At 49.5% G+C, this 965,521-nt stretch overlaps 12 protein-coding genes and 4 long non-coding RNA genes across 26 annotated transcripts in view; 8 read left to right on the plus strand and 8 right to left on the minus strand.

Moving 5' to 3' along the window:
• Window positions 1–42,738: 42,738 nt before the first annotated feature.
• On the minus strand, window positions 42,739–44,915 carry DDIT4 (DNA damage inducible transcript 4). Its single transcript, XM_082424603.1, has 3 exons — window positions 44,756–44,915; window positions 44,376–44,631; window positions 42,739–44,102 (listed from the first exon to the last, which is right to left on the minus strand). Exons 2-3 carry the CDS (start codon window positions 44,569–44,571, stop codon window positions 43,609–43,611), a joined length of 690 nt encoding a protein of 229 aa, XP_082280729.1. The 5' UTR covers window positions 44,572–44,631; window positions 44,756–44,915; the 3' UTR covers window positions 42,739–43,608.
• An 11,159-nt stretch (window positions 44,916–56,074) lies between these two features.
• LOC309642722 lies at window positions 56,075–70,252 on the plus strand. Its single transcript, XR_014253336.1, has 3 exons — window positions 56,075–59,123; window positions 59,251–59,354; window positions 61,153–70,252. It is a non-coding gene; the product is annotated as an uncharacterized lncRNA (long non-coding RNA).
• Window positions 70,253–70,390: 138 nt separating this feature from the next.
• On the minus strand, window positions 70,391–80,490 carry ANAPC16 (anaphase promoting complex subunit 16). The gene is made up of 4 exons (XM_082424633.1): window positions 80,367–80,490; window positions 77,066–77,234; window positions 71,947–72,021; window positions 70,391–71,220 (listed from the first exon to the last, which is right to left on the minus strand). The coding sequence occupies exons 2-4, from the start codon at window positions 77,205–77,207 to the stop codon at window positions 71,105–71,107; spliced, it is 333 nt and encodes a 110-aa protein (XP_082280759.1). The 5' UTR covers window positions 77,208–77,234; window positions 80,367–80,490; the 3' UTR covers window positions 70,391–71,104.
• Window positions 80,192–176,606, plus strand: ASCC1 (activating signal cointegrator 1 complex subunit 1). 3 transcript variants are annotated; one of them, XM_082424549.1, is made up of 11 exons: window positions 80,192–80,298; window positions 81,942–82,076; window positions 83,244–83,343; window positions 87,224–87,321; window positions 92,257–92,435; window positions 125,815–125,951; window positions 132,472–132,591; window positions 143,547–143,671; window positions 149,593–149,678; window positions 174,581–174,740; window positions 175,824–176,606. In XM_082424549.1, exons 2-10 carry the CDS (start codon window positions 81,965–81,967, stop codon window positions 174,695–174,697), a joined length of 1,074 nt encoding a protein of 357 aa, XP_082280675.1. In that variant the 5' UTR covers window positions 80,192–80,298; window positions 81,942–81,964; the 3' UTR covers window positions 174,698–174,740; window positions 175,824–176,606. The 3 variants fall into 3 exon arrangements, with proteins under 3 accessions (XP_082280675.1, XP_082280676.1, XP_082280677.1); XM_082424550.1 differs by lacking the exon at window positions 80,192–80,298 and adding an exon at window positions 80,482–80,615; XM_082424551.1 differs by lacking the exon at window positions 80,192–80,298 and adding an exon at window positions 80,490–80,615 and having other exon boundaries at window positions 81,932–82,076.
• A 7,388-nt stretch (window positions 176,607–183,994) lies between these two features.
• SPOCK2 (SPARC (osteonectin), cwcv and kazal like domains proteoglycan 2) lies at window positions 183,995–209,442 on the plus strand. The gene is made up of 10 exons (XM_082424639.1): window positions 183,995–184,575; window positions 197,278–197,323; window positions 197,582–197,696; window positions 199,200–199,314; window positions 200,945–201,059; window positions 201,479–201,598; window positions 202,096–202,314; window positions 203,823–203,885; window positions 205,372–205,509; window positions 205,605–209,442. The coding sequence occupies exons 1-10, from the start codon at window positions 184,387–184,389 to the stop codon at window positions 205,745–205,747; spliced, it is 1,263 nt and encodes a 420-aa protein (XP_082280765.1). The 5' UTR covers window positions 183,995–184,386; the 3' UTR covers window positions 205,748–209,442.
• Window positions 209,443–234,119: 24,677 nt separating this feature from the next.
• LOC309642724 lies at window positions 234,120–250,790 on the minus strand. Its single transcript, XR_014253339.1, has 3 exons — window positions 249,948–250,790; window positions 249,110–249,184; window positions 234,120–238,763 (listed from the first exon to the last, which is right to left on the minus strand). It is a non-coding gene; the product is annotated as an uncharacterized lncRNA (long non-coding RNA).
• A 145-nt stretch (window positions 250,791–250,935) lies between these two features.
• CHST3 (carbohydrate sulfotransferase 3) lies at window positions 250,936–292,025 on the minus strand. The gene is made up of 3 exons (XM_082424546.1): window positions 291,886–292,025; window positions 258,470–258,691; window positions 250,936–257,076 (listed from the first exon to the last, which is right to left on the minus strand). Exons 2-3 carry the CDS (start codon window positions 258,625–258,627, stop codon window positions 255,783–255,785), a joined length of 1,452 nt encoding a protein of 483 aa, XP_082280672.1. The 5' UTR covers window positions 258,628–258,691; window positions 291,886–292,025; the 3' UTR covers window positions 250,936–255,782.
• On the plus strand, window positions 289,651–300,630 carry LOC309642723. Of its 2 annotated transcripts, none has more exons than XR_014253337.1 (2): window positions 289,651–291,610; window positions 292,868–300,630. It is a non-coding gene; the product is annotated as an uncharacterized lncRNA (long non-coding RNA). The 2 variants fall into 2 exon arrangements; XR_014253338.1 differs by having other exon boundaries at window positions 292,881–300,630.
• A 48,188-nt stretch (window positions 300,631–348,818) lies between these two features.
• Window positions 348,819–382,200, plus strand: PSAP (prosaposin). 2 transcript variants are annotated; one of them, XM_082424528.1, is made up of 14 exons: window positions 348,819–348,976; window positions 366,522–366,655; window positions 368,482–368,556; window positions 369,143–369,268; window positions 370,232–370,432; window positions 370,837–370,980; window positions 373,160–373,216; window positions 376,924–377,055; window positions 378,322–378,420; window positions 378,759–378,945; window positions 379,031–379,188; window positions 379,536–379,616; window positions 379,915–380,022; window positions 381,075–382,200. In XM_082424528.1, the coding sequence occupies exons 1-14, from the start codon at window positions 348,937–348,939 to the stop codon at window positions 381,108–381,110; spliced, it is 1,578 nt and encodes a 525-aa protein (XP_082280654.1). In that variant the 5' UTR covers window positions 348,819–348,936; the 3' UTR covers window positions 381,111–382,200. The 2 variants fall into 2 exon arrangements, with proteins under 2 accessions (XP_082280654.1, XP_082280655.1); XM_082424529.1 differs by having other exon boundaries at window positions 378,325–378,420.
• On the minus strand, window positions 350,231–350,836 carry LOC309642698 (large ribosomal subunit protein eL21). Its single transcript, XM_082424618.1, has one exon. It carries the CDS (start codon window positions 350,774–350,776, stop codon window positions 350,294–350,296), a length of 483 nt encoding a protein of 160 aa, XP_082280744.1. The 5' UTR covers window positions 350,777–350,836; the 3' UTR covers window positions 350,231–350,293.
• Window positions 382,022–834,337, minus strand: CDH23 (cadherin related 23). Its single transcript, XM_082424358.1, has 68 exons — window positions 832,370–834,337; window positions 782,568–782,639; window positions 776,214–776,291; window positions 717,397–717,539; window positions 716,651–716,698; window positions 716,446–716,538; window positions 661,484–661,678; window positions 657,726–657,854; window positions 649,086–649,164; window positions 612,103–612,215; window positions 610,213–610,401; window positions 585,978–586,127; window positions 585,342–585,500; window positions 546,846–546,910; window positions 508,816–509,053; window positions 507,157–507,262; window positions 505,427–505,554; window positions 500,687–500,759; window positions 498,673–498,789; window positions 494,878–494,990; window positions 493,337–493,444; window positions 486,979–487,168; window positions 486,527–486,672; window positions 483,886–484,105; window positions 481,973–482,125; window positions 479,808–479,921; window positions 477,862–478,010; window positions 468,541–468,601; window positions 467,423–467,571; window positions 463,053–463,188; window positions 461,116–461,504; window positions 460,152–460,253; window positions 455,868–456,017; window positions 454,635–454,763; window positions 453,578–453,706; window positions 452,204–452,431; window positions 416,074–416,295; window positions 415,662–415,781; window positions 414,825–415,005; window positions 409,418–409,551; window positions 408,641–408,850; window positions 407,979–408,086; window positions 406,473–406,575; window positions 405,029–405,154; window positions 404,119–404,322; window positions 402,147–402,605; window positions 398,725–398,841; window positions 397,245–397,469; window positions 396,509–396,678; window positions 396,148–396,285; window positions 395,041–395,160; window positions 393,344–393,521; window positions 392,968–393,179; window positions 390,778–390,969; window positions 390,472–390,585; window positions 389,582–389,711; window positions 389,229–389,480; window positions 388,988–389,149; window positions 387,413–387,669; window positions 386,967–387,064; window positions 386,427–386,547; window positions 386,265–386,344; window positions 386,079–386,119; window positions 385,864–385,924; window positions 385,232–385,361; window positions 384,907–385,029; window positions 384,378–384,482; window positions 382,022–383,559 (listed from the first exon to the last, which is right to left on the minus strand). The coding sequence occupies exons 1-68, from the start codon at window positions 832,407–832,409 to the stop codon at window positions 383,233–383,235; spliced, it is 10,101 nt and encodes a 3,366-aa protein (XP_082280484.1). The 5' UTR covers window positions 832,410–834,337; the 3' UTR covers window positions 382,022–383,232.
• On the plus strand, window positions 419,691–445,711 carry VSIR (V-set immunoregulatory receptor). The gene is made up of 7 exons (XM_082424577.1): window positions 419,691–419,966; window positions 430,709–431,134; window positions 431,842–431,898; window positions 438,012–438,119; window positions 441,359–441,386; window positions 442,654–442,850; window positions 443,034–445,711. The coding sequence occupies exons 1-7, from the start codon at window positions 419,885–419,887 to the stop codon at window positions 443,069–443,071; spliced, it is 936 nt and encodes a 311-aa protein (XP_082280703.1). The 5' UTR covers window positions 419,691–419,884; the 3' UTR covers window positions 443,072–445,711.
• LOC309642706 (uncharacterized protein C10orf105) lies at window positions 468,610–477,065 on the plus strand. Of its 4 annotated transcripts, XM_082424626.1 has the most exons (3): window positions 471,239–471,468; window positions 472,975–473,128; window positions 474,253–477,065. In XM_082424626.1, the coding sequence occupies exon 3, from the start codon at window positions 474,258–474,260 to the stop codon at window positions 474,627–474,629; it is 372 nt and encodes a 123-aa protein (XP_082280752.1). In that variant the 5' UTR covers window positions 471,239–471,468; window positions 472,975–473,128; window positions 474,253–474,257; the 3' UTR covers window positions 474,630–477,065. The 4 variants fall into 4 exon arrangements, with proteins under 4 accessions (XP_082280754.1, XP_082280752.1, XP_082280751.1 ...); XM_082424628.1 differs by lacking the exons at window positions 471,239–471,468; window positions 472,975–473,128 and adding an exon at window positions 468,610–468,987; XM_082424625.1 differs by having other exon boundaries at window positions 472,975–477,065.
• On the plus strand, window positions 820,131–834,418 carry LOC309642727. The gene is made up of 3 exons (XR_014253344.1): window positions 820,131–820,353; window positions 829,721–829,831; window positions 834,329–834,418. It is a non-coding gene; the product is annotated as an uncharacterized lncRNA (long non-coding RNA).
• Window positions 834,419–849,346: 14,928 nt separating this feature from the next.
• On the minus strand, window positions 849,347–891,232 carry SLC29A3 (solute carrier family 29 member 3). Of its 2 annotated transcripts, XR_014253205.1 has the most exons (7): window positions 891,124–891,232; window positions 887,644–887,942; window positions 867,007–867,089; window positions 859,836–860,062; window positions 855,757–855,919; window positions 850,735–851,745; window positions 849,347–849,764 (listed from the first exon to the last, which is right to left on the minus strand). XR_014253205.1 is itself a non-coding variant. In XM_082424000.1 (6 exons), coding segments are annotated over exons 1-6 (1,425 nt in total). In that variant the 5' UTR covers window positions 891,125–891,232; the 3' UTR covers window positions 849,347–851,093. The 2 variants fall into 2 exon arrangements, 1 of the variants encoding a protein (XP_082280126.1); XM_082424000.1 differs by having other exon boundaries at window positions 849,347–851,745.
• A 15,415-nt stretch (window positions 891,233–906,647) lies between these two features.
• UNC5B (unc-5 netrin receptor B) overlaps window positions 906,648–965,521 on the minus strand; it is an 86,419-nt gene continuing 27,545 nt past the window's right edge. The window contains exons 2-17 of one of the 3 annotated variants that reach the window (XM_082424441.1): window positions 929,108–929,332; window positions 924,487–924,630; window positions 923,921–924,024; window positions 922,407–922,587; window positions 921,484–921,651; window positions 920,530–920,694; window positions 920,285–920,317; window positions 918,172–918,366; window positions 917,439–917,828; window positions 916,721–916,808; window positions 915,688–915,856; window positions 915,295–915,528; window positions 913,061–913,210; window positions 912,335–912,499; window positions 911,132–911,313; window positions 906,648–910,258 (exon numbers count right to left, since the gene is read on the minus strand). In XM_082424441.1, the coding sequence (XP_082280567.1) occupies window positions 910,093–910,258; window positions 911,132–911,313; window positions 912,335–912,499; window positions 913,061–913,210; window positions 915,295–915,528; window positions 915,688–915,856; window positions 916,721–916,808; window positions 917,439–917,828; window positions 918,172–918,366; window positions 920,285–920,317; window positions 920,530–920,694; window positions 921,484–921,651; window positions 922,407–922,587; window positions 923,921–924,024; window positions 924,487–924,630; window positions 929,108–929,332 (2,759 nt within the window). In that variant the 3' untranslated portion in view covers window positions 906,648–910,092. The remainder of the gene's footprint in view (window positions 910,259–911,131; window positions 911,314–912,334; window positions 912,500–913,060; window positions 913,211–915,294; window positions 915,529–915,687; window positions 915,857–916,720; window positions 916,809–917,438; window positions 917,829–918,171; window positions 918,367–920,284; window positions 920,318–920,529; window positions 920,695–921,483; window positions 921,652–922,406; window positions 922,588–923,920; window positions 924,025–924,486; window positions 924,631–929,107; window positions 929,333–965,521) is intronic. The other 2 variants (XM_082424440.1, XM_082424442.1) reach the window with 2 other exon arrangements.

Here is a 965,521-nt window from a genome sequence, read left to right on the forward strand (position 1 = left end):
CTGGCTGTTGAGGGCAGGCGCACAGACAGATTTGGGTAAATAGACTGTTGACAACAGTGTCGGCTCTGGAGCAGCTCAGAATCCTTACCAAAGGTCACACCATGTGATTTGAGCAAGTCTGCCCATTTCCCAGAGCAGGAAACTGAGGCCTGAGGTAGGGAAGGTGATGCCCAAGGGTCTCCATGAAGCTGTGCATATCTTTGGGGTCTATGCGGCAGAGCAATCATTCTGAAAACATTTGCTGTCCTCGAGGGGATCAAACCCACTCGTGCCAAGTAGAGTGGCAGGAGTCCTGAGTTCAGAAGGGTGGGAAAGGGGGGAAAGACCACACTAAGGAAATGGACTTAATCTGAGGGGCTGGAGCCGGGGCCGGGCTGCCCTTATGAGCCATGCACTCTCTCTCCCGGCAATGACAAAGGTGTCCACCCTGCTATGCAGGGCGGCTTCCCTGAGCTGGAGTCACACCCCAGAGGCAGTGTGGTGGATCAGTTGGGTGTCAGTGTGGACCCCACAGCCCAGCTGCCTCCTGGGCTGATCCACGTACTGGCTGGGTGGCCTTGGGTGTGTCACTTAAGCTCCCTCTGTCTCAGTGGCCTCATCTTCAAAATGCAGGTAATAAAACCACCTACCTCATTGGGTTATTTTGAGGAGTAAAAGTTATCACATATACACACTTTAAAAAAATCAGTCCGGTACATAGGAAGCTCCATTTAAGTGTTGTTATTCATTCTCAGTCAAAGATTAACTGAGCACTAACTGGGTGTCAAATCCCACTCCAGACACCGAAACCACAAAGGCGGCTGAGATTCGGGCTGCCCTGGAGGAACTACCGGCCGGGTAGGTGAACCGGCGTTCAGCAGACCCCAGTGGGCAGAGGACTGTGACGGCAGCAAACCTGGGAGCGTGGAGGTGCGAGCGGCTCTGGCTGGGGACTCTCGGTAAAGAAACTGGCATCTATGAAGGAGGTGAGAGTTTGGGCAGAGCCTCGGGTGGGGTGAGTACTCTGGCTAGAGGGGACAGTGTGGGCAAAGTCCTGAAGCTGGGTAAGTACAGGAGGGACTGCATTCAGGGAACAATGCATATGCCAGGTCCCCAATCTGTGATTGTCATCTCACCAGTCACACCCAGTGGCCTTGGGCAGAGAAAGAACTTCACTGGGAATGAATGAACAAGAGACCCTGAGCCTCCCAAATCCTGGCTGTCCCCTGTCCACTCTGTTCAGCATTCAGCAAGCGTGTCTGAGCCTTTCTTGGTGCTGGGCCCTGCCCTCAGGGAGACAGCCCTGTAAGGCCAGCCATGCGGGAGGCGAGCAGGGGAGTAGGCACAGAGGTTGGCAAAGCTGGAGGCCTAGGCCGTGGCATTCACACTGTCACCCCTGTCACCCCTGACCCTCATGGAGGGATGTTTCACCAGGAACAGAGCCCAGGCTTCCTGTTACTTCCAATAGCCCCACAGCTGTTTGGGCAGGAAATAAAGGTCCAGGGCCCAGACAGGACAAGGGGTGCGAGGGGCATCTCTAGGACTCCCAGGGCCAAACAGCCCTCCCAGAGCCCAGGAGTTGGGGCTTTGCTTGGGAGAAGAGTGGGGAGTCTGACTGCCACACCTTGTTTACCCCATTCTCCCCTTTCCCTTCATTAATTTAGTCTAAACGAAGTCCCAGGGAGGGCCTGGCTGCCTTCTGTAGCTCTGACTCGGGCTGGAGTTTTCCTTGGGGAGGACGGGGTACAGTTCTCCGGTGGAGCTGGTACTCGTACAGCCAAGAGGTCAGGCTTAGGGCCTTCAGGGACTCCGGTCAGCGCTCCCACTACCTTAACTGGATGGGTTGTTGCCATTTTTCTGATGGACACAGTGAAGGGGCCCAAGAGACTGGCACCCAAACAGTGCAGGAGGATGCTGACGATCTCTTTACAAATGAGGGAAGTGGAGGCCGGGAGGATGGAGTGAGGTCCTTTTCCTGTCTCCAGGTGACCTGCAGGCCCTCACACTCTGACTTCGCTGCCCGATGCAGCCTGCTCCACCCACCCTCCCCTGACACGCCGCCCAGCTCCTTCTGCCCGGAGCCTTCCTGTGGCTCTGCCACTGTCCTCCGGGAGGCCTGCCTGTGTTCCCGCAGCCTGGGCCTGCCCTGCCCTCTCACTGAAGGTGCTCGTGCAGTTCTTGGAAGAAGGCTTCACAGCCTGAAGAGGCAAGGGCCTGTCTGGGGCCTGTCCACTTGTTCAGTGCTGCAGCCCTGGGGCCTGCACACAGTGGGGCCTCCATGAACACTGCTGAGGAAGAAAGGGGCACCCCCCAGCACTGAGACACCTTTCGTGGCTGTCCTTCCGCAGCTTTCTCCACCTCGCATACCCTGCCCAGCGTCACCCTGTAGGTAGCTTTGTAGCCATAAACCCACATGCAGGACCAGGGACACTTCTGCCAAACTTCACAGGGCTCCAGTGAGGACCAGCATCCAGCTGGGTAGATAGCATATGTGAACCAGGCTCCTGTGAGATAAGCACTGAGTGAGGCCTCTCCCTTTTCCCCACCTCATGGGGGAAGCAGAGTCCTGCTGAAAATGCCCACCACTTCTCCTCTCCCTGAGGGGGGGATGGCTGTACCAGGGGCTAGTATGAGAATCATAAACAGTGCTCATCCTCGAGGGGACCTCTGACCGCTGTCCAAAGTGTTCCCCACCCCTAATGGGTGGAAGAGGATGTGTTCTCCAGTGCTCAGGCCGGTGCCAGTTGGCACCACCCACGCCTGGACACAGACCCAGTTCTGTCCCTGGGCTGCCCCAGTGCTGCCCTGGCCACAGGCCTCAGGGTCACCGCTGGCAGGCTTTGCTACCTGCTGGTCACCAACCCAGGGCCCCGGGTGCTGAGGATGGCATCCTGGGCCCCGTGTGTCAGACAGCCTCCCACAGTGCCACACGGGTAGCAACTGTTTCCATGGCGTTCAGGCTGTGAGCCCCAGGCTCACACAGCATGGGGGTGGTGGTTCTTGGGGCCATTTCTCTTGGGACTGCAAGGGGCCTCAGTCTCCTTCTGGTCCCTTCTCAGCACTGAAGCACTGGGCTCAGAGTCGAGAGATCACGTTTCAAGCCTCGGCTGTAAAGGACATTTGTATCATATTTCATTTGTATCATTTAAAAATTTTTGTTACAATTAGCATCATTCCACAGACCTCACCTATTGAGTCCTTAATGTCAGCCTCTGTCACCTGTGGAACCTATGGGCTGCTAGCCTGACTGGGGTGGGCTTTGTACAAACAGGGCCTCACCCCGGGGCCCCAGGACTTGAGCCTGGGGTTCACGCAGCGGGGCGGGATTCAGGCCGTGGGATAGAGTTGTGTGACCCACATCTGTTTGTATTATTAGCTCAGGAGCTGGCAGGCCGGGGCGGTAACACAATTCGAGGAACTGTTGACTCCGCTCTGGCCCCTCCCCATGCCTGCTGTCGTGAGAGCCAGAGAAGACAGCGTGAGGACTGCACGTCCCTGCAGGGCACTGCTGATGTCAGCGTTGGCGGGGGCCTCCCCAGGGGCCTTGGGTGACCCCGGGTCAGCTGCCTGGCCTCTGGCATCCTCCTGTACCCGTTCGTGCAGTCCCAGCTTCTGCGGTCCTGGCGTCCCCTCCTCCTCCTGCCCTCCCTCCCCTCCCCACCCCTCTCTGACTTCAGCAGGGAAGGTGATGGGGTGGGGTGGGGGTAACCCTCCCTGTTCCGTAAGCTGGGAAGAATGACTGCCCCAGACCCCCAGGATGAGGAAGAAAGTTTTCCCTCTTTCCTGCCTTCCTCATACATTCCTACCTCCTCTTTCTGTCATTGGTGCCTGCAGGTGCCAGCATCCCGGGGATAAGCTAAGGAAAGCCTGGGCCTTGGCCAGGTGCCCCAGACTGTGGCTCCAGGAAAGGACCTGGCTTCCTGGCTAGGTGCCCAGCTCTGCACCCCAGGTAGGGGGATCTTGAGACGATCTCCCAAGATCTGTGTCCCATGGGATTCTCAGGCCTGTCCTGCAGGCTGTCGGGGGGCACATGAGATGAGGTCATGGAAGTCCTTCACAAGCCCAGAAGTGCCCCACAAGGTTAGCTGTGGCGTAGGTTTTGGTCCTGTAACTTCCCTGAGACAGGACCAGGGGCCTGTGGGCCCACTGAACTCTGTAACAAAGGCTGAGACAGACCTCAGTGTCAGCACGAACCAGGAGTTTGAGAATTTAGTAGGCGGTGCCAAATGCTGGGCTTGGGGTCTAATTCTGGGCTACCTAGAGAGGGAAACAAGGACACCTTTGCCATCGAGGCACAAATAATAAGAGTGTTAGAAACGGCAGGCACCCCAAAGAAGGGTCTCATACTGTGTCCCCCTGAGCCCTTGGGCCCCCGGGGGTGCGAGGGTGAAGGTGAGAGGGGGCCAGCAGCCCTGCCCTGCTGTTTAGTGTTTCAATCACCCACTAAACAACAAACGCTTAGTGCAGTTGGAACTTTGATTGGAGAAGAGTTTCTACTACAAAAATACATATTGAAAAACCAGAGACCTCATCTAACCCCACAATTTCACCAATGAGGAAACTGAGGCCCAGAAAAGATAAGTGGTTTGCCTCAGGCTGCCCAGCTCAGTTGTGTCAGAGCTGCTGCCTAGGCCACTCACTCCTGGTCTGTGGAAAAGAGCCAACACCCCAAGGATGAGGAGGACAATGGCAAAGCGGGGTCCCCCCATCAAGGTCTGGGCCTCAGCCACAGCTCCTTTAATATGACCCCTGAGGCAAGGCCTCAGGGCCAGGAGCCGTGTTGACCAGATGCTGATCTGGGCTGGAGAGGAGGGCAAAGGCCCACTTCCCCGACCAGCTGAGAGCTCTGTGGGCTGTCAGCCCCAGCAAGTCCTCTCCAACTAACCAACTACCCCAGCCCCAGCTTTCCAGCCTGCCACCCACTGCCCCAGGCATTCTCTCAGAGTCCTTACTGCAAGTAGCTGGGGCAGGCAGACAGGTGCCCCACTCCCCCATTTTACAGTAGACTGAGGCACCTGGCGGCAAGTGGGCCCGGAACCGAGCCTCCCCGGTGCCAACCCTGTGCTCTCGTCATTACTTCCTGCTCTTCCCAGTGTCTTTCCCCAGCACCCCTCCTCCCCCAACACCGGCTCTGCTCACCCTTGCACTCAGCCCTGTGCTGACTGGCCCAACCTTCCCCTTGTTGGCTTTAGCAAGGAGAGGCACCCCGACCAAGGTGCTGCCCAGGTCTCTCAGCCCGTGCAGAGCTCCCGGCCTTTCGCACAGCCCAGGCGCAGTCCCTCCCCTCGGAGGTGGACTTCTGTTCACCATCCCCTGACTGCAGAGAGGGCTCGGGCCAGGAACTTGGTCCTCCAGCCATGACTGGGTGGGACTAGGCCAGGACATCCAAACAAGCTCCCAACACCTGCCCTTTCCCCAAGATACAGACCATAACTCAGTGCCAGGGCAACCAACAGTCTCAGCTTACCCAGGACTCTCCTGCTTGGCACTGAAAGTCCCAGGAGATTCCTCATACCTGAGCAAGCTGGGACAACTGGTCACCCTACTCAGCACACACATACCCAGGGTCTTCATGCCTTCCCCGTCCCCCACTGAGCGGGGTTTTTCTTCATTCTATACCCCTGGTCTCCACTGAGGCTAATGAGTGGGACCATGGTCAGTCCACTCAGACTGGGCTGGGGCCTAGCACAGGCCCAGAGTCTGCTAAGGTGAGCAGAGGGTCCACAACCTATTGGAGGTGTCCTGCCCCAGGCCCTGTGAGAGAAATAGCAGAGGGAGCCCACGAAAAGCCTGGTGGGATCCTGGGCCTTGATCCCAGCCCAGCTTTATCCTCAGGCTGGGGGGCAGGGCACTCTGGGGTGACCCCGGGCAGGGCAGCCCTAGAGCTGGAGCCAGGCAGGGCCTGCCTGGGGCTCACTGAGGTGGCCTCTACCTGTCTAGGCTTGAGGTGAGTCATTTCCTCCCCCAGCTGGTATGAGGCTGGGAGGGGGAGGGAGGGGATGCCATCTAAAAATAGCAGGGCTCAGCCTTAGACATAACCAAAGAGCTTCTCCTGGGGCAGGGGAGGAGGAGCTGAAACCAGCTATGGCCCCAGCCAGATGCCTGCACTGGGCCGAGGAGGAGGATGGCCCTGAGACCCCCGCCCCCACCCCTTCCCAGGCTCAGCTAGGGCGCTGAGGTGGGGAGGAAGCATCTGAAAGGCTGAGACACAAGGAGTGTCGGGGTGGGGTAGGAACTTGAGGAGAAGAGAGGCTTCAAGCAGACAGGGCCTGGGAAGGGCCGGGGGTTCTGTGACTCGGCAGGCTTGGCCCTGGCTGGGGCTGGCAGAGACAGCAGCAACTGGATCACCAGCCTGGGTTTCCCTCCACATCATCACCACAGGACCACGTTCACACCCCACCCCTACCCACAACAGAGACGCACTCGGAGACACACAGACACAGCTGGCCTGTGTGAGTCACTTCCCTCCTAAGAGGACTCGTCCCCCGGCTAAGCGGGACTCAACTTCTCTGGTCAGCAGCATAGACTGAGGACCCACTGTGTGCTTGAGCCACACCCTGGGAGACAAGGTAGCAATAATCATGACTGTCCCTGGCCTTGGGGACACCTTAAGAGGCCCACTCAGGAAGGGGCAGGACAACACACAGAGCAGAAACACAACAGGCAGGGAGGGCCCTGTGTGGTGGGACAATCTGGAGTCAGGTTTAAATCCTGGCGCTGCCATTTTCTAGCAGACAAGTTATTCGACCTCTCCCTGCCTCGGTTTTCTCATCTGTAAAATGGGTGTCATATAAGGCCTCCGTCACATGTCAAATACAGTATTGTCTATAAAGTCCCCCAGCAAACAGACCTCTTTCCATTAAAGCTCATGGCATGAGGCTATCAACTTAAAAAAAAGACACTACAGATTTCAGTACACATTTCTAACCCAAAGACCCAAGATGATAATATTCCACCTGTGATAGGTTAAGGTGAGGAGCAGTGAAGTAAAAAAAACTGCATTTTACAACAATAGCAATGGCCACTGTTATGAACGCTTCATATTTACCTCATTATCTCTTATCCTCACAACAGCCTCATACAGCAGGCATTACTGTCCCCATTTTATGTGTGGAAAAGTGGAGGCCCAAAGACAGTAAGTAACTTGTTCCATCCACATCATACAGGTAGCAAATGGTAGAGACCAGGTTTGGACCCACTCTTTTTTTTTTTGGCTGTGCCATGTGGCTTGTGCGATCTTAGTTCCCGACCAGGAAGTGAACCCAAGCCCTTGGCAGTGAGAGTGCAGAGTCCTAACCGCTGGACTGCCAGGGAATTCCCTGGACCCACTCTGCGTCCAAATTTCTTGTGCCTCATGGGGTGTAAGTGGGGGTCTGTTACGTCTAGAGTTGGCTGAAGGTACATTGATCTCTGACTTTTGGGGGAGGGGGCCCTTGGACACTAGCCTGGGGTGACTAGACTATGCCAAGCCTTTGGGGGCTGCCTTCTTCTGTCTTACCTCCCTTACCCTGAGCCCTCACCTAGAAACACAGAGTGTACTCTGCCCTCTCTCGGGGTTACCACTTTCACTCCTTACAGTAGCCCAGCAAGGGAAATGCCACGACTCCCACTTGACAGAAAGGGCAGACAGATCAAAGGGATCATGAACCTTTGGTGGTCACAGAGCTGGGGGTGGCAGAGTCTAGACCTAGTGCTCTCCCCTTGAACTCCTAGGCTGAGGCTCTGTCCCCGAACCCCAGCTGTCTGATGTTGGGGAGGGGCAGGAATTCCTCTGCTCTCCCAGGCTCCTTACACCTTCCCCAAACCATCCCTGTTCCCGCTTGCTGGACTGCACGTAAAACCCAAACCTTGCATCAGTCAGTGGCCCCTGGCTCCAGTAAGAGCCTTTTTCTGTGTCTGTGGGCTTTCCCCACCCTTGTCTGAGTCATCCTCTGCTAGTTCCAGGAGACTGGAGAGAGGAGGCCTCTTATCCGGACAGTACAGATGGAGAGACTGAGGCAGGAAGTGACTTACTGCAATGAGTCAGGGGCCAGAGCTGGCAACAGTCCAGGCTGGGAGGCCACAGGTGTAGCTGGCAGGGCCTGAGGTGCCACATACTCGAAAAAGAGTTTTTGATGCCGTGTAGTAGGCACAAATATCAAGAGATTTGTGTTGTAGGCCCTGGGCGAGGAGAGGAGGGGTGATATGGCAGAAAAGATGAACATGATATAGGAAAGAAAACAAAAACAAAACCCAGAAGCCCAGTCTTGCCCGTTACAGACACTCTGAGCTCAGCTGGGCGTGTAGCTCAATTTTCTCCTCTATAAAAATCATCATGGTTATCATTTATTGGGTGAGTCCTAATGATCGCTGCGGCTTAACACTTTATAGACACTGTCTTATTTAATTCCTACTACAATCCAGTGAGGTTGTACTATCATCAGCCCCATTCGACAGATGACTTATCTGAAGCTCAGAGAGGTTAAGCAACTTCCCCAAAGCCACAGCGCTTGTTCCAGCAAGCATAGGACAACAAATCTAGGGGCTGACTTAGAATAGCTCTCCAAATCCAGTGGGGCAGATGGGCCCCCGCGCGTGCGGCGCCCACGGGGAGCTGCCCAGGCGTGTGGGCGGGTTCGCACCAGGAACTCGCGTGTCTGTCAGCACAGTGCGGCGGTGGAGGGACCAGCGCGGAGGAGAACACCAACAGCCCGGGGATAATGAGCCAGGGCTTCCGGGAGGCAGGGGGGATTCGAGCAAGCCTGCCCGGGCCGTGCGCCCGCGCGTGCCCACGCGTGTGCTCAGGGCGCTGGGCCGAGCCAGTGCCGGCGGCGGCGTAGCGGGCTTCCAGCGCGGCACCCCACCTGGAGCCCAGCACAGGTGGCCGAGAGAGCAGGGAGCCGGGAGGGGGTTAAGTGCTGCTGGCGGCTGCCGCCAGCGCCCTCCCCTCCGCCCCAGTCCCCGCCCCGCACGGGCCCAGCCGCACGTTGCCGGCGATTGCCTCATCAGGCCGCTGCAGCTCGCGGCCTCCCGCACGTGGCGCACGCTGCACACCCAGCGCACCGGGCTGCCCCCGGCCTTGTCCCTCCCCCCCCTCCCCCGGCCCAGACCACCGCCAGACTGAGTCCCCAGCGGCCCATTCACCTGGCAGGTGCCGGAGCCTCGTCCCAGACACCTTTGATGGCTGCCCTTTGCTCCGTCTGGTCCGAGCGGACAAATGAGGGAAATTGAGTAAGCCAGTTTAGCAAGGCCGGAAACTCCTGGCCACTTTGTTACGCATGATTTTATAACAACTTTTCAGGGCGGGAGGGGGTGGCGCAGGGAGAATTTCTAGAGTGAAGATGATGGGGAACTCATGCAGGCCTCGGGGGCTGTGAGTATCCTCCAGGCTGGCCTTACTGGCCTGTACCTCCCAGGCCAGGCACAGTGCTTGACACTCGTGGGTGCTCCACAAATTCTCTTTAAAGTGCATTTTCTCACCCTCCTCCTGCTTTTGAGTGGCTGCCAGAAAGAACGCCCAGGTGAGAGACGGTGGGGTTTAGGGCTGGAGCCGAAGGCCGGCAATTGGGGCCTTAGTTTCTGCCTTTGGCATGGGTTTGCTGTTTCACTTGGGCAAATGCCTTGATCTCTCTGGGCCACATTTCTCAGGGGGACTCAGTAATAAGGTAACATGCCTGGCCCTAAAGCTCAGGACAGGCTTTGAACTCCTAGCAAGCAGGAAAAGGAACCTTCCATTTGAAGCAGAGATTTCCTCTCGAACATTAATATTCTCCTGGGTCTTTCTAGGCAGGAGCCCTCAGTATTCTGTGTCTAGACTCAGTGACATGAGTGGCTCTGTTGCTTAGAGAATCAAGTCCAAATTCGTTGGCTTGGTATTCAAGGCTTTCTCTCGTGAATTTCACCCAGCCTATCTAGCCTCACTGCAACTACACCCCTACACTGTAGCCTTAGGAGGAATCTCAGACTTCCCCAAACATACCACACACACATACAGCTGTGCCCTTGCTCACGTTGTTCCCTCCGCCCAGACTGCTCTTCCCTACACTCCTCGAATGATTGGCTCCTTCTCATATAGATCTCCGTTGAAATGTCCCCACCCCAGAGAGGTCTTTCTCAAGTGCCCAGTGAAGCAGGGGCCCTGTTATTCCCTCTAGAGCTACCTGTTTCTTCCCTCCTTAACTCTTACCGCGTCTTGGGATTAGAAGTTTATCTCTCCACTGGACTGAAAGGTCTGTGAGGGAGAGACCATGTCCATTTTCTTTCTTTCTTTTTTTTTTAAATTTATTAATTAATTTATTTACTTTTGGCTGCCTTGGGTCTTCGTTGCTGCGTGTGGGCTTTCTCTAGTTGCGGCGAGGGGGGCTACTCTTTGTTGCGGTGCGCGGGCTTCTCACTGCGGTGGCTTCTCTTGTTGCAGAGCACGGGCTCTAGAGCGCGGGGGCTTCAGTAGATGTGGCGCGTGGGCTCAGTAGTTGTGGCTTGTGGGCTCTAGAGCACAGGCTCAGTAGTTGTGGCACATGGGCTTAGTTGCCCCGCGGCATGTGGGATCTTCCCGGGCCAGGGCTCGAACCCGTGTCCCCTGCATTGGCAGGCAGATTCTTAACCACGGCACCACCGGGGAAGTCCACCATGTCCATTTTCTTCATCTCCATATACCCAGCACTGATCAAGGTGCCTGGCACATAGTAAGAGGTTAATAAATATTTATGGAAAGGAAGAAAGGATGGATGATTGATTAGCAAAAACATTGGGAACAGCCTAAATGTCCATCAGTAGGGGACTGCTGTTGCAAATGATGGTACAGCCATACGGTGGATACTACGCAGCCATTAGATCAATATATACCCACATGGAAGAGTGTTCCTGATGCCTTGAGAAGTGAAGAAAGGAAGTCAGTCCCTTTCTAATTAAAAATATCAGGAGTCAGAGCATGTATATAGATAAAGGCATAGATATGTTTGTAAACATAAGAAAATGTCAAGACGGCATACATCAACCTAAGTACCACTGAGGAGCAGGATATAGACATTGTCACAGTTTATTATGTATCTAGAGCCTTGCTTAGACATCATCTCCTCCGAGAGTCCTCTCTTATCCTTCCTTTGTGTTGGAGGGGCTGCCTCGGAGCACGCAGCCAGGTGCTCCGAGGCAAGGCCTGACGCTTCCTCCTCGGCGTTCAGTCCAGAGGCCATGAGTGTGTGCGGGCAGCTGGGACGGGGGACAGCAGCTCCTCTGCGTGCGTGCGTTTGTCCACGCGTGCAGGTGAAAGCAGAGCTGGTGAGGACAATGACCATAGCAGGACTGACACCAGGCAGCGCATCTCGACCTGCCAGGTGACATCACTGCAGGTGGCCTTGGGCTATCAGAAGAGCCAAAATGTGACAGGAAGCCTGGCCTTCATGCAGGGGGGGCCCAGCCGGCTCAGTTCCAGATTTGGAACAGTCAGCCTCGGCTGTGGGAGGTGCACAGGGCAGCTTCTCACTGCCCGCCGGGTGCCTCGGAGTCGAGAAGTGTCAGATGCAGCTTGATGAGAGCAAAAGCCCTTCTGCGGCCTGCCCACTTGTCCCTGTCTGTCCCACAGTGGCTCCCACGAGGCCTGGAACAACACAGTTCAGACCAACTGGGCCAGGGGAGAGGAAGGAAGAGTGGCAAAGGGCTCAGGGTCAGATGTCTGAGTTTCTGTTCCCACGGGTGCCTCTCATTATGCTTGTCAGGAAGCGGAAAAGAGTGCAGACCTTCGCCTTCACTTTGTTTCGCATCTCAACCCAGTCTCTCTTCCCCTGCCTGTCTCAGAAAAGGTTCCCCACCTGGAAAATCACGGGGTGGTGAGGGGTGGACCCTCCATCTGGAGTCACCTAGTTTCCAGCGGTTTCAGGTCCGCACCTACCAGCCAGCCGTGTGACCCTGGACGACTGGCTTTGCCCCTCTGTGCCTTGGTTTCCCTAGTAAACTAGGTAACACATGGCAAGTGTTTAGAAGTGGGCCTCATACATGTAGGTGTAGCTGTTATCTACATGTGTTTGCTATTATCTGTCTGGCTGGGGTAATAACAGTACCTACTTCACTGAGCTGTTGTGAGGATTAAATTAGATAATGCGTGTCAGGTGCTTGGTATGTTAAGCGTTTACTTGTTTTACCAAAGATAACAAGATGGGAGTACAGATCTTGGTCCTGGAGATGCAGCGGGCGGGGGGTGGGGATTAGCGTGGTGGCTGCTAGTGACTTCCTGGGAACTGCGTGCAGGCCCTTCAGTGGCCCAGGCAGCCATGTTGGTTCGTGGTGTTACCAGGCTGGGTGTTGCTGAGTTGTCCGGTTAGTCAACTGCCCGCTCCCTCAAACCCATTTAAACCAGCTCCATCTGGCCTAGCTTTCCCAACACACCATCCTGGCAGCTTTCACGGGCCCAGAGCACTGGGCAAAGTGTCAGGCCTGCTGCAAAATATGTTGGAACTTTATCTGACCCCTGGCTCCCATCCCATCCAGAAATACATTGGCTGGAACTTGCAGGCAAGCTGGAGCAAGCCTGGGGGCTGGAGGAGAAGGCAGTTCTGAATCACAAACCAGATATTCCCCCCACACCCTCCATCCTTGTTGGCCCCCCTTTTTATTTGCACGGTTCTATGGATTAATGCTGTTCCTAGTTATGAAGCAGTTTTTAAAACTGAAGGCTTAATCCTGAGCCCTGGATTTGCAGAGAAGGGAAAGAAAGAAGACCGTGCCCCCCAAACTCAGGGAAGTTCACTGCAGAATTTTCCTCTTTTCCTTCTTTCAGTGTTGCTTTGCAGCAGCCTTTTGGGAGGCCAGGATGACCCTCTGGGCCGCCATCTGGAACTCCCCAGAAAAAGCCTGTGACAATGGCAGCACTGGCAACCACGCCAGACTGGCACCCAGCCAGCAGTGGAGGAGGCAGTGCTCAGTCTGGGAGTCTCCACCCCGGTCAAGGTCGGTCGTGCTACCCTCCCCACCCAGCTTCCTTTGGCGACTCCCCCCAGGGAGGTCCCATGCAAGTGTAGCAGGTCCCCAGACCAAACAGGTCTTCCTGCAGGTACTCCTCAAAAGGCCACTGTCTTAGAATAGAAGGAATTCCAGGAGTGCCCCACCCCAAGCATGCATTTGAGCTTTCATAGAGCTAGCTTGCTAGCCAAAGGAAACGAGAAAAAGAAACATTAATGTGTGGGGCCTGAAGGATTCTAGATGTTAAGTTAATTTTCAGCTCCAAAATTTCCCATTACACAAGTCATACTGTCAAGACCCTAAGCCTCACAGATTTGGAGTTCATTAGATTCAGAATTTTTGAAAAATCAGCCTGGTCAAATTAGAGTACCGACTGGATATGAGATGATATTATGGAACAACTGGTTTTCTCAGATGTGAGAATCACCGTGTGATTATATAGAACAGCTTATTCCTAGGAAATTCATGCTGAAATATTTGGAGCTGAAACATCATGATGCCAGCAACTTCGTTTCAAGTGGTTCACCAAAAAAACTTGATGCAGATAAAGCAAATGTGGCAAAAGGGTTAACAATCATTGCATCTAGGTGGAGGGTATGTAGGTGTTTATTGTGCCATTCTTGCAACTTTTCTATTTGTTTGAAGAATTTCTCCATAAAAAAAGGGAAACAGGGGGCTTCCCTGGTGGCGCAGTGGTTGAGAATCTGCCTGCCAATGCAGGGGACACGGGTTCGAGCCCTGGTCTGGGAAGATCCCACATGCCGCAGAGCAACTAGGCCCGTGAGCCACAACAACTGAGCCTGCGCATCTGGAGCCTGTGCTCCGCAGCAAGAGAGGCCACAATAGTGAGAGGCCCATGCACCGCGATGAAGACTGGCTCCCGCTTGCCACAACTAGGGAAAGCCTTAGCACAGAAACGAAGACCCAACATAGCAATCAATCAATCAATCAATCAGTCAATCTTAAAAAAAAGGGAAACATTTAAATAAAATAAGCTATTCACATGCAAAACAAGACAATACAGAACTCAGCCTGCTCTAGCTGAATTTCACCTCTTCTCTGAGGATAGAAGTAGTAAAAACAAGATGGTGTCCAGGATTGCAGAGTTGAGCCAACCAAAGAGAACCAATTATTTTTAAAGAGTTTATTAAGTACTTGTCTGGAAACAGTACTGGTCGTTAAAAATCCTTTTAGTTCATGGCCAGAGAAGGACTCATTTTGGAAAATGGGAGAGTCCAGCCCTTTTAGCTTATTGGCACCAGATTTAACACAAGTCAAGAAACATCTTTTTTTTTTTAATGTATATTTATCTATCTGGTTGCGCTGGGTGTTAGTTGTGGCACACGGGCTCCTAGCTGCGGCATGCATGCGGGATCTAGTTCCCTGACCAGGGATGGACCCCCGGGCTCCCTGCATTGGGAGTGCGGAGTCTTATCCAGTACGCCACCAGGGAAGTCCCTCAAGAAACACATCTTGAAGACTTACTATGAGCATAGCCCTGATATGTCACCAAAGGTGTTTTTCCCCTGCCTATAATCTGGTATTGAGTACAAGGTAGCCGCACTTTCTCATTGTGGTTGTCGTGGGCTGAACGGTGTCCCCCACAAAACTCCTGTGTTGAAGTCTTAACCCTCAGTACCTCAGAATGTGACCTTATTCAAGAAGAGGGTAATTGCAGATGTCTTTAGTTGAGATGAGGTCAATAGGGTGGACTCTATCCAGTCAGACTGGTGTCCTTATAAAAAGGGGAAATTTGGGCGCACGGAGAGAGCCACATATACACAGGAAGAACACCATGTGAAGATAAAGGCAGAGATTGGAGTGCTGCTTCTACAAGCCAAGGAAAGCCAAAGATTGCCAGCAAACCATCAGAAGCTAGGAGTAAGGCACGGAATAGATTCTTCTTCACAGCCTTCAGAGGGAATCAATGCTATTGATACCTTTAGACTTCTAGCCTCCAGAACTGTGAGACAATACATTTCTGTAATTGGCCACCCGGTTTGTGGTAATTTGTGGTAGGCTGTTATGGCAGCCCTAACCAACCAACGCAGTGGTAAAATGAACATGTCATAAAATTTGCTGTATTAACCATTTTAAAAGTGTGCAGTTCAGTGAATTAAGGGTATTCACATTATTGGGCCGCCATTTTTTTATTTTTTATTTTTAGCTAGGGAAAAACCCAAGACTGTGGGAAAGTTGGAAGCCCAAGTTCCATATCTGCTTCTGCTTAGCTGAGTGACCTGTTTCATCATGTGTGCAGTGAAGAGACAGGCGGATGACTTCCTGCTCTGATGCTATCATTGCCCATGTGGAGAAATTATAATAGAAATAATAGCTCACAGCTTATTGAGCAATTATTGTGTTCCAGGACCATGCTAAGGGCTTTACAAGGATTATCTCTCTTAGTAATCACAATAACTTAATCAGGGAGGTATCATTAGTCCCATTTTACAGATGGGGAAATTGAGCCTCAAAAAGATTAAGTGCTCGATTTTGGCAGCCCTGGGATTTGAATGAAGCTCATAACCACTGTGCATACTGCCTTCTAGCTCTTTTGGCTACACTAGCCTAGGAGGAAATTAAAAGCATAAGGTACTGATCAGATTGAAACATAGTTTATGTTTATGCCAAATCAGCCAACTTTGCACACACTGTCACACACCAACCCAGCTCTCTCATGTCCCCGTGTTCTTCGGGAGGGACTCTGAAGAGTCCAAGAATTCTAAATTCAAACTTGACTTTCGAGGTCATTCTGAAAGTTTATATATGGAGGTAGGAAAATAAAACATTTTATTTGACAGCTTCTTAGCTTGACTTGTACATTTTGGATAGCTAGACATGTGGTATATGGGTTTCCATTTGTGCTCTTTCCAGTGCCCCGAAGGATAGAGACAGCCCCGTTACCATGGTTCCCCTGAGCCAACAGATCTCCAGTGGCCTCCCAGTGGCAGCCGGAGCTTGCGACTCTCTCAGAGTCAAAGGGAGAAGCCATAACCTCTGAGCATGGACCAGGCCAGGATCTGCCCTCCAGCAGTTTCACCTGTTTCCATCAAGGGGCAGGAAGGTACGTTGCTACAGCGTGGGGCGAAGCCCAGCTCACCCACAGGGCCTGACTCGATGCTCCACCGCTGCAGAGCCTGCTTCTGCGTGACGCACACCCACCTTCTCAGCCCAGGTCTGCCTCGGTTCTCTAATCACATTTGTTTTCTATATCCCTCTAAAAAAACACCTCTCTGTTTCCCAGAATAGAAAAGGCTAGAGCAGTTTCGCTGGCCAAGGAGAAGGAAAGACAAGGTTGAAGAGACAAGACAGAAAGGGTCCTGGAGAAGACAACAGGGTGGAGGGGAACACAGGGAGAGGGCCGGGGGCCCTCAGCCTCCGGGGGCAAGCGAGAGAGCAGGAGAAGATGAGTAAGCTGGAGGGCTCGGCGTGGCAGACTGGGCCTGCTGGGAAGAGCAGCTGTGCCTGATGGAAGGAGCGGGTGGGGGGAGGTGGGCAGCTTAGCGAGGCCCCCGCGGCGGCCTCTTGGGTGGACTGCAGCCCCACCGCAGAGCCCAAATGGAAACACTGACTCCAGCTTGAGGGTTGACTGAGGAGATGAGAGGAGGTGGAGAGTGGCTAAAAAGCCCAAGTTTGGCTGTCGCCCCGTTCAAAGCCCTTTCTTCCACAACACCCTGCAGCTGTGACCACATTGATGGGCTTCCAAAGCACGATGGTAACCTGTTCCCCGTGCCCCTCACGGCAGGCCAGGCAGTTGTTAAACCCATTTCGCCAGCGAGGATATGAGAAGTGGACAGGTGATGTGCCTCACTCAAGGTCACATGGCCAGGAAGGTGTGAACATAAGGTGAGGCCAGCAGCCGGACGTGGGAAAGGAAAACCAACGGCCAGATTCAAGAGAGGATACACAGCACTCATCATCACCACCCTCAGAGCTCCCACTCACTGAGCACTTCCTGGTTGCCTGTGCTCTCGCCCAACCCCCTGAGCCTATGGGAAAAGGCCTATAAGGTAATTATAATCCCCATTCTACAGATGAGGTGTCTGATGTCCAGCGAGGTTAAGTCCATTGTCCAAGGTCACACAGCTGCAAGTGATGAGATTGACAGCCCAGGTCAGAGGGCAGAGTGTGTGCTGGCCTGGTCCACAAGTGTGAGCCTCTGCTATGAGTACACATGAGAAAAACCCACAGAGAACACATGTGCGAGACAGAGGGCCTGATTCCAAGCAGCGGGGAACAGCTGTGTTGGCAGGAGGGGGTGAGAATGTGTGTGTGAGCACAGCTTTGACAGCAGCCAACAGCGCGTGGGAGTGTGTTGACAGCAGGGTGTGGGATGGCAGCGCCATCGCCATGTGTGTTTCTGCTGGCAGCGGAATGTTCTGGTCTGTGTTGATAAACAACAGTTTGGGCAGGCGCGAGGCTGGAGCAGGGACAGAAGAGAAGCACTGGGGGTGGGTAAAGGCGGGAGGGAGGGGGCGTGCCCGGGGTGATGGTGACCCAAGCCTGCAGCTCCCAGAACGAGGGTCCGCAGGGTGGCGGCTGTCGTTTCGTCGGTTGACCTCATTGGGTGCGCTGGGTGTGGATCCCTCTGCAAACCACCTGATGCCCATAAACATGAAAAACAGGAGCGGGGGACACACTGTGAGGAAAAGAGTGTGCTTCCTGGGTTGGTAGTTGCACCGATGGAGGTTTAATCAACAGCTGAGGCCAGTGCAAACATATCACGATTTCTGTGGCTAGGCAAATTCCTCAAAAGTCAGCTTCTTGGAAAAGGGGGCACCCCCGAGACCATCCCGGGTCATGACTGTAATCGGAGCCCCTGCATCTCACCCTCGCCTCCTGGCAGACACAGGTGTAGGCCTGCAAGCAAGGGCATCTCAACCTGGGAGTCACTGCGTGAGAGACTTCCCAGGGCTCGGCCCCGACCCCATCACTGCCCCGGCAGGTCCTCCCGTCAGAATGCCCCCTCTGCTTGCTCCGTCTCCATTAGCTGAACTGTGTGCTACCTCCAAGAGCCTAGGTATTCCTCACCTCCTCCTGGATGCCTTGCAAACCATCCGGAGGGCCTTAGAACTGCCTCTTTCAGAACCCCAACTGCTCTTGTTGCCAGGGCCTCTCACACAGGCCTCACCATGTGGATGTTGCCTAAACATCTGCTCTGTACAGGGCACTGAACTGGGCAAAAACAGGGGGCTATGAAGACCCCTGAAGCCCCAGTAGCCGCCCTCAGGAATCTTACAGCTCAGGTGGAGTGCACAGAGGGAAAAAACAGGAATGAGGGTGTGAAAGGCTGAGTGAGGGCTCACAGTAAATGTGGTGGGAGATCAACAAAGAGAGCCAGCACTCCTGATCTGGAAGGGGGTGCAGTTAACACACAGGGGTGAGGGGGTAGCCCTGCCCAGGTTGTTTCAGCTCCTCAAGTTCAGGGATCTTCTGAAGCCAACACATGGTATCTGCTGAATCAATGCCTGGGGTTCCATGATTGAAAGCATCCCAACCACCCTCTGAAATCGTTGTTTGGGAACTGGAGGCTCCCCCACAGCCGCCTGCCCTCCGCAGGGTTGGAGGAAGGAAGCTCTGGCCTGGCCATGTGAGTGGAGGAGGCTGACGCCGCTCTTCCCTGGTCTGCTGGCTGCCGCCTTCCTGCCAAGGGCCTGTTATTCCCCAGGGTTGGTTATCTGTACCCGACTTGCTGCCACGTCCTGGCCCTTCTTGTCCTCCAAAGTTCCCAGCTCCTGATCACCCCAGAGGCCAGGGCAGAGAGAAACAACTTACACTGAGGCTCCTGATGGATAATCACAGACACATTCGCCCTCCTTGTCTCAGACTGTTCTCTTGTAGAAGTTCAGCAAAACCATGCCCCTCAGTTCTCCTCATGCAGCCCTGTCAAGAGACAGATCTGCTTTCCTCCGTACACCCAAATGGAGTTATTCTTGGCTTTAATTTTTTAACAGGACCAACCTTACCAAACACAGCGGCTGGCTGCATCTGTGTTTCCACTTGAGCAATGTCAGAAGGGCCCTTACCCCCAGACATCTTCCCCACTGGCCCATGGAGGTTTCTGAAGTTGCATTATTAGTCCGATATTCAGGAGACCTTATAAAACTATGATTCGTGTGTACTTAAAAATGGTTAAAATGATAAATTTTATGTTATGTGTATTGTACCATGAAAAAAATTTTTGGAAGGATGTGCTCTAAACTGTCAACCGCATTATTTTCTAGATGATAGAAATTTGGGTAATTTTGGGACTTCCCTGGTGGTCCAGTGGGTAAGACTCCACACTCCTGATGCAGGGGGCCTGGGTTCGATCCCTGGTCGGGGAACTAGATCCCACGTGCATGCCGCAACTAAGAAGCCCGCATGCCACAACTAAGACCTGGCATAGCCTAAATAAATAAATATTTTTTTAAAATGAACCTATGGCATTTAAAAAAAAAATTGGGTAATTTTACATTCATTTTTATACTTTTCTATATTATTTGATATTTTTAAACAACTGGGCATATCCTATTTGTCTAATTAGAAAGGAAGATAGGGCTTCCCTGGTGGCGCAGTGGTTAAGAATCCGCCTGCCAATGCAGGGGACACGGGTTCGAGCCCTAGTCCGGGAAGAGCCCACATGCCACGGAGCAACTAAGCCCATGCGCCACAACTACGGAGCCTGCGCTCTAGAGCCTGTGAGCCACAACTACTGAGCCCATGTGCCACAACTACTGAAGCACACGCGCCGTGCTCCACAACAAGAGAAGCCACCGCAATGAGAAGCCCGTGCACCACAACTAGAGAAAAGCCTGTGTGCAGCAACAGACCCAGTGCAGCCAAAAATAAAATAAATAATTTTTTTTTAAAGAAAGGAAGATAATACCCTCTTTGTTTTGAGAAATAAATACTATGACTTTCAAAAAAAAAAAATACAATTCATCCCCTGGAGAGGCAACACCTTAAGTTAGTATGTGTCTAACTTTTCAGATCAGGGAGTTTTGAAAAGGATCCACTAGAGAGGATTGAAGAAATGCAGGTTCCCTGGCTCAGGTGGCCAAGCAGCCCCAGTGGTTCTGAGAACAGCCAGGCCTTCAACTCCCAGCCTTGGAGATGTGTCCTGGGAGCTGCCAGAGCAGTGGGAAGGGAAGGGGGCAAGCTAATGCCCTGCCACCCTGACCTGCTGTTGCTGACACTCCCTCACAAGGCAGGGCCAAGACAAGGTGTTCCCAGTTCCTTTAAGTGGGAGCCTCCACATGCCTTTCCTTGTTCAATAGATGCTTTGGGGAAACATGCACCCAATCTCTGGGCCTGGATGAGGCCTGGAGAGGTCATGCAGTCCATCCTCCTGCCTCTAGGCAGGACTGGCATGATCCCAGCTGGGCAAGCCTTTGTCTTGTTTTGAGGACTTGGGAAGCTGGGCATTCCAGACCCTTCCTTGGTCAGTCATTCTCATGTCTAAACATTTCTAGCCAGGAAGTCCTTCATCATGTCTAATCCAAACTCTCTACTCCATGAGTTGCCATCCTGTGGCTCTTGTAGTTCTGGTTGGAGACAGAAAAATGCCTCTTGCTTCCCTGCCTTCTCCAGGTCACTAGACCCTTGAATCAGGACCAAAATCCTAACTGGCTGTGTGACCCTAAGCAAGTCACTACTACTCTTTGAGCTTCAGTTTCATCACCTGTAAAATGGGGCCAATGACGTCCATAGTGCAGGAACTGAGAGATTGAATGAGACTACAGATGCAAATGCATGGAAGAGGCATACAACTTGCTGTTAACGTGAGGCTATAATTATTATTTATAATAATAACCACCCATCCTGGCTGAACCATTGTACAAAATCATTTCCACTGTGGTGGTACACAGGGTAATTTTAGGTGATACAAGAACAAGTATTTTAAATTAAAATTTAATGTGTGTTAGAAAAAAATGAAACTGGCACATCAAATCCAGGATTTCACAAATATTATTGCTTAGAACAAGGGCAAGTTAAAACAACAATAACAACAACAACTGAACACTGTTTTAAAGAAAAACTATTAAGTAAATAATACTCTGGGTAACACAAGGTTAGGGCAGAAATCATAAAGGTGGTTTGAGAAATGCTGGCTGAGTGGAGACAGCAAAGTGGGGAAAGGAGGCTGGTTCTTGAGAGTGGGCAAGAGTGGCAGAGTCCGGGGAGGGCTGAGAAGGGATGTCCCAGAGGACAGGAGGAGACACCTGTTGAGCGGATGTTGAGCATCCTGCCCACAGATGCAGCCCTTTCTGGGTTCTGGAACAGTCTGTCTACCCCAGAGCTGGGCTGTTACCAACTCCAGCAAGGCTGGTGGGCAGGCAGGGTTAGGATTTCCTGCCCGTATTCATGGTCCCCAAGGCTCAGTGCCCCCTCTGCCTCCAGCTCTCCCCTCCAGGGGGAATTGGACAACTCAAACCCCACCCTTGAATCCCTCCTGCAACATCGCCCATCCATGGTTTGCAAGCCTGCGGTGTGGAACCCAGCCAGTGACTGGGAAACCACAACTTCCCAAACGGACCCCCCTCTTCCACGCTCAATGTGGGGTTCGGCAAAGAGGCCCTGGCAAAAAGGTTCCTCTGAGACCCACTGTGTGCCAGGTCCCTCTCTGGGCACCAGGGACACAGAGTGAAAGAGGCCCCTGCCTTCCGGGAACTCATAGCCAAGCCAGGAAGACCCGCCTCTCACAGCCATTTCAGCTGTGATGGAGCTGGGTCTAAGACTCAGAGGTTTTGGAGGAAACAGTCCCCTCTGCCTGGGGGTCCTCAGCCTCCCAGCACCAGACATTCTATTGGAAGAGGACACCACCTCCCTTTGCCCCAGGGAAGAGGCTCCAGGCCCCTCATTTATCTTCCATCTCCCAGGCCCAGGACTGAGCATTGTAATGCTTCCTCTTGACCTGGGGTTTTTCAAGCCCCGGGGGTCTGTATATAGATGGGTTCTCTGGAGCTTGAGAGCTCTCTATGAGACAATAAAATGTTTGTGTTTTCATTTTGGAATAATCTAAAAAAAATCAATATAAACATTCTATATCATCTGGATGCCTGGCTTACAGCCGATTATGTGAGCACAAAATTTTGGTATCTACCTTTGCACTGACGTTTATGGAAAGCAGTCTTTTTTCTTTTTAAAGTAGAAGCTACATACAGAAAAATATACAAAGCTGAAGTATAGAGCTGGATGAATTTTCACAAAGAGAACACATCTGTGAAACCAACACTCAGATCAAGAAACACAATATTATTACTGTCCCCTGGACACCCTCCTTAAGACCTTCCACGCTCCCCAGAGGTAACCACTATCCTGACTTCTTTGAACTTGATATAAGTGGGTCATATAGAATGACTCTTTGGTCCCTGGCCTCTTTCTCTCAACCTGATACCCATGAATTTCATCCACGTTGTTGGCGTATAGCCGTAGTTGACAGTGGTTAGCTTCTAATCCAGCGTTTCTCAAAGTGGGATTTTCAGAAGTGGTTCTGGAGGGTCTATGACTCTACCATTTGGAGAAAAGCAAATGTGGGTAACTGCTGGTTCAGAAGGGTATTGAAACAGCCAACTGCAGGGCACACAGTCCTGTCCTGGGCATTCACTCCACAACCTAGGTCCTGCCTCAGTCCTCCTGACTTGGCGGTTTCCCCATGCATCAGGCTCGCCCAGGCCTCTAGGTCTTTGAAGATGTTGTTCCTTCTGCCTGGGACTCCCTTCCCTTGCTCATCTGCCTGGCAAAGGCCTACATGTCTTGTGGCCTCTGAAAGGCTGCCTCCTCTGTGAGGTCTCCCCTGGCTTTGCTGAGCAGGCTCGGGCACCCCTTCTCTTGTGAGCCTCTGTGTTCTGTCCAGGTTGTCCCTGCAGCATTTATTCACACTGTGCGGTCCTTGCAGATCTGTCTCCCTGTTAGACTGTGGGCTTCTTCTTCTTCTTTTTCTTTTTAATTGAAGTATAGTTGATTTACAATGTTGTGTTAGTTTCTGATATACAACAAAGTGATTCAGTTATTCATACATATACATATTCTTTTCCACTATGGTTTATTATAGGATATTAAATACAGTTCCCTGTGCTATACAGTAGGATCTTGTTGTTTATCTATTTTATATATAGTAGTTTGTATCTGCTAATCCCAAACTCCTAATTTATCCCTCCCCACCCTTTCCCCTTTGGTAACTGTAAGTTTGTTAGTTCTACGTCTGTGAGTCTGTTTTTGTTTTGTAAATAAGTTCACTTGTATCATTTTTTTAGATTCCACATTTAAGTGATATCATATGATTTTGTCTTTCTCTTTCTGATTTACTTCACTTAGTATGATAATCTCTAGGTCCATCCATGTTGCTGCAAATGGCATTATTTCATTCTTTTTAATGGCTGAGCAGTATTCCATTGTGTCTATATACCACATCTTTAACCATTCATCTGTCAATGGACGCTTAGGTTGCTTCCTTGTCTTGGCTATTGTAAATAGTGCTGCAGTGAACATTAGGGTGCATGTCTTTTCAAATTAGAGTTTTCTCCAGATATATGTCCAGGAGTGGGACTGCTAGATCATATGGTAACTCTATTTTTAGGGTTTTTAAAAAATTTATTTATTTTATTTATTTATTTTTGGCTGCGTTGGGTTCGTTGCTGCGTGCGGGCTTTCTCTAGTTGTGACTAGTGGGGCTACTCTTCGTTGCAGTGTGCGGTCTTCTCATTGTGGTGGCTTCTCGTTGTGGAGCACGGGCTCTAGCCGCGTGGGCTTCAGTAGTTGTGGCTCGTGGGCTTCAGTAGTTGTGGTTCACGGGCTCTAGAGCGCAGGCTCAGTAGTTGTGGTGCACGGGCTTAGTTGCTGCTCCGCGGCATGTGGGATCCTCCCAGACCAGGGCTCGAACCCCAGTCCCCTGAATTGGCAGGAGGATTCTTAACCACTGCACCACCATGGAACCCCTATTTTTAGTTTTTTAAGGAACCTCCATACTATTTTCCATGGTGGCTTCACTAATTTACATCCTAGACTGTGGGCTTCTTGAGAAAGGGAGTGTGGAGTGATGCTGGATTCACTCTCAGAGTGACCAAGGAGGCACTTACTGCACCCCCCACCCCCAGAGCTATCAGAGGCAGGGGCGGGGTTCTCTGTGCTGTTTCACCTGCCTTGTTAAATATGCGGTTCAGGTGGCCCCAGCATCCCTGTATCATGAGCAAGGGTGGACAGCATCAGAACTGTGGCATGGGGCTTCCTTGGACAAGCTACCACGCCAGGCAATTAAAGGCCTGGAGAGCCCTGCTTGGACCCAACGCCAGGCCCTAGGGCCCAAGGGTGAGATACTTTACCAGGCAGGCATCAGTTTTCTCATCCGTAAAATGGGGACAATGAACCTGGTCACCTTCCTCTTTCCTGGGTAGAGTATGAGGTTAATGAATGCCCAAGGCTGGACGTGACTGTACTGAAGACGGAGTGCAAGCTGCCCGGAGGCAAGGTAATGGCCTCGGTGACCCTTGGTTCTCTCTTCCTGCCTGAAGGTCTGTGAGACCCACAGTTCGGCTGTGGCTGCTCACCTTGGTCCCCCACCCTGTCCTGGGTGAGTCTCGGCTTGGAAGCCTTAAACTGCATGCTAAGCACCTACTCCACTCATTTCTACCTAAATTTGCCCAGCCCTGTGCCCTGCCCCTGCAGTGCTGTGGCCACTCCAGTACAGTACGTTGGGTTTCCTTGTCCCTTCTAACAGAACCCTACGCATAGTGCCCCTTCTCCAGGCAGCCTTCTCTTATCAGTGTTGTTCACGTGGGGCTCATCTACACTGTTAGCATTTGTGAAGGGTTTGGGCCCTAACTGTCCCTCTACTTTGACATCCCCCCATCCTGAGGTAGAACTGAGGCCGCAGACTGTGACCTGGCTGGTCCCTGGAAGAGTGGGCTCCGCAGGATGGGGATAGAAAGATACAGTTCCCTGTTGCCGTGACAACTAAAAGCACCCCCGTGAGCCTTTTCATTGGCCACTGAGGTTGAGATCCCTCCTCCGCCATCAGAAGGCACCAACCCGGGGCAGACTGGGTGAGACCCCACTGGGGCATTAGAGGGGGTGACAGGTTTCGCTTCCCATCCGGCAGGAAGACCCACGGGCACATGATCCCACTTCTCATGGACATCCTGGCTACAGTGGAGCTGTGTCCAGGAGTCGGTCAGGCCTGGGGGTGGGGAGCATCTCGCTGGCCTTTTCCTCTGGCGGGGCTGGCTAGACGTGGAGCTGGGTAAATGGACCGGGGAGGAAACAGTTTTTCTTAGCAGCAGTTCAGGCCTGGGAGGTCTGGCTCCTTGGGGCTGCGGCTGGGAGGTCCCCAAGGGCTGCCAGGAGGAGGCGGGGAGCGGCGGGGAGGCTGAGGAGGAAAAGTATTAGGGAAGGGGGTGGGGAGGATCTCACTAGTAAAAGAGGCAGAAGTTACTGGAGGTAAAGGTCTGGACTTGGAGTCACAAAAGACCCGGGTTCGAATCCTCTCTGTCCTCGCCAGCACACAGGTGCCTCCCTCTCTCTGTTTGCGGGGAGGGTTCGAACACTCATGACTTTGTGCCGATCCTTGTGCTGAACACCCTAGGACTTTTCCCTCCGTTATGCCCTCAAAACGACCCTGAAGTAGGTGGGTGCCATTTTACAGGTGAGGAAACTGAGGCTCAAGGAGGCTACGTGAGAAAAGCCCAAGGTGAGCTCAATTCCCAGACGTGAGAATGATCTGGCCGGGTTGGCGGTTATCTGGAGGGAAGTAGGAGGTGCCGTTCCCACCCCCACCCCCAGGCATCCTGGTCTGTCCGGAAGGAAGGGTAGTGCCAAGCCTTGAGGCTTGCGTGGTTTCCTCTAGCAAAACTGCGTCAGGCTCTCTCTGGGGGGTAAACCGCCTGTAACTGGTGACAGTGCCTTCACTGCTTGAGATCAGAAAGGGGAAACCGAGCCTTCTCCAGAAAGTTCCCTGTGCAGGAGTCGGCGGGTTAAAGATAGAGCCGCCCTCAGGGAGGAAGGGAGAGAGTGTTTATAACTCCTTTTTGCCCTTTCAAAACCACCTAGAATTGCTAATGGAAGCCCTCATTTAACAACAGCGGACCCACTTAATTTAGCCTAGTTGGGATTGAGACCTCGCCCCACCATTGGACCACACTGATGTACTCCAAGGGAGGGACTGAGCCAGTAGAGTGGGCGCTGGATTTAGCATTGGATTGGACGTAATCTCTGAGCCTCACATCCTTCACCTGTAAAATGGGCTTGATTAGATCGTGAGGACTAGGAAAATTAATCACGACACCCACTAGAGTCTTTCTTGGTGGCACCTGTGATCTGCGTGGACAAGGCAGATCACTCCCTGCAGAGTGTCCCCCACACCACCACCACCCCCAGAGTTTCCTGGGACCCCTCAGAGTTACAGGAAGAGGCTTTTTCCCAGACGCCCTTGCAGTTCACCTCCTGGGGCCAGATTCATTAACAAACACAGAGCACCTAAAAGTTGACGTTTTTTGAATGTCTAACATATGTCAGGCTCTATGTGAAGTGTTGGACCCTGACCAATCCTTTTAATCATCCTAGAACAACCCTTCCTTTCTCCTGAAAAATGCTATTATCATCATCCCCTTTTTGTAGATGAGGAAACTGAAATTTATAAAGAGGTTAAGAAAGTTCACCATGGAAATTTCAGACTCTTTCTGATGCAAATGACAGAAAGCCTGACTCAAACTGGTTTATGCCAAAGAAGAGAATTTACTGGCTCAGGGAAACTGAAGGAGGCTCTAAAACATCATAATGACTGAATCCTTGCACTCTGCCGTGAGTGGTCTTCTGCAGCTCCAGGTTCATAACATCCCAAATTCCAGGTCAGTAGAAAAGGGTCTCTTCTTAGTAATTGCGACACAGGTCCCAGGAATTACTCTAATTAGACAGTTGGTGGTCACATGACCACACAGATAAAAGGCCCTGCCCAGGAAGATTTAGTGCTGATTGGTGGGTCTGGTCACAGGCCCCATGGCTGCAGCCTCACCTGTTCCAATGAGCTGAAAAGGAAGGCGGGAGGAATGTTTCTCCAAAGAAGGACCGGAAGAGATGGGAGATGGATGCCAGCTTCCAGCTCTACCTGTGTCCTCCACGCTGAGGTCAAAATGTCACACAGTTGAAAAGAGGTAGAGCCTGGATTGAGCCCTGGCAGTCTGACTCCAGAACGCATGGCCCTTCTACTATAGGTGCCAGCCTGGTACTGAGGTCCTAGTAGAGAAAACATAGATGTGGAAGATGAGGCGCCCCACCCCTTCCTCACTGGTCCCAGGTCAGTCCTCATCACATCTGGTGCCCATCCCCACCTCTGGCCCTGGCTCCTGTTGTTCCCTAGAGGGTTCCTGGAGCCTTTCCGGTAGCTGGGCCTGGGCTGTTGCCCACCATGCTGCCAAAGCCACTCCATATTTAGCTGGAGTTATGCACTGTCCTGGGGTCTGGTTGCTTCCTGTTTCTCCAAGCAGAGGGGAGGTTCCTTGGGGACTGAGGCTGTGTTCTCCCTTCCCCTGTGTGTGGTCCTCCTCTGGGACCTGGCAGGATTTGTGCGGCAGGCAGCAACTGTGATTGTGAGGGACCCTAGGAAGGCCCTTGTCTACCCCCTATATTCCTCCTTTACTTTTTTTTTTTTAATGTATTTATTTATTTTTGGCTGCGTTGGGACTTTGTTGCTGCGCGCGGGCTTTCTCTAGTTGCGGTGAGCGGGGGTTACTCTTCGTTGCGGTGTGTGGGCTTCTCACTGCAGTGGCTTCTCTTGTTGCAGAGCACGGGCTCTAGGCACCCGAGCTTCAGGAGTTGTGGCTCACGGGCTCTGGAGCCCAGGCTCAGTAGTTGTGGCGCACGGGCTTAGCTGCTCCGCAGCATGTGGGATCTTCCTGGACCAGGGCTCGAACCCGTGTCCCCTGAATTGGCATGCGGATTCTTAACCACTGCGCCACCAGGGAAGCCCCCTCCTTTACTTTTAAAAATTCTATCATTAGATGGGATTTCACTCCTTTAATTCCTGTTAAGATTCAGATTCCTCTGAGAGAGGGGGCATAGTCTTGTTACTCATTCACACTGTAATGAGGAATAATTCACAGAATCCTTCCTGAGAGCAGGCTTTGTTATCATGGCCACCATTTATTGAGCGCCTGCCACGCGCTCTCCACTGATCTAAGAGCTTCTCGTACATTATCTCATTTAAATCTCACAACTCTGAAGTGAGTACTGTAATTTTCCTTGTTTTACAGATAAGGAAACTGAGGCCCAGAGAGGTTAAGCATCTTGCCCAAGGTTTGCAATCAGTGGAGCAGGAATTTGAATGTAGGACGTCTGGTTCCAGAGCCCACACTGCCTATCACTCCACCAAGTTAATCCCTAACACTCTTCAGTTTACAAATGTATTCAGTGTATTCATAGACATCTTTTGGACCTTCCTACAATTCGGTGAGGTAGTTGGTACGATCATCCTCATTTTACAGAGGAGAACACTGAGGAGGCTAAGTTCAGTCAACTGGCAACAGGATTTAGACCCAGCACTCCCATCTCAGCTCAGCTCTCCTCCCTGGACCACACGCAGCTGCACACAGTGATAGGAGCCTCGAGGCAGCTCCTGGGTGGGCGAGGGAGGATGCAGTGGGCACGGAAACTGGGAGAGCCCAGAACGGAGCTGCTCCTTCCTCTCTTCTCCCCCTCCTCCTCCCTCCATCTCTTCGTTCTCTCCTTCCTTCCACTCATTCATTCATCTACCTGGGCACCTACTAAAGGTAAAGGCTGTGGCTAAGGATGGCCAAAACAAGTGTCCCTCGTGCTGTCACAGGGCTGACAGTCTAAAAAACAAACAAACAAAAACACTTGCTATATCTTAACTGTTAATGATGAGCTGGGCCCTGTGCTGAGTACTGGACGTGCGTCACGCTCAGAGCCCTCTTTTTCAGGTAGGAGACTGAAACTTAGGAAGGGTCCCAGCATCTCACCATTAGGCTGAGTTGCCTCCGTCTTGGGGTGTAGTGAGGATCCAGTGAATATTTTTGGAGTGATGAACACACACACACACAGCCCGGGCTTTGTGACCCCAGCACCCAGCACCAGAGGCAGCCCTGTGTGCTGTCTCCAGCACCCTCCCTACCGCCAGGAGCCAGGCCCCATCCCGTACAGGAAGGTGATGGGGAAAGGCCATCTCCCAAAGCAGGGACAGGATGGGGCCAGGGGTGGGGGTATGGGTGGGGCAGGAAGGGCTCACCAGTCCTCCCTGGGCAGGCTTTTAGCATGGCTTCCTTGTGCCTCAGTTTCCTCTTCTGTAGGGTGACTTGCTCACAGCTGTGTCTGAAGCGTGACCCACCAGAAACTTCCTAGAGCTGGCTGGACGCTTCATCCTCCCCGCTTTCTGACCTGGTTCTCCCAGGCCCTTCGTGGGGATTATGTTTCCTACTTTACAGATGTGGAGACAAGGCTCGGAGAGGCTGACCCACAGCCACATAACGAGCGTTAGAAATGCGATGAGAACCCACCAAGGTCTTGAGTCTATTGCCCCAGCAAGTATCTCCTAAGAACTCAGTGGGGTATCAGAGTCTGAGCTGTGCCCAGGACATATAGCAGTGAGCAAGACACACTTGTCCTACCTCCAGGGGCACCAGTCCCAGTAGGGGGTGACAGACAAGGGAGGAAATGTTGAAAATGTTGGCAGGACAAAGTGACAAGAGCCAAGAGAGACCTTTGGTGAGCAGAGGACAGAGGTCGGCTCAGGGCTGTCTCAGCTCCCGCACTTGGGAGGACCCAGCAGAGCAAAGGTTTGGGGGCTGGGGAGTTGAACTGGGGAAGGCTGGGGTCCGGGACCAGTATTCCTGGCTCAAGTGGGGTGCTGACTGGGAGAGGGAGTTGGAGCTGCCTCACCCTCAAAAATACCCAGACCAAGGCCACTTTCGGCCTCTGCCTGCTGCCTCTCAGGCCATGCTCTGCCTGCCAGGAGTTTCCATCCATCAGTTTCCTTGTCTTGGGTGGTTTCCAGCCCCACCTGCTTTCCTGGAGGCCAGTTCACCCATCACTCCTGCCAGGCATGTACCAGGGTCACTCTGAGTAACTCCAGGGACCCAGGGTGACCTCACCTGCTCCTGATTCAGTTTGACTCACCCACCCCATTTCTGGAAGGTGGCTCTTGGCCATTCTTATGTCATGCTTCAGCACCCAGGGCCTGTGGGAGTGGCATATCCTCCTCCCCACTCCCAACGGTTAACCGGGTCTGTGTCACAGAGGGGAAGTGCGGGAGCCCTGAGGAGGGAACCCTCATACACCCAGATTAACTCACTCTGTCTACAGCTCACTTTGGACGTCTCCTTTCCAGTGATCGCGAACATTCTCCAGTCTACTTTCCTGCTTTTATCAGGAAAAGGACATTATCTAGGAAGACTAGCTGTTGTTAATTGACTACTTACTATGAGCTGGGCACTCTGTAGGTATCATCAGAGTCTCAAGCATTTCATTATTGGTCTTCATTTTCTAGATGTGGAAGCCAGAGCTCAGAGAGGGGACTTGACTTGTTTGAGGTCACACTGCAAAGAATTGGCTGAGCTGGGATTGGAACTCAGGTGTATTTGGCTCCAGAGTTGTTTAGCCAGGGCCCCACTCCTGACCACGCCCTCCAGCTGGGAGGTCTGGGAGGGCAGAGGGAGATCATTCCATCCCCAGCCTGAGCCTGCCCAGATCCAGGCTCACACCCCCCGCAGGACCCCTTCGTAGTGGTGCTGGAAGGGATAGAAGCTCTGAGAGGAGCCACCATTTGCTCCACCCAGGGGTCTTAGGGCCATCACTTTCTTGGTGGGCAGAAGCCCAGACCTACGTAGCGCCCATAGGAGGGGATCCCCTTGTGAGTGGGCCAGACCTGTGCTACTTGGTGGGATTCGTGACTGGTCATCCCGCCTCATTTTTAGGTGGGCCCAGGTCTGCCACCTCAGCTCCCCACACGTTCCCTTCCACAGCTGCTCCCCACGCTGCTCCAAATCCCTCCCCCGGGCCTCTCGCACCCAACCTGCCTTCACACCAGGTGAGGCTGCACAGCCCACAGTGGCCACTAGTCACAAGTGGCTGTTGAGCACTTGAAATGTGACTAGTGCAGCCAAGGAACTGAGTTATCATGTTATTTAATTTTAATCAGTTTACATTTAAGCTTAAAAAGTGATACTCCATGCAGTGCTTAGAAAACATTTAAGTATGTTTGGAACAACTTGAACATGAGGACCTACTTTTTCAGCTGCAAATTTTTTAAAAAAAAATTTTTATTTATTTATTTATTTTTGGCTGTGTTGCGTCTTCATTGTTGTGCGCGGGCTTTCTCTAGTTGCGGTGAGGGGGGGCTACTCTCCGTTGCGGTGCGCGGGCTTCTCATTGCGGTGGCCTCTCTCATTGCAGAGCACGGGCCCCAGGCGCACGGGTTTCAGTAGTTGTGACTCACAGGTTCAGTAGTTGTGGTGAACTGCAAATTTTATGAACTCTAAGTACAGATTGTTTTCTTTTAAAATTTTATTTATTTATTTATTTATTTATTTATTTATTTATTTATTTATTTTTGGCTGTGTTGGGTCTTCGTTTCTGTGCGAGGGCTTTCTCTAGTTGCGGCGAGCAGGGGCCACTCTTCATCGCGGTGCGCGGGCCTCTCATTGTCACGGCCTCTCTTGTTGCGGAGCACAGGCTCCAGACGCGCAGGCTCAGTAGTTGTGGCTCACGGGCTTAGTTGCTCCGCGGCATGTGGGATCTTCCCAGACCAGGGCTCGAACCCGTGTTCCCTGCCTTGGCAGGCAGATTCTCAACCACTGCGCCACCAGGGAAGCCCCAGATCGTTTTCTGATAAAAATTTAGCAAGTGTTTTACATGTAAACTAGCAACCGGATCTTGAAGACTTAGTAAAATAAAATGTAAAAATATCTCATTAATATTTTTATATTGATTATGTGTTGAAATGATAGTATTTTAATATATCAGATTAAAATTTTAAATATTATTAAATATTTAAACTATTATTAAAATTACTTTTGCCTAATTATTTTTGTAATGTAGCTATTAGAAAAATTTTCAGTTACTTAAATGTGGCTCATATTTCTATCAGATAGTGCTAGTCGAGAGGATCAACGTGTGGGTTCAAATTTTGGCTCTGCGTGTCCTTGAGCAACGTAACCAGTCTCCCTGGACCTCAATTTCCTCACCTTTAAGACAGAGCTAATAGTAGTACCTCCCTCATAGAACTGTTCAGAGGAATAAATGAGATAATGTTTGTAAAGCGCTTAGCACAGTGCCTGGCATATAGTAGTGCTCAGGAAGAAAACGACAATATTATTATAGGCTTCCTTTTATCATGGCACCCAGTTGCAGTTCAGTTAAACTCAGCAGTATTTATGGAGGGCCTGCTATGTGCCTGGCTCTGAGGAGTCGATGAAGAACAAAGCCAGATCGCAGCCTCTGCTCTCATGGAACTCCCATCCCCCAGGAGGGAGGTGGCCACTGAAGGAAACAGGGAAAGTGCAGGTGGTGAGTGCTGGGGAGAAGATGAAGCACGGAGATGTTGCTACAGGCTGCTGTAGCGGGAGTGGCGAGGGAAGGTTTCCCTGTGGAGCGTGACCGACATGGAGCCAACCACGTGACGCTGTGAGGGAAGGGTGTTTCCGGCAGAGGGAACAGCTAGTGCAAAGGCCACAGCGAAGCCCCTGTGACTGCAATCTGTCTCCTGTATTGCACCATCTGCTTCACCAAACTTTCCGCTTCTCTCATCCAACTCTCTCCTGGCCACTGCACTGTCCCTGTGTTCATGGCAACCTTTGTAAAGCTGGTCCACGTTATTCCCCATCTCATCTGCTCTGCTCGCTCCTGTCTGCCCCGGAAAACCTCCTCCCTCCTCTGGCCCTCCAGCTCAGTTCCCCTCTTCTAGGAAGTTTCCCCTGGTGGTTCCTGTCCCCACTGGTCTCTCTCTGGGATTCTTCTAAGACTGAACACTTTGTTTTACACCATCCCAGTTCCCACCCTGCCTCTTCATCTTTCTGGGGCAGTCATGCCTTCCCCACAAACTTGCCCCTTTTCCCAGGGCTGGAACCAGAATCAGGTCTTACACTCTTCCTAGCACTCAGCCAAGCCGTTCATTAACACCTATGGATTGCCAGATCCTGGGAGAGGCATGTCTGCCTGGGCAGAGTGGAAAATCCCTGGCTGGGGAAAGGGCCGTGGAAATTTCTTCTTAACGTTCTCCTTCCAGACTTGGACTTGCCCCAGAAAGCAGTCAAGCATTTGCCCAGTGCCCTGCAGGGTGGCCTCTGTTCTTCCTCCTGCCCCCACCCCCAACCCACCCCAGGCTTGAACCCAGGGAGCAGTGACAGGGTGGGGCTGGGGAGAGTCAGCAGCTGGCAGCTGAGCTCTGCTGTAAAGAATCGCTCTTGATGTCATCCAGTCCCACCCCCTCAGTTCAAAGATAAAGGAACAAGGTCAATGGCAAAATCACCCTAGACTGCGGGTCTCTCCTCTCCAGTTCAAGCTCATTCCATTGCCCCATGTTCCTCGGTTTCCTCGTCTGTAAAATGGGAATAATAGTAACAGTACCTCCTTCATAAGACTGGTGATATGTGAAGTGAGTTAAAGATGTAAAGATAAATATAAGCCCTAGGTCTGCCCTTCCTCTAGCCCCTTGGTGGAGTGTGCAGTTCCCATTCTTCCAGCTGCCAACTTCTGGGGGGACTTAAAAGAGGGTTTGAAGTTATCACCAGGGTCCGGCAGGTTCCAAGGAGGATTGCCCGGTGTTGTCTGTACACTGTGTCCACAACACATCTGGCTCATATTTGTCCTGCTGCTTTTTAAATGTCCGTAGATGCAATTTTGGTGAGTAAAATATGTATTCACTTAACATTGTTACTGAAGTCACAGGTTTGTAATATATTTGCTCAATCAGTGATAGCAAAAGTCAAAATTTTCGGAGGCTGAGAATTGGTTAGGGGCCACTGGGGCAGGTTCTCCAGTCCTCAGCCCTTCTCTCCTGGGAACCCAAGCCGCTCTCCTGTCCTCTGAGATGTGCCAGCCCAAATCAGCTCTACTATTCTGTCGCCAGCCCTCAGATTACCCCCTCCCCTCCCCTCCGAGGGAATGGGAATGTGGGTTGGGGGGAGGCCTAGGTGAGAGAATGAGAAAAGCTGCCTTCACATGCTCAGGGCTGAACTCTCATCCTTCCTCCTCTGGGAACCTGTCCTCACTCTGTCTCCGAATTCCTAGAACGTATAGGATACTGCAGATTCATCGCCCTCATTCGGCTCTTTACAGCTTACTACCTGTAGGCGTGGGTGCGGTGGACTTGACTGTTGGGGTAATTTGGACCTGGGCTGAGATGTGGAGAGGCATAAAAGTGCTTAGAAGTGTTGTGCACTGTTGGTGGGAATTTAAAATGGTGCAGATGGTATAGAAAACAGTATAGTGGTTCCTCAAAAAGTTAGAACTAGAATTATCATATGATCCAGCAATTCCACTTCTGAGTATATACCCCAAAGAAGTGAAAGCAGGGTCTGAAAGAGATTTGTACACCCGTGTTCATAGCAGCATCATTCACAATAGCCAAAAGATGGAAGCAACCCAAATGTCCATTGATGGATGAAAGGATAAGCAAAATGTGGTATATCCATACAGTGGAATGTTATTCAGCTTTAAAAAGGAAGGAAATTCTGACATTTGCTACAATATAATTGAACCTTGAAGACCTTGTGTTGAGTGAAGTAAGCCAGGCACAGTAAAACAAGTACTGTATGATTCCACTTATGTGTTGTATCTAGAGACATCAAATTCATAGAGACACAAAGTAGAATGGTGATTGCCAGGGGCTGGATGGTGGGGGTGGGGTGGGGGTGGGGGGTGGGGGATGGGGTATTGTTATTTAATGGATATAAAATTTCCATTTTGCAAGATGAAAAAGTTCTGGAGCTTGGTTGCACAGCAATGTGAATATATTTAACACTACTGAACTGTACACTTAAAAATGGTTAAGATGGTAAATTTTATGTTATGTGTATTTTACCACAATTTAAAAAAAAAGTGTTTGGGGCTTCCCTGGTGGTGCAGTGGTTGAGAGTCTGCCTGCCAATGCGGGGGACAGGGGTTCGAGCCCTGGTCTGGGAGGATCCCACATGCCGCGGAGCGGCTGGGCCCGTGAGCCACAACTGCTGAGCCTGCGCGTCTGGAGCCTGTGCTCCGCAACAAGAGAGGCCGCGATAGTGAGAGGCCCGCGCACCGCGATGAAGAGTGGCCCCCACTTGCCGCAACTGGAGAAAGTCCTCGCACAGAAACGAAGAGCCAACACAGCCATAAATAATAAATTAAAAAAAAATTATTAAAAAAAAAAAAAAAGTGTTTGGAAGTGGCTCCAATGGGCCTCTCCAGGAGATGGTGGATTTGAGATGTCACGGTCCTTTCCATCCTTCTTTTCTTCCATACATGTGCATTGAGAATTCTCTATGAGCCAGGCACTGTTCTAGGCACACAAAAAATGTAGGCTGACGTTCTGTTGGCGGAGACAGACAATAAATAAAACTTGAACCAAAATGCTCATGGCTTCTCTTTGCTTTCCTTTACTTAGTGAAAAATTTACCGTATTTACACTAAATGGGACCCTAATTATGGAGCTATAATTTATGTTTTAAAACTTCTAGAGCTCATTTTTTGTACTTTTTCATGTGTGTTAAAGTTTTTTTAATTGAGGTATAATTTGCATACAGTAAAATGTGCCCTTTTATTAGGTGTTCAATTCTATGGGTTTGAAAAACATGTACTTAAAAAACATTTTTATTGATATAATTTACATACCATAAATTTCACCTATTAAATTATATTAATTTAATTATATTAATTATTATATTACTAATTATATAACAGTTATTATATTAACAGTTTTTAGTATATTCACAGAGTTCTGCAACTCTGTGAATATACTAATTTAGAATATTATCATCACCCCAAAAAGAAACTCTATACCTATTAGCATTCATCCCCAACTCCCCCCAGTCCCCCAGGCCTAAGCAACTAATCTTTCTATTTCTATGATTTGCTTATTCTGGACATTTCATATACATGGAATCATACAATATGTGGTCTTTTGTGATTTGCTTCTTTCACTTAGCATAACGTTTTTGAGGCCCATCAAATGTGGTAGCATGGATTATTCATTTCTTTTTATTGACAAATGATATTCTGTTAGATAGATATATCATGTTTTGTTTATCCATTCATCTGTTGATGGACATTTGGGTTGTTTCCACTTCGATATTATGAATAATGCTGCTATGAAAATTCATATATAAGTTTTTGTGTGGACATATGTTTTCATTTCTCTTGGGTATATACTGAGAAGTGGAATTGCTGGGTCATATGGTAACTGCATGTTTAACATTATGAGGAACTACCAAACCACTTTCCAAAATGGCTCTACCATTTTACAATCCCTCCAGCAATGTATGAGGGTGCTAGTTTTTCCACATCCTTGCCAATACTTGTTCTTATCCACCTCTTTGATTATAGCCACTCTGGTAGTATGAAATGGTATCCCACTGTAGCGCTGATTTACATTTCCCTACGGACCAGTAATGTTAAACATCTTTTCATAAATGCTTATAGGGCATTTGTATATCTTTAAAAATTTTTTTTCCGTAAGTTTTTTTTTTTTTTTTTGCTGCATTGGGTCTTTGTCACTGCGAGTGGGCTTTCTCTAGTTGTGGTGAGCCGGGGCTACTCTTTGTTGCAGTGCCTGGGCTTCTCATTGCGGTGGCTTCTCTTGTTGCGGAGCATGGGCTCTAGGGTGCGTGGGCTTCAGTAGTTGTGGTGTGTGGGCTCAGTAGTTGTGGCTCACAGGCTTAGTTGCTCAGAGGCATGTGGGATCTTCCCAGACCAGGGATTGAACCCCTGTCCCCTGCATTGGCAGGCAGATTCTTAACCACTGTGCCACCAGGGAAGTCCCTGTATATCTTCTTCGAAGAAATGTCTATTCAAATCTTTTGCTCATTTTTTTTTTTTTCTTTTTTTTTTTTTTTTTTTTTTTTTTTTAACTTTTGGGTTTATTTATTTATTTATGGCTGTGTTGGGTCTTTGTTTCTGTGCGAGGGCTTTCTCTAGTTGCGGCAAGCAGAGGCCACTCTTCATCGCAGTGCGCGGGCCTCTCATTATCGTGGCCTCTCTTGTTGCAGAGCACAGGCTCCAGACGCGCAGGCTCAGTAATTGTGGCTCAGGGGCCTAGTTGCTCCGCGGCATGTGGGATCTTCCCGGACCAGGGCTCGAACCCATGTCCCCTGCATTGGCAGGCAGACTCTCAACCACTGCGCCACCAGGGAAGCCCCTTTTGCTCATTTTTTAATTAAGTTGCAGGAGTTCTTTATATATGCTAGGTGAAAATCACTTATCTTATATATGATTTGCAAAATACTTTCTCCCTGTCTGTGGGCTGTCTTCTTACTTTCTTGATTATGTCCTTTGGAGCACAAATGTTTTAAAATTTTGTGAAGTCCAACTTGTTGATCTTCTTTTAAACTTGTATTTTTGGTGTCATATCTAAGAAATCATTGTCTAATCCAAGATCATGAATATTTACTCCTATATTTTCTTCTAAGAGTTTTTATAGTTTAGTTCTTCCATTTACGACTGTGATCCACTTTAATTTTTGTGTATATATACTTTAAAAAAATTCTGGTATTAAGGTATAATTTACATTCAATAAAATTCACCATTTTAAGTATACAGTTTAATTAGTTTTATCTTATATACTTTTAATCCTTCTGTATTGGGACTTCCCTGGTGGTCCTGTGGTAAAGAATCCGCCTTCCAATGCAGAGGACATAGGTTCGAGGAACTAAGATCCCACATGCCGCCAGGCAACTAAGCCCACGTGCCACAACTACTGAGCTTGTGCACCTCAACTAGAGCCTGCCAGCCGCAAACTACAGAGCCCACGCGCTCTGGAACCCACGCACCACAACTGCAGAGCCCAGGCGCCCTGGAGCCTGTGCGCCACAACTAGAGAAGAGAAAACCTGCACGTCACAGCTAGAGGGAAGCCCGCACACCACAACGAAAGATCCCACATGCCTCAATGAAGATCCTGCGTGCTGCAACTAAGACCCGATGCAGCCAAAAATAAATAAAATAAAAATTTAAAAATCCTTCTATATTTTTAGATTTTTTTTTCCTGGGAAGTTAGGGATAGGGAAAATTGAGTGTGTGCCCATTTTCTCTTTTTTCTTATGCCCCACAGTTTTGCTTGTAAATGTATGTGTGTGATTATGTGGGAGTGTGTGTGAAAGAGAAAGAGAAAGAATTTTGATTTTGACATCAGCTTCTTATGGGTTCCCACTTACTTTGGCTTTCTCTAGCAGCTCCATGGACCCATTTAATTATATATAGGTTGAATGAATGAATGCAGTAATCAAGTGACGGTCTATCAGAGTCTGCCCTCAGAGCCATCAGTACCGCATGGCCACAGATGTTTCCATGCAGCTGCCCATTGTTGGGACTGAGATGGAGACTCCCCAGCTGGGCCCCTGCGTGGACGTGTCTGGGTTTAATGGGCTGTTTTCTAATTTGTGATTCCTTCATAAAGAGCCCCCTTTTCAGGATAATTACCGAGTCCTGTAATAATCTATTACTTAGGACTGGTTTCTGTTCCTCATGTTTCCTCAGCCTTCCACTGGGCTGCGCCCGCAACACTGGCCACCTCCAGCAGTGAAAGCAGGATGAGGCTGACCAGGACACCTTAACTGAGGAACCAGGAGAGCTCAGTGGATTGAGTGAAAGGCCCAGGAGGTAGGAGACCACACTTCCCATCTTAGCCCTGCAGCCCTGCTCACTGAGCCACTCTGAGCCTTCAAATTTCCTTCTGAAACATGAGGTAGAATTAAAGGAACCTTATCTAGGGTGCTTAATATACACTGGGCTTAGGAAAATACCGCTTAGAAGTGAAGCAGTCTGAGCACATTAGCTCACAGTGATGTTTTTTACCAGAATTTATTAAGGTTACATATTGACGTGACTGTTGTTAAGATGATGACTTTTGAACGTTAGAGGAAAGGCGGACCAGAGGTGAGGCAGTCAAAGGTGGTCCCTATCACAGGGTGCCTGCTCCACCGCAGCCCAGGCCCCCCATCTCTTGCCCAGCCACTGGCTTCCTCTGCCAGTGGTGACACTCCAGTTATACCTTTATATATTGAATGCATCATTTCCTCACTATTATCCCCATTTTACAGAAGAGAAACTGAAGGTGACTTGCTCAAGGTCATTGGCTAAGAAATGTCTGAGCCAGGATTTGAATCCAGATTTCACTAACTCTACTGCTTGGTGGTCTTACGCATTAAGACACCACTTCCCTTCTAGGACCTCTATATTCCTCTAAACTAGGTGGCAGGCAGAGTAAAACAATGAAGTGTTTCTACCCTGCCCTCCTCTCTCCTTAGCCTAGAGTCTGAGGCTGCTGGGGGAATCCTGTGTTGTCTGAGCCCAGGGAGAGGGAGATGATCAAGCAGTCTGACAACCAGGCTTGAAGGGAACCCAGGAGTGGGATACAAAACAAGTGCATACAATGAGATTGGAGAACTGCTGAATTTTCTTTTCTTTTTTTTTATAAATTTATTTATTTAGTTAGTTAGTTATTTTTGGCTGTGTTGGGTCTTCGTTTCTGTGCGAGGGCTTTCTCTAGTTGCGGCAAGCGGGGGCCACTCTTCATCACGGTGCGCGGGCCTTTCACTGTCGCGGCCTCTCTTGTTGTGGAGCACAGGCTCCAGATGTGCAGGCTCAGTAGTTGTGGCTCACGGGCTTAGTTGCTCCGCGGCATGTGGGATCTTACCAGACCAGGGCTCGAACCCATGTCCCCTGCATTGGCAGGCAGATTCTCAACCACTGCGCCACCAGGGAAGCCCAACTGCTGAATTTTCTACACTGCAATTGTGAAGGATGAGGCTGGGTGAGGCAGAGGGGAGTCATAAAAGGGCTGGAACTTGCTCTGGGCCTTAACGGAAGGGCAGGGTTTTCAGGCAAGCGAGAGGGATCACATCCCTGGTGGAGGGCACTGGAATGAGCAGAGTCTGGGGGTAGAGGAGGGGACAGGCCAGGGGAGTGGTAGAGAGTGGTAGAGGCTGTCCGCCTGGGTAGGGTGAATAGGGCCTGATACCAAAGGTCTTCAAAGGCATACAGTGGAATCTGATAATAGGGAGCTATGGTAGGTTCTCCAGTAGTATTCTGCTGGGGTGGGAAATAGAACTAAGGGAGGGAATCCTATACAAAGGGAGGGAATCAATACAAATTTTATAGGCTAAATAGAACAATTTCTGAAAGCATTTTCCAAAATTGGATTTTATGTGGAAGTCTCATACGCTTTATTAGCTTTCAGTCTTAGCAACAAGGGAGCCTGTTCCATCTTCTCTTCAAGAACCCAATACCTAGGACAAAGCTCCCTGCCACATCTTAGGAGACCTAAGAGCCCTAACCTGGGGTCTTTCTGTCCTATCTGGGGGGATTTTCAAGCCCTGTGAGGATGAGGAAAGGCAGTCTGGCCTCAGAAAAGGGCATCTTAGCTGAGACTTCTTGGGAACCCAAGTTTTCCTCCAGCCTCAATCTGACCATCTAAGAGAAGGAGCTTAGGAGCAGAAGCAAGAAGAACTACAGTTCTGAAGCCCATGGAACGAAAACCACAATCACAGAAAGATAGGCAAAATGAAAAGGCAGAGGACTATGTCCCAGTTGAAGGAACAAGATAAAACACCAGAAAAACAACTAAATGAAGTGGAGATAGGCAACCTTCCAGAAAAAGAATTCAGAATAATGATAGTGAAGATGATCCAGGACCTCAGAAAAAGAATGGAGGATCGAGAAGATGCAAGAAATGTTTAACAAAGACCTAGAAGAATTAAAGAACAAACAGAGATGAACAGTACAATAAATGAAATGAAAAATACACTAGAAGGAATCAATAGCAGAATAACTGAGGCAGAAGAACAGATAAGTGACCTGGAAGACAGAATGGTGGAAATCACTGCCATGGGACAGAATAAAGAAAAAAGAATGAAAAGAAATGAAGACAGCCTAAGAGACCTCTGGGACAACATTAAATGCACCAACATTCGCATTATAGGGGTCCCAGAAGGAGAAGAGAGAGAGAAAGGACCTGAGAAAATATTTGAAGAGATTATAGTCGAAAACTTCCCTAACATGGGAAAGGAAATAGCCACCCAAGTCCAGGAAGCACAGAGAGTCCCAGGCAGGATGAACCCAAGGGGAAACACACCAAGACACATAGTAATCAAATTGACAAAAATTAAAGACAAATTATTAAGAGAATGAGCTGAGGGTGCTTGCTGCTTCCCAGTCTAGGAGAGGGTTAATACTTACCTCCGCATCTAGCTCTTGCCTCCAAACACCAATGAGACTCTCTGTTCTGGAGCCAGACACGGCTTTTTGTTTTCCTCTTTGAGGGTCAGGGAAGCACAGCCATGAGCATTGGCCCTGATCTCAATTCCCAGGAAAGTGCCCCCAGATACCACCCAAGTGCTGAGCCTACTTCACTCTCAGCTCCACCCTGAGGGGCTGAGAGCAGGCAAGGTCAGCCATGGTCAGAAGAAGACCGTCATTCAAGGGCTTGGGCCTCTGTTTACTAACCTGTAAAACTTCACTAACCCCTGCCCCACCCACCCCTCCCAGGGTAGCTATTAGGAGGATGTGCTAAGAAGTAAGGGCTCTTAAAACTACTCTGGGCACCCTCTTCCTTGTTATTACCATTTTCAAATCTAGTTCTAAACGGTTCATTCATTTTGGGGAATAAGTCATTCCATTCTACAAAAGAGATGCGAGTCTTCTAAACCATCCCAAAGTTCAAGACCCTGTGTCAGGATCCTGGATGAAAATGCAGATTCCTGGGGCCCTGCCCCAGACACATGTGGTCAGCATCTCCTCCAAGGCAGGGAGATCTGTGTTTAATTCAGGCCCCAAGAGATTTGAGTATACAATCAAGTGGAAGAACTACTGTTTTACAGTTGGGCAAACAAGGCCTGTCTGAGACCAGGAAGAGAAACAAGGGAGATAACAACTCTCCAGAGGCTGGTGTGGGAGGACTGGCCGAGAGTCACTGGGAGGGAGGAGTGGGAAGGGCCTTGGCCTTCATCTGGCCCAATCCCAATTTCACCGATAATGAAATTGGGGCCCAGAGGGTGCAATGAGTCCAGGTCACCGAGAACATTCATGAAGACAGGCCTGTAGTCCCCTGGCTCTTGAAGCCCTCACCACACCTCCTACATATGTTGTGTATTTTGCTCCTGCCTGGCAGGTCATGCCCCTCTCTGAGCCCTAGGTTCCTTGTCTAGTCAGAGGCTTGAACCCAGTTAAGTCTTTTTCAAACTCCATTTCTTAGTGCTCCTGCTCCCTAGCCTTTTCATATCCAGAGATAAAATGTGTAATTTTCACTGCAGAACAAATAGAACTGTGCCTTTTTTCACAAGGAAAAAAGCCTCTTGCAGTCCTTTAAGTGCCTGTAAGGACCTTGGGCTCAGGAGTCCTTTGTACCAGGCCCTTCTAACCCAGGGCAGCCAGGTGAGCTCTTTCTACTGAGACTGTGGCTCTGAGAGGTCTGACTCACTCCCTATCTTCCAGGGCTTTCCAGTGCTTTCCCTTGGTAGCCTCAGCCAGCAGAGCCAAGGGAGCCTGCGTTCTTGACACAGATGGCACTCAGTCTACATACCTCCATTACCAAGCTGGCAGGCAGCCCCAGAAAGGGACAGAGAAACACACAGCTGCACCAGAGTGTGATGAAACCCACCTTTTCCAGCACCCATCCCCCTCCCTTTTATTTCATGGCACTGATGAGAGACAACCGTTTTAACAAACATGTTTTTTTTTTTATTAGAAAAGTAAAAAATATTGCATAGGTCTTAATACTTGAACATCAAGTGTATTCATGAACAGCGAGTATCTTCATGTAAACAGTTCTAGATGGAAGACCCAGATGGTACTCCTCTGGGGGAGGGGTTCCAGCCCCCACCCCAATCAGCCCCATCCCCTCACAGTTCAACCCTTCACTACACATCCGGGGATGGGCCACACGCAGCTCCCAGGTGTATTTTTTCTTCAAGTGTCAAAGATCCCCAAGTGATCCCAACACCCACCCCTTCTCCTCCTCTTACATTCATGCGTCTGTAAGATAGCTGCCTAGAACAGGTCAGTAGTGAAGCTCCAATCAAAAAAAAAAAAAAAAGATACAAAAACAACAAAGAACAAACATTTGGTCCCTTCAGACCATGAGATACACAAACCACCTCGATGACCTCCCCCCTCCCACCAGAGCCGGCTGCCGTGAGCACACATCCCTTGCAGATGCCAGTGCAGCCCAGCTGCTCTCATGGCTCTGTCACACCACTGTTGTCTTAACTGTCAGTAACAATAAAAATAATAAGGTACATGCTACATACACATCCAGCCAGAAGCCTTGTTGGCCCCTAAGCCTTTGTTTCATGCTACAGGACTGAGGGGCGGCGTGTGAGCCCAAGTGGGAGCCACCTGTCCACACCTCAGTGAGCTTCCTAGGGAAACACCGTGTTCCCCTCACCTTGACCTTCCTCCCCGCAAGTGGCTGTTGTCAGTTTTCTAATGACAGACATCAGTCCCTCAGCTTCTGACTGCCAATGTCCACCCCAAAAGTTCAACTGTCTCTGTCATGGGGTCAGTATCGCCCCCCCCAGGCCCAAGTTCAACACTCCTCAATGAGCAGCTGCTCTGAGCTGTACAGCTTCTTCTTGATTACTCGGAAGCCCGTGCTCAGCGTCAGGGACTGGCTGAAGCCAGGGACGAAGGGAGAGTTGGCAGAGCTAAACAACCCCTGGATCTTGGGCCAGAGGCGTGAGTCCAGGCGCAGCACGAGGGTCAGCTGGAAGGTGGGCACAAGGCTAGGGTCGAGAGCCAGTTGACCCACGCTGTGGCAGCTCTTGCCCTGCTCTACGCAGACGTCTAGCAGCGCCCCCCGCAGGCCGCACGGCTCGCTGTAGGCCAGGCGCAGTAGTTCTTTGCCCACCTGGCTCACCAGCTGGCCGGGCATCAGCAGGCGCGCGGGGCGCCGCGAGCCCAGCCGTGCCTGGGCCAGGCTCTCCTGCAGCAGCTGCATCAGGCTGGCACACAGGTGCTCATCCTCGGGATCGCTGAGCAGCTCGAAGTCGGGCAGGGACACCCCATCCAGGTATGAAGAATCTGCAAGGGAAAGCACGTAGAGGAGGGAGTTAGAGCAGCTCCGAACGGGGAGGTGTTGTTTCGGTAAGAAACCAGCACTCCTTCCCACTCTGTGCCTCAGTTTCCGCCCCACTCTCGTACCCTATACTTCAATCCCCCTCCTCTGCCCGCCTCCTTCCACAATCCGGATTCTGATGGGATAGGAAGCCAAGGTGGCTTTTGACTCCTTCCAGCGCGGTGCTTTCTCACCTCCCCCGCCCCTCTATTCGCGTCCGGCTCCCGCACACGGCTTACCTTCCTCCGGCCCGAAGCCACTGTTGCTGCTGTCCAGGGACTCGCAGTCCGAGCTCTCCAGGCTCGCGCAGCGGCCGAGTGTCTCTTCTCGGGCCGCCGACCCCCAGGCTGAGCGTGGCGGCTGATCTGGGTTGGGAGTTCGGGACAAGGACGAGGACGACGAGGACGACGAGAAGCGATCCCAAAGGCTAGGCATGGTGAGGACGGACGCCAGGACTATTGCAGATGAGCTCAGGGTGCTGGAGCGCAGAAGACGCTGTAAGACAAGAGCGGCGCGGGCCCGGCGTCAGTCTGGGGGCTGCTCCAGACTGAGAGCGCTAGGACCCCCACGGCTGAGGCTTCTCCGCGCAGCGATCAGCACACACCGAAGGGACACTCACCAGCTACTGCGGTCAGCTAGAACTGCTGGGACAAGTGCGTAATGCCGCTTGAATGAGTGCGCGAACTGGTGCCAACCCCCGAGCTCTGCCCGGACCTGTCCCTTCTCCCAACCCGCACCTCCCCCTCGGCCTGCCGCGGTCCCTAGCACCAGAGCAGAGAGACCTATAAGGACTAGCGCGGAGAGGCCACACCCCTTCCGCGCCGCGGCCCAATCCAGACCCGGGAGTGTGGCCCACCTCGACCAATGGACTCTGGGCGCACGTTCGCAACGTTCTCTCCTGCCCGGTGACAGCCGCCTGGCCCCGCCCCCCTTGGGCCCCAGAAAGCACCCGGCCAAACCCGCGAGCCGCGGCCACGCCCCCTTTCTGGAAAGGGATCCGCGGCTGCTGCAGCTGCCAAGGTCCCCGAGGGCGCTCGCGGCAGGGGAGGATCTAGGAAAGACTTGTTTATTATAGGGTCGTATTGCTGGGGGAGGGGGTAGGCCGCGGCCGCGCGGGGGAAGAGGCAGGGGAACTTGAGGGGGGCAACAAGCAGGGAAAACGGTTGCCCCCAGCGTCTGAGAGCCTGCGAGCTCTGGGCACAACTGGGCGCACAAGTGGATGCCAGTGGGACTGCGGCGCGGGGAGCAGACGTTAATCCACCGTCCCTCGTGCACGTACCCCACGCTAACCCTGCCTTACGAAGGGTCGGGTTATGGGGGTGGGGTCCAAAGACTGGGCAGCTCCGGGCACCGTGCTCCCTCTTCCCGGCGGCCCCACCTGCCCGCCCGCTTGTTACTCTACAGCCCCAGGGGATGGATTAATTCGGGGGGGAGCTCCGCTCCCAGCCTCCAGCTGCCTCCAAGGAGGGGGTTCGGGAAACGTGGTTAAAAGAGTATTGATGGGCCCCGGTTCCTAGCACTTGGTTCTGGAGCTGGGAGCTGGGACCCATGTCAGAGGGACACACTGACCCACCCGCCGGCCGTAAGGACGGACAGAGGTGCGGCTATGCCTCCCCCGCCCGCTGCGGCCGAGAGGCCCCGGGCGTCCGCCGGGTCCTAGCGCCCCTCTCCGCCAAAACGCTTTGTGTAAAAGAGCCGGAGAGTTGCATCAGGACCGAAGACCTAGATCTCCGGAAAAGCCCCGGAATGAAATCGCTATCCCCTGTTTCGTCATTCAGGAGGGGGCCACAGAAAGTGTGACCCGACGGCGGTGCTCGAAGTCTGACAGAGATTGCTGACGGTGGGAAGGGGTTCGGACGGATTCGACCTTTATTTATTTAAAGATATATCAATCTGGGTCACAGGATCCTGATGGAAGAGAGAACCAAACTTACATCAGACGCTCCCGTCCCTGGGCGGGCCAGAGCCTAACCAGATCAGACTGGCGGGCGTCGCCTCGGGGCAGACTTGCGCGTGACCGAAGACACTTGCCGCCGGAAGAGTCCGGGCCGCTGCCATCCACACCCCCTCCCATTAAAAAAAAAAAAAAAAAAAAGGCTGACCCGTGGGCCTTCCGGGCAAACCAAGACTTAGAACAGTAAACGACCAGAATCAAGCCCTGCACCCCATCCCCTTTTTCCAGATGGGAAAACCATCTCTGGAGACAAATTTATGGATAAAAAATAAATTAGACGACTCAGATTAGGAGATATCTTAAAGACTGCTGCAGAATAGAATAGTCTGTTAGCTGCTGGGGCTTTCAAGGCCTGAACACTGGCCCTTTCTTCCTATCCTCCAAGCTCTAGTCACTTGCTGGGAACCTTAAAGACACCAGGTCTTGGCAATTAGGTGAAGTGCTTGGAGGACTGAGGGTGGATGACATCCTCTTGAAATCAACCCTTTACTGAGGTGGGAAGGAAAGAGTTGGGGTGACCTGTATGGGTGTGTCTTTCTGTCAGGACTGAAGATCAGGGAATTAATCCATCAAGACCATTCACTCCTCCCAGGCTGACTGGGCTGGGGACATCTGAGACAGCAGGATATAGACTTAGGGTGTTTTTCTTCTCTCTCTCTCCACTGACCCCGCATGAAAAAAAAATTCAGAAAAATGTGGAACACTAATCTAAGAAAAATAGACGTTTTTAAATAGAGGTTTCAGAAGCAAAAGAATCCAGTGCCATTTTGGAAAGGTCAGTTCACTAGGAATCATTCATTCATTCAATAAGTAGCCATCACAGAAGCAGTGTGCTAAGCAGCTTTTTTCATTCACTGTCTCATTTTGTTAATAAAACAGCTTTTTATAATGGGGAAGGGCTATGTTAATAGGCACTGGGTAATTTTGTTTCTTTTCAAAAGAAATCCATTAATGTTGTTGTCTCATCATTTTCAAAAAAGGACAGGCAGTCTTAACCCTGGAGGTTTTTCCCAGAGGAGACAGTGGGCTATAGGGTAAACAACCACCTCCTAGGAGGCCTGGCTGCAGAGGGATGAGGGTGGAGGGCTAAATGGCTTCCCCTCTGAAACTCTTCACCCCTATGAAGGAGGGGGGCAAAGCCCCATACCATTGTCTGTCAGGAGAACCTTTGGATATAGAAGGGGAGTTTCCTAACTGTTAGCCCCTCTGAGGAGCTAGGGTGGAGGGTCATGGTTCATCCTGTGAGGTGAAGGGCAGGATCCCTTCCTCATGGCTGGGGCTGGAAAGACATGGTTACCACCTCACACACCTGTCTCTGCATTGAAGATGGGATGGGGGGTCCCAAAAGTGGTACTTGCAAGGAGGAGGCAGCTCCATCTCCTAGCCTCTGAGCCAGGCCTCTTCAAATCCTTCAAAGATCCTATGAACCCTGCATTTGCTTCTCTCCCCGTCAGGCTTAGGCTGGCTGCAGGTCAGGCTTGCCTGGACATGTTCCCGCCAGCAGCCTTGGAGACCCAGCTGTGGCATCCCTTCCTCCAGGAAGCCTTCCCCAGTGCCCAACCCAATACACCATCCCTTAGGTGCCCCTCCTCAGGTCATCCTCACACCCCATGCACATCTCTGTTAATAACTGTTTCCACTTTAGTCTTCTCACCGGACTATGAGCTTCCTGAGGGTGGAGTTCTATTCTTCTTAACTTCCAGTGGCTAGCACATGGTAGAGTCTCAGTGAATATTCCTTGGATGAATAAATGAATGAATGGATAAAGCAAGAAGGTGGATTTTCCCAGAACTGCAGACCTACATCTGGATTCTCAGGATCTGGGTGGCCTTTGGGGTGAGCCTTCAGAAGAACTCCATGCTACCTTTCTATCCCCTTTCTGACAAGTGCTGCCAAGAGTGTTGGATGTATCTGAATATCTCCCTTCTTCCTCAGCTCAGGTCAGGAAGTGGGCTTCTAAGGCAACCTAATTCTTCCAGTTGGAGTATAGTCGGCAACCCCAGGAAGTTGGGGATAGAGGTGCATTGTGCAGAGAGCTGACTTGTGGGAAATCTTTTAAAGCAATTAGTACTTTCCCTTCAAATGCCTTAAAATACTCAAAATTTTTTTAATTGAGATGAAATTCACATGTAAAATTAAACTTTTTAAAGTGAACAAGTCAGTGGCATTTAGTACATCCACAATGTTGTGCAACCACCACCTCTATCTATTCCAAAACATCTTTATCATCCCAAAGGAGACCCTGAACTCACCAAGCAGTCACTCTCCTCAAAATACTTTTGAAGTTTATATTCCCTTGTTGGTGGGAGTTGGGATGCCCCTTTGCACAACTCCAGAGGGCACTATTACCATTCGAGTCTGTGCATTTACATGTGTCTTCTGGGGAAAGCACTCCTAACAGAGACACAATGTGCAACATGGAATCTGCATCAAGATGACCCTGATGGGGAGATGGCTGAACTCCCAGCAGGAGTGGGCTAGTGTCATGTCCCCAGTGACTCAGGCCTCTGGAGTTGGTAACCAGGCCCCATGTCCCAGTCTCTGTGGCCAGAGCCATGCCTGTGCAGAAGCTCTGCCTCTTCCCAGGCTCTGCTGTCTTCCCGTAGGACCCACAGCAGCCTGCAATTTCAAGTCAGTGAGCACACACTCCAGGCCACTTGCCCCTCCCTGTTCTGGCGGTTTCTGTCCTGTGCACCGGTTCCCAGGACCTCAGTCTGGCAAGTTGCCCCAGTCGGGTTTGGGGAGTTAAACCAGATCTTGGGGTGGGGGTGTGTTTCTGGGAACCCCAGAATTCAGGATGGGAACCCCTGAAGGCCAGCCAGCATGCCTGCGCGGCTCTGCTTGGGGTGCCTCCACAGCCTTTTGGAAACGTGTCATTGAGGGGAGTGGAGGCGGCAGGAGGAGCCCGGGTGGTGGGGAGAGGGTGGAGTGGTGGTGGCACGTGGGGACAATGAAGCCAGCAAAAGTGTTCCCAGGACTCCTGTGGCTTTTTTACTTGAAAAACAACAAACAACTTGGTCAAAATAGCAAGATTATAAGTGCACCTGGTTTACTAGGAAGGCTGTGAAAAGCTGTTGACAGCTGAGGGCTTTAGAAGGATTTTGACTGTGTTATTGGAGGGAGAATTAAAAATTCAGTGGGGAATCTTTTTGCAAGTGAAGCTACTTTTTGAAATGGATATACTAACAATACATTGTACTGTGCAGCCTTTCAAAGAAGCTTTTGAATTATATTATCTACTTACACCCGAAGGAATGAATATAATGCCATTCTACAGAAAAGCAAATTGAGGTCCAGAGTGAGTGCCCTGTAATCCTACCATCAACTAGTGGCTTTCTAGCCTGATTGATAATTAGAATCTTCTGTGGAGCTTGAAACCCACCTCCCCAATCCCTATTCTGATTTGGTAGGTCTGGATGGGTCCCTTTTGTACAAAGCTCTCTGGGCGGTACTGATGCTCATCTTTAGTTGGGATGTCTGCAGACTGACCTGTCAGGAAGAAAGGTAGGCCTTGGAAGGAACGCTGGATTGGCTTCCCAGCCTCTCTGTGGGTTGGGGGTGGGTTCGGGGCGGGTGAGATGGCACACAGCTGTGGAGACTAGGCCCACATGTGGTAATGGTGAGCTCACAGCCAGCCAGTTCTAATGGGCTCCTAGGTTTCACAAGAAGTCATTTCCTCTGGGGACAGGGCAAAGGGCAAAAGGAACGCCACCAAGGGCTGGCTTGTTAAACCACCATGACAAAGGTGGAGCTAGGAGGGTAGCCTGAGTATCCTGCCAGAGCTCAGGTTACCCCTGCAGTGGTGAAAGGCATGACGGCCTGCCAGACCGCCACTGCTCCCCCACCTCATCTCCCCCGCAGCCAGAGTTGTCCTAGGGATCCAGATTCCAGGGCACTGTCTCTCTTTTCTCACTAACACACTGGACTGCCTCTCAGGAAGGAACCCCATCTGCGGGGTCAGCTTTTGGCCAGCTTCTCAGAATCCCTCTTCCATCCTAGCTTCTGAACTCTTATGAGGGAAGAAAACAGTGAAGTGGAGGGAGGCTGAGGTAACACCCCTCTCCAGTTAGTACCCAAAGCCTAGGCTAACTGGCTTTCCGAGGCAAGCCCAGGCCCCGTGAGGGGACAGGAGTCAGCTGACCTGAGTTCAGGCTATTTGGCTATTTGGCTGCTAAAGATGAACAGGGTTCCGAGCTGTGGCCTGAAGCAGCACCTAGGAAGTGTAATGTGTCTTTGAAATCCAGTATTTTCATTACAAATTATTATTTTATTTTATTATTTTTATTACAAATAATGCAATCTTGCATTCTATTTTATATTTTATCCGTGTGTGGGAATTTCTGTTAATTTCAGTAGCAAACTTTAAAATGACTTAATACTTCAATTACTTAATCTTCCCTGTCCCCAAAAAACCCTTTTTAACAAAAAGATACACTGTGTTTATCCTGTGGCTTCAGACACTGTTGGGATTTTCATACCCCAGTTTTGAAAACCCAGAACTAGAGAATCTCAAAGGCCTATTCAACCTCCACAAAGATCATAACAAAGAAAAAAAGATTTAAGTTCTATGGAGCCCCTTTTCTAAAACTCCCAGGGTGGAGGGCAGCCCATAGGGTGGTGGACCATCTGGAGGAGGCCTGCCAGAGAAGGTAGAAACAGACGTCCCAGTTCCAGCCCTTTCAGCGTTCTTGCTTTTTGAGGGTTTCCAATTGCCATATATCAAAGGAGGGGAGGCAGGGTCAGGATGAGCTTTGTTCATCAAGGCGGGGGTGGAGGGATGACAAGGATAATCAGAAGCTGCTACAGTGGGGACAGCCTGAATCCAGGCTTACATTTGCATAGCGTAGATGAGACAGGCCTCATCAGTGCCATTTTACAGGTAAGAAAACAGGTTCGGATAGGTGCAGGGACTTGCCTAAGGTCACATAGCCAGTCAGCAGGCTGGAGCCGTGACTCTAGATCTAGGCTGATTTCCTTGATTCCAAGCCCCTGTCACTTAGTTGTGAGCCAGAGGAACTGTATGGCTGGGAAGGGGGGCAGTACACGTTGGGGAGCGGTGGTGTAGAACAGGTGGAGTGAGCACCTGGAGTCGATATGGAGCTATTGACAAAAATCTTTCTCTGCTGGTTTGGCTCTTTGTTTTTATCTGATGAGGCTCTTCCTTCCCCTGCAGAATTCAGCAGGGCCCAGCAGTGCTGACTCAATGGCAAAGCTCACCGTCGCCATGGGGTCCCCTTCAGCTAGACAACCGCAAGCGCAGAAGTGACACTGATTCTGTCACATCCTCCCTCCAGGTATCCTCCCTGAGAGCTCAGGAGGGCTCATCTGGGAAGTGGTGAGCCAAAAGAGGAGCCTCTCCCCGCCCCCAGCTGTTCCGTTTGTAACCCACAAAGGACAGACTTTGGCGTAGGAATCCAGAAGCTACGGCTGAATCTTTTTGTATTTAAAAATCACACGCAGAGAAACACACAAAAAAATCTAGATTTCTGGATTCTGCTCTGGGAAGAGGAGCACACAAGAGCTGAATTGACTTCCCCGCTGTGGCTGGTCTGCAGTGGGGCCAGCCGGGATGGAGGAAGGGAAGACCCCCTGCTCCCTCTCCTCTCCCCTCCCGCCCCCCACCCTCGGCCGAGGTGCGCCTTCAGGGGAGCCGGGCAGGGGAGGTGGCAGATGCTGAGCAGCTGACTGGGGAGGGCGGGGGTCTGTCTCCACGGACCCCCTGGTGTGTGTTGGGACGAGCGGGGACGTGACTTGGAGAACGTGCGTCTTGGGGACGAGGTGGGGGAAGGAGGGAAAGTGAGACAGGGGAGAAGGGCGGGGCTAGCGTTGACCCCGCCCACTCCTGGGAGGAAGGAGACTCCTCCCACCGTCCTAGAGGAAGGCCGCCGGGCTGCGGAGATGCTGAGCTCAGCACTATTGTCGTTGGGCTGCTGGGTGGGGGGGCAGGGCGAGCGGCCGGCGCCTTTCTGGGGAGGGCAGAAGAGCGGGGAGAAGGGGAGGGAGGAGAGGCTGAGGAGGCCCTCACAACCCTGAGGCAGTAACTCTCCTCGGGCCGGGTCCGCTAACAAAGCCGTCTCTGTTGGGGTGGGGGAGGCGTCCTGGGTGCAAGCAGAACCTTATGGGGGTGGGCGGGGGAGTGTCTGTGAGTCACCACCCTACACCCTGACTTAGGCCCAAGAACCCACGTCAGAGAGGCAGAGCCCTTGTGCCCTCTGACCCCAGGATTTGTTTGGTGGAGGGAGTGCCGGGAGCAGTGCCTGCTCCTATCTATAGGGCTGCAGGTCCGAACTGCCCGGGCAGCCTCCGGGGACTTTTATTTAAGGCAGCCTTATGAAAAAGCAGGGAAGATTAGCTTGGGAGGGGAAGGAAGAAAACACTTTGGACCTACTTGGCACAAATGGTTACCCAGGCCAAATGGATGGGTGGCTATTTTTGAGCTGACCTACATACCTATTTGCCTCTTTATCTTTTTATTATCGCACATGGTTATTATGGGAGCTTTTCTTTAGCACTCGGTGCAGCTGCTGCATTTGCTGAGGGCTGCACAATGAGGCGTGTTGCCTCATTCTCCCAGGAAGTTTTAAGAGTCTCTGGCCCAGGGAAGAAGGACATCAATAGACCTTCAGAAGCTTCACCAAGTTCTTTTCCCAAGGAATGGGATCTGAACCTGGATGCACCATGTCCAGAGCTTGTTAGCCTTGGAGGCCAGGAATGATATTCGGATTTGGCAACAATGTCCCTGGGTTTTGCCCAGGCTGGCCTAAATGGGCCTCATTGCTTGCCAAAGTTGACCTGTGGTCCTGCAGCCCCATACTATGGCAGGTGAGGCTTCGCTTCACAGATGGGGAAACTGAGGCAGAGATGAATTGTGGACAGAACTGGTTTGGGATTTCCTGCTTTGATTGTGGAAGTAACTCTGTTATCTTAAGTAGAAACAGGGAGAGCCTGGAACTTTCTATTTTACTTTTGTTCAGCTTCACTAAGGCCTCCCTCTCAAACCTTTGAATAGCTCCCCACTGCCTTTAGAGCAAGTCTGGCTCCTTACCTTGGCCTCACAAACCCCCAGGGCTGGCCCTTGACTATCTCTAGCTGCATCTCCCTCCCAAAGCCAGGAGGGGAAAATCACAGATGGTTCTAATTACCTCTGAAACGCTCTTAAATTTTCCATAAAGTACAGTATGCCTGGCTTTGTGTATACAACTTTGCACAGTAATATGTACGTAGATGTGCAAAATATATACAGCCATGTACAGTGGATCATAAAGAGAACATCAACAAAGTGTAAGCATATAATTTACAGTATTTTTAATCACTCTAAAGAGAAACAGACACATAGACGTGGAAGTGAGACTGGCAGAGGTGACAGCAGATTTCTGTCTCCTCCCATCTGGTGCCCTCTCTAGGGCATGAAATCCTTGGCCCCTGGGAAGGAGAATGGGGGCTGCTTGCCCTCCTTAAAATGCTCTTTTTGGCTTGGATTTTTCTTTTCAGGCTGGTATAATTGACTTTGTCCAGGTGCCCTGTGCCCCGTGGGATGCTTTTCCTCTGTGGTCTCAAGTGTCTTCCCTTCCAGCTTGCTCCCATCTTCACACAGATTACTTTTCCCAGATGCCCTTCTAGCTCCTTCTGACTCACACTCCAAGCTTGTCGCAGCTCAGGGCCCTCCAGGAGCCCCTTTTGAGCACACTTGGGAAGCTCCATGTTCCCTGGCCGGGGAGTGCAGGGCCAGGGAGTCCAGTCCAGAACTGCTTGCCTTTGAAGCCAGCGCTCAGTTCCCAGAGCTGTGGATGAGTCGCTCTCTTCTCACTTGATGTATATTGAAATTATCCTATCCTGGGTCTGATGCTCCATCAGTTTGTAAACTCCTTCAGAGGTCACCTAGTTTATTTATTTATTTATTTATTTATTTATTTATTTATTTATTTATTTATTTATTTATGGCTGTGTTGGGTCTTCGTTTCTGTGCGAGGGCTTTCTCCAGTTGCGGCGAGCGGGGGCCACTCTTCATCGCGGTGCGCGGGCCTCTCACTATCGCGGCCTCTCTTGTTGCGGAGCACAGGCTCCAGACGTGCAGGCTCAGTAGTTGTGGCTCACGGGCCTAGTTGCTCCGCGGCATGTGGGATCTTCCCAGACCAGGGCTGGAACCCGTGTCCCCTGCATCGGCAGGCAGACTCTCAACCACTGCGCCACCAGGGAAGCCCGGTCACCTAGTTTAAATCTTTAAACACCCACCACCACAACTACCCCCAACACACACACACCCCTAACCTCTATATGTTAGATACATATGGTATACGCTCAACAAGCATTTGGCCCAGAATCGAATGGAAGTAGAGCTCGCCTGTGACTCAAGGTCAATGTGATGTCAGTGAGAAGTCTCCCTTGACCCCTATCAGGCAGTGGGGAACTCTACTTCCCCTGAACTCTGATAGCGTGTATTATTGTCACAGAAAGTTAAAACTGAAAGGGGTATTTCCCTTCTTGTCAGATGAGAAGGTTAAAGGGGAAGTGGCCTGGAATGGGAACCAGATCCCATCGTCTGCTGGCTTCACTGGCCCTCTCTCTTGGTGGCCCCATCCCTTCTCCTCTGTTGTTTCCTTTCAAAGCACTCATCCCACATGTAATTATCCATGTGTTTATCTGTGTGGATGTATAATGCCTGTCTTTCCCACTAAACTGTAAGCTTGCCAAGGTCTGTATCTGTTTCATCCCAGAGCTCCAGTGCCCTGCACAAAGCCAGGTCCCCAGAGTTCCCAACACATATATATGAAAAAGAAAATGAGTGTCCATGTGGCCTGAGAAGCTCCTTCTACTTCCCCAGGGCAGCACTGAGATTGGCTCAAAAACTGCGGAGTTGACAGGCCTAGTGCTCCTTGTCAGGACCTCCAAGGCAAACACCCTGTCCTGAGCTTAAGACCTAGGAGGGGAGATAAGACACCGTGTGAATAACCCTAACGCAAGGAAGACAGCTGAGCTGGGAATGATAGTCAGACTTGGTGTTGCAATCAAGCAGTGGTGTGGAAGGCAGATCAGAGGTTTGAGACCTGAGGCCAGGAACCAGTTAGATAGTGATGGAAAAAAACTGAAAAAAAAACCCACCTTGAGTGTCTGTGGCAGGATAACAGTTAAATAAACTATAGTACATCCAAATCATGGAGTATTATGTGGGTGTTAAAAAGAGTGAGGTCAGTTTTGGAAAAATGCCCAATACGTTGTTAGGCAAAAAGAACAAGTTGCAGAACAATTTGTAACCTCTAATCTCATTTTGAAAGAAAAACAGAGGACACTCCCCTGCAGACACACACTTACATGTGCAGAGAAAACATCTAGAAGGGTACTGGAAAAACTGCCCCCAGAGGTTATCTCTGAGGGATGGAGGGGTGGGAGAGGCTTTTAGTTTTTCACTTTATACCTTTTTTTTTTTCAGGTTAAAAAGTAAGGCTACCTTTATTTTGCTTTGTAGAAACACTGGAAATTGGATTTTTTTAAAAAATTAATTTTATTTATTTATTTATTTGGCTGTGTTGGGTCTTTGTTGCTGTGCACGGGCTTTCTCTAACTGTGTGGCGAGCGGGGGCTACTCTTCGTTGTGGTGCACGGGCTTCTCATTGTGGTGGCTTCTCTTCTTGTGGAGCACGGGCTCTAGGCATGCGGGCTTCAGTAGTTGTGGCTCGCGGGCTTCAGAGCACAGGCTAAGTAGTTGTGGCGCACGGGCTTAGTTGCTCCGCGGCAGGTGGGATCTTCCCAGACCAGGGCTCGAACCCATGTCCCCTGCATTGGCAGGCGGATTCTCAACCACTGCACCACCAGGGAAGCCCTGGAAATTGGATTTTTACCATGAGCTCATATTACTTTCACAAGAGGTTTTTGTTTTTTGGCTATTGCAGGATTGCGGATGGGGTTGGGGGTTGGCTAAAGAGGTGGGGTGGGGCTGCAGCAGTGGAGACCCAGTGAGAAGTACTGCAGCTCCTGGACAGATGGGGGAAGGGTCTGGGAAGGCTCTGTGGTTCCAAATGGGGAGAAGTGAGGATGGCTGTGGAAATGGAACGTGGGAAGCACAGGGCAGTGTAGGGGAGGCTCATTCAAGATGACTGACCTCCACAGTGCCTGTGACCCTGGGTAGGGGACAAGGAGCCCAAGACCAGGAAACCTTAACTTTTGGGAACAAGGGCAAGGAAAGGAAGGAGGTCGACCTTTAGGACCCTACGGATTCCTTGGCTGTTTCACCATCCTTCGGGTACAGACCGTTCTGGCTGCAGCTTGGAAACAAACAGAGCAAGGAGGGGCCAAAGCCAAAGGCGGCAGGAGCAGTCTGCCTTTCACAGGGCACGGTGGTGCCGCCTGGGTCTCTGCCCTCCTGCTGCTTGTTCTTGTGGTCTCACGTCCAGGCTTGGGTGAAAGGCCCGGGCTTCTGGCCTCTTCTGGAGGCGAAGCCCCTGACTAGGATCAGGAGGAGCAAAGGAAACCAGAACAATGCTGTTCATGGAGAGACTGGGAGAGAGGGAGCTGAGTTGGGGCAGGAGAAGTTTCTTGGCTCAGAGAAGCCAATACAAGCCTGGAGAAGGTCAAAGATGAGGAATGTTCTGTGATTTCTAAGACAGCAGCTCATTTATCTCAGAAACACTTGCTCTGAGCCTGAGTCCAGTGGTAATGCTGCCACCATGCAAGCTGGGTAAACCCTCCTCAGAGGGGCTGTGTTTGGAGTCTTATCTCCAGGTCTCCCTCCTAAAGTGCCTGTGAAAGGCAGGAGGGAGATGTCTGCCCTGGGCCATGGGGCACTTTCATGGGGGTCTATTCAGTCAGCACTCCAACCTCCTCAAGGAGGTATTCTTTTACAAAGCAGGAAACTGAGGCTGGGGAGGATGGTGCCTTGCCCATGACCGCATGGTTAGGAAGTGTTAAAACTGGGATTTGAACCTGGGTGTGCCTATGTCCCACTTATAATTTGGTTGCTTGGAGCTCAGAACACATTTTCCCAACAAAATAATGCTGTAAGTAGTGGTTTGGTTGCCATAATGGCCTAGCTCACCCAGGGTATAGCCGGAATTAATTCTATGTTTCACTGCGGTTGTGGATGAATCAGGCTTCTGCGGGCTAGCCTGGAAACCCACAGAAGAGGGAAAATGCATTTCAGGGTGTGCCCGGCTGGGAACTCTTGCCCTTACCATAGCGCCTGATTCAGGACAAGTAGGGAATGTGGTGGCTCAGGGAGCGCTTGTCCATTTCCAGAGCTCTTCCAGCAAGTCCTGGTGAGTTCTAGCTGTTCACCGGAGGGGGCAGAGCCCTTGGCAGGTTTGGGGTTTCTAAGCCAGGGAGTGTTACGTGAGAATGTGCACTGATTTTCAGACTCTGACCATCTTAGGCTTTTCTCTTTCTTCCTTACACTGCCTCTCAGCTTCCTGCAGTCATCTTCCATCTTCTTCCCCTAGGATGGAGCCCTAAAGGCAAGACCTAGGGTTTATTTTCACAACTAAATCTGATGTCTGCCTATGAAGTAGGTGGGTGATAATGACTGCACAGGGTTAGGAGTGAATGGAGATCAAAGCAGCTGTTGAGAGAAGCAAGGATCCATCAGAGCTTTTAGAGTGACTTCAGGGAGAGCGTCATTCATTCAACAAACATTTGCTGTGGGTGTGCTGGGCACTGTCCTCCTCCCTTTCATGGCACTTCTGTTGCCAAAAGAATCCTGGGAATGACTGATTGTGGGTCTCAAACCCAGAATCTTAGCATTGGAAGAAGTCTTTTCCCAGATGGAAACTGCAGTCATTCATTAGTTCAGGAAGGTCTAAATGTCAGGCTAACTACTGAGAATACATAAAGCCTGAAATTGAGGGCCAGAGGGAGGTCGGAAGTGACTTGCCCAGTATCTCAGTCCAGGGTCCCAATGCCTGGACTAGTACCTGCCCCTTCTGGCCACACCCATGGCCTTCCTGCCTCAAGGTGTATCCCAGTCAGCTTTTACGATTCCTCTGGTTTGGAGTCTAGGGCCTAGGGGAAGCCCACAGAGAAGTAGTAGGATTCCTTTTTTATGGACAATAATAATGCCTGGGTTCTCCCCTGGAGTGAGAACTAGATTTCCCACTGGTGGGGTTCGGAAGACATAGAAGACTTTTCTCAGTTCTATCGGTGAGCCACCTGATCTCTAAATTCCAGGTCTTCACAAGCACTGTTACCTTTGCTTGAAGCTCACTTTCCCAGGCTCCTCTGTCTGGCTAATTCCTAACTTCCCTTTGGGTCTCAGTTTGAAGAGCTCTCCCTCGAGGACCTTCCTGGGCCCCCAGTGTTCTTAGGTCTCCCTGCTCGGTGCTCACCCACAGCACTCTGGACTCCACCTAGGATAACCCTGGATCCTTGGGATTGTTCTTGCTTATTGAATGCCTTTCTTTGCACTAGACTGTGATCTCTAGGAGGGGTAGACACCATGGCTGCCTTTCCTTTGTTTGTACATTTGTTTTTAGCAATTGTGTGCCCTTTATCAATCATTGCTTACTTAGTACACAGTAGGTGCTCAATGTGCAGTTGGGAAAGACTGTGATCCATGGCTACAGGCAAGGCCTTCCGGTGAGTGACTTCCACTCAGGTCGTTCAACAACCGTTTATCAAGGACCAGCATACCCACAGGATGCAAAGATGACTTGGAAAAAGAGGCTCACCATCTAGTAGAGGAATTGATGATCCAGAAGCCAGTTTAAAAACTGCAAAAATCTCTTCTAACCAGAGAGTTCAACCCCCTTCCTGAGTCCCTTTCCCTCTCTCCTGGCCCATTGATTCTTGGCTACTTGGGCTGGGGCCCAGCGTCTGCCTCTGAGTTTCAGGACCCTACCCAGGCCCAGAACAATCCGGGCCTAGTGTGGGGCTGCACATAGGCTTCTGGTGGCAGGTCCAGGGAGCTGAGGCACAGGGCAGACAGAGCACTGGGCTCTCCAGTTTCCTCTGGTCAGCCCTACACCACATGCCAGAGCTTTTAGCTGTTTTGGAGAATTCGTTAAGAAATCACCTTACTGTCAAATTCATCTGGAGAGAAACTTTGAAGGTAAAGGCTTACATTCATTTCAAGGGTTTGAAGTGCTGGTCTTTAAATAGTTATCCCTAAAGTGTCAGGAGATCTGGGTCCAAAAACCTTGAATTACTGACCTTGGTTGTTCCTCCCAATTTCCCAGAGCCTCAGTTTTGTCACCTGAAGGAGGTTTTGTCATGAGGAACATGAGATGCTATTACGTGACAGTGCCAAGCAAGTCGAAGATGCTTCAGGATGAATGGGAAGGTAAGTGCCCACAGTCTGGTCACTGGAGGCTCACCCAGTAGGGAGGGCACAATGGAAGTGGCCTCCTGGGGTCCTTCAGTGGGCTTTACGAGGTGCAGGTGACCTAAGGCTGAGGCTAGTGAAAGGCAGCACTAGGACCCAGGGGCCGAGTCTGGAGCCGGCTCAGCCGGGTAAGTTCACAGCCAGAACACAATGTTCTCAGTGTACCCACAGGAAACCCTGAAGAGGAGAACTGCACATGGCCTTCTGCTGGGTGTGTTCTGGTCCTAGCCTTTTATTCTTTTTCCTAACCTCAGTCCCCACTTTCACATCCTGTAACCTGCAGAGCTGCCCGCCCCACCCTGGTGGGCTGGTCCCAGGCCCCAGGAGAGCAATCAATGCAGGAAGCCCAAAGCCTGGCTGGCCTTCACCATTTTCAAATAAGAACGTTTGCCTCTAACCTTGGTTTCCTGAATCAGCCCTTTGTGATGGAAACTTTTCACAGTGCGGAAGGCAGACACAGGGGACAAAGCTGAGTTTCTAACCGAGGTGAGGGTCTTGGCTCACATGCAGGGAAACAGCTGATGCCTCTGAACCACCTCCACCCTTCCTCCCTGAAGTCCAGGCCCCACCTGGGACGGGGTGAGGGCCTCCACGGCTGCTGCATAAATCAAAAGGAACTGGGAGCTGCCTGGGGAACCAGGGCCAAGTTTGGAGCAGAACATCCTATGATGTGGTTCCTAGTTTTTATTTCCACGAATGCTATAATATGTTGTCCCACCAAGCTATTTTTATTGAATGAAAAAATTTTTAAAAAGCAAACCTCTGCAAAACCAACAGCCTTCCGTTACAGGGAAGGACAAGGTGAACTTTTCACTTCCTTCCCCGCAGCCTATCAACTCATCTGCGGTTTGGTGTCACCCACACTTCCATACTATATTCAATCTCAATTTTTGCCTCCTCGTTTTTGAAGCTGCGAGAGCAAGGCTCTTAAACCCATGTTGCTCCTGCACGTTGCATGAGACCTGCAAAAGAGTTTTCTTAGTGAGTTCTCACAGCTGATTGCAGAATGGCCAGGTATGGAGGCCAGATGCCAGCCCGGAGGCAGGCACAAGCCCAGAGAGAGTGAACAGTCGGGGAGAGTCTGTGAGCAGCCAGCAGCACCCAGCCGTACTCTGGCTCCCTGCGCTACTGGGGGCTACAAGTAAGGAGCAAAGCTCTTCTTTTATAACACACCACATATCTGCCTCCTTAATGAGGGGCCTGGCCATTGAAAATAAACCCCAGTGCTTATATTAAGCTCCATTAATAGGGCTCCTTCCACTCTGGCATTTCAGAGTCTTTTCCCAAATATTGGTTTGTAAGAGAGTTTTAGTGTGTCCTCACCCCATGCCTATAAAGAGATTCGACTGGGTGCTTCCCATACTTATCCAAGCTCAGGGGTTCCTTTCTTGGAGAAGGAGCTTCCCAAAGCTGGCAGTGCTGCTACTGCACACTGGGAAATCTGCACAGAACTTGCAGCCCCCAAAGACCTGGGTTCTAGTCTCAGTTTTTCCAATTTGCTGTGTGACCCTGTGCAAGTCACTTTCCTACTCAAGGCTTCAAAACCCTCATTTATAAAAGTAGAGGATTTGGTTAGACATCATTGCTGTTACAGGTGGAATTGTGTCCCTCCTCAAAATTTACATGTTGAAATCTTAACCTCAGTACCTTAGAATGTGATCTTATTTGGGGATAGAACTCAATAGAGGTAGTTGAGTTAAAGTGAGGTTCAGTAGGGTGAACCCTAATCTAATATGACTGGTATCTTTATAAAAAGGGGAAATTTGGACACGGACACATGCATAGAGTGATGATGATGTAAAGAGACATTGGGAGAAGATGGTCATCTACAAGCCAAGGAGAGAGGCCTGGAACAGATCCCTTCCTGCACAGCCTCCAGCAGGAACCAACCACGGTGACATCTTGATCTTGGACTTCTAGACCTCAGAACTGTGAGACTATTAAGTTTCTGTTTAAGTTGCTCAGTCTGTGTACTTTGTTATGGCCGCCCTAGTAGGCTCTTATGGCAGCCCTAGCTCAAATGAATACAGTTGCTAAGGCCCTTCAGCTCTTAGTCTATGGGATTCTTTCCTGCCATTCCTTGGTGGCTTCTTCTGCCCCACATGGCCTTTCTGTCACCCTCTCCCAGTGAGTAAATGACATCATGTGTGTGAAGTGCTTGGCACAATGCCCCACATATAGTTACTCCTCACTATATATTAACCATGATGAGTCCCCAGTGCCTGGGTATGACTTGTACCTACCCTGAGAGCCTCTGTGCCAAAATGAGAGGTGTGGGTGCTGAGCCCAGGCCCTCATGGTCACTCATGCCTTCATTACTGAAGCCTTTCCCATCCCCCTTGGCAGCTTTTAAATTGAAGAGTATTAAATTGGCACCTTCCAGGAGCCTAACTCTTTTTCATGGAAAGTTCATTTTGGCCACAGAGCCAGCAGGACTCAAAAGAGACTGCAGAGGCTCAGAATGGGAGATGGTTTCTCTGTCCTTGGACTCAGTGATCCCCGGGGTCATGAAGAGCTGCAGAACTCTGAAGCTAAGGCCCTGCTTTCCTATTTGCCTAATAAGGATGCCCCTTGGCTGCAGCATAGTGGATAAGGCTTAACTACCGGCGCGGCCAGAGCTTATGCTCCCAGACAGCAAGGCGCTGCCCTCCTCCTTGGTCCTCCATCCCCCCTTCTGCTTCTTTTCTAGCTCTTGGAATGAATACTCCACTGTACTGAGAGATGGCATGGGGATGATGTCCTGCTTTCTTCCTGGCTCGATGTCCTGCTTTCTTTGTGGCTCCTAAGTCCATAGGTCTCTGGAGGCCATAGCACCTGGTCCTCCAGCTGCAATCTCAGGCTGGCTGGGAGAGTCTGATTTTCCTTTTCATGATCAGGAGTGCTTTCAAAAAGCACTCTAGCCTTGAGCATTGAAGCGGGATTACAGAATGAGCCTTGAGTCTTCTCTGGGCAGTGACACTGATCCAGGATAGAAAGTCCTAGGTTATCCTCTAGGCACTATGTTGGAGAGCTAAGTTGCCCTGACTTCACAGAAGATTCCAGATTTACTATATTTTGGAGACTCTGCAGAAAGTTACGTGGGTAGAGTCTGACTTCAACAGCCCTCAAACATGACCTTTGGGTTTGCTAAACAGATGAAATGCCCATGCTTGTGTGGTTTATCTTCAAATATATGCCTGGAGATTTCTGAGAACAAGGAGGGGGAGAGAGGGTGTGGGATTTTACTTCAGGCCTTCAGGGCCAGGGAAGGAAGGAGGAGAAACCATTTGGGGGGAAAAACATCTCTCCGCAATGTCCATATACTTTATATTTGATCCCTTCAAGCTGCCTCTTATCCTGGTTTGGCTCAGAGCCCAGAAGGGAGGCTCCTTCAATAATTCTGAGCTTAGAACATCTGCCTTTCCCTAAAAATAAGTAAATAAATACAAATCTGTAAATACTTACTTTCCAGCCAGAGCAAAAATACTGTGAACAGTACTGCCTAGTGGCCTGTAAAGATCACCCCTGATGCGTTATACCAGCCTAAGGGTCTAATCCTTCCAGGTCTTGAGGAGCCTGCTTCCTAAGTTACTTATTGTAAAAGTCAGGAGTGTTGGCCTTTTTCTTAGGTGTACCCTGTCCGTGTCAGAGAAATGCTCTTTTGATGGAAAGTAGAGCACGGTGAATGAGGCTCAAAACAATCTGGTTCTTGCTTCCTTCTCCTGAGAGGTTGCACCCTTCCCCTGTTTACATGCTCAGCTCCAGCCACACCAAATGACTTGGAGTTCCATGAATGCGGCCCTGCCTATGCACGTGCTATTCCCTGTACTTGGAATGGTTCTCTGGCTTATTCCCCTCTAACCCCAATTGAGCAGTCATGCTCAGGCCCAGGCTCACCTTCTCTAGGAAAGTTTCCTTGTTATTTCCCTTTCTTTCCCACCTCCAAGACTTCTTGGCTTCCACAGCACCCCATATAGACCAGAGTCATGGAGTTATGGTGCTGTATAGATTCCATATGTCTGTTTACTTGTCTGCTTTTTCATTGGTCCAAGTGGTTTCCAAACCTGGCTGTAGGAGAGTCACACGAGACCCCCAGTCATAGACCTATTGGACCCCAGGAATGAGGCCAGGGAGTATTTTTATTAAGCTTGGTTCTGAGGCACAGCTAGGTTTGGGAACTATTGCTCCATCTTTGTATTTCTATTGCCTACGTATTACCAGAGACATAGTAGGCCCTCAAGAAATGTCTGACCCTTCTAATTTCTCTCTGGTAACCTCTTCTTGTTTTCACTTCCTTCCTTTGCTAGCCCTAGACCAACAATTTGCTTACCCCCTTGCCCTTACTGGGTAAAACTGTAACCACCAACTATTCATTTTTTCCATTCCTACTGCCAGGCTGCTAGGAGCTGCTGGTATACTTCCCCAACGATTGGTGCCATTGCAAATTCAGGGACTCAAACTGGAAATGGCCCCTGAATGTGCTTGGCAATCCTCTGACCCTGGTCAGCTCCCTCCCATTCTTCACAGGGACCATTCCCAAGCCCACTGTTCCTGCTTCCCCCTCCCCCTGCCGCAGGCCATACACCAATTTGCCGCCTCCATCACAGAGAACGTAGAAGCCATCTGATGGGAACTCCCTTAACTTCCTGCCACCTCACCTACACATTTACCCGCATCAGCACCATCCTTTTGCCCTCCTTCCCTCTAAGGGTAATCACTCCACCTGGGCTCTGGATCCCATCCCTTCCACTTCCTCAGGGACCTTACACCCTCAATTATACCCTCTTTCTCTTTGACCCCTCCCCAGAACAAACGTCTTGACTATGTGTCCTCCTTTAACCATCACCCTCTTTGTCCCCCATTTTTGCCTCTGCTTCCCACTGAACTTCTTAAAGATGTTGCCTAGATTTGGCCCCATATTTTCCCCTTCCACTCACTCTCCCAGCCACAGCAGTCTGGCTCTGCCCCCACTGTACCACTAAGGTGCCTGCTCTTGAGACAAGGTCACCAACAAGTTCCTTGGTAAAATCCGAAGGCCTTCTCCACCCGTCAGTTAATTGCTTGGCTATACCAGATACTGGTATTTGCAGCAGGCTCCTTTTTTTTTTTTTAATAAATTTATTTATTTATGGCTGCATCAGGTCCTCTTTGCTGCACGCGGGCCTTCTCCAGTTGCAGCGAGTGGGGGCCACTCCTCGCTGCGATGCATAGGCCGCTCATTGCAGTGGCCTCTCCTGTTGTGGAGCACGGGCTTTAGGTGCGTGGACTTCAGTAGTTGTGGCTCGTGGGCTCCAGAGCGCAGGCTCAGCAGTTGTGGCTCATGGGCCCAGCTGCTCCATAGCATGTGGGATCCTCCTGGACCAGGGCCCGAACCCGTGTCCCCTGCACTGGCAGGCAGATTCTTAACCACTGCGCCACCAGGGAAGTCCAGCAGCCTCCTTCTTAAAACATCCTTTCTCCTGGTTTCCCTGATACCACATTCCTCATTTTCTGGCTGTCTCTGGTGACTTCCTGCCAGTTGCTTTCCTGGGCTCCTCCCTCTCCTCTTCCTGTCCCTTAGATCAGGGGTCCCCAACCCCTGGGCCACCGTACCGGTCCGTGGCCTGTTAGGACAACAGCAGGAGACGAGTGGCGGGTGAGCGAAGCTTCATCTGCTGCTCCCCATCACTCGCATTACCGCCTGAATGATCCCCCCCCACCACCGGCCATCCTTGGAAAAATTGTCTTCCACGAAACCGGTCCTTGGTGCCGAAAAGGTTGGGGACCGCTGCCTTAGATGCCAGGGTTCCAATTCTCTTCTCACTCCGTGGGCTGTCTCCCTGGGCAATACCATCCATGCCCACCTTTGGTTGCATGTCTCTAGGTGGGTGAGTCCCAGATCTAACTCTAGCCCAGCTCACTCTCCTGAACTATATGTAGACCATTGAGTCACCTGCCTACCGACATCTCCTTGACCCTGCTCCTCTCCCTGTACTCTTGTCTCCGTGACTAGAATCCAGTCCGTCGGCTACTGACACAAGAAACCCGGGTGTCCTCCCTGAGTTCTCCGAGTTTGACCAGTCACCAAGTCCTATATATGCTACTTCTTGAGTGACTCGCAGGTAAAATCTATCATCTTGTCCTTATACTCTATGAATCAGCCATAACAAAGCACCTACAGCCCCAAAGAAGCACGATGTCCTTCCTCACTCTTGAGCCTTTGCATATTTTGTTCCTTCCATCTAGAAAGTCCTTCCTTCCCACCCCACCTACTTGTTCTTCAGGTCTCAGCCTAAACACCATCCTCCTAGGATGTCTTCTCTGACCCCTGCTCAGCTGGATTAGCTGTCTCTGATTTTATAGCATTTCATGCTTTCTGTTATCAGACAGTTTTTTACACTGCAAATTACTCTTTTGTCTTTCTTAATATATTTATAAACTTGAGGCTGATGACTGTGTTTTGTTTGACAGCATATTCTCAGCATTTAGCAGACGCTAAACACATAGTAAGTGCTCAATAAATGTCTGTTAAATGAGTAAAAGACATTTGGAAATAAACATCCTCTCTGTTGTTGCTGGTAATAAACTATATTGTTTCATTACCTTCCCTAAAGAGCTAATATTATAAAAATGAAGTAAGCGGATTCTGGATAAACAGTTCCTCTAGGGAGACTTGACAGGCTGCAGAAATTAAAGTACCTGGAGAGGTGGAGACCAGCTCATGAATGCTGACATGTGGAACTACCATCAGGCCCATGTGCAGGAGCCTATGAGAAGGGCAGCGGGCCACCAGCATTATTTGCCCAGGCTCCTCCTATGGCTGTTTTGGACACAGTTTCCATTTGTTCCATAGCTTCCACCTGTCAGTACAGCATTACAGAGAACCCTGGGCTGAGCTCTGGCTTATTGTCTTGGCTCTGCCCACCACTTATCTCAATTACGTTAGGCTTTTCTCCACTGTGGATGCTGCACTGTAAATAGCTAGCACAGCTTCTGAAACAGGGTAAACATGCAACAGATTCATACATTCATTCACTCAGTAAATACCTGTAGCACACCTACTATGTGCCAGGTAGTGTTCTAGGTACTGAATATACAGCAATGAATGACACAGACAAGGTCCCAACGTCCTATTTGTCAACCAGGGGGGATGAACTAGATGATCTCTAAGGTCTCTTCTATTCAGCTCTAAAATTCTCAGACTCCCTCTTTGACCAGATGCAAATTAACAAGGCAGGCTAGTGGCAAAGCATCCTGCTCCCGCCTCCTTCTCCCATTCTTCTTCACCCTTGGTGCCATCTGCATCCCAAACTCAGCTCTGGGAAACAGGAGAAGATCTGGTATCATCTGTACTCTGCCTGCAACCCAAAACTTTCCCATGTATCTGTTAGTTAAGCCTTTTCTCTCTTTTGTGGAAAGGATCTGTCTTGGTTGGAACTTTGGGCAATTACAAGGAGGCCAGGCAAGATATTTTAGGCAAAGTTAGGTGCTTTGGCAAAAGGAGAGGGAGAGGCAGAATGGCCTTCTCCTCCAAGTGTAATATCTCTTGGGTTTGCCTGAAAGGGAACCACATCCTTGGGCAGGTTCCTCCTCTTTGTTGTGGATGATAGGCATCTCCTGGTCCTATCTCCTTTCTTCTACCTTTGGTTTGGCCTTAAGGTCCAAAGTTTCTACCACTTCAGTGTCTGGTGTTCTGATCGGGAACAAGAGATTCAAGGCCTCCCAACCATTTGGGGGAAGGGAAGCCACAGGCTGCAAGCAAATGGACAGAGCAGAGGGGTCCTAGGGTCAGGAACGTGATTTAGAGTTCCAGACCACTGTCATTCCAGGTCAGTATCAGCCATGCGATGGCACTAATAACTAACACATTAAAGCTTATCAGTGAAAACTCAGGACTTTAATGCTGATCCTGGATAAAGTCAGAAAGTAAGATTTTTGACTACATAAAAGTAAAACCAGCTTTATTTATTTTTTAAAAAATATTAATTTATTTATTTGGCTGTGCTGGGTCTTAGTTGCGGCATGCGGGATCTTTAGTTGCAGCATGCAGGATCTAGTTCCCTGACCAGGGATCGAACCCAGGCCCCCCACATTGGGAGTGTGGAGTCTTAACCACTGGACCACCAGGGAAGTCCCAAAACCAGCTTTATTTAAGTTTACTATTTATGTCTCATTACCATGAGACAAAACACTTATATGGAATTATGTATCAAACCAACATGAACAATTCTTTATTAACAGCAAGTTCTGCCTTCAGATTTTCTAGTATATGATGAACTAGAAGGCACAGAGACAAAGATTTGAAAGGCCTATATTATTAACTATAATTTGGATAATTATCTTGGTACCTTACCTTCTCTGTACTGGTTTCTTCAACTGTAAACTACCTGCCTCATTTATCTCACTGCGTTGATGAGTGACTGAAGACACGACATATGAGAAAATGCTTTGGAAGCTGCAAAGTGTTTTGTGCACTGAGGCACCGTTACCGTCCGCTTTCTTAGGATGGCTGTCTGTGCAGTCCTGGTTGTTAGCTGCCATCTGCCCTCTTGCCTTCCTCCTTGCTCACTTAGGTAGGTACCCCTTAAGCATCTAACTACATTTCATCATACTGAATCTTAAAAGGTTATGTAGATACTAACATATAGCTAATTCCTATCAGTTTTTTTGTTTTATAAATTTATTTTTATTTTTGGCTGTGTTTTGTCTTCGTTGCTCCGTGCGGGCTTTCTCTACTTGCGGCGAGCGGGAGCTACTCTTTGTTGTGGTGCGCGGGCTTCTCATTGCGGTGGCTTCTTGTTGCAGAGCACGGGCTCTAGGTGCATGGGCTTCAGTAGTTGTGGCTCGCAGGCTGTAGAGCGCAGGCTCAGTAGTTGTGGCACATGGGCTTAGTTGCTCTGCATGTGGGATCTTCCCGGACCAGGGCTTGAACCCGTGTCCCCTGCATTGGCAGGCAGATTCTGTGCCACCAGGGAAGCCCCTAATTCCTATCAGTTCTTAAAGGAAGAGGCCTTCATTGTACTTAAGACTCTTTATCACCAAGCACTGGGAGGAAGAAGGGAGGGTAGTGACAAGGCTTATTTCCTCCAGGTAGTTAATTCATTTTATCATTAAAAAGAAAAAAGAAGGTTTTAGGATTTTCCTTTGTACAAGGCCCTGGGTTGGGCTCAATGGGATGCCGCATGATACAACTAAAATAATCTTAGCTTTGGAGTCTGGCAGACTTTGAGTTCAAATCCAGACTCGGCCATTTACTTAGCTATGCAGCCTTGGCATGTAGTAATGCCTGCTTTGTGCTTCAAGTTCCTCTTCTGTATTAGGGGGTGTTACACATCTTACAGCATTACTGAAAGGATTATGATTAATGCCTGTGAGTGGCTGGCACACAATGAGTGCAGAGGGGATGAAAGATGAGCAACAACAGGTCCATTTTCAAGCCCAAAACATGGTAATAGGAGTTGTGGATGAGACATAATGACCAACAGAAAGGTGCAGAGAGGGAGGGGCCATCCTCAAATAGTGAGGGTCTCGTTCCTGGCAGCACTCAAGTACAAGCTGAATCATCACTGGGAAAGGTGCTTCAGAAAGTATTTCTGCTCAACTCTAGGATCTCTTCAATTTCTAAGGTCATAAAAGGAAATGTCCAACTTAAAGAGAAAAAAAATTTTTTTTTAAATGAACTATGCTAATGTAATTGTATATCTGGGAGAAATTAAGGAAAGCTATGAAGCTATAAAATCCCCAAACAATATAAATTTATTTTATTTATTATTTTTGTTTATTTATTTATTAGTTTTGGCTGTGTTTGTTGGGTGTTCGTTGCTGTGCACGGGCTTTCTCTAGTTGCCGCGAGCAGGGGCTACTCTTCGTTGTGGTGCGTGGGCTTCTCACTGCGGTGGCTTCTCTTGTTGCAGAGCACGGGCTCTAGAGTGCACGGGCTTCAGTATATGTGGCGTGTGGGCTCAGTAGTTGTGGCTCGCGGGCTCTAGAGCACAGGCTCAGTAGTTGTGGCACACGGGCTTAGTTGCTCCGCAGCATGTGGGATCTTCCCGGACCAGGGCTTGAACCTGTGTCCCCTGCATTGGCAGGCGGATTCTTAACCACTACGCCACCAGGGAAGCCCGAGAAAAAAATTCTGTAAGTTCAAATACCAAAGGGTAACGACGAGGTAATACAGCGTCTGTGCTGTACAGTTACATAAATCAAATGAGAGAAAGTTAGTGATTGCTTGTGAACTGTCACTGAAAATATGATTTAAAGGTTTATTGCAGACTAGGTATTTTAAATTTTTCCTTTGGTAATCATAAAGATGGTTGATGCCAAAAAGGACAATGTTAGGAAACTCAATGGCTTTCAAATATGGAACTAGTTTAGGTTAAGGAGTATTAATATGGAAGTAGGTGAGTTTGAGGACTGGTAATTTTTGTGTTCTGATGTGCTTCAGAGACAAGGTTAGTGGGCTGAATTGTCAATCAACTGCAATCTATTCCAAGTTCCAAGATTTTCTTCTGTCTGGGCTACGTGGCCATGAGCAGGTCTTTAACTTCCCTGTGCTCAGATTCCTTTTCGACTCAATGAGGTCACCACCTGCCTGTTATATACTATGTGTTAAAACATTCTGAACTCCTGAGATTAAGGCCATTTGCTACTGGGATCTTATTTATTCATAATTAACCAACTCTAAGCAGGTCAGGTACAAGTTACTAATGAGGAGAAAGGCAAATGCTGTCTGAGGCAAAATTTGCATACAATTTAATAAATGATTCTCCTAACTGTGCAGTGTGGACCCTGGGGTCCCATGAGGGAAAACAAAAGACACCTCTTAGCTTTCCAGGTTTTTCCTTTTCATGGTAAAAAACCTACTCAGATATTGATGATAAATTCATATACTTCTAAAAACACAAATATCCCTGAGAGAAAGCAAATCTACCATTTGCTTAGGAGAAATGGTTTTTAGATTCCCTTCTTATAAAAAGTAATTTGACCTCTTTCCCCTATCCCAAATCCCTGAGGCTTTGAAAGGATAAAGAAACCAATTTGGAGCTCTGTCAAAGGATTTATTTGCTACAGAATTGCCTGAGCCCACCAACAAGATGAACTCAGGATTTCTGTGTTTAAAAGGATTTTGCTCACTGCTTTATTTTTACCAGAACTTCAACATTCAAAAAGCAATTCTTTTTGCCAGCATTTGGCATGCCTAGAGGAGGTTAGAAAAAGAGAATCTATAGAATTAGATGTCTAAAAATAGAAAAAAAATCCCAAACATTAAAAAATTCCTAATTTGGACAGGTCCTGAGTTGAAATCACATTCATCTGCAAAAAGAACGGTTTTAGGTCAGAAATGCTGTATTTTATAACTCCAGATCCCGACCTCGGACTTGACTGGTGAGGATTCTAGGAACTGCATGAATTGACAGGAGGGATGCCATTCTGTTGGCCAATTCTGGCATGTGTCCTGGCTTGTGAAGTTTTATAAATCTCTCTTAAACCCAAACCTCCTGGTTCTGTGATGCCAATTGCCTAAATCTGATTCTCAGTACTTTTTTAAACAAATAAACAAATAATGTCCTTGTAAGATCACACATTTAAGTATTTGTTGCTTGTGGATAGATACAGAGAAACCAAGTATGGCTGTGAATGAACAATTCAGTGATGGAGCTGTGAATCTCTGGATGGCTATGTAAGCTGTAAGAAAAGTTCCTCACTGGACCTGCACTTGCTGTGCCCCAGAGGTGACTGTCCAGGCAAGGTCAGCCTGAAGAGGGTGTGAACCCCAGCAGCTGCTCGATGGGTTTATATCGCCACTCATCTGCCTCCAGCTCTTCTACCAGACCAGCTAGTTTTTCCATCCGAGCAACTTGCTGATCTGTAAAGAATCAAGGAGATAATACATAATATACCAACCACCAACATGATTACTGATTTAAAAATAATTTCTAGAAGGATTTCCCCCTCAAGATTCTAGTAATGGGGTCTTACCCTATGTTGGTTAGAAGACTTATCTTAAAAAAAAAGAAAAAGTAGTACTTATCCTCCATTCCATTTGTGTGCTAAATTTGTGATTTGTATACTAAAAACCTAGGGTTACAGGCAATTGCAGCTTTCCCCCCCGACATTATGCTCTCTATGGAGAAATGGTCTGGTTTGGTGGGGAGAACAGAGTTCCCTGATGCATAAATGAAGACCTGGTGAGGGATGATGGAACAGAAAAGGTGCTACCAGGATCTTAAGAGTCCAGTTAGACCAAGAGGTATTATATAAATACCCAAAGGTGCAGATAATGATGGTAACCAATGGAGGACAACAGTAAAAGAAGGTTTCAGAAAGGAGAGGAAAAAGCAATACAAGCGGAGTAGGAAGCATTAACTCCCCTAGAAAACTAACCCCTCTGACTTCAACTTTAAGCCTCAATGTGGACATTATGTCTGGATTAAGACCATACAATGTTCTTGTCTGCAGGTAATTTGGAAAGTCCACTTAAATAGCCTTGCTGAGTTTTTGTTACATAGCACTCTGACCTTTCTAAGTCCCCCTCTCCCACCCCCCAATAAATTTGTTCTCACAGTTAAGTACACAACACTCATGTGCTTACCATGTTTCACCTGTTTAAGCGTAGACGCCACTTGATAGCTGAAAACGGATTCACAGAGGAATCTCTCAGAGCCATCTACAAAGAGAAGAGGAAAAGTTTTAATCTGCTCTAATCCATTTTAATCTAATGGTGCCTGATAAACCTAGTAAACATGTCCATTCTTTTCCCTGCTTTTACATTCGGGGTCTAGTTTTTAGTGTGTACAAAGAGGACTTCTGTTTCACTTAGAATTAACACTGTTGTGTTATAAAAGCTACTTCTTCTATACCTAGAATATTAAAATAGTCCCTCCACTTGTTAAAGAGTTTAAAAATAGTGTTAAAAAAACAAAAACAAGAAACCCCAGTTTGATGTCCTGGTCAACATTTCCCCCATCCTAACCTGACAATTTCTTAATGTTTTCCTATTGTGTATGTCAAGCAAACACTGACAGCTTACATATTTGGCCATGTGGCTCCCGTGCTTTCAAAATACAAAGGTACACCAAAACTCTTAAGCAGTTTCATTCTAAAAAGTAAAGCTGAGGAAAAATAGCTATTGTTGATATTTTATATTTCAAATTACATCACTATGGCCATCACAAAACACTGCTGGGAAGCTTCATTCTGTAAACGCCAACTGTAACCTTGATTTTCCAACTGAATCAAAACACTGCAATTTGCATGGCCATAAGGATATGGTGCAACTTCAGAACCTAGCATTGTACTGGTGCCAAGAACTGGCTACAAGAAGGTAGCTAACTCAGTCAGCCCAGTACTTGAAAGATGATTGTGAAACATAAGCTAGTTCATGTTTTTCCTTGTCAGGCAAGGGCTGATACAGCAAAACATACCCCCAAAGACAAAGAACTCATGTAGGAAAATGTGACTTTTAAAGCGGTAGCCGAAACCATTCGGTGAAGGGATCTTATTGCAAAAATCCTAAAACAAATGGAGGGAGGGGACACAGCTGTCTTTTTTTAGGCGGTAGTTCATGCCAGCACTACTGGGTGTCACGCACTCACTCATCAATCATGGGTTGGTGCGTCAGCCAGGTATTAAGTGACAAGGAGATAGGACTAACACATCCTGGCTTCATGCTGAGTTTCACGCAAGGCAGACCTTATTTCAGAAGCTCATGGTAAAAACATAAGAAAAACTATAGATACTGTGTATCCAAATAGCTTGAATATACAACCAAGAGGGCTTCTAATATTATCTTCACAACTGATGCAAAAATAATATATATAATTATTGCCATACATATGTATGAAAATATATTATGCATTGATATATACATATTGTATAATATTTCAAAATATAATTTCTTTCATATAGTGATGTAGACTTTGGGGAGAGTGTTATTATTTAAATCCAATCTCTTTTCTAAATACTGTGCTACACGGGATATGATCCTATTCCCTCATCCCACCCCTATTCCTCTGGCTGAATGTAAGTCATTTGTGAGCATATCATCTAAATTGAGCAAAAAACTTTTTATTTTCAGTTAACTAAATATTATACTGGCTGTCCAGTTTAAAGATCTAGGTAAGCTAATGATATTACTGAGTTTTTTAGATAAGGGCAATGGCCAGAAAATAACTATGAATCCCACTATAGGAAGAGGGACTGTGTGAACATTTGACACTAATGATGCAATTTATTATGCCTCTTTTGTGTAAATATGCCAGCATTCATACCCTTGTTTAAAGGATCAAATTATAATTTGTTTTATTTTAGGAAGAGCAAAGCATAGAGAATTAGAGCTCACTTCTCAGGTGGTTTGATCCTGAACTTTAGGATCTCACACAAGGCAGCGGGGATTCTGGCTGTTAGGACCAGGCCAAGATTTGTTTGGAAGCTCTTGCAAGTGCTACCTCCCACTTACATTTAATCACAGGTGTTATTAGGATAAATGCTTAAATTATAACATTTGCATATTTCCCTTGGTAATGAACTTCAAAGCAAAAGGATGTAAGCTAATCTTTCAAAAAGGCACCTGCATATCACTTTTCCACTCTATATGTCTATGGAACACACTTTTGCTGATTTGCAGCTCTGTATTAACCACAAAGTCTACTGCTTCTTAGCCACATCCTATTAGATGTGATATCTGCAGCAATCTAAAGACTGGAATTTCTCCAGAGGAGTCAGCCTGGGGCAATCTGTCTTCCATTTAGAAATTGTAAATCAAACCCTTTGTAACACACCAAGTAGCAATACATCAGCTTTCCTCTTAAGGGACAAGTAAAGGTTATAAATGGTGAAAAGTTCAGTAAATTGTCCAAATCTAACACCATTGCCAACTCCAATAAATAGGATGCTAACAAATTCATTTAAAAGAATATTACCTCACAGCAGGAAAACAGGCAATGGCAGATAATTTATGCTTCAGTGGCCTACAATGTCACTAAAATTCAGCCCCTTTTGGGCTGGAAGGCAGTCTCTAATTTGCTTACTAATAACTGGGTGAGGACAATCCTAGCCAAGGGCAGGGGAATGCTGAAAAGTCCTGTACAGTATACTGCTTATGTGAGATGTCTGTTATCAGAGAGCAGGTACACAAAAAAGTTAATTCACAAGGTTAAGTACAGGTTATTTGGGTTTATCATCCTAGACTTAGGAGGATGCAAGATCAGATTAACCTGTTAAGATTAGAGACAGCATTCAACCTTGATTCCTAATTGCTTTTGTTCCTTACTCTGAAGAGGCAACTATTCCTTCTCTATTTTCATACAGGCATATCCCAGAGACATTGTGGGCTCAGTTCCAGACAACTGCAATAAAGCAAGTCACACTAATTTTTTGGTTTCCCATTGCATAGAAAAGTTATGTTTATACCATACTGTAGTCTATTAAGTGTGCAACAGCATTATGTCTAAAAAAACAATGTACGTACCTTAATTAAAAAACACTTTATTGCTAAAAAATGCTAACCATCATTGAGCCCTCAGTGAATTGTAATCTTTCTGCTGATGGGGGGTTTGAAATATTGTGAGAATTACCAAAATGTGACACAGAGACACGAAGTAAGTGCTGTTGAAAAAATGGCACCAACAGACTTGTTCAAGGCAAGGTTGCCACAAACCTTCAATTTGTAAAAAAAAAAAAAAACACTTTCTGCGAAGCCCAACAAAACAAGCTTTGCCTGTATTCGATTAAACTACCGCAAGAAAAATGGTCAGGTTCATGTGTGTTAGATTACTTGCATAATAGTATCACCTATAAACATGGTAGATGATGCTTCCAAACTAGCATCCTTATTAACTCACATTTAAGGGTACTCTTTTCAATTTAACATTCTTCATTTGACCAGGATAGTTCAAGGACTACCATCTCTAAGTTTTCATAGTCTGTCCTTAAATGTAAGCAGCTTTAAAATGTAGGTGAAACTTTAAACCCGAGGAAGAGAATCAAAACTGTGCACTGTGAATTTAAACTTAATTTAAATTCATTCTACAATAGAAAGGCAACACAGTCCCCCATGAAGCATAATGGGATGGAATAGAAGTGGATAGAACTATAACTTGTTAGAATATCAACATTTAGAGTAATTTTAGAAGCCTTTCTTCTTTAGTGTTTCCAAGTAATCTGGTGTACACTGACAAAGAATGCTGATAGCTTTGAGACCAAGGAGGTACCTCCTGTATTAAATTCCTCCTGTAGCTAGAATTTAAATGACTTCAATCTTAGGGTCCATTGTTAAATGATGATTCCTCTTCTCCTGCTACAAAACTCATTAAGCAATTTAAGTTCCTCCAACTTCTGGTTTGTTTTGTGGGAAGCTTCCTTAATACCAGGTCTCTGCTGCATATAACTGAAGTCATAATTTATTTTTAGCGCCAAATATGGTAAACAAGGCACCAAATATTCGCTACCTCCAGACTCAGTGATGCTAGCTTGAGTATTCAGTTAACACAACTGAAGAAAACAAAAGGGCAAAGACAGAAGTACACACACCTCAGATGTATCACTGACTGACTGTCTACTAATCATGACTTGAACCAATTCTAAAAAGCCTTATGGTTCCAGCCTTCCCATGTTTTCCTGTCACAAATGATTCTTCTGTTTGTCCTGGCTTAATCCAAACCTCTGCTTTTTATTATACCTGATATAAATGAATAAAGATTACCCCAAAAAGCCAACTCAACTACAGTTTGTACCTTTCTCAGACATTTCCAGATTTTTAAATATACTTAGTGAAATTTGCAATATTTAAAGCAAAAAAGATCAATATATAATTAAGCACAGATGTGCTAGAATCAAGTAGATTTTGAATCCTTGATAGGTTCTTTGCTAATTTTTTTCAAGGTATGATGAATAGTTTAACAGTTAAGGACCATTTTCATGAGAATCCCCTGGATGTTGGTCAAAATGGAGATTCCTGTGCTGTAACCTACACTAACTTGGAATCTCTAAGGTGAGCCAGAAAGGTACACTTTAAATAAGCTCTTCTGGTGATTTTTATGCTCCCTATTAAGAATTTATTGGTCCAGATCCTAAAATGACATGAATCTGATAAATTCTAGGTACCAATGCTGTTTCATGCTTACAGCCTGTACCCCGATCTTGGCCAGCCAGTTTGCAAATGTGTGCTGAATAAGATGGGGGATGATTTGATGCAAATCCAGCTCCAGTGCTAGAAAAACCACACAGCACTGTCCTGCAGTGGGCCAGGAGAGTCATCTTCACATACAAGAGTAGTAAATTGGTTTTTATTTCCTCTCAGAATCTCTTAATCTATCTGTTGATGAATTATATTAGAAAAAAATATATCAAACCTACCAACCATAGGGAAGCAGACTGGTGCCAAGATAAAGCAAACTGGAGCAGGAGCTCAACAGAATTCCTGGTTCCAGTGCTGACTTTGTCCTTTCACATGGTCAAATTACTTTATCTTTGCTGGGTCTAAATAACTCTAGATGACCTCCTTGATTTCCAAAGTCTTTTTCAGCTCCAAAATTCTGATTCTAGAGAAAGATTTATGTTTTAAAGATATTATTTTGAAATGGGGACAAGAAATGAAATATGGAGCTGAAATCAGGGCAAACTTGTCTCTAATCCACTTAATAGCTTCTTTACAATTAATATTCATAGCAGGTCTGAATCCAATTATTCAGCAAAAAGCAGCATGAGATCACCTTCTAACATCTCTCCAGCTCCTTTGGGGTAGGTGAAAAGGGCTTTCCGTGGTGGGGCAAGGTCTGAGACACTGAAACCAGATCCAGTGACAGAACTTCCACTGACCCCACCGGCTGAGGAGGATGATGAAGAGGCAGCCATTTCCTCTCTAGTAGAATTCTCACTGCACTACAGAGAAAGAAAAACAGCAATTGGCAAGTTTATGGAAGTGAGATTGACAACATTTCATTCTAGCTGCCATGAAAGCCAGCATACAGTTAAGTCAAGAATTAGCTCCAATTTTTTCTGCCCTCTGTACTCCACGATCTTTTATTGATGCCTCAGGCCAAAATGTCACTCAGGATTTTAAGTGAAAATATATTTATTCTTAGTTTTTCTACTCGAAACACTACTTCCTACCATTAGCAAACTGTTTGTCACTTGGGATTGACTGTGGGTGATTTATAGCTTATGAAGTGGTGATACGGCAGTGCCAAGGTAGCAATTTAACTGAGGAAATGAATTATATGAGGCTAAAACAGCCATGCCTCATAGGGTAGTTTGTCTTGGACACATCCTGACCCAGCCACACCAAGAAATTCACTTATAAAATTTTCCAAATAAAATTCCAGAATAACAGTGTGTTCTGTTCCCAAGGAAGGGGAATTGGTTAGGAAATACATATTGGCCCTTTCATTAAAAAAAACCAAAAAACAAAAAAACCCCACAACTTTTTCATTCAAATGTAATACCCAAATTGATCACTTGGTGGCGTCCCAAAACTGGAACAAAATATTAATAGTACAGGAATGATCTTAGAATTCAAGGCCTATTAGGAATTAGAGGAATGGTGAGTGTTTAATATTATGTCACATCAAAAAATCAAAAAGTCCAAATGTAAATGAGAAAAATCTGTACCGAATACACGACTCCTTAAAAAAGTTCAAAACAGAAGCTTATACTACACATTTACAAAAGATTCTAAAAAGTTTATGTTTTCTAAAAAGAATACTGTAGTCTTCCTGCAAACTCAGAACTACTATCATTCAATACAAAAAACAGGGCTTCCCTGGTGGCACAGTGGTTCAGAATCCACCTGCCAATGCAGGGTACATGGGTTTGAGCCCTGGTCCAGGAAGATACCACATGCCACGGAGTAAGTAAGCCCATGCACCACAACTACTGAGCCTGCGCTCTAGAGCCCTTGAGCCACAACTACTGAGCCCGTGTGCCACAACTACTGAAGCCCACGTGCCTAGAGTCCATGCTCCACAACAAGAGAAGCCACCATGATGAGAAGCCCGCTCGACGCAACTAGAGAAAGCCCGCGTGCAGCAACGAAGACCCAGCGCTGCCAAAAATAAAATAAATAAATTTATTAAAAAACAGGTACAGGAATTAGAAGATATAAAAAAAAAAATAAACAAAACAGCCAGGGTTGAAAAGTGGAGTGCAGAATTAGCACTAATTTTAACATAAATAAGCAGTTTTCTGCTGAGGTGGAAAGATACACCTAAGTAATTTCTAGCTTTAAAGATTTAGGTTAAATTTTGCATGCTACCAGCAGGTGGTAACAGGAGTTAAAGTGAAACCAACAATAAACACTAGTTTGTAACTTCCCTATGAAGGCAGGCATTCTGATCACCAGAACCAAACATTATGCTTGGCCTATACTAAGTAGCTGCTGATTTAAATAAATGTTTGCGAAATGAGTTAAACATTTCACAGGAATCACAAGATTCCTTAAAGGTCATCTAATCCGATTCCCCCATTTTACAGATGACAAAACAAAACGGAGGTGTAGGGACTTTAGCTTATTTGCCGTGCCATTTTTTAAGCAATCGCTTCACTGGCATGTCATGTGCTATGTGAGAGGTAAAACAGCATAGTGGTTAAGAGCTCAGACTCTGAAGCCTCTTGGCCTAGGTTCATGTCCTGGTTTTTTTACTTAACTTGCTGTTATGACTTTGGACAAATCACTTAACCTCTCTGCTTCTCAGTTGCCTCATCTCTAAAATGGGGATAATGATAGTACCTACACCAGAGGTGTCAGGAAGGTTAATATAACTAAAGCATTTGGAACAGTTATAGGCAGAGTAAATACTTAATATTAGCTACCCAAAATCACTGATGGATATTTAGTCCTGAATCTTTTTTTTTCCTCTGCAGATCCCAGTTTTTCATACTTATGTTTCAACACACTTACTCATGGGAAAAGTCCTAATTCTTCGCATTTGACATAGAGTGTCAATGTCAAATGACTCCTAGAGGAGAAAGGGCCTGCTCAGGAGGAGGGAAAATGCACTCGACACTTTCATTTTAAGGTTCGAGATCTTAGGAAGAACCCCTTTCTTAGGAAAAGGGGAAAGAGTTGTCTTTCTACCCTCAAAGCCTAGTACAGAACCTGGATCACAATGTTTCCTGAATGAATGATGAACAAATAACAGAACACAGAGCTAGCAGCTCAGCAAAGGTTATGCAGGGGATAGAGAAGCTTGGTGTCATGAGGGTTGGTCCATTACCGTTTTCTTTTTCTTCCTTATTCTGCAGATCTATTCACACAACTGTTTCTCTCATTAGGCTGCCAAGCCTAAGGTAGGTGCTCAGTAAAATTCTGTTGAATGTTTAAATACTGATGATTAAGTATTTGACCTTATCAAGGAAGTCGGAACTATTGGCAGTAGAGATCCTTATAGTAGAGCAATGCTATTTGGGGAGACACAGCATGGTTGTGTTCACAGTGATAAGATGATCAACACATTTACTTCATGTATGATAGGGATGACCTCGTATTCATAAACTACTTTCCTTCCTAGCAGATACAAGCTTATGTTCTTAAAAAGAATCCTTCCTTTTGAAAAAGTCTCCGTATCAAAAAGACGTTGAAGGAAGTACCCTGGTACAATGGCAAATTATTACAAGCAAATCATTAAACTCCATCATTAAGAAATCATTCCAAAGAGCTGGATTACCATTCAAAAAGATGCTGCAGCTAAAAACAGGTCGGGTGGAAAGAAAGGGGTAGAAGAGCGGAGGGGGCAGAATGCCAACGGTTCCCAAGCTAACGCCAAGCCTCACCCCCCCACCCCGGTCCCCAGCGGTCGACATCGGCGCCGCCCCACTGCGCAGGCGCCACCCCTCGGTCCGCATGCGCACTAGTCTGGTGCGGCCTGAGGAAATTTCCTCTTAACACGCCCTCTGCGGCAGGCTCCTGTTTCTCCACCTACTTTCTCCATTTTACTAGTCACTGCAGGTAGGATCCTAGGGATCAACTCCCTTTCCACCAAGCTCCCGAGGGTCCCTGAGCCCTCGACCACTTACCTCCGCGGCTTTGGCACGTTCCTCTACAGCCCCGCCCCCAAGGCCAGCCGGAGCGGCCGCGTTTACTGCGACGAGGGCGGCGGCGTGCTCGAGGCCGCGGCGTGCGCGTGCCCGTGCAATGGTGGGCGTGGTCGGGGCGGAGAGGCGCTGGGAACGCGTTCTCGAAGAGGCCTTCCGGGTCCTTCGTCTGCTGTGTCTACGGAGGTTTTCCTACTGCAGTGGAGCCACTTTCTCTTCGCTTGCTTTGACGTACTCGTTTTATTTTTGCTCGTTTTTATGATTCAGGGTTTCATCTTCCCCCACGACATTGCAGGCCTTCTGCTTTCCTCTCTGTCTCTCTTTCTCTCTCCAAACCACCGCGAAGCAGGGTGAAATTGGTTATTTTCCCATCATTCCTAATGAGCAGTCTCGTAGCCCAGGGCCGTATAGGAAAGGCAGATGAAGGGTTTCCTGTCTCTGAGACAACCCTATCTCCCCCCTAGAGCTCAGTCTGAGGCCCGACCTTAACATTAAAGTCTGTGTTTGTGGAGAGTTTTTGTGTGTGGGTGAGAAGTCCTGGGAAATTGGGCACTAGGGTATATTGTCATTAAACTATTGCTAATTATGCCCCCTCTTCCGACATTCAAGTCTGTTTACCTTTTATATTGTTATTTCTCACAACACGAAATCTCCTCTTGGTTCTGTAAGCAAATTACCAATTAAATTACCAATTAAAGTGACTTACTTGCTGAGGTTGGATTGAGCATTAGTGTATTTAGTAAGGATTTTTTTTGGGGGGGGGGCACTCTTTTAAGTTATTTTGGGCTTCAAGACCATCTAACATACGTGGTAGGAACACCGGTTAAACATAACCACAGCTAACCCGTAAGGAACCTTTGCTTCGTAAATTACTGATTCATCAAATGGTGACTGGAAACTTGGCTTCTCTGTGAGTGATGTACAGTTTTTGAGCAGTGACCTACGGAAATCGGATTCCTCCCCTCAGCAATGTGTTGGTTTGGAGAACCATGTTGGTTAAGTCATATTTTAACTTTGTTTTGATAGGCAACTGGATCTAGTTGTTGGGTATATATTTCTAGCACCTCTAAAAGAATTTAGGGTTTTTTTTGTCCTCCCCTTGAGGATAAGTGTATTAAATATCCCTAATTCTCTTAAAGGTCGTGCTGGATAGTGAGGGTAAGACACTTTGCAAATGTTTAGATAAGCACAGAAGGTTGCATTTTACTCTCTTTAGGTTAAAGTAATGAAGAGATCTCTATTCTCTCTTTCAAAGTCATGGATGGGCTCAGTATCTTTTAATCATTTTTGGGGGGAATGCTGAATAGCTTACAAATTACTGTGTAGAGTGTGCCAGGAGTGGAGTAGTGTAGTGGAAAATGCAGCAATTGATTTAAAACAGCTTCTAGATAGGGGAAATCTAGTGGAAACAATGCTGCTTTTGCTTAGGATGTACTGTGAACTGATGCCCAATTATGCCCTTTTAGGCCTACATAAAGATCCACATAATAGAGGTGGGGTTTTATTTATGATTAAAACAAAAGGTAAGGTGATCGTTTATTTTTCAGTATTTCACAGGACTGTTGTTTGGAGAAAGTATCATGGAAGTTCTGCGTCCACAGCTTATAAGAATTGGTGGACGGGTTTACAGGAAGAATCCCATCCAAGAGCAGACTTATCAACATGAAGACGAAGATGATGACTGTTATCAAGGTAATCCTGGTTGATCTTTGGTCAGATTAGAAGTAAAATGTTCTCCGTGTTGTAGAAGCAATTCTTTGTGTCAGTGTATTTCTGTGTGAGCCCTGAAATTTGAGATGTTTGGCCTCTCATAGCTCCCTTTGTGTTGATGTCCGAGGGGACAGATGAGTGAGTTTGATGAGGTGCTCTCAGTTCATACATCAGGTTGTGTCTCATCTTTGTGCAAAGGCTTAAGTGTAATATGGGGTAATTTTAGTTAACTATTAATATTAACCATTAATAACCTGTGGCACAATGAAGTTCTTTTATCTGTAAAGCTATGAAGTAATTTCTATAAATTATTGAAATAAATGAACATGTGCCCAGTGTTAGCTGTTATTATTATTGTTGTGTTGTAATTTTTCTTTTCTTCTTTGCAGTCATATACAGGCAGTTTCAAATACACAACCAGCATTATTACTATTTAAAATAGGGATGATTTTTAAGAAGTAAACTAAACCGTTGAGATGGGCAGTATTTTCAGGCTGATTAACTTGGACTTGGGTTTAACGCACAAATAGGGCCTTTCAGGTTCTCTGCTTCCTTTTCCTTTTGGTTTGTAAGTTTTTCCATTAGGCCCTGAGCCTTGGGGAATAGTCTTCCCCTTGGTCCTCCCCACTGTTTCCCTTTTGCCTTGGGGCCTTGAGCTCCTTTATTTCACCCTCCTCCTTTCTCTTTGTCTTGGCTGTATGGAGTAAGTTCTCCAGTATCACTCCTACCTCATTCACTGAAGTGATTTTTGTGTTTTAATACTAAAACCCACTGAGTTGTACATTTTAAGAGAATGAATTTTATGTTACATGAAACACATCTCCAAAAGAAAAAACAGTATAAAAAATTTTATTGTGTCTTAGCTTTCTGGGAGAAAACAGTTAAATAGTGGTATGTAAATACTCCTTTTCTACAGTTCCAAGATTGGAAGATTTAAAATAGTCATGTGTTTTTTATTCTTTATTTTTCTTCTAAGAGCAGGTCAGAAGGAATGTCAAAGCAGTGTTCTGTAGTGTAAAGTGTATGGCTGTTTTTTGTGTGTGTGTATTGCTTTTTTTAAACCTCGAGAGTGGTTGGACAGCTGGGGAGAAAGCAGACTGTTGTCCATAGAGCAGCAGCTCTGAGCGAGATGTTACCATTTCTGTACAGGTCTCGTGGAGTGTGCAGAAGAGTCCTGTGAAGCCTATGAGGTGGTGCAGACCCCGCAAGGTTTCCGGTGTACTGTGAAGGCCCCCAGCCTGCTCTACAAGTGAGTGAGCCCCCGGCAGCTTCATGGGAAGGCATTTCTAGGAAACATAGCAGGAAGTGGATTCTTCTCTTTTCCACACTTACTGCAATGCTTGATTACTAGTGATAAAATGGTTTAGTGTTTAATGTCCTAGAATTTCTAATGACTGATTGTAGATCAGTTTCATCATTTCACATGTGTCACCAAGTCCTGTTGATTTTGCTTCTTAAATATCTTTTGAATCCACTTATCTCTTTCTTTACAGCCACCCTGCTGCCTCATCTGTGAATTACTTCAAGTAGCCTACTTACTGGTCTCTCCACATTGATTCTTGCTCTCTCTTCCAATCAGTTCTTCACATTGAGGGTGGAATGATCTTTTTAAAAGGCAAACCTGATTATTTTACTACCTTTGCTTGAAATCCATTAACATCCTTCCTCTGAAGACGGAATTCTCTTCCATTAGAGCAGTGGCCAAAATCTTGAACATGAGTTAGCTAGCCTTGATTTTTCAGTCTCATTTCACACCACTGTTTCCCTGGCTTTGCACTTAAGCTTAACTGGTTTTCTTCAGTTCTTCACATGTGCTGTGTTCCTTCCTGCCTTTGAGCCTTGGCATATGCTGTTCCCTTTGCCTTTTAATCTCTCCTGTTCCTTAGCTAGTTTTTTTCTCCTTCCTTAGGGAAGCTTGCTTTGACACCGACATCCCCACCGCCACATTGATTACCCTACTATATGTTTTCATAATACCATCTACTTTTCCTTTGTAGCATTTCTCAGTCTTATGTTTGTATTTATTAGTGTGCTATTTGATATTTTTCCCATTAGATGGGAAGCTTCTTGAAGGTAGGAATGTGTTCTGTTATTCTCCAATGCTTGTCAAATACTGATGTGCTTTTTCCAGAGTTATCGTTATATGTAAATTGCTTGGGAAGCTTTGCCATCACTTCAGTCTGTGCTTGCTTGCTTGCGTGATGGACCACATTCTGTCTCTTATTAACCACTAATGCGGTTAGCTTATGTGGCTGACTGGCTTCTTTTGGGCTTGTGCCTCTGGAGATAGGCTGGTCTGGGAAGTCATAGATTTTTTTTCTGTGTTGTACCAGATGAATAAAGTCTGTCCTTGATCCTCTGTGAGAGGAGACCTACAAATATGGAATCATATACCTTTAAGCTCCAAGAGGCAAGTAGTTTCATTTTTGTCAACCTTGAGAATCTCCTGAAACACCTATTAAGGATGAAATTCTTATGGAATGTGGCTGAATGTGAAACCAAATGTTAATCCTGACAGCTCACTTTCCTCTCAGGTTCCAATGACATTTTCTTCTAAGAAACATGATTTTAGAAAGTTGTGGCTCAGGTTCCTGATAAAATCAATGCAACATGTCTTCCTTAATGTATATATTTGCTACTGCTAAGCTGTGTAAAGATTCCTTAAATATCTGATTCTAACTTGATGACCTTTTGAATTCTATATATTCTAAGTACTCATTTTGTTCCAGATGACTTGCAATTTAGATTAGGTATTGGTTCTGCTAAATCCTAATTAATAGACAATATTTACTAGGAAGACTCCTTCCTCCCTCCCTCCCTTCCTGTCTTATTGAGAAATAATTGTCATACAAGGAAGATTTCTTTCTTATGAATCATTTATGTAAGGTTATTTGGATCAAGGAAGAGATTACTTGACCAAACTAATTTATAATCAAAGCCTAATGGTGATACACGTGTCCACGGACTGGATCTAATACTGTGGTTCTCAACTTCAGGTGCACATTTGAAGCTCCTGGGGAGCTTTAAAAATTCCTGATGCCTAGGTGCACCCCAGACTAGTTGAGTCCGAATCTCTGGGAGCTGAACCCAGGCATCATTAGTTTTTGTAGCCTCCCAGGTGATTCCAGTGTGTAGCCAAGATTGAGAACCACTTGATCTGGCAAGAATTTCCACTTACATATTCAATAAAGGAGTCACCCTTTCATTGCATATCTGTTTTATTGTAGTGAGTGTTTTAGACTTTCCATGTAAACCTCTTTTGGGTCTGGTACTCTTAACTGGAAGGATGCCATCATGGGCTTAATGAGGATGGCATGGGCTGTACTGAGCTATGTGTCAGTCACTAGGAAGCCCTTTTATATATGATCACATTTAATCCTTAAAACAACCTTATGTTACTTAGGTATTATTCACTCCATTTTTATAAGTGAGGAAATAGGCTTAGAGTGGTTAAATGACTTGCCCAAGGTTTGATTCTAAAGCGTCTTTAACCTCAACCACTTCCCTAAGGTGCCTGGACTATTAATAACACTTTGAGCCAACTACTTTATGGTAAGTTTGTCCACTAGCCATGTGCTAACAAACAGGAGCCTGGTTGAAAGCTCCCCTTGTTGATAAGGCCTGGAAAGACAAAGGCCTGACGGAGTTGGTGCTGCACAATCCCTAGCCCAACACAGAGAAAAACCACGTGGAAATTGTGGAGTTCTCGTCCTCTTTTAAACATCTTGTTTTATAAAAAACTGGCTTACTACAGTAGATCTCAATGGAAATAACCGGGCTTGGTTATCCCTTGTAAAAAACAAATGCAGAGTTTTAGACATAGTCACCCGTGCTGTTGGATACTGTAATTGAAATCATAGAAGCTGAAATACTGTTGATGAGGAAGTTTTATCTCTTAACTTTATGGTCCTGTGATGGTCTCTTAGTGCTTTATAGACTCTGAAACTTTTCTCCTGGGATCCGGTAGTCTCATTTGCTTTAACACATCTAATTACTATGGGTTTCAGAAGATAACCTTGGATTGTCAGAATTATTTATGCTAGGAGGCCTAGGCAAGTAATGCAAACGAGCCAGCAGATGATTGAGGTGCAGTCAGTGAAAGACAGTAGGGAGGGACAAGATTTGTGATGAGCTCATGTTCCATTTTTAGGAACGAGCTCATGTTCCAGCCTATTTTTGCCATGAGTAGTCAGATCTCCCAATTTTTCAAAAGAAGTTAGAAATCTATATTTTTAGGTAAAATTTCCCAATTTTTAGGTGAAATCTCCCAAGCAAAACGTGCCTATGTGTTTGAATTCAACCTGAGGGTTACCTCTTTACTCTGTGTGCTTGAATCTGTCCTGACTGGTGAACCCTGCTCTTTGTTAAGCTCTTTACCTTTATTTAATTAATCAAGAATAATTCCCTTAGGATGAACTCATAATGTAGTTAATTTGCTCTCTAAGAGAACAAGATTTTCCCCCTTCAAACTGTAGACCCATTCAAGTGCCCTGTGAGACTGTGCCAGCTTTCCTTTCACTGAAGTGCAGACCCAGATTTTGAATATAGTTTTTTTTGTTTTATTTATTTATTTATTTATTTTTGGCTGCGTTAGGTCTTTGTTGATGCGCGCGGGCTTTCTAGTTGTGGCGAGCGGGGGCTACTTTTCATTGCGGTGGCTTCTCTTGTTGCGGAGCATGGGCTCTAGGCACGTGGGCTTCAGTAGTTGTGGCTCGCGGGCTATAGAGCTCAGGCTCAGTAGTTGTGGCACACGGGCTTAATTGCTCCGCGGCATGTGGGATCTTCCCGGACCAGGGCTCGAACCCGTGTCCCCTGCATTGGCAGACGGATTCTTAACCACTGCGCCACCAGGGAAGTCCCTGAATATAGTTTTGAGAAGCAAGCAGGCATTGAGCATAGTTATTCTTTCTATGTGGTTGAATTGGCTGTAGGATATCATTTTGCCAATGAGTGTAATGCAGTATGTTCTGTAAAGCTGTATGACTTGTTATTTCCCCTACAGATACTGAGTTTTTACTGAAGCACTTTTCTGTGAGGGAGTGTCTCTGGCCACATATGATTTAAACATGATGGAGTTCTTTATTCTTGCACATTTTGATTTATGTTTATTAATTTCCTTTATATTATAGGCATATAGTTGGAAAGAGAGGCGACACTAGGAAGAAACTAGAAGTGGAGACCAAAACTTCCATAAGCATTCCTAAGCCTGGACAAGAAGGAGAAATTGGTGAGACCCAATATATATGTTATATTTGGAATCATTTGTGTGTGTGTATGGAATAATGTGACCCAACTGAGGTGTTTGGTGACTATATTCTTTATGTGGTTCTGTAGCTGTTGGCCTTTTTATATCAGCGTCAGTCTCCCAAATGAAGAAAGATGTAGTCATACAACCTTATCCTGATTGAGTACCTGGGCCTTAATTTTATACTTCACCACGCACTGATGGAATAAAGCTTCCAGATTTTGTTGTGGACGAGGAGATTTCTTTCATGCTTCAGTAGCTTGAAATGAAGTTGTGAATTATTTCAAGTTAGAATTAGAGAAAACCAGTGAGATCAGCAAATTTGAAATAAAGTTCAGCCCTTTACATATTGTTCTCGTTTTTATCTTGCTTTGTAGACTAGGAAGGAAATTGTAAGAGTAATAATTAAAACAACAACCTGATTCAAATAACTGGTCAGGTGAGGAAAAATAGTTTAGCAATAGAAATCACGTCAGAAAGTGTCTGTACTAAAGCAACAGTGTGAACCAAGGGCATAGGCTTGTGTTGTAAAGTGGCTTTGAGTGAGAGGCACTGGAGGGACAGAATTTTAAAAAACTCATCCTAAAGCAGTAGGACTTCTTCAATGTCGAATAAGTGCAGCAGCCTCCAATAATCCATTTTCCATAAACACTCATAGGTTGTATTAAGTTTTAGGAGAAAAAAATAATAAGTACTCTTTTCATTTTGTGCTGTGTAAGAATAATCACTGTGGCAGATAAGTAGCAGTTGACTTTAGGGCAGCGCTGTCCAGGAGAGCTTTCTGTGGTTGTGAAAATGTTGTGTATCTGCACTGTCCAGTGCAGGAGCCACTAGCCACATGGGACCGTGATTACTTGAAATGTGGCTAGTGTGACTGAGGCACTGAATTTTAAATACTACTTCATTCTAATTCATTTAACTTTTAATTTAACTAGCTGCGTGTGGGCTCCTGTTTTGGATAGTGAAGTGCTAGAATTTTCCAACCCCCTGAAGTTACCAACCCCTTGGTAACTTGAGCAAACTTTAGCTTTAGGACTTTAATGACATTTTTGAAGGACTCTCACTGAAATAAATATTTAGAATTACAGTTAAAAAAACTTGGGTCTTTCCTTAAGTGTTAAAGTTCGGGTTACAAATATTGAAGTAATTTTATTAATTGCATTAAAGCTTATTTCCTGATTTAAAAATTAATACATGGTTTCAAAAACAAAAACTTGTAGAAATTATATATAAAGTATAAAGGGAAGTCTCTTGTGTTACGAACCTCAGCCATAATTGCTGTTAATAGTTGAATCTGTTCCCCATTTTTTCTATGCATATAGCAACAGATGGATAATAATTTTTATTTTTGTAAAAATTATTACATGCTGTAAATGTAGAGATGTTAGCCATTTTAAGATACTGGAGGCATTCCAAAACTTATCCAGAAAAGGTTAGACAGATTGTTAAGATTCCATTTTGACTTAGAAACCACAAATATTTAAGTGTGAAAAATAAGTGTGTCTAATCATTAAAAGTAAGAGTTTAGTGGAACTAATTTAACTGAAAAACAAGACAATAAACTGGCTTATGGGTCTTGTAGAGAAGTAAAGTATATAGAAAAATCAAATTTATTGCTTACAGTAAATAGGGTTGTTATGTGAAATCAAGACTGCAGGTGCATTGGTGTGGTATATGCTGTAATTAGTTATTTTCTTTTTCCTCTCCTAAATTAGAGAAACTAGAGAAGCAAATGATCTAGTAGGTTTTAATTTTTCCTCTAGATAAGGATCTGGTCTAATCTGTTTTGAAGTCTCAGGCAATGAGATGTAAGAAGATGCTTTTAAAATGTTATTGTCATTGTAGTTAGGCAATTGGTTTTTTTAAAGTTTCAATGCCTTTACTTGTTTTCCTCTGTATCCCTTATTGTAGTCTTTAGACCCATGCCATGTGAATTCTGGTCTTCTCAGATATAATATTCTAATGTTTTAGAATATTTCTAACCACATCATATTTGCTCTTTAGTAATTGTTTGCTCAACTTTGAATCTTTTTCTGGAAATCAGCCTGAGCACCTTTGAAGTGCCCTTTTCAGTTTTCTATGTTAAAAAACTGAAAATGTCTTATTGGTCTTATTCTCTACTGAACTACCTTCTTAATGGAAAATAATAGATTTAGCATATTGTACTAAATTTTTACAGAAATAAAACATAAACATGAATTTTAAGCTTCCATCCCCTCCATCCCTTTTCCTTTTATTTTCTCACCATATTTTCTGTCTCTTGCAGAAATAATTATAATTTCTACTTTCCTTTAATTTTGTCCCGGTTTACCATTAAATCCTCCTTTGTCAGTATTTGTATAGCACATTATTTGAATGCCTGCTAGGATACTTCCCTTCACTGGGCATCTGAGTCTTTTGGATTCTCAAAGTATCCTATTTGAAAATATAAATAATGTCATTAGAAAATATCCTATCTCAGCTTCTTACATTTTTTGGTTATTACTTATGTCAATTTTTTACTTAGGCAAACAGTTTTTAGGCTTTCTGTTAATTAATTCATTCATAATTTACTTCTTTTCTTAGAAATTTCCATCTTGTTTCTCTACAACAAAATGGGTATGATAATTTCATTCTTATTAAGAAATAGATAGGTTGTTCTTTAGAAAATTTCAAATGCTTTAATGGGAAGTATTAAAGAAATAATTCCATTTGTTTGTCCTAACTTCTACAGTTGCTTGGAAGGAACAAGCTTTGTGGTCTTGAAAGTACATAGCACATTTTGCTACTATTAGAGTTAATACTTCAGTATTTTATATTCAGAAGTCTGTCCTTTCCTCTTTAATAAATAGTCTGTTAAAATGCCAGTTTTGTTCATTGTTCCTATCTTCTGCACCTTTCCTTAGTTTCTGTTTTGGACCAAGCACTGCCAGTTCTGGAACCTAGAAGATTAATCTCTGCTTAAACAGAGGTTGTGTAATCCCTAAATGATTGTTTTTCTTTGCAGACAGTGGTGTTAAGGCTTTGTGGCTTTTCCCCCTATTTTCGTTTACATATATATAAAGACAGCCCAGACCAAAGAAGACCAAATTACACCAAGGCGTGGAAATTTGATATTCATACCTCAATACAGATATAGATAAAACTTTTACTTTAACCTTATATTTTCATACAGTTAGGGTAGGATTGTATATACTGTAGTAGACTCTCTTCTGCTCTTTTTTTTTTTTTTTTTTTTAAATTTATTTATTTATTTATTTATTTTTGGCTGTGTTGGGTCTTCGTTTCTGTGCGAGGGCTTTCTCCAGTTGTGGCGAGTTGGGGCCACTCTTCATCGCGGTGCGCGGGCCTCTCACTGTCGCGGCCTCTCGTTGCGGAGCACAGCTCCAGACGCGCAGGCTCAGTAGTTGTGGCGCACGGGCTTAGTTGCTCCGTGGCATGTGGGATCTTCCCGGACCAGGGCTCGAACCCGTGTCCCCTGCATCGGCAGGCGGACTCTCAACCACTGCGCCACCAGGGAAGCCCTCTCTTCTGCTCTTCTACTATAGTGAATCACTAAAAATTCTGCCACAGTATTTTTAAAAATTGAGGTAAAATTTACATGACAGCTCCACTCTTTTTGTTCTTAATTTTTTATTGTTATTTGAATTTCTGTGTGATATATTGTTCTTTTTTTAAATGGTAGAATATACACAACATAAAATTTACCATTTAGACCACTTTAAAGTGTTGAATTCAGTGGCATTTAGTATATTTACAGTGTTGTGCAACCTTCACCACTGTCTAGTTCCAGAACATTTTATCACCCAAAAAGGAAACCCCATACCCATTAAGCAATCACTCACCATTCCTCACTACTCCCCAGCTCTTGGCTACCACTAATCTGCTTTCTGACTCTCTGAATTTGCCTGTTAGGTATTTCCTATATGTGGAAACATACAATATGTGGCCTTTGTGTCTGGCATCTTGAACTTAGCATAATATTTTCAGGATTGATCCATGTTTTTGCATGTATCAATACTTCACTCCTTTCTTTTGGCTGAGTAGTATTTCAGTGTATGGAAATACCACATTTTATTTATTCATTTATTGGCTAATGAACGTTTGTGTTTTTCCACCTTTTGGCTCTTGTGAATAGAGCTACTATGAACATTGGTACAGGTTTTAAAAATTTATTTATTTATTTATTTATTTTTGGCTGCATTGGGTCTTTGTTGCTGTGCATGGGCTTTCTCTAGTTACAGCGAGCGGAGGCTACTCTTCATTGAGGTGTGCGGGCTTCTCATTGCGGTGGCTTCTCTTGTTGCAGAGCACGGTCTCTAAGTGCACGGGCTTCGGTAGTTGCGGCATGCAGGCTCAGTAGTTGTGGTTCAAGGGCTCTAGAGCACAAACTTAGTAGTTGTGGCACACAGGCTTAGTTGCTCTGTGGCATGTGGGATCTTCCCAAACCAGGGCTCGAACCCGTGTCCCCTGCACTGGCAGACAGATTCTTAACTGCTGTGCCACCAGGGAAGTCCCTGTACAGGTTTTTTCTTTGAACACCTGTTTTTACTTCCTTTGAGTTTCTATCTAGGAGTGAATTCCTGGGTCACATGGTATTTTTCTGTGTACCTTTTCAAAGAACTGCCAAACTTTTCCATAGCAGCTGTACCATTTTACATTCATACCAGCAAGGTATGAGGGACTGCTTGTAGCTTTTGAACTCATTTTTCTACTTCATCAGATGGTCTTAAGGTTATTCTGTTTTTAAACCTCATTCTGCTTAGACTGAATTCATTAACAGCTTTCTTACCCTTGGTACTGTCCCCTGTTCAGAATTATATACACATTCATGACAATTTTATTCCCCAGAGATGACAGTTTCGAGAGGTCACCTATTTTACAACCATTTGATGGACCTTGAGATTTTAATCTTTTCTTTTTTGTTTTTGCTTACAGTAATCACTGGCCAGCATCGAAGTGGTGTAATTTCAGCCCGAACTCGGATTGATGTTCTTTTGCTCACTTTTAGAAGAAAGCAGCCCTTCACTCACTTTCTAGCCTTTTTCCTCAATGAAGCTGAGGTTCAGGAGCGATTTCTGAAGTTCCAGGAGGAAGTACTGGAGAAGTGCTCCATGGTAAGCAGCAAACAGAACAAAACAAAAAGTTAAAGAAAAAATATAAAGAAGAGTACAAAAATGACTCATAATTCAAACAGTAGAAAGATACAAGTCTCTTCTCCCACTGAAAAAGGGAACCATTTCTAATGGTTTCTTTTAATTCTGAACTGCAAAAAATATATAGACATATCAGCACGTAAGTTTTTATGTTACAGAAATATCCTTTAAAGGATGCTAAAGACACAAAAGGATCATCCTAATATCCACACTATTCTGCACTTTGTGGGTGTATAGATTTCTGTAGCCACCTACCACAATCAGGATACAGAACAGCTCTACTCCCCCAAAAAACTTCCTCATGTTGTCTCTTACAGTCACCTCTTCCTCACCCCATACTTTGGCAATCACTGATCTCTTCTTGGTTGCTATAGTGTTGTCTTCCTGAGAATGTAATATAAGTGGAATCATACAGTATGTAACCTTTTGAGATTGGTTTTGGCTTTCAGATTCATCCGAGTTGTGGTATGTTTCACTAGTTTGTCCCCTTTCATTAATTTGTTTCCAGTTTTTGGCAGTTATGAATAGAACTACTATAAACATCTGTGTACAGGTTTTTATGTGAACGTAGTTTTCATTTCTTTAAAGTAAATATCCAGGAGTGGGATTGCTGGGATATATGGTAGGTATATGTTTAACTTCATAAGAAACTACCAAACTATTTCTGAGTGCCTGTACTATGCATTCCCATCAACAGCATAAGAGAATTCCAATTGTTCTGTATCCTTGCCAGCATTTGGTGGTGTTGGCATTTTCATTTTAGCTATTCTAATAAGTGTGTAGTGATATGTTATTGTGGTTTTTTTTTTTTTTTTGGCTGCGTTGGGTCTTTGTTGCTGTGTGCGGGCTTTCTCTAGTTGCGGCGAGCGGGGGCTACTCTTCGTTGCAGTGTGCAGGCTTCTCATTGTGGTGGCTTCTCTTGTTGCAGAGCACAGGCTCTAGGCGTGCGGGCTTCAGTAGTTGCAGCACTTGGGCTCAGTAGTTGAGGCTCGCAGGCTCTAGAGCGCAGGCTCGGTAGTTGTGGTGCACAGGCTTAGTTGCTCCGTGGCATGTGGGATCTTCCCAGACCAGGGATCAATCCCGTGTCCCTTGCATTGGCAGGCAGATTCTTAACCACTGTGCCACCAGGGAAGTCCCTCTTATTGTGGTTTTAATTTGCATTTCTCTAATGGCTAATGATGTTGAACATCTTTTTAATGTGCTTTTTTGCCATTCTTATATCTGCTTTGGTGAGGTATTCTTATCTTTCACACAACTTAAAATTGTTTCCTTACTGTTGAGTTTTGAGAGTTCTTTTATATATATTCTGGATACAAGTCCTTTCAAGGGTATGTGATTTCCAGATATTTTTCCCAGGCTGTAGCTTATCTCTTCATTCTCTTATCAGTGACTTTTACAGAGCGAAAGTTTTAAATTTTGATGAAGTCCAATTTATTAATTTTTCTTTTATGGATTGAACTTTTGATGTCATGTCTAAGAACTTTTTGCCTAACCCCAAGTCACAAAGGTTTTCCCTTAGAATTTTTATGGTTTTGCTTTTTTATGTTTAGATCTGTGACCTAGTTAAGTTTGTATAAGTTGTAAAGTTTAGGTTGGGGTTCATTTTTTTGCATATGGATGTCCATGCTGTGTTTTCTTTTTATTTATTTATTTATTTAAAATTTACTTATTTTATTTATTTTTATTTTTGGCTGCATTGGGTCTTCGTTGCTGCGCTCAGGCCTTCTCTAGTTGCTGCGAGCGGGACCTGCTCTTCGTTGCGGTGCGCAGGCTTCTTGTGGAGCATGGGCTCTAGGCTCTCGGGCTTCAGTAGTTGTGGCACGCAGGCTTAGTAGTTGTGGCTCGCGGGCTCTAGAGCACAGGCTCAGTAGTTGTGGCACACGGGCTTAGTTGCTTCGCAGCATGTGGGATCCTCCCAGACCAGGGATCGAACCCATGTCCCATGCATTGGCAGGCAGAGTCTTAACTACTGCGCTACCAGAGGAGTCCCAAAAAGTTATTTAAAAAAAAAAATCCATGTGGGATATTCCCGGGCCAGGGCTCAAACCTGTGTTCCCTGTATTGGCAGGCGGATTTTAAACCACTGCGCCACCAGGGAAGCCCCATGCTGTGTTTTCTTAATCTTGTAATAAAGAGAGGAATAAAAGCATGTGGAATAAAATAGAACTGTGGTTAGTATTTTTTTTTTTTTTGGTTCTTGAGACAGATGGACCTACATCTGATTCTGGGTTCCTCAATCTGTGTAGACTTGAGCAAGTGAACCTCTCCAAATTTTTACAGCCTGCTTTGGAGAGTTGCAGGAAGGATTAAATGAGATAACATAGAGTACTCAGCATGGTGCTTGATACAGAATAAGCATTTAATAAATGGTGACTGCTACTCCTGATATTTTTATGACTGGTTAGGTTAAAATTGTTAGTATTACTTGGAGTATTCAGAGTAGGTGAGCGCTATATTTGATAGCTGTGGGCAAGGTCAGTGAAAATGTTTTTGGTGAAAATTTTTACAAGATCCTTTCTTCCTTCTCTTTTTCCCTTCTCTTGTCTGTCCTGTCCACATTGCTCAAGCTGGGTCTTAGGTGTTAGAATATAGTGAGATACAGGTATGCACATATAGAAGTATTAGAATCCAAGTACTTTTATGGGACAGGGGGTGACAGTTGATCAACTTAATTATTTAAGAAGTAGGCTATGATGGTGAGAAGATTCAGACTGGGCAAATATGAGTAGACAGTATGGAATTGTATAATCTATTTTTAGGTGACTTCTGTGGCATTTATGTGCTTGAACAAAGGTACATTTATAAGTTCAATACTCAAATACTATATATATGTGTATGCATACATATATATGATTAGTAAACCATCAGAATATTACTAATTGTCATTAGTAAACCATCAGTATCTTTTTTCCTCTTAACATTTCATAGCAAGATGATTTCATTCTCAGTGGGAGTGGAGGGTGGGGTAGGAGAAGATCAATAACGCTGAAGTTATAAAGATGCAGATGTAGAGAATGGACTTGAGGACATGGGGAGGGGGAAAGGTAAGCTGGGTCGAAGTGAGAGAGTGACATGGACTTATATACACTACCAAATGTAAAATAGATAGCTAGTGGGAAGCAGCCGCATAGGACAGGGGGTGCTCTGTGACCACCTAGAGGGGTGCGCTAGGGAGGGTGGGAGGGAGACGCCAGAGGGAGGGGACATGATGATATATGTATACATACAGCTGATTCGCTTTGTTATACAGTAGCAACTAACACAACGATGTAAAGCAAGTATACTCCAATAAAGATGTTAAAAAAAAAGCAGAAGTTTCAGTATGGTCTGGTAAATTTTGTGGGGGTGGTGTTGGTAAGTTCTGGAGTTGTTTTGCCTTGTAAATACCACTTATTGAAGCTCAGTGATTATTTATTTTTTGGAGTATTACAAATACCTGATATTCAACAAGCAGATTGTAATAAATTAGCCTTTTTCTTTCTCTGTGTGTGTGTATATGTGTGAACAGTTTCTCACTTTTCTTTTGGATCCTGACAGGGGATGACAGGGAACAAATATTGGAATGATTACTTTAACTCAGCTGGAATGAGGTTGGCCACTATGAATGTCATGCTGGCCTTAATCAGTCCAAAGTACTTCCTTCCTGCTTTCAGGGAGACTCCATACTGACATTGTCTTCTTCCTGCTTTTAAATCAAGCCCTGCCAACAGCAGGGAAGTAAGCACAGCATAAAAGAGTTAATAAGGGACCATTATCTACTTATTATATGGAAGAAAGTTTTTACTGAATTTCATTCTGATGTTAGAACGACAGATGACTGTAAAACCATGTAGGCATTTTCCACTGGTACTCTGCTTTTTTTTTTTTAAATATGAATTTATTTATTTATTTATTATTTATTTTTGGCTGCATTGGGTCTTTGTTGCTGTACGCGGGCTTTCTCTAGTTGCGGCGAGCGGGGGCTACTCTTCGTTGCAGTGCATGGGTTTCTCATTGCGGTGCTTCCCTTGTTGCAGAGCATGGGGTCTAGGCACGTGGGCTTCAGTAGTTGTGGCACGCAGGCTCAGTAGTTGTGGTTAGCAGGCTGTAGCGTGCAGGCTTAGTAGCTGTGGCACATGGGCTTAGTTGCTCCAGGGCATGTGGGGTCTTCCCTGGGCGAGGGCTTGAACCCATATGCAGGCGGATTCTCAACCACTGCGCCACCAGGGAAGTCCCTGGTACTCTGCTTTTATTTTTCCAACTTAGGAGAGTTCCTTTGTAGTAACTTTGAAGAATGTATGCCTGTTCATTGAGATAGCAGTTGTTTCCTGAAAGACTGTGTGGCCCTCAGTCTTGTTTTGATTTCTCTGACACTCATTTGACATCTCTGATGAGAGTTTCTTCATCTCTAAAATAGGAGTGGTCTCAACATTCTCTTACTTATAAGAAAAAGATGACACCTCTTGGTATAAAGTTGGCTCATACATTTTTGAATTTACATATGTATGTATTATATACATTTATTAAAATTAAGTTACACACACTGTTTTGTAACTACCTTTTTGATTTTTTTTGGCCACGCCACGCAGCTTGTGGGATCTCAGTTCCCTGACCGGGATTGAGCCCGGGCCCCAGCAGTGAGAGCCTGGAATCCTAACCACTAAGCCACTAGGCACCTCCCTAGTTTTTCGATTTAACAACATGTTTCAGGTCAATGTAAGTAAATCTAATTGCTGCTTCCAGTTGCTATGAAATATCCTAGTCTATGAATGTACCCTAACTAATTAATACCCTATTGATGGACCATTGAAAGAAATTATTTCTATTAAATAATGCTATAAAGAACATTTTTGTAAATGCATCTTTGTGATCTTGGCTGATGGTTTCTTTGGGGTACATTTTGGGATAAGTTCTTAGAACTGGAATACATGGGTTAAGGGAATGTAAACTTAAAAAGTTTTGATAGTTTTTTCCATTTCATTTTAAAAATCTGCCTTTTTGAGTTACAACTTACAAACAATATAATGCACCCATTTTAAGAGTATGCTTTGATGAATTTTGACAGACATATACAGCAGTGCAACAACCATCAAAAACAAGATGTAGAACATTTCCATCACCCCAAAAAGTTCCCTTACACTACTTCTTTGCAGCCACTTCCGCTTCCTGCCATCTCATCTCCTACTAGTGATTCCAGGCAACCACTTATCTGCTGTCTGTTACTATTGGATTTCCCTTTGTTAGAATTTCATATGTATGGAATTATGCAGTATATAGTCTTTTTTTTTTTTTTAATTCTTTGGTCACACTGTGCAGCATGTAGGATCTTAGTTCCCCGACCAGGGATCGAACTCATGTGCCCTGCATTGGAAGCACAGAGTCTTAACCACTGGACCACCAGGGAAGTCCCCAGTATACAGTGTTTTGTGTGGCTTTTTTTTGTTGTTCAGCATAACATTTTTGAGCGTCATTCATGTTGGTGTGTGTTACAGTAGTTCATTTCTTTTTATTGCTAAGTATATTCCTTTGCATGAATGTACCAAAATTTGTTTATCCATTCAACTATTTGGGTGGTTTCTAGTCTTTGGCTCTTATAAATGAAGCTGTTTTAATCATTTGTACAAAAATCTTTGTGTTAAGTACATGTTTTTGTTCCTCTTGGGCAAGTACTTAGGAGTATAATTGTTGGATCAAGTGCAGATATATGTTTAATTTTATAGAAAACTTAGAACTATTCCCAGAGTGGTGGTGCCTCTTCCTACCACAAATGATATATGAGAGTTTAGGTTGTTCCACATTCTTGCCAACATTTGGTGGTGTCTTTTTTATTTTTTTTAATTGAAGTATAGTTGATTTACAATGTTTTGTTAGTTTCTGGTGTACAGCAAAGTGATTCATTTATACATACATATACATATTCTTTTTCATATTCTTTTCCATTATGGTTTATTACAGGATATTGAATATAGTTCCCTGTGCTATACAGTAGGACCTTTTTGTTTATTTATTTTGTATATAGTAGTTTGTATATGCTAATCCCAAACTCCTAATTTATTTCTCCCCAATCACCTTTTCCCTTTGGTAATCATAAATTTGTTTTCTGTGTCTGTGAGTTTGTTTTATAAATAAGTTCATTTGTATCACATTTTAGATTCCATATGTAAGTGATATCATATGATATTTGTCTTTCTCTTTCTGACTTACTTCACTTAGTATGGCTAGGACCTCCAATATAGTGTTGAATAGAAGTGGTGAGAGGGGACATTCTTTCCTTGTTCTTGATCATCATAGGCGGAAAGTATTCAATCTTTTATCATTAAGTTTAATGTAAGCTGTAGGTTTTTTACAGATGCCCTTTATCTGGTTGAGGAAATTCCATTCTGTTCCTAGTTTGCTGAGAATTAAAAAACATTGCAACTGGATATTAAACTTTGTTAATCTTTTTTTAATATTTATGAGATTTATATAGTTTTCCTTCATAGTGTAAATATGCTTTATTACATAATTGATTTTGTAATGTTAAAACTAACCTTGCTCCTTAGATAACCTCACTTGGTCTTTTTTTTTAAAAATATTTATTTATTTATTTATTTTCGGCTGCTTCAGGTCTTAGTTGCGGCATGTGGGATCTTTTGTTGCGGTGCGCAGGCTTCTCTAGTTGTGGCACTCAGACTTCTTTCTAGTTGGTGGGAGGGCTCAGTAGTTGCAACATGAGGGCCTTAGTTCCCTGATGAGGGATCAAACCCATGTCCCCTGCATTGGAAGGCGGATTCTCAACCACTGGACCACCAGGGAAGTCCCTCACTTGGTCTTAATGTATTATCATTTTTATATATTGCTGGATTTGATTTACTAGAACTTAATTATTAAGGAGTTTTATATCTATGTTCATGAGAAGTATTGGTTTTAGTTTTCTTGTGATGTCTTCATCTTTTTTTTTCTTGTGTGTGTGTGTTAGCTTTAGGTGTACAGCAGAGTGATTCAAGGTGTACAGTTATGTGTGTATGCTTTTTCAGATTCTTTTCTATTATTGGTTATTACAAGACATTGAATATAGTTCCCTGTACTATACAGTAGGTCCTTGTTGTTTATTTCATACAGAGTAGTGTGTATATGTGAATCCCAAACTGCTAATTTATCACACACACTCCCCACCCTACCCCTTGCTATCCCCTCTGGTAAACATGTATGTTTTCTATGTCTGAGTCTATTTCTGTTTTGTAAATAAGTTCATTTATATCATTTTCTTAGTCTTCATCTGGTTTTGATATCAGGGTAATACTGACCATATGATTCAAAACCAAATGAGTAAAGTGAGTTGGGAAGGGTTCCCTTCTTATTTTCTGAGTTTGTGTAAGTTTGTGTAGGTATCATTTTTCCTTAAATGTTTAATGGAATTCACCAGTGAAGCCATCTAGATCTTTAGTTTTCTGAGAAGTTTTTAAATTAAATTTATTTAGTCGTTAGAACTATCCAGGTTATTTACTTCTTGAGTGTGTGTTTGTAGTTTGTATCTTTGAATTTGTCCATTTCATCTAAAGTTTTTGAATTTTATTAGAATAAAGGTGTTCATAATATTTTATTATCCTTTTCATGTCTGTAAGCCCTGAAGTGATATTCCCTCTTTCACTGATGATATTGGTAATTTGTGTCTACTCTCTTTTATTCCTGATCTGTCTGGCTAGAGGTTTAACAATTGTATTGGTCTTTAAAAAAAAAAAAAAAGCTTTTGGTTCCATTGATTTTTCTCTATTGTTTGTCCATTTTCTGTTTCATTGATTTCTGCTTTTGTCTTTATTGTTGCATTTCTTATGCTTAGCTTTGGGTTTCATTTGCTCTTCGTTTTTTGGCTTCTTAATGTAGAAACTTAAATCATTGATTTGAGACCTTTCTTAGTATTTTAGTGTTTTAAGTATTTTAAGTAAACATTTTTGAGATAATTGTCGATTCACATGTGGTTTTAAGTCTTGTGATTTCTTATTTCACCCATGTTATTTAGAAGTTTGTTGTTTAGCTTTCTACTTTTGGGGATTTTTTTTGTCACTGTTACAGATATCTTTCTATTACTGATTTCTAACTTAATTCTCTTGGTCAGATAACATATTCTGTATGATTCCAATTCTTTTAAATGAATCTGTACCTGTTTTCTGTTACAGAATATTATCTATCTTGGTAAATGTTCTGTGTACATTTAAAAGGATGTACATTCTGATGTTTTTTGGTTGATCTATAAATGTTATATGTGCTGTCTGAGTGTTACTGATCATTGTCATCTATATCCATATTGATTTTCTGTCTACTTGTTCTGTTAATTACTGAGAGAGGACTGTTGAAATCTCACACTGTAATTGTGGATTCATCTATTCCTGCTTTCAGTTCATCTATTCCTCCTTTCAATTCGGTCATTTTTTTTCATATCTTCTTGGCAAATCAGTTCCTTTATAATTATGAAATATCCCTCTTTATCCCTGACAATATTTCTTGTTCTGAGGTCTACTTTTTTAGATATTAATGTAGCCATTCCAGCTTTCTTTCGATTAGTATTTTTCATTGTATATATATTTTTATTCTTTTAGCATATTTGTATCTTTGTATTCTAAATACGTTTCTTAAAGACAGCATATAGTTGAATTTTTAAAAATCTGGCCTGTCATCTCTTCCTTTTAACTGGAATGACTAGATTGTTTACTTTTTTTTTTTTAATTTATTTATTTATTTTTGGCTGTGTTGGGTCTCCGTTTCCGTGCGAGGGCTTTCTCTAGTTGCGGCAAGCGGGGGCCACTCTTCATTGCGGTGCGCGCGCCTCTCACTGCCGTGGCCCCTCTTGTTGCGGGGCACAGGCTCCAGACGCGCAGGCTCAGTAGCTGTGGCTCACGGGCCTAGTCGCTCTGCGGCATGTGGGATCTTCCCAGACCAGGGCTCGAACCCGTGTCCCCTGCACCGGCAGGCAGATTCTCAACCACTGCGCCACCAGGGAAGCCCTAGATTGTTTACTTTTAATGTAACTATAGATATAGGTGGGGTTAAATCTACCATTTTGTGATTTTTTTTGTCCTATCTTTCCTTTGTTTTTTCCTACCATTTTTTAGATTTAAGGTTTTTTGAAATTTCATTTTCTTGACACTATTGGCTTCTTAGCTACACCTGTTTTATTTTTTAAGTAAATGCTCTTAGGTTTACAATATGTATTTAATCCATCACCTTCAAATAATATTACACCACTTTACATATAATTTAAGAACCTCACAATGTATCATCTATTTCCTCCCTCCTGTCCTTTGTTTAATTGTCATTAATCTTGCTTCTATATATAAACAGCTTTCTGTAAGATTTCTTACAGTTCAAGTTTGCTGATGCTGGATACACTTTCTCTCAGCTTTTGTCTGAAAAAAATTTTTAAATCATCTTCTTTTTTGAAAGATAATTTTTACTGGTTATAGGATTCTAAGTTGATAGTTTTTTCTTTCAACACCATAAAGACATTATTCTGTTGTCTTCTGGCTTGTACAGTTTCTGATAAGAAATCTATTGTAATTCTTTGTTCTTCTGTGTGTAATATGTTTGGCTACCTTTTTTATTGGAAATGTTTTCAAATTTATAAAAAGTGTTAAAAAATAATATGAGGAATACTCATATGCAGTAGTGCTGTATGATCTAATAATGTCCTTTATAATATTTCCAATACAAGTTCCAGGGTAAGGTCAGGAATTGCATTTAATTTTTATGTTCCTTTAACTGCTTTTATGTGGAATATTTCATAGCCATTCTGACTTTTATGTTATTGACATATTTGAAGAATGCATCCCTTCCAACCTTTTTTAAACAACAGAGCATTCTTTTTTGAGTTGTCTTATGTTTCCTCATGTCTAAGTTGATATTATGTTTTCTCAGTTAGAGTACTGCATAGGTGATGTTGTGTCCTTCTGAGGATATCACACCTGGGGACATAACAGCATTCATCTGTTTTTCGTAAGTGATGTTACATCTAGTCAAGATATTGCCCAAATTGCTCCTAAGTGGAATAACTGTATTTTATATCTTCCTTGCAACTAATAAGCAGTCTGCAGGGAGATACTCTAAGATCATGCAAATATAGTTGTGTCTTGGTATCTGTAGGTGATGGTTCCAGGATCCCCTGTGGACACCAAAATCCTCAGATGGTCAACTCACATATACAATGGCATAGTATTTGCATATAACCTATGCACATCCTCTTGTATACTTTAAATCATCTCTAGCTTACTTATAGTATCTAGTACAGTGTAAATGCTATGAAAATAGTTGCCAGCGTGTGGCTGATTCAAGTTTTGCTTTTTGGAACCTCTGGAATTAAAAAAAAAAATTCGATCGGGATCGGTTAAATCTGCAGATGCAGAACCTGTGGATACAGAGGGCCGACTGTATCCTGCTTCTCATCAGCATTTTCCCCAGGCTTAGCATCCACTGGTGATTCTTACCTGATTTTTAAAAAATTAATTAATTAATTAATTTATTTATTTATTTTTGGCTGCATTGGGTCTTCGTTGCTGCACATGGGCTTTTCTCTAGTTGCGGTGAACGGGGGCTACTCTTCGTTGTGGTGCGCGGGCTTCTCATTGTGGTGACTTCTCTTGTTGTGGAACATGGGCTCTAGGCTCATGGGCTTCAGTAGTTGTGGCACGCAGGCTCAGTAGTGGTGCCTTGCGGGCTCTAGAGCACAGGCTCAGTAGTTGTGTCACACAGGCTTAGCTGCTCTGTGGCATGTGGAATCTTCCTGGACCAGGGCTCGAACCTGTGTCTCCTGCATTGGCAGGCGGATTCTCAACCACTGTGCCACCAGGGAAGCTCCTTACCTGATCTTTACCATGATGGTTGCAAAATGTTTCTAGCCCTTGCTCTACATTTAGTATTCAGCTTTCTACATTCTGTTGTAAGCAGGGAACCTTCCTTCTCCCCTTACTTTTATTTTTTAATTAAAAAAATCTATTTTTATTTTTTATAAATTTATTTTATTTATTTTATTTTTGGCTGCGTTGGGTCTTTGTTGCTGCGCACGGTCTTTCTCTAGTTGCAGCGAGCAGAGGCTACTCTTCCTTGCGGTTCACAGGCTTCTTCTCACTGAAGTGGCTTCTCTTGTTGCAGAGCACGGGCTCTAGAGCGCAGGCTCAGTAGTCACGGCACACGGGCTTAGTTGCTCCGCGGCATGTGGGATCTTCCCGGACTAGGGCTCTAACCTATGTCCTCTGCATTGGCAGGTGGATTCTTAACCACTGTGCCACCAGGGAAGCCCCTCCCCTTACTTTTAAATTTATTTGTTATTGGTGTGATTTCATAAATTATATTTTTTTCTCAAGGGCTTATAATTTACTGTTGTGCTTAATTATTTTGATGCTTAAATTGTCTCAGATTTATCTCAGGGTCCTCTCAAACCTTTTCTGGGGATGCATCTTCCTTGGCCTGTATTTGTGCTTTTGTTCCAGTTCTCCTATGCGTGTGTGTGTACACACACACACACACACACACACACACACACATACAGACACACACACACACACACACACACACACACACGGCTGCTTTTAAATGTCTTGATTTCTCTAAGGTCTCACCCCAGTGCTTCATCTTAGAGCTTTAGTTGTTCTGTTGTATTCCTCTGCCTGTAATCTCTTGTCCCCAAGTGCCTGAAGATCTTCTGTCTCCTGTAGTTCCTTCTCTCCCTCTGCAGGCAATTAACATTTCTTATAGTGGCCTCCAACCTGATAACTAGATTATGCCACTGTTCCAAACTTCACTCCAAGTTAGGCAAGACAGAAACCAGTTCCTCAGGCAGCCTCCTAACAAGCCAGAACATTGCAAACCACTTTCACTCTTCCTTCTGCCCTGATGGAGGAGCAGAAGTTGTGTGGCTTCCTTCTGACCTGTTGTAATGTCCTAGGGAAGGGGTGTAGGGCCAAGGATAGATAGAAAACATGAAATTTCCTACCATTTTGAGTGCAGCTTTCCTTTGGTTAGGCATTTGCTTGGTTGTTGCTGGTTTTTAACTGGTTTCTGGAGTTTTCCCAAAGCTGCTTTGGTCTGTATGTTATTGTTTATTTGGTGTTTCTGTCAGGGAATGAGGGCCTGGATCTTCTTAGTGTGCCATCTTGCTAATGTTGCTCCAAGGGTGGATAATTTTAAGGCATTATTTTCTCAAATATCTTTTCTCTTCCCTTTTCCTCGTCTCTGTAACTCTAATTTCACCTGTATTAGACCAACTGATGTTGGTGTACAGATTACTGAAGCTCTGTTCATTTGCTTTCCAGACTTTTTTTTTCCTCTCTCTGCTTCAGTTTGGATAGTTTTTGTAGCTGCATATTCCAATTCACTGTTTTTTTCTGAAGTGTCTAATCTGTTGTTAATCCCATCAAATGGAATTTTCATTTTTGCACTTATTTCTTTAATCTCTTGAAGCTCCATTTGTTTCTTTTTGATATTGTCCTTTTCCCTCTTCAGTATCTTCACATTTTCCTTAAAATAGTTAAGCTTATAAATAATAGCTATTTAAAGTCATTATCTGCTAATACATTAGCATAATATTATAGCATTCTAGATGTATATCTATTGATAGATTTTTTTTCCATGTAATGTCTGAAACATTTATGTTAACATATTTCCATACAAATAACCCAAAGAAAGTTTAGTATTAGTTTTTTTTTAAATTTAATTTAATTTTTTTATACAGCAGGTTCTTATTAGTCATCAATTTTATACACATTAGTGTACACATGTCAATCCCAATCGCCCAATTCAGCACACCACCATCCCCACCCCCCCGCGGCTTTCCCCCCTTGGTGTCCATACATTTGTTCTCTACATCCGTGTCTCAACTCTTGCCCTGCAGACCGGTTCATCTGTACCATTTTTCTAGGTTCCACATACATGCGTTTATGTATGATATTTGTTTTTCTCTTTCTGACTTACTTTACTCTGTATGACAGTCTCTAGATCCATCCACGTCTCAACAAATGACTCAATTTTGTTCCTTTTTATGGCTAAGTAATATTCCATTGTATATATGTACCACAACTTCTTTATCCATTCGTCTGTCGATGGACATTTAGGTTGCTTCCATGACCTGGCTATTGTAGATAGTGCTGCAGTGAACATTGGGGTACATGTGTCTTTTTGAATTATGGTTTTCTCTGGGTATATGCCCAGTAGTGGGATTGCTGGATCATATGGTAATTCTATTTTTAGTTTTTTAAGGAACTTCCATACTGTTCTCCATAGTGGCTGTATCAATTTACATTCCCACCAACAGTGCAAGAGGGTTCCCTTTTTTCCACACCCTTTCCAGCATTTATTGTTTGTAGATATTTTGATGATGGCCATTCTGACTGGTGTGAGGTGATACCTTATTGTAGTTTTGATTTGCATTTCTTTAATAATTAGTGATGTTGAGCAGCTTTTCATGTGCTTCTTGGCCATCTGTATGTCTTCATTGGAGAAATGTCTATTTAGGTCTTCTGCCCATTTTTGGATTGGGTTGTTTGTTTCTTTAATATTGAGCTGCATGAGCTGTTTATATATTTTGGAGATTAATCCTTTGTCCGTTGATTCATTTGCAAATATTTTCTACCATTCTGAGGGTTGTCTTTTCATCTTGTTTATGGTTTCCTTTGCTGTGCAGAAGTTTTTCAGTTTCATTAGGTCCCATTTGTTTATTTTGTTTTTATTTTCCATTACTCTAGGAGGTGGATCAAAAAAGATCTTGCTGGGATTTATGTCAAAGAGTGTTCTTCCTATGTTTTCCTCTAAGAGTTTTATAGTGTCTGGTCTTACATTTAGGTCTCTAATCCATTTTGAGTTTATTTTTGTGTATGGTGTTAGGGAGTGTTCTAATTTCATTCTTTTACATGTAGCTGTCCAGTTTTCCCAGCACCATTTATTGAAGAGACTGTCTTTTCTCCATTGTATATCTTTGCCTCCTTTGTCATAGATTAGTTGACCAGAGGTGCATGGGTTTATCTCTGGGCTTTCTATCTTGTTACATTGACCTGTGTTTCTGTTTTTGTGCCAGAACCATATTGTCTTGATTACTGTAGCTTTGTAGTATAGTCTGAAGTCAGGGAGTCTGATTCCTCCAGCTCCCTCAAGACTGCTTTGGCTATTCGGGGTCTTTTGTGTCTCCATACAAATTTTAAGATTTTTTGTTCTAGTTCCGTAAAAAATGCCATTGGTAATTTGTTAGGGATTGCATTGAATCTGTAGACTGCCTTGGGTAGTATAGTCATTTTCACAATACTTATTCTTCCAATCCAAGAACATGGTATATCTCTCCATCTGTTGGTATCATCTTTAATTTCTTTCATCAGTGTCTTATAGTTTTCTGCCTACAGGTCTTTTGTCTCCCTAGGTAGGTTTATTCCTAGGTATTTTATTCTTTTTGTTACAGTGGTAAATGGGAGTGTTTCCTTAATTTCTCTTTCAGAGTTTTCATCATTAGTGTATAAGAATGCAAGAGATTTCTGTGCATTAATTTTGTATCCTGCAACTTTACCAGATTCATTGATTAGCTCTAGTAGTTTTCTGGTGGCATTTTAGGATTCTCTGTGTATCTGCATAGAGATATGTATGGTGGCATTTTTAGGATTCTCTATGTATCTCATGTCATCTTCAAACAGTGACAGTTTTACTTCTTCTTTTCCAATTTGTATTCCTTTTATTTCTTTTTCTTCTCTGATTGCTGTGGCTAGGACTTCCAAAATTATGTTGAGTAATAGTGGTGAGAGTGGACATCCTTGTCTTGTTCCTGATCTTAGAGGAAATGCTTTCAGTTTTTCACCATTGAGAATGATGTTTGTTGTGGGTTTGTCGTATATGGCCTTTATTATGTTGAGGTAGTTTCCCTCTATGCCCACTTTCTGGAGAGTTTTTATCATAAATCGGTGTTGAATTTTGTCAAAAGCTTTTTCTGCATCTATTGAGATGATCATATGGTTTTTCTCTTCAATTTGTTAATATGGTGTATCACATTGATTGATTTGCGTATATTGAAGAATCCCTGCATCTCTGGGATAAATCCCACTTAATCATGGTGTATGATCCTTTTAATGTGTTGTTGGATTCTGTTTGCTAGTATTTTGTTGAGGATTTTTGCATCGATATTCATCAGTGATATTGGTCTGTAATTTTCTTTTTTTGTAGTATCTTTGTCTGGTTTTGGTATCAGGGTAATGGTGGCCTCATAGAATGAGTTTCGGAGTGTTCCTTCCTCTGCAATTTTTTGGAAGAGTTTGAGAAGGATGGGTGTTAGCTCTTCTCTAAATGTTTGATAGAATTCACCTGTGAAGCCATCTGGTCCTGGACTTTTGTTAGTTGGAAGATTTTTAATCACAGTCTCAATTTCATTACTTGTGATTGGTCTGTTCATATTTTCTATTTCTTCCTGGTTCAGTCTTGTAAGGTTATACCTTTCTAAGAATTTGTCCATTTCTTCCAGGTTGTCCATTTTATTGGCATAGAGTTGCTTGTAGTAGTCTCTTAGGATGCTTTGTATTTCTGCGGTGTCTGTTGTAACTTCTCCTTTTTCATTTCTAATTTTATTGATTTGAGTCCTCTCCCTCTTTTTCTTGATGAGTCTGGCTAATGGTTTATCAATTTTGTTTATCTTCTCAAAGAACCAGCTTTTACTTTTATTGATCTTTGCTATTGTTTTCTTTGTTTCTATTTCATTTATTTCTGCTCTGATCTTGATGATTTCTTTCCTTCTGCTAACTTTGGGTTTTGTTTGTTCTTCTTTCTCTAGTTCCTTTAGGTGTAAGGTTAGATTGTTTATTTGAGATTTTTCTTGTTTCTTGAGGTAGGCTTGTATAGCTATAAACTTCCCTCTTAGAACTGCTTTTGCTGCATCCCATAGATTTTGGATCATTGTGTTTTTGTTTTTGTTTTTTTTTTAAGGAATTCCTTTATTTTTATTATTTATTTATTCATTTATTTTTGGCTGTGTTGGGTCTTCGTTTCTGTGCAAGGGCTTTCTCTAGTTGTGGCAAGCGGGGGCCACTCTTCATCGCGGTGCGCAGGCCTCTCACTATCGTGGCCTCTCTTGTTGCGGAGCACAAGCTCCAGACGCGCAGGCTCAGTAGTTGTGGCTCACAGGCCTAGTTGCTCCGCGGCATGTGGGATCTTCCCAGACCAGGGCTCGAACCCTTGTCCCCTGCATTGGCAGGCAGATTCTCAACCACTGCGCCACCAGGGAAGCCCCTGATCATTGTGTTTTCATTGTCATTTGTCTCTAGGTATTTTTTGATTTCCTCTTTGATTTCTTCAGTGATCTCTTGGTTATTTAGTAACATATTGTTTAGCCTCCATGTGTTTATGTTTTTTACGTTTTTTTCCCTGTAATTCATTTCTAATCTCATAGCGCTATTGTCAGAGAAGATGATTGATAATGATTTCAGTTTTCTTAAATTTACTGAGGCTTCATTTGTGACCCAAGATGTGATCTATCCTGAGAATGTTCTGTGTGCACTTGAGAAGAAAGTGTAATCTGCTGTTTTTGGATGGAATGTCCTATGAATATCAATTAAATCTATCTGGTTTATTGTGTCATTTAAAGCTTCTGTTTCCTTATTTATTTTCATTTTGGATGATCTGTCCATTGGTGTAAGTGAGGTGTTAAATTCCCCCACTATTATTGTGTTACTGTCGATTTCCTCTTTTAGAGCTGTTAGCAGTTGCCTTATGTATTGAGTTGCTCCTATGTTGGGTGCATATATATTTATAATTGTTATATCTTCTTCTTGGATTGATCCCTTGATCATTATGTAGTGTCCTTCCTTGTCTCTTGTAACATTCTTTATTTTAAAGTCTATTTTATCTGATATGAGTATTGCTACTCCAGATTTCTTTTGATTTCCATTTGCATGGAATATCTTTTTCCATCCCCTCACTTTCAGTCTGTATGTGTCCCTAGGTCTGAAGTGGGTCTCTTGTAGACAACATATATATGGGTCTTGTTTTTATATCCATTCAGCAAGCCTGTGTCTTTTGGTTGGGGCATTTAATCCATTTACGTTTAAGGTAATTATCGATATGTATGTTCCTATGACCATTTTCTTAATTGTTTTGGGTTTCTTTTTGTAGGTCCTTTTCTTCTTTTGTGTTTCCCACTTAGAGAAGTTCCTTTAGCTTTTGTTGTAGAGCTAGTTTGGTGGTGCTGAATTCTCTTAGCTTTTGCTTCTCTGTAAAGCTTTTGATTTCTCCATTGAATATGAATGAGATCCTTGCCAGGTAGAGTAATCTTGGTTGTAGGTTTTTCCCTTTCATCACTTTAAGTATATCATGCCACTCCCTTCTGGCTTGCAGAGTTTCTGCTGAGAAATCAGCTGTTAACCTTATGGGAGTTCCCTTGTATGTTATTTTTCGTTTTTCCCTTGCTGCTTTCAATAATTTTTCTTTGTCTTTACTTTTTGCCAATTTGATTACCATGTGTCTCGGCATGTTTCTTCTTGGGTTTATCCTGCATGGGACTCGCTGCACTTCCTGGAGTTGGGTGGCTATTTCTTTTCCCATGTTAGGGAGGTTTTCGACTATAATCTCTTCAAATATTTTCTCTGGTCCTTTCCCTTTCTCTTCTCCTTCTGGGACCCTTATAATGCAAATGTTGTTGGATTTAATGTTGTCCCAGAGGTCTCTTAGGCTGTCTTCATTTCTTTTCATTCTTTTTTCTTTATTCTGTTCCACAGCACTGAATTCCACCATTCTGTCTTCCAGGTCACTTATCCATTCTTCTGCCTCAGTTATTCTGCTATTGATTCCTTCTAGTGTAGTTTTCATTTCAGTTATTGTATTGTTCATCTCTGTGTGTTTGTTCTTTAATTCTTCTAGGTCTTTGTTAATCATTTCTTGCATCTTCTCGATCTTTGCCTCCATTCTTTTTCTGAGGTCCTGGATCATCTTCACTATCATTATTCTGAATTCTTTTTCTGGAAGGTTGCCTATCTCCACTTCATTTAGTTGTTTTTCTGGGGTTTTATCTTGTTCCTTCATCTGGTACATAGCCCTCTGCCTTTTCATCTTGTCTGTCTTTCTGTGTATGTGGTTTTTGTTTCACAGGCTGCAGGATTGTAGTTCTTCTTGCTTCTGCTGTCTGCCCTCTATTGATGGATTTTTTACCTGCTTATGGGTCACATTTTTCTGCTTCTTGTGTATCTGTTAATTTTTTATTGGGTGTTGAACATTGTGAATTTACTCTGTTGAGAGCACATTTTATTTTTTCTCTTTAGAGATTCTGAAACTTGGTTCTGGAAGATAGCTACTTGTGGATCAGCGTAATCATTCCAAAGCTTGTGTTTAAGCCTTTTAAGGGCAGATCTGGAGTATTCCTTTCTCTAGGGCTAGTTTAGCTTCACTCCTAAGGTGTGTCCCTCCTGGAATCTCTATTCAGTGTTCTGTGTATTCAAGAGTGGTGTCTCCACTCTGGCTGGTGGAAACTTGGATGTTACCATGCTGTTTGAGCTTTGGGTATTGTTAGGCATACAGCTCCCCAGTAGTTGTTTTTCATCTGGTCTTGTGAATTTCACCCTGTGCATGTGCAGATTGTCCTTCAGCTGAAGTCTCAAAGAGAGTTTTATGCAGATTTCTGGAGTCTTTTTATGTTTTTTTTTTTTTTTTTTTTGGCTTCCTCCTCTTCAGTGCTTGGTCCTACAGATTTTATTTGCCTTTGCATTCCCAAATTCCAGAATTGAATTGAATTGTCCCCTTAGTTCATTGGGATCATTGGGCTCTGTTTGGGTTCCCCACTCTGTACCCCTGTGTGGAAATAGTCTCCATTCAGAAAGCCAAGATGGGGCTCAGTCTGTCTAGCACCATCTGTTATCCAGTGTCTGAAAACATTTGTTTTATGTATTTTATCTAGTTTTCTAGTTATTGATGGCAGGAGGCAAGTCCTGTAGGAGTTAATTCTTCATGGGCAAAAGGAGACATTCTTATACATTTTAAAATTAGGATATAATTCATATAACATAGGTGCACAGTTCGGTGGTTTTTAGTGTATTCACTACATTATGCAACCATTGCCACCATCTAATTCTAGAATATTTCCATCACCCCGTAAAAGATAGCTCATACTCATTAAGCTATCACTTCCCATTGCCCCCTTTTCCCAGCCCCTAACAACCACTAATCTACTTTCTGTCTCTCTGGATTTGCCGATTCTGAATATTCCATATAAGTGGAATCACACAATATGTGGCCTTTTGTCTCTGGGCGTCTTTCACTTACAATGTTTTTAAGGTTTATCCATGTTTTATCATGTAACGCTACTTCATTTTCTTTTTATGGCCAAGTAATATTCCATCATATGGCTCTACCACATTTTGTTTATGCATTCATCACTTGATGAATGTTTGGGTTGTTTCTACTTCTGGGCTTTTATGAATAATGCTGCTATTCATACATGTTTTCTTATAATAATTTGTAATATTATAAACAAGGCTGAGTTTACCATTATTTTTATTTACTTAATTGACCTTGATCTGATAAAAAATAGCTCTTGCGTTGTGCTAGACAGTGTTCTGAGTGCCTCCTATGCTTATTTTGTTTAATCTTCAGTCCATCCCTATGAGGTAGATACTGATTTTCCATTTTACTGATTAAGAAAGTGAAGTTTAGAGAGGATAATTTTCCCAAGGTACCACAGGGTACCACAGCTAGTGGGTGCCACCATGCTAAGTCAGATAGATGATACAAAGTTGTGTAGGACCTAGTAATGGCTGTAATTTATACAGTCTAATAGAACAAATACTGAAATTAGTCCTGGGAGTCACTGTGGGAAATTATTTGAAGAGAAAAAAAAAACAGACTGTTTAGGGACTTCCCTGGTGGTCCAGTGGTTAAGACTTGGCGCTGCCAGTGCAGGGGGCACAGGTTCAATGCCTGGTCGAGGAATTAGGATCCCACATGCTGCATGGCATGGCCAAAAAAAACCCCCAAAAAACAACCCTACCAAATAAAACTGTTTGAATTGAAGATCTTTTGATGGTTGCTTGTCTGTTAACCACTTGTACCAATCTTTCAGCAGGTATTTTCCTTGGGACTAGCCTTGAGTAGAATTGGATAGTAATTTGTACAGTATTTGAGTATTCAAAAAAGAGCAGCAGAGCCTTTCCAGTTGTGCTTGGGTTTTTCAACTCCAAATCATATTCTGTTCCCTAATAGTTAAAAAAAGATATCACGTGGATCTGATATTATTTAAGAAGGACTTTCGTTCATTAGGGATATCCATCTTCACTCCTGTATTAGGACTGAAGAAGGTGAGATTCTTTATCTTTTAAAAATTCATTAATATTATTCATTTTTCTTTCTTTGAGAAGGTAAATTTATCCTCCTTTGCAGCTTATGTCAAAAGAAGTCCTTTTGGGATCTCTGAGGTGAAAAGTTATATTGGGAAAGGAATTTATTAGATTACATTTGTACCCTACTCTATTAGTTTTCTTTTGCTGTGTAATAAATTACCACAATCTTAGCAGCTTAAAACAACACGCATTTATCATCTCACAGTATTGTAGTAGTTCTGTAGATTAGAAGACCTGGTGGACTCGAGGGGGTTCTCTGCTTAGGGTCTCACAAGGCCAAAATCAAGGTATTGGCCAGACCGGTCTCTTATCTGGAAGCCCTGGAGGAGAATCCACTTCCAAGTTCATTCACATTGTTGGCAGAATTCAGTTCCTTGTGGCTGTAGGTCTGAAGTCCCTGTTTCCTTGACATGTGGCCCTTCTCAGTTCTGTCAAATCCTGCTAGTGCTTTGAGTCTCTGACCTCGCCACCAGCCAGAGAAAACTCTGCTTTTTTTTTTTTTAATTTTTATTTATTTATTTATTTATTTATTTTTGGCTGTGTTGAGTCTTCGTTTCTGTGCGAGGGCTTTCTCTAGTTGCGGCAAGTGGGGGCCAGTCTTCATTGCGGTGCGCGGGCCTCTCACTGTCGCAGCCTCTCTTGTTGCGGAGCACAAGCTCCAGACGCGCAGGCTCAGTAGTTGTGGCTCACGGGCCGAGTTGCTCCGTGGCATGTGGGATCTTCCCAGACCAGGGCTCGAACCCGTGTCCCCTGCATTGGCAGGCAGATTCTCAACCACTGCGCCACCAGGGAAGCCCCAAAACTCTGCTTTTTGAAGAGCTCATGTGTATAGGTCAGGCTACTGGGATAATCTGCCTGTATTAAGGTCAGCTGTGCCATATAACTTAGTATAATCGCAGCCGTGATATCACATTCACAGGTTCCACCCACAGTCAAAGGAGAGGGGATTATATGAGGTTAAGGGTGTTTGAGGGTCATTCTTAGAATTCTGCCTACCGTAGCTATTAATGTTCATTTTAAAACATTGTTGTGAGGGTCACATTTTTGATACAGCTGACTTTTCTACTCCCGGCTCTCATCCTATCCTTCCCTCACCCTTGAACTCTTTTCTTCCTTTAAAATAGTGGGCCCCTTTTCTCCCTTTATTTGGTAGCATGCTTGTCCTTGACCTCATCCTTGACTCTCTAAGGAAACCCTGGATTTACCTTTTAGAATAACATTTCCTGAAATCACTTTTCTTTATGCTGATCAATTATATAAGAAATGTTTGACTACAGACATCATCATCATCATCCTTGTGCTTCACCTCTCTAAGACTGAGTATTCAATGTAGGATTTAGCTGCTCACAGACACCAGCAAGGTGTTTTTCATCTATGTGATCTGCAGATGAACTGCACCTTATTTTTTCACTCTTTCCTCTCTTGCATTAAGATTCAAAGATGTCTCACTGTCTGCAAGTTCAAGAAGTATGTTAAAACCCTGTATATCTCTCAGTCTATCTATAGCTAGTAATGCTAATATAATTCCGTTTTATCTCACAGCAGGGTCCAGTAGAAAAGCACATCAGTAATGAAAAATAGTAATTCAAAGCTGTGTTTGGTGGAGCATTCTGAAGGCTTGTAGATCTGTCTGAAGCAACAGGGGATTTCTCAGGCTGCCTGGAGAACCTGAACAGGTTATAGAACAAAAACTACATCATTCTGCTCATACTGTGGTGTGAAGGCTGACACTGGTCAGAAATGGCTAATGGATTTGGGGTCCATCCCCTCTCCCCAAGTTAGGGTTATTTTCTTCCATTTAGTAGTATTCACTGAAGAAGAAAATTTATATATAAAAGCTTTAGTGGATAATTTAGGATTTTTCATGTGTAAGGGGAGTTGTAGGATTTGTAATTATCTTGTGAACTAATTTAGAATGAAGACGGATACAGGCATACCTTGGAGATATTGCGCATTTGGTTCCAGACCACTGCAATAAAGTGAATACTGCAATAAAGTGAGACATATGAATTTTTTGGTTTCCCAGTGCATATGAAAGTTATTTTTACACCTTACTATAGTCTATTAAGTGTGCAGTAGTATTGTGTCTAAAAAATGTATATACCTTAATTAAAAATAATGCTGTTGGAAAAATGGCGGCAATAGACTTGCTCCACTCAGAGTTGCCACAAAACTTCAATTTGTAAAAAACATAATATCTGCGAAGCACAGTAAAGTGAAGCACAATTAAACAAGGTGTGCCTGTAGTTGTTTTTGGTTGTAATAAAAGTTGTGAACTCCTGAGTTCTAATGTTAGGTGAGAAAGTAAGAAAAGGAGATGTTACAAGATTCATATAGTGTACCATTTGGATGGAGATGATTGTTGTGAATAAATGTTTATCTTTTATTCATTCATTCACTGTTTTTTAAATGTCTACCATTGTCCAGGCTATATATTTTGTGCTAACAATGGACTCTTACCCTATGGATCCCATACTCTACTGGGGGGAAATAGTGTTCTTATAGAAATAGTTACAGTACTGTGAGTTAAGTGCTATTAGAAGGAGTGCAGTGGGTGCACAGAGGAGAGATTCTCCAGTGGTTGGAAAAGGCTTATTAAGGGAGATGACACTTGAATTGAGTCTTGAAAGAAGAACAAGAGTTCTGGCAAAGGGGGATGAGCATTCTGGTCAGAGGAACTGGCACTTGCAAGGTATGGAGGTGTTCTAGTCTGCTGTGTTCAGGGAAGAGTTAGGAGTTTGTTAAGTCTGCAACCTGGAAAGTGAGTAGGGTAGGGAAGAGGTAGGAGTCAAGAGTGGAAAGGTGAATTGTATCCAGGTTGTGAAAGGTCATGTGTGGATTAAGGATTTTGAATGTATCTTATAGTCAGGAACCGGCAAAGATTTTAAGTAGGGACTAATGTGATTAACTTAGCATTGTAGAAAAATGCCTCTGAAGGCAGTGTGGAGGATGGATTGAGAGTTAAGGAGTGGGGTACGAGAGGCAGCTACCAGTTAGAGACTATTGATACCGTCTATTAAAAAAAAGACTAAGGGCTTCCCTGGTGGTGCAGTGGTTAAGAATCCGCCTGCCAGTGCAGGGGACGTGGGTTCGATCTCTGGTCTGGGAAGATCCCACATGCCGCGGAGCAACTAAGCCCGTGCACCACAACTACTGAGCCTGCGCTTCTAGAGCCCGTGAGCCACAACTACTGAGACCACATGCTGCAACTACTGAAGCCTGCGCTCCTAGAGCCCATGCTCCTCAACAAGAGAAGCCACCTCAGTGAGAAGCCCGTGCACTGCAACAAAGAGTAGCCCCCGCTCGCCACAACTAGAGAAAGCCCGCGCACGGCAACAAAGACCCAATGCAGCCAAAAATAAATAAAAATAAAATAAATTAAAAAAAAAAAAAGACGAAGGCCTGTGGCATATTCAGGAGGGGATATGTTCCAGAGGTATTTTAGAGGTCTCTCTAAAGTGGGGATAATAATGGTACCTACCTTTAGTGTTGATATGAAGAGTAAATGAGTTAATAAATTCAAGGTGTTTAGAGCAGAGCATGGTGCATAGTTAGTGCTGTGTTTGCTCTTGTTGTAATAATAGCACGGATTACCGTATAGGAGATGAGGGTAAGTGTAGCATCAAGAAGGAGCTGAGGGTCTGACTTGAATAGGAGGTGTACCATTAACTCATCACTAATGTTTAAGTGATCATTGTCTGTCTTTGGGAATAAATGTAGGTTGGTAGATGGATTGCCAGCTAGTGCTTACAAGTAACTTATGGAGGAATAGTTAAGTTTTTAGAAAAGTATATTTAACTATTCATTGTGCTTATCAGCATAAGAGAGATGTATCCTTTAGTTAAGGGGAGATGCATCCTTTAGTTAAGGGGAGATGCTTTTTGCTCCTTTTCAGGTGGGTAAGGATATTTAGACCATGCGTGAGAACATTCATTTTTTCTGGTCACTGTAAAAGCTGATCCTTGAATATTTGTCCTTTGTTTTTAAGAACCTCTCCACTTTCCTGTAATTATGTCTGGATAGAATTTATAAGATAGAAGAGTCAAAACCCTGTTTTCTGAAGCTTATTCAGCATAACAGTTATTTGATTAATAACATACAGAGACTCTCAAATCAAGTCAGCATTTGTGAACAGTCTTAAAGAATAGAAATGACTCAGCAGAGCCTAATTAGCTCTTGAGGGTGCTCTAAAAGGAAGAGTAAAGATGGCATTTGTTTAGAGTGTGGCCTAGTCATATAAAAAGCAAGAAGGGGGAAAGCCTGTATTTATTCCATACTACTATGTGCCAGAGGCTTCAGAACAACCCTGAGAAGGAAATGTCTGTTTTAGAGATGATGAAATTGAGTTTCAGAGCAGTGAGTAACTCACCTCAAGTAATACTATGGATAGGTAGCAGAAATAGAATTTGAAACCAGGCCTATCTGGTTGCAAAGCCAAATGCTCTTTTCACCGGTCTTATATGAATAACTTTCCTATGTGAATGAGGTATATATCACCCACCCAGGAGTGATTGTCTGGGATTTGGCCATAAAAAAGAAAGAAAATATAATGAGCCTAGGGGAAGGCTTCCATACTTATTTCCTCTTTTTCTTTGCATAGAATATCAGGAAGTGAATTGGTAGACCCCTCACAAATACCTGTTTTGTACTTATTTACAGGTTTTGTGAAAGCATGTAAAAAATCTATAGGACCTTTGAGTTAGAGGTGAACTGGGCCATCTCCCTCATCTTACAGAGAAGAAACCGAGGTCTAAAGAAGTGAGATGGTTTGCCTGATCATAGCTGGTTTATAGCAGAGTTGGAATTAGAACCCTAAACTCTGTATTCCAGGTTAGAAGCCTTTTGGAGCTAAATCCCAAACCTTTGTTATGCCTGGAATTCCTGGAAGATGATATATGTGAATATAATTTGAGGATTATTTTTTTCGTTTCTGGCTCTCAGCACGTACTGTCAAGGCTGAGTGCTGTAAATTATATATGTTCTGGGTGCTACACATTTGGATCAGATTCATAGGCATTTTTTTCTTAACTCTCATGTAATGGAGCATTACCTTTGGGATCTGAGTCTGAAGAGAGACTTCACTTCTGCCAGCTGATAGCTCTGGCAGATGTACCTATATTATATCCCAACTGTGTGGACAGAATGCTTTGAGTTCTTACTGGGGCTTTAAGGAAAAAAAAGTGGGCTAATCCATACTTCTCTCTACTGGCCTTTTCCCCAAGCATGACATTTTTAGATTTCACTATTCCTTGTTAATTGTTCATTCTGATAGCACTGCCAGCAGTTCTGCCCCCGTGGACCCCGAGAGCTGGATTAAAAGTGATATCAGTGAAGGCGCTGTGATCATGTGGTGACTGCTGATAAATCATGGAGCTGCAGTTTGAATGAGAGGGTTAAGGTCTTGCACCTGGGACTGCTGAGTTAGAACTCGACTTTGAACTCTGAACTGGGGCTTAGGCCTGCACATAAGCTTTCTGTGGAGGTAGCTTTTGCATGCATTTTTTTCCTTAGATGAGGTCTTATTTAACAAATAAAGAAACTGAGACTCATAGATGTGACTTAGCCATAAAGAACCGAAACCCCAGTCTAGATAGAACCACCCTAGGGAATTCCTGTTACTTCACCCTTTGCTTCTGCTTGCTGGGTGGAAGGTCACCACCGTTAGAATTTTCAGGCGCCAGCCTGGGTGGCCAACCTAACGAAGTAAAATAGTTCAGGCTCCGAGTAATGGTGAACTTGGAGCAGGGCCCAGTGTAATTAAACCCCTGGAGAAAAGAATTTGTTGTTGGCCTGTATTCATTTCAGTGAAGAAGCTTGTGGGTAGAAATATGATATATTCCAAGCAAAGAAAAATAGTGGCTCTAGAGATCTATGCCATTGCCTTGAAGATTGTTTGGTTCCACATTAAATTTAGATAGTTCAGTAAGAGAAAAGCTTTTCTTGGTAGATGGCATTCCTAGGCAGGGTAAAATTTAGGGTGTTTCTCCATTTATTAAAAGACTGTCCAATAGGGTTTCATATGCATTGTATAATCTACAATACAGTTAAAGCCTGTTTGAACTCTTATGACTCAGAATTCCCCCAAAGACTTCAGTTTATGTTGCCTTTAGGTATCCCGTGGGTTCCTTTCCTTGCTCTTTTGTGTTCTCTCTGTTTTGTTTCCCAGTATTTACTATTTTTGTGGCCAGGGAACTCAAGTTGACTGAAGTGGTAGGCTCCCAAAGAAAAAGGTAAGGGAAGAAAAGTTCTAGAGCTTCTTTTTTCTAGATAGTAAGACAATAAATTTATGTTGGTTTAAACCACTAAGTTTGTGGTAATTTGTTACAGTAACAGTAGGATACTAATAATTTTAAACTCACAGAAAAGTTATAGGACTAAGGATAGTACTCTACTCAGATTCACTTGTTAATATTTTACTTTGTTTTTCATTCTCTCTTTCTCTTTTTTCATTCTTTCTGAACTACTTTAAGGTGCATTGCATATGTCATGACCCTTTACCCCTAACACCTCAATATATATTTCCTGAGAGTTGGAATTTTTTTTACATAATAACCATGTGCATTTTCCCATGTTTGAGTCATTTTTATTTTTGTGAAGTGTCTCTTTATGTCTTTTGTCTATTGCTCAGTAGCATTTTTAGTCATTTTCCTTTGATTTTTAAAAGTTCTTTATATATTAGAGATATTAACCCTTTATCTGTGATATATGTTGCAAATATTTTCTTCTGGTGTATTGTTTGTCTTTTAACTTTGCTTATATTTTTTGCCATGTAAAAGTTTTCTCTTTTTAAGTAATCAAATTTATTGGTCTTATTGCATCTGGATTTCTAGTCTTAGTTTGACAGCCTTTTTCTACATTCAGGTTAAAGAGGAATTTACCCATGTTGTTTTCTTGTATAGTTTGTTTTTTTACATTTCAGTCTTTAATTTGGAGTTTATTCTTGTGTGTGGTGTAATGAATGATTATAATTTTATTCTTTTTCCAAATGGCTGTCCAGTTGCCCCAGTATCATTTATTAACAAAAATCATATTTGCCTCAGTGGTTTGAGATAACAGCTTTGCCATCCACAAAGATTTCTGTATCTACATGGTGTTTTTAACATTATATGTTGAAAGACCTTTGGGAAGTCATCAAATATGAAAGGTCAAATAAGAGTTGATCAGAGGTCAAGTAAACTATTCCATGAGGATAGCTCTCAACAGGTTGAGTTATAGGTGAAAACTTGTTTCAGGATTGCTAAGATGCTCTTAAAAAGAAAAGGCATATACATTTTTATATTTAACAGCTTTATTGAGGTACAGTTTACATACCAAAAAACCCACCCATTTCAAGTGTACAATTCAATCATTTTTAGTAAATTTATGGAGTTGTGCAATCATAACCATAATCTAAATGTATTTCTAGAACATTTCTGTCACTCCAGAAATGTCCCTTATGCCGATTTGCAGACCCAGCCCTAACCCCAGGCAACCATCTGTCTCAGTCTGTACAGATCTGCCTCTTCTGAATATTTCACATAAATGGAATCATATAATATGTAGTTTTTGCATCTGGCTTCTTTTACTTAGTTATTGTTTTTGTAGTTTATTCATATTATTACATGTGTATGTTGCCCAGTAGTATTTCGTTGTATGACTGTACTAAATTTTGTTTATCCCTTCACCAGTTGATAGACATTTGGATTACTTCCACTTTTTGGTTCTTATAAATAATACTGCTGTGACATTCACTTACAAGTTTTTATGTGGACCTACATCTTCATTTCTCTTGAGTAGAGTCCTAGGAATGAAACGTCAGGGTTGTACTGAAAATTCATGTTTAACTTTTTGAGGAACTGCCAAACTGTTTTCCAAAGGGGCTGCACCATTTTACATTCCTCCCAGCAATGTATTCAGCAGTTCAGTTTCTCCATATCCTCACCAGTGCTTGTTATTGTCTGTCTTTTTGATTATAGTCATTCTAGTGAGTGTGAAGTGATGCCTCATTTTGGTGTTGATTTGCATTTCCTAAAAGACTAGTGATGTTCAGCATCTTTTCATATGTTTATTAGCCATTAGTATATCTTCTTTGGTGAAATGTCTATTCAGATACTCTGCTTATTTTTAAATTGGATTGTGTATCATTTTATTATTGAATTTTTAAAAATTTAAAAATATTTAAATTTATCAGATATATGATTTGCAAATATTTTTCTCCCAAATAATTTTTTCTCTGTGGCTTGTCTTCTCACTTTCCTAATGTATCTTTTTTTTTTTTTATAAATTTATTTCTTTTATTTATTTATTTTTGGCTTTGTTGCGTTTTCCTTGTGGTGCACGGGCGTCTCATTGTGGTGGCTTCTCTTGTTGCAGAGCACAGCCTCTGGGCGAGCGGGCTCAGTAATTGTGGCCTGCCGGCTCAGTAATTTTGGCACCTGGGCTCTAGAGCGCAGGCTCAGTAGTTGTGGAGCACCGGCCCAGTTGCTCGCGGCATGTGGGATCTTCCCGGACCAGGACTTGAACCCGTGTCCCCTGCACCGGCAGGTGAATTCCCAACCACTGCTCCACCAGGGAAGCCCCCTAATGTATCTTTTGAAGCACAAGTTTTTAACTTTGATCAAGTTCAGTTAATCCTTTTTTTCTTCTTCATGGGTTATGCTTATGCTTTTGATGCTCGTATCTCAGAAAAGACAAGGATTAAAACTACTTTTCATGGAATTATGAGATTTGCCTTATTTTCAGGACTAGTCTGGTGATCAGACTATTGTGTGAGTTTTGTTGAAATGTATAATGCCTTGCCTCTGGGTGATGGCCTCATTGTTCCAGAGTCCTTTGGGCAACTATTACTAGAGAGGCAGAATAATATTGATCAAAAGTGTAGGCTTTGGGACCTGACTACCTGGGTTTGAATTTTAACTTCATCCCTTCCTAACAGTGTTACTTTGGGAAAGTGGCTTTATTTCTCTGTGCCTCAGTTTCCTCATCTGTAAAATGGGGATAATACTATTGGGTTGGCCAAAAAGTTCATTTGGTTTTTTCCATAAGATCTTATGGAAAAACTTTTTGGCCAACCCAATACTTTGCTCATAGGGTGTTTGTGTATAAAAAGTTCATAAGAAATGCCTGGGGCAGAGTAAGGCTCAAGAAATATTAGCTTGTATTATTAGGGGAGCAATTCTCAACTGTAGTTTGGGATGGGGTTGTGCATATTGGAATCATTTGGGGGGCTTTGCATGCCTTTCTAAAGTGACAGATTCTGCCATGGGTTACAGCAGCTGGGGTGATAAGCATTGCACTTAGCCTTCCTTGACACACTTAAAGTTGATTGTTCCTTAAAATCACTTTCATTAAATGAGGAAGTTTGGGTTGATGTGTAGAATTATAAAACTCTTCATCAGCTGTAAAAATAGCTCAAGCTCCATTAAAACTCAGAAAATGAATAATCTATTAATTCCTCTTGCCAAGGCAAAAATCAGGCAGTCTTAGGCAAACCATGAGCAGGATATAAGCTATCTGCATTTGATAAATACATTTTTCTGCCTTTGGGGTGGTTTATTAGTCCAGGGATCAGATTATGGGATAAGAACTTGCAATTCAGAGATAGAAGAATTCCTGCTTTGCTCCTGTTAGAGGATAAGATTCACAACTTTTTTTTTTCTTGTCTTCATTTGCAAAATGAGTTTAATGAAATTTGAGACCTAATTATCTTCAAAAGGGATTCATGATCTGATATGGGACTACTATCAGAATATATAAAGAATCCTTATAACTCAACAATAAAAAGACAGAAAATGGGCACAGGATTTATAGACATTTCTCCAAAGGAGAGGTACAAATGTCCAACAGGGACATGAAAAGATGTTCAGCATCATTGGTCAATAGTGAGAAGCAAACAAAACCACAATGTGATAACACTTTACACCTACTAGGATGACTATAGTAAAATTTAAAAAGGAAAATATTAAGTGTTGGTGAAAGAGTAGAGAAATAGGAACCCTCGTACATTGCTGCTTGGAATGTAAAATGGTTCAGTTCCTGTGGAAAACAGTTTGGTGGTTCCTCAGTAAGTTAAACATAGAGTCATCATAGGACCCAGCAATTCCACTCCTTAGTATATATCCAAAAGAGTTGAAAACATATGTCAACATGGAAACTTGTACACAAATGTTTTTTGTTTTTTGTTTTTTAATCTATTTATTTATTTATTTATTTATTTATTTATGGCTGTGTTGGGTCTTCGTTTCTGTGCGAGGGCTTTCTTTAGTTGCGGCGAGCGGGGGACACTCTTCATCGTGGTGCGCAGGCCTCTGACTATCGCGGCCTCTCTTGTTGCGGAGCACAGGCTCCAGACACGCAGGCTCAGTAGTTGTGGCTCACGGGCCCAGTTGCTCCGCAGCATGTGGGATCTTCCCAGACCAGGGCTCCAACCCGTGTCCCCTGCATTGGCAGGCAGATTCTCAACCACTGCGCCACCAGGGAAGCCCTACACAAATGTTTTTTAAAGCTGCATTATTAATAATAGCCAAAAGATGGAATCATTCCAAATGACCATCAAGGGATAAATGGATAAACAAACTATGTTATATGCATACAGTGGAATATTATTGAGCCATGAAAAAGGATGAAGTACTGATATATGCTGCAACTTGAATGAAGTTTGAAAACATGCTAAGTGAAAGAAGCCAGACACAAAGGTCATATATGGTATGATTCGTTTTATTTGCCATATCCATTATAGGCAAATCTGAAGAGACAGAAAGCAAACTAGAGGTTACCAGGGGATGAGCAATGGGAAATAGAGAGTGATTATTTAATAAGGATGAAGTGTTTTTATGGGGTGCTGAAAAAGTTTTCAAACTAAAGAGAGATGGTGGTTGTACAACATTGTGAATACACTAAATACCATTAAATTTTGTACACTCTAAAATGGTTAATTGTGTACTAAGTGAATTTCTTGTCAGTTTAAAAGTGGGGGAGACAGAAGTTTTAAAGTGCAAGGAATGATTATGCTAGAAAAGGATGACCATATTTGATGTGGCAACTCCAGTGTCTGGATACCTCTCCAAATTCATTTTTTACTCATCTTTGCTTGGGACAGTTTATTCTTTTTTTAATAAGTTAGTTTCTTTCTTTCTTTCTTTTTCTTTTTTTCTGTCTTTCTTTTTCTTTCTTTCTTTCTTTCTCTCTCTCTCTCTTTCTGCATTGCTGCACGCGGGCTTTCTCTAGTTGTGGCGAGAGGGGGCTACTCTTCGTTGAGGTGCTCTGGCTTCTCATTGTGGTGGCTTCTCATTGTGGAGCACAGGTTCTAGGCGCGCGGGCTCTAGAGGGCAGGCTAAGTAGTTGTGGCGCATGGGCTTAGTTGCTCCGCGGCATGTGGGATCTTCCCGGACCAGGGCTCGAACCCGTGTACCCTGCATTGGCAGGCGGATTCTCAACCACTGCGCCACCAGGGAAGCCTGGGACAGTTCTGAACACAAAATATTTTACCTGAAAATACTGCAGTGTCTGCTAAGATAGGAACTGTTTTTTATAAAGAGTATATTATCTTTGGGGAAGCCCATAAGAGGCCCAGTTGCTCTGGAACTAATAAAGCTGATGAGGAACTAAAGCTATTCTTAGAACCTATAATTAGGTAGCATTCTGTTTTTCCTGGGCATAACATTTTGTCAGGCTACCAGTTCATTTTTTAAAAAAATATTTCTTTATTGAAGTGAAATTCGCCTAACATAAAATTAACCATTTTAAAATGAATGATTCAGTGGCCTTTTGTGCATTAGCAGTGTTGTGTAACTACCAACTCTGTATCATTCCAGATGTTTTCATCACCCCAAAGGGGAATCCCATACCCATGAAGCACATACTTGCCAGCACTTGTTTTCCACTTTTTTGATTATAGGCAGCCTGATCGGTGTGCAATGGTACCTCATTGTGGCTTTGATTTGCATTTCTCTTAATGACTGAAGAAGTTGAACATCTTCATGTGCTTGTTGGCCATTTGTATTTCTTCTTTGGAGAAATATCTACTCAAGTCCTTTTTCTTTTTCTTTTTTTAAAAAAATTAATTAATTTATTTATTTTTGGCTGCGTTGGGTCTTCATTGATGGGTCTACGTTGCTGTGTGCAACCTTTCTCTAGTTGTGGCGAGCGGGGGCTTCTCTTTGTTGTGGTGCGTGGGCTTCTCATTGTGGTAGCTTCTCTTGTTTCGGAGCTCGGGCTCTAGGCGTGCAGGCTTCAGTAGTTGCGGCATGTGGGCTCAGTAGTTGTGGCTCGCGGGCTCTAGAGCACAGGCTCAGTAGTTGTGGCGCATGGGCTTAGTTGCTCCGCAGCATGTGGGATCTTCCCGGACCAGGGCTCGAACCCGTGTCCCCTGCATTGGCAGGCAGATTCTTAACCACTGTGCCACCAGAGAAATCCCTTTTTCTTTTTTTAAATTGAGTTGTCTTTTAGTTGTTGAGCTTTGTAAGTGTTCTTTATATATTATAGATACTATATGACCCTTGTCAGATATATGGTTTGCAAATATTTTTCCCATTCTGTAGGTTGTCTTTTTCACTTGATTTTTTTTTTTTAACTTTTTACTTTATATTGGAGTATAGTTGATTAACAGTGTTGTGATAGTGTCTTTTTCACTTTCTTGGTAGTCCTTTGATACACAAAAGTTTTAAAGTTTGAAGTCTAATTTATCTGATTTTTCTTTTGTTGCCATACTATTGGTGTCATATCTAAGAATCCATTGCCAAATCCAAGGTCATGGAGATTTTCCTCTCTTTGTCTTCTAAGAGTTTTATGATTTTATGGTTTTAGCTCTTATATCATTGATCCATTTTGACATAGGTTTTGTATATAGTATATGGTATGGGTTCAAATCATTCTCTTGCATGTAGATATTCAGTTGTCCCAAAATCATTTGTTGAAGAGACTCTTCTTTCCCCATTAAATTGTCCTGGCAGCCTGGTTGAAAATCAGTTGGTCATGGATGTGTGGGTTTATTTCTCTGCACTCAATTCTGTTCCTACCATGTACTTTTGTATGGGCTGAGTTTCTTGTTTTTCTCCCTTTGATAATAGGATCACGGGGTTGATAGCAGCATTTTCCAGAATCCTAAAAAGCTTCACCTAACTATTGGGATGTTGGTGCTTTTGAGTGAGCAAGAGATCCAGCAGACATGTGAGATGCTACAGCAGTGTAAAGAGGAATTCATTGAGTGAGTAATCCACAGGAGTGGGGAAGGGTGGTCACCCTGTACTGGCTTCTTTCTGGTATCACAGACTTGTTTTTGGACTAGGGAGCTGGGTGACATGGGAATAAAATTTGTTGACTCACCCATTTGTAACACTTAACATTGGATTATTGTCTAAAAGGTTTAAAATGGATTTAAAGCATATATTTACAGATTTGTGTGGAAAGGCTCTACCTTAAATTTTACCAGTTCAGTTGGCAAATTTTGTTCTTTAACAAGGACATCCCATTCTTTTCTCAAAAAGGAAATTCCCTTCATTATCTATAGAAGAGTGTAGGCTACCATATTAGTTTTCTGTGCTGCTGTAACACATTAGTACAACCTTGGTGGCTTAAAACAACACAAATTTATAATCTTACAGTTCTGTGGGGCAGAAATCTGATAGGGGTTTCACTGGGCTAAAATCAAGTTACTGGCAGGGTTGTGTTCCTTTCTGGAGGCTCTAGGGAAGAATCTATTTCCTTGTCTTTAAAGTCCTGATTTAGAGGCCACCCACAGTACTTGGCTAGTAGCCTCCTTCCTCCATCTTCAAAACTAACAATGTTGCATCTGTTTGACCCTCAATCTGTTACATCTCTCTCTCTGGCCACAGCAGGGACAGGTTCTCTGCTTTTAAGGATGTGTGTGATTTAATTGAGCCCACCCAGATAATCCAGAGTAATCTCCCCACCTTAAACTCTTTAGCCTTAATCACATCTGCAAAACCCTCTTTGTCCTGTAAGGTAGTATATTTAAAAATTCCGAAGAGTAGAACATGGGCATCTTTGGAGGGCCGTTATTGTGCTTACCATAGTAACTCAGACATTATAACATGATTCCCTAGGAGAGTCTTCATTGTATTTCAGAAATGCAGTCTTTAATTTTCTTTTTTTTAATAAAGGTAATTTTGTTTGAGTCAGTAAGGATACCAAAAACTGTCCAAGCAGTCGGTTTTGGCTCAGGGAAAACATTGCTGTTCTGACGGCAGAGTTGTTATTCTTTTTACTGTAAGATTTTAATTTGCATATACATCTGACCTAACAGCTCTGTTTCAAAGGATCATCTCTTCTGAGCCCCCCTTCCTTTGCTCCTTTTACTTCAGATTGAAGCAAAACAAGAGGAACTTGAAAATTAACTCACTTGAATAGTTTTATTTTTATTCAATTGTAAAATACAGGTCCTATGCTATTCTGACATGGCCTTGTAGAAGTGGGTTACCTGGTTCATTGGGTAAAACAAGGTAAAAGGATTTAAATTTTTTCTCGATCTATGTTGTATATGAAACTGTAATACAAAGACTTATTTGTGGGCCAGTTCTCTTTTTTCCATTAATTGTTTTGAAGACAAAATATTTTTCTTGAGCAAAATCGTAAGCTGATCGTGTTTGCAGCTGCCTATTCTTTCTGAATTTCAAACAGCAAAGAATGCTTCTTTGTCTTGTTCTTTGCATAGTGATGGGCAACTGTTTTCTCTGTCTTACCTAAAATTCAAAATAATTTGGTGTTTGTAATTAGATATTTACAGTTTTCCTTGCATAAAATAAAATTTTATGCTTTACCTTACAAAGCAGAGCAATTTTACCTTGTTTAAAAATCACTTCTGGTACTTTAACTTCCCAGATTACTTTTTGCTAAACAAAACTGAAAGCAGCTGCATTTTTTGGCTGCCATTAGTATAATCCTGCTAACAAAAAAATTAAAGGCGGATAAAATATTTGTTTAGAGAAGTATTTCGTTTTTTACCTTATGAAAATCAGGTCACAGGATTTTAATCACTGAAGACTTATCCTGAGCTATGTGAGGATTTAGTTGAGTTCCTCCCTTTTATGTCTCTTGGTGTCTTTTGTGACTAAATGCCAAATCTGAACCCTTTAAACGTGTCAGAGTTGGTGTGCATAGGGAATGAAGAGCAGCCTTAATAGTTCCTAAGAATTTTTGACATGACAGGATGAAAACAGTAATTGTAGTTTTTCAAATTCAGCAAAGCTTTTGAAATAGGACACGTTACCCTGCCAAAAATCTGCAATGCAGGCAAAAATTTTTTAAAGTTGCTCTTTTCAAAAAGCTGGAAAGGTTTGAAACCAGCAAGTAAAGCAGGCCTCTCCAGCCTTCTTCTCTCACCTTCCCTCTGTTATACACACTTGTTTTAAAAGTATATAGTGCAAAATTAATCTACCTGATTGGCTAGGGGGGTGAGAATCAGAATTGGTTGTTTGTATTGTCCAGAAGTGCCTTGTTTTCCTAAAAGGAAGAAAAGCCTCCTAAAAAAAAAAAAAGATACTTATAATAAAGCCCTGGTGTAAAATGTATTACCTAACCTCTTTGTCTTCCTTATTCTTCATCTTCCATCTCAGTCTTTGTACTTGGTATGCTTAGAAAAAAATGTCAATAAATAATTGCATTTCTAACCTGAACCTTTTATGATGTAAAGATTGCAAATTAAAATATAAAGGTGGAAAACATTGGAAATGAATAGTCTACTATATAACATGCTGTAGCTTAATTTAATGGCTTTTTAAATTGAGGTATTAAATGTGGCTATATTGGTGTTTAATTAAAATTGTGGTGATACACAGATATTTTAAAGAAATGGGTGGTTGAATATTCGTTTTAAATTTGGGGGTGGTATTTGAGTTTAAGGGATGTCACCTGACCAGAAATAGAACTTTGATTTCGTTTCTTATGCTAAAGGCTCATGTAGCTGTGTAGATTTCAAATGAATTATTCATGATGTTCAGTACGTGCTGAAGCACTAAATGTGTCCCTTGTGACTTTTCTTTGTGATATGTCGAACACAAACAGTGCCATGTCTCTGAGTATATAGTCTGACAAAGGTGCAGCTCTTCTTTAGCTCCCGTAACACTCTACTCATACCTAAGTGTTCCCAGTAGGCCTGAAGTAAAACCAAATAAGAAGTTAAAAAGGAACAAGAATGAGGAGAGAAGAAGAGGAAAAATACCCATGGACAAATGTCCCTAATTATTGCCTCAGATGTCTCTCCATTGAAGAGTGTGCTCAGTGGTATCCCAGGTGGCATAGTTTGGTCACCAAGACAAAGAGCATTTATCAGGCAAACCATTGGATTCTCTCCTGCTCTTTAATTCTCCCTCTTGATGAATCCTAGGGATAGGTTGGAAGAGTTTGTTTCTACTTGTAAGGCAGACTTTGAATCTGTTTCATTGTTTTGTTTTTGGTGCTGCATCTAATTCCAGTGGTTTGAGGTAGTTTAGAGTGAGGACATATATACAAAAGAAATGTTAAAGTCAGACAGATTAGAAACCATAAAGATGGAATGGGAAGAAAATTCTGTCTAAAAACCAAGGTGAGATAATAATTGTACTAGAAGTTTAACATTTAGTGGTGTTTTCAAGCATCAGTATACTTGAACTATGGGAATTCCTGACAGTCCAGTGGTTAGGACTCGGCACTTTCACTGCCGGGGCCCTAGGTTTGATCCCTGGTGGGGGAACTAAGATCCTGCAAGCTGGGCAGTGTGGCCCAAAACACACACACACACACACACACACACACACACACTCACTTGAACTAAATTCCAGAAAGGAAAACACCAATTATTATAGTTCTTATCTGATAAAAAGGAACATAATTTTTCAGGAGAGAATCCTTTTCTGGTTCTCAACCCAAGAAAAAGTTGTATAAATCTTAACATAAAGAACCCAGACGATGATGAGCCGTGTCTTCAACAGGAGTTTGGCAGAAGATATAAAAACATTGTTCACGTTGCTCTTTCTTGTATTGACCCCTGGAAATTGAGGGTGTAACATTAAATATAACCCAGTAAAAACATTTTAGTGGGAAACTAAACCAGTGGTATGGTGTTTTCTGGTGATCTAACTATGCAAGGTTAGAGCTGAAAAATCATAGAGGAATGTACATTTAGTATTAATTTTTTTTTTCCCAAAAGTTTTGTTGACTGCCCTTTGATAGGATTTAATGGCAGTCTTTCATATTGAATTCTTTGGCTATAACTAGAAATGGAGATACACTGTATTGGCTGGCTATCTATCTATCTATTTATTTATTTATTTCTGCATTGGGTCTTCGTTGCTGTGCGCGGGCTTTCTTTAGTTACGGCAAGCGGGGGCTGTTTTTGGTTGCAGTGCACGGGCTTCTCATTGCGGTGGCCTCTCTTGTTGCAGAGCACAGGCTCTAGGCGCACGGGCTTCAGTAGTTGTGGCACATGGGCTGAGTAGTTGTGGCACATGGGCTTAGTTGCTCCGCGGCATGTGGGATCTTCCCGGACCAGGGCTCGAACCCGTGTCGCCTGCATTGGCAGGGGGATTCTTAACCACTGCACCACCAGGGAAGTTTGTATTGCTGATTGAAGCTAAAGACTTCAATCAGATAATAATTCAGAGCTTGATTTGTGTTTTGGAATATCCCACTTATTGGAGGTGGTTATAGGGATACTTATGATCGAGGTCGTAATTTTTCTCATTCAAGTACCTGTCTAAAATAGTTGAGTTATTTAGTTTCTTAAAAAATTCTGGTCTTGTGCAATAATAATGGCCTTGGTGTTTTAAGGGAATCTTTACCATTAGGATTCCTAGGCTATAAAAGGATCTCCCTGGGCCTCAATTAAATATCAAGAAAACTTTTTTGTTTTGCCTTATTTGGAATTATTTTTTGATTAATCCTAACAGTCTGTTGTCTTTGAGCCAGTACCACATTTTATTCAATGACAATATAGGCGTGTGTCCACGTTCTCAAAATTGTTCAGGACATCTTCTCCCTTTATAGTGGTACATCCAATCAATGTTTATCAGAGATTTATGGAGTACCCATTTTATATAAGGCACTGTCCCAGGTGCTGGGGATATAGGAGTAGAAAAGATGGATAGGGTCCCTGGCCTCATGGGGCTTGGAGAAGGCTGTTTGGTGAGCTGATTTTTAGCTGGGTTTCAGGTTGGCACAGCAAGGCCTTTACTAGTTGAAGCATAAGTCTGTTTAAGGGGCCTGGGAAGAAAGCAGGATGGTGGGTCTTACTTAACATAAAAGAAATACATGTTAGCTTTAGAAAAGCCAAAATTTGCAGATAAACAGGAATTCCCTGGCTGTCCAATCATTAGGACTCCATGCTTTCACTGCCAAGGGCACGGTTTCGGTCCCTTGTTGGGGAACTAAGATCCCGCAAGGCGAGCAGTGCGTCCAAAAAAAAAAAAAATTGCAGATAAACAAGATGTAACTTGTAATATTACCTGAAGATAATTACTATTAACACTTTGGGGCATGTACTCCCACGCTTTTTTGTTCGCATATATGTATTTTTTTTCTTTGAGGTGTAATTTACTTACAGTAAAATGCACAGATGTTAAGTGTAGTTGATGAATTTTGATAAATGTGTACACCCATGTAACTTCACCCAAATCAAAATGTAGAACATTGCCATCACCCTAGGAAGTTCCTTCATGCTCTTTTCCAGTAAATTCACTTCTCCTAAAAGTAACTGCTGTTCTGATTTCTGTTACCACAGATTAAATGTGCTTGTTCTCTAATGTCATATAAATAGAATCATTCAGTATATATACTTTTGCGTTTGGCTTCTTTTGCATATATGTGCAGTATATACACTTTCTGTGTTTGGCTTCTTTTGCATATATTTTTTATTTTAACTTTTTAACGAATAATACTTTACATGGTTCAAAAATTTTAAAGTACAAAGGATATGCAGTGAAGAGTTTCCTTCCTACTGTTATCCCACCAAGCACCCTGATCTCCTCTCTAAAGGCAACAGATTTTAGCAGTTTCTTTGTACTATATCCTTTCAGAGATTTTATGTATGTACAAGCATATAAATATGTATATATATTAAATTTTTTATCCCCATCTTTTGCACGAATAATGGAATTGATTAAATATTTCATCAGGAGTTGCAAAATGGTGATATTCTAATTCCGTCATTACCTCTACATTTATCAGTTGGAATTCTTCTGAAAGAACTTTCCTTTATTGGCTGTGGTTGGATATGTACCTGAATTTATAATTATTTCCTTGGGTTTGGCTCCTAGAAATAGAATTGCTTGGGCAAAGTTTTTCTATTCTTGAAGGCTTTTTATAAATATTGCCATATTGCTCTTAAAGATGTGATACCAGTTTACACCTTCACTGTTGTTATATGAGTGAAATACTGTCTGCAATTTGTAGAAATAATAAGGTAAAACTGGAGAGATGGGCAACGTAGTAAATGTCTTCGTCAATCAGAACTGTCATCACTAGGCCTTTTCTGAGACATTTCTTAGACATGCTAATAAACTGGTATTGGAATAGATATAGTGTGACTTTGGAAATACTTGTGGTTCTAGTTTGTGTTCATTAAACATGTATCAGTTTTGAAATTAGAAGGACGGTTAAATCATGTTAGTTAAAAAAAACCGCAACAACTTCATTTTTGTAATATTTGACTATGTATATTAACCATATTTCAAAATATAATAGCCTTCTTAACTTAAACAGTTATAAAAAATCTAATGTTTTTTCCTTTGCAGTGACATTTCCGGGGGCAAACCCCTGGAAGTAGAGGTGGCAGGGATAGAATACATGAATGATGATCCTGGCATGGTGGATGTTCTTTACGCCAAAGTCCGTATGAAAGATGGCTCCAACAGGTATGCTTCTGGAATACTTCTTTGTTTTAATTGAGAGGTGCCTAGAAGAATCCCTGGGAGTTCAGGTAGTTTTGATTCCTTTTCTTTGAGGTCTTATTATTGTAAGGAGTGTGTAAATTCTTTCTTTTTCTGAAATAGTAAGTTAATATCTTGCAAGAGGAATTTGTTGTAGGAAAAAGTATCAGACTTTTAGTTTGATAATTATTGAATTACTTGGATGGTAGATATTGATAGTAGCGATCTAGTTTTTATGGAACTCAGTGCTTCCTTCATGTTTTCCAGGATAATAGGAGGCAGGAAGGATGGCATATTAGGATGGTAGTTTCAAAAGTGACATAATGCAGATCTAGTGAATACCAAGGCAAAATAGGGATGATAACTATACAAACGTCATAGGATTATTAGGGTTAAATTAATATACATAAAATGCTTAGATCAGTGCTTGGCACATACTAACATCATCAGAACATACATTAAAAATGTTTGCTATTTTTAATTTTTTTTATTACCACACCTCGATCCCTACTGGGAATTCTCAGTCTGCAACGCAGGCTATTTCTGAGGCTAGCCTAGGCATCCAGAGCCCTTTGCAATATTAGTACCATTTATTAGTCTGTGCAAGGCCTTTGGTGAGCAGAGGAGCCCAACTTGAACTGGAAGTTTGTTTTTGTGTGGTCTTTTCTTTAGGGCAGGGTAGAAAAGAACTCACACTGAACAAAAAACCCTCTAGGGAAAAATCTGTGTCTCTAGGCAGGCCCCCAAATTGATTTGCTTTCCTAGAGGATCTCTTGGAAGGTTTCTCTTATCTCAATTTGAATTGATGATCTCAGTTATCTTCTATCTCAATTCCAATGGAAGTGAATTTTGAGTGTAAGGGAGGAAGAAAATGGTATAGAATCAGTTTTTGTGTGTGTGATGTATGTCAATTATATCTCAATAAAACTGGAGAAAAAAAGTGTCTTAATATCATTACTGGGAATTCCCTGGTGGTCCAGTGGTTAGGACTCCACGCTTTCACTGCCATGGGCCCATGTTCAATCCCTGGTCGAGGAACTAAGATCCTGCAAGCCATTTGGTGCAGCCTAAAAAACAGACCAACAAAAAAACAAGTTTTGTAAAGTCCCCTCCCCAAATCGCAGTGTCTAAGGGACTTGTACACCTCTTATTTAATTCAATATTAAAACTATTTGAACGCCTCCTTTGTGCAAGGTATTTTGAAAGACCATGTAAATTGATACAGAAATGAGTAAGACATGGCCCTATTTTTAAGGCACATTCAGTCATTTGTGTTTCTTTATGTGAAGAGACACTGCTCAATGCAGAGGCATGGAGGAGAGGCCATGTTATAATAAAAACACAGTCAACTTTCTTTGTATGATTTCATATATTTTAGATGAAAGATTCCCTTAAAATGCTTGACCGTGAAGTGCCTGACCTTTAAAAGAATGGAACCACTTAGATCAAATTTTTCCTCTGGAAACAGAGCTGGGACAGTGTAGCTACACTTATTGATAGATCCTTGGATTTTGTAAAACCTGACTGTGTAGGGAATTTGCATTCAAATTACTTAGTAGTCAGCTGTTGCTAAGACTTAAGCATTGAACACAGTGGCTATTCTGTTCTGTTTCTTACTGTCACAGGCCTCCACCCTTGCCCCTTTAGAAGAATAGCTTCCTCACATTATACTGAGAACATGAAGCCAAGTCAGCTTCCTTCCTTTTTCCCTCACAGTCCACCTGTTTTCATCACACCCACCCCACTCAATTTCACTCTCTTTCTGAAGAATTGCATAAGTTTTCTCTGATGAGGCTAATCCCTTTACTTATTCTGGGACCCCATTCCTTCTTATCTCCTCAAAGACCTGACACCATCAATTATTCCACCCTGCAGGGCATTTCCAGTGCCCTTTTCCCTCAGGCACTTTTCAGATGCCCAGGATGTGAGATGCAGTAGACCCTAGGGCTTCTTTCTTATGGAGGAGGCAGATGTTGGTAACTAGAATACACTAGGTTGAGGGCTGTGATTGAGATTCTAGTGGTACATAAATGAGCAGCAAAACTCTGCCCATGTGTGGGCAAATTTTGTAAAGGAGGGCTTCAGAAAGGAGGTTTCTTTACTGAATAAGGAGTTTGCAGGCTGAGGGAGTAGCATGTTAGGAAGAGGGAATAAATACTAAGTACAGATCTAGAGGCAGTGTTATATGCCATGTAAAAGGAATGTTGATTTTCATTGGTCATTTGTTTATTCAACAAAACTTTATCAAATGCCCACTGTGTGCCAGACACTGTGCTAGCTGTGAATATAGAATGGTCAGTAAAGGGACTTCCCTGGTGGTCCAGTGGTTAAGACTCTGCGCTTCTACTGCAGGGGCTCAGGTTCGATCCCTGGTTGGGGAACTAAGATCCCACATACCTCTCTGCATGGCCAAAGGAAAAAAAAGCAAGAATGGTCAGTAAAGCCAGACACAGTTATTACCCCCATGTAATTTACAGACTAATGGAGAAAACAGATGTTAACAACACGTATATATATCATTGCAAAGTGTGATAAAGGTGAAGCAGGGGGAAAATGGTGCTCTTTTAAAGACAGAAAATATGGCAGTTTAGACTGTGGGAGGGCAGGGTAAGGAAAGCCTCTTTGAGGAATTGATAACTGACTTGAGGTCTGGAGGAGTGGGATTTTTCAGGCAAAGGGGTGGTGGGAAATTCTAGGCAAAAGAAAATGCAGAGCAAAAGCCATGTGGCAGGAAAAAGCCTAGCAAATTCCACGTATGGATGAGACATAATGAAGGAGAGGTAGGGTCACATGAGATGTCCATGTGAAGAGATTAGAGGGGCTTGGATTGAGGCAGTAGCAAAGACAAGAGAAAAAAAGAATAAATACAAGCAGAATAAATAAAGAGAAATCCATATCAGGATAAATCAGGATGGAAGTGCAGAACACTAAAGACAAAGAATATAAAAGAAGTCACCTACAAAGGATTGACAGTTATCCGGACAGTGGACTTGTCAATATCAACAACAGAAGCCAAAAGACAGCGGACTGTTTTCTAGAGAAAATAACTGTCAAGCTGGAATTGTTTACCCAGAAAAAAAAAAAATCTTTAAAGAACAAAAGTGAAATAAAAACTTTTTGTGTCCAGATGCTGTCTTTCCTTCTTGTTATCCTTCTTTTTCTCAAATAGACTCTAAGATTCTTGGAGGCAGGGGGTTTGTCTTATTCACTATAGAGTATTATGTGATAAAAACAGATTACAGAACAATTTGTAAATATACATTTACTTTTTTCCCCTCAAAAGTGGGAAGAGAGAGTAAGAGAGAAATAAACCAGTTAGTCTGAATATATAAGCATCTTATCAGTGGTTATTTTTGGATAAGTAATTTTTTTCTTTTAGCTTATCTGTAAGATTTTTTAAAAATATAAACAATGTTCATAAAGCAGGCAAGTGTTACAGTTGTTCAGGGACACTTGGTATACTTTGTCATACCAAGGTCAGTAGTAATCAGTATGTGCATGTAAGTGGTAGAATTATGGTTTGACCTAGCTGTGTTTGACTGTAAAGCCTATGCTCATAGTGGGGCAAAAAAAGGAGATTAAGAATAATTGGAGACAGACCACTCTTTTGAGAAGTTGGGTGAAAGGAAGATGAGAGAGATGTAGTTAGATTCTACAACGTGCAGCTCAGCATCCCTGTAGCATCTTCCAGTTTGCCATCTTCCTTTCATAGCTGAGCTTCTTCTTTTTATATTGTTTTCTCTCATAAAATTAAAGCCTTCCAGATGGGTAAAGTGAAACTTAAATGGCTCCCTTTCCCCTGCTCTGACTCCCCCTGTGTTCCTCCCCAATAGGTTGTAAGCAGAGCAGACACTGCGGAGAGTCGCTGTCCATGCGTACTGTTTTACACAAACTGGATCACATTATTCATGTTGTTCTATAGCTTGTTCTTTTCATAAAACATAACCTAGACATTACTCTTATGTCAGTGTCTATAGATCCTATGATCTACTACTACATCAGCCTTTCTAAGCCATAGCTTATATACAGTAGGACTTCCCCTTGCTTAAAAATCTCCCATCATTTCACATCATCCTTTGAATTAGTTCATATTCCTCAGTCTAGCAGTCAGTATCTTCCAGGATGAAACCAACTTAATATTTTAACTTGATCTTCCACTTATCTTGGACTTGCCCCAAGCCCTAGCCAGCTTCACTGCTTGTTGATGATCCTTTGTGTCTTTGTTAATGTTGTTTCTTGTGACTAAAATTTCTTTCATGTTACTCCTCATCTCTTTTTGTCCAAATGCTGTCATTCCCTTCTTGCTATCTTTCCTTCTTTTTTCTCAAGTAGACTTTAAGATTCTTGGGGGCAGGGAGTGTCTCATTCAGCATTATATATCCAGTAGCTTTTATAATTCATGACTCATAGTCGATGTTCAGTGAATGTTTGTTTACTTAAGTCATTTATTTTTTCAGCTGATTTACAAAGATGAATTGAGTACAGTTAGCTTCCTGTCCTGAGCCCATCCTCCTGGTAACCTATTCTAGTCTCAACCCAGCTGTGACGTCTTCCACATTTAAATTACCAAAGCACCTTGTATTGCTTGTGTCATTACCAAAGTCCTCTTTATAGTTATTTTAATAGATTGTAAGCTCCTTAATGACAAGAGCTATGTTTGCTTAGTTTTTAATTCTTTTAGTGACTACCGTGGTGCCTGTATACAGTAAGAACTCAAGAAGTGTTAATTGGATAGAGCTGAATTAAATTGGGGGAAAAAAAGCCCAAACGAAAGCCTGGAATTTGCACTTTCTAGGGAGTCAGTGATCATTCTGCAGTACAACTCCACATCCATAAAGATGGCTCTGGAATGCTTGAGCTTTGTAGCACTTATAGGCCTTTAAACTAAGAGCTCAGATTCAAGGCACTGATAATTGGCTTCTGTTTTCAAACACAAAGCACTATCTAAATGATAAAGCTGCGTAAGAGTAATTTATTATTTTTCTCATAGCAACCCTATATTATTTTTAATTCACTTATGAGGATGCAAAGGTATAGAGAAGCTTTGTGACTCATTCTTAGTCAACCAGGAAAGGATCAGTGAAGTAAGAATTGAAAGACTATAATGTTAGAAATATACTGACATATTGTCAAATGTAGTATCCATGACAGCAGCCTGAAATTTAGTGATTGTTTATAAGCACCCTTAAGTTGTCTTAATAGAACTCCAAAGATTTGTCATTTATGAATTCATGCATACATACCTGCAACAGCTATTCATTGAGCACTGATGATATGTCAATTAGGTATTAACTTGGGTGCCAGGGTAAGGCAGTGAATAACATAAAGAGCTGGCTTCGTGGAAGTGCACAATAAATTGATAGCAGAGCAGAGCTGGCTGCCAGGAGACTTAGATTCCCGTCCCTCTGCCCTGACTGAGCAACTCAACCTGTCTGTGCTTCGTTTCCTCTTGTGTAAAGTGAGCAGGTTAGACTAGAACATTTTAAAGGACTTTAATCTCTTCAAAGTTCTGAGGCAGAAATCTTAATTTGCCAGAAAGACAAAGCTGGAAACTGGACTCTTTCATTTAGTCAATTTAATTTCCTTCTTCTAGTATTACATGCTCCCTGTTTCTCTACAGCTGAGCTCCCTGTCCACTTCTTTTTCTTACTTTTATTTTTAATTAATTAATTAATTAATTAATTAATTAATTTATTGCTGCGTTGGGTCTTCATTGCTGTGCGCGGGCTTTCTCTAGTTGCGGAGAGCAGGGGCCACTCTTTGTTGTGGTGTGCGGGCTTCTCATTGCCATGGCTTCTCTTGTTGCGGAGCATGGGCTCTAGGTTCATGGGCTTCAGTAGTTGTGGCTCATGGGCTCTAGAGCGCAGGCTCAGTAGTTGTGGCTCACGGGCTTAGTTGCTCCGCAGCATGTGGGATCTTCCCGGACCAGGGCTCAAACCCGTGTCCCCTGCATTGGCAGGCGGATTCTTAACCACTGCGCCACCAGGGAAGTCCGCACTTCTTTTTCTTTAACAGGAGAGAGGGAACAGTGAGGCATCATTCTGTTGTGATTTGAAATTGAGGTGCATTTTGCAGTGCTTGGTTATGTTTAGACCTAAGTTATGTTGTAATATTTTAAAATATTTTAAACTTTATGAGATGGTGTTAGTTAATCAGAAACTTTAGACCCAATAATGTAGGTCTTGGCTTGGAGATCCACATGCACAATTAAGTAAGTTAAACTGCAAAATCAGAGTTACGTGCATTGTGAATGTATTTTATTTTCCCCTTAGGAATGTAGGAACAAAATAGTTTTCTTGAATCAGTCCTCTTTCTCCATCCTTACTAATGTCTTATTGGGTAGCCCTTCTCATTGCTGGTTTAAATACTTGAGAAAAATATTTTATATCATGGGAAAATATTCAGGGTATATTAAGTGAAATAAGCAGGTTATAGAAAAATGTTCTGTCTTTTTAAAATTGATGTTTATCTATCTGTAGCAAAAGACTTAAAAATTATTTAACCGAAAATTAAGTGCTTATCTGTGGATGGTAAGGTTGTTTTCCTTTTTGTTGTTTTCTGCATTTTCCATTTTTTCTATAACAAACATGTATTATTTTTGTAATCAGAAAAAAATTAAGATAACTATGCAGGGAAGCACAGCATCTCTCTTAACTGGCTTTCAGGCCTTTAGTTTTCCCCTGCATATCTTGCTTCTTACAACCCCGTCTTGCTTTCCTAGGTCTACCAAATAAGACTACAGCCCTGCCTGGCACACAGGAGCCTTCACAGTCTGGCTTCAGCCTGCCTCCACTTCATCGCTGCCCTTCCCTCTCCACAGAATTTCTCATGAACCTGGAGTGTGGTGTATTCTTTGATAGTCACTCTTTCAGTTGTTCAGGACAAAATTTCTTTTAGAATCACCTTCAACTCCTGACTGCAGTATATTATAAAAGCCACCGCCCTCCTCACCACCCCCACTGCTGCTACGCCCACCAGCTGGGGTGTTGCCACAGCCTCTCAGCTGCCTTCCTGCTTCCATTCTTGCCTCCACCACTGTGTGTCATCCACAGGGCAGCCAGAGGTTTCCTTTTAAAATGTCAGTTGGATCATGTCATTGTTCTGCTGAAAACCCTCCAGAAGCTCGCCACCTCACTCAGTAGAAGACAGAGTTATTACAGGGGCCTAAGAGCCTTATGTAAGCCCCTGTGACCTGGTCCTCCCTCCTCTCCCACCTCATCACCTCTCCCCACAGTTTCATTCCATACACTGGGTTCTTACTGTTCTTCCGCCATGCCACAAGTATGCTGCTTCAGATGACTGTATTTGCTGTTCCCTTTCTCTGGAATGCTGTTCCCTTAGGTCTCTGCTCAAGTGTCACTTTATCAGGGAAGCATTACCTGATCACCATGTCTAAAATAGTACACTTACCCTCAATCCCTTTCTCCTCCCTCTCTTCCATTTTGTTTTCTTCATGGTGCTTAGCACCACCTGATGTCGTATATGTATATTTGTTTACTATCTGTCTCCTTCCACCAGAATGTAAGCTGCTCAAGAGCAGGGACGTGTTCTGCTCATCCTTTGTATGATTCCCATTCCCACACCAGCCCTTCCTGTCTCCTTTGAGATCTTGTTCTGTTGATCCCCTCTGTTTCCTAAGGTTTCATCTTCCTTCTCTGTTGGATAGTTTCTTGTTGTCAGTAAGCGTTTTCAACTCTTTCTCCTCATTGAAAATAAACACAAACAACCTGCCCTCAATTCTGTATCTAATTACCGAGGCAATTAGTTTCTTCCCTTCTTTGCAAGTTTCTTGAGTTTATGTGCATGTATCCCCTCCCCGTCTGTCTGGCCTCTCCCTTGGTCCTCTGCAATGAGGCTTCCATCACCAGTGTGCCAGTGAAACTGCTCTGGCAAAGGTCTCTAATAATGTTCTCATTGTAAGAAATAAGTAAGCATTTTTTGCTCCTTTTCGTACTTTACTTTTTATAGCATTGTACTATACTGATTATTCCTCTTTTTGCACCCCTTGTAATTCTCTTTTCAGCCTTCCTGAAGTTTTCCTTTTCTTGTTCCTCATCCTTATCGATTGTCCCTACTGGTTCCTTCTCTGCCCCTTACATAGGAGTGTCCCATAAAGGCTCTGTCCTTAGCTCTCTTCTTGCTTGCTCTGATTCCCCCTCACCCTGTGACTGCATCTATCCCATGCTTTTAACTACTTTTTTTGCACTGATAACTCCCAGATCTGTGTCTTTTGCCCAGATTTTTCTCTTGAGCTTCAGGCTTGTTATTTCCATCTCTCTCCTGGACATGTCCCATTTGAAATCCGGTGCCACACATGAAAAAGTATACACACTATTAACCCTCTCCACCACTCCCCACCTTGGTCAGTGACCCATCTGCTCATTTAAGGTGAACTCGTGGGAGTAGCTCTCAGCTGCTTCCTCTGCTATAACACTGTCGTATCTGAGGGCCCCAACTTCTCTCTCACAGGCTCTTTTGAATCCATTCCCTTGTCTCGGGTCTCACTGCCCCTGTCATAGTTTAGATCTTCATCCCTTTCTACTTTATAGCCTGGTCCTTAAAATTTGTCCTCTGAAACCAGACTGCATGGGTTCTCATTTTGGATCTATCACTTATTAGTTGTGTGACTTTAGTCAAGTTTTATAACTTCTCTGTGCCTCAGTTTCCTCATTGGTAAGGTAGGGATAATAATTTATTGTGAGGATTAAATGATTTAACAGATATAAGGTGCTTAGAATAGTGCGTGACACATCGTGTTTGTTATTATTTCTACTATTAGTACTGTCAGTACCACCTAGGTGACCTCGGTACCGCTCGTCTCTTCCCCTTCTAAAGCATCTCCCACTGTGCCACAGAGTCAGCTTCACAAATGGGTAGCTGACCACATCATTCCCTTTTAAAAGATTTCCGTGGCTTCCCATGGTCTGACCATTATAGTCCCAGCCCTGTGTTCTATTTCTGGAGGTCAATGGTGAGGGTATGGGTATTTATTTTATTATTATTAATTATAGCTTACTTGGTACTTCCCTGGCGGTCCAGTGGTTAGGACTCCATGCTTCCACTACAGGGGGCACGGGATCGATTCCTGGTCAGGGAACGAAGATCCCACATGCCATGTGGCCAAAAAATAAAAAAATAAAAGAATTATAGCTTACTCATGTTTAAATATTCTTTGGTTAGTAGACAAAATAAAAATAATTAAGATAGAGAAGTTAGAATTATAACAAGATTAATTTGGAACTTTGGAGCCTGAAAAACATGGAAGGGAAAAGAATCCTTTGTGCTTCTCACTCAGTCTCTAGGGGAAGATAACTCCCTCTTGCTGCAGCGTATGAGTGCAAGCGGAAAAGGGTTGTTTTGCCCATGTCTAAATGGGTGAAAGATAACTGGGGGGTAGGGGTACCAGAGGCTGCTCTATCTGTGTGGAGACAGGCATTGAGCAACTCAGCTGCTGCAACCAGAGAGACTGCCCTGTGGCCTCAGGAAAACTCCCACAAATGGGCCATGCAAGGTGGGCTTGGCGCACATCTCACATAAAACAGACCCATCCAGCCCTGCTCAAGGAGAAGCTGCTCACTGGGCTACAGTGTTTTACCACAAGCCATGGCCCAAGAAGCAGTGGAAGATTCACCAACTCTACAGATATCTCAGGGCCACTTGCATCTGGGAAAAGAAGTGGTATGTGGCACAAAGAGTATTACTAGTATGTACATCTAAAATGTAAAATCTAAAAAATGTGAAATCTCTTGTTCATTAGTACACTGGCGAGGAATGAAAGATTTTGAGCTGGGGAAGTCAATTAGCATGCAGCACAAATCTCAGAAAAAGCCAAGGGCAAGGTTGAAAGGAGCAGGCTGCTCCCTGCACTCACCAGGTGCACTGCTCTGTCATTTGCTGCAGACCTCCACATCAGCACCCATGTTCAGCGAGAACTTCAGGCTCAGGTTGGACATTTGGTCACACTATGTAAAAGCCACAGGCTGAACTTCACCATCAGATGAGTGAGTGGTCACGGAAGATGGCTGCTTCCTGAGGCCTAGGGCCAAGATCTGCTCCACCACATGCTCGATGGGATAATGACCCCCCTCTCAGTGGCGCAACTGGCAAAGTTCTTCAGAATTGAAGGGGAGATAAAGAGTTTTTCAGACAAACAAAAACTGAAGGAGTTCATTGCCACTAGACCAGCCTTACAAGAAATGTTAAAGAGCGTTCTTTAAGCTGTTGATCAAAACACCTGAACAGAGTGAAAACTTCCTGTGCAAGAATTGTTTCTGGTGGAGGTATTGGAATGAACAGCCATCATCAAGATAGTACTCACCCACTGTAGAACCCTTAGTGCTTAGAGCCAGCTGGAGTCCATTTGGAGGCATCGGTTATGTGGCCTGTGGATTTTCCTATAGTTGTCTTCATTGGTACTACACTTCTACCTCATTGAACACTGATGTAGTGGCCAGGGCTGCTGGGATTTTCACAGTGCATGCTCCTTCCCAATGAGCAAATGTCTTAGAGTCATGCCAGACCTCATTTGATCCTGGCAGAAACACATCAACCACAGTAGCTTTTGGTTCTGTGACTGGATGAACCAATAAAGCACTTTCTTTTAGACAGCTCTCTGCTGAGTCTGGCTTCTTGTGCAAGATTTCCAAGATCATAAACTTCCATCTTCCTTCAAGGCCATGCTTAAACCTCCTGTGAAAACCTGGCCCCTCCAAGTATAGTCACTGCCTTACACTCATCATGATGTGCAGTTGTTTCCAGGTGTCTTGTCCACACAAAGCTGTGTGCTTCATGATGGTGGGGACTGCAGCCTTATTTACTTCTTCTTGTTTTGAGGGCCTTGTACGGTGATTGCTGAGAGTAGATGCTTCATAAATGTGAATTAGTAATCAGGGTTCAGGAGTTTACTAAGATTTCTGTACTTCTTTCTTCAATTTCTCCAGGCTGCAGGAATTGGTTGATCGAGTACTGGAACGTTTTCAGGCATCTGGACTAATAGTGAAAGAGTGGAATAGTGTGAAACTCCATGCTACAGTCATGAATACTCTATTCAGGAAAGACCCCAATGGTAAGTGCTTCATAGAACCACAGCACAGTTTGTGATCAACAAGGCCTAATGATGTCCCTGGGGTTTGAAGAGAATGGGCTATCAAAGAATCTCTGCTACATCTTCTGTTTTAGATCCATTAGCTTGTTTTGATGAGCGCAGTGGAAGGGGGCAGGGACATATCTAGCATGGGACTGTAACATTCCAAATCTTTTATTTCTGTCGCACATAGGGTTGCCGGATATAGCAAATAAAAATACAGGATGCCCAAGTAAATTTCAGGTGAAAAATGAATAATTGTTTTAGTGTAGGTATGTCCCATGAAATACATGGCAGCTTTTTTTTTTTTTTTTTTTTTTATAAAACAAGAAAGAAGATTAACTAGTAAAGGTAAATGTTAGAGCAGTGATTCTCAACTAGAGGCAGTTTTGCCCCCAGAGGACATTTGGATTGTCTGGAGACATTTTTGGTTGTCACAGTTAGGGGGCTGGGAGTGAGTTGCTACTGGCATCTAATGGGTAGAGGTCAGGGGTGCTGCTTAACCCTCTACAATTCACAGGACAACCCCTCATAACAAAGAATTATTCAGCCCCAAATGTCAGTAGCACGAAGGTAGAAAAACCTTGTGTTATAGTAATGATTTTTTCCCTCATGAATCTAAACCTTCATATAAAAATGCCTGTTTTAACCCTTTATTTGGCATAATAATCTACATTTTAATAAGGATTATTTATCTTCCCATCCTCACCCACCAAGTGAAAGCTGTCTAGCACACATATCAGCATCTATCTGATCAGGAGCTACAAATTCAAGTTATGTGCAGCTTCTTCTTCAAAGCCCTGTTGTTTAAAATATACCAGCACCAAAACTCCATATTCAGGTTTTATTACATTTGTTAGGACCCTGACCTTGGTTTTAGAAAGTCTACGTTGGAAGAGGACTCCATCAGGACTCCATCATAACCCATGAACTATTTATAGATTTATAGTTTAGGACAGTTTTTGTGTCCCTTTTTACCAAAGTGCATCTTTTATTTTATTTTATTTATTTATTTATTTATTTTTTATAAATTTATTGATTTATTTTATTTATTTTTGGCTGTGTTGGGTCTTCATTTCTGTGCGAGGGCTTTCTCTAGTTGCGATGAGCGGGGGCCACTCTACATCGCGGTGCGTGGGCCTCTCACTGTCGCGGCCTCTCTTGTTGCGGAGCACAGGCTCCAGACGCGCAGGCTCAGCAGTTGTGGCTCACGGGCCCAGTTGCTTCGCGGCATGTGGGATCCTCCCAGACCAGGGCCCGAACCTGTGTCCCCTGCACCGTCAGGCAGACTCTCAACCACTGCGCCACCAGGGAAGCCCCAAAGTACATCTTTTAATTTCTTCAGATACATACCAGAGATCTCAACTGTAAGTTGTTTGGTTTGGTTAGCGCCATTGTTGGACTAAGAGATATGTAGCTAATCCAATTTTTGGTTCTAGTGTTAACTGTTCTATGATGCTACATTGTATTTTCTTTAAGGCTTTTCTAAATAAATCAGTGTTTTACCTTTCAGAGCACTGAGATCCAAAAACGTTCAAGTGACTTCAGTCAAAGCCTATGGACTCTGGGTAGTTAATAGAATCCGAAGCGCTCTACTTATTCTTGTTCTGATGGAATATATTTCTTTCATTTGGATAGTGGTATTGCAGAAGAACATTTGGAATTCCAGAAAAATTTTTTTTTCTGGAATATTTGATATAAATTATAATGTAAGTTATCTAATGGGAACATTTAAAGGAGTTTGTGGTATTTATTTTGTTCTGGACAGTTTTTCTAGTTTATTTATTTTTGGCTGCATTGGGTCTTCTTTGCTGCATGCAGGCTTTCTCTAGTTGTGCCGAGCGGGGGCTACTCTTCGTTGCGGTGCACGGGCTCCTTGTTGCCGTGGCTTCTCTTGTTGCGGAGCTCAGGCTCCAGGCACACGGGCTTCAGTAGTCGTGCCACGCGGGCTCAGTAGTTGTGGCACACGGGCTTAGTTGCTCCGCGGCATGTGGGGTCTTCCCGGACCAGGACTCGAACCCGTGTCCCCTGCGTTGGCAGGCGGATTCTTAACCACTGCCACCAGGGGAGCCCTGGACAGTTAGTTTTAATCTTGGAAAACAGTTAGATCCCCTGAGGTGTGGTGTACATTTTAACATCATCACGTAAAGGCAGAGGTTCAGAACTCTAAAGTACGCTCTAGGAACTTCCCTGGTGGTCCAGCAGTTAAGACTCTGTGCTCCCAATGCAAGGGGCCCGGGTTCGATCCCTGGTCAGGGAACTAGATCCTTCATGCATGCCGCAACTAAGATCCCGTGTGCTGCAACTAAGACCCGGCACAGCCAAGTAAATTAATTAATTAATTAATGAAAAAAAAAATAAGGTACACTCTAATTCAGGGGTCCCCAACCCCCAGGGCACACAGCAGGAGGTGAGTGGCGGGCAAGCAGGGGAAGCTTCATCTACCGCTCCCCATTGGTCTCATTACTGCCTGAACCATTCCCCCCACCCTGGTCTGTGGAAAAATTGTCTTCCATGAAACCAGTCCCTGGTGCCAAAGAGGTTGGGGATCGCTGCTCTAATTCATTGGTTCAGAAGTTACATTGTATCTAGCACCATCCAATAGGACTTTCTGTGATGATAGAAATATTCCATATCTGTGAAATCCAGTATGGTAGCCACTATCCACATGTGGTTATTGAGTACTTGAAGATGGCTGGCTAGTGAGACTGAGAAAGTGAACTTTTAATTTTAATTAATTTAAATTTAAATAGGGACTTCCCTGGAGGTCCAGTGGTTAAGACTTCGAGCTCCCAATGCAGGGGGCACAGGTTCGATCCCTGTCAGGGAACTAAGATACTGTATGCCGCATGGCATGGCCAAAAAAAAAAAAAGAAATTTAAATAATAACATGTGGCTAGTGGCTACTGTTTTTGGACAGTGCAGTATTTTATTAGACATCTAATACTATCAATAATACATTCTGCATCTGTCCTAGTCCTTAAAACTTAGTTCAGAACTCTTACAACTATACCATACCCCATTATTAACTAACATCTTAACATAAAAGAGTTGAATTATATAGGAATCTGTATCTTTTAAATTGTGTGGATCCAGATGTATATTCAGTTGGCACCAGAGCTTCATGTAAGAAAATGTTCTGTGTTCACAGTCTAGTTATCCTTTCCTATTGACATATATTTTAAATATAACGGCTTTAGTGAGATATAATTCATATACTGTATAATTCACCTATTTAAAGTATATAATTCAATAATGTTTAGTATAGTGAGTAATGTAACCATTACCACAATAAATTTTAGAACATTTTCATCACCCCAAAAAGTAACTCCATAGTTATTGGCAGTGACTCCCCATTTTCCCCTTACTCTTCAGTCCTAGGCACCACCAGTCTACTTTCTGTCCAATGAATTTGCCTTTTTTGCATATTTCATATAAATAGAATCATGCAATGTGTGATCTTCTGTGACTGACTTCTTTCACTTAGCATAATGTTTATAAGGTTCATCCATGTTATAGCATGTATCAAATGTCATTCCTTTTTATTACCAAATAATAATCCATTGTATGGACATACACATTTTATTTATCCATTCATCAGTTGATGGACATTTCTGTTGTTTCCACTTTTTGGCTATTATGAATAATGCTGCTGTGAACATTGATGTATGTGTTTTTGTGTGGGCATATGTTTTCATTTCTATTAGGTATATACTTAAGTGTGAAATTGCTGCATTATGATATCACTATGTTTAATTTTTTGAGGAACTGCCAGACTGTTTTCCAAAGTGGCTGCACCATTTTACATTCCCACAAGCAGTACAGTAGTTCCCCCTTATCCGCGGGAGATACGTTCCAAGATCCCCAGTGGATGCCTGAAACTACGTACCACATTCTGTATTTTTCCTATGCATACATAGCTATGATAAAGTTTAATTTATAAATTAGGTGCGGTAAGAGATTAACAACTAATAATAAAATAGAAGAATTAAACGATATACTGTAATAAAAAGTATGTGAGTGCTGTCTGTCTCTCTCAGAATTTTTTATTGTACAAATTTAGTGCCTTTTCCATTTTCACTAAGCACTTACCATGCACTGTGACCGTAACTTGCAGTTTCTGAGGTGTGACGGCAAAACTAGTACGAATCTCTTTTTCCTTCTTCCTAATTTCACGGATAGAAGATTCTTAATGTAGATATTAGCAAACCTCAGCATATGATTTTTTTCTTTCCTTATTAAGTCAAGAACTTTCACCATTTCACTTAAAGGAAGCGCTTTATGGCTTTTCTTTGGCATATCCGAATTGCTCGCATCACTATTCTTGCCCTTTGGGGCCATTATTAAGTAAAATAAGGGTGACTTGAATACAAGCACTGCAATACGTTGACAGTCAATCTGATAACAGAGGGTGGGATACGCTGGACAAAGGGATGACACTTTCTGGGTGGGACAGATCACGCTACTCAGAATGGTGCACAATTCAAAACTTAGGAATTGTTTATTTCTGGAATTTTCCATTTAATATTTTCGGACCTCGGTTGACCATGGGTAACTGAAACCATGGAAAGCGAAACCATGAATAAGGAGGGACAACAGTATATGAGGGTCTCAATTTCTCTACATCTTTATCTGCACTTGTTATTATCTGTCTTTTTTATTATTGCCATCATTTTGGGTGTGAAGTGGTATCTCATTGTGACTTTGATTTACATTCCCCTTATGGCTAGTGCTACTTATAGATTTTGCACCTGTCATTAAACATTTTAATCTTCAGATTTCATTACTGCTTTTTTATTGACATTTACTTAGTATGAATTTACTTTAAAGTTTCACATCTCCTTTTAACAAGGAACCTATTTTTAAGTTGTGAAATTTGCATGGGATTGGGATCTTGGATTAAGAGAATAGTTCTCACTAGAAAAATAGTCCTGTAGTTACCCAGGTGTAATTCCAGTGGGCTAGCTAAAATATATTATGTTCATGGAGTTAGCACTTTGGATGTGTTTTATCAATTCTGACGTGGTAATCTCCATACTTATATACAATAAAAGAATGTACTCAAAAGTAGAAATACAAATATTTTTGAGTGTCTGTTGATGGGCAGGAAAGGGTTGATATTTCAGAAAATATTCTGATAGTTAAATAATTCTTAAAGATGCTTTGAATTTTATATACCCTGGATTCTTCTCTGTCTTATGTTTTTCTCTTGAAAAGGCTATAGAATACATTGTTTTGCTTTTTCTTGCCAGTTATCCCTTTCCTTTGATATCCTTTTTCTGCTGCTTTTGAAGGACATCTTTTCGGATAAGCAAGCTAAATTAATGCAAGGAGTTAGAACACAGCTTTGATGAGGCTAAGGTCATAGATTTGCAGATTTCTGTGTAGAATGTCAGGATACCTTTGATTGTAACTGAAGAGGTTTTTCTCATTCGGGGTGAGTCCTTAAATCAATCCAAAGCATAGTTGCCGGCATTTTTGACTAGTTAATGTGTGAACTGTATATTTTTATGTATTTAAAAATGCATGTAGCTTATACAAAATCTTGGGGTTTTAGACTACAAGGAACCTTTGGAAATCACCTAGTCTTAACCTCTAACTTTGTAAATGAGGAACTGAGGTCCATAGAGGAGACATAAACTGCCTAAGAATATAGTTAGTTATGTAGTTTATGTACAGTGAGTACTTGGACAGTGTTCAATGAATAAATATATATCAGTTGATGACAGAGCTGAGACTAGATGCTGGGTCTCTTGACTCATAGCCTGATGTATTTCCCTCCATATTATGTCACTTTCCAGGTAGTACATGAAGATCTTGCTAGTTGTCCCTGTAGAAGTCCAAGAGAAAACAGATGCATAACCCAAGCTTCTCTTCTAACATTGTCTTTGGAATATTTACAGCTGAAGGCAGGTACAACCTCTACACAACGGATGGCAAATGTATCTTCAAGGAAAGAGAATCATTTGATGGCCGAAACATTTTGAAGGTCAGTATGAAGCAGAGTGAATTGGAAACCTTTGGCATGTGTCCTAAAATAAGGGAGGACAATAAGTGGTTCTCCTTTTAACAGTAAAGTATATTTTTCTCATATTTCCCATGAGGATTATTGATTGAAAGGACTGTTAAAATTTTTTTTCATTGTCCTAAAAGAGAAATCTTTTTTGACTTGTTAAAAGGCTGTTGGTATCTCTGAGAGTACTTGAAACTGATGATTTAAGAAACAAGTATAGTGACTATTTGGATCCATAGGAATAAGTTGATTTTAACCTTGTGAGTCTTGCTCTGTATTTTACCTCTGGAGGACTGAGTGTGCATTTTTTTAAGTGAAAAAGAATAGTTTGTCTTGTTCTAGTAGATTTTTCTCTTCACCCACAAAGTCGCTCTCCAAAGTTCCTGTATAATCTATTTTTACTCAGGAACAGCCCATGTGCTAAAGACTTGGTGGTCCATTTCTGACTGTTGAGGATTTGCTTCTGAGCGTTAAATTAACCTATGAAATTTAAATAAAAAGGGTTCTTTAGGATTGCATTTATCTTTCTCCCACAGACCACATTCTGTAGCATCCACAGTTTATACCCTCTCTATCAGGTTAACATACCATTGTGCCTCTGCGCAAAGAGAAACATAAGTTGATACCAAAGGAGAGGTTTTTAAATTTTTTTCTAGATTTTTTTTTTTTTTTAAATGACTACATTTATTTATTTATTTTTTGGCTGTGTTGGGTCTTCGTTTCTGTGCGAGGGCTTTCTCTAGTTGTGGCAAGCGGGGGCCACTCTTCATCGCGGTGCGCGGGCCTCTCACTATCGCGGCCTCTCTTCGTTGCGGAGCACAGGCTGCAGACGCGCAGGCTCAGTAGCTGTGGCTCACGGGCCCAGTTGCTCCGCGGCATGTGGGATCTTCCCAGACCAGGGCTCGAACCCGTGTCCCCTGCATTGGCAGGCAGATTCTCAACCACTGCGCCACCAGGGAAGCCCAAGAGAGGTTTTTGATTCTTCATTTTACTTGTTCTATAATGATGTAGGTCATACATTTTCAAGGCCATGGGTGTTTTTTGGAGCTGGGAGGGAGAGTATGTATATAATAACTTCAGAATAAGCTCTAGCTTTAAAAATGTTTTTTCTTTTTCCTTCCTTCCTCCATTCCCTTATCTTATCACTTGACAGTTTTCTTGCCAAATGCCTAATATGACCTCATTGCGTATAATTAATGACTTCACTCTTCAGCAGCTGCAAGCTTCTCACTGCAGAGCCCAACAGGGCAATGACAGCATTCACTTAGGCAGGCATTCCTGCCTTGTGGGGAAGGGGCTTTGCAGCGCATTGTTGATTCCTTCTTTTACTTGATACCTTTTCTCTCTTTGAGTAAGTTTCTTGTCTTCAAAGTAGCTATTGTAGCTTCTGTTTGAGTGGCAAGCTGCTAATGAATTCAGTTGCAGTTTACTTATTTTCCCAGGCTACAGCTTCATTGTATGAATCTTTCTCCTCCTCTAGCTCATTTCCTGGGGCTTTTTAAATAATAGCATTAATTACTTTGCTTTTTTGTTATTGTTAATTTGATTAAGAAAAAAACTAGACGAATGGGGAAAGAAATCTGTTGGAATGACTCAAGCCAACTTGGTTCCTTTGAAATTAGAATTAAAGCCCAAAAGGTATGTTGATGCAAGTGGAGTGTGAGGTGCTTTGACATCTATAAGAGGGAGGTAACAGCAGGGAGCCTGAGAAGTTGCTGTATGAACAGTATGGATCGCTCATTTAATATTTAATTTCTCTCATTCTGGAAAGTCAGTTTTCCATTTAAAGATGCTCGGCTTGGAAATCTTCCTAACCCACCCCAGTGATGACACAGCTGTAGCTCCCTCTAGTGTTGACGAAAACTTGCTATAGTAGTTGTACCTTTACTGTTAATGCCTAATCGGAGTTTTACAGCTGGGCCCAGCTAGGTACTTGGAAACTATTTAATCCAGTTCCTCATTTTACTCTCTAAGGGTGTGAGATCCAATATGGTTAAAGTGTTTTGCCAAAGGTTAACGCTAGATAGTAGCAGAGTCTGAATTAGAACAAAAAGATTCAAAGCTCACAAGTTAGCAATGTTCCTCCTGTCTTCCATAAAGATGCTCAGTGTTTAGGTAGAGATCAGTAGATATTTGAAACTGGGCCTATCTGAATTGTGAAAATATCTGACTAGACATAAATGTTGGGGCAATGGGTGTGCCAGTTAGTCTAAAACTGGCTAATTAAGAATTAGACTTTTGAGTTGAATATAATACGAACACCAACAGAAATACTTATTGACTGTATACCATCTGTCAGACTATGTGCCCTGTAGATAAAAGTCATTATGACACAGTCCTTACCTTCCAGGAGCTTCCTGTCTTTGAGAGATACAGCCGGTTAATAGGTAATTACAGTATAAAATGATGGGGGCAAATTATGAGGTGGAGGGGAAGTACCTTTGAACACAGGTAGTTGTAACAAAGTATCTTTTAATAGAATTTCCAATATATTACGTTTTTTAATATAAACTTATTTATTTATTTTTGGCTGCATTGGGTTTCATTGTGGTGCACGGGCTTCTCATTGCAGTGGCTTCTCTTGTTGTAGAGCACAGGCTCTAGGTGTGTGGGCTTCAGTAGTTGTGACACGTGGGCTCTAGAGCACAGCCTCAGTAGTCGTGGCGCACAGGCTTAGTTGCTCCGCAGCATGTGGGATCTTCCCGGACCAGGGCTCAAACCCGTGTCCCCTGCATTGGCAGGCGGATTCTTAACCACTGTGCCACCAGGGAAGTCCCCCCAGTATATTACTTTTTAATCATTAGTTCCAGAAAATATAATCTTTCACTTACATTTAATCAAAGGAATTAACTTTTCTTTGAGAATAAAGATAAAATGTGGCATCCAACAACTAGCCCCCAGACACACAAGCGGTAATAACTGTATTTATGAAGTAGCTATAGCAGCCCACTTTTTGGAATTACAAGGCAAGTCTTTCTCAACTAGAACATTAGAACCCATGGACCCTGAATCTCTTGCAAAAAAAAAAAAAAGATTTAAAAAACTGATGGATTATACATAGTTTTTGTACCAGATATAATTATTATGTTTAGAAAGGGAAAAAAATCACTTTCATTAACAAGGTAGGAGCCGACTTGGAATAAACAGAAAGGTTAACTGCATTGGTTGTTAAGGATCCCAAGCATATGTGTACAGCATATTAACAGCTACATAGGTCAAGGATCAGGAATGCTGGTGATGGGAAGCAGCCTTGGAAAAAAATCAACTTCATCTGCTATTCAAAGAGAAACAAAACGAGAATGCAAGTCATTGCTCATTGCTGTAAGAATTTAATGAGTAACAGCCAATTGCTATTCTACTCCATGAAGAGAATTGGTCCTTTTGGCTTGGTGTAGTATTATGTGTTTTGGATGCCTTAATAAGAAAAAAAAAAACTCCAACTCTTGGAGGTAGAAGCCACATTTTTCTTTTGTATAGCTCTTTTGAGAGTTGTTGCAGCTGTTACAGACTAGTATCTGGTTATTCCTAGTTAAAATAAGAATTTTCTTACCCTAAGAAAGAATTTGAAAGAAGAACTGACAACTAAAGAATCATTCCATGTGTTTTTCAAACCAGAAAAGGAATATATTTAGTAATAGCATTTTTTTATGGAAGACTGACAGATAGCTCTGAAAGGAGGATATACAAGTGAAGAAGACCTAGGCCAAATTAATAGGATAGTGTCCTGTCAGAGGGTTTCCATTTCTCATCTAAGAGATAGGAGCAAAGATGTAGTTTGTCTATAATGCAGTGATAAACTTGTAAATGGAGAAATCGTGCTGATCTAAAGACGTAATGCAGGAAATAACTGCTCCCTCGCTAGCTAAAAGTAGAATGGTCATTAACTGCCAGTTTCTGGAGAGAGAAGTGGTCTTAATGGCGGTCTGTTTGGGGGACTTATGAAATGGCCTTATGCAATCGAATCAGTATTCCAAGACTGTGCTCTCAGCAGATTGAATAGGGGTACAGTAGTAACTGTTTAAAAGCATAGCTTCTAACTGCAAAGTGAAGAGGAGACATTAGAGCCCTAGGTTGTACTCACCAGAGATGATTTGTTACAAATAAAGGCACAATAATATATTTGGGAAGGAATAGACAGTACTATAGGTCCAAAATCAAAGGGCATTGTGAAAGTACCATTTCTTTAGATACTTAAAAATCCTGGAACAAAGTGATGCTGGGAAAACTGGACAGCTTCATGTAAAAGAATGAAATTAGAACACTTCCTAACACCATACACAAAAATAAACTCAAAATGGATTAAAGACCTAAATGTAAAGCCAGACACTATAAAACTCTTAGAAGAAAACATAGGAAGAACCCTCTGACATAAATCACAGCAAGATCCTTTTTGACCCAACTCCTAGAGAAATGGAAATAAAAACAAAAATAAACAAATGGGACATAATGAAACTTAAAAGCTTTTGTACAGCAAAGGAAACCATAAATAAGACAAAAAGACAACCCTCAGAATGGGAGAAAATATTTGCAAATGAAGCAACTGACAAAGGATTAATCTCCAAAATTTATAAGCAGCTCATGCAGCTCAATATCAAAAAAACAAACAATCCAATCCAAAGATGGGCAGAAGACCTAAATAGACATTTCTCCAAAGAAGATATACAGATTGCCAACAAACACATGAAAGGATGCTCAACATCACTAATCATTAGAGAAATGCAAATCAAAACTACGATGAGGTATCACCTCACACCAGTCAGAATGGCCATCATCAAAAAATCTACAAACAATAAATGCTGGAGAGGGTGTGGAGAAAAGAGAACCCTCTTGCACTGTTGGTGGGAATGTAAATTGATACAGCCACTATGGAGAACAGTATGGAATTTCCTTAAAAAACTAAAAATAGAACTACCATACGACCCAGCAATCCCATTACTGGGCATATACCCTGAGAAAACCATAATTCAAAAAGAGTCATGTACTACAGTGTTCATTGTGGCTCTATTTACAATAGCCAGGACATGGAAGCAACCTAAGTGTCCATCAACAGATTAATGGATAAAGAAGATGTGGCACATATATACAATGGAATATTACTCAGCCATAAAAAAGGAATGAAATTGAGTTATTTGTAGTGAGGTGGATGGACCTAGAGTCTGTCATACAGATTGAAGTAAGTCAGAAAGAGAAAAACAAATACCATATGCTAACACATATATATGGAATCTAAAAAAAAAAAAAGGTTCTGAGGAACCTAGGGGCAGGACAGGAATAAAGACGCAGACATAGAGAATGGACTTGAGGACACAGGGAGGGGGAAGGGTAAGCTGGGACGAAGTGAGAGAGTGGCATGGACATATATACACTACCAAATGTAAAATAGATAGCTAGTGGAAAGCAGTTGCATAGCACCAGGAGATCAGCTCTGTGCTTTGTGACCACCTAGAGGGGTGGGATAAGGAGGGTGGGAGGGAGACGCAAGAGGGAGGGAATATGGGGATATATGTATATGTATAGCTGATTCACTTTGTTATACAGTAGAAATTAACACAACATTGTAAAGCAATTATACTCCAATAAAGATGCTTAAAAAAAAAAAATCCTGGAACATATAAACCAAGTAAAAAAAGAGATGAATTTTTTTTTCTTTTTATATATAAGAATACTTAAATTTAGAGAAAGAGGGAATTGGCAGTATTTAACTATATTAATATTTAATAGTACTTTGTCTGAAAATATGTTTTAAATCTAGCTAGGTACATTGAGACTTTTCTTGAAAGATGTAAATGAGAGTAACTCAAGTATTTCATTCATTTTTGCTTTTGCTCCATCGCTGCCTCTTAAAGTTCTTTAAAAGGACAGTTAGAATGAATGCATTTAAATGAGAGCTTTATTTAGTTTTCTTTACTTAGAGAAGTTTCTATAAAGGAAGCTGTTTAAAAATACATACTATTTATTCTCTTTGGTAAAAGTTCATAAAACGTATATGTACTTTTAAGCAAATAATCATAAAGTGAACACTGTAACTACTACCAAGGTCAAAAAGCAGAATGTGCCTCACATGTCCTTCCCTGGCCAACTCTGTGGTCTATTTGTCCTAAGGTAACAAAGGCACAATTAAGTTCTTAAATACTCTTAGTGAAGAGGCTTGTTTTCAATGATTACTTGTTTCAGAGTATTAGAAGAATATTGAAAAGATGAATTCATTTTTATTTTTTCAAGGGAAGAGAGATTAGATTGAGAACTTGGTAGTAATTTTGTTTAAAAAGATATTAATGACTACAGAGGAAGACTAGCATTTAGAAAGTATGTTATTTCTAAGGAAGAAAATACTGTGTTTTTTATTATCCAATTCAGTATTAAGCCACATTACCTACTGTTCTTGAAAATTACTTCTTAGTCACATGGCTCTTCTTTAGAATTTTTTTTTTCAAAACTCACCTTTCGCAGAAAGCCTTTCCTTGAAAATCTATTACTAAATGTTCCATTGCACTATTATATCAGTATGAATAACAGCAAATTGAATGTAGAAAAAAGTTGCTATGTCTCATTACCACCGTAGCTATGGTGTCATTTTTACTACCTGATATTTCTATGACTTGAAATTTTTTTTTTTTCTGGCCGCACTGCACGGCTTGCGGGATCTTAGTTCCCTGATCAGGGGATCGAACCTGGGCCCCGGCAGTGAAAGTGCCGAGTCCCAACCACTGGACTGCCAGGGAATTCCCGAAATTTTAATTTAAGTAAAATCACTAAGCAGGTGTCACTTTCTCTTTAAGCTATTTATGCTTATACACTGTTGACATTTATTAACTTCATTTGGGCATACTAATATTTTGTAAGAGCTTTTATCCACAGCATTGGAAGCAATCACATCATTCTTGACAATCATTTAAAATAGGCAGCTTGTTAGAGGAGCAAATGTACAACTTTCTGGAGAATTTACTTGGAAAATAAAAGCAAGATGTTGTGGAAAAGGCTTCTGTAAGAAGAGAGTTCATAGAAATAACATATATACTCACATATGTATATATTAATTAAGGATTGGAAAATAAAGCTAAGGAAATCTCTGGCAAAGTGGAGAGATAGAAAATAGGGAAAAGTCTGACAAAGAGGATCCTCAGGCAGTGCAAAAATTAACTGTTAGGGTTCTGAAAGCAGAAAACAGACCTTGGAGTCTTGAACTTGGATGAAAGAGCCTCTGGACTGGTAGTGTTCCCAGGTACTTGGCAATAGTAAAGAAAAAATCCTTTCTGGAAAAAGTTCTATCACCCTCTGCCTAAAAATATTCTTCTAAGGAACTTTTGCCCCCAAAACAGCCAATACACAAAAATAACTAGGCATATGAGGAAACCACTCACCATAAGCAAACAGACATCCAGAACTCATAAAGACATGAAATACTAGAATTATCAGACTTAGGCTAAAAACAACTTTTTTATCAGGTAATTGGGAACTATTGCAAAGAAAAAGTGATGTAGCAGTTTTGAAAAGAACCAAGTAGAAATGCTAGAACTGTAAAAAGGCAATAACTGAACTTAAAAGCTCAATGGATGGATTTAGCAGCAAATTAGCAAATTAGATAGAGCTGCAGAGGGAAGTAGTGAAGTGGAAATTGTCAGAAGAAATTATCCAACATGTTGCATGGGCAGAGGGGAAAGGTAAAAATTACAGATGAGAGGAAAAGAGACATATAGGATAGAGTGAGAAGATCTAATATACATTTAATTGGAGTCCCAGAAGGAGAGGAGAGAGAGAATGGGCCAGAGCTGATGAAAGACATCAACCTACAGATTAAAGAAGCCAAATGAATTCCAAACAGTTTTGTTGAGTGAGCCTATATTGCACTTTTCTTTCCTACAACTTGTGACTGAATCATGGACAACATTAACTAAACTACTTAGGCCCCAGCACTTTTTAAAATGAATGTCCAAAGTTTGTTGGCAGTATCCACATTACAAAGAACAAAAACCAGGAAATCAGTGAAAGAATGCTTTTCTTAAAGTAGGTTATGAAGAAAAAAGAAAGAAGGGTAAAAGGTATCCAGGAATTCTCTTTACTATTTTTGTAACTTTTCTGAAAGACTGAAACTACATCAATGTAAAAAATTATAAAAAAAAAAAAAAAAAAAGAAGATGGAAAGACAGACATGCTCTTGGGAGGGGAATAGGACACTAACCATTTGTTACGGTTGTGGGTTTTTTTTTTTTTAATAACCATCTTCCAGAAAAGTTTGTTGAAGTCTTGCCTATGTTCTGTTCCAGCATTTAGGATAGATGTAACTTCTGTTAATTCCTGATCTTACTACAAAATTTGGCCCATTTGATTTCAAGGGGTATAAGAATTTAATGTAAGGAACAACTTCCTGATTAGGATGTTTCATATTGAGCAAGCTACTAATAAGGTAGCTGCATCTTTCACTAGAATGTTTTTTGTTTTGTTTTATTTAAGAAAATAGAGTCCATTTCTCTTTAAAGCCATTCTTCCCACCAACATCCTTTTCAAACTATTCCATTTAATTCCATGAAACCTATCTGTCAGCTCTGTCATTACACTGAAACCGCACTGTAAAAAGGCACCAGTAGCCCCCTTTTGTCCAGAGCCTTAACCTACTTTAATTTTTTCCCAGTAACCACATTGAGAGTTGTAAGCCCTTTTCTCTTTCAAATGTTGTCTTCTCTTGGCTTCAGTGGCAGTTGGCTCTCCTGGTTTTTTTCCTTTTTCTGGTTCTACTTTTTTTTTTTTTTTAATTCACTGCCTTGTATGACTACTTCCTAAAGTTTTGTCCTTATCTTTCTGTTTTTCTTTTACTGCAATCTTGTTCTATCCAAATCCTACTCATTCTTCAAAGTCCAATACAGGTGTTACCTCCTCCATAATGGTAAGGACCATCCCAGTCTATGGCATGCTTCCACCTCTTAATGCCTTCCCTCCTCTCCTTACTTTGTGCAGACACCATTCACGTGCCTCTCAGCGCTTAGCAATGTCTCTTGTGCCTGGCAAGCATTTGGGAAGCTTTTTCTGGATTGGCTAAAACTGTTTTCCGTAGAAATCAGAAATCTATAAATTTCTATAGAATCTTCCTTTGGCAGAAGAAAATAAAAAGATTTTGTTTGACAAAGGGGATATTTTTTGCCCCTTACTTGAAATTGTAACTCTCAGAGCAGGGTCCTGCAAGCTGTGGTCTAAGGACCAAATTTGGCCTATCCCCTGTTTTGTTGTATGGACCTCAAACTATGAATGGTGTTTATATTTTTTTAATGGTTGAAAAAAAGTAAAAGAAGAATAATTTATAACATGTAAAAATTATATGAAATTCAAATATCAGGGTCTCTTAATAAAATTTTATTGGAACACAGCTGTCCTCATTTGTTTATGCACTGATTGCTTTTGCGCCACAGTGCCAAAGTTAAGTAGTTGTGATGAACAATGTATGACCACCTGACCCTTTATGGAAAAAGTTTGCTGACCACTGTCTTAAAGGTTACTGTTTAGTTCAATTTTTTTTTATTTCACCCAGTGCCCTTTCTGCTTTATGATTAGATATGATGCTTGTATTTAATAGACCTTCAAGATATATTATTTATGTCATAAATATTTAGTTAACGGCAGTCAGTCCTATTGAATTTTCATTTACTTAACTCTTTTCTAGCAAATGTTTCTTTTTAAAAATTAGTTTACTAAATTCAAGAAAAGAGAGCCCCAAGTCAAATATACCTGTAACTCATACTCACAATCCTCCATTAATAAATGAAGTTCATTTTTCAGTTAAATTTGATTGCAACTTTATTACTTCACATCAGCAAGGTTCAGCTGATAGGAATAATAATGAGCTTGAATTTACACTTAAATTCCTTTTATTTCAAAATACATCCAAAAATAATTTTGTGTTTCTCTGTGGTGTGCACTAATTAACTTTAAACATGAACAGTGATTTCTTTTGCATTTTCATTTATGCCTTATTACAGAAGGTATTAATAAAAAGTATTGAATGAAAACTAAAGACCAGTGAACTTGTAAGTAAACCTGTGTTAATTTTAAAATTAGCATGAATAGGGCTTCCCTGGTGGCACAGTGGTTAAGAATACGCCTGCCAATGCAGGGGACACGGGTTCAAGCCCTGGTCCTGGAAGATCCCACATGCAGTGGAGCAGCTAAGCCCATGCGCCACAACTACTGAGCCTGTGCTCTAGAGCCTGCGAGCCACAACTACTGAGCCCACGTGCCACAGCTACTGAAGCCCACGTGCCTGGAGCCCGTGCTCTGCTACAAGAGAAGCCGCAGCAATGAGAAGCCCGTGCACCGCAACGAAGAGTAGCCCCCGCTTGCCGCAACTAGAGAAAGCCTGCGCGCAGCAGCGAAGACCCAATGCAACCAAAGATAAATAAAAATAAATAAATTTTAAAATAAATAAATAAATAAATAAAATTAGCATGAGTAGCAGAAAAATGTGGCATTTAGAAAGGAACCTGTGACAAGACATCTTGCCAAAATACGGCCACTCTTGCTTTGCTCTGTTAGTGATAAAATATGGCTCTGCCTCCATTCTTTTTTTTTTTTTTTCCCATGGGTTTAGAATGCAAGTTTTATTTTTGAATCCCCATTGAAATAAATATGTTACTCTTTGAAAAATATTTAGTTATATGCCACTAAAATTATCCCTAGAGCCCCCAGTAATAGTCATGCCCCATTCTGGAAAACACTACCATAGGGAATTACTGGAGGTACCCTGGGGAGGTAGGATGAGACCACTGTTTGTTGAGCAAGGGTCGTCTGTGTCCCAAGTAAGCTGCTTGCTGCTGTTCATAATTCTCTGAACCCCAGACCTACCAGCATATTGGATCTTATCTTTCCTGGCTGGCAACACTTTGGTGGCTCCCTATTCTCTTCTAGATAGAAGAGTAAATACCTTAACATAACCTACAAGGTCCTTGGGGATGCTGGGATATTCCTACCATTGCCCCATCAGGCTGGTGAAGAGAGGGGGACAGGAAACAGGGAGGATCTCCTGGAGGAAGAGACATTTGAGCTGAAGTCTAACCAATTTATGGGAGAGAACTAGGTGATGGTGGTGAAGAGCTTTTTTAGGTAGAAGGAACAGCATGTGCAAATTTCCTGAGGCAGAAAGGAACAATGTGCATGTGAGCACCTGAAAGAGGCACTAGAGGAAGAGTCAGGGAGAGGAGTTTTGCAGGGGCCAGACCCTGCCTGCAGTCCCTGGAGGCATCACAAGCATTGTGATCTTAATGCTGTGCCTTACGAGGAGCCATTTAGAGCTTCAAGAACCGTGACTTCAGTTACTTGAATAACAAATACTTTTTGAACAGCTACTCCCAAGTGGAGCACTGGGGATTTTAATAGAACAAGACTCTCATGGTCCCTGCCATCAGGAAACTTATATTCTTTTAAAAACAAAAGTTATACATATGCATGGTTTAAAGAAATAACAAGTATTATAAGGTTTTCTATGAAAACAGAAGGCAGTCCACTACCTTTTCCCCCTTTTCCACTTTCGCAGTCTGCCTCCATTCTTGATGATTACAAAACAAAACTTGAGCAAATGGGAGATGCAGGAAGTCATTAGGGGCTTTTCATATTTTGCTAGTAATAGAAATAATGTATTATATGTTAAAAGTCTGAAAGACTTCTGACAGGTGATTGAGCAATTTCTTAGAGCATCAGATATATAAGGAAAAGTACAGTTTGAAATGCTTCAGTTTGGTTTGGTACTATCTTGTTTTAGATTATTGGGTTGGAGGCAGGGGGAAGATTCACATCCAAGCAGTATTTCACCAAAACTTATCCTCTGAATTTGTTTTATGTATCACTTTGCCTGGAAAGTGAAATCTTAAAACACTGATGAGAGCAGCTAAAGACATGACTGTCAGTGAGGCACAACCATTGTTAAAATGAAACTGGAAAATGAGCAGTTGGCTGATTTTTGACAGAGCCAACATCTGTTCTAGAAAGATGCACCCTCCCTGGTCTGCTGCTGTCTGTTCATACAAGATGTTTTTTTTTTTCTCCCTTCACTCTCTTTTGAATTTATGTTTATTGGTTATTCATCTTTGCAGTGGTACTGGGATACTTCATGCCTTGTCTTGGCTCAGGCAGGGAATGATGGGTTTGGAAAGTCTAACCTGCACAAAGACAAGAAATAGGCAAAGACAATAAGAATGAAAAAGAATTATGAGATTAAAATTACTTTTCTTAAAATCTTTTCTGGTTTTTATCAGGATGAAAAATATTTTATTGAATACCTGCTAAAGATAAAACACTAAGCTACGTGCTTGGTACATTTGGGGGGGATGGGGATAAATATTCGATTGTTTGGTCCCTCTGATCCCATTCCTATGAACTCTTTTGACAAGGTGCCTGTTGTTATTGTGGGGAATATTTATTTCTTTTATATATTCATTTGTAGGGGTCTAGTATATCATTTTGGGTGTAGTTCACAAGTGAAGGGAGTTGGGTTATGGTTCACTTGGGTCTATTTTATTTTTTTTAAGTTGTGGTAAAATATACGTAACATAAGTCAGTGTCATTAATAAGCAGGTTCACATTGTTGTATAACCATCACCACCATCCATCTCCAGAACTTTTTCACCATCCCAAATTGAAACTGTGTACCCATTAAACAATAACTCTTCATTCTCCCCTCCCCTCTGCCCTTGGCAACCATAATTCTACTTTCTGTCTCTATGAATTTGGCTCTATAGGTACCACATGTAAGTGGAATTATACAGTATTTACCTTGATTCTGGCTTATTTCAGTTACATAATGTTTCCAAGTTTCATACACATTGTAGCATGTATCAGGATTTAGTTTCTTTTTGAGACTGAATAATATTCCATTGTATGTATACATTCCATTGTGGTTTTTTAGCTACAGTGTAAACACACCAGTAACCAAATATAAATCTGCACCTAGAGATGGTGACAGGGCACTGTCTTCCTTGAGACAGCCTATTGTTTAGAGACCAGACCAAATGAAACCATATTAGATTAGGTGGCTTGGTGCCAGCAGTGTCTAAGTGTTATTCCAAATGTTAGAGGACATTGTGGAAAGAGAAGGGAAGTGAGAGTGAAGTTCACGATGAAGCTGTGACGATTTCTTAAGAAATCATGTCTTCTTTCCCATATCTCAATGGTGAAACAGTTTTAGAACTAATGCTCTTAGATGAACATTATTATTACAAAATAAAAGTAGAAAAACAAGATGTTAAGTCAACCAGAATTCCAGTTCAAAGTTTGCGCTCTCAGTTGTAGGTTAAAACATCGATACCAGTTTGTTAAATTGGAGAGGTTTTGCAACTCCCGAGGTGTGTGTGGGGATGATAACCCTACCCCTCTTCCAAGGCCTTTTGTCTGACCTTTAGCCCACACCTTTGCAGAGGGGGAGGAGGCCATCTGGACTGGATTACAGACAAGTAAGTGTGTGTCATAATAGATAATGTTCCAGTGGTGCTACTGAAGGCAGGTTTCCTATGGTCCTGACAGAGGACGAAATAAATATTTCACGTTTTGTTGTCTAATAAGATAAGATGACTTAGTTGAAAATCTAAGATAACATGTGGCAACCTCTCTCTCACCTTCCAAGGAAGCATTTCAAACAGCTATTTTTCGGACAGCTCTTATTTATACGTATATGTGCTCTTGCTGGTGCCTGATGTTGCCGAGGGACATCTGATTTGCTCTTTAACTTTTCTTGTTGCTGTTCTCCTGTTGGAAAAGTTGGAGTGGAGGTGGCTGTACCTGATGACCTTTCCTCTTTTCTCACTGTTCTTTTTCTGAATTTGTCACTTGCCACACTAGTCAGCCTCTTGGTGCCCCGCCTCCCTAAAGCCATTTGCCTAGAGACCCCCAGGCTGAGCAGAAATCATCTCTGCTGCTTTCTGCTGACGTGCACTTCCTTTCTCATATATAATACAAAGATCAAACACTTACCTCCTGTTGCTATTGTTTGAGGGACAATTATGAGTAATCCCTGAGGGAAGATGACCAAACTGAAAGTAAGAGTGGTAACAGATTTGAATGAGCATTATGCAGCCTCCTTCTAAGGGAAAGAATTTATCTGCAGAAACGTTACCTAGATTAGTTCTGAAAGGGCATCTGCCCTTAGGGCTGGTGGTCACAGGCTTAGGGCATTGAAGAGACCCTGCTAGCCAGCAGCCACCTGGGGCAGTTTTTCCCTGGTGAAGCAGTAATATCCATGCCTGAAGGCAGGGCTTTCTCTGGAAGAAATTTTGCAGCAAACTCAACTCCCAGCGGCCCATCTCTGATGCTAATTCTTACCTGCTGCTGTGGAAACCAGCAGAGCGTGCTGCTGTGTGCTGAGATGAGGTCTGGGTTCTTCAGCCGTGTCAGCACAGCCTCTTCTCTCCTGCCTCCTACCTCCACCCACATTTTTTTATTGCTTCTTTTTAAAACTGAAAAGACTCTGCAGGGAGGGTAAGTCCTTTGGCATTTTGAGTATTGAGGTGCTCAGCAGAACTGCCTGGCATCCTGTTTGTATATAGCAGTTTTAATTCACTCTCTAATAGGTCATTTGGCCTTACCAGCAGAGTCTTAAACTTGATAATCCTCACGTCAGCAGTGAGGCTCAGGCCAAACATCCAAAAGTGCAACCCTGCGTAATTATTTGCAGGAAGTTTTAAAGCCTTCATTCCCTGGCTGTTTGGCTTCTGCCTGGCGCCTCTTCAGGTCAGGCCTATAACATTCCTCGTGCTCTCTGCAGCTGAGAGAGGCAGGTGGTTTGGGCGAGCAGAATCAAAGAGGGAAGTTCACGTTTCCATTCTGTGTGAGCAGCTTGATAACGTTCCTATTGCCACTGCTGTCAGTGGAGATGAGACTTGGGCTCTGGTGACATGCAAGCTTTTTGGTACTGTTTTAATGGAGATGCCCAAAGCAGGAGTGATGTGCGGATAGGTTGAAAAATCGTAGCTGATCCACTGGTTACATTCTTCTTGCTGCTTTCCTTTTAGAGGTAATTGATGATAAGAATTACTCCTCCCACAGACTGGCCTTGACTTGGTCCCTCGATCTGAGGTGCCTCTGGCCTTTTGGAAGCACATTATGTCCTATTTTTATTGGCTATTATTAGCTATCATTATTGGCTCTCACCACTGATCACTGCAGTTTGAGGTTTCAGATTAGATGTGGTGTCTCAGGCGGAGTTAGGGCTGTATTTGGAGATGACTGTAGAATAGTAACCACCTAACAATCACATTGTCTTTTATTCTGAAGTAGATGTTTCTATTCCATTCTTTAAAAATATTATAGCCCCGTGAAACCAGTTGATGACTGCAGAGACTGTAAGCTATCAGAGTTTCTTCTAGACCTTTTCTTTTTTTCTTTTAAGGAAGCTGCTTTTTGTCCTGTAATGATGCATTGGACGTTATAGTTGGTGAGTGACAATAATAGAGCTCAAAATTCCATCTGATAATTTATCTTCCTGTAACTGCAGAATATCCTTGTAAGGTATTGTCCCTGTTTAAAGATGGAGAAATTGAGGGAGAGAGTAGCTATGTGGTTATTGGAAAGAAAGCATTGAAGTCTAGTTTGCCCTAAGAACTGTTTTGATCTCTCTCTTCAATAGAAAAGAAGTTTCTACCTTTGGTTTCCAGGTGAAGTTGGGTATGTTTGTGTATGTGTAGAGGGACATGGCTTACCTTAGTGTGAATAGGCTCCATTGTGTTCTTTTGTGATGATTTAGAAAGAATCAGTGTGAGTGCAGCCTGTATGAATATTTTTCAAGTAGATGGAAGGTGTTTTTGACCTGATGTGTTGGATCACCATTTTCCTTCTTGTCTCTTCACATCTCTCGTATTTGCTCTCTTCAAGAGTAATCTTGCACGTAGCCAGAAGAAAAATGCAAGGTACGGGAAGACTTGAGAATTTGAATTGCCTGGTACCTTGGCAGAAACTCAGAATCATTTTTTTAGGTTTGGGGAATTTTAACAAACAAAACTTACCTGTGGGAAAAGAAAAAACTTACTTGTGATCCTAATTCTAAGTGACATTGGCAATATGACATATGAAGAGCTGTGATAGTTTTCAAATCTATTACATTTTTAGTCTGTTGTCCATATCTTTCTGTTTACTACCTAAAGTCTTATCATTCTTGTACCTGGAGGTACAATTTCGTGAAGAATGCTTCTGAAATATACCATTATTTGTTCTGTTGTTTTTCAATTAGAATCTTCCAAGGACTGTGATTATAGTTTTTTCACATTACTTGTTTGTCTTTCTTGGCCACAAAACCAAGTGGACGCTTCCTTTGCTGTCTGATTGCATATGCATAGCCCAAGGATGGGACTTCTTCCCCACTTGGCATTCTTTGGTACAGATTTGTTATTCAGATTGTGAGACAAATGCACACTGCCATGTGGACATGGCCTTCTACTGGCCTGTGTTCTAGGCCTGGTCCCAGGAACTCTTAAATTTATATCACAATGTTAGTGGTCCTAGCCTGTCTCTGTTTCTTATCTTTTAAATGGGGATAATAATGCTGAGCTCTGGTTTATGTCACAGTGATTTTTTGAAGGGTTAATGAGCTGGGCTTTGTGAGATACTTTTTAGATCCTTAGATGAAAGGTGTTATTTAGCCTCAGCAAGGCTTCCTGTGGGAGTGCCTTCCAAAGAGCTCAAAGTGCTTGTCAGACTGTCTTCTATTCATCCGCATACCATCCCTGGTAGGGAGGTAGGTGGGGGAGCATTATTATTAAGTACAAAATAGTGTTATTACTGATACTTTTATCTGTAAACAGGAGGTAATTGTGAGAAATAGAAGTTGGTAAAACAGATTATAGAAGAAAAACACTGGGAAAACTTCAGAGTAGCGTGCGTTTGCCATTCCTGTTTACTTTAGGTTTCAGAAGTCTAATTGCCATACATGAAAACAATAGAAATCATCCCTTCTTGGGGGAGAAACAGGACCCGTTGCATCCTTCTAAATCCTTGCATTAATTGAACACCAGTACTTATTTTCATTTGTACCAGATTATGTACGAAGGGTTAGTTTAACTTGCACATACCAGGAATGACTATAAATTTCATAGGACTTAACATTTTTTTAAAATTGTATAAGGACTTCCCTGGTGGTGCAGTGGTTAAGAATCTGCCTACCGATGCAGGGTATATGGGTTCGATCCCTGGTCCGGGAAGATCCAACATGCTACGGAGCAACTAAGCGCGTGCGCCACAGCTACTGAGCCTGCGCTCTATAGCCCGTGAGCCACAACTACTGAAGCCCACGCGCCTAGAGCCCGTGCTCCGCAAGAAGAGAAGCCACCGCAATGAGAAGCCCGTGCACCACAACGAAGAGTAGCCCCTGCTCACTGCAACTAGAGAAAGCCTGCGCACGGCAATGAAGACCCAGCGCAGCCAAAAATAAATAAATTAAAAAAAAAACTATAGTTGATTTATAATATATTAGTTTCAGGTGTACAGCAGTGATTCAGTATTTTTATAGATTATGCTCCATTTAAAGTTATTTTAGGACTTCCCTGGTGGTCCAGTGGTTGAGACTCCGTGCTTACACTGCAGGGGGTGTGGGTTTGATCCCTGGTGGGGGAACTAAGATCCCGCATGCCACATGGTACGGCCAAAAAAAAAAAAAAGTTATTTCAAAGTAATGGCTGTAATTCCCTATGCTGTACAGTATATCCTTGTTGCTTATCTATTTCATACATAGTATTTTGTGTCTCTTAATCTCATACCCCTATCTTGCCCCTCCCCCCTTCCCTCTCCTCACTGGTGTCCACTAGTTTGTTTTCTATATCTGTGAGTCTGTTTCTGTTTTGCTATATACATTCATTTCTTATTTTTTAGATTTTACATATAAGTAATAACATATAGTATTTGTCTTTTTCTGTCTGACTTATTTAACTAAGCATAATACTCTCTAGGTCCATCCACATTGTTGCAAATGACAGAATTTCATTCTTTTTTTATGGCACAGTAATATTCCTGTATATACCACACACACACACACACACACACACACACAAATATATGTATATACCACATCTTCTTTATTCATTCATCTGCTGATGGGTACTGAGTTTGCTTCCATATCTTGGATGTAATAGTGCTGCTATGAACATTAAGGTATGTGTATCTTTCTGAATTAGTGTTTTTAAATTTTGGGGGGATATATACCCAGGAGTGGAATGGCTGGATCATATGGTAACTCTATTTTAGTTTTATAGGGAACCTCCATACTGTTTTCCATAGTGGCTGTACCAGTTTACCAGGGGGGTTCCCTTGTAGGGGGGGGTTCCCTTGTAGGGGGGGGGTCCCTTGTAGGGGGGTTCCCTTTTCTCCACATCCTCACCAACATTTGTTATTTGTAGACTTTTTGATGATAGCCATTCTGACAAGTGTGAGGTGTTATCTCGTTGTTTTGATTTGCGTTTGCCTGATAATTAACGTTGTTGAACATCTTTTCATGTGCCTTTTAGCCATCTGTATGTCTTTGGAAAAGTATCTATTCAGGTCTTCTGCCCATTTTTTAATTGGGTTGTTTTTTTGTTATTGAATTGTATGAGCTGTTTGTATATTTTGGCTATTAACCCCTTGTCAGCCATATCATTTGCAAATATTTTCTCCCATTCATTAGGTTGTCTTTTCATTTTGTCACTGGTTTCCTTTGCTGTGCAGAAGCTCTTTAATTAGATCCCATTCGTTCGTTTTTGCTTTTATTTCTTTTGCCAGGACTTACATATTTTGAATCTCCATTTTAGACTTCAAAACTGAATTTCCTCTTTTTGAAGTCAAATCAGATAGCAAATAGTTCACTGAGGCCACCCAGCACAAGAAATAGATTTTCTTAAAGGAGAGATCTTTGAAGAGAGTAACCACTACTTTGTCTAAGATTGAAGAAAGAGAGAGAGCCTCATTTGGGAAGCCCAATGGACAGGGATCCCCAACATGTCTGTCATTATGCTGTTGAGGATTGGCCATTCATTCAGTTTTGTAACTTGAGGTCACAGATATTAGGAGGTTCCTCTTTACTCTCCTCCCCACCTCTCGCTGAGATTTTGAGGCTCATCTTTGCAGCCTAGTCACATGTGGAATTATTTCTGGTCTTTGTTGGTTGTGTCATAGAGCCTGAGAGGAAGGAGTAGAAGGTCTGAAATGAATGCAAGGGAAGATGACCACAGTTAGCCCTTAAATCTTGCTATTTGTTTTCTTTCAGTGTATACCACTACACTACCAGAAATCAATAATTTCTTCTGTGTTCTCCCTAGGAAACAAACATGTACAAACTAAAAATGGTAGGCTTCACAGATCATGTGAGCAAGGGACAGCAGGATGGTTAGATCTTTGTCTTGAGATTCTGTCAGGGAAGCTTTGGTTTTGACCAAAAACCTTTCATCTTGGTGGTCCACATTTGTCTCTTTACTTGGTAATAGGAAAACTTTGTTTAATTTTCTGAAGATAACTGTGAGTAGTCAATAAAGGATAGCAGCTGTATGCTTAACAGTTTTCAAATGTCATACTTACACTTACTTGGGTTTTAAATTTTCTTAAATTGTCCAAATCAGTACTTATTACTTACAAGTGATATCACAAATATTGGCAGTCTTAAATTCTATGTTTATTTTCTTATCAAATATTTGTAGTTTTGTGCAGCTGTTCATTGTTTTGTTCCTTTACGACAGGCTTTAAAAAATGCTGGCTTCCAACACAACAGGGCTCTGTGTGTGCGTCAGAGAGAAATGTTTTCAGAAAGAAAAAGGTTTAGGTTTCAAAATCCCCAAGGAATTGTTATAGAACAACAGTGAGGGGAAAAAACTCAATATGATTTAAATACTTTGCCATGATTCTTTTTTAATTTAAATATTTCCTGTTAGGTCTTTTATTTTCTAAACAATAGACCACTTTGCTCTTCTTGAACTACTTTAGCCTATAAAGAGCAACCACGTTTCTTTTTTCTTTTTTTAAACTTGTAGTTTAAGCTTTTTCCTCTTCTCCATGCAGGTACCTAATTAAATGGAGCCATTTAGTTGATTTGTGCTTATTTTCATCCAGAATTCAATTAAAATTCTTCTAGCTGAACTAGAGCCATCTGATTCTTAAATGAGGTCCAGGATAAGAGATGGCAACGAAAGTAGGAATAACAAGGAAAAAATATGTTCATTTCAGTCGTTGGGAGTTTTGTGAGTCAAGCTTGATCTCTGTGGTTTAACAGGGCCAGGTTTTAAGGGGCGTCACCCACAAGGAGAGGCTGTAGAGTACAGAGGTTAAAGAGTTCAGACTTAGAGTTAGGCTACCTGGGTTTGAATCTTTTTTTCTTTTTTTAATTGAAGTATAGTTGATGTACAGTCTTGTGTTAGTTTCCGGTGTACAACAAAGTGATTCAGTTACACATACATATATATCTTTTTTTTTTCAGATTCTTTTCTCATGTAGGTTATCACACAATATCGAGTGTAGTTCCCTGTGCTATACAGTAGGTCCTTGTTGGCTATCTATTTTGTGTATAATAGTGTATATATGTTAATCCCAAACTCCTAATTTATCCCTCCCCCCCCCTTTCCCCTTTGGTAACCATAAATTTGTTTTCTATGTCTGTGGGTCTGTTTCTGTTTTGTATATAAGTTCTGGGTTTGAATCTTAATTTCCTTTTTTTTTTTTTCTTTTCCAGCTTTATGAATGTCAATTTTCCACTGTTTACTTGCTGTGTATTCTTGGGCAAGTTACTTTAGCCTTTTAAATTTCAGGTTCAACCCTAAAATGGGGGTTAATAATAGTATCTGCTTCTTGGGGTTGTGAGGAGGCAGTCAGATCATCACATACAGCACGAAGTATAATGCCTGGCATGCATGCTTGCTCAGTAAACTTTAGCTCTTATGATATTTACTTCATTAGTGTTGTTGTCAACATATATATTTGTTGTTCACCTTGATTTTTTAATATATAACAATATTGGCATTAGGTAACTTTGTTTTAAAAATCTGTTATGATATATTTGAGTTTATAAAAATTTAAATTGACATGGTAAAAATCACCATAAGTAAAGTGAAAAGACAAATGACAAATTGAGGGAAAATATATTTGCAGTTCATCACACAAAGAGTTCATTTCCCTAATACATAGAGAACTACTACTCAATTAAAAAAATAGACAGTTGTAAAGTTTTTATGGTGATGTGCTTCCACTTAACTGTGCTACGATTTCATGTCTTTAATATATATTCTCAGAGCATACCAGGCAAACCCTTGGTTGGAGAAGGGCTTGAGACACACAGCTAAAGACACAGAATGAGTGTGTAAACAGATCTGAATTTTTTTTGTTTTTCCCCATAAAATAGCTCCCGCTCAAATGTTCTGTCGCTATCAGTGGTACCCTCACATATCCCTTTACCCTGTCATCCATGACTTTTCTCATCTTCTTTTTGTATCTCCTTCCTCTCATCCAGAAAATCACAGAGTCTGTTCTGTGTTTCATTCATAGTATTTCACATCTGCTCCAATCTTTCCAGGCCCACTACTACTATTTTTAGTCAGTAGGCACTCAGTATCTCACAGTTTATAACTGCTACCCTGGTCTCCTTTTCTTTCTTCTCTTGTTCCTTTCTCCAGTCAGCACAGTCAATATGCCACACCCAGATTAATTTCCCTTGGTTTTCATCTTGGGCCACCAGCTTACTCAGAAGCCTTCAGGTTCCCCACCGTCTAGAATGAAGTCTAACTTCTGAACCTGACCCTCAGGGCCCCCCTTAATCTGATTTTCCTTCCTTATGTCTCTAGCCTTAGTCTTCTCACTGCTTCTTTTTAGGAACCCTCCATTACATCTAACCTGGTCTACTTGACCGTCCATACCCATTTCTGCCTTCATTCTGCCCTCCCTCCTCCTCTTCACTAAGTCTTAGACTTGCTACAAGGCCCAGTTCAGTTTCTGACTCTTCCAGATGGCTTTTCTAGATGCCCCAGCCCTCTACATCCATTGTTTTCTTACCTCCCGCTGCATTTATTAATTGCCTATACCTCTCCTCCCACACTTAACCTTTGCCACCTATACTGTTTTAGGTAAACTTTAATTGAATACATAATACAGTAACTTTTCACAAGGTGAACACACCCATGTCATCAACATGCCTCTCTTCTGAGACATACCCCATCTCCCTAACCAGATGGCAGTTGCCTGGGGGACAACACCACATCATATGCCTCTTTACATGAAAATGCACAATATCAGGTCCTCTGTGACATTCTAGATCAGAAATTTGAGCTAAGACTAGGCTTTGACAAATAAGAAACACATGGAAATTTAAAGGAATATGTGAAATTTCCATTACTAATAACTATAAATTCTTTCTTCACAAGTAGTTATAGTTGAGGTTGCATTAGAGGTAATACCATTGGGTAAGTCTTGTTCAAGGATTCCTAGGTGGTGATCTATAAATGAGATTTTTATATCCATCTAAACAAGGCCATGTTATAGTTTTCTCTTTTCCTACGTGAAGTACACAGACATCTCCAACATTCGATTTTGTTGTCATTTTATCCAACAGATGCTTATTGATCATATGCATAGATACAGTCACAGCATATAGTGGGATTCAGCTTTGAAGAACATAAAAGATCTTTCTTCTGTAGAGCTTATATTTTAACGAGTCACCAGAAATAATTGGCAGAACTAAAAGAGAAGCTTAAGACTAAAGATAAAACAATGACTAAACAATAAAATAACTATGAAAAATTGTTACTAAATCGTCATAAACAGAGAGAGAGAACAAGAACATGGGGACAAGAAAGGCTAAAATGAAGCTTGGCCTTGCACTAGGGACTTTGGATAAGAAATCCATTTGATTATGATGTTATCAAAAGGTGTGGAAGAAGATGGCAGCCTGTGAAGGTAGAATAAGGACAGGTTAGGAAGAGCGGAGAGATGTTGTAAACATCATAGGAAATATTTACTTTTCAGTAGTGCTTTACAGTTTACAAGGAAGGTACTTCGACTTGTTCATCTTATTGAGTCTTTACCCATTATGATCTTGTACCATGGGTGGTGTCGTTTGTCCACAGCCACCGAGCTCACACGTGCCTGTCGTAAGTTTAGACTGACTTCAGTCTTTCCACCTGCTGCTCTTGCCTTAGAGGAGCATGAGAATTTGTGTTCAGTCTTCTCTTAATTTGTGTGATTACTGCATTGAAATCACATCCCAGCTAACTTCATTATCACCGTATTTACTCTTTGCTTCAAACTTAAAGCATGAGAAATCTCCCTGGCAAATCATGCCGTCTGGAGGTTATAAGTATTTAAAAGGCAAAGTGAAGTCAGAGGTAAGTACTTTCCAGCTCCTAGCTGTGGTGTCTCCATCACTTGGAAGCATAGGTACAAAGAGAAGAACCATGGACTGCTAATCCCTAAAAACTAACTTGTTGAAAGTATTATGAGTTCCCTTTTAGTTTTGTTTTGCCTTGTCTTTTATTGCCCCTTTGGTTATGTCTTCTTTGTACCTGGAAGGCTTCAGTTTGTAAAGCTGTAAATCTGTCAGTCTTGTTGGCGTGGCTTTCACTTCAAATTAACGTTCAGCAAAGGGATTAGCCGATAAACATTTCGGGCTGTATTTCTTTGCACAAAAGGGTGGATATGGTTTGAACAGGCTGCTGAAGCCAGGAAGAGAAGTTAATTGGGTAAATCAATGCAGGCAAGAGCTGATCACCTTTCTGAAAGACAAGACAATGAAGCACACAACCTCTAAATAGATCTTTGGGGTCAAGTTGATGTCATGTTGAAGAATCAGTATTTACTGGGCTTTATAAAGTTAGACTTTAAATGAACTCCGGGCATTTTGCTAGGCCATTAATTGCAGGAAGAGGAAAGGTGACAGTGGCTGAAGTCCATGGCTATAGAGATACTATAAAAATAAGTGAAGAGACAAGACAGTCACTTGCTAATGTGCAAAGGTCTCAGCTTTAGGTTCTACTCAAGCATTGTTGGTTCACGTACTGAAAGGCTTTCTCAGGATCGTGCTGACATTTTAAGAAAGAGCAACTCTTTCATCCTAACAGAAGAAGGTCAGACCTTTACTCTTTGACACTCCTTATCTAAGCAGTGTGGCTTAATTTTCCTCGAATGAATTCTGATGTCATTTTGCATTCTGCCTTGTAACTGTACTAATTACAAGAGCAGGTCTTTCTCAGAGTGTGGCTCATCCCTCCCTCTGACAAAGTTGAAAGCTTTTTAAATAAAGAATTGTAGTAAAGAGCATTTACTTTAGGATGCTGGCTTGAATCCAAAGTCTAATGAAAGGTTTTTGATAAATATTATCATTTGTACTTGTTATATCATTCAATAGAAGTGTTCCTCTGGCTGTTTTGTGTGCGAAAGTGTTCTGTACTCCTCGCTGGGTTATCAGAATTATTTGTAGGGCAGGAACCTTATCTTCTGTTTATTTTAGTCAGTGTTTCTAATAAATGTTGTTGACGAGGTGGGGGAATATATTATATCAAATTTTATCCTGGCTGTAACAAAACTAACATCCTGCATGGTCAGTAACTGAAAGTCATAGAAGCAGCTTTGTTAGGCCCTATGGATCAGGGTATGGCCCTAGGATGTTTGTTACGAGTTCCTGGTCTATCTGCTCAATAGATACATTTTGGAGTTGACTTCTCAGAGCTCTTTCTCTAGTGCATTTTGTCCGAGGAGGCTTTTCAATTAATCAACGAAGAGCTGCTGTTCTTTTCTCACTCCTGCTCCTATCCCTCCTCTCCAGGATCATTTTTCAGAATAAATACTGAAAAGAAAGCACAGGAGGTTTGTCGGGATTGTTGTGGTGTTTTTACAAGAGAATCTGATGTTCAATGTTTTCATCTATGATTTTCTTTGGATATTCACTCTGAGTTTTTATTCTTCCTTTTCAGCTATTTGAGAACTTCTGCTTTGGTACCCTAAAGCTCAATTCAATTCACATCTCTCAGAGGTTCACAGTAGACAGCTTTGGAAACTATGCCTCCTGTGGACAAGTTGACTTCTCCTGAGGTGGATCTTGGGAAACACTGGAAATTAAACATCCTCACAAAGGTGCTGAGGGAAAGTATCATCATTTTAATTGCCAAGGAGGGATGTGGAAATTTGGGTGATAACTTTCCTGGGTGGTTCCCCAAGGATACCATGGTGTCTAATGGTGGTCCACAGTCATCGCACTGTCGGCGAGATGGTTGTGAGCACAGGGAGAACATACGCCTGTAACCCTTAGCTTGTTCATCTTTCACAGGGTCTACCTCTCTTTCCAAAGCTCTTCTCTGAAAATGTACCTCTGAAGCCCAGTGGAGCTCAGATTTGCATTATTTCTTATATACCTACTGATTTTGCCTCAACCATTAAACTCTTATATTAATACTTTAAAAGAGAATTAGAGATGTGTGATCTTATTAATCTCTCCACCTAGATAATATCTACAGATTCTAGAAGGTTTGTATTTTTTCCTTCCCCTTGTACTCTTTTAATCAATACCTGGAATTTGTTTTTTATTGTGGTAAAAAACACATAACCTAAAATTTACCATCTTAAGCCATTTTCAAATATACAGTTTGGTAGTGTTAGGTATATTCATACTGTTGTGAAATATCTCTAGAACTTCTTCATCTTGCAAATCTGAAACTCTGTACCCATTTAAGCAACTCTTCTTCCCCCCCACCCCCCCAGGCCCCTGGCAACCACCATTCCACTTTCTCTTTCTATGGATTTGAATACTTGAGATACCTCATATAAGTGGAATCATACAGTATTGGTCTTTTTGTGACTGGCTTATTCTACTTAGCATAATGTCCTCAAGGTTCATCCATTTTGTAGCATGTGTCAGGACTTCCTTCCTTTTTAAGGCTGAGTAATATTCCATCGATGTATATACACTCATCCCTCGGTTTCCCTTGGTTTCAGTACCTCCCTTGGTATCTGTGGATTCTCAAGTCCCTTACATAAAATGGCATAATATTTGCATATAACCTATGCATACCCTCCTGTGTACTTTAAATCATCTCTAAGTTATTTATAATACCAAATACAATGTAAATGCCATGTAAATATTTGCCGGCACACAATAAATTCAAGTTTTCCTTTCTGTAACTTTCTGTAATTTTTTTTCTGAATATTTTTGGTCTGCAGTTGGTTGACTCCACGGATGTGGAACCCATGGATGTGGAGGGCCGACTGAACCACATTTTGTTCATCCAGTCTTCCGTCGATGGACACTTGGGTTCCTTCCACCTCTTGGCTATTGTGAATAATGCCCTATGAACATGGGTGTACAAATATCTGAGACCCTGCTTTCAATTCCTTTACTACTTGGAATTTAAACTTTAGCAAAATAACTGGTGAAGTTTTTACCTTTTACTTTGATCTGTCCTTTTTCTTCTGAAGTTGGTACCTTTTATATTTCTTAGATTCCTGTTCCTTCACCCTACCCTAACCCTCGCCTTCCCATGCCACTGATGGAGCTGCAGTATTGTACCTCTTTTCTGTTTACTTCTCAGGGCAGCAGCAATCAAAACAATGGTGATATATCAGCAGGACTATGCAGAGTTCCCTGGGAGAGTGTCAGCCACAGGAGGCACTCACTCCTTCCTTGCTGCAGACCAGCAAAGGGAGGGAGCTCCCAGCACAGGTTTGCCCCACGCATCAGTCCTGCCACACTCTCTGCTGGGGAGCTCCAGCCTCACTGTTTCCTCTCATCTCTACCCCCTCACAGCCTTTCTCCCTCCATGGCCTCTCTCTTTCCTTCATTCCTTAGTCTTAATCTTGATTCTTACTTTCTATTTGAGAAGTATGATTCTGAATCCCGTGTGTTAATAAAGGCCACGACATGGTAAGGGCTGTATATAACACTCAGAGATTTGTTATCAATGTGACTGCACAGATCATTTGTGAATAAATGAATTTCTAAAGTAACTGTGTTTTTCTTTTAGTATTATTATATACTTTCAGTTTGGCCCCCTTAGTCAGTGTGTGTTGGGATACATTGCTGCCATCACTTATTCACTAGCATAGCATATTTTTCATCCAGGAGTTACGTATTGGTGCCTGCAGGGTTGCTTTTTCCCCAGAAAGCTTTCTACTGGTAATATTCATTTTTTTATTTAAGTTGAGCTTTTACCTCACTCACCTCTGATTGTTAAATGGCATATGGGAATGAGTGCTCCCAGAGGTAGTACTGAATAGCAGAGTCGACTGAAATTCAGTGCCTGCATCTCTTCTTGGTCCCGTTTCTGTCTTACTGATTTCTTTCTGACAGCTGCCGTTGGGCAACCTTGACCAGGAAGTAAAGATGTCTTCTTTTGAGTATCAGAGGTATGACTTATGTTTTTAGGAAAAAAATTTTTATCTTTGGAGAATGTAACTTTATATATCAAATGCTAAATTCTTAACAGAATTAGAAATTCTGTTATTTAGTATTTAGAGGTAACTTTGCGTTTAAGGACTTATCATACTGTTAAGTAATTTTTCACAAGTTATTTGTCTTTTTCACTCTCATTCTCTCATGCTTGTAAAGTGGAGTTTTCCAGCAGCTATGTGATATGGTGACATCATCACTCTGATGGTTAATAGAGTGTGTGCTTATGTATTTTTGTTTGTTTTGTAAGTTTGTAGGTATTGGTAGAATTAGAAAAAAAAAATTTTGTGTTTTAAGTTTTCTTTCTAGAAGCCAATAGACAAAGTTTTGAGACAATGTAGCTCTAAAGAAAGTACACTTTAAACTACTGTTGTAGAAGGGGGAGTAGCAGGTAGTTTTGATGTAGAACTTTTCGAAAAGAGCAACAGTGTTAGCAAATAATTTTTGATGGAGCTAAAAGAATTTTTCAAGATTCCAGGTCCCCTTTCACCAAACTGTAATGGGGTCAAGGATGGAGGATTTACTTCTGTGCTTATAATCCAGTCTCCCTTAGTATTACCACTTTGCAGTTCATTCTGCACTGAAATAGAGTTAAATTGCACCTAACATCCCTCCAGTTGGCTTTTGAGGCACTGAATTCACCTTCAACTCCTCTAAGAGGAGAAGGGGAAAAAAATCTCTCACCATGATTATTACACAAGATCTGTGTTATTATATAAGGAACTTTGTTATGGAGAATAATATTGGTGTTTTTTTGAAGGGGCACAATGAGTTACCCCCAAATGAACTCCATACCCTTGGTAGAAACATGATAAATGTTTCTTATAATGGTTATTTACTTATTTTTGGCTGTGTGGGTCTTCATTGCTGCACGTAGGCTTTTCTCTAGTTGCGGCGAGCGGGAGCTACTCTTCGTTGCGGTGCACGGGCTTCTCATTGCGGTGGCTTCTCTTGTTGCGGAGCATGGGCTCTAGGCACGCGGGCTTCAGTAGTTGCAGCACGCGACGCAGTGGTTGTGGCACACAGGCCCCAGAGCGTGTGGGCTTCAGTAGTTGCAGTGCGTTGGCTCAGTAGTTGCGGTGTGCAGGCTTCAGTAGTTGTGGGGCATGGGCTCAGTAGTTGCAGCTCGTGGGCTCTAGAGCGCAGGCTCAGTAGTTGTGGTGCACGTGCGTAGTTGCCCCATGTCATGTGGGATCTTCCCGGACCAGGGTTTGAACCCATGTCCCCTGCATTGGCGGATTCTTAACCACTGGACCACCAGGGAAGTCCTATAATGGTTATTTTTTAAGTGAACTTCAGAGTTTACTAAATTGGACACTGATGAGAATCCAGCTTCATAATGACACGAAGCTTGGTTCAGGTTTGCTCTTGCACTGTGTGCTTTTCCTGGTGCCAAAGAGAACCTGATGGTACCAGAGGGGTATTGAGTTAAGGAACACCTCTCAGATTCTGTCTTGATGCTTACAGGGAGACGGATAGCAAAACCCAAGGATGCTATAGGTGAGAAAAGGGACTGCTGTTGTGGTTGTTTATCAGTGACTTTTTTGTTGTTATTAATAAAATGATCTCTCAAACAAAGGTAAATTAAGATTACTGTGTGAAAAATCATCAAGCTATCTACTTTGTCTTATGCTTTTTCCAGTGTTATGCTTCAATTTAAATATTTGTTTAAAAAATAAATTTCCTCATCCAGAGGTTACTACTTCCTATGCATTTAAGCACATGTATCATGTTGCTAACTAATTTTTCACAAATGATAACAACTAATATTAGCAGAATGCTCACATTTGTCATTTATTTGTGAATAATGTGTATTTATTCATTAAATCTTTACAAGCCCACTTAAGTTGGTTTTATCATTAACCTCATTTTAGAAATTGAAGTTTAACAAGGTTAAGAAATTTGCCTGAGGTCATAAAGCTTGTATCTGTGGTTCTTAAAATGTGGTCTTTTTACCCCTCAGAGTCCCTGAGATCCTTTGGAGAGGTGGGAAGGTCTTACTATTTTCATAAAAATATTAAGGCATAATTAGCCTTTTTCACTCTGATTCTCTCCTGAGTGTACAGTGGAGTTTTCCAGAGGCTATGTGATATGGTAACATCATCACACTGATGGTTAATAGAATATATGTTTGTATATTTTTGTGTTTTCTAGAATTTTGTAAGTTGGTAGGTTTAGGTTATAGAATCATGTTTTTAGAGGTAAACTCACTTTGCTCTCAGTACTTCTGCTGTGCTTTTACTAGCTACTTCCCATTATAGCTACTATTATGGGCTGAATTGTGTCCCCTGAGAATTCATGTGTTGAAGCCCTCACCCCCTAGTACCTCAGAACGTGACTGTTTGGAGATAAGGCCTTTAAAGAGGTGATTAAGTTAAAATAAGGCTGAGGCTGTTAGGGTGGGCCCTAAGCCAGTCTGACTGATGTCCTTATAAGTAGAGGAAATTTGGACACACAAAGAAACATTGGACCCCTGACTACTGAGATCAGCTCCCTGGGTCTGTCTCCAAAAAAGTTTGGTTGATGATATTGCCTAGTAACTGGTGATTGGAAGGGTCCGAGAACGACAGTGAAACTGACCAATTCAGAACAGACAGGGCCAGACTGAGGAAGTTCCTTCTGCCTCTGCCCTGATCATCAAAGCCCTAAAGGAATCGCCAAGAGACAGAAAGAAGCAGAACATTAAGCACAGTGGACATACAATTTTTGATGAGATTGTCAACATTGCCCAACAGATGTGGCACTTATTTTTAGCTCAAGAACTATCTTGAACCATTAAAGAGATCCCAGGGACTGCCCAGTCTGTGGACTGCAGTGTTGATGGCTGCCACCCTCATGACATCATGGATGACATCAACAGTGGTGCAGTGGAATGCCCAGCTAGTTAAGGACAGCAAAGGAAAATATTTCAATAAAGGATCATTTGACAACCAAAAAAGAAAGAAAGAAAAACATCAGATATGTGCATGCACAGAGGAAAGACCATGTATGACAGCAAGAAGGCAGCCATCTGCAAGCCAGGAGGAGACAGGAGAAACCAAGTCTACCAACACCTTTTTTTTCTTTTTTTTTTTGGCTTTGTTTTGCTCCTTGTGGGATCTTAGTTCCCCAACCAGGGATTGAACCCAGGCCCTCGGCAGTGAAAGCAGGGAGTCTTAACCACTGAACCACCAGGGAATTCCCAAGTCTGCCAACACTTTAATCTTGGACTTCTAGCCTCCAGAATTTATTGAGAAAATAAATGCTGTTGTTTAAGCCACCCAGTCTGTGGTATTTTGTTATGGCAGCCCTAACAAACTAATACACTTGCTATAATGCAGAAGGTAATCTACCTTTCTTCTGAGCCAGACATTAAAGAGATTTGCCAAAGTGTAAAACAGTAACAATACTACTACTCTTATTAATTTGGTGTGTGGGGGGGTGGGGAATATAATTTTTTTCATAAAATATGTTATTTTGTTAATATGGGTTAGGTATTATTATTTTTAAATACACTTTTTTTTAATTAAGTTTTTTTAATCACTAAATTTTTATTGATAGACTTTACAACAATAATCCCTTATTTAGATAACCACATTTATACTCCCAATAAATTCCACACCACTGTCAGTTCTTCCCCATGTCCAAATAAAAACAAAATTCCTTGAAGCTCTCATCAATTTCACAGGACATTGCTGAAACAAATGCTAGAGCCAGAATAGTTATAAAAATTAACTGTATATTTAATTAATTGTGCCCAAGTTAGTAAGTTGTCTGCTTAAAATGCAGCTTTAGTTTAAAAATAGACTATTCTTGCTTGTCAGTAATGCAGGCTCAGAAAGATGGATTTTCTTGTGTAGGCAAAACATTTTACCATAGCTAGCTAGCTGGCTGGGGTCTGCTGGCCAACTGAGCCCTGGGCTTCTGATCAAGCAGGAAGGCCTCCTGTTCCAAAGACCTAATCACTTGATGCTAACAAAGCAAAAAAAAAAAAGTAGGCAAACTTGCAAACCCTTGAGAATCAGAATTACAGTAGATATTAGAGTCTACCAAGATATTAAAGAAACCCTGGGTTTCAATTCAGATTTACTGATTCCAACAAAGTTGTTTTCAAGTTTGTAGGTGGTTCATCATTTCACTCTCTTGACCATTTCACTGCTTGTTTGCAAACTCTTTTGAGGCAAAGATTGAAATCACTGTACTTTTTACAAACTGTTGACAGTTCTTGTAAAACCTTTTTCTCCCAAGACAAATTCTAAAATCTATTGGCTAAAGGGATATTTGCGTGTTATCAATGATCTATCAAATCCTGACCTCAGGATCATCTTCTGCAACAAGCCTCCCTTCATTATTTGGGAGAGAAATTTCCATTTAAGCATGTATCTTCCTTTAATTAAGTTTTTTTAAAAAGATTTTTTAGAGCAGTTTTAGGTTCACAGAAAAATTGAGAGGCAGGCTTAGTTTTATTTTCAAGTACAGTATATCAATGTCTATACTGTATATCTCGCATAAACAAATACAAAAGTTCTTTGGGATCCTCAGTAATCTTTCAGTGTACAGGACTCCTGAGACCAGAAAGTTTGAGAACCGCTGCACTATACTGTCACTTCCTACCAAATGGGATCAAGTGATACATGGTTTTCTATAATGAGCTTTTCTTACCCAGTAATATGTAGTGGATCACATTAGTTGTCAGTAGATACAGATCTACATTATTTTTAATGTCTGTACCATAGCCTGTTGTATGTATTATAATTTAACTAGTTGATCCCTAACTAATGGACCTTGATTTGCTTTCCAGGTTTGGCTATTATAAACAATTCTGGATTGGACATCTTTGTGCGTTTGTCTTTTTATGTCTGTGAGGTCATCTAGAAATGAGATTAAATGGTTTTAAGATGTGGTTAAATTTAAGTTTCTTATTTGGAAACTGTGGTTCCTTCCTCCATTTTGTATTGCTAAATATTAAATACAAACAGAAGAAAAGCATGAAACATATGTACCATTTATCAGATACACCCAGGAGCTTTGGGGCCCCTTTCATTTGAAAAGGCTGACCTGCCAGTAAGTCCCTCAAAATTTAGGAAAACCTTTTCTTCTTTATAAACAGTAGTTATTGTCCATTTTCTACAGCTCTTTTCTCCCTCATCTGGAAATTTGGATTTTCCCTCCTAAATAGCTTTACTATTGGATTAACTAACAGTCCTGGACTGTTATTGATTTGCTTTAAGCCCAGGGCTAATATTGACCCAGCTTGAAGGTGCTACAGAAGGCGGGTCCCATTGGAGGAGTGTGGGAAACATTTTGACCTTCAGGGGTCTGGAAGGAGCTATTGTCTTAGAGATGGGCATCTTGTTAGTGCCTTTCCAAACTCTTTATTGGGCAACTGTAGTAATTTCAGAAGACCAGGGACTTCATAAGATAGTATTAGAATGGGAGAGCTATGACATCTAGGATCTGCCTCCTCAGTGTCTTGGAGACATGTAATTAGGTTTGCTAAAAGACGAGGATTGAAATGGAAAAAGTTGGCAAATGTTAGTACGTATTCAGAACTATGGGACATCATAGCCACCTCTTCCCAACCTGAGGGAAGAAGACCTAACATTTCAAAAATGTTCACTATGCCCAGGCACTTAGTATGTAATTTTGCATGGGTTTCACAGCAATCTTCTGAGATGGGTGGTATCATCATTAATTTATAGATAGAAGATAGATTAGGTATTTTGCCCAAGAACCCAGCTCGTAAGAGGGATTCCATCCCCAGTCTATATGACAATAGATTGCTCTTCCATTATACACTGTGGCTGTGTACAACTGGGCAAGGCAAGCCAGCTTTATTTACTGTGAGATGAAGACATCAATGGCCAGGGCCTCGTTGCAGCACCGCCTCTAAATCTGACTGCAAAGAAAAAGAAAACATGGAAAGGGAGCTGTTGTTTTCTGTTTTCCCAAGGGACCCCAACCCAAGCCATTGATGCATTCAGAATTCCCAGGCAAGCCAGACTCAGGGTGACTATGAACCTTTCAACCTGTGTTTCTTTCCTGCTGATTAAGATCATGTTATTCATTGCCTTTGATTTTTTATTTTTTTTAACATCACAGCAGCCAAGTTTTTTGTTTGTTTTTTTTTTTTAAATAAAAACACAATCTAGGGCTTGGGTCCCAAAAGTTTAATATGTTTTGTCCTGTCAGATTATCTGTTTCCTCTTCAATTTATTTGTGATGTAAACCTCACCCCATTTCTGCTCTGATCCTGGGACTGTGCCCAGAAATGTGTATGTCAACACATTTCTAAAGGCAATGATAAGGATCATAATTTTAACAAAAACTTAAACACCTCAAACAAACCCAGCCTCCCCACACCCCTTTCCCCAGTGGCTTATTAAAATCAACTGAAGTCAAAACCATAGCAAATGTGCCTTTTTCAAATTTACCTCAAGGCAGATGAAATGGCCAGACATTTGCCTTTTAGGGTTGCCCTAAGAAGAGCTAACAAAAAGGGTGACAGCCCTTAAACAGTTGCTTAGGGAGGAGGACATCTGCCTCTGTTTTACCAGCTATTCAGTGCTCAGGCCTTGCCTTGAAAAGAGCATGTGGGGCTGGGCAGCAATAGTTCTCAGGCAGCCAGTTGTTATATGGCTTTTGTCTTAACGAAGCCACCCATTACTGTAGAGCCATAACTCGAAGGAAGCCAGCTGTCAGGGCTATGGCGCAGGCCCCTCTGGGTGGGAGGCAAGGGGAGAGAAAGAGTGTCTGTGGCCAAATTCCCTTTTAGACACCTGAGCCTGGCTATGTAACCAGAGAGTTTCGTCTTTTCCTCACTCCCATCTTCCCTGAGGAGACCCGGCACCCTTCTTGCTCTCCAGCCTTGGAGAGACAGCAGGGACATTTCCAGATCTGGATTCCAAGGTTTGCAACTCCCTAAGTGCTGGGCTGGGCTGGGCTGGGCTGGGCTCTGCGGCGGCGGCGGCTGGCTGGCGTTTGGCGCTCTGATCTAGCGCTTCCCTTTGAAATCTACCCCCTCCTTTTTTTTTTTTTTTTTTTTAAACCAGGTATGATGATGTCAAACGTGATGCTGATGCTACAGTTACAGACACGGCCCCTGCTGGCGCAGCCTCTCTGATTCTCTCTTCCTCTCCACGTCCGGCGCTGGGCTTTTTTCAGACAAGTGCATCTCCTAACCAGGTCACATTTCAGCTGCGACCCACTATCCGTCTGTCACCGGAGTCAGACCGCAGGAGGAGGGCTGAGGAAGACGACGGCGTTTGCTCCCCCAACTGCGGGGTGGGAAGAAGGACATTAAAATACTGCAGAAGTCAAGGCCCCCACTCCCCCACCCCAGGTCGAATTCAGACCACGATGCGCGCTCCGGGCTGCGGGCGGCTGGCGCTGCCGCTGCTGCTCGTCACAGTAGCTGCCCTGGCCGAAGGCGACGCCAGAAGGCTCCAGGAGGGCGAGACCCCCGGCAATTTCATGGAGGACGAGCAATGGCTGTCGTCCATCTCGCAGTACAGCGGCAAGATCAAGCACTGGAACCGCTTCCGAGACGTGAGTCTGCGGGGCCGAGAGGGCCGAGGGCTGGGGATGGGGGTTTGGGGAGGGAGCTTTGGAGCAGAGACCCTGGGGCCGGGAGTGGCGGCTGCACGTCGCAGCCACAGGCTCCCGCAGCCCAGCCAGTTAATTGCACCAAGAGTAAACAACGAGCACCCACCGGGCTGCTGAGACCCCTCCTCATGTACTCCCCAGTCCGGAAGCTGGCGGGCTTGGGACCCCCAGTCCCACACCCGCCCAGCGCGAGGAGTTGCTCTGGGGGCGTGCGTAAGCCACGAGGTCTCCCCTTCAGGCTGGGTGCGGAGAGGGGTGCGGGTTGCAGTGGGGCGGGGGGAAGGGGGCGGAGGGGAGTAGGGAGGGAGGGGCGGGGACCCTGGCTTTGCCTGGGCCTCCGACCTGCTCCTCTCTTTTTTTTGGTGAGCCATCCCCAGGTGTCCCCCAGCTGGGTGGATGCTGCAGGTTCCACATACGGGCCACTGCAGAAGGGGCTGGTCTGGGTGGGGCCGGCGGGGACGGTAGCATCGTCTTGCGCTTGCCTTCTATTCTCATCTTGGGCTTTGGGGAAGGGAGAGACAGAAGGGGACAGGGCCCTTGGTTGGCGCTTTGAGTTGGGGTCGGGGGGCGCTCTTAGCAATCCTCCTAAGGCGAGATGGTGAAAGGCGTGTCCGTGATGGGGGGGCTGGTGAAGGCAGTGAAAATACCGGAGGCCACCTCTGGGTGGCCCCCAGAGCCAGGTCTGGGGTCCCCATGCTGAGGGACGCGAGCACTTATGGAGTCTGGTTTTCCAGGACCAACCTTTCATGGGGGAGCGCGGCCCAGAAGTTGGGGAGCTCCAACCTGGAGGGAAGACTCCCTAGCCCAGTGGACTTGAAAAGCAGAGGGGAGAGCCCAGTAGCTGGGTATGGGAGCCCTTCGGGGACGCCCGATGGAACCCAGGCTTAACCTTGTGCCGGACTTTGCGGGGTAGGGGGTGGGGAGGCGGCTGCGGAGGAGCGGGCGTCGCTGCAGCACTTTGTTTACGGGCACCTGTAGATCAGAGGGGAAACTGAAGGCTGCCGTGTTCGCAGAAGGGGAAGTAGGAGTGAGGAGGGGAGGGCAGAGGGCGTGGCTGGGACCCAGAGAAGGGTCGGGGCGGGGGTGTGAGGTGCAGGATGGGCCCGGATGCTCCGGAGGAGAGGAACGATGGTACCTACCCCGCGATCTGGTGATTTCCAACACCCTGTCCCCAGAAAATCTCTCCTACGACCCCAATTCTTGCTCCTCATTCCCCAGATTCTCTCATCAGACCCACCTAGTATAACACAGGCCACACCGTGACCTTTCTCATCTTAAATTGTGTGCATCCAGAAGTTCCTTAGCAATGTGTTTTAAACACACATGCTTCATATGATATCCAACCAAATGATGGAAACTGGCAGAAATATGCATCTTTTTGTTACCCTGAAACAAGTGACTGTTTATCTCCAAAGTCAAACGGGTAGGTCCCAAATTCATTAGGACTCGCATGCTGCCTGGTCCTCAGGGCTGAGTGGCCTGGGCCCGAGTGGGCGGTTTGCCCCACCCCACGGCTGGTCCGGTGACAGGAGCCTGGAGCTCCAGCAAGACCTTTTCCACGTCCCCTGCAGGCCCAGCACAGATTAGCTGCAGTCTCCTGCCGCTGCCTGGGAAGCAGCCCGGCCACAGCAGAGAGAGGGTGGCAGCAGGCTGGCCCATCCTGAATCCATGTGTCCCTTGTCCAGGCCTCCTTCTGACTCGTTGGCAGTTTGATCTTCCAAAATGGGCCTAGTGAAGGTCAGAGGGAAAAGAAATGCTTAATCAGAACAGTACAGGTTTAAAAATAAAAGGTTCCTACCCACCTCCCTTCCTCCACTGACTTCCAATAGCCAGCTCTGTGGGTGAGGATAGATGACTGACTGCATGACCCCCTGGCACAGGGCTGCCCGCCTGTCTCCCTGTACTGATGCCAATCACTTCCCCCTTCCTCCCATGCTCATCAGAAGAAAGCCACCAGAATGAAATTTTGCAGGACCTGCCCCCATAGGATTCATGGAAAACTTCAAAGCATGTGTTGGTTTGCGTGGCCTCAGGCATTTATAAGGTAGATTTCCTCTAAAACCCCATTTAAGGTAGCCCTGGCTATAGGAGAACGGGGTCAGGGAGAGAAGGAAGACAAGGAAGGCTGGGCAGGAGGACCTGGCTATAGGGATCCTTTGGCAGCTTCTGCAGAAATGCAGGAGGCTGCTAGCTCAGAGCCACTGCATTGCATAACTCTAGGGGTGCCATAGTGTGAATGGTGCCCCCTGGAGTTGTGCAGTGCACAGACCGTGCACAGGGACTCTGCCAGGACTGCATACAGTTCTCATTCCTCCCCTGTTAGCAGAGGCCCCACTTCCCACCCTAAGGACTGAAGGCCCTCTAGTTGGACACAGTAACATCAGCTTTATGTACATTTCATCAGGCAAGCTTTCTTGAAAATATGCTCCTTCGCTTCTCAAAAGAGAGGTAGGAGTTTCTTTTGAACCTCTGAGGCATTGCCAGATGGAGTCAGAACCTTGTTGATAATCAGTCACAAAATGGTGCAGGGCCCCCACTCTGCCTCAGTGGAAGGGAGGCAAGCAAGCAGGGGGAGTGGAATATTCTTGGGGAATAGGATCAAGGAGTCGATAGTGTGGGTGAGGGAAATGTCTCCATTTAATGGTTGGACTGAATTGAGGGGGGAGATTGAGGGAATCATGTCTAAGTGGTCAGGAGAACGAAGAAGAGAAGGAAAGCGTGGGCCGTTGCTCCAGTGTGGAATTGGTCTGAGCTGGTTAGTGGGGAGTTCAGCTTAGCATTCTTCCTCTGAGCGCTAGGATTATTAGGGGGGTCGGGTGTTGTGAAGGATTTACTGGCAGAGTAATCCTCCCCTCCAGTGGGCGCGGGGCTCTCACATGTGTCAGGATAGATCTCTGCCCTGCTGCCGGGAGGAGGGAATTTCAAGTCAGAGGAGATGGGGATCTAGCTGTGCCCTGCTCTGTGCAGGCCTGGGCTTTTCAGAGCCCTACTCCCTAGTGCTACTATCTCCGAATTCACTCCCTGCAGAAGTGGGTGGATTTTACCGCAGTCTTTGGAACAGAGCATCCAGAGCCTGGTAGATAGAGATGGACACTTGAGAGGAGACAGGCCCATTACGCAGCATTCTTCCTGCATTCTTCCTGGCAGCTTCCAAGAGCTGGCTGGACAGCACTGACCGTTCTTTTTCTTCTTGGCTCTTCTCTGCTTTGTACTCCACTTGCATTACATTTTAATGATATTTATGAGTGTCCAGCACAGTGCTGGGCACCCGGGAGGCACGCAGTTAGCACGTGTTGAATCACTGGTTGCAGGGAGTGCTTACATCTGCCAGTCCCTGCAGTCAGCGCTTCATCCCTGTGGCCTCTTTTGCCCTCCAACAACCTGTGAGATAGTTACCGTTACCTTATAGTCCACCCTACATAGGACACAGAGGCACAGAGAAGCTGAGTAACTTATCCACGGTCAAATAGCTAGTAAGCAGCAGAGCTGGGATTTGAACCCAGGTCCTCTAACTCAACTTTGCTTTTTAGAGAACTCTAAGCCTAACCCTTAGTGGAGATGGAAAAGAAGAGTCTACCCTGGCTTGTGCCCTATGGGCTCAAGGATGCCTGGGCAGGAGGAGCACCTCCTAGGAAGGGGGGGGGGGCAAGGCTCTCAGTGTCTTTGGCAGCCTGCCACCAGCCTGGCCTAGCGACCCTCCAGAGCAGCTCTCTACCCAGGAGAGGCTTGAGGCCTGGGTTCAGGTTCTGACTCTGCCACTGCCTGGCGACATTATGTCAGGTACATCACATAACCTCTCTGAACTTCAGTTTCAGTCTAGGAGACTGAAACGGACACGTAAACATGAAGACATCTTGTCAGAGGGCTGGGGGGGCATCCATTTCAGGCAATATAGAAAGAAACTCCAACCCCACAGAAAAACCACCAGATGGATCAGTGTTTCTGGGGCTAGCCCACACCATGCCTCATGAGAATGACACCGATGTATGTTTACTAATTCACTCATTCACTGCAGATCTGAGCACCTCCTCTAGGCCTGTGTTCACCATGAACCTGGGGTCTGGCCCAGGGAAACATCGCCTGCTGGCTACTTAGGATTCTTATGTTTTTATGAACACCAAGTAGGCCAGTAGCAAGTTTCAGCCACAAAGGGGCTCCCTTGTTACCACCCCTCCCCTCTCCCCATCCCATACTACTGAACCAGTGCAAGTGTGGGAATGAGCTGCACAGGTGTTCGTGGATAAGTGTGGGTGTGTGAGAAGAACCCCAAACTGGGTCAGGATGGATTCCATCATTGGGATTTGGGGATAGGAGGCTGGGTCCTGCCCTGGCCTCCTCCTCCTCCACCTCCACTTTGGTTTCAAATCCTGTCCCACACTGGAGGGGCTGGCATCGCCCAGAGCAGTGTAGTGCAGTGAGAGACTCTTGAACACCCAGCGGGGCTCCAGGCCTTGGGAAGAGAGGGAGAGAAGAGCACTCTTTGCCTAGAGAGGCCATCTCAGTCTCCTCTCAACTTCCAGGCAGTCTGCAGAGGATGGTCAGCCAACACCACCCCCTCCATTCTCCAGAAGGTCAGAGGGCTGTCTGGAGGAGTGGAAGAGCTCTATCCTACCCTGAGCCCCAAAGGCCCTGGGAGGGTACTCAGCTTGTCTTCCTCCCTGGGGGAACCACTTCCAGTTTCCGGCCCTTGATTTTTCCCTTGGTTTAACGGGCAGCCCTTGTCATTCTGTGACTCTGGAAGATGGCGCTAGAGCCCGTCCACGGCCCTCCACCTGCACACATACCCCACCCCCCCTAACCCCCCACCACCCCCTTGCCACAAGCTGAGCATCAGGACTTTGGGTTTAGGAAAAGGATTTTCTTTTTGCTCCTGAGGAGGTATCTGTGGCCAGGTCAGGGTTGAGTATGTATTAACCAGAGACCAAGAAACCTGAGAAATGAGGCCTAATGGCATCCTGGGGCAAACACCAGGCTGAGGATGGCCATACCGCCACTGTGTAGGTTCCCTTGTAAGTGTAATGTGGGTCTTCTTAGGGCTATAGACAGGGAAAATGTGTCTAACCTTGGCGGGCAGACCCAGGCCCAGCTGCAAGCTGTAGGGTGATGTGATTCCTGAAATGTCGCAGCCTCTGACCCCCTGAGGGCTCAGCCAGTGTTCAGTTGTACGTGTAGCCCCTCCTTGGGGTTGCTGCAGCATTTATTGGTCATAAACACATTTGGCACATGTTGGTGCTGCTTTGCATCATCACTTACGCTGTGGGCTTGTATCTCAAGAGTCCTCCTGCTGGTGTTTATCACATTCCTCCCAAGGCAGGTCCCTGAGGGTGGGGTCTGGGGATAGACTGCTTTGTGACCTTACCACCCCGTCCTCAGAGCACTGCATGGGGTTTTTGTGCACACAGTAGGTGCTCAGTATGAGTATATGCACCGTGGAATAGGAGAGCCAGGAAGGGTCTCAACTAACCTGTCCTCGGCCCCTCCCTCTTTTCCCCAGGGAGCAGCACTGTGGATTCAGGTGGTAGAGGGCAAAGGGAGAGCTGGGGCTCTGGGCTGAGCCATGCTGACTATTGGGGGTGATCTCTTCCTCTTTCTGGACCCTGAAGGGTTGGGATAGTCACAACTAGAACCCCGGCACGCTGACTCCAATGACTCATTTGTAGGATAAGGGAGTAAATGCTGCCGTGAAGGAACATTATCCCGCAGGCCTCCCTGTTCTCCCCTGTGTCTGTGGGCCTGGACCTGGCTGCAGCCAGCCTTCCCCTTTCTCCTGGGAAGGAGGGGGCTCAAAATTTCCCCCCGCCTCAATGGGCCCACCGAGCAGGTGACCCATCCATCAGACCTGTGGGTGAGTGAGCACAGGGCTTCCTCAGGTGGAGACCAGGTTCCCTGAGGCAGGGCATCCTGCCCCTGTGGCTCTCTTCCCTGACATCTGAGAAGAGGTCAAGGCTGCACACAGCAGGAAGGACAAGCCAGGCCAGGCCAGTGTCTTACTCCTGCTTGGACGCAAGCTGCTGGCTCCTTCCCTGATCCCTTGCTCCCTTGCACAGGTTAGAGGACGTGGAAGAGTCTGAACTTGTTCAGGCTCCTTTTCCCCTCTTCTCAAAGTTCTCAGTTTAGGAGAGTGGGGGAGCAGAACTGCGGGGCCTCAGCAGCATTAAGCACTGAGCACTGAGCCTCCACGTTTTACAGATAAAGGAACCGAGCACACCCAAGCCCATGTGCTCTTTCACAACCCCATGTCTGTGTTTTCTCAGTTCCAGTGTCTGGCCCTCCTCAGAGATCCCTGGGATTTAAATCCTGCCCCCCACTCATGTTCCAGAAAGGAAACAGAGGTCCTGAGACAGCTCAGAACAGGATTCCAGGCCCACACTCCCCTATACCTCTCTCTTGTTCTCTGCCCTCTATGGACCCCTGGAGCCACTGCCTGAACCAGAAACCCAAGGACTGGGGCCGAGATGCCCCTAGAGCAGTGGAGAGCTCAGGCCCCGCGGAATGTGGGGATGGGGGGTCAGCGCGGGCATACCTGAGGCCAGGTGGAGCTCCTGGCATGCCGGCAGTGATAAGCACATTTTTGTCCTCCAAGGAAATTCCTCCGAGCAGAGAGGAGGTGGGAGGCGGGGAGTCTGCCAGATGCCTGACTCCGTCTGTTTGTCCAGGCACAACAGCCTCTGCCGCTCCCTCTGAGAGAGGGGCAAATATTTAATGACTGCCCCCCTCCCAGCCTCCTCCATGTGGAGGGTGCCGCCTCCTCAAGATGCCTTCCGCCTGGGCCTGTGACAGGGGTGTCAGGCCTCAGCTGAGAAGGAGCCAGGCGGGCCCCACTTCACCCCTGCTTGTTCCTTTCTGGGTCCCTCCCTCTGTGCTCCCCGGCTCTTTGCAGGGTGAGGTAGGAGGGGCCCCCAACTACAACTTCCCCACTCCTGGGCCTTCTCAGTGGACTGGGTTCCATCAGAGGTTCCCTCGCCTGAGGAATGAGGCCAAAATAATGCCGGCTACGGGGCCTTTCAGAGGTTGAGAGAGGCCTGTCCCACTTCCATTTTTAGAGGTTCTCGATCTATTAAAAAATGAAGAAATGCCATAATAGGGTTACAGAAGTTGTGGTTTCTTTAAAGTCTCATGATGCACATCTTTCGGTCCTGTCGGTGTGCCTCTGGCTGTAGCGCCTCAATTGGAGATGTCAGAAGTCTGCGTTTGAGGCTCCTTGTGACTGTGAGACCCAGAAATGCCTCTCGTCCACCTTGTCCCCCAGACTCCCACCGTATGTGCCGAAGAACCCAGCTTCAGTGCTCCTGTTTCGTGAGTTTTGCAAGTATAGAGCTTCACAGTTTACAGAGTGCTCTCACAGCCGTTATCGCCCTGGGTCCCTCCGCAGCTCAGGGAGGAAGGCAAGGGAGTCACCCTTACTTTATAGGCGAGGGAAGGGGCTCCAGCGAGGGCAAGGCTCTCTAGGCCGCAGTCTTGTTGGCAGTCAGAGACCAGGCCAGGCCAGTACCCAGTGCCCTGATTCCACGCCAGGGCGAGGGTGGGGGGTGTCTGTCTCTCCATCACACTGTGCTGCAAAGAGGCACGTGGAGATTTGCCCAGGTGGTTTTTAGCCCTGGGGCGCTGCTCTTCTTTTGCTTGATTCACTGCTGTGTCCCATCCTCCCCACCAGATGGAGAGGCTGGGGGAGATTGGGTTAATTCAAGCTGTGAAGTGAGCGGGTGATTTGGGTGCTAATTAAAATGACAGGAAGTAAACAGCGCTTGGAAACACCCAGCATGTGCCCCCTAAGCCCGACTAGGCTTGCGCACTCACTGCCGTTTCTCCCCCAGCTTGGCACAGTGGGCCCTGTCTCCATGGCAACCGGGCTGAGCTGCTGAGATCAAAGCAGGAGATGGGTTAGCTCCAAACCAGCCAAACCAGGGGCGTGTGAAGAGGGTTCTGGAAATGCCTGGAGAAGGGGGCCCCCAGGTGTCTTCCCCCACCACTGCCAGTCTCTCTACTCTGCTACAAGACTCCCTGCCTAGGGGTTGGAGCAGAGCTGGTGTGGTGGGAGAAACCACCCATGGGCTGGGATTGGGCCTCCTGGGTCCAGTCCTGGCCTGGGACTTTCTTTATCTGTGAAAATTTATGGAGCAATACAGAGTCCTGGTTATAGGGGCACAGATTCTGGAATCCCAGTTCTGGGGGTACCAATACTCTCCTGCTGTGCTCTTGATGTGTGATCCTGTATAAGTCACTTAACCTCTCCAAACCTCAATTTTATCACCTGAGAAATAGGATGATAATAGTGATTTTCTCTTAAATTCTCATGAAGAGTAAAATGAGCCAATGAGTGCAAAGCGCGTAGCGCAATGCCTGTCACACAGTAATTGCTCAGAAGACGTTAGCTATTATTAGGGTATTTTACTCTTGCTAGGTGCTGGGCATAGAAAGGTGAACTTTACATGGTCTCTGCCCTCAAGGAACTGGCCACCTAAATAGGGCAGAAGCAGTGGCGTTGCTTGGTGTAACCAGAGCAGTAATAAACTTCTACTAGGTGCAGTCCACCTGAAGGAAAACTAGATACGGGGCGAGGTTAGGGAAATGAAGTGTGAAAGCCAGGTTTTGAAAGATAAATGGAAGTTCGGGGGCTGGATGCAAACATACATTCCAGAGGGGGAAGAAGGCTGTGCCGAGGCCTGGCCAGAGTGAAACATCCACTGGAAGGACATGGGGACAGGAAGAGACTCAGAGAAGATGGACTTTCTTCTGTAGGTGACAGGGAACCCTGGGAGGGTTTTTAAATATAATATTTATTGTGGTTTTTTTTCCCCCTTCATTACAAAAGTAATACATGTTCATTGTAGAAATTTTAGAAACTTGGAAAAAGGCAGAAAGATGCCCAAATTCTCTATTCCTCTCCCCCAGAGGAAACCACTGTTAACATTTTGATATGAATCCTTTTTACCTAATCATCTTTAAACATTTTTTTTCAAAATGAGAGCAAGCTGTATATTTAGCGAAGGGCTTTAAGGCGGAAGAAACATGATCAGAATTATCTTCTAGACAGATTCCTGTGGCTGCAGCGGTGTGGAAGGTGGGCGGGGTCAGGGAGAGCCCAGAGGAGATGCTGCAGTAAGTGAGGCCGGGGTTGCTAGGGTGGGACCAGTGGGCATGGTGAGGGGAAGGCAGGCTGGAGAGAGAGCAGGAGGTGGAGTGGACAGGACTTGCTCCTCTCACTGAGACCCCTTGGGGGCAACTCTCCTCACACCCCACTGCTCTCTTGCTCTCCCAGTGGTGGCTGCTCTCTTCTCTATTAGCAGGGGCCCCTCATGTGGCCTCTCCCTGACCATTTCCTGTCCCTCCACCATTTTTTCCACCTGAAGTCTCTGGTCTCTTCTGCTATAACAGCTTTTATTTGTTGAGTATTTTGTGGACACCAGGCACCCTTCAGATACCATCTCCTTTAATCTCTGAGTGGTCCAGGCGATAGGTGCTGAGCTCCTACAGGCCAGGGTGCTTACCCAAGGTACGCTGGTAAGGGAGCGTGGGCTTCTGTGTGACTCCAGGGCCCTCTCTCCTCCTCATCCCCCTCTTTGGCTGGCTGCTCCCATTCTCCTGGAAGTGAGGGTCCTGGGATCCAGAACCACTTAGGCCTCCCCCAACCTCATCCACCACAGCAGAGACAAGGAGCTTAGCTAGAACCCAGGGCAACCCTTGTATACAAAAGGGGCTCAATCCCTGTATCCTGAATCAGGGGGAGTCTTAGCCTCACTTGGGTTGGGGTAGGTGGAGATGGCTCCCCACCAGGGCTCTCACAAAGCAGCTGGATGGTGAAATAGCCCTTTCTTAGAACTCTCTCTTCCCCCAGCCCACTCCCCCCTGGATTTCTAATCAGAAATTCTTGGTATTGACCTTTGAGAACCTTCTTTGTTCTGAGTCCCAAAGGCTTCTGCTCACAGCCTGGTTGGAGGTTAAGGCATCAGGTTAGGTCCAGAGTGAGGGAGGGAATGAGCAGGCATCGAGGCCCTCGGCTAACACCCCTCCCTGCTCCAGTTCAGGTGTGGGTCGGTTCTGGGGCACACAGACCTTGTTGGTGTGCACACAACCTCATGCCCACTCCCCTTCCAGAGGATGATGGAGCAGATGGGAAGACCCCAACTCCATGAAGGCCAGTCCCTACTTTTGCCCCAACTTGTAACCCTGGCCTCAACTACTTGGCCATGCTCAGCCTCATTTCCCATCTGTGGTGAGTGGACACCAGGGGAGGGACCCCTCCAGCCTGATGAGTTCCTGGAGAAGAAGGGCTGGGTCTGGGCTAGCTTCCTTTGGCCCTGGCATAAAGGGAAATTATGCCGCAGTTCCCAGTCGGCTGCCTGGCGGTCTTCTTAGAAGCTTGCCCAGGGGCTCAAGAGGGTTCCAGCCACGTCCTGTGGAATTGGGTGGGTGCCTGAGCCAGGAGCCTGGGCTGGTCTGTCAGTGTCCAGGGGGCCTCCCAGGCCAGGTTCTCCAGAAGCCCCTCCTGTGGCTTTCCTCCTGCTGCTCCTGGGTCCAAGGACTGCAGGACACTTGGCTGCTTGGACACATATGTGGGTTGTTACTTAGTTTCTAGATAAAAATCAACTGGCATTGGGTGAACTGTCTTGAAGTGTCCTTTCCTACAAACACCCAGCACACACTGTTGCTTCAGGTGTGTGCATGGGTACAGATGCTCACAGACGAGGACATGCATGCCTGCACACACAGGTGCTTTGGGACACATGCCCATGAGTGTGCACGTGTGAAGACCCAAATGAATGCACACACGTGTGCGTGTGCAGAAGCACACACTCAGGTTTGCACCTGACCCCAGCGTGCTCTACCTGGGTCTGATGCCAACCGCTTGATCGGCATGGCCCCTCTCTGGCCTTTGCCCAGGAGGCTGTGTTGATAAGGGCTCTTGCCCCTGCCTGTTCCTGATGCTTGTCAACTTCCACAGGACACATCAGAGGCCTCAGAGCCCTTGGGCTTTCAAGGCCCTGTGGGTGCCCTCTGGTGCAGGACCCCCATGCCCTCTTCCCCAGGCCTGACAGGAGTCTGGTCCCTTCCCACCCCTACCCCAGAGTGTGGCCTCTGCCCTCATCCTTGCATAGTTTTGATCCTTGGGTGGGACTCAGGACGAGGAGGCAGCTACACGTGGCTTCTCCTGCCCCCTGTCCTCCAGCACCCGGAACCCCATGCAGAGGAGGCCGGCAGCTGGCTCCTTGGCACTGCCAGCCTCCAGTCCTGAGAAGCCCTCTCCTGCCTGCCTGGCAGAGCTGCTACCGGGAGCACCTTGGGAGCTGTTCACTGGTTTTCAGCTGCTGCCTCCGCCCCACAGGGGAAAGTGGGGAAACCAGAAGGAGCTGGGGTTTTATACCAGTGAGCTAGGCTGGGTGGGAGCTGCTCTGCCTCTGGCCACTGTGGGGTCCACAGGCCCAGGGGAGAGACTTGTGGCCGGAGGAGGGTGAGGAGAGAGCTCCCGTGTGCCCTGGGTGCCTGACAGTGTGCGGTATCCAGAAGAGAGGTCTGTGCTGGGCGTTGGGTGACCTGGGTTCTGAGATGGTGGGACCTGGGTCAGGTCATTTCTTGTCTCTGGACTTCCCGGCCTCCGCTGCACATAGAAGGGGCTGGGACAGATGACCTCAGAGGGCCTTTTCAGGATCTTCTGAGTCTGAGGATTTGCAGCTGGACGATGGTAACTGAGGAAGCTGTTGGGAGGGGCCATGGTCCCCCTTTCTCTCAGTGCACCATCTGAGTTCTGCACGCAAGTCAGACCTTGACTGAAAAACAGGTGTCAGGGGAGGGGACTGCCTAGGGAGGGAGGGACCCTGGTAGAAGGAGAGAGGGTGTTTCTGGAACAGCCAGGGCATAGGCATGAGAATCACTTCCCAGGCAGTATGGGCCCCTCAGACATCTGTCCTGATGTCAGGGCTGGTTCCTTTGGGACCAGCTTCAGGGCCTGAAGTAGAGGGATGGGGCCTCACCCTTAAAGCCATGGGCCTCACCTCTACTGCTCCTAAGGCCAGCCCCGAGTGGACCCAGGCCTTAAGCTCTCTTTTGTAAAGACATAGAAGTACTATCCTCCAGTTGGAGGCCATAGAGGTCAGAGGACGGTAGCAGTCAAAGACCATTGCCCAGCATCCACAGTCACGTGATGAGGCCTGGGGAGCCCTGACCACATGGTCTGAGGGTAGGCCTCACCCTAAAATCCTCATCTCTCCCTCTCTCCTCCTGCTCCGGTTCCCGTGGCCTGCTGCTGCTTCCCGATCCCCAGGAGGTGGAGGTGAGTACTGCCTGGGGCTCCACTGCATATGTATCTGCAGCTACACACCCCACTCTCTTCTCTTCTCCCTTGCACACTTACCCCAATTTCTCCTCCCCTGCGTCATCCAGTGTGGGATGGGGGTTGTGGAATAAGGAACTTAGGGGAGAGTCCGGAAGAGATTCTGGACATGGGTTTAGGGGGATAGAGGTCTGGGGGAGGCAGCTGTCAGGGCCTGGGTGGACAGGGGTCATCTGGGAAACCACGAGGATGGTGGCAGTTGGCATGCGGAAGCAGTGGCCCAGCCTTCTCCTCTGTTGGCCCTGGAGTTGAACTTCGGCTCTAGGATGTAAATCTTAGCCCTTCCCTTCTCCCTCACCCCCTCTGTCCTTCCCTAGGACGACTACATCAAGAGCTGGGAGGACAATCAGCAAGGAGATGAAGGTAACATGCCCCTCCCACGTTGGGGAAGGTGACTGACACCCGTGAGGACTTGAGACCAGAGGGCAAGTCCTGATCATGGCTTTGGACGCTCCTTGGGGAGCCAGACCAAATGGGGATGGAACTTCCAAGCCGAGGAGCTCTGGTTATCAAGGGCTGATAGAGAGAGGGGCTTCCCAGCTCAGAAGTGGGGCTAGGGGCTCCTGGGCTCTCTAACACTGAGTCCCAGGTGACCTGTGTCCTAACTCTGTATACCTGCAGCCCTGGATACCACCAAGGACCCCTGCCAGAAGGTGAAGTGCAGCCGTCACAAAGTGTGCATTGCCCAGGGCTACCAGCGGGCAATGTGCATCAGCCGCAAGAAGCTGGAACACAGGTGAGGGCTTTGGGGAGGTGGGAGGCCTGGAGGGGGTTTGCTTAAAGAGCAAGGGGTTAACTAATACATAGGAGAGGATCAGTTATCTTTTGCTTCGGAACAAACTACTCCAAAGCTTAGTGGCTTAAAACAACAAATGTGTGTTATCTCACACAGTTTCTGAGGGTCAGGAATCAGATGTGGTTCTATTGGATGGTTCTGGCTTAGGGACTGTCAGGAGGTTACAGTCAAGATGCTGGCTGAGGCTGCATCATCTGAAGGCAACACTCAGGCTGGAGGATCCACTTCCAAGCTCACTCACTTGGCTGTTGGCCCTAGTCAAGGGGACCTCTCCATAGGGATGCTTGAGTGTCCTCACAGCATGGCAGCTGGCTTCCTGTAAGGCAAGTCATTCAAGGGAGAGAGAGCAAGGAGGAAGCCACATTTATGACCTAGCCTTAGAAGTCACACATTGTTACTTCTGCCACCTCTATTTGTTAGGAGCGAGTCTTAAGTACTGCCACACTCTAGGGGAGGGGAATTAGGTTCCATGTTTTGAAGGGAGGAGTGTCAAAGAATCTCTGGACATATTTCAAAACCACCACACTGTATGAGATCAGACACCAAACTGTGGGACCCAGGGAAAAGCACATTTCCTCTCTGGGCCTCGGTGTCCATATCCGTAAGACAAATGGGTTGGCCCAGATAGTTTGAGGTTCCTTCCAGCTCTGACATGGAACAACTTCATGAAATATTTAAGGTTGTAGCTTCTGCGGCTTGCAGAGGAGGGAAGGAGTGAGGGGCATTTGAGGCCTTAGCTCCAGCCCAAGGAGAAGACCCTGCCTGACTCCAAGACCCCCTGGAGAAGATTCCATTTCCCTCCCCTTTCTCCTTAATCATAGAATCAGAGACCAGAGACTTGGAGTTGCAATCTTAGATGCCTGTAGGGGCCTGGCAGGTAATGTAAATGCATGAAGAGAGCTTGGTGACAGACCACTCTGGTGAGCCCAGGCCTTGTGGAAATGCAAGACCAGGACTCCCATATCTTCCATTTTAACTAGGCCAGAAATCCAGTTTTTTTTATGTGAACTCTTCCATTTTGCAAATGTTCATGAATAACCCAATTAAAAACAAAAACCCTTGGTAGTCAAACAGAATGATCCTACATTCCAGATGTGACCCATGGGCCATCAGTTTGCAACCTTTGATTTGGTCTTACCCCTTACGCAAGTGTGAGTCCCTTTTACATCTTACACTTGGACCTGGAGTTGCAACCTGAGGGACCTGCTGGAAAGGGGAAGCTGAGGGTCTGTACCCTGCCCTGTTGGTTCCACCTTTATGAGCTAGAAGAGGGTCTGGCTGGGGGTGATGGGAGGGTGGGCAGGGGCAGGGAGGCAGCTGCATCTACTGTAGATCACCAAGAGCAACTTCTTTTTGGAAACAGTCTCCTGAACCCTCCCTTGCCCTGTCCGTCTCTCATTTTTGCTTCCATCCCTGTGCCCTCCCATTCCGCTGCTCCTGTAGGATCAAGCAGCCTGCCCTGAAACTCCATGGAAACAAAGACACCATGTGTAAGCCTTGTCACATGGCCCACCTCGCCTCCGTCTGCGGCTCTGATGGCCACACTTACAGCTCAGTGGTGAGGAGCCCTGGCCCCAGGTGGGGTGGGGGTGGGGTGCACTGGAGTCTGCAGGGAGCAGAGAGGACAGCTCAGCTGGGCCTTCTGTGGGGCTCCCAGTGCTGCTGTGGGGCCGGATGCACTTGTCAGCGCATTCAGCGTGGCCGACCACAGCAGGGGCACCAAGCCCAGGAGTCTGAGCCAGACCCTGCCCCTGACCTGGGCAGGTGCAGGTGGGGGCTGGGGCCTGGAGGAGGCCGGTAACTGCAAGTCAGAGTAAGTGAGGGAAGGGCCTCATGAAACTATGGAGGGCAATGGAAGGAAGGAGCTCCGTCATCCAGGTGCTGGGGGTTGAAATCTTCCCATGGGTGGATATCCACGTGGACAGGATGGTTCACCAGCAAGCACCAGGCATTCTGGGGCAGGAGGAAGTAACCTCCGTGAGATGACAGTGTGGGAGGGAATGGTGGTTGGGTGAATGAATTCCAGCTTGATGGGATTTTTGTGAGGGTTAAATGAGACAGGATTTGTGAAAGCATTTTATAAACTTTAAAGTACCATAGAAATGCGGGTGCTAATTGTGAATGCTTCTGCTGGCTGTGAGGAGTTGCTTGGTGTTTGGAGGGCATGGACTGTTAGCTGGAGTTGGGTTCTGGGGCTTAGGAACCCTTTTGGGGTGAGATGCAGATTTAAGAGTCACCCATTGTGGGTGATGATTGAAGTTGGGGAGGGGATGAGGTCACCCAGGGAGAATAAGGCAGAGAGAGAGAATAAGCAAAGGGGCAGAAGCTGCATGGAGGAGGGGTACAGAGGACGTAGGCGGAGCTGGTAGAGAGAGGAGAGCGCTGAGTCACACCACCTGAGGGCAAAGCGGGGTTTGGGCAGGAGGCTGTGGTCTGAGGGTCCCAGCGCTGCCCTGTGGGGAGGTGGAGGTCATCGGGAGGTCTGGCTTCCAGCCCAGCCCCGTGGCCTTGGCTGAGTCACTGGGCTTCTCTGAGCTTCCGTGTTCTCTGCTGAGCACGAGAAACACAATTCCTCCCTCACAGAGCTGTCGGGGGCCAGGTGAGATCACGCTGTAAAATGCTACGAGGACCCGCTTCTCATGAGCGGTCATCCCATGGGGAGAAACCAGACACGACCAGGGGAAAACACTTGAAGGGCGAGGAATGGATGAACCCCTCTCGAAACTGTAAAGGCCAGGGAATTAGCAGGTGTTCAATAGCCAGTAGCTGTTTGTTATCAAGAGAGCCCATGGAGGTGACTGTGGGAAGGCCATGAGGGAGGGGCCCACAGCCGGTTACCTAGGGGCCAAGGGACTGTGGGGAGGAAGAGGAGAGGCCAAGAGGGCAAGGAGGGGTGGGTGAGTGGGGGTGAGGGGATGGGGGTTTCCTGGGAAGGACAAATGTGCAGAGAGGCAGGCTGGTGCGGAGTGGGGCTCCTGGGAGCCTTTGATTCCCCCCCTTCCTGGGCCTGCTGCCCCTGACCACTGTACACCTGTGGCCTCCAGGGGGATTAGGAGGGCCGCTCCAGGCTGTCCGTGGGTCTGTCCCTCCCATCTCCAAGGGGGAAGGCCGATGTGGCTGCCATGGTTGGCTGGAGGGTGCCCCTAGCAGTGCCCCCGTCACCCAGCCCGACCTTTCTTTTCGTGCAGTGTAAGCTGGAGCAGCAGGCATGCCTGAGCAGCAAGCAGCTGACGGTGAGATGCGACGGCCCCTGCCCCTGCCCCACAGAGCAGGCCGCCACCTCCTCCACAGATGGCAAACCAGGTAATGAGTGCTGGGCCACAGCCAGGCTAGGGCTGGGGGCAGCTCACTGCCAGGGCCCCGGGGCGCCTCCTTCAGGGCTCTGGGATGGCAAGAGAGGTTTGCAGTGGGCAGGGAGAAGTAGCAAAGACAGGGACAGGCCTGAGGGACCTGTGGGTCTGGAGGTCTGCTTTACACGGAGCAGGAGGGCTCCGGCCTCATCACAGGGAGACTGCGCTGTGTGTTTTTAGTGCTAGAGAGTGAGGCGGAGGAGGAAGGTGGGAGAGGAGGAGAGAGAGCCTCTGATTTCTAACTCCCCTTCCCTCTGGCATCCCACTGCCCAGCCGCCAGGCCTGTAGGGCAGCACCCCCAGCTGAGACCATGCTTGCTGCTTCACCCCACCTTCACCCTCCACCCCCTTCTCCCTGTTCTGCCGACTGCAGAGACCTGCACGGGCCAGGACCTGGCTGACTTGGGGGATCGGCTGCGGGACTGGTTCCAGCTCCTTCATGAGAACTCCAAGCAGAACGGCTCAGCCGGCAGTGGGGCCCGCCCGGCCAGGGGTACAGGAACTGGTGGCTCTGCAGGGGAGGAGGTGGGAGATGGGGAGACGGGGGCACGCTGGGCCACCTGGCTGCACTGGGGAGCACCCACTTTTGCTCCCTCCTGCCAGACCCTGAGCCCCTAAAAGAACCTAAACCTCAGAACAAGGGGAGGGAGGCTGGATCAGACAGGAGGGATTTGGGATGGCTAACAGGAAGAACTTCTTAAAATGGGTGGGAGGAAGCTAAACCCTGAAATGGGTAGCCAAGGGAAGGTAAGCAGTTATTTTCCCTGAAGGGCTTTCAAAACAGGGTTTTGACTGGTTTGGGTGCAGTCCTATGCAGAGGCAGAGGGATGGGCCTTCAGCCATTCTTGAATTTCTCAACGCCATGGTTGGATTCTGAGCTGTCCTGACCCTGAACAGAGGGCTGGGGCTGACAGAGAGGTGGAGGGATGGATGGACAGATGGATGGAGCGATTTACCTTGAGCAGGTCTGAACCATGGCCTTCTCCCCAGGGCTGGACAAGAGCCTGGGGGCCAGCTGCAAGGACTCCATCGGCTGGATGTTCTCCAAGCTGGACACCAGTGCCGACCTCTTCCTGGACCAGACAGAGCTGGCTGCCGTCAACCTGGACAAGTACGAGGTCTGCATCCGCCCCTTCTTCAACTCCTGCGACACCTACAAGGATGGCCGTGTTTCTACCGCCGAGTGGTGCTTCTGCTTCTGGAGGGAGAGTGAGTGTGGCCCCTCCCCGGCCCCGGGCCCCGGGCCCCGGGCCCCCGGCCCTGCTGTCCGGGCTCTGCGCCTTGCTCCAGGCTGTCTTTGGGAGTCGGGGTGGCTCCCTCTTGGCTACCTCCCCATGCCCAGAACTTTTCCTGCTCCCCCACTTCCTGCACTCTCTCAGCACCTCATCTCTTGGAGCCCAGGGAAGCCAGCACTTGAACTCCTTTCCGTGGCAGCCTCCAAGGTGGATTTTGTGGGTCCTGAAGCTTATGCACTTTCGGAGGCCTGCTTTAAGGAAGAGTATTAAAAACTACAAATGTAAAATTTCTAGGGCCCCTTGGAGGGCTTGGAAGGGGCTGAGGGTTCCGGAAGCTGAAGCTAAGTTGGCTTCTCAGTGATTCCACCTTTAGGCCCATCTCACAGTACTTGCCCCAAATACGTGATTATGCGTGTGATCATTAGCCTTAGAGATATAACGTCATTTGTCAGCTTTATATCTCCTGAGCCAGAGCGGGACATGTGCTTAGAGATCATCTAGGCCAAGTGATAACCATCATCGATGGTTAAACTGAGGTTCCGAGGGGTCAGCTGACCAGCCAGAGGTGGGGTAGCCCGTGCTCTGCCTCTGGTGTTTGGCCTGGTCCCCACTGTGGTCGTGTGATGGGAATATACAGCAGCTGTGGCCCGAGGCTGGGGCTTCCTCTAGGGTTCCGCCATAAGCTGGTTTGGACACTGGGCAGGCAACTGAATCTTTCCAAGTTCAGTTTCTTCGTCCGAATGGGGAGATAACAATACCTCAGAGACTGTTGTGAAGATGAAGTGAGAAAATCTGGGTGCAGAGCACCATGTAAATCACAAATCCCTCTGCCAGTGTGGGGTATTTTGACCAGTTTTACTGCCCGTAACTGCCCAGCCTTCCTGTGCTCTCTGCACAGCTCCAGCACTTTTACTTCCCAGGCCTTTGGAGCTCGTGCTGTGCATTCTGTGCAGTATCCTTCTTGGGCAGGAGGCTGGGAGCTGATCTCATTTTACAGCCAGCCACGCCCCCGCTGGGAAGGGCTAGGGGACTTCTCAAGGTCACAGACAAGTTAGATTTGGCTGCCAGTTATTTTCAGCCTTCCATCTAATGTTCCCTCCAGTCTTATGTTGCCCCCGGGCCCTCTCACCCTGGGGAATCTGTGCATTCACCTCCTCTTCTGAATCCTGTTTACTCATCCCATGAGTCGCCAATACCCTCAGAGAGCCCTGGGCTTCTTGGGGGGGCCTCAGCACATCCCACAGCCATGGAACAGCCTCTCCCAGTTGGAGCCTGGGTGTTCTTATCTGGCAGAGCCCCTGTGCCAGTTTTGGAGCCCTTAGATGGATCAGTGCATCCCACTGTGGGGCAGCCCTGTGTCAGAGCCTGGGTATTTTCATCTTGCAGAGCCCTCTGACTGGGTTTCTAAGCCTTGAGGGGGCTCAGTGAGTCCCATCAGCACCGTGGGACAGCCCCCATCAGAGGCTGATTCTCTCCCTGCAGAGCCCCCCTGCCTGGCAGAGCTGGAGCGTATCCAGATCCAGGAGGCTGCCAAGAAGAAGCCAGGTGAGGGGGCTGGGCTGGGCTCAGAGGAGGAGTCGGGTGCCCCGGGGTCCCTCTGAGGCCCAGAGGCTCTAGCCCCTGGGTATCATGGAAGACGCTGAGTTCAGAGGAGGCCCTGGCTTAGGAAGACAGGAGAGGGAAACCCCCTCCTGTCTTTATCCTCGAGGTGGGGAAAGGTCTCCCAACCAGCCCCTCAGTAAGTGTGTTTTAAGCACTAATTTTGTGTCCATTCCTGCCGGGGCTGGAGGTAGGGATACAGAAGGTTCCTAGAACCCTCTGTTCAATTTACTTCAGCCAGGGTGTGTGCAAAGCTCGAGGGAGGCCCCGCCATAGCAGATGCTCGTGTTCTCAGCAAACATTTGAGTGCCAGCCCTGGAGAGACAAGCGCAAACCCAGCCTAGGTCAGAACTGATGGGCAAGACAGTAGTGGTCCCTGGCCTCATAAAGCACACAGGCTACTTGGGGAAACACAACCCACAAGGTGACACACCAGAAAGACAGAGCGACCGGTTGTGGCTCCTGTATGTATGGTGCTGAGGGAGAGCTCAGTGGACAGAAGTCAGCCTGGGGTCAGCGAAGGCCTCTCTGGGGAGCTGGTGTTCAAGAGGAGACCTGAGGGATGAGAACGAGGTAGCCAGGAGCAGAGCTGAGGGCAGGAAAACGTTCTTGGGACACAGAAAGGACCCGTGTGGCTGAGCGTGGTGGTTGAGGGGACAGAGATCCGAGGGGCAGATCCCATGGGGCCTTATAGCTCCTGGTGCAGCTTGGCCTTTAACTGGGCAGTGAGACCAACTCATATGAAACCAAACACTGGAACCTCCCTGCAAAGCCGTATTGACTGAGAACCCAGTGGCCTTTGGGGGCAGGCACTAGTGCCACTTCTGCCAGGAAGCCAGGATCTTCCTTCTGGAAGCAATCCTCTCTGGTCTGCATTCCCCGAGCATGTGCGCTGGGCCTTAGGGCACATGTCCTGGGGTGCCTGGTGTTAACATTTCTATGTATCTCACCCCTACTAAGTGGGCAAAGTCTATCACCGGGTCCCCGGAGTGGGGATGTCAGCCGGTGTCTGTTAAGTGAACAGAGGAGCAGCCTGAGGGCAGGTCAGAATCAGAGGGCTGGGAGGAGAGGCTGGCGTTGCCGGCAGGAGACAGCCAGGCAGAGGGGCAGCTGTAGGATCGAGGGCGTCTGGCACAACGAGGTCAGACTGGCCATCCTGCAGGACTTGGGAACTGTGGAGGCAGATGGGAGCCATTGCAGGGGCTGAGCAGGTGGTTTAGAAAGGCAGGTTTTCTTGTTCCTGGCCAGTCAAGCTGGAATAAATGCTGGCGTCCAACCCTGGACGTCTGAGCTTGTTGGGTGGTCAGTACCTGGGCTGGCGGGGATCTGGTGGGGTCTGGGCCCCTGTGAGCCCAAGGTCCCAGGGCCGCCTCTGGGAAGAGCCCTCACCCCAAGGCCCCTGCTCTAACCCTGCGGGGCGTGCCCCATTCAGGAGTCTTCATCCCGAGCTGTGACGAGGATGGCTACTACCGGAAGATGCAGTGCGACCAGAGCGGCGGTGACTGCTGGTGTGTGGACCAGCTGGGCCTGGAGCTGACTGGCACCCGCATGCACGGGAGCCCTGACTGCGGTAAGGGCCGGACGGCAGCCAGAGGCCCAGCTCGGTGTGGCAAGGTTTCCTGCTAGCAGGATGCTAACGTGCCCCTTGGCTTGTTCCCCTCACAGACGACATCGTGGGCTTCTCAGGGGACTTTGGGAGCGGTGTCGGCTGGGAGGACGAGGAGGAGAAGGAGACAGAGGAAGCAGGCGAGGAGGCGGAGGAGGAGGGCGAGGCGGGCGAGGCGGATGACGGAGGCTACATCTGGTAGATGGCCTGCGGGGAGCTGGGGCAGGCCAGGGTGCTGACGGCCGGGGAGACAGGCCAGCAGAGACCTGGACAGAAGCAGGCAGATTGCGAACAGATCCAGAAAATACAGTCTGAAGCTACCCTGGCTCCAACGGGGAGGACCAGAAGTGTGAGTGTGCATGGCACGTGTGTGGCATGTATGGCCGGGATGTGTGAATGTGTGTGTGTGTGTGTGTGTGTGTGTGTGGCATGCACTGAAAAACGTGTCCTTGGTCCACACTGCTACTGGCAGAGTGAGTCACCCAAAGGCCCCTTCGGCCTCCTTGTAGTTGTTTTCTTCCCATTTTAGTTTTAAAATACACACATACACACACTGCAAGGTCAAAACTGATTAAATGAGATGCCCCCTTGCCAGTCCCCCAGCCCCATCCAGGCCCACCCTGACACCCTGGGATTCCTTGTCCTGATTTGCTACCCTCACCTCAATCAGTCCTCCGTCCTCCTGCCCCTGCCCTTCTCTCTTTCCCTTCTGGAGTCAAGCCCTGGCCTGTGGGATGAGGCCTAGGGACCATCCCTGGGGGCAGAGGGGAGGGAGGGCAGGGAGCTGTCTGCTGGCCAGTTTGGCTGTGACGCACCCACCAGACTCAGATGAGAGAGGCTGGGACACCCGCCTCAGTGAGCGCTTTCCCTTTGCTGGACTCTCCTCCTAACCCAAGCCAGTGTGACCAGAGGTGGCAGAGAAAGAGCTGGGGGCAGAAGCTGAGAGCTGAGGGAGGAAAAGGCCTTGGCAAGCTGCTGGGGAGGGGAGGGGTGGACCATGTGAGGAAGAGAAGGGGCCAGCTTGACAGGGAGAGTATGCCTTTGCAGATCCAGGTAGAGCTCTTAGGAGTGGAGACGGGGCACCCCTGAATGCCAGGCCCTGGGACAGCTCAGGCCCCTTTCTGTGGCTGTCAGGTGGGGGCCTGGTCTGGGCTGTTCTGTAGGGGCAGTGGGTGGTGGTTATGCAGGTGAGCTCCCCCTAGCCCTGAGGGAGGACCACACCTTCCCCTGTCTCCATTGCTGGGGTCCCCCACTCCAGGAACCTGAGGATCAGGCCGCAGGTGAAGAGCCTGGGTCTTGCCCAGGGGTGTGTGTATGCACCCACGTCCTCCCTGACCCCTTAATAAATGCTCCCCTCCCATCCAGACCAACAGAAAGCATTGTCCCTGAGACCCTGTGAAGGAGGAGCAGTGGAAAGCTGCAAACTTCTGCCCTCAGAGACCAGGATGTTTCCCCATCTCTCCTTCTCAAGAGAGAGGCACCCCTGGGCCATTTCCAGCCCCACTCCTCTCAGGCCCCGGGCTTGCCCTCCATCCCCTCTGAGGGTCCCCTAGGGCTGCTCTAGTGGAGGGCCTTTCAAGCTCTGAGGTGTTCAGGGTTGTGAAAAGTCAGAGGGGACAGGTCCAGGGCAACCAGAATCTGAGGCCGTGCCTCACTGTTCCCCCAAATCTCCTTACCGTGTGGGAGCCAGCATGGATGAGAAAGTGCCCCATGTTTTTTTTTTTTCCTTACTCTATCCCGTTCTCTCCCTATTGAAGCAAATTTTTTAACACCTTTGGTGAAGAATTTCTTGCCTGGATTTGGGCCTCTGATGCCCTTTGGTGTGTGGTGAGTGCAGTGTGTGTGTGTGTGTGTGTGTGTGTTTGTGTGTGTTTGTGCACGCGCGCGCGAGCCTAGGGACCACCCCTGGGGGCCTGGCATATGAGGAGGAGCGCCCTGTGTGCTGGGTGGTGGCAGGGTGTGGGGTCCACGTGGTAAGGTTCCCTGGGCAAGCCTCCCAGCCTGGCTGCCCGGATTCTTTCCTTCCACCCTGGAATCCACATCTTACAAGCCCTCCCTAGGGGGAAATAATGAAACTCCAGTTAGCGCCGTGAACCGCTTCTCATTCCACAGCACAGTTCTGAGTGTTAAGGTGTCACGCTGTTCCCGGTCCCCCTCGCCTGTCTCGCCCTCTCCCCTTCCTGTCCGTGCAGTCCTTCCTCTGGTCCCCGCTCAGTTCAGGGAAACTCCGGTTCACGTCAGCCCTCTGCCGTCTGAGCACAGCTCCTCTCAGAGCTACTTGAAACTTCTTGCTCTCGCTAGGACTGGAGTCTGTCTGTCTCTCCCCTCTGCCCTGGCTCAGACTTCTGGAACCGTCTCCTGGGCGTGGCTGTTGAGGATGCTGGGGCGTTCTGGGGTGGAGAGGGGGCAGAGAGGGAGGGGTGCCCCTCTCCTCTTACTGTTGCCCTCCCCTCCTGAGGGCGCATGCCCTCTCTGGGTCTTCTGGTTGTGCACGTTTTTATGACCTTGTAAATATGTTGTAGAGAGAAAGCAAAAGGCGCTGAACTAGACCCTGGTGGGACTCAGAGGTCCAGCATTGCCCTGTCTCTGAAACCCCTACACTGCTTTTCACCCCACTCTCTGGGACCGAGACACCCGCCCCCTGCAAAGTTAGCCCAAGCAGCTTGTGCCCAGTGGGCTGAAGACCTCCAAGTCACTTCTTGTCAGACAAGGTGCAGGTTTCCTTGTGAGCAAGGTTGCAGGGTGGTCCTTCCTCAGCTCCTTGGATGTGTGCCCTTGACCAAGCTGTCTGCCACCTGGCCCCTCCCTTGTCCCTCTTCTCGGTGTCCTCTCTCTGTCCTGTCCCCACTCCCCTGGCTTAGGCAGGCAGCGGGATTCGGGCTGTGTTGGAAAGAGCTCAACCAAATTTTCAGAGAAGTTTCTTGCCTGGCCCTGGAGCTGCCCTTGGCCACCCCTGGCCTCCTTACCCACTGGCGCTGGGAGAGACGGGCATGTCTAAGATGGGGCAGGTTGGAGTTGGAGCGAACAAATGTGCCTTGAGAGACCACTCAGAGAGGGTTCAGGGCGATGGGGAAGGAGGTGTGGGAGCTCAGGAAGGAGGAGGAGGGAGGTGAAGCTGATGAGAGTGTGAGGGGGTGTGACTGCCCCCCGTTGTCCCCCTGGGGCTGTGACCACATGTGGCCAGTGGTCACACTTCTGTCCTCACGCCAGCCTGCCTGGTTTTAGTGGGCAGGCCACCCGCTCACCTCTCATGAGCTCCATCTGCTTTCAGCTTCACCTGCGTGGGTGGGGGTCCATTGGGATCAACATGGGAACCCTCCATTTCACCAAAGCCTCCCCCGCAGCCCTTGGGGAGAATGAATGGCTAATCAACCAACCCCCGGCATCATCGTGAGGCTGTGGGCTGGCAGGGGTCAAAGGGAAGAGACAGCGGGGGTGCCAAAGGAGACTGGAGACATCCGAGGAAGTCCCAAGCAGAGCAAATTGCTTTATAGCCTGAAGCCTACTTAAACTGTGTTATGTGCAATAACTGAGCTTAGAGTTAAGAATTGTGTTCAAGTGCTTGGATTTCCGTCTATATATTTAAGTGCTGAAATCGTATCTCTCAGTAATTTTAGATGTCTTAAAAAAAAAATCGAAAAACAAAGTGTTAGACTGTGTCTGTGCATTGATGGGCACTCAAGCGTCCCGTGGGTCACCCCACCCTCTTCCTCTCCCCTGTGCCCCGCCTCCCCTCACATTCACCCCTGCCCCCCGCCTCCACTTGGGTACCCCGCCTCGTGTTGTCTTTATCTGCCTATTAACTCAGCCTAAGGAAACAAGTACACTCCACACATGCATAAAGGAAATCAAATGTTATTTTTAAGAAAACGGAAAATAAAAACTTTATAAACACCACCTACTGGCACTACTCTGATTATTCTCCCCCTTGGTGTCATTTTTCACAAAACAAGGTCCCAGGGTTCACGCTTGTGGTCAGCACGCTTCCCTTATTCACCTTCATATGTTAGGCCTTCGAGAGGGTGGGGCTGCGAGGAGGGGCCTGATTTACTGAGAGGAGGACCAGAAGCAACTTAGAAACACTTTTGGTATTATTGCAAATGTATATGCAATGTATATTTGTAGATAGGCCAATAAATACATCTGTATCACAAAACAGAGATCAAACTCTGTGTCCTGCTTTTTTTATTCAGCCTATTATGAACCTTTCTCTATGTCATTAAAATTATTTGAAGACATGACTTGAAAAAAAATTGATTGAAATATAGTTGATTTACAATGTTGTGTTAGTTTCAGGTGTACAGCAAAGTAATTCAGTTACCTATATAGATTCTCTTCCATTATAGGTTATTACAAGATATTGAGTATTGTTGCCTGTGCTATACAGTAGGTCCTTGTTACTTATCTATTTTATATATAGTATTGTATATATTTTAATCCCAAACTCCTAATTTATCCCTCTCCCCCACCCCGACATAACTTTAATAGTTGCAGAGTATTCCTCAATATGGATGTACTCTAATGAATTTAACCATTTCCCTATTTTTGGATATTTCTATTGTTTCCAATTTCTTGATACTCTCAACTCTAGCCCTAGAATTTGCTAACCGTGACCTTGGTCAAGTCATCTGCAGATGAGGAGAAGAAGTCATCTCACAAGAATCACGTAGAAGTGCTTTCTCAACATTGAAAACCCTGCATAAATGTCTAGTTATGCCTCCCATGCCAGCCCAGAGCCAGGGCAGACTCTGCCTGTCTGGCTAGAATGGATACTAAGGAAGGGTAGCTACCTCCTGGGTGGTGAGAGGCTGTGCGGGCTGGTTTTCTGCCCTTTGATGTTTTTCACTGTCACCTGCAAGGTCAGACTTGGAGGCTCAGGAGTCTTCCTGGAAGGAAGTGTGAGGATGGATGTGACTCGCCCAGGAGCTTCTCCCAGCACGCCGGATGCAGGAGAAAGTAGGTTGGAGATGCAGATGGAGATCCCTAGAAACTGGTGCACTCTCTGGGCTTGTGGGAACCTGTGGTTTTGGAAATAGAGGAGCCATGGGGGAGGTGTGGGGTCCTTGAGGTTGGATTGGTCAGTGGAAGCATCTTATGCCAGCCCATGAGGTAGGCACTATTATTAATGCCCATTTTTCAGATGAGGAAACTGAGTCTCAGGTTTGGTAACTTGACCAAGGATATGCAGCTAGTGTGGGGCAAAGCCTGAATTCTGTTTCCTAATTAACATCCCACACAAAGCAGGCTGCCATCAGTGCCCAGTGACTGCTCCTTGCATGGCCCACAGGTCCTCAGAGGAGGATGATCACCTGCACAGGGGTAAGTCAGGAAGGCTTCCTGGAGGAATGGGACATCAGCTAGGCCCCCTACATGGGTAAGAATCATCTAGTGGCTCGACCCTGGCCACACATCAGAATCATCTGGGGGAGTCCAGGCCCCCAGGTCCCACCCGCAGAGATTCTGATTTCATTGTTCTGGGTTGGGGCCATCACTAGGTGCTGCTGATGTGCAGCCAGATGTGTGTATCCAGGTTAAGCAGATAGAAGCAGGGTGTGTCCCTTAGGTGAGGGCAGGATGTGCAAGAGGCCAGGGCAGGAATAAGCTTGTGAGGAGCCAGGACTGGGCCCTCATCTCTGGGTGGGGACGGTGTGAGGCCTGCAGGCCAGTTCAAGGGCAGGAGCCAGGAGGTCCAGTGGTCCCGACAGGAGGACTTCCATTTTATTGTTTCATCTAACATCTTATCAGTCACCAAGCCAGGCCTGGGTACTGGATCATCGAGGAGCCTGCAGCCTGCTGAGGGCGCCTGCATCCACCCCTTGGGAAGCGTCCGCGTGAGTATCCTCAGCGTGCAGGGAAATATTGGCATTTGCACTTCACGATCAGCATTTGTTCCAGCCATGGGGAGTTAGAGGCCAGTCAGGGCCCAGGCTTCTGGAACAATTCATCCATTGTCACCATATCCCGGCCACCTGGGTTTCCAGGGCCATCGACAAAGAGCATCGCCCAGGACAGGCCCAAGTGCTGATGGCAGTAAGTGAGCTGCCTGGGATGCCCCGCTGCCACTGCTCCTCCTGGATGTGATCCCTCAGCCTTGGTCCTCCCCTCCTTCCCTGTACTGTGGGAGCCACCTTGTTCTGGCGCCTCGTTTTTCCTCGGGATTTAGCCTCCTGGAGACAAGGACTGTATATTTACTGCTCTTAGGTGAACAGCCAGGACCTGAGAACAAATCTACAAACAAAAACACACGTAAACCCATACAGAACCAGCCTCCCCACGCCTGCCCTGTGGGCCCCGTGCCTTTGGCTGGTCTCACACCTTTTGTGGGGGGGGTGGGTTCGGAGAGGGGGTGGGTTTGCCCAAGAACAAATAAGACAACAAACACAAAACAACAGCAACAAAAACCCCACTAACTTAAAAAAAATTATTTTAAAATTATTTTTGAGCAACAAAGGTGAGGGAAAGGAGGAAAACACAAATGTTTCTACATTCGCATCAGCGTCCTACGTGCTTTTTACAGTATGTTGTTTAATCTTCCCAACAAACCCAAGAGACTAGTATTGTTACCCACCCACCCCCATTTATACAGGAAACAACTAAGCCTCCAGGGGAGTGACATTGGTTCACTCCTGTGGCCGCGATGTCACCCCAGCCTGGCCGACTCCAGTGTCAGCCTCCACGTTCCGCTGCCACTGCTCTGTGATTCCCACAGTGAGACAGTAAATAACGCAGAGATCCCGCGTCTTCGGAAACAAGTCATGGGCGAACATGGATGGGAGCTTGAGTGCCGGTGAAGAGCACGGAAGAAGTGAGGACACCTGGGATTCTCCTGGTCCTGGCTCCAAACTTGGGTCAGCACCTCTCCACGAGCCTTAGTTTCCCCAGCTGTGAGATGAAGGGGTTGGGCTAGACTGCCCAGTTTTGTGATTCTGTGCCAGCGTGAAAAGGCAGGAATCCTGACAGGCTCAAAATTTTCTTGCTCTCCCTCTCACATTCCACACTTCCTCTAATTAACCCCAAGGGCTCACAGATTTGCAAAGCAAAATTAACTATGCTTTAAAAAGAACGCTGGAGAAGGGCTGTGAGCCATGGCAGCCATCTTTCTGAAGGCTCAAAGGACTGAGTTCTTCTGTTCGTGACATTTGGAGGTGGGTAAGGCTGGGGCCACCCTTTGGAGCAGGGTGTTTCCTACAGTTGGGGGAACAGGAAGGGAAAGGCAAGCACTGTCCCCTTCAGCCTGTGCACACTGCCACCTGACAGTGAGGAGGCCGAGGAGGTCCCGTGGCTGACACAGTTCCCCAGCCCGTGGCCAGGGCAGGCGGTGATCTCAGGCCCAGCCTGGCCAGAGCCTTCTCGTGCATGATTTCATCTAAGCCTTACAACAGCCCTCATCATCTTATGGATGAGGACACCGTCACACAACTGTCTGTGCCAAGTCCTCTCACTAGTCCCCCTTTATAGATGCTGAGGCTGAGGCACAGGAGGCAAAGGGCACAAGGCTGAGTGAGTGATGAAGGGCATCCGTAGACTGTTGGGTATCGGGGGCTCCTGGGGGCTGTGACAGTTAGCCGGGCTAAGTTAGGAGGAGAGCAGAAACATGCTAAGTGAGGTGGAAGGAAACATGGATGCAGATGGCTTCCTTCACAGAGGGCTTCCTCTGCACCAGGCCCGGTGCCGTGGGAACAGCCACGTGGGCCATCTTCTTCACTCCTCACAGAATCCAAAGAGCGTGGGGAGCTCTGGGGGCCACTGGTATCCAGAGAGATGACACGGGGTGTGGAGTAGGATGGGAGGAGGCCTCCCCGGCCCCCAGGGGAGGAGGGCCTGGCATGTAGCCTGCAGGGCCTATGTCCAGGCAACAGATCCCAAAGCCCATGGGAGCCCTAGCAGGTCCTCAAACACAGGTGGGGTCAGAGGCTGCAGGATGACCCTATGTCCACTCTCCCCTTGTATAGCAACAGAACCCCCTATTTCTAGCTGGGCATCTGGCTGCCCAGGCAAAGGCCACACCTCCCAGCCTCCCTTGCAGCTCCACATGGTCAGGTGACTCCCTGCTGGAAAGTTGGATGAGAGTAGAAGTGACAGATGCCACTTCCTGGTGGTGGCCTTCAGGAGAAGCAGCCATGCCCCCCGCCCCCCCAACTCCTTCTGTCCCTTCCCACTTCCAGGAACACAGATACAGCAGCTCCATCTTGAGGTGACGTAACCAGGGGAAGGAGCCTGGGCCCCACTCACCCCGGAGTCACTGTTCCAGCCAGTGGAGAGAAACGTAGGTGTTTATTTTGTCTAAATCATTGTTATTTTCAGTCTCTGATACAAGAGCCAAATCTATATCTGAATTCTGATGGTCTCGAACTCTTTTCCCCTGACCACAGAAAGAGGTAGATTTTACGCTGGGATGTGTGTGTGTAACCAGAGCAAGGCTTCATGAAGCAATACCAACCCTTCCCACACACTCTGCATTCTAATATTTTAACTCTGTTTAGTTTTTTAAAACATGCTTACTGTTGTGCTCACTAAATTGTCATGACCTGAAGTCTGAAAAACACCATCCGGACTATCACCCAGGCTGACACTTCTCCCCCCAGGCCACCAGCTTTCCCACTTTTCTATGACCATCCACCACCTCTCACTATCTGCCTCATACCACTCTTTTTTCCCTCTTTCAGTCATTTATTCAAAAAACATCTATGGAATATCCACTCTGGGCCAGAAACCACTCCAGTGGTCATACTGGTAAAAGTAGCAGGGAGCTGAGAGAGGGAGAGATGAATCAGTGATCAGGGGAGGCTTCCTGGTGGAGGTGGCATTTACACTGGACCTTGAAGGGCAGAGATAAATGTGGATGAGCAATGCCCTGGCCCCAGCTCCACTGCAGCCTCAGTTTTAGCCTCTCCCAGCCTCCCAGTCATGAGGCTCTAGCCACACTGTTCTTCCTTCCCTGCCTGAAAAGAACCCAAATCTTTCCCACGTTAGGGCCCCCACATTCTGTTTCCTCCAGCTGGAATGCTCTTCCTCTGCCTCCCCTTCTATCGCCCAGCTTCTACCCACTGCTGAATCCCCAGCAGTGATCACCAGAGCTAGCGCCTGTCTCTAGACAGGTGGTGATCAATAAATATCTGTTGAATGAATAAATTCTAACTTAGCCCTGTTCATCTATTGCTTGGGCAACTGCAGCAGCCTCTACCCTGGTCTTATAGCCCCCTCCTTTCTAGCACTGTTGGTCCATCTTGGTCACAACTGCCATGGAGACAGGGTGATTTGCTTCCTCTACATAATACCTTCAGTGGCTCCCTATTACCCACAGAGTGAAAGTCAAATTCCTTTTGACTGGCTTTGTAGAAGCCTGGTGATATGGATACCACACTCCTTTTGTTCCTCCTCATCTTCATCTTCCTCTCCACCTCCCGTGCCTCAGAACCTTAGTTTAGTCTGTACTTCCTGCCTGAAAATTTTCTCCATTCTCCTTCTTTACCTGGTGAACTCCTACACATCCTTCAAAACCCAACTCAAATATCATGTCTCCTTCTCACCTCCTCAGGCAGAGAGGACCAAGCTGCTTCTGTTCCTCATTGGCCTTGTGTAGGCCTATATTCTGTCCTAAGACCACTGGGCTGCATCTCCTTGATTCCCTGGGTTTTCCCCTACTGGAGTTCCTTGAGGGCATGGGTCATGTCTTGTCACATGTGTATCCTTGAGTCCTGAGCCTGGCACAGGACAGGTAACCAGGATGTATATGTTAAATAAATGAGTGACTAGATGAATTATCTTGTCCCAGTTCAACCTGACATCCACCTTTAAAATATCGTCACTCCTGGTGCTGTTTATCATCATTAGAGATTCACTTCTCTTCAGGTGCGTAAACAATTTTACCCTTTCCTGTAGAAACTTTCTGCAAATTCCTGCTAAGCTAAAGTGTCTCAGTAATTTTATGTGGGAAACCAAAATGTCAACGTTTTATATGAAGTGCTGAAAATTAGATTTAGCTAAAAGAAAACAGTTTTTATATTTGGTTAAAATAAGTTTTTATAATTTTTTAAATTTAGTGAATTTGGTGCATTCAGGTGTATAAATTTTTTGGCAAATTGGCCTACTTACTGCCTCCTGAACTACTCTCCCAGCTTATATTTCAAAAAGAGCCCTAGCCCAAAGGAATGACTCTCTAAGGATGGAAATTGGTGTCTTTCTGGGGCAGAGACATCACAGAGAGGCTTTCATTCATTATGTTATTTGCATTTTACTTGGATTTTACTTGGAGTCACAACCCTGTGCTTTTTCAGTGTCACCCTAACAGCACCAAGTGCTCACATGCTCACCAGAAAGTGCATGGGGTGACCTCTCTCGACTGGAGGGGGCGCTGCTGGCCTGGATGGGAACCACCCTCCTTTGCTCTCGTTGGCTGCTTGGCCAGTGGGGGTGGGAGAGTGTGGAAACAGGACCATATCAGCCAGGACCCTTCAGTGCAAGCAACAGAAACTCAACTCATACTGGCCTAGGCAGAGAAGGAATTTACCGGCACTCATGAAGGGGGAGGATACTGGGGCAGCTCTTGGAAGTGAAGGAAAAAGTCTAGGAACCAGGGCCTCCAGGAGAGCGACTGTGAGGTGAGTGCCCCCAGGGCTCTTCCCGGTGCCGCTCATCTTTCATCAACACTTTACTGTTTCTTTTCACCTGTTGGCCTCATTATCTCTGACTCCTGATGGGCGTTCTCCGCATGGCGTAGAACTTGCTGCTCCAGCAGAGAGAGAGCTGCTTGCTCCCAGAGTCTGGACATCAGTGGCAGGGAAAGACTCCGACTGGACCCATCGCTGCTGCCAGGTGGGTGGGGTGCTGTGGGTGGCCAGCCTGGATCACGTAACCACCCTTTTGGCCAGAACATGGGCTGTGACCAGGGGAAGGGACACAGGGAAACTTCCTGGAAAGATACAAACCAGCAGTCCTCTATACAAGCGGCGAGTAGAGTAGTTTCGCCTGAAGAAAATAACCCAGGGATGTGGATAAATGTCACATATTTTACTTAGCTCTCTTGGTAGACCAGGACTTTTAAAGATTTAGACGCTTCACTATTAATTCCAACCTACTGACGCCACCCAGCCACACACCTCCCTTCCAACTAAGCTCACTACTCACTGCTCAGAGAATAAATATTCCTAGAAGGGAATGAATGAATGAATGAATGAATCTATGGATCTGTACATGGCCCACTCTTTCCTACCTCTGGGCCATCCGCTGCTCTGTCATCTGGAACATGGCCGCCACCACACCTGTTTCTGCTTGTTTCGATCATATCCATCCTTTAAGGCCCAGTTCAAGTGCTGCCTCCTCCATGAAACCCCTGAGCCCATAACCAGCAGGGATTTCTTTCTTCTTAGGCCTCACTCTTTATAGACTCTAACCTGATTTTATGTTGTTTGTATTATGTATTGGTTTAGCAGAAAGACTTTCCAACAATTAGTCCATCACACAGGTGGGAGGTAGTAAGTTCCCCGTCCCCGCAGGCTTTAGAGCAGAGGCCTGTTTGGGGGATGTTATAAATAGGTGAGGACCTCTTGGGAACTGTCAGCAGGCTCCCAGGGCTGCTGTAACAAATTACCACAAACGGTAGTTTTAAGCAACAGAAATTTATTCTCCCACAGTTCTGGAGGCCAAAACTCCAAACTTAATGCGTCAGTGGGGTTGTTACTTCTGGGGGCTGTGAGGGAGAATCCATTCCATGCCTCTCTCCTAGCTTCTGGTGTTTGCCAGCGATCCTTGGCGCTCCTGGGCTTGTAGATACATCATTCCAGTGTCTCTGTTTTCACATGATGGTCTCTGTGTCCTCTCCTGTTTTTTTGTTGTTCGTTTTGGTGGCGCCGTGTGGCTTGTGGGATCTTAGTTCCCAGACCAGGGATTGAACCTGCGTCCTCAGCAGTGAAAGTGCGGAGTCCTAACCACTGGACTACCAGGGAATTCCCCCTCTCCTCTTCTTATAAAGACATCAGTCTTTGGATTTAGGATGATCTCAAGATCCTTAACTCACTGGATCCACAAAGACCCTATTTTTCAAATAATATCACATTCTGAGGTTCCGGGTGAACATGTATATTTGGGAGACACTGTTCAACACACTACAGGGATTCTGTGTAGGACAAACGAACAGAAACCAAAGTGGCCACAGTAGAGGCCAGACAGATAACTGGAGAGCACAGGCCTCAGCCCCAGGCATCCTCAGATCCGGTTTTCAAAAGACGCCAGAGATCAGACTTTGTATGTAAAACATCTGGATTTTTTTTTTTTTTAAGATTTATTATTTATGTATTTTTGGCTGCATCATGTCTTAGTTGCAGCATGCGGGATCTTCGCTGAGGCATGCGGGATGTTTCATTGTGGCCTTTGGGCTTCTCTCTAGCTGTGGCGTGCGGATTTTCTCTCTCTAGTTGTGAGGCTCAGGCTCCAGGGCGTGTGGGCTCTGTAGTTTGCAGCACACAGGCTCTCTAGTCGAGGCGTCCGAGCTCAGTAGTTGTGGCGCACGGGCTTAGGTGCCCTGCGGCACGTGGGATCTTAGTTCCCTGACCAGGATTCTAACCCTCGTCCCCTGCATTGTAAGGTGGATTCTTTACCACTGGACCACCAGGGAAGTCCCACATCTGGATTTTTAAATGTTGGCAACATATTAAAAACCTGTAAAAGCATTGCGATCCATACATCTGTACATTTATAGACAGTACATCTGTATGTCAGGTTTGCCCTGTGGAGCATCAGTTTATGACCCCCAGTAGAAACTACAATTTTGCTTGTGAGCTCAGAAAAGAGCACGGCCTATGCACTTCTGCCAGAAGCCACCAGATGGCGCCCTGGTCGTGGCATTGGGCAGGCGTGGGAGACGTCCTAGGGCTGAAATGGAACAACCGGTTTTTTTCAAGTCAGAGGTGGTGAGTGGGGGCAAAGTAGAGAAGTGGGATTAAGCTGATGACCAGAGTTTATTCCATTTAAAACTTTTGCATCATTCTCTCTTTATCTTTGATGCCTGTTATCTCTTTTTTAAAACATTTATTTTATCCATTTATTTAATTTTTGGCTGTGTTGGGTCTTCGCTGCTGCACGCGGATTTTCCTCTAGTTGCTGAGAGTGGGGGCTACTCTTTGTTGTGGTGCACAGGTTTCTCATTGTGGTGGCTTCTCTTGTTGCAGAGCACGGGCTTTAGGTGCGCGGGCTTCAGTAGTTGTGGCACACGGGCTTCAGTAGTTGTGGCGCACGGGCTTAGTTGCTCCGCGGCATGTGAGGTCTTCCCAGACCAGGGCTCGAACCCATGTCCCCTGCATTGGCAGGCGGACTCTTAACCACTGCGCCACCAGGGAAGCCCAATGCCTGTTATCTCTTGTTTGCTAGTGATAACTACTCCCTTGGCAGACAAAACGAGTTCAAAAGTAGTAAAGATAATACCATAGGAAAAAGAAAGGAATAGCCAATAGTACCTATTCAACAGCTTTTTCTTATTCTAAATAAATCTATTAAGCTGGAAAAATTGACACATACACACAGCAAAAGGAAATTCAAACCATACAGAATATTCCTGCTCCCACTGCCAACACCTGCTATCTCTGTTAATTAACACTCCCTTATTGCTTCAAGAGCTCTGAATTCAGGGATTGAGATTATTTTTGTTGTGGTTGCACATATATAATACCCTTCTCTTGCAAGGAAAATTCTGCATTGTTTGCGCAATGGAATTAAGTACATCAGTACAGATGGTTACTGACTTCTATATAAATATGACCCTGATAATCCTTGTGAAAAATCAGTACTTCCCTGGCGGTCCAGGGGTTAAGACTCTGTGCTTCCAATGCAGAGGGCACGGGTTCAGTCCCTAGTCCGGGAACTAAGATCCCGCATGCTGCGGCCGAAAATAAAACAAAAATCATTAGTGTACAATAGTTGGGAAAGGACATTTTCAGGAATTTAATTACACTAAAATTTAATTACAATTTAATTACATCTAAAAGTTTGGCTTTTAGATGTGATGCTTAATGTATTTTTAATGTAATATAAATTTATATTTAATTTTTATTACGGAAATGATAAACATTCACAAAAATGGAAGGAATGGAATAATGAACCTCCATGCTTCAACAATTAGCAACTCATGACCAATCTTGCCCCCCCTTGTACTTTTTGTTTGTTTCTTGGAGCATGTCAAGGCAAATCCCAGACACTGTGTCATATCATCCAAAATACTTTAGTAGTATACATTCTTCTAATTTGTTCCTTTGCTTTTGTTCTTTTTCTTCACAAGAGAACTCATGGCCAACTCGCTCAAGATTGATCACCATCCAACTCAGGCCAGTGGAGCCCCTCTTGACTCCATCTCAGCCTTAACTGGCCTGGGGTGGAAGCCCATATCTTTTTCATCATTTCCATCAACAAGTTCACTTTTCTGTTTTCTACCTATTTTTTAAAAATCAAACATTATGGGTAAAACTCAAAAGTATATTCAAATAATTGTCTAAAACTCAGAAAAAGATGGCCACTGCCCAAGTCCATTCCTTGGCTGACAGTACCCCTGTGCCATCATAGGTCAAAGTGTTTGTGGGTCAACTGAGGCATGAAATGGCTGACTTTTGTGTAGATAAAAGATAGATAGACTAAGGGTGTCGATGTCAAATATACAGGGGTCAAAGGTCATAGGGCTTCCATCTGCCTCAGGTTGTCCTGCCCGCCTGGGATATTGGTGATGGCTCTGTGTGATAACCACCGTGCTGTTAGGAAGCCCAGCTATCACACGTGAAGCAGTCACATGGAGAGGCCCTGAGACTACATGGAGAGAGAGAGAGATGCTTGGTTATCCCCCAGCCAGCCCAGTCCCACGCTGTTCCAACACCAGCTTCCATCTGACCACAACCTCATGAGATCCTGAGCCAGAACTACCCAATTGAGCCCATCCTTGATTTCCTGGCCCACAGTAACCATGAGAGATAATAAAACGGTTGTTGTTGCTTTGGGCCACTAAGTTTTAGGGTGATTTGTTGCTCAGCAATAGGTAAACAGAGCAATCTAAAATGTGTTCTGGGGATTTTCTCCTGGGGATAGGTAGTAAGAGCCTCCTAGCCTTGCGTGGAGTGAATAGCTTTCTGTGTGTTCTGATTTCAGTCACCTGCAAACATTCTGCTGCTTGTGCCAGAAAGTCCACCATTAGTGGCTGACTCTTTGGGATGTGTCGCTGACTGTCCTCCTAAGAGGTGAACAGAGAGAGTTTCTTTTTTTTTTTTTAATTATTTATTTTTATTTATTTATTTTTGGCTGTGTTGGGTCTTCGTTTCTGCGCGAGGGCTTCCTCTAGTTGCGGCAAGCGGGGGCCACTCTTCATCGCGGTGCGCGGGCCTCTCACTATCGCGGCCTCTCTTGTTGCGGAGCACAGGCTCCAGACGCGCAGGCTCAGTAGTTGTGGCTCACGGGCCTAGTTGCTCCGTGGCATGTGGGATCTTCCCAGACCAGGGCTCGAACCTGTGTCCCCTGCATTGGCAGGCAGACTCTCAACCACTGCACCACCAGGGAAGCCCCAGAGAGAGTTTCTGACCCCATCTCACCCTACCCCTCTGTGAGGGAATGAGTTGACTCCTTTCCTGAATGGGGCCAGTAGAGGGGCTGCAAGCCATTCCCCTTTGGGTCTATCCCCAGATGGATAGACCATTTGTACTGGTAGACCCCTCAGCCCCACATCAAAGTTGTCCTGCACCCTCAGGCTAGATAGTGGGGGACTTTGTAACACATACATTTTATATACAACATAAATATCTAGTCATGGCATTACATGCCCCTCTATAGGATAGTGGCTCTTAATTTCCTGGGAGCCACAGTCATTTCAAGAAGCTCATGAGGCATATAGACATACAAATTTAGCATTAGGTTCTATAAATAAATAAACTATTTATAAATAAGTTAGGTTATCTAGCTATAAATTCAATTTTTATGACTGCATAATATTCTATTGTGTAGCTATATTGTAATTTATTTAACTAGTCTCCTATGGTTGGACGTTAAGTGGCTTCTAAAGTTTCCATGTTTTAAACTATACCAAAAATCTCTGTCACAAGATTATTATGAGCATCTTCTGGTCTTAGTTTATGCTGGTTGCATCTTGTGTGTCCTTGTGGCTGTTTTATATTTTTGGAACAAAACAGGGCATGTTTAAATACATACGGTGTTTTTAAAATGAGAAATACACGAGTTGGAACTGCCCCCTGCCGTGGCCTTGGGGTGCAGTCAGGGGCTCCTGGCTCAGCCTCACCCAGGCCTCCTGGAGGGGAGAGGGCCGAGTGGAGGGAAGGTGCTGGGCGTGGTTTCCAGCTAGCAGGTTGTCAAGAACGCCTGTGATGTGTGCTGTGGGGGACCTGGCCTCGCTGCCTACCCAGGGAGCAATGATTTAGGTCGTGGGATGAAGAAGAACAGGGGCGGCGTGTTCCCTCCTGGAGCTGGGGTTGGGGGAGTGGGGCGGGAATGTGGCAGGAAGGTGGAAACAGCTGCCTTCCGAGGGCCTGGGTGCCCTGGAATCTTTATATCCATAAAGCAAGCCTTCAGCAGCGGGCAAGGGCCTGTCCTGGTGCCACCAGCAGTGGCCAGAGGCTGCCCATGGAGGTGGGCAGGGCCCAACGAAAACAGCCAGCAGAGAAAGGGACCTCTGTGGCGAGCAGAGGACGGCTGCCGGACTGGAGGGAGGTTGCCAGTGCTATGTGGCCAGGGAGGTGGCCAGCAGGTGCTGCCACCGGCTCACCCCTGTCTACTGGAGAAAAAAATGCACAACCTGAAAGTTACAAATTCAGTTTTATTCAGGGGTCTTACTGAGGACTATAGCGTGAGAGACAGCCTCTCCGATAGCTCTGAGGAACTGCTCTGAAGAGACAAGGGAGGAGCCAGGAAAAAACCGTGGTCGAACATCAAAAGTTCACAAAGAACAGACATCTCCAGTTAATTATTTTAGCTCTCTACTATGCATGGGACGATGCAAGAATCTGGGTTCATTGAATTGGTTGCCTAGATATGCATCTTAACCATCTAGGGCCAGTATCCAAAGCACAGAATGTTTCCTGGTTTTCTCCATCCTGAATTCCCCTCAGGGTGTGCCGCCAGTGCAGTAGCTGCAGTGGCTAATGGCTTGATCCTTGTAGAACTGGGATGACGGCAATGTTCCCCGTCCACACCCCGATGATGCCGCACTGGCAGGGGCAGGGACTGTGTGTAGTGTATGTAGTGCTGTGGGGGGGGGCTTTGGTCTCTAGAGCAGCCTCCCTCCCTCTCTTCCTTCCATTTTACTTTTGCTCTTGTTATTCTTTCATTATTTTTCTTTTAAAAGGTGTTTCTCCTTGGTAATTTTGGTAATTACAAGAGTGACCTGTGTTGCCTGGTGAATCCATACAAAAATGGAACCAGGCATAGGGATCTTCTCCCTCCCCCTTCCCCATTCCCGCAACAGCCAAGCACGAGGAAACTTCTATACGGCTAGGGTCTTGCTAATGTTCGTTAAAAACAAAAACAAAAACCCCACCCCAGGCCTCACCATCACTGGTTTTTAGCATGGAATATTTGGAAATATGTTAAGGCGTTTCTGCTGTTCTTTTTTTGACAATGAGAGGGCAGAGTTGGTGCGACCGTGAAGGGACGAGGGGTGCTGAACGTCCTGTAATGTGTGGGACAGTTTTACACGTTGGATCCTCTCGCCTACAGTCTCCATGGTGTCCCAACTCTGCAACATGCTTTCTAAATTTAGCAGGATGTGCACAGCCCTTCAGACAATGGAGCTGTGCCTAATCCTTTTTTTTTTTTTTTCAACAGACACATAATATGCAACAGCAAGAATCTACCATGTTCATTCAATAATTTCTCTTGTAGAGAAATGGCTCTTCAGATACTTAGGGTTTTTTTTCCCCCCCACTATTTCAAATGATATCAGAAAACCACTCCTTTTTATAAATCCTTCTGGTGGGTGCTTCTGTTCCTCTAGGAAACTTGTCAGTTTGGGGGGCTGCTGGGCTAAAGTGAGTGTATTTTGTGTTTCAGAAGAAAATGTCAGATTATTTTCCGAAAGAGTGATGCAGCGTGTTCACAGCGCAGCTGCCTGTCCCAGGCACCCTCAGTGTCCCTGGCTGTTGCTGTTTGATGTTTGAAATTCTTGACTATTCGCAGGTGAAAAATAGGATTTCTGTGTGGCTTTAATTTGCATTTTCCTGAACTCTCATGAGGCTGAGCGTCTTTTCAAATTTGTATCGGCCACTGGCTTTCCTCTTCTCAATTCCTGCTCCATAGTTGCCTCTGGGGAGGCGGTCCTGCAGAGAGTGGGGGGATCCCACAGCAGTAAAGTGCCCTTCTCGTCACGTCATATCAAAGTGTGTGGTCAACATGACTTAGCACTGTTGATGTTAGTCTTGCTTAGTAAGCTTTGAACAAGGGCCCCGCATTTTCATGTCGGACCAGGCCGTACCTCTCATCTACACATCCTTCAGCACCTGCCCGGGCAGCGGCCTGGGCTCCTGCCTTCACAAACCGACTTCTCTGCTTTCCAGTATCCCAAACTCTTGGGGACACAGGGCAAACTCTCCTGAGAACCCCGCCTATACTTCTGGGTCACCAGATGGCAGACCCCCGTGCTTGCAGGAACCCCCAAGTTTCCATGCAGAATTCTGAGAGTCCCCCCAACACCGGGCTGGGGGTGGTGACAGGGTGAGCCACCTTCCCACCATGGGGCCAGGTGGAAAGAGCTATTTGTCACCCGAATTTTTTCCCCTCAAGGGACTATCCTCCGCACTCTGTGACTAAGCGAGGGTGGGGACTGCTGGGGTGGGGTCAGTTCACCCGGCTCTGAGGGCTCTGGGGAGAGGTGTCTAGCCCCAGATGGGATCTCTTAAATCCTGGGCCCCAGTTCCCCTTAGAGGTCCTCTGCTTTGCTTCTCTGCTGCTTCTTGGAACCGTAGGACAAGTCCCTCACCCTCCTGTTATGTGATTAAATGGGCAGGCGCATCCTGGGCCCTGTTCATAGGGACCAAGCACGTGCTGCACGTCAGCCCGAGCTGGGCACTGGGCGGCAGCGGTGAAGCAGAACCAGGCAAGGCCGAGACTCTGAGGGGCTCACAGGAGGTGGTCCAGGACGATGAATGTGAAATAAAGCAGAGAACCAACAGTCACTGGGCACCAACACCCAGCAGGTGGGGGTGAGGAGGGGGCTGCCCCACTCACGCAGGGCAGGGAGGCAGAAGGAGAGTTTAAACTGAGACCTGATGGGTGAGGGGCAGGAAGAGTCCCAGGCAGAACTAAATATGTACAACGTGAGAACTGCGAGTTTCAGTTTTATTGGGGAACTTTCTGAGGACTGTAGGCCAGGAGACAGCCTATTTCAGAGCCCTGCTCTGAAAAGGTAGAGCAGGAGGTCAGCATAGATGTGATTTTGATGAAGGGGGCACTTGCAGCCAAGCACATATCTCGGTAGAAGTTGCTGCTGGTCACGAGGAGCAGATGCCTGAGTTAGTGCTTTTAATGCTTTTCTAAGTACAGTATGGGAAGTTGCAAGAATCCGGGTTCATAAAAAATTTCTCCTGAAAATGCCTACCTGTCTGAAGGCCTGTTCTCTCAGTTGTCCCAGAGCACAGAGTGCCTCATCCTCATCTCTGTCCTGAACGCCTGGGTGTGTTGAAGGTCAGCAGCTGCAGTGACTAAGGACCTAATTCTTATGGAACCGGGTGGCAAGCGAAATTTTTTAGTTAGCAGGACAATAGCTCATCACCCTGCCGGGAAGGGGGTGAGGGGCATCCCCTGGGACATCCCCACCCCGTGCCTGCCAGCCTCAGCTGGTGGAATTTTCCTGAGGTGGGTGCCCCCAGATATACCTGGCTGCAGGTGTCTGTCCCCACAGCTGCCAGCCGCCCCCGGGGAGGAAAGTGTGGGCATCAGGCCTGCTCGTCCCTCTTCTTCCGTCCTCCAGCCCCACCCTGGCCTCGCCACTAGCCACCTTACCCTGTAATTTCCCTTACCCTGTAATTTCCCACCTGCCCTGGGAGCTTGTTTGGGACTTACCCGGGACTGTTCCCTCAGCTCCCTCCCTGAGACAGGGCCTCGGCCCACCTACCACCGTCACCTCCCTGCAGAGGCCTGGCCCGTGAGGTGTGGGTGACTGAACATTGGCTTTGAGGCAGAGGGCTCAGACCGTGGCTGGCCCTGCTGTGGCTCCCTGGGTGACTTTCGGCATGTCACGGATCCTCTCTGTGTCTTTCCAAACTAACAGCACAGAGTTCATCTGAAGGCAACATAGAAACCCCTCAGGATCTCAGAGGGTGAGAAGCCGGGTCTTGTCCCTATGCTGCAGAAGGGGAAACTGAGGCCATATCACAACCTGCTGGTTCAGAGGCTTTGCAGTGTGGAGATAAGAAGCCAGGCCTACAGAGTGGGACCTTTGCCCTGCTCCCCACCAGCCATAAGGTCTGGCCATGTAATACTCTCAGGACCTCAGTTTGCCCACCTGCAAATGGAGATAAAGCTCTTTCTCTCAGGGCTGCCATGAGGTTAAACAACGTTAAAGGGCCTCATATAGAGCAGCTCCTGGGGAAGGGGACTTGCTGTCTGTAGGACAAGATCCCAGCCTCAGCCCTGCCCAAGCCTCTGAGTATATAAACCTTGTGCAACTTCAGACAGGGCTCAGAGGAGCAGATGTTGGAGATGTGTCTTCCTCGGTGGCAAGGAGGAATTCGGGAGGGGCAGAGTGACAGGAGGCAGACATTTCTTTAAGGGTGACTATGTGACAGTGGCCAATTTTGCCAGCATCCCTGATCCCAGTCTCCCTATCTGTAAAGAAGAATCCTAATACCTCACAGATGCATGTATTAGCAACTCACCAAATTAGAAGCTATTATTATTACTGTTATTATTACTATTAATTGCTTTTTATTGATGAGGGAGATGTGAGGCAGACGTGTGTCCCCATTTTACAGATGAGGGCAGTAAGCAATAGAGGAACCTCGACGACAGACTTGGCCCCTCTCTGTGCCTCCTCCAGGCAGCGAGGAATGGCTCCAGAGACGAGAAGGTGGGTCAGGGGAGGCCTGAGAACCAGGGAACAGGATTCAGCCTTCAAGTCTGAAAAATCAGATTAGGTCACCAGGGGACAGGGTGCTGGAGGAGACAAAAACAAGCCCAGACCATTTCCTGGTTGGGCGCTGAAAGCCAACACCAACTCTTTCTACTCCATAAATAAATTTCATGTTTAAATCAATATGGAATGGCATGAGATTATTTTCCTTCTGCAAAAGAAAAGAGCATTTATCCGGTCTCCAGAAGCTCATTCCTTATTTCCAGCTCCTCTCTAACGTCACCCAGGGGCAGCTGGAGAGGAATTTTCTTTTCTCATCCCCCCGGGGGAGTCAGGTCAGGAACGTGTGGGCAGTGCTTGGTCCCAAGCCACAGACAGGCTCTGTTCCTGCAGTTCTTCTGTAGGTCGTTGTTGGGAACTCAGAGTGGATTTTCCCTCTGAAGCAGTGTTGTCTGTGTTTCTTTGGTTACCAGTCTGGCCCAGCAGCCCATTTTGAAGACAAGGAGGAAAAAGCAAGGGCGCTGGAGTCAGAGTACCTGGTGTAACCCCAGCTCTGCTGTGTCCTAGCTGTGTGACCCTGGGGAAGGAACTCAACATCTCAGTGCCTCATCTCAGGCTGCCGGTGTTAGTTCTGGAGACAGTTCTCCAGAGGGCCTCTGGAATTTCTGGAGTCCCGTGACACCTTTTGCTCCGGGCTATCTTTTCAAGGGTGTTTGTCTAGCAAACAGCCTTGGCAGATATAGTGTCTCCCTTGGGTAGAGGGCAGATTTGTTTGCTTTCCAGGAGAATAAAAACAATGTCTCCCTCCAAGGCAAAGATTGGACAGGTTTGCTAGAAGCCGCTTTATAAGATTGGGGGTTTCCTAATCTCAGGATTCCTCAGCCGTGACACAAACCCCCTATGGGCACAGTGTTTCCTCACGCCTGTCTCCCACTTGGCCCGTGAGACAAGGGAGCAAAGGGAACCAAGGCAAACATGGAGCTTGTGTCACCTGTTTTACCTAATAAGTCCGTTGTCTCTGTCCCAGAAGTCTTCTGCCAGCATTCATGGCACTGTCAGGCTGACTGCTGGCTTACAAGTAGAGGAAAAATCTCAGACCTGCCACTGTTCTTGGCAGTCCCTGCCTGACTCTAATACCCACCCTGTTGTGGGAGGGTGGGATGCCTGGCCCTCGGTGGGGAGCTAATAAATGATGTTTGGAACAATTTTGCTATCAGTGGATGGGAGGCTGGTTATTCATGAGCCAATCAGAATTTCCACCCAAGATGCCAGCAGTGTAGCATGGCCTTGGCCCTGGGGTTAGGAATTCCATCCCGGCAGGGTCTGGGACACGCTTGCAGGACCTGTGGCAAGGGCTCCAGAAGGGTGGACTTTAGGTCCTTTTTGACCACCCCTTCAGCGCCTCCCCTCTCAAAGGCAGCCTCTATGATCAACTTGAAATACATCTTTCCAGACCTTTCCCTGTGCAGAGATATGTTTAGAGAATGTATAGTTTATATTTACAGAAATGATTTACACTGTATATATTATCTTGCAATTTTCATTTTTCTCTTAAAAATACATCCTGGACACCTTTCTGTGTCATCCCACTTAGCTTTTAAGAACAGCTGGATAACGTTGCTAATATGACTGTGTCGACTGAAAAAAAAAAAAACACACAACCTAAAAGCAGAGAGTTATGTTTTATTTGGCAGATTTTCTGAGGACTTCAAGCCCATGAGACAGCATCTCAGATAACTGTGAGAAAACTGTTCCGAAGAGGCAAGGCGGGAGCCAGGAGTTTTTGCAGCAAAAGACCAGGTAGTCGGAACATCAAAAGATTACTGTTAATAAAAGAAAACCAGATATCTCAAGTTAAGGAGTTTAGTACTTTTCTATGTATAGGAAGATGCAAGAGCGTGGGCTCACTGAAATCATTCCTTTGATATGCACCTCAGCTATCTGGGGCCGGTAGCCTGTGTTTTCTCATCCTGAGTTTCCTCAGGTGCACTGTTGGGGGTGGCTGCAGCAGCTGACTGCTAGATGGGCTTGGCAGTGGGCAGCCCCTTTGTCTCCATCCTGAGTTCTCTCAGGGCGGCTGTATTGTAATGGCTTGATGGCTGCAACATCCTTTGTTTACTGATATGGCAGGCAACGTTTTAGTTCTCAACTGCCATTTATTTACCACTCCCCTCTGGATGGCCATTTGGTTGCTTCCACTCTTCATCAGTACAAAGATACACATTGTACATATTGAAACACCTTCCTGGGTGTATGGGTGAGGGCTTCGCCAGGGCAGACATGAAGGTGCTCCCCCTGCATGTTACAAATATGGCCATGGAGACCCTGAGGGGCTGCAGACTTCCCTCTGATCACGCTGGGGGTGGTGTGGTGGTCTCAGCCCTGATTCTCCCTTTTCCTCTCCGCTAGGAGTCTCCACCCTGAAACGGGTCGGGGTGGGGTGTGGGCCGTGGCACCAGGCTGGGGGAAAGGAAGGAAGGGGTGACTGGGCCACAGTGGCCCTTCTCCCTGTGATGCTGGCAGGCCCAGTGGAGATAATTGCTGAAGCAGCACAGAGGCCCCGAGGGGCCACCATGTGGGTACCAGAGGGGAAATACGGGCCGCCAAGGGCCACTGGGCCCCAGGTTTCCTAAGAACCCTCTCCTGGGTGCCCCAGTTTGGAGAGAGGCTCTGTCAAGTGTGACACTGGACTTAAAAGCTATAAGGTCCTCTTGAGGGGCCCAGTCCTCTCAAGCTCAACCTAGAAATCATCCACCGGCCCTAGGGCCCCCTAGGTTGCTCTTACCTGTCACATATCCTTGTGGCCTAGGCATTGCAGACCAAATCAGTCAGGTCAGCCAGCAGGGCAAGGTCTGAGGGAGAGACCAGCCAAGACACCAAGCCAGTCTTCAGAAACACCAGCTCGTGTCCCCAAGAGCCCCTGCCAGGATCTGTGCTGGGCCTGCTGAGGACATCTACGGAAGGCACAGCTTGCTGAGATCAAGCTGGCAAAAGGATGTAACGTCAAATGTAACAAGCAAAACAGAATGAACTCAGTTCATTAACAGACTACTTCCTGGGAGCTAATGTGACAGGCTCTGTGCTAAGCTCTTTATCTCATGGCCCCTATTGATGCTGAAAGCTTGGCCTCTGTGCATCGGTGCTGAATAGAATCTCGAATCTCGGAGACAGAGTTTTGGGTGAAACAGAAAAGAATAGCTTTATTGTTTTGCCAGGCAAAGGGGGACACAGTGGGCTTGTGCCCCTCAAAGACTGTGTGTGCCAACCCGGGAGGAATTGGTGAGGAGTTTTATAGCAATTGTTCAAGGGTGGGGTTGCTGATAAGGATTAGGGGGTATGCAGGGCTTGCCCTCTTCTAATCTGGTCTCAGGGAATCTTTTGATGAGCTTCTCTGGTTCCTTTAACCTGGTCTTTCCTGGAGTAAAGAACGCTAACACCTTCCAATTGTTGGGGGTTTTAGTTCTGTAAAGAGCTCAGAAGATAACTGTTGTGTGTATCCCTTGAGGGGGAACCAGGGCCCTGCCCCAAGGCTGTGCTATTGTTTTTTGGCTGTCCCTTCCCTGTCTTTGCATCCCCTGCCTTCCCTGATTAGCAACTGTCGGAGAATCTGCCCTTTGGAACTCAGGGAAGGTCGTGGAGGCTGGAATCTGCTTCCTACAAACAAGGAATGGGGAACACCGAAAGGCTTCCTTGCCCAGGAGCCCCACAGGGTCCTGCTCAGTTTTACTATTGTCACACTAACCCTGTGAGGCAGGCTTTATTATAACCCTTATTTTACAGATGAGAAAATAGCTCAGAGAGGTTAAGGAACGTGGTCCAGGTCCCACAGCTAGTAAACCATGTGCCTGGGACCCAAACCCACGACTCTAACACCAGCCTTCTGCTACCAAATGGTTCTTAACCTTTAGAGAGTCATGGACCCCTCTGAAAGTCTAACGAAAGCCCTGAGCCTTCTAATTAGAAAAGTGCCTGCAGTATAAACATACAACCCACTCTTGTGAGTGGGTCCCCCTTCCTGGGTGTGCAGCCTGTACGGTCACACGCAGCCTGTGCTCAGAAGGGACCTGTGCTTGGTTTAATGTTTTGCTGTTGCCATCATGAAATTCTTAATACTTTTTGAACAATGGGTCCCACATTTTCATTCTGCACCGGGACCTGCAAATTATGTCTTGCATAAGCCTGCACTTCATACGCACAAGTGTACACACACACCACAATTTGTAAATGACTTCAGATGTGCAGGAATCCCATGAGGCCATTCAAAGACTCAAGAAAGAGCCTTTTTGCTTTCCCCTGCTTCCTGGAAGGCTATGTACGTGCACACGTGTGCGTGCGTGCGTGCGTGCGTTTGCAGGTATGTGTGTGTGTGTGTGAGTGTGCTGTGTATGTACATGGCACACAGTCAGGTAGAACCGTGTTTCCCAGGCAGGGAGCAGAGGTAGAGGTGGCGAGCTTAACATCACTCTCCACACATTTTGCGACTGCAACTTCTCCACCTCCGAGAGAGGAAACCCAGTCCTGATGATAAAGAGCCCAGTACTAAACCCATGTCCTTAAAAACCTGCCACCTCCTGGGACAGGACAAGGAAGTTTTGTCGGGATGGCAGCCTCAGGGTAAACACGGGAAGGTGGCCAGAGGCGGGTGCTTAGGCCATAGGGTTCTCTGTGCCCACCCCTGAGAGCAGAGACTCCTCGGCGAGGGATGGGCACTAGGATGGCCACATGTGTCCCTGAGGATGGAGAAGGCGCAGAGAGCCTCCGCAGTCAGGAGGGGGCTGCTGGGGGCCTTTATACAGTCCTCGCTCTGATCTGTATCACCTTGAGCAAGTGGCTTAACTCCGTGACTCAGTTTTCCCATATGTTTAATGGGGATAACAATAATACCTACCCCTGAGGTTACTGTGAGCATTGAATTTAGTCGAATGTCCTCCCAGCAAAGCACAATGATAGCTATTATTGTTATTATTATTAAAAACTGGATCGGAGGACAGGGCTTCAAGCATAACAGCTGTGCTTTTAGTTTGGGGTTTATCTTGTTGTTTTTAATCAGGCGCATGTGAGATATCACTGTGGGAGGCAGGATTCTGCTGCTAACAACTAGGGAACCAGTGCTGGGATGGGAAGTGCCCTGAGGGGAGACGAGGAGCTCAGGGGAGGCTCGTCCCTCAGGACAGGGGTCCCAAGAGCCCAGGAGGGACCTGGACGGGCCCAGACTCCAAGGCTGGGGCTGTCTGCAGGGGCTGGGTTTGAACAGGAGAATTTCTTTTCTTTTCAGTAACCACAGCAAAGGGCTCTTTCTTTGTCTTCAAGGTTCCCAGCCTTGCCCCCCACCCACACCCCCAGCCTCCCTCTGAGCCAAGTCACATGGTGGAGGCTGCCCTGGGCAGGCGTGTGTGGGAGCCGCCTCCTGCCTCAGAGCAGGGCAGGGTGTCCAGGGGCTGGAGGAGGCTGGCAGGGCAGCCCAGAAGGAGGTTCCACACTGGGGCTCCCTGGGGCTTGGAGGTGCACCTGCCCTGAGGCCCTGGCCTGGGGCTCTACAGGACCGGGTTGGGGGGTGGCATTTAGTCACCACTGTCCACCCTTCCCATCTCCCAGAGGAGATGTGATTTTGAAGTTCGTCCCTGCCATAAGTGTCAGCTAACATTTTTGAGGCTTTCTACATGCCAAGTTCTCTCCTAAGCTCTTTGTCTGTCTTATCTCATTAAACCTCACAGCATTCATTTAACTCTAAGAGTTATTACAGATGAGGAAAATGAGACTAACAAGGCCAGGGTTCCCAGCTAATGAACGGTGAGCCTGGACTAGAGTCCAGCTCAGGGGACGTCAGAGCTACCTTCTTCTTCTTTTTTTTTTTTAAATGAATTTATTTATTTACTTATTTATTTTTGGCTGCATTGGGTCTTCATTGCTGAGCGCGGGCTTTCTCTAGTTGCGGCGAGCGGGGCCTACTCTTTGTTGCGGTGCGCGGGCTTCTCATTGTGGTGGCTTCTCTTATTGCAGAGCACAGGCTCTAGGCGCACGGGCTCAGTAGTTGTGGCTCATGGGCTCTAGAGTGCAGGCTCAGTAGTTGTGGCTCACGGGCTTAGTTGCCCTATGGCACGTGGGATCTTCCCAGACCAGGGCTCGAATCTGTGTCCCCTGCATTGGCAGGCAGATTCTTAACCACTGTGCCACCAGGGAAGTCCCCAGAGCTACCTTCTTAACCACAGGTCGCCCAGACACTGGACCCCAAGCCCACAGCTTCACACTGACCTCTCTTCATGGGGCAGAGACCCAAGGAGACCATCAGGGTCTGAGAGCTGAGAAGGAGCCCTCCTGTCTGCCCCCTTCATCCTCTGGCCAAGATGACTGACTTGACTCAATCTAAGTGGCCCACACATCTTGGTGGCAGAGGACTCTAAGCATTTTTACTGGCCTTTTGGTAAAAAAAATCAGGTGAAGTGCCTGGCCTTCATAAGTATTCATAAGTGTTGAATAACTGTCCACCGTTATCATTAGCTTCTGAACGGGGTCTCTGGCCTCCCCAACCCCCTTTTTAAAAAAATTTATTTATTATTATTTTTTTAAAAGATCTTTATTGGAGTATAATTGCTTTATAATGGTGTGTTAGTTTCTGCTTTATCAATCAGAATCAATTATACATACACATATGTCCCCATATCTCTTTCCTCTTGCATCTCCCTCCCTCCCACCCTCCCTATCCCACCCCAGTAGGTGGTCACAGAGCACCGAGCTGATCTCCCTGTGCTATGCGTCTGCTTCCCACTAGCTATCTGTTTTACGTTTGGTAGTGTATATATGTCCATGCCACTCTCTCGCTTTGTCTCAGCTTGCCCTTCCCCCTCCCCATATCCTCAAGTCCATTCTCTAGTAGGTCTGCATCTTTATTCCCATCTTGCCCCTAGGTTCTTCATGACCATTTTTTTTTTTTTTAGATTCCATATATATGTGTTAGCATATGGTATTTGTTTTTCTCTTTCTGACTTACTTCACTCTGTATGACAGACTCTAGGTCCATCTACCTCACTACAAATAAATCAATTTCGTTTCTTTTTTATGGCTGAGTAATATTCCATTGTATATATGTGCCACATCTTCTTTATCCATTCATCCGTGGATGGACACTTAGGTTGCTTCCATGTCCTGGCTATTGTAAATAGAGCTGCAATGAACATTTTGGTACATGACTCTTTTTGAATTATGGTTTTCTAAGGGTATATGCCCCTTAGTGGGATTGCTGAGTCGTATGGTAGTTCTATTTTTAGTTTTTTAAGGAACCTCCATACTGTTCTCCATAGTGGCTGTATCAATTTACATTCCCACCAACAGTGCAAGAGGGTTCCCTTTTCTCCACACCCTCTCCAGCATTTATTGTTTCTAGATTTTTTGATGATGGCCATTCTGACCGGTGTGAGATGATATCTCGTAGTTTTGATTTGCATTTCTCTAATGATTAATGATGTTGAGCATTCTTTCATGTGTTTGTTGGCAATCTGTATATCTTCTTCGGAGAAATGTCTAATTAGGTCTTCTGCCCATTTTTGGATTGGGTTGTTTGTTTTTTTGATATTGAGCTGTGTGAGCTGCTTGTAAATTTTGGAGATTAATCCTTTGTCAGTTGCTTCATTTGCAAATATTTTCTCCCATTCTGAGGGTTGTCTTTTTGTCTTGTTTATGGTTTCCTTTGCTGTGCAAAAGCTTTTAAGTTTCATTAGGTCCCACTTGTTTATTTTTGTTTTTATTTCCATTTCTCTAGCCCAACGCCCTTTGAGGATGCACTATAATCCTCCATTGGAAGGGTGAGGCCCCCGGCCTGAGGGTGGATAACTTGCTCAGGCCACTCTCTCGCCTCTTTCCTGGCAGCCTGACCCTCACAGACACATTATCCTCCTGGCGGAGCCCTGAGTAGTGAGTGGGGGTGGGGTGGGGGTGATGTGAGTGGACAGACCCAGGGAGAGACACGGTAAGCCAGAAGCCAGAGAGACATGGCGAGGAACTTGGGAGGACAGGTATGGCTTCACCATTCACCAGGTATGTGGCCTTGAGTGGAATGCTGAACCGCTTTCATAGAAGAAACGCAGAGAATGGTGGAAGTGACAGGGATTCTCTCCTTGACCCAACCCCAGCCAGGCTCCTCGGAGCTTCCTTCTGGACTAGGCCTCCACTTTGGCCTATAAAGACCTGAACAGACGCTAACATAGTTTCTAACAGCCCAGGGCCACATCCCTAGGATGATGCTGGCCCCTCTTAAAGTGCCTGAGTGGGAAAACTCGAGGCTGCCAAAAGAACTGACTGTTCCAGCCGTCACCTGAAGAGGGGGCCCACCTCCCAGACTCCGCGGGAGGGGCGGAGCCTAACCTCCATGAGGCCAGTAAGCCAACCCCGAGGGGTTTCACGTGGACCAACACCTCCTTCCTGTGTTTGTAATTCTTCACTTCCCTGACTCTCCTGAGCCCCTGCTCACCACCCCCGCATTCTCTCATTCTCCCTTTAAAAGGCCCAGTCACCTCTGCACAAGTCCCAGTTGAGTATAGTTCACACTGGACTCTTCTCCCTACTGCAGTGGTTATCACTGATTAAAATCTGTCCTGACCACTCTAACTAGTGCCAGGCTCCTTCATCTTCCACAGAGGTATCTCAGGGCCTCTGCGAGTTTGGATGAGATGCTCAGCCCATTGCTGGGCGTGGCCTTGTGCACTGGGCGTCTCCACCAGGTGTGCTGTGCTGTCGCAGGTGGAAGGTGTTATGAAATGACATGCATGACCATTGACACCCAGACTCTAAAACCTTTGGGTTGTTTTCTTCCCATCTGGGCTAAGCAGAATTCTACACCAATCCAACAGGAGACTCCTTGGGGGAGGCAATGGGCAGAGATGAAGACTTAAGAAAATAAAGATGGGAGCTGGGTCCAGTGGGGCTGGGAGGAGTAAGGGGTAGGAACCTGGGGTAGAGTGTAGGAAGGTATGTGAATCAGCATACAAGCACACCCTTTCCTATGTCCAGCTTGTTTAATATCAGACCCTAAAAGGGGCAGTAGGTCAGCTATCACACCTCCCAGGTGGACGTTGGGACCAGGTCACCATTCCGGTTGGTAAAGATGGGAAAGGCAGAGATGTCTTCCTTCTAGACCAGGCCTATGGGTGGGACCATGAGAGAAGAGAGCCCCACAGCTGTGTGTTCTAAGGAGAACACTGCATCCCATTTGAGTGGAGACAGTAGGTAGGGAGAGGGATTTTAATTTCTTGGAGGTTTCCAACATCCTCTTTGAAGATTTTATTTAAAAGAATCCTGTTTAAATGGGTTTCATGTTTCTTAAGGGCAAGTGTAAGAGTGGTTTTATAAGGTATGATCCCTGCTTTCGGAGACTAACAAGAATAACATGATTAATTCTCATCATCAACATGGCTCCAAATGTTTTATAGACCTCCCATTTCAGAGGAAGTAATTATCACCTTGGATGGAGAGTTAAAATTAGTCAGACAGACTGGGGTACAAGTTATTCACCTTATTGGCTCTGTGTGACCTTGAGCAAGAATTATGGGTTGAATTGTGTCCTCCAAAATTCATATGTTGAACTCCTAACTCTCAGTGCCTCGGAATGTGACCTTATTTGGAAATAGGATTGTTGCAGATGAAATGAGTCAAAATCTGGTCATATTGGAGTAGGTTGGGCCCCTAATCCAATATGACTGATGTCCTTATACAGGGAAAAATTGGAGGCAGACCTACACAAGGAGAACACCAGGTGAAGATGAAGGCAGAGATTAGGGTGATGCTTCTACAAGCCAAGAAGCACCAAAGATGCCAGCAAACTACCAGGAACTAGGATAGAGGCATGGAACAGATTCTCCCTCCCGCCCCACAGAAGGAACCAACCCTGCTGACACCTTGATCTCAGACTTCTAGCCTCCAGAACTCTGAGACAATAAATTTCTGTTGTTTAAGCCTCCCAGTCTGTGGTGCTTTGCTATGGCAGCCCTAGCAAACTAATACAGCATTTCACCTCACCTCTCGGTCTCAGTTTTCTTGTTTGTAAAGTGAGGATGATAATATTACCTACTGGGAGGGGTAAGGGAAAATAAAAGCGTTATTATGGGATTATATGAAATCATGTGCATGAAACTTTTGAAAATTGTAAAGCACTACAGAATTTAAAGAATCTTTCATTCAATTTCATTCAATTTCATTCAATTAAAAAAATGATAAAGAGACTTCCCTGGTGGTTTGGTCCAGCGGTTAAGACTCCACGCTTCCCATGCAGGGGGCATGGGTTCAATCCCTGGTTGGGGAACTAAGATCCCACATGCTGTGGGGCACAGCCGAAAAAAACAAAGGTAAAAAAAATAATAGTACCTACTGTGGCAGAGATAGTGATAGTCACCAAACATTCTATTTGTTCCCCTATATTCCCCACCCACACTGCAATTGGGTAGGTGCCATGTGATTAGCACTGGCCAATGGTCTGTGGGCTGAAGTGACATGAGTCACTTCTGGGGAAAAGGACAGAAGAGCCAGCCCAAGACCCTAGAGTTGTCTTTTCCTCTGCCTCAGCACCAAGGCCTCCTGTTCAGTAGGCTGAGTGACAAGATCAAAGCTACCTGACTTGCTGGGTCACTGCATGAATGAAAGATGCCCCGGAGAGGTTCGTGGACCCACAGCCGACTTCATGTAGATAAGAAATAAACCTTTGTTATGTTAGGCCCTGAGACCTTGGGGGCTGTTTGTTACCACAGCAAAACCTAGCCTATGCAGACTAATACACTACCTCTAGGATTGTTGTGAGGATTAAATGGGTCAATATGCGTAAAGCAACTGAAGCAGTGCCTGGCATGTAGTAAGGACTCAATAAATGTTAGCTATCATACCACCTGTGTGACTGGGGGCAGGATGTGTGACCTCACTGAGCCTCTGTTTCCTCATCTTCAAAAGAGAAGCAATGACAGCATCTACTATGGAGTTGTTGCAGGGATTAAATAAGGTACTACTTGTAAGTGCATGGCCCAGGGGAAGTGAAGTGTGTTCATTCTCCTCTCTCTGCTCCTCATTGTGGCTGCCTGGTCAATGTGCTTACCTGCCTGTCTCTCTGAGGCTCCTCTGAGCAGGACTTGGCCAGCATCCACTGACCCTTCCCTCCCTGATGTAAATGCATTGGGCCTCATTCTGTAATGAAGTGATTACTCAAAGCATCTGCTCTTTGTTTTGTAAATCTTCCCACAGCGGGGGCTGGAGGCCCAACCCTCCCTTGCTGCCAGGCCTGGGAGGGGGATTTATGCCCATGCAGACCAAGGATCAGCTCATCAGCTCTGTGCTGCTAGGCAGACTGCCCTTCCCAGAGACGGTCAAGGTCTTGAGCTCAGCGGACCTTGGCTTTTCCATGGATCAAGGTAAGTCAACTTTCCTTGAGCTGGGTCATAAGGAAGCCATGCCATAGGGGCTCTCTGTGCCATGTGCAAGGAGAGGGAACGTTTCTCTTGAACAAAGGTAAAAGGGAGAATGTTAAGACACCAACGAACCTGCAAACTGAGAGCTGGGAGCTGTGACAAAGTGCTGATGCCCCAAAGCTCAGCCAGAACCAGAAGCAGAGCAGGGACGTGCAGAAATGGCCTCTGCGAAGTTGCAGACGCCAAGTCAGAGAGAGATGTCAAGATTTGTCTTTGATGTAAAAAAGGAATAGAAGTTAGATAAGGCCATGATTGAGAACAGCTGGATTCTAGTAAGTACTTAACTGTTAACTGGCTATTTGTACTGATTTTTACAATGTGCTCTTGTAGTTGATCTCACCTTAATTGGCCCTTGTGGTGTTTGCAGTGGTTCTCCCAGGATCCCCTGGGCCCTGTTGCCGTATCCAGCCTCTGTACCTTGACACTAAATTAAATCTCGGAGACAGAATTTGGGGTGAAGTAGAAAAGGATAGCTTTATTGCTTTGCCAGGCAAAGGGGGCCACAGAGGACTAATGCTCTCAAAACTGTGTGTCCCGACCTGGAGGGGGTAGTGAGGAGTTTTATAGCAATGGTTCAAAGAGGAGGGCGTGATCAGCTCGTGGACATTCTTCTGATTGGTTGATGGTGAGGTAAGTGGGAAGCATCATCAACCTTCTGGTTCCAACAGTTCGGGGTCTCCGTGCTCTTGGGCAGCATACAGTTAACTTCTCCCACTTGATGGGGGTTTCAGTTTCTGCAAAACAGCTCAAAGATATTGTTATGTATGTCCCTTGAGGAGGAACCAGGACCCTGCCCCAAGGCTGCACTATTTTTTCTTGACTTTTCCTCCCTTGTCTCCAAATCCGCCTCCCTTCCTTAATTAGCGACTGTTTGAACCTGCCTGTCGGAACTCAGGGAAGGTCACGGAGGCTGAATGAAGCCTATTTCCTGTAATCAAGAAATGGGGGGACACAGAAAGGCTTTTGTGCCCAGGAGCCCTACAGGGTCCTGCTCGGTTTCAGCCCCTTTAGATAGCGGATGTCCAGACCCCACTCCAAACCAACTGAGTCAGTCTCGGAGGACAGGGAGAGGCAGTGGCTCTCAAAGTGTGTACTGGAGACTGGCAGCACCGGCAGCACCAGGGCACTGGTTAAAAGGCAAGTTCTCAGGTGCCATCCCTGACCAACTGAATCAGAGACTCTGCAGTGAGGCCCAGAAATCTGTGTTGTAACAAGTCCTCCAGGAGATGCTGATGCACAGGAAAGTCTGAGCACCAGCTTGTGGTTTTAATGCATATCCAGAGTTGAAAACTACTGGGTTAGTTTAGGAAGTTCTGTGTTTTTAAAATAAGTAGTGGATGGGTGAGGGTTGAGTTTCACAGCCTCTTCAATGGTGGCTTATCTTCTCCCTGCTGAGGTTCAGAGTTCAGGTTGAGAGCAGCTGGGCTCTACTCCCTATAAGGGGAAAGGGGACAGTGACCTTCCCATTCTTTGAACATCTTCTACATACATATGCGAGAACAAGACAAAAATTATCTTCGCAATTTATACTGCTGCCCACTCTGCTCTATTACCAACACCAGTAACAGAGGAGGCCGGCCCCAAACCTGCTCAGGGCATCCTTGACAAACTGTATTTTGAGACTCTACTGAAATGTAAAGAAGTGGAGCCCAGACTCCCTTAGCTGCATCTTAGTGAGTTCCAGCTAAGCCCAGTTCACACCCTGCAAACATAAAGCCTTTTTCTTGGGTTTTGGCACATTCTTCACAACCCTAATCCTGGAGGAATTAATTTCTCATTTTGGAGTAACAGAATAGTTGTGGGAAGTGGGTGGAGTGGGAATTTCTAGGAATCACAGCTTTTTTTTTTTTTTTTTCTTCATTCACTTCTTTCTTTCATATTCAATCTAATGTTCTTGTCGGCCGTTCCTGACGCTTCACCCAGCAACAGTTACTCTGCTTCGTCTTGGGGTCACTAGAATTTAGAATTTTTACGGGTGTATTGGTATTTTCAAGCAGAACGGAATGAAGTATGTGTCTGGGTTAAAGCAACTGGAGGATGGGGTCTGGCTGGAACTCCATACCCTCTGCTTTCCCAGCCTGGAAGGAGGTGTGGGCGCGCGTGTGTGTGTGTGTGTCTGTCTGTGTGTGTCTGTGTAGGGGAGCAACCACAACATGTCCCTCGATCTGGTTCTCCCACATCTGGCGAAATCTGTGACCCCTGTGAGCCAGCTCCTGCCTAGTGAGGGGCCACAGGAGACGAGGGAAACCAAGGGCAGGTGGACGCTTGCCGGAAGGTGCTGTTGGCTCGAGGGGCCCATCTCTCTCTGGCTCATCCCTCTCGATCTCTGGACACATCAGCCTCGTGTACACACCTTGTGCCCCAGGCGCACCCTGGTCTTCCCTTAGTTTTTAACCACCCTCCTCTTTCCTGTCTGTCTCTGCCTCTCAGGGCTTCTGCTGGCAACACTGTGGGGTTTCTCCTTGGCTTCTTCCAAGTTTCCTGGGCTAAGGGAGATGTCTTGGGTTTATTCAAATCAGCCCCATATTGGGGCCAGGTGCCTCAGAGAAAATGAGCTGGTCAGGATGAAGTGAAGAAACAAACAGGGGAAAGAAGGAGGCCCAGTGGTAAAGGGCAGTCTCCTCCAGGGCCTTCTGAAAAGTCTCCTTTCTCGGTGCAGCCTGTGCTCCTTCTCTCCTCCCAAACCAAACATTTGCTTATACATTTTTGTAAACTTCCACGTCTCACTCTGGGGCCAGCAGACCAGTGTTTGCTAGGCTGTTTCTTCCTCTTTGTGGACAGGGGTGAGGCGGACGGAACACGGGAGTCCTGGCAAGTGTGAGCTGAAAGCCTTGCAGGAAGTCGACAGCGAGCGCCAGCCCTGTGGGGGGCAGCTGGCAGGCATGGCTTTCTGAGGCAAATGCTCAGGCTTTTCTCCCTTCTAATTGCACAAGTTATATTAGTAATCATAACCATAATTAGTCATAGTAATCATAGCAGTGGTGATGATAAATTACCGTGAGGCATTGTACTGGGAACATCACACGTATCTTCTCATTTGGAGCCTCCCAACACCTCCTGAGCAGGCGCTTTGGCGTTGTTATTACCCCCATTTGTACTTGAAAACTGAAAGGTTTCAAGAGAGGTCTCCATGAATCAGGGATGGAGTTGAGATTTGAACTCAGGCAGCCTGACTCCAGAGGTTACACTCTTAAACACTATGTGATGAATGCAAGGAATACATGTTGGTTTAAAAAGTTGTTTAAAATTTAGATAAGTAATTTACCGTCAAGAGCTTGGTTAATGTCTTTCCAATCATTTCTCTGTGCAAATATATTCACATTATAAAGAATATTTTATATAAATGGAGTTTTATAGCCCTCTTTTATTACCTAATATATCCTGAACATCTTTAACTGTCATAAAAGGTCTTCTGCATGATTATTTTAATAGCTGCAGAGTTTCCCATCATATGTGTAACCATAATTTGTTTGACCAATTCCTTATTATTCAACACTTAAGGGTTTTCTTTTTTTTTGGTTTTTCACTATTATAAACATTTAATGTTTTAAAACATTAAATCTTAGCATTCAGCCACAGTTAATTCCTTAGAATAAATTTCTGTACTAGATTTGCTGGATGAAAGGTTATGAAAAATGTTAAGGTGTTTGATACATATTATCAAACTTTCCTCCCAGCAGATGAATGGATGTTTATCTACGCCTTCACCAGCACTGGGTTTTACTATTTTAAAAAACTGTTGCTGGGAATTCCCTGGCAGTCCAGTGGTTAGGACTTTGCGCTTCCACTGCAGGGGGCACAGGTTCGATCCCTGCTCGGGGAACTAAGATCCCGCATGCTGCACGATGAGTCCAAAAAAAAATTTTTGCCAATTTAAGAGGTCATTTTTGTTTTGGTTTGCATTTCTTGGCTGTCTGCTGAAATTGAGCTTTATGCCTATGTTTACTGTGGCCTTGTATCTGGAGGGCAGCTCCACGTGTGATGTTTCCCTGCCTTAGCTCTGCCCTGCTAGCATTGAAAGCCAAGTTCTAAAGAGAGTCTCTGGTCCCGCTGCCTCTTTCTTGGCCAGGATCCCATGAGCACTGTTCACAGAGGCAGACTACATCTGCAGGATTGACAACTGGGCTGACAGTTACCTGCCTTTTATTTATCCTGTCACCAAGGAGAGGGATGAGGGTATCACAGGCTCTGAGCACTCAGATGTCCCCACAGTGGTGTGGCATAGCTGTTCTGAGGTCAAGCTCTGGAGCAGAAAGACCTGGGTTTGCGACCTGGTCCACCCAGGGTCTACCTCTCCAAGGCTTAGTTTCTTCATCAATAAAATGGGGGATAATCAGTAAAATTATCAAATCAATCACCCATTTCACAGGGTTGGGAGGATCATCCAAGGAGATAATGCATGGAAGGTACTGGGCATGTACCTAGCACATAGTACATGCTCAATAAATCATCATCATTATGATTATTGATCAATTGTGAGTATCTGGAGGGTTTTGAGAGAGGTATTTTGAGTGAGTGGAGGTCCTGGGCCTCTTGAGGAGACTGATAAAGCTCAGGGAGCTGTTGCTACAGGAATGGACTGAGTGCTGTCTCATTGTAAAGGGCAGAAAGGAGCTGGTGACTTACACTTGAACCAGTGAGGCCCAAACCACTTCAAATTGGACAGTCCCATCAGTCATATACAGGGAGGGACTGACACAGACATGGGGTCTGATGGTGGGTTTTATTTTTCCCTGAGTGGGAAATTATTGGTACAGATGATTACAAATTAAGCCATACTGGAATTGTTGCTGATTTTCCAATGAAATGGAAAGTATAGAAGTAAGTGATACTGAGTCTGCCTGGCAAGTCTGACATGGGATGTCTTTTATTGCGCAGACAGGGACTGTACTCTTCACTTCTGTGCCCTGCAGCCTGGCAGGGGGGCTGCATACTGCGGCACACACCTGGCGGGTTTTTTTGTTTGTTTGTTTGTTTGTTTTTGGCTGCCTTGGGTCTTTGTTGCTGCACGGGGCTTTTGGCCAGCGGGGCTGCTCTTCGTTGCAGTGCACGGGCTTCTCATTGCAGTGGCTTTTCTTGTTGCTGAGCACTGGCTCTAGGTGTGCAGGCTTCAGTAGTTGCAACACGTGGGCTCAGTAGTTGCAGCACGCGGGCCCTAGAGCATACAGGCTTCAGTAGTTGCGGTGCGTGGGCTCAATAGTTGTGGCTCGTGGACTCTAGAGCGCAGGCTCAGTAGTTGTGGCGCACGAGCTTAGTGGCTCTGCCAGCCAGTGTTTGATGGGCTGAACTGTTTCTGCTACTTTCTATCTCAGCGAGTTCCTTAAACCTTGTCGAGCCTCAGTTCCTTTATATTTGAAATGGAGAAATAATTTCCACCCAGTTGAGAGCAGTACTGAGGGTTCAATAATAGATAATGAGCAAGTCCCCAGGATGGTGCCAGGGTCATAGTAGGAGCTCAAGAAATGTTCATTAAATGAAAGTGCTGCCAAAAGATGGAAACAACCCAAGTGTCCATCAACTAATGAATTGATAAGCAAAATGTGGTATATCCATACAATGGACTATTATTCAGTCTTAAAAAGCAATGAAATTCGAATACATCCTACAGCATGGATGAATTCTGAAAACATTATGCTAAGTGAAAGAAGCCAGACACAAGAGGTCACATATTGTATGATTCCATTTATATGAAATGTCCAGAACAGACACATCCATAGAGACAGAAAGCAGATTTGTGGTTGCAGGGCATATGAGGGTTTCCTTTTAGGGTGATGAAAATGTTCTAGAACTAGATAGTGGTGATTGTTGCTTATTATGGATGTCCTAAATGTCACTAACAGTAAATTTTATGTCATGTGTATTTTACTACAGTTGAAAAAAAATTGTTTATTCCAAGTGCCTCTTAAACTTCCTTACCATTCATTCATTCATTCATTTATTCAACCACCACTTGTGCTGTGTCAGGCATAGTGGGAGACAATGCGAAGCCTTTCACTGAGGCTTAACCACCCGTGAAAGAGAACTTGAAGGGCACGACATCTAGAAGTAAGCTGTCGGGAGCATGTCCCTGTAATGGGGTCCTTGGATTCCTACTTCCAAGGGAAGTCTTTTTAAAAAAAAAAATTTATTTATTTATTTATTTGGTTGTGCTGGGTCTCAGCTGCAGCAGGCGGGCCCTGCAGCCACTGCTCTCGGGCTCCTTTGTTGTGGCTCACTGCTCCTTAGTTGCAGCACGTGGGCTTCTTAGTTGCAGCTTGCCAGCTCCCCAGCTGTGGCACACGGGCTCTTTAGTTGTGGCACGTGAACTCCTAGTCGCTGCGCGCAAGTGGGATCCAATTCCCCTCCCCGACCAGGGATCGAACCCGGGCCCCCTGCACTGGGAGCACAGAGTCTTCTCCACTGTGCCACCAGGGAAGTCCCTCCAAGGTGATGTCTTGACACATGTCTTCTCAGCTGTTGCTCTGCTCCCAGCCAAGGGAGACCTGCCTGCTTCAGGAAGCGGTAGGCTCCAGACCAAGTGTGAACACACCTCCATTTGGGCCAGCCAGACCCCTCCAGGGCCAGGGAAGGGGGGAGAAGTGCTGCCCATTGGACAATATTTTGACTGAATTGATTTAAACCCAGATCTTCTTGGTTCTCAAGAGTCAGTCTCTCCACTCATACAGACAGAAGGCAGAGGGCATTTTTTTTTTCCTGGAAAGGAAACTGCTTAAAGAAATCAAGTCAGAGGAAAGAGACTGCTGAAACACAGAAGTGGAATTAATGAAAGCTTCCAAAAGGAAAGAGATTAGTCCTACTCACTCACCCAAACTCTGGGAGTTGCCCTTTGCTCTGTGGGCCATCTCAAGGTCTGTCCCTGGAATCTCAGCACTGGTTTTCAGGATTTGTCCTGCAGGGGACAGCTTGACTGCCTGGGGCAGATGCTGAGGGACCTATTCTATTCGGCCCCAGGTTCCACTGTATGCTCTATTTAAGCTTCCCTATAGCCTTCAAAATACTTGTTGATTCGTTGATTAACTGAGAGGCATCCAGAAGAGGGTGAATAGGGTGAAGGGCCTCCATCTTCAAGTAACAGCAGCCACTGTTTATTTAGGGCTTACCATGAACCAGACACACTACATGCATCCCTGTCCTTCACATTGATATTATCCCCATTTTATACATGAGCAACCCAAGGCTCAGAGACGGCAATTCACTGGTCCAAGGTCACACAGCTAGGACACCTTGCCGGAGAAGAGCAGACTCAGGCTGACTTTGAAAAGCTGGCACATAGGGGAGGGGTCAGACTTGTTCTGTATGATCTCAAAGGAAAGCCTTTCGTTCTGGTCCTCCACAGCCTTTTCGTGGCCTTTGGGGTCTCAACAGATCGAAGTGGGAGACTTGAGGCAAAAGATGGGACAGAAGGGTCTTCAAGGAGGAGGGATGTGGATTCATATCCTGACACTACCGCTCATGTCAGCTCTCTGTGCCTCTCTCTTCTCATCTGTAAAATGGGACATAATTGATCAGGCCAGGCCACGCTGCTTCATTCTACCTTTCAACGGTTCCCTATAGCTCTTGGGATAAAGTCCAATCTCTTATCATGGCTTAGAGGCTCCTGCACACTCAGGTCCTAGCTTTCCTCTCCAGCCTCCTGTCTCATCATCACCTCAGCCAGAGCAAACTGTTTCTCGGTCCCCAAACTCTTCAAATTCTCTTCATCCTCCAGGCCTTTTTACACACTCTCCTTGGTCACCCTGTTGAACTTTCCTAGGTGGGCAAGACGGGGTGGCATTTGAACTCAGGCACTGGAGATTGCCATGCTGATCTTCACAACAGCACACCCAAGGGATGTGTTGGGCCCCACAGGTGAGCATCGTCTACTATGTGCCTCAGAGCAGAAAGAAGTTGAAAACTTTCAAGGGAGGGTAGCTCTGGTATGGACTGGATGCCGGCGGGCTCTGTCCACCCTCCAGGTGGGAAAAGCACCTGTGCTCCTCCTCACTGCTTATTCTGTCCTCTCGCACAGGTGGGCAGCAACTGTTTTGGGGTAGGGGTGGGCAGGAGAAATCCAGGTGGGTATGGTAAGAGATGGTGAAGGGAAGGTTGAGTTCCATGGTGTTCTGACCAGGCAGAGCTAGGCAGAGCCCATGGTTTCTAGACTAACCATATTATTCCTGAGTTCTGAGCATTAAGGGTCCCCTGGTGAGCATTGTTGGGAAAGCCAGCCCAGACCCCAGCATTCCACCAGGACTTTAAGCTGTGGTTTGAAAACTCAAACACTCCAGGGCCTGGGGTGCTGTCCTAATGAATGGAGTCACAGCTGTGGCCCTCTGAACCTGTTGCTTTCTCACTTTGGATTGACAGAGAGGATGTCTCTGTTGGAATTGGAAGTAAAACATCAATGCAGATGCCGTGATCAGTGCTGCCTAGTATTGGAGAGACCAGAGGGAGACTGGGCCCCGCCCTTCTCCCAGCTGAGGCCCGCTGTTCCTGCTGGGATGAGAGCCCCAGGTGACCTACCACCCCAGGGAGCAGGTGCTGTCAGGCCCCTCCTCTCCCTCACACCTTTCATTGGAAACTTGCGCTGTGCTCTGGAGACTTTCAACCACTTGTATCTTCCTTCTTCTCTGGGCCTGACAGCTTTTTCCAGAATTCTGAATGTTGTTCTGCCAGCAGGGCAAGTGCTGGGGAATTAATACTTCCCAGGAACAACCTTCAGCCAAAGACTGACAGGTCTTTTTTTTTTTTTTTTTTTCCACTGGCATAGGTAAATTTTAATATATACCTGGCATTTTCTAGATCCTGATAATTTAACAACTCTGAGATTTTGTACCAATATAATGTTTAATTCTTTTTTTAAGTATAAATATGAACAACTTTTTAAAATTTAATTTTATTTATTTACTTTTTATACAGCAGTTTCTTATTAGTTATCTATTTTATACATATAAGTGTATATATGTCAATCCCAATCTCCCATTTCATCCCACCACCACCACCCCGCCCCCCGCTTTCCCCCTTGGTGTCCATACATTTGTTCTCTACATCTGTGTCTCTATTTCTGCCCTGCAAACCGGTTCATCTGTATCATTTTTCTAGATTCCACATATATGCGTTAATATACAATATTTGTTTTTCTCTTTCTGACTTACTTCACTCTGTATGACAGTCTCTAGGTCCATCCACGTCTCTACAAATGACCCAATTTTGTTCCTTTTTATGGCAGAGTAATATTCCATTGTATATATGTACCACATCTTCTTTATCTATTTGTCTGTCGATGGGCATTTAGGTTGCTTCCATGACCTGGCTATTGTAAATAGTGCTGCAGTGAACATTGGGGTGCATGTGTCTTTTCGAATTATGTTTTTTTTCTGGGTATATGCCCCATAGTGGGATTGCTGGGTCATATGGTAATTCTATTTTTAGTTTTTTAAGGAACTTCCACACTGTTCTCCATAGTGGCTGTATCAATTTACATTCCCACCAACAGTGCAAGAGGATTCCCTTCCCTCCACATCCTCTCCAGCATTTGTTGTTTGTAGATTTTCTGATGATGCCCATTCTAACCAGTGTGAGGTGATACCTCATTGTAGTTTTGATTTGCATTTCTCTATTAATTAGTGATATTGAGCAGCTTTTCATGTGCCTCTTGGCCATCTGTACGTCTTCTTTGGAGAAATGTCTATTTAGGTCTTCTGCCCATTTTTGGATTGGGTTGTTTGTTTTTTTAATATTGAGCTGCATGAGCTGTTTATATATTTTGGAGATTAATCCTTTGTCCATGGATTCGTTTGCAAATATTTTCTCCCATTCTGAGGGTTGTCTTTTCGTCTTGTTTATGGTTTCCTTTGCTGTGCAAAAGCTTTTCAGTTTCATTAGGTCCCATTTGTTTATTTTTGTTTTTATTTCCATTGCTCTAGGAGGTGGGGACTGACAGGTCTTTGATGCAGGAATGCTCTCGGCTCCCTCACCTCACCCCTCGACTCAGATCATTCCAAGGTTCAAGCTTTATGCGCTTCCCGGAGGCGTTCAGCTCCAGTTGTCCAAGGTGGCAGCTGGCTCAACCCTGCACCCTTGGCTGGCTGTCTCCTCCCCTCCTCCCCTGCCAGGCTGTCTGCAGCTCCCACATAAAACCATTTGCTCTCAAACCTTTGTCTCAGCATCAGCTTGTGGTGTAATTCAAGCCAAGTGACCCAGTTTTCAAGAGGAAGCAGAAATCTGGTTTTTATATAAAATCCCTTGATTTTAAAGTGGCGGCCAGTTGTTAAAAACAGAAGCAGACCATTCATGGAGCACACATCCACAGGGTAGATCTGGTCCATGGCCAGTGCTGTGCAGGGCTATGTGTGTACCTGGGCCTGGCCTGACCCTGACATCCCTTAAATGCTTGGGCATCATGACTTGGGCTGTTCTCATGGGTGCTCTTTCCAGCAACTTGGCCTTATTCTTCCCCTGCATCTCATGAGAATGTCGCCTCCTAGCTGTCACTCTCCGTACCCGCCTCCCTTGCTTCCTTCCTTCCTTCCTTCTTTCTTTCTCTTATTCTGATTTTCTTGAGCAAGCCTCTCCTGCTGAGTCTTTACTACTTGCTTGCTCTTCTAATAAACTGCACAGCAGCATTTAGCAAGGGGTTTACTAGCTACTAGGGGATTACATCTCCAGGGAACCTGTTTACTGTTGGTAACCTTTGTCCGGCTGTTTCAGAAATGGCTCCTTTAAGAATGACCCCAAGCTCTAGTTTCTCAGATCAATAGTGTCCTGTGGTGTTTATGCCTGGCCTGGTTCTCCAGGGTCTCCACTCTCTGTGGGGGTCAACACATCTTTTGGGTAATGCCACAGAGGCCCTGCAGGTGTGGGTTGATTTGAGGACACGAAGGGTTTCAAGCGACTGGGAGGTTTTTATGACAGCAGCACGGATGCCTTGGAGCTGTGAACTCTGACCCAGAGTGACCCTGAGGCTGCTACTCCCCCCCACAGGCTGACTCTTGCTCCTGGCCTGCAGCTCAGTGAGAATGATGTGAAAGTGGGATGGGGCCCTGAAACCCTGGGCTTTTTCTCCCCAGCCACTTCACCTACCACCTTATTGTCTACTTACCATGGCTTTTAGTCTTGCACTTGCAGGTATCTGGTAGGTACACATTGTTCTATAGAATGCCAAAGTCTTGAAAATCTTGTTCGGCAAAAAAAAGATAAAAAAATTTTCATGGTAAAAGAATTCCACCCATAAAACTTGTTATGAGTGAATCCTGGTAAGCTGGGTCAGACAGAGGAAAGCAGGGCTTCTAAGAGCCTTTAATGCGCTAATGTGCACTATGACTTCTTAAGAGAGGTTAGGTGACAACGGTTCCTCCAAAAACACTTGGGGCACTGCTACAGACTCTAGGACCTGGCAGTGCGGGGCCTGGCAGGGCTCCGTGAGCAAGTGGCACAAGTCCAAGGCCTCTCTCTGCTGGTGATCAAACTGCCTGCAGGGACGGAGCCAGCTGACTGCCCTTCCGAGACCCCATGGGGTGTTCGGCTCCTTTCCAGGGTGGATAACTTGGGGTGTACTGCAGGAGGATGCAGGAACCCTAAGAGGTCTGGGAGTGGAAAGAGGCTCAGCCTAGGCTGGTGGCTGAGGGGGCAGTTGGGTGGGGAGGTCGCTAGTCTCTGCTCTATGATTAGGGCAATTTGGTTCTCCAGGTGGCCATTTGTGGTAGGAAACACAGCCTAGAAATTAAACTAAATACATCCAGTCCCCAGCAGATTGGACACAGCAATGGCACCTGGCTGGGGACGGGGTGGCCGAGGTTCCACCCAGGTCGGGATGTCATCGTGCTGACTCCTCTATTTTAAGGGTTGGGAGGGAAATGGTTTGAGCTTCCAAGGCCTGGCCTGGGTGGAATGACAGAGATACAGGTTTGAGTTTAGGGGAAGAGGTCTCATTTCCTCACATCGTGCTTCACTCTGTCACCCCCTTACTCCAGGGGCCGTTGTCCCCAGTGCTCAGCTCTTCTCTGCCTCCTCATGGCTGCTGCTGTTCCTACTTCCCGTCTGTCCCCAAACCCACAAAGCTCCACCAGCTTTGACTTCCTGTGTTCCAAAAGGAACCCTCGCCCTTTTCCCTGAGGAAATGCCCGTTCCCTCCAGGTGGCTGTTAGGAAACAAAAGCGTGGAAATTTAATTTGCACTAAGTTGATATGACTGATACAGCAATGTAATTGCATTAAATTTCTTAGCTGAGAGGGTTCTTGGCAATCTCAGGTGATTTTTGAGATTTTGTTGAAGGCCAGATGAAATCTTAAGCACTCTTTCAACATGTGAAGTGAATCAACGCACAGTTGCTCCGAGTGAGAGCATTGCCTGCCCTTTCAACTGACTTGAATCCATCCCTAAAGGGACTTTTTTGGAACAATGCTTGTTAACTACTAATTACACCTTTCATTCTAAGGGAAACTGGGGTACAGATTAAGGGAAATGACTTGCCCAAGGTCACAGGGCCAGAGAGTGGCAAGGCTGGGACTTGTCCCCAGGTCCCCTGACCTTTAGCTAATGTTCTTGCCCCTGCCCGACAATGCCTGGGTATTTATCTCTCAGACCTCATCCTTGTAGCCAACTCCAAACAGTTATCACCAGCTCTGCCATTCTGGTAAAAGAACATTCATCACACCCTCTGCACTTATCCCTGCTTCCCTTGTGCCTTTCACCCCTCAAGAGTAGGCAGTTTTTCTGACCTGCTTCCTGCTGGAAGTTACCCCTTTCCTACTGCTGCTAATTTTTTTCCCGTTACTTTTTTTTTCCCCGTTACTTTTTTTTTCCCCTATTCCTCTCCCCACTCCAGCTTTATTGAGATATAATTGACGTACAAATTTTCCTGTTAAATTTTTACAACCCAATTGCTGCTGAGAATAAACGCAAAAAAGAGAACAGAGACACTTCAGATTCTGCTCATTGCGCGTTTTCATTTTTAATTAAATAAATCAAGTAAGCCATCAGGTGATGGGTTCACATTCTGTTCTGCAGAGAAGATCCTGACTGGTGGTGGCCACCAGCTTTCTGAAGGCAGCCCCTGTGTTTCCAGGAGATTGTAGCCACGACAAGAACATCTGGGACATTGATGGCAAGGGGGCTGGGAGCAACATGGCCAAGCAGGCTGAGCTACATGTTACACATACACATGTGTGGACACATATGTACATACCATGGCCACATATGGCCATGAAGGGGTATCCTGTACTATGCGGCCATGAAACATGACAGAGGGCCAAAATTCTTGGCAAAAAGAGTTTGCAGGAACCAGGAGGGAGCAGGGGAGCCAGGCAGACTTGGCCTAGAAAGTACAGATGAAAGGGAGACTTCAGGGGGTGACCAGTTCAAGCCCAATGTTAGAAGAAGCCAGGAACATAGGTCATTTTATTTGACAAATAAATACAAATAAAATACCTGGTCTACAATATGAGCTAGGCCCTGAAGATGGCACCATGTAATCTTGGAAACACATAACTAATTAGTCCCCCATGCACAGTATGGAATGACAAAGGTCACAAGACCCTAGGATCTTGAAGTTCTTAAGACATCTGAGCTGCTAATTCTGCTTCATCCTTTTGAGGTAAAGAGCAGCTTCCACTCTTCTGAAACCCTGGGCAGTTGAAAGGCCATGTGGCTACATTCAGGAAACCCTGGGCCGCCTTCCTCCCTTCTAGCTGGACCATGTGCTAGGAATCTTCACAGGCAAACCCATTAACTTTGGAACTCAGAGGACGCTCCTTCTTTAAATTTGTGCAGACTGACAAGATCCACTTCTTGGAGCTCGTCAGACTGCACAAGTTTAAAGAAGGAGCATCCTCTGCAGGCACCTGTTCCCCCACCCCACTCTCCCTGCCTCAGGAACCCATCCCTCTGAGACCCACCTTTGCTTTCAGCCTTTGGGGATGGGAGTGGGAGAGGACTGCCTTGGGGACACAGCCATCCAGTCTTCTGCCCCTGTCCTTCATAATCCAGGGCCTCATAGTCAATCAGGGCTGGAAGAGACCTTCAGGGTCAGGACCAGACCATCTGATGCTTACATCTCCTGTCTGCTCTCTAGGCCAAGCATACGTCTTCTGGGACAGGGACCTCCTGGAGCTCGTTCAGAAAGCAGAGGTGGAAGGGGAAGATGTTCTTGTAATGGGTTGGTTGGGTCCTCTGCTCTTAAGGGTTTGGTCAGCAGCTGCCCCATTAGACCAGCCTCTGGCATAGCTCCCAGGCTGAGGGTGCTGGCAGACAAACATTTTTTTTTTTCCTGTTCATTTAGTTACTTATTTTCAAATGAGTGCATCACATAAAGGGACAGAGGGCTAGAATTTGCTTATGTCTCTCAACCTTAGTAATAAGTTGGTGATAACCTGCAAGGGCCGTACTACAGAGATCTGCACATCTGCTTCTTCTTTTTCCCTCTTCATGGGACTCAGGAATCCTGCCCCCCAAAAAAATCCTGCTCCCAAAGACCCTTCCCCCCATGTCCTCATCCACTCCAAGGTTTATAAACAAGGCCCAGAGGAGAAGCCAGGAATGGGCAGCAGTGGCGACAGCCTGAGGGTGTTGGACACTGCCCCGTCTCACCAAGGCCTGGAATGTTCTGAACTATTTTTATAGGCTGGGCTAAAGAGGTCTTCATGAAGAAAAAGAGAAACGAATAAACGCTCATTGCTGAATGAGCCTCTTGTTCCGGGGAAGCTGGCAGCGGGCGGAGGTGAGGCCTCAACACTCCCTCTGTCTCCGGGCAGGTGGGTGCTGTGGAGGGGAAGGCTCGTGGGGGCCAGAGGGAGCAGAGAAACCAGGGCTGGCCTTGCTGGAAAAGGAGGCACTAACTCCCAGCTGGACCACCTCCCCTAGCGCAGCTCCCTGCTGAAAACCCCTCACGCGTTACTCCAACCAGGTCCCATGGAGTGTAGAGTCAGTAGTGATCCCTCCTTCTCCTCCCTAAACCCCAAGGGTTCCCAGAGCATTGCTGAGCCCAAGGCAACACTCTCTTGAGTTGTGTCCTATTTCAGATACCTGGACAAAGATAATATAGCAGAAAGGGCCTTACTGTCACATCTTCAAATCAACAAGAGGAAACCGAGCTAAAAAAATACCCTGCGGCCATCGTGACTCTCACGCTCTCAGTTTTGTCCTCTCGTGTATTCTGAATCGTCTTGGAGTGTCCTTGTATGTACGAAGTGAATGGTTTCTATTATTATTGTCTTTTTTGATTTGGGTACAGCTTTGAGTCCATGCAAAAAATAAAATATTTTCTGTCTCTTCTTTTTCACAAAATAAATAAATTAAGTCAACCTGCAGTGTACAAATTGTTAATGTCCTGAGAAGTCCCAAAGGTCCATTCTCGGCATAGTCCTCAGAGCTCAGGGGTGGAGGCCTTGGCCCCAGAGGCATAGGAAGGGAAGAAGGAAGAAGTCTGCAGTCCACACTAGGAGGGCCCCAGGAACCAGAAAGGGCCTTGGATAGAGGTGCCTGCCCCCTACCACCCCCAGGTGGGGAACAGTGGAGGGAGCAGGGCAAGGGCTGGGGAAGAATGGCCAGTACCTCTGGGCCTGCCAGAACCATCCTGGCCCCACTCTGCCCCAGGATCAAGTTTTCAGAGCTGGAGTCCCTTTGGACCCCAAATTAGAGCCATTTCCCGGCACAATTTATTCTTGGAACGGAAAACCTAGAGACTTCCTTGACTGGCTGAATCCATGGTGATGGAGACCCAGCAGCTCAAACGCACTGACTGTAACGGATCCCACAAGGTGGCCACTGTCCTCACCTTTTCAAAGGCTGGCTTCCTGCCAGGACACACCCCCCTCTTCCCTATGGCAACACTAGCTGGACCCAGATCCTGTATTTCCCTGCTCCCCATAATACTCAAAACAAAACTCAGCCCTCTGGGCTTGACAATGAGACGGATCTGATACAGAGGTTGTCCAGGAAATCAGAAACAGCCCTTAGTGAACTGCTGATGCTTTCTGCAAGTTCTGAGGTGGTACTGAGTTCTGCTCTCCAGTTTGGGGTGGGAATGGGGGAAATGCTTCCACTGTGGGGACATCTGCTGCTTGGTCATAGGTCCCTGACGCCCCAGGAAATATGTTAGGACCTGGGAGAGATGTTCAAATCTGGCCTCTTCTTGGGGAGGGGGTGAGGATTGCTAATTTATGCTGCCTCTGGACACTCAGCAAAGAACGCCACTGGTTTCTGATATTTGTTCCACATGGGATCAAACAGAAAAGCCCGTGGGGCACTGTGGGCTGCCATGTGGCCACCTCGGCTCTGGTCCTTCTGGGGGAAGGCTCCTCCTCCTCTTCCTCCAGCAGGAGCCAAAGTGCTCCCCACTGGTCTTCCCAGCCCCCCTCAGCCCCTCAAGCCCACAATGCTTCCAAGCAGCACTCCTGCAGAAACAAACCTGAAAACACAGCCACAAGAAACCAAACCATAAATAACTTAAAAAAAATAAAAACACTCACCCCATCCCACATTGAGCAATACTCTTCCCAGAGCCCTAAATGAGGAATTCCAGACACTAACCACATAACCATGACGACCAACCATGTGGCTGACCTCTTTCCCCTGTCTTCTCAGGGGACAGGGTATCCTGATGTGACTTCTCCCTCAAGAGCACTCTGTATTTCCTTCTGGGCCTTGCCCCACAGAGGCCTGGCTGGAAATGACAGGACTCACGAGCTGCCTTTTGCCTCCAGGGACCACCGATGCTCCTGCCCGTCAGGCTTGAGGCAGCTTTCAAATACGGACCTGCTCTTGGTGAGCTAATTGAGCTAGGACAGGGCCTTCGGGCTGCAATCACACGAGGGTCAGCCATGCCATTTCAAACCATGCTGCCTGCTAGCAGCAAGGACATGAATGGGTCAGGGGAGGTAGCCACGAGAATCTAAGGTGGGCAGAGGCCATGGACTTGGCAGTTCTGTATCCACCGTTCAGCCTCAAACTTGGATGGGGAACAGGGTCATGGCCCATGACCGTATATCATTCCCCCTTCCCCGAATAACTCTAAAAAGGTAACCAGAGGCTTTTCTTTAGGTGTGTGTTACAGATAAAGCATAAAGCAACAGGGAAGATTTTTTGTGTGTGTGTTTGTGTTTTTATGTTCTTCTGCCTGTGCGTGTGGTGTGAGTGTAGGTATTTGTCTTTATATGTGTATGTTTGTTTTGTAGCTCTATATAGAGCTGATTTCACCTCTCCCCAGGGACCCACCCAGATGCTACACTGGATTATGGAGAAATTCAGAAACTGAAAGGTTGACACTGAGTACAGCAGGGGGTCTGACTGTGACTAGTCAGTGTCTGAAACCCCTTTCGGTTGTTAAATATTTGTGGACTCTGACCCACAGGGTCTACAGGCACCTATGTGTGTTTCATGTATATTTCTGTGTGTGTATATGTGTGTGTGTGTGTGTGTGTGTGTGAGAGAGAGAGAGAGAGAGGGAGAGAGAGAGAGAGGGAGAGAGAGAAGAGAAAGGCTTGTCAATAGGCTCGGGCCTGCCTGGGCCTGCTCAGGAGACCACAGCCCCCTAGGTCTGGGTTTGACAGCCCTCAAAAGGACCGCCCACTGTCCTGTTCTCAGCGGGAAGCTCCAGGCCCACAGCTGGGGCGGGGAAGCGAGCGGGCTGCGGGCCTACTTCTACAGCGCAGGCGCCACCTACGCCCTGCACGTCTTCCTGCCCACCCCTGCGGCGGCGCTGCAGTCTCCCAGCTGGCCTGGGTGAGGCAGGCAAGGCGGGACTTTCACCAGGAGGGGTGCTCAACGCCCCGGGTCCCCTACGTGACCCAGAAGGTGCCGCGCTCCTCCAGCAGGCTGACGGAGCGGTTGGAGAGTGAGGCGGCGTCCTGCACAAGCTTGTAGCCGAAGAGGCGCATGGCGGGGCCGCAGGCAGCCTGTACCACCTGCGCTAGCTTGAAGGGCATGCTGAAGCGCCACTTCTCAAACTGCTCCGAGGAGTTCTTCTGCGTGGAGTAGATGCCGTCGTGCGCCGCCTGGGTGTTCTTCTGGATCCAGTCCTCCACCTGCGGGGTCAGGGGAATGCCTGCAAAGCGGTACATCTCCTGGGCCTTCTGCAGCGGCCTAAGGGCCACGTCCTCGTAGCGCACCAGCATGTAGCGGCCCCGCAGCCAGGCCGGCTGCCTCAGGCCCAGCTCAGCGGACTGGCGGATGCTCTCACAGTTGCCCTTCAGCCGCTGCACCTCCTCCTCCCTCAGCTGGTCCTGTCCCTTGGCCAGCCACTTCTTCCAGGTCTCGTACTTGTCGGCGAAGGCCACCATGCGGGAGGCTAGTACAGCGCGGGGGTCGCGCACCAGCTGGATGACGCGGAGGTCCAGGCGGGGGTCCTCGGCCAGCGGCTGCAGGAACTCCAGCTGCCGTATGCGGACGGCCTTGATTGCCATGTGCTCCTTGCGGCGGCAGGCCTCGGCGGCCAGCGTCATGTTGAGGAGGCCGCAGCGGCGGTTCTTGCAGGGGTACTTCTCGAAGACCTTCTTGACGAGGGGCGTGCAGACGGGGTCCTCGCAGAGGGAGCGGCTGGAGCCCCGGCGGAACACGAACTGGGTCAGGTGGTCCTCGGGTGCCGGGATGATGAAATGCTCCAGGAGGTACAGGTCGCACAGGAAGAGCTGCTTGAGCACGTCGCGGTATACCAGGGCCGAGCCCGCGGCGTTGGCGCCGCCCTGCTCGAAGGACACCGTGCGCTCGATGTGCCACAGCGGCTCGAAGAGGTAGAAGATGTTGCCCTGCTGATTGAAGAACTCGCCCACAAACGAGGAGCCCGTGCGGGTGGTTGCCATGAGGAGCAAGTGGCGCCGGGGCGGGGCCTCGGCGGGTGGGCGGGACTCCTGCTGCTGCTCCGGCTCCCACTCTGCGGTCTCCTCCGCAGCCTCCTCTGCCGGCGCCACGCCCAGCTGCAGACTGAGGTTTCGCAGGCGGCTCTGCAGCTGCGTGAAGGCCGAATCCAGCTCACTCAGGGACAGGAGGGATGCGTTCTCGGCCAAGACTAGGGCTGGGTCGGTGCTATTGGCATCTACCAGGGATTGGGGGATCTGCTTCAGTTTGTCCGAGACCCTGTGAGAACAGAGGGATACCGGGGTCAGTGACGGACTGGGGACTCCATCCCCTGTGCCACCCTGAGGAGCATCCCAGGATAATCACCCAGAAGCCGACTTTGAGGCAAGGATTTAAGTGTAAGTAGTTTATTTGGGACTTGATCACAGGAAGAACGGGTAGAGGGGTTGGGAAGTGAGGCAGGGAGGAGAGGAAGTCCATAAGGGTGAGCAGGCTACCCCTGTGGCCAAATCGCTCTGCTGGAGGAACCCCAGGAGATGGGGTAGATAGAACACACCTCAGGATTCTCTACCCAAGGGGTGTGAAGCTCCCAGCTGGCCTTGACTGCGGGCTGTTCCCAGAGGCATTTACTCCCCAGGACTTGTGGCTTGCCAGTGTGCAGGTGGAGAGAATGCCCTCAGGTGGAGAGTTGCAGAAGCTTGCAGTAGGACCCAGTAGGCACAAACTGGAGCAGTCCATGCTAAGGAACCCAGGCAGGGCACTGACATAGTGCCTACTACATAGCCCTATTCCTAACCTACCCATCCTGGTTGATGCTTTCTTGCAGGGGTTGTGCTTGGGAGAGAAGGTCTGTGAAATCTTTCTGTGTCTAGCAGGCCCACTAGCAGGGCCACTGCACACAGCGGTACACTGCCAACTCTAGGGGGCAGCATTCCCAGCATAGCCGTTGTGAGTGCACACCCCTGGAGTTGAACAGTGCACAACCTGGGCAGCTGAACATGGCAGCCCTGCCCACCAGGGTATCTGTACCAGGACCCTGCCTCACCCTCATCCATGACTTCAGATTGGTATAGGAGATATGCTGTTAATGTGAGGCATCATCCTAGGCCAGGAAGTTAATTAATAATAATAACCATGGCCAGCAAGTACAGGACACCAACTGTGTGTCAGGCACAGGGCTAAATGCTTTTACATTTTCTTATTTAATCTTTACAACAAGGCAGGCCCCATCATTAGTCACATTTTACAGAAGAGGGACTTAAGACAGAAAAGTGAAATAATTTGTCTAAGCTGTCACAGCTAGAAAGGGCCAGAATCAGGGGAATTCCCTGGCGGTCCAGTGGTTAGGACTCCATACTTCCACTGCAGGGGTCATGGGTTCGATCCCTGGTGGGGGGACTAAGATCCTGAAAGATGTGTGCTGCGGCCAAAAAAAAAAAAAAAAAAAGTGCCAGAATCAGGATTCCAACTCAAATTGCCTGAGTCTGGAGCCCAAGTCTCACAGCTGTGCAGTCATGAGGACATGGGCATGACCTACTGCCTGGGCACAGGAGAGGTCTGATGATTACTGGTTGAGGGATTGCCTTTGTAGGTCCACAGAGAGCCCTATAGCTACCTCTCTGCCCCCACCCACCCCACCTTGATAGGGAAGACTTGTGCTTGCATCCCTCACCTTGATATGATTTTATTTTCCTTTTCAATGAAGACAAAAACCACCACCACAAAAGCCAGGAAAAGGGCATATTTGCTCCTCATTCTCAGGCTGTGCAGAAAGTGTCGGCAGTCCTGGGGCAAAGTGAGTCCTTTCTCCATGGGGAAGGGTGGGGCCATGGGCACTCAGCTTGGGGCCATCACTCAGGACCTGGCTCGTCGTTCAGGTGGGGGACACCTGGTCCTGTGGAGAGATGAGCGGTCAGGACACCCTTGTCTGTAGATGAGAACAAACAGGAGCTTTTCCACCAGACTTTTGGGGACCACAGCCCTGTTGTGCCAGAACCCCAGACCCACTCTCCCAATGGACTATGCCCCAGAGACTTGAAATGAGGTCATTCAAAATACCAATGAACCTTCTGATTCGTCCATGTCACTTCCATCCTCACTTCCTTTGACCTCACACATGACTGAAAGGCAAGTGTATGAAAAGAATACTCCTTGCAATAAACATGTTTGGAATAGCAAAAGAGTGAAACAATCTAAATAAAATATGATGGAGCAAGCAATGGATTATTATGCAGCCACAAAGAATAATGTGGTGGATCTACTAATGCTGACATGAATAATCTACTATATATTGGGCTGGCCAAAAAGTTCGCTCGGGTTTTTCCATAAGATGTTACAGAGAAACCCAAATGAACTTTTTGGCCAACCCAATATGTTATAATTTTATGTATAAATAATGTATATATATTATAGATAAGCAAGCTGCAGACATAGTGTGTTTATATAGGATAGGGTTTCTTAGCCTCAGCACTATTGACTTTTTAAAAAATTTTTATTGGAGTATAGTTGATTTACAATGTTGTGTTAGTTTCTGCTGTACAGCAGAGTGAATCAGTTATACGTATACATATATCCACTCTTTTTAAGATTCTTTTTCCATATAGGTCATTACAGAGTTCCCTGTGCTATACAGTATGTCCTTATTAGTTATCTATTTTATATATAGTAGTGTGTATATGTCAATCCCAATCTCCCAATTTATCCCCCCGCTTTCCCCCTTGGTAACCATCAGTTTGTTTTCTACATCTGTGACCCTATTTCTGTTTTGTAAATAAGTTCATTTGTACCCTTTTTTTATATTCCACACATAATCAATATCGTATGATATTTGTCTTTCTCTGTCTGACTTACTTCACTCAGTATGACAATCTAGGTCCATCCATGTTGCTGCAAATGGCATTATTTCGTTCTTTTTTTATGTCAGCACTAATAACATTTTAGATCAGATAATTCTTTGTTGTGGGGATTGTCCTGTGCCTTGTAGGATGTTTAACAGCATCCTTGGCCTCTACTCATTAGATAACAGTAGAATCCCCTTTTGTGACGATCAAAAATATCTCCAGACATTGTCAAGTGTCCTCTGGGCAGGGGGGAGGTGCAAAATCATCCCAGGTTGAGAACCTCTGATGTAGTATGATCCCATTTGAAAAAAAAAAAAATTAAGGGAGAGAAAAGTGGACTGTGACACAGTCACAAGGCCTGTAACAAAGGGACGGGTAGGTCAGGAGAGAAGGGTGGGGTGAGTCTTAACGTTTGCTGTGTAACATTGTGCACTATTAGAAATTTTACCATGCAGATGTATAATTTTTGTTTTTGTTTTTTTTGGCTGCGTTGGGTCTTCGTTGCTGCGCGCGGGCTTTCTCTAGTTGCGATGAGCGGGGGCTACTCTTCGTTGTGGTGCATGGGCTTCTCATTGCGGTGGCTTCTCTTGTTGCGGAGCATGGGCTCTAGGTGCGCGGGCTTCAGTAGTTGTGGCTCGTGGGCTCTAGAGCGCAGGCTCAGTAGTTGTGGCACATGGGCTTAGTTGCTCGGTGGCATGTGGGATCTTCCCGGACCAGGGATTGAACCGGTGTCCCCTGCATTGGCAGGTGGATTCTTAACCATTGTGCTACCAGGGAAGTCCTGGATGTATAAATTTTTAAAAATTAAAGGTTTTCCACCATAGCATGTGAATTCTAACAAAATCCTTCACATGGTCTCGGCTTTCAGGTCTCAGCTTCGTCAGGCAGCTTCCCTGGGATAGGTTAGGGCCCCCTCGGCCCCGCCACAGTACAAAGACTCCCTTTGGCACCTGAGACTTTGTCATAAAGCAGGCCCACTTGTAATGACTTGTTCAGTGCTGATCATCCCTTTGTGGAGGGCGGGGAGTTTGTCTGGGTCCCTCATTATCCCTTAGCACTGGGCCAGGCACACAGGAGACACTCATGCACGGCTGCTAAATGACAGAATGGTTAAAGGAATAAATGACTCTTAACACAAAGTGTATATATTTTTTAAAGCTGGAGTAAAAACACCATTGCCCAGTGGAGCCTGAATCACCATTTCTTTCACTCGTCCTCACCATCACACACACACTGTCCCGTACCACAAGCCCCAAGATTCCAGCACAACCCCCTCTGCCAAAAGTCTGTCCCTTTCTCCACGAGGACCCTCATCCATGGGAGACAGTCTTCTCCAAGTTTGGAAAAATCTTATTGTGACCTTGTGCAGGACATCCAGGACCATCCTTCTTTCTGGGAAAGATGGATTTCTTCCAAGCTGATGACATGGGGGAGTGGGAGGGCAGAAAGGAGGGTCCCAGGGCTGTACCTTCATCACACAATGGAAGTGGCTTTAGGGACAGCCAGAAAATCTACCCTCTGGAGAAAGCAGTGAGGCTTGTGAGAAGACAGATGTGTACCCTGGCAGCTGGAGTGGAGTTCCTCAGCTGTGCAGGGCAGAGTGGTGGTGGGGCAGTGGGCAGCTCTCCCTGGCAGAATGCTGGGGTGCTTTGTGAGTGTGGGTAGTTGGAGAGGAGCCAGGAGGGAAGAGGGCTGCAAGGCCAGTTCAAGGGCAACTGAATAGTTTTGCCTCTTCCTAATTCTTCTGGGCCATTTCCTATGCACTCATTAAACAAATATTTTCTGAGCACCTACTATGTGCCATTCTAGGCACAGGCAATACAGCAGTGCACAAGCAGACCCGGCCCATGCCCTCATGGGGCTTACACTCTGGTTGAAAGAGTCAACTAGAAGGATATGGGTAGATGAAATTTATTGAAATTTATAAACTTACTACTCTATGCCTGGTGTCATGCTAAGCGCTTGATTTGCATTTCCTCATTTCACAAAAGCCCTATTAGGTAGCGACCATCCCATTTTACAGATGAGGAAACTGAGGTTGAGAGAGATTAATTAATTTGCCCAAGGTTCCTCCAGCAGTAGCCTGATCACCCCTCCCAGACCTACGTCATTCCAGCCTCTTGATGTTCCACAGTGACACCCCCCCCCCCACCCCCGCCATAGCACATGTGGTTGGGCTTTCCAGCTGATGGTCTGTCTGTCTCCCATTCCCAGACTGCAAGTTCTCTGAAGTCAGGACCAGCGTCTAGAATGGCACCCACCACATATCAGCTGCCCAGCAAACCACTGGTGAGTCAACCCGTTGAAGCTGGTGCCTGGAAGGCTGTCAGCATTCATTTGCAGAATGCCGGGCAGGGCCATGTTCCTCATGCACCCAGTTTAGCCTGTGGTGGGATACGAGGCCACCTATCTTGCTGGGAGGGTGAGCCCCAGTACTGGGTCTGCAGACCACAAAGCGTTGAAATCCTGGCTTTCTTCCCTCTCGGCTCTCAGCTGAGAGTTGCCTGGGTCTGATGATGTGAGGGAAGCAGAAGGAGCTAGGACCAAAAGTCCTGGGCTCTCGTCCTTTCTGCATGTCTACCACGCTGTGTGGCATTGTATAAGTGACTTAACCTCTCTGGGCCTCACTTTCTTCACTGGTAGCATGGAAAGGGTGGTTCCTACTGCATAAAGTTGCTGTGAGGAGCAGTATCTGGTACATGGGAGAGGGAGAAAAGGCAGGTGTGGCCCAGGGGGAGTTGCGTTCACTGTCCTCTCTCTTTTGGGTCTAACATCTTTGGTAAGATTTAGAACTTTGGCTGCCTCGATGACAAAGATCCTGAACCTTCTCCTCCCCTCCCTTCCGGGCACTGTTTCTATTTCTGAGTCGCTGTCCCAGCCCCCTCACCCCCCGGATAATACCAGATTCCTGAGAACCTTCACGACATTGCCCTAAAAGGAAGACACAAGGGTGAAAACTCCCTCCAAATGAAACCGCAGGCAGGCTGTTGGCTCCTTTGCCCTGCCCAGGCAGGCTACCCCTAGGGTTAGCTTTGGCAGGCCAGCAGGCAAGTGGGCAGGCAGGCGAGAGAGGTTTAGACCCAGGGGTAGCAGGGGGTCACAGATGCCAGGAGGTCACGGGTCATGAGGGACGAGGACAGGGCTGGGATGGGGGTCACTCAGGTAGAACCTGCCCTGCAGGAGGCCCTTTGCAAGAAGTGTGTCTGTGATATCTGTGACACTGGACAAAACTTTGTGCTACCTCCCTCCCCAAACCCGTGGTGCCCCCCTTACTTAGCTCATGGGAAGCATGAAAAATCTCTTCCTTTTCTTGACGGATGCCATCTCCCAGGGGAGTACTTGATACCTTTCCTCCCCCCAACACCAGCAAAAGGAAATTGTGACAGCCAAAGGAAAAGGTGGTACGTCCCTGCTGGGATGCCAGTGGAGGTCATATTTCCAGGGCACCAGGGTCAGTGCTGAAGAAGGCCAGGGGCATGTGCCAGCCCAGCTCTGCCTGGATGCAGTGGGGAGTGGGGCAGCCGTCCTGGGCCCAGTTATACTCAGTACTCAGCTCAAATGTCCCCTCCTCCGGAGTCCTTCCCTGACCACTGACCTAATATTGACCATCTCCCCTCTCCCTATCATGTTCCCTCTCAGCACCCTGCTTTATTTCCTTCCGGGATGGAAATGTGCTTGTTTGCTGCCTGTTTCAGTCACTGGAATGTGAGCTCCCTGAGGGGAGAGCTCTCTGTCTGCTTCATCTTTGTATGCCCAATGCCCTGCTCCATGTGCACCAGGCATAGTAGGTGTCTCATAATTTTTGTAGAATGAATAGATGGATGCCTTTTCCAAAGCACTTAGCCCACTGTGAGATGCTTAATCATTCTAAGTTGATGGAAAATACAAAGAGGAAGAAGAAAAAGCCATTGTTCCCTGGGTGAAGCATATGTGTGCGCTGTGACCTGTGCTGTGGGTGTGCACTGATTATATGCCCTGAGTGTGTACTACAAGCATGGGCTGAGTGGATACTACACGTATATACTACTTGTGTGTGCTACGAGTGTGTACTATGGGCAAACCTTGGCGCTTGGGGCTTCACATACATCAGTCTCTTGAATTATATCAACCCAGGATGCCTTTTTGAGGATAAAGAAACTAGGCCTTGTGGCTTTCAGTTCCAAGTCTCTCCAGCTATGTGCTAACAGTAGGGAGGGCAGAAACCAGCGAAGGCATCCCAGGCAATCTCAGTGAGGGAGCACTGGAAAGAAAGCAGGCTGCGATCTGAGGCCCGAAACTCTAGGCACCAGCTCCCCTACCCGGCTCTCCCCTCGGAGGCCTTTCTGCTCAGGCCTCCCTCGTGACCTGGCAAGGGGCCTTCACAAGAGAACAGTTTTCTACTTGGATGGCTCCCAAGCAGGCCCTGGGCCCGCCGCTGCCTCCCGTGGGGGGGTGGGGTCCCAGGGTCTGCTGTGAACGGCGCTCTGATAAGGGATGGGCCCTGCCCGACGTTGCATCAGGCAGCAAAGCTCCACTCCCCTCCCTTGGCTTGCTCGGGGCCAAGAGCACAGTGGGGACTGGGGCCTCAGCTGTGGCAGGCCCTGCTCACAGCCTTTCCACTGGGCAGGAGGAGGAGCCGCCTGAGCCGAGGGAGGCCAGGAGCTGAGACGGAGGAGGCTCCTGGGCAGAGGTGTGAGCAGTGAGGCCCATCGTGGGAAAATTCTGAACTAACTCATGAGCTGCAGCCCTAGGGGGCCGGGAGGCTGCCCCAGCCATGCCGTGTCGCCAGACACCTGGGAAGGGAGACCTCGGGGGGCTTTCTGTGAGTTGTCTCTGGATCCCCTAGAGTGGAGACGGAGGGCAGGAGCACACGTGCTCATAGGTGACCTCTGCTTGGGGGATGCAGGAGTCCATCCAGTGGCCTGTCCAGGCAAGGTTCTGTTTCACAGAGGGACGTCCAGAGGTGGCTTGGGCTGTCGAGCTTAGTGTCTGACAAGAGAGTAAATGGCCAGGAGCCGTTGGATGAACCAGTGAGAGAAGGAATGAGAGAACGAGGAAGTGGATGGAGGCCTGGCTGATGGATGGTCCCCTGCGCAGCCCGGGGCTATCATTCCTCCCCAGGTCCCTCACATCCCAGGGCTCCAGCTTCCTCTCCCAAGAACAAACCATCTAAAACTTCCTTTTGGGCACATGTCCAACCTCAGCCAAGATAGAGCCAGAGTACGTGCTCCAAAGGTGGAGGTATGTGTCACCTGAGTGGCAGTGGGCATCCAAGAACTCATGAGAAGCTGTGGGCCAGAGCCACGAGGTGGACCACGGGGCTGAGGCCAGCCTGGTGGAGGTGGGGCCTCCACAGACTCGGAGGGAGCCAGCCCCGGCCGGGACAGACCCCGCTGCCCCTCGGCCCCATTTGGCTGTGCGGGGGTATCGGGCAGCACACTGTCTACCCCCATCGCACACAGCCCTTCACCAGGGCCTGCTCAGCTGTGTGAGACGCACATCCTGTGCAGAACGCTGACGGCTGCGCGGATACGGGCCCCGAGAACAGTCCCAGCCTCCCTATCTGCACAGGTACCTCCCGTGCCTCTCACGCTGAACCCTAGGCCCTGGGCCACGTCGGAGCCGACCCACTGCTCTGGGCTTTCCAGCCCTCGCCCAGTCAGGAGCTGCAGCAGAGGCTGGAGTCCAGGCGGCCCACAGCCATGCAGCCAGGCAGCCTGGTGAGGAGTCTGTCGGCTTGTTTGGAACCGACCTGGACGTGGGCCAAGAGTCGTGGCCAAGGATGTGCGCCCAGCTCTGGAAGTCCAACGTGTGAGAAGCGACTTGCGTGTCTCAGCAGACAGGGCTGGCTGAGTAACTGCGGTGCACTGGCTCAATGAAAGCAAGCCAGGCAGGGGTTAAAAACGCTGATGCGCAGCTACAAAAATGGAGCATTAAGTGATGATTCTTTTCACTTTCTACCCTTTTGGATTTGAATTTTTGACAACCATGCACATGTACCACTTTAATTAATAAGCTTTAAAATCTCATCTGAAGCTTAAAAAGAGAAATGTAAGGTTACTTTGGAAGCGGCGTGGAAAATGCATTGGAAGAAGGAAGGACTGGAGGCCGGGAGAGCGGGCTGTCCCTTCTGCACTGGTCCAGGAGAGAGGAGGCGGCCTGAGCAAGCAGGGATGGAGTGGACAGAGGAAGGACAGACACGTGAAACCTTAGGGAAACCCGCGTGGTGCCTGTGACTTGCATAGCGTGGATGAGCCTTGAGGACAGTATGCTTATGAAGTGAAATAAGCCAGACACAAAAGGACAAATCCCGTACGATTCAACGTACATGAGGTACCTAGAGGAGCCAAACTCGTAGAGACAGAAAGGAGAAGGGTGGTTGCCTGGCCCTGGGGGGAGGGGAAATGGGGAGTTGGTGTTTAATGAGGACATAGTGTCAGTTTGGGAAAATGAAAAAGTTCTGGAGATGGATAGTGGTGAAGGTGGCACAACAACATGAATGCACTTAATGCCACTGAACTGTGCACTTAAAAATGGTTAAAATAGTACATTTTATGGTATGTCTATTTTCCACAGTAAAAAAAAAAAAAGAATTCATAAACAATAGGCAGGGTGAAGGAGGGCAACAGAGGACTCCAGGAGGATCCCTGGTTCCTTCCTTGGACAGCATTCCTGTTCTCTGCTGCACCCACAGCGCCTGGCACGTGGCAGGGCTCACAACGTTTGTGAGGTGAATGAATGGATTCATAACTGTGTTTAAGAATTGGCTGAGTTTCTTGTAGTTTCTCTTCCCCCATGTTAGTGAGGAAGATGATTAACATGCCATTGATTTTATATATAGAGAGAGAGAGAGGGAAAGAGACAGAGACAGAGAGACAGACATAGAGACACAGACAGACATTTTGGAAAATCCTGAACAAATTATACAGTGACTGTCTTGACTTCTTTGCTTTTACATATTGACTTTGAAGCCCTGTGACCTTAGGAAAGGAACTTAAACTTGAGTGGTTTCATTATTTATAAATGGGACACTTATAGCATCTACTGTATACTCAGTGGTCATGAGGAATTCAATAAGATGCTAGTGAAATGCTTAATCCAAGCCCAAGTTGTGATAAATGGTCCTACTAAGGAACCACTCACCCTGTCTTTACAGATGCAGCAGACTCTGTGGCTTGTGACCAGTGGCAAGTACTGGAATGGTTGCAGTGGGGTGGGGGTCTCAGTCCCCTAAAAATACCAGGGTGATAACCTGATCTGACCACAGCTAGAAACACCCCTCAGGCAGAGCCAACATCTGCTCATTTATGGATAGCATTTGGCTCTGGGCATCTCATCCTCACTCTCAGCCTCATCTGGGGATAAACTTGCTGACTTTCCCCGTCCCAGGCACCGCAGTCACCTGTAGCCCTGAAGCAGCAGAGCAGCCGGAGAGAGACCCAGAAACACCATAGGCAGAACCCTTAAGGATGCTCTCTCCCCAGCTTCCCTATAGGCCAGAGCTGCTCACAAATTCCATACGGCCCCGCATCTCCAGGAAGTGCTGAGTGCGCTGACAGGAGTGTGGCTGCAGAATGACAGAAGCCACGGGGTACAATGGACCCCTGCGGAGTAGCCAGCTCCACTCTGGCTGTGGTGAACAGAGGCATCAGGCCTCAGATCTGTCAGGCTGAGGTCAAGTTGAATGCCAGTGGATTTTGCCCCCAGGACAAAATCATGCTGTCAGCAGGGACTCAGGCCAGCGGCCTTACACAAAGCAGCTCGGCTTTCCAACTCTAGCTGTACTTGCCTTCAGCTGTGCAAGTGTGCATTTCTTTCGGAAAGGTCCAAGAGAAATCTGTCCTATATACTACCCCACCAATCATGAAAAACATGGCTTTTGCCCTAAAACTGCAGAACGTCAGGATTGGAAAGGGCTTGGAAATTTTCTTATCCACCCTTCCTCATTTTTCATCTATAGCAATTCAGGTTCAGAGAAGGGAAGTGCTTGACCAAGGCATAACTGGATGGTGACAAAACTTGAACTACCACATAGGTCTCCTGCCTCCCAGGTTAGTGATGGCCCCGCCAAACTTTATCACCCTGACTCTCGTAGCTTAGCCCACTCAATAACCTTCAGCACAGGGATGTCAAATAAATGGTACACATTCCACTCAGCAGTCCTATGCCTGGGGCAGACATCACTAATCAATCATTGTCCTCTTTTCAGCTGAGACTAAATGTAGCCTCATAAGCCTTCTCAGTGCAGTGCCAATCCATTAGAGCTGGCATGTGAGATAAAACCAGTTTGCCCCTCCAACTTTACGGGATCCTTACTGGCTACCAAACAAAAGTCCTCACCCCCCTTTAGCTTACCATTCTGCTGTCTGACATCACCCCTCAATGCCAGCCAAATTCCAGGTCTCCTCCTACACAAACCCTCCATTCTAGCACATGTGCCTTGTACATCCATCCTCCAAGCCTTTCATTTAACACATAAAGGCCTTTACTGAACAAAACACCACAGATTACAATGAATGGTGAGGTCACTAAGGATAGTTAAAGCATCAAAATTTGCCAAAAAAAAAAAAATTGCTTTTGAAAAGAACTGCAATGGATGCAAGGTTCTTATAATTCTACCTTTCTCCCTCGCTTGGCTTGTGCTTTCATGAGCGAGAGTGGAGGTGGTGTTACAGAGAGCCTAGGACACTGCACAGAACGGCTGCCAATCCATTCCACACCACAGCTGGCAAAGTTCTTCACACGGCTAATCTTATATTGTTACTCACATGCCTTTATATGTTTTTATGAATAAGAGCCAAAATTTTAAAAGTCTTAGGGCTTTCCTACAAAGTGTTTTTTGGATTTCGGGAAAATTTGGGCAAGTCCATTGGAGTGTGTCTTGAGCGTGAACATAATCTGCCATGGGTATTACAGCAGAAAAAGGTTGAGGCCAATCGCCTAAAGAAACCATATAAGGGCAAATCAAAATGATGCGTGGTGCCACTTTTTCCCATACTATATTGAAGAACCAAATGTTCCATAATATATTGTGTGGGTGAAATTCTAGGGAAACAACTGGCAGAAACTTGGTGCTCACCAGGTATCCACATGCCCTCTACCTTCCCCAGCCCCTCCTGCAGTTAGGTTGGGCCAGTGACCAGGTTCTGACCTGTGGGGATGTAGGTTAAAGTGATATAAGCCACTTCAAGTCCTGGTCCTTAAAATGATCCCACACATTCCCCAGGTCCTCTCTTCTCTTGCTGTGGCAAGACTGGAGGCCAAATGTTCCAACTAGCTTAATACAAGGTGGAAGCAGCCCAGATACCGAGCCGCTGCTTGGAGAGTCACCCCACCTGCATCAGATGTGATGCAAGTACAAAATTAGCCTTTGTGGTGCTGAGCCACCAGGACAGGATTTCTGAGATAACTGGGAAGAGAAAAACTCTCAATGCATAAGCCCAGGATCCCCTTCCTGCTTTCTCCTACTGACTGACATTCCTAAGGAGACTTTCTGCACAGGAGAATGTCCATGTAAGGGACAGATGGAGAGGAGAATTTCTTTTGCTCCCTGGTTTTTTTTCCAATCCTACTGTCTTCAATGCAGAGGATACAGAATTTGGATCGTCCAGGGTGGTCCGCAGTCCCACAGTTTCCTCAAGCCCCCATTTAATCCTTCCTGTTAACAGTAGGCAGGAGCTTTATTCCTTGTGACTCTTCTCTTTTTCACCAGGGAGTTCTGCCCACCATCCAGGCGCCCGATCTGTAGGGGAGGTAGCGGTAGGAGAGAGGGGAGCAGCCTGGGTCTTAGCCCACACTGACTACTGCTATTGTCTGGGCTGATCAATGGCCACGAAGGAGTCCATCTATACCCAGCCCTTGGAGAGGAGAGACAGAGTCTGAAGGTGGGGAGAGAGGTCCAGGCTGTCAATGTCTAACTGCTCTGAGGACTAGACAGGGGGGACTTGCAATCAGACTTGGTTTGGGTGGCAGCTCTCCCATTTATTCTCTAGTGATTTTTAAAATTAATTAATTAATTAATTTATAGCTGCGTTGGGTCTTCGTTGCTGCGTGCGGGCTTTCTCTAGTTGTGGTGAGCGGGGACTGCTCTTCGTTGCGGAGCACAGGCTTTAGTAGTTGTGGCTCGTGGGCTCAGTAGTTGTGGCTTGCAGGCTCTAGAGCGCAGGCTCAGTAGCTGGTTGTAGTGCACGGGCTTAGTTGCTCTGTGGCATGTGGGATCTTCGTGGACCAGGGCTCGAACCCATGTCCCCTGTATTGGCAGGCAGATTCTTAACCATTGTGCCACCAGGGAAGCCCTCTCTGGTGATTTTTTTTTTTTTTTTGGTAAGATTTTTTAAAAATTAATTAATTAATTAATTATTTATTTTTGGCTGTGTTGGTTCTTCGTTTCTGTGCGAGGGCTTTCTCTAGTCGCGGCAAGCGGGGGCCACTCTTAATCGCGGTGCGCGGGCTTCTCACTATCGCGGCCTCTCTTGTTGCGGAGCACAGGCTCCAGATGCGCAGGCTCAGTAGTTGTGGCTCGCGGGCTTAGTTGCTCCGCGGCATGTGGGATCTTCCCAGACCAGGGCTCGAACCTGTGTCCCCTTCATTGGCAGGCAGACCCTCAACCACTGTGCCACCAGGGAAGCCCTCTCTAGTGGTTTTAACCAAGGTATTGAACTGCTCTGAGCCTGGGTCAGCCCCACAGGGTTGTTGTGAGCATCAGGTAAGCTTGTGTGAGGCTCTGAAAATAAGGAGGACTGCACACAGGCTGGTCATTATTACAGGTCTGGACCAGTGTGAGCCAGATCCTGTCTATGCTGATGGCACTGTTGGTTTACACTCTGCATGCACATCTCTCTCCCAGCTGGGCTGCAGGCTGCCGCAGGGGAAGGACACTGGCTGATTCACTTTGCCTTTTCCCATGGAACCAGCCCAGAAAATCCTTGCCTGCTGTGGCTTTGCTGCTGCTATTACTACGGGCCAAGGACCCTCCTTTCTGGCATGATTTGGAGGGCCGCTCACCTAATGCATCAGGCCCCAGGCCTAGACACACCTGGATATGGCAGTTGCCAGTTTCAGCCTTCTCAGCTGGGAGGGCAAGTCAATTTCAATTCCTGGGCCAAGGTCGGTCAATTGGAAGTGGCTGCCTGAAGCGTGTTTGAAAAGGTCGATCTCCGCCGGAAAAGAGTGTGGTGACTGCTTGGTGATGTCTGCTGCGGCTAGAGGGGTAGCATGCTGTTGTGCATTTGCTGAATCTGCTTGAGCACTGCTTTTCGACCCTGACAGCATGTGAGAATTATCTGGAGTTTCAGAAATTGCTGAGGCCCGGGTCCCACACCCAGAGATTATGATTGAATTGGTCTGGGTATGGCTTGGGCATCAATTGTTTAAAGCTCCCCAGGTGATCTAAGATTGAGAGCCGTGCCTTAGAGAGCACCCAGCTTCCTTAGAGAGCGCCACCTCCGGGCATCTCAGACAGCAGAGCTGCTGCCGGTGTGCACCCTAGCTCAGCAGCAAGGCCATGCTGACAGGAGGGTTGCTGATCTCTTGTTGACCAGGGGTGGATGCCGGGTGAACATGCCAGTATTCTTGTTTTACTTGGGATACGGTACTTGGGAAGCTTTTAGGCCTATGTTTGAGTGGTCCATTTAAAACCAGCTCCCTTATACCGTGGCATACTGCTCAGCAATAAAAAGGCATGCACTACAGATACAACAACTTGAATGAATTTGGGTGAACAAAATTTGGGTGAACAAAGCCAATTTCAAAAGATGACATACTGCATGATTCCATTTATATAACATTCTTGAAATGACAAAATTTTAAGATAGCAGAACAGATTAGTATTGCCAGGAGTTAAAAAATGGTGAGGGCAGAAGGGAAGTGGGCATAACTATAATACAGCAACATGAGGGGTCCTTGTGGTGATGGAAATGTTCTGAATCTTGCCTATATCAGCATCAGTATCCTGGTTGTGATATTGCACTAGAGTTTTGCACCACTGGGGGAAACCGTGTAACGGGTTCAAGGGATCTCTCTGTATTATTTCTTAAAACTGCACATGTATCTGTAATTATCTCAAAACCAAAAAAAGTGTAATTAAATAGAAAAAAAGAAAAGAAAACCAGCCGCCACAACAGTAGGCAGGTTTTAAAGAGGTCGTTGGAAAATGGAGCTAGAGGTGGGTGATAAGATGGAGCAGAAATGGCCTTCCTGGGGCAGGAGTGAAGGAGTTGAGTCCAATCTGGAATTGCGAGTTTGGCTTTTTGGAACACCATGGACTGGCCACCCTCCTGGAGTCTATTCATGTGCAAGGACAAGCTTGGGGGCTTTTTGAGGAAGTAAAATGATGAGGAAGCCCATCCTCACAGTAGGGGAAGAAGAAAGACAGGGACAGGACTCTGGAGGGGATGACACGACATCTGACCCTCTCATCAGCTGAAAGGCCTGGTGTGAGCTTTAGATAGGAGAGGAGCTAGGAGGCCACTCGGGAATAGGTGCTCAAGCTGTGCTGCCGCAGGGCTCAGAGACCCCAAGGAGGCCTGAGCAGGTGGGTCAGGCATGGCCTTGAACTGAGGAGATCTGGGCAGCCATGCTAACTGTGCCAGTTACCTTGCACTCAAGGGTTGATGATACCTGGGGATGCCTGGTTATCTCTAAACTGCTCACGGGACCTACCACTGGGCAGAGCAAGCTTCAGGCTGCTTTATGGCAATTCTGCTACGCCCAGGCAAGAAGGAGGAGGAGAAGGGTTTGAATAACTAAGGTGGAAGTTTTGAAAAGTGAATATATTTGGGAAAGTACCTAGTGAGCCTCTGGCTGATAAAAGCTCACATTCAACCAGTAAATTCATTTGCTGAGTATTTGCTCTGGGCAAAGCATGGGAAGAGGCATTGGGAATAGAGGGAGGAAAAGAGTCTCTGCCCTAGGGGAGCTGAATCATAACAGAAGTTAACATTTCTAATGAACCAGGGACTGTTCCAAGCACTTCACACACATAAATATATTTAGTCCTCAGAACAACCCTGTGAGAACGGTACCACGGTACCTTCATAGATAATAATCACCATCCCTTATTAAAGCAAGCGGTGGCCAAACAACTTGCCCTCAGTTATAAGGTGGAATTGGAACCCAGGAAGTCTGTCTCCATAGTCCACGGACTCAACCACTATGCTGTAGTGGTGAGCGGGCAGATTTAGCCAAAAGGCAGGAGCTGTACAGCAATGGGCAGATCAGAGTCTTGGCCAGGACCTGTACCAACTTGTGTGACTCTGAACAACTCTCTGGACCTCTTTATATCTCACATTCCTTCTTTAAGACATGCATGGCCCCAAATGCAAGGCTGCAGGAGAGCCTTCGAAGAGATGTGCTTTGGAGGCACTGGGCCATTGCTGGCCTTCCGTGAAATGGGAGCTTACTCGCCACCCCAGACAAGCAGTTGTCACTGGCTGCAGGTGACAATGAGTAGAATGCTGCTCCTGGCCCCAACCCTGCAGTTCTGCACGGGAGCTGGGTTACTGCAGTAGGGCCAGATCCCAGAGACTGAGTGGGCCTGAAAGTCTGAGGCAGCATCATGAAATGCAGAGGGAAGAATAGGCTGGCACCCCATGGGCTCCATTCCTTCAGAATCAAGTCCAAACTCTTCCACATGGTGCTCCACCTGGAAACAACCTGGCCCACCCTAGCATTCCAATTGGTCATCACATGTTCCCCCATGCAGCCTCCCCCCTGGCCAGATGTACCCATCACTAGCAAAGGACACAAAGACAGAACATGGCAGAACTGGGATTTGAATCCATGTCTGTTTGGCTGCAAAGTAGGGGCAGTGCAGTAAGGTGGAGAGAGCACAGATTCAGGGGTCAGATGCACCTGAGTTCCTCCTGTTCCAGCTCTGCCATCCACTAGCTGTGGGACCCCAAGTGCCTCATATTTCTGTGCCTCGTCTATAAAATACGGTTAGTAATAGCCCTGTATTAACATATTATCACAAACTTTGTAGCTTAAAACAGCACATATTTATTATCTTCCAGTTCTGAATGTCAAGTCCAAGATCAGTTTCACTGGCCTAAAATCAACGTGTCAGCAGGCCTGCATTCCTTCTGGAGTCTCTGGGAGAACCTTCTTCCTTGCCTTTTCCAGCTTCTAGAGGCTGCCTGCTTTCCATGGCTCATGGCCCCTTCCTCCATCTTCAAAGCCAGCAATGGCTGGTTGAGTCTTTCTTAATGCATTACTCAGACCGCCTCTTCTGTAGTCAAATCTCCCTATTATAAGGACCCTGATGATTACACTGGGCCCACTTGGATAATCCAGGATAAGCTCCCTATCTCAAAATCCTTAATCACACTGCAAAGCCCCTTTTACCATGTGACGTAACATGTCCACAGATGTGGGGATTCATATGTGGAGATCTTGTAGTGGGGGCATTATTCAGCCTCCCACAAGCACATACCCCATGAAACCGGATGCTGCAAGTTAAATGCTCAGCACAGCGTTTAGCCAGTAGGAGACTGGTGATGCTTAATCTCAGCTGGGCATGAGAAGCACTTTGAGAGCTTTTACAAAACAGTGCCCGGGATTCACTCCTGCAAATCTGGGGGTGGGGGAAGTGTCTATGCTTTGCAATTTTTATAAGCTCCCTAGTGACTCTGTTGGGTAGCTAGGGTGGGGCTGACTATAATAAGCACTGAATTCATGTCAGCAGTTATTCTTATTCCCACAGCTACTTAGCACTGAGCCTCAGTGCCCAGGAGCTGGTCAATAGATGATTGTTGAATTAGACTGAAGTGAATCACTCCTGGGGCCCCAAACTACCCCTGGGATGGGATGGGAGGGGTGAGAGGGTCTCTCACTGCTGCATCAGGGCCTGAAGAATGAGGTTCTGTGGGCAGACAGAGGCCTTGGCCTCTGAATCAACCTCACACCCAGAAGTAGCTGCCGGGGGGGCTGGAGTCTTTCCTCCTCTCCAAAGTCCAGTCAAGGGGGCCAACCGGGCAGAATCCAGTCATCAACGGGCCATTGTTAATGGAACAGAAGGGCTCTATGCCCATTTAACACTTCTCTCCCTCACGAAGCTGCTCCCAGCTGAGGGCTGGCTTCTGGAAAACTGCAGGGCTGGGGCAGGGCCCCAAGGCTACGAAGGGGAAGGGGATGGGGAAGGATTAGGGGTGGGGGCTGAGTCCCCTGGTTGGAGGAACAGAGGCAGCTTGGAACATAGGCCAGTTTCAGAAGTTAGCAGGCTGGAAAGCTCGGGTGCTGATGCGGGCACTCAGGCCAGGAAGAGTTTCCCATTAAAGCTGGCAGTCCAGGGACAGTGAAACCCACCAGACCCCAACCAGAGCCAGGGGACAGCTTTCTCCATGGGGTGGTCACACTTCACCTACCTTCTTCTGTTTAAAAAAACAGAAAGGTGAAATCCACACGGTAAATGGCGCCTTTCATTGCCTATAGAACAGTGTTTTCAAAAGGGCTGGGGGCATTTTATGTTCTGTGGGCTTGGTATTAAGAGGCAGGCAATTCAACCAGGATTGGGCATAAATGTCCTTTTGCCTAGCAGACCTTTTTTCAGCACTTGATGTTAATAGTGAGCTGGATTTCAGGAGGGTGGTGTTGAAGATCCCAAAGACAGTGCCTGATCAGCATTCTCAAAAATGCCAGAGACCTACAATTCTTGTGCTAGCCATCAGCAATTATTATCTGTTGCATACAGAAAATCCTCTGGTAGTCTCTGCCAAGGGAGCACATTGTCTTAAAACATATTCTAGGAGGGTGGAATCTCAAAGTGGGGTCCTGGGCCAGCAGCACCTGGGAACTTGACAGAATGCACATTCTCAGGCCCCTCCCCAGACCTCCTCAATCAGAACCTCTCGGGGTGGGCATGGCAAGCTGTCTTAATAAGCGCTGCAAGTGATTCTGATGCACGCTCAAGTTTGAAAATCACTGTTCTAGAGCCATACGTTTCAAATTTCAGTTGTGCAATCAATTTGGTAGGTTGGACAAGCTTTTATTTTCTTAAAGAACAGAATTGTATAGACAGAAAATATCAGAGTGTATTAAGGATGCGTAATAAGGATACGCACGGGTTTCATACGACTTTCGTTTCAGTGATGTGTGTGTGTGTCTCTGTTTGGGGCTTTGGTACAAAAGATTGAAAGCCACTGTTCTAGAGCCAGAATGTACTACAGAAGGTCCCCGACTTAAGATCGTTGACTTTTAAGATGGTGCAAAAGCGACATACATTCAGTAGTAACCGTACATGAACTGGGGCTAGTGATATGCCGTACGATCAGCTGGGGCTTTCAGTCAGTCACACGGTCACGGTCACGAGGGTAAACAACTGATACACTTACAACCATTCTACACCCACACAACCGTTCTGTTATAAACTTTCAGTATTCAATAAATTACATGAGAGGTTCAACACTCTATTATAAAATAGGCTTTGTGTGAGATGATTTTGCCCAACTGTAGGCTAATGTAAGTGTTCTGAGCACGTTTAAGGTAGGCTAGGCTAAGCTATGATGTTTGGTAGATTAGGTGTATTAAATGCATTTTCAATTTATGATGGGTTTATCGGGATGTAACCTCATCATAAGTCAAGGAAGGGCTTCCCTGGTGGCGCAGTGGTTGAGAATCTGCCTGCCAATGCAGGGGACACGGGTTCGAGCCCTGGTCTGGGAAGATCCCACGTACCGCAGAGCAACTGGGCCCGTGAGCCACAATTGCTGAGCCTGCGCATCTGGAGCCTGTGCTCCGCAACAAGAGAGGCTGCGATAATGAGAAGCCCGCGCACTGCGATGAAGAGTGGCCCCCACTTGCCGCAACTAGTGAAAGCCCTCGCACAGAAACGAAGACCAACACAGACATAAATAAATAATAAATAAATTAAAAAAAAAAAACTATAATAAGTCAAGGAAGATCTGTGATTCAACTGGCTCCCTTTTTGTAATTTGTCTGAATTTAAAGAGGTTTTAAAGATCCTGGCATGAACAAAAAGATTTGTGCAGTGTATGGAGAAGGTGCTGTGACTGATGCAACGTGTCTAAAGTGGTTTTTGAAGTTTCGTGCTGGAGATTTCTCGCTGGACGATGCTCCACGGTCGGGTGGACCAGTTGAAGTTGATAGTGATCAAATCGAGACAATAATTGAGAACAATCAATGTTAATACCAGGCAGGAGACAGCCGACATACTCAAAATATCCAAATCAAGCCTTGAAAATCATTTGCACCAGCTTGGTTATGTGAATCGCTTTGAAGTTTGGGTTCCACATAAGTTAAGCGAAAAAAACCTTCTTGACCATATTTCCGCATGCGATTCTCTACTGAAACATAATGAAAACGTGCTGTTTTTAAAACAAATTGTGACGGGCGATGAAAAGTGGATACTGTACAACAATGTGGAACAGAAGAGATCGTGGGGCGAGCGAAATGAACCACCACCAACCACACCAAAGGCCGGTCTTCATCCACGGAAGGTGATGTTGTGTATATGGTGGGATTGGAAGGGAGTCCTCTATTATGAGCTCCTTCCGGAAAACCCAACGATTAATTCCAACAAGTACTGCTCCCAGTTAGAACAACTGAAAGAGGCACTTGACAAAAATCGTCCAGAACTAGTCAACAGAAAATGCATAATCTTCCATCAGGATAACGCAAGACCGCATGTTTCTCTGATGACCGGGCAAAAACTGTTACAGCTTAGCTGGGAAGTTCTGATTCATCCACCATATTCACCAGACATTGCACCTCCGGATTTCCATTTATTTTGGTCTTTACAAAATTCTCTTAATGGAAAAAATTTCAATTCCCTGGAAGACTGTAAAAGGCACCTGGAACAGTTGTTTGTTCAAAAAGATAAAAAGTTTTAGGAAGACAGAATTATGAAGTTGCCTGAAAAATGGCAGAAGGTAGTGGAACAAAAGGGTGAATACGTTGTTCAATAAAGTTCTTGGTGAAAATGAAAAGCAAAAAAAAAAGATCCTGGCATGAAAGTTCCCTTGCCCCACACCAGGCCCTCATGTAGGTTATTGAACAGATGAGAGGGGCCGCTTTGGGGGCAGACAGCCTCTTTACAACACTGGCCTAAAGCTAAATTAAATTGTGCATTTCCCCCATGTTTATAAAACTTTCTGTCCCTCCACTGCCCCCCTTTCTTTATATATGTGCCTAGAGAAGTATGTGGACCAGATAGCTAACCGGTTACATCTGGATGTAGGGTTGAGGGATGACTTGTTGCTTTCTTCTCAGTATTCATCCATTTTACTTGAATTTTGCATGTTAAACATCTATCATTATTACAAAAATACAGCCATTAGTTAGGGACTTCCCTGGTGGCACAGTGGCTAAACTCCACGCTCCCAATGCAGGGGGCTGGGGTTTGATCCCTGGTCAGGGAACTAGATCGCACATGCATGCCGCAACTAAGGAGCTCATGAGCCGCAACTAAGACCCAGTACAACTAAATAACTAAATAAATAGATATTTAAAAAATAAAATTAAAAAATAAAATAAAGCCACTACTTAAAAAATATAAAGCTGAGGAGGTCCATCGCTGTGTGGAAATACAGAAAAGGGAAGGCATTTGCCAAGGCAGGAGAGTGCTGCCCAAAGGGCCACGCCTCCCCCATTCATGCCCTAAGGCTGAGCCCAGACCCCACATGTCTCCAGAGCCCTCCCCCACATTCATAGTGATTCCCTTAGAAGAAGAGCACTGTCCCCCCCACCCCACATCTGTCACCCTCTTAGAAAGCCCTTTGGCAGCTCCAGGTTCTCCCACCAGCCCTCTGGATCCTTACTGCCACCCTCTCCTTCCTTAATCAGATGAGAAAGGGAGGTTCAAAGAAGCTAAGTGGGACTTCCCTGGTGGCGCAGTGGTTAAGAATCCGCCTGCCAACGCAGGGGACACGGGTTCGAGCCCTGGTCCGGGAAGATCCCACATGCCGCGGAGCAACTAAGCCTGTGTGCCACAACTACTGAGCCTGAGCTCTAGAGCCCGCGAGCCATAACTACTGAGCCCACGCATCGCAACTACTGAAGCCCATGCACCTAGAGCCCGTGCTCTGCAACAAGAGAAGCCACCGCAATGAGAAGCCCACACACTGCAACGAAGACCCAACACAGCCAAAAATAAATAAATAAATATATTAAAAAAAAAAAAAAAGAAGCTAAGTGACTTGCCCAAGGTCACCCAGCAGGAGGTACAAGGCCAGGATGTGAAGGGCAGGGTCTGCTGAAGGCCAGTCTCAAGGACAGGGCTCTCCTAGCAGCATTCTTCTCTGCCTTGTGCCATTTCTTATCACTTTCCGCTTTATATTAGAGTTAATGTTTGCTGTATGGCACCTGATGAATATGTTGGGAAAGAAGAAAGGAGGGGAGGAGCAGGGAGGAAGAGAGAGGAGGGGAGGAGGGGAGAGGAAAGGAGGGGAGGAGGGGAGGGGAGCAGGGAGGCCTCTGGTCACACTCAGGATAGGAGTGGAGATGGGTGGACCTTACCTGTGTGAGCCCCTAGGGGACTCTGAACATTCAGTCCAGCCAAGAGGCAGCACAGTCTGGTCAGATCACCGTCACCAGGCCCTGACCCCACAGGCCCCCGCTGCAGGCCCCTGCCCAGCCAGACCAGAGGGCAAAATGGAGAAGGGGCAGTGGGGAGCACAGGTTTCACCTGGAGCCTGAAGGAGCCACTCTCGGAAGCTGGGGACAGCCAGGGGCTGGCTGCCTGGAGCTGCGGGGATGAGGGATGTGGGGTGGGTGAACACAAGGTGACCCCTGAGGGGTGGGGACTGGGACATGGGCAGCCAGCACCGCTTGTAAGGGACAGCCTTGGGCAGAGCTGCACTCTGCAGGCGGCCCCTACTACTTCCTGAGCTGCAGTTTTTCAGTTGTGCCTCAAAAATGGTGGTGGAACTGGAAGCCCAGTGGAGTATGATTTGTTTTAAAACTAGACAATTTAAAAGCAGCTTACACACAAGAAACTAATATTGCCGGTTGCCTTCGTGGAAAGACCTGGGTGTCTGGGTCAGGCGTGGGAAAGAGATTTCACCACATATCCTTTTGTACCTTTCCAATTTTATACCATGGGCATGGATTACTTATTTTATAAAATTTAATAAAAATAAGAATAAAAGCAGGTATCAGTTTTCTACCTGTAGAGGTAGAGGCAAAGTTCTTTTGAGGTGAGACTCTCATTTTGGAAAAGACATTTGAACACGCGTTTGAATTTAAGCAGAGGCAAAGCCAAAATCTTATCGCAGAAGGAAAATCTGGGGGCAGTGAGAAGCAGAATTGGCCCTACAGTCGAACGTAACAGTCTACTTTCTCTGTGAGAAAAGTGACAACTCTCCAGAAATTATTACTATGGTGATCAGGCCTGAGACTGACAAGGAGGGAGTAACTGGCTTTGGTCCCCTCCCTCCTGTGGGGGGAGGAGTGTCTGGAGGAGCCGCCCTGTACACTGTGGAATCCTGGGGGATTCCCAGACATCCTTGGAGAGGGCAGGTGGACTTGTGCTGACCACATGGGCCTTGGGCATTAAAGGGGACAGGGGATCCCTGAAGGCTGCAGACCCCACAGACCTCTGGGAATCTGGCACCTGTCTGTGGAGAGCAAGGCAGGGTGTCACATGCTGGGTAATCACCAAGGCCAGGCCTCTCGTGGAGGCTCTTTGTTTCCTGGCCCTTCCATAACAGGCACTGCCAGGGCCAGTGTGGGGCTGGCACTTGGGCAGAGAAGGAACCAGCCCCTCGAAGCCTGGGGAGGCGCTCTATGGCTTCAAAAGTGCTCCCAGAGAAATGGTGACTCATAGCTCAAGGGAAATCAGAGCTTTTCTCACTCCAGAGGTTATTTGCCTTGCAACATCAGGATCTGGTGATTGCAGATGAATCAGAAATGCAAGCCTGGGAACAGCCAGCCTGCATGGCTCAGTGTCAGAGGGCAGGCTAACCCCTCCCTCCTGTCTGTCTCTTGGCAGAAAGAAGACTTAAAGAGTCTCAGTTCCTCTCTTTTTCGGCCAAGGGAGTTCCGGTGCACCAGAAAACCTCTCTAAGCCTTAACGTCCTCACCTGTTAAATGGGGATAACCGTGCCTCCCTTGCTAGGTCGTGGTGAGAGTGAGAGGGCGCCACTGAGCACAGAGCTGGCCACCAGCCCCTCCTGCGGGCTGGGAGGGAGCTGTGAGTGGCAGCAGCAGCTGCAGCAGCCTGGCATCCTGCACCCACAGACTGGGCTGAGGAAGCTGGCACTTGGCCCCTTGCTTGACTCATACTCCTTTTCCAGGTTTGGCCCACCAAAACCAGGACAGGCACCCCCTGAGCCCCGGTGCTCCTTCCAGAGGGGAGAGTCTTACCCCAAATGGCCAGGTCAGCAGGGTTTGCTCGGCCAAAGAAGCTGGAGCTCTCTGTCACCTCCTAAATGTCTCCACAACCTCCAACAAGCTCTGGGGCGTAACCCACACTCTGAGATGAAAATTCTCCTGGCACTTCCTGTCTGCACCACACCATTTGGCAGACATAGGTTCGGTACAGCCCACATCCTGTGATTCTCCGATGGCTTTATTTGAGGCTGGAGTGGCTAAGAGCATAGGCACATATGGAGTTGGACAGCCAAGTGTTTGAATTCTGGCTGTGTGACCTTGGACAAGTCACCTAACCTCTCTGGGCCTCAGCAATGGCATCTATAAAATGGGGCTACCTCATGCAATCAGATTGACACAAATAAATCACTCAACCTGAGGATGCCTAGTACATAAAAAGCTCTCAGATACTCAACTGTATCTTCTAGGAAGGTGGAGGCTGCTGGGACCTGGCATAGCATGAGCACACAGCTCAACCAGGCTTTACTTTTAAAAAGTGATTCCAGTGGAATAGCAGGCACCATTCTTTTTTTTTTTTTTAATAAATTTATTTATTTACTTATTTTTGGCTGCGTTGGGTCTTCGGTGCCGTGCGTGGGCCCTCTACAGTTGCGGCGAGTGGGGGCCACTCTCTGCCGCGGTGCGCGTGCTCCTCACTGCAGTGGCCTCTCCCGTTGCGGAGCACAGGCTCTAGGCGTGTGGGCTTCAGTACTGCGTCTCGTGGGCTCAGTAGTTGCGGCTCGCGGGCTCCAGAGCGCAGGCTCAGCAGTTGCGGCGCATGGGCCCAGCCGCTCCGCAGCATGTGGGATCCTCCCAGACCAGCGCCCGAACCCGTGTCCCCCGCGTTGCCAGGCAGATTCTTAACCACTGCACCACCAGGGAAGTCCCGCAGGCACCATTCTTAAGGGGAGAGCAGGTCTAAAAACTCGACACAGCTGTCCCCTTCCCACCCAGAATTCCAATCACAGGCCTGGCATGGAGGCCCTTTTGGAAGCTGTTCATGCTCATCATCACTTCCAGAAGCTCCTGCCTCATTCGGGTTTACGAGTGGGGGTGGTGTGGAGGCCGCAGGCAGGGAGGGGAGCAGTGGGAAGATGGGGCTACAGAGGTTGGGGAGAACTCAGGGCAGGAAGCCGGGGAGCTGACCTGGCCCCGCTGCCTGGGTGTGAGGGTCCCCTTGCAGGACTTTGGGCACGAGGACTGGCAGGTGGGCAGCAGACAGCAAGACTCAGTGATGTCATGTTTTCCCAAAATGACTCAGTGGCTTGTCCCTGAGCTCTGAATGGTGAGCTGTGTGCTGTGGCCTTGGGGCCTCCTCATCTCCTTGCCTTCCAGGCTTGCCTGCATCTCTCCTTCCCCTGTCACCTCCCACTCTCCCAGCCTAGGGACCCATGTCTACAGCATCCATGCTCTGCTCCTGGCTGCGACTCCAGCCCAGGGGATGTCCCCATGCTGCCTCTGTCACGTCTCTCTAGTCTCCATGTTGAAGAAAGAGCTAAGTGCCAGACAGACCTGGGTTTCATTACTACCTCTGCCTCCACCTGGCTGAGTGACCTTGGGCAGGTTACTCTGCCTCTATGAGCCTGTTTCCTCATCTATAAAATGGAGACTTTGCTAACAATTTTGCTAGGTTGTATGGGGCTGAGTGAGAAGGTCTGTAAAGTACTTGGCACACAGCAGGCGTTTAGCAAACAGAAAGTATGACATCCAAAGGCCTCTATGATCTGACCTCAATTTACTTTTCTAGCTGCTTTAAAAAAAAAAAAAAAAGGATAATAGCTCACTCTTCTTGATGCTGTGTGCCAGGTACTGCTCTAAACACTTGTACAGAAACACATTTTATTCTCCTGTCACCCCCGTGTGATGGGTACTATTAGTATCTCCATTTTACAGATGAGAAAACAGGCACAGAGAGGTTAAGCAACTTGGCCATGGTCACACAGCCAATAAGTGGGGATTGAGGGTCCTCATGCAGGCAGCCTGGCTCTAGAGCTTACACATGTGACCACAACTCCATCCTGCCTCATCTCTTCTTTGTGCATCCTACAAATTGAAGTTCAGCCCAACTGGACTCCTCACCAACCTTTGCATTCAATCTGCACTTTCCCATGCCTGTGCTTTTGCCCAGGTTCCCTTCTTGCACTGGAAGCCCCACCTCCTCCATGAAGCCTTCCCCAAGTCCTCCCTCATGTCCACCTTTGTGGGCTCATCACAGTTGGACTCAAAGGTGGTTATTTGTGCCTAGGTGTCCTCTCCTCTTCTTGCCTAGAGGCACCTTCTGCTACCCCCAGCCAACCTGGCATGGTTTCAGGCATGAGCAGGCACCCAGACAGGCGGTGCCCTGGCCAGAGCACCTACAGTGTGCTACCTGGGTGGTGTGGGTGGGAACCCAGCACGCAGGGCCCTACTACTTCTGTGAGGACAGCTCAAAGGCTGCAACTGCAACCGCCCCTGGGAGGCAGCCTGCCAGCTGGGCTTCCTTCTCTCTGCTCAGGGGAAAGGACTCAGCCATGGGGGGCCTTCACTGCTTGGGGGTCAGCTTTGAAGCCCGGAGAGGATGAATGAATGTCCGTCCAGAAAGGGGACAGGACTGAGAACCGCTTGCTGGTGGGGTTGAGTAGTGAGGCCCATAGTGCAACCATCCACCAGGCCACCTAATTCAAAGGGGCCCCTTGGAGGGTTTCAGGCCCATCCTTGGGATCCCAGCCCAGTGCCCACAGGGTAGTAACTGCAAGAGGCCATCTGCCCAGGGTCTCACTCTCCCATTCCCTCCCTGCCCCACACAGGGCCTCTGGTCCACATTAGCTGCCCCCTTCCACACACCATGACTCCCACCACCTCTGCCCAGACACTGATCACTCCCTAGGCATCCTATCCTGGGAGCCTGGGCACCGTCCAGTGCCTCCTTCCTCCTGCGGCCAGGTTTCACACCCATCACTCATGGTCCCACAGTCAGGCACGGGTACTCAGCGCATGCCTGGGGCTGTGCTAAGCACCGGAGACGCAAGGAGAACAAGGCAGACTCTGTCCTGCTCACAGAGCTCACTACCTGGTGGAGACCGCAGACCATGAAAGCAGCCAGGGCAACGTGTGAGGACGGGGACGTGCAGGCAGCCATAGGGAGGGCCGCTGACCGAGGCTTCTAGAAGGAGACATCCAAGCTGAGGCCTGAGGATGAAGGGAGCTGACCATGAGAAAACAAGGAAGGAGAGAGTGTTCTGGGCAGCTGGAAAGGCTACAGAGAGCAGGACACGTGCATCTGGAAAGAGGTCAGTTTGGAACCTGGAACACCAAGTATGTGACAAGGGCTGGTGAAAGAAGAGACTGGGGATGCTATTCACTGGGAGATCACAGGGCCCAAGGAAGCCATTTGGGGACTTCCCTCGTGGAGCAGCGGTTAAGAATCTGCCTGCCAATGCAGGGGACATGGGTTCGACCCCTGGTCTGGGAAGATCCCACATGCCGCAGAGCAACTGAGCCCGTGTGCCACAACTACTGAGCCTGCAAGCCACAACTCCTGAGCCCACATGCTGTAACTACTGAAGCCTTGCACGCCTAGAGCCCCTGCTCCGCAACAAGAGAAGCCACTGCAATGAGAAGCCTGGGCACCACAACAAAGAGTAGCCCCCGCTCAGGGCAACTAGAGAAAGTCCAGCGCAGCAACAAAGACCCAACGCAGCCAAAAATAAATATATAACTTTATTTAAAAAAAAAAAAAAAAGGAAGCCATTCGGCATCTCGAGCAGCTGGGCGCTTACTCCATGGTAAGGTTTCTGTCTTGCCGGAATGGCCTTCAGGGAGACAGAGGCCCCCGATCTGCCAGTTCTTCCTTGCCAATAATTTAAATCCCTTCTGCTGCCATCGGCGTCACTTTCTGAGACCTGCCATTGCCAAGGGGAAGCAGCAATCAGCAGATGGCCGGCCTTGCAAAAGAGGCTGTTGTACGAGGGCAGTGCCCTGCCCAGTGAGCCTTGGGGAAGGCCGAGGCTCAGACTTCGGCTTGCAGCGCCCCTGAGGCCAGCCTCCCCAGCACTGCCCAGTCAGATACCAGCAGCATGCCCTGGCCACAGTTACGAAATGACTGTCCTGGTGAGCCATTCCACCTCTCCGGCTGTGGCCCCAGCAAGACGGGCACACCCAGGGTCAAGAGCACTGACTATGAAGCCAGGCTGCAGGGCTCAGACCCAGCTCTGCACTCATCAGCAGTGGGGTGCCAGCAACTTATCCCATCTGTCTGGTTCTGTCTGCCCGTCTGTACAACAGTGAGCACAACGGTACCTATCTTGAGAGCATCCTGTGAGAACTCGGTGAGTGCGGCCCCAGAAGGCACTAATTAAGCACAGGGCTGTGCATGCTAGCTGTTAGTGCTAATATTTCCTGTGTCCCCAGCCCCGAGGCACCTGCACCAGAAGGAAAAGGAGGAGGAAAACTAAAAGGAAAGTAGCATCTCTCAGAATAAGAAGAGGACAGGGTGCCATACCCCTGAGGTCACGGGGGGATGGGGTGGGGGGGTTCCAGTTCTTCATCCTGTGAGGATGACTTCCCCTTCCTGGTTCTAGGTTTGCAATCTTGGGCCTCTTCAGGCGTGTCTATCCTAACCCTGCAGAGACAGGCCCCAGGCATCCTCCAGAGGACAACCAGGGGCCACAGCCCCAGCTGCCCAACTCGGAAGTTATGAAATTCTTTGTTGAAAATCAGTGCAATCTCAGCCAGGATGGTGGCCCAGTTTGTTTTCAAAATACTTCCTCAGATAGCCCTATCTTGGCTCAGACATGTTAGCACTTTCCAGAATCCTGCAGACAGCTGGAGAGGAGTTGATGGTAGCTGGAGAGGAGGGGAGGGGAGGGAAGTGGGGAAGAGAGCGGGAGAGGCCTGGGGCCAATGTTCAGGTAGCTGCACGGGCCTACATGGGCACGGGCATCGCACAGCATGCTTGGACAGGCGCACACAGGATGGGAAGCGGGTCAGACTGTAGAGGGGGTCTTTCAACCGTCTAAGCTGTGGAGCCTTCTTATGAACCAGAACTTTCCTAGGAAACCCAATATGTAGAAAAGATAAATGGGGGACTTCCCTCATGGCCCAGTGGTTAAGAATCTACCTTCCAATGCAGGGGTCGCGGGTTCAAGCCCTGGTCGGGGAACTAAGACCCACATGCCGTGGGGCAACTAAGCCCATGTGCCGCAACTACTGAGCCCACATGCCACAAGTAGAGAGAAACCTGCACGCTGCAACGAGGAGCCCACATGCCGCAACTAAGACCCGATGTAGCCAAAAATAAAATAAATAAATAAATATTTTTAAAAAAAAGATAAATGGGGGGAGAGGCCTGGATCCCCCCTCCCATCAGACCTCTGAGGGGTCCTCGTTGAACTCTGGGGCTCCATGGAACCTAGTTTGAAAACTGATGCTGTTAAAGGAATCATACCCTTCTCTGGGGGCAGTTAGTGCCCACATTGTTTTAAGATAATGAGCTTCTGAGCTTCCCTGGTGGCGCAGTGGTTAAGAATCCGCCTGCCAATGCAGGGGACACGGGTTCGAGCCCTGGTCCAGGAAGATCCCACGTGCCGCGGAGCAACTAAGCCCGTGCACCACAACTACTGAGCCTGTGCTCTAGAGCCCACGAGCCACAACTACTGAAGCCCGCACGCCTAGAGCCCGTGCTCTGCAACAAGAGAAGCCACTGCAACGAGAAGCCCGCGCACCGCAAAAAAGACCCAACTCAGCCATAAATAAATAAATAAATAAATTTATAAAATAATGAGCTTCTTAAGCGAAGACGAAATGATGTTTCTAATAAATTCTAATTCGAGTCTAGTACAGAGAATGCCACACATCCTGAGAATCAGGACTCAGAAAGTACAAAGTGATTGATCCTATTCGCTGACAAGTTTGTGAGCACCTCTCTGGGAAGTATTGTGCCCTTGGGCCTGAATATCTGGGGCACAGAATATGTGGTGAACAATAGTTAGAACACCTAGCTATGTACAGGCACATTTCTAAACTCCTCACAGATACAAATTCACTTATAGCCCCATTACTTATAACCCATTACCATCCCCCTCTTACTGATTAGGAAAGTAAGGCCCAGAGAGGTTAAGTAACTTGCCCAAGGTCACACAGTTACTAAGCAGTACAGTGGGCATTCTGGCTTTAGAATATGTACTCTTCACTATTACGTAATTTGCCTTTTGGGATGAGTGCATCCCTGTGCTTATGTATGTGTGTGTATGTGTGTGTATGTATACACTTTGGCCCATGATGATGTGTGCTAATCTGTATGTGGGTGTGCAGCCTCTTTCCAAACAAGACTGCAAGCCGTGGGGCTTACCCCTCAAATTCTCTCTTGGAAGCCTGACAGCAACAGGCCAAAGGGGCTCCTGCGTGGAGGCGGGACCCAGAGCCTCAGGGTGGTGCCTGTTCCCCAGATCCCAGGGGTTTCAGTTTGCTGACCCAGCTTGGCATAGGCACATCAATGGGAAGGCCCCCCGGCCCCTCCCTGGGACTGAGTGGAACCCTCAGCTGCCAATCCCACCAGGGAAATACCCCCATCCTAGCACCCTGGTTCTCCCCTTCTCACTGGGTGCTGGGTTTTAGAGTGGGTCAACTGAATAAAATGAAGTTATTAAGTTATCACGAGTTTACTTCATACTCCACAGACAGAGAAACTTACAACAGTGAACTCACACCACCAGAACCCTAAACTGATAGGACCTAAGCTGATAGGACTCCGGTCAAAAGCAAAGACCCCTGACATTCTGGTTAGTCCGGGAAGCCCTACACCGTAAATGGGGTTTTTAGGGTTTCTTCACATGGGAGCCCACCTTGGAGAAAATTAGCTTTGGTCCATCCACTCTAAACTGATGTTTAAGATGTAAAGCTTCCTCAGATGCCACAAAATTGGAAAAAGCCCCACCATTCTCCATCAACAAAGTCAAACTCACCTCGAGCAGGGCCGAGGCAGGGAGACTTCCTCAGATGCAGCAGGGCTGTGCTGCAACCCCTGGCTGTCTCTTCTCCCACAGGCTCCTCTTGTCCCCAGCCACCAGTATGCCAGCTTCCCAGTGTCCCGAAGCACAAGGACAGCCGGCGGTGGGTGTGTTCCCTGACTTTTGAGGCTCCCTGAGTCAAGGAGGAGGGGCTGGTTGGGGAGGAGGCAGGAAGGAGGGAGCTGGTAAGGCAGCCGGTGAGCCAGGTGTAAGCACAGAGGCCAAAACAGAGTTTCCCAGGCTAGCTGTTTACTTGCGGCTTTCAGGAGAGGCTGAGCTGGGAATTGGCTTATTTATTTTACACGCTTTTCCTCCAAATCTTTTTCAGAGAGCCCTCTGGAATCCCAGTGATAAATTTCCCAGAGCCTAAAAAACCCCACGGTCCCTTAGCACGCAGCCATCTCTGTGGGGCAGGGGGGTAAGGGGAGGCATGGGGGGAGGGTAGAGGCATAGAGAGGGAGTGATGGGCCGCAAGAGACCTGAAGTTACTGATGGTCAGGGGCTCCCATGGCCTGCATGCCCCTCCCTCCAAGTTTGCAGAGGGGGGGATGTGCAGGAGAACCAGCCCGATTTAGGTTGATGAAGACGAAAGCTGAGACTTTCAAGCACAGAACAAACTGTCCAGCCTGCCAGAGGCCACCCCACACCCAGACGTGGAATCTCCATGCTCAGGGCAGGACAAGCAGTGTTCTTCCACCTGTTTAAGCGAAGGGGACAAGTATTTCTGTTTAAGGAATGAAAAGGAGAGCTGTTTTCCTTTCCTGCTGCGTGACTTCATGAAGGGCAGAGGCCTCTCTGAGTGTTTCCTCACTGCAGAGTCCCTTGGCTCCCTGCTTTACCACTTCCCAGCAGAGGCTCTCACAGCCCCTCCCTGGTCTTCATCCATCATCTGACAACGTTCCTAAGTGCTTCCGTGTGTCACGCACTAGGACAGAGCCAGGGGTACAAAGATGAATAGCCCCCGCCCCTCGGATGGGGCAGCTTCTCCCCACACCCAGTCTCCCAACTTCCATCCTGGACAGTGAGTCCACACCACAGTGAAGCAGGGAGAGGGCTCCCATATCTTTGCGGCTCAGCACTGCGAACGCTCTGGCACTCACCCAGGTGGGCTCGCTGTGGAAGGTGGGCAGGGGCCAGCTGGGCCGTGCTTATCTTCTGCTCCTTGTTTAAGGTTGCCAGCTTTCCCCATGCCATGAACACCTGTATCAGAGGATCTGGGGGTAGAGATGCGGGTGGGCAGAGCTGTGAGGATTCTGCCCCAACAGGGGTAACCCCCTCTCAGCCTTGGGGCTGGGGAGATAGAATACCAACCAGGCAGAAAACACAGCTGCCCCCAAGTGCCTGCAGGGAGTCCTGAAGGCAGCATGGCTTGCCCTTCCTCCTTAGCTTTGTGACCTTGGGCAGCCACTGCACCTCTCTGAGCCTCATTTCCTCACCAGCAAATCGGGAATGATAACCACTGTCCCTCTGTGGGGCCTGTGTGAGAAAGCATAAGCTGGGGGCCAGGTGAGACACGTGGTTATCACAGCCCCTGGTTGCCCCGGCTCTCCCCATCCATCTCTCCTGCGGACCAGACACCACCACGGAGTCTAGCCCTCCTGGGCATGTGGTGGGTGGTGGGAAGGACCGCCGTGACATGCCCCTTCATATTCAGGTGAGGGCTGATTTCCCTGTGTAATAGATGTCTCCCCTGGCAAGGGCCGAAAAGGGAAAGGAATAACATCTCCCTGCAGTCACTCCCAAACCCCCATCGTTTCCTGACTCCAAATCCACACGGAAGGCTCTAGCAGCCTGGTGCCACCCAGCCTTTGATTTCCATGACCCGTGGTGTAACCCAGGATAGGCAGAGTGTGTGTAAAGAGAGGACTGTAGTCAGGGGCCCCAGGACCCAGTAAGTGCATCAGTGTTGCTTCCTTGTTGCTATGGAGAACCAGTTAGGGGCCTTAGAGACAGCTGGGCATGGTGGAAACAGCATGGGTTCCAGAGTCAGACCTGTCCAGTTTCAAATCCTGGCTTTGTCCCTCACCAGCTGTGTGACCGCCAAAAAGTTACTTAACTTTTCTGAACCTCAGTTTCCTAATCTGTAAAATGGTGACAAAACGCTAACTTCATAGGGATGTAAGGTCTTGATGAGATAACATAGAGCTCTTGATTCACAGAAAACATAAATAAGGTGGAAAGGTGATATTGGGAAGGGATTGGCTGCAGTGTTCCACCTGAAATTGGGGGTGGCCAAGCCCAGATCACTCTCTTGCTCATCTGGGGCCACAATCCTGTGTGCTGCCTACATACTTTGCTAATTTCAGCATTCAGATCACTTAGAAGCTTCACGTGCACACCAAACCTAGTCACAAAGGGCCGGGGGTGGGGTGGGGGAATGACACATTTCTTTGTGATTACATGGCCAAGTTGCACCACATCCTGGCACGTTCCCAGTTCCATGCAGGTAGGGAATCATTCTCAGGATTGCTTGCAATCCCAGTTCCAGGAACATGAGATGTTTCCACTCCTTTGGGAAGCTCATGCCAGCTGGTGCAGAGGAACCCACCCAATAGTCAGTACAGGGACTGTGATTGCCCCTCTACCTGCTGCCACCACAGAGCCAAGCCACTGCTGAAGGACACAGCTCCTAGACCCTTCATGAGACCCATCTCCTTCCAGGCCAGTAGGAGCCAGGAAGAACACTCCACGACACTCCCAGCTTAGCCAGATGCAAAAATAGAGACTTTCTTACTGCCCCTCTTAGGGAAGCAGAGGCCAATGTTGAGACTCAAGTCCCCAGTGCCAGCCCACAGGGCACAATAGAACCTGCTGCTTGGGCTAAACAGATCAGGCAGGGCTCCCTGGAACCACTCAGGGCGCCCTCCTCTGCAGATAGACCAATTCCAACCTAGCCGAGGCCACCTGGCTTGGCTCATAGAGTGTCCTTAACATATATGAATTATTGGTGTCATTATTCATCAAACAACTATTTATCAAGTGCCAACAATGCTAGGCACTGTACTAGATCCAGGACAACCTTTGAAACATCCTGGAGCCCCGGACACCAAGGGCATCCGAAAACAGACACAACTTCAGGTGCAATGAAAATAAATATGGCTTCAGGACTGCCCTGCTTTCTCCATGACCTTGGAGTGTTAAACATCCCCTACCACGTTTTACATATACACACCCAGGGCTGGAATCTCCTCAGCCCACCCCCCCTGGAAGTCCCTCTGAGGAAGTACATCCGCTAGGGGGAAGGGTCTGTGCTTCCCTCGCAGGCCCTGTCACTGCCACCACCCAGCTGTCCAGGGCAGCACCGCCTGCCAGCCTTTTCTACTCTGCTCACAGACCCTAACACGCCGGGTCTGAGTTTATGAGTCACTCCCTCCTTTCTCCCGGCCTCGCCTCCGGAAGGGCTGCGCACACCCAGACACATCACCCAGACACCGAGTTTCCACGCCAACCTCGCTCCTGATGAACCCGGAGAGCCGACTGAAATGTCTGATTTCCCCTCCCCACTACTCAGCCTCGAGGTCCCGGCCACGACTTTTCAAAGACAAGGCAGCCCCTCTCCTGCCCGTCTCGCTTTGGGGTCACCTCTCTGTGGGGCTGCAGGGGCAGCAGACAAAGACAGTGGATTTATTTGAGGCTGGAGGACATGCTTGGTCTAAAGATCCGAACGCCCGCACTTCCGGAATTGTACGGTTCGGTCTGAAGCGTGTGCGTGTGTCTGTGGCTCGATGGGCGATGAGTTGTGCGTATGTGGCAGTTGTGAATCTGGGTGCAGTGGGTCTGGAGGTGTAGGTGCCTGCGTGGAGCTTTCCCCGCGCCGAGAACTCCCTCTCCCACCTTCGGTTTCGCCCCCTCTTCCTCCAAAGTTTGGCGCGCGCGCCCGATCGGGGATGGTGGGGTGCGCACCGCTGGGCCATCTCCCGGGCCCAGAGGCGGTTCCGGGATGCCGGTGCCCTACTTACCCCGCCACCGAGCCTCCTCCAGCGGGGGCGGATCCGACTTTCCGAGGCAGGGGTCCGGCGCGGGCAGCATCCGCCCGCAACTTTGCCCTCCTCTCGGCAGGACCAGGCAGAAGCGGCTCCAGCCGGGGACGGCGGCGGGGAGGGAAGGAGGCTCGGCCCCGCCGGTTCGCACGGTGGGCGGGAAGCGGCGCCAGGAGGGCGCCGTCCTGCGTAGCGAGCAAGCGGTCCTGCCTGGCGCCTTCCCCGTTCGGCCCGAGTCCGCGAGCGGCCGGCAGTGGCGGCGGATTCCTGAACTGCGTCCAAGGCGCCCGGGGAGCCCTCCTCCTCCTCCTTTTCTCCCTCACCCCACCCAGCTCCCACCCCTGCGCCCCTGGCAACTTGGGAACCTTTGGCGAAGTTGGCGCAGCTCGGGCTGCGCGACGGGCCTCTGGGTGGAAGCAGGGAAGGAGAGGGAGGAGCTGAGGGGGAGCGGCCGCCGTCGCCCCAGCCCCCGGGGAGCTGCGCTCTCCAGGACCCCTCTGTGGGCCTTTGTTCCCAGCGCTGCGCCTCCGCCCGCCTCTCCCCTGGGACTCTCTTAAAGCCGCTGGGATCCCTACCCGCTTTCAGAGACGCTGGGAAGAGCTCCCCTCCTGGGTTGGGAGGGGCGGGGGAGGGTTGGAAGGGAGGTGGCCTGGAGATCCTCGTGGCTTCACTCTGCCAGAGCCCCTCAAGTCCTTCCGGCCTCCCATCCTATTGAAACGGAGTCTTTCTAAAACCTGAGTTCCCTTACGAGTTTATGATTAATGTGTCTATCCAAAACTTTATTCCCTTTCTTGTCCCCTCTGACTTCAATCCTGTGCTAACTGAACACTAGTCAACCAGAGTCAGTTGACTAAAATTGCTGCTGTTGAGAACATTGTTAATGTGCTAAGGCTGCTGTTGTGAGTAACACTGTTAATGTACTAAAGTTGCTATTACAGATATCATTAATGTATAAACTCAGGTTGTTTCTCCAGGGCAAGATAAGTTAACAGACCCCCTGAGGCCTGGACCACCTGGCCAGAGAATCCTAAACCAGAGACATCCTGAGTCCCAGAACCTGAATGTCACAGAAAGCACAATATAAGAACTATAGTCAATATCTTGTAATAACCTATAATGGAAAAGAATCTGAAAAAGAATATATATGTATATATACATATATATACACATATATATGTATAACTGAATCACTTTGCTGTATACCTGAAACTAACACAGTATTATAAATTAACTATACTTCAATTTAAAGAAAGGTTAAAAAATGTCACGGAAATGTCCCAAGATGATTAATCCCAGCCTCTTTGTTCTTCCCCTTTATAAAACCCCCTCACTGAAAGACCAAATGGAGTGGATCTGAGGCATGTCTCCCACTCCCTTGCTGGGTGCCTTGCAAATAAACCCTGTACTTTCCTTCACCACAACCTGGTGTAGTATGTTGGCTATGCTGCTTGTTGGGCAAGCAGACCCGAGTTCAGTTCGGTAACAATTTTGGCCACCATGAAGGGACCATCAACTGGAACTGTTTTTGTAAAAGGGAAGGAAAATGACATGAAATTCTTTGTGTATAGGCTTTTATGCTATTGTATCAAAGTTAGCCTTTTGGAACTGGTTTGGCTTTGAGCCTTTTGGAATTGGTTTGTCTTTTATCTTTGTGTGTGTGTGTGTTTGTGTGTGTGTATGTATTTGTGCTAAAGAAGGTACACTGTTTTAATTGGTGGACATTAAACATTAAACGAAAGTTCAGTTCCTAAAAATAGCCCTTTAGGATGCATCCTACAAAATTGGACCACCTTTTGTTCTGGTACCATGACTAAAGCCGAAAAGATGATTTTTTTAAAAAAATTAATTAATTAATTAATTTATGGCTGTGCTGGGTCTTCGTTTCTGTGCGAGGGCTTTCTCTAGTTGTGGCAGGCAGGGGCCACTCTTCATCGCGGTGCGCGGGCCTCTCACTATCGCGGCCTCTCTTGTTGAGAAGCACAGACTCCAGACGTGCAGGCTCAGTAATTGTAGCTCACGGGCCCAGTTGCTCCGCGGAATGTGGGATCTTCCCAGACCAGGGCTCAAACCCGTGTCCCCTGCATTGGCAGGCAGATTCTCAACCACTGCGCCACCAGGGAAGCCCTGACTTGATTTTTTTTTTTTTTTTTTTTGGTAACACTGTGTGAACACAGTATTCTTTAGACTCTGGAGAAAAATGCCCAAGATTAGGCTCATTTGATAATCCATAACTAGTTTTGCCAGCTTGATAAAACATCTTTTCAGAATTCTGACCCTAAGAGAGCAAGTTCTAGGAGGAACTTGCTTTTCTCTCCCTGTGCCTTGAGATGTAAATGTTCTACCAGGGCTCTCAGGAACTCCTGTCTTATCTAGACATCTCCAATTCCTGAGACTGATAGGAAAAATTGGGGGTGAAGGGAAGAGGCCTTTTTAAACTTAACTTATTCCAACTGTTAGTTATAAACTAGTGAGTTTTATATTGTAATACCTGATTCATGACTAAGTTAAAATGAAGCTATGAGATCTCTAGTTGTGTCTGTCTATATGTCTGTGTGTACATTATACATATATGTCTCAACTTCCAGACCTTATTAACAAAATTAATTTCTTGGGACTTCCCTGGTGGCTCAGTGGTTAAGAATCCGCCTGCCAATTCAGGGGACATGGGTTCGAGCCCTGGTCCCGGAAGATCCCACATGCCGTAGAGCATCTAAGACCGTGTGCCACAACTACTGAGCCTGTGCTCTAGAGCCCACAAGCCACAACTACTGAAGCCCACGCAACTAGAGCCTGTGCTCTGCAACAAGAGAAGCCACCACGATGAGAAGCCCGAACGAAGAGTAGCCCCCACCGCTGCAACTAGAGAAAGCCCGCATGCAGCAATGAAGACCCAACGCAGTCAAAAATAAATAAATAAATTTTTAAAAATTATTAAAAGAAAAAGAAATATACAAGAAACTAAACCAAAGAAATTTCAGGTTTATGTGAACTGGGAAGTATTCAGTATTAAATTAACTTTGGGCATTAAAGTTCATTTTTGCTGGTTTAATTAATCAGACATGTCCTTGGAGCCATCAACATTAAGTATGATATTTTTATTGTACCTAGGTTTACTGGAGGTTAAATAAGATCTTATTATATCTATTGCAGAATTTGTCAGCAAGAAAAATAACTTGGTATGATGAAATTTTTTAAAGTAAATTAAATGTAAATGAGATAAGTTTTTTTTTAAAGGAGAACTCTTTAGGAATAATTATGTTTTATGACTGTCTACTTAAAAGTAGTTTCTTCAGATATTTGGTAGCTTGAAACTTTAGAGTTTTGCTAAATTAAGTTAAATGATGGAAGTTTATTGAATATTTTACAAGTTTGCTAATCTACAGAGTGCTAATGTAAAAGACAGTTCATAGTTGCTTATTTCTTAGTTTTCACTAGAAATTAAGGTTTTCAAGAGTTGAGAATTCTAATTAATATATTTAATTAAAACTAAAATTTAATAAGAAAACACCTTTGTATGCAAGGAAAAGAAGGTATAAGAAATGAAAATGCATTTTGTTAAGAGAAAGAACGTAATTTGGTCCTAAAACTGGTTATTTCCAAATGGGAAAGAAAATATGGGACAAATTAATATGGGTATAGAAAGTTGTGGAAGCTTTGCAAGAGGGAAAAGAAGAGTCTTTAGAAAGGAATTCTATGTGTAGTCAGGACTAACGAAGATTAGAAGGAGTTTAATTGAGTAAATGAATTCTAATATTAAAGGTAAGATGGTGCAAAACCTGGGTTTGTTTTCTCTCTCTATGAAGAGAACAAAGTTTTTTTGGACTGTTGAGCTGCTTTTGATAACAGATTGTAAGTTTCTTTCCAAGCTTTTAAGTAATTTAAAATGTCTGTATTTGCTTTTGAAATCTTTTATTGTCACTTTGGTTAAATGAATAAGTATTGTTTCACGGTGACCTATGGTCCTATCTGACCAAGTGTGATACCTCCTGTGCCTGGTGCAGTGCACTGCTGGGCAGAGCCACTTCTGGGGTACAAGGCTAGCGTGGGAAAGGGCTTGGAATTGGAACACAAACAAAAAAGCAAAACCCTCAACATCTGCACTTGGCATCTGTCATTCTCAACACGTGTAGATGAGAAGTCCAAAGAGAATTGAGAAGGACCCACGAGCAGGTCCTCACAGGTGCAAGAAGTCAGAGGGCCCTGCTCATTACCTGGGTCCAGACCATCCAAAGCTTCAACCAGCTGCCAGCTGGAGGGGACCTGGGCAAGGTACTCAAGGCTGTGAGATGAGACCTTGGTATCTCTTATAGCAGAAAAACCCGACTGGGTGCTTCCCTTCTGTTATCAACAGCGACCTGCAATAGGGGACCAGGGATTTGGTGAGAATTGAGACCCCAGCTCACTTCCTGGGTAAGCTCCCGGAACCCCTCCCTCTGCAGCTCCAGCCACGCTGGTTGCTCTCGCCTCACATCACAGGGGCCTGGCTTCTGCCCCGGAGTCAGTCTGCAGGCTCTCCAACTTGTTTTTAGAGTCGGTATCTTGACACATGGGTTTCTCCAGACCCTCTCCCCTCTTCTTAGAAGGGAGGGCCTCCATTTCAACCTCACAAATCTGTCAAGAAGCTACCTTTAACTGCACCTGCTGGTCTTACAAGGGAGGCCTTCCTGCGGGACATACGGAGTCTGGAATTTTATTGCCAGAACTTTGTGATGCCCCTCAAGGGATACAAAGGTGGAAACTTAGACTGTGTCACCACCAGATTGTAGAGAATGAGACTCTGTGCTACTGATGTTGGTCAGGGGTGGGGAGGGTGCACCTGAGTAGTCACTGAGGAATTCCTGTATTCACCCAATGCTTGTTGAACACATATTGGATATGGGGGCCCATAGAGGTAAACAAGCCTAGTCTCACCTTCTGATTAGAGAAGACAGACCTATGTCTGAACAAGCACTAGTGAATCAGTGTGCTGTGTGAGGTAAGCCTAGGGCTGGGGATGGGGATAGGTGTCCCCAGAGCAAGACCACAGGCTTGCACAACTCCAGGGGCACCAGGCATGGGGAATGTGATGTGACTGTTGGCCCCTGGGACTGTGCAGTGCGGCAGCCTTATTCCTGGAGCTGAAGACCCCAGGCCTGGGCTTAAGAGATGAGCTGAAGTTCTGCAGATAGGAAAGAAGGTAGCAGTGAGCCATGGCTTTCTAAGTAAAGGGACCAGCAACTGAAAGAAACATAGGTGTAAAAGGATATTCACTCCTCAAGCATGCCAGCCACTACTTGGGCCTTCAGTGAGAGTATCTTGGTGGCAAATGAGAGGTAGAGAGTAAGGGTCTGATCCAGGACATTGAGAATTTTCATCCTAAAATAGTTTCCAGGCTCTACTTCTTCCCACAGTTGCTCTGCCAAGAGAACTGGTCTCAGGTTTGTTTTTTTTTTTTAAACAGTGTTTGAAAAATTGAAAGAACTTTCCAGGCCAGAGGCAGAATTGCAGGATGGTTAAGAATGTGGGAGGCTGAGCACCATTTTAACCAAGTGATCCAAGTGATGAAATAAAAATTCACACTTTAAAGGCAAGACAAGAAAAATTTAAACAGAAAACTTTCTCTGTCCTTTGGCCTACTCTCTCCCCTCTAGCACCTTTGTGCATCTCCATTATGTGTTAACTAGACCTCCCCAAGGCAGAAATACCTGCTCAATCAGAAAGATAAATTTTTCTCCTTCTGACACCAGCCATGTAACTCCTTAGAAGACACCATTCCTTTCTCAATCTTGTAAAGGGTCACGATGACCCACCACTCTCTTTGTCTGTGCAGACATCTTTGGTGAACTTTATATACAAAGCCAATATAACATTTCCCTTAAAGATATTGATTGGTGCAGAACAGACTGGTCAGACAACCTGGGGAGATACTGGGCTGCATCTAATGGAAGTTCTTAGCTTGAATACTTACTTATGATCTTATTAATGTTACTAGCTGTATTACTTATATTCTGCCTATTTTACAAGATCATTGTTCTCTCATTACCACATATGTGACAGCCTCTGATAAAAATAATGATGATGGGGGCTTCCCTGGTGGCGCAGTGGTTAAGAATCTGCCTGCCAGTGCAGGGCACACGGGTTCGAGCCCTGGTCTGGGAAGATCCCACATGCCGCGGAGCAACTAAGCCCGTGCGCCACAACTACTGAGCCTGCGCTCTAGAGCCCGCGAGCCACAACTACTGAAGCCTGTGTGCCACAACTACTGAAGCCCACGTGCCTAGAGCCTGTGCTCCGCAACAAGAGAAGCCACGGCAATGAGGAGCCCGTGCACCGCAACGAAGAGTAGCCCCCGCTCTCAGCTACTAGAGAAAACCCGCGTGCAGCAGCGAAGACCCAATGCAGCCAAAAATTAAATAAATGAATAAATAAATAAATTTATTTAAAAAATAATGATGACTAGGCAACTTGAAACAGTTGAGCAAATATATAGTCCTATAAGATCAATGATTGTAATAGTGTAACTCTAGATATGGGAAGAAACAACAAGAGGGTACCATTTTCTGGACCATAACAGACTAGTAAGACAGGGGATCTAGAGGCTTTTGGCTACTGTTAACAGGGCCTAGTCCAATAATAGCATGTTGAGTGGCCTATCAACAAAATCTTCTCCTGACCTAAGAATGAGCATTCCTAAGGCCGTGGGACAAATTGGTCACGAAATGCCTCCCAAACCTTGGTCGAAATTAAGGCTGAAAGGAAGGGGATTGTAATATAAAGAATGTTGCCCACCATCCAGTTCTATGAGAATCAAGTCGTTAGCCCCTGCAGTCGCTGACTTACAGTACACCTTGAAATGGGTTCAGGGATCAGGATGAGGCACTTTGTGCTCTAGGAAAACTGACGGAACTGGCCCTCAGATAATTGGATATTTTCAGGAAAAATTTTATGAACTCAGCTTCTTGCATTTTCCCAGACTTAGAAAAGCACTAAAGCCATTAACTAAGATATCTGTTCATCTGAATAATAGTAACCTTCTACTGAGGTGTGTGCTTGGTTGCACGTACCCCTTCACCAAACTCACTTATATACTAGCCTCCCCGCTTACCTCTTTGGAACAGTTCTCAGAGCTGTCTGAAAGACTGTCTCCCAGATTATAATCCCCAGGTTGGCTCAATTAAAATTTTCCATTTCTTTCTTAGATTGACTATTGAATAATTTTTTTTTATTGACATTGACACAGCTGAGGTCACAAATAATGGGACACACTGACATCATGTGCCTCCTGATGTGATGTGCTGGGATGGACACAATGTATGAATTATTCCTGCCAAAAAAAGAAAAAAATCACCTCAGTCTAATCATGAGGAAACATCAAACAAACCCAAACTGAGGGACATTTACAAAACTGTTAGCCTGTAATACTTAAAATGTCAAATGACACGAAAGACAAAGGAAAAGGCTAAGAAACCATTCCAGGTTGGAAGAGATTAAAGAGGCATGAGCACTGTGGCAGGCAGGCTTCTAAGATGGTCCCTAATTACACCCCCTCTTTTATGTCATCACCTCTCCTTGAGTGTGCCTGGATCTGGTGACTTGCTGCTGCTTTTTTTTATTTATTGAAGTATAGTTGATTTACAATATTGTATTAGTTTCAGGTATACAGCAAAGTGATTCAGTTATTTTTTTTCAGATTCTTTTCCATTATAGGTTATTACAAGATACTGAATATAGTTCCCTGTGCTATATAGTAAATCCTTGTTGTTTATTTATTTTTATATATAGTGGTATATATCTGTTAATTCCATGCTCCTAACTTATCCCTCCCCCATGCCTTTCCCCTTTTGTGACCATAAGTTTGTTTTCTGTTTCTGTGAGTCTGTTTCTGTTTTGTCAATAAATTCATTTGTGTTATTTTTTAGATTCCACATATAAGTGATATCATATAACATCTGTCTTTCCGTCTGACTTACTTCACTTAGTATGATAATCTCTAGGTCCAACCATGTTACTGCAAATGGCAATATTTAATGCTTTTTTATGGCTGAGTAATATTACATTGTATAAATATACCATATCTTCTTTATCCATTCATCTGTTGATGGACACTTAGGTTGCTTCCATGTTGGTGACTTGCTTCTAATAATAGAGTACAGCAAAGGTGATGGAATGTCACTTCTGAGAACCCAAAAGACTGTGTTTAGATTACAAAAGACTGTGACTTCTGTCTTGCTAGCATTCCCTCTCTGGTTCTGCTCAGCTTGCTTGGTCTGATGAAGCAAATTGCCAGGTTGTGATCTACCCTATGGAGATGCCCGTGTTTCAAGGAACTGAGGCCCTTGGGCCAACACCCTGACGTGACTGAATCCTGCCAGCAATTCCTGAATGAGCCTGGAAGCAGATCCTGCCCCAGTTTAATCTTGAGAGCACTGCAGCCCTGGCTGACACCTTGATTGCAGCCTTGAGCCAAGTAGCCCAGCGAGGCCACATCCAGATTCTTGACCCACAGAAACTGTGACATGATAAAGGTTGCTGCTTTAAGCCACTAAGTTTTGGGGTGACTTGTTACGCAACTACTTACAAGTAATACAACCACTGAATGTAATGTGTAATCCTGAACTGGATTCTGGAACCGAAAAAAAAAATCACTATGAAAGACATTATTTTGATAATTGACCCAATATGACTAGGGACAGAATGAATAATAATATTGTGTCCATATTAAATTTCTTGAGTTTGATAACTGTACTGTTCTGTAAGATGATATTTGGTTCATTAGAGATACACACAGAAATATTTAGGGTCATGATTTCTGCCCCTTCCTCTCAAATGGTTCATTGGTGCAAATAATAATAAAAATATATATTATACATATTATATATAACATATTATAGAGAAAGAGTTTCATTTATTTATGAACTTATCTGTTGTGTAACAAACCACCTCAAAACTTAATGACTTAAAACAACAAAAATGTGTTATTTCTCACAATCTTGTGGGTTGACTGGATTCGTCTGGAAGGCTCCTCTGCTCTACATGGCATCAACCGAGGTCACTCACTCTGTGGTGTTCAGCTGGCAGTTGAGGTGGCCTGGGCTGGAACGTCCAAGAGGCTTCACTCCCACGTGTGGCACATTAGTGCTTCTCAACATGGCCTCTCTCTGCCCATGTGGCTAGCTTGGGCTTCCTCACAGCATGGTGGTTTCAGAGTAGTCGGGCCTCTTACACAGTGGCTACCTTCCACGAAGAGAGAGGAAGTGTAAGCTGCCTGACCTAAGGCAGCCCAGCTGCATGCTGCCAAGGAATTGTTGAGCCATTCTTAGGATCTGGGGCAAATCCCCTTCTCTGGGCCAGGAAGAGCTAGTTGGCAGTGACTCAGGGAAAAATCCTGGGGGCAAAGGAAGAGGGGAAGGGGAAGAATATAAAGAGGCTTCCCCAGCAGGAGTTAAAGGGCCTGAGGCCCAAGACCCTAGAGTGAGCTCTTCCCTCTCCCCACTCAGCTTCCTGGGCCCCCATCATTTTAACCTAAGAGCTCACTTAAAGATGTCAGGGAGTGAAGAGGGAGGAAGAAAAATGGCACTTATTGGGCACAAAGTGCCAGGAGCTTTACCTACATTATTTCATTGACACCTGACAGCAACCCTACAAAGAAACCATTATTATCCCTTTTGCAAAGAAGAGGTAGCAGAGGTCTCAGAAGGTGCGGTGACTTGAACTGACTCATACTGCAAAGGTATTGGATCAAAGGATGTATTTGCTTCTTTTTTATTTTATTTTATAATTTTTTAAATCTTTTTTTTTAATTTAATTTAAAAATTTTTGGCTGCGTTGGGTCTTTGTTGCTGCGTGTGGGCTTTCTCTAGTTGCAGTGAGCGGGGGCTACTCTTTATTACGGTGAGTGGGCTTCTCATTGCGGTGGCTTCTCTTGTTGCAGAGCACAGGCTCTAGGTGCGCGGGCTTCAGTAGTTGTGGCATGCGGGCTCAGTAGTTGTGGCTCATGGGCTCTAGAGCGCAGGCTCAGTAGTTGTGGCACATGGGCTTAGTTGCTCCGTGGCATGTGGGATCTTCCCGGACCAGAGCTTGAACCCGTGTCCCCTGCATTGGCAGGCAGATTCTCAGCCACTGCGCCACCAGGGAAGTCCCTGGATTTGCTTCTTTATTCAACAAACATTTTTTGGCCCAGGATTGTGCTGGGCTTGGGAACACTAGGATGAATGTTGTCTTTGTCAGCTATTGCTGCAATAAGTCTGCAAAACAAACATCCTGCAAATCTCAGTGGCTCCCAATGACAAGTATTTATTTTCCTCATTCCTGGGTAGGTCGGGGGTCAGCAGGGATTTCTGTTTCAGGCCACAGGTTGGCTGGGCTTGGGTCCAGCCTTTGGGTTGGGTTCAGGTCTACTCTTCACGTCCCCACATTCTACATGGACCAGTGGCTATCCTGGAGCATGTGCTTCTCGAGAGAGATCACAGGAATACAAGAGACAAACCAAACCACCCAAGTACATTTAAAGCCTCTGCAACATCACTGGCCAGAACAAATCCCATGCCCAACCTAAAGGTATGAAGGTGGAGAGGTCTATTTTACCCACCATGAAGCCACGGTGATGGCATAGATAGAGAATTCTGTGATGAGGGGAGTGAATTGAGAGCAGGGATCCAGTCTGCTGCAGGTGACAAGACACAGGCCTTGCCCTCAGGGGGCTCACCGTCTAGTGGTGGAGGTGCTCATAAAGACACAATTGAGGGAAGTGCAGTGAGGAGGCATCTGTGGGTGGCATGGGACTGTGCGTGCGTGTGCATGTGTGTGGTGTGTACGTGTGTGTGCATGAATGCACACAGCTTGGGAGCATGGAGGTGGTGGGTCCCTGCGGCCAGCTAGACAGCTAAGAAGATTTTCTAGAGAAGGAGACGCCCAAGGTAAATGCTAAAGGATAAAATAAATAGGGGCTCTTGATTGAACTGGAGAGAAGCGGCAGGGAAGCGAGGAAGGGCTTTACGGGCAATCACAACTGTGGGTGCGAAGGCAAGGGGACCAGGAGCAGGACGGTGTATGCCAGGAACTCGAGAAGCTGCTTGCTGTCCTTGGAGCATACTGGGGAGGGCAGCACGTGTCAGGAGTTGATGAGAGGCAGACGTAGGCAGGACCCCAGCCACGGGAGGCCTTTGTCAAGTGCTGGATGGCATCTTCCCTTCACCTCCAGAGCACTCCCCACCCTCCTCCACTCCGCTCCCTCTCCTGGGTCACTGGCCTGTACGGACTACAGCCAAAGCCTCTCTCATTCTGGGAAGATGGCAGAACGTAGTTCTAGCCTCTCCCCAAGTTCCCCCTGTTATGGACTGAACACTGTCCGCCCAAAATCCGTATGTTGAAGCTCTAACCCCCAAAGTGCCTGTATTTGGAGATAGGTCCTTAAAGTATATAATTAAAGTTCATTGAGTTCATAAGGGGTCTAATCTGACAGGATGGGTGTCTTTAGAAGAGGAAGAGACACCAGAGATCTCACTCCCTCTCTTCATGTGCTCACAGAGGAAAGGCCATGTGAGGACACAGTGAGAAGGTGGCTGTCTATAAGCCAGGAAGCAAGGTCTCACCAGAAACCAACACTGACAGCACCTTGACCTTGGACTTAGCCTCCAAAACTGTGAGAAAATAAATTTCTGTTGTTTGAGCCACCCGGCCTGTGGTTTTTTGTTATGACAGACCTAACAGACTAATATGCACCCCCACCCCCCAAAAAAAACCTAACTAGAATAAAAAAATCAGAAGAGCCACAGACAATTTCTACAACAAAACTAGGTGACAAATTAAACCCACAAGCTCAAAATACCAATTGAGTGGGGACAAACCATAGTTACTAGACTCCTGTGATACTGGTTTCTATGTAGCAGAAAGCAGAAGGAAGACACCTGGCCTTCTGCTGGTCCTGAGAACAGTTAAATTCCCAAATCACCAGCTTCTACTCAAAAGCATGGCAGGCCAATTCAAAAGCAGCTAAAACTAGAAAATACTTCTGCAGTATCCAATTTGTATATAAGTGCCAGGGAACCACTGTACAGTGAGGTCTGATGGTGCTACAGCCCTCTGGGTCCCATAAACTCACTTTTGCTTCCCCTATACACTCCTGAAACTAATAGACTGGAGCTCTTTTTAATGACAAAGTCCCACACTGGGACTTGGAGAGTAGAATCCAAACTAATCAGGACAGGCACATGAGGGACAAAGAAAGAAAAGCTCCAGACAAACGTGGGGTTGGAGGATGGAGGATCAAGGGATCTCAAGAAGTACAAAGTCATGTGTGTGTGTACATACATATGTACTATATATACACACAAGCATATGTATACATCACTGAGGCAGATTTTATTTTCTGAAGATGGCTGCAAAAATTATCTCCTCATCTCACATGCCCTTCTTTTTTCTTTTAAATTAATTAATTTATTTTTGGTTGCATTGGGTCTTCGTTGCTGCGTGCGGGCTTTCTCTAGTTGTGGCCAGCAGGGGCTACTCTTCGTTGCGGTGCACACAGGCTTCTCATTGCTGTGGCTTCTCTTGTTGCAGAGCATGGGCTCTAGGCACGCAGGCTTCAGTAGTTGCGGCACGCGGGCTCAGTAGTTGTGTCGCGGGCTCTAGAGCGCGGGCTCCAGTAGTTGTGGTGCATGGGCTTAGTTGCTCCATGGCATGTGAGATCTTCCTGGACCAGGGCTTGAACCCGTTGGCAGGCGGATTCTTAACCACTGCGCCACCGGGGAAACCCCCTTCTTTTTAAAAAATATTTATTTATTTATTTGGTTGTGCTGGGTCTTAGTTGTGGCAGGTGGGCTCCTTAGTTGTGGCTCATGGGCTCCTTAGTTGCGGCACGCAGGCTCCTTAGTTGTGGCATGCAAACTATTGGTTGTGGCATGCATGTGGGATCTAGTTCCCTGATCAGGGATCGAACCCAGGTCCCCTGCATTGGGAGTGTGGAGTCTTAACCACTGCACCACCAGGGAAGTCCCCCACATGCCCTTCTTACAATGTGGCCTTGACTTTTGTCCCTTTAATTGTGGGACCTATGTACCTGGCTGGAACTTTGTGACTGGCTTGACACATAGAGTACCATGGAAGTAGAGGCCATGTGGCTTTCAAGACTGTCCAAATGCCATGTATGTCCACCTTCTTTCCTAAAATGTTCACGCTTGGAAATCAACCACCATGCTGTGAGGAAGCCCAACAAGCCACATGAAGAGATCACAGGTAGGTATTCTAGCAGACAGCCGGCATCCAGCACCAGACATATGAGTGAATGAGCTGTCAGATGGCCCCAGCACTTTCAAGTCATCTCCACTCAGTCTTCCAGCTGTGACACCAGGCATCATGATGCAGAGACATGCCATCCTGACCGTATTCTTTCTGAATGTCTGGCCCACAGAAACTGTGAACACAATAAAATGGTTGTTGTTTTATACACTAAATTTGGGGTGATTTGTTATGCAGCAATAGTAATTAGAACAATCACTTTGTAAACTCAACCGAATGAGGAGCTCAAGACCCATGAAGTTAGAAAACTATCCTTACTCACCTGATGTCTCCTAAAAATACTGAAAAATTCACTTTACTTTAAAAAGGAGCATCAGAAAAGCATCAAGGTTGAATCCTGTGTAAAATTATGAGAAAAAGGAGAATGAGTTGCAAAATAACATTCCTACAAATAATAAAAGCTAGCCAGGAAAACATGTCCACAAAGGAGATGAAAACATTTCAAAAAAAATTAGAGAAAAATTTTAAATGATAGAAATTATGAAACTATATAAATCAAAATTGGATGAGCTCAGAAGTCAGGTGATTAGGGAAAAAAGAAGAAAGTTTTGAAAAGAATGATGATAAAGTCAGAAAATAAATAACTATATAGAACAAGAAACCATTTCAGAAATGAAGATGAAATGAAAAGGAACAGAAGAGAGAATAACCATAACAGAGAATATTTTCAAAGAAAACTAAGATAGAAAGGAGGGCATTTTAAAAGCGAGATAAAGAGATAAAAAGATTCGAGAGTGACAGAACAGAGAAAATATAGAAAAGGAAGAGTGAACATACATGTAATAGGAATCCATGAAGAACCCTGAAGAAAAGCAAAACAGTGGAACAAAAAAAGTACTAAAAACTATAATTCAAGGAAATGTTCCTTACAGAGAGCATGGCCTGAAATTTCATCTGGAAGAAGCATCTGTATACCTGGGTGAGTCAACCCTGAGACTTATGTCTAGGAAAACTATTGGGCTTTAAAGGAAAAAAAAAATAGAATAAAAGCAAAAAGACAAATCACTTATTTTTTTTTGGAATTTTTGAATTTTATTTTATTTATTTTTTTATACAGCAGGTTCTTAATAGTTATCCATTTCATACATATTAGTGTATACATGTCAATCCCAATCCCCCAATTCATCACACCACCACCACCCCCCTCTCCACTTTCCTCCCTTGGTGTCCATACATTTGTTCTCTACATCTGCAAATCACTTATAAACGAAAGAAAAACAAATTGTCATCTGACTTTTCAACAGCAATGATTTATGTCACAAGACAATATACTGACATATTTCAGGAAATGTGAACAAAAGATTTTATACCGAGTGAAACTGACCTTCAAGTATAAAAGCCAAACTGTTACGAACATGGAAGGACCCAAGAAATATTGTTCCCTTGAGCCCTTTCTGGGTAATCCAGGCTTCAAAAAGCCAAAAAGACTGGTGAATCCTTTACATTAAATCTTGTGAAATGTCCCAGCTAATAATCAAGTAAGGAATCATAGAATTGAATATCACCATTTTACATCCCTAATGAGTTAAAGGATCCAGGCACTGATCATCTGTGGCTGCTAATATCACAAAAAGAGAGATCAAACATTGTGCATCCCCTGATGGAAGAATAAAATATCACCTATTAAATAGAATTTTCCAGAAAAAGAAGCAGAAGAGGAGGAGGAGGAAGAGGAGAAGAAATGAACTTGGATCCAATCAAGCCTATAATCTAACTACCAATTCAAGGAAATACAAGGGACAAAGGAACGTTGTTAAAATGATACCCTCAAGACTGACACGATCCAGATTGTGGAAAGTTCTGCAGATGAAAGACACAAGTTTTTCAATAACAACCAAGTGAAAATTGCAAAGAGAAAAATAAGAGGTGGATAGGAAACATAAATTAAAAGAAATTAAAGAAAAAAAAAGCGACCTAAAGACATATGAATCAAAGACAATGTATGGACTTCATTTGGATCCTGATTCAAACAAACTGTCTTCCTAAAAATTTTATAAAATAGTTGGTGAAATGTAAACTCTGATGGCATAGTTGATGGTTTAAGGAACTATTGTTAAATTGTATAGATGTGATAATAGTATTGTGGTACTATTTTTGTAAAGAAGAGTTCTTATAGAGTTACATAGTGAAATACCAATAGTAACAGATGACATGATAGGCGTGATACGTGGGATTTCCTTCCAAATAATCTGAAGAGGAGGAAGCAGTGAGGGGCGGAGTACAGATGGAACATGATTGGCCATGTATTGATAATTGTTGAAGATGGTTCATTACACTAGTCATTCTATTTTGTACATCTTTGAAAATTTCTTCAATAAAAAGTTCAACGAAAGTCTCCCTATTTCTGCCAGTACTTGATATCAGCCAGGTGAAGAGGGGAACGGGACACACAGAGACCCTTCCGGCAGAGAGACCAAGTGAGGGAAGAGCTGAAGGGAAGGGAAACCTGCTGGGAGCCCAGGTGGGGTGGGCGTGTTCAGGGAGGTGCCTGGAGGGCATCCCTACACTACAGAGTTTGCACATTCTTTTTTTTTTTTTTAATTGAAGTATAGTTGATTTATAATGTTGTGTTAGATTCTGGTGCACAGCCAAGTGATTCAGATATATATATATATATATATATATATATATATATATATATTCTTTTTCATATTCTTCCCATTATAGTTCATTACAAGGTATTGAATATAGTTCCCTGTGCTATACACTAAATCCTTATTGCTTGTCTATTTTACTTATAGTAGTGTGTATCTGTTAATCCCATACTCCTCATTTATCCCTCCCCCCAACCCCTGCTTTCCCCTTTGGTAACCATAAGTTTGTTTTCTATGTCTGTGAATCTGTTTCTGTTTTGTAAATAAGTTCATTTGTATCATATTTTAGATTCCACATATAAGTGATATCATATGGTATTTGATTTTCTCTGTCTGATTTACTTCATACTTAGTATGCTAATCTCTAGTTGCTTCCATGTTGCTGCAAATGGCACTATTGCATTCTTGTTGATGGCTAAGTAGTATTCCATTGTATATATGTGCCACATCTTCTTTATCCATTCCTCTGTCGATGGACATTTAGGTTGTTTCCATGTCTTGGCTATTGTAAATAGTGCTGCTGTGAACATTGGGGTGCATGTATCTTTTTGAATTATAGTTTGGAGCTTGCGCCTTCTTTAAGGAGTAATGGGGAGAAATGGCAGGGTTTCAAGCAGAAGAGTGGCACAACCAGATTTGTTCCTTAGGAAGGTCACTGTGGATGCAGAGTAAAGGAGGGTTTGGCAGCGGGGCGCCTGGAGTTAGAACCCACTCAGCGTCCAGGTGAGGAGCTGGTGGTGGCCTGGACAGGCGGTGTTAGTGGGGATGGAGGTGGTGGGCCTCGTCAAGATTTGTTTAGGAGATGGAGTGAGAGGGCCTCCTGACTGATCGGATGTGGGGGAAGAGGGAGAAGGATGAGCCCACTGATGCCAGACCCTGATCTAAGCCCTTGACATTAATGAGCATATTTCATCTTTGCACAAACCCTTCATATGGCTGTTAGCATAACTGACGCTGTCTTGGGCCTGTTCGGTTTCTGCTGTCCTTCCACTGACGCTATCCCGGACTGTACTGTGCAGTAAATCACTTCAAGGGCTTTGTAGTTCATAGATGTTGTTTAATAATCATTTGGACCAGGTGACCTCTATGCTCTGTTAGTCCCCAAACAATGATGAAGACCTTTACTGCCTATTCCCTGCACCCACGAGACTAGTTACCCATTCATAAATCTTGACTTAGGAATGCACGTCCTGTTTCCAAGCATGTACCCCCATACCCTAGGTTAACTATAAAATGGTCTGAATGGCCCCTCGGCAGTGAAGAGTGCAGCCTCGAATGCTTCCAGGTCATTGTCTGGCTGATCCCACCCTGAGAGTAAGTTATCTTGTAATAAACGGATCCATTGATTAGATGGAGCTGCCTGCCTCATTTTTCCATCCCAAGATGCCTTCCTTCTCAGTTCGATGGGCCATTTTTCTTCCCTCCATCCTCCAACACCCTTAGAGGGAGATAACTGTTGTCTTGCCTGGATTCCTAGAAAGCAAAGCCTGAGGCTAAGAGCTGATGCCTACTGCTTTGTTAGGAAGAGTGACCCCACGGAGCAGGTGGGAGGGAGGGACAGGAGTGAAGCAGGGAAGGAGGCAGAGTTGAAGCAAAGGTGTGTGACCCACCTGGCTGCCTCTAGGTGCGCTTGAATGAATGCTCTATCCCCGGGGTGGGGGTATCCTTCAAGAAGGCATATAAAATGCACCTCTGGACAGTTGGACCAGGGGGAATAGGAGGAAAAATTTATCCACCAGCTCCTGTCTCCCATTGGCCAATGTCCACCCCAAGGGGCTACACACACACACACAAACACACACACACACGGTTATGCAGGAGTGGACACCAAGCAGAGCCCTTGGCATCCCATGCTTCAGTGGCCTCAGAGAAGCCCCAGGACAAGAGGCCGGAGGTGTGCAGCATGGACATGAGGCCAGGCGCTGTCAGGTTATGCCCCCGCGAAGCTGGTCACAGCCCCTGCAGAGCTAGTTGCCACCTCAGTGGTAGAATGAGTAACAGCAGTGGCTAAGAGCATCTAAAGTGTGCCTGAGAGGTATCTCACACCCCATCGTCATTAATATCACACCACCATCATTATCCCCATTTTACAGGTGAGAAAACTGATGCTCACAGAGGTCACCCAAGTAGTCAATAGCAGAACCAGGATTCAGACCCACACAGTCTGGCTCTAATGACTGCATTCTTATCCATTATACTCAGCTGCATCTTGGAGGCAGTGGCCCTACACCTCCACCCTTAGTGGGCCTACGGATTTCAAAGCCTTTCGAGGTGTGAGGGAAAATAGGCTTAATTATTGGGGAAGAAGGGATGTCATGGACAACATGATAAATATAATTAACACTGCTGTATATGATATATGAAAGTTGTTAAGACTAAACCCTAACAGTTCTCAGCATAAGAAAAAAATTATTTTTTCTTTCTTTAATTTTGTATCTATATGAGATGGTGGATGTCCCCTAAACTTGTGATAATCACTTCATGACGTAGGTAAATCAAACCATTATGCTGTACACCCTAAACTTATATAGTGCTGTATGTCAACTCTATGTCAATAAAACTGGAAGAAAAAAATGTTTAAAAATGATTGGGGAGGGACTTCCCTGGTGGTCCGGTGGGTAAGACTCTGCGCTCCCAGTGCAGGGGGCCCGGGTTCAATCCCTGGTCGGGGAACTAGATCCCACATGCATGCCGCAACTAAGAGTCTACATGCTGCAACGTAGGTCCCGCATGCCACAGCGAAGACCCGGTGCAGCCAAAATAAATGGAAAAAAAAAAAAAGGTTGGGGAGAAGTCAAGAGTAGGGAAAAAAGAAGAGCAAAAAAATATAATCATATATTGGAAAACAGCTTTGCAATTTATAATTACCCATTAGTTTATTGAACAAATATTTACCATTACGTGTCCAACCCTATGCTCAGTGCTAGGGAGACAGAGGTAAAACTGATGCACTCTCCTTGCTGGGGAGCTTGCGTGCTGGTGACAAGACAGATGTGCATTAAGCATTCCAGAGCAAGGCAATCAGTTCTGCTACCTGCTGGCTGTGTGACCTTTCTGAGCCTCAGTTTCCTCATCTGTAAGATGGGCCAAGAGCAAACTCTGCAGCATAGGTGCTTAGCATAGTACCTGGCACAGAGTGTGGTACTGCTTGTTACCGCTGTCATTATGTGAGAGATACAGAGGAGGGAACATCCCTTGATCGTCAGGCCCCATGTGTTCTGGATCAGCAGCTCCGCTGTCCTCCGTTTCCCAGCCTTGAGTACAGTGTTCCAGCCACCCACACATCGCTGCCGAATGAGCCGATGCCTGGCCTTCTCTCCTTTTTGGGGATCTTGGTCAGAAACTGGGTCAGCAGGTCAGCCCTAAAGCCCTGGAGGCCTCAGCCCACTTGGAGTCTCTCTCCAGGGCCGGCTTAGGCAGTGGGGGCTTGTGGGCTGATGGGATGCTGTCCAAAGATGCCTTCAGAAGGAAGCCAAGGGGCCCAGTTTCCATGGTGATGAGAATGCCCATGGGGGTGGGGGGTCAGCTGAAGAGCACAAAGGACCATCTGACTCTTATTAGAGGCCTGGCAATGGGATATCTGCCTTGGGTCTAAGCTGCCCAAGCATATGCCTCCTTGGCTGTGGAGGGAAGGGGTTTATACAGGGGGCTGCCAGATTCCTAACTCCCATCCCGCTGGAGCACTTCGAATGGCCTCTGCTGCCACGCTCAGGAACACCGCAGGTACCTGCCAAGCCCTCAAATCCCTTTGCTTGAAACTTTCCAGGCAGGAGGTGGGAGGAAGGAACAGAGGTGGTTAGCAAACACTTTTGTAGCCCCTCCTACCAGGGACTCTACCAGGAGAGCTTGGGACTGGAGGACCTGGGTTCAAATCCTGAGCTCAGCCTCTAGCTGGCTTCAACTAATACATAATCTCGATGAGCCTCGGTTTCTTTGGCAGGACGGTGGGTTGGAAAAAGCACCTGTTTTGGAATCAGGCAGATCTGGGTCTGAATCTAGGCTTTCACACTTGAATTTATTCAACAAAACTTGTTGAGCGCCCCGGTGGGCCCTTCCCATTCTAGGTGTGGGGATTCAGCTGTGATCAAAGCCACCTAGCTCCCTATTTTCAGGGGGCTTACGGTGCAGGAGAGACACAGGCCACGAACAATCAAATAATATAATGGAACACAATGGAGTGTGGTATGATATCCATTTAGGCATACCAGGTAGAGGTTAGTGCTTTGAAAAAATATAATGCAAGGCAAAGCACAGAGAAGGATTCTCCCAGGGGAGATTACTTTAAATAATGTGTTCAGAGAAGGAGCTCTGGCCTGGGTAAAGCTCCTAGCCCAAATCTGAGCCTCAGTTTCCTCATCCGTAACCTGGACTGAAGCATGCCCACCTCCCAAGAATGTTGTGGGATCCCGTAATGTCACAAAAACCTTTACTGTCCAGAGTAAATGATGCCAGAAAAAATGGCATATTTTTTAACCAAAGACTCGCTATCAGTGATGTGTGTCAGGGAAAGACAGTGAAGCAAATGAGTTCGTCCAGTTTCTGATTTTATTTCCTTTTTTTCTTTTTCATTAGGGTTTCTGTGTATATTGATGTACTAATACTCATTAAATAAGTGTAAATCTGCCCTGAAAAACCCAAAATAAAACAACCTCAACAGTGGTTGGTGCTCTGTAAGCCCTCAATAACATCCTAGTTTCCTTCTTCCTGAGGAGTTAGCGGAGGGGCATGATGGAAGTTAAATTTTAGTGAAATAACATGACAGGCACACAAAGGGGCCCTGGAATCATCTTTCAGGCCGGAGAGCAGCCACATCCCGGGTGCCAGGCCAGGCCTGCGGGAAAAGCGGCCCCTTTGCAAGCGAACATGCCCCAGGCAGGGAGGAATGCGCAAGCGCGTTACCAAAGGTTACTCTGCGCCTGAGCGACCCTGTGCGGCTCCATCCAGCCCCGCACTCAGCACCGGTCCTTCACCTGTTAGAAGAGAAGGCACACTCCTATTCCCAAGATGTCCAAGCCCAATTTAATGGTGGAGAAGAGGTGGGTGCAGAAAATCCAGAGGCCCAACCTCCACCCTGCCCCAGTTTTGACTCCACAGCACCGAGTCCTGACCCTAATCTGCAAAGGAGACTTCTGGCCACAGAGCATCACCAAAGGGTGAGTGGAAGGGGCCATTCTGAGGTCTAAGTGTCTGCTGGGGAATTATAGTACAGAGGTGGCCAGGCTCCCAAATGACAGTGCTGCCAGGCTAACTGGTGATTGGGATGGATAAAAATAATCCATGGCCAAGGGCAGGAGGTGAGGGGTGGGATCTCCCCATGGAGAACTGGGGCAGCAACAGACGTAGCCTTATCAGGACACTGGTGGCAGAGCCACGCTCCCTTCTGCACGTAGATCTGCAGGCAAACAGGCTGCCAGGAAGCCACTCCCTTCGCCCTGAGTCCCTGCCAGAGGGTCTGCCCCCAGGGTGGCCTCTGCTCCCCAGCCCTGTAGCAGCTGATAGTCACTTCAGCCCTGCTGGATGACAGTCACTTGTTCAGAGAGACAATCTGGCAAGAAAGAGTATTTAAAATTCTAGCGCTAGTTATTTCACTATTGTCTGTGAGACAATCTGGCAAGAAAGAGGATTTAAAATTCTAATGCTAGTTATTTCACTTTTGTCTGATCTTTGGGGTATGATTAAAGAAAAAAATCTTGAGAGAATATTTTGAGGTCTGTTTATAGGACTTATAGTGTCTTTTGTTTTATTTCATTAGCACTGTTTAGAGGGACTAAAAATTTTATATCCATCAAGTTCTCCTAGAGCCAGATGCAGTGGTGGTCAGAGTTGTCATCCAATAACTTGCGGGTCCCTACTGCCCAATTCTGCATCCTTCTCAGCCCTATCTGAGTTTCCGGGGTCTGGGGGGCCCCTCCCTAGGGCTGCGGTGGCAGCCAGAGAAGATAGCTTAGCCTCCTAATGGGGGCACTTCGGGCATCATTCCTGTGGACAGCGGTATAAGGTCACTTTTGCACCAGCCTGCCTCTTCCTGGCCCCCTGTCCCAGTTCCTTGGGCATCTGGCTGGGTGTGGGGCTTCAGAAGATTGGGAGCAGTTTCCCAGGGGTTAGTGCAGCGAACGTTGCGCTCTTCTGCCATCTTGTGGTCATTTCTAGGATAGCAAGCGCCTGTTTCCTTGCCTCCCTGATGCTATACTAGCCTTGGCCACCAGGGGGCAGCCCGATAAGGAAGGGTCCCCATCCAACCCCAGCTGTATAAAAGTTGATCTTTAACAAAACAGCATTGAGCTATACAGTTAAGTCTCCTACATATGAAAGAGTTCCATTCCGAGAGTGCATTCGTGAGTCCAGTTTCTTCGTAACGCCAACAAAGTTCGCCTAGGTGCCCCGCTAATACAATCGGCTATGTAGTACTGTACTGTAATAGGTGTATAATATTTTTCACACAAATAATACATAAAAAACAAACACAAAAAATTAAAGAAAACATTTTTAATCTTACAGTACAGTACCTTGAAGAGTACAGTAGTACAGTAGTATAGCTGGCATACAGGGGCTGGCATCGAGTGAACAGGCAAGAAGAGCCACTGACTGGAGGGGGGAGAGGAGGTGGGAGATGGTAGAGCTGAAGGCTGGTCAGCAATAGGAGACGGAGGGCAAGCTGCAGTTTCACTCACGCCGGATGTTGATGGCACAGGTTCTGGTTCCTTGCTGGATTCAGTTAGTTCTATCTACCCTCTTGAAAGAAACGATCCAGGGATGTCTGGGTAGTAGCTCGTTTTTTCTCGTCAGCGATGGCATGGTAACACTAGATGGCGTTCTGAACAGCTGCTGCAAGCTTCACGTACCGTTCTTCGTTCGGATCCTGTGCCTCAAAAACTAACAGTGCCTCCTCAACTAAAGAAAATCCCCTTGTTGGCGGGGGTGGGATGAATTGGGATTGACATATATACACTAATGTGTATAAAATAGATAACTAATAAGAACCTGCTGTATAAAAAAATTAATTAAAATTTTTTAAAAAATAAAGAAAATCCCCTTGCCGTTTCCTCCGTCGTGAATCTCTTTGGTTCTTCAGTTACTTCTTCGTCCTGTTGTCGCTCCACTCTCTCCATTATTTTCACTTTTGTTTCCATTGTTCTCGCTTGGTGCTTCTTAGCAGTACCAGCTACATCACTGCTGCTTTTACGCTTGCTTCCGGACATCCAGGGCTTGAAATAAGGATGCTATACTACTGTACTCTATACAGTACTGTACAGCACAGCACACGGGAGCACAGCCTCTTGTAGAGGATGCAGGCACGTGACAATGTATGCCAGACACATGAACTAACTTACGTGATTGGACATGTGAATGCACATTCGCATCTTTGAATGTTCCCAACTTGAAGGTTCGTATGTGGGGGACTTACTGTAATTCTTTTTTTTTTTAATTGAAGTATAATCGACTTACAATGTTATATGAGTTTCAGGTGTATAATATAGTGATTCATTACACTGGAAAATGATCACCAGGAAAAGTCTAGGTGCCATCTGTCACCGTACAGAGTTGTAACAGTATTTTGACTCTATTCCCTATGCTGTACATTACATCCCATGATTTATTTATTTTATAACTGGAGGCTTATACTTTTATTTATTTTTTTTAAAAAAATTTTATTTATTTTATTTTTGGCTGCGTTGGGTCTTTGTTGCTGCGCGCGAGCTTTTCTCTAGTTGCGGCGAGCGGGGGCTACTCTTCGTTGCGGTGCACACAGGCTTCTCATTGCAGTGGCTTCTCTTGTTGCGGAGCACGGGCTCTAGGCACACGGGCTTCAGTAGTTGTGGCACGCAGGCTCCGTAGTTGTGGCTCGCGGGCTCTAGAACGCAGGCTCAGTAGTTGTGGCGCACAGGCTTAGTTGCTCCGCGGCATGTGGGATCTTCCCGGACCCGGGCTCGAACCTGTGTTCCCTGAATTGGCAGGCGGATTCTTAACCACTGCGCCACCATGGAAGCCCGAGGCTTATACTTTTAAATCTCCCTCACTTATTCCCCTCATCCCCCCACCCTCCTCCCCTCTGGCGACTAGCAGTTTTTTCTCTGTATCTCAGAGTCTGTTTCCGTTCTGTTATGTTCATTTGTTTTTGTTTTTTAAGATTCCACATATGAGTGAAACCAGAGGTATTTGTCTTTCTGTGTCAGACTTACTTCACTTAGCGTGATACCTTCTAGATCCATCCATGTGGTTGCAAATAGCAAGATTTCCTGCTTTTTAGAGCTGAAGTAATATTCGAATGTGTACTTCACACACACACACACACACACACACACACACACACTCATACGTATATCTTCTTTATCTATACCTCTGTTGATGGACACATAGGTGGCTTCCATATCTTGGCTGTTGTGAATAATGCTGCAGTGAACATAGGGGTGCATCTATCTTTTCAAATTAGTGTTTTCCTTTCTCTGGATAAATACACAGGAATGGAATGGCTGGATCACATGGTAGTTCTATTGTTAATTTTTGGCCTCACGTGTATATTGTTTCCCACAGTGGCTGCACCAATTGCATTCCCACCAGTAGTCCTCGATGGTTCCATTTTCTCCACATCCTCGCCAACACTTGTTATTCCTTGTGTTGCCTTGTCTTCCCTCCCCTGGCTCGACCCTGGGTCATCAGCTCTGACCTAGACTGTCTGCCTCTTATTTCATCTCCTTTCAACCAGGGGTCAGCTTGGTCACAGCGAGCCTGTCCCTATTCACCCTTCCCTGGTTCCTGATCCCTAAACACAAACCCCAAAGTCCTCCCTGCCTTCCCAGGCAGGCTGATCCCCACCAGTGCCCCGCCTGTCCTTCCTGGCTGGCCTCCCTGAACGCCACACACTGTGCTCTGGCTTTTCTGGACGTGCAATTCACAGGACATCAGCTCAGTCACGTTCAGAGCATTTAGGATGTACAGAATGTTGTGCACCTGTCACCTCTATCTAGTTGCAGAATGTTGTTGTCACCCCAAAAGGAAATCCTCTACCCATGATGCAGTCACTCTCCATCCCCTCTCCCCCAGCCCCTGGCAACCAGCAATCGGTTTCTGTCTCTATGGATTTGCTTGTCGTGGAAAGTTCATCTACACGGAATCCTACAGTGTGTGACTTTGGGTCCCTGGCTCCTTTGGAGATTCAGGCACACAGTGGCGCGTGTGAGTGCTTCGTTCTGCTCCATGGCTGAGGGACATTCCATCCTAACTGGCTTCCTTCTGTTCCAGGAGGGCACCAAGCCTTTTCTTGCCTCCAGGCTTTCACACTCCCGGGCTCTTCCCTCTGCTTGAAAGTCTTCTTCCCTTAGTATCACCTGACAAACTCCTATGCCTTCTCCAGGTTTCTTTCTTGCCCCCTGGGGTCAACAAGACCCCTCCCCCAGGCGCCCTCACAGCCCCTAAGTGATCTTTCATTTGTGCATGCATGAGATTGTTGTTCAGGTCTGTCTCTCCCACTTTATCAGGAGCCCGGTGTTAGCAGGAGGTTATTCCTTCTTGTTCATCCCCGTGTCCTCAGTGACTGTAGTACAGTCCCTGGCCCTTGGTAGGTGCTCCATCACATCTCTGGATTAAATGATTGAGTGAATGGTTTTATTAAGCCCCAACTAGGGACTAAAAGTTGTATATCCGTCAAGTTCTCTGCGAGTCAAGTGCAGTGGTGGTCAGAGTTGGCATCCAATAACTTGTGGGTCCCTGCTGCCCAATTCTGCATCCTCCTGAGCCTTATCTGAGTTTGGTGGGTCTGGGGGGCCCCTCCCTCCCTAGGGCTGCGGTGGCAGCCAGAGAAGATAGCTTAGCCTCCTAATGGGGGCACTTCGGGCATCATTCCTGTGGACAGCGGTATAAGGTCACTTTTGCACCAGCCTGCCTCTTCCTGGCCCCCTGTCCCAGTTCCTTGGGCATCTGGCTGGGTGTGGGGCTTCAGAAGATTGGGAGCGGTTTCCCAGGGGTTAGTGCAGCGAACGTCGCGCTCTTCTGCCATCTTGTGGTCATTTCCGGGATAGCAAGCGCCGGTTTCCTTGCCTCCCTGATGCTATGCTAGCCTTGGCCACCAGGGGGCAGGGTTCTCCACACTAGGCCACCAGACAAGCTTCCCCTGTAAAACCCCAGGTTTATAAAGGTTGATTGAAAAAAAAAACAGAATTGAGGTATAATTTTTTATTAATTTTTTTAAAATTTCGTTGTTCCGCACATCCTGTGGCATCTTAGTTCTTAGTGACCAGGGATCGAACTTGTGCCCCCTTGCCGTATGAGCACAGAGTCTTAACATCTGGACCACCAGGGAAGTCCCCCTAGAATTTTGGTTTTTAATTGAAGTATAATCGACTTACAATATTGTTGAGTTTCAGATGTATAATATAATGATTTTATACATTGCAAAATGATCACTAGTTGTAGTCTAGTTCCCATCTGTCACCATACACAGTTATTACAGTACTTTTACTCTATTCCCTATGCTGTACCCATGACCTATTTACCCATCCCATGACCTATTTATTTTATAACTGGCAGTTTATACCTTTAATCTCCCTCAGGTGTTCTCCTCACTCCCCACCCCCAACCCCCGCCCCGTGGCAACCACCAGTTTTTTTCTCTGTATGTATGATTCTGTTTCGGTTGTTTATGTTTATTTGTGATTTTTTTTTTAGATTCCATATTTGAGTGAAATTAGACATTATGTTTCTTTCTCTATCTCATTTTACTTAACATTATACACTCTAGATCCATCCGTGAGGTTGCAAATGGCAAGATGCCCTGGTTTTTGGTAATTGAGTCATATTGAATCATGTATATACACCACATCTTCTTTATCTATACATCTGTGGATTGACACTCAGGTTTCTTCCATATCTGTGTTATTGGGGATAATGGTGCAATGAACATAGGGGTGCATCTATCTTTTAAAATAGTGGTTTTGTAAATTTGGTAGGCAGTGCTGTTCCCTAGCCCAGCAGCTGCAAGGCCCTTGTATTGAGGCCCTGTTTGTAGGTGGGGATTTGTCACTGTGTGGCTGGCCGTATGGCCTGGGGCTCCAGGGGCTGGTGCTGGCCTGCTTGTGGGTGGGTAAGCTCCTGGCACTAATAGCCTAGTGGGAGGATTCCAAAATGGCACTTGCCAGCACAGTGTCCTTGAGATAGAAGGAGCACTCAAAAATGGCTTTTGCCAGTGTCTACATCCCTAGTTGCCAAGATTAGCAAGTGGTCTGATCCAGCCTCCTTTCAAATTACTGCCTGTGGGCTGAAACCACAGCATGTGAGATTTTGCATGTGCCTTTTTTTTTCTTTTGGCTGTGCCACATACGGGATCTTAGTTTCAGACCTGGGACCAAGGATTGAACCTGTGCCCCCTGCAGTGGAAGCACAGAGTCTTAACCACTGGACTGCCAGGGAAGTCCCTTGCATGTGCCTTTAAGAGCAGAGTCTCTGGGCTTCCCTGGTGGCGCAGTGGTTAAGAATCTGCCTGCCAGTGCAGGGGACATGGGTTCGAGCCCTGGTCTGGGAAGATCCTACATGCCGCGGAGCAACTAAGCCCGTGAGCCACAACCACTGAGCCTGTGTTCTAGAGCCCGCAAGCCACAACTACTGAGCCCACATGCTACAACTTCTGAAGCCCGTGTTCCTAGAGCCCATGCTCTGCAACAAGAGAAGCCACCACAATGAGAAACCCGCGTACTGCAACGAAGAGTAGCCCCTGCTCGCCGCAACTAGAGAAAGCCCGCACGCAGCAACGAAGACCCAATGTAGCCAAAAATAAATAAATAAAATAAATAAATTTATTTTAAAAAAAAAGCAGAGTCTCTGTTTCCTACTGCCCTCTGGCTCTTCAGTACACACACCCTGATGGCCTTCAAAGCCAGACATCCTGGGGGCTTGTCTTCCAAGTGCAGTATCCCAGGTCTGAGGACCCTGATGTGGGCCTCAGACCCCTTGCTCCTTGGGGAGAACCTCTGCAATTGTGATTATCCTCCTGTTTGTGATCACCTACCCTGGGTTTTGGGTCTTGCCTGTACTGTGTCTCTATCCCTCCTATCTCATTGAGGTTCTTTGTTTATATCTTTAGTTGTGGAAAATCTTTTCTGCTAGTCTTCAGTCTCTTTCTTAGGTAGTTTCTTGGTAAAAAGTTGTAATTTTAGTGTACCCATTGGAGGAGGTGAGCTCAGGGTCTTTCTACTCCAACATCTTGGACACTCCTTGAATTATAATTCTTATATTGTACACTTCACCCGTTCAAAGTGTACGATTCAGTATTTTTTAGTATATTCACAGAGTTGTGCAACCATCACCACAATCTAATTTTAGAACATTTCATGACTGCAGAAAGAAATTAGCCTCCATTAGCTGTTACCCCTCAATTCCCACCCCCAGCCCCCAGCCCTAGGAAACCACTAATCTCCTTTCTGTCTCTATAGATTTGTCTGTTCTGGACATTTTACATAAATGGAGTCATACAATATATGGTCTTTTGTGATTGGCTTCTGTTATTTATCACAGTGTTTTCAAGGTTCATCCAGGCTACAGTATGAACTGGTACTTTATTCCTTTTTATTACAAAATCATATTCCATTGTGTGGAATTACCACATTTTGTTTATGCATTCATGAGTTGATGGGTATTTGGGCAGATTCTACTTTTGTCTATTGTGAATAATGCTGCTATGAACATTTGTGTACATATTTTTATGTTGGATGTATATCTTTATTTTTCTTGGGTATATATACTTAAGAGTGGAATTGCTTAACTCTATGTTTAACAATTCAAGTAACTGCCAGACTTTTTTTCCATTGCCGCTGTACCATTTTACATTCCTAACCACAGTGTAAGAGAGTTCCAATTTCTCCACATCCTTGCCAGCACTTGTTACTGTCTTTTTTTTTCTTTATTTTATTTCTCTCTTTTTTTTCTGTCATTTTTATTATAGTCATCCTAGTGGGTGTGAAGTGGTAGCCCAATACATCCTTTCTCAAAGAAAGACTTTTTTTTGAAATGCTCCTATTTTCAAATTAGATGCATAAGTTAGCAGTTCTCAGTGTAGTGGCATTGTTCTACACTTTTGCAAATCTCTTTAATGATTGTCTTTTTAAAAATTAATTAATTAATTTGGCTGCACCTGGTCTTAGTTGCAGAAGGCGGGATCTTTGTTGCCGCGTGTGGGATCTTTAGTTGCAGCATGCACGTGGGATCTAGTTCCCTGACCAGGGATCGAACCCGGGCCCCCTGCATTGGTAGCTCGGAGTCTTAGCCACTGGATCAGCAGGGAAGTCCCTTTAATGATTGTCTTAATAGACTGTTTGATTCTCATATCTGCCTTGGTATTAAATCTGCTGTGATATGTTAAAAAAATTTTTTTTATTGAAGTAAAGTTGATTTACAATATTATATTAGTTTCTGGTATACAATATAGTGATTCAAAATTTTTATAGATTATACTCCATTTAAAGTTACAGAAATATTTGCTGTATTTCCTGTTCTGTACAATATATCCTTGTTGCTTAGTCACTTTATACATAGTAGTCTGTATCTCTTAATCCCCTACCCCTATCTTGCCCCTCCCTCTCTCTCCCCACTGGTAACCACTAGTGTTCTCTGTATCTGTGAATCTATTTCTGTCTTGTTATATGCATTCCTTTGTTTTATTTTCTAGATTCCATATATAAATGATGACTTATTTCACTTAACATAATACTCTCCAGGTCCATCCATGTTGTTGCAAATGGCAAATTTTCATTCTTCTTTATGGCTGAGTAATATTCCATTACCTATCTATCTATCTCACATCTTCTCCATTCATTTATCTGTTAATAGACACTTAGTTTGCTTCCATGTCTTGGCTATTGTAAATAGTGCTGCTATGAACATGGGAAGCATGTATCTTTTTGAATTAGTGTTTTCATTTTCTTTGAGTCTAAACCCAGGAATGGAATTGCTGGATCATATGGTAGTTCTATTTTTAGCTTTTTGAGGAACCTCCATCCTGTTTTCCATAGTGGCTGCACCCATTTACATTCTCACCAACCATGTATAAGCATTCCTTTTCTCTGTATCTTTGCCAGTGCTTGTTATGTGTGGTCTTTTTGATGATAGCCATTCTGACAGGTGTGAGGTGTGATATGTTGTTTTGATTGAAGAAAATCTAGCCTCACACAGTATGTAGCTGGAAAAGACAGGAGGGTTTTAATAGCCTTTGCAGATAATTGTGGATTTTCTTCTTTAATGCTACACAGAATTCAACAAGTGGTAGTTTCTTAAAGGTTAGTACAATGTGGAATCTGAAACCATACCAATGAACATTTCATATGCTCTTTATTAATTTTTTAAAAAAATATTTATTTATTTATTTATTTTGGCTGTGCTGGGTCTTAGTTGCGGCATGCATGTGGAATCTAGTTCCCCGACTAGGGATCGAACCCGGGCCCCCTACATCAGGAGCACGGAGTCTTACCCACTGGACCACCAGGGAAGTCCCCATACTCTCTTATTTTAATGTTTGGGTCTATTTTGTACTCTAGGTGGATCTTTTACCCAGGTGTACCCTGCATTGGTCATTTGGAAAATTTCTGTTGACTGAATAGTTCAGACCTTCCAAAAGATGACACAGGTCATTAAACAATGTAAAAAATAGCATTTGTTAACGTCACCACTCATCTCATCAGTAAAATTTTTAAATATTGGGAAACTGTCAAGCTCATAGTGGTGGATACAGGTTTTCCAAAATTCTGATTTCTGCTTGAAAACTCACACTTCATCATTGATGACAAATGTGGTCAACTATTTTTCCTTTAGAAATGACAGGCTCACTTCGCTCATTTTTGAAAAACTGCCAAATAGCCAAGTCTGAATACCACAGCGTGTCTGTTGGTTGTTCTTTCAAGTAAAAATGGTGTTCCATGGACACAGAGGCAAGTCAACTCCAACTCTAAGAAGCTCACAAGTGCTTTTCCTCCACAGCCATGTACCTGCCAATCTCATCACACAGAATATTAAAGGTCATATACTCAAGGGCTGAGAGTCAATGAAATATATTATTTTTACTGCTTCATCAAGGGTCCTGTTAAGTGACACTGGCCTATTTTGTCACTGTGAGTGTGTGTCTATGTAGGACACAGCCCAGTTTAGGGCCACTTTCTTGCTTCCTGCTGGGGTGCCAGCAGTTTCACCCACTGTGGCTTTTTCATCATCAAATGTCATCATGGTGACATTAGTACTGCTCTGAAAGAGTCTCAGGAACTCCGGGGGTCCATGGACCTCACTGTAAAATCATCAACAGATAATAAAACTTGCCTACACATATAATTTTTAAAAACAGTATAACGTCCTAATATTTAAAGGAAAAAGAAAGTCATAATAAGCTTATGTGCATCTCAATAGGTACATGTCCACTGACAATTCCACCAGCAGGCACAAGGTGACACAAGGTGGCCAGACGCTCACAGCACATTAGAGTGTCACACGTGCCTGGCTGCAAATGCGGGGGGCCTTACGGATACTATTTTGGGGACTTGCATCCCGGGAGAGATGAGGCTGTCAGAGCTGTGATTTTCTGAAATGGCTGAAACTCTTGGTAGAGTTTCATACAAAACAAACTGTAGTTTTCCATTAATTTGCATTCTCAGCGTGTGTTTTAAAATATGCAAACTCTCTAGTGTTTAAGTGTGAAATGGAGTCTGGTGTTTTCACTGACTTGAATATCTGAAGGGACATATGAGAATCAGGAGAGGACACGCACAGTTCTTCTGTCCTGAGGGACAGCCGTGAGCACTGCAGGATCGGGCATCCTCAGCCTCTGCCCCAAATGCCAGCGGCGCCCCTCCCACATCACTGCAGTAACCAAACGTGCCTCCTTGGGTACTGTCAACAAGCAGTGACCAATAGTCATCTAAGGAAGAAATGGAAAATTTTATTTGTGTCAACCTGAGGATTATAACCTGGGAGACAGTCTCTCAGAGAGCTCTGAGAACTGTTCCGAGCAGGTGAGGGGGGAGGCGAGTATACACGTGATTTTGATGAAGGGGCACGTGCAATCAAGCATACCCCTTCGTAGAAGGTGACTGCTATTTGTGAGGAACAGCTGTCTTAGTTAATGGTTTTAGTGCTTTTCTAAGTATGGGACGGTGCAATTAACTGGGTTCACAATTTTCTCCTGAAAGTATCTAACTACCTGAGGGCCAGTTCCGTCAGGATAAGCACAAAGTTCCTCCTGATCTTTGCCCTGAATGCCTTTCAGGGTGTACTGTAGGTCAGCAGCTGCAGTGGGTAATGACTGGATGGCGGGCAACATTCTTCGTTTTACAGATGTCAGAACACAGGCCCCCTCCCAGGGAGGGACGAGGCCCAGCGTTCCCACGCTTGGCTCCTGGCCAGTGTGAAGAAAGAGGAGCAGCCACCTCCAAGCGAGGACAGAACAAGAAACTGTCACACATGAAGTGCATAGGTCCTAAAACGTCTAAAGTGCTGGGTCCACAGGGACGCTTTATCTAGCCTGCTCGACCATAGTACAGATGGAAAAACCGAGGCCTAGAGTCCAGTGTGACATTTCCTGGGGCAAGGCCAGCCTTTGCCTTCATAGAATTTCTCATCTGTAGAAGATGAGAGTTCCTGACTCCAAAATCCTTCCTCTGCTCTGCTCACCAATGCTCCACTGCTATGCATTTGTTTAGCTTCAAGCAGAAATCTTGGTTTCAGAGGCCCAGAGGAGCTCAGTGGGGCTAGGTGTGGATGCATCAAAGGGCTCAGCTGAGTGACTGTGACCCTACAGGAAACTGGCCCAAATTCGACATGTAATCTCTTTATCTTGATTGTTGGCAACTAAATGAAATTATGTTTACAAACAAAACATAATTCCTTCAAGACTGTGCAGGTCAGGGCTTCCCTGGTGGCGCAGTGGTTAAGAATCCACCTGCCAATGCAGGGGACAGGGGTTCGAGCCCTGGTCCGGGAAGATCCCACATGCCACAGAGCAACTAAGCCCATGCGCCACAACTACTGAGCCTGTGCTCTAGAGCCCGCAAGCCACAACTACTAAGCCCGCATGTCACAACTACTGAAGCCCACACGCCTAGAGCCCGTGCTCCGCAACAAGAGAAGCCCGCACACCTCAATGAAGAGTAGCCCCCGCTCGCCACAACTAGAGAAATGCCACGCGCAGCAACGAGGACACAATGCAGCCAAAAATAAATAAATAAAATAAATAAAAATTAAAAAAAAAAAAAGACTGTGCAGGTCAAACACATCCTTCAGCGGACAGACTCAGTGGCCACCTGTCTGGATCTCCTGCTTAGGGACTGACTTCCTCCCTGAAGTGGAAATCCCCCCTGGTCATCCACACCACGGGGACTGTGCTTGGAGATGTTTTCAATAGGAGGCCTGGATGGGCGCCAGGAGAGGTTGAGGAGGAGGGGGGTTGACAGGGAGGCAGGAGAAGGGGCACAGAGCAGAGGGGAAGCTGGGGCTGGGAAGCAAAGATGCTTCCTTCAAATGTGGTCAGAGCTGCTGCACAGGCCTCATCATTATTGCTTACATGATTATACTCAATTCCTGAGCTTCTCCAACTCCATTTTAGAGCTCAGGAAATGAGAGCCTATGAAGGGGTACACCAGCAGGTCGCTGGCAGGGCCTGAGCCAAGGGAAAGTGGGGTGGAGGTGGGATTCAGGCGTCCAGGCTCCTTCCTCTCTCAGGCGGAGGGCGATGCCAGTGCGCCCGGCGTGCTCCGCACTTCAGCGCTACCCCCCTCGCAGCCACCCCATCCTCACTTGACAGACCAGGAGGCTGCGGCACGAGGACAGGGACCACTTTCCCAAGATTCCACGGGCAGCGGAAGCCTAGCAGGGCCCATACCAGCTCCGGCAGGAGAAGCACGGACGACAGAGAATTCCTGATGAGCTGGGAGAGAAGGGCAGCTTCTTGGAGGAGGTGGTTGAGCCCAAAGGACGGACCGGAAGGGGGGAGTGTGTGTTCTTAAAATTAATCAATAAGCATTCGGAAAACTGAGTCCTCCAATTGACTTCCTTCCTAGTTGGACTCCCAGCCCCACCTCCAAGGGCCCACTCGCAGCGCTTTCCGCGCGTCCCTTCAGGACCGGTTTGCGCCGCTGTGTGGATGGATGGATGCCTGCAGGTAGGTACAGGGATGCTGTAAGGCCGCCCGAGCTTCTCGGCCTGGCAAGCACTGACCTGCTCAGCCCCGCGCCAGGTCTGCAGGCGGGGGCGGCGGCCCGGCCACTTCACCGCCCTCCCCACTGGTCCGGGGCCTCCCCTCCGCGCGGTGCGCGACCCCACCGCCTTCCTGATGGACCGCTCTGAACCTGAAATCACTCAGCGCGCGGTTTCTGATCCTCTTTCGCTTCTCTTTCTCCGTCGACCTGAAGCTCTGTCCGCTAGGGTTGCATAAAATTGTATTTCGAAAGCGGATGAGCGTTGCGGAGCCCGCCACATGGATCCGTGGGGTCAAGCGGGTCTTTCACAAGCTGCTGGGGGAGAGGGGTTTCTGCAGAGGGAACTGAGCCCTGACGCCGGAGGAGCCTTTAAACCCCCACCCCACCCCCACCCCGACGGCCGACTTGAGGTTAAAGTGCAATCACTGTGCCCTATAAAAGTCGGGATAGCGGTTACTGCTTCTGGAGGAGGGAGGGGTGGTGCTTGGGGATGGGCGCGTGGAGGGGTTTGCGGGCTGGCTGGCCAACTTCTTTTTCTTGATCTCGGTGGCATTAACCTTGTAGCAATTGGTTAAGCCATATATTGGAACCATAGGATTTTCTGTATCTGTGTTTTATTTTACAATGAAAACATTTAAAAGATATTCAACCAATTAAAGTTGTAGAAGTAAAATTCCAGTTCTAATTTGCTCCCTCCCTCCCTCTCTCTCTCCATCTCTTTCTCCCCCTCCCTCCCTCCCTCCCTTCCTTCCTTTTCTTTTTCTTTCCTTCTTCCTGTCTTTCAACAAGTTTTTCTTTTTTCTTTCTCTCTCCCTTTTTCTTTCTTTTTCTCTCTCTTTCTCTATCGGCCTTTAACAAATATTTTTCTGAGGACCCACCGTGTTCCAGGGAATGGTCTGGGCTCTAGAGATACACTGGTGAATAGACATGGTTCCTGCCTCCTAAGAGTTTACTGTCTAGGGAAGGGAGGTTGACAAATAAATGGGAGAACAAATACTGCATCACTACACATTGGGATAAGGATTCTGCAGGTATGGTGTATATCAAAGTTTTTGCACGCATGTGCAAACATACAGAAAATTTTGTATATTACATATATGTAGACTTTTTTTTAAACATAAGGGTCATATATAATACATGTTGTTCAGTAAATAGTCTTTCTCACTATAAAACAAGGAATTTTGCCCACCATCCAGTTCTACAAGGATCAAGTCATTAATCACCGTAGTCGCCAAGGTACAGTACCCCTGGAAGGAATTCAGGATGAAAAACAGGATGCAGTGCTCTGTGCTTTGGAAAAACAGGCTCCCCTTAGTTAGCGATATCTCAGGAAAAAGTCTCATTAAATTTTTTCAGATTAAATTTCAGATTCTTGTATCTTCCCATACATAGAAGAGTAACCTTTATGCTTGACTGCACTTATTATTCTCTCACTGAAATCATATATATACTGGCTTCTCCCCCTACCTCTTCAGAGCAGTCCCCTCAGAGATTCTGAGAGGCCGTTTCTCGGGCTATAGTCTCCAGCAGGGTCCCCTGAATAAAACTGAAACCCACAAGGACTTCCCTGGCGGTCCAGTGGCTAAGACTGTGCTTCCAATGCATAGAGGGAGCACAGCTTCGAACCCCAGTTGGGGAACTGAGATCCCACGTGCTGTGCGGCGCGGCCAAAGAAACAAAAAACCCCTGAAACCCACAACTCTTATGTCGTGCATTTTTCTTTCAGTCGACATCAATGCATTGTGGGAAATTTTCCCAATTGGTACGTGCAGGCTACCTTATTTTTGCAGCATAGTATTCCATGCTACACTTACGGTGTTGCAGCATCAGTGACTCTCCACAGATTCTTGAAGTCTGCATGGTCCCGGGAGCAGCCTCAAGGATGGCTGAGAAGGGGATTGAGTGGGGTTTGTGGCTCTGCCTCATTTTAGCTAGAGCAGCCCTTGCTTTAATGTGTGTCTTCAACCCTGTCTGCATACAGGAGCCACTTGGAAGGTTTTTAAAACATTAAATCAGGATCTCTACGGTGGTCACTGGGAATGTGTGTATTTTTAAAAAGTTCTCAGATTTCTCTAGAGTACAGTCAGGATTGAGAAGCATTGTGTTATCATGGCCTGGGGGGATGGGGAGTTTGCATTAAGATTTTGAAAGCTGATGACCTCACCTCAAAGGAGGATGCAGAACCCTCACAGCAGGTTAGGAGAAAAACTGGACCAGAGCTGGAACTTTTTTTTTTAATTGAAGTGTAGTTGATTTACAATGTTGCGTTAAATTCTGCTGTACAGCAAAGTGATTCAGTTATACATATGTACATTCTTTTTCTAAAAATATTTATTTATTTATTTATTTTGGCTGTGCTGGGTCTTAGTTGCGGCACACGGGATCTTCATTGCGGCATGTGAACTTTTAGTTGCCACATGCGAACTCTTAGTTGCCACATGCAAACTCTTAGTTGCCACATGCATGTGGGATCCAGTTCCCCGACCAGGGATCAAACCTGGGCCCCCTGTATTGGGAACGTGGAGTCCTACCCACTGGACCACCAGGGAAGCCCCTATACATTCTTTTTTATATTCTTTTCCATTATGATTTATCTCAGGATATTGAATATGGTTCCCTGTGCTATACAGTAGATCCTTGTTGTTCATCCATTCTATATGTAATAGTCTGTGAGTCTGTTTCTGTTTCGCAGATAGGCTCATTTGTGTCATATATTAGATTCCACATATAAGTGATATCATATGGTGTTTGTCTTTCTCTTTCTGACTTACTTCACTCGGTATGATAATCTCTAGTTGCATCCATGTTGCTGCAAATAGCATTATTTCATTCTTTTTTATGGCTGAGTAGTATTCCATTGTATATATGTACCACATCATCTTTATCCAGTCCTCTGTCGAGGGAGATTTAGGTTGTTTCCATGTCTTGGCTATTGTGAATAGTGCTGCTATGAACATAGGGTTGCATGTATCTTTTTTAAAAATAATTAATTAATTTATTTATTTTTGGCTGTGTTGGGTCTTCATTGCTGCACGTGGGCTTTCTCTAGTTGCGGCGAGTGGGGGCTACTCCTTGTTGTGGTGCCCGGGCTTCTCATTGTGGTGGCTTCTCCTGTTGTGGAGCATAGGCTCTAGGTGCACGGGCTTCAGTAGTTGTGGCTCATGGGATCTAGAGCACAGGCTCAGTAGTTGTGGTGCACGGGCTTAGTTGCTCTGTGGCATGTGGGATCTTCCTGGACCAGGGCTTGAACCTGTGTCCCCTGCATTGGCAGGCAGATTATTAACCACTGCGCCACCAGGGAAGTCCCTGCATGTATCTTTTTGAATTATAGTTTTGTCTGGATATATGCCCAGCAGTGGGATTGCTGGATCATATGGTAATTCTATTTTTAGTTTTCTGAGGAACCGTCATACTGTTTTCCATAGTGCGGAACTGGAACTTTTGCTACATCCCACAGTGGAGCATTAAGCAGCCATCAAAAAAAAAAATGAGACCAATCTACAGTCACATGGAGAAATGAATACATTATATTACATGGAAAAAAGCAAGTTCCAGGACTTCCCCAGCGCTCCAGTAGTTAAGACTCTGTGCTTCCACTGCAGGGGGCACGGGTTCAATCCCTGGTCGGGGAACTAGATCCCACCTGCCCCTTGGATTCTTAACCACTCCGCCACCAGGGAAGTCCCACCTACATGTTAATATAAGCATTTCCCCCCACCATGAAAAAGCCCTCTCAAACAACACTGTAATTGGCTGTGTGATATTCTGTGACTGTCTCAATTTCCTTAATAATTTTCTTATTGTCAGATAGTTGGATCATCTCCAACCTGCTACTGTTATGACTAATGCTGTGTAAGCATCTTTGTACGTAATGCTTTCTTGCACTTGGGCTTTAGGATCCATTTCCAGTAGTTGCATTCCTGGGCTAAATGGAAAGAACACTTTTAAGTCCCTGGCACTTCTTGCCAAATTGTCTATGAAGGGGAGGAAACTGTCTCCACTACCCCAGCCCTGTAGCAGCCCACCCTAAGGAGGTAATTTTCCATTTCATTTTCTAAGAAGCCCAGTTCCTTTTCTGAATCCTCTCCTTGCAAAGGGACTCAGTTTTCCCCACTCCTGTCCTCCCTCCCTGTGGTTTAGTGGACATAGCAGGGGACTGTGGGTTTTGAAATCATGGCTGGCCCTATGACCAACTGTGTGACTTGAGGAAAATCACTTGACCTCCCTGGGCCTCCGTTTTCCTCTTTATTTCCTCCCTTCCTTCCCGCCTGGCTTGAAAGCTAAAGTACCTGTCCTTGCTTTCCAGAGGTCAGGCGGGGTTGGAGAGTATTCTTCTCTTTCTTCTCTGGGACAGGATCAAACCTCCCCAAGTGTCCTCCAGGGATCTGGCTGGGAATTCTCTCTTACTTTGTAAGGGGCGTGTCCTGGTATCTTCCCAGCACCACAGCAATTACCTCATACTGAGAGGAAGGTGCCCTATCTTCCTTTCCTTAGTGCTTCTGCCCAAGGTCATCCTCTCCCAGGCGAGAGAGCAGGGGCTTGTTGGCTCACTGACAGTTCTGTTTTCCCCTTTCTTGCAAACCAGTATAGAGACACTGCAAGTGGTGTGAAATATGGTGGGCCCAGCTGGAGACTAGGGACCAAATCAGCCTGGAGACCTGGGTTCAAATCCCGTCTCTGCCACTTCCTGACCAGGCAAATTGTTTTAACTTCTCCAAGACTCATTTATTCAACAAAAGGTGTTGAGCACCTCGTGCCAGACACTTCTGGACCCTGGGCATTCAGTGACCATCACGGTGGACCCAGGCCCTGCTCTCATAGATTCTTCCTGTTTTTCATAAGCGTATAATCTGCAGGGAAGGCTATGCTGTGAATGTGGATTGTGACTCATAAAATTCTGTTACCTAATGTTTGTTTAAAAAAAAAGATGACACATTTAGGCTGTATGGTCTTTGTGAAGACCGTCAGAAGGGATGGCCTATATAAAGCCATCTGTGGTGGCAGTGGAGGTGACAATGAAGATGACAGTGATATCTGAGATTTAGGAGGTCCCTAGAGATGGGAGAATGTGGAGGAAGGTCATCTCTTGATCTGTGTGGACTGGAAATATTATTCACAACCTGAAAGTTGAGAGTTATGTTTTATTCGGTGGGAATTTTTAGGATTTCAAGCCCGGGAGGCAGCATCGCAAGTAACCCTGAGAGAACTGCTCTGAGGAAAGGGGGTGGGGAGCCAGGTCATATAGACGTTTCACAAGGGCAGGTAGTTGGGAACATCAAAGGATTATTGTTAATTAAAGAAAACCAAATACCTCAAGTTAAGGAATATAGCGCTTTTCTATGTATGGGAAGATGCAAGAGTCTGGGCTCACTGAAATCATCCCTTCGATATGCACCTCAGCTCTCTGGGGCTGGTGTCCTGTATTTTCACATCCTGAGTTTCCTCAGGGCTCACTGGCTCACGTTGGAGGGCTGCAACTGCTGATGACTGACATCCTTTGTTTACTGACATGGCAGGAAATATTCCATTTCTCATCTGCATGGGGCCTTGATGGCCCCCTTCAGAATCTCTTGAGGACAGGGCTCTGCTGTACCCTCCTGTCAGTACCCAGCACCCGGCCTGCCCTGTGCACCAGGGTGGGCTCAGCCAGGGTGGTGGAGGAAATGACTGTCTGCATTCCCGTCAGCTGATCCCTTGCCCAGGGAGAAGGTCTGTCTTGTCTCCCAGTGAGTCCCGTGTCCCTAAACCCAGATAAAGTGGCCTAGAGATAGTGAGAGAACAATGAGGGCTGTTGCAGACTGAAGCACAGCCCCGGGCAGGGATTGGCCTCCTTCTGGCCTCAGGTCCCATGTCCCCTTCCAGAACTTCACTGGGCTGAGGCCATCGGGCTTCTCAGGGAGTCAACCACCCCAAGGCCTCTCAGGACCTGATAACACTTATCTGTTGCCTAAGCTGGCAATACTGTGTTATCAGCGGACACGTGGAGGTCATTCCATGCATGTGGGGGACGCGCTCCCCTAAGGAACTGAGGAAGATTGCAGCAAGTTGGATAATGCTGGAGCTGGATCGGGAAGGACGGTGAGGGTGAGGAGTTTGTCAGCCTGGGAGCAGTGCAGGCACTTACATCCACATTCCTCTGCTTCTTCATTTATTCACTCAGTCATTCCTCAAATACAGTCATCCCTCGGTAGCCACAGGGGATTGGTTCCAGGACCCACATGGATACCAGGACGTGAGGAGGCTCACCTCCCTTACATTAGGTGGTGTAGGACGGTTGACCCTTGAGCAACACGGGTTTGAACTGCATGAGTCCACTTATACGCGGATTTTTTCAATAATAAATACTGCAGGACTACATGATCCAGGATTGGTTGAATCGTCGGAAGTGGAAACACAGATATGGAGGAACCGCATACCCGGAGGGCCGACTAAAAGTTATATGCAGATTTTCAACTGTGCAGAGGGTTGGTGCCCCTAACCCCCTCCTTGTTTGAGGGTCAACTGTGTTTGCAGATAACCTATGCGTGTCCTCCCGTATACTCTAAATCATCTCTACTTATAATACCTAATACAATGTAAATGCTCTGTATATAGTTGCTGGTGTGCAGCAAATTCAAGATTTGCTTTTTGGAACTTTCTAGAATTTTTTTTTTTTTTTTTTAACATTTGATCCTCAGATTGTTGAATCTGTGGATTTGAAAACTACAGATAGGGAGGGCCAACTGCAATGATTATCTGTGGCCCAAACTGGAACCAAACTGTCCCCACTTCATCTAGAGAATGCTCTGGAACATGTTTCCAGAGCGCTTACTATGTGCCAGGCCCTGACCTAGTGGCTGGAGATACAGCAAGGTTAACTCTCCTTCCTCACACTTACATTCAAGTACCTTGGACAGTAAGTAAACATACTGCTGGAAAGGATGATTCCAAGAGGAAAACAACAACAGGGTGACAGGTAGGGTGAGGGTGGAGACTACTTTGGTTGCAGGTGGTCAGGGAGCAGCCACGAGAATGAATATCTGGGGGAGGCATGTTCTAGGAGAGGGAAGAACAAAGGGCCACAGCCCCCAGGTGGGAAGGAGCTGGGTGCATTTTTGGAGAAACAGCCACAAAAGGCCACAGGGGACATTTCTGAGAAGGTAAAAATGACATTTGAAAAGCTAGCTTTAAAAAGACAATGATCTTCACACATCTTTTCCAGAAGCACCCTTTAAAATACATTTGAAGTCTTTTTAATCATAAATTTAAACTTGCCAATGATGCATTTTGTGGCTTGCTGTATGTTGTCAATGTTTTAAAAATATTTTTTTCACCCAAACTTGGGGCTACAGCTTTAGTTCCTTTGATTTAAGAGGAATGTCTGTCACATCGAGCTCTGTCACCACAGTCAGCGGAGCAGACCTGCTTTTTGTCAGAACACATCTGACCTCACTTTTTAAATTCAAATAAGCATGCGTCCCCATGACAACCTTTTTGTTTCCAAGCTCTGACTGCTGGGAGATGGCAGGAAGTGGAGCCGTGTTGGGACCTGCCCTCACCGGTGTGCTCCCTCTGGGGCCTGGGCCTGCCACGGTTCCCTCTCAAACTGCCCCTTCACTGGGTTCCAGGAGGTTGTCATGGGGGTGTCCCACAGAGGACTGGGGTTGGAGGTGTGCCTCTCCTGTGTGGAGTGGGAGAATGACACCCAGGAACAGGGACATGGGAAAGCTAGACGGGTGGACCTCAGCCGTGCTGACATCTTGTGTATCCCAGGGACATCCGTGGGCACGGATGGCTTTAAGGGAGAGTTTTGTCAAATCTGCACTGATTCACCACACCCACAGTCCTGGCATGGAGGATGGAGAACAGGGGGACAAAGGAGGGAAACAGGAGACCCCCAGAGGCCACCCTGTGAGGTGGGAAGTGGTCTGGCCTAGGTTGGTAGCAGTGAAGGTGGTGAGAGGTGGTTTTGTTCAGGAAATATTTGGCTGCCCCCGTGTTCTGGAGCCTGCCACACTTCTTTGGAAAGGTGACTGATCCTGGGCCTAGTATTAAAAGCAAAGGAACTTAAAACCTAATCCCGCCACTATGCAGCTGTGTGACCTTGACAAGTCACTTAATTTCTCTAGGGCTTATTTGTCACATAGGAAAAGTTAGCCGGGCCTTGCCTGACTCTCAGGGAGTGTAAAGGTGAGCTGGTGAGGGGACCGGCTTTGGGAAGTCCAGTGTGCCAGGCTCCTGGGAAACTCCAGACTCAGCCTCAGGCTCACCTTGCTTTGTGCCTCTGGGGATTAGGGTCCCAGAGATTCAAGGGTTTTTTTTTTAACCTTTTTTTTTTTTTTAAGATTTTTAAAATTTATTTTATTTTTGGCTGCGTTGGGTCTTCGTTGCTGCGTGCAGGCTTTCTCTAGTTGTGGCGAGCGGCGGCTACTCTTCATTGCGGTGCACGGGCTTCTCATTGTGGTAGCTTCTCCTGGCTCTAGGTGCACGAGCTTCAGTAGTTGTGGCGCGCGGGCTCAGTAGTTGTGGCTCGCGTGCTCTAGAGCGCAGGCTCAGTAGTTGTGGCGCACGGGCTTAGTTGCTCCGTGGCATGTGGGATCTTCCTGGACCAGGGCTCGAACCCGTGTCCCCTGCATTGGCAGGCGGATTCTTAACCACTACACCACCAGGGAAGTCCTCCGAGACTCACGGCTTTGAGGGTCAGTGACTCAGGAACCTAGCTGGGCTCTTGTCTTGGCACTGTCTGAACTTTCTCAGCCCAAGCTCACCCCTCAGGGGCATTTCCTTAATTCGTAACATTGTTTATTACGATCTGAATGGCCTAATTCATAGATCAGAGGAGAGGCAGAAAGGAAAGATTTTCCAATAGGCACCAGGAGCCCTGGCCCAGCCCTGCACAACCTGTTTCCCCCTCACAGTTAACGCCTCTGGCCTGAGTTTCCCCTCTTGAGACTCCACTGCGTGCCAGGCTGACCTCTGAAAGTGCAGCTTGGAGGTTCTAATGGGGAGAGTTTAGACCTACTAGGTACCTAAAGCCCTACTATGTGCAGAGCCTGCCTGCCGGTAAAGGGTCTCCTGATCTCCTGGGGAGTGACCTTGAGCCAGGCCCTTAGCCTCACCAAGCTGCTGGTTTCCCAGTCCTACAATAAGGGCACTAAACTAGACCGGTCTAGAGCTCTCAAAGGGCCCTTTCAGCCTTGACGATTTCAGTTCTACTTTCCCAGGCTGTGTGCTACTATCTCTGGGGACTGAGGTTTGGCAGGACAGGAACTTCAGCTTCTTATTTCCCATCAGGTGTGGAACCCCATGCTCAGTGGGTCCTTAACACCTGTGTTGATTGACCCTCTAACCCACCGTGAAGCTCGGGATGCTAGGTGGGTGGTGTGACCAGATGACTCTGAAAAGTATCCTAGTCAGGATGATAGATTAGATGGTGCTTCCACTGTAGGCTGTGGGACCCACCCACACCTCACCTTTGAAGGCTCCCAGAAGGCCAGAATCCAGCGCCGTCCCAAATGGGGAAGGGCAATTGAGGGAGGAGTGCCAGATCCACTGACTCATGGGGCACCCAGCCCCCAACACGCCTGTGGGCTCTTGACCTCCTGCAAATTAAGCCTTTTCTTACCAGCTGCTCCTGGCCAAGGACGAGGGCGGCTCATGTCTTTCTCAGCCCTGTAGAGGCCTAGTCCCTGTCACTTCCAGAATCAAGTTTGATAACCAGTCCTCCTCTTTCCTTGGGCAGGGTTCCTTATGCCTTACAGATTAAGTGAACTTCCAAATTGATGTATTTAGCAGATTATGTCTAGGGCAAAGAGGCCGAAGCTGTAGAAAAAGCATTGTCCAGGGAGTCTGGAAACTTGGGATTAGCCCCAGCTCTTGCTTTTCTCTGGGTGACCTTGGAGGAATTTCTTGTTTCTGAGTCTCAGTTTCTCTTTCTGCAGAAGGAAAATTTTGGCCTAGGGAGCTCTTTGAGGGACTGAAAATTCTATCTTAACTGGTGTTGGTACCTCAGGGTCAGGGTCTCAGCCCTATACTGCAGGGCTCCACTGTGGCCTTTGCTCTTGGCCTGAGGCCAGGAACCAAGGAGGAAGGGAGTTTTGATTGTCACTCATTTTCTGAAAGTGATGACATTTGGTTTGGAGACTTTGGTCCCATATCTGTGGCTCAGCATATGACCCCAGGCCTTCTCAGCCAGCCAGGTGGTTCTATGGAGGGCTGAGCCTGTGGCTGGGCTTCCTACCGGAGCATGTGACCAGGCAGCTGAGGGCTCTGGCTGGCAGTGAACTTCCTCAAGGCTGTGACTCCAGGTTGGCGTGGAAGAGGGCCCATGAGGGTGCGTGCTGGTCACAGCTCCTTCTGGGCCCCGCTAACTAAGGCCTTGCTTAAGGTGAATGAAGGTCCTCTCCCTTTTTACTGTCCTCAGGTGATAAGGTTTTCAGAAAGCCCTAGAGGGGAAACAACTTTTCCCTCCTTCTTTGTGCTTGCCTGAATTTTCTTAATTGTAAGCAGTGAACGTATGTGCTTTGGTAATCAGGAAAAAAAAGCCTGTTATTATTATTTTTTTAATTTTTAAAATTATTTTTTAAAATTAATCTTTATTGGAGTACAGTTGCTTTACAAGCCTGTTACTATTTTTAAATGCCATTCCTAAAGCTATCAGCAGCCTTTCCCCTCACTCCTCCCAGGGTCAGAGAGAGCCATCAGAAACACACACACCCCTGGAGCACGGGGCTTCTGAGCCACTGTGTCACCATGGGGATGAGAGCTGGATGGGGCCTGATAGCCTGTGCCCCAGCCTCTCACCGTCCCGTCGGTGATGGGGACAACACAGCTGGAGAGGCGCGGCGCCTTGCCCAAGGTTCTGCAGCTGTTGCGATGAGTGGGCAACAGGAACCAGGTCTCCTGACTCTTATCAGGGCCCTCTCTGTGGGGCACAACCTCCTGGACCAGGGAAAGCTCTTTGGGGAAGTAGAAGGCAGGCTCTCACCATCTTGAGTCAGAAGGTCATCAGACATTCTCTTAGCACCTGCCGGCCAGGCTGTGCTTGAGGGTGTGGGCGGCTGTGGGAGCCCCTGAGGGTTGAGGGCAGACCAGAGGAAGCAAGAGCTCCAGCCCACAGCCAGCAGAGCAGGCTCGCAGGCCGCTGGGCGGGGAGGGTTGGGGGCAGTGGGCCGGGGATCTCTCTCCCTCCCCAGCATCGACATCACTGCCACTCCAGCCATCGCAGGCCCCCAGGGTGAGGTGCCCATGGTGACGCGGCTGTAGGGGTGTTATGCTTGGGGGGACTGTGGCTTTAGGTCCTGGGAGAATCCAAAATTGTGGAGCAGATATAGGCCCACAGAGGGGGTAGGTGTGTGGGGGGCTTGGAGAACAACTGTCCCCTGGGACATGCAGCCTCTGGGGCAGTTTCTCTACTTTCTTTGTCCACTTGAGGAAAACTTCTCCTTCTGCTCTTAATAAGTGAGAAGGAAGCAAAACCCTCCCACCACCCCTCACCTATAACACCCTCTTGCTCAGGGTTCCCGTTTATGCAGTGCCGACTAACACATGCCGGGCCTGTGTTGGGCTCTTTGAATACCTTGATCTCATCCAATTCTCACAGCAGTCCTATGATAGGTAGGTGCAGCGTTCTCCCCATTTTCTGGATGAGGACACTGAGGCTTGGTAACTTGCCCAGGATTTCACAGTTGGTACAGCAGGTGACAGAGCTGAGATGTGGACCCTGGCGTCTCTTCTCTGGACATTTTAGGGCCTAGATTAAGTCTTTCTTTCTTCCTTCCTCCCCCTCCCTCCCTTCCTTCCAAAAGTATTTTCTGAAAATATTTTTTAAAAAACAGCTTTATTAAGATATAATTCACATATCATACGATTTACATATTTACAGTGTATAATACCCTGGCTTTTAGTTCAATCACAGAGTTGTGCAACCATCACCACAATCAACTTTAAAACAATTTTAGAACATCATTAACCCCCCAAAAGAAACCCTGTACTCCTTAGCTGTCACCCCCAATTTTCCCATCCCCTTTAGCCTCTGGCAACCGCTCATCTCTATGGGTTTGCCTATTTTGGACATTCCATATAAATGAAACCATGCAATATGTGGCCTTTTGTGACTGGCTTCTTTCACTTAGCGTAATGTTTTCAGAGTTGACCCATGTTGTAGCATGTGTCTGTATTTCATTCCTTTTTATCATTGAATAATATTGCATTTTATGGAGATACCACATTTTGTTTATCCATTCATCAGGTAATGGACATTTGGGTTATTTCATTTTGGGGCCATTATGAATAATCCTGCTCTGAATATTCACGTACAAGTTTTTGTGTTTTTGCGTGGACGTTTTGTATATACCTAGGATCATACGACAACTGTATTTTTAACCTTTTGAGAGACTGCCAGACTATTTTCCACAATGGCTGCACCATTTTACATTTCCACCAGCATTGTAAGAGGGTTCCAATTTCTCAACATCCTCATCAACACTTGTTATTATCTGTCTTTTTGATAATAGTCATCCTAGTGTGTATGAAGGGGTATCTCGTTGTCGTTTTGATTTCCACTTCCTTCATGACTAATGATGTTGAGCCTCTTTTCTAATAATTAATAATACTGGCCATTTCTTTTTAAAATAGTTTTAATCATCTTTATTTTTTTTTAAATGGGTTATGTCTTTACATGGTTTCTAAATGAATTCTAAAGGCCGTTTAGCAAAAAGTTTCCCTTCCACCTGCCCTAAATTCTTCCACAGATATTCTATGCAAATATGATAAAATATGTACCAATCTTCTTTTTTTAAACACAAATGGAGCATATTAAACAACTTTTCTGTGCTTTGACTTTCTACTTTATATCATTACATATTTCAGCGTTGCTCTATAAGAGCCACCGGAGGTCCCAGTGTGTCTGCAGGGTCACGACCCTTTAATTTACCTCTGGAGCAAATCAGGCAGAATCTGGGAGGGCTTTTAAGGTCTGGTCTCTGTGGCAGGGTATTTTTGTTTGTCTGTTGTGTTTTGTTTTAAATTAATAGACTTTATTTTTTAGGGCAGTTGTAGGTTCACAGAAAATTGAACAACTAAGAGAGTTCTCAAATGCTCCTTCTTTCCCCTCCCGTTTCCCCTATTACAACCATCTTGCATTGTTGTACATTTGTTACAATTAATGAACCAATATTGATGCGCTCTTATTAACTAAAGTCCATAGTTTACATCAGGGTCCACTCCTGGTGTTACAGTTTTGACAAATGCATAATGTCATGTATCCACCATTTCGGTATCACACAGAATAGTTTCAAATCCCCTGTGTTCCACCTATTCATCCCCTCACCCCTTCCCCACCCCAGGCCACAACTTATCTTTTTACCGTTTCTCTAGTTTTGTGTGACAGGGTTTTGAAGGGCAAGCCTGCCCTCATCGCGGGTGGTGCTGCCGGCTCCAGGGAGGGGCTGGAGGCCACTCGAAGGCTAGGGACAGGGGTCTGTTGAGAACTGTCAAATGACAAAACTAAAACAATTTAGTCATGTTTGATGTCCTTTATTCAAGGGAAAAACGATCCACGGATTAGGGGGACACTACCTCACAAGCAGGGGAGCACTCTTCCTGAGGGATGTGAGACAAGAGGGAGTTTTATTGAGCATTAGAAGAGGCGATTTGGGAACAGGACAAGATTGGCTAGGAGGTCAGGGATTTCCTTATAATAAGGCTGGTGGGTCCTATTTTCTAGGGTCAGGTGAGCTAGCTAAGCTGAATTGGAGGATTGTGATTGGTGTGTGGTAAGTTTCCTTGACAGGTGTTTCCTGTAAGTAAGTAAGTAAGGCTGACTTCAGTGTAGGTTTGTGAAGTGGCCGGGGCAGTCTCCATTTTGCGTGTCTCGATATACACGTGAACTTCACCAGAACTGACCCTGTTGTGCCCTAGGAGAACCTACAAAGGAGTCAGGTGCTGCATGGGTCTCCTGGGCAAAGGATTTGGGCCATGAGGGGCATACCTTCCTAATCCCCCATGGAGAGGAGGGCAGAAGAGATCCCTCAGAAATCGGCAGCCATAGTCTCCCCTCAGAAAAGGGGGTGTTCACCCATCTGCATCCCCACCCAGACTGCCACCTCCTGAGGACAGGAAGGCATCTCTGCCCTTGTATACCCGGTGTCTGGCCCAGGGCTGGCCAGGAATACACATTAGTTGAATTTGGGGCTGAATGGGCAAGTCTGACCTTGAAACAGGCTTCTGCTTCCCAGGGTCACAACGATCCCTTCTGTGGGCTCAGCTTTTTTCAGCTGGTTTTATAGGGTGTAACAATTTTGATGAAATTACTGCGGTCCAAGGGTCTTAGTCCACCCCACCCAGTGAGAAGTTTAATGTTTTCAGGGCCCAGAGTTAATGACGCTCACAAACTCACAAGTTCAGTACGAAAGCTAGACCAACAGTCTTTACTGCAAGGAATAGCCCTGTCACCTGAACAGAATTATCTGCCCAGACAAGCAGCATTCTCCCACCGCGATCAGGCCCGTCAGGCGAGTTACAGAGCCTGTTCTGGGCATGTGGAACCTGAACATGGAAAGGTGGTTGTATGATGGCATCAGGCCCTGATGGCCCCCATGCCTCGGGCACTAAGGTAAGTGTCCCAGCCGTGTCACCCCTGGGCAATTCTGGGCATTCTCAATGAAGGCTGTGTGGCATAGGCCTCGGCCCCAAACTGTCTTGGGCTTGAATCCTGTTTTGCCAGGATCAGGGATATCCTAGGTAAGTCAGCCTCCCGAGACTCAGTTTCTCTATCTGTAAAATGGGCATAATCCTTGATTTAAAGATTTGAGTCCATGTATGTAAAGTGATCAGGAGAGAGCCTGGCATACAACAGGCAATCAGTTAATGCCAGTTGTGGTTGTTGTTGCTGTTGGATAATGCCAGTCTGCCTTTTTGATTCTTCTCTTCCACCTCTAAATTTCAAGTTCATTAGGAAGCTTCATTTGTTAAAGATATGCTAATGTAGTCAGTTTGATTAGAGCCCAGTTCTTGCTTTCCTTTCAGGCTCAGGAACTAACTATTCAGTCTAATCTCATCTTTATTATTGTTCACCCTCCAAGCTTGTCCCAGAGCAAGGGTGCTCTAGAAGTCAGAGGAAGAGAAACTTGCCTGAGCCTGGAGGGAGGGATCAGGGAGGCTTCCCAGGAGGGAAAGGGCAGGTGCTTGGGACAGAGATTAAACTGCTAAACCAGGAGGACTGGTCCCAGTTCTGTTCTCTACTGGCCTTGTGATGTGTTCTGTCCCTTCCCCTCTTTGGGTTTACTGCAGTTCTCATTCTGACATTCACAGATGGACAGCGGAGGTCTGAGAATCTCCTGAAACCAGAGCAGAATGTTGTGTCTGAGCACTTTTTGGCAGAGTGTCCCCAGCTTTCAGCAGACTCTCAAAAGGGCTTTGACCTCACAGACTGGCAGACTTCCTCACCGTGACTCAGCTGCTTCCCATGGGCTCCGCTGCCCACAGCTGACTCACCAACACGAGCTCTTAGCAGCCCCCGGGGCCAGCTCCCCACAGAGCACCTGATTGGCTCAGCCAGGCACAGTCCACTGTGACTACACCTGGGAGCAGAGCTCTGGGGCCAGGCCACATCGTGCGGGTGGCCAGCTTCCAGAACAGACGGGCTGCCTGACACTGTGCTCGTCCCCAGCCCAGAAGGTGGCTGGGCCCAAGGTACCAACTGGGACCTGTGCACCAGGAGCCCCAAGGGAGCCGTGGACCTGGTGGGGCGCTCTGGCTTCCCTGGAGGGGGTGAGATAACATCAGGCCTCATGTGTGGCTTTTCTATTAACCTGTGTCTTTCAATTCAGTGTCCACAGTCTTTGGTACAGGATTTGGCATATATAATACTAGGTGCTCAATAAAAGTATTGCTGAAAATAACCAGACAGCTACTTGAGCAGTGAGTAAAGTACAGTAGGGACAAGAGGGAGCCTTGACCATCTCCTAAAACATTGAAAATGCTTCCCTCTGGGAGTATCATTTTAAATGGGTTTTGAAGGTTGAACAAAAGCTCACCAGGGAAAGAGGTAGAAAAGGGAATTTGAGGTGGGGAAGTGGGTATTTACAGGGCACACAGATGTGAAAACACACAGGTTATTCAGACAACCATAGAGGGTGTGGGGCAGAGTGGCTGGGACCATGAGATGGAGGGGTAAGGCTGGGAGTTCAAGGGAACAGATTGCAGCGTTGGGTTAGGGCCAAGGCCTTGTGTTCTGAGCAGAAATGTCAGAGAAGAAGGAGGACAACTCAGAGCAGAGGTGTTAGAGTGGTGCTGTGCACCCCCAGATCTCCCTGTCAAGACCAAGGAACTGTTAAACACTGGACAGTAGGTCCCAAATGGAGTCACCTATGTTAAGTCCCATGGCCCCAAACTGAGAATTATAGTGTTGGCTCTCCCAGAAATGGATTCTTAAACCAGTCATTCAGGAATTACCTAGTCAGGACTTCCCTGTTGGCGCAGTGGTTAAGAATCTGCCTGTCAATGCAGGGGACACAGGTTCGAGCCCCGGTCTGGGAAGATCCCATGTGCCGCGGAGCAACTAAGCCCGTGCGCCACAACTACTGAGCCCACGTGCCACAACTACTGAAGCCCGCGTGCCTAGAGCCCGTGCTTCGCAACAAGGGAAGCCACCGCAATGAGAAGCCTGCATACCGCAATGAAGAATAGTCCCCGCTCACCACAACTAGAGAAAGCTTGCATGCAGCAATGAAGACCCAACGCCAATAAAAAAATTAATTAAAAAAAAAAAAAGAATTACCTAGTCAGCAATCAGCATTAGTTAGGTCCTCTGGCTGACATCTGACATCTGTCTGACCCATGACATCCCTTAAAGGAAAGTGACCTTGCCATTACCAAGCTGCATGTCTTGGCCTAGTTTTTTTGTTCCTTCTCCCTTCTGTCCATAAAAGTGTTTCATTTTGTACAGCTCCTCAGAGCTCTGTTCTATCTGCCAGATCGGATGCTGCCTGATTCATGAATTGTTTGTTTTTGGCCGCGTGGCATGTGGAATCCTAGTTCCCCAACCAGGGATCGAACCGCGCCCCCTGCATTGGAAGCACAGAGTCTTAACCACCTGACCGCCAGCGAAGCCCCCATGAATTGTTGAGTAGAGCCAATAAGATCTTAAAAATTTACTCAGCTGAATTTTGTTTTTTAACAGAACTCTTTTCCCTGCTGCCCGGAGGGCAGCCTGCTGAGGACTCACAGCTGTGCCCTTGTCCGGGTCAGCTTGGGCTGCCATAGTAAAACACCGTAGACTAGGCGGCTTAAACAACAGACATTTATTTTCTCACAGTTCTGGAGGCTGGAAATCTAAGATCAAGGTTTCTGCTGATTTGCTTTTTGGTGAGGGCTCTCTTCCTGGCTTGCAGATGGCTGCCTTCTCGATATGTCCTCACATGGCCTTTCCTGGGTGTGTGCAGGTGGGGTTGGGGGGCGGGGTGCGGGGAGAGAGCAAGCTCTCTGGTGTCTCTTTTTATAAGGACGTTAATCCTATGAGATCAGGGGTCCACCCTTAATTACTTCCTTAGGGGCCTCACCTCCAAATATAGTCACGGGGGGATTAAGCTTCAATGTATGAATTTTGGAGCAGGATACAAACGTTTAGTCCATACTAGCCCCCATTCAGGAATTGCCCTCAGCCAAAGGGAGCCCTTGGCCCAAGGTTATGCCCCTCCCCTGGGGCACTATTATGTTGCCTCAACTGAGGACAATTTGGCAGGGCCACCCCTGCAGCATGGGGTGGGCTGAGGCCTCAGTGGCAACCTTACTGCAGTTTAATTTCCCCCTCTGCCCTGTCTTGCTGCCCTCACTGCCTCACAGGTGTGATCCTGCGAGCATGCGCTAAAAACTTCTGCCCACACATCTCAGTCTCAGAGCATGTTTCCCAGAGAACCTCACCACTTGACAGGTGGCAAATATGTGTCAATCCAAGAGCCAACTTTGATCAGTTGGTCCTAGCAGCTGGAGTACTGAGTTGAGGAGGCTTTGAAGTCATGTTCTAGTAGTGATGTCTAGTGATGTCATGGGTGAGGAAGTGGGCATGGGGACTTCTGTGCTGGGTGTCCAGCATCCTGCAGAGTGGTGCTGTGTCATGGATACCAAGTGGGAGAGTTGTAGGAAGGAGGAGCAGATCAACAGTATCAGAGGCTAAAGGGAATGAGAAGGTGCTGGTGGACGTTCCAAGTAGGAATTTACTATTTACTTTCAAAAAGCCATTCAGTGGAGCTGTGGTGTGGGCTAGGGTTAGTCTGGAGGGAGAGTAGTAAATATGGTGAGTGTAGGTGACTGTTTCAAGGAGCAGGGCAGTGAAGGGAAGGTACGAGAAAGTAGCTGAAGGGAAAGTCAGGGGTGAGAAGATTTCTTTTAGGATAGGAGAGCCTTGTGTGTATTTATAATCTGAGGGGGAAGAGTCAGCGGTGAGGGGGGGAGACTGAAGATATGAAAAAGGAAAGGACGATGGGTGGAGCAAAGTGCTAGAGGGATGATAATAAAAATATTTAACAACTGGTAAGGCATGGGGAACGAACAAAAAGAATGGACACACCTAAAACTAATATAATATTGTAAATCAACTATACTGTAATTTTTAAAAAAGGAAAAAATATATTAAAAATAAAAAGAATGGACAGAATATCAATTCTGCCCTAGAGGTCACAGGAGCTGATCAACAAGAGCACAGGAGGGTTTAGCAGCTACAGTTTGGCCTCATAAAGAGAAGAAAAGGCATTTCCTCCTCAGAGATGGAAGGGAAGAGGTAAAATAGGAAATGAGCATGAAGAAGACAAAGATGAGGTCAGGGCTTGAGCATTGTTGAGAAGATCTGGAAAGTAACAAAAACTCAAGATAATGAAACCTTAAACAAGATATGGCTGTGTTTGCATAAATAGTCTGGAGGTGGACAATATAGGGCAAATAAAATCATCAGGGATCCAGGTTCTTATTTTGTTGCTTTGTCATCCTTAACAAGGCTCCTACCTCATGGCCCAGAAGGGATGCTTGAGCTCCTGCCATTATGTCTGCAATCCAGCATAAAGAAGAAAAGAGTTTGCAGCCTTAGATGACGTTTAGCTGGTACAAGTCAGTAGTGTTGTTCAGCAGTAAAATTATTGAACTACTTCTGTACCACCTGCTGGTAAATAGCTGCTGATTCCCTGGTGCCCATCCCCCTGCTTACTCATCCCCTGGGACCACCCACCCCTCCAAGACAACAACTTGGCTCAGTTGGGACCTTCCAGGACATTCCCCCAACACTGTGGTCAGTGTCCTGGCGGTACCATTTGTTAAATATTTGCACGGGCTGTGTCTCTTCCTTTTAAGAGCAGTACCTTAAAGTCACAAAATGGGCACTTGTTCTTTTATTTCATTGGCCAGAATGAAGTCCTGTGGCTGCAAGGCAGGTTGTGAAATGTAGTCCTTTTTCTGGGTGGCTATGTACGCAGCCAGAAATAGAGGGTTTGATTACTAATTATCAAGATCAAGGGAAAAGAGGTGAAGGATATTAGGAGATAGTAGGAGACTCGGCCACCTGGGAGGGCCAAATACGTGCCAAGTAGCACAGAGGGCTTTGTGAGCCTAGCTGGGATGATTGATTTCTCCAGCAGCCCAGGGCTGCTGGGAAGAGAGGAAAAGACAGCAGAGGCCAGGAATTGGCAGGTGAGTGACTAAAGTTTGATGGGGAGAGTGGTCCTTGGGAGGGGCTTACTAGAGCGGTTGCCTGAGGGGCCAGACTAGGCAGAAAGGCAAATGAAGGCAGGAGAGACTGGAGGCTGGAGGTCTTGATGAGGGAGATGCTGGCAGGAGAGGAACCTGAGCTTCCTTCTCTGAGACGCAGTGTGTGTGTGTTATGGGGGGAGGGGGTGCTTCTAGGGTGGTACCAGGGTGGCTGTTGGGGGAGCCAGAGTGGAGCTTTGGGGCCAGGCGTGTGGGCTGGGCCTTCACAGTGGAGGCCTCTGTTCCATCAGCTGTCTTGGCCGAGTGCTCTTTCAGTTGCACAATAGAAACAGTAACAGATGGAAGCCCTCTGGGGCCAGAAGGGGAATTATTCATCTGACAGGTGGGAGTCTCACAAGATCTCAGGCACTAGAAGTGGGGCCTCGTGAGGAACTGGGACCCAGAACTGGAAAGTCATCAAGAACCCCGCCAGGATCTCCAGTATGGCTCACATTTCCGAGGAAAAATATCTTTGCAGTTCCCTGAAAACTTGAGCTCACAGTAGGGAGGAAAAGAAGGGGATCTTCTTATCTTTTAAAAAGTTTCCTATAATTTTTTCTTTAAAAAGTATGAAGTAAAACGTGGACATTGCAATGAGTGAAATAATGCAATGACGGGTAAACCCAAAGTCAGAAGACTCTTCCCACTTCCAATTCTTTGTTCCTCTTCTGAAAATCCTGCCACTTCTGAGAGAGAAGGGCACCTTGCTGCTTCTGCCTCATGCTTCAAAGCTGCTTCAAGTAACGTTGTTTTGTCCCGGCCCATTTCCTTAACTAGCCCATCATTGTTCAGCATTTGAAATCTTTCCAGTTTCCACTGTTACAAAGAGCTATTCTGTGAACACTTTGGATAAAGTACTTCTTAGCTCTGGATTATTTCTTTGGGGAGGTATATAGCTAGGAATGGTATTATAGGGTCAAAGGGTCCAAATAGATTCATAGCTCTTGTTGCCTACATACAGATGGTTTGGAAGGTATTTTAAGAGGATTGAAGCATCTACTGACTTGGTAAAAAATTATAATAACCCACTTACTGCTTTTATATTCTTTATTAAAATTCTGTCCTTACAGGGAAGGGGGTGGATGAAGGAACATATTACTCTTGTGTTGCAGGTGTGCAAATAAAAGGCAGCAAAAGTTCATCTCAAAAACACGGACATATCCCTCTAGTTGGGGGGGAGGGTATTAAAAAGAGTCGTGGTGGGTTCAGGCTCTGTCGTTAAGTAGCTCTGAGAGCTCAGTTACTCCGGCCAAGTGAGAGCCTGTGATCTGAAGGTCTCCAAGTTTCCTTTTGGCTTGGGGTCTTGTAACCTCTGCATGGGATGCTTTGCCTCCTTCATCGGCTAGGAGCTGGGAACCAGGCTGTGTCCTAGAACCCCACCTCCCTTGCATTTATCTGGCTGTTGGGGTAATTGCCCCATTCGGTGCCTGGACTTAGGAAGCCTGCAGATGGGGCAACCATGCAGCCTCCGTTTTGCCATTGAGGCCAACCAGTGAGGCATTCAGTTTAGACCAAATCTTGTCCCAACTTTACTCAGCTCTTTCACATCACCCGCTGCGGTGCACACTTCCCCATCCAGCTCCCCAGTGGGAAGTAAGAGCCTCGCTGTGTGGGTGGTGGTGGAGGAGCTGAGCCAAAGGTGCTGAGACCTCTGTCTGTGGGCTGTTCCTCAGGGAGGATTATAGATTGTCACACACAGATGGGACCCTGGGTTTGCCCCTCCCTGGTCAGGTGTAACCTTGGATAAATGTCCCTCCCATTCCAGGCCTCAATTTCCCAATTGGTACAATGATGGAATGGGACTAAATGACCTTTAAGGGCCTGCCCTAAAAGTCTGAGGTTTCCTTCCTTTCCTTCCCTTCGGCTTGTAGGTACTTGGCCCTTGGGGGACAGCGAGGTTGGGGTCACCCCTCTGCTCAGAACCAGAGGGTCAACCACAGGTAGAAGGCAAGTGGTTTTGTGGGCCACCCAGGCCTTTCTTATTCTGGAGTAAGATGCAGATTGATGGCTAGACAGGGTGGGGCAGCTTCTTTCTCCATAAAGGCTCCTGGCTGATTTTTAGCCTGATTCTCAAATTCGGGCTTCACTCTTTGTTCCCTTCTCCAAAGGCTCAGGCACTTTCTATCCTCCCCCATCTTGCTTCTCAATCCCTTTCCTCCACTCCCTCCAACTCTGGGACAAACCATGATAGGGCCTTGGGAGTGTTTGTATATTTTGGGAAGGGGAAAATTTCCCTTCCCTTCTTTGGTTCTTTTTGGTTGGCCAAACAATTAAAATGATGTAACACAGATTAACAGGAGAAAATAAAATTTAATTTCATATGTGCAGGAACCCCACAAACATGAGAGGGTCAGAGACAGAGAGGTAAAATGAGGTATGTACACCATGCTGAGCTAAGAAGTGGGATAGGGACCTGGGGCTTCCAAGGACAGGAGGGTCATCCCCAGGTAGATAAGAAGAGCAGATTTTTTGGTAATTAGGTGTTTGCCCTGCCATATAGATGGGGTCACTTAGATAAAATTTGTTCCTGGTAATAACACCTTTTCTGGGAAAAATCCCCAATTTAAATTCTTCTAGGTAGTTAAGGGAGAGGCAGTAATTTCTCTTGAGCCCGCAGGCTCTCCATTGCCTTTAGCGCAAAAGAATCCACATGCCAAAGTACCACATCTCAGAGACCTGTTCTGAAACCCTACATATCTAATATTGAAAAACCTGTCTGTGAGTCATGGGGAGAAGGGATTGTGGATATGAAATGTTAAGAGGGAAAGTCAGGACCCAGAATGAAGTTACACGCAGGCCCAGCCACGAAAATACTATGAACGTCATTTAAGAGACAGCGTGGGTCAAGTGGTGAGTTTGAGTTTTGACTGTGAGAGCTTAGAGAAAGTAGATAACTTTTCTGAGTACGGATTCTCAACTGAAAAATGGTACTAATAATAGAAAATGGTACTTCTTGAAAGATATTTATATATATATATATAAATAAAATCCCTAACGTTTACTTCTTCATTTATGTATTCTTTGATGACCTCTCCATTCCTTTCCGTCTCCTTATCCTACTCCCGTGCTCCTTCAATCCTTTCGGCCTCCACATTCCTCCCTCCTCCCAGCCTTCCTTTTGCGCAGGCGCCCTGTGCGGCGCTGAGTCAGGCTGCGGGGAGAATTCGGGCCGCCTGGCCAGGACAGAGCTTGCGCCTGCGCGGTGGGCGGCTTTGGGGCGGGGCAGGTTTATATTCGCTGAGGATCAGCTGACGCTCTGCATTGCAGACTGCGGAGTCAGGAGGCGCCATGTACTCTCTCTTGGTTCTGGCCAGCCTCCTTGGCGCGGGTAAGCCCTGGGACCCCCAGCCTGGGAAAGGGGATCCCGCAGGACGCAGCCCGCTAGTCCCGGAGCGGGCTGTACCGGGCCTCGCCCTTTCGCTCCCCATAGAGATTAGTGAGGGGCGCGCTCTGCGCAGGCGCGTGCGCAAAGCCGGGTACCTGCTGGGCGGCGGAGGGGCTGCTGGAGGCGGGAGGCGGTTGGGAGCCTGGCTGCCTAGGGGCTGGGGTCGGGCGTGCATGCGAGGCGGGCGGGGCCGGGGAAGTAGCGTCTCTCTCACGGCCTGAGTTGGCGGACTGGGGCTCCCTTAAGCTGCCGGTCCAGCTCTCGGGGTGGGCCTGTAGGGTGACCCCTACTGCAGCTGTGTCATGCTTGTGCTGGACGCACGTCATGGAGATGGACTGGAGCCCCAACTTCTGGACAGACTTTGGCCCTTGGCCTCACTTGCCCCAGTTTTTAAGAGTATTGAAGTTGCAGAAAGCACATAAATATATCTTCTGTATTGATGTTTATCTTTGCATATATATTTACTCTTGATCCTACATCTTGAAGATAATATGGGGTTTTTGTTGTCCTGATGAATTTGCAGTGGAGCCCTCATTTCATCTTGCACGGCCATTGGCTGGTTTTGGCAGTGGCCTTTATTTTTGGGAAAATCTAAGTACCTGAGAAGTTGTTGTACATAGGAGTATTCTTACACCCACCAATTGTCCTGAAATAGTACTGATGGTTGTTAAAATCATCAAATCATCGTAGGTTATGTAGGCAATGCTTGGGAACCAGCTGTACTGCCTTCCTGGAATTAGAAGGGGTCCCGTGCCCTTCCCATGTCATCGAGACCAACCCTCCACCCTCAACTCTTGCCTTCATATTCTTAACCTCATCTAAATCGTCATGGTAAAGGGAAAGGAGTGAGGTTGACAGACTTGGAGCCAGATTTTAATTTAAATACACAGAGGATCCCAAATCTGGATGTTTTCAGATAATAGCCCACTGAGGACAATAAACCTGATCTTCAGGCCCATCCTCAATTTCTGTTTCTAGTTAACTGTAATCTAAGGGCTAGCTTCCATTCTAACTCATGCAGCAATCCAAATTTTAATAGACAGTAATGCAATGGATGACAGAGTTGATGGGAATCAAATAAGATATTTATAAGTGAGATAGATTTAAGGTGTTTAAACCAAGCTCCTAAACTTAAACCAAGCTCCTAAACTTGCTTTACTTGTGGATTATGAAAGGCAGTCAACTTATAAAGAAAGATTTTTGGTTTTTTTTTTTTTTTTTTTTTTTCACAGTCCAGGTCTTTTATTTTCTTTACACCCATCATGCCATGAATTCATAGGGAATGGGTTCCAACAATTCAGGCTCCTTTCCATTGGTTCTCACGAAGTGTGCTTCTCTGGGTGGAGCAGGCTGGCGCTTCAGCTGAACCCAAGTACCTTTCTCTTTGGCTTCCTTCTTTTTCTGATCATTTTCCTTCACCCGTTTCAGGAAGCTATCTCGGCTCTTAGAGTGCTTAATATGCTCGATACGCACATTAATTCTCTTGGCAAGAATCTTGCCCTTAACTTGTTTGTTTACAATGATGCCAACAGCATGCTGAGTAACATTGTAGACTCTCCCAGTTTTGCCATGGTAACATTTGTGGGGCATTCCTTTTTGAACAGTGCCCATTCCCTTGATATCTACAATATCACCTTTCTTGTAGATTCGCATGTATGTGGCCAAAGGAACAACTCCATGTTTTCTAAAAGGCCTAGAGAACATGTAGCGGGTGCCCCTCCTCTTTCCCTTTGTGTTGGTCATTTTGGCGAATTACTGGAAGATGGCGGTTCCGGCCGAAAAGCAAGATTTTTGGTTTTATAGTCACCAAAGGAACTTTTTCTTGCTGGGGTTGATACTGCTTTTATTCCATAGTCAGTATGATAAACTAATGCTAGTCTCTAAATTTTCTATACTGATTGAAAACGATTTTTTTGTTTTTCAGTATCAAACTGTTCTTACTGGCAGTGAGTCACTCCTCATGAGACCCTTAAGAGTTCTGAATCACTCAACCCACACGAAAAGGACTTAATTGTTTGTTTGGAAATGTAAAATCCTCCTCTGGTATATATGGGAGTACGGCTAACCAGACTGTTAAGTTAGACTAGATACCCTTTTCCCTGAACACTTGGGTAAATAGGAGTGTGTAATAATGGCCTTGTTCTAATCTTGCTGCCCATGCTTTAGGATTATGCCAAGGTCATGCTCTGAACACAATGTATGAATGCCTGCTTGCCTTGACAGCTCTGGCCCCAGTGTAGCTTTTTGGAAATGTATTCCTAAAATTTTTAATATTGATAGTGAGCTTGTTAACGAAGGTGCCTAGTGACGGCAGCCATCATCTGCTTCCTGAGAGCTTAGAACTTGCCGTTCCAGTGTGGCACCAGAGAGTGTCATCCTGAATCTGGAGAGGCTTTATGCTTTGTGTTTTAATGATGTCCTGGTGGTAGAGACTTTTGCTCTTGAGTTATTTTCCTACTCATCCAGGTGCCCCTCCTTTTTCTCCACCTGGAAAAGAAATGGCAGTGATGGTATCCTGAGAGAATTGGAGAGTATCTCCTCTAACCTCTTACGAGTGAAGACACTGAGGCCCCCCAGAAATGACTCCCCCAAATCGTAGGCCATTTACTGGGGAAGTCAGAATCAGAACCCAGGACTCCTGACTGCTTGCTCTTTATCCTTCCATCAACACCAGGTGCTTAACTTTACAGACTTATTGGGCTGTAATTTACATACAGAAAAACATGCACATTTTAAGTGTACAAATTGAGGTATTACTGCAGAGTGAACAAGCCCACTGTAAGCAGCCCCCAAGGTAAAGGAGTAACATCCAGAAGCCCCTGTGCCTCCCCATCCACTACCCTATCTAACTTGCCCCAAAGGAAACCGCTTTGTTAGCTTCTAGCACTGTAAATGTAAAAACCTAACTACTATTTTTGAGCTTTTTATAAATGGGATCATATAGTAAGGACATACTGTTGGGTGATTCCTTTAGTGGAAAAAGGCAGGCCCAGTGTTAATGAGGTGGCAAGTATAAAACAAGTGGCTTGGTGCCTGGGATATGGTACATATTCCCTGAAACTTAGCTGCCCCTGTTACTGCCGCTTGTGTAGAGGCTAACCAGCTGAATGTTGTTTACCCACCACTGAGGCAGGTAGCTCTCTAAGGATGCTAGAATGTATTATGTACAAATATATATATTCATTTGATAGCTTATTTTTATTAAGATGCAAGACATGAACTTATAGCACAGCCTGCTGAATGTCAACAACTCCAGTTCTCACCTGCCAGGAATTTGGATAATTCCCCTGTTTATCAATTTTTAGTCAATAATCAACTTTACTCTGAAAATAACAAGGATTTGGTAAGTGGTTTAATTGCATTTAACAAGGTGTATCCAATACCTCCTACGATAGTTGAAGCGTATTAGATCAGGTGGTCTGGATTTTTCTAGATGGGGAAGGAGAACTTGCTCCTCCATTTTCTTGGGCTCTGAAGCTGGAATGGCTGGGCTGTGGCTTAACTGGATAGGGATGAGGAAGGGTGACAGGGTGTTGCTGGCGGGGGGAAAGCACCTAATAAGGCATGGGAAGCTCTCAAGGCCCAGACCATGCCACTTGGGCAAGTGTGCTCTGCAGCTTCTGGAAGCAGTCTTCTAGCATGGGCATTCTAGGTCACTCTAAGCCTTGCTTCCGGCACCAGTTATTTGGTTCTGCCTCCTGGAAGGAGGATCTGGATTTTCCTGCCCTGCCTGTTTTGTTTTTTGTTTTTGTTTTTTTAAATCATTTTAAAACTTATGGTAAATACAGTGATTGGGATGAACAGTTTGACTGTTGGCGAAAGCACTCATTGCTTTACTTTTGTTCCTTGAAGTTCCAGAAAATAACCTCAGTTATGGCCTTGGGTAATGGCCTGTGCACTGAAAAATAACCTGTCAAAATTCCATGTTTTCTTGTGAAGTTTATTATTCTTTATGATGGGAGTGAGATGATACTGTAGAATAGAAGTTTAACTTTATCACATCACTGACTGACCTTGGGCAATTTTCTTAAACTGTGCTTCCTCATCTGTACAGTGAGATTAATAATGTAGTGATGTAGTGATACTTTAATAACTTACTGTATGACAAGGCTTAGGTAAATAAGTACTATAGGGTTTGTTGTTAAACCACAAAAAAACAATAGCATGTTTGTTAATGTCCTTGTCCCACCAGCACAAGGACAAAGTCAGTCTCTGCCCTTGATTTTGTGATGTCTCCTGCCTTCTTTCATTTCATTGGATGTTGTAAATTTAACAACAAACAAAACTAAATTGACTTGTAAATATGTTACGTTGGACATAATTACCAGATCAGAAAACAAACTAGGGTAGGTCGTCAGCCATCAGGAGGGAGGTGGGAAAGAATTTGGCTAGGCAGCCAAACTCTTGGTTTATACATCAGTCTTTAACAGAACAGCCCAACAGATCCGGGCTGGTTCCTGGTAACCTGACTACTCAGGTTCTAGGCTGGTTGTCCCTAACCATGGTACCTGGGGTAAGTCTGTTCTCCACCCCCCGCCCCAGTCTGGTTTCCCCATCCCTTGGTGGAGGTGAACTGTTCAGATAATAACTGCACACGGTAAACAAGTTCCATCAGTGTAATAGTGCATAGAGTAAAAAGTATGTTTCCCTCCCACCACTGTCCCCTGGGCCTTTCCCAGAGGCAGCCTGGTACCGGCTCCTTTAGGAGCCTTCCGGAGCTACCTATAGGTGGCTGTGTGTATGATTTCCCCTTCTGGTTTTCTTTTTAACACAAACACATATTACACTGTTTCGCTCCTTGCTCTTTTTTAAAATTGTGGAACGTTCTAGACATCTGGAAAAGTGGAAGAGTAATGATAATGAACACCTAACACTCTAGTTAAGATATAGAACAACCCGCCTCCTTCCATAGATAACCACCTTCCTGGCCTTGGTGTTTATCATTCCCCTGCAGGTCTGGCTTTATACTTTCATACATATATGTGTAATCTTCAGTGGTATGTGTAGTATTGTTTTGGACTTTTTTTTTGTTTTTTTTTTAACCTTTTTGGCCGCACTGCACGGCATTGCGGAACTTCCCCGCCAGGGGTTGAACCCCTGCCCCCTGTGGTGGAAGCGACAGTCTTAACCACTAGACCACCAGGGAAGTCCTGTTTCGGATATTTTAAACATTTCATGAATAATATATATTCTTGGGTTAGGTTTTTTTTTTTTTTGCTAGTGAGGTTCATTCATTTTGAAAAGTTTAGATCTGTTTCATTCATTTTCACTACAGTACAGTATTCCATTTATATCATACTTATTCTCCATTCTGTTGATAAACATTTAGATTATTTCCAGTTGTTTTATTGTTCTGTTACAAACTGCTTCTATAAATACTCTTGTGCACATGAACAGACATTTCCTTAGAGGATATACCTAGGAACAGAATTGCTGAGTTGTGGAGTATATCTGTTTTCACCTTAATTAGAAATTGCTGAATTACTCTCTCAAATGATTTTAGGAATTTCTGTTCCCACAGAATATGCGGTTTTTAGTTGCGATATTAACATTTGATGTCAAACTTGAAATTTTGCCATGATAAAAGGGTGAGGTGGTTTTCATTTGCATTTCTCCTTTTATTTGTATCTTTAGAGGTTATTTCATGCTAATACAGATAGATCTATACTACTACCTTTCTAAAAAAACATAAAAAATTTTGGAATAATCTTAGATTTACAGAAAAGTTGCAAAGCTAGTACAGTGAGTTTCTATATACCCTGCACCCAAACTTCGCTTACTGTTAACATCTTACATAACCGCTGTACATTTTTCAAAAGTAAGAAATTAACCTTACTGTTAACTAGACTGCATACTTTATTTGGATTTTACCAATTTTCCCACTAATCTCTTGTTTCTGTTCCAGCAGTGGATCCACAGTACCACATTGCACTTAAGTTGTCCTATCTTCTTAATCACCTTCTACCTCCCAGCTGTTAAAAAAAATAGCTGCAGAGTATTTTATTGTATGGATGTGTCAATTTAGTTAAACCTATTGATGGACATCTGTGGCACAGAAAAAGTGAGATGGATTCTGATGACACTTCCAAATTGTAAAATTAAATTCTGGCCACATTTGGATAGATACTGCTTTTGAAAAGAAATTCTTTATGTGACAGGAAACTACGTAAATAAGATTGAAGGAGATGTTATAGAAAGTTTTTTGGCCAGTCTTAGTGATGTCACTTATTACAGTAAAAAAACAAAACAGAACTCCTTTAACAGCTGTGCTGGAATGCTGTCTCCATGTGCAGGCGCTGATGCCAGAGGGTCATGTGGCTTTTCCTGTCTCACTAGGAGTAAAACCTAGAGTTTATTCTGCAAGGTCATGTCACCTGGCCCTCGGCTGCTGTTCAGAGTTCTTCCTCTCCCATCAGGTCAGGGCTGCTTACTTACTGTTGCCCAGAACCTTTGCATTTTGTGTTCTACCTATCTGGGTCATCTTCCTTTCCAGGTAACCACGTAGTTTACTCTGTGCCTAGGTGTTGCCTTACCAGAGTTGCGTCCTGCTCTGCCTGAAATGTCCATGCCATTCTGCCCTAGTCTTGCTCTTCCTTGGCTTCATTTTTCTTCTTAGAACCTGGCACTGCCTGGCATCATATGATGTGTTTTTATTTGTTGTCGTGGTCACTGACTGGATCTGCAGCATGTACAACAGTGTTTGGCCTGTAATAGGTGCTCAGTCCTGCTGAACCGTGGTGTGAGCTGTAGCAAGAGGACTTAAGCTCAGTAACTGCTGGTGGCTCGGTGTGCATGAAACTTAAATGCTGGTAGTGCCAAATCTTTATCACGATTAAACAAAGCATTTTCTTTTATTAACTGAAACTAATTTTAAGAAATTGTGTTTAGGAGTTTGCAAATCAAGAGTGACTTTGGACTCAAGTGAAGTGTTGGCTTTTAATAATAGTTCATGTCCAGGTTAGAGCCAATCCCCGCCCCCACCGCCCCGCCCGAGCCTTTTGGAGAGGATTTTATGTAGGGGTTAGGGACACAGGACCCTAACATAACTAAGATACCCCTGGTGGCCCTGATTTGAGGTAAATCTGAAAAGGGAACCAGCTATAATTTGAGGAGGTTGTTTCCCCTCTTTTTAGTTCCAGAACTTAGTTGTTTTTAAATGTTTAACCCAGTGATTCTCAAACTTTTTGGTCTCAGGATCCCTGTATACTCCTGAGTCATTGAGCGACCCCAAAGAGCTTTTGTTAATCTGGGTTATATCTATGATATCTACCATCTTATAAATTAAGCTGACAAAATTTTAAAAATAATCCTTAAAAAAAAATAAATCCATTACATGTTAACATATTGTGATTTTAATGAAAAATAGCTGTTTTCCTAAACATAAACCTATTTAGTGAGAAGAACAGCTTATTTTACATTTTTGCAATCTTTTCAACACCTGGCTGGATTTTCAGCTGCCTCTGCATTCAGTCTTTTGCACTGTCATATGTCATATGCTTCCAGAAAAATTCCACTGCTCATTTTTGAGTGAATGAGTGAAAAAGGCAGCTAACATCTTCATATTACTATTATGAGAATTTTGACCTCATGGACCCCCTAAAAGAATCTCTGAGACCCTCAGTGTTCTGTGGACCACGCTTTGAGTGTGAACCACCAGTGTAGCTGATTTGCGGGAACTACAGACATCATAGTAGGTGACACCTCCTGAGAGTTCATTGTGTACCCAGCACTGTTCTAAGTGCTTTTTGCTTAACATTTTATCCTCACAGCAGCCCTCTCAGGTGAGAGCAACTAAATCAGAATGCTGGGGACATTCTAGTATCCTGCCCTAATCCATGCTGTGGTCTGAATTTTAGATTTCAGCATTTCCAGTGAAGGTGGTATTCCTTTTAAGTATTAAGTACTCAAAAGTGACATTTATAGTAGACACACTTGCATGTATCTGAAACTTTTTACTTAATAAACAATCATGTGCGATGAGCCCAGAACACTGAATTTCCTTATTAGTGGGTTTGCATGAAATCTTTTTTTTTTTTTTTCTAGCATAGTATTGTCTTCTTCAAGGGTGCAGAGACCACCCAGCCGGTTAGCAGGGATGGGATAGAGCCTGGGCCGGCTTCTGGCTGGCTGGCTGGCTGGCTGAATTGATTCCTGGGCTGTACCCTGGGCTGAGTGTAGAACCATACAGATGTGCCTTTGACCTCTGCCTGTACCCATTCACCTGGCTGGACCTTGGGCATTTCTGTCAGGGGCTTCTTCATGGTCCAGTTGTGGAGTAATCTTATCTAAGGTGATTTAAGTTTATGTCTGATCATCACCTGATAGGTTGACACTTTGGAAGAAGAGCTTTGCTGACAGGAGTTTATATTGGACTGGAGTGCTCCTTTTTTCTTTTTTTAATTAATTTTTTTTATTGGAGTATAGTTGATTTACAGTGTTGTGTTAGGACTAGAGTGCTCTTTTTTTAAAAATATATTTATTTTATTTTTGGGTCTTCTTGGCTGCGTGCAGGCTTTCTCTAGTTGTGGCGAGCGGGGGCTACTCTTCGTTGCGGTGTGTGGGCTTCTCATTGCGGTGGCTTCTCGTTGCAGAGCACGGGCTCTAGGCACACGGGCTTGCGTAGTTGTGGCATGCGGGCTCAGTAGCTGTGGTACGCGGGCTCTAGAGCGCAGGCTCAGTAGTTGTGGCGCACGGGCTTAGTTGCTCCGCGGCATGTGGGATCTTCCCGGACCAGGGATCAAACCCGTGTCCCCTGCATTGGCAGGCGGATTCTTAACCACTGCGCCACCAGGGAACCCCTGGAGTGCTCCTGAATGAACTAGATAGGAATTTCTCTTCCCAAAATTAATTATGCCAAATTGAATCATTCTTTTACAATCTAAGAAGATCACACAGCCTTGCCCCTCAGTGTGTGTTATCACACAAGGCAGTGTACCTGAGGATTCTGTTGCTTTCTTCATGTGGATTGATTTCTTGTCCTAGAATGATCTGGCTTGTGAGGAAAATTAAAAAGCAAGGGGGCAGTGGGAGAGGAGAAGCAGGGAAGAAAGAACCTTTGTCTTAAGTAACAGAAATAATAGCTTATCTGAGCCAGAGGTGATGGGATGTCAGCCTAGCAAGCTTGAAAGCTTTATTGCCACAGATTCCTTTTGTGATAAGGGGACTATTTGGACCTTACTTCCTCCAGATCAAGGCAGGCTGCCTCTAAGCGTATGCCATTCAGAATGATTAAATGGGCAGTATTTTTATTCTGCTCTGCAGAATGTTTTCCAAAAGCAAGATCCTCTAAAGAAGAGACAAGTGCTCTTTGTCATCGAAGGTATTTGTGACACCAGCTGTTTCATCGAGTAGTCAGTGTTGAGTGCATTGTGTTATCTCCTGCTCTTAGGGAATCTAAATGCACAAATTCTCCTGAGAAATGTCTGAATGCGGGGGACCTGAGGTAGATACTGCCTCTCCTGGGGTTCCTCTCTCTTGGTTTCCTAGCAACCTGCTTGTTGCCATGGCAATGCATTACCCAGGCAGCAGATCCACTGCCCTGTGGAATGTGTGCTCTGATTGTTGAGATTGGGAGGCTGCTTGCATTTTCTGTTACCCTTTTTTTTTTTTTTGATAATTAGACTCAAACAGTATTTAGCATATGTTACCTGAAATATTTAAAAGGAATAAAAAAGATTTTATATGGCTAAAATAATAAGACTGATTGTTTTAACAAGTAGGGCATAAAACACACATTCTAGGAATGATTATCCCTTTCATTCTGAGGTTGGTTTTGAAAATCTTTGTTAATTATATGGTGTACATGGACTTTTAAATATCTGCAATGGAGGTAAGCCTTAGTAAAGACTTGTCATTTGGAGACTATTTTGGTGAATGAGGTAGATGATTCAGCTGGTATTATAGTTAGGCTTAGGTTTGACTGCAGACAACAGAGACCTAGAATAATGGTATCTTAATTATGATTGAACTGTTCCCATCTATCATAGCGAGTTCAGGAGCCAGGCAGTCTAGGGCTAGCATAGTGGTTCTACTTCCAAAAGAATTCGGAGACCCAGGCTCTTCTAGCTCAGTGTTCTGCATCATTGAGGTCTAGGCCCTTTCTTCATGGCCCATCATGGCTGCCAAAGTTCCAGCCATCACTTGGCTTTAAAAGTGCAGTAACGTCTACTAACATCCCATCAGCCAGAATGTGGTTTCATGGCCAGACCCTGCTACAAGAGGGACTGGGAAATGTGGTTTTTTATTTTGGCAGCCATGTATGTAGCTAAGAATTTGTGGCTCTGTTCCTTTGAAAGGAGTGGAGAATAGATATTGCTCCCACAAGGGAGCAACTTGTGGTCTGTGCCACACTGGGCGATAATTGTTCCCTGAAACAGGTTGTCAGATTTAACTATTTTTTCTGATTTTAAAAGTAACATGAGAAAAAATTAATTTATGCCAATATACAAAAATTAGAATGTGAACACCTCCCTTTGTCATCCTTTCCCTCAAGTCCACATTAACAACAATCCAGTGTACAATTAACTGAGCTTCATAAGTACCAGACACTCTCAGTGCTTTCTGTGCTTTCTTATTAATCTTCACAGAATTCCTGAGAAGAGGGCACTCTTTTTTTTTTAAAGGAAGTTATTTAATTAATTAATTTATTTATTTATTTATTTATGGCTGCATTGGGTCTTCGTTGCTGCACGGGCTTTCTTTCTCTAGTTGTGTTGAGCGGGGGCTACTCTTCGTTGTGGTGCGCGGGCTTCTCATTGCAGCGGCTTCTCTTGTTGCGGACCATGGGCTCTTGTCACGCGGGCTTCAGTAGTTGTGGCTCGCGGGCTCTAGAGCGCAGGCTCAGTAGCTGTGGCGCATGGGCTTAGTTGCTCCGCGGCATGTGGGATCTTCCCAGACCAGGGCTCGAACCTGTGTCCCCTGCGTTGGCAGGCGGATTCTTAACCACTGAGCCACCAGGGAAGCCCCAAGGGCACTCTTATTTTCCATATTTTGTAGATAATTGTGGCGTTAGTAAGTTTTCTGAAGCTTGGCTTTAGTAGACAGCAGAGCAGGAGTTTTGTCAGATCTGTCTACCCCCAACACTCAGGGCAGTGATCATGTTGCCATACTGCCTCTGTGCCCTTCCAGAGAGGGAGAGGTTTTTGAGGGGGCTTTTCTAAAAAGTGGGTTCCACTTTTTAGTGGAACAGTGAACAGTGGCAACTTTCTTGGGATTGGAGGGCAATCAGCCTATAGCTCCAATTACATGAATTACTGAAAACTTTTCACTGGTGGTGTTACTAGTGCTTCGCTGGGCACCTCTCATTTTTGCACACGCGGGGCTTCTTGTTTAGCTCCTAGCTACCAGTATCGACTTCTGGGCTTATTACAGTGGGGCCTGTGCTTCACTCTCCTTGAGATTTCTGGGTCTTGAATTTAGTAACCAACAACTTCTGAGGTTGCTGGGAAACAGCTCTCTAGGTCTTCGAGCTGCCAGTTAATGACCTGATTAAATGTAGAGAAAGCAAATAGAACATCCTTGATTCAGCTATTTGTGGAACACCTGTTCTGGGCAAGATAGTGGATGTGAAAAAGGTCTTCGAGTTGCTACTATGGATAATAATAGTAATAGTGCTCACTGGACTGTTGTAGCATGCCAGCACTGCACTGTGTTGTACAGTCGGTTAATTTTTACAAATCCCTTGGAGTAGGTACTAGTAATAGGCCCATTTTGCAGATTGGAAGACCAAAGTCTGAAGGTCACATGACTGGAAGTGGTAGAGCCATGATCTGAACCTTCACTGTCTGATTTCAGAGTCAGTCTGGTAGGGGAGTCGAGATAATGTGGGTAAATTAAGGTACCAGAGAGATAGATGATGATAAGGAATGATGGTTGAGAGAGTAATACTCTGGCAGTTGAAAGTGCATAGTTATGTCCTCTCTTTTCTCAAAACAATCCAGTGATCAATGGCTTCATCCTCATTTTACAGATGAAAAACAAGCTCAGAAGGATGGTGATTTGCTTAGGGTCATTTGGACAGGACTTGCAGGCAGATCTTATTTTCTTTTCAGTATACCGTGTTTGAAAAACATTTAACTTATTAGATGGTGGGTAAGTTGCCTTAGAAGCCTCACTCTAAACTTGGGGTTTAGCTCCTTCTCACTTAAGAAGTCATCGTAAGAGCACCTAAAACACACACGGCTGTGGTGAGCTCTCCCTCCTTCCCTCGCTCCCAGGCTCACTGAGGATTTTTGGTCAGAGTCTAGAGCTGCCACAAAGCCCATGACTGATGCAGCTCATGGCAGCTGTTCTCAAGACAGCAAAATTCCACTACAGCCTGTCTTTGTTAAATGACCTACATGTGGAGTGGTTTAGAGCACATTTGCTTATTTTCTTCTAAGCCTAGGAGTAAGAAGGGAACAGAGCACCCACCCCTTTCCTAAGGAAGTAACCACCGAAGTCTTTAAAAAAAAAACAAACAAACTGAAACCCTGTCCTAATAAAATGAAACTTGGTTGTGGGGTTTTAGTATCTCTGAAGTGATCATTTCTCTGACTCCAGCCCGCCAGCATTTGTCACTGAGGGCTCGAATGCCAGGCCCTTGAACTAAGAAGTGTAGTGCTTGCCTCACCCTGAGCAGTGATCCTTCTTAATAGGACAGATTTAATCGGAAGTCTCCAGGGTGTCAGGCAGACATTCTAAGAACTGTCTTAGAGTTCAGCCTGTTGCCTCAGGGAAGGAAGTTGGTTTTTGGGGGCAGTGTGGGAAGATGAAAATAGAGATGAAAGCTTTGCTGGGAAGATGTTTTGAGAAATAACTCAAAAGAAAGGTTAGGGTAATTTTAATATTGGTTATGTGTAAATACTGAAAATGTCATTTGCCTCATTATTATAAGAGTGAAGACTTTTGTAGCCCCTAGAGGTCTTCTAGCCCCGCTCACCACTCAGGATCCCTCTTACACAGACTCCCTCTCGTTTGGGCATTTCGTTTCTGCTTGGTTGCTCCCACTCTTGTAGAGGTCATCACATAACAAGCAAACTCATTCCCTTGTTTTTTTTTTTAAAGCATCAGTTTGATGGTTAGAGGACAGTTCAGGCTTCAGAGTGAGAACTATGACTTCAAGTTGAGACTCTGCACTTACTAGTTAGAACTTGCTTAATCTCTCACAGGTTTCCTTTATTTTTTTCTTTCTTCTGGCTGTGCCGTGCGGCATGTGGGATCCTAATTCCCCACCAGGGATCAAACCCCACGCCCCCTGCAGTGGGAACGTGGGGTCTTAACCACTGGACCACCTGGGAAGTCTCCGATTCCCCTTTTATAGCCTGTGGATGTTAAGTCTGTTCCTTACCTTGAGCTGTGGTCTGCTTCCCTTCACGTCTACCCACCGCTCTGAGGTCTGGGATCTGAAGCCACCACCCAGAGCAGATCCACCCCCATGTCAGAGGTGGAAGGTGTCCTTCACCTGTGAAGGTAACTGTGCATATCCCGGAAACCTTCTCTCTCCCAGCTAAACGCCTGCAGTCTCCTAAGGGCCTCGCCTTCCGACCTGCTGTGTTCCCCTGCGCTTGTCCCTGTCCCACGGGAAGCAGGGTGCGCAGGTGTGTTCTGCCTGCCTGTGTCCACTCACGCCGCAGCTGCTGACCCCCAGCTCTGTCCTTGTGCTGTTGGCTCTTGCTGCCCTGCTTTTTCCTTCAGCCCAACAGACTTCACATTTAAATTTAACCCAGAGAGTTTCATTTTCCCAGCTGTCTTCTTCAGCCCTTGCTGCCCCTGCTCCCTGCTCAGCCTTCTTGGGATGAGCCTTGCACTCCATTTAGGTGCCCATCATCTGGATCTCCCCACCTCCCCCTCGTTTCTGCCACGTCACAACTGGGCGACGCTAACACGAGCTGTCGCCCACAGCATGGACCATGGGCGACGCTCATCACAAGGGATGAGTGCCTGGTGGGGCCTTTCCCCGTGGGCCTGAGGTCTGCTGGAGCCCCGCTCCTGAAGAGACAAAAGCGTTCTTTCCCTTCAGCAAAGATCACTGCTCTCCCTGAGAATGTTCAGGAATCCCCCTCCCCCGCCCCGCCCCACCAGTCTTTCAGCTGCCCTCTTTCAGGTGCCAGTTCAGTTTCCATTTTGAAGAAGCCACCTCTGGCTCCCCCGAGCAGTTGGGCATTCTCCTTGCAGCTCCATGTTTCTGCCAACACAGCACCATTGTTCCTGTGTCTGTCCCTCCCACCTGAAGGCACTGCTTGTCCCAGTCAATGGAGTTGATAATTGTGCCTTCATCTTAGTTGTTTTCCCACTTCCGTGGGGAAAAACCATGCTTACCCCGGGAGCTTTCAGTCCCCAGCTGGAGTCCCCGGACAGGTGTTGAGAACCCCCTGACGTGGTGTGAGGGTTTTGTGTATTAGTACGTTTTCTGAGGAAAGGATCTATGTTCCAAACTTGTTCTGACCCACTGTTTGAGTCCCTCTCGGGAGACCAGCTCCTGAAATAAGCCCCTGAACCTCTCAGCAGGTCGCGCACTTGGCATCACCAGGCTTGTTTCAGCCTCATTACCAACCCTGAGGACACGCAGTTGTTTCGGGTCATTTTAGGAAATCCCACCACAGACCATTTTAATAACATGCACCTTTATGAATTTGGCTTTAGGTTGGAGGTAAATGGGGAGGTCTTGCTAAGGACTGAATTTCTAGGAGCTGGGACTTCAGTTTTCATTTCTTAGTGTCCGTGAAATCTGTTTTAGGCTTGGATTGGGTGACCTCTTAGGTCTACCCAATTGGCCACCAGGTATGTATTTTACCTCTAGTTCTGAGTTGGGGGCTTTTACCGTTCAGCAACTGTTAGGATTGGGAAATGACCTTGGGTTCTGCAGTAGCTGGACTAATTTCAGATAGAAGGGGCTACTTTTTTAGTCCAGAATAGCCTGGCCAAAACAAGTAACAAGTCTTTATAGCAGGTGATTACTGTTTCAAGTTCCTAGGGGGAGTAAACAAGTTACAAAGTATTCTTGCTGCTTGGGCCTGTGATAGTGCATTGTGTTCCGGAAACCTGATAGATTTTGGTCAGTTACAGCTGTTCCTGGTTGGGAAGGTTGGAGAAAATCCCCTGACTGAGTATTTGTAAGGATGGAGAGTGGTGGTCAGGCCTTGTGCAGGGAGCCCTGCTTTTATCTGCTGAGGTCCATCCTTCCGGCTTCAGTGTGTATCACTGTGTGTTCCTTTGCCTAGAGACTCATTTTGTAGCCTCCTGTTCATAATTCGAGCTCCTAATTCAGATGTAGAAGCAGGCAGTGTACTTAGTGGGTACTATCCAGGAGAACTGGGAGGCCCGTACCTGGGAGGAGCATGGGAAGTGCTGGTGGGAGCTGCCAGGTCTGGGGCTTTCTCTGTGACCCCCTCACTCCTCAGAGCCCTTACCCTCGTGACTTGACTTCTGCTCCCCTCTGACCTCCCAGGACCTATGGCTGAAGGCCCCAGCCTAGCTTGGCTACGTTATGGTTAACCATCTGGGGAGTGTTGTACTGTTTTGAATCTAGCACATGTTTTCCCACAGAGACCAGACCAAACCAACAGCTTTTGGAATGAGGCCAGTTCTTTTGAGTTCATGAACTGGTTGTGGGTTGTGCAAAAGGGCAGAGAAGGCTGTGATCTGGGCAGATTAAGAATTCATTTGGTGGCGTCTGAAGGGGCGCAGATCATCTGGCTTGAGCTTTCTGGGGACCTGTGACTCCGTGTCTGCATGAACAGTTTGTGGAACTATAGCTAAGCTTGAATAGTAAAGTAATAAGAGTATTTCTTTTCCTTCCTTCCCCTAGAGAGAGAGCACCCACCGCCCTCCATGTGTTGTAGCCCGTGGGTGTGTGTGTGTGTGTGTGTGTGTGTGTGTGTGTGTGTGTGTGTGTGTGAGAGAGAGAGAGAGAGACATGTCTGTAGAATTACTGTGTCCTCTCTTGGTTTACAAGGTGAAGCAGCATGCAGCATGACTCCTGAGGTTCTAAATCTGTTTCTTACGTGGCTGTGGGGTTTTCTTCTCAGACCCAAGCCAAATGTTTTCTGTTTACAGTAGAAGTTAGTTCAGCCCTCCTGTGATAGCTGCTAGAGTTTGACCCCTGCGGAGTCATCCTTCTGCATGTGGCCCGATGTAATCTGTTGTTTCCTAGCGAGGTGTGAATGTGAGAGTTTTCTTCCCAGTTTTTAGTTCCAGAATCAAGGAATACCATAGTTCTCTCAGGGCAGTTTATAAAATATTCTTTAAAAATTACACACAAACAACATGACGTGGGGAACTTAAAAAAGTAATTTAGCCAACCACCTTGTTTTGTTTATTTTCTGGTTTTTGTACAACCCCAATTTCATGTTCTTGAATATTTTTCTGTTTGACATACATCATTTTTATAAGTATATTTAGCAACTGCATAATATTTTGGTAAGAATAGCACTAGTTTTTTCCCTCTGGTTTTGACCATTCAGGTTACATCTGCCTTTTTTTTTAGTATCCTGAATTTGACTTAAAATATATATATATATATATATATATATATATATATATATATACTTAGGCATATTGTATTTTACCTCTTGAATTACTGGATTTCCCTAAAATGTTTTATTAGAAGTGGATTTTTGAAGAGAGATTTTTTTCCCCTCAGTTCTTGAAATATATTAATATATTTTGAGAAGTACTTACTAGTCACACTGCTGTCAGCCTTGTAAGAATGCATCTTTTTCCACAAATTTATCACTATTTGGTGATAAGGTTGTTTGTTTTTGTTTTCCGTTGGCTATTATTTTAACTTTAAAAATATGGTACCTTCTTGCTTTAACCTGCATTTCTTTGGTTCCAGGTGACTTGAACCTTCCTTCTGTTTTTTTTTCCCTAATCCCATTTCTGTGGTTGTGACTTTTGCCCGAGTCCTTTCCTTGTTACACCATAGATGAAACTCCATGTGTGCAATTGGTTTCGAGTGGACATACTTACACTTTGTGATATCCAAGCTTTGTAGTTTTGTTTTTTGCTAGCAAACTTGTTTATGTGCAAAAACTCACCCAATTGATTATAAAAGGTCTCTTCTACTAGAACAACATTAAGAGCCATTGTTTTATGTAATAAGGATATGACTCTTTGTGTTCTCATTACAATTTTTTTAACTTTGGCTGTTTTTCATTTCTACAGAAGTTAAAATCTTCTATTCTTAAACCTGCCAGTCTTTTCTCTTGTGATTTCTTTCATTACTTCATGGAAATTTAAGATGGTAAAGATTAAAAGGACTGATCTGTCTGATACTGTTTAAAAATAGTGTGAGAGGAAAAGGGTGAACCAGGTAGATTAGTCCCTCCCAGCCCTGTGACATATGTGACAGCGCAGCTCCTTGGCTGTGTGGCTCGTGTCTCATACAGCTGGTGAGGGGCCAGCCTAGTGTCCCGCAAAATGCCAAGGCCCCTGATGCTGGGGAAGCAAGTGAGGTGGGCCTGGTATGTGGGAATGGGCCGCGTCCTCACACTGATTCTGCTTGCAGCTCTCGCCAGCCCCGTCCTGGGCCTGAGAGAATGTACCAGAGGCTCGGCCGTGTGGTGCCAGAACGTGAAGACGGCGTCTGACTGCGGGGCCGTGCAGCACTGCCTGCAGAACGTCTGGAACAAGCCGGCCGTGGTGAGTGCCTCCGACTGCCGGGCCTCTGTGTCGTCTGTAACTGCTGCCCTTTACGGAGCGCTCTCTCCTGCGTCCTTTTGTTTGTTCTTCCTGGTGAACCTGAGACCTGTTTGTGGGTGGGGGTACCCACGAGGAGGAGTGGAGGGCTGGAGCGGGGAGGCTGCATTCCCCCAAGGCCGCCCAGTGTCCTGGTGGCACAGATAGGGCGAGGTCCTGCTGGTCCTCCACCGTGCGCCCCATGCTGCCCTCCAGATGCAGCTCCCACCTCTCCACCCCACGTAAGGGACCGGCAGGTGCAACTCCTATTCCCAGGACTGGGCACGCGGGTGCAGCTCTGTCCTTGGTCACTCACTCAAAGTAGATGCTAAGCTTTTGAAATCCTTTTCCCCTTTTTTGGTATTTTTCTCTTTTAAACAGGCAGATCACTGATTCAGACCCTAGAGCTTGGGAGCTATCTAAAATTTTATTTCCAACTATAGCCAAACTGGAAAAGATGCCACTGATTTTTCATCTAAACAGTGGTAAATATAGCACCTTAATGTGGGGAATACTCTTAAGATGACAAACCTCAAGTGCATACTCCACACAACCTGAGTCCTCTTGGGAGACGCCCAAGCGCTGCTGGCCGGGCCGGCCGACTACAGGAAGTGCTCTTTGTTTGCTCTGGGATGTGCTTCAGCCTGTGGTGCAAGGCAGGTTTGACTGTGTGGAGCTTGAGGTCTAAAACTTGTCGGTGGCCACTCATACTCCTTCAGTAAAGAGAAGAAGAATTAATTCAATAACACTGCTCTTTTAGGTTCTGAATTCACTGTCTTAAACCACTCTCTGTGGCCAAAATTACTTTCAGATTTGGTTTCTAATTTGCTTCTGATCTTGTTTTTAATACTGCTTCCTCTTTTGAAGTTTAATGTATCATGGGGGGAGCTTAGATCTTTCTCTCTTGACAGGACAGTCTTGTGGATACCGGAACCTCTCGGGCATTGTGCACAAATTCATGATATCATAAATGCACGACACTAAAAAAAGGCATATGTAACCTGAGTGGCCCCATGCACAGTATTAGCCTGATTAGGTCCAAAGGTTCAAGGCGGTTTCTCTAAATGCAGCTAAATTCACAGGTGTTCCTTAATCTCACCCAGATGTGTTAGTTCCTTCTTCATGGGTTGAAAATTGGTTGACATAAAGAAGGGAGCGCCCCAAGAGCTTTGAGGACTGGCTAGAATTTCCGTGGTCCTGGGCCATGTAGGGATGCCAGGCTTGTCTAGAAGACTCGTGTCATGTCTCTGAGCTCTGCAGTGGTGACGTGTGGCCTCCACTGGCACACAGCACTGCCCAGGAGGTGGAAGGCAGACAGAGTGCCGGCAGCAGTGCTGGTGGGAATGCACAGAGGTCTGACTGGGCCTTGTTTCACTGCCCGCACCCTCTTAACTCTGTGATGTTCCATCACATTACCGATTTTCTCTGATTTCTACTGCCCTGAGTTCCAGCTGATTTTTGAGCCTCAGTTTCTTCACAGAGCTGTTGTGAGCATGAATGCGAAATGTAGCCTGTGCCGTGTGCACTGAGCAAGGCGCTGAGGGGTAGAGGGTACAGGAAAAGGGTTTCTATCCCGTAGAAGCACAGAGTAGTGTGATCAGTCACATCTAAGCCTCCCCCGCGGTGTCCGGTGCTTCTCATCTAGGTTGGGGGACAAGGATGTGCCAGTGTGTCAGAGATGGCCATGGTTAGATGAAACAGGAAAAAAGCCATGGCAGCTTTCAGCTGTGTGCGGTGTGAGTTATGTCCTGCAAATACAGATCTCTCTCCCTCGTGTTCCTGCCTCTTAGAAATCCCTTCCCTGCGACATATGCAAGGACGTCATCACTGCAGCCGGTGACATGTTGAAAGACAACGCCACTGAGGTGAGTCGCCACCAGGGTGTGTGACTGCGTGTGAGCGGTGGCCGTGTGGCCACGTGCATCGGTTCCGTACAGGGCTGTGACTGAGGGCGTCCAGCGAGGAATGGTCTAGGCTCAGGTCGGAAATAACTGTCCTGTGGGCCACAGACTGCTTCTGTCATGTAATGTCCCCCACCCCCATCTTTTAAAAATGTAAGAACCATTCTTAGCCACAGGCTGTACAAAAACAGGCCGCGGGCCCTAGTTTGCTGACTCCTGGGCCAGGCGTCAAATGCCCGAGGTTGATTGGGATTTTGTATCACATGCTGTTAACCTTTAGGTCCATTTTTGGTGATTTCTGCTCAGAATTCCCTGTGCCAGTGAGACCGCAGGTCAGAGGGTCTTCGTTTTGAATAGTGCTCGCGTCTGCTTTTTGCCTCACTGACCTGGCAGGGCCACAGCTCCACACTAGCCCTCTCCCAGGTCCTCTTCCCCGAGGGCCACTGTTTCTAGCCTTCACGTTTCTCGAGTTGTGGAGGGCCTCTTGCTTTCAGCCCATTTGTGGAGAAGAAGTCCATCCTGGTCCGACCCTTGCCTCTGTCCTCTCTAGCAAGAGATCCTTGTGTACTTGGAGAGGACCTGTGACTGGCTGCCTAAGCCGAACATGTCTGCCTCCTGCAAGGAGATCGTCGACTCCTACCTCCCGGTCATCCTGGACATGATTAAAGGACAAATGGTACGTGATGGAGAATAGATAGACTCTTCCTTCAAGGCACCTCTGGGGCCCAGGGGAGGTTCCAGACCAGATTACACTGACTAAAATGGAAAGTCCGTTCATAGACTGAGATTTTGTCAACAGATCTTTCATACAGTTTTCGTCCAAAATGGCTTTGGCACAGCAGACCACTCTGCTTGTAACGTTCAAGGGTTGGGGAGGGTATGGGAAATGGGAACTCATAGAATTAGTGAAGGAATGTAAACTGGTATAACAGTTACAGGTGCTGATTTGATAACTCATGTCAGCTACAAGGATGCTTGACTTTCATTCAGTAAGTATCTGTTATGCGTAAACCATGTGCCAGAGGTTGGGTTTTCAGCAAGGAACAAGGAACCAGGTTTGTGGAATTTGGAAGGACCCTAAAAACCTCCAGTGGGGCAGGAGTGTCCTGAGATGGGACCAAGGTTTTGGTGAGGAAAGCAGGGGTCACATCACGCAAGACCTTTCAGTCGATGTTTCAGGACTGCCAGTGCAGCGGGGAGGTCTTGGCGGGTTTCACGGGGAGAAGTGAGATGATCCTTTTTCAAAGGGGTTGGTCTCGTCTGGGTCCCACCAATTGGGAGTTGCAAGAGGGGAAGCTGGCAGGACGGTCAGGTGTGAGATCTGGTGGGGACGGTGGAGGCGGACAGCTGCACGTGGTCTTAGTGGATAAACGGACGGGACTTGCTGGTGGAGGGGAGGAGTTAGGCATGTCTTCCAGGTTTGTGGCTGGCACCTCCGGGAGGATGGTGGTGGAGCCATTTGTTATAATGGAGCCGTGGGGCCGGCCGAGCAGGTTGGGCGGTTTAGTTTGAGATGCCTGTTAGCTGGGCGTGCGCACGTGAGTCAAGCCAGGAGATGAGGAAAGGGAGAATTCGAAGGCACCAGGTGGCCTGTTTCCTTCTGGGGAGAGGATTTCCACTTGTGCCTCTTTCCCGCCAGAGCCATCCCGGGGAGGTGTGCTCCGCTCTCAACCTCTGCGAGTCTCTTCAGAAGCACCTGGCAGAGCTGAATCACCAGAACCATCTCGAGTCCAATCAGATCCCGGAACTGGATATGGCTGAGGTGGTGGCTCCCTTCATGGCCAACGTCCCCCTCCTCCTCTACCCTCAGGACGGGCCCCACAGCAAGCCCCAGCGCAAGGTAGGCAGTGGGCCTGGCCTCCCGGGGCCCCGTCTTTGGTTGGGTTTGAGCTGCGACACAAAACGGGGCCGGCGTGTGCATACAGCTCTCAAACTGGGGCCTTATTCCTTTACTTGATTCTGCAGTTCCACAACCCACCCTTCAGATGGTTGTGCCATGGAGGTTCTGAAGAACCGGGATATCTAACAGACGCAAAGATTGTTCCCCCTTCCCGTTAAGCTTTACTATAATCAATGCCCACTTGATTTTAAACCTGTCAGTCCCTTTAGAGCCTGTAAAAACACATTAGGAACAGTTCAGGGACTCAGCCCTGGTGCTGCAGTTACGAGCATGTCGGAATCTGAACGCTTAGCTATTTTTAGGAATATGCAGTGTTTACAGACCAACTGCCCCTGTCTCTCTAGGCTGATGGGGACGTTTGCCAGGACTGCATTCAGATGGTGACTGACGTCCAGAATGCTGTGAGGACCAACTCCACGTTTGTCGAGGCCTTGGTGGACCATGCCAAGGAGGAGTGCGACCGCCTGGGGCCTGGCATGGCTGACATGGTGAGCCTCACCTCGTACATCGCAGGATGTTCTGGGCCAGGGAGCTGGGCTGTGGAGACAGGAGTGGGGGAGCCAAGAAAAGTTCACTTCCTGGGGTACCACTTTAAGTTGCAGCCTAAGGGCTTTGAGGAAGAGATGTTCAAACAATTCCCTGTTCCCGGAAAGCAGCCAGATATGTGGTGGGTACTTAAATACTTGGTTGGTTAATTGAGTTTGGATATGTAACAGAACTCCTGGGACAAAAGAGTGGAAGGAGGAGGAGACCACTTTTTTTTTTTTTAAAGCAAACATTGTAATTAAGCCAAATCCTTACGAGATTGATGAGTTTTAACCCCAGGAAATTTTAGTTAACAAGTAAATCCTCTAGTCAACTGGCTTCAATCTACTTCTCCTGCCTTTGTTTTGTTTTTTTTTAAATTAATTAATTAATTAATTAATTTTTGGCTGTGTTGGGTCTTCGTTTCTGTGCGAGGGCTTTCTCTAGTTGCAGCAAGCGGGGGCCACTCTTCATCGCGGTGCGCGGGCCTCTCACTATCGTGGCCTCTCTTGTTGCGGGGCACAGGCTCCAGACGCGCAGGCTCAGTAGTTGTGGCTCACAGGCCCAGTTGCTCCGTGGCATGTGGGATCTTCCCAGACCAGGGCTCGAACCCGTGTCCCCTGCATTAGCAGGCAGACTCTCAACCACTGCACCACCAGGGAAGCCCAAGGAGACCACTTTTGTGAAGACTTTTTTTTTTTTCTCGCAGTCACCACAACTTTTTTTTTTTTTTTAATTTATTTATTTATCTATTTTTGGCTGCATTGTGTCTTTGTTGCTGCGCGCGGGCTTTCTCTAGTTGTGGCGAGCAAGGGTTACTCTTCATTGCGGCACACGGGCTTCTCATTGCAGTGGCTTCTCTTGTTGTGGAGCACGGGCTCTAGGTGCACGGGCTTCAGTAGTTGTGGCACATGGGCTCAGTAGTTGTGGCTCGCGGGCTCTAGAGCACAGGCTCAGTAGTTGTGGTGCACGGGCTTAGTTGCTCTGCAGTATGTGGAATCTTCCCGGACCAGGGCTCGAACCCGTGTCCCCTGCATTGGCAGGCGGATTCTTAACCACTGCGCCACCAGGGAAGTCCATCACCACAACTTTAAGAAACAACAGTAGAACCACTTAGAACCCTGTTCCGGTTCTCAGGCCTGGCTGTTGTCTATTCGTAATTCTAGGTGTGCTGTCCCCGCCGCCAGCAGGGTGGTTGCCCAGGGGAAGCCACGCGCCTGGCTTGTAAGAGGCTCACCCGGGATGCCTTCCTTACTTTGGTGAATGTTGGTCCTCCAGGCTCAGAAACTCTTCGTTAGCCCCGTGGGGGGTTTATGTCTTGGACCCTGTTCCCATTACCCACACTCATGAGACTGATGTCTAAAACGAAAATGCCATTTCGTACCCGACCACTAATAAACCTCTGCAGGACTGGATGTGGGGAGGCCAGCTGTAAGAAGTCCGTGGGTCTGGGATCTAGAGCAGCCTTTCTGGGTGGGAATGGCTGGCTCTGGGAGCTAAGGGTTCCTTTCTGTTGACTTAACTTTCTTTAAAGCCTGTGAGTCTTTTAGCCGCATTGAAGTATCTTGGTATATTTGCTATGTCAGTTGGCTTCCCCAGGTTAACCTCTCTGAGGGCTGTCATATCACCCTCAGTTTTCTCACGTATAGAGACTCCCCAGTCATGACCAGATAGGGTCTGCAGGAAATACCTAGATTTTTATGAAAATCATTATAACTTAACTGGATTATACTGGATTTAAACTTTATAATCCTGTCCAAGAATGTGTGAACGGATTTGAAAAGTAATCTCGGATCGATCGGCAGTGTTATCTTGTAGCCACACTCACTCTAAATTGCCACTGAGTAGTTGCCGTGTGACCTCGGGGAAAGTATGGGCCATGAAAGGAGATTGGAGGACCTCATCTCTAAGGGCTTTTGGAAAACATTTTCAGAACACTTTTGCACACATGTTTTCCTGTAAGGTATGGAGTAACCAAATTGCCATTTTTTATCTTATTGAGACTTGCCCAGAGCAGACATTGATGATTCCACTCTTGGAAACTGGCTTGGTACTCACCTATTGACACTGTTGGAAAGGGTGGGTTTTTGGTGTGTTGTTGTAGCAATGAGTTTCACTAACAGTCTTTTTCTCTCTCCCTAGTGCAAGAACTATATCAACCAGTATTCGGAAATTGCTATCCAAATGGTGATGCATATGGTAGGTGGCAGGCAAAGCTCCTTGTGAGCATTTTTCTTTGTCTCAAACTGTGATTTCTAGGATTTTGAAAATTATATGGTTTAGTTTCCCTTTTACCTTTGAGTACTGAATTGGGCCAAAATGAGCCCTCTTTGACCAGCAGACTGTCCACCTGCAGCTCAGTACCTCCCCCTTGCCTTCCCCAGGTAGGGGAAAGGCTGAAGCAGGCTGACCCCCGGGACTGCCCTGCTGGCTTCCTGGCGGTTTGTTTGCCGGTGCATATGTGAGCTGGCCATCAGATTTCTAGTATCTGGCTTTCATTCTGGGACCCTTGGGAATAGTCTGCTCTGTGGCTAGGCCAGGCCTGAGGATTGCTCTCTTCCAGCCTGAGTTCTGAGGGGGCAGCATCCGCCTCCCAGAGTTGGTCCTGCACTCTGCAGCAGTGTTAGCTGTAGCTGCTGCTTGAGCCCGTAACTCCTGCACTTGCTTCTGATGCATCCAGGTGGTAGGGGCATTCCTTCATTATTAGAGGTAGAAAATACCCAGAAAGCACAGTGAAGCCAGCTAGATCCATGCAGCAAACTGTACAGAGCAGGGAGGTCTGAAGGCATCCTTACATGGGGAAGATGCATTGGCCTCCTGAGATCTAATCTGCAGTGGGTGAGGGGTGAGTTGTCCTTTTCTTCCTCTGTCATGCTGACTTCCTAACTATGTTGAGATTGGCCTACAGTCCTTGAGTTTATTCTCCTTAGGGCCAAATAGATACACATGCACATCCCTGTTTTTTCCCTTGAGATAGGTAACTAAGACTGGAATTGCTGAGTCAAAGGGCAGGGCTTTTAATACACAGGCTTAACCTCGAAGATACTGCGGGTTTGGTTTCAGACCACTGCAGTACAGTGAATATCACAATAAAGTGAGTCAAACGAATTTTTTGGCTTCCCAGTCATATAAAAGTTATGTGTATACCACACTGTGGTCTGTTACGTGTGCAGTAGCATTAGGTCTAAAGAAACAATGTACATACCTTAATTAAAAAATACTTTATTGCTAAAAACCATTAACCATCATCTAAGCCTTCAGTGAGTCATAGTAGTAATATCAAAGGTCACCGATCACACAGCTCACCATAACAAATTAGTAATGATAAAAAGTTGAAATATTGTGAGAATTACCAAAATGTGACACAGAAATATGCAGTGAGGAAATGCTGTTGGAACAATGGAGGCCAATGGACTTGCTTGAAGCAGGGTTGCGACAGACCTTCAATTTGTAAAATCTGTGAAGCTCAATAAAATGAGGTATGCCTGCATTGTCAAACCAGCCTTCCAGGCTGGCATGTGGCCACCTGAGGGCAGATTGCCCTGAGACCTGGGCTGGGGATCCCTGACCCCTCCGGGTGTATTTGATATTCTGACACACGCCCCTGATGTGAGCAGCCCTGTGTCCTGTTCCCGGCTGCTCATCACCAGCCTGAGGTGAGGGCCTTGCAGGCGTGGTGGGCTTGGCTTCTGAGCAAGCAAAGCCCCTCATAATGTGTTTTCTGGGGACCTGCTACTCAGTGTTTTGCCGTGGCGTGTTAGGGACATGGGGATGGTGCACCAACAGGCTGGGGGCGGCGTGGTCTGACCCTTGAAGGAGAGAGTAGCTTTCAGGGTCCCCATGTGCATGCAATAGTAGGAACAAGGTAGGTTGCTGATAGGTGACTGGAAGGGCATTTCACCTAAACTTCTGGTGACAGACATCCTTATACCTGGTTAACTGCTTGATTATTGTTGTTTTAATTTTTTCTTAACTGTTGTGTCCTTTCCTTTCTCTTATTTTCATCTCCGATTTCCTGTTTTTTTGTTCAACAGCAGGATCAGGTATGTGCTGGGAATTTGCTTGTAGTAGTGGTCTGCTGCTGCTTGTTAATTTTGCTCATCTTTTTTTGTACGGCATCATCAGCTCTGACAGATACAAGGAAAGGTTGTGAAAGGCAGGCTCCCTCTCTGTGTTAATAACTTGGCTGGCAAGGGAGCTTCTGCATCTCTCCTGTGTGATTCAGCACTGGGAGGGGTCAGGGGCCTCACTTCCCCTTCACGGGGCCCAGCAGATGAAGCCCACAGAGCCTTGCACTCTGGTCGGAATCAGCGCCTAGCCAGCCACGTGCAGGCCACCAGTGTGGTGGGAAACCATCGGTGGCCTCAGCTTCCTTCAGTGCAGGCCCAGCTTCAGTGGGACACCTTGTTTCTGTCATGATTCAGGAGAGCGTTGCATGTCATTGGTCGTGTTTTTCATCGCCCCAGAAATGCTTCTGCTGCATGAGCAAGTCATTTGCAGATAGCGAGCAGGCTGTTCCCCTGTCTGTTGGATCCGGAGAACTGGAAACAGTCTCTTGATTATGACTTCTGCCCCTCTGGGTGACGGGGTCCTTTGGGTTCTGGAGCCACACGAGACAACTCAAGAGCCAGGCCACTGGTGGCAAAACATGGGGACCAAGCCCCCAGACTAGACTTACCGTGCTAGTGCCCTTTCGGGGTTGTACTGAGCACTGCCCTCCTTTGAGTACTGGCATCCATTTTTAGAATTAAAGATTTTCAAAGGTATTGTGAAGTCTAATAGGAGAGGACTTTGGTTGAAATATTTCAGTTTTCACCTAGGCCTCCTCAAGGAGCTAGTACAGCAAAGCTGATCTGAGACAAAGCAGCCGCACCTCCTGATCTTTGTCCGTTTTCTAAAAAGCTTGCTGTATCTTCAACCCCTTTCTGATTTTTGCCCGTTCTTAAAGCCTGCCAGAGATAGGATACTTCTAGGATATACTTTTCAGACTTCTCCAGCCTTATTTAATTTTAGAGCCTTTTGCGTATTAAAAGATGAACCATAGCCATGAGCTACTCTTTCCCCTTAACAGGGCCCGTTTTAGCAATCCTGTTCCCGCTGCTTTATGGTTTGCCGGTGGGAGCAAATGCCATCAGGCCAGAGCTAGTTGCATTTGTTTTACAAAGTATACCAAAGTGTGTATACTTTACTTGCTCTTGGCCATTGTCGTAGTGAAATGGTCAAGATGTTGTCCAAACTATCTAGTTCTTCTGTGGTTTGGTGTCTGGAGGGGAAAGGGGATCAATCTGGAGACCTTGTGACTTGAAAAGATTCATGACATGGGGAGACTGGGTTTTCTTGTGTACCGTGTGTGTGTGCAATTGTGAACGTAGAATGTGGCTTTTTAAAAAGCCAATATTATTTCCCCTTAATGCATCATTTTAAATGGTCCTGCTACGGAAAGATCTGGTGTGGTTTTATTTCTAACAAACACATTTGGCTTTCTGTTAGTTTACGGGCATCGTAGTTCTTCCTCTAGAAGGAACATGTAGCTTATTACTTCCTCCTGAGGGCGAGCCAGCTCAACTGAAAAACAGGTTCTAGAACAGACCAGGTGTCCTTGGAGTTGATTCGATTGCCCTTGAAAGGTGCCAGGAGTTTTGCTTCCCTGGCTGGAGCAGATAGTGGTTCTGTCTGATCACTCTTCAGAGCTCTGCATGGCCTCCTTCCCCATGTGAAACTGGTACATCTGCATTTGCACAAGCCCCTTTAGATTTAATGTGGAATCTTTGCCTGTCTGGGGGGCAGTCAGCTTTGACACTGGGTCTAGGATGTTCCTCCAGCACCCCGACTTTGTGTGTAGAGCGTGGGACAGGGGGTGGTGGGTTTGGGCCTGCCTCTCACTGCTGCTTCTGTGCTCTTTTTAGCAACCCAAGGAGATTTGTGGGCTGGTTGGGTTCTGTGACGAGGTGAAGGAGATGCCCATGAAGACTCTGGTGCCTGCCAAGGTGGTCTCGGAGAACGTCATCCCTGCCCTGGAGCTGGTGGAGCCCATAAAGGTACCTGGTGCCATTGGTTTATGATGCCCTGCCCCTCCACATTGTCACACCCTACAAGGCACACACTCTTTTGGTTCCCTGCTTGGCTTTTAAAGGTATTTGAGTTTGAGACCATTAGTTTACAGTATCCCCTAAATTGATGCAGCACCCCTACCCTCGTACATTTATTTCCTTGGTTATAAACCCTAGTGCTCATGGGATCAAGTCTACGTTTTTAGCACACCATTCGAAATCATTTTTCAGTGCCCGGCTCCAACCGAACCTTTCCAATATGCTTTCTGTGGCCTCGCCCACCTCCTTCCCCATGCTGTAGCCGTGGTACAAACTTGATGTTCCCAGAACAGGCGCCCAGCCATGTGATGTCTTATCATGTGGCACTTGTGTGCACTTCTTGTTCCGGAATTTCCCATGTCAGCGTCACTTGACCTTTAGCTGTCTCGTCTCCTCCTGTTGTCTGCTCTCGGCACATGTACTGCGTGGACCACACAAGGGTTGTGTCTGGCAGAGTCAGGGAAGCACTGCTGCTGCCCTTCTGTCCAGTCGAGACGCTCAGAGGCTCTGGCCCATCTTGCTGACTGCATTAGTGGCTGGAGAAGATGGAGAGTTATAGCTTGTACTCTAGCCACATGTGATACTTAAATTAAAAAAAAAAACAACATTCAGTTCCTCGGTTACACTAGCCACATTTCAGGTGCTTAGTAGTAGACTCATGTGGCTAGCGGCTGCTGTATTGCATGGCACGGCCAGAGAATGTTGCCACTATCACAGAAAATTATGTTCAACAGTACTGTTTTATCAAAGGTAGGCTCTGGAAAAGCAATCTCAGGCGCTGAGACTTGAAACGCAAGAGCAGACCTGAAACATGTTTAAAACGCTGTCTTCTAGACAGTAGACTAACAAACAGTGAATCCTCTCTGTTCCTGCTCCCCCGTTCACCTCCCCAAAATGAACGCTGAATGATGAGGTGATTGTAACCAAACGGACATTGAATGACAGCTCTTTGGGGTTGGGGGACAGTTTCACTGCTTCTGTTCCTGGTTTTGGGGTGGTGGTAGAGGATTGGGGAAAGGGATGGGTTTCCCACCGTATAGGAGCAGCAGGGCCTGGGGCTTGGCACTGGGAGGAAGCCACACCCCATTCTGAACGCAGCAGGAAGTGGCCTTTGTGCGACACTAGCCCGTCCTGGCCTCTGCCCCACTCCTTTAGAGGAGCAGGACCCAGGAGTGAGGCGAGGCCCTCAGTGTTAGTATTCTTCTGCCCCTTCAGCAGAAGGATCCGGTCCCGGCGAAGGCTGATATTTACTGTGAGGTGTGCGAGTACGTGGTGAAGGAGGTGGTCAAGCTGATTGACAACAACAGGACCGAGGTACGTGGATTTCGGGAAATGCTGCCATCGCAGAGGGAAGCGCTCCTGGCCCTGGAGCCAGAATGGCCTGGTGGGAGGACCCAGCCCGAGTGCTGGGTTTGGCCCTTGCGGGTATGAGACACCAGCCTGGGAGTCGGAACCACCACTTCCCAGCAGCGGATCCCTCGGGGCTGGGGCCGGAGGCAGCCTCTTTGCCCTGCTCTGTAGGTCTAGCCTTTGGGGGAGAAAACGGCACCTTGCTGTTGGTCGGCTCCCTGGTCACATCAGCATTTTCAGAGTCTCTCCCACCCCATGCAGCCTCCCATCTTCTCACATGAGCCTCTCTTCTTGTGTTTCAGGAAGAAATAATTCATGCTTTGGACAGCGTGTGCTCGAAGCTGCCCACGTCCTTATCCCAGGAGTGCCAGGAGGTGGTGGACACTTACGGCAGCGCCATCCTGTCGATCCTCCTGCAGGAGGCGAGCCCTGAGCTGGTGTGCAGCATGCTGCATCTCTGCTCCAGCCGGGGGCTGCCTGCACTGACCGGTGAGCCCAGTGCGCGGGAGGCTGGCCGGCCCCTCTTGGCTTAGGGAGGGCCTTGCCAGCACTGAGCCTGTGCTCTCTTGCATAGCACACGTGATGCCGCGGAAGGACGGTGGCTTCTGTGAGGTGTGCAAGAAGCTGGTGGCCTATTTGGACCGCAGCCTGGAGAAAAACAGCACAAAGGAGGAGATCCTTGCTGCCTTCGAGAAAGGCTGCAGCTTATTGCCTGACCCGTACCAGAAGCAGGTACGCTGTGGGCTGCTTTTGGCCAGAATGTCAGAACCTGCTCGGGACATGCAGGAGCTGGGTAGCTCACCGAGTGTACTGCTGGTTGAAGTTTTGAGGGAGAAGCAGCCATTTCTGCCTCTGGCATGGCGTCCACTCAGATTTTCTTAAAGGTGCTCTGTTGGCTCCAGTGGAGCCACTAGGGGGAAAAGAACATGAGCAGGTGTGGGTAGGTGTGTCACCTGGGCAGGCAGGGAGGCCCTGGGCCCACTGGGCTGGGAAGGCCAGGAATTCTGGTAGAAGAGCATGGCCAGCGCCCTGCACTCTGCTTGGGCCCCCCTAGACCCACATTGCTGTTTCCCTAACAGTGTGATCAGTTTGTGACGGAGTACGAGCCCGTGCTGATAGAAATCCTGGTGGACGTGATGGACCCTTTCTTTGTGTGCCTGGTAAGTGGCGTTGGGCCGGTATGGGTTCCTGAGCGGTGTGACCTGGGAGGGAGGTGCTGCATGGACCCTGGAAGGGTTCCTCTGAGATTCGGGGCCAGGGTCAGAGTCTGGGGTGGTGTGTGGGAGAGCCAGGCGTCCAGGCCCCACCACTTTACTCAGCAACCCTGCCTTCTCTGGAAAGTGCTTATTAGAGCTCTGATTCTAGCTGCTTCTAGAAGCTGATAATCATCTCAGTTTTGAAAAGGATTAGCTGAAAAGAAGATCTAATTCTTCCGCCTTCTTTCTTTTGACCTTATAGAAAATTGGAGCCTGTCCCTCAGCCCATAAGCCTCTTTTGGGAACTGAGAAGTGTGTCTGGGGCCCGAGCTACTGGTGCCAGAACATGGAGTCGGCAGCCCTGTGCAACGTGAGTAGCTCAGTAACTGCTGCCCAGGCCCCCCCCGCCAGGCAGGCAGCTCGAGGGAGAATCTGCTCCAACAGGCTCCTGGGCAGTCAGCTGTACCCTGTCTTTGGGGAGGACTGAGGCCCAGAGGGACAGTTAGGCTTACTTACGGCCACCAGCAAAAGCCGGGCTCACTGCATTCTTGTCTTTGAGGAGGGAGCAGTGGCAGTGGATGTTCTTCAGTGTTCTTTGCTTCCACTTTCTTGCTTTTGCCTTCAGTCCCCTGGTGACAGGGTCAGATTTGCATGAGGTCACCCGAGGGATTGCACAAAGCCCATCGGATTCTTGCACAAGGCCTCATGCCTCTTGGGTCACTCTTGCCCCGGCTGGCGCCCGGCCTGAATCTTCACCCAGGGCCCAGCAGAGCTCTTCTTGAACGGCCTGGGAGTTGGCTCCTGGCTGGGCAGCTACTGCTGGGTGACCCATGCTGCGTTCCTGGGTGGGGATGTTTCGGCTCAGCCTCTGTTACTTAATGTTCCTTTTTGTGCTTCTTCTGCTTCCTCGTGGGGGTTCTTCATGACCAGTAAGCCGGCGTCAGGGCCGCTGCAGGGAGGATGGGGAGGCCCACCCTGCCGAGCCCCTTGCCCCAGCACCCTCACCCTGTAGCACGGTCAGTGGTGGAGTGGATTTCTGTCGCCCTCCTGGGTACCCGGGCCCGTTTCTGAGCTGGCCTGAGCTGGTGTATACCTCTGACTCTTGGGTGAGGAGTTCTGCCTTGGGGGCCTCGATGGAGGGGCTCGGGTGTGTAACCAGAGGAAGGGGGTCCTGGGTCCTACCTGTAGGGGTGCTGTTCATCCACTGCTCTGGACTCTTGCCTTATGAGTCCCCGAAACTCATAGCCACCTACTATCCCCGAGTTTAAATGAGATGCTGTCCCGGGTCTTTAGCATCTGGTGCCATCCCGGCTGATCTGGGACAGGATAGCGGGTCCCATTTTTGGGTGCCGGCTGATGCGCTAATGGGCCAGGGATAGGGTTTGTCACCTGCAGACTAAACTGTTTCCTCTCTCCTGTCAGGCTGTCGAGCATTGCAAGCGTCACGTGTGGAACTAGAAGGCACGGTCCGTCTTAGAGAAACTGCAGCATCTTTTCCTGCTTGTGTGTCTGGGGGAACGAACACACAGATCTGTTGGCTTTGTTGTTATAAAAATAATAGGACCCCTCTCCCTCAGTCCCTTTCTTCTCGCCCTCATCTTAGCATTGCTGTCAGCATGCCGCTGGCGTAGCTGCTTCAGTGTCCCTTTCCTCTCTGCTAGATGGATGCCGACATACCGTACACTGGAGGTCTTTTGAGTCTGTCCCTGCATAGTGGTTACCCGGAGGAGGAGAGGGGGCTCGGGCTGTGGGCATGAGCCAGAGCCTCTTGACTGAGGTTGTCTGTCCGTCCTCCTGGATAGGCCTTGGGTGCTGAGGCCTCTGGAGGCCTGCTCTAAGGAGGGACCTTCCCTCTTCGTGGGCCTGCTGACTGCCAGACAGACAAAGGCAGTTTTGTATGAAAGATGAGAGGCTCAGAATAATTATTAGGCTTTTTAAACAAACAAACAATGTGGTTCTCACTGTAATAGAGCTGCTGGAAGTAGCTGCTCAAGAGACCTGGTGGGGCCGGGCTCGCTACCCTTGGGTCAGCCTTTGATTCGGGTTTCCTGTCTTTCCTGGTTGATGCCCTGTTTGTTTGTTTGGAGTTCTGTGGTTTGGGGTGGGAGGGGGAAAAAATCTGCCTGAATGTAACCTGCTAGCTCTTTGTGGAGGTCCTGGGGGCCTGCTTTTCTGTGTGTGGACAGTGGTGACTGCGTCATGCCTGCTCTTGTGTCCACCCTGCTGCCCAGCGCCCCCGTTGCTCTGGGCAGTACAGCCCCCTCCCCTCTGACCCCCTCCTTGCAGATGGTCTTTTTGACCTGCAAATAAATGTGGATGACAAGCTCCTAAGCCTCTGGCTTCCAGGTAGAGGGGCTGCTGGCCTGGGGCCTCAGCCGTCGCCCTGCCTTCTCTCCCGTTTGGCTGCATCTTCTCCTCCACTTCCAGTTGCCAGGAGACAGACAGACAGCAAGATGTGCAGTTGCTATTAAATGAACTTACTTACCGATTTTTTTGTTTGTTTTGCACTAAAATTTCTGTGATTTAACAATAAAGTCTGTCAACCAGAGGCCGAATGTTTCTGTGACACCTCAGCCAGAAGAGTTTGGCTGCTGATGAGCTCCGAGGCCGTGAACCTGTAAGTGCCCAGCAGTCCTATGGCCCCGTTTGGCCAGAGAAAGAAAATGCCATCTGGTCCTCCCTGACGGACCTGGGGCCAGCAGTGGGCAAGTGGTCAGGGGAGTGCCCCCAAAGGTGGGTCCAGAGCTGCCCTGTACTTATCCCCCAACCCCCCGGCCCAGCCCCACGGGTAGTTTACCAGAGCCAGAGTGACTTGCCGGTTCCTTGTGACTTGCTTTTTTTTTTTTTTTAAATTCAGACCATTCCAGAAACGTTCAGTGCGTATCAGTTGAACAAAACCAAGGGGAGAATATGGAGGGAATAACTTAATTTAAAAAAGGAATACACACGAACACTCTATATTCAAAACCCAAGGGAACATCAGTCGTTTTATGAGCCCGGCACGTTTGGAAAGCCAGTGAAATGGAGAGAATGCCGTTGGCTGACATTGACCGTGTCTGTGTGGGGAAGCAGGGATCACTCACTGCCCCCACCTGGATGTCCGGCCAGGGATGTGGCAGAAATGCACTGGGACTTGAACTGGAGTCAGAGAGTCAAGGCCAGGCAGGGTATGCCTGCTCTGGGCTCCCTCCCCGGTGCTGGACTCCTGTGCCGTGAGGTGGGGCGGGAGGGGAAGAGGGCCGGCTTGGCCTCTTTCGGCTCAGCCTGGGCTGAGATGATCCTCAGACTCCTGGGCTCTCGGTGACCCTCCTTACCTCGTTCTTAGATACTCACCATTTCTGTTTGGTTTTCTTAAAAAAATAACAAATTTTATGAAGGTAGAGATCAGGTGCCGAATGAGCGTCTGGCAAAAGCGGAATCTGAGCAGCTGACGTGGGCCCTGCTGCTGGGCCAACCCAAGGCTGCGTGCCCAGAGCTGCCTGGGGAGGGCCCCTCCCCCCTCCCGGAGGTCCTGCCCCTGCTCTTGCCCCGGGAGGGGTGGGGTTGGGCTGCTCATACCCGTCGGGCTCCCCCCATCTAGTCATAGCTCTGTGATCTCCAGGGGGCTCTCCATGATCACGTCGCGAAGCTTGTGCAGGGGCGTGGATTTGGCGGACTCGGTGCGGGCGTTGCGCTCGAAGGCGCTGGCCTCGGCGGTGGTCAGCGTCTCCAGTGAGCGGCCCAGGCCCTTCTGGTCATCTTCGGGCAGGCTGTTGAGGTCGGTGGCCAGCAGTGTGCCCGTGCTGCCGTGCATCACGTGGATCCCGTCTGGCCCTTTGAGTTCCGTAGGCGGCTTGTGGCAGAAGTGCAGGCTGCCCTGGCCGGGGCTGCACTCCCCTGGCTCCTCTTCCAGCTCGGTCTGGATCAGCTGCAAGAGGCCGGGACCCCCACGTGTTCAGGGCAGGGCCAGGCCCTGAGCAGGTGGATGGCCCCGAGTCCCACCTGCTATGGGCCTGTTGCCTCCCTGCTGCACACGAGGAACCCTGAGCTCGTGCCGCAGCAGGCCTGTGCGGCCTGTGACAGTGTTTCTCAAACTGGGTACAAAGGGGAGCCATGGATACTTCTGGTGCTACAGATGCGTCCTCCGGAGCACGGGCTTCCAATGAGAATCTTTCATATCTCCTGTATTCACTTTGATCTATAAAGACCCTGTGACTGCAGTTGTGGAATCTGGATTTGTTACCACGTTGGCCTTAAGCAGGATCAGCTCCTAACTGTGGCCAGCTGGAAAGTGTCCACAGTTGAAGCTGGAGGGGATTAGTAAGGTAGAGCAGAGACTCACAAATGGTGCTTTTGTCCTGTGTGGAGCTGTTCAGCTGGCCAAATCTGGGTTTTTAGATAAAGTCTGGCTTTCTAAAGTGTTGACATATCACCGCAGGCAAATAAATATGGATATCTATTTGACCCTACAGCCACTTTCTTAAAATGACATCACCTCTCAAAGGTATCTTCTTGGGGCTCGTCAAATCTAAGAAACACTGCCTCAACACCCACCCACCCCTGGGGAAGCCCGCTGTGGAGGCCAGATAGCAGAAGCAGAGCCCACTGTCTGAGTCTCTGAACCCCCGCCCAGTGCAGTCTTGGGCCCTAGCTGCTGATCTCAAGACTCCGAGGAGGATGAACAAGAGAGAGAGACAGCACCCCCAGGGCTGGGGCACAGCACACAGCTCCCGGCCCACCCGCTACCTCGGAGATGGAGGAGTGGCAGGAGGAGGCTTTTTGCACCATCCGCTGTGCAAAGAGCTTTTTGAGCCGCAGGTAATCCTCCAGGACCACCTTCAGCAGCGAGCCCTGGGGGAGGGAAAGGGTTAACCCCCAACCAAGGCCCTCCCCTGCCTGCCCCGCCCATCACTCACTCCCATAACTCGGGTGGGGGTGATGGAAGGCACTCGGGGAGTGTAGGATGTACAGGCGTCTGATCCTAGGGTAGAGGACTGAGAGCAGAGCCTGGTGACAGCGGCCAGCCAGAACCCACGTGGGCTTGTATCTCAGAGTCCCGGCCTCCGGGACACTGCAGGCTGAAGCAGCTCCTTATCAGCCAGGGGCCCTGGCCCCTCTCTGCCTTGGTGTTCTTGCCCCCGTGGAGGGCAGGTCTAGCTAAGTCCCTAGAGGTGGAGAAAGCTGTTTCCCAGGATCCTCCCCGCTCCCTGCATCCTCTGGAGTAAGTCCGAGCTCAGCCAGGGGTCTGGGTGCAGGAGCTGCAAGGAGGGCTCACCTTGATGGGCCCCTCCCGGATGATCTGGCCCAGCTTGGCAATGTTGTCATACTCCTGGATGGCCGCCCGCAGGTACCGGTCATCATCAGGCTTGACTGCTGCTGGTTCACGCCCAAAAGTTCCCTGGGGAGAGGGGGCGCGTTAGCTGGAGCTGAGGTAGACGGCGCGCGCGTGCGCGTGCAGGGCAGTGGACCGGTTCCCCCCAGCCACTGAGCTCCTTGGCCAGCGATGGCAAAGACCGATGGCAAAGACCGTACGCTACCTCCACCCTGTCCCTCCTGACTGTCCACACCCGATCCCTGCCCCGGCCCAGGCCTGAGCTCACATGGGTGCGGGTAGGGCTGCTCCACAGGTCGGCGATCTCACTCAGGTTCTCCGGCAGGTCATCCTCGTGCTCTGCCTGGGCAGCCAGCTCCAGGTTCCGGCAGAAAGGATCCAGCCACACGGGGTTGGCCCTGCAGGTGGGGAGTGGGGTTGACGGGAGGGTGAGGAAGGCAGGCTCGAGTGGACAGATGCCCTTGAAGCCTCGCCCCTAACCCCCCCACCGCCGTTTCCTGGGCCGTAGTTGTGCTTTTCACAGGACTGGGGCTTCAGGGCCTTGAGAAGCAGGGACCTTGCCTGTGGTACCCGTGGGTGCGTCCTCCCGCCTCAGGATCCTGCTAGAACCAGGACAATGTGTCCATCTGGATCAGCTTTGGTGCAGAGGCCTCGCCCTGTATCCGATGCCCAAAGCCTACGCCCCCTGGAACTTGGGACCCAGTCAGGGTGGGGAGCCCAACTCGGTGGAGAGAGAGGGGTACCCGGCCCAGCAGGGGGCGCCCACACCCCAGGTTTCAGCCAGTCCATGATGCCCTCAGTGCTTGAGAGGCAGCGGGGACTTCTCCACCGCAGCTGGGTCCTGGGTGGGTCTCCCCAAAGTGCACCCGGCAGGGTTCAGGGACACCACTTCTCACTCACCCGTCAAAGGAATACTTGTTGGTGTTGGGCATGTCCATGATGTCAACGAAGCCGCGATTCCCTGCAGGAGAAGGGTTGGGGCGTGAGGGGAGGGTAGACCCTGCTGGGGCTGGGGAGCTGGGCCTGAGCCAGCCCTATGGGGCCTGGGCTGTCACCCTAGGCCCTCAGGGGCCCCTCGTGCCCTCCCACCTCCCCACCCATCACAGCCCTCTGACCTGCCGAGCCAGCCACGATGGCTTTGAGCTTCCTCTTGTGTCTGGAAAGAAGCAGAGGGGCCGGTGAAGGAGGCTGCGGCTGGGCTGGCATCTCAGGGCCTGATGGCCCTGCCTGCCTCCGTGACTGTCCCAGCAGCGGGGCTGGTCAGCCTATCTCAAAAGGCAGGGCACGTAGCGGTCACTCACACGGTCCTGTAGTACCAGTTCATGAGGATGAAGAGCATGGCAGCCAGGAAGAGGAGAATGGCCAGGACGATGATCACCATCTAGGGCAGCAGGACCAGGGATGAGTGGCTGAGAGCACCCAGGGCAACAAGGGGATGGTGGGGGTGGTGTCACCAGGGGTACCTGCAGGGCGGACATGTCATCGGGCAGCCGAACAGAGATGGCGGGCTGCACGTCTAGGACGTTGTAGTTCCGGAATAGATTCCTCAGCTGCTCCTTGTTTTCATCGATCATCTGGATCACCCTGGGCGAGGGGCAGGGGCCTCAGCTCCCATCCTCCGCCGTTCCGCAAGAGCCCGTCCTACTCAGGCCAGCCTGCCCCCACGTTCACCCCCGACGAAGCCTTGCAAGATTAAGGCCCACCCAGCTCGGATAGCTTTGTATCTTACAGGGTTTACCATCCCTTCACATAAGCTCCTGTCTGATGCTCACAATTGCTGTAATACTCCCATTTCACACATGGGGAGAGTAAGGCTCAGGGGGGTGGAGCTCTGCTCATACACCCAGACTGTGTTCTCTCTACCTGCCCTGCCCACGTCTGGGGTAGAGCCCCCATACAGCAGGCCTGATGGCATTATCCGTGCCTCCTTAGTGGGTCCCCTCTCTGACTTCCAGGGCAGGGAGGCAGACCGAAAGACAGGCTGAGCACAGACGCCCACCCACCGGTCCACGTCCAGGATACGGTTGGTTTCGCGGTTCACCACGTGGATAAGCAGCTCTGTCTGTGCGAAGTTCACCCGACCCTTCTTGTCCACGTGGAACTAGGCAAGAAGGGGCATCATGGGGTGTGCGGCAGGAGCAAGGGATGGGATGGGCGCCTCTTCTAGCAGCCTCTCCTGCCCTACCCTGCCAGTAAACCCATCACTACTGAATGCTCACCAGGGACCAAGCTCGATGCCAGTCACTGAACCAGGCATTACTATTAGCTCCCATTTTACAGATGAGGAAACTGAGACCCAGAGACTCGGAAGGACTTTCCCAAGGCCATGCATCTAGGAAATGACTGATCCCTTTCATACCCCTGACCTCTCTGCAATGCCCTGTCCCTGCGGCCTGGTCCCCCTTCTCCCTCCACTGCCCCTAGACCCAGGGTGGGTTCCATGGGGTACCTGCACGTCATCAGTGTTGACAATGGCACCGGTGATGTTGGAGAGCAGGCGGATGAACTCCTCCTCGAAGCCACGCACGCGGTCGGGGATCTCATTAATGACGATCTTGACCCGCTGGTCATCCCTCAGGATGTAGATGCCAATGACGGCTGTGTCATTGTGACCTGCCAGGTCCCGGGCCACAATGTCCACTACAAAGTAGCCAGGGCTGTAGGCCATGAAGAGATCGAAGGTGCGCAGGATGCCATCTACACTCCCTGTAGGGAAAGCCCAGGGGTGGTGAACTTTTTCTGGAGAATTCTAAGTTTTTATTTAAACATGCTGCATATTAAAACACAACTTGGACAAGTTTGGGACTCTGCTGTCCCATGCTGGGATGCTATAGAACACTTCTGAGTTCCCTCAGTATCATCTCTCTGTCTCTTACACATAACCATGTGCTTCGTAATTCCACAACCATAGCTGAGAGATGACCAGCAGTGGTACAGCGTAGTCTTCTCTTAAAAGACAGTAGACCTGGGTTCAAAATCTGCCACTTTCTAGCTTTGTGACCTTTAGCAAGCCTCTCTATGCTTATTAAGATAAGAGCAGTGGGAACTCGGAGGACAAAGGGATGGTCTCTGGTTGTGTGACTGGAGGTGGCAACACATGAACTAGACTTAAAAGGGTGGTTAGCGGGAGCATATCTGAAGGCAGAGTTGAAGGTCAGGGTGGTATTCCAGGAGGTGAAGGCCGGGGGAGGATGGTGTGGAGCAGGCTGAAGGGATGGTGAGCAGTTCAGCCTGGGTGGGTGCGGTGCCCTTAAGGGTAGTAAGGGGCTGTGAAACCAGAAAGAGGGATTAGGAAGAAGACCTGGTGAGCCTTGAAAGCCAGGCCAAGGAGGCTGGATTGATTGCTGTGGGCAGAGAAGAGCAGGGAAGGGGCTGGAGCTGGAGGTGTAGTAATGTGACACCCACTGGGACACGTTCTAGAACCTAACAAAGAGATGTTCAGCTATCCACACAGGCAAATTCACAAGCAAACATGCATACTTTTACATACAAGTGTGCTTTGTACACTTGGGGAGAATTCTGGCTCCCCAGTGCCTACCTAGCACAATGCCTGATGCAGGCGAGGGTGAGGTGCACAAACGGAAAGATAGGTGGATATTTGGAAAGGAGAATGGGAGGATGGATGGATGGATGGTTGGACAAATGGGTAGATGGGTGGGCAGATGGATGAATGAGAGGATGGATGGATGGGTGGACAGATGAATGGGTGGGTGGATTGATGGATTGTTCAGTGGGTGGGTGGGTGGGTGGATGGATGAGGAGACGGGAAGAAGAAAGAAGAGAAGAAAGTGGTTGGGTAGATGTAGAGATGGATAGATGGATTAGAGAACAGATCAAAAGATAGGTGGATGAATGAAAGGATTAACAGATAATGGCTGGCTGGCTGAAGGATGGATGGATGGGTGGGTGGGTGAATGGAAGGACTGACACGGCTGGTTGGCTGGCCGGCCACCTATACCCTGGGGTAACCCTACAGACCATATCTCCTCCAGACGATAGTCCATGAAGTGGCTGGAGCCCCTACCCATCGTGAAGACATGGCCCACATCCTCAGAGTCATTGGCAAGGGCCCGGAAGTAGTGGATGGCCAGGATGCTGTAGAAGACGAGGCTGTTGTTGCCAATATCTGCATCCAGGGCCAGCACCTGGATCAACTCTGAGCCCACTTTAGCGTCGGTGGCCACTCCTGCAGGAATGGGCAGGCGGGTGTAAGCGGCAGAGCAGAGGCCATCCCACACCCCAGGCCCAGGCTCTGGTCCCTGCACCTGCAGTGTACTCAGCCTTGGTGAAGCGTGGTGGCTGGTCGTTGATGTCCTCCAGCACGACACGCACTTCCTGCAGGGTGAGGTCAGTGACCAGGTCCAGGGCTGGGGAGTGCCCACGGGGAGGTGTCCAGCTGCGATTGCTCGAGGCCTTGACGATGAAGGAGAAGACAGCTTCGCGCTCCCGGTCCAGGTCCCGCAGCACCAGCAGACGCCCGTCGGGCTGCAGCTGGAAGTTCTTCTCTTCGTCGCCGGCTGAGGAGGGGACCATGGCACAGCGTGAGGGGCAGGGCGGGGGCATATTTGGGTCATCTCCAGCCCCAGGGTAGGTAGGCACTAGCCCCATCAGGCCTCACCTGCGACGAAGTAGTACACGATGGCGTTGGGGCCCTCGTCTGCGTCCACAGCGCCTGTCACGTTGCCCACGAGGGTGCCAGGTGGTGAGTGCTCGGGCACTGTCATCAACTGGTACTGGGGGCTGCCTTTCTGCAGGGGGAGAGGGAGGTCATGGGAGGCCAAGGGAAGGCCTGAGCTTCTGGCTCCTGCCAGAGGGCCCTAGGCAGTGTTTTTGTGGGTGCTGAGGGAGTTTTTTGCCCAGGCCTTGTGGGGTGAGAGAAATTGCTGTAACCTCAGGGGAGCAAGGGCTGGGCCGGAGACACTCCAGCTCTGCCCTCAGGGAGTGTCACCCGTGACATCCGCCATGAGGGCAGGGCTGGGCTTGGCACATTCTCTGAAGTCTCCCAGCACTTAGATGGATGTTTGAATGAGGAGGGCATGAGCTTGAGTGCGCTCTCTCTCTCTGTCTCTGTCTCTGTCTCTGTCTCTCTCTCTCACACACACACACACACACACACACACGCACACGCACACGCACACAGTCTCCAGGGAACATTACATCCTAGGTGCACACAAGAAGAAAAAACCACCAAGTTAGAGAGTCTGAGTCCACATGAAGAGGTTCAGCCCCAGCTCACTAAAGCAGAACTGATTTTCAGGCTTCTTGTGTGAGCGCATATACAAACATGGGAATGTCAGCTCCACGAGTCAGGCATTTTGTCTGCTTTTTTGACTGCTGGATAGTGCCTTGACATAGTAGCTGCTCAATAAATATTTGTTCTGTGAAGTGCTGTGCAGTTTCCACGTGTAACCACGTGTGTCTACGGCACAGGAAAGTGTGTGCACGTGTGCTTGCAGGCAGGTGAGTCCCTGTGTGGGTGTGACCAGTGCGGGGGATGGGTGAGCTCACCGGAGGCCTCACGAAGAGGGGTTCGTTGTCATCGATGTCCTCCAGGGCCACCTGCAGCGGCTGCATAGTCTCATAAGGCACCGGCTGGCCCAAGTCGCTGGCCACCAGGATGAGCTGGGGGGGCGGAGAAGTGCAGTCAGAGGAAGAGATGAAGGGCCCCAGGCAGGCATCCCCAGAGGACAGGTCACTACCCTCACAGACATTCTAGGTGGGGACATGGTGGTCCTGTGCCCAGAGCAAAGTCTCTTCTTCGGCCCCGCCCCTCACACTGGGCCCCGCCCCTCGTGCCAGGCCCCACCCCCTTACGCTGTACACTGCCTGCTTCTCTCGGTCCAGGCGCTGCGCGGTCTGGATGAGCCCGCTGATTGGGTCGATGGTGAAGTACTCCCAGTCCCGGTTGCCTGTTGTCTTCAGGAAGCTGTAGCGCACGGCCCCATTGAGGCCCTCGTCCTTGTCTGTGGCATAGACCTCGTACACGTTGGAGTGCAGTGGGATCTCCTGCAGGGGGCACGGGAGGGAGGCTCCTGGGGCATCTTGAGAGAATCCCAGCTCCCACACCCGATGGAGCTCTTGTTCTTTCTCCTCCCCTATCAGCATGTCCTCGCCACCTAGCATCCTTAGGAAACGCCTGTCTGCTTGGCTGGATGCTCCCGGAGTCTGAGCACCTGCTAGAACATCCCTTCACCCCACCCCCAGCTAAGGCCACTGCCCACTGAAAGTCCAGCCTGGGATCCACCATGCTGCAGACTCTCTCAGGATGACACCCTTCCAGGGGCTATCCCATCCCTCCGATCCCACTGCATGCTGAGGTTTAGAAGACAGAAGGGGAATCCCAAAGCTGAGGCCACAGCCACCCTCTGTTCCCAGGTCTGCCTTGCTCTCTGCTACCCCAATCACAGGAGTTCTAGGTATCCCCAAACAACACCATCCACCCAATGGGGTACCTGAAAATGGGGGGCATGCAAGTAGGGTGACATGGTATGACATGGTGGCTAGAGACTGGACATGTGCATGCTAATCTGTTACTAAATCACCATGTGACCTAGACATGTCACTTCACCTCTCTGTGCCTCAGCCCCCCGAGTTCTTTGAGTTAAGTCTGAGATATCAAAAAACCCAATTTACGTCAGACATTGACCCATGAAAAGGCTGCCAAGGGCACAAGAAAAAAACAAGTTTCTTTGCTTTTAGTTCAAAAATTATCAGCTCAGCATGGTTTCACTGTTTATCTCATTGATCACGACAATCAGAAACTCCAAATGGCAGTTACATCTAATTGACAGAAAGTGGGATGACAGAGATAATTACTTAACAAATGCTGGTTGTTTGGGAAACATGAATCTTTCAAAATAGGGACCCCTTGAAGGGAAAAAACTAAGTAAAAGGGGGGCTTTGGCATGCAAAAGAACTAGAATATTGTTAATTGATACCCTGCCTCACTCTACAAAAAAAGATTTGAGGCAGCTTACAAGAATGTATACACAATAATAAGAGTAAATAAGTTAAAAAAAATCAGGGTAAAGAAAAAAATGGTTGGCAGGAAGATGGAAACTGAGGGATGGGAGATAAGGCGTGTGTGCTAAGTCCCTGCAACATCATTCACGGTGGACTGACCACTATAAGCTCCCTAGTGGGCAAAGCAAAGAGGGCCACTGCATCATTGCAGTAGACACAGGAAAGGGCAAATCACAAGGTAAAAGCATAGAGTTTCCTAGAGCTCAGCCCTGGGAGAAATTTCTCTTGTGGGACCTCAAAGAGGAGATAGAGTGACAGCAAGGACTTAACACTGACATTCTGAGATGTGGAGACACGCTGAAGTTTGGGGAGCAAAGAACAAGTGGGAGACACCCCAAGTATTCTACCAAGGAGCATTTTGGGCTTGGATGCTGAGAGGAAGGAGGGGAAGGGCAGGAGTCAAAGGAGTACTTCCCCATCTTTACAAGACAATTGAGAGCAAGGCATGAAAGAAGAATTGGAGATAGTCAGAAGCTCAGCCACTTCCCCTTGTTTCTTATTTTGATGCTCATCCTCAAGGCCCAGGCTGTCTCCACACTGGTATCAGCAGGAACAACAGACAGACGGAAGGGGCTATGTGTTTATTTTGAGACAAGTATAGGGGAAGTGACTTGCGGGGAGACAGTCCTTCTTGGCAGACATTTAGGAGCAAGAGATGGGGCATCTACTATTATAAGTCCCACTTTGCAGATGAAAAAACAGACTCAGAGAAGTCACTTGCTCGAGGTCATTTGGCTGGTAAGCGATAGAGTCTGATGTGAATCCAAGAGCTTCTGCTGGCCCAGCCCTTCTTACTAACGACTTCAGTACTGCCCTGTGTGGCACTGAGCTGGCCCGTTCCCTACTCTGGCCTCAGTTTTCCTGGTTTTGCAGTGGGGGCCCCTTTACCCTCTCAGACTGCAGGATGACTGCAGGATGGAGAAGCGGGCTGAATCCTGGAAGGGGGTGTAGGTAGCAGGAGGCCCCGGGGGACAGCAGTACCTCTCTGATGTGGAGGATGGTGCCGTTGGGTGGGCGCACGAAGACGGGGCGGTTGTCGTTGACGTCGATGACCTCCACCAGGAGCATGGTGGTGCCCCAGAGTGGGGGCTGTCCGCCATCCGTGGCCACCACGGTCAGGTTGAACCTCTCGTAGGACTGCAGTGGCCGTTTTGTGGTCACCAGGCCCGAGTCCATGTCCACGTGGAAGGCCTCTGGCAGGTGGGGGCAGGAGAGCAGGGCATGGCTCCGGCTGAGCCATCCTTCCCATCCCTCCTCCTCCCCCTCCTCCCCCTCTTCCGCCTGGCCTGGGGCTGCAGTAAGGCAGCCTGCCCCTCCCACCCCCTAAGGCATCATCGGTGGGGAGCAGGCTACGTACCCACGCCCGGGCCCTCGAGGGAGTAGGCCAGCTCCCCATTGGAGCCCTCATCCTGGTCGGTGGCCATCATGGTGATGACGGAGGTGCCCGCTGGCTCATTCTCATACACGCTCGTGCTGAACTGGGGCTTGGAGAACTGTGGCCGGCAGTCATTAATGTCCAGCACCTGGATTACCACCTGGAGGGGAGGTTGAGCTCAAAGGTCAGGAGCATATTGGGGGCTGCTTCAGGTGACCCGGTCACACAGGATTAAGCCGCGGTGGACAGTGCCCACTGTTTAGTCTGACCCCAAACTATTTAGTTAACCCCCTGACCCTCAGTTTCCTTAGGTGTACGTTGGGGACAATAGGATTTTATCTCTCAGGGGCTTGTGAGGCTTGTCCGTGATGGTATATGCGCAGTCCCTGGCCTGAGTAAATGCTCAGCAACTGGTTTACCTGGTTAGCAGGTAATCTGTGTCTGGGTCCTGAAGCAGGGACTCCTCCCCACCTATCTCCTACTCTGTCCTCTGTTTCTTCCCACAGTGGCCCCATATATCTGACTCTAATTTCTGGACCTTAATGCTCGACTGTGATTCCTCCACTCCCAAAGGCCCCTCTTGACTGGGATTTGTGTCTGGCCTGGGACTTGGCTCTGTCTGCTGACCCCAGAGCCCAGGGCAGGTCCTATGGATACACCAGGGGGCCCTTTTTCCCTGGCTGCTGTGGCCCTGCCTGACTGCATCCGTAACAGAGCCCTTCACAGCCATGATTTTAAGAACCCCTTTCAGTGCACAAAGCACTTTCCCACCTCCCATCTCCTGGACTCACCACCAGGCTGGGAGGGAGGCATCATCACTGCGCCTGCCCTCCACTCCCTGCAGCTTTGACAACCGAGGCTCAGAGAGGTTACATGACAAATGCAGTGTACTCAGCTAGTGGAACCTTAGTCTTCTGACTACAAACACTGTGCTTTTCCCAGTACAGCACATGCCTATGTGACAGGACGGAATGCAGGTATGTGCGAGTGCTCCCAGCCCTGTTGCCTACCTGCCAAAGAGAATTCTTCTTTGCCCACCCAGCTTCTCACCTCCCCACCCTTCAGGAGACTTTTCTTTGGATGGTTAGGTTATTGCTGAGAATTGGAAGAACTGAATACAGAAAGACAGGACTGGAAAGGGCAGAAAGAAGGGGGAGGAAGAAAGAGAAAGCGAAGTCTTGAGGTGTGGGACTCTGGATGGAAATGGGGACAGAGCCTAAAGGTGGGATGCTGGCCTCCCCAGAGCAACTGTGTGGACAGTAGACCTGGAATGGAAATGGGGTTGTGAATTTGATCCCTCATGAATGTTCTTTAAGAGACATAAAGATAAGTGCTTTATAATTATGTTTCGTTGCTGGACTGTGTTTCTTTCCATGGGACGTCATGGAGACACTGGGCCATGTGGAGCCCCAGCCTTTATTTGGGTTACGCCCAGGTATGTTTAGCTGCCTTAGCAGGGGTTTGACACAAGAAGTTTCTCCTGCAGAGTCCCCGTCTCCCTAAGCTACAGCCATCGTGAACCCCCAGCTAATCTCTTGCCTCTCCTTCCTGCCACCACATCTCTTGAGGGGCCAGGGTGGTTCTGCTCCTGCCCTGCAGCAGCCATTCTCTAAAGGCTTTGCTTACTGCCTCCACAGTGGCAGTCCTTAGTGTCTCTGCTCCACGCAAGGGTGCCTCACCTGCACCGAATTTTCTCGACGGTTGCTGGCTACATCCCCAGGGTTATCTTTGGCCAAGGCAGTCAGGATATAGTGGGCCTTCTTCTCCCGGTCCAGAGAGGACAGAACATAGATGTCACCCTAGTAGGGGGAGGGTGGAGTCAGGTCCTTCATCAATTCAACAGATATTTATTAGAGCATCTGCTATGTGCAGTCACTGTTCTGGGCTCTGGAGATACAGCACTGAAGAGACAACAGCCCCTGCCCCGTGGAGCTCTCATTCTAGTGGCTCTTCTTGACCTTACTACCCCAGTTCACCTGGAGATGGGATGAATGGCCCAGGCTGGAGCTCACTACCTGGCCAGGTACAAAGTAGTACTCCATAAGTATGCACTGTTCCTAGTGCCAGGCCAGGAGTGTGTTTTAGTGTTCACACCAAAAGGAGAGAAACCCTGCTGAAAGGGCAGAGTGCAGGGGGATGTGGGCAGGCGGTGGGAGGGAAAGTCCAGCTCCAGCCCCACAACTGGGAAAGGCCCTGCCTGGCCAGCCACCCCCAGGCCACAGGGCTCTCTCGCTGTACTGCAAGAGCAACTTTGAACCAATTTACCGACATTTAAAATCATCACCCATGTTTTCTCTTGAGCTTCTGCATTCCCACAAGTCTGAGACCCATGGGAGCATGGGGGCTGTGTCCATGGGCGCTTCTTCCCTCTCCCAGCACTGAGGATAGGGCCATGTATACAGTAGGTGCTCAAATACTGTGCCCACTTTCTGCAGAGCTTCTTATTTTTTGACAGTTTCAAAAAGCAGTCGCACGGACTTGAATCAAGTCTTCCGGTCTGGTGGAGACACATCTCAGTTTTTGTCCCACAAGGGGCTAGTTCCAAAAGACTGGCCACTTCCTCCCATGTCTCCTGGGACAGAAAGACCGCAGTCTACAGGATGTCTGGGACTCTGAGAACAGGGCTTGCCAACTTGGCTGAAAGACCTCTGAGGCTATAGATGTCCAGGTGGCAGGACCCAGAAACAGGGGGATGACTGTAACACTTTTGGTGGCTTCTCAGCCTGTGACCCTGGGCCCTTCCCACTTCCCACTCCCCAAACCCAGGCCCTCCGTTGCCCACTCACTGTGGCGGGGCTGATGGCAAACTTGCCCTCACCGTCCACAAGGCTGTACTCAATGAGGGCGAAGTTGCCTGAGTCAGCGTCAGTAGCAGTGACCGTCAGGATGACTGTGCCCACAGGAACATCCTCAAAGATGGCTTCCTGGAGCCCAGCGGGCAGGGAGAAAGCATGCGCCATGGTCAGTCCTAGAGTCTCTGCCCTTGCCCGAGAAACTCACGGGTGCAGACAACCCAGAGCATCAAGCTACTCATGGGTGGTCATTCCCATGGGACTTAAAGGCTGGCAGGGTGGGAGTGGAAGATGCCCAAAGGTGCCAAGGAATGGGTGCAGGTCCCAGACCCAATTTGTTGGCCTGACCACCCACCTGGTAGGAGAGTTGGTCAAAGATGGGGTTGTTGTCATTGATGTCCACAATCTCCAGGCAGACAGGAATCTCAGCTGCCCGGGGCGGGGACCCATTGTCTGAGGCCCTCACGGTGAAGTTGAGCCAGTGCACTTCCTCATAGTCCACTGTCCGATTGGCAATGACCTTCCCTAAGACACAGAGACACCCACTGCCATTTTGGCCACCCCTCACTCGTGGAAGCTCTCTAAAGTATGAAGAGAGGGATCTGGGGCTCTGAGGGATGAGTATGGTCCCTTGAAGGAGGAGGGTGGCCAGGCAGCACTGCCCAGGCCAGAGGGCCGAGAATAACTGGCATCCAGCTGTTCTCCTCACTGGAGGGGTGAGAAAGCTATTCACAAGTCAAAGGAATGTACACTAACACGCTGAGGACCTCCTCTGGGACACCTCCCTCTTGGCCTTCTGGCTTCCTAAGTGATACTAACTGTGGAGGTTGGATGGTAGAGAGGGTGATGGAGTATTCCAGGTTTCCAGCAGACACCGAAAGGGGCTTCCATCCCTACCTAGAGCTAGGCACTCTGTCCTTGCCTGTGGTTTGGGCATCTGGGAGTGACTAGAATGTTAGCCATACTGGATCTGGCCTAGCCCACTGAGGGGCCCCAACTGGAGGGTGAGAAGCGAGCCATGGTCCCTCTTGGAGGCTAAGCAGGCACAGACACATGTTCCCCAACCCTCCTCTGGCTGATTTCCCACCTACCTGCTGAGGAGTCTTCCAGCTGGACATAGCCCGGGGGTATCAGGTCCAGCAGGGTGTAGGTGATCAGCCCATTGAGGCCCTTGTCGGGGTCCACGGCTGCCACAGCGATGAGCGTGGTGCCTGGGGTGGCCCCCTCCAGGATCCTCTCCGTGTAGTAGGTGATCCCGAAGGGCTTGAATTGGGGCGTGTTGTCATTGACGTCCAGGATGTTGACCGTCAGCTTGGCTGGGGTGGAGGCAGGGGGTGAGAGTGGCATGAATGGGCCCCAGTGTGTCTGGGCCAGGCCTTCCTAAGTCTCAGCCAAACCCAGAGAGGATGGCAGCATCTCACAGTCCTCCTGGGACTCCCTAAAGCTTGCCCCAAGCCTCAGGTGGTGACGTGGCATGTGACCCTCGCCTCTGGTGTGGTCACTCACTCTTCCATTGGGAAAGGGGCTCGGGTTCTGCCAACTGGCTGGGTAACCTTGGTGGAACCCCTGGCCTTCACTGTGCCTCAGTTTCCTAACCTGTCCCATGAGACAGGACTAAGATGATCTTTAAGACCCTTTCCATGATTCAGCCTTTTGTTTCCCCCCTGAGTTGTTCCCTCCACATAACCAGCCTGGGCCCTTTGCCTCTCTGAGCCTGGGATAAGTATTGGGTTGACCAAAAAGTTCGTTCGGGTTTTTTTTGTAAGATGCCATGGAAAAGCCTGAATGAACTTTTTGGCCAACCCATAGGAGATGACCAGGTCTGCCCTTCCTTCCTGAAAACTTGGGCCTCTGGGCTGTAAAGATAAGCAGCCAGTATCTGCCAGGCCTTATCTCCCCACCCCAGCGGCTGTCCTTGCCTCGTGGCAGAGTCCACGTGAGGCCACCCCATCCCTACACCCTCCTCCCCGCTCCCTGCTTGGCCCACACAAAATCCAGTGCCTCTAGCAGCCCGTCCGGGCTCAAGCTGCAGGCAGGGTGGCCTGTGCCCAGCTGCAGAAGGCAGCATGCACGCCCCTCTCTTCTCTGCCGTGGTGCCTGCGTCCCCCATTGTGGTGTCTGTGGCCTCAGTTCACCTTTCCTTGCTCTTTGCTTCCTCTGGCCTGACCAGGTGGCTTCTTATCAGATCTGAAGTTCTGATCTCACATCCAACCACACCCTGCTTCCCAGTTCTGACAATGGGATTCCAACCTAAGTCTCTGTCGACCCATCCTTTTCTCAGTCCCCTTCCAGCCTCTACCAAGCCTTCTCCCTACTCTGAGCCTTTGGAGTTCAAGATCACACACAATTCTGGGCTTCTGGATCCCCCACTGCTGAGCTCTGCCTGACAGCTGGGACCCAGGGCCACCCTCAGCCTCACTGTAGCTGCCACCTCCCCCACCCCTCCTGCAGCCTGACGACTGGCAGCCCCGTAGCTGGGTCCCGCTTCTCCCTCCCTGGGGCCAGGCCTGTGCCGGTTCTGGGCCTGTCTCTCTATGGGATCATGTGGGAGATGCCTGCGGGGAGCCTTACCGTTTGGCACACTGACGGAGCGCTCTGGTAGGTCGCTGGCATTGTCAATCACTGAGAGAGTGACCTCATAGGTGGCAACCAGTTCCCGGTTCAGGGGGGATTTCACCATTACAGACCCTGTAGACCAGACCAGGTCAGGTTCAGCCCAAGGGGAACCCCCTAAAATCTGGGCCTCCCGGGGGGTCTCCTGGCCAACCCTCCCAATCCCCACCAAGGGCAATGATCCCCAAAGGACCCAGGACTTGCCGGTTTCATCTTTGGCTGGGATGACACCACAGCCATCTGCAAGCTGGGGGCACGTCACTCTGCCCCTCACTCACCGCTTACTAGCCAGGCAATTATTTAACCTCTCTACACCTCTGTTTCCTCATTTGTAAGATGAGGATAATTACAGTACCTACCACAGAGGGCTATTTGGAGGATTATAACAATTAACTGAATTTACATTTGTAAAGGGCTTAGAACAGTGCTTGGCACTTAGAAAGTGCTATGTAATTGCTTCTTTAAAAAACGCTTGTTGGAATTCCCTGGCTGTCCAGTGGTTAGGGCTCCACGCTTTCACTGCTGAGGGCCTGGGTCCTATCTGCAAGCCATATGGCATGGCCAAAAAAAAAAAAAGATGCTTGTATTCCACAACCATTGAACTTATGGTTAAAAATGGTTATGATGGTAAATTTTATATGTATTTTATCAAGATTCAAAAAATGCTTGTATTCTAGGGAGATCAAGCATAAAGGAAGGTCAAGGCAGCTAAAAAGCCCTGAGGGGGTTCCCTGGAGGGGACAGTGGTGGCACAGCCTAGACAGTAAGGCCCACCCCTTTGTCTTGATTACGTGGGGCATGACACGGCTGCCTGGAGCACCATGAAAGGAGCACCGCCCTACGGCAGTACTAGCAAGGAGCTGTTTCCTTCTCTCCTACCCACTGCCTCCCCAAGCCCCTGCCTGCCCTCCAGAGGCTTGGGCTTGAACTGGACAGACCGAGTTTTGCCCATCTCAGGCCTGGCTCTGTTGGGACCTCTCTTCTTCCTGCCAGTTTGAGGGCCTGGTGGCTCTTCCTCCCATTGGCCTCATCCTAGGGTGAAACCTCCTCTCTCTCTCTTTTCCCAGCTCCCTCTCAGGCGTTGGGGTGTCTGGGATTCCCATCCCCCTTGGCAGATCCCTCTGCTGAGCTTCTGTCCTCCTCGGGGCCCCAGCCAGGGGGCAGTCACTTACCCTGGGCCGCCGCCTCCTCCTCCTCCTCCTCCTCTTCCTACTCTCGCTCCCCGTCCCCGAGGCTGGGGAGCGAGGATGGGGAGAGGGTGGCTGCATTCAGTCTGCAAAGGCTGGGCCACGGCCTTGGCCCAGGCCCCACGGGGTGGGAAGGGTGGTAGGGGTGCGGTGCGTATGGAGGAAGGCGATGGGGTGAAGCAGAGAAGAGATGAGGTGGGAGGCGACAGAGAAACAGAGCTCAAACCTGTGGGCCTGCCAGCCGTGAGGAAGAGAGAAGAGGGTCAACATCAGTTAGTTCAGGGTGCAGAGGGGATGGAGCAGAGTAGGGCATGGGGGATGGAAGGGCTCAGAGCTGACCAGGGCTGGAGGTTTGGGAGGGATGGGGTGGACGGGAAGAGGCAGAGGGGCAGGAAGCCAGCGGAGCAAGTGGGAACCCAGTTGGAGAGGAGCACTCAGAGGGCTGAGGCTCTGGCAGGAAGAAAAGAGAGAGAGGTGAGCAAGGGAGGGGAAGAGCACGAGGAAGAGGGGCAGAGAAGACACTGGAAAGGAAAATAGAAGAGAAGAGAGTCAGTCGGAGGGAGGGAGGACAGAAAAAAATGGGCAACAGTACAGCATAAAGTTGGGCTGGGTCATGGAGCAGCTCTCCATGGTCCTGAGAAACCACTGCAGCAGGAATTTTGCTAACCTGACACATGACTGAGCTAATTCCTCCTAGTGACTCATGGTTTTCCTGTCTTCCTTTTTCCTTTTTCCTCAGAGGCATACTGAGTTAACCATACTCTCTGGTTCACTGCACACTATGGTCACTGGCACTGTTCTTGTTTTATGTATGTATCTATTCCCTTTTATTCTCATACTCCTCTCCCCTTCTCTCCTCCCCTTGGGCAATGTATTAAAGTGTATTTTTTATTTGAAGGTGTTCCCGAAAATCATGTATTGTTTTTGTGTATGTATTTTACATTTATGCAATGGGATTCTGGTATATATAACTCATTCTATTTCTTATTCTTTTCAGTAAGTACTTGTTTTTAAGGTCTACCCATGTTTCTCTGTGTGTGTCTCATCTGTTGCTTCTAACAGCTTCCTGGTATCCCATGATGTGCACCCACCACATTTTACTCTCCAACATCCCAGGGATGGATGCCTTGGTTGCCTCCAAGCTCCTGTCACCAATAACACTGCAGTGAACATCCTCAGATAGTCCCATTATCGACCTGAGAATTTCCTTGGGACATACACCCAGGAACAGAATTGCTGGGTCATGGGGTATGAGTGTACTTTGTGTTGGATTGTTGTCTAGATGTGAAATTAGTCAAAATTCCTAGAGCAGCATAGGATGTCCCCACATTGTCACCAATACTCAATACTGTCCAGCATCCTAATGTCTGCTAATCACATATGCAAAACCAATATCTCACTGATGTTTTACTACGCACTTCTCTGAATAACAATGATTTTTAGCATTTTGTCATAGCCATGTTAGCTTTTCTGTCATTCCTCTGGGCCTTCCAAGAAGGACACCTGTAAGTTTGTCCCATGTCCCTTCCTTAACTCCCCAAAGGAGCAAAAACACTGAACTTTTGGAAGAATGGTAAAACCATCAAGATTATAATAAGCTGCATAAATCATGAAAGATAAGCCACAGTTCCCTTTGTTTTGTGATAGTGTAAGAAAATCATTAAGGGTATACACAAACACATATGTAATATAGAAATGTGTATGTGTGTGTATATATATTTTTCTATATTAAATACATATATATGAAACTTAGAGACAACTTAAATGGCCCGGATATATACGAAGAAAGTGTTCAACCACCCGGTTATTAAAGAAATGCATATTAAAACAAGGTGCCATTTACCTATGAAATTACAAACATGAAAACTGTGTAATATCTAATGCTGTCAAGAGTGTGGTGACATGGGCACTCTCATATAACACTGGTAGAGTAAGAGAATCAGACAGAGAGGGAGCTGGTCAAGGGAGAAGGAAGAAGAGAAGGAAGAGAGGGAAAGAACCAGGGGAGAGATGGCAAAGAGAGGGAAGGATGTGGTGTCAATAGTGGGGAAACGAGAGGAGGAAGGAGCAGCTGAGGGAAAGGGAGGAACAGAGCGAGAGAACAGAGAGAAGGAGGGTAAGGGAGAAAGCAGAGAGCCAGGAGACTGGGGCAGGGAGTCAGGAGGAGGGCTGGAGGGGAGCAGGCCCTTGTACCTGTGTTGATATTCACGGCAAAGGCGTCCTCCTGGTCGGGCACCAGGCGGTCAGTGTCATCCTTGGCCACGATGTCGATGATGTGGTACTCCAGCTTAGGGTTGAGGTCACGGTCGATGGCGGTGACGTTGGCAATGACTGTGCCTGGCTCAGCTGACTCCAGCACGCTCACCGTCTGGATGGGGTTGAGGAACTCAGGGCGGGAATCATTGATGTCATCAATAAGGATAGTGATGATGGCTGTGCCCGAGAGAGGGATGGTGCCCCGGTCTGTGGCCACCACTGTCAGCCTATAGGATTCCTGCTCTTCCCTGTCAATGGTGGCATTGCTGACGCATATGACACCAGTGACTGGGTGGATGATGAAGCGGTCCTGAGCCCCAGCTTCTATTCGGTAGATGAGCTCCGCATTGAGGCCACTGTCCTCATCTGTGGCTGTGACCTGAAGGACTGAGAATCCTGCGGGGGTGGGAATGGGGAGCAGCTGAGCACAGCGGCTTCTTCTAAAAACATCACACCGAGATACTTTTCTTGGTGGTTCACAAGGCCCTCTTCCCACCATAGCCTTGCCAGCATCTATCTTTGTTTTCATTGTTGTATATACAGCCTACTTTATTTTTAAATTTATTTTTAATTGAAGTATAGTTGATTTACAATGTTGTGTTAGTTTCAGGTGTACAGCAAAGTGATTCAGATATATATATCGAGATACATATACATATACATATATATATTCTTTTTCAGATTCTTTTACATTATAGGTTATTACAGGATATTGAATATAGGTCCTTGTTTGTCTATTTTACATAGTGGTGTGCATCTGTTAATCCCAAACTCCTAATTTATCCCTCCCTACCCCCCCTTTTCCCCTTTGGTAACCATAAATTTGATTTCAAAGTCTGTGAGTCTATTTTGATTTTGTAAATAAGCATCTATCTTTTATGCCTTTTGCATGTTTGCAATTTTCTAGGAAAATGGTATCCTATTTTATTTTACATTCTTTGATTATTTATGAGACCGAAGAGTTTTTAATAATTTAATGATTAGTTGCACCTTCTCTTCTGCAAAGTGTCGGCCTTTGTCCTTTGCCCATTTTTGTCAATTTATATAAATTATATAATTATGATAACTTGTGACAAATATCTTTTTTTTTTTTCAGTTTGTTGTTTGCCTTTCGATACTGGTTATAATTATATGATGTAAAGAAGTTTAAAATTCATATGCACCAAAATTTAGTATTTTTCCTTTTTGACATTCTTCTGTTTCTTATATGCCTAGAACCTTCTTATCCCGAAATCAGATAAATATTCACCCGAAGTGTCTTCTTTTATTTTTTAACGTTTTATACTCTTCTACAGTTCCTTTAGGATGTCTTTGGGTTTCTTTTTGGTGTCTGATATGGGGTGAGAATCTAGACTAAATAAGAGATGTTTTGCACACGAAATAGTTTTCACTATTGGTTTCATTGTTTCCTTTATCGCATATTACATTCCTTATAATTTACCGGTATCTGTTGCTGGGCTACTTTGTCCCAGAGTCTTGTGTTCATATCACATCGTTTTAAATACTGTAGTTTGGTAATATGTTATAAATATCTGGTAAGACAAATCTGGCTTTACTATACTTATTTTTCAAAATGTCCTTTTTCTTCCAGATGACCATTAGAATCAAATTTATCTCCCCAATCATGTTTGATTTTGATGGGAATCATGTTAATCCTATTTTGATTTTAAAACAGTCAGTCTTTCCATCCAGGAACATGGACGGAACATACCTTAATAATCTCATTTTGTAGACAAGACGCTGTGGGTCCCAGAAGGGAGGTGAGGGGCACTTGGGTCTCCTGACTCCCTCTCCACCCACCCTGCTGCCCATCCTTCTCCCTGCTGGACGTGACTTGTGCCTCCAATCCCCACAGACCACCAGCCAGCTCCTGCCTGGGGGCTGGGGCCTGGGGCCTGCCCCTGCGTACCTGGTGGGCAGTTCTCCAGCAGGTGGACAGTGAGGGCGGCAGGGCTAAAGGTGGGCCAGTTGTCATTGTCATCCAGGACGGTGATGAGCAGGTCGGCTGTGCCGTTGAGCAGCCCAATGTCCTCAGCCAGCAGCAGTAGCTCCAGGACAGCGGGTGAGAAGGCCTCCCGGTCAATGGTGACACCTGACCTCACTGTCACCACGCCTGGCACCCAGCGCCACCAGCCAGGGAGATACAAAGGAAAAGAGATGCCGTGGGAGACCAGGTGAGAACCAACAGGGAGGGGACAGATGTGAAAGAGGAGCAGAGAAAGCAACCCAATGACTCTTCCCCAAAGGCTCAACAACCACTGTTTAAGGAAGTCCCGTAGGTGCCAGTGTTCCGTGATTGTCCCTTCCCTAGGTGCCCTCTGCAATTCTCCCGAGTCCCACCTGGGATGAATGACCCAGGCTGGAGGATTGACCAGCTCTGTTGAGAGAGGTGCTAGTATATCCCTCCTTGTCACCTGTCACTAAATCGGCCAGGACCAGACTGATGTAACACAGTCTCCGGGGAGCTTTGGGTCTGGTTGGAGGACAGACCGTTGGCTTCTTCTGGCAGACTAGGAGCCCCATCCTCCGGGCTGGGGAAAGGGAGTTGGGGGAGTGGGTTTGGGGGGGCTCTCTGCCGAGCCTGAGAATTTATGCACCAGCAGGTCCCTTCTGTTGACCCCAAGTGTCTTCCTGGTTCCTCCTACCCGGCCCCCGGGTGGCCTAATCCAGCTGTAAGATGGGGACTGTGAGGAATGGGGTCTCTATGGAGGGCCTGGATCCAGCACTGAGAAAGGAGAGCCTAGATCTAGCAGCGGGGTCACCCCAGCAGGAGGACTCGGAGCCAGGGGGGGAGAGCTGGGGTGGCGCAGAGGCCTCACCGGTGCTGTTGTCAATATCAAAGAGCCCGCTCTGGGCACCCAGCAGCTGGTAGGTCACCACGGCGTAGACATCCAGGTCTGCATCCAGGGCCAGGATGGGCCCATTGAGCACCGTCAGGGCGGTCCCTGGGCCGGGGGAGAGGGGTCACTGCAGGGCCGACCTGGCCCCCCGCCCGCCCCTCCCACTCCCCCCCCAGTCCCGGTGAGCCATGGCTGACGATGGATGAGAGGGAGGGAGGGAGGTGAGGTGGACGGGGTGGGAGACCCTGGGCCGGGCTGCGGCAGCCTTGGCAGACTGACGCAGATGCCTGGGGAGCGGCCTCAAAGCCCTGCTGGGGAGAAAACACAACAGTGGTGAGCAAGCCCCTCCGGCCCGCCCGGAGCACGCCTGCCTTCCCAGCAGCCTTTGAGGCTGGCCACTCCGAGGGAGGGTCTGGGGGCTCCCTGACGTCCCCTCCCTATGTGGGGGCCCTGTCTAGGTATGCACCCCCAGCCCAGTCTGTCCACGCACGTGTGTCCTCAATGCTCTAACAGCTGTCCGACTATACATGGCTAGGAACCCATATGCGTGTGCAGGACTCCGTGTTCACACGGCCACGAGCACTCACACTGTAGCACTTGCAGGCCTGGGAGTCCCCAGGTTGTGCACTTGTCTGCCTCTGCAGGTGGGCATATTTGCACACGGAGTGCACTGTGCAGGCACCCATGTGCCTGTGTGTGTCTGTGCACGTGTGTAAGCCCACACATATGCCTTACATGGACGTGCATTGGCACACATGTGAGCATATACACAGGCAGTTTTAAGATTCAAATTCCTTCAGGGGAGACACCAAGCCAGAGACAAGGAGTATCTCAGCTCATCCCTTTCTGACTTAGAATCCAAGCTATGGGGGAGGCTGGAGGAGGAGTGAGGGGACCCCCCTGGGGAGACAGTGAAGAGGAGATTCTGTCCCTTTGAAGGGGGGTGAGGCTGGTCAGTGCATGTGTGTGGGGAAAGGGCCACACTGACCTATGCGGGGCCCCGGCCCCCCACCTGTGATTACAGATGCTCCCTGAGCTTTCAGAAGCCTCTAGGGTGCCCTATGCTCCTGGAGTGGAGGGAGCAGGGAGTAGTAGGCTTACTCCCCTCCTGGGTAGTCCTCACACCTTAATGCCCCTCGAGGAGGGGCAGTGGGGCTGTGCTCAGACAGCCTTGGGGACCAATGACCACATCCAACCAGACCTGTGGCCTCTTTGGTGGCCCCTAAGAGGCCTGGCAGCCCTGACCCACCAGCCCTTCGGAGCTGTGCCCCTTTCTCCCCTCCACACCCTTCTGCACTTGCCAGGTCTGTGTTCAGCCAGGCCTCAGCTGGGCCCCCACCAGGCACAAGGGAGGTCCTCGGGCATCTGGGGCCCAGGTGGTGCCTGGCAGCAGCAGGGGTCCCCAGGTGGGCCCAGCACCTACCAGCAGGAGAGTTCTCCATCACCTCCGCCTGGTAGGTGCTCTCAGTAAAGAGGGGGTGGTTGTCGTTCTCATCCGCGAGAAAGACCAGCAGCAAGTCAAAGTCCTGTGGGAGACACGATGGGAGGGGGGCAGGCTGTGGGCCATGTTCTAGCAAAGCGCTGCAGTGGGAGGGGGACTTGGAAGGAGGGCGGGGTCACGGCAGAGAGGTAGATGATAGAAAATCCCCCGCCACGGGTCCGGAGACCTGTGGTTCAAGCCTCTGCTGTGCTAGCAGCTCACAGGGTGGCCTTGGGCAAATCTTTCCCTCTATCTGGGCCCCAGTTTTCCAATCTGACAAATGGGGATCTTAAGTCCCTCACAGAGATGTTGTGAAGTTCACAGGAGAAGGGAGGTAAATGGTCCTCAATCATGTTCCATCTCATGGTAAGGAAGGACTGTAGCCAGGAAGGTGAGTCTCAGTTTCCAGACCCTCCTGGCTGGCCTGGTCCCCTGGTCAGAGTTCATCCAAACTTCCACCCAGTGCTGCACTTCATACCTTTCCAAAAGCACAGTTATCCTATCTCTTAGAACCTCCCAGTGCCCCGGATGCTTCTCCATTGCAGAGGTGGGGGACCCAAGGCCCCGAGAGGGGGGTGACTATTCACAGCCACACGGTAAGTTAGCAGCAGAGTGGCGACCAGCCTCCAAGCTTCTGGATTCCCACCACCCAATGCTGCTGCTTTCCAGGATGACCCAGGCCATCCTAAAGGACAGGCAGAGGAGGGGGAGTGACAGAGGGAGAGAAAAGGAGGAGGGAGGACGTGAGAGAAGGAAGGAAGGAAGGGGAGGAGCACAGGATGAGAGACGCCAGTGGCCTGCACCTCCAGCCTGAAGTCTCCTCGGCCTGTACAGATGCAGAAACTGAGGCCCAGAAAGGGCTGAGCCATGCAGCTAGTCAGAAGCAGAGCTGAGATGAGCCAGACCTAGGCTCACCTCATGGGCTGGGAAGAGGGCTGATTCCTACCCCCCAAATGGACTGTTTGCTTTGCAATACCCACTTCCTCTTAGTAAAGAGAGCCAACTTTTTGGCTTTTCAGGGAAAAGCCACCTGGAAAACGCAACCCCTTCAGAACCCCAGAGTACGTGCTTGTGTACATGTGTCCCCCCACTGCCACCCCTGACACCACTGTCGTGTGTGCCCAAGTATCAGTGATTTGGGGAGAAAAGATGATAGCTGGTATTTACTGAGTGTTTGCCATATGCCAGGCACTGTGCCGAGGACTTGACAGATATTGGCTCCTTCAAGTCCTCTCCACGGTTCTGGGGTAGGTGTGTCTCCATTTGGCAGAAGAGGAAGTGGAGGCTGAGAGACAATGACTTGCCAGAGCCACACACCCACTGACAGACAGAAGTGGGATTTGAACCCAGCACTTGCTTACTCCAAAACCTGTGCATCTAACCCCCGGGCCATGCCGCCCGGGTACATCCAGCACCAGCCCTGCTCCCCACTATGCCCCCCCGCCGTACCCTCCTGGCTATGCGTGGGTTCTCTGGGTTGTCCTTCACGGAAATGGTCAGCTTGTATTCCGGGATCCGCTCGCGGTCCAGGGGCCGGTTCACAGTGACGATCCCTGTCTGGGATGTAGAGGCTGGTGAGCTGAGCAATGACCTGCTCCCTACTTTGGGCTCTGGCCCACAGAGGCCCAACTGCTCTGCCTGTAGGAATGGCCGTGAATGATCTCCCTAAATCACCAAAGGTATGGTCTAGAAGGCCAAAATGGGTCAGCAGGGCCTTGCCAGAGCAAGAGTGACCCACCAATGCCCAGGTCTTGCTGCCTGAAAGGGATGGTCCCTCTGAGGACCCCATGGTGACAGCAGCCGGTAACACTCCAAGAGGTCACGAGAGGACGTCTTGGTGCACCTTGGTACAAACCAAGTGGTACCGAAGCTCTGGTCCCATCCCTGCACACGACAAGCCTTGGGGTGACAGGGACCCCAGAAGTGGCTCACCTAGGAATCCAAGATTCCATGCTTCCCACAGAGACCCCACATCCCAGTGGAGGGTAGAGACTTGAGGAGGAAGTGGAACCAACAGAAGCCCAGACAGCAGAGTAGAAAAGCCCCTAGGGCAGGGTCCGGTTTTTTAGGAAAAATCCTGGGGGCTTCCCTGGGGTCAGACCCAGCCCTACCGTGGCGTTGATGGAGAAGGCCCGCTCTCGGTTGCCTGCAGTGATGTTGAAGGTGAGGAGGGCGTTGCACCCGCTGTCAGCGTCGCTGGCCAGGATACGGGCGACGAAGCTGGAGACGGGGATGTTCTCACTGATGGTGACGTTCATGGGTAGGTTCAGCAGCACGGGGTCGTTGTCGTTGATGTCCAGCACCCGGATCCCCACCAGCATCTGGGGCACGTCAGGGAAGAGGAGGAAGTGAAGGAGAAGGACCAGGAGAAAAGGGGGCGCGGGGGAGATGGAGGAGAGAGGGGAGGCAGAGAATGGGATGGTGGACATGGCGGCCGAGGAAGAGGCAAGGAGGCAGGTGGAGCGGGATAGCAAGGCGGTGGTAACAGAGGAAGGAAAGGTGCAGCTGGTCGTGGGGAGGAAAGAGGAAGCCCAAGAAAATGATAACAAAAAAGGCAAGAGGATGAAAACGAGGATAAGAGGGAAGCAGGAAAAATAGAAGCAGGGGCGGGATGGAAATGGCAGAGTGACAGGTGCGGAGGCCTGGCTGACAGCACAGCCTCCCCAGGGAGCTCCGTGTGGCCGTAGCTGCCAGGCCCCAGGTCCAGCCTCCACGGGGTGAGCCTCACGAGGCACTCGCAGGTCTGGTAGGGGCCCTGAGGGCCGGGACTGGCTCCAGAGCAGCCTGAGGCTGCTATGGGCACGAAGGTGGCAGCGTTTATAGGAGTCTCTATGGAGAGTTCAGGGGGCAGGGAGGTGTAGCCAGTGGAATGGGGCCCCCAGACTCACCGTGGAGCTGAGCGGGGGCACCCCCCTGTCTCGAGCACAGATGGTCAGGTTGTAGAAAGCACTGGTCTCCCGGTCCAGTTCCACATCCTTCCGGACCCGCAGCACCCCTTCCACGGGAGAGATCAAAAACTCCCCTGGGTGTCACCCAGGAGAAGCCAGGGTTAGCTGAGAATGGCCAAGAGTGGTGGAGGGCCCAGGCCTTTCCCTGCTTCCTCTAGTGAGCCTTACTCACCAGGGTCAGGGACAGCTGGGGCGTGGGCCCTCCAGCACCCCCTGCTTCAGACCCTCATGGGACCTGCCAAGGGCTGGGAAGTGCAGGAGGCAGGAGAACAGATAACTCCTAGGGGTACAAGCGGGCAGGGGCCCACTCATGCCCTGATAGGCCTGAGATGCCAGGCCAGGGACCCACCTTGGGTAAGACGGTTATGTTGAGAAAGTGAGGGCTCCCTTTCTACACAAGCACTCTCTTTATCACCACTATTGATCTGAAATCAATTAACGAAGGTGTCGGAAGCCTTGCCAAGTACGATCCTTTCCAGATACCACATCTTGTAAAACAGGATATTGGGGAAGGGCAAAGCTAACCCCAAAGGGACTCCTTGCTAGTGGTGAGGCACCGGCGCAGGACGGAGCGGGAGGGATTGAGGACAGGGACGCCCCCAACTGCCTTCCATTCAGCCCTGGTATGGAGCCACATGGAGCGCAGCCAGGGCTCTCCAGGCCTATGGCCATCCCTTGGCCCCTAGTTGGCCCTGATTTCCTTTCTTTGAGGTTGCTGAGGACCCTCAGCTGGCCCTTTGGCTTCAATCCTTGTCTTGGCCTGGCTGAGGGACCAGATGTCCGAGGATGTCTAGAGCAAGAACCTCAGATTCTCAGGCTCTGAACTGGACGAGACCTCAGAGACCATCCCGTGTCCTTTGGAAAATGAAACGGAAAAGAAGGGTGATGACTTGTTAGAGCCCCCATAGCAAGTAAACAATAGAACCCGGACTCGAACCTAGGGCTCTGCATCTCAGCACACTACATCCATGGGACTTAGCACTCAGAGCTGACCAGGGTGGGAGGGGTAAGAACAGGGAGGGGGTGGAGGAGAAGAGCAGGGGGGCAGGATGACAGGGGAGCGAGTGGGGTCCCAGTTGGATAGGAGTGCTCAGGGGGCTGAGGAAAGTGAGGGAAGATGAATGAGGGAGGAGGGGAGAGTGTGAGGAAGAGGGGATCATCTCTATGCACTCCCCCAGGAACTGGGAAGAGTGAGAAAGTTACTTCCTTCACTTTCCCTTTTGACATCTGGGGGAAAAGGCTTAGAGTGGGGCAATGACTCGCTCACAGACACACAGCACGCAAGGGTGCGGCAAGGACAGAGGCCCAAGCTCCCCAACGATTTTCCCTGCCTGCTTCTACCTACCTCACAACTCTCTGCCCCTTCTGCCTGCACATCCTACCTCACAACTCCCTGCCCCCAGCTCCTACTGCTCCGATTTACCAAAACAGCCCCTCCGCAGCCCACCTGCAGCTGGGATTTCCCACCAGCCCTTCCGCTCCCAGCAGTCCTATGGGCTACACCCTGCTTAGAGGGGCGGAAGCCACTTGAAGCAGGATTTCCTGAGGCTGATAATCCACGGTCTCCAAAGAACAGGGGATTCCCTTTCTAGGGGTTTCCCAGCCCTGTCTCAGCCCCTGGCCACATGCAAGCAGGTGGCCAGCTGCCTTCTCTCCGAAGCGAACCACCCCGTTGATGGAAGGGAAGAGGTTCCGAAGGCTCACAGGAGTAGGCCTGAGGTGCTGGGGGCTGGGCCCAGGCTAGATCCCCACAAGGTCAGCTCAGTGGGGGAGGTAGGCAGGTCAAAGGCCCCCAAACGGCAAAATGCCCTCCTCAGCAGCTTGCCCCGGGGCCTGAAACCCCCAACCCTCCACTCCTTCTGGAGATAGAGGGTTAAAAGCAGAGGCTTCCCATCGGTCATATCCCGGTCTGCAATGCTGACTTCACTCCTATGTGCCCTTGGGCATGTGATTAAATCTCACCTTGATGTTCTCATCTGAAAAATGGGCTAATAAAGAGGTACCATAGCAGGGTTGTGCTGGTGCTGGATAAGGCCCAGTTCACCTTGTGTATGCTGGACCCACGGCAGCTCTTTGTATCATTAGGGGCATCCTGAAAGGGAGCCCAGGCAGCCCTGTGAAGGAGCTGGGGGCTTACACGGAAGATGAGGATGTAAGAAAGGGGTCCAATGAGTGGACCTGACCAGAAAGGGCCGCTGGAGTTTCTGAGAAGGCCGGGATAGAGGGGGAGAGGCGCAAGTGACATGGCCTGTTTCCCAACCGTTCTTTTTTTTTTTTGGCCACGTTGGGTCTTCACTGCTGTGCGCGGGCTTTCTCTAGTTGTGTTGAGCAGGGGCTACTCTTCGTTGCGGTGCGTGGGCTTCTCATTGCAGTGGCTTTTCCTGTTGCGGAGCACGGGCTCTAGGCGCGTGGGCTTCAGTAGTTGTGGCACGTGAGCTCTAGAGCACAGGCTCAGTAGTTGTGGTGCACGGGCTTAGTTGCTCTGTGGCATGTGGGATCTTCCTGGACCAAGGCTCGAACCCGTGTTCCCTGCATTGGCAGGCGGATTCCTAACCACTGCACCACCAGGGAAGTCCTCCCAACTGTTCTTTGACCACGTGTCTCCTTGCAGCTTAGTGGGGCTTATAAGAGCCCAGGCAGCCCTGATGTCTTCCCACCAGCAGGAGCCCCCTCCAGGTTCAGGCTGCAGTGGTGGGAAGGTGACCTTGAAGCCGGGTGGCTTGGAGTACATCCTTTCACCCGTGGTGTCGCTAAACTGGCTTTCCAGGAAAACAGCCCTGATTTATAGTGTTTGTCAGTTTTTCAAATTACCAACATGGTGTCAGGGAACCCGGAGGTGAGGAGAGAGGTGGGGAGTGGAGGTCGTGACCCAGGCGAGCCGCTCCGGCACAGCACTAGGTCATCCCCCTCACCCCGCCCAGCCTCCGCTTATCTCCTCTGGAGTGGGGGCAGTGCTCCGTGATCCCCAAGTTATCTTTGGGCTGTGAATGTCTACTCTTCCTTTCCAGGGGGAGGGAGCCCCAGGCCGGGTCAGCCTGGGGAAACTCCTGGCCCCTCTCACTCCCCCAGGGGCCTGCCTCTCTGCCTGCCCCTATGAGGCCCCAAGTTCCTAGGCTGGCCCCGATCCTGTGTGCACTTAACCTGGCAGGTTCTGCTCAGGACTGCAAAGGCCCGTAGCAGGGAGCAGTCTGCAGTTTGCTGGGCATGAGTGTGAGCCCTGCACCCTGGAGGCGGGTGCAGAGAGGGTCCCTTCCTGGGAGGGGCTCAGCTGCCCACCCAGCACCCACCTGTCAAAGCAGACTTCGGCATCCTCCTGAACAGGAGCAGGACTCCCATGAAATGATACCACCGCTGTGTGTGTGTGACAAGAGCACAGGAGAAAGGCCCATGCTCTGCTGGTTGCAGAGCAGGAAGGCACAGTGCTTGGCCAGGGAAAGGACTTTGGGGACATGAAAGGGTGACATGTCAGAACAGAGTGACCCACCGCAAGCTCTGGACAGCAGGGGCTCCAAGCCTGGCCCTACAGAAGTGGGTTTGTGTTTTTAACCTCTTAATTGAAAATTCATCCCAGGTTCTATAACCTCTCCTCTGCCTGCTGTGTCAGTGCGCTCCTCTCATCTCATGCCTTCAAATATCTCTGGGGTGACTACTCCCAAATACCCCTCTCCACTGCAGACCTCTCTCCTGAACTCCTGGCTTGTACATCCAAGGCCTATCTGACATCTCAAACCTAACCTCACCCTCCTCCCCACCGCCCCACCTTTCCTGCTCCTGCTGCAGTCTTCCCATCTGCTAACAGCACGGTTACTCAGGCCAAAACCTTGGTGTCATCCTTGACTTTCGCTTACATCTCACATCCAATCAGTCAGCACGTCCTGTTGGCCGTCTATGAAATATACCAGAACTCTCACGATCTCCAGTGCCGCTTCCCTGGTCCCAGCTACACCATCTCTAGCCCCAGTGACTGCAACAGGCTCCTACCAGGCATTCCTTAACCTCTATGGTCTGCTCTGAGCTCAGGAAATGGAGTGCTCCTGTTGAAATCTAAGTCAAATCACATCGCTCCTGTGCTCAAAGCTCTCCTACGGTTCCCATGTTACTCGGAGAAAAAGCCAAGTCCTTATAATGGCCTACAAGACCCAACATCTGTCTCTATTACCTCTCTGATCTCATCTCTTCTTACTCTTCCCCTCGCCTGGCTTCATGCCAGCCACTGGGTCGCTTTGCTCCTCTGTAAACAAGCCAGGCACACTCCAACCTCTGGGCCTTTGCACTTGCTGCTCCGTCTGTCATGGTCTTCCCTGGATGTCCACATGACCCATTCCTCACCTCCTTCAGGTCTTTGCTCAAATGTCACCTCCTTGCACAGGTCTTCCTTGAGCACTCTTTCTAAAACTGCAGCCTTCACCCTGGCATTCCCCATCTCCTGGCTTTATATTTCTCCATAGCACTTAGCACCTCCCAATAGACTAAGTCGTCTGCTTAACCAGTTATGTTCATAGCCTGTATCTTCCAACTGGAACATATGTTCTATAAGGGCAGGGATTTGTATCTGTTTTTTACCATTCTGTATCCTCGGCATTTGGAATGTGGTCAGCAAATATGCTCAATACATACTTATTGAGTGCTCAATTAAAAATCAGGATGTTTCACAAAGATTTGGATTTCCAGCATTTCTTTTAAAAATGCGAAGGGCTCCCCCGCCCCAACCCCGGGGCCTGCATTTCAACCTGCCCACAATCGGCAAGAGCGGAGCTGTGGCTGCTGCAGACCCCACTACTCCCTATTCTCTTGCCCAGACCTTTTCTCCCATGTGTGCTCCCTGCATGGCCCCAGTAGGCCTTGACTTTGGGATTCCTACTCTACAAAAGTGAGTAAAAACTATCCTGAGAAATTGCTCTGGCCAGGCAAGCCCTGCTTCAACTGAGGAGAACAGTCGGGGTAGTTGTGGAGGCTACTAAGGGATGATGAGATGTGCAGAGAAATCTGGGTGCTCCCTGCATGTGTGCATCTGGGGGTCCTGAAGGTCTGGGGCAAGGATGCTCGTCTTTCCTCTTGCCTGGAGCCTTTTCTCTGGGTATGACACAGGGGTGTTTTCTATCAGACTCCCAAAGGAGTCTGTGACCTTCCAAGGCTACCAGCCTCTGCTCCCAGATTTGCGTGTTCTCACCATATTCCTGGGAGAAGATTATTTCCATCATCTTATGGATGGGGAAACTGAGGCCCCATCACACAATGGTGGGGCTAGTTACCTTGAGACCTCCTTTTTCATCCTGCTCCTGAGTGGGGTCGGGGAGAGGCCCACTGGGTCATGCCACTCCCATCATCCAGCTCAGGCCCCACTCACCCAGAGGGTCTCCATCCACGATGCTGTACTCCACCTGCCCATTGGGGCCCGAGTCCCGGTCATGGGCCAGGAAGGTCCACACTCTGGGTCCTGGTTGGCCCTCGGTGACATCAAATGGTCCCTCGTAGTCTCTGGGGAAGGTGGGCACATTGTCGTTGATGTCATTCACGTTCACAAGCACCTGAGATGATGGGTGAACTTAGTCAGGACTGCACCCCAGCCAGGGCTGTTCATCTGTAAACTAGATCTGCTAATCCTGCCTCATAGGATGATGGAAGAATCACACTGTTCAATGGAAGTGGGAGGGCTTTTTAAGCTATTCATGCGGATAAGTTATTGTTATTGTCAAAGTCTCTCTATGGGCATAATAATATTACTAATAATAATGCTATGAACTTCTGTTTATTACTGTACTATGGTCATCTTTCTTCTGGTTTCATTTGCTCCTCCCACACCCTGAAACAGTTTTTTATTATCCCCCCTTTACAGAGGAGGAAAGTGAAGCTCAGGGAGATTAAGTGACTTGCCCAGAGTCACACAGTTAGGAAGTAGAGGATCAGGGACATGAACCCCTGTTGGTTTGACTGGAGTTTGTGCTCTTCCCATGAAGGGGAGGAAAGCAGGTGTCATCATCTATCTGATAGCTGCAGCCACACAGAGAGGTTCAGTAACCCCCTCAAAGTCACACTGCAAGTTTGGGTGAGTTGCTGAGAACAGGACAGGGCTCGTGGATTTAGGCGTTTCTCCTGGAAACCCCGCCTCCCCACAGGACCCTTCTGTGACCTGTCCTACCCCACCCCCAAGTTGGGGCTGTGTCCCATCTACCCACCCACCCACCGTGGTGGTAGAGGTGAGGCGATGGGACAAGATGGGACACTGGTCCGTGGCGGTGATGATCAGGGTGTAGCGGCCATGGCTGATCTCGTAGTCCAGCTCCTTGGCAGCACGGATGACGCCCTGCAGGATAAGTAGAGGGGACGCGGGTGGATCAACAGGTGGTGGGTCTGGGGCACCCTCTGACCACCCCAGGAGGGAGGTAGGCCCTATCATCCTGGCCATAACAGGGATCCCCTGCTGTCCTCTAAACCGGGCCCCACCCAACCTTTTCATCCTCCCGTACTGGCTGCCCCCCCAGTTTCCTCCCGGACTCCATCTCTGCTCTGCTCCCACCCCTATGGTGTCACTGAGCTCCCCTCCAATCCCTTTAGCCAGCTGACCCTCTTTCTGGACCCCGCCACCAGCTGCTGACCGTGTGCCTGTTGATGCGAAAGGTGTCGATGATGTTGCCTGCAACGATGGCATAGGTAACTGTGCCGTTGGGCCCCTCATCCAGGTCTAGTGCCTGGATGGTGACGAGGCTGGCATTGATTGTGTCCGGGCCCTCATCCAGTAAGATCTCGTAGTGGGGCTGCTGGAACACGGGCGCGTTATCGTTCTCGTCCACGATGGTCACGTACACGTGGGTGGTGGCCTATGGAGAACAGCATGATCAGGTTCCTTGGTCAGCTGGCTAGAGGGTTTGAGGTGGAGCCAGCTGGATGTATTCCTAGGCTGCACTTACTCAGTGTGATCCAACATGGCGAGGGAAAGGGAGAAGGATGAGAGCGAGGGAAGTCACAGGCTGATAGAGGAAATCACAGAAGCTCTGTCAAAACCAAGCTAGGTAACTGCTTAGGTCCAAGATGGCACTTGTACCACCACTCTTATTGTCCATGACATCACGAATCAATCATGGCACTGCTGAGGCCAGATGCAGCCTCAGGATCCTTGTTAGCACACAGATCTAGTGATTATAATTGGCATATGAGATGAACTCCAGTAACTGCCTCCAGCCCATAGCTTTTTTTTTTTTTGAATTTTTGAATTTTATTTATTTTTTATACAGCAGGTTCTTATTAGTTACCCATTTTATACATATTAGTGTATATATGTCAATCCCAATCTCCCAATTCATCACACCACCCCCCTCTGCGACTTTCCCCCCTTGGTGTCCATATGTTTGTTCTCTACATCTGTATCTCTATTTCTGTCCTGCAAACCGGTTCATCTGTACCATTTTTCTAGGTTCCACATATATGCGTTAATATACGATATTTGTTTTTCTCTTTCTGACTTACTTCACTCTGTATGACAGTCTCTAGATCCATCCACGTCTCTACAAATGGCCCAATTTCGTTCTCCAGCCCATAGCTTTGACTGGGCCAGGGCCTTACTGACCCTGGGCCTCCTTCCAGATCACAAAAAGCAAGAATGTGATGTACTCAGCCCACCCTTTTAAGCTTCACCCATTGTTCATGTAAATGGAAGCAATGCCTATTTTCAGCATTTTTGAGAGGAAGGACATTGGGTTTGGGGCTACTACACGTGCAGAATTTGTTGAGCTGTGAAAAATAAAGCTCATAGCGCATGACTTCACTGCAAGGACAATTTCACTCCATATTCTCCTGGGATTGGCCATTTTTGGCTGATGCTTGGTCCAATCAGACCACAGGTAATATTTAGCCAATCGAAACTCAGCAAGCAGCACTCAAGAACCATTGAGAAATGGTTGATGTGGCACTTCACAAGCAGAGATAAACGGAAGAAAGAAATTAGCCATGTGCTGGTATTCTGTGTCCCTCGGCTGCCCTCCTCTCTTCTCTGCTTCTCTACCTGGGAGGATGTCCTCTGTGGACTGCCTCACCTGGGCTCCTTTGCCATCTGGCTTCCAGATGGTTTGGCCAATGGGAGGTCCCGGCAGAAGACAGGAGGAGAGGTGGTGGGGGCATTTCTCCCTCACTCCCTCCTTTCCTCACTGCAGTTCTGCCAGAGGCTGTGTTTCTCTTGCTGGTTGGCCCCTTTTTCACGCCTCTGGCCCTCACTGGGCTCCAGTCACCTCACGCCCTCTTCTTGTCCTTCTGCACCCGTGGGTGGTAATGGCTTCCTGCAGTTTTTAGTCTATGGGTGCTTCACCAGCCCTCTGTAAACAGTCCCTCCATTAAACTTTCTTCAGTTGAGCCCTTTCTGAGTGTGCCTTCTCTTTCCTGCCAGGACCCTGACTCATACAAACTGTAATTAGTGATTAATATAAAATAATAAGGTTATAACAACTTCAAAAACATCTGGGTAGAGAGAATGTGACCAGGCCATTGCCAAGGGCAGGGAACAGAAAGCAGGTGGTGCAAAAAGCTGGATGTAGACAACTTGTGTGCGCCTTTTCTGGGGTCTGGCTGGCTCTGGAACCACCTGTGGAAGGATGGACAGATGGACAGAAGACTGTCACTGCCCCTGCGGAGGGCATGAGTCCCCTGAGCTGCAGCTCTAGATCTTGGCAGGGGGAGGGGCGGGGGGGCGGGGCATGTTAAGTGGTTGCTGGAACTGTTTCCAAAAGCAGGTAGGCTTGACAGCCTTGAGATGGGGCTCTGTAACCTTGGACATGTCACAGAGGTCCTTTCTGGACCTTTTCTGTCTGTTAGTAAGGGACTTGACTTGTTCTTTAACATCCCTTCTGGCTCAGACATTCCAAGGATCTGGTCTGCCATCATCAGTCTGAATCCCTCCTCCATCAGGGAGGTATTCCTTTGGGTCTTAGAGTCTCAATGAATCTTCATAAAAATAACAATCACACAGAGAGGGAAAATGCATTAGTTTTACATTTCTCAAACTTTCCCACTGGAGTGGAGAGGGAACTGCACTGAGTTGGGGAATAGCCTGAAGCATTTGTCTCAAGAATGAAATACCTTTGAAATCTCTCCTGTTATCTTTGAAAGCTCATATAAATTTCACAATCTTTTCCATAATGTGTTTGTATTAGTTTCCATTAAAAATGGTGGTGGAGGCCCCAAATATTTGAGTAAAGTTGACTGTCAAGGAAGGCCACCGCATTCATCTTGTGGCTCTGCACACAAGATACAGCTCTGAGCACTTACCACTGGCGAGGAGCCCAGCACTTGGGCCAGCAAGAGCACACGAGTGCCGCCCTACAGGAAAGGGCTGGATTCCAGCCTCACCAATGGGGGTGGTGGTACTGACATTTCCTACTTTCCCAGACTCCTGGAAGCGGGTCTAACCATCGTCCAGGCTGCAGGGGCTGCGAGTGGGGGGCTCTAATAGTGCTGCCCCATGGAGCCCCTTCTCTCTGAGACCAGGACTTGAAAGAGGAGAGAGGTATCGCCAGCAGTGCCAGTGCTGGGTGGGGTGCAAGAGCAAAGGACTAGAGGGGTGTGTGTGTGTGTGAGAGCATCCTGCAGACATCTAGGGTACAGGGAGTAAGATAGGCTGGGGCCTGGGTGAGAAGAGTACTGATGATTTTCTGTGGGACACACTACCTGATGTTACACACACACACACGTGTGTGTGTCCTACTGTAGGGGTGTGCCAAGCCTGCTGGGTACTCCTGCACCTGTGCCATGTCTGTGTGTGTGTGCATGTGCACAAGGGTGTTGCAGGCTCTGGAATCTACAGTCAAGCCTGCCCCAACTCACTCACCTAGCTCTTTCCAAAAGTTAGATTTCATCCACCCATCCACCTATTCATTCATTCAGTCAGTCAGTCATTCCACTACTGGGAGTGCCAGGACCTGGGCTGGGCTGGAGGACGTCAGGTACAAGCCTCTGCTGGTGGGTGAGGGCTGATACAATCTATGATGATGATGATGTATCGTGCTAAGTTAGACGCAGATGTACTTCTCAGGCTTTACAACAATATTAATCCTCTGCAAAGAGTAATGGGGGAGAGAAGAAAAGGCTTCAAACGGGCGATCAAGTGGCGCTGACTCTTGGCGTACTGACTGGCTCCCTCACCTCCAAGGCCAGCCGGGTGCGAGTCAGCGGGAAGCCCCTCCCGCGGGGGCCCTTGGAGAGGCAGCGCCCCAGCCTTGGCCGCCCGGGGGCGCTGTGGGCCCCTGGGAGCGGGCGGCTCTCGGGCTGCCGGCCGCGCTCACTTGCTCTGCGCTCACTCGCGCGGAGGTTTCCCCGCCGGCCGCGTCCCGTCCGCTCCCTGCGAACCAGGAGTGCCCCCTGCGCGCCCCCGGGCTCCGCTCCGGCCCGGCTGCGCCAGACGCAGCTCTGCCCGACGGCGACATGGGCGCCCCCCCAGTCCCGGAGGCTGGCAGCTGGCGCTGGGGGCCTGTGCTCCTCGCCTTCTTCCTGGCTGCCTCCCGAGGTAAGGTCGGCGGAGCCTGGGTGCTGGGGAGGAGCAACGGGAGAGCACAGCGGGGCAGGGTGGGGGGTCCCAGGTCAGATGCGGGTGCCCTGGGAGCCCCCTTCAGCCTGCCGTGACCCCACCCGCGGCAGGGAGGCCGCTAGGACGGCTTGGCAGGGGCGGCGGCTCTCTGCCAAGTGCCCTGGCTGGGTGGTGGGCACACGTGTATGCCGACAGCTGCCCAAGCAGCTGCCTGTCCAGCCCTTCCCAACCCAGAGAGCCCGGGCACGAGTACCTTCTGCAGAACAGGAGATAAACACGGTGGAGACAGCCCAATGTGTTCTAGTGGATGCCACTGGTTTTTGACACCTGTGGTGTCTCCCTGCCCCACCTCAGGGCCCCAGGATCTCACAAGGCGCCGAAGTTGTATACTCTCAGCCAGTGTCCTGTACCCTGGTGACACTCTTGGTTGAGCCTTGGTGGGCACTAGTCAGTGCAGGCACTGCTCCACAGCTGGACATGGGTGCCCTCTGGTCCTTATCCTGAGGGTCTGATGGCTGAGAGTTGAGTGGTCAGCCGATTCCCAGCATCCTAGCAAAGCTGCAGCTCAGGGACTGGTGTAGGGCATGCACTGGGGAGAATGTGGGACATTTCCCAGCTTGGCTGTGAGCCCCTTCTAGGTCCTTGGATAACTTATAGCATCTTTCGGGCCTCAGTTTCCTCAGCTCAAACACAGAAGCCATACATAGGGAGGTGTCACTTTCCCCTTCCAAAGTCCAGACTGTCACAACTCTAGGTGGTATCCTGGTCAGGACACAGGGGCTCCTTGAGTGGGGGGCAAAGGTCCCAGTACCCACAGCCTGGCCCCTGCTTCTTGCCTGTCCAGGACTTAAGCAGTTGGATCTTGAGGGAAGAGGGGGCCGGCAGGCAGCCTATGGAACTAAACTTTAAACTTTTTCTCTGGGAAGGCTCAGGGAAAGTGTGAGTCACGCAGGGAGTCAGAGGGAGGCAGGAGGGAGGTGGGGAGCTTGGCAAGGGACCCAGTGGGTGAGTCAGAAGAAGAGGAGGAAGAAGAAGACAGGGGAAGAGCAAGAGGAGGGTTCTGAGAGAACCTGGAAAACACCTCAGAAACTGGGGAGCCTGCAGGCAGCATGGTATCTCAGCGCTGGGAGGCTGGCCTGGGCCTCCTATAAGGAGGAGGGAGCCCACACCCCACAGACAGAGATGCCTAAGCCCTGAACTGGATGCTCCCCAGGAAGAGCCAAAGGGGGTGGGGGAGCAGTCTCGGCACCAAGGCCATGGCTCATGGCAGACATGGCTTCCCAAAGGAGCAGGGGATGGTGGCAGGCAGGACGGCCAGCATCCCACCCACTACAGACCGCCTGCCCTGCCCCATCCTTTCCAAGTGACCCCAAGAGGCCCTTCAGTTTTCTTACCGCTACCCTGTCCTCCTCTGGCTGAGCTGCTCTCTGTTCAGCAGCCCCAGTTTGGGAAACTGAGTTCCAGAGAACTCGGGCATAGAGAGCCAGCTTGCACAGAGCCAGTAGCAGAGAGGCTCAGAGCCCCTCACTCCATACTGTCTCTACAGCCAGGAGGCTTCACCCCCAGAGGTCTTGGCTACTTAAACAGCTTGGTACTCCATCTCTTCCTGGACCCAGCTCAAGGAGATAATTAGGGTCTGAAGCAGCTTTCCACTGAAAGGAGTCAGGAGAATTCTCTGAGTTTTGAACTACTCTGGGACTCAGTATTCCTAACTGTAATATGGGTGTGCTAATGAATATTCAAGCTGCTACCCAGTACAGTGTGCAACAGGGGGGATAAGAGATGGGGAGGCCTGGTTGCAGACATGGTCCGGAGGGTCTCTGAGTTGGAAAGACCTGCTCACTGGCTGCTGGGGTGCTGGGTGGCCCTGGGCAGGATTGCTCACTGTCAAAGCCTTGATGCTTTGGGAAGGTGAGATGGAGGTGGCTAGTGCAGACCTGTTTGTTCTCTAGCTCTTGGGGCTGGGCCAGCACCATGGAGAATGGTGGTGGTGATAATGGCGCTCAGGAGCCTAGGAAAAGTTGCAGATACCCCTTTCCTGGGCCTGACCCAGGTTGAAATGGGTGGAGGGAGGCACCTAGGGAGCCAGGACCCAGCAGACCCCAAGGGTGGCAGAGCCTCTTCTTCCCCTACTGGCCTTCCCAGGACCTGTGGAGGTTATTGTTCCTGCCATGTCCTCACAGGCTGACCCAAGAGTCCCAAACTCTGGGACTAGCCCATGGAGGCGCACTGGGGCTGGGGAGGTGAGAGCCCATCTTCCCCTGTATGGCAAGCAGGGTTGCAGGGCCTTGTTGAGTAACCCAGTGGTGCAAGCCTCTGACGCAGCAATGATCGGCTCTTAGGAAATCCACAGTCTGCTGCCCAGAGGCCCTGAGGTGGAGAGAAGCTGGCTTGAGGCCAGCCCATGGGCATAAGGGAGCCTCTACCCAATGCCAGGGGTACGCAGCAATACCGGGGAGCCCCTTGCTGAGCTGGGCTGGTTGCTCTCTCTTTCCCCCAAGTAGGGCAAAGGTTCCCTGCTGGGGCCTGACCTCCGTAGGAGAGGGTGGCCCAGGTGGGAGGTACACTGCTGGAACGCCACCTCCCTACATGCACACAAATATGTGGTCTTAGGCCCAAGCAGACAGAGGGAAAGAAGAGAGGAAGAAAGGGGTCCTTGGTGCCCATCGGGTATACTGGCAGTGACCCCTCACTAGCATTGACCAAGCCCCAAAGACTGAGTTTGAGGTGCCAGGTTTTAAGCCAACCGTTCATCCAGGAGCAGTCTGGCCTCACCAGGGGAGGGGGCACCAGGGAGCTGCGGTGAAGCTTCTGATGGACCCTTGGATCCCCTTAGCAGCAGCGCGGGCATGCCCAAGGGCTTCCTGATGCCACCCTGTGTGAGAATGGAAGGGACCTGGGGTTGTGTGCCCTGCATGCCAGGGCTTCCCATTCAACCCTGTCACTTAACAGTCTGGCTTGGGGAGTCAATCAGAGCTCCGTTCAAATTCCAAGATGGTCCTTTACTGCTCTGTCACTTTGCACAAGTTACTCAGCATCCGTGAGCAAGTTCTATCATCTCTCCCATAGGGATGATGACAGCGCCGCCCTCAGAGGGCTGCTGTGAATTTTCAGTGCACATGTAACACAGAGCCTGGCATAACATAGTGCCTGGCACCTGGTGAACTCTGGCTGTGTAGTATTATTCTGCCTCTTGGCTTTTGGAGGCCACATGCCATTGGTTTACCATCTTAGCTCCTTGCTTCCTGCAGGGTCCAGTAGAGCGCCCAGAGCATGGGAAGGCATTGACTGGTTTCACTGGGACAGGACTCTCTAGAATCCTGGAGGTCTGAAGTGCTGGGCCCAGCCCTCTGTAGCACCTCTACACACTAACAGTCTGTAATGCCCATATAGGTGCCTGTAGATTCTCCTCTTACAGTTCCCCAGAGATGGGGACTTTGCCACTTCAAGGCAAGCCAGGCTCAGGGTTTCCTTGTCTTATTGGGGTCTTTCTTGCAACTGAGCTTAACATTCAGCCTGTTTACTTTGGCTGACCATCTCCAGAGAGAAAGACAATGGCCACCATTGTGTCCATCAGTAATGAAGTGGCTCTGCTCATGACCGAGCCAGCCTAGTCCCTTAACCTTTCTACATAGGATCTTACTTCCCATGGGGACCGGGGGTCAAGCCCTGTCTCTGCTGTTCACTTACTGTGGGACCACAAACGCACACTCCGCCTTTATCTGAGCCCTGGGCAGGCTGGGTAACAGGGTCTCGGCAGCGCTGACCACTCACTTCGGAAGAGTAATTCCATGATGGTGTTTCCTGACCTTCAGTCCATTTGTTCACCACTTTGGGGATTTCTACAGTGTCTGCCCATCATCATATGTACCCTCTTTAAATCTACTCATTCTTTGACTTAAGTAAATAGATTTTAAAAGGAAACTTTGTATCACTGCCATAAATGGAAAGCCAGTGTCACTTGCCATAAATAGAACAAAATCATAAAAGTACATAATAGGAAAACCAAATAAGGTAAATTCTAGTTGGAAACTATAGCCTGGGGAAGGCTCCAAGCCTGCTGTACCTTGCAAGAAAAAAAAAAAAAAGAAGAGCTTAGCACATAATAGAGATGTTTTGAAGACACACTGGCATCAAACTGGGACTTTCTCTTTGATGTTATCAGGACTGAAAGAGAATTGAAAAGGGAATAACCTTCTCTCTGTGTGATTCAGTGTTATTTAATGCCATAAAACTGAAAGTAAAACTACCTATGCTGTAGATGCCGTCAGCTCCTCTCCATTGAAAAAGAAAACTCACCACTGTGAGGAGTGGCAGCTGGGGGCAGGGGACAGTTCAGCTCTCCTGGAAGAAGGGAGAGATGGCAGTGCTCATCCTAAGAGGCCAGGACAGGGTCAGCAGGCCTTTCTGGGCTTCTTCCAGGCCCCAATTCTCCCAGTCCCCGTTGCCTTCCCCAAATAAATACAGTGGCTCTAGCTGGGTCCTCTCCCCATGCTGGGGCCAACTGGCTGTCCCAACAACTACAGAGAGGGTGGGAGAGGGAGCCTGCAGCCTCACGGGCCAGGTCAGCCTGCCCATCTGCAGGAAGGAGGTGGGGCCTCTGGTCAATCCCTGGCTACTTCTACACCCCAGACCTCTGGAGCGAGATGGCCTGGGTTCAAATCCTGGCACCACCACTTGCTATTCATGAGACTCTGTACAAGTTACTTAACCTCTCTGTGCTTCAGTTTCCTCATCTGCAAAGTGGAGACGATAATAGTACCTACTTTATAGGGAGGGAGGATTCAATAAGATACTCCATATAAAAGTGATTAGAATGATGCCTGGCACAGAGTTAAGAGCCTGCTACTATACCATTACCACCGAGCCTCCTGCACTGAGGGTAGGGCACAAAGAGATTTGAATCTGAACCTTAGGAAGTCTTCACAGCACAGGATCTTGAGGGTAGCTGGCTGGAGCTGGTAGTCTGGGCTACATAGAGTTGTCCTCAGGGAGGGCCTGGGAGAGCTGAGGAAAGAGTCATCCAGAGACGCATCCACTGGTGCGGCTCTGGCCAACTGCCCAGGCCCTCCCTGGGGAGGTGTGCTGGCCAACAGCCTCCAGCCCCAGATGCACTGATGCTTTCCCAATGTGCTGGAAGTGCCGCTTCCTCCGATAGAGCCTGGCTTCCCCTTCCCAGACTCCTTGGTCCAATGTGAATGGACACTTCCTGCAGGAGCAGGTATCAATAAACACATCTGAGATGCCCTTTGTCCTCACTGGCCACGGAGCCCCATGGGTGGACCTGCCGGCTTTGGGCCCTCAGCCCTTTGTCCCGGAGGTACTTCCTGGAGCTTAGCACTGGAATCAGGACCAGTTCTGATTGGTCCTTGCCTCTTGCCCTCTGTGCTCTTCATCTTGATAAAGACAGAGCCTAGCCTTTCCTTATACCCTCCATGGACTGTCCTGGAGGACAGGGCCTGGCAGGGAGCTGGAGACGAGGTCCATGTCTGTCTGGGGCCCCCTCTGAGGGCGAGGACCTGGCCTTCTGCATCTAGCACAGGGCCAGCAATAATAGCAGGCCATCAGTAACTGTTTGCTTACAGCCCCTAGCAGCCGGACAGAGTTCAGCTCTTTGGGTGGGGCCTCCTAGGCCTGACTAATCAAGCCAGGGACCCACCTCCAAAGGCTGGGGCGTTGCCTTGGCGACTGTGGACTAAGCTCATGCCAGGTCAGGGTAAATACACAGGCCTGTCTACACCCACACACACCCATCCCATGCACACCCACAGGGTTTCACCAGGTGAAACCTTATGGAGGGAAACAGGTCACAAAAAACTAGCATCCTGAGATGAAGCTAAACAAGAACTCCTTTCCCCTACACTGGGGCTTTTACAAGAGGCTGAGCCCCTCTGTGGCTGAGGGTCCCACTGCTAGAAAGTGGCAGAAGCAGGGCTAAATTCTGAGCGGAAGTCCCTTAGGGAACTCTGCACCCCCATGGCCTCTCTGCCTTGGGCCTGGCTCATGTTGGGACCTTAGTAAATATTTGTGGAATGAAAGAATGATGTTTTCGGTTTGGGTCTGAGGCAGAGCAAGGCTGGCTGCGTGGAGAGCACAGAAGTCAACTGGAGGTCAGTTTACGCTCTGAGTAGCTGGAGGATGAGGTGTCAGCCCCACCCGCTGGAGGGGTGGAGGGCTCTTGCTGCCTGTAGTGCTGGCTTGTCCAGGGTGTGGGTCTCAGTTCAGCCACATAGGGCTGTGTGGCCTTGGGCAAATCACTTGACTTCTGATTTGATTTCCTCATCTTTAAAATGGGGATAATGAGACCTACATCAGGGGCGTTATGAGAATTAAACGAGTATAAAGTGCTCAGCAAGTCCTAACCTGTAAGAGGGGCTCATAAATGCCCGTGATCACCTTTGTAGCCCATTCTTGCCTCCTTCCTCTGCCCTAAGACAGCCCTTCTCACCTGCCACAGGGTTTCAGAGCTGGAAGGGGCCTAGGAATGTGGGGAGTCTCTCCAGATAGGAGGAAGAAAGGGAGGCCCAGAGAAGGATGGGACCTGCCCAAAGGCACACAGTAAGGGCATGGCTAAGTGGGGATTGGGGCCCAGGGATCTGCCTGCCCAGGCCAGAGTTTTAATCCTGAGACCTCACATTTCCCAGGATCACAGCATTCTTCCTCCAGGTGTTTCTGCCATCTTACCCAGCAGCAGGTGGGGGCTGGGGGTGGTGGTGCAGGGCCCCAAGAACAGCACAATGATGGATGGTTCCCACATGGGCACAGGCTCAGCCCAGGGCTGGGGGCCTTTTCCTGTCCCACATGCTCTCGGCCACCCTGGAGCCAGGGGCCTTCCTCCCCAGTCTCCGACAATGCCCCAGGTGTCCAGAAGGATCTGCTCCTGACAATAAGCAACATCCTCCGGCCAAATAATTATAATTCCAGCTGGGCTATATATAGCCCCTGATAACACACGTGCGCATGCGCAGTCATGGAAGGCATGGGGCACGTGCGCTGTTTTCCCTAACGCCGTGCCCTTGAGTCCTCCTAAGGACAGGCTGCCCGTGGGCGTTGTCCCAGCTGCAATCTCAGACACCACAAACAAGATGTTTTCTCTCCCCCCAGGACAAACCTGTAGATGCCCGGCCCACTCCCGGCTGGCCCTTTTGCTCAAACTGAACACTCTCACCCACGCCCAAACCTGAAGCCCAGGGTAGCTTCTCCTTTTTCTAAAAGGGGAAGAGGTCCTTCTGGGGCATGTGGGGTGTAAGGGATTGAGCAATGCCCCCTCCCCAACTCTGTCTCGGAACCCCAGTTCTCTGTGTCCCCACTGTGGGTCTTCAACGAAATCGCTCCTCGGGCTGAAAATCCCCTCTCCACCGCTTCCTGGGCAATTCTGCAGTCATTAACACCACTGCTTGGACCCAGGGGTCTCTGGGCCTGACGTCCTGCTGGAGGCCCTGGGCTGGTGCCCCACTGGAGGCCCTGCTGCTTGCTTCCGTCCTGCCCCCACCTACCCTGCCCACAAGCTAGCCTCAGTCTTGCCACATCTTGGCCGCAACCCGTCCACACCTCTGTCCACTCAGCAGTCCCCACCCTGCTCAGCTCTGTGCTCCACTTCTTGCGTCTGCCTCTGCCCACCCCAGACCTGCGGCCTTGGCCTCTACTGAGCCAGCTTCCCCGTGGCCCCCAAGGTGTGTGTGCTCCTGCAAATGCTGCTGGGTCTGGATTTGGCTCTCGCCCTTGGCAATAGTCCTGGGGCTGAAGAGAATGTTGGGAAAAGGGGAAACCAGTTACCAGCTGGGAGAGATGCTGCTGGGAGCTGCCTTGTGGCCTGCTGGGGAAAGGGGGAGTAGAGGGCAGAAATAAGCCAGGGTCCACTCTCTGGGTGGGTTTTTATTCTTCCTTAGAGGGTCCTTTCTGTAGCTACTCCCCACTTCCATTTACTGGCACAGCCGAAATTTGGCAGTCAGGCTTCCACTGGGGACCTGGGGTGGATCATTTCCTCTCTGAGCCTGAGGGTTTCATCTGTAGAACAGTGGGCTTGGGGAGTAGAATCCCTCCCTGGTTACATGAAGGAGCCACACTCATGGATCAGAAACTCAGATGTCCATGGGACATTCGTGGTGAGGGAATGAAGCAGGCCAGGTGGAAAGTGAGGGAGTAGAAGGGACTGCAGCAAGCTAGAACACCAGTGTCCCATCTACAAAGGAGGCTGCTGCTCAGCTCCAGTTGACGACTGCCTCATAGGAAAGCTGGTTTAGTGTTAATTTACTGATTCTCAAAGAGAAGCTAGAAGTCGGAATTTTCATATCAAATTCCCGGTCTTTAAATTTTGGCAATCTCAAAAAAAAAAAGAGTAAAATACTTTGAAGGTCAAATAACATATGTTTGAAGGCTGAGTATGGCTGGTGGGCTGCCAGTTTCTGAAATTGTTTCTTTCAGTACAGAGTCTAAGTGCCTGAGTTTAATTTTGACTCTAGTACTTATTTGCTGTGTGAACTTCGGTGAGTTACTTAACATCTCTGTGCCTTAGTTTCCTTATTGGTGAAACAGGAATAAAAATAACACCTACCTTACTGGGTTGTTAGACATGCCCATGCTATTCCTTCTTCTAGTTCTAACTAGATCCTGCTTTACCTGAAGCCCCCATGCTCTAGGTTCTGAGTTTATACCCTCTGGAACTTCAGGCAAACCACTTTCCCTTTCTGGGCTTCTATATTTCTGCTGGAAAGGGAGATCAGCATCTCGCTAAAGAAGTTCTGAAATCCCTGCTTACCTTGGCAATGACTTTCCAAAAATCTGGGGCTCCCAGACATGGCTCCCTCTCACATGTGGGTGCTGTGAGTGGGAGGCTCTGGTGTGTGTGTGTCCTTTTTACCTTCTGGGGCTTAAAACTCCACCCTTGCAGACATATTCTTTGGGTCCATGGCTTTGCTGCCTCCTCACACTCTGCTTTAAATATGCAGGCATGCCAAGATTGGACCACAGCTGTTACCAGTCATTCACACCTTAGTGGGAGAGAATCTCAGTCTGGCTTCTCCATTCTATCGTGCAGAACTGTTTTCACTCCTAATGTCCTAACGTCTCTTGAATTGCAGAAATGAGTTAGAGACCTATCTTTCCGAGGTATCAAGCACCAACCTTCAGAGCATTTCATGTAAATTATCTGTAATTCTGCCTCAACTCTGGCAGGTAGCTGTTTCACTTCTATGTTTTATAGTGAGGAGTCTGAGGCTCAGAGTCTATGTAACTCTCAGCTGTTGGACTCCAATGCAGGGTGGGCTAATTCCAAAGCTACACCAGGCTGCCTTTCTCCTGACTGGGCCAGGCTTTCAGCTCTGCCAGGTGAGGGGAGAGGGGGGGGTGGGCTGTAAAATAGGGACGGGGCATCTGGAGGAAGAAGTCGTGTTGTTATCTTGGGTTCAGGCAACGGCAATGGAAAGGACATATCCATTTTGATCCTGTACATATTTACAGGGCCCTCCTTCCCTGTCTGTCCACAACAGCCCCTGATTTTAGCCAATTAAAATCAAAATATCACTAACGTCTAATAACTATAGCTATCCCTCCTATGTCTGCAGGGGGCACAAGAGCTCACATCTCGTGTTCTCCTCTTGTCCTCATTCTGTCCTCTCACAGGCCTCTTGTAGCTAATATTTTCCTCATTGCACACATGAGGAAACTGAGGCTCATAGCTAGACAGAATTTTCTGTTTTTAAGGGCCAGTGCTTTGGGGGGTGAACCTGGTTAAATGCTGGGAGACTGGGGTAGGATAAAGATGACCAGGGTATGGCTTCATTTGCTTATTGAAAACAAAATGAACTAGAAAATATTTCTAAGAAGCCTGGGTGGCAGGCAGGTGACTGGATGAGATGACCTTTTCTGCATTGCCTGTCCTTGACCCTTAGACACCTTGGGTTTTCCTGTTTCCCTACCACCTTCCACTTGCTGGAATCCTCTCTGTCCATCTACCTCAAAGACCCTCCTTCCTTTAAGAAGTCTCCTGACCATCCCCAGGAAGGTCGTGTCCTCTTTTCTCCAAGTGCCCTGAAAGCTGGTACGGGTTTGCCCTTTAGCCTATGGGGTTATTTTGTCAAGAGGCCGGACTTGTCTACCGATCTAGGCCATAAGCCCCTGGAGAGGCCACATCTTCAGTATCCAGGTGAGATGTAGCACCCGGCACAGGCCTCACGCAGGTAGATGCTCTATTAGTGCTCACTGATGAGGAGGCGCGAAGGCAAGGCCAGCCCAGGAGCCGATGGCCCCCAGAGGGGCCGTCAAGGGCAAAGCGCTGCTTTCCCAAAACAGCCTTCCCCTCCTCACCCTGCTTCCCACCCGACGGCACTGGGCATGGAAGCTGGAAGTGCCAGGGGCCAGGTGTGGGCAGAGCCATGGTGCCTGCAGTAGGGGGATGGGAGCTGGGGCTGGAGCACATGTGCCACCTGGGAGGGGGACACACGCTGGCCGGGCGCAGTCTGCTGCCTGCCTGGAGTCTTTCCTATGCCTCATCCAGCTACACCTGGGGAAGCTCCTGTGGCTCCTCCCACACAGCTTGGGACGGAGCCGGGTTCATGAACTAAAGAAGAAGCTGAGGCTTGGGGAGGTCAGCTGACTTGCCCGGAGCTTGTGGCTGGGGAACCCGCATCTTTGAAGCCCCAGACCAAGGTTCTTCCCTACTCTAGGGGCACTGGGAGTAGTGCCGGCTCAGGCGGGTGACAGGCTCTCATCTCTCTGAGCAGGTCTGGTGGCAGCATTCAAGGTCGCCACGCCGTATTCCCTGTATGTGTGTCCCGAGGGACAGAACGTCACTCTTACCTGCAGACTCTTGGGCCCCCTGGCCAAAGGGCATGACGTGACCTTCTACAAGACCTGGTACCGCAGCTCGCGGGGTGAGGTGCAGGCCTGCTCGGAGCGCCGGCCCATCCGCAACCTCACGTTCCAGGACCTTCACCTGCACCACAGTGGCCACCAGGCCAACACCAGCCAGGAACTGGCCCAGCGCCACGGGCTGGAGTCAGCCTCTGACCACCACGGCAACTTCACCATCACCATGCGCAACCTGACCCTGCTGGACGGCGGCCTCTACTGCTGCCTGGTGGTGGAGATCAGGCACCACCACTCGGAGCAGCGGCTCTACGGAGCCATGGAGCTGCAGGTGCAGAGAGGTGAGGGCTGCCTCTGGGGGACAGCTGGGGTGGGGGGGGGGTCACTCTGGGGATGGTGCCTGTGCTTGTCTGGGAGGGTGAGCAGAGAGGAGGACAGCGTGACTGTGGGGTGGCGCCGTGCATCTGATGGTGCGACACTGTGTCGGAGGCTGTGTGATTCTGTATGGGTGGTGCTGGCACTACAGGGGTGGCACGGTGTGTGGAGCTGTGCGCGTCTCTCTGGGTAGCTGGGTGTGATGGACAGAAGGGCGTACGTGGCTCTGTTTATGACAGTGGGACTTTTTAACAGGAGGGGGTGTATGAACTTGGGCTGGGAGTGTGACTGCTCACCACAGTTCCATGGCTCACACCTGGGGTGTGAGTTAGGCGAGTGTGTGTGTGTGCGTGTGTCTAGGTGAGAAGGCGAGGGGCGGTAGACTAGATAGAGGTGTGGGTGTGGGCAGGTATCAACATGCCCCTGAGGCTGTCATGTGTCATGACAATGGGCAGGGCATGCCTAGCTGTGCAGTGAAAATATGTCTCTGTGTGTGCGTGTGTGTCTGTGTGTGTGTGCGTGTCTGTGTGTGTGTGCGCAGCTGGGCCAATGTTGCCAAGGGGACACTAGCCTGAGTACCTGTGACAGGAGGGGGGGCATGCCAGCCTGGACAAGTCTTCCTGGCCTCCTGGGTCTGATGCCCACCTAATGACCCTTCTCTCTGCTCCCACAGGCGAAGAAGCACCATCCAAGTGCATCGTGCACCCACCCTCCTCCAAGGAGAGTGAAAGTAAGGAACCACCCTCTTGGCTCTTCTGGGTTCTCTGTTCTCCTCTGTCCTCATCCTGGACCCAGACCTCATTCTGAACTCTGACCTCATCACCCCAAGCCCACGGAACCCCCCTTCCTCCTCCTTTGCTGCTGCCTCTCCCTTTTGTTTCCTCCTTCACCTGAGCCACTGGGCTGCAGCCCCCAGAAGCCCATGCCCCTTCCAAGGCCCAAAGCCTGAGGAAGGTGGCTCCTGGAGTCCCAGCTCCTGACTCTCTGAGTGGGGCTGTGCCCCGGCAGTGACCTTTGGCCAAGTGCCCTCACGACAGGTACTGGGTGCCACAGGCTGCCGAGCTTGTTTTCAGTGGGCACGGCTCCTGCCCACTAGCCCTCTGCCACAGGCAAAGGTTGGAGGGCTGTGGTGGGGGTCCTCCTGGCTTGGACTCAACTATTTAAAATCTCCTTGTTCTGTGTGGGGAGGGAGGAAGGAGAGGCTCAGGAAGGGGAACAGAACCACCTTTTCTAGAGCCCCTACTATGTGCCAGGACTGTGCTAAGTCCTTCCAAGTACTGGTATCTCAGTGGCTTCTTATAAGAACCCTGTGAAATAGGCGTCACCAACTTCACTTTACATACATGGAAATGGAGGCCCAGAGAAGAGACGTAACTGCCTCAATTCACACAGCTGACAAGGGAAGTGCAGCTGGGACTGCTCACATCACCTTCTTCCCACGTCGGGGTAGGAGACTGGACACACAGTGTGGTGGGTGTCAGTCAGCCCCCTGGCATTTGTCCAGAGGTGCCCTACAGGGGATGGGGACACTGCTTCAAGAGGTGCCCGGGGCTTCCCTGGTGGCGCAGTGGTTGAGAATCTGCCTGCCAACGCAGAGGACGTGGGTTTGATCCCTGGTCCGGGAAGATCCCACGTGCCGCAGAGCAGCTAAGCCCATGCGCCACAACTACTGAACCTGCGCTCTAGAGCCCACGAGCCACAACTACTGAGCCCATGTGCCACAACTACTGAAGCCCGCGTGCCTAGAGCCCATACTCCGCAACAAGAAAAGCCACTGCAATAAGCCCACACACCACAACGAAGAGTAGCCCCCGCTCGCCACAACTAGAGAAAGCCTGCGCACAGCAACGAAGACCCAATGCAGCCAAAAATAAATAAATAAAATAATTTAAAAAAAAAAAAAAAAGAGGTACCTGGGCACTAGGAGGCCAGGCGAGAATGCCCAGCAGCTTGGAGACAGCAGGCAAAGGGGGGACATCTTAGGGACACCCCCCTCTTCTGAGAGGAGGGGGTCTTGGCTTCCTCAGCCTTCTCTCTCTTAGTATTTATCGGGCATCCAGTGTGGACCAGACCCCGCCTAGGCCCTGGAGACACAAAAGTGCAGGCCTCCTCCCTGCCCTCCAGGAGGACATACACCAAAACTGAAGCCAGGAATGGGAACCGCTCAGCTACAGCCCCGGCCAAGCCCCCACTCAAAGGCTGTGGTGACTTTCTATTCGAATTACTCATTTTTTTTGAAGCAACAAATGGACCAGCCAGGAACAAAATTAGAACACACAGCTGGGTCTGAGTTAGACCCACATGGAACTAAGAACAAGCCCCTCTTCCTGCACACCGCAGAGCTCATGTGTGGCCTCGGCACCAAGCCGCTGCCTTCCTCACTTCCTCCACTGGCAGTTCCCTGGGGAGGGTGGAAAGGGGGCCCCCCACCCCGAGCAGCCCCTCCCTTCCCATGCAGCAGCCTCATGACTGTGTTCGCACACGTGTGCTGTGCACAGGACAGGGTGAACCTCACGTGGCGGGGTCCCTGAGTGTTTACTTCCCCATCGCCCCTTCCACTCTGAGCAAACCCCCAGTCCCACTTCTGCTCCCGCAGAAACACCTCCGCCACCGCCGCCATTTCACAGATGGAGAAACCGAGGTTCAGACGGGTGAAGGGACTTGTTCCCAGTCTCCCAGATGCAAGAGGAGAAGCCAGGGTGCCTGATTCTCAGTGTGCAAACCCTGCCTGAGCACTGGGGCCTTCCCCTCTGTCAACACTCATTTTCTGAAAATTCGCTGTATGAGTTAAGTCTTGGAGACAGAGACAAGAGATGCCAGAGGGGATGGTGCTAGAGAAACCAGGTGTGAAATGGAGAGGGAGTGCAGATCTGGGTCGTTTTTCTTGATCTAGACTCTAGAGAAGCAGCTGCTGGAATTAAGGGAACAGGAGTCACCTGGGAAATTCCAGGAGTCTGGCTGATGAGAGCCCAAGGGTGAGGCAGAACCTTGAACTTGACTGTCAAGGGTCAGGCTTCCTTTGCTGGGCACCTCTGCTCTCAGGTTTTGACATTTTCCTCCTCTCCAGTTCGTGGGATGTGCAGCCTCACTCTGGTCCCTGCTTCCCTGAACTACTGTCTACAGGGAATTGGCTACTTAAAGGCCAAAGGGACATGTTTGCTTCTGTCTCGGTGTCAAGGGCAGGGAGATAGCGTCAATGATCTCTGGAGTCCCCTTTCGATCCCCTTCCAGGCCCTTGGTTCTGGAGGTCTGCAGACTACAGCTGTGGTGGAGTTTTGGCACTAAGGCGGAAGTGGTCTCAGATGAAGAGAAACCCGGCTATGCTTTTGGGTGGGGTGTGCGGGCTTTGGACAGTGCTTCCGTTCTCCGGGTATCGTGTGTCCACTGAGCGATGCGAGCAAGCATCTCCCTTTCCAACTAACAGGGAGGCACCCTGTGTTATCTAAGGTGCTGAGTCAGGGCTCAAAAACTAAATGCCCACAGGGCCAGGGAGCTGGTGGGTAGGGCAGTAGGGAGGGGTAGAGACTGTGGTGAGAACCCAGCTGCCAGTCTGTACTTGCAGTTCCAACCGCCACGTGCCAGGAAGGGGGCCCAGGGTTGCCAGAGCCACTGAATTTTCAAGCAAAGTCAGAAGTCCAGATTTTACATGAACTCTCTGAATTTTAAAATGTTGGCAACTAATTAAAAAAAAAATTAAGTACTGTGTCGGCCATAGTTGCAACCTGAGTCCATTCTAGTGAAAGGCAGTGTGGTAAAGGGGGTAAGAGCACAGATCCTGAAATCAGCCAAGTTGCTTAACCTCCCTGTGCCTCAGTTTTCTCATCTGTAAAATGGGGATGACAGTTATCATCATACTTTCCAGGTTGTTACGAGGCTAAAATGAGGTACTCTGTGTAAAGAAAGCGCTAAGAACCATGCCTGGCGCGGAGTAAGTGCTGTGTATGTGTTGGCTACTATTACTTCTAATGTGGAATTCTAGGCCTGGCTTCCCAAGTCATCTCATCCATTCCCCTGTGCCAAGGCAGGATGGCAAGTAGATGGCAGCAGACAGTGGACACATATCCTGCTTTCTAACAGTTCGAAACATTTGCCTGGTGACCCATGTGCTTAGTAGGCCCCAGGGCTGACCGCTGGGTACTGCCCTCCACTGCCACTTGCCTTTGGAAAGATCCCAGTTCCTGCTGTAAGACAGGTGCCCCCCCCCCAGCCAGCCTTGGTACCTGATCAGTTAATGATGCTTCCAGCCAAGAAGCTCTTTGAGTTTCCCTTCTCTGACTGCAGCGCCAGTCTCCTAGCGTTATCTCTGGGGAGGAAGAGGGTAGTTGGTCTATGAAATCCTCTGAATGCTCACAGCAGCTTGAGGTGGCAGGGGAGGTGATAAGAGAGGAGTGGGGCGGAGGAAGGTGGTACCCAAGGAGCCCAGGAGCCCCGAGTTGCTGGGGGGCTGTGGTTTTTCACTGAACCTGGAGAAGGGGGCTGGGCAGCCCATCTCCCTGAGAAGCAACCTCCCCCCAACACAGCAGGTGTATGGTTTGCTTTCATCCAGCCCCGTCCCTGGAACCAGGCAGCTCTGCTGAACTCCCCCCTCCTCCATAAACACCCTCGGCGTACTACTGGCAGGCCCTGGACAGAGACTTGCTGAGCAGGCTGGGCCCCTCCCATCCCACCCCGCTGTGTAAGGGCTGGCACACTGCTTGCTGCTGGCTAGGCAGGTGCCTCTGCCGGTGCCTGATCACCTTCTAAGCATGAGTCTGGCTCTGGATGGCTACAGAGCAGGACCCCCTGATCTCACCCCCAGGTACTGGCCACACGTAGCGGGAGGGCTGGGGAGCTGTGGCGCGGCTGTGCTCTGCAGAGGAGCCCATGGTGTCGGAGGGCAACTGGCCCACAGAACTCTCCCCAAACCCTGCCCCCTGGCCCTAGCCTCAACTCCCAGGCCAGGCTGTAAGGAAACAAAGTCCTGATCCCCTAGAGGGGCCGAAGAGAGGGAGTCTTTGCTTGGGGACAGGAGTCAGGTAGAGGCTGGGCCAAGCCACCCACAGCCAACAGGGAGCTGGACTCAGTGATCACTGACTGACTACACCAAATGCTGCCTAGTACCAGTCTGGAGGAGACCTGCTTTGACAACCAGAAAAGAGCGCTGTGCAGCCGGTTTCTCAGTGCCCAAAATAAGGTCCTGTGATGGGGTTTAGAGATACTTGAATGTCTGAATTATAGAACATTTAACTTTCAATACTCTACGTCAAAGTGCAGCCTCGCTAAGATCTGTGGGGAACCTGCTTTTTAATGTGGAGTCGAACTTGTCTTTGTAACAGCACAGCAACTGTTCCTGTACCAGCGGGTACTTCTAAAGCGCCTGAAAACAGCTTGTTCTCTTCTGAGGTCTGAACAAACGCCCTGAAAGCTTGTTTACACCATCAGGTTGTTCAGCAATACAATGAGATAAAAACAGCCTTTATTCCCAAGTAAGTAGTGCAAAGGCAACATTGAGCCCGTTCACCTCCCCAAAGCTCCCTGGAGCCAAGCTGACGCTGTGACAAGGTATCCCAGCCCATGGTCTTTCTGTCAGAGGGAAGGGCTAAAACTGGAAAGGAAATGCATTTACACTGGTTGTGGTTCTGAGGGCATGTCTGTTCCCAGCCAAACTCCTGGAGTCAGCAGATGGACTGAAATAAATCAAACCTCCCATGCTGTTGATGGGATCATGAAGCAGTACAAGTTTTTTTTTAGAGGACAATTTAGCAATAGGCTAAAAGAAAATACACTTACTCTTTGGCTCAGCACTTTCACTACTAGGGTTTTATCTACGGATGTACTTGCCCAAGTGAGCAAAGATGCCTACACAAGAAGTTCATTGCTACTTTATTAGTTATGTTGAAAATGGAAGAAACCTACATACACACCAGTAGGGGACTGTTTCAATAAATTTTGGGTGAGCCACGTGATAAAGCCCTAGGCAGAATGAGGTAGATCTCTGTGCCAATACAGAGAGGTGTCTAAGCTGTGCTAAGTGGTCAAAGCAATTGTCACGTGATCCCATATATGCTCTACATGCGGGGAATGTATCTAGACTATACACAAAAAAACTGACAGTGATTATGTCTTTGGGGGGGGCCTGGGTAGAGGGGGAGGAAGAAACTTTTGAATTTTTTTTTAACTTGTAAATTTTTTTGTGTGTAATTTAGGAAGTTTAAAAAAATTTAAATGTTGGACAAGGATTCACATTTCCCTAGTTCCTGCCCCAAGATTTTTCCCCGTGAATTGTACATGTGAGATCAGTTTAGAGGCCCCCATCCTGGAGCCAAGGAGTCTCTCCGGGGATAAGTAGGGCTTTTTATTCATTTATTTTTCTTTGAGATAAAACATATATAACATAAAATTTGCCATTTTAACCATTTTTAAGTGTTTGATTCAGTGACATTAATTATGCTCTCAATGTTGTGCAATTATCACCGCTATCTATTTCCAAAAGTTTTTCATCTCTTGGGCTCCTTCTGACCTTGAACTCTGTGGCATGAGGTCTATGAAGGGCCTGCTCTCCCTTTTCAGGGAACAACCTGTCACCCAGGGTGGTCGAGCTGTTCCCAGTGGGCTGGGATGAGGACCCTTCTCTCTCCCCGCTTGAGCTGCCTCAGCTGTAAGCGCCTGGCCTGATTTCTGGTGCTCTGGCCCCCCTGGGGTCCCCAGACCTTTCGTGCCTCTGCAAGTCAGTGAGGGTCTGGCTGTGGGGCCTGGGTAAAGGTGGGTCCCCCTGTTGCCAGGCCTTCCCTCTCTGGGCCTCAGTTACCCCTCAGGAGGTGCCGTGGGAACGGGGCCTCACCTTGGCTGCCTCTGTCCTTTCAGGCATCACGGCTGCTGCCCTGGCTACGAGCGCCTGCATCGTGGGCATCCTCTGCCTCCCCCTCATCCTGCTCCTGGTCTACAAGCAAAGGCAGGTGGCCTCCAACCGTCGTGAGTATCCCTGCCCGCCTGGGCTAGGTGGGGGTGTGAGTGACCTGCCCCAGCCCCCCCTCTCAGCCACGGGGATTAGCAAAGGCTTAAGGCAGGCACAATTCCGCTCTTCAAGAGACAGGAGCTGCTACAGTCCTTGCAAGGAGCTGGGCTCAATGATGGAGAGAGGAGGGGATCCACTAGCCCCTTGGCGCTCAATGAATAACTGTTGAATGAATGAATAATCATACGGAGTAGCTGAAATTGGTTTATAAAAGTGCTACCACCTGGAGATTGTTTGGGACCCTGCTTTAATGTATGGGTGGGCTTGTCTTGGTAGCAAGTGTTGGGACAAAATGACCTTTGGATTATCAGAACTGGGAGGGATCTTAGAGATAACTTGCTTCAACTCTTTCCTTTTACAGGTGAGAAACCTAAGATCAGCAGGGTTAAATAACTAACCAAATGTTATATAACTTAGTAAGTGGAAGAGCTAAGACTCAAACTCAGAGCTTTTCACCTCACGCTTTTCAGGGAATATAGTCCCACCACATAATACAAACGCTCATCAGCATGTGCGTCACAGCAGACGACCCCTAACCAGTAGGACTGCTGTGCCAGGTACCATGCCAAGCTTGCTATATACATTCTCTCACATATTCCTCATAACCCCTCTAAGACTTTGGTCCCACCACTGGCCCCATTTTACAGCTGAGCAAACTGAGACACAGAGCCGTTCAGTAACTCCCTTAAGGAACCACACAGCGAGTACGTGGTGGAGCCAGGTTTCAAGTTGTGACCACAAATACCTTTTCACCCGTCTCTTTGGGTGACAGTGCCCCTTGCCCTTCCTTTGACTCCACCCATGAGCCTCGTCCAGTCTCAGTCTTCCAAGAGCAGGAGGGTGTGGGCCCTCGCTTCGCCTCCCCCACCTCTTCCCCTCTGTCCTCTGCAGGAAGGCTTTGGCTTACACCTGATCGCCTTCGGCTAGACTGTAACGACTTGACACCCCTCTGTCCCTCTGTCACTGGGTCACTCAGAGGCTGTGGCCACCTCTCCCTTCCTCTCAGGACGCCCTTATTCCTCTCACAAAATCCACCACAGTCTATCTACACAAATACCCTGGGGTTGGGGCTGGGGTGGGGGAGGGTAAAGGGGTTGGAGCAGAAAGAGGAACCCAGGGGATCAACCAGGGAGAGAAATCATTGCAGAGCTGCCCTCAGCTCCTGCCCGTCTGTGGAGCACTTCCACGGATGTGGGAATGGGACGAGGAGGGGGCCACACTCAGCTAGGCTTGGCTACCAGCAAAGGAGGTGCTTTCTGTGCCCCTTATTCCAGACCACAGGGCTGTCTCCATCAGGGAACAGGAACTGGGAAACAAATTCCTGGCAGAGGACGGCGTTGGGTGGGGGAGGCGCACTACTGACCCTGTTTGGCGCCGCACAGCCTTCCTTACAGGGCCCTGAGGGGTTGGCCAAGGCTCTGCCCCTGTCCCGGGCTGGAGGAAGGAAAAGCAGAGCGGGGACATCCCCAGGCCAGAACACTGTGGGGTGTCCTGAGGACACGGGGAGCCGGGGTCAGCCCCCAGTATCTCCTATTCCACGCACTGAGACACTTGCAGACTGAGGGCTTCGCAGAGGAAGGGACAGATGAGCTGGGTGCTGAAGAATTGCACTGAAAGAAGGCTCGAGGGGGTGCGGTGGGCCGGCTAGGGCTCTGCCACGACCAGTGTTGAGCACGTCTTCTGAAACTCTAAACGAGCCCCATTTCTGTGATGGGCAGCCACTTCATAGCACCTTTCCCCAGATTTAATATATGCAGTAACAGGAAGGTGTCAATCATTTATCTCCTAATAAAAGTATTTTTGAGGTCAGTCCTCTGTCCTCTCCAAAAAGAAAAAAAAAAAGTGACTTGCATGGTCGAAGGCTTAGAGACAGACACAAGAGATGCCAGAGGGGGCGATGCTAGAGAAACCAGGTACGAAATGGAGAGGGAGTGGAGATTCAGGTCATTCTTCTTGATCTAGACTCTAGAGAAGCAGCTGTTGGAATTATGGCAACAGAAGTCACCTGGGACATGCCAGGCGTGTGGCCACAGGGCAGAGGCCGAGTGGCCCGGAGCGGGGCAGTGGGGAGGCAGGTCGGAGACAGAGTGGACGGGAGCGTGTGTGGTGTGCTTTGGGAAGGATGATGGCACGGAGCCTGGCACAGAGCCTGGAACAGAAAGTGTGCTTGGGAATGAGCCAAACTCAGGAAAAAAGAAAGAGAAAGGGTTGGGAGCACTGAGGAAGGCAGTGTGCTGCGGAGGCCAATGGGTGTGGCAACCTCTCTAGTATCAGAGACTCGGTGTCCCCAGGGCAGAGGAGAGGATGAGGGACCCGCACGAAGCCCCACGCAGTCACCCAGTAAACAAGGAGCCATGATTCTGATACCTCAGAGATTTCAGGAACTTGTGTGCAACTTCCCGTGGGTGTTCTGTTGTTGTGCCCCTCCCCTACCGCTTGTTTCCCCATCGTAATCAGCAGCAAAGCTCGTAAAAAACGAGAAGGATCTGTGGGAGTACATGGGGAGCTGCAAGAAAGAGGGAAGTTGGGGCCACTGCATCTGGTTGGTGGCCAGTTTGGGGGGGTGGGGAACCCGCACAGTGGGGCAGGGTGGCAGCAGCTTGGCTGCAGAGTAGAAAGTAGTAGCATGGCTGATGAAGTGATAGGGTCTCAGGCCCCCTAAGTTTCCTCTAAGAGATGTTGCCTTGAAAGCCACCCTATTAGGCAATGCAGAGGATGGGACAGAGAGGACCAGGAACTCTAATTAGGAACTGACCTTGCAACACTCCTGCCCAGTAAATCATGGCTGACGACCAGAACGTGACAAATGTCCAAACAGGAAACAGCAAATTCAGGAGCCAGGCCTTTGGTTGATCATGAATATCTAACATCACCAAGTTAAGACATGGGAGAAATCATTGGCTGCCTTTGGTTTCCTGGCAACAAATGTTGTCCCAGACACTTGTAAAATGCAGCCCAAATTTCATTTATCACCGGTCAAAATGGGCCGCTCACTGAGGCCTCACCTGCTGGGTAGACACGCAGAGCACTGCCTGCCATACGGGCTTCCTGAGTGAACAGAAGTGGGATCCAGGGCTAAGCACGGCCCTGTCCAGGATTGCTCCCGTTCCCCGAGGGGCATCTGCCAGTGAGGGCACGGATGCTGTCTGGGGAAGCCTTCCCTTTGTGACTAGCTTCTCTGTCTGTTTGTCCCTAGGTGCCCAGGAGCTGGTGCGGATGGACAGGTAAGGCCCATGGAGACCTTCCTGAGAACACTTCCAGCAGCTGTGCCACCCCGATTCAGAGTCTGGCAGGCTGTCTCTTTTCCCTGGGCTGTCATCTCTGAAGGGCAGCATCTACACCCAAACTCCTTATGCAGCAGTTAAGGGGGAGGGGGACCTTTTAGCCAGGACAGACTGATTCTCCCAACTTCACCAGGATCTCTTCCCCTCTCCTCTCTGGTCACTGCTTATACCACGACAGGGCTGAGAACACAGATGTGGCCTCCCTGGTCCTCCCTGTGCTCTGGGCCAGCTGTCAGGAAGGAGATATTTCTGGGCAGTAGGGCCCCTGTTTAGCTGCCTGGCACAGCTGGTTAGAAGAGCATTTGCCATCTGCCACTGAAGCCTACACATCTGTGCCGATTGGCTGTTTTCCCTGCCACCCCTCACCCAGCAGTCTGAGCTCCAGGATGCTTGGATGAACTACGCAACCACCTTCGGGCCTCAGTGGTCAGCCAGGCCAGGGTGGGGGAGGGGAGGAAGCAGCTGGGCCCAGGCAGACACTGAAACATGCAAAGGAGGCCAGCACATCTGGAGTTGTGGCCCCTCCCTGCAGGGCACCCCAAGGAGAAGGCTGTCAGGCTACAAGGGCTCAGACGGAGGCGGCAGGTTGGGGATAGAGTGAACAGGGAATGTGTGTTGGTGCACTCTGGGCAGGAAGCTGGCATGGAGCCTGGCATGGAGGGCGTGCTTGGGAATGAGCCACATTTAGAAATTTGGCCCCGGTACCTGCAACACCAAATTCAGAGCTCCCCCCTGATGTTTGAAAGGGATGATATTCAAGACAGGTCACAGGAAGTTCTGCTAGAATCTCAGAGTCGGAGGGGTCCTCAGAGGTTGTCCCACTCCCAAGCAGGAAGAACGCCTCCCTTCAGCTCAAGACAAGCTGTGGGGACATTCAGTGCTAGTGCCATTAACTCTACTGACCAAAGAGAGACCTGTCCCCAGATTCCTGAGGCGCCTCTGACCCTGGGCTTCCTTCCTGGGCCTGGGGCAGATGGTCAGACCACAGGGTGGAGCTGGGGTCAGATGCCCTCAGCTCAGGGCAGGTGGGGAGGGCAGCCCATGGCCTTTTCTCTCTGGCCCTGGATCCTCCCTTCCTGCTAGGAGAGGCTGCTGAGGCCTGGGGTGGGAAGGCAGGTGAGGGGAAGGGAGCAGAGAAGGAAGGCAGGCAGGAGGGCAGAGGCCTAGCCCCAGGCAGCACGGATGACCTTCAATTCTGATTCTCTAGCAACAACACTCAAGGAATTGAAAACCCCGGCTTTGAGATCTCTCCACCTTCCCATGGGATGCCAGAGACCAAGCCCAGGCAACCCCTGACCTATGTGGCCCGGAGGCAGCCTTCTGAGTCTGGGCGGCATCTGCTCTCTGAGCCCAACACTCCTCTGTCTCCACCAGGCCCCGGGGATGTCTTCTTCCCCTCCCTAGGTAAGTGCTTCTCTTCCCTCACAGCTCTATGGCCTGCAAGGTCATGACCTCTCCATGGCGTGCAGGGCATCGGCCTCACTCCCTGCCCTCCCTGGGGAGTGCTCACAGCCTCAGGGTGTGGGGTTGTGGGGGATGAAGGACAGAGGAACCCCCACTTCACTCTGCTTCTCCTTTCCTTTGCAGACCCTGTCCCTGACTCTCCAAACTCTGAGGCCATCTAGACCAGCTGGGGGCCGTGGGCAGTTGTGGCTGGGCCTGGGGCAGGTGCATTTGAGCTAGGGCTGGCCCTCTGAGTGGTCCCTTGGCCTTGGACCTGGTTTCTTCCCTACTGATCTAAGCTCAGACTCTTTGAAATACTCCTGATGGCCAGACCCTCAGCCTCTCTGGATGCTACATGGCAGAAGGGAGAAGGTGTTGGATCGCTCAGCTCCTGTCTCGAGAATGGTGGGGTGCTGGGATCCCACCCCAGAGACCTGAAATTCACCAGCTACTGATGCCAAATGACCTCCATCTTAGAAGCCCCAGAACTGCCAGCTGTGTGGCAGCCTCTCTCCCTGGGACATAAGCCTTGGGACCTGACAGCAGAGATGGGCACCGGGCAGACTCCCCAGTGCCACCCTCCAGGCATGAGACACAGGACAAGATGTGGAGAGACTCGTTCCCACCGTGGTGGACCCAGCTCCCCCATCTCGCCTGAGACTGCTCATCTGTCAAACCTCTTTGTAATCATGAGGCTCTGGGGCTGGGCCTGCCTGACCCTGGGCCGTGGGAGCCTTCCCCAGCTGCCTTCTACCAGCCAACTCTGAGGAGCCGTCAACAGGTTACACAAATCTGGGGCTCCCACTGCCTGCATTCTGGTCCCCAGAATTCATTGGCCAGAAGCCCCAAAACGGGAAGTATATGCTGCGGCACGGTGGCCACTGTGAGCCAACTGGCATCTTGGGCAATGGGAACCAGGCCAGAGGTTGCACCACCCACCGCAGATGGGAGTGGAGGGGAGAGCCAGGGGCCTGCTGGGAAGGCGAGTGGAGAGGGCTCCACCGCCTGCTCCCTGCGGTCGAGAGAGATGGTGACCACATAATGTACTGCTCAAACTGTGACACTCTTGGGGTGCTATTCAAAACTACTTGGGCAACAGTGCAAAACCTGTGGGTGGATTGTAAGAGCTGGGTTTAAATCCCTACCCTGCTTCCGAGGTGCCTGAGGCCCAGGGAGCCCTCTTCCCCCACCCCCCAGTCTTTGGTCCTCTGTTCCAGTCAATCTGTGCTGAGCCTTCACTGCAGCGTGATCCTGTCGGGTGGGAGGGGCGGGCGTGTCCCTAGAAAGTCTTATGCCCGCTCTGCTCTGGACCCTCTGCTCCCATCTCCCGCTTCAGGGCATGACCCAAGTTTGTTTTTATACACATATATGAGGGGAATCCTTTGTGGAATTTCGATTAAAGAGTTTTAAAGCATGGAGAGGAGTGGGGAGGGGTCTCTGTACACTGTGGCGTGAAAACGGGTGGTGGGGCCTGAGAGGGGGAGGAGAAAGTTTGAGCTGGACAGGAGCCCCGGGCACTGCACTGTGGAGGGCGTCATTTCAACTGGGCATTCATCTGCCAGCAGCCTACGCTGGCTCTACTGATCCAGGCCTGGGTGCTGAGAGCCAGGGCTTCAGGCCAGGGTAAGGGCCCAGCAGGCAGGGAGAAGCCCGCCTGGCCTGGTTGGGGACGGGAGTTGGGGTGGGAGAAGGGAACAGCTCGAGGCTCTCCAGCAGCAGTGAGCCCCGGGCCTGCAGTTGAAGCCAGGGAGCCCCTTGGTTGCCTCCAAAAGCTCCCTTCTCAGGCCCAAGACCGTAGGTCAACGTGGGCCTCTAGCTGTGCCTGGGGGCCTTGAGGAGAAGGTGGGCGGGGGCCTCGGGCCTCGAGACTCTGCACTGACTCCTCCAGTGGCCAGAATGCCAAACCCTGGCTCCTGCTTTGTCCCTGGGGATCTACCCCTCGGTTTCATCTGCTGCTGTGGACTCTTAGTGCCAGCTGCCCCAGAAAGAGGGAGCTATTCTCACAGCTTGTGGGGACCCAGAGGGCAGGGATGGGCAGGGTGATACCTGCTCGAGGCAGGGCCAGGCTACCCCTAGGGTTGAAGGACAAGCCCATGGACCAGACTCCTCACGCTCCAGCGCAGAAAGAATGTTCCTGCCCAGTGGAGAGGCTGGCCTGGCCCAAACCTCAGCTTCTGACCTCAAGGCAGAGACAACTTCTAAGAATTTGGCTGCCAGACCCTAGAGCCAGCTGCTGCTGTGTGGAGGAGGGCGGAGGCCCCGCAGCAGAAAGACACCACACTTCCTCCCCAGCTTCCTCCTGCATGGCCTTGACTTCTTCTTCTCTGGACCCTTACTAGTGAACGTATCGCTTCGTGGTTTCCTGTTTTCAGTGAAATTTACTCTGAGCTCCAGGCTCCATCTTCATCCATGACAACACGCCCTGCCCCTAGCAACCCTAAGGGCACCCTCCCTGACGCTGTGGGGAGGGGCAGAGCACTAGGGTATCCCTCTGTGCTCGCCCCAGGGTGGTAGTGCCTCTGGAGATGCCAGCTCTGGTGGCCGGTTCCTACAGGCTCAGTGCCGTGGGCTGGGGTGCATGGAACGGAATCGGGGAGCAAGAACATGGTGCCTGCCTCCAAGGGGGGCTGGGAGGAGCCCTGGGGCCTTCTGGGCAGGGTGGGACTGAGGCAGGAAGCTCATGGATCATGGCACTGTCTGAGGCCGTGGGAGGGAAATTTGTGCTTTTAGGCACTAAGTCATTGTTAAGAGATGTATCAGGAATTCTGGGACCTGTAACCTATCTCCTGATGTTCACATTTAATAAAGATCTCCTGCCTTTATTTTCTTCAAGTGATAAGCTAAGGGAATGGAATTGACACTCTCTGAAAACACACTGCAGAGGCCACTGGATATGCTGCTATTGGATCAGGCTGGCCCTGCCTGGGGGTCTGTGGTGATGGACTGGGGTAGGTGTGCAGGAACCCCGGGGCCACTTCTCGAAAGACCAGCCCTGGGGATACCCTGGCTCCTGCCTGGCCAGAGCTCCCTCCTACACGCGGCAGCCTGGGATAGAGGGGCTAATGCATCACCTTCTTCACGGAGTGCTCTGTGGTGGGGGAACTGGGAAGACGAGGTGGGGCTGGGGGTTGCAGAGGCCTTATCACTCTCCACCCCAGCTGGGGCTCCGGGGCCCTGCCTCCTGGAAGAGGACTTCCTGGGTGACAGCTAGAGCTCTCCAGGGCTGGCCTAACTGTGCTGGGGGCTGGGCTAAGATTTGCTCAGGGAACTCAAAGGGAATAACAATGGCAGAAAGAAGAACTGGGGTTGGCAGCCAGGATGCTAGGTGCAAAGTCCTCTTGAGAAGCTGACATTCACAGCCCAGATGAGCATCTGTCCCAGCCCACTGAGAGCACTGACCATCTAGCCCCTTCACTGGGCATTCACTGTACCCGCTTTGCATGGTCACCTCTCCTGCGTGGACGCTGTGTCTCCCTAACTATTCTGTGAGTTCTATGGCAGGGATCCAATATCAGCCTGCCCTTTGGACCTGGTTGTAGAGCTGATGACTGAAACACAGCCACTGGGTGATGGGCTGAACCAGGATGCCAGGGTTCTGTCCTCTGGACCACTCACAATCGGCAGAGCCACCTCTGACTTTCGGCTAGCTCGAGTTCCCAGCAGCTTCGTCTGGGCTCTCTCCTCAACAGCAATGATGCCCTGAGCTTTTGCAGGCCAACGGGCATGGGTTTCATTTTGTTTTGCAATTCTGATCTCTTGGTATGGCTTCCTGGAATATATGTTAAGAGGGATTCTGAAGTATCAATATAGTTTAATGAGAAAGTGCTGACATCCGCTAGCAATGCATGCCTTGGGCACAGGATAGGGAAGGGCAGTATGTGTTCCGTATCTTTGCCTCTTCTGTGATAATACTGTGCTTTCCAAAACACTTTACCAGGTGTTATTACTTCTTTGGTTCCTACTCCTCCCCACCCCTCCCCTGGAAAACCCTGGAAGGTTTTACTGTCCCATTTAATGCATAGGGAAACTGAGGTTCCAAAAGGTTTGTGTCTTGTCACAGTTGAATGTGGAACTGGGACTGAAGCCTGGGTCTCCTGCTTCCCAGGCCTGTGCTCCTTCCTCTGCACTGAAGCGAGTGGCATTACAGGCCAGGACTTGGACTTGCTCACAGTACATACCGGGCCCTGGGGGATAAACCTGTGCCCACAAGCCCGTGGCTCTACTCCTTCCACATCAGTCTTTTCACTCCCCTTCCTGCCTGGCAGCCCTGAAACCACAGGACTCCTGGTGGGCATGGCGGCCCGTGCACCCCACTTGCTTGTGGGAGGGGAATGGGGAAGGGAGAAACTCATCTGCCTGCAGAGCCCCAGGGTCTCTTGGAAGAACTGAGCCAGTTGCATGTGTAGCATTTGAGCAGCTGCAGAACACTCTCAAGAAGCAGGGCTACGGGAAGGGTCTGAATTTAATCATGCTGGGCCAGAGAAGGCCAACTTACTTGGTGTGCAGCACAGGGAAGGGGCCGGGCTGGGGTTTCCTGAGCTTGAGCCAGGGGAAGCAGGCTTCACAAACAGCAGCAGGGTCCAAGTTTAATTAACAGAGGAGCCTCAGCTCTAAAACTATGAGGTGAGTTGCCAAGAGCAGCATCCCCTGCTCACAGACTTTCATGGGGCTGTTGCTGGCGACTCTTGTACCAGAAGCGGGTGGTGGGAGATTTTCTGTCTTTCTGCCTGGACAGGTGTCTTCTGCAGGTCCCCACCAGCCTGAGAAGCCAGGGCTGGTTATCTGGGATTGCTAACCTCTGGCTGTGATTCGCACGGCAGGGAGGCCCCCCTCAGGAACCTCCGTCTCCCCATCCCCCTGCCAAGGTACCTCTGTGCCTGGGGCTCAGCTCCTGACCTCCCAGTTGCCTTCCGTCCTTCCTCCCTGGGCCCAGCCCTTCCTCTTGCAGGGGTCTCCTGACGGCCACTTGGACCCCTCCCCCAAGCCTGCCCTCCCTGTCTGTGGCCTGGAGCGAGGCAGAGGGCCGAGGCTGTACTACGACTTCCCCTGCTGGGTGCACACCATTGTGTGACAGGCCTAGGCTGGCCCGGATGGCCCTTGCAGCACAGCTGTTCTGAGCTCTGGGTGATATGGGGCTGAGAGCTGGGTGGGGATGGCCTGGGCTACTTGCAGGAATATTCTGCTCTCAGGAAACTGTGGGGGAGGGGACCCTAGGGAGAAAAGAAGAGATGGGAGGCCTCGGATATAGGATTTCTCTTGGTTTTAGGGAGACTTTGTAGCCGAATCCCACCCCCACCCCTGCTTAGAAAGCCTCATCCTTTAAGACATGGATGCAAATGCCTTGTCCTGAACCTTCCCTGGCTCCTGGCTCTGACCTCCTAGCATTCTATCACATCCTAGAGTGTCAACTCTCTGTTATGTGTCCATTTCCCCCACTGACTGTAGGCTCCTTGAGGGCAGAGCTGTGTCCAACTCATTTCTGACTTCCTGGCCTCCAGCACAGGCCTGGCACATACTTGGTGTTGAATGAATGAATGAAAGAATGAATGAATGAATAACTCTTACTTGCCCTTGTCCAACAGGAAGGCTGGTCCTGTGCCAGTGAGGGCTTGCTTGAACCAGGCAGGTACTTGTAGGTGGGAACAAGAGGACGGCGTGTGGGTCTGCCGGGCGTCTCTGGACAGATGTATGCACCCCTATTAAACCACGGTGACCTTTCTTGGAACCTTGAGATGGCTGGTCTGAGGCTTCTCAGGGCTCTGGCTGGTCTAGGAGATGCTGGAGTGATCCTACTTCCTCAACACGCAGCCAGTGAAATCTGCCCAAGAGCAGACAAGGTCCCTCCTCTGGTCACCTCTGGCTTGGGGGGCACTCATGACCCCGGAGGGTTCACTGTCCAGAAGTAACTGTCTGGTCAGTGGCAGCAAACCTTCAAGGGTCCAGCACTCCTCAGAGACAAATGCCAATCATGGCGGGGCACTGGCTGTAGGGCCCTGGCTTAGCTGGGCCAGGAGGGAGTGGAGGGGGCACTTGGGAAAGTATTGGGACCGGCCCTTGGAGCCTGCCCCAGACAGAATGTGATGGGGAGGATATGTAGATAGAGAGCCCTGCTCTGGGCTCTGAATGCTGCCACGGGTCTAGACTACCTGCAGCTCCCTGGACCCACCCCGGATTATCGCTTGCTCTTAGGTCTTTGTTCAGGTTGATGCCCAGTTCCAGAATATGCTTTCCCCCTTTGCTGTGCTAACTGTGACTGACTGACAAGACAATCCAGGTGTCACCTGCCCCGGGAAGCCTTCCCCTAGGCCTTCTCTGTGCCCCATCTGCACCCTGGCCCTGCACAGGGATGTCCTCATCGCCTCCCTTACTCAGCTGCACTTCATCGTGGCAGGACCCGCACTGCCTTCATCTCTGTATCTCTGGGGTCTGGCACATAGAGGGTATTCAGGGAACACTGGCTGAATGAATAAATGAATAACTGAACAAATATGGTCCAGTGCTAAGTTCTCAACAATGCCCCTGTGGTCCCTATAGTTCTTCACTGTGGTGTCGCCAACAAAAATCAAATAAAAGTGATCTTTTCCCATCATGAAGAAGCAGAAAAAAAATGGAAAGGATGGATACTTTTTGACTTAAAAGTTTTCTCCTTTAAATGTTTTTCCAGCTGGTACCTGATGCTGTTTGTCTGTATTATTATAGTATAGCCCAGGAACCATATACACACATATACATATACCCCATTCCTGATCTTGGTCTTCCTGAAGTTGTTTTCTTGGAGCAGAGTTGGTGATGACCAAGATGAGGAAGGTAGACAAAGGGAGACTGCATTTCTCACCACCCAACTTCCCACACTCTTACCAAGGAGTTGGAACAGGCCAAGGCCTGCTTCAAGGAGGGCCAGAAAGTCAGGGGCCCGCGTGTGAGAAGGCAGTGCTCACAGGTCTCCACCAGGCTAGGGTGGATCTCTAAGGAGAGTTTGGTCAACAGATGAAACTTCTGGCCATGGGGACTAGTCCCAAGTTCTGCAGGGACTGCTTGGGGAATGGCCCACCATTCGGGGTGGCTAAATGTGGCTAGGGTGATTTCACATTTCTCTAATTCTCATTTCTTCTGGGGACCAAAAGGAAACCAGATGTTGCCTCCCAAACTCAGGGTCTTAGAATATTATGGGTCTCACCATCTGCCTCCCTGGAAAACTCTAGGACTATGGGTTATAGAGAAGGGTGGGGAGTGGGGGTAAGAGTGGTGTGTTCACTGGCCTAGGTCAGGATGAAAAAGAGCAGCACGGCAGATGCTATGAGTTGCCCACCTCTTCTTCACTAACAGAGCCCTGCTTTTATTTGAGGCAGTGTTATACGTGGCCCCCAAGTAATTAGCCAAAGGGCAGAAGTGGCTTGCATAGCTCTTTTTTTTTTTGTCATTTCCTGCCTTGAACTCTGACATGATGGCTGGAGCTACAGCAGCCATCTTTCAACCATGAAGGAAAGGCCAAGAAACATTAGCTCTGACATCACTGAGCATGAAATCAATGTTTGTAATTCTCTCTGGAATTGTTGTTATGTGAGAAAAATGCATTCTCATTTATTTACGAATCCATAGTTAAGTTTCTGTTACTTGTAGTCAAACACATCTGTAAATGCTATTGGAGAGATGACCAAGAAGATGATTCACTCTGAAGCTAGGTGCAGGTAGGGAGGGGTTATGTCAAAACTGAGTCCCTCCATGTCGCCACAATAAATGATACCCCTACCTGTCCTCCTCTCAGTTAGTTACACGTGCCCTGTAAATGTGTCTCTGGCCCACTGGGTATGACTGGCTGAAGTGATTAGTATTATCCTGGGCTTTTCAGAATGTGGTTTCCTGGGATTGACCCAATTCCACCATCCTCCCCAGAGACACTCCAGATAAAAAGCCCCGCCCAGACCTGCTCTGATCCCACAGTCCACAGTGCTATTGCCAAAGGAGAGGGGTCCAAGAGAGTCACCTTTTGGGGGCAGAAGGATAGAGCTGAGGCCTCATTTACAATCAGGGTCCCTAGGGTAGACAGATTATACAAATGTCCCCAATTCTTACACCTCCCTGTATCTATACTCTTTGCAATGTGGCTTTGCAGTTCATTCCTTCAAAAGAGAGAGTTTATTTCCCCATATTTTGAACCTGGGCTGGCCTTGAGACTTGCTTTGGCAAACAGAATGTGGCAGAAATAACCCTGTTCTAGTTCCAAGCCTGGGCCTTGAGAGGCCTTACATGCTTCTGCTCTTTCGCCCGGACCTTTTCTGGCACCATGAGAACCAGCACTGACCAGCCTTCTGAAAGGGGAGAGAAAGGTGGCCCAGTTGCCCTGTTATCCCAACTGATGGGCAGCCAACCCCCAAAAGAACAGCCATCCAACCGACACACAGCTGCCCATGCACACATGTGGGAGCCCAGCTGACAGCAGAAGAACCACACAGCTAAGCCAGGTCTCAATTGCCAGCCTGCAGAATTGGAGCTAAGTCAATGGTTGTTTTATGCCTCTCTGTTTGGTTTATAATGCAGGGTTATTGTGGCGATAGATAGCTGATACACTCCTCCTCCTCGTGGTTTACCAAGTGCTTCCACAGACAAGAGCTAATTCAATTCCCCAAACACCACCTATGAAGGAGATATTATCTCTCTTACAGATGACAAAACCAGTTTTCAGAGAGGTTCTGACTTGCTCACAATCATGAAGCCAGCTTACAGTAGACATCGTCATCCCCCAGCCCAGCACCCCACACAGCGGCAACACCATTCAGCCCTGCAGGCCCCGCCTCCTTCTGCAACTTTGTGGACTTTTCACATTGCCTTGAGCAGCGGCCCCACCCATTCACGCATCAGACTGGACCATGGACATCAGCCCTTTCCGACCCTGATGTGTTGCCACAGCGTGTCACACCAACATGATGCAGGGGAAGAGGTCAGAGGGCACCTTTTCCCATTTGGCACAGAGGCCCCACAGGTACACGGCACAGCTTGGCAGGCGGAGTGGGGACTGGCCAGACCCTGAGGTTCAGGCTCAATCTGTACCATCCCATAGAGCTACACTGGGCAAGCAAACACGGCTAAATAGAGGCTGAGTGGCTGCAGAGGTGGGTGAACCGACACCCTAGCTTGGCACACACTGGCCCTCTGTAAATACTCGTAGGCTGATGGACTCAAGGCGCGATAAAGGAGTTGTGGAGGACTCATCGGCGCGTGGCATTCCACTCCCACCCATTTCGTCCCTGTCACACAGAAGGCGGAGCTGCCCCTCCCCCACCCTCTTCTCCCCGAGGCCACCCCCCATCACTCACCGACAGGGTAGGGGTGCCCTCATCCTCCACGGTGACCACCAGGTGGTAGAAGCTCTGGCGCTCGCGGTCGGGTGGTGCAGGCCGCGTGGCAATCTCGCCACTGATGCGGTCCATGCGGAAGGTCATGTCCTCATTGCCCCCAGTGATGTAGTAGGACAGGATGCTGTTGATCCCGATGTCACGGTCAGTGGCTCTCACCTGGACCACAGCGGTACCCCCGCCCACATTCTGGGGGGAGAGCAGGAAAGCGGTCATTCCGGATTCAAGGCCTTTGGGGCAAAGTCTAGCTCCTGTTCCTGAGAGCCCAAGGGCTGCACCTGGACCTCTAGAAAGCTCTGCTCTGACTACCCTGGGGCAACGATGAGGAAGATAAAGATGACGGTGGCGAACATTCTGTGGGTATCTACTACATGCCGGGGGCCTGAGTTAACTCATCAAATCCTCTCTATAATGCTACAGATTAGGTCAACCCCATTTACAGATGAGAAAACAGGTGCCAGGAAGGAATGTGTGCAAATCACACAGCCAGTCACTGGGAGAGCCAGGGTCTGAATTGAGAGAGGCCTTCATGAACATCCAACTGGGCATGATACCCAGCAGTGCCTGGGCAAAAATTCTCCTGACATGACTCAATCTTATTATTGAGTAATAAATGAGCTGTTTTTACAGATATCGGAAACAAACTTATGGCTGCCAAAGGGGAAATGTGGGGGGAACGGATAAATCAGGAACTTGGGATTAACATGTACACACTACTATATGTAAGCTAGATAATCAACAAGGATCTACTGTATAGCACAGGTTATCAATATTCTGTGATAACCTATATAAGAAACTGAAAAAGAATGAATACATGTATAACTGTATCGCTTTGCTGTACACCTGAAACTAACACAACATTGTAAATCAACTATACTCCAATAACATTTTTAAAAAATGAGCTGTTTTATTTAAAAGCAGCTCTCCCAGGGCAAACCTCAGTTTCCTGTTGATGGTGAAAGGCCACTTTCTTCTTTCCCTCTCCTTTCCATCCAAACCACAAAAAGTTACCACATTCCAGGACCTGGCCTAGGTGTTAGGGATAGAATCATGAATGAGTAAGCCACATCCCCATCCCTGTGATCTGAGAAACTATGGGTCAGGCAGATATTTATGCATTGTTTTTTTTTTTTTTTCTTTTGGCTACACCACATGGGATCTTAGTTCCCCGACCAGGGATTGAACCTGCGCCCCCTGCAGTGGAAGCATGGCGTCTTAACCACTGGACCGCCAGGGAAGTCCCCAGGCAGATATTTAAACAGGTGCTTCACGGTCGGCTCACACCCACTGTCCACTCCAGACGTCCAGCTATATGGGCACCAGAGCCACCCTCACCTCATTGACGCTGACATTGTATCCAAAGGGGCTCTCGATCACCGGGGGATTATCATTGACATCCAGGATGGTCACCTGCAGGATGTGGTCCTTCTTCCGTGGAGGGGTGCCACGGTCGGATGCCACAACCTGCGAGGAGGGGGATGACTGGAGTCAGGGCTAAAAGGATCAGGAATATGGAGTCCAAATGGGCTGTCTGCTCAGTGCGGGGGGGGGGGGGACTGAGAGGCCAGAGAGACTTGCTGGCCCATCCCTGCCCCCTGCCCCTTGGGGTCTCCACAAGGCCTTCAACTTCTGCCCCATGCTGCAAACAATCGTTGCCCAATACTTCTCTGTTTGGTAACCGTCCTTTGCAATCTGACTCCGATGTGCACGGTGTTTACCTCCCCATCCTGCCCCTGACTGTGACCCTGGGCCTGCAACCAGACCCAGGGCTCCTGCCTTTAGCTTCAAGACCTCTGTTCCATGCACTCAGACCTGCTCTCTGGCAAATAGAGGAACAGTCTCAAATAATCTTTTTGGCAATGAGCTGGAGTCCTAACCATAGCCTGAGCCTGTCCCTAGGAGCCCTGATGTTTCCTGGAGGCCTGTAGAAAGTGTTCTAGAGCTCAGACCCCTGCAGAAGCATGGCCCTGGGGTCCCCAGAGACCCCTCAGGAAACATGGTAGTCTCAGCAATTCAGCAATAGTGGTGGCCTTCGTTATTCCTCACCTCAGCAGAGGAAGCCAGGTTTTTCTGCCCATTGCACAAGAGGGGAAACTGAGGCCCAGACAGAGTAAACAACTTGCCCAAGGTCACACTATGTCTGTGGAGGAGTCGGCTCTATCAGCTGCCAGGCTTTCTCTCCTGGCTCTGGCAGCAGGCACAGACACCTCTGCTGTTTCCTGCTCTGGGTCCAGAAACCCCTTCCAGGATGCCCTTTCCGGGTCAGCCTCACTCACGCCCTTGGTCCTAAGGGGTGCTGCCTGCCCATGGCACTTGGTGACAGCAGGAAGCTGACAGCCAGGGCGTGCTGATGGGCTGAGCTCTCTTGGGATGGAAGGCAGTTGGTGCTCACCTTGAGGATGTAGTGGCCCAGCTCTTCTCTGTCCAGGGGTCTGGCCACAAACACTTCGCCAATGGAGTCGTTGGTGGTGATGATCTCAAAGGCCCCGGCAACGTTGCCAGAGACCAGGGAGAAGATCACCTGTAAGGGAAGAGAGAGGATGAGGGGCGAGGGGTGAAGAAGTGGGGAGGACAAGCGGCTGGCCAGGCCAAGGAGCACTCTCCCGCCCACCTGAGCAGTCTGCTTAGCCTGGGAGACGGAGAAGAGTGTGTTTCATTCAGAAGCGGTTACGTCCTTCAAAATGGGGGTGGCAGGTCCACAGAGCGGGTGCAGGGCCTATGACAGGCTAGGGCTGGGGGGGATGCGAGCATACTGGCCTGGGGCCAGGTGCGAGTCCCACCACATGAGATTTCCCAGGGCGGGGAAGCACTGAGCCCCCCTGCGAGCAGCAGGCACGGCCCTGGTGTCACATGGGCTCTGCTCGGCTCTCACAGCAACCCTGTCAAAGGGAGCTGTTCTCTTCAGCTCCGCGAGGAGGCTCAGGAACAAGAAGTCACTGGCAAGGTCACACAGCTTGCAAGTGCCCAAGGGAACAAGGATTTGAACCCATAGGCTTCCAACTCCAGAGCCAGCATCTCTTGGCCCCCTAGAGGTGTGCAAGCATTTAAAACACAGTGGAAACCTCCTCAAACACACCTCCATTTGTAGGACAGATCAAAGTGGTGTGAAGACTGGTGTGCTCTGTCACCCCTCTTCCCTGTGTTCTGGGGGTGCCCAAACCTGCAGTGGTGGGGAGCACTTCTTGCCAGGGGACAGGGAGGGGGGCCTGAGAAGCAGGGGAGGAGGAGTGTGATCTCTTGGGGCCCCGGGTCCTCGTGGGGAGGGCTGGCCCAGGGCTGGCACGTAGGGGTGAGATGCTTGTGGTTTGTGAATGAGGTGACCAAGGAGTCACTGGGGAAATTAAACCCCCTCTGTGTTCAGCTCGCTGCGGGGACTGAGCCGTGGCCAGCCTTGGGCCTCGTGTTCCCTGGACGCAGGCAGGGCTGACAGCTTGCACAGCTCTGTCTCCTTCCCTGGACCGTGGACTGCGGTGAGGGCAGGGCGGACCCGCTCAGGGCCCGGCAGAGCCTGGATGACCCGGCTTCCTGTGCAGGGAGGGGATGGCTTTGGCGGTCCCCTCCGGCTGAGGGGCTGTGGGAGCCCCTACTGACAGGGCAGATCTGGACTATTCCACTTGGTGCCCACCTGCCCGTTGCTGCCGGCGTCGGGGTCCCGGGCCTTGACAATGGCCACGCGCTGGCCCACGGGGCAGTCCTCGGGCACACTGACGGCTGAGTCGGACGTGAAGTCGAACCGGGGGCTGTTGTCATTCTCGTCCAGCACAGTGATGTAGACCTGGGTGTGAACATGGCCAGAGACCTCCCACCTTCTTCCCCTCCCTGACCCCAAACACAGGGTCCCATCGTGGGCCCAGGGGGGATTGGACCTCCAATCAGTTCCAGAAGGTCAGCAAGCTTTCAGAACCTGCCTAGGCCAACCCTGACTTTACACAGAGGCCCTGAGCGCATTTCTTCTGAAAGTCTGGTGGGGGAGGGCTGCACACACTCAAATGCTGGGGCCTGGCGGGGGGACTCAGAGGTGGTGGGGCCTTGGAGAACCGGAAGGCATGGGCCCTGGTTAAAGGAAACGGAGGCTACTCGGCTCCAGATCCATGAGGGTGTGTCAGCCTGGCACTGGCAGAGCTTCCTGTTTTTCAAAAGGAACTAGGAATCCAGATTTTTACGTGGAATTAGGTGGTGATAGTAAAAAAAAATTTTTTTATGCGGGCCAGCTAAAACACATCTGGCAACCAGATATTGCCCAAAGGCCTCTTCACTTGCACCTTTAGATTAGAGGGAAGGAAACAGGGCTCAGGAGCAGGAGAGGGGTCACAAGGTGGCTTGGTGGTCCCAGTGGGGAGAAGGCAGATGGGGAAGAGACGGGAATTTCCAGCTACCAGATAAAAACAGGGAACATGCAAGTTGCACGCAAAGAGCACATTGTTTTGTGTCTGCAGCTCAGGCTTCTCCTGCAGGGTTTGAATAGCAAGCCTGGAGAGAAGGCCTGGCTGGGGGTGCAGCTTCCAGCCCATGGATGGCCATGGGCCATGCAGCCAGAGTCGTAGGTACCCCTCGGGTTCACTGATGAGGGGATTGCAGTGTGGGGGGAGGGGAGGAGGCTCAGGTTCTAGCAATCCCAAGTCAGGCCTTCTCCCACCACCCTGCTCCAGGCCAGATCCCATCCTCTCCTTCCCCAGGCCTGGGGCTCCGGGGCTGCCAGGCCTACCTGCCTCCTGGTGTGCACAGGACTCCATGGGGAGCCTGTGGAACCTCACCACGATTCAGAGAAGATTCCGCTTCATCCTCCCTCCCTCCTAATCAGGACTATCCCCTTCTCAGTTCTAGCCACGCTTCCATATTTCAGGCAGCTGTCAGAACTGTAGGCGACAAACCCAGGCTTCACAGCAGGACCAACTTTACCACTTACTAGCTGTGTGATTTGGCAAAAGTTATTCAACCTCTCTGATCTTCCGTTTCCTCAGTTGAAAGTAGGAACGAGAACACCTACGGAATCCAGATGTTGGAAGGAATAAATGAGCCTACAAATGTGGTCTTTGTCCTGCTTCTGGCCTGGCAGACAGGCAGGATCTCACCTGCCAAGACGCTGCCCACCCATCATAAATTTTGGTCACGGAGTTCTGTGGAGTACCGGAGCCCCAGTCTGCTCACCCGTGACATAGGCATAATAATGTCTACCATCCTGTTCTCAGGGAGAAAACAAACAAGCCCCCCGCAATCTGATCCCTCCCAAACTCTCTCACTCTGGTCAAGGCCTTGTTGGGACTCTGCATGCTTCCTCCCACCACAGGGCCTCTGCACCTGCTGTTCCCTCTGCCTGAAATGCTCTTCCTTCTCTACTGTGTAAACTCCTATGCTTTCTGAGGAGCTCAGCTTGAGTCACTTCCTCTGGGAAGCCCTCCTTGATTTCCCCGATGTCTTGTTATCCACTCTCTCGTGGCATATATTTATTGGCGTGGTAATTTGATCAGTGTCTTTCCCCCACTCTATCTTATGCCTGTGAAGGCAGAAGCCACGTCTGATTTTGGTTTCCCACTGTATGTACCCTGAGCCCAACCCAGAGCCTGGCACACAGTAGGTGCTCCCTCCACGTTTGCTATTCTGATGAGGTGCTCCCAGCAGTGGGGAGTCTGCATCAGTGAGTGAGTTAGGAAGGCAGGCACCAAGATCTACGGGAATGAGCTATGGGCCTGTGTCCCCACCCAGGGTCTCAGGGCCCAAATCTGCCTCCCCGATCCCTCAAAAGCCCGGGGGTGTTACTCAGAGCTCCTACGGCTCTGAGTAACCCCCCAGCCACCCCCGCCCAGCCTGCCCCTTCTGCTGCCTCCCCACCCCTCTCGGGGCCACGGGGGCTGCTGGGGCTGAGGAGGAGTCAGGTGTAGGTGAGCTGTGGTTTGGGGGTTCCGGCCTCGCAGAGGAAATGGTGGTGCCTTTAAAAGGCCCCTCAGCTTGCCTCCACCCTGGCACCTCCAACAAGTTTGGGACTGACAGGGCTGGTGTATCTGGGGCAGTGGCCCCTGGGAGCCTCTGAGAGGAAGCCAGGGCAGAACAAAGAGGGGTGGGTCCTGCTTCCTGGAAGAGGGTGAAGGGACTGTGGCAACACAGGGGCCCACGTAGGAGTGTGCGTTCTGAAACGCCCTCGCCAGCCCCAGCACAGGAAGCGGCTGCCTGGTCCACGAGGGGCTTCGGCAGCCTCGGGAGGGACAGCCCTACTGCTCACCAGGCTCCAGCTGGCCTCAACCCCCCGACTCCGCACAACAGGCGAGGGGAGACTGGGCCCATTTTGTGAGAGGGCTCCATTCAACCCGAGTCTCAGATCCTCCGGTGGGGAAGACCAGGAGCCTCGCCACGAGCTGTGGGACACAGGGCACCTGCCCACCGTCTGCCACCTGGGGGCTCTGCTCACTGGCTGCCCTCAGGGACCTGGGGATCGAGGGGAGCTGTGTGGGCTCACTGCTGCTCGCCGCCTCACTCACCCCAGGCTCGCCCCGTGGATGGAGGGGCCTTTTGGGTACGGCCAGGCCACAACCAGGGCCACTGGAGCCGGCACCTTGAGGGAGCCATGGGGCACAGGATGCCAAGCAGCTGCATTTGGCTCTTAGCCTGGACACCGGGTTGGTCTATCCCTTTAGGCTAAGGTGAAAAGGACTCAGCAGGGGTGAAAACGTGGCTGTAACCAAGGCTGATAATGAGCTGGACACCCGTGTGGTCTACAGATGGCCTCAGACCTGTCTGGCTGGGGCCCAAGCCGAATCGATTGTTAAATGTTCTCATTATCACTGCAGGATTCCACCCCATGACCCGCCCCTGGGGCCCACCTTCATATCCACCCCTAGGCCTGAGGTCACCACTTCTCTACCCTTCTAGGAATCTTGTCTGCACCTCTGACCTCAGCAGTCACCCTCCCCGAAGTTCACAAGGTCTCTGTGCCATTACTTAGAGCCCTCAAGGGCAGTGGCTCACACCATATGCCCACTGCTGCCCTTGCCCAGCTCCCCTGGCCCTGGTGCCCCACTTCACACGACTACTGTCACATACTCCTTACACTGACCCCGAGAGAGGGAAGGGGTTCCCCTTACAGACCCCGCTCCCATCACCCCTCCTAGTTTACAAAGCCTTCCTATCTGCCATCTCCATCACATCCTCTGAGGAAGGCAGGGCAGTTGGTATGATACCCACTTTAGACCCGAGGAAAGGAAGCACAGAGAGGTTGAGCAATTAGCCTTGTCACACAGCCGCTGAGAAGTAGAGCTGGGATGAGGCCTCAGTGTTCCCTCCACTGGGGGTTCCACATACTCTTTGTTAGTGCAATGCCCACCCCAGGACCCACTGGGGGGGCTTGACAGGACAAGGAGGGCAGAGGGGACAGAGCTGGATGTGGAGTTCGTGCTCGGGAGGGGCCTGGGCTCAGGTGTGAGAGTGGATGGGCGGGGGAATTTGGGAGGGGTCTGAGCAGGGACCAGCTGCAGTCCTGTCCACGTGCCCTCTCCCCCAGGAGAGGCAGGAAGGCCCAGCGCCACACAGGGCCCAAGCCAGCACTGGCCACAGACAACCCACAGGGGAGGGCACCAGTCCACGGGCTACTCACCTTCTGTAGGCAGAGGCGGCAGGAGGCGGCCAAGGGAGAGGAAAGGCAAAGATGCAGGCGGTTAGCAGCCCCAGCTCTTCCAGCCCCGCTCCAAGCAGTGGTCTGCAGAGGATGCCTCCCCTCCCCCACCCGTCTGAGGTCTCAGCCCTGCCCAGGCTGCCCGGGAAGGTGTGGCACGGCTGGCTGCAGTGCCATCCCTGGGCTACCTAAACCCTCACCCACTGCCTGCCTGCATGTTGGGTGGCTGGTGAAGATGTCAGTCTGGGGGGACTTGGAGCGGTGACAGGCTGTACCCGTGGGGCTCTCGGCCGGGGATCCACTCACCACGGTGGAGTCCACCTTGGGGCCGCCGTCGTCGGCCACCACCGTCAAGGTGTAGAAGTCACCTTTCTCCCGGTCCACCAGGCCCTTGACGGTGATCACACCCTGCAGGGAGGGGGTCAGATGGGCAGTGACATCATATCCCAAGCAGTCCTGTGCCCTGGCCAAACTAGACTCCTTGCCAACCCTGGACATTCTGTCCACTTTCCCACCTTCACGTTACTCCCTCTGCTGGCATAACTTCTCCGTGAAGCTCTGTCCGCTGAAATCCTACTTCTCTCTCAATCCCACTCGGATATTACCTCTTCTATGCAGGCTTCCCGCTTCCCCAGCCAGGTACGATCACTCTCTTTATTTGGGCCCCAGAGGCGCTCCATTACACCTCTACTGTAGATCTATTCATATCTTCCCTTGTGATGCTCTGATCTGCATCCTTGATTATTCCCACTTCTACTCCTAGCCTGAGAGCTCTTTGAGGGCTGCGAAGGGTCTTGTTCATCTCTGTGTCCCCAGCATGCCCCAGAACAAGGCCTGGCACATTGTAGCAATTATTACCTTGCTTGTTTTCAAAGACGGGATTCTGAGAGAAAACACACTAACGCAAAGATGGAGGAGTAAGATCCGGGCAGTAGATAAGACATCGCTGCACCAGACACCTAACTGAGACTAGCTGCTGCAGTGAAGCATGAAGTTTATATCTGAGCCACGGTAAAAAGGGAAACACGATGACTTGCACAGCTTTCATTATCTAGTAACAAGAAGACAGTAGGTTGCCTGTGTATAAACTTTATCTTACCCCTGCATATTAAAGGGATGTATTACGGGGATGTTTATCTTTATGACAAAGAAGAGAGTGCTGGGCATATAGAAGGAGCTCAATAAACGCTGGTTAGCTTTACAGGAATTGAGCTTCCTGCCCTCAGAGAGAACCCTTGCTGTGCTTGAACCTTGCTGTGCCATCCCTCACCGTGATGGCATCTATCTTGAAGAGGGCTTTGGCCTGGGCGCTGGTGTAGGCGTCAAAGCGGTAGGTGATCTGGTTGAGGTTGTCAATGGAGTAGGCCTGGACCCGCATGATCTCAGTGCCCAGTGCCAGGTTCTCCAAGATGGCAGCCTCGTAGGAGGCATTGGAGAATTGCACAGCTTCGTCCAGCTCGTTGAGCAGAGTGACGTAGACACTGCAGAAGCCCTGGTTGAAGGGGGGTGCCTGGTCGGTGGCGGACACGTTCATCAGGTAGCTGGTCTTGGTCTCATAGTCCAGGTGATCCACGGTGATAACAAGCCCCGTGCTCTCATCAATCTCGAACTTCCCCTCCGCGCCTGACAGGATGCGGTAGTTCACCAGGCCACCATCCCCTGCAGGAGGGCACAAGAAGCTGTGCAGTCCCAGGTGGGGGTGGGCTGCCTTGTGGCTTTACAAGCTGCCCCAGCACACCCACTGCTGTCCCACAGGGACAGGGTGAGAGGCCTTGGCTCACCTACCCAGTGTGCACCACCCCCCGTCTCTGGGTCGGATTGTCCCAAGAAAAACTGCCGAGGATGGGGTCAAGGTCAAGGACGGCAAGGCCCAGCACACACTGTTGATACCCTCTGGGGCCTGGCCTTGAGATGAGAGAGATGCCAGAGCAGGTTGGTTCTGCTCCTGGAGCTGTAAAGTTCAAGCTCAAGCACCTCTCTTGCGTATCTGGACAAGGAGAGGGTGGGGAAATTAGGGATCCCTTGTAGTGGAGGCTTTGATTTAGAAAGCGTTAGACCTGGGCAGCATCCTCAGAAGTGGCTAAGCCTTCACTTGGTCCCTATAGCCAAAGGGTTCCAGTGCCCGGGTCACCTTTCTCTGTTCTCCCCACTCCCTCCACCCCCAATTCCTGTGCCTTGGAATACACGCTTCAACCAGGAGCTAGAGTTGGGATTCCTTAGCTGAAGTCCACATACTTCAAAGAGAATGATTATAAAATCACTCAGGAAATCCCAGACTTCCTTGAAATTATTTGCAAAACTCTGGGCATGCATTCTTTCTGGGAAGGGATCCATAACTTTCACTAGTTTCTCAAACAGATTCCTGGCCCAGAAAATGTCTTGAACCATTAGCCCCCAGCAATGTATGTGATCTGAACTGTATAAAGGTGCCATTTATTAAGGGAGAACAATCACTCGGGAGTTTTCAGGCCTGTTTCTCCCTCTACTCCATCCCGTGCTCCAGGTGAGCTGGGGATGCTGACGGGGGCTGCGTTGGGAGCCACCAGAGCAGCTGACATGAAAGAAGGGCAGGAGCTGGGAAATTAGAAGCATAGGAAGGAGGTTTTCTCTGGCCGTATCCCTGGCCTGGGGCACAGGCCCAGACAGCCAGGCCCCGTGGAGAGGGTCACAGTGACCTGGCCATCTTTCTCCTTCATTTTGTGCTGCTAACGGTAGCCACCTCTAGGGCTCGGGGCCTCTGGCGAGGTCCGGGCTGCCTTCAGGGATGGCCACAGCCCTGTAGAACAGGACGCTGCCTCTTGTGAAATGTGTGTGTGCCAGGCCCTGGGCTGCGCTGGCTGGAGGAGCAGGCCTCAGTCAGCTTTTGGACAAGTCCTTTACCCCTCCCAGCCCTGCCTAGCCCTTAGCCAAAGGTTAGCCAGGAGCTGCCAGGTTCTGGGATGACAAATCCGGACTTCCCAAGCTTGTGACCTCTCCTCTCTCTGCCCAGAAACCAGGGCAACTCCCCCAGACTCCCATCCTCCTGGGACTGGGAATCTGGTGGGGATGCCACCAAGACTGTCCCACGAGCCCCTCCCCACCTGGGAGCCACTCAATGGGGGAGCCCGAGGCAGCCCGAGGATGACAGGCCCCGCGGGAGAGGGAGGCATGCGTCGGGGCGGGTCACTCTGGGCAATGGACTCCCCGGCTGCCTCCTGCCAGCCTCACCAGTGTCTCGGTCCGTGGCTCGGACGACGATGACCGACGTGCCGATGCCCGCCGTCTCGCGAAGCCCCAGGCGGCTGTACTGCTGCTGCGTGAACACTGGGGCCTCGTCGTTGACATCCTCCACGTACACTATCACCTGCAGGAGGCGGGCCAGGGATGAAAGGTCAGGGTTGTTGGGGGGGGGCTGGGCAAGCCCAGGGCTGTGCCCACCCGAGCCTGCGTGTCTGGTCACTGCTCTCCTGCGCCAGCTGTGAGCTCCCTACGGAGGGCCTAGGGCTGTCCCGTTGGTCACCGTGTTCCCCCACCTTGCACAGTACCTGGCGCATGGCAGGTGCTTAAATATCATGTTAGAGAACAACTTTGTCTTGTTCTTGGCTCTGCTGCAAATCCTGTGGGAACCTGTGGCTAATTAGTGAAACTTGGGCCGTCCAATTTCTCAGCTATGAAACGGTAACATCAATTTAGCAGTTCACACCCTGTGCCACTCCTAGGATGGTTATGAAGACAATATGAGCCAGGGCCTTGCAAAAGTGCCTGAAAAGTTTAAAGGGACCCCATTCAACTATCAAGATACATCTGGGAGAACAGAAATGAAAACGTTAAGTATGGTGGTAGCAGAGGATGCTGGTGCTCGGGCTACTCTAGATTCTCCTGTGCTTTCTCTGGTGCTCTCACTGCCAGCGGCCAGAACTGTGGTTCTTTGTTGGGGACTAACCCCAGCCCCCGCTGCTGCCGGAGCCAGAGACACCCAGAGAGCTGGAGGTGCCTGGGAATTACGTCCCACACTGGCTAAGGCAGCCCTTAGCCACTGACTGACGGGCAGCTGATATGACTCTCTCCAGAGCTCCCTGTGGGACTGAGTCACAGTTTCCTGTGTTCCACTTTGCTGGCTGCCTTTCCTTCCTGGTCCCAAGCCCCTTCTGGCTTTTCCTGGGAACACTTCCTATACTTCCCACTCATCACTTTCACACCAATCCTTGTCTCAGGGTTTGCTTCTGCAGACCCTGCCCAAGACAGTGGCTATGTCTGAATTGTGGAATTATGCATAATTTTCATCACTGCTTATTTACATTTTCTAATTTCTCTTTAATGAACATGTACGTCTTACATAACAACAACAAAAAAAAGTTCAAAAGATGTTTATGGAGAGAGGTGTTACAGATAGAGATCAGCACCCCACCCTTTTTGTGCACCTCCATCCCCCCAACACACACAGGAGCACGGGAGGGTCTGGTCCAGGTATGGGCAGGACCAGGGCTATGTCTAGAAGGATCAGTGTGGTGGGGAGGGGAGTTATAGGCAGAGACCAGAGAGTGGTGGCACTCAAGGAGGCCCAGGGCTCCTGCCTCTTTTCCCAGATGAGGGAACAGAGGCCCAAAGATGGGGAGGGACTTGCCCGAGGCCTCATGGTCACCGAGAGCTGGAAAGAGAGTGGGGCTTCTCCTGGTTCCCGGTCTAGCAACCCTACCACTCTTTGCTATATCCTGGGGATGAGCTGGCCCCAAAACAGGAGAGACACCCTACTTCCAGTCTAAAAGAGCCGGGGCCAGCAGGAATTGGTCAGCAGAGCGGGTGGGGAGCCAATGGGGTAGGGGCAATGACGTGCGGCACGGATTTCACATGTGCTGTCACCAGCACCGATGGCGGCACGAGGCCCCATCTGAGAGCACGCATATTTGGTTTCTGATCTGATCACTGCCTCTCAGATCAGCCCCAGCTCCTCTTCCAGGGTTAGCTGGGAATTAGCTGGACAGAAGGGAAGGGGCTTCCGTTGGTATAAGTGGAAATGGTGCCCTGACCAGTGGAGAACTGTGAGGTGAGTGGGGTGGCAGAGCCAGTGGGGAGGAGAAGTTTATGGGGGTTAAGGTTTCTCTACTTCCCTGCTCTTGGGGCCCGTGTAGCCCTGCTATGCCATCAAATTTTCATGTCCAGACACCCAGAACCCACTATGCAAACTAGCGTGCCTACTTCAGAGCACAGCCGCTCACAAGCCAGAATCTTCTAAGTCTGGCTTCACCAAGAACTTGGCTGGGGAGATCCTGGGTGGGGTGGGGTGGGTGGGTGTGGGGGGGATTTGTACGGATGAATTTCAGGAACTCTCTTGCTGTAAACAGAAGCTGCCCATCCATCTTTTGAAACTGTGAACCTTCACCCTTCCCAAGTCTGCTTGTCCAAATGGCCTTGACTCCGAGGGTCGTGGGGAAAACACCGGGCTAGTCTGACAGTGCAATAAACAGAGGGCGGTGGCACAGAGCCTGGGTGTGGTCCTCCATGAGACTGCTGCATGCCACTGTCCCCTAACCGGTTTCAGCCTTGTTTTTAGCAGCAGAGACAGGAGGTAAAACGGTGTGTGGTTTGCAAACCTGAGAGACACAGATGTACAGGAAACAGCCAGGTCGGCCAAGTTCTTGCTGAGCAGGAAGGCTCAGCGACTGAGCTACCGGGCTCCCTGGGTTCCCAGCCCCACTCTCTGTCCAATGCTGTGCCATCCAAAGGGGACGAGGCAGGAGATGTGTGTGCGTGTGCCCATGCGCAGTGTGCACGTGAGGCCCCAGTCTCTACGAGGACCGTTTCACTTCACACTCCCTGGCCCCTCATCTGTGCTGTCCTGGTCTCTGAAGCAGGAACAGGAGAATACGGATTGTTCCTACAAGCCAGGTCTGCTGCTGCTGGGAAAATGTGTCCAGGGAGTCCCTATACTGTCTTCAGGAAGGTCCTCAGCTTTCCCAGGGCTCAGGGGTGTGGGAGCTGGGTACTGTAAGGGCCATCAAGTTCTGGCCCTAGGGCCAGCAACCAAATTCCCACCTTAAAAATGACTCTTTGGGGATAAGGCAGCAGTGGTCTCTGTGCTCTGGAACCTTCCGTGAGGCAGCATAGTACCGTGGTTAAGAGAACAGCTCTGAGCTGACTGCCTGGGTGTGAAGCCTGGCTCTGTCTACCCTTACTGCCATGTGACCCTAAACACATTGGCCAAGCCCTCCTTGCCTCAATCTCCTCATCTATAAAATGGGTAGAATAACAGTGCCTACCTCAGGGGGTTTTTATGAGGCTTAAATGAGTTCAATATGTAATTCACGTGCTGATTTAATATCTCGCAGTCATGCAGGTGAGCGTGGCTGTGTGGGGCTGCCTTGGTGCACATTTGGGTAACTATCTCACCCTCAGTCACCAGGGCCCTGGAATCAAGCAGCCCCAAGGTATAAATACCCGAGGGATCTGACCCCCTCAGCCATCTCCATCCGGGAAGATCTCACTTAGAGGGGCAGCCTAAAAGGACCCAGGTTTCCCTTCCCATCTCTTCCTGGGGCAGAGCTGCGGGGGCAACAGCAGAAGATGGGCCAAGGCTGAGTCACCCGCTCCCCGGCACCTCCTTCGTGATGGTGACCCGAGGCAGGCTTCTGTTCACTGTTTCCAGTCGGAGGGAAACAGCGGGGTGGAGATGGGGTGATAAGAGGAGCTGATTCAGCCCCACTCAGTTCTGGGTAAAAGTCCCTGCTTGCTCCCCACCCCATCTTTTCCCATCTTCCTCCTACTCTTCACCTCTAGGGTCTGACTCATTTTCCATCCGGTTAAGGGGAAGGGGCTGTGAGTAGCTGAGTATGCAGTGGGGGTAGGACGGGGGTGACTTGAAGGTTACCTCATTCATCTCAGTCATCCTCTTGTTACAGGGCAGGAGAGTACATCAACCAGCCCGGCCAGCGGAATATCTGGGTGCATATTTTTGACCATTCAGGAAGATTAAGGTCGATTTGATTTTAGCTCCATAGGGGAGAGGCCCGAGGTGAGTGAGGGTGGGCAGAAAAGAATATATCTGATGGGAGAGTTGGGAGTGCTGACTGGAATATCTGGGGCACACTTCCAATGGAAAGAACACCGAACTTGGACTCAAAGACCTGGGCTCAAGTCCTGGTTCTATCACGAGTGACTTTTCTGTGCCTCAGTCTCCTCATTTGTAAAATGAAGTTGGCAGCATCTACAGCTCCAAGATCACGTATGTGAGATTTCCCTGGCCCACCCTAGAGAGTCGTGTGGATGCAGAGGGTTAGTATAGTAAGGACACCTCAGCCCTTAGGATAGACATCAGTATCACTGACCCCTTTCTACATCTGGAGAAACTGAGGCTTAGAGCAAAATGACACGTCCAAGATCCCAGGCTCCCCCACTGTACCTGAGCTCCAGATGTCATTTGGCACCTAAACTAGGGGTGGCCCTGCCCCCACCGGGTCCCAACTGGTGGCCAGCTCTGGCCCACCTGAGGCCTTGGCCCAGCCCCAAGGTCAGCGCTGAACAGGATGCAGGGCTTCACCGAGAGCTGTCCCAGGGCGCATCCCCACCACCCACACGCCCGGCCCAAGCGCCCCCGGCCTCACCCTGACGGAGCTCCGCATGGGGCCCAGGTCATGATTGTAGGCCTCCACTATAAGAACGTGGGACGAGTTCCGCTCCCGGTCTAGGGGCCGGGGCCCTCGCATTAGGAGCCCATTGCTGACATGGATCCGGAAGTTGTTGCCATGGTTACCTGCGAGGAGGGATAGATGATATGCATGGGCTCTGCCCTGGAGTAGGATGCTTGTGGGATTGTGGTGGTGGTGGGAGGGAAGCTGGGGAGCCCAGACCCACAGAATGCAGACCCTGCCCCGAGGTCTTAGGAGCTTGGCTGAAGCCCGAAGTGGCAAAGAAGCCTCTGCCTGATGCTGCCCTGGCCTAGCAGGATTTGAGGGAGGGGGCAGATGCTCACTCTGTGACCCCTATGGAAGGCGTGGAGATCCCCTGAGACCCCCATACCCAGCGGTGTCAGTAGATTCAATATTTCAGAGGACTCTGGGGCATTACAAAGAAAGGAACCCAAATCAAATTCTCTGTTGGGGTTTTAGTGGGGAAGCTCCCATTTCCTCATCTTGTGGACGCTGATATTCCTTTGGGATCCACCCACCTCCACTCTCAGTCCGTGTGCTTTGCATAGGGGTGATTTCACCCCTGATTCCAGAAGTGAGCAGATCAGCACATTTTAGTCTCTGGCCATAGTGATTGGTTCAGGCATGGTCCCATGATTCCAGTTGGTCTAGTGAGACTCATTCTGGGGAGCTCACTGGGGGGCTGTCCTAGTGTCCAAGGCCATAGTGATTGGTTCAGGGATGGGCACATGATACATGTTGGGCCAATGAGGCTCAATCTCTTGGGAGCTCACTGCCAGGGGCTGCCTTGGTCCCCAAGGCCCCCTCTGTCAGGGTGATATCCCACCGTGGAACATGAGGAACTTAGGGAGCATAGCAATCGAATGTATCCTCACTTAAAAATACAACCAACTTGGTGCAAATGACTGGAGAACATCCCTGGTTCCTCCCTCTGACCTGCCCGCCCTGTGTGTATTGCGCTTGGGGCCTCTCTGGCTGCACCTCCCAAACCCTTGGCAGCCTAGAGAAGCTCTGCTACCCCCAGGGCAGGAGGGCCTGCCCCCTGCCCCACCATCCTAGGGCAGCCCACTCACCGTGAAGGATGCGGTACCACACACGCCCAAACTCGCCCTCGTCCGCATCCGTGGCTTTTAGCTGAGGGAGAATGAGACACGTGGTTACTCCCTGAATTCCACCCACAGGCAGAGAAGGTGTTTGTGGAGCCCCTCCCCTTCCCTCACACCACTCCCAGCCCATCCTGCCTAAACCCATGGTTTCCCACGAGGCTGGGGGTGTGGGAGAGGAGAGGGACACATCTCTCTCATCCCCCACTAGGAAACCTGTCTGTTGATGGCCCCATGCTGCCCTGTCCATGGCGAGGCACCTGCCAGCTCTGTTCCCTGACCCTCCTCCAGGTTCTCGGGGAGCGCGGAGGAGAAGGTGGGTGACAGCGCTGCAGCTCTCTGGATCCAGGCTTGACCAGCTCAGCCCTCCACACTTCCCTCCTTCAGCCTTTTGAGGTTCCAGGAGCCTCACCTGGGGTAGGTGGATTGCATGACTGCTCCTTGCCCACACATCCTTGGTCTGAAGCTATTCTAGTCACACGGGCTCCCAGCCAGGCACTGTATACTATAACAGCCACACTGGGGAGACCCAGAAATCCCTCCTCCCAGAGGTTCCATATCCATTCACACCAGGATCATTCCAGTGTATTCCAGCCCACCCAGCTTGCTTGGCTGTACCGCAGGCTTATGGACTATCTCCAGGGGGACTTGGGGGTATGCTGCTCTCGCTCTGAGAATGCCCAGCGCTTAGCCCTTTTGACAAGGAGTCTGGCCTTGAGGCTGTTGGCAGTCACAGCTGGCCCTGAGGTGTGTCCTGTCAAACTGCGAGCTGAACACCTCCTCTACCCGCCACATACCGGAAAGGAGTAGAGAACTCCCCTGTAAAGTGATGCAGAGAGAGGCCCGAGCCTGCCTGCCTGCCTGGGCAGGCTCCCATGGGGCCACAGTACATGTGACTTGCTTTATAATGCCTGGGACCCTCCCACTTCTTCTGGATCTGCCCTCTTGTCTCTGCCAATCACTTCAACCCTGTGCTGTGTGTCTAAGGATTTTGAAAAGTGTGTTGATGGTGGGGAGGAGGGGAAGTCTGTTGGTGTGAAAGGAACAGAGGGTCTGGGTCAGGAAGACCCAAGCATGAATCCTGGCTTTGTCACTTACTGGCTATGTGGCCATGGATACGTAACCCCACTGAGCCTCAGTAGGTACAATGATAACCAACCTTGCGGGGTTGATGGGAAGATTAGAAATAATCTCTGCAAAGCATCTGGTCTGATGCCTGGTGCAGAGATAGATGGTGAAGGTTGGACATTATGAGATAGGCCACCTTTTCCTGGGAGGCCCTCTTGATTTATACTGGAGGTGGTATGGCTGGGTTGCCCCTTGCTGTGGAGTTCTCTCCCATGAGAAGTCTTAAGAACTAATAGGTGGAGGGATGTAGTGGGGCACTTCAACAGTCCGGATCTGGAAGGGCTCAGGACAGGGGAGAGGGCCAAGCTGTCCAGTGGGTGCCCTTGGGTGTCTTCCATCCGTGGTGGGACTTCCCCTGGCAGCCTGCACCACCCTGGGAGTGTTGCCTCCTACCATCTAAGAAAGATGGAGGCCAGAGATGAGGTGTGCAGTCAGCTTGGGAAGAGAAGGTGAAGGAAAATGAGGTTCACTGAAGGGCGAGGTGTAAGATGCAGGAATCCCAGTGGGAGCTCTGGGCACTGGGAACATCCTTAGGCTGATGCAGCTCATAGCACCAGAAGCCTGGTGCCCATGCCTGCCCACTCTTTTCAGGGAAAGCACCAAATTCCACCACTAACTTGCTGGCCTTGCTGGCCAGGTCACACCTCTTTAGATCTCAGTTTCATTATCTGAGAGACAGGGGGATGGACGAGATGACCCCTCAGTCGTCTAATGGACTTTGACAATCCTATCCATTTGGGGCTATGCAGAGGATGCTTCTTTTGTTGTCAAGGGCTAAGGGCAGTAGGGAAGAGCTAAATGCCAAAAACTGAGGCTCCAAAACAAGCAGGTGGACCCCAGGCTCAGGTCTTGGGCAGAGCCACAACTCCCCCCATCCGTGTTATATTTCTGGGAGCTTGGGGGTCCTTGATGGGAAAGCTGCTTAAGACTTAGGCTAAGCAGGCAGCTGGTTGCCAGGGAAGTGCTGGCTTCCAGGAAGAAAGGAGGCTGGGGGAGGGGGATGTGTGCGTGTGCGTGCGTGTGTGTGTGTGAGCCACCGCCTGGAGGGTCTCCAAGGGCCCACCCAAACTACAAGCAGCACAGCCCTGGCTGTCTCTCAATCCTGTGCTTTCTGCCCTGTTATCTCTCTGACCTTTGAAAATGCCTCTCTCCCTCACTTCTGCAGCCAGATGCCCTCAAAGGGAGGGTGCTTTGCTGGGAAGCTGAGGGGAGGGGGGCCTGGGGGTTGCCAGGGCCCATCTCTCTGCCTGTCCCCCTCCCGCTGTGTGGCTTGTAGCCCCTCTCCCTGGTAACCTGAAGGCTGGCAGGCACTGAATAGCAACCCGCTGGCTGCCCCTGACCATACTATTCAAACGTCGAAAGGGAAGGTGAGAGCTGTGGGTGCAGAGGCAGGGAAACCCTCCCCCTGCATCCCCCCCAGTGCCTCCGCCCCTCCAGAGGGCTCCAAGGAAACAGGCTGGAGTGAGGCCGTGGGAAGGCTCGGGAGCTCCCAACTCCCCTGCAACGCTCCCCTCTCCCAGCCCAGTTGCCATCCCTACCCTCCTGGCTGTCCCCTCCCCCAAGGCAGGGCCCAGGCTCTTCCAGACAAAGCCAGGTCTAACTGGAGAGTGAGGGGCGAAGGCCACTCTGCCTGGCTGGCTGAGGGGCACAGGGCAAGGCAGAGCCTAGGGCAGGTTGGGTCACAGTGGTGCCCGGTGCTCCTGGGGCCTCCCTTGGACAGCTGAGAAGACCTCTCCACCCGGCTGGGGACTGCTGAGGGCTGGCTCTGAGGTCAGTGCTGGGGGACTGCAGGAAAGTGGGGCTGCACCCTTCCTGGGGTACTCTAGGGAGAATGTGAGGGCGTGCTCAGACCTGGGGAATCCCTCCACTTTTCTAGAGAGTGGAAAGGCCCAGGTAGGAGCAGTGGTTAGTCCGAGGCTATACAGAAAGTCGTGCTGAGGTCAGTCCCCTCTGCTCACAGCGTGCCCTGCTCTATGGAGCTCTGAATGAAGAAAGAAGTTTCTAGACTAAGCTTGCAGAGATATGTCCAGAGCAAGGCCTGCCGGCATGCCTTGGACTCCAGCAGGCAGGGAGAGGCTTCAGCTGCTCTCAAGATCATTCCTAGCCTTGGTCTGATGGAGGTCTCCTTTCCCCGGAACCACTGGCGCCTGCTGGCTGCTCAGAGGGGGTATCAAGGGGGCCTTCAGCTGGCTTTGCTGTGCGTCCCAGGGGGGACGGCTTGATGTTTTCAAGCACTTTGGAACCTCATGCTTTGAAGGAAAATACTCAAATGCTAATTATAGCCTCACTTATCTTTTTTTAAAGCGCTGCCCCAAGGACTGAAGCCTGGACCTGCTTTGCTGGCCTGATAGGGTCTCCAGATCCATGGGAAGGTCTTGAAATAACATCAGGACTAGTAGGATTGAGACTTCTCCCACTTCCGACTGCCCTTTTCTTACTCCCAGCCAAGCACTGCCCTGGGTAGGATAGACGGACGGGCAGTTTCCTCCTCATGGGACATGGTGGTGGGCACACCCCATCCTTCCTCCCTGCTCAGATTCAAGGAAGGGCCAAGCCACGTATGGCCTGGCCAGAGCGCTCTCTAGGCCTGATGCCTGAGAGGCAGAGGCCCTGGGCAGCTAGATGGGCAACAGAGTTTCCATCTGGGAGCTGGGAAGGGTCATGTCCTGTCTGGAAATGCTGGAAGGAGTGGTGGTGGGAGCTGGGTGGGAGGGGCGTGGGGTGCACTGGATGCCCTCCGTCGCTGGGCACAGGGGAGGCTGCAGGTGGGAGGAGGCTGGTACAGGCAGCCAGGAGTTAGGTCTTGTGTGGCTGCTGGTGAGTGCCTGCGGAGCGTGGGGCTGGGCCGCCCCTCTCCACTCCCCTCTGCCTGCTGATTTGGACTCTGCAGCCCACATGCAGAGCCTCGGCACGACCTAAAGCCCTTCCTCCTGCCTAGTGTTGGTGCTAGACCTTGACTGAGTTAGAATAAGCTGCAAGTTGGGAAAAGGAGGGAAATCTGTTACCCATCAGGCTCATGAAAGTCTCCAAGGTCAAAGAGAAATAAATGATTATTTCTTATTAGACCCCCCTTTTGGATTTCCTGTCCTGTGTCTGTAGAAATCAAAGATCACAAATGCTGGCCTGGAAGCTGGATGTAGCCTCCTTATATATTTTGTTTGGCCTGTTGTAGTATTTTAAATATCTGAAAATTCATTTCGATTTTTAAAAAAATCAAGTTTGTCTGTCCTTTGCAGTGTCTCTTTTTTTTTTCCCCCCTCTCTCTCTCTCAACCAGATTTGAATTAGTTGCCAATATTCAAACATCAGGAACGCTCGCCTAAAATAATCCAGATTTCTGGCTTCTCTTGGGAACCTGGAAGGGGACCACAGTGGCTTGCCTTCCGGCATTCCATCAGCCTGGCCGAGGCCCCTCTGCCTCTGCTCTCCAGGTAGGCCTGCCCACCTGTCCCGCTGGTCACACGTTATCTACCATCTGGGCTCTGTAAGCATTTTAATTTGCAACCAAAAGCTCAGCTTGATTTTCCAGCTACAAGGACCACCTGCTGTCCTCCCTCTAGTGGAATGATCCTAAGTGATAACAGGGGACTGTGTCAGGGTTTCGAGCCCCATCTTGTCAACTCAGTTGCTCTCTGTGGGTTCTTCCCCACCTGTTCTCAGAGCTGCTCAGGGAGTCCTGGGAGAGAGTTGGGAGCCAATGGGGTGGCAAGGCCACTGGGCCAGGAGTCAGGAAACCTGATTCTGGCCTTGCTTGCCCACTGGCTCACAGTGTGACCTTGGCAGTCCCTTATTTGGGCCTCAGTTTCCTCACTTGTCAAGGGAGCAGGTTGGTCTTCCTCAGGAAGCACCAATAGGAATTCCCCTGGGGCCAGGCAGGTGACATAGGTGTGCAGGGGGCCTGAGGGCGGGGAGTGCGGTGAGCTGGGGGCCAGCACCCTGTCTAAACAGGGCAGCTATGGCTCAGCTGCAGCCACTGGGTGCCAGGCAGCAACTGGCCCCATGTTGCCAGTGTTGAAATTCTGAAATTTCAAGAGAAGCCAGATGTTCAGATATTTATGTGAAATATCTTGGTTTTCTTTTTTTAAAAAAAATATTCACAATTAATTTAAATTTATAAAAGTACTGCAAGAACCCAACAAAACACACTGGTGCGTCCCCAGTTTGCAGTCTTGGCATTAGATAACTGCTAGGGTCCTTGCCTGCTGCAACCTCCTATGACTGATGAATCGTTCCTGGTCACAGAGCAAGTTAGTGATGGAGTTGGTCTTAGATCCCAAGTTTTCAGTCTAAGACTCTACTGTAATTCATGAAAATTGACTTTAAAATGCCGGAAGGCACTACCCTCCTGCCTCCTCCATGAGTTCAGGTCCAGCTCTATCACTTTCCCAGTGTGTGACCTTAGACCTGTTACCTCTCCCAGCCTCATTGTTCTAACTTGTAAAATGACCGTAATGCTATCTGCAGCTAGTTTAGCAGTGTCCAGAGTCCATCAAAGTTCCCCTCCCTCTCCAGTCCCGAGTCCAGCTGATTTGTTTCTGTCCCATTCTTGTTGCAGGAGCCATGAGCACAGAGGGCCCCAGCCCCCTCTCCTTCCTCACAGCTCCTGTCACTCCGGGGAGGCTCTCAGAGGCAGTTGACCCCATCCCCGTGCTCATTGCCCTGGCCTGCATTTTCCTCCTGCTGGCCACCTGTCTGCTGTTCATGACCCTCTGCAAGCCCGCTGCGCTGGACCCGAGGCGCCGATGGGCCTGCGAGTGCATGCCGCACCACCCCGGGAGCCCCAGTGAGCCCCAGCTCAGGCTCTGGAAGCGCCTGGGCTCGCTGCGCCGCTCCCTGCACAGCTTCCGCCGTGGCTGGCCTGCCCCAAGGCGCCCCCTGCCGGGCAGAGAGGACCACGACGACTGTGACTGCACAGAATCTACAAAGATGTGACAGGAGTGTCCCCCTACTCCAGGGTCCATCTGCAGGCCCTCCTGCCTCAGATGGAACCTGGCACCACAGGCTGCAAGAGGACAGTGGCCCAAACGACATGGGCCACGTGCTCACCCCCACTGGTTCCCTGTGTGTCCAGGCCCGTGGCCTTTCCCAGAAATGGCCCCTGCAAGAATACCTTCCTTCCTGCAGACACTCTAGCTGCTGCCTGCTGGAAGACTCCTGGACCAAGCTGAGCGCCTGCAGCCATGTGGACCCTTGGCCCAAGGCTCTGAACGGTACAAACCTGGGGCCCCCAGGGCCCCTCTCTGACCACCAGGCAGCAACCGTCTCCAGGAAGCAGCGCCCCTGCTTCCCAGCAGAAGCCCTGCCCGCCCTCCAGGTGCCAAAACCCAGCTCAGATTCCAGTGCGAGTTGCTGAATGGCCAAAGGTTCCCTCCAGCCAAGTGAAATACTCAGCCCCTGCTGGGGACAAGGGAGCGTCCTGCCCTCTGTGCCAACTCAGTGCCCAAGGCAAGGGGGAACCCAGGGACTCTTCTCCTCGGACTTCCTGGGCCTGCCGGCATTTGCCTGTGATCCACAGGAGCAGCCAGCACCCTCGGGTGGATCAGATGCTGGGTACCTGCTGGGAGGAGGGGCAAGCAGGAGGATCTCAACACACCCGGCCAATCACAGTCTTGGTTGTCATCTTGGCATGCCCCCCCCCCACCCGCCCCCATGCGCCTACGCTAAGATGGATGAGGAAGGCGCTGAGAATGAGTTAAGAAGCTCCTTGCACAGGCCAGGACTGGTGCTGTGTCAGAGTGGGAGGAGGCACTGCCAGTAGCTGGAGGTGTTGCTATCTGGGCTCTGAGGACACAACATAGCGGCTCCATGCCTCACCCAGGGAAGGAGGCGGCCTTCCTTCAAGTGGAAGGGTCCAGATCTCTCCAGGACAGCTGTGGGACCCCAGGCTTGGACCACATAAGGTGTGCTATATTTTTGGCAATTGCTTCATTGACTGGCTACTGTCAAAGTAATCCCACACCAAGGTGGGCTTCTCAGAATCCCAAACCTTCAAGCTCTCATCACAATGCTGGGGTTAAACACTTTGGTTGGGTCCCAAATTTGGAGGGTGAGCAGAGGGGTCTGAACTGCCCAGCTCCTGCCCCAGAGAGTCATCTGGCCAGGGCCACCTTGTACCCCACCACGGACTGCTCCACCCCACCCTGCTACGACGCATAGTACAGCCAGCCAAGTCTCTCACAGAGTGAGCTCCGATTTTGTCACTCCCCGGCTCCAAAACCTTCACTGGCTCCCTACTGCCAGATCAAGCCAGAGCTCCTTCGTCTGGTGTTTGGTGCCCACTGGGAGCTGGCTGTGAATGATCTTTCTAGCCTCTTCTTGACCCAAGACTCCAGGTAAACTGAAATACCTGTCCTCCCCTGGCTACGGCTTACTTGGCACGCCCTCTGTGAAGCCCTCTTTGCTCTACACCTGAAACCATCTCCTACCTGAAACCAAGGGAGGACAGGGATCACTTCCTCTTGGCAGTGTGGGTCATCCCTGTGTCTCCGCCTTCCTACAAGCCTGGGAGCTCCCAGAGAGCGAGACCATGTCCAACCCCTCACTCTGCCTCACCAGCTCTGGGCTCAGAAGTATGGGGCCTCTGTTGACTAAGTGAAGGGTGGCCCCGTCTAGTCCTGGGGGGCATCCCCTTCTTCCTTCTGATGCCTCTACAGAGAAGCTCTCTCTCCAAGCAGGCCCTCTTGGACAGGCCCAGTGTACCTTCCTTTTGGGTCAGTCTGACATGAAAGAGCGAGCCCGCCTTGGCCAGAAACTTACTTCCAGGGCCTTGGAGAAATCACCAGTGCCTGAATTTCTCCCTGAGAAATGGGGAGAATCAGGCCTGCCTTATATTACTCACAGGCTCTAGGATTTCAGTCTGAGTAGTTTATGTGAATAGAAACCAATTCTTGGGGTTTAGAAAGTGCGGAGGCCCCCTCCTGCAGCGCTTTGTCCCCCTCCCTTCCAGATTAGTAACGTCTCCCTGCTTTGCCTCTCGCCAGCTCTCCCTGAGGCATCCCAGGCTGAATTCTGCCTGCAGCTGGTCCCCCGATCCCCGCTGGCCAGCGTGCTCTGCCTGGCACGTGGTGTCACAGGGGTGGGCAGTAAGGCTAGCCCCGGCCTGAAGGACGAAAAGCTGGGGAGGAGGAGGGGGCCCTCAAAGGTCTGCCATACCCCCAGCTGTGTCCCCAGGTTGGTCCTGGGAGACCTGTGTGAGCTGGGGGAGGCGGGTGTTAGGTTTTAGGCTAGGGGGGGAGGCGGGGCCCCACAGCTTGGTGCGTGTGGGGTGTCTCTAAGCCCCTAGGAGCTGAGGCTCAGAGGGACAGAACCCTTTTCTGGAACCAGCCCCCAGACTCCAGCAACCCCCCGTGGCTTCCTGGACTCTCGGCACCTCTGGAAGTCAGCACCCTGCCCCCGGCTCCCCTCCTGCCCCACGCCCGGCCCTGATGCAGGGAGGGGGCCACACTCCCAGCTTCCCGCTCTTCTGCCCCTCCCAAGCCCGGGAGCCTGGCCCAGTGGGCAGGCCCAGATTCGCTCTGTTTGGCTCAGCCTCCAAATGGGAAACCCTGCGCTCAGCTGGTGAAGAGGGTAATTCATGCCCGGCCTCCCTCCCCACGCAGCAACTGAGGCCTCCAGGGAGGGCTGGGGAGGGCACCCAGCCTCCTTTCCAGGTCCTCCCCTTCCTCCCTCGAGGGCCAAAGCTGTCGTTCCTGCTCCCCGGGCAAAGGAGCCCTTTCTTTTTGTGCCCGTTTATTTCCCAAGAGGGGAGCTTCAGCCAAAAGCCCTGTGAAAGCAGCTCTGTTCTGGGCCTCACTGGGCCCTGGCTCTCTCTCCTCAACTCCTTTCTGGGAAAATGTGACATCTCCAGCTCCCCCCTGCTCTGAAAGGCCCTTCTGGGTGCAGTGGGGGATGGGAGAGGACTGTGGGGGAGGGAGGGAGGAGAGGAGGGCCGAGGCCCTCCTTCTGTTTTGCGGGGAGCAAGGGCCCATCTTGGGCTACATAACCTCGGGGCCTCCTCTCCCCGGGAGGGAGGAGGGAGCCTGGGCCCCCCTTTGGCCATAGCGCTGGCTACTTTTGGAGCAGCAGCTGGACCCTCTCCTGTTTCCGTCCCACTCTGCTGCGAGGCCATTGAGCGTGTGCGCTCTGACCTGAGCGTGGCCCTGCCTGTGCCCCGGCCGCCACCTGCCTGCACGATGCTGTGGCCCTCAGGGATGTCCTCGGGGACGCTGGCTTCGTAGCTGCTCTGCAGAAAGATGGGCCGGTTGTCATTCACATCCAGGACGGTGACAAACACGGTAGCCGTGCCTGTGCGCCGCTTGCCCACGGGGCCATTGTCTGTGGGAGGTGAAAGAGGATGGGTGTTAGCAGCTGCCTGAGGGGCACGTTCCCGGGCACCAGCCACAGGTATGCCCTGTTCCCCCACCTGCTCTGGCCTTTGCAAGGGGGGGCTCTTTTTCTCTTTAGATTAGGAACAACACTGACCGTATCTAATACGTTCCAGACGCTATTCTAACTCATTCAATCCTCACAGCAAGCCTGCCAAGCGGGCGCTATTATCATCACTCCCATTTTACAAAGGAGGTAACTGAGGCATGAGGTGGGTTGAATGGTGGCCCCCAAAGGATACACCCATGGCAGATCCCTGGGAACCTGTACATGTAACTTTATTGGGAAGAAGGGTCTTTGAAGCTGTAATTAAGTTAAGGATCTTGAGATGAGGTATCCGGTATCCTGGATTATCTGGGTGGGCCATAAACCCCATGACAAGGGTCCTTATGAGGGAAAGGCGGGTGGGATTTGACACAGAGAGGAGAAGGCCATGTGAAGTTGGAGGCAAAGACTGGAGTTCTGCAGCCACAAGCAAGGAACACTTAGAGCCACCAGAAACCGGAAGAGGCAAGGAAGGATTCTCCCCTAGAGCCTTCGGAGGGAATGCACCCCTGTCGACAATTAATTTTGAACTTCTGGCCTCCAGAGCTATGAGAGAATAAGTTTGTTCTTTAAGTCACCAAGGCTGTGGTAATTTGTTACAGCAGCCCTAAGAACCAGATACAGGTCCTGAGATGACAAACCCGACTGCTGTCAGGGCCAGGAAGGTAAGATCCGCACACCTGGGCATGCCTGCCTCAAGGGGCAGCTGTCCTCTGCTCCTGTCCACACTGGACAGGCAGGAGGGGACCCAGTGACACTAGAGCTTCTGATTTCTCAAGAGAAATCAAACGTCTGAGCTTTTAAATAAAATCTCCTGATTTTTAAACATTCACAATGAATTGTCAATTCTTATGAAACATGAGTTGAGTCAAACCCACCTACAGGATGGATTGGATCTCTGCATTCAGGGATGTCTGCTCTGCTTGATTTCTAAGCCTAAAGTGTCCAGGGGTTCTGCCCCTTCGGTTCCTTGAAGGACCCTCCCAGGGCTCAGCCCCAGGGGCAGCTGTTGGATAACCTTCCCTGGGAGAAGGAGCTCGTGCCCAGTGCTGCATGACCAGGCAAGGACAGTCACCCTAGCGAGGAGTGCTGCTGCTGCACTTGAACCCAGATTAAGGCTGGGACTGCAGCAAGGACTTGTCACCACGTGAGCCAGAGGATGGAGCCAACACGCAGGGGGCAGAGCCAGCCAATGCAGAGAGACTGAGGCCTGGTGGCATCACCTGAGCCCCAAAGCCAGTCATAGTTGAAGCTCCATCTCCCCGCGGACTGGTTTTGTGAGCCTACACTGTTGAAGTCAGTTTATTTTAAAATTTGCCACCAAGAGTCCTAACTAATTCAAAGGCACTTGTAGAGGCGACTTCCTCCAAGAAGCCTGCTTTGATCACCCCCCTCCCCATGTTTCCACCACCCTTTGTGCTTGCTACACTTGGGCCATCCCTTCTCCCCTTTCTGCTTTGTTCTCCAGGTTTTGCAGTGACTTGTCTACATGCTGCTCTCCCGCATGGCTCCCACATAGCCCCTGCCAAACCACCTTAGCATGTAGCACCATGCACCGAGCCTCACGGCTCGCAAGTGCACAGTAATATACTGAGGGTCTGGTTGCCCTTTCTCCACTGGCATCAGGGCAGAGCCTTGGGCTCAAGGCCTGGCTCCTGGAAGCCCACCCCATGTGAACTCTGTGGGTGGGCTGGTGCCTACCGATGGCCTCCAGGACGAGCATGTATGAGGCTGTGGTCTCCCGGTCCAGGTTCACCACCGTTCTCACGACAGCGTCGCGGTACCCAACGCTGAACTTCCCATCCACGTTTCCACCTGTGGGCAAGAGAGAATGAAGCTCTGGTCAGGAAACAGAGCTCCCGGCCGGGGAAAGGGCAGTGGCACCCAGCTCTGCTTCTGAGCTGGGACACTCCAGGGGCGGTCCGGGAGTGAAAGGCTGTGCTTTCCACTCAGCTTTGCCAGCGAAGGGGGTCCTGGGGGACTCTGATGAGGGCGTGGCCTATGTGGGCTTAGGTGAACTGTCGAATGCCTGAAAATCATAAGGGTCTAACATTCATTGAGCACCTACTGTGTACCAGGCACTTCGTGGAGCATTTCCTCTCATTTGCACTATCACTACTTTGCAGAGAAGGAAAACGGCTCTTTAGTGAGGTTACGGGGTACGGTCACCTATTCGGGGTGTAGGACTCCAACTCAGCAGTCTGATTCCCGAGTCCGAGTCCTTCTCCACTCTGCCACCTGCCTGTCTGGTAGAAGTGTCTGAGCAGTTAACCTGGGTTGGGGCTTTTATATGTGGCCGAGGGCTTTGGAGTCAGCCGAGCGCTCCTGGGCTCTCTGAGTGGGGACACCTGGAGGCTCCACAGAGTAAAGAGTCGGAGCATGTGGACAGGAGACACGCCTCAGTCTTCCTGAGCTCTGGGACAGGTGGGAAGGGTGAGGGCCTCCTCCCTGAGGCAGACACAAGCCAGGAAAGGACTCCATCAGCACAGTGTGGAGACCCTTCCCCTGCCAGCTGGGAGGCAGTGTGGCGTACTGGGCAGCAGAGGGCGCCACTGCATTGGGCTTGGGCTAGCTTGGCTCAGGACACAGCGCAGCGCCCGGCGGAATACGCAGAATTAAAATCCGAGAAACCTAGGGCTGGGAGGGCTCTCAGGTCAGCAGGAACTGGCCACTTCGAGGCACTGGGAGGTCATCCTGGGGGCTGCCGCCAGGTGCTCCCTTGCCCTCACATGGTTTGCCCCCGTTCCCCGAGCCTCCAGTATCTGCTCCCCAGTGCCTGAAGCACCATCTACAAGGGACACAATCTGACTCCAAGGGGCAGGGAAGGAACTAAGACACAAGTAGTGCTGGGGGCCAAGCCATGGCTGGTGCCATGTGGGGGTCTTGGTAACAGCCTTTTCCAGAGCAGTCTTGAGGACCAGCCTGTAAGGAGCTGGCCTGAGGTTGTGGGGCTCCTTTAGGGAGGGGAAGGAGGGAAAGGATCTGGAAAGGAGAGGCAGAGGCCTGGGAGGTCACCTTGGCTGCAACTGTGGATGGGCCGGATGGGCCGTAGTCTGGGATTCCTTGCTCCGGGGGAGAGGCATCAGGGAGGCTGGTGTGTGCACGGGCACGTGTGTATATGAGTGTGTATGTAATGTGGCTGCAGGTAGGCCATGGACAGAGGGAAGACTGAGCCAGTAAAATGGCCGAGGGAGGGCTGAGGAATGTGAAAGAACTGCCCTGCTCCCTGCCATGCATTCCAGCACCTCTCATGTGTGTCCTGGACTGAAGAATGCTGGTAGACTGTTCTAATCCAGGAATGACTAATACATGGCATGTTTGCCACCACCTACCAAGCCTACTGTCGTGGCAGACATCACTAATCGATCATGGCTCCCCTTCTACTGTTAAGCCAGGACATGGCCTCATAGTATTTCTCTGCAGGTCTCTAAGTGGTAGCCACTTGACACTTTTAAGCGAAAACCATTTCACTCAGGGATGTCTAAGCCATCTGCCTCTAAACAGATGCAAATTCTCCTCATGAGTGAAAGGTCCCCAAGGAAGGAAAAGGCCACATTCCTCTAGTCACTGCTTTGTCACCCTGATATGGGGTGGAGTGGGGGGCAGGGCTCCTCCCCAGGAATCACTGGCTCCACCACCCTCTGGAACAAACTTCAGGAAGTCCGCCCCCCACCCCCATCCCCTTACAGGTTCAGGAGGCCCCCAGGGAGCCAGACCACAGGGACCCAGGTGCAAAGCCCTCTGGAGAAGTCAAGAGCAAATCCTCAGGGAGGTCCCAGCAGCGGCAAAACCCGATGGCTGACTCGGGCCCCTTCCCCTCTCCCGGCTGGCTGCTCATCTGGGAGGGGGTGGAGGCAGGGCCGCACCTGTGATGAAGTAGCTGAGCTCAGCGTTGAGGCCCACGTCGTTGTCGGTGCAGTTCAGCCAGACCACCCGGAATTCCCGCGGCACGTCCTCGGACACGGAGACGTTGTACATGGCAGGGAAGAAGGTGGGTGTCTCATCATTCACGTCCAGCACTGTGGGCAGAGTCGGTGGTCAGGGCTAGGCCTGGCTTCTGCTCTAAACGACCAACTCCAAAGGCAGTAGCTCATGCCACAGACCAATAGGAAGCACATTTCCTAGGAGCCGACACCTGCGGGTCACGAGCTGAGGACCCCCATGGCCGCTGGGGCGAGGACAGAACTGACCAGAGACCCGCACCCTCCCACAGCTCCCGTTCCCCTGGGGGCTTGTTGCTGCTCGTGCTGTCCAGACCCCACAGCCTCTTTCCAATACATGCCTAACAACGACGACGACAATGACAACAGTTATGATGATGATGATGACGGTGATCGCCATTTCTCAGCTCTCCCCAGGTGCCAAGCGATGCTAAGTGCTTCCTCTAGAGGACCACACGGGCCCCTCATATCATCCTCACAAGGCAGCCGTCATTAGACACACTATATAGACGAGGAATCTCAGAGCAACTGAATGACTTGTCCAAAGTCACACAGTGAGAGAGTGGTGGTGGGGGGGTCTGGGGAGGCCTGTCCCCAGTTTGTCCCAGGGAAAGTAGCTGGCTTTGAGAGCTACCCTTCCTTCCGCGCCCCACACACCCCAGCCAAAAAAGTCTAATTTCCCTTAGAGATTTGTGTTTTCAGCTCTGCATGCCAGGCCCCCATTCCTTTGGCAGATGGGGCTTGGGATGACCTTCAGTGAAATGAGCCCCATGCCACTTTGGCTCCTGTTTGTGATAACACCAGGAGAAACGATAGGCTCATTTGATGACACGGCTTCTGCTGAGCCCTGGAAAAAAAATCTGGGGTCCTCTCTGAGAGGACTGGACACCTGGCCTGTCAATCATTGGCACAGATGTGGGTCCTCAAACTGGCACCAGGAGCCCACAAGCCTTGGACCAGCAGGAGAGAGAACACTCGGCTCTCTCTAGTCTTCATCATCTTGGGTCGTGCTTAAGGAGGGTGAATGTTTGTGCCGAGCCAACCACCACCCACCCCCCATCCCACAGAGGCTGGCAGGACCCAGGATGGGACCAGGCCTGTCCTAGAGAACAGGCCACATCCTGCCCAGTACACACTGAAATCACTTCCCTGGGGTTACTCCTGGCCCTCTGTCAACAACTCATGTCCACGTCCCAGTTTTGCCTTAAGAATTAAAGATACAGCCAGAGTAGATGAGCGATAGTAACCCTCCTTGGCCTGGCCCCGCCCTGATAGAGGGTGGAGACGGTGGGAATTATCGAGAGGGCCCCAGGAAGATGAGGAATCCTAGGGAATCTGGGAATCCCAGCTGTCCTCTTCCGGGGGTGATGCCCTTCCACCGCGATTCCAGGCATTCCCCACACACGGGAGGGGAGGCTTCCCTTTACATCTCCAAATAGAAAGTCTGTCCCTCCAAAGAAGACGACAAAGGGTTTTGAACCTCCCCTGCCTGCTCATGACCCCGAGGGCGCCACCCACGGAGCAAGCCCTCTCTGCTGCTGCCAGGATCAAAAAGGGGGACCTTAGCAGTGGGTCCAGGCCACTGCCCCTGGGCTCTGGGACCCTGAAGGCAGTGACCAGGTGGGAAGAAGGCCCTGCTGGCATTTTTGACTTAGTGGAGACAGAGAGGGCTCTGCTGTGTCGAATGGCTCCAGCTGAAGAGGGCGCCCGTCGGCAAGGCAGCCTGTGCCGCCCGGACAGTGGACAGCAGTGGTGAGCGTGGGCTCCCAGCCGCCTGTCACTATCCCCGGGCCCGTGCCACGTGTTCAGTGCAGCAGGAGGCACCCCTGCCCCCTCACCTCGGATGGTTAGCGTGCTGGTGGAGCTCTTGGTGGGTGTGCCCGCGTCACTGGCCACCACGCGCAGCTGGTACTCGGCGATGCGCTCGCGGTCCAGCTCGGCGGTGGTGACCACCACGCCGCTGCTGCTGTTGATGAGGAAGTCCATGCGGGGCATGCCCACATGCATGCGGTAGGACACCAGCCCGTTCAGGCCCTCGTCCAGGTCGATGGCCACCACCTGAGGGAGAGGAGGGGCCGCGTGAGGGGTGGGGACACCAGCACTGACGCTCATCCCCTGAGAAGCACTCCCTCCTTCCCGCTGACCCGCGCCTGGCTCCGGCAGACACACCTGCCCCCACCACAACCCAGAGCCTCAGGCCAGGCCCCTGTGCCCAGCGCAGCCTCCCAGATGCTCTGTAAGGGGGCAGCATGTCAGAGCTGAAAGGTATCCAGATGTAACAAGCGTGGCCCGGGAGTGGGGTGGCGTGGGAAAGGGGCTTTTCAGAACAAGAGTCCAGGTCCACAGCCGTCCCCTCTTCAAAACCCTGCTCTCCTCGTTAGGAAGCCCTCCCAGGCTCACCCCAGCTGGCTCGGGACCCTCCAAACTCGGCCGTCTCCCTCACCCCCGGCCCTCGTGCTGCTGGCTAGGAGCAGCAGTTTACAGCTCAGACCCCTTCAACTACATGCAGCTCAACTACACAGAACGCTTGATCAAAAGGACTCCCTTCACTGCTTTGTTTTGCTTTGTAAGACAACAAAAACAAGATGATATCAAGAACTTGTTCTTAAAAGTCACTTGAGGATTTGCTTATTATTTTAAACAGGCCATTCGAGGCCACGTGTAGGCAAACCTCCTTCCAGTCCCTACACTGTTCCCATCTGCACCTCTAGCCCTGATGAGAGCTCCTGACTCAAGACCCTGATATGCTGGAAGTTTTACAGAAGACGATTCAAGACATTTGAGAAAAAATGTACAATAACAGTTAAACTAAGAGCTTTGGGTCAAGCCAAGACTCTCAGGATTGAAAGACAATGTCAAAGTCATCTGGTCTAATTTACATCCAACAAGTTGGATAAGAGGGTATCCAGACTCAGCTTGAATGCTTTCCACGATGGGGGGCTCACTACTTCCAATTTGTCTGCACACAGCTCTAATCCCTGGGGAAAGTTCTTCTGCACATTCAGCAGAAATCATTATTGGTTGAGGTTGTAGAGGGCACCTCGGGAACTGCTGAGCTTGGGTCAGAGCCCTCTTTCTGCATCTGAAGACAGTTTCCCAATTAAACGCTCCCAGCTCCTCCCACCATCTTCTCATGACTCTGAGCCAGTTCCTCTGTGAACTCAGAAGCTGTGCTGGTGGGCGTTTCCTTCCTCTGCTGTCTCTGAGCCCTGGAGAACCAGGTCTGGGGGCTCATCTGCTCTCTCACCAACCTCCCTCCTATTTGGGGGACTTCTCCTCAGGGACTGGCTGCTGTTCCCTGGATCGCAGCTCCCCCTGCTGGGGGTTTGGGGAGAACGTTCTGTTGGAGAGAGTGAATGCTCCCTGGAGCCTTAATCTCCTTTTACAGATGAAGAAACTGAAGCACAGTGGGCCTGCAGGGCATGGCCAAGGTTAGCCACTCTGGCATCCTGGCAAATAACGCTGTCTTCTTCAAATGGGATCAGGCTAACCCCGTGCCACGGGCTCCCGCTGTCTCTAGGGTATAAACCCTCACGATAGACACATAAATCATGAGCACATCGGCTACTGTGTATCTCCTGCAATCCAAGTGCCAGGTTGCTTACACAGGTGTCTGATTGAATCCCCACAGCACAGCCAGCCAGATACTCTTCTGATCCCCATTTCACAGGTGAGAAAATTGAGGCCCAGAGAGGTTAAATAGTGTGCTCCAAGTCACCCAGCACACAGGTGGTGGAGTTGGGACCCACACCCATGTTGGTCGTACTCCAAAGCCCATCTCAACTTTGAGGGCTTTCCAGTGTTTCTAAACAGCCCCTGTTAGGGCATCACTTCCCCTCAACCTGTACCTTCAGGGCCTCCCTGACCAGAAGGGTGATGAAGCAGGAGGCAGAGGGCCCAGGTTCAAGATCAGGCCCTACCTCTTCTTGGCTACAGGGACTTGGGCAAGTCCCTTTAAGTCTCCTGAAAAGCGGGGGAATCCACCCACTGTGTGGCGCTGCCTTGGGGTTTACAGGAGAGCACAGGAGGGGGCTGCCCATGGAGGCGGGATGCCTGGGCTACACTCGTCCGACCTTCTTCGTGTTCTAGAACCACCTATAGGCATAAAGTGCTGAGGGTCTTGGGCCAGACCTCCACAATCAGGCCCTGAGAAACTGATTTGGCTTCCTAGAATTCTATTCTTTGTCCCCCTCCCTCCCTCTGCCTTTAACCATCTCCTGTCGTGCTTTCCCTTCCAGACCCAGCTCAAGCCCCTCCTCCTCCAGGAAGCCTTCCACTTCCATCTCTCAGAGCACTGGCTCTCCAAGTCTGGTGTGGATTGTGTCCTGTCTGATGGTCTCGGGCTGGCCTCCCCTGCCCCGCCCCTGCCAAGTGTCCGTCACAAGGCTGGGCACACGTAGCACCCACTGCTCCCTTGCTGGCTGGTTGGTGAGGGAGATGACAGAGACCAGGATCCCGGGCCAGGAAAGGGAAACTCACCTGGTAGACAGAGACCCCCGCAGGGGTGCCTTCAAGCACCTCGGCCACAAAAGGCAGGTTCTGAAAGGTGGGGTCATTGTCATTGAGGTCCAAGAGGTTCACAAACACCGTGGCACTGCTGGTGGCTCTCAGAGGGGGTGTGCCACCTAGGGGGACCGGGGAGAGGAGAGGGAAAGAGGGGTGCAGGAGAAAAAGGGGGGTGGAGAAAGGCGATTCAGTGGCCCTCCATCCCAGGGGCCCCTTCACGAAGCAGCCTGGGCCTTGCACCCCCAGCTCCCTCTGCCCTCTGCGAGGGCTGGGTCACAACTGGGAAGTGGGTGTCACTCCACTCCTAGTCATCAAGACACAGCCCTCCTGGGTAGGCCCCGGGACGCCCAGAGGACATGCCACTGGGGGAGGTCCCCGGTTCACTGAGTGTCAGGGGCCGCAGCCCAGGCGTGAGGGGCACGTACAGTCCGTGACAGAGACGATGATCCTGCGCATCAGCTCCGCCTCGAGGGGGTCGGGGTTCTCCCGGTCCAGCATGACGTGGGTGGTGCGGATCTTGCCTGTGCTGCTGTTGAGGCGGTAGAACTTGTTGGGTGGCTGGATGCTGTACACCAGAGTGCCATTCTCCCCCAGGTCTGGGTCAATGGCCACCACCTGCCCGGGAGGAACCGACCCCTCCTCTGAGCCCAGGCCAGGGAGGGGGTCTCTGTGGCCCGGGCTGCCCGCCCGGGTTGTCTGAGCTCACACACTGGTCCCGGGCACCCCACTGTCTGGGAGCAGGAGGTATCCTCGCTCAAACTTGGGAAGTGGGTCTCCCTCCTGGCTTCAGCAGGAGGATCTCTGGGGGTTGGGAGGCAGGAGGTTCAGAAGATGAACCAGCACTGGAAAGTCCTGGGCTCCTTGGCTTCTCCATCCACTGTTCTGACTTTAGGTAAGTCCCTTTCCCCACTCAAGCCTCGGCTTCTGATCTGTAAAAGCAACACTTAGCACCTGATAGCATATAGGAGGCTCCCCGAACCTCATAGACGCCAGGCCTTCTCCACCGACTGTGTCAACAGTCTTACGAGGAGGACACCTATAATTAAGCCCATTTCACAGATGAGGCACAGTGAGTCTCCCAAAGTCTCCCAGCCAGGAAGTGGCTCTAGGTCTCTCCAGCAAGCAACACCGCTAGCGTCCTTCCTTTCCAGACATGTGGGGTAACATGTTCATGGAGCTTTTGGGGGAGCAGGAGTCCCTGTAGCCCATGACCATGGAATTCTTCAGGGTAGGGGCTGGGAAGGGCTGGGGAGTCCAAATCCTTGGCTGATCTTTTGAAAGGATTTGAAACCCCAGATTTCGGGAACTGGGTTCCTCATCATCAACCCCTCTCTTCTTTCCTTTGGAGCTTTAGATTGTGAGGCAATTTGAAAAGAACTGGGCCTCTTGTGACACCAAGGATGACAGGGCATGGGAAGGGAGCCATGGATAAGTCCCCTGGTTTGGAGGGTGGGCCAGTCATGGGGCTGGGGATAGGGGAGGCTGGAGGAGGGAGAGGCCTGAGTTTCCCTGAAGGGGAACGCCATCCCCGAGAAGGGGGAGGGTCTCAGGACAGGGGCCCCAGACACTCTGGCCCATTTACCTTTCCAGTCCCTTCCCATGAAAGGATCAACCTCAGCGCTGACCTAACCCAGAGCAACAAACCCTGCAGCCCATTCTCTCCCAGGTCCCCATGCCCACGAATCCCCTGCTCTGTAGGAACTTCTCTACCATCCACCTCCCACAAGGGGAAAGCAGAGCTCAGAGAGGCATGGGCCAGACTCAGTGTCAGACAGCACCAGCCCTGGAGCCGACTCAGTTCCCACCCTGGACAGCAGTGGCACCCACCCCTCAGCTCACCCCCAACCCTGGCTGCAGGGGCCACTGCAGCACCAGAGGTGGACAAGATCAATGGGGGGAGGTGACCGCAGTCCCGGGGCCGCATCAGGACGGTGTCATTCTTAACTCCAGAACACGTGGCGATGACAGCCTGGCCTTGTCAACTCCTTCATCTTACTTGATGTGGGGTCTTTTGTGCTTTGGCAGCAGAATCTGTCCCTCCTCTGGCTTAATCCTCAGCTGGCGTTGTCTCAGGGGCCATTAGACCAGAACAGACAGATGGGCTGGCCTGCTGAGGGTGCCCATCTGCCCCTGGGCCCCAGGGAGGCCAGGGAGAGAGGCCAACGTTGGCACTGAACCCCGAGCCACTCCGGGCCCCTCTTCTGCTTCAGAGAGTGGGACATGGCTCTACTCCCACCCCAGCTGCTCAGCCCATCTCCTCCCTTCCCAGCCTTGCTGTGTCAACGGGGATGGCGGAGGCCCCAGCTTTCCAGGCCTGAGGAGCCCTCACTGTGCTGCGGGCATGGTGCTCAGTTTCCCCGCCTCTATAATGGGGACCCAATCACCCCTGTATCGACAGCAGGGGACAAGGCTCTCCTGGTATCATTTCAGCCAGGCAAAGTCATCCCACTGATGGACAGAGGAGACCAGCAAGCCTTGTGTTTCTACAATGCTTCTCTCAAGTTAGAGGAGGGAGATAGTTTTTATCCCCATTTTTCTGGATAGGGAAACTGAGGTACAGAGCAGTTAAACCACCCGTTCCAGGGCAGCAGCCTGTTGCTGAATGTGCTGAGATACCTTCCACCGCCCCTGAGTGCTGGGGTGGGGGTACCTTGGGCAGCTGCTTGCTTCCAAGTGACCATGGTTGGGTGTGGGCACTGACTCTTGGCCCCTTGGCCCACTCCCTGGTCATGGGATGGGGGCACAGCAGAAGGCGGTGGGCTGGGACCCCTCCTGCAAGCTCCCTGCTGGGCAATTGTATAGAATCTCACCACTTTCCCCTCATTATTTCCCATTTCATGCTCGTCATTTTTCTCCTGGCCTGACGGGGAATAATTCTCTCCTCTCCCCTCTCCTTTATTTTGCTGGAGGGCTTTGAAAGGCTCTAAATCAATGCCCATCAGCCAGGTCCTTGAAGGAGGCTGCAGGAGCGGGGAGGGAGATTTGGGCCAAAATATCACTTGCAAACAGAGAACGGCCACTCTGCAAGCTCAGGCCCGTGCGGGTGGACACCCGCGGTGCACATGTGCACACAGACACCTCCTTGGCCAGCTCCCGGTGCACACGAATATGGCACATGCTCGTCTGCACACATCTCTGAAAAAAATCACTGGCATCACCCTGCACTTCAGACACCAGGGGCAGTGGCCAGGGCCCCCTCTAGAGGGGCCCTTGGGAGAGTCCTTGGTCACACACCCTAGTCTGCCTCTGACAAGGAAGACTCAACCCCACCTGGTGGAGTGGAGAGCCAGGTAGCGTGGGGATGAAAGGCGAACAAGTCCATCAACAGCTCTCACTCACAAATACTGAACCCTTACAATGTGCCTGGCACTGTGCTAGGCACCGGGGCTCAACACTGAACAAGACAGATGTGATTCCAGCAGCGGGGGCAGCTGATGGCAACAACAGCTGCCATTTGCTGACCACTCACCGTGTGCCGGTGTACTTTGTGTATTTTGGCTCATTAAGTATGACTACAACTCTACCAAGTAAAGAATTTATCCCCGTTTTCTACTTGAGAAGGTGGGAGCACAGAGAGGTTAAGTAACTTGCCCAAGGTCACACAGCTGGTAAGTAGTATGGCTGGGATTAGAGCCCAGACATTTTGGTACCAGAGGCACCCACTTAATCACTGAGCTATACTGCCTCTTAATAAGCAACCTAACAAACAGATAAACACGGATTGTGTGGCCATCTCTGAAAGAAACGGAGTGTAGAGAGGTGGCATTTTGAGCTGGGACAGATGGAGGAGAATGAGCCAGCCACGGGAAGAGCAGGGGGGAGTAGAGGAAGGAGAGCACCCTGGGGTGGGGCAGGAAGAGCTTGCGCAGAGGCTCCAAGGTGGGAAAGAGTTCAGCAGGTTCAGGAAACTGAAAGGCGTGCGTGCGTGCGTGCGTGCGTGCGTGCGTGCGTGTGTGTGTGTGTGTGTGTGTGTGTGTGTGAAGGGGGGTGGGAGATGAGTCAGCAGGTAGGCCAGTTTCTGTTCAAATATCACCCCCCCTTGATGTCACTTCTGGGTTAGCTGTTCCCTCCCTGAAGCCCACTTTTCTCACACCTCAGCCACAACCCCTACCTCACCCAGGGCTGTTGTGAGGCCTTAGAAGGTCCCAGGGGGCCCCTCTCAAAGGTATTACAATGTACCCATGTATATATGCATACATACATTTCACGGCTATAAAGTCTGAAAGAATTTTTATGACTATTCCTTTTGAAATTATTTTGCTCTGACAAACTCACTTAATGTATGGGCTTCTTAATTTCTGGCGTCCTGACAATCATGACACATAACCGGGAATTCCAGAAAATCAAACCCACAATTTGTCCTCAAATGCAATGAAATTTTTACACACATTAAATAGCGTAATTCCTAAGGTTGTCACAACATATTTGGCAGATGTTTAATATAACAAGCTTTAATTCTGATTCTGCTCTTTTCTTTTTGAAATTCTGAGTCATTAACATTTTTTTTTTTCAGGGCTCAAACACTACCATTAGTCACTGAAAAGCTGAAGTCCCCCATCCCTGCGGCTGCCCCAAGCTGGGGGAGGAACGGCCATGTCCACTCTCTACTGAGGGGTGGGCTCACATGTCCATCTCCCCAGAGTTAAGGTGGGAAAGATCCTGTGGGCCAGGTAGGTCCAGTAAGGACTCTGGCTTTTACACAGGATAAGGTGGGAACCAGTGGTGGGTTTGAGCCTAGGAGTGACACGAAGCTCCCTGAAGGCAGAGAGGAAACTTGTTGCTTCCTGTACTCCTGCCAAGCACAGGGTCTGGCCCATAGTAGGTGCTCACTGAAGGTTTGTGGAGGTTTCCTGGAGAGTGAGGGGGCACTGGGCAGCAGGCCTCTGGCCCACTGTCCTTACCTGCTCATGGCTCAGAGGATGTGAGGAAAGGCTGGAGACTCGGAGAAGGCCACTGGGGACCTGATCTGGGAACTGCCCAAGGCCAAGTGCAGTCCCAGCCGGGCCGACCTACTTTTTGCCTGGCAGGTGGACTCTTTAATAATGGCACCTCTGGCTGCTGTTCCATGCAGCCACATTCTCTCCTCAGTTCCCTCTGGGAGGAATTTCTCAGTCACGTAAAGCAAAGGTAAGAGTTGACCAGACAGATGTTCAGAGGTGAATATATTCTGCCCCAGCTCTTGGGGTCTCTGGCTGGGGTTGTTCTAGTCTAGACCCCTAGTGTACATAAGGTGGCAGCAGAGAGTGCCCATCGGATCTGTAGCCCTAGAGATCACAGAGGAAAGGGCCTAGGGGAGTGATTGCCAAATCTGGCTCTGAGCTGGAAGGACTCCCCCAGTCTGGGGCTTTGAGAAAACACAGATTCCAGATCCCTACCGCCCGCCGCCCCGCACCCTACAGGAATCCTTGCAAGGCGGGCCTGCGCATGAGTTGAGAGTCATTCGGATCTTGAACTTGTACAAAGGAAGACAGGACAGATGTGATAGTTATCTCTCTCTCTCTCTCTCTGTCCTTCCTTCCAGGTTGACATCCTCTCCCATCTAGAGCAGGTGGACCTTGTCACTACTGGCTGTGGTTGATGTGGCGTGGGGCAGGGAGGCTAGGCATCACCACCCCAAGGTTGCTTGCACTCAGTGTGGGGCAGCCTTCCTGGAGAGCTGCATATGAAAGTTACCATCCCTTCTCTCATCCCACCTGAGTTCTCCAGTTTTTCGGGACCTGGGCCACCTGTCAGAGCACCGCTGAGCCAACAGAGGGATAAAGGCCAGGTGGGACCTGGGTTTCAGTCCTGACACTATCTCTTACTATCTTACTAGCTCTGCGACCTTGGGCAAACCCCTCAAATGCTAACTCTCCACTTTCTCCATCATACAGTGGAAGCAAGGAACCCATCTGCCACGTGGGATCACCACAAGGATGAGAGAATTCATGAGACGTGCCCAGCACAGCATCTGGCATGTCCCAGCAGGGTTGCCGTAATCTGTCAGGTTCACATCTATCACAGGGCTGGCTGGTGTCTGTGGGGCCGGACATCTGGCGAGAAGCCCCCCTGAATGAGGCCAAATGGGGCACAAGTATGAGGGGGAAAAGAAAGCCTCACAAATGTGAATCCCAGAGCAGAGCGGATCGATGGGGTGCTCAAGCCTGGCTTTGCTCAGCTTCCTCAGGGCTCTGCTCTCTCTTCTGGACGCCCTGAGGTTTTTGGCTGTGTCTCCCCTCCCCCACCCTGAGTCACATTCCCTGCACGCAGCACACACAGGAGCCTGTGAAAACCTGGAACATCCTGTGCCAGAAAGTCCCTGAACTCTGAGCCCCTTGCTGGGGCAGCCCTGGGCCAGCTGACCCAGGCCGATGGCTGCAGTGATGGAAGCGGTGAAGGCAGGCGCTGAGGGCAGAGCTGAAGCTTGTGCGATATGAGGGGGAGATGGGAGGTTGGGGGCTCTCCTGAGGGGGTGGCCAGAGTCCTAGGGTCTCAGGGTAAGGGTGGCTACGAGCTGAACCAGCCCTAGCTCCTCTGGCACTGTGGCTGTGTCCTTGGGCTGCCTGTGCTCCTTTTGACAAAGCCTGGAGTCCCCTGTCACTGAGGACTGTGTGAGGGCTTTCCCCCAACCTCTGACTGCCTTTCACCATGCAAGAGAGCTTCTGGAACTCTGCTCCTAGAGCTGGCTCCGAGGAAAACATTAAGTCCATCAGCACCACACTGGCAGGCCCACAGGGCTCCCGTGGGAATGGCAGACACCCCGCGAGGGGCCGCCTAGCAGCTCTGTCTCCCACCACCGCTTACCGTGGTCACGTCAGAGTCTGGAGGGGTCATCTCCACCAGGTTGATGTAGTAGGGAGCGTCCTTCCAGCTGGGGTGGTTGTCGTTGATGTCCAGGAGGGTGATGTTCACCTGCAAAGCCACAAGGGGCGCTGTGGGACGCACCTAGCTGAGCTGTGCGAGGACAATGCCCACGCTGGGGGACACACTCAGATGCCTATGGGGCACCTTGGCATTAACTCCACCAGGTCCACCCACTTTGGGGGCCTCGGGGCAGGGCCTGGGCTTTCAAGGACAGGAGGGAGCCAAGACCCTTCAGAGGGTTTAGGTGCTGTCCCATTAGGAGGCAGAGGAATGGATGAAATGACCCCTGAAATCGTTCCTGTGACTTGGGACTCGTTCTGTCCACCCCTAGTCTTGGCTGAAGGTGACCGACAGCATGGGGGAGGTTTGGGGTGGGGAACCTGATAGAATCCCTAGAGCTTCCCCCGTCAGTCTCAGCTACCAGCCAAGCAATTTCCCTGCTCACCTGCCACCCAGGTAAATTATTTATAGAGCTCTGAGTCTTATTAGCAGGGGCTTCCCGTGACTGAATAGGGCACTGGGGATTTTTCGGCCAAGTGCCTGGCCGAGTGATAGCAACCCCAGCTCCTCTGGCTGGGTAAGGATGGGGGCAGCTGCTGTGGGTGGGATGAGGGCTAAAGGAGAGGTCAGGAGAGGGCTCCAGACGGAGAGCAAATGAGGAAAAGGAGGGGAGTGGCTGGAGTGACCTGTCAGCTGCTCCTCCTGCTTCCTCGCCCACAGAGGGAGTGTCTCACTCCCCCATCCTCTTCTGCAGCTAGGAGCTCAGTCAGGATCCTCGAATGGCTTTCCTCTAGCTTCCTACTCTCGGAGGCACCAAGGCCTTGGATGGGGCTCTGGGCCTTCCTGGGTCCTACTTGCTCATGGCAGGGAAACCTAGGCATCATTTCTCTTCATTTCTTGCAAACCTAGGCTGCAAATGTAGGGGTGGGGTGGTAACAGGCCCCCAGGAACCCTCCAGGGCCCTGCTTCCTGCTCTGAGCCACTCTTCTGGCAGGAATACCTGCTCTTGCTTCTTGGCAGGTGCCAAGGCAGGGAGGGAACTATGGGGCTCATGCCTTCTTCCCAGCTGGTCTTTGGGGGCAGGAGAGAGAGTATTTGCTCCTCCGGAATGCCCCCATGTCCCAAGTGGGAATGCCTTTTTTTTTTTTTTTTTTTTTTTGGCTGCGCTGTGTGTCTTGCAGGATCTTTCCTCACCAGGGATCAAACCCGTGCCCCCTGCAGCGGAAGCACGGCGTCCTAACTACTGGACTGCCAAGGAATTCCTGGGAATGTCTTTCTTCCCATAGCCGTGGAGGTCCCAGAGCTGACCTTGGCTGACAATGAATTGGTACCTGCTACCCTCCCTCCACTCCCACAAGGCCTCACACTGCCTCAGGACACAAGCACCCAGGGGCCTAAGTGGTGCAAGCTGAAGATGAGCTGGGGGCAGCAGCCTGGCTGGCAAGTGGGGAGCTGGGGCCAGGGGAGGGCCAGGCACTCACAGTGGCGATGCCGGTTTTCTGGTTGTGGCCCACGCCCCCGTCCACTGCCCGTACGATGAGGATGTACTCAGACTTGGTTTCACGGTCCAGCAGGGAGGTGGTGGTAATTTCACCTGCAGGAGAGAGGGGTGCATGAGAGAGGGTTTGGGTGGGCCAGGGAGGGATTGGGGAAGGAGGGAAAGAGCAAGTGTGCAAAAGAGAGACGCTTGCAAGATCCAGTGACCTGGCCGCACATGTGTGAATATACAGGTGTGCATGGGGGGTGGTGAGATGGTGCTCACAGGAGAGAGGGCATAGCACCCATGCCTTGGGAACCCAGATCCCAGAGCTGGGCAATATAACCCCGTGGGGAGGAGGTATTTTCAGATGTGGGAAAATCTAGGTTGATTATGGAGTTAGGGGCTGGAAAACAGGGCAGGAGGGACATTTGGCCTCAAGCTCAGTCACAAACGACCTCTCACTTAGACTGCTGACATTACCTCACTAGCTTTATCAATTGGAACTAATTACTTAAATCCCCTGTGCTTCAGTTTCCTCATCTGGTTAAAAAGGAACAATAATGGGGCCTACCTCATAGGGCTGTTATGGGATTAATTCACCTAGTTTAGTTCTAAAGCTGAGAGCAGCACCTGGCACTGTTTATCCACATGGTCACAGAAATACAGCAACAGGACTGAAACACACCAAGTGCTTCACGCGTGTTCCAACTTGTGGCTCATTCTAGATAGCTCAACCTATAGTGCACTGAGATTTAACAGTTATAAAATAATTTCCTTAATTACCTTGTACGTGATAGAATTATAATGCCTTGAATTTTTTTTAGTGTATAAACAAGTTATTCTATTAAATATAAACATTTAAAATAGACCATAATCTTTGTCAGCCTGTTTTGGGCTTTTCTTTGTATTTTGGTGTAATTAAAATGTGGAAGTCACCTGGCAGTGGTGTGACGGTAAATGTTTGACAACTGGCTCCCCAAATGAACAAAAAATGGTATTTGCCGATTTCCATAGTTATAAATATTCCCACCAGGGCCCATTTTAAGCTGCCCACTTGATGGCATTGAACCTGGAGTTAGGAAGAGATGTATACAGTTGGCTCTCGCGAGCAGGTGTGAGCCAGCACAAGCCAGCTTCAGTACAGTACAGTAGCCAGGTCATCTACCACGTGGGCCACGGGAAAGAGCCGATGCTTTGAGGACAGTGAAGCCCAGATCTGAATTCTGATTATGGCCCTTTCCAGATGCCTGGCCTTGGAAAAGTCACTTAATTTCTTTGAGCCTCAGTTTTCTCATCTGTAAAAGAGATCAGTATGCTTTCAAATCAGAGCTTTGGAAGGATTAAATAACTCTAGGTGAAGTTCCCAACACTCAGAAAATGCTCATTTCCTTCCAAAGGACAGTGAGGGTTCTCCAAGGGCAGGGACTGTGTGCTATGCCCCTTGCCTGAGCTGTGTGACCTGGGGCAGGTTACTTAAATTCTTTGTGCTTGATTTATTCTACCATAAAATAAGGGAGCGGGGCCAGTGGTCCCTAGGACTCTTTCACTCTCACATTTCCCTTCCTGCCATGCTGGCCTGTCTCTGGCCTGTGCAGGGCTGACAAGGGAGCTGGGGGTGGTGCTAAAGCCAGGAACAAAAGCCTGGCAAAGGTCTGCCCACCGAGCCACGCTCCTTGCTGGGGTGGTATCAGTTAATTGGCAGCGTGAGGAAGAAATTAAGCTCTAAAAAGTTTTAAACATGAACTTGTTGGCATGATAGATGGCTCCTCCTGTCTGGGAAATTAGATCCAATTAAGGCTACCTTTGTGGAGCAGGCCTGGCTAATTTGACCAAGTTGCTCAGAGGAAAATGCTTACACCTTTGGAGCTGAAGGAGCCGTGTTAAGGCAGCAAGAAAATGTCCATGTCATTATTAAAGGCCCCGGGGTGGAGATGGAGTCCCTGACTGGGAAGGCTGGGTAGGTGCTGAAAGGTCAGTGTGCCCGCCATTGTATCTGGGGGTGGCACGCGGCTCTACACGGCTTTATAGAATGGAGCGTTGACAGTGTGGGCTCTGGAGTTGGAAGTTCAGGCTCTGCGAGTCCTCAGTCAAGTGACTTTAACCTCTCCTACGCTTCAGTTTCCTTGTATGGAAAATGGGGATGCTGTGAGGCTAGAACCTGCCTCGGAGTGGCGGCGATGCTGGTCAGAGCACTTAGAACAGTGCTGAGCACGCAGTTAATATTCGTTAACGATATTCCTCTGAGCTCCCTAGAAACACTGGCTCGCTGAGGGTGGAGGCTCCTGAGAGCAGGGAGGGAGGCACCTGTTTTGTCAGAGGTGGAAAGGGAGGCTCAGGATAGCCCTGGGTGTGTTCAGTCTTTGTACACGTCAGCACCAGCCATCTGTTCCCCAAGCTTCCAGGAAAGGGGGATGAAAGAGAGATTGAAGGCAGACTTTGAGCAGGGAGGCATGAATAACAGGAAGACTCGATGCCCTGCTGGGCCACCGATCACCTGTGGCAGGGATGGCCAGTGTTCGTCAAAAATTCCTGCTCCCCTCCCAGGCCAGAATGATTGCTGGGGAGGGGCTGCCAGGCCAGGGACTATGATGTTCCCCAAGCCCTCCTTGCATCTAGGCGGGGCCATTGCTTGGTTCTGGCCAACAGGATGTGGGCACAAGTGATGTATGTGTATGACCTCTAGGTCTGACCCATAAACATCTCCTTGCACAAGACCCCATATTCCCTTTTCCTTTCTGCAGTGACCTTGGAGCCACAACATGGAAGGTGCCTGGGTCCCAGAATCACCATGTGGAAGACTGTCTCCTGAACACAGCACTGGACTGCTGTGTAAGTTAGAATTTCTATCGTGTTAAGCCACTGAGGTTTCAGGGTTTGCCTGTTTGGCATCTACAAGTTCCCTTACCTAATACACAAGTGGGTACTTGGAAGTGGGGAGCCTTGCATGCCCACTAAGCTGACTTGGAACCCCGTGAGGGTGAGACCATGTCTTATTCCATCCTGTTCCCCAGCATAGCACCTGGAGGGGAGCAGGCCCCCACTGATATCTGAATGAAGGTATGAATGAATATCGGGGGCCTCTCATTCCTTCCCAGCTTCTTTTAGAAGGCTGGGTTCTCTTATTTCTTTTTTCTGAGCCCCTTCCCTCCCTGCCTCAAGGAGGAGAGAAAGCTAGAGGGAGGCATATGGAGAAATGAGGAAGAAAGGAGAGTTACATGGGCTGAGCAGGGAGCTGGGGATGGGGGCCCCAGGGTGAAAAGACCAAAGAAAATAATGGTAATAACCTAACTTCGTCAGCACTTACTACGTGCCAGGGACTACTCTGAGTTCTCTATAATGACTCACTGAATTCACACAACAGCCCTGATACGCGCATCCTCTGTAGGTGGGGAACTGAGGCACACACCACGTTAGGAAGAGGAGCCAGGATTCAAGAATGAGGTCTGCAGCTGAGGAGGGGAGACACTTAGGCTTGAAGAAAGGTGTCCCTGAAGAGCAGTGGGTTAGCCAGATATTTGTAAAATGGAACACATTTTAAACATAACAGGGCTCTTCATCACCGGAAGACATTCTCTGGTGAATGAATGAATGTTGTGATTTTTTTGGGGGGGTAAGATCAGTCATCTCACACAAATGCGTATTTCAGGGATAAAACCAGGTGCTCAAAGCTGACTTGCTCAGAAACACGGGCCTCCCGTGAAAGGGAGGAGACCCCGGCCCGGAGGCCGGTCCCCAGGCTGAGCACGGAGCGTCGGCCTGAGGTGCAGAGGACGAGGGCCACGGGCAGGGGGCTCACCTGAGCGGGCGTTGATCCGAAACCGGGAGGAGCCCTCCAAGGAGTAGAGGATGGACTCCTGACCGTGCTCCCGGGAGCGGTCCAGGTCCGTGGCGTTCAGGAAGAGCACCGTGGCTCCTTCCGGGAGACAAAAGGAGTGGGGTGCTGCTCACCGTGGGCTCACAGCCCCAGGCTCTGGGGGCAGGACAGGGGCACAGGCCCAAGGGGAAGGAGCCCTCAGGAGGCAGGAAGCCTGCCGCTGGGGAGACCCAGGGATGAGAGCGGGCTCAACCGCCTCTTCCTGTGGCCCAGGTTCCCGGGCTGTGTGGGGACAAGGCTCCGTGGGAGGGGGTGGAGCCTGGGATGGATCCGGTCCTCCGCCTCCGTCCCCGACTCACTCCTGGCCCGGCCTCAGAGAGTGCACCACTGCCCCACCCCATCCCCCCCTGCCTGGTCACCATATTAAATACGCTCAGATTGACCAGCTTTGACTTTGACTCAAAAAGCAATGAAGCTCCGTATTAAATTATTCTACATTTATTGTATTCAATTTTGGTCTTATTTTATCTTGATCACAAGGAGAACTTATAAGGGTTTTTATTTTCTCTTTAATGTCCAGTTAAGGCCCTCACCTTCATTTCCATCTCTGTGAAATCTTGGGTCAGGGGACCAGCCTTGCCAGCTGCCTGGCCAGACTCTGAGGGCAGTCTGTCTTGTAGCCGTGCCTGCAAAGGCATTCAGCCCCCGCCTGCCACCCAGCTGCCAGCTCTGGCAGGGTGGCGAGGAGGGTCAGTGTGTGGCCTTCTAGAGTCACCACACCCAGGCTGGAGTCTGGTAGCACCTCTGGCAATTGCCTTAACTTGTCTGAGCCTTAGCTTCTTCCTCTGTAAAGTGGGTTTAACTATAAAGACCAACTTGTGGGGTTGTTGGCGAGGATCCCAAAGGATAAAACATGCGGGGCACAGGCCTGGCCCACGGTAGCTCCCACTGAACTGCAGACCATGGTTACTATTATGCTGATGAATCAATAGTCCCAGGGGGCATGAGGGGCCAGGCAGGGGGCTGTGGACAATCAGGTCATTCTGGGCCCCTCCAGGTAGCTGTGGGGCCTCTGATCTGACTCTCAGTCCTGTCCTGAGCAGGACAGGTACCTTTGCCCCGACACACTCCTTTATCCCAGCATACTCAACTTGGAAGAGGATTAAGTGCCATGATGAAGGCCTCTCCTTCTCAGAGTCTCTGGGGATGATGGGGAGTGCAGGAGGCTGCTTCAGAGTGATATTCCCCAGGGGATGCCTGAGACTGGGATGGGTAAGGGTGGGCTGGGCACAGTCTGGCACCTGCCCAGCAAAACATCAGGTACCAGGAAGGTACCTGAAGGTTCTCTTTAGAAGACCCTGTGATGCCAGGGAAGGTTACCTCTGATTCCACCGTCCCTGATTCCTCCAGCTGCTGCAGCAATTCCTGATATGAGAGTTTCCCCCACAGAACGTCCACTCTGGGTGTAAGGGTGAAGCTTCCGGCCTGCCCTGAGGACACAGCAGGTCCCCTGGAACCTGAGTGTGGAGCTGGTGGCCCTGGGTCTGCAAGCTGGGCCCTGGCACTTGAGACAGCCCAGGGAGGAGCCTCCCATTCTCGTCCTCACCTAGGAACACATGCCATCCTCCAAGGTGACCCCTTCGGCCATTATGGGCCCTGGGACCGGCCTCACAGCCCCGTAAACTCAGAACTATCTGCATATTCTTCTTTAACCAAGGTTGCTGAATTAATCATTGGTCATTATTCTCTTCCCTGCAGGAAAACTAGCTGCAGGGAAGCAGGGACCAAGTGCCTAGCCGAGCACCTGCACACAGTAGGTGCTCTGTAAAGAACTGTGGGCTGGCAGACAACTGGACATCTCCAGAGGTTCCACTTGTCATGGGAAACACAGGGAAGGCACGGGCCTCTGGCGTTCGTGTGCAAGGTCAGGTTTTCATGCCGTCGGCGCCATGCCTGCTGGCCTCCCGCCTTCGTGCCTCCCCAGCCCAGGCCGTACCTGCCATGATGTTCTCCACCACGGATACGAAGTAGGCAGGCTTGCTGAAGGTGGGAGGGTTGTCATTCTCATCCTGGAACAGAAGAGAGACACGTTGCAGGAGCCAGGGAGGCATTCGGGGCTGCTCAGCATCGCAGGCTGGCACCGAGGAGCTCTGGCTTCAATGTATAACCAGAGCCAGGTGGGGTGTCACAGGGTGGCCAGGTGGCCCCCTAGCTGGGCTACAGTTCAAGGTGGCAGGATAGGCCTTGGGGAAACATGTGGGGTCAGGAAGGGACAGTGATGGCCAGAGAGATGGAGAATGAAGGCAGCGGCTGGGACTGCCCGGGACCCCCAGCTCCCCTGGCTCTCCCTGCCGGTCTCCCGGCTGAGCTCCGAGCTCCCTCCAGTTCTCGCACCCACACCCGGACCTTCCCATCCAGCTCCGCCAAGGTGGCGGTGGAAGGTTCTAGGAACCCTCGTATCAACATTCTGCCTTCTAGAAACGAAGGGAGAAAGGAGTACCTGAATCCTGAAGTATGCAGTGGCAGGCAGGGGCAGGTGGCTCCCAGAGCCTGAATTCTAGACCCTTCTGCACACACACAAGAACAGCAGCTCCTCCACCCGCCTGGGCAAACCCGGCCCGCCACCACCAGCTGCGGCTCTAGAGCAGTCCCTCCTCTGGCCCAGCCCTCACCAGTGGCCAGGGGATGCTGCTGGGCCCACGGGCTGAGCCAGCAGGGTGGGCCCGGGATGCAGCCTCCGCCTGCTCCTGCAGCTCCTCCACAATCGGGAGACTCTCCTACCCTTTAAGACTCCCTCGCCCTCGCCAACTGTTTTTGCAGTCACTCCGCAAGAGTTCCTCCCTGCTCCCCTCCCGGAGGAAGCCTCGCTGGCCCACCTGACTCAGCACCTCCTCCCCTTCCCCCAAAAGCCCAGCACGGAGCTCAGAGGTCAGACTGGGTCGCAGCCCCCGGGGGAGTCTGTAGGCCTCAGTTCTCAGCCATGCAGGCTCCCAGGGCCTCCCTCCCCCAAGCGCTGGGGGCCCTCTGAGAGGAAAGCTCCCGTAGCGAGTCACTCCTGGCTGAGCACATATGAAGAAGGAGGCGGCCTGAACACAACCTTGTAAATCAACTATACTTCAGTAAAACAAATTTAAACAAAATTTAAAGGAGAAGGAGGTGGCCCGGTATCTGGCTGTCCACCCCGTGGGACTTTAGAGAATCCCATCGTGCCGGGACTGTGGGTGGAGGAAAGCTCTTCTTCCCCAATCTGGCCCCTGGCTCTGGACCAAACACTGGTTCCCGCTGACCTGCCCCTCTCTCCAGCCCCCGAGAACTGGCAGTGAGAGGCCCCACCCCGTGTCTGATGCCCCAGCAGCGCGCCTGGGCATCCCCGGTGTGGGCACGAGTGCCTCATACACGTATATATTTAAGTCTTCTGCTTGGCTGCACGGAACGGCGCGGAGAATGTCAGTGACAGAGCGTGAGGCAGAAACTTATTAGCGGTGATATTTCCCTGGATCCTGGCGCTGCATTCACTATTAGTTCTAATTCAGTGGCTCCCTCTACAAAAGCTTATTGTCCCCTAATGGGAAATCTACAAACTGAGTTTGACTTCTTTATTAAAAACCAACAAGCAGTGGATGAAAAGGAATCACCTGGCTCTGCTGGCCCAAATCCTCCTTCCATAGCCCTGTCGCCTCGATCTGCACCCCCCCACAACCTGTGCAGTAAGTGCTGCCGTCACCTCCTTCATCTCTGCTGGGGCTTTTTCTTTTCTTTTTTTTCAGTTGAGAGAAGATCCGTTTGGTGGAGGGAGGAGGCAGCTCAGCCAAGTGACAGCTACTTAAAAATCACCCACATGCAAAACCAACCCGGAGACAGTGACCTTTTCAAGTGTGGTCCTTAGACACAAGTGACTACACCATCCCAAAACTCTGCTCAAGAGGTGATGTTCACTCACAGTCAAGGTGGCACCTGTCTTTGTTGCCAGATCCGCCCTGCTGCCACGGGCAAGGGCAGACCTGGAAGGGAAGTGCAGGGTTCCTGCTGACCCGCATGACAGCTTCGAGGAAATCTGAAAACGGCGCCCCTTCCGTGGGGCTGAGGTGGCTCCAGGCCAGGGCACATGCTGGCTTGCTGAGAGGGGAGCGAGGTGGACTCCTGACCCCACCCGCCTCTGGACATGGAGCCCCCGCTCCCCGGTATCAGGGAGGGAGGCTGAGGCTGAGGCTGCTGGTAACTCTTTTATTCACAGTGGATAAAAGGTTAGTTCTGTCCCTGGGCCACCCACTTCCTGCTCTGGCTACATGTGAGGGGTTGAGGCAAAAAGAGAAAGAGGCCCTCCCCAGGTCCCTTCCTTAAGTGGCCACAGGTTGGGACTTGGGCTGGGATTTGGGGCAGTCCCTGGGTTTCAAGATACCATGAGGCCGGAACTTTGAAGGCCTTGCTACTCAAAGTGTGGTCCCCTGACCAGAAGCATCAATGTCTCCTGGGAGCATGTTAGAAATGCAGAGCTTCAGCTCTTTCCCCAGATGCACTAAATAAGAATTTGCATTTAAAGAAGATGCCCAGGGAATCCACGTGAACTGTGAGGCACCCTGGTCTCAGTCACATGAAGATTGGGATATCCAAGCCTCCAAGCCTAGGGCTGTGGTGGAAAGAATGTGAACCTAGGAGTCAGACAGGTCAGGATTCAAATCCTAGCTTATTAGGATTGGAAGTAAATTCAAATGCCACTTACTAGCCAGAAAGTGAGGAAGGCACTGGTGACCTTGTACCACCTATGTTCCCTCCCTGAGCCTCATTTGCTGAATGGGATTGAGAGAGACTGTGAAACGTGAAAGCAGTTGACACAGTATGGAGCTAGAGGCGTTTTAATTTCCATTTGGTCAATTCTGCCTGCCCATCCCTGGGTGGCGTGGAACACCTCAACTCATTTCCCCAAACCTCCCCTACTCTCATCCTCTTTCATTTCCATTTCCCTAAAGCCTGGAGAGGGTCCTTCTCTGCCCAGCTGAGTTCTCTGGAATTCCCCTTGCACCAGAGAGCCTGGCGCACGGATGCTGCTGCTGGTACGCACATCTGTCTTACCAGCTGTACTGACGGCCCACCTTACCGGGGCCAGGTACCACCAGCAGGATCTCATTTAATCTTTACAGTATCATGAGGCAGTACCATGAGTGTCCCCATTCTGTAGATCAGGAAACTGAGGCTCAGAGAGGACAAGAGGACAAGGCTCAGGTCACATGGCTAGAGGGTGGCAGAGCTGGGTTTTGAAGCCATACGCCTCCCAAGCTTTGCTCCACCCTCTATTCACAGTGTCCCTTTGCGGGGGGGAGCCGGATTCATAGTCACCTTCATATCCCCCCAGGACCTTCTACTGCACCGCGCACACAGCTTGCTTGAGTAGAGCAGGATTCTGGTTGAAAGTGATGGGGGTGGGGCGTCGGTCAGGGTTATAAGTGTGGCCAGGATTAGGGGGGGTTTGGGGGCTGTGGTCAGGGTTGGGGCCATGTGGGGACGAATACCAGGACTTGTCCAGGATTAGCGGGGAGCGTACTCTGCTTCTCTGCCATCACCCTCGGCATTTCAAGGTGGGAGGTTGCAGGTTAAAGGCAGGCATGCGTTTGGGCTTCTGTGGATCTCCTCCTGGCCACTCCCTGGAGCCTGAAGTGCCAGATCTAGGGTCCCAGACTCGGACTTTCCATTACTGGACCTGGTTCTGCAGAGACTCTCCATCCTCTCCTACCCCGAAATGCTGCTCCCACAGGCCCAAGCTGCAGGGCTCCCCGCAGGAATCACCATCGACTTTTCCATCACTGCCCTGTCCTATTCCGTAAGCAAGTGGGGTCCCCTGCCCAGAGCTGGCCCTGGAGCCTTGGACTTGGGTTGAAAGGATGAGACTCATTAAAGCCAGAAGTAAGGCAGCACCAGAGGCTGTTGGCGAAGCCAGCTGGGACAGGAAGGTCATCCAGCAACCTGCTCTGGGCAAGATTTTGCTGAGTGTGTGTCAAATCGCAGAGTATCTCCTAACCTGGCAATCTGATCGAATCCTTCTGGAGCCAGTAATGCACTAACTCTTCCATCAACACGTGTTCACCCTCTCTGCAGGCAGCAGCCTTTATGAGATGCGGGTGGGTGTCTTGAGGGGCGGCGGGGAAGGCCCACTGATCTGCTGTCAGACTGTGATCTGCATCCCCGGGATTGCTCGGGGAGCTGCATGGGGTCAATGAACCAGTGTGGAGATGGATTCAGCGACATAATTTCAGACACGGAAAGCACTAAGGTGTGCTTGATATTCATGTCAGACAAGCTGTGGTTTGGTTTCAGGCTCTTTTAGATCTTCACAGGAATGGAAAAAGGAAGTGAAGAAGAAAGAGGGGACCAGAGAGAGAGAGACAGAGAAGATGACCTTCCAAGAATTCCCTTGAACTTCACGGAATATGGCTATAAATGAAGGAATCTATGACATTTCCTCCCTGCTTGAGACCCAGCTCCTGTTCCCCCTCAGAGGGTGTCCTGAGGTCCATGAATGAAGTTAGAGCAGGACCACTGGGCTCTTCTTGGGTCCCAGGGCCCTGTGCCTTCCATGGCTGAGCTGCGAGGCAGTTTGCTAGGGGACAGCCTTTGGGACAGTCTGCTGAGTTTCTCTCTGAGCTGTGGGGACAGCAGGTTCTGGCAGGGCCCCAGTACTCTGGGAAGCACTCACCACCCCATATCCTGGAAGGGCAAGGCCAGTGCACCCCTGGGTACTTACAAACACCTCGATGGTGACAGGGACAGTGCTGTTCAGAGGCGGGTTGCCAGCATCCTTGGCCATGACCGTCAGATAAATCAGCCCGTTGGGTATCTGTTCATAATCCAGGGGGCGGCTCACGCTTATCACTGAAATGACAGGATAGGGCCCCAGGCCCTCTGTGAGCAGACTTTACATGTCCATCTAGGCACGGCTCCCCTTTGGGCAGAGAGGGTGTGCCTGACTCAGCCTGAGCCAGCTCTGCCTTGTTTTCCCCTCCTGCCTCTGAACTCCCAGAGCCCCATGGTCCTGACTTAGGTTTACTGACTGCCTGATATGTGCCAGGCACAGTGTTGAGTCCAGCAGGTGGTAACTATTTTGGTGGTAACGTAAGCCCCACTTTACAGATGAGGAAACCAGGCTCAGAGAGGTTCAGTGTCTTCCCTAAAGGCACACTGCACATGCCTGGACTCTCACCAGGAGTATCTTTCATGCTCAGCCACTGATTCTCAATTTGGGAGGGAAGATGTATTGGCTTGGGAGGGGGGGGCATGGGTAGTCTGCAAAGCCATTACCACAATATTAAACTGCCACTTTCTATTTGGAAAACAGAAACAAAGTTGTTGCTTTAGTAATATAAAACCCAAGGAGGGTTCCTCTAGCTGAGAAGGTGGTGAGGTGTGAGAGTGGGCAGAGGCAAGGGACTGTTAAGTTTTTAAAAGGGGGGACACAGATTTTACAGAGGCCATCGGGCTGTAGCATCCAGAGCCAGGACTGCAGCTTCTCCAAGAGCATTTCTCTGGCACCAGTGTGGGGTGGGAGGAGGAGTGAGCACTGCACTCAGAGTCATCCGGTGCACATCTGCTCTGCCTTGGGGACACCTAGACCGCCCTCAAGCATTAGGGAGGCTTCACAGAGGAGAGGATGTCCAAATGAGCCCTAAAGCTAGCCAGAGGTTAAAGGGAAGCAGGGCAAAGGGACAGGGAGAAAGGGCTTTCCCAGCAGAAGGAACAGAGTCTTCAAAGACATGGAAGTGACCCCTGTAAGGGGAGAGAGTGTCAAGGGGTTCAAAGAGGTTGGATTCTGGTGGGGAGGCAGGTGCTGAAAAGCCACCAAGAGCCAGATCACAGGGCCTCCCCTGGACAGCTTTGCTGTGTGGCTTTGGGCAAGTCACCCCCCCGTCTCTGGGCCCCACTTGCTTCAACAAAAAAACCAGGTGGTCTCTTGGGATCTTGAAGCTTGAGGTTGTTGCTGCTATTCCCTTCCTGGACTCACAGTGTGGCAGGCAGGGCAAGGTCCAGAGTATGGACCTGTGCCTGGCCAAGCAGGGAAAGGCCATAGCCCAGAAGATCTGGGAAGTGGCCACAGCATGCCCAAAGGATGGGGAAACTTGGCTAACAAGCCTCTCCCTGGCTCCCCTCCCCCTCATTCCCCCACCACAGATCTGGCCAGGTAGCCTTTCTTAATAGGAACCCCACACACTGTGGTAACTTCAGATGCCTGACTGGCCACAGTCCTAAGACTCAAAGAAAGATCTGGCTGAATTGAGACACAGATCTTGAGCCTATGAAATGGTGACCCCATATCACGTGCTGCTCGAGATGACAGGAGCTGTGGGGCAGCTTCCCAAGTGGTCCAGGGTGTCTGGGAGACAGAAGGGCTCCCTTCTGAGACAGGTGTGATGTGCAACCTTGCTCCCACCTGCCGACCCTCCTCCCCAGGCTGGGCCCTCAGGCCTGCCCCACGCGTACCTCCATAGCCCTCATACACGCTGATGTCGAAGTAGCTGCCAAAGGCGGAGGCACTGACTATGCTGTAGGTGATCTTGTTGTTGGGAGGAGAGTCTTCATCCGTTGCCTGGAAGGAAGAGGGCGGACAGGGCGCTTGAGCTTTCGGTGACCCTGGGGCCAGAAGAGGGCAGGTGGGAGGGGGGGGCTGGCCCCTCTCTGAGCCCCCTTTTCTGGGTGATCCAGGCCCTCCCTGTCCCTCAACTGGAGGCTACGCTCTGGCTCCCAGCAGACACACCTCATGTTGGGGTGTAGAGGTATCCTGGGGAATCTAGAGGGCAGGCTGAAGGCCTGGGGGAATAGAGGAAGGCCAAGCCTTACCCAGAGGATGAAAAGGGTCGCCACCATACCTGGCACGGCCATCTCCTAGACCCTCAGTACCAGCTGGAACATCTCAGGCACAGAGGCCTTCCCTGACCTCTGGACTGGGTTAGAGCCCTGTGCTGGGCACCCCATTCGTCCCCCCTTCCAATTGTAACTTCTTGTTTAATTTCTGCCTTCCTCGTTCTGCCTGCCTGTCAGCTCCATGGAAGCAGGAACTCTGCTTCCTGACTGAAGCTGGTAGAATCCAGCACAGTGTTTGGAACACAGTAGGTAATCTAATAAATGCATGCTGCAGGAATGCAAGGAGGGAAGAAAGCACTTGGAATTGGGTAAGGGATCCTCCTTTCTCTTGACTGTCTCTGGGGTGGTTGCATTAATTAGCTCTTTCCAGATGTCTTTGACCCTAGAGAGCCTCCAGGGGCCTCCCTCCACTCTGCAGGTGAGAGGAGATGGGCGGGGAGGGAGGGCAGGGTCCACCAGGGAGCCATGGCTACGTTAGGAGGGCACGTGGTCCTGTCTTCTGTGTATCCCCTATGCCCACCTCCTCCACCTTGCCTTCATCCCTGCCTCCTTCAGAAATAAGTTCTAAATGGAGGCTCTGGGTCCTGTCATTCTGGGTCGGCAGAGTGGGGAAGGGGCACGAGGACATTAAGAAGTTTCTGGTCACAGGTCACCAGCATGCGGTGGGGACTCATTGCAGGAGGATGCTTGGAGCACAGAGTCCCAAGGCCTAGTGCTGGCTCTCTCCTCTACTAATTCATGGCGTCTGCCGCTCCCCTCCTGCTTCCCCTTCCATGAACTGGGTTATGCCCATGGTTTCCGGTGCCTTCCAGCTGCAGCAGTACCTGATTCTAAGCAGTCATGAAAGGGCTTGGATGGGGGGCCTTACACAGGGAACTGCTCAGAACTCACCAAGGGAGATGGGGGGTGAATGGAGACCTAAAATTTAAGCTGAGACAGACACTAGCCTCACTCAGTAACCAGGGACATGAAGTGCCGCTCAGAGGTGGCCTGATACAGATCAAGAATGTGACCCCCAAAACCGTGGTGGGGTGGGGATGGTGGTGTGCTGAATTGGGCGATTGGGATTGACATGTATACACTGATGTGTATAAAATTGATGATTGATTAAAAAATTAAAATTAAAAAAAAAAAAAGAATGTGACCCCCTATCTGAGCAGAATTCTTTGTGGATGGGCAGTTTGTACTTCTTGCAGTGGCTTCCTGAGCAGGCGGGCAAGGGGAAACCAGAGAGAGGAGGACAAGGTAAACAGATCAAAGGGCACCCCGCCATCTTACCCGGAGCCGCACCAGCTGTGTGACGGAAGGCTCATTCTCTCTCAGGGCACCCACATAGGTGTCCTTCTGGAAGGTGGGCACATTGTCGTTGACGTCCAACACATTGATCCTGACCCGGCCTGTGGTTTCCTCACCACCCCCGTCCCGGGCGATGACTGTCAAGGTGAAGCGCTGGATGAGCTCATAGTCTAGTCTGGCAATCAGCATGATGAGTCCCGTGTCCTTGTCCAGAGAGAACCTATGTCAGGCAGGAAGGAGGAAGGGAAAGGACACCTTGGTTTCAAGCAGCTTGCAGATAAGGGCCTGCATTTACCAGCCTGTCCTTGTCCAAGTTGATAAACAGAGAGAAATTAATGAAGTCTGAAATCCGCCTTCTCTTTCATTTTCCCTAAATAAGAAGAACAGTTATGTTTAACAGGAGGTGGGGCAGGATGTGGTGGGCAGGAATCAGTACCACATGAGGGGTGGAGTGGTGGTCAGGTAATGAAAGGGCAGGAGTGTGTTGATTTAATCAAAGAGGAGACAGCCAGAATGACCCTTTTCTTGCTGTGAACAAGAGTTTCTGCCTACTGGAGACATTTAGATGTTGAAGAACTGTGATGGTCAGAAATTCTTAAAACTGATACCACAGACATACAAAGGATCATTAGTGACTACTAAGAAAAATTATACGCCAACAAATTGAACAATCTAGACAAAATGAATAAATTCCTCGAAACATACAACCTGCCAAGACTGAATCATGAAGAAATATAAAATCTGAACACACTGATTACTAGTAAGGAGACTGAACCAGTAATCAAAAATCTCCCCCAGGATTAGCTTCAAGACAGCAGAAGAGTAAGACGTGGAGATCACCTTCCTCCCCACAAATACATCAGAAATACATCTACATGTGGAACAACTCCTACAGAACACCTACTGAACGCTGGGAGAAGACCTCAGATCTCCCAAAAGGCAAGAAACTCCCCACGTACCTGGGTAGGGCAAAAGAAAAAAGAAAAAACAGAGACAAAAGAATAGGGACGGGACCCGCTCCCGTGGCGGGGAGCAGTGAAGGACGAAAGGTTGCCACACACTAGGAAGCCCCTTCGCGGGCAGAGACTGTGGGTGGCGGAGGGGAGAAGCTTCGGAGCCATGGAGGAGAGCGCAGCAACAGGGGTGCGGAGGGCAAAGCGGAGAGATTCCCGCACAGAGGATCGGTGCCGACCAGCACTCACCAGCCCGAGAGGCTTGTCTGCTCACCCGCCGGGGCGGGTGGGGGCTGGGAGCTGAGGCTTGGGCTTCCGTCAGATCGCAAGGAGAGAATTTGGGTTGGCGGCGTGAACACAGCCTGAAGGGGGCTACTGCACCACAGCTAGCCGGGAGGGAGTCCAGGAAAAAGTCTGGAGCTGCCGAAGAAGCAAGAGACTTTTTCTTGCCTCTTTGTTTCCTGGTGCGCGAAGGGAGGGGATTAAGAGTGCCGCGTAAACGAGCTCCAGAGACGGGCGCGAGCCGCGGCTATCAGCGCGGACCCCAGAGGCAGGCATGAGACGCTAAGGCTGCCGCTGCCGCCACCAAGAAGCCTGTGTGCAAGCACAGGTCCCTATCCACACCTCCCCTCCCGGAGCCTGTGCAGCCCACCACTGCCAGAGTCCCGTGATCCAGGGACAACTTCCCCAGGAGAACACACGGTGTGCCTCAGGCTGGTGCAACGTCACGCCGGCCTCTGCCACTGCAGGCTCGCCCCGCCTCCTCCATACCCCTCCCTCCCCCGGCCTGAGTGAGCCTGAGCCCCCAAATCAGCTGCTCCTTTAACCCCATCCTGTCGGGGCTAAGAACAGACGCCCTCAGGCGACCTACACGCAGAGGCGGGGCCAAATCCAAAGCTGAACCCCAGGAGCTGTACGAACAAAGAAGAGAAAGGGAAATCTCTCCCAGCAGCCTCAGGAGCAGCAGATTAAATCTCCAATCAACTTGATGTACCCTGCATATGTGCAATACCTGAATAGACAACGAATCATCCCAAATTGAGGAGGTGGACTTTGGGAGAAATGATATGTATATATATTTCCCTTTTCCTCTGTTTGTGAGTGTGTATGTATATGCTTCTATGTGTGATATTGTCTGTAGAGCTTTGCTTTTACCATGTGTCCTAGGGTTCAGTCTCTCCATTTTTTGTTTGTTTGTTGTTTTTAGTATAGTTTTTAGCACTTGTTGTCATTGGTGGATTTGTTTTTTGGTTTCATTGCTCTCTTCTTTCTTCCTTTTTTTTTAATTACTTAAAAATTTTTTTAATAATTACTTTTTATTTTTTATTTCAATAACTTTTTAATTTAATTTAATTTATCTTCTTCTTTCTTTTCTCCCTTTTATTCTGAGCTGTGTGGATGACAGGCTCTTGGTGCTCCAGCCAGGCATCAGGGCTGTACCTCTGAGGTGGGAGAGCCAAGCTCAGGACATTGGTCCACAAGAGACCTCCCAGCTCCACATAATATCAAATGGCGAAAATCTCCCAGAGATCTCCATCTTAACACCAAGACCCAGCTCCACTCAACAACCAGCAAGCTCCAGTGCTGGACACCCCATGCCAAACAACTAGCAAGACAGGAACACACCCCACCCATTAGCAGAGAGTTTGCCTAAAATCATAATAAGGCCACAGACACCCCAAAACACATCACCAGACGTGGACCTGCCCACCAGAAAGACAAGATCCAGCCTCATCTACCAGAACACAGGCACTAGTCCCCTCCACCAGGAAGCCTACACAACCCACTGAACCAACCTTAGCCACTGGGGGCAGACATCAAAAACAATGGGAACTACGAACTTGCAGCCTGCGAAAAGGAGACCCCAAACACAGTAAGTTAAGCAAAATGAGAAGACAGAGAAACACACAGCAGATGAAGGAGCAAGGTAAAAACCCACCAGACCTAAAAAATGAAGAGGAAATAGGCAGTCTACCTGAAAAACAATTCAGAATAATGATAGTAAGTATGATCCAAAATCTTGGAAATAGAATGGAGAAAATATAAGAAACGTTTAACAAGGACCTAGAAGAACTAAAGAGCAAACAAACAGTGATGAACAACACAATAAATGAAATTTAAAATTCTCTAGAAGGGATCAATAGCAGAATAACTGAGGCAGAAGAACGGATAAATGACCTGGAAGATAAAATAGTGGAAATAACTACTGCAGAGCAGAATAAAGAAAAAGAATGAGAGAGGAATCAAGATGGCGGAGTAGAAGGATGTGCTCTCACTCCCTCTTGCGAGAACACCAGAATCACAACTAGCTGCTGGACAATCATCGACAGGAAGACACTGGAACTCACCAAAAAAGATACCCCATATCCAAAGACAAAGGAGAAGCCACAATGAGACGGTAGGAGGGGCGCAATCAGAGTAAAATCAAATCCCATAACTGGTGGGTGGGTCACTCAAAGACTGGTGAACACTTATACCACAGAAGTCCACCGACTGGAGTGAAGGTTCTGAGCCCCACGTCAGGCTTCCCAACCTGGGGGTCTGGCAACAGGAGGAGGAATTCATAGAGAATCAGACTTTGAAGCCTAGTGGGAATTGACTGCAGGACTTCGACAGGACTGGGGGAAACAGAGACCGCACTCTTGGAGGGCGCACAAAAAATAGTGTGTGCATCGGGACCCGGGGGAAGGAGCAGTGATCCCGGGGGAGACTGAACCAGACCTACCTGCTAGTGTTGGAAGGTCTCCTGCAGAGGCTGGGGGTGGCTCTGTTTCACCGTGGGGACAAGGACACTGGCAGCAGAAGTTCTGGGAAGTACTCCTTGGCGTGAGCCCTCCCAGAGTCTGTCATTAGCCCCACCAAAGAGCCCAGGTAGGCTCCAGTGTTGGGTTGCCTCAGGCCAAACAACCAACAGGGAGGGAACACAGCCCCACCCATGAGCAGTCAAGCAGATTAAAGCTTTACTGAGCTCTGCCCACCAGAGCAACAGTCAGCTCTACCCACCACCAGAGCCTCCCATCAAGCCTCTTAGATAGCTTCAACCACCAGAGAGCAGACAGCAGAAGCAAGAAGAACTACAATCCTGCAGCCTGTGGAACAAAAACCACATTCACAGAAAGATAGACAAGATGAAAAGGCAGAGGGCTATACACCAGATGAAGGAATGAGATAAAACCCCAGAAAAACAACTAAATGAAGTGGAGATAAGCAACCTTCCAGAAAAAGAATTCAGAATAATGATAGTGAAGATGATCCAGGACCTCGGAATAAGAATGGAGGCAAAGATCGAGAAGATGCAAGAAATGTTTAACAAAGACCTAGAAGAATTAAAGAACAAACAAACAGAGATGAACAATACAATAACTGAAATGAAAACTACACTAGAAGGAATCAATAGCAGAATAACTGAGGCAGAAGAACGGATAAGTGACCCGGAAGACAGAATGGTGGAATTCACTGCTGTGGAACAGACTAAAGAAAAAAGAATGAAAAGAAATGAAGACAGCCTAAGAGACCTCTGGGACAACATTAAACCCAACAACATTCACATTATACGGGTCCCAGAAGGAGAAGAGAGAGAGAAAGGATCAGAGAAAATATGTGAAGAGATTATAGTCGAAAACTTCCCTAACATGGGAATGGAAAGAGCCACCCAGTCCAGGAAGCACAGAGAGTCCCATACAGGATAAACCCAAAGAGAAACACACCGAGATACATAGTAATCAAACTGGCAAAAATTAAAGACAAAGAAAATTATTGAAAGCAGCAAGGGAAAAACGACAAATAATATGCAAGGAAATTCCCATAAGGTTAACAGCTGATTTCTCAGCAGAAACTCTACAAGCCAGAAGGGAGTGGCATGATATACTTAAAGTGATGAAAGGGAAGAACCTACAACCAAGATTACTCTACCCGGCAAGGATCTCATTTAGATTTGATGGAGAAATCAAAAGCTTTACAGACAAGCAAAAGCTAAGAGAATTCAGCACCACCAAACCAGCTCTACAACAAATGCTAAAGGAACTTCTCTAAGTGGGAAACACAAGAGAAGAAAAGGACCTACAAAACAAACCCAAAACAATTAAGAAAATGGTTATAGGAACAAACATATCAATAATTACCTTAAATGTAAATGGATTAAATGCTCCAACCAAAAGACATAGACTGGCTGAATGGATACAAAAACAAGACCCATATATATGCTGTCTACAAGAGACCCACTTCAGACCTAGGGACACATACAGACTGAAAGTGAGGGGATGGAAAAAGGTATTCCATGCAAATGGAAATCAAAAGAAAGCTGGAGTAGCAATTCTCATATCAGACAAAATAGACTTTAAAACAAAGACTATTACAAGAGACAAAGGAGGATACTACATAATCATCAAGGGATCAATCAAAGAAGAAGATATAACAATTGTAAATATTTATGCACCCAACATAGGAGCACCTTAATACATAAGGCAAATACTAACAGCCACAAAAGGGGAAATCAACAGTTACACAATCATAGTAGGGGACTTTAACACCCCACTTTCACCAATGGACAGATCATCCAAAATGAAAATAAATAAGGAAACACAAGCTTTAAATGATACATTAAACAAGATGGACTTAATTGATATTTATAGGACAGTCCATCCAAAAACAACAGAATACACTTTCTTCTCAAGTGCTCATGGAACATTCTCCAGGATAGATCATATCTTGGGTCACAAATTGAGCCTTGGTAAATTTAAGAAAATTGAAATTGTATCAAGTATCTTTTCTGAGCACAACGTTATGAGACTAGATATCAATTACAGGAAAAAATCTGTAAAAAATACAAACACATGGAGGCTAAACAATACACTACTTAATAACCAAGAGGTCACTGAAGAAATCAAGAGGAAATCAAAAAATACCTAGAAACAAATGACAATGAAAACATGATGACCCAAAACCTATGGGATGAAGCAAAAGCAGTTCTAAGAGGGAAGTTTATAGCAATACAATCCTACCTTAAGAAACAAGAAAGATCTCAAATAAACAACCTAACCTTACACCTAAAGCAATTAGAGAAAGAAGAACAAAAAAACCCCAAAGTTAGCAAAAGGAAAGAAATCATTAACATCAGATCAGAAATAAATGTAAAAGAAATGAAGGAAATGTTAGCAAAGATCATTAAAACTAAAAGCTGGTTCTTTGAGAAGATAAACAAAATTGATAAACCATTAGCCAGAGTCATTAAGAAAAAACGGAGAAGACTCAAATCAATAGAATTAGAAATGAAAAAGGAGAAGTAACAACTGACACTGAAGAAATACAAAGGATCATGAGAGATTACTACAAGCAACTCTATGCCAATAAAATAGACAACCTGGAAGAAATGGACAAATGCTTAGAAATAGACAACCTTCCAAGACTGAACCAGAAAGAAACAGAAAATATGAACAGACCAATCACAAGCACTGAAATTGAAACACTGATTAAAAATCTTCCAACAAACAAAAGCCCAGGACCAGATGGTTTCACAGGCGAATTTCGTCAAACATGTAGAGAAGAGCTAACATCTATCCTTCTCAAACTCTTCTAAAATATAACAGAGGGAGGAACACTCCCAAACTCATTCTACGAGGCCACCATCATCCTGATACCAAAACCAGACAAAGATGCCACAAAGAAAGAAAACTATAGCCCAATATCACTGATGAACATAGATGCAAAAATCCTCAACAAAATACTAGCAAACAGAATCCAACAGCACATTAAAGGATCATACACCATGATCAAGTGGAGTTTATCCCAGGAATGCAAGGATTCTTCAATATATGCAAATCAATCAATATGATACACCATATTAACGAACTGAAGGAGAAAAACCATATGATCATCTCAATAGATGCAGAGAAAGCTTTTGACAAAATTCAACACCCATTTATGATAAAAACCCTCCAGAAAGTAGGCATAGAGGGAACTTACCTCAACATAATAAAGGCCATATATGACAAACCCACAGCCAACATCGTCCTCAATGGTGAAAAACTGAAAGCATTTCCACTAAGATCAGGAACAAGACAAGGTTGCTCACTCTCACCACTATTATTCAACATATTTTTGGAAGTTTTAGCCACAGCAACAGAGAAGAAAAAGAAATAATAGGAATCCAAATCGGAAAAGAAGAAGTAAAGCTGTCACTGTTTGCAGATGACATGAGACTATACACACAGAATCCTAAAGATGCCACCAGAAAACTGCTAGAGCTAATCAATGAATTTGGTAAAGTAGCAGGATACAAAATCAATGCACAGAAATCTCTTGCATTCCTATACACTAATGAAGAAAAATCTGAAAGTGAAATTAAGAAAACACTCCCATTTACCTTTGCAACAAAAAGAATAAAATACCTAGGAATAAACCTACCTAAGGAGACAAAAGACCTGTATGCAGAAAATTATAAGACACTGATGAAAGAAATTAAAGATGATACAAATAGATGGAGAGATATACCATGTTCTTGGATTAGAAGAATCAACACTGTGAAAATGACTATACTACCCAAAGCAATCTACAGATTCAGTGCAATCCCTAGCAAACTACCAATGGTATTTTTCACAGAACTAGAACAAAAATTTCACAATTTGTATGGAAACACAAAAGACCCCGAATAGCCAAAGCAATCTTCAGAAAGAGAAACGGAGCTGGAAGAATCAGGCTTCCTGACTTCAGACTATACTACGAAGCTACAGTAATCAAGACAGTATAGTACTGGCAGAAAAACAGAAATATAGATTAATGGAACAGGATAGAAAGCCCAGAGATAAACTCACGCACATATTGGTCACCTTATCTTTGATAACGGAGGCAAGAATATACAATGGAGAAAAGACAGCCTCTTCAATAAGTGGTGCTGGGAAAACTGGACTGCTACATGTAAAAGAATGAAATTAGAACACTCCCTAACACCATACACAAAAATAAACTCAAAATGGATCAAAGACCTAAATGTAAGGCCAGACACTATAAAACTCTTAGAGGAAAACATAGGCAGAACACTCTATGACATAAATCACAGCAAGATCCTTTTTGACCCAACTCCTAGAGAAATGGAAATAAAAACAAAAATAAACAAATGGGACCTAATGAAACTTAAAAGCTTTTGTACAGCAAAGGAAACCATAAACAAGATGAAAAGACAACCCTCAGAATGGGAGAAAATATTTTCCAATGAAGCAACTGACAAAGGATTAATCTCCAAAATTTACAAGCAGCTCATGCAGCTCAATATCAAATAAACAAACAACCCAATCCAAAAATGGGCAGAAGACCTAAATAGACATTTCCCCAAAGAAGATATACAGATTGCCAACAAACACGTGAAAGGATGCTCAACATCATTAATCATTAGAGAAATGCAAATCAAAACTACAATGAGATATCGTCTCACACTGGTCAGAATGGACATCATGAAAAAATCTACAAACAATAAATGCTGGAGAGGGTGTCGAGAAAAGGGGACCCTGTTGCACTGTTAGTGGGAATGTAAACTGATACAGCCACTATGGAGAACAGTATGGAGGTTCCTTAAAAAACTAAAAATAGAATTACCATATGATCCAGCAATCCCACTACTGGGCATATACCCTGAGAAAACCATAATTCAAAAAGAGTCATGTACCAAAATGTTCATTGCAGCTCTATTTACAATAGCCAGGACATGGAAGCAACCTAAGTGTCCATCGACAGATGAATGGATAAGGAAGATGTGGCACATATATACAATGGAATATTACTCAGCCATAAAAAGAAACGAAATTGAGTTATTTGTAGTGAGGTGGATGCACCTACAGTCTGTCATACAGAGTGAAGTAAGTCAGAAAGAGAAAAACAAATACCGTAAGCTAACACATATATATGGAATCTAAAAATTAAAAAAAATGGTCATGAAGAACCTAGGGGCAAGATGGGAATAAAGACGCAGACCTACTAGCGAATGGACTTGAGGATATGGGGAGGGGGAAGGGTAAGCTGGGACAAAGTGAGAGAGTGGCATGGACATATATACACTACCAAATGTAAAACAGATAGCTAGTGAGAAGCAGCCACATAGCAGAGGGATCAGCTCTGTGCTTTGTGACCACCTAGAGGGGTGGGATAGGGAGGGTGGGAGGGAGGGAGACGCAAGAGGGAAGAGATATGGGGATATACATATATGTCTAACTGATTCACTTTGTTATAAAGCAGAAACTAACACACCATTGTAAAGGAATTATACTCCAATAAAGATGTTAAAAAAAAAAACTCTCCCAAACAAAAGTCCAAGACCAGGTGGCTTCAGTGGTGAATTCTATCAAAAATTTAAAGAACAATTAATTCCAATCCTTCTCAAACTCTTCTCAAAAACAGAAGAGTAAGGCATACTTCCAAACTCATTTTATGATTCCAGCATTACCCTGATACCAAAAGCAGACAAGGACACCGCAAGAAAAGAAAATTACTGGCCAATATCCCTGATGAACAAAGATGTAAAAACTTCACAAAATATTAGCAAACCGAATTCAACAGAACATTAAGAGGATCATATACCACGATGAAGTGGGATTTATTACAGGGGTGAGAAGATGGTTCAACAACTGCAAATCAATGTGACACACTACATTAACACAGTGAAAGATAATATCATATGATCATCTCAATAAATGCAGAATAAGCATGTGACAAATTTCAATATCCATTTATGATAACAATTCTCAACAAACTGGGTATAGAGGGAAAGTACCTCAGGAAAATAAAAGCCATATGTGACAAGCCCAAAGCTAGCATTATACTCAATGCTGAAAACTTGAAAGCTTTATCTCTAAGATCAGAACAAGATAGTGATACCCACTCTCACCACTTTTATTCAACGTAGTACTGGAAGTCCTAGCCCGAACAATTAAGCAAGAAAAAAAAGCCATTCAAATCTGAAAAGAAGTAAAATTGTCACTACTTGCAGATGACATGATATTATATACAGAAAACCTAAGACTCCACCAAAAAACTGTTAGAATAAAAGGAATTTGGTAAAGTTGCAGTATACAAAATCAATATACAAAAATCGGTTTCATTTCTTCACACTAATAATGAACTATCAGAAAGAAAAATTAAGAAAAAAATCCCATTTACAGTTGCAACAAAAAACAATAAAATACTATCTAGGAATAAATTTAACCAAGGAGGTGAAAGACCTGCACACTGAAAAATATGACATTGATGAAAGAAATTGAAAAAGACCAATAAATGGAAAGATATTCCATGTTCATGGATTGGAAGAATTAATATTCCTAAAATTTCCATACTACCTAAAGCAATCTTCAGATTCAGTGCAGTCTCTATCAAAATTCCAATGGCATTTTTCACAGAAATAGAAAAAACAATCCTAAAATTTGTGTGGAACTGTAACAGACTCCCGGTAGCCAAACTAATCTTGAGAAAGAAGAATAAAGCATCATGCTCCCTGATTTCAAACTATATCACAAAGTTATAGGAATCAGAACAGTATGGTACTGGCATAAAAGCAAACACATAGATCAGAGGAACTCTGGTCTGAAGTGCTGGGTGGAGTCCTCTGTCTGTGGTATCCTATGAGCAAGTGAAGCTAGATGAAGCACAAAGGAAAAGAAAAAAAAAAAGTTCTTGTTGGGAGAGAAGATGGCAGAATAGAAGGATGTGACCTGACCTCTTCTTATGAAAAGACCAAAATCACAGCTAACTGCTGAACACCCATCAACAACAAAAAAAAAAACGCTGGAACCTACCAAAAAAGATATCCTACATCCAAAACAAAGAAGAAACCATAATGAGATGATAGGAGGGCTGCAATAGTGAAAAAATCAAATCCCATACCCACTGGGTGGGCGGGCCACAAACTGGAAAATAATTATATCACAGAAGTTCTCCCACAGGAGTGAAAGTTCTGAGCCCCACATCAGGCTCCCCAGCCTGGGGGTCTGGCAACGGGAGGAGGAGCCCCCAGAGAATCTGGCTGTGAAGGCCAGCAGGGTTTTATCACAGAAATTCCAAAGGACTGGGGGAAACAGAAACTCCACTTGTGGAGTGCACACACAAGGTCTTGTGCACACCAGGACCCAGGAAAAAAGCAGTGACCTCATAAGAGCCTGGGCCACACCTACCTTCTGGTATTGGCAGGTCTACTGCAAATGTGTGGGCAGTCGTGGCTTACTGCATGGACAAAGACACTGACAGCCACAGTTCTGGTGAGTACTTATTGGCATAAGCCCTCCTGGAGGTGGCCATTTTCTTACAAAGACCTGGCCCCAACCAACAGCCTGTAGGCTCCAGTACTGGGATGCCTCAGACCAAAAAACAAACAAGGAGGGAAAACAGCCTTACCTATCAGCAGACAGGCTCCTGAAAGTCTTCCTGACCACACAACTGCCTGCTAAACACAATCCCTGACAAAACTCTGCCCATCAGAGGGACAAGATCCAGCTCCACCTGCCAGTGGGCAGGAACCAGTAGCTCCCACCAGGAAGCCTGCACAAGCCTCTCAGACTGCCTCATCCACCAGGGTGCAGAAAGCAGAAGCAAGAAGATCTACAACACTGCAGCCTGCAGAACAGAAACGGTAATCATAGAAAGTTAGACAAAATGAGACAGCAGAGGAATATGTTTCCAGAAGGAAAAAGATAAAACCCCAGAAGAACAACTAAGTGAAGAGGAGACAGGCAATCTACCCAAAAAAGAATTCAGAGAAATGATAGTAAAGATGTTCCAAGATCTCAGAAAAAGAATGGTGGCACAGATCAAGAAGACACAAGAAATATTTAACAAAGACCTAGAAGAACTAAAGAACAAACAAACAGAGATGAACAATACAATTACTGAAATGAAAAATACACTAGAAGGAATCAATAGCAGAGTAACAGAGGCAGAAAACCGATAAATGACCTGGAAGAAAGACTGGTGGAAATCACTGCCATGGAACAGAATAAAGAAAAAAGAATGAAAAGAAATGAAGACAGTCTAAGAGACCTCTGGGACAACATTAAAGGCACCAACGTTCACATTATAGGGGTCCCAGAGAAGAAGGAGAGAGAGAAAGGACCTGAGAAAATATGTGAATAGACAATAGCTGCAAACTTCTCTAACATGGGGAAGGAAATAGGCACCCAAGTCCAGGAAGCATGGAGAGTTCCTGGCAGGATAAACCCAAGGAGGAACATGCCGAGACACAGAGTAATCAAAATGACAAAAACTAAAGACAAAGAAAAAATATTAAAAGTAACAAGAGAAAGGCAACAAATAACACACAAGGGAACTCCCACAAGTTTATCAGCTGATTGCTCAGCAGCAACTCTGCAGGCCAGAAGGGAGTGGCATGATATATTTAAAGTGATGAAAGGGAAGAACCTACAAACAAGAATACTCTACCCAGCAAGGCTCTCATTAAGATTAGATGAGGAGGGACTTCCCTGGTGGTCCAGTGGTTAAGACTTTGCCTTCCAATGCAGGGGTTGCAGGTTCAATCCCTGGTCAGGGAGCTAAGATCCCACATGCCTTGGGGCCAAAAAACCAAAACAAAAAGCAGAAGCAATTTTGTAACAAATCCAATAAAGACTTTAAAAATGGTCCACATCAAAAAAAAAAAAATCTTAAAAAAAAAGATTCAATGGCTAAATCAAAAGCTTTAAAGATAAGTAAAAACTAAGAGAATTCAGCACCACCAGACCAGCTTTACAACAAATACTAAGGGAACTTCTCTAGGCAGAAAAGAAAAGGCCACAACTAGAAACAAGAAAATTATGAATGTGAAAGCTCACCGGTAAAGGCAAACATACAGTAAAGGTAAGAAATCATCCACACACAAATATGTATCAAAACCAGCATTCATGAGAAGAGGAGATTACAGATGCAGGATGCTGGAAATGCATTTGAAATTAAGAGACCAGCAACTCGTTTATATATAGACTGCTATATCAAAACCTCATGGGAATCGCAAACCAAAAATCTACAATAGATACACACACACACACAAAAGAAAGCAATCCAAACATGAAACTAAAGATAATCATCAAATCACAAGAGAACAAATGAGGAAGGGAACAAAAAGAAATCCACAGAAGGAAATCCAAAACAGTTAACAAAATGGCAATAAGAATATACTTATTGATAATTACCTTAAATGTAAATGGATTAAATGCTCCAACCAAAAGACACAGACTGGATGAATGGATACAAAAACAAGACCCGGACATACGCTGTGTACAAGAGATCCACTTCAGATCTAGGGACACATACAGACTGACAGTGAGGGGATGGAAAAAGGTATTCCATGCAAATGGAAATCAAAAGAAAACTGGAGTAGCAATACTCATATCAGACAAAATGGGCTTTAAAATAAAGACTTAAAAGAGACAAAAAAGGACACTACATAATGATCAAGGGATAAATCTGAGAAGAAGATATAACAGTTGTAAATATATATGCACCCAACATAGGAGGCCCTCAATATATAAGGCAAATGTTAACAGCCATAAGTGGAGAAAGTGACAGTAACATAACAATAGTAGGGGACTTTAACACCCCACTTACATCAACGGACAGATCATCCAGACAGAAAATCAATAAGAAAACACAGGCCTTAAATGACACATTAGATCAGACAGACTTATTTGATATTTATAGAACATTCCATCCAAAAGCAGTAGAATACAGTCTTCTCAAGTACACATGGAACATTCTCAGGATATGTCACATGCTGGTCCGTGAAACAAGGCTTGGTAAATTTAAGGAAACTGAAATCATATCAAGCCTCTTTTCAGACCACAGTGTTATGACATTAGAAACCAATTACAAGAAAAAAAAAGTAAAAAACATAAACACGTGGAGGCTAAACAATATATTACCAAACAACCAATGGATCACTGAAGAAATCAAAGAGGAAATTAAAAAATACCTACAGACAAATGACGACAAAAACACAATGATCCAAAACCTATGGGACACAGCAAAAGCAGTTCTAAGAGGGAAGTTTGTAGCAATACAGTCTTACCTCAGGAAACAAGAAAAATCTCAAACGAATAACCTAACCTTACAACTAAAGCAACTAGAGAAAGAAGAACAAACAAAACCCAAAGTTAGTAGAAGAAAAGAAATCATAAAGATGAGAGAGAAATAAGTGAAATAGAGACAAAGAAAACAATAGAAAAGATCAATGAAACTAAAAGCTGGTTCTTTGAAAAGATAAACAAAATTGATAAACCTTTAGCTAGACTCATCAAGATAAAAAGGGAGAGGCTCAAATCAATAAAATTAGTAATGAAAAAGAAGTTACAACAGACTTCAGAAATACAAAGGATAATAAGAGACTACTATAAGCAACTATATGTCAATAAAATGGACAACCTAGAAGAAATGGACAAATTCTTAGAAAGGTACAATCTCCCAAGACTGAACCAGGAAGAAATAGAAAATATGAACAGACCAGTCACAAGTACTGAAATTGAACCTGTGATTTAAAACCTTCTAACAAACAAAAGTCCAGGGCCACATGGCTTCACAGGCAAATTCTATCAAACATTTAGAGACGAGATAACACCTATCCTTCTCAAACTCTTCCAAAATATAGCAGAGGGAGGAACACTCCCAAACTCTTTCTACGAGGCCACCATCACACTGATACTAAGACCAGACAAAGATACCACAAAAAAAGAAAATTACAGGCCAATATCACCAATGAACATAAACGCAAAAATTCTCAGCAAGATACTAGCAAAACAAATCTGACAATACATTAAAAGCATCATTCACCATGATCAAGTGGGATTTATCTCACGGATGAAAGGACTTTTCAGTATCTGCAAATCATTCAGTGTGATACACCACATCAACAAACTGAAGAATAAAAACCTTATGATCATCTCAATAGATGCAGAAAAAGCTTTTGACCAAATTCAATACCCGTTTATTATAGAAACTCTCCAGATAGTGGGAATAGAGGGAACATAATAAAGGTCATATATGACAAGACACAGTTAACATCATTCTCAATGGTGAAAAGCTGAAAGCATTTCCTCTAAGATCAGGAACAAGACAAGATGTCCACTCTCACCAGTTTTATTCAACATAGTTTTGGAACTACTGGCCACAGCAGAGAACAAAAAGAAATAAAGGAATCCAAATTGGAAAAGTAGAAGTAAAACCATCACTGTTTGCAGATGACATTATACATAGAAAATCCTAAAAATGCTACCAGAAAACTACTAGAGCTCATCAATGAATTTGGTAAAGTTGCAGGATACAAAATTAATACACAGAAATCTCTTACATTCCTATACACTAAAAATGAAAGATCAGAAGAGAAATTAAAGAAACAACCCATTTACCATCGCATCAAAACAAATAAAATACTTAGGACTAAACCTACGTAAGGAGGCAAAGACCTGTACTCTGAAAACTATAAGACACTGATGAAAGAAATCAAAGATGACACAAACAGATGGAAAGGTATACCATATTCTTGGTTTGGAAGAATCAATATTTTCAAAATGACTATAATAACCAAGGCAATGTACAGATTCAGTGCAATCCCTATCAAATTACCAATGGCATTTTTTCACAGATCTAGAACAAAAAAATTTTTAATTTGCATGGAAACACAAAAGACCCTTAACAGCCAAAACAGTCCTGAGAAAGAAAAATGGAGCTGGAAGAATCAGGCTCCGTGACTTTGGACTATACTACAAAGCTGCAGTCATCAAAACAGTATGCTACTGGCACAAAAACAGAAATATAGATCAATGAAACCAGATATAAAGCCCAGAAATAAACCCACACACCTAAGGCCAATTAATCAATGACAAAGGATGCAAGAATATAAAATGGAGAAAAGACAGTTTCTACAACAAATGGTGCTGGGAAAACTGGACAACTATATGCAAAAGAATGAGATTAAAACATCCTTTAACACCATGCACAAAAATAAACTCAAAATGGATTAAAGACCCAAGTGTAAGGACAGATACTATAAAACTCTTAGAAGAAAACATAGGCAGAACACTCTTTGACATAAATCGCAGCAATATCTTTTTCAATCCATCTCCTAGAGTAATGGAAATAAAAACAAAAACAAATGCGACCTAATTAAACTCAAAACTTTTGCACAGTAAAAGAAACCATAAACAAAATGAAAAGACAACTCACTGAATGGGAGAAAATATTTGCAAATGATGCAACTGACAAGAGATTAATCTCCAAAATCTACAAACAGCTGATGCAGCTCAATTTCCAAAAACATACAAGCAAGCAAACAACCAGACAACTCAATCAAAAAATGAGCAAAAGATTAAACAGACATTTCTCCAAAGATGACATACAGATGGCCAAAAGGCACATGAAAAGATGCTCAACACTGCTAATTATTAGAGAAATGGAAATCAAAACTACAATGAGGTAAAACCTCACCCCCATCAGAATGGCCATCATAAAAAGTCTAAAAACAATAAATGCTGGAGAAGGCATGGAGAAAGGGAATGCTCCTACACTGCTGGTGGGAATGTAAATTTGTAAAACCACTATGCAGAACTACATGGAGGTTCTTTGAAAAAATAAAAATAGAGCTACCATATGATCCAGCCATCCCACTCCTGGGTATATATGTGGAGAAAACCATAACTCGAAAAGATACATGCACCCCAATGTTCACTGCAGCACTATTTATGATAGCCAAGAAAGGGAAGAAACCTAAATATCCTCTGACAGAGGAATGGATAAAGAAGATGTGGTACATATATACAGTGGAATATTACTCAGCCATAAGAAAGAATGAAATTATGCCATTTGCAGCAACATGAATGGACCTAGAGATTATCATCTTAAATGCAGTAACTCAAACAGAGAAAGACAAATACCATATGATATCACTTTTATGCAGAATCTAAAAAAGAATGACACAAATGAACTCATTTCCAAAACAGAAAGAGGCTCAGAGACTTAGAAAACAAACTTTCCCCTTTCCAAAGGGGAAAGGCCGTGGGAGAGGAGGGATAAATTGGGAGTTTGGGACTGACATATACACACTACTATATATAAAATAGATAATCAACAAGGACCTACTATATAGCACAGGGAACTCTACTAAATATTCTGTAATAACCTATACGGGAAAAGAATCTGACAAAGAATGGATATATGTATTAGTATAACTGAATCACTTTGCTGTACACCTGAAACTAATGGAACATTGTAAATCAACTACACTCCAGTATAAAATAAAAATTAAATTAAAAAAAGAAACACCAAAAGAATTAAACTGGGCCACTATTTTACACCATATACAAAAATCAATTGCAAATGGATTAAAAACTTCAATGTAAGACCTGAAACCACAAAACTAGAAGGAAAGCTAGGCAGTAAGCTTCTTGCCATCACTCTTAATGATGACTTTTTGGACTTGACACCAAAAGCAAAAGCAAAGGCAACAAAATAAAAAAGAAGTGGTACTACATTAAACTAAAAAGCTTGTGAACAGCAAAGGAAGCCATCAACAAATCAAAAGACAGCCTACGGAATAGGAGAATATTTTTGCAAATCATGTATCAGATAAGGGGTTCATATCCAAAATATGCATGTAAAGATCTCATATAACTCAATAGCCAAAAAAAAAGAAACAAAAAACCCCAAAAAACAAAAGACAAAACAAAACAAAAACCAATTTAAAAAATGGGCAGAGACTCTGAATAGTCATTTTTCTAAAGGGGACATACAAATGGCCAGTGGACACACAAAAAGATGCTCAACATCACTAATCATCAGGGAATTGCAAATCAAAACCACAGTGAGATATCACCTCACACCTGTCAGAATGGTTATCATCAAAAAACCAAGAAGTAACAAGTATTAGCAAGAACGTGAAAAAAGGGAATGCTTGCGCACTGTTGGTGGGAATGTATCAATAAATTGGAGTAGCCACTGTGGTAAACAGTATGGAGGTTCCTCAAAAAACTAAAAATAGAGCTACCATATCATCCAGCAATTCCACCTCTGGGCATTTATCTGAAGAAAACAAAAACACTAACTTGAAAAGGTATCTGTACCCCCATGTTCACTGCAGCATTATTTATAATAGCCAAGGTGTGGAAACAATGTAAATGTCCATCAAAGAATGAATGGATAAAGAAAATGTGGTGTGTGTGTGTACACACCACACACACACACACACACACACACAATGGAATATTATTCAGCCATAAAAAGAAGGAAATCCTGCCGTTTGTGACAACATGAATGGATCTCCTGAGGGCATTATGCTAAGCGAAATAAATCGGACAGAGAAAGACAAACACAATCTGATCTCACTTATATGTGGAATCTAAAACAAACAAACAAAAACAGAGTTCATAAATACAGAGAACATTGGTGGTTGCCAGAGGCAGGGTGTGGGAGGTGGATGGGAAATATGGGTGAAAGGGGTCAAAAAGGACAAACTCTACAAGCAACTAAATGCCAATAAAATGGACAACCTGGAAGAAATGGACAAATGCTTAGAAAAGCACAACCTCCCGACACTGAAAGAGGAAGAAATAGAAAATATAAACAGACCAATCACAAGCACTGAAATTGAAACAGTGATTAAAAATCTTCCAACAAACAAAAGCCCAGGACCAGATGGCTTCACAGGTGAATTCTATCAAACATGTAGAGAAGAGCTAACACCTATCCTGCTCAAACTCTTCCAAAATATAACAGAGGGAGGAACACTCCCAAACTCATTCTACGAGGCCACCATCACCCTGATACCAAAACCAGACAAAGATGCCACAAAGAAAGAAAACTATAGCCCAATATCACTGATGAACATAGATGCAAAAATCCTCAACAAAATACTAGCAAACAGAATCCAACAGCACATTAAAGGATCATACACCATGGTCAAATGGGGTTTATCCCAGGAATGCAAGGATTCTTCAACATACACAAATCAATCAATGTAATAAACTATATTAACAAATTGAAGGAGAAAACCCATATGATCATCTCAATAGATGCAGAAAAAGCTTTTGACAAAATTCAACACCCATTTATGATAAAAACCCTCCAGAGAGTAGGCATAAAGGGAACTTACCTCAACATAATAAAGGCCATATATGACAAACCCACAGCCAACATTGTTCTCAATGGTGAAAAACTGAAACCATTTCCTCTAAGATCAGGAACAAGACAAGGTTGTCCACTCTCACTACTATTATTCAACATAGTTTTGGAAGTTTTAGCCACAGCAGTCAGAGAAGAAAAAGAAATAAAAGAATCTAAAGCAGAAAAGAAGAAGTAAAACTGTCACTATTTGCAGATGACATGATACTATACATAGAGAATCCTAAAGATGCTACCAGAAAACTACTAGAACTAATCAATGAATTTGGTAAAGTAGCAGGATAGAAAATCAATGCACAGAAATCTCTTGCGACAGAAAGAACCAAGATGGCGGAGTAGAAGGACGTGCTCTCACTCCCTCTTGCGAGAGCACCAGAATCAAAACTGGCTGCTGGACAATCATTGACAGGAAGACCCTGGACTTCACCAAGGAGGATACCCCACGTCCAAGGACAGAGGAGAAGCCACAGTGAGATGGTAGGAGGGGCGCAATCAGAGTAAAATCAAATCCCATAACTGCTGGGTGGGTGACTCACAGACTAGCGAACACTTACACCACAGAAGTCCACCCACTGGAGTGAAGGTTCTGAGCCCCACGTCAGGCTTCCCAACCTGGGGGTCCGGCTACGGGAGGAGGAATTCCTAGAGAATCAGACTTTGAAGCCTAGTGGGAATTGATTGCAGGACTTTGACAGGACTGGGGGAAACAGAGACCCCACTCTTGGAGGGCACACACAAAGTAATGTGTGCATCGGGAGCCAGGGGAAGGAGCAGTGACCCTGGGGGAGACTGAACCAGACCTACCTGCTGGTGTTGGGGGGTCTCCTGCAGAGGCGAGTGGTGGCTCTGTTTCACCGTGGGGATAAGGACACTGGCAGCCAAGGTTCTGGGAAGTTCTCCTTGGCGTGAGCCCTCCCAGAGTCTGCCATTAACCCCACCAAAGAGCACGGGTAGGCTCCAGTGTTGGGTTGCCTCAGGCAAAACAACCAACAGGGAGGGAACCCAGCCCCACCCATCAACAGTCAAGTGGATTAAGGTTTTACTGAGCTCTGACCGCCACAGCAACAGGGAGGGAACCCAGACCCACCCATCAACAGTCAAGTGGATTAAGGTTTTACTGAGCTCTGACTGCCACAGCAACAGTCAGCTCTACCCACCACCAGAGCCTCCCATCAAGACTCTTAGATAGCCTCAACCACCAGAGGGCAGACAACAGAAGCAAGAAAAACTACAATCCTGCAGCCTGTGGACCAAAAACCACAGTTACAGAAAGATAGAGAAGATGAAAAGGCAGAGGGCTATGTACCAGATGAAGGAACAAGAAAAAACCCCAGAAAAACAACTAAATGAAGTGGAGATAGGCAACCTTCCAGAGAAAGAATTCAGAATAATGATAGTGAAGATGATCCAGGACCTTGGAATAAGAATGGAGGCAAAGATTGAGAAGATGCAAGAAATGATTAACAAAGACCTAGAAGAATTAAAGAACAAACAAACAGAGATGAACAACACAATAACTGAAATGAAAACTACACTAGAAGGAATCAATAGCAGAATAACTGAGGCAGAAGAACGGATAAGTGACCTGGAAGACAGAATGGTGGAATTCACTGCTGCGGAACAGACTAAAGAAAAAAGAATGAAAAGAAATGAAGACAGCCTAAGAGACCTCTGGGACAACATTAAACGCAACAACATTCTCATTATAGGGGTCCCAGAAGGAGAAAAGAGAGAGAAAGGACCAGAGAAAATATTTGAAGAGATTATAGTCGAAAACTTCCCTAACATGGGAAAGGAAATAGCCACCCAAGTCCAGGAAGCGCAGAGAGTCCCATACAGAATAAACCCAAGGAGAAACACGCCGAGACACATAGTAATCAAAGTGGCACAAATTAAAGACAAAGAAAAATTATTGAAAGCAGCAAGGGAAAAACGACAAATAACATACAAGGGAACTCCCATAAGGTTAACAGCTGATTTCTCAGCAGAAACTCTACAAGCCAGAAGGGAGTGGCATGATATACTTAAAGTGATGAAAGGGAAGAACCTACAACCAAGATTACTCTACCCGGCAAGGATCTCATTTAGATTTGATGGAGAAATCAAAAGCTTTACAGACAAGCAAAAGCTAAGAGAATTCAGCACCACCAAACCAGCTCTACAACAAATGCTAAAGGAACTTCTCTAAGTGGGAAACACAAGAGAAGAAAAAGACCTACAAAAACAAACCCAAAACAATTAAGAAAAGTCATAGAAACATACATATCGATAATTACCTTAAACGTGAATGGATTAAACGCCCCAACCAAGAGACATAGACTGGCTGAATGGATACAAAAACAAGACCCATATATATGCTGTCTACAAGAGACCCACTTTAGACCTAGGGACACATACAGACTGAAAGTGAGGGGATGGAAAAAGATATTCCATGCAAATGGAAATCAAAAGAAAGCTGGAGTAGCTATACTCATATCAGATAAAATAGACTTTAAAATAAAGAATGTTACAAGAGACAAGGAAGGACACTATATAATGATCCAGGGATCAATCCAAGAAGAAGATATAACAATTATAAATATATATGCACCCAACATAGGAGCACCTCAATACATAAGGCAACTGCTAACAGCTATAAAAGAGGAAATCGACAGTAACACAATAATAGTGGGGGACTTTAACACTTCACTTACACCAATGGACAGATCATCCAAAATGAAAATAAATAAGGAAACAGAAGCTTTAAATGACACAAGAGACCAGATAGATTTAATTGATATATATAGGACATTCCATCCAAAAACAGCAGATTACACGTTCTTCTCAAGTGCGCACGGAACATTCTCCAGGATAGATCACATCTTGGGTCACAAATCAAGCCTCAGTAAATTTAAGAAAATTGAAATCATACCAAGCATCTTTTCTGACCACAACGCTATGAGATTAGAAATGAATTACAGGGAAAAAAACGTAAAAAAGACAAACACATGGAGGCTAAACAATACGTTACTAAATAACCAAGAGATCACTGAAGAAATCAAAGAGGAAATAAAAAAATACCTAGAGACAAATGACAATGAAAACACGACGACCCAAAACCTATGGGATGCAGCAAAAGCGGTTCTAAGAGGGAAGTTTATAGCTATACAAGCCTACCTAAAGAAACAAGAAAAATCTCAACTAAACAATCTAACCTTACACCTAAAGAAACTAGAGAAAGAAGAACAAACAAAACCCAAAGTTAGCAGAAGGAAAGAAATCATAAAGATCAGAGCAGAAATAAATGAAATAGAAACAAAGAAAACAATAGCAAAGATCAATAAAACTAAAAGTTGGTTCTTTGAGAAGATAAACAAAATTGATAAGCCATTAGCCAGACTCATCAAGAAAAAGAGGGAGAGGACTCAAATCAATAAAATCAGAAATGAAAAAGGAGAAGTTACAACAGACACTGCAGAAATACAAAACATCCTAAGAGACTACTATGAGCAACTTTATGCCAATAAAATGGACAACCTGGAAGAAATGGAGAAATTCTTAGAAAGGTATAACCTTCCAAGACTGAATCAGGAAGAAACAGAAAATATGAACAGACCAATCACAAGTAATGAAATTGAAACTGTGATTAAAAATCTTCCAACAAACAAAAGTCCAGGACCAGATGGCTTCACAGGTGAATTCTATCAAACATTTAGAGAAGAGCTAACACCCATCCTTCTCAAACTCTTCCAAAAAACTGCAGAGGAAGGAACACTCCCAAACTCATTCTATGAGGCCACCATCACCCTGATACCAAAACCAGACAAAGACACTACAAAAAAAGAAAATTACAGACCAATATCACTGATGAATATAGACGCAAAAATCCTCAACAAAATACTAGCAAACAGAATCCAACAAAATATTAAAAGGATCATACACCACGATCAAGTGGGATTTATCCCAGGGATGCAAGGATTCTTCAATATACGCAAATCTATCAATGTGATACACCATATTAACAAACTGAAGAATAAAAACCATATGATCATCTCAATAGATGCAGAAAAAGCTTTTGACAAAATTCAACACCCATTTCTGATAAAAACTCTCCAGAAAGTGGGCATAGAGGGAACCTACCTCAACATAATAAAGGCCATATATGACAAACCCACAGCAAACATCATTCTCAATGGTGAAAAACTGAAAGCATTTCCTCTAAGATCAGGAACGAGACAAGGATGTCCACTCTCACCACTATTATTCAACATAGTTCTGGAAGTCCTAGCCACGGCAATCAGAGAAGAAAAAGAAATAAAAGGAATACAAATTGGAAAAGAGGAAGTAAAACTGTCACTGTTTGCGGATGACATGATACTATACATAGAGAATCCTAAAACTGCCACCAGAAAACTGCTAGAGCTAATTAATGAATATGGTAAAGTTGCAGGATACAAAATTAATGTACAGAAATCTCTTGCATTCCTATACACTAATGATGAAAAATCTGAAAGAGAAATTATGGAAACACTCCCATTTACCATTGCAACAAAAAGAATAAAATACCTAGGAATAAACCTACCTAGGGAGACAAAAGACCTGTATGTAGAAAACTATAAGACACAGATGAAAGAAATTAAAGATGATACCAACAGATGGAGAGATATACCATGTTCTTGGATTGGAAGAATCAACATTGTGAAAATGAGTATACTACCCAAAGCAATCTACAGATTCAATGCAATCCCTATCAAATTACCAATGGCATTTTTTACGGAGCTAGAACAAATCATCTTAAAATTTGTATGGAGACACAAAAGACCCCGAATAGCCAAAGCAGTCTTGAGGCAAAAAAATGGAGCTGGAGGAATCAGACTCCCTGACTTCAGACTATACTACAAAGCTACAGTAATCAAGACAATATGGTACTGGCACAAAAACAGAAACATAGATCAATGGAACAAGATAGAAAGCCCAGAGATTAACCCATGCACCTATGGTCAACTAATCTATGACAAAGGAGGCAAAGATATACAATGGAGAAAAGACAGTCTCTTCAATAAGTGGTGCTGGGAAAACTGGACAGCTACATGTAAAAGAATGAAATTAGAATACTCCCTAACACCATACACAAAAATAAACTCAAAATGGATTAGAGACCTAAATATAAGACTGGACACTATAAAACTCTTAGAGGAAAACATAGGAAGAACACTCTTTGACATAAATCACAGCAAGATCTTTTTTGATCCACCTCCTAGAGTAATGGAAATAAAAACAAAAATAAACAAGTGGGACCTAATGAAACTTCAAAGCTTTTGCACAGCAAAGGAAACCATAAACAAGACGAAAAGACAACCCTCAGAATGGGAGAAAATATTTGCAAATGAATCAACGGACAAAGGATTAATCTCCAAAATATATAAACAGCTCATTCAGCTCAATATCAAAGAAACAAACACCCCAATCCAAAAATGTGCAGAAGACCTAAATAGACATTTCTCCAAAGAAGACATACAGACGGCCACGAAGCACATGAAAAGATGCTCAACATCACTAATTATTAGAGAAATGCAAATCAAAACTACAGTGAGGTATCACCTCACTCCTGTTAGAATGGGCGTCATCAGAAAATCTACAAACAACAAATGCTGGAGAGGGTGTGGCGAAAAGGGAACCCTCTTGCACTGTTGGTGGGAATGTAAATTGATACAGCCACTATGGAGAACAATATGGAGGTTCCTTAAAAAACTAAAAATAGAATTACCATATGACCCAGCAATCCCACTACTGGGCATATACCCAGAGAAAACCGTAATTCAAAAAGACACATGCACCCGAATGTTCATTGCAGCACTATTTACAATAGCCAGGTCATGGAAGCAACCTAAATGCCCATCAACAGACCAATGGATAAAGAAGATGTGGTACATATATACAATGGAATATTACTCAGCCATAAGAAGGAACGAAATTGAGTCATTTGTTGAGACGTGGATGGATCTAGAGACTGTCATACAGAGTGAAGTAAGTCAGAAAGAGAAAAACAAATATCATATATTAATGCATGTATGTGGAACCTAGAAAAATGGTACAGATGAGCCAGTTTGCAGGGCAGAAGTTGAGACACAGATGTAGAGAATGGACATATGGACACCAAGGGGGGAAAACTGCAGTGGGGTGGGGATGGTGGTGTGCTGAATTGGGCGATTGGGATTGACATGTATACACTGATGTGTATAAAATTGATGCCTAAGAAGAACCTGCAGTATAAAAAAACAAACAAAACAACTAATACTAAACTTTCATTGGGTTATTTGTATGGAAATATGTTAATATAAATGTTTCAGACATTACATGAAATTTCTAAAAATCTTATATTTGTATTTGTATGGAAATATGTATGGAAATATGTTAATATAAATGTTTCAGACATTACATGAAATTTTAAAAAATCTTATATTTGTATTTGTATGGAAATATGTATGGAAATATGTTAATATAAATGTTTCAGACATTACATGAAATTTCTAAAAATCTTATATGTTCTGGTATAGTGTTATAAGTAATAATCCTAGTTATTACTTTAAAATGTATATCTCAGAAATAACTAATTTTCTTGTCAACTGCTTTATTATGAACTTTCATCAAATCTTTTACCGTGGTCATTTTTAAGTCTTTTGTCATTTACAGACAGTTCTGGGTGTACTCTGATGATTTTGCAAATATGTTCCTATAAAAGGGTTTCATCTTCAAGAAATTCATGGAAAAGACTCTACCAAGTACAGGTTTATGGTAACTGACTGTACTGCTGAACTGAATGAATAAGCATTTTCAGAACTCTGATGAAAAACTGATGAACTCATAAAAGTGCTAACAAAAGATCAAGATGAAAAAAAACAATTAATTACATGGGACTGAGTGAACTGATGAGGATGAGTATAATTTTTGTGACTTTCTCTCTGAATTAAAAAAAAAAAAATCCCACAAGGACTCAGAGGCAAAGAATATACAAATCAATTTTCACTGCAAAGTAAAGGAGCTGTTACAGTGGAGGATTACTGGACTGAATGTCAATATTATGACATAGTATGAGTGTGTTTCATGTTTGGTAATTGCAATCATTGTTGCTTTTGTTGTGGTCATCCATGTACAATGCTTGGTGTCAGTCTATTTATCTCTTGTAAAAATAAAATACAGTGTGTGTGTGTGAAAAAAAAAAAAAAGAATGCTACAGACTACAATGGGAGAAATATTCAATTCCTACTAATAACCTTGAAAAAAAAAAAAAAGAAATCTCTTGCATTCCTATACACTAATGAAGAAAAACCTGAAAGAGAAATTAAGGAGACACTCCCATATACCACTGCAACAAAAAGAATAAAATACCTAGGAATAAACCTACCTAAGGAGACAAAAGACCTGTATGCAGAAAACTATAAGACACTGATGAAACAAATTAAAGATGATACAAACAGAGGAGAGATATATCATGTTCTTGGGTTGGAAGAATCAACATTGTGAAAATGACTCTACTACCCAAAGCAATCTACAGATTCAATGCAATCGCTATCAAACTACCAATGACATTTTTCACAGAACTAGAACAGAAAATTTCACAATTTGTATGGAAACACAAAAGACCCCGAATAGCCAAAGCAATCTTGAGAAAGGAAAACGGAGCTGGAGGAATCAGGCTCCCTGACTTCAGACTATACTACAAAGCTACAGTAATCAAGACAGTATGGTACTGGCACAAAAACAGAAATATAGATCAATGGAAAAGGATAGAAAGCCCAGAGATAAACTCACGCACATATGGTCACCTTATCTTTGATAACGGAGGCAAGAATATACAATGGAGAAAAGACAGCCTCTTCAATAAGTGGTGCTGGGAAAACTGGACAGCTACATGTAAAAGAATGAAATTAGAACACTCCCTAACACCATACACAAAAATAAACTCAAAATGGATCAAAGACCTAAATGTAAGGCCAGACACTATAAAAGTCTTAGAGGAAAACATAGGCAGGACACTCTATGACATAAATCACAGCAAGATCCTTTTTGACCCAACTCCTAGAGAAATGGAAATAAAAACAAAAACAAATGGGACCTAATGAAACTTAAAAGCTTTTGTACAGCAAAGGAAACCATAAACAAGATGAAAAGACAACCCTCAGAATGGGAGAAAATATTTTCCAATGAAGCAACTGACAAAAGATTAATCTCCAAAATTTACAAGCAGCTCATGCAGCTCAGTATCAAATAAAAAAACAACCCAATCCAAAAATGGGCAGAAGACCTAAATAGACATTTCTCCAAAGAAGATATACAGGTTGCCAACAAACATATGAAAGGATGCTCAACATCACTAATCATTAGAGAAATGCAAATCAAAACCACAATGAGGTATCACCTCACACCAGTCAGAATGGCCATCATCAAAACATCTACAAACAATAAATGCTGGAGAGAGTGTGGAGAAAAGGGAACCCTCTTGCACTGTTGGTGGGAATGTAAATTGATACGGCCACTATGGAGAACAGTATGGAGGTTCCCTAAAAAACCAAAAATAGAATTACCATATGACCCAGCAATCCCACTACTGGGCATATACCCTGAGAAAACCATAATTCAAAAAGAGTCATGTACCACAATGTTCACTGCAGCTCTATTTACAATAGCCAGGACATAGAAGCAACCTAAGTTTCCATCAACAGATGAATGGATAAAGAAGATGTGGCACATATATACAATGGAATATTACTCAGCCATAAAAAGAAACGAAATTGAGTTATTTGTAGTGAGGTGGATGAACCTAGAGTCTGTCATACAGAGTGAAGTAAGTCAGAAAGAGAAAAACAAATACCGTATGCTTACACATATATATGGAATCTAAAAAAAAAAAAAGGTTCTGAAGAACCTAGGGGCAGGACAGGAATAAAGACGCAGATGTAGAGAATGGACTTGAGGACATGGGGAGGGGGAAGAGTAAGCTGGGATGAAGTGAGAAAGTGGCATGGAGTTATATATACTACCAAATGTAAAATAGATAGCTAGTGGGAAGCAGCCGCATAGCACAGGGATATCAGCTCGGTGCTTTGTGATCACCTAGAGGGGTGGGATAGGGAGGGTGGGAGGGACGCAAGAGGAAGGAGATATGGGGATATATATATATATATATGTATAGCTATAGCTGATTCACTTTGTTATAAAGCAGAAACACACCACTGTAAAGCAATTATACTCCAATAAAGATGTTAAAAAAAAAAAGGACAAACTTACAGCTCTAAAGTATGTGTCATGGGGGTGTAATATACAGCATGGTGACTATCTTTAATAATACAGTACTGCATATTTGAAAGTTGCTAAAGGAGTAGATTTTAAAAGTTCTCATCACAGGAAAAAAATTTTTGTAACTATATTGTACACCTGAAACTAATATAATGTTATATGTAATTATATCTGAATAAAAAGTAACACGTATTGGGGCAATTTAAAAAAAAGAAATTCTTCCATCCAGATGGTCTTGCATCAAAAGCTTTAAATGGGCAGCCAGCAAGGGGAGGGGTGACTGGTCCTTTCTTGGGAGCGTGTCTTCCACTCAAGGGGCTGAACCTTGAGTAAGAGGCTGGCAAATGTCTCTGGGGGAGGAGTAAGGTCCAGTGAGACCATCCCTCCATGAACATCTCCTCGGGAACCTCCTCTGAGCTGTCAGTTGACATTTGTGTGCTCTGAGCTGTTCCACAGCTGCCAGCCACTGAGCCTGGAAGGTTCTGGCTCTGAGACCAGGAAAGTCCCCACCCCAGAAGATGGGAAGGGATGAGAAAAATCCAAGATGATCAGGACAAGGCCACAAGAACACAGGTGTCCCGAGGGACAGGGGTGTCCTGTGAATTGGTCCTGTTGTTGGTTCCTTCCTCCCAACTGGAGAGTGGCTGAGAATAGTTAGGTACACCTAACAATCTCTGTCTCTTCCTGGTCATTTACACAGATTTTGGACCGGTAATCCAAGCTGATAGACACTGTCTTACTCATCCTTTTGGGCTTCCATATGCATCAGACCCTTTGTTTTCAAGAACAGACATGCCCTCTGAATTCAACCTGGCTTTGATCATGTTGAAAATGAGAGGGCTTCCCCGTGGCTCAGTTTAACTGAAGACAAGGGAAAGAGATGGCCTAGAACCTTGGTGGGTGACATGACAACGCTGGCATAGGTCAGGCAGTGAGCACACCAACCCACCTAATGGCTACGGCAGGTTGAGAGCCCCTTCCTGCTGGAGGTTGTGTATCCAGGTGGTGAAGACCACATGCTGAGGCCTGGCCTTGGCGCTTACCAGCTGTGTGACTTTGGGCAAGTAACACAGACTCTCAGTAAAGTGGGGATGATAAGTGTACTTAGCACTGAGTTCTCCAGCATTTAGTTGTGAGGATTACATCAGATAACATGGGTAAAGCACTTGACAAAGAGCTTGATACAAAGTGAGGGCTTCATAAATACAGCCACTGCTGCTGCTGCTGCTGATGTGCTGTCATTAGCGTTTCTAAGCTTCCTCATTCCTGAAGATGGCAGAGTAGAAGGACTCAAGCTCACCTTAGCTCATGAAAGTACCAAAAGCACAACTAACTGCTGAACAACCATCAACAAAGGACTCAAACCTACCAAAAAAGACATTCTACATCCAAAGTAGAACTCACAACAAAATGGTAGGAGGGATGGTTTCATGATATAATCAAGTCCCATACCCGTCAGTGGGTGACCCACAAACGGGATAATAATTATATCACACAGATTCTCCCATAGGAGTGAGAGTTCTGAGCCCCACTTTCAGGCTCCTCAGCTTGGAGGTCTGGCATCGGGAGGAGGAGCCCCCAGAGCATTTGGCTTTGAAGGCCAGTGGGGCTTGAGTGCAGGAGTTCCACAGTACTGGGGGAAACAGAGACTCCATTCTTGGAGGGCACACACCAGGTTTCACATATACTGGGAACCAGGGCAAAGCAGTGACTCCACAGGAGCCTGAGGCAGACATACTTGCGGGTCTTGGAGGGCCTCCTGGGGAGGTGGAGGTTGTCTGTGGCTCACTGTGGGGGCAAGGACACTGGAGGTAGAAACCTCAGTGAACATTCACTGTTGTGAGCTCTGCCAGAAGTCACCATTTTGGCTTCAAGACCTGGGCCCACCCAATACCCTGCAGGCTCCAGTGGTGGGACCTCTCAGGCCAAACAACCAACAGGGTGGGAACACAGCCACACCCATCAGCAGACAGGCTGCCTAAAGTCATCCTGATACTACAGCTGCCTGCTAAACACACCCCTTGACATGGCCCTGCCCACCAGAGGGACAAGATCCAGCTCCACCAACTAGTGGGCAGGCACCAGCCACTTCCACCAGGAAGCCTGCACAAGCTCCTGGACCAACCTCACCCATCAGGGGGCAGACACCAGTGGTAGAGGAGCTACGATCCTACAGCCTGAGGAATGGAGGCCACAAACACAGAAAGTTAAACAAAATGAGATGGCAGAGGAATATGTTCCAGATGAAGAAACAAGATAAAACTTTGGAAGACCAACTAAGTGAAGTGGAGATAGGCAATCGTCTTGAAAAAGAATTCAGAGGAATGATAGTAAAGATATCAAAGATCTCGGAAGAAGAATGGAGGCACAGACTGAGAAGATACAAGAAATGTTTAACAAAGAGCTAGAACATTTAAAGAACAAACAGAGATCTACAACAGAATAACTGAAATGAAAAATACACTAGGAAGAATCAATAGCAAAATAAATGAGGCAGAAGAGCAATAAATGAACTAGAAGACAGAGGGGTGGAAATCAGCACTATGCAACAGAATTAAAAAAAAGAATGAAAAGAAATAAGGACAGTCTCAGAGACCCCTGGTACAACATTAAATGCACCAACATTCACATTATAGGGATCCCAGAAGATGAGCGAGAGAAAGGGCCTGAGAAAATATTTGAAGAGATAATACCTGAAAACTTCCCTAACATGGGAAAGGAAATATTCACTCAAGTCCAGGATATGCAGAGTCCCATACAGGATAAATCCAAGGAGGAACACACCGAGACACATAGTAATCAAACTGACAAAAAATTAAAGACAAAGAAAAAATATTAAAAGCAACAAGAGAAAAGCAACAAATAACATGCAAGGGAACTCCCATAAGGATATCAGATGATTTTTCAGCATGAACTCTGCAGGCCAGGAGCGAGTGGCATGATATATTTAACGTGATGAAAGGGAAAAACTACAACCAAGAATACTCTACCCAGCAAGGTTCTCATTCAGATTCAATGGAGAGATCAAAACCTTTACAAATAAGCAAAAGCTAAGAGAATTCAGCACCACCAAACCAGCTTTACAACAAAAGCTAAAGGAACTTCTCTAGACAGAAAAGAAAAGGCCACAACTAGAAACAAGAAAATTATAAATAGGAAAGCTCTCTGGTAAAAGCAAACATACAGGAAAGGTAGGAAATCATCCACACACAAATACGATATCAAAACCAGCATTCATGAGAAGAGGAGAGTACAGATGCAGCATATTGGAAATGCAATGAAAATTAAGAGAGCAGCAACTTGAAATAATCTTGTATATATATAGACTGCTATATCAAAACCTCATGGGAACTGCAAACCAAAAATCTACAATAGATACACACACACAAAAGAAAACAATCTAAACAAGAGAACAAGAGAACAATCTCACAAGAGAACAAAAGAGGAAGGGGAGAAAAAAGACCTACAGAAACAAATCCAAAACAGTTAACAAAATGGCAATACGAACATACTTATAAATAATTACGTTAAATGTAAATGTATTAAATACTCCAACCAAAAGACACAGACTGGCTGAATGGATACAAAAACAAGACCCGGATATATGCTGCGTACAAGAGATCCACTTCAGATCTAGGGACACATACAGACTGACAGTGAGGGGATGGAAAAAGGTATTCCATGCAAATGGAAATCAGAAGAAAGCTAGAGGAACAATATTCACATCAGACAAAATAGACTTTAAAATAAAGACTGTTACAACAAGAGACAAAGAAGGATACTACATAATGATCAAGGGATCAATCCAAGAAGAATATATAACAATATACAACACTTGTAAATATGTAAATATATGCACCCAACATAGGAGCACCAAATATATATGGCAAATACTAACAGCCATTAAAGGAGAAATCTACAGTAACACAGTAATAGTGGGAGACTATAAAACCCCACTTACATCAATGGACATATCATCCAGACAGAAGATCAATAAGGAAACAGGCCTTAAATGACACATTAGACCAGATGGACTTAATTGATATTTATAAAAGATTCCGTCCCATAGCACCAGAATACACATTCTTCTCAAGTGCATATGGAACATTCTCCAGGATAGATCACATCTTGGGCCACAAATCAAGCCTTGGTAAATTTAAGAAAACTGAAATCACATCAAGCATCTTTTCTGACCACATTGGTACGAGATTAGAAATCAACTACAAGAAAAAAAAACTGTAAAAAGAACACAAACACATGGAGGCTAAACAATATGTTACTAATCAACCAACGGATCACTGAAGAAATCAAAGAGGGAATCAGAAAATACTTACAGACAAATGACAACAAAAACACAATGATCCAAAACCTATGGGATGCAGCAAAAGCAGTTCTAAGAGGGAAGTTTGGAGCAATACAACCTTACCTCAGGAAACAAGAAAAATCTCAAACGAATAACCTAACCTTATAACTAAAGCAACTAGAGAAAGAAGAACAAACAAAACCCAAAGTTAATAGAAATCATAAAGATCAGAGCAGAAATAAATGAAATAGACATGAAGAAAACAATAGAAAAGATAGATGAAACTAAAAGCTGGTTCTTTGAAAAGATAAACAAAATGGATAAACCTTTAGCCAGACTCATCAAGAAAGAAAAGAGAGGGCTGAAAACAATAAAATTTGAAATGAAGAAGGGAAGTTACAACAGACACCACAGAAATACAAAGGATCATAAAAGACTACCACAAGCAACTATATGGCAATAAGATGGACAAGCTAGAAGAAATGGACAAATCCTTAGAAAGGTATAATCTCCCAAGACTGAACTAGGAAGAAATAGAAAATATGAACAAACCAATCATAAGTATTGGAATTGAAACTGTGATTTTAAAACATCCAACAAGGGACTTCCCTGGTGGTCCAGTGGTAAAGAATCCGTCTTCCAATGCAGGGGACACAAGTTTGATCCCTGGTTGGGGAATTAAGGTCCCACATACCACAGGGCAACTAAGCCCACATGCCACAAATACTGAGCTTGCACGACTCAATGAGAGAGCCCACGTTCTGCAAAATACAGAGCCCACGCGTTCCGGAGCCTGCATGCTACAGCTACAGAGCCCACATGCCCTGGAGCCCACGTGCCACAACTAGAGAGAGAAAACCTGCATGTCACAACTATAGAGAAGCCTGCGTGCTACAACTAGAGAGAAGCCTGTGCACCACAACTAGAGAGAAGCCTGAGCACTGCAATGAAAACCCCGTGCCTCAACGAAAGATCCCACGTGCTGCAACTAAGGTCTAACACAGTCAAAAACATTAAGAAAATATATAAATTTTTTAAAAAATCCAACAAAGAAAAGTCCAGGATCAGGCTTCACAGGAGAATTCTATCAAACATTTAGAGAAGAGTTAACACCTATCCTTCTGAAACTCTTCCAAAAACTGCAGAGGAAGGAACACTCCCAAGCTCATTGTATAAGCCTACCATCAGCTGATACCAAAACCAGACAAAGATACCACAGAAAAAGAAAATTATAGGCCAACATCACTGACGAACATGGACACAGAAATCCTCAACAGAATACTAGTGAACCGAATCCAACAATACATTAAAAGGATCATATACCATGATTAAGTGGGAGTTATCCCAGGGATGCAAGGATTTTTCAATATCCGCAAATCAATCAGTGTGATACACCACATTAAGAAATTGAAGAATAAAAACCATATGATAATCTCAATAGATGCAGAAAAAGCTTTTGATAAAATTCAACACCCATGGGGACTTCCCTGGTGGCACAGTGGTTAAGAATCCACCTGCCAGTGTAGGGGACACGGGTTCGATCCCTGGTCCGGGAAGATCCCACATGCTGTGGAGCAACTAAGCCCGTGCGCCACAACTACTGAGCCTGTGCTCTAGAGCCCGCAAGCCACAACTACTGAAGTCTGCACACCTAGAGCCCGTGCTCTGCAACGAGAAGCCACCGCAATGAGAAGCCCGCACACCGCAACGAAGAGTAGCCCCCTCTTGCCACTAGAGAAAGCCCACACGCAGCAACGAAGACCCAACGCAGCCAAAAAAAACAAACAAACAAACAAACAAAAACACCTAATGAGTACTGTGACGCTCCTAAAGAAGGTTACGGTATGCAGCACCCCCAAATTAAAAAAAAAAAATTCAACACCCATTTATGATAAAAAACTCTCCAGGGACTTCCCCGGTGGTCCAGCGGGTAAGACACCGTGGTCCCAACGTAGGGGACTGGGGTTCAATCCCTGGTCGGGGAACTAGATCCCACACTCATGCTGCAATTAAGTTTTCATGCTGCAGCTAAGAGTCTGCATGCTGCAACTAAGAAGTCTGCATTCCACAACTAAGAAGGTCCCACATGCTGCAACTAAAAAGATCCCACATGCTGCAACGAAGATCCCATGTGCCACAACTAAGACCCAGTGCAGCCAAAATAAATAAATTAATAATGAAATAAATAAAATAAATATTAAAAAAAACCTCTCCAGAAAGTGGGCATAGAGGGAACCTACCTCAACATAACGAAGACCATATATGACAAACCCACAGCTAACAACATTCTCTCAGTGAAAAGCTGAAAGTATTTCCTCTAAGATCAGGAACAAGACAAGGGTGCCCACTCTCACCACTTTTACTCAACATAGTTCTGGAAGTCTTAGCCATGGTAATCAGAGAAGAAAAATAAATAAATGGAATCCAGATTGGAAAAGGAGAAGTAAAACTGTCACTGTTTGCAAATGACATGATACTCTACATAGAAAATCCTAAAGATGCTACCAGAAAACTACTAGAGCTCATCAGTGAATTCGGTAAAGTTGCAGGATACAAAATTAATACACAGAAATCTGTTGCATTCCTATACACTAAAGTTCCTATACAAAGGAAGTTCAGATAGAGAAATTAAAGAAACGATCCCATTTACCATCGCGTCAAAAAGAAGAAAATACCTAGGAATAAACCTCCCTAAGGAGAAAAAAGACCTGTACTCTGAAAACTATACAGACACTGATCAAAGAAATCGAAGATGACAGAAACTGATGGAAAGATCCACCATGTTCTTGGATTAGAAGAATCAATATTATCAAAATGCCTATACTACCCATGGCAATCTATAGATTCAATGCAATCACTATCAAACTACCGAAGACATTTGTCACAGAACAACAACAAAAATTTAAAAATTTGTATGGAAACACAAAAGACTCCAAATAGCCAAGGCAATCCTGAGAAAGAAAACTGAAGCTGGAGGAATCAGGCTCCCTGACTTCAGACTATACCATAAAGTTACAGTCATCAAAACAGTATGGTTCTGGCACAAAAACAGAAATATAGACCAATGGAACAGGATAGAAAACCCAGAAATAAACCCATGCACCTAAGGTCAATTAATCTATGACAAAGGATGCAAGAATATACAATGGAGAAAAGACAGTCTCTTCAACAAATGGTGCTGGGAAAACTGGACAGCTACATGTAAAAGAATGAAATTAGAACACTCCCTAACACCATACACAAAGATAAATTCAACATGGGTCAAAGACCTAAATGTAAGGTCAGACACTATAAAACTCTTAGAGGAAAACATAGGCAGAACACTCTTTGACATAAATTACAGCAATATCCTTTTGGATCCACCTCCTAGAGTAATGAAAATAAAAACAAAAATAAGCAAATGTGACCTAATTAGACTAAAGAACTTTTGCACAGCAAAGGAAACGATACACAAAATGAAAACACAACCCGCAGAATGGGAGAAAATATTTGTAAATGAAGCCACTGAGAAGGGATTAACCTTCCAAATATACAGACAGCTCATGCAGCTCTATATTAAAAAAAAAAACAAAACCCAAACAACCCAATCAAAAATGGGCAGAATATCAGATAGACATTTCTCCAAAGAAGACATACAGATGACCAAAAAGTACTTGAAAAGGTGCTCAACATCTCTAATTATTAGAGAAATTCAAATCAAAACTACAATCAGGGGGCTTCCCTGGTGGCGCAGAGGTTAAGAATCTGCCTGCCAATGCAGGGGACACGGGTTCGAGCCCTGGTCTGGGAAGATCCCACATGCTGCGGAGCAGCTAGGCCTGTGAGCCACAACTACTGAGCCCACATGCCACAACTACTGAAGCCCGCGTGCCTAGAGCCCATGCTCCACAACAAGAGAAGCCACCGCAATGAGAAGCCCACATGCCGCAATGAAGAGTAACCCCTGCTCGCCGCAACTAGAAAAAGCCCGCGTGCAGCAATGAAGACCCAATGCAGCCAAAAATAAAATAAATAAATAAATTTAAAAAAACAAAAAAAACAAAACTACAATCAGGTATCACCTCACACCAGTTAGAATGGCCATCAAAAAGCCTACAAACAATAAATGCTGGGGAGGTGTGGAGAAAAGGGAACCCTCCTACACTGTTGGTGGGAATGTAAATTGATGCAGCCACTATGGAGAACAGAACGGGGGATCCTCAAAAAACTAAAAGTAGAGCTACCATATGATCCAGCAATCCTACTCCTGGCCATCTATCTGGAGAAAACCATAATTCAAAAAGATACATGCACCCCTGTGTTCATGCAGAATTATTTACAATGGCCAAGACATGGAAGCAACCTAAATATCCATCAACAGAAGAATGGATAAAGAAGATGTGGTACATATATACAATGGAATACTCCTCAGCCATAAACAAGAATGCAGTAATGCCATTTGTAGCAACATGGAAGGACCTAGAGATTATCATACTAAGTGAAGTAAGTCAGACAGAAAGACAAATATCATATGATATCACTTATATGTGGAATCTAAAAAATGATACAAATGAACTTATTTACAAAATAGAAACAGACTCACAGACTTCAAAAACATACTCATGGTTACCAAAGGGGAAAGGTGATAGGGGGAGGGATAAATTAGGAGTTTGGGATTAACAGATATATACCAGTATATATAAAACAGATAATCAACGAGGACCTACTGTATAGCACAGGGAACTCTACTCAATATTCTGTAATAACCTATATGGGAAAAGAATCTGACAAAGAATGGATACATATATTTGTATAACTAAATCACTTTGCTGTATACCTGAAACTAACACAACATTGTAAGTCAACTATACTCCAATATAAAGTAAAAATTAAATTAAAACAAAGTATTGAAGAGCTAAAAAAAAAGGAACTATGTGTGGACAATTTCACTCTGATATTTTTAGAAACTAAAGCAAAAGGGAAAATCTACTGTCATTTGATTTTCATTTTTCAACAACAGAACAAAAGGACACGGAAAAGTTTGTAAAAATGGTTACTTTTCTCCCTTGGCTTAAATGTCCCCCCTGTAAAATAAAGACATTAGGCAAGGTAAAAAAAAAAAGCTTCTTCATTCCCCAAACTAAAAGCTATCTTTTGAGGGTCAGAGAAACTATGCCCCAGAGAGTTTAGGGGACTTGAGCAACACTGCACCACAAGCAGGGCCAAAGCAGCAGCAGTGCCCATGAGCTCTGACTCACAGGCCAGTTCCCTAGCCACAGGGGCACAGCACTTTTCCTGGGCACCAAGAAGTGTCCTGGGCCTGCTGAGTGGCAGAGAGCCACCTCGGAAGGCCAGGGGCAGGGGCTCACCGATCAGGGTCATCGCTGAAGAAGTAGTTGACTTCCCCGAAGGTGCCCACGTCATTGTCTGTTGCCTGCAAAGGTAAGAAAAAGAAGTCATTACTGCCAGAACCAGCCGAGGCTCCCAATCTCAGCAGGAAATGTCCACAGCAAACCCGTGCTTCCCCCACACAACTCCTCAGGCCCAGGCCGAATTTTCTAGAGCCATGCTGTTCAATAAGGTTTTCACCAGTCACAAACGGCGATTTAAATTAATACTGGAGCACACAGTTCCGGAGGAACAGTCTTCTACCTAAATCTCTAACTATGCGAAACCACCCCTCCTGGACTCATGTCAGACATTCTCTGTAGATGTTCAGAGGGCTTGGGGGAGAGACCCTAGACCTGTGGCTTGGGGTCATAACTTGTAGGTTTAAAAAATACCTCAAACAAAAGTGGGGGTGGGTTCAACCATCTGGTAGCCTCCTCCAGTGACTCTCCTCCAGTCCCCAAAGCCTTCAAGTCAGATGTGGTACCTAGTGGGGGAGGCCTCTTGGGTGGATTTCTGGTGTTCCCCCTTCTTTAACCCTGGGAATAATCCACTGCATGTATCAAGCAGACTGTCATCTGGTTGGCAACCTCTTCTGCTGGAAACAGTCTGCTGCCCACCCCCACCCATCTTCTTTGGCATCCCTCTCTGCTCGAACAAGTGGTCCAAGTGGGACCTAGTCCTGTGACCTCAGGGACTAGGCTGGGAGTGGTCCCTGACTGCAGCAGGGGCCTATTAGAATCCTTCCCTGGGATTCTTCTTATTGTTGCTGGGGATAAAAGCTTTCCTCTGGGGCAGTGAAACTGGGACGATGTGAAGTGGGAGTTGCTGGATGTGTAGGGAGGATGAAGAGAGGGGCTGATCTTGGTAGTTCTAGAGTCCTGAATCTGACATCCCTTCCCACCTCAGTTTGGTTTGTGAGTCCAACAAGATCTCTTTTATCCAGGCTGGTCCAAGTTGGCTTTCTATCACCTACAGTCAAAAGAGACTGGAGCGAGAGTGGCCTGCCTTATGCCTGATGATAATGGCAACAATGGTGACTACTGCCAGCCTGCACTCCATATATTTTACATTGTCAAAGGGCATCCAGGTTTATTAAGACCTCATTTTATCCTCACAACTGTCACAACATGATGAGGAAGACACACATTTCTACCCATCACACAGATCACAAAACTGAGGCCCAGACCACAGTGAGGTCTGGTGTAACCCTGTCACCACGCTAGGTCATGAGCAGATTCAAGGAGAGTGGGGCAGAACCTGAGATCCCTACTCCCATCCCAGGGTTCCTTCCTTTAGGCCATCTACGTGGGGCCCCTCTCCATCCCCTCCCTTGTCCAGGACAATGGTAGTTATAGTAGAGGCTTGGCTTTTGCGGCTGGAACCTCTGGGCTTCTGCATTGTCGCTGGCGTGGTTACATTCCACAGTGCAGACTAAGTGACACCATTCATGCATTCATTCAATAGTTACTTAGTAAGCATGTACTCTGTGCCAGGCACTGTGACCTCTGCTCCCTCCCTGGCCATGCCCTAGAGCTGGGCAAACTGCTACCTGCCACCAGAAGCCTGGAGGGAAAGGCCTTGGGCTGACCTTAGGGTCATCTGTTTTACACTCAGGGCTTCTCTAAGATCACAGCTGGATAAAGGTTCTGCTGCTAAAAATATGTTTCAATACCTATTTTTGTTTATTTTTATTTTTTAGCTTTGAGGTATAATTGACAAAAATTATTTTATAACTTTATTATACAATAAATTATGATAATATATTATATTGAGGTATAATTGACAATGGAAAAGATTCCCACTATTGAGTTAATTAACCACCCATCACCTCACAGATTTACCCTTTTGTTCCTTGTCAGGTGAGAATACTTAAGTTCTACTTTCTCAGCAAATTTCAATGGTACGGTACAGTGTTATCAACTATAGTCACCATGTTATACATTAGATCCTCAGACCTTATTCATCTTATAACAAAGTTTGTACCCCTTGATCAGCCTCTCCCTATTTCCCCCTGCTCAATACCTTGGTACTAAATATTTTTTGAGGTTCCTTTTAAAGTTCTTGGATTCTGTGAAATCTATTCCATTCTGTGTTCTTTACAATAAACCCGAATTTCAAGAAAACGCCAACTTGTGTTCAGTATATTGAATTCAGGAAGGCAGAGAAGTAAATGATATATTCCAAATGATTTAAATGAAAAAAAGTGTTTATACCCAAAGGGTTAAGATCTCAGTTTTCCAGAAAACTTGGTTATCCAGAAGGAAGCCAATTCCAGGGGCTGTGGGCAGCCTGCTTTTAAGGACAGGCTCTTGTACCCACTGTTCCATTCAGTGTCCCCACTGTGTTCAGCAAACTGTGTGTGGACCTCTGTCTTCTCACAGCCCTGGCCAGGCTCCAAGAGCATCTCAGGTTCTCGGGGGATGCGTGTCTAATAAATGGAAAGGTAAACGCCGAGCTATGTAACCCACCCTCTAACCCAGGACCGATTCCAGGGCAGATCCTCCCCCGTGCCCTGAGCCACTCCTCCCGACAACTGCATTTATCGACTCCTCGCACTTATCACGTATTGTATCTTCATAATGACCCTATGACGTAGGTGCTATTATTACTACCACCCCCAATTTACAGATGGGGAAACTGAGGCACAGAGAGAGTGAACAGCTCACCCAAGGCTTCACAGCTAAAAGAGCGGCAAAGTTAGGATTTGAACCCAGTGCCTGCTTGTCACATCCTTCGCCTCAACGTGTTCTTGCTTCTAAACCAAGAAGAGAACTTGTTCGCAGAAGGAGAGGTGTCTGGTTATTCCAGGGCAGAGGAGACCAAAACTTCTGATAATAAGCCCACCTCTCTCCTCCCCTTTCAGGGACCAGAGAAGGCGGGGAGGCACCCATAAGTCCCCTTTCATTCCACCAACAAATGATCACCACCATGCATGGTATTACTAGACTATAATAACTGCAGCTCAGTCTGGGGAGCAGCTGACCAGATGCCATCAAGCCCTTTGGCGAGGGGTGAGTGTAATGCAGAGACCCTAGCTCCAGGTCAGAGTCAGCAGCCCAGGTCACCGTGTGACCAAACAGCAACCTCCTGGGGCCTCGGCATCCTCATTTGTCAAAGGAAAGGGTTTGGGGAAGCAAAGAGGGTAGGGCTGCATCTGCCAGGCTCGCCTCTCAGCCTGGACAGTGCCTGGCACATGGCAGGTGCTTCACAAATGCCTGGAAAATGAAGGAACCAATTCTAGTAAGAAAGGGGTGGTGGAGAGATGGGGGCAAAAGCAAGGAGAGCGGATTCTAAGGGAAAGGGAGGGGCGAAAAGAAGGAGAGAGGGAAAAGGAGGAGAGAGGCTAGGAGCGGCAGAGGGGTCAGCAGAGTGGGCTGGGCCAAGCCACAAGGGGGGTTCCCTGCCCCTGAAGGCCACATCGGGACCCTGGGGACAAGCCCTCCACATCTATGTGCCCTATGGAATTGCACTCGGACTGTTAGGGTGGGAAGGACCCCCGAGGTCCCCCTGTCCAGTCCTCTTCACCCTGAGGCTCAGGGAAGTTAGGTGACGAGCCCCTGGGAACAAGATAGAACTGTCCTCTCTCTCCAGGCAGACGCTGGCCTCTACCACCCCTGCCAAGTCCCCACTCCCTCCCCGAGTGGACTGAGCACAGCCATGGTTCCCACGGTGACCCCTCTCCCCAGGGGCCTCTTGCTGCCTGCCCAGGCCGCCGATGTTAACCGGGGAAGATTTGTGAGTCCTTCAGTGCCACCGTCTAATGACCGTATGAAATATGTATGCCTGGTGATGAGGAGAGGGAGAACTTTCATTTTTCACGTGCACGAAGCAGAATAATATGAAGATGAAAAGCTACTTCTGTGCGCCTGCCAGGGTGGGAGCAGCCAGCACCAACACAAAGGGCCTGGTCCGGGTGCTCAGGCCAGTGCCAGGCTGCTGCCTGTGCCCAGAGAAGGCAGCAAATCTGCCCACTAGGCGGCCCCGCTGAAGGCCCTCCTCCTCTACATGCATTCTTAGCCCTGTACTTGGGCCTTGGCTGCCAGCTCTGGCCTCATCTCTGACCACGTGCAGGCTGGACCATGTGCGGCTCCCGGACCTGACTGGCTCTGCTCATGCTGTTCCCTCTGCCGGGATCGCTTCCTTCCTCTCCCACCTGGCTCCCCTGCTCCTGTCCTCCTGGCTCCCCAAGGTTGGGTTAGGGCTCCACCCTGCTGGAGATATTCCCAGCTGTGACTGCTCTGTGGAGCTGATGTGTCTCCCACCCCAGGAGGCTGCGGATCCCCGAGGCCAGGGTGGGGTCACGGGGCCTGGACATCAGGGCGGCTCAGGAAAGCTCCTATATCCGTCATCTATAGGTACACCTGCATCCACATCCACACCACGTATGTATGTACACTGTTTCATTTTGGCCACACCCATACGTGGCAAGTACTGTTAGAACCCTCTGCTCCCTGTCTTTAACAAACAAGGAAACAGAGGCAGGATGATAAGGAACTTTCCCAAGATTTCACAGCTGGTAAGCGCCAGAGCTGGCCTCCAGATCCCTGTGTTGAAAACCGTTTAGCAGCTTGTGGCATACGCCCTCGGAGCAGCGTCCTGTGGAGGCCAAGGAGCTGCTTGGCCGTGCTGGCCAGCCCAGTAGAGGGCGCTGCTGGGGTCTGCTCCACTACCCACCCTGCAACCTGTCCCACCCAGGCAGGTCTCTCTGTCCCAGCCCCACTCTGCTTGTTGCAGCACTTTTCACAACAACCTCCTTCCCAGAACCTGCTTTGTGCCTAAGCAACTGAAAAATCAACAGACGAATCACGTGCCAAACAGACAGTGACCCTTGGGCCCACTTTAGGAAGGAGGGTTTGAGAAGTGACCAGGGGCCCGTGCAGAGAGGACAAATGTCCTCCTCAGGCCATGAACACCCTTCCTCCTGCCACGTTCTGGGACGTTCTGTCTCCCTGCAGGGTCACTTCTGGGATCTCGCAGGCCAGTCAGATGGCTACAGGGATGGGGGAAGGGGATGGCTCAGCTGGCCAGGCTGGCTGACTCTCATATTGTACCTGGCGACTCTAAGAAATGCCAAACCAGGGTTCCAGGTGGGCACCTCAACTGTGCTGCTGGCCCCCTCTCTGATGCCTCTGTGTCCCTGTTACTATTCCACCTGGGCTAGAATCTCACCCCCAGGTACACACTAGCACATTTTGCCACTTGCCATGACTCTCATAAGATGCCCAGGGGTAAGAAGTCAAAACCAATGGCTAGAATGATCTTCCTCTGCTCAAAGACCTTCAGTGGCTCCCCAGTGCTGCTGAATTAATTTCAGACCAGCACCTGTCGTCAAGGCTCTGCAGAGCCTGGCTGGCCTTGGCGATTTTGTATCCATCTCTCCCTGATGCACCCAAACTGTCTTCTCATTGCCTGGTTGCATCATCCCTTCATTCCGTAACTGCTGCCCACCCCTCCAAATGCCCCCTCCCTTAGGGAGCTCCCTGGCTGCTTGCTGTTCTTGACCTGAGAGCCCCTGGCTGGACCTGTTTTAGAATAATACTCAGCAGTCTGCTGTCCCTGAAACCTGCTTGTGTATGCCCCGTTCCCTCCCCTTGACGGACAAGTCTGTACCTAACTTACTTTTGTATACTGTGTTGTGCCTGGCACAGGGCTCAAAATCTTCGCCAAATTTAGTAAACTCTGGGATTTCCATTGCCAGACACTGAGGGCCAGCATGACCTTCCTTCTGGGGGGCTAGTGCTCCCATCAGCAAACACCTTGGTGGGCTGTGAGCAGCCAGAGTGGGGCTCCTTAGGTTGCCCAGGAGGCAGGGCTGGGGTTTATAAAGCATCTCCAGTAAGTCTCCCAAGCTCAGGTCTCTCGTCCAAGCTCCCTACTGGCCAAACCTTAGAGGCGGGTGGGATGGGGGGTGGGGGGAGCACTCACTGAGCAGCCCTCACCGTCAGCCTGCAGGCACGTGCAGAGCAGGTGAGAAGGACAGCGTGGGTGTGGAGGGGCAGATGGGGGGGCGCCTGGCACACCACAGAAAGAACCTTCACCAAGATGATGATCAGACTCGCGCTCAGTCACGTGCTCAGTAAATACTTTCCGAGCGTTTCCAATGTGTCAGCTACTGTGCCCGGCTCTGAAGCCACGGCCATCAGCATGACAATGCCCTTGCTGGAATGTGACTTATAATCAGAAAGGGGAGACAGACAATAATGGAGGAGAGAAATAGCTAAATAACAATTTCAGACAGTGGTAAGTGTGGGGAAGTACAGCAGAAAACGGGCTAGCAGGTGACTCGGTTGCTATTTTAGGTTGACTAGTCCTGGAGAAGATCTTTGGCAAAGTGTATTTGGGTCTACAGGGCAGTCACCGGCTGGACACCGAGAAGCCTGGGAGGTCCTGGTGAGAACCGCTCTCACCGAGGCCCGGAGGCGGCTCAGAATGTCTCTGTCTCCTCCAGTGGAAGCGTCTGCAGCCCAGGAAGACCGGCCGGCGGGTCAGCATCTGTCCCCGCGGTCAGCTCATGGGACAAGGTGCGGCCGGGGCTGGCTGCTGCCCAGCGCCTGATTTATAAGGCATCTCCTCCTATTCTCCTCAACACTGGCATTACCAGCAAAACTAATTCCCTCATTTGGGCCTTTATAATTGCATCCGCGAGTGCTTATTTCCATGATGGACAATGCCGGCAAAAGTGTAATTTTCTTCTGCTGACAAAAAAGAGAAAAATAAATACACACGGTGGTGGGGGGCGGGGGGAAATTCCAAAGGTTAAGACAAGGTGAGCCTGCAGTGGAGGAATAGCCAGATCCCCAGACCAGCCAGGCTCATGTCAGAAACGTCCAACTTTCCCCTGGCTATATAGGGTGGGAGGGGGTCAAATGACCCCCTGCCATTTCCCTTTGAGCACTTACAGTGTCAGGCACTGTGCCCAGCATTTCCCATGCTTTGGTTCACTCTATCTTCCCCAAAGTCCTATGGGAAGGACTTTCGGGACGTCCTTCCCTTTGGGAAGCACCAGTATTATTTCTATTTTACAGATGGAGGGAACTGAGGCTCAGAAAGGTCAATCAACTTGCCCAAGGTCAAAGAGCCACGGTACCAGGACATGAACCCAATACAGTCAACTGCAAGGCAGGGGCTCTCAAACGCTCCCCTCCCCTGCACCCCTCCCCCGTTGGTGGGGCTGGAGGAGAGGCGTCCTCCTGCAGTTTGCGAGCTCGGCCATGGGATCCAGGGTGCTCCTGCCACGTCACTGTACGCACCCTGTAGATGAGGCCCCAACAGGCGGTCTTTTCCTTCTTGTCACAGGCTCTGCCCCCAGCCTCTGCCTTGAGTGGGTGGGCTCCAGCAATTCTGGTTGTGCCCGTAAGCAGAGGATGCAGGGGTCCCTGGATGTCACTTCCCAGGACGCAGGCCCTTAGCCAAGGTCCTTCATCCTCAAAGGTTCCCCCCAGTCCCATCCCACCCAAGCTTGGTCTTGGTGTGTGCAGGTGGCTCAGGGCCTAGACTGGGGGAGGCTGTCACCTGCTAAAGGCCGGGGCAGCCTGGCTGGCTGTGGGCACCCTTCTGACCCTTGCAGGGCTCTTCACCCAGCACCCTGTGGATATAGCTCTTCCTTCAACTTGGATGCCAGGGCTCTATGCTCAGCCCAGCTCCCTGCCCTCTGATGCTCATCACAACCTCTCATGCCCACTCCCAGGAATCCACCATTTCAACAGCGATCAGGTCCTCTTGTCTCTTTGTCTCCTCCCAAGAGCCCCCTTCTGACCCAGCCTGTTTTGACAATGAACAGTGGCCATCTCTCGCCCTCTTCCATTCATTTGCCCTGAACCAGGGGCCTCCCTTACAGGCTACCTGCCTTGCCGACACACCATCCCCATGGATCCCTGCACCTCCCTGTTGTCCCTCGTCATGGCCTTGCAGACGCCCATCTGCTGACGTTGGGCCTTATGCCTCGACCTGACCCCCACCTGCTCTGGCCTCCTCCCGGGTCTGCCTCCAACTGCCGCTCATCGGATGCCGCTGCTGCACTCTGGTCCCCTGATCCCCTCCCTGGGCCAGACGCCCTCCTCTCTCAGGTTTCTAAACACCCTGTACCCTTCTTTATAGCTAGAAAGTCCTGCCCTGTGTCTTCTTTTGTACACCTGTGCCCTCTCGCTTCCCTACCTACTTCTCTCTCTCTTCACACACACACACACACACACACACACGCACACACACATCTTCTCTCTCTCTCTTCCTCCCTGTGTCTCAGGCAGCCCCCAATACCTCCCTGTCCCACCCCCACCCTCACATACTCTCACAGAAACCTCTCTTTTCCTCTGTCTGGCTCAGGTGGACCCCATCCCGCTACGTACTCACACGCAGAAACTCATGCACATCTGACCCAACCTCAGTCTCGAGCAGCCCCCACACCCACCCGAGCCTCAGCCCTGGGGACCCCTCCTCGTCCCTTCCCCAGCCACCTGTGCACCTCTCCCTGCAGGCCGGCAGCTGGCAGGCACGCACTCAGTCACTCCCCGCCGGCGTCCACACCCCCGTCACGCACGCTCGCCCGGATGCCCCGCACGGGGCTTCTGCTCTGAAGCAAGGCGGGCCCAGCTGCCGTCCCAGCAGCCCTGGGTCCCACCAACCGTGGCAGGCAGCGGGCACCGGCGAGCAGTTCTGCTCCCGTGCACAAATCTGCAGAGAAGGGCACACGGTACAATTTGTTCAGGAAACAATAGCAATGTTTGACATGTCATAAGGATTGATGGAGCAGAAATTTACATGGGAAAATGCATTTTAAAACAGCTCCACGGAGCCCCGGTGCTTCACTGGTAGTGCTTTCCACATTCATCATTTGCTGAGCCCCTCGGAATAACGCCTTAAACTACGTGAGATTAACTGCACTCTTGCAAGCTCTGGGGAGGCTGGTGGGAGGCAGGAGGGACTCCACTGGAGGAACCTGGTAGCCCAGAGGCTGGGATGACCTCCACTTGGCCTGATTAGGCCCATGGGGCCCAGTCCTCTCCCCTGTTCCCACACTCCCTCCCATGCTGTGGACGAGGATTTCAGCTTCTCTCTAGGACGCGAGGTAGAAGCCAATGGCCAGGAAGTATCATCTGGACTGCCCCACACTTCCGGGCAAATGCTCGGCGTGTCAGTTTTCCTCGTCCTCTCAGAAGGAAGCAATCTAACCTGAGTAGGAAGCCAGGGCTGATGGGTGAGGGCATGGTGAGTGCCGGGTGGGCAAAATAAGGTTTGGTTGGAAGCTGCTGCTCTGAGCACCTTCCTGGGGGTCCCTGGCCAGGGGCGATGTCACACTCCTGGGAGAAGAAATGATAGCATCTGTAAGGAAATGCCTCCCATTGGACTTCATGTAGGGATAAGAAGAGGAGTGCTCCAGGTGGGCAGTGGGACCAGGGAGTGAACCAGAGGGTACAGGAGAGATCCCGGGGAGGCTGCGGGCCATGGGAAGAAAGATGCATTCAGGAAAGCCCTCGGGTCCTGCTCTTGGCCTTCTGAATGTGCAGAAGGCCTTAGGACAAAAGGGTGCTACTGGGGAGGCTGGGGACAGAGGCTCAGAGCACACGGTCGGGTGAGTCGCCGAGTGGGAGGGCAGTTAGGAAAGGGTGGGGACTCGGTGGGTGGTGGGGCTCCCTCACGTTCCGTCGTGGACCTGGGGTGGATGGCCACCACTCCATCACACATGCCCATGCCGCATCACTCATCGGTCATAGTACTGAGTGCAGAGAAGGCCTCAGGATCTCTCTCAGCCCCACCTTCCCTATGGGAGTCAGCAAACAGTGGGATGTGAGTAAAGTCTCTCTACTATGTCTGCTGGGCTCTCTGCCCCTGGAGGGTCAGAAACCTGCTTCTCCCTGGGAGGCACAGTACAAGACCAGGCACCAAGGGCCTCAGAAGGATTTGTGGCTCTGTGTAGGGTCATGAAAATCCCTTCAAAATGGGAGCGTGAGATCTGGGTTCTGGTCCAGCTTCTGCCCAACCATCCAGCTGTGGGACTTTGAGGAAGACACTGGGCTTCACGGCCTATGTGCGGCACAGCCTCCTGACCCATCTGCCCGCTCCTCCTCTGGTGCTAGCAGCCCATCCTCCACCAGGGCCAGAGGGAATGTCTGACCACACGAGACACCATTCTCCAGCTTAGAAGGTTCCCGGGGCATTGAAGACAAAGCCCGAACTGCTTGCCATGCCCCTGAGGCCTGATGTGGGCCAGCCTCTGTGGCCCCTGACCTCCTCTCCTGGCCCATCTGCCAACAACTACAGTAACATCCACTCTAAACCTCAGTTTCCTCATCTGTAAAATGGGGCTAATAATAGTACCTGTCTCATGGAGTTGGTGTGGGGATTTTAGAAGGTACTGAAGCAAGGTGCTTTAGACCAGTGCCTGGCACATAGGAGCCGCTGTCTAAGTGGAGCCAGTACTTGTCTTTCCACCCCCAATTCTAACCACTCACTCTTTCCAGTCCTCTGCAGACATGCTCCTGCTGAGCCTTCTCTCAGCCTGGCCCTCCTGCCTGGGCTGTGCCAGCAGCTGGCCGGGTGGAGGGGGAGCGGAAGTGGCACTGAGCCCTACAGGAGGGGGGTGTTCCAGTGGGGGCCAGACCTGAGCTCCGCCTACTAACGTGTCAGTCTGCGGCTGGGGAGGAGGGATGAGAATTGGGCTGACAGGTGCACTCAAGGTGTGGGGTCCCCGGCTTGCTTGTTATTGCAGACACAGTGTTGTTCTTGGACTCCTCCACCCCCTTCTTTATTTCTATCTTATTTTAAAACCTGGAAATAAAAGTTGATGGGGAGCAAATTGCTCTGGCCAGCGGCTCTGTGCTTAAAGGAGTTGTCACGGGAAAGCAATTACAGGATGTCAAGGGCTGTCAGGGTGGCCGCGGCTGCCTGCGCCCCATGCCTGGCACTGCCTGGTGGTCCCCAGGCCGGCTTGGAGGATGAGCGTGGGGTCCCCCGGAGGCAAGGGGATAAGTGCAATCACTGCCTTGCTGAGTGTCAAGCTACAGGCCTGGCCTGGCACTGTGTGAGAAACTTGACCCGATTTGTCCCTAATCCTGCAAGCAACCAGCAAGATGGGGTCACAGTCCCATTTTACAGCTGAAGCAACTCCAGCTGATATGACTGCAAAAATAGTAACAGCAGCTCACTCTTGTTTAGTCCTTACTGGGTTCCAGGATTTATTCCAAGAAATCTACATGTATTAGCACATTTCATTTCCACTCCCACTCTATGAGATAAGTACTAATACTACCTTTGTCTTACACGTGTGGAAAGTTCCCAGCTGGGGCAGAAGCTGCTGGTGCCACACACGACCCCGTGCCCACCTCCACACACCAGGGGCTGCTTTAGTGGAAGCGTCTATGCCTCTCTTAGCCTGTGAGCTTTCTTCTCAAGGGAGCAGTTGGAATGATGGGGTGTCCACATCCCCAGAAGCTGTCCCCACTCAATGGGGGCTAGGAGTCGATGGACCAATACCCCAGCCTCCTCGCCCTGAGCTTGGATAGCTCAGACACAGCCTTCCCGCTGATTTCCCAGCGGACAGAGCTCCAGAAGCCCCCGTGGTAACTGGCTTCACGGTGCCCCCTTGAGTGACCTCGTCTCACCTCCCACTCCCACCTGAGTTTCCTGGGGTCACCTCCCAAGTAAACTGCCGGTCCTTGAGTCCTTGTCTCAGGGTCTGCTTCTGGGGAGCCAGACCTTAGACACAAGCCTCAGGCTGGACACTGGGCACGCAACGGTGAGCCTGGCAGTATGTTCCCGACCCTCAAGGCGCCCACAGTGGCCAGTGGCTCAGGGATGCCTGTTAGCGGGCTCAGGGTCCTGCAGTTGGTCACCGGCAGAGCTGGGACTCGAAACCTTGTCTGTCTGACACTCGCACACACAAATCAAAGAGGAAAAATATCCCTCTCCTAGCCCTTCTACAATGCTGCCCCTTCTTTTATGCCGTTGGATTTCAGGAAGACTCAACTGAGTGCCTTTAAAAATAAAATCACATCTGACCATCAAACAAAGAAGAGTGGGATGCAGAAAGCCATTTTCCCGGGGATGCAGGAGGGTGGCTGGGGGTGAACGAGATGTTCACAATCAGAAGGAACTCGAGGCCTCTCTGGGGCCAGTTATCAGGCTGGGATTATGTGGTAGAGGATGAGAAGGGGAGGGTGCCAGAGAGATGAGGGGACAGACACCGTGGCCGAGGCTCAGTTAAGTGGGGCCTTGTGTGCAGAGGAGATGGAAGGAGGAGGAAAAGACAGTCCAATCAACCCCCTGGGGATGCAGCCAAACCATGGTTGGGAACGCCTCCCCCCACTGCTGCACCTCACCACTGTATCCTTGCCCGGAGTCTGACCCCCTCCCTCTTCTTCCCTGCTCCCATGGGATGCAACAGGCAGCTCCAGGCCTAGTGGGAAGGTGAGGAGAGGTACCTGGGTGGGGAATGGTCCCCACCCATGTGCCAGGACACATCATCACTCAAGGTGACTTGGAGCCAGGTGGCACGGCCCCCATGCCTGCTGCCATTGGCAGGCTCCGATTGGGCCATCACGCGCAGCTCACTAATGAACCATATTGATTCCACATCCTCCTGTTGTCTCCCTAAATGGCAAGCCACACATCTGATAGATTAAATACCCACACAATTGCCCGTCTGACATCTCCATCACTCCGCCTGCAGGTCCTTAATGAATTTTACAGCCCCACAACTACAGAAGAAATTAAGATCAAAGTCAGACACAGGAACTATAAATCACCGGTGATCCTGAGACCAGCAGAGGGCTACAGCCCCAGCCCCTCACCTACATGGGCCAGTCCAGCCCAGGGCTTGATGGTGAGACAATCAGATTTTGTGTATCAGTGCAGGCTGGCGAGGGAATGCTGGGAGCATTCACACCCGAGAAGCAGCCTCTGTCCACAGACATTTGGATTCCCTCACTCCTCTGCCCATCCCGCCTCCGGTATTTAGAATGTTCTAACTCAGACTGAGAAACGCCCTGACAGGAGAGCAGCATATCTCATTTATAAAGACTTGCTTCCCAAGGAGTTCAAAACATTCTAGTCACGTTGTTCTAAAAATGTCCCAGAATGGGGAGAGGGTCCAGCAGCCTTCTCTCCATAGAGAAACTGAGGTTCATGGAGGAAAGAGGTTTGCCCAAGGTCCTTCAGCAACTTGAAGTCCCTGACCTTCTGACCCGAAGGTTGCAGGTCTTGTTACAATGGGAGCCTAAAGGGTTTTTGTGTGTGTGTGTGTGTCCTGGTCCTGTTTCTCCTTTGGGCAGGGGGTACCCCCTACAGGTGGCTGGGCAGACAGAGGGGACTCTGGGCCTTGGGTTCAGCTTGGATGTCAGCCGGTCAAGTTCAGTTTCCAACCTGTCATACCTCTTGGCCCCATAGTTTCACCAGGGGAGTCTCAGGGAGGGTTTCAGTCTTCATGAGGAGGCTGTGTTGCCTCATGGTGAAGGGAAAGGACGTTGGTATCCTAGAAACAAGGGTTCATGCCTCTGCTCTGCCTCCTCCACAGGTGTGACCTTTGGCAAGCAGCTAAGTACTCTGAATCTCAGGGCTCTCATCTATAAGATAAGGACACTAATTTCTACCTCACTGGGTTGTCATGGGGATTCGATGAGATAACACACAGAAGGGGTTCAGTTTGGCACCAGGCTCTCAATACAAGTGCCTGTTATTTGTTTAGCACCTACTCCACGTCAGGTGCTTTACCAAGTCCTTTACATTATCCCCTTGAACCCCCACAACAAATCCATATGGAGCTATCATGATCACCGTTTTCCAGAAGAGGAAACTGAGGCACACACAGGTTATTTGGCAGAGACTTAAACATCTATACTCCCTTTCTCAACTGAACAGAAACCATGCTTTTTAGGGGGTAGAACACTACCTGGCTAAAATACTACATTTCCCACCTTCCTTTGCAGCTAAGCACAGCCACACAACTAAGTTCTGGCCGATGAGATGGAAGCAGAAGTTTGCAAGGCATTTCCTTCGGAAGTCTCCTTAAAAGGAAATGAGAGTGATTTGCCTCATTTTCTCCATTCTGCAGCTTGGAATCTGGATGTGAAGGCTGGAGCTCTAGCAACCATTTTGGATCATGGAGATGAGGGCCATACTCTAGGAATGGTGAAGGAGAGAACCTGAAAGAAGCAACCAAGACTGCTTACCTCTAAACAGCTTTTAAATGTGAGAGAAATGCACTTGGATTTTGTTTAAGAAAAGATTTGGGGGGTTTCTGTTAGTGGTAACTGTATTGAGTCACTGTTGATACAAGTAACCTATTCAAAGTCATAGAGCTCAGAAATGGGTGAGTCAGAATAAACCTGGGTGGTTTAAGTCTGGAGCCTGGGGTCTTTACCACTCTGCGCCCTGTAGTGAGCACTTGAGAAACATAAGATATCATTATCATCATCATTACATTAGCCGAGAAGTTTCCTTCTTAGGTTACCATATGTTAATTGGTCATAAAATCAATTTAGTGGGTCATGACTATCATTAAAAAAAAAAAAAAGAAATCTAGTAGAATGAAACAGAAAATACTAGGGTGAAAATTCTAAGACATTGATGAAAGAAACTGAAAACGACACAAATAAATGGAAAGATATTCCATGGTCATGCACTGAAAAATTAATATTGTTAAAATTTCCATACTACCCAAAGCAATCTACAGATTCAATGCAATCCCTATCAAAATTCCAATGGAATTTTTCACAGAAACAGAGCAGACAATCCTAAAATTTGTGTGGAACCACAACAAACCCCCAATAGCCAAAGCAACCTTGAGAAAGAAGAACAAAGCTGGAGGCATCATGTTCCCTGATTTCAAACTACAAAACTATAGGAATCAAAACAGTACAGTACTGGCATAAAAACAGACACAGATCAATGGAACCAAATAAAGAGCCCAGAAATAAACCCATGTATATATGGTCAATTAATTCATGACAAGGAGCTAAGACTATACAAATGGGAAAGGACAATCTCTTCAGTAAATTGTGCTGGGAAAACTGGGCCGTGTGAAAAAGAATGAAACTGGACCACTATCTTATACCATACACAGAATTAACTCAAAATGGGGATGGGGATCAAGATGGTGGAGGAGTAGGATGGGGAGCTCACCTTCTCCCGCAGAAACATTAAAAACACATCTACAAGTGGAACGATTCACACGGAACATCTACTGAATGACAGCAGAAGACCTCAGACTTCTGAAAGGGTAAGAAAACCTCCATGTAACCAAGTAGGACAAGAGGAAAAAGAAAAAGAAAGGAATCGGTGACAGGGCCTGTGCCCCAGGCAGAGAGCTGTGAAGGAGGAAAGGTTCCTGCAGCCTGGAGAGTCCCTGCATCAGCAGGTAGATCAGCCTGGATAGAGGGGAACTTCGGAGCCTAGGAGGAGAGCACAGCAACCAGTTTGCAGAAGGCAAAACAGAGAGTAACCTGCACTGTAACTTGCCACCCTGCACTCCCCAGCCTCAGACGCTCATCTGTCGGTGTGGGTGGGGGCTGGGTGCTGAAGTGCAGGCTTCAGAGGTCAGACCCAGGGAGAGGGCTGGGGTTGGCTTCACCAAGACAGCCTTAAGAGGCTGGACTGTGGCAACTGAGGGGGTACTCGGAAGAAGCCAGGGCCCACCAGAGAGGTGCCATTATTGGGAGGGTGCACGAGGAGAGGGGCAGGACCACTGTAAGAGCTTCTTTCCCTGTGAGTGTTCCCAGGCAACAGGACACCACCTACAGGAGCTCTGGGGGTGTGCGTGAGTTGTTGCTGCTATTCTGGGCTCCAGAAGTGGGCACGGGCCACTGGTATGAGACCTGTAAGCAGGCACCAAGCACTGCCCTGCTATCCTGGGAGTGTGCAGAGAGCAGCTACCCCTAGGAGACCTGCAAAGCAGGTGCCAAGCCCTGCCCCACCGTCCTGTGAGTGCTCAGAGAGCAGCCACCCCTAGGAGAACCATGAGCAGGCGTCAAGGGCTGCCCCACTGTCCCAGGAGTGTGCAAGGACCACTGCACCTGCACACCCCATATCAAAGGGATAGTGGCCAACACACGCTGAGGAAAGAGAGAGCGAGCATCAAAACTAAAAGCAGTCCCTCAATTCTGGAAAAGATGGCAGAGTAGAAGGACTTGAGCTCACCTCCTCTCATGAAAACATCAAAATCACAACTAACTGCTGAACAACCATCAACAAAAAAGACTCGAACCTAACAAAAAAGATATTTTACATTCAAAGACAAAGTCACAACGAGAAGGTAGGAGGGGCACTTTTGTGACAATCAAATCCCATACCGCCCAGGTGGGCAACCCACAAACTGGAGAATAATTATATTGCAGAGGTTCTCCCACAAGAGTTAAAGTCCTGAGCCCCATGTTAGGCCACCCAGCCTGAGGGTCTGGCGTCAGGAGGAGGAACCCCCAGAGCATTTGGCTTTTTTTGGGGGGGGGTTTGCTGTGCTGTATGGTTTGCAGGATCTTAATTCCATGACCAGGGATCGAACCCAGGGTCCTGGCAGTGAGAGCGCCGAGTCCTAACCACTGGACTGCCAGGGAATTCCCCAGAGCATTTGGCTTTGAAGGCCAGCTGGGCTTGAGTGCAGGAGCTCCACAGGACTGGGGGAAAAAGACACTCCACTCTTGGAGGGCTCACACAAGGTTTCACATACACTGGGACCCAGCACAAAGCAGTGACTCTATAGGAGCGTGGGCTGGACCTACCTATGGATCTTGGAGGGTCTCTTGAGGAAGTGGGGGTCAGCTGTGGTTCACTGAGGGGACAAGGACACTGGTGGCAGAGGCCCCAGAGAATACTGATTGGCATGAGCTCTTCCAGAATTCGCCATTTTGGCATCAAGACCCACAGCAGCCTACAGGCTCCACTGCTGGAATGCCTCAGGCCAAACAACCAGCAGGATAGGAGCACAGTCCCACACATCAGCATACAGGCTGCCTAAAGTTATACTGAGCTCACAGCCACCTCTAAACACAACCCTTGACACGGCTGTGCCCAATGGAGGGACAACACTCAGCTCCATCAACCAGTGGGCAGGCACCAATCCCTCCCACCAGGAAGCCTACACCAATCCCTCCCACCAGGAAGCCCCAGGACCAACCTCAACCACGAGGAGACAGACACCAGAAGCAAGAAGAGCTATGATCCTGGAGCCAGTGGAAAGGAGACCACAAACACAGAAAGTTAGACAAAATGATAGCAAAGAAATATGTTCCAGACGAAGGAACAAGATAAAACCCCACAAGACCAGCTAAATGAAGAGGAGATAGGCAACCTACCTGAAAAAGAATTCAAAGCAATGATAAAGATGATCCAAGATCTTCAGAAAAAGAATGAAGGCACAGATTGAGAAGATACAGAAATAGTTTAAAAAAGAGCTAGAAGATTTAAAGAGCTAGAAGATTTAAAGAACAAACAAACAGACATGAACAATACAATAACTGGAATGAAAAATACACTAGAAGGAATCCATAATAGAATAACTGAGGCAGAAGAACAAATAAGTGAGCTGGAAGACAGAATGATGGAAATCACTGCCATGGAACAGAATAAAGAATGAAAAGAAATTGAGGACAGTCTCAGAGACCTCTGGAACAACATTAAATGCATGAACATTCACATTAGAGGGGCTCCAGAAAGAGAAGAGAGACAGAACAAGCCTGAGAAAATATTTGAAGAGATTATACCCAAAAACTTCCCTAACATGGGAAAGGAAACACTCAAGTCCAGGAAGCACAGAGAGTCCCACATATGATAAACCCAAAGAGGCACATGCTGAGACACATATTAATCAAACTGACAAAAAATTAAAGTCAAAGAAAAAATATTAAAAGCAACAAGGGAAAAGCAACAATATACAAGGGAATCCTCATAAGGTTATCAGCTGATTTTTCAGCAGAAACTCTGCAGGCCAGAAGGGAGTGGCATGATATACTTAAAGTGATGAAAAAGAAAAAACCTACAACCAAGAATGCTCTATCCAGCAAGGCTCTCATTCAGATTTGACAGAGAGATCAAAAGCCACAGACAAGCAAAATCTAAGAGAATTCAGCACCACAAACCCAGCTTTACAACAAATGTTAAAGGAACTTCACTAGGTGCAAAAGAAAAGGCCACAACTAGAATCAAGAAAATTATGAATGGGAAAGCTCACTGGTAAAGGCAAACATAATACAAAGGTAAGAAATCACACACACACAAATATGATATCAAAACCAGCAATTGTGAGAAAAGGAGAGTACAAATACAGGATATTGTAAATGCACTGGAAATTAAGAGACCAGCATCTTGAAACAATCTTGTACATATATAGACTGCTATATCAAAACCTCATGGGAACCACAAACCAAAAATCTACAATCCCCCCCAAAAATCTACACACACAAAAAAGAAAAACCAATCCAAACAACACTAAAGATACACATCAAATCACAAGAGAACAAAAGAGGAAGGGAAGAAAAAAGACCTTCAAAAACAAACCCAAAACAATTAACAAAATGGCAATAAGAACATATATATCAATAATTACCTTAAATAAAAATGGATTAAATGTTCCAACCAGAAGACATAGACTGGCTGAATGGATACAAAAACAAGACCCAGATATATGCTGTCTACAAGAGACCCACTTTAGATCTAGGGACACGTACAGACTGAAAGTGAGGGAATGGAAAAAGGTATACCATGCAAATGGAAATCAAAAGAAAGCTGGAGGAGCAATATTCACATCAGACAAAATAGACTTTAAAATAAAGACTATTACAAGAGACAAAGAAGGGCACTACATAATGATTGAGGGAGCAATCCAAGAAGAAGATATAACAATTGGAAATATATATGTACCCAACATAGGAGCACCTCAATATATAAGGCAAATGCTAACAGCCATAAAAGGAGAAATCGATAGTAACACAATAAAAATGGGGGACTTCAACACCACACTTTCATCAATGGACAGATCATCCAGACAGAAAATCAATAAGGAAACACAGGCCTTAAATGACACATTAGACCAGATGGACTTAACTGATATTTATAGAAGATTCTATCCCAAAGCAGCAGAATACACTTTCTTCTCAAGTGCACATGGAACATTCTCCAGGATAGATCACATCTTGGGCCACAAATCAAGCCTTGGTAAATTTAAGGAAACTGAAATCATATCAAGCATCCTTTCAGACCACAGTGCTATGAGATTAGAAATAAACTACAAAAAAACACACAAAACTATAAAAAACACCAACACACGGAGGCTAAACAATATGTTACTAAACAACCAATGGATCACTGAAGGACTCAAAGAGGAAATCAAAAAATACCTAGAGATGACTGACAACGAAAACACGATGATCCAAAACCTTGGGACACAGCAAAAGCAGTTCTAAGAGGGAAGCTTGTAGCAATACAATCTTACCTCAGGAAACAAGACAAATCTCAAATAAATAACCTAACTTTATAGCTAAAGCAACTGGAGAAAGAAGAACAATGAAAACCCAAAGTTAGTAGAAGGAAAGAAATCATAAAGATCAGAGCAGAAATAAATGAAATAGAGATAAAGAAAACAATTGAAAAGATCAATGAAACTAAAAGCCATTCAAAAGTTTCTTTGAATAGATAAACAAAATTGATAAGCATTTAGCCAGACTCATCAAGAAAAAAAAGAGAGGCTCAAATCAATAAAATTTGAAATGAAAAAGGAGAAGTTACAATGGACACCACAGAAATACAAAGGATCATAAAAGACTATTGCAGGTCACTATATGCCGATGAAATGGACAACCTAGAAGAAATGGACAAATTCTTAGAAAGCTACAACCTTCCAAGACTGAACCAGGAAGAAATAGAAAATATGAACAGACCAATCACAGGGAATGAAATTGAAACTGTGATTTAAAAACTTCCAACAAACAAAAATCCAGGACCAGACGACTTCACAGGCGAATTCTATCAAACATTTAGAGAAGAGTTAACACCTGGTCTTCTTAAACTCTTCCAAAAAATTGCAGAGGAAAGAACAATCCCAAGCTCATTCTATGAGGTCACCATCACCCTGATACCAAAACCAGACAAAGATACCATGAAAAAAGAAAATTCCAGGCCAATATCACTGATGAACATAGACACAGAAAAAACTCAACGAAATACTAGCAAACCTAATCCAACAGTACATTAAAAGGATCATACACCATGATCAACTTGGATTTATCCCAGGCACGCAAGGATTCTTCAGTACACTCAAATCAATCAGTGTGAAACACCACATTAACAAACTGAAGAATAAAAATGATACGATCATCTCAGTAGACGCAGAAAAAGCTTTTGATAAAATTCAACACCCATTTATGATAAAAACTCTCCAGAAAGTGGGCATAGAGGGAACTTACCTTAACACAATAAAGGTCATACTTATATCCAGACAAAACTGTAATTCAAAAAGATACATGCACCCCTATGTTCATAGCAGCACTGTTCACAATAGCCAAGACATGCAAACAACCTAAATGCCCAATGACAGATGAATGGATAAAGAAGATGTGGTACATATATACAACGGAATATTACTCAGCCATAAAAAAAATGAAATAATGCCATTTGCAGCAACATGGATGCAACTAGAGAGTATCATACTAAGCGAAGCAAGTCAGAAAGAGAAAGACAAATACCATATGATATCACTTTTATGTGGAATCTGAAAGATGACACAAATGAACCTATCTATGAAACAGAAACAGAATAGAGAATAGACTGGTGGTTGCCGAGGGGGATGGGAGATGGTTGGATTGGGAGTTTGGGATTAGCAGATGCATACTGGTGTATACAGAATGGATAAACAACAAGGTCCTACTGTATAGCACAGGGAACTGTATTCAATATCCTGCGATAAACCATAATGGAAAAGAATATGAAAAATGAATATAGCTATATGTATAACTGAGTCACTTTGCTGTACAGCAGTAATTAACACAATATTGTAATTCAACTATACTTCAATAAAAAGTGAAATGAAAAAATTTTAAACTAAATGACAAAGAATGTACTGAATATCAATTTTTCTTGATACAACTAATGAATGCTTAGATGAAAATCCATCACTTTAAATACATATATTAGAAGAAAAATCTAAAATCAATGACCTAAGATTCCATCTTAAGAAACTAAAAAAAACAAAGTAAAGAAGAAATAAATTATAATAAGAGGAAGTCAATAAAATAGAAAATAAATAATAGAGAAAATTAACAAAGCCAAAAGTTGATTCTTTGAACTTATAAACAAAAATGACAAACTTCTAGCTAATCAAGGAAAAAGAGAAAACCCCAAAAGGAGGAATGAAAAAGAGATTATCAGCACAGACCCCACAGACATTAGAGGATAATAAAAAGAATGCTATGAACAACTTTATGCTAAAAATTTCAACAACTGAGATGAAAGGACAAATCCCCCCCCGCAAAAGTTACCAAAATTCACATGAAAAATAACAAAAAAAAAATCTGAATACACCTATATCTATTAAGGAAAATGAATCTAAAGCTTCCCCCAAAGAAAATTCCAGGATCAGATGGTAACCCCAGTGAATCCCATCACATATTCAAGAAGAAATAAGACCCATCTCATGAAAACTTTTTAAAACATACCAAAGGGATTACTAATAAACTCATTTTATGAGACAAGGATAAATGTAATACCAAAACCTGAGAAAGACATTACCATAAAAAGGATTATAGACCAATATCCTTCATGAATATAAACCCCAAAATTCTTAATAAAATAATAGTAAATCAAATTCAACAATACATCACATACTAGGTTTTATCCCAGGTATGCAAGGTTGACTTAACATTCAAAAATTAACTAATTTAATTTTTCCTTTTATTCTCTTAATATATGATCATATCAATAAATGCAGAAAAAGCAAAAAAACCCAAAAAAACAAAAAACATAATAAAGGCCATATATGACAAACCCACAGCTAACATTCTCAACAGTGAAAAGCTGAAAGCATTCCCTCTAAGATCAGGAAGAAGACAAGGTTGTCCACTGTTGCCACTTTTATTCAACATAGTTTTGGAAGTCCATGGCAATCAGAGAAGAAAAAGAAATAAAAAGAATCTAAATTGGAAAGGAAGGGTCACTGTTTGCAGATGACATGATACTATACATAGAAAATCCTAAGGACGTTACCAGAAAACCACTAGAACTCATCAATGAATTCGGTAAAGTTCCAGGATACAAAATTAATACACGGAAATCTCCTGCATTCCTATACACTAACAACGAAAGATCAGAAAGAGAAATTAAGGAAACAATCCCTTTTCCCATGGCATCAAAAAGAATAAAATACCTAGGAATAAACCTACCTAAGAAGACAAAAGACCTGTACTCTGAAAAACTATAAAATGCTGATGAAAGAAATTGAAGATGACACAAACGGATAGAAAGATATACCATGTTCTTGGATTGGAAGAATCAATATTTTCAAAATGACTATACTACCCAAGGCAATCTACAGACTCAGTGCAATCCCTATCAAATTACCAATGGCATTTTTTTTCACAGAACTAGAACAAACATTTTAAAATTGTGTATGGAGACACAAAAGACTCCAAATAGCCAAAGCAATCCTGAGAAAGAAAAATTGGAGCTAGAGGAATCAGGATCCCTGACTTCAGACTATATTACAAAGCTAGAGTCATCAAAACAGTATGGTACTGGTGCAAGGCCAGAAATATAGATCAACAGAAAAGGATAGAAGGCCCAGAAATAAACCCATGCACCTATGGTCAATTAATCTATGACAAAGGAGGCTAGACAACACAATGGAGAAAAGACAGTATCTTCAGTAAGCGGTGCTGGGAAAACTGGAAAGTTACATGTAAAAAAATGAAATTAAAACATTCCCTAATACCATATACAAAAATAAACTTAAAATGGATCAAAGACCTAAATGTAAGGCTGGACAGTATAAAACCCTTAGAGGAAAACATAGGCAGAACACTCTTTGACATAAATCACAGTGATATTTTCTTTGATCCACCTCCTAGAGTAATAAAAATAAAAACAAAAATAAACAAATGGGACCTAGTTAAACTTAAAAGCTTCTGCACAGCACAAGAAACCATAAACAAAAGGAAAAGACAATCCACAGAGTGGGAGAAAATAATTGCAAATGAAGCGACCGACAAAGGATTAATCTCCAAAATATACAAACAGCTCATGCAGCTCTATATCAAAAAAACAAACAACACAATCAACAAACGGGCAGAAGATCTATATAGACATTTCTCCAAAGAAGACATACAGATGGCCAAAAAGCACATGAAAAGGTGCTCAACATCACTAATTATCAGAGAAATGTAAATCAAAACTACAGTGAGGTATCACCTCACACCAGTGAGAATGGCCATCATCAAAAAGTCTACAAACAAATGCTGGAGTGGGTGTGGAGAAAAGGGAACCCTCCTACACTGCTGGTGGGAATGTAAATTGGTACAACTACTATGGAGAACAGTATGGGGATTCCTTTAAAAACTAAAAATAGAACTATCATATGATCCATCAATCCCACTCCTGGGCATACATCCGGAGAAAACCATAGTTCAAAAGGATACATGCACCCCAATGTTCATTGCAGCACTATTTACAATAGCCAAGACATGGAAGCAACCTAAATATCCATCAACAGAGGAATGGTTAAAGAAGATGTGGTACATATATACAATGGAATATTACTCAGCCATAAAAAAGAACAAAATAATGCCATATGTGGCAGCATGGATGGACCTAGAGATTATCATACTAAGTGAAGTAAGTCAGACACAGAAAACAAATATCACATGATAATGCTTATATGTGGAATCTCATTTTAAAACTGATACAAATGAACTTATTCACAAAACTGAAACAGACTTTCAGATATCGAAAACAAACTTATGGTTACCAAAGGGGAAATGTGGCAGGGAGGGATAAATCAGGAGTTTAGGATTAACATATACACACTACTATACATAAGGTAGATAACCAACAAGGACCTACTGTATAGCACAGGGAACTCTACTCAGTATTCTGTGATAACCTATATGAGAATAGAATCTGAAAAAGAATGAATATATGTATATGTATAACAGAATCACTTTGCTGTACACCTGAAACTAACACAACATTGTAAATCAACTATACTCTAATAAAATTTTAAAAAATGAACTCAAAATGGATGAGAGACTTAAATATAAGACCTCAAACCATAAGAAAACATAGGTGGGAAGCTCTTTGACATCAGTCTTGGTGATGATTTTTTTGGATTTGACACTTAAAGGAAAAGCAACAAATTAAAAAATAAACAGATGGAGTACATCAAACTAAAAAGCTTCCAAACTTCAAAATAAACAAACAAAATGAAAAGATAACCTACTGAATGGGAGAACATATTTGCAAATCACATATCTGATAGGGGGCTCATATCCATGTCTATAGAACACATACAACTCACTAGCAAAAACCCAATCTGATTAAAAAATGGGCAGAAGGGGACTTCCCTGGTGGCACAGTGGTTAAGATTCCGTGCTCCCAGTGCAGGGGGCCTGGGTTCGATCCCTGGTCAGGGAACTAGATCCCACATGCATGCCACAACTAAGGAGCCCACCTGCCTGCAACTAAGGAGCAGGTGAGACACAACTAAGATCTGGTGCAACCAAATAAATAAATAAATAAATACTTTAAAAAAGGGCAGAGGATCTGAATAGGAATTTTTCCAATGATGATGTACAGATGGCCAACAGGTACTTGAAAAGGTGTTCAATGTTCAACTAATCATCAGGGAAGTGAAAATCAAAACCACAATGAGAAAAAAAAAAAAAAAAAAAACCACAATGAGATATCACCTCATACCTATTAGAATGGCTATTATCAAAAAGATAACAAATAACAAGTGTTGACGAGAATGTGGATAGAGAACCCTTGGGCACTATTGGTGGGTATGTAAATTGGTGCAGCCACTGTGGAAGACAGTATAGAGATTCCTCAAAAAATTAAAAATAGAGCTACCATATGATCCAGCAATTCCACTTCTGGATATTTATCTGAAGAAAATGAAAACACTAACTTGAAAAGACATCTGAACTCCCATGCTGATGGCAACACTTTTTTTTTTTTTTACACAATAGCCCAGATATGGAAACAACCTAAGTGTTCATTGATGGAGAATGGATAAAGAAGATGCAGTACACATACATACAATGGAATATTACTCAGCCATAAAAAAGAAGGAAATCTTGCCATTTGTGATAACATGGATGGACATCCTTGAGGGCATTATGCTGAGTGGAATAAGTCAGAGAAAGACAAATATCATATGCTCTTACTTATATATAGAATTTAAACAAACACCACCACCAAAACTGAGCTCAAAGCTACAGAAAACAAGTTGTTGGTTGCCAGAGGCAGGGGTGGGGGTGGGTGAAATGAGTGAAGGAGATCAAATGGTACAAACTTATTATAAAATAAGTTCTGGGGATGTAACGTACAGCATGGTGACTACAGTTAATGATACTTTATTGTATATTTGAAAGTTGCTAAGATAGCAGATCTTAAAAATTCTCATAAAAAAATGAAGCCTAGCAGAATAAAATACAACTAGGGTGTATAATCACACTTAGTAAGGAAGTACTGTTTTGTTCTACACGTGGATGTGCGTATTTGAGTGTGTATTCTGGGTCATGAAGATAATGTGGTTTTTATTATGGACCATGGTAAGAAAAAGTTTGAAAAACACTAACCAAACCAATGGGCATACGGGACTTCGAGCCAGAAGGGAAACAAGGTTGACAGGAACCACAGCTGTCATCCCCTCTGACAAGAATTATGCAGCAAGGGCTTCCCTGGTGGCGCAGTGGTTGAGAATCTGCCTGCCAATGCAGGGGACACGGGTTCGAGCCCTGGTCTGGGAAGATTCCACATGCCGCGGAGCAACTAGGCCCGTGAGCCACAATTACTGAGCCTGCGCGTCTGGAGCCTGTGCTCCGCAACAAGAGAAGCCGCGACAGTGAAAGGCCCGCGCACCGCGATGAAGAGTGGTCCCCACTTGCCGCAACTAGAGGAAGCCCTCGCACAGAAACGAAGACCTAACACAGCCATAAATAAAATAAATAAATAAATAAATAATTTAAAAAAAAAATAGAAAAAAAAAAAAAAAAGAATTATGCAGCAAGATTAAGCCACCCCAAACCCACAGGCCCTGCTCAACTTCTCCCTAAACCTCTGCGGGCCCCTCTCCCTGCTCCCTCAGCCTTTCTCCCACCTGCTCCCAGGACGAGCTCTCAGGTCTGGGCCCCTCCACTGTCGGCTGGTCCCAGGGCTCCTGACCCTCCTGGCACAAGGCACAGGTGGACTTTGTACAGCCATTGGCTTTACTGCATTGATGAACTCATTCTGGCCCTGGCCACGCTTACAGCTACCCACTGTCCCCTCACCCAGGGGGTATATTTTCTTCCCTCTCATGTCCTCTGAGCAACTGCCTGAGAGGAACAATCAGCAGCAACCCTCATGAAGGGGGACCCTGACAGGCGCGGAGGGCAGGGAATCACAGCTCTCAGTACAGGAGGGGGCTGTCGGGGGCCTTAGAGGGCAGCCAGCGCAATCCCTTCATTTTACAGATGAGGACACCAGGGCCCTGGGAGCCAGGGAGCTGCTCAAGGTCACCCAGTGATGGGGTGACTCCGGCCTCTGAGGCCAGCGCTGGGCCCATCTCCCTGGACCCTGGAGACAGCTGATTCCAACAACAGGCTGGAGCCCAGTGTGGGAATGGGCGCCTGCTAGTGACCGGCAAACGGGAGGGGGACCCAGGGGCTTTGGAATCAGGCAGACCCAGGTTTGAATCCTGGCTTGGTCACTCGCTGTTGGCTGGTCCCGGATAGGTTACTTACCACTCTGGGCCTCTGTTTCTTTCTTCTGCACAATGGGTACAGAAGAGATAAGTAACATACTGTAAAGTACTTGCCATTTACTAAGCTCAGAACACCCACTCACCAGGCCTATGATGATAAACAACAGCATCCTTCCAGGTTTTTTTTGCAAAGGGGCAAAGGTCAGTAGCAGACAGAGCCACTCCTATCAAGGATGGGGGATTCTGGAGACGCCAATGAGGGAGGCATCAAAGGCTTGATGGGAAATGAGTCTTTAGAGCAATTTGCCAAAAATCAAGTAGTCGAGCAACTAAATGGCGGGAAACTGTTGGACCGTGAACAAAGTCTGGGACAATCCACTTCAGGGGCAGAGCTGGGGGAGCCCCGCTCTCCATTCTGACTCAGGCTCTAGCCAGTCTCAGGAGGCCCCCTGCGGCCTCCAACCCACAGGCCCTGCCGAGGTCCTTCCAGAAGCCCAGGGCGGCAGTGGGCAGCCAGCTCTGTTCTCCCTCTCTCTCCTTAGCACCTGTCCTACCTCTAATTCCATCCCATTTTGGTTTTACGGATTGATATTTAGATTAAAGAGATAAACACATCCGAGGAGCACTGAGGCCTGACAGACAGAGGAACTTGGACCCGTCAATCACCATCAACCAGCTCAGTATCCTCCCAGTGCCTGGCCCCTCTGGCTGGAGATGAACCAAAGAGCAGATTAAAGGGGCCCAGAAGTACAGCTGAGACACCCCCCCAAATGGGGGACAGTGTGCCTACAAAGGCCTTCCAGGCCAGCTTGGGAGCAGGGCTAGGGTGACTACTATTTATGTGTGCTTGTGTGTGCGTGCGTGCATGCGTGTGTGTGTGTGTGTGTGTGTGTGTGTCTCTCTCTAGCCTCTCTCTTCCCCTCCCCAGGCTGCAGATAAAGAATTCAATTTTCTTTTAAACGGTGGGGAAATTGGAAGAGATTTTGTGCTGTTTAAGCACAGCTGGAGTCTCAGGTCTCTAGGGATTGGAGAACAATGAGATCAATTAAGATGCCTGTGGTGAGGCGTGTCAGGAGGGGGTGGGGAAAGAGAGCAGAGGTAGGGGGGCAGGAGGAAGGGGAAGGACAGCTGAGGGGACCCAGTTGCCGGGAGTCCTGCTTCCACTCTTTCCTGTGTTGACCTGCCCACCTCTGTTGGGTTTTGCTAAAGCGTCTGGATGGGGCCTGCCCATTGGGTGCTATTATCTCCCAAACTTGCTAATAATTCACGTTGGCAATTTCTGTCACCAGCTTTACACAATGATAGAATCGAGCTGAAGCAATGCTATCGGAAGCAGGGAGAGGACACTGTTGGAGAGCAGCACGGATAACACTGGACGCTCGGCCTGCAGCAGGGGCTGGGACCACCACCAGAGCATCTGCTGTGCGCGGGCTCCAGACTACCACCTTTCCACGCATCACCCTACAACGCTGCTGAGATGGAATTACTCTGCCCATTTTATAGAGGAGGAAACCGAAACTCAGGGACAGTAAATAACCTGCCCAAACCTTACAAATACGCCTCCAGTGTCCGCAGCCCTCACCCCGCCATCCAGCCCCTGCAGGCACCCCAGCCTGCGGTCCACGTGCAGGGGCAGGAGCCGCTGACCGCCTCCATGCTGGCCGCAGCACCGCCCCAGGAACAGAAACAGATGCTGGGTGAACGTTTGTTCCCGCTCATCCAGACGATGCACTCAAACCTGGCTGGGAAGATTACGGGGATGCTGCTGGAGATTGACAACTCGGAGCTGCTGCACATGCTGGAGTCCCCCGAGTCTCTCCGCTCCAAGGTGGATGAAGCTGTGGCGGTCCTACAGGCTCATCATGCCAAGAAAGAAGCTGCCCAGAAGGTGGGCGCTGTTGCTGCTGCTACCTCTTAGACAAGGACAAACCGATTCAAAAGCCAAATAAACCCTCATGGAATTCAGCTCAAGGTTTGAAGACGTCCTAGCTTGTCTTGTCCTATGGACCTCAACACCAACAACCACAAATTGCAAATTTAATAGGTCATTTTGTATCAAAAGGTCAATTATGAAGCACCTAGAATTTTTCAATTAAAAGAATATATTCTCTGGGTTCTGATATGGCCCAAACAGTGTTAACTTTTGTTTTTCTATTGTGAGTTTTGATTTTTTCCCCCCAGAAACTGGTTTTATTTGATGTACCCAACTCTTAAGTTTCTCAATAAAGAAAAAATCTCCATAAAAAAAAAAAAAAAAAAAAAAATAACCTGCCCAAGGCCAACCTGCTGGTGAGAAGCTGAGGCAGGACTCCAACCCGGGGCTGTCCACCCACTTCAGTGTTTGTGAAGGTACAGGGCGCACCTGGCAGCCAGGTGGGGATGAAGATGGGTGTGCCTTGCTGGGACTGGGGAGGAGAATGGTGGAGCCGCTGTTCAGACCTGAGCACAGGCTAGGAGAGCTCTCCCCACCTCCACTGTCACCTGGGTGGTTGGGGCCGTCGTCTCTCACCTAGTCGCCCGCTTCCACCTGGGCGTCCTCGGCCCCTCCCGCTGGCCTACTCTCCACACAGCAGCCTCCGTGATCCGTCTGGCTCCCCATCAGCACAGTCACGTCCTGTCTGTCACCTCCTGACCTCCTCTGGTCTCCCTCTTCCTCTCTGCATATCCACCCACCACCAGGCTCTTGTCTCACGCCTCTCACCTGCAGCTCCCTCAGCCTGGGGCAGCTCTTTGCAGAATCCCCAACTCAGACTCCCCTGCCTTCCTTCAGGGCTCTGTCTAAGGTCACCTTCTGTGAGAGGCCTGCCTTCCTTGACCACCTGGTAGAATACAGTAGCAATGCCACCCCCAGCACTCCTCCCTTACTGCCCCCAGCTATACTTTCCCCCAAGGCATGCATCCCCCTCTGACATGCTCTGTATTTCCTTATTCACCATCTGTCTCCGCCCCTGGTACATACACGGATGTTTGTCTGTCTTGTTCACTACCATCATTCGATAAACAGTCACTGAATGAAGGAGTATGGTAGTTGCATCTGGGAGCCCCCTTTCCCCCAGAGAGTGCAGAGTCCTGTTCTGGGAGGGGCAGAGGGGAGGCTTCTATAGGGGAGACACAGGGGCTCACAGGGCACCCGGCCCTGCCAGCAGCAGCCAAGGAAGCAAGGTCAGCTCCTGCATACCTGTCTGCAGAGGCAGGCTGAAGGGCTGGGCACATTTCAGCCTTGACCTTGTAATCACATGCCCTGATTAGGACTAGGAGGCCTAAGGGATCCTGGAATCTGGTGGCCATTGCACCTTCTGGACCCTTGCCTTTGTTCCTGGCCTGGGGTCTGCATCCCCAGACCTCCCCTAACCTAGGAAGGATAATCAGAGGGCATCCAGTTTACCCTCTCCTTGGACTGAGCAGGAAACCAAGGTCCAGAGAGGGAATGAGACTGGCACAGGGTCACAGAGCGAGTCAGTGATCTAGAGCCCAGGCCTCGGGGTTCCCTGTCCAGCAGTCTTCCCCCTGTGCCCATCGCCAGAGTGGGTGCTTGGGAGCCTGGCACACACAGTGAAAATGGGGGTACGAGGCTTTGGATTCAGACAAACATCTCTGCCCTTGACTCGCTGGGTGAACTTGGGTGTGTAATTTACCCTTTCCATGCCTCAGTTTCCCCATGAGACCTCTGCCTCCATCCCTCCTTTGAGGAAGCTGCCCTAGACACTCCAGACCACAGGAGTCAAACCGCCTCTGTGCCCCACAGCCCAGGGATGGGGGCACCCAGACAGAGAGAACCTGCCTTCAGGAGGTTCTCTGTGGAGTCGGGAGAAGAGGACATGAGCCATGCTGCCCCCACAGGAGTGGCGAGAGCAGCCAGGGAAAGCGGGGAGCTGGAGAGGAGGGGGAGGACCTCGGGGGAGGTGGGCACGTGCCTGTTACCAGAGGGAGATGGCTTCTTATGGGGAGGCTGCAACTGGGCTGGCTCTGAGGGTCAGCAGGCTTTTGATGGTCTCAGACGGGAGGGAGGGAGAGCTAGGTGGGGGAGGGGTGTGAGGAAATGCAGAGGGTGTGCAGGGAAGCTGGGGACTCTGGTCAGGCAGGAGAGAAGGGGTGTGAGAGGTGTAGCGGGCAGACAGCTGGAAAGCGGCTCAGGGCCAGGGTGTGGGGACCTTGACTGCCAACCCAGGCCTAGGGCACTGGAGCTTTACCGGCCAGGGAGTGCCCGGGATTACTCTCTTTTCTCTCCCCTCCTCCCACTATTGGCAGAGAACACTTCCAGGCTGATAACGGGGTTTGAAGGGTTCCCCCCATCTGTCCTTCTGCTTATGTTTGCACAACACCCAGGAGGAACGGGAATTGGCTGTCTCCCGGCGCCACGCTCATGTGCGGCATCTCAGGAAAGGACCATTGAGAGCAGGGGAGGGTCTATAGCCCCTCTTCTTAAACGTGAACCTGCCTTGGTGACTCACTGTAACCGACAGCATTCAGCAGAAATGCAGGGTGACCTCTAGGCTAGATCACAAAAGGCCACGCAGCTTCTGCCTGGTTCTCTTTGGACACTCATTTCCCAGAGGCTTCCTCTGAGGAGCTCTCTCTACAAGCCATGCCTGAGATGCCTGTACCATGTGGAGAGGCCACAGGCAGGAGCTCAGACACAGTGTCCGGCTGAGCCAGTCCTTCAGCCAGACCAGCCCAGGCACCAGACAGAGGGAGGAGCCGCCAGTGGCTAGAGTCACCCCCCAGACTTGGAGGAGCAGAGAAGGGCTCCCCTGCTGGGCCCTTTCCATATTCCTGACCCGCCCGGATCCACGAACATAACAAAACGGTTGTTGCTTTATGCCGCTAAGTGTGGGATGGTTTCTCATGCAGCATTTGGAACCGAAACAAGCTTGGTGGGCCCTTGCTTGGAGCGTGGCACAAGGCAAGCGATTACTGAGTCAGTGCCGATGGAACGTGGGAATAGACGAAAACAATGGACAACCACAGAGCTCCTTTGGGCACAGAATTATGGAGCTCCTATAGCCAGGATAGGCTACATAATTTGCATAATTTTCCAGTGCAAAATGAACATGCAGCCCCCCTTGTTCAAAAATTAAGAATCTCAAGACGGCAACAGTAGAGCATCAAACCCAGGGTGAGGCCCTCCTACTTCCAGCTTCCCAAGCAAATGCCCAGGCCGCACACGCATGAAGCCAGTCCTCCTGTCACACCTGCTGCCTGCCTCCTCTGAGTCTTAGCCCTCCGGCCACATCCTCATTTAACCTCTCTCTTCTGCTCCTTGACGCTGGGGTCTGAGTGTTAGAGCCCCAGGGTCGGGCACACACAAGAACTCACCAGTGTGTCAACTGAGAGGACCCAGTGTCCAGTGAAGTCGGAGCCAAAGGCAGAGAATCCAGGAACCCAGAGACTTAGGTTTAAGAGCCAGTGTTCTCTGAAGCTCCACTGACCCCCAAATATGATGGTGGAGAAGAAAAACAGCAACAGCACTAGCAATCACAGCTGTCAGTCACCCAGCGCTTTCTGGGTGTAAGCAGTCTAAAATGCATCTTTTTAAATCATGGGATAGATATAATTACTATCATCGCCACAGCAAACTTTGGGGACTTAGGATCAGACACAGCCAGGCATCTGTCTAGGGTCACAGAGACAGCAAGGGTAGGGGCAGAATTTCAACCTGAGTCTCCCTGGTTTCAAAGCTTTGCTCCTAAAGTTCCCTCCCGCAGATGCTGATGCAGCTGGGAGGTGTCTCCCCACTTGCAGAGCAGCAAGTCCTTCTGCAAGGGGCCAGAGGGACCAGGGAGCACCACCTGAGGCCGAGGCAGGGGACTGGCCTTCCCAGACCACCTGGCTGGGCCATCGAGTTCCCAGCACCCGGGGTGAGGCCCATGTTAAATTCCTTGGATTTAGCAACATAGTGGGGGGTGGGCGGTGTGCCCTGAGCCTGCAGGCTCTCAGGGCTGGGGAAGAGGCCCCGCAGCCTGACAGCTGATGGAAAAGGCATGTTGCATTTCAGTTCTTCCAGGACTGAGGCTGGCCTTCAACAGGGTCAGCCTGGGGCAGTGACATCACACACACCTTTTCCTTTGGTGTCAGCGGGCAGGGGAGGAGGGAGTGAAGGGGACCAGCAGGAGCAGGGCTGCCTCTGTTGATGCCCCTGGGGAGGGAGGCCGGGCTGGACGACTAGGAAAAGCTGGTGAGCTCCAGGAGCAGGGAAGTGACCACCTTGGAGCCTTCACCAAACTTCCAGATGGGGGCTGGGAGAGGGAGGGCAGGGCAGGCAAGGGAACTCTAGAGAACAGTGGGTGGGTGAGGGACCCTCAAAGGACAGGAAGCATGTTTGTGTTGCCAGGAGTGAAACTAAACAGCAAAAATCAACTTTTCCTCTTGGGCAGAGTGCATTGGAATTAAGCCGCATGGAGCCAGAAGGCCCTGAAGCAGCATCGGCCCAACCATCTAGCTTTATAATGAGGACGATGGGGCCCCAGAGGCTCAGGGATGTGCCCACGTTACACGGCTTCCCTGGGGCAGGGCCATGACTCCAAGCGAGTCCTGGCTCCATCAAAGCTCAGGCGAGAGGCTGGCATGACTTGCTGACATTTTCTGAGTGTTCCCGGCCAGGCTCGGCACTGAGTGTCTTCACCAACCATTCCACTGAACTCTCACGGCAACCCTCCCAGGTAGGATCCTGTCAGGGTACCTCCCCAGGTAATAGTGGAGGAAAGAGGCCCACCTTGCAGAGCTGGGCTTACACACAGGCTGAAGGGCGGCCAGATGGGGCCCTTTAAGGCGGATGATAATAAGAACCACAGAGGCTTCCCTGGTGGCGAAGTGGTTGAGAGTCTGCCTGCCGATGCAGGGGACACGGGTTCGAGCCCTGGTCTGGGAAGATCCCACATGCCACAGAGCAACTAGGCCCGTGAGCCGCAGTTACTGAGCCTGCGCGTCTGGAGCTTGTGCTCCGCAACAAGAGAGGCCGCGATAGTGAGAGGCCTGCGCACCGCGATGAAGAGTGGCCCCCACTTGCCGTAACTGGAGAAAGCCCTCGCACAGAAACGAAGACCCAACACAGCCATAAATAAATAAATAAATAAATAATGAGTTAAAGCTATACTTAAAAAAAAAAAAATAAGAACCACAATTTAGGTCTGTAATCCCTTACCTATTTACATCCACATCACCGCACTGGAGCCTCCCAACAGCCCAACCAATGCAGGCTGGGCAGGCACTATTTTCCTCATGTGATGAGAAGAAAACCAAATCCCAGAGAAGGAGTGACCAGTCCACAACAGAACAGGATTCAGGGCCCTGCCCAAGATGGTACCAGCCTCCCAAGGACTGGCTGGGAAGAGGGGCACGGAGGGTAGAGAGGAGCCATGCCTTTCAGCCCCCACAGGCCACTCTGTCTGCCTGGAGCTGAGGGGTGACACTCCATCCCTGGGCTGAGCAAACTGAGCTGGTCCTGGGCCCTGCACCTGCCCCATCAGGGCTCTTATGTACCTCTCCTTCTTGCTTTGATTCCTGCCTGGGGAAGAATCCTGTCTTGTCCGGCGCTCCATCTTCTCTCCATCCTTGCTGTGCCCCACGCCCCTGGAGCAGGGAGGGAAGGCCTCCTGGAGTGCGGGAGGACCTGCCCTCCTGGCTGCTGCTCCTCCTCAGGGCCCCTCTCTCACTGCCCAGGGGACATGGAGCTAATAAATCTGGGGACACGAGCTCCATACTGCAGGAGGCCAGGCTGGCTCCTTGCACATCCCAGGAACAGCTTCTGCCAGCTGTTTCCCAAATGCTGGCCATGGGCCACCAGGATGGAATAGGTAAGAGAACGTGGATGGGTTGATACAAGACTTCTCCACTATCAGAACAGCAGCCTAGTGGTTATGTTTGGGGTGGGCACAATTCAGGAGAGACAGTTGAACCCACCCCCAACCCCCGCCGCCTCAGAGGAGCAGCACTCCACTTCCTTGCACATCACACCCCCACCACTGCATTCCAGCCACAAGGCCTTTGCACATGCTATTCCCTCTTTCTCCAATGTGCTTCTCTCCATTCGCTTAACTGTTAATGTCTACTCAATTGCCACTTCCTCAGGGAAGGCTTCCCTGACCCCAGTCAAGGTCAGATGCCCTGTTACAGGTTTGCATAGCTCCCTGATCTCTCCATCACAGCAAGTAATGCTTAATGTAAAGATTCATTTCTTAGTACTAACATCAGGCTTTCCCAAGAGATTATAAACTTCATGAGGGCAAGACTCACATCACCATTGTATCCTCAGGGCCATGTGCCTGACACGGTGGTGGGTATTCAAAAAATATTTGTTGAACATTCAGATTGCTCTCCTACTGTCCAGCAGCACCCACAAACCCCACCAGGCCCCAGGTAGCCATCGGCCAGGCTACAGGGCTGCCCGAAGCCCAGCAGAATCCTAGGAAGATACCCCACAGCCTTCCCAGCCAACCCCTATTATCAGGTCAGGAGGCAGGATTGGAAGGAGAGAATCAGAGCAGCCTGGGGATATGAGAGGGAAAGAAACCATACAACCTAGAGGATGGGGAGGCACCAGCATCATACAGGAACCTGCACACGCACACACATGCACACGTGTTATATACACGTATCTGAGTGCATGTAGTTGCACACACACATAAAGGCACAGACACAAGGGCATGCCTGTGTGTGTGCACGCATACACACACACCCCCCCCCAAGCAAACATACGTGGGTAAGTGTGCCCCTACACACCTCTCCCCTATGTGGTCACCCTTCAGAGTTGGGGCTCAAGGTCAAGCCTTTGACCACTACATCCCCGCTCTTTCCCCTCCACCAGTGGAAACTCATTTTTCTATAACTGGGGGCTGTAAGGGCCTCAAAACCTGGGCTGAGGAAGGTCCGGGGAATAGGGAGGTGAGAAGGGATGCCATCCCAGCTGGGATGCCCAGGTTGCAGGCGACGGCCCCCTCCTGTTCTGGCTTTCCCAGCTCCCTGGTGAACTGCTGCCTTCCCCCAGGACAGGTGATGAGGCACAGAAATGGGGCCCTGCCATGGCATGGAGTGGGGAGGCCCCTTGCAGCAGGCTCTGCCCTGGCCTTTGGTGCAAACTGAAACATTTTCCTTTTCTTCATAATTATTTTTTCTGACACAACTGCCCATGAAACATTTTAATAACATCCCAGAAAAGGTCAGGGAGAAGGAATTTCACAGTCTCTGAGCAGATAGCTATAATTTCAGCCCCTCCTGGAGCAAAGGAGGTAGAGAGACTGGGCTAACCCTGGGTCTGAGTGGAGAAGGGCAGGGTGGGAGAGGCCAGGGCAGTGGGTGTGGCCATGAAACTTGCCACCTGCTAGGAGCTCTGGAAGTACCTTGGGGAGACTGGAAGATGACGGTGAGTGGGGGTCACCAGGGGATGCTTTCACATCTGTCATTCACACCTAGCAGCCTTGGTGGCAGCAGGAGTGGTGGGGGGATCTCATACCCATTTTGCGGATGGGAAATGAAGATTCTTAGAGGTAATACAGTTAGACCAGCATCCAGAGAAGGCAGGGATGCAGGGCCCACTGTTTCACTTCAGGACCTGAGCTCCTTCAGACACACAGCCCTGCTGCTAGAGCTTATCGTTGGGTGAAACAGCCCCCTCAGAGCTGCACAATTCCACAAACCCTGAGGCTGAGGGTTTGATAGGAAGGTGGGCAGGGCTTGGACACACACACTGAGGAACTAGAGGCTGCCCAGATGAGCCAGCCCTGGACAGAGACCCTCAGGCAGCCACAGAGGAGCCCGAATACAACTGCTAAACATTGGGAGAGGGACTGGAAAAGGGGTCATAGGCGGCGGGCAGGGGTCCGTGCAGGCCTAGGAACTGCTCCAGTGCTTGGGGAAATCCAGTTTGAGAAGCTACTCTCCAGTGCCAACTCCAGATGCGATTGGGCTTCACACATCATCCTTGGCACCTGCAGCTGGCCATCAGCCAAGAGGTGTGCCATTCCACACGTCACCCCCCCACCCTACCCCCTAGGCTCCCTCAACCCTTTCCAGGGCCACAGGAACTGGGGACTGCAAAGTGAGACCCTCCATCCCCAACAAGAATGACACAAAGGAATCCCCGGCCACCCGCCAAGCCTGGGCTTGACATCCGAATTCTTTGCCATGTGGCTCCAGACCCTGTGGGGGACAGGCTGCTTGGGTGCCCTTCATCCTGACATTGGAAGATGGCTGGGGGGCTGAAGAGGCTCTCTCTGGGTCCAGAAGGCCAGAGCCTCTGGCACTTGCTCTCTGGCTGGGCCCCTAGAGGCTGCAGGAGGGCCCAAGGGGCCTCAGGCACCAGGTGACTGATTGCAATGAGCAACTTGGTGAAAGCTGGCAGAGCCATGGGCTGGGGAAGCAGGTGGGAGGAAAACAGCCGCAGCAGACTTACTGTTTACATCTGACGGCCTACCTAGCAAAACATCTGCTTGAAATATGAATAACTGTCAGATGGGAAGGGCCTGGGGGCTCAAAACAGTTTCATACCATCTTTCTGTAGAGTAAACACACTATGGAGTAGGGGCCTGAGATCGGCGGGCAATCTCTGCTTGGAGTGAGAACGGAGCGAGAAGTGGAAGGACTCTGGGGGCCTCAGTGGGCAGGGAGGGGCAGCAGCGAGTTAAACTCCATAACGTTTATTGAGCACCTACTATGGGCAAGCCCCTGAGCTTGTGTAGCACACATCTACCACCTTGGTCTGCTCAGCAACCCTCTTTGTTCTGGTAACAGAAGCTGCTATAGAATATCCTGTCCCATTTTCAGCCCATATAATTTGAATGGGGTTGACCCAACCCCCCGTTCCACTAGGGGAGTATGACCCATCTCTGGTGTATCAGAATTATGATGATTGGTTCCAGGGTGGCCCAATAAGCTGGGTCAGTGAGAATCAGCTCTGGGACTTTTGCTGGAACTATTGAAAAAGAATATTTTTCCCCCCACTGGGGTTGATAAATTGGTGAGAAGTGAGCCTAAGGGTGCTGGTGTCCCTCTCTGCCAACACCAAAAAGCAGAGCCCAGTGCTGAAGTCAGATTCCCGCTCAGTTGAGTGCCTGGATACAGCCATGCCTGAAATCACTTATACTTTGGAGTTACTTTTTTGCTTGAGCCACTTAAAGGTTTCTGTCCCTTGCGACCACAAGTACTAACGGATACAAATGGACACCGGGAGGAGTCCCCTGTCAAAGTCCCAGCCAAAGACAGCTGGGGATGCCCAGGCATCCTCAAGGAGCCCACTCTTCCCTGGTGTCTGTGCTCAGATAGACAGGATCACCTTCCTGAGAGATGGCTGGCACTTGTCCCCATTAGAGGGCAGGTCCAGGGCTCCTGGCCCACCCAGGCTCAGTATCTCTCAGGGACAAGGCAGAAAACCAAAGTGTCCTGGGCCCAACCTCATTCTTCCCCAGGTTGGTCCCTTTTCCACAGTGCTGCCCTGGCCAAGGAAGCCCATCTTGAAGAGTCCAGATGCTCTAGTATACTAACATCACAGCCTCTGAGGGCTTGGGGCACCCCGTTCCCTGACTGCTCAGACTCCTTGGACCCCTCTGGATGGCTCCTGATGGTCGACCGCAGAGCTCAGTTGCCCTGCAGGAGAGCGGGGACTCACCAGGACTGTCAGCACAGAGGTCCCCACGGTGACATTCTCGTATAAGCTGACGTTGTACAGTGGCTGGCTGAAGATGGGCCGGTTGTCATTCTCGTTGATGAGGGTGATCTTCACCTTGGCATAGCCCACGTGGTCAGGCACACTCTCATTGGCAAAGAGCTGGATACGTAGAGCAGGGGCCAGGTGAGCTCTCACATGCTCCTGGAGCCCTCGTTCCCATAAGTCCCCCTGGGGCCTCTGCCCATTCCAACCCAGAGCACCAGTCTGAGTCATTGCCCATCCCAGATGTATGCTACTATGAACCCCTCCATCAGTACTCATAGGGTTAGGGTGGCCACAGAATCTGCTGGGAAGGAAGGGGCTAACGGGGGCCATGCTGGCTGATGCTGGGCAGTAGAGGTTCCTGAGGCTCTGATGGTACCTAATAAAATTCCACTCAATTCTTGGACATTTCCTCGTCCTCCTGGAAAAGAGGAGGTCCAGCCTAGCCCCTGCCATAGCTCAATGGGCTTCTCTGGGTCAGATCCACGAGGGAAGAATGGGGAGAGGTGGAAGGGGGGATTTAAGGGGACGGTGCCACCCCCTCCCTCCCCTGAAATCCCCCACCCGGCCAAGGAGAGGGTGAGCGGGCCTTACGTCGAAGTCGTAACGGTCCACAGTCTCGTAGTCCAGGGGGATGGCCACCCGGATGCGAACGTCCGCCTTCCCTTGGACGGAGGTGGGGGAGATGATGAAGTGGTGAGAGTTGTTCCCCACCAGGTACACCTCGAACATGCTGTTCAGGCCCTGGATCAAAATGGAGAAGAAGCCAGTCAGAGGGGGTGCCGGGGCTGAAGCAGGGCTTGTCTACACCCCACTCCAAAGTGGCCTGGCCTCCCCTGGGCGATCCTGGCCTGGCTCCCTGACCCTTCTGCCCATGTCTAGGCCTTCTGGAAGTCTCCTCCAATTCTTTTTGCCTTCATCACCCCATCAGATGCCCACAATGTCCCTTGCAGAGGGTTTGGTTCACTTTCCATCTCCTGCTCCCTTCCTCTGCCCCAGTGACCCCAGCTGCAAGACCCGGTAGGGAGATGGAGGAAAGAAGAGGAAAGAGGGTCAGAAGGGAGGGGAGAGAAGCAAATAAGCATCCACGGTTGGCTTGGACAGGATAGGGCATGAGGGCCAGAGCAGGACACGGCTTCTCCTCCGTCATCCCTCTGGACCATGTCAATCAGGGGGAACACTGTCTTGCTTACACGTGGCGTGGGAACCACCCAGATGGCTGAGTGGCAAAGTGAACCCCCACGTGCCCCTCTCTGTGGCCAGCCATGGTGGCTGGGAGGACACGGAATCCCAGATAGTGCAGAGACACCAGGACCTTCACTGGTTCTTCTACAGCCCAGCAGCCCAAGGCCATGGTTTCAGGTGGGGAGGCCTCACTCTAGGTCAGGTGTTTCTGATCATTCCAATCAGGGCCAGAGCTCACGGGGCCCTCAGATGCCACTTGGCTCGTCCTCACACAAAACGTGTGATGTCTCTCTCCGTGCTACCCAAGTCTCCAGATGAGGAGGAGGAGCCACTGCTGAAGGTGGGAGACAGGGCTTACTACCTGGAGACTGGTCTGCTCTGAAAGCGATTCGACCTCCTGCATGTGGGGAAATTACCCCCAGCCTAGCCCCCTCCCACCTAGGTGGGTGGCCTGTGATTTGGAACTAACCAGTCAAGAGCCTCTCCCGACCCTTGCTGAGATGCTCAGTGGGTTACAGACCTGGGCTCTCAGCGCCAGGAGGACACGTCCTCCTGCTCGGCCTGCATGACCCTCCCTCAGCCCGGACCCCGGTACAGCCCCTCTGGGCACGTGTTCCTGTGGAACCAGGGGCTGGCAGGGAGGCACGCCTCTTGGTTGCCCAGGGATGCTGAGGGGCTTCCTCCCAGAACCCATTCCTGCTGAGAGAAGGGCAGCCAGGCAACCTGGAAGCCTTTGCACCGTCACAGAGGGGTGGTCCCAGCAAGGCTGGAAAGGACACCCTCAGTGAAGCCTGAGATTCACAAGATTCTGATGCCCTTGGAGCTGTCCCTTAGGTGCTCAGATACATTTGTGAAATAAATGCATGTTAACCCTCGGTCTCTTGAGGTTTTTCTGCTTACAACTACAAATTGGCAAAATAAGGGCACTGCCAATTTTGGGATCCAGGCAAGCAGCGGGTCCTCCAGGGCCCCCAGCCCAGAGGGGATCCCGCGGGTTGTGCAGACGATGCTCTCCTGGCCCTGTTGGGCTGTGGAGTCTCCCTGGCGTGGAATCCATCCATCAGACCGAGAGGACCAATTAAATGCCCGAAGGGGCACTAATAGCCAAAGCCGGCAGCCTGTGACAGCCCTGAGCAGCTGACACCGACACCTCTCCCTCCCCTGGACCTCGGCCCCTCCACAGGACCTGGGGCCCGGGAGGGTGGGCCTTCTGAGCTGTGCCCGAAGCAGGTGGAGCATGCCCCCCACCGAAGCTCCCTCCCCACGGTGCCCCGCAATGCCTCCCAGCCCCAGCCCTTCCCAGGCTCACTTACCAGGTTCTATCAGGGGAAGTCGGTCAGTCAGAGGGTATGGAGACAGAGAAGGAGCCGGGAAGGAGGAAGAAGGAACCAGAGAGAAAATGGTGAGATCCGAGGTCAGGGTAACGGAGAGGGGCCGAGCTGGACCCCAGGAGCACACCCTGCTCCGGAGGAACAGCCCGCTCTGCATCTGCTGGGCCACGTCCTCTGGGGTGCCGAGGAGGGGTGGGTGCGTGTGGGGTGTGCACACACGTGCTGGGGTGTCGGGAGGTCTGTGCAGCCCCACATCCAGAGGAGGGGGAGGGACACAGAGGAAGAGGTACAGGGGCACAAATCGTGAGGCGGGCAGGGGTTCCTGTATCCCTGAGCTCCCTCTGTCCTCACCCAGAGGGAGGTGGGGATGGTCAAAGGCTGGGAGAGGAGGGGCCACGTCCCTCTGTCCTACTCCCAGGAGCCTGGACAGAACCCCTGCAGGAACCGACCCCAAGTCTTGTCATGTTTTAATTTTCCTAACATAGAAAATGTTAACGACGTGATAAACACAGACTCAGAAAGTCTTCACATAGTTCATTCAAAAGTGTAAAGGGCACACAACCGACTCCCTTTCCCTGTTGCCCCTACCCTTTGAGAGCCTTCCCCAGAGACAACCATACCCTAATCCCTGGGTCTCTTTCCCCAGGAAATCCATGCATGTAAGAGCATTGTGTATCTACGCCTCCCCTCTTCGACACAAACAGTACCATGCTCTACACACTGCTGTGTTGGATTTTTTTCCACTTAAAACTATGTCCTGAAACTTGTTTCACGGTTGTTCAAACAGCTGACGATACCAACAACAATCACAGAGCAAACATTCACTGGTTGCCTCCTCTCTGCCAGACACAGTTCAGAATAACCACAGAATTACCCTCTGTAGCTGCTGCTGGGAGCCCCTGGGGCAGTGCAAAGCCACATCAGAGCGGGCACACAGGAGGTGCTCGGACGCGATGGGGCTTCAGCAGCTTTTCCTCACCCGTTACTCTGTTCGATCCTCTTCCCATGGGCCACACGGTGGAGATGAAGGAATACTGGAGCTTGGAAACCTCTCCGGAGGAAATGGAATTCACAGAGGTTGGCGGCAGCGTGAGGATAAGAGCCCAGGCCCAGCTCCCAGGCTGGGGTGCCCTCCAGACCGAGGGAAACAGAGCCAGGGCCTGATGTGGGCGTCCCCCAACTGCAGCTCCAGGGCACGGGGGGAACGTACTGGAGTTCCATCCAGCAATATGAGTGAGCTGAGCAAACCAAGACGGCATCGCTGAGCACTCCAAGGCCGAATCTAAGAGAACGCCAGCAGAGGAGGCTGCCCCAAGAGGGGTTGTTTTAGAAATGAAGGAAGGGAGAATGGATTCCAGGTGGAGGAAGTGGCTTTAAACACGAAGTTCTCGGGCCTTAGCGTGTATCAGAATCACCTGGAGGCTTGGTAAACTACAGATTGCTGTCCTCCCCCAGGAATATCTGATTCAGTAGGTCTGGGGTGGACCCGTGAATTTGCATTTCTAACAAGTTCCAGGTGATGCTGATACCGCTGCTGGTCTGAGACCACCATTTGAGAACCACTGGCCTAAGCAAGGCACAGAGTGGAGAACGAATAATCAATGATGAGGCAGACAAGTGAGCTGATTACAAAGGGTCCATGTACAGAAGCTGGGGAGATTGTTGGGGTACTGGGAGGCTTTGCAGCTCTCCTGGAGTCCCTCAGCAGGCGCCATTTGGAGGGCTCCAGCATGATATTGCTTCCGTGAGCAGTAGGGAGCCGCTCTAGGCTCTGGAGCACAGGAACACTGGGGTTAAAAAAGGAAGGTGAACTTGGCGGCCATGTGTGACTCACACCAGCGCAGCCCTCCTTACCTGGCTGCACGTCAGAATTGCCAGTGGAGCTTGGAAAAGAAACTCAGATGCCCAGGGCCACTGTGTCAGAATCTCTCAGGGGTGGGGCCCAGACAGCTGCATTTTTCTGACACTCCCTTGGGAACCTCGTTGCTCAGTTAGGGCTGGGAAGACATCAGCTGGGGCAGGGAGGGCAGCTTGGAGGCACCCACAGGGATCCAGAAGGGTGAGCAGGGCAGAGGCAGAGTGGTAGTTCTCCACCCAGCCACACATCAAAACCACCTGCGGAGGGACTTGCCTGGTGGCGCAGTGGTTAAGAATCCGCCTGCCATTGCAGGGGACACGGGTTTGAGCCCTGGTCCGGGAAGATCCCGCATGCCGTGGAGCAACTAAGCCCGTGTACCACAACTACTGAGCCTGCGCTCTAGAGCCCGCAAGCCACAACTACTGAAGCCCACGTGCCTAGAGCCCGTGCTCCCCAACAAAAGAAGCCACCGCAATGAGAAGCCTGTGCACCACAACGAAAAGTAGCTCCTGCTCGCCACAACTAGAGAAAGCCCACGCACAGCAACGAAGACCCAATGCATCCAAAAATAAATAAATAAATAAATTTATTAAAAAAAACCCCCACCTGGGGCGCTTTAAAATACCCCCATGCCTAGGCTGCACCCCAGACCAAGGAAATTAGACTTGGGGTGGAGGGGACAAGACATCAGGATTTTATAACGCTCTTCAGGTTACTGGTTCTAATGTGCACCCAAGGATGAGAACTACTGGGGACAGCAGCGGTTCTCTGAGTGTTCTGCAGGAACGGGTAGCACCAGCATCACCGAGGAACTTGTTAGAAATGCAGATTTGGCGGTCACACTCAGGTGTACCATATCAGAAACCCTGGGGGTGGGGCCCAGCACTGTTTTAACAAGCCCGCCAGGTGTTCTGATGCACGCTGAAGTTTGAGAATCACCGGGACAGAGCAAGGCTGGGGGTGAGGGAGTGCGCAGGCAGAGGGACCGAGGGGACGCCTGGGAAGGTGGTGCTAGCTCAGTGCAGATTCACAACGAGCACCTGGCCAGGCGGGAGCTCTGGGTTTCCGACCTCCTCCCCACCCCAGGGCCTCTTGGCCCCTTCATATGAGATCTCTGGGTCTCAACGAGCGAGGTCAGCTCCCTTCTCGCTGATCTGCCGCCAGGGGCTGGAAGTTCACTAGGCTTGACACTGTAGCTGTCAGGACCCTGCATATTGCTGTCCTGAGACCCCAGAGCCACCTCCGGCTAAATTCCCTCAGATGCTCAGCCTGCCCCTTTCAGAACCTGCCCAGAGGGCTAATTCCTGCTGGGACTTGGCTTGTGACTGTCAATCCCTCGGGATGTGTGTGTGGGATTATTAGCCAGTTCGTTAAGTTGGTGCAAAACCCCTATTAACTGCAGCCCTCAGCCCAGAGCCTTCTAAAACAGCAGCTTCCATTTACCAAGCCTCTACCGTGTGCTTCCCATACCTTAACCAAAATTTTCACATCCCAGTGACGTCAGCATCAGTCTACTCTTTTTACAGAGAAGGAAACTGAGGCCAGAGAGGGTAACTTGTTCAAGATGCACAGCTGTCAGTGAAGGATTCAAACTCGGGTCAGTACTGACTCCTACAGAGTCCAAGCTCTTCGTCACCTCGCTCTCCTGGCCTCCTGCGTGTCGCTCCCTCTACAGAACGCTGCTCCTCATGTGTGCAAAGAACTGGCATCGGATGGCACTGGAAGACCCTTCCTACATTCGCTAAATGCCAGGAGCGAGGCCCAAGGGGCAAAGCGCGCCTCTCCCAAGATCAGGGAGCAAGGAGGAGGGGAGGGAAGCCCGGGCTGTGGGAGGGTGCGGCCCTGCTCCTCCGGGCCCTGTCTCCTCCACGCCCTTGCTCCTTGCTCGAAGCCCGGTTCGGGGGTGGGGGGGGGGTGGGGAGCGGAGTGCCCGCTGCTTAGTGGGGCGGGGAGGGAGCGGGCAGGTGGGGAGAGGCAGGAGGCCCTCTTGGAGCTGTCGAGGGGCAATTTTGTTGGGAAAGGAGATAAAGAGGAACATCAAAAGGATCCCAGTGTGTGTGGAGAGGAGCCCAGTGGATTAAATTCTCTTCCAGCCAGGAGAGGCGATGAGAAGGCTGATAGGCGGCAGCCGCGGGTCCCAGAGCCGAGCTGCAGCGCCGGCCCCTCCCCGCACCGGGCTGGGGAGCCGGCTGGCTGCCCGTGGGGCTGCGACAGTTTGGCTTTCTTTATTTATTGGAGGGGAGGGACGCATGAAATCACTCCTCACTACCCCGGCCCCATGCAGCGAGCTACGCTTTGCTCCTGGTGACTGAAGTCTTGGTACCACCGTCCCCTACCCCGTGGAGGGCAGCACACCAGCCCACAGCCCAAGGTATCGGCCGCTGCCAGCAGGGGCTGCCTCCCCAGCCTCGACCCAAATGCTAGGGGACCCTCACCCCACCCTATGAACCATGATTTGCCCCAGAGGGGACCTTAATTCCTTTCAATAGAAGAGGAAGGGCCAGGGTCACATGCATGTAGAGGGGACTAGGGACTCTGCAGTGTTGTGAACCAAGACGAAGAAGGCCCAGGGACCCCCAGAGGCACCCAGAGAGCTCTGTGGGCTGGTGGGACACCCTTAGCTCAAGGTGGGAATGGGGCTGGGGACCTGGAGTGCGGAGATGGGCCCACAGAGTCAGTGCCACCCTTGCAGAAGTCCTGTCCAAAATTCAGGCCAGCCAGGGAAGAGCCCTCTGACCAGTGATTCCAAGGTGTGAGGCCCTAAGCTTCAGCGGTGGCTAAAAGCACAGGCTTTGGAGTTAGACCTGAGTCCAGATGCGGGTACTACCCTTTCCAGCTGTGTGATTTTTGCATAATTTTATCTCCTTGAACCTCAACTTCCTCACCTGCAAAATGGGAAGAATGAAGCCTACCTGATAGGGCTATTGTGGGAGAGCAGCAAAATATTAGTAGAGTGCTTGGGATTGAGTAAATGCTCAATAAAGGAGAGTGGTTATTATTGTTCTGGAAGGGAAGGGAGGGAGAGAGTTACCCCTGGGGAGGGGCTGATTTCTAGACCTCAGCTTGGCCGGGAATGAGAGGGGCAAGCAGAGAAGGACAAAGGCTTGGATGTGTGCAGAGGTGAGGGGACCCCCCATCCTGGGCAGGGGGCCCTAGGCCTCCCTCCCTCTTCCACTGTGCCCTGTTGGTCTAATCCATGCTACTGAACGGCAGAAAATCAAAGTCCACGGAAGATGTATTCTTCATCACTCCTTTGTCCATCCTTTCACTTAACGAACTCCAGTCAGACATGCCCAAGTGAACTTGGCAGGGGGCCGGCCTCTCCTCACCCCTTCACTTCAAAACTTGCTGCTTCTTCCCCAGCCCCACACTTACGGGGGGCACCAAGTTGCTCTGGCCCCGCCTGCCTGCCCAGGGCAGCTGTCCCACACCCACTGCGCAGGCTGCCCGCTGTGAAGTCGGAGTCCAGGGGACGATGGGGAGAAGCCCTGCACTGTCATTGCCTCCATCCCCTGACTCCGCCTCAGTCCCCAGGGACCTTCCAAGCTTCAGAGTCTGGGAGAGCTGGTGCCGGCACGTCCCCAATAATTTCTGGGTGAATGGCCACCTTCTGTCTCCTCGTGTTCCACCCACCCCCTCCAGTTACTGGGCACGGAGTCCCAACTCCAGAGACCTAGCAAAGCCCATGTCACATGGTGGGAGCTCAGCTCTGCTGTGTCTTTTTCTTCTGCATCCCAGGCTTGCCTGGCTCAGAGCCTCAGCTTCTCCACCCTGGGAGTGGGCCAACTCTCAGGCCTGAATCAGAGATGGTGGGTGCTACGCCTGGTTGACCAACTGTCCCAGTCGGCCTGGGCCTGAGAGGGTTCCCAGGATGCAGCAGGGTGAAGGACAGCCCTCATTTCAGGCTCTCAGTCCACCTACACCCCCTTCCCAAGCTCCTCTGTGGTTTAGACCCTTGAGCAGTGTGAGCCTGAGGTCAGGAACCAGCGATCCGAGGTTTTCTCTGGATCTGCCATTCCTCTCTGGGGCAGGATGTTTTATCTCTCTGGGCCTCAGTTCCCTGATCTGCAAAATGGGAAGCATGGACTGGGTGATTCTCTAAGGGCCCGTTAACACCTGCTGTGCTCTTTCAAACTGCTTTTCGCACTTGCTCTGTCCAGTCCTCTCCGTGCCTTCTCTGGATCCTTCTCTCTCTCCCCTTCCCTCCGTCTCCATCTTTTCTCTCTTCTCCTTTTGCTTTTATCCCTCTTCTCCCTGTTTTCTTCCCCTTCCCCTCTCCCCTTTCCCTTTTCATTTTCTCCCTCTCTCCTTTACCTTCTACCTCCAACTCTTCCTTCCTCCCTCCTCCTCCTCCTCCTCCCCCCATTGCCCCTCCTCTGTTTCCCCCTCCTCCAACCCTCTCTCCGTCAGGCAGACCTGGCCCTCCTCTCCCCAGGTTATCTGTTGAATTCCACACACGCCTGCACAGACAGGATCAATCCGAGGCTGCCTTGCCTTCAGCTTATCTCTGCTCCAAATAATTGATTTTCCCTCTTTAAGAGTAATTTGTTGGTGAATTCCATGTATTGCAAAAACCTCTGTGAAATCTAATTCAATACTATTGGCAGCTGGCACTTTGGAGAAAGAATACTAGAGAGCTGTCAGTTCCATCACTAGCAGACGTATTATTCATCTACAGAAGAGATTGAGAGGCGGGCAGGTGCTCCTCACCTGCACGTGCACACCTCCCTCCCTCCCTCTCTCCCTCCCTCCCTCTCCCCCTCCAGAGGGATCTGGTCTGTCACCCCTGCAGCCAGCCCCAGCTCTTCTGGGAAATGAATTACAATGTGCATTGGGTACATGCATTAAGGTAAATGAGGGACAGGTGCTTTCAAATTCTGTTTTCCTAATTTGCAGCCCTTTACCCTAGTGCGCTATGGGGATCTCACCCAGCTACACCTGACAGCTTGTTTCTTTCCTTGCCCCTCTCCCCACCTCTTCTGTCCCTGGACGCTGAGTCCCAACTCCGGGGACCCAGCAAAGCCCATGTCAAGCGGGGGTAGCTCAGCTCTGCTGTCTCTTTCTCTTCTGTGTTCCAGGCCTGTCTGGTTCAGAGCCTTGGAGTGGGCCCCCTCTCAAGCCTGCATCGTTGATGATGGGCACTACCCCTGGTTGACCAGCTGTCCCAGTTTGCCTGAGACTGAGAGGGTTCCTGAGATGTGGGCTTAAAGTGCTGAAACCTTGGCAATCTCAGGCATATTAGGATAATAGGTCCCCAACTCTAAGATGAGAGTCTGAGAGCCCAGCAGGGGCCGGCTGGCACCACTGTCCAGGTGTGGAGGTCATGCACTGGGTGTGGAAAACAAGGAGTCTAAGCATCTAGTTCCAACCACACCTGCCCCTGTGTCCCATAGGTGCTCCCCAAAGTCTGAGCTGACTTCGGAGGCTCAAATCCCCAAGCAGCTCATACATAGGAGCTGGTCCTTACCAATGAGGAGGGTGCACAGCTGACTAGCAGCTCTTGCTCAGCCTTGGTGACCATGGCTCTGGGTGGGTTCCGTCTGGGGCTCACAGGTGCCACCTGTGTCCACTAGATACAGCAAAGCTAACTGTACCCACCCCTAGAGATGGAACCAGCCGCTCTGGCCTCATTTCTATGCCCCAAGCAAATAGCCATTTCATCCAAATCTTTAGGCTACCCTGGACTTCCAGGAACCTGAGCAATCAGCCCAGTGGGTACTTACTGCAACAAAGTGGCTTCAGGGGGTACCTGTCAGGAGGGCTAGGCTCCCCTTAATAGTGCCTGTGGGTGTGGCTGAAGGAAAAGCTTTATGTGGAAAGCCCAGGGCTCAAAGGGACCTTTCCAGGCCCACACATGCAGAGACTGCGGCCCAGGCCAGAGGTACTGGACTGGTACCTCGCGAGCAAAGGGCAGAGGGACCGTGTGAGATTCATGAGGCCCGAGAACAACACGCTCCACCCACAAGATCCCAAGGGAGCCAGGCCATGGCCCCCTCATCCTTTCCTCCCTCTCTCCTGCATGGGACCCTGTTTGAAGGCACCTGTCCTAAGTGGAAAGCTTAAGGATTCCTTCCTTGTGGCCCGGCCTCCCAGCACAGGCGGCCACTTTTCTAACATTAAGGTCAGCCATTCTGGTCCGAATCTGCCAACTTGGACCTCACCCTCACACCTGGCTTCAATCCTCTTTCTCACTCCACTGGCAAACTCTGTACTCGAGTTTTGGCTGGGGTTGGGGCAGTGGGCGAAAGTGTAAGTGTACTCAGAGCTGCAGGGAGGAGAGGCCAAAACGCAGGAAGAAAGGGTGTGCACCCCAGTCTGCCCCAAGGCCAGAATCTTCCTGCCCCTCCCTCCGGGGGCCCCTTCTGCAGAAGATCACCAGGCCGGAGGGGCAGGGCCACAGCAGGAGGACATGGAGCCTCGCTGGGCTGGCGGAGGGGGAGTGCAGCCTCTGCTTCCTGGCTGGGCCCTCTAGGGGCCTCGGCCTCGGAGCAGGGAAGGGCAGGGTGCAGAGCTGGGAGTGGGCCTTGCACTGAGCAGCCGCCCGGCTCTGTCCATTTACCACGCTAAAACTATTTCCCTGTTCCCACAGAGAGAGAAATGCGGCACGGCAAAGAAATCTACACGCCTTATGGAAATCAGGAGGGGGGCTCTGCCCGCCTGCGCTAATCACACCACTTTATATTCCTCTGCCTCTCCAAGAGCGAGTCCACCTTCCCCATGCCTCTGGGTGGCAGGGAGGGGGCGGAGAGGGATCCCATTGCCTCAAGAGGCTTGGTGGAGGGGGGCAGGTAGAACTCAAGACTATTTAGAGGCCATGAACCTGGGTGTCCTGGGAGCCAGAGGGGAGTGGGTGATTTCATCTCCTTCCTGCTCCTAGCCCTCTGCTGGGTGGAGCTGCCCAGACTTGGGGCCCCTTCCCTGAGAACAAAGGCACCACAAATGCCCTAAGGAAAGGGTCCTAGGCTGGGACAGGGCACTGGGCTCCAGGCAGATGGGTGACCATGCCTGATGACAGTGTCACTCAGCTGCCCTTGGACATCCCGAAGTCAAACCCGGGCACAGCTGCCCAGGTTTGCAAAGAGCCCTGCCTACATGACCCATGCCACGCCTTCCCAGGCACACAGGTATTGGCCACATAGTAACTGTGGTTAAACAGACAAAGCAATACAGGCAGAAGTGAATGAGCTGCACATATGTATCTGTGAATGTGTGGGTGTGAGAAAAAAATCAGAAGATAGAGACAGTGGGAAGGGGGGCAAGAGAGGGACGATCTGATTCAAAGAAAAGCTAACAAAGATAAACAGAGAGAGACTCGGAGAGAGGACAGGCAAGGGTGGTGGAGGGCATTCAGATGAAGAACTTCAGATGAAGTTGAGGGAAAGATGAAACCAGGAGCCTGGCCATGCAGAGTGGTGGCAGATGGTGACAGCTGCCATCTTTTCCTCCATCTAGCCACTTCTCTTGCCTGCCCTTTTGAGCTTCTGCCACTTCCACCTCTGGGATTCCAAACCCTAGCCTCACTCCAACCTTCATCTTTTTCATGGACCCCCACATCCAGCCCTTGCCCATTTGCGCTATCTGCCATCACCCTGTCCTCTTTCTCCTTCTGTCCAGATTAATCAACCTAAAGCACATCTCTGAGGGTATCACTCATACTCAAGAACTGTTGATGGCTCCTGACTGCCTGCTGAATTAGGTTCAAACTCATTGTGGCATTCATGGCCCTACAGCCTACCCTTCTCCCTTATAGGAGGGTGGTATTATATATTTGTTGAATTAAATGACAATGGAGAGAAGGATGGTGCTATCTGAGCGTAAAAGTCCATCAGTGGTGCTATTTATGCTGGTACCTTTCACGTCATCTTTTTTGGGGGGATGCGGGTGGAAAGGTCTTCAATAATATAAATTTTTAGAAATTTTATAATTAACATGCAGTGAAATTGACATTTTGGGGTATACAGTTCTACGCATTTTAGAATATATAGCTTTGCGTTCCCCCACCACAAACAGGATGCAGAACAGGTCCACCCCCACCCCAAACTCCCTTGTGCTATCCCTTTCCAGTCACCGCTCTCTTACCCCTAACCCCTAGTAACCACTGATGGGTTCTTTGTCACTAGAGTTTTGTCTTTTGAGAATGTCATAGAATCACACAGGATGTCGCCTTTGAGACTGGCTGCTTTCACTCAGCAGAATGCCTTTCAGATCCATTCCATTCTCACTTCACCTTTGTGGTCTGCTTATTTAAGCACAGTCCCGTTCCTATAGGATGAGTTAGCATATCTGCACAGACTGCAGAGCTAAGGAAGGAAAGACCTGCATCCCTCTAAGGGCTGGGCCAAGCCGGTGTACTAGGGAGGGCTTTGAAGGTGGGCGGGAGAAGAGGGTTAAGTGGATTTAAAAATAACAACAAAAAAAAGCCTGGTGGACCTGCTCAGTAAATGTCAGTGGATTTGGACCTTCCCGAATGAGGGTAATTGAGCCCTTATGCTGAAAACAGAAAAGTAAATACAGATACGTATGCTAACTGGGGACTACTGATAGATGTTCAGGCAGCTGCCTCCTCGTCTCCCCACCACTGTCTCAATCGTTCTCCTGTCCTTCAGTGCTCCCTCTTGGCCCTCCTCCACCCTCAGGGGTGGCTCCTTCTCAGTGTCTTTGCTGGTTCACCCTCATCTCCCCTAACATGAACACTGAGGTGCCCTCAGCCCTGCTCTCCGCTCTTACCCACACCCCTTTCCTTAGGTGAGCCTGGTTAGACCCACGGCTTTAACTACAATCCAGACGCCGGCAACGCTCCCATTTTCCCCTCCAGCCTGGACCCACATAGTGTGGCTGGAGCCCCCTTGGCTCGAGAGGATCCTGTCAGATTTCTAGGATCTCAAGAGCCAGCCGAGGTCATGCTGGTAGCTTGAGATGGGCCATGGCAGGAGTATGTACACCACAGAGATCACCCAGTGCTACCTCCAACCCCAGAGCCGCCTGTTGGGCGTTTACCAGCACACCCCCTCTGGCTTCCCGGCATTTCCACTTGAATGTCTAACGAGCATGCCAAACCTAACATGTTGAAAGCTAAGCCACGGATTCCACCTTCCCCTCACCAAAGCTACTGCGTCACTATCTCAGGAAGTAAGAACTCCAGTTTCCTAACTGCTCAAGTCAAACAGCTCGTGCAGTCATTCTCAAGGACCCCCATCACCCCAGCAAATCCCCTCCCTTCAAAACACGCCCAGGAGGTGACCACTCCCCACCCCTGCACACACCTCTCTGCCCGCTTACTGCCCTCGCCTCCTAGGAATGGTCCTGCCCTGCATTGTCTATGAACCCAGGCAGCCAGCGCATCCTTAAAGTTTTTTAATTGAGATAAAATTCATCATTTTAGCCGTCTTAATGTGTACGATTCAGTGGTTTTGAGTATATTCACCACGTTGTACAACCACCACCTGTATCTAGTTCTAAAACATTTTTATCATCCCCAAAGGAAATCCTGTACCACGAGCAGTCCCTCCTCATTCCCTTTCCCTCCAGCCCCTGCGACCACTCATGTGCCTTCTGTCTCTATGGATCTGCCTGTTCTGGACATTTCATGTAAATGGAATCACCCACTATGTGGCTTTTTGTGTCTGGCTTCTTTCACCTAGCATCCTGCTTTCTAGGTTCATCTGTGTTGCACCACGGATCAGAACTTCATTACTACAACAGTTGAATAATATTCCACTGTACGGAGATAGCACATTTGTTTATCCACTCATCAGATGGTGGGCATTTGGGTTGTTTCCAGAGACTGTCCTTTTTGAAACTTTGGTCCGATCAAGTGCCTTGTTCCCAGCTCACTATCTTCCTGCCTCCGAAAGCAGAGCCTCAAAAACAGCCAGGCCTGCCTGCCCTCCCCCAGCCCACGGGCCTCCTCGTGGCTTCCTCGACGTGCAGGCACACTCCTGCCTCAGAGCCACCACGCCCGCTGCATCCTCTGCCTGCAACGCTCTTCCTCCAAACAGCCACACAGCTCACCCGCCACTTCACCGAGGTCTCTCCTCAAACGTCATCTTATTGGAGAGACTTCCTCTAACCCCTTCCCCTCCCAAGCACTCCCTTAGGCCCCTCACTCTGCTTTATTTTTTCTCCAGGGCTCTCATCACCACTTGACATAATACACATCGATTTGTTTCTTTAGTCTTCCACTGCTGGCACATACACTGCCCGAGGGCTGGACTTCGGCTGTGTGTTCACTTAGGAACAGTGCCTAGAAGAGCATGTGGCACGCGGTAGGTGTTCAACAAATACCTGCTGAATAAATGAACGAACGACTGATTCCCGCCTCCCACTCAATGCAAGAGTCCCTCTAGGGCAGCTCTTTCCCCTTGCCCCCGGCCTGCTCCCCTGCGTGCTTCACTAGCTGCTCACTGTGTGTCGCTGGCCCTGCCCTGTGACCTCACGTGGAAGGTTCCTCTCTGAACTCGTTGTGCTCGAGTGAGAAGAGCAGAGGTACCTTCTGCCTGCTGACACTAGGCTCAGGGCCCTTGTCAGGACACAGGAGAGGGAAATACATTCTGCTCTGCACCGAAACATCCTTCCAACTTGGGATGTAAACATATGACAACACTGATCTCGAAAACTTCTCTCACTCCCAATTCCTTTTTCAAATTCAATGGAGAAGCTAAGGTCTGGAGGGGAAGGAGGAAACGTCCGCCCTAGGCCTTCATGGACAGAATGACAACACAGCCAAGAAACCTTGCTTTGCATCGAATGCCTCCTACCCCCCTCCCGGCCCATCCCTGCACCACTCTCCCCGCTCAGGGGACAGAGGCAGCAGGAGCCCTGGAAAGCAGGGGAGGAGGCTCCCCGGCCTCCTCGGTGGCCGGCCCTCCCCACGGCTGCTCTGCAGGGCTCTGCACTCCCTGTGCCTTGCTGATTAGGATATTTCACAGCCCATGGTCACGGTGGCGGGGTGGGATACACAGGCACAGCTCCTAGCAGAGCTCTGCTTATCCCTACCCTTCAAGACGGGGATGAACAAGACACGCCACCAGTTGCTGTTGGGGCCGTGACAGCGGGCGGCTAATGGGGCAGGCGGGGGAGTGCGGGAGTTAGAAACCACGTTCTAGGGTGAGGCTGGGCTCACCAGGGCCCATGGTGAAGGGGCACCAGAGTGAGCATGACCCGGCCAAGAGGCGATGGAGAGAGCATGAAGTTTGTTAGTTCTGTTTATGATCCGGGTGGGGGTCTCCAGGAAGACCAGACGCTGCTTTTAGCGAGCATGACTTGGAGGTACTTCCCATCCCTGCCAATGGGAGGTGGTGGGAGTGGGGAAGGGAGCTGGGTAAAAGGGGAGCAATCCCCCAGATCCAATATGGAAGATGACCTCCAGCCGCTGGAGGGGACTCTAGAGCCATGGGTACTTGGGTGGGGAGGGGTGAGGTATGGGTGCTGGCACTACAGCTGCCAAACAGGCCCTGCCCGCTTCACACCCCCACCAGGGCTACGGGGCCTGGTGTAAATAGCATGCTAAGTAGATTTATGGTGACACCCTCTGCTCCTCGGGGAGGTTGGAGCTTAGCATGCTGGGAGGAATCACACCACGGGATGCAGCCACGCACAGAAAAATCCTAATAATCATCATTGTCATAATAAGAACCTCAGCCAAGGCAACCGGGGAGAAATTAATGGGAAAAAGCACCTATGGGGCTGCCCTCTTCCCCCCGGCTTTCCTTCCAGAGTGGCTTTGCTTTGAAGTCAAAAGATATTTTCCTGGTGAGCCTAAATCTTGAGGGAGGAACCCTAGAAATATGCACTGAAGCTGTGACACGGCAGAGGTCTTGCAGACAGAGCCCTGCCCACAGCCAGGGCAGAGGCGGGGAACAAATGTGCAGAGCGGTGCTCACCCAGGCACCACGGATCCCAGGTCCCAGCTATGCTGACTGTGCTCTGGGTGGACGCTTAACCCCTGCTTTGCAACAGAACCACCAGAAAACCTTTCAGAAATAGGAGTAGCCAGGATGGGCACCTGGCTGGGGGAAGAGGGGTTAGGCAATGTGCCTTGCCTTGGTTGTTCCCTGGGCCAGACCCCTCATCCTCTACCTCCTCTCTGCTTTACTTCAGTGATGAAGTCACAAGCTGGGTGAGTGGTACAGAATGTTGGAGGCATTCCATCTACTTCCCTCATACCCCCCGGGGGATTCAGTGGGAGGTGGGTCATTTCCAGCCAGATCCTAGTTATCTCCCTAATGGAGGGGAAAGAAGGGCCTGGATGATTGGATAATCACACATCCACAGGGAGCAGAAACCTACATCTGCCTCCACAGATGCTGGCAGCCTGCCCTCTCCTCTCTTCCTCATCTCTCTTCACTGCTTCTAGAGTTTGGTTTCTAGTTCAAATTGCTTTGGAAAATAGGAAAGCCGAGGTCCATGTCTTGGGTCACATCAGCAGGTAGGGAGAATTTAGGGCAACTGGGATCACTCCCTAGGGTGCCAGGGATGTATATTTCTCGTGCCTCTACTGCAAAGTAGATGTTGGTAGGTGGATTTATGGGGCCCAGTTGAACAGTGGCCTGGAGGGTCCAGAGCCGGAAAATGGACCCTCAGCTGAATGTCTGACATGGAGAAAGTGGCCTCCCTGTTCTCACCCCCACCTCACCCCAAATGGATGTGCAGCTCAGGATGGCAACTCTGAGAACCACTGGAAGGTCAGCCTTACAGCAAAAGCCCAAGGAGGGAGTCCGGCTGAAGGGGGGCAGTTAGTGAGGACAGGGATTAAGGAGGAGTCTTCCATCTTTTTCCTGCCATGGACCCTCTTAACAGTCTGGTAAACCCCACAGACCCCCTTAAGAGAATAACATTTTAATTGCATAAAATAAAATACACGGGACCACAATGTCAATTAATTATCTTGAAATACAGTTATCAAAGCATTTAAAAAGGGTGTTATAGTAGAATTATGTGCTTCTTAATGCATAAAACAATGAGATTTGGCAGCAGGTCTAATATACACTGTAATTTCAAAGTAGTGATGAGTGTAAATGGTATTTTGAGATCCCTGTGACACCTGTAATGCGATATGAAAATATCTGAGATTTCTCTTGGGCTCAGAGTCACAGGTACTACTAAGGCCGCTGTGGTTTGTTTCTATTTCATAATTAAAGGGAGTGCGAAAGTTCAGGTAGAGGTTAGCAAAAATAAAGATGCAGATTTTTCTCCATTCAGGGTCAAGGATGCCTTGGCGAGTCAGTGGGCCCCCATCCTGGATTAAGAACCCCTGGACTAAAAGGAAGCCTGGGAGGGGCCCATGGGGCCGGCACCACAACCTTGCAGGGCTGTGTGGGGAGAAGGGCCAGAGGAACTGCAGGCTGGACAGACTGACTAACAGGAACAAATGCGAAAATGAATTTAAATAACTACAAGGTTGCGGGCTGGGCTCCCTAACAGGCCTGGAACACATGTGGAATGGAAAATGAGGGTGATGGATAAAAATAAAGCCAAGATTAACAGGAGAACAAGAGCAACCTCCCCTTCTCACTGCCCCCTCATCCCTACAAATAAAACCAATATTCTGGAATATGGCCTTTTCTCCCCATCATTTGCTTTCTTTTACTTATCTGTTTGGTGATGTTTTCTCCTTGGGGAGGTGGGTAATTCCGTTTGTTTGTTTTTTTTTCCAGTGCCCCTCAAACAAATGAATAGTGTCATCTCCTGCCTGAAATAGGAATTAGCTCCTGCCAGATGTGTTCCCACTCATCTCTGTGGTGCAGCCGCCCCCAATGCCTCACCTCCCCCTCGCCTTCCCACCAGCCATGCTGGAGGTGGGAGACCCACCTGCTTGGTGGGACCAAACCTCTGAGAATGGGGAGCCATGGCTGTAAGTAGGGAGATGAGCAAGAGGCACAGGAGTGTTTAAGGCCAAGCTCTGAGACCCACCGGCTGTGTGACCTTGGGGAAGCCCCTTAACGTCTCTGAACCTCAACTTCGTTTTCCCTAGAAAGGACACAATAATACACATATCTTCCAGGGCTGGGAATAAGAATTGTTAGGATTTAAAGAGTGCTTTTTATGGGCCAGGCACTGTTCTAAATACACATATTGACCCATTTAATCCTCATAATAGCTCTATGAGCTAAGTATTATTACTGCCTCCATTTTGCAGATAATAAAACTGGATCAGAGAGGATAAATGAGTCCCCCAAGGTTACACAGAACAAAAGTGGCTGCACCAGGATTTGAACCCAGGCAGTCTGGCTTCAAAGCCCTTATTTGTAACCACTCTAGCTGGCTCTTTCTTCCTAACCCATGAAGGGCCAGGCTGCCCCAGGTGGTATCTAATAAAGAAGCACGTGGGTGGGAAGGGAGAGGCTGGGGGCAGGGCATGAGGCCTACAGCGGCGCCAGGCCCCTCTGCCCAAAGCGGAGAGCAGAAGTGGCTGAAGCAAGTTCAGGGAGGGAGGATGGGCCAATGTCAGGGGCTGGTTAGCGTTAGGGTTAGGGAAGCTTCAGGCGGTGCCCTCTGCCTTCCCACCCAGGTCCTCTTGGACAAAAAGAGTGTTAGGATTTATAGTCTTCAGGCTGACTGCTCCAACCCATGGTTTCCCAGCAGTGGCCACTGAGGCACAGAGTGGGGACATGACTTGCCTGGAATCCCTCTGTGAGTGAGGGGTGGGGCTGGGCTTCCCTGCTCGCTCCACCACCATCTCCGGGAGCTCCGGACGGGTCTGGTAGCAGAGTGCTATAGTCAGAGTTCAAAACCCTGGGTCGATGTGAACACGGGAGAGCCTCAGTCACAAAGGCTGAAGACGGCCACTCAGTGTCCTCCTGAGAAGCATTCTGAAGGTGGTTTCTAGCGGACTTTTTAGGTTTCATTGTAAGGGGCCTGGCGTTCTCTGGCTTCTTGCAAACACCTTAAGAGGAAATTGGCTATAGGGCAGGAGAGCCTCAAGTCACATGCTAAGAAGCACCTGCCGGCTGGAACAGGTGGTCAAGGGAGGTGGGAGGGTTTTCTGTGCGGGAGACGTTGCTGCGTTTCCCTGCTTCCACCCATGGCCCCTGACAGCCCATTTTTAACACAGCCATCAGGGGGCTCCTAAAGAAAGATGACTCAGAACACATCAGCTGGCTCCCGTTGGGGCTCACAGTCACAGAAGAACACCTCCCCGTCGCTGGCAGGCCTGGCGCCATAACGTTTGTTGAGTGAATGAATGCATCATCCCCCACCTGTGTACATTTCAATATAGTCCCTCACAGAGGCCAGGGGGCTTCGGGCAGCCAGCAAATTAATGAGGTCTGAAGGCCATTCTGTAATGACTGCAATTCCCAGAATAGGGCAGAACCAGGCAGCAGAAGCCTCTCTGGGGGAATATTCGCACCCCACTCTCCACTCCGACCCCTTTCCTCTGCAAACATATTCTCAAGGACAGCAGCAAATCTGTTCTGAGAAGCTGTGGGTCAGAAGTAAAGTGGATCAAATGCTCCCAACTTCTGAGAATAAAGGTAGGATATAACACGGATGGTATTTCTCCTAATGAGCATGTGAGAGGAACTGTCCATTTTTAGCCCAGTCAACTGGGCGGGGTCATGCATGGTACAGAAACAGTATTTAACAACAATCCCCTTTGCTGGAATTTGTAAAGCAGCCAGCGGCAAGGATGGGCTTCCACACTCCCTGCCTCTGGCCCCCAACCCTTCGGAGGCAGGAGGCAGATAATCCACTTGCAACTAAGTGGAAGAGTGGCTTTTTAGGACAACGGAACAGAAACTGCCAACCCTCCCAATCAGTGCAGATGGAAAAACATGACAGCCTGTGGCTGGCTCAGCTGTAGGTAGGACTGGGGAGGGCTGCAGGCAAGATCAGGAGAGGAAAAGTTGACCAAACTGGGGAAAATGCAAAGATCATGTTGAGGGCAAGGGAGTGGATAAGGATATAGTAGGGATCCAAGTGGGTGAGTGTGTAGCTACTCCCTGTGGCTTCCGAGAACAGCAGCGAGGAGGAGACAAGAGAACGCCTAGCAACCGAGCTGGGGGAATGAGGCTGCCGAGGCTTTTCATTTGAAACTCAGAGATGAGCTCCCATACCAAGGCCGACTCCTGGGGCCTTTGCCTTGAGATTCTTTTGGTGTGATTTGCATCACAACCATCTATTTGCATCACAACTGTCACACGGTACAAATGGATGGTTGCTGGTTTCAGCCCACCCTGCCCCTTTCTCCTCTGGCTGCTGTAAGTTTTCTACAGCCCGGCAAAGGGGAAGAAATTACTCAGCGAGACTTGACAATAGGGATGCAGTCCTTGGGACAGAGAAAGGGCCTCTTTCAAGCACCTCTGTTGTCTTGAAGGGTCTGGCAGAGCCTGAGGTTCAGTGAGAGGCTGAGTAGAATCTTGGATGTGGAAGGGATGGCAGGCATTATCTAGTCTTTGTGAATTAGATTAGCGTTCTTATTAGGAAAGACTGCCACAAAGGGCTGACTGAGAGGTTAAACTACTTCCTCCTTCCCTTCCTGTTTTCCAGCAGCACCCTCTACTGCCCCACAGTGGACCTTTGAGGTCACCTTCCTACACAAACTCAGCCGGATTTAGGCTTCAGCATAAGGGTACTGACTGATGATCCAGTTGGATAAAGCCCTGGGCCACCTCATTGCTTCTTTTATCATTTAATCATGTTTTTAACTCAACCAAAATAAACTTCTGCGTGCCCCCCAAGTGCCAGGCAGAGTATGAGGCACTGGGTTACACTGGTGAGCAAAAGCAGACCTGCTCCTACCTGCGGGTCATTCAGCCTAATGGGAAGACAGATACTCTTGAGACCACCACACTAATAACTGCAAAATCACACTCATGGTGAGTGCAAGGGAGAATCACATGTTCTAGAGACTCTACAACAAAGGGATGTGACCTCTCCTCATGCTCCCTTCCCTTCTCCAAATCTGCTCAATAAACATTTTCCTGCCATACCTAGCAAATCCAGAGTCACTTTCAACCCAGACACAAATCCCAACAGATGGAGTCTCCCCTCAGAAAGAGAAGTCGGAAAAATGACAATTTAGAAAAATCTTTTACAACAGCTCTTGATTCCTCTTTGAGGTTCTCTGATTTTTCCCAGACATTGGACACTTGGGCAGCGCTGCAAGTGCCTGTGGCTGCTGTCTTTTGTTCCTGTTGGTGATGTGGCTGAACACTCCACCTTGGGAAGCTGGGGCCTGACCATCAGCACCCAATACTAGGCTTCGGGAGCATTTACCTGGCCAGATCTGCATCCCTCCAGAGTTTGGAGAGTGGAGAAGAGATGGGAGATGCAAAAGAGCAGGGCAATTGAGAAAGCAATTTCTCTCTCTCTCTTATTTAGAAACCAGCTCAGGACCACATCTGGGGTTGGTTTGGGTGCTGCCCTATGGGGAGACTGGAAGATGCTCCCGGTGACCTTTGGGTGGGATAGTCTGGGCTGTCTCTCCTCCTCTCTCTGCACCTCACTGTGCCCTGGAGAAGTGGGACCCTGTGGGAAGGAGGCCAGTCCTCTACTGTCAGAGACACTGGCCAAATCCCAGGGGAAAGCAAGAGTGGTCCCTGGTGGTGTTGGGAGTCCTGTTCACAGTGGGCGTGCTGATGGCTGTGTCTGAGTGGGGAGGGGTCACTAGGGCGGGCTGGATCCAGACGCCCCTCAGCATCCCTGCAGATGCTTCAGACAGCCTTCCCGCAAAGGGAGCCTGAGGTAAAACCCAAGAGGTCAGAGTAACCTTGAAATCCCTCAACAAGTTGCAGGGCCCTGGGAATTCTGGCCCTGCTGGTGGTGATGTCCCTGGACCCACCTGGTTAACATCTGTGTGTGGCAGGCACCATGCTAAGTCCTATACACGTATCATCTGATCTCCTCCTCTCCACATACCTTGTTGATACCCTCTGTGGCAGAGACAACTATTTAGCTGCTTCCCCACATTCCCCAGCCTTCAGGCAGTGAGGTGGGGGCACCTAACTAGTTCTGGCTGATGGGCCCTGAGTGGAAGTCACACATCTGGGATGAAGCGTAGAAGAGCTGGTGCTTAACCCTTTAGCTGCCTCCTGCTTCCTGCAGCAACCGCGATCCTGCAGAGTGTGCACCTGAGTGACCACACAGAGGAGGGTCTCCCTGCCCACCCTTGCCGGACAAGTAGTCCAAGTGCGAAATAAACTGCTCTTTCAGGGTTAATTTGTTCCTGCGATAGAAACTGACTTATACATTGTCTTTTTATTTCTTTTTTACACAGATGAGCAAAGTGAGGCTTAGAAAGGGTCAGTGACTCACCCAAGGTCACAGAGCTAATAAATGGCAAGGCTGGCCTTGAACACAGGCCTCGGCTGATTCCTTGGCTTGGCATTCAAGGCTCCCCGAGGCCTATGTCCCAGCCCACCTTGCCAGCAGCCCACTGCACAATCCCTGATCAGTTGCACGGGTTACTGCCTGTTCCCTCCATCTACTTACAGGTTTCTCCCTCCGGTCCTCCCTGTGGGCCACAGCCTGGCCACCATCACCCCTCCTGAGGACCCTTTCACCATCTGATTTATACCCCAAGGCTCAGCCCTAGTCCCCCTCTCACCATAGAGTCTTTCCCGATCCTCCCAGCCCCTACTTCCCCCTTCCTCAGCTGAGCTCTGGAGCCTCACTGCCTATAGTCACTGGACCCTGGACCCACGCTGCTTCCAGGGTCTCTCTTCCCTTGGGCATTATTATCAACCTGAAACCTAGGATGGGATTTTCTGAGGTTCTCATTCACACAGCAGTATCCAAAGGGGGACCTGCACTCCCAGGGGATACAAGATGATCCACTGGGGTGTGAGAAAATGTTAGAATCTGTTTTTATACTTGTTTGTCTCCACCTTTTAAACTTTCCACATTATTGTATATGTTTTAAAATTACATATTACATTTGCATAAACACATTTGGCCCCATGGGGCAGGGACCATGGATTCCACTTCCTGGACTCCCTGAAGTGGCCAGATATAGCTGCTTGTAAACAGTAGATGCGGACTTCCCTGGTGGCACAGTGGTTAAGAATCCACCTGCCAATGCAGGGGACACGGGTTCGATCCCTGGTCCGGGAAGATCCCACAAGCCGCGGAGCAACTAAGCCTGTGCACCACAACTACTGAAGCCCACGCGCCTAAAGCCCGCGAGCCACAATTGAGCCCACGTGCCACAACTACTGAAGCCCACGTGCCTAGAGCCCGTGCTCCACAACAAGAGAAGCCACCGCAATGAGAAGTCCACGCACCACAACGAAGAGTAGCCCCCACTCGCCGCAACTAGAGAAAGCCCTCACGCAGCAACGAAGACCCAACGCAGCCAAAAATAAAAAATAAATAAATTAAAAAAAAAAAAAACAGTAGATGCTCAGTACATACTTCAATTATCTCAGGTATGGAAAGACTTAGCAGGAGATGAAGGCATGTGTGCACACACGTATGTGTACACACATGAACAGAAACGTGACTGTGCACACACACACACACACACACAGGCCAACTTGCCCTTGTGAACCTGAGTCCTTGGGGGGACTGTGTCCAGTTGAGAGAAGCTGACAGGAGACAGGAGAGGGGCCAGGAAGTGAAGAGGAACCGGGCCTGGAGCAAGGCCAGTATGGCCACGTGTGAGGAGTAATTGCAGAGAACACCTCGGGCGGGAAAACCTAATGGAATTCCTGAGCAGAGTGGGCCAGGGGACCAGCGGTAATAAATAGAAATCCTATTAAGGTTGTGACTGCTGACGGGCAGGGGAGGTAGGGCAAGGGGAGGGGAGGGGCAGGGAGGAGGCAGGCTGAGTGGGTCCTGAAGGGCTGGAAGCTGCCCCATCCAGGCCCAGCCCTTGGCCTAATGACACAGGGCGTAGCTAGGCTCAGGGAAGCTGCAGCCCTGCTGGAGCCCCCTCCCTCCTGTCCCTCTTGAGCTCTCTCTCACCCGTGGCCCATGTCCCTCCCTCTTAAGATTGGCCTCAGCCTGGCTAGCCCTTGGGCAAGGGGATGCAGGTGTCCTGGACCCTCTGGAGTCTCTTTATGGCCTGGGATCCTCTGGAAGGCACTTATACTCCTTGCAAGGAAAAGGCAGGGTCAGTATTATCCCAAAAGCAGGAATAAGACTTTTCCAAAGTCACCATTTATACAAGAGCTTCTACCTTTTAAATTTTATATTTTTTGTGTGTATGTTTTAAAATGTACATACTAGGTTAGTATGATGGTCATGTATATACATTTCTAAATATAGAACTATACACTGGAGGTGTGTGCTCAAACATTTTTTACAGGGTGTAGGGGGGTTGGTCCAAAAGTTTAGAGACTACTAATTTTTGCAGCCTTATTTATCCTCAGAACGTAGCAGGGGAGGCTGCAGCAATGTTTGTTTCTATTTTATAGATGGGGACCTGGGAGCCCAGTGACCCCTGGCATTCCTTCCAGGGTTGCACAGCCCGGGCCGGGTGCTGGGCTGGATGGCCATGCGTTCTGGAACTCACCTCATCCTTGTCCACCACCTGGATAAAGAGGGGGAGGGCAAAGCCGACCTGTGCCAGCTCAGTGATGGCCACGCTGTACTCGGAGCTGTTGAACTCTGGGGCATTGTCATTGATGTCAATCACCAGGATGTTGAAGGTTGTGGTCACTGTGGCATCAGATGGGGTGCGGTCATCATTCAGCTCTGTGCCCTGCAGATAGAGGAATAAACACCCCAGGGATGAAGGTGGCCATAGTCACAATAAAAGTCATCATTTACCAGGGCTTTCTCAATGCTGGGCACTGCGCTTTATGTGAATTATCCCATCTAATCCTCACCATAACCCCAAGAGGAAGATTCTATCATTAGCATCCCCGTTTTACTGATCTCCATTACCAATGGGGAAACTGAAGCTCAGAGAGGTTAAGTAACTTGTACAAGGACACACAGACAGAGTAAGTATCAAACTCAGGCAGTGGGATTCTAGAACCAAGGGGATGAGGTGGGGTGGGGAAGACAAGATAGATTTAGGGGTTCATCTAGGGGCAAAGGGAGAGTCTTTATTCATTTGGCAAATGATGAAACTGAGGCCAAGAACATTTGTGCTAGCAGATAATCAAGACTTAATTTAGCATCTGCTATGGACTGAACACTGTGCTAGGCACTGTGAAGGTCTGGGTTGGACTCAGAAATAGATGGATTCAGACACCTTGGCACCCAGTCTCTGGGCCAGAGTCCTTGGGCCACAAAATACCCATTCCCAGTCCCATGCCAACCTTTTGCACCAGCATCTCTGGGCAAGAGGCCCAGTACTAGGTATCTTTTACCAGCTCCGCAAGGGATTTGGATTCACAGCCAAGTGTGGGAACTCATCCTTATATTTTATATAAAGATGGAAAAGCTGAGCTCAGGGTTGCACAGTGAGTTGGCGCTGGGACTAGGGAGCAGCTCTCTCCATTGGAGCTGCCTGCCTCCGCAGAAAGGGAGCAGAGACAGGAGGGGAGGCTGGGAGAGGGCCTCAGGCTTGGCTCCGGATGGGGGAAAGGCCGTGTTAGCTTGCCCTCCCCCGCTGGCCCACATGTGCACATCTGGGTAGAGAGGACAGAGCCAGTGGGCGAGTCAGGGCTAATCAATCCATCGCTGTCACAGGCCTTCTCAAGGTCAAGGAGAGCAATGAAGGGCCAGGCTGCACCATCCTTCCCACACCAATGGAAGGGCCTCCTTCCCAGAGCCCCTCTCCTCAGTCCTTGTACCACCCCCTCCTCTCAATCAAAGGCTGGGGCTGGGGAGGACCCCTCTGGCCCAGGCAGCATCTGTACCCTAAACGGGTTTCCCAGCGAATGCCTCAGCAAGTTATTGATTTTAATTAAAACCAATCATGAGTGGCAGGGGGCTGCAGGGGGCAGGGGGCTATGGCTGCATCACACTTTCCTGGGTGGGGACCACCACAGCTTCTGCCCCCTGCCCGCTGCATTGCTGTTTCCTAACCAGGTAATAGCCCCAGGGAAGCCACAAGAATTAGAAATGGGAGAAAACCCCAGAAATGAGGTAAACCTAAGAATCTGAGTTGGCTATATTAGAACTTGAAATCATGGGATAATAGAGGGGACCACGGGGTGTGCACCCACTTGTGCCTCCTCACCCCTGAAATGGGGATGAAAGTTGCAATCCTCTGCAGTTGTCGATAAGGGCTGAGAAATGCCCAGCAGAGGGCCCCTGACAAGGCCCACATGTGACAAGCGTTGGCCCTTTCTGACAGGGACCCTGGGCACAAGCCCCGGGAATAAGTGCAGGGTAAGGGAACAGAAGTGACCCGCCTCCTGGACCCTCTGCCTGGGCACCGCTGGAGGCTGGCACCACAGTGTGGGCATCCCCTCTACCCATGATGGAGGTGCCCAGCGCCCACTCTCACCTTCACAGTCAGGATGAAGCCATGGCTGTACAGGGGGTTCTCCCGGTCCAGCAGGCCGTTCAAGGTCAGCGCCCCACTGATGTAATCCAGGGCAAAGATGCTGTTGGTATTCCCTGCAAGAGGGAGAAGAATTCAGGATGTGACTGGGGCCCAGGGCAGGTGGACATGGGGCTGGGGCCAGGGTCCTCTCTGGACATTAAGGACTAATCAGTAACTTAAAATGAATGCTGGCTCCAGGAGTAGTGCAAAGAACTCTGGGGTACAAAGGAGCACATAGCCCAGGCAGCAGATGGCCCTGAATCACAGGACGAGAACATTATGTCCATTCAATCTTCCTCAAGGCTCTCTGACTGAGTCAAGGAGAAAGTCTTGGTTTGGTGCTTATATGTCTTTCACAACCTGTCTAACACTTGCTTCTTTTCCTTTTTAACAGAGAGAGAGCAGGCTCCAGGCTCAGAGCCTTTCAAAGGGAGCAGTGCCCAGTGAGGACCCAGTGACTGCTATGTCTGAATATTTGTGCCCCCCCCCAGAATTCATATGGTGAAATCCTAACCTCCAAAGGTGATGGCATTAGCAGGTGGGGCTTTTGGGCTTAGGTAATGAGGGTGAACCCGTCCTGAACGGGATTCGTCTCTTATAAAAGAGACCCCGCAGAGCTCCCTTGCCCCTTCCACCGTATGAGGATTCAGCAAAAAGGCGCCACCTGAACCAGGAGGAGAGCCCTCACCCGACCGTGCTGACACCCTGATCTCGGACTTCCAGCCTCCAGAACTGTGAGAAATAAATTTCTACTGTGTATAACCCACCTAGTCTGTGGTATTTTGTTATGGCAGCCACAGTGGACTACGGCAGTAGCCTTGTTTTGTTCCCCTTGTGCTTATTTTTAGTCATTTCCTATTCTATTCTGTTCTTTCTAGTCTATTCTATTTTACTCTACTTTTCTATATGGCAGTGATATAAAGTTTCCTTTTACGATAAATATAAGTTAAAAACAAAATTCAATTTTAGAAGTATTTAAGTATTTATTAAAATTTAAAATATGTATTTAAAGTACTGGCAAAAATCACGCACAAATGGCACTGGCTCAAATGTACCCCACCCCTCTCTCACCCACCAGCTTTGTCTTATGCTGCCCCACAGGTACCCGGCCCTCACGGTGGCTTCCGCAGTTTCCCCAGATCCACTCCTGCCTCCTGTCTTTCATCGTTCGCCTTGTCTCTCGGCTTCGCCGCCCTTCCTCCCACCCAGTGCCAGCCCCTCCTCCTCTTGCTCCAGGAAGATAGTCCTAATCTCTCTCGCTTACCACTCCGGCCCTACAGGCAGTAGCTGCTGCCCTGTGCGTTCCCCAGTTGCTTCCTGTGTGTTAATGTGCTCCTTTCACCCAGCCTGAAAGTCCCCTGAAGATGGGGGGTTTTCACGACCATTCCTCAAGGTACCTGGATAATGCTGGGCGCACAGTGGCAAGCATGTTCCTGAAGGATGGCTGCTTCCAGCCCATCTGGGCCCCCATACTTGCCCTTGTGCTCTTCTCATCAGGCTGTGAGTTCACTGGGAAACCCTCAATTCCACTCCCCTCTCCTCATTAACCAGTGTGTTGGTTCATTCAAATACTTGCTCGCTCACTGCCATTCATTCACATATTCAGCAGTCCCCTGGACGGGTTGTCCTATGGCCAGGCCCTGTGCTTAGCGCTGTGGGGGACGCAGAGGTCACTCTGCCAGGATTTCTGATGCTGAAGCACTTACAGCCTCATAAGGGAGCTCTGACACCCACAAGAATCAGCATCTCAGTTCACAGCAGGGAGAGGCTGTTCACACACAGGAAGGCTCAAAGAAGGAAGGCTTCATGGAGGAGGTGACATTAATTCCTTACACCACTGTCTAGCTGTGTGACCTTGGGCAACTTATCTAACCACTTTGCATCCTGGTCTCTTCATTTGTGAAATGAGGATAATAATGGATCTATCTCATAGGGTTATGAGAATTAAATGAATGAGAAAAAATATATACACATGTACAGGCTTTGAATAGTTCCCGGCACAAAATAAGTACTTCATAAATGTTGTTTGAGCTGGACCGTGGAAGACAGGCAGGATTGGGGAACGGGGTGGATGGACACGGATTCCATAGGCGGGAACTAACATCCAAGCCTCCAACACACAAGGTGGACACCAGGATTGCCCATGGAAGCTGCTGTATCTCCCCGCTCCGCCCCTTCCCCGGCTCTAAAGGGATGCGCACACAGGCTTGTATCCTCTTTTGGATTAACTAGGGCAAAAGTAGAGGGGAGACAATGACCTTCTCTAACTTTAGACTCTGAGGCAGGGGCCGTTCTCAGCCCCCCTGTGCTGGCCGGCAAGGTGGCCCACTCCCAGCCCACTGCAGAGGTTGTCTGAGTCAGGGGAGAGGCTGCTGACGGCAGAGCCCGGCCAGGTCTCGTCACTCTCAGAGTGTGGGCTTTGGAGACTCTGACCTGGGCCAGGCCAGGGAGGGGACGTCACTCCAGCCTCCACCTTGCCTAAGCCTGCGTCCTGCGGCCTGGGTACCCTCCTGCGAGCTTTTGTACAGCTGCCCTTGTGGAGTGGGGAGGAAAGAGTTGCAAGGAGGCATATACATGCATGAATATAAAGGAGTTTTTTTAGCTAGGAATTCTGCTGCTGGGGAAACAAGAGGACATGTGCTTTCATCTGCTCATCATTAGCTAATCCACGCAGCGAACAATTATTGAGCTCCTACAATGTACCGGGACACCTTCCGGTGGAGGATGTAGCCCTCAACCAGGTATGCCCGTGACAGGGTGATCAGTGCTGAGGTAGCTGAAGCATGGACAGCGCAGGGTGCTTTAGGGGCCGGGTCCTCGGAGCCCCGAAACGCTGAGTTGCAGGGCTGCCCTGAGGCAAGACCTCCAGCCTCTTGCCTCTCACACCCTCTTCCCCACCACACACACAGGCATGGGCCCCGCCTCCTCAGCGCCCCTGTCCGGCATCCCATCATTGCAGAGTTTCATATAAATTTATTCTTCCCAATAAAGGAAGCTATCAATGTTTACATGTGATTCAACTTTTATCTTTGCCAGTTTTTTCCTATAAATCATTCACAAACCAGAAGCCTCTTGTCGAACGATGTGCTGTGGTTTTCAGTTTGGAAAATAAGGTTATCCCCCCTGGCAAACTCAGTTGGGTCCCGCACTCAGCACCTTTGCCCTACTCATGGCCACACTGCCCATCCCCAACTCCGAGTCTTTCCCCAGCACATAAAATACCCCTCTCCCAGCCTAGGCACCTTCTCCAACCAACCTGCAGGCAAATACCCCTCAACTGGTACAAATTCAAACTCAAGGACCCTCCCCCCAGCACACACACACGCACACACACACACACACACACACAAACACATTCTTTTTCACACATCTATCTGTGTGAAGAGTTCACCTCTCAGCCTCCTGCAAAGTACGAGTGACTAACTGCCAGGACCAACAGTCAGAAAGGGTTACACCCAGGGAGCTGACAAGGCCATCTAAGTGAGTCACTGCCTCTGATATTCCTACTGTCACCATGGCAACATGAGCACTCACTGGGACGCTGGCTTGGGCAGGGACAGGAGGTGAGCCCTGTGCCCCAAGCAGGGCAGGTCTCATTCAAAGACTGATTGACTGATCAGATCACTCATTCATTCCAGTTCATATCAAGCACCTACTCTGTGCAAAATGCTAGAGAATCAGCAGAGAAAAGCAGGCAAGGTTCATGCCTTCAGTCTCACACGAAAGATCTGCATTCAGAATAAAATCACACTATTGAGTGTATGAGAACTTGCTAAGCTAAGGCCCCTGAAGGAAAGCAACGTGGAACAGAGAAGCAGTTATGCCCTGAGTTCCAATCATGGCTCTGCTACTAGCTACCTGGGTCACCTTGGTCAAGTTACATATCTGGGCCTCAGTTTCCTCGTCGATAAAATGGGAGTAATAATAGTACCCACCCCAGAGTGTTGCTGTGAGGATTAAATGAGTTAATACAGTGTCTGGCACATAGGAACCTCTCAATAAATGTTGGCCGCCTGTCCTGCACCAAGACAGCATCATGGACCGTCTCCTCCACCCACCCCCACCACAGGAGCCTGTGCCTAGAGCTTTCGCCCAGCGGGAGCACTAAGCCAACCCATCCTCTTGCCAGGAGAGCCTCACAACCAAAGGCCCAGATGTACAAGGCGGCAGCTCTGAGGCCAAGGCTGAGAACAAAACCCTCAGGTCCACAGGGCATCGCACCCAGGGTTCCGGCCTCGGGGTGAGTCACCACTTCCTTGCTTCCCTCCTTTATCACCCCTCTCCCACCATCCTCCCTCCCCCGGGGGACCGTGGGCTTGGAAACCATACACATAAGTTTCTCTGCTATCCTGGAAACTGATACCACCCTGTCAGCCCTCTGGTCTCCCAGACACTCTTTATCCAAGTCCCATGGGGACCAGGGGGCTGGGGGTGGCTCACCGAGGGATGCCTTTCACCTGTTCAGCCCCCACTGCTGAGCAGAAGGGCAGCTGCTTTCCCTGGGTCGACAGGTGCTGTCCTAGGGGATATACCTGGTAGGGGAGGGGTCCTTGCAGGGAGTGAGGCTGCACCTTGAGCACCCTAAGACTTCTGGGAACTGGTGACTTAAAGCGTTCACACAAGGGAAGAAGCAGGTCATTCCTAGCTCTGCTGGTTCTCTTGTGGGACAGCCACATCCTCCAAGAGCTTCAGGCATCGAGACCTCTTCATATTTGCAAGAGGGAGGTTGAGAAGATGTGAATCAAGTCTGCAAAAGCACAAAAGGCTGCTGAAGGGAAGTCACAGCCCTCTTTCCCCTGTTTATTAAAAAATAGTAGCTACAGTTTGTTGAACACTTCCCTGTGCCAGGCACTGAGCTAAGATGTTTGCACAATTATATTACTCAGTCTTCACAATAACTTTAGAAGAAGACACCCTGTGTTACATGTGAGGAAGCAGGCTCAGAGAAGTTAAATAACTTGCTCAAGGTCACATGGCTGGTGAGTGGCTGGCCTGGAGTGAGATTTACGCCTCTCTTTTTCTCCCTGCAGGCGTTTGCCCTACACACAGGTTTGCACCCACTCTGTACCTGGCCCGGTGCTAAGGGACAAGGAACAGGGCGAGACAAATAAGAGATTGTCATCCTTCATAGAATGAGGTGGCAAATAAGTTGCTTTTTTCTCAAGAGGGAGTCCTAGTTAAAAACTCTCTACATTCTGAAAAGTTCTAGGTAAATTCCTCATAAAATGATAGAGTTTTATGTAGCAGCAGAATGTCCATGTGGCGATGTCCTCCAGGAGCTGGAGGGGAGGGGTGGATGGGGACTAGAGTGGGAAGACAGGGGCTGCCGGCAAAAATGTGGTGACATATATAAGGTACTGGCAAGCCGGCCTTTAGGGCAGACCTGTGGCTCCAGTGAGGATGCACAGGAAAATGCAGATAGAAAGGCAATGGTCAGAGAGGCAGATGGGAAACCAGTATACAGCCAGGTGCCCAGAGGCAGGCGAAGGGGAAGTTCTGAGAAAGAGATGGTTGACAGGGTCAAACAGTGCCGAGACAGGCTCAGGATAAGGAAGATCTGGCGAAGGTCCCCCATTTGGATCTTCAGATGCCCCTGGAGGTCAGACTGTGAGATACAGTGGCTGAGGGGGGCCCTGGGGACTGTTAGTACAGGTGCTGCTGCCCGGAGTTTGGTGTAATAAACAGGGAGAGAGGCCGAGTGGCGGCTAGAGGGCGCAGCAGAGTCAAGCAAAGGGCTTCTGTTTCATAGATGGTCAAAGGCAGAGGGAGAGGGGAACTAGATTGGAGGGTGTGAAGGTGAGGGTAGATGGTCAGACTTGGAGAGCAGGGGGGTGGCTCTCTCTTTGGGCCTTGAGGGCTCACCCTCCCACCTCCTCCTTCCTTCAAGGCTAGCAGGCTCTCTCCTTCCCCAGGCGCCCCTGCCAAATCTCATCACTCCCACATCTTGTCCCCTTGTTATCTCGCCCGGCAGCATCTTGACCCATGGCAGAGCTGGGTCTGGGCGAAAAACAGTTTAGTGAGTGGCTGATGGTGCGTGTGGGAACACAGGCTGATGACTTTCAATTGCTTTGTCTGCTCCGCTGGGCTGACAGCAACCACTCTTGCTGCCCCCAAGTTAAAGGAAAACCAATGGCTCCCACCTTGGTCCTGTCTGTTCTTAAGGTCCATTAGCAATGTCACCAGCCTCAGGAAGCCAGTCCTGGAGGCTGCGCCCTCTCTCACTCCACTGAGCCCCAGAGCTGGGCTGGCACCCTCAGAATATCCCTGTGCTGTGGGGCCTCCTCGGTTCTCACATCCAGAGACCCAGCGTTGCCTCGAGGGTAAGGGCTAGGGTGTCATGCTTCCGTCCCCATGGTACCCAGAACAATGCTCATTACCTATCTGTTGGATGGCCTGAAGTTTCTTGCCCCCCCGTAGGGATTAGGAAGGGTCAATGAGCACACACTAGGTGTGGGCATACTCTGGGTCTGGCCATGCTGGGCCATGCGGTTGAGAAAAGAAGGAAAAAAAGTCATGCTTATGAGGAGCTCATGATCTAGTTGGTCTTCTGGGCCCACCTATCATTCTACTCAAATGCTAGTTGCTGAATGGATGAGAGGACTAGTGGGACCCTGATCCCTCACCTGGCCTCTGACTCAGTTACCTGGCCCTCCCCAGGGCCAGGGCCAGGGATCCTCCCCAGGGAAGTGAGCAGAACTGGGATATGTACCCCCTTCCCCCTGGTGCTCCCTCTTTCAGCCGTAGTCTCTGCCAGCAGTCTGTTACATCAGCACCCTAGTGAAGACTGCCTACTGTGCGTGAACTCGAAGGATGCAAAAAAGACCTAAGCACCAACAACAGATCTGCCAGTTACCTGCTGTGAGACCTCCTGCAAATTGTGAATTCCTTTGAGCCAAACCCCTCATCTGTAAAGTGTGGATAACAGCTCCACCTCACGGGACTGTGTGAGGATCAGGCGTGATCGTGTATGTAAAGCACCTACAGTGGTGCCTGTCTTGGTTTCCGTCCCTTCTTTCCCTGCTATGCCTGTTTTCTGAATACAAGAATTGGACCAGGTTAGCCTCAACTATGGCCCATCTTATCCAGAATGAGTCAGGAGGGGCTCTCCCCACAATATCCAACATGTGTTGTGCCTGGCGCTGTGCAAAGGTTTTTTTTTTTTTTGTATATTTATGTAGGATGTTACGAAAAACATGAATGAACTTTTGGCCAACACAATATATTTCAATTTTCACAAAGCTCCCATGAGATAGGTACAATTATCCCCATTTTCCAGATGAAAAAACTAAGGCACAGAGAATAACTGGTCCTAGGTCATAGCAAGGGGTGTAACAAGGAGTTAAACTCAGCTCTCACTAAGCTAAAGAGTTCATGTCCTACCCAGGGGCCCCTGGATTCCCCCTGCACCCCCCACCAGGGGTAGCTGTTAAACAGCAACGTGTGTGCTGGGTATGCCGCCTGGGCCAGTGGAGCAAGCTGGGCTGCAGGCCCATCACTGTCCCGTGGAGCCATATAATTCTGACTGGTACAGACTGTATCACCGCATAATGAAAATTGGGAGTCAGCCTGAGATATGGGCTTTGGGCAAGATATCTTATGAATTAAAAATTGTTACTTAGCTGCCTGCTGACAAAGGGGGCCAAGTCCCAGGTGGCACCTGGGCTGGGCCTCATTGAACAGCTCTGTGACCAACATATGGCAACCAGCAGTGTGGGTTACCTTGGCTTTCAATCAGAGAAGGAGATGCAGGCTGAGAGCTTGTTGCCCCTCCTAAGGACCATCAGGGAGGGGGCAGATTAGGCCTACCCCCTCTCCAAAGCTTTCCCTGAAGCTGCCTGGAATGCTCACCCTGCAGATCTCTGTGGGTGCCTTGTCTGCATTCAGGTCTCAGCTCCAAGGTGGTGGTGACCTTTGAGGGGGCCTCAAAGGAGCCCTCTCTAGTCACCCCACCATCCTACTCTCACCCTCATCACTCTCTTCTCCCTTATCCTGTTTTATTTCCTTCAAACCACTTCCACTTTCTGAACATCTCTTCTCATCTGTTAATGTGTTTGCTTATTGTCTGTCTCCCCACACTGGAATATAAGCCCTAGGAGTGCAGGGACCGGTTTCTCCAAGTGCCCCTGGTGATACATAGTAGGTGCTCCACGAAGGCTTTTGAACGATGCATGGGCTGCAGCAGAGGTGTCAGGGCGCCATTCTGAGGCTAGTGTAGAAGGTTACAGGACAGAATGGTACCAGGGTGACTTAAAATGTCACACATCACAGAGACCATAACTGCACCAGGGCTATGAGGAAGAGTCAGCCAATTAGCAATTCCAACTGGGACCATCACACCCACCCTACCACAGTGACATGTTTGTTTGAGCTGAGTGCATCTTGTTAATTACAGTTATTACCGACCAGTCAGGGAAAGATGATCTTTGAGCCCCCCGCAAGCAGGTGGGAATTGCAGTCTGCTTGTCTTGTCGACGTTTCACCAGAACGACAGTTTTCATCAAGCTCAAGTACACCAATAAATGATCACCTCTCGTAATAAGACCACAGACCGGACTCTGACTAATCTGGCTCCAAGTTATGAAACATTAACCTGAGTAGCCAAGGATAGTAAAGCCTATTATGTTAGGGTTGCTAAGGGTCAAGCCAGGCCCCCTCACCTACAGCAGCATCCAGCTCCCCACCTATAGGGAGAGGTGGCCCCTGGTCCTCTGACTACACTTTAATGGGGATCAGCCAGACATTGCCAGGGGCCAGGGCTGCGATCAGAACCTCCTGATTTCCTGAAAAACCTTTACTCTGTAACCAGGCAAATTTCTCCAAAGGGAATAATCAGGGATGTGCCCACAGGTGCAGCTCCCAGGATTTTCACCGTGGTGCTGTTTACTAAGGAAAACTGGCAACAACCTAAATGTCCAACAATAGGGATTAATTACGTTATGAGATGAAATTCGGTCATCAACTAAAAATAATGTTGCAAAGAGAAGTTTGTGACTTGAAAGATATATGTTTCAGACATTTTCCCCCCAAAGGAGTCATAAAATAGCATAGTTCCATAAGGCACATTTTTTGTTGTTGCTTAAAAAATATATATATATATAGAAAAAGGAATGAAATGTTGACAAAATGTTAACAAAAATGATCTCCGAGTAGTGATGTGACAGCAGTGCTTCTCAACCTCAGCTTCCCATGACGTTTGGGCTGGAAAATTCTCTGCTGTGGGAGACTGCTCCATGCATTGTGGGGCGGTTAGCAGAATCCTTACCCTCTAGCCACTAGAAACCAGGAGCACCCCTTCTCCCAGTTGTGACAACCAATAAATCTTCAGACCATTGCCAAACGTTCCCTGCGGTGAGGGTTGAGGGGGTCAAAATCATTCCTGGTTGAGAGCCGTTGTTCTAGAGCCATTTCAATGTTTCCTTTTTGATTTATGTGAATTATATTTGTAAAAAGAATTAATATAAGTACCTTAAAGAGTAATCCCCAAAGTTCTAGAACTCGATAGTGGTGATGGGTGTACAACATTGTGAGTATATGTAATGCCACTTTAAAGTGGTAAATTTTATGTTATGTATATTTACCACCAAAAAAACCCCCAATATTTGATGATGTGTGTCTATGTGTTCTAAGTTGGTGCTAGATGTGGGCTGATTCGGAAACAGATTCACTTTAATGAGTAATTCTTTCTCTACCTGGGTTACCACCATGACTGACAATAATTTGCTGAATTTAATCTCCCTGAGGACAGGGACCTTTCCCGCCATGGTCACTGCTACCTCAGCCGGATGAAGAAAGGGATTTACTCAAAGAAGAGTTTGCAAGGTACTGGAGAGTCTGAAGAGCAAAAGAGAAGGTCTCTGCGCCCCGGTGGCATCGACCTAGGCGAGGAAGCTCATGGGGCCTGGGGCAGGGGATCCTCCGCCAGGCCTTGGAGGGCTGGGTTTGGGTCAGTATGGAGAGGCGGAGGGCATTCTGAGCAAAGGGCTGGAGGGGACAATCACTTCCAAAGTGGGGAGCCAATGGGACAAGCGGAGTTCACACGAAGTGGTGTCAGGAGTGGCTGATGCCAGGAGGCAGGACCCTTGAATGCCAGGAAGTAGTTTGGATTTTTGTCCACAGCCGTGGGGAGGCCCTGGAGGCAGGAAGGCCTGTTGGTGATGAGAGCATGGACTGGGTGATGGCAGTGAGAAAAGCAGCAATAACCAGGGCCACTTACTGTGGGTTCTGAGCACTTCCCATGTATTGGTCAATTACTCGTCACGGCAACTCCACATGCCAGGTGGCATCATCATCATCATCATCATCACCATCATCATCATCATCATTGTTATTCCCATTTTACAGGTGAGAAAATCAAGGCACAGAGAAATTAAGTGATTTGCCTAAAGTCACACTACCAGTAAGTGGCAGAACCAGGATTCAAGTCTGTCTAACTCCAGAGCCTGGAGGCTAAGTTCACACACCAGGCTGCCCCCAAGAGACAGGGAAGATGCATGCTTCTGCCCGTTGGCAGAGCAATTCTGAGCTCACTGGATTCTCAAGACACCCTGCAAGGCCAGCACTGCTATCAGATGAGTTAACTGAGGCTCAGTCAGGGAAGTGACATGTCTAAGAACACCTGGTTACTTAGTGACCAGGCTGGCATTAGAACCTGGGTCTTTTGGGTCTCAAATGGCCCTCCTAGCTGCCGTGGTCTCTGCTGGGTGGGGCTGGCGCTCCCTTGGCTCTGGGGGCCAGAGACTGGCCAGGAGAAGAACAAGGTGAGGAGAAGGGAAGAAAAGTCTGACTTGCTCACTTGACTGGAGGCTGGTTACCTCCAGGACCCCGGGCAGGTGGGCCCAGAACACTCATGCCCAGCCTCAGCAGGAGCCCCTCCTCGGGCCAAGAGTGGGCGCTGAGGTGCACTGGGTCCCCGGACTGGCCCACATAATTCACCTGAGGCTTGGCATTCAAGAGAGTGTCAGGGCTCTGGGAGATTTACAGGCTCCGATAAAGCCATCTCAGCCTGCGCATAAGAAGCGTTTGATATTTGATGATCTGAAAGACCTTGTCCCAAAGGGGGAGTGCGAGGGGGGAAGGAGGATGGTTTTCTTAAGAAAACAAAGAGGATGATCAGATGCCCAAGGAGAAGGAAGCAAGGAGGCGGGTATGTGCTGTCTGTCATCCTGGTGGGGCCATCACCCCTGCACGGATCCAGCACTGAGACACGGGAAAGGCAGGCCCAGGGGATTGGGCTTCTTGGGGAGTGGGGCACCAGAGGCCACCTACCACACTGTAAGGCCTCTCTAATGAGGCACGGGGTGGGGGCGGGTGATGGGTAATGCCCCCAGGGAACCCACCATCTAAGCGGGAAGACTGGCCACCCCCGGGGGAAGGACAAAGCATATATATAAAGAAGCTGACTGAAGAACTCATAAAGGAACTGACTAGATGCACGCTTGTGGGCTTGTGGTCCTCTCTGGGCCTCAGTTTCCTCATTGGGGGTGAGAATACCTGTCCTATTCACTTGGCTATTTGGAGGTTCAGTGGGATAAGGGACCAGAAAGTGCTTTACAAACTGTAAAGTGCTGAGCCTATGCTGGGTATGTGTCAAGGATAGTGAACCTGGTGCCTGGGGCAGGTGGAACTAAGCAGTGCCTGGAATTGAATGATGTTAGACAAGAAAGACTGGCGAAGAGGGGCAGGGTGGGGTGCAACGCCAGCTGTTGGTGCACATTGAACTTGGTGGAAGAGGAGGCTCGGCACTCCTGAAACTTCCCTTCCAATCCTATTTCCCAGGGTCTAACCTCTTCCTCTAAATGCTGCTTGTTCAGTTCCTTGGCTTGCCATCATCGTGACTGGGAAAAATGTCGGCATTGGAGAGCCCTGAGTTCGAATCCTAGCTCTGCTACTTCCAGCCACGTGACTTTGAGCAAGTGACGTCACCTCTATGAGCCTCAGTTTCCTCACCTGCCAAATAGGGATGATAATAATAGAAGGTGTCTCCTGTGGTGGCTGGGAGGACTCAGTGAGACGACAAGCACGGAGCTGGCACAGAGCGATGCTCCCTGAATCCCCGCGTCCCCTCAGCTCCCCTGCCACTTTCCTTCCCTGAGTGCTGAACCCACAGCTGCCCCTCCTTCAGCCCCAAGTACCGCAAGTTCCGGAGTGAATGACTTTCAAATCTGGGAAGGAGAGCCCATCACACACACCTTGAGCTGGGTAATTTATGAATCAAATTGTGCTCCGTCAGGGCTCCGCGGCCCAGAAATAGATGTGGTCGGACGAGGTTCAGGGAGCCAGCCTCAGACACAGTTATCTTCATAGAAACTGGCTACCAACTGGCAGAAGCGGCCCAGACAACTGACCTTGAGGGGCTCCCTGAGGGCTGAGAAGCCCCCCTCAATCTGGTCCCTGCTGAGTCCTGAAGAGAGGAGGGAGGTCTGCCTGGGCTCAGGAGGATAGCTGGTGATCCCGGGCAAGTTACTTTACCTCTCTGGGCCTCAGGGTCCTCTCCTGTTTAAAAAAGAGGGGGCTTTTCTATGGCAGCGGTTTTCAAATTTCTTTGTTTTAGTAGCAAATCCTTTAATCAGACAAAATCTTCTCCAGAATCCCAGTATATAAAACAACCAAAACGAGAGCTAGCTGCCCTGGCTGAAGCAGATGAGGGGGCTATGCTGGAGTCCAGCACACTCGGCACCCCCCTGACCCCCAGAAGGGGCCCTGAGGGATGGGGTTGGGGGCTTGGGGATTCAGGGAACCTGGAAGTCCCCACAGACTCTTTCAGTTTTAGGAGTCCATGGTTGTCTATGAGCGCTTAGCCAAGGATGCACAGCCTGACATACCATCTGGGTTACCCGAGGACCAATAAACGCTGACCTGGCAGGTAAGGTAGGGTGTTCAGAGGATCAACATTTTTTCATCTGGATCAGATCTTTTTGAAAAGGGCAGATGTTGTAGTGCCTAGGACCAGGGCTAAAATCTCAGCATCATTCCTCATAAGCTGTGTGACTGTGGGCAAGTTACCTACCCTCTCTGGGTTTTAGTTTCTTGGCTCTTAAAGGGGAGGGGTAATAGTTGTCTCATGGAGCTGATGGGAAGACGAAAGCAGGTAATGCATCTATTTAGTTCAGCACATAGTAAGTGCTCAGTAAATATTAGTTGTTATAAATTCTTTTGGAGAAGGAAGGAAACTCAGCACTCGACACACCCTTTGCAGCTTAATCCTCATCGATTACTAAACTGAGGTGAGAGGTAAAAAAAATTTGTCCCAAGTCACGTGGCTGGTAAGTGGTTGAGCTGAAATTTGAACCTACAGCGTCTGATGTCAAAGCCTGTGTTTTCTCTCCTACTCCTCCCTAGAATCATTGCTTCTAGAAGGCCCCACCAGGAAAGCTCCAGATTGTGCCAGGCCCAGTTTCCTGATGTCGGAGGGTTTTCCAGCATCTGGTCAGTGACTCAGAATGTGACATCAAAGCAGATGTTTCTGATCAGGGACTGATGAGGGGGGCAGGGGGGAAAACTACAGATTTACTTAAGTACAAAACCCACTTGACAGTGTGGAAAACAAATATTGTGTTCTACTGAATATGAGTCAGAATCATCATGAAAAAATTGCAAATTCATCCTTCAGGGCAGGAGCTCCCACTGTGAAAACTGGAAGGTCGGGGTTTCCCAGAGGGTGTCCCCGGGAACTCTGATGCCTGGGGTATAGGAAAGGCCAACTTTTTAAAAGTTCTGTGGTCAAATACATTTGGGAAATGCTGAATAGGCATCTTCGCTGCAGGACTTGTTAGAGCCTTTAATGGGCTAATGTGGCTTGTAACTTGCCAGGACAAGGATGTTGTGATGCAGCGTCTTTCCAACTTATGTGGCTACAGAATCCTTTTTGCAAAGGCTCTCTTGAGGAGTGGTATGGGAAACCCACTGCCCTCCAGTGGGCTCTCTGAGCATGCAAGGTAGATGTGTCCAGTGTCAGAGATGGAAGATGCTTAGAGCCCACCAGGTTCAAACTTCTTCTCCCCTGGGGAACTGAGGGTCAGAGATGGTGAGTAACTTGGCTAACATCACACAGCAAGTTAGAGGCAGAGATGGCACCAGACGGGTCAACCTCAAGTCTGGCTCAAGTCTGGGCGCCCGTCCAGGACACAGTTGGATGTGGATCCCAGACCAGGTGTGGGTCCCCTGGCAGCTTTGGGACCATACTTAAAAAAAAAAAAACTTTCTACTATGGAAAATTTCAAAGATAAACAACGTAGAGAGAAGAGCACAACGAAGCCCTGTGTACCCATCACCCAGAATCAACAATTATCAACATTTTGCCAATTTTCCTTCTTTTAAACTCACCCCTCCCCCCGGCACTGGAGTTATTCGAGCCAATTCCAGTTCATTCTTAAATACTGTATATGTCTCTGATAAGGACTTCAATGTGGACAGACATGCCACTATCACATGAAACAAAGCTGATGATTCCTTAATGTCGCCCAAGACAGACCATATGCGAGTTGGGGGCCATTTCTGAGACTGATGTTAGGGTTAGAGGTGTTAACCCTTGCTCCTCAGAGACCCAGCCTCCGAGATCACTGAAAATGAAAGAAAAGGTCCTTTTAACAATACCTGTCAAGTTCCATTTCTTAAGAACAAAAAGAAGAAAGAAAGATCAGAAGTAAATACAGCAAAATGTCAACAAATGTTATCTGGGTGGTGAATATATGGAGGCATGTTATAACAGTTTCTGTATTTTTCTAAATATTTAATATTTCACATTTGCCAGTGATCCTGGCCCTGCTTCTCTGATGAAGGCCAGGGGTCCTGGACTGGGGCGTGTGTGTGTGTGTGAGTGTGAGTGTGTGAGTGTGTGTGTGTGTGAGTGTGTGTGTGTGGGGGGGGGGCGCGTGGGGTGAGTGGGGGGGTGACCATTTCATCCTGGCAGCCTGGCTTCCAGAATGCCCTCATCCTCCCAGCATGAGCATCATCCCCAGATGTCTCATTATGTCTCCAGGCCCTGGTCCCACGCGCCACACCAAGTGGATGTTCAGAATGCTTGATGAGTGAGCCCAGCCAGACAGGGAGGGGTGTCCCGAGACATTTCCGTTCCCTTGGCTCAGACAGGCAGGAACTTCTGCTGAGCAAGCAAGAAACAGGAAAAAGAGAGATGTCCTTGCCTTTTTGGCCAGGGAGGATGATCAGCCACCAAAATCTGTGTGAGGCCTTTGATCACTTTTTTGAAATAGAAAGGCCACAGGTCAGAGTTCAGGGTACTTCCCACTGGGCCACCCTCAGGATGCATGGCCTGGGGTCCTTCTTGATTAGAGGGGCTAGCCTGGGCTACAGACTCCTACTTCCTTGGCAGGAGGGCAGTTTCTCTGGGATGCTCCCAGCACAGCTGAAGGGATGGGTACCCTATGGTACCCCCACTCTAAGCTCTGTGAATGGATACTTCTGGGGTGGGGGAGGGGAAGCAAAGGATCCAGCTGAAGACAGATGGCATCTTTTGGGGATGTTTTGCAAGCTTGAGACTCTCAGGGCCCATGGAAAAGAGGAAGTAAACACTTGTTTGTGAAGGAAGCTCCTGGCACTGCCCCTGGCACCAAGCAGAGCCTCAGAGCCCAAACACCCTTCATCCCAGGCCAGACGGAGGGCAGTCTTTGACCTTCGGCCCCCTCCAACCTCTGCCCAGATGTGCCCACTCTCCCTCCCAGCACTGAGCCCCAAGCAATGCCAGCTGTGGCAGCCCCAGCCTGCAGCTCCCCCGTCCGAAGATGACTTATGGCTTTAATTACCGAGAGCTGGGTGTGAGTGTCAGGAAGAAGCCAGCCCCACCAGGCTTGGCTCCTGTTGACAAGGGGCTGCCAAGTTGGCGAGGGCGGTCCTGCATGCTGCCACGCTGTCCCCCCCTCTCTGGGAGGTGACAAGGTCCTCACTTCCCTTCTGGGGTGTCTGCAGCCTGCCCACCTGCTCTGAGGGTGGGGTGGGGGAGCATGGATACAGTGGGGTGTGTGGGCAGAGTGGCTCTGAGGCCGGCCCCTGAGAGAGCTTTGTCTAGAGAGTTGTGGGAAGATGCAGGAGGGATGAGCTGGGGGAGGGAAGAGCAGGCGAGGCCCAGGGGGGCTCAGAACAATGACCAGGCCCTCCCGAAGGAGAAGGGCTGCCAAAGAAGCTGGGGTGGTATGGAAGAGTTGTGAGCGGCTGGACAGACAGATGGATGCAACCGACATGGTTCGTATGACGAACCCTCCAGATTATCTTTCACCTGGCCACCCCGGTGGGCTTCCAGCTGGTCTCCCTGCTTCTCCTCTTGCCCCCTCTCCAGCCCATTCTCCAGCCAGCACATCTTTCAAAGGCCTGATGCAGATCAAGTGACTCCATTGCAGTGTCTTCCCAGTGCAAATGGAATAACCCCAACTCCTCGGCCTGGTCTGCAAGCCCCTAAATGATCAGTCCCTGTCCAGCTCTCTGACCTCACTTCCTACTCCTAATCCTCTACTCCCCACTACACTGAAGCCTCATCAAACCTCTTTTCCCAATTTTCTGTTTCTTAAATATACACAGCTTACTGTTGTCTCGGGGCCTTCACACATGCTGTTTCCTCTGCCTGGAACTCATTTCCTGCGTAGCTCCACGTGGTTGTCTCCTCCACTGTTGCTCAGGCCCCTCTTAAATGTCACCGTATCAAAAAGGTCACTACCCCAGCTAAGTGGCTGCAGCTCATTCTCCATCATACCTCCAGCCCCTGTTTTATTTTCTTGTAAGCCCCTGTCACTCTCTAAAATGATCTTGTGCATTCATCCGTTTGATTGTTTATTTTCTGTCTTTCTCACTAAACTATAAGATCCGTGAGGGCAACAGCTTTATCTCTCTTGTTCATGGCTGTGTCCCCAGAGCTGATACATGAGAGGTGTTGGATAAATATTTATGAATAATCAAATGAGCCCCAACTCTTTGTGTTACAAAAAGGGACAAGGACCTTGACACTGCCCAGCAAGCTAGAGGCAGAGCCGATAGACCAGAAGCGACTACCCTGACCTCCAGGACCAGGTCCCCCTTCCTTGTTCTACTGACCCTTCTTTGTGTGGGGGGTGAGCTACCAGGACTGCCAACCTCTGCTCCCTTCCTCACCATAAAAGCCCCCTAGGGAGGCAGGCTCCAAGGTCCATCGTGGGGGTTTTGAGGAGCTCCCCCCGGTGATGGAGTGACATTTTCCTGCACCTGTGGCAGCTTCAGGGCAGGGCATGTGGGGAGTGGCGGGTGGGGAGAGCTAGGGCAGAGTAGCTGAAAGAGCGAGCCTGGGAATCAGGTCTCTCCCTCGCTGCTCTGGGCCTTGGTTTTCTCATCTGTGACTTGGGAGGGTTGGACTGGATGGTATCTGGGTCCCTGTGACAGGTGAGCCCCATGAAACTGGGCCCCTGATGTTGGGAGAAAGATAGAGACCGGCAAGGGGACAGGTGAAAGCACGATAATGTCTCTTCTGCTCCCCTCCCTCCCTGACCCCAGCACTGCCACAGGCTCTTGCCCCCGGCCCGTGTTATCAATCTCCCTCCACCTGGAGAACGCCCCTAAATGAATTTCCTATTGGCATGAAGCCTGTGATATAACAAGTCACTCGCTTTGCCTGGGAAATGAAAGATGATAAGGCAGAGTTCCTGGGACAGAGGCGATCTCCATAAATCTGCCAGGGTGTGCTGGGATTACTTTGTGGGATTAATTACCTGTCCTTCAAACAAAGACCTGATCTCAGCGGCCGAATGTCCCCAACCTGTGAGGGAGGGAGCCTTGGGCGGTGGCGGGCGGGGTGGGGGTGACCCTGGGCTGAGGGGCAGGCCACAGGGAGGGCTGTACAAGTGGGGCACTTTAAGATACCAGGTCAGCACTTCACTCCTCCTGGAAGACCCTACACCGCTCCCTCCTGCACAACACACCAAGTCGACCTGCTTCCAAGACTTTAAGCAGCTTGGGCCTTCTTGACCTCCAACAACCCAGTCTCCCCTCCCATCTGTTTCTCATGTCAGCCCAGGGCAACACTATCTCCTCTCCTCTCCTAGTTACACTCCTACTGCCCAGAACTGGGGGGGCTTCCCAGCATGGATGGGAAAGTTCTATGTACAGTAGACAGAATAAGGACTGGACCAGGAGCCAGTTCAGTGTCTACCACTTCTCCAACCATATGACCTTGAGTTTCTTGAACTCTCTCAGTCTCAGTTTACCCACCCATAAAATGGGAACAGCATAGGCAAGGTCTGTACATGACAGGGTTCTCATGAAGACCCAGTGGGGCACGGTGGCCTGTGGAAAGCACGTGGACTTCAGACTCACATAGACCTGCCATTTCTTGGTCTAGCATGACCTTAAATGTTACATAACATTTCTGAGTCTGTTTCCTCCTCTGTGAAATGGGGACACTGATAGAGCTTGTTGTCAGCATAAGATACAACCTCTGTAGAGGGCCTGGCATGACATCCTTGGGAGGGATTCCACTGACATCCTCATTACACTGCAAGAGGAGTGCGGTCACAGAGGCTTTCTGTCTTCTGCTCTCCCCCCAGGCCGGTCCCTTCTCCCTGCTGAGCCCACACTGTGTGCGAACCTCCCTCCTCTCCCAAGTGGAGCCAAGCAGAAGACATCACTCTTGGAGCCAGGGAACATCAGTGCTAATCACAGGGAGGCTGCCCAGGGCCAGGCTGAACACCAGCCAAGTCCCAATTAGCTGTTCTGAGTCACAAGGGCCACGGAGGAAAGGCGGTTGGTATAGCCTTTGGTTCCCTGGAAAAATAAGGAGGGGGATGGATTTCATGGTAGAAACATGGATGTTAGATGGTCACCTCTGGTGGAGGTGGCTGGGGTGTGACAGAAAGGTCCTGGATGTGAGATAAGGGTGGCCATGCCACATGTGACTTGGGCAATCCCAGGCAGGCCACACCCGGTCGGCTTCCATGGTCTCATGGGGTGAAATGGGAAGGCCATCCCTCCGTTGCAGTGTCATCCTGAGGATGGATTACTTAGGTGAAGGCCCCTGGCAGCTGCTCAGGCACACATGAGCCCCTTCGGAAAGGATGGCTGCTTTCTAGGTTCCCAGGGAAATGTGGATGGGGCCCAAGCAGGCCTGCAGCGTTCAGAGGCTCATGTCCTCGGGGCCTGGTGGACATGTGGATTCCAGGGGATCCCATGATCACCATGATGGAGAGGAAGAGAATGAAGATAAGAAGGCAGATGCTTGTGGACCCCGAGCCAACCAGGCAGCCATAGGCCAGAGGGGACACGGTCCTGGGCACAGGGTGGGGGACAGCGGGTCAGAGAGCAAATGGAAGCTGATCTGGTTGGCGAGCATGAACCTCCCATGAGAAAAGGAAAGGGAGTGACCAACCTGCTCCCATCAGCTCAGCAGACAGGGCAAGTTGGGTGGTCAGGGAAGGCTTCCAGAGGCGGTGAGTGGGAAGATAAGGTTTGAAGGAGGGGAGGAGTACAGAAAGATGGATAACAGTGGAACAGGCAGACTAATCAGGTAAATGGGATGACACAGGCTCCTCTCTGCTCTTCCCAAGTACGAGTCACTTCTCCTAGGTGATGTCAATGAACTTGGGAACAGTAGTAATTTACTGAGCATTTACTATGTGCCAGTCATTGTGCTAAGTAAGCACTGCCTTCTCTTTTAGGCAGGGGTTTGAACGTCAATTTACAGAAGTGATTTGTTGTGGTCCCACAGGCAGTTGAACTTGGAGTTAGAATTTGAACTCAGATCTATCAGATCCAAAGCCCTTAGCTGCTACCTCAGCATACTAATGCCGAAGCCACTTCTCAGGGAGCAGCCAGTCCGTCATTTTGTCCTGTGGGTGGCACATCCCATCACTCCAGGTTGAGTCAGTTTAGGGACAGGGTCAGTACCTCCTAACTCCTTGGCCACTGTGCCTGTAGGATGGCCAGTGGCTGAGGTCCTCTGAGTCCCAGAGAAGCAAGATGAGAAAGAAACAGCAGAGATTTCCTGGGCATGGAATGGGTGTAGGGTTTAGGTAAAAGGGGAGTTTGTTTCTTCAGATCTGTTGGGTCTATCTACATCCCTCTGAACTACATCCATCTTATTGGACTCCAGATTTGATCTCCAAAACTGGAGTCCAAACTGCTTGGGTCCAAATCCTGGCTCTGATGTTTACAAGCTCAGTGGCCTTGGGCAAGTTACTTAACCTCTCTGAGCTTAGTTTCATCATCAGTAAAGTGGCAACAATGATAGTACCTTTATCATCGGGGTGCTGTGAGGAGTAAATGAGTTCATTTTTGAGCTGCTTAAAGCAGTGCCAGGCACATGGTGATTACCAAATAAATGTTAGTAAATTTTATTATTAGTTGGGTGGGTTTTCCCCTTTATCTCCCATCCTACTTCTCTTCTCCCAAAGAAGTACCAACCCAGTGCTTTGCTAAATGTCTCTGTATATGCATGTATTATTGTTAAATATCTACTGTGGTTATTGTTTTTTTTTTAACTTACAGACATGGTATTATGCTATTCCATTCTATTTCTTTTATCACTCAACACTAGGTTTTAAAGATTTATCTACAATAGTTTGCTGTCTGTACATCTATTAAGTTGAACCCTATGAAACTGATGACACTTGACCATTTTTGGCCTACAAAAATGGTGATTTCATCTAATAGTATATGGCTTCTAACTGATACAGAGTATTCTTTTTTTTTTTTAACATCCTTATTGGAGTATAATTGCTTTACAATGGTGTGTTAGTTTCTTCTGTATAACAAAGTGAATTAGCTATACGTAAACATATATCCCCGTATCTCCTCCCTCTTGCGTCTCCCTCCTACCCTCCCTATCCCATCCTTCTAGGTGGTCACAAAGCATGAAGCTGATCTCCCTGTGCTATGCGGCTGCTTCCCACTAGCTGACTGTCTTACATTTGGTAGTGTATATATATCAATGCCACTCTCTCACTTCGTCCCAGCTTACCCTTCCCCTTCCCCATGTCCTCAAGTCCATTCTCTACATCTCCGTCTTTATTCCTGTCCTGCCCCTAGGTTCTTCAGAACCATTTTTTTTTTTTTAGATTCCATATATATGTGTTAGCATATGGTATTTTTTTCTCTTTCTGACTTACTTCACTCTGTATGACAGACTCTAGGTTCATCCACCTCACTACAAATAACTCTATTTTGTTTCTTTTTATGGCTGAGTAATATTCCATTGTATATATGTGCCACATCTACTTTATCCATTCATCTGTTGATGGACACTTAGGTTGCTTCCATGTCCTGACTATTGTAAATAGAGCTGCATTGTGGTACATGACTCTTTTTGAATTATGGTTTTCTCAGGGTATATGCCCAGTAGTGGGATTGCTGGGTCATATGGTAGTTCTATTTTTAGTTTTTTAAGGAACCTCCATACTGATACAGAGTATTCTTTAGTGTAGGGGTTGGCAAACCTTTTCTGTAAAAGGCCATACTAAATATTTTCGACTTTGCAGGTCAAGAGGAAAAATTGAGGACATTATGTTGGTACTTATTTAACAAGAGAGAAAACAAATTTCCACAAAATTTTTGATGAAATTTGACGTATAACAATAATTGAGCAAAATTTTTTGTAACACTGGTCTACTAGTAAGAAGAATGGAATTTTGGGGCAAAGGATAATACTTAAGTGGAGTTCAAAGATAGTGCTTACTACCATCAAATCAACTGCAAAAATACTCATCTTTAAAATCCATTCTTAGCTTGTAGATCATACAAAAACAGGTAGAGGGAGGACCTGGCCCATGTGCCCATGTGGGTATGAAGAAGTTGGTCATTGTAATTGCCAACTGCATTTCTCTGATTTCTAGACAGTTTTGGTACCTATACATATATCCACTAATCTTTGGGGTTTCCCATTCTGTGAATATACTTTGCTTATTTTTCTATTGACTTTACCAACTTTTTCCTATTGATTTGCAGGAATTCCTTATATATTCTAAATATTAGTCCCTTGTTGGTTTTAATTGTTGCAAAAATCTGTCCCACACATGCCATCTGTTGTTAACTTTGTCTATACATGTCAATGGAATTGGAAATCCTTTGATGATCAATTTTTCATTTATGGCATGTGCTCTTGGGTGTTAAGAAGTTCTTTCCAACTACAAGGTCACAAAGATATATCCCCATCTTTCCTTTTATGAGCTTTATATTTCACCTTTCACATGGAAGTCTTTAATCCATCTGGAGTCTACCTTGGTATACAGTGTATGGTAGGGATCTCGCTTTATTTTTCTCCATACAGTGAGCTAGTTTTCCCAACACCAGCTACTATACAAGTCATCTTTTCTTCATTGATTTGTGGTGCCACCTTTATCATATATCAAGTTCCCATATATATATGTGGGTCTGGTTCTAAGAGCTCTATTCTGTCCCAAGACAGGCTATCGTCTGTCTTTTAAAATGTATTAGATGGATTTGGGGCTCATCCCACTCATTGCCCTGCTGCCCTCTTCTGTACCAGCTTCCCGGATAACACCATCTCAGGCTGCCAGGTCCCTATGGCTTGTGGACGCTGCTTGCGATGATGAGCTGGCCAGTCTGACCCCCTCTAGGAAATTTGGAACTGGAAAACTAGAATATGGAGATGGTTGACAGCTGAGACAGAAGCCAAAAGGACATTTCAAGAGTAGCCATGATGGAGAGAGGTCAATATAGCCATCATGCACTAGGTAAATGCATGGATCCAACCTGGAAGATCATGAGGGAACCACTGGAGAAGAGTGACATGAGCAGGGCAAATTTTCAGAGAGGGGCAAAGATGCTGTGGTAGGCTAAATAATGGCCATCAGACATCCAGGTCCTAATCCCTGGAACCTCTGAATGTTACCTTGTATAACAAAAGGGAAGTCACAAACGTGATTCAGTTAAGCATCTCGATATGGGGAGATTATCGGCTGGACCCTACAAATAATCACAAATGTCCTTAAAGAGGGAAGCAGAGGGACCTGACTACGGAAGAGGAGAAGGCAATGTGGCCAGGGAAAAAGAGATTGGAGTGATCCAGCCACAAGCCAATGAATGCTGGCAGCCACCAGCCACTGGCGGAGGCAATGGGTGGATTCTCCCCTGGAACCTCCAGAAGGAACCAGCCTGGCTGACACCTTGACTTTAGCCCTGTGGAACTAAATCACTTTGGACTCTGGCCTCCAGAATCATAAGAGAAAACATCTCTGTTGTTTTAAGCCCTTAAGTTTGTGGTAGTTTGTTACTGAAGCCATAGGAAACAAACACAAATGCTGTAAGAAAGGAGAGAGGGCTCAAGCTCTGTCCCAGTTCCTCATCCTGGAAGGCCTGACTCCAAGGAGGGTCTGAACCAGATTCCTATAGGAACCCCACAGCCTCACAGAAGGCCCCTTTCTCTGAGCTTCCTAAGCATACTTGAATTCTTGGAACCACAGGTGCCCTAAAAGGAACAACCAACACTCCATAGCTTGACCCGTAAAACCATTCAAATCACCTTCCACCTTCCTCCTCTACAGCCCAGTGGGCTTGTCTGCTGCCCTTCAGACATCTCATGAATAGTCCTTCCTCAAAGGCTTTGCTCCAGTTGGTCCCGCCTGCTTGGGATGCCCTCCTCCCCACTTAACCCACCCATCCTTCAGTCTCAATAATACTGCCTTGTGGGGTCTAGTCTCCCCCATTTCCAAGGTGGTTATCATTTACACGATTCTATCCAATAGAGGGCTGGTGTTTCCTGAGTTCTTGCCTGGTGTTGGGCGCTGTTCGGAGCACTTTACATGTATCGATACTACTCTCAGAACCCCCGGGAGCTCCATCGTCCTTCCCGTTGTACAGATAAGGAAAGGTTCAGGTCAAGTTACTCCGATGTCAGGATTGCCCAATCCTCAGTCATTTGGATGCCACCCTCCTTTTTCCATATGTGTATGCTACTCCTATTATTATTATTTTCTATTTTTCTTTCATTTGATTCCGTTTCTCCCTTAAATAATCATTCTAAAAGAATCTATCTAAGCATCTCACAAATGGAGAACCAGTTCATTGGCCATAAATAGTCATTGTAAAATAGAGAAAATGAGCGTACGTGGTGAGATTTCAGCTGCATCAGCTTGGCATCTGAAGGCTCCAGCCTGCTCTCCTTTGTTAAATAGGGAGATGAGCCAAGGGGTAGAGAGGTGTTAAAGATGTGAGTACCCAACTGGACTTTCTCCTGGACAGCACTGACAGAAATAGAAATTCTAAAAGAGAACTGAGAAGGGAATAGCCCTCTCACTGTGTGATATGATGTTATTTCACGCCCCACCCGTGTGTCACTTAAAATCATCGCTCTGGGGAATCAGCGGTCAGTTGGGGTGAAGCTGCTGCCCTCGCCCCAGCCCCCAATGCTCTCAGCCTTCTCTGATCTCCCAGAGGACTTGCTGACAAGCATGAGTCCCTCAGCAAATGCTGTAAGGATGGACAAGCAACTTTTCATACGTTTACCTCCCCAGCAAATCCTTAAGCTTCTCACAGAATGGTTTTCCATTTCCAATTTCCATTCTAGATCCTGTCTCCTCAAGACCACCAAGAAGGGAGGCTGGCTCGCCAAGACCTCCTCACTAAGCATCTGCTGACTCATGAAGCGGTAACTCTTCTGTCCCTACAAACTTCTAAAAGACCAACAGCATCCCAGGACCTCAAGTCGTCCTTTCCAAAGTGCTCCCTAAGTCCCAACTAAATGGCTCTCCGGACATTTAAGACTCCGACCATCATTAAGAAGAAAAATCAGTCACTGGCTCCTTTAAAATAACCCTTGCTGGGCTTCCCTGGTGGCGCAGTGGTTGAGAATCTGCCTGCCAATGCAGGGGACACGGGTTCGAGCCCTGGTCTGGGAAGATCCCACATGCCGCGGAGCAACTGGGCCCGTGAGCCACAATTACTGAGCCTGCGCGTCTGGAGCCTGTGCTCCGCAACAAGAGAGGCCGCGATAATGGGAGGCCCGCGCACCGCGATGAAGAGTGGCCCCCCACTTGCCGCAACTAGAGAAAACCTTTGCACAGAAACGAAGACCCAACACAGCCATAAATAAATAAATAAATAAATAAATAAATAAATAAATAAATAAAATAACCCTTGCTATGCTGGACATTGTTGTGACGTGCCCTTCAGCTTCTGCTTTCACTGATGTGGTCCTTCAGAGTGGGGCATCGTCGTGCACTGGCAGCAGGAGGGGGCGGCAGGGGCAGTGAGCTAGAAAACAGAGGCAGCCTGACTCCACCCCACTGCCCCCCGCAAAAGAGATGTCTTCTGAAGACGCTGTAATGGAGCACAGCCCAGCAGAAGGAAAATGTGAGCAATAAATTCCTTCTATGTCAGAATGTTTGTTCACTTCAATCAATGTCTGAAAATATCTGCCCTGAAATCTCTGTTTCCAGGATATTGGTCAAATATTTGAATGGGGCAGCCAGTTAATTGACTCAGGAGGAGCACCTGACAGAGAGGCAGAGGGGGGCTGCAGGGGCACAGGAAGACAACCAAGCCCACAGGTAGATCCAGTGACTCCCAGACCCCGGCAGTCCCATCAGGTGCTCAGGGCAGGGGGGAGGGGAGGAGAGGCCAGGGGGCACTAGAGAAGTGTGGGCTCTGGAGCCAACCTGCTCTTCCTCCCACCAGCCATGTGACTTTGGGCAGCTGGGCCTCAGTTTCTTCATCTGCAAAATGGGCTGACAATAATAGTACCTACCTCATGGGGTTAGTAGAATAATTTAAACAGTTGATGCAGGAGAAGCATTTAGATCTAGCCATAGGCATCCACAAAGTGTTTGCTACTATTACTATGTTATTGTGACCCCTTACTCTGGCATTCAAAGCTCTCCCAATGTGAGTCTCATGTTGGAAGAGGGTGTTAGGGCTGGATAGGAGGTCCCCTAAATGTGCGTTCACACCCTGCCCTGTGACTGGTGACGCCCCCTTCCTTATGGTCTCTCTAAATCATCCCTCAAGGACTGCCTTTCCCAAGGACAAACACTTTCCTGACCTCCTGGAGCATTTGTTATACATGCCATGCTTCAGGCTTGTATGATGAATTACTTGTGTAGTTGGGTTCTCCCTGGGTCCAATATTGGACCTGTCTGGTGAACTCATGGGTGGGTCTGCACAGTATCTGATATGTGGGCTAAAAGAAAGGTCCCTTCCCTTCCCTTTCATATTTTAAATTGCTTTAAAACATGGGTTCTGTAGGAGAGATGGCGGTGCGGAGGCTGTCATGGTATCCTCACGGCTCTGTCTGGGCCCCACCAAGAGAAGAACTGAAGGCTGGAGTGGGAGGAGCTGTTTACATGGTGGGGGACTCATGGAGTACGGAGGGGCCCAGCAGGGATGCTGTGGGGCCCGAGTGCAGCTGCAGGTAGGGGAGAGGAACAGCCCCTGTCTCTGCCCACGATCCACTTTGGCTCCAGGGTCATGGAGTGTCCGGGGCATGCTGGGCCATTCCAGCGGCTACGGAGGGTGTTGACAGCAGTGGCCCAGGTGAGTTACCCACTTGGCTTTGTGCAAGGGACACCCACAAGGGATCAGGGTCAAAAGACCAGGTCAGTTAGACAGCACGTGGGAACCGCCTCCCTCCCTGCCCATAGGGGCCCCTGCAATGCTTGGGGATCTTACCAAGAGCTGTAGTCTTAGGTTTTCGCAGGCAAAGAGGAGAGGTAAGAGCCAGTGACATTTGCCTTTCTAGGGACTCCATTACCACCTGTGCTGAGGAAACCTAGTATCTTTTGTATGCGCTTGTCATCAACCAGACGATAATGTTTTGGATAAACCCTATTAACATTCCCATTGTACAGATGAGGAGACTGAGGCACAGACAGTAGAAGTAACCTGCTCAAGGTCAGCTGAGACCTGAGTCAGGCTGGCTATGAGAAGGGCCTGTGACTAAGAGTTCTCCCACTCTCTCTGCAGGGTGCCTGGCCCACAGCAGGCACACAATAAATACAGATGACATGGAGATGCTGACAGGAATGTAGGTGCAGATGTCAACATTTTTGTTCCGCCAGGAAGTCATGAATCAGAGCCTCGTGGGGGCGGGAGGTGGCTGATGGGCTGAGCCACTAGAACTCCATCTGCTTCGCTCACCCTCTCTGCAGGGCACCCCAGGGTGTCTCCCTCCTGTGGCCTCCGCCCCATCCTCTCCTCCTCCTTCCTGTTTTGGCTGCGCAGAGCCCAGAGAGGCGAGGGAACAACAGTGTGAGGCTGTGGGTGACTTCAGGCTTAATATCTTTGTAACCATATTGCAAAAGGGCATGCCTAAGACGGCGCCTTACACTTAATCTTTCTCTTTTATTGCTTTTTCTCTTGTATGATTTAACCTTGCACCAGGTATCAAGCTAGATAAATAAAAACTTTTATTTCAGATTAGCCCCGGCTGGGGGCTGCCTTGAAAGCTGAGCAGTCATCCGGGGAGTCAGATGAAAAAGGGAGCTGGGAAGCTGAGCTGCTTAGAGGGGCTCATTGCAGGTTCAAAGTTCCCCAAAGATATTTGAGAGCTTTTCTGAGGTGGGAGGACGAGATCCCCTCCCAAGCCCACAGCCTGGGGAGGCTGAGGTAGGCGGCTGATGTCCCCCTTGTCCAGCCTTCCTGACGCCCCTTCCTAAGTGGCCCCTCACCCCAGTTACCTTCTCCTCACGCTGGTATTTCCTTCCCAGTACTTAACATGGCCAGGAGACACTGCCTTTGCTGATATTTAGTTATCTCTTCCTCACTAGAATGTGAACTCTGTGGGCGCAGTGACAGCGACTTTCCCTTCACGGTTGGTCCCCAGGGTCTGGCATGGAGCCTGGCACACAGTAGGCACTCAATTAATATCCACTGGTTAATTGAATGAATGAATGAATGAATGAATCCTAGGATTCCAGTCCGGCACGCAGACCAGCGCGTTGACATGAATCACTTGGTTTCCCAGGCAGAATAGTAAAAGATAGCAAAAAGAATGTGGGTTTTGGAAGCAGGAAGGTCTGGGTTTGAATCCTGTGTCCCCCACTTATGTGCTGTGGGGCCCTAAGCACAGCTCGTGAGCTCTGTGGGTCTAGTTTCCTTATCTGTAAAATGGCTCTGGCCAGCCGCCTTCTGGGGTTAGGGTGAGGGTGAGAGAGGATGTATGTAGCCCAAGGCAAACTCTCCCACAAGTTCAGAGAGAGAGATATATACAAGATGTTAGAGCAGCATGGTTTGTAATAGCAAAAATCAGTGTATACACCATTCGACAAGAAAATGGATGACCTGTGATAGTTTCACATGATGAAGTAATACAGAGTAATGAAATGAACAAATAATATCCACATCAAAAAAAAATATGGATGGATCTTGGATATATCATATTGAAGAGAAAACACAAGTCCCAGGAGACTGTGTATGATACTTTTTAAATAAAGTTCAAAGACAACTAAACGCAAGCAATATGCAATGTGACAAAATATTTTTTAAAAGCAGAGGAATGAAAAAATGCAAGATTGAAAGAGATGGCTATGGGATGGGGAGGCAGGGGACGGACTGGAGGAGGAACACAGGCATGTGAGGTATGCAGGATGGTTTAGCTCTTGGGTTGGTTGGTGGGTTCATGGGTGTCCACAGTATTATTAAAAATGAATAATGAAACCAAAGTGGACCAGTGCTGACCGTGAGCCAAGGACGATGTCTAAAGCAGTTCTGTGTGCCTGAAGTGTGCCAAGATAAAGAAAGAGAATGCAAAACAAATGCCGGCTAATTTCACAACCCTCCAAGGATCTCAAGCCCCTAGCAGTTCAATAAAAAGCAGTTATTTAGAGATGAGGAAAAACTAGAAATGAGCCAAATCTTTAAAAAGACAAATACCTGTTGACCTGGGGAAACCAGACTAGAACTTCCCCCCAAAGCAACCACTAGGCATGAACTAGAATGAGCCCCAGCCCCCGAAAGCAGCCTCCAGCCATGACTGGTCTGCCAGACTCCAGGCCTGGAGAGAAGTGGTTTCTGAGCTGAGTTGAGGGCCATCCCCTGCCCAGCTGTAGAGGAGGAATCGAGGTGTTGCTTGGGCCTAAGTGGGAGGTCCTGGGCCTGCTCCCACAGTACACGGGGCCCACAGGAGGCTCTATAGTGTCCCGAGCAAGGGTCAGAGACTCCTGCCCATGAGGAGCGTGTGGTAAAGAGGAGAGCAGAAAGGGAGGGTCTCAGACCATGGCGGTGAAACCTCTTCAAAGTCCACTGACCAATTTGATTCATGGGAAAGAAGCAAGGGGCAAGGCACAGCTACTGACAAAGAGCGTGCAGGGCCTCAGTAAAGGAGAGAAGAACAAAGACTCAGGTTTATCACAAAGGTGGGGCACAGAAGAGTGTGGGCAGCAGGAGCGAAGAAGAAGCATACCCCTGAGGAGAGGAGGGAGAAGGATCAGGGAGAATGAAGTGCGGGCTCTCCCGTGGTTCATCAGGAGGAATTTAGTGTTAGTGTGACCTATTGTTGTTGTTTTGGTATGTGGTGGGAGAGAACTAGAAATAATATATGTTTAATCAAACTTTTAAAAAGTCAGAGGCACTGTCCCTAAATATTGTTGAAAGAAGAGAGCCATGGGATGCAAACTGGATAAACCTTGGATGGCACATTCATTCCAGCTCTCGAGAGAACGCCTATCAACTACCAGTGGCTGATGGAGACTTGGAGGCCCATTCAGGCTCAGTGGGAAAGTGTGCTGCGATCAATTAGTGATGTCTGCCTTGGTATGGGATGGGGGAGATCTGGTACACGTGCTGACACGGGTCTAGTGTGGCAGTCATAGGTGTAAGCAGATCAGCTTTCCTTATGAATATGTCCCTTTCTGCCTAGGCTACCACCAGGACCCCAGAAACCTAGACTTAGAGGTTGGAAGCTTCTTTGCCTCCGCCTTTTCCTGCACCATCTATTTTCACTATATCACCTTGCTGACTTCCCTCCTGTACATCTTCACACAACCCCCAGTCCTCCCCTAGACCGATGCAGTAACCTGTTAGAAGATCACCCTCATTCCAGTGCTTCCTGTTCCGATCATCCAGAACTCCTATGAGATAAATCTTCTGATGACCCTCCCACTCCCAGCCATGCTCAAGCACCCATGTCTTTTGCCTTGTATGCCCTCCACCAACTGGCCCCACCACTTATCTCTGATCTGCCCTGACTCCTCCCTGGCTCCCTCTTGGCTCCATCCGTTCCCCACTGTGCCTGGCCAGATGCCCTGAGATTTCTGGGGCTTCCAGGCACCCACTGTGTACTCCAAGCCAGGGGCTTTGGTGTGCAATTCAGACTTCCAAAGCAGATCTGCTTTTCCTGAGTTTTTACATCTTTGGGGGAGAAACATGCCAAGCAGCTTAATCACAAGGGCTTTGAAGTGATTCAACTGATGGTCTCCTGTGATAGCTGTCCCCCACCAGGCCATGGCCAGGGGCCCGATTTAGTTATTGGCATATGTGGGGGTGTGGGCTTGGGCAAGTCTGACTGCTTATTCTTCCTCTCTCTCTCTCTACACACACACACACACACACACACACAAACACACACACACAGAGCTTTCATTTCAAAGTGCTCAATGTAGTTTCAAGGAACTGCCTCACTTGGTAGCATTGAAAGTGAAATCCAGCGAGTGGCGAGTGAGAGCTTTGTCCTTCACTAACCAACCTGGGCAAGTCCGCCAGTGTGACCCAGTGGTGAGGCCACTGCCTTTCAAGCTGGGACTGAGGGCTTTCAGCCCTGATACTGCGCACCTATTCTTCATTCTAGGCCAGTGTTTCTCAACCTGTTTTTCATTATCGCATGTCCCTCCAACCTCCCTAGCCATTTGAGACATTTTTCCTAACTGCTCCCCCAAGCTGCATGAAATTTTAATACCACAGATATAGCATATGTATATCTGTGCTTTATACATAAAAGAAGTAAGATATTTTTTACCTCTCAGAATAAATTTTTGCCCGCTTGGGGGTGATATTATCTTGTTGATGACACGTGCGCTTCTAGACCAGAGCTTCTCAAAGGGTGGTCCCCAGACCAGCCACATCAGCATCATGTGGGCCCCACCCCTAGAGTTTCTAATTCAGGTTTAGGGTGGGGTACAAAATTTTTCATTACTAATATAGTTCCCAGGTGAAGCTGATCTGGAGACAACACTTGGAGAACCAGTGTCGTCATGCAAATTGGCTATATTCTGGAACCCAAGAGACTTGGGTTCAAATCCCTGCTCTTCTGCTTTGTAGCTGTGACCCTTGGTCAGTCTATAAAAGTCCCTGAGCCTTGCTCTACGTGCCGATAAAGTGGAGTAATAATGTCTCCCTCATACACTATTGTGAGGGATAAACGGGTCCAGCCAGTGCCTGGCACACAGCAGACACCCAACAAATGGGGTTCCCCTCCCCTCACCCCGGGGGATATTGCAGAACTGCAGGAGGCCCAGGGAAGCAGGGCTCAGATAGGGAAAAGGATGATGAGAGAGGTTAGGCCTCTTCAGTCTGGAAAGTGGTGCCTGGGCTGAGATGGCGCTGTAATGCAGAACGTGGTGGAAAGTGCTAGCTTGGGCTCCTTCACCAAATCCTCACACCCCAGGGTGGTGAGGGCCTTCAGGTACTGGAGAAGGGTTTGTTTAGTGTCAATTACAGGAAGGAGAGAGTGAAATGACAGAATTCATCAGTCCAGTATTTATGGAAAATGAAAATGCCTCCCTGTTGACCTGCTTGCTTCCACCTGCCCTCCTCCAACCCACTGTGAGCTTCGCACGACGCAACCCCGACCACGTCCCTCCCCTGCTGACCTGGCTTCCTGCTGCCCTCAGGACCAGGGCCTGGCGTTCTCCTGGGCTGGGCATTCCACACCCTGCGTGCCTGGCCCTGCCTCCCCCTGTGGCCTCCTCTCCCAGTGCCTCCTTCACGTGCTGCGCTCAGCCATGCTCAATTACTGGAGCGCCACGATCCGGCTGCACGCTCTCCTGCTCTGGGATCTTGGTACTCGCTGTTCCTCTGCCTGCAACAGACCCTCCCTCCACACTTCCCAGCTGGTTCCTGCTCATCAGTCAGGGCTGGCTTAGATGATCTCTCCTCGTTGAGCCTCACCTCCCAGTGACGGCTGGGGAGGCGCCCCCCTCCCACGGATTCTTTCTCACTTTTTATGACGGATATTTTTGAATATACACAAAAGTAGAAAGAACGGTCTAGTGGACCCCCCAAGGAGCCATTGTTCCACGTTAACAATTATCAGCACAGCCCCTGCTGGTCTCCACAGTGTTCCACCGAGGCATTGCAGCCTGTGCCCCTGACTGCCTGCAGGTCCCTGAGGCTGAGACAGTGATTCGGGCCCCACCAGCTCTCAGGACGTTCGCACAGAGAAGACCCTCAATCCACTGTGGGTGGATATTAAGAGTCCCCATTTGTTGAGCACTTACTACAAATTCAGGTGCTCTGCTAAGTGCTTACGCGTCTTAGCTCGCTGAATCCTCATAGCATCCCTGTGAGACATGGGTTATTATTACCCCCACTTTACAGACTGGAAAACTGACGCTCAGAATGTTACATAGCTGGTCGGTGGTAGAAGGCAAGCCAAGGCGGTCTACCTCTGCATTAGAGCTGCTCATTGAAATAGAATGCGAGCCGTATGTGCTATGTGAAAATTTCTAGTAGCCACATTAAACGAAGAAATAAATAGGTAAAGTTAATTTTAACAGTATGTTATCTTTAACCCAGTACATTGAATATACCATTTCAACATGTCATCAATGTAAGACATTACTGAGATATTTTACAATCTGTTTTTCATACTAAGTCTTCAAAATCCTGTGTGTTACCTTTACAGCACAGCTCAAATCAGACTGGCCACATTTCAAGTGCTCCAATGCCACACGGGCAACCGTATTGGCCAGCACAGCTAGCAGTCACCACCCTGGACACGGCCCTAAAGCCTGCGCTCTCAACCACTTACTTCTCTATACTTAAATGAATTAAGGAGAAAGTGAGTGACTAGGAGTCCCAAGGACCCCTGGTCCTGATCTTTCTTTGACAATTAATAATGCTTAATATTTTATGGCCCTTTAGAGTCTCTCTGGCATCATCTTATCTGCCACGGGAGTTATTATCTCCATTCCATGAATGAGGATTATGAGGTTAAGAGGGCCAAACGCCTTGGCTGGACACCCTGCGGCAGGTGGAGGTGCTGGGCCTCAAACTGACAATTCTGGACGCCAAGTCCAGCGCTCTGCAGGGCAGCTGCCCCTTGAAGCAGGACTACCTGCATCTGGTAGAGGAGGGTGTCTGCTCAGACCACAGGCTGGGCTGGCCACTGGGGATAGGAGCGCGCAGAGCTCCAGAGGTCAGGCCCTGGAGGAAGTGATGCCCTTGGTGAGTGGCAGGGCAGGCACAGGCTGAGGGAGCGATGGGGCCCGTGCCAGGGCCTCTCTGGGCAAAAACCTTGTCCTTCTTTGGTCGTAGTTTGGCCACAAGAGGCTGAGAACAAATTTATGGCAATGGAGCCATAACTTACCTCTGAAGGCCTCTTTGTTCTTGGCAAAGCAGAGGGGTCATTAGTAATGGGGAAAGCACTGGTGTGCGGACATAAATCCCCCCAGCTGCAGGGATGATAAACAGCCCGAGGGGACGGGGCCTCAGGGAGCTGGGCAGGTTAACCTTGTGCCATGGATCACTGTGGGCTCAGGCCTGTGTCCGAGGCAGACCACCTGCCCAGGCTCTGGAGGTGCCCGGAAACTCGGTCACCCACAGTGCCCTCAGGACTCGCACCCAGCTCCAGGAGCCCCTGAGGCCCTCAGTTCTTTCTTTCTAATGAACATGGTTCCAGAGCACCTGGGCTGGAGCAGGCTCCCACACTGGGCACTCAGGGCCCACCTGGGGCAGTCAGCATGAAGGGGCCCGGGCAGGGCATCCCTTCTTCTTGCTTCAAGCCAAACAGGCACCGGCCAAGCCACCTGGGAGAGGGCTGCGACTTAACACCCCTGGAGAGGCAGGTGTGTGAGGCCAGGCCCTCGGTAGACAATGTTCTTTGCAGCAGTATCTACGCCGGCCGGCTGGGGGAAGTAGAGAAGAGGCCAAACCCTAGCCTCTGTCCACCTGTCCCCCTGGGGACTGTGCCCTCCTGCCTGCCTGCCTGCTTGGGCTTGAGCTGAGGCTGGCTCACAGGGAGTCCACACCGGCCCAGGCCTGGGGAGAAGGGCAGGGGGAGCCAGGTGCTGAGGATAGCAAGGGAAGAAAGAGGACTGCCCTTTCCTCAAGCTGTCTGAAAAGGATTTGGGTGAGGTCGGGTGGTGACAAATACGCATGACAATGAAGACCATCGTGGCCACCCGGAGAACATGATCCAAGTGCTATCTCACCGAGGACGGCACACATTTGCCGCAGTGCTGCCCCCTCCATTTCCACACCCATGGCAGACTCTACCAACTGAATGCCGCACTGAGCCTGCTGGGCCTCCTGGTCCTCTTCAGGCAGCCATTACCAATCAATCAAAGTTGGCAGGTAAGAGAAAACCCATTTGTCATCCTTTCTAAAAGCCCTCAAGGCACATCTGTGCTGGCAACGGGAATTCTATAAAACCATGCTAAGTGTTCCAGGCCTTCCAGAACTTTCTGCCTCCTGCCCCCACCTTCACACACATCCCCTACCTGTCGTTTCACATCCTGGGTCTCCCTTCTCGTCCTGTTGTTTGCACTTGGGAACCTGGCCCAGGAGAGCGTGCCTTTGGAAATCTCACAGGATGCTGCCTCAGGCAATTGTCCCCAGACTCTAAGCTTCAGAGCCCAGCCCAGATACCAAAGCAGCTCTGCCCTGGAGCGTCCTGCTCCAGAGGAAAGGGGTGACCGGGGCCATCTGTGAAGGTGAGAGAGGACCTGAGGGTCTGGGGTTGGTGGCCTGGCACCCAGCACAGACCTGAAATGGACCAGTGCCCTGGAGGATGGCCTCCCCATGTCACTGAAGGAATTATTTCCAGTCTGGCCATGACCTCAGGCCAGGTCCTGGCTCCCTGCTCCCCACTCCCATCTAGGAGTATGTCTGGAACCAGCCCAGAGACAATGAGATGAGGAGATAATCCCTTACCCAGCCAGGTATCCCGCTCATGCTGCCACCTTATACTAGGCCCCCAACTCCATCACCCTTGGGGCTCACTGGTGTTCCCTCAGATCTCCAGCACAAGCCCCTTGTCACTGGGAGACACTTGCTTTGCTTCCCAGTTTGACAAACTCATGAAGGATACCAGCATCAGCATGGGCCTCCCTTCTCCTCTGCTCACCAGGAGAGGGCCTAATTCCCAGGAGGACTCTGCCTTCCTACAGAATGGCTTCCTTCCTAGGACCTCCTTTTCCATATCCTGGCCTAAGGACCACCTGCCTCTGGAGCACTGGGAGAAAGGACCTTTCCTGGGTTGCACCCCAGTCCTACAGAATGAGAATCTTCATGCATGCCAAGGACTCTGCATTTTTGGTAGGAGCCCCAGGTGATTCTTGGGCATACTGGAATTTGAATACCCATTACTCTAGAGTGATGTTCATTCATTCATTCTACAAGTACATATTGGGCTTTACTCTTGTTGAGTCTTGTCCTGGGCATCAGAATGGGGAGGAAATGAGGTGCGGGGAGCAGAGGCCCAAACCCACACTGCTGTTACTGACCACATGAGCTTGTCTGACATTCGCTCTGGGTCCTGGGGTCCCCTGGGCTTAGAAGCACAATAATAGTTATGCTAGAAGCTGTAGGTCACAGGAGGCCCATAATACCCTGATTTCCTGCATTCCAAGGATGTGAGGGGTCTCCCTCACACCAGCTAACCCTCAACATCCGGAAGGTATTATTAGATGTTAGCAGTAATAATAATAACAGCTAACACTTATAAAGTACTTTACATACATTAATTAAGCTCTTTACATATAGTAAGTCTTCTGACTTTTGAACCACCTAAGGTAGATACTCTTATTGCTCCCATTTTATGGATGAGAAACTGAGATATGGAGATCCACCCCAGGCAGGATGCTCAAGAGACTCCATCCATGTTCTTGATCACTACACATTGGTGCCTTTTGAGCTTTAGGGAGAAAATGCCCCCAAAATGCCACTTTCTATTCTTGGCAGTGTGGTAGGGAGGGGCAATGGGGTGGACACTGGCCTCGTGGCCTGCCATCCTCCTGGCCATCAGTCTGGCCCGCTCAGATGCACCAGGCTGACCGTTCACTCACCAGCGGGTTGGGCAGGGAGGCCACGTGTGGGGTGTGGGGTGTGGGGTGTGGGGTGTGGGTGTGAGTGTGGGTGGGAGAACAGGGACAGGTCTGGAGTGTGTGAGTGAGTGAACAGTTTCTCTCGGACCTCTCACCAGCCGCCTTGCTCCAAAGCCACCTAGTCCCAAGACAGCCAAGGAGCTGCTGCTTTGTTAGTCTTTGGGTGGGGACGTGGGGTGAGGGGTTCCATCAACCAGAACCCTCTTTGCATTCAGTCACTATTCTGCTCAACCAAGAGATTGGGTGGGAAAGGAGGGCTTATGTGCCTCCCTGCAACATTCCAGACGAGGCATGACTTTCTAACGGTCAGAAGTGTAAAAGGAGCGTGAAATCAGCCAAAGTTGCAGCTGTATTAGTTCTAAAGTGATGTAACAACTGCCATCTTTTCATCAAGTTAAGTATAGAAAAACAAAGAAAATCCCTGAGCACTGGTAAGAGTCACCAATGACCTGGGCTCAGGGCCCCAAAGTGCCCAGAAGCCTGAGACCTCGGACAGCGGCGCACGCTCCTGCCTTCCAACAACACCCAGCAGCCCCAGGCACCTAAGCCTCCGTCCCAAGCTCCTTTTCCCCTCCCCTGATCCTCCCTCCTTTAGCCGGTCAGTCCCCTGCCTGGGTTCTTTGGCCTAGGTTGTCCCTGGGGGCAGGTCCCTTCATGCCACTGTCCCACATGGCCACAGATCTCTCCACTGTCCTGCAGAGCCTGACACTCCTAATGTGGCTCTTCTTGGGTCAGGGTGGGGGGCCAGGGCAGCCCAGGCCTTACCTGAGATGATGGTGTAGCCAATCCCCCGGGGACGTCCTTTGTCCTGGTCGATGGCGGTGATAACACGCACCGTGGTGCCCTGGGTGGGAAAGAGAAAGGACTTGAGTTTGGTCGCCCAGCCCCCAGGCTGCTGTTCTTCTTTGTAGCTGTCCTGGCACCCACAGCTTCCCTCCCCATGGGGACTTCCTGGCCAGCCTAGGAAGTAGGTACTGAGTACACAGGCCATCATCCCTGGGACGTACACTGAGGCCCCCAGGCAAACACCTCCATGTCCACTGGAGAGGCCCAATCTTGCTGATGCTCTTGCTCCCCCTTCCCCTCCCCATCTCCCCTCATTCGGATGAACCACCCAGGGAAGAAGAGCTGATGGAGGAGCATCCAGCAGGAGGACAAGAGGTCTGGTCTCTATCTCGAACACACATCAGTGCTGTGTGACCTCAGGTAGTTTGCTGCACCCCTCTGGTCTGTTTTCCCCACCTTAATATGAATAACAACAACTCAGTTTTCACTAAGGCCTGAGTAAAGGAGAAGATCATGGATCAACTACTCTGTGAATGAAAGCATCATAAATCCTGAAAGTGAGTATCTCCAGGGATGACCGTGACAACCATGGAGGCCACCATGGTCCTCTGAACCATGCCCCATCCAGCACTACAACCGGCAGCTCCTGCCTCACAAGGCTCTGCCCCACACCCCATTCATTCTCCCTGCAGCACTGGGAGAGAAGGGGCTAGGGGCTGGGACTCCCACAATGGGGACTCAGGGACCCCTGATTTTGGGGAGCACACAATATGCACAGACACTGCTATACAGATATGAGGTTGCTTAGATGCATAAATGTACCCCAAAGTGTACAAGTCCACCTGGAGGAAAGGGTTGTACAGATGGTAACATTTAGGATGGGTCATGAAGAGTGAGTTGGAGTTTGCCAGAGAGAGAAAACAAAAAGGAAGGTGCTCCAGGCAAAAGACACAACACTGGGGGGCTTCCCTAGTGGTGCAGTGGTTAAGAATCCACCTGCCAATGCAGGGGACAGGGGTTCGAGCCCTGCTCTGGGAAGATCCCACATGCCGCAGAGCAACTAAGCCTGTGCGCCACAACTACTGAAGCCTGCGTGCCTAGAGCCCATGCTCCGCAACAAGAAAAGCCACCGCAGTGAGAAGCCCATGCACTGCAAACAAGAGTAGCCGCCGCTCGCCACAACTAGAGAAAGACTGCGCACAGCAACGAAGACCCAACGCAGCCAAAAATTAATTAATTAATTAATTAAAAAATTTTTAAAAAGACACAACACCGGCAGGGGTTTGGAGGCATAAGACTCACTAGGAAGAGATGCTGGCATATAAGGGGCACACTCAAATATCAATTGATTGGCCAATTGATTGAATAAATGAACGTACAAATGATTGGATCCTAACTTCACCACCACCACCACTTGCTGAGTCGCCCCTCACCCAGGGCAATGTTCACTTTGCTCTCCAGGCCCTATCACACCAGCCATGCCTTCCTGAGATTCTGGCCCAGGCTGCAGTTCCCCTGACTGATGGAGAGCAGGACAGCCTTGTCCCCAACCCCTAGGGAGATATCAACCCTGGCATTTGCATGTCTAATGAAGGTCTCTTGTGGCGTTGGTGCCTCTCACATATTCACCGTTCATCAGCTGGAGACTGAAGCCTGCAGGATGCACCCTCCACCCCCATCTGAGCACCTTCTCCTGTGGAAAGAGGCTAGTTCCTGACATGCAGGCCTCTGACCCGGAGGGAGGGCCCTCGGGGTAAGGTGCCTCCAACTCCTCCTGGTCTCCCTGCCAGGACACAGGAGGGGTATCTGCCACCTCACCTTCCTGGGGCAGTGCTGCCCCGGCACAGCTGTCACTCCAGCCTCTCCTGAGCCCAGGTGTGCGGCAATCCTGAACGCCCCCAGGTTTGGCTGAGGGAAGGTGAGAATGTTGCAGGGGAAATGTCTCCAGCAGAGAAATGGACACAGTGCAGAGGCGGAGGCCACACAGGAAGCAGGTCTGGCTCCTTCCTTTGCACTCCCCCCGCTTCCCCCCTGCCCAGGAGCTCTAGCTAGATCCCATGGGGGAAACAGACTGTTACAAAGTCAGAGAAAGATGCCATTAAAGAAGCATCTCTCGAAGTGGGTTCTGAGGATCTGAGCTGTGTGAGAGAGTGTGAAGCACCTGCGGCGGCAGGGGCCCTTCTCTAGCACTCACTATGTGCCTGGCACTGCTGCGAACGCTTTTTATATATTAACTCATTTCACCCTCTCAACTATCCCAGGAGACAGCTCCATTTTACAGATGAGGAAACTGAGGACCATGAGTTAAGTGGCCTTTCCAAGGTCCCACCACAGGAGTGAATGGTGAAGCCAGGATTCAAGGTCAGGTACTTTGGCTCCAAAATGCTCTTGCCTGCCAGGAGATGCTGCTTCTGTAACAGGTCGTTATAATAGTGATAACTGTCATTTATGGAAGTTGTGGCTATGTACCACGTGCTAGTGTAAGCACTTTACATGTATTAATTCATGCCAAATATGGGAAAACATACATTCCCTGTCCCTCCCTTGGAGATGCACAATGGGCTTTAATGTGGTAAAGGCTCTCAGAAGTAGTAAAGCGGTAAAGAAATCTGTTAACCTTTGTTCTCCCCCGTTTTCTGAGCTGAAGACAGACTCTTTTTGTGTAACATCTTAACAGCCTCAGACCCAGGGGTATGTGGGAGGTCATTTGGGAAGCACTGCATTAGATCTGAAGGGTGTACACAAGGGCGATCACTCCAGGGGGGCGTCTTTTGGGGGGTATGCCTTTCCTGGTGTCACTCCTTACACAAGAGAGGCCTGGATTTGTCCCCAGGCCTGAGAGTGCAGGACTCTGGTCTGAGGCTCCAGCTGCCAGGAAGGGCTTTCTCAACACAGGGTCAGCTCCCTCTTTTACAGCCCCATCCAATCTGAGCCTCACATGTGTTCCACCATGAAGGTCCCCTGGCTGCCCCTGGCCTGCTGAGGGCAGGGACTGGCCTGCCAGGTCAGCTGGGCCCAGTGCCTACCAAAGCACCATTCCAGACAGTCGCTAAACAATAAACCTCAAGGGGCAGCTGCTTGCTTGCAGGCGTACGACCAGGGCCTGGAGTGGTTAGTGAGCCTCGGGGGTGGGAAGGGGGCCAGTGCTGGCCTGTGCAAAGAGGGGAGGTGGTGGTCAAGGAACCCTCAGTCCTCAGAGCCCTGTGTCTCCCCATGGGCAGCCCTGCCCTTGGCGGCCTGGAGTCCTCCTGGGTGGGCAGGGCTCAGAGGGCCCAGCGGGAGAGCCAGGACCAGAGGGCAAGGAGGCTGGCTCTCCCCAGGAAGAGCCACACCTGAGCTTCCACGAAGAGAGCTCTAAAAGGCTCCTGACAAAGTTTGGGTTTTCATCTTTTTGGATAAATAAATCCATTTTTAATAAAACCCTGAGCTTTTAATACAAGTGCAGCCACAAAGACTGGAAATGTTATGAGAAGGAATTAACGGGGAGGAATAGGGGCTCTTGGGAACCCACGGCTCTTGTTTCAGAGTCTCAGTGATTATATTTTCAATATACTGAAACTTATTTCCAAAGATGAGAGGATGGAGAAGTGCCCGCCCCGGGCCTGGGCCCCTCTACAGGGGTGCACTCTGCCGGGCTGGCTCTCCAGAGAGGTACCCCAGCTTGGGGTGCATCAGGGCATGGCCGGGAGAGCAGGTAGGTGGGCCCAGAAGGGCTAGAGATGGGGCCCACCTGGCCACAGGGCTTCTTCCCTCCATAGGAACCCACAGTGCAAGCAGGAGGCTTCCTGGGAAATGAGGCCCCCTCCTCTCCCCCCAGAGAGGCTAAAGGTGCACAGGCCTGCGGGGCCCCAACTCCTTATTGGGGGAAGATCAGTACAGCAAGGGGGTTAAGGGTGTGACTCTTGTGGTCAGACTGTCTGGATCTGAATCCTTTGCGTGAGTTACTTAATTTCTCACTGCTTGGGTTTCCCCATCTATAAAGTGGGTGTTACAACAGTCCCACACCTCAGCAAGTGATACATGTAAAGCACTTGGAACAGCACTGGGTGCACAGAAAATGCTATAAAAGTGACTGTCACTAGTCACTGGAGCCTGGAACCGCCGTGCGCATCTGATGAAAGCTAAGAGGCCTCTTCCCAGACTATGCGTGCATGTGATGTTCCAAACAATTTCAGCAAAATGCAGGCCCCGCAGGACCCCAGGTTAATAATCTCCACCCTGGAGGGAAGGCGTTTTCTGGGAATTCTATAGAGAGAACAGCTAGGGGCTCACAGGGAGAGCTAGCATTAGTTGAGCACCTACTGTGTGCCAAGCCCTGTGCTGGGCCCCTGCATAGGTTCCTTCACTTTCTTCTCACAACTTCTCACAGTGGGGGTACGTGTGGGGAGGCTGCGGCTCAAGGGTTCAGGGATTGGCTTAAAGTCCCAAGGTGTGGTGAGGGGGTGAGTGAGGGTACCAGGCAGCCCCAGCCTCTGAGGCTTGGGTACCAGTAGGGAAGTCGGGGCAGAGTCGAGAGGAGCTGGGATTGCTTTAGAAGGAACATGACTCTCCCTTCTGTGGCTGCCTCCTTCCAAAGAAGCTGGCCAGGAGAGTGGCTGAAGCTGGAGCCTCAGGGGGCCCGTCTACCTCTTTCTCTGCCGGCCCAGCACCACACCCCTCTCCCATTTCCATGACAGGATTAAGGACTTGAAAGGATGACATGCAGTTTGCTTCGGGAGTGGGAGGCGCCCTTGGGGGGAGGCAGCCGATGGGGGCCGGAAGAGACTTCCGACAGGAGCTGCCACAGCAGATTCTGAGGCAGAAAATCCTATTTCTCAGTCCTTAATTCCAGTCAATTCCAGTCAAAGGGCTGATAGGCATCGGCTGGCAGTAATTTGTGCAGTTTATCCGCTCTTTTCACCTTCTATCGGTCCTTCACTGACGGGCAGGCCGACATGCTGTTGCTCGAGTGAGGAAATTAAAATTTGATGCAATAATCCCAAATAAGAAGGATTTTATTAGGTAATATATACACTTTAGATGAGGCATGCTGACTTGATACACTGATAGAGGGAGGCGTACACGCTGGGAGCTGCAGATAAAAAGGGGGAGTGAGGGAGAGTGGGCGAGGGTCCGGATGGAGGCCCCGGGCCAGCAGAGGCAGGGCTGGGGATGGGGGACTCCTGGGTCCCCCGGCCTGGGGGACTGATCAGGCCATGGCGCTCCTCTGCCCTGGCCTGGCCGGAAAGTGCTGCGCTAAATCAGGGCTCCACACTGTAAAGGGACATGGAGGGCCCGGATCAAGGCACAGAAACGGATTAGAAGCCTGGAAAAATCAGGCTTAGGGTGTATGGGAAGCTGTGCAAGGGACACGGTAAACTTTCAAGTCTGGAGGCGGGGAAGAAGGCCAGAGGTGTGTGGTCACGGAGGTGATTCTGTGGGCGCTGGGAGAGTCCGAATCTCCCAACCTACTTCCTTGTCTGGCTTGCCCAAGCCTGGTCATGACCCAAGAGGCAGGACTCAGACCTGCTCCCTGGGAGCCCCCCAGACATTGGCTTTAGTGGCCTCGCGGGGCCAAACGGACAACCCTGGCATGGCAAAGAGATATCAAGGTCCCTCATCCTGAGAAAGAACCATATCAGATGCCAAGAAACTGAGCATAAGCAGGGCAGGAGCCAAGGGGAGCAAGGGCTCCGTTTGCCTGTTCTGAGGAGTCATCCTAGGAGGGGCCCGTGGAATCATCCGGAAAGTGTGGCTTAGCACAGGGCCCTGCACACAGCAGGGGCTTAATAAACATCTAGAGGATGAGTAAAAGAATGAAAAATAGAATGGATGGCTGGACGAACTCAGAAATCTGCAGATCTGAAAGGAACACCTGTAGTAATAGCTTGATTTAGCATTACTCTGCTACGATACAGGGATGCCAGGAAAGACAAGACAAACTGAAGGTCTCAGAGGATACTCACACCAACACCCCTCTTGCTGACCACCGAGACTCTGAAATGAGGCTGAAGCTGGGACCCCCCAGTCCAATCCAAACACATAACCGCTGTGTTCTAACGTCTGCTAATGCCGGCACTGCTGGGTGCTTCAATCTCTAAAACCCCCGGGCTAGGGAGGCACTATTGAGACAGCTGTAGCCCCAGTTCCCCGAGGAGGAAGAGGTCTGGAAGTCGTGTGATTTGGCCAAGCAAGTGCATGGTAGTACAGCGACCTGCTCCGAGACCCCTGGCTGCCCAGCCACCATCATGTCCTCACTTTAATCGACAAGCTGGCTTTGCCCATATTGCCTGCATTCAGCCCTGAGCACGATGCCCTGGGAGGCCTGTGGGAGGTTCGAGACCAGGTCCCAAAGACTCAGCCACCTTGGTGACCAGGAGCCCCAAAGTAACCCACTTACACATCGGTGAACGTTACAGGTGTGGCTACAATTCAGTGGGAAGTCATGCAGCATAAGGAGGGTGAACTCCAGCAGAGTTGAGGGGAGAGGGATGTCTATGCCTGGGCCAGTGAGGAGGAAGCCAGGAAAAAATCCCAAGAAAGGTCGTCAGTGAGCTGGGAACCAACAGATGCGTGGACTTGGGGTTGGTGACCAGAGCAGGCACGAAGGGTGGTGAGGATGACAGGATAGTGAGAGGGCTGGTCTGACCAGGGCATTTGTTTGTTTGTTCGTTTGTTCGTTCGTTCATCCATTCATTCATTCCCTCATTCCAAAAACACTTCCTGAGCACCCACGGTGCGCTATGCCCACAGCAGACCCCATTCTTGCCGCACTGCTCTCGCGGTGCAGCTAAGCAGCCGAGGGTGAGTGAGCCATGCAGGAGCACTGAGAGCTAAGAAGGGACGGCCAGGGGCCGGGGGCAGATGGAAGAGCCCACCTCGTCTGAAAGATCAGGGATGAGAATATCTGCGCTTGTTAGCAAAGAGGTTTGGGGGGAGGCAGCCTACAGTCTTGAAAGCCCAAGCTCCTGCTGTCCATGGACCACCAAGAAAGAGCTGGCTGGGGTGGGGACATTCAGATGTCTCCCTCTGCCCTCGAAGCAGCTTCAGACACCTGCAACAGGAGGCCAACTTGTTCGTCAGACCCTCCAGCCCACAAACGGCCCCAAGAAGTGGCTACCCCCTCATACCTGGAGCCTGCAGTATGGTGCTTGGAGGAGGCCAATGGTCGGGACAGACCACGGTCCCAAACTTGGGGGGCAGGCTTCCTGGTCTCTGGTGGTCCAGGAGCATGGCCTGCACTCCGGTCAGGGGAGCCTGCCTCTCACTTGTACCCAACTCTGCGAGCCTGTGCAGACATGCAAGTGGGGCCCTGACCAGCCACGCGTTCAGGTATGTGCCCCCCTTTGCTCTCAAAGCTGTGTCTTTCCTCTAAGCACATTTAGTTCCCTCAGAAGGAGGGGCAGTTTTCTTCCCACAGAGCTGCTCCCCAAGCTGTATGTCCAGGGGTTCTGTTTGCCCAGAGGAGCCACCTTTTTCCAATTCATCAGCCCACAGCGGGTGTTCTATTCTAGTCTGTACAAAAGCAGGGATGGCTACTGGACAAGGGGTGACTGGCACTGCCTGCCTGGCCCACAGTTGAGCAAAGTTGCCCACCCACAGCCCCTGCCCGGGGGCAGCGGCATGCTTTGTCTCTAAGACCCCCAGTCACAGCTGACGACCTTGGTGGAAACATGGCCCAAGGGCAGCCAATCTACAGGCTGGCTGGCGACCTCTGACCTTGTGACATGGCACAAAATCACACCATGGCTGGGCTTCCCTGGTGGCGCAGTGGTTAAGAATCCGCCTGCCAAGGCAGGGGACACGGGTTTGAGCCCTGGTCCGGGAAGATCCCACATGCCGCGGAGCAACTAAGCCCGTGCACCACAACTACTGAGTCTGCGTGTCACAACTACTGAAGCCCATGCGCCTACAGCCCGTGCTCCACAACAAGGGAAACCACTGCAATGAGAAGCCCACGCACCACAACGAAGAGTAGCCCCCGCTCGCCGCAACTAGAGAAAGCTCTAATGCAGCAACGAAGATCCAACGCAGCCAAAAATAAAAAAAAATAAAAATAAAAAAATCAGACCATGGCCAATCAGGTGCCTCTCTTGAACACGTGGCCTTGAGAAACCCAAAGTCTGGGCAGTTAGAAGGGGCAGACGGAGCTGTGAGTTCTCAGGGAAGAGCCAAGCCTAAGAAGGCCTGCGGGGCGGATGGCAGGTGGCCACCATCTTGGGCAGTGATGGCTGGCTGAGAGAGGCAGATTGACTGACTGACCCATGGGGGGCATGACTGAGCCCCACTGATGTTCTGGGGAGACTGGCTGAGTCCAAATTCGCTCTCCAGCCCAGGCTGGATTTTCCACGGGCATCCCCGTCATCTCACGTGAATCTTTCTGAACTGCTGCCCGTCACTTGCACTAGCCAGTCTTTGCTCTTTGCCACTCACAGCTCTCCAGGGATGAAGTGAGAGAATGAGGAGGTGGGGTGTGGTATAAGAGGGAATTGGGTTTTCACTGTGCTGGGACACCCATCACTGCCATGCATAGGGGTTTGGGGGAGTAGGAAACGCCAAGGAGCCCATCCCACCAAACAGGGCCCCCATTCCTACCAGAAGTGCAGAGGGAAGTCTCACAAGGGCCGGGGAGGGTCTTACCGGAGGAGAATGCTCATAGATGTTGGTGCTGTAAGGCAGGTTGATGAAGATGGGGTCCATGTCCTGGACGTCTGTGATGATGATGGCCAAGTTGGCCAGGGTGGACAGAGGCCTGGTCTTGTCTTGGTCCTTAGAGGACAAAGAATACACCGCCTTAGGTTAAGTGATGTTGTGGACATGCGCACACATGGACACACACACACGACACCCACGTGCACAAACACGTGTGCACATATGTACACATGTATTCCCACACTCCCCCAGGGAAGGGCATTAGCACACGGAGCTCAGCAACTCTAAGAACCTTCAGTGATCTCTGACCTGTGCAGGAAAACACAAACAGGGCCCCCAAGGCCCAGTAGAGCCACATCTCCGGCCCCCGGCCCAGCCTAGGCCTGACTGCCCCCGACATCTGGTGGGCAGGATGACTGGCTTGGGGTAAAGGGATGGTACTGCCCTTAGCTCCTTCTCTGGATTCAGTCAGGGGCCACTGCCCCCTCCATGCCCACTTCCTGCCCCCTCTCATCCAAGGGCAACAAGGGAATTGACTAGGATGGGGGTTCCTCAGAAGAAAGGCCCTTTGACCACAGAGGGGGCTACTCTGGAACCTGTATCCCTGCTCTACACGCTGGGTTTACTGGTCAAGCAACTTTTCCTTTAGAACCAGTAGGGGGAGCTCCAGGGCCTGTGACATTTGGGGGACTCTGGGAAGGAATCCTGAGAGGTCATGCAGGCCATGTGGCCAGGCAGGCAATGTTTAAACCCTCCTAGCTGGAAATGTGGTCCTATGAAAGCTCACCAAGAAAGGAAACCCAAAACCCATCTTCTATCACCCTAAACGTGATAAACTGCTTAAATAGCTGCTGCTACTGAATAACAGTAGCCAACAAGAATAGAAACTACATGCTGAATAGATTATATACCAGGCACTGTACTATACACTTCATTTGCTTTTGTAGGTATTATGTGCCCATTATTCAGATCTAACAGAGACTCAGAGAGGTTAAGTAACTTGCCCTGAGTCACACATCTGGTAAGTGTATAGCCAGGACTCAAACTCAGGTCCTTTTGACATAAAAACTTGCTCTGTCTTGATCTGGGGCCCTAATATCAGCCCAGGTGCTAACTTGCTGGGTCACTTCGAATAAGTTCTCTCCCCTTTTGGAGTCTCAACTTCCTCTTCTGTGAGATGAAGGGACTCACTGGAATGACCTCTACGGACTCCAGGCCTTGTAAATTCTCTGGTTTGGGATTTGAGGAGTGACTGTCCTTGGGTTAGATCTCCCTTGGTCTGTCTGGGGTGATGTGAACGATGCAAGGCATTCCCCGTGTTACAACAAGCCTAGTGCCTGCTCCTGCCCTCCAGAGACACAGCTGCTGAGCCTTCGCGGAGAAGGAAGGGCTGGTTGTCCTGCGAGTCCTCAGGGGCAGCCAGGGAGAGGATGGAGGGGCTTTGGGGATGGGTCGTGGGTGCAGCAAGGGAGGGGAGAGTCTGGAGGCGGGGGGAGCTGGGCCCCTTGGACCACAGGGGAGACAGCCTCCCAGCCTCCAAGATGACGGGGCTCACAGTTCAGGCTTGGGGACCACCCATGGTGAGAGCTCTCAGCTAGGGACTGGAATGACCACTACGCAGATAGGACCAGAGGGTGAGGCCTGGCAGGAAGTCCTATGACCTCTGGGGCCAGTGGTTCTGATTTGCCATTACCAGGCTTCTGTGGGCTGCTGGCTTTGTCCAGCGTGGCACCTGCCCTTCCTGTCCCACACCTGTGGCTGCAGCCCTGCTCCTGCCACGGATGCCCCCGTCCAGCCCACACTGGACTCCATGGCTGGGGAAAGGGGATGGCAGTGGGCACATCTGGCTGAGCAGGCACCTGGCCAGGCTTCCAGCTGTCACTCTGGCACCTACAGCTCTCAGCAGCTTGTTCCCAGGGGAGTCCCACATTTCCCCACCCGCTACCCGCCCAGTAGTGGCTGGGGACCCACACTGCTCCCTGCGATGCCACACAGGAGAATCTCCTTGAGGAAATGCCCAGTGGCCAAGGGCACAGCGTCAGCCCTGAGAGGGACTTGTGCATCAGGTGGGGGAGCCATCAAGACCTAAGGGAGTTCTAGGGCCCCTCCTGTTCCACTGCTTCAAGGCCTGATCGCTGGAAGATTAATGGCAATTTAACTGCATTCACCATCCCAGCTTGAGCCTAGGCCTCTTCACAGGCCTGGCCACCCAGATTCATGCCTGTGCCCAGCTCTGCTCTCTTCCCCACTGGCCCAAAGCCATTTTTATGGTAGATGGAAAATACCCCACAGGGACAAGTTCATAGTGAGAAAGATAGCAAGCATCTGTGCATTTCTGGGTCCAGGTGTGTGCAAATGGAGAGTGGCGGGAAGAGCACCATCCCAAGTGGGTGTGCAAGGCACTGGGTGTGCAAGGCACTGCGGAAGGGTACCGGTGGGTCCAAAAAGTGGATTCTGGTCTTGCAAGTCCCCTTGATCCCAGAAGTCAGTTTTACAAATAGCAGCACACACGTCCTCCCAGGCAACTAACACTTAAGCAGGGGAGAAGGAAAGAATGTGGGTGTCATCAGCAGTGAGCTCCCCAGGGGCCGCTGGACCAGGTACAAAGAAAAAGTTTGCATTTCCTGGTTTAGGGGGCCTCTCTGGATCTCGTCCAATCCTGGGGGAACGCCATCTTTCAAACTGGACCCTGGACCCAATCCAGTGTGTCTTCCCCTGGGATCTGGGCTCTGTGACCTGCCAAGTGGAGCCCCCAGCGCTACTGGCAGCCCCCTTGCAGCGACATGGGGCCAGGTGGTGGATGCTGTGTGTCAGGCTAATGGGTCCTGGAGGGTCAAGAGGGGACTCCTGTGATTTGTTTCACTGTTGCCCTGAGCTTTGTAAACAGAAATCTAAGGGACAGCAGGCCGGCTCTCGCCCTACTGCCGGCTGAAGGCTCCAGGAGCAGGGAAGAGGGGCGTGCACGGGAGGAACCCTACTGAGGGTGTGGCCTGCCTGGCCCCTAGGCCCTTGATAACAGCTGGCAACAGAGTCCAAGCTGCAGTGATGTTCTGGAGACTCCTGACCATGGGGGTAGTGGACTAGGGGGTCAGACAACCTGGGTTTGGGTTCCTGCTGCCCACTACTTACCGGCTTGTGAGTCTCAACAGCGTCAGCTATGAAATGGGGTAGTTATTGCTCTCCCACCTCCCTCTCCTGACTAACTCATCCTGGAATTCCCAGGACCCAGCACGGTGCTTGGTGCAGACGGGTTGCTCCCTTCTGTGTAAGAATCACCACTCCAGAGCAGTGGCTACGATGCTTGGACCCTCTGGCTCCTGCATGTTGGGTGGTGTCAGGACACAGCTGGGTTGACACCTCTGTCCTGTGTCCCAGGGAGTGAGAGGACACCCTGCACTAGGAATGCCCCATGGGGTTACCAGTGCAGGCACTGGAGTCCAGAGGCTGAGTGATTGTGGGCAAGTCACTGAATTGCTCCTGTGCCTCGGTTTCCTCATCTGTAAAATGGGTACCTTAATTTTTATGACATAGGGCTGTTGTGAGGTTTTATGGAGACAATCCATTTGAGTGCTCTGCACAGCACCAGGGACATAGCACGAACCCTCAGTAACATCAGCTGTTGTTGATCGCCAGCATCACCATTATAAGCCCTGACTGTCCCGGAACGAGGCTGACGTTCTGTGCTCTCTTTGAGGGTGGGAGGAGGCTGCCTTCTGGTTGTCTGGGCCCCCGGTGCCGGGACTCACCGTGGCATTGACGGTGAGCTGGTAGGCCTGCGTGATCTCGTAGTCCAGCTCCTGGATCACTGTGACAATGCCACGTGCGCTGTCGATGGCAAAGAACTGGGAGGGGGGCTGAAAGGAGTAGAGGACGCTGCCGCCTGCACCTAGGTCGGGGTCCGTGGCGTTCACGATGAAGATGGGCGTCCCCACTGGCGTGTTCTGGGGGTGAAAAAAAGCAAATAAAAGGGTGAGCTGGAGCTTGGAGCAGCTGCCTCCATCAGTGACTATTCCCCCAAAGCCCATTAACCATGTCCCTCCAGCCAACCAGACCTGCGGCTTTATCATTTTTATTTTAAGAGGGTTCAGAGGAATTTAAAATGCACTATCTATTTTTTTTTCATTTTTTTGATGGCCTCCTGGTGGCTGTAACAGCACCAGTTCCAAAGATGATCTGCTCGTCCTGGAGTTCTGGATGAGGGTCTTTTGGTCCCCAAACCCCTGTTTCTTGGCGGTTTTGCTTTCACTGTTAGGTGCCCCTTGGCTGCCCAAGCCTCAGGCACGGGCTGCTCTGGAGGGCAGCCAGGAGTCTGCGTATTGGAGGTTTCAAGGGCAGGGAGCTGGGAGATAAGTGATATGGGGATGTGGCAGAGAGTCTGGGGACTTTGCCTGGCCAACAGAGATTACCTAGTTTGCCCAGGGGTGGGGTATCCACCTGCCATGCCTGGGCCATGGCAGCCTGTAACCAGAGAGGCCCACGAAGCCTGCTCAAACATCACTACCTCCTGGGACTCTTCCATGATTCCCTCTGATATACACTGTGTATAGACAGACCTCTGCCCCTTTCTGACTTGGGGTTTCTGGTTAAATGTAACTTCTTCATGGAGGCCTTCCAGACCCTGAAGCCGGGTCAGCCCCTACCATGCCCCCAACCCCTGCCACTATTTATACTCAGGGTCCCACAGCACCCTGGAATGGTTCATCACCCACAATTCTTCTGTAATTCCCCGGTCAGTGCCTGTCTCCATCATAGCACATGTGCTCCATAGAAGCCTTAGGGCTATATCTGCCTTGCCCAGCACGGTGCCTGGCACATGGCAGGTGTCCAATAAATACCCTTTATGAAGACATGAACGAATCTCTATGACAGCATTTAGCACATTGTATTCTAAGTATCTGAGTATTTGCATCCTCTGCCCAACTGTCAGCTCTCATCACCGCCGCGCCCACCACAATGCCTGGCATGTAAGCCATGCCTGCAAAACTCTGCGTGAGTAAATTTATTCCGAACTTAGTGAGCTCTGGACACATCTGAAGACAGGCAACTTAACGAGGCTCTGACCAGAGACAAAAAGGAAGAAACAATCCTTGCTCCCGCTGACTGACTGACTGTTATGTGCCATGCCTGTGCAGTAGACTGCACCTGTCAGCTCTGTAACAAGCAGCTTTCTAGGTGGTTGCTATTATCCCATTTTCGAAAAGGAAGTTGAGGCTCAGAGAGGTTAGGTAACTCACCCAAGTCACACAGCTAGGCAGTGGCAAAGAAGGCCTTGAATTCAGGTGTAGTTAATTCTAAGCCTATGCTCTTAAGCTCTATTCTAAACACTTCTCTAAACCTTGATGGCAGTTCTTTCCCTAACTCTTCTGCACGTTGCTGAGGTCACCTGCCAGCACGGGTGGTACCCCCTAGCCAGGAGTGACGGATTGGACTGAAAGTTCCCTGAGGGCAGAGACAACATTCCTAGTCTTCTATGATCTTTTTACACTGGGACAATGACTGGGTCCCTTCTGACACCTGCAGGGCTCCTTCCAAGGAGGGCATTCATATTACTGCCCCCTCTCCGTGCTGCTGGCCATGACCTGGGCCCTGGGTCACTACCTTGAGAAGCTTCTTTCTTTGGGGACCACTCTCAGGTACACTGTCAGCCCTTCCCCAGGACTATCTGCTGGAGGCAAGGGTGTTCTCTGTAAGGCCCCTAGTCAGTCTGGAAAAGGCCTCCAGAGGACAATGTCATGGAGTTGCCATTGTTTATCTCTGAGTGTGCTGCCCCTCCCCCATGAGGCAAGTGTCAGCCTCAACACACAGGCTCAGATCCTGTCCTTCTCCAACCAGCAGTAAGGACAGGGGCAGATGGGCAAGGCCCCTCTCCTCCATACCATCCATGATGCCCCAGTGCCCCTCGGCATAAGACACGGGCCCTCGTGGTCCTGCGCTTTCTCCCCCTCCACACTTCATTTCCTGGCAGGCATCGCATCCTGGCCTTTTGGCTAAGATCACGTGTAGTATCTTTTCTTATCAGTTTACTATTTCCTGGCAGGTAGAGCTATTTGTACTTCTCCAACCCAGCAGGCTCCCTTACTCTTCTGAGTTCCTGAACCTGCTTTGCCTTTGCTAGGTCTGCCCTACCCATCTCAGTGGCTTGGAAAACAGATGCTCTCTTTCCCTCCAAAAGAACATCAAGTATACAAGGGGGCAGACTGGACAAGTGCTAGGATTTCAGGGATGGAAAGACCTCTGTTGGAACCCGAGCCTCACTGTGTGTCTTTGGGCTAGTTACTTAATCTCTCTGATCCTTAGTCCCCTCTCTGTAAATCGAAGTTAATAATATCTCATAGGGTTAATGCGAAGAGTACTCGAGCTCTTGAGTGTAAACTTCCCAGCACATAATAAGTGCTTAGAAGACGGCAGTTGTGGTTTTATTGTCTGAATGCCTTCTAGAGGATGGCAGACAAGAACACCTTCAAGGGTAGGGCAGGGAGGCATAAAGAAACACGATGACTATTAATGATACTGCACTGGGCATTCCCTGTCTGCAATCCCCAGATCTGCCGAGTACCCTGCTCTGCCATGATACCCCCTGTCCCGCCTCCCCCGCCCGGGGCGGCCTCAGTGGATTGCATTCCTAGGCTCCCTTGCGGGCTGGCTTCTGCCAACGGGAGGGGCAGGTAGGAGCTCAGAGTTTGGGGAGGAGGCAGGAGGAGAAAGAGTTTGGGGCATCACTTCCCCAATCCCTCTAGCTCCAACCCAGCAGCCCCTCCTCCCTGGCCCCAGTTTTCAGTGGGCTCCATCCCCTCCCCTTGCCCCTCCAGCCCTAGGAGTAGAAAGAGCTTCCCAGCGCTGCCAGTCTCTGGTGCCTCAACATCCCTGAATGTCCCCCTAGCCCTGCGCCCCCTCTGGAAGTTGTCTCTTCACTGAAATGCCTTTATCGGAACTATCCGAGATGAACTGTTTCCTGGGGGACCCTGACTGACACAGGTACTCTGCAAGGACTTACCCCGAGCCACCACGTGCAAAACCCCAGAAACTGTACTCCTCGGGTGCCGGGCTCAGCGAAGCCAGCCTCCACCCCAATATGCCACCACGGCGGCACTGGTCTTGAGGAGATCTTTATGAGGGTCTCAGCTAACCTACAGCTCTCTCTCTTCCCCCCTCCCCATCTCTAGGTCCAACATGCACATCACAGGAGTGCCAGCATCAGCCCCAAGCTCCAGAACAAAGCATGCCATCGAAGCCTGTAGTTCCTGCCACGGGAGGGATGGACAGGTTCCGATTTCAGAGTGACCAGCCCCCTGTGAGGCAGCTAGACAGCACTTCAGAGTACATGCCACATGGAGCTAGTGCCCAGAGGAGAGGGACGGCTCCCTGCCTCAGGGAGGAGAGGTTATTTCACCCATCCATACCGAATGGTCCAGGGTGAAGGCTCTGATCAGAGGATTTAAGAGCAAGATCCAAGAAGACAGGAAAAGGGGAAAAATAAGGGATGGTCCTGTGTCTGACCTTCTTGGATTATGTTTCATGCCCTGCAGTGAAAACCTATTCAATTTCTGCATAACTTAGAAATGGTTTTAAATAGGCCTGGCAAAGAGCCAGGAGGGGTGGGATCTGAGGCAGGTGTTGGAGGGGAGCTTGGAGGCCAAGGGCCTGGGCATGAAGGCCAGGCCTGACCACACTCCCCTCAGGGATGGCTTGAATGTAGAAGCTGGAAGGAACCTTGGAGATTAGCCAGCCTAGTCTCCCCATTTTATAGATGGGAAAAGTGAGGGGACACGCTTCCATGCTCTCCATTTCACAGGTGGTTAATGGCAGAGCTGTGACTGGAAATTGGGATCCCTGACTCATATATAAGTGCTTTTCTCACCTCACCCTGAGACACCAACCACTGCCTCCCTGCCCACCCGCCTTCCAAGTAGAGATGCTCTCTATACCCACAGCTCTGCTCAGAGGGATGGATCTAGGTGTTCATGTTTGTACCAGGTGACTTCAGACCCAGGCCACATGTGATTGGTCCAGGGGTAACCACCTGACTCAAGCAGGCCAATCAGATGGGGCCTTGGAAATTCAATCAGTTTTCTTTGGGGAACTGAAAAAAAGATTCTTGCTACCTGGTTGGGGTAGAGTGGGCACGATGACAGGCCGGAAGTCACCCAGAAGCCACAGTTACAGGGTGGCAGAGGAAGTCCATCTGCAGTGAGAACGGAGCACGGTGAAGCAGAAAAGCGGAGACAAGGGTCTCTGAGGGCCTCCCTGGCCCCGGCCTTCACAGGCCCTGTCTGGCCCTCCCTTCCTGTCCCTGGCTGTGGGGCTGAGACACAGACCATGCTGTCCTTCCTGTGGGTACCACTTGCTCACTCTGCCCTGCGTGGGTCTTGGCTCCTTGCCCCACTGGCACCCCCAGAACACATCCAGCCACGGGCAATTCCTCCTCACCCCACAGCTCTGCCGCAGGCTCACCCTGCCCCTCGCCTGCTGGGATTTGGCCCCGTTAACGCCCACAGCTGGGCCACAGAAAGCAAAGCTCATGGCCAGTGCTCCTGACTGTTGAGGGCACAGGAGGTAATATGGGGAGAAGAAAGCGGCCTGGGTGAATGAATGCCGGCCCCCTCTTCTTTTTAAGTGTCCCCAGACACTCCTTTTAACGTGCAAATCCGTCCAGGTCATTGAAATGATCAGTGTGCATGTGGGGTGGCAGGGGTGTGGGCCGGTGAGAGCTTGATCGTGGGCTTGGCACAATCAGCCAGGACAGGCCTGGGGGGGGATGACCCAGAGAGCCAGTTTCTGCCTTCCTGGAGACAGGAGACCAGGGAGAAGGCGCCCCTACCCCCTCCGGTGTCCAGCCTTGGAGTTCAGGGTCTACAGAACCATAGCCAGGTGGGCCTGGGCTGTGCAGCCAGGGCCAAAAGGCCCATTTCGGCGGGGGTTGGGGGGCAGCCCCATTCTAGGGCAACTCTGGCTCCACCTTTTTGCTGGAAAGGAGCAGCTGGTCTTGGGAGGAAAGGCCCCATGGGGCGTGATTACTCCTGTTCCTAAAACAGGCCTCTTAGCCCACTTCTCTGTCCCAACTCTGCTTCCAGAGCCCCTTCTTCCACTGCATCCCCTGTCCAGCCCCATCCTCTCCCTCACAGCTTCTGGGCCATTTCCAGGGAAATCTCCCCAGATGCACGATCCATGCTGCCTGGGGTCCGGGGAGTGTGTTTAGGCGTCATCCCCTGCAAACCCCTTGCCCCTGCTAGGCTGTCCCTCTCAGCGAGGGGCCCACTCCACGCAGGTCGCAGACAGGGTGGGCCCCTGCCTCTTCCAGCTCCCATTTAAGCTCCACATCACTTCTGATGGACCTGCTGTAAATGGGCCACCCTGCGCAATTCAGAGACAAATAAATCTTTTTGCTGCTCTTGGGGTGACAAGGGAATAGACTCTGGCAAAGTTCTACCGTGCAAGAGATCTTGTTCGTTAATAATAATGATGAATAGCTCACTTCTCACACGCAGTGTGAGTCACATTACACTCCGGGCTTCTACAGAGGTGGCTCAGGGTGCTCACTGGAACAGGTGGGGGCCGCACGGGCAGCGAGGGAGGAAGAGGGCCAGACAGAGAGGCAGAGCACAGGACAGGGGAAACAGAGATGGAGAGAGTGTAAAGCAAGGGGAGAGGAGACGAGGCGAAAGGCGGAGGGAAGACCACAGGGGGACAAAGGAAAATAGGATGGGGTGATGAAAGGGGCTGAACAGGGGGCCAAAGGGAAATGGGCATGGGAGGGAGAGAGTCTGTGAGAGAAGAAAGAGGGAAGAAAGTTGGGGAGAAAGGAGAGGAAAACTCAGAGCAAAAGACACATTACGGAGGAAAAGTTGTGAACAAAGGAAAAGAAGTAGAAAAATTCAAAGCAGCAAGAGAAAGGAAGATGGGAAAAAGAAAAAAGCACGCCATACTCTCTCATCTTCGCAGTGCACTATCCCTCCCCACCCGTTAGAATTATACTCAACCCTGGACCAAACCTCGGAACAAGCCCGACCGTTTCCACCATAGGTGCCGCCTCTAAAGGCATTATTAATATTTATGGAATGCTTGCTAGATGCTGCCACAGTCTTTAATATCTTATTATAAAGCCTGTTATAAAATGCATTAGTAATAAATTCCTGACAGATGGAGTTCCGACAAGGTGCAGGCGCCTCGGTGGCTCCGAGCTGGGAACAGACCCTCCTGGGCCAAGCCTGCGGCTCAGAGGCTGGGCTGCTGGTCCCTGAGTCAGGGCAGGGCAGGGATTCAACCCTTCATCCGTCAGCAGTTTTACAAATTGTATCTCATTACCTCCTTTTCCCTGATGGGGGAAATGGAAGCTCAGAGAAATGAAGCAACTTGTCCAAAGTCACACAGCTTGTACGTGGTGGGAGCAGGATTCAAAATCAGGTCACCTCTGTGTCTCCAGACCTTGGGGACCCTGGAGATGAGGGTGGAAAGTGAGCTCAGGGCCCCTGCTCAAGCGGAACTGGTTCATTTCCTCTGTGGAAGGGCTGGGGATGACAAGGGACCCAAAGATGGGAGATCCAGGTTGGTGGTATTAGAGAAGAGAGGGTTGGTGGGGAGCTTTAGCCCAAAGAGAATTTCAGAAGGAAGAAGGTATCTCAAAATGTGCACACTTTCACTGGGGATAAGGAAATGGGCTCCCACCTTGACAAGAAGAATTAAAGTCATAAGTAGAGACCTTTCTGACGGGGGTGGGCGGGGTGGGGTGGTACCATGGCAAAGTGGAGGCACCTGTGCCTTGGTTTCCCCTGAATGCCAAAGAGGTGCTTTTTCACTTGTGACTCTGGAGCCAGGGGCCTCCTGGGGTGCTTGGGGAGGGTATGAAGTTTGGGAGGCTTTGTGGCATTCCAGCTTATGGGGGAGGGGAAATGGGGTCTATGAGAGATGTGGGCTGTATTTCTTTCTCAAACAGGCAAGAAGGCATGTGTGGGCACCAGCTGAGAGCAGGGTCCAAGGAGAGAAATGGTGCAGGGAAGAGAACCAGGAGAGGCAGGTGCCCACCAGGCCTCCGTGGATGTCTCAGGTGGCCCCATTCTGGTCGGGAGAGGGCACACGGTGTGTGCAGACACCCACACATGTACACCGTGCTCCAGCACCTCTCTCTGCAGAGAAGTCTAGAAGAGATCATTTTACAACATCTCTTCTGTCGACCAGTGTCTGTTCTCTCTCGGGTGATGTGCACTGGACTCTAAAAGGTGTTGGGTCTGCTCTGAGTGCCAGGCAGACTGTCAGGTGGAGGTGCCAGCTCTGTGGGCAGGAGGAGCCCCAAAGGGCTGGGCCCCAAGTCCCACACACCCTCACATGGCTCGAGCACTTTCCCTGGGCTGGGCTGGCCTTCTCAGCTGTTCCACATCTCCATGGAACCAGTTCAGTGCTCTCCCGTCTCTGAGGCCCTGCTCCTTCTCAGCCTCTGGCTGTGTACCGCCTGTTCTGAATCCCAGGAAGACTTCCATCAAAGTGCTTACCTAACGCCCATCCTGACTTCCCAAGTTCCGCCAGTCTCTTCACCTGCTGGAGTGATCTTGGATGTGCCCTTCTCTCTTGACTCCCACTCCTCATCAATCATCAGGGCCTGTCAGTTCTCCCTTCAGCATTCCTCAAATCCTTCCCCTTCTCTTTGTGATTTACCTTGGCTACCTCTGAAGTCCTAGCACTGTCACTTGCACAAAGAAGGCATTCAATAAATGATTTAACAGAATCGGGACTTCCTGTTAAACATGGCAGATTGAACACATCCATTGATTTCTGTTTTTGTCCCAACCCCCTCACCAAAATGACAATATGGAAATTAAAAATGCATAAATCCATAAGGGCAAAAAGAATAGGAGAGGAGGTGACAACAGATGAGAGGTGTCAACAGAATCCTGGAAGCAGATGGAACTGGAAACTGCCTTAGGAGAGATGGGAAAGCCGAAACTTAGGCCAGAAACTCAGAATCTTGGAAAAGCTCAGGAACTGGAGACTCAAGGTGATGCTCAAAACAGGAAGACTGGCTGCAAATCTTTAAGCAGAGTGGTAAGACTCCCAGATGCCTTCCCCAACTCTTGCAGAAGATAAGAGGTTTGCTTTCTGGAGGGGCTGAGTTAGTTGGGCTCTGGTCTCAGACTGGGAGCTGGACGAGGCAGCTGAAAACAGGGAGGTTAAATGAAAAGCTGCATCTCCCCTCCACTTCCATCTCCAATCAGGCCTCTTTAGCCATTTAGCCTCCTGAAGACTGAGAGCCAGGCAGGAGATAGGGAAAGTTGACCCAAGAGAAAACACAAATATTAACATGTTGGAATTCCCACAAAAAAAATCCAGGTCCTCACCTAATCATCCCATAGTGAAGCCCACTGGTTAATAAGCAGCACCCCTCCCTACCCTGTCCTAATACACACAGCAAGCTTCCAGGCAGGTAAATGTGAACTCACTCTTAAATATGAACAGACAACTAAAGGTCAAGTAAACATTTGAGAAGAGCCTCTAATGTGAAAGACAGAGAGGAAAACACTAAAAAGGAGTAACAACAATAAGTATCTTTAGCAAGCTTAGACAGACAACACAAGACAGCATCTTTGAAATAATCTTTCAAGAGGAAGAAAGAGCTAGTAGAAAGTAAAAAGTCAACAGAAGAGTTGGAAGATAAAGAACTTTCTCTAAAAGTAGGACAAAACTCAAAGGGATGGAAAATGGGGGAGAAGAAAATCAGTGTAGTTCAGAAGATTCAACACCTAATTAATAGGGGTTCCAGAGAGAGGAAACAGAGCAAAAGAAGGGGAGGAAATTATCCAAGAAGTAACATAAGAAAACTCCCAGATCTGAAGGACATGCTTCCAAATGGAAGGAGACCACACTATGTGTTCAGAAGACAGCTCCACACTGAAGCATAAAATGATGAAGTTTCAAAACACTGAGTATTAAAAAAAATCCTAGAAACTTTCAGAGAGAAAAAAAGAGGCCACACTCAAAGGATCAAGAATCAAAATGGCATCAAAATTCTTAACAGCCAGAACACAAAGGAAAAATGACTTCACATTATGAAGAAGACTATTTTCATTCTTGTGTTCTATACCCAGCCAAACTATCAACACATATGACTGTAGAATAAACACATTTTTCAAAGTAAAAAAAAAAAAATCCCATGAATTCTTTTTCAGGAAATTACTCAAGGGTGTACTCCACCAAAATGAGGGCATAAACCAAGATAGAGGATAATAGGGAACCCATGTACTGGGACCTAATATATTAGATATTCTTAGGGTGAATGCCTTCTCCTCCCCCAGGCCTAACCTACATCAGGTATCTTTAGCCATTCAGCCTCCAGAATAGCAAGAAAGCCAGAGCACAGTCAGTCCAGATTGAAGCAGGAGGATGAATGCTCTAGGGAGAATGTTGCCAAGAAAAATACAAACTGAATTAAAAAATCAATATTCTTTTAATACATTGAGAAGAGGTATTCAATTATGTCAGAATATTTAGGGATGAAAAAAATGATAGGTTCATAGAACACTAAGCAAGCAAACAAAAAAGAGGTAATTATTAATTCTAGAGAAAACAAAAGAGGAAATATAATTAGAGGAAATATAATGACAGAACTGTACACTATGTGGCTCTGCTGTGAATAATATTTATGTAATTATAATGCTGTATACACTAAATGCTGTTTGAGCTAAAAGGAGGGATATAATTATGTTGGGAGGATGGGTGGAGCATATTAAGAGTGGTGTGTGTATGTGTGTGCGTAGCAAAGATGAGGTAGAGGGCGGTGCAAAAGTGCAATTCTCATCCTTCACAGCTGAAAGTCGATAGATAATGTCTAAAACTGAAAAAATTATAAGCATGCAATTTGGAAATAAGAAGGTAACTATCAGAAATTGAACGAGGTTATCTCAGGATGGGAATCAGGAATGGGAAAGGATGAGGCAGGGCACTGCTATTTTTATTATAAGCCTAGCTTTACTATTTGACTTTTAAGCTCATGCATATATGGCTGATAAAATTAATATAAAAAGTGAAAAAAATCTCCCTATGGCTGAACCACTGCAGTGGCCTCCCCTCTTTCGGCCCTGCTCCTGTAATTAATCCTGGAAAGTCACTGCCCTAAAGCACTGACCCCCCCCCAACCCCCACCATCTCATTTTCCTCCTCAAACGCTATCACCAGCTCCTCTTTTCTGTCCAAGGCAAGCTCCTCCTGGGCCTTGAACATCACCCCAGTCTGATCAAAGCTTCCCTTTCCAAACTCATCTTTCATTTTTGCCCCATTGAGACCCTCTGCTTTAGTCAGACTGCTCTACACAGCAGCCCCCAGAGCGCTAGTCTACCTTTGCTCGAGGAACCTGTGCCCTCTCCACAGGCATTCCTGCTGATAGCTCCCCTAGAGAGCAGAGGTCACCACCCAGCACAGGGAACTGATGCTCCCTCCCTTCCTGGAAGAGGCCTGGCTGCCTGGGCTTTCTAGGCACACGTGCCCAGGCTCAGGTTGAGACACCCTCTCCTGCCCACACTCCCAGGCTCTGCTTTACACAGGTGCTGGGCATGCAGGACTAGGAGAAGCCTCATCAGAGGGACATCTGGGACCTCCCTTCCTTCTTCTCAGAAGTTTGGTTTTCAAAGCCAGGTAGGATACTCAAGTGTGAAATGGCCCCAGCTACCTTCTAATTCAGAGATTAAGGAGATCCAGGTAATTTTTCTCAACCCCCCGACACACACAGCAGCTTCCCTACCCCAGCCCAACGACCTTCCTGCAGAATGAGTAACAGAAGAGTTTCGAGATCCACCCCCGCCCCACGTGCCACTTCCCTTTAGCTCCCACACTCCAGGGCTGTCCCTGCACCTGCCCCCCTGCAGCCAACCTCTACCCCTCTCACCTGTGACCTGCAGGAGCTGAGGGAGGGACGTGCTGCAGCACCAGGCATGGTGCCCCCTGGACGGTGCACAGCTGGCAGAGCAGCCCAGCAGCTGGCTGAAGAAGGGGACAGGAAGGGCCGCGCTGGCGAGGCGGCCCCCAGGCCCACACCAGCTCCAGTCCCCATGGCATGCTGTTTTCAATGGCGGCGGTACCCCTTCCTCAGGGCTGGGCTCCCACCTCCCTCTCTATGGCATGGGAGGAGTAATGGCAGTGGTGGCCGGAATCCAGACCTCGGCTGTTCACTTTTACCCTTCCACCCTTCCCCAAACTGAGAAGGTAGTCGGAGGGACTCCTGGGAGCCTCCCCTGCTCCTTCCCCCACAAGGGACTTGGAAACCAGCTTCTGGAGGCAGGAAAAGATCCATTCAGTGACGATTACCCCCCATGCACATTGGCCTGATTGGGAAAAAAAAAAAAAACAACTGTCCTCAAATTCTGGGTCACATTCTGGCTTTCCAACAACAATCTGTGTGACTTCCTTCTCTGTTGCTACAGGACATCAATGCAAACATTTGATGCCTCAGTCTTCCCATCTAGGAAATGGGTACAGCAGTCCCTGCACTGCCTTCCACACAGAGCTGCGAGGGAGATAAAATAAGTCATTTTGAAAAATCAAAGCCCAAAACAAAATCTTTACAACCTTCTGCAGAAGCAGAAAATTCTAAGATAAAAAATTAGGGAAAGCTATGATGTAACCTATAGAAGAGTCCTCTCTAAAAAGCTACCCTGGAGTCCAGAACCAGAACCTGGGTTGTCCCTGAGCCTAGGGGGCTGAGTCTAGGACAGAAACAGGGTTTGGCGGAGGCATGACGTGGCTGGTGTTGAGACTTAGTAGATTCTGGAAAGTGGCAACTGATAGATGCATGGAGTTCCCTAGGATATTTTTTAAAAAAAGAAAAGGCCTTCCAGGGGTCTAGGGTAATAACTCACACCCACTGAGGACTTCCTGTGTGTCAGGCCCTGTTTTCAGCACTTTCCATGCATTATCTACCTTGTATAATCCTCTTGGCAGCTTGTGAAGCAGACAGAATTACTATCCCCATTCTCTGGATGTCCAAGGCCATGTGTACTAAGCAGGAACCCTGGGATTTGCACTCAGGCAGGCTGCACCAGGGCCCAAGCTCTTAACCACCACGCTATGCTGTGCTCAGTGCTCAGTGAGCAAAGTGTACCAGGTCCAGAAAGCAGGGGGATGGCCAAGATGACCTTGAGAAATTGGGAGCCTCTCATTCTGGCTAAGTGCCAGGGCCTACTAATGATGTTTAAAGGGGTTGCTACAGAATGACTTAGGCCATCTAGAGGTTCCAGGCTCAGGACTTTACAGGAGCCAGGCGTCACCAGGAAGGTGCTGGAAGGGGAGGCGTCAGTTACCAGGAGCTGTCACGTTCTTTCATTCATCGATCCCAAACACGTTTATGGAGCAGCACAGTACAAGACTGCTTTGCCCACACTCACACTCTTTATCTTTCCAACAAAAAAACGGTTACGAGCAATTACAAGTGGTTATTTGTGGGGAAGAAAAGAGACACAATAAAGGGAGGCTTTGAGGAAGCAAGAGAGAAAGGAAACATTCTATATGAGTCCCAGCTCCACCTTTTATTTGCTGTGTGACTTTAGGGAAGTTAAGCAACCTCTCTGAGCCTCAGTTTCCTTATAGTTATAGATGGGCATAATAAGAAAACCTGTCCCATGGGACTCTTATAAGGCTTATGGGAGAGAACACACAATAAGCGCTTAGTGCATAACACATACTCAACAAACCTTAGGCTCTATCATAGTGTTATTATCTCGTGGGGCAGGTGTAAGGGTCTATAAACTGTAAAGTGCTTTGTAAACGTTACCTCTGGTGGGAAGGCCTGGAAAGGGAGGGGATGCCTCTGAAGGCTGAGGTCCTTGCTCTGCTCTCGGCAGAGATAAAAGTCCCGGATGAGAGGCAGGGTTGGGGGGCTCTTCCTGTGGCACGCACCCCCATCTCTGTCCTAATGGAGCCCACTCTGGGTGTGCGGGGCCTCCAATGCTGCCCTGAGCTCTCTGTGCACAGCTCCATGGCTCACAAATGAGGCTCCATCTCCATCTCCCAGCCCCAAATTCATTACCCCGCGTGATGATGAATCATGGTAAACAAAATGAATATGCAGATCTCCTTAGGGCGGGCCTTACATCTATGGACGCTCAGGCTAATAAATGGATTCTGAATAAGAAGACAGCTCAAGCAATGCAACTTCTCCTGCTCATCTCTCCCTGCCCCCTGCCCCTTGGGCTCCACCCATCGGTGTGCCCCTTTGTCCCCAGCTGGGTGTGCATTCTGAAGGGCCAGGTGAAGAAGGCAGCAAAGGCCGGGGCAGGCAGGAGTAGTGGTCTAGTCCGGGTGTGGGTTTTGCCTCTCCGATCCCCGTGGCTACTGCTGCCGGCCCTTCAGCAGTAGGTGGTGTGATGTGATAAGTGGAACCTGTCACTTGGTGCCTGGGGGCTTAAAGGCAGACAGGCTTGGGGAGGCTGCAAGCCAGGCTGCAGGGGAGCTGAGGGATGGTGAAGGCTGGAGAGAGGGGGCTTGGTGGGACCAGGACCCAGACAGGGGGAGCACAGCTGCAGGAACTCACTGGGGCCGCGGGATCTTGGGAAATGGTTTAATCTTCAATAAGTGGAGAGAGACTGGGAATATCATGGCGACAAAGGACTTTAGAAATCACCCTGTCCAGTGGTTTGCTCCCTTGGCTGTGTATTAGAAAACCTGGGGAGCTTTTAAACAATATCAAAGCCAGGGCTCACCCCAGCCTCTGTGCTTTTAAGTTCCCAGAGGAATTCTCATGTACAGCCTGGGGGGAGAAGCACCACCTTACCCAGTCGCCCTATTCTGTAGACGAGAAAGCTGAGACCCAAAGAGTGGAGGGGACCTGACTGAGGTCACATAGGTAGTCAGCGGTGGCAGACACCCACCTCAGTGCTTACTCCCTGACCTCCCACTCCCTTGTCCTGGCAAGGATGGGAAGTGACTCCCTGAACATCCATCATTCTTATCCTTCAGGTACAAGGAGCACTGGGCTGGGGGACAGAAGACCTGGAATCAATGTGGTCTCCGTGGGACCCTGGACAAGTTACAAGCCTCTTTGGCCTTCAAGTCCTCATCTGTCAAATGAGGGAGTTGAAGCACATTATCTCCACATTCCCTTCCTGCTCTACAAGGGTATGACTGTAAGTCCTTCCTGAAATCTAATCCAAGGCTCTCTTGCTACAAAGCCAGCCCCTTTGCTTCAGACTGTCTTCAGAAGATATAAAGGTAGCATGTACTGAAGCAAAGATTGATAAAGGCATTTCTCTCTCCCTTTCCTTGTTTTCAGTGTGTTGCTCTCTACTGAGATACATAACACACTCATGTGGACAGAACACAGGTTAAAATGCCCCACCGCTGGTGGTAGGTGTTCGCCCTGTGCTAGGACTGCAGAGCACAGCCCCTGAGAGTGGGCGACAAGCTGAGGAAGGACATTCTGGGAAGAACAAAGGGCACCAGGGGTCAGGAAGCCAGGGGCCTTGCACCCCTGCGGCTCTGTCTCACTAGCTCTCAAATGGTCCCAAAAGGGCGGGAAGATACTAAGACATCAGGGCAACCATCCCAGATGCCTGTCCTGCCCCCTCTTTCACTTCCATGTGACCTTGGGCAAGTACTGAAACTCTTGGAGCCTCAGTTTCCTCATCTAGAAAATGGGTATGAAGTAATGATTATGAAACACTTAGCCCAGTGCCTGGCGCACAGTAATGGTGGCGGCAGCTCCCATCAGTGTGACAAACCTCATTATTACCAGGTAATGGCAGCCTCCCATTCTCCTGCTTTGGTGGGGGTGACCCAGGGAGATCCACTCATCCAAGGAACACACCTGGGGAGGGGGATAGTTCCCTGCTATGTTGTCCTTGAGAACTTTCCCATGACAGCGGTCCTGAGGGCTCTAAAGGCTGGGGGGGGGCGGTGGAGCATCTGTTGCTACTGCTCTGGGGAGAGGCCTCCTCCGAAGGTATTGTCGGAGAAACGGGGGGGGAAAGTCCAACTCTTTGGTCTACTGTGCATGGTGGACCGAGGGCCATGGACTCTGCCACTGGCCTTGGGGACAGCCAAAATCTTGGCACACAAAGACCACCAGACTGACCCCACGACAAGTTGGAGACCCAGAATCCCAGATGCATCCTGCTCGAAGGATGCCCAGTGGTGCCCAGTGAAGGTGGCTCTGAGGGCGCACTGGCCTTCCCCTAGGAAGTAGGAGAGACCATGGGTAGGAATTGCAAATGACTTTCATTAAGCGGGGTGCTAATACCATGAATTACAAATGAAACCCAGATGAAGAGGACCCTGGCAGCCTTACCTCCGTTTGATATTAATTGGGCGACACTTTGTTTTAATGGTACATTAATTAATGCAGAATTTCAACGGAAGTCCGCGTGACACTCACATTAATACAAATGAATTCATTACCTTCGGTGTTATTACAAGAAATGACAAATAAATCTGTAACAGTGGGACCCTTCAAATAATAATCACGAATCATTAGGTTTGCCGCTCGTTTGTACTGTAGCTTGCAAATATGTGTGTATGTTTGCTGCCGCGAATGTGCCTTTGCCTTTTGGCGGGGGAGGCAGCCGGGGGTGGCAGCCGGGGGTGGCTGGTTCTGTGGTAGTGGAAGGGGAAGCCTCTTCTAGACTTTGCTGCATCTGCTTTTCCTCCCTTTTTCCCCCCACCTCAACCCCCAGAGAATTCCACTTTCTCTCCCCAGAGCCCTCCCCCAGGCTCAGGACCTCCATGTCAGGAGCGTGATTGCGGTGGGCCCCCAAATCCAGTGCGCCCCGTGTGCGCTCTCTGGCCCTGAGGATGGGTTGGTGGGGGAAGGAACAACAGCAAGAGGGCCCTGGAGGGGGAGCTTGGCTTAACGAGGGTTGAAGGGGTGCAGCTACGGCCACTATTTGCTCTCCAGAGGTTTCCCTGGTCCGACTGGTATTAATGTTTCAGGGAGAGAGTGCAGGTGTTCATTGACCAGCACTGTGCTAGGAATTTTATCCACTTTCTCCTCTTCAGTGCTCACCATGGTCCTGGAGGCTTTATTCCATTGTAAAGGGCAGGAAATAGGTTTAGAGAGTTTGAGCAAGGAGGGGCCAAGCTCGGGACTCAGCTGTGCCTTACTACAAAGCTCCCAGTACACCAGCTCTTTCCAGGGAAAAGATGGCAGCTGCCATCTGCCTAGGATGGGTTAGCATCCAGAGGGAGGCAAGGTATAGCCTGGATGAACCCGGCAGGTTGGTCCCGACTCTCCACCCCTCTGCTCAGTGCTTCATGTTGTTATCTCCCAGATCTTCCAGGAGTGAGAAAGAGGCCCCCAGCAAGCTGGGTCTACATCTATCACCCTGGTTGTCTCTCACAGACTCTCAGCTCCCTGAAGTTGAGCTGAAGACCATTTTTGCTTCTAAAAGGCAATAAATGAGGCCCCAGGAAACCGCACTGGAAGAAAGTGTGAGACCAGCCTGCGTGAATCAGGCAGGTTTTGATCTGCCAATCGCTGGCACTCAGGCCGCCTCTCCTCCCCTCTGCGCTCAGGGCAGACAGTGCCAAACGATCACAGAGCTCTTCCCCAGACTTGGCCGCAGGATTCCCAACCCAGTGCTCTAAGCAGAGTCTATCAATGGATTGGAGTTGGCACATGATTTGAAAGCTGTGTGCTATCCCTGTTTTAGAACATCTTTCCCTGGAGAATTTTAAAATACAGTCCAGTCTCCTCTGACAGGGATGCCCAAGAGCAGTTCAGCTCAGTGGCCAAGAGGTTGGTTACATGGCCTCCTGGGATCCCTCTAACCCAGGGAGTCTGGAGCTGCATGAATCAGTTGCTTCTTCCCCACCTACATGAATCAATAGGCCAGTCTTATCTCCATGTACAACAGCTTCTGACCTTTGGCTAACGTGAAACAACATGGAAGTCAAATCCAATTTTTTCCTCCCTTGAGTCTTTGCTAATGTGGCCAAACTCTGCAGACCCCTGCTCTATGACCTGCCCTCTGCCCTGGCCCCTGGAGTCCTAGTTCTCAGAGGTTAATGCCACTTGACTATCGGATGCTGTTTCAGAGGCCAGATCCTGGCTGACGAGCAGTGGGCTGTAGCCCATGGCTGGGTGTTTGGGGGGGGCTCCAGCCCCCTCTCCTGCTCATGTTCTCCCCCATTCACACTGGTACTGAATGAACCAATTAATCACCTAAGATTGTTAACTGTACTAATTACGCTAGCTCTTGAAACTTGCGGAACAGTTATTTACTGTCTCTGCCTCACAAGCTATCAATTATGGTGATTGCAGGCAGGCTGTCACTTCCCTCCAGCCAGCGAAGAGGCGGCCTAGCCAGACTCAGAGCTGGTTTCTCAAGGAGAACTCTCACAGGACTTTGTCTGAGCTTAGGCTACATCCAACAGATGTGGCAAAGGCAGCGGCCTCTTCAGGCCTTGCAATCTAATAAGGGGCAGTTCAACACCGATCTTAAATGAAGTCTTCATTTTATAAAAGTAGTTCCCTTGTTCCCCCTAAACGATGAAATGACAACCACTAAGTACTATCCTGGGGATTGCACTACTTCCTTCTTCCTTGTGTCTCTGTGAGCGAATACATAGTACGCTCCTTTGCCAGACTTGACACACCCCCAGAAATCTACAAGGAGGTTGCACATACTTATTAATTATATTTTCCTCTGGTTCCCTAAGTCAGGGGCTCTATGTTGCCTCTTCCCAGCGCACCTCAATGCCTGTCCCAGATTCTGCTTCCCCTGTTTCCCAGTACTCCCACTTGGAGAAGAGTTGGTACTTCTGGCCAAGATCTTTGCTAAATGAAGGAAGAAATAGAAGGGAGATGTCTTCAGGCTTTGTCCATCCCACCTGGACTTTGAAATATTCCTGTCCTCCAAGGCCACTGGACTTTAGTGCACAAACCCACAGGCCGTCACTACCCCACACACAGACACACTCTCCCCTTCCTGCCCCATAACACCCCCACCCCCGCCAGGATGGCAGTGTGTGATGTGAGGCTCGTGTGTAGCTGTTGGGTAAACATGTATTTATTCAGGCAAGCAGCAGGCCCCAGCGGGCTGTGGCTCCCGTCTCCTGGGCTCCCTCCCCCACCCCAGCCCTCCTGCTGCCCACACTGCTCGTCTCCAAGCGTCAGGGCAAAAAGCACTTAGAGCCAACTGCTGAGCCCAAATCTACTGTGGTGCCAAGAAGTACACTCCGTCACCATGCAGTTGACAGGCTGCAGGCAGGCTGGAGCGCATGGCCAGCCTCCGACCGACCCCACCCCACTGGGCCTCTCTTCTGGCTCCCGTTACTGGCAGGGTTCAAACAGGCCGAGCTGCTCCTTAACCCTGGCTTCAGCAGCCAAGGGACCCCCAACCTCCCTGGAAGCCCCTCTGGGTTCTCAACAAGCCACTGCTCACTTGACACCTCCACATGATGTCACCAAGACACTTTCAGATGCCACGTGTTCAAGAGCAAACTCTCAGTCTCCCCTGGAAACCGCATCCCTGGCTCTATGACGGCTATACATTCCCTCTGCAACCAGGTGCTAAGCCAGGAACCAGAGTCCTCCTTGCAATTTCTTCTCTCAAACATCAGTCTGCTGCTCTCCCTCCCTGCCTACCGCCAGCTCTCACCTGGACCAGTGCCGTGGCCTCCTAACTGGGCCCCTGCAATGCGGACTCCCCTAGAAACACACATCGGATTGTGTGCCATAACCCTGAACCCTGTGCTCCAATAACTCCCCAGTGGCCTCCTGCCGACCTTAAGACAAATATCAGAGAATCCCTTCCATGGCCCTGGATGGCCTGGCCCTGCCCAGCTCTCCAGCTCTGCTTCCCTCCACTCACCTCCTTCTGTCCACGCTCCAGCCACTCTGGCCTTTTTTCACCTCCTCAAATAAACTAGGTGCCTCCTGCCTCTGAGCCTTAGCCCATGGTGTCCATCCACCATCTTTTCTCATCTTCACCCCCAGGGAATGTCTACTCAGCCTTCATATCTCAACCAAGTCCCATTCCCTCCAGAACATTCTCTGATCCCCTCACCCCCCAGTCTGGGTCAGTTCTTTGGCTCTATTTGCTCAGAGCCTCCTGGGCTTTTCCTGGGGGCTCCAATCTCACTTGGTAATTATGTGACCCATCGATTACCATCTGTCCCCCCACTAGATGGTAAGCCCTTTGAGGGTAGGGGTCACATCTGGTTCTGCTCGCTGTTGTACCCCCAGGGCCCAGTGTGTGGCTAGTACTGAATAAATATTTGTGGAATGAATGCCATCTTGGGCATGCCTCTCTGGGCACTCTCCCCATTCTCCTATCTAGTGAGATGGCTGGGAAACACCAGCTCCAAAATTTCTCCCTTTCACGCATTCAACAAATATGGACTGAGTGCCTCCTATGTTCAGACTCTGCTGGGTGGTGAAGCGACACTGACAAGTACCCTCGGGGGGCACGCTGTCTAGGAAGTCTGAGGGCATCAGTTGCAGATGGGCAGATGCTGAGCCTGAGTTCTGGCTCCCAGCTCCACCGCCACCGCCTGGATCTGGTACCTGCTGGCCTTTGCTCATGCTGTTCTCCTGTCTGGAACATTCTTCCTCCTCATTCACTCATTCATTCAACAAATAATTACTGAGCACCTAATACGTATCAAGCAGTGTTCGAGGTGCAGGGGACACACTGGCAAACTCCTATGCATTTTCAGTCTCAACTTGGTTATCACCTCCTCCAGGAAGCCCTCCCTAACTCCTGAACCTGGGTTGGGTGCCCATCCTATGGGCTCCTAGAGCCCCGTCCCTGTACTGCTACCATCACAGCATTTATTGCACTGCATTAAAAATGCTTGCATAGCATTGAAACCCCATGACTGCCTTGCTTACCACAGTACCCCCAGAACCACTGTACCCCTTTGCCTGGTACGTGGCAGCCATTCAAAATGCATTTTCTGCATGAACAAATCCCTCTGTTTCTTCCATTTGTGTCTCCCCAAGCTCTAAAAATAGAGGGGGAGACACTTTGGACTGAGACAGGTGGCTGACATAAACATGGAGAAGAGGCATTTGTGAGAAGGCCGTGGGCAGCGATGAAGAAGAGGTGGGGATGGATTTGAGATAAGACACCGAGCTGGGATATAAGTTGAAGAACTGGGACTTCCCTGCCTGGGGCCTGAGGCCAGCAGGTCAGAGAGGAAACGGCACACAGGCCAGCTTGGACACCCTTGTTATACATGACTCCAAACACCTCCACTTTTGACCTCACCCAGGGTTGGCCCTGTTGCTTCCTTCGGTGTCCATACCTCCCGGATGCCCTCCTGGCATTGCCCTCACTGTGGGGTGGGAGGTGGCCTCTGCAATCACTTTGCCCTCTGTCTGGAGAGTTGCCATCCCCAGGAGAGCGTGTGCTTCACTCCCTCAAGGTCTCTGCCCCAATGTCCTTGGAGACGCCTTCCCTGGCCATGAATCCTGCTCTAGCCCCTTGCCTGCTTTATTTTTCTTCAGGGACTTTATCACCAGCAGACATAGACTTATGTGCTGTTCGTTTGTCTCCCCCACTAGATGAAGCTGCCCAACAGCAGGGACTTTGTCAGTTTTGTTCCGCTGAGTCCGCAGCTCTGAGAACAGGGCCTGACACACAACAGGCCCTCACGAACTATTTCTTGAACAAATGAATGAACGAATAGGAAGATGGTACGTGGTATCTAACTCTTACTGGGCTAAAAGTGCAACGATTCTTAGAGAATAAGAGCCAGGTCCCCCTGCGGCGCAAACAGAAATCGCCCACCTGCAGCCCGCAGCCAGGAGACGCGACGCGTGCTCACTGAGAGCGGAAGATGGGAACCGCCTCGAGGTGCGTCTATTGAAACACCAGGTAGATGAGAGCAGCCTAGTGGGCTCCTCTCCAGCCCTGCCCTCTCAGTCAGGGACAGCCGCCCCATCATCCCCTCCGGGTCACTCCTCCTTCGCCCTCCGGCAGCTGTTTCCTCTCGGGATACGAGAATACAGCCTGGGAGCACCCATGCCTCTTCCGTGCCACCTCGCTGTGCAGCCCTCAGCCCTCCTTCCGGCAGGAACTAGAGCGATTAAACGATCAATCGCCAGGAAAGGCTGGGCTAGAAGTGCTGTCTCTCTCAAACTATTGCATCTGGTGCTTTTGGGCTAAAGCACCATTGTTTAGTGGCCGTGAGTGTCTTCCGCGACAGTAACTTACAGGGCAGATGTGGCTCGTTCTCTTCCACTGCTATGGCGAGAGGAAGTAGCCTTGACCCAGGCCCCAGGCTGACCTCAGGCCCCACAGTGCACCAGTCACAAATGGATACCAGACCCCAGCCGCGGGCCACCCACTAACCTCTCAATCTAGCCATAAAATGACTCCCAAACTATGAAGAAATTGGAACATCATTGATAGGCTGGCTGAGAAGTCAGCTTAAAATGATATGACTCCCTGTGTAGGTGGAGAGAATAAGAAAAAGAAGCACCATCTTCTTCCCCCAGGCAGCTGTGCCCAATGTTCTCTGCCTTGTGGGCTTGTCTGCGGCACTGGTGACCCCGACTTCACGCCGGAAGGTGGGAGTGGGGTTCGGGGTTGGGGCAGTGCTCCCCAGGGCGGTGTGCCCACGCCCCTGGGCCTGGAGTGGGTGTGCCGCTCCTCTCCCTCAACTGGTCACTAACCGGTTAACCCCCCTGCCAGGGGCACGGGGCGGGCTCTGCTCACAGGGCCCTGATTGCCCACTGGCCAGCCCCCAGCCTGCCCCATCTCCCAGCCTCTCCACTCTGCCCTCCCCTAGGTAGAGCCGGGGGTGATTGGAACTCCTTCTGCTCGGGCTGATTAGGCCTGATTTCACCAGCCTGCTCTCACCTCTGGAACCTTCCCCTGTTATTAAAGTTGTTTTCCTTCTATTCGCTTGGTCTGCTGGATGAAGTGAGTTTATTCGATTTGATTTCTCCCCGCACCTCCTTTTTTTCCTCTACGCTCATCCATTCTGCCTGGGCCTATGGCAGCCATGCAGACCGGAGTTCAGTAAAAACCAGGAAAATTAACTTCTAACCTTAGGGTAAAAATAGCTATAATAAAGCCAGGCAAATAATAAAGGCTTCATCTAATGCAACTTTGATTAAAAGCTGAGACCTGCCTCCTCACCCCACCCCCACCCCATACGGAGAAGGCTGGCCCTTTAAAGCAGGACAGGGTTATAGGGACAGAAGAGGCAGCCTGCTCTTGCCTCCAATTTGCTTCTTCTCGCCGTTTTCGCCTTCTCAGCCCTCTAAGAAGCCCGAGGATCGCATCCACCAGTCTTCTCTCTGCCCTCAGTACTCAGCAACTTTGGAAGGACTGAGTCACTTGCAAGTAGCAGCTCCCAGCAGCCCTGGACCCTCCCTCCCCGCAGCATGGGGGGGCGGGTGGTGGTGGTGGGGAATAGGATGCTGGGAGGTCCAGTTCCACCTCGGCCCCTAAACTGCTATAGGGCCTGAGGGCAATCAGAGTATCCCTCTGGGCCCCTAATTTTCCATCTGTCAAATGAGATGAGAGAACCTTTTCCCCTGCTAGAGTGGTCCAGAAAAGTGCAAGGATTTGGTAAAATTCAGGTTACTGATCGGAAAAAAGATGGTGGTTTTCCCCGCTGTTTGCTCACACCGTCATAACCTGAATCATCTATGAGGAACTGGGTGTTTCTGTAGGAAATCACCTGGCATGTAGTCACCCGGCATGGACAGCATGCAGGAGGCCAGTCCCCCTGGGGCTGGACCCTGGAGGGATCATCACCAACACCTGTGCTACCCTGTCGGCGCTCTGACAGCAAGAAGAAGGAATAAGGAGCTTGCCCCTGGCCCCGTCCTCAAGTCTGCCATAGCTACGTTTCTTTCAGGGCTCTTTGGATGACAGAGTTCTGCAAGGCAGGAGGCCCCGAGGGTGACAAATTCTGGCCTGAAGAAGTGAGAGCCCTGTCGCAGGAGTCAGGGCCTGGGCCTCCGCCTGACTCCCTGGGCACCCAGTGCCAGGTGCTTAGCTCTCTGGGCCTCAGTGCCCTGACCTGTTGAATGGGACTGCGGGAGGGGCATTCCAGGAGTCTGTGCATTAGGCTGTCCTGAGAGGTTCTGGATGGGCATAATTCCACAGGGCAAAGTCTACACACTCCCCCAAACCCCCTTCCCAAGACTCCCCCTTTCCCTCCAAAACCAAGAGTTCACAAGGCCCCTCCAAGCCCCCTACCCCGAAAAAGGGCTCTCTGTCCAGAGCCACCAGCATCCTCAAAGAAGCCGGAAGTACAAGAACCTGCTCTTCCTGCACTTTTGCTTGGAGGAGGGGTGAGGAACTGAAGTGTGGCAGCTTGGAGCCCAGCCCAGCGGGCAGGCCGGGGAGGTTCAGTTTCATTCACCATCCCAGCCCTCTCTCACTCAGGCACTGAGCTGTGGAGGCAGGAGTCTGGCGCTTTTCAATTTCACGCCAGGTGTCCGTGGCCAGGCCTTGGCGGGCCTTATCTCCTTGGCCTCCTGCCCAGGGGGGCGCCTGCTGAGCTCAGTCTCCCTGCAAAGTCCAGAGCAAGGCTGCTCCAGGGACAAGACTTGGGGGGCAGAGGGGGACCCAGAGAGCTGACACCCGCTGGGCAGGTAGGGAGGCCCGGCTGAGTCCTGCTGTAGGAGGTGGGGCCTCCTGATCCCAAAGACAGAGCAACGAGGGTGGGAAATCACAGCCACAAATGAATCATTATCAGAGCTGGAAGATCCCTGAGACTATTTCATCCTCTCTCCCATGCTTCCTCATTTTCCATATGGGGAAACTGAGGCTCTGGAGAAATGAAATAACTTGCCCAAGGCCACATGGAGTTGATGGAGCTGAGGCCCAACCCCAGGCCGTGGTGCCCAGATTACCCCCTGTGAATCACTGAGCCCACCTCTCTATCCCCAAGAAAACTACATGGAAGCTCCCAAGAGGGTCTTCGTACACTGAGAGATCCCTCAAGGGGGCCCTCCTCCTTCACGTGACCAAGATCCTTCCTCTCAGAGCCTTGGTTTCCTCATCGGAAAATGGGGAGAGGAGGAGGAGTGAGTGAAAAATCGTTACAGCCCTTTTTAGATCGAAATCAGGGGTCAGCAAACTGTGACCTATGGACCAACTCGGGCTCGCTGCCTGTTTTTGTACAGCTCACCAACTAAGAATGGTTTTTACATTTTTAAGTATTTGGTATATACAATGGAATATTACTCCACCATAAAAAAGAATGAAATAATGCCATTTGCAGCACATGGATGGACCTAGAGATTATCACACTAAGTGAAGTAAGTCAGACAGAGAAAGCGAAGTATCATATGATATCGTTTATATGTGGAATCTAAAAAAAAAGTACAAATGAACTTATTTACAAAACAGAAATAGATTCACAGATGTAGAAAACAAACTTATGGTTACCAGGGGGGAAAAGGGGGAGAGGGATAAATTGGGAGGTTGGGATTTACATATACATACTACTATATACAAAATAGATAACTAATAAGGACCTACTGTATAGCACAGGGAACTCTTCTCAATACTCTGTAATGGCCTATACAGAAAAAGAATCTAAAAAAGAGTGGATATATGTACATGTAAAACTGATTCACTTTGCTGTACAGCAGAAAGTAACACAACATTGTAAATCGACTACTCCAATAAAAATTTTTTAAAAATTAAGAAAAATAAGTACTTGGGAAATAAATCAAAAAAGAACAATAGTTCATGACATGTGAAAACTACATGAAATTCACATTTCAGCATCCACAGCCGTGCTCATTCATTTATACATTGTCTGTGGCTGCTTTTGTGCTACAACAAAGTTGAGACCGTGTGGTCTACAAAGCCTGAGATATTTACCAACAGGTCCTTTACAAGAACATGTTTCCTGAGTCCTGATGTATTTGGTTTTTCCGTAAGATGCTACGGGAAATTGGCCAACCCAATAAAAGGCTGAGCTGGGTCTGGGCTCCAAAGCCCCCAGGTAACCAGGGCTGGGAAAGCTCAGGGAGGAAGCTGGGTGAAGCAACTCTTGCTGGGAGCACTCGGTTCACAGGTACATGAGAGTCTCCTGAAACGCTGGGCCACACCACGTGCATATTCCCAGGGGTACACCCTCCTCCGTGTCTGGGGTGCAGGGGTTTCCTCCCAGGAGCTGCAGCTCTGGGGACCTGCCTCCCACCTGTCCTCCAGCCCAGAGCCGGGCCCCAGGCCTGCCTTCCTAAAGTTTCCTCTCCTGCTGACTCTCTGTGGCTCACAGGTCCACGGACTCCCTGCCTGGCTGGCCTGGCCTTGAGTGTATTGTCAATAAGCGGGTGGCCATGTGGTTGGTGCAGGGGGCCCGGGAGGAGAGGAATCAGAGCAGGTAATTGCTGCGTGAAAATGACAGCACAGCGCTTTATCCACCCCAAACCGGGCCTCGGCATACCAAGAGGCTGCCGGCAGCTAGGAATCAATATCGCCCCAGAGAAGGGATTATTAGGGAGAAAAGGGGGTTTGAAAGATCCATAAGAGCCTGATGACTGTCTATTTCCAAGGGGACCGTCAGCTGCATGAGAATTGTGTGCAGGGGGAGCAGAGCTCTGGCTGGACTTGGCCGAGGAGGGGTCCTATCCTTATCCTCCTGCTGACCACCAGGGGGACGGCGTTGGGCTGGGCATCCCTGGGAGGAACCTGAGGCCCCAAGCGCCAGGTGTTGAGGTGGAAACAGCGGGGTACATGAGGGAGACCACCCATCCCAGGTGTGCACTGGCCGAGGGACACTAGCAGAACACCCTGTTGCAGGCCCAGCAGCAGCCTGATCTGCGGTGTCATCCTGGGCAGGCCCTTCCTGTCGGGGCCTGTGACCCCCACCCCCAGTGAGGCCCAAGCAGTTAGAAGGCACCTGGGAACTTGAGGTGAGCATCGAGCGGGGCTGCTGGGAATTCCTGAGCTGGAACCCCAGTAGGCACAACTTGCAGAAGGTAGGAGGCGGCATGCCTTCCTGAAAGGGTCTTCTCCGGCCCATCTCAGGTCCTTCCTCTCCTTTCTTTGTTCAAAGCGGGCAGGGAAGGGTGAACTGAGGTCATCCCTGCTCCCTGATCTCTTGGGGGAATACTCGGGGGATCCTCTTAGGGTAGGGAGACCATATCAAGTCATCCCAACAGCATGTGTGTGGTTGTGCAGGCGAATCAGAGCAGTGCCCACTCCTCTGTCAGTCCCCGGGGGTCTGTAGCTCTGGGCCTGGGAGGCTGTGGTGGGCAGGACATTCTGGATCACGGTCAAGTCACTGGCCCACACAGGCACTGCCCGCAGCGTCCCCGGCTGCTCAGCACACGCACTGAATAACCCAGTCACGCTGAACTTGCCAAGTGAGGTGTAGGGAAGGAGCTGCTTTCTGTTCCAGGGTCTGGGCTGATTCAGGGCTTGTTAAGGGGTCCCCAGTGCAGACCCAGGAGAGCCGTGAACTGCTGGTGGGTGAGGGAGCCTCAGCCCCCTGCACCCACGACTTTGGAGGTGAGGAGCCAGGAGGAAGCTCACCCCATCTGATCACTGAACATCCAAGAGGGTGGGATGGGAGCTCCACAGCGCTAAGGAGCAGAAAGTCCTGGTCTGCTTTGGGGGAGGGATGGGCCCCCTTCCCAGAACCCCAGGGGTTCCAGTTAAAAGAGAGGCCCTGACTCCCCAGCCAGGACCAGGCAGCAAAGAAAGGGTTGAAGCCAAACTGCTCCCTGCCCGCCGCGCCCCCAGCAAGCACACCCCTGCTTTTCTGCTGCTTAACAGGATGAAGGCAAACACAGACAGCCTGTCCCCAAGGAGAGAGAAGAGGGAAGATGGGTGGGGGGCGAGCCGCAGAGGGAGAAAGAGAGAAAGAAACAGAGATACAGGGAGATGGAGGGATAGACAGCGACCAAAGAGTCAGAGCAAGGGATAAAAGGGGGAAAGAGACAGAGACAGAGAGACCAAGAGAGACACGGGGACGGGGAGAGGAAGGAGAGAGAAGAGGGGAAAGAAGGGAAGGCGAGAGCTGGCTTAGCAGAGGGGCCTTGAATATGCAAGTTCCTGAGGGAGAGAGGCTGGGTTTATAGTGCAGCCCTCAGGAGACAGCAGGAACAAATTGGGTTTTGAAATAACAGATAAAAGGAGCTGTTATATCTCCAGCCTTGCATCATTTAGTTCATCAGGCTTGACATGGGTCTAACAAACAAAGCCACAAGCAGGGAACGAAAGACATCGGAGAAAGAGAAAGGCAAAGGAAGGGAGAGAGCCGGGGAGAGCGGCCCTCCCCTGGCTCTGAGCCCTGAGCCGGCGCTTCTGATTTTTATTCTGAGGAGTTGATGCCCTGCCCGAAGGAGCCGGATCCATGAAGCGCCTGGCTGCAGGTGGGAAAGGCACGAGGGGAGTCGGTCCCAGCCTGGGGAGCACCATCCTCCAAGATGCTCGCTCTGGGTTCCTGGCTGGGGTGCCCATGGGAGGGGAGCAGGGGGTGTGGGGAGAATGGGTCCAGGCTGCTGCCCTCTGGAGGGAGCGGTCACCAGCTGGGAAGACAGAAACAGGGGGACACGGGGGAAGGAGAGCCTCCCCACCACTCTTCTGGGGCTCATGTCTGGACTTGGTGGGGGGGGGGTACCGGAAACTGTCTAGGTGCCCAGGAGACAGGCAGAAACAGTCTCCTAGGGTGGAAATCAAGTGAGGACAACAGTGACAGAGCCCGGGGCTCTTGCTCTCTGACTCCTACATTGTCTCCCGATTTCTGATCCTTTCCCTTTACCGTGTGAACTCAGCAAATCGCCGCCTCCAGCCTCAGTTTCCTCGTCTGTACTATAGAGATAAGAACTCCTGCCTGGGCAAACTCACAAGGTTTTGGTGAGGACTTACTAGAATGTGGCACCTGGTACACTTTCACAACCCAAGTGTGCTCATTTGAAGAAGAGAAAATACAAACAGTTATGATGAATTGCTAACCCATGGGAGTTTATCGCATTCCATATCCCCCGAGAAGGCAGTTCTTGTAGCCGCCTGTCATTTGCCAGAATATATTCACCTCAGCATCAGACAGTCCTGATGCACTTGCCTCTCTTCTGTTTTGCTAAATCAGATTAATCGGAGGAACAGGAAAAAACTATGTTGGACATGACGGCAGATCAGGAAGAGAAATGGTTTTGGTCGGGAGGAGGCAATGGTTCTGCCAATCATGTGCCCAAGAACAAGTGTCTTCCCTTTTCTGGAGCTCAGTTTCCCCAAATGTCAAGTGAGGGGTAGGCCAGATAGGCCCCGGAATTCTGGGAGGCGCCAGGACAACTAGGCATCAGACCGACATGTTCCCTCATTGCCATGCTCCGTGGGGGACCTGGCGGCAGGTTACTGATACATGCTGAGGCTGTGGGAAGCTCCCGGCTTCGGGGTAACCCTTAGTGTGTTTGAAAATTCACTCACTGCTTTCTCAGTTGCTCCTCCCTGAGAAATGGGACCACTGGAGACCTTGTGGGGCGGTGCTGGCAGGGGGAAGACAGGCTTGTCTCTCTCTTCCCCTGCCTGCTCTCGAATAAATCAGCCCTGCCTGTCAGCCTCAGTTACTCCTATCTGTAAGAAGGACACAGCGATATGGGCAAGGCTGGGGGCTGCTGGATTACACCCAAGAGAGCAGCAGGAGAAATTAACCAACCCACTTATTGGGCACCCACAGATGACCCTTGAACAACATGGGTTTGGCCTGCTCGGGTCCACTTGAATGAGGATTTTTTTCAATAGTAAATACTACAAAACTATACGATCGGAGGTTGGATGAACCCACGAGCATGCGTGGATATGGAGGGCTGACTATAAGTTATACTCAGATTTTTGACTGCGGGGAGGGCCTGCGCCCCTAATCCCCTCGTTGTTTTAGGGTCAACCGTACTTTTCCAAGACGGAGGTGGGAAAACCACAGGTGTGAATTCCAGTTCTGCTTTACACCAGCCGAGCGAATCTGAGTAGTTGATTTGTTCTCCTTGGTCTCAGTCTCCTCGTTTGTGAAATAAGGTAATAACACCTCGTTTGTGAAATAAGGTAATATGGTAATGCCTGATGTTTGAAATCAGTCAACACAGCGCTGGCCCACAATAAGGACTCCTTATGTGGTCGCTGACACTGTCAGTTTGGGGCCCTGGGATGAAACTGGATCAATGGCTGAGACCCTGGATCTTTTGGGGGGTGGGCTGGGGGAGGCTGAAAGCCAGACTGATGGGATGGGCAGGAAGCAGAGACAAGCCAGGAGAGACACACACAGAGGTCATCCGTTATCGGGCTCTTCGGGGTATGCAAAGGAAGAAGGGATGGAATGTGAAAATTACCTTGATAACACTCAGTTTTTAAGGAAATATAAAGAGCCACTTGGAAGAGGCAAAGTTATTACTGGCCACATTGTCCTTGGCATCACGACACTGGAGAAAAATCCTTCAGATTAATGTGCTTTCGTGAATCTTGACTTCTTTTGGGGGGAGGAAAGGGGGGTGTTGGTGACATTCTGCTAGCTAACAAAAATGCAAATGGGATGACTCCCCCTCTCCCTGCGTCCTCTGTCAGGCCCCTGACAGATCCTCTGGGCTGTGTTTATTACTACTAACGGCTTTCTCGTTATGATTTTGCTCTGAAACATAACCGATGGTTCTGGAGAAATTCCATTATTTCCCCACCTTATTCAATTAGAGATCTGAGCTGCTTTTCTGCTTGGGGAGTCCGGGTTGACCGCTCCAAAGGGTGGCCACTTGCCTCTTGCTCCCATGCGCAGGCCCTCAGCTGTGGACCCATGGAAGCTGGGAAGCTGGGAAGCTGGGGCTGCAGGGCGGGAGCTATTGGGTGGTCCATACTGGCTCCTGCAGTGGTTCTGTCAAATACAGCTGTCAGAGGAACATAGAACCTTCAAGAGCAGCCTTGCAAATAAATATCCAAATTGTCCTGACTCTTGTCGCACTTTATAGGCCAGATTGTCCTCCTTCGAGGACACCAGGGGCCTCCTGTGCTATGAGGAGTGTGGCTGAGATGCTCACCCTTTGAATTTGATGGTCTCCCCACTCCCCAATCACACCACTGATCTCTGATGTGATGGGTCCCTTCCGCCACCTCAGACACAGGGGCTCCCAGCCTCTTTGCCTCATGGTGACATTCTCTCCTGGAGACCTTTCCTCCTGTCACATCACTCGCCCCAGCTGACCCCACTGACCCCTGTCGGGTCTGGACGGAACAGAAGGGTACAGATTGATTATGCGTGGTGGATTTCCATGACCCACTGTCTGCAACTCTGCCCCGTCCACAAGTGAGTCTCCAGTCCCACCGCAGACTCAAGCTCCAACCCAGATCCACAGCCTTGCCCACTCATTTCCTGTTTCACGACAGTCTTCCTCCCACTCTCATCGAGTCATGCCATCACTCCAAAACCTTTAGAGGCTCACTATTTCCACTGTATGGAAAGCAAACGCTCTCCACGCCTTTCAAAGCCCTTGGGGTCTGTTCCTTCCCATCTGTTCCAGCCCACCCCTTCCTCTTCCCTTAATGTCTTCTGTGATTCAATCCCACCAGCCCCGTCCTCACTAGCCCCAATTACAACATGCTCTCCCCACCTCTGCTCCCCTGCCCTCTTCCTGGAATGTGCCCCCTTCATCACTCCATGTCCAAGGGGCCTTAAGTCCTTTCACAGAAGCCCTTCTGTCCCCACAGGCCCTCAAAGGGCTCCCCACTCTGTCTCCCCATCGGTACCCACAGCCTGCACCCCACAGAGTAACCCTTCCGCCCAGTCTCCCTGTCCCCATGAACTCCTTTTGTTTTAGGTTCTCCATCCTGTGATGGGAATGTGGGCTGCCTGAGGGCAGGGACCACACCAAGGCCGAAGGGACCTGCCCTCCTGCTTGCCCTCTGACACCCAGCCAGGGTGCAGCCCAGGGCAGCTAATCCCTCGACACGCAGACTCAGAACTTCAGCCGAGAGAATGTGGCCTTTCCTTGGCAATTTCCCTGACTGTCTTGGGTTGACAATGTCTGTGTCAATTTCAGGCACTCTCCTTGGTGTCCAAACTCATGCCACATGCAGAGACCTGCCTGGTCGGCACTTCTGGATGATAACAAAGTGAAGGTGTGATGCCACTTGCCTGGCATAAACCATTACATTTCCAGTGCACAAGGGTGAAAGTGGGCCCCAGCTATGCGCGGGCCTGCTTAACCAAGTCCCTGCCTCTGTGGGGGTGTGGGGTGGGTGTCACCTCAGGGCTCAGTCTCCTCCAGCTAGCCAGCCCCAGGGCAACTGCCACTGGGCATGGGGAACACTCAAAACCCTGCTACTGGGCAGACGCAGGTCAAATCCTTTCCCACACAGCTCCACTCAGTAAAAGCCCATTATGATGGGCGTCTTCCCATCAGTGAAGCTTTCTTCCTGTTCCTTAAGACCCACTGAATGGCCTCAACTTGTGGCAGTTTTCTAGGGTTACCGGGATGTGGAGCAAAGCCTTGTCTGATGCCACGAACCCCAATACGTTTGTGAGTCAGGATCAACTTGAAAAATGAGCAGACTCTTGGCGCCTGTGGTTGTGAAGACTCCTTGCTCCCTGGAACAAGACCCAGAAGGCCGGAGGGGCCTGGGCCCCGTGGCGGGGGTGGGGGGGGAAACAGCACTCAGTCCTCTCCCAGCAGAAAGCGATGATCTGATCAAGAATGCAAAGTGGGGATGAAGGAAGACACGGGCCGTAATTTACACAATGTCTTTGGGCTTAACCAGAGGTTATAAGCACCATCCACCCCGCCCCCAGCCAGCCTGCCCTTCCTTCAGTTCCACTGCTGTCTTTCTCCTGCTCCATAAACCACCATCTCCAAGCCATAAAAAGAGCAATGAGCAGCCTGGGTGGAAAGATTGGGCATGGAGCGGGCGGTCAGCCATGCTCCCCTGAAGAGCCTCAGAGGACGCAGGCCGGCAGCAGAGTGAGTCTAGCCCCGAGGGGCCCTCTCCTGGCCTCCCGCGCAGGGAGCGGACGATGGGGGCTCTTCAGGCACCAGGCCAGGAATTACTGGCTTTCTCAGCTGAAAGGACCTCTTCCCTCTGCCAGTCCAAGCTGGTGGGGAGCCTCCAGGATCCTGGAGTTTAGAGCAAAAGGAATCCTATAGATCCCCAAGCCTCACTCCTTGGTCCCAAGCAAAGTAGCCCATGGCAGTGTCTATACCTGCCTTACCCTTGGCATCCAGTGTAGGTGGTGATCACCACCCTCAGAACAGAGCCAATGGACCTGGAAGTCAGGGCAGGGGAAAGACCCTTAAAAGACCACTGAGTCTAACGTTTCAGGTAACCTGGTCTGACCATCCTATGAGTTTAACTGTTGGTTCTGATGTGCATGGCGGTGGTGGTAACATTTTGGGGGCAATGGAGATGGGCATGCTTGTCAGGCTGGCAAGATTCTTCTGAACACTAGGAATAGGAGACAATTCAAGAAAGCCCCCAGCTCAGAGAGGTTTAAATAAACTTATTTCTATAACAGCAACAAAAGACTGAATTGGGGTAGAGCAGCTGGTGAGCGGGACTGGGGGATCCCAGGACGATGGGGAGCTGTGCTCGGCAGACTGATGGTATTTTAGTGGTTGGTAAGGGCAGCCAGCCCTTCCAGATGTGGAAAAAATGTGAAAAATCAGGACAGATGTCCTTAGGTTGAGTTGAGGGGGCCTGTTCCATGGGCTGGTTTATGAGCCAGCGTGACCCAGATTCAGCCTGAGATGATGGACACTCGCCCCCAAATGTTATGGATCTGGGAGGGGCTGGAGATGTGCCGGCCACTTGGAAGGAACCAGTGGGATGCGGGGACAATCACATATCCAGGTGGGGATGAGATTGGGCACCTCGGAGTGAAGGGACGCATCGGCGCCTCGAGGGACAGCCTGACACACTTAGGAAAGGCATCGGAAAACATTGGGCTGTTTATCATAAAATCGGTAAAGAAAATAGAATGGTTAAAATTCAGAGCCTGGCCAGGAATAGGGGCGGGGGATGGTGGGAGCCTCAAAGGAGATGCTTTCTGAAACCTCAGGAAAAAATAATGCAGGGAAATGAGAAGTGGGACAAGATGCCTTTTCTAGAACAGGGAGTTACAGATTTAGACAGTCTGTGGTGGTAATTGGGGGGCAGAGAATATTTGCACACCTCACTCTGCCACAACCATCCATCCTTTCTGCAGTCACCAGAGACCCTTTCCAAAAGCTTAGCTATGACTGCATCCTTCCCTGGCCCCAAAGCCCTCTACCCCTCTCCACTGCCTAAGAGGAAAAAATCCAAACTACTGACTGGGGTATCTGGGGTCCTTTATATTGAGGCTCTAATCAACCTAAGTTTTTACCTTATGTCCACGGGCCTGTTCCAGGACTTCTTCTTACTGCTCCCCAAGCATAACTGGCCCTTTCCCGACTCCACACCTTTCCTCGTGCTGACACCCCCTTCCCTGGCTGGGCTGCCCTTCCCTCCTTCTCATCCCATTCAGCAGGGGCAAAGGCTGCCTCCCCCACCAAGTGCCATTCAACCTCCACCTCCAGCAGCTGTTTGCATGTGTCCTGTCCAGCCAACCTCAGCTCACAATTATGTGGGTTTCTGTGTGTCTCCCTCACTAGAAGTTCCCAGAGTCCAGGGCTGTGGGGCATTTGTGTGTCTTCCATCTCCTAGGAGCCAATAAGTATTTGTTGAATTTATTACACATAAAATTGAAGGCTAAATACAGCATGGCAGGGCTAACCCTGTGAGGTGGGCAGGGAGGTAGTCACATCCTTATTGTGCCAGTGAAGAAGCCAAAGTCCAGTAGGAAATGACACTCCAAGTCTCCTGACCAGTGGCAGAGACAGGACTAGAATGAGGGGGGCCTGCATTTCTGGAGCCTGTCATGCTGCATCTCAGCCCACTCATTCATTTGCACACTCCCTCAGTGCCGTCTGAGTCAGGCAGTACCAGAGACCCATGCTCCACAGGGAGGTGGGGCCCAGCCAGGAGATGCTGGAACAGCAGGGGACTGTCATGGCCCATGGTGCTCTAGTGCTGGGCGCACATTGACAACTAAAAACAGTTGCCAGAGGTCAAACTGAATACTGTCAGTCTGAAAGCTCCAGGGCTTAGCATCAGGAAAGCTCGAGGGTGGGGATCCAAAAGGCCAGGCTGTCTGAGTCTCCGTCTAGCTCAGGGTGGTCCAGGTGGACTTCAGGGAGGGCCCCCTGGGGGGTGGAAGGAGGTGCTGGCTGTGGCCCCAGCCTCCAGATTCAGAAGGCTAAGGGTTAACCTGCCTCCTAGAGTTCCACCTCCTCCACCACCCCTGTCCCAACACTCAGTTCCCCTGAAGAGGGACCTGCCATTACCCTGATTGGCCTCTCCAAGGCCCAGCTGCTCTTGTTGCATGTGCTCTCTCTCCCAGCTACAGCCGGGAGGCTGGCAGAGCAGCCTCAGTGAGAGGCAGATGGGGTTGTAATGAACTGAAGACGGGGGACAGCTACAGAGGGGCAAGTTCATCAATTAGAGCCTTCCTGCCTGAGGACTTCTGGGGAGGGCTGGGGTCGGGGAGGGAGGGGGCCGACTGGCTTCCCTCCAGAAGGTCCTAATGCCTCAAGCTACCCAGGCCCCTGGAGGGGTCTCAACCCCAGCTCCCAAGCAGCTGTTTCTGCCTTTTGCTGTGGCTATCAGGGGCCTCGGAGGGACTCCCCCTTTTCGGAAGGGCTGGCGAGCAGTTTCCCTGAGGACTAAATGTCTTCTGAACAAGAGGGGAAAATATTCAGTCCAGTCCAAAACTCTTCAACTTCTTATAAAACTACACTTGGGAGCAGAATGTAAAAATGAATATTGCTATTCCCATCTTTGGTTCTGACCTGAACCCTCAGAGGAACATCTTGGTCCAAAGGAGCCAGTGCTGAGGTACCACACTAATGCTGAAGCAGACCAAGTACAGGAGCTTTCAAATGTCTGCACTTCCTGCCTGCACAGGAACTGCCAAATGTGGGTGTTGTCTATGGCTAGAAGGATCAGGGCACTGATGGCCTTTGGAGGCTCCCTGGTCCTCAGGTCCCTAACCCAACTCAAACTGGCTTGCCCCTAGGGATGGGAGGGGTGATCCATGCCCACATTCCCAAGACAGGGCCCTGAGCTATTTCCTATGGAGCAGGGCTGAGGAGCTGAGAGCAGTCACCTCTGGTGAGGTGAGTGTGGTCACCATTCGCCAGTACAGGCGAAGACTGTAGGTGACTAACTCAGATGAATTTCAACTTCGTATATTTCAAAACAAGGGGCAAACGGGCATCTTAGAATGGAAGAAACAGAGTAATTCTGGAAGTATGTTAGTGCCAATGGAGTCTGGGAACCCCCAACAAAGGGGGTTCAGAATCCTGAATGGGGACACTGGACTTATTACCTCCAGGGGTTTGGGAGTACTATTTGCCCCAGCCAAAAGCTAGAGGAGATGAAGCCCTGGGGTCCACAGCTGGGGGAGTCCTGGGAAGAAGGGATTACTCTGAGGCCCCCCTTGCTCCTTACAAGTCCTTACATGCTGGTGCTAATGGGGCCAAGGCGGTGGGTTCAACCCCATGGCAGCCTCCCATGGCTACACTATCACAGACTCACCCTAATCCCAGCCAGCAAACCTGGATCGATGCAGAGCCAAGTGGCAGGCCAGCATATTCCAGCCCAACACAGGAAGAATTTTCTAACAATTTAGAGATGCCTGAACTTGTCCTGGATGACCCCAAGGAGCTGGGAGCTCCATGTCACAGGAAAGTGTCCAAATAGACGTACTCTATTTGTCGTGCATATTGTGGTGTCTGCTAGCAAGCTGTGTGACCTTGGGTAGTCACTTAACACCTCTGGGCCACTGCTTCCTCATCTGCATACTGGGCAGAGTGAACACACCTTTCTCCAAAGTGGTCTAAGAATGCAATGATGCCTAGAAAGTGCTGAACACAGTTTCTGGCACACAGGACGTGTTTGATAAGCATTAGCTGTCCGGTAAGCATTAACTGTGTGTTTTACTCTATTTATTGGTGGGACAGAGAGGTAGAAAAAATAAGCATTCAGACTCTTTCCTCTTGTGATGGTCACAGGGGCTGTGAATGCAAAGTCGGGGGCGGGGGGTGTGAGATGAGAGGCTGTCAGGAAGGTAGGTGCTTGGGAAAGAGGGAGAAAGAGAAGAGGTGACACACCTGCAAGACCACCAGGGACCCTGCCTTGCACACCTGCCCGCTGATAACACGCCAAGCAGGCAAGAAGAATGACAAGGCCATCCTGTGCAGTCCTTGGCACAGCAGTGCTGAGGGGTGAGGGAAGTGAGGTCTGAAGCAGAAAGGGGGAGGGGGCTTCAGGCCCAGGGGGCGTGGCAGCCTGCTGCAGAGGCCTGTCCTGTGACTGTGGCTCCACTCCACCCCGGCTGCGGGCATCGGCAGGGTAAGAGGAAAGCCTGAACTCAGTTGGAAGCTAGCAGGGCAGAGCCGGGAAGGGCTGGGCCTGTCTGCCCTCGCCGGGCCTGGCACACGGGCCCAGAAGTCCCCGAGGAGGGCTCATTAGATGCCAGTGGAGTCCTGTGCAGGGAAAGCCTGGCTGAGAGAGATAAGCTGCAGCGTCCCAGCACAAGCCCCGGCTCCTGGGAGCTGCCAGAGCACATATTTATGGGACCCATTCAGCTCAGCCTTCATGGCAATTAATAACGGGCCAGGCAGAGAGACCAAGTTTGTTGTGTGTACGTGTGTGTGTGTGTGTGTGTGTGCGCACGTGCGTGTGTGTGTGTGTATATGCTGGGGTGGGGTGTGTAGGCTGGGTTTGGTGGGGGGACTGAGTATCTTTCCTCAAGGATAACCTCTCTCTGCAGCAGATCTGGTCCCTCTCCCCGGTTGGGAGAGAGAGGCTGTCCTAGTCTAACCCTTCCAGCTGAACTCTGTGGGCAGGGAAGGGGGCAAGAGGCAGGAAAGGGCCTGTTTCCTAGGCTTCTGGGGCTCAGCAAGCCCCAAGCCCACTCTCTGCACCCAGGTGGGGCTGGAGTGACTGAAGGGAGAATCTGGGTCTTGACGTATAAGCATGATACACTCTAGTTCCCTTCTCCCCGGACTTCCATACTCTGCAGGAGAAGCTGTGAGATTGGGCAGTGTGAGGGAGGAGGAACAAGGGGATGCAGAAGCAGGCACAGAGTGACAGCCTGGAGTTCAGGGGCAAGCCTGTTTGATGCCTGTGTGCAAAATTAGAAAAAGATTGCCCTTCAGAGTGGACCTGCCCTGCAAGAACACAGCCTGTACTGGCCTACTGTGTCAAGAAAAACGTGCTTCCTTCTCCAGGCAACGCCACCAGCTCCAGGTACACGGCTTCATGAGCAGCCCTGGGCTGCCTTTACCAGCACTCTCCGGCTTGCTCAGTGCACCACCTGCACAACCATAGAGGGCAGCCCTGCAGCCCCCCTGGGAGTCTCCTTACATCTGAACCCTACACTGAGAATCTGGGTCATTCTGGCTTGGCCCTGGCTGCTTCCTAGAACTTTCCTCCTCAAAGTGAGGTTGGGGCCAGCAGCACTGGCATCCCATGGGAGCTTTTGGTGGAAACGCAGGCTCAGGCCCCATCCCAGGCCTCCTGAATCAGGATCTGCATTTCAACAAGACCCTCAGGTGATTCAACTGTGCAGTAAAACGGCTTAGAAAATACTGGGGTTGTCCAAACACCGGCAGAGATAGTGCAGAGAGAGAGAGAGAGAGAGAGATGCAGAAAGCAGAGAAAGAGACCCTCTACAGAGTAGGGGCAGGAGAAGACAAGCAGGGAGGAGGGGGCAGAGGACGCAGGCACCAACCTGTTCTGCTTGTTTCAGTCCAGTGCCCAGCCCCCTCCTCAAGACCCGTCACCAGGGCCCCTCCACATAGTACCAGCACACCGGGGACCTCGGATATCTGTTCCAGGTAGGTGGAGGCCCAGCCTGGCAGCTCAGAGTCCCAGGGGGGCACATTTCAGGGCAGGCCTGGACCCCTGGGGTGGGGAACCAGGGTTCTGGGGGCCGGGCTCCACTCCATGCATCTCCCCCCCCATCTCTGCACAGGCCTTTCACCAGGATTTCCAGGCTGGTGTGCAGGCCCGCGTGCCTCAATCACTCCTGACGCGCCGGTTGCAGGAAGAGAATAGCTTTCAGCTCAATTACCCTTCACATTCCAATATCATAACGCTCCAGTGAGGTTTTTTAACCAAAAACAAAAAAGCCGTGTCTGCCACAGGCCGGATGCAAGGCCAGCCATGCAGAAGGGACGGGCCTGCCCGCCTAACAGCCCCCCAGGGGAGACTATAGGAAGGGACCCGTCCCAAGGCACCGGCTGCACAGAGAGGACACTGAGGTCCAGGGCCTCAGTTTACCGACAACACATGCCCTGCCTCTGCTCATCAACTACTAGGCCTGAACAACTCTCGGCCCTGGGGAGAGAACACTGAGACCAATGTCCAGGGAGGCAGCAGGGAGTGACGTGCCCCAGACCAGTGCCCCACGTCTTCGCTGTCACAACACTCATTCTACTTTATCCTTCTAGGGGCAGGAATGCCACCCAGACCCCTCTGAGTGCCACGGCATGATGGCATAATTCAGCTGGGCCACAACCTGGGGAGCTGGGGTCTAGTCTTCATGTCATTTCATACCCATTGGCTCATCTGTGTCTTAACAACAACACTGACTAGTTAGGAAGTTAGCTAGAGCTAAGGGTATTAACCCCACTGCATAGATGGGTAAACTGAGGCCCGAGGAGATGGAAGGAGAGGCCCAAAGACATGAGGAAGAATCTCAGTCTGGTGTTCCTTTAAGATACACTGCTGCCATGGGAGGTGAGGGGTGTGAAGTGGGGGTGAGGTCTGCTCCAGTCCAAAGAATCTAGGCAGGAGGGAGCTTATCTCCACTCCCTTAGTATGATGTGACTGTCCCCATCTGAAGACTGTTTTCACGGGGGAGGCATAACCAAGGGTCTATATCGTGAATCCTGCACACTCAGTGAACTCGTGAGCACACGTGTTCCATGCTCGTGCCCCACCCCATGTCACACCTTGGAGGGCTCCAGAACAGTTCCCAGAGGAAGAGGTCTGGCCCACCCTCTCCCACCCAGCTGTGCTTTCGTCTGCCTGGCCAGCTCGGTGCTAATGGCCTTGATGGCAGCGTCCCCTCCCCGTGTCCTCCTGGCCTCCCGCTGGCTGTGACCAATTGGCTCATGATTTACCGCTCCGGGGCGCTGACCCGTGAGGGAGACACACGGGACAGAAGGAGGCAGGGCGGACGTCATGCCTGAGGTGTGTGCACGCATGCGTGTCCTGGTGCAGGGGTGGGAAGGTATCTCTCCAGGAACGCGCTGCCCAGTTGGACTCTCTAGGACTGGGAGCGGCATCCCACCCTCTCGCTATCCCATGCTGGTCACGGCACTGGGCACCGTCTGGAGAGAGGAGGACGGGGGGAGATCTCGAGAGGGCTGCCAGGAGCCTCAGCCCAGAAGTCATGCCCAGGAGCCTAGCACCCCTCTCACAGTGGTCCGCCGCCTGCTGGGTCCTCTGAGAATCCGGGCACGCACACCACGAACACCTCCACGGCCCTGCCTCCCGACCCACTGTCAACAGAGGCAGCACAGCCTGGGTGGGGGACCTGGAGGTGCACCAGCTGTGTTCACATCCCAGCTCAGCAACTGACTTAACCTCTCTGAGCCTCAGATTCCCCACCTTAAAAGTGGGGATAATCCCAATACCTACACCACAGATGGGCGATAAAAAGTACCAAGTGAATGCATGTACAGTCTCCATTATTGTTATTACTGCTGTTATTCAGTGCTTTCCTCATGCCCAGTACCCCTGGCCCTTATGGGTTCAAGGAATTATAAGATACAGATCCCATCTTTAATCAGTTCATGAATCCTGGGACTTGGGACCAGGAGAACCCACACATCCGACAAGTGGTATAAACAGAAGCTGGAACAGGAGGTGGGAGGAAGGCAAGGTCACTGAGCCCATGCCAGGCCTGCTAGGGGCTTGGTGCCCTGTTCCTTCCTCAGTAATGCCCCTGAATCCAGAAGGGCCTTTTCTATCTTGTGGGGTCTACACTCACCTCAGATATAAGGAAGAAGATGGGGAGCCCAGATGCGGGGGAAGCCTCTCTTGGCCTCAGACCCAAACCAGTCCCTGCTCCCTCCCTCCCCTGCCCAGACTGAGAACTCCCACAGGTGACCCAGGCTGCTGCAGGGCCGGGTGGTGGAGGGGAAGGACAGAGCAGAGAGAACCAATTTGCCAAGCTCATTTAGAGTTCGTGTGTCCAGTTCTGCTGCCTGGAGGGAGACATGCTTGATCTCCACTCATGCCACATGCCACAAGGGACTTGGGAGTTAGGAGGGGGGCAGCGGGGGCGGGGGTGGGCAGCGGGGCCCAGCTTTCCCGTGGCACTAAAGCTGGGATGCGTGACTGCCCTATTCCACCCATCAGCAATCCAGAGGGGGCCAAGCTTTGGGTGGTGGCTGCCCAAGTCCTCAAGCACTGGCCTCCCACCCTGCTTTAAAGGTGCCACTGTGGGTGAGCAGGACCCAGCCGGGATCTTCTGGAGGCCAGGGACAATATCTCACTCCTCTTGTGTCCCCAGGGCCCAGCGTGGACTTGGCATCCTGCAAGTTTGATGAATGAGTGAATAAATGAATGAGGGTGGGGTCAGGTGCATGGGACTAACACTTCCGCATCCCATTACTGCTCTGGTAGTAAGCCAAGAAGAAACTCCTCTACCTCTGTCTCTGAGCTCATTGGTGCCAAGAGGTCAAGCTTTCCAGGAGGGTCTCCAGCACTCAAGCACCTGCTAAGCCCTCCTCTGGGCAATGGGGAGGTCTTCCTGGGGTCCCAGGAGCATGGCAGCCAGTTCTTGGATGCAGCACTTCTCAACACAATGCTCCACCCCTCATCTGCAAGCTCTCCCTTTCTCTATACCCACAGAATGGGCTCTTAGGCTCTCCCACCTCACCCCACCTGGTTTCTACAAGGCTTCTCCCCAGCCAGGGGCCCTCCCCAGCTCTGGGTGCCCCTGCCTCATGGCTGGCCCTCATGGACCATCCCTAACAACCACCAGCCTCACACCTACGTCCAGACAACCCACCTCTGGATACACATATCCTCCTGCCTGAAGGGTCCCAAAGGAGCAAGTGAAGTAGAGTTTGGGGGTGTTGGAGGGGTGTGCTGTAGAATGCGTGCCCTACTGCTCTGCCTTCAAAGCACCTGTATCTGTCTCCTACCTCTGCTGAAACAAAGTCCCACTTAGTGGCTTAAAACAATACAAGTTTATCATCTTACAGTTCTGGGGGCCAGAAGTCCAAAATGGGTCTTACTGGACTAAAATCAAGTGGTTAACAGGCCTGTGTTTCTTCTGGAGGCTCCAGGGGAGAATCTGTTTCCATGCCTTTTCCAGCTTCTAGAGGCCACACTCATTCCTTGGCTCATGGCCTCTTCTTCCTTGGTCAGACCAGCAGCAATAACAACTCCAAATCTCTCTCTCTGACCTCTGATTCCATGGTCACATCTCCTCTGATTCTCCTACCTCCGTCTTATAAGGACCCTTGTGATTACAGTGGGACCACACAGATCAGCCAGATATCTCCCCGTGAAGGCCCGTAACTTCATCACACCTGCAAAATCCCTTCTGCCACGTGAGGTAACATAGTCCCAGGTTCCTGTGATTAGGATGTGGACATCTTTGGGGCTACTCTTCTACCTACCATACCGCAGTCCCATTAGATGACACCCTTTCCTCCAACATCCCTGAGTGAGGCGCCCTCATTTCCCAATGCTGCCTGCAAACTCCGGTGAGACCAGGCTCAACCCTTCTCCGAAGGCCTTGGTGGGGGACTCGCCAGCACTTCTGAGCTGCCTTCAGCATCAGGCCTTGGGAACAGAGCACACCAGGAATGGTGCATGAAAAGGGGGGAGGGAACAGCCGTGCAAAGGCCCTGTGGCACAACGCCCTCGGGCACCAGAAAGAAGGTAAAGGCACAGGAAAGCACAGAGCCAAGGGGAGGTGAAGAAGGGGCTGGGGCCAGACCCTGCCAGCCTGGTGGGATTCTGGTCACCATCCTCAGAACACCACGGAAAGGTTTTAGTGACATCCCTTGCACATCACAGGGACTCAGTACAACTGAATGAATGGATGGACGGAAGAATGAATGCATGAGCCTGTCTACCTTCCTTCCTTCCTCACCAGTGACCTGCCCCAAACCTCCCTCCTGCACAGCAACAGTTAATGACATCTCCCAGGCTTGCTCACTTATTTATTTGTTTCCCCACGGCTGCTGTCACCGACCCGTGCAGCTCGAGCGTGGCTCCGTGGAAATGTCTGTAATCGCCAGCACACTTTAGGCATTACTTCCACACCATTTAGGGCTTTCCGCCCCAATAGCTGCTGTTGCATTTCCCTCCATCTCCATCTTTTGGGCTGTGTTGGGTGGATTTTTTTGTTGTTTTTTTAAAAGGTCTCATGGCCCCTGAGTCTGGGGAATCTGATGGTTTGGGGAGGTGGGAAGAAAGACAATGCTTTGGGAGATTTATTATTCCTCTCCCGTTGCCCTGGCCCTGCCCCAGCCCTGAATAGAGAAGGGAAAACAACAACAACAATCACTTCAAGCTGCTAAGAAGTCTTTAAAGAATTTTGTGTTTTCTCACGCAGGCCTGAGACTGGGTTGCTGGTAGGAGCTGCAGCTTTGTGGAGGCCTGAAGGTGCCGGAACTCAATAAAGGTCACTTCAACCAAACACCTCCCCCCGTCCACCTTCTCCAGACCCAAGGCTGGCCTCTCAGAAGCCGGCAGGCTTACAATAAACCCCAAACCCCAAGTGGATACGCTGGGGGTAAAATGCATTTGGACTCACTTTGGGGGGCAGTTACAGAGAGGACAGCATCTGGGGCTAGCTGTGTAGCCTCGGGCAAGTCACTTAACCTCTCTGGGCCCATTTCTCCAGCTATAATATGAGGACAAGCACACCCTTCTTACCAGGTGAAAGACTTCTATGAGGATCAAAGGAGACTGTATGAGGGAAGGGGCCCACATCCTTTCTTCCCTTCCCCTTCCTCTCAACCCAAGTTTCAACCACTCCATTTAGTTTCCCGTGCAGCCTCCTGCCCCAGCACTCAGGCAGCTCCATATCCACCTGCAGAGATGACCCCCGACTAGGGAGGGGCTGCCTAGAGGTGATGCCCACAGGTGATAGTCCTTCCAGCCTTGCCGTGTGTGGGCTGTAGGCTGAGCCCTGCACATGCATCATCTCATGTCACCTGCACAGTGGCGACCCTGCATCAGCACCACACCCATTTAATCAGAGACAGGAAGTTTCCTAGGGACTCACAGATATAAGTTGTGAGACCAAGATTCAAACCATTAACCTAACAGCTGTGGGAAGTGACCTCCGAGACGAAGCTGGCTGCCTCTACCTTGGGTCTTAGGTGATGATCAAAACCTAATAGAATGTATACCATAAAATGAAAATGCACAAAAGTAATCCATGGGGTTAGAAGCCAGGACAGCGCTTACTTTCTGGAGGAAGGAGGAAGGACTGGAAAAGTCGCAAGGGGGCTTCTAGGAGCTGGAGAGGTTCTGTTTCTTGATCCAGATGTGGTAACACAAATATGTTCACTTCGCAATTAACTCATAAACTTATGAACACTTACGACTGTTCACGTCTCTATATGTAGGCTTAGGTAATACGTAGACTCAAAAAAAAGGAAGAAAAGAAAGGAAGGAAGGAAGGGAGGGAAGAAAAGAAAAGAGAAGGGAAGAGAAAAGAAAAGAAAACTCATGAAGCCTGCAGGGTCACTGGAGAAAATACCCCAGGGGTTAATCTGTCCCACTTGCATGAGGCTTTAAGTTCAGGGCCTTCCTGTCTGACCTGACCTTGACCCCCACTATGGAGTGGACAGGCTCAGGACTAATAGTCCCATTTAACAGAGGGGAAAATTGAGCCCTGGAAGGGGGAAGCAACTCACCCAGCCACAGGTGGTGGGGTTCCTGTCCCCTCCAGGCTAGAGCTCTCCCCACTTTAACTTGCTGAGCTGCACGGACAGGTGACAAGACAGGAGGGACTGCCCACTGGCTGAGCCCCCCCGAGGAAGACTCAGCACCCAGACCTGGGACTGCTTGGTCTCTCTTGCCCATGAGGGGCCCTGCGGCCACCCCAGGAAGGAAAGGCCAGGCCAAGGTTAGGAGGCAGAGGGTTGGCCCAGGAGTGGGGTTTAGAAGCCAGGATGGACAGAATGGGAGTAGGAGCAATTCCAAGGGCAGGGACTAAGAGAGGCCTGTGCCTTCAAGTCCAGTGGAGAAGACCAAGTGAAGGGCCTAAGTATGATCCCAGTGGGCCACCTCCGAATGGAATAACCCGGGCAAGTCTTCCAACTCCTCTAATACTTGGCTTGCTTATCTGTAAATGGTGATAGAGAGGCCCAACCTCCCCCGCCCTCCCCCACCAGCTTGCTCTGAGGAAGGAAGATTAGGGTCTGGCTAAATGGTAGGAAGGAAGACGGTGCAGTGGGTTTGGGTGAGAGCATCTCGGGGGAGGGCACAACATGAACAAAGGCAGGGCGGCAGGAAAGTGACCACCCTGTAGTGAGGACCCAGGACAGAGAGGACAAGAAAGCTGGGAGAGTAAAGCCTCATGCAAATGGAATGGATTTCAATGTAGGGTTTGTGCTAGGAATGGTGGGAGGCACAGCTGGGCTCACACTGGGAGATACCGAGAGGGGAAGGGTCAGTGGAAAAGGCCTCCAAGCCCCTTCCCTCTCTCAGGGGCAGGACTGCGAAAGGGGACAGCCTGAGCCTGTGACCCTCCTGGACAGGGACGTGACCAGGCATTCAGCTCTGTGTGGCTGGCAGTACCCCACACCGGGGAGGTGGGCTGGCCAGTGGATGGTGAAGACAGCGAGCGGGGACGATTGCATTGCACCTAGTGATTACGCCTGGGTGAAATCTCTCAGGCGCATTATCACATCTGGAGAGAAGAGCCGGCTTTTTAATAGACGGACAGGAGGCTTCTACTTAAGGTTATTATAAAGAGGGAGAACTCAGCCCCTCCCAGCTTCCAGCCAGCACCACAAAGTTGCAAAGTAATTAAAGGCTGCTAAGGAATCAGAGAAATTATAATAATTCCATCACCCGAGACCTCTCTCCCTCTTTCTCTTTCTCTCATTTTCTGGTAGAAAACAAGGTGGGTCAGGCAGCCTGTGAACGCATCACAACAAGCTTACTGTGTGGGGCCTCAATGTTATGGGGGGCTGCCAGGCCTGTCCCCAAGCCATTTTGACAATATCCGAACTTGTTACGGTAAGTAGAGGGGCTGAGACAAAACTCACAGAGCAATTTCCGAGAAGAAGAAAGGCAGGACCGCGTGTGGTCGGTCCATACCCTCAAGTGGGCTTTTCATCGAGAAGGCAGACTGCCAGGCCACGGCTCCTGGGGTGTGGGGTGCTATGGGAGTCCGGGAGGCAGCACCCGCTGGGCCCCCAGCCCAGCTCTGGACATGCACCTCGGAGAAGAGCGCTGCGCCTCCACCCAGGGATGCGCTCAGTCTCACCACGGGTCTGCAAACCGTCTCCCTGAGCATCTTCCCTGGTTACGTTAGGTCTTCAGTGGTTTGCCACTGATTTACCAGGTGGCCTTGGGCAAATCTTTGACCCTCTCTGGCTTTGTTGATCTCTGCAGAATGCGTGGTGGGATGGAGTCACCTCGACGGTCCTTCTGGTGCTGGTTTCGAGGAGTCTGCTTGAAATGCTCTCTGCCTATTACTAGTTATTTCTAGGTGACTCTGTTTCCATTGTTTCCTTGTCACATCTTTGTTTCATGTTTTCCTCATGTTTCCTGTCTCCCACTGGACTGTAAGTTTCTTGTCCACTAACACCCCAATATCAACCAATCAGTCCACAGCAACGGAGCCTACCTGTCGAGATCCTTGGCCTTCTAAGCAACTTTCCTGAAGTTCTCTGGGAGCTTTTCAAACAACAGGAATGCTGATCAGCTACCCTGTGGATGTGCTGCTTCGTACACATGCTCTCAATTGAACTCTCACAACAACCTCAATGTATCCCTATTTTATAGATGAAGAAACAGAGGCTCCGGGAGGCTAAACCCCTTGTTCATGGCCTCCCAGTGTGGAGCGAGAGCCCATGTGTGCCTGCCTCCATCACAGTGTTGCAGTAGGGCCCAGGGTCCCTGTGTCACAGATGGGGCTCAGGTTCTCACGATGCAGTGAAGCCACGGCTGCTCCTGGATGCACAAGGGACCTTCTTCAACCCTCTGTTTCCTAAACCTGCTCTCCCACCCAAGGTCTAAGGAAACCTCACTGCCTGGAGGAAAAGGGGTGCAGGCAGGAGTTTTACACCCTTCCTCCAACAGGGCCCCACCACGGGGGAGAGGAGAACAGTAAAGAGAAAGGGAGATGAAAGACGCCAGATGGACTCCGGCGCACGAGGCTGACAGCCCAGCAATGCTGCGGGAACATCTCCAGCAGGCAGCTATCATCTCCTTCCATTTAGAGGTTCTTTATTTAAAGGGCGGGGGGCACAATAAAAGGTATCCCGGCACGTGCCAGAGAATCCCTAATGCACACGAGCTGGGCTCCACACACAGTCCCCTGCTTCGTATTCATGGCAGAGGGTCCTGCAGTCATTGCAATGGAATTATATGGGCCCCCAAAGACTCCCAGAGAGAATCGGTGAGGAAACCGATGTAATTAAAAACATTATTACCATTCAGACAAAATAATAATTTCAATCACATCTGGGCTCCTTCCGTCTCCTGCCGTCACACTGTCCTCTTTCCTCGTGTTGAGGGGGGTGGTGGGTGCCCACAGCCCTGGCCACGCCCCACGGGCATGGAAGGAGGTGCCACAGGGATCTCGGGGGATGGGGGGTCCTGGGTTTCACTCCACAGGGCGGAGGAGGGAGCAAGGAGCTTCGGACTGTGTGGCTAGGCTGAGCTCTCTAGGTCTGGGTTTTGTGGGGCTCCATTTACTCCCTCCCGGGCACCCAAGACCAAGGAGGAGGTGGCAGAAAGATGTTGACTCTTCCCTGCGGGCAGGCTGAGCAGCCTGGCATTTACCCATGTGTGGGTATCTGGCTTCTCACGAAAATGTGTTGCATGCACATTTGGGGACTGAAATCTTGGAGGCTACCTCTGGGCGCACACTAAGCCTGCCGGTCACACGGAAGGGGCATCGCTATGACCATGGCTGGGTCCTGACCATTGAGGATGGTCCTCACTGCAGACAGTGGGCAGTGGGCTCTGAGTGAAGCTTCTCCACTGAACCCCCATAGCCCGTGCATGGGGCTGTGTGACAGCATCCAGCCTTGGATGGGAGGAAGCCTGTGCTCGGAGCCCAGAGTCCCCAGCTCGTCTCCCTGGGCAACATTTGGCAAACCACAGCGGGTCATGGCAAAGCTGCAAAAAGACCCATGCAAAGATGCTGAAAAATGAGAGAGAGAAAGACTATGGCTCTAGTTGCAAGCATATCTGATGCCAGGGGACTTAGGGAAAGCAGTCACCTTGTATTGGCCTCAATTTCTCTCATCTTGAAAATGGGAAGAATAACTTTCCCCTGACTTACAGAGTTGTCATGAGGACAAATGAAAGACAGTGAAAACACTAGGACATAGAGAAGACATTACTTAAATAAGTGCACACACACACCCCACCACCTCAAGACTGTAGAAATAGGCAGCCCTATTGCTTTGCCCATATGCATATCTTCACTGCTACAAGCCCAAAGCTCGCTGTCCTTGCTGATGCAGGCTGAGACACCCACCTGCTGGGAGAAAGGAGGGGTTCCAGGTATCCATCACGGTGCTGATAGCAGGGGGAGACCAGAAAAGGCACAGGCACCAGCTGCTCACCGAGGGACAGAGAGACATGGCCCAGGGTTGCCACCTGGCTAGAACAAACTACTCTGACTCTGGCCAGCAGGATCCAGAGCCCCTGAAATGATTTATTGGCCTCCCTCTCCCAGATCAATAGGTGGGTGGTTATAGATGCAGAGGGGGCCCCCGGGCACCGTGGCCCCGAGATATAAATTAATATGGCCTGTCAAGGGTCTGCCTCTCCTGGCGTGGGATATGACACTCTCATGAGCAGGGCTGACACCTCAGGGGGGACGGCAGGCACAAGCCAGTGGAAGTCCCCCTCACCCCCCATCTCTCTCTGCAACCTGGGGATGCAGTTTATAAATCTTTCAGCATCTGATGGGCACTCCTTGAGGAGGGCAGCTGGGGGCGCCGCTGTAGGGCCCAGTGGGTGCTAGTAAGTTTGGCAAGTCCACCTCCTCAGGCTCTGGGCCACTCTGGGCTCCCCACATGCCCACGGCACATGGGATGGCATGGCTGAGATTCAGGAATTGGCAGGCAACAGAGGGCATCAGTGAGCACCAGCGACGAGCTCTTTGCATAAATGCTCCTGCTGTCCTTCCAGCCACCCAAGAGGCACAGGAAGCAGCAGGGCTCTGCCCATTCGTGAAGTTCACGTCCAAGGGACAGGTCCTAGACTGGGTGCTGAGGACGCACAGGTGGCCAAGCTCTGTTCCTGTTCTGTCTGACGGGAGAGACGGACATACAAACAACAACTACAACCATGAGCATTTATTGGGCATTTACACTGGGTACTATGCTAAGTACTTCTCTTACATGGTCCCATACACTTTAATCCTCACAACAATTTTGCAAGGCAATATAATTATTTCCATTTTGCAGGTAGAATTGAAGCTACCTGCCAGAGAACCCATAACCAGACTTGTCTCTGAATCCTGGCTCCATCCTTGCCTAGCTTTGGGCAACTTATATAACCTCTCTACTTCCCCGTCCACATCTGTAGAATGCGAACATGAGTGGCTACCCCATGAGGTGAGGACTTAGTGAGCTCCCACACTGGAAGTATGGCATTGGGCACATAGGAAGCTCTGAATTACAACAAAACATCAAATTATTATTATCATTAGAGAAATGAATTATTTACTTTGTTTCATTGACAAAAGATTGACAGGAATACTCTTCTCCCTGTTTTCCCATCTCTAGTAAGGATATACAAGGAGTAACTTTCATTTGTCTTTATTAAATGACATGGAGAGATGGTGTGGCCTAGTGGGACCCAGCGCCAGGAGCCCTGGGTTCTGGCTCCAACCCTGTCCCCAGCCAGCTTTGAGGCTCAGGCAAGGACTCTCAGTCTCTCAGGCCCCTGTCATCTCGTCCCAGCACCACCTGTCTCCACTTCTAGCCTCATCTCCACCTTACAGCTGGTCACCCGAAGCCAGGGGTGACAAAGATCTATGCAGGACCTATCCATCACAGAAACTGGGGAGGGACCCAGAGGGCCCAGGCCCACTTCCAGCCTGGCTTTGTTTCTACAAGGTAACAGGGGGCACCTGCAAGGGACACACACACCTATACAGTCACTGTCCCGTCCCAGCAGGATCTCTGGTCAGGAGTTAGAGCTCATGTCCCTCTTTGGGAAATTCCAGTATATGAAAAGAAGCTAAAGGATCTCAGAAAGTACTGATATTCAGAGACAACATAATCTGCTTCTCTGACTAACAAACTCCTACTCATCCTCTAAGGTCCCAAACAAATAGCCCCCATATATAGACCAGGTCACTCCTTCCACAGTCCCCTCCATAGGTCTACGCCTTCCACCCTACTTTGCACATTCTAAGCTACCATAGCATTTAATACATTTAGACATAGTTAGACACCTACTTACTTGTTTTTCTCTCTGTAAAATTACCTTCCCTGAGCACAAAGGCCCTGGTCTCAATCACCAGTAGTTTATGGTGACTGAGTGTGGCTCAATTCTGTAGTTTATGGTGTGGCTAAAATGTATTATGAGCCACAAACTGGGCTAAGGGCTTTTCCTACCTGCCTTATTATAGCTCTCACAATAACCCCACAAGGCAAATATTGTTGCCCATCTTATAGACAAGAAAACTGAGCTCCATAAAGGTTAGATTCCTTCCAAAGTTGTACAGCTGGCAAACAGTAGAGTCTGTTTTTTCTACCCTGCACATCCAAGCCAGCTGAAAACCCCTGGGCCCTGCTCCATAGCTGCTCAACAAATGTTTGTGTTCATTTCAAGTGATTTGAGTGGATCAAAGCACAGCGGATCAGATTTGGGCTTTGTAGGATAGGCAGAATAGAGTTAGGCTGAGAGAAGAAAGAAAACACTCCAGTACTAGTTAGAACAGTACAAAGTGTGTTTTAGAAGAAAAAAGAGAGACACAGACACACGCTCAGAGGCACTGGATCAGCCCCTTGGCTGACAGGAGGTTTCGTGTGGAGGAATACCAGAAGATAAGTTGAGAAAGGTAGGTTGAGGCCAGATGGATAAAAGCCTCCACTGCCCAGCTAAGGAGGCTGAACTTCTCAGAACTTCAATGACATGGCCATCCCTGACACTTCAGAGGCCCTCCTTGACCTGAGGAGCCACCTGGCACCATCTGGCTTTTAACCTCATGCCATCCTCCTGCCCAAACACCCAGGCCCGAGGGTCACCTCCCCAGGGCACAGCTGGAGGGCTGAGGGGCGGGGCCAGAAGGAGGGACACAGGGGGTGGGGCAGCGCTGAAGGTCAGCGAGGTGGGCACGCACCCCTAACAGAGGTGCTGGAGCAGCGTCGCTGGGCACAGACACAGGCAAATACGTCTGAGCAAATTGGAACGCCGTAAAAGTCTATTACAGCAAATCAAACAGCAGTCAGCATGACAGCCATTAGCCTGAAATGAATACACAGGGGCTTAATGAGGTCTGTCAAGGCTGGCTTGGTGAATTAAGTTGCCAATTCTAGCAGGATTTCCCTTTTCTTTACGGACTTGAAAGCATCCACGCTGCCTCGTTAGGGCTTCGACAAGTGAATTGCAGGGCCTTTCACCCTGATAAAATGGATAATTACATGTAGAACAGCTTAGTGAGGGGAGAGGGGTGGGCAGGAGGGGCACCAAGAACAAACAAACCAAAACACACCTGCCCGGCTTAGGCAGGGGCTTTCAGAGGGAGAGGGGGCAGGGCTGGGTGGGCAGGGGGCGGGTGAGCTTCTCCCAGGAAAGGGGCAGTGCCTGGTCTTGACCCGCCTCCCATCTGCTCCTATTCCAGGCCTGAGGACGTGGGTCCCCATGGGTGATGTCTCTAGGCAGCTGTTGACAGGCTGAAAGTTCTCCTCAAAGATGGGCTACCCCAGCACCTCTCAGAAACCCTCTGATGGGGAGGGCCACAGATATCATCCTCCAGGGCTTGCTGCTACCATGGAGTTAAAAATGCAGCTTCCTGGGCTAGCTGTCCCCCAAATACTGATTCAGAATTGCAGGGGCGGACTTCCCTGGTGGCGCAGTGGTAAAGAATCCGCCTGCCAATACAGGGGACACGGGTTTGAGCCCTGCTCTGGGAAGATCCCACATGCCACAGAGCAACTAAGCCCGTGAGCCACAACTACTGAGCCTGCGCTCTAGAGCCCGTGAGCCACAACTACTGAGCCCGTGTGCCACAAATACTGAAGCCCGTGTGCCTAGAGCCTGTGCTCCGCAACAAGAGAAGCCATCACAATGAGAAGCCCGCGCACCGCAACGAAGAGTAGCCCCCGCTCGCGGCATCTAGAGAAAGCCTCCGCGCAGCAACGAAGACCCAACGCAGCCAAATAAATAAATTAATTAATTAATTAAAAAAAAAAAAGAATTGCAGGGGCCCGGGAATATGCCTCCTAACAGTCCCCCAGGAAATTCTGATGGGGTATGTTTGGGAGCCTCTGATTCATCACCTCTCCGGCACTCAGTACTAGATGGCTTCTGAAACACGGTGTTCTCCTGCTTCTGCTTGTATAACTTGAGGGATGGGGAGCTCAGTACATCCTCAGCAGGGCAGGGGAGTAGATTGTGGGGTGGGTCTCATTAGAAAGTTCTTCCATATGTAAACCTAGATTTACCTCCCTGTAACTTGTTCCCCACGCCTATCCCTGGGTTTTGGACACAACAGACCCAAACATTATCAGGGCCCCTAGGGCTGGGGGGAGTGGAGGTTGGGAAGGTTAGGGATGGTGTGCAGGCGGCTAGGACGACCAAAAGAGGAGCTGAGTGGATGGAGGCAGCCACTGGAAGTCTTTGTCAGCCCTCAAGGAATAATGAAGTACTGGAAGATAAGAAAGGAGCCACTCCCGCTGGGATTCCTCCTCAGATCACAGCATGTCAGTCCTGGAAGGGGCCTGGCCCAACTCCCCAGTTTAACAGCTGTTGGAGTTGAAGCCAGCAGAGGGGCAGTGACAGGTCTAAAGTCTCACCCAGCCAGTTGCTGGCACAATCAGGACTAGAACCCAGATGTCTTGACCTCCAGTCTCCCTCTTCCCACCATACAACACAGGAGTTCCGCTGCTCACCTTGGCGAGCTTCTCGTGGAAACCCACCTCCTTCTGGAAGCCTGTTGAGATTTCTCTGATCACTCTGGCAACCCCTCAAGACTGATGCCTCACAGGGTCTGCAGTGCCCCCTGTCTCCCTCGTTTGCATTCTCATCCTATTCACATCCATAGGGCCTCTTTCACTGAATTGTGCTTCTCAAGGGCGAGGGCCTGGGGTTTCCATGGTGACTTCAATGTAAGCAGGAGACCCCTGCCTGAATTCTGGGCCAGGAACAGCAGACTCTTCCCTGGTACTCCAGCTGGGGCTTGAGCCAGGCAGCTAAGCTCTAGCTCAGGTGACCACCCCAGGCCAGGGCTGGTCAGCGCCAAGCCACCTCGGGTCAGGAGGGGCCAGGCCTCCATCCAGCTGACACCACATCCCCACTGGCCACACGGAGCAGCCCTGAGCAGGGCATCGAGTATCAGGCCACCGAAGTGACCCGATAGGGAGGTTTACATGCAAGCGAGTAAACCACACAGGCCTTCTTCCAAGGACTGTGTGTCCTTCCAGCCGGCCCCTCTTGGCCTACCCTCTCCTCATCAGATGGGCAGGAGGCAGGCCATTTTATCCTACCTGTCCTCTGTTTTTATTAGATAAGGAGGACCATGGCCCAGAGAGGTTAAGTGACATGCCCAAATGGACCCAGCAATCTGGGAGCAGAGCAGGGGCTAGGCCTGGGGTCTCTGGCCTCTGGTTCTGGCTCCCCTCATTACATATTCCTCTGGCCTCCCAGGTCTCTGTTCAGTGAGAGCCTGGCACAGCGCCAAGCCCACAGCAGACACTCAATAAATATTTGTTAAATAAATGAATGACTGAAGAGGCTCTCTCCTTGGAGGCAGAGGCCTTTGGAGAATCCTGGGGGATTCCAACAGGGTGATGTTGGAGGTCACATCTTCTCCTGGCAAGGGAGAGAGGAGAAGACCGGCCCTGGCCCAAGGGCTGGGGAGCAGGGATGCGACCCCTCATCCCCTTGCTATTGCTGCTGTTTGCTGCCCCCCGTGAGGGAAGGCACAGGGCAGCCATGCCTGCCAGGATGGCAGCTGAGCAATGGGTCCAAGGCTCATTAACTCCGAGCTGTGCCCTTGGTTTCTGAGCCCGGGCCTGGAGTGCAGGCTGGCACGTAGAGACCCTTAATTAAATTAGGGAGACTTCCAAATGAGCGGGGGCCCGGAGCCAAGCTGCAGTCCTGGGCACACCGGCCACAGCTCAGGGCACCATGTCCCCATGCTTGGGACTGCAGGCTCTCTCTCCCTATGTCCCATCCCATCAGGGGAAGGGCATGAGTACCTCTGGTGTGTCCCACCTGCACATCTGTCCTATTTCACTCTGTCTGGCACAAGCACAGGACCCTTGGCTCACAGCTGAGTAAGGGGGGCCAGCAACCAGAACTTAGAGGCATGAGATCAGGTTTCTTTATCTATCCCTGAGGAATCTGAAGCTGCCCTGGGAGTCAGGAGGCACAAAGTCAAAGCTGTGTGACCTTGGGCAAGTCACTCTCCCACACTGAGCCTCACTTTTCTCATCTCTAAACTGAACAGATATTTTCTAAAGCTCTTTCAGTTTCCTGATCCAATGACCTATAACATAAAGGGGCTAGCACTCCAATGCCGTGACGCCAGGCTGCCTCTGCCCAGTGGATTCCATCTCCCATCGTTCCCATCCCAAACCTCTACTGCTGCCGCCCAGCCCAGAGCCCCGAGGGCAGGCCTGAGGGACACCCAGTTAGAAGCTCTTTACCCTCCACCTTCAAGGTCTTTGAATCGCTGTCAGGCCAGAAGACTGCCATCAGCCACCGGGGAGAGGGACAGTAAGCAATGAGAACCCTGGGGCCATCAGGAGCCAGCAGCCAGCTTATTAACGAACTGTTCGTAATGCAATAATTTGCACTTTTCAATTACCAGCAATGGCTTGGTTTTACCCACACGCACTCATGGAGATACACTGAGTACACAGACAACCCAAAGCAGCCGAAAGCCGGCAAGACAGCACAGGGTTCAAGAAAGAAAGCCCGTTCCAGGTACTGCATGCACCTTGCATCTTGGGGGACTTGTTCTAGCCAAAGCTGGGAGGCCTGGGGTTAGGCCTGCCAACCTACCTGCCCAAGGCCTGCACCGGCTGTAAATGGAAAAAAGGTGCAACCTGCCCCTCCCAACCTCCGTCCTGTCCCTGACTCCGGCTGGAGTTGGGAGGGCTCATCCAAGGCAGGCCCTCTCTCAGGCACAAGGCTCCCACCAACCAGCTCTCCCCAACCAGCAGACAGGCCCCCTCAGAGGCGCCGGCTCAGTCACCAACCTGACCAGAGCTGGTGCCTGGGCTGAGGTGTGGGCAGGAGAGGAGGAGCTGGAACTGCCCTTTTCCCAGCATCAGCCTCCTCCCAGGTGGCCCCAGAGCAGCAGGCCCCCAATGTCCCTCAAGTGTGACCCTGGGGGCCCCTACCTCAGGGATGCGGACACTGTAGGGCTGATTATGAAACGTGGGCGCGTTGTCATTCACATCCCCGACCTGGATGTTCACCTTCCGCGTGATCACCTGGCAAGACAAGAGTGGGGAGCTAGCATCGGCATCAGCCTCCAGCCTCTTTCTACCCAAGGGCTCAGGAACCCCGCCTCCCAGGGAAGCAGGGGCCTTAGGGGAGACTCACCCCCTGGTGGTCGCTGACAGAGAACTCCACCGTGAACTCCGACTTGGTCTGAAAGAAAACAAAGGGAGGGAGGAGGTCAGAGTTAGAGAGGAGAGCTGAGGCCCTGAGTCCGGAGCCCTGCTTGGTGGTGGAGACCCTCCAGCATTGCCCCAGGAGCTGGTCTGGGACTGGATATCTGAAGGCTTCCCTAAAGAATACGCACTGCCTTCTGGGTTGGGGAAGTAGGTTCAGAATACGGATCCTTCCCATAAAAGAGCAGTAGATTAGAAGTCAGGAATCTTGTTCTAATCTGGGCTCTGTCGCTAAATTGCTGTGTGATCTTGAGCAAATCACCTCTGGGGCCACTTCGATGTGAGGAGAAAGCAGGGGTTGGGGTTCTGTTCAAACTCTTACCTTAATCTGCTAAGGGCTACCGCCATCAATTCCTGTGCCTTGGGAAAACGTCCCTTGGGGGAACATTTGTTGGGGGGTGTAGATGTGCACACTCCGTGGAGCTGCTATTCTACAGGGGAGGAACCCGAGGTCACTGTCCCTCTTGCCTATCCAGCGTTGTCCCTTACTTGGAGACACCCCAAACCACCCTATTCTAACCCCAAGTCCAGACATCAGCACTGGCCTTGGAAGAGGGACACCATTCAGGCAGGAAGATGCTGCTTCAGAGTCAGAAGACGACGAGCCATCCTCCCCCAGTGTGTGCTTCTGCCTCCCCAGGGAAGGCCAGGGGCAGAGGTCACGGCGGGTCATACCTCTCTGTCCAGCGGCTGCCGGAGCCACACCACGCCCGTGTCAGGCTCCACGGCAAAGAAGCGGGAGGCCTCCTCCCCAGACACGCCGAACACCAGGGGGTCGTTGTCCATGTCTCGGGCCAGCAACTGGGTCACGGAGGAACCTGAAGTACCCGCAGGAGAGAGCAGAGGGCAAAGACGGGAGGTTAGTCCATTCTTCAGCGCCTTACTCAGGTGCCTGAGTCCCTGTGGGGAGCAGCCGCCCAACAGACCACCAGCAGGCCACTGACTACCGCAAGACCCCTGCGCCTCTTTGGCTCTGTCCCGGGCTCCCTGCCTCCACCCTGGCCACTGGTCACAGTGTGTAACAGGGAACTGTCATTCACCACGTTCTGTGACTTCTGCCTGTCCTCTTTCCTTAATTTAGAGAAGGAGTCCTCCAAGTGGCTCAGATGAGTGCAAGCTCCCAACCCTTCAATTCTTACATTCCAAGATGGGCACACTACTTAGCCCTAGCCACTCGGAGCACTCCATCTCCCTGGTCACAGTGATTGGTTCAGGGATGAGCATGTGACCCAAACTAGCCAATCAAAGCCAACCCTGGGACTTCTGCTGGAACAACTGGGAAAGAGTCGCTCTCCTTCCACTGGGGTTGCTAAATTGGTCCTGCTGGCAGCCATCTTTGGCACCAGAGAAAGAGCCTGCCTGAGGACGAGGCCAACAAGGAGGAAAACAGAGCCAAATGGTACATGGAGAGAGATTCCTGACGGTTTGAGGGTCTGCAGCCAACTATACCTGAGATTAGCAATTAGCTCCACCCTCTGGACTGCTCAGCTGTATGAGCTAATAAATCACCCCCTCATTTTTTTTTTTTTTTTCCGGTTTTGCCTAAGTAAGTTGAGTTGGATTTCTGTCTTTTGCAAATGGAAGCAATATTTTCTTTTTTCTTTTTTTTCCTGGTACAATAATGTTCATGGAAGCTTTATTCATAATAGCCTAAAACTGGAAACCAAAAAAAAAAAAAAAAAAGTGTCCATGAACAGTCAGATTTTTTTTTTAGGCAGATAGATTTAAAAACAGTAAACAAACAAACCTGTGGTACATTCAATATATTTAAATCTCACAATAAAAAAGAAAAAGTACAAAGCAATATTTTCTACTTCAGAAAATTTTACAAAACCTGGCATTCATACAACAGTGATTAGGTGCTGGCCTTATGGTAACCACTAGAGTACACAGAGGTTAGGAAGATTTGGAGCACTCTCAGGGAACTCCAGTCTAGAACTAGGTGACAAAGTCTAGCTCCTGTCCTCAATCAGAGGACTATGGCATTGCCTTCACCAAGAAACAAAGCCCTGGCAGAGGCCACCCTGGGCATCAGGATGCCTGGCCTACAGCCCTGCCTAAGAAGTCCTAGAGTAGGTCATCTTCTCCTGGGGTTCACAGCACCCCTCACAAGGTAGGCTTCAGGTAGGGTGATCAACCATCCTGGTTTGTCTAGGACTGAGGCATTTCCCAGGATATGTGCTAAAACCAGGACATCCCAGACAACTGGATCAGCCGGTCACCTTAGCTTCAAGAGGTCCCTAAACTGCCAGGAACTGTGCAAAATGTTCTGAGTGTACAGTGTGTCATTTTCTGCAGAGAGGGTCTATAGTCTCCATCTGATTCTCGAGGAGTAGTTAGGTTAGAACCATGGCCTTTGGCAAATCCCTTCTTTTAAAGCCTCAATTTACCTTATAAAATGAGACAGACACTCTTTCTTTCCCACATACTGACTCTCATATTTACTGAATAGCTCTGATGATCTATTAATAGCTAAGGAAGGAAGGATTCTAAACTCTGGGAATTTTATCTAGAAGAGAATGTCGATGAGCTTTTCTAAGTCAACTTTTAAAAGACAATTCTAACATGACAATGAGAGCTAACATTTTGGAGCACTAACCACATTTCAGATACTGGGCTAAAGGATTTCTGTGTACTACCTAATTCAATTCTCCCTGTTATTCTCCCCACTTGTGGGGAGATAAGGTAACAAAGTGATTAAGTAATTTACCATGTCCACACAATTAGCAAAGGGCAGAGCTGGACTTCAAAGCCCAGGCATTCTGGCCCAGTGCCCACATTTGTTTCCACAGCCTTACAAATCTCAACACTTGATATGTGAACTCAAGATTGAGGACTTCTATGGACATGACCCTATCAGGCCCTAAGTGGAAGCCCAACACTTAGAAAAGGAAGATACTGGGCAATCATTAGGCTCTTATGATATGCCAGACATGGTGCTAGCCCATTCACATGGGTTCTCTCATTAAATCCTCTCAGCAACTCTGTTTGGTAGCCATTATTCTACCCATTATACAGATTAGGAAGTTGAGGCTCAGAAAGGCAAAGTAGCCTCTCCAAGGTCACACAGCAGAGTAGGACATGGCAGCATCCATGGTGATGAGAGGAGGTGAGAAGCAGGAGAAGGAGGAGTGAAATCATGGAACAGAGACCTTTTGGGGAGCCCAACCTTCCCATTTTAAAGATGGAGAAACTGAAGGCATTTAGTAATTTGCCCAAAGTACAGTGGTGAGCAACAGCGTCAGGACTCAAACACAAGTTTCGAGACTCCCAGTATAGTGCTCTTTCCTAGATGAGGAAGGAGGAGGTACGTGAAGTCATAGATAAACCAAGCACATCTTCTCAAAGCATCTGTGTCGCTCAGTGACATGCAACCATTTTATTCTAAAACACATGGGAATATAATGGGAGTACAATATAACATTTCATTCATTTTTAAAGACACAACCTAAAACTGTGAAAGAATTTCCAGCCTCCCCCTGACTGCCGGGGACACACATTTCCTTTCTAATACCCTCAGGGGTCCTTTAGTGGCAAAGTTTGAGGAACACTGAGCTACCTCCCAAGGCCTTGGGGAGATTCCACATGAGGAAACTGAGGCCCATGGGGGCCCTGCTTGTCCCCAGTACAGCAATGAGTCCACGGAGGCCCCTTGGACTGGAAACCTCACCTGCCAACCTCCTTCAGGGCCCAGCCCAGGTGGAGAATATGGGGCCAAGCTCCCAGCTGGCCGATGGGATTCCGGAAAGGCCACACTGACCCTCCAGCCAAGGCCATACAACTTGGCCCAGTATCCCAAATGGCTCTCTCAGGCTCGATGTTCAGGCTCTCCCAAGAAGGGGGGCGCTGGGCAGGACAGGGATGGGGCCATCAGCTGCTGTCACCCACCCTGTAATTTCCTGGAATTTTATCCATTTTCCCCTCAATTATGTGCTGCTCAAAATGGTCCTTTTCGGCTTCTTCACAGGCTCTTGCCTGCTCATGCCTTCTTTGTGTCCCAGGTAATTGCTAGTGACCTTTTCTAAGTGTACTAATTAAAGGTGCCAATTTAATCTTATATTTAAGACAAGATGCCCCGCAATTTTCCCACTGGGCACATACTCCCCCACCCAACTGTTCTGCCATTCTGTAGAAGCTGGGCCTGGCTTTGGCTTCTCCAGGACAAGCAGCTCATTTCCCCATCAGGGAGGCTTCCAGCAACCTCTGTGTGCACCATTCAGACAGGAATGAAGCCAAGCTGTGTGGCCCAACCCCTGCCCAGTGCCCCCAGAAGCAGCCCCTCAGGAGAACCATCCCGGCTGTGGGATCCTGGGGTACACACACCACTCTCTGGGTTTGTTTCCCACTTGGGAAACAGTATACCCTGCAACTCAGGCTGTGCAATACCTGGAGCTCTTTTTTTTTTTTTTTAATTGCGGTAAAATATATATAACATAAAATGTATCATTTTAATCAATTCAGTGGCATGTGGTACATTCACAATGTGGTGTAAGTATCACCACTATCTGTCTCCAGAACATTTGCGTCACCCCAAAAGGAAACCCATACCCATTAGCATTCCTCCCCATTCCCTCTTCCCTCAGCCCCTGGCAACTGCTAATCCACTGTTTATCTCTACAGATTTGCCTGTTCTGGATATTTCATGTAAATAGAGTCATATGATAAGTGCTGGCTTTTTTTTTACTCAGCATATTTTCAAGGATCATACATTTGTAACATGTATTAGTATTTAATTCCTTTTTATGACTGAGTAATATTCCATTGTATGGGTATGCTATATTTTGTTTACCCATATCGTCAGCTGATGGACATTTGGGTTGTTTCCCCCTTTTGGCTATTGTGAATAAAGATGCTATGAATACCTGTGGACAAGTTTTTGTTTGAACACCTGTTTTCAATTTGGGGGAGGGGGGTATATACCTAGGAGTGGAATTGCTGGGTCATATAGAAACTCTATGTTTGTTAAACTTTTTGAGGAACCACCTAATTGTTTTTCATAGTAATCACACCATTTAAATTTCTGCCAACAATGAATGAGGCCTGGATTTCTTTTCAGTGGTAAGAAGGATAATCAATGTTTCACAGGGCTGTATGGTAGAGAGATGGGAGCTCGGCAGCCCTCCATAGCCGATACTATTGGTACCCTGCCCGCTATGTCTTAGCACATACCATTTTCACACAGACCAGCCCAACCTCCAGCTGCCAGGCCTGAAGGGTTCTGGCCATCAGAGACTGCTCTACCATACACAGGACAAGCCAGTAGTGCCAGGGAACTAATGCCCCTGGTAGCAGCACTCAATGAATGACAGATGGAAGATGGCAGATAAAGAGTTGGTAGATAAATGCCCCAGCTCCCTCACCTCTCAGGGGGGTAACTCACAGGCCGTGTTCCACACTGGCTCTTGGAGGTCCCCCATGGGACTCATCTCCACTTGCCCACAGAGGTGACTTGGTTAACGAAGCATCTTTATGGCTTCCTTTCCTTCCCAGTCTCATGTCCTTACTCCCTGACCCGTGTTTCCTGGAATCTCCTCCCCATAAACAATTTGCACTTGAATCCTCATCACAAGGCCTGCTTCTGCTTCGTAAGACCTCCTAAGACTGTGGTATCAGAATCACCCAGTGTGCTTGTTTTAATACAGATTCCCAAGCCCTGGTGCCTCAGTTGGCGGGGGGTACCCCAGAGTTTAAACGTTTAAACAGCAGCTCCCATTCTCCCTGCAAGAGACTCTGACACACAGCCTGAGACTGGTTTATAGCAGGGTGATATTCAAATATTTAACAATGGCCACAGTACAGGCATCAACCAATCAGAAAGGATGCTGGACATAAACAAACCGGACCAGTGAGTACTGCCTGTAAGTCAGCCTGGTTTATGGCTCACATTTTAGATGCAGAGAAAATCTCCTCTGGACCCAGGATGATTTAAAGGCTCGGTCGTAGGGCTCTCGGTTCAGTCAGTGCTGCTGGAGGACTCTCTGCTCTTGGCCTCCCCCACCCTCAGCAGACGGGTAACCCAGAGAGGCTGGCTCCTCCACCCTGTGCCAACCCAACCCAGGTCAGGGCCCAGCCTAACCTCATGGGTGGAAAATGGAACTTTAAAGAACTTAAATCACTGTACACCTATGTTCATAGCAGCATTAGTCACAATGGCCAAAAGGTGGAAGCGACCCAAGTGTCCATCGATGGAAGAATGGATAAACAAGATGTGGCATCTACAGCCAATGGAAATTATTTAGCCTTAAAAAGGAAGGAAATTCTGACACATGCTACAACATGGATGAAACTTGAGGACACTGTGCTAAGTCTATGCTGATAAGCCAGTCACAGAAAGACAAACACTGGTATTATTTCACTTACGTGATGTCCCTAGAGGGTTCAAATTCATAGAGACAGAATGTAGAAGGGTGGTTGCCAGGGGCTGTGGAGAGGGAGGGTTGGGAGTTGTTGTTTAATGGGTTCAGTATTAGTTCTACAAGATGAAAAGAATTCTGGAGATTGGCTGCACAAGGGTGTGAATGTACTTAACATTCTCTATACTTAAAAATGGTTAAGATGGTAAATTTTAGGTTATGTGTATTTTACCACAATTTAAAGATTTAAAAACCAAAACTTAAACCAGATCACATCTAAGGCCCCAGTGACCTGACCTGAGATAATCCTCCCACTGTGTCTCACAAAGGGGTCCCTGGGCTTACCCGCCTCTGCCATGGTCTTCTTTCTGATCCTGAACACTCTGTCGCTGCCTCAGGGCCTTTGCCCTGGTTGTGTCTTCTGCCAGGAATATTCCAACCCTAGGTCACTACATGCTACTCATTATTCACCTCTCAGGCCGTGAGCTACCTTCTCGGAGAGGCCTTCCTCAAATACTCCATCACACAGGTAGAGTCTGTCTAAAGAGATGTCTCGTCACTGTGTCCTCACACCCCAAGTCACTGCCTTCACAGCCCCTCCCTCCTCTGAAATGATCTCGTTTACTCACTTGACTTGCTGACTGCCTGCCCCAACCCCCTATCTGCCACACAAACACACTCGTGTTAGCTCCATGGGGGCAGCAGCCTGGCCTGTCGTGTTCCCTGATGTATCCCTAAGCCTAACATGGGCTGGCATCCTGGAGGCACTCAGTAAATAGTCATTGGGTAAATAAATGAATGCTGCCAACTGCCTAGGGGTGTCGGGAGAAGATAGCCCCCCCAGAGTCATGAAGATCTCTGAGCCACGACAAGAGGAGAGAGTACAGCAAGTTAACTCTTAATTATGTACACTAATGGACAGGAAAAAGCACAGATAATCAAAACCTACCAATGTCCAAACCAGAAGCACCTGGGTTTGGATGCAGGTAGAATCATATCGGGGCACTGGCTGGTGGTCCATTCTCTCAGGAACAGCCCTGTACCCCATCCTGAGGCCATGACCTCTACCCTGGGGGTCATCAGGGGCAATGCACATTATTCTTGGGGCCAAGTACTCTTTCCTGGCAGCTAGGTACCCCATCCTGGGACCATGTACTCCATCATGGGGTCGAGTACCCTACCCTGGGGCCAAGTACCCCATTCTGGGCAGTGTACCCCATCTTGGGGACCATGTACCCCATCCCTGGCACTGTACCCTATCCTAGGGCCCAAGTACCCCTTCCTCAGGCAGTGAACCCTGTCCTGGAGGCCAGGGGCCCCAGTGGGAGTGGGGATCTGCTCAGCAGGCTTCGAATGCCCCTCCCTGGGAGGCACAGGGCTGGTGACACATCCACCACAGTGGCCTCAGCTCCTTAGCAGCAGGTCACATCCATCTTCCAGGCAAGGGGTGGACAATCACAGCTTCCTGTGTGGCCTTGCTGGGCCCATGCTGATTGCCGAGGTGACTGTTACTGTTATTATTGTTATTTGCACTGACGGGTGAGGCCTGGGATGGGCATGTCGTGCACTCCTGGGGAGCTGCGAGTCTTTACCTGCTAGACCATGGGTGGGCCAGAAACTCAGGAAGGGCAGTGGCAGGCTGCAAGGCCTTTTATTTCATTTCTATGTTTTGGATTGGGGAAGGAGGAAAGCTATGTTCCCCAAACCCAGGGAGGGTGCTACAGAATGAATAAAGGGTAAGGAGAGTATACCGTGCTTCCTCCTTACAGTATCATCTTCTTAAGGCAAACCTTTGTGCCACACCCTACTTAGACACCTCCCACAGTTCACACAGAATTAAAACAAAATTCCTTACTGAATGGCCAATGCTCCTCCCAACCTGTCCTCAACCCCCTGGCCGGTCACGGTCACGTTTCCACCATACCCTCTGGGCTCAGCCCAAAGCCCTCCTGTCATCCCTCAATCACACCGGGGCCTCGCCTGTTCCTATACCTGTGCTGCTGGTGTTCCTTCAGCCTGGAAGTCCCTTCCTCCTCTCACTGCCTCTCAAATCCTGGTCACCCTTAAATGCATGCCTCAAATGCTACCTCTGTCATAAATATCTCCCTGATTTGTTGTCTGCACTTCTGCACAGCAGGGAGCGGGCATCACCCCTTGAAGGTAGAGGCTGATGTTCTGGGACACGCTTGGCAAATCTTCCCACCCCTCCGTGATTAACTATCGCTCATCTCTTGGGACCGAGGAGCTGGTCCATTCGTTCCCCTACCCAAGCAAACATTACTAATCAATCACAGCTCCCTTTTCTGTTGAGTCTATATTCAACTTCAGAATCCTTCACAACACTGGGTTCCATACAGCCACTACTAATCAATCCTCAAAGGCATGTGAGAGCAAACCTTTTGCAATCTGTGACTTAAAAGGACTTCACATCAGCCGTGATCTACTGTCCCTTCCCAACCAGGGGCCAAGGATCTAGCAGTCTGCTCTTACCAGGCTCAGGGCATTTAGGAGGGAGAGAATCACACTTAGAGTCTACAGGTGAGCTCAGAAACAAGGACTAATTACAGTGGAAATGAGAACCAAAAAAAGCCCCTTCTCATTTTACAGAGAGGAGCAGGGGTCCTGGCTGGAAGATAGCTGCTTGAGACAGAGCTGTGTATGGGTGAGTGGCTGAGCAAGGAGTAGCAGACAGTAGGCCCCCAACCCCAGATTACAGGCCGTGGGTTGTGCCCAGGTCTTTCTGAGAATAACCACTTGCCCCGTCCCATGGCCCTGGGCCTCCTGCACAAGCCCCACCCCCTTCAGGGAGGAAACCCCCTCACCCCCAACCCGTGGTCCGGAGGGACCTAGCTGCTCCGGCCTTAGTCTCTGCCGGAGCCAGGGGCTGCTGCCTTCCCCCTCTCCCCTGAGATGAGCCCCGTAGAGCCTGGGCTGGCCTTGGAGCCTGCAATCTCATTTGTTTCCCCTCTGGGATCAGACAGGCCAGTGAAGTACCTTGATTCCTGGGGATAATCTCATTTGTCTTAGGTTTCCCCTCCCCGCTCTCCTGCCTTCAGTCAGGCTTCTTCCCTCTAATGCCCTGGGGTCCTGAACTTGGTCTGACCTCAGGGAAGCCAACTTTGGGGGTTATTTTGTGGTCCTGGGCCCCACGTACGCCGCAGTGAGATGTGTGGCGGCCCCCTCTCTCCAAGCCTGCCCTGCATTGGCCGACGCCCTCACGTTCATCAGAACACCCTTGTCCGGATAAAGGAACTGTCTCTGTCTCCAGAGCCCACAGGCCCTCTTCACGTCCCCTCTCTCCTACAGCTCCGTCCACTCAGCGTAGATGGCACGAAGGGCTTGGGGGAAAGAAACTAGCATTCAGTTAGAACTCAGTGGTTTTCATTCATTCTCTGTCATCGATTTCTCACTATGGCCCCAGAGAGAGAAGTTAGCATCCCCACTACACAGACGAGAAAACTGAGGCTCAAAGGGGTAAAATAACCTACCCAAGATCACATAGCTGGGAGGTAGCAGAACAAGGATTTGAACCCAAGTCTGTCTGACTCAGAATTCACGTTCCCTCCACCGCCATCACAGTTTTATCAAAAAGCCTTTTACTGAGCCCCAAGCTGAGGCTTCCCTCTCCTTGCTCCAGGGAGAGCCCCAGGCGCCCTCCATGTTTTAGGCTGCTCTGGACTCCTGGGTTACTTGGCTGGCCTGAAGGTGAGCACCCTGGAGGCACAGACTATGGGGCCTCCCGTCCATTACCCTGGCTTTCCACAGCCCACTTATCACCAGCCAGGGAGATGGCGAGCTCCCCCTGAGAGTCGGAGAAGGGGCAGCTGGCTCATCTGGGCACACAGGTGCCTGATGGCGGAGGTGACAGGCTAATTCAGCAGAACAGAGAGAGGCATTAAACAGAACAGAGTGATATAAGCTCAAGAGGCTTTGGTGGCGGGGAAGGATAGGAGCTACGTTTATTTGAAAGTAATAAAGCGCAAGAGCAAAGATCAGACATTAAATATTTGAGGGACCTGGCCCTGAGTCTCAGAATCCCAGAGCTGTTCTGCTTCTGGCGCAACCGCGATAGAGCCATCATCGCCAAGGGCTGCCTCGCCCGGCAGCAGACACCAACGTGCTCTAAGCCCCTATAAGCTTATGAATCACAGAGAGGTTGCTACTTGCCTAAAGTCACACAGCTCACACAAGGCAGAGCTAGGATTGTTCGGTGACCCTTCTAATCCCCATGCAGCAATTATAGTCCTTCATTCATTCACTCGGCAAGCATTGCCTGAGCACCTGCTCTGTCCTGGGCACTGCTCTAGGCACTGGTGATACAGCAGTGAACAAAACAGACCTACATACATACCTCTTATGCCACATGCTTTTCCTGGCCTTTCACAGGCACGTTTGGGAAGCGTGAGCATGGGTTTGGGGTCTAGTCACAGCCTGGATGGAGGAAGAACTGTCTTCCTACCCTTCCCCCTGGTTCATGGGCTGTGACCCCGAGGATGAGCACTTGGCAAGGGGGGGCACTCGGGGCATAGGATCAAAGGACACAGAAGAAGTTTCAAGAGGAAGGCAGCTTCAGTGTGAAGTCCCTTTATTAAGACAGAGAGAAGCAGTGGGGCTTAGAACTAACAAGGCTGGCACTGGATGGCGTTCAGCCACGACTTCCTGTGTGACCGTGGGCACGTCATTCACCTCTCTGAGCCTCCCTTTCCCCACTGACACTATGAGGGGGCTGACATCAATGGCCAAAGCACAGAGGTCCTTGGGGAGAATCGAATCCAACTTGGCAAGTGGGTCTCAGCTCAGGTGCCAGGCTGGTCCCCAGGTCATAGTTTCGTGGGCAGTGTGGTGAAGGATTTCGAGGCTGAACCTCCGTTCAGGAGCAAAGGATGCTGTGACCCATTAGAGACACGTGACGTGAGTAGGGGAAAGGGTAGCCGTACACGTGCCACAAGTTCACATTCTTGATGAGGCCAACAAGCCAAAGAAGAGAGCGGGGCTGCGCAGCTCAGTGACGCGTCCATGGTCACCCAGCTGATAGCTACAGGTGGCAGAGCTGAGACTCAGGTGGGTCCTGGGCTCCCCAATATTCTTTCCACTGCACCACATTAAGGTCCTGTGCAGCTAAAATATCTACAATATTGTGGTTCTGTTTGCCACACTGTGTCCTAGGCACTGTGGAGGACAGAAGGGCATAGATGACCCAGCCCCAGCTGGCAAGGCTTTCCAACCTGGTTGAAACACGCTGGGAAGAGCCTGACTTGTCAGGGCTGACAGCCCAGGTCCAGGGTAGACCAGATATTCTTTTCTGCTCAAGAATAGCAGCCTGAGCATGAAATAGCCATGAATAAAGGGGCTCCGGAATATTCTGTTTGACCTTCCCGAGTCCTTGCTGCAGCTCCCTGGCCTACGGGGGCCCGGAAAGCCAAGTGGTAGTTACCAGATTTAATAACAGTGATAATAGTGGGGTGGGTATTTTTTTCCCTTCTCCTGAAACTTTTCAATTCATTGAACTGTTCAATTAACTTTACAAAAGGAAATCTGGAAAAATAATGGCAAATTGAACTTGACATTATCATTAAAATAAACAGAGCACTGCCAGCCCTTGAAGGCTTAGAAGAGATTATCCAAACACTTGCAGGCACGTGCTGATTCCTTCCTGCTCAGAGGGACCCGGTGCTTCCCTCCTGCCTCTCACGCACCCTGTCAACACTCTCATTTCCCTAGCTCAGAATGAGCCATGCCACTGTCACCCATCAGCACAGCCCCCCGGTGAGAGCAGCCACAGCGAGGCCAGGCTCTGCTGACAGGCTGCGTCTCCAGGGTGTCCCTTCCCTCTCCTGCAAATGATGGGGTATTTCAGTCCAGCGGGTCTTCGGCCAGGCTACATGTCAGAATCACCTGTGGCATTTTTGCAACTCCAGATGCTAAGCTGTACCCCCCAAGACTAAGTGCATCAGAGTTTTTGGGGAAGGGACTCAGCATCAGAATTCTCAAAAAACAAAAAACCCCAGATGATTCCAAAGGGCAGCCAAGGTTGATAACGAAGGTCTAGATGATCCCTGAGATCCCTTCAATCTCCAGGACTAATCCAAGAAACTACAATGTAGGAAAACCTCTAGGTCAGTGGTCCCCAAACTTGTCAGCACACTGGAATCACCTGGAGCTTTCAAACAATCCCTGTGCCTTGTCCCACAGGCTGTGATTAATTGGGCTGGGGTACAGCCAGGCTTTGGAAAGGTCTAAATCCCCAGGTGGTTCTAATGTGCCGGCAAGATTGGGAATGACTGATCTAGGTGGTGTTTTCACTTGGCGAAGCTGGAGCCATTCCTGATGACCCTCCTCCAGGGGACTCTACAGCCTCAAACATGTGGGTCCCTAGCTACATCAGTGCCCCCAGACACATTCCACTCAGGCCAACTGCACAGGTGGGGCAGCAAAAGAAAAATATTATTTGCTCGGTTGCCCCTTCCCATGTTCAAATTTTTCCAAGTCCCAATATTAAAAAAAAAGAAGTAAATACATGGTTTTAAAGCAGTGAACCTCAACCTGATTTCATATTAGCATCACCTAGGGAGCTTCTAAAAATAAGGATGCCCCAGCCCTACTCCCTAAGGGTTCTGTTTTAATTAATTGGTCTAGTCCAGGGCCCAGACATCAGTATTTTGCTATAATTCCCCCAAGTGATTCCAGTGTGCAGCCAATAGAGAATCACTGCGTTAGAGTACAGGTTCTCAAACTTGAGCCTTCATCAGCATCATCAGGAGGGCTTGTTTAAAATGCAGATTCACAGGCCCCTGCCAGAGTTCCTGGTTCAGAATCTGCATTTCTAACAAGTTCCTAGGTGATGCTAAGGCTGCTGGTCTGGAACCACAGCTTTGAGAACCACAGGGTTAGAACTTCCATGCGCTTGGGTCCCAGTCAATTAAAATTCTTTTCAAAGGGAATTTGGACCTTAGGGCCTGGCTTCAGAATCTCATACCTTCCTGTGTCCCCAAACCCAAGGGGCTGCTTCTTTTCACCTCTAAATAGCAGGAAAGGAGACTAAGAAACTAAGGTGCAAGCAGAAAAGCAGGTGAGAAAGACACCTTTCCCCTCATCCCTGCTCCCCCTCCCGCCTCCCACTGAGAAGGAGGCCAGACAAGTCCCTCCAGAAATCACTTCCTCTTTGAGGAGACTCATAATTACCCACAATGATCACAGCACCATTCATTTTGCCCTAAAATTAATACATCACTTTGAGAATGATAACGCACTAATTTATCACAAGATTTATGAAACTTGCACTTTTTCTAATGAGATTTATGCAAATGCTGCTCTTGCCACTGTTTGTGTTTTTAAAAGTTTTGCCAGGGAAGTGGGGTCCAGCCAGCTGGCAGAGGCCCTGCTCCTACTCAGGGGCTGGTGGGGGGCACACCGTGGTGGTTCCTGACCTTGGAGGGTCCAGGTGAGCAAGCTTTCCCACTCGTCTTATCCCCCGTCCCATCTCTCCACAGGTATGCCTTTATTCATCTGGGGCCAGTCCTTTTAGCCCGCTCACCTGCCGCCTCAGGTGGGGGAAGCCGTTACAGGTGGTGGGCTCGTTCTCTAGGTGAGCATGGGTCGCTTCATCTAATCAGAGGCCTCCCAGGCCCTCGGTCTCTGAGAACAACTGTGGGGTGACAGCATCCCACTTAGCAAGGGCATGAGACAAGAGAGGCACACAGGATGCAGAATTTAAGGTGGCACTCCCTCTCAGTGCTGACCCTCTACTTGCACAAGTCTCAGAGCGTCCCCCCAGTTTTTGTGCCCTGGGCACCTGGCTTGTCTCACCCTAGTCCTGGCCTTGCCACTAGATACCATTCATTGAGCACCTACTGTCTGATGGGCACTCTGTTAAGCACTTCACAGGCTCAATCTCATTTAATACCTACCAGAAACCTGTGAGAAAGGTATTCCCACACTCAAATGAGGAGACTGGGTCTCAGAGAGGTTTAGCAGCTTGCCCAAGATCACACAGCTAAAAAGAGGTGGAGTCAGAATTCAAATCCAGGACCAGCTGACCTTGAAAACAGTGTTCTTGTTCAGTACTGGCCCCAAATGATTCACAGGGGCCTGTCCTCTACTGGGGATTTAGTTAACACTCCATATATCCAAGAGTCACATCCCACGTATTCACTTATCCAGAACATAGACGAAAAGCAGGAAATTAGCCCCAAAGGTCTTTGAGCAGCTAAAAGTCGTGGTACAAAATCCATGCACCAAATTTCAAGCACATTATGAAAAAGAGGGTTATGGTCAGGTCCTCACTCAGAGCCTGTTTACCCTTACTTTACATACAATTATAATCAGACTGGTTCTTTGCTTTTTCAATTTATAGACATCTCAAGCAGGTACGTGAACAATAATAAGAAGCAATTATCAACAGCTTCTGCTGCTCACAAAAGGGAATGATCAAAACTCTCTGAAAAGTGAAAACTTCAAATACTCCAAGTCCCTTCTCTAGCTCCTGTCAATGACGATACATCATCACAGAGTGCTATTCGCGGCGATGCGCTCGATGCTGTGCCGAGGAAGTGCTGAATGATGACTCATCCCTATGTAAGGAGGCAGGTGCATATAAAACAGGTCTTATGCATATTCCATGCAAGTCATTATAATTAAAAAAAGATTTTGTGCTTAAAGGGATGCTTCCCAAAGTGTATTTCACGAATCATTAATTCCCGAGGAGGGATACTAATGGATACTCCATGATAAAGCATTCCTTGGACGCGAAGGCCTAGGGAACATTGCATTAAAAAAATTTAAATAGGTTTCTTTCCTGCAGGACCTCTCAGAGCCTTTATTACAATAATGTGCATTGTGAAGCTCCACAAGGTGGTAGAGAAGATACAGCTTTCCCCAAATTTATTTTGCCAAGAACACCTTTCTCCCAAGAGCATCTCAAAGGACATCAGTGGTTCAGGAAATAATGACTGGAGAGATACACTAGGCCAGGAAGTTTTCTGGCTGATTTTACTTCAGGCATATCTTTTCTTGGGTGGGTGGATGGATGGATAAGCAAATGAACAAATGAGTAAAGGAACAAATAAACAAGTAAGCTGTTCTCATCCAAAGAGCCTATCAGAATCTCTGTCACGGGGGGGAACACACGAGTGCAGAGTCTGAGACAGCTCCTCTAGATGATTCTGCCCATCTCCCTGCCTGGTTATAAATCACTGCTTCATGAAACAGGCAACCCGGGCCTCCTTAGCTGGGTGGCAGGGGAGATGCTTTTCACTCAGGCCAAATTCTGATCACCTGACACCTGAGAGAATAATCATAATAAGTCTAAATATGTGCACAATACCCAACACTTAGAAAGCGCTTTCCTGGCCATTCATTCCAGGTCCTCACCACCACACCCCCAGGCAGGGGGCTGTCCAGGGGCTACACATTCTCTTAACAGTGAAGAAACTATGGTTCAGCGCAGCTGAGTGATGAGTCCAGAGGCGTACAGTGTGGGCTCCTGGAAATGGAGTCAGAGGCCCAGGTCCCACTCCTGGCCCCATCTGTGTAATCTAAGCAAACCTTGCCACCTCACTGGCCTTGCTCCTGCCTTAGAAAGCTGCGGCAAGGCCCAAGCCAGACAACAGAAGAGGAAGCACTTCATAAATGCCAGACATCCCATAGAGGCTTTGATTCTCCCACAGCAGACCCCAACCAAAGCACTTTGCACCCTGCGTCCTAATGAGTGGCTGACCTTCCAGTCTGACTCTCCCACCTGACAGTGAGCAGGCCTGAGGGCAGGGAATGTGACCCTGTTCCCTGCTGGATCCCCAGATCCTCGTCCAGTGCCTGGCGCAGGACAGGCCCTTGGTTAGTGTCTACTGAGCAGCTGAGTGAGTGAATGAATCAATCAATGAACGAAGGGATGCATCGCTGTATAAACATTAGGCAATCTGGTTCTAGAGTTTGCAGGAGTGTGGTTCTTGTAATGCTAAAAGCCATGCCAAGGACTCCATCCCCAATTTCTACTAGGCACATCCCAAGGAGTGTCTTGCTGCCTCTGTTTGAGGAGCAGAGAAAAGAGAGTATGAGCCAGACAGCTTTCCCAGTGCCCACCTGCCTGATGACTGCCTGGCTGGGAGGATATTGTTGATTGGATATGTTTATCTTTTAATTAGGCCAAGGGCAAACTCCTGGAGTCCTCGGAGGTCCTCTTCCCATTGGAATCAAGATTCTTCCTCCCCGCCCCCTGTGGACAGAGCTGGAAGCTCTCAGGCCCCATGTGGTGGAAATGGTGATCACTGGTGGACGAGAGGTGGGAACAAGTAAGTGAAGAGTTGAGGGTGGGCTGCAGAGGGGTCTCCTTGCCACTTAGCCAAGGTACTGTACGGAGACTGGCACCCACACTTCTCCCCCCATGGCTTTCAGTGCCCCCATTCTCTGAACATCGGGGTGTAATTCACTTCCGGAAACTTGTGGGCAAGACTCTGGCCTCTTTCACTCTCTCTGGCAGAGTCGCCCCTCTTAAACTGATTTCTGAAACCTGCCGGTGTTTCAAGAAGCCTAGAAAGGGAGGCAGAGGACATGCATTTCAGCTCCTCTAGGTCCCTCTGTCCTTCACTGCGACAGGGCCTGGGGCTGGGCAGTCAGGGGGCAGAGGAGCACTTCCCCACCAGAGCAGGTCAGAGGTCGTGGCAGGATGCCAGCGACAGTCTCCCACCACCCACCAGGCAGATGCAGGAGGCACTGGCCGCCTTCCCACCCCTCTCCCCGAGGCCGACGTGGCACCACGGGGAGCTGTGCACAGTGCGGCCAAGAGCCCCTGAGTGCGGCCCCCCTGGACCTGCCACGCTCCCGTGGGGAAGGGGGTCCTTAGACTCTAGTGGGAATCACAGAATACCAGAGCTGCCCAGAGTCTCAGACACCATGCAGTGCCCTCAGGCTGCTTACAGGGACCCTGAGACCTGCAGCTGGGAGGGGGCTGGTCGAGGTCCCCTATGCAGTGACGGAGTTAGGACTAACATCCTGCTCTCTTCTGTCACGATTAAGTGCTCTTTTGCCTCAACTTTGCTGTACCCCCTTCCTCCCACAAACTGTACAGAATACAGCAAGACAACCTCAGAGAACAAAGTGTGATGTTTCCAGCTGCATCACAAATGAAGGACATAGACTGTGACCCTAGTTTAGGTTGTTAAAAAAAAAACAACTGATTCCTTCAAGGGCAACTCAGTCACATTAACCACCATCACTATGGTTCAAAGCCCTTACGTGGTAAACAGGTGCTGAGGCTCAGGTCAAGTTTAGAGGGTGGTATTTTGTTGGACTTCAACTATGTGCCCCAAACCATGCAAGTCTGCTTACTGGACTGGGGACCTCAAGGTGACTGTGTTTCCTGGGGTGTGCATGGGCAGGGAGCTGGTGAGTGAGGGGTGTTGGACGGAAGACAGCACTGGGGGAGAAGTCTAAAGGTGCCCGAGTGGGCCGCAGCCAAGCCACATTGCCCGCAGCAGTGCCTTCTCAGAGGCTCGGCCTGGACCAGAAATACTAAGTGAAGGAAGAAACCCAGAGAGGCTACCTGATGCCTCGGGGCCATTTATTGAACCAGGTAAACCTGAGTTTTCATTGTCAGAGCCCCCAGGGCTCAAAGAAGAGGAGAAAAAAGCCCAGGGTCCACATGCCCTATTCAGGGTAGGAAGTCTAATAGAAAACCATCCCCACCAAAGCAGGGACCCCAAGAACCACACCCTTAGTGTAAGGGTGGACTAGAAATAAATCTGTACTCCACACAAACTAGGAGTCTTTGAAAGAAACCAAAATGCCTCTCTGAAATCATGGTGATGAATAGAAAGGGGTGTACAGCCCTCAAGGATTCATAACCACGAGATTGCCCTCAGATGCATTTGCAGTCCAAGTTCACCTTGTCTGGGTGTCCAAAAATCCTTAAGCAAAAAATTTTAATTTAAAGTGGCCCCAGACAAGTAGTGAGCCTAAGTGCTTACTAAAAACAAATATAAATCCTCTCTGGAGTGACCCACCTGAAGGTCTCAGGTCTCAAAGAATCCCTCCCCTCACCTTGCCAACCAAATGAGGATCTTGCAGTCAAAATTTAGACATACACACTAAACACCATGACTGAAAACCTGAAGAAAAAACAGCATAATCAGACCTCAAACACTTCAGATATTGGAATTATCAGGCATAGAATATATAATGTTTACTATGCTTCAAGAACCAAAAGAGAGGCTTGCCAATAGGAAGAAAGAGCAAGCAAATTTAAAGAAGGGATCAAATAGAGCTTGTAGAAATCAAAATATGATCATTAAAATTTCAAAAGCATTAGTTTTACTGAAGATTAGACATGCCTGAAATGAATTGGTGAATTGAAAGATAAAATTGATGAAATTATCCAGAATGTAGCACAGAGAGTCAGAGATGGAAAATATAGCCAAGAGGGGAAGAAGCAAGAGGATAAAATTAAAAGGTCTAACCTATATTTAACTGGGATTCCAGAAGCAAGGAATGGGCAGAAGCAATATTTGAAGAGATTATGTTCCAGAATTGACCAAAGACTCCAATCTGTAGAGTCAAGAAGCCCAGTGAAACCCAAGCAGGATAAATATTTACATAGCAATTCACACCAGACAGGTCATAGCAAAACTGCAAAACACCAAAGAAAAACAGAATATCTTAAATGCAACCAGAGAAGAAATACAGACTACCAACAAGGAACCAACATTTTAAACTGGAACTAATTTCTCAAATACAACAATGGATGCCTAAGTCAATAGACTGATATCTTCAGTGTGCTGAAAGGAAGTAAATGCCAACCTAGAATTCGCTATGAAGCAAAAATACCTTTCAATAACAAGAGTGAAACAAAAACACGTTCAGGCTATTTAATTAGTGTCTTTAGGAATCAATGAAGTCATAGCTCAATGTCATCCGGGCTCAGGTTGGAAACAGAGATGAACAAAGAAGTTCAGGTGGGGATTGCGCTGAATTGCAGGGCATATGTGTCCCATCTAAAGGGGGCAGCCATCTGATTGTTGCTAGATCCAATCAACAAAAACTGGAAATCCATGTTTTGATATAAAATTTCCCAGTGTTTAGGTGCTGGCAACCAAGCAGAGGTTTAAAGAATCCCTGAGTGGGCCAAATAAAGCCAGTGTGGGAACAAAATGCAGGCAGTAGATCACTGGTATACACTATTAGCTGGTGGAGACAAGTGACTAACCAAGCAACAGGGTAAGGAATGTCAAAGTAGCCTGGGCAGCATGAGAAAAAAAGACTCTGTGGACAAACGCAGCAGCCCCAGAGGCCCAGGACTGGCAGGTAGCCCTCATTCCTGAGTGGTAGGGTTCCCATCTTTTTCTCTGAGCACTGTACCCAAACTCACAGCATCCTGTACTCAGGAGAAGGTGCAAGGCCAAAGTTCCCCTGTCTGGAAGGCCCTTCACTTCCTTTCTCCCAGTATGTGCCTTCTCCTCCATATTTCGGTCCAGACACCTCCTGGGGTGGGGTGGGGTGGGGGGAGTGAGGAGCCTTCCCTGACCCACCCCTGAAGATGCTTGTGCTGGCTGCTATCAGAGCATGCATTTAGCCACATGAAGTAACATGTCCGTGGCCCATCTCCCCACTCCCTCAAGAGCTTGACCCTGGCTCTCTTGCAGGGCATGGGGTAAGCACCCAGTAAGCTGAGATTCTCAGGAAGGTACAGACAAGGGCAGGGACCATGGCCCCGGGAATGCAGATGCCTGCACATTATGTATGCAATGACTCTCCATCCCGTGCACAGGATGGATATATTATGCAAAGGGCCTCTAGGCTGGCCTCTGGCATAAGTGATCATAAAGAGCATTAATAAGCAAAAAATGGAAAGAAAGTGGGCTGCTTTTATGCGTGGGGTGGGGGAAGGAGACAGGTGAAGGGGAAGCAGCAGCCAACCTGAGGACATAAGACCGGATCTCCTCAATTGCTCATTAGGTGTGCTGCATGCAGGGTGACTGTGGTGGACAAGATGGCCTTCACCAAGCTTATGATCTGGGGGGTGGAGACGGACTCTAAATAAATAATTATACCATCAATTATTTAATTACAGTGGTGATAGGCCATATTAGAGAAAAGTAAGCAGCTAGGCCCTACCCCACCAAATGATTTAACCATTCTTTTCTTTCTTTGTGTTTTTAATAATTGTTTGATTTATTTTACTTTTATTAAATAATTGATCTAATTTACATCTCTCAGAATTCATAAGGCACGAAAAGCCCCCACCCACTCAGTCCTTACCTTTCAAGCAACTATTGTTTGCAGTTTCTTATGTATCTTTCCAGAGATATGTTTATATTATGTATTCACAAGCAAATATGTGTGTATACATATATACAGATATATACAGATATATATATATACTTTATTTATCTTTTTTTTAATACAAGTGGGAGTCTACTCTTCTTCACCTTGCTATATACCTCGAACAGATTTTAGAGCTAAAGGAAATGTCATGTGAACTTGGACCTGGAGGATAAGCTGGAGTTCTGTAGGTGAGAGGGAGGAGAGGACCATTCCAGGCAGAGGGAACAATGTGTTATAGCTATACCTTGGAGAGGTGAGGGAGGGCGGCAGCTTCTACCAACAGGGGGAGGGCATGAAGCACGTGGCTTGCCCAAGGTTACAGTCTGTGCCCTGTGAGTGTCTGGTGGAGGGTACAAAGGCCTGGCCGCCTGCCTCAGTCTGGATCATCCCAGCTCCAGAGCTCCCCTGAGGATCAGCTGAGGCCGCCGTTGCAACCTCAGCACAGCCCAGCTTCTCCCTCTGCCCAATCCTGCTCCCTTCACTCCCGCACACCCGGGTTAGCCTCCAGCATACAGATCTCCACCTCAGAGTCTGTCTCTAGGGAACGTGGCCTAAGGCAATGAGAAATGGTCCAAGAGCAAGAGAGCTGGAGTTTGCCATGCCAGGTTCAAGTCCAGCCTCCCCTGTACTGACTTTGTAACTGTGGCTATGTCCTGAGCCTCCGTTTCTTATCTATAAAATGAGGACTGTGATACTTGGCCTGCTCTGTTGGAGGCCTGGTGTGAGTCGATACGTGGGGAAACCTTGGTAGACAGTGTTGCCACCTTAAGCCATGTTCCTGCAGTTGAGCCCCGCCCATTTATCCCATCTCAGCCCTCCCCTCCTACCCTCTGCCCTAGGCTGGTCCCTGGCTACAAAAGCACACTGCTCCTCCCCTCCTCCCATCCCATCTTTTCCAGCTCAAGGCCCACCTCCTCCAGGAAGCCTTCCCTGATATTCCTGCACTCTCTGCCTCCCTCTCCTCTGTGTCCCACAGTGCCTGGAGTCTCCACCAAATAATATGTTAATTCAGTGCTTCACGCCAAAATATCCCTAGATGCAGAGAAGAAGGGAACTTGTATCTCGGGAGATCCTGAAGATGTACAGCCTAAAGAAGCAGACCCCAAAGATGAAATTTATTCAAAATCTGTTTGATATTTTATTTGTTTACATCTTAGTTCACTCATTTATTCCCTCAATAAAGCTGCACTGAGAGCCTGCATAACACCGAACAGGACAGACATGGCTCCCGTCTTCAAGGAGCTTAGAGTCCAGTGGGTCCATCTTAAAAATCTATAAATTCTGCATTCTACGCTGTAATATATTCATGTTTATTTTAATACAAAATTTTTCTTTCTCCATTCCACTGTCAAATAAAATCAGCACTCCAGGAAGATAAGTCAGATTTATCTGTGGCTTTTTGTGTGTCAGTTGGGTCCATGTATCCCAGCATGAAAAGTCCAGACCATGCCTCCTGCTTACTCCTGGCTTTGTCATAGAATCCAAGCATCCTGGGAAAGCAGGACGCAGGGTCACCTGGAGATCAGCCTAGAGCAATGGGTTCCAAACCAGTCCTCACCACCCAAGGGAAAACAGGCCAATGTGCCTGCCCAGAAACCATGCTCACTCCATACACACAACCTTCTCTGTCCACACAGGCTTCTCTGCCCACACAACTTCAATTTTTTCATGCAGCCAGTGGAGTATCCTTGACTCCAGAGAGGTAGAACCATTCCTGGCCTCAGAATCAGGACTGAGCTAAAGCAGTCAAGCAGCCTCACTTTTCTTGGCTGATTCTGGCCAGTGAGATCTAAGGGGAGGTCTGCTTGGGAGCAAGTGGGAAGGTCTTCGCAAAGACATGTCAAAGGAAAAGGCTTTGGCTCCTTCCCTGTTCCTTCCTGGAATGAAGAGGCAGAGGTGATGCCTGTAGATGTGGCAGCCTGAGGACAAAAGGTCACCACAGGAAGGATGGTGAAAGACAGAAAGAGCCTGCGTTTCTGATGGTGTCATTCATCCACTAGCCGACCAACTGCAGCAACTGCCAACTTTTAGGTCTCCTTATGAGGAAAACACAAGCCCCTATTTGTTTATACCACCGCCAGCCAATTTTCTGTAACTTGCAGCCAGATACGCTCCTAAGTAATATAGCTCTTTAGAGTGCACAAGAATTTTTGTGTAAATTATTCATTCAACCACCACAATGGCTACAAGGTGTCCATTTTACAGGAGAGTCTATCAATGCATATGATTAAAATCAACACCTATTTGTAATAAAAACCCCAGTAAACTAGGAATAGAAGGGAACTTCCTCAACTCTATAGAATCTGTGTACCGAAAACCTACAGCAGGCATTATACTTAATGGAAAAAACTTTAGCCACAGGCCCTTTAACACCAGAAACAAGACAAGGATGCCCATCATCACTGCAAAGGTTTACAGATGACACCCTGGGCAGTCAAACGGCATCCCCAAGGTCATTGCCTGGAGGTGGCAGAGCAGGGCCCAGCTCTGACCCCCGAACTCTCAGTCCTTCTCTCAGCTGACGGGGCTGTCACACAGATAGGCACGTGCCTCTAGGACACAGGATCCCCTGTGAGTGCCACTCAAGCTCTGGGGCCCAGAGAGGACAGGGTGTTGCCAGCAGCCATGCCTGCCCCGCACTGGCCAAGCGCTCTGTGTTTGGAAAAAGAGGTGAGCCTGAGAACCTCTCTCCAGGCTGGAACAGTCCTTTCACTGAGTTTCCTGCCCACTGCCTCCTCTTCCTCCCACTGCCCTGGAGATGGAGGAGGAGAGAGGAAGATACTTGGCAGGTGTCTTGCCAGCACCCCGGCCCCGTCTGCTTATCTGCGTCCCTGCCACCTCGCCACAGCAAATTGCTTGCTGATAAATGAGGCTATTTAAGAGCGAGTGATGCTGGCATTACAGTTATTAATGAGGACGATGTGGAGAGACGTTTAAGAGCGTCCCGACTGTTCTCACATCCTCCCACCTGTGAGTAATGGGACCGCTGTGCCGCCGGCCCTCGGCCCCCACTTGCAGGCACAGGCCCCAGGGAAATCACAGCCGCACCCCGCGGTTGTGGGAGGCGTGGGGAACCAGAGGGTCCCAGAACCGTGACTTCGACAGGAGCAAGTGGGCTGGAGGACAACAGCCAGCACCTCCTCTGGGAGCTCAGGCGGCGAAGATGTAAAAATGTGCACCTGAGAGGGCGGGTGTGTGCACGTGTGCGTGGGTGTGTGCAAGAGCATGGACGTGGAGATACAGGCCATATGTGTAAGTGAGCAGATACACCAACAGAGTGCTTTTTGCTTCACTCAGTCCCACGACTGCAACTTAAACTCTCTAAGCCTCAGTGTCCTCACCTGTCGAATGGGTGTGATAACCACGGCACCACACAGCCTGCTGGGAGGATTAAATCAGCTAATTCCTATAAAGGGCTAAGCCCCGAGGACAGAGAAGGCCAGGAAAGGATGGGGTGTTCTCCTTCCCATGGCTGCAATTATCGAAGCAAACTTGCACATGAGTGAGGGCCAGGAGGAAGGTGACAGAATGAAGGAGAGAGATGATGGGTACCCGCGTCTGTGAAGGATGGTTGGGGATAGAGCACAGAAAGGAACAAAAGGAGAGGCAGGGCTGAGCCCCAGCTGGGATGCTCCCGAACAGCCACACTGGTTGTTAAAACATTGAAACCCCACATGCCAATTAAGAGAGTGAGGCTGCCCCAGACCCTCGCCAGCCCCCTGCCCTGGCCTCTCCCCCAAAAGCTCAATCGTCCCCACTGGAGGGTCTGTGGGACCTGCTCCAGCCCCACGGCAGGTCAGTGTCTGCTCTGCTTGGCATGTCCCATGCTGGAAAGGTTAGGAAGCATCTTGAAGGTCACCCGTGGCAGGTGTGATTTCAGAGCCTGAGCAGTGCACGGTTATACCAGATGGGTGGCCGAGTCCCAAGGACTAGCCCTTATCAAGGGAACTTCACAGAAAGCAAGTCCCCGGCCCAGCCCCACGTGGAATCTGAGCCTCCGCTGTGTTGTGATTTATCGTTAGACCCTTGCCTTCCTCCACAGTCAACACCGGGACAGGTGAGCAGCGTTTCAGACCTTCTGCAAAACCTCTGCGGAAGACACTATGGACTGACTGTACCCCTCATCGTCATTTGTACTAAGACCCACACGATCAATTCCTGTTTGAGATTTGCTTCCAGGGAGAAGAACCGCCTCTACAGATTAATGGGCACGTACTCTGTTGCCTGGAAACACTTCAGCACGGCTCCCTTTCGGATTTAACTGTCAGGACACTTAGGGCCAAATGCCAATGCCCCAGATGTTGTAATCTGCTCAACTCCAGCACCTGAAACCGCCTAATCCCTTGGCTTTCCCCAGATCCATTGTGATGTTTTATCCCCGTGAGTCTCCAGTCACACTGGGCTTTTCCTGTTAAGCTCCCATTTCCTTCTGGAAGAAATCTGAAATAAACAACCAGCTCAGCAGCATCGATGATACCTGGACCCTCCACCTGCCCAGCAGTGTGGCCCGGCCTGTGTGGTCCTAAGCAGTGGAGCCCCCTCCCACAGGTGTCCTCCTGGAGTGGAGGGGGCAGCCTCTTCCTTCCCTGTGGGGTCTGTTCACCTCCCCGGCCTCAGTTGTCTGCCCTGGCATAGGGGAGAGAAGCTTTCCAAGGGGCCAGAAACTTCTGGCATCAACTTGAAAGCAGTCCTGTGATTGGGAGAAGACAGAGAGGTTTCTCTCCTGGGATAGGGGTAGGGGTAGGGGTGGGTGGGGAGGAGGTAGACTTACAAGGGATTCTGGATCTGAGGTTCTTGATGTCAGGGAACTGTACTTTGGAGGTTCAATACTAGAGGAGATAAAGAAATGCAAAGGGGGGGAGGAGGGGAGGGAGAGAGCGAGGGAAGGACCCCTCCCACCTGGAAGCTGCTGGGGATGAGGCCTTGTGGGTGGGGAATGCACAGAACTGGGACAGCCAGGACTTGGCTGCCCCCATTGCAAAAGACTTCCATCAAGCTCCTGCTCCTCTGGGGAGGGTGGGTAGTGGGATGGGGACTCAAGCCAGCCCCTGACTCCCCTGTCCCTTGCAGGGAAGGGCAGTCCAGGCTCTCCTGGCACCACTCAGGAACTGAGCTGCCCTCAAATGGTCGAGACGCAGGCCAGGCCCACAGCATCCAACTCCTCCCCATCTGGGGAGAGCATCCTTACCCTGCTGTGGACTGATGGGAACTCGTTCACCCCATGCAGGCAAGAGGACCCCCACGCAGAGCCAGACCCAGGGCTGCCCCAGAAGTCCCCGCCACAGCCACCTCCCAAGACTCAGCTCGGAGAGGGAGAGGAAAGCCTTGGTCTCTGGAGCTCGGCTCAGGTTGGCATCGCAAACCCAAGAAGTCCTTCCCTCCTACTGGCCCTCTCCAGGGATTCCCCAGGTTCCAGTTTCATAAAGCTTTCCTCCCGAGCCCTAATTGTCCATTTTTAGACAGAGGCTGATACTGACTGAACTCTTTGCTAACTTGCACCCAAGCAGAGGGACGTGGCAGGTCAGAGCCTGGCCTAGGGCCCTCGGGCACCCAACAATCCCGGTTTATCTATTGTGACTCTGAGAAGCGGCACCACTCAGATATTCTCACAATCCCTGCTCCCTTCCTGGGGCTGTGGGGCCTTCTGACCACCAAACACACACCCCTTCCTTCCCTGTTTCCTGACTCCCAAGGGTGGCCGTCAGTGGGCAGCTGCCTGCCATAGCCCTGATTCACGCAAGCCCCCAGTTTTTCACGAAGCCATCTTGACGTGCCCACTTGGATACCCAAAGGCTAAAACTGAACCTCTATCTTCCTTTGGGGGTAGGGTCCCTGGAAAGCATCATTAACTCTCTAGCTCCAAAAGCCAGAACTGGAAGGCCAGCCCTGATAGCACGACCTCCCTCACATGTCATCCCACAGCCAGCCCATCAGCAAGTGCTGCTGAGTCTAACGCCCAAATGTCCCCCCATCCGTGTCCTTCTCCCTGTGCGAGCAGGGCCCATGACTGCCTTCTACCTGGTCTTCCTGCACTCATTCCAGTTCCTCCAACCTCGTCTCCACTCAGCATCCCAAGCCCAATCTTTCCCTCATCAAAGGCAACAGTGGCTTCCTGCTAGCATGCCTGGGGCGGGTGAAAGCTCCCTCCTGCCCCCGCGCCTCTGCCCCTGCTGCTCTCCCCACTGGGACCACCCTCCTCCCTCCTGCTCTTGGTCTGGTTACATCCAAGCTGCCCCTCAAGCCTCAGCTCAGACTCCCCTGGCCAGGGCACTGTCCCTAACTGCCCGCCTAGATAGGCCTGCAGAGACTGTCACAGTCTCACCTCATCTGTGAGGTGGTCTGGCTAACGTGTCAGACCCAGGAGGGCAGCATCATGTCTTACTCACCACTGTCAACCCGGCACACAGTCTGGCACACGGTAGGATTTTGTAAATGCCAGTTAAACACACTACCGCAGAAATGACATGGCAGGACTAGAGAGCAATCACAATACACAGACGCGGGCAAACACACTGCCGAATGAACCCCCATGTCCTCCTGGCCACCTGCGGCAGGCACGTATTTACTACTCCCTCCCTGACCTTCTCGTGCACCCCCTCGTTTCCCAGCCCCCTGGCACCTGGGTGGGGCCACATGTCAGGTCTGTCCAACGGGATAAAGAGGCAGTGTTGTGTGTCACCTCCTGGCCGAGGCACGGAGGAGCAGGGCGAGTCCTCACCCTTCCTTCCTTGCCGTAGACAACCATAGAGGCCACATGCAGAAACAGCAGCGCGGCCACAAGATCGAAGCGGGCTGCATCACTGAATCACCGTGTGGGGGCCAGGTACCCCCTCATCCAATTTGCATCTTGTGTGAATGAGAAGGAAATCTATTGTGTTAATAAGCCCCTAAGATGATACCGATAAGCACATGATCTCAGCTGTGTGTGTCCAGTGTCTCTCCAGCCCTCGTGGATACACACTCGCACACTCATGCACGAGTATACTGTGGTGTATACTCTCCACAAAGTGGGTATAGAGGGAACATACCTCAACATAATAAAGGCCATATATGGTAACCCCACAGCTAACATCATACTCAATGGTGAAAAGCTGAAAGCATTTCCTCTAAGATCAGGAACAAGACAAGGATGCCCAATTTCACCACTTTTATTCAACACAGTATTGGAAGTCCTAGCCACAGCAATTAGACAAGAAAAAGAAATAAAAAAGAATCCAAATTGGAAAGGAAGAAGTAAAATTGTCATTGTTTGCAGATGACATGCTACAATACATAGAAAATTCTAACGATGCCACCCAAAAACTACTAGAGATTATCAATGGATTTGGTAAAGTTGCAGGATACAAAATTAATATACAGAAATCTGTTGCATTCCTATATACTAACAATGAACTATCAGAAAGAAAAATTAAGAAAATAATCTCATTTACCATTGCATCAGAAAGAATAAAATACCTAGGAATAAATCTAACTATGGAGTTAAAAGACCTGTACTTAGAAAACTGTAAGACACTGAAGAAAGAAATTGAAGATACACACAGATAGAAAGATATGCTGTGTTCATGGATTGGAAGAATTAATATTATTAAAATGAACATACTACCCAAGGAAACCTACAGAGTTGACTCAATCCCTATCAAAATTCCAATGGCATTTTCCACAGAACTAGAACAAATAATTCTAGAATGTGTATGGAAACACAAAAGACCCTGAATAGCCAAAGCAACCTTGAAAAAGAAGAACAGAGCTGGAGGTAGCACACTCTCTGATTTCAACTATACTACAAAGCTACAGTAATCAAAACAGTATGGTACTGGCACCAAAAGAGACACATAGATGAATGGTACAGAATAGGGAACCCAGAAATAAATTCACACACTTATGGTCCATTAATCTACAACAAAGGAGGCAAGAACATACAATGCGGGAAAGACAGTCTCTTCAGTAAGTGGTACTGAACAGCTACATGTAAAAGAATGAAATTAGAACATTTTCTCACACCATATACAAAAATAAACTCCAAATGGATTAAAGACCTAAATGTAAGACACAAAACAATAAAACTCCTAGAAGAAAATATAGGCAGAACACTCTATGACATAAATCGTAGCAATATTTTTTTGGATCTGTCTCCTAAGGCAAAAGAAACTAAAGCAAAAATAAACAAATGGGACCTATTTAAACTTAAAAGCTTTTGCATAGCAAGGGAAACCACCGCCAAAATGAAAAGACAACTACTGAATGAGAGAAAATATTTTCAAACGATATGACTGATAAGGGGTTAATATCCAAAATATATAAATGGCTCATATAACTCAATATCAAAAAAAACAAACAAACAAATTAAAAATGGGCAGAAGACCTGAATAGGCACTTTAAGAATACATACAGATGGCAACAGAAACATGAAATGATGCTCAACATCACTAATCATCAGAGAAATGTAAATCAAAACCACAATGAGATCAGATCACCTCACACCTGTCAGAATGGCTATTATCCAAAACATCACAAACAACAAATGTTGGCGAGGATGTGGATAAAAGGGAACTTTTGTACACTGTTGGTGGGAATGTAAATTGGTGCAGCCACTATAGAAAACAGTATGGTGGTTCCTCAAAAAACTAAAAATAGAACTACCATATGATCCAGCAATTCCAATTCTGGGTATATATCTGAAGAAAATGAAAACACTAATTCAAAAAGACACATGCACCCCAATGTTCATAGCAGCCTGATTTACAATAGCCAAGATATGGAAGCAACCTAAATGTCCATCAACAGATGAATGGATAAAGAAGATGTGGTATATATATATACAATGGACTACTAGTCAGTCACAAAAAAGAATGAAATTTTGCCATTTGCAAAAATATGGATGGACCTGGAGGGTATATTACGCTTAGTGAAGTAAGTCAGACAGAGAAAGACAAATACTATATCTTAATACTTACAAGTGGATTCTAAAAAACAAAACAAATGAATGAATATAACAAAACAGAAAAAGACTCACAGATATTGAGAACAAACTAGTGGTTACCAGTGGGGAGAGGGAAGGGGTAAAGGGCAAGATAAGGGTAGGGGATTAAGAGGTACAAACTACTATGTATAAAACAAATAAACTACAAGTATATGTTGTACAGCACAGGGAATGTAACCAATATTTTATAATAACTCTAAATTAAAAAATTTGAATTGCTATGTTGTACATTTGAAACTAATATAATATTGTTAATCAACTGTACCTCAATAAAAATAATAAAAAGGTTTTTTTGGCAGTAGTATAGAAGATAGATTTGTGTGGGGAGACACTGAAAGCAAGGAGACCAATTGGGAAGTTATTATGAAACCTAGGCCATGGATAGCAAATCAATTTCATCTCACACACCAATTCTTATAGATTGCTAGTGGCTGCTGGGGTACTGTGTTGAGAAGGGAAAAAGTCCAACGATTGACTAATGATGTCTGGCATGGGCACAGGATGAGAGAAATGGGGTCTGAGTGCTAGGAATTTACCAATCCTGCACTAAGCAGAGATGACAAGAGCCCAGCATAGAAAGAAAAGGACAGGCAGTGTGAGAGAGATTTCAGAAGTAAAAACAGCAAGACCTAGTGACTTACTTAGTAAATCAGCTTAGGGACAGGAAGGTTGACTTGTAGATTTCTGGCTTAGGCAACTGGTCCCACTAACTGAATTTTGGAAGATAGGCAGGAGACAAATTCTGGTTTAGACCTGCCTTTGAGGTGCCTGAGGAATATCTCAGGTAAGGTCCAGGAGACAGGTGGACATACATGGTTAGCAGTCTGGAGGTGGTTTGTAAAGCTGGACCCTACACGTGGCAGCTGAAGCCATGGGAGAGGTGAGGACCAGGGAAAGGGCTATAGTGGGTGTGAGGAAGCGCGCTGAAGGCAGAGGCCTGAGGAATGCCAACATTCAAAGAGGAACAGGGAGGAAGGCAAGAAGAAATGGTCAGAGAGGTAGGAGGGGGGCCTTGGGAGAGTGGAGGGAAAAGTGGGAGAGGCTGGCCAAATGGGATGCTGCATGGAGGCTGTCATTCAAGGTCAAGAGTAAAGCAGCCCCGACATTCCCAGGGCCCCTCTCTGTCAAAGTTCTTCCCAGGCTCTTTTAGAGAATGTTCTCACTCTGAAGCATCCCTGAAGGAGGGGCGTCCCCACTCCTGAGGAAGAGGGAACAGGCCAAGCAGGCACGGGAAGGGGGTGCTATAAAGGTCCAGGCTCCGGGTGAGATCACACAGGTGTTTGCTTTATAATATTTCTTTAACTTGTATGTTCAGGTTCTATTCACTCTTCTGTTTACGTGTTATATTTTCATGAAAGTGAAAATCTGTATTTTAAAACAGGCACAAAGGGGACGAAGCCTAGCAGACAAACCTCTAAGCTGCCCCGTGTTCCCTCCCAACACCACCTCTGTCCCCTCAGCCAGGTCAGTAGTTTTCCATCTGGCCATGAAGTGTCTGTTCCAGTCCTGAATCTCTGCAGAGAACCCAGAAGAGCAAATTGGAGCTGGGGACACATCTTCCCCGCTTCCTAGTCTCTCACACAGTTACCTGCCGTGTGCGCTGCTGTCTGTATACAGCTATACTCAGCTCCCATCAAACGAATCACCATAGGTCTGTAAGCCCGGAAATCATCTCAACCACCTGAGATGCTAAACCAGGCTCCAATCACATTCCTCCCACCCTCCTCCAGGCTTCTGGAACCCAGACACGGAATCACCCTGAGCTTCCAGCCTCTACCCCTCAGGTCCTGCACTCCAGGCTGCTGGCTCAACCCCCGCCTCCAGGCACTGGCCAGATGGTCCCCACCTTCCCCCTCCCCTTCATACCCCTACCCCCAGCCACCACCCTCCCCAGGCAAAGCCAGCAGGAGCTGGGGACCCCTCAGGTGACAGATGGGCCACGCACTGTTTTCGCTTGTCATGCGGGCATAGAGAATGACAGACCTTGGGAACCAGGCATTAATACCAAAGATTTATAGTCAAATCTGTCACAGCTGAAGGCACTTCCCCCAAAGTTGGCTCAGCCTGAAGGTCGCTTTTCCGAGGTGATAAGTGCAAAAAAGATGTCCTCACCCGCCATCCTGGGCCCTCCCCCTCCCAAGCAACAGTTCAGGCTGCACAGAAGGAATCTGAGGGAAGGAAGCAGGAACGGAATTTCTCCAAACGAGGGTCTGAGCCCATTGCCCCCATACTCCCTTCCTTCCCACCCTCCCTCCCCTGCCATGACCCTCAAATGTGTTCACACATAGTGGCTGTGAGGTGCCACGGAGGCCAGGGGAGGACGGAGGGGCAGAGGATGCTCCTGGGCAGCTCCTGGGGATTGCACTGCATGCCCAACAGCCAAGCCAGGTAAAGCACCTCTCTGGCTCCCTGGAAGTGATGGCTTGGGGGTGGTGAGGGGAAGAGAGAGTTATGCCTGGCCCAGGCAAAGTGGCCCTGCTCCAAGGCTGCACAGCTCAGACCAGCACCTGATCTCGAGCCCCATCTGAGAAATGGGAGCTGGCCTGAGGGGCCTGGAAGGGAAATAAAGCTCCAGTCTTCAGGGCCAGAGGTCAACATCTATCCATTCACCAAATATTTACCCAGAGCCTCCAAGGATCACAGAACAGAAGAGCTGAGAGGGCCCTTAGAGACTGACCAGGCTGATGGCCCCATTTTATAGATGGGGAAACTAAGGCTCAGACAGGAGATATAAGTATCCAAGTCCATTCATTCATTCAACAATTACTGGCACGGCACGGGGGGCTTAGCCTGTCAGCCAGGGCTCTTGCCCCACTGCTTGCTCCGAGGAAAGCCCAGTACTGGGCACAGAGAGGGGCAAAGGATGCATAAAGAAGAGGCAAGATTTAAGCATGTGGATCCTTGAATTACACTGGGAAAGTTAAGAGCAATGATCGCAGCTAATGCAATGGTTCATCTCACCCTCACAATGACCCTAGGAGTAATGTTAGTCTTCCCATTGTACCGAAGAGGAAACTGAGGCACAGGTCTCATGGCTGCTAGTTGTCAGAATCTGGGGCCTACGCTCTGACCACCAGGCTCTACTGTCTCCCAGGAAAAGGTAATCTGGCAAACACTGTCATTGACAAGCCTTAATTCACTGCCAGTGTTTTTCCAGTGAGGGCAAGGCTCTCCAAGAGGGGAAAGGGCTCAACAGGCTGAGGTAGTCTCTGAAGGCTTCCTGGAGGAGGTGGCAGAAGCATTAGAATGGAGCCAGAGCCTTCCTAATAGGAAGCTTCCCAGACTGGGGGCTGGTGGGCACACACTCTGATCTACCCCTGAGGGCCTTGTCTATTGGCCCCACCGGGGGATTCCCTGGAGATGGGGACCACTGGGCCCTCATCAGCAGAATGAACTGGCTGGGTCGGCTTGGCAGTGCAGACTGTACTGGCAGTTGGCGCCCCAGCACTGCGGCGAGGGGGTGGAGGAGGCAGCGGGTGCCAGCATCCTGAACTCCGGAGCCTGGCACATGAGCGGCGCCGTTCCCGGGTTATGGATGAGCTAAATTAGCTGTGACGCTCATTAGTGGCAGTTCCTAATTAGTGAAAATTAATATTGGCTTTGATAAAGACATTGGTGCCAGCTCTTCAAGGCGGAAGCATTATCGACCTTGTCAGCAGGGCTAACGAGTGGGTAAGTGGAGGCGACAGGGTGTCTGGGAGTGGGCAACGGGTCACTGGGGAGGGAGCACAAAGCTCTCTGGGGCACTGTCCCTCAGCAGCTCTCAGCCCTGGGGGCAGGGCCATGAGCCTTCCCTCCTAGGGTTCATGTGACCCTCCAGCAGTCCTTCTGCGGGGACCTATCCCCACACCACAGATACTGTGGGATCCCTGGGCAGACCAGTCCCAGTGACGCCTAGCACCTATAATATCCATAACTACCTTTAATATTGTTGGGCTATTATGTGCTCCAGGCTGTGTATTAAATGTTTTCACACGTATTTAGTGCTCCCCAAATCCCAGGAAGTAAATACTTTCATTAGCTCCATTTTACAGAAGAGAAAGACTGAGGCTCAGGGAAGTTGAGTAACTTGCCCTGGGATAAATGGGTAGCAGGATTTGGACCCAGGCAGTCTGACTGCAGAGCCATGCTCATGGCCTCTGTTATATCCTACCCCATCCCCAAAAGAGGCAACCTGGAGGCCAGTACAGCATAGCTCACCCAGCATTTAACACTATATCTGGCACATAGCAGGTGATCAACACTTACTTACAAATGAACAAATGAATAAGCAGAGGGAGCTCTTAGTTCTTCCAGAGTGTTTATATTAATTTACCTTTTACATCGTCTTTCTCAATCTATTTGGTACTACAGAGAACCTAAATTTCAATTTGGGTCTATTTCTCTTGAAACTGCCCAGGACAGAATCCACACGCTATATCCCAGAACGCTGCCCGTCTGGCAAGGGGGGGGGGCACCCAGAAGCACCCCTTCTTCTCAGGCAGTGACTGGAACTCTGGAGGCCTCGGCTCACCGAGGCCCTAGCTACATTGTTGCCAAGTGACCAGCTCTGGGCCTGTCCCTCAGGCCCCTTGGGAGGTGACTAGGCAGATGTGGCTTCCCTTCACCCCAGTCCCTGCTCCCCAGCTGGGGACCCTGAGTCCCGCCTGGGGTAATGAGGGGAAGTAACAGATACATCTAGTTTTAATCCAAATAAAGGGAAAGTGTTTGCCACCATGGAGTTTATAAAAATAACAATGCATTATTCGGCCATTAATAACAATAAAGATGTCAAACTGTCAGATAAGAAGTTAATCTCATTTGAACACAATTAAAGATTCTATTACCCCACCACCTGGGGCCACTTCAGCTTTTACCACTCAGCAGGCTTAATCGATAAAGGGGCCAGGCCAAGAGCACGGGAGGGGCTGGAGCTGCCCACCGCTCAGCCGCTCCCTCGGTGACGCCAGTGCAAGGACGCAGGCCCCGCTTAGCTGTGGAGTACCTGGCAGGACTTTCAGGGCCAAAGGCTGAGGGCAGAGTAAGCTGGGGCCTGGGCCTGCATGCCTGCCATTTACCGTACTTTCCTGGGACCAATGATCCCAGGCCGGTCCTTGGTACCAGTAGAGGGGCCCCTGCCCTCACGTCCCTGACAGCCTGAGAGGGTCCAACCAAGAAGAGAGAAGCACTGTCAGTGTGGAGCAGAGAGGGGATCCAGTGCAGGGAATCAGCCACACAGGTGATGGACGGAGGAGTTGAGAGGCCAAGCGGGGATGGCCCAGTGACCCACAGACCAGCAGCACCAGGAAGCCACCCCTGCCGGCTCTGCGCGGCAGGGACAAGGGAGGAACAGGTGTTTCCAAAGCCGAGGGGCCATGGTCACCTGGTGGCAGCTGGAGCCACCGCCCAAGCAGTGGACACCCTTCCTCCCGCTGTCCAGTCTCCTGCCGGGGCTAAGCCCAGATGGAAGCCAGCGGACCCAGGAAAGGCAGCCTACGTACGGTGTCAGCTCCCTGTGATTGAGGGCAGAGCTGAAGAGGCCACGAATGGATCTGAGGATAAATAAGCTCAGGACTGACCCAGGGTCTAGTCCTGAAATTTAATTACCCACCATTTACTGAGCACCAAATCCATTCCAGGCACACCTGCGGATGTAGGGCATGTGAGCACGGATTAGAAGTCATATTGGCCCTCAAAGCAATTACCACCCAGTGAAGGAAATAAACACATAAACAGATCACTTCCACGTAATGTGAGAGGTGCAAGGCCATATCACAGGCCATGAGAGGCCAGAGGACAGACACCTGAGGAAGGAATTCCAGGAAGGCTTCCTGGAATAGAGATGGTGTGAGATGGGTGAAGGAAAGGAAAGAGGAAAGGAAACTCAAGAAGGGCATCTGAGGCAGCAGGAAGTGTACAAACCAGGCACTAAGGCAGGAAACAGCAAGGCACGAAGCGCATGACAGCAGAGGTGCCTCTGGCCCTCCTAGTGCACCTGCCAGGGAACAGCTGGGGCCGTGTGTCCTGAGCTGGGGACGGGGCTGGGCGGGGGACAGGGACCTGGGCATCACTGGCTTGGGGTGGTCAGGGGACGAATGGAGGGGGAGATCCCATCATGGGGAGCATGTAAAGGGGGCAGAGGGCATTTCCTGGGAAGCACTGCTCAGTGGGAGAAGGAGACCAAGGAGCAGTCACAGAGGCAGGAGAGGAGCAGGAGGGCACCTGGGGGACAGTGAATCAGGTCACAGGAGCTGCAAGGTCAAACACAGTAGGGAGTCTGGGAGGTGAGGTCTGAAAACTGCCCCACCAGCTGGCCTTAGTGTGAAGTGTGTCAGTGCAATGTCGGGGCAGGAGCCAGGCAGGAGGGTCAGGAGTAAACAGGAGACCGAGGTCAAGAGACAGCCAGTGAGTGAGTGCAGACCACCCGTCAAGAAGCCTGGTTGCATATATTTAAAACTTTTGTTCTTCAAAAGACACTGCTTAAAAAGAGTGAACAGACAAGCCACAGACTGAGTGAAAGTATTGGCAAATCATCCAACTAATAAAGGACTCCTATCCAGAATATATAAAGAACTCTCAAAATTCAATAACAAGAAAACAACTTGTTTTTCAACAATGGTCAAATGATTTGACTAGCCACTTCACCAGAGTAGATATAAGGATGGCAAATCGGCACATGAAAAGATGCTCAACATCATTAGTCATTAGGGAAATGCAAATTAAAACCACAATGAGATACCACACACACCTAACAGAATGACTAAAATTAAAAATACCTCCCATCATTGAGTTACCAGAGTTTGGAGGAGGGAAGAATGGAGTTATTGTTTAATGGGTACAGAATTTCTGTGTGGGACAATGAAAATGTTCTGGAAAGAATGGTGATGGTTGCACAACATTGGGAATATACTTAATGCCACCGAACTGTACACTTAAAAATAGTTGAAATGGTAAATTTTATGCCATATATATATTATATATATATATATATATAATTTCCATAATTAAAAAAAAATAGACCTCCTGTGCCAAGCGCTGGCGAGTGTGGTGAGTGGAGCAGCTGAGTAGGAATGTGAAATGGTACAACCACTTTGTAAAACAGTCCGGCAGCTTGTTAGGAGGTTAAACATACACATATGACTCAGCAATCCCACTCCTAGATATTTTCCCAAGAGAAATAAAAGTATATGTCCATACAAAGTACATGAGTTTCATGGCAGTCTTATTTGGAATGGCCATACACTGGAAACAAGCCAAATGTCCATCAATAGGTGAATGAATAAAGAAATTGTGGCCTGTCTTTGGAATACAACTCAACAACGAAGAGGGATGAACAGTTACAAAGCAACAATATGAAGTGGATCTCAAAATAATTATGCTGAGTGAAGGCAGACAGACAAAAAGAGTTCATACAGTATTATTCCATTTACATAAAGTTCTGGAAAAAGCAAACTAATCTACAGAGACAGAAAGTAGATCAGTGGTTATCTGGGGAGGGAAGGTGGGAATGGTAGAAGGAAGGATTACAAAGGGGCACAAGAAAACTTTTGGGGGGTGATGGATAAGTTCAGTATCCTGACTGTGGTAATGGTTTCAAGGGTACAGTATACACATATCTCAAAATGAATCCATTATACACTTTTTTTTTCAATTATACACTTTAAATGTTGTCGTTTTTCATATGTCAATTATACCTCAATAATGCTGTAGATAAGTTTGTTTTTTAAAAGAAACTTGAATGGGAAAGAAAGGAAAGTTGGTGGAGGGAGCTTCAGGGTCCAGAAGGGCTGTGTTTTAGGATGGAAGGGACGTGAGCCCTGCTTTGGGGCTCCTGGGGGGCCAGGGGTCTGCTGAGCCTTCCTCGGGCCCACAGAGTAGGAGCCTAGGAGAAAGACAAGTCCTGAGCACCTGAGCGAGGGGAGACAGCGTCCTGAAGGCAGAGGGGGACGCGGCGAAGGCTGTGTGTGGGAGGAGCTCTGGGAGAGGCGGGGAGTGGAGGGTGAGAGCATGTCATCTCCCCACCCCACCCTCCCCCCAGCTCCTACAGAAGTGTGGGGTGACTGTATGGGAGGCTTGTGTGCTACAGAACCAGTGTTCCAGGTAAGAGGGGCCCAAATCATCTTAAACAGGGAGGGTGTGGGAATCATACAAATGGAGAGTTCCCGGAAGCCAGAGGTGACAGAAACTATGGCCAGCTGTGGAGCAGAGAGGATTTTGCAGAGGCGGCCATGGCAGGGATGACAGAGCTGGGCAGAAGGCAGAGCTGAAAAGTGCAGGGCAATGCCGTCCAGCCAGGTGCACAAACGACGTCCCTGGAGTTGTGCAACGCAACAGTCCAGAGAAAGTGTGGGGAATGCCGCACAGATCTTTCCAGGGGAGTCAAGTATCCACACTGGCTGGAAGGGTAGTGAAGCTAACCACAGATGGCCTGGTCTGGTAGACCAAGGAGCCTGGGATGGATGTGTGGGCAGTGGGAGCCACTGAAGGTTTTTGAACTGAGGAGTGACCCCATGAGAGCAATGCTTCAAAGACCCTGCATCTACCATGCTCGAGACTGCCTGCGGCTCACCATCACCTAGGCTCAAGTCCAGGTCATGAGGATTCGGCCTCAGGGCCCCCACGCTGGGATCCTGTCTTTTCGTTCTTTTTTCTTTTTTTAAATTAATTAATTAAATTTTATTTATTTTTGGCTGCATTGGGTCTTCGTTGCTGCGTGCGGGCGTTCTCTAGTTGCAGCGAGCGGGGGCTACCCTTGGTTGTGGTTCATGTGCTTCTCATTGCGGTGGCTTCTCTTGTTGCCGAGCACGGACTCCAGGCGCATGGGCTTCAGTAGCTGTGGCTCCCAGGCTTCAGTAGTTGTGGCTCGCGGGCTTCAGTAGTTGAGGCTCGCGGGCTCTAGAGCACAGGCTCAGTAGTCGTGGTGCATGGGCTTAGTTGCTCCGCGGCATGTGGGATATTCCCCAACCAGGGCTCGAACCCATGTCCCCTGCCTTGGCAGGCGGATTCTTAACCACTGCGCCACCAGGGAAGCCTGGAATCCTGTCTTTTCATACCATGTTTTCTGCCATGACTCCCTTCCTCAAGCCCTCCCCTAAAGCCAGACCACCTGACCCACTCTCCCCTGGGCACACAAAACCACTCTCTGACTCTGCTTATAGTATCTGTCCACTCAAATGCTGTCCTTTCTTCTCCAACCTAAAGATCTATCCACTCTGACATTCATTCATTCATTCACTCATTCCATATCTACTGAAGGTTCACTGTGTGCCAAGCCCTCAGCTAGGCACCAGACACAGCACTGAAAGACAAAGTCACCACTCTTATGGAGCCAGATGTGCGGGTGGGGAGGGTAGGAGACAGACAATAAACACAGAAGCAATGGAGACTTCCAGATGTGAAGTGTTAAGAAGTAAACAAAGCAGGGTGATGGGAGAATTAGGGGCTGGAGAAAGGGCTGGCCTACATTAGAGAGGGTGGTCAGGAAAGGCTTCCCAGAGAAATGAGTGATGAGGAGGTCCCAGTTTTGCAAACTATCTGCAGAGACTCAGGGAAGAGTGTCTCAGGCAGAGGGAACAGTAAGTGCAAAGGCCCTGAGTCGGGAATATGCTTGGCTCATTCAAAGACCAAAGGCAAGTCATGTGGCTGGAACAGAGTGAGCCAGGAGGAGGGTGATAGGAAAGGAAGTCGGAGGAAGGCAGGGGCCAGGCCATAGAGCTCTGCAGGCCAAGGAAGCAGTCTGGGTTTAGTCCAACTAGAGGGAAAACCCAGGGAGGGTGGTAAACAGAGAAGGGTCATGCTGATCTGTGCTGTAAAATGACAGCTCTAGCTGCAGGGTGGAATGGGTGGCCCTGGAGGGAGAGGGGCAGCAAGGCTGACCTTCCACCTCCCCCTGGAGAAACCTGCCCTAAATACCTCCCTGTCCGTTCATTAAGACAACACTCAGTGAATGCTAACTGTGTGCCAGCCCCACCTCCCGCCTAGGCAACCCCGGGCAGGGGCGTACGTCACTGCGCTTCGGTCTCCTGGCTTGTACACTGGGAGTCGTGAGAATGAACAGGTTAACAGACATAATGTCTCAGAAGAGTGCCATCCTTAGGGACGGTGGGAGGGAGGGAGACGCAAGAGGGAAGAGATATGGGGATATATGTATATGTATAGCTGATTCACTTTGTTATAAAGCAGAAACTAACACAACATTGTAAAGCAATTATACTCCAATAAAAAAAAAAAGAGTGCCATCCCATAGTAGGTACTCAAGAACTGTTTCTTACCATGATCATTATTATTACTCTGTGTCAGTGATGAGCCCTCTCTCTGGATGTCCTCATTGTAGCTGCCATTTATTTTGGACTTCATCGTAGACTCTCCTGACAGACCCTCTTGGTTACTGAGCTCTGGGGCTATTTAAATCTTTGTATGCAGGCAGTTGGCAGTGGCTCCCACTAGATTGAAAACTCCTTTTACTATTAACTATAAACTTAAAACTCCCTTAGTGCCAAGGACAGAGCTCTGCTCATGACATTTGTTGGATAAAGGATGGAGGATGAAAGATAGAGGAGGGAGGAGGGAGGAGGGAGGAGGAAGGGAGTCCTCTGCCTTGGGCCTGGCCTGCCTGCAGGGTCGGGATGAACGCCTCTGGGCGCGGAGGACGTTGTTCTTACAGCACAGCACCTGTCTGGACCACAACAAACCCCCTTACCCCTGGTGCCACCAAAAGGTCCTGGGGGCCAGGGAGGCAAGGTCCAGGGGAAGGCACGGACATCTGGAGAAGAAAGGGGAGCAGTGGCAGAGGAGAAGGAGGAGACAAAAAAAGGTAAAGAAAAAGGGACACGTGAGGATACAGTAGAGAGCTTAATAACCGGGTCCAACTCTGAGCTGGGAGAAGAGGGACCAGGATGATGGACTCACGGTCCCTCCGTCCAGGGCAGCCCTTCTGGGAGGTGGAAGGATGAATACAGAACTAGTGGCTGAACCCAAGGTGCTTCATGAGAAACAGGTGGCGTGGAAACAAGTCCAGAGGCCCCAAGAAGGAGTGGCCACAGCTGCCTGACGGTCGAGTGACAGCCCAGGTGGAGCTTGTCTGCAAGGGGGCAGTGAGGGGTCAATGGGCCCTGCAACAGGCCCCAAGCAGCCCCTGCCTCTGAGTCCTTGTCTTTCCTCTGCATTTCTGCCTGGTGAGGCTCTGCCCAGCATCCACCAAGACCCCTGTCAACGTCCCTCCTGCCGGAGACCTGACCCAACAGTGTTCATCCAAGTGCCTGTGCTGCACACTGAGCCCCTGACACGCATTCGCTCCTTGAATCCTTAGGAAAGACCAGCGAGGACCCTGGTTCCAGTGCACCAGGGGCATTCACAGAGATGTCCCGCAGAGATCTGGGGGTCTGTCTGACTGCAATGTCAGGACCCTTCCCTAGGGAGTGACTCTCTCCTGTGCTCACCCCATCCCTCTCAGCCTGCCCCTCATTACTACCCATGTCCAGGCTGGGTGGTCATGGTCAGCTGAGAAGTGTCTGACCCTCCCACCCCAAAGGAAGCCATAGGAGGCCAGGGCCACTGGACCTGCTGAGCCGCTCCAGCACCTGGGGGTGCTCAGGAGACATTGTGGGGCAGGGTACCGGGGATTCATGAAAGGACTCTGTTGAAGGCGTGCATCAGTGGTCCTCAAAGTGTGCTCCCCAGACCAGCGGCAACATCGTCACCTGGAAGCAGGTGAGAAATGCAAATTCTCGCCCTACCCCAGACCTGCTGAATCAGAAACCCTGGGATCAGGGCCCAGCAATTTGTTTTATAAAGGCTTCCAGAGGATTCTGAGGCACACTGAAGTCTAAGAACCACTGGTGTACATTATCCACCCACAAAATGTTCTTAGTCGAGTTCACACTTAGGTTTGTCAGCTTAACTCTCTGGAATTAGATGGCTATTCCCAGCAACCCTGATCCCGGGGATCCCCTCTCGGGTCTCCAAAGGGGCTCGCTCAGCCATTCTGCCTTGTGCCAGCCCCTCCTCACCCCTCCTCCTACCATCCCCCCACAAAGGAAAAAGAGTCAATGTCCTTTAAGTAATAACAACGTCAGAGTGCATGCCGCCCCACAAGGGCTCCCCGGCTGCCCTTTTGCTCTTTCCCAGATGCTGACTTCATAATAAAGAGCAGCCTCCAAGGTGGCCTGTGACCCCATGGGTGTGTGTGCGTGTGCACACACACACACACACGCGCGCGTGCGTGCACACACACACACACATATACACACACACACAGCCCCCGTACTCTGTCTCGTCAGTGGGCAAAGGCCGGGGTGCCGAGCAGGCTCTTCTGAGACGTTACCTTCTGAACGTCCTATTCCCCCACCCTCGGGAGGAAAATTACGACTTTCTCAGGGAGGAGTTTTTTCTTTATTTTCTGTGTGTTTCCCTCTCGCCTCGTTCGGCACAGAGCACTACTTTAGGACTATTTCCCCGAGTCCACTGAAGTAAGAGGGTAATGGCTTTCACCATTTGCTCTCTCTCACCTGTCATTCACTGCCGGCTACCTGACAGGACTGCAGACAATGTTCCAATCACAGGGGCTGCTTTTCTTCCCCAGGGAAGCAAAGAATTCATAGCGGCCGTGGGGAGAGTTATTTCATTCCTGGATGGAACAATGTCAGGTAAACAGCTGTAAAAAATCATAACCAGCAGGGCTGCCTCTGGCCCCCAGGGCCCCGGCTCTGAGCTGGCCCGGCTGGGGTCCGGGGAGCTGGGTGGCACTCGATGATTTAGAGCCCCCGGTTTCTATTACTCCATCGACTCCAGCCTCTCGACCTCGAGTAGGTCACGCTGCCTCTTTGTCCCTGAAGCGCTCTAGCTGCCACCTGGAGAGCAGGTTCTTTGTCCTCAGGGCCAGGCACGGAGAACACTGGTAGAGAGCCCAGGTGTTTTCTCAGGGAGCCACCTGTCCCCAGCTGAGTGGCTATGGGCAGGGTGCTGAGGTTCAGTTGCGCATTTGAAGAACAAAGATACTGTGTACCAGCGCCGTCCAACCCAATGTGCAGGGAAAATGAAAACATCATCTGTGCTGTCCCAGACAGCAGCCACTCCATAGTGCAACTACTGAACACTTGAAACATGGCCAGGGTGAAAGAGAAACTGAGTTCTATATTTTTATTTCATTGTAATTAATGTACATTTAAATAGCCACGTGTGGCGAGTGGCTGCTACATTTCGGACAATGCAGCATTATACTTTTCCATGTGCTTCAAGTACTTCATACTGACAGGAATGGAGATATGAGTATAGTATCCTCATCCTAGGTTGTTGTGAGGATTGAATGAGATATTGCATATAAAGTCTTGGCCCCTAGTTGGCCCTCCATAAAGGACAGCTTTTATTAACTCTATGGGACTTGGTCAGAAGGACAGGAGAGAAGGAGATTTGAACTGAACTCGGGAGTGTTCAACTTTAACTTTACTTTCCTATCGTTAGTTTTCAGTTTAACTAGTCAGGACATCTAGCTGCCACCAGGGAGGGGCACATGGGACACATGACCAGGGTCAGCAATCAATGGTCCACAAGAGGTCCTGCTGTCCTGCACTATCATCCCCCTCTGCTCCCTCCATCCCTGACCCCTATTTCTCATTTAGCATCACCCAGAAGTGTAAAGGTGAACCGTTTGCCCAGGCTCTGGCACAGTGGGGCTGGGTGGAATTGCTTCTGGATGAGACAAGTCTTGGAAGTCTGGTGGGTCTTGGAAGATTCTCCTCTCTGGAGCCAGAGCATTCAGGAGATGCAGTAGGACGGACTGGGAGAATGACCATTTGACAATCTTCTAAAACCCTGCAGTCAGGGATTCACAAAGAAGCTGCCCCGGATTTCAGCCTTGACTCCAGTGTTTACTAGTTCTGGGAGCACGGCACTTTAACTGTTTTCTCCAAGCTTCAGTTTCCTTATCTGCCACACAGAGACATAAATAACCCCCTGACAGGTTTTCATAAAGATTTGATGCAATAATGTGTACAAAGTGTCTCGTAGGTACTCAATAAATAACAGCTGTTATTACTATTGTCATTACTATTCTTCGGAGGTAGCAGAACACACTGGCTAAGAGGTCAGTTGCTAGGGCGGGACCATCCAAGTTCAAATCCCAGCTCCACCCCCGACCTACCAGCTATATGATCTTGGGCAAGTCACTGCAACTGTTTGCCTCAGTTTCCCCATCTATCTATAAAATAGAAATGATAGTAACCCTTCCTCACAGGGCTGCTATAAGGATTTAAAGGACCTTACAGCAGTTACTGACACAGAATAAGTACTACATGTGTTGGTGAAATTAAATATTCTAACAAGGCCTCCAAAGATAGGGTAGTGGGTGGACGACATCTACACTTTCCTCATAAGAAAGCGGCCAATGTAAGAAACCCCAGCAGGCTTGGGGTTTGACCTGTTGACGGCAGGACACTGCCCTGGCCGAAACAAAGGGGCAGAAAATGAGGAACTCCAACAAAAAAACTTCAACAAAACAGAGCAGTTCTAGCACAAAGACGCCTTGACCTCAAGGAGCCTGGCTCTCAGACACCCTGGGGACTTTACAACCACTGATGCTTTGTCACGAGAGAGTCAACATCCTGATTTATGGACGAGAAAACTCTGGCAAAAGAGCCGGCCAGTAAGAGAACGCTAACCGCCTCCACCGTCCACCCTGCCTTCCCCACTACTCACCCATCTCTCCCAGAGCCCAGAAGAGAGGCTGAGGAATGGCGAAGGGAGGCAAGGAGGGAGGGTGACCCTGTCCTTAGCCCTCATTATTCTTTTAATGGCATCAACTGCACAGAAAATAACTGGGAAGGAAAAGACAACACTTCTTGCCAACCGGGTGCACGCAGGCTGGGATTAAGCAGCTTGATGGTGTGCCAAGCTTGGTGCTGGGCATACGTCACATGTCCTATGTCACAGCCCATATGTCATCTCACCAAATGAGGCCACCAGGCTGGAGCAGGGACAATCACCCAGCCTCCCAGGCAGCCTGTCTTCTCAGTGCAGCCCCTGGTCCAATTTCAGAATGCAGCCCCATTATTGCCACTTCTCAAATAGACTCAGTTATATTTATATTTTTGGAGCCAAAAAGCAGTACCACTTTTCTCACTGACACGTTTCTAGTCAATAAAGTAGGTATTCTAAGTTGTAAAAATATTCATTCTCCTCCCCCACCTTCACCCATGGCCCTCGATGAAGCTATTTTTATTTTAGATGGAGTGAAATGCAGCCGGTAAACATTTTAATTTTCCTAAGTTGGCCTTTAGGCAAAAGAGGAAGTGTTCCCCCTTGGATCCCAGGCTTTCTAAGTTCAGAGGTCTCACCCAGAAGGGCAGGTGCCACAGGTCCACGCCCCACCTGCGTCTTCTGGTTTCCTGTGTCCAGAGAGTGACGACAGGAACTGAGCCAGGCTCGGGGGCACCTCAGACTGTCAACATCTGAACAGCCTTTTGCTTTCTGAAAGCACCTGTGCAAGCAGGGGCAGGTCCCCAAGTGGGACAGGAATGACCACCCCTGCCACTGTGCTCCTGGTGGGGGCCAGGCCCTGTGCTCACCACATTCATTATTTCATTCAACAATCACAATAGCTCTGCAAAGTGCATGGGGCCAGCCCCATTTTATAGATGAGAAAACTGAGGTTCCCAGGGCTGAAGGATCTGCCCGAGGCCTCAGCATGTGCGGAGGCAGAGCCAAGCCTCAGAGCTCCCTCCTCCACAGCTCATGGCCTCTCACACTATGCTGGGAGTGCTCAGCCAGGAGCTGGTGATGGATGGCTAGACTGTAGGACAGCGGGTTCACTGGCTTCAGAAGCCACCCCCCTCCTCCTCCCTGCACAGACCCTGAAACATACCCTGCCCCTGAACCAGATCCACGTCTCCTTGGGCAGGACTCCTTCCCAAGCAGGTGGTAGTGGGGGGCACCTAAGGAGGAAGCAGTTCCTTTCTCCTTAATTGACTGTAAATTGCTCCAGAGCTTTAATGAAGGCCGTCAGGAGTAATTATGTCGCTGCTGTGCGGCCACTCTGTGTAAACACAAAAGGCGGGGGCTGAGGGCATCTCAGCATCATGGGCATCTCGGCTCTGCTGTGCCTCCCCACCCCTGCAGACCCCCTCCTAATTCACACATCCGTTATCCGTTGATGAGCCACAGCTGAGGTGTAGAGAACACTGGCGGTGTCTCAGGCAGGGGACCTGCAAGACGGTCAGGCAGGCAAGAGGCGGGTCCAGAGAGCCCAACACGAGGCCCACAGGGCAGCCGCCACCAGGGCTGCGGGCCTGAGCTGGCCTGGATGACGGAGGATTCACAATAGACTCCAGAGCCAATTCCAGAGGCTGGGAAGCAACACAGGAAGGGGAGCGGTCGCAAAGTGTGGTCCCCAGACCTGCTGCAGCATCACCTAAGAACTTGTTGGAAATGCAAATTGTTGGGCCCCAAGCCAGACCTCCTGAATCAGAAACTCAGAGGGTGTGGCCAGCAACTTGTGCTGTAACAAGTCCCTCAGGGGGGTTTGAACTACTAGTGGGAGGGAAAGAATGCAAATGGGAGGGGCCTGTTAGCCTCAGCTCACAAAATGGGGGAGCTGAGGTCTGAAAAGCTGCGGTTTACTCAAGGGCAAATAGTGGGGATGGAGCCCGGCACTGCAGCTATAAGGCCCGGCTGGGGGTCAGACTGTCCAGTTCAAACCTTGGTGCTAACGTTTAATGGGCCCTTCCAATTTGGACAAGTCACGGACTTTTCCTCATCTATTAAGCGGGGGCAGAAGTGGCCCTATGGGCTGTCTTGAGGGTCAGGTGCATGGGAACCCGACACAGGGACTGTAAATTGTTTTTGTCCCAAAACGCTGCCATCACACTGCGAGTCCCATCTTGTGACTGGGCACAGAGAAGAGGGAGGACCGAGGAAGAGATAGGGGCTGTGTTAAAAGAGACAGAATGCTGTTGCCGGCACCAGAATACCCCCACCCCCAGGGCAAGAACTGTTAATTATCTCTCTGGACCCCTGCCGCGGGGAAGCGCCCACCACCTGTCCCCCAGCTGCCCCTCGTGTGTTCAGCGAGTCTTCCTGTCACTTCCTCTCCTGGACGCCTCTTCCTCAGAAAAGGTTTCCCCAACCTAAGGGTGTCGCAGCCCAGGGGTGAATGTGCTCTTGGGGTGGGATAGACACTTAAGTCATTACACACAGAACGAGTGCCGCCCATGTGCCATCATTCCCTGTGTCAGGCTCCACAGGGGACACTGAGGAAGGAGACCATCGGTGCTCATTGCCAGCCTCCTGCACATTCCAATGACCCCACCTAACAAGCTTTAAGACACGGTCCCTGCCCTCAAAGAGCTCACAACCCAGTCTATACCCTGGCTTCACCCTAGCCCGTCCCCTAGAACACCAAGGGGCTGCCAGGGTGGCTGATCAGGACAAACGCCTGGGGTGACGGGAGTGAGTTGAGCTGCAAGGGCCCCACAGGGAGCTTTGCTCCCCAAACCTCATGCCCTTGTGTGTTAACAGCAAGCACGTCCCCAGTAGTTCACTGAGTCCCCAACTACGGACCGTGTTGATCTGCCAGGGCATCTGCCAGCCTGCAGAGACAGTGTCCCTGGCAATGGGACTGGGCTGCCCCCAGGGGTAACAGTCTGCCAGAAATCAATGAGATCTGTCCACAGGCTCTGGTCCACTCACCTCCATTCTACCTGCACTGTCCCAGGCAGCCTGGAGCCAGAGGCCACAGAGGAACCAGCAGGCGGGTACCTCTGCCCTCACCCCACATTCTGGGGCAGCACAGGATGGACAAAGGGGGAGGAACAATGACCTGCACTGCAATGAAGCTGGAAGCCGCTTCTTGGTACCCAGGTGGGGCCAGTGGGGTGCCTGGGCCCCACCGGCACTGCTCACCCAAACGCTGCCTCCCTGCCCGTCAGGGCTGAGTTATCCCTGGCATAGGGTTCTCTGGAGAGCTCATAAAGCAGCTGATGCAGCGAAGCAGCTTCAACACTCAATAATCCCTCCATCTCACTCCGGTTGGACGCCAGCATATTCATCTTGAATTATCCTTCCAAAGGCCAAATCAATCCTAGGAAGTGCTAGGGCTGCCATCGCACACACTCCTGCTGCCAAGAGAGCCCAGGAAAGGAGGGCCCATGGGCAGCGCCATGACACCAGGATGTGGGGACAGAGAGAGGTGGCCAAGGAAGACCCCCTCACTCACTCAAGGGAAGGGGCCAGAGGGGACCAGAGTTTGAGGCTCTCATCCCCTCCATCCACTGTAGTATGAGGGCAGAGTGAGGAAGCTGAAGAGAGACCACAGATGGTGGGAGAGGCCTTTGTTCTACCCCAGGGCTAGAAGGTTCTCCTCTTCGCTTACCCTGATCTACCCACCTGTAAAGAGGCTAGAGTTCTGGTTGTGGAGGGAGAAAGACCTGGGCTTGAATCCAGCTCACTTAATGACTTGGGCAGGTGACAATCTCTCTAAGCCTCAGTTTCCTCATCTGTAAAATGCGCTGAATAACCACCTCCTTCATAGGGAGCTGTGAGGATTAAATGAGCAAGGCATGCAAAACCCTTGGGCACAGCACGTGGCACATAGGAGGGTGACCAGGAGGGAGCAGGTGGGAAAGTCTGTCCTGAGTCTGAGGGCTGACTACAGGAGCCAGGACCTCCAGAGTAAAACAGAGCACATTCAGGGGCAGGCTTCTGTCTTCAGACCCTGGACAGCGTCATGTGAAGAGGGACAGGCTGACTGCAGGGAACTCTGGGCACAGGGGGACCGAAGGAGCATCGGGAGGAGGCAGACAGCCCATGAGCAGGAAGGTGTGCTCACTAGCCGATGAGATGGGGAGCGCCCACCGCTGCAAGGGCCCACCCTGTGCCTGCACTACCTGTTGGCAGACAGCTGTGCCGAGTGCATGCCTGGTCACGCTGGGAGGTGGGACCCGGGACCTCTGGGCCTCTCTCACCTGCAAAGCGAAAATGCCCTTGGAAGAGTAACACATAAACCACACCAAATATTTATGTGTTGGGCACAGTGGGCTTTGGCCACTTAAGGGTATCGTTCTTGTCCCCAAGCTACTTCTCTCCTAGTTGGGAAAAACACTACTCAATGACAACAAAAATGGTTAGCATATATTAGTGCCAACCACATTTCTTAATGTCCAAAGTTAATTAACTTATTTAAGCCTATGAGTATACACTGTGTGACCATCACCCCCATTTTCCAACCAAGTAAACTGAGGCATAGAGAGATTTAAGTAGCCGGTGATAACAGTCCACACTTGTTCCAGATGCAATGCAGGGCTTCTTGGAAGAGGAGGCACTTCAAGACAAATACCTCAATAAAAACAAAGTCTGCCATTTACATGGCAATTTAGTTTTCAAAGCTCTTTCTTAAAGCTTCCTGTGAAGTCAGCTGGGCAAGTATGATCAGCCCCATTTCCAGAGGAGGAAAAAAGAGGCTCAGAGAGGCTAAGGGACTTGCCTGTGGTTACAGAGTTAACAAGAGGTACAGCTGGGATTAGAACCCAGGCCTTGTGCCTCCCCTGCCAGTGCTTGGTGCCCTGTGCCCGGATGGGGGAGAGGAGGAAGGGGATGGCACCCAGATGAGGGGACTGTCAGGGAGATCCTTACACCAAAGGACAACTTTCCTGTGTCCAAACCCAAGTCCAGGGCTGACACAGAGACTTGATCTCCTATTCCGGACTAAGTTGTAGCTGGACAGTCAGGCTCACAGGTCCCCTGAGCCATGTAAAGAACAGTCAGGGTGAGGGGAGTGATGACAAGTTCAAAGTCGGCTCTGCCTGCCACCGTCTCCCCAGCCAGCTGGAGGATTTTCAGCTCTTGTAAATCACACCTTCGGCTGGTTCCCAGAGAGCCCAAGTGTTCCTGGCTGGCTGCAAGCTCAGCACATCCTCGCCCAGTGACACAGCTGAGCCAGGCTCATCTGCCAGCCCCCTAGCCCCCCTAAAGGGGGTGCCTGCTGCCTGGCCATAGCACAGCTGGCTGAAGCCCCCACCTCCTTAACTGCTGATCACCGGAAAAGGCCGTGGGCCCAGGAGCAAGCAACCTGGTTAATCTCACACTCTCATCTATTTCCCCAGTCATTTCTCAGCAATATTTACAACTCTGCACAGTATGTCCAGCAAGCACTAGCATATTCGGAATAACTGGGGAAGCAAGGCCCGAACAGGGAAATCGACTTGCCCAAGCTCACACAGCGGCATGGGAGCAGAGTCAGTCCTGGGACCTAGGCTCCTGCCCGAGTCCAGGGCCTGTGCTCCAAGCTGTGCTGGCCACTCTCCCCTCTCTGGGAGAAGCTGCCCCTTCATCCAGCTCCTCGCTGGTGTGCACCCTTGGTCACTGAGACCCTTTCCTGGGTGACAGATTGAGGAAAGGCCCTCAAAAATCCTGAGGGGTGGCGGAGTGGGGTAGTAAGAGTGTGGATGTTGAAGACTGAATTCTTGGGATTCAAATCCCGTGGGCGCTTGGGCAGCTTGATTGAGCTCTCTGAGCCTGTAATATGGGGACCATGATAGAGCAGACTTCCCATCATTGCTGTAAGGATTCAATGAGATCATTCAGGTAACCTAACTAGTAAACCGCAAGTACTAAATGATTACTACTATTATTTTTATTTTTAACTACAACAACCTATTTCTACCATCCAAGATACAACACAAGCTGCTCACCCCACTGCTGGTGGGCCTGGTCCACGGCCTTCTGAAATGCTGTTCCTGTGGCTTCTGCGTGTAAACCCAGTCACTCAGCGACACCTCCACTATGAACCTCCCCCTCTCCACGCCCAGAATGAAGTCTTTCCTCGCCTGAGCATTAGCAGCACCCTGGAGCTCACACCTCCCACTTGCCTGGGGTGGGCTGGGCATTTACCATACATCCTCTTCTCCACTCCAAACCGGGGCTCCTTAAAAGCCATGACCCACACACAGAATCCCAAAGTTGTGGTTAAGTTGCACAGGCTTTGGGGTCAGGCAGCACTGGGTTCGGGCCCATTTCTATCCTATATAAGCTCTGTGACCCTGTGCAAATTACTCACTCTCTCTGAGCCTCTGCCTTCTCATCTGTAAAATGGGGATTATAAAGCCCACTTTCTCGGTCTGCTACAAGGATTCAGTGAAGCAATGTGTATGAAGAGCTTACCTAGACACAGAGTAAGTGTGTAAATATAGTTGCCATTTTCCCAGTTGTCTTTAATGTGTGTGTCCCTACACTGCCCCCAAGCACAGCCTGGCACAGGTGTGCAGTGCAGACCATTAATGCCTGCCTGCACAACATGTGGCACATCATCGTTATCATTAGTGATATTATGGCCGCATCCAAAACACCCGCCCTACCTCCACCCATGTATCGAGAGGCAGTCCACAGCTGGGGCTGCCACAGGCTCCAGATGTGCCCAGGCAGGGGCCTCTTGGAGAGGCTACAGCCCAGCACCCCCCAAAAGGGTACTAATCTGTCCTATAACCCCCTTTGAGGGCCGATGCTGACCTGGAGAAAGGCAGAAAGGAAGCAAGGCCACAGAGGCATCCAGGCCCTTCCAGAAGTCCTGTGAGTCATCCCCCACCTCCCAGAAGGAAGAGTAAAATCCCTGCTCTGTGAGGTCACCAGGAAGCCAGGGCCCCAGACCAGCTGGTCCCAGCATCTGATCACCTGGACAGATACTAGATCACCTCCTTCCTCCAAAACCTCACCCAGTACTGACAGCTTTAGGAAGCCTCTGGGCTACCCTCACTTCCCTTCCCTAAGCACTCCAACCCCAGATTGTGGCAGCTCTGAGACACCTGGAGCCCTTTCTCTAAACATCAAGTCCCAAGCTCACCGCCCACCAACCCAGGAGGATGCCCCTTCTTCCCTACGCCCAGAGGAACCGCATACCTGCATGGGCAGAGCCCTCTTGAATTTCTTTTGCAGATGGTGTGAGAAGTTAGGGCAGGAATCCAACAGTAACTCTCTAAGGCCCTTGGGCAAGCTCCCCACTTGGGCCTCAGTTTCCCCATCTGTAAAGTGGGAGTGTTTGACTAGTGATCATCAAATTGTCCTATAGGAGGCCCTAGTTGTTCATTGCAGGCCCTCTGAGGATCCTTGGGTGGGGGGTAAAAGTGAAGGTGAGGAATACAGGCTGTTATCACTGTGTACCTCTGACTTTAACTTCAACCACAGATGGTTATTTCTCCTTAGCACTTATTATTGTCTCAGGCACTCTAATTTTGTCTATATTGTTATTAGTTACTGAGCTACTATGCCTCTGTACAGGTGGCAGGCGGAAAAGCCCAAACCATGCTCAGAGCACACACCCAGCTGATGTTTGGGAACCACCCCCACTGGACTCCTCATATCCACGTCCCTCAATTCCTGTAGTTTTGCCACCAGCCCTTGCCAGGGAACTGCTTTGTGGGACAATGACCCCCTCTTCCCTGTGGTGGTCCTAAGGAACACTCCGGTTAAGGAAAAAATCATTCTCATCCTGTGGTTCTCCATCCTCTCCTGAGAGATGATTTCTTCCCTTTATTGAGACAAGGGAAGAGGGATACAGGGTAGGATAAATAGCCCCTCCTGGGGGACACCAGGTACAGAGAATGGTCCAGGAGAGACCCAACCCCCTCCCAGATTCCCCTCTAACCCTCCCCTCTTCATATCTGCTCCAGAGCCTCATGCCTGGACGTCATGCCATCCCTGAGTGTGTGCTGCCCACGCGCCCGCCATTCACGTCAGCACCCCCGCATCTCCCACGCTGCGCCCAGCGGGGCCCGCCCCCCGCGGGGAGTTCTCTGCGTGCTTGCAGGCACACAGCTCCTCCGTCTACTGAGACCGCCGATGCGGGTCAGCCCACCTGAAAATTGCTCTCGCTGGGTCCAGACGAAACAGCTGGGCATTGATGGAGTTTGCAGAGAAATTAATCAGAGCCGTCTGGCAGTGGTGCCAGGCGCTGCCTGGGCCTGATGCATCCTAATGAATCCCGAGCTCCTGCCTTAATGGCTCCTGACAAGACTAATTTAGCTGTGTAGGTGATTAGTGTGGGCATCATCACCTGAATTGTGGCTCAAGACGCTTTGGAGGTCTGGGAGGGTCTGCCTGGGGAAGTCGGCTCCATGAGCACCCACCTTGGCGACACATAGAGGGACCAGGAGCCAAGGGGACGGGAATCGGCAAGACATTCAACATCCACTCAGCCTTTCATTCTTCCTTCATCCCTCTACTCATCCGACCAGCAACTGTTGAGGCCCACTTTGTACCAAGCACTGTGCTTGGCACAGAGGACATGTGCCAGGAGGCTCAGCTTGCTGGGCTGTACGGTGGACATGACGCCACTTCTCTGGGATTCACTGTGAGGCTCTGGTCGGAGGCTGGCAGTCAATAAACGCTAGCTAATAGTATCGCTCTACAATCTTATATTATACATAAATACCAAAATGATAATTAATTGTAACGTTGATATTAATTAAGATAATAAGTAAAAATGAACAGCCGATGGGGAGTTACACACAAATAACCATGATAGGACTTGCTAAGAGCTTTCACAGAGGTGAATTCAAAGCAAACAGAGGGTGGGGGATGGCGGAGGCTACGGCCCCTCCCAGGGCAGGTGACATCTGAGCTACACCTCGAAAGATGAGTAGGGATTCACCAGGTAGGGAAGGGGAAAGGGTACTCCCTGCCGAAGGGACAGCATGGGTGGGGGTGTGGCGGTGAGATAGAGGTGAGGTGTTGGGGTGCTGAGCGGGTCCCCGCGATGGGGAGCAGGTGAGGAGTGGTAGGTGACATGCCACGATAAAGAGCTCTCACTCCTTCCTCTAGGCACTTGGGAGGCCTTGGACTGGGGGTATTTAGAATTGGGATAGGAGGAGTGACCTTGGGACCCAGCCCCAAGGGACACTGTCCCCCTCCAGGACCTGATGAGTGAGGACTGGGGTGGCAGCCAAGGTAGACGGACTAGATGCCCTCCACCCCCTCAGAACTCCTAAGTCAGCTCGGTGCCTCCAAGCCAGGTTTCATGCTGCTGCTTCTGTGTCCCTCCCTAGAGGCCAGCCAGGGCTCGGTGCCCCGAGGGTCCCCAGCAAATATGCCACTTACAGCCTGGGGTGGGCAGGCAGCTGGGGTGATTAAAAACATGACCCTCGCACGGTGTGGGCTTTGCCATTCACAAGCGCAGGCACAAACAGCATCTGTGCCATCTGGGAGACATGCTCTCCTGGGCGCTCTCCCTGGGCAGCCATCCCTGTCATCACCAACACCTCGCTCCTGACACCCTGGGGAAGGGGCGCCTGGCCTGAGACTCCAGAAGGATGGCGAGCCGGCATGGAGCCAGCCCCAGCCCCTGCCTTGGAAGGTTCCCCCCGCACTCACAAACTCCAGACTTCACTCCTCCCCCAAGGCACCTCAATTCCCAGGCATGAGCCAGGCACGGGGAGTGGGGGGTGCCCAGGGGACATAGAGATGGCCCAGGCACCTGGAAGCATTCACAGGGCAACAGGGGAGACAGATGAGCAGCTGAGTAATAACAGCACTGCGACTGGGACTAATAGAGAAGGAGGAAGCAAAGGAAGCAGCCCTTGAACCCCGCCTGGAGAAAGCCAGGAAGGCCACATAGAGGCGGTGGCATGTGAACCGACTTGACTGACCAACGGAGGTTCATCGCGTTCCAGGAAAAAGGAGCAGCAACCGCAAAGAGCAAGAGGTAGGAACTCGCCTTTCATGCTCAAGGAACTGCAGGGTGACTGGTGCGGCTGGAGTGGAGCGAGCTGGGGGTGTGGGGAAGGAGGTGAAGTCTGAGTGGTAGCAGGGCCTGGACTGCAAACAGCCTCGATGCCATTTAAGAACACGGTTGACATTCCAGGTGGGTGGAGGGACTTGAGCTGACCTTGTGACAGGCTCTGTCTCAGGTTGAAAAGGACCACTTGGCTGGGAGGGTGAGAAAGGCTGCAGCAGGGCAGAGGGAGCAGGGGGACCGCTGAGACCATCGGGAAGCTGTTGGGATAATCCAGACTTGGCCTGTGGTGGTAGGAGGTGAAGCGGTGAGAAGATTCTGGAAATATTTTGAAGATCAAGCCAAAAGGATTTCCTGATGAACTGGATATGAGGTGGAGGGGGGAAAGGGAAGAGTCAGGGAAGACCCCAAGTTGCTAGTCTGAGCAACTGGAAGGATGGAGTTGCAACTAACTGAGATGGGAACGGCTGCAGGGAAGCAGGGGTTTGCAGGGAAGATTGGGAGTTCGGCTTTAGACTGAGGTTGAGAACCCTTTAGACATCCACGTGGAAATGGATGGAGAGGTGGTATATGAGTCTAGAATCTCTGGTGCGAGGAGGCCTAGGCAGAAGGTAGAAGCCTCAGGGCTGTCAGCACACAGGTAGTACCCAGAGCTGCCAGACTAGGCATGGCACGGGAGTGAGAGCATGGAGAAGAGATAGAGGAGCTGGGCCCTGGGGCCCTCCAGTGCCAAGAGGTCCTGGAGAGGTGGAGGAACAGGCAAAGGAGACTGAGACAGCACAGCCAGAGGTGATGTCCTGGAGGAAATAAAGATAACTGCTGAAAGGCCACAAGGCCTGAGGATTAACGGTCAGCTTTAGCCACAGGGAGGTGGTCGGTGATCTCGACATGAGCAATATTGGTGGAGTGTTTGGAGTGGATTGGGGAGGGCGATCGGAGACAGCATCCCTGCACCCTGTCCCTCATCCTAAAGGTGACATGAGGCCATTCGCTGCCGACAGCCAGGGCCGAGGTGTGGGCTGTGCCAGCCAGCCTGACCAGGCATCAAGTCTTCACTGTGCTCTTGCTCTGCCCCGCCCAGGCCGGACTCTGCTGCCAGTGACGGAGGTTCACGTCTGGAGAAGACAAACAGGGACAAGGGGGACCCGGATGTTAACAGGCCAGGGGAAGGCAGAGCTACTTAATGACTTCATTTGGCTTCTGTCTTTTCCAGCTGGGAGATGGTCTACAAAAAGAACATCACGCAGAGGGAATTGGAAGCTGAGATAGGAGGAGATAGAGATGGAACATGCAGCCTCCGCACGGGATTTCAGATGGCTGGGCCGTGCCCTCCCATTCCGCTCCCCAGCACGTGGCCGCTGGCCCGCGGTCGGAAACTGCGGCAAGAGCATGAAAAATGGAAAGGCTCAGAAGGTTTGGGGTGAATGAAAGTCCCAATCTCTAACCCAGGAGAGCACACTCACAGAAACTACATTCTGACAGAGCCTGTAGTCAAACTCTACCTTCCGTTCTTAAAAGGAATTTAAAAACGAATTAAAACACTTACGACACTGCCTCAAGCACTCAGTAAACATTGTTAGTATAATAATATATATTTTATATATATATATATATATATATATAGTAAATCATATGTTATGTTATCATTATTATTCTGTAAGGCTCCAGTGGTCAAAATTAGGTTCAGTGGGTAGTAGTTGCAGGGACAGGTTTCATAGTAACATTAGGAAGACTTTTTCATTCCCAGAACTATCCCCACAGCACAGAAATGAGCAGCCTGGTAAGATCATGAGTTCCCCTTCATTGGAGGGTCCAAACAGAAGCCGGATAATCTGTCCCAGAGCTGGAAGTTTGGTCTGTCCGCAGCTCTGACCTCCTCCTCTGGTAAGCTGACATTTTCAGACTAGTTTGGTCTCTGGCTCTAGCCACTGGTACCAACCACCCCACTGGACCCAGCTCACCTATGTGCCTGTCTGTCCCCCTTGCAAGCCCGTGGCTGGCAGGACAGTCCAACCAGCCATCCCTGGGACACACATAAGTTCTCTTTTGTGTAACAACAAAGCATTCTAGGTGTGGAAGCTTTGGAGTTAACTATAGTGTATGTATACAGCCCAACAATCCAGAAGGGAGACTATTCCATCCCATTTTACAGTTTGGAGCACTGAGATTCAGAGAGCAAAGGGTTAGTGAGAGGCAAGCCTCAAAGTCAAGTCTCTAGGCCACCCCATTCCACATGGCAGGCAAAGGGCCAGTCTCCTTGACAAGCTGTTTCCACCCTTACCCTCACCCTGGCCACTGCTGGTCAGAGGTCTGCACCCTGCTTTGTCCACGTGAGTCCATATGCACCCTCTGAATGGCCCAGGGCAAGTAGGTGACAGCACTCAGTGGAGGTTTCCAGGGCTGTGTTATCTGAGGGCCCAGAGATGTGACACCCTGGGCTAGCAGGACTGCCCCAGCTCAAGGCCACTGGGCCCATCTTTCCAATGCCCTCTCATTGGTGAGATGGGGAGATAGAGGCCCAGAGAGGTGAGGCACTGTGCCCAACTCCACACAGCAAGGAACAGAAACTGGGCTCATGACTTTCAGGGCAGAGCTGTGCTGCCCCATCCTGATGCAAAAGGAAGGGAGGAGGCCAGGAGGGTGCGGTCCAGCTCACCACTGGCCCCTGCCCAGACAGATGAGCAGAGCTGTCTTCCAGCTCACTGAACCCTCTCTCATTCCTGTGACCTCCCAGAGCCAGGGATCAACCCCCATTGCATCAGATGGACACCCCCGCTGTGACTACCAAACACAGCCATAATGGGGCTGAGTCCTGGGAGTTACTCCTGGAGGCCAGTTGATGCCCGCGTTTGCAAAAGACAATCAAGAGCCAGAGCCAAAGGTAACTGGAGCAAGGCCTGCTGGAGGACTCACTGGGGGCGTCCAGCCCAGGGCGTACCACTACCAGCACTGGCCGAGCAATAGCCACCCCACCCAACCCCGTCACCCTCCCTGCAGCACAGGCCTCTGAGAACCCCACCCTCAGGGCGGAGCGGGGCAAGGCAGGGCCACAGATGGGGTGACGGGGCTGGCGCCGCTCACCTGAGGGGGCTTCGCCTCTCCCTGCCAGCAGCCCCGCTCAGTGAGTGGCTGGGCACACCTCTGCCTCAGGGGCCTGCCTGTCCCAGATATATTGCCTCCACCACAAAGGAACCTCCAGGAGGATGAGGTTCAAACAGACGCTTATAAAAAGCAGCCACAGGAAATAGTGTGTGAAGCAATGGAAAGGACCTGTTCAGGACTCTGCTCAAGGGCCACCACCTCCCCCTAACCTCTCCTGCTTCCTGCTGCTCTGCCCTGCCCCCAGAGGCACGACTCGTCCCCCTTCAATCCCCACTGGGGCTGAACCGGACAGCCGACCTAGCCTCTATTACCCGCGACGCTGACTTCTTTATCCCTCCGTCAAATTCCTCTCTGAATCCACAGCACCCAGGCCTGGCACAGGGGGCACCCCATCTATATCTGATAAACTGATGAATGAACTGGAAAGAGCAGAACCCCTAGTGGTGATAAACGCTGCTAACATTCATCTTTTTCGGATCCACAGGCACTGGGCCCCTCTCTGCTGGCTCCGTGCCAGCCCCACGCCAGGTCTGGGCCTGCGGAGGAGCCAGGAAGAATCTAGGAGCCCACAAACACCACCCCCTGACCCAACTCAGAAGGGAGGAACCAGCTCAGCAGGGTCCCCAGGGGACTGCCGGCCATCCTCTCCACCCCTCAGAAGGTGAGCTAAGCCTCTGGAAGAACATTCCAGAGAGGCAATCTGCCTCCTTCCTGGACACTTCAAACACCCAGATGCCCAAACACCAATCCCCAAATCCAGCCTCACAATGCTGATGTGTGGGGCTGCTAATCGTCAAAAGAGTGGTCACTTTCTACACAGTGGGTCCCCACAGCCCTAGACACAGAGTGTCACTGGGCCATGGGGACAATCCCCACAATAGTCAGAACACCTGCTGTGCCCAGCACCTACCCACAACAAAAGGAAGAGTGGAAGGAAAGACCTCTGCAGGGGGCTTCTCGCATGCCCCTGCAAACAGCAGGGGAGAGTCTGGGGCCCACTGAGGCTCCCCTCTTCAAGCAGAGATTTTCTTTGAAGGATTTTGCATCTATGTTTGGTTTTACATATATGAAAGAGTGCTTTAAATGACCTATTAGTTAAGTATCTTCACAGCCCTCCCCTCTCCAAGCCATCCTGCTTCACTTTCAAGTATAAGTGATGCTCCAGAAAGACGCACCATGCTGGCTGCCGATGCATGCTGCTTCTGGCGCACAGCCCCACCCTGATACCCAGGAAGCAGGCAGACCTGAGTGTAAGAAGCCCCAGATTACAAGCACTTTCTCAAAAATGACACGGACAAGAATGAGAGGACACAAGAGGGAGTGCTGGTGGAGGTGAGTGGCACCTCCTGGCGTTGTTTTCCTGCGTGCTCACAAGAACTAGTGCCTTCCCATCAGCACAGCTGCAAGATGGGTTTGTTCAATTCAACCTCATTTCCTGAGAAGCTTTAGGGTCCCTAGAGCTGAGCTAAGGCCATGGGACTATGCATGCCGACCTCCAGCTGCAGGTGTAGGAGCCAGGCCCTCGGGAGGGGCTCGTGAGGATAGACCTGGGTGATGAGGTGACTCAAGCTGGGGGCGGGTGGTGATAAGCGGGCACCAGGATGCTCGTGATCACTTCCTAGATAATATTTTTTCTAATGACAAAACAACAGGCATACTCAGTGCAGAAAACTCAGTAATCACGGAAAAGTGCAAAAGGCTACAAAACCAACTCTACAAGAGCTTTCATCTTCAAATTTTCACAAGGAAGAGGAACAAGCCATTTTGTAGGACAAAATTAGTGCAGAAGTGAAAGTCAAGCAACTTGGGCTCAATGTGATAAACTCTTTGACACTAAGAACTCCTCTCTTTTGGAATAGGCCACCACAGGAAGTAGTGAGTGTCCCATCCTTGGAGGCAACCAAGCAGAGGCCACACGAACACCCATCAGGGACCCCATGGAAGAGTTTCCAATAACAGGGGAAGATCAGCTCAATCTCTAAGATCCCTTTCACTTGTGGGAAAGGAGTCCACCTCACGCCACCCGGCCTGCCCACCAGCCCTTGCGCCAACTCACCCACAGGCGTATCCTCGCTGATCAGCAGGTATGTATCAAAGAAGTGGTTGGTGAAGAAGGGCAGTCGGTTCACCTGGCCTGGAAGTTAGAGGACAAGAGCATCAGTCAAGTACCCTCGTGCCAGCTCCATGCGTTCTGCAAGGCACACAGAGTAGGGGCTCCAGTGGGCACTGAACCTGCATCCAGTGCTGCAGCCACCTTTCCAGGACCTTGGCAGCTCGCTGTTCTGCCTCGAGGCAAATGGGGAGTAATGCCAGTAGGCAGGCAGAAGGCTGTCAGGTCGTTCGGTCAGTGAGGCCATGAGCCACGTGTGGCTATTGAGACCTGGTCCACACTAGGATGTGCTGAAGTATAAAATACACACAGGATTTTGAAGATGTTGTACGAAAAAGTGGGTGTGAAATATCTCATTCAACTTTTATATTGATGACGTGGAAATGATAAGATTGTAGCTATACTGGATTAAGTCAAATACATTATGAGTTTCACCCGTTTCTGTTCTAATGCGCCTCTTAGAAAATTTAAGGCCACACATGTGGCTCACATTGTATTCCTACTGGGCCTCCCAGCTGTAGACAGACTGGGAGCTTGGCAAGGACAAGGGCTGTCTGCTGTGTTACACGCTGCAACCCAGGTGCCCAGAACAGGACTTGGCACTTAGAAGGCCCTCAGCAGCTATTTGTTGTGTGAAGGAATGGCCAGCTGATGCCATGTGATTAATAACAATAATTACAACAACAACAATAATAATAGCTGCCATCTATGGAACCCTCCTCTGTACCAGCCGCTTATACCATCTCCATCAATCCTCATGGTCCAACATGTGCTGTCACATCCGCATTTTACTATTGAGGAAAATGAGGCTTTGAGGGGGTAACTAGTAACTTGCCCAGGGTCACACAGTTAGTAAGGGTGGCATGGGCCGTACTGGAACCCAGACCTGGAAGCCTGTGCAGGTAACCCTGTACCACTCTGTGACAGCCTCAGGTTGGGGGCTGGCTCTGGAAGGGGACAGCATGATACCGTCATGGGCTGAGGAATTTCACATCTATGAAGAGTCCCCCATATCACAAGTCCCCCACACAAAGCCTCCCCAAGGCTGGCTTCCTCTAGCCAACCCCCCAGAGGCCTTCAGTAGTGTGGTATAATATGAAATATATTCGGTCTCTGCCCCCAGGTCCTGGCACAGAGCTTCAAAACTCCTTGGAATTTCCAGAGTGATAGGAGGGTCTTTTGTTATCCATAAGGAGCCCCCTTGACCACACCCAACTTTATGTCAATGAGGTGATTTATTTTTTATCTTTAAATTAAAAAAAAAATTTTCATTGAAGTATAGTTAATTTAATGTTGTGTTAATTTCTGGTGTACAGCAAAGTGATTCAGTTATACATACATATAAATATATTATTTTTCATATTCTTTTCCACTATATATAGTTTATTCAAAGATATTAAACATAGCTCCCTGTGCTCTACAGTAGGACCTTGTTTATTTTATATATAGTAATTTGTATCTGCGAATCCCAAACTCCTAATTCCCCACCCCCTCCTTTCCCCTTTGGTAACCATAAGTTTGTTTTCTATGTCCATGAGTCTGTTTCCGTTTTGTAAATAAGTTCATTTGTGTCATATTTTATATTCCACATGTAAGCAATACCATTGGTATTTGTCTTTCTCTGTTTGACTTACTTCACTTAGTATGATAATCTCTAGGTCCATCCATGTAGCTGCAAATGGCATTATTTCATTCTTTTTTATGGCTAAGTAGTATCCCATTGCGTATACATGCCACATCTTCTTTACGCATTCATATGTTGATAGACATTTAGGTTGCTTCCATGTCTTGATTATTGTAAATAGTGCTGCTACGAACACTGGGGTGCAAGTATCTTTTCAAATTAGAGTTTTCTCTGGATATATGCCCAGGAGTGGGATTGCTGGATGATATGGTAACTCTATTTTTAGTTTTTTAAGGAACCTCCATACTGTTCTTCATAGTAGCTGCACCAATTCACATTCCCACCAACAGGGTAGGAGGGTTCCCTTTTTCCCAGTGAGGAGACTTAGAGTGGGGCCTCTACAGAGAGCCTCAGGAAGGGGCTGATCACCGGAAAGACCAAGTGATTAGATGGGGAACTTTCAGCCCACCTCCAACCTCTAGGGAGGGGAGGGGAGCTGGAGATTTCCAATATTTGATGAGCTCCCAAGTTGGTGAACACATCCATGTGCTGGGAGGATGGCACACCTGGAGAGGCATGGAAGCTCCACCCGACCCCACCCCCACCCCCATAGCTTGCCCTGTGCATCTCTTCCATCTGGCTGTTCCTGAGTTGTATCTTTTATATTCAACCAGTAAATGTAAGTAAAGTATTTCCCTGAGTTCTGTGAGTCATTCTAGCTAACTGAACCTGAGAAAGGGTAGTAGGAAGCCCTGATTTATAGCCAGTTGGTCAGAAGTACAGGTGGTCTGGGACTCACCACTAGCATCTAAAGTAGAGCTGATCCCTTAAATCTGTGGAATCTGGCACTAACTCTGGGTAGATAGCATCAGAATTGAATTGAATTGTTGGACACACAGTCGGTGTCTGGAGAGTTGGAGAACTGGTTGTTGTACTGGAAAACACACCAGAAGGAGGCAAATGAGGGCACTTCCCCCTCTGCCCCTACCAACCAGGGATGGGGGGCTGGTCGGTCTCACATGGGGCCGACATCGTGTAGCACACACGTAAGCAGCTCCTGCTGGGTCTTCCAGGGGCCCTGAACATGGGTGGGCTGCAGCCCTCCCCTCCCTCATTTCTGCTGACCTGGCTCCCTCAGAGCTTGGGCCAGGCTCAAGAACACAGAGGCTAGTACTTCCCTCATTGCTGGAGACCTCCTAGTGGGGAGCAGGCAGAAGTAATGGAATCTCCACCCCCACCCCCTCTGCTCAGGCACCCAAGCTGATGTCATTTCTGGTTCTGCAAGCACTGTAGCCTCTCTCTCCCCTCCTGGCCAGGACTGCTGGCCCTTTTGCCTTCAATTGCCAAATTCCTATTTATCTTTCAAGTTTTGCCTTAGATGTCCCTTCTTCCAGGAAGCCCTCCCTGACCACCACAACTACACATATGCACTCGCCCACACCCTTCCACCCTCTCATATGAGGAACCTGGGGCTCCTCGCACACACAAAAGCCTCAGAAAGAGGCCAGTGGTCAAGGACTTCACCTTTGTTTGTAGTCTCTCTGTGCCTCTTTCTAGTCATATGACCTCCCCATGCCTCAGTTTACTCAGGTGTAAAATAGCGATAACAATAGGACTTACTTCTTGGCTGTGTTGAGGATTAAATGAGATTACATACATAAAGCACTTAGCGCCATGCTCCCGCACACAGCAAGCACTCGATAAATGGTAGCTATTATTAATATTGGTATTAATGACAGTGCTGCCTGCTCAGCCAGAGGGGGAGGCTTTGGATCCCTGCTGGGGGCCTTGAGCTCCCTTACAGAAAGCAGCTGAGCCAGGGTAGAAGGCTCAGGGGTGACCAGGGAATTCGGCATGGGCTCAGGCTGGGGCAGTGGGAAGGAAACCAGCCAGAAAAAACGTCACCTGCAGCAGCATCGTTTGTTTTCAAATTTTGTTTTACAGGACCTGCCGATAATCTGCCACTGAGACCTCTGCACGGGAGGTTGGGCAGAGCCTCGGGGACGTACATCGCCTGCCACATACCAAGCAGGACCATGATCTGGGAATAGGCTCCCACCCTAGGAAGCCCAGTGGCCTTGGGCTGCCAGTGGGGACTGGGAGGGTGATGGGAGGGTGGGAAAGGGGGGGTGCCCACAGGTCGCCTGTTCTCTTAAAAGACACTTTTAAGGCATGAAGGCTGTGTCCTCCAGAGGCAAACTGCTGCCTCAGGAGCTGTGAGGCCTCCGGCCAAGTGGGAACGTGAGTGCCCGTGCGAGGGGAGGGGACAACGGGCGACTTCTGTGAAGGAACGAGAGTCCAGCTGCCCGCACCCACGATGCACCCCTCTGTCCCCGCCCCACACATGCTCATTCCCTGCTTTGGCGCCTACTGTTTGTTCTGCCCTGGACACCTTCTCCCCCTGGCCCACTCACACTTACCCTTCCCTACAAAGTAGATGTGGGTCCACCAGCTTTAAATATTTATTTCAAACACCCAAACAAGAATCAAACTTTTAACCACCACAGGCCTGAGAGGAGAAGGGAGAGGGGGAGGCTCACAGAGAAGGCAGACTCAAGCTGCGGTGCTGGATGACAGGCCTTCCACACGCGGCGAGGAAGGGAAAGATCCCGGAAGGAAGCAAAGCTGGGCAGATGTGGAGGAGCGGAGCCGTCAAGGCACGTGATGTGGGAAGGACAAGGCATCCACCAGACCAGGAAGCACAGACTTCACTCAGAACCGTGGGATGGGACAGGGGATTCCTCTCAGGGCTTGAAGGACACTGGCAAGTGGCAGAGCCCGGACTGGAACCAGAAAAGCCCGAGCCCAGCCCAGGCCCACCTGCCCAGGCCCCTGAAGGCACAGTGGTTCTTACTGCGGTCCATGCTGGGCACAGCCCTAGACCCCGCCCCCAACTCATGACAGGGAAGGTGCACAGGACGGGGAGCACAGAGCAGCGACCAGGGGTGCGGCCTTGTACGCCCTGCCACTCGCTGCTGTGTGGCCTGGGCAAATCGCTCTACCTCTCTGGCCACCATTTCCCAGCCTCAAGATGAGGACAAAAAGCCCTCACTGCCCCTCCCCCTGCCTCCCTGGCAGAGGTGACCTGTGCACAGCACCACTGTTACGATGGCTGCTGCAATTTGGATGCATGAGCCGCCTTTGATCTAGAGAGCTCAAGGGGAGACTGCACCTCTTCTAGGAAGGCAGCCAAGCTGTTAGCACCTGTTTTATTTCTTTTTAACGGGGAGGGCGGGGGAGGGCATGAGTGTCCAAGGTCACAGAGTCCCTGAGGAGTCCGGGGACACCAACAGCAAACCCAGAGGGTCAGAGCTGAGGGTCTCAGGTGCCCCTCACTGAGCCCTCCCCGAATGGGGCAGAGAGGAGCGGGAGTACAGAGACCTGGATGGAGGCCTAGCTGGGCCCTGCGCTGTACGACCCTGGGCCAGCTGCTTCTCCAGGGGTCAAGTTTCTCCTTTGTAAAGTGGGCCAGGAGTGGAAAGAGGGTCTGAGACCCCTTCTGGCTCTGCCCCTGAGAGTCTTTGAGGCTGTGCCATAACCCTGCGCTGCTTGGATGGGAGTGAGCTCCCCATCACAGGGGCATTCCAGCAGAGATCCCTCCCAGCATGGAAGCCAGGAGACAGGACCTTCAAGGGACTCTCGGGCAGCAGGATGCCAGCAGCAGTCCGCCAAGCATGAAGCTCTGGTTTCCTCCAGAGGCTCCCGGCTCCCTGGAGTGAGAGAAGGAGCCGACGCCCCTCAGGAATATGTTTGCCTGTGTCGCCAGGCACGCTCTGCCCATAGCTCTTCCCTGAGGACACCCTGGTCCCGTGGGACACCGAGCCAGCTGTGCCTGCTGTCCTGGCCTTCCTTCGTGCAGACCAGAGCTGCTTCGCTCCCGCTGTCCAGGAGAGGCAAATGCCCAGGCCTTTCCTGGCCTCCTCCGTGGGCACTAAAGCTGGCACTGACCTGGCTGCTACAAGGCCAGGGGAAGGAGGGCTGCCCGCCCCCTGCAGAGAAGAAAGACTCCTGGCAGCCACACCCTCGCTCAGGCTGTTCCCTCCTCCAGGATTCCCTTCTTCCCTCTCCCCCCTTTAAAACGACTTCTCAGTCTTCAGAGCCCAGATGAAACATCTCCCTTCTGGCTGGGTCTCTCCTGTGCCCACAAGTTCAATTAATCTTTTCTTCTGATGGGCTTCTCTGGAGCTCCGTACATCCTTTATTACCACTTTACCCACCCTGCTTAGAGCAATCCTATCTGCGTCTTTCTCCCTGGTGAGCCCCTGAGCGCCCGAGAATGTCATTTCTTCCATACCCCCAGAGTTGGACGCAGTAGGGCACACAGTGTCACACAGTAGGTGCTCAGAAGACAACTGTGAAACGGACTAGGACTGGGGCCAGTCCCCACATCCCAGAAGAAGGACAGTTCACGGTCATAGATGTCTCCCCTTAGAGCTCAATTATTTCTCAAGGCTCCTCCCCTTCCCTCATGTGTCCCAGGCCCTGGGGATGGCTGGTGTTTTCAGCCCTGTGAGGGCTGCAGAAGCAACTGAGGCCCAGAAAGGGAAGCGAGTGCCCAGTCGCACACACGGCAAGGCAGGGTCTTGAGAGTCCCAGAGCACAGACGCCAACCACACACCGTCCAGCCCGGCCTCCCACGCTCGCTGCGGGGAGAGAAGGTGGAGGATTGAACTTACCACAGCATCCAGAGATCAGCACAGAAAGCCAGACCACGAGGCAGCTGGAGGCGACGTGGCACCTCATGGCTCCTGGGGACAAAAGGAGGGGAGGGTGAGAAACGTCCTATTGGAGCGCCTGCTCTTGCAGGCTGAGCAGCACTGCCTCACCCCTGCAGCTCGGGGCGAACTGGGCCTGAGAAGGGAGGAGAGAGAATCAGTGCAGACTGGTGGTGGGGGGGCACATGGGGAAGAAGAGAGGGTCTGTACCCTGGGGTTCTGCCATCGTCCAGTGCTGAGGCACGACTGGGCTGAGGGCAGGGGCAACAGTCCCCTCTGTGCCCTCGTGGAGGCCGGCCGCACGGCTTGTGGGCAGGGCTCGGGGGCACAGGCACAGGTTTGTGACACACGCGGGGCTCAGGGGGCAGAGGGAGGGGCTGCTGCCTCTATCCTCCAGGCCAGCATCCCCGAAGAGCGGGGGAACCTGGTTAGTGGGGACAGAGTCAGGAGGTGGGTGCTGAGCAGGAAGACAGGGGTCTCAGAGCGGGTCGGCAGCCCCCCCGCCCCCAGCCAAAGTGCCCAATGAACATGGCTTTTCCTGTTTTTATATCTGCAGTATCATCTCATAACCTTGGCTATGAAAGGAGCCACCAGGCTATGGTGTCCAAAGAGGCACAGAGAAGGGAGGTAACCTGACCAGGGCCCCCCAGCAAGTCTGTGGAAAGCTGAAGCCGGACTTTTCTCTCTAGCTAAGCTCTAGAGAGAGCTGGGGTCCAGCTGCCAGAGGCTCAGCAAAGCAAGCTCCCATCTCTAAGTGTAGTGGGGCGGGGGTAGGGGGTGGGCGGCGGGAGGGCTGCTCCCTCCCATTACGGCCGTGGCCTGCTCGGCCCCATTACAGCAGGGCCACGGCCCTCTGGTTCCTTCTTGCGCCTGCAGCAGCTCCAGAGCAGGCTTCCCTGGAGACCAGCAGTGACACCGGGAGGGGCCCACGCTCCTCAGCTGGGGATCCCTGCCTTCCGCTGAACAGTCAGCCCTGTTAACGCTGTCTCACCTCCGTGTCTCAGCTCACAGCCCACTCACCTCTGCATCCCCACGGCCTAGTCAAGGGCCCACACATCCTCCTTCAGGAAGCACCTACTGTGCACCTCGCCTGGGAGGCATTATAACTCCCCGGTTCACAAGGTGGGGTCTGAAGGCCGAGAGCCGTTAAACAATTTGCTCAGAGACCCCCAAGTAGTGAGTGGTGGGCTCAGCATCTGGACCCAAGTTGACATGCCACCTCCCTCAACAATAAATGATCAGGAAAGCCTTGGGGAGGAGAAGGGAGCTGAAGAAAAGGGTTTTGTGGAGAGACTTCACATCTCTGCAAGACCTCGGGGCAAGGGCTTCAGAAAGGGCCCAGGGCTCAGATCTCTTGGTTCCGGACCTGGAGCCGACTCCGTCTCCCAGCCCGGTGCCAAGTGGAGGATGGGTCCTGTCCCACACCACAGACAATGGCCCGCGGTGCCCTCGTGTTTTCCTTGAATACTGTACTGAAAATGTTCTAATTACCAAGTATGAAACAGTGATGTGGGAAATAAAAGATTCTAAGATGTTGTCACGTAATAAAAGACAAATGCCCATCATATCCCTGTATTTCCACCCCCTTGCGTTTCCAGAGGTCAGCAGCCTGTCACAGGGGCACGCAGGGCATATAAATGAGGAGACCCCAATGGTGGGAATGATGGTCATTTGGAGGCCACACACTCTGTCCAAAAGCAGCAGCTGCTGATGTATTTCAGCCAAGAGGGAATGTGGGCGCAGTGTGCCCAGAGCTTCTGATTTTTCTCAATGAAAAGCTGGAAATTTGGCTTTTACCATGAATTCAATTTTTAAATGTTGGCAAATAGTTCCATTTTCATGAGCCAAACATGACCTGTCTGATGGCCAGAGTGGGCAGCTTGGGCCTGGCGTGCACCCTGCGAGGCCCTTCTCCACACCCAAGCAGATATGTTCACATTACAAATGCATACGAGTGGAGTGGCTGCTGTTTCTCTTTAGGATGATGAAGTCACCCTCTACACAAAAGAAACTCACTTTCCTCATGTCATAAGAATTCACAGACAACCCTCCAGGTCAACACTGCCACATCCACTTCCTCCATTTTCAGAGCTAGATAACAGCTCATGGCATGGATGTTTCGTCATGGAGACAAACATCCCCTATTGTTGGGTATCTGAGCGTTTCCAGGTTCTTGCCACACAGGCAATGTCACCGTGGACATCTCTCTGCATGTAACGGTGTTGGGACTTTGCTCTCAATCTTGGTTCTCCAACGGTAGCATTAATGGGCCAATTAAATACAACACAGAGCACGTATGTAAACTTCTCTTAGACACTGTCATATTACCTTCTGTAAAGACTGTGGCAATTCCCACTCCATCTAGAAGTGTATGAGAGGGCCTCTGTGCCCACCTGGAAGTGATCCCTCTTTTAAATGGCTGCCAACTGGAAGCATGAAAAATGGAATGGCCTTGTTGTTTTAATTTGCATTTCCCTAACTACCAGTGAGGTTGAGCATGACGCCTTTTTCTAAATGTTCAAACCACTTTCCATCTGTTATCTTGCCTTAGCCTACCGTATGCTGCAAAGAAGCTAGCCAGCATCACAAGCATTATCCCTGATTTACAAGTGGAGAAACCGAGGCACAGAGCAATTAAGTGACACTCTGACATCTCATAGTGAGTGAGTGACTTTTAAAAAAAATCTCCAGCCCTCTGCCTTTGGAAACCAGCTGTTATGAGAATTAAACAACATCTGCTAAGAAGATCATCCACAAATAGCTGGGAGTGCACACCATTCGGCTGGGTGTTGCAGGAAGTTTGCAGCGGAAGAAAGGAAGGAAGAAAATGAACACTTACTAGGCAACTCCCAGAAGCCTGGGATTTTCACAGGTGTGACTTTATTCAATCTTCCCAAATATCTCTAAAATGTAGATATTATTGTCCCCATTTTACAGATGAGGAAATTAAGGCTCAGAGAGGTCACTTAGGATTGGACCTGAGTCCCACGCTATTTCCATCACACCATGCTGCTGTCCAGCCCCGCCCTGCCCACCCCGTTTCCTAATCTATGAAAGGGGAAGGCGTGGCCCCTCCCTCAAGGCGGACAATACACAACACAATAGACACAGGATGAATGTGACACAAAGAAGTGAGCATGTGTGCACAACACACACGAGTGCCTGATGCACCTCACTTTCCACCAGCTGGCTCCGGCTCTGACGCTGCTGGGCACACTGTCCCCATCCTCTCTCCTTAAATGTCTGTTTCCCCTTCAGAGGCACTCACACTGCCTCAGTGCCCCCCTCTGTCAGTCAAGGGCAGCCAAACACAGTCCTCACTTGACAGGATTGGCAGAGGCCACCTCTGGAGCATCCAACAGCAGGGACAATCTTTGTTCCATCCTGACTCTCCATCCTTGCCTTGGGGCAAGGTGGCACAGACGCTAGGTCAAGGGGACACAGGCTCCAAAGGGTGAAGCAGAGTAGGCAGGACAAAGTGGGTCCATCCTACTACTGGGTTTTCCCGGAGATCCCAGATCTTATTCTTCCTCTGGTCCCTTTGGCCAAGAGGAGGAAAGCAAGGTCCAGAGAGAACAGAGGCTAGTGGCAATGGGAAGAGGCCCCTGGGCCCCAATCTCCGGGCCAGGTGTTGCGATACATGCTGCCTTTGCCTGCTGGCATTCCCTAGGTGCTGGGGCTGCAGCGAGCGGCATGGGTCCCCCGGGATTGCCTGACCTCGCTCCGCCCTGTGAAACAGCTGTTCCCCCAGCCTACGGCCTTCCCACCTCCCGGCCAGCAGAGCTGCATGGCCTTCTCTACCATGCGAGGCTGTGCCATCCTCAGGATTCGGCCTGAGCTCCCACTGACCCTCATCTGTCCCCAGTGTACCAGGAAACATAGACATACACCCTTCTGTGCTGGGCTTCCTGTCCGGCCTGGGATAAGTGCCAGAGACCTGTCCCAGAGGTACAAGCAGGGTTAGACCCGGCTGTCCCAAAACCCATTCTCACAGGAAGCTTTCCAGAAATCTCTCAAACATACCCACTGCCAAGAAGACCCAAAGCCAGGACCCAAAGCCCTCAGACTGCCAATCTTCAACATCCGTTTTCATGCCAAGCCCTGAACCAGGCACTGTGGGAGGATACAGGGCCATGAGAATGGCTGGCAATGCATGTGAGGTATCAAAAAGCAACAGCGCCTGTCACTGCCCAGGGCCATGCAAAGAGAGAACTCCTGAGCCTTCTAGGGGAGCTGAGATGTGAGCTGCACAGAGTTCAAGGATGCATACTGCTAACACTTACTGAGCACATAGTACATGCCAGCCACCGAGGTGTGTAGTGTGTCCTACATGCTGGGGCTTGGAGAAGTTAAACAACTTGCCCAAGGTCACACAGCCAGTAAGTGCTCAAGCCCAAGGTCTCCCAGCCTCAGCCCCAACCCTTGCTGAGCTCAGACACGTGCCCCAGGGCAGGCCCACATTGAGGGCCTGGTGGGAAGGCCCTGGGCAGGACCCTGCATCTACTCAGAGGCTATTAAGCCAGACCTGGGTGAGAATACAACATGCTCCACAGCCACAGTATACAGGAGCCAGCAGCAAGGCCGAGTGCGTGTGCCAGAAGAAGAGGTACAACTAGGGCTGGCTCCTGTTTAGTCTGCCCTTACACGCTGGCATCTGACAGGCATTGCGCCGGAACCAGTACCAATAAGACAATGCATGCACCGTCAGGGGTGACCAAGTCCTCCCTCCGCACTCCCCATGCCTCCTCCAGCACCATCCCCTAGAGGTTAACACCTTTGTCCCTGGAGGGAGTGGACTACAGAATTTCCCAGATTCAAGGCAGCAACCCTGCCCACACTGGCCTTCACCTTGTCCTGTCATCAGCCCATAAAGACCTGCTGCTCGTGGAGGCCTGGGCTGAGGGCCAGCAGGGGAGGCTCTGGCAGGCGGCACAATTACAGCATCCCAGGACTCACCCCCACATAGGAATCACCTCCCCCCCAAATAAAATCAAAGCCTCCACCTACACCTGAGAGAGCTTATGAGCTACACGGAGAGGTGTGGCCCCATTGCACATGTCTGCCCCGACATCACCTGCTGTGGGCCAGGCACTGCGCTAGACAGCGGCCTAGAGAAGAGAACAGGCTGAAGACCTGGCGGAGGGGGAGCTGGCACGCCTAAGGGAGCCCAACACAGAGAGTCGGTGAACAAGTTCTACAGTGTGTTCGGGATGGTAAGTGCTAAGGAAGGAAGGAAGGAGCGGGACAAGAGGTCTGAGTACCACTGAAGGTGAGGTATGAACAAACACATGAGGAAGCAAGAGAGCAAGCCACGTGGTTATCTGGGAGAAACGCCTTCTGGACAGAGGCAACAGCCTTTGCAAAGGCCCTGAGGCAAGATGTGCTAGCACGCCTGAGGAACGGCGAGGAGGCCAGTGTGGCTGAAGCGGGGTGCACAGCGGGGAGAGCTGTAAGAGATGAGGGCAGAGAACAATGGGACCACCATGGGCACCTTGTCAACCACGGACGTGAGTAAACTGGGAGTCGTGGTCCTCAGACAGCCAAGAGGGATGAGAGTGACTCAAGGTTTAAAGGAGCGCTCTGGCTGCAGAGTTGAGGACTCACAGTAGGAGGTAGGAGGCAAGGGCAGATACGGGCAGACAGGTGTGGAGGCTACCACAGTGATGCAAGCCAGAGGTGCTGGGGGCTCCAGCAGGGTAGGGGTAGCGGGCGTGAGATCTGGCAGATTCTGGGCGTTTTCAGAGTACAGCTGAGAGGGTTTCTTGCTGGAGAGGATATTGCTGTGCCAGAAAGAACTGAGCAGAGGGCTTTGGCCCAAGCACCTGGAAGGATGGAGTTGCGGTTAACCAGGACAGGGGAAGGCTGCGGGGGGGACCCGCTGAGGCACAAGATCAGAAGCGCAGGTTGGGGCACGGTGAGTTTGGAATGGCTGCTGACAGCCAAGCAGCAATGCTGGACGGGGCAGGAGGATACCCTCAACTAGAGTTCAGGCCTGAGGTGGGGCTAGAGATGTAAATGCGGGCGTCATCAGCACTTGAAGCCACCAGAGGGACGAGATCACCAGGGCTCCCACACCCTCAAGCTGAGGCAACTTGGCTGAGAATCAATCAATATCTGAAATTTGTATGAAGAGCCTGAAGATGTGTACACCCTCGTGGCCCAGCAATTCCACTTCCAGAACTTTAGCTGAGGAAATCATCATGGCCGTGCATGGACACTCGGCCACAGAACATTCACTGCTGTGTTATTTATGACAGCAGAACAGCCCAGACAGCGAAGGGGGACTGGTTCAGTTGTGGGATGTCCACAGGAAGCGCTCAGAGGATTGTGTACGGCTGTGTACATGTGTGAGTGTGTGTGTGGGGGGGGGCACACGTACAGGACTGCTACATGAAACAGTGGTTTCATCTGGTGAGTTTATGGCTGATTTTATATTCTTCTATATACGATTTTCATTTTCCTCATTTTCTATAATAAACACTCAATGTTTTAACAATCAGAGACCTAGCTTGTGTCCACCCTACCAAAACGTTGCCAGCAGCCTGTGAACAGACAGACAACTCTGATTAGAAAGTTCCTTCCTATGCTCTGCTGAGGCCCGCGGTCCTAGGTCTGAATGCCAGAGGAGACACTCGGAGCTGGGCTGGTCCTCAGGTTAACCGCACCCCTCTGCAGCTGCTCAGACCCTTCTAGGGACAGGAGTTCACTCCCTCCCGGAAAGTGGGTCCCAGTGCTGAGGCCCTGACTCTCTGCCCTGCCAGCCCAGCCAGGCTACCTTCCCACACCGCGGGGGGGAGGTCCAATGAGGCCCATCATCAGGAGGACTTCCCCCTGCTCCGCCGGCGGAGACGCATTAGCAACAGAGTGGCTAAAGCCGAGGCCTTGGAGACCAGGCCCAGGTCTGAAGCTTGGCCCTCTCTGAGGGCTCTTGTCTCCCCAGGTGGGGGGTCAGGGGGAGGACCTGAAATTTAAAAGTAAAACGAGTGCCCGAATGTACTCATCCGCGCTCTCACATCTGCAAACTGGGCTCTGTGAACTGCTGCAGGGGGGCCCCTGGCCCAACCTTGGAGGGCCCCTCCTTCCTGCCCCCCCTTTCCCCAGGCTGGAGGGAGCCAGGTTCCTTGCAAACCCCTCCCGATCCGCAGGGGTTTCATCAAATGCCTTTGCACCAAACCCAAGATGAAGCCCATCGCAGCCTGGCTTCCTGGACAGAGGAGAAAGCGTGCTCCTCGTTGCTGCGGAGCAAGGCACTCTCTCCTCTTCCGGGAAACCAGCCCACTCCAGGCTCAGCTCCCAGGCAGGCCCTCCTGTCACCGTCTCCCACCTCTCCCCGCAGCCCAGGCAGGAGACGCAGGGCCAGAGGGTGAACTCAGCGTGCCGAGAGGCAGTGCTTTCCGTCCCAGCAGGCGAGGGGACAGGAAGGGGGACAGAGCAGAGGGGGAGGGAAAGGGCAGGAGGGGACACCTGAGCATTTCAGCTTCTCAGGAATGAGAGATTTTCACAGCAGGGTGCCACGATTTCGTTTGAACTGCTATGAATTCCCATAAAATCAGACGCACTCAACTCTGAATAGAAATACAGAAATACACTGCAGAAATCAAAGACAATTTGGGGATTATTCACCACCACTACACACAGAGATGTTTGTGCGTGTAAGGAGACGCCTGCAGGCACACCGTTAGGGCCACTGATGGCCACGCTTCAAAGCCCACACCATCCAGGCCACTGTCTGGGGAAGCTGCTAGGATGGACGGTCACTTACAGGGACCCTACTTGGAAGGAGGGAAAAGACCACCCTGTGGCCATTATATTCTTGTGCCCTTCCCTGGGTCCCTCCCCAAAGCTCCCCCTGAGTGAACCGGGGGTTGGGGGGGGCAGGTGAGCCAAGCAGGACTGAGAGGGGCACAGCCTGAGACCCCCATGGCGGCGTGTCAGGTGGTCCAGCATCCTCCACAGGAGGCTAGGTGTCTTGAGTCCCCTCAACCTATACTTTTTAAAAAATCATTCAGCAGGAACTATATTTTATTCTGTCCTTTTTGGAAGTCATACACGGACAGGGTAAATAATTGTACAGGAGGATGTAGAGCAGGAAGCGAGTCTCCTTTCTACCCAAGCCCCCACATGCCCAGTGGCAATCAAGAATTCCTGAAGTACTGTAGGTACACGTAAGGATATAGCATATAGCTCTTTCCTCCTCTTAAAAAAATATCAAGGGGTATTCATGCTATCCTACTCCTAGCTGTTTCTCATGGCAACGTATCCTGAAGATTGTTCTATCTCAGTACACACAGAGCTGCCTTGCTCTTTTTAGTAGCTGTGGAGTGTTCTATTCAGGGGGACCATAATTAACCTCTGCTGATGGACATTTAGTTTGTTTTAAACCTTTCGCATTAATGAATGAAGCCACAATGAATATCCTTGTTCCCATGTCTATACACCGTGTGAAGTGGGAGATTTTCATATTTTTATAGCTGTTGACAAACTGCTCTCCAAAGAGGGTGCCCGAAGTTGCACTTCCTCCAACAAGGAAAGGGCCAGTTTCCCCATACCTTCACTAGCACTGGGCACTCACTCTATTTTTGAGTTCCAGAAAAGGCAGCTGAGGTTCCTGATCCTCAGATCCCCAGTCCCATCAGGGTGGGGAGGAAGAATAGAGTTGATCAAGGTCACCTTTCTCCTATCTCCCGACTCACCAGCATGGTAACAGCCAACAGACCTTGGCCCAGCTCTGGCACGTTGCTGAAATTTGCACCCTCTCCCTCAAGGGGTCACTGCCAGTCACCACACTCTGTGTTCTCCCTCTGTGCCTCGGCCAGGCTATTCTCTCCATCTGGAGGAGCACCTGGCCCCAGCTGCGTGTCCAGCTCCCCCTTCAGGGCACAGCTCTAATGCCACTTCTTCCATGAAGCCTTCCTGGATCTCTGCCAGCAGTGGGATCCTCAGCTCCCCTTGTCCTTCGTACATTTTCGGAGACAGCTATCCCAGCTGCAAGGGTTAGTGAGACTTTCACACATGCTCCTTCTGCAAGAAGACCCTCAGCTCCTTGCAAGCAGAGTCTACTTTACCCCATACAGCCATCTGCCAACTTAACATCTCCTCCTGGTGTGTCTTTAACATTTAACTTATCCAACAGCGATCCAATTTCTTCTCTGAATAGGTTCCCATCCTTGCTTTTCCCATCTCAGTAAATTCACTTCCATTGATACATTCTTTTGATTAATTCAGTTAACAAATATCTTTCATGCATCCGTAAGTGGCACTTTCCTCCTTACCCCTTCCACCACCGCATTTCAGGCACACTAGCCATTTCTCAGCCTCAAACCTGCCAAGTTCATTTCCACCCCCTGGTCATCACTGTGGATGATCGAATTATTAGTCCCAACCCTTCACTCTGCATAGGATTGAGCATCTACACCCATGCTGGGGTCTCATGGTAGGCAGAGGATGCTGTCCCACCCCTGATGCTGGGCTTGACCATGTGACTTGCTTTGACCAATGGATGCTCTGGCCAAGCTCCATACTAGCAGAAGCATGATCCTTGCACAGAGGGGCTTGCCTCTTGAGCTCCTGCCTTTCAGCCTCACAAGAACATGCCCCAGACAGAGTGAGCAGACTGAACCCACACAGGGCCCAGAATCAAGCTCAGTCATGCCTCGCCTGGATTTGCTGACCCTCCCCAGTCAGCCCACAGACACATAAGTGAGAGTAAATGATTGTTGTAGTGCTTTGTTATGCAGCTACTGAGGCAATAAGTGACTGATATCAGCACTATGAAATATATATAACCATAGACAAAAACACAGAGGGAAATCTTCATGCCATTGGGTTTAGCTATAACACCAAAAGCACAGGTAAGAAAAAATAGATATATTGGACTTCATCAAAATGAAAAACTTTTGTACATCAAAGGACACTGTCTACAGAGTAAAAAGGCAAACCTGCAGAAGATACTTGCAAATCACATATCTGAGAAAGGATTAATATTTAAAGTATATAAACAACTCCTAAACAGCTTTTGAGTCAGACTGTATTCCACGTGGTAGTTTTTGTGAAAATCTCCTCTAGTGGGAATGGTACAGATTTCCGGGAGGCCATTTGGCACAATAAAACTCCAGGATTTTTTCCCAGTTCCACTGACCGGAATTTCCCTAAGGAAATCATCAGAATCATGGCACAGAGGTTTTTTTTGATGATGTTTGCGGCAGCACTGTTTATACTGGTAAAAACAGTCCAGTCAATAATCAATGACAGAAGTTTACATGAGTAAATTAGGGCACTTTCATGTAGCTGACTACGAGGCAGCCGCGGAAAATCATGTTTTCAGAGAACGTTTATTGACAAGGAAAAATATTCATGGCAAATTGTTAAACAGAAAATGTAAGCTACAAGACTATTCATAGTGTGCTACTATGTTGGAAAAAAATAAATTATATATTATATATATATATCTGTATAGAAAACATATAGCAACACATTTGCATCTTTATTTTATCTTTCCTTAGTGAGATAACAGGTGATTTTTTTTTATCCTTAATGTTTTTCTGTATTTTCTAAGCTATCTGCATTGGGGTACTAACAGTATTTAAACAAAGTAGCAAATATCCCATTTAAAAACTAGTAATCAAGACAGCATGGTTCTGGCATACAGAGAGACGTACAGTACAATGGAATAGAATTAACAGTCCAGAAATAAACCATGTGTCTATGGTCAGCTGATTTTCAACAAGGATGCCAAGTCCATTTAACTGGGAAAAAGTAGTCTTTTCAATAAACGGTACTGGGACAACTAGACAGTCCCATGCAAAAGAATGACATTGGACCCTACCTCACTCCATCAACAAAAATTAACTCAAAATCAAAAACCTATATGAAAGAGCTAAAACTCTTAGAAGAAAAATAGGTATAAATCTTCATGACCTTGGATTAGGCAATGGTTTCTTAGATATGAGACCAAAAGCATAAGCAACAAAAGAAAAAATAGACAAGTTGGCCTTCATCAAAATTAAAAATATGTATACTTCAAAGGACACTACCAAGAGAATGAAAAGACAACCCACAGAATGGGAGAAAATATTTGCAAATCATACATCTAACAAGGGACTTATCTAGAATATATAAAGAACTCTTACAACTCAACAGTAAAAAGATGAATAATTCAATTTAAAAATGGGCAAAGGATCTGAATAGACATTTCTCCAAGGGAGATGTACAAATGGCCAATAAGCCCACGAAAAGATGCTCGATGTCACTGGTCATCAGGGAAATGCAAATCAAAACCATAATGAGATACCCCTTCATACTCACTAGTTTAGCTATAATCAAAAAGATAATAGCAGCGTTGGAGAGGATGTGGAGAAACTGAACCCTCCTTCATTGCTGATGGGAATGTAAAATGGTACAGCCACTTTAAAATAGTCTGGCTGTTCCTCAAACTATTAAACAGTTAGCATAAGACCCAGCAATACCACTTCTAGGTATACAGCTAAGAGACATGAAGACCTATGTCCACACAGAAACTTGCACATGAACGTTCGAGCATTATTATTTTTAATAGTTAAAAGGTCAAACAACCCAAATGTCCATCAATGGACAAATGGATAAACAAAACGTGGTGTATCCATGCAACGGGATATTATTCAGGCATAAAAATTAATGAAGTACTGATACAACATGGATGAACCTTAAAAACATCATGCTAAGTCAAGGAAGCCAGTCACAAAAGAAGACCACATGTTATATGAGTCTATCTATATGAAATGTCCAGCCAGAAAAGGCAAATCTATAGAGACAGGAAATAGATTAGTGGTTGCTTAGGGTTGACGTGATGGAAAGATATGGGGTGATAGGTAAAAGGTATGGTTTCTTTCTAAGAGGATGAAAATGTTCCAAAATAGACTGTGGCAAAGGTTGCACTTTTCTGTGAATGTACTAATAACCACTGAACTGTACACTCTAAGTGGGTAAATAGTATCATACGTGAATTAGATCTCAATAAAGCTGTTTAAAGAATAAAAAAATAAATTTAAAAAGGAAGAAAGCAAGCTAGTGTAGAAACTGAAGTGTATCAGATTTAAGCCAGTTAACCTGCCAGTTCAACCAGGGTGCTGACCCTTCTGCTTGCCTCTCTGGGCGCTGCCTCCCACCCCCAACTAGGGAGGCGACTTGGCCTCACCTAGTCCCGTCTTGCCACACCTGAAGTCCATGCCCAGTGGTGAGCCAACCTGGGCCAGGAGCAGCCCACGTTACAAACAAGGAAACTGAGTGCCACAGAGGCTGCCTTCCTTGTCTTCAGCCCTTCAGCCTGAGAGCCAGCGATGGAAATGGAGACCCCAGGTCCTGAGCCTGTCCCTGCAACCACTTGCTGGGTAGCCTTTGGAAAGCCCCGGCTCGCCTCTGTAAAGCGCAAGGTGGACGCGGTTTTCCTGGCTCTGCTCTTCTCTGCCTCTCAGATGCTGACCACGGCCCCGCCCTGCCCCGCCCCACCCACAGACAAGTCAAGATCGTTTGCTCAGTGGCCAGGCAGGCACTCAAGTGAACTGTGAGTGGGACCAAGTTCAATCTCTACCGGCTAGTTCACTAGCATCCCCAAGACATGGGGGTGAGAGGGAAGCCAGGTCACCCTTTTGTATGTCCCTTTCTTACCAGACAGATGGAGGGGTCCACATATATTCCAAGTCTCCACCTCCTTCTCTCCTTCTGCCCTTTCCACTCTCGCCCCCTGCACCCCAAAACCTGCCCCAAAGAGTCTGGAATGCTGGGCAGCCTTCACCCAGCAATTTCCATGCTGCATCCTGAGGCACAACCCCCAACTGTAAGCAGCTGCCAGGAGGACATCTCTGCTGATTTTAACTCTGCAAAGTCTTTCCGTGAATGTGACTGCAAATCTAGACAGGCAGATGCTAGGCCATTTCACAGATGAGGAAACTGAGCACTGAGAAGATCAGCTGGACGCTGAGAATAAGCCAAGGGGTCAAGTGGCAGAGTCCAGGCCTCCTCCTTGGCACAGGTCCCCGGGGGACCGCAGGGAATGAAGGCGACAGAGAGAGCACGAAGGTGCCCACTTCCTGCTGTGGTCTCACCCACACAGGAGCTCGAGAGCCCAGGCCAGGGCAGGCGTTATCCTGGCAGATGGGCAGGGCAGGCTCCCGGGCCAGCCACACTCCTAGGAAAGGCCTCTGCCTCATCCCCAAGCCCGGGGCTTAACGACTGGGAGCCCATTCATATTCTTTCTTTCTCTCTCTCCCACTGTGATGTTAGCCAAACTGGTTCCCTCGCCTGCCTTCCACCCCACCCCCTCCAGGACGCCCTCTGTGACGCTCTCCAGTCTCTCAGGGACACCCATTCAGCACTGAGCCTCTCCTCCTCCTCCTCCTTAGGTGCAAACAGGAATTTTCAATTCACGGGGTAGCCGTGAATCGTGTGGTAACCCCCAGGCAAGGCATCGGGTCTCTCCAAGCTTCAGTATCCTTGCCTGCAAGATGCCACTTAGGACGTCACAGCTCAGGCCTTTGCCTGGTGAGGTCCCCACGCCCGACGGCCCTCGCTCCCACCTGGCCATCTGGGGACTCACCTGTCAGAAAGAGGCTGAAATGTCACCTTCCCTGAGGCGTCTCCCTTGACCCCCTCCCAGCCTCCCAGGCAGAAGTGGCCCTCCATCCTCTGTCTGGGATCCCTGCTCAGCTGCTTTAAAGCACTCGACACGGGCCTGCGAGATCTTGTTTCTGTGCTAACCACGCTGAGTGCTCCTCCCCAGCCAGCCCAAGCCTGCGCATAGTAGGTGCACAGTCAACATTCCAGGAGGACAGGGATACGGATGCGCCCCCTTCCAGCTTGAACAGCCTGTGGCTGTGGTGCAGGAAAGCCGCTCTCAGCCAGGTCCACGTGGGGGAAATGGGATCCCCGTGGTAGTGGTGGGGGGGGGGTGCATGTCCCCACCCCAGGGAACGGGGAGGAGGGGGGATAAGGCCTGGGCTCGCTCTCTACAGTAAGCCGATAGTTTTCTCTGGAAGTTAAGTGATAAATCTTTTCCAGATTGTCTGTGACAGCTGCTTCCTCCCCACATAATTGTGCAAGATGCTGTTTGATTGTTTTTATGCTTACTATTATCGCAGCTCCCGAAGGAAGAAAGAAGAGCCCAGTGGGGCCTTGGTGGGGAAGAAGTTTTAGATGCTCTACCAAGAGCTCAGGGAGGAACCAGGGTCCCGCCGGGCTATCTTACTATGCGGTGGGGAGAAAGGGACAATTCCACACGGGGAGCTTCAGGAGATTGAAGGGAGACATCTGTGTTCAAATCCCTGCTCAGCCTCAGTTTCCCCTCTGTTCAAACCGAGAGAATAGCACCTCCTCGGCGGGTGTTATGAGGATTAAATGACCGCCCTCGAGCGCGCCTCGCCCGTGGTGAGCATCCAATCGATTCAAATGCCCTCATGCCTTGCTCCATCCGCAGTCCCTGTCTCTTCTGCCCAATCCACAAAACACTAACAACACTAGTAGTAATGCCCATTAGGTGTAGGGCATGTCACTGTTGCCACACTCATCACAGCCCCGCCTCGCCCCTCACCGGGATCGCAGGCCACGAGGGAGCCGGCGCCATGTGGTCTCAGACAGGACAGAGAGCACCATCCGTGCTGCCTGCCCGGCTTACTGCTGCCTTTTAGGTCACCTGGCTCTCACAGCACCTTGCAGCCACCTGCAATGGCACCCACTTTTCCAGATGGTGAGACTGAATCTCAGGGGGGTTAAGAGGCATGACCCCAAAACCCTTAAGTGTTTGGACCTCGGTTCAACTGACTCAACTAGGAATTTGTTCAGGTGAGCCCCAGAGCTGTCACCTCCCGCCACCGCCCTCCCTGCCTTCCCATCCGACTCCCAGCAAACAGACCCACCTGCAGAGGCCAAATCGCGCTGCCAGAGCTGCTGGCTAGCTATCCCTCTGCCTGTCCACTGCTAACCTCTGACCAGATGTGCTTCTCACCAGGACCCAGCCAAGGAGGGCCTTCCTGCTTTGCCCTCCTCCTCTGGAAGCAAAGGACTTGACCCGAGCCTGGGGCAGGGAGTGATTTCAAGCCCAGCCCCAGCTGCAGGGCATGGTTAGACATTTGGTTGTCACTGAGCCCCAGCTCTGTATGGGCACAAAATCCACAGCAAGTTCTTTCTCATCCTTTTACAGGTAGCTTGGCCATCACCTCCTCTGGGAAGTGTTCTCTGATTTCACCAGCTAGGCTTCGGCATGACTTCCTCCACTCCACTGTGCCCCTGACACACAGACTACTCCATTCCAGCATGCTGCAGTGTGTGTGTGTGTGTGTGTGTGTGTGTGTGTGTGTGTGTGTGTGTGTGTGTGTGTGTGTGTGTGTGTGTGCATCTGTCTCCTTCACCAGCCTCTGAAATCCCCTAGAATCAGGACCTTGCCTTATTCACCTTGGATACTCTGAAGCCTAACACAGGGGTTGTCACAGCATAGGAGGTGTTCAATATTAGGTATTGAAAATATACAAGAATAAATGGAAGGGAGGGAGGGAGTGAAGGAGAGAAAGTAGAGGACCAGAGCACAACTGCTTCTCCCAAAGAAAGACTACAGTGGGTGTGCCTCATGCCAAACACACCCTAAAATTCTGAAGGCTTTCCCCTTTGCTCCCCCCAACCCATGGAGCTGCCCAGGAAAGGGAGTCTTAAGACTAGGGGACCCGGGGCTGTGGGGGAAGCAGACGAGCATACTACCCCTCTCCTCTCTGGGCCTCCACTTTCCCATCTATGAAATGGGGATCCAGTTTCCCAAAGGCAGAACAAGCACATGGGGAAATGACAGCAGGTCCTTTGACCAGGAAAACCACCCACATCAGTGCAGGAGGCCATGAAGGAGGTTTGAGGTGCCAGGAGCTGCTGGGGCTTGCCCCTCACCCCAACCACCTTCCTTCCTCACACAAGGAACACTGAACACCTGGGGCAGAAAACTAGAACCAGAAGAAACCCAGAGACTCCCAGCAGACAGTCCATTTTGCAGATAAGGAAACTGAGGCCCAGGAGGGAGGCAGGATGGGTATTAACACATGTTGAGCGTGCGTACCATGTGCTAGACTTCTTATAAAGTGTCATAGATCCTTACCACTACCTATGAGGGGGCCTTACTGACCCATCCTGCAGATGAAGAAACTGGGGCTGAAGGAGAATCCACAACTTGACTGGGATCTCACAGCAGAAAGTAACGACAGCAGGATTCGAACCCAGGAGGCTCTGGCTCCAGGAACAGAGCCCTTTCCAGAGTACCACAGAGCAAGGGCTAGCCTGGAGCCAGGAGCATGGGAGCCAGTGAATTCAAGACGGAGGTTTTTGACTCTCCCCCCACCAGTCCAGTGCTCTCTCTTCTACATGGTGCGAGACTGCCCCACACTGTCCTACCCTCCAGACCTGGTGTGTGAGATGCAGAGAATCACTGAACACCAGGACTGGAGAGAACTACAGTTGGCTCTTCGTCCAATAGCTATACTCTACAGCATCCTCCCCTCTAGACTTTGAACCTGAACTTGTATGCCTCCAGTGACAGAAAGCTCACTACCTACATAGGATACATTCCATCTTTTGGACAGCTTGGTAAATTAGGATGTCCTTCCTCTTAATGAATAAAAAAAACCTCTTTTAAAGACCCAAAGGCTTCACGTGGCTTCGGGTTTACTCTGTCCACATCTGCTTCCATTCAGCTCCTCACACATCCACTTCCTCACCATCTTCCACCCCAGCCTCTTTTAATTTATCTCCTGACCCTCCCCCATTCCTCATCCTCAGTACCCACTTTCTAACCTTTACTAAGGACATCTTTTTTAAAACACTCAATTTAAGAAAAAATATTTCACATCTCTATGAGCAATACACAAATCATAATTCTTAAAAATAACAAATTGCAGGCCAGAGTAATCATAAGTAAATTGATATTGATAAATAAGCTTTTCTCTAGAGCAGTAGGTGGTTTATTTTAATCTAATGAGTTTTGTGTTTTCCCAGCTTTCAGATTCCATGATGAAGGGCTGTCTGCAATAGAATTACGACGCTCTTCAAAATATTGTAATTTAATGCCTCATTTTGTCAAGACTTTCTTGAAAATGAGATTTGTTCCTAGCGAAGAATTTTACTCAGCTCTTTCCCATATGCCCCCACCCACCTCTCCAGGCAAACAGGTTCTCCTCAGGCCTGGGGTGGAGGATGGAAAGTGGGAGAGAAGCCAGGTTAAACACAGGGAGACAGGCAGGGACCTGAAAAGGAGTGTGGAGGACCATTCCTGGCAGACTCAGCCTTGCTTTGCGGCTGAGTAGCACCCGCTGCCCACTCTGTGCCTCGGCACTGCCTCCTGCAGACGGGGAGCGGCCACACCTGCCCAGACCTCATCCTTCCTTATGAGATGCTCAGAGGCCTCCTCTTTCGGGTTCTAGGGAACAGGATGCAGACCTGAGACCCCTACAGACAGGAGAGAAGACTGACCCTGCAGGCAGGAGAGCAGCAGAAACTAAAGCTGGGGGGGGAAACTAACAAGGCTATTTGTGGAGAAGCCTTTGGGGTCATCTGGTTGAATGTCCTCCAGGGACAGGGAGCTCACCACCATCTCAGCCAGGCTGGTGCACTGTTAAATGCACCACTGCCAGGCCACTGGAGGGAGCTTCCGATGCAGTTGGTTCCGAGAAACACTGAAAGGAATAGAACAAGAGGTCAAGGGAGCAGCCAGACCGGCTGGTTTCACATCCTGACTGCCCGTGTGGGTGGATGAGCTTTCCTGAGCTGCTTAACTTCTCTGGGCCTCAGTTTCCCACATCTCTGAAATGGAGATAATAATAGTACCTACTTCATAGCGTTGCTATGAATATCAAATGAAGTAATGTATGTAAAATACTTGGAATACAAGCTCACATATAATAAGCTCTCAATAAGTGTTATTAGTAGTGTTACCATCATCATCATCATCATCATCATCATTATGTGTGTGCAGAGACTATTTGAGAGGACACTGAGAAACCAGAAAACCTACCACCTCTGGGAGGGAAACCTGGGTGGCTGGAGGAGAGAGGGAGGAGAGAGAGACTTCACTGTATTCCATCTGGCGCCTTTTGAATTTTGTATGTACACTATATGACCCACCTGAAAATAAAGTTGTAGAAACAAAAGATAATTTGGTATTTCAAAAAAGAAAAAGAGGACTTCCCTGGTGTCGCAGTGGTTAAGAATCCGCCTGCCAATGCAGGGGACACAGGTTTGAGCCCTGGTGCGGGAAGATCCCACATGCCGTGGAGCAACTAAGCCCGTGAGCCACAACTACTGAGCCTGTGCTCTAGAGCCCGCGAGCCACAACTACTGAGCCCGCGCACCTAGAGCCTGTGTTGCACAACAAGAGAAGCCACCACAATGAGAAGCCCGCGCAGCTCAATGAAGAGTAGCCCCCGCTCGCCACAACTAGAGAAAGCCCACACGCAGCAACAAAGACCCAATGCAGCCGAAAATAAAAGACAAGGAAAGAAACAAAAGAAAAAGAAAGAAAGACAAATTTTCTCTTGTAATGGACTCCAAGCTGCCTTCCAGGAACTTCCACTCTTTATTTGGGCTTTAGCCTCCAGAATCACACAGTCAACTTCTGCCCTTTGAAGCACGCCACTCATTCGCTCAACAGGCCTATCCTGAACACAAGCCCTGAACTGCTGTATGCGAAGCGTTCAACAGAGGCCAAGCCAGACCCCATCCCTGCAGCCTGTCAGGTGAGAGGGACCCTCGGCCTCACCATCACCATCCTAAGTCTTCCAGGTGAAAACCCTTCTGGTGACATCTTCTCCCCTACTTGGCCCACTTTCTCTTAAAGAGCTGTCTTTGTGCCTGAACTAAGTTTCAGGTCCCCACTTTTTATTTTAAAATTAGGCAAGTTGACCACTTAATGATACACATGATGAAGGGTTTAGGGGTGAAGTGAGCCAGTGTTACACCACTAACTTTGAAATGCAGCCCCAAAGAAAGGGTTTGATGGATGCATATATGATAAATGAAATGCAACAAAATGTAAACTGTAGGATCCCAGTCGGGGGTACATGGTGTTCACTGTATAGGTCTTTCAACCTTTCTGTGTGCTTGAAAATCTGTATGATAAAACTGGGGGGAAAGGAGGAGCATTAAAAACCACACAAAACTTCAAAGGGTTTTTTACATCTAGGTGGCCCTCCAATGCCCTTGTCCTATGGGTTGGGGACTTTTGGGGAAAACTAGAAAGAGAAATAGACAAATCTACAGTCGTAATGGAAGACCTCAACACAACTTTCTCAAAAACGAATAGAAAAAGCAGAAAAATCAGTAAGGATACCAACATCTAATCAACCTGACTTACATATCTAACCTCACTGACAAAATGAACACTGTGTACAACTACAGAATAAACATTCTTCTTGTGAGGCAATGGATAATTTACCAAAATCCACCATTCTGGGCCATAAAGTAACTTTCAAAACATTTCAAGGAATTGAAGTCATTCAAATGTATGTTCTTTGATCATAGCAGATTAAGCTCAAAAACAACAATTAAAAAAATGAGGAAATCCCCAAATGTTTGGAAATGAAACAATGTCCTTCTAAAAAAATGTAAATCAAAGAAGAAAGTGCAACAGAAATTAGAAAATATTTTGAGCCTTAAAATAATGAAAATACAACATCAAAATTTTTGACATACAACTTTTGTGCTTAGAGGAAATTTTATAGCCTTAAATTCAGATTTTAAAAAAGAAGAAACTCTAAAAAACAATGATCTATACCTTTCTTGAAAAAGTGTTTCACGAAGTAAATTAAACTCAAAAGTAGACGGAAATTTTTAAATTTATTAACAAAAACAGAACTTAATGAAATAGAAAACAAAATTAAATAAACAAAAATCAGTAAATTAAAAGTTGGTTCTTTGAAAAGACTAACAAAAGTGACAAGTCCAGTGATCAGCAAGACAATGAAGAAAGTGAGAGAGAAGGCATATATTACCAGTATCATGAATGAATAAGAAAGTATCACTGCAGAGTCTACAAAGTATAGAGACTATAAGACAATAATGAAGGAGATATTATGAATATCTTTATATCAATTCATATAAAAATCCATATAAAATAGATAAAGTCCTCAAAAAATACAACTTACCAAAACGGACCCACAAAAACACAGAAATATAAATAGTCCTATTTCTCTAGAGATATTGAAATTGTTATCAAAAACCTTCCCACTAAGAAAGAAGCTCATGTGGCTTCTCTATTTAATTTTCCTAAACATTTAAGGAAAAACATAATACAAATCTTATTCAAACTCCTACAGAGAAACAGAAAAAGAAGAAACAGTTCCCAATTTATATAATGAGGCCAGCATAACTTGATACTGTAATCTGACAAGGATATCAGAAGAAAGGCAAATCATAGGTCATGAACACAGATGAAAAAAATATTTTAAAGAATATTAACAATTCACATGCAAAATACAGTCAAGGGAAAGCTGTTATAGCTTGTCCAATAGTGTCCAAGGGATTATGAAAAGAATAATGCATCAAGACAAAGTTGGATTTATCCCAGGAATGCAAAGTTGGTTAACTTTTGAAAATCAATTCATGTAATTCTGCACATTAACAGGAGAAGGAAGAAAAATTACACGATCATTTCAAATAGATGCAAAAATACATTTGATAAAATTCCATACACATTTATGATAAAAAAAAAAAAAACCTCTTAGCAAAACAGAAGAGAAGAGGCCATATATGAAAAACCCACAGCTAACATCATACTCAATGGCTAAAGACATTCTTAAGATCTGGAACAAAACATGGATACCTGCTATTACCACTACCATTCAACACAGTATTGAAAGTGCTAGCCAGAGTCATTGGGCAATAAATTCCCAATTCCAATTTTGAAAGGAAGAAGTAAAATTATCTCATTCACAGATGACATGATTATATATAGAAAACTCTAAAGATTCCATTTAAAAATTGTTGGAAAAAATAAAAATTGTTGGAGCTAATAAATAAATTCAGCAAGGTTGCAGGATACAAAATCAACTCATGCAAATAAGTTGCATTTCTATACACTAGCAATGAATAATCTGAAGACAAAATTAAGAAAACAATTCCATTTACAACAGCATCTAAAAGAATAAAATACTCAAGAATAAACTTAACCAAGGAAGCAAGTGACTTGTGCACTGAAAACTATAAAACGTTGCTGAAAGAAATTAAAGAAGACGTAAATAAGTGGGAAGACATCCCATGTTCATGGATTGGAAGACTTAATATTGTTAAAATACTACACTTAATATTGTTAAGATAAAATACTACCCAAAGCAATCTACAGATTTAATGTAACCTCATCAAAATGCTAATGGTGTCTTCTGCAGAAATAGAAAAATCCATCCTAAGATTTATATGCAATTTCAAGGGACCCCAAATAACCAAAACAATCCTGAAAAATAACAAAGTTGGAAAATTCATACTTCCTGATTTCAAAATTTGCTACCAAGTTACATTAATCACAGTGAGTGCAATACTGATGTAAGGGCATGAATACAGACCAATGAAGTAGAACAGAGAGCACAGAAATAAACCACTGCATATATGGTTAAAATATTTTCAACAAGGGTGCCAAGATCATTCAATGAGGAAAGGACACTCTTTTTCAACAAATGGTCCTGGGAAAACTGAATATCCACATGCAAAAGTTGGACTCTTACCTTACACTACATACAAAAATTAACTAAAAATGGATCAAAGACCTAAATGTAAGAACTAAAACTATAAATTCTTAGGGGAAAATCTTCATGAGGTGGAATTGGCAATGATTTCTTGGCTATGACACCAAAAGCATAGGCAACAACAATAATAAAAAAGGTAAATTGGATTTCATCAAAATTAAACACTTGTATACATCAAAGGACACTATCAACAGAATGAAATGGCAACCTATAGAATGAGAGAAAGTATTTCTATTCTGATAAGGGATTAGTGTCCAGAACATATAAAGAACTCTTACAACTCAACAACAAAAAACATAAGCAACCCAATTCAAAAATAGCTTTGCAAAGGACTTGAATAGACATTTCTCCATAGATGTTCGAATGGCCAATTAAGCACAAGAAAATATACTCATCAATAGCCATTAGGGAAATGCAAATCAAAATCACAATGGGACACCACTTCATACCCATTAGAATGGCTATTATAAAAATATTAATAATAACAAAAACAACAAGTGTTGGTGAAGATGTGGAGAAAATTGTAACTCGTGCATTGCTTGTGGGCATGTACAATCGAGCAACTTCTGTGGAAAACAGTATGACGGTTTCTCAAAAAACTAAATGTAGAATTACTGTATGATAATTTCACTCCTAAATATATACTCAAAAGAGCTGAGAGCAGGGACTCAAACGGATATTTGTATACTGATGTTCTCAGCAGCATTATTCACAATAGTCAGAAAGTGGAAACAATCCAAATGACATCAATGGATGAACAGATAAATAAGGTATGATATATGCATATAATTTAATTATTATTCAACCTTAAAAAGGAATGAAATTCCGAGACATGCTAAACATGAATGAACCCTGAAAACATGCTAAGTGAAATAAGCCAGACACAACATGACAAATATTATATGATACCACTTGTACAAGATACCTAGAAACAGGCACATTCGTAGAGACAGAAAATAGAAGTTACCAGGGGCTGGAGGGAGAGAAAATGGGGAGTTATTGTTCAATGGGTACAGAGTTTACAGAGTTTCTGTTTGAGATGATTAAAAGTTTGGAAATGGATAGTGGTGGTGGTTGCACAACATTGTGAATGTTATTAATGCCAATGAAATGTACACTTAAAGTGGCTAAAATGGTAAATTTTACGTTATGTATATTTTCCCATAGTTTTGAAAAAATTAATGGAAGAAAATTTCCCTAATATGATAAATGACATCTACAAAAAACCTACAGCAAACTCTGTACGTAATGGTGAAATATTGAAAACTTTCTTGATACCAGAATCAAAATAAGGATGTCCACTATCACCACTTCAATGCAATATTATGCTGGAAGGCCTAGCCATTCAAATAAGGCAAGAAAAAAGGTATCAATATTGGAAAAGAAGATATAAAATCGTTATTATTTATTGAAAACATGATTGTGCATGTTAAAAAATCAAGGATTCTATAGATAAACTATCAGATTCAATAAGTAGATTTAACAAAGATTGTTGGATACAGGTCAATATTTTAAAAATCAATGGTACTTCTATATGCCAGAAACAAATAATTAGAAATGAAAATAAGGGCTTCCCTGGTGGTGCAGTGGTTGGGAATCCGCCTGCCAATGCAGGGGACATGGGTTCAATCCCTGGTCCGAGAAGATCCCACATGCCACAGAGCAACTAAGCCTGTGCGCCACAACTCCTGAGCCTGTGCTCTAGAGCCCGCGAGCCTCAACTACTGAGCCTGCGTGCCACAACTACTGAAGCCCGTGTGCCACAACTACTGAGCCTGTGCTCTAGAGCCCGCGAGCCACAACTACTGAAGCCCGTGCACCACAATTACTGAGCCTGCACTCTAGAGCCCGCGAGCCACAACTACTGAAGCCCGTGTGCCACAACTACTGAAGCCCGCGCCTAGAGCCCGTGGTCCGCAACAAGAGAAGCCACCACAATGAGAAGCCCATGCATCCCAAAGGAGAGTGGCCCCCGCTTGCCACAACTAGAGAAAGGCTGCGCAGCAACGAAGATGCAACACAGCCAAAAATAAATAAATAAAAATAAATAAATAAATTTTTAAAAAAATGAAATGAAAATAAAACCCTTCAAATATCACTTATAATAGTATCAAAAAACATAAAACACATAGAAATCAATCTAATAAAAGAAGTGTAAGACCTCTACACAGACAACTAAAAAGCATCCTTGAAAGAAATTTATTAAGACCTAGGAAAATGGAGGAGTGTATTTTGTTCGTGGATCAGAAACTCAGTATTATAAAGATGTCAATTTTCCTCACATTGATCTACATATTGGTGATGCAGTCCCAATCAAATCTCAGCAGAGTTTCTGTGGAATTTCAAAAGTTGATTCTAAATTCATATGGAAATGCAAAGAGCCAAAAGTAAACAAAAGTGTTGAAGAAGAATAAAGCTAGAGAATTTATACTACTAGATATCAAGACTACATATATAAACTAGTAATTACACTATAAAGCTTGTATTGGTAAAAAGAACAAATATACCCAACCGACTTGCATACACATATTTGTACACCAAAAAACACATAACAAATGTTACTAACAGCCTTTTCCATAATAGCCAAAAACTAGAAGCAATCCAATTGTCCATCAACAATAGTATGGGTAAACTGTGGTATATTCACACAATGGAAACCTATACAGTAATGAAAACAAACAAATATAACTATACACAGCAGGATGAATCTCACAAATAAGTTGAGTAGAAGAAAACATTGCCAAGAGAAAATACGGTATGATTGAATTTCTATGAAGTTCAAAATAGGCAAAATGAATGCATGCTATTAGGAGTCAGGATAGAAGTTACCATTGACTAATGACAGAGAGATGGCTTCTGGTAATTTATTTTTTCTTGGTTTGGGTGGCAGTTATAGGGTAGTGGTCACTTTGTGATAATTCAAGCTGTACGTGGATTACTTGTACACTTTTCCATATGTGTTATACTGCAATTAAAAAGCTGACTAAAAAAGTTCCAGTTGACTTGGGACCAACATCAATGCTACTAACCACTGCACCGCCCTGCCTCTCTTCCTGCCCTTCTACCATGGGAGCACAGTGCCAGTGGGCACAGAGAGAAGCCACAGCCTCTGAGCAAGGGCGCCTCTTCCTCCATGAAGCCTTCCAAGACTGCTCCCCACCAACCCAGACCCCACCCCCACCTCCTCTGAACCTCTAGATACATAGCCTTTATCACAGGCATAATAGTTACTCCTGGCACCCTCAGGAGGCCTGCAAGACTGTGAGCCTCCAGAACGCAGGAGCTGAGAATAACAGTAGCATAATAACTAACAGCTGAGAATAACAGTAGCATAATAACTAACAGCTGAGAATAACAGTAGCATAACAGTAGCATTTCTTGAGCATTTACTATATGGCAGGCACTTCTTCTAAGCATTTTACAGGCAATAACTCATTTAATCCTCCCAATAACACTTTGAGGTAGGTACTATTATTACCCTGATTTTCTAGATGAGAAAACTAAAGAACAGAATGATTAATTAAAGTGCCAAACGTAACACAGCTAATCATTGGAAGAGCTAGGATTTGAACCTGGGTAGTTTGGCTCAGAGATAGAAATACTCCCTTTGTTGAGGAACAGGCCCACAGATGAACCCTGGTGCCTGTAGCCCTGGTCACATACACCCAGACCAGGCCCAAGGAGGAGGTGCTCCCCATCTCGTCCAGACAGGCAAATGTGTCTACGAGTCTGTGCAGGGAGGTGTGTGTGTATGGAGGTGTACAACCTCTTGAAAGCCCAGTTCTAAGAGGGTAGCGGGCACTGGACCTGGGTTCCCTAAGCCTGAGGAAGCAGGCTGAAGCCAGAGTGTGGCTTTGGGGAAAAGTCCCTTCCCAGACCTGGGGAGGAGGGCCTGGGACCTCCTCAGTGGTCAGGCCCCTGCCGACAACACTCAGGATAAAGGAGGAGGTGGAGGCCAGGGCTCCTGTTCCTGTCCCAGTCATTGGCCAGGGGTCCTCTGCCTCCCAGTCCCAGGCCAGGGGTCTGCAAACAACTCCTTGGAAGGTGAAGCCAGGTAAAGTCAGCCTCCTCTGGGAATGGACTGCAGCATCTCACCTTTCTCCGCTCCTCACCTGACACACTGCTCAACCAGTTTCTCTGTGGGTCTGCCTTTCTGCTCTCCCGCTGCAATTTAAGCTCATCTCCCTCTGCTCTGTCCTAAAAAGGCCCCCATCTCTGCCCAGAGGCTTTCTTTGTTTCACTGGGAGGTATGGGAGCTAGGGCGGCTCCTTTGTGCCGAGTCTGGGTGGCTGTAACCGGGCCCCAGTGACAAACACTAAAAATGACAGACCCCCAGAGCATTAGAAGAGAAAGTCAGGGTTACCTACCCCCAACTTACATCAAACGGTGCTCCCCTCGTCAGAAGCCCAAATCTTGGGACACCACACAGTCCTGGCCCAGAAGCCTGCATTGTCCGTGGCGGCCAGAAGTGGCCCAGAGAGGGGGCCACCTTGGCAGAGATGACACAGCACATCAGTGCCGGGGGCCAGAGACAGGCCTGACGCCCACTTTAGCAAACAGACCCAGAAATCAGGCCTGGGGGGCAGGGCACGGGAGAAGGCCCAGCCTCACATTCAGCTTTTGCTCAGGAACATTCCAGTTACCGGCTCCAGCGCACCTGTGTGTGAATGCGCGCACGCACACACTCACGCATGCGCACACGGCCAAGGCCATCTGGGTCAAAGCCAGGAGACAGAGCTGTTAGTACAAAGAACTTCTGAGCAGGACAGTTGAAAGGAGAGCGGGAAGGAAAACGAAGGAGCTGTGTCTCCACCCGGCCTTTCGCTCTCCCCTCTGCCCTCGCCAACACCCGGCACCACCGCCCCCCCCGCCCCGCCCCCGCAGCGGCTCCCCAGGAAGCTGTGAAACACACAGGTGCAACGAGGTCACCTAGTTAACAGTCTCCCTCCCGCTGTATTATTCATGGGCTCCCTTATTCCGGCCTGAGCTCCAGTTTCCAACAGCCCTCAGGCTCGGCTTGGCAGGTCAGCCAGCCCGGCAGGTCTACCCCCACTCTGTACACCCCATGCCCTTCCTGTCTCCTTCCCAGGACGCAGCCATCCCAGTGCTAACTCAGCCCCCAGCACTTCACATCACACTCTACACGGCACCTCAGGTGAAGGGAGACCTTTGGGTTCAGTGGGGAAGAGCATAGAAGGAAAACCTTAGCTGTGTCAGGCACGCACAAGATGCTGAAATTCCCAAAGGAGACTGGCTACAGGGCTCGTGTGCTCCCTCTCTCTCGCTCTCTCTCTCCCGCCGCCCTCTCTCTCATACACACACACACTCACACACACACACTCACACACACATACCCAAATTGACTGGCCCAAATATGGTACTCTGAATAGCCGTGAAAGCTCTTGGACTTATCTATTTCTATACCTTAGTGTGCCTGGCACAGTGTCCTGAAAACAGTAGTCCCTTGATTTGTTGACTTGTACACTTTCCCCCAAAGATGGGTGTCAAGTTGCTAGAGTAGTCATAAGCCATCAAGCCATTCAAAGACACTGCTGTTGGATTTAGAGATGTTCATGTTATTTAAATATCTATCTGCATATCTCTTGTAAATCCTGCATAGTTCAAGTCATTAATACATAGTGAGGACTCATAAATATTTATTTACTTACTGCAATGTCTATTTATCACAATTCATTTAGCCAAGCCCTTTCCTATATCTCACGAGAGCCCCTTCCTCCTGAATCAAGTGGATTGACCAGAAGGGTTTTTCCTTCTACTTCACAGATGAGGAAACTGTGGCTCAGAGGATGAAAGCACTTGAGTCAATGCAAGGACTGTCACTGCAGTCTTCACATGCCGGCCAGGGGCATCTTTCTTCAGCATTCACACATATTCCCCTGCCTCACGGTGAGGTTACCACACTGGTACACCAACACGAGGAAACCACAAGATGAATCCATGGTCCTCCAGTCACTCAGGCCAGGACCCAGAGTCCAGCTTAGGATTAACGCTTGGCCAGAAACACTGAGGGCAGCTCGCCAGCCAGCCTGGTCAATAGTAGGGGGGAAAGGTGTGGGGCGAAGATTAAATCACAGGAGTCATTGCATTCGACCCCCTGGTTTTACAGGTGGAAGAGGTGGGGTCAAGCTGGGGTCTCCAGTCCGGGCAAGTGCAGAGAGCAATGAAGTACCTGGCCTTCCCAGATGGGGCAACCTGATCTGGGTAGATGACCTGTAGCCTCTAAGCTGGTGAGCTGTGCCCCTCATTTAATCCCATGGATGTTAAGTCATTGCCCAGCCCCACTCTTAAGTGTGTGGGAGCTGTAGGCACCTGAATGTCCAACCCCAACCCAGGATCAATCACAGGTGAAGTCCACACAGCAATAAACATACCTGACAGGTCTGGATTGAAAGCCCGGCCCTGTCACTGTCTCCATGCAGACCCAATGGGGGTCAGTTGTCCTTTCTGGACTCAGTTTCTATCTGTCTAGTCAGGGATCCGGCTCTGGCCTTCTCTAAGTACGGTACTGAGAGAAGAACAGAGTGAGGATTAAGGACTCAGACTGCCTTGGCTCAAATTCCACCCCGCCACCTGCTAGCTATGTGACTCTGGGTAAACTGCTTAACCTCTCTGTGCCTGATTTCTCATCTTTAAAATACAAGTAACAGAAGTCCTTATCTCATAGCGTTGTTGTCAGGACTAAATGAGGGATTTTATATGAAGTGCTAAGCCCAAGGCCTGGCACACAGTAAGTGCTTAATAAATGCTTCCTGTTATTATTGTCAGCCCCAATACTCTATGGCAAAGGTCACACGTAAACTGCTCGGCCATGGGCCACATGCAGCTTGCTGAGGGGCTTTCCCAAGAATATACGTTACACAAGCACAGGAGCCACTGACTGACCCCAGAGGCCTAGAACAGTGCCTGGCACACAGTAGGGGCTCAATAAATATTTGATCAATGAATGAACGGCTTCACAGTGTTTTTAAATACTTCAATTGGTTGCTAACATTTAAAATAAAATTTTGTACTTTAAAATCTGGATTTCCAGAGAATTTTGAAAAGTCAAAGTATCTGGCCACACTTGTCCTGCATGCCTGCTTACCAACCACACACAAGAACTGTAGCAGCGGTGCCCCCTTTATATGGGGCAAGCAAGTGCAGTTTGCCCAGTGCCCGCCCAGCCAGCCTCACTCTCTTACACCATCTGCCCTGACAGACTGGACTCTGTGGGCACCTGAATGTTCACTTTGGCCCAGGTCAGTCAGGTGAAGTCCAGACAACAAGGAAGGTCTGCATTTACCCAGCCCCAGAGCACTCTGCCCACGGCACTTCTTCTAAGCCCCAAGAACCCCTCCTAGTCCTCCTCCTACCCCAAGTCCAGGAGAAAAGATGGGCCTTCAGGTCTGCTAAGCACCCCAAGACCCCTTGACATCCAAGCCCTCCTACTTTGGACAGGTCAGAGCCTCTCCCCCAGAGGACAAGACCCCAACTGCTCCAGGTTGCCCCAACTTCCTCAGTTTTCCAGGCCAACTTCCTCCTTGCTTGGAAAACTCCCAAGTGTAAAAAGCAGCAGGAAGATGAACTTAATCCTTATCTTTCTCACAGACAGATAAGGAAACACACACACACACACACACACACACACACACACACACACATGCACGCACGCACACCCCAGAGATAAGGTGCTTTTCTAAAATACTGTTATCCATTCTGGGCCCCCTCCACTGGGGTCTTCTATGGAGAGGGGGATATTTCATCCCATGCTCAGTAACTGGGGGGGCTGCCTGTGGACACGTGGGCCCTTCTCCACTTTCCACTCCTCTCCCTAGCCCTGCCAGGGCTCAGGTCCGTGGAGATGGACCACATCTTCCCATTCTCCAAGAGGCCTTCCCAGACCATCCTATCTTCCACCTTTAGCATGTCAATTACCCTCTCTGTTTTCTCTGTAGCATTCCTGACCATGCGTAATTGTCTTGAGTGTGTATTTATTATCTGTCTCCCCCAGTTCAATACAGTAGCCACCAGCCACACGTGGCCACTGAGCACTTGAAATGTGTCAAGTCCAAATTGAGATGTGTTGTAAATGCAAAACACACACCAAATTCCAAAGACTTAATTTTTTTAAGTATGTAAATGTCTCATTAATAGTTACATTGATTATATGTTAAATGGTAATATTTTGGATATACTGGATTAAATAAAACAGATTATCAAAAATCATTTTACCTATTTCTTCATTGACAGACAAATGGATAAAGAAGATTGGTACATATATACAATGGAATATTACTCAGCCATAAAAAGGAACGAAATTGGGTCATTTGTAGAGACGTGGATGGACCTAGAGACTGTCATACAGAGTGAAGTAAGTCAGAAAGAGAAAAACAAATATCATATATTAACACATATATGTGGAATCTAGAAAAATGGTACAGACGAACCGGTTTGCAAGGCAGAAATAGAGACATAGCTGTAGAGAACAAACGTATGGACACCAAGGGGGGAAAGCAGTGGGGGGGCTGGTGGGATGAACTGGGAGATTGGAACTGACATACATACACTAATATGTATAAAATAGATAACTAATAAGAACCTGCTGTATAAAAAAAATAATAAAAAAATTTTTTTAATCATTTCACCTATTTCTTTTAATTTTTTTTAAAGTGGCTACTAGAAAATTTAAAACTACATATGTGACTTGCATCTGTGGCCTGCATTATATTTCTACTGGACAGCACTGCTATAGACAGTCATCATGAATCCCCAGCTACTAGGCAGAGCCTGGTACACAGGTCATGCTCTGTATTGGTTGACTGAATGCCTGAATGAAAGGTCTCACCAGCAGTGGACGTGGGACCCTAAAACACAAAGGAGGATGGGTTTGGGAGGACCTCCTGCCCCACTATCCAGTATGTGCTGGTTTTCCTGTGGCAGTCCACCCATGCCTCTCCTAAGACAAAGCTTCAGGCCTCTGTAGACGGGGCAGAGAGAGGCCTGGCTTAGAGTTCTGTCACCACTGCTCCCGGGAGATAATATCAGCTCTCTTGGCCCCAGGAGAAAAGGGCAAAATCAGCCTCATCCTAGGGCAAAGGCAGGTCAGAGCCAGAGAAGGGATGCAGAGGGCTGGAGAGTGAAGCCCTGGGTAAGCCTGGGGCAGGATGAAGAGGCTTTTAGCTCTGTAGGCAAAGAGCAGAAGAAAAGAGGGGCAGAGCTAAAGGGAGGCCCTTGGAGGGACCCAGCCCACCCTGACCCAAGTCCCGGGAAAGCCAGCATTTCTTGGGGACAGGATCAGTGCTACAAATGAAGACCCAGACATGGTCCCAGCCACCCCTTTTGTTTTCTCTCTCTTCCCTCCCTCTCTCTCTCTTGCTCTCTCTTCTACTTCCCTCCCTTGATTTCACTGGCTCCCAAATTACAGTCTTCTTTCAGAAACAGACACAATCAAGGTGGTACACAGGGCCCTTGTCACAAATGGCATTTCAGGTCCTCTCCAAATGGAGCATGGCTTTTAAAGAGGAAGGCAGTGCTACTAACAGCCTGCCTTGGGGAAGATGCATCTCCAGGACAGACTCCCTCCCTCTTAGGCTGATCAGCCTTCGGGAGGCTTTGGGTGACTGTGATTGCAGGGTCAGGCCCTGGGCTGCTGGGGTCCAAGAGATGGGGGTCTGCCTGGCCTCTTGCTGGGGCGGGAGAAGCCAGGCTCTGCCCTTGATTGGCCACCACCCAGGGAGAGGGTCTGGAATAAGCCCACTCCCCAACTGTGAGCCTCAGTTTCCGCAGCTGTAACATGGTACATCCAGCTAGTCTCTAAGGACCCTTCCAGCCCTTGGCGTAAATGTCACAAACTCAAATGGCTAAAGGGGCCAAGATTTAGTGCAAATGAGTAAAGCGGGGTCAAATGTGAGACGGCAGGGAACGGTGGAGACTGTGGAGAACTGAAGGCTGTAAGCTCACCTGCAAAACTCACATGTGTGACACAAGTCAGAGCGAAGTCAGAATAGTGGTTACTTCTGGAGCAGGAAGGGGTCTGAGGGAGCCCTGCCAAGGTACCAGGGATGCATCTGATCCAGCTGGGGCTACACACGTGCACACATATGCAAAAATCCACCACTTTCATTTAAGAGCTGTTTACCTTATTGTATGTATGTAATCCTCAATCAAAAAAATTTTAAATAAAACACAAATAAATAAAAGGGGCGGCTGCAACTCAGCCCCAACGGATCACTACCAGTTGGGAACACAGACCCAATGTTGCCAGTTCCAGCCAGAAATGTCAATATCTAGATTTTTATTATGAAAATGCTGTTTTTTTCTTTAAATGTTGCTAATAACTAATGCAAAATGAAAGACCACGACCACACACACACACACACACACACCACACACACATCTTTAGGCAGAATTCAATTTATGAACTTATAGACTGTCCAGCTCTCAAAATAAGGGGAGGTTTCACCTCTTTGCTTGAATACAGTATGCCTAACGCGTGACTGAATCGAAAGGGATAATAATAAACGCTACTACGTTCTGCATGTGTACTGTGTGCCAGGCCCTGCACAAAAGGCTTTCTGTAGAGTTTTCTTCTGATTAATGCTGATAGCAAGCCTACGATATAATTGGAAATTATTCCCATTTAACCACTGAGAAAACTAAGGCCTGGGCAAGGTTACAGGGCAGAGCAAGGCTTCAGCCCTCAGGAGTGGAAGAGCTAGCACTCAACTCCAGCTCTGTCTGCCTCCAAGCTGCCTCACAAAAATCATGAAGGGAACAGGCTTACGATCATAATAACCGACTCTTGCATGAGGTTTTAGACTATGCAAAGGAAAGATCAAAAATACGAACGCTAAGCCTGAGCCTGCTGTGTCACTCTCCGCGTCACCGCCTGACGCCCGTGGGGCTGAGGACAGGTGTCTGGTAGTCCCGATCCCCCGGCAATACACTGAGCCACACGGACTTTCACTGCCGAGGTAACACAGAGCCGCAAGAGCACGAATGCCGAGACCCAAATACACACCCAGCAAGGAGAAGCAGCAGCAGCGCGTCCCTCTCCCCGAGACAGAACCAGATTACATTTCACAGTGAAAGACTAGAAAGCTATCTCCATGTGGCTACTTCTTAAATATGCCAAGTTTCTCACTGACACCCTTCTAGTCAATAAAGTTGGTAAGAATATGCATTTTCTGCCTTATGCAATTCAATAAAGCTATTTTCCTATTGAACCAAAATAAATATGGTTTTATTTATCTCCATAAATGCTCTAATTCTTCTGAATTGACTCTTCTGCATAAATGATCACTCACCACTATTGTAGATATGCAGATCAAGGTATGGAAATTTCCAGCACTCCAGAAGCACCCCTTGAGCCCCAGCCATCACACCGTGGAGTAACCATTATTTTGACTTCTGCCATATAGGTGGGTTTTGACGACAGTTGTGCCTTTTACTTGGGGCCTGTGCTCTTCCCTTCTCCACAGTCCCCACCACGTCCTATTGTCTTATATTTGGTGCTGCTTTACTCTTTGGTCAGCTTCCTAGCCCCTCTAGGCATGTGAGTTTGAGATCTCTACTCCAAGGGCATTTGCCTAGACCCCAGAATACAGGAGGATGGGCATTAGCTACCCAGTGTTGAAAGGAACCAACGTGAATAGTTAAAACTGGTTATAGGCACACCAAATGCCAATGTAATAGCCATTTAGTCAACGGACAGTGATTAAGCACCAGTCCCCGGGGATACAAGGGGGAATAAGATACAGCTTGTGCTGAAGAAGCTCACTGTCTAGTGAGGGGCCAGACCACTGCAGAGTAGTGAAAAGTGCGATGGAAGGGCCACGAGGGAGGGAGGCCCAGCTGCAGAGGCCACCTCACCCCCATCCCTTCAGGGTCAGTGAAGGCCTGACTGATGGTATCACCCACACAGGTGCAGGAGGCTAGAGCACAGAAGAGCCTGTTCCCGTCCCCACTTCTTTTCCACTGGAGGCAAAATAATCCCATCCTGAAATAACCCATCCAGCAGGGTCCAACTCAATGAATGACCTTACTCGCCTATTAAATGGACAAACACGACTGCCCAGGGCCAAGAAAAACTCAAATCAAGGCTCAAAATCAAAAGAAATGAACAAAGGCAATTAAATTAATTTAAAAAGAAACTACCTTTACATTTTAAAACTGAATTTTTTTTAAAACCTGTGGGTTCTAGGAAACAGTAGGACTTTTACTGACCTAGTTGTTTTTGAACTCACCAGTGAAGGAATCTTGCACATGAGCATCACTGTCTGTTAGGCCCATGACCATGCTGATCCAGGCCCTCCCACGGCTCCCCCTTGCCACTCTGCCCCTGGCCAAGAGGCCAGCGGAGAGGAAGGGCAGTCCTCTTTTGGCAGGGCTGGGGTGCATGAGTCATACCATGACCTTTCACCTGTGATACCATTGGCCCCACCGAGGTTCTGATCCAAATTCCTCTGAAGTCCTTCGGATCTCCACTATGAGGCCAGCCTTGATGGCTTCAGGGTCACCATTATTCCTCCATAGGACCAGGAGCGGTGCCTTGCCACTGTGCCTCGGCATCATCCTTCTTCCTTGGGGCTAGGGACCTCCCATGGCACGAGGGCATCAGAAATGGGATGTCCAGCCTGGGCTGGTGGAGGGGGGGTAAGAGTGGAGTTTGGTTGTTATCACCTCCTCTGCGGGCTACCCCAAATTAGCATTTCTGCAGCTCCCTCTGCGTAAGTCCTGAGGGCCCCGAAGAGGTGTGATCAGCGGGTCACTCCATCCATTTGGGAGGGACCGATGAAGTGGAGGACAGTTACTTAATTCCTTCCCCTTAAGGGACAACATCTACCCAGCCCCAGGCCTCCTAGAGGCAGAGCAGCTTATCCAGCCTCCACAACCCTACCCCCTCTGCCCACTTCCTACTGCCCATATGCCTCACATGTGGTAATGTTTCAACTGCACGGAAAGCTGAGCTGCTACTTGAATCTGTCTAAAGATCCCCAAAACACAGATACCCTCCTGGCATTAGCAGGGAATACCCACAAGGAGCCAGCAGTGGATTGTTAATCCAACCCTACCATAAATCTCCAGGAAGAGAACTTCCAGTCTCATTCTCAAACCTACATTCTTATCCACTGCCCTTTTCGACACTCTTTCTGCACCAAGGGGCTGTGAAATGCTCATTCCCGAGAAGGTACTATGGACCAGTGCTTCTTAAACTTTACTGAGAAAACAAATCACTCAAGGATCTTGTCAAATATAGATTCTGATTCAAGAGGTCAGGGGTGGAGTGCAACTGCCTTTCTAACAAGCTCCCAGGTGATGCTGATGTTGCACGTCCACAGGCCACACTCAGGGCAGCAAGGCTCTACTAGACCTTCACCTCCCAGAAGTATGTGCATTTTAAATTAGCACTTCACAGAGGCACCCTGTAAAATACTAAGCTCAAAAAAATGAACCTCAAATGGTGAATTTGCAGGTAAGGTCACTTGCTGGGTGGAGGAGCTATTTTGGAGGCAACCAGGACCATCCACCATCATAACCCTCAAATCAAGCCCTTTGGTAAGCAGATGTGAGAAGCCCAGCTGTTTTGGGGGTCAGGAAGGCGGAGACAGACATGTGTATGGGGCCCCAGCCCAGACGAGGCCAGGATGTCATCTCTGGGCCTCCCACACCCTCGTAGCTCTCCGCCACCCAGAGCAGAGCCTCGCTGTCACACCAGTCACTTCTGCAGTGCCACCTTTCCAGCCCACGGGGTACCCTCCCTCTCTGCCTTTCAGGCACTCTGCCTTCCCACCCTCCCCAGACGCCACCAAGCATCCCAGCTCCCCCAGCTAAGGGGCCTCTCCCAGCCCCCTCTGCAGCAGAGTGACATCTGGTTCCCCAGGCTCATAGGTGCTGACCACCCGCATAGGTGCTGACCGCAGTGCACCTATCCTTGCACCATGAACCAAACGTTAACTCCAAGTCCACTCTCCCCCACCACGGGCTGACTCATCAGCACCTCTCACCTGGCACCAGCCAGCTCTTCAAGCCCACCCCACCCCATGCAGCCTATTTCTCCCCTATGCAACAGTCAGACTCCACCCAACACACATACACACACACACACACACACACACACACACACACACACACACACAGAGTTCTCCTGTGCATCTCCAGCTTATTTCAAAATCCACATTGGGGTGGGGGTACTTGCTAAGTGGCTGAAATGTAAGGGCCAACGCCTGCTCTTGTCTGAGAGGGCAAAGTATGAAAAAGAAGCAGGCGCTGCTTTCCGAATTACTGGGGAGGGTGAGGCGTGCTATACCCAGGAAAGGCTAATTTGCCCCCAGTGGGCCGCTGACGGCGCAAGGGCTCTGGGCTGGAGTCGCATTAGGGCGGTGGCCGGCGGCTAGGGCACAGGATCTCCGCCCGAGGCACGGAGGCAGCCGCTCTTGGTGTCCGCTCCGGGAAAGCAAGGCACTGAGTGCCCGCCGGCTGGTGCCGCCACCACCTTGGAACGCACGGGCTCTGCACGCGTCCCGGGCTGACCTGCACGGAAGACACGGGCTGCGCCCCTGAGCGCAAGTCCCTGGGGACAACCAGCACCGCCCGTGGCGGGCCTGCACGGGGATTGGGGAGGTAAAGGGCGAGCCGCACAAGACTCCCTGCTCCGCGAAGGGCGCGTCTTCCCATAGCCGGACCGGAGTGGGGAGGTTGCAGGAGTCCTCTGAGGTCTCTCGCGGGCACTGAGAGGCGATGAGGGGAGGGGAGAGCTACGTGACTTTAGGTCCCTCCAGTGACGATGCCTAACCCGCGGTGGGAGTGTGCCCCACCCCGTCTCCACTGTCCAAAAGGGGACCCAGGGCGCAGAAGGAGAGGGGATCGGGTCCCAACGCCCTCTTTGCCCCCGAAATTCTCCCCACCCTAGACCCAGACCCTCTCTGAGGGGCGGAAAGCAAAGCGCTCGAATGTTCGCGGGTCCAGGACCCGGGGTGGGGAGTGGAGTGCCTTTCCTCCCAAGGCCAACGCGGAGGAAATTCGAGTTCCCAGGAATCAAAGTTGCCGCGCGTTCGACCTCGGGCTCGGAGCGGGACGCAGAATGCTGGCTAGGGGCCCGGGATGGAAGGAGGCCCCGGGCGCCAGCCACGGGCGATGGCCGCGCCAAGAACAAGTGGTTCAGCGGCTGCGGTCGCAACCCCACGGCTCCAACTTTCCCACCGCGTGGCGGGTGAACCGCGCGGAGAAGGAGAGGGAAGCGGGGAGGGAAGGGGCGATGCGCGGCTCTTGGTACCGTGTGCGTGTGCGGAGCGGCGCCGCGCCGCGCCTTGGGCTCTGCTCTCCGCTGGATCGGCCCCCGCAGGCCGCCCGCTCGGGTGCTGACCACAGCCGCGTCTCGCTGCCGGCGCGAAGGCTCATCCGCGGCGTGCTGGCCGCTCCGGGGTCCCCTTGGGCCGTCTGCTCGCTGTTGGCCGCTTGCGGGCCGCAACTTCAGGCGCGCAGCGGGCTCAGGCGACGCGCGCTCCAATCGTCCCGAAGCTCGGCACCACTGCGATCCATGCCCGGGGCCGGGCCGCCCCGCCCCGCCCGGCTCAGCGCCCGGTCGCCGTCGGACGCGTCTTCTCACCAAGCATCGCTCCCGCAGCCCGCGTCCCTCTCTCCCGAGCCGTCTCCGCAGCTCAAGTCCGCGATCAACTTTCCCTCGCTTCCTCCGCCCTGCTCGGCCCCCGCCACCCAGACCCCGCCTCCTGACGCTCCCTTCCTCACCTCCCGCCTAGCCCAGCCCCCGCCCGCCCGGCCGCGCCCCGTCGCCCACCCTCCTTCACCATGGGCGCCAGGATCCCTGAGCCCGCCACCCCTGGCCCCTCTCGGACCCCCGGAAGCGTTGCGAAGCCCGGGCAGGCGCTCAGGGCATGAATATTTCAGTGCTGGCGAAGCTGCCCTCTGCCGATGTTATGGCACCGGCTGCTGTGGCAACTCGACGAATCCCCCAAACGGGCAAGGAGGAAGCGGGAGGAAGCGGCCCCAGGTGCGTGCTGGAGCCGTGCTCCGCAGGGCCTCCCTGTCCCGAAGAGGGGTAGGGGCCTGGCCCGCCTCCCGCCGGCCCCGCGTCTCCGGCGGAACGGGGAAACGCTCCCGGGAAGCTACAACGAGCGAGCGGGCGCCTGGCTAGGTGAGCCTGCGCCATCTGTTGGCTTTAAGCGCCCCCTCTCTGCTCCCAGAGTCGCACTGAGCGGCCTGTCCCTCTAGCCCTTGGGGCCACTTACCTGCGCTTGGCTCAACTAGCTGCCTTCGCCCACCTCACTCGTGCTCTCCAATCTGCGCCCTCTCCCATCAGTCGAGCTCAAAGTGCCCCCAAATTGCTTACAAATGAGGACCCCGGATTGGAAGAGGTGATTGATGTCACCTGAGCACCCTCATCCATGCAGGAGACCCTTCTGCTACATACCTGCCTAATGGTCTCCCAGCTTCTTTCTGCACCTATGTAGGGATGGAGATTTCTTGACTTTTCCAGACAGCTGGAGTCAGGAAGAGTCCATATTCGCATAGTTGAAGAGGGTCATTCCCTGGCCTTAGTCTTTACTTCCCAGGGCTAAACATTCTGAATTCTTTTAACTATTCCTCATGTGATAGGATGTCTGGATCTGTCACTGTTGCCATATTGTCAGCATATTGACAATAGCTGCCTAGAGCCAGGCTCTGGGCTGAGACTTCCCGCCTCAATTCATTGTGTCCTCAACATAGCCTTTCTGGTAGGTCCTGTCATTAGCCTGGCTTTACAATAATAAAGTGGGCTTTAGGGAGGTGAGTGAGTTTACCCATGTGGTGGAGTCAGGTCCCGAACCTAGAATCTGCCTGATTCCAAAGCTCCTGTTCTTTACCATTCATTCATTACTGCTACTATGTGCTAGCTAATGGAAATAGGTTCTGGGGATGTGATGGAGAAAAAAAAAAATAGGCTTGGTTGTTGTACCTTGCAGAGCTCCTCTAATGGGGAAAACAGACAGTCAATGAAACACATAAACAGGTAAAATTAGAGTCAGAATCAATGCTAGGAAAAAGAGTGTTTTAATGGCACCTGGCTTAGGGGATCAGGGAAGATTTCCTGGAGGAGGTAACACTGAGCTGAGATCTGAAGGATAAGCGATGGAGAGAGAGTTGATTTTAGGCAGAAGAAACAGCATGTGCGAAGGCCCTGTGGTAGGAAGGAACTGGCATACATAAGGAAGTGAAGGAAGGCCAGAGAGGCTGGAACACTGGAAGGGTGAGGAGGACGGTGAGTGCAAAGCCACAGTGGGAGAAAGGGCCAGACTGTGCAGGGCGTGTTGGTCTTAATCAGGGTTTGATCTCTATCCTAAGAGTGGAGGCTTTGAAGCAGATGGTTGGGATGGAGGTGGAGGGGTGGGAGTGTCATGATCTGATTTGTATTTGGAAAAATGGGGAATTGATTGGGAGGTAATAGATGATAAGAGCATAGTTCTTCAATTAGAAATATTTACTTATCTACTGCGTGACAGGAACTTCTCAACCAGGAACAGCAAACTGCAGCTTTCAGGCCAAATCCATCTTGCCCCCCATTTCTGTACAGAAAGTTTTAGTGGAACACAGACATGCCCATCAGGCTATGGCTCCTGTCCCAGTACAACTGCAGAGTTAAGGAGTTGCAGCAGAGACTCCACAGCCCGCAAAACCTAAAATATTTACTGTCTGGCCCTTTACAAAAAAGTTGCTAACCCCTGTGAATCTTGACACATCAGTGGGACACATCAGTGGGACACATCAGTGAACAAAACACACACACAAGTGTGTGTGCACATATCCCCGCCCTCTTGGAGCTCACATCTCTGTAGGCTACTGCAGCTGTCCAGATGTCGGAGTCCTGGCCTGGGGTGGTAGTGTTGAAGTGGAAAGAAGGGATATTCAGGAGGTAAAAATCTACAGGACTAGGAGAGGAAGTGATTATAGGGTGAGACAGAGGGTGGTGTCAAGGAGACCCCAGGTTTCTGGCTTGTGGAAGTAGATGGACAGGGTGCCGTTTCCTGAGATGGGGAGCGAGGGAAGAGGACCACCACGGGGAAAGGAGCAAGCGCTCCCCTGCCCCGGGATGTGTCGAGTGTGAGATGACTGAATGCAGATGTCAGGTAGGCCATTAGACACATGAGTCTGGGGTTTGAGGACAAAGGGCAGAGCTGGAGATGTGGTCTGACAGGTCTCAGGGGGTCACAGTTTAAGACAGGGTGATGGAGCCAGGAGTTGGGAGATCTGGGTTCTGAATATCAGACTGTTCTCTATCTGGTTTTGGGTAGACACGACCTCTCTTTGCCTCCTGTTCCTCATTCACAAAATGAAAGTACTAGAGGAGGTGCTCTTCAAAGATTCTCCAATCCCCAAACCTTCTTTCTTTCTGGTTTGCCACCTTCTGTCTTAAACTGTGACTCCTCAGCCTGTCTGTAGTCATTTTACACATGAACAAAACAGCACTGAATTCAGGGAGACCATCACCTCCTCCAATGTGGGCATCATACTTCTGTTCACAGAACCTCTTTGGCCGCCACTTTTATTCCACAAGCATTTGTCAAGTGCCCACTCTGTGCCAAGCACCGTGCTAGGAACCTGGGTGTCTATCCGAGTGCAGCCAGCCCACAGAACTGCTCTGAGTGTGTAACGGGATTCAAAGCAAATTTGGTTGCAGTGATGAAAGAGCTGAGAATTCAAATGGGGGATGGTGAGGTAATCCAGAGTTCAGCAACAGCAGAAAGTTGCTAGTCCCCAAGGCTGGAGGGATGAAGGGAGGAAGCAGAGTCACCAGGATCAGGGTCATGCAGCGGAAGATGGAACCACAGTGGACCTGGCTGGTGGGAGCCGGAGACACAGGTACTGCCAGAGACACTGCTTAAGGTCAAGTGTGAAGAAGAGATACCCTGACTTCTCCCTTCCCCCAGCCCTCTGGCCTCCCCGCAATGCCTCCCTTTGGCCAACCCCAGCCAGAAGCTGCAGACTCAGGTGGGATTTGGGGTCAGCCCTACTATGATTCGAAGCACAGCAGAGGAGAGCAGGGAATGGATCTGAGGGGAACAAGCCAGTACCGCACACTGGGGACACACCTGTGAATAACAGGCAGCCCTGTCTTTGAGGCAGTCCCAGTCCAAGAGGGAGACAGACATGTAAATCAAGTATAGACTGGCAGGCTAAGTGTTGCAAAGCGGAGAGGTAGCCCAAGGAGAGTGGGGTGATGGATTCTCAAGAAAGCTGAATCCAGAAAAGCTGTCTGGACAAGGAGACTTCAGAGCTGCGTTTTGCTGTGATGATCAGGAGTTCCACAGGCAGCCAAAGCAAAGGGGCATTTCAGGTGGAGGGAAGAGCATGAACAAAGGTCCGGGGCATGCACGTGGACTCTCCCCGCAGGAGCCGTGGGAGTTTTCTGACCCTAGAAGTGAGTAGCAGTCCTGCTGTTCTGCACATGAAGCAGACAAATGCAGGATGGCAGCGTTTGCAGGAGACTCAGAGCTGGTAAAAAGAACTCAGCCTCTATCCTCTGAACCAGCACCTTCAAATCTCCAGGGGGTTAATCCCCGGAATTCTGGCCTTTCTTCCTGGCTGGGGTTTCCATCTCTCAAACTATGTCAGGGTTGTCCACCAACAGCTCAGATTTCTCCCCACCTGCCTTTCCTTAGGAAACCTTTGCCTCTCCCCCAAACCTTTGGGGCACCTCTTACCACTTTATGTGGCTTTGGACAAGTCTCTCAGCCTCTCTGAGCTCTGGTTTCCATTTCTGTAATTGAGGTCATGGCATCTGCCCAGCCTTCCTCCTGGGGCAGTGTGAGAGCACTTTGACAACCGTAAAGAACCATAGAGATGCTACCTGCCCAGGGCCCAGCATCATGCAAACCCCTGTCCTACTTGGGGGAGCTCCCCCCTGAGGAAGGACCAGGCCCTGCTTTAACTGTACCAACTAAAAAGGAAGGTCCTCCATCATCTCACCTCCTGGCCACAGGGCAGAGCACATGGCCCAGGCCAGCCAATCAGAAGCTCCCCTCTCAACTTTGAACCTTGAAGAGAATCACAAAGTTTAGAAATAGTTTAGAATAGTTTAGAAGTTATGGAAAGTACCAAACCCTGACCGACAGCACTTGAAGCCTGACCTGGGCTTCATTCTCAGCTGCATTCTTGGCCACCTGCCTCCTTTGGTTCCTATCTGTTTTCTGGGCCTGTCCTGCAGCCTCTGTTTGACTCTGCAAGCACTCCCACTTACCTAACTAGTAAATTCATTTTCTGCATCAATTAGCCAGAGCTTATTTCTGTTGCTGGCAACCATGAACCCTGCCTGGTATGGACCATATGAGGATTCTCCTGTCAGTTGTAGGGGATTACAGTACAACATGGGGCCAGCATTGCCAGAGTACCTCCATCCCCCCTTTCCCAAGATTTAAGAAAGAAGAAAGAAGGAAAGGAAGGAAGGAAGGAAGGGAGGGGAGGAAGGAAAGAAGGAAAAGAAAGAATTGATATACTGGCTCCTTCCATATCAGAATGACCTTGTCCAGGTATTTCCAGAAGTGGCCACATCTCTGTAGTGGGTTCAAGTTCATCTTTAGCTCAGAGACACATTTGATTTTAGGATCCTCAAAGACAGGGACCATGTCTTTGTTCATTCATCTAGCGAGGTTTCCTGGAGGGTCCACAGTGTTCCAGGCTCTGGACAGGGTGCTAAGAACACAGAGAAGCAAATGACATTATTCTGGTCCTCAGAGAAGCTACAGTCTAGTTGGAATGACAGATAAAGGCATAAGACGATGCCATTCTTGAGGCCAGGACCAGGTTCAGCAGCGACAGAGGGACCCCCAAGAAGGGTACCGTCCACCCGAACCAAGGAGACTGGGGAAGACTTCCAAGAGGAGGGACCACGTAAGCAGAGCCTTGAAAGGTGAGTGCTCCTGGCCAGATAAGGCCAGCAAGGGCATCTGTGGTAGAGGGGGCTGTGTGTGTACAAAGTCACAGGGGCATCACACAGTTTAGAGACTTCAGGTAGTGGGGCAGTAGGGCTGGACCAAGGTGTGCTGGGAGAGGTGAGAGAGGAGTCTCAGGAGAGGGGTAAGGGCTGGACCATGAAGGGCCTGGTATGCCACACCTGGGCCTGGGGATCACTGAGCAAATGAAGCTGGAGGAGGAGGGGGATGGGCTTGGAGGCGAAGATGTCCAGTATGATGCATGATCATACTGAAAAGCATGATGAGCTAAAGGATGGAGAGGAAGAGACTGCACTGTCCCACAGTGGCCCTGGGCTGGCATCTTGGAGGAATGGGCATCTCCCCTTCACTGTCTCTGTATCCCTAAAATACCAAATAATCTGCTGACCCACTGGCACTCTCAATGAGAAAGGATAGGAGGAAAGGAGGGGGAGGGAATCCAGATCTGCTCTTTTAAATCTGTCCCTCCTGTTAAACCACCTGGGACCGGATTGGCTTCCCCCTCGGCCCCTCGGCACCCCGGCCCCACTGGGGAGCTTTCCACCCCTCCTTTCTTCCCCAGGAATGGAGGCGAGGCAGGGGGGTGTAAGGCAAGGCTCAGGAGATAGAATGCAGTGGACCTGGGTCTCAGCCGACTTGTCTGAGCCTCAGTTTCCTCAGCAGTCAATGGGCGCATAGCCCCCAGCCTCCCTGAATACCTCCCAAGGTTGCCGTTCAGGTCGAAAGAGAAGAACACACACTCAAGTGCTTTATAAACTGTGAAAACAAAACAACACTCACAAACAAGTCTCTCCTCCCCGTGAGCGTCGATTATTATTTTTAGCGCACATGAACGCCTCTCCTCTGGGCACCCTCCATAACAGCATCCCTTCCCCACTTCACCGTTTCCTACTCCCCCTCTATTCCCAGCCCTGAGCTGGTGCGGAGCCGTTTGTTACCTCCTGTCTGCGTCTGCCCGCTCCCCTCTCCCGGGGCAGCGCCTGCCACCATAAACCAAGCATGTGTGCTCCTGAGTTTAGTTTGTGGGCCCTCAGAGCTTGGCACAGCTGTGGCGGCTCGATGCAGCTTGTGAATGAGCGAGGCTGGAAGGCGAACAGGGTGGGCTGGGGCCACCCATCTGCAGAGTCGAGGGCCCCCGGGGAACCCCCGAGGGCTTGGCTTCCCTGGCCCCCTCTACAGCAAGGTTCTCTGTCCCCCATGAGGCCTAAGGAGCCAGGCTCTTCCCCTCACGTTCCTGCCCCGCTCCCTGCTCCCCTCTCCCATCATTTATTTATAAGGTATTCACAGCAAAATGAATGACAAAAAGTTAGGAGCTAATTAAAGCTGGCACAGATTGGCACATGGGCGCATGAATTATGCATTGGCGCGAATGGCACTTGGTGGCAAGGACCGGCACCATGTGCTCTGGGCACTGGTAGGAAGTGGGCACGGGGCCCCCTGCTCTGCCAGGGTTCCCCCGCCCTGCCTCTCGGAGGGGCCCTCCACCCAGGGCCCTCTGTCTTTCTCTGGGGGCAGCTGGAACCCGGTCCGCCACTCCCCACCGTGGGCGATTTCTCTCCGCACAGCCCAGCATAGCATGTCCTGGCTGAGAGTAGCATCGACACCATAATCAGAGCCTGGACTCAGCCCACAGAAGCAGGTCCCTGGTTCTCCAGGCACGTGCTCGCCGCAGCCTCTGCACAAAATGGGCAGGCCTGGGCTTCTCAAAGAGTGGCAAAGCCTCGATATCCAGCCAGCTAACACTGACACGAGCACCCTGGAGCTAGAGGACGCCTTTCAAGATCAGGCAGTTCACACCTCAAGGTGCCTTCACAGACGGAGAGCCTGAGGGCAGACGGGCAGGCTCTCTACAAAGCTACACAGATAGTAATAATAATAATAGTAATAGTAATGCCATCAGTTTAAAATGGATTTTGTTCCAGACACTGTTCCAAGTGCTTTGCATGGATTATCTCGTTCAATCCTCCGATGAAGAAGACACTCGAATGATCCAATCTGACAGATGAGGAAACGGAGCCAGCACAGAAATGTAAAAGCAGGTTGCCCAAGGTCACTGGGGGCAAAGTCTGAGTGAAACGGAACCCAAGCAGTCAGATCCCAAGCCCTGCCTACCTGTGGGCCCCGGGGAAGTGGTTCTCAACCCCAGCTACACTTTAGAAGCTCCTGGGAGGAGGGTCGGGGATGTAAAAATAGGATCAGAGACTCGGGTTTGATTGGTCTGGGCTAACATCTACACGTAGTGTTTTTGAAAGCTCCCTGGGTGATTCTAATGTGCAGAGGAAAACCACTGGTCTTGGGGGGTGGGGTATGGGTATCGACCCCCAGACCACAGATATGAGTTCTTGCTCTGCAGCTACTGACTGTGTGAATTAGAGCATATAGCTCAACCTTTTGCGGACTCCATTTCCTCATCAGTAAAATGGAGTTAGTAATAGCTTGGGCGCTGGAGTTGGGCTGTTTGGGTTTAGTCTGAATCCTGGCTCTGTGGCAGAGAAGTTCTTGAACTTCTCTTTGCCTCAGTTTGCTCATCTGTAAAATGGTGACAACGCTAGTATAGTTGTTGTGAGAACTGAATGAGTTGATGAATATAAAATGGTACCCAGGAGCCACGGGCATTAGCTGTCCTGGAAATGGGGAACCTTGCCCCTCCTGGCCCACAGGGCTGGGGCAAGGATCAAAAGAGGACCCAGATAGTGCAGAGAGGCTGTGTGCACTGAGAGGCACAGTGAGAGGCTGTCAGTCAGAAAAGACTGGGTCTCCTGGCTGCCTGTCCCGGGTCCTGACTTTCCTTTGCACACAGGAGACAGGAATACATTATCCTCGCAGACGTTTCAGACCACACAGACAAGCCACCCCTCTCAATTTGGTGTGTATCCTTCCAAGTAATGTTCTATATACACATGCAAATATATAGTTTGGGGCTGGGGGCAGGGGTGGGAGAGAGAGACATCTACCATAGAACACTTCTCTTCTTTTGAATTTTGAACCATATGAATGGTCCAAATATAAAAATAAATATAAAGGGGAGGCTCCAGGCAGAAGGAAAGTGGTCCCAGATGGAAGCTTGGATATTCAGGAAGGAAAGAAGGGCAATAGAAAGGGAAATATGGATAAATACAAATGAATCTTGGTTGTATAAAACAATACAACTAATGTTTAAAATACGAGAGAAAATTAAAATACACAACACAATAGCACATGAGTCAGGAAGGGGGTAAATGGAGTTAGAATGTTCTAAGGCCCTTGCATTGTCCGGGACATGGGTGACAATGTGATGTGTGGTAAATGTTAATAAATCAAGGATGCCTGCTCTATCTCTAGGCTAACCCTAGAAGAATCGTAAATGGATGGATATAACCAGTCAGTATGGGGGAAAACTGAATAATAAGGTTGCATGTGTGTGTGTGTGATTTTAAGAAATATTTGTTGTTTATAAATAGAGTCACACTTCACATATTGTTCTATAACTTGATTTTTTGCTCTTAAAAATATATCCTGGAGCTCTTTCCACATGGGTACACAGAGGGGCTGCCTCTCTCTTGTTAATCTGCCAGCGTGCATTCCATAGAAGGGTGGTGACAGAGCTTCAAACGGGGTTGGGCCCTTCCAAAGTGGGGCCCTGTGTGCCACCCACAGAACCCGCCCTGGCTGCAGACTGTGGGGCAGAGAGAAGGCAACGCCCCTGGGCACGTCCACAGCCTGGACTTGGGGGGCAATAAGCAAGAGCTGCCGCCTCCAGGGTCTGAGCCCCAACCCTGGCCCCATTAGTCACACACCAGAAAACCCAGTGTCCTGTAAAGAAGGAGGCAGCTGGCCCCGCCTCCCACCTCTGGGCCCTACTGCAGTCAAACTACCCCAGAAAAGAGCTTGTTCCCATTTTCATGTCGCCTGACATGAAGAATTAAGGGGAATCATCAGGGTGGCATTCAAAGCCCCCAAGCCTCTCACCCTAAGAAATCAGGCCCAGCATAGCTTTGGGCATCATCCCAACCTCCCTTCCCAACATAGCCTCTATCTCAGCTGGCAAAATACACAGAGGTGGGTACAAGGATGTTTAGTGCGGTACCCTTTATAATGGGGGGAAGGGGAGCATTGGGGGGAGTCACCTGTCTCCTCAACAGGGGACTGGTTAAACAGACCATGCCTTGACTCATCTGTTCTATGGGCCACTCGCTCTGCTCTTCAGACCTCCCCGTCCCCTGGCCTAGGCTCACCCTGTCCTCTCTCCTGCCATTGCCCACTGCCCTCCCTGCTCTCTGCTGAAGCCCATTTTCCAAGCCCCACCATCTCCCAGAAGCCTCCCCTGCCCGCCACCCGGACCGCCAGGAAGTCCTCTGATCCTCAGGTTCCTCACTCTCTGGACAACTCCCGCATGGAACCTTCAGTGATCGTTTTGTCTTATGTCTGTCTGTCTTGTTTCCAATAAAATCAGAAGTGCCCAGAGAGCAGCGACCAAGGTGTATCTGGAGGAGTTCCAGACAGAGATCAGAAGACCCAGGATTCAGCCCTGACTCTGCCGTGTTCTGCTTGAATGACCTTGAACAAGGTATTTCTCCCCCTGAGCCTCTGTCTCCTCATCTAACCATGAGGAGTGAGTTCAAGGTCCTCCCAGGGTTCCTCCTGCTCTGAGAATCTAAAGTCATTTCGTGCTTTTCTGTACCTTCCTAAGAAGTAATAAAAACTAAAATTTTACATCTTAAGGGGGTTACGCCCACAATCTCACTTAATCCTCACAACGACTCTATGAGAACGGCACTATTATTGTCTCCATTTCACTGATGAGAAAACTGAGGCAAAGGAAGGCTGTATCAGTGAAGTTAAACTGGGCCATGGTGCAGTACAAACAAATTCTGAAATCTCAGTGGCAATAAAAATTTACTTCTTGCTCACATACCGTGTAAGGCTGGTGGGATGGCTTTCCTCTGAGGGTGACTTGGGGACTCAGGGCGCTTCCATCTTAGAGCTATACTCTAACACAATATCCCTGTGGGGTATTGCAACACAAACATATACCCCTGTGGCCACACACAGGCCACCATGACAGGGCAAGACAGGGATGGAGGAGGTCCACAGGCTCTTAACCGCCTTTCCTAGAGCGACACGCACATCACTCCTGCTCCCATTTCTCCAGCGGGAACTAGTTAGTCACATGGCTCCAACCTAACTACTGGGACGCTGGAATGTGTAGTGGATGAGCACCAAGAATCTGCAGCACTGAAGCTAAGGAACTTGACCGAAGCCACACAGGAAGTCCTAGAGTCAAGGATTTGAACCCAGCTAGCGATACTTCAGGCTTTCTGCTTAATTGCCATTCTACATCGTCTCCAAGGAGGTACCAGGTCCACAAGGGCCGGGGTAAGAGGCTGACGGTGACAGGTAAAAGACGAGGAAGAAATAGCAGCAGGGCAGAAGTAACAGCAGGCAGCCACCGTCCATGGAACAATCCTAATAGTTCCCATCTGTTGAGCACCTGCAAGGGGCCAGGCATTTTATAAAATGTTCCATCTGATCCTCTCAATATCTTGGCAATAAAACCCACTTCCACTCTACAGATGAGGAAAGTGAGGCTCAAGGAGGTTGAGCAAACTGCCCAAGGTCCAGCAGATGGGAAGCATCTGGATGATCCGCAAGTCCCTCTGAAGTTTCTCACCCAGGGCCCTGCAGAGGGCTTGTAAGTGAGGACTGAGTTGAGGCATGAGCTCCCAGTCTGGGCCCTGCCAATCCTTCGCTGCCAAAGCCAGGACAGAAGTAGCCTGGAGGGGGGAAAAGGGAGCTGTTGTCCAGGGCGTACTGAAAACTCTGGGGACAGACCAGCCCCCAGGGACAGACCAGTTCCCTAGGGCCCGGCTGTCCAAGGGAATCCAGATCTGCGGTACGGGCGCCACCTAGAGGCCGAGTGCGGTGCAGCACCTCTCACTCTGAGGGACCGCGCTCGCAGTCCTGAAATGGAGGGAACACAGGCTCTCTTTTTAGAGAGACCGGAGCCAAAAGTGCGGAAGCTTGGTGCCTGTCCTTCACCATCTGCTCCACACACGCCCCATCCCCCAGCATTCCTGTCCCAGGCATCCTAGGTCTCTCCCTAGACTTGTTTTTATCAAAAATATGAATTGAGGGCTTCCCTGGTGGCGCAGTGGTTAGGAATCCGCCTGCCAATGCAGGGGGCACGGGTTCGAGCCCTGGTCTGGGAAGATCCCACATGCTGTGGAGCAACTAAGCCTGTGCGCCACAACTACTGAGCCTGCGCTCTAGAGCCCGCGAGTCACAACTACTGAAGCCTGTGCGCCTAGAGCCCGTGCTCTGCAACAAGAGAGGCCACCGTAATGAGAAGCCCACACAAGGCAACAAAGAGTAGCCCCTGCTCCCCACAACTAGAGAAAGCCCACCCCACGTGCAACAACGAAGACCCAACACAGCCAAAAATAAATAAATAAATTCATTAAAAATAGATATATATGTTAATTGATGGGCCAGGCACCCTTATGGGCTCGTTTTGGGACTGAGAGTCCAGATTCTTGGGTTCAGTATCTACTCAGTCACTAGCTGGCTGTGTGACCCTGGGTAAGTCACTGCCCCTCTCTGGGCCTCAGCTACCTCCCTTGTAAAATGCAGGTTACAACCAGAGGTAACATAGCGGTGCCTGGAGTTTGAATCCCAGCTCCGCACTTCCTTGCTGTGTGACCCTTTGGGCAAGTTAATTAACTTCCATGTGTCCAGTTAAGTCATCTGTAAAATGGGTGGATGATGCCTATTCAAAGAGTTTTATTATCAAGATTAAATTATTACTTATATATGTAATATAGTATATACAGTACTGGGTTGAGTCTTTCTCCCTTTCCTAAACTACCTCAAGTTTTAAAGCTAGGGTTCGGGGTCCAAGGCTTTCCTACCCTTATCTCTAAGAAGGGTGGAGATCAGGCCGTGGACGTCCACGCTCCAAATGTGGACCCTGCCTACAAGCACAGACCAGGGAGTTCCCAGAAGCCCTGGTTCCTGGAGCTGAGTTCCTGACCAAAGTCCAGCCAGTACATGGGGAGGGTCCCCCATCTCCTCCTAGGGTCACCTCCGGCTTCACAATGGGACTTACCTCTTGGTGATTCATTGCTGTCCTGGTGAATGGCATCCATCCCCTGGAGTTGCACAGTGTGTAGCCTTCAGGGCTTCATGGCAGCCCTGAAGCTGAAACTGTCAGTAATTAAAAACAAGTGCACTTGGATGTCAATTATGTCTCAATTAAAAAAAGAAAAAGAGGGAAAAAACTTATCTAATGAAGACAACCAAAAAATTTAAAAAAAGACAAGTGCACTGGGATACAGGCTGTACCAGGCACAGTGGGAGGAAGAAGGCATAGCAGGCAGAATCCCTGCAGCTTTAGAAAATCTTGGAAAGACCTGTAACTCCACCTAAGACAGAGGCCCAGCTCTTCCTGAGGCCAATGCTTGGCACACTCTTCCTGACAGAGCCAAATTGGCGTGGAATTAGCCCCAGCTGTTGACACTTATAGACCCAGTGTTGATCTCCCTGAGCCTCAGTTTCTTCATCTGTAACATGTGGGTATAATCCTTGGCCTGCTTGCCTTCTCTGGTTGTGTGATAAAGATCTTGGGTCCTCTAGAAACTATCCAGTCCTGTTCAGATGTGTTGTTCACATCCCCACCTCACCAAATTCATTCACTTATTCATTACTAAGCACACAGCTAGGCAAAGGGCTGGCGATACAATGGTGAGTGCAACAGGCATCCTCCTTTGACTATACACCTTAGGGAACAGAGGAGAAAAGATGTGATCCGTACCTGCCCAGGGGCACCACAGCCTCCCTCTCCTTCCCCTGCCTCCACCTCCTTCTGGGAAGAGAAGTAACCACCAGCACTTACTTAGCACTTACTAGGTGCCCAGCACTCTGCCCAGTGCCTCACAGACACATATCATGTCTTTTCATCCTTTTAGCAAACTCTGAAAGGTTGGCACCATCATCCCTATTGTAAGGATGGGAAAATTGAGGCTCAGAAAATTTTCCCTTTAAGTGGCAAAAGCTGGATTCAAATCCAGATCTGTTTGGCTCTCCAGTGAGAGTTATTCCTTGAATTATGCTGGGAAATGATCATCATTCCTGAGTGCTTCTGATGGGTCAGGGAACAGGCACTTTATTTACTTCATTTTCCTTACTCCCCACACCAATGCCAGTTAGGTCCACTCACCCAGTTTTACAGATGAGGAAACTGAGATTCCAAGAGAACAAAGGAAGCCCTGTGCTTCCCGTGCCATCCTGGCTGATGCCTTGGGAGTTGGACAGATTACAGTAATCAGCTAATGCCTGAGTGGGGCTCTGAAGATGCAAAGCCCCTTATTGAAAGCACTAAGGATGATGATTAAGTCGGAAGGTGGAATTAGCTGCACAGGGGGAGTGGGCTGCAGCCATGAGGAGAGGATTAGTGACTTGCTGCCCGATTAAGCCGAAGGCAGGTTGAGAGGGAAAGAAACTGAGAGAGTTTTACGGTGTTGCTCACGTCAGAGAGAGTATGTGACTGTGGGCCTCCCAGGCAGCGATCACACCGCAGTGTTGAAGGGATGGAGGAGCAACCACAGAAAGCAGGGTGGGTCCCCAGCGTCCTTTGCCTTTCTCCCATTCATCCATCCATCCATCCATCCGACAAATACTAAGAGTCTGCTAGCTCTCAGGCACTATGGATACAACCAAGAACAAGAGAGAAAGCTCTCATGAAGCCCCCAGCCTGGTGGAGGGACACAAACATTTAACAATAATCACATAGCAAGAAACTGTTGCTCATCTTTTTAAGTGTAATAATGGCATTGTGGTTATATTTCATAAAAGAGCCCTAATCATTCAGAGATACCTACCAAAATATTTATAGATGAAATGATATGATGCCTCAAATTAATACAGGGAGGGGGAGTGAGTGCGGGTAGAGGTAAAAAAAGACTGGCGCCAAGTTGGCAATTGTTGAAGCCGGGTGATGGGTTCATGAGGGCTGTGTACTATTCCGTTTTCATTCGTAATTGTTCACAATTTTCCATTTTAAAAAAAGTCTAGGGCTTCCCTGGTGACTCAGTGGTTAAGAATCCGCCTGCCAACGCAAGGGACACGGGTTTGAACCCTGGTCCAGGAAGATCCCACATGCCGCAGAGCAACTAAGCCCGTGTGCCACAACTACTGAGCCTGTGCTCTAGAGCCCACGAGCCACAACTACTGAGCCCGTGTGCCACAACTACTGAAGCCCACGCACCTAGAGCCTATGCTCTGCAACAAGAGAAGCCACGACAATTAGAAGGCCGCGCACCACAACGAAGAGTAGCTCTTGCTCACCGCAACTAGAGAAAGCCTGCACGCAGCAATGAAGGCCCAAGGCAGCCAGAAATAAAATAAAATAAATAAATAAAATTTTAAAGTCTAAAAAAAGGCAGATAAATAATTATAATTCATGATAACTGCCACAAAGGAAAAACAAATATGTGGTGAGAAATTATTATAGAGGGACCTGATTTCAACTGGAGAGCCGGGTGTCTGTATTTGGCAGGGTGAGGCATTGAGACATCCTCAAGCTAGTGATTGCCCAAGTAAGACTTTCTGTCTCTTCCCACCCTGAAGGGAGGGCTGGCAGTGTCCTGGGGAGAGCTCTACCTTTTGGGCATCGCCAGCAGCCTTCTGGCAGACCAGGGTCCTGGAGAACCCAAGACCAGCCCCCAGGTCCCTCCTTGTTGTGATGGAGGGAACAGGAGGCCCCAGGTGCAGACTGCACCCATCACTGCTCATGCCTGTGTCATATGTGTACATTGCTATCTCCTGCGAGCATCATTAGGACAACCTCGAGGGAGGGGAGGTGGGCTCCCCACTTTACAGATGAGAAAAACAAGGCTAAAAAAGGGAGTTAAAAAAAGACTCGCCCAAAGTCAGCAGCAGAGCCAAAGACTGTGCTCTCATCGGCATTCCCCCCATCTACCCCATCTACCCCCAACCTGTTAACTCAGCCATCGTTCCTGGATCACAGGTAGAGGGAGTGGGGAGAAACTGTTAACAAGAAAGACAGCTGGGACCTCAGGTGCTGTGGGCCTAGAGAAGGCAAGGCCATTCCTCTTGAGGGTACAAGCCTAGAGGGCTAGGGCAGGTGACATGGGAGTGAGAGCTGTAGTTTCCTGGAAATGTGCAGAACCAAGTGGCCTAGGGCCTCTAACATCAGAGGATGCAGAGTTCAAGGGTCTGCACACACCCTTCCCCACCGCCCCCACAAGTAGGACCCTCAGCTGCAGAGCTGGCCAGATGTCAGTATCTGTGACAGAAAAGCCTCCAGCGCTGAGTTAAGGGCACATGCTTGGAAACAGCAGCAGGCTGGAGGGCGTAGGGACCAGCCTTGGACCCAAGGGACCTCAGCACTGGAGTGAGGGAGCCTCTCCAGCTGCGCCCTCCGTGAGGCCAGTGCACGCATCATCTCAGCGTCCCACGGTGGGCACTCTGGCTGTGCCCAGAGGTCGGAGACTGTAGCAGGTCTCGTGACAAAATTGAATTCCTGACTGCCCTGAGAAGAGCAGCAGTGACAGGTGAACATAACGTGGGCTGGCCCTCTACCCTTGTGGGTAAGGAGCTCACCGTTGGGACTGAAGCAGAATTGCGTTCAAATCCTTGGGTTCAAAGCCACTTAAATCCTCCGACCCCAATTTCCTCGTGGAGGCGTGGGGTGGGGAATGAGACAATGAAAGCAAAGTATTTAGCAGAACATTCAGCCTCCATCCAGTGGGTGCCAGCCACCATCCTCCTCCTCACTGCGCAGTGACACCTCCTCCTGTTCTCACCTGTGCTGGTGTTCCTCTAGAAGCAGACCCGAGACAAGGGTTCAAGTGCAGGTAGTTTATTGGAGATGATCCTAGGAAGCCCCAGTTGAAGAGTGAGGAAATGAGACAAGCAAAGGAAGGAGACAAAAAAAAGGTGTATTATTGAGCAGGTTACCATTGTAGACACGGGAGCTCCAGGCTACAGGGAACTCTGGGAAACAGTGTGGTAGAACAGTGGTTCTCAAACTTGAGCGTGCATCAGGCTCTCTAGGAGGGCTTGTTAAAACACCAGCTGCTGGGCCCCACCACCCAGAGTTTCTGATTCAGTAGGTATAGGGCAGGATCTGAGAGTGTGCATTTCTAACAGGTTAAGTGCTGCAGGGCCACACCCTAAGAACCACTGGTATAAAAGATTTCTCAGCGTGATCCTACTTGACTGCCGATGGTTACCAGCTCTGGGTCCATCAGTGTTTGAGGGCTGCTTCCAACCAAGGGCATTAACTCTCTAGCACTTCAGCTTGCTCACTGGGCAGGCCAAACTTGCTGCCACAGCCAGAAAAGCCCTACTAAACCCCATTGCCAGGGCCCAGCCAAGGGAGGGCCTGTGGCTGGGATGCAGGGTAGTCAGGGAAAGGGCAGAGAAGCCTGCAAGGTAGTTTGACGTCTGATTGAAGGACTTCAGTGGGAGCTAAGGGCCAAGGATGCCTTTGTGTAGGGCCCTAGCAACACGTTCACATGGTCAGGTGTTTTTGTAAAATTAGCAAGTGTTTTGTTGTGATTTGTTTACATTCTAAACAAGTTTCTTTTGTACCTGATTTTATATTTGCAATTTGTTATTCTTTTTCCTAAAGAGGGCCCCCCAATTGTCTAAGCTTCAGGACCCATAAAGCCTGGATTGGCCCCTGCAGGTAGGCCTATATCAGCTTCTGTTGCTGAATTGAACTGGGTGTCCACTGCTTGACTCAGTAAGAACACAGACCACCTGGGTTCAGGACCACCCGGTTCAAATTCCAGCTTTGCTACTCTCTAGCTCAGTTACTTTGGGCAAGGTGCCTAATCTTTCTAAACCTCCGGTTAATCATTTACAAAATGAGGCCAGTAATCGTACTTTCCCTGCAAGATCAAATGAGGATCAAATGAAATAATCCCTGTAAAGAGCCAGGCCCACAGTACGTGCTCAGTCAATATGCATATCTTTTTATTATTATTAGTTCCCATGGTTTATTCTTGCTTCTTATCATTTGTCTTGATAATCTCTTTCCTTCAAGTCCAGGTAGGAGGGAAGGAACTGGGGACTGGAAAAGCTGACACCTCCGGGATCTGCAGGTCACCTACCTCTCTGGCTTCCACACTTGCTCGCCCAGCCTTACAGGCCTCGCCCCCTCGCCTGGGCGCCCCCACCGTTGCCAGGCAACTGCTGCCTGCCCCCGCGCGGGGATTGGCTGTCCGGCCCGGCTCCCGGCATGCCCCGCGGCTCCCGGAAGCCGCGCTTGGGCCGTGCTTCAAAGGCTGGCGTGGCATCGGTTCCCAGCCGAGGTGAGAGCGGCTGGTCGGTCATCGCTACCTGTCGCTAGGCGGGACGGCCTCGCGAGGCTGAGGATCCGCCGCATCCCACCTGGCAGGTCACAGCAGTGTGAGTCTCCGGCCAGTCCGAGCCCCAGGAAAATGGGTCTGGGTCCTGGAGGCCGCTTGGAGCACCCACCGGGCGGCTTGGGCCCCTGTCCAGTAGCCCCTGCCATGCCACCCCAGCTCTGGGCCCCGAAGCCCGGAGGCCCAAACACTCCTGGACTTACCCCACCAATTTAGCCAACCTGGTTAAGCTCTGTGACCTTGGGTAGAATGACTATCAGAAGCTTTGTCTTCCTGGTGCTAGTATCAATAGTGATTAATAATGTGACATTGTTATTGACTGCTTACTTTCTACCCTTGATAAGCGTACTATTATAGAACCATTCTGATCCTGAGAGATAGGTATATTACTATGCCTATTTTAGAGAGATGAGGAAATAGAGGCTCAGGGAGGGATTTAATTTGCCTTAAGTCACACAGCTCCAAGAGGCCAGTTTTCCAACCCAGAGTGCAGCTCCAGCGGCCAAGGTTTTAACTTAAAGGCTTCTTGTGAGGATGGATGAGAGAATGTCACATCTTAGCGAAGTGCAAGACACCTACTAAGTGCTCAGGCAAGGTTAGTGGTCAAATCATCACAGTCATGGTAACAAGTAATAACAGTCATATCAGCACGAAAGGGTGACTTTGGCCAGAGCTTTGTCAGAGACATATTGCTTTGTCCACTTAGGACAGGGACAGTCTGGGAGATGTAGCTGCCCCACTCCAGGGTTTCAGGTCCTTAAAAATGCTGAAGCTGCTGTGTCTTTTACTTTCTACTTAACACTTCTCTCCACTTCTATTTTTATCCCATTCCTCTCCTCCCTACCAGTCACTGCTAGCTACAGGGATGAAGCCCTTTGTCTCTGAAAATGGCCAGGTTTGTGCCCTGAGTTTAAAAGGGACAATCAGTAACTTCAGAAGTTCTCACTTTTATTGGCTAAAATGGAAGTAGTGAAAACACCAGCCATGAAAGGAGTTAATGGGAGCCTGAACTTAGAAGGGGGCCTTACCTAGCCTGTGACCTTCAAGCAGGACACAGTCTATGGTTTTCAGGGAAGATAGATGTCTGTGTCCTTCCTAAATGTTAGAGACACTTACCCATCCTGGGTTCTGGGGACTCCTGCCTGGGTCTCAGTTTCCCTGCCTTTAAAATAATAAAATTGAATAGTATTTGCCATATCCAAATACTACCTGTATCTTTTAAATTTGATATTCGTTAACTCAGCTGCTTTACTTAAATTTACTTTAAAAAGCAAACTGAAAAAAAAAAAGAAAAAAAAAAAGAAAAAGCAAACTGTATATCGTTACTTCACTGGAAAACCAATAATTACCTGTCATAAATAGAAGGTACGAAGCTCTAAATAGAAATACAAATAAAAACAAACCATTGTTCTCAATTCTAGCAGGCAAGACCTTAAACTGAGGCCTGATCTCATTTTGTTAAAAAGGAAGAAGAGCAAGTTTTAGCGAGGTGTTGAAGATACTCACAAATTAAACTGAAAGTTCCTCCTATGGGTAATTAGGATTGAAAGAACTGAAAAGAGAAGAACTTCCCCACGCTGAGATTCTGTGTTGTTTAATGCTCTGCCGGATGGCACCTAAATTCACCCAGCACAGTACCAATAGTTCACTCTCAACACTTGGAAAAACAGTGGAGTCCTTGGAGTTGTCTAATAGCCAGCATTTGGGTTGATTCTCTCAGGGTCTGTGGGGCAGGTGGGGAGCAGGAGATAGCCCCTAGTGGGTCCACTGCAAGCCTTTTCTCCCCTTGCCCTTCCTCCTCTACATATAGCCATCTCAGGCACAGGTGAGATTAAACAGCCATTCAGCAGAACTTGATGTGCACCAAAAGCTGTCTGACTACTGTCTGCATCTTCCCAGGACCACAGAAGGCAAGGAGGAAAGAGCAACTCTTCCTGTCTTACTCTCTGGGTGGGGGAGACAACTCACAGAGGCAAGCAGCCCTAGTTCCACATCAGAGTCTCTGCATTGCCAAAGGGTGTCTGAATAGGAAAGGGGACATTGGGAAAGGGTTTTATATGGAGCAAAATGTGGATAATGACACCAGCAACAGCAAGCCAAGGAAGAGGTAGGGGAACCTGATGGGGCCTCAACTCATGGCATGCAGTTGTTGGCTGCTACCTCTCACCAACCAACTTTCGCCCCTTCTGTCACCTGAGGACCTGCACCCTTCCAGGATGGAGATGGGGGAGGACCAGGCAGGACCCCTCTTCCTATAGTTGCTCCTTGTACAAAATTCTAGGCTTCTTGGGCCTCCCCCACCCCCCAGGATGGAGCCCATGGCTATTTTTAGAATCATCTAGTCCCCATGGTTTAGGGGTTACCATAGTGGCAGCAGCATGGAGCTCTATCTTCATACCCCGAAGTGGTACAGACACCCACTGTCTGGATACTGCTTAGGAGACAAAAAGAGGCCAGCCATTGACGAGCGGACTCATGTCCCTGCCCACGGTCTGTCCTGTGTGTCTCTAGGGGGTGAGAAATGGTTTAAGGAAGAGAAGAAAGGGAGCCCCTGGAATCTCGACGAATTTCTACTAGTCCTGGCTACATTTCTAATAAGGCATGGCTTTGAATATTTAGAAAGACAGAGAAGAGGAAATAGGAGGATAGACTCAATGAGGAAAATAAGAGGTTGACCTGGCTCAAAGGAAGTGGAATTCAAACTTCTAGTAATAAAAAGGAACATCTGTGGGCCCGGGGCAAGACTACAAATGGAGGCCCATATACCATGTGTCTCAATACGTTAGTTATAAATCAAGTAGCAAACTTAAATACAATATATTCTCCCTCCTACCTTGACACAGACACCGTTATGACAACCCAGAAGGTTTGAATCTGGAATTCTCTGACTCTGGAACGTGATGGCTCTGTCCCACACCTGGAGAAGTCTCCTATGCACAATGTGCTACCCCAACCCATATGTCCCAACTCAGCACCACTTGCACACAGCCATCCCTTGAATCTAGAAGTTCCTCGAGCAGTCTGCCCTTGGGGGGATGGACCTAGGAAAGAGCCTGCCCAGGTCCTGGTTGCAGTTTGAGCCCATTTAGGCAAGGGATCCTGGGTACCCAGAGGATGGTCCAGAAGGGGTAAGAGGTGTGACCTCCAGGCTGTCATGTCCCCTTAGATCTGCAGATTCCTTGCCCCATGGAATGGGGTTACAAATGGACCCACAGGTAGTTTAATAATAACAACAAGAACTAATATCTTGTATACCCTTTGCAGTTTACAGGGCACTCTGCCCTGATCAGGATCTTGAGATATGCAAGATTAATATCCCCATTTTGCAGGTAAGCACACTAAGGCTCAGGGAGATTAGTGACTTGCCCAAAGTCCCCTGATTGTGAGCTCTGCACACTGGCTCTCTATTTCAAGAATTGAGCTGGTTAGTCCTTACCCATCAAGGCAGAGCCCAAGGGTCTGGAGCAGCAAAAAGCAGGGAAAGGGGAATTTCCTGACATCCTCACAATAGGCTATGGATCAGCCATTAAATACCAGCTGGTGTGGCACTAACAGGCTGGCACGTTTTGGCATATGACCCTTCCCATCCCTTCTCACAGAACTGTGTGAGCAGAAGGGGAGCCAGAGACAACTACTTCTGAAGGACAACTTTGATAAAGCAAGGCCAGACTTCTGCATTCTTAGCTCACAAAATGTTATTAGAAAATGCCGTCAATTCAGTTTCTGTTTCAAAAAGGGCTGCTGTTTGGTAATGGCTCATTTCCCTTTTTGAGTCTCAGCAAAGACTCAGCAAAATGAAAAACAGTTAATACCACCTCAGCATCTAATGGGTGCCCGAGAACAGGTAGGAGGTGTGACCGCACCCCTAGCAGGAGGCGGCCCTGCACCCCAACCCTGCTGCTCCCCGATTACAGAATGCCGGGGAGTGAGACCACAGCTCCTTCCGACTTGCAACTCCAAGCAGTGGGCTGGGGCTGACTCAGCCCTCAGGCCCTACCCTTTCTCGCTCCCTCCTCCCTCCTGAATATAGATGGTGAAGGGAGCAGGTGGGAAAGATGCAACTGAGGAGTAAAGCCACGGGGCGCCAACCTTGGGGGCTGGTGGAGAAGATGAGCTTGGCACTTAAACACAGTCTCTGCCCCGGATCCGTGATCATTTTAAGGAACGATGTGTGAGCATCCACAATGCATTCGCTTCTTTAAAGACCTTCCAGTCCTGAGCCCTCGACTGGAACAGGAGCAGATGGAGCCCTTGCTCTCTCTTTGTTCAGGCCAGGTCATCAGCTCCTGACAGCCCCTCATCTGTCTTTGGTGGTCCAGCACCTTTGGTTCTGCAAGTGGGGTTCCTAGACCAGCAGCATCAGCACCGCCTGGGAACTTGTTAAAAAAATGCGCATTCTCATGCCCCACCCCAGACCTGTGAAATCAGAATCCCTGCAGGTGGGTACAACAGTCTGCACTCGGTCAAGTGCTCTGGTGATTCTGATGCAAATTGCTGCTGTCAAAATCTTTAGGAGCTGGAGTCCTGGAGTCAGACAGACCTGGCTGCGAATCGCAGTCCTGCCACTTAGCAGCTATGTCTGAATCTTAGTTTTGGCACCGATAAATTGGGGATAATAATACTTCCTCATAGTGTGATTGAATGGATTAAGATTACGTGTTAACATGCTTGGCTCATAGTGCTCGATAAACGGCAGCTCTTTCTCTGGAAATCAGATTAGACAGGGTGGCCTCAAGGAGGCCATCATGGAGACGCTCACAGGCCAGGGTGTCAGGCCCATTCAGCTGTGTGGCTTCTGACTCATACCTAAAGCCACCTCCAGCCTCCTGTGTCCTGTGACTGAAACTGCTGGCAGATCCAGTTTATTTCCCAGCTTCCCTAAATGGAGCCCTCCCACCCCTGAGAGCGTCACAGGCCAACTTCCTCTCTGCAGTGACCTCACTGGCTAGCCGGCGGGACCTGCTGCATTTGCAGGCAGAGGCTCTGTTCCTGAGTTACAGTCTCCACTGTTCTTCATCAGAAGAGGGGGGAGGATCACCCTTGACTTGCCAACGTCACAGCGTGATGGGGAGAAGTAATACTTTAGCACAGATGAAGAGCTTTATGTGGATTAACTCATTTAATCTTCATAACAACCCCATGAGGGCAGGTACCCTGTTTTATAGATAAGGAAGCTGAGAGAGGTTACGAAACCTGCCCAAAATCACTAATAAGAGATAGAGTCATGATTCAAAGTCAGGCAGCCTGGCTCCAGAGTCCTGCCCTTCAGCACGGTGCCCAGTACAGGGACACCATCGGACGGGACAGGTCATTGTAGCCAGGCACCCAGGGGCTCTGAAGCCTTGGAACATGGCCCTTTTGACAATCTGATGGAAGCTATGGCTCCTTGGTCCACGGCAAGCACGCCAACTTCCAAATATGATCTCAGGGTTCTGTGAACCTCTCATTCCATCCAGAGGTCTCCAGTCGAGACCTGGCTAAGAGTCTTAGAAGGAAGTAGGAAGGACTTAGAAGTCCAGGGGCATTAGACATTCTGCCCTCATTAAACTCCAGAGAGCAGGACTGGGGCCAGAGCAGCAGGGATGGATGCTGTCGGGTGAGACTGCTGGGGAAAAGATCCCATGTCCTTCTTCTGTCCAGAGCGAAGTGTGTGAGAGGTGTGCTGGGAACATGAGGCTGTTTCCAGAATAAGAGCAGGACTGAGGATGCTCAATCTCCTTGGGGCTCCGGGACTCCATCTGGAAGAATCTGCAGGGCAGCACAGGCCTGGTGCCAGCCGGTCTACAGCAACCCAAGTATCGCCCTGCCAAGAGGCGGGGTGTGGACTCAGTGACCGCAGGGCCCCTCCCAGCTCTGGGTGTGTGTTTAAGTCAGGGATAGGAGGTGTGGTGATCCCAGGACGTCACACTCTGCTCTGTGTCTGGGAAGATGAGCCCCCTGGTTCCTTGGTACCGTGGAGCGGATACACGCAAGGCGTCTGACATGTAAGGTCCACACAGTGAGGCTCCTGCCTCTATCACATCTCTGTAAACCTTGCCTTCAGCTTGGTGAGCTTGTGGTTCAAGTGCCCATAAAGATTGTAGCCTTGGTTACTGAAGACCAGTGACTCCACACCAAATCCCACAGAGGCACAGAGGGCAGGCTGGGTGCCTGTTGTCACTCACACTGGACAGGTTAATCCAGCCTCCTGGAACCCCATCCCGCCCACCCAGCATGTGGCCCGGGGCTCCTCAGATCTGCAAACCATTTAAATTGGCAGTGCCCTCTCAATCTTCTAAGGCAGCTGAGTGGAGAGAAGACAGGCTTCAGAGCCTCACAGCCCTGGTCTGAATTCCAATTCAGCCTCTCGCCGATTTAACCCCTTGAGTCCCAGTTTCTCTCTCTGTGAAATGGGATGCCAGCCCCACCTGGCAGGGTTCTTATACATGGCACAGCCTAGCCATTGTAGGCGCTCAGTAATCAGCACCTCCTTTACTGTGATGCAGGCCGTGCCCTGCCCTGCTACAGAAGCCAGGCCTGCTCAGAGGCTCTCAGCCAGGCCAGTGCCTCACAGAGTCTCCCTTAGAACTGTGGTCTGTGACATCGCCCAGCAGAGAAACACCTTATCCAATGAGTGCTCTTCCAAGGTTAAAGGCACCAAACCCCGCCTGGGGATAACAAAGCAGAGTGTCATCCCATGGGCCAGAAATGCCTTTCCAGCTGCCTCCACCAAAAAGGTGTATAGGTGAAACAAGTAGACGAGGAGAAAAGGAAAAGAAAGCGTCTGTACTTTCCAGACAGACCCAGCCGACACAGCTGGAATCCTTCCAGAACTCTGCATTTAAGAGACCGAAATGATACCCTCTTACTCTCATTCACAAACCTGCCTGCATCCTAGAGCAGATCCCAGACTCCCAGCCCATCCTCATCTCCTCTTTTCTCTTCCTTCCTCCTCCCTTCCTCCCTTCCCTTCCTTTCTCTTCTTTTTCCCTTTTTAAAAACATCACTGGGTGAGCAGCACCATAAAGCCACATTCCTGGGGAAGCTCCTCCAAGCAGACTCTATTGGCCCCAACTATGGGCAGCACTTGGTGCAGAGGAGGGGCCAGCAGCTGGGATGCGGAGGCCAGCCCAGCCTCCAGTGAGGAAGAGAAACGAGGGCAGTGGGTTAGTACTGACAGTTTAGCGTCAGATAAACAGGAAAGGTCTGAAGACACAGCCTTCTAGGAGGAGGGGATTAGCACTGATGGTGCACCAGGCTCAACGCTAAATGTTTTATACGCATTCTCGGTTACCATTCAGTGTATACAGCCACCAGACGCGAGGCCGGGACTACAATCACCGCCGTAGTCATTTGAGAGAACAGTCAGGTTGAACTTTCCCATGGTCGTGCAGCTAGGAAGTGGTGCGGGCCCAAACCTAGACAGTCCTGGCTCCAGGGCGCAGACTCTTGGAACCATTTTGGACACAACCAGATGGCCCTTTCTAAAGGGCATCTGGGTACCTGGCCACATGTCCACGATGAAGGCAGGATAAGTGTTGGGGTGTCCATTTTTTCCAGCTGAGGCTTAGAAAAAAGTGAAGTGGCTTTTGCCCAGAGATCAGAGTGAGGGGCAGAGCCTGGTCTGGGGTCTTGGATTTCCAGCTTTCTGCCTCGTGCACACTGCCTGCCCCAGGTCAGGCATGACCCTGGCAGGGGCCTGGGCATCAAACAGCAGGCATCAGAATTGGAGGTGCTGGCCCAGACAAATGCTGGGCCTGGGGACCAGACCAAGGGTGGGCACTGAGCACTGGGTACAGGGTACCCGCCATGGGGAAGGCGTTGGGCATCGCAACAGACTGTCCAGGCAGCAGCAAAAAGTGTGAAGAAAACACATTTGTTGAGGATCTGCTATATGCTAGGTACTTTGACCTACAATATTGGGGCATATTTAATCCTTCCAACAGCCTTGAGAGACTTTTCATTTTAGATGTGAGAAGGTGTCAGCAAGACTGGGCCAAAGTGACCCAGCTAGGAGGCAGCAGAACCAGAATCCCAGCCTCTGCTGGGCATCAGATGCTATGACTGACTCCCCCATCCCAAGCTGCAGACCCCGATCTCCCTTTAACTTGCAGTCAAGGGCAGGAACTGTTCTCAGTGGGGTGCACAGGGTCAGCTGACTGGACTCTTGTGGGGCACAGAGCATGGCCGTCATCACTGCTCTCCTTTGGAGTCAAGCCCACAGCAGCCTGAAGTTGAGGTTGTCCTCTCAGGCTGATGCTGCCTTTGTAACTCCCGCATGGCCAGCTCCTGGGCGGGAGCAGAGGGTTTGCACTGTGCCCCTGAGTCACCTTGTTACAAATGCTGTGAGCTGATGCAGCTCTGCCTGTGTGGGCTGGGAAGGGGGCGTGACCAGGTTTGCCTGGGGCAGTTCATTGGCACCGCGGGTAGTCACAACTCCTGGACTTATCACCCCCTTTACAGATGAGGAAACTGGCTCAGGGTGGCTTCGTAACTTACACGGCCAGTGCCCGGTGGGGCTGGGTTCAAAGACGGGTCCATCAGCAGCAGTCACGCTGGGGTGACCTCAGCACCAGGGGCTGGCGTGGGGGAGACGAGGACATGGGACCAGGGGGGCAGGGGCTGGGGACTGAAATGGACTGGACAGAGCAGGCCTGGAAGCAGCCCAAGATGCCGTGCCTGACAAGGAGTGGTCAGAGTGGTGAGCCTGACGTGGCCCAGGGTCTGCATCCATGGGGGCCCAGTCCAGTACGGGGTCTGGCCAGCTGCACTAGTCAGATCAACTAGGCCAGGGTTCTAGGCACTATATCTACTCAGAACAACACTCCAGCAATCCGTGAGTGAGAAACAGGGGTGACAGAACCAAGGAGAAAGTGAAGGTCCAATATGGGAATATGAGGGCAGGGTGGGTGAGGACCTCTGAGTTCAGGAAGACCTAGGTTTCTTGTCTAGGGCACTTAGTAGCTGAGTGATCTTGGGTAAGTTACTTAACCTCTCTGAGCCTCACTGTGTTCATCTATAGATGGGGGAATAATGCAGATAAAGCATCTGGCACAGGGAGCATTGGGCCAGGAGTCTGAGCAGCTGAGGGAAAGGTTGCCCAGTACCCTGGGTCTGTGGCCAGGTGGCTAGTCCCTGCCTCCACCGGCTAGTGGGGCTGAAATTCCTTGTGGGATCCTGCCTGGGTCAAAGCTGGACTGGAAATTGGGCTGACCCCAGCCAACGGGTGGACAGCAGCAGTGACTCAGACCGCAGGCGTAACTGGCACTGACAAAGCGGCCACCAAGGAAGTGATGCTGGTAAAGTAGAAACTAGATACTTTCATTCAGAAAGCACACAGGGTTAAGATGAGCTTGGGCTTAATAGGCACATGAAAAGATGCTCAACATCGCTAATTATCAGAGAAATGCAAATCACAACTACAATGAGGTACCACTCACACCAGTCAGAATGGCCATCATTAAAAATCTACAAGTCACAAATGCTGGAGAGGGTGTGGAGAAAAAGGAACCCTCCTTCACTGTTGGTGGGAATGTAAGTTGGTGCAGCCACTGTGGGGAACAATATGGAGGTTCCTCAGAAAACCAAAAATAGAACTATCATATGATCCAGCAATCACACTCCTGGGCATATATCCAGACAAAACTATAATCCAAAAAGATACGTGCACCACTATGTTCATAGCAGCGCTATTCACAGTAGCTAAGACATGGAAACAACCTAAATGTCCATCGACAGATGAATGGATAAAGAGGATGTGGTACTGGACTTCCCTGGTGGGGCAGTGGTTAAGAATCCGCCTGCCAGTGCAGGGGACACGGGTTCGAGCCCTGGTCTGGGAAGATCTCACATGCCGCGGAGCAACTAAGCCCGTGCACCACAACTACTGAGCCTGCGCTCTACAGCCTGCAAGCCACAACTACTGATGCCTGCACGCCTAGAGCCTGTGCTCCACAACAAGAGAGGCCACTGCAATGTGAAGCCCGCGCACCACAACGAAGAGTAGCCCCTGCTCACCACAAGTAGAGAAAGACTGCGTGCAGCAACGAAGACCCAATGCAGCCAAAAATAAATAAATAAATAAATAAATTTATAAAAAAGAAAAAAAGAGGTTGTGGTACATATATACAATGGAATACTACTCAACCATAAAAAAGCACAAAATAATGCCATTTGTAGCAACATGGGTACAACTAGAGATTATCACACTAAGTGAAGTAAGTCAGAAAGAGAAAGACAAATACCATGTGATACCACTTATATGTGGAATCTAAAGTATGACACAAATGAACCTATCTATGAAACAGAAACAGAACCATGGACCTTGAGAATAGACTGGTGGTTGCCAAGCAGAAGCAGTTGTGGGAGGGATGGAGTGGGAGGTTGGGGTGAGCAGATGTAAGCTTTTATATCTAGAATGGATAAACAACAAGGTCCTACAGTCTAGCACAGAGAACTATATTCAATATTCTATGATAAACCATAATAGAAAAGAATATAAAAAATGAATATATATATGTATAACTGAATCACTTTGCTATACAGCAGTAATTAACACATTGTAAATCAACTATAATTCAATTAAAAAAAAAAAAAGATGAGCATGGGCTTTAAATTTAACCTCCAGTAGAATAAAATCTTTCACCTGACTTTTGGCTTTCTCTCTTCTATTTGAAGTTCTGTAGTAAAGCATGCCATGGTCTCAGAAGCCAGGACCCTGCAGTAACCCCCCTCTCACATCACGTCCAAGCTGATTAGAGGGTCCCGAATGTTCTCAGGAGCACTGGGCTGAAGACAGCAGAATGAATGGTCTTTGCTAATAATACCCACACCAGGTTCAAGCCTCCTCATGTCCCCATGCATGTAGGAACCCACCAGTTAAAGAGTCAATTGGCTGCCTCTAGCTTTCTTTGTTGAATGAAAGGAGGAAAATGAAGATGTGTATGGTATGGAAATACACAAGGGCATGCACTAAAAACTGCCACTTGGGATTAAATCAGAGTACTACTAGACAAAGGCAACTTCTCAGGGATTCTCCTCCACCTCTTTCACTGAAAAATCCCCTTCTCTTTAGCAAGTTTTGTTCATGCCCCAAAACATGTGAGGTAGTTCCACAAGCCTCCTGGGGTCACATGACCAGAGCAGACAAGCCCCATGAGCTGCTATTACAATACATGGGGGACAAGGGTGCCTGAACTCCACTGTCTGCCCCTCTACTTGGAGATGTATTTTTATTTACCTTCCTCCCTGAGAAGGAATGATCCTTTGCAAAATGCCCACTAAAGTGAGCAACAAAGAAAAGTGGGCAAAAGCCTGGATAACCCTCCCACCAGCCAAGCAGCCGGCCCCTCGTCCGGCAGCGGCCGCAGCAGCACAGCTGGCGCTGACCGAGCCCGTCATCTCCTCAGCTCCCCACGACACTGCATCATCACGCTGGCCACCCTCTTCCCCATTCACTCCACGCTAAGTCCAAATCAACTCACTAACAGGGGAAAGCTACCCCCCTTCAACACAGCATGCGAGACCCCCACCCCTCCTCCTCTGTTAGCTCCAGGGTGGTCCCTACCCCTGAGCTCAGACTGCTGTTTTACCTTAAAACAGACATGCTGCCCATTTATAAGATACCTGAGGTTGAGATGAGTCACCTCACCTCCCAGACAGATGCCCCAAATGATCAACAGCATTGAAGTCAGTGAAAAAAAACCAAGGGGGAGATTTCAACTTCCTGCCAACGGGAGGGGAGAATTTATTTTTAAAATAAAAAAAATTTTTTTTTCAAGTATCAAGTTTCAGAAAACCTTTCAACAGTGTCCTCTTCAATTCTCTCGCCAAAGAGAGGGAGTGTGTATCAGCCGAGTCGGTGGGGAAGATAAGCTGCTGCCACTGGGTGGATTACTGACTGCTTCCAGGTTTAATCAGCTGTCCACAGGACATCTCGGATCCGGTGCGCTTCAGAGCAGGAGCCGGTTGATTCACGGCTCTCAGGGTTGCCACTTCTCGGGGCAAGCTCTGTGCTTCCTGCACAACTCTTGAGAAAGAACTCCTGGTCTGATCTAGTTCCTTCCTCTCTCGGATTCCCATGTCAGCCTGCTCCCCCAAGGAACAGCCTTGCGGGAGGCTTCAAGGAACCTGAAAAAATATAAATTACTACTCATGTCAGGTAATCACAAGTGTGTGTGGGCCTCAGAACCTGAGGGTTGCCTTTTGAAACAACAGCTTCAAAATATACGACTACCCAGAAAAAACCAGGACAAAGCAACACCTAATTCTGTTGATGAAAGCTTCAGAGCTCAGCTGATGTTCATAATAAACCAACCTAGGAAGGTGAAGGGGCTAGTGGCCCCCTCTGGACACCCTCTGCCCCTCCAGTCCAGCCTCCATCTTCCGCCTGCTCCTTGGCTGTGACTCAGTCCACAGGGGCGCGGAGGAGATGGACGGGAGGAGGGAACATGCCTCGTGTGGGTCACAGCAGGCTGGACGTGTCCCTCCCTTCAGGCCTGGGGTAGAACAGCCTTACTATTGGGTTGGCCAACGTCTTACGGAGAAACCCAAAAGCACTTTTTGGCCAGCCCAATACCTCTGGGATATAATGCATAACCCCTTAGGGTTCCTACACCCACTCTTCAAATATCCTTAAATTACTCAATTTGAGTACGCTGTTTCCTGCCAAGACCCTAAAACAGCCACCAATAAGGCTTTCATTAAATACCCAGGTATTTATTAGGCCCTTGAACCAATGGCCTTGACATATTGTAAACATGGACATTAAACCCTGCCCTGACCCAGGCCATAGACTACTTTAAGCATCCCTGTTTGAAATCCAGACCTGACATGCTTGGTCCTGGGTACAGCATGGAGGCCCTCTGGAGCCCATGTGCAGGGAAGGAAGGGCTCCTGGAAGGCCTGTCTTCCCAGGGTCCCCAGTCTGGTTGGTGGAAAGTGGGGGTCTGCACAGGCTTGGGTCTTAGGCCTGAGGACTGGCCATCCCAGGGGGACCTCCTCTGGGTAGGGAGGGCTAAGGAGTCTCGCATCTTGCCATCAGCTGGAAGGAGCAAGGCTGGGAGAAGGCAAAGGGCCTGTAGACGGTCTTGGCACTCACCCTGTAACAACTCAAGAGCCGAACACTGGCAACGCTTTCCCCAAGAGGGAATAACAACAGGCAGAATGTACCCATCGGCAAGGAGCTTTCTGTGTAACTTGTAACTGTGCCTTATTCAGGTGTCTTTGGTCCTCAAAACATCTCAGGACATCTGTCAAAGTATCTGGAATGTCTACCTGGTCCCGGGGACAGCACTGGTCCCAGCTCCCTGGCAGCAACGAGGCCCGGGTGTGCTCTGTGCTCTGCAGAGCCCAACTCCAGTCCTTCCTGCTCGCCGCCTGGGCCCTCCTGGCACTTCCTGCCCATCTTGCTGAGGCTCCCAGGCATCGCACAGCACCAAGGTCTAGCTGTCGCCCCTCCTAGATGAGGTGCACGAGCAGGGCAGAGCACGCTGAGCCGAGCACCAGGCCCAAGCACATGTAAAAGGACATCACCACCCCAGTGGCCTCGGCCAGCTCCCTGGGCACGATCTTGGGCCCATAGATGAGAGCCAGGGTGCTGAGGTAGCCGTTGCTGAGCCCCAGCAGAGAGGTGAAGAGCACCGGGTACACGTCAGACTGGAAGACCACTGCCTGCAGGTGGACGCGGGGCTGGTAGTTGCAGAACACAAAGAGGGGGACAAGACAGGTCCGGAGGAGCACGAGCCCGGGGAGCACCTTGCTTCTGGGCCCTGGAACCTGGATCCAGGCTGTGATCTGCCGGCCGCACAGGTCGGCAAAGTTGTACAGGAGGAAGGTGGTGAGGGGCACAAAGAACTTGGTGCTCCATGGCGAGCCCGAGCCCTTGCTGAGGGACTCGATGTTGCTGGAGATGGCGGGGAAGACGAGGCTGGTGATGAAGAGGAGGTAGATGACGCAGAAGCCCAGGCCGGCAGTCTTCTTCAAGATGGGGCGGAGGGGTGGTGTCTGGGAGTTGCTGGATCCAGGGGCCACCAAAGGGGGATTGGGGGAGTCCTGGGGCAGCTGCTCTTCACCAGAAAACACAGCCGGCCAGACAGGCCTCATATAGTACCTGCAGGAGAGAGGCTGGCGGTAATAGGGGCTGGAAAGCAGGGTCACTTGGGATTTTCAGATTTTCAGGGGGTCTTTAGGTCCAGCATGTAAAGCCTAAGCCCCAGGATGCCCTCAGATGACACGTGTGCTGCGGGGCGGCCAGAGGGAGGCCTGCACAGTCCCCAGCCTTCCTGTCCCAGAGCTGCCTGTAAGGCTGGACTCCAGTCCATTGTTCTGTGGTGCTGGCCGTGCCATGAGCAGGCAGAGAGGAAACCAGCACTGACCACTGCACGGTGAGCCTGGGATCCAGTCTTCACTCACTGATTTTTGTTTGGTTTTGGGGGTGGGGAGAGGTGGAGCTAAAGTAGCATTTATTCTTCAAATATAAAAGTAATTTAAAATCTTAAATTATAAAAGTAACACATGCCTGATGCAATAAACCCAAATAATACATAAGAGGAATGATACAGTAGAACAAGAACTCTCACCTCCCACCGCTGGTCTCACTCCTTAGAGGTACAGATCATTAAAAGTCTGGTGTATATTGTTGCATGCATGTGCAAACACCACACACACACGGCTATGTTTCTTAAGCAAAAGTGGGATCAAACTATACCTATTGTAAAACTTTTTGCAACCGTATAACTAACATAAGATAAATACATTATATAACTGCCTAAATACATGCATAACTATTATACATAAATGTATACACACAATTGCCTAAAGAAGAGTTATCTTGTGGCCATCCTTTCACACAGGGACAGATGGCTCTGTCTCTGTTGCTGCAGAGTATTTCACTGTATGGATAGACGATTTAACTGCTCCCCTAATGCTGGACATTTAGGTTAGCTCTAGTTTTTCTCTACTACAAATAATGGTGCAATGAATGTCCCTATACATAAATCCTTGCACATATATACTAGTATTTCAGTAGAGCAGATTTCTAGAAGAAGAACTGCTGGATCACAAGGTTTGTACCTTTAAAATTTTGATAGATATTGATATACTGCTCTCCAGATAGGTAGAACCAATTTATCTCTGCTTTGTACCACCTACCTACCCTAACTAAAGTAACCTAACCCTTCAATCTCCATGAGAGCACCTGTTTCTCTAAAAAAAACTGACCACAATTTATAATCATTGTGTTGGTTTACTGGTTTATCATCTGTCTCCTTCAATAGAAGACAGCTCTCTGGGGCAAAGACACGTTTGGCTGTTCCCAGCTAAATCTCTGGGCACAGAATAACCCTTCAAAACATAATTGTTGAAAGAACTGATAAGCCTATAAAAGTATCTTTTCCCCCATATACTCAACACTGAATATGATCAATTTTTTCAATTTCTGCTACTCTGACCAGAGTAGAAAAGGCTTGGGTCTCTTTGCATTGCTGTGTGACCTTTCCTGAGTCACTCAACCTCTCTGGGCCTTGGGTGCCTAAAAACCAGGAGACATGGGCTGACTGTATTAATATATCTCAAACAGAAGAACTGGTGTGGGGCCGGGGAGAACAGTAGGTTGGTGATAGCTGGGTTCTGGTTTCAGCACTACTTCTGCCTCCCCACTGTGACCTTAGGCCAGGTACTCCCCTCTCGGGGCCTCAGTTTCCTCCTCTGTAAAATGGAGGGGTTCTGTAGCTGTAGCTTCTGAGATCCCTGCCAGCCTTCCCATCCTAAGAGCCTACACACTGTCCATAAGCGAGTCAGTGGGAGGACTCCTCCCCAGAATCACTTTTCCATGTAATGCTGAGCTGAGCACTTCGGCCTTGAACCTTGCCTTGTTTCCCAATCACTATTTTAGAGAAAGGACTATTCTTACTTCTGCTTCTACTCAGCAATAAGTCCTGGCCTTAGTCTGCTCTGAGGAAGCTGCCCACCAAGTTCTTCTGGTCAAAGCTCTTCTTCGTAAGTTCTTCCAAATCTAACTGCCCCATCTCACCCTACCGCAGTCAGCAGCTTCCACCACTGCGTGAGGCTCAGTTCCTCCTGAGTGGGATGGGGCAGCCTAGCCCAGCCCTCCTGGGTGCAGCAGCACCTGTGGGCTCCCTTTTAAGTAAGATTTAGTTTGAGCAGCCCTGGGAGCACAGCTCTAAAGCTCCATCCTAAGGGGCTTCTGTAAACCCAGAAGTCTTGACCAAAGTGTTAATGTGCAAAGAAACAGGAACTTCCATGGGCTGGCATAGCCCTGGGATGTTCTCTCGTCTCACGCGCTCAGCTGGAAAGGATTTTGGCTTGCTTAAGTGAGACTGAAAACTAGGGTGACCACCTGCCCTGGTTTGCCCGAGACTATCCTGGTTTTAGCACTGAAAGCTCCCGGTCCTGGGAACCCCTGGGACTTCAGTCCCAGGCAAACAAGGAAGGCTGGCCACCCCGGTGTAAACAGCCCACGCGAGGCTCCCTGAAACAGGACACAGGGAAACAGCCAGGAGTGGTGGGAACCTCCTGCCTTCTGTTCACTGACTCAAAATAATTTCATCAGCAGCAACAAGGTGTCAGGCAGTATATGAGGGGCTGGGAGGACAGCGAGCCAGTCAGACCCCAGGAATCACAGGGACATCATCGTGGAGCACAACTGGGTAATTTCTGACGACAGCCCCGAAGGGGCAGGGAGGGGGTGGGCAGACTCAGGTCTGTAGCCACCTGGGGTACCTGGTGTCATCACTCAGTCCCCTTTTATCCTCCTGAGGCCACGGAGGCCAGCTGAAGTTACAACAATCCTCTAACTGGGGAGAGCAACCTGCCCCGGCAGATTCAGGGTTCTGGTGAAGGCAGGGGGCTCTGGGGAGTAACGAGGCGGCTCTCACAGGGACAGGAGGAGTCAGTGGTCAGGAAGGGCCTCGCAGTCACAAGCCAGGGATGCAGCAGGATGCAGTGGAAATGGTGCAGCCGGGAAACGGCTCCAGATTCCAATCCCCGCCTACGACTCACCAGGTAAGAAACCTGGGCATGTCTGTTAACTCTCCAAAGCCTCAGTTTCCTCATCGGTAAAATGGGAAAATACAGTAAAAACTGCACAAGGTTGTCATATATCCTAAGTGAAAAAGATGGACTGCTTAGCTCGGTGCCCCCCACACCAAATAGGTTCCCGTGGATCCGGCAGAGCCAGGACCCGCGCTCTCCCCCAGCTCTGCGGCTCGCACGCTGTGGGACCACAGGCCAAGCACCTGGCCTTCCCTGTCTCCGTCTAGTCACCTGTATAATGGGGAATATAATTCCTGCCATTCCTATATCAAATACGACAATGGCTATGAAAATGCATTGAAAAGAATAAAAAGCAAGAAAAAGTCATGGGTTGTTTTTTAAAGAGCAGCAGGAAGCAAAAAAGAAAAAGGAGGAAGGAGAGAGAAAGCGAGAGAGACTAAGGCAAGGAAAGAGGTCCTGCAGGGTCGAGAGAGGCCCCAAGAGACAGGGGTTAGAAACAGAGGTTTGGAGTTGGGCTCGAACGCTGGTTTTGCTGCCGACGGGCTGTGGGACTCAGGCAAGTAATTCAGCCTCTCTGAGCCTGGTGTTCTCATGTGTGAACGGGAATAATTACGATAAGGCACAGTGCTGCACCCCAAGAGAAGCGGGTGTGTGAGCTTTAAAGGAGAAGCCCCATGAGGCCGGGCTGAGCACAGAGCAAGGAGCAGGGGAGGTGCTCAGCCCAAGGAGCTACTTTTCATCATTATCCTCCCTCAGGTCCCACTTCCGCCACCTGCCCTCTCTGACGGAAAACATGCAGACTCCAGCTGCTTAGCTGCTTAGCTGCTTGGGGCTGCTACGCAAAGCCAACTTCTCATGTCCAACGGCCCAGCCAATTTACTGAGCAACGACTATGAGCCAGGCACAGCTCGCGTCATGGGATACAGCAAAGAACAAAACCCACAGCATTTCTGCCCTCAGGGGAGGTCACACTCCAGCGGGGAGACAGGCAGTAAACCAGGAAGCGAACATGGGCTCTAGCTAGAGGACAGAAGAACTCAAGTAGACAGGATAAAGGTATAAGCATACATGAAAGAAGGATGCCGCAGAGAGCTAGCGCGGGCCTCACCTGGCGTAGTCCAGCCGCGGCAGCAGCAGGTAGAGCCCGATGCAGAGCGCCAGGAAGACGTCCGCCGTCAGGAAGAAGGCCAGGGTGCTGTCCGTCACGTCACTGGCCCCCGCCAGGTCCACCAGCAAGGCCACGGCACTGAGGGTGCCCCCCATGGCTCCTCCTGCGGAGAGCGTGGGACACCCCGCAGATGGTCAGGGCGGGCCCATCCTCCCTGCCTCTCAGGCCCGCCCGCGCTCTGCTCCAGCTTCACGCTGTCCCTGCTGAGAAGAATGCTGCTGTTCTCACAGTATGGCGAGGCCTTGGCAGACCCGGAGGGTCCTGCAGCCGTGAGCTTTCTGACTCTAAGAGGGTATCCCTAGCCCAGCTCTTCTCCAAGGGGCATGGAAGAGGCTGCTGCCTGAGGAGGCAAATGGCCTCCAAGGTTTCACCTGCATCCTGGTTTCACCTTCGACCCTCGACCCTCCATCTCTCTTTATTGCCCTTCTGATGGGGTCAGAAACTTTAGATTCAGGGGTGGGACATCTCAGAGAGCTCCTCTCCCTGCCCCGGGGCCCAACCGCCCAGCAACCACACTGGGAAAGAGGCTCCGGCCTGCGGGCAACATGACTTCTTGGGACCAGAGTTTGCTCATCTGTAAAATGGGGACAATGACACCTGCCTTGCAGAGCAAGGACTGAATGAGATGATGTTTAGAAAGGGCCCAGCACACAGCAGGCTTTCTACAAATGTCAGTCCCCTTCTTCACCACAATCACACAGTCACTTCTGGGAAGCAGGGCATGTGTCTTGCTTCTCTGTTGAACCCTCACAACCGTGGGTGGTCAACTGGTGCTGGCCACGAGTCAGAGCTTATACATGGTCACGTGTGAGCAGATCATTACTCCTCTCAGCCTGTTTATTTGCCTGGAAGATGGCACTCATACTTGTCCTGTCCCTCCCACGAGACCACAGTGGGATGGAAATGGAAACAGTGAATGGAAAAAACAATGAATACATGGACACATCCAATAGGATCAACACAGTAAGTGCCTGTGAATGCAGGATTGCCTGGCTGCACAGATGGATTTGCCTGCATTAGAGGATCAGGGAACTGAGTCTCAAGGAGGCAAGAGGGCCACTGACTGCAAACAGCCAACTGGTCCGTGTGGGCACGAGCCGCTTTGTCATTACTTGGCAGGTCTGACCAGGCACCACTTCACTGCCCATTGTTGCACAGAGCAGAGGTGGGAGAGGGACAGCTGGGCCCTCGTCCACCACGATGCCCATCCTCACTGCCTCACCCACTCTCTGCCTGACACCTCTGTGGCTCTGCCGGAAACAGTCCACGGCCCTTTTTCTCTCCAACCTTCTCAATATGAGTTCTATTAGCCTGGGTGGGGCCAGAGGTTGGGATTTGAGAGGAGGGCAAAGAAATGAAAGTTAGCATAGTGATGTTTTAATTCTAGCACAGACTCTAGAATCAAAACATCTGAGTCCAATCCTGGCTCTACCACTTCTACGTGTGTGGCCTTCAGCAAGTCACTTAACTTCTCTGTGCCTCCGTTTCCTTATCTGTAAAATGGGGATGTTAAAACCCACCTCTTCGGGCTGTTACGAAGATTAAGAGGATCATTACATGTAAAGCAGGACAGTGTCTGGTACTGAGAAGTGCCATATAAATCCTCTCAGATTCCCAATTAGGTGTTTGGTTATTTCTGTCCTTCCTACATCAAAACAGCAACAACAGGGTAAACTCTTTGCCAAGAGGGTGCCAACTTCTGAGAAGCTGTAACCCCCACCTAGGTGATTTGTAAGAACTGGAGTTAAACTCCGTAAGACATTCCCTAGCTGCCCTGAGGAAGAGATCTTAACATCACTGCCTATTGATTTTCCTCTCTCTCTTCCCAACTTGTAGAGAATTTATAATATTATCATCAACAACAAACCAGGCCTCCGGGAGCTCATCCTTCATGACTCCCTACTTTTATCTCATCAGTTATGGAAATACATGCAAACGAGGGACTTAAAAAAACACCAGTACAAAACAAATGAATTGTTCCTCAGATGCCAACACACACAGAATTCACAGATGGGCTCCTCTGGACGAAAAACAACGGGGGCTGGTGAGTGGCACTGAGGCCTCTCGAAGATCGGGACGCCTCGAATCTTCCAGGGTGATGGGTGCCCACTGGGAGCTGCACACAGTGGTGACAACGGCTTAGGGCCCAGGGTAATTAATACTGAAGTATGAGTACTAGATTTCTCCACTTTTTCAAAAATGGACTTTCTTAAAAATGCACGGGAGAGTCTCCTTCTCTGGAAGGTTCACAGGTGGCCAGATGAACCTGAAGGGCGCCTTGCCAACATATCGGTGTGTTTGGTCACTGGCTCCTGGAGAGATAGCCGGCAAGGTTGTTATATTGAAAAATACATCCTCTAGCAGGATGGAGGGAGATGAGGGGACAAGAGACCAGGATGACAGAAGGGATTAAATCCAGTGTTCAGGGGGCACTTTCCTCAGCCTAGGCATGCCCTTCTTGAAGGACTGCTAGGGGCATATTGAATGTACTCAGGAAACTTAGCGATGGGTCCGCTTTTATTTTACTTTACACCCAAGGGTTTCTCTGAGGATACAGCCAGAAGCCTAATCTTATATCAAAAATGGCAAACAGATTTGAGCTCACATCTGAACTCTGATCTGTTGACAGTAAGTGTCTCCAGTGCTATGTTGAGAAGGATTTAGACACTTAGGAGGAAAGATACAGATCGATTAGTGATGTCTGGCACTGGTGTGGGAACGGGGAGGAGATATACACCTGTCCAGGTATTTGTCATCCCTGTCACATACTACTAGGCATTATCAATTAATGGGCACAGAGCAGATTCTTTGCAAAATGCTTCTCAAGTGGGCAAATGCTTACTGCACCCCTTCACACAACATGGACATGCAGAGACACTGAACAGAGCAGCTGAGCTCCCAGTCTTGCTTTAAGGGATGGTGGTCTCCTGGGAAAGCACAGATTCCTCCTGACCCAGCTCCTTTTTATCTTGTTGAGACATTTGGGTGAGAGAACAGAACTGCTAAGCTCTAGGCAACAGGCTTAGGTTAGGATCAAAATTTTAGTTAAAGGGGTCGGCCCAAGTCATGTCAGCAGCCCCGTAAAATGCCAAAGTTCAGGGTAACAGAGGAGTTTATTACTAGGCTATCAGCTCCTGGGAGGCTGAGTCTTGTTCATCTTTGAATCCCTGGCACATAGTAGGTCTTCTACAAAATTACAGAGGAAGAAAATACAGATAGAGGGGAGAAAAGATGGAGAAAAGAAGGGGGAAAAGGTAAGGGAAAGGAAAAATAACGAGTAGGAAAGGGGACAGGAGAAGGGAAAGGAGGAGAGGAGGGAGGGAAAGAGAGGAACGCTGGTTCAGGGAACGCACTTGGTAGGCAGACTGTATTTTCCAAAAGGAGCTGCAACTATGTCTCCCTTCCCATTACAGTATGATTTTCATACTCACCCACTGAGATATGTGGGTCTGTGTTTTCTTCCCTTGAATCCAGGTAGGCTTATGGCTATAGTGGAAGTGCCCCTAAATGTCTTTCAAGGCTAAGTCATAAAAGGAAATAATGCTTCTGCCTGGACCTCTTGGGATGCTTGTTCTTGCAACCCAGAGGCCATGCTATGGGGAAGCCCAAGCAGCCGTGGTGAGGTCCACATGGAGAGAAACCCTGGCCCCAGCCCCAGCCCCAGCTGAGCTTCCAGCTAACAGCCAGCACCACCACACCAGCTGGGTGAGCACACCATCTCGAAAGTGGATCCTCCAGCTCCAGGCGAGCTATCCTGGCTGATGCCACGTGGAGCAGAGGAGGAAAGCTGTCCCTGCGAACTTCTACCCAAACTGCAGATCCATGGGCCAAAGAAATGATTCTTATTGTTCTAAGCCACTAAGAAGTTTTCCGGTGCTTCGTTACACAATAATAGATCATGGAAACACAACTAACACTCATTTCTTTTTCTGGAAGGGCTACCACATGCTCACCTCTGGCTCCTTCACATAACCCCCAAGTAGACTGACCTGCTCAGCTGTCTGGACCCCAGCTCTCACCTGATATCAGCGCCTGGGAATTCCTCATGGGGAAGGAACCAGTCATGCCGAAGACGCTGCTATTGAAAATGGTGGAGGTGCCGCTGAGGATCGCCATGCAGACGATGGTGACGGCGAAGAAGCTGCGGGTCCAGGAGGAGGTGTCCACCTTCACCAGCACGGTCATCACCACGAAGATGGCCAGCATGACAGTCAGCGAGGCCAGCACACGGACATGAATCGGAACCCTGAGGCGAGGATACCAGAAGCGGTTAGAGACCCCCTCGGGCCTCCCATGCCAGGCTGGGGTTGGTGAACATTCTTAAGGGAAGCAGGTGTGCTCAGTGGCTGGGACCGTGCACTCTGCAGTCAGGAGGACTGCGTCTGAATCCTGCCTTCCTGGCTCACAGTCCTGTGTGGACTTGGATTAGGGACTCTATCATTCTGGTTTCAGCTTCTGCATCTGTACAAAAGAAAGGAGAATCAATCCACCTGAAGGTGTGGTTGTGAGGATCTCTGGGGTATAGAGTGTATAGAACCAGGCAGCGGTACCCAGCTCAGGGCAAATGCTCTCAGATGCTGCTTCTTTGCATCTTGCTGTGAGGTTCAAGGACAGGAGATGAGGGCTCTTGAGGCAAGACCCCCGTTCCTCCTGCCACGGGGATGAGCTCCCGCTGGCTTTGTCTAGTGTTTAAACAGAACAACCACCCACTGGGATTCCTTCCCCCAAAACTTAGCAGTGGCAGGGAGAGAAGGGAGAAGAGAAGAAAATCATCACCAGCACTGTCGTCATCAAAGCAAACACTGAGATAGTACTTCATTTGTGCTAGGTACCCTTCTAAGTGGTTTCTAAATGCTCACTTGTTGAATTCTCACACCAGCTCCACAAAATAGGTATTCTTACCTACCCCACATATACAGATAAGGAAACCGAGCTCACAGAGGCTAAGCAACTTGCCCAAGGTCAGTCAGCTGCTCCCACATGTGCTGTCAGAATGACACTCTACTGCCTCCCTGGGAACGAAGGGAACATGGGTGGCCCAGAACAGGTGGCCAGGGCAGAAGGAGGCTCCTGTGATGGTCTCAGTTGTCATGGGCAGCAGCTGACGCCAAGCTAGAGCCAGCTCCCCCCATCCAACCCCACTCCTGCATGTAAGCCTTACACCTCTACCAGCCTCCAACCTGCCCAGACACTGTCCTGCAGGGAGAAGCAGGGAAGCCTAGCTCTCTGTGAAACTGCATTTTTATTCCAGGGAGAGAGAACATCATCTAAAGAGGCTGTTTAAATTATCAGATTAGACTAAGCTTTAAACCAGATTGGATGTTTAGTTAATTTTCCTGCTAACCAGTGGGTGGCGGCTGGGAGAAAATCCAGATTAGTTATACACAAATTTCTTTTGGATAAAAAAAGAAAGATGTGAAAGGTAGGGAAAAATATATACATACATAAAGAGGTGTGAAATGATGAGCATGAAAAGCAAGAAAGGATTTTTTCAAGGTGTTTTTGTGGCCCCAGGCTAATTTGAGTTTCCTTCCTATCCTTGGCTGAAGGGAGAGCAGGTGCTGCCTGGGCTGTGTCAGGGGCAGAAGGAAGTCCGAGGAAGTGAAGGGGTAGTTCAAGGTTGTGGTGTGAGGAGCTGGGATGAGGACCCAGGTCTGCTGAGTCCCAGCCCATGGCTGTCTTGCTAAGGCACATCCTCTCTGGTATGTTCATTCCACAAATACACTGGCCAACTACTGTGTGTCCAGCACTGGGCTGGATGCCCGGGACACAGGACAGATGAGGGACAGGCATTTTGTTCCAGTGTGCAAAGTGCTCCATCAGCAGGGCCATAGGGCATCCTGGGTACATCTGAGGGGCACGAAACCCACTCTGGGCATCTCATAGGTTTTTTGGAGGCGATACCTAAGCTGGAGTGTAAGGTATGTCTGGATGTGAGTGCACATATCTTGTGAGAGAGAGCGTAGCACACTCAGGGAATTAAAATGGACTCTGGCTGCAGGTGACACTGAGAGCAGAGGATACCAGACAGACACGGAGCCCCACCCTGGAGGGCCTAGTCCAACTGATAAGTGCCAAGACTTGATCCTCAGAGTGGGTGTGGAGTGGGCATACAGGCTTTGTCTGCCAGCATCCCTCCCACCAAGAGCACTCCTTCCATGCCAAGTTGTCCTGCGGAGGTGGACAGTCATACTGTCCACACCAACCCATCCACAAATGAGGGCACACGACCTGGTCTGGGGTGATCAGTGTCCCACCCATACCTCTGGCCACTGGATTGGGTTAGGGGTTAGCATGAGCCCTAGTCAGGGCCAGTCAGTCATCGCTGGGACTCAAAGGTAGAGAGAAGCTGGGTCTCTGCCAGGACTGTTTCGGGGGCTGCTGGTCCCTATCTGGCCAGCTGCATGGGGAGAGGTCACATTTGAGATGAAGCCAAGTAGGCACACACAGAACCCAGGGCCGGCGGATGAGAAGGACGTTTGTACTCCCCTAGATCCAGCAATGGAGGCAGCCCTGACTTTAATTTTCTAGGGAAAGAATGAGAAAATCCTTTTTGTGTCTCTTTCCTTTGTTACCAAGAGTGCCAACCAACACGTAGAGGCACATCAGGGTTTCCAGCTGGGGAGCGACATAGTCAGAGACTCCACCTCTGAGCAATGGGTGCCCTGCCCTCCTGCCCTCCCCTCTTACCAGGAAGCAGGCTGCAAGTGACAGGTGATTGATTAACACCTTCCAAGAACAGCCTTCAGCCAGTGATGGGGAAGTGGGTGGATAAATACCCCAGCTCCCACCCCTTCAGGTGTGTGTTCCACACTGGCTGCCAGAGTTCTGAGCAGCTGAAGCTCGGTCCCCTTCTATGGGAGCTGGCTTGATAAGGCTTCCTTTACTGGCTGCCATCCCTTCCCAGTCTCCCCCCTTCTCCTACTGTGGCCACCCAAATAAACTACCTGCACTTGAATCCTTGTTCCAGGGTCTGTTTCTGAGAAACTCCACATCAAGACACATCTTCCCAGGGTCTGCAGGGGACTTGGCCTGGGCAGGAGCTGGTGGGCAGTCAGGTGAGCACCTGGACCCCAGGGGCCCCTGAATATCTATTTTAAATGCACACCAGGTGCCCTGAAGGCTGGTGGCCAGGCCTTACTCTGATGCTCAGGGTGACGCTACATACTCAACCCTGTCACACAGTTCCCCCCCACAACTCTCTCCCAGGAGCTGGAGCTTCCCCACCCACCCCAAAGATAAGAGCCACAGGGGCACAGAGCCTGAGTCCAGAGACAGAAACCCTGCCAACTCTGCCACCAATTCACTGTGTGGCCCCAGGCAAATAGTCAACCTTTCTGGGCCTCAGTTTCCTTGAAAAAGAAGAGGTGGGACAAGAAAAAGCTCAGGTTTCTTCCAGTTTATGCTTCTAAATCTGAAAAAATTCAAGTGGAGAGAAAGGCTGGGGACTAATGCCCCAAAGTTTTAGCAGTTCCTTGGGGCAAGAAGAAGGCAAAGGACAGACTAGGAGACATGAGAAGCAGCACAGGGACAGGGCTCCATCTCGTTCTCACCCCCAGGGCTGGCATAGGGCCTGGCAGGCACCTGGTAAACACCTGCTGGATGCACAAATTGATAACTAAGGGGTCCCAGCAGTGCACGCTGGGCCTCAAGCTCCCCTTCATGCTCTGCTTTTTGACCCCCTCAGCATGGCAGGGAGACAGCTGGAAACAGCAGCAGCGATCCCAGCCAACCTTGGGAATGGCCTCTGTCTCCAACCACCTCCTCCCAGATGCAGCGCAGGAAAGGTCCACCCCAGGAGTGCTGCTGGCATCCCAGAAGCTCTCTGTGCCTGTCAAAACAAGGTAAGTAGTTGCTAGAACAGGAAAGTTGCTTTGGAGAGAGCTGGGGGACTTCTTACCCAGGCATCCCCAGGGCAGGGAGAGGAGGGCAGAGTTCGAGAGGAGGAGGTAAACACCAAATGCATTACAAAAGCAACGCAGCTGCCAACTCTGCCTCTGCTCCCCCGTCACACCCTCACCTGCACAGGTCTCCTCCTCGCCAGCTAACTGCCAGCTGCAGAACCCATTCTCAGCTGGAGCTTCCCTGCAGGGGCTCCAAGCCCTCAGGGATCTTGCCTGGGGCTATTGTCGATGCTTGTAAAGCTTTATAAAATGTGCCCCGTGCAAGTCCACCCCACATGCACTAACGGGGGCACGCTGCCTTACTCTCTGCTCCTTCCACCTGGACAGCGGCCCAGGGGGTGGTAACACTGTTGGGATTTTAGGGAAAGTCTAGACAAGTGCTGCCCTAGGCTTGGTGGCTCTGCTCTGGCACAGGGGACGTCTGAAGTGACAGCTCCAGCCCTGGGACCCTGGGGCAGGTCATACTGACTTGAGATTCTTGGAGAGGGCTGCCAGATGTACCCAGGCTGCCAGCTTCCCTCCGTTGCTCACGAGGGCTCAGGACCCCAGGGGACTGATTTCTGCATAAGTCTCCAAAATGTAAATCCTCCTCATAAGTATTTATGATGCTACAGATTTAACATAATAAAACACTTGGCGATTATGGATGAGCCAGTTAGAGAAAGCCAGGGTTCTCCAGGAGGGGAGAAAAGGGGACATTTCAATCTCGCACATTAAATAAAAAACAACTTAGCTCCAAACCATCTTCCCACTGTCCAGAAACAGACAGAGGCTGGGAGCATTTTCCACATGGCCCTCACCCCTCTCCTGGAGCCGGGAAAGGGCACAGGCAGGCCCTGGGGTGGGCAGGACCCTTCTGGAGGATGCCCTGTAACACTGAGCCCTCAGAGCCAGCTCCCAGCCATCCTCGGGAGGGCAGTGCCCACTGCAGACAGACCCAGACCTTCTTCACCACCTCCTTCCCTCCAGTAGCCTGAAGCCAGGGCAGAAATGGGCTCTCAACTTATAAGGTCTGAGATGCGGCTCTGGCTGCAGGAAGGGGTCCTGCGAAGCTGGAGAACTAGGAGGCAGGTGGCCCAGAGGTTCCAAGCACGGATGTGGGGGAAGAAGGGTCCCAGTTCCAATCCTGGCTCCAACCTCTTAATGGCCACATGACCTAGGGCAGGTCACCTCTGTCAGCCTGTTTTCCCATCTGTAAAACAGGGGGATAAATTTGCTGCTCTTGGCCATTGCAGATTAAAGGAGAGAATGCCTCCAAGGGCTATGAATGCTCGGAATGCTAACTACGACCATCAGAGATTATTTGCCCAGGGCCCTGAGGCTGGGCCTTCCCTGCCACTGCTAACCCCGGTCCCAGCTGGCTTCCGGCCTGCTGGACCTCACAACCACAGAGGGGGCAGTGCCAGGTAAGACGCCAGCTCAGGCCAGCCCTTCCTGGCACTGTGGTCCTGCGCACATCTCCTGACCTCCACCTTGGACAGAGGATCATGAGAGGGGCCTGGAAAGGAGAGAGGGCGGTGAGAGGCCGAGGGACTGCCCACCGCCATGGCTCTGTCACCTCTTCCTTGTCGTCCTCTTCTTGCATGCCCTTCCTTTCCTCATGCCTTCTCTTCTGAGTCACTGCCAGGGACCCAGCTCTGCCCTGCTCATAACACCATTCCCTGCCTCCTTCTGGGCGGGATCTCTGGAGGCTGCGTTCCTCCTGCCAGGACACTGACCGTAGCCCCGTGTGCCAGGGACAGGCATGAGCAGGCAGGTTAGGGGCCAGCTGGCTTTCGGCCCCCAGGCCATCTCAGACCATTCTCCCTCTTGCTCGTTCAGCCTTCACTTTGGTTTTAAGAGGCGTGCAAAATTCTTTGACATTCCTTCCATTGAAAGGTGGGGTCCCTGGTCCCTTAAAACTGAGTGGGCAGAAGGGACAGTATGTGACTGCAGAGACTAGGTTACCAAAACCATGCAGCTTCTGCCTTGCTCTCTTGGAGCGCCTGCTCTTCAGCCACAACATGAAAAGTCCTGCTACCTGAGGCCAACCTGCGAGAGACCGAGGGGAGGGACAGAGACAGAGAGAGAGGTGCCCCGCGGAGGCCCCAGCTGTCTACAGCCGCATGAGAGAGGGCCAACCAGAGCTGCTGGCTGAGCCTGCTGACTCCCAGAACCATGAGAGATAGTGGTAGTGTTTTCAGCCACCATGCTCTGGGATCATTTTTCTGCAACAACAGATCATTGGAATAACCCCACAACATAATATGTTCGGAAAGACTGGTCTATTCAGGCTTAGCACACCTGAGGCACATGCGCTGCCCTCTCTCCTCCTGGACTCAGAACAGACATCAATAATCAATCACAGCACGCTCTCTGAGGTCAGACCTGCCGTAGAATCCTGTTTAAGCAGAGATCCAGGTAGTCACTACAAACTGAGCAGAGTTGGGTAAAACAGGTTTGCCACCAGCGACCTAAGGTTTCAGTAGGCCGTGCCCAAGAGATGCCCAAGTTTCTGAATCACAACGTAGCTACCTTTATCAGCTAATGATAGCTTAGGGGAAATGCAGGCAAAGTAGCTCAGGCTGTTACCCCTGTAAACCTAAATGGAGAACGGATGGCACCAGTCACCCAGTGGGGTGAAAGGGCCACGGGCTATCTCCTAGATCATTCCTTCTTCCACAGTTCATCCCACCCTTCACAAATGCTGTGTCAGAAGTCGCCCACTGACCACGCCCATGGTCGACTGGGCTGCTGTTACCAGCTTGGCACTGAGCTGCTGGGTGGTCGACTCATGAGCTGCTGTTACCAGCTTGGCACTGAGCATTGGGTGACCCATTCCCATACAGTGAGAGCCAGGGTGGTGGGGTGCCAGCCTCTTAACTTCCGGCTCTGATTTTTTTTTTTTTTTTTTTTGGCCACTCCACGCGGCATGTGGGATCTTAGTTCCCTGACAGACCGGGAATCGAATCCGTGCCCTCTGCGTTGGGAGAAGTCCCCAGGCTCTTAACTTTCGACGGCTCCGGGCCCCACCCACCATCCGTGGTGTCCCTGTGGCCCAGGCAGCTGTTGACAGTCAGCTCTGACCCCATGTGGCAGCGTGTGGCTCCCTGACAGGGCATTCCATAGGCAGGGTCCCAGGTAACCGATCTGACTCTCAGTCTTCATGGAGGAGTCTGAACTGCCTGCTTCCTACTTTAGTGGACACATTTAAGCCGGCAGAAGAGAAGCAACTGTGGACCAAAGGGGAGTGGATGAGGCTGGAGGTGAAGGTCAGGGGCCTGGGAGAGGGAGGAAAGCAGCCTACCTGTTGACAAGCAGGAAATTCACCAGGAGGCACAGCACGGAGGGTACAGTGGAGGCAACGGCCAGGTAGCTCTCAAAGTAGTTCTGCAATCACAGAAGTGAGGAGTCCGCTGAGGTCTCTCAGGATGGAGGGGAGGGGCCCCATCTGAGAGCACGCACAGGGCCCCTCTTGGTGGGTCTTCTCCCCACTGTCTTTAGACACCTATGAGTGATGGGTAAGTCCACCCCGAGATGGCATGGTCTTGTCCCATCTCTAACCTAAGACCACTCACTCGGTCACACAACAGACACCAGCAACGTGCTGTGCTAAGTGCTGGGGACATAAGGAAGGGTAGGACTTTGTCCCTGCACTAACGCTCTGCAGCCCATGCTCCCACCCATCCTACCTGTTCCACCCACGTCTGAGGCAACGGAGACAGGACTTGACGTATGTTTACAAAGAAAAATTTTATCCTATCAGTCGTCTTAGCCCATTGTCAAATTTTGGAGATATCCAGATGGGTTTTGTTACGACTCATCCACATTCTCACATTCTTGCAACCAAGTGAGGCCTCTTAGAAATACATGGGGCCCTGATCCTTGCAGAGAAACTCTGTTCTGACTCTGGATTTGCTCCTTCAATAGAGCTGCTACCCAAGGTCAAAGCCACTTGGGGAAGTGGCTCTTAGTCTGGCCAAGATGAGGAAAAAGGGCATTTTCCTGGAAGTAGCTCGACAGTATTATAGACAAAGAGTGCATGAGACCACATAAAAGACGAAGAATCCTGATTATAATGTGCTGCAACTTTCAGCTGAAGAAACTGAGTGGCAACTGTATGCATTTTTCAAAGCTCAGGGAATTGTCCACTCACTAGGGGAGATTTTACTGAGTGTACCTCATCCCTCAATATACGTGTCGAACAAAAAGCCAAAACACTGGAAAGGCTGACACATCTTGGCTTTGGTCCTTTTATGTCAAACCGTGAACCCCAGGTCAGTAATGACAATAGGTTCTAAGCCATGAAAACAGCTTCCATGTATTAAGCATACCGTGTGCAAGCACAAGGGCTTTATACGAATGATATTCTTTACCCTAAAAAATAAAAAAGCTGTGAGTACTCTGGAAAGTTTACAAAATTGAACTTAACTGGGGAACTATTTTGAGTACAAATGTGCCAAGTACCAAGAACAATGTGTGCAAAAATCTTGCCAATGTGCAAAGAGCTCAGGCAATTGTAGGGATCTCTGCAGAGTTTAAGACATGCTTCTTCCCTGTTAAGAACAGGGTGTCCCATTGAGAGTGTAAGATAGAGTGTGAGGTTTTTTAATGTCTCAAAACACCATAGGAAGAGCTGTCAGAATTCTGTGGGGGGTTGTTGTCAAATCAGTGGTAGGAGCAGTGAGTTCTAAGGGAGCTCTGGGTAGGGGAGTAGGACGAGGGGGCTGAGTCCTGGAGAGAATGGGAATGAACATGGGTTTGGGGAAAAGATCCCAGAGGAGGCACTATTTGCGTCAGACCTTAAAAGGGAGGGTAAGATCTTTCCTTTCTGGGAGAGTCTGATTGCAATGTGGAGGCCAAGAAAGAAAGATGTCATAATGGGTCACTTCTAGTCTGAAGCACAGACCATTTCCACAGTCTGTTTTTAAGGCTGCAGAGTGCTTTGTGGTCTCTGAAATCCACACCATGAATATAAGATTGTGATGGCCTTGCAATTAAAATGATAATCACAGCTACTGTGGTCCATCAACCATGAGCCTTAGAAATAGCCTTCCTCCTTTGAGGAGCCACCTCATTGTCCTGCCCTGATGGGTTCAGTGGAGCCTGGACTGGTCTGAGGCACTCAGTCAATTATGCCTTGACATAGTGGCTGGGCATAGGTGAGGCCAGGCAGGCGTTGGGCGGTTGGAAGCAATGGAAAAGGGCCCCAAGGAACAGATAGCTGCAGGTGGGGGCCAGGACTGCCCCAAATCTGAGTTCCTCATGACAGCCTTCCTTCAGTGGCTGTTCATTTTGTGGCAAATCTATAAATGGCCATCACGTGAGATGCAGAAGCTCTGTCTTTGTTTTTTCAAGCAGGCTCAGGTTCCTTGAACATTTTAGGAATGGGGATTTTCTAGGTAATTGAATGTTCTGGTTTGTTGATATTTAAGCAGAAGAAGTTCCTTTTAATGTTGGAAAAGCTTTTTAAATATTGACAACTGGGTAAGGCTAGGACTCCCTTTCTGTTGATTGAGCCCATTTCTCTGCTTTACAAAGGGCACGTGGTGGGGGGCAGGGTGGGGCGTGGGGGCAGGGGAAGAATGGACTTGACCCTAGGTCATCTTTCTACTGGTTCAGATCCGGGAGCTGTGGCTGGTGACACAGGTGGACTCAGCACATCCCACAGAGTTTTTTTTTTTTTTTTAAACTTAATTCCTGATATAAACATGTGGTGGTTTTTACTTCATTATTTGCTGCTTTTGCTTATAAGCAGAGTTCTAGCAAAATGAGGTGTGGTGGGCAGGCTCTTAGGGTGGCCCCCATGATCCCAGCTCCTGTGTTCATGCCCTTGTATCATCCCCTCTGCTGAGTGTGGCTGGGACTTGCCTGGACTTGCTTCTAACTAACAGAACACGGCAAAGGTGACAGGTATACACGATTATGTGGATGGGATTATGTTACATGAGATGGTGGTACCCATCTTGCTGGACTCTTTTTTTCCTCCCTTGATGGCTTGGAGAAGGCAGGGGGCCAGGCTAAGGAAACCCACGTGGCAAGGACTGCAGGTGACCCCTAGTCACTGAGAGTGGTTTCTGGCCAATACCCAGCAAGAAACTGAAGCTCTCAGTCCTACAACCGCAAGGAACTGAGTTCTGCCAACAACCCAAGTAAGCCTGGAAGTGATCCTTCTCCAGTTGAGCCCCCAGTGAGACTGCAGCCTTGGCTAACCCCTTATTGCAGCCATGTGAGACCCTGAGCAGAGGAATGGGTTAGTCTGTGCCCAGACTCCTGGCCTACAGATACTGTGAGATAACAAACGTGTGGTTGTAAGCGCTAAGTTGGTAGTTTTCTGTTCTGCAGCAGTAGATTCCTATTTAGTGACGGTTTGGGATAGCTGAGTTCCTAGTAACGGGGGTTTTTCTGAATATCGCAGCTTCCTGTTGCAATTTCAGTTCAGTTCCTTGATGAAGGCAGAGACAGCTGACCATGATTTTATTCAACTTCTTGCCAGACATGAGGACCAACGTGCCTGCCCACAAGGCGAAAGAAGGTTATGCTTGCCGACCACATCAGTCCCCCTAGCCTTTCCTCTCCAAATCCTTTGCTAAAATTAGGATCATTTTTGCAAGCAGCATGCACTGATTTCAAGAAACCGGACTTAGTTTACGTGCCACCCCAGATCTGCTCACCTCACCTGCCCCTCAGGCCATTTGCCTTGCTACTTGGTCCCATGTGGTCATAAAGCCACTGCCGCCACCAGCAGGGGGGCCAGCTGCCAAGAAGAGACCCCTGAGCCTGCGTACTGCTTGGGCTGTGCTCGCAGAGGCTCTCGCTCCCTGGGTGGCTCTGGGAGGGACCGGGTGACCCTCTCTGAAGGGTGGGGAAGGCAAAGCCCCACCCACAAGGTAGGCTCCAACCAATGAGAGGAGGGAGATGGGAAGGAGACTAGAGACACATTGCTTGTCTTTCCTTCCTCACCCGCCTCCACCACATCTGTTCTAAAATGTGGCGGCTCCACGTGGCTCCTCGGGAGACATCCCGTGGGCCTGAGCAAGCAGCTGTGTTTAGTTGCAAAGCTGTGGTCAGCGCAGTGATACCACAGCCTGTATCTGCTCTCTTCCATCCCTGCCTCACTCCCCTTTCCCTCACTCTTACTTCCTTAGGACTGCACTCCCCATGGAGTATCACAGGTAAGGTGCTGCCTCAGGCTCCTTTCTAAGAAACATCCAACAGCAAAGGCCCTATGTTCAATTCTCGATCCCACACATTGCATACTTGCAGCTGGTACTCACTTCCTGGGTTCGTCTCATTTGCTTCCAAGGCCTGTTGAGGTTACCTTCTCCCATGTTACTCAAGGAAATGTGAAGACATCTGAATACTGGTTCAAACGCATTGCAGTCAGAATGGTAACAGCGCTGCGCCCTCCGAAGCAATCTGAAATCTCCATCCCACAGGGTGATTTTACGTAATGCAATGTTTGGGGATAATTCACACCATGGTTCACCTCCACTTGGGACCGATTCCTGAGAGTTCCCTCAAAAGGCTCTGTTGTTATTTATCCCACCAGGCACCTTGCAACAAGGCTGTAGCCTCTACCTCCAGAGGTAAACCCAAGGACACCAAGGACTCCAGTCTCGGAGGAGTGGAGGAGGGCAATGGCACTGGGCCCCCTCCTGTGACGGTGGAGGCTGTGCTGTGCACAACCCCAGGGGGCACCAGTCACGTGGACGGCGATATGAATGGAGCGCCGCAGAGCTGTGCAGCATGGCAGCCCTGTTTACACAGCTCATGGGGGTCAGTTTGGGCCTCACATAATTGCAGGTGGGAGACCGTATCTGATTCAGGAAGAAGGCAGGGCTGGAAGGTGGGTGGATGTAGCAGGGCAGGACTTTATGAGATGATGAAAGGTCCCCAAGCAGGTTTGTCTGCCCTAGGAGGCAGGAGACCCAGAGGCTGGTAATCCCACAGCCCTCAGCCTGGCTGGGTGGCCACTGTCCATCCACATCAGCATCCCTTCCTGTTCTACCCACTCCTTTGTTCACTGAAGATGTGGCAAGCCCCTGTGTGCCCAACATCGTGCTGGTGGTTTGGCGTATAAAATAGACAAGAGAGGGTGCCTGATGCCCTTAGGGAGCATGTAGTCTGGTGCAATCCTACAGCTGTAGAACAATGGATACAAGGGAGGGGAGGGGAGGGAAGGAGGGAGTTTGGGGGGGTTCTTCCCACAGGAGGCCATCTTGGACTGTAGCCTGAAAGATGGGGGGAAGTTTGCCAGACAGATATGGGAAGGTGTTGCTGGTGGAGAGAGAAATGGCATTCCAAGAGGCGGGAAGAGCACACGCAAAGGCAGGGATGGATGCTTCTTTGCCACTTAGGACTCTAACCTCAGCTCATCTGTCGGAACAGACCACCCTGAGGCTTTCCTCAGCATCCACAGGAATCTACTGCACTGAGACAGAAAGGCACCCTGTGATCCATTCAATCCAAACACAGGGCCTGGAGGCAGGAATGCAGCCACAGCACCTGCCCCTCCCCCTCGGGGTGCTAAGGAGAGAGAGCAGCCCCACCATTCTGAATTCTCCAACTCAATGTGAGGCGAGCCCAGCTCTGAGGAACAAAGAGGAAAACTTCTGCTGCTTGAATGTCTAGTCTAATCCCCCTGCCCTCCAGTATCTCCCCTGCACTCTGCAATTACCTAGGGCTCGGCGTCTGGCAAAGGTAACATCAAAGGTCCTCTTTGACACTTGCCAGGTAAGCCAATGGACACGGAAGCCCTGCAGAGTACCAGGTTATTGACATTTGAACAAAACTGCTTACATGTGGCCTGCACAGACCCCAGTCCATTTGCTCTTAACTCAGCCTGTAAGAGCAAGTCAGAACTGGGATTGCTCCCATTTTACAGATAAGAAGCTTGAGGCTAACAGAGGTGGATGAATTGCACAGAGGTGCACACTTGGAGAGTGCTGGTGGCAGGATTTTCTGATGCAGGGCAGGGGTGGGATGGGGAGATCGCTATCATCGCTCCACAAACATAAGAGCCACTGTAGCTGAGGCCGCCTGCCTCACAGTCACACAAACCCAAACACCGTCACTGGGATTACAGCATGTCACTGGCTGCCCCAGAGGCCGGGACTGGCAGCCCACATGCCTTCCCAGCAGTGAGCTGGGACCAGCCCGCGGGATCAAAGGTTCCATCAGGGTGGCGTCTTCCCTCTGCCCCAGCCAGCAAATGACGGGGCTTGAGTTCTCCCCTCTGCCTGTTAACTCTCTCTTTTCCTTAAACCCCACCGTCCATTCCCTTGTGCACTTCCTCAGGCCTGTAGATCGGAGTAGCAGTAAAAAGGGCAAAAAAAATAATAAAGATTGAGAGAAAAGCCCTCACTACTGTCAGTCACCGAAATGGATGGATATGGTCTGCTGATAAGCACAGGCCATGTGAAGGAGGACATTGTAGTTGGGAAGCACTGGGCAGGCTTCCAGCTTCTCTCCTGACCATGCAAACCCCAGCAGAACGCCCCAGGACGGGTGGGGGCAGGGATCAAAACCCAGAGTGTGGACAGAGCCTGCCCGGGGGGCACTAGGTGCCAGTGGCCCCCAGGCGGCAGGTTGGTGTGGAGCAGCCCTGTGGCTGGGGCACAGGGCATTGATCCACTTGCAGTGGAAAGGAAGAAACCATTTCCAGCCATGACCCTCTAGCCCAGCTTGTGAACACCAGGAAGGGGGAGAGATGCTCTTCAAACACAATCTAAAAACCCAGCAGAGCCAGCTGGCCAGATGTGAGGCGCATTTTACGTCGGGGAGCATTTCCTCTCCTCCACGCTGAGAGGCTCCGTGCTAAGCATCTCTTCTGGAAGAATTTAATTCTGAGCTCAGAGTCCAGGGAAAGAGGTTTCTTCAGGCAGGGAGGCCCCAAAATGAGCCCGTTTATCTCTGGCAGGCCCTTGGTAAGCTTCCTCTCCCCCCATTTTGCGCACTTTGAAATAAGTGCAGCAAATTAGTCACGAGCCGCGGCCAGCTAGCTTGGGGCCGGCCGCCCAGCGGCTTCTGAGAGGCAGCTTTGCGTGGCCCCCACCTCAAGAGCACGGCGGAGGCAGCTGGGCTCCTGCCGGGCGAGAAAAAGCGATTCAAGCCTCGGGGGTGGCAGCTCGAGGCAGCAAAGCGTTACCTGGATCACAGGAGCATGAAATTAGCAGCAGCGAGCAGGCTGGAGCCAAGAATAGCTTCCCGTTGCAAACTTGCTGCCTTCGGACAGCCCAGAGCTGAGTTCTGTGTCTGGGATGCTGCAGGGGAAGCGCCTCCACCTTGGCACTGGTCACAGTCACTACTGGGCAGGCCAAGAAGTGAGCAGAGGGCCGGTGTCCCCACGAGGGGTGCATGTGGCGTCCTGTCTGTGGGTTCTAAGGCCCCCTGTTTGGGGCACCGGCCTCAGAAAACTAAGGGGTTTGTGGCTGGGGGCCTGGATGAGCAGGGAGGGCTGGCTAGGCAGGGAGGGAGGGGCAATGCCTGTTCCAGGGTTCAGAGAGGTGAGGGGAACAGGAGCCCAGATCCACCAAGGTGTGATGGGGTAGCCAGGGGCCCAAGGGCACAACAAAGCTGGGGTCAGAGCCAGACAGGTAAGGCCCGGAAAGATGACCCAGCCACTCCAAGGAAAGAAGGCCCCATGAGACCTTTGCATGCTGTTCTAACATCAGCCCTGATGCTTGGCCTGAGCATGGACTCTCAGGCCTTCTCCAGGCCCAGACTCCCTGGGGCCACGATACATCTTGCTCTTCAATAGCTTGGAAGCCCTCCTCAGCCTGCGATCTTTTTTCACACCTCCTTTGGAACTCCTGCCAGAGGATAAGCAAAGTTCCTGAGGTTTTCTGGAATGAGCCTCCCCGCCCTCCCTGCCCTCTGTGTAAAGCTTTCCAGGGCAAGAAGGTGCCCTTCCTCCACCAAAGCTGACTTCTGGGGGACCTCCACCACGAATCCCCACCTTCCTCATCGGCATTTCCTCTCTCTCTCCTTCACTGCTAATCCCTCCTACTCTTCGGCCTAAGAGGCTCACTCAGGTCTCCCTTGGGCTAAGAAAAAAAACCTCTTTGACTTCACTGTCTCTGGCCACCAGGACACTCCTTCCTTTCACTCCAAACTCCCTAAAAATGCAGTCTTTGCCCTCACTGTGAACGCCTTACCCGCTCCTGGGTGGCTCCGGGGAAGGACTCCTTCAAGGGGGCCTCTTTGCAGCCCACCCACAACCACGGCCTGGTCTGAGCCCTCAGGCTCCTGTCACCACATGCCACCCACTATAATGGGCTGAACTGTGTCCCCCCCAAATTCACGTCAACACAGAATCTCAAATGCGACCTGATTTGGAAATAGGGTCTTTGCAGATATAATTAGTTAAGACGAGGTCACACTGGATCAGAGTGAGCCCTAAATCCAAGGACCAGTGTCCTTACAAGAAGGAGAGGGCACAGAGACAGACACACAGGGAGGGCGCCCAGTGAACGCAGAGGCCGAGACCGGAGTTGTGCTGCCACGGGCCAAGGGAAGCCAAGGCTCGCTGGGAGCCCCTGGAACCTGGAAGAGGCAAGATTCTTCCCAGAGTCTTTGTCGGGGGTAGAGGGGGAGCACGGTCCTGCTGGAGCCTTGCTTTTGGACTTGTAGCCTCCAGAACCGTGAGAATAAAATTCCTGCTGCTCTACACCACATGGGTTGTGGTAGCTTGCTATGGAGCAGCCACAGGAAACCGCTGCACCTTCCCTCCAGCGCCCCCTCCTGGACTCACAGGCCCCCTCCAGGCCCCCTCCAGGCCCCCTCCTCGGCGGCTCAGTCCCCTGCGCTCTCTGCCATCGGAGGGGCCTCATTAGCTCCCTCCTTCCTGTGCTACAGCCCTGCCCTGGGAGTTCATCCCCACCCCCTGGCTCTGACGGCACCCCACGCCTGCCTGCGTCACTCCCTGACTCCAAAACACTTTCTGCTGCCGGCGGCCATCCCGCCTGGGTGGCCTGCTGAGCCCAAGCTCCAAGCTCCCAAATCAGAGGCCTTCAAGAGAACCCCCAAGACCCGAGGCCACATGGTTCCTCCCTCCTTTTCTCAGTGTCCTCCCTTCAAAGTTTCCTCGGTTTCCCTTTCACCCTCACCCCAGCTCCATTATTTGCCGCCCCCCCCACCCCCGCGTCCCCATCACCTGACTGCGGCTCACGTCCACTCCCCCGGGTCCCAGATCTCCCCTCGCCTTTGCTCAGCTCCCTCCTCCGCCCACAGCCCCTCACCCACAAGCCAAGCCCATATGTCCTGTGCTTGTCTGCCTCGAAGGGCCCAGCAGCGACACCCCCTCCGCCAGTAGCCTGGCCTCCTGGCCCTCCTTGGAGCTCCTCATGCACTGTCCCCTCTCTTTTGGCCCTTTCTCAGGCTCCAGTTTGGTTAAATGATGGGGCACTTGGGGGTGAGGGAGGCTAACGGGTGCTCCCGTGTAGCAGGCTGAAGAGGGGTGTTTATTCCAGACGGTACTAGGGAGCTATGGAAGGCCTCTGAGCAGCAAAACCATATGATCAGTGCCAGGTCTAGTGGGTCGCCTGGCAGGAGGGGATGGGATGAATGGAAGGGGAGGGGCGGGCGGCAGGGGCTATGCATTTATCCACTCATTCATTCATTCAAGAAATGTTAAAGGTTGTCGATCCCCAAAGCTCACTCACTTACTCAACAAGTAATGGCCGAGCCCCTGCTATTTGCCCGACGTGTGCTGGAGCTGGGGTGCTCTAGTGAGGGAGGCAAAAAAATGAGGAAGCAACAAGTTTTAAAAAAAGACTGCAAGTTATAACAAATGGGATAAAAAGGAAAACCAAATAAGGGGGTAAAATAGAGCCTAGTGGGGGATTGATGTTAGAGAGGGTAGTGAGATGCTAATGTGTGAACAGAGACCCAAGGATAAGCTGTGTGACGGGTGAGGAGAAAAGCTTTCTGGACAGAGGGAACAGCAGACAGCTGGCTCTGTGGCAGGAATGAGCTTGGTGTGTTCAAACAACTGAAAAACCAGGGTGATTCTGGAATCCAGGGAGTGAGGGAGAGAGGAAGGGACCAGGCTGGGGGCATGGGCAGGGCCTGGGCGTCCAGGCTGGGGTTGGAGTTTGGATGTGGGATTCTAAACAGCTGAGAAACGTGGTACCAGCACCCATTCACCAAGCCCCCACCACGCGGTGCTGTCCCGAATGTTCATCACGTCTTTGCTCCCTCTATGTTGCAGAGGAAGACACTGAGGCTCAGAGAGGTTGGGTACTTGCCCAAAGTCACACAGCTCAGACCCAGTCCTCTGTCCCCTTACTTGGCGCAGTGGACAGCTTCTCTGTTTTGTCTTAAAGAGACCACTTCCGTAGCCTCCATGGAGAATCGACTGAAGGGGGCACCCTGGGGGCCAGCGAGGCTGAGACCGTGGAGGGGAGAACTGGAGGGATTGAGAAGTTTCAGAGGTAGAATTGACGAGACTTGCTGATGGGCTGAAGGTGGTGGTGGAAAGACAGAGGGAAATAAAGGTAATGCCTCAGTTTCAGGCTTGAGCAACTCGACTGAGCAGGGGCAGGGAAGGAAGTCTGCTCTGGTGTAGTCTGAGCGTGCGGGTAAAATAATGACCCCACAGTGAGATTCCAACCCCCTGAATATGGGACCACGGCGTCTAATCCTGGGACGACGGTCTTCCTCCCGTGCCCTCTCCCCGCCAGCAGTCCAGCACTGACGCGTGACTGGCCCTCTACAAATGCTTATTGATTAACTCATCACTCTGCTCGTATTTATTGAGCCCTATAGCTATTCACAGGGGATTCAGTCCAAGTTCCTGCTTTCGTGGAACTGATGTTCTGGTCAAGCAGACAGTTCGCAAATGCATAAACAAATGGACAATATGTCAGGCAGTGATAAGTGTTACGAAGAGAAATTAAGCCAGGTAGGCACCTCTATAACGGATCTCACAACGCTCGTAGGGGGAGAACAACAAGGGAGCGGCTAGTTCTGGCAAAAGACTGGCCTGGGGACAAATCTGCCTACCCTCTTTTTTTGTAAATACTGGAAAATAGTTGCACCCCTTTGTTTACAGATTATCCACAGTGGCTTTCACTCTACAAGGGCAGAGCTGAGTACCTGTTAAACAGGAATCCTGTGGCCCGCAAAACCTAAACCATTTACCCTCTGGCCCTTTAGAAAAAGTTTGCCAGCCTCGATCTAGTTTCTTAAATAAGGTAACGGAGCCCTAAGTTACCCCGCAAATTTGACAAAGAGTCAGAAACAATCCAGCTCTCCTGAGCCCCAGGTCTTTCCACCACGCAGGGTGAGCACGGAAAATGGCAACATCACTTCTGTCAACCTTCCACCCCACCTTCGCCAGGTCCCTGACCAGGGGAAAGCAGGCCTTGGATTTATGTGCCCCCTACGCACCCTCAGGCTGGAACCTTAGTAGGCAGGGAGATGGCTCAGAAACAGGTAGAGGGAAAGTTCAGAGAAACAGGGAGCCTGTAAATCCACGCACAACCTCTGCGGGGTGAGAGCTGATTCAGGGCTCGGTCCCTGCTGACGCTCGGCCAGCCTGTCCTTCCTCTTCTGCAGCCTGATCATGTGGCCAGGGCAAGGAGGAAGAAGCCTTCCAAGGAAATTCCCCACCTACCCTCAGCTTCTGCAGCCCCCAGAGGGCTGACACACATCAGCAACCCAGGGCTGACGGCTGGGGACAGGGACCAGGCCCTGTGGCATGTGCCTAAAGAGGAGGCGGTAAACAAAAAAAAACAAAAAAAAAAGGCAAAAAAAAATGAGGTGGCCTGGCGGTGCTCCAGCTGTTCTCTGTAGAAGGAAACCCAGGAGAACAACCAGGAAGAGGCAGTCCTGAGCAGACCCAGCTGCACTTCCTCACCCAACACGCCCTCTCCTCTACAGGGAGGCTGTTTTTCTTTGGGGGTCCATGTGGGCAGAAACCACAGGCTGCTACAGGCCTCAGATGCATGCATGCGTGCGTGTGTGTGCACACACACGAGACTCCCAAGAGGGCCCCCCAGGTCGCTGCTGCCACCACAGACCCCTCCCAGATGATGGCCCTGTAATGAAGGCGCCCGGCAAAGACTACAGTTTGGTTCTGCTCTCCGGGTACTCGAGATGATCAATCACATTAAGGAGACACTGGAGCACGTAAGGCCCAGGCTGTGTTCTAATTTGTCGAGGAAATCGCCTCTAGATTCTAAGGATGTGTGCAGGAAGAAGTAAAACTGAAGGCAGAGGGGGAGCGATCGATAGCCTGGGAGGGCCAGGGAGCAGGGTGCAGCTGTGGACAGGGGCCCTGAGCACACAGGGAGAAAATAAAAAGAGAAGTTGAGGCCACTGAAGGCATGATTGACAGCGTTTCGGGTCGGGCTTTTTCTCTCCCTCTGCAGGACACAGCAAGAGCTAAAAACAGAAGAAAAAGCCGTCACAGGTATATTCACTGGGAATAGCATGCTGGCTGGGTCTGCAGTTAGAATCAGAGGGTGGACAAGGGAATTAAAAAAAAAATGACTCACTTTGGTTCTAATTCTTAAAAATGGTTTAGAGCAGCCATCCATGCTAGCCCAGGCCACTGGGCAGCTGGCAGGAGGGACCTGCCCTCTCTGCCTGGCGGCCACTCACCCATGCCCTGCTCAGGAAGCCTAGAGCCCCATCCCAACCTGCCTGACCCCCAGACCGCCCCCAACTTCTCCTTTTCTGGGATGACAGGGCTCAGGCAAAATCCTGCCTTAATATGCTTTCATGGCGCAAGGAAGGGTGTTTCACTCACTTAGCACTATTCCTCAGAATTCTGCTCTTAAAAAGTGGATTGCCAAATGGAATCTCGGCACGTTTCCATTCGGAGAGATCTGAGTTGCACTAGGAGTGGACTGCAGGAGCGTCACGGTCCGTCTACACCCACAATGGTGCTTCTCAAGGAACAGCATGTGGCACAGAGGAGACCTGGATACCTGCTACCCTGCCAGCTGGCCACGTCAGGAGCACTTGGCAACAGTGCCCAGGCCCACCCCAGGGAGAAGGAGCCAGCACAGCGGAGCGTGGGAATCTGGGTGTTTGCCAAGTGCCCCAGGAAATCTGATGCAGACTCAGATACGCCTGGGTTACGGCCCCCACTCCTGTCTTCATAGCCCTGTGGCATCAGCAAGTCACTTACTGCTTCACTTTCCTCCTCTGTGGGCAAAATGCATCCTTATGGCTAGATGTGAGGTGACAGGCAAATGGGTGGAGCAGGGCTTTTCAAATGACAGGTTGCAACCCTGTTCATAAAGGATATGAAATCCACTTAATGGGCCACAACCAGAATTTTATTTCATTTTCTCTTTTGCTGCCTTCTTTCCTGTTCCTCAGGATGAATCATCTGCATGCTTTTCCGGGACCCCCTCCACTGTGCCCCGAGCCCAGGCCCTGTCTGCTCGCAGACTGCACTCAGCTATGTTCCTTCCTCTTCCTCAGCACCCACGGTCCCCTCTCCACTGGACCATTCACATGAGCACACAAACTACCTAATATTTCTCCTGTGTGAAACAACAAACCCAGAAAATCCGTACCCTCTTGACCACACATCCCCTGTAACTCCCGCTCCAATCCTCCAGAAGGAAAGAATTGCAGAGCAAAACTCCTAGAGGTATCTCCCAGGTTTGCAGTCTCCCCAGTCCCTCCCCCATCCTCTCCCTCACGGCCTCGGGTCCAGCTTCTGCCCCTACCCCATGTCGCTGCTCCCCAAGGCCACCAAGGGCCCACACGAGGTTAAATCCAAAGGCAAACCCTCCATCCTCCTCAGCCTGGGTGGCTTGTAAGCCATTTATAAGATCAGCACGGATGATCACTTGCTCCTCCTTGAAAACTACAATCAGAGAATTTTTTAAGTGTAGATGCTGCTTCATGAAACTGCTGTTTCCATTACAGACATGTAGGTTCTGCCAGATGAAATGTGTAGTCTGAAAACATCTGGAAAGGCTGATATGGAGCCCAGGGTTAAGGGCATGGATAATGTGGGTTAGGATGGCCCGGCCTGAGTCACTGACTTTGTGCCTGGGAACAAATAACCTGTATTTTTTGAGCTTTGGTTTCCTTCTCTGTAAAATGGGTATAATAATACCTATCCCTGAGGGCTGTAGTAAGGAGCAAAACAGATAAGGAAAAGAAAGCCTCTGGCACACAGTAGGTTGCTTAATAAATATCGTGGAATTAATAAACAAATCAGAGCCCTTAGCGCAGTGGCTGGCACAGGGCGAGGGTTTGGTAAAGGCGTTGAATGTTAGGCGGAATCGGCCCAGTCCTCACATCGCAGCTACCGTGTAGGAGATGCGCAGTAAATACCGGACTTCCCTCCAGGCGACATCTGGAGCGCTCTGTACATGCTGCGGACGCTCCATGGCGGGTCTGTGTTCAGAGCACCCAGGGGCCACGGAGCCTGGCCCCAAGCCACACAGCAGGGGAGGGCACCGCTAGGACTGGGGCTGAATGAAGTCCTTCTGTCACCCTCTGGGCTGCTCCCAGCTACCCTGCAGTCCCACGAGACAGACAGACCCAGCTTCCTCCCAGGCACAGAGCTTTCACAAAATCAACTACCCAGGGCTCTTAAACCTCCAGGAGCAGGTCACAGCCCACTCCCCGATCCAGCACAGAGAGGGTACTGGCTGGTGCTGGCAGCGACAGCAGCCCAGGAGAGCAGAGGCCGCGACTGTCTCCATTTCCCTGTCCTCCGTTCCCGTGGCTTCACTTGCTCTGGCCTGTGTTACCCCAGGTGCTAGGACATCCACTTCGGGGCCCAGTCGGCCCTACTGCTCCTTTTTCAGGAGGCTGGCAAACAAGGAGGAAGAGGAAGGTGGTTATGGAACCCCTCAGCTCACACTGAGTGTGTGCCCAGAGGAAGGGCTGAAGTCTCTTTCCAGGCTGTCAGGCATCAGGGGACAGCAGAGTCACGTTGAGGAATTAAGCCCAACGCATTTAGGTCAGGCGAGCACCAGACCCTCCATCCAGTGAAACAGAGCAGGACCCTATGGGGCTCCTGGGCACAGAAGCCCTTCTGTCCCCCCCTTTCTTGTAGGGAACAGACTCCAGCCTCCATGACCTTCCCTGAGTTCCAAAGGGCAGATTCCACCAGTTGCTAATCAGGGAAGGCAGGAGATGCAAAGACAAGGGAGGGGCAGCCAAGAAACAATAGTGCAGCCCTGGGGCAGGGCCCTGGCCTCAAGGGATATACACAACAGTGTCTTTAAGCTCTTTATAGAATTAAAACCCAACAAATGGAAGATGTCAGCATTCTTCATACCAGAGAAGCTCATCAAGAAGATTACTTGAGGGCTTCCCTGGTGGTGCAGTGGTTGAGAATCTGCCTGCCAATGCAGAGGACACGGGTTCAAGCCCTGGTCTGGGAAGATCCCACATGCCGCGGAGCAACTAGGCCCGTGAGCCACAACTACTGAGCCTGCGCGTCTGGAGCCTGTGCTCCGCAACAAGAGAGGCCGCGATAGTGAGAGGCCCGCGCACCGCGATGAAGAGTGAGATGAAGAGTGAGAGGTCCGCGCACCGCGATGAAGAGTGAGAGGCCCGCGCACCGCGATGAAGAGTGGCTCCCACTCTCTGCAACTAGAGAAACCCCTCGCACAGAAATGAAGACCCAACACAGCCAAAAATAAATAAATAAAATTTGTCTTGAGACCTGATTAGGGGAGTGGGGGCCCTGCACACACCCTGATCTTATCAGCAACCCCACCCTTGAACCATTGCTATAAAACTCCTCACCAAATCCTCCAGGTTGGGACACATAGTTTTTCAGGGCAGCAGCCCGCTGTGTCCCCCTTTGCCTGGCAAAGCAATAAAGCTATTCTTTTCTACATTACCCAAAACTCTGTCTCCTAGATTTGATTCGGCACCGGTGCAAAAAAGGCTGAGCTTTTGGCATCACCACCTCCATTTGTTAAGGGTCCCAGAGAGGACCCCACACTCTCTGAAGACCAGGTTAAGGAAAGCCATTCCTCGGACTTCCAGTAGGGAGCCTGCTCTCATTCTCCCCTCCACTGCCAGCTTTGACCACTTGCACTGCAGGAAGTCCTTCTAGAGGGCTCACCTAAGTCTCTCATGATGCAGCCTAAGCCCATTCAATGGATGCTCTGGTAGAGCCAGAAGACAGGTACTCATTACCCCCACCTGCTAACCTTTCTCTTGGATCATGTGGCTGCATGTTAGCCTCACCTAGAGAGCTTAAAAATGCTTCTGCCTAGGCCCTTCCTTCAATGTCACCAGAATCAGGTGGGTGGGGCAGGCGGGTAGGTTTTCACAGCTCTCCAGGTGATTCTACTGTACAGCCAGAGCGGAGGACGCTAGGGGAGATGGAGAGGCCAGAGTATGCTGGTTACCAGCACAGGCTCTGCTGACCTCCAGACTGGTCCACAGCCCAGTTCTGTCACTTGCTAGTCAGTGACCTTGGGTCAGTGGCTCCAAATCTGTGAGGCTCAGTTTCTCCATCTGAAAACTGGAGCTACAGCACCTAACGCACCAGGTCATCCTGCAGATGAAGTAAGATGGTGGGTCCAATGGCGGCAAGTACAGGCTGTGTGGCGGGGACTTTGTAAAATCAACAGGTCGTTACCAAGCCCTCTGATAATCTGTCCTTCTCTAAACTAGTTCATCCTGGTTGCTTTTAACCCTTCTGCTTGAATTGGGATGTCTGCCATTAGTGCTAAGAATAGCTCCCAAGTCATGCCATCCTGCTGCTTTCTGGGGCTGAGGGGTTGGGCCAGGACAAAGATGCCATAAATGAGAAGATGCTCAGAGACCTGCTGAACCAGATCAACCTGGATCCCTTTCCTATGCAGGAATCCCACTTCATGTCTCTGCTAACCCACCTGAAACGTCAGAACTCCTTTGGTGGTGGCCACTGCGACCCCCAGATCTTCTGCTCCCTTGTAAAACCATGCCATCCCTATCTTGGATTGGGGTGATGGGGCTTTCTTCCCCAGCCATATAATAACTAAAGCAACAAATATTTATCATGCGCAACTCTGTGCTGGGGGCACAGGGATGTAGAGTAAGAGAACTGTGTTCACTATTCCCAAAGAGCAAACGGTTTGGCGGGGGAGGCATTCTCATCTTTGAAAAGGGTACTGTCACCACATGTGACTAATTTAAAACCCAACAAATGGAAGATGTCAGCATTCTTCATACCAGAGAAGCTCATCAAGAAGATTACTTGAGGGCTTCCCTGGTGGCGCAGTGGTTGAGAATCTGCCTGCCAATGCAGGGGACAGGGGTTCGAGCCCTGGTCTGGGAAGATCCCACATGCCGTGGAGCAACTAGGCCCGTGGGCCACAACTACTGAGCCTGCGCGTCTGGAGCTTGTGCTCCGCAACAAGAGAGGCTGCGATAGTGAGAGGCCCGCGCACCGTGATGAAGAGTGGTCCCCGCTTGCCGCAACTAGAGAAAGCCCTTGCACAGAAACGAAGACCCAACACAGCCAAAAATAAATGAATAAATAAAATTAAAAAAAAAAAAAAAAAGGAACTACGGAGAACAACCGACATCCAGACCCACAGCTAATTGAGTTGCAGGTGGTGGCTGGAGACAGACCCATTTGACTCTCTCCCGCTCGCTCCCCACAGAGTAGCCCTCAGGTGACAGCACAGACCAGCCGCCTCTCGCAGGGAAATCAGGAAGAAAGGGGGAAAGAACTGGGGAGGTGGGTGGCAGGAATGAGGAATTCGGCAAAGAAAAATGGCCCACAAAATGCAGAAACACCCCAGAATGCTTGCTTCCCAAACCTGGCCCATGAATCGAGGGGTGACAGGTCTCTCATCTCTGATGCCAAGAGCCAGGAGCTCCGGGTAGCCGCAGGTACTACACCTGCACCTGCCAGCACTTGGAAAGAGGCAATAAAGCATAGCAGCAGGGCCTGGAATGCTAAGTGCCTGCAGCTGGGAAGGGACTGCTTTGCAGCAAGAGCCACTCACGGCACACGTCTACTGGGCGAGGGCCGCTCCCAGAGACTGGACCGCACGTCCTCGCCTGCCCTGGGCAGCCCGCTGCTGGGGCCAGGGCAGCGGGCAGAAGAGGAGGCAGGACAGGTGCACAGGGAATGTAGCCCTGGGGGCCACCCAAGGCCAGGTGCTGCCCCAGACAGACAGGGATCTTCTGGATGAAGCCCAAGCGGGCTGGCTGATTTACGGAGGCTGGCAGAAAGCTGGGACGCTTGAGTCACTGGTAAATAAAAGTGGATCATAAAGCACCCTGGCTAAGCCAGACGTCTGGAAATACACCAGGGCCACATGCAGCTCAGAAGTGTGGCCCCATCCCTCGAAGGATAGTAACAATAATAATGTTTATACGGAACTCACAGTAGTGGTGCCAGACCCCGTTCTAAGTGCTTTGTATGCCTATTAATTTACTTAATCCTCACAACAACCCTAAGTTGGTGGGTGTATTATCCTCCTGTTACATACCTGCAAGATGAGGCAGCACCAAGAGGCCAGGGAGCTAAGAACAGAGGCAGGGTTTGAACCCCTGCAGTCTGTTTCCAAAAGCCCTGCCCTAGCCAGTGCTTCCCAAACTCTACCATGCCTGCCAGTCACCAGGGTGGCGTGTTGGCAGCTCCTGACTCAGCCAGTCTCGGGGCCTGAGACTCTGCATCACTAGCACACTCCCAGTGATGCCTGGCCCCAAGACCACGCCTTGAGTAGGACGCTCTAAATTACTATACTAGGTTCCGTGACAGCCCTTCACTGCAGAAATGAGTTTATATGCACGGCTCTGGCCTCTGGAGGCGGCTGTGAATTCCTCAGTTAACAGGGAGAGGCCCTCACAGGGTGTCAGAATCAAGGGGTTGGGGCTGGAGGAGGGAGTGTGAAGTCTTAAAATGCCCATGTCCACACCTCACCTCGGCCTTATTCAATCAGAATCTCTGGGGTAGGGCCCAGATTGGAATTTTTAAAAAGCTCCCTGGGTGATTCGACTGTGTAGCCGTGGTAGAGCCCTTCCAGACAGACAATAGGGATGCCTCAGTCAATGCGTCAGACTCATTGAAAGTTCCGTGGGGTTAGGTCAGGGATTTCAAAGGTGCTCTCAGAAAAGGGGTGGCGAGCCAACTCCTAGGCCAGTTGAGGGGTATGGCTAGGGTCTGCTAGGGTATCCTCTTCTTGTCCCCTGGGGCACCCCTGGAGGAGAGGGGCAGCTGGCAACCCCCAGCCTGGCATGCCTTTAGAGCACCCTGCTTCCCCCATCCATGAGCTTTCAAGAGAGAGCAGACCCTGCCCTAGATCAGCTGCGGAAACTGAGGCTCCTGACAAACAGTAACCACACTGAGCCTTCTTCTCCACCTAACCTGGACCTTAGCCCCGGTCCTATCTCCACCTGCCAGCTCAGTCTTAGCAAGAATCCTGCTAAGTCAGTTTATGGAGAATCCCCCCACCCTTGATATCTTATCACCCTCGAGATCTGATCAAGTTCTTCATCCCCCACCCTTGGTGTCTATGTCTTTGGCCTGCCTTTAGCAAGAATCCCCCTACCCTTCATTGTAAATTAACTATACTTCAACATTAAAAAAAAAATAATTCTCAAATTCTATGGCTACTTTCTAAGTAAGGTTAGTGACAATTTTTACACTAAACCAAATTATAATGAAACCTTAATTTATGAGGAAAAAAAAATCCCTCTACCCTGATGATTCCTCTTAGTAACGTTCCAACCACTAACCCCCTCACTTTGCTCCTTAGCTATAAATCCCCGCTTGTCCTTGCAGTATTTGGAGCTGAGCCCAATCTCTCTCCCTTACTGCAACAGTCTTGAGTAAAGGTTTCCTTACCGCTTTAACAAGTGGCAGAATAATTTTTTCTTTAACACTCTCCCTGCCCGTGGGAAAAGTCACCCCACAAAATGAGCAGCCCCAGGTGGAGAGAGAGGGCTTGATGCCACTGCCATCCAAACTGAGATTCCTCACCTTGACATTCAAGGCCCAAGCAAAGCCTTCAAGGCCCAGGAAATCATCTCAAGTCTTATTTCTCTCTTATGCGCACCCCACATATAGCAAAACCAGACGCTTCACTGTTCCTCATAGACATCTGAACTTTCCTCCCAACCTGCCATAGCTCAGAGTTCTCCTTCCACCTGGAATGTCTCCTCCCCATTCTTCTAAGTTGCAGAGATCTCTCCCCTAATGACAAGACTACTTACGCCCAGTCTTCAATTCCCCATCTTCCATAACTACACAAACTCCTATCTGAGCTGGGTACATGGTTCTCTGGGATAAAGACAACACTTAAAGACTACATTTCCCAGCCTCCTTTGCAGTGCTTGTGGTCACATGACTGACCAATGTGATATGAGCAAAAGCAATGTGTTTTACTTCCCAGAGTGTTTATGTTCTTATGCCTGTCCTTTTCCTCTTCTTATTTGATGTAATGGCTAGAACTCTAACAGCCATCTTGGACTATGAACTGATCTTGAACATGGAAGCTACACAAGGTGGAGTAACTAGGTTCGTGCCGACATGGAACATCACACTAGCATTGGGCTGGCCCCCTCCAGACTTGCACATGAGAGAAAAATGACCTTCTATCTTGTGGTAGCCACTGCTCTTATGGAATTTTCTGCAACTCACAGCTGAACTTAGCACTATTATATCCACCCTTTCAAACCCCTGGAGGCATGGACTCTGGATTCTTGGTTACCGTACCACACTGCACAGAATCATCATTTGCATCTCCTCCTCAAGTTAAATACTAAGCAATGTGAAGGCTGGGACTGTGTCTTATCCATTTCCATCTTCCCCTGCCACGTGAAGCATGAGGCCTCAAACACAACACAGAGCGTGTTTTAGGGCTGAAGTGAATTCCATCTACGTACTATACTCCACACAGCTTCCCAATTTGCATCCATACTCTTAGGACACTGCAAGCCTCCCTGGAAGGGTGCACCCAAATGAAGTCGCCCTTCACCGCCTCCCAGGAGGAACACGCCTTACCAGGATGTCCGAGCCCTTAGGCTCCTCCCCTGTGGCTGGGCTGGAGCAGTTGCTGAGTTTGAATATCCAGTACTCTTGGGCCGTGACAAAGAAGTTCCATGGCAGCAGGCCACCAATGCCCAAGCTGAAGAAGATGATGTAGGTACCACTGAAGCGGTCCTTGGGCCTCTGCAGGCCGGGCAGTGGGCAGTCCAGCAGCTTCTCAAGCAGTGCTTCTTGGTCAGCTTGGAGAGAGCTGCTTGCAGTTCTGTAGGTGGAGTTGGAGCTTTGAGGAAAGTCATCTTCTGAGACGATGGCCACTGTTGGAGCAGAGAGAGAAGCAGAGATGGGGCAGGTGATCAGAAGCTGAGGCCGGGACTCACCCGTCCAACAGAGCTGACTATGTCCCCACTCTGAGGTCTACAGGGTCACCAAGGTGTGGTTCGAGAGCTTCAGGTTTAAAGATTAGGGAGAAGGACAAGATGTCACACTGTAAGTGACCTCAGGTTCCCCCCAGTCCATACAAGGGCAACAGAGTAGCAAATAATTGTAGGGTAGTGGGGAGTAAGGCAATGCGGCATGGTGGGGCCTGTGGCAATCAATCTGCAAGGGCAAATCTGGTCTCAAGGCATACTTTCTAAGCAGCCATAACAAAAGGAATTAGGACCCCTGATGAGCACACAGTGCTCTCTAAACTCTTCAACTTTATGTGAGAAAAGTAAGGAGCAGGAAAAGTGTGCAGAATATGGTACTATTTGTGCAAAAAAGCAGGGATGGGGTAGATGGGAAGGAGAAAATACACACATATGTACGTATATCTTCTGGAAGGATACACAAAAAATTTCAAACAGTGGTTGCCTCTGAGGTGGGAGGCTGGGGATGGGGAGGGTGGGGACTTCACTGCACACTCTTATGTGCCTCTCGAATTCTGAACTTTGTGAATGTATTATCTGTTCAAAAATAAAATTATAAACAAAAATAAAGGCATTCAAATTAAATAATATTAAAAAAAAAAAAAAAAACAACTCATGATGTCTACAGCTGTCCCCAGAAGCTGGTTTGAAACATCTAATAGTCCACTCTCTCATTTCATTTGTGGGGAAACCGAGGTCCAAAGAACGGGTCACAGACCAGGCCAATGGCCAAGCCTGGGCTTGCAGCTCTGGCCTGGGCCCCCACCTCTGTTCATCACATCCCACCATGAGACAGCAACTCCCCATCCGTGGTAGCAGCTAAGACAAACTGAAGATTCTGGGTTGCCAGTAACAACTGTGTACATGGCCTTGGGCAAGTCACCATGCTCTGAGCCTCACCCTCCCCATCCCCATCTGCAAACCCAGGGAAGCCTTTTTACAATGGTTTTTGTAAACTGCAACTGGCTGGCAATGCTGACAAACGTCAGCATCTTCCCTGCCATCCTGGGCTTGTCACCTGGCTGGCTGGCTGCGGAGTTTGGCTGCAAGGTAGCATGCCTACTTCTATGCTCTATATAGCACCTAGGCCATGGCAGCAGCTTGATAAATGGGAAATATTTCCATAAAGCTGAGGGATACTCTGTAGTCCCTTCTGCAATAAACAAATCAATGCATCTCGGCTCACATAGGAGTCTGAGCCTTAACTCAGAGCATCAAGCCAGGCCAGGTGAGATGGGAACACTCTGTCACAGAGGTACAGAGCCTTATCAGGCTCTGCTACTATTTCAGGAGAGCCTCAAACATTTCCCGGAATTAGGCAGGACAGGAATTATTGTCTCCTTTTCATCAGAAGCGAAGAATGAGGACTTAAAGTCACTTGATTTGTCCCACATTCAACCAGTAAGAATTCCCGATAGTTAAAATTAAATCCAGTACTCATGCATGTCAAGGCCTGTACCTAGCACTTGAGGCTGACAACAGCCCAGTACAGTAGGTAGTACACTAAGACCCATTTCACAGGTGAAGAGTGAGCCTCAAAGAGGTTGAGTAATTTGCCCAAAGTCACACAGTAAGAGTGAGGTTACATAGCCAAGCAGTCTGAGGCCCACGTGGACTCCTTGGCGTCCCTGGGAGGCAGGTGGCTGGCAACGTGCACCCTTGTCTGCTGGCTCGAAGTACAGACTTTCTGGAAGGTCTCCTGGCCAGTGAGTTGTGAGCAGAGGTGAAGGCAGCACTGCAGGGCACCCTCATCAATGTTTGCTGAATGAACGGACTCTGGGCAGCCAGGATGTTTTCCCCTGCTGGGGCAGCATACACCCTGCAGCAGGCACGCAGGAGGATGCCGGACACCCAGAGCATCCGAGTCAGCGAGTCTATCTTAAACTCCCCTGGTTGAGCAGAGCCCTTTCCCAGCTTTGCTCACAGGGAGCTCAGCACTAACCAGACAGTGTGGCCATATATGCACATGCGTGCACACACACACACACCATTTCTAAATTAGTGTTTAAAATGTAAAAATTATGACCCACGTAGGACGACAAAGACCAAGTGGTTCCTTCCAGATGCTCCAGCTCCAAGGGTGGGTGCAGGGGCCAACAGCTCGGTCACCCAGGCCACCCTCTGCCAGAGTCCATTCTCAGCTCCAGGCATCTATTTGTCCAGGACCATTCAGCCTTGACAAAGCTTCTGAAGGAGCCTGGAATTTCCTCTCACCCAGGTCACAGGCCAAGGCACTGGAGTGAGCAAAGTCTTATTACTCTTTATGAAAACTAGCTGCTGGCTTTTGGATTAAAAAGAAAGGTAAGGAAGAGCCTCGGCTGGTGGGCTGGCTGTGGCCTGGCTGTGGCCTGGAATGCTCCTCAGGCACCTGTAGGGGCTGGTTGGGCTCAGCCCTGCTCCCGTCCTGGGTGACCTGGGGCAAGGGGCAGCCCCTGCACAAAGCAGCAGAAACCCGCGGGGCCTGGAGTCACTGTGGACCATCCTCCGGGTCTGGGTGCTGGTTTCCAGGAAGTTTCTGACTGACTCTGGCTAAGACAATCTCGCCTCTGTGTCTCTATTTCCTCACCTATGAAATGGGGGCAGGGGGGCTTGGGGAAGCTAACCTACGGGAAAGCACTGCTGGGAAACACACGGTGCCACCCAGAGTACATGGCAGAATCTGCCTTGGGGTTGCGGACACCCCCAGCCTCAGGCTTCCCAGTTTGGACAGTCAGCCACCTTCTGGATACTCTGGGCTGACCTGCCCATACCCAGGCCCCCCATATCCAGGGGGTGAGGTCCAGTCTCAGGAAATCCATGGGGAGGAGGGTAGAGAATCTGGGGGAGAAAGAAGATAGAGACCCAGAAAGAGGGAAAGTGAGAGGAAAGTAGGGGGAGGAGGAGAGAGCAGAGAGGAAGGGGAGGGACGCTGGGGAGAGGGGTCACAGCGAGAGGCGCCAAGACAGAGGCCGGGGTCCTGAGGCTCCCGTGGAGCCCCCAAGGAGGGCCGCGGCGGGTGGCCGCCGACTGCGCGAGCCCAGGGGGCGAACGGGAGCCTGAAGAGCTGGGCGGGGACCAGACCCGCGCCTGACCGCCGGCCCGCACTTACTGTCGCCGCCGCGTCGCCGCCGCCGCCTCCCCGCTTACCGCGGCCACTACGAAGACTCGCGGCTCTGTGGGGCCGCAGGCCGGGCTCCGCCTCCAGGCCCCGCCCCGCCCCGCCCACCACCGCCGCCGCTTCCGGGTTTGCAAACCTTTCTCCTTCGGGCGCTCCCTGCGCGACTGTCCCATTTCACAGGTGGAGGGAGTGAGGCGCCGGGCCGCCAGGTGCACTGCGCAGGCGGGCGTGGTGCTGCCGCAGCTGCTTCTCCACAGTGGAGCCCGAGCCCATCATTTCCCAGAGCCCTGCTCCCCAGGACCCGGAAGAGCTCTCCACCCGCCCCCAGACTCCTGCAGAGTCTCACCCGCTCCTCCCTGATCCCCTGCTGTTCCCCGCACCCCACATCCCGCGCCGCCTCAGGGACCCTCCCGTGTGCCAACACCTTCCAGAGGCTCGTTGTCTGGCTGAGGCAGGGGAGTAGCTGGGCCGGCAGCACGCAGTCCTCAGGACCATCCCGGTCCCACCAGGCCCTCCCACCAGCCGCCAGACCTTCCTGTCTAAATTACAGGTCAAGGCAGCCACCTTTATCCTACCCTCTCTCTGCTGTGCCCCTGACATCCACTGTCTCATTATTGTCACATGCCCTGAGGGGCCGGCGTCGCCTTGTGCCCCTATTACGGAGGGATCCGAGAAAGCTGGGTTTGTGGGAAGCCCAGATGGAGCTGGGATGTAACACCAGCTCTGTCTAGTCCTAAAACCCCTGCGGAGATGCCCCTGACCCCACAGGGGTGGGCTCAGTGCTGGCGGCTCTCGGGGCCGGGGGAAGTGGCAGCCTTGTTTCATGGTGAGGCTCACAGAACACTGTACTTCCTTCATTAAGCAGACCTACTCTGTGCCCCTGCCCTGCAATGGGGCCCCATGATACTGTGTTAGAATCCGAAATATATATTTGGTCTGTTCCCTTGTTCCGGACTCGACTGTCTGAAACCCATAGAATTTGCTGAGTAATGGGGGTGATAGAAGAGTCTTTTGTTGTTCATAACGAGCCCCTTTCAACCTTACCTGAATTTATGCTAATGAGGTGGGCTTGGTGGGCTCCAGATAGCTTCTGGATGAGGGCTGGTGGCACCAGAGGAACCCACCCAGGGATTAGAGGGTTGGAACTTTCAGCTCCACACCCCCGCTCCAGGGAGGGGAGTGAGGCTGGAGATGACATAATCACCCATGACCAATGAGTTAATTAATCATTCCTACATGATGAACCTCCAGAAAAACCCCTAAATGATGGGGGTTCAGAGAGCTGCTGGGTTGGCGAACACATCCGCCTGCAGGGAGGGTGGCACACCCCAACTGCATGGGGACAGAAGCTCTGGACCTGGTACCCTGTTCATTTGTATCCTTTATAATAAACCAGTGATAGTAAGTTAACTGTTTTCCTGAGTGCTATAGGCCGTTCTAGCAAATTATTGAAAGTGAAGGGGATGTGTGGGAACCCTCGATTTTGTCACCAAGTTGGACAGAAGATTGGGCACCCTGGGTACCCCATACTTGTGACTGGAGTCTGAAGTGGGGGCAGCCTCGTGGGACCGAGCCCTCAACCTGTGGGGTCTGGGGCTCCATGTAGTTAGTGTCAGAATTGAATTGAATTGAATTGTAGGACACCTAGCTGGTTTCCAGAGAGTTGGAGAATTTGTTGTTGGTATGTATATAAGAAAAAAGAAACCCACCACATTTGTTGTCAAAAGTGTTGAGAGTAAAAACAGTGCAAAGACCCAAAGGTGCCAAGGGCTGGGGTCTTGCTTTAGAGGAACTTGTGCTCTCCCTGGGGGGACAGGCTGGCAAGGGCAGAGTATACAGGAAACCCTGCAGCTGCAGCCAACTCGAGAGCAGACCGATTCCAGGACCAGGGAGGGGATGGGAACAGCTGGGCAAGTGGGCAGGCCCCAGTGATTGGTGGGATCTGCTCCCTTGGCCCCATGTTGTTGTGGGCTGGCTGTGGAGGCCTCCTTTGATAAGGCCTAGGAATGGAGTAGCAACACTTTCCTGCCTGGAGGGCCCTCGACTCTCTGTCTGGGGTGGGGATGAGGCATAAAGGCATTGCAAGTGGGCTGAGTTGATGCCTGTTGCAGGCATCGCCAGAGAATGTCAGGGAAATATTTGTAAACAGTACACTGCTGCACAGCCACCGGGAATCATCATTGTTCTGAAATGCACGTGAAGAAGAAAAAGAAGGGGGGAGAGAAAGGAGGAGGTGAGGGAGAATAAGAAGGAGAAGGAGAAGAAGGAGGGCAGGGGAAGAGAAGGGAGGGAGGAAGAAAGGAGAAGGAAGGAAGGAAAACAAAACATCCAAAGTGCTCTCCACTGGGTTGATATTTTACAACTCTCGGCGCTATGAGACAGCATCCTGTCACTCCTTGGCTTGGAAATACCCTGAAAGTTCTGAGTGTTGGACAGAAGCCATCTCACTATTACAAAGGGACTTGCTCCTGGCCCCAGGGAGCTGGGATGTGATGCTAAGGACTGGCTGGGGAGGCCGCCTGGTGTGGTGGACAGAACTGGAGCCAGATGGCCCTGGGCTTGGATGGTGTTTAGGCATCCCTAGGAAGACAAGTCTGGGTTCCCTCCTCTGATCATCCCAACCTAACAGCCTTCTATGAGGCCCAGAGGGGGGCCATGTAAGTAGTAACAATTGCTCTCAAAAAGCTCTGGCTGCCCTCCCCCTCCCCCCAGCGACCATCTCCTTGAGCCTAACACACAACCCCGTGAGGTCGGTACTCTGGTTAGCCTCATTTTACGTATGAAGAACCCGGGATACTGAGAGGTTAGTACCTTGTTCAGAGTCACTCAGCTGATAAGCGACAGAGCCAAGATTCAAATCAACGCCTTTCTGCCTCCAGAACTCAGTCAGGGGTTCCATGAAAGGAGGTTGCGAGTGGGGACGGGGGGAGGCTCACATAAACTCCTCATTTCACCCAAAGCCTTAAAACCTGTAGGCGATTAAGCAATAAGAAGAGCCTGCACAGCAGGAAGGCCACCAGGTGGAGGCTGAGGCTTCATCAGGCTGATACTGCCATCTCGTGGCCTTTTCCTGTCACTGCCATGCTCCCAGGCTGGGCTGGCTCTGTGCATTTCCTGCTTTCTAGGATTTCCTGGGCCCCCAAGCAGGGCACGTGGCTCCTGAGAGATAAGGAATCGTCCATAACTGTTGACCCATAACTCTCTGGTCCCACATCACTAGTTCAAGTCCTAACCACCTCTCTGGCTCAAACCACCTCTCCTCTGCTTTGCTCAACTGCTCCCTCTGGGGAATGTTCTGGACCTCCTGGAGGCTCCAGCCCCCAACCCCATCTGTCTCCGCTCCCTGCATTGGGCATCTTCCTTCCAGCCAGAGCCAGCTTAGATCCCATGGTCCATCATTTCAGTAATATCTTGGCAATACCCTCAACTCCCACGCCCCTCGTCTCCCAGTGGCACTGCCGGCCAAACCCCAGGTGAACCCACCTACACGTGAGCGGAAGAGCCTTGCTGGAGAAAGTCCCCAGAAGGCCAGTGGCTCCACTCTAAATTCATGTCACCAACCTGGGATGGGCCTCCAGGATACCGGCAGTCCCACGACACGTCTTAGTTCCTGCTCTCCACAGGAAGGGCTGCCATCTTCCTTCTCCACTCATCTCAAACACCTGGACACACCCCATTCTGAGATGGCCTTGCCTCCTGCCTCCTACTTGGCAGAGAAAACAGAAGCCACCAGAGAGGAACTTCCTCATTTCTCAGCACCAAATATGCTCCCATCTGCTCCTGTTTTTCTCTCTAACTTTCCAGTTACAACAGGAAAGTTGCCCTCTTTGTCCTAGGTCTGCTCCCCCTCTGGCTCCAGATCCCAACCCCTCCCCTTCCACCAGCTCAGGAGCCTTTCAGGATCCACTGATCCTTCTCTTTCTTACACCTTCAACCTCACACTCCTTAATGCATTCTTTCCACTGTTTCTTTTGTGTTCTTGTTTGACGTTTTCTGATGGAAGTATAACCTACATATAGCCTAGTGTAAAAATCATAAGTGTAGAGTTTATGAATGTTTACACAATGGATGCATCCATGCCACCAGCACCCAGATTAAGAAATGGGACATTACTAGTGACACGAGCTGGAACCTGTGACCTTTGCAGTAGTGGATGGGGGAGAAATGGCTCCAGGGCGGACCATGAGAGCTGTTTTCAAATATTTGATAAGCTTTCAGGGACTAGAAGACTTAGACTTATTCCTGTTGGTTCCTAAAATCAGCCCCTACAGTGAAAATAAGTAAGCACTCAAATGTCAGCTGTTATTATTACTGTGAATAAGTGATGAGTTCCCTAACTCTGGAAGTATTCAAGCAGAGATTGGTCAAGCCCATGTGTGGGCCACTGTGAAGGGAATTCTGGCATCAGGTGAGGGTGGATTAGATAATGGCCAAGGACCCCCACCTCTGCCATCCTAGAAGTCCATGAAATGGATCCCAATGAGCCCCTGCAGTTCTCAGGGGCTTCCCTGCCCAGTGTAACCCCCTTGGGTTATCACAGCATTTACCGGTGTGAGTGCAGGGCATCTGTCCCTGAGCTCCTGGTCATAGGGGAATCGCTGGGACCTGAGGGCTGGCAGCTTAGCCCTGCCCTGGGCTTCATCAGGCAGAGGAGAGGCTCCTGGGAAGAGGACCAGCCGAGGCTGCCATCCCATGGAGGGATGCAGGAGGGGGGCTGGGGCAGGTGCCACTGTCCTTCTGATGCAGCTGGGGGAAAGCAACGCCCAGGCAGGGGCCTCTCGGCAGTCTGCAGAGAGGGCCAGGGGCTCGGGACCCTGTCTCAGGCAGCAGAGCCCTGAACCAGAGCAGCTCTGAGCCTGACCCTCCACTGCTTCAAAACCTCTCCGCAGCTCCCACTACCTAGCAGGTCCCAGACTGGGTGGGCCTTGTTTGGCCTACCCAGTATTTAAAGAAATTTGAGCCAAAGATTACAAATGGAATGATTTCCCATACAAATCCTAATCCTGGTTTCTGGTTTCTAAGAGCAGGAGCCTGGAGCAGCCCTGGGTGCTCACCCCTGCCTGGCAGCCACCGTTTGAGCCCGTAGTGAGGGCCTCCCTTTCGGGTGGGCGGTGGGGTCTCGGGTGAGCCACAGTCGCCACTTCCCCCTATCGCCTCCCTGTTGCGCTGAGGCCAAATGAGAGAGGCCATTTTTTTTTTTTTTTCTTTTTTCAAATTTATTTATTTATTTATTTTATTTATGGCTGTGTTGGGTCTTCGTTTCTGTGCGAGGGCTTTCTCTAGTTGTGGCAAGCGGGGGCCACTCTTCATCGCGGTGCACGGAAGAGAGGCCATTTAACAGAACACTTACCCTCCTGTTTCCTTGAGACCCGTGCCGCTAACGACAGTGGAAAGTGGGCAGTATGCTGAGACAGCCTATGTTTCAGGAAACAGCCGAGAGGGCACATTTCTTTGTGAAGTGTTAATAAGGCTGCTTCTCTTGTTCACATGACCGAGCAGCATGGATCCTGGAGACGTTTCTTTTTGACCCCTGGCCTCAGGGAGCAGATCCGTGGGTGAACCTCGAGTGGGTGGCCTTATGGGGAGCCATGCCCCTGTGGCAGGTGGGTCAGCACGGCCCCTCTGTCCTTCCCAGGCTGACCCTGCCCCTTCTCTGACTCCACGAGCCCTTTGCTCCACTATGGGCTTTCTCACCTCCGTACTTGTCATCACGCCATTCCTGCCACCTGGTGGTCCCTTGGACCCAGCCCTCCACCCCATCTCCACCTGCCTAGATTCCACACCTTTCAAGGCGGGCCAGCTGGTGACCCCTCCCTTCCTCGTGCTCCCTCGTGCTCTGTTGGTGTCCCTCTCAGGCTGGCTGCTGCTCGGTCCTGGTGTACCCACTACGAGAATTCACTTTTTATTCCGCCGAGCGGCTTGAGGGCTGAGTCCAGGTCTGATTCACTCCCCCCGGCACTCCCTGTGCTGTGCAGGTCTATGGATTAGATCAACAAATAGTGACTGAATTTCCAGATATCCAGACCCTCTCTCCTTGAGGAAGCTTCTTAGGCCGAGGAGCTGGGATGGGCAGATTCAAGTCACCCACAGTGAGGCCTGGGCTGGGCCAGCCCCTCGGGGCTGCTGGAATAGCACAGACTTGCTGGTGCCACCCCCCTCCCTGCACCCACCCACCCCCCCAACTCCCAGGTTAGGGTCATTAAGAGGACACCAGCACACACCCCTCACACTCATGCACACACCCAAGTAGGGCCCTGAGGCCACTTCAGCACCTCCGGCAGACAGCAGCCTTCATATCTGGCCCATCAGCTGCTAAATAAAAGGACAACAGCATCTTCTCTTTGTAAGAAGTTTCATAAAAGAAAATTGCCGCTGACTTTCGCCTAAAAGCATCTTCCACAAAACGCATAATTGAGAAACTGTCTGAGGGAAACCAGCCCCAGCATTCTAAAACATCTTTGTTCCAGATAGTCTTTGTGGACCCCAGGCTAGTTGGAGCCTCTCTGAGCTTCCGTGGTCCTCTTGCCCACTGGTTTCCCTGTTTCCCTCTAGGCCGTGGCTCCGAGAGCCATGTGTGCTGCCCGGACCTGGCACCCAGCAGTGAGGGGCACTGGGCCGAGTGAGATGGGCAGCAGCGTGGGGGCCTCTGCCTGCCCCACCAGTTTGTGTGTTGAAATATCAGGGCCTGGCGGTTCCTAATCTCAAGCGCCTCCTGTCCCTGCAATGTTGATCCAGGGCAGGGATTATGGTTAGAAATGGCGACCTGTTGAGAACAGTCCCTAAACTCTCCAAGAACCCAGTTCAGGGAAGGCCAGGGCCTTGGTGTGAGATGCTTGTACCTGGTACAGGAGGCGACAGCTTGCTTGAGGGCAGCTTTTCTGACGAAGTGACAAGGGAGGAGGTCGGGAGGGAGAAAGACATCCCGCTGTTGGGAGCAGGGAATTGTTGGCCGAGGCAGTGAATGGGGGCGCAATGGGAGGTCAAGGGGGAGGTGTGGAGAACAGGCAGCGCAGCCCCCAGTGGCCTGTAGAGGGCGCTACCAGGGCCTTAGTTGAAGAGGAGGTTGGAGTTCCAGGATGGATGGGTTGAGCCTTAGCAACAAAAATGAATCTGTCTTAACAACAGCAAGGGAGAGAAAAGTTAGGGACCTCCATGGAGACATCATTAAGGGAGGCTGCTATCCAGCGGGGAAAGATGGTGTCAACAAAATGAGTATCTGAGCAGTTATTGGAAAAATAAAACTATTTCATGTTTATACCTTGAGGGCTTGAGACTCTTGAATCAAACCCATTATATTTAAATATTTACATGAACAAATGTATGTTTGTATATGCATAGATCTTCCTGAGGCGATATATAAGAAAAGTAGCAATTGCCTCCATGGGGGAGGACTGGGGACTGGGGAGGGCGGGAGGGAAGGGGGTGAGACAGGAGGAGGAGGATCTACTTTTCACCTATTCTTTTGTACTTTAATTTTTAAACCATAAGCATTATCATATTTTGAATTAAAATGGGCAAAATTTCAAAAATTTGCTAAACGGCAGTGGATGAGGCCTTCCGGAGTCTGATCTCAAGGCGTCGGCTGGGGTTGGAATGGATTTTTTCTCCTTTTGGCCCCTAGTGGAGGAAGGGGCAGCCCGTGGCCCGTCCAGACCCAGCAACCCTTCAGGGGCAACAGCGGGTGGCCTGAAGATTGCTGGCTGTGCCAGGCTGGCTGGCATGTGTGGCAGCCTTTTCACCTCACTGCTCTGCTCTAGGGCATCTCACTGGGCAGCTACTCGGTCACAGGGGTGGAACTAGCCCATCTTCTGCCTGCCCCTGGTTTTCCATCATCCACCCTGGGACAGTGACAGAGGAGGGTCCAAGGGGTGGGGCTGTCACACCCCTGCCTAGAACGAGGACCCCCCAGCCCCAAATGACAGCACTACAGCAGCCAGAGAAAACTTACAGAGCAGCAGGTCAAAGGCCTCCATTTCATGGATGAGGAAACTGAGGCTTGGCGAGGGATAGTGACCCCCTCAGCATCAGGACTAGAACCCAGGTCTCCTGCTTCCCAGGCTGGAACTCTTTGCACCCCACCAAGGAGCAGGTGGCAAACAAGGCCCTCCTGCTTAGGTGGTGGGCAGAGGGTGAGAAGTTTTAAAAGGGTACCCTTGACTCCTGGGGGTACCCTAGATAATCTACTTGCCTATGGGGGCTACCTGTACAAAATAACTTCCCTCTACCTGACCTTGCCCACCCCCTCCCTGGGCTGCTGCCCCACCTCAGGCTATTACCCCTTTCCTTTCCTACATACAGACACACACACACACACACACACACACACACACACACACACACACACACACACACACACACGAATGTGATGGCTCCAGGTACTCTGGGTCCCCAGAAAATGATGACAATCTGAGTGGTGGGTCTGTGTGCGTGTATGTGTATGTGCCTTGCCTCCCCCGCCTCCCCCACTAGGCCATAAACTTGCAGAGGACCCAGACCGCAGGTGCTCCCTACCCACAGTGGGACAGACAGGCCATCCTTGGCATACACCTTAGAGCCACAGGTCCCTGAAAGTCAAAGCTGGCAGGGCCCTTCAGGGCATGAAAAGTTTAGAAAAGGATCCCATAATAGATAACTAATAAGGACCTACTGTATAGCTCAGGGAATTCTACTCAATAATATGTAATGGCCTATATGGTAAAGAATCTAAAAAAAAGTGGATATATGGATATGTATAACTGATTCACTTTGCTGTACACCTGAAACTAACACAATATTGTAAATCAACTATACTCCAATAACAATTTTAAAAATAAAAAAAGGGTGCCATGGCCAAATACATGTGGGACACCCTGCATTATGAGACCAGCTTCTTCACACAGGCCTTCTCAGAGCCTTTAATGTGCTGTGACTCTACTACGAAGCCAGAGGGTGCTCTTACCCCAAACTTTAGAGATCACAAAATTTACCCACAGAGCAGGCAATGCATGCTGGATAATGTTGGGACCACACTCAATTCACACAGGGAGACCTGAGGTCTACAGGGTAGAGGGGACCAGGGCCACTGCCAGCCGGATGACACCTCTGTGCAAATTAGCAAAAAGAAATCCCCTCAAACATTTCCAGGACTTGCCTGGTGGCGCAGTGGTTAAGAATTCGCCTGCCAATGCAGGGGACATGGGTTCGAGCCCTGGTCCAGGAAGATCCCACATGCTGTAGAACAACTAAGCCCAAGTGCCACAACTACTGAGCCTGCACTCTAGAGCTCACGAGCCACAACTACTGAACCCATGTGCTACAACTACTGAAGCCCGCATGCCTAGAGCCCGTGTTCTGCAACGAGAAGCCACCACAACGAGAAGCCCGCACACCGCAATAATGAGTAGCCCCCGCTCACTGCAACTAGAGAAAGCCCGCGGGCAGCAATGAAGACCCAATGCAGCCAAAAATAAATAATAAATAAATAAAGACATTTCCATCTATAGGAAAATTAAAACCAATGTGTTGATGTTATTAGAACAAGAACTTTTACTGCCATCTGCTGGAAATATCTCATAGTAAATACATAAATGTACAATCTGTGTAGGAATGGCACCACCCTCCCCCTTAGATATGGCATTCTTGTCCAGTGATTAAGCCCAACCATGCATGACAGCCTTGGGTCTAAAGTCACATAATCCCAGCCCTCCCATCATTCCCTTTCTGCTGGCATGATTTTCTTATGTCTCAGGTGAGTGCTCTCAACTGACCTCAGCCTCAGCCCCAGCTGGGAAACACTCTTCTGAACTTCTCAGAGGCAGACAGGGATGCTGAGGGCTTCATGTCTGTTGCTCCTCCCGCCCACCACCTAGCCCATGACAGGCTCAAATGACTGACTCCTGAACACATCCCATGAATGCTTACGCACTGAGAGCACTGGCTGAGGAGCAGGGACTGGGATCCAGAGGCAGCATGGGCTCTGACTTGCTGTGTGACCATGGGGAAGTTCTTATCCCTCTCTGGGCCAGTCTTCCCTTCTGTAAAATTAGGCAGTTGAACTTGATCACTTCCAGGAGCTCAGAGAACTCTGGCAATGACCTCCTGGCCCCTAACTTGTGGAATTTTGAGAAAAGCAGGAAGGTCATTCCCAATTGCTGATAGAAAGACATTCAAGAAGACAGCCGATGGGACTTACCTGGCAGTCCAGTGGGTAAGACTTCGCCTACCAATGGAGGGGGTGCGGGTTCAATTCCTGGTCAGGGAGCTAAGATCCCACATGCCTCAAGGCCAAAAAACCAAAACATAAAACAGAAGCAATATTGCAACAAATTCACTAAAGACTTTTAAAATTGTCCAAACCACTAAATAGACATTTCTCCAAAGATATACAGATTGCCAACACATGAGAGGATGCTCAACATCACTAATCATTAGAGAAATGCAAATCAAAACCACAATGGGAAAGGAAATAGTCAATCAAGTCCAGGAAGCGCAGACAGTCCCATACAGGATAAACCCAAATAGAAACACGCCGAGACACATATTAATCAAACTATCAAAAATTAAATACAAAGAAAAAATATTAAAAGCAGCAAGGGAAAAGCAACAAATAACATACAAGGGAATTCCCATAAGGTTAACAGCTGACCTTTCAGCAGAAACTCTGCAAGCCAGAAGGGTATGGCAGGACATATTTAAAGTGATGAAAGGGAAAAACCTACAACCAAGATTACTCTACCCAGCAAGGATCTCATTCAGATTCGATGGAGAAATTAAAAGCTTTACAGACAAGCAAAAGTTAAAAGAATTCAGCACCACCAAACCAACTTTACAACAAATGCTAAAGGAACTTCTCTAGGCAAGAAACACAAGAGAAGGAAAAGACCTACAAAAACAAACCCAAAACAATTAAGAAAATGGTAATAGGAACATACACATCAATAATTACCTTAAATGTAAATGGATTAAATGCTCCCACCAAAAGACATAGACTGGCTGAATGGATACAAAAACAAGACCCATAAATATGTTGTCTACAAGAGACCCACTTCAGATCTAGGGACACATACAGACTGAAAGTAAGAGGATGGAAAAAGATATTCCATGCAAATGGAAATCAAAAGAAAGCTGGAGTTGCAATTCTCATATCAGACAAAATAGACTTTAAAATAAAGACTATTACAAGAGACAAAGAAGGACACTACATAATGATCAAGGGATCAATCCAAGAAGAAGATGTAACAATTGTATATATTTATACACCCAACATAGGAGCACCTCAATACGTAAGGCAAATGCTAACAGCCATAAAAGGGGAAATTGATAGTAACACAATCATAGTAGGGGACTTTAACACCCCACTTTCACAAATGGACAGATCAACCAAAATGAAAATAAATAAGGAAACACAAGCTTTAAATGATACATTAAACAAGATGGACTTAATTGATATTTATAGGACATTCCATCCAAAAACAACAGAATACACTTTCTTCTCAAGTGCTCATGGAACATTCTCCAGGACAGATCATATCTTGGGTCACAAATCAAGCCTTGGTAAATTTAAGAAAATTGAAATCGTATCAAGTATCTTTTCTGACCACAATGCTATGAGACTAGATATCAATTACAGGAAGAAATCTGTAAAAACTACAAACACATGGAGGCTAAACAATACACTAATAAATAACCAAGAGATCACTGAAGAAATCAAAGAGGAAATCAAAAAATACCTAGAAACAAATGACAATGAAAACATGATGATCCAAAACCTATGGGATGCAGCAAAAGCAGTTCTAAGAGGGAAGTTTATAGCAATACAATCCTACTTCAAGAAACAAGAAACATCTCAAATAAACAACCTAACCTTACACGTAAAGCAATTAGAGAAAGAAGAACAAAAAACCCCCAAAGTTAGCAGAAGGAAAGAAATCATAAAGATCAGATCAGAAATAAATGAAAAAGAAATGATGGAAACAACAGCACAGATCAATGAAACTAACAGCTGGTTCTTGAGAAGATAAACAAAATTGATAAACCATTAGCCAGACTCATCAAGAAAAAAAGGGAGAAGACTCAAAATCAACAGAATTAGAAATGAAAAAGGAGAAGTAACAACTGACACTGCAGAAATACAAAGGATCATGAGAGATTACTACAAACAACTATATGCCAATAAAATGGACAACCTGGAAGAAATGGACAAATTCTTAGAAAAGCACAACCTTCCAAGACTGAACCAGGAAGAAATAGAAAATATAAACAGACAAATCACAAGCACTGAAATTGAATCTGTGATTAAATATCTTCCAACAAACAAAAGGCCAGGACCAGATGGCTTCACAGGTGAATTCTATCAAACATTTAGAGAAGAGCTAACACCTATCCTCAAACTCTTCCAAATATAGCAGAGAGAGGAACACTTCCAAATTCATTCTACGAGGCCACCATCACCCTGATACCAAAAGCAGACAAAGATGTCACAAAAATATAAAACTACAGGCCAATGTCACTGATGAACATAGATGCAAAAATCCTCAACAAAATACTAGCAAACAGAATCCAACAGCACATTGAAAGGATCATACACCATGATCAAGTGGGGTTTATCCCAGGAAAGCAAGGATTCTTCAGTATCCGCAAATCAATCAATGTGATACACCATATTAAGAAACTGAAGGATAAAAATCATATGACGCAGAAAAAGCTTTCAACAAAATTCAACACCGATTTATGACAAAAACCCTCCAGAAAGTAGGCATATAGGGAACTTGCCTCAACAAAATAAAGGTCATATATGACAAACCCACAGCCAACATCATTCTCACTGGTGAAAAACTGTAACCATTTCCTCTAAGATCAGGAATAAGACAAGGTTGTCCACTCTCACCACTATTATTCAACATAGTTTTGGAAGTGTTAGCCACAGCAATCAGAGAAGAAAAAGGTATAAAAGGAATCCAAATCAGAAAAGAAGAAGTAAAGCTGTCACTGTTTGCAGATGACATGATACTATACATAGAGAATCCTAAAGATGCTACCAGAAAACTACTAGAGCTAATCAATGAAGTTGGTAAGGTTGCAGGATACAAAATTAATGCACAGAAATCTCTTGCATTCCTATACACTAATGATGAAAATTCTGAAAGAGAAATTAAGGAAACACTCCGGTTTACCACTGCAACAAAAAGAATAAAATACCTAGGAATAAACCTACCTAAGGAGATAAAAGACCTATATGCAGAAAACCATGAGACACTGCTGAAAGAAATTAAAGATGATACAAACAGATGGAGAGATATACCATGTTCTTGGATTGGAAGAATCAACATTATGAAAATGACTATACACCCAAAGCAATCTACAGATTGAATGCAATCCCTATCAAACTACCAATGGCATTTTTCACAGAACTAGAACAAAAAATTTCACAATTTGTATGGAAACATAAAAGACCCCGAATAGCTAAAGCAATCTTGAGAAAGAAAAATGGAGCTGGAGGAATCAGGGTCCCTGACTTCAGACTATACTACAAAGCTAAAGTAATCAAGACAGTATGGTACTGGCAGAAAAACAGAAATATAGATTAACGGAACAGGATAGAAAGCCCAGAGGTAAACCCGTGCACATATGGTCACCTTATCTTTGATAAAGGAGGCAAGAATATACAATGGAGAAAAGACAGCCTCTTTGATAAGTGGTGCTGGGAAAACTGGACAGCTACATGGAAAAGAATGAAATTAGAACACTCCCTAACACCACACACAAAAATAAACTCAAAATGGATTAAAGACCTAAATGTAAGGCCAGACACTATAATACTCTTACAGGAAAACACAGGCAGAACACTCTATGACATACATCACAGCAAGATCCTTTTTGACCCACCTCCTAGAGAAATGGAAATAAAAACAAAAATAAACAAATGGGACCTAATGAAACTTAAAAGCTTTTGTACAGCAAAGGAAACAATAAACAAGACAAGAAGACAACCCTCAGAATGGGAGAAAATATTTGCCAATGAAGCAACTGACAAAGGATTAATCTCCAAAATGTACAAGCAGCTCATGCAGCTTAATATCAAGAAAACAAACAACCCAATCCAGAAATGGGCAGAAGACCTAAATAGACATTTCTCCAAAGAAGATATACAGATTGCCAACAAACACATGAAAGGATGTTCAACATCACTAATCATGAGAGAAATGCAAATCAAAACTACAATGAGGTATCACCTCACACCAGTCAGAATGGCCATCATCAAAAAATCTACAAACAATAAATGCTGGAGAGGGTGTGGAGAAAAGGGAACCCTCTTGCCCTGTTGGTGGGAAGTTAAATTGGTACAGCCACTATGGAGAACAGTATGGAGTTTCCTTAAAAAACTAAAAATTGAACTACCATACAACCCAGCAATCCCACTACTGGGCTTATATCCTTAGAAAACCATAATTCAAAGAGTCATGTGGGACTTCCCTGGTGGTGCAGTGGTTAAGAATCCGCCTCCCAATGTAGGGGACACAGGTTTGAGCCCTGGTCCGGGAGGATCCTACATGCTGGAGAGCAACTAGGCCCGTGCGCCACAGCTCCTGATCCTGTGCTCTGGAGCCCATGAGCCGCAACTACTGAGCCCGCGTGCTGCAACTGCTGAGGCCCACGTGCCTAGAGCTTGCACTCCGCAACAGGAGAGGCCACCGTGGTGAAAAGCCCGCTCAGTGCACTGAAGAGTGGCCCCCGCTCGCCACAACTGGAGGAGGCCCGTGCACAGCAATGAAGACCCAATGCAGCCAAAAATAAATAAATAAATAAATAAATAAATAAATAAATAAATAAATAAATAAATTTATTAAAAAAAAAGAGTAATGTACCACAATGTTCATTGCAGCTCTATTTACAATAGCCAGGACATGGAAGCAACCTAAGTGTCCATCACCAGATGAATGGATAAAGAAGATGTGGCACATATATACAATGGAATATTACTCAACCATAAAAAGAAACGAAATTGAGTTATTTGTAGTGAGGTGGATGGACCTAGAGACTGTCATACAGAGTGAAGTAAGTCAGAAAGAGAAAAACAAATACCGTATGCTAACACATATATATGGAATCTGAAAAAACAAAAATTGGTTCTGAAGAACCTAGGGGAAGCACAGGAATAAAGACGTAGATGTAGAGAATGGACTTGAGGACACGGGGAGGGGGAAGGGTAAGCTGGGACCAAGTGAGAGAGTGGCATGGACATATATACACTACCAAATGTAAAATAGATAGCTAGTGGGAAGCAGCCGCATAGCACAGGGAGATCAGCTCGGTGCTCTGTGACCACCTAGAGGGGTGGGATAGGGAGGGAGGGAGGGAGAAGCAAGAGGAAGGGGATATGGGGATATATGTATACGTATAGCTGATTCACTTTGTTATACAGCATCAACTAACACAACATTGTAAAGCAGTTATACTCCAATAAAGACGTTAAAAAAAAAAAAAAGTCCATACCAAAAAAATCTAAACAAAAAAAAAAAGACAGACTACAACCTGAATTTTTTATTAGACTAGGAAATATAATTTATTTCATAAAAATTAATTTTGTTACAATAGGAATGCTAAATGTTATTTACAGGTTGTAGTTTACAGAATAAACAGAGGTGGGATTGGGGCCATCCCTGCAGCCCTGCAGCCCCAAGCACAGAACCATGTCCATGGCCCAGGCGAGTGGTCCAGCCCCTGGCCCACATGACAGCTGCTCCCTGCACCCAGGCTCTTGGTCACCTCTCCTCAGAGGGCCTGCTAAGGGACCTGGCTCAGCTGCCTGGTTGCTGGGGAAAAGGGACCAGAGGGTCCTGGATCATCCAGGAGTGGGGAGGGTCCCTCTGCAGCCCAGGGCACTGCGAGGGAAGGCCGAGGGAGAGGCACATAGAAGATACACCGACTGACCCTGTGGACTCAGAGAGGGCAAAACCAGGCACGCCAACCTCCAGATGGCCCAGCCTGGACGCGAGGAGGTCACACATGCACACACAGGTGGGGTCACGTTCCCGGAGAGGATCGCTGATGTGCCCGTGGATAAAAGCCCACGCACACACACACACACGCACAAACACACCCCAGAGATGTGAGAGAGACGTCAACAGCGCGCGAGGGCCCTGCATTCCTGCAGCGGCACTTAATCTGCGGTTCTCAAGGTACTCGGCTGCGTGGGGCTACCTCTCAGGCCTGAATAAGCGGAGAAATGTCCATCCCACCCTGAGGCAGGCAGTCTGCAGACGTAGTCACAGCAGCCGTGGCAGATTGATGGAGCCAGCAAATCCTTTCCAGGCTTTTATTATAAAGCTGGACAGTTTGAACCCTCCCAGGAAGCTTCAGCCAATTGGTTCTGTGCTCCAGGCCCTGGTACACAATTTCTGGGAATCCGATTAGAAATGGCACCTGGGGGGCTGGCCTGGCCTCATCCACCAAGAGCTCCCGTCCTGGGCACTGAGGAAGCAGCATGCTTCTGAGGGTGGGGCACGGAGGAGGGACATGGCAGACCACCGTCAACTTCTACCCACTAGCGTTCCCATCAGGAGACTAGAATGACGTATCAGAGCCCAAAAGTCCTCAGACAGCAGCTGTGGGGCCTTGGTAGAAAAAGGAAAAGAGGCCCCAAGAAGGCAGTCATATGCCTGAAGTCACACAGAGGTTTAATGGCAAAGCTGGAGCTTGAACGCTGGTCTTTGGACTCCAGGCTGCCCTCAAGCTACCACACAGGCCCACACAGCTCAGACTAGGAGCGAGCCGGGATGCTGAGCCTGTAGCGGACAGGCACCCTTGGCAGGGAAGGCTCACTGCCTTTGTCTGAGGCAACGTCCACACAGGCACTGGGGTAACGAAGAACCATGGTCTCAGCCTCAGGGGCCCAAGCCCGATGCAGGCCTGGCCCCTTTAGCAGCCCTGATAAAAAGGAACCCTCTCTCAAACCCAGCAGGCCCTTGACTGCCCACAGCCAACCCATTCCCCAGGGGGGCTGGTGGGTGGTGAGAATCCCACTATGATACATAAGCCCCCTAGTGCATGGCAGGGAAGCCAGGTTGGGGACAATGGTTGGGACTACAGCCCCCAAACCTGCTTTCCTCCCAGGAGACCAGACTTTCAAAGGCCAGGATGCTCATGGACCTGCTGGGGCAAGCCCTGGGGTCAATGCCCAGAGCTGGCACTTGCTTTGGCTTGGGTGCCAAGGAGGAGAGGCCTTTGACGTGGCCTCTGTGCCAGCTCAAGATTCTGGTTCCAGCCATCACCAGATGGCCCAAAAAGGGACCCTGATGGCCCCTTGGAACATCCTGGAACAGGCTGGCGAAGGGATGCCAGGCCCTCCACCCTGGCAACGCTGCCTGTCAAAGCTTCCTTCAAACTCTGTCAGACTGCGGAGGGAGGGTGACAGTAGGGTTGCAGGGAGGTGCCTGTGGAGATCAGAGCTGGGAAAATAGCCCTCCACCCTTCCTCCTCCACTCCGGGCCAGTGTGTAAAGCACAGCCAAGCAGCCACCTCCCAGCCTCCCATGCCACCCGCAGGGATGGCTGCTAACACGTTCCTCAAAGCCACACCGACCCCAGAAGCTCAGGCTTCGGCAGCTAGAGAGGCCCTCTTATCCACCCCTTCTGTTTTACAGAAGTAACCAAGCCTGGGAAAGGGCAGATCCTGGGCATTAGGAGAACGCCCACCTGCTCCAGCCCACCTGGTCTAGAGGCTGCTGGGTGGGCGTGTCCTCGCTGGCCTCACCCTGGGAGACAGATGTGTCCATGGGGCATTCTCATCCCTGACTTCTCTCTCTCTGTTAGGGCTCCCCTTCTGGGCCATGCCCCCTCTCCAGAAGCCACCAGACCACAGTACTGGAAATTCTCCCTGGCTCACAGCTGGGCTGGCCCGCCAACATTTTCCATCCCAGGGCCTCTTAATCTGGATTCCTGGGAGCCCAGACGAGACTTGGAGCACCTGCCTGGGGCTGTGAGAGGGAGGCAGGACTCCACCCCAAGCCAGATCTCAGGGCTCCTTGGCTTTACTGATTCAGCATCTGCTTAAGATTTTAGAAAGAAACATGCGACCACAGCTCAAACCTCATCTGACCCTGTAGAACTATGGAAGCTGAGGCCTTGTTAGAATTTAGTCTAAGATAAAATCATTAGCAGCAAAGTGTTCCCTATTCAGTCTCTCTCTCCCTGATTCACACACACACACACACACACACACACACACACACACACGCTCCTGGCCAGAACCACGAGCATGCCCACACTCACCCATACTCAAGAAAAGTGTTTTCTATTTTTTTTGTGTTGTTTTTTCATTTTCTTTTTCTTTTTTTTCTTAAAAAGGACTTATCCAAATATCTGGATAATAAATCATTTGCGTTTCCTAAGAAACTGGGTTTTCTTTTCCCTTGTGGTTTTGGTGTTTTTCTTCTTGTTTTGAGCCTTACTAGAAGTCTGAAGCTTTCTTTCTTTCCTTCTTTCTTTCCTCTTCCTTTTTGCTTGTGGACAGGAGAAAGCAGTTTGTCTGAACTGTACTTGACTCTTCGAAGAGGAAAACAGTGTGAAAGGAGAAAGGGGCTTAGGGAGGAGGGAGAAATCAATAACTGAGGAAGAAAATGAAGAGCACAACTAAAACAGATGCCCCCAAGAGACCCTGGGGCAGAGGGTGGAAGGGCCACCTCCTTGCTCCCCTAGCTGCCTCCAGAGGCCCCATCCCCATTCCGGTTCCTGCACAGCGGTCTGAGGTCAGGAGACAGCAGGAGGTGGAGAAGGACCGCTGGGTCCTCCCAACAACAACGTCCATGGATTTCCTAAGGCTGGTCGTGGTCTGGGGGTGGGGCAAGGGGAGGAGGAGGAGGAAGGGCGATTCTGGCTGTGAGCTCGGGAGCAGAGGAGGCCCAACTGCCCCACAGGAGGTTGCCCTGGGCCTGCCTGTGCCAGCCACCTGCTGGTCCCTAACAGCCCGCGGGTTTGGGGCAGCTCAGCAGTCCCCGTCGGTGGCCATGGCCACCAGCATCTCACTCTTGCCCATCTCCTCCAAGGCACTCGCCAGGCTGTTGAGGTCCCCATCGTCCTGCTGCAGAGCTTCCCAGAGGTCGAGGATCACACCCGTGGGGCTCGCTTTTGTGGCAAAGTAGTTCAGGTACCTGATGGAGGGAAGGAGAAGGACACTGGGCTCCCAAAATGCTCAGCCCCTCCCAGGAGCCTGGGGTGGAGGGAGCACTGGGAGTACATCCCAGGAGCACCGGGACGGTGGGCTCTGGGCTCCCACAATCCTGGGTCTGAATTCCAGCCCCTCTGCTTGCAGGCTGTGTGGCCCTGGGCAAGTCACTGCTCCTCTCTGAGCCCCAGTCTCATCTCTAAAATGGAAACTGTCCTGCTCATCATCGGTCATCATCATCGTTATTACTATCATTGAAAGACACTGGTCCCAGGAGAGGCTGTCCAAACCTAGCACTCCATTCTCTCTCTCCATCCCACATTCGTTCTCTGCCTGCTCTCACCCGCCCCATGCACTCCCCTGAAAGCAGGAACAAAGCCTTTGACATCCTTATAGATCCCACCCATTTTTAGTAAGATGTCTTCTACATGGCATCTGCTCAATGCAGGTTTATTAAATGGTTTCCCAGTAAGTGTACCCTGACAATAATGATGACTAATTGCCATTATATTTATCCAGCATTTTAAGTTCTCCAGAAGAGTTTTGACACCAGGATGCATTCTGTCACCCAGCAAGCATTTCCAAAACACCTGCTCTGTCCTGGACACAGGACTGCTGACGGTGATCACACTTGGCTGGTATCCTGGCTTTACCTGATTCTCAAGGGCCAGCACCCTGAGCGCGATGCTCCTCAAGGAACCAGCTTCTCAGACTCAGCACACCCAAGCCTGAGCGCCTGGTCTGCCGCAAATGGCGGATCCGCTCCTGGACCGTCAGGCTGCCTGCCCCACCTGCCCCACGGGGACAGAGGGAGGGGGGCGGCTGTGGTCCAGGCCGGGTGGGCTGTCCCGACACTCACCGGTCCATGGAGAGCTTCTGCGCCAACAACCGCCAGTCATTGCCGCGCGAGTTGGGGGCGTCCAGGCTGTTGCATATCTTCTGGCGGATGGAAAGGGGGATCTTGAAGGCGTAGGGTCCCAGCTGGGTGGTGACTGCGCTGCTGGGGGCGGAGCAGAGGGCGTCCAGGGAGCCAGCAGGCGTCTGGAAGAGCAGGGGGCGAGGGTGAGAGGGGCAGAGGGCTCCCTGTGCATGGCTCACTGGGCATCTGCCCCTCCGGCCTTCCTGCCTGGGGACTGTGAGCTCTTGGAGGCTCCGGCTGCTCAAAAGGGCTCCTCCCCTGGAAGGTCAGCTCTCCAGGGCCAGGGCTGCACACCCCCCTCCCCGCCCTCGGGGTGCACATGCTAATGCACTGCCTGGGCCAGTGCTGATGCCATCTCGTGATTACAAAGCCACAGGGGGCCTCAGCCCCAGTCTAATCCATGTGCACCCACTTTTACACAAACGCAAATGAAGTCTGGAAAGGAGAAGTGACTAATCCATGGTCACATGCCACGTTAGTGGTAGAGCTAGGTCTAGACCAGGGGTCCCCAACCGGTCCGCAGTCTGTTAGGAACCAGGCCACACAGCAGGAAGTGAGTGGCGGGTGGGTGAGCGAAGCTTCATCTGCCGCTTTCCATTGCTCGCATTACCTCCTGAACCATCCCCCGCACCAACCCCCATCCATCTGTGGAAAACCTGTCTTCCATGAAACCGGTCCCTGGTGCCAAAATGGTTGGGGACCGCTGGTCTAGACTATATCCAGTGATCTTTACACTGCACTGCAAGGAGGGCCTAGCACTGCTCCCTGGGTGGCCTAGGTTTTATAAACCTCAATCCGGATTATAGTGGTGGAGAGCCACAGGCTTGGACCAAGCGTTGGCTTGATACAAGGTCCATGATACTTGCCCTCCCTAAAACCTTCTTTCTCACCTCCCAGGTGGGGATCCTCGTATCTGTCTCCCTGGTGGTTGTAAAGATTTGGTGAGATTTGGTACAGGCCAAGCCCAGGCTCGGCACTCAGTAAGTCACAGCTGTTAGCAAAGAGTGACCAAGTCCCAGCTCAGACTTGGGAGGTGAGGGGCACAGCTCTGTGGGAGGTGGCCTTTCCCCCAGATGACGGGGAGCCTGGGGTCTGCACGCTGCAGCGCCCAGCCCCGTGGGGTGTCCGCTCTCCGGCCCTCACCTCTGCCAGCGTGGTGTGCAGCTGGAATATCTGGCCCTCCCCCTCCACCTGCCGCACGCAGATCTTGCAGGTGAGCTCCGTGGAGGCCAGGCTATGCCTCTCCAGGGTGAAGGTGCAGTGCAGGGCCTTCTGGCTGCCACTCCAAATGTGATAGAAGGGGATCTCCTGGGGGAGGAGAGGCAGGGTCAAGGAGGCGAGGCCAGCCTGCCCTGCCCTCGGGGAATGGAGGCGGAGGCAGGTAAGGGGGCCAGTCTCAGGGAGGGTTGGGACCTCTCCATCCAGGTGGGCAGAGGAAGAGGAGCTGGGCAAGGGCCCTTCAGTTGAGAAAGGGAGTATATGGGTGAGAAGGCACGAGTCTGAATATGTGACTGTGTGTGTGCATGTGCCTGGGTCTGGCAAGCCTCGTGGACTCAAAGGTGTCACACAGATGGGCGCGTGCAGAGGGATGTGACCATCAGAGATTAGTTTGGACAATCTGCCAGCCATGAACGCTCTCAGAGATGGTAAGGTCTCTTTAAAGATGACGGGTACAGACATTTGTGTGGGGGAGTATGTGACAGGGGTGGCAGGGGGAGGGAGACAGAGAGAGACACAGGGATGGGAGTGGGGACCAAGGCTGCAGGACCGAGGGAGGAGGCAGGGAGGGGAGTTGGACTTCTCTGGGCAGCCCCCCAAGTGCGCCCCTCCCCAACTCCATCCCTCCCCCTCCTGCGGCCCAGCGCTCACCTGGTACTTGGCCAGCAGCTTGCTCCTCCAGTGGGCGTGGGGCATGTCGTGGAGGGAGAGGCGCAGGTTATGGTAACTGTCCTTAAACAGCAGGGGTTTTGGCTCCTCCACTAGGTAGCCACCCAGGGTTCGCTCCAGCTCCAGCACCTCCTGTGGGCCAGGGAGCAATGAGAAGGGGGAGCCCATCACATTTGGCCAAAGGGCCCTTTCCTGCTGCAAGTTTGGGGCTTGGGGACACACGTGGGCAGAGGGAACTAGGCTGTAACATTGAAGGCAGGGAACCATCTGAGCCACAGGGCTGGGATTTGGTAAGTGCTCATAGAAGACTTACTGTGTGGATAGATGCATGGATGAATGGATGGAGGGAAAAATAGATGGATGAGTGGACAGATGGTGGGGCAGGTGGATGGATGAATGGCTTTACAGATGACTGAATAGATGGACTGATGGATGAATGGATAAGTAGATGGATAAATAGATGGGTTGACAAATGGATGGATAGACAGATCAACAGACAGACAGACAAAATGATGTGCAGATGAATATACAAATGGATGGGTATAGAAACAGAAGAACAGATGGAAGAAAAGATAAATGCGTGGATGAGTGAGGGCTGGATGGACCGATAAGATTATGGACTAAATGAATACACAGACAGATGGGCAGAAAGTTGGATGGATGGATGGATGCATGGATAGATGGGTGAATGGATAGATGGGTGAATGGATGAATGGATGGACAGACGGATGGATGGGGATTGAATAAATAAAGATGTTAGCCAATGCCATCAAGCCAATATGTGGCAACTTCCCTCTTGATCTCCATTCCATTCTCTGACTATAACTAGATGTTAGCCAATGCCCTGATACCAAGGGATCCAGGCTGCAAGAGCATTTCCCAGGAGCCTCTAACCTATTATGGGCCTCCTGCAAGTTCAGGTCAGCCTGGTCCCAGCAGAAGATACTCACTCTCCCACAAGGCCTTTTAACCTGTGTTGCATCAGTCGGCAACTTGGAGTTTGAGACAAGTCACATGAGACTGAGAGGCAAAGGAGATAGAAAGGCCCACAGATCGTGGGCGGGAGGAGGCCTGGAGCTACAGGAAAGGAGAAGGCTTCATAGCAGCAGGGGATGGAAGGATGGAGAAGGAAAAGGGGTTTAAATAGGGCCAAGGCTCTGTGCTCTTCCACTGTTTGTCAGGATGAGACTGAGATCCTGGGAACTGGTGGGAGGGCTGGGCAGAGAATGGACAGGGTCTCAGAGGCTGGGGGGACAGGGTGGTACTAACACCTGCCGTTATCAGGTTCTAGGTGCTAAAATCTGGTCCCTTCACTTTCTCTCTCTTCCTGCCCCGAACCCCTTCTCATCTGCCGTGCGCGCCCCTCGCTTAAGGGCACTGTCCGTTCTTTTGCACACACTAGGAGCTTGGCTGTCAGCCGCCCCCCTCCCCCTCCCCCTGTTCCTCCCATCAGTCACTGTTTCTGTCCATTCTACTGACTAAACAGACTCCAGGCCCCTCTCCAGCTGCTGTCACTGTCTGTTGTCCAAGGTCCAGCTGCAGCCTCCCAGTGTGTCTCCCTGCCTCTTGTCTACCCATCCCCGCTGCGTAGCTTTCAAAAGAGCACCCATGAACAGGTGTCCACCGGGTCTCTGCCCCCGCCCACTGGATAGGTTCCAAATTCCTTGCCATGACCCTAAGGCTGTTGGGAGGCTGAGCCCTGCCTGTCTCTCCAGCCCCACCTCTCACACCCCTGCACGCTTTGGCACACAGAACAACACACCTGCCTCTGCATAAGCCGCTCTGTCTCCTGGAGTGCGCTTCTTCCTTCTCTGCCCAGCACTCCCACCTGTCCCTTGGAGCTTAGGTCTAAGGTCAGCCCTGCTGTGAAGCCTTCTCAGACCCCCTCCCCAACAACCAGGACCTGCCAGCCCCTCCCAGGCTGATGTTCCCTTAGCCCTGCATCAGTGATCCCCTGGTCTGTCTCCCACCTCTAGCCCGCAGCTTGGTGAGGGCAGAACTGTGCCCAACTCATCTCTGTATCTCGAGGATCTGATGCGATTTCAATGTTTGAGGAACAAATGAATGACTGAATAAGGCTGATGGTGGCAGAGGGTGCCTGGCAGGTACCATGATCCTGAGGAGGGGGATACTGCAAGGTACCATGCAGCCGGCCGGCTGTGGGTGAGGTACCCGCAGTGTGCAGGCCTGTGTGGGTACCCATGGCCTGGCCTTACCTTCAGTGCTACGGGCGTGTCCTCCAGGCAGTAGACCCTGAGGCTGTACTCCAGCGAGGTGCAGAGGGCGGGGGCGAAGATGGCCAGCTGGAGCCGCTTGACTGCCGAGCGGGAGTAGGACTCACCCGTGAAGACGTAGGTGCCCAGCTGGTCCAACAGGATGTGGCAGGACCTGGCCTCCAGCTGGCAGTAGCAGGGGGTATTAAGGGTCTCCTCATCCAGGGTGACCACCTCCTGCAGGGTGACAGTGGGGGTGAGGTGGCTGCATCAGCCAAGGCCCTGGAGAGGGTCCAAGCAGGTTAGGCCAGGAAGAAAGGGGCTTCCTCTCAGCTCCCGACACCTCCTGGGGCAGGTTGGGTTAGGGGACCTGGCCCCCCGGCCTTGGCTCCTCACCTCCCAGTGGCCCTGGTGGGCCTGGGTCTTGAGTTGGAAGATCCAGTCACCGGCACTGACTTCAGCGCAGTGTGGCAGCGTGAGGATGACGGGGCGGCACAGCAGGAGCCCCGTGGGCCCGCAGGTCACCGAAGGGCTCAATACTGTCTGGGTCCCTTCCGAAAGTGGGCTGGGGTGGGGTGGAGGGCAGGAGGGAGGCAGTGAGGGAGCGGTGCTGGGCCCCCCGCTCTGCCCCAGCTCCTGGGATGGGAGAAGGCAGGACTGCACCCTGGGGGCTCCCAGAGGCCACGGGTTAAGGAAAAATGGCACCGGCCTTGAGATCGTTTCTAAATTTTTGCTATTACTCTGCAATATTCTCATAGCCAAATCTTTGCTCCCATTTTCAAAGGTTCTGCACTCCAGGGATGTTGTGGATAGGTGCTGCTAAAGTGCCCTCTGGAAAGCTGGTACCCATCCACGCTCCCACCGACGCACCGTGGGAGGGCTGTGTTCCCATTCTCTCACCAGTGTGAAGGTATTACGACATCTGAAAATATCTTTGCAAGTTGATGAAGCAAAAAGACTTCCAGTATCTTATGGCTGTCTGAATGACTGTTTCTGTGACTACAAATTAGGTCAAAGATTTTCTCATAACCTACTGGCCGCTATGTGTGTGTGTGTGTGTGTGTGTGTGTATAAGAGAGAGTGTGTGCGAATCACTTGTTCATATCCTTTGTCCATTTTTGTACTGAGATGTTCAGTTTTTCTTATTGGTCTCCCAAAGCTCTTTACATAGTTAGGATAGTAGCCCTTTGTCATACTGTAGCCAGCTGGTCAACTGGCTTTCAGTTTTACGGTTTGTTGTGCTGGTTTTGCACGGTTTAAATGTGAACATAATAAGATATAGCAATGTCTTCCTTGGAGAACAACCTCTGGCCTTAGGATTGGACTTGGAAGGGGAAATGGTGACATTTGAGCCCAAGGTGGGCAAGCAGCAGGGAAAGAGAGGCCGAGGAGGGGGCAGCCGGGCTGGGGCTGGGGTCTCTATACTCACAGGGTGTTTTCTGCCTTGTTGATGAGGAGGTACATCTCGTAGAACTTGCCCTGGGGAATGGCTCCATTGGGCACCAGCAGGCTGACCCCTAGGGGGAGAGGGAGGTCAGTAGGGAGGGGCTGGAGGGAGTCCAGGAGCTTAGAACAGGGGATTGGGAGTTGGCCCCCATCTTGGAGCAGGGAGAGAAAGACATCTGAGCTCCTGGTGGTCACCAGCAAGGAGTGGGGAGAGGGGACTGGGTGCAAGGAAAGGCCAGGTCACTGACTGCAGAGGGGCTGTCAAGTAGCAGCACAGGGGCCGCTGGCATTGCGACGGGGTGTAGAGATGGGGCAAAGACCTGGAGTCTGAAGGTGCAGTGCCAGCCCCAGCTAGCTCAGTGTATGACGCTGGGAAACTGTCAACTCTGGCTCTGCAACCTGAGCTGGGCAGCCCTGCCTTTCCAACAGCACTCTGTAGGTTTGTTGACTACATTGGGGTATTCTTTCCCACTCACCAGATGGTGAAACTGAGGTTTAGAGAGTTCCCCTGCCCTTGTGAGGCAGAGGCAGGACTGGACTCCAGGTCTTCTATTTTATAATCACTTCTTCCCCTTGGGCCTCACTTTCCCCATCTGTGAAATGGGACCAGGGAAGCCCTATCTTCTGCTGGGTGAGTGTTGGGACTGTCTAGAGGGGACATGCTGAGGACAGACTGATGGGCGAGCAGAGCAGGGACCCACCTGTGTCGGGGATGCTGAGCCTCCCGCCCAGGCAGCCAAAGGTGCCGCTGACACTGCTCCCCGGGTCACGGGGCATGCCCAGGAGCTGCTGGGAGCCGAGGCTGGCACTGCGCAGGTGCAGGAAGTGGGCATCCCGGGCAAAATCACCAGGGTACGTGCCGGGTGGCAGGACTCCCAGCAGGTCAGCCCCGTCTGCCAGGCCTGGCCCAGAGCTGGTGGTGCTAGAGTTGTAGACCTTGATCTTGAGGTTGGGCAGGGGGTCCAGCAGGGGTGAGTTGGTCATTGGGATCTTGTCAGCCGAGTCCTGCAGGGCGTACATGGGCCCGCGGTAGATGCCCGCACTGGCAGTGAGGTCCGGAGGCACAGATGGGTGCAGGAGCTGCGGGTTGTCTGCAGGGCCGGGGGGCTGCAGTCAGACCAGCCGTGCCTCGCTGGCCCCGTCCCACCCTCTGCACCTGCCGGGGGGCCTTCTTTTACAAAATCCTACCCAAACATCCAGCTCTGAAAAGGTTCCATTGCCACCTGTGGCAGGAAGCTTAGGGACTCACCACCTGGGTTACTTCTTTCCTGCATCTCTCTAACCAAACTCATCCAGTGATCTTTAGAGAAAACTCTAGGAAAACCTCTTGAGGGAGTCAGGAGCCTCTGCTCTGGTCTGGCTGGTCTGGCTGGCTGCCACACCCCCTGGGAACCCTGCCTGCACCCGCCACCCCAGGCGTTCCCAGGTCCTTACTGGGCCTCGCAGTCTTAAAGTTGACTGGGTGGAAGCCGCCAGTGAGGGCGGCGGACGAGTCGGTGATGTCGGTGTCGAAGTCCCGGCAGTTGCGGCGGTATACGACCACGCCTACCACCACGAGGACGACCACCACCACGAAGATGGACACCACAAGGCCTGCGTACAGCGCCACATCCCCCGAGGACTCCAGAACTGCGGGGACAGGAGGGCTGAGTGAGGGCCAGGGGGCAGAGACCCTGGCCCTGAGGGAGCCAGAGATTCCCTTGGTCCCCGGGGAGAGGCAGGGCCTGGGACAGACTGGTGCTGTGCTAGGTTCTAATCTGAGCCCTGCCAGACAGGCTGGTGACCTCAGGCAAGCCTTGAAACTCTCTGAGCATCAGTCTCTATAAGTAAAATGGTCTAAATGTCCCTGCCCCCCTGCCCTGCTTCCCTCCCCGTGTGGCAAGGAGAGGCAAAGGGACTCCTGGAGTTAACACTCCCAAGAGTTAACTCATTGCTCTCTGCCCAGGAGGTGACAAGGCGCCTGTGGCTCAGTCACGGGACCACTAAGTGTCCTCTCAGAGCTGGGATTAAGACCTAGGGCCTCACTAGCAGCCTGCAGCAATCCCTATAGGACCCAAGGCCCTGGTTCCCAGAAATCTCTGCAAGTAGCCGCTCTGAGCTCACCTTCCATTCTGTGCTGAGGGCAGGAGGTGGGGGGTGGGGGATGGAGGGAGAGCAGGAGGAGGGGAATGAGATGTGTGGCAATGGGATGGAGAGGAGGAAGGAAGGGGCTCAGGGAGGCAACCCATGTCGACACTCCCCGCCCCCAGACAGGCTGCTGGGCTGGAGAAGGCCCAGCTCTGGGTGAGGGGCAGGTCAGGCTGCTGCTCAGCTAGAAGTAACTCCACATAGCTAGGCAAGGAAGTGTCGGGGTCCAGAGGCAGGGTCCGAAGCAGGGCTGTCCAACAGAACTTTCTATGATGATGGCACATCCCGTGTCTGCACTGTCCCCCATGACAGCCACTAGCCACGGGTGATTATTAAACAATTAAAATGTGGCTGGCTTGACTGAGGAAATGAGTTTTTAAATATATTTATTTTCAGCTAAGATAAATACAATTTTCAAGCCACACGTGGCTAGTGGCTACTACACCGGACAGCACAGCCTAGCCAAGACGGCTGCCCTTCCCCCTTGTTTCCTTTGGGATCTCCGGGAAGCCCCTGTCCACTCCCTCCCCTCCCCAGGGAACCTCGGAGAGGAAGGCCCGCTTTCCTTCCTGGTGGTGGCCTGAGCTTCAGCAAAGTAGGGCAGGGCCCTCAGCCCTCATTTTTGCCTGCTTCTATCACCTTCTGGACCCCCATCTCTCCTCATTCTTGGGCTCCCCAGGAGAGCTGCCGGAGAAGGTCCCCAGGGCTGGGCTCCCACCTCTCTGGGGGCTTTGCCTCATGACATCGTCACTAATCATGGGGGTCACTTGCCTGGTGATTTACAATATCTAATCAGTCACCAGTCTGGCCCCCCTGTGAGTTGCACTGAAGGCCTCACTACTGATTTGATAATTCCAGAATTATTTGGAAACTGTGGTTTAATTACCACACGCCAATCTGCCCAAGCAGCTTTACTGCAGCGGAGCATAGCCCCTGGGGGATGGGTGATGAGCCCCCAGGGTCTGACGCAGAGCAGCGGGCATCCCAAGGACCTAGGAGGCTTCAGTCGGCTGCTGGGGGCACAGTGAGGGGCACCAGGAGGGGCAGGTGTGGGCCTGCTTGCTGGCCCCCTCCCACAGAGGACAACCAAGGGGTGGGGCTCGGAGCACCAGCTCTGGCCAAATACTTAGGTTCGAATCCTGGCTGGATCCTTGGGTATCAGTTTCTTCTCCTATAATGGGAGGGGTCAGGATGGCACCCTAGGGCCTTTCTGTCAGCCGAGGGTCTGCCTGTCTGACTGTGATGAAGACCATGCCACATGCAGCGTCAGGTGCTGGGAACCCCGTGGAGGGCTGGTAGTGGGCACCTTCAGCTCTCCCTGCCCCTCGCCCTGCCCTGCACCCCACCCCCTGGAAAAGCCAGCCGAGGAAAACCAGGGATCCCCCCAGAGGAAAGAGAACAGCCATGAAATGGGACTTACGGTGGCTTTTGGGGTCACTTAGAGTTTTCTTATCTGTTGAGGGAAATAAAGGGAAAGACAATGACACAGATGGCAGGGTAAGGGTGGTAGAGGAGGTGATGGGGAGATGCATGGATGAGATGACAGAGTGGCAGGCGGGCAGGGGCCCCGAGGGGCTGCTCCAATGCAGGCTGGGAGGGGGGGGCCGGGGGGCCCTTATCTGGCTCCAGAGCCCCCACCCTGGGCCCTGCCTTCCAAGGACTCACTCTGCACGCACAGCCCGTCGGTGCAATTCTTGGAGTCAAGGAGGGTCCCGCTGCAGTCCCGGCCTCCGTTCTGGGGAGGGGGCGCCATGCACTCGCGGCTGCGCCAGTGCGCACACTCGGTGCTACAGGCCGACCACTTGCTCCACTCCGTCCACGCGCCATCGACTGTGGGGACACAGCACGTGGTGCATGGGGACATGTGCATGCACAGAATGCACACACAGTTATGTGTGCACAACACAGCAGTGCATGCACACACACACACACACACACACACACACACAGTGCAGCAGGGAAAGAGGAACCCAAGACACACGCATGCCATCCAGAGAAATCCATGCCTCATGCCAGTGCAGAGACAGGAGCACCAAGTGGGCGAAGACAGCCCAAATAGACACATAAGGTCACTGACGCAGATACAGCCCAGGGCACAAGTGTACACAAAGAGGTACAAACCCAGGGTGAACAACACCACATCAGTCACACAAACATGTCACCAAAGAGAGAGAACACAGACCAACCGATGGGGCCACAGAGTAACACAGAAGGAAGAGAGGACTGCAGCAAGGTAGGGTCAGCGGCCAGGTGTGTCTAGCAGTCAAGGGCAGGAGCACAGGCTCTCTGACCCCAGGAGCCTCTGGGGCCCCGGCCTGGGGGCTGACGCTGAGAACCCTTGGCCTGGAGAGCAGACCACCCGCCCCTCAGACCGCAGCTCAGAGCCTCTGCCTCTGTCTCTCCCGCAGCCCAGGGCAGAACAGGAGGTCAGCAGTCAGAGCATTCAGTCCAGCCTGGTCAGCCAGCTGGGGGGCCCGGGACAAGCACCTTCTGCCCCCACCGTACCCCGAAGGGGAGAGATCGGCTGTCCTGACTGGCAGACACCAGAGCACAGAAGGCGGGGCTGGGGCTGGCGTGGGGCTGGGCGTGGGTGGACTGCCACCTGGCCGGTGGCCTTACCTGGGCACACGGTGGTGCAGGCAGTCTTCTGGAAGGCCTGGCCCTCACAGAAGGCGCCTCCATTGAGTGGGGCGGGGTTGGTGCAGGTCCGTGTGCGCTTCTGCCAGCCGCGGCCACAGCGGTTGGAGCAGGGTGACCACTCAGCCCAGCTGGACCAGCCGCCGTTCACTGCAGGGGTAGCAGTTGTCAGCAGGTTGGCCTGGCTCTTCGCCCCGTGGGCCCCCCAAGCCCCATCCTCCAGCCATGATGAGGCGCCTCTGCTGAGGCCTGGTCCTTCCTAGTTGGACCCCTCCTGCCTCCAGGGCTGGTGACTCAGATACCAGCGGGCAGACCTGGGCTGCATCTGTCAGCACCAGAGGCGACCCAGGAGGTCATTGTCTATTCCCCACCCCATTGTCCAATGGCAAACAAAGGTTCAGAGAGGGCTGACACTTACACAAGGTCTCCCCATGAGTAATGGGGGGCTTGGAACTGGAACCCAGTACAGGGCTCTTTCTACAACACTCATTTCAGCCATGGCTCTGGCCCTCCCGCCCAAGGGGACAGCAAGGAACAGCTGATGGGCCTGAGCAGTGGTCCTTAACTGCTAGAACAACAGGCTTGGGGATGGGGATACCGACTGGGCACTGCCTTAGCCCTGACTCTCAGAGAACTGGGTCTTCCCCTTCAGGGATAAGCAAAGGGCCTGAGAAGGGGCAAGTGCTCCTGGCTGGGGACCCAGGAGTCCCTGACTTCGCCACTAGCTTTGCTGTGTGACCTTGTGAAGGCACCTCCCCTCTCTGGGCCTCCTCTTCCTCCCCACCTGTTCACCAAGGTCCTGCTGGCTTCCGGGTAGGGAAGGGTCAGCTGTATAGCCCCAGGCTCTCCCCCTCCGTCGGCTGTGTCCTCCCCCGCCCCCCCCCCCGGCCCACTCTGGGCCGCACCATAGACAATGATGGTGGCGGTGGTGCTGCGGCGCTTGGCCACGATGTTCTTGGCCACGCAGGTGTAGTTGGCCGTATCTGACAGGCGAGCCTGGCGGATGATGAGGTTGTGGTCGATGGTGAGCAGGAAGTTGGTGTCCTGGGTGGGGTCAATGATGTCCTCGTTCTTGAGCCATTCCACCTGCAGGGGCAGGGTTGCAGCTGTGAGGGCCCAGGGCCCAATCCCCTGCACTCTGGGAGTGGGCCCTCTCTTGGGGGGAAGGGAGGCCTGACCATAAACAGGACTGCAGTTCTAGCCATGTCCACCCACGGTGGTGACACAGGGGGCAGGGCCTCCACGGGCCAGGCACTGTGCTGGACACTACAGAACACAGTGGTTAAGATGACCACCCACCAGCTGAGTGGCCTTGGGAAGGGACTTCCACTTGGCCTCAATTTCATCAACTGTAAAATGATATTTAATAGCACTACCCATAGGACTACTGTGAGGATGAAATGAATCAGTATATGGAAAGTGTGGAGGCCATGCCTGGCTCACGTTAAGTATTGATACTAAATAAGAACATGTCGTCATCATTAACTCTGCAAACCGACTCCCTTAGCCCGGGTGAGAGGCCTGGCAGGTGATTAAAAACATGGTTCCTGGTCTGGCAGACCTGGGTGTGCAAATGCCAGCTCTGCCACTCACTAGCTGGGTCACCCTGGGTGACCGCTTCACCTGTCCCAGTGCTGTGTTCCCAGCCATAAGATGGGATGACAATACCCACCTTGAAGGGTTGCTACGAGGACCAGCGTGCCGAGTGCCAGGCACATGTGGGAGCCACGAGGGGTAGCTATTACAGAAGGTGTCTGTCTGAGCTCATTTCCAGATGGGGGCCTGGGCTGGGGGGAAGCTAAGTGATTAGAGCAAAGGTTCTGAGCTGGAAGCCCAGGGTTCCATCTTCCCCAATCCTGTTCTGAGGTCCCTGGCAACAAAGCTGAGACGTTTCCCCATGCCCTGCTCTGACTAGAGGACCACCAGTGCAGGGAGCGGGAGAGAGGAAGCAGGTCTGGAACACAAGCAGGGCAGTAAGAGGACAGGTGGGCATCACCCAGGGATGCACAGGCCATGTGGTGCAGGAAGGGGTGATCAGCTTGTGGGCTGAGTTTGTGCTCAGACGCACGTATTATGATACACATAAAGCTGGGGCCTTGGGTTCTGGGTGGGGTGGGGGAAAATGGTGTATATGGCCACTTCTCTTGTAGGAGATTGAGCCTGGGGTCAACCCAAGGAGCCCTAGGGGTTCCTGCCCCAGCTCTGCCCCATCCTGTGGGGTCATGCCTATGGAGGGCCCAGCTGGGGTCTGGCATGTGCCGAGTTCTACAGAGGTTGCAGTTCCTTTCTCTGTCTCTAGCCTTGATATCCCCATCTGTGAAATGGGAGGGCTCTGGAAGGCTGAGGCATTGTGGCTGGTGGTAAATATCATGCCTGGCTGGCCTCTGCCATGCCCAAAGTCCCCCATGTCCCCACTCACCTCAGCCACAGGCACCCCCTCTGGTGGGCGGCATTGCAGGAGAACTTCATGGTCCAGGGGCACTTCCTTGCCCAGAGGCTCCTGATCGAAGTTCTTGCGCAGGTCTGGGAGAAGGAAGGAAAAGTGTTCCAAGGCACAGTCAGGCGGTGCAGGGAGGAGGCCAGTCAGGCAGAGCTGGATCCTGAAGGGCCCCATTCTAGCCACTAGGTGGCAGTGCACACCAAGAGAATATTCACAGAGACACCTGGCCTTTACCTGGAGAACTTTTCCAAGATGGGGGCCTCACCAGGTGGACTCGCGGGAACAAGCTTCCCTCCCTGACTCTGGGATCCTATGCACATGGTGACCGGGGATGGTGAGGAAGCTGGCAGCTTCCTTATATAAAAGTAGGCAAAAAAGGGCCGTTAGAAATCCTGGGGCCAAAGGTAACACAGGTTCTGGGTCATGGAGCCTTCTGAGCTGGCATCCCTGTGCCCTGATGTCTGCGTGTGGAATTCTCTCCCCAGGATCCACAGGGAAGGGAAAAGGGCCCAGGAGAATGGGGTGAGGGTGTCAGGGTGGCGTACATGCAATGCGGACATAGGCCCGGCGACTCTTGGTGGTGCCCGCAGAGCTCCAGGCCACGCACTGGCACCAGTAATCCTCCAGCCCAAACAGCTCCTCCACCTGCTGCCGCGACACCTCGATCTGCACCTCTCGCACCTGCAGGCCTGGGAGGAGGAGAGACACGCCATCAGGGGGCAGGTCTGAGGACAGAAGACACTGGACATGGGACCATAATATCTCTCTCCTTTCCAACCCCCCGAGTCCTGTGGGCTCCTCTCCCAAGTGCCTCACGTTTCCATTTTTCTCATCTCATCTGCCTTGAGCCTGGCCCAAGCCACCATTGCAGCTCACCTGGAAACTCAATGGCTAACCCAAGCCCTCTGCCCCCATCCAATCAACTTTCCACCCTGCAGATAGCTCTTCAAAAGGCACAAATGGCATGTCATTCCCCTGCTATGTCTCCAGTCATCCCAGTGTAAAGACCCAGACCTTCCACGTGGCCTCCAGGCCCTGCATGATCTATCCACTGCAGCCTCACCGGGTGTCTTCCAGGCCCTCATGTTTTCCTGGCCTCTCTAGCCACAGGGCCTTTGCACATCCAGTCCCCTGCCTGGAACTCTCTTCTGTCCTTTCTGTGTCCAGTGAACTCCCAGTCACTGTCAGTTTTGGGCTGGGCCTCACTTCGGAGGGAAGCCCCCTGATGCTGGCCCACCCCCACCAGCTGTCAAAGTACCGCTCAGCACTCCCACAGCTGCACTGGACAGTGGTCTGTGCAGTTATCATTCCCCACCCAGCCTGATTCCCTCATGGCACTGACCATTACCTGGAACTGTATTATTTATTGACATGTTCATGTGTTAACTGTATCTCCTGCAGGAGAATGAGGTGGGGCTTTGTCCTGTTCACTGCCATGGCCCAGGGCCTGGCACAGACAATGGGCTCAACAAATATGAGGCAAGCATGTGGCCTCTCTCTGGTCATGGCTCAGGAGCCTGTGGGGCTGGAGTTGAGGGAAGGCCCCTCTTCCTGGGAACCCCAAACCTCTCAATGACTCCCTGCTAGGGCCCAAGGGCCTCCCTGAACGACTGGATCCACCAGCCCACAGAGAAGGAATCACTCACTCTTTGCCAATCCTCCCTTGACAAAACCCTCTACGTTCAGGAAAGGGATGAACCCTCCTGGATGAGGGCACCCATCCGAAGCTCCTCCCCAAAGCTTGTGGGAGAACTGTAAGGCCTCCTCCACCAGGAAGCCCTCCCTGACTACCCCCGTGGTCTCGGAATTCCTAAAGCTATTCCTCCTCGCCATCATCTGAGCTCATCCTCTCATTTGCAGCTAATGGGGACAACAGTGTCTTGATTTCCTCTCATGGTTGCTTGTGGGTTCTGATAAGCCCCTCAAGGGCGGGACTGTTGAGTGTACACATTGTAGTCCTGTGGCATGGTGGTTAGGTGGAGGGCTGGACTGCTTCTTGACAGGTTTGAATCCTGGCCCTACCTTCACTCCCCAACTGTGTGACCTTAGCTGAAGTTACTTAGCCTCTTTGAGCCTCGGTTCCCTCATCAGAGTAAAACACTCAGGGTAAATTCTAAATGAATCATGGCAATTACAGCACCCAGCCCAGGCTGGACACAAATCTAATCTGGCAGCTCATCTGGATCTCATCCAGCCCCTTCCTTTTACATCTGGAGAAACTGAGGCTTGGAGAGGGTAGGTGGCAGGCCCAAAGTCCCAGAGCAAGTTGCCAGCAGAGCTGAGATCAGCTATCTGGCGTCCTGCCCCAGTTAGAGCTCTGCCCAGTGATGAATGACACCTCTCTGGACCTCTCCCAGTGAAATCATTGCCTTAACTCTCCTGCATCCTGAGGGAGGGGGGCCCTTGCACTGGGAGCCCAGACAGTGAGGAACCCCTCCTGGTGGCCAGGGATCTAAATTGGAGGGGGCTGGTGTTTGCTGTGGGTGGAGCACCAGGAGGGAAGAGGCTTCTTGGGGGACAGGAGCCCTGCCTGCTGGCAGTGGCTGCCTGAACTGCTTGCTCTACAAGCAATGCTGCATGGCCCGGGGCAGGAGAGTGGGGCCCTGCCCTTTATCCACCAGGCTGGGAGCCTGGAGGAGTGGCCCCTCTCAAGGGGGTCATCCATCCAGAATGTTTCAGGAGCACCCAACAGCTGGACAGATAAACTACCACCCAGCAGGGCTTGACACCGTGGCAATGGTCACCAGCAGGCAAAGAGGAGGACAGGGGCCTTTGGTCTCCCAGACTTGGGCCCCAGACTAGGTGTCCCCCTCAGCATGATGGCCAAGTGGCAGGCAGTGCCTGGACCAGGACACCCAGAGTTGGGCTGCCTGCCTTGACCTGGCATGAGCTAGTGGGTGGGCTCGTCCCGCCTCTTTTGGCCCCCATCCTGTTTTCAGGGCTTCAAAGAGTGCCAGGGAGGGCTAGGGGTGGGGAGAAGGAGGAACCAGCCACACTGCTGCCAAGGGTGTGGCCTGCTGGACCACTGTCCATTCTTTGCAGCTAATGGGGACAACAGTGTCTTGATTTCTAGGGCTGGCAGGACTTGTGTGCCTGGCAGCAGGGGAGTAAGAGCCACCCTGTTACTAATAATCACAGGGTCTGTGAGGGGCCCTAGCAGGATACACTGTCCCCTTGCCCTGCAGGGCCAGAGGGGCTCAGGGGGACAGAGAAGTAAGAATAGGTTTCAAGAGGAAAGAAGCCAACAAAAACCCAGAAAGAAGATGGAGGAAACAGGTGTTTATTGAGCACCTGCTGGGTCCTGGCACTGTGCTCAACACTGTACAGGTACCACCTTGTTCCATCCTCACCAAGACCTGTTAATATCCCAGTTTACAAAGAGAGAAACTGGGGCTCAGAGAGGTTGAGTGACTTCCTCAGGGTCACACAGCCAGAGCATGGGGGCAGCTGGGATATGGGTTTTTTTTCCTTTTAAAAGTTTCTTTTTTGGAGAATTCCCTGGTAGTCCAGTGGTTAGGACTCCATGCTTTCACTGCCGAGGGCGCAGGTTTAATCCCTGGGTGGGGAACTAAGATCCCACAAGCCGTGCGGCGTGGCCAAAAAAAAGAAAAAAAAAATCAGATAAAAAATCCTTTTCTTGGGACTTCCCTTGTGGTCCAGTGGTTAAGAATCCGTCTTGCAATGCAGGGGACGCAGGTTTGATTCCTGGTCAGGGAACTGAGATCCCACATGCCACGGGGCAACTAAGCCCGTGCACCACAACCGGAGAGAAGCCTGCGCACGGCAACGAAGAGCCGGCACACTGCATCCAAGACCTGATGCAGCCAAAAATAAATAAATAAATAATTGCTAAAAAAATCATTTTTTTATTTTTAGATTTTTGAGTGAGAATGAGACTCCAACTCTAACTTTTAAAATTCTTGAAATTCTTTAAAATTTTTGGTAAAATATACATAACCTACAACTTACCATTTTAACCAATTTTTATGGTACAGTGTTGAATGACATTAAGTACATTCTGGGGTATGATTTTAGCCTGAGTGGTTCTGAAATCTGTCAGCTTGTCACAGAAAAATAGAAGTTGAAGGAGGAAGAAAGAAGGAGAGAGAGTGAAGGAGAGTATGTTAGGGGAGAGACACAAGAATGAGACTGAGGCAGAGAAAGAGAGAGACATAAGGGAAAAAAGACAGACACAAAAGGAGACAGGGATGAGAAGGGAGAAGCAGGAGAGACAGAAGGAAAGAAGAGAGGGCTGAAAAAGGAGGAGAAAGAAAAGGTCAGGGAAGAGATGGTAAAAACGAAATCAAAGCCAAGGCAGGCTCTGGGGCAAAGGAGCCACCCCGAGCCTGGGGTCGGTTGGGGCTGCCCAAAGCTGGCCGCCCGCAGGTGACCTGCAGTGGGTAGCCCCCCTCCCTGGCCTGAGCTGGGGAAAGGATTTCCACCCCCGAAGGTCCTGTACTGTAAACAGGGGCTGGGCTCTGGGAGATGTGAGGAGCCCCAGGCTCTGCCTCCTGCCTGGGGTGGGGGGCCCCCAGGGACCTGCACACATCCCACGCTTCCTCCTAGTTTCCCAAGCTTCTGCCACTCTCCTCTCCTGAAGGACTTGGGCTACATCCTAGCACCACCTCTATGATTATTTACTTAATATTTCTGGCCTTTTTTAAAAAACCTAAGCCAATTGATTTCTATGAAGGAAGCGTTGCATCATTACTGTGAACAAAAACAGTATCACTTCTCACCAACACAGAGGATCTGTGAAACTAGCGATGGTCTAGAATTCTGGTTGGGTGTTGGGGGCAGGGCTGCGATACAGAGCAGGCTCCTCTTCCTTAAACAGCAAGCACAGCAGGTGCTGGGGGAGCAGGGAAGAACCCTAGTCCTCGACTGGACCTGCTCTCTGATGTAACCAGAGGACGGAAGGAAACTGGAAAAGGGAGCTAGCTCTCAGCAAGGGATTTGGTGCTGTTTCACCTGGTCACCCAGTCAGACAGGGCAAGCGGCCAAGCCTTGGGGAAATACTGGTCCAGGGTGAACTTCAGAGGGGACACTGAGACCCGGGGGCACCGTGGCTGTATGAGTTCTCACGTGGAGCCAGGGTGGAGCCAGGCCCAGGACCCTCTGGGTCTGGGGTGACCCGGGGGTGCCCGGCGAGTGGGGTGGGCTCACCGGTGGCCTCGTCCAGGCTCTCCTGCGTGACGTGGTTGTTCTGGCTGACCCACTCGCCGTTGCACTTGAAGTAGATCTGTGTGGCGGGGAAGGCACGGCAGCGCAGCTCCACAGGCTTGTTCTTCACGATGTAGGCGTCCTGCGGCTCCCGCAGGAAGTGGGGCAGCGGCTCTGCTGGCGCCGACGGGAAGGAGTCTGGGAGCACCTCGCTGCCAGAATCAGTGCCTGCAGAGGGTGGAGGGTGGGAGGGCTCCATGAGGTCACAGGCTGGGAGGCCTGGGTCCCCTCCATCCCTTGGGGGCCCTGGCAGAGAGAGGAGGCTGGGGGAGGAGGAGGGGTAGGCAGCTGAGGAGACCTGCTGGGACGCCCTCTATGGCCTGGGCGAGGTCTGACACTCCTGTGGCCTCCGTTTCCCCACTGTGACCTGCTTTTAAGAGGCTGTGTTTTGGAGCCAGTCCCAGCCCTGTGATGCTGTGTGATTCTACTTTTTTACAGATGGAGGAGTCAGGGTGGACCAGGGAGGTGAGGTGACCCATCAGGGCAAGGACACCCCTCTCCAGCCCTCACCACCGGCCCTCCCCAGCCTCCCTCCAGTTTCCCACAGCGATGCCACAGAATGTGAAGAGCTGGAAATGGGCCTGAGGCTGGAGCTCAAACCAGGCCGGCTCTGCCCCGAAGCCACAGCTGCCCTGTGCAGCCCCAGCCAGCCAGGTTGATGGAAGCAGGGAGACAAGTCAGGGCCCACAGGGGCGAGGGTGGGCTGAGGTGGGGTGGCAGCACCAGGCCTGGGCTCCCTGGTGCCTGTTCCCAGAGTGCCGCCACCTCCAGGAAGCCCACGGCAGGCAGCAGCATGCAGGGGAGACCACCTTCCCTGCAGCCTCCCCCCAGACCCTCCCTTCCTCTGGTCTGTGGCTCTGATCCACCCCCTTTGCCTTTCCTGCTTCAGCCAAATCCACACCCTCAGCCCTATGGATGAGGGCACTTGGGAGGCTGGGAAGGCAGTGAGGCTGTGCCGGCGGCCATCTCCTCCCGCAAAGGGGCCAGATGGAACCCCTGGCCCCGTCCGGCTCCCTGGAAAGAACAGCACCTCGGGAGGTGAGACAAACAGGAAGGGAGAGGGGCCTGGCCACCACCAGTGTGGGGAGGGAGGGAAACCAGGCTGGGCCAGGCTACTGGTTTACAATCCACGTAGGAAAATTGACTTTCCAATGCCAAGCCCCAAACAATCAGGTGGCTGGGGACAAGCGGCAGGGGGCTTGTCCTCCTCTGCTAACTGCTCCCGAGGAAACAACGAATTAAGCTGCAGGGGTGCATGTGTCTGCCCAGCCCCTCGCCAGCCTGCCGCAGTCCTGTCACTGTCCCAGCGCTCCAGTCCATCAAGTGGAGCTGGGGCCCCAGGAGGCCACGGGTTAGACACGCTCAGCGCTCGGGAGCCCCTCTATGGGCAGAGGGGCCAAAGGGACACATGGTTCTTCAAGAGCAGAATGAACAAAATGTGCCTAACATGCTTTCTCAGTGTCATCTCCTTGTGGATCACGAGCTCCTGCTAAGACGGGGGCTCTGAGAAAATGCATGGGTTGTCACTGGCTCCAAGCTCTGGGCTGTGGGTGGGGTATGTGTGCGTGGCCTGGGGGACCGAAGGGGAAGCCAGCAAGAGAGAGGATGAATCCAGCATGTTCCCTGTGACCCATGGAGAGCCCTTAACTCCGACCTCGTTACTTTGTCTATGAAGAGGGCAGGAAAATGAGCACTCTTCCTCTCTCTGGGATCTTTTGAGGATCATATGAGATAAACATGCATGAGTGCCTAGGAGGAGCCTAGGTACAAATTGCTGCATCAAAATAGCAACTAATGCTTCCCTGGAATTAACTGCTATGTTTTCAGTTACATAGTTAACTTACCTAATTCTTGCAACAACTTTGTAAGGTATATTATATTGGTCCCCAGTTTACTGATGGGGAAGCTGAGGCTCAGAGCAGTTAAGCAACTTGCCCAAGATCACACAGCTAGCAAGAGGCAGAACCAAGGTTTGAACCCAAGAAACCAGACCTCAGCGTTGCCCCGGGCTCCACACTGCCTATCTTTGGAGTAGCTCCATAACACTGTGGGTGTCCCCATACCTGAGATTCCTAATAGACCCTGACACTGGCCGGGTCTCTGCAATTACGGGGGCTCTCTCATCAAAGGGCCAGCAAGGCCGGGACTGTTTTTCGTGTTTCAAAGCTGGGGAAATTGAAGTCCATCAAACTGATGCAAGGTCACCTGGTTAGTGGGCATCCAAACTAAGAACAGCACCGAGGATTCCCAAGGCCAGGCCAGGGCTCCCAAACACCTGCTTTCCTCTGCCAGACAGGGAGACACCTTCTCTGTAGGTAAACTGGCAGCCCCTAGGGTCTGGGAATGTGGGCAGTTGATGGCGAGATGACACAGTGCCCAGGGAGCTGGACATGGGTCTCCCGGTGGCTTGAGAGCTGCTCACTGTGGCCCTCCTGCCAGGCGGGCAGTTCTAGGGAGAGTAGGGTGGAGCCAAGAGGACTCCATGCCCACCTCCCACCACCAGCATCCCTGCTTCAGTCTCAGGCCTGAGGAGTGTAGGCCAGGGCTCAGGCTTCAGACTCAGACACCCCAGGGTCTGAACCAGTCCTGACTGGCCTCAGGCACCTCATCTGTGAAATGGGGGGACTGGACCCCCCTCTGGGGATGGCGGCCATGAGAGCAGGTATATGGGAACCCACGGATGCAGCTGCAGGCTTGCCCTACCTTCTAACCACACAGCCCCCAGCCTCCAGGTGACGGCCGCCTTGGCTCTCTGTGGCAATGTGGGCTGCATTTATGACTTTGTTTTATAACCCTAATGTGGCTCATTTACAAAGCAGGCGGAGACTTGACTGAAGAAAGTCAACATTAGACATCCATTAGGGCAGGAGGCCCAAGTCTGGCGGCCCCGTGCCCCACCCTGCCACCCCACCCCTCCTCTCAGCCCTGGCACGAAGACTCAGCCCTGGTCTTGGCAGGAAGACGGCTGGGCGTCCTCATCACTGCCTCCCTGTCATTCAGGGCAGTGCTGGGTGGATCTCTATGCAGCCACTGCCCACTTGCCCACATCCCCATCCCCCAGACGTCCTGCAGGAAACAAGGAAGCAGCAGCAAGAGCCGACCTGAGATTCTTCCCCACAGGGACCACCATGGACTACGTGCTGGCCGGCACACAGTAGGTGCTCAGTGAACACAAATTAAAGGTGTGTGGGAGGTGCTGCCAGGGCCTGGGTAGTGACTGAATTGGGCCCCTGTCCTGACCAGTGGACACGTCCCCTCCTCCTTGGCCCTGGCTTGGGCCTTAGAGGCTGAGGAAGGTTCTGCAGGTGTCCTGGAGGGGGGCCACCTGAGCCTTCCCTCTCCAGCTTGGAGGAGGAAGAATCATGAAGTTGGGGTACTTCCTGGGTACTCCCTCTGCCAGAGGCCTTCAGAGGGTATTTTATATTAACTCACTGAGTCCTGCGGCAATCCTTGACAGAGGTTCCCAAACTTTTTTGGTCTTTAATGTCTTGGTAATTTTTACCCAGTAATTTTACCCCAAGGCCAAAAGAAACTGCTAGTGGTTTTGTTTATTAAGTAGTTAGATCCAACCAGCTTACGTGTGTGTAGGTGTGTGTGTGTATATCCTAACAACTTAGTATCCATTAGGAAAAATAATACACGTAAATTGAAAGAAAGGTAATATTTGTATTCCATTCCTATATAGCCACAATGACTTATAATGGGGATATCTTGGAATCATAGTGGACATTGCTACCCTCACAGTTTGTCTCAGAGCACTCCCAAATGCCAAATTCCCAGCTTTGCAAAGGTATGGTGCCATCTAAAGGAAAGAAGTGTGTGTGACGCTGAAATTGTAAGCTATCTTGAGCTAGTAGTTGTTGTGGTATCTGGCAGCTGTCCGGTATTGCTGTGTTTCCATGGAGATTAAAAATATCCCACAGCACCCCCTGTAGCATCCTAGAGTGCCTGGGCACACAGTTTGGGAACCACATCCCTTTGGGAACCACATCTCTATAAGTTAGCTACTATTATTAACCCCATACTACAGATGAGGAAACTGAGACCAAGAGAGTTTAAGTAGCTGATACAGGGCTATAAAGCTAGTATGCAGCAGAGCTGGGGAGACATCCAGACAGGTAGACACCTGAATCTGACTTCTGAACTGGGAATTGGCATTTATGTCCACTATTTGCCAGATGCTTCAAATAGTTCATCTAATTTACTCCTCACACCCCCCAAGGTGAGCAATATCTTCCCATGTTACAGATGAAGACATGGGGCATCAAGGGACTTGCCTGAGGTCACCTGATCAGCGGGAGGAAGCCAGGCTTGGAGCCGTATCCCTCGGTCACCTGTCTCCCTGGCTTCACTATTACTCTCCCCACTGCCCCGTCTTCACAGAAGAGAATAAAACACCTAGGAAAAGGTCCCCTAGGAGGAGGAGTCTTTGCCACTGCCAGGCCAGATATGAATTTCCCCCTGGTGGGAAAATGGCCCACATAAAGTGTGTTTTTTTCCAATAGCAGAATTCATTTGAACCTATAGTTGCAAAAATGCAACCTGCCTTTACAGCTGCATACACGAATGGCCTAGCTAATCCAAAATGAAGGTATGAAAGAGAACGCATCCCTGCACAGATGTAACCAAAGATGGTCAAACATAGGAAAAGAACCACTGAAGTCAGGAGCCCTGGGTTTTCACCCCAGCTGGGGATTGGCACTGCTGTGTGGCCTTCCTCTCAGGCCTCGGGGCCTCCATCTGTCAAATTGGGAAGTTGGTAGAGCCAATCTCTTGAGCCCCACTCTGGTTCTCACACTTTGAGATTTGAAGATGCCTGATGGGGAATCTGTTAATGTAGGACAGGGCACTGTTGGGTAAAGTTTTTCTTCACGAAGCGAATTTGCTTAAAGTGGGGTCACCTTTCTTGCCAGTGTTATTCCTGGCGCAAAGACCCAGCACCTACTGGGATTCTAAGGCACAGTGTTGGGGGGAGGCTGGGAGGGAGGAGGAGGAACTATTTGCTGCTGGGCTCTGCCAACCGTGACACAGCCCACCCACCCTGGCCTCGGATGAAAATGACCACTGGAGTCTCTCTGGTGGGCACCATTCAAACCCTCGCTTCTCATTTACCTATTCCTGCCTGTATGGGGTGTCTTGTCAGCGGGGCTCACTTGGATGCACTGAATCACAGGGATAAAGGTTACTGCAAGGGCCATCTCGTACGACATCCCCCTGCCCATCAACTCCGTATCCAACCTTGACTCACATACCTCCAGGGATAGGGAGCTCACCACTGCCTTTCTCAGCCAGGCTCTCCTTTAGACAGATCTAACAGAAAAGCTTTCCTTACTTTCTGCTGAAATTTGCTGTCAGAGGCTCCAGCCATCGCTATAATTTCAGCCTCTGAGGTTACACAAAACAGTGAGTTTCCTCTTCCCCACGACAGCGTACCAGCCTCTGAAGGTTGCGGCCTGCCCGCCCTGGCCGTCTAGCCTTTCTTTCAAATATTCACAAGACACCGTTTTGCATCTCCTCACCACCTGGCTTCCTCATGGGCAAGTTCCATTTTGCTCACAATGTGCTTAAAATGTAGGGAGGGGAGGTGACCAGGGTGGGGGTCTGGTGGCGCCTCCCTGCTTCTGGCAGCTCAAAGGCTCCTTGGCAGTTGTGGGTGGTTGCTTCTAGAAAGCAGGGAGCACACCACACAGTTCTTGGTGTCCCCCATGGGGTCCAGGACAGGGTACCCGTCCCCTGGGACGGGAGTGGCGCTTGCAGGACAGAGCGAGGAGTCTGAGCCCGGTCTCCACCCGACAGCAGGACCCGTGCCAGGCTGCATGCTCCTTCCCAGGGGCTGGGCCTAGGCAGTGCCTAGTGTGGAGACACACCTGGCAGGTGGGAGGTCCTGATGGGGTGGAAGTCAAGGCCACGGGCTTATTTAAGAGGTACCAGAATCTAAGCCACTAGAATAAGCAGAAGCCAGGGGCCTTGGAGATGAAAGAAGTGGGTTCAGGACAAAGGTAAAGAAACCATATTTCCCAGAACTACCCCTGAGAGGAGGGGGAGACTAAAACTACAGCGCTCAGACATCCCTGGATGGGAGACTGTCACTAGTTGCTAGGGGAGGCCAGAGGGGTTGTGCTTCCCTTACAGTGACCCTGAGCCTGGGGCCCAGACGGGACTGGCGCGTGGTGGAACGGGCTGGCCTGAGAGCCAGCAGACCAGCTCCAACTCAAATCCTCACTCTGCCACTGAGACCTTGAGAGGGCCTCAGTTTCCCCATCTATGAAGAAGGGGCTAATAGGTACTGCCCTGTCAGTTTTGAGGTGTTGTTGTGAAGTCAGCTGAGAAAACAGATGCAAATGTGCTCTGTTAACTGGGTAGAGCCCATGCCCCAGGGAGAGGCACCAGACAGGAAAGCTTCTCCGGCTGAGCCATGTGTGGGGAGTCCTGAAACCCCGCACCGGCAGCCTCCTCGGCCTATAGACACCTGAGCCCCTGTAGGCCAGAAGCACAGCAAGTCTAGTGCAGAGGCACCCGGAGCCCTGTTCTACCAGCTCAGAGAGGGGAAGTGACCAATGCAACATCACACAGCAAACTAACAGCCAAGCTGGACCAGAGCCCCATTTCTGGTTCACGGCTGAGGCGGGAGACAGCACAGCATGGCATGGCTATGGGTAAAAGCTTGGGCTCTGTATTTTCCCATGCCTGGGATGGAAACTCACTACCATCCATCTCAGCCAGGTCCACCCCTGGCCAATAGGGCAGAGACCTCAGAGGCTGCAGTGGTTTAGTAGAGAAGGCCTCGATACCCCTGTCCCCTGGTTTTTGTCCCCAGGTGGGTGACAAGGCCAGGCCGGGGACACCCCCCATCCCGGGCTCAACTGCAGGGGGTGGGCATCTGTAGCTGAGCAGGGCTGGCTGGTGCGAGGCGGTGCCCACACTGAGGAGCAGGACTCGGAGGGGAGAATGGGGGGCAGGCGGGAGGTGAGGGAGAGAGAAACGCCCCACGCTGGGCACATTTATCATCAGCAATCACAGTCTAGCCCCTGGACACCGGCTAATTCTCGCCAGACTTGACCTCCCACTGCATGGAAAATCTCTTCCATTCACTGTGAGGTGGATGTGCTCAGTGGGGAGTGGGGAGAGAGCGGGGAGAGGAGCCCACTTATTATTATGTTTTAAAAACACACAAACCCCACATGGAAGGACCCCTCCCTGGACACAAAGCCCTTCATCCATCTGGCCCTGGCTTCTGGCGGCTGTGGAGTTCAGGCTGGGGCCCCCTCAGAGATGGTTACAATGGCCGTTACTGGTGACAAATGGGGGATGGTGGGCTTGGGGGGGCGCCGAGTTCTTCCTAACAAAGAAGGCCCCTTGCACAGCCCTTTTCCCATACCCTCTGCAGACCTGCCCATGCCCATGATGTCACTTCCTCTGCTGGCCACAGGAAGCAGCCTCACCAAGATGGCCAGCTGGGGCAGGAGCCTGCATCCTGAAGGGGTGTCTGGCTGATCCTGAGAAATCTTTCCCCTGGAAGGACTTGGGACAAGTGAAGGATCTGATGGGAGTCTGGGGACGAGGCCCCAGGGCAGGTGCAGAGCCCTGGCATGAAGCCCGGGCCCCATTTTCTAGGGGTCACATGGCTTACAAAACAGAGAGCGGACACTACAGCTCCTGCGTCATTGGTCTATCCGCAGACTCTCAGTGGTACCTGGGGAAGCTGTATTCCCACCGGCCCAGACCCTCCCTTCAGACCCTTCCTCTGGCCACTGGGTTCCCTCGGCCTGGGCCTCAGTCCCTCTAGGGCCAATTTTTAGTTCCCCTTCCAAGTCCTATTCACTGTGCCTGGAGGTCTGGGCCCTGAGAAGGGGGCATTCTGCTTCCCCTTCTTCTCTTAGACAAGGAACGCAAAACCCCCTCATCCACCACCCTCCAGATAATAACCATTTATCCAGCACACAATGTGATAATAAACATCGACAATATAATAATCCTGTGAAGTAGGCGTTCCACTTCACAGATGAGGAACCTGGGGCTCAAAGAAGTGAAAAGACATGCTCAGGCTCTCAGCTACCAAGAAACAAAGCTCTTCCCATCAAAGCACAAGGCCTCCTTTGGCCCACGATGCCCCTGAGGGACCAGCAGGCGGCAGCTATTGTTTTGCCCATTTTGCAGATGAACAAATGAAGTCTCTCCAGAGTTCGCTAGATTGCTGAAGGGGAAGAGGGTCTCAGCTTCCTGACCCCAGCACTTGGCCCCCCTTCCTCTGTGGGCCTGACAAGTCTTGGACTTGTATGGGATGCCCCAGCCAAACAGAGATTCATCCTAGCCTGGGAAAGGCCCGCTGGTAGCCTGGTGCAGCCCCTAAGACGTCACACTCAGACACACATGCTCACACCAGCAGACCCACCCACGCCCTGCTCAAGGTCACAATCCACAACCAACTCCCCTGGACACCCAGAGAGCCCCAACCAGGCTGGGACAGTGGCTCCTTTCTTAGGGCTGCTGATGTCAACTTCAAGGCAATGGCAGTGACTCTGGCCTGTGGGGGACCTGCTATTTTATTTGGTCATCTCTCCCCCATCCAGAGTTGGGATGGGGTGAGCTTGAGTTGCAATATCAGACTCCACCAAACACCCAATAGCTTAGGTCCCCACATGGGGAGACCCCCCTTTCCCTCCCCTGCATCCAACCCATGATGCTGCCAAACCCTGATGCTGCCAGGTAAACCTTCAAGATGTGCTTCAAACTCCACGACTGCCCACCACCACCTCCTACCGTCTCCAAGCCCACGTTGCCCGGCCCAGAATCCCTTCACTGTGCTCCCTTCTTCCCCTCTTGCCCCCTCAAATGCACTCTCCTCACAACAGCTGGGGTAATCTTGTAAAATACAAAAAATCACTCCCCTGCTCACACCCTCCAATGGCTTCCATTTGCACCTGGAATGAAGTCTGAGCCACCACCGAACCCCCAGACTTCAGAGGCTCCAGGCCACCCAGGCGTGCTTCCTGCCCTTGTACATGCCTGGTTTATTCTCACATCAGGGCCTTCCCTGCTCTCTCCTTCTGAAATACACCTCTCCCCGCCCATCTCCTGATATTCCTGGGCTGACTCTCTGTCACTGAGATCTCAGCGCAAATACCAGTGCCACCTCCCCCGTGAGGCCCTCCCTGACCACCCAGTGTAAATACACCATCCTTGATGCTATCTTCACATTGTCCTGGTTTGTTTGTTTTTCTTGACAGTGTTCATCTCTCTCTGGAATTACCATCTCCATGTACTTGATTGTTTGATGTCTGTCTGGACAGGTCTACTCTCTGGAAGGCAAGCTCCTTGAGAGCCTGGAAATCCTGTTTGCTCGTTTAGCTGGGCCCACTGAGGACACAAGACTTTCTCCATCTGTGCCACCCAGCCTCTCTGGAAACACCTGGGGTGGCAGGTGGGGGAGGGAGGGAGCAGCCAGAGGAGGTGGGCATAGGTTGGGCTGACCTGGGCCATGGGAACCAGTCACTTTGGAAACCCCATCCTGTAGGATGCCACCAACTGATGGAACCTCAGGGACCATCTAATTACTGTCCTCTAGGATGGAGACCAGAGAAGGGGTGGGCTAGCCTTAGAACACAAAGCACCTGAGCAGCAGAGCCAGTAAAAGAAACTGGCCTCTAGACTCCAGGGGGAGTGAGGACTTTATTTTAAAAATCCTCCTTTTCTTTCTAGTGAAACTACGTTTTTTCTTGACCTCTTCTGATTACAATTTAGGAAAAAATGAGGATGACGATAAAAATCACCCATTCCCACCCCCAGGTGACCAGAATTAACACTGGACATTGGTCCTGACTTTTTTTAGATGCGCACTTATTTTGTTACTTACTGGGTCTTGCCAGACACAGTCTGTGTATCCTATCCTTTCTTTCAAGGCTGTTAACTGAGGACTTTTAAACCACAAGCGAAGTGCACCAGGCATCTCCCTCTCCCTCTCTCAGAGTCACACACGTCACAGGGGCACACACCAGCTGGGCTGACTGCTCCTGCATGGCATTCCGGGTTGTTGGAGGAGCCGCAGGATGCAGAGCTGGTGTGGGAGCTGCTAGGCAATGACATCAGGATCTCTTTGCACATTTGGGCGCTGGGCAGAAAGATGTCGGTGTCCTGTCCCTGTCTCCCAGAAAAGTCAAAATGCCCATGGGTACAGCCTCTGGCCCAGGGGCTGCCTGACGGGTTACATCCCCGCTGCCCTTCCAGGTGAGGTATCCCCAGGCCGCCCTGGAAAGTTCAGGGTCAGGGCTGTTCTTAGAGCGCCCCGAGGCATAAACTTCCCCTGCCTTCCCAGCGTCATGCTCTAGGGTTGAGCCACCCCTCCTCGCAAAGGGGAGCTGGCTGCCAACACGTTGCAAAGTGGAAAACCTGTGCGATCGCTGTGAGCTGCCATCAGCACCGTCACCACACCTGGCCAGACCCCACCCCAGCGCTGGTGTGGGCCCCCTGGCAGGCACCAGGAGGTGGCTCAGACCCTGGGCTGCGGGGCCCTTAGAACTAAGTCCAAGCCCTTCACTTCCAGAGGGGGATCCTGAAGCCAGAGAGGAGCAATGCCTTGTTCCAGTGCAAACAGCCGGTCAGTGGCTGCAGCACCCCTGGTATCTTGGTATCACATTGGCATAAAGAGAATCACAACAGGGAGAGAGGAAGAGGGGTGCCCAGACGCTGGCCTTTGTCAACCTGTGAAATGGGGCAAGGGACAAACCGGGAGAGGTGAACAGAGAGGTGGAGAGTCACAGCAAGAAGGACAGAGAAAGAGAAATCTGAGAGCACCTGGCAGTGGCAGGGGGTGAGAGGGGCTCTGTTGGGGTCTCTTGTACTTTTCTGAACCTGGAACCCACTTGGGTTCCTGCTTGGGGCCCTGGAGGCAAGCGAAGAAGGTGACATCCATCTCTGGCCTTCCTCCACACTCAGCTCTGCCTCTTCCACAAGGCCGGCACCAGCCCTAAGGCTCCATGGGCCCCAGGGAAGGCAGACCTTGCAGATTCGGCTCCCAGGAATACCCTGCAGACCAGAGGTAGGGAGTAACTGGTCTCAGGTCACACAGAGGGTTGGAAGCAAAGCTAGGACTGGAATGTGGGCATCCGGGCACTCAGCCCAATGCTCTTGCCCTTGCCTCTCTCTGGTTCCAACAGTGGGGAAGACCCTAGCCCTGAGCTTGGGTGAGCAGCTGAGCTGTCAGGGGTGGAGATGTGGGGAGACAGGTGGCACTGGCCCAGGGGAAGGCCTAGATGGCCGCGCAGGTGCACCTTGAGGGAGACAGGGCAGGGACTCACCCCCATTCCTTCATTCATTCATCAAACATTTTCTGAGTGCTTCCCCTTGATCATGCCTATAGCAGGATCTGGAGAGCAACAACCAAGCTTCAGTTCCACCAACAAGAAGCTCACAACAAAGGTTCAAGGTTAAGGACCCAGACAGCCTGACTCCCAGACTCATGCTCAGTCTGCTTCCAGCCTAGCCCCACAGCCATGTGATGGTCCTTCTGCCTGCTGAGCCACCATCAGTGCAGAAATAAATCTACAGCTTTGTCTGTAGCTCCCTCCTTCTCCATCAAGGAGTCAGTCCACCTCCTCCAGGAAGTAGGCTTTGACTACTTCTGCCTTGACGACTGTAGGGATTTCTCATTCTCCGGCTCCTAAAATCCCTCGTATTTCTTAGGCTGAAGCACACTGGTGCTGCCACTGGCTCATGAGGTGACCTTAGGTAAGCCACTTCCCCCTGGACCTCAATCTTCCCTTCTGGGAAACGGGGCCACTTTGATTTGCTTCACCCTCCAGGGTTGTTGGGAACATCAAGGTCAGAAGTGTGAAACTGTTTTGCCAGCTGGGCTGCCCTGTGCATTTGCTAATTTTTATTATTGCTTTTCGCAGTGAGAAACAGTAGGCGTACTTTCTCTGGGCTGGCAGGGGCGCTGGCTGACATCTAGACCAACAGCTCCAGGGTCTCCCTCTGGGTTTGAGGTGCCGGCCAGGTGCCCCACTCCCCATCCCCCACCCTGCCCCGGCCTTCCAGCTGCTGCCCAGCCCACTCTGTGATGACACAGAGCTGCAAAAGGCTGATGCAAGCTGGAAGAAGGGAATGAAACAGACTTGAGTGGGGCGGATGGAGCTCCACCCCCAGACCCGTGGGACGCCGGGCCCAGCCCCTGACTGCTTGTTTGCACCTGCTGATGTAATCGCTGGGTCTCCTTGGCTCAGGGCCAGGCCTGCTCACCTCGGCCTTCAGAACCAGAGGAAGGGTGTGAGGTCACGGCTGCATGCACCACGAAAGGGCTCTTCTCTCGGGGGGTGGTGACTGGGCCCCAGTGAGGGCAGAGGGGAGGAAAGAGCCAGAAAAAAAGCATGAATAAGAGCACGGCTCAGAAGTAAGTAGGACCTGGGTCAACCCCAGCTCTGCCACTGTGCCACTTCAGGGGACTAGTCCCATGTCGCTGAGCCTGGACATAACAAGCACTCAACTTGTCACTGTCTTCTAGGGATGTCTCAAGGCGGATAAGGAAGTCTGAGAGAGGAAAAGAGAAAGGATGGAGGCGTGGTTCTGTGGAAAGAAAACACCAGAATAGTCCTGGGCCGGCCACCAGCTCACTTCCTGGGGCCTCAAGCTTGTTGATCCGTAAAATGGGCACAGCATCTCTGTAGGCCACCTTACAGAGTTGGGGCCGGAGGTGTGAAAGTGTGACGTGACACTAAAGCATGTGGATATCTCGGGGGACCTGGGGACAGTTGGGGAGAGGTTCTTGCCGGGAACCTGGGGCTCCCAGAAGCTGGGTAAGGAAGGTGGGGCTGTCAGCTCTGCACTCTGCCTCGCCTGGCCTCAGGAGCCTCCCCTCGGGGAGAAAGGCACGGAGAGCAGCACACACCTCCCCAGAGGCCTCCAAGGAATCGTCAAAAACACACAGGTGACAAGGACAAGAGCCAGGACCCACTCCTGGAAACTGCAAGGCCACCTGCATGCAGTCGAGGGCTCCCCGCCCCACGAGCCCAGGGGCTGGGGATTGCCCTGTCTCCAGACTATAATTCTCAAATCTGGTTTCCCTGGCGATGCCTTTGCTCTTTCACTGAGAAAGGGTGGGGGAAGAAACAGCCTCACATAGTTCATGTGTCTTTTTGTTTGACACTGAAGGCAAAAAGACAGGAACCAGCCAGGTGGGGAGGAGACGTCCATCTCAGCCGTACCCAACTCCTCAGCCCGGGAGAGAGGCGTTACCTTTCCTAACTGGGCCCTCAGTTCTACTTGGTTGCACTGGATGGGGAGTTGCACTCCAGCTGGGATTCGTGAGCTTCCCTGGCCACAAAGACCCATCTTTCCCTTTAGCCAACCACAGCTACTGTTTATAGGCTAACCCACTCCCAGGCACTGCGCAGATCACTAGGAGTACATCACCTACCTGAATCCTCCCAACAACCTTCGAGGCAGGTATCTTATTCTGATCCCCAATTTGCAGGTAAGGAAACTGAGAAACAGAGAGGTTAAGTAACTTGCCTAAGGTCACAGAACAGGGCTGTCAGCGCTTCAATCTGGATCTCCCTGACTCGAAGACCATACTCATTAACCTCTATGCCAGTGGTTCTGAAACTGCAGCATGTCCCAGGATTAGCTGGAGGCTTGGTAAAACCTCCGCCTCCACCCAGAAGTTTCCACCTCGCAGGTCTGTGGCGGGGCTTGAGAACGTACATGTCTAACAAGTTCCCAGGTGCTGCCGCTGGTCCACTGCTCGACACTCCTGTGCCTCCCAACAGAAATATAAAACACTTAGAACACATAATGGTGCTTAATGCAGGTCAGCTCCTTTCCCTGAGCACTTCTATGATTCAGCTGGAGACCTTTCAAGAGGAACTAGAGGAATTACATGGCAACATTGGTGCCGGTTGCTTTAGCTTGAATCAGGCCCCCGTGTGTGGTAATCAAGATCATGATACCCATCACCTGCACCTGTGTTCTTGCAAATTACTTAGCCTCTCTGGGCCTCAGTTTCCTTATCTGCAAAACGGGAGTAATAATATTTCTAGGAAACACACTATACACACAAGTTGCTTAGAGCAGTGCCTGGCACATCAAAAGGGCTTATTGAGTATAAGCTGCATTACTTTTTTTTTTTATTATTACCATTGTTACTATCTACTTCATCTATATTATCTTTCCAACAATGTCTATCCACCTCCACTGTTTACCTACAGTCACTCAGGGGATAAGTAACTGGCCCAAGTCACACAGTCGCTAAGCAGCAGAGGGAAGATTCTGAGCCGGGTTTGGGACTCCAGTGGTAGAAACTGTCTACCACGAGCAAAGAGCGAAGCCCACTCTGGCTGCTTCCTCTGGAAAGGATGAAGAGTTATTTTCTTACTTATGTTTCCTGTGCTTCCTTCTAAACCCCTAAGCTTAGCCCAGGGTTCTGTCAGTGTCACCCGTGAAGGGAGAATGTCTCCAGTAGGGAACCAGAGGCTGTGTCAGCCACCCACACTCAGTGACCTTGGGTGGCCAGACCCCTGCCCTCTGTGTCTGTCCATCTATCCCCTGCTTGCTCCTCCTTACTGGGCACCCTCGAGGTGTGAGGGTTGGCTTGGCATTGGCTGGTCCAGGTCCTGGGAGAGGGGACGGTCACTTGTTTCTCCTGAGGCTCCCTGCCCCCATCCCCCACCCCCTCACGGGATCCCCAGTTCAAAACAATGGAGGCTTCAGGGCGCCCTTGATGTAAAGGTTCAGTAGGTGGCTAATTTTAGCTGAGAAATACTCGGCATTTTCCCAGCTGCCGTCACTGCCGCACTGTGTGCTGGACAAATGGCCTAGGTTTTCCTCCCCGATTGTTCTCGGCCGGGGGGCGAGGGGCTGACTCCAGCTCAGGACAATTCCCTTTGTGTCTGCTTCCGGGTGACTCTTAATAACTCGTGGGGACAGCCTGAGCTCTCAGGCCCCTGCCCCCACCCTGGCTACAGCGCCCCTGGCTTCATAGTCAGGGCATCTCAAAATGCGGCACTGAAACAGGACTTGCTGCTCACCCTCCTCACCTCGCCAGGGGTGGGGGCAGAGAAGGAGGGCTTGTGGCCTGAAGGGGCCTCCTGTGGACAGATGGGGAAGCCAAGGTACAGAGACGGTGTGACCGACCTAAGCACAGCCCGGTGCTCTTGGCACCAGGTGCAGGAGAAATCCCGCCGCTGTCTAAGCTTCCACCCAGCACGGGGACACCTCAGAGTGTGAGACCCCAGACTGCAGGCCTCCCATTCTCTTGGCCTCCAGTGGAGACACCTGCCCTTCCCCCACCCCCCTCACCTGGCTGAATCCCTCCGTCCTCAGGTCTCACCTTGAAGGTCACCTCCTCAGGGAGCCCGGCCCTGACTGCACCCTCCCAACTATACTGCGGCCCTCGCTCTTCCTCCGGTATTTCTTTTCCTTACTGCCCTCATCACCTTTTCTTAGTTACGCACTCATTGTGTATTTCCTTATTTAATGCCAAGTCCCCACCAGATTCTGGGGTCCCAGGGGCAGATACAACATTTAACCACCTGTGTGGGCCCTGGGGCAGGGTCCTGGAGCTCCACTGTGCCAGGGGAGACTGGGGGTCCCAGGGGAGTAGCTGGGGGCACTCAAGGCTCAGAACAGTCGACGTATTCAGCCGTTTTCAGCAGCAGGATGGCCTAACCGGCACTTTCTGCCTGGACACCACCCCTGGCTGGATGACATGTGTATGCCCACTGCTGACCCCCAGTGCCAGCTTGGCACACAGCAGATGTTCAATAAACGCTTCTCGCATGAATGAATGAACCTTCTGGGCTCCTCTGGTTCCTCCTCTCCCTGAGGGAGGAGCCCTGATTCGACCTATGCCCCACCCTTCCCATGGAAGGCTCTGGAAGCAAGAGAACTGAGGCGCCTTGGAGAAGGCACCCACGGCCCAGGGTGGCCCCACCCCCGAGGGCTGTTTGCTGGCCTTGCAGCCCCCAGCTCTGCCTGGCCCCCCACTGCCCCAGCCAGGACCCAGCATGCTATAATTAGAGTCCTCCTTCCAGGCTCCAGTAATGAGGGGTGTTGGGTGCCAGCCGTAATTACAGCCTGGTTAAAGCGAACAGGAGCCGCCCCCAAGCCAAATTACAAAGTCTGCAGCCGGACTCCCTCCTGCCCCGCTCCCTTTTTATGGGGCTGGTTACAGGGAGGGACCGGGGAGTTGACAGAGAAGCCAGCTCAGGCTGGAGCTGTGGTTTCGGAAGAGTGGAAAGCCGAGGAGAGCCCAAAGTCTGGCCTGTGTTGCTTTGAAACTGTCCTTGCACCTCCCCCGGCCCCACCCTCATCAAAAATGCCCTTCCAAAGCCGAGGTTGGGAATGAGCAAAGAAACCAGCTGAGGCTGCTCTTGCAGTGCATTCATCCTCGCCCCCATCTTGGGGCTGAGCTCTCTGCCAGGCCAGGCTAATGGCTCCCCGCACAGTCGTATTTCATGGGCACAGCCAACATCACCCCTGTGTTACTAACCAAGGTTCGGTGCTTAACTAACTTGCCCCAGATCACACAGCCGGTAAGAGGCAGACCCAGGGCTTGAGCCAGGCCCACACAGGGAGAAGGTTCTAGAGGGTAGGTACATTTCACCTCGAGCCCCCTCACTGCACTGGGCATGGGGTGGGGCACAAGGAAGGGCTCAGTGAGTCCTGAGAATGATGAGTTTTGCACATCATTTGAGAGGTCTAGCTGAGTCCTCTCCCTTTTAGAGATGGAGAAATAGAGACTCTGATTTCCACTGGTGTCTCAGGATCCAGAGGCAGAGCTAGGATGTGGGTGACCTTGTTGGTCTCAGAATCTCAGGATATTAATATGTAAGGGCTATAGAGAAAATCTATTTCAGGGGCAAATACACAGCAGCCTGGCCCATCCCAAGGCTGTGATAGACATCACTAATTGATCATCCATCATGGCAGGCCTGGACATGGCCTCAGATTCCTTCTCAGCCCAGGACCACACAGCCATACCAATCAAGCAATGAAGAAGATTCCACCATCCCTGATCTAATTAGTTCCCATTCACCCTCAGTTACTCGAGGGGAAAATGGAGCCCGAGAGTTGGGGTGACTTGCCCCAGTAATGGGGTGACTCTTATTCCTTAATGACCCATCCTCTGTGGATGCCAACTTGCCACTTCCCACTGCACTCTCAGCCCAGCCTTGTCAACTCGGGGCTTCCTGTGTGGGAAAGACTCCCTTAAGGCTCCCTCCAGGCCCTGCAGTACTCACCCAGCTGGCTGATCTGCTGCTCTGACCAGAAGGTGGCTTTCATAAGGGACTGTGGGGGAACAGGCTTGCTCACTGGTGGAGGTGCCCCAGATGCAGCAGTGGAAACCTCTCCACATGGCCCTGAGCTGCCCACATGCCCCTTCCTGGGCCCCTTGGCTGGGCTCTCCTCCCAGCCCAAAAAGCTGGCTCCAGCCACCCCCCGCTGCCCATTCACCACAATTGGCCTGTAGTGACTCAGTCTCCTTGTTACCTCTCTTCCTCCTCCTCCCCACGTCTTCTGCCCCCGGCGTCCCCGGCACTGACAAGCCTCTTCAATAGCGCCTTTGATCCAGGCTCTCCAGCCTCTTAAACAAGGACGGCCTTCTGCCGTCAGCAAGGGGTGTTGGAAAGAGGTGGGTGTGGGAGGACGGTGACCATGACAGGACAGGCACAACCCTGAGGTCCTCACCTTCTCATGGCCCCCCAATCCCCCACCCCTAGCCTCACCAGGATGACCAAAGGTCCTGAGCTCAGAGGCCCTCCAGGGAAGCTGTGAGAGCCGCTGAGCTTTCTGGGAGGTGCCTCTGCCTCACCCAGCAGTGCCAGGCCTGGACCGGAGGGCATTTTCAAAAGGACACTTTAATTAGGGAACAGGGAGGCCAGCCAGCGGGATTATAGGCCACACCCGGAGCCCTCAGAGGCCTCTAAACTCCCAGGCCCAGCCTTCCTCTCTAGCCTCCACCTACTACCACCTCCTCCCTGGGACTGTGGGGACGGGAGATCCCTGAACAGCCCTGTTCGCTGCCCCCATGGTGGGGCCCCTAGAAAGGAACACTGGATGTCTCAGGTGTGGTTGCTTGAGCTGAGGTGTGGCTCTCAGGCATGGAAACAAGGGTGCTGAAGACAGCTGGCAAAATTGGAGAAGCCATGCTCAGGCAGGAGGCAGGAGCAGTGGCCACCCCTATGCTGGGCCACGAAAGGGACTGGGCACCGGAGACTCCACCCCGACCCTGTGTGCCCCCACCTCTGTCCACCAGTAGGGACAATGACAAAGGTCTGCTTGTCTCCTAGAGGCTCTGGCTTAAACCCAAACCATGCTGTTGTTCCAGGCGTTCTCCCCAGCAGACAGTGTTCTCCCACACCTAAGATGGGCAGCCTTGGAGCTGCCCAGGGCTGTCTGCCCCTAAATGTCAGGAGTGGGGCAGAGGGCCCAGGCCCACTGACCTGGCTGAGTTTGGCTGTGGCTGAGGCCCTGTGCCCACAGGTTTTCTCTGTGCCCTGAGTTCCTTCTCTATAAAATGGGGAGACCCATGTGAATCTCCCAGGCCTGTTGTTCAGATAAACAGAGTCACAAATGTGAAAGTAATCAGCACAGGGCCTGGCTGGGCTGCTCAGAAAACTCATGCTGGACTTGGTTAGGGTTGAAGACCTGCCCATATACTAAATTCATCTCTCTGGGCCTCAGTTTCTTAATATTCAGGTGGGTGAACAGTGCATTCTTCTTAAAGATGTGAAAGTGTTTTATAACCTATAAAGGGCTGTCCAAGTCTAAGATTAGTCATTGTGATTTTTCTAATGAACGGCTACACTTACCCTTCTTCCACCCTGTCTATGAGGTGAGGCTGGCCCATTTCTAACCCAGCTCACTTGTGTGAATCTGGTGACATCTGGCTCACGTGGCGCCATGCGGCCGCCTGCCCTGAGGTTCAGCCTATTCTTTGTTATCTGCCAGCTGCCTCTTGGACAGGGTCCTTGGGCAGGGAGGACAAAGGGGGGCTACGGATGCTTAGTTCTCTGGGGAAGAAGTCTTTACCTATTAGGTGAATCCTCTGCTGGGCATCAACCCCAAGAGAAAAGGCAATGTTGGGGTGGGGACCCAGGGGACCCTGGGGGCAGACGGGCATGGGTGGGAGCCGGCTGGGCAAAGCCCATCCTTGGTTCCTCCTGCCCTTTCTCTGAGGGTACTCCAGCAAGGTTCCCTGGGATGCCCCCAGCTGTGTAACCTTGGAAAAGTCCCCTCCTCTCTTTGGAAGTACTTCTTCCTCTGAAATGACACTCTTCAAGTACATGGCTTATCCTGCTGCTCTTGGCTTGGCGGGAGTGGAGGGTTCTGGGAAAGGCAAAGGGAAGCCAGCCCCTCCACACAGCTCAGTGAGAGGCCAGGTATCCTGGAGGGGCCGCAGGGCTGGTCTGGAGGGACGTGGGGTGGCCTCTGGACACTCTAGAAGCAAAAGTGGTTGAGACCACGAGGGCTGCACCCTGGCCCTGCTGGCGGCCAGAGGTCAGCATGAGGCAACGCACAGATTCCTCCAGCCTAGACCCAGACCCGGGGAGCCCTGGCTGGAGCTGAGGCATCAGGAGGGTGAGGCCCTCGCTCTCGGTGGAAAGAGCCCCATGCACCCAGGAGAGACTCAGCATCAACAGCTGTGGGATTTTAGGCGCGAGGCTTTACCTCTTTGGGCCTTGGTTTCTTCACCTGTATCAGCCCCTAGCCTAGAGGATAACTGGGAAGAATGAGTGGGACCATGTGTGGAATACTTAGTACAACGACAATTCCCCAGTAAAGCAGTGCTGTTCTTGGACATGTTGCTTCAAGTCCCTGGGCCTCTGTTTTCTTGTCTGTAAAGTGGGCATCAGGACCTCACTTACCTCCGACAGATCACATGTATGAGAGGCTTCGGCACAGGCCTGGTGCGTAGCAGGCTTGCTAGGTGTCTGTGGAAGCCGCCGCGGCCAGGTGACCTGGCAGACTCCCCCACACACCTGGCCACAGCCCACCCTGGTTCCAGGGAGGGGACCAAGCCTCATCTCAGCCCTGCAACACGTGCGGGTTGTTTTCTCAGCCCTGGTTGTCAGGCCCCAGATGGCTGCTGAGCCCCCAGCCAAGGGCAACACCTTCCAAACCCACGTAGCCCCTCTGTACAGCACCTGGCATGAGGAGGCGGGAGCTCACCGCCCAGCTGGGGATGCCTTCCTGCCAGGGGCTGGCAGGGAGCCGGGAGCCCGGGGACATGGCCTGATTCTGCCCATTTCACAGATGGGACCCATCACGGAGGCACTAGCTACCTACGTGACTGGTCTGGGTGAGCCCGGAGTGGGGAAGGGTCCAAGAGGGGCACTGGGGGTCCTTAGACCCCTGACCTGAGGCCAGCACCTCCTCTTCACTTAGACTTCCTCTCAGCCCAAATTGCCCGATTCACTTTCTCTTTGGGCAGAGTGATCCCATTTAACAGATAAGGAAACAGAGGCTCAAGACAGGTGAATGGTGGGCCTGGTGAGCTGGTGGCTGAGCTGGTGGCAAAGCTGGGGCTCAACCCCAGGGCTTTTCTCTTCCCACCGTGAGGCCAGGCACATCAGCTGGCAGACGCCAGTGGAGAAGAACAAGGCGAGATCTACGGGTGCCTCTCCACCTGCTCGCCCCTCAGTGCTAGGCAAAGAACCTCAAGGAGCACCTGCTAATTAACAGAGGGCTCCATCAGGGTGTGGTCTTCCAGGGTCCCTCCTTAACCTGCCCCTGCCAGGATAGAGGACACTAGACCCCCTTCCCTTCCCGCTCCTGGGGCTGTCTCAATCCTCCTTCTTAGTAAACTTCCTTAATCCCCCTGCCCTTCCTTCTCCCTGGACCCTCACTGCCCCCCAACCACCAACTCCACATTCTCTACTTTGCCTCAACCTCTCTGCCTTCTTTGTGGTCTTCCTTTCCACTCCACTAGGCTCCACACTGGCTGGACCGTTCTTGTGACATCCCAAGGAGGCAGGGAACCTGGGCTCTTGTCTCAGCTCAGTAATTGACTGCTGTGTGACCTTGGACAAGTCCCTGACTCTCTCTGGGCCCCTGCTTGCCCATCTGTCATTGAGAGGTTAGGTGAGAAGTTCTGAGGTTCTGTGAATATCAAAACCTACCAAATGGGACTTCCCTGGTGGTGCAGTGGTTAAGAATCTGCCTGCCAGTGCAGGGGACACGGGTTCAAGCCCTGGTCCGAGAAGATCCCACATGCTGCAGAGCAGCCAAGCCCGTGCACCACAACTACTGAGCCTGCGCTCTAGAGCCCACGTGCCACAACTACTGAAGCCCACGCACCTAGAGCCCATGCTCTGCAACAAGAGAAGCCACCACAATGAAAAGCTCGCGCACCGCAAAGAAGAGTAGCCCTGCTCACCGCAACTAAAGAAAGCCTGTACGCAGCAACGAAGACTCAACACAGCCAAAAATAAACAGATAGACAGATACATAGGGGAAAAAAAAACCTACCAAATGTTCAGATTGGTGTGCTGGTGGGCATCTGGGACCTTGGGCTCCTGGCTCGCCTCTCGGCTCCCCACTGGGGCCCTGGAGAAGCTGGTCCAGGGACTGGGCTGCCAGGCGGTACCACCCTCTGCACCCCTGAGTCCCTGCCTGGCTCCATCTGTTTTCTCAGAGCCTTCAATGTGCCTCTGTCTCTGGCCTCTGCCTCAGTTCCCTCTGCTCCCTATTCAGTCCTCACCCCATGGCAATGGTGGTTGCCCCATCACTAGAGCCTGCTCCTGGCAGAATTATTTCCCTCTGTGCTGGGCTTCCATTAGTCAGTACGTACAACAGCCCAGACAGGGCACTGGGGGATGAGGTGGCCATAAATCACAGTGGCTCCCTCTCTCCCAGCCTGGCTGCTGACAGCCTGGAGGCTCGCTGGCTCAGCTGAGTCTCCCTTCCTAGAGGAGTTGGGGCCAGGCCTGGAGTGGCTCTGTGAGGGACAGTGGCACAAACGTATGGCAGGCACACAGCCACTTACCCCATCACCTCTGGTGTATTACATTGTGATAGCAGCACCCCAGGTCCCTACAGAGTGTCACCTGGTGATCACTCAAGGAAGGGGACATGGTAGGGACCTTCCTTGGCAAGTCATCGTGACGCAGAGCCTCAGTTTCCTGGTCTGTAAAATGGGGTGGTCATACACCAACCCGACAGAGTTCATGGGAGGATTACCTGGGACCTGCCGACATATACACAAAATGCCACAGAGTATGACTCAGTAAATAATCACTTGCCTTCCCCCCTGTGTGGGCTCAGAGTTGGGAGCCGTGGTGGCCTGTTTGCATACCTTTAAAGCCACATCTCTTACACTATACTCTTCCCTTTTGAAGCTGGACAGGGACAGCTCTTTTGCTTGGAATCCAAACTGCCAGAGGCAAAACAATTCTCAGCAGAGCTGCTGGAGTCAGACCCACCGTTTGGAAAGGGTGAAAACTCAGCCCGGGCTGGTACAGCACAGGAGTCTTTGGAATCCTCAGTAAACAAAGTTTGGTTGAGAAAATTAAATGAGATCACAGGGGTGATATTAAAAGAGCAAATTGCTTCAAAGGGCTTCGGCTGGCTGCAGATCTCCCTGCAGATGGATGGCGCTAATTACCAACAAGGAGTGGCCCCCTCCATAAGACAGGTCTCTGGGGGCCCCGTGTTAGGGACTCTGGAAGCAGGAGCCCTGAGCTCCTTTTGTCTCCAATTCACATTCCCTGCCCCCATAATTAGGGGCACCTGGTGAATGCGAGCCTGCACTGTCTGGGAAACACTTGTTACCACCTCCGATGCCCATGCATATCTGCTGGGACTTAGGATGAATTGAGAATAACTTTGCTCCAAATCCACAATACAGACACATGTGTCAAGGAGGGCATGTCTTCTCACCTAGAATTCTACTTCTGGGATGCTCTCCCGAGGAGCTCAACCAAGCTGTGTGCGTGGAGATGTTCACTGTGGTGTTATTTACCAGGGTAAATAGAGGGGGAGGAATGGGTTGAATAAATTAAAGTATATCCCCAGTGTGGATGATTCTCAAGTATCAACAGTGCTGTGTATGAAGTCTATGTAATCGCAAGAGAAAGGTCCATGTAACCATGTTAAGTAAGGAGACCAGAGTGTGAAGGGAAGCATTAACTTGGATTACACCATGAAACAAACCTGGGCTTGAGCCTAAAAGGAAACATACTAATATGTAAGCAGTAGTTGGGTCTGAGTGGTGGGATGATGGCTGATTATTTTTCAGACCTTTGTTTTCCATTATTTGGGGCAATATGGCAACATTATTTGGCCTTTATAAACAAACAAACAAATGCTTCTCAGTACTCAGAGGTACTGGGGAGAGGGCCAGAGCCTGGTGTTCTTTCAAAGAGCCTCAGGGCAAGTGACCTTCAGGCTGCAGTTCTGGAAGCAGATCGAACAGTCTAGGTTCATCAAATGCCTAATAGCCTTGGGGCTGGGAGCTTGTGGAGGCCAGTGGCCATCTACCCTGCTCTGTGCACCTGTCGCCCCAAGAAGGCCTCTCTGGGGATGTCCCGTTGTTCTCTGGCCAGGAAGAAGGTGGGGGGCAGGGAGAATGGCTGGCTCCAAAGCCAGGAAATAAATCTTCTCCCCCAACCCGGCCTCTCCATTCAGGCCAGCTTATTGATGGAGACCCAGGGGGTCTGGGGAGAGCGAGCTGCCTTCCCAGGATGCGTGAGAAAACTTCCCTGTGCTGAGCCCACAGCGTCTTGTAGACTCTGGGGGCCCATCCTGGAGGCTTCCTCTGGCTGTTTCCTGGCGTTGTCAGCCCCACAGCCGGTGAAAGCCGGGCACCCACAGTTCAGAGCCGACTTGCACTCCTCCCCCATCACCACAGCCTGCTGGGACCCAGGCCTTGGGGCGGGTAAGATGATCTCCATGGGCCTTATCAGATCTGATAGTCTGTGAAGGGAGGAGATCCCCATCAGCCCCCCTAGGAAATGCACCCCCCATGCTAGGTGCAGAGAGCCATGGACATTTGCATATGATTTACATTAATTTGCATAACCACCTGCTATAGTGGAAAGAGCATTGAACCAAGAGTCAGAAACCCTGGAGTCTAGTCCCAACACTACTACTGACTCAATGTGACCTTGAGCAAATCCTGTCCTCTCTAGGCATCAGTCTCCCATATGTTGAACTGGGGATGGCACCGCAGGTCTGTAAGTTGGCATGGCATGGTGGGCAGTAAGGACACACATGGAGCAAGCAGGTGGTCCCTGGGACCTCCCCCTCCCAGGTAGGGACCCCTACCTAGGACAGGTCCTCTCTGAACACCTCCTGAAAGACATCCCTGAGCCAATGCTCTGGCCTCCTGGGCCGCCCCCGGACCATCCCCAGGCTGATGGGTCCCTGGGAAGGGAGAGTGCTCATGGCCCTGCCCAGCTCCCCTGGCCCTCCCCCACTTGGCAGCCTTTGGGAACGCAACAGCTCTGACACCCTGGAAATGCATTGAACCAAGGGCCAGGGAGCTTGGCAGGGCCCCAGGAAGAGGGAGGCAAAGCCCCTGGCTATCCAGGGATTGAGAGGACTTGCTGCGCGCACACACACACACACACACACACACGCACGCACACGCACACACACACACACACACACACGCACACCCGCCACCACTGTAGCCTGGACCAAAACAGTGTCCAGTGTCCCGACATCTGCCATCCTGGCCTTCCCCGAGAGCCTGACCACCTTCTGCAGGTATTTCCTGGGCAATGGAAAAGGAGGAGATGAAAAAAACCCTCATTCCTGGGAAGCTCAGCTGTTGCTTCTCCTTGCATCAGGATCTCTGGGGCACAGTGTTGGGGGAAGGGCAGGACGCCAAAACTCAGGGAACTGTCTATTCTGGCACCTGCACCTTGTGCGGTGGGGTGCCCAGTATGGTCGTACTGGGGTGGGGGTGTGGCCCTTCTGATACTCAGCCTTTGGGGGTCCCCTAAGGCTGGGGTCTACAGTGAGCAAGTGTGGGGAGCAGAGGGCACAGGCCCAGAGCCCACAGTTGATGAGGGAATGGATGGGGGAGGGGGAGGAGTTAGAGCTCTGAGCTTCGAAGAGCCAAAGAGCTAAGAGGGACAGGGTGGGCTGCCCTTAGACCCTGGGGCCCTGGCGCTCACACCCTGCCCTCCTCCCACCCTTTGACTTCTCCAGGAAAACCCTCTCTGCTCCCCTGACCCCCACCCCCTTCCCTGCCTGCACTCTACTCCCTTGGCAGAATAGATTGCTAGGGTCTAACTCAGGCCCTGGTTGTCTCCGGAGCTCTCAGCCATCTCCTCCCCACTCTGGGTGTACTTTAATGCCTCTAGCACCCACAGGTGCTGTCTACTGAGGCAAGTCCCCATGAAGGGGTCCAGTCTTGGGCAAGTCCCTTCACCACTCTGAGCCTGTTTCCTCCACTGCAAAATGGGAAAGATGCGCCCACCCCTTGATTGTTCTGAGGACTAAATGGAGGCAATTTAATGCAAGCTCAGCACAGTGTCTGGCACATAATAGGAGCTGGAAAACGCTAGTGGGTTTTATTATTAGCAACCTCTTGGAGCCTTAGTTTCCTCTTTCGTACAATGCGATACAAGTCCTACCTTCACAGGGTGATTGTGAGATTAGAAAGGGATGAGAGACATGAATGTACTCTGTAAACAGAAGTGGGTGAGGCTGCGGGCGTGAAGCTGCTGTTATCAGCACTCTGGGACTGATGCTGGGCCCCCTGCAGGCAGCAGGTCAAACCTTGCCCCGCCCTGATACAGAGCCACAAAGGGAGCCGCCTGCTGTAGCCTAGTGCTCTATCACCATGTCTGCTGCCCTGGCCCTAAGTCATCCCATCTGATGGATGAAAAAACTGAGGCCCAGAGAGGGCAACAGACCAGCCTATAGTCACACAACACAGTGAGTGCACAACTCTGAAGGAACTAGACCCAGAGAGATGAAACTCAAGATTCAGACACCACTGAAGAGAGCACTGGACAGAGTGCAGACACTGGGAAAATACTGTAATATATACGATAATTATTTTAACCCAGATCTCAAGTTACTTTTTTGTTAAGGGGGTAAAAAAAAAAAAAAAAGCACTACATCTCACTTTGTTTACTTATAAAACTGGCACACCTGGTATACTTAAAGATGCAAAGTCCCAGAAAAGTAAGGTCGATATGAGAACAAATGAAATGGCTGGCTTGAAATATACATCCCCAGCCTGTGGATTTTTTCAGAAAAGAAAAGAAAAACTTAAAGAAAAATAAATAATCCCCATTTCTTCCCTGCCTGTGTACCACTCTGCAGCTGTGAGACTCTCCCAGGACAGGAGTTATTTCTTGGTTCATTCATTCCTTTATCTGCCCAGGACTGACTGTGGGGCAGGGGGTTCAGATGGGGATGGAGCTGATGTAGGGACCGTGTACACTCTGCAGCTTCCATCACTTTGCAGGCACAAGCGAAACAATCTGGAGACACAGTATTTAAAAGCAAACTTATTAAAGTGCAGGCCACCCTCGCCATGTACCAGCACATGATGGATTCTCATTTCCCTTTGAAGGGCAAATGGAAAATCGCTCTCGCCCATGGGGAAGGGCTCTGTGGCCTGTGAGTCTGAAGTCCAGGGCAGTTGCCAGAAGAAAATCCAATTCGCCTTTAAATGCCATTTACAGAGTGTTTCTATCGCACCAACCACCCACAATATTAAAGGGGAAAAAGTAAAAGTTTAAAAACTGCATGAAGGGGCTTCCCTGGTGGCGCAGTGGTTGAGAATCTGCCTGCTAATGCAGGGGACACGGGTTCGAGCCCTGGTCTGGGAGGATCCCACATGCCGCGGAGCAACTGGGCCCGTGAGCCACAACTACTGAGCCTGAGCGTCTGGAGCCTGTGCTCCGCAACAAGAGAGGCCACGATAGTGAGAGGCCCGAGCACCGCGATGAAGAGTGGCCCTCGCTTGTCGCAACTAGAGAAAGTCCTAGCACAGAAACGAAGACCCAACATAGCAATCAATCAATCAATAAAAATAAAATCTTTAAAAAAAAAAAAAAACTGCATGAAGACTTATGAAGACTGCAGCTGTAGGGATCAGCCTTAGACAGACACATCATCGGTGTATCTGTCCAGGCTTCCTTGACTGTCGCTGTGTCCCGCTCACCAGCTGAGAAAGGACGAGGCTTGCCAGGTGACAAGGCAGAGAGTGTGTGTGTCTGTATGTGTTTATGTATGTGTGTGTATGTGTATATGTTTGGGAGTATGTGTGTACATGAGTATATGTGTTTCCAGAGTGTGCGAGTATGTAAGCACAGGTGGAAATTTATGAGCACGTGTTGGAAAATCTCCTGCTTTCCTTACCTTGACTCCCTTAGTAGGAGCCAGGATTCTCTAGTTCAACCAAGCAATGGAATGACCTCTGACAGATTACCTCTCCCTGCGTCCTAGTTTCCACATCAATATATTTGGAAGACTGAAATAAAACAGAGATAGCAATACTGTGGTATGATTGCTGTCATGGCTGAGCCCATGACAGGCATCACTAATCAACTGTGGCACTCTTTCTGATGGAGCCTGATCTTAGTCTCAGAACCAGCACAGCTCCTGGAAATCATTATTGCTTGTTCAGAGTTGGTAGGCAAGAGGAAACCTATTTGCCAACCCTGAACTCGATGGTCTCTAGAGTTCCTTCCACCTCTAGAATGCTGTAAGTATTCCCCTCTTCAGTTTCTACATGTATCTGGACTTATGTTAGAATCTATGGGAAACAGATTCTGCTCACATGAAAAGTTATAATCTATATCAGGGTGCTGGGAGTCAGAAGGGGGATAATCCTTCATGAAAGCACTAGAGAGTAATAACAAAACTTTGGGATTTAGCCCTGGATCAGCGATGGCAAATACCTGGCGTCAGCGCTACCATATTCCAATCCCGTGCCCAGAGCAGATGATGTGGCCCTAGAATTCTTCTCAACATAACACACCACGTAGTCACCCTCAGGCTTTAAAAACAGCCACCTAAGATGAACCGTTTTTTTTCTTTTTGTTTTTTGGGTTTTTTTTTTGCCACTGCTGCCCTAGATTTTGAGAAACAGGCTATACAGGCCTGGGGAAGCTGGGGTTATCAGGGAAGACTTCTTGGGAGAGGCAGGAATTAAACTGGGACTTGAGGAAGCACCCAAACACCCAAGCAAGACCAGACAGATGAGGAAGAGAGAGAGGCTGGGGCTGGGGAGGGGCCATGGCAGGGATTCCCAGTAGGACCCAAGAACATGCCAACCAAGGCAGAGGCATCCTGTTTGGATCCAGCACTAGAGCTGGAGGGTCAGGGTCATCCCTGGAGACCAGGTAAAAGGGGCTCTGAAATCTGCCCCACTGGCACTGCCCCCTGATTACAGAGTGTTTCTATCATACCAACATGTGATAAAGGCATCCTGGGGAGCAGGGCCTGGGGCCCCCACAGGGTAAAAGACCTTCAGCAGCCAGGAAGCCTGGACCCAGTGAGGTGTACCACGGGCTCCCAGTGGCCCTGCCCTGCTCAGGAGTGGTAGGTACTTGTGCCACGGTAGACCCCTGAGGGGGCAGGGAGATGGGCACCTGTGGCTCACACATTTTCCGCCTGGCTCTTCTGGGCCTGGGCATGTGCTTGGCGAAGGAACCACCTTCCTACCCCATCCAAAGCAGCAAGGCCACAGCCTGGGTACCAGAGTGGGAAGCAAGAAATCTGGGCTCCAAAAGGCCCCACAGACACCAGGATATGTGGCCAGTATCCTACAAGGGACCTTTCTAGAGGCCTAAGTACTCTGTCCTGTGGCCTTGGTTTTTGCCTCTGTATGATGGGCTATCCCACCAACCATATGTCTGCAATGCCCACTGGGCTACTTGCCTCCTTAGCCACCTTGTGCTTTGGGGGCCATGGGGGAGGCATGAGGGGTGATGTGAGGGAGGGGCCAGAAACCATGCCAGGGGGCTCTCCTGGAGTTAGGAATGACAGCTGGGAAGCCACCCTCAAGGACAGCTCTAGATCCTAAGAGCCTTGCTGGAGAGCATGGTCTCAGCACAGAGCTATAAGATGCCTTCCCACAGGGCTAAGGGCCCATCTCAGCTGCCACTGAGCTCAGAAACATACGCTCACACGTCGGAACATCACTCTCTGTCACTACGGTCCCCACTTCCTGGGAAGCCCCCAGCCCTTGCAAGCTGGCGCTGGGGCAACTGGGCCAGGATTCGAGGGCAGCCAGGAGCTGGCAATCCCGAATGGGCTCCCCTTGGCAGCCTGGCTGTGTTGGAGCAAGAGCTCAGGCTGCTGGTGCCCAGGCTGCAAGGCTCTGGTGCCAAGGCCAGGTGGGTAGCACGCCGCAGACACCCAGGAGGACTCTGGAGCTGGTGCCAGCCCTTGGCATGTGAGCAGGCTGGAGACGTGGCCGAGATCATGTTCTCATGTGTGCATCCCACCCTGGGGTCACTCAGGCGCCCATGTGGGGCTACACAAGGAGGGACAGAAAACCAGCACACAGAATGGCCCACCTGAACACCATCTGGGGCCCCCCAGCCTCTTTGCCAGAAGGAGCTATGTTTGGGACCACCTGGCCGACCGATGCACATACAGGCCTATGTGTACACCACTGCCTGGAGGAATAAGGAAGAATATACAGGTGGGAGTGGAGAAGGTAGGTCAACGAGGCATGTGCTTTATATCTTTCTGTGTGTGCTTGTGCGTGTGCGTGTGTGTGTGTCCTCTGCCTCAGTGTGCGTGCGTGCGTGTAAGAGGGTGCATGTCCATGTTCACTGTGAGTTCAGGCATCCTCCTGTGTGCACACAGGAACATGTGTGCAGGTCTGTGTAAATGTGCATGTGCAGGAGCCACTTTTAAAACAAAGACCCTGGGCTGCAAAGGAAAATGATGAGATTCTTAAGAACAGCAAGTGCAGCAGATACTAGCCAGTCTACTGGGGGCTGTTACACTAACTGCGTATCCATTCTGCCTAATACATAAATTACTAATGTAAATTAAAGCATAATTGAAGCCCTTTAGGCCCAAATATTTAAATTATTTAACAGGCAGTCAGGAATGGGAGAAAAAGGGAGGAAGAGCTGAGTTTAACACCCAGAGGAAAAAGTGCCAATTCAGGGGAAGAAGGGAAGGGTAGGCCTCCACCAGTTCAGCCCTCCTGGATGGGGGTGAGGATGTGCCAGCCCCAGGTGGAGCCCAGGGAAGGGAGGGCCCCTCCTGCTCCACGACTCCTCTCCCTGGGCTCTGTCTGTACTGTCTGCCGCCCTCTCTTCCTTCCTCCCCTCCAGCTGCAGCCTCCCAGGGCATTCCTGCCTGGGTAAGCACTGCTGAGGCAAGAAGCAAGGCTGCCTGCCCAGGGAGGGTGGCCAGGGGAGCCTGTCTTCTGCTTCTCAAAGGCTCTGCCATCAGGAGAATGCGAGCTGGTCCAGGGGCCCAGGGCCCTTGGACAGGTCCCCAGTGTGAAGGGCATCTTCATCCCTGAGACATCACACACATGGCAAGGCAGCCCTGGAAGAGGGGCTCGGGGCGGGGGCCGCTGAGTCCATCCCTCATCTCACAGAGGAAGAAGATAAAGGCACATAGGAGGAGGGTGATCATAGCTAGCCAATAGCATGTGTGGTGTTCCGTGTCCCCTCTTCCATTCCCTGAGGTCTCGAGAGGGGTCTCCCAGATACAAGTCGGTCCCCAAATCACTAGAGAGCCTTACTTCCCCTGGCATCAGACCCCAGGGCAAACCAAAGGAAGCATGTCTTTCCTCAGGCCCTCTGTCTGATGTCTATTGAACCTGCTGCCTGGTTTGCCATAGACCCCTGTGGCACAGAACTCCCAACATTGCACTGGCTCCAGTTAGGGGAATATAGGTATTGCTCACACTATCCAGGGCCTGGGAGCTGGGGGTGCAGAGGATAGGCCCAGGCTCAGGTCCCTGAAACAGGTCCGTTGGGCTGGGGAGTGAGCATCAGGTTAGAAGTGTAGAGGTCGGGTCTGGTGGGCGCACAGAGGGCAAGGCCCCCAGCTGACAGTGTCGGCAACGTCTGGCAGCTCGTCTAAGAGCAGAGCTCTCAGTGGGCGAAAGAGAAACAAGCCAGACCTGTTAATTCGCCCCCCTCTCCTCTCCTCTCTGGCGTGGTACCTGGTCGGAGTGGTAGGGAACCACTGGACAGGCTGGCCAGATGGGACAGCGCCTTCTCCATGGGCCCGCACCCTCCCTCAGGCCCAGCTCCAAGGGCACCTGCCCCGGAAGCCTTTCCAATGTGCCCGGGATGTTCACGCCACAGCCTGAACTGCTGCCACCTCTGTGTGACCTCTCTGTTCCCAGATACCGTGCGCACCTTTGCAGCAGGAACACACCTTTACTGTCTTTACTGTCTCAAGGAACCACCACCAAACAGCTGGTGCTCAATAAATGTTCAGTGACAAGCTTCCTGGACAGCCCTGATGGGCCTGGACATGTCTTTGGTGGACAATCAGGGCCATCGACTTTTTCACTGGGTTTGCGCTGGCACCTGGGGAAAGGCTGGCATCGGCGTGCTCCAAGCATGATCAGACGGGTCCTGGACAGCCTGCAGGGTGGATCCCTGATCGCAGAGGGAACGGGCAGGGGAGTGTGGATGCGTCGGTGCCAAGCCCGCCCCACTGCAGGGAGCATGAGGAAAGAGGCACTCTTCACGGGAGGCTGCCCGCTGCCGGTCGGCTGCTCCCTGGGTCTGGGTCCTGGTCTTACAGATCCTGTCTATGGAGAAATACTGTGGCTTTTTTTCCCTCAGAGGGCAAGTGGGATCAAAAGCATGGTGGATGTGAAAGGGTTTTGACAAATGCAGTATGTTAGGATGGTTATATTCTTCTTTCCTCCCTTCCTCCCTCCCTCCCTCCCTTCCTTCCTCCCTTCCTCCCTCCCTCCCTTCCTTCCCTCCATTCATTCCTCTCTCCATCCCGTCACTCACCTGATCACTCATCTACTGTTTCTTATGAAGAAATATTTAATGTGTACCTACTCTGACACGTGACTTGGTCACCTTCCGTAGCGAAGGAGCTCAGAGTGCACACAAGGGCATTCCCTGTCTGGTCCCCACTTCCCTCAGGGAGGACTCCTCTACCATCCTGACACCCACCCCGTGAGGACCTTGCCTTCCCAGGCTTGGAGATCCCACAAAGCCATTTCTCTGGAAGGAGCCCTCTGGGATCCTCTTCCCCTGGGGTCTCCACCTTGCTGGGACCCCTCCACGTTCCCTCACTCCCCTCAGAATCTCTCTCCTCCAAGCCTGTAGCACCCCCCTCCCCACCTTATCCACGAAGGAACACCTGTCAGCTCTATCCTTGCTTGAGAGGCAGCCTCTGCTCGCTGGTGGTCTCCTGCACTGGGGTCTGATTTTTCCTTAACCTTCCAAAGGTGGGGAGTCTTATTTCCCTGGTTAAGCTACCAGCTTAACCAGCTGAGGTCAAGCCCAAGCCTGGGTCTCAGGCCTCTCCGGGCATCTACTGCGTCCACCCTGAGCCAGGCGTGCCACGCCTTCCACAAACCCTCAATGAGAGAAGGAGTGGAGGGAAGACAGAAACGCGGGGCAGGTGTCGGGTCTGACAGTTTATGGGGCAGTCACAGCCCCAGCCTCCTCAGGTCCCCCTGAGGCGAGCAGAGCCGACCTTATTTGCTCTGTTTTCACAGAAGGCAGGACCACAAGCTGGGTCACACAGGGACAGGAGAACACAAACTCTGTGGCACCCCACCTGAGAGCCCAGGTCACCTGGGTACAGAGCAGGGACTAACAGAGCCCAAGAAGCAGAGGGTTGGGCTGGCTGGAAACCACTTTACCATGATGTGTGGCCAGGCCCGAGCAGCACTTAGCCTGCTGCCCTCCTGGCCGCCAGGGCTGGGATGACATTCAGGGGACGAATCTACCTCCTTGGCTCCCACCACCAGGGGCTCGCTGGGCTGCTTCTTCCCTCGGCCCACCCAGGCTCCAACCTCTGGGAGCTCAGAGCCTCTTAGTCTGTACCACCAGACCCTACCTCGGTTCTGCTAAGGAAGGCCTGACGGCAGGGCCCTCCACCCACAGAGTCAGCCCCCATTCCTCATCAACAAGGCAGACCTGGGCCCAGATCAGCACTTCTCAAACTTGAAGTAGGTATGAATCAGCTGAGACCTTGTGGAAATGTAGACTCTGATGAAGGAGGTCTGGGGTAGGGCTGAGACTTTACTTTTCTAACAAGCTCCCAGGGGATGCTGGTCCGGGGACCACACTTTGAGTAGCAGAACTCTAATGGGCTCCCTGTTCTGCTCCAGCTTCACCCCACTCTTCAAAAACACACAGCCCCAGCTTCCCAGAGAGCCAGCATCACAGAGAGAGGACACGTCATGCAGAATAAAAAGAAATCTTTTCAAAAATGGTCCCTGAGGGTGGGGGGAGTAGAGGTCAGAAAGAAGAGAGCCTGGGGACAATAGTGAATAGAGTTGGGATTATTTCCTGAACTCTGACTCCTCGTGGGAACGGGGTTATGAAAAGCTTTTCTTAAAATGGTTATTATTTAGTGGGCTGTCCAAAATAAACACACACACACACTGCACGGAGCCATGCAGGAAGTGAGAAACATCTGGGAGACATCTGGCTGCCGGAGAACAGGGAAGAGGGTTGGGGAGGGCCAGAGGGAGCTGGAGACGGTCTGTGTGCCGTGGTCACCCACAGACACATGCTGACACGGCAGCAAGCCCTGCGCCTGCCGGCCAACGTGGAGCACATACATGCACGCACACACGCACATGCACACGGGCACACGGGGCAGTCCCAGTGACTGCCAGGACCCTTGCTCACAGTGGGGCTGAGAACACAGGTTCTCGGAAGCGGACATCCTTGCTCTCAGCATCCGCCTCCCCTCCTCCCCTTCTTGGATGCTGTTATATTTATGACTTGCCCCTCTGAGTATGCAAGCTGAGTGTTTTCCTTCCACCTGCTCCCTGGTTATCCTACAAAAGCAGCCGCGGGAGGCAGAGAGAACCCTGGAGAGGCATCAGGAGAATGGGGGGCCACCCTGCTCTGCCCTGAGCAGTGGCGTGACCAAGGGTGAGTCTCGAGGCTCCTCCAGGTCTCAGTTTCCTCTGAAAAATGAGAGATGTTATTCTCCTGCCTGGCTCACTGGAGACAGAACACTAGAGAACATCCATCCAGCTGATATTTATTGCGAGCCAGAAAACTGCCGGGTGCTGGGTGTCATTTTAAGAGATTATGATTCAAATCTCAGCATTCAGGTTTAGGGTGTAGCCATAGTGCCTGAGTGGTCCCAGGGCGGGAAGCCAGGCTGCAGGGACAGACCTGCCACACCCTGTGAAGGCTGGGGCTCAGAGACTCCTGCTGATGGGGCACTGGAGCCCCCTTTACCATTTCTGTTCAGGGAGTGATATATGAAGGAGACTTGGAGGGTGGGGACCTTGCCTATGCAATTTTGTGTCCCCAAAGATACCTGGCCTAATACCGGTCACAGCAGAATAGGTGGACAGTAAATAAACATGGAGTTGTGAAAAGGGCACAGACTCTGGAGACAGACACACCCAGGTGCAGATCCTGGTCACACTAGCTGTGTGACCTTGGGCAAGTTGCTTCACCTCTCTGGGCCTCGGTGTCCTCAACTACAAACTGGGGAGAACAACTCTTAGCTGCAAGGGTTAAGGAGCATGACATGTCAGGCTCTTCACACAGTGACTGGTGCCTGATTAGCACTCAACAAATGTTGTTATTACAAGGCACATAAGTTGCCACTGTGTGTGATCAACACTGCCATAGTCATTACTTTCCTCTATGTTGCAGAAGGCTTTGAGACAAGCAGAGAGCCTTCCAGCCCACCCTGGACTCTCTGGTCCTCTTGCCTTGGCTATTCAGGTGTGGCGGCCTGGAGGGGTGGTCTGTGAGGAGCCCCTCGGGGGAGCAGGGAAGGGGACTAGCCCTGGCTGAGTGCCTACTGTGGTGCCGGACACATGATGGATGGCATCGTCCCAGGACCTTCAGAGCTGTGCTATCTAAGACAGTTGCCACATGTGGCTGTTGAATCTTGAATTAATTAAAATGAAAAATCCAGTTCCTTAGTTGCACAGCTGTAATTCCAGCGCTCAATAGCCACATGGAGCACTGCTACCGTCCTGGACAGGATCCCACCTGCTGCTCTGCTGCTGGCAGGGCCAAGCCCAGGACAGAGCGGGTGGCACACATGGCTCGCTCCCCATCCCCCAGGTCTCACTGAGGTGCCTCCTATGCGTGCATGTGTGTGTGCGTGAGATTCTGGGAGCCCCTAAGAGCTCAGACCCAGGGGTCTACATGGCATGAGGGGGCAGTGGGTACCCTTGGCTTGCAGGTTAGAGCCCCCACCCTCCGCCGGGGGGCAGTCAGGTCTCACAGGAGATAACGGCCACACGAGGGCCTGAGAGGTGGCCTTGCCACATCCCAGCTGCAAAGCGTTCCTCCTGGAAGGTTGGTGCCCACACGCTGTGTCTGTCACTCTCAGAGGGATGGCCAGGCAGACAGTAGCCCCTCTGCACTCACCCCCGGCCCCCCAGGCAGAAGAGGGGAGTCCTGAATGGATGCTGCAGGAACCAGATGAAGATGCTGCTGCCCCTCAGGAGCCCAGGGCAGTGTCCCCTCTCCCTCGGCGGCTTCCTCTTCTGGCTGCACTAGATTGGGGGACCTCACAGCACCTCTCCATCAATTTCACTACTCTCTGGCCTTGTCGTGTGGGGCACCCAGAGCCTCTGCTCCCTCAGCGGCACAAAAGGTGATCACCTCGCCTGCGGCAGGATCAGGTGAGCTCATGTGTGTGAGCACCAAGCACAGGGCCTGGCACACAGTCAGGGAGGCTACACAGGAAGGGAGAGAGGGAGGGCCGAAAGCGAAGTGGCCCCCTGAACCCCACCCCGTTTCCCTGCCCCCTCCCCGCTCTATTCTATGGCGGCCGGTGGGCGCTGGCTGTGGTTAGCCCAGGAAGAAGCGCTTGAGGCCTCAGCAAAGCAGATCAGCAAGATGGGCTTCTCTGCAGCCTCTAGGAGCACCAGGCCACGTGTGAGCATTTCACTAGTGCCAGGGACTCCGGGGCAATCCTCGCCTCCTCGCTCTGTGACTCCAGGCCAGCCCCACATCCTCTCTGGGTTGTAACCTCATCGGAGGTGATGTACAGGATAACAGGGCAGTGGCCTGGGCTGTGACTGGCCTCATTGCTAGAAGTTTATTATTAAGATTAACCTGGCCTTAACCCACTCTAATGGGCGCGGGAGCACCATGATGATCTTGTGTCCTTGGGCGGCACTTAGAGGCTATGGGCCTGGACTTGGGCAATGGTAATGGGAGGCTCCTTCCAGCTCTGACAGCCTATGATTTAAAGATAGAGATCTCCTGGGGAGGTGCCAGGCCA

The sequence above is a fragment of the Balaenoptera physalus genome (assembly GCF_965194825.1).
Source record: "Balaenoptera physalus genome assembly, chromosome: 14".
Taxonomy (NCBI): Eukaryota; Metazoa; Chordata; class Mammalia; order Artiodactyla; family Balaenopteridae; genus Balaenoptera; species Balaenoptera physalus.

Coding starts and splice junctions, on each gene's coding strand:
- LOC309642706 (XM_082424628.1), top strand. CDS start 474,258: ATGAGCACAGAGGGCCCCAGCCCCCTCTCCTTCCTCACAGCTCCTGTC.
- PSAP (XM_082424528.1), top strand. CDS start 348,937: ATGTACTCTCTCTTGGTTCTGGCCAGCCTCCTTGGCGCGG. Junction 348,977..366,521: donor GGCCAGCCTCCTTGGCGCGG/GTAAGCCCTGGG, acceptor TTCTGCTTGCAG/CTCTCGCCAGCCCCGTCCTG. Junction 379,189..379,535: donor CTGACCCGTACCAGAAGCAG/GTACGCTGTGGG, acceptor TTTCCCTAACAG/TGTGATCAGTTTGTGACGGA.
- SLC29A3 (XM_082424000.1), bottom strand. Junction 860,063..867,006: donor AATTTCCTGCTTGTCAACAG/GTAGGCTGCTTT, acceptor TCCTCGCCTCAG/GGTTCCGATTCATGTCCGTG. Junction 855,920..859,835: donor TTCCCAGGCGCTGATATCAG/GTGAGAGCTGGG, acceptor CGCTCTCCGCAG/GAGGAGCCATGGGGGGCACC.
- CDH23 (XM_082424358.1), bottom strand. CDS start 832,409: ATGGATGCCATTCACCAGGACAGCAATGAATCACCAAGAG. Junction 661,679..716,445: donor ACAGTGTCCGCATCCCTGAG/GTAGGGGCCCCC, acceptor TTTCACCCCCAG/AACACGCCAGTGGGGACGCC. Junction 398,842..402,146: donor TGCCGTGAATATCAACACAG/GTACAAGGGCCT, acceptor TCTGGTCTACAG/GGTCTGTAATGGTGAAATCC.
- LOC309642698 (XM_082424618.1), bottom strand. CDS start 350,776: ATGACCAACACAAAGGGAAAGAGGAGGGGCACCCGCTACATGTTCTCT.
- VSIR (XM_082424577.1), top strand. CDS start 419,885: ATGGGCGCCCCCCCAGTCCCGGAGGCTGGCAGCTGGCGCTGGGGGCCT. Junction 431,135..431,841: donor GGAGCTGCAGGTGCAGAGAG/GTGAGGGCTGCC, acceptor CTGCTCCCACAG/GCGAAGAAGCACCATCCAAG. Junction 438,120..441,358: donor GCAGGTGGCCTCCAACCGTC/GTGAGTATCCCT, acceptor GTTTGTCCCTAG/GTGCCCAGGAGCTGGTGCGG.
- DDIT4 (XM_082424603.1), bottom strand. CDS start 44,571: ATGCCTAGCCTTTGGGATCGCTTCTCGTCGTCCTCGTCGTCCTCGTCC. Junction 44,103..44,375: donor TGGCTTCGGGCCGGAGGAAG/GTAAGCCGTGTG, acceptor TTTCCCTTGCAG/ATTCTTCATACCTGGATGGG.
- ASCC1 (XM_082424549.1), top strand. CDS start 81,965: ATGGAAGTTCTGCGTCCACAGCTTATAAGAATTGGTGGACGGGTTTAC. Junction 87,322..92,256: donor TGGACAAGAAGGAGAAATTG/GTGAGACCCAAT, acceptor TTTTGCTTACAG/TAATCACTGGCCAGCATCGA. Junction 143,672..149,592: donor ATTCAGGAAAGACCCCAATG/GTAAGTGCTTCA, acceptor GAATATTTACAG/CTGAAGGCAGGTACAACCTC.
- CHST3 (XM_082424546.1), bottom strand. CDS start 258,627: ATGGCCCCACCCTTCCCCATGGAGAAAGGACTCACTTTGCCCCAGGAC. Junction 257,077..258,469: donor GAAAATAAAATCATATCAAG/GTGAGGGATGCA, acceptor CTGTTCTCACAG/GGTCTCGGACAAACTGAAGC.
- SPOCK2 (XM_082424639.1), top strand. CDS start 184,387: ATGCGCGCTCCGGGCTGCGGGCGGCTGGCGCTGCCGCTGCTGCTCGTC. Junction 197,697..199,199: donor CGCAAGAAGCTGGAACACAG/GTGAGGGCTTTG, acceptor CTGCTCCTGTAG/GATCAAGCAGCCTGCCCTGA. Junction 201,060..201,478: donor CTCCACAGATGGCAAACCAG/GTAATGAGTGCT, acceptor TGCCGACTGCAG/AGACCTGCACGGGCCAGGAC.
- ANAPC16 (XM_082424633.1), bottom strand. CDS start 77,207: ATGGCTGCCTCTTCATCATCCTCCTCAGCCGGTGGGGTCAGTGGAAGT. Junction 72,022..77,065: donor AGCTGGAGAGATGTTAGAAG/GTGATCTCATGC, acceptor TTCTCTTTGTAG/ATGGCTCTGAGAGATTCCTC. Junction 71,221..71,946: donor GCTTAAACAGGTGAAACATG/GTAAGCACATGA, acceptor GATTCTTTACAG/ATCAGCAAGTTGCTCGGATG.